The 1,153,433-nt window shown below is 43.3% G+C and overlaps 1 protein-coding gene and 12 pseudogenes across 1 annotated transcript; 8 read left to right on the forward strand and 5 right to left on the reverse strand.

Annotated features, from left to right (window-relative positions):
• The first annotated feature begins 28,779 nt into the window (after positions 1-28,779).
• CSMD3 (CUB and Sushi multiple domains 3) lies at positions 28,780-739,765 on the forward strand. Its single transcript, XM_066624387.1, has 72 exons — positions 28,780-28,854; positions 29,905-30,241; positions 166,353-166,575; positions 203,469-203,581; positions 246,970-247,164; positions 286,181-286,388; positions 324,345-324,457; positions 344,110-344,421; positions 359,239-359,316; positions 374,772-374,859; positions 382,616-382,740; positions 415,021-415,142; positions 436,473-436,576; positions 443,646-443,758; positions 461,051-461,233; positions 463,168-463,494; positions 470,460-470,654; positions 471,892-472,030; positions 476,850-477,037; positions 481,915-482,103; positions 490,819-490,935; positions 496,761-496,976; positions 497,648-497,836; positions 502,928-503,097; positions 509,906-510,062; positions 513,772-513,963; positions 514,945-515,071; positions 516,406-516,608; positions 522,828-523,019; positions 532,955-533,093; positions 536,901-537,088; positions 539,021-539,215; positions 552,674-552,790; positions 581,188-581,301; positions 584,490-584,585; positions 590,882-591,085; positions 597,499-597,623; positions 604,900-604,996; positions 607,576-607,680; positions 614,102-614,220; positions 617,630-617,699; positions 619,460-619,576; positions 623,010-623,219; positions 624,022-624,210; positions 624,767-624,944; positions 627,854-627,999; positions 629,621-629,701; positions 637,191-637,304; positions 639,758-639,946; positions 640,485-640,631; positions 643,221-643,409; positions 649,662-649,847; positions 651,076-651,270; positions 652,966-653,139; positions 668,988-669,161; positions 672,871-673,044; positions 676,305-676,490; positions 681,781-681,954; positions 685,231-685,413; positions 687,901-688,077; positions 693,568-693,747; positions 696,633-696,806; positions 700,972-701,145; positions 702,030-702,103; positions 707,050-707,161; positions 707,980-708,159; positions 711,552-711,617; positions 721,742-721,900; positions 728,933-729,045; positions 730,827-730,914; positions 736,380-736,515; positions 739,606-739,765. Exons 1-72 carry the CDS (start codon positions 28,780-28,782, stop codon positions 739,763-739,765), a joined length of 11,358 nt encoding a protein of 3,785 aa, XP_066480484.1.
• Positions 66,402-66,521, reverse strand: LOC136650362 (5S ribosomal RNA; annotated as a pseudogene).
• On the forward strand, positions 111,684-111,801 carry LOC136650500 (5S ribosomal RNA; annotated as a pseudogene).
• On the forward strand, positions 446,145-446,263 carry LOC136650119 (5S ribosomal RNA; annotated as a pseudogene).
• On the forward strand, positions 506,352-506,471 carry LOC136650561 (5S ribosomal RNA; annotated as a pseudogene).
• Positions 509,040-509,162, reverse strand: LOC136650353 (5S ribosomal RNA; annotated as a pseudogene).
• On the reverse strand, positions 665,422-665,541 carry LOC136650498 (5S ribosomal RNA; annotated as a pseudogene).
• Positions 739,766-819,330: 79,565 nt separating the features above from the next.
• LOC136650183 (5S ribosomal RNA) lies at positions 819,331-819,450 on the forward strand (annotated as a pseudogene).
• A 93,677-nt stretch (positions 819,451-913,127) lies between these two features.
• Positions 913,128-913,247, forward strand: LOC136650098 (5S ribosomal RNA; annotated as a pseudogene).
• Positions 913,248-994,982: 81,735 nt separating this feature from the next.
• LOC136650111 (5S ribosomal RNA) lies at positions 994,983-995,099 on the forward strand (annotated as a pseudogene).
• A 10,372-nt stretch (positions 995,100-1,005,471) lies between these two features.
• Positions 1,005,472-1,005,591, reverse strand: LOC136650192 (5S ribosomal RNA; annotated as a pseudogene).
• Positions 1,005,592-1,032,379: 26,788 nt separating this feature from the next.
• LOC136650174 (5S ribosomal RNA) lies at positions 1,032,380-1,032,498 on the reverse strand (annotated as a pseudogene).
• Positions 1,032,499-1,117,957: 85,459 nt separating this feature from the next.
• On the forward strand, positions 1,117,958-1,118,074 carry LOC136650831 (5S ribosomal RNA; annotated as a pseudogene).
• Positions 1,118,075-1,153,433: the final 35,359 nt, after the last annotated feature.

The following is a 1,153,433-nucleotide window of genomic DNA, read 5'->3' on the forward strand; positions in this document are numbered from 1 at the left end:
ATGTGTTTTCCCGTTTTAACTTTATTCTCTTTGTGAACAGGTGGGACTTGGCTTGCACACAGTTTATATTCAGACAATAACCTAAATGCCTACATTTAGTTACAAGAGATTAGGAAAGGAGAAGGGGGAATATGAAACAGAAAGGAAAAAAAAGAGAAACATTGTATTAAATAGAGATAATCAAAGCTGTGTTTACTTTTATTTAATGTCTCTACAGCAGTGCTTCCCAAACTATGGGTCACGACCCACCAGTGGGATGTGACCTGATTGTGGGTGAGTAGTGAAACTGAAGCTGACAGTCGATAAGGAAAATGTATTCAGCCACACATGCGTGTTTACTTATGAGTAGGAGACTCTGCCTCCGCCTGTCTGAGAAGTATAAAGTAGAAATCAGAACTTTTGATTGCAATGGGTGTGGTTTACAGCTGTAACCTAGTAGGGATAATGAGGATTTTGGAGATAAAGGTGAAAGAATCATTGCCAGAAAAAGGGGGAGGTAGAAGGAGTGAGAATGATAGGAGGGGGGAAAAAAAGAGAGGTGCATAAGAACATAAGAACAGCCCCACTGGATCAGGCTATAGGCCCATCTAGTCCAGCTTCTGACATGGCTGCCACTGTACAAGTATTTGAGATTGCTGGAGAGTTGTGTGGCTGCCAAACCACAGGATGGAGACTGATGCTGGAGACTGTTGTGTGGCTGCTAAGCTACAAGATGGTGGAGAACCACCAGCTGCTGACTGAAGCAGGGGAGGGGAAGGAAGATCCCTTACAGCTTGAACAGGCGAGCTCCCGCTGATCGCCTTCACAGAGGTGTGGGGTTCACCAGGGCTTTGCCCATAACTATGTCTGGCTATTTTTGGATAAGGGAAGCTAATTAACCTAAAGTGTGCATAAGGTTTCTAAGTTTAGAAAGGAAAGTCAGTGGGAAAGCCACCCATACATGTTAGTTTTGAGTAGGTAAAAGTGCCTCAGCTCCTATTGCAGGCCAAGTTATGGGGAACGCAAGGCCACCAGAATGATCATGATCTGATGAGCATGGAGCTTAACAAACTCTCCATAAGGTAGACCTCCCCCCACCATAGTAAAAAGGATAAAAAACAGACTTGAACAACTGGTAAGGTGAAGCATTTTTTTTATATACATATAAAGTCTCGAAAAGCTAGGTGGTTTTCAGTTAGGTGTAAGGTTGAAAAGTGGGTCCCAGAGCTAAAATATTTAGGAACTACTGCTTTACAGCATTCTTTCTTGAACCAATCTCTTGTTGGTTATCCCCACTGATAGGATTGCCAGCATTTGAACTGACCTCAGTACCTGGGCCTTTAATTATTCTGCACTAGTTAGTAGGTGATGTTTATCAACCTGCCATTAAAAGCTTGTGGTTTCTGTAGATCAAAATACAGGTGTGCCCCCTTTAACAACAGGGATACATTATCCAATCCCTGTTATGTGATTAGGTCATTAAGTGAACATTCAGTCCAATCTATTACCTTTGTTGTGTAAACAGACACTCCCTGCCAGGTACTAGCTGGCCACACAGGCTACTGGAGATAGATTGCTTCTTCTTTGCATTTAGAGCCTCTCTGTTGTGTAAACAGATGCTCTGCTGCAGGCTATGGGAGACACAATTGCATCATTATGAGCATCTTTGTTATGCTTTGACCACTGTCATATATGTGCTGCATTGTTAAGCGAACATTTAAGTGACCCATGCCTGTACTGCTAAAGGCACAGGTGCATACTAGGCTATTTCTTTCTGGTTAGCTGGCAATTAGATCCCCTGCTCATATTTTCACAACAAGAGAAATAGCATTTTTCTGCCTCTGGGATGCTACTTCCCATAAAGCTGAATCCTCCCTTGTCAGCTTGCAACTTCAACATCCGTGTGGAGTTTTCACTAGGAGTATCTGGATAAGAGAATGACAAGTCTGAAAGACCAGAACTTTAGGTCCAGGCTATCCCAAATAATTGATAAACATCCCAAGACACTTTGCTTTCCAATTTGTTTTGGCTGTTCATCAGGCTGATCCACTGTCTCTCAACTGGTGTTTTATGTATAATAAAATGAATTTACAAATCCACAAAGTAAGACGACTGTCTGTAAGTGCTGAGTCTAAACTATGCTAGGGCCACAAAAAGGCACATTCCACATAAAGCAACATAGTCTACAGGGGACTGCAGGTGAATAGGAAGGCTAGATTGGAGTCACAGGATGTAGAAGTCTAGCAGGAAAGGAAAGGAAAATAACTGCTTTTACTTATTGCATCCGTACCCCCAGGTAGATATAATTATTTAGTATAAAAGTCATGTGGATCCCCTAAATGTGGGCAGGAGGTCTGGTCTAGAGGGTAGAGCCTCCGTCTGCCTGAAGATAACATCCACAAGGTCACCAGTTCGAAGCCACCGACACCGTGCCACCTTGAAGCAGCTAACAAGCTGAAGCCGAGCTATTCCATCTGCTCTGAGCGTGGGAGGATGGAGGCCAGAATGTGAAGCCAGATCAGAATGAAACACCTTGAATGTAGTGGTTCTTGAAAAAAAGGACCTTCTTTCAAATTGTAAAAATCCCTATTTAATAAGGGATTTAAATAAAAGCCTGCCTATGTAAACCGCCTTGAATAAAGTCTTGAATAAAGACCAAGAAAGGCGGTATATAAATACCTGTTATTATTATTATTGTTGTTGGCAACCTTCAGTCTCGAGAGACTATGGTATCGCGCTCTGAAAGGTGGTTTTGGAACATCGTCTAGTGTGGCTGAAAAGGCCAATTCGGGAGTTACAATCCCTTCCACAACGGGAGCAAGTGCAGTCTGACCCTGGTCTGTCTCCCTGGCTATGGGCCTTCCTTCTTTGCCTCTTAGCCTCAGACTGTTGGCAAAGTGTCTCTTCAAACTGGGAAAGGCCATGCTGCACAGCCTGCCTCCAAGAGGGCCGCTCAGAGGCCAGGGTTTCCCACTTGTTGAGGTCCACTCCTAAGGCCTTCAAATCCCTCTTGCAGATGTCCTTGTATCGCAGCTGTGGTCTACCTGTAGGGCGCTTTCCTTGCACGAGTTCTCCATAGAGGAGATCCTTTGGGATCCGGCCATCATCCATTCTCACGACATGACCAAGCCAACGCAGGCATCTCTGTTTCAGCAGTGAATACATGCTAGGGATTCCAGCACGTTCCAGGACTGTGTTGTTTGGAACTTTGTCCTGCCAGGTGATGTCGAGGATGCATCGGAGACAGCACATGTGGAAAGCATTCAGTTTCCTCTCCTGTTGTGAGCGAAGAGTCCATGACTCGCTGCAGTACAGAAGTGTACTCAGGACGCAAGCTCTGTAGACCTGGATCTTGGTATGTTCTGTCAGTTTCTTGTTGGACCAGACTCTCTTTGTGAGTCTGGAAAACGTGGTAGCTGCTTTACCGATGCGCTTGTTTAGTTCGGTATCGAGAGAAAGTGTGTCAGAGATCGTTGAGCCAAGGTACACAAAGACATGGACAACCTCCAGTTCATGCGCAGAGATTGTAATGCAGGGAGGTGAGTCCACATCCTGAACCATGACCTGTGTTTTCTTCAGGCTGATTGTCAGTCCAAAATCTTGGCAGGCCTTGCTAAAACGATCCATGAGCTGCTGGAGATCTTTGGCAGAGTGGGTAGTGACAGCTGCATCGTCGGCAAAGAGGAAGTCACGCAGACATTTCAGCTGGACTTTGGACTTTGCTCTCAGTCTGGAGAGGTTGAAGAGCTTTCTGCCTGATCTGGTCCGGAGATAGATGCCTTCTGTTGCGGTTCCAAAGGCATGCTTCAGCAGGACAGCGAAGAAAATCCCAAACAAGGTTGATGCAAGAACACAGCCCTGCTTCACGCTGCTTCGGATGTCAAAGGGGTCTGATGTGGAGCCATCGAAGACAACAGTGCCCTTCATGTCCTTGTGGAAGGATCTGATGATGCTGAGGAGCCTGGGTGGACATCCAATTTTGGGGAGAATCTTGAAAAGGCCATACCTGCTGACCAGGTCGAAGGCCTTCGTGAGATCTATGAAGGCTATAAAGAGTGGCTGTCACTGTTCCCTGCATTTCTCCTGCAGTTGTCTAATTTTATTATTATTATTTATTTTATTATTATTTTATTAATTTGTACCCCGCCTTTTTGCCCAACGGGCACACAAGGCGGCTAACAAACAATTTAAAAATACAACATGAAAAACAGTTAAAAACAGTTTACAATGATTAAAAAACTAAAAACAAAACAAACCCTGTGGATTTTCATATAAAAAGCAAGAACGCCAGTCAGCCTGTCAACAATTAAAAGCTTTTTGAAATAAAAAGGTCTTCAGTCCACGCCAAAACGTTAGCAACAAGGGAGCAGTTCTCAGTTCTAAGGGGAGGGTATTCCACAGTTCGGGGGCCACCACCGAGAAGGCCCTCTTCCTGGCTGCCACCCCTCTCACATCTCTTAGTGGCGGCACAGTCAAAAGGGCCCCCCCAGAAGATCTAAGAGCATGGGCCGGATTGTAAGGAAGGAGGTGGTCCCTCAAATACCCCGGACCCGAGCCGTAAAGGGCTTTAAAAGTCAAAACTAGCACCTTGAATTGGGCCCGGAACAGAACCGGCAACCAGTGTAGCCGCCGGAGCAACGGCTCAACAGAGTCAAACCGACGTGCCCCGACAACCACACGAGCAGCCGCATTCTGTACAAGTTGTAATTTCCGGACCATCTTCAAAGGCAGCCCCACGTAGAGCGCATTGCAATAATCTAATCTAGATGTCACTAGGACATGGGTTACTGTGGCCAGGTCTGGGCAGCTCAGGTATGGTCGCAGCTGGCGAATCAGCCAAAGCTGAGCAAAGGCTCCCCTGGCCACCGCTGCCACCTGGGACTCCAGGAGCAGCTGTGGATCCAGGAGAACCCCCAAGCTGCGGACCTGCTCCTTCAGAGGGAGTGCAACCCCATTCAGAGCAGGACGATAGTCCAGCACCCGAGCTGTGGATTTCCGAACCAAGAGCACCTCTGTCTTATCCGGATTTAATTTCAGCTTGTTCGCCCACATCCAGTCCCTAACTGCCTCCAGACAGCAATCCAGGACCCCAACCGCCTCCTCAGAATCAGGGGGAAAGGAGAGATAAAGCTGAGTGTCATCAGCGTACTGGTGGCAACACACTCCAAACCCCCGGATGACCTCTCCCAGCGGCTTCATGTAGATGTTAAAAAGCATGGGGGATAAGATGGAACCCTGCGGTTGTCTAAGGGAGAATATCATATCAGTGGTGGACCTGTTGGCTCAGAATCCGCACTGTGATTCTGGATAAACGCTCTCTGCAAGTACCTGGAGCCTCTTTAGTGCAACTCGGGCAAACAACTTTCCTACAACGCTAAGGAGAGAGATGCCACGGTAGTTATTGCAGTCACCCCTGTCGCCCTTGTTCTTGTACAGCGTGATGATGTTTGCATCCCTCATGTCTTGAGGTACTCCACCTTCTCTCCAGCAGAAACAAAGGATTTCATGCAGCTCAGTGACGATGATCTCTTTGCAGCACTTTAGGACTGCAGCAGGGATGCTGTCTTTTCCAGGTGCCTTGCCAAAGGCAAGGGAGTCCAGGGTCACGTGAAGTTCTTCTAGGGTTGGTTCACTGTCAAGCTCCTCCAGCACAGGCAGGCACTCAATGTTGTTCAGCGCTTCTTCGGTGACTACATTTTCTCTGGAATATAGCTCAGACTAGTGCTGCACCCAGCGTTCCATCTGCTGCCTCCGATCCTGGATGACCTCGCCTGTGGCAGACTTCAGAGGGGCAATTTATTATTATTATTATTATTATTATTATTATTATTATTATTATTATTATTATTATTATTATTATTATTATTAAAAGGTTTTAGAGTCTGCTTTCAGGTAATATTGCAAATCTAATGGGTCTGGAGAGGGGTGTCCACAGTTTTTGGCAGGAGGGCCACATCACCTCTCTGACACTGTGTTGGAGGCCAGGGAAAAAAGAATTAATTTACATTTAAAATTTGAATAAATTTACATAAGTTTACATAAATGAAGATATTAAAGATGAACTTACATGAATGAATGAAGGTCTTGAAATAGCTCAAGGCCTATAAAGGGCTGTGCACAAAGCAAGGCTGGCCTTTCCTTTGCTGCCGCTACTGCATCACAGATGTGAAACAGCAAGCAGTGGAGGAAGTCATCATCCCACAGCTCATGTGAGATGTCAAACAGTCGCCCTCATGCTGAGAGCAGTTGTGTCGGGCCAGTGCAGGCTCCAACAAATCTCCAGAGGGCCAGAGGCTAATTGAAGACTGGTAGCTCCCTGAAGGCCACATTGAGAGCCCTCAAAGGCCGCAAGTGGCCCCAGGGCCGGGGTTTGGGCACCCCTGGGTCTGGAGGAACACAAGAAGAATTCGTCTTCTGCAAAAAGGCCGTCCTCCTTTCCCCTCTGCAACCTTCTGTTTCCTCCAAAATCTGCCATTGAGGAGGAAGGACTCTCTGGAATGGAGCTGCAGAAGCAGGGTGAATTAGTAGAATTTAAGCCACTTGTAAAATTGGAAGTACCTTTTGACTTCTTCAAAGACATCTTTGGATCCAGCACACCAAGTGTGATCCAAAGCCTCCTGATGCCTGAACCAGCATGCCGAATGCTGCCCCCTTGCCCAATGATATGTCAGCCTCTTCTCCTTCTACTCTCCAATGCTCTAGCTCAGCAGTTCTCAAACAATGGGTTGCAACCCACAAATGGGTCACAACCTGATTTTTGGTAGGTCACAGGCCAGCACTACCTGGAAGCCACAAGGCATTCTGGACCGCATTTCACCTGAGATTGCCCTGCGGCTTACAGGTGGTGCGGGCACACAATCCACTTCATTGGCCACATCGCATCCCAGAATGCCTTGCAGATTTGCATTCTGGAGCATGACCCAGAAGCTACAAGGCATTCTGGGGCACAATGCAACTGCAGTGGCCGTTCTGGTGGTAAAAAGTTTGAGAACTGCTGCTCTAACTTAGCACTTTCTTTCCTCCACATTTTGTCACTGCTGTGGTCTGGATTCAGATTCTTCTCTCCCCATTCTTACTATTCTCTGGTATGGGAGGAAAGCTCACATTGTCCACCGGGCACACTTCCAATGAACTGGTAAGGTACCTTTGTAAAGGATCAAGAAATCATGGAGCTGTCAATAATTATTGTTACAGTAGCCAAGACATGGAGAAAAAGTTCTTGGAAGCAGCATGCCCCTGACTACCAGATACTGTGGTCAAGCAACAGGATATACTGTATATGACCTGTTTGTGAATATTCTACAGCAGTGGTTCCCGAACTGGCAGGTCGCGACCCACCAGGGGAACCAGAAAAAGGCAATTCTTTGTTAAGGGGAGTGGCCAAGAAATCAGTAGTAACACGATTGCACAGCTGCCAAGAAGATAAGGGTTTTTCTAACTTACCTGGGGGTTGCTATGGCTCCCTGGAGGGTCTGGGGAGCCTGCGACCCCCCTCTGCAGCCCCCCCATGCCTCCAAAGTTCTGTAAAAAAGAAAACACTTCCTGATTTGTGATGAAAACAGGAAGTTTTTTTTTTTCTTTTTACAAGTGCAGATGGGGGTCACAGGCTCCCTGGACTTTCCAGAGAGCCATAGCGACCCCTAGGTAAGTTAGAAAAACCCTTACCTTCCTGGCAGTAGTGCGGTCATGAAGATCACATTGCTGCTCCCCTTGCCCAGGCAAAGACTTACAGAGTTCTCAAACTCCAAGTAGGACTTTGAGAACCCCTGTCCTAGAGATATCTGCCCAGTGACACTTGGAAGGAAACAGAACGATGGACTAAATGGACTTTTGGCTTGATTGAACAAGTTAGTTCTCATGCCCTTATGATGGCATTAGCCTTTTTTCTTGTATTGTCTTTTTTTCCCCACCATTCCTCCACAAAAAATTATGGCCTGGATGAATTGTGGCTTGGATGAATTCAAGACACATGAACCATTCAGAACCATTTCAGATACACTGTATTGGCAACCTTCAGTCTCGAAAGACTATGGTATCGCGCTCTGAAAGGTGGTTCTGGCACAGCGTTTCAGATACACTATTTCTTTGAGAAAGGCCAATTATGGATTGGAAGGGGTGATGATGGAAATATTCTGTCTTCCTCACCCATGTGAACTAACAGTCATATTCTGCACAAGCTGGAGCTGACAGGTATTTTTCTTTTTTTCCAAATGTGCACTTTGTGGAAAAATGTGAGCACTGAGAAACCTGAATGACTGTATTAAAACCATCCACAATCATAAATATGATGACAGGATTCTAGATGTTTAAACAGTAACTGCTTTATAAATGAGATATGTTGTTTTCCCCTCAATCCCATAGTAATTGTATGATGACTTGTTTTTAAATAGCTCTCATTTACCCATTTAAATTACTAAACAGCATCTGCTTCCACTTTATGACTCAGATTTTCTTTCATCAAAATGCACACAAATCCCCGTATCTGACTGGCCGCCCACTCAATCTATCATTCAGTTTCAGATGGTGACTATTACCTGATATCATCGTGGAAAATGTAAGCTACCCTTGTAGTAACATGTAATAACATTTTCAATAGGAAGAGATCTTCATAACCCCTCAGAGTTAAGAATTCTGTCCTATAGCATGCAGTGGCGTATGAAGAGGTTGGCTTCCCGGGGGGGGGGACTAGGGGGGTCCCTAGTCCTGGATGCCAGGCTGTAGGGAGGTATCCAAGAGGCTTCCCCAAGATGGTAGTGGGGGTGACACTGGCTGCAGCTGCGATTTGGCTAGCGGTGCCTTCAGCCACCCACAAGAGAAGCAAGTTTATTGCTATAATTATATGTACAAAGTTGTATATAAAATACAAATGTACAGACTTACAGCCCAATCCTATGCATGTCTACTCAGAAGTAAGTCCCATCAGAGTCAATGGGGCTTACTCCCAGGAAAGTGTGGATAGGATTGGGCTGCTACAAAGTTAGTGTAATTATATACTGAATATACAAAGTTCAATAAAAGAAAATGTTCACTGTCTGCATTTCTTCTCTGGTCATTATTAAGAACATAAGAACAGCCCCACTGGATCAGGCCATAGGCCCCTCTACTCCAGCTTGCTGTATCTCACAGCGGCCCACCAAATGCCCCAGGGAGCACACCTGATAACAACAGACCTGCATCCTGGTGCCCTCCCTTGCATCTGACATAGCCCATTTCTAAAATCAGGAGGTTGCACATACACATCATGGCTTGTATCCCGTAATGGATTTTTCCTCCAGAAATTTGTCCAATCCCCTTTTAAAGGCATCCAGGCCAGATGCCGTCACCACACCCTGTGGCAAGGAGTTCCACAGACGAACCACACACTGAGTAAAGAAATATTTTCTTTTGTCTGTCCTAGCTCTCCCAACACTCAGTTTCAGTGGATGTCCCCTGGTTCTGGTGTTATGTGAGAGTGTAAAGAGCATCTCTCTTTTATTATTAGTGTTTTTTTAGTCCTAGTCTTAGTCTTAGGAATAGTAATTAGTAATAGTAATTAGTATTAGTATTAGTCTTTTATTATTAGTGTCAATGTTATTAGTGTTGATTTCATGTTATAACTATTACTGAAAATAATTTTGTCATAGAGGCGTGCCAAAAATTTATGGACCTGTAGATATAGGGTCTATACAGTATTCCATTCTGTTTAACAGTTATGCCCATGTTTCAGTCAGAGACAGCTTTGGTTACCCTTACCTTTGTCACCCCTTGTTTTGATTACTGTGATGAGCTTTATGTGGGCCTGCCCTTGAAGATCCTTTGAACCATTCAACTGATACAAAATGCAGCCACATTTAAAATTAACATGGTTTATATGCAATGGTAGTGCAATAGGGAGCCATTCGTAATCACACCATGATGCCCTCCCAAGTCTCTGTACACCCAGTAAAATATATTTTTTATTTATTTAATGAATTTATACCCCAACTTTCCCTTGCCAGAGCAAATACCCCAAACAGCTTGCAAAATACAGTGCAATAACAACAAAACTGTCAGGACTCCATGGAAGCTGGCATTGTCATCACACACAGATATCATCATACAGGTGGTTTTCATGTCCTCTTCTAAACAGATGTGCTTTCCACATAAGAACTGTATGATATTTGAAACAGGCCTTGTGAATGACAGCTGAATGAGGTTGAGAGGTCTGTCTAGACTAGAGTCAACCCTCATAGACAACAACATAATATAAGACAAAGAAGGACTGGAGCTGAAGAAAAGAGAAGCAAGTTCAGGGAGTCCTGAACAGAAAGCTGAGGAAATCCTGATTTTGTAGCTTTAGACCGCCAGGAAAACATAACAAATTTGACTTTTCTCACAAGCAAGGTATTTTAATAGCTTTCCACCATCACCTGGGAACTAATCAGGACTGAGAAGCACTTGAAGGAACAGTGAAAGATAGGATGTTTATAATTTCACAGGTGTCCAAGGGTGACTAAAGCATTAACGTATTCATCTGAAGGGTGTCTATTCTACTCACGTGGGCTCTGGCTCCTGAAATTTCTTAGAACATCTTTCTTTAAGGGATGCTCCTGACAGCACTGTGTCAGAATAGAAGTTTGTAGCAATACAGCAGAATGGAATACTCTCTAGTTTGGAAGGTTTATGGCAAGACGAATGGTCCCTCTAAGAATAGAAGTTTACATGGTTCACTGGTAAGCAGAAAGAAAAGAATTTTTTAAAAGCCAAAATATAGCAACACCTTTATTAGTACCACTTAGAATGATGCAATAAGGATCAGGCCCCACTCCCAACTTCAATCCTTAGCATTCCTTGCTATGGTTGGAATTTCTGATAACAGATTCTGATTTAGATTCTTCTTGGGTCCTAATGCTGCCAGAACTAGTGTTCCAGTGGTGCTTAACAGTGTAGCAAAGGGCTACTTGGAAGCATGCAAGGTCAGGATGCTGCTATAGATGTTAGTATAGCTGGTTTACACAGCAGGATTTGGGAGACTTTTTTGAGATCACTTCAAGGCACTTGGTGTATTGGAACCTGGAAGAACTGGTGAGGAGGTAGGCTGTGGTGTCAACAGTGGCCCCTTTAAGGCTAAGGCCTGGGCATCCAGCAGAGTGTGCTGCACAGCTGCAGCCACTGGAAGGCAATAGGGCCCTCAGGGATATAAGGAGCACCTGAGGCAGAAAGGGTTTGTGGTTTTTGAAGGCGTGCAGGTTGGAGAGGAGACTGACTTGGCTTATTGAATTTGGCCTCTGACTGTGGGTTGTGACTGGACTTTGGCCTTGGGTACTCTGATGGATTTGACTGACCTACCTGGAACCTGACCTTGGACTGTAACTTGGCTTATTGGCTCTGGACTCTGATTTGGCAACTCTAATTGATTGGACTGGTTTACTTGGCATCTGTGGACTGGAACTGGACTCTGACTTTTGCTTACTGCACTGGTGAGTTGCACAAGGGGGACTGGTCAGCCTTAAGCGGGCACGAGGCCCAGTGGATTGGGATTTGGCAGAACACTTGGTCATAAAGAAAAGGACATGCTTTATGAGAACTCCTTACTTGGATAGAGAGAGAGGTCCTACATGCTTGCTATCTAGATCAGGGGTGTAAAACATAAGACTGGACCTGGTTGGTGGAAACTCATTATCTGGCCCCTGTGATAGTTGGGCTGTTCCAGCACCACCATCAGGTGCTCCCAAATGCTGGGCTGCAAAGTGACACATTAGCAGAAGTGGCAGTGCTTGGGGTGCTTCTGCCCAGCTTGGACTGGTGTTGCTAGCAGCATCTTCTCTTGAGTCATGTCATACCTGAGTATGGTGGTGTCCACTTACTGCTTATGTTGTGGTTGGGTTGTCAGGCACTCAATGGAGGCTGCCCTTGAAGATCATTTGAAAATCTCAATTAATGCAGAAGACTACTGAATCCATTATTAGCCAGCCCAAGGTGTGGTGAGCATGTCACACAGCTACTTTATCAGCTGCCATGGTTGCCAGTCTGTTTCCAAGTGAATTCAAGGTATGGCTTTTTGACCTTTAAAGTTCCAAATGGTAGAGACCAGAGGACCTGAAGGACTATTTCCCCTTGTATGAAACTGAATGACCCATGGGATCACTGACAGGGTTTTCTTGTCTATCCCAAGTAGCAAAGAAGTGCTTGCCAGTGATATATGAGAGTCCTGCGGCAGGTTATGGAACATCTTGCCACTAGAAGTTAGGCTAGCTCCATCACTTCTACTAGTCTTACAACAACTGAAATCCTTTCTATTCCATTTAGCTTCTGAGACCTGAATTTATGTTAATATGTTCTGCCTCCTCTTAGTTCTGCTATTTTGATTTTTTTCCCTTATGCTGTATACTATTTTAATGTGGTGTTTTACTTTATTAATTATTGATTTTATTTTTATTGTATTGGCCAACAGTCTGAGGCAAAGAGGCAAAGAAGGAAGGCTCATTGGAAGCTAAGCAAGGTCAGACCTGGTTAGTACTTGGATGGGAGACCGCCTGGGAATACTGGGTGCTGTAGGCTTATACCATAGTCTTTCGAGACTGAAGGTTGCCAACCATTTTTATTGTATTGTGTTTTTTGATATCTTGTGAGCCTCCTTGAACAACTCCCTTATGAGAGGGGAAAGGCAGAATGTAAATACTTTAAATAAATAAATGTGTTTAAATTGGCATTTTCCAATTCAATGACAACCGGGCTGCAAGCAGCCTTCAAGCTGCCTTTGTTTGCAGTACTTTTGTGATCAGCTCTATGAGAACATAACTGTATTTATCATTCAGGCTAAAATACATTTGCATGTCATTTATTGTATCTCTGTGATGGTTTTGCTAGAGGCCATTGGGATGTCATAACCGAGATTGTTTTCTCACAAATGGAATGATCTCCTTTAAAAGGCAGAGAAGTAGAGTACCGCATAGCTAAGCATTCAACAGTGGAACTCAAGAGGAGAGGCTGTTTTCCTTCTGGTCTTATAATGGTTACAAAAATCTATAGTGACAGAAACCAGGCTCAAAACCAGAAGTATGTCTGACTATCATTAAGCAACGGGAATTTGAACAGGGTATTGTTGCTTTTTGTAAATCTTGATGAAAGAAAAACATACCCTGAAAACAAAAGAAGTTATTTAGAGAAGGAAGAGGTTATTGTTAAAAAAAAAAATGGATTATTATTACCCACAGGTGTTCTATGGAGGTCAAGAATTAGAAGTGTTCTGTGGGTTCATTAAGGCCTGTTTCTCTGAGCTATCTGTCATAGCACCAACGATACCTCCTGAATTTCTTTCTTTTTTCCCCCAATAACAGTTTCCCACAATCACATTGTGCTGTGTCTGAACAGAAATTGTGGGTAGGGAGTAGCGGCAGAGAACACAAGTACCACAGAGCAGACTCAGTTGGATTTTCAGTAGGAATGTGATACTGGGTGGGTCCTTCTCATGACCTAATGTCCTTCCTCTGTTTGGTTCATTTTCATGCTCATTGGTAAACTCATTCTTCTTCCCACTCTGACAGCTGTCTATAACACAGGGAATGTACATTTCCCACTCATCCTAGCATTTTCTAGCAAATACAGGCGGCCTGTGTTATCTTTAGATTTAGAACCTGCAGATTTCTTCATCCACGGGTTCCAAACCCACAGGGCAGGCCCACCTGTACCCTCTGTAGGCAACCGGAGCAGTGCTCCAGTCACCTCGAGAGGCTTTCTCTAGCCCGCAGAGGCCATGTGTGTCTGCCTGTGGCTACTGCGGGCTTCAGAGTGAAACCCAGAGTGATTTAAAATGAACTTCAGGTTTTCAGCAAAAAAAAGGTGAAAAAAAGGCCATCTGCTGTCTCTGCATGCCTCAAAGGGCCACCTGGAGCATTTTATACTGAACTTTCGGATTTTGTCAAAAATGGACATTTCCTGGGGTGTGTGGGTGGGCGGGCAGGGAGCAGGAGCTGGGGCCAGGATCCAGCACTTATGCCAGATTCTAATCCGGTTCCCAGGCAGCCCTAGTCTGATCGGTTTTGCGTCACCTCCTGAGGTGGCACAGATTCGAGTAACCCCATGGGAACTGCAGTGCCTCTCCCCATGGTAAGGGGTAAAGTTTCCCCTTGACCCTGGCTGAGCCTCTGGCAGCCTGAAACGTGTGCTGGATACAGTGCACGCCTGCTGACCTGCCTGTTCCAGCGCAAGTTAGGATTGGGCTGCTGTTGATGTTTGGCTTGTGGTGACTCAATTTCTTTTGCACCCATTTGGTAACCTGCTTACTAGATATGCAATTTGTGTCTGAAAATGCTTACAAGCTATGCCTGAAGTTAAAAAAATTGAATGTATATTCAGAAAACGATCCATTATTTTTTCTAATTTGCTCATCATTCAGAGCTCTCCATGAGAAGCAACATACCACTGAGCTCCAAGAAAAGAACAATTTGCCTTCATAGTGAAACTCCTCTGTGTCTTCTTCACCGTTTATTAATGAATCATGAAAGACCAGAACCAAAACTAGTAGGAGAGATGAATAGAATCAAAGTGAATGGGAACACAGGGAGCTTAGAAACTTCGTAACATTGAACTAAAACAATCATACAATAAAAACACAGACAGCAATTCGTTCAAAGATAAAAATCACAAAATCAAAGAAGGTTAAGTCTACATGAACAACTTTCATGTGGTAAAATTGCCCCTGCATTTTAGACTGCAGCTTGCATGTTTCTGGGCAGCAAAAACCTTGCTGGTCAGTTGCATGCCCTGGTTACCAGGCAAGGCTACTACTGTAGAGGGCCTTTAAAGGCCTTGCCTTTAAAAGCAGTTCAGAAATTTCAACTGGTTCAGAAAGTAGTGGCCTAGATGTTTGAGTCCACAATCAGGAAGCATATTGCACCAACTGTGTGAGAGTCTCACTAGCTACTGGTTAATTTCTGATGGAAAGTTACCAGTTCCTTACTTTGGAACCTTTCCAAAGGAAAAGGCTGGCTCAGAACAATATGTCTACCAGGCAATTCAAACTTGTGGGGCAATCAAAGGTACACATCCTTACCCCCTTCCCATCTACACACTTTTGATCAGATAACAAGGCAGCATGCCAGATGTTGGGAGGGATGCTCCTCCCCCATGTTTTCAAGAGGGTCAGCAAAGTATTATCCAAACCAAGCCAATGGGTTTCCTAGGAATTCTAAAGTTGCTTTCGTCTCCTCTAATCTGATATTGTCTCCTCCTAGTCCATTGCTTGTTGTCAGTGTGGTTTTTGCACTGCATATTGTTCATATTTTATTGTACCATGTGCAATAAATAACAATATCCAGGGGGTACATTTTCACTGGAGAAATTACATCGGAAGAAATAGAGTTAAAAACCCTCTCCTAGACTACTACTTCACTGATTTCCTACATGAGTTTAAAACACAAAAAGTAGGCGTGATGTGATGTATAGTTTGTCTTCATTTTCTGTGTGCAGAGAGGTCGTTTTTAGAGTGATACCCAATGATATACAAGCCCCTTCACCTGCAGATTGAAATTGTACAGTCTACAGAAATTGTATTACACAATCTGCTGTTTCTACAGGCCATACTTTGTTCTCTGGGACCAAGACAGCAACAACTGCCTATCAGGCAAAGAGCAGGAGAGGCTTTACATCTGTAACCTCCATAAGTATTGCTAATAATAATAATAATTAATAATTAATAATCCTTTTTATGGCGCCTATCTACCCTGCGATACAAGCAACCTCGCAAAGACATTAAAGCCATAAAACATTAAATAATACAGTACAAAAGGCAGATAAAATATATTCCTCTAAATAATTAAAAGATAATCCCAATAGTTTTGGTGGACTTTTTTTTTTTAAGAAAAAATCTAAGCAAAGTGATTTACACCATTCTTTTAGAAGGTGGCACAGCAAAAGGGGAGAACCTTAGAAAAATCCACACTTCTCACCAGGAGGTTAGAGTTCAATGTACATTCAGTGAGGCTGATAGCACCGAATAGCTGTTTGAATACCTACGTATCCCACAGTATTCAAGACAGGCTTGTTTATTAGATAAGTGGCTGCCTAATCAACTTGAAATATTCAATATCGCTTAAATGTGTTTTTTAAAGGGCACTTAGTTTCTTATCCACTTCTTTAAATGTCCCTCAACCAGAAAGATGATATGTTTTATGCTTTGTTGTTTTGCATCATGTTCTTGAATTTCCTGCTCACTTCAGATTTCCATAGTAATATTAGCTGTCATTGGGGCAAACTGGCACAGTGCCACTAAAATAGAAGAGGCAAATCTGTAGGTCCTTGCTTAGACAAGATGCCAGAAATGTGGGTTGTTTCACACATTGCCCAGCGACACATTTGAGTTTGCTCCAAAGCAAGGATAGGGTCTCCTGCTGTCTGAGGTGGTATGCCAAAGGCTGCCACCATAACATGAAGAGGTCCCAGCCTCTGCTTTTCTGACACTTTAGCACACTGCTTTTCTCTCTCTTCCCACTCTGTCCCCCTCCTCCTTATCTAAGTGGGGGACTGGGAGGAAAAAGATCTATGGAAGCAGGAAGGTGGATCCCCCTGCTAGTCTGCTTCCTGAGGCAATTGCTTCAGTTGGCCTCAAGGATGGACCAATCATGTCCCAAAAGAATACTCACTGGGAGTTGCAACCAATAGTAGCTCTGTGAATGCCCTGTCAACAGGAGACCTGTCTTACAGCCCAATCCTATTCTTCCCCCCCTCCTGCCAATCCAGCAATGCCAAAATAGCTACCACTGCATCCTGCGGAGGGGGCAGTTGTGGAAGTCTCCTCTGGGTAAAGAAACATTTGTTGGGTTGTTAATCTTAGATAATCTGTGGATTATCCATAGAGTGTCTGCTTTGCATGTAGCAGGTCCCAGGTTTGAACCCTCATATCTTCCAGTTGGGCTGGAAAATACAACTCTGGATGGCTATATTCTCTCAATATGTGCTGTACAGAGCTAGATGGACGAATGGCCTGTATGTTTGTACCTGTATGATTCACATGCCTTCTTAAAAATTATGAAATGTTTTCAAACAGCTTGCTACATTCACACATTTCACAACACTTCTGATCTCTTGTAATGTGTGATGGTGCCCTTGAAGGGAAAGCAAAAGTGTTTTGATTAGACTAGTGAATTCATCAGGGGGACTTTGCCCATCCATAGATTTGTACAGTGCTTTATTTACTTATAGCATGAGCCCATGGAATGACTAGGCAGAGCAGAGGAAAGAGCCCTTGTGCCAATGTGCAGTGATTGTGGTGTTGTAGCAGTGAAACAAAACCACAACAAGGAGCAACAACTCAAGAGGACAGCCCAATCCTATCCACACTTTCCTGGGAGTAAGCCCCATTGACTCTAATGGGACTTACTTCTGAGTAGACATGCATAGGATTGGGCTGTGAGATAGCAGTATGCAAGCCTATGGGAGTCAAATAATCAAAGCCCCCTGGTTTCTTTTTTTCCCCTGCCTGCATCACTTTAAAATGCAGCTCCTATCAGTCTTTGGAAGGTGGGTTTCAGGGGAGGATCTTAGTGGCAGTTGCACAAGCTGGATACTATCTCCCAACCCAGGTCTGCCTCCTTCCTCTCTTCAGACTTATGCTAACAAAATTGCTGGTGTAGGACCAAGGAGACCCACTGATGATTAGGTGGCCTACCGGGAGGTAAGTAAAAGTTATTTTTACTAGCCTTTCAGTGGCCATCAGATCACCCCACCACTACCATAGAATGCAGTATGCACTCTTACACGCTCATACCGCACAAAACAAGAACTCGAATTAGGATTTCCAGTTCAGATCAATAACAGTCTCTTTGTACATGAGGTGAGTGAATCCTGATTGACAAAGTTCATTCATTCCTCCAGATATTTTCCAGGAATTTTCCCATTTCCCAGTTTCCTGATCAGCTCTACCTGTTAACTAACTTTTTGGCAAGAGAGAACAATGGAATTTTGAAGAGGCAGGTGGTGAATGTCTAGAGCATGGGTCTCCAAACCACGGCTTGGGGGCCAGATGTGGCCCATGGAGAGCCTCTATTTGGCCCGTGACCTGCCTCTGATCCCCTGAGAGCCTCTGGCCCAGTTGATGGAACAGAACCAGAGTTGTACTTGTGTGTGCTTTATTTTTTTGGCTATGTTGGTGCTTGGAGAAATCCTGGACATTTGAGCCAATTCATTCATTCATCTAAGTTCATCTCTAATGTATGTATTTAAATTTTATATTTTTTTTTCCGGCCCTCGACACTGTGCCAGATATTTGGCCGAGAAGTTCAGAGACCCCTGGTCTAGAGCCTGATAAAAAGAGTCAATTGCTGTAAGATTAACAACCCAACATATGTTTCCTTACCCAAAGGAGACTTCCACAACTGCCCCCTCCGAAGGATGTAGCAGTAGTTACCTTGGCATTACTGGATTGGCAGGAGGGGGGGGAAGAATAGGATAGGGCTGTAAGACAGGTTGATATCAGGTCTCCTGTTGACAGGGGCCTCTTTTGTTTGTCCAAACAGACTTATTTTAACATTGTTGGTAAGATGTCAAAGTGTTTGCAATGGCTGTTGGGTCCAAATAAAGTTTCAGAACACATTGCAGTCACCTTTGAAAAATTCTACCCTCCATGTGACTTTCATGGGGAAGAGGGAGAAAGAGAAAAGGAAAAAAAGAAAAGGACTTTTGCCCATGCCTGGGCTTCATGTTTCCCTGACATGACCTGGATCAAAAGATGTGTATCTAGCATCCAATGTGAGAATAGGGAAATCCTGTAATACCCTGGTTTTAAAACTTAGGGCAGCTAAGCTACAGAGAACATCGTTAATAGTTTTTCTAATATCTCCAAGGAACTTTTCAGAGATGGTGCAACACAGTGTTCATCATAATATTCCACTATGAAGGTGACAAAGACATGAGCAATTACTATAATGGAAAATATCAATAGTGAATCAATCAGAAAAGGTCATGCGCTTGTTGCCAAGAATAAATGGATTCAGCAGCGCTCTGGACAAGCAGAAACAACTTGTGATCCAACAGAAGGAAAATCCTAAAACAGCCCTCTTCCAATTTGCTATTAAGACCATAGGACAAATTTGCACCTAGTTCAAAGTGCATTTACTCACACAGATTTCCCATGAACATGATTCTAGGTAAGTGCTGATAGGATAATCTCAAAGTAGATCATGAAGCTAAGGAAAGAAAATAAAACTCCACTCCTGTTAAAGTTCACCAATAAATGGGCATTTTAGGGTCAATTCACACAAGCATCAGGGTTGGGCTTCCCATACATGATGAGATAAAGCCACATGTGCTCCCACCATGCCTCCAGTGAAAGGCTGAGTGGATTTTACACAAGCACAATTTCCGTGATTCTTCTTCCTCAGATAAGGAGAAAGGTAGTAAGGGTGTACATCTCACTCACATGTTTCATTGAAGATAAACTGAAATGTATGAGCATTCATGCCCTTACATAAATGCTCATTACACAAGGGTATTGACATCTGAAAAATGTGACCCCTGCACTGATGCCTTCTGGCTGGTGTGGATGATACTACTTATTGAAAAAGATTTAGAATTCTTAAGAAACTTGCAGAAATGATAAAAATGCATAACATGAGGTTCCTTTCCATGCCTCTCAACATATGTTCTTTAAAAACGAGGCAGAAGCTGGTGAACTGTGATCCAATAACTTAGAAAAGAGAATGAGAAACATCAAAAAATCTATACAATTGCTGTACAATGCATAAAGGTGTGATGTCTGAGCAACCTGGAAAAAATCTTCCAAAGAAACATGACTTCATGAGAGATCAAATGTCTATAGCATGGAGCTAAGTACTTGGTCCCATGAGACACGAATATCCTGAAATAACGTTTATCTTCTAATAATCATGCATTCCCTCTGAAGAATACAATAGGTTAAGGCAATGGTTCCCAAACTTACTATTATTAGAGTGTCCTCCTTTTGCAGCAGCCTCTTCTTCCTTGGTCTCCTGGGCCCTGCTATCATGGATCACGCAATTTATTGGGAAATAGATATGGGCTAGAATGAGGACGAATTTCCTAACTATACAAGATGTCTGGTCTGTTATGTGAGGTTGTGGTCTGTGAACTGCTGGAAGTTTTCAGGCTGGGGCTAAAACACCATCTGTCAGGGATGCTATACCAGTTGCCTAATCTGAGTAAGATTAGACACCCATCTTTGGTGGGAATGTTCTAAGGTAATTGATTTTTTGCAATTGATATTTGAAAAGGTGGAGGAAATATGTAACCTTAAGTTGGAGCTCTCTGGGAAAATGTTATTCATGGGAGTTTTGGGAAATAATAAAGAAAAAAAACATAATCAGGATTTATTCAAAGCTATGATTCTAGCTATCCATGCAGTTATAGCATATGGGTGGAAAGATGCATCAAAATGGACTGTGGAAAAATGGAATTGGTATCTATATGAATGGATACATGCAGACATAGTATTAATATTGAAACAGGATAAGACATGGGAAGATAAGAAAACTGAGATAAAAAAGAAATGGTTGAGATATATAAGATGGGTAAGGGAAGGGGGGGGCCAATACTGTTATAATGGATAAAATCCAAAAGGGGTGCTTATGGCTGCAGATATAAATACTTAATGTTAATGGTCACTTTTCAAGGGGGGAGGGGAAAAAGGGGGAAGATTGATGATGTATACTTATGTAAATATAAGTGGAAAGTATATGTTAATATTATACATAAATAAATAAATAAAATCAAAAAAAAATCTGAGTATGATTAGATGACCTCCAAAGTACCTTTCAACTCTAACATTCTACAGTTCTTAACAGTCTACTACAGCAGTTCCCAAACTGTAGGTCTGGGACCTATGACTGTCCTGACCTAATTTTTGGTGGTTCATGAAACTGACCTGGCAGTTTACACTCTGCTCATCAAGGGTTAAACAAGCTGTTATGGAGGGGGGTGGGAGCTGCTGCCTAATCACCATTATAGTCACATCCCTTGGCATTTATAAATCAGGCAGCAGCCTCTACAGTCTCTAAAAATTTGGGAACCACTGGGCTCCTACATAATAAAAAAATATTGTGCTTGTGGCACAATACTGTATGATGTCTTTGACCCTGTTTAGCTAAATTAATGTTTATTCCCCTATGAGTTGCTTGCAGTTGGGGGAGTTTTCCAAGTGTTTGCAGTCTAGCTTCTGAGAAGAGAGAGTAATCCTGATGGGATTAAGTCCTGACACAGAACCCAAGAGAGGACTAGCTTAGTTCTGAAACAGGCTCTAGAACAGGCTGAGGAAGTAAATGGGTCCAGAGAAGCAAGGAAGACATAAGAACAGCCCCACTGGATCAGGCCATAGGCCCATCTAGTCCAGCTTCCTGTATCTCACAGCAGCCCACCAAATGCCCCAGGAAGCACACCAGATAACAAGAGACCTCATCCTGGTGCCCTCCCCTGCATCTGGCATTCTGACATAACTCATTTCTAAAATCAGGAGGTTGCACATATACATCATGGCTTGTACCCTGTAATGGATTTTTCCTCCAGAAACTTGTCCAATCCCCTTTTAAAGGCATCCGCCAGATGCCATCACCACACCCCGTGGCAAGGAGTTCCACAGACCAACCACACGCTGAGTAAAGAAATATTTTCTTTTGTCTGTCCTAACTTTCCCAACACTCAATTTTAGTGGATATCCCCTGGTTCTGGTGTTATGTGAGAGCATAAAGAGCATCTCTCTATCCACTTTATCCTTCCCATGCATAATTTTGTATGCCTGAATCATGTCTCCCCTCAGGCGCCCCTTTTCTAGGCTGAAGAGGCCCCAAAGCCTTAGCCTTTCCTCATAAGGAAGGTGCCTCAGTCCAGACTCAAGGGAAGGATTCAGAACAGCCAATAGCTTCAGAGGCAGGAAACTGACAAAGGGTTAGGTGAAAGTAGAAGAGGTTGAACTTTTGTTCCCTTGCCTCATAGCTGCATTGGTGCTGGAAGGTTGGATAGGACTGAGCCCAGAGGATGCTCAAGAGACAAGATGGCTGAAAGAACTTACACAATGCAAGCCATGGGCTGAAAGACATGAGGTGTTGGGGGTGGGGGGGCAGCAAGAGGCAGTATTGGTTTTAACCAGTGCTTTTTTTTTTTGTTAAAAAAAAAGTGCAGGAACTCACAACTTGTTAATCTTTTATTTATTTGTTTGTTTTTAAACCATTTTTTATTGGAGAAATAAAATATTTTTAATGTGCTTCCCCCCTAAAGATGAACTTACTTCTGAGTAGACATGCATAGGATTGGGCTGTCAATCTCCACATCCCCTTCCCCCCAGCTACTTTTTCTACACATGGGGAAAAATACTGTACAGGTGTACTTGTAGCATGTAGTATGCAGTGTGGCACTACTTCGAGGAGAGGAAGCAGTGAATGGATTCCAAAAAATGGCTTACATGAGTTCCATGTAGTAAAATTACTCTAAGCAACTGTGGGAGTAAGAACAAAAAAGGAATTCTTACACGAGAGGGGTCCTGAGGTGCACACAGAAACATCTACATTTGCAAACAAGCAATTAAATATGGTTTAATTCAGGAATCAGAATACTCTGTGTCTTTGGGAAGGCTCTTAGCATGCAATTGTATGTTCTCTGCTGCCCTGAGCAGCTGCTGTGCATTGCTGGAGAGGAGCTGCAAGCGCTGGCTGGCGGAGGGCATGCTTGTGGGGGAAGGATGAGGAGGATCTCTGGCAAGGCTGGACAGCACATTGTACACACGTAGAATCCCTTTTCACCTGCCCTTAGCATGTGAAAATGGGTGCAGATATATACCTCTGCCAGGATTAAGAGCCCAATGCTAGGTATGTCTACTCTGAAGTAAGTCCCATTCTAGTCAATGGAGCTTACTCCCAGGAAAGTGCCTAGGATTGCAGCCTAAGAGCACAATCCTATGCATGTCTACTCAGAAGTCCACTTTAGTGAATGGGGCTTACTGTGGATAGGATGGCAGCCTCAGGACCCAATCCTGTGCCTGTCTACTCAGAAGTCAGTCCCATTAGAGGCAGTGGGGCTTCCTCCCAGGAAGGTGTGGAGAGGACTGCAGCCTCAGAGCCCTTCCTCTGCCTGTCAACTCAGGCTGCAAGGCTGTGACACTTTCCTGGGAGTAAGCCCCATTGAACACAATGGAACTTACTTCTGAGTAGACATGCTTAGGCTTGGGCTCTCAGGCTGCAAGGCTATGCACTCTTTCCCCAGAGCAAGCCCCATTGAGCACAATGAGACTTACTTCTGAGTAGACACGGCTAGGCTTGTGCTGCAGATTGGCACGGGGACTGCACCAGCTAGCTTCCTTCCCCTCCTCCTCCGCCAAGCCAGTACCTGAGTGTTCCGTGGGTGTGCAGCCCGTCTCCCTGGCTGTCTGTCCTCCTCCTTGGTGTCGGCGAGTGTCCCCCGCGCCCTCCACCGGCTTGGAAGCTGTGCGGGGAAGCAGAGCGTGGGGGGAGGGGAGGAGGGCTGGACTCAGGAGAGAGCTTGGGGATGGGGGCAGGAGGGGGTCGTTGTGTGGTCAGGCAGGGGCCAGGCGCCCGCCCACCCTGCACCCCCCCAGCACCCACCCAGCGAATGCCTCTGTTTTGCTCCCCCCCCCCGGAATGCCTCCGAAGGGGAGGGGCCCCTGCAGAAAGGTGCAGGAACTCTGTCCCCCTGTGTTCCATTAGAAAAAAAGCCCTGGTTTTAACTAACCAGCCAATTCTTTGACTGGTTAGTCGAAGTCACAACATCCAAGCTAGGAGCTAGTCAAGGACATGGCTTCCCCTAACACCACCATGGGATTTAAATGGCCTGGGAAACCATCCCCTGCCTTGTTTGAAAGCCTTCGTTCAACACCAATTGGGAGTGCAGTGCTGGGTCTCCACGGGACCCTGTTGATGTATTTGCTGTTTTCTACCAGTTCAGAGATTAGACTGTCTGCCGTCTGAGTCATCAGAATAACTCAGCAACTGAGCCAGCCCAGCCATCTCCTGAGTGATAGGGGGAACTTGTAAGGTCCACAGCATAAAGCATCACTGTCATCAAGAGAGCTCATCAGACATCCTCATTTCCCACTGGCATTCTTTCCAGATCAGGACTGACAAGTTGGGTTTTTAAGTAGCTGTCCATTTCCCATCTCAGCCCTCTTTAAAAACTCTTGAGAGCATTTAATCATGGTGATTGACTTAACAGCCCTTGCCAAGTCATTTTCATCCTTGACCTGTACCCAGGGGATCAATAGGCTTTTTTGGTCATGCCAAAAGCAAACAGACAACACTTGCATCTGCCAAGTATGGACCATCTGTAAGGCAGCACAGACCATCACTTGTGCCCAACATTTCCTAACCAAAGAGCTCTGGGTAGGGGCTCTATGTCAAGGTTCAGCAGTAGAAAGCCAAGATTCCCAGGAGTGCCCAAAGGTTCCATCTTTGACACAGGATATCACAAAACTAAAACAAAAATCGATGGATATCAAGAGGATTTGTTGGGCTTACTTACCTGAATACTTCATAATAACTAGAGATAAGTACTTCTGAGAAATAATCACACATGTGATCTAAATTGTTTGTGTTCATGAGAGAGAGAGAGAGAGAGATACTTTCCCTGTTTTAAATGTCACACTATTAAAGAGAGATACTTTCCCTGTTTTAAAAGTCATACTATTAAAAAGGAAACAAAACAAACCATGAAAAAGTCAAACATATGGTGGATTTTCAGGTATTGTATAGGCATATTGGCTCACAAATGTTATCAGTGCAAAGGCTTTTGAGAGGGTTGTAAAAGAAAGCTCAGAAATTCCAGGTGCTCATAATACTGGAACAGAATTTCTTCACAAGCTCAGGTGCAGTGGATGAATTGAAGCTTTGAAAGGACCTGTTCAGAGCAGAATTCCTGGCTACCGTCACCCACAAATAAGAAGCCCATTTTCTTAATACGTAGGCAAATCCATAACCTGGTTTATGTTCAGCTAAGGATATCTGCTGAAATCAAAGCCTCGCACAATTAAGGACTGATGGGAGAAGCTGTCTGAGGCTTCCTCACAGTCTTAAACTGTCGGGTGCCTCATTAGGGCTTCCCACGCAATCTTGGAGGCGCACAAGCTCTGTGCCTGGGGCTTTTGCCCCATTCTCCCTATGGGAGGTCCGCTGCTGCACATGTGGCTTGTGAACCACTGTTGGCCAGCCCTGCTATAAAGTATGGCAGCAGCAGCTCCAGGAAAAAGACATTGGAGACACATAGGGAGCAAAGTTCATGAGGGGGAAACTTTGTTCCATGTGTTTTTTATGCATTCAAGTAAATATGCTTAGGATTGCAGCCTAATTTACATTCCAGTATGATTAAGCTATGACTAGCAATGGGAGCAGTGGGACAGACAAGTGACTGGGAGGGTGAGTCTTACTCTCTTCATTCCCTTTTGGAGCCAGCAATGGTATAATCTACAGTTGTGCTGTAGCCTCTTCTTCCCCACCTGCTCCCTCACACGCACTGTCTTATGTTCCATTCAAGACCATGGACACCATGATCCTTCAGTGTCAACACACAATTTCTAAAAGACATTGCAAAGCCCCAAGTAGTGTTTTTAAGCATTGCCCTTTAACAGATCCCTGCAGGCTTTTGCTTCCTGGTACTGCAGCGCTATTTTAAAATCCCAGGAGCAAAGCGGGGAGAGCCAAGGGCAATTCTCCATCAGATACCTTCTATTGATAGGCTTACACACCACCCAGTGGCACAGGATGGCCCTCTCATTGGCCCTGGTACCTTTTTGGTACTTTTTTTGAAAACAGAACCAATTCTAATTTATTTATTTATTATTCATTTATTAGATTTGTATCCTGCCTTTCTCCCCGAAGGGCACCCAAGGGGGCTAACAATCAAGTTAAAATACAAACAAACAAGGATACAAATAAACATTAAAAATACAACTCACTTAAAAACAATTAAAACAAGATAAAATATATAGCAGCAGATTAAAAACACACAGTAAAAGACATAATTTATAAAAACAGCCCTTATAGCGCCTTGAAGTCTTTTCTGAATAAAAATGTCTGGAGGCCCCGCCAGAATGTTAATAATGAGGAAGATGTCCTCAATTCAAAGGGGAGGGAATTCCATAGTGCAGGTGCCACCACTGAAAAGGCCCTGTTTCTGGTCGCCATTCCCTTCACCACTCTCAATGATGGCACAACCAACAGGGCCCCTTCTGATGACCTCAGAGAACGGACTGGACTATACGGAAGAAGGCGGTCTCTCAAATATGCTGGTCCCAAGCTGTTTAGGGCTTTAAAGTTCATAACCAGCACCTTGAATTCAGCCCGGAAATGAATGGGCAGCCAGTGCAGTCACCGGAGTAGCGGCATGACAGAGTCAAACCGCCGACCCCCAGCAACTACCCGAGCCGCCGCATTCTGCACTGCACTGGACTGTCTTCAGGGGCAGCCCCATGTAGAGCATGTTACAATAATCTAATCTGGATGTCACTATGGCATGGTCCACTGTGGCCAGATTACCCGAGACAGGTACGGCCGCAGCTGGCGCACCAGCCGAAGCTGGGCAAAGGCACTCCTGGCCACAGCTGACACCTGGACATCTAGGAGGAGCTGCAAGTCCAGGAGAACCCCCAAGGAGAACCCCCAAGAACCCCCAATTGGTGGCCCCTCACCCTGTACCCTACAATTGACAGTGGTGGTGGGGGCTTCATCTGGTACCTACAGCACCATCGCTACTGCTCTACACAACACCTGCCATTTGAAAAGGAGAAGGAGCATGAGAGGGAGGCAGAATGGAAGCCAAGAGACATTGCTCTTAGAAGCCACTCTCCATTCCATTCCCTATGTCCATTCCATCCTCCCTTGCCCCTCCTTTCTGCCTTTATAAATGGCAGAGAGTGGGAAGGACGGTGACCAGAGACAGAAGAGGTAAGCAGGGTGGTCTGTGGAGCAGGAGGTTGTGATCTGGGAGTCAGAGAGATATGTGATCTGGGCTGTGGGGTGATCAGTGAAGATGTAGGGACTGGTGAGGGGGGTGATCTTGGGCTGGGGAGATGGATGGGAAAATATTTGAGCAGTGTGCTTGACACACCATGGAAAGGCAACACCAGACCTCAGTCTCAAGCACCAGTGGAGGCTGAACCAAACCTGCAGTGGCAAACACTTACACACAACAAGGAATGGCAGCCAATCCTGTTGCCCTGCCACACAATTCTGCAGAATGCATATTTATGGAAACGTATGTGCCATTTTTCTGTGTACACATAAATGTTGTGTGTATATTCTACATTATGTGTATTCTACGTTTTAGGTGATGCAGAGCTTTGCATAAGGTGATCCAAAGGGTAATGAAGATGATATTCTTGTTGTTTTTGAGAGGCCCTGCTCTTGTGCTTGTACACCAGCTTTACACAAATATGTTTAGCGGATGATGCTTTTCTCAGCATTGAATTTCATACCAGGAACAACTTCACCTTACACATCTTTGCATAGATGAGGATGCTGTTAGAGATACAGAAGAACAAGGTCTGACAAAAAAGGAATGAAGGTAAATATACATTGTAACCCAACCCAAGTCATTGGGATGAGTGTGGCAAGAAACGCAAATGAACAACTGCTATTATCTCTATCTGCAGGATCTTTCTGACCCTCTACCACAGGGGTGTCAAACTCATTTCAAACGGTGGGCCGAATAGCATTTATGATGCCTGCTGAGGGCCAGAAGTGATGTCATTTGGCAAGAAATGATGTCCTTAAATAGGTCATAACCAGAAATAAGCACTTTTTTCTCACTTAGGAACACATTAGCTACAAATGATAGAAGAGAAGATACACAAATCTTGATCATATTTCAAGATGTAGCAGAGCCCAATTATCATGCGAGCCACCCTTTCAGCAGTAACACCTCAGCACTGCTCAGCAGCTGAGAGCCCAAGGGCCAGATAAATAGCTTCTTCGGGTCACATCCGGCCCCCCGGCCTTATGTTTGACACCCCTGCTCTACCATATCAACCTATTTGCCACACATCAGCAGTTATTACCAGTTATATTCTTTACTTCCTCCAAGGAGTACAGGGTGGTCTACATGACTCCTGTTCCTCCTTTTATCCTCATAACAACCTCATACCAACAATATATAAAATTAGTTAAGCTGGGAGATAGTGACTGGCCCAAAGTCACCTGGAAAGCTTCATGGCTCAGTGTAGATTTGACCTTGGTCAAATCCAGCATGCTGCTAACACTACACCACACTGGCACTGGTGTACCCTGGCACAGAAGACATGCCAAGGCCATAGCTATAGGGACACCTGTTTCTGTTCACTCCTTCCCCCATGCTAGGTGCAAAGAAGCAGAATCTATGAGTGGCATGTGCTTCTATGGGAAACCTCATACCCAAATACATTCATCACCCTCACACATAAATCAATCACACTCCTATACAAAATATCACACGCAGAGACATGGGTTTGTATGGTGAGACTACAGATTGAGTTAAGGAGCCCCATTAGCACCAAATATAATCTCTCTCTCTCTCTCTCTCTCTCTCTCTCTCACACACACACACACACACACACACACACACACACAGAGAGAGAGAGAGAGAGGCTTCTCTTTGTCCAAGACCATTTTGATCAATCTCATCACTCATCTCCAAAGTCAAGGAGGAGGAAGCAGGTGGGAGAAGCAGCCAGCCCTGCACTTGGGAATTAACGACGATTTGCCTGTGGCCCCCAAATCCCTTTTCACTAATTGTTCACTAATAGATTGCAAGCAGAAGAAAAGGATCCTTCCACTACCCCCACCCCCATAACCACCACCAGAGAGAGAAAGAAGTCAGCAATGGTTTGTGAACCGGTAGATGGCGCAAGAGCTCTTTACTTGCAAAAGCTTAACCCTTTCGGGGCTGAGCGGAACGGTTGCTTCGCATTATGTGGTATTCTTTTTTTTTTTCAGGTCTCCCTCCCTCTCTTTCTCTCTCCCCCCCCCCCCCATTTACATCTCTGTTGGCTACTTAGGAAATTAAGATCCACATCCCTGCGATCTTTCCATGTGGGCATCTAAAGGGCCAGGAGAAGACCCAGAAAGGGATGCAAGGAGCAGCCTTGTTGTGAGGGGGAAAAGGGGGGGCACTAAAAGGACTTAAAAAAAATATATATATTTAATATATATAACAGCAACGAAGGTGACTGCGCGCCAGCAACATCGGTGTGCCCTAAAACCCTCCGCTTCGCCGGTGACAAGCATCAGGGCCAGTCCTGATCCGGAGGAACCCCGCGGATCCGCGGGCAGCACACGCACTCGCGCGTGGGAAAAGCAGGTTTACGCGCGCGCGCGCCTGCCTCTGCTGCTCTGTGTTGGAGAGACTGGAACGTGGGTACCAGGCTGGGATTTTTCAAAGCCTCGGAGGCTTCTTCTTTTTCCTCCTCCTCCTCCTCTTCCCCCCCCCACCAGCCCAAAGAAATGGAAAACCTGCTGAATTAGCTCCCAGCGCTTTCTCCAGGGGGGGGGGTGGAGACGCGCATCTTTGGGGTTTTCAATATTATTTCTCCAAACCAGCTTTTTTTTCCGAGCAAGAGGAAAAAGAAGCCCCCCCCCCGCCTCCCCCGGACGCCCCACCGCGCTTGATCCTCGGGAAAAGGGAAGGGAAGGGGCGCTTGGAGAGCAGCAGCTCCTGCGCGCAACAGAGTCGTGGTCCGTTTCAGGCGCGCCTGGTGCGTTTGGAGGCGCCGCAGCCGGGATCTGCGGGGAGACCTGCTTTCTCCGGCCGCGGGAGGAGGAGGAGGAGGAGAGGCGAGCAGGGCAGCTTGGGGAGGGCTGGCTGGCTGGCTGGCGAGCCACGGCCCCCTCGCAGCGAGCTGGTGCCGGAGCCTGGAGCCTCGCTGCCCCCGCCGGAGAGATGGTTGAGTCCTCCTCGTCAAGGTTGCTGTGGCATCCCAGGAACAGCGAGCACTCGGAGCTGTGACCGCGCACCAGCCACACGCAGGCAGCCGGGCGGGCTGCTCTGCGCGCAAACTCCTCCGCTGCGCCTTGGACCCGGGCGGGGGGAGGAAGGAGACGCCGGGGGGAGAGGGCCACGGAGAAGGCAGGCAGGCAGGCAGGCAGGCAGCAGGCAGCCAGAGCCCAGCAGCAGCAGCAGCAGGAGATGCACGGGCTCTGCTGCCACTGCAAAGCGGCCACCTGGCCGAAGGAAGCCGCCACCCCCGCCGCAGACCCGGGGCCGAGGGGAGCGGGGGGAGGCCGCCTGGGCAAGATCATGGGCTTTCCAAGTGGATTTACCTTGGGGAACTTCGTCTTCTTCTGGATGCTCTCCTGCGCGAAAGGTAAGGGCGCCGGGCGGGAGGGGGATCGTCTCTCGCCCCCCCCAGCCCCAGAAAGGGGGGGGAGAAATTCGATCGAGGAAAAGATTTCCTCTGTATCATACGACTGCCACCCATACATATATAGTAGCATGTTTATAGTGTGTGATGTGCACTGGATATCATGTAGATGCATGTCTGTAATGGCCAGGGGTGGGCGAGTGTTGTGCCCCCCCCCCCAAAAAAGGAGGTGTGTTGCAAGCTTTGTCCTTTCTCAAGGTGTTTTTCGCCCCGTGATAGATGATGATTTGGGTGCTTTTTCTTATGACTCTGATTTCTGCGGGGGGGGGGGGGTTGCTGCTTTGTAAATCAAAGATCGATGGAGAAGAGAGGGAGGGAGAGAAGGAGGAAAGGAGGGAGGGGGTTTGGGGGTGTTTCCCCCCCCTAATTAATTCCAGGCTCCCTCATCTGCGATAGGAAATGCAATTTGCTTGCCAAGGCTCAGGCTGGCGTTCAATGCAGTGACTGAAACTGGTACCCAATAAATATTCTTGCAGTACGCTCAGATCGGGGACGTGAGTTGGGTCCTACAGCCTCCTAAGCGAGGGGATGGATATTCCCACCGAATTGCTGCTGGAGGATGCTTCCTTCCTCTTCCTCTCGCCCCCCCCCCCGCTCCAGCCTTGGTGGCTTAAAAAACAAAAAGCTGGGGGGAGGGAAGAGAGATGTGCAGGGGGACGGCGATGAGTTAGGATCGTTGCCTTAATCTATAGAGAGAGAGAGAGTCTTCTGCACAGATAAAGCACATCTGGGCTGAAAGGCGCACGTACACATGTGTCTCCCTTGGATGTGCCTTGGAGGAGCCTTCGATCCCAGCTCGCGCTTCCATCGGGAAAGTTCCTAGAGGAGTCGGGTCCCCCCCCCCCGCCACTTTGTCCAGCCGAGGCTGTGGGGTGGAAATCGGGGTGCGCGAGTCCGTCGCCTGGCATGTCTTTCGAGGGCACATGAGCTGTCATGGAGAGAGAGAGAGAGAGCCCCACTGCTCCTTGGGGATGAATGAATGGCGGGGTGGCTAGCACCAGATTTGGGGGGAAGCCCCGCTGCTCCTTGGAGAATGAATGGAGGGGTGGCTAGCACCAGATTTGGGGGGGGAGCACCACTGCTCCTTGGGGAGTGAATGAATAGAGGGGTGGCTAGCACCAGATTTTGGGGGGAGCCCCACTGCTCCTTGGAGAATGAATGGAGAGGTGGGTAGCAGTTCCAGATTTGAGGGGGGGAGCCCCATTGGTCCCTGGGGAGTGAATGAATGGAGGGGTGGGTAGTAGCACCAGATTGGGGGGGGGGAGCCCCGCTGTTCTTTGGAGAGTGAATGGAAGGGTGGGTAGCAGCACCAGATTTTTTTTGGGGGGGGGAGCTCTTGGGAGCACAGAGGGGGCGGCCAGGTGCGGGGAGAGGGGGCGAGTGGCATCATCTCACACATTCTGTGAGGAGGGCTGGATGCTCAAGAGGGGGGAGAGGAGAGACTGACACGTTGGGGAATCCTGCTACAGCCATTGCACTGCTTGAGGCAGCCAGTGCGAGAGAGAGCCTGCCTCCCTCGCTCTCTCTTCGTGTTAAAAAGGGGGGGGCACAAGGCATGGACATCATTCATTCTCTCTCTGCCCCCCCTCCCCCAAGATCTGAGCGCAACGGAGCTTCTTCTTGGGAGTTTGGAGGGATCTGGAGTTGGGAACCTTCCCTTCGCCCCCTGGATGGCTGGGCTGCTCTTTTGAAAAGGAGCTTCCTTCCTTCTGCTGCCTTCCTTGCCTCCGCCCCCCGCCTCCCCCCCCCATCGCGCTGGGTCCCTGGGATGAAACACTTGATTGTCTTGCCTTGCAGCTGGTTCGGTCCCCTCTTGCCTGGTGGGAGGGGTGGCGGGGAGGAGGGAGGACCAGGATCATTCAGGGTTGCCTGGGGCTGCTGAGGCTGGGGGGCGAGGGATTGACCTCATCCCCCGCTCCAGCCCAAGCTGGGGAGGGGTACATGTCTGGCATGCTAATGCCCCCTCTAATTACACAGCGCTGGCCCGGCTTGCTGGCCTTTGACGCAATCTGTGCCCAGAGAGATGATTCAGCGAAGAGATCCCCCTCTCTTTAGAGGTGGGTCGCTTTGGGGGAGGGGGGAAGCCAGTCTCGCTCATCCACAGTCTCCCACCTTTTCCTCCCCTTCCCCGTTCTCTGCATGTGACTTTCTTGCGAGGACAATGGCCCAACAGGGCTACGCAATCCATGTGCGAGCTTGGACAAATGCACACTCTGTGGCTCCTAGGAAGGAGCGCCTGCTGAAATGGATGACACCAGAGCTGCTGGGGGAGGAGGGGGAGGTAGCCTTGCCTTGTAAGGAAGGGTCGCAGGGAGGCAGCATCCCACAGCTATTAAAGGCACAGGTGCTTTTTCTGAGCCCCCGCCCCCAACCTCATGCACCAGACCTAGATCAGGATAGAAGGATGGGAAGGTTTTCCAAGCATCGCACTTGTTGAGTCTGAGGGACCCCGTCAGGGAAAAAGGCAAAAGATCCGTGAACGCCTGGAAGGGGGAGAGATTGGTCTGATTCATACATGTATAGTCCTCACTTGATGGTTGCAACATCAAGGGATTCCTCCCAGGGTGAATGAGACATCACAGATTTTACACCGAAGACAGAGCGTGCATATCACTCATTGTCACCGCATGTACAGTACTGTGTAGGTATTCCCAATCCGTGTCACACATTCACGTGTCAGTCATCGAGTGGAAAGAAATCTAGAGAGTTTTAGGCGGACAACCCAGGAAATGTCCTCTGGTGGCTGATACCAGTTCAGAGGAGATTTAGGAGAAAGCTCAAAAATGGTCTAGATCAGTGGTTTCCAACCTGGGGTATGTGTACCCCCAGGGGTGCTTGCTGGGATCCTTAGGGGTACTCAAAAAAGGATTGAATAATGGTGAGAAAAGCAGGTCTGTATTAGAGTGCCTTGCAAGGCTGGCAAGGCAGGAAGGGAGGCAGCTGGCTGGCTGTGAAAGCCCCACCAACTGCTCGTTTTTGGTTATCATATATTATCAGATATGGATCAGTAGTTGAAAACATACATTTGAAATAACAGCAACTGTGGTAATTACAAACACTTTGCTAATTTTTATGGAAATGGGCTACCGAGTGGTACGCAAGTGAAAAAATGTTGGGAACCATTGGTTTAGATCAGTGTTTCTCAAATTGTGGGTCAAGAACCACTAGGTGGGTCACAAACCAATTTCAGGTGCGTCCCCATTCATTTCAGTATTTTATTTTTAATATATTAGACTTGATGCTACCACATTCGGGGAAATGGGACAGACCTGTACTTTTAACAAGCTACTATTGTATTCATTTAACAATGATAGTTGATGGGACTTACTACTGGGTAAGTGTGGGTAGGATTTCAGCCTATGATTGTTCAAAAATTTTCCTGCCTGATGATGTCACTTCCAGTCATGACATGACTTCCTGGTGGGTCCTGCCAGATTCTCATTCTAAAAAGTGTGTCCTGATGCTAAATATGTTTAGATGAAAGCACATTTTCAAAAGATGGAGGAAATTTAAGCCTAGAGGTGTGGGAAGGTAGAGTGGAAAGAATGAAAATGCAGGCGGTGACATTTTTGAATGTTTCAACAAGTAGCTGGAGGAAGAAGGGGAGCAAGTGTTTGGCCCATTCAGTGACAAGGGCAAGAAGCAATAGGCTTAAGCTACAAGAAGGTCCTAATAAAAGTATGAAATATCTGCAGCCAATTCCTAAACATATTAACCCAGGACACACTAAAGGCAACAGTAATTCCTTCCTAGTAAGTATGCATGGGGTTATCACCTTATTTAGTTACACCTTGTAAGGAATATATAAAGTAGTATAAACCAGTGGCATAAACCAGTAATGTAAACCAAACTGATAGTGGTTGGACACCAAGGTGCCCTGGCTTCCACCATCAAGGAATCCTGGGAATTGTAGTTTGGTGAGGATGCGAAGTATTATCTATTAGAGATTCCTAGCCTGTCACTGTTTCCCATGTAGAACTACAATTCCCTGTGCAGGGGGACAAACGATTGAGCTAATTTATGTGTCTGGTGTACATATAGCTTGTCACTGGTTCCTTTTTTTTTTTTTTTAATCCCTCCAGTATAATCTTCCTGAAGGATAACAAAATCACATTGAGACGCTGCTTTAACAATCAATGTGTGTACTGCTGTTGGCTTCTATAGGATGTAGATTATGGCCTGGAAGTCAGTTCTTAAAGGGGTATCCCCCTCCATCACCTTCAGTGGGTTTGTTGGACTGTCCATGAATCTGGTGTAAACCTCCAACTCCACAGTGGGTCTCCTTGGACCTGCGCCAGCTCTGTAGCTGGTGGAAGTCCATGAAGAAGAATGGAGAGGGGAGGTTTGAAAAAGAGGGAATAGGATCCAGTGCATGCCATTGTTGCTGGATCAACCTCTCCCACCTCCACCTCCCCTTTCCCTGCCCCCACCACTGCGTTACCTTGTCTAGCTAGCATGGCAGGGTCCATCATAGGGGTTGTGGCACACTCCTTCAGCAGCCATTTTATGACAGTGGAACTCTGTTCCACTGCTGTAAACCCTTATGTGTGGCAGCCCAATCCTTCTTAGGACTGAGCTTTTTGTTACTGTGATCAGAACCAGATGACCCTTTAAACATTTGATTTATATACTTACAATGTCAGCAAGGTCTCCTGTTGTATTTCATCTTACTGGTCAACGAGACATAAAGAAGGAAACTAAACTGGAACCAAATGTTGGCGCAAAATACATCTCTCCTGATTGGACATGATAAGGGCTCTGTGTATATTTTTCCCACTAGTCAAGCCGAAATAAACTTCAAAGCTCACACATACAGGTTTGAAAAACATATTTTCTCTCTCTTGGCCTTTAGGTTTTTTTGATTGTCGATGACAACTACGTTTGGAAGCTGAAGAGTCTTTGTTAATTCCCTTCCATTCAATCGGTAGGGTGTATGAACATAAGAACATAAGAACAGCCCCACTGGTTCAGGCCATAGGCCCACCTAGTCCAGCTTCCTGTATCTCACAGCGGCCCACCAAATGCCCCAGGGAGCACACCAGATAACAAGAGACCTCATCCTGGTGCCTTCCCTTGCATCTGGCATTCTGACATAGCCCATTTCTAAAATCAGGAGATTGCGCATACACATCATGGCTTGTAGCCCGTAATGGATTTTTCCTCCAGAAACTTGTCCAGTCCCCTTTTAAAGGCGTCCAGGCTAGACGCCATCACCACATCCTGTGGCAAGGAGTTCCACAGACCAACCACGCGCTGAGTAAAAAAAATATTTTCTTTTGTCTGTTCTAACTCCCCCAACACTCAATTTGAGTGGATGTCCCCTGGTTCTGGTGTTATGTGAGAGTGTAAAGAGCATCTCCCTATCCACTCTGTCCATCCCCTGCATAATTTTGTATGTCTGAATCATGTTCCCCCTCAGGCGCCTCTTTTCTAGGCTGAAGAGGCCCAAACGCCGTAGCCTTTCCGCATAAGGAAGGTGCCCCAGCCCAGGAATCATCTTAGTCGCTCTCTTTTGCGCCTTTTCCATTTCCACTATGTCTTTTTTGAGATGTGGCGACCAGAACTGGACACAATACTCTAGGTGTGGCCTTACCATAGATTTGTACAACGGCATTATAATTAATAATATGAATGGTGGAGAGGAAGAGAAATGAAGTATCTTTTCCTTGCTATCAAATCCATCACCTTCATGATAATGGCTGGGAGCTCCATTGAATGGCACTTAGACCACAATTTTAACAAGCAGAGATCAATAACATTTAACACTGGTGACGAAGTCTATATTTGTGGTTGGCCTTATCACTGGCTTTATGCCTTAACACATCCCACAGAAGGGTATGAGAAGAATTTATCTACATGTGCATATGAGAGGGATGCATTGATGCACAAAATATAGACGTATCTGCATGCATATTTTATTTGTCTCCATTGCCTTGAAGCCCGCATTGCTTCAGCCCTGCTTCAGTGGCATGACAGTGAGAAGTGTTACCCCAAAATGTCAGTCACCCTGGGTGCAGGAGGATTAAAAAGAATATTAGATATGTCAGAAATTGTAAGAAAGAGGGGAGGGCAGCCACAGTGAGGGGAAATGCATAGAGGGAAAGAAGGAACCTGAAGACTAATACCCTTGTCTGACAACAAATACAAAAATTCTCTTTCAAAAGAAAGGTTGGGAGTTCAGTGAAATAACGAGATAACCATTCCAGAGGCTTGTGGGCCAAAGACGGCACGTATCTACTCCAAACTGTAGATACATTTGCACTGAAGTGCTGTCCATGTATCTCCTGGACATTTGTATGAGTGAGAAGAAGGTCAATTGCACTATGGAAAGTAATCTTTTATCAATTTCCAGAGAAGAGTCAGGAATAATCCTGAAATGGGTAGGAGGAATAACCATTTTGAAATTCCTACTGGGGTACACACAAAGGAGATATAACAGGGGAAATTATGTAGCTGCTCATAGACATCATCTATCAACAGTGGGTTGTTTGCTTGTTTTTTACATACCCATGTCAGGTTCCTGTCAGGACCTCTTCTTCTGCTTCCAATTTACAGCCCAATCCTAAAGGCGGCTGGATGCAGCGGTGCCAATGCACCTACTCTTGCATTCTGTAGCAGCAGCCGGATGTCTCCTCGGAGAAAGCCCCAAGCCCCACAATGGGGCTTCTCAAGTCTGCACTGGTTATTTTGCCTGTGAAGACTTGGGAGACTCCATGTTGGGCTGGAAGGAGTTCAGAATCTGGTGGAACAGCTCCACCGGTCCCACACCCTCCCACCCCAGTTCCTCCCCCTGCCCTGCCTCCCAACCCCAAAGCCCTCACCGCAACCTGGAACTTTTACCTAGCTCTGTGCAGCATCCGGCCAGTGCTGTCCTCAGCACCAGTTAGCACTGGGCTGGTGCCAACTTGGAGCAGGTTGTCGTAGGTGTGCCTTACAGCAAGTTTGTGACACCCAGCATGGGCACTGGAGGTTCAGCACCAGTGCTGGTTCAGCTCAGGATTGTGCCCTTAACCATAGTTTGCAATTGCATGTGATTTGTTAATGATAAACCAGTGGTACCTTTAACAGAATGGAGCCCTTGAATAAACAATATCAAGTGGGCTATCACAGGAACAGGAAGAAATGACAGAGGGGACAAATCAGGTCAGTTCACAGAGAAGTGGCAAAAAAAACAAAAAATGAGACAATGGGTGGCAGCACTGAAGAAAGCACGGAACTGTTCACCTCCATGAAAATGAACACCAAATGGAACAAGTATCTAATACAGTGCATTCATTTGAAGATGTTTCCAAGAAATCATACTGGTTGAAAACAAAAGGGTGGCAAATAGCATTGAAATTATGCATTTTTTTCCTTCTTTTGTTGGCAAAGAGAGTAGTCCTTAGGTCATGTGTTCAAATTTATCAGAAGTCCTTCCTTTGAACTTGATACTTTAATTAATGAATATTAGGTGTAACAGTGATGTCAGCTAATTTCATTCTGGATTATCTTAAATATGCAAGGCAATAAATCAGCTGCATGACATAAAACTGTATGTTACTAATGCCTGACAGTCAGAAGGACTTGGGACAAATATTTGGCAGTTCAAGATAAAGAAGCATATTTACGTATATTGACAGTGTTGAGAAAAGAGCTGTTGGACTCTGTTCAGCAAATAGCTTTCCATATACCTAAAAATGAAATTTCCCCAGTTGCTCTACAATTGTGAGAAGATGCTGTCATAAGGATATGGTATCTTCCTAAGGCAAAAGTGCTAACAATTGCATGGAGTCCCCTGTGATTTCCGTGACATTTGTGAGTCGTATATGTGTGGGACCGGGTTAATAATATGACTCTGTGTTGTCACCTGAACTCATGAAGATGATGTGTGTCATTTTAACACTTGGAGCTTGCTTTTCCAGTGCATATTGGGGGTTTCTCTCCTACAGGTTGTTCAGTGTCCCACAAGTTGGCTGATTCCTATGAATATCCTTCTCTTTAGTTCCCCCCCAACTCAATTTCAGTTGTCCTTTGTTGCATTCACACATTTTCATTTTACCCTCTGTTGCTCTAGGATTGGTGACAAGCCTCTGATTTGATTATCTTTGATTGGAAACTCTTCGCTTGCTTTCATTTCATGCATGCCACTAACTTTTTTTTTAACCTTCAAGGGTAAAACTGCATTGGAATCATTCACTTGTTCACCCACCAGAACCTCCATAGAGAACAAGGAAGAGGACAGAAGGTTCCAGTGAGCAGACAAATCAAACCAATTATTGCTCAAAGAAGACTCATTCTACTCATATATGTCATGTTGCTTCCTGCCCATCACTTGAGTCTTCCATGCATAACATTTAACATTAGAGATCGTACCAACAAACAAATGCACATATGAACACGCTGGACTGGATCTCATCAATGAGGGCCTGTCCCACGTTCCTGAGTATGCCATTTGAAGTATCTGAATCAGGGGGCTTCATGGAAAGGCAAAATTACTTGTCAAAGTAACTGCACTCAGTCCATGTTTAGGTGACCTAGAGGGAAAAAATCATTCAAAAAATTTTTTACGGCATAGTAATCAAATGATTACTTGGGTTATGGTCAGCTGTATGAAGAATAAAATACTTAGCATTCATATAGCACTTTCAGAGCACGGTACAGTAGCTCTCCCCACATCCACAGACTCTGTTTCCACAGTTCTGCGGTTTGCAAGTACCCCCTCCATCATGCTCAGGACTCATGTGCCTTGTTTGCAGCTCTCCTATCTCTGTCCCTTGTCTTTCTCTCGCTGTCTACGTCCTGTTGGTGACATGCTAAGGATGCATCTCTTCTTCCATTGCAGCCCTCCAACACATTGCAGTTAGCTTCTGCCCTAACAGAACCTGCTTCCTGTTAACTGCTCTCACTGTCTGAAGTAGACAATGAGTGGAAGACAGGAGCCAGTGCCAGGAGGGCTGCAAACAAGACACATGGGTCCTGAGCACTGTTGAGCAGCGTCCCTAAATGCCTTGTGATGCAACAGTAAGTACAGTAGGATTAGCTGTTATCTGTGGTTCTGTGTATCTGTGGTGGCAGCAGGAACATATCCTCCACAGATACGGGGGACGACAACTCCTGTATGCTAAAACTTCCTATCTTGATGTAATTTTTATTACAGCTCTGTATCCCCATATTGCAGCAGAGAGAGAATAGCTTGCCTGGGGCTTCAATTCTATATACACTTACCTGAAAGCAAGTCCCATTGGTCTCGATGGGACTTGCTTCTGAAAAGTATGCATAGGATTGCATTGTAAGGCCACCTAGTGAATTCATGGCAGATGAATTCAAACCAGATGAGTTCAAACCAGGAAAGTCCCATTTCATGGCTCAGTTACTATGCTAGGGCAGCTGTCACGTTCACCATGTGAGTGAGCAAGCTGTGATGCAGTCTTGAGTTCAGCAAGAAGCTTTCAACTCACTGCAAAACAAACAAAACCATTTATATGAAATGTCCAGTCATTTAATTCACCAAACAAAGACATAAATGGAGTCCTATATTACCATTCTGTTGATTGTTCTAGGACCATGGACAGCAGATTCTCTGCTGTTTTGAGTCTGAACTAAGGGCTGAAGTTTTCCCATTGAAATACATTGTTTTTTTTTTTAAAAAGGGAAAAGAAAAAAGACAAACACAGTTATGAAACACAAAACCTTTTCACAGAAGTGCCCTTCCAAAAATTTTATATTTTAGACTTCTAATTCCCAAGTACAACATTTGTAGGTCAGTGTTCAGAAAAATACGTTTCCATTACAAAGCTATTCAGGAGTTACATATAAACCTCACTGGAAAAAAAAATGGAGGGTCAGAGTCTCAGTGGGTGCAGTCATTAAACTCAATGGGAGTTTGGTATTGATTTGAATGAGATGTGGGCTGCAGCTGATCTTTGGTAACCTGAAGCTACTGTTGGCAATAAGAAAGTATTGTGAGTTGTTATATCATTCACCCGAGAGTATGAAGGGAGTCTTACTAAATTTAATGCAATTGCAATAGAATAATTATTCCTTTAATGTCTAAGTGCAAAGAACCTGCACTTTTAAAATTTCTTGGCAGGACATTAACTGAACTACTGCCAGATCTCAACCTGTTTCTCAATGTTTTTGATTAAAATGCTCGTTATGCATTAAAATGCATTAAAATGTTTTGTGTCAAGGAATGGGGCTGGTGCTCTGTAAAGCACCTTTAAGGTTGTGCTTAAAACATTTCCAAGTTTAATCACATTAACAAAATATATATTATACTTTGTTAATATACTTTGTTATGTATACTTTGTCAACTCAGAAAGACTAAAAATAGGAATCTTTTTGGGAAAGGGATAAAAATGAATGGGGGAGCTGTGAAAATTTTTAGTCACATTGGGCCCAATTCTATACAACTTTCCAGCACTGGTGCAGCTGCAGTGCGGCCTTGAGGTAAGGGAACAAATGTTTCTATACCTTGAGGAGGCCTCTGTGACTGCCCCACCACCTTAAGACGCAGCACATGCCCGATGGGCACAGCTACATCGGCACTGGAAAATTGAATAGGATTGGGCCCATCATCTCTTACAGCCCAAGCCTATACAAATCTACTCCCTTTGAAAGTAAATCCCTTTGATTTCAATGGATGCTACTCCCAGGTAAGCACATATAGGACTGCAGCATTAGATGCACCTCAGACAGCAGTGTACCACGGTCATTTGGCACCTGGGGTCCATATATTTTTGGCACCCCCCCATGGCAAAATTATTTTTAGTTATAGTCATGACATGAAATGAATAGTTATAATGGCCAGAGAGGAAGTACAGTGAACATTTTTTTTTATTGAATTTTGTATATGAGTAATTTATATACCAATTTTGTAGGTGTATATTTATATATAACTTTGTAATATTGTATATATAATCATCCCAATACACATGTTTGTCTTGTGGATGGCTGCAGCCAGCTCTAACCAAATCGTGGCTGCAGCCAGGGTCACCCCTCCTGCCATCTTGGGGTGATATTTCAGATACCTCCCTGCAGCCTGGTACCCAGAGCTAGGCCCACCCCCTCTGGGGCCACCTTTGTATGCCACTGACTTCAGCACAGCATGTGAGCTACTGTGGTGTTATGGAACATAGAATGGGGATGTTCTAGGAAGCTCACTGGGTTTCTATGAAGCTCACTCAGCATATAGTCATCGTTTCACCTGATCTGCCTCACCAGGGATAAAGGCAGATGGTGTCAGGAGTGTTCATTTTTCAAATATTGACATTCTTAGGTTGGCAAATATGTAAAGCTTACGAAGAGAAAAATTATTTGTTTTCTTATTTGGCCCCATTTTGTTGCATAATAAAAATGTATGAAAAAGATGGATGGATGGATACGTGGAGGTCAGTGGTTTTCAGACTTGTACTTTTAGGAAACGCTTTCCAAATTGACATGTCTGCCACAGGACTAGAATGTGTTGCAAAGGATTGTGAGGCATACTTTAAAACTCACACTCAGTTGGGCCAGGCCTGGCGGATTACAGGCTGCCTCACAGGCCCTCTGCCATCCAAACCTATGTCTGCATATTGCTGGGAAACATCACAAATAGAGGGTAAGCTGATGGAGTACATGAGAGGCAAATCGCCACACTGAGGACTCCAGTACTTTCCCAAGACCCCAGAATTCCCTAGAACAGTTTTTGAAACTCTGATTGGGAAGTGCTAATATATGAGAGAAGAATACCCATCTGCAGCTCCTTCTGCTTATTCCTTCTGAAGAACAGCCTGGGACCTGGACTATATCATCACCTGCCAGGAACCAGAAAACTCTGCAATTTGATGGAAACGATGGCACCTTTACAGCTAGATTTTAAGTTCACCTGCAGCTGGCTTCTTCTACTGCCATCCTCTGGAGGAAGGAGCTTGGCACTTCAACTGTATCACCAACAGTAGGGTCTAGAAGTGACTGTTCCCACACTAGAAGAACCTTCTTTTGTTCCTTTATATGGATTCTAATTGCAAGCTTCTTTGAGAGTCAATCTTGGCTGGAAAATGGTGCTTACATAATAATATCACCCCCTCACACCCACACCCATCCGCAATATGAGATAATTGAAGATTATTCTGAGTTTATTGGATATGATTGTAATATAATCCTGAATCAGCAGTGCGTGATTAGATTAGTAAATATTCTTAGATAGTTGTGTTACATACATAAAAACTACCCTTGCATACATATCTCATGTAGGATTACATCCTCTGCTCTTTTCTTCAGAACATTTATGAATCCCTGCAAGTATTAGGAAAAATCTGTACTCCCTCCACTTTGGCATATTGGCATCCTTCAGTCTTGGAAGACTGTGGTATCGCGCTCTGAATGGTGGTTCTGGAGCAGAGTGTCCTCTCCAGTGTGCGAAGCCTGGGTAAAGTAGGTATGGAGGATAGGCTGTTACCCATGCAGCAAATCCCCCCTCTCCACGTTGCTGAAATGGTCCAATGGAAAAGCAGAGGCCAATACAGTTGGTTCCAGCGGCGTCGCAGGAGTTGCCAGAACGTGACTGTGTTCAGCCATGAACTGCCTCAGGGACTCCGGCTCCGGATTTTGCCTCGAGGTTGACTCCTGAAGCCTTTTCCATAACTGGATGTAGCCACAAGGCAGTGGAGGTTTGGGATCAGAGTTTTCCTTCTCTCAGATGAGCTGCCTTCCCAGGCTGATGAGTCCCATCTACCCGGTGGCTGTTTAGTCGCCTCTTACGACAAGTACAGCCAAACTGAGGGCCTATTCTTATCCCCAGCCCCCAGGGGAAGTATTAGGGGAAGTATCTTGGCGTATTAGATTAAGTAATAATAGTAAAAAAAAAACAAAACATGAGGTTTTCTCATACACATAAAGGTATACCTGATCAGAATATCTAAAGTCAAGCAAAATGAAAGTGGAGTAAGGTCACCATTTTAGAATGCCATATTGATTTTTTTATTCTGAGGACAGGAACTTCAAATAAATGAACATAACAGGACCATTATTGGTTCAATTCACTTAAAACATATGTCAAGCTGAAGGTGAACAAATGCCTTTTTTCTTTTTTTTTAATTTTTCCCTGCATTCTATCTATTGGCTCACTTGCTTCAGTCAGTGGCATAGCAAGAGGGGGTGCAAAGCACTAAATTTTGCTTAGTTTGCCTCCGTTTTGCTCTCCCCTGCCTGGAATGGCTCTGAAAGGGGAAGGGAAGGGGCCACCTGCACGCCGCGGTGAGGCTCCCTGCAAAACTTAGTGCTATGTTACTGGCTCTCGTAATCTAGAATCATTCAATATGCAAGTCCTTTTTTCAGTGCATCAGTTCTTTGAGTTCGGGTGTACAACACAGGGAAGGAACATGAATTGGAGTCACATAAATATAAATGGAAGGTGTTCTGTTAATTCCAGTGGTCTTGAGGTCTCACACATGCCTGAGCATGACGTATTAAAATTATTGACAAGTAGCCATCTTTGAAAGCTGAAGGGTTTTCAGTGTTTATTTTATAGGCTAATTTTCTACTAAAATAATATTCAAGGTGGCACACAGGAAAAAAAAAAGAAATTAACAGGAACTGCAAAGCAGCAAGGAAAATAAATGACTAGGAGCCCAATCCTGGGCTCGATGCGCCGGCTTAGTGCCGATGCGCATTGTCGCAAACATGCCATAAGGCATGTTTGCAAGACTCACTGCCGGGCAAGCGCCTGTACTAGCCCAGCACTGGGCAAGCGCAGGGCAGGTGCCTGGTGTCCGCCACTCAGTGGTCACACGGATTGCTGAGCTGCAAATAGGAAAACAGGGGCGGGGGGAGGCAGGGAGGAGGCATTCCGGGGAGGGGGGAGGCAGACGGAGGGCAGGGAGGAGGCGTGACAGGAGGCAGAAGGTGGGGAGAGGGCGGGCAGGAGGCGTGCCAGGGAGTGGGATGGGACGGAGGTGGGTCTAGTGGAGCTCGGCACCCAACACGAACGCTCATTTTCGGTGCTGCCGCAGCCACGTACCATAGGAGCTCATGATTAGGCTGTAGGGCTGTAATCCTAACCTCACTTTCCTGGGAGTAAGTTCCATTCAACTCAATAGGACTTACTTCTGAGTAGACCTGGTTAGGATTGTGCCCCGAGGAATTTTAAAAGCAAATGCAAAAGACAATTTGAACAATATAATTAAAAAATTAAAAGGCAAGAAGACAGTAACAGCCCAATCCTAACTTGCCCTGATGCAGCCACCCCACATGGCCTGTGCCGTATCCAGGATGGTTTAGGAGGTGACTGGAGGTCTCCCCGGGGTAAGAGGACATTTTCCACCATTTCTCCCCCTGGGCCAGTCCCACCCGCTGTTCTACCCTCTCACCATCCCAAAACACTCCCCATGCCTCTGAAACGGCCTCCCACCACCCTCTCCCTGATGCTGCACCAGCTGGCATGAAACTCACCTTTGCTGGCATCCTAGGGACCTGGTTGAAGTGCTGGTGGTTTGGCCCCACCAGTACTGCTTGCTTCTAAGTCACCATTTACTGCTTTATAGTGCTTTTACGATGACTTACGCTGGTGTAGCAACTCCTATGGAACTGGATTGCAGTTTAAGATTATCAACACTTTAAAGAACTATGAAGAGTCTCTGTTGTCAGGGGAAGGCATTCCAGAAATGGGATGCCACCACCAAACACTCTCTCTTCCCTGCCACCACTTACCTAATTTCATCCAGCAGGGACACTGGAAAAAGAGTCTCTGATGCAGATCTCAAGCTTTCAGCATCTTTGTACGGGAGAAGATGGTTTTTCAAGTACCCTGGTCATCAAAATGGGCACCTTGAACTTACCATGAAAAGTTGGATTCAGCCTCCATGTGCCAGCACACCTCCATACACTGCTGCAGCTTGCTCCATACACTGCTGCAGCTTGCAGCTTTACAGCACATTTGCAACTCTTATGCCGGCCCAAGTGCCGGCCCACTGGGTTGCACCCTAACTGTGCAACTGATTTTTAGTATGGCCATTGGTGGTTGTGACTGCTTATATATCAGATCCTATTTCACAGCTAGCCTGCACTACAGGCCATTCCACTCTCACTCACCTATGGGCATCCTTGGTAGCAATGCAACCCTGCTGTGTGTATGCATGAATGCATTATGTATGTATGTATGCATACATGTGTATTTAATAAAATAAACAGCTTTAATTTCAGAAAATAAATACCACTTGTTCTGCAGTTGATGAAAGCTATTCCAAGGTGGTATATTAATCACTGAACAAAGAAACTGCATGAACTCTTTAAAATTTTCAAATATTCTTTTACTAGACCATCTCATGCTGATTATTCATGACTAGCTGGAAGGGGAGAAAAATGAGACCTGTTATTTATTATTAGACACAGATTGTTGTACCTTGATGCAGAATTTGGCAGAACCCCATTAAAAAAGAAAACCCTGCAAGTTTCAAAGTTCCTGGCGGATCTCCTAAATCAGAAGCAGCTGTACAGATTTAAATATTTTGTGTAAACAAATTTACATCCAGGCTGCTAACCTGTGTGCCAGTGTACAGTCTGACATTTTCCAACATGATGGAAATGCCAAGCCCCTGATATAAATGGAGTTCATAATGGAAATGCTGACAGATCCATAATTACCTGTATTGTGATTCTGCTGAATGCTTCACAATCTATCTCATCTTTTCTGGTGGATTTCAACATATAAATCCTAAGCAAGAGGAAAATTTCGGATGGAGTGCTATAAATAGATGGAGCATCGCCCTTCTGTATGCTATAGATGCATTGAAAGTGGACAGTAAGCAACAACGAAACAGAGACTTGAGATATTCAAGTCTCGAAAGCATCTTTGAATCTTTTGTATTGCAAGGTATAGAGTGGCTTGTTTTCCGTAACTAGCAATGAGATTCTTGCTTGCGTGTGTGGTTTGATAGACTCAGTCTCCAGTTCCAATTCTTCCAGATGCTCACTGAACATTGATCAAACGTGTTTTGCCACCAAAAATGGCAGACATGTTTAGATCCCTCTCTACAACATCATGACGATCTTCATTTTCCCTCCCTCCACTGTACCTTTTTGGCTGCTATAAGCAGGGGCAGGGAAATGGAAAATTTTCTTCTAAATGGAGAGAGGCTTAATGCAAGGCTGTTGGGTTTTGGTGGCAACCATGCCTCTTGTCCCAAATCACAATTTGATCCTGAGCTTTCTTTTAAAAATAAAATGAAAGCATTGGCGTTGCTAGGGGATGTGGTGTGTGATGTCTGCATCAGGTGATGCACATGGGAGGGTGATGCCACTACTGGCCAAAATTTTGAAAAACTTGGTATTTTCAAATAATACCATCATGTTATATATAATTTGATGCATAATTTCATGCAGAATGCAATGAAACAACAAGCATTGAGATGTCTCTGTCAAAGGGGTCTCCAAACTTTCTGGCCAGAGGGCCGCATCAAATATCTGACATGGTGTGGAGAGCCAGAAAAACAATTTAAATATATAAATTAGAGATGGAACTTAGATGAGTGAATAAATGAATGAATGGGCTCATTCATTCAACCTCTCTGGCCCTCAGAATACCCTCCAGACACAATCAGAGCACAGTTCTGGTCATGTTCAGTTGAGTGGGCCAGAGGCCTTCAGGGGACAAGAGGTTGGCCGTGTGCTGGAAAGAGACTTGCTGCAGGCCGCATCTGGCCCCCAGGCCAGGGTTCGGGGACCCCTGCTCTATCCTATCAAACGTTTTAGCCAAAAAAATCAGTGGGAAAGGGCAGTGGTGCATCACCACTGCATGGGAAGAAGTTCATCATGGGGGTGACATTCTGGCTTTCCATACCCTAACCCTACACAAACCCTCATGATGCCATTGAATAAAAGTCAATTGCATTGCATGCACTACTTTTGCATTACGACTATGTTACTGCCACACCAAGATCCTAGAAGAAATACATTTGCAGAGACCCATCTGAAAACATAAGATATAGCATACCTGGATACTGAGAACAAAGGACACCGCCTGCTCCTGTTTCATTTATTATTATTTATATAGCACCATTGATGCGCATGAAGCTGTACAACAGAAAACATACATGCTGCAAGGGGCACACAATCTAGATACAAGGGAAAGGACAGAGGAAGGGGAGGGGGAAGTGCCTGGAAATATATGGAAAAGATGCTATCGTTTCATGTACACATGAGGCTTAGTTGCAATAAGATAGAACTGTGGTTCCCAAACTGTGAGTTGAGACCCACTGGTGGGTCACAGCCTGATTTTTGGTGGGTTGCCAAAGGGTGATGGAAAGATCACATAATTAATTGCCTCAAACCCTGAGGCTATAGAAAAATCAGATACTCTAGCTGTCAATTACCTTGCAAAGAGCTCAGCTCTCGCAGTGTGCAAGCATAGGGAGATAAAGTTTAAGGGATTTTTTTACTTATTACTTATTAAGTAATAATAAGTCATTATTACTTATAAATAAATCAAATATTCTCTCTAGATTTTTTTTTTTAAATAAGGTGTGTCCCAGTAGAGTGTTGTTTTAAAAAGTGGGCCCTGGTGCTAAAATGTTTGGGAACCACTGAGATAGAGGGATAAGCCTTGCTTGTGACTTTCCCAGGCTGGCCCTGTTGGAGGCTGTATTGCCTGAAAGCTGCAGTTTTTTGTGGATACAGAAACAACAGGGCAGACCTGAATGGGTGAATGAAGACAAAAACCAGGTTTATTAGTTTTGCACAAGCAAAATCCCCCGGAGTGAAATAAAGATTCTTACAACTCCCAAAGTAGAAGTGGCACCTCCTCCTGTAGATGCATTCCACATCTGGCCAGTGTGCAGTGTGTCTGGAGCCATGGATATTGATGTCAGATGCATGCCTAATGAGCCCTTCCAAACTCCTTTATAACTTCAAGGGGGTGGGGGAAGAGAATAATTCGGCTCCCTGGAATGTGGCCTCAGCCAGGTTCCAGACCTTGGATTGATGCCAGACAAGCTGACTAGGCATGCCTCAGCAGTTCTACCTAGAGATCAACCAAGCAATGAAAGAGCAGACCGATCTCTGAGAAGAACTTGTACAGACAACTAGCTCATTGAAATGCAATATGTCAATACAGAGGCAGAATGCTGGGCAAGCCACCATTCAGTCCTGAATCTCAGTTTGTAGCACTACCAGTCAGGCTACTGGATCTTAATGAACCCATGTTCTGACTCAGGCTACAATCTTATCCACACTTTCCTGGGAATAAGTCCCATTGACTATAAAAGGATTTACTTCTGAGTAGACATGCATAGTCTTGGGCTCTCAGTTCCTTATATGTCTTGTATCTTCCTTGGGCAGCACTTCTGTCCACACTTTCCTGGGAGTAAGCCCCACTGAACACACTGGGGATTACTTCTGAGTAGGCGCACACAGGATTGCAATTTTGGTACTTCAAAGTGGGTGGAGTAAGGAAAGCATTTGTGGCTATTTAAATCTGAAAAATTACTGAGGAACATGATTAACATTTAGAAAATTATCACCGAAGTGGCAAGAATTTCTAAAGAGACATTTTTCACAGCTTTGCCATAGGCTTCATCACTGAGGCCTATTCAGCTTCCAAATCAGATCATTGTTGCGGCTGTTTGATAGCCCAATCCTATGAATGTATGTATATTCACATACAGCAGCATTTCTCAAACTGTGGGTTCAGGTCCCTCCTGGTGGATCAGGACCCAATTTCTGATAGGTCCTGCAAAGCCTCCAATGAAAACATGGGTAATGGAAAGATCAGATAATTAATTGCCTCAAGACCTGAGGCTTTTCAAAAATCAGGTAGCTGATAACTGCCCTGCAAAGAGCTGAGCTCCTGCAGTTTGCAAGATAGCTGCTAACTACCCTGCAAACAGCTCAGTTTGCAAGCTTGTGTAAATATAGGGAGATAAATGATTGAGCATCTGGTGTGTTTTTTCCCCCCAGTGGCAGGTAGCAGGGACAAGTGAAGGCTGCATCACATGACTAAGCCTTTCAAGCCTTGAGGCGATTCATTAGGGCTCCCTCTTTATGAGACATGGATTGAGTTTTTGCAAATAAATAAATAAATAAAAGTATTACAGGTTGTGCCTTGTTATCCACGGGGTATCCACACTCCCATTCTGGAACCCCCAGTGGATTAAAAATAATCACTGGATAGTTTTAAAGATCCACTTCCAGGTTTCTTGCTCCTCCATTGCTCCTAACAGAATAATTTCATTCCAGTAGATTCCATTATTCACCCCATGTAGCAGCTGAATGTGGTATAGCATCTATACTGATGCATTATGGGTCAAGAATGGAGGCGCAAGAAACCTGGAAGTGGGTCTTTAAAGCCATCTTTAACCCCAAGAAGCTTGCAACTGGTGCAGTTTAACAACACGAAGGTAGGAAATTGGATTTTGGTGCTTTTTTTTTCCTTTACAAGGCATTTAAATGTGGATTATGGTATCAGTGGTGAATCAAATCAGTGGATACCAAATCAATGGAGCCATTTCTAAGGCTTGGGGAGCTGCGGGGCTTCTCATGCTCCCCAGAGTTTGACACAGGGTGGAGGTAAGTGAAAACCACCACTCCCATCCTTAACAGCAGCATGCTCCTGGGGATTGTGTTGCTGCCACCTCCACAAAGACATAGTGTTTTCCAAAGTTTGGGAACCACTGTTCTAGAATACTTTTTTAAAAGTGTCCTGAGGCTAGGTTGGCCCCAGCAGAATGTCATTTAAAAAGTGGGTCCTGCTGCTAAAACGTTTGGGATACACTGCTATAAAGGGGTTTAGGCTGCAATCCTAAACACACTTATTAAGTAGTAAGCCTGATTGAGTAATAGTGGGACTGACTTCTGTGTAAGCATGGATGGCATTGCAATGCTGCCAGAATGCTTGGGATAGTAGTCATAAAAGGAAAAAAAAATGCTATCCTTTTTAAAAAGAGGATGGGTAGTGACCACACTCACCTACCCACCCACAGTTTTTTGTACTATGTTTCTGATGGTGTAATTATGAGTAGAAGAAATTATGAGTTGTGAAAACTCATCCAAACAGTTAATCTCTCCTGCTCACAGAATCCCTTTCCTCAAGTGGGATATATCACTGGAGCACAACAGTTATCAAGCTTCGGATGAGACGTAGCTGACCATGTCTGGACACAAATCATCTTCTGGCAGTGCTTGCAAGAGAGTTGTGATTAGCCAGTCTCCTGGCCTAACACCAGCTTGGGAAATGGCATTATTTGCCTGTCTAAATTCCCTATAGCTACATGTGCAGAATCACACTTCTTACTTCCAAGAGTCATCTCCAGAGGAGTGCTGCTTACTCTGTAAACTGCTTTTGTGCTTCATCCAGGAGATGCTGCCATTTGAATTGTATTGGGAAGGGTTTTTTCTTTCTTTCTTCCCAGTACAATTGGATGAGATCAGCTACTACCTGGAAGAGAAAGAAGTGTGTAGCTTGGTTCACTTACCTGAACAAGCGACCACTGTATTTGGGGATTCTATTTCTGGCAGGATCTTAGAACTAGGGGGCTAATTCAGTGGCAGACCTGCCATTAAGTGAAAGGGGCAAATGCCCCAGGCACAGAACCTTGTGTGCCTCTAGAACCGTGTGGAAGCCTCACTGAGGCTCTCAAAGCCGTTTGCCAGAAGCACAGTTTAAGAGTGCGTGGAAGCCTCAGGAGGCTTCCCTGGTGCATTGTGGAGTTGCGCAAGTCTTCATTTTGCTCCAAGTGAGTGGGGGGCAGATCTGAGCGTGGGGGGTGGCAGCATCCCATCGTGGACCTTTGCCCAGGGGTGTGGAGCTGGGGATGTCTGCCACTGGGCTAAATACCCATCTGAAAGCCTTGAACAGGGGTTGAAAATATCGAGCTCTGGCCTTGTGTAATTAGCATCAAGCAAGAAAAAGGGTTGGATGGAGCTATGGGAAGCATGAATGGACTGATAGGTTGTGGTGCTTGCATGCCCTAAACTGAAGAAGGTGAATCAGTACTGTATTATGCTCTGCGCATAAGAATGGATAGTGAACTGACAGCCCTGATCTTGTGCATCTATTTAGAAGTCTCATGGAGGTCAATGGAACCTATTCTCAGATAAGTGTGTATAGGATTTTGGCCTAACAGCACAATTATATGTCCTTGATCATTAATCTTAATCCTAAATGCACATGCCTTACTTACTCAGAAGTAATTCCCATTCAGTTCAATGGGGCTTACTCCCAGGTACGTACGTATAGGATTGCAAGCTAAGGCTGTAATCCTAACACACTTAGAGCCCAGTTCTATCCTTCCCCCCCACCACCACTGCTGGTGCAGCTGTGCCAAAAATTGATGCACTCTATCCAACAGAGTGGGGGAGAACTGGGAGGCTTCAGAGATGAAAGAGCATTTAAATTCCCTTATTGTGATTGATTGATTCATTCATTTTATCCCACCTTTCTCCCCAGAGGGCACCCAAGATGACTCTCAACAAATTAAAAAATACATATACATTAAAAAATACAAAAATGTTAAAATACACCATATTTAAAGGCCAACCAGCATCGTACAGCTGCATACAGCAGCAATAAAAACCACTGGTCATAAAAAAAACATTAAATAATTAATAAAACAATGCACACCAGTTTGCCACCAGCGCACCCTTAAAAACCCTACTGGATGCCGAAGGCTTTCTGAAATAAAAATTTCTTAAGGTCTTGCCACTCTGAATTGGGTCTCAGTTCACAAAGGGTTTCCTCAGACATGCCCCAGTGATTTCCTTCATGGAATCCCAATGAGATAAAGGGGACAGGAAGGCTGCACCCCCTCCTGCAGCTTCCCTACTTTCCCCCCTTCCCATCCCAGTTCTACCCTTCCTTCCAGCCTCTCCTGCAGACTTACCTTCTCCAGTGGGGAGAAGGAGAACCAACGATGCACGTTCCAGCCCTCCCATTAGCGCCCCTGGCAGCATGCTACTCAGCGCACTGCTAGAGTGCTCTTTTACAACTGGTGCTGAATAATTTATGGCAGTCTGGGCTAGCAGAAGAAGCACTGCAATATCAGCCAAGGATTAGGCCAGAAGTTCCCAAACTCTCCTGCTGAAATCATGGTGGAGGGAAGGGAGCAGCACTGGGGCTAATTTTAGACTTATTAAGGCATGCAGATGCCCTTCTTAGGGTGGGGGAAGCCTGTTGGGCTTTCAGCAAACTTCCCACCTTAGAACTGATGGAAAATGCTCACATGACCCACTTCCAGTTTTGCAACATAAACCATGCAAGCATTTTTCAACAATTCTAGGGGGCCAGGAGGCTTACAGAGGGCCCTGCAGGCTTCTCCCACCATCTGGAGGGCATCTGTGGGCCTTAGTAAGTCTAAAATAAGCCCCAATGTCCCCAGCACCAGTGCGATTGTGGTAGTGCTAGCACTGCTGTCAAGGTTGCCCTGCCCCTTAAGGGTGCAGGGTCAGAGCTTCTGAGGCTGGAGCATCATGAAGCCCCATTTTGAGAACCTCTGGATTAGGCCATTACTTAGATGTCAGCCCTATTGACCATAATGGGATTTATTTCTGAGTACACAATTGCAGTGCTGGTGTCCTTCAGGGCAAACACAATAACATTTAATTGAGTGTCCAAGCACTGAACTATCAGCCCAATTCCATGCCTGTTCACTCAGAAGTAATATACATATATTCAGTGGGGCTTACACCCAGGAAAGTGCGTTTAGGATAGCAGCCTAGATCCCTTAAAAATAATAACCTGCTTTTTCTTAGGAGCTGACATGAAAAATAGCAAAATAGCCAATATCAAAGAGAAATCAAAACAAAACCAGCACTATAATAACAATTATATAGTGGGCATTAAGGATCAAAAGGCCGAAATCTGAAAATTAGATCAGCTTTTGCGCAAAGGCACTCCAAAGAGCCTAATATTTGAGAGGACAGGGCAGGGCAGGTGCTTGATGAATCTCCCTGGAGAGGTTGTTGCATGTGTATTAAGTTGTAGAAGGAAGGAACACTGAGGTTCAAGCTCTGAGTGAGGTTTCCTGTGATGAGAGGGCTCCTGGTTTGATTTCACTTTGTACTTGCGGGTGTGAGTTTCAACCCTGGCTTGAAGAACCCTTTGAAGCTTATTATTTTTTTAGAACCTCAACCAGCTTGTTTCAGGTAAGTTTATAATTGGTGGTGGAAAGGGCATTGTAATATTTTTGTGCTTGTTTTAGTGGGCACATATTGCTGAATGTGTGTTTTTCCAAGTTGTGCCTTGAGCTAGCATGGAGCGCATAGGAAGGAACAGGTGGGAGAGAGTGGATTGTTAAGGAATCTTTCTTTTAAGCTATTTTTGTTCTTGAACCAGTCTATCTCTTACCACTCGCTGACTGAAACCAGGGAAGTCTTCAGGGAATTTGCATTCATTCATCACAATCCAAAGGTGAAAGGGTGGGTGAATGGCCAGAAGGGAACAGAAATGCAAGAAGATGGTCTCAGTGACATTTCTTGTGCCAGGGAAAAATGTGAAAAGGGCTACACCAAATAAATGAGGGAACTAACTTATTTCTTGCACATCTCCAAAGCAGAACACAAATGAACAACGGCAGTGTTATGAATGCAATTAGATTCCTCATGTGTGAGTCAAAGAATAGATCAACATAATGTTCAAAGGCCCATACATGATATTATAGCAACGAGCATGTATGGAAGATCAAAGCTATAAACACTAAACAGATATGCAAGTTATAAAGCTCAGGCCCTGATCCAGCCAAGGAAGGGGAATCTGTAGGACAGATTCCTTACAGATCTGTCCTACCAGCCTAAAGATTTCAGGTTATAAGAATGTTGAGTCTAAAGATTTCAGGTTATAAGAATGTTGATCAAATGTAAGTCTTGCAGTGGGACTTATTCTCTAATAAGTGCTCTAAGGGCAGAAGCCTAACCAGGTCTACAAGTAAGTGTTATTGTGTTCAATGGGACTTACTCCCAGGAAAATGAAGTTAGGATTGCAGCCTTAGTTTTTTTTCCTTAGGCAAAATCTATTTCATGACTAGTGGCACAGTCTTATGATAAGAAAACCCATGTTAAATACAGTATTTTGGTAAAATGAAACATATGCCTTTTGGGGGTATGCACAGCTCTACAAATCAAATAGAGTGCAAGCTCAAAATGGCCTCACCTGGGCCTTTATGTTCTTCTTCACCTCTATGAGGAGGGCTTTCCATTTACAAAAGGCAGCAGGATGCAAGGCGTCTGACGTGTGCCGAACATGTCAGATCCACAGGGAACGCTTGTTGCAGCACTACTGAGTACAATGCTGCCATACAAAGACCTCTAAGCCAAAGCACCTGCTCAGAAGCCTTTTTTCCAGCAATGCTATAATGATCTCTGCATAAGTCAAATGGTTGAACCTCAAATGATTGAGCACCCCTTTGTGATCATTCAAGAGTTCCCTTCTCCCCACTGTGGTTGCCTTTTATCCAGCTTTTTGGCCAATTAAGAGAATGTACTGCAAAAGCTGGAATACTAGTGGCGTCTCATTTGCAGATTGTCCTTGTTGTGCTTTGTGTTTAGTGATTATGTTTATTGCAGCCTTAATAAAGGCTGGGCATGCTATCTACACCCCTGATAGCTGTTTCATTACATAATTCAACACTAGCACTTCAGCACTATACATTTAAAGGGGCATCTTGTGTCCTCTGTATCCAAGCTTCTCCACTCCAGTTGGGGGCCAGTTTACATACAGTGGGTATATAGAGGATTATTTTTTTACATATGTTCCATCACATGTCTAATTTTACATGGAGTAAAATTAGCTAGGCGACACTATGGATAACCAGGCTATCCTCACATGGATGAAATCTCTTCTTGGTTTCATGTAACTTGGTTGTCTGTATGGACTTGGATAATCAAAGTATCAGATGTTGCAACTTTGCAGAACTTGGAAATCTGTATTTATTCCATGATTTATTTGTGTGTATGTGTATTTGTTTTATTTAAACATATGAGTGTTTCATCTTCCAAGCATATCTGCCTCTTAAGGAGCAGTGCAATCAATAAATAATAATGATGATGGTGCAAATACTTTTTTTAAAATTTTTTTGAAATATTTATATCCTGCATTTGCTGTCTCAGGAGGGGAATGCAAGATGGTTACCCAGTAAAAAAGCAGCATGTAATCAAAACACGACTAAAGAAAACCTTGAAGTCTAGTTAAATGCTTCTCAGCCAAATGAAACCCGTGCCACCCCACCGTTAACTTCATTACCTGTTGACTCATTTCCAGATTTGGTTCAAGTTATTGCCCGTAACACCCTAAAGCCCCGGTCCTATCGCCCACTACGTTACACAATGCAGGGGTGCCAACTGACCGAACACAGTATCTAGTGGTGGGGGGGGGGGAATGACCAGATGATCTGGAACAGATAGATTAAATTTTTTTTTAAATTATACCCCAAGAAGCTACCTGGCTGCCAGTAGGTCTTATTGGATCTACACCAGCTATTTACCTCAGCAGCAGGTCCAGGTGAGAAAAGGAGAAGGATTTTTGTGTGCACTGTTGCCACTGAGATTCACCCTCTCTTTCCCCTGAACTACCCCAATGTTGCACCCTCCTTGCCCTGATCCTCTCCCAAACCGCCCCCTCTGCCACCTTACTTGCTCAAATGGGAGCCACTGGCACAAGTAGACCTGCTCCCGGAAGCCACAGATTGGGCTGCAAATGGGCCAAAATTGCTAAGAACCACCTCCACTGTCTGGAAACTGCTCAGCCCCTGCATTCGTCTAGGGAGGGCCTCTTGTGCGTTCCAGCAATCAACTAAGGTGAAGTTGGCATAATAGAGGTGGCATCCAACATGTGGAACCCCCTGCCACAGGAGGTTTAGTTTAGCTTCTACATTGGAGATGAAAACATTTTTATTCTTGCAAGCTCTTTCCTTTGTGCCTTTTCCTTTGGATTCCTTTGATTAGTTGACTTTACCTTGCTGTTTTAGTCATTGTATTTTTACATGGTTTTTAATCTTGGGTTATGTTAGCTGCCTTGAACATCTCCAAATTGAATGAGGAAAGCAACAGGCAATAAAAAGAATCATAAAAGTGCTGCTAAATACAGGTCCAGCCTATTTATGCATGGATTTTTTTTAATCCCTGGAGAAGGGGAAAAATGCATCCCTTTAAAATCAGTTTTAAAAACTGAACAGTCCTTTAACAATAGTCTCCTTAATGAGAGAGAGAGAGAGAGAGAGAGAGAGAGAGAGAGAGAGAGAGAGAGAGAGTAGCAGGCTAACAATCCTTCTCTCTCCTTCAGACCCCTCCCTTCCCCCAGCACATGAAAGAAAGGTGATCATTTTGCATTGGTGAAGGGAGGGGCTGAGTGAAGTGCTGATGGATTGCCTTCTTAATGACTCTTATCATAGAGTCAAAAGGTCAGAAAGGCTGTTTTTCAATCACTGGAGCAAAGAAACTTAGTTTTTTAAATTGTTTTGCTATTGTGCCTTTTTTTTTAAATCCACATGAGTGCTTGGAACAGAACCCACATGAATAATTAGTCTCAACCTGTATGATGATCTTTATAAGTCTCCTAAAAATGGACATGACCATTTTTTTCCCTGGGTTGAAAGTATTCTGTGACTGCTTCGTGCACATGATTGCAAAGTGTGCTGGTGAGTTTCAGGACCATTCACAGTATCTCTCTGATCAGATGCTGTGAGATATTTCCCAGGCACAGATGCCATGTGCTACAGCCACTGCATGAAATTTGACACCACCCACAAAGCTCTGCACAGGTTGGTTTTTTCAGATGCTGCTGTGAGCACTCAGAAAGCCATTTTGCAGCTTGTGTGCCAAACCCTGCTTCACACAGAGATCTGCGCATGATATCTGTCTTCACATGTGGCATGCATGGCTGGAAGCCAGTGCACACAGCAGATGCCACACGGGTGTGGGTCGGGCACCAGAGTATCAGCATTTGGTTTAGCAGTGGTGTGTAAGTGCCACCTGAAGCTTTAATGTCAAAGATTCTCTCTGTTATCAAGGGAAATGTGGGTAGTTTTAATTTTTAATAAGAGCTGTCATGACTCAGGTCTTCATGGGAGCTCCATCCTCTGCCCTGAAACAGGCTGAAGTTACTCAGTGGGAGGAAAAGCCACTAGCCCTTTTCAAATATTCAGAGAACATATGGCGGGATGGGGAGAGAATCAAGGTCACGCCGGCTCTCATCCAAAGGTCATGAGTTGAGCCTGAATCCATCTAACTCTGTGCTAAAGCTTGGTGGAGACAGCTTGTGTGTGAACATCATGTATGTGTTTAATTCTTTAGTAGAATCATTTAGTGATCCTTATGCTGTATCACTTCATATCTGTTTCTTTCAGGGTCAAAGAGGGGCACCAGCAAACTTGGCTCTTGTGCCACCCAGGGCCAGGACTGCAGAATGCCGCCCCCTATGAGGCCTTCTGAGGGCCCTCCTCCAGCCCTCCAAAGGCCTTCGGAGGCTTTTGGACAAAAACTGGAAGTGGGATTTAAAGACCCTCCGAAGGCCTCCATAGGGCCTGCAGGGGAGGGGAGGAAGGCAGTGCTGCCTCTGCAGGCATAGCACCCTGGGGTATTTGCCCCCCTTGACCCTCCTATGTATGCCAAGGAAGATGGGTGGTGCTAAATGAGTAACTGAAGAGGCAAGGTGGGGCTGGCTGGGAGTTCCTATTAGAGAAGGAAGCCAAGTACTCCTGATCCTGGTATGTACTGGATTCATCTCATTCAATGTCTGAGGTCTGGCAAGTCCTGGCAGTATGCCAACCAATGGTATTCCAAGATAGGTGCCCTTTATCTACAACTCTAGAGGCCATAATGTGAACAAAGCTTCAGACTTGTGCACACTTTCCTGGGAGTAGTCTCCACTGAATGTAATGGGACTTATTTCTGAGCAAACATGCATAGGCTTATACGGTAATTGTCCTAGTGTTCAGCAAGGCTCCTCTTGTGTTCTTATGAAATTATGCATGTTGAGATTCACTCTAAAGGGAGCACACAACTGCTTTGTGTGCAGATCACATTTATATGGGGGTCTTTTGCAGAACTGCCACTGATTTACAGCCCAATCCTATCCTGTACTGGAACAGGCAGGCAGCTGGCCTGCGCTGTATCCAGCACAGGGTTGGGGCTTGCTGTGGCACAACCTGAGGCAAGGAGAATTGATTTTTGCTTCCACTGAGCAACGTGGCAGGGGCTGGAATGGGGCTAACTCGGATCTGCACCACCTAAAGAGGTGGCACACATCTGAGCAACCAGACACTAGCTGGATCGTCCAGGAGGGGGCTTATGATCCAGTCTAAGTGCTGGATCCTCCTGGGCCAGCTGAATCCTTCACCCCCTCCTGGGCCAGCTCTGCCCACAAGCCTATCCACCCTCTTCAACCCCAGAACACCCCCATTTTGCCCTCCCCCCACCTTGCCCAGACCCCTAAGCCAGCCAAGGCAAGCTGGCGCACACTTACCTATCATCCAGTGAATTCAGCCTCCATAGGCTGGCACATGTCTGTGCGTTGGCCTACCTCCTCCCACAGTGGTAAAGAAGTGCCCTATGGCACTTTTGCAACACCCGAAGGCCTTGCACTGGCCAAGGGTACACTTTGGATTGCGCCCTTAGCCACAGAGCTAAGCCAGTGAGGCAGTTCACTCAATCGTATTTAAGAGCTGTGCTATAAGACCCATCTCATGCCAGCTAAGTGTCAGTGTTGTAAGAAAATAGCATCTTTTCCTAGAATTATGTGATATGTTTTTTGACAATTTAAGTACTAAGTGCCTTTTTGTTTAGCTAGTCTACAGAACATTCTGTCCTGACAGTTAATAACATTTCCTTAGTTAACAATCCCTAATGATTTCTTTTTAATTGAGAACCAGAGCAAATCAGTCCAGTTAATGCATTGCTTTCTTGATGTTCATAGATCCTCAACTGTAGGCTGCTTTGATTGAATTCAGTGGAAGCTTTGGCACTGAATTAAAATCAGAACAGGTACAACCTTCAAATTACATGGGTATTCATTTATTGTAAATAGAGGAGGCTGCTTAAAGTGCATCTCATGACACTATGCAGGAACTGCAAGATCGTTTAAAAACGATGACCCATCTTGTTCCTGGTTAGATAGTCTACGTTCCATTTTCTTTCTGTGCAATGGCATAGTTAAGGGGGTACAGGGGGTAGCAATTGTACTGGGCCACAAGCTTTAGAGGGGCAAAAACCAGAGCTTGACACTAGTGGCCAAAACTGTGAAAACCTTGGTATTTTCAAATAATACCATCATATTATATACCATTAGATGTGGAATTTAATGCAGAATGCAATGAAACAAACCGCATCAAAATATCTCTATGCTATCAAAAGTTATAGCCAATAACCAGAAACAAAAGCACAACTGCATTATGTAACAAAAACTGGATTTTCTTAACTCAAAACTGATCAATGAGACTGATTGTTCTGAGAGTCAATTAGGTGTTGTTATGATACTGCAGGGAACCAATAAGGTGTTAATATGAGTCAGCTTTCATTTCCATGTATCATAATACAGTTACCCTTGTGAACTGAGTAAAGAGGCACTTTTTTCAAATGGTGCTCCTCTTTTATTTAGCAGGGGGAGAATAACTGTCCCCCTTTATCCCTGCACAATGTCACTAACCAATACCGGGGCACTTTTTTTTAAAATATTTTATTTGATTTAAGGCATGGGTACAGGGAAAATCACAGATACATATATTCAGGGTAATACAGAGGGGAAAACACTAGGGAATCACAGAACTGCAAGCCAATACTATCTTATTTCTATAATTATCATCTCTTCAATCAATATTTCATAATCGTTTGTCTAACCATTCATATAATGGGTTCCACAATCTCTGTATTCTCTCCATCTCGCCATCCCTCAATCTTTCCGTCAACACATCCATTTCAACAATCTCGTACATTTTCTCAATCCACATCCCTACACCCGGAATTTCTGAGTTCTTCCATAACCTGGCATAGACCAATCTTGCTGCAATGATCACGTATAACAAAGTGTGTTTGAAATCGTTGTTATATCCTTCAGGGAAGATATTCAATAGAAACAATTCTGGTTGTAAGGGTATTACACAATTGAAAATAGCTTGAATATTTATATGAATTGTTTTCCAAAACTCTTTTGCCTTAGGGCAAAGCCACCACGTGTGGTAAAAAGATCCTTTCACCTCTTTACATCCGGGGCTCACTATTTATTTACTTAATTAAATTTGATTTCATTGTGAAGGGAGACTACAAAATCTTCTTTGGTCCCCTGTAGCATATGCCTTAGCTATCCCACTGGTTGTGGGGAGGTAGCAGAGCAAGTGGGCAGTGAGCTGCTAGGCAGAGGAGGCAGATTTCTCCCCCATTTTCACTTTTTTAAAAGCCTGGGTGTGACGTCACTTCCAGGGCATCATTTTGAGCTTGGCACTGGGCTACACAATCATGAGCTAGACCTCTGTTTCTGTGACAGATCAGAAGAGAGGTCTTTGGGTGTTGGGCAGCTCAATGGAAGTGACTGTGGATGACATTTAGTTTTCCTAAAATGTCTTGGAAAGTATCGACCCAGTGTGTGGGGGTTGTGGATTCAAATTTCCTTATTTTAGTTTATTTTTATCAAGCTTATCTCCAAACTTTTAGTAATCATTGGAATTACTCTTCATATCTCGGCTACTTCAACATGGGCTATTTTGGAAACTTCTTCTGTGGCCTCTCTTTAAATCGATGGCATTGGGGTCTACATACTTTAAAAGCTATTCCGCTAACAATATCATCAGTTAGATATTTGTGGACCACACTGGCATGGAAATATAAATTTGATCCATAGTCATATCCCAAATTAACATTATGGGTTAACCCAGAATTGAAGATTGGGAAAGAATCCTTTTTTTTAATGGAAGATTTGATTAGAGAGAGATTTTGCTCTGGACCAATTAATTGGCCAAGATCAGGAATGTGTGTCCCCTTCCCCCGCTTTTGCAGGCTGAATGCTAAACATGAGTTACCATTATTAGCTGAATGGTAATAATTATCATTATTGACAATGATTTATCAGGAACAGATAGCTGAAAATAGGGGCTATCCCTAGTAAACGAGGAAAGTTTGAGCACAGTTCTACCTAAATATTTTGAATATTTATTACTTTTTTTGGTCTTTCTTCCTATTATGAACATAAGACAACATTACCCCTGTCCAGAGCACCTTGCAGTTTAGATCAAACTCAGGCAATTTGGTAGTTAGGACACCGTCGGTGCCATCCTTGTTAATGAGAACAAAAGAAGGAGCGACAAAAGAATTCTTCTCACTTGTGGAGAAGAATTTTATGTGCTATTTTTAATGCAGAGGTGGATTAAGAATTGTACAAATGTGGGGCTTGGCTTGAGTCTCAATGGTTCTTTTTCTTCTCTGCTTCCATCCTTCAGGTTGGCTCATTTTCTTACATCACAGGAAAAAGACTTCAGAACAGGAAGGCCTGACCACTAGTCAAGGCAAGCAGCAGACCTGACTCCTGCTTTTGAAGGGAGGGACCTTGTGCTCCAATGGGACCCTCAAACATTTTGTGGGGAGGGGGGTATTCTATATACATGTCCTACTGCCATTTCTGGCTATAAATACAAAACAGGCTTCCAGAAACTCAAGAAGCTTAATCGGAAGGATCTAGGAAGCGGATCCTCCAGTTTTTCATATTAGTTAAGGGGTTAGGGATGGGGGGGGAAGAGAGAGATACAAGTTTGAATGGGACTCAGTTATTATCTTTGGGCACTGCTTTTACCTGTCTAAAATTACTAACCCTTCTTCTGCCTCTGCTTCTTTCATCTCTGTCTCAGCACTTTCTGTCTCAGTCCTCTTTTTTTCCATCCATCTCCCCAGCACTGGCTTATCTCTCTTCAGTTCTGTGTCTTCTCTTCCCTTCCACCCCTTAATCAGATCCCTGTGTTCTTCTATTGTCTTTCCCTGAACTGCTGCTTAATAAGTAGTCCACTATCCATCTAGCCATTTGGTTGGTGCGAGAGATCAGAATGTGACAAAATCATCTTTGGCCTCATTCCTATTGTGGACTTATGCGGCCAGAACTAGCGTTCGGACAGCACAGGGCCTTCTATGGCAGCACGAAAGCCGGGCCACTGTAGCATGCTTCCGGGCTGCTGCCACAGAGGGGCGGAATGGTTGTGTTCTATGGCTGGCATAGGTCCAAGGAAGCCAGAGGCGATTGGGCAGCCCATGCATCATTCTGGAGCATTGTGGGAAGAATGCCCACTACCATTGAAGCCATTTGGGAAGAAAAAGAGTACACAGAAGACTTCTGTTAAGTCTGTGTCCTGAAAAGTACAGATTTGCATACATTTTTATTTCATTTGGTTACCAGAAAATGTGATTTAATCATGGATTTTAATTCAGAGCTGCTCCTGTGGCTGAGTAATGTTTACATAATATTGTAACGCTCGATATGGTTGTTACTCAGCATGCTGACTGTGGCAAGTTTTTGAAGTAAACACCAAAGCAAGCTTTCTGGTGGGTTCTGTTTTTTTCCTGATTTGTGTAGCCCTCCATACGGATGCCTTGTAAGAAATTCATTGGTGGCGAAAGCAACATCTGCAAGTTTAAAAAAAAAAATGAAACCAGCAACTATTTTGTTTTTCCTAGCTGTGTTTTCATCACTGCAACCCTTGGTGCAATTAGGGATTAAAACTTCCCTATTTTGGGCAACAATCTGTTTAGAAAACCCTGGTCTGTCTACAGAAACCTTCTTTATGAGTGACAAAGGAAACAATCTTCTCTTATATTCTATAATGTTGCTGAAATTAAAACAGATGGACTTGCCTTTATCAACAGAAGAAGAAATTTTAACGATTGCTGCATCCAAATTGGACTTGTTCCTATCTCCCCATGTGTCCAATGTAAATATATTTCATTATTGCTAATGCCTTTGAATGTACGAAGATAAATCATCCATCACCACCATCCTAATCACCACACTGCGGCAGGCAAATTTCCTACATTTATTTTCCTGCTTTAATCATTTTTCAAAGGCTTCAAAATCAGAACATCTTTGCATGTGGTTCCGAGACGTGTCAAATGAGACAGCTAAGCATTTGCCACTTTATTGTGTGTTGAACAGACCAATTTCCTTTATTATTCCTGTAGATACGTCATTGTGACATCTGAGAGGATTCTTTAGCAACACATGTAGATATCAACTAATCTGCTGTAGAGCTTGGTCGAGAAAAGACTAGTAGCGTTGAGGACCACTAGTACTTCAGCTACTGGTTTATGCATTCACCACTGCATTAAACAACTGCATTAACTTCAACTAGTGGTGTATGCTTTAATACAGGGGTGTCCAAACTTTTTGGCAGGAGGGCCACATCATCTGTCCGACACTGTGTCGAGGACCGGGGGAAAAGAAATAATTTACATTTTAAAATTTACATAAATTTACATAAATGAATATATTCGAGATGGATCTGAGGTGTTATGGGGTGGGGGAGGGTGGAGCAGAGGGAGAAACCAGGGCAGATGGGGAGTGGGACTGGTGGAACCAGCAAAATAGCCGGCGTAGACTTGAGAAGCCTCATTGAGGGGCTTGGGGCTTTTTCCTAAGGTGCCAAAGCGGCTATGCTGCATCCCGTGGCCCTATGGCAGCCACTGGAGGTTTCCTTGGGGAAAGCCCCAAGCCCCACAATGGAGCTTCTCAAATCTAAGCCAGCTATTTTGTTGGCTCCTTCCCCTCACGACCTGGTTTCTCCCCCCGTTCCACCTTCCCCGTACCCCGGAACACCACCATCCCTGTCCCTGAGGCCTTCACTGCCGGCAGGAGCTTTTACCTAACTCTGATATGGATGTCTGCTGGCCTCTGACATTTTTCAACAATGTCTGTACAGGTACACACTCCAGAACAGAGAACAGAACTTACAACTTGTCCCTGCATTGTACGTGGGAATGAGCACAAGATCTTCTCGTGCTCTTACTACGCAAAACAAGGCTTGGACAAAAATGTCTGGATATCAGAATAGTCCGAATCCAGATAAGGGGTAATCAACCTGTACGTAGCATGCAGAAGGCCAGGCAGAGATGGGAAAGGCCTTTAGCGCCAGTCAAGCAGTGTTAAGCTAGATAGACCAGTGACAGTTTCCTATATTCCTAAATGAAGTTTCAGCTAAGAACAGAGGTGGAGGAAAGGGAAAAAAAAAAAAAAGACTGGTTAGCCAGAATGCTGTTTCAGTCACAGCTGTCTCATTTTTTCTCATAGTGCTCTACCTTGCTTTGATGTGTTGCCTTTAATGAGTCCTTTATCCCGTCTAATAAAATCTTAATTGCTTCAATGCCTACTTAAGACGGTGTAGTGTGTGAAATTTGAATCCTTTCCACATTTTGTAGTAATGAAATATACCTTTTAAAAAGAAAAAAAACTCAATTTATCAGTGTACAGAAATGAAAAATATTGCCAGAAAAGGTTTATTAGTTGCGATAAGTACAGAAATACCAGTTTATTATGTTTGTTCATTTTACTTTGTGTATTAAGTTAAATGCAGTTATATGCTGGGCTTATCAGTCAGCTCCTGTTAATAAGGTAATTCAGACAAAAATCCACCAGGTGGAACTTTCCAGTTCAGAGATGCAGAACAGTTTCTGACAACCAGAGATATTGGCAACCCAGAAGCAGCACTGTTTCATACTTCCAGTTAGGGAGCCACTCTGGGTGACTTGGAAAGTTTGCCCTTTAGGACTCATTTTGGAGTTGCAGGGGATGGGGACTCGTGACTCAACTCAAGTCAAGCTGCATTAGACTTGCTCATCCCTGCTTCCAGTTCCTCTCACCAATCTTCAAAATCAACATATATGGATAAAGAAAATCAAAGTTACAATTGGCAAACTCCAAAGGTATGCAGTTCTTGTTTGTTTTATTTGAACATTATTATCCTGTCCTATCCCTTAAGAGGCCACCAGGACAGTTGCAAACATAATTAAAAACAACCACCAATCAGTCAGTTATTAAACAGGTCAAGAAATCAGTGCCTTGATTTAGAACCAGTAACATACTGGCAGCAGTGCACTGGCATGATGTGGTCAGATGCATGAGCCCCCAAGAGGAAACCTAGCCACACATTCTGTACCAGCTGCAGTTTCCAGGTCAACTTCAAATACAGCCTCACATAGAGGACATTACAATTGTTCAAACATACTCTAACTAAAGTATGGATTATGGTGGCCAGATCTGCTTCCTTCAAGAATGGGCACAGCTGGCATACCAGTCAAAGTTGAGCAAAAGCACTTCTGACTACAGCTACAACCTGGACTTTTAAGGTCAGAGCCATGCTCAGGAAGAACCCCCAAGCTTTAATCCTACAAGGAAGTGCAACTCTGTGCAGAACAGACTGCAATTCCAGCTCTGTATCAGCTTCCTACTGATCAGTAGCACCTCTCTTTTGCCTGGATTAAGTTTCAGTTAATTAACCTATAACTGCTACTTCACAGCTGCAACTCACTGATTCAAGAGTCTCCCTGGTACCAAATGAAAATGAGAGGTAGTGTTTGGATGTCACTGACCACAATCCTTGTCTCTGGCCAAGCTGTCCCATTGGCTTCCTATTAAACATTAAACTGCATGGGGGAGAAGATGGAACCCTGCAAGATCCCATAGGCCAATGGCCAAGGTGTCAGTTACCAGATCCTTCTGCAACCTACATAGAGGGTAAGAGGAGAACCATTGCAAGATAGTGCCACCTAAGTGCTTCCATTTCTTCCTCATATCACAAAAGGATACCATGGTCAATGTTATCAAAAGTCACTGAGAGCTCCAGAAGAACCAGCAAGCTTACACTCCCCCAATTTAATGTTCAGCTAAAATAGTCTAGAAGAGCAACCTAAGCTATCTCAGTTCTGAAATCTGGATCCAGGTAATATGTATTCACCTATGGAGGGAAACCTGAAGCTAAGTCACCACTACCAGCTGAATTAAACTGCATATAAATGACAAGTTTGAGACTGACTATAAGTTATCTAGGATTGTGGAGTTCAGAGATGGTTTCTTGAACAACAGTCTTATAATACAGTGATGTATTTCAAGACAGTTGGAACCATATTCTTTCTAAATGGGGAAGTATATCCAATGCAGATTCTGGTTGGTTGGCAACCTTCAGTCTCGAAAGACTATGGTATAAGCATACAGCACCCGGTATTCCCAGGCGGTCTCCCATCCAAGTACTAACCAGGCCTGACCCTGCTTAGCTTCCAAGATCAGATGAGATCGGGTATGTGCAGGGTAACAGTTGCTGCTAATAGTTAGTTTATTTTATTTATTTGGGAAATTAACTACTGATCTCAAGTGGAACAAAGGATCTTTAGATTAGGTGCAAGACCAGCATTGGCAAAAACCAATTAACAAGACAGGCAGTCCAATCCTAACCAGTGTTGGTGCAGCAGGGCCACATGGCCCACACTGTACCCAGTGCTGGAATTGAGCAGGCTGGAAGTCTCCCTGGAGTAAGGGGATATTTGTTCCCTTACTCTGTGTATCACTTCAGCCTGCCCAATGGGCTACTCAAATCTGCGTCAGCGAAATCATTGAAGCCGGAGTAGTGCTTCCAGGCCTGAGAAGGGAATTAGGATATGATGGAGGCCTTGTACTCCCCCTCCCCACCTCAATTCCACTCTCCCCCAGTCCCTGTGCTGCTTGCCACAGTGCTCACCTGCCCTGGTGGCTGTTACTCTAGATCAGGGGTGCCCAAACCCCGGCCCTGGGGACACTTGTGGCCCTCGGGGCCTCTCAATGCGGCCCTCAGGGAGCCCCCAGTCTCCAATGAGTGTCTGGCCCTCTGGAGATTTGTTGGAACCCGCACTGGCCTGACGCAACTGCTCTCAGTGTGAGGGTGACTGTTTGACCTCTCGTGTGAGCTGTGGGATGAGGGCTCCCTCCACTGCTTGCTGTTTCACGTTTGTGATGCAGTAGTGACAGCAAAGGAAAGGCCAGCCTTGCTTTGTGCAAGGTCTTTTATAGGCCTTGAGCTATTGCAAGACCTTCATTCATTCATAGAAGTTCATATTTAATATATTCATTTATGTAAACTTATGTAAATTTATTCAAATTTTAAATGTAAATTATTTTTTTTTTTCCTGGCCCCCGACATAGTGGCAGAGAGCTGATGTGGCCCTCCTGCCAAAAACTTTGGACACCCCTGCTCTAGATTCAATATTGTGGGATGGCACAGTCCTTCCCACCAGCTTTGCATGCTCATAAATCGTCACAAACGTGCTTTATGGTATGTTTGCAGCACCTAGCATTAGGATTACACTCTGAGAAGGGAGTGACTTCAAGGTTACAAGAGTTTATTAAAAAAAGAAATTGGGAAAAGATTCAATGAAACAACAATCAGCTCTAACAAAATGCGTGAGGGTTCTTATTCATGTAATGGGTACATGTACCCATTTTTTGGTGTACCAGAGAAACAAGGAAAAGGGGATAATCACCAGAGAAAAAGGTTGTGAAAAACTTGCTCTTTTACCCCATTCTCTAAGTTAAGATGGGGAAGAGGAGGAGTGAGAGAGAAGGATAGGATGTTGTAGAGAGAAAGCAAAAGATCTCAGAGCAGTGATAACTACCCATACCCAGCATGGTTAGAAAGTTCAGAGGTTTAGCACAGCTTGCGGAAACTGTGATTTTACATAGCAATTTGCAATGGTTGTGTCTGTGGCATGTAAGGCACACCTTACCAGTTAAAATGCCCCAATATTTATGGGAATTTGGGCTGTTGCCTATGTGCATTTTGTGATGCCTGATCCTGTTGCTAGGGGCTTGATGGATGGTTCCCTTTTTAGCTGGTGTGTGAATGGAATCTGATAGGGCCCTTCCTGGCACAAAACCTAAAGGAGACGTTCCCAGTAGGGACAGCCAAATGGCAAATATACAGAAGGATGTCAACCAGATACAAACAGGAGGTTGAAGTTTCACAATACAATGAGATAGGAATTACAAGATCATTCATCACAATAATAATAATACTATAATAATCATCATAATAATAAATACCAAGATCCAGGTCTACAGAGCTTGCATCCTGAGTACACTTCTGTACTGCAGCGAGTCATGGATTCTTCACTCACAACAGGAGAGGAAACTGAATGCTTTCCACATGCGCTGCCTCCGACGTATTCTCGGCATCACCTGGCAGGACAAAGTTCCAAACAACACAGTCCTGGAACGTGCTGGAATCCCTAGCATGTATGCACTACTGAAACAGAGACGCCTGCGTTGGCTTGGTCATGTCGTGAGAATGGATGATGGCCGGATCCCAAAGGATCTCCTCTATGGAGAACTTGTGCAAGGAAAGCGCCCTACAGGTAGACCACAGCTGCGATACAAGGACATCTGCAAGAGGGATCTGAAGGCCTTAGGAGTGGACCTCAACAAGTGGGAAACCCTGGCCTCTGAGCGGCCCGCTTGGAGGCAGGCTGTGCAACATGGCCTTTCCCAGTTTGAAGAGACACTTGGCCAACAGTCTGAGGCTAAGAGGCAAAGAAGGAAGGCCCATAGCCAGGGAGACAGGCCAGGGACAGACTGCACTTGCTTCCAGTGTGGAAGGGATTGTCACTCCCGAATCGGCCTTTTCAGCCACACTAGACGCTGTTCCAGAACCACCTTTCAGAGCGCGATACCATAGTCTTTCGAGACTGAAGGTTGCCAACTAATAAATAATAAATCATAAATCATCATCATCATAAATCATCATCATCATAATCATCACAAGATTATTATTATTATTATTATTATTATTATTATTATTATTATTATTATTATTATTATTCCCAAACTGTGCAATATGCATGAAAAGGCATCTTGCAGGCAGCGGAATCCTGGATGGCGTTTGGCGAGCATGATTTGAGTTTACAGAAAGCAAGGCTCATGGTTCATGCTAGAGTCCACTGATGTGTATGAGTTCATGAAAAAATTGTTCAAAAAATGCATAGATGGCAACCTTATGAATCACGTCATCAGTAAGTCGTCTTGCAAATGGCCAAGGTGACTCACGATCATTTCCTCATCCTTGCCTGGGGACAAGCATGTTATAAGTCTCTTCCCACATGGAAAAGCTTTCCTGGATTACACTGTGCTGAGTTAAGTGGTGGCTTCTGTAAACCTTCCTCACTGCCATGGAGAAGGCCATAAATGGGTGTGCTCTAGCCCATGTTTGGTTGGATTCATCATGAATCTTCTTCCACTAATGTCATCTCTGCACTGCATGCTTTTTTGCTAATGGAGTTTTAAAGGCCAATTTTGCGCTCACATTTACAAGTATAATTTGCAATGAAGTTATTTGGATTGCAAGGACAATTGCAGGCTTGGCATCTTTTTTTTTCTTTTTTTTTCTTTTTTTTTTTTTTTGCAAACCTGAAGCCCCAGCAAGGTTAAAAGCAGGATCTCAAATGGTTTCTTGGAATTTGTGCAGATGTCTCCTCTTCACTCTGATACAGAACATTCTTTCTCTAAAGATGGTTTAATTATTTGTAGCCTTGCGACAAATAACTCAGGATTTCTAGGAGTTGTTTTCAGAATCTTTAATAAACCATCTAATTCCCAGAAATAATGTCACTTTTCTATTTCAAGGGGCTATCTGGTATTCCAAGGAGTGTTTTAATTATCATGAGCCACTCATCTGTATTCCGAAGCAGCGTATTCTGCAAAAGGCAGTGCTTTTTCAAGCATGATGGGTCTGGCTGTTTCATCTCTCTCTTGTCCTCTTTGTGTCTGTCTGCAGTTTATTTATTAAGAAGTGCCCTTGGCATCCATACCAATGGTATTTTGGCACCTCTGAGCCCTTCTAATCAGACTAAGTGCTCAAACCTACCTGGGGGGGGGGGAAAGGCTCCGCAATCATAAGCTTCTCATTACTCTTGTACTGTATGCATCCTGTCCATTTTTGTTACACATCACCAACCCACAGTGCCTCTACCAGGAGGACTCTTGGACCATAACTACTTCAGATCATCAGAGAAAATGATGCAAAAGGCTTTCTTCTAAGGAAAAGTCCTTCTAGTGTCCTTCTAAGGAAGAAGATTCTGCCTTTCTTGGAAAACTGGAATGCAGAAAGTATCCTTCACCTGAGACAATCCTACATGCCACTGCTGCCCCAAGACAAGAGTTTATAAGAAACACTTATATGTTTCTTATAACTTATATGGAAATGGAACACAAGTGGGGTAGAGGGGACTGCACCAGGGTGCCAGGATGCAGATCTCTTGTGTGCTTCCTGAGGCATCTGGTGGGCCATGGCAAAAAATCTGCCATCCGGAACAAAAAACTGTATGAGCAGAAGTAGAAGCAGCGTACAGAATAAAAAGAAGAAAAACAGAAATTAACTACATTATGCTTTTTTCATTTCCATGAACATCGAAAAAAATAAAAGCAACCCAGCAAACGCTGAGTATACAGTTGTGGTCAACTTTTTCCATGTTGTGGTGGTTTTTCGACACTACCATGGCTTTAGTGACCACAATGACAAGATTGTGTGTGTGCGTGTGGGGGGAGGGAGAGAGAGAGAGAGTTTGGAATAGGAAGGTGAAATGATTCTATGCTCATCTTCTGTGTTTTCTGTAATGCCAGTTTAATCTGTATCATGAGGAAATATCTCGTGATTCATCCTTGAAGAAATTGGGTAAGGGCTGGTCTTATAGGAGGTGCTAATTTTTCTTGTTTTTATTATTTTGTAGTAGGATTTTTTGCTGTTCATGCTGAAGTCATCAAGGAAGTGTGTGTTTTTCTCTTGATTTTCCCCCTTTTCACCCAACTCTGGACATAGGGATAGATGAAGGATGGATATTGGGCAATGTGGTCTGACACTGACAATCTCCACAGGAGTAATTTATTTTTTCTTTAATGTTCTTGGCTGATGAAATGCAATTGCACATTCAACTGAAGGCCAAACTAGGCAATATGACAGCAGATACATTACTTGATTTACCATCTTTTATTTCCCCCCACAAGGAAAAACAGCTGCAGGGAACCTACAGGGGTGGGTGGGTGGGTGCTTAACTCTTCCCAAGCAGATGTGCAACGACAAAGTAGCCTCAAAGTAGCCAGATGGCCCAGGAGAGGTAAATAAAAATATTTAAAATATTTTTTACTTAACATTCTGTAGGCTGCCCAGCTGTCAATGGGTCTCCTCAGGCCTATGCCAGCAATTGAGCTGGAGTAAGTCCAAGGAGCCTCAGGGGTCAGTTCCAGGCCTGGAAAGGGGAATAGGTTCTGGTATGTGCTGCTACTGTTAATATCCACCACCCTCTTGCCCCCTGCCCTCGTCACCTTACCTGCTCCAGTACGGCATCCAGGAGCTGTTGTCTCATGTCCAGGGTCTCCAGTCATTTCTGATGGTGGCCCCAAGGCAGTGGCAAGCCTTTCACGGTGCTTCATCAGCATCTACAGCAACAGACTGGGAATCCTGGTGCTGTAAGTGCCCAATGGGACTGGGCTGTGACTTAGTGGAACCAAGGACTCTTGGGGCTGCACTGCATCGGGCTGAGAAGGAGTTGCTGTCTGAATGTTTGCAGATAAATGCCATTCCCTGCACGCACAAAAAAATAACATGTCAAGAAGAAGACTGAAGCTTTCTTCTTATGTTTTCTGTATGTAAGACATTTTCTTCAGAGGGACACAATCAATTGTGCAAGTTGCACCTTGCAGCCTGATCTAGTCCCACCAGGGAAAATTTTACCACTTGATTCTGCAGATTTTATGAAATAGACTAATTGTGGATACTACCCCTCCTCCCCACCAATCTCTCACTTGGCCATGAACCCATTAAAATCCTGTCCCACTATTTCTCAGGCCATACACACCTAAGTTGCATGTCTTTATCATCCATACCTGTAATCCTTCTTTACTCCATGTTTTTGCCAAGCAGCAAAAATACGTATTTGCCATCAAGATAAGGCTCAGAACAAAAAGTCCTTTTTTACCTCTGCAGAGGACACAATGCATCCTATAAAGCCCTATCCCAGGCTGCCCTCTAGGTTTGCTAAATCATCATGTGGGAACCAGTCCAGGTATTGGGAAGGCTGCAGTGCTACTGGAGTTCAGGCTCCATGATAATCAATATTTTTTTTTTTAATACCACTGGCCGTAATAACTACATTCACTTTGAAATTCTGGTTGACATTTGACAGACAGGCAGCTTTCTTGCTTATTTGCATTCTCATCTTGTCCAAATGCCCTCTTACTATTTTTCACTTTTAAACAAATAGTCAAAAAACTGGAACTGATCTTTCCTAGTATTTGTTTGGGTATATCCTCTGAAAGGTTATGTGAATCCGTTTTTTCAATGTTCTGATCACATTCATTTATTCTATGAGAATCCTTCTGTACTGTACTGCTTTCCCAGCAGATCAAAGTGGTTTACATACAATTAAAAATATATACATTAAAAACAACAAAAGACTACAACATCAACACATCCCTGAAGATTAAAAGAATCACAAAAGACCCATTTCCTTAATGAAAAGCCAAATGGAGGAGGTAGGTCTTACATCCCCTTCAGAAAGATAACAAAAGACATCTTCAGGGAGGAGCTTTTACAATTCTGAGGCAAGTCCAAACCTGGTTCCTGGTGTTGTTGGCAGAAGAGTGCAACAGACAGCAACGCCTGCAAAATAGACCTCCTTAGAAAGATGGTGGTTGGAATGAATGGATTATTGTGAGATATTCCTGAATGCCAGTGTTAAAAAAGTTCTTGCTAAAGGCAGAAGACTGTAGAAATGCTTGAAGACAGCAAAATATATGGAGGGTTGTACAGAAGAGAAAATGGCGCTTTGCCTATATTTATTGTCTCTAGGGGAGAAATGGAAGAACTGCAGGGAGTAAAATCTTCCAGTTTGTTATCAACTACAGCAGAGCTTGGAGCAATACTTCAGCTAACAAATCAGCACCTACAATTTCATTCGTTATATTTTCCTGTGGATAAGTGCTTTGCAGTTGGAAGGAAGAGAAAGAGGGTGTAAAACAGAATACCATTTGCCTTTTCAAAAAGAAAAATAAACCCTAGAATAGAGTTGTTGCCGAATTGTTCCAAAAGCTACGTTGGAGATGAGATTGGAAGCTGTGAAAACCGGCTGATTTTCAGTCTTCTGGAAGCCTTAGAGGACCTCTTGAGGGTTGAGAAGGCTGCACATGGCCTCCCTTCCTTCAGAAGGCCGAAAATCATTAAGTGCCAATTTTTGGCCTTCTGGGGTCCTCAGAAGTGCCTCCAAACATGACCAGAGCACACATTCAAGTCACGTTCAAAGGACAGAAGGAGAGGAGATTTGCAGATTTGATTATCCACAAATTTTGGTATCCATGGGATGGTCTGGGAATATATCCCCCACAGATACCGAGGCACCATCTGTAGTTTTCATGGCATTAGTGAACTTTTTTGGACGTGTTACTAGAGTAGTAGTTCCCAGCACGTGTTTTTGGGAGCTGTGTTATCTGTGGACCACTTTCCTGTTATCCACTAAGGACCCAATCCTATCCAATTTTCCAGTGCCGGTGCAACTGTTGCTAATAAGGCATGCGCTGCATCTTGTAGTGGGGCAGCGGTCACAGAGGCCTCCTTAAGGTATGGGAACATTTGTTCCCTTACTATGGGTCTGCATTATAGTTGCTCCGGGGTTGGAAAATTGGATAAGATGGGGCCTTAAGGCAGCAGAAAGAGCTCTTCCTCCTTTTTCTCCCTTCTGAGTTCAGTGCCCATTAGTTGCTGAGCACGGGGTCTGCAGGCTTCTACATTTCCTAGGCACCCTCTCAGCCAAAGCATGGGTAGGAAGGGGATGGCAAGCATGGACAGCAAAAGTCTTGTGTGTGAATATTATGCACCATTTGCAAGGGAAAATGAGCCTGCATGACCTGATCCATGGGCTTTTATTTCAAAAATAAGTCTAGCACTCCTCCCATTCCTTCCCCTGCTCCTGAAGTCACATCTGGGAGGAAAGAAACCAGGGACAGATAGAGCAAAGGAATCCAAGCATCCTGTTGAGTAGGTTGCAGCCAACCTGCCTGGGACATTTGGAAGCTTCCTTCCCCTGCCCCCTCACTCCTTAACCTCCCAAGGAGACAAGCCTTGGTGGGTTGGGGGAGGGGGAGAAGGCATACACAGCACCCAGATCTCAAACAATATGATTCTCTAAAGTTATATCCACATCTAGAAGAATATTCATGAAAGACTAGTAGCAATACTAGAGAGAGCAGTGGTGAGAGGAGGGGACAGGGCTGAAAAGTAAGCTTTTGTTGGCAGGTCCTGTCTTTGAACATGGAACTTATTTTTCTTTGAGTGGTTAATAGTAATAGGGGTACACATTCATTTTATGAAGAATGGAAAACGGAATGGAATTGAGTCCATTTTTTCATGGAACAAATGTCATCAGGGCTGGAATGGCTGAATGGCATTTGGGTCATTCAGGCTTTGTTAATTTGCATGATGAAGTAAGGAAGTAAGGCAGTTACTTGATGAAGTAAGATGAAGTAAGGAAGTTAATTTGCATGATGAAGTAGGAAGTAAGGCAATCCTACTTGGAGCTGGAGGCCTGCATAGCTTCCATCGCAGTGCTGAGGAGCTCAGTGATATCATCACAAAGCATTCCAGAGCTGCCACTGTGCGTCTCTGTGTGGAATCGGCACACTCCCTGTAGAAATTACAGGGAACATTGGTTGTCAGCCCTCCAGGATTGTTCTTGAATCTCCAGAAATCACCATGAATCTCCAGATAATTACTGACAGCAGTCCTGGAAATTTTAGCAGGACCCTCAAGAATTTCCAATGTTACATCATATTGAGAAGAAAAAAAATCTCCAGGAATAGCTTCAGTTAGAGTTAGTAACTCTTGGACAGTAAAAGAAAAAAAAAATGACTGATAGGAAAGAGTGTTTGGGGGACTGTGTAAAGACAGGAGAATGTGTTTGCAAAGCTCACTTCTTCAGTGAGGTGACCTTTATGAGTACCTAAATTTCAAGCTCAGCAAACTTCACCAGCATCTTTTATTCTAACGTCTACAGCACACTGGGTCTCTTTCTAGCCCAGCAGGAAGCAAGTAGCTAACAATCTTTCTCCCTGATCTCCTGGGATTTGTTTCCACTTGGAATAAATTTTACATGGGGGAGCATCTTAAAATGGCCTCTCTTTCCTGCAGCCTGAAGTGCCATGTTCACTCTACTACACATTCTGCTGCATTTATAGACTAGACCTTTTTTTAGATAGATAGATAGATAGATAGATAGATAGATAGATAGATAGATAGATAGATAGATAGATAGATAGATAGATATGTGGTTGTATATTAACTATAGTATTAAAGAAGAGGGCCAGTGTTGGATGTGGAAAGGGACTTATGACACAATCCTAACCAACTTTCCAGCACTGGCATAGCTGTGCCAGTGGGGCATGTGCTGCATCCTGCAGTTGGGGGGCAGTCATGGAGGCCTCCTCAAGGTAAGGCAAAGTTTGTTCCCTTACCTCGGAATTGCATTGCCCTTATGTCAGTGCTGGAAATTGGTTAGGATTGCAGCCTTAGAGTGGCAAGACCAGCAGAAGCAGAATGATCATGTGTAGTGCGGAGCAGTGGCTTATGGGACAGAACAGTGCAAAGTTGTTATTGGCTGCTATGTGGGCATCCTTTATATCCTCTGCTCCAGCCATCACATGTTCAGTTGCAGACCTCCCATTATGTTCTATGGGGCAAATGCCCCAGGTGCAAGTCTGTAGGACCCCGCAGAAGCCTCTCGGCGGCTCCCAATGGGGTCAGAAACAATGCTTCTGGTTTCCCAGAAGCACAGTTTATAGTTTCAGGGAAGCCTCGGGGAGTTTCCCCGCCACAGGCTTAGATTTCTGTGCGGGGGGCTGGCAATAGCGCACGGGGCAGGTGCCATCACGGACCTTTGCCCCAGGCCGCGGTGCTGGGGAGGTCCACCACTGCGCATGTTCACATGTTTCTGTAGCAATGGTGGCTATTAAAATCCCCTATGTATGGTCAGATATTCCCCCTCCCTCCAGCTCCTCTGCAATTGCCATTAAATGCTACTCCATGAAACAACAAAAGAGGATAATACTCAGTGACTATCTGGGTCATCACAATTAACTTGTCTGGAAATAGATAAAAGGAAACCTAAAAGTATTTTGGCTGCTTTCCTCTTTAGAGACTTGTCCCTCCAGGGCTTCAGGAAGATGAGGATCTTTAATCTTTTAATACAGACACGATGCTGAATGGTATCCCTAAAGTTTGGGAAGAAATTAATTCAGTAAATTTGTGATGTGGAACATCAGGAAACTTGATAGCCATAGCAACTGCTTCAAAGAAGACTCTTTCCTCCTTGGGTGCATAAACATTTGCCACTAAGAAATGTTCGGTTCTTGTTTGCATACTTTTTCTATCTATTCTATTTAAAAGAGAATACTGGAATTTTGAAATGGAATTACTACCAGAGTAGTAAGAAACTTGGAAAGTGGAACCAAGAAAGTGGAACTGTGTCAGTCAGAGTGGAACCCCAGTGGATGTAAAGTAGTTTAAACCCCGCAGCCTCCCACTGTGATTTTGCTTCAGACCCACGCCCCCGGCCTGCTCCATTTAGTGAAAACAAAACTCCGAAAGGGCCAGCTCACACATTTTTCATAACATGTAGTTTGGCCTTTGTCAATGAGGTGCTGAATGCATCTCTGACTTCTCATCCTTGCAGTTATGAACCTGACCCCTGCGGTGCCCTGGGGCTCAACTTCAGGATGCCACCCCCCACATCACACAGCTGCCCCACCCGGTTACTTACTGAGTGTAACAGAGGCTCATGCGGTGTTCAGGACAGCTCAGAAAGCATTCTGAGGTTTCCAATGCAGTCTTAAGCAATACTTAAGAAACCTCAGAAGTCTTTCCAAGTGGTCCTGAACATCATGCGGGGCTTTGCCTGCCACCAGAATGGCTCTGGAGGGCAGACAGAGGCAGCATGGCAGAGATGGTGATGCCGCCCCCACAAGGCCCATGGCACCTGGGGCATTTTACCCCCCTCCAGACCCACCACTCCATCCTTGGAGGGGGAAAACGTAGCAGTTGTAGGGGGCCCAGAACAATCTGTGATCCCAGTAAAAAAATTACTAATGCTCAAACTGCTTCTTGCTCCTGTAGTAGCTTCCATCCTAGGTCAAATAACTCTTGCTAGGAGGGTCCTAGAAAAAGGCCCCCAGTGTGTTACAGTCTGAATAATCATAGCTGTATTTCCACTTTCTCACTAATGTAGGAAGAAGCAGAGGACTTGCCAAACTCTACTTCCTCCACAGGAGCAGCATGTATTCTTTGTGTAACATATGGACTACATTCAGAATCCAGGATACATGCTGAGACCACCCCCACTAGTCAATCCATCCCATCCCATCATTGGCTGCTGCAGAACTTGCAGGCAGGTGTGTGGTTGAGGTGGAACAAGGGGGACGGGGGGAACAGGGAGTTCCTTGGAAGAAGGGTAGCATAAAAAATTTGATTAAATATATCTTTTCAATTTACCTGGAATATTATTTAATTCCATATTTCAGTTTTTATGTATTTGTTTTAAATTATTGTTTGGAACCACTGAGTTAGATCTTTAAAGGAAGTGCAGGCTCAGAATTATGCAGTACTGAAACTTCATAGTAAGTTTCAAAACCAACGTGAATTGCAAGAAAACACTTTATTGAAAACATGGGAAGTTGACTAGTGGGAGCCACACCTCATCTCTAGAACAATGTCTCAGGCATGTCAGCTAAGGAACCAAGATGGAGTTAGGAGAAGCTGTGCACATTTGGGAAAGTGAGATCACTGGCAAGAGTTTGGATGTGGGAAACCCATGTTCAACACTATGCTTCAGCATGAAGAACTTTGGGTGACGCTGGGCAAGTCATTGTCTGTTATAGTAGAATCTTATGTATATCTACTAAGATGTAATCACTACTGGAAGTTACTTCCAAGTAAATAAGCACTGAGTTGGGCTGCTCTGATCTCACATACTTTTCGGTAGGAAGTGACATTGAGAAAATTCAGTGTATGCTTTTCTGAGAATTTGGGGGAAGACCAGATTGAAACATGGTTTATCAAACGGTGGAAGTGTGAACAAGTTATAGTTGAATCTGGGGCCCCTAGGAAATCAATAAGCTTGCCGAGAATCCATAATTTCTCTCAAGATGGGGAGGTTGTCCCTCTCCCATCCCACCCCCTATTAATTTTGGCCTATGTATATGCTTACTTCTGTAGTTGGGAGTCTTGCTTGCTGAGTGAGTTGGTGAAGGACAAGTAATATCATGGGGCTATGCAGCAATGACTGTGGCTTTTCCAGGTTCCAGCATTTCTTTCTGATACTTTAATATTATTATTATTATTATTATTATTATTATTATTATTATTATTATTATTATTACCACCGAGTGTAACAGTAACTTTAGAGCAACGATTGTCAACCTTTTTCATCTCATGGCACACTGACAATGCACTAAAATTGTCAAACATACTATCGGTTTTTTGACAACTGACAAGGCACACTGCAGTGACAGCAGAGGTTCACACCCCCCCCCCCAGTGACCCTACTAACAAATGATACTCCCACGGCACATCTGCAGACCATCCACAGCATACCAGTGTACCACAGCACAGTGGTTGAAAATGACTGCTTTAGAGTCTTTTATAGTACTGTTCTGTTTTATTAGATACTTTGATTTTTCACTAAATTGTTTTTAATGCATCATAACTGCTATTCTGCATACAAATATGATGAATGGATAGATGAATATTTAAATAAAACTTGCTAGATCTATGTCTGGTCTCTAAACTTTTGTGAAGACTTGCTCATGTGTCTGATTGTAAGGTCAGACACATGGGAAGTAAGGGAAGGTATGTCTTCTGGTTTCAGTGTGATGATGAAAGTAGAAAGATGGGCTCCAGAGTGAAGGTATACATATAGTTTGCAACTATACAATACCTTATGATACAGTACACCCTTTCACACACCCAGTTATTTCATGGTCCAGTTTGTGTTAGCAATTGTGTTCGGAGGGCGCAATCCTAACCAACTTTCCAGCACTGACATAGCTGTGCCAATGTGGCATGCACTGCCTCCTGTAGTGGGAAGGCAGTCAAGAGGGCCTCCTCAAGGTAAGGGAGGCATGTTTGTTACCTTACCTTGGGGCTGCATTGCGGCTAGGCCAGTGCTGGAAAGTTGGTTAGGTTTGCGCCCTGAGTTTCCAGTGTGCACCATTTCCCCCCCCCCGCAAGACTCTAGAATAAAGAGAGGAAAAGCATTAGTCTCTGCACAATTCAGCACTGTCATATGCTGTTGGTTGGCAACCTTCAGTCTCTAAAGACTATGGTGTAAGCCTACAGCACCCGGTATTCCCAGGCGGTCTCCCATCTAAGTATGAACCAGGCCTGACCCTGCTTAGCTTCCAAGATCAGACAAGATCAGGGATGTGCAGGGTAACAGTTGCTGCTTGTCATAAGTCAAATCAGAGTGAGGGCAATGCTTTCTGTCCCAACTCTGGAATCTTGTGGGAGAAACAAATGATGACCACCAGTAGGGTTACCAGATACAGAGGGGGGGAAAAGTGCTTATACCTTTAACCATTGTATAGAAGAAGGACTTCAGGCAGGTGCAGCTCAGCCTGGAAGGGTTTAAAAAGCTGCAACTGCCAAAATTCCCTCTGCTATACAATAGTTGAAGGTATAGGCACTCTGTCCCTCTTTGTGTCTGGTAACCCTAACCACCAGCAACCAAGACCGCCATTGCTACTACTGATGAACTCAGAGCCAAATCCTATCCAATTTTCCAGCATCATTGCAGCCTTGCCAATGGGGCATGCGCTGCATCCTGCAGTGAGGGTGCAATCATGGAGGCCTCCTCCAGGTAAGGGAGCATTTGTTCCCTTCCTCAAGGCTGCACTGCGGTTGCACCGGCTCTGGAAAGTTGGATAGGATTGGGCCCTCACTCTGCACTTTATGCTAGTGGTTTATGCTAGTGGTGTAGCTACAGGGGAGGTGGTATGGTAAATACTGCAAGCCCCGCAATGTGCCTTGTAAGCTGCTCACCATCAGAGTCATTTTGGGTGGCAACAGCAACAAGCAGGAGACACCACTGGGTTCGGTGAGGGCCTGCATGTTGCTATCGCTACCCGGAATGGCTTTGAGAGTAAGTGGGAGGGGCTGCTTGCAGGAGCATTGTAGCACCTGCAGTACTTAACATACCTCCCCTCTGAAGCTACCCCACTGGTTTGTGCCCTTCCTCCCAAACAACCGAAATGCTTCTTCTAACATGGTGGCCCATGCACAGGATGGTAAATTTGGGCATTTTTTTTTTTACTCAGACTATCATATTTATGTTGGCTGAAGCGCTTGACAGAATGTACTGTAGCAAAGAAATAAATTAGATCAGAGAGCCTCGTGCATTGCAAGTGCCTGTGGTATCTGCTTCTGTCATCATTGCTTCCTTTTTTAGGGATAGGTAATACAGCGCTTATTGAGCTAAATTTAGCCGGTGTGAAGTTTAACCTTGTGGACAAAATGCCAGATTGCGATCTCCTCACGCTTTCACTGATAAGTTGAAAGCAGATGCTCCCAAACTGCCACGTAAAGAGGCTGAAAGTGAAATGAGTTGAAGGACAGCATTGCCAAGCAGGCTTGCTTTCCAGTCCTGCGTGGGTCACAAACACGGTACAAAAGATTAGAACAGATGCATTAGTAATCTCATTAGAGATAATCCCATTTGTAGAGGCCTGCCAGTATTGTCCTTTCGGCCCACTTGAGAAGACTAAATGTCCACCTCTTCAGCTTCTACATTTTTATGGTTTTAGGTTTGAACTGATAAAGAAAGCATTTCCCAAGCCATCTCATTACTGATATACACGTTTTCAGATTACTGTAACCTCTTCTCCTTTGCACAATCCTGTAGAAGCTAAATGGGATTGACTCACATCAGATTCATTAAGGTCACAATTTTTTAAACACAAAATACTGTGTATTTTTGTTTTGCCTCTTTGCGTAGTAGCAGCTGTGTAAGCGCCTGCATGGGTTCTGCCTGGGCACTTGGTAAACAGGTCAAGAAGATATTTATGCTCCTAATTAGAAAAGGGTGGTGAACTGTGGTATTTCACCAGTGCAATCTTTACACTGAGATTTAGGCAAATTGATCTAGGACCAAATTATCAAACATATCTTTACAAGCACTTGAGCTAGTAATGAGCTTTTTAAGATGTTTCCCTAATGCAGGGGTGTCCAAACCCCAGCCCTGGGGCTATTTACGGCCCTCAAGGCCTCTCAATGCGGCCCTCGGGGAGCCCCCAGTCTCCAGTGAGCCTCTGGCCCTCCGGAGATTTGTTGGAGCCCACACTGGCCTGACACAGTGTGAGGGCGACTGTTTGACCTCTCGCATGAGCTGTGGAACAAGGGCTCCCTCCACTGCTTGTTGTTTCACATCTGTGATGCAGTAGCAGCAGAAAAGGAAAGGACAGCCTTGCTTTGTGCAAGGCCTTTTATAGGCCTTGAGCTATTGCAAGACCTTCATTCGTTCATATAAGTTCATCTTTAATATATTCATTTATGTAAACTTATGTAAATTTATTCAAATTTTAAATGTAAATTCATTCTTTTTTTCCCCGGCCCCCGACACAGTGTCAGACATGATGTGGCCCTCCTGCCAAAAACTTTGGACACCCCTGCCCTAATGCATGCAGATGCTTACTAAGACAGAGGACAGCCATATTTTGGTGAACTTCCACAGCTTACTATTTAGGTCTTGTCCACATGGTGCATTTGTGCATGTTTGTGTTCATGTGGCAGCAGTACTGCAGCTACAGGGAGATGGCGCAGTAAGTATTGCAGGTGCCGCAATGCACCGTTAAGTGGCCCCTCCCATGAACCCTTGGAGCCATTCTGTATTTTGGCTCCAAAGGTGCGTGGGAGGGGCCATTGTGGGCAGTATTCCCTTTGCTGCCCAGAATGGCTCTGACAGTGAGTGGGAGGAGCCTGCTTACACATCACATTGCAGCATCGGCAACACTTAGACGGCCCCTTTGTAGCCATGCTACTGTGTGGAAATCACCTGTACATGTGAAGCTGCCAATATATAAGCACAGCAATCTTATACATGCTTACTCAGAAGTAAGTTCCACTGTGTGCAATGGGGCTTATTCTTTGGTAAGTATATATAGGGATGCAATACTATATTGTTAGATCATTGGTCCGGTTGGCAACCTTCAGTCTCGAAAGACTATGGTATAAGCCTACACCACCCAGTATTCCCAGGCGGTCTCCCATCCAAGTACTAACCAGGCCTGACCCTGCTTAGCTTCCGAGATCAGACAAGATTCTCTTCTCCATCTTGCCCAGTAATATATCTAATCTTGAATGACAGCATCACGGCAGGATATCAGATGGATTTTTTTTCTCATCACCTTCTACCTGAGATCTGACTGGAGATTGAACATGGTTACTTAAATCTGCCCAATATTTGCTCTATAATTGAGCCAAGGCTCAATTCTTTCTTCACACAAAGAAAACAACATCTACAGTGATTACATCTACAGTGGGCTTCATTCTTTCAAGATTCTGGACCCTAACAGAGAGGAATAGATTTCCCTCCTACTGTTCCTTTTTTGTTACTTGGGTTTCTCTGTGCTACGTCCCACTCCTGGAATCTTTTTGAGCTAGGATAATTTCTACAATTAATTCTGGAATTTGAGCATGTTTAATTGGCTGTAGGTTTTAGTTCCTCCAGTGCCTTCATGTCTTCCTCACCTTTCTCACATTACTGATTTGAACATACATGTTGATGATATAAAACTGCAGAGAAAACTCCCATTTCTCATGCGATTATATGGATGGCTATACCAAGATTCTTTCTGAGTAGTGTTTTCCCATCATGGAGAGAAATATGTACGCATCAGTAAACACATCACACAAAAAAGTCTTGACGCAATATGCAGTCACATACACAAGTCAATCCTAAACATGTTCCCTCAGAAGTAAATTCCTCTGTCAGTGGGACTTTCTCCGTTGGATCTGCATTTAATGTTGCACCTTGCAACTGCTTTGTTGTAGTGTTTTAACAGTGTACATGTGCAAAAGGGTGATGCAGTGGGGAAGACATGAGAGAACTTATAGTTAGGATGTGGATCCATAGTGCTCTTGCAAAATTTGGAAATAAAAAATGGTGCAATAGAATATTCATAACCACAGAAATTTTCCAAGAGAAACAGGACCAGGCAATTCAGAATTCCAAAATCAGGGAAGTTATTCAAATTGGGCAAAATTTAGAATAATTAATTCTAGTGAAATCTATGCGTTATATTGTTTTCACATACATAAAAATTCAACGCCTTTACTATTTCAGTGATTAGCTGATGGTCCATCTAAGTGAATATTGTCAACACAGACTGGCAGTCCCCAGATTTCAGATAGGGCAGATGAAAAATCCTATCTAGACATGCAAGGGATTGAACCTGGTACCTTTTGTATATAGGTCCCTGTGCTCTTCCACTAAGCCAGGGGTATTTAAACTTTTTGGCTGAAGAGCCACATCAAATATCTGGTACAATGTCAAAGGCCAGGAAAAAAATTAAATATAAAATTAAAATAAATACATTAGAGATGTATGAATGAACTTAGATGAATGAATAAATGAATGAATGGGCTCAAATGTCCAGGATTTCTCCAAACATCAACAGAGCCCAACTTAAATGGACCTCCATTCCCCCACCCTACAAGCACAACTCCGGTTGTGTTTGGTCAACTGGGCCAGAGGTTCTCAGGAGATCAGAAGCTGACCAAAGGCTGGATAGAGGCTGACTATGGGCCACATCTGGCCCCTGGGCTGGGGTTTGGAGACTTCTGCACTAAGCCATAGCCCTTTTTAACATAAACTGTCTTATCTCAAGTGTTTTGGGTGTTGAAACAATGTAGACACTGGTCAAAGTTTCACATGGATCATTGGGTGACTATATGAAGGTCAGAATCTGGGACAGTGGCTGCAATTCCAGTTTCCCCCTTCCCTGCCCTACATATTTACTGAACTTCTGAACAAGGTTTTGAGCTTTATCCTTTGAGGGATGAATTGGAGTAAGCAATCGCATTCCATAATAAACTCCTCTCTGCAGCCAGGGGATAAATTATTTTGATTTTTAAGTGGGGATGTACTCTAGAGTGAAACTGTTTAGAACTGTATGCTCTTAGGCCAAGGATAATGGCGACATGTATTTATCGAGCAATGCTGGGGCCTCTGAGCATTACCACAATGCAAATGATATTAATTTATCATTTGGCATGGCCTAAATAACCTTCTCCAAGTATACTTAAAGGGCATATTGATTTAGTATTTCATTACGCTCATTGCAAAAGCAAATACATTGGTTTTGACTGTCTCCTGGAATGCAATCATTCTGTCTCATCTTTAGAAAGACCGCAAGAGATTGCGGCTATTAATTATCACACTGAGTTTGCATTGGGAGTGGTTGAGGAACATATAATTTAATTGAAGGAAAAGGGATAAAGTAAATCATATGCTTGCCAATTAGCCATTCTAACTGGAAACCATACCGGTCTGCCAAGAACAAAATCAGGTGAGCAACATTCAATATTGCACTATTTATTACATGTAATTAACCGACAGGAAGTCATTCAGCGATTTTATGCTTCTGTGGACCTGCTAAGTATTTATACATAGAGAAACACACTTCTCACTCATCCCCACTCTTCTTTTTGCATGGCAACTTTCCATAGGTGACGCATATGTTCTATTGCTGAAAGTAATTTTTCTCCGAAATATACTCCTCTGCACATTTTGAATATTCTCTGAGTATTTTATATCTGTGTTGGATATCCAGTGATGTTTGATTTCAATATTTGATGTTTGATGTGAAATGGTGTTTAACATTTCACGATATTAGATGGATGCTATGCAACGGTGTTTAATATTTTACTACTGACATCTTATGAAAGTTCATATCTGAAGCGTCCACAAATTGAAACTGTCAAAAGATGCCCACAAATCTTAAACACACAAATTTAGATTTCTAAAGAATTAAAAAGGTCACATTTAAGGTGTGAATTTGTATTATGAATTTTAAATGTCTACAGCAGTGGTTCCCAAACTGGTGGGATGGGACCCACCAGCCTGGGAAGCACTTGTCCCTGGCCCCTTAAGGGGTGAGAAAGGCAGTGACATGATCCCCAGGATTGCACTGCTGCCAGGAACAGGGAGAAGTTTTTTTTTTTTCATTTATCTCTGCCTGTACCAGCTTCCAGGGGTGTCTCTGCAGATGCCTCTGCAGGGCTCCTCAAGCCTTATGTAAGTTAAAAATAGCCATCAGAAACCACTTCCGGTGGTCCACTAAGGCTTGGAAAGCCCTACAAAGCCTTCTGTGGAGCTCCTTGCACCCCCCCCGGAAGTCGGCACAGGTGGAGGTAAGTAGAAAAAAAAACCATCTGCCCCTTGATGCAATGCAATCTTGGGGATTGCATCACTGCATTCTCCCCACCCCCACAAAGACTTAATGGTTCCCAAACTTCTTGGAATTCTTTTTGGAAGGGTACAGGCTGGACCCACCCATGGTTGATCAAATCCACAGGTTCTGTGTCCACAGGACATGCTGGCCACCTGTAGTATTCCAGATATATTTGGTATATTCTATGTATATTAGTCCCAAGCTGTGTAGGATTTTGTAGTTTGGAAGCCTGAATAGTGACTTATGAATGAAAAGACAACACAAAAACAAACATCTGCCCCATGTCTCATTTCTCCTTAGGAAGCAGCCTGTCCCACATGTCCTCAAGGGAAGCACTGCCTGTTTTAGAAGGGTGTGTGCCTTCTTACTCTCTCTAGATCTTGTCTGATCTCAGAAGCTAAGCAGGGTCAGGCCTGGTTAGTGCTTGGATGGGAGACGGCTTGGGAATACCAGGTGCTGTAGGCTTATACCATAGTCTTTCGAGACTGAAGGTTGCCAACCAACATTTTATATACTAAAACAAATTTGTTACACCAAAGAAAATTGTGTTTTGACCTGTTCTGGTTAGATTACACAGGCCTACAAAATTGAGGGTCAGAAAACTTTTTCCCAAACTTTATGGTGGTTTGATATGAATTTGGGGTGCTGATTCCAAAAATGGCATCCATTTTACCCTATCACGTCTAGTTTTGGAGATATAGTGTAGCCTCATTAGTGAATGGTTCAAGCAGCTTCCTCATGAGGAAACCATAGTGTAAGCTTCTTCTTGAGAAAGCTGATTGAACCATTCACTAAAGAGGCTATACAATATCTCCAAAACTAGACGTGATAGGGCAAAACGGATGCCATTTTTGGAATTGGCACCCCAAATATACCCAGGAATTGGTGTAATGTTTAAGGAAGCAAAATGTGTGTTCGCCTGTGTTATTTGAACCTAGGAGAATTGTATGTTGACTATGATTTGGCAGCTTGTTGAAACAAAAATTAAGATCTGAACTTGTGTTGCCACATGCAAACTTGTCCCATCCAAGAACTGTAGTGTTTATAAGTGTCTGCAAGATGACTCAAGCCTTTACTGTTCTACGTCACATTTCTGAGATGGTGCTGTCTTGTACAACATATCCTTGAATGAATTATGTTGCTGGTTCAGTGGCTGCAGCTATTACACATTGCCTATGAGTAAGATACTTTCATACATGGTGCAGCTTGACATTTTTTAGACCAAAGGGCCAGTGTCTATGCGTTGATTCACTGTTGGAATGGGGGGCAAAGAAGAATGTTGCTTAGAGGTTCCTGTATGAAATGAGTGGAACAGGAAGTGACATTATTGCACTCAGGCTCTCCTCCCAACTGGTTTCAATAGGCTGCACCACCACGGTTTGGTCTCTGAAACAGATGCAATCTGACATGCTGTTCTCTTTCTTCATTTGCAAGTGGTTGACTTCAGGGAAGGAAACAAGACCATGAGTACTTTATAGGGGACCTGCCAGGTCAAGCAGGCATCCAGCTCTTGGAGTCTCACTGATTTAAAAGGAGGCAGATTTCACTTGGGGAGTAAACAGGATATCTGTCTGTCTGTCTGTCTGTCTGTCTGTCTGTGACTGCAGAAGGCATCTTCTGCTTATAAATGGTACACCACTGCTGAGTGTGAAGGTGCCAACAGTGGAAGCTGCCAGCAACTCCTCACTCACATCAATGGCCCATCCAGACTGCACTGGAGGAGTACAGTTGGCAATGGGGGCAGGTCATAGGGAGGGAGGGTGATGATCAGGGGAGCTTTGGGGCAGGGAGCAGGCTGGAGGGAGTGAATCTTGGCAGCAAGGGTGCACATCAGATCATATCACCCATTTTCCAACTCACCCACCCCCTTACCTTGGATTCACACCAGCTACATAGCTGGCAGGGTCTGAGGAGTCCCATTGGTAGCCAAAAGGTCTACCCAGAAGTAAATTGAAAAGTTTTTTTTATTAACCTCTGGATGACCTTCTGGTCGCCACCCCCCCCCCCTCCAGCATTGGATGCAGTGTGTACACCTTCATTGAGTACAATGGTGGGAAATAGAACTGGGCTGTAAGGCACAAAAATTGAGATTTTTTTTTTTTTACCCTATAATTTTTTTTCTAACAAAATCAGACAACTTTGCCATATTCCCTTTTAAATATAGGAAACATTCATCAATGCATTATACACTTAAGGCTCTGCTATAACTTTGTTTTGCATTGTAACTCACAAATGAAATTGCATGTATCAAACTAATGGTTACACTATTGGGTGTTACAAGTCTTGATGATTGTATGCAACCTCCAGGTTTTAGCAGTAGCCTATCTCTGAATGCCAGATGCAAGGGAGTAGCAATGGGATACAGGTAACTTGTTGTCCATTGTGGTCCCAGAAGCACCTGGTGGGCTACCAATAGGAAGCTAGACTAGAAGGGCCCTTGGCCTGATCCATCAAAGCTTTTCTTATATTCTTAAGTCAACGTCTCAGCATTTCAGATTTTAATGTAACAACACACATTACAAAGAACTTTGCTAGTCTCATTAAAATTCTAGAATCTTCCTTCCAGGTTCTGTAGAGAAATAATCTCCAAATTTGCTGTATTTTAGGGCATATTAGGGGTAAACTCAGGCAATGCTTTCGCTTTTTCCTGCAATTTTTCCTTCAGGTGCTCTTGTTTTGTTTTGTTTTTTTTTTTCCTGGCAGCAAACTGTAAATCATCTTCAACTTTGCTTTAGGCAAACTTTGGTGACAACTCTAATCACTTGTTTTTGGCTAGGCAGGGTTATGTCTCTGAAAGTCACCAACACAGCTGATAGCGAAGCACTCTTGTCCCGCATAATTTGATAGCCCTTGTTTAACCATCTGTTTTTGGTTGCAAAAGCTCTTTGAATTGGTTAGAGAACATTAATGGGAACAGATGGCCTGGGTGGTGGCCACTGAAGGAATGGTCCTTGGCTTGCTGTGGTTCTTTGCCATTTCCTCGGGTAGAATAAAGCCATAAAAGGAAGGGAATCAAGACAGCTGGCTCTATTATGCAAACACAGAGGTTTATGACCCAAAACTTCACAGCCAGCTGAGGACATAAACTCCTGGTGATCAGTCCTTCCAGGGAGAGGACAGTAAATGTACATCTGCCATGGCTGATAGGCACAAAAAACAAGAATGTTTTTCCCTGTTTTTCTTTGTTGAATAAAATTTCATCATGACCCGAGGCACATTTTATTTGTTGTTACATTTTTGTGTCCTGCCCTTTCTCTAAGGAATTCAAGAACAGTATACAGGGATCTCCACCACATTTTTATCTTCACCAACAAACTTGTGAGTTAAGTTGGGCTGGGAGTTTCTAGACCAGTGTACTTCAGCCTTGGGTCTGGGACCATAATGGGTTAGCGAAACCTCAGTTGTGGGGTCACGGCGACTTACAGGAATGAAAAAAGTTGAAGACTGCTGGATTAAAACACCACCAGGTAAAGGGGGAGGAATCTGATGAACTCTTTCAGGTACCAGGAAATTGTGTCCCATAAGAACATAAGAACCCTGCTGGATCAAGATAAAGGCCCATCTAGTCCAGCTTCCTGTATCTCACAGTGGCCCACCAAATGCTTCAGCAAGCACAAAAGACAGCAAGACACAACCTGCGTCCTGGTGCCCTCCCCTGCATCTGGCATTCTGAGGTAGTCTACTTCTAAAATCAGGAGCTTGTGCATACCCAGTCCACCTCAGGTTCTTAGCAGCTCAGGTTCTTAGCATCTGTGCTAAAATAACTAGTGCCAGGCCTCACAGCAACTTTTTCTGCTCTCTTTACTACAGTAGATAGCGCTGGGAGGGCATTACAGGGATGGAAGTGAGTGGATAGAGTTCTAGGAGGGGACTGGGATCAAAGGTGGGCTCCCCACTCTCATACTTTATTTATATATTGGGGTTGTGGCACGGAAAAGGTTGAAGATCACTGTTCTAGACCAAGCTGTCCAAGTAAACTTGGAGATTTGAACTCAGTACTTGCTGGTCAAAGTCTGACACTTGATCCACTAATTATTGTCTAGAGGAGGGTTCCCCCTTTGCAAGCTGAACCCTGAGTCGAGTGTTTTACAGTGCAATCCTATGCATGTCTACTCAAAAGTAAGCTCAACTGCATTCAATGGGGCTTACTCCCAAGTAAGTGTGTATAGGATTGCAGCCTGAGGGCCCAGTCCTATTCAAATTTCCAGCACCTGGGCAGCCGCAATGCAGTCCCGAGGTAAGGAACAAATGTTCCCATACCTTGAGAAGGCCTCCAAGACTGCCTCCCCAACACAGGAAGCAGTGCATACCCTATACATATAGCAGCACCGGCACTGGAAAATTGGATAGGATTGGGCCCTCAGTTAGCATTGTGGATGGGTCAGTTCTGCATTGCGCTGTACTTTTCCTTTTTTAAAGACTTATACTCAAAGTCGTTTTGAAGTACTACTTCAGTGTTTGTTTTCTCCTCATCCCCTTAGATCTTTCTGACAGTTCTTGATGTCGTTGTCAGGCATTGCTTGACAGTGCTTTAAAATCATGTCCACCTTACATGTCTCTTGTTCCGCTCTCCACAGTGCTGATATATCCTTCATGTGTGGTATGCCTTCACAAGCCCTGCCAAACTTCACTTCAAATGTGCCAGGCTATATGTTCTGGCAAGGCAGCGAAAATTTTAGTCATAAATAATTAAGTGTTGTCAGCACAACAGGAAAAAAAAATAAGGTATAGAGCTAACGCTTATGTCCAGAATGACAGTAATATCTCAGTGATATCTAACCCACTTGTTTTCAAATTCCTTACCATCAGAGATCTCTTTCTTAACATTGTTTTCCCATTCCTCCTCAAAAAAACAAAGTGGAAGGAAATGCCAATAAAACATAGGATAAATACAAACTGTTTCTTTTGGGTTGGCCTTTGGTGAATAATAAATGCACGGAGCCCACCATATCCTTGATTTTGATCAAACATCTTTTGTGACAATTGTATGGGCAGAAGCGGGGCAGGGGGTGCATCGCATTTAGTGCAGGGATGTCAAACTTGTTTCATAAAGAGGGCCGAAGTTGGCATTCATGTGCCTGCCAAAGGCTGGAAGTGACATTATGAAGCAGAAAGTGACATCATGAAGCAGATGATGGGCGGGCCCAGAAGCTGGGCCCAGAAGCCCAGAAGCGGACCCAGAAGCTGGGCGGGCCCAGTTATAAGAGGGGCTGGATAAATTGCTTCTGGGGACCACACTTGGCCCATGGGCCTTATGTTTGACAGCGGTTGCGTGCCTGCCATAGGCTGACCTCGGGCAAATGCCCTCAGCGGCAGCATCTAGGGCCCCGTGGAAGCCTCTCTGAGGCTCCCGACGGGGGCGGAAACTGTGCTTTTGGTTTGATGAGGTTGCGCGAGGCAGTGTGAGCCTCTGGTAAGTGGGGGGGGGGAAATTTCTGCCTGAGGGGGGCAGTGACAGCCTGCGGGGGGTGCGCCGTTGTGGGGCTGTGGAGGTCCGTGGCTATTTGACACCCCTGATTTAGTGCTTCTTGATTCACACACGATACATGCATCAGCAAAGGAAAAAGAGTGTTACTACATCATAGAACAGACGCTGCCATTCTTTGTAGAACATGGACACCCTAGCCATAAACTCTGAATATCCTTGCCCAGATATCTTCCTCCAAGAGTATTTAATATAGGTGTGTGTCACTTAACAATGTGGATATGTTCTCCTATCCCCATTGTTATGCAATTATGTCATTAAGTGAACATTCAGTCCAATCTGTTGTGTGAACAGACACTCCCTTCCAGACACTTGCTGGCTGCACAGGCTATTGGAGATAGAATTCCATTGCATTAAGAGCCTCTCTGTTGTATAAATAGACACACTGCTGCAGGCTGTGGGAGATGTGATAAGTGAATGGTTGTTAAGAGGTGCACTCCTGATTCAGTATTCAGATCTTACTGGTGATAGTCAAAATCCAAGTGTAATGTTTTCTTCTTAAACACCAGTAGTAGAATTTTAAAAAGCCCTAAACTCAGGCCCCAATCCTATGAGCACCTTTGTCTGATAGAATTAGTGTTCCGTTACACAGAGAACTTATGTTGGTGGCAGTGGTGGATAGTGAGTGGGGAGGAAGAGTAGTAGGGCATTTGGGTGAGGCATCAGGGGCATGACATAGAGGAAGAGAGTGGATCCAGCAGCAGTCATGCTCACCGGAGTTATCCCCCATTTTTCTGTCCACCCCACCCCTTGGCTGTCCTCGCACTCAGCTGGCCTAAGTCCAAAGCATGCCGTAGGCCAGGGATCAGCAGACTTTCAACTTTAGGGATCCTGGCCCTTTAACAACAATCTGTGAGATGACAAACTGCACCTGCTGAAATTCCCTCTTGTATACAATTGTGAAAGGTCCAGGATCCCTAAAGTTGAAAATTTGCCCACCACTGCTATAGGCCATCAGGGGATCTACAGAGGTAAGCAAAAAATATTTTCCCATACCTTTCACAGGCCTCCTGATTGTTCCCTGATAATAATAATAATAATAATAATAATAATAATAATAATAATAATAATAATAATAATAATAATAATAATAATGCAGGTATTTATATACCGCCTTTCTTGGTCTTTATTCAAGACTTTATTCAAGGCGGTTTACATAGGCAGGCTATTTAAATCCCTGTAGGGATTTTTACAATTGAAAGAAGGTTCTATCTTTCAAGAACCTTCTGTTCTTTCTGATCTGATCTGATCTGATCTGATGTTTCTTTCTGATCTGTTTTCACATTCTGACCTCCATCCTCCCACACTCAGAGCAGATGGAATAACTCGGCTCAGCTGGTCAGCTGCTTCAAGGTCGCACGGTGCCGGTGGCCTCGAACCAGCGACCTTGTGGATGTTATCTTCAGGCAAATGGAGGCTCTACCCTCTAGACCAGACCTCCACCTCCATGGAGCGTCTGCATGCTTTAGCATAGCATGGGATAGAACTGGGCAATGTGTCTTAATTTTGAAGCCTAACACATAGGAACCATTGGACCGCGGTTGCTGCTCCTGTGAGGTTCTGTGGACTTCTATGGGGTTACACTACAGAGGTAAAATATGCAACCAGAGACTGTGTATGTGTCAGGCAGATCACAGGATGCACACAAGTAAGTGGAACCAGTGTGAATTTACCTTATGATCCTCTCAACACACGTGTTAGTTGATTTTAGATTATCGTTCATACTTTTTAAAATAACAGTTTAAGTCACTTTTCAGTCACCCAAGTGACCCCCCCCCCACACACACACCTGTAGAAAACAGCTTAAAAACAACCATTAAGCAGGAGACATACCTTCTGCCAACAATGAAATATGTAGAACATTCTGGAGGCAGAAATAGAAGCCAGTTGCCAAAAGAGGCTGTGTTATTCATTTTAAATATAAAATACTTTTTAAAAAGGGGAAAGGCCACCGCCTACAGGTAAGACCCACAGGCTGTCTTCATTATGTGAATGAATGAAAAGAGGTGACATTCTTTATGACATTAATGTGATTTTCCTGAAAGAAGAATGGAGCAAATTAAGGCTTTGATAAGAAAAACAAACAGAATAATGAGATGAAAAGATTTTTCTTGCACAGGTATTGAAATCTTGGTGATGAGGCTTGACAAAAAGTAGTGTTGGAAAATCAAGTCCTATTTCTTCTTTAAAACAGTCCCATTTCATTTGCAATTTTGTTGAATAACTTGAGTGTTTTTGTGGGGGGGGGGGAGAGAATTTAAATAAGACTAAGGACCCACTCCTTCCTTCACTGCCTGATAGCAGGGAGCCTCCTGTTGGCAGGGTGCCAAAAGATGCTCCTAGAGTGTGTGAGTTAGAGGGCCGATGGAAGTGGGAAGGCCTGCACCTTCCTGCCCCTGCCATTGGAGGATTCTCCACTCACTGAGCAGGTATGATGACAGGAGAGGCAGGAGGGGTAGTGGAAGGGTAGGACAGAGGCAGGCAGAGGGAGTAGGCAGGGGATGGGCAGATCAGGTCCTGGAAGTGGGGGGACAGAATATCATTTTCCTCTTCCCTGGTCCGATCCTGCAGCAAGGGGCAATGTGGATTTACAACAGCTATTTAGTTGTCATAAGTCTGGGTTGACTCACCCATGCCACAGAGGCTTACCTCTGGGTAAGGACACTATTGCTCCTCACCAAGAGGAGACCTCCTGGACTGCCTTCGCCCAACATAGGATACAGCAGTTGCCATTCTGGCACCACTGAATTGATGGATGATGGGGGATAGGATTGGGCTCTAAGGCTGCAATCCTATGCACGCTTGCATGGGAGTAAGCCCCACTGAAATTATTCAGGCTTTCTTCTGAGTAGACAGGCATAGGATTGTGCTGTAAGCATTCCAGTTTTTAACATCTTTTTCGGGAAATCAGTTTTGTTTCAGGTTACCCAAAGAGGACATTGTAATTTTCAAGGTTTTCTAACAACTGAATTTCAGTAACATTCCATTCAGCTCCGCTACTCATTTTGCAGACTGAGAAACCAGAAGTTTCTTCTAGACATGAACACAACATTGCCTGATGGTGTGTCACACCAGTGAGGATAGTCAGAGTAGCAACTTCCTACTCTTCTTTATTTTGTCCCACTTTTTACAATGCTATGAATGGAGAAGAGAAGCATTTGTCATAACTGTTTTTCCTGCCCATTGGAATTGTCACAAATGCTATTATGAGTTGTCAGCAAAATCAATTCAGCAATTGCTTCTCTCAGACTGTTTTCAGCATAGTCCAAATAGAGAAAATGTGTAAGAAGTTCTTGAACAATTTGTACTGGTTCCACAGAAGGAAGGGAAATAACAGATGGATCCTAAGTTATGTGGGTGGCCACTAGTAGTGTGTAGAGATGACAAACTGGAGAGCAAATACAGGCCAATACCACCTACATCCTAAAATGTGGGGGGGGGGGGAGCGTGTAATTTTTTAAGGAAGAGGAAAATAATTGTGCAGATAAGGATGCTTACTCAAAATAACGTAATATGGTTTATTTTATCCATTTCCACATGTGCTCTGGGACACATGTGCCAACGTGTGCACAGTTTCCCAGAGGCATGAGAGGGATCTTTGACTGTTGGCTCATGGTACAACCACACTGTGTGTTGGCATTTAAGAAGTTAAATAAAGGAGTAGGTGTGAAGAGTAACTGAACAGAACCAATGTCAGTTTACTGCAAGATTATTTACAATATTCAAGGTGGGGGAAAGAATGAAATGAAGCAAAGGCAATATTATTCAGGCTGCAATCCTATACTCACTTTTCTGGGAGTAAGTCTCATGGAACACAATGGAACTTGCTTCTGAGTAGACATGCATAGGAGTGTGCTGTTGTTTTCACCTGAAATTCTTCTGTTTTGCAGCTGACCAGGGAAAAAAGAGGATAAGATCCTGTCTCTGAGACGGTCCATAAAGGATAAATTGAAAAAATTTGTTTTTTCTGCATACTGGTAGTGCATGCCTCTCCTGTCTTCAGCTGACACACCTTTCTTTCCTTCATGCTATCCTCCTCTTTCCCCCCAAAATACCACTTTCTTTCCTCGAACCTATGCCAGCTCCAAGAGCTGGTACAGGTCAGAGGAAACTCACTGCGAATGGAAGGCTTTCCCAGAAGGGGAAATATCTTCCCTTACCTCTCTCAAGCTTCCCAATCCCCCCCCCCTTTCGCAAGATACATTTATGCAGGGCTTACATTTTAGATTATGGATTTGTGGAGGAAAAGTTCATCACAGGTTAAAAGTGGCTTGTAAGTGGCTTTTTGGCTCGGCTGCATCGGCAGGGGCGAAGGATAGGATTGGGCTGTAAGATGAGGATGTGATGATACTCTCACATTAGCAGGGGCTTCTTGGGGTCAGGATCTTTTGTTCATTTGTCCAGATTGACTTATTTTTTTAACTTTGATGACAGCATGTCACAATATTTATGCCACGTCTTTTGGGTCCAGTTAAGTGGTCCAGCATAAGCTGTGGTCACCTTTGGAAAATTTCATCTTCTGTATGGAATTCTTTCTTGGATGTCATAGAGAAAAACTCAGAAATTCACCAACGATGCAGTCCTAACCCACTTTCCAGCACCGACATAAGGGTATTGAAGCTCTGAGATAAGGGAACAAGCATTCCCTTACTTTGAGGAGGACTCCATGAGTGCAACCCAACTGCAGGATGCAGTCCCATTGGCACAGCTATGCCATCTCTGGAAAGGTGGTTAGGATTTGGGCCCAGGGCATCACAGGACAAAGGTGAATGTGTCTTTTTAAGGGCACGTTTCTTACACCAAAATATGCAAAACAATCCAGAATTTGTAAAGTATGAGTCTATTTTGAATATGTCAAGTGACCTGAAGTTGATTACACCTATGGAAATAGAAGGCTTTTGGTGCTTGTGCATGCAATCCTATACACACTTACCGGGGATGAAATCTCATTGAATTCAAGGAGACTTACTTCTGAGTAGAAATGCATAGGGTTGTGTTGCACCTCTCTCAACAAAATCAATTCAGAAAACTCAAGCCAGGCTAGAACAAAGCATGTTGACAGGAGAAAAATAAATGAAGATGTCTTTGGAAGAAGATGGAAGGAAAACAACTTGGTGATATTTTTAAGCGCACACCTGCAGGTTTAACATAGAAAAATACCTAATTGCATATCTGCCTTAGCTTTGAGGTATTTGCATATATAAGTACAGTAATTATGGCTTATTTGAAAGTGCCATTCTTTCAAGCTTTCACTTGTTGACTCCTTAAGTTCAGCATCCTGAGGGCAGCTGAAGAATCAGGTTGTTGTCAACAAGAAATCCTGTCTTAGTGCATCGATAACAACCCAAGCCAATGCCTGCTTATTCAAAAGTGAGCCCTATTCCATTCAATGAAGTTTACTTCTAAGCAAGTGTGCATGGGGTTGTGATTGTCAGCAGAAGCTTAAAATCCATCACGGGTACAAGCCATGATGTGTATGTGCAACCTCCTGATTTTAGAAATGGGCTATGTCAGAATGCCAGATGCAAGGGAGGGCACCAGAATGAGGTCTCTTGTTATCTGGTATGCTCCCTGGGGCATTTGGTTGGCTGCTGTGAGATACAGGAAGCTGGACTAGATGGGCCTATGGCCTAATCCAGTGGAGCTGTTCTTATGTTCTTAAGGAGGAATACTTAGTGCTTTCAGCAGGATTTATTCCCTGCACATGTGATCAAGATCGCAACCCCAGTTCCTAAAGAGTCAGAATACTTTTCATTGTCTTTCATTTACAGAGAGAGTTTAAGGTTTGTAACATTTTACTGCTGTTTTAAAAAGAGGAGAATGTAGTTCACTGACCTCCCATGGAATCAAATTTGCTTCTTGGTGTTCTGGGAAGCTAAAGGCGATAAAGCAAACTTTTACAAAATTATGCTGGGGGTGGATAGAGTGATGTTCTTCTCCCTCTCACACAACACCAGGAGCAGGGGACATTCACTAAAATTGAGTGTCAGGAGAGTTGATAGACAAAAGAAAATATTTCTTTACTCAATGTGTAATTAGTCTGTGGAACTGCTTGCCACAGGATGTGGTGATGGTGTCTGGCCTGGATGCCTTTAAAAGAAGATTGGACAGATTTCTGGAGGAAATTACAAGCTGTGATGGGTATTTGCAACCTCCTGATTTTAGAAGTAGGCTGCCTCAGAATGCCAGATGCAAGGGAGGGCACAGAGGATACAGCTCTTGTGTGTGTTGTCTTGTGTGCTCCCCGAGGCATCTGGTGGACCACTGTGAGATACAGGAAGCTGGACTAGATGGGCCTTTGGCCTGATCTAGCGGGGCTCTTCTTATGTTCATTATGTCCTTAAAGTGGCAGCGCCTGAAGAAATGGACAGTAGCTTTTGAAATGTCTGAGCATCCATGTGCATGCATGCTGTAGCATTGCACATCCTGGCTGGTATGTGGTGACCTGTAGTAGTGACCCAGTTCCAGTGACCCAGTTCCATGAAGAAACATTTTCTGGATCCATTTCAGATCTGGCTCTGGCTTTCATTCTGATTCTGGGAGAGTGACAGCTGTGGTTGCCTTGGTAGATGACTTATGCTGAGAGGAGGACAAAGGGAGCATCCCCCTGTTGGTTCTGCTGGACTTCTTAGCAGCTTTCACTACCATTCACTGTGGTTTCTTTCTGGACCACCTTGTTGGGCTTGGGCCTTTTGGGCACTGTTTTGTAGCTGCTTAACTTAACCAGTGGTGCTAGGGATGGTGGTGCCACCCTAGAATGCCCCCAGTTGGCCCTTGGTGTCCCTCTAGATTCCATTCTTTACTCCATGCTTTTCAACATCCACCTAAAACCATTGTTAGTGATATCAGAAGGTTTGGGTTGGTTGTCACCAATACATAGATGACACACACCTGTGCACTTCCTTTCTGTCTTAACGGCGGGAGGCTATGGATCCTGAACCAGCACCTCATGTCAACAGTGACCTGGATGAGGGGAAATGAAATTTAATATGGAAAGACAGAGGTACTGTTAGTTAGGAGACAAACAATGGTATATGGATTGTCATCTCATTCTTGACAGAGATTAGCACTCTCCATGAAGTTGCAGGTATGCAGTTGGCTATGGTTACTCATGCACTGATAACATCTAGATCAGATATTGTGACCTGCTGTATGTGATTCCACCTCTTAAGACTGCTCAGACACTTTGACTAGTACAGAACACAGCTGCTGTTGTTCAGTTGTTAAGTCATGTCCGACTCTTTGTGACCCCATGGATCTCAGCACGCCAGGCTCCCCTGTCTACCACTAAGTTCTGCAGTTTGTCCAAATTTATGTTCACTGCCTCCGTGACGCTATCTAACCATCTCATCCTCTGCCATCCCCTTCTCCTTTTGCCTTCAATTTTTCCCAGCATCAGGGTCTTTCTAAAGAGTCCTCCTTCTCATGAGATGACCAAAGTATTTCAGCTTCAGCTTCGGCATCTGTCCTTCCAATGAAGAGTCAGGGTTGATTTCTTGTAGATTTGACTGATTTGGGGTGCAATCCTAACCAACTCTCTATCACTGGCATAGCTGTGCCAGTGGGGCATGTGCTGCATCCTGCAGTTGGGAGGCAATCACGAAGGCCTCCTTAAGGTAAGGCAATGTTTGTTCCCTAATCTTGAAGTTGCATTGTCCTTACCTTGGTGCTGGGAAGTTGCTTAGGTTTGCACCCTTGATCTCCTTGTAGTCCAGGGGACTCTCAAAAGTCTTCTCCACCATAATTCAAAAGCATCTATTCTTCAGCACAGCCCTCCTTATGGTCCAGCTCTCACAGCCATATATTACTACTGGGAAAAACATAACTTTGACTTTATGGACCTTTGTTGACAAGGTGATGTCTTGACTTTTAATTAAGTTGTCTAGGCTTACCATAGCTTTCCTCCCAAGAAGTGAACATATTTTAATTTCATGGCTGCAACCTCCATCTTCAGTGATCTTAGAGCCCAAGAAGATAAACTCTGCCATGGATACAGGACAAGCCGTGATGTGTATGCGCAACCTCCTGATTTTAGAGATGGGTTATGTCAGAATGCCAGATGCAGGGGAGGGCACCAGGATGAGGTCTCTTGTTATCTGGTGTGCTCCCTGGGGCATTTGGTGGGCCGCTGTGAGATACAGGAAGCTGGACTAGATGGGCCTATGGCCTGATCCAGTGGGGCTATTCTTATGTTCTTATGTTCTTATGACACAGCTACTAGACTTTATATAAAAGCAAGGGAATGTAACCATATCACACCCTTGTTAATCCACCTTCACTGGTGACCTGTACATTTCTGTGAAGAGTTCAAAGTGCTAGTATGGATCTATAAAAGTCCTAAATAGTTTAGGGCCAAGGAAGCTAAAGGATTGTCTCTCTCATGTGAGTCTGTCCATTCCAAGAGGTCATCACAGTGGCCTTGTTGAAAGCACCATAGCCTTTTGACATTCAGCTGGCAATCCATGACAGGGTTCTGTTGTGGCACCTGTCCTCTAGAACCTTCTCCCCCTTGAACCTATTCAGGGGTTTGAATACCTTTTTTATTTTGCAGTGTTTTTAGTGAGGGTGTGACAGGGTTTGTATTGGCTGTTTTTATTTTAGTGTTTGTAGTTGATTATTTTTATTGTCATTTGTTTTATTGTCATTTGTTGTCATTTATTGTCATTTGTATTGGCTGTTTTTATTCTAGTGTTTGTAGTTGATTATTTTTATTGTCATTTGTTTTATTGTCATTTGTTATGTGTGCCACCTTGAGGTCCTGGAAAGGTTGAAAAGTTGAATATAGATCTTTTAATTACATGATGAAGCACATTTTTTATATGCAGACTGTCTTGGATCTGATTGTTGGTGTCATCGGGTAGAACAGGGAAAGATTTGTGACTGAAACCCTGGAACAGTGTTGGCCAATCCATAGCACACCATTTGCCACTTTTTATGTAGAGAATCTTCAACATACCACTCTATTTTAACATGGCTTTTAGCTATTATCATGATAAATAGAACCTACAAGTTCAAGGGCCGTATATCTCTGAGTGCTAGAAGGTACAGAGCAAGAAACATGGGAGTGCTGTTGCCGATTGAGGGCTTTCCAAAAACACCTGGCTGACTTGTTGATTAAGCTAGAAAGGTAGCCTGCCTGGAATTTAGTCTGACAGCAGGGCTCATTCCAAGGGCTATATAAGGTGTGTTTGTTGCCCTTCTGCACAACCCAGCACCATCTGCCTGTCCACAACCTCATCTTCAAATATGATCTTAGCCAGGATCTCATTGCGGATGATTTTCCCTTAGGGCAGTGTACACAGCTGCTCCCCTCCTTTTATTCTCACAACAACTCTGTGAGGTAAGGCTGAGAGAAAGTGACTCACTCAAGGTCACCCAGGAAGCTTTATGGCTGAGGGTGGATTTGAACCTGGATCTTCCAGGTCTAAGTTCACGTCCCAAACCATTACACCACCATGGCTCCTCTGTCTAGCTGAGCCACCTGTTCTTGCTGATTTCATTGGCTATCTCCATTCTGACCAGCTTGATCCCTGCCACCTTCTTTAGCCGTCCCCTTGCCTCTTCAGTGCTCCACAAATCTGGACTTATCAGGTAAACAAGTGATCAGTTAGCAGAATGCAGCTCACTAGCACTCAACCTATTGGCTTTCTGTCCTGTCCATCATTCTTTTCCTACCTTTCTCCCCATTTTCCAACCAAAGCAAATCAAACACAGTAAGCGCGGCTACCCTGAGTGCACCAATTGTGGCATTAGAAACTTTGAGGTTTACTGTTTAAGGAGGAGCAAAGAAATGACTGAACCATAAATAATAATAATAATAATAATAATAATAATAATAACAACTCAGTATTTATATACCACCTTTCTGGTCATCGGATTACTCCTCTGACTTTATTCAAGGTGGTTTACATAGGCAGGCATTTCTAAATCCCTCAAGGGGATTTTTACAATCATAAAGGTTCTCTCTTTCAAGAACCAACAACATTTCAGAATGGATCTTCCTGGTTTGGTCTCATTTCTGGCCTCCAGTTCTCCCACGCAGGCTGACAAGCAGCTCCATCTCTCACATGGAGGGCAGCCAAGACGCTTCTTGCTCACACCAAGAGCAGGTGGAATCACTCAGCTTGGCTTGTCAGCTGCTTCAAGGTCTCGCCATTCTCAGCCATTCAGGGAGCTGCCGGTGTCCTCGAACTGGCGACCTTCTGATGTTATCTTTCGGCTAACAGAGGCTCTACCCTCTAGGCCAGACCTCCTGCCCTCTAGACCAGACCTCCTGCCCATAAATTGCTCTGGGGCTTTCTTTGTTTTTATTTAAGTGGATTTTTTACAAAAATATGTGACTACTTTGCGTGTGCTACTTAGAAAGTGTTCACCTGCCACTAGCGGTCACCTGCTCTAGAGGTGCTGGCAGTCAGTACAGATAATACTGTACTAAGCTCGGGGAACAAAGGGTCTGGCTCAGTGTAGGAGAGCTTCCCATGTTCCTTGAAATTAAAAATCCAAAGAAGTAAACATAACATGTCTTGGAATGCACCCAGCACCATGCGCACACACACAGACACAGAAACACACACACAATATGTGTCAGGCAACACACTCTCCTGTGAGATGATCAGGGACCTTACTAGAGTGAACAGATGCTGAGGAAGACGGGGCTATTTTTTCCCTTTAAAAACGAAGGGAATTTTGGCAGTCGCAGCATTTTGCACACCTGCATGACAAGAAGAACCTGCTGAAATTATCTGTTCTACATAACTATTAAAAGTACAAGAACGCTATCATTTATTTGCATCGAGTCATGCTAGACATTCCTCCTGTTTGTTTTCATCCTATAAGCACTGAGTGTTGGTTTGTTCAGGGATCTCAGCATGTTCGCAGCATAGCCAGACTCCTGACTTAAAATAGGTCACATTCCCTCTTGTCAGAAAACCATTGAGAATCATAGTTCTGTGACTAGGGATTCCTAAGCATCTGAGGGTGCAATCCTAACCTCTTATGTCAGTGGTTTCCAGCACTGACATAAGGGCAGTGCGGCACTGAAGTACGGGAACAAACATTCCTTTACTTTGAGGAGGCCTCCGAGAGTGACACCCAACTGCAGGATGCAGCACATGCCCCATTGGCTGGAAAGCACTGACATAAGGGGTTAGAATTGTGCCCTGACTGAGTTATGAGTCCTATCGTTCTTCAGGAAAACTAGACCTGGTGTCAGCAGATTGTGCCCTTGGACAACTGGTAGGGCCCCAGCTCCCCAAGAGGGCCTACTATTATTGTTTCAAGCACCTGCCCTTGTCCATCCCCAGAGATTTGGATGCGGCCATTAACAGTTGCCATTTTCTTCCCAAAGTACCCTTATGGGAAATAAAATGGTAGCTTTCACTGGAAGCACTGTGAGGAAAAAATGGTAAATGAGAGTCCATTCAGAGAAGCACCACTGCCCAAAAACCAAGACAAACTTTTCATAAACCTTTAGGGAGCACAGGAAAGAGCTAGCATAGGAAAGAGATCAACAGAAGGCACTTTGCTCCAAGTCTCCTCAAACAAACAGTCAGCTGTAATATTTCAATTATTTAATTACTGTTTGACCATTCGATTATTTGATTTTATCTATAAACTGCTTTGTCCACTTCACACATGAAGCAGATCTCAGCCACCCTCTTTTTCAGCTCTACAAAACAAAACCTTGTTTTGTCTATTGAGCACAGGCATGAAAAGAAATAGACTAGACAAGATTGAGAGATTCAAATCAAAATATGCTGGAAAGGGGGAAGAACAATGGGCTGTACAATTAAAGGGCTGTGAAGTGAAGCAGAGTTTAGAAGACTTCTAACGGAACAATTTAAGGTGCAGTCCTAATCGCAGATCAATAGAACTTGAGCTTGAGGTTCATAGATCTGAAATTGAATCAACCAAAATCTAGGGAAAGGGTTTTTAGGAATATGTGAAGTACTTGAGGCATTCAGAAGCAGACAGGCTTCAAGCAATAAGCGTTTTGGCCTGAATGAGTGTAACCAGCACAGATTTTCCATTGTAACAATGAGCTGTGAAAGTCCTTGTTTATGTACTGCAAATCATAGGGAATAAGTGGTGATAGCAGGTCCTGATGAGCACTTAATTGTGGCACGTTCTTTGAAAATCTGTGGGGTTTTTGTGTGCATGTGTATTTGTGTGTGCTCTGGGTTGCCTTGCTGAATGCTTAGTTAAGCATGGGGATGGAAGCGCAAGACTTTTATTACAACTGCATTAAGCGCTTCGAAGATTGCACTTTGGAGAATGCTAGCTATAAAACGTGCAATTGCGCAAGTAATTACATCTGCACTTTTAGAATAAGCTGTCTAGAAAACTAGCCCTGATCTCCAAATCTATGCACTGAAACCATTGTCCATATGACAGAAAAATCATTTACTTTAGGGGATGTCTGGTTTTATCTTTGGAAGCTTATGGCCTAATCCTAGCCACCAGTAGAATGCATATTCCGCTAGTGGTGACTGCTGAAAAAAGGTCATAAAGTGACCTTTATGGGTCAGCTTGCCAGGTGCTGGCAAGGCAAGATCCACTGACAGTCCAATCCTATGCACGTCTACTCAGAAGTAAGTCCCATTAGAGTCAATGGGGCTTACTCCCAGGAAAGTGTGGATAGGATTGGGCTGTGAGGCTGTGAGGCAGTGGGCTGTGAGGCAGTAAGGCTGTGAGGCAGGTAAGATAACAGGGGGAGCAGTAGAGGACAGAATGGGGCAGGGTGGGGACAAAACTGGGCAGGAGGGGAAGGGGCAAAGGGTGGGGAGGCTGCAGAAGGGGGTGGATCTGGTGGTGATGGTGTACAACAGATCCTACCCCTCCACCAGCATTACCATTTCCTAGCATTTTCCAGCTATTGCTCTTTAAAAAAACACAATGCAAAATGAATGCAATTGTCCATCTACAATCACCATAAAATAATTTGTACTTGCTTTTCCTGATGCTTGCAGTAAATTAGCTATTAACATTTTGGGGACGGAGAGCTGTGCGTACTGTAATAAAAATGCACTTAAAGAAACCTTTCTGTAAGGGAAAACTGAAATGCTGAAACTAAATTTTTAAAATTAATATGCAGAAGAGCACTTATTCAGATACTGTATCTTGCCACACACAACCTCAATGGTTTAAGAAAGATATATGGGACAGAAGAGAATGAATTAACCTGAACGTCAGGTTAATTTGCTAACCTATTATAAAACACGTAGCAAAACGGGTACTCATAATGATACAGTATCTTCAAAGAAGTCATGAACTGTACCATTACAATTTATAAAGTATTCTAGTGTGTTTTATTTCATTATGCAGGTAAGTCAGTACTGGAAAAAGTCTTTAATTCCCCAGCTTCAGTGGAAACAGCTCTGTCGTTGTGCTTGCAAATATTACTGAATGTGAATAAAACACTGAAGTTTTCTTCAGTGGCTGAATAAACATGCATCTCCTTCAATTCTGTTAGACTTTTTTTTTTTGGCTTATTTTGTAGACTGAAAAAAAAAAATCTGGTAGCATAGTCCTAAATATGTGGGTTGGCACATCTGCCTTTAATTCCAGCCCAGTTAACAAGTGCTACGCAGCAATTGGTGAAGCTTTATCTTCCTAAGCACGCTTGTTGGCGGCATAAGTCCAACGATTAGGCCAGCGGTTCCCAAACTTTCCATGCTCACTGCACCCTTCTTGCATAGCTACATCTTCTTCCTGGCTCTCCCAGGGGCCACCACCTTGAATTGCGTGAGATCTCACATAATCCAAGATAGTGCTGCCCAGGTGCTGCCAGCATCACCTCAGCTGCTGGTTTCTCTAAATGAGTGTTTCACAAACGTTTAGTATTCCATGGATTATTATAAGTCAATTAAGGGCCAAATCCTATCCAACTTTCCAGCACAGCCATTCTGCAGCGGTGGGGGAATCATAGTGGCCTTCTCAAGGTACGGGAACATTTGCTTGCTTACCTTGGGGCTGCACTGAGGCTGTATCAGCACTGGAAAGTTGGAAAGGATTGGGACCTAAGTTTTCCCATACTATAAAATAAACCTGCACAGAATTCAATTTACCAAGCTGAGCACAGATCAATAACCTTGCACTGTGGTCTATCAAGTGCAAGGCAACTCCTATCTTTCATTTTGCAGGCAGCAGAAATGGAGGTTTGTCAAGTTCATTCACCCTAGAAGAACTTCACGTGGCCCTGGACTCCCTTGCCTTTGGCAAGGCACCTGGAAAAGACAGCATCCCTGCTGAAGTCCTAAAGTGCTGCAAAGAGATCATCGCCACTGAGCTGCATGAAATCCTCTGTCTCTGCTGGAGAGAAGGTGAAGTACCTCAAGACATGAGGGATGCAAACATCATCACGCTGTACAAAAACAAAGGTGACAGGGGTGACTGCAACAACTACCGTGGCATCTCTCTCCTTAGTGTTGTAGGAAAGTTGTTTGCCCGAGTTGCACTAAAGAGGCTCCAGGTACTTGCAGAGAGCGTTTATCCAGAATCACAGTGCGGATTCCGAGCCAGCAGGTCCACCACTGATATGGTATTCTCCCTTAGACAACTGCAGGAGAAATGCAGGGAACAACGACAGCCACTCTTTATAGCCTTCATAGATCTCACGAAGGCTTTTGACCTGGTCAGCAGGGACGGCCTCTTCAAGATTCTCCCCAAGATCGGATGTCCACCCAGGCTCCTCAGCATCATCAGATCCTTCCACAAGGACATGAAGGGCACTGTTGTCTTCGATGGCTCTGCATCAGACCCCTTTGACATCCGAAGCGGCGTGAAGCAGGGCTGTGTTCTTGCACCAACCTTGTTTGGGATTTTCTTCGCTGTCCTGTTGAAGCAGGCCTTTGGAACTGCAACAGAAGGCATCTATCTCCGGACCAGATCAGATGGAAAGCTCTTCAACCTCTCCAGACTGAGAGCAAAGTCCAAAGTCCAGCTGAAATGTCTTCGTGACTTCCTCTTTGCCGACGATGCAGCTGTCACTACCCACTCTGCCAAAGATCTCCAGCAGCTCATGGATCATTTTAGCAAGGCCTGCCAAGATTTTGGGCTGACGATCAGCCTAAAGAAAACACAGGTCATGGTTCAGGATGTGGACTCACCTCCCTGCATTACAATCTCTGCGCATGAACTGGAGGTTGTCCATGACTTTGTGTACCTTGGCTCAACGATCTCCGACACTCTTTCTCTCAATACTGAGCTAAACAAACGCATCGGTAAAGCAGCCACCACGTTTTCCAGACTCACAAAGAGAGTCTGGTCCAACAAGAAGCTGACAGAACATGCCAAGATCCAGGTCTACAGAGCTTGCATCCTGAGTACACTTCTGTACTGCAGCGAGTCATGGACTCTCCGCTCACAACAGGAGAGGAAACTGAACGCTTTCCACATGCGCTGCCTCCGGCGCATTCTCGGCATCACCTGGCAGGACAAAGTTCCTAACAACACAGTCCTGGAACGTGCTGGAATCCCTAGCATGTATGCACTGCTGAAACAGAGACGCCTGCGTTGACTCGGGCATGTTGTGAGAATGGATGATGGCCGGATCCCAAAGGATCTCCTCTATGGAGAACTCGTGCAAGGAAAGCGCCCTGCAGGTAGACCACAGCTGCGATACAAGGACATCTGCAAGAGGGATCTGAAGGCCTTGGGGTTGGACCTCAACAAGTGGGAAACCCTGGCCTCTGAGCGGTCTGCTTGGAGGCAGGCTGTGCAGCATGGCCTTTCCCAGTTTGAAGAGACACTTGGCCAACAGTCTGAGGCTAAGAGGCAAAGAAGGAAGGCCTATAGCCAGGGAGACAGACCAGGGACAGACTGCACTTGCTCCCGGTGTGGAAGGGATTGTCACTCCCGGATTGACCTTTTCAGCCACACTAGACGCTGTGCCAGAACCACCTTTCAGAGCGTGATACCATAGTCTTTCGAGACTGAAGGTTGCCAGTACGGTGGGCAAACATTCATGGTGGGCTATGGGATATCAAGTTCATGGTGGGCTATGGGATATCCAGTGGTCATCTGGGAAATTAATCCAGGTACTACAGACTAATTCTGGAGCACATTTGTGCAAGTCAGCCTGTTGCTAGCCAGTGGGTCTTTGTGGATCCACCAGCATGCAGGAGACTCTTCAGCCTCAGCATGTACTGGGAGAGATTGATTTGAGAGTGCCATAAAGCAGCGTCTGCAAGTATCATGCTAGTTATGCCTGGAGGGGAGGGGGGGATAGGACTGGACTGTCAATCTCCCACTGAATCCAAATAGGATGAAAAAGTGTTTACCTTTGCCTAGATGGTGCCTTAAATATACTTAGGATTGTGGTTTTCCATACAGAGCCAATAAAACAAGACATCACTTTTCTTTGCTGAGTCCTCCTAATCCTGAGCTCCTGGGACCAAAGGAAAAGTAACTCTGGATTTATAGCATCAGCTCCCATCAGGCATTTTAAACTTTTTATTTGGGAAACTGATTTTTAAGCAGAACTTGAGCAGAGGAAATTGTGCAGCCTTTAAGGCTCTGCTACAGTTGGAATGGGTGAACATATACTTTTAACTCTCTCTCTCTCTCTCTCTCTCTCTCTCTCTCTCTCTCTCTCTCTCTCTCTTCCCCACCCCCCATGCTAAAGAATCTAATGTTTCTTTACATGTTTGAGAATCTGTATTAATGTGTCTGGGTAATATCCCATGCATTATGAAAGGCAAGATTTCTAGCTATAAGCCCTGTACAATAATGTAACTAAGCCTACAGCTAAATATGTGTAAGTAAAATAAGCTAAGTATGTAGCTAAGGCTGCAATCCTAACCACACTTTCCTGAGTGTAAGCCCCATTGAACAAAATAGGACTTCCTTCTGAGTAGACCTGATTAGGATTGTGCCCTAAGTATGTGTAAATAAAATAAGCACACATTCTTTTCTTGTTCACTCAGCCTCCATTGCCCTTCCCTTTTCTTTTGTTTCCATGGCATCAAATTTTAGGTTGTAAGTTTCTGTTCCCTTGTAGCAAGAACTACTATAGGGATTTAAAAGTAGCAATGCCAGTGTTAAAAAAAATATGGCTGTCATAGAAAATGGGGTATTCCAGCCAGCACTATTGCACTTATGTGAAAGCACCACCAAAGGTCATACTGTGCCTGTGTGAATATGCTGACACAGCTGTCTGTATCTCGGACATCTGTAACTTGTATGTCTCAAAAAGTCAGTGTATTTGTTCTCTACAGCATTTCAGTTTTTATCCCCTGCCATACCACTTCTCATGGTCCACCTATGGACCGTGATATTTGAAGTACCACCAGACGTAACTGGCGATGTTGTCGTCGCCTGTTACTCCCAGATTGGGAGGCCAGATACAATGACAAACATTAAGAGGCTCAGGGTGGACAGGATCATTTTTTGATTGTGCAAAAAGCTGTCATCCTAACATTCATAGGATTGTGCTATTAGTCTACCTTTCTGTAATCCTAACATTAACCTTGTGACGGAGGTCAGTGTTATTGTCTGTATATTGTACTTGGATTCTTTCTTTCCCACCTCCTCCTCTTGGTTGGCAACCTTCAGTCTTGAAAGACTATGGTATAAGCCTACAGCACCCAGTATTCCCAGGTGGTCTCCCATCCAGGTACTAACCAGGCATGACCCTGCTTAGCTTCCTTCTCCTATTATTATTATTATTATTATTAGTAGTAGTAGTAGTAGTAGTAGTGGGTTGTGTGTGTGGGCGGGGGTAGCTAAGAGTCTCTGCTATGAATTGGGCAGAACTTGAGATTGTTTCAAGCTTCTGCTGAGCTATGAATTCACTTATAACACTGATCTACCGTACAAGGTTTATGTAAGAACTACAAGAAGACAGAATAAGATGGTTCAGATAGTTCACCGGCTCTCAAGACTATTCACTTGCTAAAGGCAAAATATCATCTCCCTCTCTCATGGAAAGTCTTTTGACATCATTTTCAAACATCCCAGAGGAGGCATCAGTTTGATAGCAATTAATGCCTCTCTGTAGTTACAGGGTAAAAAATTGTACTTTTGAATATAGTGAGCAACATACCATTCTCAATGGCAACATAATCCTCAGTGAATTCTATTGTGGGGCAAGGCAGCCAATACTGTCTCAGTATGTGGGGCAAAGCAAAATGGAGCAGCAGTAATTTAATTCCCAGACTGGAGGTTTTAAACACAACTGCAACATAAATAACTGGCATCAAATGTATACTAAGTATACTGAATATTACCATGTTTTAAGCTCCTGTGAAGTACACACATTATTATGCTGACTGCATTGATGTTGTCAGCAATGGCATCCCCACAGCACCCTCATTCTCCAGACTCCTTTTCCATGCATAAAAGCAGAAAGTTCAGCAAAGGGAGGAAGGAACTGGGGAGAAGAGCCTCTCTAGCCCACATGTCTTGACTCACCTTTCCACTTCCTCCTTTCCTTTGAAATGACAAGGAACAGGAGCCATGAGAAGTGGAAGACACAAAGGTAACCAGCTTGTGAGGAAAGGAGAAGGGCTGGCAGGAAGGATCCTGAGGGAGAATAATTCATTTGATCTGTACAGATCTATGTACAGTCTATTCTAAGTATACCACCAGGAGCCAAAGGAAGGTCAGGATGGAGAACCCGCCCTGGGGGTGTCATTCATGGTGGCATTCCCATGGCCATGGTAAGATGTGTTGCAGCTGTATGGCATCACTGAGAGTAGCAGATCCAGATGTTGCAAAGAAAAGCAAGAACTCAGAACTGTGAGTCTAAAGCAGAGGTCTCTAAACTTTTTGGCCGAAAGGCCACACCAAATATCTGGTACAGAGTCAAGGGCTGGGAAAAAAAGAAATTAAATAATAAAATTTAAATAAATACATTACAGATGGAACTTAGATGAATGGATAAATGAATGGGCTCAAATGCCCAGCACTTCTCCAAGCACCAGCAAAGCCCAAGAAATAAAGCACACACATCAGTGGGCCCCCATTCTCCCACCCCACAAGCACAACTCCGGTTGCTTTTGGTCAGCTGGGCCAGAGGCTCTCAGGGGATCAGAGGCTGGCTGCGGGCCGGAGAGAGGCCGGCTGTGGGCCGCATCTGGCCCCCAAGCCGGGGTTTGGAGACCCCTGGTCTAAAGCATCTAACTGGATTTCCATTTCTGTCAAATTGACATGACATGCTAGAGCTGCCATAGAATTATATTGACAGCAATATTTGAGGCACATGTTGAGGATCCTGCTGTAGTGAAACATTCAAGGAATTATGTCATCAGAGCTCCGGGCAGGGAGGGTAGAACACGACTCCACGTTGTATTGTCTGATTGCTTCCATCTCTCAAGGAGTCAAAGGCATCTAGAGCGCTGCTGTGTGTTTTATTCCCCTCTTTATTTAGGTGAACTTGGTGTCACATACCTGTTGAACTTGCTCATTTTCACCTATTGAAGCAGGAGGCTACAGTTCTGTAATGACCGCTTTTCTATCATCTTGGCAGCCAACCTCTTTTTAGAGTAGCACTGCCCTCCCCCCAGAAATGGGATAAGAGCACAAGAAAAGTCTTGTTGGATCTCAGTCTAAATACAGCATCCTCCTTCCCACAGAGACCAACCAGATAACCCGGGAAGTTCTCTTCTACTGCTGTTCCCCTGAAAGTGATGTTCCAGAGGCATATTGCCACTGAATCTGGAGACCGGGTAAAAATACCATGACCAGTAGCAAATGATACATCTGTCATCCATTAAGGGCGCAATCCTAACCAAATTTCCAGCACTGACATAGCTGTGCCAATGTGGCATGCATGGCATCCTGCAGTGGGGAGGCGGTCAAGGGGGCTTCCTCAAGGTAAGGATATATTTGTTATCTTACTTTAGGGCTGCATTGCGGTTAGGTCAGTGCTGGAAAGTTGGTTAGGATTGTGCCCTAATTTGTTGAATCCAGAAACGAGTCATCGGCAAATCATCAGCACATAGAGTTGGAAGGTGCCTACAGGATCATCTAGTCCAACATCCTGTCTGTAACAGGAAATCCCCCTAGAACATCTCCAGCATGTGCCTGTCAAACCTGTGCTTGAAGATCTCCAGTGATGGTGAATCCACCACTGTCCTTGGCAATCTGTTCCATTGCCAAACCTCCGTTCCCATCAAGAATTTCTTCCAGATGTCCAACTGGAATCTCCAGTCTTTCAGTTTGTACCACTTGACTAGTTCTTGTAGCAGCAAATTCCGCAGACTAAATATGTGCTGTTGCTGGGTGCTCACTCTTTCTGTCTTCCACTGCCAATTCTCTGTTTCTTGCCTCATACTCCACTCACAGCTTCTCACTTTGCCCTTCTCAGCTGTGTTGTGGTCCTTCCTGGAAGCAGGTAGAGAGTGATCATAAAATTCCTTGACTAATAAACCCCACCGGGGCATCTTGTTCCATAGTCAGCTAAGGACATTCCATTAAACTTTGCAGGACTGGGATGCTCCATGGCCAGGGAAACAGATTCACAAATTAAACCAGTAAAAAGACTTTCAATAGGATTAACAGCAACTGTTACCCTGCACATGCCCAATCTCATCTGATCTTGGAAGCTAAGCAGGGTCAGGCCTGGTTAGTACTTGGATGGGAGACCGCCTGGGAATACTGGCTGCTGTAGGCTTATACCATAGTCTTTCGAGACTGAAGGTTGCCAACCATAATAGGATTAGCAAAACTTCTCAAGGGGCATGCATGTCCATGCATTCCTGTAATACATAAAAGAGCTCAGATGACTGCCTATCAACATAGTCCAAGGCAGTGCCATGTTAAATGGCATGAGTGAGGAATGAATGAATGAGTGAGCCAATACCTACACTCCTGGAATTTCATAAACCAGCTGCACAATCTTAAATTCAACCCGCCCTCTAGAACAGAGGTTCCCAAATTCCTCCAAGAGAGGTCGGAACCTTGTAAGTAGTGGCAGGGACAGGGTAGAAGTGGAGGGCGTGCCCCGATGTCTCCACAGCAGTCACGGTGCCATGGGGACCCAGGAACATTTAACATATCTGGGGGGCTCCTGAAGCCTCCCAGAGGGTCCTGGAGGTTCGCAGTTCCTTCGAAAGCCTCTACGTGGCTGCCTTGAACTCAGATCAGCAATTGGGGCTCCGTGCAACCACACAGAGACTTGCAGAGGGGACTGTGAGCCTCCGGGAAGCTTCAGGAGTCCCCCAGTTATGTTAGAATGTTCGTGGAACCCCGCAGTGCCATGATCGCTGTGGCGCTCTCAAGGAACCCATTCCTGGGTCACTCTCCTTAAGGGACAGTGGCTCATTTTCAGTTCCCCTAGTAGGTCATGACCCACCAGTTTGGGATCCTCTGCTCTAGGGGCACCCAATATAAGGAATATAGAGCAAGCATAAAATAAGCATACATTAGATCTTCGTATTCACAGACTCAGATGAAGAAGCCATTTGAGTGGACAGCTCCAAAAATAGGAGCAGGCTCTGAAAGTTACCTTCAGGCAAAGAGCCTCAGAGGCATGCTTAAGGAAATGAACATAAATCCTTCCCTGCGTTGTCGGAAGAGCCGTGAAGGTGCCTGACCCTGAACGGAGACCCATGGATGTTCCAGATATCCCTAGGTAGGAACTGGGAAGCTTGTTATTTGGAGTGAGGAGGAATTAAATACAGTGGGGTATTCCGCCCCCCCCCCAGTGAAAATGACTGTTTAGAACAAGGAAGTCTGCTGCAGGTGTAAATAGAAAATGTATGAAGCAGGCCTGATATTTGGTACTTAAGGGACGGATTTAGTATCATCACAATTGTTGGAACACTGTTAAGTGCCTGTATCTGTTAAGGATGAGCAAAGGCAAGAGACAGAATTGGTTAAGGCACTCTGTTCCACAGCCCGTTCTGGCCTGCAGAGGAGCAAATGGACAGCTGTGAGGAGGCTGTTGTAAATTGCTGGGGCCTATGGGGATGGCTTGATTAAATGGCTTCTTCCCAGAGACCATGTCTTCCTTCTTGCTGTGCTGACTATTCAATCTCCATTCCTATTACCGTCTGCCACTTCTTGGTTTCTTCTCTCCCTCTCTCAGGCTTGTGCTTTCTTCTCTGCTGCGGCCACTTTCTCAACGGCACTTAGCAGAGTCCAGTTAATTACTGCATGACCTCTGCAGCACTTCAGATGCCAGGAATGATTACGCATGATTATTCTGTAATGATATGATTATAATTACTCCAGACGAAACGCTGACCTTTATTCTGCCAAAGCCAGTGTATACAACCAGATACGTACAGATGGATTGTTTCCCCATGTAAACAGCCAGCTTCTTAAGCAGGGTGTGATCCTTGAACTCAACCATTTTGTGGTCATGAAAAAACGACAGACATCTGGCTTCGTATAAAGTACATGCCTGGCTGTTTCACACCTAAAACAAATGTGGGGCGAGTGGACTGATTCTTACTTAGAAGGAATGAGCACCCTCACTTTACAGCATGGTTTTATTTATTTATTTTATTTATTTATAGAATTTCTACCCTGCTAAGGGCACTCAAGGCAGCTTACAAATAAAAGGATAAAACAATACTAAAACATTGATATATGAGAAAAAACCGTTAAAACGATAAGACACAATAAATTTAGATCATCATTAAAATACATTCACTAAAAAAAAAAAAGTTTTGCTTTTGCTTTTATGCAATTTTCTCCCCATCTGGCTTGCTTCTGAAATTAGAGTGGATGGGCTCTGAGAAAGCTGTTTAAAGCAACAGACTTGTACACACAACCTAGCAGACCTTAATCATCTGGACAGCAATATGCAACCAAAGGGTTATTCCTGTCACAACTGCAGTTCTCAGACGACTAGCAGGTGGAAAGGGACCAATTTCCACCTTACCAGGAGAGGGCAAGCAAGCTTCTCAGAGGGAGGGTCTGGGTCTGGGAATGTCTAGGGTCAGCAGGTCTTCTTCATGCTGATATATTCTTCCTGGGTTGTAAGGGGCATAACCTCCAAGACAGTGGTATAGCTCGCCACACTGGACCCCAGGGCAAAGTTAAAAATGATGCCCCCATGCCACCCCAGCCCTCTCCTGCTTGCCCCTCAACTGCCCCCCAGTTGTCCCCCAAGCCCCTGGAGCAAACGGCCAGACACTGTGATTTGGGCAGGAGGTCTGGTCTAGAGGGTAGAGCCTCCATTTGCCTGAAGATTAACATCCACAAGGTCGCCAGTTCGAGGCCACCGGCACCGTGCGACCTTGAAGCAGCTGGCAAGCTGCAGCTGAGCTGTTCCATCTGCTCGGAGCGTGGGAGGATGGAGGCCAGAATGTTAAACCAGATCGGAGTGTAACAGCTCGAATGTGGTGGTTCTTGAAAGAGAGAACCTTCTTTCAATTTGTAAAAATCCCTGCGTGGATTTAATAAGCCTGCCTATGTAAACCGCCTTGAATAAAGTCTTGAATAAAGACCAAGAAAGGCGGTATATAAATACTGTATATTATTATTATTATTATCCCCGCCTCTCCTCTTGCAAAGAGTGCCATTTTTCCCGGCACTTTTTGCAAGAGGCACAAGCGGTGATCAATTTTTAACTGAATGTTTAATCTCACAGTGGATCTGATTTGTAATCTTTTTGGTTGTCTTTTATTTTATACTTGCTAATGTAGAATGTACTGTGCAAGTCAATGTTATTATACATGAATATGCATAATAAGAAATGATTACAGAAATAGTCCTTAAACTACTTAGGAACGATGGGTTTCTAAATGTCAGTCTGAATTTTTAGATCAGCACTTATGTTGCAAATGTATCAACAACCAACCTGAAGCAAAACAGAGAAATCTCTCTAATTATAGTGACCTTATTCTCCTCTCTGTCTGAACTCAAGACTTCATTTTTCAAGTAGGATTATGAGGGGAAATATTTTGACTTGGCTGAAGTTTCATAAAAATAATTATACAGGGATAATAGTGTCTTGTAAGGAAGCGGGCCTTTTTATTTTAAACAAATAAAATCTGTCTCTTTAAGCATTTTATTCATTTTATTTTGGCACCTGGCATTTCAGAAGGAGTTTTCACTGTAGAGTTGCTTTAGGATGGACACCTTATTTTTTATTGTTGCTTTAATGGCACTAACAACCCAGTCCTGTGCTTTCTCCCCACCCACCAATTCAGCAAAATCACAGGCGCAGGTCCGCTTGAACCCAGGTCATGGGATTGGGTCCAGGAAGGGATTTGGATTCAGGAAGCACCATTGCCACCAAACCCACCCCCTTCCTGGACCGAATCTGCCATCCTCCCTGCCCCATCACCACCCTGTTCTACTCTCCTCCCCGCTCTGTCCTGTCTCCCTCAGCAACTTCTCTGAGCTGTTGCCACATGTGAGGTAGTTGTGACCTCCCTGCTGGTGCTCTGGCAGTGTGCAGCATCATGCAATGGTAGAGAATACTTTATGACTGCCATAAAGCAGAAGGCTCATTCTGCCAGCAGACAGGTCCTGTAGGACTGGGCTGAAAGACAGATGGAGTTTCAAAAGGTAGAACTTTCTCCATCACTGTCTCTGGGTCAGAGAAATCATGATTTATTAAATTTCTGTCACTCAAGCAGTTATATAAGCACAGGAGCCTGCCAGAAAGCTCATGTATGCACACACAGACACACTGTTTTGCAATACCTTGAGCCTGTCTAGGGCAACTATATGCAAAAGAAGCAGGGGCCTTGTATCTTTAATATTGGGTAAGAAAGAAAGCACTGACAGGTGCATCACATCTTGCAGAGATAAGAAAAACTGTAGCTGTTGGAATTCTCTTTTCTTCGCAGTTATTTGGAGTACAAGAACTCCTGCACTGAATATATTGTCCTTAATTTATTTTCTTTTTAGTGGCTTTTATCTCCTCAGGCCAAATTAGCTATTGCAAGACAAATATGGCTCCTGGCCAGTTACAGCAAGAGAGGCAGGAGATGGCAGGGCATCTGAGAGGAATTTTATCAGGGGGTACAAAGTTTCTTTTGGGCCCCTTCCCAAAGAGGGAGGGGGTGAAACAGAGTGGAGGGTGGCAATGGGTAGTGGGCAGATTGGGGTCAAAACAGGCAGGGGGAAAGTGGCAACAGCCGCAATAGTCTTTGGAGCCCAGATCTACCAGTCTGCCCAATGCAGAGCTCAGGTTTACCTGCCAGCCCAGTGTTGGCAGCTAGATACAGTAATACGGAAAACCAGCAAAGACACTACTAAGTCTCTCTAAAATCTTTCAGATACAGAAAATTATTGCAGGAGATTAGTATCATTGTACACGCTAGGTTCACACTAGAATGGAAAGTGTCCTGTGTACACCAAAACCGACGTCTGCAGTAGCTGAAGTCCATCAGCTGTGTCGCTGAGTTCCCATACACTCCATCATGTATAGCAGATCCACAAGCCAAAGGGCTACTGTAGCAGGTCAGTTTCCTCCCAGTTGTGACACTGTTAAGGAATATATTTATTCCTGGGCCTGCTGTGTATGTCGTCCTGGCAGTAGTCGCTGCAATGTGCCCACAGGAAGCCCCCCACTTCCCACATGGGCAGTGAGTCTGGATGAGATTGGAAAATATAAGATCCCAGGAAATTTCTGGGCCCCTCCTATGGTTCCTGGGCCCCTTTTCCGACCCTGGGCCCAGGTACAAATTACCCCTTTTACCCTCCTCTCCTAGGCCCTGGGAGATGGACTCCAAACAAGTGCAAACAAAGAGTAGGATTTATTACAACAATGTGGTATCTCTGCCCAAATTGCCTTTTCATGGGCACAATAAAAAAAGAATTTCTTTGACTGGCATAGAAACATACTAGCTGTGTTGATCCTGGCACGTCTGTTGCCTCACGCCAAATGTGTTGGACATAAAGACAATATTTTTTGTAATAAAGCCCACACATCGTTTACAGCATTTTGAAGCCCGTCTTCTACCTCTTTGTCCGCTGTTTTTGTTGCCATCCCTCTTCTTTGCTTCCTCAAGCAGCAGCCTCACACATCCTTCCCCTCATGTCCACCCAATAACATCTAGTAAAGGAAGATGTGAGATGTGATATCTCTTTGCTCAAAGTTTTCCTTTTCCTTATTATCAACAGGGTGAAGTGCAGGGTGGCCCTCAGTTCATGGATACCAAAATTGTGGATGACTGAATCTATGGATTTGGGGGGCCCAAACCCTACAAGCACAGCTCCAGTTTTGTTTGGGGGAGCTTCTGAGGGTCGGAAAGCCCTCAGAAGGTCTTGTAAAGCCTCTGGAATGCTGAAAATCGCTACATCCAGTTTTCAGCCATAACAGACTGGACCCCCCCCCTTCATGGGTTTGGAACCCACAGGTTATCAAATCCACAGGTTTCAAATCTGTGAGTAATGTGGGCCACCTGTAAGTATTGCTATAATGAATCACTAATTGATTCAGAACTATTATTAAATTAATAAAGTTGATTCATTAATAAAGAAGATGCTAATTTACTGAGGTGATTTACAAAGGTTTAAACCAATGTACGAGCTGGTGTGGTTCCTGGAAGCTTTGCTTGCAAGACACGGGAGACGGGCTTCTGGAGGTATTTATGAACTCCTTCAGTGTCTTCAAAGGATGATAGGAGTACAGAGTTCTCCTAGCATACAACCCTGTCCTTCTGCCCTTTCACTGGGGCAATCACCACCTCCTGAAACTGCTTCTCCTGCCTGCAGCAGGAGCAATTAATATTCAGAAGGATAGTTTCATAGCCTGTCTGCTAATTTGGAAAGGATGTTATTTGAATCAGTGGAGTACCTGGGGGAGTCTAGGGGGTCACGACCGTGGGTGGCATATCTGGAGGGCACCTCCCCCCCATGCCACCACCCCATCCCCCACCACCCATGGTGTAGGCTTCCTCATGAGGAAGCTGCTTGAACCATTCACTAAAGAGGCTATGTTGTGTCTCCGAAACTAGGCATGATAGGGCAAAATGCATGCCATTTTTGGAATCGGCACCCCAAATATACCTAGGAATTGGTGTAACGTTTAAGGAAGCAAAATGTGTGTTGGCCTGTGTTATCAGAACTCCTAAATAGGTAGGTGCAGAGTATTCCAGTGCTATTCTCTCTGGGACTGTGGAATCCTTTCAGAAGATAATTAAAGCTGAAGTCCTATGCACACTTACCTGGAAGTAAGCCCTTCTGAACATTGCAGGAATTACTTCTGAGTATATTTGGACAAGATTGTGCTGTAAGTTAGCAAGTAAGAAAATAAAATAAAATATTTCATAAAATAGCTGAAATTTGGTTTGAGTTTTCTGATTTATTTATGGTGAATGCCCTGCAAGTGACACCCAATGAAATGAAATGTGACTGGGCAAACATGCATCACATCATGAGTTTTTCTTTACTAAACAGTAATGCACTGCAAAAACACGGAACTGTTTATTCCAGTGGCAATCACAGATTTGTCATAATCTGCAGCTGGGCCATTGATATGGACCTATTTAGGTCTTGAAACAGGAAAGCATGTTATTTTACTGTTGAAACAGGGAAGCGTGTTATTTCCCAATTAAGTGAGAAGGGATTCTTGGAGTCCATGGTAATAAAACACAATCCATTGAATACCCAGCATTGAACTATGCAGACCCTCTTATCTTGTGGATCTAAGGACCTCCTACAATGGCATGCAGCAATACAGGGGGTCCAGAAAGTTTAAGCAGAAAACAGTTCTCTTTTTTTCATTGCGCACACTAAAGGGACCTCACAAAAAGCTTGGTTTCCTGTCTCCTCACCATTTCTTGTATTGCTAACAAACAACCCAGATAAGGTTTCCTAACAACTGTGAAATTACTCTTGAATTTTAGCCCAAAGGGATGTCTAGGCAGGCAGCCAATGGAAGCCCTGCTTTCATGTTTGTATTGTGTACTGTCCTGACCTTATGTGGCTTAAGATGAGTTGCAACTATACAATTCTAACTTCCTAAAGCCTTAGAATAATTTAGCACATGGGTGCATATATTCAATTTGCTAGGTAGGCTGTATTGTTATGTGGGCACTGAGAATAAAAGCTAACACTGCATTGTTCGCCAGACCAAGAATATAAAATTCCATTAGGCTTTTGCCTTTTTAATCAACTTGCATGAGCAGGACTGTTGTATAATAAGTGGCTTTTGAGGTTTGGTTGCCTGGGAAGATATTAAAGAGGAACTCTGCTTTTGCTGTGTATCTGAAGTCCACCAGATGGAGCTTTCTAGTTGCTGAGATGCTTATTCACACTGTCTGCAAAATGCATAGGAAAAACTAGAGCTAGGGATGGAACAGACCATCTGCTGGACTTTATGTTCTGAAAGTGCGTGGAGAGGTGAGCAGCCATTATTGTCCTGCCTCCTTTTCCTTAGAAGCCCTGGGTGCAGTAGAAAATTCTGTGATCCTGCTGCATCCGGTGAACTCAGTGAGGCTAATCCACATTGAGTGTTTACGGACCCAATCCTATCCAACTTTCCAGCACCGACACAGCTGCAATGCAGCCCCGAGGTAAGGGAGCAAATGTTCCCTTACTTGGGGAAGGCCTCCATGGCTGCCCCCACTGCAGGATGCAGCACATGCCCCATTGGCATGGTTACATCAGCACTGGAAAGTTGGATAGGACTGGGCCCTAGGACTGCTAGGATTAGGACTTAGGACTGTTCCAAACTGTAAATTTTGGGGGCTTCACATAATGTTCCCTCCACACTCTCCACCACTTCTAGCATTGCTTAACAAGAGTTGTTTTTGGGTCTACTCTTTATGTCTCTTCTTCCTGTAACTATACCCTTGGCATGGATAAGTAATAGCAGAATTAAAGATTTGAAGCCCTGAGCCATATATATATTTTTTTCCTATCATCCATTATCCACCATCAGAGAACCCCCCCTCTCCAGTCTCTGACCAGACTGGCTTATAAATGTCTTTCACTAGGTTTCAGAGCCAGTATCCCTGCTCCCTCCCACCGCTTATGAGACTTCTTGATTGCCTTCTCCATCTGGCCTCATTGCTGGACAGTGGGTGAAGGCACAAGTGTCACGAGGAATGCCTCCTCCTCAACACGAGCAGTCCACACCACTAGTTTCATTGGGTAGTGGCACAAATCACAAACATCTTGAATAAATGGAAAAGTGAAACTTCAAAATTGCTGAGAAACTTGTCCCACCCATTGAAACCTCTTTGCCTCTTTCCTACTGAAATCTCCTTACTAAATGGAATGGTGGAATGCTTTTCAAAGTGGAAAATTGGCTTGACACCAAGGGATTTGAAATGATATTGCACCATGTATATGAAGGTGTGCATTGTTCTAAGCCAGTGATTTTCAATCTTTTTCATCTCATGGCACACTGACAAAGTGCTAAAATTACCAAGGCACACCATCAGTATTTTGAACATCGACAAGGCACACCATTCTGTTGGTAGGGGGCTCAAATCCCCCAGTGGCCCTACTAATAAATGACCCAAAACTCCTGTGGCACACCTGCGGACCACCTGTGGCACACCAGTGTGCCATGGCACAGTGGTTGAAAATGGCTATTCTAAGTGATGTTCCAGCTAAGGACTGACCATATAGACACTGCAGATGCTGTATTATATGTTAGTCACTTTGTTTATTCAATTGCAATAGACCTATAGACCAGAGGTATCAAAGATAAGGCCCAGGGGCCGGATGCAGCCTGCAGAAGCTTTTAATCCAGCCCTCAGGCTCTCAGCAGCTGAGCAGTGCTGAGATGTTATAGCTGTAAGGGCAGCCCACATGAAAATTGGCCCTCCCATATCTTGAATAATGACATCACTTTCTGCCTAATGACATCACTTCCAGCCCTCAGCAGGCATCACGACTGCTGTTCGGCCCTTGGTATAAAACTAGTTGGACACCCCTGCTATAGACAGTACAGATGCAGTACCAAATTTGGCCATTAGATGTGGATGAAGGATCACTTAAAGACAGAATCCCTTTACAACAGGGTTCTAAGAATTTATCCCATACTTAAGTGATGGACACCTATGGTTTCATGCAGAAGTCTACAGCAGGAAGAGGTAGAGAACACCCAGTTGGCATGGGAATTGTTTGCAATTTTTAAAAATTGTCATTGATTCAGCTCCGTGTTGGAGAAATTCATACTGTTCATACATCCAAAAGCTCAGCAGAATGTGATCTTCACAAGTCTGCTATGTAGTCCTGGGTAGCTTGTACAGAGAGCTTCCAAGGTGACAATGGTTTCCTGTTCATTTTATTCAAGAGATGTTCACAACCACCACAATTGCTGTAATGGCTCCCCTGTGTGCCTTCCTTTTTAGTGAATGTCACTGTGTGTGTTTGGTTTTTGTTTTCTCTTTCTGTATGTGCTAATACAGAACATGTATTTAATGGCAGGGATGTGTCTTTAGGACCTTGCTGCTAAGTGCTCTGCTTCTTTGTGGCATCCAGAATAATACAGCATTGCTGCTTATTTTTATGCATCCTGTTCCAAGACGATTTGATAAAGTAGCAGAACAATTCCATGTCTTGTTTTGATACAGGTATTCCATATTTTTGGGTGGTGTTCTGTTCTAACAGAAATGTGGTGTTTGGTATATACGAGTACTACAAAGACAAATCTCTTATATACATAATTAGATGGTTTCTTGGAAAGTAGTTTCCACGGTGATCATGGCTCCTTCAGGGTGTTTTTGGATGAAATCTCCATGGGGCTAAAATTGTAATGTGACTCATTTTTTGTTTTCTTTAAGACAATGACTAGTTTATTAATAGAGCCAAACCAAGTTTTCGTGGGTTTGTATTTTCACATCAACGGTTGTTCTTCTGATACAAGAACAGTTCTTTCAAAAAAGAAAGAAGTTAAGCTCATGACATCAGTCTGGTTTTTTTATGAAACTCCATGTTCTAACCTTGAAGCAATTAAATCCCAATCTGTCTAGTTTGAGGGGGTCACTGAAGGACAATATTCTTCCAGAGGCTGGAGAGCTTTCGCCAAGGATGTGTCTCTGTAGGATTCAATTCATTTCAGCATCAAGACCAGAAAATGGGAATTTTTAAAATCATGTTAAGGATCTTACAAATACAGTCAAATGACTCCAGCTTCTAGGGGTCCTGGAGCAAGCATGAAAGCCTCCCCCAATCATCATCTACTGCCATCTGTTCTCCACTGCTTCCTGACAACCCTACCATTGGCCCTTAGCTGGCTTACTGGTGAAGGTGGTGGTGATTCTACAGAAGGACGAGGACAATCTACTGCTGCTCCCTGCTGCCTCCCAGTAAGCTCAACGGAGAGTTTGAGTGCTCAAGACTAATGTTTAGCATTGGAAGATGGAATATCCAGGGTATGCAAAATGGCACTGAAGGAAGAAAAAGATCTTCTGCCACTGCTCTCCCATAATTGCCCAGTAAGGATCCCCATGGACCTTGGCTTGCCAGGTGTTAGTGAGAAGCTGCAATGAATACCCAGAGGTTGGTTGAACATAAATGTGGGCCTCATCATGAGCATGGGCTGCTACCATGTGCCCCACCAAGTGGTGGAGCTACCTCTGCATGCAGTGTCTACATAGCTCTTTCAGTCAAGGGTTCAGAACATTCTTGGGCTTTCTTGGAGACTCCTATGATTCCTTCAAAAGTTTAATTGGGAAGGAGCAGTGGTCTCAGAAGACCATAGAAAAACACAGGTGGGATTCCTCTTGCATGAAAACAAAATTGAATCTGAGTGGTTTGGGCTCAGTTCTTGTTAGTAAAAAGTAGTACAGAAAGTTAGTGGAAAAAAAAAGGCAAAGCAACCCATTTTCAAAGACATTCACGTTGACAAAGTTATGTCACTTGGAACATCTGAAGTCTGAGGACTTGCTTGTAAACTGCTCCCTTTCCCTGGTATCTCTTGCATCTGCTTCTAAGGGAAGCTATAGGAGACATCACAATCTGGACAGTCTTACATCCTGATTCTTCTTTTAAAGCAGTGGTTTCCAGACTTTATCGCATCAGGACCCACATTTTTAAATGACATCTAGCTTTAAAAAGTTTCACTTTATCAGCTGCTCAAGTCTCAATTTTTTATCCTTTACTATGGGGACGGACGGACACGACATTCTGGAGCCTTTTTTGAACTCAACATTCATTGGATCTGGACCATTATCATGGAGTGGCACTCCCCTTTGCTTGGCCTTTGATCAAGGCTGAAGCACACTTGCCTACCATGAGTAAGCTTTCCATAGGGCTCAATACATTTTCCTTGTCAGCTATCAGCCTTTCAGTTTCGCAAGCCACCAAAAAAGAAGTTGCGACCCACAGAGATTTGAAATGATATTGCACCATGTATATGAAGGTGTGCATTGGTCTAAGCCAGTGATTTTCAATCTTTTTCATCTCATGGCACACTGACAAGGCACTAAAGGGCTGAGTGAAAAGGATTTCCAGTGTGACCCACAGTTTGGGAACCACTGTTTTAAGTGGTTGTATTATTATTATTATTAACAGTATTTATATACCGCTTTCCAACTAAAAGTTCACAAAACGATTTACAGAGAAAAATCAAATTAATGGCTATCTCAGTAAGTTTGGTTGGTTAGTTGGTAGGGGGTTATGAATTTTTTAAACAAGTAAAAGGTTCGTGATTGGTCATGGTCAGATACATTTCCAGCTGAGGTTTTGTAGAAAAGCATTCCAGACCAAATCCATTTTGCTCCCATCCCGAGAATTATACGATTGGCATAGATACACAGTTTCCTGAAATGTTATCAAAAATAGGTTGACAACCTTCAGTCTCAAAAGACTATGGTATAAGCCTACAGCACCCGGTATTCCCAGGCGGTCTCCTATCTAAGTACTAACCAGGCCTGACCCTGCTTAGCTTCTGAGATTAGACGAGATCAGGCATGTGCAAGGTAACAGTTGCTGCTATCAAAAATAATATTGGGCAGAATGGGCACCCCTGCTGGAATGCTTAAGGTTGGCACAAAAAATTCACACAGTGACACTGAAAGTGAATTTCAGGATTCCACTCAGGAAGACATATCTGAGAACTTTCAAGGAAAGCCAAATGCATTTCTTTTAAGGCAAGTGACATTTTGCAGGCAGTTTCTGCTCATCCCTGCTTTTTATTATTTAAAATATTTATACCCTGCATCTTCACTCCCAGTAGGGAGGCACTCAAGTCATCTAACAATAAAATAATACAATAAAAATCAACCCAAGATAGCAATGAAAATAACAACAAATGATAAGCAGCATCAACCCAAGTATACAAAAACAACACAGGAACAATATAACTACACTGTTGGCAACCTTCAGTCTCGAGAGACTATGGTATCGCGCTCTGAATGGTGGTTCTGGAACAGCGTCTAGTGTGGCTGAAAAGGCCAATTCGGGAGTGACAATCCCTTCCACACTGGGAGCAAGTGCAGTCTGTCCCTGGTCTGTCTCCCTGGCTATGGGCCTTCCTTCTTTGCCTCTTTGCCTCAGTCTGTTGACCAAGTGTCTCTTCAAACTGGGAAAGGCCAAGCTGCACAGCCTGCCTCCAAGCGGGCCGCTCAGAGGCCAGGGTTTCCCACTTGTTGAGGTCCACTCCTAAAGCCTTCAGATCCCTCTTGCAGATGTCCTTGTATCGCAGCTGTGGTCTACCTGTAGGGCACTTTCCTTGCATGAGTTCTCTATAGAGGAGATCCTTTGGGATCCGGCCATCATCCATTCTCATGACATGACCGAGCCAACGCAGGCGTCTCTGTTTCAGCAGTGCATACATGCTAGGGATTCCAGCTCGTTCCAGGACTGTGTTGTTTGGAACACTATAACTAAACTAATAATAAAAGGAGGAGAACTACTCATACATGATCACCAAAAAAGAAAACCAGGCCCCAAAGCTAAGCAGATAGCTGTAGTTGTTGCTGGAACAATGGCAGTGATGGAGTAAACCTCTCATCCTGAGGCAAAGGGTAAAGAAAAAATTCCACTAATGTGTCGCTGCTGAGCTCAGCACTGTCAGGGCAGAACATGCATGAAAGTTCTCTTAGATGACTTTAGGAGCTAGTAGTGACTTGCAAGGGCATGTAGTCCTTTGCTTGTGAACATGATAAAGGCAGACAATCTTGAGTAGGCCACCCAGCTTATTCTGATCAAAAACCTCTGGCTGCTGAGTCCTTCCCCAAAAGGAAAGAAAGTTTAATCTTACACTCTAGAAGGAGAAAGGAGAAGCAGGCAGAAGCAGTAGTGGTGGGCACTTAAAAGAATGCATGTAGCATACAGATGTCTTCCCTGCCCCCCGTATCTGAGGATACAGTACCCATGTTTTCACTTATCCATGGACCTTGGGGTGCACACACCTCTGCACCTTTACCTTGGTTCTTCTTTATAGTGTGAAGTAGTCAGTATCTTGCCTGTACAGAAGGCTATAAGCAGAATGCTTATAGACAGACAAGTAGATAGGAAGCCTGGCGATCCTGACCCCTATACTGTCCAGGGCCAGGACCACAGAACGTCACCATGTTTGGGAGCCTTCTAAGGGCCAGAGGGGACCACACACAGTCTCCTTCAGCCCTTAAAAGGCTTTCTGAGGCATCCAGAAGGCCTAAAACGTCACTTCCAGTTTCTGTCCAAAAACTGGAAGTGGGGTTTAAAGGCCCCCCCTTAGAAAGCCTTTGGAGGGCTGGGGAGGCTGTTCACAGCCTCCTCCGGCCGTCAGAAGCCCTCCATATGGGGTGGAGAAAGGCAGTGGGGGGAGTTCAAGTTAGGAGGCGGAACCATCTTAGGTGTGACAACCCAGGCATTTGCCCCCCTTGACCCTCTTCAGGTATGCCAGTGCTACATGCTAGAGAGACAGATGACTCAGATAACAAGAAAAATAATGGGCACAGTGGGTGTGTGGAAATAGGTTCCCCCCAATCTGCAGTTTCCAATATCCCTGGGGGGAGGCTGGAATGCATTCCTCATGGATATTGGGGGACACCTGTATTGTCTTGCTAAGGACTTGGAACTGAAAGAGATGCTCCATGTGTTGCTCTATAGAGACTCTTTGCCCACTGCTGCTATTATGTACTGTTCTATCCTTCTTCTGCAAGATAAGGTTTTTCTTGTTTTGAGAAAGGGAAGGATGCCACTAGGGCTTTTTGAACTTTCCTAAAGGCAACTTGGACTTTTTAGGCATTCCAGCTACTCACCTGGGGAGCTTTCCAAGCCTCATTCACTTTGGGGGCAAACAGTAGCCTACTCATCCATCTCTAGAACATCTGTAGAAAATATGAGAGCCATTCCAGATAGAGGCACCAGGGAGCATACATTAGAAACAAAAGGGTTAGTTTCAAGCACTGGACAGTCGTTTTAGAGCTACGCGAAAAAGTTTGGAGAGGTGTGAATAAAATAAGAAATAAGGACACCTTGTCCAGAGGTGGAATTCACCCTTCCTAAATAGCATGTAGCGGTAATGGCAAAAACTGTCGAGGAAAGCAAAACGTTTACCAGAATCAAGTAAAATAAATCATAAATTATATAATAAATACACTTGACTACTTTCATAAGTGGTTAAATGCCTGGAAGCAGGCAGGAAGCAGGAGAGATACTCCAGGAGTGCTGATAAAAGAGAAAATTGAAGTTCCTTACTTTGAACTAAAAGAACCAGAGGCAAAGGTTTTAAGCCTTTTTTCACAGGTTACTGGCATGGCATGTGCTCTTTCAGTTCCAAAGACATTGCACAGCACTTCTTTGGAACTGAGCATGGGAGTTGCCTGGCAGAATTAGTCTTAACATCCACCTAGTCCAGTACATTGTCTCCAACACTGGCTGCTCAGATGCTTGAGGGAAGGTCACAAGTAGGTCATGACATAAGTAGCCATCCCTTCTATATACACGTTAAAGCCGCTTAACAGTGTTCTGACCAGCAATGGGCTGCACATGCGACAGCCATCACTGGTCCCTGTTCCCTTCCCCCCAAGCCTCTGAAGCCATCTCCCCTTGCCTCTGAGGATTTTCTGAGCATCTGTGCACTGCCTCTCCAAGGCTCAGAATGGCCGTTTTGGTCAAAAAGACGTCACTTCCAGTTTCTTCAGGAAACCGGAAGTGACATTTTTTTCACCTTAGAAGGCAAAAAAGTCACTTCCAATTACCCAAGGAAACCAGAAGTGGCATCTTTTCAGCTAGCAGATGCACGCTGCCTCTGCAGGGCTCAGAAAAGCCCCCAGAGGTGAGGGGAGTGCAGCTTCCCTCGGCTTCAGAGCCTTTGTTTAACGTCAAGCCTTGCTTGACGATGGGGGTGTGGGAATGCATCCCTGTAATTAAGCAATGCACAACTGTATATCTATGCAGATTTATGTCTATATCCTCCATGCAAGCATATATATGTGTGTGTATATGCTTGCAGGAAGGGGGTATTGATATCTATATCTATATAGCTAGCTAGCTCTATATCTAAATAACTAGCTATATCGATATCTATATCAGAAGCACAGAGGCCATTGAACTTGACTGAGCTGAATTGTGTAGCAGCAGCAGCAGCATTTATTATTTATTTATTTATCTGAGAGATTTATATCCCACCTTTCCCATGCTGAAGCAAATCCCCAAGGCGGCTTACAAAGCTCCATAGTAGAGTACAAATAAGTTTTTACAATAATTGTTTTATGGGCAGCTTGTAGAACCCTTCTCTTCGTTCTCAGATGGAATCCTCACGTCCAGCATCTGGGTATGCCTTCCGAACTCCAGCATGACCAGTTTCAGGTCAGCCAAGCTGTCAACGGTGACTCTTTCTGGCTCTGTTGTCTCATGACATCCCTACTAGTCTTTATTGGCTCCTTCTACTCAGGGACGATGATTTTGTTATCACTGAAGTGGCGTTAACTGCACCACCACCATAGGGCTCAGTGCAGCGAAGAAAGAATTTATAGGGGACTTTGGTAGTGGCGGCAAGTTGATGGACAGAGATGAGTGCCCCCTACCAATCTGTTGCCTGTTTCAGTTGTCCTCATGGATGGGCTGGCCTTGGCATGAGGGCTGCCATTCATCCCTGTCACCTTCCCCAGGTTGATTCAGGGATTCATTGTCTCTGGAATTGGGTCCATTATGCCTAATATATGTCGATGCCTTTTTGTTTTTTAAAAATACATCTTATGGGCCCTAAGCGAGAGATCGTCATCTGGCTCCTCAGATTGACAATGAGACCATGTTATTGCCCACAGCTGATCTGTACTGTGAGAATGCATCCACACCTTCAGAATTTTATTCTGAAACCTTCATCTCACAGCACTGCTCTGCCTTTTGACAGTCAAGAAAGTGGTAGAAATGTCTTGCAGAAACTTTTAGAGTTCGTCCCTGAAAGAAAAGTGTTGTCCCTGACAGTCACAACTGAAAATGTGTGTGAAGAGAGGTAGAAGAAGTTACTCTTTGAAAAATTTTTCAAAGTTACTCTTTGAAAAATGTGGAACCGATTCCACGAAACCTTTACGAGGTTGTGTAGTATGTAATCTCAGTGCAGGTTATCGATAGATATATGAAGAATAATGATCAATATTTGGACAAGTGAATGAAACCCATCTTCCTTCTGATGTAGTAATGGCAGATTATTTTCATGATTCTGCAACCCACACAAGAACTGAGAGTAGCTTGAACAAAGAAACACAAAAAATGTATTTAAATTCAAATAAAACATTCATGGAACATAATGTGTGAATTCGTGTAACTTGGCACTTAAAAAAAATAAAATAGTAGCTATTAAAAATAGTTCTATTAAAAATTGGAGGCATGATCCAGATTTCTCCTTTCTGTTTAGACGTGGCAGGCCTAGAGCAGTAGTGTAGTTATAGGGGGGTACACGCAAAGTATTGCAGGTGCTGCCGTGAACTGTGTGTCACCCTCCACTCACCCTATAGCAGATGCTACAACATGCCACGTACCCCTCTTGCTCACCATCAGTGCCATTCAGGGCCGATGCAAGGTCTGCGTGTTGCCATCGCGGCCCCAAATGGCTCCAATGGCGAGTGAGGAGGCCTCTTACATGGCATGTTACCATATCTTCAATACTTAGTGTTTACCCCTGTAGCTATGCTACTGGCCTGGAGTTACATATGTAAAGAAGAGGAAGCCAATGGCAAGGGAAGGGCTGAGTGAGAAGGATTTCCAGCACAGGATATATCCATTTGCATTCCATTCTATTCTCTATTCCTGGAGCTTGAACTTAAATCAGCTGTCAATTCACACAGCTGACCTTTGTCATGGAGGATAAGGGAATTTCTTTCCATGTCCATCTTCCATTGAGACTGTCCATGGAGCACCTGTTTTCCATAGAGAAGGTCCCAACTTCAGTCTTTGGCATCTCCTGGAGAGCTATTTCTAGTCACTGTGGGAAATGCTGAACTAGATTCAGTGATATATATATACAACCTTCAGTCTCGAAAGACTATGTTATCGCGCTCTGAATGGTGGTTCTGGCACAGCATCTAGTGTGGCTGAAAAGGCCAATCCTGGAGTGACAATCCCTTCCACACTGGGAGCAAGTGCAGTCTGTCCCTGGCCTGTCTCCCTGGCTATGGGCCTTCCTTCTTTGCCTCTTTGCCTCAGACTGTTGGCCAAGTGTCTCTTCAAACTAGGAAAGGCCATGCTGCACAGCCTGCCTCCAAGCGGGCTGCTCAGAGGCCAGGGATTCCCACTTGTTGAGGTCCATCCCTAAGGCCTTCAGATCCCTCTTGCAGATGTCCTTGTATCGCAGCTGTGGTCTACCTGTAGGGCACTTTCCTTGCATGAGTTCTTCATAGAGGAGATCCTTTGGAATCCGGCCATCATCCATTCTCACAACATGACCGAGCCAACGCAGGCGTCTCTGTTTCAGTAGTGCATACATGCTAGGGATTCCAGCGCGTTCCAGGACTGTGTTGTTTGGAACTTTGTCCTGCCAGGTGATGCTGAGAATACGTCGGAGGCAGTGCATGTGGAAAGCATTCAGTTTCCTCTCCTGTTGTGAGCGGAGAGTCCATGACTCGCTGCAGTACAGAAGTGTACTCAGGATGCAAGCTCTGTAGACCTGGATCTTGATATGTTCCGTCAGCTTCTTGTTGGACCAGACTCTCTTTGTGACCTTCCTTACCTCTCATGAAATACAAGTTGTTGGCAGAGGGTGAAAATAATTTCTATTGTGCCCCTAATTTTTTCAAGGCTGATTTCTGAAAAAAATCTACAGCTCATTCCTAGTCAATCTGTCCCCATTCAGTTAAAGAATGTTGAGTAAAGAAATTTGACAAGATGGGCAATGTGATATCAGTATATTGTTCTTTTTTTGCTCACCTGTGGATAATAAACTGTATGATAAGCAAAAAAGCAATGTGACTGATTTATGGCCTCAGTAAAGAGGGCAAGATGAGTTCTGGATGAGCCAAAACATGTGACAGAAGCCCTGATGTTTACAGGGTCATTATACCAGATTTCCACATAGAGGAGTTGACAGTTTTCAATTGAATAGTTGTAGAAGCCATGAAGCTTCCTGCGGGTGTAGAATATCACATTGCTTGGCTGGCGGGGACTGCATTGAACAGCTTCCTGAGTCTCCATGTGCCATAATGCTCGTTGCACTGCATCAGACAGCCCTAATTTCTCAACAAGGCAGTTGAGTAGTTTGTTGTCCCCGTGTGCAAATGGATCCTGGTGTGGGGGGTGAGCTTGGGGGAATGAATGGGCTAATGCTGATGATGTTTTCACCTTGGGTGAAAGTCATGGGAAGTGGGGCAATAGGGTTTTTTTCTGGAGGGGGGTGGTTGACTGAGTTTTGTGGTCTTTTATTAATCTTGGCAAGTGTGTTCCTTTTCCATCCATTTATTAACATTTGCAGTAAACCCATTAAATTGTGTTCAGTTATTTTGTTACTTGGCACCATTTCCCTGTTTCTTTTGATCTCACAGTCTTCTGCCTTATTGCCCCCACACAGGACAACCTTTATAATGTGGCAAATTGAGATGGTCATCTCAGGCAGCAGATCTTCAGGGGCTAAAGCAAAACCATCCCACATTCCATATCAGGAGGTGTACCCATGAGGTACAGCAGAAGCATAATTTTTACAATACAAATTTGTAAAACAGGCTATTTGCCACACAAATACCATGATTCCATCCTATGAATACAAATCAATGAGTCATGAAAGAAAAGTTTCTGTTTTAACCCATTTGTGCCTGGTTCACAGGTGTACACATTTAGTCCCTGTTGTGTTCATGCATGTTGGGCAAAAATGGCTTAATTCTGAAACATTTTCTACACATTATCTGACAACTTTTATCCATCACCAGTGGTCACAGACACAGGGTCTATACTAAAATAACCATTTTTGCTTTGTTTTTGTTCATCTGCTTCCCTAGTTAGTGCACTGCCACAGCCAGACTGCTTGTCTGTTTTGAAAAAATCTGCTGAATTGATTGGTGTGCTTTTAGGTTCTTTTAGCTCCTTTTAATCTTCTCACATCTCTGACTGCCCTGTTTGTATTTAAAGCCACCGCACATGGTGTGTGAAGAAGATCTTTGCTCACCCATATTTTGGGCCTGTAAATCTTACCAGCAGCCAGGACCAGCCCACCAATAGGGCATTGTAAAGCAAGGTGGCAGATTGGTGGGGGTGCACTGCACCTTGTGCCTGCTGCCTTCTGCCTGGCCAGCTGCTTTGCCCTGTTTGCTGAGAGGGAGCAAGAAAGGGGGTGAGAGCTGTGGAGACCCACTCATTCTTCAGCACAGCTGCTTCTGGAGGAGGAGGAGAAAGCAGGCAGCTACTGTACCTGCAATTCTATTCCAGGAAAATCAGCAGTATCCCCAGCAAACACTGTTCTCAAGCACAACGCTCTCCTCCAAAATATTTTCAAAAATGCATGAAGTGGAGCTGTGTCAAATATTCTCTAATTTTGAGGTTCACTGTTTCTCACAGCCCCAGTTCATGCATTTTTGAAAATGTTTTGGAGGAGAGCATTGTGTTTGAGAAGAGTGTTTGCTGGGAATGCATTTAAGATTTCTCCCCATTCAGATTTCTCTCTACAACATGCTCTAATTTACCATTCTCTTCTCCTTTGTGCCTCCTCTTCCATCCCACCCCCTCTTCCTTTTCTAATTCAGAGAATGGAAGACAGGGCAGTGGAAGCATGGACCTACACATAAATGGGCACCTCCTGGCAATATGCTGCATGAGGCAACTGACTCAGTGAACCTAAGGGGTAGGGTAGCCCTGGTGATGTTGGGGAGATAGCCACACCAGCAAAATATGGCATAAAAAGAATCCTAATGAAATCATATAAGAGGCTTTCTGGATCAAACCAAAGGCCCTTCTAGCTCAGCATTTTTTCCCCCACAATCACCAACCAAATGTCTCTGGAAAGCCCAGAAGCAGGATGTGTAGGCAAATAGCCTTTCCCCATTTCATCGTCCCAACAACTGGTATTTGGACATTTACTGCCTCTGAACCAGAATGTAGTTGATAGCCACCCTAACTTGTAGCCAAAATAACCATGGTCTTAGAGGGCCCATTTAATGCTGTTTTAGAAACATCTAAGGTAGTGGTGGTCTCACGTATGCAGTCACATCAAGAATGTGTTTTTGAAGTGTTTTAGCCACACTACTGAAGGGCTGGAAGAAAGGGTCAAGAGGCTCCAGTTTTAGAATTTCAGAAATCCTCTTAGGGCACAATCCTATGCAGCTCTGAGGTAAGGGAACAAACATTCCCTTATTTTGAGGAGGCCTCCGTGAGTGACACCCAACCGCAGGAGGCAGCATATGTCCCATTGGCACCGCTATGCCAGTGCTGGAAAGCACTGACATAAGGGGTTAGGATTGTGCCCTAAATGAAACTGGAATTCAGGAGGACTGGAAAACAGAGAAAATTGACCCAAGGAATAATGAATGCACCGGATTGTGGAATCCTTCATTTTTTATGCTAGGGAAAAAGATACAAACCTTGTGTGTGAAGGGGTAACAATGAAAGGAAACTTCTGGATGGATCTGGGTGGCAATGGAATCAATACATTAGATTTGCTTATTGGAAGTGGATTCTCTAAATGGTTTTCCTGTAGTTTTTTTTTTGCATTTGTGTGTGTGTGATAATTTCAGCAATCTTTTGGTTGCTTGAACATATGAAGCATCCCCATGGGAACGGCTTATCACAGAACATTTGCTCATCGCATCCATTGTTAATCCTATAACATCAGGTAAACCAGGATGGGATTAAACTTTTGTAAACTTGCTTGCTTGCTGATATATTTGTACAGTATTGTTACCTGCCTTCAGTCACTGGGAGATTATGGGCTACAGTTCTAAAATACAGTTGAAAATAAAATTGAAAGACAGGAGTAAGTAAGAAGTAAGTTCACTCCGTAAGGCCACAATTCCCTGTGAAATTCGCCCTCCTCAGGCTTACTTGAAATGGCTGAGAGGTGCACAAAAATTCCCTCAATCTACTGAGAATATTCATAAGAAAAAGTGATTTTGCTGTTGAGTTGCTTGGGATAACATTTAGGTGCCTCAGCAATGAACACCCATTTAATTCAAAAGAGGCAGTATTTTCAGCATCTGGTTTCATGGCAGACTGAAACTGCTGGAGATGTTGCGCTCTGAGAAGACTAAGCTTGAGCTTTTTAAAGAGTAGATCTTTGACACATCAGTTATTATTCTGACTCCACCTGAGACTGGCTAGGTAGCTTTCTGAGCCTGGCAAGGGCCCCTCTTCATCTGCCCCCACCCCTTCTTGCCAGGCTCCTTGAGAGCGGCAAATCCCTTGGATGGCTGGTCCAGCTGACTCACAGGGCATATCAAGGTTTAGAAACAGATTTAAAACAGGCACTGGGGTGGAGGGTTTTCAGATGGATGGGGAATTGTCATGAGGGTTGGCGGGTTGGAAAAGAGAGCGGATAAGTTACCTGACCCTTTGCCGGGCAGACTGGGGTGCAGTGTCCTTCTGTGAAATGAGGCTGAGTGGCATGGTTTTAGATACCAGGATAAAAGGAAAAACACAGCTACTTGGGGAGGGAAGCACGGTGGGGCGCTTAAAGCACCACCGCAATTTGTTCCATCCCCGCACTCTTGCGCAAGGATGGAGACTTCCGCAGTCATGTTAGGCTGCCTAGGTCTCTTGGGTGGTGTGGCCGGCCTTTGGGAGATGAGCATGCATGCTCACCTCCTCAGCCTGCCTTGGCTGGCAACCCCACCCTCTCTCCCTGTGAACAGTCTGAGATTAGCTGGTCACTGTTTATGTTGGGGCCGGGTGAGAATTTTTTGCTGTCAACCAGGTTGGCCTGATTGCTGATCAGATTGCTGTCAACCCAATTTTCGCCTACCCCAGACTGTCCAGGAATGTAGGTTAAGGGTTATTACTCAATGGTCACTTTTGGGAGCTGGTAGCGTGTGGGTGTTGGGTTGATAGGCTAATTTTTGGCATACACTTGAGGCAGCAAAGTCATGGGGGCAAGCCAAGTCTGCCCTAATGATGCCTGACCAGCTCAAGGGGATGGGCTGTCTAACCCTCAGGCTGGACTGGCCGTATAAACAGCCAGGTGTGTTAATTCACATTACAGCTGCCTCGACCTTGATGGGTCAGCTACGGCAGGGGCTCCCTGTTGCAGACTGGGAGCATCCTCTAGCCAAGTGCTATGCCTGTAGGGTTACATCATACCTTTTGAGCAGTAGGTGGCTAGTGTCGTTTCTCCACTTTAGCCACTTGCACGCTTTTAAGTTGTATGGGTTTTAATAAGATTGCCCTGCTGTAGATGTTATTAATAAAGTGTCCCATTACATCCCAACCCTGCGTCCTGCGTGCTTATTTGCAGGTTCGGGGTAAAGTAGTTCATCCAGAGATGAGAGAAGCTGTTGAATCTCCAAAGAGGAAAAACCTCATGAAAATGGACTGAGACTGAGACTGAGACTGAGAGAGAAAGAGAGAGAGAGAGAGAGCACTAAAATGCATTCAGTGGCAAGACAATGCCAAAATTCAGCTTCCAGAGAAGAGCTAGTTATGGTCAAAGAATACAAAGACATTCCTGTGTGGATAATTGTATCTGGAACATCTCCATGATGTGCAACCAGGTGTTTCCTGGGCTTGATTGAATTAAGGTATGTATTTGTGGACTGAACCCATGCTTAGGTCATTGGTCGCAGAGGCTTCCTAGAGAAGGAGTTAGAAAAGACTGTCCAGGTGGCCTGGTCACTGGGTGCCTAGGCTTCGTGTATTATTCAGGGAAACTTGTGTTTGCAAGCAAGATTATTCCAAGGTGCGGAGCCTGAATTTGCAGGACCTTAGAAGAAGATGACACACAGATGCCTTATAGTTCTTTCTGTTCTGATCAAAGGCCCTTTATTAGCATGAACCTGATTAGCATGAACCTTTATTAGCATGAACCAGGGTGAAATTCTGGTTGCCTGTTAGGAATGCCAGCTACAGAACCAAAATGGTGGTAGGAGCGACTGTGCAAGTTTTGGAAAATGAGATCATTGGCAACAGTTTAGCAAGTGCCATTTTTTTCTCTGTATAGTTCAACTGTACTGAAATATGGCAGTATGACTTTGCAGCACAATAGTACAGTAATTTAATTTTGGTTGTAAAGGAAAGTTGGCTTTTATAGGTGCTCATATTTATGTGCTTTATCATTGATTAGCTATCAAAAACAGATAAATACGAGAGCCCATTCTCACAAACTTGCTATGGCAAAACAATACAGTGGTGCCTCGCATAACGAATGCCCCTCGCAGCGAAAAACCCGCAGAACGAAAGCGGTGTGCGAAATTTGGTAACTCGCATAACAAATTTTTATGACTTATGCTTCGCATAATGAATTTTTTTTTGTCCTGGTTTGTCTTAAAGGGGGGGGGGATCTTCATGTCCCTTTATGATCCCGTCCACCCTAGTAAGGGGCGGGTCTTCATGTCCCTTTATGATCCCGTCCACCCTAGTAAGGGGAGGATCTTCATGTCAGCTTGCTCCCAGGACCGTGTGCACAGGATTACAGCCTTCAAACTCCCCACTCAGCATCCCCCCATCGCTCATTCACCCTCTCACTGCCCCATTTCCTTCATGTTTCCCCCCATGATCACGGCAAAAGCAAGCAATTGAATGCAGCTGCTGTGTCCTCCCCAGCTTAGAGCACAATCCTGTGCGTGTCTCCTCAGAAGTAAGTCCCATTGTGCTTACTCCCAGGAAAGTGTGCACAAGATTACAGCCTTCAAGCTCCCCACTCAGCATCCCCCCGTTTTTGAAATCCTCTGTACAGTATGTATGCCTTTAAAGAACACTTAATAAACACTTTGTAAACCAAATTTGACTTTGTTCTGACTTTTCTTGCCCATAGGAACGCATTAATTAAATTTCAATGCATTCCTACGGGAAAACGCGCTTCGCAAAACGAAAAATTCGCATAACGAAAGGATTCGCGGAACGGATTAATTTCGTTATGCGAGGCACCACTGTATAACCGTTACAAGAAGTGTAATTCTGCTGAAATGTTTTCAATTATACATTTAAATGAATTGCTGTGTTGCATTTAAATGAGAAGTCAAGCCTGAGTAATAACACTGAGGAAAGATGCTTCTTGGTGCATATACTGGCACTAGTATGATTTTGCAGTCTTGGACTTGGCTTTATACTGCCACCCAGTGGTAGAAATATTCAGTACTCAAAGGAGGATACATTCCTGAACAAGCCAATTTTTGAGAGAGGGGAAATCATGAGACTGTTGGAGACATGTTGTTTGCTGTTCCCAGACCTGGACAGGGCAGAGCTAAGGAGAATATCATGAACTAAGTCACTATGAACTTAGAAAAGTTTGGACAGGAGATATTTTTTTACATCCAGCTGTTAAAACCAATCCAGCACAGTACGAACAGTCACGTACAAGTCAGACTGGAATACTGCCCCTTCACATTCTTGAATCAGCTGGGAGCAAATTTCCAGTTGAAACCAAGAACAGGAATCTGTGCTTGCAGAATGCAAACTTCTTTTACTGATCTGCGCACATATGATTTATCATAACCAATTAATAGCTAGCTTAGCTTGCTTCAAATTCATTGTGGCCATCTGGGTGGCTCCTGTTTACTTTGATTCAGCATGGGCAATTTGCAGCTATAATAAATCTCCTGCACACAGCTGGGTCTCTTATCTATCATTATCTCTAATCCAGCATGTCAGGCTGTGTGTAAAACAGAACCAGGGCAGTGGGGAGGACTTAGAACAGCAGCTGCAATGGCAAGAAGGGAGTTGACTGATTTATAGAAATTTTTCTTATAAGTTTGTATGTTCAGTGCTTTAGACTAGGGCCCACCAGACTGTGACTGGCAGGCCAGATCCGGTACCCTTTGAAAGCCTTCCACCTTGTGACCGGGGCTTACCATTCCGCAGGGGAACCTTGAAAAAGTGCCTCTGTTCGCCCCAGTCGTTGTCGCATCGAGCCACATCTGCCCGGAAATCTGGGTGCAAAGCCCGCAGGAGCGTCAGAGGTCAGAAGTGGCTGGACGTGACAACGATTGGGGGTGAATGGAAGTGCTTTGTCAAAGCCCCCCAACAGAACAGTAAGTACCATCTGCTCTGGGGAAGCCTTTGCAGGCACACAGCGGTCTCCAGTTTGGAGACCACTGATTTAGACACTTGGAATGGGCTTGTAAATACAGATGAAATACCCTATTTCTATCTAAAATAGGGTTTGAGGGTAACATTTGTGGTTTCTCTAATTCAGCATGGCAGTCTGTTTTGCTCCTGTCACAACCAGTGGGCATGAACCACTAGTGCAGCCCTTGTTCATGTTATTTCATTTTCAGTCACACTGCATCATGGGCACTGTAGTTTTATGATAGCATGCCCAATATATGTATGCAGCTTGAAGAGTACACAATCTGTAATGCCATGTGACTATGAGCAACTTATACATGCACAGAATTCTCCAGAATCTGTAACTGAAATGTTAAAATCAGCTGGTATAGAAAGAAGCAGTTCTGGTTCTCGCTGAGACTCGGGTTTAGGTCTAGGCATGTTACACCTGTTTTGCTCCATCAACACTAGTTACAGATTCACTTTAGGCTCTATTCAAGGTATTGGTTATTGCCTTTTAAAGCCCCTAAGTGTTTCTCAAACTGTGGACTGGACTTACTAGGTGGGTCACAAGCCAATCTTAGGTGGGTCCCCATTCATTTCAATTTTTTTTTTATTTTTGATATGTTAGACTTGATGCGACCTTGGTATGTTATGTGGCTACATTTGGGGAAATGTTACAGATCTGTACTTTTAATGGCTGCTGTGTATATGCTTTTAATAATGATAGTCAATGAGGCTTACTCGTGCGTAAGTATGAATAGGATTGCGGTTTTTGGGATGTTGGGAAGTTTCTAAAACAGATCAGCAACTGCTTGGGAGGGTTAAAAGTGTTCTTACTTATTTTAAATAAATTTTAAACTTATTGTTAACTTTTAATTTGCTTACTCAGGGTGCAATCCTAACCCCTTATGTCAGTGCTTTCCAGCACTGACATAAGGGCAATGCAGCTCTGAGGTAAGGGAACAAACATTCCCTTACTTAGAGGAGGCCTCCATGAGTGACACCCAACTGCAGGATGCAGCACATGCCCCATTGGCACTACTATGCCAGTGCTGGAAAGCACTGACATAAGGGGTTAGAATTGCGCCCTTAATGTCATTTGATTTTGTCTTATGGTAGTGTTAAAAAATTTTCCTGCTTGATGATGTCACTTCTAGGTTAATGACATCATTTCTGGTGGGACCCAACAGATTGTCTTTCTAAAAAGTGGGTCCGGTTTGTCATTCTAAAAAGTGTGTCGCAGTGCTAAAAAGTTTGAGAACCACTACCCAAATGATTTGGGTCTATTCTAGGATATTTGAAGGATTGCCTCTCCCCACATGAATCTACCTGTCCATTTTTTATCAGCTGAGGCTCTGTTGTATGTTCTTCTTTTAACATATTAATGTGGTGAAAATACGAGTCCTGTCCTGTCCTGTCCTCGTATGTGACAGGACTTTTCTTGGTTGCGCAGCCCAGACTGTAGAAATCCCTGCTTCTTTAGGCTTGTTTGGCACCCTCATTGTTTTCTGATCCCAGTTCAAACACGCTTGCTTTGTCAGGAATCTGAATTGGGCTGCATTTTTCCTTTCATTAACTTTTTCTTCCTGCTTACCACTGCCTTTTAATGCTCGTTTCCTTACTATTGGTTTATTTGTTGCTTGTTGTATTGGATTTGATTTAATGATAACCTGCCAAGATGGGATTAAAACAATCACTTTATAAATAAATATAGGAAGTCTGATAAGAATGAACCAGAATGAAATTCAACATGGTAGATAAAATATGCCACAATAATCGCAAACAATGTCTTGTAGCACCTTTCAGATGAACCAATTTATTTCAGCCTAAATTTTCATAGCCTGCAATCCCTTTCATCAGGATGCATGAAAGCACAATCATTAGTGGCTCTGGTATAGGATATCAATATGAAATTCCATCTCAGAGATTGACACGTCAATTCCACTTCGGATTCCATATATCCCCAAAAAGCTTCCAGAGGAGACAACTCACTAGGGCTGTAGTGAGTCGTAATCTGGGTTGCCAATACTTATTTTATTAGGAGGACTGTTCTTCAACTCTGGCTTCAGGACAACAAAAGTCAGTGGTATTGATGTTTTGTTGTACTGTTCAAAGAAAATCAAACTCTACAATAAAAAGAGTGGCTGTGGGGAGAAGAGAATGAAATCTGACAATGACTGACAAGCCTGACTTTAAATTGTCCATACATCTGTAATTATTGATGGCCCGATCCTATCCAATTTTCCAGTACTGGTGCAGTTGTGTCCATGCGGTGTGCATTGCATCCTGTGGTGGTGGGGCAGTCACTGGGGCCTTCTCAGCATATGGGAACATGTGTTCTCTTACCACGAGGCTGCATTGTGGCTACATCGATGCTTGAAAGTTGGATAGAATTGGGTCCACAGTCTCTGATCTAATACCCTATCGATGATCAGCTGAGACCCTCATGTTCACCCTCATGGGTGAAGAACAGCCCTCCTAATATAATTAGTATTGGCAGTCCTGATACCGACAGCTTTGGTTCTCTTATAGCCTAATCCTATCTGTTCCCCACTCCTGCTGGTGCAGCTGGGCTCGCTATATCCACTGAGAGGGCAGATCAGGAAGGGATTTAAAACACTTTTCCCTTCCATAAGTCTCCCGTTCTGCAGTGGGTCTCCTCTGACCTGCGCTAGTGATTCTGCTAGTGAAGGCCAAGGAGAGAAAAGGGGTAAGGAAGCTGCTGCCAGGGGGGATAGGATCCAGCCTCTCCAGCAACCTTCCACCCACACCCAGTATCGTAGCATCAGCTTTCATGAGCTTTGTATCCACTGTGTCAAATGCAGGGCAAGATTTCACAAAAGTTTGTGCAACAATAAATACAAACTCTTTTGAATGAATGAATGAATGAATGAACCTTTATTAGGCATAGATAGAGAAATCATAAAAGCAAACATAAATAGTCCTAATCCCGTTTATCAAAAACGGAGTTAAGATACTAAATTACTAATAAAACATTTACAGTTCAACATAAAATATCAACATTTTTGACAAATTACATTAAGAAGGCTTAGAAATCACCAAAAGTAAAAATTTAGAAACTCCCTCTAGCACATCTGGTGAGCAGTCATTTAGGAGACACTTCAGTTTTGCCTCATCCAAAAGCCCATTCATTTTGCCGAGAAGTGGAGTCATGTAAGTGTGGCGGGATCTAGTGTGCCGAGGACAATAAAAAAGAATGTGTATGATTGATTCAACATTTCCCAAATTACAAGGGCAGAGGCATTCTTTATATGGTATTTGCCTATATCTGCCTTCTGTGACCTTGGATGGAAACACATTGAATCTTGCCAAGGAGATTGCACGACGTTCAGAAGGGTTGATCAGAATACTCAGATAAGGAGCCATTTGCCCATACTTTAGCGGGATAGAGAAATTAAGAGGGGAGCAAATTCTAGAAGCAAGTTCAAAGAGGTTTTGTGCCTCAATCTAGCATTCTTTGCTTTACCCTTTGATAAACTCCAGGGAAACTCTTTTGTTGTCATCCCGTCGTTTACACCTTCAAATAACTGAGTGGGTTGTGCACTGTGCCATGATGAAAGACAACCAGCCAAATCCAGCCACTGCTTTTTGCTCATGGAAGGGAATGACAACAGCAGAAGTGTTGTGAATATGTTTATGAAGACTACTTTGGGTTGAGTGGAATTTGTATGACAGAGGTTCAGTGTCTGAGGAGCATCCTGTCACTTTGAAGAAAATGGTTTCTCTGCCCTTTCCATCTCAGTGCATCTGAACATGTTAAAGCAAGTGAACGGTATGAAAAGGGAGACATGACAGGCAGCTCATGTCTTCAGGATTGTTAGGCACCCACAATGCATTCTGGTACTGTCGGCAGATTTAACTCCCAACTTCTAAAGGCAAACTGACTCTAGCCACCCGACAAAATACAATAACTCCCAGATATGCACTGCCTGGGGTGTCTTTAGGCTACAATGAAATGGAAATGATTAAGAATAAATAAAAGGTCAGGACAGAGCAATGCAATTCCTGTGGATGATTTTGTGGCTCATATACAGTACTGGGATTGGTGTTAAGAGGGAAACCAGTGGCTTTTAAAAGCTGTGGCATAATGGCATGTGACGGATGTGTTAAGGCTGAGTGACTCCGGAGAAATACAGAACAGTTGGTGTGTGATCACCAACACACCATCTAGAAGTGCTGCTCATATTTTAAGCCTTATAACATGCTATAATGTGCTAAGGCTCAAATCCTAACCAACTTTCCAGCACTGGCATAGCTGTGCCGATGGGACATGTACTGCCTCCTGCAGTTGGGGGGCAGTCACAGAGGCCTACTCAAAGCAAGGGAATGTTTGTTCCCTGACCTCAGACCTGCATTGCCCTTATGTCGGTGCTGCAAAGTGGGTTAGGATTGCGCCCTAAGCCATACAATATGTTGCTGGTAAGTTCCTCTATGTTTCTAGAAAAGTGATAACTCAATGCCCCTAAATCTAGCTATATATTTTGTTTCCGCACTGTCCAATGAACACTCGAGACAACAGATATGGGAGAAAAGGGGCCACTTTATTTAGCAGTTACAGCAGAAGAGGAGGCTGAGACCTGCAGCATCCGAGGCAGCGAAAGCCCCCTGTGGTGCGGAGGTGGGGCCTCTGGGTGGTACCAGAACACCTCTGCCCCCCAGGCGGGCATGCACCTGACTCCAAGTCGCGCCCCGTTGGTGCCCACGTGCAAAGGAGGAAGAGGGCTGGGTCAAGCGCCTTTTAAAAGGCCCGCTGTAGCTGCCAGTCCCAGTCCCCTTCCACTCCCCCTTGGGAGGAGACTCTCATGTCCCAGGCCAGGCCAAACAAACTCCGATCACCCTTCAATTGGGCAATCGGGATTGTCTACCCAAACCTTCATATCTGCATTGCCTTAGAACATTTTCTGTGCACTTTCAGCCATTTTTTAGTATCTCGCAAACTTCTTTCTCTTTATGTAATTGTGTGTCAAAGGGCCAATTCCGGCAGAAGCTCAGCTAGTGAAATGAACCACAGGCCTTTTCAGTAGCAGCTTTTAAGCAGGTTCTGGGAGGTTTGCAATGCCCCATTTTTCTGAGCCATTTCAGGTATTTGCTGAAGACCTTCCATTTTACTGGCCTTGGGAAGATCTGAGATACATGCCTTTGGCTATGGGATGATGACAATGACAACAATGACTACTATTGCTACTACTACTACATCACAACCTATGCTGATCTGGTTATATTCTGGAATTTTTGATCTAGCCAATATCTTGGGAATAACAGAGATATCTGCACAGGATTCTTGCTCTTCCAGGCAATGTTGTTTTCTGGCACTGAGCTGCTGTCATTTGCTCAAGGTCAAGAATATTGAGGTTTTTCTTTAGAACTCTAGGCACTGTTCAAAGGCTCCAATGATGACATCATCATCATCATCAACCACACTGAGACTGTAAGGTGAAAAGCAGTATACAAATTCAAAAATGAAATAAAGTCAGACATATGTTCAGGTATGACATATAGCAGAAGTTTTCTCAAACTAGCAAACTCACAGCCCAGTCCTAACCTGTGCTGGACAGGCAGGCCGCTAGACCTGCGCTGTGTCCAGCGCAGGGTTGGGGCTGGCTGTAGCTCAGAATAATTCTCCTTGGATAAAGTGGCAGCAGCTCCAATGGGGCTACTTGGATCTGTGCCACCTAAATCTGTGGTGTAAATCCAAACAGCCTGCGATGCGCTGGGTCACAGGGGATGGGGGTTGGGCTCAGGATCTGGCCTAAGTGCTGAATTCTGGCTCCACCCCCCCCCGGCCACAGGCTGCCCAGAATGACCCTTCCCCTTCCCAGAATGCCCCCATTCTGCCCAGTGCAAACACCTGCCTGTGTCCACGCCCGGGGTCAGTGCACATCCTAGCACCGGCCCAGCCAACATGAGGTGCAAATGAACCTTAAGGCATGTTTGCAGCACTCCTGGGCCAGTGCAAGGGATTTGCACTGGTCCAGCACCAGCACTGGACTGCACTCTCAGTTAACTGGCATCGCTGCCTGCTTGACAAGGTGAGAACAACAACAACAACAACAGTATTTATATACCACTTTTCAACAAAAAGTTCACAAAGCGGTTTACAGAGAAAAATCAAATAACTAATGGCTCCCTGTCCCAAAAGGGCTCACAATCTAAAAAGATGCAAAAGAATACCAGCAGACAGCCACTAGAACAGACACTGCTGGGGTGAGGTGGGCCAGTTACTCTCCCCCTGCTAAATAAAAGAGGAGCACCCACTTGAAAAAGTGCCTCTTAACCAGTTAGCAGTTAACCAGAGAAGCATAGTAGGCAGATATATTAACCTTTGTGCCCTTTCCTTGCTTATCAGTCAGGACTCAGCTCTGTGGTGTCACTTCCCTTCCTTCCTTCTAAGAATGGGGACACACAAGGGTAGCCCAAGAGAAAACACTGCCCCTACAACTATGCACCCCATCACTCCCCCCCCCCCCAAAAAAAAACACAACTTGCTTTGGAACATTTCCATTCCTAAAGGGCCCTCTTGAAGCAGCACTACAGAACCAAATCCTATCTGGTAAATGAAGGAGGGAGCAGACAGATGGTAGGAGCAACTTTCTTACCATATAGTTCAGTATTTCCCAAACATCCCCTGTTCACAGCATCCTAGTGTTACAGGACTCCATTCACAATGCCCTGTTGCAGTGGTGCTGTGCCACAGGACGACGAGATGGCTACCCCCACTCCCCCAAGATGGCGTAATCTTGGCCTGCCAATATGGCAGCGCCCGGGAGAGCCAGCACCTTTATGAGTTTGCCACAGCACCCTTGGAAACCATGGCGCACAGTTTGGAAACCAGTTTGGGGACTGGTATAGTTGATTAACCAGCAACCCCCATTTCTCACAAATGCCAGAAAACGAAGTTTTCACTGTATTAATTTTACCTGCATCTAGTCACTTGCTTAGAGGAGGTTGCTTTCTGTTGCCATTGTTCATCCTGGTTGTCCAAGGATATCCCAGTTTGTCAGTCATATATCAGATACCCAAATGTCGTTCACTGATTTTGTGTTACGTTAATTAATGCAATTTTTCTGCACCATAGATGTTCATTGAAGCATAATACTCAGGGGGACAAGATCATATTTACCTGTTGTTTCTCTAATTTTCCTGACATTCTGGGACTGGTGAGAATGCCAATCGTAGTTAGCATTCCACCGTGTTATTCCTATGAGGCATTCTGCAGGTGGCCAGATGGAACTTTCCGAAGTCTTTCAATGTCAATGTCCTCATGAGTCAGAGCGGTTACTTCAAATTTAAGAAAAGGTTAGTCTGCTGAAATCAAGCACACATGACAGTCACCAGGACACGACAGAGAATTAACTTCCTCCTTTAGTTATGACAATGCATGCTCTGAGAGCAGTACAGCACAAATTCCCTGTGCTAATAAAGCTGCACTGCATCACGCAGGGGAATTTAGGGCCCAATCCGAAGAATGTTTAGCATTGGTGCTGAACACCAGTGCCGGCGCTGGGTGTCACAAACGCGGCACCCAGAGAGTGCTCCAGCAGCACCGGCCGGCAGTAAGTAGTTTTGGGGTGGGGGAGGGTGGGGCGGAAAGGGGGTGGAACCAATGGAGCTCTTCTCCACTGTATCCCATCCGCCATGTCAGACTGAAAAGTTTCTCAAGTCTGTGCTGGCAAAATAGCTGGCACAGTCTTGAGAAGCCCCATTGTGGGGTCTGCGGCTCTCCCTGGGGAAGGGGACAAAAAACTCCTTCCCTCAAGGAGATCTCTGGCAGCCTCAGTGGTACTGCTGGATGCAGTGGTTGCTGTTTTGGCGCCGTTCCACCCAGCCGAGCTGCTGGCTTCAGGATTAGGCTGCCCGCAGGCAACTGGTCTAGGGATAAAGGGACATTTGCCCCAGGGAAAGTCTAGCAGTGCAACGGATTTTCTTGGACCTGCATGAGCCAAAGGGCTAGCACAAGTTCTTGTGCACCCATGTTGGTGGATTGGGCCCTGGAGGAGGGAATAGAATGTAGCATTTGTGAAAGTTGAAAGGTGTTGCTTTTTGATGTACTCTACCATCTTGTGAGTTACTACTAGTTCATGTGAGAACAGACTTTAGACAAGATTCATAGCTGTATTCGAGGAAGATAAAAATTGATTCCACTCGATGACTCCATGACTCCATGACTCCTCGGCAAAATGAATAGGCTTTCGGATGAGGCAAAACTGAAGTGTCTCCTAAATGACTGCTCACCATATGTGCTAGAGGGAATTTCTAAATTTTTACTTTTGGTGATTTCCAAGCCTTCTTAATGTAATTTGTTAAAAATGTTGATATTTTATGTTGAATTGTAATTGTTTTATTAGTAATTTAGTATCTTAACTCTGTTTTTGATAAACGGGATTAGGACTAATTATGTTTGCTTTTGTGATTTCTCTATCTATGCCTAATAAAGGTTTATTCATTCATTCATTCAAATTGATTGCTTTTTTAGTCAGCATATTCCTTTTCTTACATTACTGCCTCTGGTATTGTTCTTCCAGAGCTTTTTTTTGGGGGGGGGGGGGGGAACCAACATTTCACCAGTTTGGGGGAGTATTTCCAGTTTATAATATTTCCAGTTAGCCTCAGTAAACTGACAAAAATGCTGGTTAATTTAGGGCAGTGGCAGAGCTGGCCCAAGACCTCTTGATGCCTGGCTGGCTGCCCAAGGCTGCCCCTAATAATAATAATAATAATAATAATAATAGTACAGGTATTTATATACCGCCTTTCTTGGTCTTTATTCAAGACTTTATTCAAGGCAGTTTACACAGGCAGGCTATTTAAATCCCCGTAGGGATTTTTACAATTGAAAGATCTTCCAAGAACCACAACATTCAGGTGTTTCTCTCTGATCTGGTTTCACATCCTGGCCTCCATCTCCCACGCTCAGAGCAGATGGAATAACTCGGCTCAGCTTGTCAGCTGCTTCAAGGTCGCACGGTGCCGGTGGCCTCGAACTGGCGACCTTGTGGATGTTATCTTCAGGCAAATGGAGGCTCTACCCTCTAGACCAGACCTCATGACCCAATTATGTCTAGCCTCTGCTCCTACCACTCTCCAATGTCTTCACTCAGCACTCTTTTCCCCTTCACATTTCCTTTTCCTCCTCTTTCTTATCCAATCCAGGGAGTGGAAGGCGAAGAGGGAGCAGTGGAGACATGGTTGGTCAGAGAAGAATGCCCCCCACCCATCTGCTGCCTGATGCAACAGTTTCAATTGACCTCATGGATGAAACCAATCTTGGGTGGCCCTCCTTTCTTTAATCTTGCAATGCTACCGCTTTTGGGAGTAGTAGTGACAGAGTCAAAGTACAATTTCGCTGTCAGGATATGAGGTTATTTGCACCGTGTGCAATTGTGTCCTGGTCAAATGCACCCCAGTCATTAGTGTCACTGGACATTCATGTCTGGGTCTTTTTTTTTTTTTTGGTGCCCTGCTCATTTGCATCCCACTATAACTGGGCAGTAAACAAATGGTAACTGGGCAACAAACCCCATGTTATATATCCCAAGCCTCTTATCCCAGTTCTAACCCCAACCCTACCTTTGCTTTTAAAAAATAAAAAGTATATCTAATATAAATATACATATAGTGGGATGTCCAGGAGGCAAAAAAAAAAAAAAATGGATGCAAATGTCCAATACTGAGACACACTGACCAGGACACCATTGAGCTGCTACTGGGCTCCATCTTCTGTCCCAGGGTGTACTGGAACATTATGTCAGAGCTCAGCACACTTTGAGATAGAAGATGGTGCCCAACAGAAGGAAATAAGGGGAAGGGTGAATGAAGGGGGCAAAACAATTGGGGTTCTCTGAAGAGTGAGGGAAAGCTGAACAGTTGACGGCTTCATTGAAATAAAAACAAATGGTGAAAATAACTGATATCCTTCATTGCTTGAATATGCTTCTTAACTTTTCAACCATGCAAAATGCAAAGCTATAAAATAGATATGGGGAAAGTTATAGTTTATTCTTACTTAAAAGAAATTACTTCCCAATATTGAATAGAGGGAAATTAAAAAAATAAAAACTAGTCTTAATTCAGATTTACTTTTAATGCTTTGTGCACTTTTCCATAGAAAATACTTTACTATTGTCCTTTGTTTGAAGGTCCCTTTCTCCTCACAGGAATCAAATAAGAAACTCAAAAGCTTTCCAGTTTTCAAGGACTATTATTTCTTAAATCATTTATCAAAAGAATGGCACACATTTCCCCACTTTTCAAACGGTGCAATAAGGAGAATATGCCCAAGAGCTCGAGCTCAGCTTCACCATGCAAATGAAGGTGCCAGGCACTGAAACAAATATGCATATTAGCTGGGTTTAAAAATTTCATTTGTAGTATTTTCTCATAATACAATCCTTTGACATTTTCCGGGGGGGGGGGGGGGGGAGAGGAAGAGGAATGAAATGCAAAGACACATTTTCCATTTACAGGTTATTGTTCTATTGATTTTAGTAGCAGGGAATGTGATTGAGAATAACTACACTTTTTTCAACCCAATCTGAACTATGTTTCCTTGAAAAAGTAAGAGCCCTGTCATATCCCCCACCACACTAGAGCATGCAACTGGTCAGTGGAGTGCATGCTGCATACTAAGGTAGGGGGTGTGACCTGAAGTCCAATGAGAGGTAAGTAAAAGCTTTTACTTACCTTCAGCAGGACTTTTGGCTGCCTATGGTCTACAAAGACCTATGCCAGCTATTTTGGTGGTGTATGTCCAAGAACAGAAAGGGGACAGGATGGGCTGAAAAATGGGGGAAAGGATCTAGCATGCACTTTTGCTGCTGACATCCACTCCCACCAACCTGCCCTGCCCTGAATATCCCTCTCCCCATCTATGACCTGCTTGCACTGCCGACTTATCTGGGTTAGTGTGGGCTGAGCTCTGTGGCAGTGGGCACATAGAGCTGCCAACACCTTCACAAGGGCAGCTCCTAGCTGCAGCATTTACAACAGGAGAATACAACTTCCACTGTCCTAATCAGTGGACAGGATTGAGCCACACATCCCATTGAGTTCTATAGGACTTACTTCATGGTAAGTGTGCTTGGAATCGCAGACGTAGGAAAGTCACAGGTTTACAAGGGTTCTGTTTTCTTAGCTTGATGCAAAATTTCTACAGCAGGGCAAAAGCCCAAAGAATGCTGCTGAAAGACATTCTGGGATTTGAGTCAGGAGCCACAAGGTCAAAGGTAGCGAGTCAGCTGAGACCATGTGTGCTTCAGTCTTTTTCAAGCCTAGAAGAAATACAGGTGTGCAACAGGTCTGGACTGGGTTTTGTACAGACTGTGGGTTTTGTACTGACTATAGCTGACCTGAGCAGGAAATGTAACTTTACATTGCAGATTCTAGAGGGTGGGGCACATTTCCCTGCCTTTCAAATTAAAAATGATGGGGAGAGGAGTATAATTTTAACTTCGCATTTCTCTTGCAAAATTCCTAGACCAGAACAATCAAAGTGAAAAAGTTGTGTAAAAACACACACACTATGTTGGCGACTAGGAATCTATGATTCTGTGCCATCCAGATTCTGATACTGTACTTACAGTTCTGCTGTATTCTGTTTCGTCATTATAATCTGATCTCCTTTTATATAGGGGTGCCCTTTTGGGGGCAGCACCACTTTCCTACCTCCCCTCCCCCCGGAAAATATGAACCCCTTCCTACCAGTCATGACCAAAGTCCTTCTGAGAACTTCAAATGTCATTTCTGGTTTCCCTGAGAAATGGGAAGTGGTGTTTTAAGACCCTCTGGAGGCCTTAGAAGGACTTCTGAGGGCCAGAGAGGTCACAGCAGCCTCTCCAGCCCTCAGAAGACCTCCAGACACGACTGGTGGGGAGGTCCAGATTTTCCGGGGAGAGGGGGGACACAGCATTTTGCAGTCCTGGCCCTGGGTGGCATGGGGGCTAAGATCATCACTGCCGTGAATATTGGATTTGAGTAATGCAGGTATATATATATATGAGTACTCACATTCACATTTTTGTTACACTACTCTTTCTCCAAGGAGTACATGATTCCTTTCCTCATTTTGTCCTTACAACACCCTGTGAGTTAGGTTAGGCTGAGAGATAGTAACTTGCCTAAGGTCACCCAGGAAGCTTTATGGCAGAATAGGGACCTGAACCTGGATCTTCTAGGTCTATGTTCAGTACCAGAACCACTACACCAGCCTGGCTTTTGTACTAAATGTGAGTACTGTGAATGGGAATATGTTTTATGTATGTGAATGGGAGAGTGTGTAGGAGACTGAACAGGGCGCCAAATGAGATGGATTTACATACACCTTGCCCCCCCCCCACTTTTACTCTTGTGCATCCTGTGCTTTCTTTCACTGAGCTATTTCCCTCACCCATCAGAACCTTGGACAGTGCCCTGACACACCAATAATGCTAATAAAGCCTTTATTATACCTCTCGTTATATAACGCTTTAAACTGCCCTTCCAACACTACATTATGCACTATTTCTTTAACACCCAATTAGACCACAGCACTTTGTTTTAACACACCAAGTGATTTTTTTTTGTTTATAAATCATTCACACTTTACTGCAGTAATTCAACAAAGTCAACACATCCTAAACACAAATGATGGAAGTGTTGTTTCCCTGAAACTTGCTAGGTTCACTGAGCACTGGTTTCAGTTTAAAACACTGCATTAATAACTGAGTCACATCTCTTAAATTACCACAAAGTAATTAAGAGAGAGACAGAAAAGTATAATTAAATTTTTGTTGGAATTTTCTGTTATTTCCATACACACTGGGTAAATTATTCATCCTGGGTGTGGATTTCATTTTCATTCCATGGCACCGATAACAAAATCATATACCTTTAATTATACAGATAATAAAAAAGAGAAAAAATAGAGTTCTCTTTGCTGTAGGAACTTCTATTAGCAATCAAACAACATAATAAAAAGAATTCACTTTAAAAGGAGAGCTAGAATGTGAGGGCCCAATCCTGAACCCAGTGTCAGGCTGCACAGCCGGACATGGGACTCTTCAATTCTGCGCCGGCTCAAGAGCCACTACAGAATCAAGTTGCCCTATTGTGGGGCTACTTCCCTTACTCGGGAGAAGGGGATGAAAATCTCCTTCTCCCAAAGAGATGATAGCAGCAGCCATTTTTGGTGCTGTGGCAGCCCCGCGCAAAAACATGTGTAACCAAAAACACATGGCTGCCACTGAAAACAGCAGCCTTACATCTACTTCCCCCTACCATGGCAGCCCGTTATCAAATTCCTCAGCCGCAGAGGACATATGAAAATGCATGATGTGAAGTCATCATGTTGTGAGTTTTCCTGTCCATAGATTCTGCAACAGTCAGTCTTTTAGGGGAGCAGCTGGGAAATACACAAAATTATGACATTAGGTGTTCTGCTTCCTTATTACACATAATGGGGGAGAGTAGGGAGGCCTGGAAGGGCCAGTGTGGTGTAATGGTTAGAGTGTTGGACTAGGACTGGGGAGGCCTCCGTTTAAGTTCTTCTCAGCTATAAAGCTCACTGGTGGCCTTGTGCAACCATCTCTCAGTTCAGCCTATTTTATAGTTCAGTTGTGATAAGACAAAAACTTTGCACCACCACTATGTGTTTCTTTAGAGGTAGGGTGGGATACCAATGTAATGTATAGATAATACAGGTGGGCCCATTCTATCTGCGGGTTCAGAACCCATGGTAGAGAGACTCTGTTGAGCTCCCAGATGCAACCAGAAGCACCTTTCTTTTGTGTCCGGGAGGCTGGGGAAGCCAGCATGTGGTGAGCCCACTGGATGTGTCGGAAGGGCACTTCTGGGTTTTACTAAAACCAGAGCAGGTCACCAGCCGTGGTAGCAGGTCATTGATGCTGCTGACACTTTGTGGTGGCGGCTCAAAAATAGCTACTGTCAGGTCTGCTTGTCATCAACAGCTAATTTACGACAGAGGAACAGTGTCCCACTACAGTAAATCCACAGATAGGATTTGGCAGAAAGGCACCTAAATCTCAAGAACTGCCTTCTTGGTTCAGATCAAGGTCTATGTAGTCTAGTGTTCTCTTTCCTAGAGTGGCCAGATATATAATGTAATGACCATGCACCTTACATTTCTCTTGCCAACCACCTGCTCTTAGTATCCAGCAATCCATCTCTAATCACATAACAGAAGGTTTGTTTGGCTTGTCTTGGCCTAAGAAATGTTTCTGAAGAATCACAAGAGCAAGATAAGTGCTGAGGCCAAACAGAAGCTCCTGGCTGCAATGTGTGTATTCCATTTTTCAGCAAACCAGGAGGGTTGAAAGCTAAAAGCAGGCATGTTGGGCAAATTTAATTGATATGATGTTGTAATTCCAGATAAAGTTTAGATAAAATAAAACCAGACTCATATCAATCAGATTTATCAAATAATTCTTCCACGTTCATTAGGGTAGTCCCAGGTTTACTGGAAACTAAATGCAAGCTGACATTGTCCTCTGTGACACTGGAGAACATAAGAACATAAGAAAAGCCTGGCTGGATCAGGCCAAAAGTCCATCTAGTCCACCCTCTTGTAGCTCACAGTAGCCCACCAGATGCCTCAAGGAGCACACAGATAACAAGAGACCTGCATCCTGATGCCCTCCCTTGCATCTGGCATTCTGAGATAGCCTACTTTTAAAATCAGGAGGTTGCACATACCCATCATGGCTTGTAACCTGTGATGAACTTTTCCTCCAGAAATTTATCCAATCTCCTTTTAAAGGCATCTAGGCCAGATGTCAACACCATATCCTGCGGCAAGGAGTTCCACAGATTAATTACATGCTGGGTAAAGAAATATTTTCTTTTGTCTGTCCTAACTCTCCCTACATTCAATTTTAGTGGATGTCCCCTGATTCTGTTGCTGCGTGAGAGGGAACAGAACATCTCTCTATCCACTCTATCCATCCCCTGCATAATTTTGTATGTTTCAATCATGTCCCCCCTCAAGCTAAGCTATCAGCTGCCAAAGGAGCCTTGACTGCTCTGCTGGCCAACCACCCCTTTCCTGATAATATTAAAGCCAATCAGCTACCAGGGTCCCTTTTTGGGAGAAGGGCGGGATAAAAATAAAGTTTTATTATTATTATTATTATTACCACATTACACTTCGTACCTGTGGTCTGAGAATATGATAGTGACAAGCTGCTGGAGCTGTATGAACTAATATACTGAATAGGCTACTACAGAATAGGACCCCTTAAGGAAAACAATGTGTGGAATTCCAAATATGATTCAGTAGAAGGTCTCCTTGTCCTTTCATTTAGTTCTAAAGGTGCTTATTGCCTTTGGGATACATAAATGAATGACATGGTGCCACCGTCTGAGCTGCCTTGTCAAACACAGGAGCCTGACATTTTCAAAGATGTTAAATTAAGTGATATGGTTGTTTTGAGAGAGGTTACAAGGGCTGTATATGCTTACTATTGCTGTACTTCCATGTTTAACTTGTTTGACTTCTGTTATATTTCATCAGCAAGGTGGCAAAGCTCACTGCTTCAGTTCTGCTGTTTCTAAGACTTCCTCTTGAGGCATTTAGCCTGACCCATAGCAAAAAAAAGTGGTTTCACAATAAGGTCTTTGATTCAATTCCTGGTGTCTCCAGTAAAAGATTTGAGGCCAGCGCTTGGAAAAATCTCTGTCTCATGCCTTAGACTTCTATCACTGGCCTGAGTTCATAGTACCAGACTAACAGCCCAACTGGATCCAATTCCCCCCTCCCCCTGATGTAGCTGTGCCACTGGAGCACACTCTGCATCCCAGGTTGCCCAGAGGACTCCTCCAGGTAAGGGAACATTTGTTCTTTGCCTACAGTAATCGCTTCCCTGATTGGTCTACTTGCAATTTGCTGACACAAGTCTAAGTTAACTTGGGAAGGTGGCTCATGGCTGAGAAGGGGGATAGGATGTTGGTGGAACTGCCTCCACTGATATCCACCCCCTTCCTGCCCTTGGCATGCCCCTATCGCTACTCAGTCACTGTCCCATTCTGCTCAACATCTGACTCATTCTGCCTACCTCTCGCCCTCACACCAACTTACTAGTGCTGGGACACTTGTGAAGACTGTGGTTACCCAGCTGCCTCTACTAACTATTGCAGTGGCAGTCAAGTTGCACTCTATGTTGCATTACATTTTACAACTGCCATAAACTGCACTGCACTACCAGAATGCAAATTCCAGTGGACGCATAGGATTGAGCCATAAGGCTGCAATCCTATACATGCTCTCCTGGAAGTAAATCCTACTGAACAGCATGTGACTTATAGGATCTTAGAGTTGGAAGGGACCTAAAATGTCATTTGTCCAACCCCCTGACTGTAGCAGGAAATCCTCGTAGAGGATATTCAGGGGTGCCTGTCTAGCCTCGACTTGAAGACCTCCAGTGAGTGAGAGTCCACCCCTCGCTTTGCAATCTGTTCCACTTCCAAATCGCCCTGACTATTAGGAATTTTTTCCTGCTGTCCTGTTGAAATCTCTTCTCTTGCAGTTTGTACCCGCTGGAGGTAGTTCCATTTTCAGAGGTGGTTAAGAACAAACTTGTTCCTCCTTCCATCTGACAGCCCTTCAGGAATTTGAAGTGCAAGATCATATCCCTTCTTTGCTTTCTCTTCTCCCCTCTTAGCGTTCTCTTCTCCAGGCTGAACATACCAAGTTCCCTCAACCTTTTCTTGTAGGCCTTGTTCTTCAGCCCCCTGATAATCCTCATCGCTCCCCGCTCCAGTTTGGCTGCATATTTCTTAAAGTGAGGTGCCCAGAATTGTACACTGTACTCCTGGTGAGGTCTCACCAGTGCAGAGTAAAGCAGAACCACAGCTTCTTGTGACTTGATCCACCTTCTTGGGTTCATGTAGACTTGCACGAGCTATAGAGTAGACCCAGTGGTCTGGCAGACACTTACCCAGGGGCAAGGGGACAAATGTTCCCTTACCTGGATAGGGGGGCAAAACTCCCCCATGGGATACAACTAACGCTGCTGCATTGACAAGCAGGGAGTGTGGATAGGACTGTATCTTTGTTATTGTGGAATATTGTGGTCTGGTGCTCACTTGATCAGATTCATGAAGTAGACAATGACAGCATCCATTTCACAGCTAGCGGCTGAGGGAAGTAATTTCCACACCATGGTCCCAATCTGGCTCTATGGCCACCACAGCTACTATTTACAAAAGAGAATGATGCCACAGGATGTGGTGCTGGTGCCACAGGATGTGGTGCTGGCGTCTAGCCTAGACGCCTTTAAAAGGGGATTGGACAAGTTTCTGGAAGAAAAATCCATTATGGGGTACAAGCCATGATGTGTATGCGCAACCTCCTGATTTTAGGAATGGGTTAAGTCAGAATGCCAGATGTAGGGGAGGGCACCAGGATGAGGTCTCTTGTTATCTGGTGTGCTCCCTGGGGCATTTGGTGGGCCGCTGTGAGATACAGGAAGCTGGACTAGATGGGCCTATGGCCTGATCCAGTGGGGCTGTTCTTATGTTCTTATGTAATGAGAGAAGGGCATATGGTTTTAAATCTTGTCACGTCTGGCCCAGAGCACCAGAGTTCTTAGGTTGTGTAAACCAAAACCTGCCTAAGTTTTTTGTTTTTTTTTAATAGGGGTGTGTTGATAGCCTCCAGGAATATGATTCCTTTTATATGATTGCTGGCAGTGGGGAACAAGGGACACGTAGTCTGCAGAATAACTCTTTGTGCTGAGATCTTACCTGTCCTCTTGGACACAAATTTGGTTGCTTTTGACTAGAACCTCAAGTCGTAACTTCTCTATTTTCACCGGAGCTTTCTACTACTGAGAGCCTGAAGCTCTTTCTAATCTTCTTGAAGCTCACTTCAAACCACCCCTGCTATTTGTTTGATCATAGATGGCTTATACTCGAGTACTTACTGGAATATATTTTTTGTCTTTTGCTGCTAGTTTAATCCGGTTGCTGCTTTCCTTCTTTGAGATCATGTAAATCTGTGATGCTTTGGAGGGTACAGGCTGCCTCTTTTCCTTTTTTTTTTTTTTTTTAAAGTACCTTTGGGCCCAATCCTATCCGCATTTCCTGCCGTGCCAACTGCATTCTGTGGTGGTGGGGCATACATGGAGGTCTCCGCAAGGTAAGGGAACAGTTGTTGTCTTTGTTCCCTTACCTCAGGGATGCCTTGTAGCTGCATTGGCACAGGAAAGTTGGACAGAATTGGGACCTTTTGTTCACTTCTCTGCAAAATCCTATCGCACAGAAGCTGTCTGTTACTGCATTTGGATTCCAGATAACCCAACTTGATGTATTTTGGTGGGTGTTTTATCTTCTGTAACTGTGTTTCTCTGTAAATCTCATTAAAGATTTACAGGCCAGAGTCTAATGAAGCAGTTATATAACATCAAGCAAAAGGGTTGCTCTGCATGTCACCAAACTTGATCCAGCATTACACTTGTTGTTCAGGTTCTAAAGAATAGTGGGTGTAAACCCCCCCCCCCCAAAAAAAAAGAGTACTTAAGGTTTTGGCAGAGGTACTCTGTTAAAATTGTATATAGTGGGACCTTGGTATCCACTAGTATCAATGGTAAATCATATCCGTGGGTGCTGGATCCGCAGATACTGGGGGCGCACCTGCACATTCTTGTTCAAGCTACTATGGCTACATTTTCACAAGTCTCAAAGCAAAGTCAACAAATGCTGTATGAAACATTGCTCTCATGGCACCACCTCCTTGATCTACGGATGTCTTCTCATCTTTAACTTTTTGACGTATCATCATGAACTCTATTTCTACATATCTGACCACAGAACTAGAAACGGAATTCCAAAGTAGGACATGTAGATCTTTCACTTGGTATCTGATTTTTCTCCTCTGACACCACACTCCAGTGACTCCTTGAGGTGCATCTCTTTCATTTTTTCTTAACTAATCCATTCCTGCTTAGCATTATGTCAACATATGTGCTAGCAGCAGCAAGCCAACAACAGTCCACCCCCTTCTGTAATTTTGACTTATTTTTCCTTTTTGCTATAAATAATGGGTTAGAAATGATGTCACAATATTTATTAGCAAATTCCTGGAATATTAGTGCTTGTAGGAAGGAAGTACACTGAATCCATCTAACAGCACATGGACAGGGTAATGTTTGAGGATCAAATGCCAAGAAGTACAAAGGTGAAATGAAATGGCTGTAACTCTGTTCTCATGACATCCAGAATGAGTGAATGATGCACTATCAGCCCAGTCCTGAGCTGTCTGGCACATGGGGCTGCAGCGGCACTGAAAATGGCTGCCGCTGCATCCTGTGCACTCCAGGTAGCTGTTGCTTCTTCCTCGGGAAAAGGGGACTTTTGTCTCCTTTCCCAGGTAAACTGAGTGGCCCTGCAGTGGGGATACTCGATTCTACGACATCCCGAAAGTCATTGTAGAATTCAGAGCCTCTGTGTCAGGTGGCCAGCCTGACATGGAGGCCCTGAATCTAGTGGAGCAAAGCTCCACCGGTTCCACCTCCCCCCAGCACACCTCCTTCTTTCCCTCTCCTCCCACCCCAGAATGCCTCTTCCCCATGCCCCCACCTACCTCTTCACTGTTTGGCAGTCCCTGCAACTGCTGAGCAGCAGAGCACCAGTGCTAGGGCCCACAAACATGCTTTATGACAAACATGCTTTGTGGCTCACAGCAGTGAGCCAGTGCACAAAGACTAGGATTGGGCCCTATGTCATTCAGTGGATATTTGCATAGGATAGGATAGGATAGGATAGGATAGGATAGGATGGGCAGGAGGTCTGGTCTAGAGGGTAGAGTCTCCGTTTGCCTGAAGATAACAGCTGAAGGTCGCCAGTTCGAGGCCACCGGCACCGTGAACGGTGAGACCTTGAAGCAGCTGACCAGCCAAGCTGAGTTTTTCCATCTGCTCTTTGGTTGCCCTTCAAGTGAGATATGAAGGATTGTCAGCTTGCATGGGAGGAAACTGGAGGCCAGAATGTGATACCAGATCATAAAAGGATCCATCTGAAATGTTGTAGTTCTTGAAAGACAGAACCTTTGTCAATTGTAAAAATCCCTACAGGGATTTAGAACAGCCTGCCTATGTAAACCGCCTTGAAATAAAGTCAGAGGAGAAATCTGAAGACCATGAAAGGCAGTAAGGTTGGGGTGGACCAAGGAAAGACCATTGGGGTGGTGGTGGACAGGTCGATGAAAGTGTCGATCCAATGTGCGGCGGCAGTGAAGGCCAATTCTATGCTTGGGATCATTAGGAAGGGTACTGAGAACAAAACGGCTAGTATTATAATGCCGTTGTACAAATCTATGGTAAGGCCACACCTGGAGTATTGTGTCCAGTTCTGGTCGCCGCATCTCAAAAAAGACATAGTGGAAATGGAAAAGGTGCAAAAGAGAGCGACTAAGATGATTACGGGGCTGGGGCACCTTCCTTATGAGGAAAGGCTACGGCGTTTGGGCCTCTTCAGCCTAGAAAAGAGACGCTTGAGGGGGGACATGATTGAGACATACAAAATAATGCAGGGAATGGACAGAGTGGATAGGGAGATGCTCTTTACACTCTCACATAATACCAGAACCAGAGGACATCCACTAAAATTGAGTGTTGGGCGGGTTAGGACAGACAAAAGAAAATATTTCTTTACTCAGCGTGTGGTCGGTCTGTGGAACTCCTTGCCACAGGATGTGGTGCTGGCGTCTAGCCTAGATGCCTTTAAAAGGGGATTGGACAAGTTTCTGGAGGAAAAATCCATTATGGGGTACAAGCCATGATGTGTATGCGCAACCTCCTGATTTTAGAAATGGGTTATGTCAGAATGCCAGATGTAGGGGAGGGCACCAGGATGAGGTCTCTTGTTATCTGGTGTGCTCCCTGGGGCATTTGGTGGGCCGCTGTGAGATACAGGAAGCTGGACTAGATGGGCCTATGGCCTGATCCAGTGGGGCTGTTCTTATGTTCTTATGGTATACAAATACCTGTATTATTATTATTTCTGCCTACAATTTGGACATTTTGTTTTCAAGGGTTTTAAATTGCATTGTGAGAATGCTGTGCACATGCAGTTCTCTGCATGTATCCATCACATAGACATTAAACTGAATGCACATCAGTTAGGGAAGGAGTCTATTAGTACCTGTATGAACTTTTTGCGCTTTGAAAGTATTATGCGTGATTCTGCTTCCAGGTTTATATAAGCCCTTTAGAGTCAATCAGCATATGGGCAGTTGGAATGGGTCCAAAGTTAAGTGGTAGAGACACACTTTGCATGTGGAAAATCCCAGACTCGATCCCTTGCATCTCTGGATAGGGCTAGGAAAGAGCCCCAGCCTGAACCCCTGGAGAGCTACTGCCAGTCAGTTTACTGAGCTGGAAAAGCCCCCCCCCCCCCAACACGCACCAAAATATAATATGACATGATTTCCCCCCTATCTGTGATGGTCAACACTTAAGATGCGTAGGGACAATATCCTCCCCACGGTTCAGACCACTTGTGATTTTTCCTCAAGAACAGCAGTTCTTCAGGTTATGATACATATTTTAAAAAATAACTATAACAAACATTCCTGCAATTCATTGCTTTCCTTTGCAACTCAAACTTGAATATATCAAAGAGAGTTATATGCCTAATAAAGGTTTGTTGTTGTTGTTATATCAAAGAGCAAATATTTGATCCTACTTGTCCCCACTAATGAAATCTATCTCCCCCCTCCCCCACTGAAACTTGAAACTGCTAAAAGCAGGTGTGCCTGCCTGCACAAGCTCTGATAGGCTTCTTTGGCAAAGCTTAGAGAACTGAGACCTATAAAGCAAGAAAAACCTAGAAATTGGTGTTAAAGCACCCCACGTTAGTCTAAAAATAGAAGGTTCTAAACTGCTTTCAGAATGGATTATGCAAACCAAATGAATTTACATATCATTGTTCAGCTTGCCTGCTCTGTTTTAGTTGCCTCTGCAGAATGTTGTTTTTTTTTTTTTTTTTCCCCTATTGCTTTACTTTCTCTTGCACTGTAATAAAAACAAAACTTGGAATTCTCTGCATCTGGAAAGCTATCATGCCAGGCACAAGGATTCTAGTCATGTGTTCTAGAATCGATACCTTTCCACCTATATTGTTTGTTTGTTTATAGGAGAGGACTATGCAATTTCAAGTCCATGCCTGTTTTCAGAAGTGGCAAAGTGCCAGGATGACTATACCATATTTTTGTTTGTTTCCTAAATACATAGATTGGCTCACAGCATCCAACTAGTGCAAGACCAGAATCTTCAATGGGTCATGATGCGTGGGGTGTTTTCTGTGTGGACTACTGAGGCAGGATACCTATATATTGTTGGAGGAAATTAAAAATAGTTTCCTCTTTGGGGGGAAGCAGAGTAGCATAAGGAGCGGACACTCCCTTTGGGTATCACCCCAGGGAACCTCCCTCACTCAGCTGACTGCTTACTAATAAAAAAAAAGACAAAGAGGCAATGGCTTGTTAAGGTTGCAAAAAGAAGTAGTTATTTACTTACAGTTCCATTGAGTGTATATTTACAGCGTCTGATTAGGATCAGAGGTTCAGCTATTACTTAGAGATAGCAAAGCCCTGGAGCTGCCTCGCCCTGCATGCCTTGTGTTCAAGATGGCCTGAACATCAGAGCCCTGGTGTGCACATCTTAACAGGTCAGTGGTCAGAGGACAAGAGGAAGTGCTCAGAGGAGAAGGGAAGGATAAAGGGTTAGGGCCACACCCCACAAGGATCACAGAGATAACAGGTAGAAGGGTCAGAGTCACTGGGTCATAGCTTGACCCCTTCTGGACAGCAGTTGCACTAACTTCAACATATATGTTCTGAGAGGACCAGTGTTAGCAATGCTGTGATCTAAATGTGCCAGAGACATTTACCCCATTCCATGCACCCCATTATTTGAGTGACAACCTCCTTTTAAGGGTTAATGTACAGGCATAGGTGTGCAGTGACTACACATAGATATAAATCTTATATTTTGCCATGGCACAAGTAGGCCAGGCAAGATGGGGGGAGTGGACTGTTGCTCTGTGCTAAGCTCTGTGGGTGATTTTTGACTTATATCACCTCTGATATTGTTGGAACATTGCTTCAGTGTCAGGGGTAGGACCATGTCTAAGGAGCCATTCTATTTGCTCCTCTTCCTCATCACATTCATATCACCACTCTATCTGAACCATGTGTCAACAGCTCAGTTACACTGGCATAGCCATTTTCAGCATTCAAAAAGTGCATAAGGTTAGCCAGCAAAATATTCCCCCATGCACATTTATTATCCACTTTTTGAATGACTGGAAAGAACTCCTGTCTGGAGCAAAAAGATCAAAAAAAGCATGCTTGGGTAAAAGGGGCAAGGGCTGCTCTGTACTTGGGCATTTAAATGCTAGCAGTTATTTGATATTTTTCTAGTACTATTGGGAATTTGTGTCATGGCTTCCTTGTAAGCTAGACAGCAGGGAGCCATCTAAAATTGATCTCTAGTTTGTGTCCACCACACTTTTCTTTAATTCTGCCCAGTACCTTATAAAAGATTGCTGAAGTGTGAGAGAGGCAGGGGTTCATCTGAAAGACCAACACAGCTGCCTAAAGTTTATCATAGAACAGATACAGTACATTCTTCTTCCTGTGTCTTAGATGTTGGAAAGTCAGAAGAGTTTAAAGTGGTTTGTTGTACTGTAGTAGCATTCAAGGTTTAACCGGGTTTGTCCCTGTGTGTGTTTGAAGTCCATCTGGCTTTCTCAGTGGAAAGCGGTAAATAAAAAACACAAGAGACAAAGATCTCTTTGACCTTTGAAGTCCTTCAACTTCCTGGTAAAAAAAACAATGGAGTCCACTTGTCCCAAAATCAGAGAATTCTCTCAAAGACCCTGAGGCACAGCACACGTAAATTATTCAATATTATTCTTCATAAGTAATTTAAACTTCATTCTGAGAAGCGATATCTGAACCAAATGTATCCCAAAGGCTTTTATAGAGTTAACTAATGCAGCCAGAGTTAAATAATAAATAACAACAGATAATTTTTCAGATGGGATTTAAAAGGGGATTTGCAGATGAGACAAAGGGAGGGGCCAGAGTGGCAAAATAAGACGTGAGGGCCAGCCCAAGACCTCCTGATGCCAGAAATGGTTTGCTTCCCCTACCTGATGATGTACCAGTTGCCCAACACACTCTCTAATGTGATAGCTCATCGCTCTTCTCCCCTTCCACTTCCCCTCTTCCTTTTTCCCAATCCAAGGAGTGGTCCGAGAGGAAGACGTAGTGGAGGCAAGACAGAACCTACCAACAACTTGTATCAATCAGCCGCCTGACATGACTGCTTCAGTTGGCCTTATGGACAGACCTGGCCTGCATGCCATACATACATACCTGATGGTTAGGCCCTTGGGTATCCACAGGTCCTGTGTTTGTCAAGAAAAGGCACTGAAAAGCACGGCTGTTCCGCAGCAAAGGTTCTTTCCCAATTGTGTGGCGGAATCCTTGCTATATTCAACAATACATTCTGCAGACAAATGACGAACATGTGGTTGCTTGGACACATGACCATTGGTAGCATCAGTGCTGTGACCAGCCAGTATGCTCCAGCCTTCATGTGCTTCATATACATATGGGGCCCGAATCACTTTATCTTGCTCTTGAGACAGAAGCAATTGCAAGGGCAGGCACTGGACCAGATTCTCAATAGTCCCAGGCACACAAAGTAGACTTCTGCTTTCCAATCTGTATTTTGTTACTGGTCAGTATGCTAGCCCAGGGTGGACAGACTTTGGGCTTGCAGGAATAACAACAACAACAACAACAACAACAACAACAGTATTTATATACCGCTTTTCAACAAAAAGTTCCCAAAGCAGTTTACAGAAAAAAAAAAATCAAATAACTAATGGCTCCCTGACCCGAAAGGGCTCACAATCTAAAAATATGCAAAAGGACATACTTTTGCACACTGCAGGACATACTTTCTTTTTTCCCTAAAACTGCTCAGAGCCAGGTGCAAAATAGTGTTGTTGGGTGGGACCAATTAGCTGCTGCAATATATGTGGTACGTCTGGGGTGGATCTACTATGAAACGGAAGTGTGCAAGATCCCTCATAGGAGATAGGGTATGGTGTCAACAGAGGCCCCCTTGCTCTGGCAGGCAAGCATAGGATTATTCCCAGGGCTCTGACTAGTAGTGGGTATGTTGCACAGCTGCAACCACTAGAGGCAACTCGGTCATTAAGCTGCACCTGATGAAGGGAGAATTTGGTGGATAGGAGGAGGAACGCTTGGAGTAAGGAAACTGAACTGATGGATTACTGGACTGAGGAACTATTAATGGCTGATGGACTAACTGACTAAAGGACAGATGGGTGAATGGACTTTGGAGATTGCTGGAGACACTGGAGCTTGGTGTGTGGCTGCCATACCCAAGACCTGCTGAGGACCAAGGTGTTACTGTAATGGCTGGAGAAGCTGCTGTCAGGAGAGGGGAGGAAGGAGGACCTCTGCAGGTTGAACAGGCAAGCTACTCTGGTGGTGGGGTCTAGCAGTGCTGCAGTGCAGACCTGGGGCCATTGTTGGGGAGGAACACAGGGGAGCTAATGAACTTAAAGTGGGCATAGGTTCTCTAAGCAAAGCTCTGACCAGGAATTTGGCAAAACAGCCCCTAATCCTAGAAGGGTCCTAGAAACAACTTTAGTCCATTGCTTAAAAAAATGGATCTACTGTATGACAGTTCAAGCTTCAGGGTCCCCAAAATGTAGGTTCACTAATGTGCTATATACTAGGATGATCTGCATATCAACTGGGAGTTAAACAATTGGGAGTTAGAAACACTTGCTGATCAAGCAGAGGCTTAACAAGCACCTGTTGGAGATTTCCTGCCTAAGGCAGGGGGTTGGACTAGATGACCTATGAGACCCCTTATAAATCTATGATTCTAGTGCAAATCATCTGTAGAAGTGCCAGTAGATTATCTTCTTGCCCTTTTCCCCCTGCAGTTTTTATTCACTACTGTTGGAGCCCTGAGCAACATGTTATCACATGACAAGTGCCCACTTCTGCTTATTACAACAACTTTCCCTCTCTAGGGGGAAGGTTGGGGTTTGAAGCATTGACTGCTAGTCTCCCCTGCCTCTCCCACTGCCAAGGGTTAGGGTAGCTGTAACAATGACAGCATAAAGAAAAAGCCTGATATTTAGCTAAGTAAGAGTCTTTTCCCTAGGTTTTTAATGAACTGGTTTTTTGAATTAGTTTTATGTCCTGCCATTCTGTCTACAGAATTCTGTCTACAGAATGGCATAACTATTTTAAATAAATGTTTGGAGAGTTATCACTTGTTGCCTTGCAGCTGAATTTGCAAAGTGCTGTTGAAAAAAAAATACTGTTCTCAAGAGAATGTGATATGATATGGAAAGTGTCTTGTAGTGTTTCATACATGCAGAACACTAAGTGGATGCCTATTCCATTACCAAATACTTAACATCATTCTCTAAGACATGCAGTCAAGGGAGAGGGGGAAAAAATCTACTTTCCTTATCCTAAGGACTAGCCATTGCTTATCTTGACTGCTGCACTGCAGGAAGAAAAGGGCAATCTCTTTGGCAATCAGGTCTCAAACTGTTTAGAGTTGTACAGCTATCTAACACTTTGAGAAAACCTATTAGCATCCTGTGTTCACAAGTGTAACATGCTCCACTTTCCAGATGGAAAACTTGGCTTAGCAACTAGGTCGCAGCATTCTGCTCTAACTTGAGGTTTTGGAATGGACAAGGCGGAAGCCCCAGTGGAACTCATCATATCAGTGCAACTTAAATGAAGCAGTTTTTATAATGTTAGTATCATAAAGAGGAAAAAAAAAAACAAAACCAGATTGTGTACTCTTCAAAAATGCAGATGGAGAGACACTGTTGGCAGTCAGAATTTGAATTTCACAGGCAAGTGAAATCTTTATAATGTGACACTGTGAGCCTAAAAACATTGACTTGAACATGTTCCATATTCTAGGAAATATAGTACTTCGTATTAATTAAGGGCTACAACTGAGAAGTCCCTTTGATTTAAATTCCTATGTAGGATTGAAATGCCGGAAAGTTATACACTGCAGTTAGAGAAATACATGACTGACTAGGAGCAGAATATTCAGTTGATCTTCTGTGGCAACTAAGAATATGTTTTGGCAAGTAAAGTGTGAATGATAAAAGAACACGGAGACCAGGTTTTGTAAGAATTAGGGTGCCCTCTAGCATACAGCTCACAAACAGGGCTATTCACAAGTTATGTTAGTGCTTTTTAGGGCCCAATCCTATCCAACTTTCCAGCCCTGAGGCAAGTAAACAAATGTTGCCTTTCCCTTGTGGAGGCCTCCATAACTATGCTCCCACCCTGGGATGCAGGTCAAACCCCATTGGCGCAGCTACACCAGGACTGGAAAGTTGAATAGGAATTGGCCTTTAGTCATTTGTCCCCTGGGGAGAAGAATGCACCAGGGCTTTCTGGAAGGCACACTGACTACTTATGTGCTTAGTCCTGCCCCTGCTCTCCCTATGCTCTGCATTTGTCTGCAGTGAAAAAATACGGAGCATGGGACACTCTGGAACATTCCAGTGTGGCGTTCCCAGGCACAAATGGTTCCCATGTTCACTTTTTGTCATTGAAGAGAGATGTTGATCATAGGGAGGATGGGATAGTGGTGGGATATGTACTTGCATCGTCAGAAGCCTGTGTGCATTTTAAAGGGAGATAAATGACGGAACAGGGATATTGTGTTGCAAAGAAATGTAGTTCACTCCCTCTGAATGTTCATGTACGGGGACCAGCCTCCTTCCTAGAGGGGAAATTTCTAGCCTCTCATTATTCCAGAGGTTTTCCCATTTCACATTTTAACTAAAAAGAATAGCCGGTTGTAAGGAGTGGCAGTTTAAATGTGACTCAAGTTCACAACAAACTGAGGAAACCGATTAGATTAGGGTAGGATGAACATAACTGATTTTTATTCCCTTTAACAGATATTGCTATAAAACATAATATCATTTGGTTGTGACTCATTCCTTTTCTTTTAAAAAAACAATATAAATCTTTGCGTGTGTGTCTGCTTGCCCACCCTCCTTCACACCCCAAGTGGTTTGTGTGGTAAAGTAAAGATTTGATTCAGATACTCTGTATCTGATTGGGTTAGGAGGTGGTAGGCATATTCTCCTTAAGTAGGCACAACTTGGAGCACAGCTACCCAGAAATCTGCAATAACGTGATTTATTCTCCAAACATCTGGTGGCTCCACCCTGCCACGTCTAGTCATGGAAGCGCTCTATGCAGCAGCAGGAATTATGATAGGGAACACTTCTGGTAGTGTGGCAATGCTGAGGCTGTTCCTCAATACAGGCTGTAGCCAAAAGGCAGCGCTACAAGTACGTTTGGCTGCACAAAAAGTACAAGCAAACACTTTTTGGAGGGTTGTGTGTGTTGTGAAATGTGGAACAGTAGATACTGGAACCCTGCAAGTGTATTGCATGCACTACAGTATACATATTGAAAATATGTGAATAATTACAGATCAGCAATCTTGTACACAGTTGTACATGTGTTGAACATAATGTGTGTATATAATTAAAACCAGTTTTCTATCCTATTCAGATGGTGTATCCTGTTACTGGTATCTGAATGAGAGACTTGGTTGCAGAAATTATTTAAATTGGATAGGTATTTGTTTGTATGTATTATTAATTCAATCTTCTTTTTTTCCCCCCAGGATTTATTTATACATGTGGTGGAACATTAAAAGGACTTAACGGCACTATAGAAAGCCCTGGCTTCCCATATGGATATCCAAATGGTGCAAATTGTACATGGGTAATAATTGCAGAAGAAAGGAACAGAATACAGATAATATTTCAGTCTTTTGCGCTAGAAGAAGAATATGATTATTTATCATTGTACGATGGGCATCCTCATCCATCAAACTTCAGAACAAGGTAAATAATGTTGCTTGCAAACAGTGCTGCAAAATTTACTTGAAATGTCTTTTCCAGCATGATGATATCTAGTTCTGATGTCTGGTAACATCAAAGTCAATTTTTCCCCCAGCTCTCTTGTTTAAACTGTTTTCAGTGTTAGGTGCCAAATTCAAATTACACCATGAGGTTAACCAAAACATAGCATTGCTTATTCACCTTGGGTTTGAAAATTGTTGTAATATTAGCCTTCATGCAAAGTTTAGAACTTGTACCCTCATACTGAACAAGCTTCATAGTTATATGTCCAAACTTTGTCTTGGTTGGCAACCTTCAGTCTCGAAAGACTATGGTATAACCCTACAGTACCCAGTATTCCTAAGCGGTCTCTCATCCAAGTACTAACCAGGCCTGACCCTGCTTAGCTTCCAAGATCAGATGAGATTGGGCATGTGCACGGCAACACTTTGTCTTACATAAGCATTATCGTCATTTCCATGCACAAGGTCCCACAATCAATCCCTGGAAAACCAATTAAAAGTATAATTTCTTGTAGAAATGATTTAGAAACAGCTTTGCCTGAAGAGGAGCTCTTGCCTTGGAGAGCTTCTGCTCGAGAGAGAATGGACAGTGATGCATATACTCTACTTATCTCTCATGCCCCTTTTGGGGAAAGATGCCTTTTTAAACATCTTGCTAGTCGGTGCACAAGTACACTAGAGTATAATAGTTTCCCTTCCAACTCCATAACTGCCTATCTAGATTATACACGTTGCTGAATGCAGATGATTTGCAATCATTTTATAATGAGTAAAATGTGAGGTTATTTATTGTCTTCGAAGCATTTTTAGCCTACCTTTCTTCTCTTGAAAAAGGAACATATAAATGAATATTTAAACAATAAAACTACAATAAAAACCAAATAGCGCACAACAAGACATACCTAGCAATAACAAACCTATAAAATCAATCGGAACAATTACACTGGAAGTTCCCTTCCTCTGAGGACGTCTGCAGCGGCTGCCACAAGGCCACAGGGTGCAGTGGTAGCCACTTTGGCCTCTCTGCACCTGGAAGTGGCACTGCCTTTAGGATAGGGCTGTCCATTGAGCTGTTTTTTGCTAGCCTCTTGAGCACCATTTTGATATGGTGAAAATGTGGAAAGGTGGCCCTCGCTTAAAAGTTCACAAAAGACAAAATTCAAAATTAAGTAAAAACTGATTTTACGACATCCCTGACGTAAATGGTCCATCGTGGCTTGGCACAATGACCATCTCGTGTCTCCTGCATACCTTGCAATACATCCAATCTGGCCAGCTCCCTTTTATCCCTTGTATACCATTTTGGGGAGGCTAGTCTCACAAGCTCTGATGGGCTAGTTTAGAATTAAGGAACATTCAAATCTCCCACTCCCAAGTAAGGTGTTTGGACTGGATCAATGAATAAGTGTGAGCTAAACCCAGGAGTGATCTTGGAAGGCTTTGGTCAATGTTATTGTTCTCTGGGGAAGCCAGGCAGTCATGGAAATTCAAATATACAATTGGGGGGGGGGGAGATACTTCTGGGAACGGTGTAGAGTTCTGAACAGAATGGAGGATCTGACAAGCTGATTCCTAAGTCAGACTCCTTGTACACAAAATGTTGTCATTTAGGGGAGAAAATGGGATTTTCCTTAGGAGAGGGGTGATTGCTTGTGGCACTCATATTATCTGGTGGAAATATTCATGTACACAGTTCTGTGTAAAGTACGGAATTCTTTCCTTCTCTGAAAATCACTTCAGTTTGCAACTAAATGAGACAATAACTCAAAAGGACAAACTCAAGGAAGCAGAAAACATATATACAAATTCATAATGTTGCTTATGCACATCTCATAAGCACATCTGCATAAGCTGTATGCAAACTGTATCTTTTTATATCTTTTGCAACAATAGGATAAAAGGAGAGAGAATTGGTTTGTATTTTTTATTAAGGGTGTGATATCCATGACCAGGGCCCACCCCTCCTCCCCAGAGGGGGGCGAGGCTTCCTCCTGTGTGCCAAGGACCCTCTTGAACTTACTGTGTCAAGGAAGAAGACGTTGTATCTGGAAGAGAGGCTGAGATAGGTGGTTTAATTTGGTCAAGGATTTTACATTCATGAGGGGGGCCTTGTTATGTCATGACTTCTCATGCTCACAGTCTTTAGCTTGAATAGTGGCACTGTCACAGCAGCAGGGTAATACCTTCCCCCGGAGTTGCATGCATGTGCCCCATGGCTGGGGGGCCTCAGTGGTTGACTTGGTACAGCTGGCAGCCCCTTGGTACAGCTGGGGGGCTCCCCAATATGGGGGGGCAGGAGGTCTGACAACCTGACAAGGCTCCTGCACTCTCCAAGAAAACCCAGAATCTTCCCTTCCTAGAGCTAGGGGCCAGGCACCTCTGGTCAAGGCTTCTCTTACCCCTTCAGGGCTAGGTAAGGGCCACAGGACAGGCGAAGTGCTGCTTTTGCTTCCCTAAGCTGCCCTCCCTAACTAGGAGCCCAAGGAGGAGTGACCTCATCATATCCCTGCCAGGTTCCTTATGAAGCCAGCAGTCAGCCCCACCCTTTCCAGCCATGTGACCGGTCTGAGATCTCAGGCCCTACTCCCTGGGAGACCTCCTGCCTGGGGGATGGATCCAGATCATACTTGCTCTGCTCCCCTACTCCCGAGGAGGCCTGCATTGCCAGAGCAACAAAGGGCTAGAAGCTCAAACTAATACTTGGTTGGCTGATGAAGGTTCATGTGCGTTTTTCAACTTGACGCTAACGTTGAATTTACACATTCAATTTGAATATATTAAGTACACCATTGTTGGCAATGGCCTGCATTTGTAAAACTGGAGATGAGATTCTCATGTAACCTAGTGAAGACCCTAGTTCCTAGACTTGTGTATGGTTGTTTCTCTAGAGGAAGAAATTGCTAGCATTGATTATGGAATGTTCAGAATAAGGCCTTATATGTACATGCCTTAGAAGGATATGTCTTGTTAGAACTAGTTTGCATCCATCTGTTAATACACATAGACTAAGTATAAGAATAAGTATAGATTGAGTAATATTTGACCTATATACATGGTGTAAGTTGGCAAGTATAACAGCCCAATCCTATCTCTCACTGGTGTGCAGGATGCAGGGCTGCCAGTAAAAGTAAAAAGTTTACTTACCTTCCTTGCCACTGTCTGGTCCTATGGGGTTCCTCAGATCTGTGCCAGCAATTTGTTGGGGTAGATTTCAGGAACCTGATGGTTGGCAACCTTCAGTCTCGAAAGACTATGGTATAAGCCTAAAGCACCCAGTATTCCAGGCAGTCTCCCATCCAAGTACTAACCAGGCCTGACCCTGCGTAGCTTCTGAGATCAGACAAGATCAGGCATGTGCAGGGTAACCTGATGGGGGCATGTCAAACCCATGACAAAAAGTTGAATATGGTGAACACGAGTGCTGCCACAATCTGCCCCCAATCTCCATTCCTGTTTGACCTCTCTGCCAAAAGAAACCAGCCGGCATCCAGTCTGCATGATGCTATTGGTGGTACATGACCTTCTGGCCTTTGCACTGGCAGTGATACTCTGCAGACCAAAAGAGAAGCTGCCATGACTGCAGATCATAAACAAATTGCAAGAATAGGATTGGACAATAAGAATACTTATAGGAAAGCTGGGGTACCGGTGGTATCTCTGTATCCGCAAAAGATCCATTACCAGAACCCATGGCTACCAAAAACCATAGATGACAAAATCCATGGTTTTTTGAGCCCATCTGGGGTGCAGCCTCTCTGAAGCTCAGAAAACCTCTCAGACGCAACCGAAGCAATACTCCAGGCACATCTGGGAGGTTTGCAGGAGGGCGATCCAGAGGTGGATAAAGAGGCTCCACCTGTACTTTTGTATTTGTGTATTTATATATATTTAGACCCAAATCTTAACCAATTTTCCAGCGCTGGCATAGCTGTGCCAATGGGATGTGTGTTGCATCCTGCATTTGTTTGTTCCCTTACCTCGGAGCTGCATTGCTCTTATGTCAGTGCTGGAAAGTGGGTTAGAACTGCACCCTAAAGGTCTGCTTGGCTAAAAAGTCAGAGTTATAAGAAATGCAGCAATAAGAGTGATGGTGATTGTTATTTTCTTCTACTGTTGCCTGGGCTGAATGTGTAGCACCACACCACGTTGGTGTGCAGCGAGTGGTGTACAGGTGTGCTGTCGGGGTTTGGGGGAGGAACATATATTAGTAGAACCATTGGGGGATGTGATCTTCAGCTAGCAGTGCAGTGCGCCACACAACAGATGGTGTACCTTGACAAGTTTAGTGCCTTCTCAGTGTGATGAGATGAGAGAGGTTGAATTTGCTGGACAGAGTTCAGTGTGTACATTGGCCCCATTGTTCACTAGAATGTGAAGAGAGTGTTTCTCCTTCAGTGGCAATAGGCAAAAAAAATTCTGTGAACTTTAAAAAGTAGTTCTTTTTCCTCATATTTCTGTTATAGAAACAATCCTGTGACTCCTTGGAGAGCTAGAGTCAGGCACATAGTTGTGTACCTTTTCTTTAGAGACCTTCTTGATCCCTGTGAAGTTTCTTTTATAAGCAGAGGACTCTAGAGCCTGTAAGAGTCCTCAGGGGCACCCTTAAAAAAACCCCCAACGAATACAGCAGGGTCCAGGTAATTTGCTTCTGCCTGCATGGCTCCTTCTCTGTCTAAATTGACCAGCTGAGCAAAAGCCATCTGAAATGATTAGGTGCAAATTAAGGGCTCAACTTTTTTTGACACACTTTTGAACTACTGAGCATAGAATCATTGATTTTCTTCAAACTGCTTCGCACTGTGCTGTCACTTTGCCCACCACTTAGATGGAAGCAGATAGTACCAAAAAAAGACAAGATTTACTGTGGGAACTGAGAGTAGTAAGGAAGGATGCAAGAAAACACAACATAATCTTCCCAAATGAGTTGTCCTTTTTTTAACAATTCTTAAAATCAGTTTGACCTGCAGTATATTTTTACCTGATCAAGGACTGAATCTGAGATGTTTATATATATTTTGAACATATATAACTTGTCTTTGGATTGCATGATCCTTGGATTGAAATATTATATGTACTCTACACACGTACACACACACACACACACACACACAGAGTGCTGGTCTGATTTTAGTTAATTCAAGGGTTGGCTCAGGGGTTTTCTTGGGGATGGGACTGAGATTATACTGAGACATAGGCAACTACTGAAAAAGAATACAAGGGAAGCTCCAGTAAAGACTATGACGCAGAGAAAGGCCTACTTCCCAATCTGTACAAGAAGCCTCTGTATCCTTTCCTCATAAGACAATGTCCAGCATGGGGGTGATTAAAGTCACAAACCCTTTTCCACCTACTAAAACACTCAAATCTGTGACTCTAATGGCTGGCCAAATGAAGTATCTGTATACAAAGTTATAAGCTTGTGGTTATAGTTCCAAAAGTTCCTGACAGGAATCTTGGCAAGGAAACTAAAGGGACCACCTGGTCCTAGGGTCTGCTTCCTTCTGTCCTCCTTGAGTGCACTTGGTAACTTTCCCCACTGTTTTCATGAATTGGCTGGAAAACAATTGGATTAGGAACAGTTTTATATGTCCATTCTAGAACAACATTCTTTTTGCATGGAAAGAAGAAACCACACCCCACCATCCAGGCAGGCATATGTGTAGCAAGCCTATTTTCAGCACTGTTTCTCAATACAGCGGGCCCTCTTTATCCATAGGTTTGGCAATCATGGCTTTGACTTGGCGTGGATGCTGACCTGCACTGGAGGGTCTCACTTGACCTCCCAAACATGACTGGAAGTGCCTTCTTGTTGCGTCTAGGGAGATGTTCTGAAGTGCAGGGAGGCCACGCATAGGCCTCAGGCCTCAGAACAGGCCACGCACAGGCCTCAGAAAGCCTCCTGGAGGTATCCAGAAAGCACTTCTAGTTTTTGCCAAAGACCAGAAATGCCTTTTGGAGGCCTTCTGAGGCATGGAGAGGCTCCACATTACCTCCTCACTCCTCATAAGGCCCCTTGGAAGTTTGACAAAAAAAAAAAAAATGTCTCCCATTGAGAGGAACTTTGGTTTTTTGTCAAACCAAAGTGCCTTTCAGAAACCTCTGGGAGGCCTTCTGGGGTAGTGAGGTTTCCCCCACACCTCAGAACATCTCCAGGCATGACCGGAATTCATTTCCAGTCACATCCAAGATTCCCTGTGGCCCCCCCCCCCCATTTGAATATCAGTGGATTTTAGTACCAAAATATCCTGGAATGGATCCCCTGTAGACACCAAGGGCCAACTGTTTTTTTAGAACCGCTGCCTTTCACTAAACATGTTGCTAAAATATCCATAGCAGACCCCTTCACATATGTATCTCTCTGCATGATGGAGCGGACCAAGTTAAAGAAACCTAAAATATACAGATAGCACAGTCAATGGAAATCATGCATATGTGGGGAAAATGGATTCCCAGTCAACCAAAGGGGACCCACATTGAACCTAACAGGGTGGCAGTGAAGGGAAGGTCAAGACTGTTGCTTGTGACACGAGTGGAAAATAATGGGGCAGAGAACAGGATGGGAAGGACGATGGAGTTAGGCCAGGAAGCAGCATCACTGATTTCAATCCACATTCTCTGGTTCACTCAGACTTGCTTCAGCTATATACCTGGCGCAGGTCCAAGAAGACCCAGCGGGGCAGTGAAGGCTTACTTCAGGGCAAGGGAACAAATGTTCCCTTACCCTGAGGATGCCTTCATGGCCTAAAACTCCCCTGTGGGATGCGGCCTGAGCCCCATTGGAGCACCATGCGGGGAGCTAGGTTGGGTTGGGCTGCCCCTTGGTTTCATAGCTAAGAATTGTTGTCCCCACCATGACTAGGGTATTCTTTTCCTATTTTGACATCGTAAAGCATGTTCTTAGGCAAATTTCAACAGGGTTATCGGATAACATGAGATAGATTTATGGCTGCAGTAGCCTACAATTTTCTATTTATTATTTTTATGTCGGGAAGAGAACTCAAATATTCATAGGAAGAGAAAATATGCTTTAAGGGTAAATTGAGTTCTGAAATGACAATGAAGCCACAATTCTTGTACAAGTAAATTATAGGCAAATTTAAACTATTTTCTAATGGAAGAGTGGCTCATAAAAAAAAAAAATTAGATCATTAGAGAGAACTTTATCAACTAAAGAGTATAAATATGGTCCTGCTTGCTATTAATGAGAAAGTGTGTTTACAGTTCACTGCATAGTCTTCTTTGCATGGAAAGTTGCAATTTATCAGTAGCACTTATTCCACTTATAATATTGCCTTACGTCTTGTCGATGTCTTGTTTCCACCTCATTAATTTTCATGATGAAATTGTTCTTGCTCTGAAGAGCCATTCTTCCCAGTGTCTTTATGAGGTCCTTGATCTTTCAGGGCCAATACACACGTGTAGACATTTAACACCATTGGGAGTTCCATGATGCTGCAGATTGCAGGACACAAGCCAGCAACCACACGGGGTTACGGCTGGAAGCTAGCCAAGTAAACCACCAGCAGTTGTGTGCCTTTAAGTCTTCAGGCATAGACAATAATAAGGATTGGAATAATAAATACATGCAGTTTTCACATACTGATGCTCATTCATACATGTAGTAGTTGGCAATTTTCAGTTATAACATCCTTCATGTAGTTGCACTGAGGTGTCAGAAAGTGAACCTGCCATGTTGATTGGTCAAAGTTGATGGTAGGGTAAAAGTTGCTAAAATCCTGAGGCTGTTCTGTCCAGATGATAAAGATGCCATGACTGAATTTAGGACACCACCCCATGTTTTCTTTTTGTCCTATTTTGTTCAATGGCGGATTGAAAAAGCGTGATCACGATAGCAGAAATGGCAGGTGTGGGTTGTATCCATGATGGCCTGAATTGGATGTTACGTGTGTCCAGACGAGGACTGTTGAGACCACTTGCCTGCAGATCAAAATGTTTCCTGTGGTAGTTTGACTAATGAGGCATGCATTTTCACAGCTTCACAGTTATGTATAGTTTGTACCTTTGTGTCCTTCTGATTGTATTTATTGCCATTCTTCATAATGAAAATCACTCTTTTCCTTCTCCTGATGTGTTCTTTCACTTGTGTCTTCTACTCAAGATTTTGCAAAAAGAACATTTTAGAAATCACATTGTAAAATATTGGTATTCGAGCTAAACTTTGTAGTTAAGGTTAAATGGAAGTATATTTTCCTCTCCACCTAATTCAAGGTGACTTGTTCTGGGCTATAATGGGCTCCCTGGAAGGTTCTTACCTGTAAGTGCTCTGATTATATTCTAAACAGGCCACGTTATTAGCTGAAGCAAATTTATGTCTGTGCTAAAAGGGCAGCTTCTTGTAGCCTATAATCTAACAGACCTTTTCATGATGGATTTTTCTTTAGCAGTATTTAGCAAAAATGTCACCTCATAAATATGAGACAATAATATATAATGAAAAGGCTGCTAGTGGCAGTCCAACAACTACAGATGTGTTCAGTGTTATGAACTCAAGGCTGCAAATGGCTCATAAGCTAATAGACCAGTACTCCATTGCTTCATTAGTGTTTAAAGTAATGAATGGTCATTAGCGCTCCAAATACTGTCTCTTGGTCCGCCTCATATCACCTACCAGCTTGTTATCTGAAACCTTATGTAAAAAATAAGGGAGGCATTTTGTGAGGTATCATAGACTAGAAAAGTGTAAAATCATTGGATGTGTTAGATCTAGAGCATCACACCTGTGTCACAAAAGATGTTTGTGAGATGTTCTGTTCTCCTGTGAGAGGCAGTGCACAAAAATGTGCTGTGCAAAGTCTCACCTTTTGATTATTTCAGTTCATGGTTAGCTTCTCTGAGAAATAGGCAGTGTTTGTTTAATGGCTAAAAATAGTTGATATACTTGCACTGTGTCATGGAGCTATGGTCCCTTTCATAAGAACATATGACAAGCCCTGCTTATCTGACCAAGTGTTCAGTATCTTATTGCTCACAATGATAAAAGATACCTCCAGGAAACTCACAAGCTGGTTGTGAAAGCAAGAGTTGTCCCATGTGTCTGAACTTCTGTTTCGCTATTACCCACACACTTACCAAATAACAACCCAATCCTGAGCTGCCTGGGGCGCCCAGGCTCGGCGGCGCCGAGGAGGGCTCAGTGAATCCAGCGCCTCCCACGTTGCCACTGGAGGTGCCTTGGAAGAAGGGGGCGTTTGCCCCCTTCCCCCGAATAAGGTAAGCAGCCCCACAATGGGGCTACTCACTTCAGGAAAAGGTGCTTGTGTAGGGCGCGCAGCCCTCCATGAGCGCCCTGGATCCTGTGGAGCGGAGCTCCGCGGATCCTCCTCCCTCCCTCCCCCCAGCATGCCTCCCACCCACCCTCTCTCCGCCCCTGCCAGCCTACCCCCTCCCCAGAACGCCGCCTTCCACCCCCACCTACCATTCTGCAGCTCGGTGGTCCCAGAGACCACCGAGCCATGGAGGCTGCACAACCGCCCCGTGCTAGCCCAGCACCGAGCAGCGCTGGCTAGCACAGGTGGGAGCCTGGTGGTGAGCCTTGTGAACGTGCCTTATGGCATGTTTGCGACTGTGCTTGGCGGCACGGAGCTGTGCCGCCGCGCACAGGATTGGGCTCTAAGACTCCAGGCTGGGGCTTTGGGAATTAACTAGGCCAATTCATTGATTTTAAACTGTAGCAGGGAAAATAGGGTACAGCATATAATTATCCCACCGCAAGTGGGCGGGGACCTACAGAGGAAACAATTTTGGTTGTCTACCTCCCCTCCCCCCCGAATTTCTTAAGGGCGAATCACCTGACTCAAGGTCACCTTCAGTCATTATGCCAAGATGGCCTGTCAACATTGCCCTGAAGGGTCAAGGCAGATGGATAGCTCACAGGGTGAACCTTGTCAAGCCTCGTGGGTCCAACCAGGGGGGCTAGCCAGCCTGCCTCTTTGAGCCAGTCAGGCATCATGTGAGCAGTACTGGCCACTTCCGGACCTTGCTGCCTTGGATGGACACCAAGATGTACCTACCTACCCCCACCCTACATGCTTCATGCCAAGTGACATAAAACCACAACAAATTATAACATATGGACATCATCCTGAACCAAATGTCAGTGTGGGATAGGTGAAAAAACTGTCAGCCATGGCCAATCAGGATGACAGCAGAAAATTCCTAACCGGCCTGAGAAATACGACAGCTAATCTCAGACTCTGCAAAGGGCAGGAGGGAGGGTAGCCGCTGCTCCTGGACTGAGCTTGGTCAGGGATAAAGCGCCCTCCCACCCTCACAATTGGAGGGTCAATGAGGGAGTTTGCTCCAACCTGCCTGCATGAGGCTGCTAAGGGCTTTTATAAGTGGCAGTGCAACCTAGTACACCATGCAGTGTTACCTTGGGTCTATAGCCCCTACGCAATAAAAAAAAAAATCTTGCAGCCACTTAGTGTGCCCCTTGCATGAGGAACCAATGGAAGCTGTGGAAGTGCAAGGCTTCCACTCTCTATTTAATGGGACTGCATGGATGACGGTGCTCCTTCAGTCACATGGTCCCTGTAAATGAACCTGGAAGTCTTCCATGCACTGCCATGCCTGAAGAAACTGCACAAGAAACATGGTCTGGAGCTGGATGATCAACTTTCCATTGGTTTTTAGTGGGTGGAACTTGGATCAGAATATGTTGCATCTGTGGCAGGCTGAAGGGAGGCAGTGGCAGATTAGATATGGGCACCCCCAATCTGCTGCCCCCCATCCCCCGTGCAACCCACTGTTGATGCAGCCCATATCACCTTGCCTAATGGATGGGCCACTCCTAGCTATCATACTCCAGATTCATTGAGAGCCCAATCCTATCCAACTTTCCTCCACTGATTGCAGCTGCAATGCAGCCCTGAGGTAAGGGAACAAATGTTCCCTTACCTTGAGGAGGCCTCCATGACTGCCCCTCCAACCATAGGATGCAGTGCATGCCTTGTTAGCATGGCTGCATTAGTGCTGGGAAGTTGGATAGGATTGGGCCCTCATCGGCCTATACCTTCCATGGTTTTATATGACCCCTTTTTAAAGCCATATAACAGCCCAATCCAATGTATGTCTACTCAGAAATAAGGCCCATTATACTCAATGAGGTGAAGGCTGCAATCCTAACCACACTTTACTGAGATTAAGCTCCACTGAAAAAATAGGACTAACTTCTGAGTAGACCTGGTTAGGATTGTGCCCTTACTCTGTTAAGTGTGAAGTACTGTCTCAAGAAAGCCTTACTCTCAGGTAAGCCTAACAGCACCAATCCTGAAGGCGGAGGCTCCACTGGGTGCAGCTGCATCCAGCAGCACTGCTTGAGCTCTCCTTGGGGAAAGGGGAGTTTTGTCCCCTTCCATGGGGGAAAGCCCCAAGCCCTGCAATAAGCTTTCTCAAGTCTGGTTGGCAACCTTCAGTCTCGAATGACTATGGTATAAGCCTACAGCACCCGGTATTCCCAGGCGGTCTCCCATCCAAGTATTAACCAGGTCTGACCCTGCTTAGCTTCCGAGATCAGGCATGTGCAAGGTAACAGTTGCGCCTGCAGTATTTTGCTGGCGCAAACTTGAGAGACTCCATGTTGGACTTTCCAGCCCAAAACAGAGTTCAGGATCCAGCAGGGCAGGGCTCTGCCAGTCTCACACCCTCCTGCTCCAGTTCCTTTGCCCGCACTACCCCCCCATCCCAAAACTACTTACTGCTGGCACTGCTGTTCCAAAGTAAAGTATGTCTCAACAGGGCCACTATGACTTCATACAGTTGTGAGGCTTTATTGCCTGTCTTCCTTCTGAAGAAAGTACTTCACATTTATCCTTCCAAATATCTTTAAAGGCTGCAGGTTCTCTCTTAGACAAAATCCATGCATTTTGGGATGTTGCAAATGCCTCGTCTCTCACACAGTCTTTCTCCTCACTTTCTCTGAAGTTGGATTGCAGGGATGACACTATTGGCAGTGTGCCTATGGATTCACTCCATAAATTCACAGAATGCTTGGCAGAGCTCCGTGTTGCTGTAATAGCCTCTAGCAGTTGTAGATGATGGCAGAAAGAATGTGCTACCTTTCCTTCCATACAGTCTCATAGGTACAATGTTGGTTTGGTTGGCATGCATTGTTCTACATTATGCTAAATGGAGGATTTACAGCGATAACCTATGCATGTCTACTCAGAGAAAGGCCAATTGGGGTCAATGTGACTCCTGGGTCAGTGTGTATAGGATGACACACTTACATCCCAATTCTGTCCATCTCTGCTCAGAAGTTCTACTGAGTTTTCTGACATGCACTCCCAGGTAAGCATATATAGGACTGCAGCCTTAATGAATGGTTTTTAGATGGGGATACTGGTTCAGGTCTTGTTTTTATCGCTGCAAAGCTACTTACCCTGCATGAGGATTTCATGGAAAAGTGGGCTATAGAAAAAATACATTAGGAAAAAAAATCACTACAGTCTTTCTATTGATGATTCATTATTAAATACAATGTCACCGCTATCAAGATGCACTATAAATAAGTGGGTATCATCCCAAAGCACAAACCAACTACATAATAATTTAAAAAAAAAAAAAAACCACCAAAACACAAAACACTGTTCCTATTCATGTTGTGGCCTGTTGTGTAGGTCATGTATGGAAAGGATTATGGGAGTAAGCGAATATCTGATCCATACACTACCACCATGCATTGTGCCTCTAACATGGGCACATAAATACTATGCAAATAGGTCCTACTTATACAGTGCCAAAAAAACCTTATTTTTTTTTTTAAAGTGTAGACTCCATTTTACATTGCATATGAAACTTGCATGGCAGGGACTGTGAGGACTGGATCAAGAATTATCAGTGCTGTTATCTATTTAAAGGAACCAGGGCTGGAGGAGGTGGGGGGTGGGAACTGTAGAGCCCTGCTTTGCTGGATCCAATGCTCCAAGTTGGGCTTAAAATCCTGACATGGAGCTCCTCCAGTTTGCACTGGCAAAATAGCCGGCGCAGACCAGAGGAGACCCACTGTGGGGCCTGCACCTGTATCCAGTGGAAGGGGACAAATGCCCCCTCACCCGACTACACTCTGGCGGCTGCTGAGGTGCTCATAGGATGCAGTGATAGCCAGTTTAGCACTGCTACTTCTCTGGGCTCCAGGCGTTTATGATGGGACTGTCAGGCCCTAATCCTATTCCTCTACTTAAGATCTAGTACAACGTATTTGTATTCCAATATAGTTACGTTATCAGTTTCCCATCCCCTTGCCTATGGCAGCTAATGATGTGAAGTGAAGATGAAATTGTACCATGTAATGATGTAAAGATATCAGTAAAGTTGTGCTAGACACTACAGAAGGAGAAAGAGGAACTAATTTCATCACACAGCCACCATTTATTGTATCAGACGTGTGTTCCATGTCATTGTTGGTTCCATTCCATGTATTGACCAGGCATTGGGCAAAATCTTCTATAGGTAGGCCCTCTATCCACTGGTTTGGAACCATCGGATTATACTCACCGTGGGTTCTGAACTGTTGGTGGAGGGCTTCACCTGAGCTCCATGGGGGATCCATTTCTGGACCCTTTGCAGATATTGAAACCCACAGATAATGCAATCTGTGGTTGAGTCCATAAAAGGAACTCTGGATGCAACTGGGAAAACCTCCAGATGTGACCAGAAGGCACTTCCTGTTGCATCCAGAGGTCCTCTGATGGACCCAACCCACAGATTCCATTATCTGTGGGTTTAAGTCTTCAGGGTGGTGGTGGTCCAGGAATGGATCCCCCATGGATACTGAAGTTCAACTGTATTTGTGCTATCCCATTTTGTATAAATTCATGTGAAAGTACATGGTATTTGTGCACCTTTTTTTCTCAATGGACACTTACCCAACATACATATGTGCCTGTGTATACATGTGTGTGCTTGGGCTTGTTTTTGCTAAAAGGAAGATAGTAAGAAAATTAAAAGCACTGTGATCAATTAAATTCACAGTTGACAGATGGTGCATTCTATAATGAAAGTTTAAGTATCATAATGAAGCAGGGTGTTTTTTTTTTTAACCTATGTTTTATAAAGAATATAAATGATTGTACTAGAGGCTGACAAGTAATTACTTGTTTAGTTCAAAGCCACTGCTCAATTATAGAATGTTCAGCTTTGACCCATCATCATTATTTTTAAATAATGCATTAATTGACTCAATGGCTTCACATTTTGACGGGGAAAAAATGATAACTTTGCAAAAATAAATTAGTTCATAAATCAAATCCTGATTGCTATACCTAAGTAGCACACTCCAGACAAAGTCAAGAGCATGACAACCCCATTGTAATCAATGGAAATAAGTATGTACAGGAAAATCCTTGAATTTCGTTGATTTCAGTGTGATTGAGGTTAGTCTGATGCTGCCAACCAAGTATCAATATGGATAGTGTTCCAATAACAGGCTGAAATGGTGATAATATGTATGGGAAACACCTAATTAGGTGAGGATATGTATATAAAGGTGATGCCTTTGCACATTTACATGTAGTATTGTTTTTCATCTGAATTAAGAGGAGTGGCAGGAAGAAAAATCTCTGGGTTGTTCATAGCCACGTAATTGCAGCTTCAGGGAAGAGAAGTGCATCTGTTTTCCCTGCTTATTATAAACAAATAGCCCAGTCCTATCCCCTGCCATTCTATATAATGCAGCCTTGACAATGGAGCCCGTGCTACATTTTATGGAGGGGGTGGTGTGACCAGAAAGCCAGTAAGTGGTAAGTAAAAAAAACTTTTCTACTTGCCTCCCAGTGTACTGCCTGGTTGCCTACAGCAGGGGTGCCCAAACTCCGGCCCGGGGGCCACTTGTGGTCCTCGGGGACTCCCAATCCGGCCCACGGGGAGCCCCCAGTCTCCAATGAGAGACTGGCCCTCCAGAGACTTGCTGGAGCCCATACTTGCCCAATGAGAGTGCTCTCAGCATGAGGGTGATTGATTAACCTCTCATGTGATGTGTGGGATGGGGTCTCCCTCCACTGCTTACTGTTTCACATTTGTGATGCAGCAGCAAAGGAAAGGCTGGCCTTGCTTTGTGCAAGGCCTTTTATAGGCCTTGAGCTATTGCAAGACCTTCATTCATTCATACAAGTTCCATCTCTAATATATTCATTTATACGAATATAAACATAAACTTATGTAAACTCATATAAACTTATGTAAATTTATTCAAACTTGAAATGTAAATTAATTCTTTTTTTTTCCTGGCCCTCCACACACAATGTCAGAGAGATGATGTGGCCCTCCTGCCAAAAAGTTTGGACACCCCTGGCCTACAGGGATAATATCCTGGTGCATGCTTATTGCTGCCAGGATCCACCTCCTCTAGCCCCACAAACGCCCTCTGCTCTAGACTGAATCTCCCACAGAAAGCCTCCCCCCCCACCATCTTACCTGGTCTGAAGTGGACTGGCTTCACTGATGTTGGGCATGTGGAACTGCCAGCTGTTTATTCAGACAGTTCTGATGTGCTCAGCAGCAGTGCGCTATTTATGGCTGTGCTGCTCCATTTACTATGCCATTTTAAAGATCGTATTGAATTGGGCTGGAAACCAACCCAGAACCTTGGGAACTAGAAAGAGAGGACTGGGTCTAATCATGTTTCTTCTTTTCTAGGATGGGGGGCAATACCCATTTTAAGTATGGGGGCCCTACATTCGTGAATCATGTATCTGTGGTTTCACTTAACCTCGGATCAGATCTTTGGTTCCCCCATGCCCCCCCCTCCAGAGGCAAGGGATGGTGGGCTCCCCTCACCTCTGGAGCATCTTCTTGACACCCACAGATGTCCCATGTAACAGCCCGCAACTGTTGTGGCCCAGAATGGCCAAAAAGTGACTTCTAGTTTTACGATAAAACAGAAGTGATGTTTTTAATGCCTTATAAGGCATTAGGAGGCCTGGGGAAGCCTTTTGGGGCTTCCCCAGGTATCCCAATGTTATAAGGCTATAAAAATTTCACTTCCGGTCTTATTGTAAAACCGAAAGACGTGGCTCTCCCCCCCCCCCCGTGTGGCCATTCTGAGCTACCCAGTAGTTGAAGGAGGCCACACACAGCCTCTGCAGGCTTCAGAAGGCCTCTAGAGGCAAGGAGAGTGGAGCCCCCATGTATGCTTGGGCATGCCTGTAATTATGACCACACCAACCTTCTTTACTTTGAGTTTATTTTTGGTACTTTTCATCCAGTATTACTGACAGAAGCTCTCCAAGATCTCAGGCAAAAGTTTTTCCTAGCTCTGCCACCTGAGATCCCACAGGAGATCCTGTGGATTCATCCCAGGGCATGGTGAACCCAGGATATGTTTCAAGTTATGAACCCTTCTGTTGAAAGCTCTTGTGCAACAAGGATTCTTTCGCAATGATTATGGAGATTAATTTTGGTAGTGTAACAAGTATTTCTATTGTGTTAATATTTTTGAGTTCTGTTTTCTTTCTTCACTATAGAAGGGACTGGGAGTAATTGCCACCCCATGAGGTTTCTTTTTAGTCAGAGTAACAAAGACTCTTGTGGCATTCTAAAGATGAGAGGAAAAAAATAACCTTAATAGTGGAGGGGTCATGCCATTAAAAACACAAGAGTGTGTCTAATTTCCTCTGTGAGTTGTGGAGTTAGTGCTGCTTCTGAATTACAACAGAGAACCATCAATTTTTGTAAAATAGATGTGCATGATGACTGGAAGCAAAAATTAGAATGGTTGAACTGAAACAGAAGATGGGCTTTTCACAGTTAATAAATGTGAACAGCACAAAAATGTATAACTTTGCCTTGGCAGAATATGTCAAAATGGACACAGTCCTTGACCTTTTAAAATGCTTCCTTTATTAAGTAATCATATCTCCTGACTGATATCTCAGTCAGAAGAAAAAGCAAATGTCACGGTCTTGTATATGCCAAGGATTGAGACTCTTGTGAGACAAAGATTTGACAGAAGGCCAGAATCAAATCCAAACTGTATGCAGTGTTAGTGGATAGCAGGCGAAGTAAAAGTTCAACAGTTTCTGTAATATAGACAAGCAACCCTCACCCTATGATGAAAAAGCTGAAGTAGTATTGGTAGACACCAGTGGCATAGCTAATGATCATGTAGCCCGGTGCCAAGCTCAGAATGTTGCCCCAGAAGTGATGTCACAGCCAGAAGTGACATCACACCCAGGCTTTTTTTAAAAATGAAAATTGGGAGAAACCCACCTCCTCCCCTCAGCAACTTGCCACCTAATTGCTCTGCTGCCTCCCCCCAGTCAGTAGCATAGTTAAGGCATCTATCTACTATCTGGGGTCAAAGAAGATTTGTGTCCCCCCCCCAGACAAAATCAAATTAATTAAGTAAATAGTGTGCCCCTGATAGGTTCAAGACACTGTGCTGGGCTGAAGAGAGATGCTTAGTCTCCCCTTGCTAAATATAAGAGGGGCACCACTTGAAAAAGTGCCTTTTACCCAGTTAGCAGGGGTAACTGTATTATGATACATGGAAATGAGAGCTGACTCATATTGACTCAAACCTTTGGTTTCATGTTGTACTATAACATGTCATTGCAACATGTCAATAACATGATAATTTGTCACTGGCTCTCAGAACAATCATGTCGGTTTTGAGTTAACAGAACTCACAGTTTTGAGTGAACAAAAATTCACTTTTTGTTCCATAAGGCAATTGTGTTTTCATTTTCTGCTTAATTGGCCATAACTTTTGACAGAATACAGATATTCCAATGTAGTTTATTTCATTGCATTCTGCATTAAATTACCTTTCCAATGATATAGAACATGATGGCATTATTCATTTTACCAAGATTTTCACAATTTTTGTCACTAATGTCAAGCTCAGCTTGTAGCCCCCCTAAAGATTGATGCCTGTGCAGCTGCTACCCACTGCACCTTCTTAGCTACGCCACTGGTAGACACTGATTAAATAGACAATCTGGTTCCATCTAAGCTCTATAAAACTTTGAAGATCTTCTCTAAATGTTTGTCAAAATGTATATTAAAGGATGAGGAGTATGCTCAAGTATGCTAAGTGTGTATGCTACCTCCTGTTCAATTAGTAGGAGAAAAAGACAGGAACACATAATTATATTGGCCATTTTGATTAGTGATGATGGAATGAGACATTCAATTAAGATGGAAAACATGCAAACGTTCCCTGCTTGAAAAGACTGGTTCCATTTCAAGTCAGTGCACCTCTTTTCAAGCTAGGCTGCACTCAGTATTGCATGTGGAGCCACTGCTATTGATAATGGTTCTGAGAATGTAGTCAAGAGACAAGCCCCATGATCCCAGGTAAGAAAAAATACTTTGTGGAATCTATTGTATGTGGAAAAATGTGCACCCCACCAGTGGCAGGTATGGAAAAAAGATGGGGGAAGCCCCAAGTGCCATACCTGTGCAGCGTTGCGGACCGCTTGGAAAACCTTCTGAGGTTTCCGACATGGTCTTAAACAGTACTTCTGGTTTCCCAGAAGTACTGTTTAAGACCATGCAGGAAGCCTCAGAAGATTTTCCAAGTCATCTGTAACGCCGCATGAGACTCCATCATGCTGGGTACGTATGGGGGGAACGACAGCATCATAGACATTTGCCCCACGACGTGGCAAGGGACATGTCTGTTACTGCAGCCCACTCCCTGTTATCCACTATCCGCTTCTCTATATTTTTTTGCTTGAAGGCAGTAAAGTAGGCACTTGTCCTACTTGCAAGCTTTTATTGGCCATTTGATAATCCCTTGAGAGGTTTTAGGGTGAGCCATGGGACAGAGATAGTCTTCTTGCAAACTGTAAGTCACTGAAACAATTTTAATCCAGTAAAAGAAGAGTCCAGTAAAAGAAGAGTTCACAGCAGTACCACCACTGAAAAATGCCTGTAGAATTCTTTCCTCTACACATTTTTTCTTTTCCGCTATTTATTTGTTATGATTTCAACAGCTCAGACTCACCATATGTCTCTGTTTAAAACATCAGAAACGCCAATTTAAGCAGTTCTGAAATAGCACATAAAGTTTCGGTTTAAAGAAAGTCAACACCGTGCCCATTATCAGACTACTTTTATGCTTATTCTGTAGAATTGTATCTTGATTCCAGTGGTAGAAAAATGTAATGGCAAAGAGAATGAAGGATCTTTGCCTTAATACTATAGAGTGAGTAACAATCATTCATATTTAGGGGTAAAGACGTTTGATCAAGGACAGTGTAAGCTGAGCTGTTCCTTGGGCAGGTCAGTTAGGGTGGTCACACTGAACAATATATGGCCATAAAGGGAGGGCCCACACTAACTAAGTTCCTCAGGTCCGCATTCTGCCCACATACTTCTAGGGATGGCTCTGACTGTTAAGTGTCCTGCTAGAAGGTTTGTGAGACTAGGCTCTGAGGCACAGGGTAGGTACAGGCCTATATTAGTCATGTTACTAACTGGATTTACTGTCTTCCAAATAATTTAATGTGAACTACTGAAAATTCAAGCCTGATCTTATTTGGTGTGCATAACGCCACATTTTCACCTGTATTACCCATCCTGGCTTCTGTTTGTCAGGAATCATCCTGAATCCCTACATAGTTGACAATGGGCTGTTTGTCATCTAGTATAAAGAACATATTTCTATGAAACAATCAGAAGCGAAACAGCAACATAACGTTTATGTTTCCCCACCCAGCTAAGCTTAAGAGTTGGCATTGGTCTACTTCCTCCAATAACCCACTTTATTGACCAAGTAAAGTGTGAACATTGGTTTAATATAGCCCACTTGGCATTCTATGTGTTAACATGTCTTTGTGTGTAATATAACTCAACTGGACATTGCTATATTGGAATGAAACACGGCAGGTGTTTAGGACATAATTTTACATTTCATGTTTATATAACAAAGTTGCTCTCTGCACTCATTTTCATAGGGGAGTGGGAGGAAAAAGTTAAAACATATCGTCCTGTTCACTTTGCAACGTCTATCTTGACAATTTGGATATCGGAATCCAAGTTGGTAGGAATGATCTTCTTATCATAAATTTCAGCCCAGGTTCTACACCTGTTTGCAAAGGGAAAGATATAAAATGCAGTGCAGTTCAAGATGTCCCTAAAGATCAAGGCATCAAAATGAAAGTTACTTTACATGGTTACAGTAGCTCTAGTATAAACCCCAGCTGATCTCCTGCAGAGGCATAACATACTGCCCCAGTGCCCAAGGCAGTGATGTCACAATGTCACATAACATCATGGCATGTGACATCACATTAGGGTTCTTCCCAGAGGAGGAGCACTTGCTGCTGCAGCTAGTGCCCTCCATTCCTTCTCCTGGAGAAGAGTGTTCTTCCACAGGAGAAGGAAGCTGCCAGCACTTCCTCCATAGGGTGGAGCCTGAGGGGCAGTCACGTACCCTCACTTGGCATAGCACCCGGGATGGGTGTCCAGGTCAACAGCCCCTACTTATGCCTCTGATCTCCTGCATCTTTTTTTGAAGGAAATGGAAATGGCATGTAATTGCCTTTCAAAGACAGTTTTACTAACAGTTACAAAGTTATTATTAACTATTATCATTAACAAACAGAACAATTAGTTTTGTAAGTATAGCACACTGGTTTCAAGTGATTTGGTTTGAGTATATGTAACCTACCAAGTCCTTCTTTATGAATCTCCAATTACCATCTGTACTAGGGCTGTCAGCTTATTTACATCATTCCACTCTAATGTCAGCAATTTCTCCGGAAGCTTTTTGCTGTGACAAACCGGGACTGTTTCCTGTCATTTTGGCTTAGGAGTTTTGAAGCTGTTGCTCTAATTTGATCTTGCAATTGAAAGTGCATCTTTCCTTAAGGGCTAATGAGTTTAGAGTCCAGTTTGAAAGCAGAATGCTCATTTGACACGCAATTAAATGTTTATCCTCATAACTTCAGTACAGCTCTGAACATAGGTCTCGATAAAAAAGTGAGGCCTACAGGCCAAGGTGACCTGCTAATTAAGCACAAAGGAAGAGGGGGAAAATTTAAAAAAAAGTATTTGTGCAACCGCAGTGATCAGAGACAGTTCTCCCCAGTAATCCCAGTGACGTTATCAGTTAGCAACGATTTCATTAAAGTAACCACAGGATGCAAGAGTTGTAAACTGTTCATGCTGGAGGGTCCTATTGAACTCAGGGCTACTCAGTGGATATTGACTTGAAATGCTGTGGTGTCACAGGGTGCATGTTGGCACCTAAATGGTTGGCAACCTTCAGTTTCGAAAGACTATGGTATAAGCCTACAGCACCTGGTATTCCCAGGCGGTCTCCCATCCAAGTACTAACCAGGCCTGACCCTGCTTAGCTTCCAAGGTCAGACAAGATCATGTCCGTGGACATCAAGTTCCAGTTGTTAAAGAGCACATTGTGCATATAACCCAGTGATAAGATTCTGTAGACCTCAGTAACCACTATGAAATGCCTGTGCTGGAGGCGTGGAATATGGCAGCTAGGGTTGCCACAGATACTTTTCTTGAATTCAGAAAGTGAATTTCAGGGCTCATTGTCAGGAAAACGTCCAGGAAATTTCAAGGGGAAGCTCAAACTATTTCTATAAGGCTAGGAAAATGTGTCCAAATGGCTATTCACATCCCTGTCATGTCACAGTATTTTAGGTAACTATTGAGTGGGAGGTAGGAGTTGCACCAGAGGTCAGTGTTTTGCCAAATTCCTGTTATGACCTTGGCCTACTTATGCCCACTTCAAGCTAATTAGCCCCTCCCCTGGCCCAACTCTAGCAGGGTATACACCTACTGCTAAACCCCAGCACCAGCGGGAAGGTGACTAGTAGGTGGCTTGTCTGTAATGTTGCAAGGTCCCTCCTCCCAGTTCTCCAAGCAGTGGTTCATTTAGCACTTCCTCAGCTCTCCACCACTCAGCAGTCTCTGTTTGGTTAGTCCAGTGATTTTCAACCACTGTGCCATGCTACAGTGGGTGTACAGGTGTGCCACTGGAGTTTGGGAGAAGATCATATATTAGAAGGACCGTCAGGGGATGTGAGCCCCAGTCAGCAATGTCAATTGTCAAAAACTGATGGTGTGCCTTGAAAATTTTAGCCCCTTCTCAGTGTGCCAAAAGACGAAAAAGGTTGAAAATCGCTGAGTTAGTCCATCAGTCAGTGTGCCAGCTCACTGTCTGTCTGCCAGACCATCCGTTAGTATGGCAGAAAGTCAATCTGATAAGCCAGCAAGTCTCCTCTCCCTCCTCTACTCGCTCTCCAGCTACAGTCCACAAACTCTCACTGCTCCAGGTGCTGCTTTTATCCCTGTAATGACCTGGCGGCCTCTAGTGGCTGCAGCTGTGCTGCACACCCTTTGCCTAAAGCCCAGGCCTTAACCCTTGTTTCCCAGATTTACCAGAGCAAAGGCCCACAGCTGATACCACATCCTATCTCCTCACAATATCTTCCGCGATTCCAGTACTGTCAGAGACAAGGACAGCAAGTTGCGAGGTCAAGCCAAGAGTCAGAGCCCAGAAATCAGATTGGGAATGTGAGCATGGCCCAGAAAAAGGCCAACTTGTTTAGGAACCTTTTATAGCCCTTACGTGGGCAGCCCAATCCTACCTAACTCCCCACATGGCAATGCAGCAGCACCAGCACCAGCGTTTTTACTGATGTATCATGTGGGGCAGTTTTTGGCCACTGGAGGCCAAAACTTCAGAACTTCAGAACTTCAGCAGCAACTATGGGTCAATTTGGACCTGGACCAGCTTGATCACTGGCACAAGTCTGACATGACCTGATGCAAGGCTCTGGGGTGGGCAGGGAGGAGGCAGGAGGGAGGTGTTCCAGGGCGGGGGGAGGGCAGTCGGTGGGTGGCCCTGGGGGCGGGTAGGCAGGAGGTGTAGGTGCAGGAGATGGAGTTGGGGCCCGGCAGTTATGCCAGGTCCCAACCCCCATTCCCTCCACTCTTCTTGGACCTCAGGAAGTGGCGCAAGTCCGAGGAGACCCATAGGATCCAGGGTGCCTTACCCAGAGGTAAGGGGAAAAGTTTCCCCTTACCTCTGGCTGTGTCACTTTGGGCCCCTATCCTACGCTGGACACAGTGCAAGCCTCTTGGCTTGCCTGTTCCAGCGCAGGATAAGATTGCGCCCTAAGCTACGTAACAGGAATGGACCAGTATCTCTTCTGCAACCTCTGCAATAAGAGTTGTAAAGATTATAGAGATGGGGAAGCATACAACCAGTAGAGGCTGGATAAGTTGTGTTGTGTTGTGATTAGAAAAGTGTCAGGGAAATTGAGTTCATGCACAGATACAAACCCTTAAAATAAAGCATTGTAAAGAAGTCATTTTCTTCTACCTGCTTTTGACAATATCCTACCAAATTTGTAAAAGCAAGATTTTCAATGTCTTTGTGAAAAATGGATTCCAGCATGTCCAGTTGGATAAAGAATCCTGATTTGACATTTGCCACACCATATGGAAGATAGTGCTGGATGAGAATGCCAGCCCAGCACTAGAAGTGTTTCAAAATAGATTGACACAGGCATTGGAAGAACCGAGAGAAATTTGTATCAGCAGATGATGTGTTGATAGTGGGAGAAGGGGAAAATTTACAAAAAGCATGGAAAGATCATGACCAAAATCTAAGAGAATTTCTGAAGAGATGTAGATATAAGAGAGGCTGACTGCATGCCTCTCTGGTGCGCTAGCAATGATTGCGAGGGCTTCCCCCCATTCAGCCGGCAGCAGGTGTTTGCTGCCAGCTGATTGGCTAGTTAGCCAGAAGGTGGCGGGACAGGAGAGCTGCCCAAGTGCATGTGCACCTGGGCAGCTTCAGTCCGTTCCTGGCTCGCGACCCCCACCCACCTGCCCTGTAGCTAGTCTGGGATTAGCTGGTCACTCTCCGAGGGCCGGATAGGAATTTTTAATCACCATCTAAATTGGCCCTTAAGATGGTGGTTTTTCGCCTACCCCAGACTGGCTGTGGAGTGGGTTTGGGTTTCTGATATGCTATTTAATGCCCTGGTCACTGGCGGTAGAAGTGCAGAGTGGGTAGGCAGAAGATCTTCTCTGTGTCCAATCTAAGTCAGCAAGGACAGGGGGTGAACCAGGATTGCTCCCATGATGCCTGACCGGCTCAAGGAGGCAGGCTGGTGAGCCCCTTGTCCGAACTTGGGGGCCTTGCAGGGATGACCTGAAGGCAGAGCAGTTCTGCTGACTTACCCTCTTCAGGCGACGTTGAGAGGCGGGCTTAATAACAATTGAGTTACGCCTGGAGTCGGGTGGACACCCTATGAGACTGGGGGATGAAGACAGCTAGGACTGTTTCCCTCACGTAGAACCCCGCACTTGTGATGGGTTTTGTTTAGCCCTTTAGTTGCCCTGTTGCAATGTTTTTTATTCAATAAAGTGGCCCATTTTTAATTCCATACCTGTTGTTGGCTGTATTTATTCGGGGAATGCATGGTAATATAAAATTGGGAAAACTTAAGCTGAGGGTCACAGATCATATATTGTACATTTATTGACTTCAAAGGGTATGACGGTGATCCAGAAAAAGTAAGGGCTAGTCCAGAGATGCCAAGACCTCAGGAGTCCAGAGGTTTTGAAGATGGTTAACAACTTGGCTAACGGCCAATTCTAACAGGGCCCTACACTGGCAGAACTAGCATTCTGGCAGTGTAAGGCCCTTTATGTTGTTGCAAAGCATGGCACACCATCTAGCACAGCCTGGCCACCACTGCAAGCAACAAGTGACCAGGTCCATCTGCCAGTAAACAGAAAAGAAGATAACACATGGAGATACACCATGGAAGTAGACTGAGCACCAATGTTACAGTTTAATGTGTCAGTGGCAGATTATGTTGCATGACCTATGTTGGAAAGAGACAGGTCTGGAAATGTCCATGTTGTAGGGTCTACAACAGAAAGAGGATATAATCCAATTGAAAGAGGGTTGCTTACTGTACTATTTGGAGTAGAGAAGTTCCATCAGTACACCTATGGGCGTAAAGATGTTCAGATGTTCATAAACCCCTGGAAACTATATGGGACAAGCCATATTCAGGACACCAAAGCTGAGAGAAGGTCCTTCTCACTGAAGAACATGCAAAATTACTACATGTCTGCCTTGGCTCACATCTCACCTCCAGAACACCTAGAAATTTATGTTTTGTTTTAAATGGAAGCTGGAACTCCAGGCTAGCAAATGGGCAAAAGAGTCACCAGGTGAGATGCCTGAAATCTGTGAAAACCCCACCTATCTGGGTAATATGCAAACCTATTTGGGAAAGTCATTTATCTGTTAAAAATCCATTACTAATGAAGACAAGACAGATCAGCCTTGGCATAAGCAGCCATGCTCATGATGATAGTTTTTCTGGTCAAAACAGAAACATGTCCATGGAAAAGAGAAGTCTCCGCCTGCTTATTTATTTGATTCCAACAACCGTGCACGCATCACTTGCTTAGGAATTTACAATTGGACATGCTAAACAAAACTATTTATTGCTTAGGATTTTTCTGAAGATCGTAAAGCAGTATATTTAGAAATGCTGTTCACTAAATTTTAGTTTAGGAAGAGGAGAACATTGTATTTTTATGATCGTGAAGAAAATATCCACACATAAGTAAGGCCCAGCTGTATGCCAGCAAAATATATGTGCCTGTAACCAGTGAATACTTGAAAGATAAGGTGTAGTGTGGTGACCCAAGGCTTAGACCATGGGGAACCAAGTTATGAGCATATAAAGATTCAGTATGCTGCATCCAACTACAGACCATCTAGCTTAGTACTGTCTATGCTGACTGGAAGCTGCTCTCCCACATTTGTTCATGGGTCTTTCAGTCCTACCTGAAGATCCCACAGATAAAACTTGAGGCATTCTGTGTGCAAGATGCGTGCTGAATTATGGCCCTATCCCCCATGGTTTTCTGTTCAGTTCTCACTCCCAACTTCTTGAAAAAAGGTTGGGATAAAAATGAATAATCATTCCGGGGCAAAATAACTTCAGAGTGTCCTTGGTTTTCCTAGCCTTTTCCTGGATTTAACTGCATTCTTTGTTTCAGTCATAACCAGATCGAAAACCCAATCCTATGGGCTCTAGTGCCGGTGGTACGCTTGCACTGCCTGCACTGGGTGTCGCAACCATGCCATAAAGTACGTTTAGAGCACCCGCAGAGGAGGGAGAGCCAGCTCTGGGCCGCAGTGCTGGGAGGAGGGCAAAGCGGAGCCACTGGTGATAGGTAGCGCCGCCAGGTGGCAGTGCAGCTTTTGGGGCAGGGGAAGAGGTTCCAAGGTGGGGGAGGGCAGAATGGGAGAAGGACCAACCCGGGAAGGGAGTGGGACTAGCAGGATTGTATCCCCCGCTTCAGGCTGCAAAACCCAGGTTGCTTCTCTTGTCTGCATTGGCAAAATAGTTGGTGCAGACACAAGGAGACCTCCTACCTGGCCCTGCAGGATGCAGTGGTTGCCATTATGGCACTACTGCACCCGGTGGCTTCAGGGAGTTTAGGATTGGGCTGTGAGTGTGGTTGTACCCCTTCCAGATCAGGGCTACAGTGGAGGGTAAGGTGCTTTTATTCCTTTCCCTGCCATGGTAGCAATCCAGAATGTTTTCTCACATGGCTACCTCCTCCCCGCATGGCAAATAGCAGTGCGATCTGAATTTGCACATGATGGGTTAAAGGCAGCCTGCCTCCAACCCCATTGTGGGCCGGTACCACCAGAGGACCTGATTTGACTGCCATTTAACCTTAAAAAAACAAGAAGCACATGCTTAAAGTAACATCTAGTTTGTATAAGGGCCAAATCCTATCCAACTTTCCAGTGCCAATGCAACCGCAATACAGCCTCAAGGCAAGGGAACAAACGTTCCCTTGCCTTGAAGAGGCAGAATGTAGTGCATACCCTGTTAGCACGACTGCATCAGTGCTGGAAAGTTGAATAGGATTGGGCCCTAAGTCGCTTGGATTTATGATTTACAACCTATAATTTGTGGAATTCACAATCACAAGATGTGATAATAGCCTTTAGCTTATTTGGCTAAAAAAAAAAATAGACAAATTCATGAGGGAATTGTCTATCATTGGCTATTAGCCATCATTAAAAAATGGAACTTCTGTGGACAAGCACTGAGGACAGACTGGGGATCACCATTGCATCCATGTCCTGTTTTTGAATTTCTAGAAGAATCTAGAAGTTCCTGATAGTGGGCCGCTGTGAGATACAGGAAGCTGAACTAGATGGGCCTATGGCCTGATCCAGTGGGGCTGTTCTTATGTTCTTATCTAATTGGCTACTGCTAGAAACAGAAGGTTAGACTAGATAAACCTTTGGGCTGTTCCACTGAAACCATTCCTTAGGTTCTTAGATCACATAGCTGTTTATCTTCTTTATCAAAGGGCAGTAGAAGAGAAGAATCCAACTGCAGAGGAAGATGGATTATGGCAGGATCCCAAAGCATCTGCTAACCATTATGTAGGAGAGTTCTTCCATGGCATACTGTATGTGTCACAAGGTGCATTTGTTGCCATGGTAATCATTTCTGCTTTGTTCTTCGGCAATCCAAACCTTGAAGAAAAGGGTATAGATAAGTTGGCATGTGTGTCAGTACTGTATATTTAACAGTGCAGTGTCTTTCATAAGGAGCTCTTGCGAAAATTTCAGGTGAGGAAGAAAGAAAATGGAGATCTACTCACAGTAGTTAATGTGCAGTTTATCAATGCATTTTTACAAAAAAAAAATTGAAGGGGGTTTGTTGAACCAAAACAAAACTCAACCAACTGTTACTATGGTAGTGATTTAAAAAAATACTTGCAACATGCCTGTAGTATGATATCTAGAAACCATATGGAGTGTCAACTATACTGTCTCTTGGCACTGAGCTATTCAATCCTACCAGGTGCAAAACTGGAAAGCTCCCAGGAAAGAGATGAGCTTTTTTCTCAACAGAGACCACCATCTCTCTCTCTCTCCTTTGCTGGTGAGAATTATGGAAGACACAGAGATTTACTGAAGCTTTTCAGCTTGTTCCAATTTCTTTTTTTTAAATGTGTTTATTAAACCAGTTCAGCATTTAATGCAGATTCTTAGAGAATGTTCCTATTGCTTGTCAGGTGGAGACTGTGGCCTATTTAGATGGACCTAGAATATTACTGAAGCTCTCAGAATTGCAGTTGGTAGAGCATATATTTTCTGTGTAAGTAAACATGCAACACTAATAGCTTCTACTATTCACTCCTCTTGAAAGCCACCAGTACCCCTGCCAGGACGACTGAATGAATTTTAACTTGACTGAGATTTCTGTACTGTGCAGAATATTTCAGTGTGAGGTGCATTCAAAAACACAACCCCCACCGTTTGTCTGTAGGAATGCAGTTCAGAATTCTACCGCATTATTCTACATGTTATATACGAAGGTTTGAGCCGATGGGTCTGGGACCTAGATTTAATGGGTCAATAATCACACACTGTGAAGGCTATTTAAAGTTATATAGCCATTTCCTCATGTGAGATAGCTTACCCACAAAAATTGGATAATTCCCTCCATGCTGCGGCAGATCTTTAAAAAAAATTTGTCTTTTGAATGTTAGCAGAAGTATGGATAAAACATTTCCCACCCCAAAAGCCACCATATCTGAGGACCACACCATGTGGTTGCAGCCAAAGCATATGCACATAAGAGCCATTTTAAAAACACCTTACATGTTGTGGCTGCTGTATGTATGCACATAAACATTGGAAAACAAACACTAGTTATTTGAATTTCTTCTGTAAAATGAGTCTTCATTTTCCCAATTTCCCATTCACAAATCTAACTTGTGGGACAAATTTCACTCCATTTTGCTCCTTCTGTGCCCTGCCCCCATATTTTTCTTTTCTAGTGTTGACACTGCTATACTGAAACCAGTTTGAAAGGATTGTTTTAATTATTACTCAGACAACAACACATCTAACAATTATTTTACTAGCAGTCAATAAAATTGTAAAATGTTCAAATTATGCAGAAGAGTCAATGCCTTATGCTTGACAAAATCAGCCTGTATCTTAGCTATTGCAGTTAGAAGTATCTCAGCATATTATTTTAAGATCATTATTAAAAAGGATAGAATTTGTTTTTGAAGGATGGACCAGATTTCAACATTTAAAATTGAGAATATTCATGAGATATCTCCCACGTGTCCTTGTCAATGGAAGTCAAAATAAATAATGAGGGAAGTCTACCATTGAGTTACTCCCACTGTAGCAACAACATGTTATATGGAATTTTGGACAGCTTACCCTCTAAGACAGCAGATGGCAACATTTGGATGCCAAACGGGAGGAGGTCTTTTCTCAATTGGAGCTTATCAATCTTGGATAAGTAGAACCTCTAGGCCAGGTTTATATTGTAGTAGATATTATCAAAGAATGATGATAATGTGCTTGGGAGGTGTCATATCCTTCTAAGTAAAGACATATAGAAATGGCTGTTTAGTTTTAATCACACAATATAGTGAATTCCTGTCTTCCTCCCAGAGTTCAACAAAATTGAAGGACAAATCCCTGTAACAGCTTGCCTGCTTCATTTGGCTGCTTTTACATGGGAGTTCATTGCATCAAGGCAGAGCACAGTGTACCAAAATATCTGTACTATACACAGAAATTGATCTATACCAGTGTTTCCCAAACTGTGGGTTGGCACCCACCAGTGGATGGCGACCTGATTGTTGGTGGGTCGTGAAACTGGCAAACTCTTAGCTGACAAGAAAAATGTGTTGAGCCCTAAGGAGAATCAAACTGAGCCACACTTGTGTGTTTACACATGAGTATGTGTCTCAGCACCTATCTGAGACCAGGCGAAGGGGAATGCAAGAAAACCAGAATGGTCCCAATCTGATGAAGCTCAACAAATGCTCTCGAAGTTTTTCCCCTTCCCAAAAAAGATAAAAACTGACTTGAGTGGATGGTAAAGTGAAACTTTTTTTCCCTCCTAAGTCTTGTAAAGGTAGGTGGGTCCCAATAGAGTGTCATTTTAGAAAGTGGGTTCCAGTGCTAAAAAGTTTGGGATCCACAGATTTATCAGCTGTGGGTTTCATGTCCTCCTTTGGAGACTTTGGACTTTTCATGGTTGACTGATTTTCTTGGCAATCTACTTCTGCAAGAGGTCAAAAACCTTCTTATGCCTATTTGCATGTATGAGAAAAAGATCATATTTGCATACAGTAGTATATTTCCTCAAACTGTCGGTCAGGAAACCACTAGGTGGGTCGCAAGCCAATTTCAGGTGAATCTCCATTCATTTAAATGTGTAATTTATTTTTAATATATTAGACTTGATGCTACCATGGTATGTGACTGCATTTGGGGAAATGGTAAATATCTGTACTTTTAACTGGCTACTATGTATATACTTTTAACAATGATAGTTAATGGGGCTTACTTTGGGATAAATGTGGACAGAATTACAACTTTGGGATTTTTGAGGAATTATTTTTCAAACAGATCAGCAACTGCTTGGGGGGTTAGGAGGGTTCTTCGTTTTAAATAAATTTTCAAACTTGTAAACTTTTAATTTACTTAGATTAGATTTTGTTGTATAGGGAGATGTAAAAAATTTTCCTGCTCAATGATGTCACTTTCGGCCATGACATCACTTCCAGGTTAACAACATCACTTCCAATGGCTCCCAATAGATTGTCATTCTGAAAAGTGGGGTCCCAGTGCAAAAACGTTCAAGAACAACTGCAGTGAATAGTCTTTTTTGCTAATTAATGACAGACTAATTTCTGCATATTTAAACAATACATGGGGCCCCCATATTCATGGATCCCATATCAGCAGATTCACTTATCTGCAGATTGACTCCAGGCCAATTGACTCTGGAGATGAGGGATGCGCTGCTATCCTCCAGGGATTCCCCAGGCTTCCCAATGCCTTATAAAGCATTAAAAATGTTGCTTCCTGTTTCTCCGTGAAACTGGAAGTTGTGTTTTTTTTAGCTTTAGAGTTCAGTCTGAGCTCGGCAGAGGCTGGGGACAGACGGCCTCTGCTGAACTCAGAGTTCTCTCCAGAGGCAAGGGGAACATCACTTCCCTCACCTCTGGGGGGGTGGACCCCTGGGACCATGTCTGTTTCTGTGGTTTCACATATCTGCAGGGGGTTTCAAAATGGAATCCCCATGGATAAGGGGGCACATTTGTACTAAATTTTTAAAATGAAAATGCTGCTAACATATAGACTTGAGTTTTTTTCGTTTGTATGGTTCTAGTAATAGAACCCTGTGAAGATTATATTCAAAATAGCTTGGTATAGAGTGTTTGAACTAGGTACATTCAGCACAATCCACATTTATATTTTCTAACTTCTGCCATACAAGATTATGGTTGATCATTCTAAATGCATTGTTAAGGTCCAGAAATGCTGCTTACAGATGCCACTGCTGAAGTCTTCGTTTTTATATATATGAACACAAAGTCCAGTCTGTTCAGGGTGAGCTATAAAAATTATTTAGGGCAGGCAGATCTCTTTGTGGATGGCAGAAGGGGATAAAGAAGAACACAAATCACCCGCCCTTTTCTCTTACTTCTATATAATGTATGAACTGTCTCCTAGACAAATTGTAGAATTGCTTTGAATAAGAATTCAATGATATTCTTGGCCTGAAGGAGAAATGATCAAGGTAAGAGTTTGTTTTTACATTTCTAGCTTTAGGATACTATGAATCTTGTTGTGCTAATGTTCTTTTTTGTTTTAAATTAGAAGTATTTAATTTTCATTGTATTCAGTCATAGTGAATAGCAAGTTGCACAGAGAATAATAATTTTGCCTTAAGAACCACTTCTTCAGTCGAAGCTAAAATTAAAATATGGTAAGGGTACTGGTTTAAGCAGGGTACAGATGGAAATGTCTGACTTTTATTGTATTTAACTTGTTAAACAAATCATTGGGAACAATTTTATGGTACAGGAAGTAGCTTGCTCATATATCTGTGAGATCTCAAGATGGCTTTTCTTGATCTCTTTCCTTCCTGTCTCCCATTCCAGAGTTCAGTAAACATGGTGAGGCAATGAGATGTGTGGGGGAAAGGAAGAATCTCTGCAAGACACATGAATATTTTCAAGAGTAAAGTGTATTTGAGGAACATTTGTTTGTAGTTATGTCTATAGCCATAATAATGTTGTCAACGCAGGTTACATCAACACAGACATTTTTACAGCAAATGGATTTATGTCTTTGATATGCATAGCACAGAGACCCATTTGCTTGTTTAAAATGTTTATCCTTTTCAGAAGTTATAGCACATGCATTGCATACTTTCAGGAGTGTGGCTAAAAAGAACAGACTGTGCTCCCTGATCTATGTATGTTCAGTATAGATCTGCAAAAACCTCAGCAACGTAGGACATGTGAAGTATTCTCACTTCACTACAGAAGCTTAGAAAAAACGGAGTCCCTAAATGCATGAGGAGAGGCCTCTGCAAGTGTATTCATATGCACATGGGGGAGTTTGGGCTGCTGGAGGTCTCTTCTGGGTAAGGGGCTGTAGTTGAGACAGTGGTTGAGACAGACAGCCCATGCTTACTCAGGGTCAATTAATATGATGCTAGATTTGCACCAAAATGTGTATGTGAGTTACATTTATGTTCACAGTGGGGTTATTGTAGGAGCACATCCAAATCCTACTTTTTCACTGCATGCAGGTATTTACTCTTCTGCCACTCAGCAACTCACAAGATGTCTTCATGGGTTTGAAGCATCAGGATAAGATCACACAGTGAAGAAGTATGATTCATGAATGCATGAATCCTTTACTTAATGTGATTACTTCACTTACCATTACCTCCCCGACTCCTCTTACCTTACTGCTGCTCAGTGGTCCGTGCAACTGCCAAGTGGCAGAGCTCGGGCACCCACCTGGTGCTTGCCTGGTGGTAAGCCTCACAAACGTGCCTTACGGATTGCGCTCTTCGTCTATGGGCCATTCATATCCATTTCAGCATGACTGCAGGTCTAATGTAACAGGACTTGTGATTTAGATGCAGTTAGAGAAGCAGAGGGTACAGGCTGGAGAATCTGGCCAGCAGCTGTAATGTACCAGATGGGAGTCTGTTGATTCTTTGTGCTTCATAATCTATCCACTGTGCTGGAAGTGTAGTATTCCCACCTACACCATTCATTTGCAGTGGGATCATGACAGCGTGGCAGAAGTCAGGCTGGCAGGTCGGTCTGGTAGCAGCCTACCATGTCAACACTAGGAATAATGCACCTGAGCCTTTTCTTTAGATCTCTGTTATGTTATGAGACCTTCAGTGCCTTGGCACTAGACCTATATCTGGTTGAAGTTGCACAGTGGTTTTCAAATTTTTACCATCAAAGGATAAGTTTCGTATTGATTCATCTGCTAAGGAACACCTGAACATCTCCCACGTCAAAGGATTCTGGGATGCATTCAACAGTCTGTGAGGTTTTAGCATTGACAGGTGTGCAATCTTGTATGAAAGTACATGAGCATTTCAAGAAATACTAGTGTGGATCGAGATTGTAATGCAGGGAGGTGAGTCCACATCCTGAACCATGACCTGTGTTTTCTTCAGGCTGATTGTCAGTCCAAAATCTTGGCAGACCTTGCTAAAACGATCCATGAGCTGCTGGAGATCTTTGGCAGAGTGGGTAGTGACAGCTGCATCGTCAGCAAAGAGGAAGTCACGCAGACATTTCAGCTGGACTTTGGATTTTGCTCTCAGTCTGGAGAGGTTGAAGAGCTTTCCGTCTGATCTGGTCCGGAGATAGATGCCTCCCTGCATTACAATCTCTGCACATGAACTGGAGGTTGTCCATGACTTTGTGTACCTTGGCTCAACGATCTCCGACACTCTTTCTCTCGATACCGAGCTAAACAAGCGCATCGGTAAAGCAGCTACCACGTTTTCCAGACTCACAAAGAGAGTCTGGTCCAACAAGAAGCTGACGGAACATACCAAGATCCAGGTCTACAGAGCTTGCGTCCTGAGTACACTTCTGTACTGCAGCGAGTCATGGACTCTTCGCTCACAACAGGAGAGGAAACTGAGCGCTTTCCACATGCGCTGCCTCCGACGCATCCTCGGCATCACCTGGCAGGACAAAGTTCCAAACAACACAGTCCTGGAACGTGCTGGAATCCCTAGCATGTATTCACTGCTGAAACAGAGACGCCTGCGTTGGCTTGGTCATGTCGTGAGAATGGATGATGGCCGGATCCCAAAGGATCTCCTCTATGGAGAACTTGTGCAAGGAAAGCGCCCTACAGGTAGACCACAGCTGCGATACAAGGACATCTGCAAGAGGGATCTGAAGGCCTTAGGGATGGACCTCAACAAGTGGGAAACCCTGGCCTCTGAGCGGCCCGCTTGGAGGCAGGCTGTGCAGCATGGCCTTTCCCAGTTTGAAGAGACACTTTGCCAACAGTCTGAGGCTAAGAGGCAAAGAAGGAAGGCCCATAGCCAGGGAGACAGACCAGGGACAGACTGCACTTGCTCCCGGTGTGGAAGGGATTGTCACTCCCGAATTGGCCTTTTCAGCCACACTAGACGCTGTGCCAAAACCACCTTTCAGAGCGCGATACCATAGTCTTTCGAGACTGAAGGTTGCCAATACAATAGTGTGGATCTTGTTGAGCCTGACGGGAGTCAGTAACTCTTTCTGGTACTGTTGAGACTTCACTTGTTCCAGCAGTTGCAGTTACCATGACAACTGTAGGTTTCCCTTGTTTATAGTCTTTCCCCACATTTGCACTGAGTAATCTGGCATTATAAACTGGCACATGATTTGTGCATGGATTGAACCCAGTGTTCCCAGATATTTTCAAATCATTCAAATGCAGCCACGTGAGAAGACTCTCAGATATAAACTGATTGATCTAGATTGGATGATTAGGCACATTCATTAACCTATGGAATTCACTGCCACAAGATGCGATATAATCACTAGCTTAGACAACCTTTATTGATATTAGACAAATTCATGGGGGACAATTTTATTCATAGCTCCTACACATGATGGTTACATGATACATCCAGGTTCAGGGGTAGATTTTCAGTTGCTAGGAAGCTGTAGCTGGAGAGGGCTATTTTCTGACATATCCTATAGACTTCCCAGAGACATCTGATTGGTGACTATGAAAAGTAGAAGGCTGAGGGCCCAATCATATCCAATTTTCCAGTACTGGTGCAGCTGTGCCAGCACGGCATGCACTGCACCCTGTGGTGAAAAGGCAGTCACAGAGGCCTCCTTAAGGTATGGGAACATTTGTTCCCTTACCTCAGGGCTCCATAGCTGCTGCACCGGTGCTGGAAAATTGGATAGGATTGGGGTCTGAGCCAGCAAGGGTCTTCTTATGGTCTCATATTCTAAAACTGCTTTTCTATACATACTTACTTGGGAGTAACCCATCAAGAAGTGGAATTCACTTTTGAGTAGTCATGCTTAAGAATGTGCAATTGTGTCCCTAAATTTGAAATGCAAAGGCCAGTTTGCTCAAGTTGCCCATTCCCGACATTTTGAGCCATCACCATAGTATAAAGTAATTTTGATCATATGAGGCCAGTATTGTAGCTGGGGGTGGACGGACAGCATAGTAAGTTCAGCAGGTGTTAAAACTCCCTGTGTAAGCGGCTCCTCCCAGTCACCATCGGAAGCATTCGGGGCAGTGACAGCAACACGCAGGTGCTCACCTAACCATTTGCTGCTCAGTTGCTGTGGCTGCCCCAAATAGCTTTGATAGAGACTGGAAGGAGAGTGCTTAAATGGAGAGTTGCAGTGCCTGCATTACTTATTGTGCCACCCCCCTCTGGCTACGCTACTGTATGAGACTTGCCTTTTTGTTGACCCACCAAACCATATACACACACCAACCAGGTAGGATTGACTGCCTGGTGTTCAAAAAGCAACTTTTTATCTTTTGCAGGACATGGGGCATCTTGTGTAGACCTGAAATACGTCTACAGTGAAAATCAACAGTTTCAGATTTAGAAAAATAGGGAACATTTATAACGTATCATTTTAGAACAGGGCTTTTCAAACTGGGGCCTCGTGATGCCCCAGCCTGTGGGCCCTGGCCTCTACCCCCTTAAGGGACGGGGGCAGCAAGGAGACAGGGTCGAAGCAGCGGCATGATCCCCCGGATTGTGCCGCTCAGGGAGCTGCAGAGGCTTGGCTGCACTTGCCAGAGCCTCCTGCAGCCTCCCAGGGGTGTGGGGAGCCCTGCGCAACTGTCTGCAGGGCTCCCTGAAGCTTCTCAAGTAAAAGTGGAGCGATTGCGCTCCACTTCCAGTTCAGTGGAGGCAGGGCGCGATCATTCCACTTTCACTTCTAAAGCATCGGGGAGCCCTGCAGACACTCGCACAAGGCTCTCCGCACCCCCGAGAGGCTGGAGGAGGCTCTGGTATATGCAGCCAAGCTCCTGCAGCCCCTGAGCAGCGCTATCCTGGGGATTGTGACGCTGCCTCCCCTCCGCCCCGACAAGAACTTAGAGCGGTTTTCAAACTCCCGGAGAGTTTGAAAACCGCTGTTTTAGAAGAAGGAAAAAAGCCCACTGAAAACTACCCTGACCTACCCTGCAGTAGTAGCATAATTGCTATTATAGTTTAGGGGAGCATAGCCTTTCCTAAACATTTTAATTGAAATGAACATTTGCACAGCTAGTTCATATTTACTTCAGTTCCTAGGTCTCGTCAGAAAAATCTCATATCTTTGCATGACTAAAATGTAAAAAAGCTCATAACTTTGCACAACTCCTTAATGAGTATTCAGATATTACTCAGAAACGTAAATGCTGAATAGTTTACTATTTTATGCACCTTTCAGGGTCAAGAGAGTGTGATAGAGTCTGATTTATTATTTTATTTAAAAAAAACAAAGCACCTAAGGATTTTTTTGTTTTGTTTTTAGGTTAACAGGATTTCATCTTCCTCCACCTGTGACCAGTACAAAATCTGTATTTTCACTACGCTTAACCAGTGACTTTGCAGTGAGTGCCCATGGATTTAAAGTATATTATGAAGGTAAGCTAATATAATGAAGGTACATCCTACAGCTGTACCTAACAGTCTTCACCATTGTTTCAACACTGTTCAATATGACTGTTTCTCTGGCTTTTGTTATGCAATGTGTGTTTCCCCCTCCCTGCTGTCTCTTTCTTCCAGGATTAGTCATGTTGATGATGCTACCCAATGGGATTATGGCACAACACACCATAGCAAATCACAGGGCTGGCTTTAAGCCAGTTGGACCAATTGCTCCCAGTTGGGCCCCATGGCTAAGGGGGCCCCATGCTAGGGTAATCTAGTCTTGTCAATTACACACACAACACATTGGAATGGCACCTAACACCACAATGTGGGTTTTATTGAGAAGAACAACTTTAGTTTTCTTCTGAGTTCTTAAAAAGACAGTAGTGTTTACTGATACTGTTTATATTTTGATTGTTTTTTTCTGTCCTTGAGTTACATAATATGTTAGTTAATTAGAGAACAGTGCAAGAATTTATTCTTCAGACCTTGTTTGTGAACTTGGGACCCCCACAAAAAAATGCATCCTAAGGCCAGCAGCTCCTAAGGCCATCCCCTGGCAAATCAGATGTAATTAAGCAAAGGTACCAGTGAGGGCAAATGCTGGCAATTGACTGGAAGGACAAAGTAGGGCACTGCTTCCTGGATTAGGCATGATGAGAGCAATCCCACCCAGTTGGAGGTGATGCAGTAGTCATAATACTATACACCAATCACTTCGATTGGGATACTTGATTAGCTGCTGAAATTCTCCTTGTTTCTGAATTAGTCACAAGGGTATTCTTTGTTCCCTTGGTGGTGGCTGCTTCCTGGATCGATCACATGGGTGATCCCACCAATCAGAAGCCCTGCAGTGAACATGATGTGGTGGACACGACTGCACAGTGCTCAATCTGAGCAAGCAATTGAAAGTGAAAATCAGTTATAGTAACAGAAATGATTAGGAGAACATGTTTATAAATGTGTTAAATACAGAGAGGGTGCATTTTTGCTTCCTGACACTGCTGGAAAACGTCACAAAAAAAAAACCTCTCTGGGTGATTCCAGCTTCCTCATGATACCCACTGTTTTGATAATATGGTTTAAAAGCTTTGTAATCTGTCTACCATAACATAGAGTATTCTAGGCAATTACGTAGAAATGGATTTACGGACAAATGTTAAATATTAGCATGCTAGGGAACCTATCAAGTTGACATCTGCTGTGATTTATAATCTATTTCTGTGCTGAATGACCTAGCAGGCTGCAACTTGATGAACACTTTGTGCTCACTCTCAATGTTTGAATGACTACCCTGTTTGACATCATGAGGAACTTTTTCCCACTGAGGTTGGGACTTGACCGGATAACATTGGTTGTCAAAGGCCAGTGTCGGGTCGGAGATTTGTGTGTATTTTGTCTCTTAACTAGGTCATAGCTGTTTTTGTTTGTGCTTTCCATTCCAGAGGGTGTTCTGTGATTGTTTTGTTGAGCATTTAATTTTAAACACAGAACTTGTTGCAGTTGTATAGGATCCCAGATATTCTAAAGCAATTCTGTACACTTTTGTTAATCTCATCAGGTGCGCTGCCTGCATTCTAGTCTTCTGCTTATGTAATTATGTATTCTTCCAAGAGCTGTCTCCCCCCCCCCAAAAAAAAAAAAATCCTTCTCTGCTTGTGTTCTCATATGCATTGTTATGTTCTATTGTTAATGATGGTTTAATTATTTCACCATGTCCTCAAATTACAGAGGGTAGTCAGTGTGCTATCCTATTGTCACATATTCTTATGGGGGGGGGAGACAGAATATTGGCATTGTCCCCACTGTGCAGTTTTAATTTTCATTTAAAATAGTCATTAAATCATATGTAGACGGATGATTCTGATATTCCACCCCATGCAATTAAAAGGCAGTGAGATAGCCCATGTTGGGGTATGCACAACATGCATACAAATATGTCCGATTGTGTGTTTAGGTGGGCAGATCAGGTGGCAGATCCAGTGTGGTGTTGGAACCTGCAAGGGAGGGAAGCAAAACAAACCAGCAAGGAAACAAACACACTTGCACAAAATGGGGATTTTGTTCTCCAAGAAAGTTCTGCTAACTGAGGTGAGAGATGAATCAAATGAAGAAAGTAAAGCCAGAGGAAAACAAATGCAGCATGATTGGTTTTTTGCCTCCAAAATGAGAAGATCTAGGAAAGGGCTGCCACGCTCACCTCCTCCAAGAATTTGACACTCATGCAGCTGGCATACAAGCTCCTATGGAGAGGAGTTAGAGAGGGAAGACCCTATGAACTGAGAGTCAGGTCAGGGAGGGAGGGAGGATCTGTTTGCTTGTGTGAGACAAGTTGCCATCCTGGGGGAGAGAAAGAACTCTGCAAGCAGCTGCATAGGGGAAAAGGAGGAAGGTGACAATGGCCAGGTGCACCCAACAGACATAATATCATTTTGTATCAACTGCACTGATACTGCCACTCTTGACCCAGCATTGCTCAACTGATTTGCTCAGACGTGCACAAAGCTGCCAGTACAGCAGCTTTAACTTGATGAACACTTCCAGACTGCAACCCTGATCTCAGTGATGCTTCTATTGACATGTACCCTCTCTCCTCAGTCCATTAATCTGACCCCACCTCAATAAGACTGCGAAAACATTGATTTTCCTTTCCAATCAGAACTAATGACCACTTGTGCCCAATCTTAATGGGCACTTAGGGTGGAGGAACTCCTGGTCCACCACTATAAGTGCTGCAGGAGTGTCTTAAGAAACATGCCTCTGCTGTGTGCTTCAGGGCCACTGGCACAGACGGAGGCCCCATATGTGTGGCAGTAGCTCCCAGACACTGGTCAGGAGCAGGAAAAGTGATGGAGGGGGTGGTTCAAGAGTGGGGAAGCAGTGGGCATTTTGAGGGCAGAGGGGGATGGATCCCAATGTCAGCAAAGCACATTGGAATTCTATTCCTGTTTTCCCAGCCCAACAAAATAGCTGACAGTGGTCCAAGGAGACCCACAGATAGCCAAGTGGCCTACAGTGTGGTAAATATTCACTTACCTTGCCCAGGCTTTCTGATGCTTCATCTTCACCATTGCATGCAGCACATGCTCCATCAGCATGGCTGCATAGCGATCAATGGTGGAAGACAGGATTGGGCATTTAGGCCCAAATCCTAACCAACTTTCCAGTACTGAAATAGCTGTGCCAATTGGGCATGTGCTGCATCCTGCAGGTGGGTGGCAGTCATGGAGACCTTCTCAAGGTAAGGGAATGTTTGTTCCAGTACCTCAAAGCTGCATTTCCCTTACCTTGGTGCTTGAAAGTTGGTTAGGATTGTGCCCTTATTCTGAGAAACATCAACCTGAAAGCATACCAGGAAAAAAAAGCAAACTACTTAGAGCTTTTATTGTGTGGAAACTTGAGGGAAAAACAAAAAGCTCACAAAAGCCCCCAAAGTGTCTTGCCTGCCTCCTATTTACTTCTATGGGAGGTAAGAGGTATGAGGTCTGCCTCTGCAGTGTGGGAGTTTGTTGACCCCTCTCTTGAGAGAGTAGTTAAGCAGTCACAAGCCACTGTTTTGACAAACTCTTTGACATGTAGTTAGCTTTAGAATCCAATGGAAATGAATTCCACTTTGACTTCTTTTTTTCCTCTTGTAGTCCAGTGATAGCGCAACGTGGCTTCCTCAGCATGGTTCTGTTCAAGAGAGATACTGCTGTTCTGAACGGCAGCAAAAAACAGCCTTTAGCACACAGCAGGGGCCGTGCTGAACCTAGTTTTGTTTGAGTTGCATGATGTTCTATTTGTTTGCATAATAAACAGGTAAACATGGCCGAAATGCTATTTCACTTAAGATCATGCAATTCACATAAGAATTTCACAATCTTGTAAAGGGGTAGAATCAGTGAGCTACTGTGTAGCTGAGTCTTGTTCCCCAGGCAAACGTTACGACTTGAAACAAAGCATTAATACAGCATGCCCCCCCCAAAAAAAACCCACATTATACCACACCAAAACACACTGTAGGATTCCAGTGACACCATCTGTTTATTTAGAGTAATTGTTCAGACATTGGCAGGGGATGCATGAAATCCCCCCGGAGAATTTCGTGAGCCTTATCAAAGCTCTTGATTTCTCTTGAAATTCCTGAGCTGTTTCACCTGAGGAGAACCCTTCCTCAGCTCTCCAACTTGTCCTGAATTTCATTTTAGGTGAAATTTCAGTGCAGGCTCTCATTGGTAGCAAACCTTGGGGAAAGTTGCACACAATTCTGATTGAAGAATCACTCATTTACATTATGGAATTCACCACCACAGAAATACTGGCAGTTGCTAGCTCTTGACAAATCCAAGGCCTTTATCAATAGCTATGAGCCATGAGAGTTAAATTGAACCTCTATGCACTGTTCCAATGATTACCAGAAGTAAGGGACAAAATAGCAGGGCATCAATGACATGCTCTGGTTTTGAGCTTCTCAGCTTCCAGAAGTAGCCCTCTGACTTCCGCTAAAAGCAAAAAGTTAGACTAGATGAGGAATCTGTTTGATCATGCAGGCAGTTCTGATGTTCTTAAGTAAAATATCTGAAGGGGCTCAGAATGCATATAATTCCGAACTGTCATACAAGAAAAGAATGAGGAGAAAGTCTCATTTATTTGTTATTTATAGTGCTTTTTAGGCCTGGCAGGTATGTAGCAGATATTACTGTGCTATTTTCATTGATCCTAGAAGGACTTGAAATAGAAAATCAGGAGCTGGGAGGATTTGTGGCATGCTTGCTGTCAGAATTCTAGGCCACTCGTAAAAGTCCATAGCTACTTATAAGGATACAGGGCAATGCATAAGTCTTTTTGAATGTTTCTAAATCAAACAGTGTATGAACAAATGAGTTACCAACTTTCAGTAAGCCAGTATGTTTCCCATGGGGATTTCACACATCTCTAGTCCTTAGTGTTTCAAGCGGATCCTCTTGTTGTAGGAGTGCTACAACAATTCTGAAGGGGATACACAAGAATGCTTTAATATCTGTTTTGCATGTTAGAGCCCCAGGTTTAGTACCTGACACCTCAAGTTGTGTTAGGAAGTCTGAAAAAGACATCTGTTAGTCTTAGGAGAGCTACTACCAGTGCTGATAGTCCATGTTAACGAATAGACCAACTTTTTAAAAATGGCTTGGATTCCATTGCTCCTGCACATATTTCTAAAGTGAAGAGAAGGAGGTTGACACTTATGGAGGCTTACACTTACACTCCTTCCAAGGGCAGAAGGGGTTTTGTCGCAAGTACAAACCTTCTGATCATTAAAGGAGCTTTCAGACGGTAAATTGGGTTTTTAACCAGTGTAAGGAATGTCCATATGTCAAGGACTGTTTAGAGCAGAGAATGAAAGCATTAAAACAGTACAAGGGTGGGGCCTGACTTTCTAGAACATCTGTAGAAGAATTATTAGTAGGAGATGAGTTTTACATACTGCCTCTAAAATTCTGCAGTACCCTTTATACAATAATGTTATGAAGGATCTGCAGCTGATGTAGTGAATTACTGAAGTATGTAGAGCAAAGAATATTACTGTAATTAAAATGTACCAGGATTTGGTTCCCAGCTATAATTTTTGTAGCTTGCAAGTTAAAAAAATATCAGAACAGGTGGAACCGTAGAACTGTCTTTAGGCTGCCTGTTAGAATTCAGGAATCTAATTAAATAGAAAAGGCAAGTTTAAAACGATAGCAAGTCTGTCTCATGCACTATGTATGAACAACCTTGAGTTAATATTTTAGGCAAGATTCTTGCATGATAAACCGAACACTCATATATGATGTTAACCTAAAGTAGTTGTTGCATTTCGGTATTCTAGCACATGATCAAGATTGCAAACATTCTTCACATGCAACGATGAACGCACATAGAGAGTGGAATGAGGTAACACCTGATGATTTCATCCCTACCATCTACTCTCATTTAGTGTATCTTTGAAAAATTCAGTTGTGGACCTGCCATAGATGGGGCAAAAGCATGAGCCTCTAGGAACCCATGGAAGCCTCTCTGAGGCTCCCAATAGGATCGGAAACTATGCTTCAGGTTTTCCAGAAGCGCAGTTTATATGCATCCCTGGGTTGTGTGAGGCTCCATGAACCTCAGGTGAATGGGAGGGAGGATTTTCATCTGGGAGGGAGGGCAACAGCCTGCGGGGGGGGGGCACCATCGTGGACCTTTGCCCCAGGCGCAGGGCTGGGGAGGTCCGCCACTGGAAAAATTCATGGTTATACAGACTGAATGTGCGTAGACCCTCCAAGGAATCAGGAATGCTGGAAGAGACAGCAGCCCTGCTTGTACACTCAGAGTTTTTCATATAGAGCTTATTTATTAGACTCTTCCATAAGTTATGCAGGATATATCTAGGATGTGGAAGTGAAGACAGCAGGTGTAAACATGAGGTGTGAACGTGAGGGACAGCAGCTGTGAACATGTGACTATTGTAATTTTAAATAAAATTATGTTAAGTCAAGATCTTTGGCTCACCCCAGTTTCTTCTACCACTCAGGAGCATTTTTTTTTTTTTTAAAAGGAGAATTCTGTAGAATTAACTTCATCCTTGTACTTCTGCAGACAGGTCTGTTCTTTTGGTAACAGATCAATCATGGAATCAAAATACTTCCTTGGTGTTTCTTCAAGAATATTTTGTTTTTTATTTTTTCACTTTGGAAGCATATGCAGAATGGCACTAGCAGCGGACATGAAACTAGATGAAAAAGGCTCAACTTCAGAGTCATAAGATTACTAATGTGGGTGGAAAACATAAGTGGTGTTCTTATGAAGCAGCTGTAGGCAAAGCTCCATTCATGGTTTCCTACTGGATTGGCATGTGTTAAAGGGAATACCATTCATCTGTACACTTGGCACTCATCCAAAAAAAAATCCAACAGACCTCATGTTACATATTGTAGCCAAAAATTAATTCAGCTAAGCTGCTTATCTGAGATCCCCACTATGGATGCAGTTGTTCAAATATTATTGATATTACTTCCAATAGTTCTTATTTTTTCCTCGTTTTTTAAGGAAATGCTACATTAAAAAAAGTATTTGGTTGGCAACCTTCAGTCTCGAAAGACTATGGTATAAGGAAACACAAATAGTCATTAAAAAAAAAAATAACCCCATCCTTTGATTGATGTGATTTGTTTCCTAGATGTAGAAATTAAGAAGATTTGGAATATTATGGCCATTATTGTAATACAGATGACTATCTATGATCTACAAACACTTAATGGTTCCTGTCATGTGGGGAGGTTAGTCCAATGATGCCAAAGCAATTAAAAGATGACTGGGGCAGAGGCTTCCTCCCATTGCACTGAAAGCCAGGTTGCATTTAATGAAAGAATTGACAACAATGGGAAGAGTTAGCTCATTTTATGGAAGCAGTCTGATGATGTAGTCCTGGGACAATCCCATGTTTATTTATCTGCTTGCAGACAGGGAGGGATATCATTTTGGGTAAAAGATACAGCATTTAAATAGCAGTATTCAATTTCAAAGTACAATGCCAGAAATTGGAATTTTCATCCTGAATATGACATTTTACTCAAAATTCAGATGGTGAATTCATTAGACTTGTTGGCATCCTCCGATTGTTCTGATTTTGGCAGATTTCAAACTTGAAATTTCATGATCTGTCATGTGTCAAAATGCTTTAAAAAAATGCTGTTGTATCCTGCCAGCCATCTAATACCCCTTGAAAATCACCAGCAGAAGCAACATCCTGCCATTTTAAAGTGGTACACGCTGGTCACAGGTGCCATTCTGAAGGACCCTGCAGCCTTCAAAAGGTCTCTGCACGGCAGGTAATGAGAACAAAGGCACATATAATGATAGAAGCTATCAGATAATGATAGAAGCTAGCAATTCAGCCCCTTGCAGATAAGCAAATTTGCATGTAAAGAGAACTGACTGTAATTTATTTTACATCTTGCATGGCACCTCATAGATTTATGCCACAAGTCTGACATGCAAGAGATTGCAGTCTTTTAACCCTGTTCCCACCTCAGGGCCCAATCCTATCCAACTTTCCAGTGCTGATACAGCTGTGTCAATGGGACCTACACTGTAACTTGCACTGGAGGAGCTGTCCCAGAGGCCTCCTCAAGGTAAAGGAATGATTGTTCTTTCATCTTGGGGTTACATTGCAGCTTTATGCGTGCTGGAAAGTTGGAAAAGATTGGGCCCTCATTGTCTTCCTTTCTGTAGACAAATTGAGAGAGAGAGAGAGAGAGAGAACACGGCTGCAGGCAAAAAGCTTTATGTTTTGCAGCACATGTAAATTCTGTTAAATCCTGGCTTGAGCTGTACTCAAGGGTATAGAGTGTATTTTCTTCTCAGTGTTGTTTGGTATAGAATGTTCTTTTCTGATACCCCTCATACTGTTGCCAATTGCATTGGTGCCTACCCAGGAGACTCTGGTACAAGCATATTGAACATTAAACAATGGTGTTTAATGTTTTATACTCTCCGTGTTTTCTAAATAATGTGTCGGAAGCAAATCCACAATGTGTTGCTATCCCACATGAAGCCATGACTAATATTATAATATCAAAAATGTAGGGCTTAGCAGCAGATGTTTCTTCTGAAGATTTCTAACAAATCTGCCCAAGAGTCTTTAATTGTGATAGCTGTGTACCAAAAAAAAGGAAGCATTCCTGCTTCTTCGCCCCAGGTCTCAGCAGGATGTTAGAATGGAGGTAGAATAATTTGCAGCATTGGAAGAGAGACGGAACCTAACATCCATCTCGGGGCTGAGTGTAGTCTCCAGCCTGCAGGCCTGTTAGAGGGCAAAAAGAGGCACCTATTGCCCTTCAAAAGCCCTCTTATGCAATGGTTCAGCACCCATTCACCCACACAAGTCTCAGTGTAGAGTTAGCTGACTTCTATATGAACCATTTTCCCCCATTTTATCCATACAGGCTTGAGGTGTGAAGGATTGTCACCTATCCTGCAATGTGAATTGGTTGTTGTGTTTTTTTTTTTTTTTTTTTTTTTTGCATTTATTTGGTGGTGCTTGTAGTGTAGTAGGACTAGTATTAGTAGTGTGACCCCTTGGTCACAACTAGCAGGTCAGTGTGGGTATGAATAGATGAAATGTAGTTGGGAATATAGAACCATGTATTGCTGAGCATCCACAGGCATAGATGGTGAAAGGGGGATTTCCATCAAATACCCTCTCACGGCTTTGGGACCCAGGCTTAGCTGGGAATAGAGCCTTCTTTGTTGGATTGCCTACCTTATCCCTTCAAAGTTCTGGGAGTGGTGATTTAGGCAAAATCTCTCTCACCACACGGGACGATGTGGCAGTGAGGAACCCGGAGCAGTATGCTGACTGGTCCAGGATTCCAAGCACAAATTGCTTGCCCGAGAAGAAAATGTTTGAGAAACCTGAGAATACTACCTACAACGTAGGTATGTTTATTACATTTCAGATCACTAAATATACTGTGTCCATAATTTAATCCAGACACAAAATAATCAATTTTTTTTATTCAGAAAATATAATTGAAATATTTTTGTCATTCAATTCTAATCTCAGTTCACTTAAAGGGATGTTCTGTTGTATCTGCATCAGGGGTGAATTCAGGGGGGCATGGATGCATGCCCCCCCCCCCAAACTGTCATACCAGTGGGGAAAGGCGCCTTCTTGGATGGGAGCAAAGTCGGACTCCAGGGGAATGCCCACTGGGTTGGGTGTCAGTAGCGAGATCATGCCTCGCCAGGAGCCCAGGTCTATCCTCATGAGGGCAGAGGGCTTCAGAGGGCAAAATCCGAATGGGAGCCCAGATATACCTGGTAGGTATATCTGGGCTCCAAGTCTGGTTGGGAGCCCAGGTCTATCTGCCCAGCAAACCTTAGCCACAGAGTTCAAAGGGGAGCCCTGGTCTACCTGCCTGGTTGACCTGAGCTCTGGAGTTAAGGTAGTGCTGATTCCCTCCCCGAACACTGAATCTACCTCTGATCTGTATCAGATACAACCATCAATTTCAAGGGCAAAATTGTCACTGAAATTCCTCTGAAGGTGAAATTCAAAGGAGAGAAAGAGCAATATATAAGTGAAGTGTAAAGAGATTTAAGAAGCCTAGTAACATTTCTCAGGAGTCAACTGAACATCCCTTAAGGCCATTTGGATATAGTGATGTGTGAGACTGTGGTAATGGTGCAAGCTGCAACCGTAACATCCATTAATTTCGCACCTGCCATGAGATCTCCTACTGGGACCAGTACAAGCATGCACTCCGTTCAGTACCAAAACATTTCTATAACGGTCTAATATCACCCTAAATCATTTTCAGTGTGTTCTGATGTCAATACAATATTGACAGCCCAATCTTACTCCCCCCCCCTTGCTGGTGCAGTTGCACCAAAAAGGTGTGCACTGTATCCAGCATGTAGGGTGGGGGCAGACATTGGGAGTCTTTGGAAGAGAAAGGGGAAATCCCCTTACCCCTCCATGAGCCTCCTGCCCTGCCATAGGTCTCGGACCTGGCCCAGATTTTGCTGGCACAAGTCTGAGGAGAGAAAAGGGGTGGGGAGGCTGCTGCCGGAGGGGATAGGATCCTGCTTGTGCCATCGCCACCAAATCCACCCCTCCCACAGCCTCCCCACTCCAGTTCCTCCCCCACCCCTCCCATCTCCCCCACTTTCTTACCTGCCCCAACAGGTGGCTAGCAATTTGGTGACAAGTGTGGGAGGGTTCTGGCTTTCCCATCTGCACTCTGGCAGCTTGCTACTCAGCGCACTGCTGGAGCATGCTTTACAGCAGCCATCACTTGTGGAACGCATAGTCTAGCAGCGGGGCATTGGATTGGGCTTTGAGCCTTTCTAATTGAGTCCTAACGTCATGTGTTAAAGAAATAAGTAGATGGAGGGGGTGTTTAGAGTGAGATTAGTGATGGAGCAGTTAAGCGCATCCAGGGAAAATAAGAAAAGAACAGGAGTTGGACAACATGTTTTCAGCCCGATTTGCAGAACTTATCCTCAATGTTTTGAATGCCTATCAGTAATATGAAATAGCAGTAAAATACCCAGATGCCATTGTTCCTACAGTATCACTTTTCTGTCCTGACCTTCTATCCTATGGATTCAGCTGCCATGCAGTGAGATAAAAAGATGTTGCTATACAACATCGGGCCTTATCCAACTAATCAGAGATATCCCAATTGTCCTGCTGTCAATTGCATCTCAAACATCTTCTAAGAAGTTTAGAACAGAATTAATGGGGTAGTTCCGTGTTACATTATCCTCACAAGAACTCTGTGAGGTGCATTAGGCAGCTAGTGATGGCTCAATGTGTATCTTATGGCTGAATGGGAATTTAAATATATGGATCCTAATGTCTATTCAATGCTTCATACACTACACCATTGGTTCCCAAAGTGGTGGGTCACAACCCACCACAGGAACCAAAAGTGCACCATTCCCCCTTAAGTGTCCCAGGAACGGGTACTTTGATTGTACTTCAGCGATTGCGGCATTGTGGGGATGCAGGGGCATTTAAACATAACTAGGGGAGGGTCATGAAACCTCCCAGAGGGTTGTGGAGGCTCGCAGCCCCCTCTATGAGCCACTCTACTGCAGCAGTGAGTGCCAATTGCCGATCAGAGCTCACTAATTGGAGCACTGATGTCCATCACAATGAGACGCTATTTCTATGCACATGTACATATATGCCCAAAATGGTAGTTTCCTCCTGTTTAATTGCTTTTCAGCTAATTGGACACACAAACCTGGGTACCTGCCCATAACCTGCAAAACCCAGAGATATTTTCTTCTCTATGATTGATAGTAAAACGTGTCGGCTATCTTCTCATTAGCCAGGAACACTAAGATTCTACTGTGACATTCTTCCTTGCCAAAACCAAATGCTCAAATAATGCACGACCCTTACAGAGCAGGGCCATTGGACAGAATTGTGAAGCAAATCAAAGAACTGATTTCATGGCTTGAGGCATAATGTCCTCCCAAGCCATTAGCTCATAAGTGACAACATGATAGATCTGATGAGTTTGTAACATTATACAGAGAATCAAAGGTGAAGAAAATGAAGAAACATACATAAAATGTCAGCTTATTTTCTAAACATTCTTTTCCTTTTGTGGAACACTTGCTCTAAGGCATACATTATCCTGGTGGCACAGTTACCTCTGGGAAACAGGCCATGTAGTTAACTGCTTGAATAAAGGAGAATCCCACATTGTCTGGCCAAGTTGAACTTAGCTATCAAATTATTTAGTTTTTAGGAGACTGTACTGGTGTGATTAAAATTGGCCTTGACCACATGGGTGCAATTTCACACATCATCACATTTCCAGTAGCAGCCATGTGTCCAATGAACATATTAATAAGGCACTAAATAGGGATTCACAAACACCCCTCAGATCAATCTAAGTGGGCTCAAGCGATCATGAAGTTCTATGAAAAATCCATGGGATCGCTCAGAAAATGCCTAAAGGGTCCAAGTCCTACTTCCCCTTCCCCTATCCCAAGGCACCCAGAAGACCAAGAAGGCAGTGGTAATGGAGGAGACAGTGGCTGTGGGAACTCTGAGTCTCATATAATGATTCCATATGTGATCTGTTGTGGATACCAATTTAAGGTATCCATGTTCTGAACTGAAATATTAATTCCATACATTTGAGCAAGTAACTGTCTCCCTGACAGCACAATTCTAACCTTGACTTCAGTCAGTGCAGTAGCCCCTGCATCATCTGAGAGTGTCACAAACATGTCGTAAAGCATGTTTGTGGCAACTGGAGAGCAAGCAGAACTGGTTGGGAGGGCCACACTGCCCCACTGATGCTGAATCCAGAAGATTGGCTACTATCGGAGGTGTGTAACACACCGGGCAGCAGAGAGGCAAGCGGGAGGGTGGAACAGAGGTGGGGAGGGGGCATTTCTGGGCCAGTTCTAGTTAGGGTTGGGCTGTGAGTCTGGAGAGCATGTCGAGTCTTGTAGTACTTTAAATAATGTTATCATCTATAAGCAATTAGAATTTGTTAAATACGTATGTGATGCGTATGCACTCAAAGTAAGATGCTTTTATTTTACAATAATCTTTTTAAAATGATCACATATTGTAATATGGAAGGATGATTAGAATATCATTTTCATATTTTATAATTTAGCCCAAGTTGTATTTAAGCAATTATCTCGCTGATGCTACAGAAATAGATGTGTGAAAACATCCCTTTTTTCCCCAGAAAAAAATAAAACCCTTGCATCTCTCAGACAGCTGGAAAATATCTTCTATGACTCTATCAGACATACATCTCTCTCTTTAAAGTTGATGCTTATAAAATAAGGCTTATAAAATCAGGCTAGGATTCTTTTTGTGATTGTTTACCAAAAAGGCAATTTTGTTGCCTTTTCTCTGTAGTGAAAATCACCTCGTACTTTTTTTTTTAATTTAAAAAAGCAACCAAACGCACCAATAAAGCCTATATTTTCCAATACAAATGCAGGAAATTTAAATGATGAATTTAGTTTTTCACAATACTTTTCTTTCTGATTTTTGCGTTATTTTTTGCTGTGGTGCAATGGCTTTTCAGGAAGCCTACCAGGACATTTCTATGTAAAAATTATTTTACCCATAGGTAACCAAAATTTGTATGAAAGACACAAAATTTATTTTCAGCGTTTTTCTGACCACATGGATTGAACGTGCTAAGGAGGGACAAGCAGAATACTGGCTGGCCACTTCCCCACATTGATGCACCTGCTGGAACCCCCAGTGAGCATCATTTACCATTCACATGATTGAATATTCATCCACACAAAAACGTGCCTGCATGTAGAAAACTAGGGTGTCAGGAGCCCTGTTCTCTAAGGGGATATGCTGAACTCAGGTACAGGGGGAATGGAAGTGTACCAGCTAGCCAAAATTCCTGTGCTGGCACACTCTTTGGCCACAACCCCTGCTGTCTGAGTTCAGCATTTGTTGGGGGAAGGCAGCACTGAACCTGAGGACATGTCCATTGTCCTGTTTAAAACCCCTTCATGAAATATCTCCTGGGTGTGTAGCTAGGAGTTTCCTAGGCTTGACTTTAATTAAACTGTGACCTTTCAGAAAGCTTTACTTGCACCCCAGCTAGAAAGGTTCCTGAGGGACAAATGGTATGGCAAGATATGGGCTACAACCACGCTTACGTCTTTGGGAGACATTTCCTTGAGAAAGAATCTGGAAAGACTGTCCAGGGGGGCTGGCCACTGGGCAGTTAAGCTTAATTTATAATGCAGGGAGACTTGTGCTTGCAAGCAAGGTGTACAACCCAAATTTGGCAGTGATTTTCAACCTTTTCTATCTCATGGCACGCTGATGAGGTGCTAAAATTGTCAAGTCGCGCCTTCAGTGGTTGAAATATAAGGCCTAGAGCAGTGGTCTCCAGATTGGAGACCCCTGGTCCAGGAAAAGCTCTTCCTGTCCTGACCGGCACTTATTGTTCCACGGTAGTGCTACTTATTTTTTGACTCAATTGCTGCACAGGGATGCTCTGGGCAGTCGCATCTCTTGCCTAGTGTCCTAGCAGGCTATCCAGTAGGGTGTCTGGGCAGACACAACTGCCCATAGTGACCCTGTCCAGCAATAGAGTTGAAAAATAAGCGATGCTGTGGCAGTACGGTAAGCACCACTGATGGGGGGGGCTTTTTCCAAACCCTGAATCCGACCTGTGGGCTGGAGTTTGGAGCCCTGGCTTAGAGGAAGGTGAAGCACAGATGCCCCTACTGCTGTAGCTTGCTTATTCAGGTCAATGGCCCCTGTTAACATGATCTGGATTAGAAGAGCCTTGCCTCACCCCCTTCTGGATGAAGTCTGACTCTCAGGAACATCAGCTAAGAACCAAGAAGGAGCTAGGAGAGAATGTGCACATTTTGAAAAAGTGATGTCATTGTCAACAAACCATAAGAAACTGCAGTTACACTTCATGAACCACATTATACTGGCATGAAAAACATTTTGTATTGCTGATTGGCAATTTTAGTGGCATTCCGAAAGACCATTGTACCTGAGGCCATGGGCTGCCCTTGTTTCAAATGTGAAGATCTTATTTGCATCAGTGGGAATAATTTGTGGCTCATGGGGAAGACTATTGACCTTGTCTGTCCAAATGCATGACCCTTATCTAAATTCTGCTAGAATGAAACTCAGGTAGTGAATTTAATATAGCTAATATTGTCCAATCTTAAAAAGAGAAGAAAATTCAGCTGCTAACTGAGGCTGAAGTATTTTCTTGGTGTTTAAATAGCTTCCTGAAATGGATCTGTTGATTTATGTGATGTCAGGGATGATATAAATTACATTTTATGTGGAATTGAAGGTCTGCACTGCAACAAATACAGGCATAATTTATTGTTAGTTTATTTTATAATGCTGAATGAACCTTAAACATTATCTTTCAGCCATGCCTCCGTTAAATACATTCCATATAACCAAACTAACCAAATATAATCATGTCAGATAAAATCTTCCCCATCTCTTCATGAAAAAAGAACAGAGTCTCATCCACAGGTATGCTTTTCTTCAGTTAATCTGTATGCTGAAAGACAAGAGATGCCAGAAGGATGGGAAAAGCGAGTCAGAGGAACAAATGGGTAGCAATTTGTAGCAACTTCTAGGCAACTACCGTAGATACTCACTTATAAGGCGGGAAATTTCTGCCAATAAATCAAACGTAGATCATCTCCTCGTCTTAACTGCAAAGTCACTCAGGGGTTAGGGCTGTCCCTGCAGAAGAGTTAATGACAGGGCAATCAGTCTCCATGGTGTTGGGCTCCAGGACTAGATGCAGCCAAAGTTAACCTTTTCACTGCTCCTGAGACTTCTTTAAATCAAGCAAGCCTCGTTCTCTTCTGCACCCTTGTTCCATTTTGCAAATGTTTGGCAGAGGTCTGGTTTTTAAAACACCAAGATGTAATCTTCATTTCCATTTGACACAAAGTCCAAGGCTACAATTCAGTGCACCATTACTTAAGAATAACACCCATGAACACCCAAGAATAACACCAATGGGGTCTACTTCTGGGTAAGTCAGGTTGCAACTATGTGTAGCTGCACTTACTCATAGTCATTCCGTGTTGCTTGTCCCTCCACTGTGCACACTCCCAGTTATATGTTGTATGCTATATGTAGAGCCTCTGGCTTGACACAGCAGGCACCTTAAAGAAGAATTTGATTAATGGTTCTGCTGTTAATGTTGTTTACAGTGCGCTTACTCTAGTAATGTTTACAAAAAAAGGTAGTGAAGAGCAGATTTTAAAAAGCTGATGAATAAAAATGTATCTTATGATCTTTTATCATGTTTTAAATAAATTAGAGACTGTACAGTTCTTAAGTAACAATTACTGGTAGGTTATTTTTCAGGATCTAGCTTTGGGTAAAATTAGACAAAACTATAGTCAGACACACCTTAAGTTTAAACCCTCCTCCTGTTCCAACTTATCTGAGGGTCATAGAAAATTCCATGATTTTCCACTCAAAACCTGCCCTCAACTTATCTGTGAGATTGACTTATATGCGAGTGCCTCCAGTAGTTTTATATGTGGTCAAACAAGGATTCAACCAAGGTATTCTCTGCCCCCTCCCATACATTTCATTGGATTCTGTTTCATAGACACCAAAGTATGATATGAGAATTAAGAGAATGCCCAATCTGAAAAGATAGTCAAATGGAGAATGTTCCAAAAGTTAACTGAAGCAATTTAAGAGCCTGATCCTATTTGCACAGGAGCAACAGCTCTAAATGCCTGCCACTGTATCCTATGTGGGATGCAAGCAGACTGAAGGTCTCCTTGGGGAACGGGGACATTCATCCCCTTATCCTGAGCAAGTCCCTAGCCTGCTTAATGGAGCTTCCTTGGGTTTACCCCTGCTGTTTAGTAGGCTCAGACTCAATCAACCCCGTGTCAGGCTTCTGAGCCCGGGAGGGGGCATAGGAATCAGCAGACTCCACTGGTTCCACCCCCATCCTGGGCCTTCCCTCCCCCTTTCTGCCCTCTCCCATCCTCTCTCTGTCCTAGAATGCTTCCCTTTCACCAAGTATTTCTTCCAAGTTTTCCTGTAAAAACTCCAAATTAAGAACCTGTCTTCTAGCAAATCTGGCCTCGGAAGGTCCAGCAATGCAGCTAATCCTCATGTAGGTTGGGTTTGTCAATCCCGCCAGTCTAAATATCGTAACCTGAATCGCAGTGGCTCATTGACACATATAAATCATTGCTTGATACTGAAGTTATCAAGCTGTGGTCAACAGGCATTTGTAACCCAGCTTGAATATTCAGTCATCAAATTGAAGGAGCAATCGATCACCCTGTCCATTGAACTCATGATATGGGGTAGCACCTGTGATTTCATTGCTCCAGAAGAAAAGTCTTTGCAGCTTCAAGGATTTGAGTAACAGCTCAATCCTAAACTGCCTTAGCGCCCACAGCTACAGCAGCACCAAAATGGTGGTTGCAGGGAAGCAGCGCTAGGTCTCTGCAGGGTAAAGGAACAAATATTCCCTTACCACATGTAGTACCCAGGCAGCCCCAATAGGTCTTCTTGGATAGCGCCAGCTATAGCTCAATAGCTGCTCATTAGCTGGCGCTGATCCAGGGAGACCCATGTCTCCTGGGTTTCCTGGCCTGGGGGGGTCAGGATATGACAGTAGAGCCTGCAGCTATCTCCGCTCCCTCCTGGGCCTGCTTCTCACTCTCCCCATCCTCGCCCACCCAGTTCTGCCTCCTTCCCACCCTCCCCCCATCCCAAATAGTCCTGCAGCTGGCCGGAGACTGTATTTACCACCAAGAACTCTCTCTTATGGCGCTGAGGCCCTTCGCTGACCGACACTGGGCTCAACGCTGGTGGTGCACCGGTACCGCTAGAGCAAAAATGCCTTAAGGCGCTTTTTGCGACAGTGGGTCAGTGGCGCCACTGGAGTGCCACTGCCACAGCCCATAGGATTGGGCCCTAAGCACAGGTGGGTAACTGTTAAATCTCCTGTTCTAAAACCATGGGCCTGGAGCATAATGGTTAAGAGACTGCTGTTCCAGGACTTCTCCAGTTCAAATCTAATCTCTGCGGTGAACTCATTGGATGGCTTTTGGCAGTGCACTCCTATCAGCCACAGCCCTCCAACTACAAAGTAAGGATAATAATACTTGCTGACGTTACAGATTGTTGTAAGGACTATATCAAGAGAATATACATGAAGCACTTTACACTGTCTAACTGTGAAGTACTCTTATTAATGCTTCTTATTTCGGTTTAACTTTAAAATAAACACTGGAGAGCTATTCATGTCTCTCTTGTTGTGTTGCTATTTTGATTGTTATCCACTACTCTATAGCAGACTGGATTCTAGTACCCACCAGGTCATTGTAATGTTGGGAGGTAAAAAGCCTAAAGTATTTCTGCCTGAAAAAAATCTGTCATTATATGAGGCTCCACCAGATGGCAATTTAAAATAGCTTCAGTTCCACTAATCCAAGGTTGTTTGAAGATCTCCCATTCATGTCTTCTACAATTTTGCATAATATATTACTCATCATCGTGATGCTCGGTTTCTGAGTTATTTTGGTTTTGAACGCTGTAGTATTCACACACTTGAATGCTTTTAGAGCAGAAATGGCAAAGGAGAGAAAGACAATAAGTGTTAAAATCCTTCCTGAAAGGAAGAAACAGTAAATGTGGTACTTGCCAACACAACACAAAATAATAGAGGCGATTGTGAAATAAGGCATGCACCTCAATCCAGTTCAGCAGCAGTTCCCAGTCTTCTAGACTCCATGATCCACTCTATCCTCAAAGGTGGTTGTGATTTGAGAATGGCTTACCAGGAGGGTAGGGAGGCTTTTCTGAGTCAGGCTGAGCTGGAGAACCCCTCTACTCACCTCTGCAGGCCTCGGAATGGCCCACAGAAGCCTTGGAAATCCACTTCCAGTTTTTGGAAGCAAACTGGAGTAGTTTTCCAAAAACTGGAAGTGGCTTTCCGAAGCCTGCAGAAGTGGGTTGCCGGTCTGGCACAACCCTGAAGAATAGACTGCAGCCCCTGCCTCTTCCCAAAGGCCATGGTGACTAATGAGAGCTATTGTGAGGGGCACCAGTGTAAAATGTTCATTCTTCAGGCCATAGAAATTTGGGGGGGGGGGAATGAATATGAATCAACACCAGCCACTAAACTTAAAGCTTTCCTAGTAAAAAAGAAATCAGTCTCTCTGATGCCCAAGACAAATTGCTTCCATCTGACTGAGGTAGAACAGTGGTTTCCAAACTGTGTTCTGGGTACCCTGGAGTTCTTCAACGTTGATATGGAATTACTACCTAAGAAGATAGGCTTCCATGGCAAATGTGGGTGGGAGGGGCTTGAACAAATAAGTTATTTTGTAAAAGGTTTTCCAAACAGAGAAAATGTAGTCCATGGTTTCCTTAACTTTCTTCTCACAAGTGGTTGAACCACCTTTAAGACTAGTTGAAGTTGAATTTTTGATTTGGTGCCAAATTCTGGGAGAATTTTCACATTTTTAATGAACATTTGCAGAATTGTCAATCCAGTGGAAGCCATATGGGATCCACTGGCACCCACTGGGTGGAAAATCTGGCTCTCTAGTCTTATGTTTGATGTTGTCAAACATATGAGGCACCACCATGTTGATGTTGTCAAGCATCAAACATAATCATTTTCCTCCTCTTGTGAAGTATATGGGCCAAAGGCAGTTTGATGTAGAAAATCCACGATTAGAACTCCCTATGCCACTGTTTCTCAAACCGTGGGTCGGGACCCACTAGTTGGGTCGTGAGCCAATTTCAGGTGGGTCCCCATTCATTTCAATATTTTATTTTGAATCTGTTAGATTTGATGCTATCATGATATGTGACTGCATTTGGGGAAATGTTACAGACCTGTACTTTTAGCAAGCTACTATGTATATTCTTTTAACAATGATAGTAGGTGGGACTTACTTCTGGATAAGTGTGGGTAGGATTGCAGCCTAAGATTGTGAAAAATTTTCCTGCTTGATGATGTCACTTTGGGTCATAATAACTTTTTAATAATAATAATAATAACTTTATTTTTACCCCGCCTTTCTCCCCGAAGGGACTCAAGGCGGCTTACAACAGATTAAAAACATAATTTAAAACAAATAAAAATATATTAACACATATCATAAAAAAACAGCAGTCAGAATAAAAAATAGGTAAAAAGAGCATAGAGCAGCAGCAAGTCATAAAAGAATCAGGCCTGTAAAAAACATTAAAAGATGTTAAAAAGATGTTAAAAAGGCCGAGAACTCAGAAGGCCTTTAATTTAATTTGTTCTGTGGAGCAAATGCCCCCGGCATGAGCCTGTAGGACCCCGCAGAAGCCTTTCTGAGGCTCCCAACATGGTCGGAAACTGTACTTCAGAGAGGCTTCCCCAACACAGCTTTGGGCTGCGGGAGGCTGCATGAGCCTAGGTGAGGGGGGCAGATTTGTATGTGGGGGGGAAATGAGGACAGCTTGTGGGGGGACGCCATCATGGACCTTTGCTCCAGGGCATGGGGCTGGGGAGATCTGCCACTGATAGTGGCTGATAAACCCCTTTCCCTATACCATGGACCTGAAACACTGGGACCTTTGAGGGTTTTTTGTTTGTTTGTTTGTTTGTTTTTTTAAAGATACAGCAATTGGGAGTTTCGAGCTTGGGCTCTCACTTTATATTGAGTTTGGTCCTATTTTCATTCATTCTGATGTAAATGAGAGGTGTGCTTTTTTTTTTCTTTTCTAAACAGAATTTAATATCTGCAGAAAATTGTGACACATGTAGGTCATCCTTCTACACCAGAATGTTATTTTAATGATGCACAGCAGGGAAACAAAGGAATTGTACTTGAATGAATGGAATTATGGCAAATGAGATAAGAAGTGGGTGCTACTGAGTTTTTCTATGTTACTGCTATTAGAAAGAGAAATCTCTCTGTTGCTACTGTAGGAAAGCATATGGCATGTGCTCAAATGCCATAAATTTCTGGCGTCTGCCAATCTGTACTGAAAGATCTTCTGCCAGACATTCTCTTCTTGTCAGTCTAGTCAAATATTGAATGCATGTTAATGGGCTTTTCATGCAGCAATTGCCATTATCACATGCAAGCCAACATTCATGATAGGTAAGCACAAGCAAGCAGTACAAAGAGTTTTTCTGTGGTCAAGTCATCATGGCATAAATGGATTTTCTCAAGCTGTCTGTAAATGGGATTCTGATTTTGTTGTTTGCAACGGCTACTTCATGATACTATTTTTTAATAATTTTTTTTTAATTATGTGCAGTTTATTAGTTTTTCAACATAAACATTTCAATAGATAAAGCAAACATAAAACCCAGGTATCCCCACCCTCCCTACCCTGAGACAGATTTTTAATCCATTTAGGGCCCAATGCTATCCAATTTTCCAGCACCAGTGCAGTCACAATGCAGCCCGAAGGTAAAGGAACAAATGTTCCCATACCTTAAGGAGGCCTCTGTGACTGCTGCCCCACCACAAGATGCAGTGCATGCCCCACTGGCACAGCTGCACTGGCACTGGAAAATTGGATAGGATTGGGCCCTTAGACGTTTGCAAATCTACTGCCAAACTAAGGGGGGGGGAAAGAAACAAAAGAAAGGAAGGAAGAAAATGAAAAGAGATATATTTCTTTTTATTTTTTTAAAATTATCTATCTGCAAGACAGTAACAATATTTCCTTTTGGAGATCATGTAAATTATTGATCCACAACTCAAAAAAGTTTCCCCCACCATATCTCTTGAAAATGCTGTCATTGTTCATGTTTGAGACATTATGTTTGTCTCCCTGTTCTGTTAAGTCAAATGTTTACTATCTAACTTGTGAAGAAATTTTTGATTCCCAGTTCCATCACGGAACTATTTCTGCATAAACATAATTAAGTGCATTCTGCATTTGCTGAATGCCAGCAAGGACTATTGCTTACCTTTACAGCCCAATATTGCTTACCAATACAGCCCAATGATGTATTCAGAAGAAGCTACAATGCTTCTACTCGAACCTGTGCCAGCAATTTTGCTGGTACAGGTCTGAGTGGACCTGGGAAGGTGGATTGAGGCTGGGAAGAGGGTAGGATACTGCCGCATTCGATAATGGTCCTTTCCTGGACTAGACTCACACACCCTTTCCTGTCCCATTTGCTACAACATTTCTCCCCTTCCCTTGCTTCCCTCCACTGCTTACTCTGACTTATCGACACCAGGACTATTCAGGAGGCCACTGATCTGCAGGCAGGGCCATGTGATGATGCACAGAATGACGGGTTGTTCTTTGTGACTTCTGTAAAGCATGCTGTGCTGCCATACCAGGAAATTGAATGATTTTGTTATGTTTTCAGTTAGCATTAATTATCAGTAGAGGTGGGAGAAAACTGTGATAATGAAATAAAAACACATAGCACTGCTTTCTGCAGTTCTTATTTTTGTTTTAAAAAAAAACCCAGTATCTGCATAAAAATAAAACTTTATTATTTAATGGAGGGTGCATGAGTAATGGCTGTGGCTACATCTGCTGACACTATACCACCTATATCTTGATACTACCTAGTACACTTTTAAAGCCATTATAATTTATAATTATCATGTAAATTCGGAATAAAAACTCATAACACCAGTTTCTGCACTTCTAACTCTTGGAAAACACTGAAATCTGGGAAGAAATGAGACAGTTTTTTTACACCTTTAATTATCAGGGTCTCTATTTATATAAAAATAAATATATATAATTTGCAAAAAAAAAAAAAAAAAAAAAAAAGACTGCAAGAGGTATAAAAAATTCGGTTTTTCCCATTTCAAATCCTTCAAATATGATATTCATACACTGTGGGCACAATCCTGAATTCTTTCTGGACCGGCACAAGTTCCTTGTACCAGCCCCATACTGTCACAAACATGTGACTTGTGAGTTGGATGGGCCAGTACAAGGACGTGTGCTGATGGAAAATGGTGAGTTCATGCTGGTCTCCTTAACCCAGTGCAAGGGTTTGGGGAGGATGGGAAGAGGGCAGAATGTCCCAGGTTGGTGGAAGGTGGGCGATGGGTAGTCCAGTCCCTCCCCCCCTGGACGGGAGCAGTACCAGGATCCAGAACTTAGGCTGGATTCTAACCCCCTCCTGAGCATCCCAGCCTTATACTGAGCTGCTCAAATCTGCACCACCAATTTCAGTGGTGCAGATCCAAGTAGCCCCATTGGGGCAGCTGCTGTGTGACATGGGGTAAGGATAAGTAATTCCCCTTGCTCTGAGTTGCATGGTAGCCAGCCCCAGTTCTGCGCTCAATACGGGCATGCCAGCTGTCCTATCTGTTCTAATGTGGGTTAGGATCAGGCTGCCCGAATCGTCTCAATGAATATATAACACAGTGAATATATTGCACAGTTCAAAATGTGCAATAGATGATCATAGTCAAAAAAATAAGATTCCTTTTCCTAGTTATTGTATTCTTATCCCCATGTTATTGCCTTTAACTTGGTGGAATGGTAAATTTGAATGGGGAACCAGGATCCAGGAATAGTTTTGACATTGCAGTTGTGGAATATTTGCCATTTCTGTGTGGCCACTTACTCCAGAATGCCACAATTGCCTGAATGTACATCCCACTAGAGCACCACTGTGTCAGGCAAGATCAGGCAAGATCTGTGGAGCCGTACACAAATCCAGGCCTTCCTTGAAATTTGCTCAGTGACTTGAACTGGGAAGTTGGCGAGTATCATGCAGTAAGCAGCTACCAATGCTCTGTTGACCAGGCACAGACAGAAAGTCAGGCACTGAGCATTTATAGCATTTGACCAATTACAAGTCTTCACACTGCCTGCCAGTTGCAAGTGCTGACCTTGAACATGTCTGTTTCTTTCTGTGCTGAAGGCTGGTGAGCATGTATACTTTCCATGATAACTCAGTAGGTAAGGTGTCGTTCAAACTGTGCCAGTCCTAGTACAAGCCCTGAAGTTGCTGGAATGATGTGGATATGAACATAAGAACAGCCCCACCGGATCAGGCCATAGGCCCATCTAGGCCAGCTTCCTGTATCTCATAGTGGCCCACCAAATACCCCAGGGAGCACACCAGATAACAAGAGACCTGCATCCTGGTGCCCTCCCTTGCATTGGCAATCTGACATAGCCCATTTCTAAAATCAGGAGATTGCACGTACACATCATGGCTTGTAACCCATAATGGATTTTTCCTACAGAAACCTGTCCAATCCCCTTTTAAAGGCACCCAGGCCAGATGCCGTCACCTTATGCAGCAAGGAGTTCCACAGACCACATGCTGAGTAAAGAAATATTTTCTTTTGTCTGTCCTAACTCTCCCAACACTCAATTTTCGTGGATGTCCCCTGGTTCTGGTGTTATGTGAGAGTGTAAAGAGCATCTCTCTATCCACTTTATCCTTCCCATGCATAATTTTGTATGTCTCAATCATGTCCCCCATCAGGCATCTCTTTTCTAGGCTGAAGAGGCCCAAACACCGTAGCCTTTCCTCATAAGGAAGGTGCCCCAGCCCCGTAATCATCTTAGTCACTCTCTTTTGCACCTTTTCCATTTCCACTATGTCTTTTTTGAGATGCGGCGACCAGAACTGGACACAATACTCCAGGTGTGGCCTTACCATAGATTTGTACAACGGCATTATAATACTAGCCGTTTTGTTCTCAATACCCTTCCTAATGATCCCAAGCATAGAACTGGCCTTCTTCACTGCCGCCGCACATTGGGTCGACACTTTCATTGACCTGTCCACCACCACCCCAAGATCTCTCTCCTGATCTGTCACAGACAGCTCAGAACCCATCAGCCTATATGTGAAGTTTTGATTTTTTGCCCCAATGTGCATGACTTTACACTTATTTACATTGAAACTTACTTTCATTGAAACCATGTCTAAACAGCAGTCACATTGTGCCTATAACATAGACATGCCTTGAGACTGGTGACCATTTCCACCTCACTCAGTGCACACAATGTGATCATCTGTTCAGTAGTGCACAAACAATACAGAAACATGGTAGATGTACCCAGGTGTATCTGCAGGGTTGCCTCCCTGCCCATCTGTAGCTTCCTTTGATTCAGGAAGATTGATAGATCACAAATGGATGTGTGCTTCTTCTCTTGGAACTGCCTCGTTCAATCATAGCAGAGCCTTTATACATAATCACAGCTAACAGGTAGAGTCTATTCAGATAAGGATAATAATTCTAACTGTTGTTGGAATTTGCTTCTTGCTACTCACATGACCATTTTAAGACTCATCTGAATAGTCTTCCCATATGATGCTGGGTTTCTCTCTTTAAAAATGTTTCTTTGGATCCTTTTAAACTTGAATAAATGCATCCCTTGTTCAGTCAATTCAATTCTTTGTATTTAATACTGCAGCTGAAGAATGGCTAGTCTTGAAAAGATTTATTGCATAATCATTTTTGTTCACATTTGTTATGTTAGCTATAAACATGGCTTTTGATATTTTAGAAGAATACTTTCTTCACTCTCTCCATTAACACTTACAGAAGATTTCATTTCTTTGACATTTCTTTACCGTCTAATCTCATTATTCTTAAATTCCTCTGGTTTATCTCCTTGGAAGGAAATATTTGTTATGAATTGAAAGCAGATGTGCTGTTAGATCACTTCATAAATCAATGTTTTGATAGAGAACAGAAGAAATTTATGGTTACAACAGAGTCTCATAATACATACATACAGCCCAATGCCACCTAAGGTTATTCCTTAGATCCATGATTTGCAATGAGGCTTGATCCCAAATGAGTATGTAGGAAGACTGCAGTCTTCCTGGAAATCTAGATAGGGTTGTGGTTACTGGTGGAACTTCTACAGAGGAATCGAAGCATGCTTTTGGAAGTAGCCTATGCTCCCAATTCTTTATTCAACCCATAAACTCTAAGGAAAGTCACAAAAGGGGAATTGCTTCTGATAAGATTAGCCCAAGTTCTAAGATGTACAAAGTTCACTTCAGAAATGTTGCTAATTAACAGGTGGTGAAACCCCCTTGGAATTTCTCAGGTGTTTTGCCTGCACAACTACAAATGTCATTCCAGGTGACCTTTTGGTGACAGCTCTATCCTGGACTTACTTTCTTGAAAGGATGTCTGTGCACAGTCCTTTCTATAGAACTTGGCCACTGCTTTTTGCTGTGTTTGGATAAATATTGCGTAGGTTGTTTAGAACTTGTGTGGTCTTCCCTTTTGGTAGGGTGTTGGATGTAAGTAATCTTTGATGTATTCAAGTTCCATAAGTATTACTTCTTGAATCTATAGCAACTTGGGGGGAAAAATATGCCCAGGCAATTAGTTCAGCCCTAAAACTATAGTGCCAGGTGCCAGCCACAATCAAAGCTAGCTTGGAATGGCAATCCACGCTCTGTTCGCTTCCAGATTAAACTGTGTCAGGGACCCTCCCAAATGCCCTGACCCCCGACTTACCCTGGAGTAGGCACCCTATGCCTAGGGTGGGGAGGCTTCCCTGTCCTTGAGGGGGGCAAAGAAGGTTGGCTCACCCCAACCAGACAGAGGGAGCTGGGAGGGCAAACAAGGAACACTGCAGGAAACAAGCCAGGAACAGGAAAGGCCTTTTCTGCCCCACCTGGAGGAAGGGGCGGGGCCAAAAGGGGCAGCCTTGCTCCATAAAACAGGGAAGCCAGGGATGAAAGGCAGTCAGTGTGAAGCAGGGAGCTGTGAGGTAAACAGCTCCTGCTCCTAGGCCAGGTTTGGCAGTTCTGCTAAGGAGGAGAAAAGGGTGCTGGAACTCCTCCCTCCTCCAGCCAATCTGCAGCCTCCCTGGGGATGGAACAAGCCTGCTCCAGGCCCCTCCAGGGATGGGCCCCTACAAACTGCTATTATATTATACATGGGACCACCTTTGAATTCTGTTCAAGAGCTGTCATTAGTCTCTACCACAAGGCTGCTGCTCTGATAACTGGGACTAGCTGAAGGGAACAATCTCACCTGGGCTTAAAGAGTTTCACTGTATACAGCTCAAAGCACTAGTGCTGACATTAAACCTCTAAACAGAGTGGGACCTGTGTATCTAAAGGGTTGCCTACCACAGCATGTGATTACCTTAGCCCCTTAAGCTGCAATGAGAGTAAGTATTTGGTAAGTAAGCCCCACTGAACACAATGGGACATACTTCACCATTTTGGCGTTGCTGCAGCCCTGGTTGCTGGGAAGCACAGGATTGGGCGATTAGTTTCCTACCTTTTGCCATCTCACCATTCTGCTTCGCCACTTTGTTTCCAATTGGAAGAGCAGCAGAGTGTGGCCAGAACAAGGAAGAAGCACCACCCCACTCCACAGCAGCCGTGGACCTCCGCAGTCCCGCACCCAGGGCAGAGCTTTACGATGGTGCCCCCCGCGGGCTATTGCCCCCCTCTCCATGCAGAAATCTGCCCTCCCTACTCACCAGTGGCTCATGGACCCTTGTGCAACCTGCGGCTGCGTCGGGAAAACCTCTGTGAGGTTCCCTAATGCTTTAAACTGTGCTTCTGGGAAACAAGAAGCACAGTTTCCGCCTCCATCGGGACCCTCAGAGAGGCTTCCATGGGATCCTAGTGGCTAGCGTGTGGGGCTTTTGCCCCAGAGAAGTCTATGGAAGGTATACAACTGCTCTCCAGAGAGGAGCTGCCACCAGTCTATTCCTTTAAAAAAAAAAATGCCCCCACTCTTCCCTTCTTGAAACTTCCAAACTTCCCTTCTTGAAAAAGGGTGGTGCTTCTTCTGGCTTCCTTTTCCTGCTCCTCTTCTACTCGGAGTTGAAGAGTGAAGAATATTGGACTAAATGGAGACAGGAGGCAGGGAGCTGGCTGATGGGCCTGGTGCCGTCTCATGGGTGGACGAGAGAGGTTGACAGGATTCTGACAGCAGCTAATGAAGAGGCAGGGTAGTCAGGCCCTATGAGAGTCATGGGACACATTCCTGGACAAGCCCATCCTCTGGAGTCAGCCCTGCCATCTCCCATATGTATAATCTTTTTAAAAAAAATTTTCATCAAGTGGGACTCTGGTTTTAAATTCCTTCCTTTAAACTGAGGATGTGGAGCAGAAAAGTGTCCGTTGTTACACTGTAGGATGAAGTGCCTCTTTAGACTTTTTTCCAAAAGGTGTAACCATTCATATTTAGGAAGGACTTTTAAAAAAATCTAAATTTTCTCCTGACAATTGCAGTATTGCATTCTTGGAAACAATGGACATTTTAAATTATTTTATTGTACTTTGGCTCTCCTGCTGCTGTGTTACTCTCTTGTTTGTCTCAGGATGTTGTTGTTTTAATGTTTTAAACTTTTATTGATGTGTATTTATTTAATTGATTTTCTGCTTTTCAGTCATAACATTGCACTCAAAGGTGGCATGTGATTAAAAAAAAAGAAACAGACAAAAAATATATAGAATATGATATTGAGTTTTAAATTGTTTGATCAATTTGAGAAAGAGAGGGAATTACACTACAAAACATCACCCGGGCACTCATCCCACCCAACTCTCAGCCACAAATTAAGGGATTTGTACAGTACCTCAGATATTTTTAAGAGAAAAACTATTCCAAGTGTTTAAAAATAAATTCAAAACATTCCCAGTCTTGTCTATGGCTTACATTCACAAAGCCAAACCATGGAAATGAGCTGTAAGAGTTCCGTTTTTGAGGAAGAATCTGAACACTTAGTGTGGGCGATGATTAAACTTACTTAATGCTGAAGCTGGCATTTCAGCAGTGAGCATAAGGCATTATTTTAGTTCTATAAATAAAGATGCCACACATGTTGCAAGCACAGAAGGAGAGTACAAGTTATTTTTGTCTCCTTGCCTCTGAAAAAAAAAAAAAATGTCAGCAGTGAAATTCGGCTGGTATATTTTGATGGTCTGAGCCTGCTTAAAAAATTCTCTTCCTCTTTGGCACACCAATGCACAGCTAGACATAAGCCCAATACCCCAGAGGATTCACCTCAGTTAATCAACCTGCCCTGACAATTTTTTAAGGGGGGGAAAAGATAAATGCCACAAAAAGTCTGCCAATCATGAGGAAATAGTTTAAGCTTTATGAAATGTAGTCTCTTAATTGAACAGTAGAGAGCTCCAGTGAAGTAACTATGGCCAGTTATGGTACTGAATGTAAAAGCTGCAATTAAGGACAAGGCGGAGAGGGAAAGTAACGCTGTTTCAAGCAGTCTTATTTAACACTATAGATTTTCTTTCTGCTTCAGTCCACTTCTTTCACATCATCAAAGCTGAATCTTACACCCAGAACATACTGTTTCCAATTGGCTTTTTTTGGTTTTAGAGTCAAAGAGAGCCTAGAAATTAAAAGGTTCACTCACATTTCAGGGGAATAGGCTGGAAGCAGGGCTGGATTTACAGGCCTTCCAGTGTTACTAGTTGTGCTCGAAGACTCAGTAATATCATGCACCACCACGGAACCCAACACATAGGTAGTGACCTTTTGCAATTGATTTGGCTCACACCCAGGGATGTGTTCAAGGCACAGAGCCTAAGTCATGTGTCGAGTTCCAAGTCAGCGACCCCATAGTGCATGCTTATCACAACTCGAGCAAAATTTAGAGTCATTTCAAGTCAAGTCATGAGTCTTGGTGGTGGTGGGGTATGTGTATGTGGGAGTTGTCATTTAACATTACCCTGATGTTCTCATCCCATCTGAACTCCAGTCAGCTATGTGTTGAAGTCCTCCTTGCCTCCTTTCTCTCCTCCCTGGCTTGTGCAGAAAAAATCCTTCAACTGTATGTTCTTAGCACAAGAACCCCCTCCCCCCATCATTTTGCCGCAACCTGCTTCTCTCTCTTCCCTCGTGCAGAGAAAACAATTGTGCAGTTCATCCTATATCCTAAAGAGAGATCCCATGTCCTGGCTGGTCCGTCTTCTGGTCCCTCCTTCCAGCCTTGTGCAGCCCTCCCAAAAAAGCAAGCTTTCCTTATCCCCTCAACCCCTCCAACCCCCACCTCCTGGAGCCACTTATCCTTCTCCCATCATGTCTATTAGTGCTGTTGGAATGAAAGCCGGCTTCCAGATTGCCTACAAGGTCTTCAGTGTGACATGGAAGCAGCAAATATACACAAGCAAGAACACTCAAACACACAAGAGAATTGGGACTTGAGTCATTTTGAGTCCAGACTCTTTTTTAGAGTCACTGACCCCAGATCATGAGTTAAGTTAGGGTCAGTGACATCCATAACTCAAGTGGCCAAAAAACAGGGTTTTGCATGACTCAAATCAAGTCATTGTGAGTTGAGCACCCCTGGACACACTTCAGTGGAACTTGGCATTGAAGGGGGCAGGCAGGCAGGCAGGCAAGCACAGACAGAGTTGCAACACTGTATTGTAATATTTATTCTGTGAATAAATGTGCAATAAAGGGAGGGGAAATCAAGAATAATATGCAATAGAATAAATCAGTTGCTAGGTAAACTGTCAGAGAAGTCTATCTTCCTGAAAGGGGAGGAAAATGTGGTCATAAAAATGGATAAAAGGAAGGAAAGGAGCAGGAAATAGGACATGGAGACATGGATAGAGATACATTTGCATCAATAAAAACAGGGAGATTACCCAATGGGCAGAAGGAAGTGGAATAAAGAATTTGGGATGCACAAAGGAATAAGCGGAGGAAAGGAAACTCTGCTACAAGGAAGGGAAAGCCAAAGCAAGACACAGCTATATCAAGGTTCTCTGTAATTTTGAAGATGCTCATGAGAAGTGACATAAACCCAATTAATTCAGCCTAAAATAGTCCACAGCAGGGAACTTGCTCGCTGCCACAGAACTCTCGTATCCAATATAATAATCTGTTTGAGATGGTATTGGTTTTACTCCTTTTGGACAAAAGTCATAGAACTGCAGGCTTTGTGGTCTTGCGATTTTGCTTAAGAGGTTTACATAAAGAGAGCCTGGGGGAAAGACTCTGGCCTTCCATGCCTTATCAGTGAAAGCATAGAATTAACCGGGCATCCTACATCCAGAAGTGGAACACAGAATTTAGAGAGGGTTAATGGGACAAACGAATTCAGATAAAGGATCAGGAAGGAATTCAGTGGGCTACTGGTATTTAGAGAAGAAGTGTAGAATGGGCTTTGAAACCAAGCATATCTCTCCTGTATTGGTTGGTTTCCTTGAAGACAGGAGAGATGCAGAAACCTCAGGGCTAGATAGTCAAGAATCTACAAACTCCCTGGAGAGTCTCAGGAGAATGAGTGCAGTGTCATTTTAAAGTCATTGAAACTGGCCAACCCACACCCCATGCATTCATTTAGCTCTAGAACAAGGGTTTCCAGACTCACAAAGAGAGTCTGGTCCAACAAGAAGCTGATGGAACATACCAAGATCCAGGTCTACAGAGCTTGTGTCCTGAGTACACTTCTGTACTGCAGCGAGCCATGGACTCCTCACTCACAACAGGAGAGGAAACTGAACACTTTTCACATGCGCTGCCTCCAACGCATTCTCTGCATCACCTGGCAGGACAAAGTTCCAAACAACACAGTCCTGGAACGTGCTGGAATCCCTAGCAAGTATGCACTGCTGAAACAGAGACGCTTGCGTTGGCTCAGTCACGTCGTGAGAATGGATGATGGCCGGATCCGAAAGGATCTCCTTTATGGAGAACTCGTGCAAGGAAAGCGCCCTACAGGTAGACCACAGCTGCGATACAAGGGCATCTGCAAGAGGGATCTGAAGGCCTTAGGAGTGGACCTCAACAAGTGGGAAACCCTGGCCGCTGAGTGGCCCGCTTGGAGACAGGCTGTGCAGCATGGCCTTTCCCAGTTTGAAGAGACACTTGGCCAACAGACTGAGGCAAAGAGGCAAAGAAGGAAGGCCCATTGCCAGGGAGACAGACCAGGGACAGACTGCACTTGCTCCCAGTGTGGAAGGGATTGTCACTCCTGAATTGGCCTTTTCAGCCACACTAGATGCTGTTCCAGAACCACCTTTCAGAGCGCGATACCATAGTCTTTCGAGACTGAACGTTGCCTACTACTAAGGGTTTCCAAAGTTTTTGGCAGGAGGGCCACAACAACTCTCTGACACTGTGTCAGGGAAGAAAATTATTTACATTTAAAATTTGAACAAATTTACATGAGTTTACATAAATGAATATATTAAGGATGAACTTATATGAATGAATGAAGGTCTTGCAATAGCTCAGGGCCTATAAAAGGCCTTGCACAAAGGCCTTTCCTTTGCTGCCGCTACTGCATCACAGATGTGAAACAGCAAGCAGTGGAGGGAGCCTTCATCCCACAGCTCACGTGCGAGGTCAAACAGTCACCCTCCCACTGAGAGCAGTTGTGTCAGGCCAGTATGGGCTCCAGCAAGTCTCCAGAGGGCCAGAGGCTCATTGGAGACTGGAGGCTCCCTGAGGGCCGCATTGGGAGTCCTTGAGGGCCACAAGTGGCCCCAGGGTCAGGGTTTGGACACCCCTGCTCTAGAAGAACATCTTAAAAGGCTTCTGACCAGTAGCATAGCAAGCAGGGGGAAAAAGTCTGTTCTGGGTGCCAGGCCAAGAGGGGGTACTGCATGACACCAAGCCAAGATGGTTGCAGGAGAACACTGCAGCAGCACCAACCTCCTGCTTGTGTTTCAGTGGCCTCTGTGTGTTTTTGAAACATGAGGCGGAGGAGAAGGCAGTGGCAGCTTTGCAGTTGGACTAGTGCACCCTGTTCCTTCTCTTTTGGAGACTCAATGAGAGCAATCCTGGGCTGGCAGCGTGTTGCCATGACTAGTAAGTGGCTTGTCTTCTCCTTCGGTGGAGAACCTCTAAAGGAGAAGGAAGAGGAGATGGCAACCCAATAGTGAAACTTCCTCTTCTTCCTCCTGTTTCTAAAACACAAGAAGGAGGAGGCGGTGGTGGCTTCATGGCATGGTTGGACTGCTGCCCCCTGTTCCTTCTCCTTTGGAACCTCTCATTAAGCTTTAAGAGGAGAAGGAATAGAAGGGGGTGACAGCCTGATCACAAAGCTGCTGCCACCACTGCCATCCTCTGGGAGAACTCAGAAGTGATGTCACAACATCTCCACCTTGGATGCCACTGCTTCTAGTGATGCCACTGCTACTGACTGATGTCTAGTGAGCCCTAATCTAATACTCCAGCTTTTAGACCAGGGGTGTCCAAACTTTTTGGCTGGAGGGCCACATCATCTCTCTGACACTGTGTCGGGGGCCAGGGAAAAAAAAAAGAATTAATTTACATGTAAAATTTGAATAAATTTGCATAAGTTTACATAAATGAACATATTAAAGATGAACTTATATGAATAAATGAAGGTCTTGCAATAGCTCAAGGCCTATAAAAGGCCTTGCACAATGCAAGGCTGGCCTTTCCTTTTCTGCCTCTGCTACATCACAGACATGAAATAGCAAGCAGTGGAGGGAGCCCTCGTCCCACAGCTCATGTGAGAGGTCAAACAGTTGCCCTCACACTGAGAGCAGTCACATTGGGCCAGTGCAGGCTCCAACAAATCTCCGGAGGGCCAGAGGCTCATTGGAGACTGGGGGCTTCCTGAGGGCTGCATTGAGAAGCCTCAAGGGCCGCATGTGTTCCCAGGGCCGGGGTTTGGGCACCCCTGTTTTAGACAGTCAGTGAAGAACACCACAATAAATAAACAGAATAAACGCACTTCCTAAATTGTACTTATTGTTTTGGAGGGACCAAACCCCCAGCTTATGTGGTCCTGTGACAAACACCATCAGCTCATAACAATGGCCAGAACTGAGGATCACAAATAGTGACACATGTAAGTAATTAATTGGTATTCCTTGTAGCGTTGATGCTAGCCTAAAAAAATGCTTTCTCTGTTCATAGTTTCCATCTAAAAGTATAATTGTGGGAGTTATTTAATTTGAATGACTTTAATTAATATTTACAAATAGGGGAATTTTAGCTAATTAAATTTTCTAAGAACATTTGCCCATCCCTGTTAAGGGGGACTCTCTGGAGCATATTTTACACCAAGTTTTTTTTTTCTTTCTCATAACCCCCATTGACATTAACAAGAGTTATTCATGCAGAACGAGAATAGAATAAGAAATGCAAAACATGCTGAAAATTTTATATGAAGGATTTGCCCTCAGAATTTTATTACTGCATGCTAGAAGATAGGGCAACTTGTACATTCTTGACTTTCATCTGAAATGCTTAGGGAGAAGATCTAGTTTCAGTCCAAAGTAAACAATGAGTATGCGAATGCTTTGGAGCTATTCAGATTTATACGTAGGAGCGATGGGTGGAAAGGATATTTTAATATGCTAACAGGGAAAATAATATTCGGATGTGCGAGCTTTAGGCATGCACAGAGTCGAATCCAAAGAACTGTGTGTAAGTAAGGCAAGGTGACCTTTGACCCTAGACTTGGATAGCCCAATGGAGTATAAGCAGAGTACTAAGAATTAGTTATAGCATATGCACAATAGAAGAGAGAACTGCTTGATTTTAGAAACAAATGCTTGAACAGCTTGAAAAACCACATTGCTATAGCATAAGACTGTCTGATTTTATTAAAGCACAGAAAAGTTATTTTAAACATCATAAGTTGGTCTCACAGAGAACAGGACAAGCAGTTTGAAAAAAGTGTTTTTAGAAGTTTGCTAGTTTCATAGAAGCTACACAGAGATTGGAAAAAGTAACCAAGGCCATAAAAGATAACGGGTTACTTGGCAGGTGCACAGGTTTGGGCAACATGCCAGGTGCCAACTTGTTTATTCTTCCAAGTTTTCAAAGGAAGGAAAAACAAGTATAAATATTTAGTCTTTGCTTTTAAAGTGTAACCAATATATATATGGTAGTAATTAAAATTAAGTCTTAAAAAACCAAAATGCTTGATTTTAAGAAAGCTTTAGTTTAGCAGGCATCCTTATCTTGACAAGGGTGTTCTTGGCAGACACCTGCAGAAACAAGTTTGAAACATTTAGTTAAGATAAACGGGTCCATCCTTAAAGAAAGAGTCTTTGTTTGAATGTAACTGAGATGGAACAGAGTGGGAGCAGGTGCAGAGCTGCCTCAAAACAGCCTGCCTGGATTGTAAGCCTTTTAGGGCAGAGATCTGTCTTTGTACTCTGCGTAAAACATTAGCAGTGCTTTTGTTTTTGTCATTGCTATTGTTATATAATATTAATACACGTGTTTGAAGGTAAATGAAACAAGGATTTGTTAAAAGAAATCACATATGCAGAGTACTAGTTGGCTTGTTTTTGTGTTGGAGTGTAGAAAGGTCACAAGAAACTTATGACACTTTAATAAGTGCTAGCCAGTCACAAAAGAAAGGTCATAAAAGGGAGTTTGAAGGGTTCTAGTTTGCACAGGTTAGCAAAAGGCCCATAAGAAACATACTAAACCCAGGAGAGGAGATGCAAATGAGTGGCATGGGCAGAGCTATCCTAATTAGGAAGGGTTTGAAGGAATTAAAGTCAATAAATGGGTTAGAAGTTCTGCCAAATTGGGGTCTTCACACCCAAGTTTGAGTATTTGTGTGTTCTCTTTAATAGGGATAGTATGAAAACTTATTTTTCTCAAAGAGGTCCCTGATTAGACTAATAAATGTGAGTAGGGGTCAGTGTTGGATAGAATAATGTTACAGCGAACCCTACTGGTTTTGGAAACTTTTGGAAATTGTGTAATTTCGGCAAAGTGTTGAAACCCCACCTGTATGTAAATAAGAGCCAATCAATGGTTTTGCTCACTTGTTGCCCACCTATTTTCCATCTTGTATGTAAATGGTATTTTATCTATGTCCATCCTATTAAAATTGAGCCCCATTTATGATGTCAAACCTTCAGCGAATGAGAAGTCTGGATTTTCAGACAAAGGATTGTGTAGTATAAAAGCTGAGGACGGGGTGTAAGCTGAGGATTGTGTAGTATAAAAGTTCAGATGGGGTCCATGATCTGGACATGAGTCCTGTGGACCAATTGTATACAATTCAATAAAAGCCTGTGAACCTTCATCCTTGTGTACCGAGTCATTCTGAGTTGCTTATTTGAGTGGATGTTTGGCCCTGCAACAGAAGGAGTACAGCTGCAAATGATGTTCTGCAAATGCTTGTGCCATAGTACTCAGTGACAGTAGGTGAGTTCAGTAGCAGTTTGATTGTTCGTTTGTACACGAAACTGCACAAGCTCTTTTCCCTTTATTTATTTATTTATTTATTTATTTATTTATTTATTTATTTATTTATTTAAATAAATGCACTCTTGCATAAGTGGAAGAATATCTGTAGATTTACAACCCAATCTTAAACTATTTCTGTCCAATGTTGCATATACGCAGCAGGGATCAAATGTGTACACCTGTGGGCTGGGCAGAAATGGTTTAACTAAACTTTATGGCAGGGGAACAGAGGTTCTGCTGGTTTTGATTTTTAAAGCCCTATAGGGCTTGGGGCCAGGATATCTGAGAGACTGCTTACTTAGGTATGATCCAGCTTGTCCTCTCTGGTCATTGGAGAAGGCTCTTCTACGGGTACCATTGCCTATGGAATTGGAAGAACAATGGCAAGGAATAGGGCCTTCTCAGTAGTGGCACCAACTTTATGGAACTCCCTCCCATGTAGCCTACAAATTGCTCTCTCTTTAGAGGCTTTCTGGCGGGGCCTAAACACATGGTTATTTAGATGAGCCTCCACCAAGATCCAGGTCTACAGAGCTTGCATCCTGAGTATACTTCTGTACTGCAGTGAGTCATGGACTCTTCGCTCACAACAGGAGAGGAAACTGAACACTTTCCACATGTGCTGCCTCCGATGCATCCTTGGCATCACCTGGCAGGACAAAGTTCCAAACAACACAGTCCTGGAACGAGCTAGAATCCCTAGCATGTATGCACTGCTGAAACAGATGCCTGCATTGGCTCGGTCATGTTGTGAGAATGGATGATGGCCGGATCCCAAAGGATCTCCTCTATGGAGAACTTGTGCAGGGAAAGCGCCCTACAGGTAGACCACAGCTGCAATACAAGGACATCTGCAAGAGGGATCTGAAGGCCTTAGTAATGGACCTCAACAGGTGGGAAACCCTGGCCTCTAAGTGGCCCGCTTGGAGGCAGGCTGTGCAGCATGGCCTCTTCCAGTTTGAAGAGACACTTGGCCAACAGACACAGACTGAGGCAAAGAAGGAAGGCCCATAGCCAGGGAGACAGACCAGGGACAGACTGCACTTGCTCCCGGTGTGGAAGCGATTGTCACTCCCGAATTGGCCTTTTTAGCCACACTAGACGCTGTTCCAGAACCACCATTCAGAGCGCGATACCATAGTCTTTCGAGACTGAAGGTTGCCAACTAACTAAGTCCAGGTCTTTTTTAATATGGGATATATTGTGCGTTTTTATGCAGGTTACATTTTTATGGGTGTGACCCTATTTTACTGTTACTGATTGTTGTTAGTTTTATTATTTTTGACTTCAGTCTTTTTAATGTGATATGTTAATGTTGTCCTGTTTTAAATAGATTTTAATACTGATGGTTTTTATTGTGATTTTATGTTGTAAGCTGCTTTGAAATTTAGTAAGTAAGTAAGGCCGCAATCCTAACCAACTTTCCAGCGCTGACATAAGGGCAATACAACTCTGAGGTAAGGGAACAAACATTGCCTTACCTTGAGGAGACCTCCGTGATTGCCCCCCAATTGCAGGATTGTAAGGCACATGCCTTACTGGCACAGCTATGCCACCTATACTGGAAAGTTGGTTAGGATTGTGCCCTAAGTAAGTAAGTAAGTATGAATGAACGAATGAATGAATAAATAAATATATGGCCACTCAGCCGCATGCTATGAGTGCCTCTGGCAGCCATTTCATAACTGCCGCTGTAGTTATGCCACTGTAAACTGCCACTGTAACTGCCACTGCAAACTGCCTCTGTGAACTTCCTGCAGGATCCACCACACATGCCATTGGTTCGGCTGTCTCACCAGTGTGGTTTCAGTTACAGTTGGGTTGTTTCATTTTCCTAGTGCAAAGTCAGCATCCCTTTCATGGGTTGAAGACACTTTCTTTGTGCAGAAGGGCACCTTTGGATCCAGCCCACAGGTTTTGACATTAAAAGTCTTTACAAAAAAGCAATCTACCATGCAAGTTCTGAAATTATAGGCGGTTGGAGGTCTGGCTGTTATGCATGCTTGGATAAATAAAGTTTAATAAAGTGATGTGAAAATTGGCACCGTGATTGCGTATCTGAAAAACTGGCATATTGTAGAAATTATGAATATGGACTGTGACTTGGGGAGGTTCTATGTTGAAATCGTTACTTATTTGCAAATGCAGGTCCAAATTACACATGACATTTTAAGTGCTGTTAGCCCTGATGAGTTTGTTTCTTTGTAATCAATAGCAGACTGGTCTGCAGACTACAGATCAGAAAAGGGCCTGGGAAAGGGGTTTTTAGCAGAGCCCTGATCTGGAAGGGATCCCAATCCATCTGCTGTTGATTAAAGAATCACTAAGCTCATCAGGACTGGTAATGCTATAAGCATCTAAACATTATGTGTAATTTGACCCTAAGGTGACGGGCAGCCCAATCCTGAGCTGTCCAGAGCGCGGGGCTGCTCCAGCATCCTGCACACCCTGAGCAGCCACCGCCTCCTCAGGAGATGGGGATGTTACTTTCCTCAAGTAAGGGAAGTAGCCCTGCCATGGGGCTACTTGATTCTTCAGCGGCTCCAGAGCCAGCACAGAATCAGAGAGCCCTGTGTCGGAACACATGGTCTGACACGGGCTCAAGATCCAGTGGAGCTGAGCTCTGCCGGTCCGACCCCCTTTTGCCCCACTCCCTCCCCCACCGCACCTCCTCCCCGCCCTCTCCCCACTTTCTCCCACCCCAGAACGCCTTCCTTCACACCCCCACTTTCCTTTCTGTCGCCCGGCGGTCTACCTAGGCGGCGGAACAGAGGCCCAGCGCTAGAGCTGGCCCAACATTCAAAAAATGTTGCAGACTTTGGGCACAATGAAAATATTTCTTTGAAGCCCAGCTGTTATGCGCAGCTACTGATGAAGTTTCTCATTTTTTTTTGAAGGGTAGCCTTCCTGGACTGTTCGAATAGCAATATTTATTGAAATATAATTTATGAGCTGGAAGGGATAAAAATTATGCTTTCAGGACTAGTCATGCTTTTACTGTGCACAGTGTCTAATGAAGTAAGAGGATGGATTGATGAGGTTTGGGGAGATAAATTACTACATCTGCTAGATGCAATTAGAATTTACAGTACGTTCAGAGTCTCTGTACAAACACCTTTAATTAATGGATTGAGTCTAATTATTTGTGCTTGGGGCTCAGTATTGTATCTCAGGTGAAAAGTAATTGGTAAAAAAAAAAAGTCCAAGCTTGTCTCATCCTCTTCATTCTAATTAGTTGTGGGAATTAATATTTTTAAGAACGCACAAAGTTTGCTAAATCAGATTTTTTTGCAGTTGCAGCTTACAATTTTGAGTAATCTGCACAACATAGTAACCACAGATCAGTGCATGTGATGACATTGGGGGTGCCATGTCTTTGCTATGACCTACACTTGGCTTTTTTGTTGGCCCAATATTACCTACAATGACAACATAAACAATTTGGACTAGCATTATATATTCCAGTATTATACTGTATATTGCATTGAAGCATAGAAAAGCATACAGTTTTCTTGCTTCCATTTTCACTTCCTCTGTTGGATAGAAATAGTGGAAATCCAACATTAGGTCTGAAATTCTTACCCCTTTCTCCTAGTTTAAAAGTAGAACCATAAGCATTAATGGGTTTCATTATGTAACGTGTTGCCCAAATCCTACCTAAAGCCCTATGTGGTGATGCAGTTGTGCTGGCACAGCCTCTGCTGCATTCTGTGGGGGAATTTTAGCTGCTGGAGATTTCCTTGGGGTAAGCCCCAGCAACTGGTATGGAGTAACCGGCACCAGCTCAATCGCTGGTGCAAGTCCATGTTGCTCTGGGCAAGTGGATCAGGCCCAGGAAGTGGATCAGGCCCAGGAAGGGACTCAGGATTTAGAATGCACCACTACCGCCTATCCTTCCCCTTTCCCTGGCCTGATCTGCTCTCTTCCCCACCTCAGCACTGCTCTGGTGACTATTTATTTATTTGAGATACAGGAAGCTGCTGTTTTAGCCCAAAGGTCCTTCAGCATGTGGAACAAGTCACACAGTACAATCCTTCCTGGCTGACTGAGGGCTGAATCATAATGGCTGGCTGCACTGCCAGAACACACAGCATACTTTATGGCTGTCGAAAAAGGCAGCATGTCATACAGAGCTGCCTGGCCCCACCTCAAAGCAAGGAGCGGCCAGCATCCTGTGCCAGCAACCCACCAATGAGCTCAGTGCCTGTAAGGTGGGAGGCAGGGGATTGGGTGGAATGGGGAGGGGACGGATCAAGGCCAGCAAGGGGAAGTATTGGCAGCAGTGGTGCCACCAAGATCCAAACTCCCCAGCCTCGATCCACTGATCCAGGTCCACTGTCGGAGTACAGCCATCTGGGAAATGGAGGTGTCATGCGCTGGCCCTTTTAAGATTCTGACTGGGTTTGTTGAGGCTGTAGTTATTTTGCCCCAGCTGATGTAAGGTTGTGATTGTTGAAGAGAGGAATGTGGTCAGCTAATTTGGTTGGGGCGTAATAGAGAAGGGAAAGAAGGCAGAAGGAACTTCATATTAGCTAGGAGGAAGATCTTTCTTTAGCATGGGACTTGCAGGTGAAAATGTGCTTCTCTTGTGATATTTTAAACTGCCTTTCTGTGAATTTGCAATGTGGGGGGATTTATTATTGCTAATAAAGTGAGGGACATTTTGTAACCCTTGATTGCTTTTCATTTGTATGAAGGAACTGAGCACTCCCCACCCCATCCAGGCCTTCTCTCCTTTCCTTGTGAAAGGAGCTCAAGGTCAGTAACCCCAGAGATGGGTCTAGGACTGTCACAGGAGGCTTGATCCACAGCATGGGAACCAGGGCCTCTGAGAGGAATTTTATCAGGGGGTACATAGTTTCTTTTGGGCCCCTTCCCAAAGGAGGGAGGGGATGAAACAGTGGGGGTGGGCAGAATGCGAGCAAAACAGGCAGGGGGGAAGTAGTGACAGCCAGAATTGTCTTTGGAGTCCAGGTCTTCCCAATGCAGAGCTCAGATCTACTTGCCTGACCCATGTTGGGAGCTAGATACGGTAATATAGAAAACCAAACACACTCCTAAGTCTCTCTAAAATCTTTCAAATATAGAAAATCATTGCAGAAGTACCATCGTATTTAAACTCACGCTTGAACAGAGTGTCCTTCTTTACTAAAACTGACTTTTGCGACAGCTGCAGTCCCGCAGCTGTGTTGTTGAGCTTCTATACACTCCTTTATGGTTAGTCAGTTTCCTCCCAGATGTGACACTGTTAAGGAATGTATGCAATCCTGGGCCTGTGTACAAGTATATATGGCTTGTGTGATTAGTTGTTGCCATGTGCCCATGGTAATACCCCCAGTATCTGCGTGGACAGTGAGTCTGGGTGAGATTGGAAAAGGTAACATCCCAGGAAATTTCTGGGTCCCCTCCTTCGGCTCCTGGGCTCCCTTTCTGACCCTGGACCTGGGTACAAATCCCCCCCCCTAGTCCTTGTTCCCCCTGGAGAAGCCACTCCCTCATGTTCCTCTTGCACTCCTCTAAACTTCAGGAGTGGGGAGGGAAGCAGATGCATGTATTGCATGCTGGCTGATTTCTTATGCACAGTGATTGATTTGGTCACTTGTGGCGGGCATAGCACATTTTTAGCTAGGGAGCCACTGACAAGGGGCAAGAAAGCAAAAAAGAGAATACTCTGCAATCCAGGACTTTTGCCATTTTGGAGGCCACACTAGTCCCTTTTCCAGTCAACCTCTGTCAGACTTCCTGACTCTGCAGGAATCCCAGGAGCTCTTGTAGCCAACAAGGAAGCTTTCCTCTGAGGCTTTGCCCCTCCGAGCGCAGGAAACTAACTGGTGTGCCCATTTCATATGGTTCCCCGCTCCAATGTTCACAGGGGAGTTCTTCCCTATGATCTGCACCTCTGGTTTTCAACCAAGGTTTCCTAAACAGAAAAGACTTTTTGATAGGATGTATTTCCCAAGCCTGGTTTCAATGATAATTCACTGCCTAGTGAATGTACACTCTGTGGTAACCCTGTTTTTGTTGATATGCGATGTACAAAATGAGCTGGTGGCAGCTGCATTTGTATTAGTTGCATTTTACAATTCACATTTTAGAAGTTGTAAGTTGCATTTACATTATTTGGATATCAGGGCCCATGAGAGTGGGGTGCAGGGGACAATTTGTACCTGGACCCAGGTTTGAAAGGGGAGCCCAAGAACAAAAGGTGAGGGCCAAAAAATTTCCTGGGGTCATTTTCTATTCTCACCAGGGCCCATGAGAGGGGGCACAGGCGGTAGATCTGGGCCCAGGGTCAAAAAGGTGCCTGGGAGCCAATAGAGGGGAGGTGGAAATTTCTTGGGATCTCAGAAATGTTTGCATATATTGTGTGAAGATTAGCACTCACATTTTGGGTAAGCCCACATAGTTTTATATATTTTGACATGTAGAAATGATCTAATGATCTTATGAAATTATGAACCAATGGAGAAGGGAAATGGCCCAGAAGAATCTTTGTACCCCTCAAAGGAGTCTGAAAAACCTTTGTACCCCTGATAAAATACCTCTCAGAGGCCCTGGTGACAGGCTCCACCCTCTTTATTTAGACATTAAAGAGCTTCAGTAAATAATATGTTGTCACATTGTTTGAATATTGACAACAGAGTTCACAAAGAGGTTAACTGGTTTATGAACAGCTCCCTGGAAAAGCTTGCAATACAGGCCTACAGCAGTGTTTCTTCTTGTCCAAGGAGAGAAACAGGGTGAAATCTGGAAGCGGGATGGTGGAGTTAATACATTGTGGTTGCATATAATACATTACTAAACTTAGGGTTTTGTTCCCCCTTTTGTTGAATTGGCTTGTCGGTCACTTCAAACTAAATTATGGTGTTAAAAAAACCTGACAGATATTGTCAGGGTTTTCTTTACTTACTAATTCCTTGCACCTCTGACCCTTATTATTCTGGTTGCAGAAAAAGAATGAACGAAGCAGTTCAGAATGTTTATCATTCTAAATACACTTCTTACTAGTAGTCCCATTTTCTCTCTGGCGGTTCTTCTCCAGAGCTGCCATACTACTACTTAAAATACTTCTTAATTTCTTTAGGTATTATTAATTATTCTGCTTGTTTGCTATCTTTCTGTTGAAACTACAAGGTAGTATTAGTAGAAATGGTTTGGTTCATTGAATTGGTCTTGCTCTTCTTTAGCGCCATGTCCACTATGCAACTATTCATACTAATGACTCTTTGTGTCTTTTACAGAATTACAGAGCAGTTCTTGTGGAAATCCTGGCGTTCCACCCAAAGGAATCTTGTATGGTACAAGATTTGATGTTGGTGACAAAATCAGATACAGCTGTGTGACAGGGTACATTCTGGATGGACACCCCCAACTCACCTGTATAGCCAACTCAATAAACACAGCATCCTGGGATTTTCCAGTTCCTATCTGCAGGGGTAAGAAAGAAGGGTACCATCTAACCAAAGTTAAGCTTTAAGTATCCACAGATTAGTTACTGAAATTACTGGTACAAAAAGTGCTTGACATTGGATTGGATTGAACCCAACATTTTATTTTTTGCATGCAAACTATAATGTGCATTCCTACTCTGGGGTCACAATTACTAGATTGTGAAATATCTACTTGAAGTGCACACCTATAAAACATTTGTTGTGAGTAAATTATTGTAGATGTTAGTTGTTCCGGTATCTTTTTATCTTCTTCTGAAGGATAATGCCAACATGCATTTATTTTCTTCTGAAGGATAATGCCAACATGCATTTATTGTAGGCCAATGCACAATAAAGAATATTACAGAGAAATGCATAAAACATAACAACGTGTCAATTTTAGCCAACAATAAGACTATTAAAATTCTTTACGATAGTTAAAACTCATCAAAATAAATAGCTATTATAAAACAAAGCTTTAATCACTTACACTGTATATAAAAATGCAGTCATAAAGATATTTAAAAACTTGATATGTGGCCAGATTCACTTCCACTAGCCGTTCCTGGGTTTTACTGGCTATCCAGGAAAAAATGCGACTGCAGATATGATTTGTGTATATATTTCAACCAGTGGTGGTTCAGCGACTGGTTAGGTTGATAACCAGAATACTGCCCAACAGTGGCATAACTCAGGGGAGTAGTTGGGAGAAATTGTCCTGGGCACCACACCAGGGGGTGTCAGGGGGGTGGGTGGGGGAAATTGCCCTGGGCACTACACTAGGGTGTCGGGGGTGCATTTCTGTGGCCCAGAGTCTGTGCACAACTTCCTTGAGCCTGCAAAGGCCTTAGAAACACACTTCCAGTTTTTGCTAAAACAGAAGGTGCTTGAGGAGAGGCATTAAAAAAATGTTTTTGACCTGGGCGCCAGATGGTGTAGCTATAGCACTGCTGCCAGATGCCACCTCAGGACTACCACCTCTGCTCAATAAAAAAAGGAAAAGAAGAAAGCAGCCATTGGTATTTGATAGAAAAAACGAGCATCCAAAGAGTTCAAATCATACAACACTATTTGCAATCATGGAAGTTGTCAAAAAACTGATGGTGTGTCTTGACTCTTTTAGCAACTTGTCAGTGTGCCATGAGATGAAAAGGGTTGAAAATCACGGTTCTAAGTTTTCAAAAGCTGAAATCAGTGTAAGTTGAAATCACACAAAGTTATAATTTGAGAATGCTTAGCAAGTCCTTGTTTCTGCAACTGATCTATTCCCCTCTCCTTTCCTTAGACATAGCTTGTCACACTCTCTGCCCCTCATATCTGATTTTCCCTCTTGCTTGCCCTGGAACCTATTTTTTTCAAAAATCTCATTGAGCCCCCCCCACCCCCCAGTAAATCACCCACTAATTATAATTCTAGAGTATTTCACTAGCCTTTCCATTCAACATGATCTGTGACATCTCCTTCTCTCTTTGGACAATTGACAAGGCACATCATGCTGCTGGTGGAGGTTCACATCCCCCATACTAATAAATGGCCCTACCCAAACTCCTGCAGCACACCTGTGGACCATTCGCAGCACACAGATGTGCCACGGCACACTAGTTGAAAGTCGCTGGCTTAGAAGGACAAAAACCAGTGAGTGTGGCAGGGGGGAATATTGGTGGCAACAAGAAAAAGACACTTTGAATTGGCTCAGAAACTTCACTCTGCCTAGGCTTTGACCATAGTTTAAAACAGTGCTTCCCAAACTTTTCAGGACCAGGACCCATTTTGAAAACGACCATCGATCACGACCCTTGAGACGAAAGAGATCTAGAATAAACATTTTATTTATTATTAATAATAATTAATAAATTATTAATCATTGGGGTCCTGTGCTCCAGAGGCTGTTAAAGACCAAAAAGGTACAAGTGTAGATCCAAAGTGGGCTCATTATTCCCCGTATGTATATCTCTATGCACCTTGAAACAGAACCTGTTTTCGCTTGCTCTATGCAATTCCGTACATAGCAGTATTTATTCATTTATTTTTGCTGGAGGTTTTGGGGGTTAATTATTCCCTAAGGAGCTTCTTATTACTTTCTTCCAGTTGCTGGTGATGCTCCTTGATTAAATCACCTTCCAAAGGGAGTTCCATTTGATAGTGTCCTAAAATTCCCTACGAATAATCTTTTAATTAAGGAAGGAGCATCTTTGCTCTCTCTCAGTATCTGTTTCTTATGCACTCTATAAGCATGCCTGTGTACTTGAGCTAAGTGGTAATTTCCCCAAGTTCAGGGAAATTCTGATGTAATAACTGCATGGCAATCTCTTCTTTCCGGTAAACAGTGCCCTCAACCTCTTTGATGTTGATCTGCTAGAAAGGATAAATAAAGCTTATTTTCATCTTCATAAGTTGTAGCACTGTGTATATAGCACTGTAGCACTTCATTGCACTGTGTATATATGACTGAACCTGCAAAGGGTAATGAAGTCAACTACTACCACCCAAAAATTATTTAATGCAATAAAATGAATTTACACCGAATACCATGCATATATGGACTGTTTTGGTATCTGCCAAATAGACACAGTCATAGAGATCGCCCACTGAAACTCAGAAAAAGTAGATGAAAGTTGGGTTTTTTTCCACATCCCAATGGGAAAGCTGAACCAGTAGAAAAGACCAAAGAACCCAAACTGTAATTGAAACACACCAAAGAGTTTATTGATTTATGCATTCTGGCAACACAGTTAACAACATGTGTGCAATCTTCCTGTCCTTAATGATGAAGAGAGCAACAGCTCTCTATCATTTTTCTTTCTTGCTCTGAACTACTTGGAAACTGTTAGCATATCTGTATCTGAGACTGAGATTATACATGCCAGCACTGTCCCCTCTCTACATGCATTCAGAACTTCTTCCTTTAATTTCATAACACCAAAAATTAACAAATACAAGCTCAGAAAATTAGAAATAAAATAGAAATAGAAATAAAGAAGGCAGATATTGAAAGTTGTGTGACAAGCGTGGAGTTCTAAATCTACATTTCTTTGTTCTACAAAATCATATAATATATTAGGTCTCATATCTTAAAGAGACTATCAGTTATTTCTAAGATACATTTTCAACAAAAACAATTTTTTTTATCTTTGAATCAATTATCTGCTTATCAAATCCATAATTCATTAGGCTCATTTTCCCCTCCGCATACAGGAAGTCCATGAATTGATTCCAATTGTCCATAAAAGCTTTTACTGATGGTTTGTTAAGAAAAATTGTAAGTTTGTCCATTTCAGCTAAGTCCAATATCTTTATCCACCATTCTTCAACTTAATGTGTCTCTGGAACCTTCCAATACTTAGCATACAAAGAAGTTCTGAAAGAGTGTATACATGTACACACCTGTATAAACCCAAACTAGTTAACCTATTGTCTAAGCTGATGCCTTCTGCTGATCAACAAGCCTAAGCACTGCTCGGATAACATGAAGCACTAATCTTCATGTTTACACTTGGTCTAACCTGCTTCACAACATCATTGTCAGGATATTAGGTAGCCAATGAACGTATGAAGTCTTTTACTGTCAGACCACTCGTCCATCTAGCTCAGGTTTGTCTGACTCAAAATGGTTCTCCAGAATTTCTCGCAGGGCCTTTCCTAGGTCTACCTGGACCAACATGGATTCATCCCAAGACCATGCAAAGCATTGTTCTAACACTGAGCAATAGACTCTCCTCCTCTTCGAGGAAGAGTGAAATAAAATGTGATAGGTTAGGGGAAAAAGTTGACGATTTGTTTTGTATTGCTGCAGCTTATTTGGCTGAATAAGTATCTCCAATAGCCAGGAGTAGTATTACAAGCACATTGATTAATTGTCAGTATTCTTGTCCTGTGGAAATGGCAGCAACCATGGAACAGTTTCACTTACCAGTACCAGTTCTATTAGAATAGTCAGTGTTCATTAATTTGATTTTATTGGGTTCATTAGAAATAAAAATAAAAAGCTTAACTGAAGATTGAACTATTTAGATTTATGGTATTGTGAAGTGGTCAATTACATTGTGCATAGCCCATGACCAGTTTTTAAATACATTTTTCTCTCCTGACATGTTAATTTTGATTGGGGCATTTTTAACAGTAGAATGTGACAGCTGCTATCTCATATCACCTTCTACTTTGGAGACAGTGTCGAAATTGCAAACTGCAACATACTGCAGAGTGGTGGAAATGATTCACAGAAGGCTAATAAATAAGGTCATGGTTATATATAATATTGTCACTCTGTAAAGGTTATACTAATTAGATGGTTTGATAATCAGGGATAATATTCTGGCATATTTTTAAAAGGTTGTTCTATTTATGGGTAAAAGAAGTTGCTAGGTTATGAAATACTCTCTTGCTTCATTTGAAGATGTATTTTAATTCAGAGATATGTAAGAAGACAATTTTGTTATCTGCTTCTTTTGCTATCAGACAAGGGACATGATCCAGCCATTCCGAACACTAGGACAAACTTAAAGAGATCAATGGGACATTTAAGAAGTACTTAACTTGCCTAGATTGTGCTCATTGACTTGAATCAGTCTTATTAACTAGATGCTGAAAACACCTTTGCAAAAACCAAAATAAATATGGACGGCATACAGTTAAGCAAAAAAAGAGGGAACTGTGGACTGCATCTTCTTAAGGTGACATTTTGCCTGCACTGCAGTACTATTGCAAAGTTTCTCAAACTACAGAGGCAACAAATAAAGTCATCAGCTTTGTAGTACAATGTTTTCCAAGCCGTTATATGCTAAGAGTGTATTTACATTTACACCACATACTTAAACTGGATTAATAGTATTATTTTTCTCAAGGAAAGTTGAGAGGGTTAGGAAGAGATAAACTCACATATCCTTCACCAAATGATAGTCCCAAAGATTCATTGAGGAAAACCATGATAGTAAAACTGATATAAAATAAATGTATCTTTAGCATCAATATTTCCAATAAACTTCAAATGTTGAAGTTTTTGGCATGCCAAATGTTACTCCCATAGGGTGCAATCCTAACCAACTTCCCAGCACTGGCACAACTGTGCCAGTGGGTAATTTGCTGCATCCTGCAGTTGGGGGGCAGTCATGGAGGTCTCCTCAAGGTAAGGCAATGTTTGTTCCCTTGCCTCAGAGTTGCATTGTCCTTACCTTGATGCTTGAAAATAGGTTAGAATTGCGCCCTTAATCAATGATGTGCCAGTTTGCCCCACTCTCCAGTGTTCTAGATCAACAGTATTCCCCTCTACATGTCCTCTTTCTTTGTTCCCCTCTTTTTCACCCCAGAAAGTGGGAAGAGGAGCAGTGGAGGTAAGTAGGCAGTGGAGACAAGTAGGCAGACCAGGCACAAGTGTTGCTCCTCCCAATCTTCTGCCAGTGGAGACTGCTTCAGTTGGCTTCATTGATGGGTCGGCAATGGCCACAAGCAACTCTGATATACCCAGCAACACAACGGTTCATACAAATGCTCATAATTTGACTGTATTAGATTCCTCTGAACTGTATTATACTCTCAAAGAAAGCAGCAAAAATATTTGAGAACAGATGGTATAGAAGGAAGGCATAGTGCACAGAAAGACATACACATTTAATTCAGAAGGCCATGCACCCATGCGTACAAATCTCAGCCCTGCAATATTCTGCACTGTGAGCTCTTGGTCACTATATGTGCCATGTTAGCAAGCCCAGGAAGCATCTACCCAGGCCACAGATCCCCGTTGGGATGATTGTGCATGTGTACATCCCAATTTCTTTAGAATACCAAGCATGGAATTCCACAAGCATTCAGTTATGCTTGAGCCACATTTAAATAAGATCGCTCCACTACAGAAGCAACCAATATTATTCACATATTCACAGGAGTGCACTTGGCCCTGGAGCTGATGAATGATAGGAAAGGGAAGGACAGCTACAGCTTTGGCCAGGTCACCTTTTTTACATCTTCCAGCTTGGGGTTTTCTTTGATGTTGGATAAGAAGTGAAGATGGATGCATTTCATTTGGGGCTGTAGGAAAATCATTAGGGACAGGGTGTACTTGTCCAAACTGGAGAAAAGCCAAGGCACATCCATTCTCATAAAAATTTCAAGAGACCTTTAATAAACCTATTTGGCCTGAACTTGGCTTCATCTATCATGAGAAAGACTGCAATTTCATTAACATGATATCACCATGCTGAAGTATTTATGCTGTACTCATCACAAAAGAGTCATTTGATAAATATATAGCATATTCCCGTGTGTCAGCAGATTCCTCTTCGCTTGTGCAAATCCAAAGCCCTTTGCAGGCAGCACAAATAAGGTGCTACAAAATCTTGTCATCATGCAACCACTATACAAAATGGCAAATCAAAAACTTTCTCAAAGGTTAGACAGTTATACACATACACACACACACAAACTCAAGGCCAAAAGAACTGAAAGCTCTGTTCACTGTTTAATAATAATAATAACAACAACAACAACAGGTATTTATATACCGCCTTTCTTGGTCTTTATTCAAGGCGGTTTACATAGGCAGGCTTTTATTTAAATCCCTTATTAAATAGGGATTTTTACAATTTGAAAGAAGGTTCTTTCTTTCAAGAACGACTACATTCAAGGTGTTTCATTCCGATCTGGCTTCACATTCTGGCCTCCATCCTCCCACGCTCAGAGCAGATGGAATAGCTCGGCTTCAGCTTGTCAGCTGCTCCAAGGTCGCACGGTGCTGGTGGCCTCGAACTGGCGACCTTGTGGATGTTATCTTCAGGCAGACGGAGGCTCTACCCTCTAGACCAGACCTCCTGCCCAGAAACTGTTTCTCTGGTTTCTTTAGAAATCATTTACTTGACATTTTCTAGTCCTCTACAATACAAGGCCTAGTACTTTTATTTTCAGTAAAATTACGTAGTCACAGTCACTATACTGTATTAGTATATTACGTTTTGGCATACATTGCACTCAAAGTAGTTCACAACTAAAATGAGAAAACATCTACAGGTTGAGTCTTAGTATCCATAAGGGTTCCATTTCCAGAACCCAAGTGGATGCCATAAAATCACATTAAAAGAAATCCATTTAAAAACAATGTCCCTTTGCTCAGGGATATAAAAACAGCCTTGCTGACCTTTGTAATGCAGAACAGAAGCATCATTCTCTTTTCAGACACTTAGAAAGGCTTCACTCTGAGGCATCAACCCCTCCCTTCTCTGGAGTGCCACTGGGGGAAAGAATGCAAAGAGGAGGTGATGACTTCCACTTAACATTCTTTCACATACTCAAGGGGAGTGGAGGGGTCACTTGCCTTTGAGTGGTTCTAAGCACATGGAGAGAGAATGATTGATGGATTGTCTGCTGGCTGCCCTCTCTCGCATTAACAAGGCTATTGTTAAACAACTTTTTTTCCTTTATTTAAAGGGTCCTTCTCATTGCATTAAGATAAAAATGTAGGTGAAAAATCCATGGATAATTAGGTTATACCTGTATATCCTTTCCATTCTACTCTTGATTTTTTTTCCCCCCCTGGCACCCTTTAATTATGTTTAAATTTATTTTTAATCATTTATATTATTTGTATGTCAATTATCTTTGAAGTATTTAATAAATAATTAATTTAAAAGAATAAATTATGGAAGAACATCTCTGTAACTCATATCCTAGACCAGGGGTCTCCAAACATTTTGGCCAGAGGGCCGCATGAAATATTTGGCGCTTTGCTTAGGGCTGGAAAAAAATTTTAAATATAAAATTTAAATAAATAAATTAGAGATGGAACTTAGATGAATGAATAAATGAATGAGTGGGCTCATTCACTCGGCCTCTCCAGCCCTCAGAACACCCTCCAGATGCAATCAGAGCACAGCTCTGGTCATGTTCAGTTGAGTGTGCTTTCAGGGGACAAGAGGCTGGCCATGGGCCTGATGGAGGCTCACTGTGGGCCACTTCTGGCCCCTGGGCTGGGGTTTGGAAACCCCTGTTCTAGACTCTAGAATATGAAATACAGAGAAGTTCTTCCATAATTTATGGAATTAGAATCTAGAGGGGTGAATTGTTGCTGGAAGATAGAGAATTATGAGCAAGCTCCCAAGTGTGTTTCAAGTTCAAACCTGGGTATCCTCCTCATGGCAAACAGAAGATGTATGACTTATATGGCCTAATTCTGTGCAGTGGAGCCACTTGCTTCACAGCTTCACAAATACTGTTACAGAAGTGCACAGAGCTACAGGCTTCTCGACATCCGACACAGATGGTGAGGAGAATCCTGTGCATGGCAGTGGCCAAGAGAGGCCCTGCTGACATTGCTAAGTTGGTGGAGTGTGCAGAATGGGACAGGTGGGTGGACGGATCCAGGTGGATGCAGGGAGGGAAGGCGGGTGTCAGAGGCAGGAGGGGTGTATCCCAGCGGGAGTGACTTGTGGCAGATGCAATCCCCTCAGGAACCTCCTAGCACACCCTTTTGTCTAAAGAGCTGGTGCAAATCTAAGGACACCCATTGACGACGAAGGGCTTATGAAGATTCCTGATCGCTCCACCACCACCATATAGCATGTGGTGTGGCTGCATGCTATGGCAGGAAAAAGAATAGGACTGGGCTGAAAGTCTTGTGGCAAATAAATATTTAAAAACTGGCAAATATATTGTGACATCAACTTACATAGGCCATAAATACATTTGACAATAGGCTATAGGCTGTGAAAGTTTATGCCACAATATATTTGTCAGTCTTTAAGATGCCACAATAGTCTTTGTGGTTTTTGCTACAACAAAGTAACCTTCTGAAGCTTATCACAAATGAAATTGACATTGTTGTTTCTACCTATTGTTTCCCCTACCAATGACTCCTGCCACATGCAGTACCTACCATTATTTAGTTTTAGTGTCATTTAATGTGCATCCATGTGTCTGAATACAGATATGCAGAATGTGGTTGCCGTCTAGAAAGACTGAATTGTATCCAAAGAATTGCATAATTAGTTCCACATGCCTAAGAGAGATTTGGATTTGCCTTTATCAAAACATCAGCCCCCCTCTATGCTCCATTGCAAATCTAAAGAAGTTTGAAAAGCAGCTGTTGATATGACATGAGGATGTGCCTTCCAAAAGAAAGAAATCAAAGACTCCATAAGGCATGCCCAAGTAATGGTGACAACAACAACAAAAGATGCCACCACAGGGCGTAGCTGGTCCAGAGGCCACTGGATGTGAGAAGGGATAATGAGTTAGAGCAGGGGTGCCCAAACCCCGGCCCTGGGGCCACTTGCGGTCCTCGAGGCCTCTTAATGCAGCCCTCAGGGAGCCCCCAGTCTCCAATGAGCCTCTGGCCTTCCTGAGATTTGTTAAGCCCACACTGGCCCGACGCAACTGCTCTCAGCATGACGGCCAACTGTTCGACCTTTCGCGTGAGCTGTGGAACAAGGGCTCCCTCCACTGCTTGTTGTTTCATGTCTGTGATGCAGCAGCAGCAGCAAAGGAAAGGCCAGCCTTGCTTTGTGCAAGGCCTTTTATAGGCCTTGAGCTATTGCAAGACCTGCATTTATTCATATAAGTTCATCTTTAATACATTCATTTATGTAAACTTATGTAAATTTATTCAAATTTTAAATGTAAATTAATTCTTTTTTTCCCCTGGCCCCCGACACAGTGTCAGAGAGACAATGTGGCCCTCCTGCCAAAAACTGGACACCCCTGAGTTAGAGGAACAAGTGGCTCAGAATCCCTGCTGGAAATACATCTTGTTGTTTGTAGGTCTGTTTTTGATGGGCTAGTTTTTAATGGAGAAGGACAGGATACATTTTTTTAGAAACAAAACAATAAATCTTTTTATTTGATTTGAACAGCCTGAGAGTTGCTTTGGGTCTTCTGAAATGGTGGATTTGCAGTCCCACTTCAGCTTTTTATAAGCACGGTATTGATTGATTAAGGTTCCTGTCACTTAAATCCTGTTGCTAGGGTAACAGCAACAGGACTTTCTCTTGTCTGTTGCCCATAGTTTTACAAATGCCACCCAAGCCAATTTCACTGCTTGTATCAGTGCAAGGTGAGAAATGATTTCTGTTTTATGGGTTGAAATTCACAGCAATATGTTATTTAGTATCAAGGGATTATTTTATTTTTCAAGGAACTGCATATACATGCTATTTATTTGCTTGCTCTTTATTTGGCAGACACTTTATAGCAGTAATAAAATAAGATTTAAATATGGTCTACACAATGAACATATTCACAAAGAACTGTATTTTCCTTCTTGTTTTTGCTTGTTCCAGAAACTTTTCAGAACCCTAGTTTGGGGGGAAAATATGGCAATGGTTTTAAAGCCAAAGCTTTGCCTTCTGTGGTCAATTAGTTTATTCTCTGCTTTAAAGAATGCAGAAAAATAGTGCTTTATATTGCACTGCGGTGCAGTAATATTGTTTTTTTTATACTAATAGTTAATCTAGGTGGTTGAGTACCTATCAGATTGCAAGTGAAAAGAGGAAAGGGGAAATGGGATGGAGAAAAAGGGAATTGGTTTGCTTGGGTTGAGGTGATGCAACATTTTGTGGCTGGTCCCTCTTTTTTTTTAAAATATTTATATACCAGTTTTGAACAAAAATACATTCTCAAAGTGGTTACTGGGACACCAAGATGACATCATATCTTACATGAATCAATTGTTTGTTTCAAAGTGAAGTTCTATTTGCTTAGTGACCCTCCAGAGCTAGAAGCAAGAGTTTCTGCTGTAGCTGTGGCTATACCTAGAGATTTATGTGTGCTTCCAAAATTCTCTTTATCCACATTTCTTCCCAGATTCTGGGACTTCTGAACTATTTTGTCTTATTTCAAAATTAGTGCATTGGGGATTTCTGCTATGTATTTCCGAATCTTGAACAGAGCATAATGTGTGAACTGTTTGTTGCTACTTTAAGTTCATTTGTAAGTGGTCAGTGACACTGGAAAAGCAATTTCAGTGTGATTATATATATATGACTACATCAAAGTTCTTTTTCAGGGGTATTTTTAATTAATCTACATTGATAAAATACCACACAAAAGTAATTTTTATGTAATCATGTTTACAATCATATCAAGATTGATTTGTTGCAATCTTACAACATACAAGCGATTGATTGATTGATTGATTGATTGATTGATTGATTGATTGATTGATTGTCAGGATGATTCATATTCTGCTATTGCTGCTCCCAGGGCAGTAGCGATGGCTATGGCGACTCCCAGGGTTAAAAATTATGTCAAACAGTCACCCTCCCGCTGAGAGCAGTTCTATCGGGCCAGTGTGGGCTCCAACAAATCTCCGGAGGGCCAGAGGCCCGTTGGCTGAGGGCTGCATTGAGAGGCCTCGAGGGTCGCAAGTGGCCCCAGGGCCAGGGTTTGGGCACCCCTGCCTTAATATATAGGCCATGCCATATGTGGGTTGAAGTTGCAGACCATGTAGGGCTTTAAAGTAAGCACCAAAACTTTTGAGTTTTGTTTTTTTGGTTGTTTTTTTTTTAATAGACTGGCAGCCAGTGGTTTTGTTTAGGAACCAGTAAGATATGTTTCCATCAGCTGGTCCTAGTTAGCAACCTGGCAGGTGTGTTTTGGGCTAAGAACAGTTTATGAGCAATCTTCAAAGGTAGCCCAATGGACAATGCATTGCTATGTTCTAATCTTCTGTAACCAGAGAATGGATAACTTGGGCCATACCATCTGTGTCCTAGAGGAGGCATAGCTGGCACACCTGCTTCAGCTAGTGGAATCTGCTCATTTGCACGGAGACTATTTGGGCCTCCAGTGACCAAGGTGGATCAATCCAGACTGCAAACCTGATTCCTTAGCGGGCATGCAACTCAGCCTGGAACAGGTTGAACACATTCTCCCTGGGTAAATGAGACATACACGAACAGCTCCAGCATCATGTAGGTGGTTGCGTTTGTATGTTCTTGTCATTTCTAAGCTCAAGTAGACCAGAAACCACAGAAAATGTTCAGTTTAGTCAAACATTTTTCTCCGCCTCCAATCAACTTCTTCTGCAAGGGCTGTTTCCTGTGAACTGCAAGAAATAAATAGCAGATATCTTAAAACCATTGACTTCGGATATTCAATCAATACTAAGTATTTTGTGAATAGGTCTTTTAGTCAGTAATTGTATTTAAACTCTTTGAGTAGGAAATTTAAATTTTTTGAAGATAACACCCCAAGAATACTTGGAAATATCTCCTGGAAGATTTTGCTAATCTCATATAAATTGTTTTCAGCTTCTCTTGAAGTTTTTCAGATGTTTTGCATCTAAATTCACTTCAACTTTTGTTTTAGGCAAAGTTCATTAGCAATTCAAGAATCTTCAAAACTCCCCTGAGCCATTTCACTTATTTTTTTTTTCAACTCCCTTTTAGCTTCCCTCTAAATTCCTCAGACACTTTGTCCATGTTGGCCCTTTAAATTCACCTTACATTTTGCTTTCATTGAAATTCAGTGGCAACTTTAGAAAGGAAAAAAAATAATTTTTAGACCTTTCAACAAGCATTCATGTTTACATTTTGCCTCCTTCAATATCTTAAATACATAAATTGAAGGAAAAAATGCACAAAACAGGAAGACATTGCTGAAGGACTTTCACATTTGCTGTGATCCCTGCACATGCCTGATCACGTCTGATCTTGGAAGCTAAGCAGGGTCAGGCCTGGTTAGTACTTGGATGGGAGACTGCCTGGGAATACCGGGTGCTGTAGGCTTATACCATAGTCTTTCGAGACTGAAGGTTGCCAACCAACCAATAATAAACTCATTAGATCTCTCTTCAATTGGATATGCATATATGTAAAAAATATTCAATAGAAAATGAACAAAACTATCAAGCTAATGATTTTTCCAGATATGAATAATCTATAACGCAAGAGTTTACAATTCCAATAGTCTCAAGTGTAATTGTAAAGGTCAGCTTGAACTAATAGGAATTGCTAAATCAAGTGTTTTTCAAATGAAGCACTGCCCCATTCAGTACAAGGAAAAGAACAACACATGTATTGGTTTACGTAGTTATTTGCAGCTATCTTGAACCTGTAGGTAATTTATCATCATCTATAATGTATCTTTAGAAAAACGATCATCCATAGCTTCTTCCCCCTCAAAGAAAGATTATTAATTATAATAAAATATTTATTTATTGCTTTGCTATTCCTATGAAATTGTGAAATGCTAGAGGTAGATATGATGTTAATCATATAATTGGCCATTATATGTTATTTTTTTAATTATAAATAATAAGGGCATGGGCAGTGATCAGGTTCAGAATCATGCTGCAAAGGGAAGGGTCAGCTTTAGGGTCCATTCCTACCCAACATTCCAGTGCTGATGCAGCCACAAATGCAATCCCAACGTAAAAGAATGAATGTTCCTTTACCTTGAGAAGACATCCATAACTGCTGATCAATCACAGAATGCAGTTCACGCTCCACTGGCATGGCTGCATTTGCACTGGAAAGTTGAATAGGCTTGAGCTTGAAGGCTGCAATCCTATCCACATTTACCTGGGAGTAAGTCCCATTGACTATAATGTGACTTACTTCTTAATATACATGCATAGGATTGTGATGTTACAGCCCAATTCTGAGCTGCCCGGGGCGCGCGGCTGCAGCGGCGCCAAGAACGGCTCCCGCTGTATCCTGCATACCTCAGCCTGCCACAGGCGGTGCCTCAGGAGAAGGGGACTTTTGTCCCTTTCTCCAAGGTAAGAGAAGCAGCCCCGCAATGGGGCTACTCACTTTACCGCCGACCAAAGGCATTCATGCCCCATACGAATACCTTGGAGCACAGCTCCACCAGACCTGCCTCCCTCCCTCCCCCCCTGCACACTTCCCACCCTTCCTTTCTCCACCTCCCACCTCCCTGTCACGCCTCCTCTTCGCCCTCTCTCTGCTGTCCCTGGAATGCCTCCTCCCCGCCCCCACTAACCATGCTGCAGCTCAGCGGTTTGTGTGACCGGGCAGGCAGCCGCCCGGTGCTAACCCAGTGCCAGCCAGTGCTGGGCTAGCATGGGCTCTAGCCCAGCGGTAAGCCTCGCAGATGTGCCTTACAGCACCGAGCTCAGGATTGGGCTCTTAGTCAATTAACCTTTTTCCCTTGTAAAAAAGGGGCACAATTTTTTTTGTCAGGACCTCAACTTTGTAGGAAAGGCTTGTTCTGATCCCAGGTCCCCTCCCCTTTCATGGTTGCTATTTATATATTAAAGTGAACAAGCAAAGGCCAATGATGTGATTAATGTCATAGCTAATTTGACCATAGGAATGTGGTCTCTGGAAGGATTTTTTTCAGGGCCAGATAAGGATCGGAATTCTCCATTCTACTTTGGTGGAGCCCAAATAGAGTCTCTCCATCACCGTCTCACAGTGACCACAGAGATGGTCTCAGGAATCAGCAATGGGTCATTCTGAGTTCTTTGTTTTTCTGGCAGCTGCCCAAGGATGCTAACACTGGCCCTGTGTGTGTTTATTTTTAAGGTCTATATTAATTTCTATATCTGCATACAATACAAAAAACACTGTGCTTGGCATCTACAACATTTTGGGGTAAAAAACAACCTTGAAGATATTACAAAATAGCATACAGGCAATCTCCCATGGGTTCCATATCCGCAGTTTCATTTATCTGTGGTTTCATTTATCAAATTTCCCCCCATTGCGGACTCATAGCTGTTAAAGGAACGCTACAGAAGGTGATAATGAGAATGCTAGCAGGAAGTCCTCTGCTGTCAACTTCCTGTTAGTATTGTCACTGTAACCTCCTGTAGTGAGGTTAGAGAGCCAGGGTGGTGTAGTGGTTTGGGAGGTGGACTTAGACCTGGATGATCCAGGTTCAAATCCCCCCTCAGCCACAAAGCTTCCTGGGTGACCTTGGGCCAGTCACTTTCTCTCAGCCTCATCTACCTCACAGGGTTGTTGTGAGGACAAGAAAGAGGGGAGGAGCAGCTGTGTAAACCGCCCTGAGCTCTTTGGAGGAAGGGTGGTATAAAAATGTGAAAAATAAATAAATAAATAAAATAGTGTTCTTCTAGCAGCTATGAGTCTAGGTTCTTGCTGTCTGCTTCCTATTCCAAAGCTAAAGGGAGAAAAATCTTCCTTTTGCAAAGTGTTTGCAAATGAAAAGAGATAAGTCATGAGCACGATGGGGAAATTTAAGTAGATACCCACAGTTTGGAGTATCCATGTTAGCAGCAGTAACCTATCCCCTGTGGATACAGGGGGATGCCTGTATTGCTTCATATCTTTGAATTCACCCAGCACCTTTAGACCACACTACATGGGTTATGACCTTCTGGAACAAACAGTTCATCAGTGTTGTGTTATGACAAGCCAATGGCACTTTAAGCTTTACCTTCTCAGTGTTCTGCATTCTAGGCAAGCAGCAAAAGCTTGAAACCTTACGTATTGAGAGTAGCCCCCTCCTGGGTGCTTTGGACAAACCTTTGCACTCTTTTCCAGCTGCCATCGGATTTTTTCAAAGGAAATTCTGAGTTGAGAATCTCTGAGAAGAAAAAGAGAGATTATTGGATTCTGGAGAAGGGACAAATTAAAATGAATGACAGAGAAAGGCCATGAAATGCACTGGTTCGTTCTGAATAGCCATTCTGAATGGCTCACTACATAGAGTTATGAACACATTTATCAATATTCTGGTGGGCTGGTCTCTGTAGGATCCTTTGTTATAAGCTCCATCTGTCCTGGGTATGGCTTCAGTTTTCTTCTGATTCTGTTCAGACATATGTTTCTAGAGGTAGAGAGAAATTAGAGTGCAGAGGGGGACAGCACTCCATCCTATATTTCTCCCCAGAGCTACAGCCATGACATTATTATCTCTTCACTTCCTTTGATTCCTACCATTAAATTTGGTAAGTCACAATAAGTACCATGTTGGCTGAACATGGGTTAACGGACTCAAAATTTAAATATATTTTTAAAATATGCTCTTTATGCTGACACTTGTGACTTCCTGACCTAACATTACATTTTGTTCTCAGGCAAAGAGATCCAGCCAGTTTTACAATCGCTTCCCTGCCGCCTTCCCCATTAGCAATAAAACCTTTCCCATTAATCCTATAAGCCTTGATAACCATGGGTGTTCCTTCCTCCATATCTTAATGCTGACTTTTTCCTTAGTTGTTTAAAGAATTCTAGTGGATTACTGACTCCTTCATGCTTGAGAAGGCCAACAGGGCACAAATTAGTTTTTAAATGTTTAATTTTAGAATAGATCAGTCATCTTAACTATTTAAGTTCTTCAAAGTACTGGAATTTCCCATATCTGCTCAGTATATGTGTGTACAAGCACATTGCTCTCCCCTGTTTTGGTATGTTTATTGGGTATTTGTTGTTATTTAAAAATAATAACTTAAATCAATTTTTACTATGTTTAGCTCATGCCCTGATCATGGGTTGGACCCTCTTTTGGTATTTAGAGTACAAGTATGTGCTCAATGGGATGTCTGTCTAAGCTTATAACCCACCATACTCCAAGGTCCTTCCCCTTCTCTGGCTACCAAATGTATATAAAGGCATTTTACAGCACTTCTAGCAGAAAACACACAGATTTTCCTTTTGGCAAGTCTTAAGAGAAAGAGAGCTCTCAACACAGATAGACAGCCACAACAATGCTTCTCTGCATGCCTTGTGGCCTTAAGCATAGATGGCATGCGTAGAGATTGGCCCCAGTGATAGTTTTGATTGGCTTCCTAAAGTGGTTGGTACTGTATAGCTTGTGAGCCCACGACATTTAGTATTTGGTTCTCTGGCGCACAGAAGCTGAAGAACGTGAAATGGATCTCCTATCTATACCTGATACAAAATACTCATTAAGGTTGTGATAGGGAGAGTCTTGGGTTTAGTTTAAACAACCAAACAAGAGAGAGAGAAAGAGAGAGAGCATATCTGCTAATGCATCATGTTATATGGTTGGTTTGGGTTTCACTTAAAATTTTGAAATGAGATTGACAATGACGTTGGCCCGTCCCACAGTCTGGGAAACACTGAACAGTGGTCCCTGAACTGTGAGCTGTAGCTGCTTGGGGAGCTGTGGAAACCAGCCAGAGGAACTGTAGAACCCTCACAAAAAACCTGTTGCTCTCTGTACAATGCATTGGACAGTAGCCCATATGCAGACCTGCAGCAAATGGTTAAGGGAGCCACCAGTTGAAAAAGTTTGGGAACCACTGCTGTAGAATCTTGGTAAGGAGTCAGAAATTGTGAGTGGAGGAAAGAGTTAGGAACTGACAAGTAGAAAAGATAGCTGGAGGTATATGAGAGAAATAAGATGGGAGTGAATAGTAAAGAAAGGGTTTATGAAAAAGATAAAAACATGTATAAAATTTGAAGTAGTTGAAGTTTAGATTATGGAAGCAATAGATAATGAGCTCATCTATGTAGTTAAAATACTGGAGCAGAGTGAATATTTATTTTAGACTATGGGCACAATCCCAACCACCGGGTTAGGCCACCACAAGTCACCTGCACTGACCCAGGGGTGTCACATAATGCACATTTGTGCTGACTTAGGAGTCAGGGAGGCCAGCACAAGTTGTTCTGGCCTCCCCGTGCCATATCCAGGCCTGACGGGGTAAGTTTGCGTCAGCCGAGCTCAACCGATGCAGGGGTCTGGGATGGTGTGGGGAGGGCAGGAAGGAGGCACTTTGGGGCTGGTGCCAGGCAGCGGGTATTCCCTGGGGTGGATGGGGAGCGGTTATGCTGGATCCTGACTCCATTCCCAGGCAGCATGGCACGCCCCTGGCTGCTCCATTTTGCTTGGATCTGCGCCACCTTCTCAGGTGGCACAGATCCAAGTAGTCCCAATGGGACCACTGCAGCGCGACACTAAGGGGGAAGGGGAGAGCTTTCCCCTTGCTTTGGATTGCGCTGCTTTTGGCCACAAACTTGCACTTGATGCAGCGCGGGCCCACTAGCCTGCCTGCTCCAGTGCAAGTTAGGATCGGGCTGTAACTGTTTCTTGACTTAAATTTTTCCTTTCTCTTGGCAAAGATGCTTCTGTGCCTTTTAGCAGGGGGTTAGATGCAGCTTTTCTTTTCAAGAAGCATCCCTGTGGGGGCTGGTTTAGATTGTGGCCATCGCATGAAACAGGGCAGGGAAGGTTACCTTTTGCCTCAATTTCCTGGATTGAATAATCTTTCCAAAACTGCTATGTGCCACACAAAGGTGATTTGGATTCAGGCCATAGTTCAAGGAGAAAAGGGTTCTCTTAGAAGGCTGCCTTGCCCAGCATTGAACTGTCACAGATTCTAGTCACTGCTTCTACTAATGATGTTGTTGCTAATTTGGAGGGCACAGCAAGACTCAGGAGTACTCTACACATCCACCCCCCCCCAAAAAAAACAACAACAAAAAAAAAACAGAAGTGGCTGCAAGCATCCAGATGGAACTGCCCTTCAGAGTGTACTTCCTCATCTGAGGCTTCTGTAGATGTGTTTTCTAATGCTTCTCAGCGACAGCAAATGGGCATGGGGAGTGAGCTATAGATGATAACATTCCTCCTCCCAATCTCTACCTATCTCATTTGCTGCTGCTACAGCCACTTATAGATGCTGCTGCACTTGTACTGGTTGGACCATGCCCTAAGTAGACTAAATTCACTCCAAATTTTTCTTTTTCTCCAAATAGTTATGCAGAAGAGTGGGAACAATATGCATTGCCCCTAGTTGCCAGTAACCTTTTGTATGTGTATTTTGCTGCCAAAAGCGGTGAACAGGGGTAGCCCTTGGCTGAAATGAGGCCAAAAGCCAATGTTCTTGAGTCACATCCAACTATGACACAGCTTCCCCTAATTTAAGTCCAAAACACGCCACTAAATTTAGTATTATGAGTTTTGTTGGCTGAGCATGAAAAGTGTGCCTTGATCTTTGAGACAATCCTGTTTTAACAGTGCATTTCTTAATTACACCAAAGGAAGCCAATATGAAGATCAGCCACCATCTCCAAGTTTGTCACTGATGAACAAACTAATGCTCCAGTTAGCCCTTGCACTTCTGGAGTGGCTGTGCAAGTAAATCGGTCCTCCAGCGCTGCTTGCCCTTTAGATTGGCATGTGTCAAATTAATGCTGCTTCATTTCCCAGATGTACCCATTTGCCATCTGCTCATGAGCTTCTTCTGTGCAGAATAAACATTACTGTCAAGGTAAATAAGACCTGCCAACCTCCCTCTTTTAGAGAAAACAGATCCACTACCTCCCTTCCACTTTTGAGCTGTATCCACATCCCTGCTGGGCTGCTCTTTCCATCCTGCTCAGATTCACTTCAAGTCAAGCTGCCAATCCTAAGTGATATTTCTATCAATATGCCTTGCCTTTTAATGATTCCATATATAGTACATAGTTATTATATAGAGTATCATAGGCTTTCTGCCTTTTAAATACTGTTGATTATGTATTGGCATGCTGTTATTTTGGCTTGCATGTGCTATGGAATTTCAGCCATATTCCTGAATCCTGGTATTAGTGTGACTTGCAAAGATTGATAAATTCTGGGAAGCATTTCTAATTGAAACAAGGCTTCAAGTAATTTGAAGTTAACTTGGAAGTGTACAGAATGTTTCCATCTAATGTCTGTTTTCGCAAGAAATCTCAGTTAAATCATTATGCACCAGTAATCATCCAACACATAATAATTATAGCAGCTGTTTTATAAGAAACTCCATCTTCAGCAATCTGAAGTGTTGCTAGATCTGAAAAGTCAGTAAAATAATGACATTCATTTCAACATATGGGATCCTAGAGAGAAAAAAAGCCCTTCCAGCTAGCAATCTGTGTCAATTCAAGGTGTTCCAGAATTGAATTGGCTCCTTCAAGTATAATTTGTACCACATAAAATATCTTGGACATTAAGTTACTCCTTAAGATAGTGTACATAATACTGTCCTTGTAATGTTTTCTCCAAGTCTTCAGTTCTGTGAGCTGACCCAATCAACCATGTGCTATAGAATTCTATTTTTAAATTCACTTGAAAATTGTATCATCACAAAGTATTTCAAGTACATGCCAGTGTGGTGTAATAGTTAAAGGGCTACATGCTAGCCATGGAGATTTGGGTTCAAATGGCCACATAGCCAAGATGCTCATTTGGCTAGCCACTCTGTTTCAGCTACTAAAAATCCCAGGATAAAATAATCCATATATGCCACTCTTGAAGGAAGAGTGGGAAACAAACATTCATAGTAATAAAAATCACAACAAACCACCTCAATTTCATTGTTGACTTTTCTTGATTGAAAAGAATAAAACCAAGAGCATTTAGTGGTCCAAGAGCGATTTAGTGGTCCATTTGACTTGTATCGTAGATACTGGCAACAGTTTACCAGAGTCCTAGCCTTCCACAGGATATAAGGGGGTTGAACTTGGGACACTGCATGCTAAAATTTTCCTTTACCATGAAGCTACGACCTCTCTCTATAAACAGAGGAGGTATTTTCCTTTGGAAATCCTTTGGGCTCACAGAAGATTCCCAATTAATTACTTACAATTAATTACAATTAATTAAATGATTAAATACAACCATTAATTAATTGTATACCATATTACAGAACCCCATAAAATCAGGATTCCTTAATAAACACAGAGACCTCCCTGCTGTATGCATGCAAATCTTTTTTTATATCTTACAGAGTAGTCTATGGCTATTACTCAAGGTGGTTTCCATAGGCAGGCTTCCTAGAACAGGGGTGTCAAACTCTTTTCATACTGAGGGCCAAATAGCATTCATGATGCCTGCTGAGGGCTGGAAGTGATGTCATTGGGCAGGAAGTGATGTCATTAAACAGGTCAAAACCAAAAATAAGCACTTTTTCTCACTTAGGAACTCATTAGCTGCAAATGACAGGAAGAGAAAATACACAAATCTTGATCATATTTAAAGATATTGGAGAGCCCAATTTTCAAGTGGGCTGCCCTTTCAGTAGTAACACCTCAGCACTGTTCAGCAGCTGAGAGCCTGAGGGCCGAATAAAAAGCTTCCACGGGCCACATCCGGCCCCCAGGCCTTATGTTTCACACCCCTGTCCTAGTCCCTATAAAGGTCTTTATAATGTTGTTTATACAGAGAGAGAGAGAGAGAGAGAGAGAGAGAATCCCTTCAAATTCCACAATCACACTGCCACAGGAATGGAAAGGAGTTTTTTAAACCTACCTGGGGGTCGCTATGTCTCTCCAGAGGGTCCAGGGAGCCCACGACCCCCTCTGCAGGCCTCCACACACCTCTAAACTTTTGTGAAGTGACTTTTTCTCTGTTTACAGCAGTTTAAAGATGTGGGGAGGCCTGCAGAGGCCACAGAGGACACAGGCTCACAAGACCCTCTGGAGAGCCATAGCAACCTCCAGCTAAGATTAAAAATTCCTTTCCTCCCTGGGGCAGCAGGATCATGGTGCTCACATTGCCACCCCTTCCCTTCCCCTCCCCTCCCTCGCAAACACTTTTCTGTTCCCAAACTCTCCCTGAGAATTATCTCTCCCTGAGAGTTTGGGAACCTCTGGTGTAGGCAACTTCCTCTTAGCTGCAGGAACACCACTGTAATGGCTCAGAGCCCAATCCTGAGCTCTATATGCCAGCTTACCACCAGCGCGCACTGTTGCAAACGTGCCATAAGGCATGTTTGTGAGCCCTAACACCAAGCTAGTGCCCATGCTAGCCCAGCGCTGGCCGGCACTGGGCTAGCACTGGGCCAGTGCTCGGCCTCCACTGCTTGGCAGTCACATGGACTGTCGATCAGTGGAGAGGAAAGCGGGGGCATGTGGGAGGCGGGGGGAGGCTGGCGGAGGGCAGTGTGAGGGCAAGGAGGAGGTGTGACCAGGAGGCGGGGAGGGAGCAGGGAGGGAGGGAGGCTCACCGCCTGACACAGAAGCTTTTACGTACCTCCATGGGGCTACTCACTCTACCCATGGGAAGGGGACAAAAGTCCCCTTCTCCCGAGGTGCTGCCCGCAGCTGCCTTGGATGTACAGGATGCGGCGGCAGCCATTTTCGGTACCGCCACAGCTGCGCACCCGGACAGCTCAGGATTGGGCTGTCACTCTCCTTCTCATGCCTACTGTATGCACAAATACTATCTGAAAGGCCTAATTTTCCCTCCATACTGTATAGATCTAATGCAAATGAGCTTGGATTACTCTGTTCCATGTTTATGTTTGCTTTGGTGTTTCCTGCAGTACTTGCCATCTGGAGTGAAGATGTCCTTCAAAAACGTGGGACAAAAAGACAAAAGAGCTTGCATAAATGGTGTTGCTTCATATGTATAGCTGCACTAGCCAGCAAAGCAAATTTAAACTGCAGGTACTATCAGATAGATTAGGCAAGAAGATTGTAATATAGTTGATTTTTGAAAGGAGGAAATTCCTGTAGAGGCAAAAAACCTTAAACCACACAACACAATTGAATGATGGAATGCTAATGACAAAGTGCTGGCATCTGATCTAAAATAGTTGTCTCTGCTGCCTCCAAAGATTTTATGTTGCAGAGTTAACATTTTAGCTCACAGAATGAAAAACTAACACAACAGATGAAGACAAATGAACTGATTAAAGCCACAGCTGCCTCCAGTAGGTAAGAAAACAGACAAATATTAACCTTCACAGTTTCAGAAGATACTGCTCCTGATCTTCTGTGATTGCTTCATTTATTTTAATATCACTTAAAAAAAGATTAGATGAACAATAATTAATAACAGCATGTAACAGCATATTTAAGAACATAAGAACAGCCCCAATGGATCAGGCCATAGGCCCATCTAGTCCAGCTTCCTGTATCTCACAGCGGCCCACCAAATGCCCCAGGGAGCATACCTGATAACAAGAGACCTGCATCCTGGTGCCCTCCCTTGCAATGGCATTCTGACATAGCCCATTTCTAAAATCAGGAGGTTGCACATACACATCATGGCTTGTAACTCATAATGGATTTTCCCTCCAGAAACTTGTCCAATCCCCTTTTAAAGGCATCCAGGCCAGATGCCATCACCACATCCTGCGGCAAAATTTCAGATTTGGACACTAAATATGATTTGTATGTCAATAATTTTATAAACAGATCTATAATTCATGACTGAAAACGTTGCAACCATCATTACAACATCTGAAGATGAAAACCTTAAAAGACTGAAATGTGAAGAATTTGAAAATAAAATGACCACTTTTAGTGCTGTCATTTTCAAAAGCAACCATTTTCATTCAAAAGGCAGCTGATTTCAAATTGAAATTTCACACTTGGCAAATTCAAATGCTTTTTTCTGTAGGTTTTTTTAAAGTCTTCTAATCAATAAAAACACTGACAAGAACAGAGTCTTGCATGCAAACTCATTGATATATGACCAGTTTTCACTAACAGAATGCAGTAGAAACACATACTAGGTTTTTTGGGGGGTTTTTGTGGCCGTATGTGTGTTGCAAAAGCATGAGGATGAATGCAGCAAATAGTCATGATTTTCATTTCACAATATCTGCTTGTTCACATATGCAGTTCTCTCTTTCTAGTCTCTTTCACCTTTGCAAGATTTCCTTTGATTTCTAGTGACTAGATTTTGTTATCCATTATGATTGGAACCTCTCAGCAACAGACAGAATCTGTAATCACCTATGGAACATAATGTTGTTTTTAGGATACTTTGGGCGCAATCCTAACCCACTTTCCAGCAACGACATAAGGGCAATGCAACTTATGGGTTAGGGAACAAACATTGCCATACCTTGAGAAGGCCTTCATGATTGCCCCCCAACTGCAGGATGCAGCACATGCCCCACTGGCGCAGTTATGCCAGTGCTAGAAAGTTGGTTAGGATTGCACCCTTTGGGACTTGCAGGGTTCAGGCCTATTCAGGCCTAATGAGTGATGTAGTTTTGTTTTTGTTGGTTATTATTCACACATAACTCTGGCAGTTGATCATGGATTCAGGGCCCAATCCAATCCAATTTTCCAGTGCCAGTGCAGCCATGCCAGTGGGGCATGCACTGCATCCTGTGATGCAGTGGTAGTCACAGAGGCCTCCTTAAGGTATGAGAACATTTGTTCCCTTACCTTGGGGTTGCATTGCGGCTGCACCAGTACTGGAAAATTGGATAGGATTGGGCCCTCGGAGCCCAGTCCTATCCAATATTCCAGTAGTGATGTAGCCAAGCCAGCAGGACACACGCTGCATTTTTTGGTGGTGGGACAGTCAGGGAAGCCTCCTCAAGGTAAGGGAATACCTTGGAGCTGCACTGTGGCTGCATTGATGCTGAAAATTTGGATAGGATTGGGCCCTCAGAGGTCAAGGAGGTACCCTTTCCCTGAAGCTTCCCAGGAAGACTTATGTCTCCAGCCCCTGACAGTATCTTTTCACTTCAGTTAGGTACCTTTCTGCTATGGCTGCAGAACAGGCTGAGCAAGGCTTGCAGCAGTCAGCCCCCACTGAAATATTTGGGGTTTTTTCGCCAGCTATTTGCGGGGCATTCAGAGGTCAAGGAGGTACCCCCCCCCCCTTTAGGCTCTGAATTGCAAGACTTAGCTATGTGCGCAGTGAAGGAAAAGTAGGTTTTGTTTTAACTGGAACTTTCTTGCTATGCTGAGATGAGGCCTGCTTCTGAGTCTGATTTTTATAAGCATCTCAGAATTAGACAGAAAGTCTGATGGTGACGGGTGCCGAGGGTGAGCTGCCCAATTGTTGAGGTGCCTCCGGCCAAACCCCTTGGCCCGCACAGTTGACATGGCTCTGAAGAGCTGAATGGACCTCAGTGAAACAGGATTGCAACCAGACAAACCCAAAACCACACCCCAAGGGAAGTAAACAAGGGACAGGTGGCAGGTGTGCACCTATCTGGCTGGCCCAGGTGTGGGTCTCTTGTTCCCCTTCCTTGAAAATGGGGTTGAGGAGGAGGGATGGAGAAGAGATACAGGCTATGCAGCTGCTGGATCTGTCTTGTCTGTCATTATTTAGTACTTTCTTGCCTTAACCAATAAAGCTGCAATCCTATAGACTTTATTGGGAGTAAGGAGTAAGCCCTACTGAAGAACGGGACCTCCTTCTGGTAGACATGCATAGGAGTGTGCTGTGAATTATCGTTTGTGCAACTGTAATGTTTCAAAGTAAGTCAAAGCAATATTCTGTGACAGCTTCAGTGCAAGTCAATGGGACTTCTGATCCCTTAAGTGCCAGATTAAAAACAACATTTTATTTCAGGTATATGGAAACACCTGGCATTTTTTGCTAGTGACATTAAAATTTTTTTTAAAAAAACGCTGAAAGATTTTACATTTTTTCTGTCCTTGTGCCTTCTGTTTCCAGTAGAAAAGTGACTGAAGTCACAATCTTAAACCCATTTACCTGAGAGTATGCAGTGGCATAGCGAAGGGGGTGCAGAGCATAGCAACTGTACCCGGCAGCAAGCTTTAGGGGGGCAACAAGCTGAGCTTGACACTAGTGGCCAAAATAGTAAAAAAATTGATATCTACGAATAATACCATCATGTTTTATATTGTAAAAAAGATAATTTAATGCAGAATGCAATGGAACAAACTGCATTGGAATATCTATATTCTATCAAAAGTTTCAGCCAATTAAACCAGAAAATGAAAACAACCAAGTGGATGTCCTTAACTCAAAATTGACTTATGAGACTGATTGTTCTGAGAGCTAATAAGATGTTGTTATGATACAGCATGGAACCAATAAGGTGTTAATATGAGTCAGCTCTCGTTTCCATGTATCATAATACAGTTACCCCTGCTAAATGGTAAAGAGGCACTTTTTCAAGTGGTGATCCTCTTATATTTAGCAGGGTGAGAATAACCGTCCCACTTCACCCCAGAACAGTGCCTCTAACCAATAAGGGGCACACTTTTTTATTTATTTACTTATTTAATTAAATTGATTTTGTCATGGGAGGCTACAAAATCTTTTACCCCAGGTAGCAGATAGATGCCTTAGCTATGCCACTGACTGCGGGGAGGTGGCAGAGGAAGTGGGTGGGGAGGTGCTTGGCGGAGGAGGTTTTTCCCCAATTATCACTTTTTAAAAAGCTTGGGCATGATGTCACTTCCAGTTGTGACATGACTTCCGGGGCATCATTTTGAGCTTTGCACTGGGCTACATGATCATTAGCGATGGCACTGAGAGTATGTCCCATTAAACACAGTGGGACTTACTTCCAGGCAAACCTGCATAGGATTATGAATAAAGTCAAGCCCAGGATCAGCAATGGCTAATGAGATAGTGCTGTAGGCAGCATATGGTTGTCAGTGTTCAGTAACAGTTGAACATGAGGTGAACTCATGTTCTTGCCAGTGGAATGTGCATGGCAGCATTGGTAACATAGGGGCCAGGCCAGCAGAATGTAGGCACAAACTTAATTCGTTGGCCATCTATGTCTTTGGGTTCATATATCTGAATTTCTTCAGTAAAATCCTTTAACATCAGTGGTTTTGCACAATGTGTAAATAAGTGCAGTTCTGTATCTGATGCTAGCTTGTCTCTCTCTCACATGGCCCAGGTCTCAAGATAACTTCCGATATCACTTATGCTACTTGACAAAGTGCATTTTTCAGAATTAATTATTTGTGCACAGATGATTACCTTGTTTGTGTGGCATTTTGAAAATAGAAAAGACTATCAATCACGTTAGGTGTAATTAAAGCCTTTTCATAGCACCTAGAGGGTTGGTTCCATTTTTAATCCATTTTTCAAAGTACTAAAATAGACATGTAAACTTGCTGCATTGCACTTCTTTGTGGCTTTGCATTTATCAATATAAAATGGCTTTACCTTCTAAAAAAAAAGGAACATATTGAAAAACTGAAAAAATGAAGATAGCAAATGCCAGAATATTCTTCTGCAAGAATATTATCACCTTCATTTAATCTGTGTTGTGACAACAAACTTTCCTGTATTGGGATGTGTGGTGTGTGAGGAACTACAAGTTTAGATCAGAGCAAACAGCTACAGAGTTGCAGGCAAGGGGTAATGCCACATAAGAATTTAACATGGCAGTGGAAAAGGGGGGTGGTCAAATGAAGCCTTGGGACCTTGGCAACCTGCATTTGTAGGTAGCATGGGATATGCCAGACGTAAGTATCAGAATCTGGCTGTCTAGGTAACATGTAGATCATCAAACCAAGAGCTTTGTGTTTACGTAGTGTCAGGCACTAAATCCCACCGGGACAACTGGGTGCAGTTGAAATGGCAAGCTGTGGCAATATACTAGTACCCAGAATCCTCTTGGTCCTCTATGCCAGAGGTCTCCAAACATTTTGGCCAGGCGGCCGCATCAAATATCTGGCACGGTGTTGAGGGCCAGAAAAAAATTTAAATATAAAATTTATATAAATAAATTAGAGATGGAACTTAGATGAGTGAGTGAATGAATGAATGGGCTCATTCATTCAAACTCTCTGGCCCTTAGAACACCCTCCAGATTCAACCAAAGTACAGTTCCAGTCATGTTCGGCCAAGTAGGCCAGAGGTTTTCAGGGGACAAGTGGCTGGCTGCAGGCTGGACTGAGGCTGGCTGCAGGCCTCATCTGTCCCCCGGGTTGGGGTTTGGAGACCCATGCTCCGTGCTATAAAGTTTCCTATTTGCCTCACTCTCTCAGGCTGGGTTATCTTTCTGCAAGCAGTGGCTGACAATTTCAGGTATGCCTCAACTCATGTGGAGAGGAGGAGGGCTGCTTTGCATTTTAGAGCAGAACCTGCTTATCAGTCTGATAAGTTCTTGTGCTTGCTGCTTTCTTGAAAATTTAAACACTGGGGATGGTGATGGGTAGTGCTAGGTTGTTCACCTGAACTCTAGAAAGGCCAGTTCATCAAGGCACACAAGTTCACACTCTGCATTAGTTAAACTACCACTTTCCCCGGAACAATTCCCAAATCCTTGTTTTGTAAATGTAGTCATTAATGTGAATCCACTATCTTGTTACTTCTTAACCACCTGTGAACACAGCAGGTACTTAAGGGGAATTGTTATGCTGCCAGTAACTAATCTAGGTTTACTATACACTCTTGGACTGACTGTATCAACACAAAGACAAAATGAGAAAGAGAGGTTTCTGCGAGCAGCTGTGGATGTTATATACATTTTCCCCTATCCCTTCACTAGCGTGTACACCTTTTTTTCCCCTTGTGTCCCTGATTATGTCCTAGTCATCCAATCTCCTCCTGCCCTCATTCTTTCATCCAGGTAATGGGGTCTTCTGTTCCAAAACCTGATGTATTGCACTCATTTCCATACTGTCAGTGTGGTAAAGAATGCCACCATTTTGTATGCAGAATGCTTTGTGAAGTGTTATTGTTAGTAGCTGACTTGAAGGGAATGTGAAGGGTAAGTTAACCTCACAGAAAATGGTTGTGTGTGATTTTTGGAACTGTTTTCACTTCTGAGAAATGTTTTGCCCAATCCTAATTGCATTATGTGCCCTTTACTACTTGCATAATAAATTACAGTTGATCATTACTCACAAATTCAATTTCAGTGATAAATCATTATGATGGTTATGCAGACATGACTTAATCTATATTTTTCTTTAAAGGAAATGTGTGACTTTTATAGACAATAATTTAAAGCAGGGATTCTTATATTAGCTTTTAAATTAACAGGCCAAATCTAACTTACTAAATGAGGATGCAGTGATTAAATTATATTGTTATATACTCCAACTTCCATATACTAAGAGGGGATTCACACATTACATGTTACGTACCACTTCCTGTTTTGGAATACTGAAGAGGGTATTAGACTTCCTTGAAATGGTTAGCAAGGCAGGTGAGAGGTAAATACAGTGAACTCTTGCTTTACAATGGTTGAACTCTTGCTTTCCAGAGGCACCACTGCGATGTGATTGTTTTTGTTAATTCTTTCCAAGACCTTGGAAGTTGAAGTTTCTGCCACAAGAACAAACTATTTCTGTCTCTAAAAGGTGATTGAAAAGGTGCCTACCGCACTGTTTAGGAGCCCATCAGTTTACATAATGCTGTAATTATAATGCACAAAATTTCAAGGCTGAATCCTTCCCTTGATATACACAGTCACAATATTAAAAATGCTTTTATTGGCTGAGACGCTGCTATCAAATGCTTGTGTTCACATTGCTAATGTGAATAACATTGCAGTGGTTCTCACACATTTAGCACTGAGACCCACTTTTTAGAATGAGAATCTGTCAGGACCCACCGTAAATGATGTCATGACTGGAAGTGACATCATCAAGCAGAAAATTTTTTAACAACCCTGTCTGCATCCTACCCACACTTACCCAGGAGTAAGTCCCATTTACTATCATTGTTAAAAGAATGTACATAATAGCTTGTTGTAAGTACCAGTTTGTAACATTTCCCCAAATGCAGTCACATACCAGGGTAGCATCAAGTCTAATATATTAAAAATAAAATATTGAAATGAATGGGGACCCACCTGAAATTGTTTCACGACCTACCTAGTTTGAGAAACACTGACTTATGGTATGGTGAACCTTGTTTTACTGTGGAGAGATCATTGTAAAATAATTTGATTGTAAAGTGAACCCATTGTAAAGTAAAGGTCCATTGTAGAAGTTTTCAAGAAGGACTGGCTTAGCCACCTTACTGGTAATGGGTGGGGAGCAGTAATAATCAATTACAGAACACTTTGTACTGTTAAGCAATGAAGTTGATTTATTTCTATAGTTTACAATTATAATTGTGCTGCACCCGGATGAGTTTGTCAGACTTTTTTGCTGGCCAAGCTCAGGTGAACTTATTATAGTATTTTCAACTCTAGTAACATGTTCAAAGTATCATGCCAATACTACTGAAACCTCTTGCATTATTTATTCATGGAGGCACATTACCACCTTTGAGGCATTCCTCTTGCCTCAGTGATAGAAACAAACCAATCTAACATGAATAAGTATTTCCATCCTACCCCTCTGTTTAAAGTATCCATGGCAGCTTACAGGAACATTTAAAGAAGCATAAAACCCACTTCAACCCCTCCGCATGTCTGCATTGGTGCATATGCTTCCCCCTGAGAGAGCACTGTGTTGCCAGCCTGGAAAGCCAGTAGGAAGAGTCAGCAGCAATGAATGGAGAATCAGATGATTCTGGGGTTGAAAGACACCTGAGAATTGCCCGGTTCCCCAGATGTTGCCTGTCGTAAACTTGGGTCTCACTCCCAGGGTTTGGGGTGCTCAGAGTTGTTGGTTCTGAACCCTAGAGCCCTCAAAGATCCCTGTTCGGTAGTACTGCCACCACCCTGTAAGAGCCAGTGCCTCAGTCCAGGGAAACCGAGACCCTCTAGGCTTAACTATATCCCTTGTAGGCACTGAGCACTTTCTTTACTTAAAGTCTCAGTCCTCAAGTTTCTAGTCCACAATAAGGATTTTTGGTAGCTTGCTGAACGGCTAGGCAGGATTCTGAACCTTTGTCCCCAGCAGACAATGAACCAACATGTTAAAAAAGATTTTTACTTTATTAAGTACATAGGGTTACAAAAAGTTACAAAAGGCAGCAAATGCTAGAGGCATAAAAACTTCTAGGAAACATATCAGCATAAAACAACAAAGCTAACTGGCTAACTCTATTAATCTCTGACTCTCACTTGGGTCAGCTTCTTTTGTAGATCCTCAGTTACCTAAGAGGCCACATGGTGCTGGTGGGGCAGGATGTGCACCCACCACCTCTCTCACCAAGAGACAAGGAACAAAGACCCTGTCCTCAGGAAGTGGGGCTGGAAGCTCACCCTCTCAGCTCTTCCCTCCCCCTGGAGATCTGCAGCTGCATTCCATCCTTGATGGGCGTCTTTCTGGCTGCCTAGGTGCTACATAATCACCTTCCATTTAGTTGTAAATCCTAGCAGCTAGGAAATGCAAGCCCCTTCTGTGTTGCTGGGTTACTGTGGTTCAGGCTTTGCAATGCTACTAGGCCTAAACTGTACATGTAGGAAGAGTCAGCAGCAATAAATGGAGAATCAGATGATTCTGGGGTTGAAAGACACCTGAGAATTGCCCGGTTCCCCAGATGTTGCCATCACCTCTTCCTGCTGTTAGACATCTGGCAGACAGGTGGCAGCTGCAGGAGAATTGGATGGTCCCCAAGTCAGAAGAGGCCCTACAGCTGGACGATTCTTCAGTTGCCGCCTTTGCCTCTTCATGGGGACTCTGCAGGATCGGGACCCAGCTAAGCTGAGCATGGCTGTCTTTGAGCCGAGAGCTATTGCTCCCAATTCAAGCGTTGAGTGGGTGAGTGTCCTGGCACATTGGAGAGGTGGTTGGTGCCTTTGGCACCCCTCACCAGCATGCTGTCTCCTCCCAACCCATTATCCAAAGCAATCACTTCACTTTACGGGCAGACTAGTCCTGGAAACAGTAACATTAAAGCACAAAAGTATAGAGACTAGGGACTGCAGATAAAAAAAAAAATCCTCTCTATGAATCACTTAAAACCATCGAAGCCAAATACCTATCAGATGACGAAGGTCTTAGCAAGAGCAAGAACAGTTTCATAACATATTTTCAGTTTCAGTAGGTTTATGATAAATATGTTATGGGTACCATATGTTATAGGAAACCATCTCCTTTGTTTTAGACAGTTTAATCATACTGATGATCACGTTACTCATCATCTGCAGAGTACTGCTTCCATCTCCAGTGAAATAGAGTCTTTCCATAAAATGGATGAAACTAGCAAACAGTGTCTAATGTCCTTGCCTCAGATTCCTGGAGAGGAGGAAGAGCTGCTATGCACTGAACCACCTTTTTAAAAAAGATCTGTACAGGTTGCAGTGTCCTGTGCACATGTACCCATGTGCTCTGCTGAATGCAAGGGGGCTTACTTCTGAATAAACATGCATAGGGTTGCACTATTAGTCATGCAGCAAGTATACTTTCCTGTTAGGCAAAGAGGCTGGTGCCAGGGTTAGACTGCAAGCCTAAATGTACTTAGCTTAGAGTCAGTCCTGCTCAACTCAATGGTGCTTACTCTGTGTAGACATGCATAGGACTGTGCTGCTTTTTACATGAATGTGGGCCCAATCCTATCCAACTTTCCAGCACCTGTGCAGCCATAATGCAGCTCTGAGGTAAAGGAACAGATGTTCCCATATATTGTGTAGGCCTCTGTGACTGCCTCCCAACCACAGGATGTAGTGCATGCCCCATGGGTATGGCTGCACTGGCACTGGAAGATTGGATAGGATTGGGCCCTGTGACTCCTTAAAACCACTCTCTGTACTGAAGCTACTATAAGAGAGTCTCTTCTTTGGGATTTTGAAATTAGGGACTTTCTGTAAGCCACTTTGGGTCCTCTTATGAGGAGAAATATGTTGTTAAAATTTAGTAAATAAATATACACACTTTTCTTTGGAGAGGTGCTGCTAGACGGAATCAGATAACATCCTCCTTCCTGGGTAAATGCTTCATTATAAAGCAAACCTACATAACACCATTAGGGCCCAATCCTAACCTACTTTCCAATGTGGATGAAGCTGCAGTGCAGCTCCAAGGTTAAGGAACAAATGTTGCTTTACCTTGAGAAGACCTTCATGACTGCCCCCCCCCAGCACTCAGGGCATGCCCCATTGGCACAACCGCTTCAGTGCTGAACAGATGGTTAGAATTGCCCCCTTAATATAAGATACATATGCAAGATGGGAAACAAACTTGCTCAATTAGTAAACAATTTGTGTCCTGTTTGGCTCCCTTCATTATACATGCATATAGAAACTCAACTTTTGGGGCAAGCATACATCAATATTATGGGAAGAGGAGCTGATATTCTCATTGCTTCCCTACAATATAGGTATGCATACTTTTCTCCTTGTGAATATAGTATAGAGAAATTGTTTGAATGTATGGAGCTGCTTATACTGACCCAAATCCTTGGCCCCTCTAGCTCAATATTGTCTGCATTGACTGGCATTATTGTATGAGGTCATTCCCAGCTCTGCCTTGCCATGCCAGGGACTGAAGCTGCTACATTATGCAAAGCAGGTCCTCTATGACACAGTTATGCCCCAATCCCTCATTGTATTGTGAAGTGGCGTGATTGAAATGAAGCAGGAGGGCAAAATTTTCACCAGAGTTCTGATCAGGAATACAGAACAATTGGTTCAGAAAAAGTTTGGTACTCTTTGTACATACAGGTTGAGTCTCATTATTTGGTGGGTTCCATTCCCAGAACTCACCTGGATGGCAAAAATCACACTATAGCAAATCAATTTAAAAAACAAAGTGCCTTTGCTCAGGTGATTTAAAAACAGCCTTGCTGACCTTTGTGATGTTAAGATAGAGTCATTAAGACCACAATCCGTCTCTCTCCAGATCCTTAGAAAGGATTATCTTTCTTCCACATGTTCAGGGGGAAGGGAGGGGGTCACTTGGAGAGAGAATGATTGATGGATTGTTAGCTGGCTGCCCTCTCTCTTAACTATTGTAAAGGAGTGTTTTCCTTTCATTTAAAGGGCCCTTCTCATCATGTCAGATAAGCATTTTAAAGGGGTGCATTTTTCCCCTTCTCCAGGGATCAGCACATTCCTTCTCATTTGCAGTGGCCATTCCTGTTGAGTCAAATCCGTGTATAACAAGGTTGGACCAGTATTTATAAACCTTTGCTATGTTATAGGAAGATGAGAAATATAGCACATGACAAATACTGCCTCTTAGGTAAAAATACGGCATTTTGCAATTATTACAAAGTAAGGTTACTTTTAAACTGTTTCATACGCAATTACATGTTCATTTCCTCTATTTTACAAGAATATTTTCTATTGAGCTTTGTTTAAGTTACAGAAATAATTTTATTTCATTTCATTGTTTTTTAAATTCTGCTAATGACCGGGTGCAATATCTTAAAGAGTGTTCTGCTTTCATTTTGAACATAAGTAGCTATGAAGTATTCTAGTGTCTTATATTTTTGGAGGAAGAGAAAAGCGCTGACTGAGCAATCAGTGTAATTTGGCTGAGAGAAAGTCTACCCTGAATAGGTCAGGTCCTATTTGCAGTTTCTGGAGGGGAAGTGATAATCAGAAATTCCATTTTGAAGGGCTGCATTTTTAAATTTCCTGAATAATTATGCTCCACAGAAATGAAAGGTGGCTAGAATCCTGAGAGCATTTTGTCATACAAGACTTTTAATTCTAAAGTAAAAGTGAGACTTCTTTAAATGCAACTAAATGAGATTGGGGGCCCAGTCCAATCCAACTTTCCAGTTCTGATACAACGGAGCCAACACAGTGTGTTGCCACCTTAGGTGGGGGGGGGGCAGTCATGGAGGCCTCCTCAAGGTAAGGGACTGTTTGTTCCCTTATCTTGGGGCTGCATTGTGGTTGCATTGGCACTGGAAAGTTGGATAGGATGGGGCCCCAAGAAGTAAAGCAATGGGTTGCTGAAATTCTGCTGTTATGTATTCTATTTTGTGTCAAGTCATATGCCAATTCGCTTATTTACTCTATTACAGAATAGAACAAATGACATTCTAGATCAGGGTTCCCAGACTGGTGGGTTGTGAAGCAGCCAGGGAAGCACTTGTTCCTGCCACTTTAAGGAGCAGGAAGGGGGGAAGGCAGCAACACAGTTCCTGGGATCATGCTGCTGCTGGGAATGGAAGGGGTTTTTCACTTACTGGCAGCCAGTGCCGGAGTCCTTGGGGGACTGGGGAGCCCTCCGCAGGGCTCCCTGCGCCTCCAAACATGTAAAATAGAAAAAAGGGCACTTCAGGTTTCATGATAAACTGGAGATGCCTGTTTTTTTCTCTTTTTTTACATGTTTGGAGGTCCTGTGGAGGGTTCCCCAGATGCTCCACCCAGATCCACCAGGACTCTGGCACGGGCTGCTGGTAAGTGAAAAGCCTCCTCCCATTGCCAGCAACAATGTGATCCTAGGGACTCCATTGCGGCAATAGTGACACTCACTCACACTCACACTCTTACAGTGTTCCCAACTCCCTTGTAGGAGCTTAGGAAGCACTGTTCGAGATTTTAGATCTTTCTATTTTTTTTTTAATTTTAGTTTTTATTTAGTTGAATTTCTGTACTGTAGTAAGATGCAGGACAAAAGACAAAGAACCCTGGATTCATATCACGTCAACTGTGTTCCTGACTATTATTTATTTATTCTCCACAGTAATATACTGCCCTTCAAGGAGCACATGGTGACACACATAAATGCTTTTCCCTTCTTTTATTTTTACGTCAGTCCTTTGAGGGAGGTTATCTGATAGGGTTACCAGAGAAGGTGACCAGAGATTGGCTTTTGCCCTTGCAACTCCCTTTGGTACAGGATAAATGGAAGCTGAGGTGCCTCCCCTCCCCCAACATCTCCGCCCTTACAAACAGCTGATGGGCTGAGCTGCAAAGTGCACTATTCAAGTGCACAGTTGTTAAGTGGATGACTTTGGATGACAGCTTCTCATGCCCACCCTGGGCTTGCAAATTCACTCAGTAACTGTGGGCTTGCTATTTGTAACCTCCATCCTCTTCAAGTAAGGACAGGGATTCCCCACCCACCATGATCATAGGAGTTGATTTTGCCACTATCAGGATCATTTCCAAAAGATAAAATGCAAAGAGGGTGCAAAGGCCAGGGCAGAAGGAACTGCAGGCACCTTTTCTTTCATACCAAAATGAGCACTGAAGACAAAAGCTGATTTCTGGCGGCCTCATCTGGTAACCCCATTAGGCACAAAGATAGAGAGTGGCCAAAGTAGGTGACCTTGGGCCGGTTTGATTAATGTGGGAGAAGGTTTGGGGGAAGGGTAAATGACAATTTCTTGGAATCTGGGGAATAAAATATCCCTTTTTGCCTATGTAGGTCACCATTTTGCAGGCAGTCCAGATTGCTAACAAGGGTAGAGGTGCAATCATGTAGGCAGAAGGAGTCTGAGGTAAATCTGTACGGCCTGATTTTTCATGGTTCAGACTTCTTACTGTCATTAACATTTTAAAAAGCATATATAAAGCATCACGACGCTGCAATTTTCAGTGTGGGTGAACAAAAGATGCCAATTGCTCAGCTGCGTAGACAGTATTTGCACATTTTACTTAATGCAAGCATAATCAATGCTGAATCTATTTATGGTATCAACTGTATGCTTTTCTCCTGTCTATGTTTTGACCATATAACAGGTGGGAATCAACAGAAGACACTTTATTCCAAACATTTAGCAGTGGGGGGGACAGACAAAAATGTTTCTATTAACTTCTTATTATGCAGCCTTTAAAAGCATAGAATCTCTGTCCATAAAAAATGACAACCATAACAGAAAACTATATTTGAGCTGATAAACTGCCAAGAAAAACACAGGTCCTCCAAATCTTTCCTATGATTACACAGGAGTGCAGTGAATTAAAACAGGCTTTAATATTATATAAATGTAGATGCTTACCAGTAATGGACCTGCCCCTTGCCGTGCCCCGGGGCAAAGGTTCACTGCAACCCACCTCCCCCATACTTACCCAGTGCAATGGAGCTTCCTACGACATTGGGACGGACTGGGAAAGTGTTCTGAGGTTTCCCTGCTGTCTTAAACAGTCCTTCCAGGAAACCGGAAGTACTGATTAAGATAGCACAGGAAGCCTCAGGGCCCAATCCTATCCAGTTTTCTAGTGTTGGTGCAGTTGTGCCGGTGGGATGTGTGTTGCATCCTGTGGTGGAGGGGCAGTCACTGGGGTCTTCTTAAGATGTGGAAACATGTGTTCCCTTTCCATGGGGCTGCATTGTGGCTATACAGGAGCTGGCTACATGGGAGCTGGCTAGGATTGGGCCCTCAGAAGGCTTCCCGTGCAGTCTGGAGCACTGCACAAACACAGCACTCGAGGCATTTGCCCCCCTCCAGGCCCACCATTGATGATTATTTCTCAATAGTGAGGGGACAGATCCTGTCAGGGACATGACATTGGGTTGGGGATTTAGGGCCCAATCCTATTCACCTTTCCAGTGCTGGTGCAGCTGCAATGCAGCCCTGATGTAAGGGAACAAATGTTCCCATACCTTGAGGAGGCATCTGTGACTGCCTCCCCACTACAGGGTACAGTGCATGCCCCATTGGGGCACTGTAAAACTGGATAGGATTTGGCCCTTATTCCTTTGCTCCTGCCATGGTTCCAGTTCAAATTGGGGACTGCTGTTTACCTCAGGAAAGAAGCTTCCTTAATGCCCATGGCAAATGGCAGCTTTGAGAGCCCTGTGGTGGAGCGGAGGAAAATATTCTGTTTTTATCAGTATCTTTTGAAAGTTGTCCAATGTGTTCTCTGTGATAATAGTCATGTGGAAGTTAAACAGCTATGAGCAAGGGGCAGAAAACAACATGCCATTCTTATTGATTGCTTATGAAGGAGTAGAACGTATTTAGGATTGGTGGACTTGGGAGGAGATGTGATTGGTTAATAGAAGTGATGAGGGATGTAATTGACTGAGAGGGTTCAGGCAGAAGTTGACAGTTGGTCAGTGGCTTTTACTAGGAAGATAGATGAACAGTGGGGCAGGGGGAATGAAAAGAGAATGAGACCTCTGAGGACTGATGGGAAACATGCTGGCTGAGCAGCACAATGGTACATGTGGATACACTGCAAGCTGGAGGTTCCAGCAAATTGGTATCTCTCTGGCCAGGAAGTTGGCCCTAGACCTGATCTGGTTTGGAACTGTTGGAAGAAAAGTTCTATCAACCCATTTCTGCCTAGCCACAGGTGTACACATTTGGTCCCTGTTGCGTATATGCAACATTGGGCAGAAATGACTTAAGCATACCTTGCTTGTAATAACAGTCACCAGACCTCTGTGCAAACTTTGGGCTGACAGGCTTCCCACCTGAATGCAGGACATGAGGGAAAAGTTCACAGCTCAAGCCTAGCCAACTTAGGGCCCAATCCTATCCAATTTTCCAGCACCAGTGTATCTGCCATGCAGCCCCAAGGTAAGGGAACAAATGTTTCCTTACCTTAAGGAGGCCTCTCTGACTGCTGCCCCACCACAAGATGCAGTGCATGACCCATTGGCACAGCTGCACCGGCACTGGAAAACTGGATAGGATTGGGCCCTTCGTGTGTGGGTCTCTAGAACAGGGGTGAAAAACCCATTTCATGTACTGAGCTAATAGCATTCATGGCACCTGCTGAGGGCCCGAAGTGACATCATTAAGCAGATGATGGCCAGAAGTAAGCACTTTGTTCTTATTTAGTTCAACTCAACTCAACTCAACAGCTCCAAATGACAGAAAACAAAATGTTCAAATCTTGTTCATAATTTCAAGATTACTTTATATTTTATATTAATAAATTTTGTATTATACTATAATATCATGTGTATATATTGGTGTGTGTGTGTGTGTGTGTGATAAAATGTATATATAATATTATATATACATTTTATATTGATAAATATAACTATAAATAAATAAATATTAATAAATATGTTCAAATAGTATGCACTGAATTCCAGTGCTCTACCCATTCCCCAGCAATATCAATATACCCGTGAATTACTCCACAAAGTGAAGTTCATTTGTTTCCCTCAGGATTGCTGGTGCTCAGCAAATGCAAAAAAACAACAAACTTTTCGCATGCAGTTTTATCCAGTAAAGCGAATGATTAGAGGTCTTGTGGCCAAAACAACCTCAACCTATTCTCAAACTTTCAATGGGTATTTATTTATTTAAAAGATTTATACCCTGCCTTTCCTCTGTTGGAGCAAATGCCCAAGGCGGCTTACAATTTCAGACAAAACAAACAGAAACCTACAATATATACAACAATAAAACAATAAATAAAAACGTAAAAAGTGCATACAGAAGCACAGGGGAAAGACAGACAACACATCACACACACAAAAGATGAAATGGAACCATTTTGAGCACTTGCCCAAAAGCCACATCATGATGTTACAACTTGCCAGGTGGTTTTCAAAAGTTTTTTCCTGCACACACACACACACACACACACACACACACACACACACACACACACACACACACACACACACACACACACACACAATTTTTGAAAATAGCACTTTTTCTGGAATTCTGTTTTTATTTTAAAATGCCTTATGGATATTTTTCTTTGTTCTTTTAACAGCGGAGGATGCGTGTGGAGGGACATTGAGGGGATCCAGTGGCCTCATCTCCAGCCCTAATTTTCCTAATGAATACCACAATAATGCAGACTGCACATGGACCATTGTGGCTGAGCCTGGAGACACCATTTCACTCATATTTACAGATTTTCAAATGGAAGAGAAATATGATTACTTGGAAATAGAAGGTTCAGAGCCACCAACAATATGGTGAGTGCATTATTGTACAAAAGTGCAAAACTATACCTAAGCTTATTTAAATTCTTTGTGCTTCCTTTTGAAATTCATACTGCTATATCATTTGGTCAAGAACTCCCAACTTTGACCTTAATATCACTCTAGATAAAATACCATGGCAGCTTAGAAGTGTGTGACCCAATCACACAATTTGGTAAATCTTACCAAACTTATCTTAATTTCATTTGAAATTGTTAGAGCAGTGGTACTCAAACTGGTGGGTCATGACCCACCAGTTCTGTAAAGGTTGCCCCGTCCCTTTAAGGGGCGGGGGAGGGGGCAAGGGCAGTGACGATTCCCAGGATTGAGTCGCTAAGAGGGGCGAGGGGGTGCTTGTACTTCTCAGGGTAGCAGCAGGCTCCCTGCTCCAGGAAGTCCCATGCAGCCCTCCGCAGGGCTCCCTGAGGCTTGGAATGTGAGGAAAAAAGTGAGCGCAAACCACTTCCAGTTTTGAATTGCAACCAGGAGGTGGTTTGTGCACTGGCATCACTAGGGGTTGCGGGCCGCACCAGGTGATGTGCCCTGGGGGGAGGATGCGCTAACTTTGTGGCTTTCAGAGCTACCCTGTCATGCCATACACTGTTGGATGCGGAATTCCCAGCGGGGTGCAATGCAGAAAACAGAATTGCAATCACTCCTTTCATTCAAAGGTTGGCCAAAAAACCAGAAAGAAAAAATGCATGGAGCCCTATGGAATGTGAAAGTGAGACGTATCGCGCGTTTACTCGTGGATAGGCATACTTGCCATAGTCCGTTGGAAAGGGCAGGCTGAGTGGAATCCAATGACACCACAATAGTCCCAATCCAATGAATGCAGCCCCCAAAAACATGAGAAGGAGGACCCTGCCTCCCTCCCAGCTGCCCGAAACGAAGCCACATGGTCACATTTACTCACGAGTAAGTGAACTTGCCTTAATCCAGGCAAAGACTGAGGGCAGGCTGAGAGGATTTGAAGGACGTCAGAATGGTCCAGATCCAATGAATGCAACCCCCAAAAACACTGCCTCCCAGCCTTATGGAAAGCAAAGCAGCCTCACGGTTGCGTTTACTCATGAGTAGGCAGGTGAGCATTGGCTGGTGGTCAGGCCAGGCAAAAGGGAATGTGAGGACACCAGAATGGTCCTGATCCGATGGAACTGAAGCTCAACATATGTTCCAGAAGACAGCCTCCCCCCCCCCCACCAAAAAGGATAAAAAAAAAAAAAAAGAGGTTTGAATGGTAAGGGGAAAGTTTTCTATTTTGCACTTGCAAAGCCAGGTGGGTCTTTATCTTGATATGCCTGAAACAGAAGAACTTAACTGGGCACTGGGAAGGCTGGAAATCTCACTGATTCTTTTTGGGGGGTTGTTATTGCAGGCAGACTACAGAGTAAGCTCCATTGTCCACTGTGGGACTTACTTCTGAGTAGACATGCATAGGCTTGAGCTCACAGGCTGCAATCCTACCCACACTTTCCTGAGAGTAAGCCCCATTGACTGCTATGGGACTTACTTCAGAGTAGACATGCATAGGATTGGGTTCACAGGTGGCAATCCTACCCACACTTTCCTGAGAGTAAGCCCCTTTGACCACAATAGGACTTACTTCAGAGTAGATTCACTTGGTGGAACAGGACTGGCTCTCCCTTATTTAATTATTTCTTTTCTTTAATTTAATTATTTATAATTATTTACTTTAATTTGCTTGATGATGTCACTTCTGGCCATGACATAACTTCCAATGGCTCCTGGAGAGACTGTCATTCTAAAAAGTGGGTCCTAGCGCTAAAAGTTTGAGAACTGCTGCAATAAGGTGTAAGTAAGTTGACACGGGGTGCGTGTGTGTGAGACTCTACAAGTTTTGAAAATCACTAAAATCAGAATTTGGAGAAATAATACCATCATGTTATATATCAATCAATGTGTAATTTTATGCAGAATGCAATGAAACAAACCACATTGAAATATCTGTGTTCTAACAAAAGGTACAGCCAGAAAACCAGTGGGGGCAGGGCGATGGTACATCACCACGCCCACCACCTGGGGCGTTAACCCGCCCACTGCATGGGGTGACGCACAGGCCTCCCTCACCGGGTGACGCAAATCCTAGTGACGACACTGGGTTTGCGCTTGCTTTTTTCACATTCCAAGCCTCTGGGAGACCTGCAGAGGCCTGCGTGGGACTCCTCGCACCTTCTGGAGCCTGCTGCTGCCCTGAGTAAGGTAATTCTGGTTTTGAGCAGAGCTGCTAATGCAGTTAGTCAAACGTATATAGCTTGTCCCTCAGAATGTTCCGTTGTGAGTCTTTCATTCTTCAAGTTATAGGCAGGATCAAGCATTAGCATCTGATGTTTGCTTGTTAGCTGTATGCAACTCTTTAGGGTTGTGTTACAAGTGAGCAATAATTTTGATGATCAATTCAATATACTCTGTTATGCAAAATTCGCCTTCTTATCACAGGCAAAACAATACATTTGTCAACTATAACAGAAATGAAATTGACTTTATCTGGACATTTTCATTCCAGTGCAGTGGGGCACACATGGACCTTTTCTGTAAAATGGTGAAATTCTGTTGATTAGCTGTTTGGTGGTAAGATGACTAAATTCAGTCCCCTTTTCCTCTTAAGCAGCTGGTCAGCAGCCAGGATTTTAGCTTCTGAAATGTCTCTGCATGTGTAACTTCAGCAGTAGGCTTGGAGAAGTGAACCATGCACATCATAGGGACACCTAGGTCATAATGTGTTTCTGTATGTCTAGTGCCTCTAGCTATTCAGCACATTTTTAAAAGAATATTATATGTTTATTTTAATGCACATGCATGCGTATGTACATGTACACACTTAAAAATTCTCAATACCAAATATTAAATATACAGTCACCCAAATCTATCATGTGTTTTCCTATTGATTAGACATAATTATGCATGGCTTATTTGATGTGTTTATAGTCTGAGGGTTTTTGACGGCCCAATCCTATCTGCCGTTTTCATTGCTGGAATCAGTGAATAGTGATATAAGCGGCTGTCAGAAATGTCAGTAAGCGCAACCTGACTGCTGCTGCAAGTGGCGAGCTGTCAGGTCTGCACAACGACGGAGAGTGGACACTTGCTGCTGCAGGCAAGATCACACAGGGGTCAGGAGGGTGGCAGGGAAGGGGTGGAACAGGGTGAGGGTCAGCAGAAAGGGGAGGGGATGGGATGGGGAGTAGGGTGGATCAGACACAGGAAGGGGGTGGCTTTGGCAACAGTAGCAGTCACCGAATTCTAGCCCCATTCCCAGCCTTGATCTACTTTCACTGGTCAACATGGAGTTGCGTCAGCGATATTGCTGCCACAGGGTTGAGTTCTCCCATGGTGGCAGTGGGGACTTACCCTGGGGAAGGAAGCAAAGAGGCCTCAACATGCCAAAGCTCCCTTACTGGATACAGTGAATGCCACTTAGGTAGGACTGCGCTGCCTAAGTGATAAATATTTGTAAAGTACAGGGGCAGCGTTTCAAGTGTCTGTACAAAGTAATCATATAAAGATGGAAATGCTTCTATTACTTATGGGAAACTATAACATAAAAGTACAATATTAAAATGCTAATCAAACAAATGCTAATTTCAAAGAGCAGATTGAAGGAGCATTATTTCCTGAGCGTGTCATTCATACTGTCGAATTAGATTGATGTACTTGGTTATGCAAAACCACCTCTCCATATGCTGGGAAAATACAGATCCACAAAACTTAATTAGCAGAGATTTTTTAATTAGGTTTATTATGTTAATACATTTTTATCCCTTTATAATTGTATTGAGGTTCACCTCCTTATAGCTGTGTTGATTATATCTGCACAGAATACTCTATATCAAAGACTAAACCCAAGATGCTCATAAGTTATCTTACTCGAGAAGACTGGTGGAAATTGTCTTGTAAAATCCTATTAAAACTAAAAGTAAGACTACAGAGATTTGTCTAGGCAATAATGCTTCTGAGCATCTGTCTTAAGCTTCATTTGGCTATAGCATCTTCTGACTGAAGAGTTATCTAATGCCATGAACATTCAACTAAATAACAATGGGATTGCCCCTGGAAACTGTCTGAGACGAAACCTTAAGCAGTAACCTTGAAAGAACCTTTGTGCAGGAGCAGCAGCAGGGGAGAAGATGGACATGGACAGGTTACTAATTTGCTGCCTGAGGAATGGAAAAGAGTGGTGAGCTCCAGGGAGATGCTCTAGCCTACCACTCTCCTCCTGCCCGCACTTCCTTTTCTGCTGTATTCAGTTCTCTAACTCTGTCGCCATGTGCAAGTAGGGAGCATGTTATGCATGCGTATGACCATCACGACTGTTTGTCATTACAAACGCACTACAAACGCATTACAAATGCACAAATTATGGGGCTATCCTATGCCAAAGGTGCTATCCTATGCCAAAGGTGCACAACATCAGAGGTAAAATGCAGTGTTACTTCTCCAATTTTGGCACATCTGTTACTGAACTGGTCTTATGATGATGGGTCTATCATTCTGCTGGCACAGCAGTCACTGCACCAGCAACAATGGCACATGCCATATCCTATGCTGCTTAGACTGGCATTTCAAGAGTAGAGGATTGCACTGTTAATTATGTGTTGTATGAAAAGTACACCCTTTTGTTGCTCTTGAACTTACTGCCAATAAACTTTTTTGGGTAATCTTGTTGACAACACCTCTCTCTCACTCTCACTCTCACTCTCACTCTCTCTCACACACACACACACACAGACAATTATTATTTCACATGTTTATGTACACAGTCTTGGGCCAGGATTTGCCTGGCCCAGAATTAAACTCAATTGGAGGGCAAAAGGCAGCATATGACTGTTTGGGGGCCTTTGATTGGTTAGTGGTGCGAACACCCTCAAAGTGCCTTTATTTAGCCTAAAAGTAATTCGACCCTCTGAAGCATTTTATCTGGCCCCCACTGTAATTGGGCTCTCCCAGCTTGATAATTGGACTCTCTCATATCTTGAAAAATGAACACAATTTGCACATTTTCTCTTCTGTCATTTGCACCTTATGAGTTTCTACATGAGAACAAAGTGCTTATTTCTGATCATCATCTACTTAATGGTGTCACTGCTGAATGATGTCACTTCTGGCCCTCAGCCGGCACCATGAATGCTAATGTCAGCCCTCTATATGAAACAATTTTGACACCCCTGATTTAGAACAATGAAATTTATAATAACTGTATTATTGATTGATCTGCTGAAAAGTGAGAGAAGGGTGGAGTTAGAAGAAATATGTTATCAATGTTCTTGCCCTTCTCCCATGCAATCCTTTCAGCAATGAGGTTGCAATTTACCCCACCATCCAAATAACTCTTTTGGATGGAAAATAGGTCCAGATTATGTATGCCACATGAGATCCTTTTTGATAGCATAGAAACCACTCCACCATTAAAAGGATAATTGCAGAAGAAAAATAGTCCTTGGAAACCACACCTCTAGACACAGAGCTTCCATTTAGCTCTCAGGGATAATTACCATTGATACAGAAGCCATTTGGGCATGTTCGTTCCCATTTTGAACCGTCCCTAACTACAATTGTTCCCATAATTTTCAAAAGGCTCTGCTTAGAGGCTATGATTTGTGAGCTAGAAAAATGTTCAGTACCATTACCAAGAAAGCAAGAGAGAGGAAGGAAAACCTTTCCTAAGACCAAGACAAATTAGCAATTTAAATAATGTACATAGGAGCAGGTCATGTCTTGTCCTCTAATTGAAAGAGACATATGGCCCTAATTGTGTAGCAGCTATCAGTACCTGATAACATATGACCTTCAATTACTCTGGAAAGCAAAAGTTCTTTAGAATGCTATTATAAGACCACAAGCTGGCCATAGAATCCAACAGTTATGGGTGACAATAATCATACCACAGATGGGTTGTTCTCGATGGCATAAGATCATACTGCATTGAGATTTTATGCAATACTTTTGCATTCATATAGTACTTTTTGAATTTTCAAAATGCTTCACACAGATTACAATATCATGTTGTGATCCTTACAACAAATTGTATTATCTCCATAGTGAAGATAGAGGACTGAGGGCCCAATTCTATCCAACTTTCCAGCACTGGTGTAGCCGTAGTGCAGCCCCAAGGTAAGGGAACAAATGTTCCCATACCTTGAGGAGGCCTCTATGACTGCTTCCCCACCGCAGGATGCAGTGCATGTCCCATTGGCACGGCTACACCGGCACTGGAAAATTGGATAGGATTGGTCCCCAAGGCTGGAGATTGTATTTTGCCTAGCGACCTAGGAACTCATTGCGGAAGTGAGTTTCAGATCAGTTACAAAATCACAAAACAAAATAAAAATAATTCATTTGAAAACTTATTGCACAGGCAACAATACATTAGCCATATTCTGTTTAAAACAACCGTCCCAGATTTCAAAGTCTTCGCTGGAACAAGAATATTTTACTAGTTTCTTTAGGCCAGTGGTTCCCAACCTTTAGGAGCCCATGGACCACTGAGGCAAAAATTGGTATTGTCATGGACTACATGTGGCTGTGGAAAGTCTGGTCTCCGCCTTCTCTGGTGGTCTGTCTCCCAAGCGCTACCCCACAGACTATCACAGAGGACATAGAATGGGCTGCCCACAACCACACTGATCAAAGGTGTTGTTTTTTTCCTGAGATCTCGAGGACCACTTCTTAGGGTCTCGTGGACAACCTGTGGTCCACGGACTACAGATTGGGAACCAGTGCTTTAGGCCAAAATACACATTTGATTGCACCAGCAATTTTCAACCTTTTCCATCTCATGGCACACTGACAAGGCACTAAGATTGTCAAGGCACACCATCAGTCTTTTGACAACTGACAAGGCACACCATGCTGCTGGTGGAGGTTCACATCTGTCAATGGCCCTATTAATAAATGGTAATTATTTAATAATTACCAAACTCCCACAGCACACCTGTGGACCACTCGTGGCACACTGGTTGAAAATTGTTGGATTATACAGACCCTTGGCCATGACATGCTTCCTTTCTTTACTAAATAATGGTCCAAGAAACTATTCTGAAGGTATGCGAGCAAATCACCTTACTGAAACTAAGTAGGTCTGGTCACTGCCTAGATGAGAGATTGCCTGATGACCACAAGTGTACCATCTTGAGTTCCAGGATGGAAGAAAAATGGGATATAAATACAATTATTAATAAATAATAATTTATTTAGTTGCAATGGATGATTTGGATTTAGGATTATGGTCTCTGGGAGGGAAGTTTAACCCAATGCCTTATGAATTACCCTCTCAAAACTGCTAAATACCCTAATGGAAGCTATTTACTCTTATAGGAAAAAGAGTTCTCACTCAACAGTCTGAATCTAGAGCTCTCTGACCATCCATCCCATGGCTGCTTTTTTCTTTAAAAAAACAAAGAGCAGATTGGCAGACATGTTTAATGGCATATCTAGTTTTATCCACAGACTGTTGTTGACTATGTATGTTCCAAATTTTCATTTTTTTGTATCGTCTGAAAGTACTTTACATGTTTTGGGGTATAGTTCTTGCCCCCATTTCATTATGAGCCTTATAAAGGTCTTTGTTTCATACTTTTCCTGCAATCAGCATATATTGGGCTATGTAACTTTGAGTTGTCTGATTTGAGGGACACATGTAACGGTTCATGTTTGTATCACTCAGGGTGCAATCCTAACCAACTTTCCAGCACCAAGGTAAAGGCAATGCAACTCCAAGGTAAGGGAACAAACATTGCCTTGTGCTGAGGAGGCCTCCATGACTGCCTACAACTGCAGGATGCAACATATGCCCCACTGGCACAGCTATGCCAGTGCTGGAAAGTTGGTTAGGATTGTGCTCTCAGTGTGTAAATGCCAATAATGGCCTGAAGACACATATGTTTATTTTAACCTTAAATGGGAATGAAAATGAATGTGCCTTACTTATTTTCACTCATCTCTCTTTGAAAATTGGAGTGAAATTGACAATTGAAAACAAATCGAAAGCCATATACTAAGTGATGCTGGAACAGACCAGAAATGGTCCATCAAATCCTTGTTTTTCATTGTGACCATCCAGATGCTCCAATGGGAAGCCCACATGCAGACTTCTTCCCCCACTCTTGATCCCCAGTACTTGATATAGTGCTTGCAGAAAGGCAGCTCTAACATGAGCTATGTACTTTGTGTACCTGTGACCAGAGCTTTTGTAGGGATTTTTGTCATAGACGAAAATATAGACTATTGTGGGATGAGTTCATCCTGGACCATCCTTTTGTACCAAGATGGTCCTTGAGGGGAATCCTATAACTTAACTCTGGTGGAAATAGACATTTTCTATTATGTCACACCCTGGTGAGGATGGGTGCTTTTGGATTGCTCAAATTAATGGAAATCAAGTGCATGTTCAAATTTCTTATAACACAGATTTCTTTGGCCAAACAATGCTGGCATTTTACATATATTATGCACAAAACAAATAGTACAAATCCTGAAACTCTCATTCAAGTTGGTTAGAAAATGCCAGCAAAGGAAGCAAGCAAAGGAAGATTAGGTGAATTTGGTGTAAAATGAACAGAATAAGAAAATGAATCAAATGGCAAACAAAAGAATGAAACAAAAGAATGAAACAAAAATGAAACATTTTATCTTGCCTACTGGCCAGCTGGAATTATAGAATATTTATATGTTGTTTTGGGTACTGCTTGGTATGTTTCATTAAATTTAAGACAGTAGTTTAGGGCACTGGCTTACCAGTGCAATCAACAGTAGCTGATCCAATCTCATTATGAGCATATAAAGTTAAGACTTATGTTTAGTATCTTTCAAATCTAGACAGACAACTCCCAGATATTACGTAATTGTGAGGTCTGGAGAACCATTCCCAGAATATGTATATGTAACTGCTCCGTTTTTGTTTTTCAGAGAGATAATTCTGATTAAGGACAGAATCCTAACTACGTTAGGCTGGCGCAAGTCCCTAGGGTCACAAACGTGCCGTAAAGCACGTTTGCACCTCCTCAAGAGTCAGCATCCGGCCTCCGCACCAACCTGGGGTGCGACAAAGGCACCCCAGCTTGGCCGACAAAGGGATCTGGGGAGGGTGGGGAGGAGGTGGGAGGGAGGTGTTTTTCAGTGGGGGGAGGGAATTCTACAGTGCGGCCGGCAGGGGAGTGGGAGGCAGGGCTGGGAACCGGCTGTTTTGCCGGCTCCCAACCTCGTTCCCCGAGCAGCATGGAGCGGCTCCAAACCACTCTGTTCTTCTTGGACTTGTGCCACCTCCTGAGGTGTTGCAAGTTCAAGGAGACCCATTGGGACCATGGTGGCTTATCTGGGAGAAAGGGAAGAGTTTCCCCTTGCCTCTGGCTGAGCCACTTCTGGCCCCAATATTACGCTGGATACAGTGCAGGCCTTTTAACCTGCCTGTTCCAGTGCAAGGTAGGATTACGCTGCACATCAACTTTCTTAAAAAGATGATAGAATTCACCTCTTATATTTCTGATGCAGGCACAAAAGTAAAAGCAAAATTCAAGTCCTGTAGAGTAGACAATACTGAGTATGTTGGGACTTTTCTTATTAAGCCACAAGTAGTAAGCCTCTTGAGGGCAGGTATGTTGACAACCTTCAGTCTCGAAAGACTATGGTATCGCGCTCTGAAAGGTGGTTCTGGAACAGCGTCTAGTGTGGCTGAAAAGGCCGATTCGGGAGTGACAGTCCCTTCCACAATGGGAGCAAGTGCAGTCTGTCCCTGGTCTGTGTCCCTGGCTATGGGCCTTCCTTCTTTGCCTCTTTGCCTCAGCCTGTTGGCCAAGTGTCTGTTCAAACTGGGAAAGGCCATGCTGCACAGCCTGCCTCCAAGCAGGCCGCTCAGAGGCCAGGGTTTCCCACTTGTTGAGGTCCACTCCTAAGGCCTTCAGATCCCTCTTGCAGATGTCCTTGTATCGCAGCTGTGGTCTACCTGTAGGGCGCTTTCCTTACACGAGTTCACCATAGAGGAGATCCTTTGGGATCCGGCCATCATCCATTCTCACAACATGACCGAGCCAACGCAGGCGTCTCTGTTTCAGCAGTGCATACATGCTAGGGATTCCAGCTCGTTCCAGGACTATGTTGTTTGGAACTTTGTCCTGCCAAGTGATGCCGAGGATGCATCGGAGGCAGCGCATGTGGAAAGCGTTCAGTTTCCTCTCCTGTTGTGAACGAAGAGTCCATGACTCGCTACAGTACAGAAGTGTACTCAGGACGCAAGCTCTGTAGACCTGGATCTTGGTATGTTCCGTCAGCTTCTTGTTGGACCAGACTCTCTTTGTGAGTCTGGAAAACGTGGTAGCTGCTTTACCGATGCGCTTGTTTATCTCGGTATCGAGAGAAAGAGTGTCGGAGATCGTTGAGCCAAGGTACACAAAGTCATGGACAACCTCCAGTTCATGGGCAGGTAGGTGGTTAAAAAATTGCTAAATGGATAAATAAAATAAATAAGCATCCAAAAGCATCTGAACAAAAATTACTATACTTATTCAACTAACATGTTTCTGACACTAATATTTTATACATACAAATTAGCAATGATCATGGGGTGGTCAAGATAATTACAAAAGTTTCTGCTGGTTATGAGGAAACCACTGATGTTCCATTCATTGCTTTGAAACCCCATCTGGGAATGTGTCAGCTCCATCTAGCAAGAAATGATTACTACAGTGCTTACCTCCTTCCAGTAATCCTCTGTTGGGGGTGACTGCAACACTCAAATTGTTCTGGGTGCAGAAAAGCTGCAGCGGAATTACCTGCCCATCCCAAAGTGTCCATTGAATCTTTGCATGAGTCCTTTCAGTCAGACATACTCAGATTTGTGACTCATGCAAGGTTTGCTCCTCTAAGGGCAAGATATTTTTTATGCTGACACACTATAAAAGCAAACCTTTTTGTATCAAACTAAAAGTGATGTAAATCAGTCAACTCTACAAGAACTCAACCCTGACTATTCTTTGGAAGGACAGATAGTAAAGCTGAAGCTTAAATACTTTGGTCATCTCATGAGAAGAGAGGACTCCTTAGAAAAGACAATGATGCTGGGAAAAATTGAAGGCATTAGAAGAAAGGGACATCAGAGGATGAAATGGTACAGTGTCAACAAGGCACATTTTTTTTCCCCCTTGGAAAAATTTAACTGGCAATGATGGGTTTAGAGACAGTCAGTTCCAAAGCACGGTAAGGTTAAAGTGTAGTAACATGGATCACTACTTTGCGGTCTGATTTATTGGCAACAGCACGTAGCTAACCATCAACCTCCTGTGGTATGTCCCTGAATGGTTTACTTATTTTCAAGGGCAGCCTTTTAATTTTCAGAGGGAGCCAAGTGAATAAATGCTAAGTGCTATATGTGCGAGAAGCGGGATCCAGTTGATAAAGACAGGTTTTACAACACAAGTATCTTTTATGTGTGCAGGTCAAATACAGAATGGTATAGTTGGTTGGCAACCTTCAGTCTCGAAAGACTATGGTATAAGCCTACAGCACCCGGTATTCCTGGGCGGTCTCCCATCTAAGTACTAACCAGGCCTGACCCTGCTTTGCTTCTGAGATCAGACAAGATCGGGCATCTGCAGGGTAACAGCTGCTGCTTCAAATACAGAATAAAATTAGTCTCCTTCTGTTTAAAATATCAACAAAAGCTTCTCATTTCAGGGCTTCACAGCTTCTCTGTGCAGGGTCTGTGCCATGTTGTGAAGGTTCCTGGGGCAAAGTTCTGTACTGGGTCCACCATATCATTCTCTGATGTGCATACATAAGCACATATACGTAGTACCAGGAGTGGCTTGGATGCACTCTTCTTTGCCTCTCATTTCACTGTTCTTGGTGGCTAAGATGGAGAAAGGGGGAACAGATGAGTACTTTTGTCCGTTGCATTGCTGATGCAAAAGATGTCAGCAGCAACCCCTTTCACTGTTCTCAGTTGCTAACAACAGTGAAAAAGGGCAGTGGCTGGGCATTCTTTTCCCTAAGCAAGACTGAGCAATTCACTTCATCATCATGTTTTCCCTCCCCACACAATTATCTATGAATGGGCTTTCCAGAGGCACCTGCATCTTCTCAGAGGCCTCTGAGACAGCAGCATAGTTGGAAGGTATGCTGCCCCCAGGCTTTGGAAGGCTTTAGAAGGTCACTTCCAATTTTTTCAGGAAAACTGGAAATGGCATTTTAAGCCTTGAGAAGACCTTCCGATGTCTTAGAACATCACTGCAATAACAATGTCCTGTGTGTCACTGAGCCTGGGAAATGTAGTTTCCTTCAGACACTCCATGAAAATTATGTTTCCTAGCCCCCCTGCCACCTGGGAGGCTGTTATAGAAGAATTTCAGTCACCAAAAGAGAAGGTAGTTGTTTGAAACTCTCTGAAGCTATTTTATACAGTAGGCAGACATGCCTTATGTTCTTTTATGGGCTGTAGCAGAGCTTGAGGAGAAGGTGGGGATGGCTGCTGTGATCTTGTTTCAGATCACTGTCAGGAACAGGATTGCCACTTCCTCTGATTCCTCTCTTCCTGTCATGCCTTCACTCAGACAAGGAGGATCTTGGGAGAGAAACTTCCAAGCTGATTTTTAAGACACTGCAGGCTTTGGAAGAGGTAAAAGGAAGGTGGAGGTTGAGGCACATGTGGACTCTTGCATAACCCTCCCCCCCCCCAAAAAAAAAAAAAAAGAAGGAAAGGAGGAGTTTGGGTATCGCTTTGGGTCCTTGACTCAGGCCACATCTCTCCCACTCCCAATTGTTAATTCCACAAAGTTATTTCAGACTTTTGGTCACACAAATAATTTCTCAGTAAAATGTATCCAGTGGAACATTGACCCTGCAAACCTATACTTGGATTGGACTTTTAGTACCCTTCTCATAAAGGGCAGTGGTTAGCTCCTTAGAACAAAAGAAATCCTTGACTCAAAACCTCTGACTATAGACAAAATAAAGTATTGATGAGGCTTGATTATGAGGCTTCAGCCATGTATGCGCCTTAAATGGAAGCCTCAGTGACAATTTCATTACGTAAGTGTAAGTGCAGATTTGCGGGCTACAGTCAATTTTGAAAATTTTAGCAGGTTGTATTTATGAAGTACACATTTTGGAGGCATCATCTGAAGACTCTGAAGAGTTGGTAAAGTTAAGGTGCAGTATCTGCAATCTGTAGTAACTTGGACTTACTACTACAGCACACAAGTCTTACTGCTACAGTGAGTTCCCAGTTCAGAAGTTTCACTGGATGGCATTTCGAAGTCATTTGGCAAAGTCATTTTGCTTCTGAAATCCCTGCTTCTTTTGAATATCTAAACTGGCACTTAGTTCTATGATTGCACTACTACATTTTTTAATTAAATGAATGATGACAAGCACAAGGAAACAGCCAGAATGATGAGTATGTTGAATTCTGATACTTATTTCAGCTTTCAAGTTAAGAGTTATTAGCTCAGCAAAAAATGAAGTAGAGATTTAAACCATTGTCTCTTACCTTATTTCTACGGCTCTGACTTCCATTTTTTTTCTCCCATAAATTGGGTCATAGAAAGCTGCAGGCAGCTTTAGCTAACTGTCTGGTTGCACAGAAATGTTGACTTTAGAAAACAGCTAAGCACTTTTGGAAGTAGTATTTCTGTTTCTCTTTTTCTGTGCTTTCACTTGCTCTGATCCACCCATGGCTTGACATTTTAGGTTGAAATTAATCATTGTAATAAAGCTAAAGTGACCTGAAAGTCAAGTTTGTTAATCTCATTCCTTTTGCCCAGTGGCTTTTGATGAACCCTGAGATTACTTCTTACACATTTGAACCTTGAGATTACTTCTTTGACAATTTGCACAATACAGTGCAGTAGACTTAGGGCCAAATCCTATCCAACTTTTCAGCCCTGGTGACAATGGAATGTCCTGTGACAATGGAATGTGCACTGTATCTTGTGGTGGGAGGGTAGTTATGGAGGCCTCCATAAGGTAAGGGAACATTTGTTCCCTTGTCTTGGGCCGGCACTGCAGCTTCACCAGCGCTGGAAAGTTGGATAGGATTGGGCCCTTATACATCTGTGATCCACAAAGTTAAACATAGTTCATAGTATATTGTGGCCTGTAAGAAAGAAGAAGAAGAAGAAATTTCAGAGACCAAAATGATTGAACAACAAAGTTCAAAGTTGGGGCACCTTCCTTATGAGGAAAGGCTACGGCGTTTGGGCCTCTTCAGCCTAGAAAAGAGGCACCTGAGGGGGGACATGATTGAGACATACAAAATTATGCAGGGGATGGACAGAGTGGATAGAGAGATGCTCTTTACACTCTCACATAACACCAGAACCAGGGGACATCCACTCAAATTGAGTGTTGGGAGAGTTAGAACAGACAAAAGAAAATATTTCTTTACTCAACGTGTGGTTGGTCTGTGGAACTCCTTGCCACAGGATGTGGTGATGGCGCCTGGCCTGGACGCCTTTAAAAGGGGATTGGAAGTTTCTGGAGGAAAAATCCATTATGGGTTACAAGCCATGATGCGCATTTGCAATCTCCTGATTTTAGAAATGGGCTATGTCAGAATGCCAGATGCAAGGGAGGGCACCAGAATGAGCTCTCTTGTTATCTGGTGTGCTCCCTGGGGCATTTGGTGGGCCGCTGTGAGATACAGGAAGCTGGACTAGATGGGCCTATGGCCTGATCCAGTGGGGCTGTTCTTATGTTCTTATGTAAAGTTAAATGCTAACTAAAGATTTTGAAAAATATCACTAAACACATATGTACAAGGTAAATTATTTTTACCTTGTACAGTAAAGGGATGTTATTTTGGGGCCTGCATTCATTGTATTGGGAACATTCTCATGTCATCGTATTCCTCTCAGTCTGTCTTTTGAAGGGGTGTACTCATATTTGACTACTGATGAGTAAATGTGCACATGCAGCTCAGTTTCACTTTCCATAGGGCTCAATACATGTCAGTTTCAGTGTCAAGACCCACCAACAATCAGGTCTCAACCCGCTGGTGGGTCCCAACCCACATTTGGAAAACACTGCTCTAGGCATTTAGAATTGAAGGGTTTTTTAATTGCAAAAAAATACATAATCCAGCATGTGGATGAATTTGTACTATAAAGACCTTCTACTGTTTTATGAATGTCATCAATACAGTCAGTTCTCTTTATATGCAAATTTGCTAATTGCAAAGTGCATTCCTGTTATACAAGCCCTGCAAGGGTATTTTGGACTTTCACGGGTTTATTGCAAAACTCTCACTTCAGTAATATGTATGAAAAAAATGGTCCTAGTGGACTGTAACCAAAGAATGTGTAAATCATGGCTGACAAATGTATGAAAGCAAAGGGAAATAAAATGAGACTCCTAACTGGGAGGAGCTGAACAATGACTAATGCACCAAGATTTTTGACAGATATAAAATTTAGACAGAGTTAACATTATGTGACAGACTGCAATACTTCTCTCAGTGCATTCCAAGAGAAATAGGAAAACATGAAAGAAAGCAAATTTGCATACACAAATAGAGATTTATCCCCAGGTTAATGACAGCTAGTTCAGTCTTTCCTTCTCACTTTCTGGTGGTAATTTGAAAAGAACTTTCACACTTCCATATTCTGATTGTCATTTTCAACAACAGTGTAGACTGAGCCTGAAGGAAACATAAAGAGAACAGACATCCTTTTTAACCACTATGGCAAGATTCTTCCCTCCTGTTTTTCCCTGCTTTGTCCTTCTTTTGTTAATGGATACTCCTCTTTGATCAATGGATTACTGTATTTAAATATGAATAATTAGAATAGATGCTCAGGGGAATTATGCATACTATGAGGATTTTTCTAGTTAGACACATGGGGTACATGATTTTTGTAAGGCGTGAAAGGAACTGAACATGTATATTAAATTGATCTGTACTGGGCACTGCACTGCAATTTCCAGAGGTACTTCCTATGAAAATACTGTATACTGTTTCTATCATGCTGCTAGTGTGGATTTTTGTGGAGTTTTATTCTGCATCAGGATATATGGATAATTATCTCTGTGTGTGTCTGTTATTGTTTACTCACAATAATGGAGAAAGTTGATGTGGCAGGGTTAAATATTTTGGAAACAAAGGTGACCACTTTTTTACATTCATATTTCACTTGTGATAATGAAGATGATTTAATGAAAAAGTGTGTGAAACCTTTTTCGCATTCATATTTTGATATGAAATAGACTATAGAGCGGGCATTTTCAACCACTGTGCCATGGCACATTGGTGTGCCATGAATGGTTCACAGGTGTGCCACAGGAATTTGGGGGAAGATTATTTATTAGTAGGGCCAATGGGGAAATGAGCCCCCCACTGGCAGCATAGTGTGCCTTGTCAATTGTCAAAAACCTGATGGTGTTCATTGATAATTTTAGTGCCTTCAGTGTGTCATGAGATGGAAAAAAGTTGAAAATCACTGATATAGATGATATCAGGGAACTGAACATTTTCCTAGAAGCTTTCACCTCCTCCCCCAGCCTTCCCTTTTTTTGTGCAGAAATGTGCTACTTATTGCTTCCCCAATTGTCAGTGCTTTGCCATTGTTAAAAGCATGACTTCCTTCTTCCTAGAAAGTGGCAGATCATGTATGTAGCCCATCATGTTTTGCTGTCAGTGCTTTCCAAACTTTTTAGCACTGGGACCCACTTTTTTAAATGACACTCTATCAGGACCCATCTAGGTTTATCTGAGCTTTAGAAAAGGAGATCTAAAAAGAAAATATTTTAATTAATTTATAAATAATAATAACCAGAAAAAATACCCTCAAACATTTATCTCCCTATATTTACACCTTCTTGCAAACTGCAGGAACTGAGCTCTTTGCAAGGTAATTAGCAGCTATAGTATATGGTTTCTGAACAGCCCCAGAGCTTAAGGTCATTAGTTATTTGATCTTTCCTTCACTCTTTGGTGACTCACCAGTGGGTCCCGATCCACAGTTTGGGGCCCACTGGGCTATGTGACAGTGCCACTGATAGCAAACCATGCTCATACATATTGAGGGCCTTGCAAAGCTTTGTTTCCCTATCAGTAAATGTTGCTGTGCAGTCAAATCTGATTGACTACACAATAACCTCACTGCTTCAAGGAAGAAGGAAATTTAAACAAAATTGCACCTAAATAGTAGCAAGTGGGACTGCAAACTGGCTAAAAGGTAGTGGAGCTGCAGTGGCAGCCAAGGAAAAATAACATTGTCCCAGTGAGAAGCCCCATCTCCTGAGGAACTGAATACACTTCCAACAGTGGGGAGGAAACTTCCCCAGGGCTGACCTGAAGGCCACTTTGACCAATACCAACCCTAGCAGCATATTTACCACATGACAAGGGCTTTTAAAGTTGATCTGCCTCTCTGTTGCTGTTGGCTTGGGGAGAGAGAGAGAGGAGGGGATAAAAATATTTTTACATAGGTAAATAAACACTGGGGTTTACTTTGATTGCCAGTGGCTCTCTAGAGCAGGGGTGCCCAAATCCCGGCCCTGGGGCCACTTGCGGCCCTCAAGGACTCCCAATGCAGCCCTCAGGGAGCCCTCAGTCTTCAATGAGCCTCTGGCCCTCCGGAGATTTGTTGGAGCCTGCACTGGCCCAAAGCAACTGCTCTCAGTGTGAGGGTGACTGCTTGACCTCTCACATGAGCTGTGGGATGAGGGCTCCCTCCACTGCTTGCTATTTCACATCTGTGATGCAGCAGTGGCAGTGAAGGAAAGGCCAGCCTTGCTTTGTGCAAGACCTTTTATAGGCCTTGAGCTATTGCAAGACCTTCATTCATTCATATAAGTTCATCTTTAATATATTCATTTATGTAAACTTATGTAAATTTATTCAAATTTTAAATGTAAATTAATTCTTTTTTTCCCTGGCCCCCGACACAGTGTCAGAGAGATGATGTGGCCCTCCTGCCAAAATCTTTGGACACCCCTGCTCTAGATTCAGTAGTTCTTACTGAATTGGTAGAACTGTCTTTGTTCTGTATGAATTCAGATTTCAAGTGGACATTTGCACTGTAGAATGCTTCCCCATATGAAATTCCCACCCCACCCCATCTTCATGCAGAAAACTAGCATGTTTTATAAGCAGAGTTTGCAAAATGATGTTTGGGTGAATACAGACACAAAAACATTACAGGCTTGTTTTCCAGTCTGGGTGACTTTGGGCGCAATCCTAGCCCCTTCCGTCAGTGCTTTCCAGCCCTGGCATAGCAGTGCCAATGGGTCATGTGCTGCATCCTGGAGTTGGGTGTCACTCACAGAGGCCTCCTCAAAGTAAGGGAATGTTTATTCCCTTACCTCAGAGCTGCATTGCCCTCATGTCAGTGCTGGAAAGCACTGACATAAGGGGTTAGGATTGCGCACTTTATTCTGTCAGTGTGTCAGTCTGGCCTGAGTGGCACACTGTGATGGATGAGAGCGCTGCTTGTTACACACTTATCACACTTCAAGAACACACAGACTGTTGGGAGGCATACTGATAATCTAAGTGTGATATGTCTACAGTTATATGCCCAGCTACTATGCAAAATACAACACTGGATTGATGGGGAAATATATCAGCTTTGGGGGGGCGGAGGCTCTAAAAATGGCTTTTTGTCCTTTGGCTGCATCACAGCATATTACATCATTATACATTATACATCATTATATATAATATGCATCACTGTATTATATTATACACAAAATGCATCACTGCATATTATTTTGGACTTATTGGCAACCTTCAGTCTCGAAAGACTATGGTATCGCGCTCTGAAAGGTGGTTCTGGCACAGCGTCTAGTGTGGCTGAAAAGGCCAATCCGGGAGTGACAATCCCTTCCACACCGGGAGCAAGTGCAGTCTGTCCCTGGTCTGTCTCCCTGGCTATGGGCCTTCCTTCTTTGCCTCTTAGCCTCAGACTGTTGGCAAAGTGTCTCTTCAAACTGGGAAAGGCCATGCTGCACAGCCTGCCTCCGAGCGGGCCGCTCAGAGGCCAGGGTTTCCCACTTGTTGAGGTCCATCCCTAAGGCCTTCAGATCCCTCTTGCAGATGTCCTTGTATCGCAGCTGTGGTCTACCTGTAGGGCGCTTTCCTTGCACGAGTTCTCCATAGAGGAGATCCTTTGGGATCCAGCCATCATCCATTCTCACGACATGACCAAGCCAACGCAGGCGTCTCTGTTTCAGCAGTGAATACATGCTAGGGATTCCAGCACGTTCCAGGACTGTGTTGTTTGGAACTTTGTCCTGCCAGGTGATGCCGAGGATGCGTCGGAGGCAGCGCATGTGGAAAGCGCTCAGTTTCCTCTCCTGTTGTGGGCGAAGAGTCCATGACTCGCTGCAGTACAGAAGTGTACTCAGGACGCAAGCTCTGTAGACCTGGATCTTGGTATGTTCTGTCAGCTTCTTGTTGGACCAGACTCTCTTTGTGAGTCTGGAAAACGTGGTAGCTGCTTTACCGATGCGCCTGTTTAGCTCGGCATCGAGAGAATGAGTGTCGGAGATCGTTGAGCCAAGGTACACAAAGTCATGGACAACCTCCAGTTCATGCTCAGAGATTGTAATGCAGGGAGGTGAGTCCACATCCTGAACCATGACCTGTGTTTTCTTCAGGCTGATTGTCAGTCCAAAATCTTGGCAGGCCTTGCTAAAACGATCCATGAGCTGCTGGAGATCTTTGGCAGAGTGGGTAGTGACAGCTGCATCGTCGGCAAAGAGGAAGTCACGCAGACATTTCAGCTGGACTTTGGATTTTGCTCTCAGTCTGGAGAGGTTGAAGAGCTTTCCGTCTGATCTGGTCCGGAGATAGATGCCTTCTGTTGCAGTTCCAAAGGCCTGCTTCAGCAGGACAGCGAAGAAAATCCCAAACAAGGTTGGTGCAAGAACACAGCCCTGCTTCACTCCGCTTCGGATGTCAAAAGGGTCTGATGTGGAGCCATCGAAGACAACAGTGCCCTTCATGTCCTTGTGGAAGGATCTGATGATGCTGAGGAGCCTGGGTGGACATCCAATCTTGGGGAGAATCTTGAAGAGGCCGTCTCTGCTGACCAGGTCGAAAGCCTTTGTGAGATCTATGAAGGCTATAAAGAGTGGCTGTCGTTGTTCCCTGCATTTCTCCTGCAGTTGTCTAAGGGAGAATACCATATCAGTGGTGGACCTGTTGGCTCGGAATCCACACTGCGATTCTGGATAGACGCTCTCTGCAAGTACCTGGAGCCTCTTTAGTACAACTCGGGCAAACAGCTTTCCTACAACGCTAAGGAGAGAGATGCCGCGGTAGTTGTTGCAGTCACCCCTGTCACCTTTGTTCTTGTATAGCGTGATGATGTTTGCATCCCTCATGTCTTGAGGTACTCCACCTTCTCTCCAGCAGAGACAGAGGATTTCATGCAGCTCAGTGACGATGATCTCTTTGCAGCATTTTAGGACTTCAGCAGGGATGCTGTCTTTTCCAGGTGCCTTGCCAAAGGCAAGGGAGTCCAGGGCCACGTGAAGTTCTTCTAGGGTTGGTTCACTGTCAAGCTCTTCCAGCACAGGCAGGCACTCAATGTTGTTCAGTGCTTCTTCGGTGACTACATTTTCTCTGGAATATAGCTCAGAGTAGTGCTGCACCCAGCGTTCCATCTGCTGCGCCCGATCCTGGATGACCTCGCCTGTGGCAGACTTCAGAGGGGCAATTTTCTTCTGTGTTGGACCTAGGGCCTGCTTGATACCATCATACATCCCCTTGATGTTGCCCGTGTCAGCTGCTATCTGTATCTCGGAACAGAGCTGGAGCCAGTAGTCGTTAGCACATCTCCTGGCAGTCTGTTGGACTTTGCTGCGAGCAGTTCGGAGGACCTGCAGGTTGCGCTCACTGGGACAGACCTTGTATGCTGCTTGAGCTCTCCTCTTTTCCTCAATGACTGGTGTCAACTCCTCAGAGTGGGCTTCAAACCAGTCTGCCGCCTTGTTGGTCTTCTTGCCGAATATGGACAAGGCGGTGTTGTAAACGGTATTCTTGAAATGAATACCCCTGGGGTAACCCCTGGGGGCTGGGGGCCAAGAATAGGCCCTCAGTTTGGCTGTACTTGTCGTAAGAGGCGACTAAACAGCCACCGGGTAGATGGGACTCGTCAGCCTAGGAAGGCAGCTCATCTAAGAGAAGGAAACTCTGATCCCAAACCTCCACTGCCTTGTGGCTACATCCAGTTCTGGAAAAGGCTTCAGGAGTCAACCTCGAGGCAAAATCAGGAGCCGGAGTCCCTTAGGCAGTTCATGGCTGAACACAGTCACGTTCTGGCAACTCCTGCGACGCCGCTGGAACCAACCGTATTGGCTTCTGCCTTTCCATTGGACCATTCCAGCGACGTGGAGAGGGGGGATTTGCTGCATGGGTAACAGCCTATCCTCCATACCTTCTTTACCCAGGCTTCGCGCACTGGAGAGGACACTCCAACTTCACCATACGGCGTCGGCACAACACGGGAAGCAGCAGTTTACCGGTTATAAGTCTTTGCTCGATTGGCGTAGAGCATGACGCCAGGGGCTGCTTCCGACGGTGGGAGAGATCATTGCATCTCATTGGGCAGCTACCGCCCGCCTTAAGCTGGGCAGTCCCCAGCCAGTAAGGTGTTGCCTCGCCACGGTCCGTTAACCTCATGGGGTGCGTGGGGTTTAGGGTGAAAACCGACAAGCGGATCGACAACTCTGCACCATGCAACAGAAAACAGAAAACTACTGCCCTAAAGCTGGGCACCTGGAACGTTAGGACAATGACACCTGGCTTCTCTGATGACCTGCAAGAAATAGACGACGCACGCAAAACAGCTGTCATCGACATGGAGCTGAGCAGACTGCAGATGGACATCGTCGCCCTTCAAGAGACTAGGCTGCCAGATTCCGGATCTGTCAAGGAGAGAAATTTCTCATTTTTCTGGCAGGGAAAACCACCAAACGAAACCAGGGAACATGGCGTTGGCTTTGCGGTCAGAAATACCCTGCTGAAATCCATCATCCCACCTACTGTGGGAAGTGAAAGAATTTTGTCCCTGCAGCTCCAGTCATCAGCAGGACCTATCACTCTCATCAGTGCTTATGCACCGACTCTGTCGTCTCCAGCAGAAGCCAAAGACAAATTCTATGATGACCTGGCCACCACTGTCAAGAAAATCCCTGTAAAAGAGCCATTGTTCATCCTCGGCGATTTCAATGCTAGAGTTGGTGCTGATAACAGTTCATGGCCCACTTGCTTAGGTCAGTTTGGCACTGGGAGGATGAACGAAAATGGCCAACGCCTGCTAGAGTTTTGCTGTCATCACGGTCTCTGTGTCAGCAACACGTTCTTCAACACAAAGCCCCAACATAGAGTCTCTTGGAGACATCCAAGATCAAAGCACTGGCACCAGCTCGACCTGATCCTCACCAGACGCTCCAGCCTTCCCAGCATCAAGATCACACGCAGTTATCATGGTGCTGCCTGCGACACTGACCACTCCCTGGTGTGCAGCAGAGTGAAACTGCAAACAAAGCGACTGTATCACACGAAAAAGGAAGGAAGACCTCGCATTGATACCAGCAAGACCCGGGATCAGAGAAAAGTGGAGGAATTTGCACAAGCGCTTGAGGAATCTCTTCCAGGCCCGGCCGACGCAAACGCATCCAACAGATGGGAACATTTCAATACATATTTTGGACTATGGACATGCTAAACTATTTCTCCCGCCTTCTATAAAGATGTCAGCAAATAACCTATGAGGATGAGGTATCATTCCTTCCCCCAATCCACTCCTATGTTTGTATAATTGGAAAAAAATTAAAAGCTCTCTGAACATCTTTTGAACAAATTGAACTTTTTAGTGCGCTGGATAATTTAGTGAACTAGAAGCAGAGAGATTCTCATTCCACGTTTACAAAGAGATGGATAGAAGTGGAACGCTAATAAAGCATCAACTTTTTGTGCCTTTTTTTGTTATCCCCAGAGTGTACTTAAATAGATTAATTTGCAGATCAGATGTTTTGGAATTAATCTAAGCTATTCAGTGCTGATTTGATTTAAATAAAACTTCCTCTAGAGAGATTAACTCATCCCAAGATTGATCTTCATTAGACACATGCTTATGACATGAAAGTGAAGTCTGAGCTCTGGGAAGTGGAGTGGTGTACGCACACAGAATAATAACAATGCAGGTTTTGGTAAATAAAAGAGCAGGCGTGCAAGCCTTTTTGTATTTGTGCCTAAAACAGACTGACTCCCGCCTTTCTGTGTGGTGTTCTTCAGTTATTAGATGATGGAGTTTATTCTTGAACACTGTTTTCCTATTTAAAACAGTAGCAGTTTTTTTTTCTGGTGTATTGCTTCTGAACTATAGTGGCAGGCTGATAAATCAGATCACCAACCATACATAATTTATTTCAGTAGGTAACTGGCTGCGCAGTGTAGAATACAAATATGTTTTGAACGCTGTTCTGCACTCTGCATACTTGACCAGGTTTTAAACTTAGCGTCTGAAGCATTTCATTACTCTTTTGACTATCTGTCCAGTCAGCTGTGCTGTAAGTTCTTGTAATATAAATTCACAAACTGTACATACGTGTATATGCTATATGGAACATGAATGTTAGGCAATGGAGGGTAATGTGAATGCAATGCCTTCGTCTTGTTGCTGCCCTATGATCTGTTACCATAAATGTTAATGTGTTTTGCATTGAAAGTCCAAAATGTGGTGAATGCTTACATTTGAATGCTGTCCACCCTATATCTTTCCTTACACATGCACAAGCACAGCCACATATATGTACAAAAAGTGGGGCTGCTATATCAATTAATGCTGACCATCATAGCTTCAGTGATTATCCACATTTTTCTTGGTGAATTTTCAGGTTTCCAGCGTTTACAAAATGTGTCTGGATTTGCAAATTGTTTACATATGAACATCAATTTTTAGTACAGTTTAGGCAATCGGTGCAACATGTACATGACTGAAATGATTGTTTTGAAATTGTTTTGAGAAGTTATGAAGCCATCTTATTATTATAATCAGACACAATTGTTAAATAGAGGTGTATCTATAGTTGCATTCGCAATGGATGGCTGCAACAAATGTCACTGAATAAAACTGACTTATCTAGTACCATACAGAAAATTCATGTTTTGACTTGCAGACAGTACTTGTTTTCAAGACGCAATGAGTGTTAGGCTGAATCCCTGCCATTATACAGCCCAGAGCCCAATCCTATGCAACTTTCCAGAGCTGACACAGCCACAGTGCAGCCTTGAGGCAAGTGAATAAATAATCCCATGAGCAGACCGCCAGGACTGACTACCCCCACCACAGGATGCAGTGCATACACACACACACACACACTGCACTGATGCAGTCTCAATGCAGTCCCATGGGGGGACCTTATGCAGTCTGTTATGAGGGGACATTGTGCTTCCAGTTTTTCACATGATCAGTATGGATAATTTGCGCAGTTTGGGGGTGCTCCTGGACTCACAGCTTTTCCTGAAGAGCCAGGTTGCAGCAGTGGCCAGGGGTGCGTTTGCCCAGCTGTGGTTGTACTTGAGTCAATCGGACCTGACCACAGTGGTCCATGCCCTAGTGACTTCTAGATTGCTGTAATGCACGCTACATGGGGCTGCTCTTGAAGATAGTTCGGAAGCTGCAATTAGTGTAGAATGCGGTGTCCAGGTGGTTACTGGAGCTAAGCGGTTTGATTCAGTCAAACTGCTGCTTCGGCGACTGCACTGGCTGCCCATTCACTTCCAGGCCCAATTCAAGGTGCTGGTTTTGACCTTTAAAGCCCTTCATGGTTTGGTTCCAGGTTATCTGAGGGACCACCTTCTCCCATATTTACCAGCCCGCCCTCTTAGGTCATCTAAGTTGGCTTTCATGCGAGTGCTGCCTTTCTCCCCAAGTTAGGGGGATGGCAGCACAGAAGCCCTCTTGGTAGTGGTGACACAATTATGAAACTATCTACTGGGGGAATTACGAGATCTCGTAAGATCTACCCCCTCCCTCAGGGGGTTTTGGCAAGGGCTCAAAACGTTTTTGTTGCCCATTTGGCTGATGGGTTGCCTGCTTACTGTGCCTTTATAGCAGTTCCTTGAATGTCTGTTTTGCCCTCCTTCAATTGGTTTTGTTTGTTTGTTTGTTTGTTTGTTTGTTTGTTTGTTTATGAGGGTTTTCCCATTTTTTTATAAATTTTATCATCATCATCATCATCATCCAATAACTTGTAAGCCACCTTGGGCATCTGTTCTGGCAGAGGAAAGGTGGGATAAAAAGCTTTTAAATAAATAAATAAATAAATCCTCTCCCAAGTAAAAGTCTTTTTTAACATTCACCAGTTGCATGCAAACAGGATGAACAATTCAAGTCATTTCTCTGCAGGAAGACAATGTGCAAAAGCACACTTAAGGAAAACACGATCTTTATTGTTCCTTGATGTGCTGACATAATAATCACCTGAAAACTAAAAACAAACAGTTCACCAACAAAAAGGACTTGGAACAATCTAGAAGTAAAACTGATGAAAAGAGTAATCGACTCTTAAAAGGCTTAAAACTTATCTCACTGTGAATAATTCATGAGCTGTAACCTCCTTCTCCACTTTTATAAAATGGAAAATGAGCACTTGAGTAACAGTTCTGAGAAACACCGAGGAATGTTATAGCCCAAGCAAGAACGAAGTGGCTGAAATATATTCTGAAACAAGACTTCAGCTGAATACTGTGCTAGCTTAGTATATGACTTATACCGAATCAGACTGCTCCTCTGTCAAGCCCAATATTAACTCATTTGGCTAGCAATGATGTTCACTCTTTCAGCAATCTGATTATCTCTGTTCTTCTTTTTAGAGGCCAGGAAGGGAATTTGCAATATTATGTTTGCAAAGCACATAAGATTATCTGACCTGTTGGCTATCCCTTTTGATTCAGGACTACTGGGCCTACATACAACCTATAGACACCCCAGCAGTGTCTTTTACTAGTGGCTGTCTGCTGGTGTTCTTTTTGCATCTTTTTGGATTGTGAGCCCTTTTGGGACAGGGAGCCATTAGTTATTTGATTTTTCTCTGTAAACCGCTTTGTGAACTTTTAATTGAAAAGCGGTATATAAATACTGTTAATAATAATAATAATAATAATAATAATAATAATAATAATAATAATAACTGAGGTGATTGAGTGCCTATCAGTGTTTAGATGAAATGGGGCTACCCAGAGACCAGGAAATGGCTTCTATATACAAAGGGAACTTCCTAGTATGGTGTGCAGAAGTAGATGCATTTGTAAATTAAGGGAAAAAGAGAGTACCAGCCGTATGTGGCCTGTGCATCCTCAGTTGCCCCCAAGCACCCCAAAATATTGACATTGCTGAAAATGGCAACTGCAGAACATGAAAGGCGAGCAGGGAGAGTCAGCTGACCTGCTTTGAGCCACTTGGACGTTAGGGTTGGGGAAATGCAACATTTTGTTGAATATATTTTTTGTTGAATCCCATTTGTTGATTGTATTCATATTTGTCCTAAATTGCATTTTCTGATTATATTGTTATATTAATTATTCAAGGAGAAGTTATCAGTGGAGCGCAACAGCATATATGATTCTACTAGCCTGTTAACATCTGGGTGGGAGGGGTTCTTTTGTGTCCCTTGGTTTGCTGAACCTTGAATGATGCTTATGTATGATAGGGCCTTCTCAATGGTGGCCTCTGTTCTCTGAACACCCTACCGCTTCATGTGTTTTGGATGAAGTGTTGTGCTTTTTCCTGCTGTTGTGTTTTGGGAATTGTTGTATGATTTCTATGGACTGTTTTAATTTTCTTGTTATAAGGCACTTTGAGACCCCTGGAGGGAGAAGTATTTAAAAAAATAAATAGCAAACATTTTATTCACATGTTGCGGATGGAACTAATAGAATGTTGGGTAGAGAGGATCTTACTAAGGATACCATGTGAGGTAAAGTGTCAACTATGTGGAATTTTCTCATGACATGTATTTTTTGTTTTGTATCAGTATTGCAAAGGCAGTGCTGGGAGCTTTTGCCAGCATTTCTTCCACAAGCCACTAGAAGTGGTAGTGGAGTTAGATGGTCTTTTCATCATTGGTAAACAGAGCTTATAGGAGCAGTTTACCTTCTCTTCCTGTGTCTAGTGCTCTGCCACTGCTCCAAGAAGTAGTTGTGGCAGTGGTGACAGTGCTGGACATAACAGGATGAGGTAAACTCTAGCTGCACACCTTGCCCACACTCTGTGGATGAGAACATGTGAGCACCAGACAGGCAGCAGGCACACACACACATTCTCCCAGAACACATTATCAGTGGTGCACACTAGGGGTACACTTGTCTGCATATACTGGTGAGAAGAAAAGGATGGATGTGGTGGAATTTGGCATGGGATGACAGAATTGGGGCTCGTTTCAGGCAGCTGTCATTAGTTTTACAATGACAATGCAGAGTTCCTAAAACTATATTTTCCTTGCAACACATAGTTCTGCCCTGATGTTGTATAACATTGGGTCTATAAATAGCTGAAAGAAATCTTATAGAATATAAACCATTGCTGTGCTTCAGACAGCACTTGGCACACAGCAAAGGCTGGACTGCCAATACATTATGATAATAGTAAATGGATTTATAATTTGCTTAGAAGATAAATTGACATGAGAAGAAAAGGTAGCTATTTGATCAGAATAAGCAAAGATTTCACACCAGTAGGCATGGCAAATCCCATCAGTTTGCAAAACTACTTACAGGGAAATATTTCCACAGAAATCATGAGCTGCACATATTCTTTTTTTTTTTTAAAAGGATGATTTGAGCTAGAACATAGCCGATATGAGCATGTGCTGAATTAGAACAATCTTCATCATAACCCACAGCTGTTGTGTCTGGAAATTGATAATGAATAACTGCTTTGATAGACAGACTTCGCTAGAAAGTAGCAGTCCCTTCCAAATTATCTAAGCCAACTGAAGCTAAAAACAAAGCTGTTCTTTTTTATCCCATTTACCAGGAAGTCATCACTATTTGCTTTGTACAAAATTACAAATTAATTTTTACAATGCATCTTTTGATGATGAATAGGTGGCTTAAAGTTCAGTATAGAAAATTGAGTGTTGAACATTTATGCCTACATTTTTAAGTTCTCACAATTCAAGTTAATTCATTGCATTTCAGGGAAACTACAAGTCAGCCACAAATCTTATCGTATTTTCTAGTTAAATTATGGCAACCGCACCTCTTGATCTTGCCAATGAACAACATACAAACTACACATAGTTTATAGTTTGGGACAGTGGCATCACTAGGCTTTGTGTCACCCGGTGCTCAAAGAAAGTAATTGACTTCCACTTTGTTTCTGAACATATTGCAAAGTACTAATCTTGATGCATAAAGTCATAAATAAGATGTAAGATAATTATCTTTTAAAACAGGGGTCTCCAAACCCCAGCCCAGGGGCCACACGCAGCCCGCGGCCAGCCTCTTGTCCCCTGAAAGCCTCTGGCCCACTTGGCCGAACGTGACAGGAACTATGCTCTGGTTATATCTGGAGGATGTTCTAAGGGCCAGAGAGGTTGAATGAATGAGCCCATTCATTCATTTATTCTCTTATCTAATTTATTTATATAAATTTTATATTTAAATTTTTCTTCTGGCCCTCAACACTGTGCCAGGTACTTGATGCGGCCCTCTGGCCAAAAAGTTTGGAGACCCCTGTTTTAAAATATTATAAAAGAGATAATTTTTAAGTGCTGTCCATTGATGCAAAAATTCCAAATTTATGTATGCAATGAGTAAATACAGAAGAGCATGTGGTAAATGTGAGGAAGATCATAAGTTTCTTAAATATGTACTTAATTGCAGCAGTAAACTGATGATCATGACTGCTTTTGAACTATTATTTGATTACTGGTGGAATTAACTACCACAGAATGTGCTGATTTTGATGAAATTTACAGCCCAATCCTGAGCTGCCTGGCGTGCCCAGCTTCGGTGGCGCCAAAAATGGTTGCTGCCTTATCCTGTGTGCCTTGGGCTGCTGCAGGTGGCGCCTCGGGAGAAGGAGACTTTCGCCCCTCTTCTCCTACTTCTCTTTAGCCTCATAATGGGGCTACTCACTTTACCACCGAGCAAAAGGTCGGCGGTAAGGTAAAGCAGTTCGTGTAGGGCACCGAGCCCTACGCAAACAGACAGGATCTGGTGGAGTGGAGCTCCAGTGGACCTGCCTCTCTGCCTCCCCGCTCCCTCCCCTGGCATGCCTCCTGCCCATCCTCTCCCTGCCCCACCTCCCCATCACACCTCCTCCCCGCCCCCTCTCCGTCCTCCGCATGCCTTCCCCCTCCCTGTCACGCCTCCTCCTAACCTTTCCCCCTGCCCCCACTTTCCTCTCCACAGTTCGACAGTCCATGAGACCTCCAAGCGGCGGAAGCTGTGTGCCTGTCAGGCGCTAGCCCAGCACCTGCCAGTGCTGGGCTAGCATGGGCAGTAGCCCAGTGGTAAGCCTTGCAAATGTGCCTTATGGCATTTACCATAGTGCACCCTGGTGGAAAGCCAGAGCACCAAGCTCAGGATTGGGCTCTTAGATTAGGTGATTAGGCTCACTCATTGAAGTTACATTTATCAATGAAAGTCTACCTTTCAATGAGGCTCACTCATTGAAGATACATTTATCGGTGAAAGTCTACCTATAAAAGAAAGTCTACCTTTTCACCATGGTAGACTTTCCATCTTTAGATATGGAGGGGAGTGGCATGAGAGGCTATCACTATTATTTCCTCCTTGTTAGTTTCCTATAGACACATGGCTGGCCACTGAAAACACAATGATGAATTAGGGATCCCCACATGTTCACAATTGCAAAATATTTCCAATATTTGCAGTTCTAGTGCTTTGTGCCATATTTCTCTCAGTTCAGCTCTCAGTGAGAATAAGCCAATGCAGCAGTAGTTTTATCCAGCAGGTGGTGTGTAATGGTGGGCAGGGATAGAGGGAGAAGAGGGAGGAGGGAGGGGCAAATGTAATCATAATACCACTTGGTTCAATGGGCGGGATGTGTTGTGCGTTGTGGTCTCAGTGGGCTGGTTTAGCAGGTAAAAATATGTCATGGTCTAATCCTATCCTCCCCTGTGCTGCAACTAGCGGTGGGGGGGAGCAGGAAGCTTCAGAAGGGAATTCCCTCTCCCCTGTGTAAGCCTCCTGCCCCGCAATGGGTCTCTTCAGACATGTGCCTTTAGATTTAGCTGGCGTAAGTCATAAGATCATAAGAAGAGCCCTGCTGGATCAGACCCAGGGCCCATCTAGTCCAGCCTCCTATATCTCATAGCGGCCCACCTCATGGAGCACACAAGTCAAAGGACAGAAAAAGTGTGAGAAGGCTGCTGTCAGAGGGAATAGGATTTGATTGCCACTGGATTCACCCCATTTGCAGTCCCCCTGCCCTGCTCCTAGCCTGTCCTATTCCTCCTCTCCCCCATCCAGTCCTTAGGGAAGCACATGGGAGGGATCAGGACCAGTTTCCAGAGGTTGCCTGGTTCAGATTTATTGGTGCAGGCCAGTAAACCTTCAGATTTGAATTGGGCTGGCTGCCTTAGAGGCTGCCTGGCTTTGGGTAGGTGGAACAGTTAGACTTTCACTGTTCCACCTCCCTTTCACAGGCATTTGCAGTCAGGAAGCTGGGAGAGCCACAAGATTAACTTGGGTTCAGAGTCTTATTTTGTATGATTGTCTCCTTTATCAACCAAATATCAGACAGCCTCCCATAATGCTTACATTGGTGTAGTTAATGATCACGTAGCCCGGTGCCGAGCTCAAAATGATGCCCCGGAAGTGACGTCAGACCCAGGCTTTTAAAAAAGTGAAAATGAGAGAAAATCTGCCTCCTTCCCCCAGCAGTTCTCAGCCCACTTGCTCTCCCCACAGGCTTCCCCAACATGAACACCTTATTGATTCCTGCTGCATCATAATAACACTAATTGACTTTTGGAACAATCATTCTCATTGGTCAGTATTGAGTTCAGTATCTGCTACATATTGCAGTTGTGTTTTTATTTTCTGGCTATTTGGCTATATCTTTTGATAGAATAGAGATATTTTGACGTGGTTTGTTTCGCTGCATTCTGCATTAAATCAAATGGTTTATAACATGATGGTATTATTCAAAACTTCCAATGTTTTCACAATTTTGGCCACTAGTGTCAGGCTCAGGTTGTTGTCCCCCCTAAAGATTATTGCCTGGTACAATTGCTACCCCCTGCCCCTTAGCTATGCCACTTGCACACATATTCCTGTTTTCTGTCATTACCCCTATATGAAATTAATTTTGTGGATGCTGCCCTAAGAGAAACCACTGTGCTATCCTTTCACCATGTTTTCCCACATTCCATGATGGAATCCATTCACTTTGGATTTTTGATAATCTGATCCTGAGAACAAATGAAGAGGGCCAATTCCCACAGCTACAAGGCAGTATACAAGAAGCTTATGATCCTTAACTTTATCCTCCTCTTTCAAAGCAAATACTCCTTCATAAATCAGAACCACCCAGATTTGTCAGCTTCTACAGTTGAATGAACAGAACTTAATGGCAATGGTTCCAGGCTGCTGATGAAATGATACAATCACACTTTGCTCGTTATTCACTGTAAAAAAGGTAACTTGTACCCCAAGCTGTAAATGCAGCATCTCCACTTTAATCTGAAGCTAGACTGATAGAAGAGAAAATTGATAAAATGATGAATTTTCAAGTGTTCACTTCAAAAATAATTGTAAATATTATAGAGAATTTAAATTGGCCCAGAGAACTTAAGAACAATTGTGAAAAGTTACTTCAGACAAGAGATGTTTTATAACATATTAGTTTTCTACCATGGACAACAGGGATCTTTTTCCTCCTTATGTTATCTATTTTCCTGTATCATGTCATGTATTTTAAACATCAAGTGTATTCGCTATGCTGTGATGTGTCCTCAGTGCCATGGCAGACAACTTGCTGGCATACCTGAAGAAAACCAAGGTAACAGCAAAGTCATTTTGGATTACCTCAACCTCACCTTCAAGATCATAAGAATATAAGAGGCCTGCTGGGTATGGACAAAAGTCCACTTAATCCAAAATATTTTAATGTTAATACTTACCTCTCTGTAGGCTGCATAGCTGTCAATGGGTCTCCTTAGACTCACTCTAGCTCTTTTGCTGATGAAAGTCTGTGAAGAGTTAGGAGGCATGTCCAGGTTGGAAAAGGGGTTATGATCTGGTGCACGCTGCTGCAACTGAGATCTACCCCTCCCACCCCCGAACTGCCCCTAGTTCCTCCCTTGAACCACCTCAATCCTCCCTCAAACTGCACTTGCAGCCACCTGGATGCCTGGGTGCGCCTTTGGTGGGTGTATGGAGCCTCCAACTATCTGCATCAATGAACCCTGGTTCTAGTATAGTGATAGAGGGTGAAAAGCTTCTCTTTACACCCTCTCTCCATACCATGCATAATTTTATGTCTCATGTTCCTCCTTAATTGCTTCTTTTCCAAGCTCCAAGTGGTATAGCCTTGCCTCATGTGGAAGATGTTCCAGCCATGTGATCATTTTGGCTGCCCTCTTTTGCACCTTTACCAGCCGTACTTCATGAGGTGTGGTGACCAGAAACTGAACACAATATTACAAATGTGGCTGCTGCATAGATTTATATAGGATGCAATATAATAATATAATAATAATATACAGTATTTATATACCGCCTTTCTTGGTCTTTATTCAAGACTTTATTCAAGGCGGTTTACACAGGCAGGCTTATTAAATCCATGCAGGGATTTTTACAAATTGAAAGAAGGTTCTCTCTTTCAAGAACCACCACATTCAAGGTGTTACACTCTGATCTGGTTTAACATTCTGGCCTCCATCCTCCCACACTCCGAGCAGATGGAACAGCTCAGCTGCAGCTTGCCAGCTGCTTCAAGGTCGCACGGTGCCGGTGGCCTCGAACTGGTGACCTTGTGGATGTTAATCTTCAGGCAAATGGAGGCTCTATCCTCTAGACCAGACCTCCTGCCCTATATAACACAGGCGTGCACCACTTAGCAACTGTTCGCTTAAAGACAGATCGCATATATGACGGTGGTCAAAGCACAGTAAAGATGCTCTTAATGAGGCAATCACGTCTTCCATAGCCTGCAGCATAGTGTCTGTTTACACAACAGAGAGGCGCTTAATACAAAGAAGAGCCTCTATTGGAGAAGAGGCTATCTCCAGTAGCCTGTGCAGTCAGCTAGTGTCTGGCAGGGAGTGTCTATTTACACAACAAAGGCAATAGATTGGACTGAATGTTCACTTAATGACCTAATCGTGTAACAACAGGGATAGGAGAATGTATCCCCGTTGTTAAGTGGTGCACACCTGTATTAGTAGTCTTATTTGTGACCCCTTTCCTGATGACCCCTGCATGGAACTTTCTTTACTGCTACTGCACATTGGATCAACTGAACTGTCTGAACTGAAGATATCTCTCTTGGTTAGAACACTCAGCTTCTGACAGTGGTCCCAATGATGGGGTCAGCTTCTGACAGAGACCCCATCAGTGACAGCTTCTGACAAGAGACCCCATCAATGATTATGTGAAGTTGGGATTTTTTACCCCAATGTGCGTTGCTTTACACCAGAGGCATAGCTAGGTCATTTGACACCCGGGGCCCATAAATTTTTGTCACCACACATCTTAATTAATTAATTGATCAATCAATCAATCAATTATTAATTATATTGTTTAATTAATTAATTCACTTTTTATACCACCCTTCCTATAAGCAGCTCAGGATGGTGTACATGGTTCCTCCCCTTATTTTGTCCTCACAACAACCCTGTGAGATAGGTGAGACAGAGATAGTAATAGTCGTGACATGGAATGAATAATAATAATGGCCAGAAAAATAAATGCAGTGAATATTTTCCCACAAGCAATGGCTGAAATTCTGCATCAAATAGTACATAACATGATGGTATTATTCCTAAAAGCCACAATTTCCAGAATTTTGGTCACTAGGGTGTCAACCCCACCCCCCCATGTCTCATTGACCTGTTTTGAGTTAAGGCAGTGGTTCTCAAACTTTTAACACTGGGACCCACTTTTTAGAATGACAATCTGTCCAGGAACCACCAGAAGTGATGTAATGGCTAGAAGTGACATCATCAAGCAAAATAAAATAATTATAAATAATTAAATTAAAGAAAAACAGTTAATAAGGGGAAGCCAGCCCTGTTTCACCAAGTGAATTTTCTCTGTAGCCTGCCTGCAAAAACACCCTCCCCCACACACAAATGAAATAGTGAGATTTTCAGCCCTCCCCAGTGCCCACCTTACCAGCTCAAGCCTCTGGTTTATTCTTGGGGGGGAGGGGCTACCTTCTGGAGCATTTGTTGAGCTCCACTTTCATTAGATGGGGACCATGCAGCTAGCCTTGCATTCCTCTTTGCCTGACTTGACCAGGAGCCAAGGCACATTTGCTTACTTGCGAGTAAACGTGACCATGTAGCTTACTTTCACTTTCCATAGGGCTCAATACATTTGTCTGTTTGGGGGGAGGGACTTCCTTCTTTGGTGTTTTTTGGGGGCTGGTTTCATTGGATAGGAACCATTCTGGTGTCATTGGATTCCTCTTAGCCTGCCCTTTCCGACGAACTATGGCAAGTTCACCTACTCATGAGTAAACGCATGATATGGATCGGTTTCATTTTCCATAGGGTTCCATGCATTTTTTGATTTCCAGTTCTTTGGCCATAACATTTGATGGAAAGGAGATATTTCAATTTGGTTTTTTGCATTGCATTCTGCTGGAAATTCTGCATCCAATAGTATATGGCATGATGGGGTTACTCCTAACCTTCGCGATGTTAGTGATGTTGGGGCATTTGTAGTGTTACACCCCCCACAAAGGTTGTACCTGGGGTGGACTGCCCCCCGCCCTCGCTAGCTACACCACTGCTTTACACTCATTGGCATTCAACTGCATTTGCCATTTGGTTGCCCATTCACCCAATCTGGAGAGACCCTAGGGCAGGAGGGTAATCCTCTGACCTCTATAGCTCAGTGTTTTTCTTCACCTTTTTCCTGCCTAAGGTAGGGGGTTGGACTAGATGACCTGTTAGACCCCTTCCAACTCTATGATTCTGTGATTTTTCTCCCCCTGCTTCCCTAGTCAGGGCTTGGTCCTCATACAGGCAGTTTTTGAGGCGCGCATTCCAAAGCCACAGCTGTGGCACCCAGAAACAAAAGGTAGCAGCAAATGCAAAAGTTTGTGCTCTTTCTAATTAAAGTCACACCTGGAAGATCCAGGTTCAAATCCTCCCTCCGCCATAAAGCTTCCTGTGTGACCTTGGGCCTGGACTTTTTCTCAGCCTCACCTACCTCACAGGGTTGTTGTGAGGACAAGAAGGAGGGGAGCAGCTGTGCAGCCCTAAGCTCTTTGGAGGAAGGACAGTATAAAAATGTGAAAAATAAAAATTAAAAATTAAAAAAAAAAAATTTACAAAATTAGTTTACCCTTGGCAGACTGAGAATTGTTAAGGAGTCAGCATCAATTCTGATTACAACCCTGCAAAGTAGTTTGGGATTTATATCCATATTGCTGGGAAGAAGGTCGAGAGTCCTGCAGTGCAGCTAGTCCAGGTTTGCTATCTAGTCTCCGAAAGCAGCAGACTCCAAACCATGGAGAAATCCCTTCCAGTCGTGGGAGTGATAAAGTGTTTCTGTTCTGCGCTCTTGCCTCCTACCTTCTCTGCTGATCTTCGCATCAACTTGCACCGGACAGCTGCTTTCCACTGGAAATTGGGGCATAGAGCATTCCAGGGTGATGTAAGTCAGAAGCAGCTGCCCAGTACAAGTTGCTGTGAAGATCGACTGCGAAGATAGGAGGCAGTGGTGTGGAATGGTAAGACTTCACTACCGCCATGCTGCTCCCAGAAGGGTTTTCTTGGAGCGCCGGATCCGGCCTGCGAACCAGAGTTTGGCAGCTCCTGTCCTAAAGTTTGGGACTTCTATATAATGGAGGCAACTTCTCATCAAATTCAAAATCACAACACCCTTTAGTTCTCTGAATGAGAACTGCTCTTTTTCAAATGGTGTGTAGCAACAGAGTTTATGCATTCCTGCTCTTACTTAAACACATTTGTTCTTTTTTTCCTGGATGAGAGGAGACTAAAAGCTATTGCATATGATTACCTTTGAGCCTTCAACCTAGAAATGCCTTCAACTGAGCATGTGGATTAGGTTTCACTGTCTGATAAGCCTCATAGACAACATAGGAATGAAATTTAGCACAGCAGCAGCAACTGCATTTTTGAAATGGTAAATACAAGCATATTTAAAGGATTTAATAATGGCAAACAAATATCATAAAGACGTAGGAATTGAGTAGGGCCAAGAGAAATAGATTTGGTGGGCAGGGGGAGAAGAAATGAATAGAAAACACAGGGGGGAAGTAATGGAAATAAATTGGGACATGAAATCATGGGAGAGAAATGTATTCAATTAGGTTTGAGATACTGTAAATGAATAGGAAGGAGAAAGTGTACAGGAGGAAATTAATTGGAAGTCAATTAAAACAGGAAAGGGAGGGAGCTTTTGTGCTTTGTGGCGATATTGTTTTGAGCTGAAAGCCCTGATCTGAAAGGTGATAGTACAGAAGTTATGTAGGAAGCAAAATAATCCCATGCATGTTTTCTTAGTAAGTCTCATTCAGTCCAGTGGTTCTTTTACATATAAGTGCAGTTCAATCCTTAAAATTTTGAATTTGCCAGTGTGCTCGATTATGGAGACAAGGGCAGAATGATTTTGTACTGTCTGGTGCTAGTCAGATATGCAGAGCAAGCCTGCAACTATAATGGCTCTTATCATGCCCCACTTGCATTTTTCCAGTAAGTTCGAAACTTCTTGTAAATCTTCTGAACAAGTTGTGTGTCACTGGTTGTACTTATTCAGAGCCCATTCCTGAGCTCGGCACTCTGGCTTTTCACTGGAGCACATTGTCGCAAACGTGCCGTAAGGCACACCTGTGAGACTTACTGCTGGGCTAGCGCTGGCCAGTGCTGGGCTAGTGCCAGGTGGGCACCCATCCTCCACTGCCTGGCGGTCTCATGGACCGCTGAGCCGCAGCACGGTGAGCAGGGCAGGGAGGAGGCGTTCCCTGGAGGGGCGAGGCAGGTGCGGGGTGGAGAGAGGGCGGGGAGGAGGCATGATGGGGAGGCGGGAGGCGGAGAAAGGGAGGGCAGGAGGCATGCGAGGGGGAGGGATGGAGGCAGGTCCTGTGGAGCTCTGCTCCACCGGATCCAAGGCATTCAAGTGGGGGTAGGTGCCCTACACGAATGCCTTTACCTTACCACCAACCATTGTGGGGCTGCTTCCCTTACCTGGGAGAAGTCGATGAAAGTCTTCTTCTCCTGAGGCACTGCCCGTGGCAGGCTGAGGCATGCAGGATATGGCAGCAGCTGTTCTCGGCGCTGCTGCAGCCATGTGCCCCGGGCAGCTCAGGATTGGGTTGTCAGTTTGCCTTGAGCCTGGCTGCCTGTGGGCTGTGTGATGATAGACAACCCCCAAATTATGAAAGGTTTTTGTGTAGTGCAGGTTTCTCAAACTTTGGGACGCAACCCAATCGCCACCGTCATCTTAGATGAACAGGCAACTTTTGAGCTTGACCCTCCTGAAGTCATTGGACTCTGCTCCCAGCACCACCCCAATCTGCTTTGATTCTGAAAGCATTACGCTTGTCTTTAGGAAAAGGGAATCTTCTGTTGAACAAAGGGGTGCTTGTGTGTAAATGGAAGAGGGGGGAAAATAAATTTCTTCCTGTTTTCTTCCTGTTTTCTTCCTATTTACAAATAGTCTGTATTGAACTGTTTGAAAGGCATTATGAACTTGGAGACTGGCTCAGGTTTATCGACCCCCGTTAAATATCTTTGTTTTATTTTTCTTTTCTTACTCAGGTTATCTGGAATGAATATACCTCCTCCAATTATCAGCAACAAAAACTGGCTCAGGCTTCATTTTGTAACAGACAGCAACCACCGATATCGTGGATTTAGTGCTCCCTATCAAGGTACATTTAATTAAAACAATTTTTCCCTTCAAGACCGCGAAAGGGGTTTTACAAACATAACTGTACTTCCTATTTTAAAAAGGGCAAACATTCTTATCTGTAACAGATGGATAGTTCAAACATACATAAACAAAAATCCTCCTGCTGTGGGAGCAACAAGCAACTTGTAAATTTACAATACAGACCAAGTGAATTCTTGCTGTGCAAACAGTGAACATTGGAGAGGAGTTTGGAATTTGGATAAGAAGAGAGAAATTTATGCGAAAACATTTCTAGATATCACTGAAGTGCATCATTTGAGGGCAGTCAGTGCGTGTTTGCAAAAGCAGTCCATAAGAGCTACATTACCAAATGGAATTTTTAATTAAGTACAAGCCATTCCTTTGCATGAAGATTTTTTTCTTCTTGTGTAGTGTATTTAATTAACCTAGTTGAATATCTGCAAGCATCTTTTGAGAAAAGTAAACCGTGAAAATCTGAGTCAAACCCATTTCTTTTACAAATACATTATTTATAAAATAATGTGTCAAGTAATCTTAAGTGAACCTCGCCTGGGTTTTTCATTTATCTGTGCAAACAATTTTTTTTTCCATAATGTCTAGGTTTATCTGAGATCTTTTCTGATCTTTAAGACTTTATCATAGTAGCAAGTTGAAATTTTTAACATTTAGCTCCTTCATAGTCATGTTACTGCTACATCTCTGCATGGAGGCAACTTACAGGAAAAACCTCTTTGCAGATTCCCCACCAGCATGCTGAATTTTAGACCACCTATAACATTAACCCCACTTCCCTCGATTCATTAAAAAAAAATGGTTTATTTATGTTGTATACAATATCATTTCACTATCATTTCACAGTACAGTAGAAAAGAAACTAAGCTTTTATGGGCATGTCTGTCCCTTGATTCAGCTTGGAGATAAAAAGTTGTAAGAATGTTTTGCAGTTTACTATAATTTACATAGATGCATGCAATGACTTTCTTTAAGTTATGGTCTCTACAGAGTGAACTTTAAAAACTGTAATTATCCAAATACTATCATATTGAAAATAATGGAATTTACTCCAGATGAAATAGACTGGGTTTGCATACAGATCACCCTGCTTATTATAATCCTAGTATTAAACATAAATTAATATTGAGTGTGTGTGTGTGTGTGTGTGTGTGTGTGTGTGTGTGACGCTTGTATATTTTTTTAAAATGCTATTCATATGTAGCAAATCTCAAAATACTTACTTTAGGCACCATATAGCCCACTGGGCCATCAATATTGTGTGGATAATTTCACATTCAGTGACAGAAATATTACTCGGCTTATTTTCTGATAACTCTTAGATAGAGGAGATAAACGGAATGCTATTATTTTTTTCCAGAGCACAGCTGTTTGTATGAAGGTATTGCATCCCTACAAAATTGTGGCATCTATAATAGACATAACAAGAAGAGAGTGGACTACGATATCAGACTGATAGCCCCATCATATCATTTAAGAGTACTATTGGTCTGTAGGGAGAATGTGAGCTATGGTCCATAATGCATCAATTTACAAGAAAATTGAACAATTTTTCAGTAATAACTATATTGACAAAGACAATTCCTCACCTTGGAAGCAAAACCGGAATATATTATGCCATAATCTAGTGCAGAATTGGGTGAACTTAAGTCCATTTATTTCACTGGGTTCAAATGTGCTAGAGTGAACTAGTGTTTCTCAAAGGGAGCTCCTAGGAAATCTGAGGCTCCCTGAAACCCTTCAGGGGCTCCAGAGCACACCATAAGTGGTCATCATCTGCTCTCTGCCCAGTTTGCTCATCCATCCCTCCTGCGATCCCTGTTCATGGTTCTCCTTTGTCATTCCCCTCCTGTTCCAGTTCTTCACTTATATTCGGTGCTGGACCATTCTGTGCATGAATATGAGCTCTGGGACCATTGGAGACTCCATGCATGTGCTAGCGGGGGTCCCTGAGAGCCCTTTTAGCAGTGTGAAGGGCACAAAACTAAAAGAACAAAAAGTTTGCAAACTGCCGTGCTAGACAATGACACTGCAAGTATTAGGGCCCAATCATATCCAGCTCTCTAGGGCTGATGTAGTTGTGGCAGTGGGGTGCACACTGCACCCTGCTGTGTGTGGGCAGTCACGAAGGCCTCCTCAAGGCGAGTGTTTCCTCACCTCAGGACTGCATTATGACTGCATCAATGCTGGAAAATTTGATAGGATTGGGTCCTTGATCCGTTTAAGCCATTTCTTCCCAATGTAGCATATATGCAACAGGGACCAAATGTGTACATCTATCAGCCAGGCAAAAATAGGTTAAAGTAATTTAATTAGTAAATGAATATGCATTTTTATTGATCTGTTAAGTTGAAAGTTAAAGGTACACATGCTCATTTGAGGCAAGACTGAAGTATTTGGGGTATACTCCAACGCAGAAAGGAAAGGGATCTTTCTTCATTCTTACTAACTTAGAATTTAATCAACCAAAGCTATCTCACACTTCAACAATTCAAAAAGTCCGTTTTATTGAGATTTGGGTGATTAATTAATTATTTAATTAGTATTACTTAATCATTGGATAGCATTGCTGCTTAACTGAAAGATTTATTCTTCTTGGTACTATCTTGCTAAGTTCCCGAATACCTTTTGGGAGCCCTGGCTTTTTCCCCAGCCATTTTGTGCTTTGCTTCGGTCCACCGTGCTCCTGCTCCCCTACGTGAACTTGCACCACCTTGCATTGGATAGTAATCATTATTGAATCAAAATTCAATAAAATGAGCCAATTTCGTAATATAGTACATACATTTTACTATGAGTAACATCATAACATCAGGAATGCAGATGGGAGTGGGGACAACCAAAGACTTTGGATATATCAGTCAAAACACAACCTAACTCCTTACTCTTCTCCAGTTTGTCTCTAGGCCACAGTTGGGCCACTCTGGTCCCATTTACTATTGTTCCTTTAAAATTTTCCAGCCCCAGGCTGTCTTCTGCCCATCTGAAATTACAGTTAAACTTCTTTCTGAGTCCATTTCTTTCCCAATTCCTTCTTCCTGTGGTAACCATCTACATGACATTGATTTCCCATGACACATGGATCCTTGGTCCTTCTGATACAACTCACTTCTTTAAACCATATCCCTGAAAATGAGTGGATGCACCAAAATACAGGGAAGGGCAGTTTCATGTTCAGACATGCTGATTGACATCCTAGGCCTTTCCTGTAAACGGGTTGTCCCTTTTGAGAGGCTTTTGAAGTGATTTTAGCAAAAGAAACATCTCTGTCTCATGAAACTAAGGTGGCAATTCTAACCACATTTTCCTGATAGTAAGCCCCATTGAACAAAATAGGACTTACTTCTGAGTAGACCTGGTTAGGATTGTGCCCCAAGGCTGCAGACCTAATCAACTTTCCAGAACTGACATAAGGGCAACACAACTCCAAGGCAAGGGAACAAACATTGCCTTACCTTGAGGAGGCCTCCGTGATTGCCCCCTGACTGCAGGATGCAGCACATGCTCCACTGGCATAGCTACGCAAGTGCTGAAAAGTTGGTTAGGTTGCACCCTAAGTGAACTATTTATAAAGTTGAAACAGGCAAAATGCATTAAAATAATTGATATACACAATTTAAAAGGGAAATACCCTTTTCAGACTAATTCTGGTGAGAGAATTTGGAACGAACCATACAATAAACGACAAAGCTGTCAGGCAATGGTTATGTAAAGCTACAATATTTTGTGTAATGCTGGATCAAAGTATGATTTAAAGCCCAATCCTATGGAATGGAAGTGCCAACAGAATACATATTTTTATGGTTCAGGCTGCTGCAAAGCAACTGTAAAGCACTTTGCAGCAACACTAGCAACCATTGTGCCTGTGGGAAGACTAGAGCCTTCTCTCATGCACCTGTAGATGTTGGGGGGCCTGCCAGTGGAACGGGACGGGGGTGGGCAGGGAAGGGATGGAATGGAATGCAAAGGCAATGGGGAGGGGATGAGCTGATTGGGCCTAGAAGGGGAGGTGGGTTCAGTTTTGGCACAAGCCGAATCCACACTGATATCGCTGGTGCAGGTCTTAATTGTCCCATGATTTGTTGCAAGGGCTTACCCCAGAGCAAGGGGACAAATGCCACCTTACCCAAGGAGACCTCCAGCAGTGGAATATAGTCTGTGAGATGCAACAGAAGCTGCACCTGTACTGCTGCATTGCCACATGGGGATTTGCCACGCCCGACATTAGTTATTTGATTTTTTTCTGTAAACCGCTTTGTGAACTTTTTGTTGAAAAGCAGTATATAAATACTGTAAATAAATAAATAAATAAATAAATAAATAAATAAATAAAGGTTTGATTGGGCTGTTAGTTTTATAGTTTGGATTTTAAGTGAAGATATTATAGGGAAAGACACACAGTGCAATCCTATATATACTTAGAAGTAAGTCCTACTTAGTTCAGTGGGACTTACTCTCAGGTAAGTGTGTATAGGATGGCATCCTTTTCCAGAATTTCCATATGTTGTATGTATGAATGGTGTTTTTGTTTTGTTTTGTTTCCTGAAAGGAGTGAGTGCAAGATTGTAACATGTGTCGCTCCATAAAGCACAATATCTAAGATCTGGCTTACTGTTGTTATGATTAAGCCTTGCCATTTGAAAGGGCATGACATTTTAAATATTTTTGTTGCATGTAAACAAATCTCAAAGCACACTTTAGATCAATCACATAATGCCTGTGCATTTTTTTTTCTTTTTTGATGAGTGTTTCTGATATATAGCATTACCATAAACTATCCAGTAATAAAACGTTCCATAGTCTATGTTACAAATATTTTATATAACTGAAATTAATTATTAAAGGTATCTGTCAGGTACTGCTTATTTGCAACTTGGTATGGCATTTTTCGCAGGCAAGCATCAATTGTTTGGTGAGGAAGAGGTGCATTTGACATCAAATGTAATTCAAATCTTGGCATCGGATTGGCCTAGAAGGAAGGTAATCCTTCTGCTTGGCCAATCAGATCCCTAGCAGATCCCTGCTGTATCCGCCAATCTGTGTAAGGCTGCTCAGGCCAGGGACAAGGGTTAGGGTGTGCCCTGCACTGCTGTGGCTGATCCTGCCCTCCTCCCGGGCCCGATCCGCCTTCCCTCGTCCAAAATGGCCCACTCCTCACCGCCAGAATGCCTTCCCACCACTCTCTCCCACCCCCTGCACTGCCCAGCACAAACGTACCCTGTTGGGCTAGCACAGGTTCTGGATTTGGCCCTCATGGGCTTGTGCAGGCCTCTGTGCTGGCCTGGTCAACTTCCAAGTTGGCGCCTTACGGGCATGTCTGAGACATTTGAGAGCCTGCACAGGAGGCCTGCTCTAGCTCAGAGAGCTCTGAAATGGCCAAGCAACAAATCATCATAGTAAAACATCTAGTTGAGGGGATGAGTTTCTGTATCACGAAGAAAGAACTCTTTTCTGTGCATTTCTCTCTTTCCCACTAATTGTCAAGGTCATCAACAGGATAAAACAGTTCAACACATCCTAATAACACCAACACATCAACACGTGTTATCATAACGTAACATGTGATATGGTGATAACACCATAGTGACTGGGCAAATCTGGTTTTTGACCCTGCTCAAGTTGTTGAGGAGCAAATATTTTCACTTCCCTACACTACCTGAACTGTTAACTGTGAGAATCAAGGGTGACTGTTGCACTATAAACTCAAGGTTTTGGAACAGGCAATGTGGAGGATTGAACTGTTAGTGTGACTGGGGCAAGAGAGTTGAAGAGCATCTTAGCTCATTTGGAAAGCTTTCTGCTCATAAAGCCTACTTAGCAAAATGAAAAACATTTCTGCATTTATTCATCCTCTAACACAGTGGTTCCCAAAGAAGTGGGTCATGACCCACTACTGGGAGCAAAACCTGGGCCATTCCCCCTTAAGTGGAGTGGCCCAGGAATAGGTCCCCACATGGGGACCTATTAGCTATCATGGCACTGTGGGAGCCCAGGGACATCATCATGTACTTGGGGGCATTTTGCAGCCTCCTAGGGGGTCCTGGAGGCTTGCAGCCACTCCCTTGACTCTCTGTGTGGCTGCATGGAGCTCCGTTCTGCTCTTGGAGCTCATGTGTGGTTTGCAGTCATGCAAACTGAAAGTGAGCTCTGAGAGCAGACTGGAGGCGTGGAGGCGACTGCAAGCCTCCAGAACACCCTAGGAGGCTGCAGGATGCCCCTAGGTACGCGAGGATGTTTCTGGGTCCCCGCAGCATCACAATCACTGTGGTGCTGTCCAGGCCAGCCCCCTGCTCCCACTCTGTCCCCGCAGTGACTTAGAGGAGTCCCAACATCTGAGTAGGACTTTGGGAACCGCTGCTCTAACAACATTCAACCTCAGAACACGACTGTCTGCAAAATAAGTATTACCTTTACCTTCAGTCTACATGTTTATCTTATCCCTAAAAGTTTCCTTTGCTGCCATCTTAGCCTTCATGTGGCAAAAAGCAACAAATCCATTTTTGAAGGAGCAGGCAGCCCAATCCTGAGCTGCCCGGAGCTGCCAGACCCAGCAGCTCCACGGAGGACTGCCGCCGGATCCTGCATGTCCCGCACTACCACAGGAGGCTCCTCGGGAAAAGGGGATGTTTGTCCCCTTCCCCTGAGTAAGGAAAGCAGCCCCACAATGGGGCTAATCACTTTAGCAGCAACCGTCGGCACTAAAGTAAAGGCGCTCATGTAGGGCGAGCAGCCCTGCCAGAGCACCTTGGATCCTGCGGAGCTTGGCTCCGCGGATCTGCCTCTGCCCCTCCCCTGACACACTTCCCGCCCGCCCCGGCCACGCCCCCTCCCCAGAACGCCTCCCACCAGCCTCCCCCTCCCCAGAATGCCTCCCCCACGCCCCGGCCACGCCCCCACCTCCTGTTCCGCAGCCCGGAGGTCCGGGTGACCGCAGAGCTGCGGAACCCAGGCGACTGCCAGCCGGAGCTGGGCTAGCTCCGGCGGGAGCCTGGTGGAAAGCCCTGTAAGCATGCCTTATGGCACGTTTGCAACTGAGGTCTGCGGCGTGGAGCTGTGCAGCTGACCTCAGGATCAGGCTCTGAGTTCCTACATTAAATCCATTTTTTTCACACCTGTTAGTCAAACACTTTTTCAAAGGTCTAAGTCTGGCATCTCCAAACATTCCGGCCAGAGGGCTGCACCAAATATCTGGTACAGTGTATAAGGCCAGAAAAATAAATAAATTTTAAATATAAAATTTAAATAAATACATTAGAGACAGAAGTTAGATGAATGAGCCCATTCATTCATGTATTCAACGTTCCAGGATTTCTCCAAGCACCAACCCTTACCACAGAAATGAAGGACACTCAAATGGGCTCCTACCCCACAAGCAGCTTACTTACATGTACAGGAGTAAATAACTAAGAACCAGTACATGATAGCAGGGCCTCTGAGAGAAATTTTATCAGGGGGTACAAAGTTTCTTTTGAGCCCCTTTGTAAAGGGGGAAGGGTGAAATAGAGCGGGGGAGGCTGGTGATGGGAAAGCAGAATAGGGGCAGGGAGGGGGAAGGGTAGAGGCAGCTGGAAATGTCTTTGGAGCCCAGGTCTACTAACCCATGTGGCATCAGTCTCCCCAGCCATGTTAGTGTCCCCAGCATTCCATGCAAGCAATAAGTCTGAGTAGATAGAAAAATGTTAGATCCCAGGAAAATTCTGGGCCCCCTCCTTTGGCTCCTGGGCCCCCCTTTTGACCCTGGGCCTGGGCACAAATTACCCCCTTTATCCCCCTCTCCTAGGCCCTGCATGATAGGATACACCTGGAGCATGTTCTGAGGGCCGGGGAAATCTCCCCAACCCTCAGAAAGCCCAAGGCCTTTGGGGGGGGGGGGAGCCAAAAAAGTAACTTATGGTTTTTGGGGGAAACCAGGAAGAGATGTTTTTAGGTCTTTAGAAGGTGTTCTGAGTGCCAAAGTCTGTACTTGGCTTCCCCAGCACTCAGAACATCCTCTGAATGCGACTGGAGCACAACTCTGGTCACATTCAGGTGAGCAGGCCAAAGGCTTACAGGGAGACCTGCTGTGGGCTGGATAGAAGCCTACTGTGATCCCTGGAGACCCCCAGTGCTGTCATGGAATTTGCCTTTGATCTTGTCAGATACACAATTTATTGCCAAACTATTCAAATCTATGGTTATAGTGGATCTATCCCTACTCAGATTCAAGTAGTAGCTTTTGATAGCTGTTTGACATCTGATAGAGCGCAAAGCTCACTGGCCCTTTGTACGAAAGGGCCAGTGAGCTTTGCGCTCTATCAGATGTCACCCTTACAATATGGTGTTGAGACAGTGCATTATTCTTATCCAGATTGGTCTCAGCATTCTACTTTAATCAGGAGTTAATGCTGCCTGTTTCCTTTCAAAAGGAGACAGAGTTTTACACACACTAGACAATTGAAGAACCTTTTCGCTTTATATTCCTAGAACTGCATGATTCCAGAGAATTATGGTTGCATTTTCTAGTCATCAACCCCATAAAATTTCAATAGTACTTCTGTGTAAACTTCTGTAATTATAGCAAAGTACTGTAGATCATTGTTTCTCAAACTGTGGGTTGGGATCAACTAGGTGGGTCGCAAGTCAATTTCAGGTGTGTTCCCATTCATTGCAATATTTTATTTTTAATATATTAGACTTGATGCTGCCATGGTATGTGACTGCATTTGTGGAAGTGTTACAGACCTGTACTACTATGTGCATTCTTTTAACAATGCTAGTAAATGGGACTTGCTCCTGGGTAAGTGTGGGTAGGATTGCAGCCTAGAATTGTTAAAAATTTCCTGCTTGATGATGTCACTTCCCATCATGAGATCATTTCAGGTGGGCCCTGACAGATTCTCATTCTAAAAAGTGGGTCCCAGTGCTAAGTGTGTGAGAACAACTGCCATAGATACTGGCGGATAAAGCAAGACATTTCTGCCAATTTCAAGCTTATTGGCTTGATTTATTGACTGCCAATAAATCAAAACTCCTTGCCTTATCTGCAAGGTCACTCAGGGGTCAGGGCTGTTCAAGCAAGGACCCACACTATGCTGAGAAAAGCAAGAGGATGATGCAGAGATAATTAGATGGCTATTAGTCTCCACAGCAACCCCTACAGGCAAGCTGCAGTCAAAGTGAACCTTTTATTCTCCTGAGCAAAATAGCAAGCTAGGGCTCAAGGCTTCCATTTAAATTTCCATTTAATTTCCATCAAATTTCCATTTCTCTTTAGCAGACCCTTCTGCACCCTTCTTCCATTTTGTAAATGTTTGGCAGAGGTCTGCTTTTAAACACCAAGATGTAAATTTCGTTTCCATTTGAAACCAAGTCCAAGGCTGCACCTTTACTTAAGAATAACACCCATGGAAAGCAATGGGTCTACTTCTGAGTAAATAGGGTTACAACCATGTGTAACTGCACTTGCTCATGCTCATTCCTTGTTGCTTGTCTCTACATATACTGAAAACAGAGCTGGAGCTAATATCTCTGCATATGGTATGTCCACCCATGCCCTGATCTGGTCTGGAGATAGATGCCTTCTGTTGCAGTTCCAAAGGCATGCTTCAACAGGACAGCGAAGAAAATCCCAAACAAGGTTGGTGCAAGAACACAGCCCTGCTTCACGCCGCTTAAGATGTCAAAGGGGTCTGATGTGGAGCCATCGAAGACAACAGTGCCCTTCATGTCCTTGTGGAAGGATCTGATGATGCTGAGGAGCCTGGGTGGACATCCGATCTTGGGGAGAATCTTGAAGAGGCCGTCCCTCCTGACCAGGTCGAAAGCCTTTGTGAGATCTATGAAGGCTATAAAGAGTGGCTGTCATTGTTCCCTGCATTTCTCCTGCAGTTGTCTAAGGGAGAATACCATATCAGTGGTGGACCTGCTGGCTCGGAATCCGCACTGTGATTCTGGATAAATGCTCTCTGCAAGTACCTGGAGCCTCTTTAGTGCAACTCGGGCAAACAACTTTCCTACAATGCTAAGGAGAGAGTTGCCACGGTAGTTGTTGCAGTCACCCCTGTCACCTTTGTTTTTGTACAGCGTGATGATGTTTGCATCCCTCATGCCTTGAGGTACTTCACCTTCTCTCCAGCAGAGACAGAGGATTTCATGCAGCTCAGTAGCAATGATCTCTTTGCAGCACTTTAGGACTTCAGCAGGGATGCTGTCTTTTCCAGGTGCCTTGCCAAAGGCAAGAGAGTCCAGGGCCACGTGAAGTTCTTCTAGGGTTGGTTCACTGTCAAGCTCCTCCAGCAAAGGCAGGCACTCAATGTTGTTCAGCGCTTCTTCGGTGACTACATTTTCTCTGGAATATAGCTCAGTGCTGCACCCAGCGTTCCATCTACTGCGCCCGATCCTGGATGACCTTGCCTGTGGCAGACTTCAGAGGGGCAATTTTCTTCTGTGTTGGACCTAGGCCCTGCTTGATACCGTCATACATCCCCTTGATGTTGCCTGTGTCAGCTGCTACCTGTATCTGGGAGCAGAGCTGAAGCCAGTAGTCGTTAGCACATCTCCTGGCAGTCTGCTGGACTTTGCTGCGAGCAGCTCGGAGGACCTGCAGGTTGCGCTCACTGGGACAGGCCTTGTGTGCTGCTTGAGCTCTCCTCTTTTCCTCAATGACTGGTGTCAACTCCTCAGAGTGGGCTTCAAACCAGTCTGCCGTCTTGTTGGTCTTCTTGCCAAATATGGACAAGGCGTTGTTGTAAACGGCATTCTTGAAATGTTTGAAGACTGAAGGTTGCCAATACACACCCATGCCCTACATTGAACATGCGAGATGCCTGCCCTGAGTATTACATGCCTGCCCTGAGTATTACATCAAAGGAGTCCTGGTAATAGAGAGCAGCAGGGAGCATGCAGCATCCCAGCTTCAAGCATCACTAGCCCTGATTGCCTGCTTTGCATCATGTATTCTGTTGGGAATGCAAAAATGAGGCATAGCCGAATCCTAACAACTCCCATATGGTCACAGTACTTAGGCAAATGCATTGAACATTGCAAAGTGTTTTAAAAAACAATTTCAAAAAAACCAGAAACACCGCCTTCTGTTATCAGTTTTATAACTAAACTTCATCCTTTTCTAGATCTTCAAATGGGTACAAGTTCTATTTATCAGTGCCACATATATTTTTGATTTTTCAATATATTTTGATTTTTGATTGATATAAAATTTCTAAGAAATTCCAAATTGGTTAAGAAATATTATATTCCTTATGTTGCCATTAAGGCTATTTCCTGAAAGGTAATTATGGTCCCCTCATTGGGATTTCAAAAGAGGAGAAAGGTCATTAAATTGAAGAATCCATATTGGATTGATGTTGGCAAGAAAAGCCAGTGCAAGTTCTCTCTTCTAGAACTTTAGAACTGAATTGTATATATTGGCATGGAATGATGTGTATGGATACTTGAAATACAGATCTATCTCACATTGAAAAATGGCTTCTTGCATCAATCATAAAAGACTGAATTTGGAGTTCTAATCAAAGCGGCTATAGCCTGTCTTGCTAAATAGAAGTAGACAAAATTACAGTCAAGGCTGCAAGGCTGCGAAAATCTTGGATATATCCAGTATTCATGATCCATTTTGACACTTACCTAGGAAGTGCCTTAGATCACTTGGTGAATTAATAGATGCACCTCTCCATTACATTAAGTAGAGAGTCATATATGTTGTGAGTGGTCAAGTGCAATACAGGGCCCAATCCTTCTCCACCAGAATCCTATCATCTTGCTGGGCTGAGAAGCACAACATGGAGGTTTTCAAGTCTGCACTGGCAAAACAGCTGGTGCAGATGTGAGAAGTCCCATTGCGGGGCCTGCGCCGTTACTTGAGAAGCGGACAAACATGGAGGAGACCTCCAGTGGCTTCCTGGCACCTATAGGATACAATTGTTGTCATTTGGGTGATGCGGTTCTTCTGGGTGCCATGGGATTGGGCTGTTGCAGCCTAATCCTATTCTCCCCCTGGTGTAAAGTCCAGCATCCTGCTTTCTACCAGATACATTCATAAGAAAACAAACTGGCTAAAAACAAGCACAAAACATGTGTGAAAAGGTGGAAAGTGCTGGTTTTCATGAACATAAGCAACAATATTTGCATGGGGAATAGCATTTCATGAAAATTTTTATGACATTTAAATTAGAGGAATGATCAGCAGATTCATCAGGCACACTGTGAAATTAAGTCATCATTGAATTTGGGATTTTACTGGAAAGATGTCATTAGAAACCTCTATGGTAATGATTAATGCATACTGGTTTCCTCAGTTTTCAAAATAAAAATAAAGTGATAAAATCTTCTAAAGAAATTTTTCTTTATTTTTACTTTGTTAGCTCTATTTACTGTTTGTTTTTTTTAATGAATGCAACACTACCCTACAAAACCATCCTGTAAAAAAAAAAAAATCAGTTTTATGTATATATATTGCAGTACATGCCCAAACTTTGGTGCATATGAACACTTACATGTGAATATTGATGATTACATTCACATGTTAATGCTAGTAAACAAATAGGAAAATCTGATGCTCCAGGAACAAAGGAAAATTCCTTATTCACTATCACATGTTTAGGGACTGTATCAGCAGTTGAAGGGCAATTCTGTGATATGGACTTGGACTCGAGCTCTGTGAGACAAAATATGCAAACTTTCAAATGAGATAAATGTGAAGGATAGGCAAAACCCACTTCAGATACTGTATCTGATCAGATACAGGCATCTTTTGTAACAGATACTTACTATATCAGATACAGGCACCTTTTGTGCCTTTCACTGCATCCCAGATTACATTTATGTTGTTCCATATAAGTCAATTGGAGCTACTATCTGGCAAGACTGATTAGAAGAGATCATATTTATCCTAGACAACAGGAACATCTTGTGCCCCCATTCCAATTGTTTCACTGAATGTGGCCTCTTTCTTTATTTTGCCATTTATAAATTATAATTACAGGGTTTCTCAAAATGTGGGTCGTAACCCATTTGGTGGGTTGCGGCCTGATTGTGGGTGAGTCACGAAGCTGCAACTGACAAGCTGATAGGAGATAAGCAAAATGCATTGAACCCTATGAAAATAAAACTGAGCGATGCTGCGCGTTTACTCATGATGACCGTGCCTTGGTCCATTGTGAAGGGCATGCTGAGAGGTACCCAACACCACCAGAACGGTCCTGATTCAATAAATGCAGCCCCCAAAAAACACTGGAAAAGGAGGTCCCTTCCTGCAAGCTGACAAATGGATTGAGCCCTATGGAAAGCGAAAGTAAGCCACACGTTCACATTTATTCACGAGTAAGCAAATGTGCCTTGGCTGGTGTGGAAGGTCAGGCAAAGGGGAATGCAAGGCTACCAGAATTGTCCCAATCCTATGTACATGGAGTTCAACAAGTGCTCCAGAAGGCAACCCCTTCCACACCATAGTACAGTAAAAAGAGATTTGAGCTGGGTAAGACTTGTTTGTTTTTTCATCTTGTAAAGCTAGGTGGGTCCTGATGGTGTGTAATTTTAAAAAGTGGGCTACATTGATAATAGGTTTGGAACCACTTGATTGGAAAGAGTAGAATTGCTTGATTGCTTGATTGGAAAGAGTTGTAGTCTTTACAGATCCCCAACCCCCACAGTGGAGTCTCATTTACTCTCTTCATCATTCTGGGTTTTTAATGCTGTTTAGAGGGAAGCTTTGAATCTCAGTCAAGCCAAAACAAAACACATGTTGGATTTAAAATTGATTTTGTCCCAAGTCACTTTGAACTAGCTTAAATATAAGACCTTAAATTGAACTAGGCATTGGGTAGTGAAATCTACCCAATTTTTGAAAATCTTAATTTTTTTTTATTTTTTTTTTTTTGGGGGGGGGGGTTTGAGGTTTTTACAGGCAGGCAACAGAGAGAATTCACTTGGTGGAACAGGGCTGGCTTCCTCATCTCATCTCCTCTTATTTATTTGTTCTACTTTAATTATTTCTAATTACTCATTTAATTTATTTAATTATTTATAGCCTACCTACTAGGGAAAACGGCACAATTTCGCTGCTTGCCATGGACTTTTCAGTGCTTGCTGCATTCTCAGGAAAGCACTTCTTGCTCAATGATATCGCTTCTGGCCCCAACATCACTTCTAAGTTAATGACATCAGTTCCGATGGGTCCAGTACAGATTGCCATTCTAAAAAGTGGGTCCCGGTGCTAAAAGTTCGAGAACCACTGAGTTAATAGTTCCATTAGTTTACAATATGTGTGTGTTCTCCATATCTCTCCCCCCACTGAAAATGATGGAAATAGGTGACAAAATTCAGCAAGCTAGCCTTGCTTGTGTTGGGTTCAGACTTTGCAATAATAACTCCTGAAGGAAAAAATAAAGATTTCTTTTCCACCTTCTGTTGTTATATACCATGATTCAGCTTCATAGAATAACACAGATTCTATTTTTACTCTTTAAATCTTAATAGCATATTCAATTGCTTTTCAAGTCTATGTTTTGATGGATAGAATTTTTCCAGTTACTTGTTCTGCTTTATCATTCATGTCACTAAACATTCATTTCATTTCAGATTTTATGTAAATTGTATCAAATATCTATAGTCACTATTTCTTGTTCATGCTTCTACGTTTTTTCTACATTATTTTTATATAGTATTTTCAGTGGAAATAAGATATCTTTATGTCTTCAAGCAATGGGCAGATCTTCAAAGTTTTTGGGGTAATGCCTTGAAAATCAGGTGGTCACAGGTTAGGTGTCAAAATCTAGTCAGGAGTCATGGAGGGTCTGTGCAGAATCCAGCAACGTATGGCATCATAGTGTTTGACAGAAAAGGAGGTGGAGTAAATGATTTTGTACAATATTCATTATAAGTATATAGAAAAACAACAATGATTGATCTCTGGAGAACATTTTTATGCATATAAACAAAAACATTTTATTTAGGTTTACATTCAATACCATGTGATGTATCTTGAATATGATTTGCTTTTTTATTTCGTAATTTTCAGGTGCCATTGATTTTCTTCAAATATGTACCTGGTGAAACAGTATTTTTCATATAACAATGATGCTTATTTTGTAGGAAATAAATACTTTTCCCATAGGGGTCATTGCTTTAACGTTACCTCATGATATTTTCAAAGAAATAAGCATCGCTTTGTGGAGAGGTTCTGATGTTTTCATGTCAGAAGACCTATTGTGGAATATGCTTACTGCATGCCCTCTAAATCATGCACATTCATAGTTCATGTGTGCTGTTTTGTGGGTAGAAAAATTATGGCCTAATCTTATTCCCCATCAGTTTATGCTGTGCATCTTATTCCCCATCGGTTTATGCTGTGCAACCATGCCGCTGGAGCACATACTGTATACGGGGGGGGGGGGGGGGGCGAAAAGACCAACCAGGAAAGGTTAGTAAAAAAATACTTACCTTTCCATAGACCACCACTTGGCTATCAATGGGTCTTCTCAGACCTACATTAGCTCTTTTGTTGGCTTAGGTCAAAGGAGAGTCAGGGGCTGGGTCCAGGCCAGTGAAGGAATAAGCTCTTGGTGTGCACTGCTACTCCTGCCCCTGTCCCAATCCCTGCTCTCCCCCCACCCCCCAGCCAGCACACCTGCTATGGGGTGCATACAGGATTCATTGGTGGACATGCAGAGCCTCTGGTCACTTGCACCAGCATCTCTGGTTTGCATGACAGTGGCACACATTTTACACTGCCTTAACAGAACTTGAGGTAATAGATCATGGGATTAAATTGGGCCACTTGTAAATTAATGGCCAAATCCCATCAGGGATTTATGCTGGCAGATTTTGCAATCCGTAAATGTAAGGCCATTGCATGAGCCACTCCAACAGCGGTTGGCTGGCAGAGCAGATAGGTCCGTGGAAGGTGGTGGTTCGGGAGAGGATGTGTAGGGTTTGGGCTGGCCCAGGAGGAAGCCAGGGCAGATCCACAAGATCCGGTCCCCCCAGCCTGGGCCTGATAAACCCCCTTGGACCTACTGGATTTGCACCAGAATAATAGCTGGTGCAAATTTAAGTAGGCCTATTGGGGCCCAGGGGTTAGTGGAATAGGTACGTTAAAAAAATTCTTTACTTACATCTCTGCTACTGCCTGGGCCCCAACAAGCCCTTAGCAGAGGCTATTTCAGTGCTACTGCATCACACAGGCCATCCCTGGATGGGCTTAAGCTGTATGTGCGCATTCCATTTTTCTTTAAGAACACACCTGACAGAATGGCTTTATTTATAATAGGGGGTTTCCCATTTTCCTAAAAGTCGTGAAAAGGCCATGAGGTTCAATCCTTGAATAAGAAACTGGGCTTGATTTGACAAGGTCAGGTAAGGGTGTTGTAGAAGTGCCACAGTATAGGTCAGATGTTAAGTCAAGGTTCTTGCAGTTCATAATCAAAATTCTATAGCCATTTTAGTTATCCTTATCAAGTAATTAATCATACAGCACCTCCAACTTTGTTCAGGAAAATGTGTAAGAATATTCAGGCTTGTGACCAGGTGTTCCTGGGTGAAAAAAACAGATGTTAAAGCCAACATGAGATCTTTAACACACAGTGAGGTGGATTCACAACTCTTTCCCCCTTATCTTTTCCTGGTTTTTTTTGTTCCACTCTTTCATTAATACATAGTAGTTAATTTGTCATCAGCAATGTCATTGATTAATCCAACATGATTAGATCCTTCATGGCCTTACCTTCTTGGTAACTATTATTACTTTCTTGGTAATAATAACTATCAGACTATTTCTACAGTCCTTTGCTTCATCAAGCTGAATGCAGGTATTCATGAATTGAAACCAGTTAGGTGCTTATTAGTCCCCCTGTGTTTGCATTTCCTGGTAGGATACACAAAACAGAAATTTGCCAAGCTTTGGATAGATTGCCATACATGGTAGCTGGGCTATATTCAACTTTTAGAGTCACTCAGGTACATCCTTAAGTTCATGTTTTGGCAAGCGCTATAGATATTGAATTTTTTTAAAAAAATAACCAATTTTATGTCAACCTCACCATGTGCTTATGTAATATTTTTTAACAGCAGTAGCAATAGAAATATCTCAACTCAATATTTGTGTGCAAGGATGGCAAGTTAGATGACTTGGAAACAAATGGGATATGTCTGTGTTACTGAAGTTATCAATAGACTCAATGTATTCTGTGTGCTTTGCTTGCTTTGTCTTAAGATGTGTAGAATACTCTTTCAACAGCATAATTTTTAAAAAATTGCACATTATTTAGTATGATATTTAGGTCAAGCTTCACATTCAGCAGCTGATTCAAATTGTTTATTCTGGGAATCTGGTGCCAACTATACATCTTAAAAAGCAGAATGGAAGGCACAATTTTTAACAGAAAAGGCATGCACAGGGGCTGCTTGATTTCCCCCTCCCCTAAACTCCTAGTGGATGAAAAATAAATGCCTAATGGCCCAATCCTCTCCTAAGCCAGCGGTAGTTTCCTGTATGGTGCTGGGGAGATGCCTGTCGCAAACGTGCTGTAATGCATGTCAGTGCAGCCAGGAGAAGGGAAGCACTGGCAGGAAGGTCAGCACCAGTGGGTTCTGGGCCTCTGCACTGGTCGGACAACAGCCAGGAGCCAGTAGCAGTAAGTTCCCTGCTAAGCAGTGAGGAGGCATTCCAAGGTGGAGGGAGGGCAGGGGGGAAGTCAGGGAGGGGGCAAAACTTGGTGGGGTGGTGATCAGGACACCAGTTCAGGCCCAGGAAGGAGGGTGAGACAGCAGAGGCTGCTGCCAGATCCTATTCCCCTTCATGTGCCTCCAAGCCCTTCGCAGGTCTGCTTGGTTCTGGATCAATGATTGAGCTGGCACAGATCTGAGTAGACCCATAGAACCAATGTTCCCTTACCTTGTGGAGACCTTTGGCTGCTTTCCTTGCTCCACAGGATACAGAGGTAGCTGTTTAGGCCCCGCTGTACCGTGGGACAGACAGCCCAGTTAGAATTGGGCTGTAAACTTTTATTTATCTGCCACCTCTTCCCTACACACCATTCCCCGGAAGCTTTTATCCAGTTGGAATCACAGCTTCCCATATGCTGTGCCTCAAAACATAAGTAACTGGAGGAGGAGAGTTTGGAAAGAAGCAGCAGAGAGGGTTTGGGTTAAATATCCACCCACCCTCACAGCCACCACTTCTTTTCTCTCCTTCCCCCCACTGCTTTTAAGATATTCAGCAAACCAACTAATTTGGCTCTTAAATATATACACAAAAAATAATGTCCTCAAGAAGGTTTCCAGGCAGATGGTTGTTGAACAGATTACTGTTTTATTTAAACTTTTTATTTGCAGTGTTTTTCAAATACATATAATGAATGCCCCCAACAATCCAGTCAGGTTAAAACGAGAACCTAGAATTGTGCCTGGGAAGAAACATGAAGCTGGCATAGAACATTGGAGTGATATGTTTCTACCAACATATTCCAATTAGGAAAAAATCCTTGGCATTCTACATCAGCTCATGAGTGTGCACCCATTAAGTCATAAGTATTGCTGCGAAAGGGAATGAATATCTGACATATATTCATCACAAAAACAGTATGTTTTTATAACCCCTTTGGAGGTTGTATATTTTTTCACAGGAATTGCATATTTTGAGAAACAATTTGAAGAAGAAAAAAAGTGAGGTTATACACTTAATACAGGACATATGCTCCTTATATATAATATACTAATGCAAGGGAACTATTTTATTAAAATAACTGCTTTGTGTTTGTGTCCAATCCTCTGTGCATACAATCTCTTTTCAAGGTGGAATTCATCAGATCCTTCCCTCTGCATGTGAAGGGAACTCTACAGGACTCCATAATACCCTGTTGGCCCTCCACTGTAGCTTATACACAGCCTTTGCAGTTTGTATAAGTTGACTGAGAAGAACCACTTCCCCAATTGCTGGCACATTATCAGAACATGTGCCTATGCAGTCATACTAAGGAAGGGAGAAGCAAGGCTCTGTGTGAGAGTGCTTCATTTGTATGGGGAAGGATCATACCCATAGTTTTCTAAGCACCTTTTATTTTATTTTTTTAATCATTGGATATATAATTGTCAAACAAGGACAAATTAGGTTGCACCCAATGAAATTTTAAACAATAACACACACACACACACACACACACACACACACACACACACACCACTGTCAGTAAAAAAGTCAGCTCTATTAATGTATTAGCAATTTTGTTCAGTCTTAAAGATATATTCCTGTCTTTTCTTTGTCATGTGGTTTTATCCATGTGTGCATAATAGCTTTATGTAAAACATGCCATCCTCAGATGAACCTGGCAGTGACAAACGGCCAACTTTTGATGACCTTCTAGGAATCCCATTAAATTGTATTATTTCTGTGACCTTTTCCATTAAGATGTGCTATTGTGAGTTTCATGGTTAGAGGAATATTATGTTTACTGATGCTTAAATATGTTCTCTGAGTACGGCAGTTTTTATTTTAAATAAACAATTGAGTTGCCCATCACCAAATCAATTGTCTTTAATGTGGTAAATGGAGGAACATTTATCTGATTAATCTAAGCAGAAAAAAAAGAAAAAGAAAAGCACAATTCCAAAGAAAAAAGTTAGCATCCAGTGCTACTGTGTGTCCCACAGGTTCTTCTTCCACTTTGACCCAAACTGCCTCCAGTGGTGAGTTAGATGAGGAAATTGCGGCTACTACTGGTGATATTATTGCTAGCACATCTGCTGATGTTACTGTATCCAGTGTTACTGCTGTCACCAGCCATAGAGTTTCCGAAGAGCAGCGAGTGCAAGCTGTGAATCTCAGAAAATCAGATCTGGAACTCACCACTTCCAAGGAGTCGTTCTCCCTTCGATCAGCAAATATCCAAAGTACAAGAAGACGGTCAAGGAATGCTGAGCAGATAGAAAGAACTAAAGAGCTTGCAGTTGTTACTCATAGAGGTATTGGATGTTATTTTACTTGTGCCCATTTAGCGTTCAGCCACAGATGCGTCGCCTAAACTATTTTTTTTCCTGACTCCATAAAATGAAAGGGTAGAAAAGGATTCAGTAAGAAAAGTCAAAGATGAAGAGACTAGCAACTGCAGAATGGGAAATGGAGGGAATGAAAACCTTACTAGAAAGTGGGGGTCACTTACTAGTTAGTCACTCCTTTCTGCCAAGCGAGTCACTGCACACTAAAATAAGTTAAATGTCTTTGGAACAAATAAGGAACCACAGTTCTATTCAACTACTGTCTCTTGCTGCCACTTTAACTATCATTTAAATATTGTCAGTGTGGCTGCCCCATAGAGACCATTTTAAACTGTTTCATGTGACATCTACTCCACACAGCTACCCATTCAATTTGTATCAGTTTACAGCATGGATCAGTCCCCACGGTTTGCCCTCAGGCTGTCACAAGGATTTTCGTTTCATCATGGAGACAGACCGTTTAGTGGGGGGAGATTTGTGTGTGAGCCAGTACATAGCTCATCTATTTTGCCACACAGACCATGAAGTAGACTGCATATGGCAGCTGTACCGGGAAAAGTGACACTGAATCTTGGTTGATTTCATAGTTTCAGGATAGTGGTTTGTTCATGTTTTTAGATTTAGAAGACTTAATAGCATATAAGTAAGGTCAAGCAAAATTTATAAAAGCAAAGAGGCAAATTTAAGCTCAGTTTAACATTGCATAATACTATTGAAGATTTGGCAAGGATATTACATGGGAGACTGAACAGCTTGATGGCTGAAAATATCAACTAATTGCAGGATATATGACTGTGAGAATCTGAAGCCTTTATTGTTTTTAGCTTCAGTGCTGCCCATCAACACATGCTTGAACTATCAAACAATGGCTAATGTAAAAAGCAAGGAGCAGATAAATAGGGAGGACAACCTCAAAATCTAGCAACAAGTTCAAACCAATATCTTTCTTAGGCTAATGCTTATTTGGGGACTCACAATGTTTTTAAAAAATGCAGATTAAATTTAACCTAAATTTAAAATGCCATTGTCAAAAACAGTGATTTTCAATCTTTTTCGTGTCTTGGCACATTGACAAGGTGCCAAAATTGTCAAGGCGCACCATGAGTTTTTAAGCATTGACAAAGCACACTGCACTGTGGGCAGGGGACTCATATCCCCAATGGCCCTACTAATAAATGAACCTCCCCCAAACTCCCGTGTCACATCTATGGACACCTGTGTTCATGGCACAACAATGTGCCACAGCACACTGGTTGAAAATCACTGGTTTGAAATCTGGTGTTTATACAGTAAACCTCAGTAAAATGTGTTTAAAATGCTGGTTTAAAATCTAGGATTTATAAAGTAGCCTAAATAAAACACTGAAGCAAATTTTTCAAGGTGTTGCATCATTTCATGTTGCAAGCCCCAAAGTTCCATATATGATAAGAGCAGACTGGTGTTCTGTTTGCAGTTCAAGATATATTGAAATATAATGAACTATATTTCTATGAAAGGGAAGTAAATTAAAAATATAAAACGATCCTATCCAGAGAGAAATCAGAAAGAGATTGATAATGGAATCACTTTTAACCCCTAGGATTGAGTTTTGCAATATCTGAAGTAATGTCAATGTAAATTATCTGTACAGAGTGCCTTTATCTGACTACTGAGCAACTACTGCTTCTTCTTACTCAAGATTAAGTAGATTATATCCTTGGGCCTTGGCACCTGTCCTCCTGAAATTCTAGAAATCTTGTTTGCAAGCTCTATAAGTCACAAAAGTTCTTCCTGATACTTTTCTGCCACCTTTCCTTTTCTGGATTACTGTTTTAGCTATTTCTTCTTCTTGTGTGGTGATTTTATTGTTTACTTAGCAATGTGTATGAAATATATAGGAAAATCTTTTTTTAGGGCAAAGAAAGTGTCTAGGGTGTCTACAGATTTTTAGAGTCCTGTTCAGTTGGATAAAGGCCTTTGTCATGTCCAGGAGATACAGTAGTGTAGACTATTACATGTCTTCATTTATCTACTCATTAAAATAACCTCTCACCAGCTGTTTTGAGGTAGATTAAGCAGAGAGAGAGAGAGAGAGAGAGAGAGAGAGAGTTATTTGTTCAAAGTCGACAATTAAGCTTCTGTGCTAAGCAGAGATTCAAGCTTGAGATTCTCCCAGTTCAAGTCCATTATCCACTATACCATATTGATTCCCCACACATTCAGAAACAAGTGATCACTGAACATCACTTTAGACATTTTTTTTGCTATGTAAATGTATTTCAAATACTGCAGTTAAGTCTGCTTTAAATGTAAGATGATATTTAACTGTAGGTTTGTTTTGTCTTCTATAAATTTCTTGAAGTAAATTGAAAGAGACCGTTCATGCTTCAGGCAATAAATCAACCAAAACCTGATAGGATTAGAAGGACACTTTTCCCCTGTGGATAGGATTCTTGATAATTACATGTGTACAACCTTGCAAAGAGACAAAATAGGATTAAATGAACTGCTGGTCCAGTGCAGTATGACAAATGTGATTACCTTACATTTTTTAAAGATAGAAGACAAGCAAAACACAGCTATGTATTTTCTCTCTCATTGGTCAACGTTATTGCCAGTCAGGGTGGTTGGTTAGATTTTTACTTTTTATAAATGCAATATTCTCTATACACTTTTGCCTGTAATTCAAGAAATGAACAAATGGTTCTCACTGTACGAACAAGATGTCATGTACTTTCAGCACTACTCCGTGCCCTAGTAAATTTAAAAGGGAAGCCTCAATTATCCAAATTTTAGAAGATATGGCACTACAATACACGATATTACATCAGTGAGGATTTGTTGAAGAGACATTATGAAGCTGGTCCAAGTATTCTCTCATTTAATATTTCCTCAGTTAAGATGACCACACCTACAACAGCTTGCTACAATCCACATCATTTCAGTGCTGTCTGAAGCCCCTTTATTCCCTTGGTTATAGCTGTTACTTGTCTCCATTTTCTTTCTTCTCTGCCCTTAATGGCCTTGACCTCATTTGCCAGCACTGCTATTTAAGGCTGTGGCAACCAGTGTCACTTTCTTTGAGGGATCTGTGATGCAGTCACGTGAGATGTAATGTCGTGATATTGTTGCCAAAATCAAGTAACACACAGGTTCCCCACAGAATTTAAGATAAACAGCATGTAAACATTAACATATTCATAAATGTTCAATATGACTGAAAATTGGAGATATTTTTAAATACTTATGGAAATGAATACAAAAAAGGCAAGTTGTTTCTCTTCCCAGTAGTGTCTGCACTCTCCATCCTCTACTGCCTGTAGCTGATATTGTAGCCATTCAGCTAATTATGCAGTTCGATCAGGTAGAAACTTAGAGCCCAATCTTGAGCTCTTTACAGCCAGCAGTACGAGCGTACTGCCAGTGTTGGGTGTCACAAATGTGCCAACAGGCATGCCCCTGACATCCTGTGCCAAGTCAGCACTGGCCTAGCACTAATTGGCACTGAGCGCAGTGCCAGAGGACGCCACCCAGAGCTAGGTAAGAGCTCCAGGCAGTGGTGAGGGCCTCGAGGCAGGGAAGAGGCATTCTGGTATAAAGGAGGGAGGGGTCGGGGGAAGAACTGGTGCGGGAAGGGGTGGGACTCAGACAGCCTGACACAGAGTCTCTCAAGTCTGCACCAGCAACATAGCCAGCACAGACTTGAGAAGCCCTGTTGCAGGGCTTGGGGCATTCCCTGGGGGAAGGGAATGAACGTCCCCTTTCCCTGAGGAGACCTCTGGCGGCTGCTACACGGCCGCAGGGTAAACCAGTATCTGCTTTGGCACTGCTATACCCAGCGGCAGCTCTGCCTTTAGGATTTGGCTACCCATCAAGGTTCTGTGTAATGTTCCTAAGGAAAACTTGGTAACCATCCTAAGGCATATCAGAGATTGTTTAGCTATGTCTTTGAGATCTCTTTTCTCTTATTTGAATTATGAATTGTTTGATATCTTGCCCCCCTTCATAACTGATAATTGTTTAAGCTTACTGGAGTTTGCATTTTTTATGTAGTTATTATGAAAATAATTTCCAAAAATATTGTCATTTCAGCTAATCAATGCTAATAATTAATCCTTTGATTAATAAATACTACCAGCATAGCATAAGTTTCCTTCTCCGATATGTACTGATGGATATTCATTTTTAAGGTTTTGTGGGTTCTTCATTGTTTGGTTGCAAAAATCACCAGATTCCTAACCAAATCTACTTATGAACATATCTTTTATCACTGATTTATTACCCTAACTAGTTTCTGCTTTTTATCTTATCATAAGATATTACTTTTTCTTATTGGGGAGCTGGAACATTGCAGTCCTTCCATGTCACTTGAGGGTCTAAATTTTACAGTATTCTTAAGCTCCATATTTTCTTGACTGAGTTGATCCAGCCTAAATTTGACAAATGATCATCCTGCCATTAGTTTCTTATTTTTCTAGCTTGCAAAACAGCTCACACCTTTGCAATGATAGCATACATGTTTGTTGCAAGAAGGGGATATACTGAATCTGTTACAGAACTACTTTACTGCAAGTATAGCTCAGCCCATTGCAGATCCACTTATTTCATATATGCACAATGGTTGTCATATGAATTGGCCCTGATTAGGACAGGTTCAGACAGGAAATAAATGACTGTGGTGTAGCAATGTTCATTGAGGTGGATGATTGTAACAATAAAGCCATATTTTAATTATTGGAATTATTTTCCGTATAGTGTTGTACCACATTACCAAGTTTTGTACCATGGTTTTATTAAAGAACAACATAACTTTTTCAAAACTCCTATTTTTCTAATTTTAGTTATCTTTATCATTCACTGATATTATTACTTATTGTTATTGTTAACTTAAAAAACTTACAGCCCAATCCTATCCACACGTTCCTGGGAGTAAGCCCCATTGACTCTAATGGGACTTACTTATGAGTAGACATGCATAGGATTGGGCTGTTAATAAATTACTGGTAGGGGAAAGAGACTGTAAAGCATTTGCAATGTGACTATTTCAAGGTGTAAAAAGAGATGATGAACAATTAATAGCCCAATTATAACTTTGGGTTCAGCAGATGCAGTGTCCCTGTGCTGGCTCAGGGTGTAGCAAATATGCATAAGGCACATTTGTGACAACCCATGATCCAGTAGCACAGGTTCTGAATTCGCACCAGCTATATAGCTGGCCCGGATCTGAGTAGCACTGAGTAGCACTGAGTAGGGATAACTGGGGCATTACTAAAGAGAAATATGTCCCCTTACCACAAAGAGACCTTCAGGCACCTCTTGAGCTGACCATTGTCCCTGTGGCCTTGCTGTACCAGTGCAACTTAGTATTGAGTTGCTCATTGAGAAGCTAATAGCATTTAATAGAGTTGAAACAAGCTGATTCTTACAAAATCTTTCAGATCTATATATTGGTTCTTTGTAGAAAATTTTAACCTCCCAATATAACCACTTTTTGAAGGATTAGTAAAATTATTGATATGGAATTCTATGTTATTAAACTGTTTTAGACATTTTAGAATTTAATGCAAAGAACTACTGCTTTTGCAAAAGATTAATAACTATGGTCACAATCCTAACTAGGTCTACTCAGAAGTAAGTCCTATTTTGTTCAATGGGGCTTACTTTCAGGAAAGTGTGGTTAGGATTGCAGCCTATATTAATCTTTTGCAAAAGCAGTAGTTCTTTGCATTAAATTCTAGAAAACCTGCACCATATCCTGAAAATATTTAAGGTTTGAGAACACTTTCATCAATTCTTTATTTTCTAGTCTTCGGTAATTGCAGGTTACTTTACTAGTTTCAAATTTCTGAAGCATAGTCTATCAAATGCACATTTTCATTTTATTGCCTCATAAACCCATGGCATGAAATACAACTGCACCAATTTTCAAAGTCAAATCAAAGCCTCCCCCAAATTATTTTCCTATCTATTAATATTTTATTGCTATTTTAATAATTCTTTCTTATAGCAATTTTTTGTGACTTGATGCTTTTATATACTATTTTAATTCCTTTCAATTCCTGTATGTTTCTTTTATTTTGCATGTCCACCTACACAACTTTTTTTCAGTCTTTGGATGTACTTTTACTGGTGTTCACTTTATATTGCTCTTAAGCATGTGGGCAGCCATTTACTTTCTGTGTGGATTGAAAAGTGGTGGATTGTCTGATCACAAATATCATGGATATTTGTCCACCAAGCCACCAAGTCAAATATTATTACTATGGGTTAAATGGAAATTAGCTGTATCACTATTTGCACCTGTGATGCTCATATAACTACTTCTTCCCATAGTTACAAAAATGTGGAAAATAAGTAGGCAACCCTGTGACATGGATCGTATACATGACGCTTAGAATTCTACCTCTGTAATTTAGATTTAAGGTAACTTTAGGTCTTCATTTAAAACAAAAAGAAAGTAGCTGCTTTGTAAAGTATGTTTCAGTGTATCAAGCAGCAACATTAAAGTCATACTGGTTGATTAGACAAAATTTTAGAGCATCTAATAGTAAACAACAATGTGCCCAGTGACTCAGTTTCAGTGAAACAACGTAGCTCTGTGCCCACATGATATTTTTGAAAGATCTACTCTTTAAAAAAGAAAATGGGATTAACAGCCCAATTCCAGCCCCCCTCCCACCAGCACTGATGCAGCTGTGCCAAAAAGGCATGTGCTGCATCCTAGGATGGAGGGGCAACCTGAAGGCAAACTGGAGGTAAGTAAAACAAAATGTACTTACCTCCAAGTAAGCCCTCAGGCCACTTATTTGTCTCCTCAGACATACATTACCTATTTTGGTGGTATATGTCCAAGGAGGGAAATGGGGCAGGGAAGCTTTCAAATTTCGTTGAAATTTCGTTGGTGTAGGTCTGAGTAGACATATGTGGGCTTTGGAGGTTTAACCCCCTGGGTAAGGGAACAAATGTTCCCTTATCCAAAGGAGACGTCCAGGACTCCCCCTCTCCCTGAAGGATGAAGCATGCACTGTGGCATTGCAGCAGCATTGGCAGGGGAGAAAGGGATAGAATTGGGTCATAAATTGGTCTAGGGCCCAATCCTATCCAGCTTTTCAGCACCAGTGCAACAACAGTGCAGCCACAAGACAATGGAACAAACATCCCCTTACCTTGATGAGGCCTCCATGACCACTTCTCCACAACAGGAAGCAGTGCACGACCCATTGGCACAGCTGCACCAGCACTGGAAAATTGGATAGGATTGGGCCCCAATCTAGTTGCAAACCAGCAGTTGTTACAGTGTTGGTCCGAAAGCAGTTCTAAGTAGGTATTATGTTGTAAGTCTGTACTTAATATGATGTACAAACCCACCAGTACTGAAAATGAGAGCCCAAATGAAATGGCAGAAGGGCAATTCCTCAAAAGTGGATCATCAAAATATATGTTTTTAAAAAGTGGCATTCAAACAGATACTTTAGAAAGGTGATTGAAACAGTTACAAGCCTTCATGATCCTGCAAGCATCATAGAGAGACAATCCAATACTTTCAAGCACAGAGATGGGACTTGAATAACTAAACAAGAAAGTGCATTCTGCTAGTATTTATATCTTTACTGTTCAAAACATTGCAACTTTTCCACTTACCTTTCTTCTGTCTGACGTTGAACTCTGGCAGTGTGTGCAAGAGAGGAGAACGGAGCTGTTATTTGGACTCCTGAAACTATGATTTGGAGTGCTAGCTGTTGTCATGAAGCTTCTTACAGGGCTAAACTGGAATCTAACACCACAGAGCTGGGATAAGAGAAATTTTGTACAAAAGACATAATAGTTGTAATCCTCAATGAACATACAATTTAGGTTGTAATAATAAGAATTACACAAATGTAGGTTATTTTGTTATGCTTTCAGAGTCTATAAAATATGTTTTACAAAATAAATCATGACATTTAACTCTTGGTCTACCAATGCATGGACTGGCAGAGGTTGACATATATGTCTGAAAGATGTGGCTATGTGTAATAGTCCTTGGGCAAACAAAGCTGGGATTTTTGTTTTATTGTTTTCTGGATTATTATCCCAGTATTATGGATTATTTTAAGTTACAACAATGAAAAACAATTACTTTTGTGGTTATAACAGTGGTGGCCCCAAAGCTCCATTTGATACCATGGAACAGAAGCATTCGGAGTCATTGATCTCCCAAACACACCATGGTGTTCCTCAAAATTACTATAAGGAAACTTTTGTTTTATTACCGTATATCCCTGTTAGTGAGTGATTACTCCATGTGGTGGTTGCATCAGTTCCCAATCATTTTCATTAAGGTTTCAGATTAGCTGTTGGGTAAATAACCTTCAACTCACAGATCCCAAACCAGTGTGTTTTGAGGGGCAAGAGGACCAGTATAAATTCAGGCATTGCTTTTGTGTCGTGCTGGACCAAATTTTTGTATGCTTTGAAAAGAAGAGGGTGTTGGTACAAAAACCGTATCAAAATCACCATTTTTGTAGAATGCTTACAATGTGGTGAAATTGTTTGGGGAGGTAGGAGGCTTACTTGTGATGGCAAGATGGCTGTTCCCTATTTTTGTTCGTTTCTTGAAAGCTTAAAATTTTTCTGCTTCTCTGGGTGATGCTGGCAACAGCAGCACTTGAACACTGTCACCCTTGAAGGAGGCTGGCATACAACATTTTCTTACCTGGAGTAATGATGTAGCTAAGGAATTCCTTAGACGGAAGTGAGAGGTCTTTATTATGATACTGGGTAGTGTCTACTAAAAACAGTTGAAAAACGTGAAATATTTCTTCCATACCTCAAAAATTTAGAAAAAGAAAAAAAATTGAAATGTTGTATACTTAGTACATATAGGTTTAGTGTGTTCACTGGTATACACACAAACAGTTTAATATATTCATTGCTCTTTCCCTTTCCTTATCTTCGATTTGTTTCAAAACCTAGTGTTATTCTATCAGCTACTCTACAATATCTACTGCTATTTTAATCATAAGAGAAAGGGTTGATGTAACACGTTACTCAGTGAGCTGCCTGATGGTGCTTTACAACTGCTTTTCACTGTGCATTCCATCACCGCTCAAAGCTCAAAGGATTGGGTTGTAAATCACATTCATTTCCATAGAGATCTGCGCAGCGAGCCTATGTTCATTTGGAAGTAAATTCCATTCTGCTCAGTAGGGCTTATTTCCATATAGATGTATACAGCAGTGGTTCCCAAAGTGGTGGGTTGTGACCCACAATTGGGAACCAAAACTGGGCCTTAAGGGGAGTGGCCCAGTAATGGGTGTCCCAATGGCACTGCAGCGATCTTGGCACCACAGGGACCCTGGGGCTTTCCCCCATGCCTGGGGGGGAATTGCACTGAGAAGGTCCCTGCTGCCCCCTATGTTGGCCTCCCCATTGTTTGAAATTGCTCCATTTTACGATTGGAGCGCACTTCCGGTGTTTTGCCAAATTCCCTTTCCAAACTTGACCTAGAGAACTTGTTGTTGCCATCCTTCAGTCTCGAAAGACTATGGTGTCACGCTCTGAATGGTGGTTCTGGAACAGAGTGTCTTCTCCAGTGCGCGAAGCCTGGGTAAAGTAGGTATGGAGGACAGGCTGTTACCCATGCAGCAAATCTCCCCTCTCCACGTTGCTGAAATGGTCCAATGGAAAGGCAGAGGCCAATATGGTTGGTTCCAGCAGCATCGCAGGAGTTGCCAGAATGTGACTGTGTTCAGCCATGAACTGCCTCGGGGACTCCAGCTCCGGATTTTGCCTCGAGGTTGACTCCTGAAGCCTTTTCCATAACTGGATGTAGCCACAAGGCAGTGGAGGTTTGGGATCAGAGTTTTCCTTCTCTCAGATGAGCTGCCTTCGCAGGCTGACAAGTCCCATCTACCCGGTGGCTGTTTAGTCACCTCTTACGACAAGTATAGCCAAACTGAGGGCCTATTCTTATCCCCAGCCCCCAGGGGAACTTATGAGAACTTAGAGAACTTATGCTCACTTTAAGCTAGTTAGTTCCCCTCTTCACTCAAAATAGCCCTAATACTGCAGAAAGCACTGCTGGGTACTGACCCATCACCAGGGTGGCTTGCCTGTTCAACCTGCAGAGGACCTCCTTCCTTCCCTCTCCTAACAGCAGCTTCTCTGGCCACCACAGCGGTCGTCAGCAGCTCTTGGGTGTGGCAACCACACACTAGCCTCCAGCATCTTCAGCAGTCTCTGTTCCAGCAGTCTTCCACAGTCTCCATTTGGTCCATCAGTCAGTAAGCCTGTCCATCCTCTTTCTTCCAAGCACCTTCCTCTAACTCTCTCAGTCTGTCCAAACTCCTTCCTTCTACACCCACCACTTTCCTTCCTATCCCTCCAATCTTCTGCTCAATCTACTACCGACTCCCTTTTCCTTCCTCCAGGTGCAGCCTGGAGGCCTTGTTACCTCCAAGTAGCTGCAGATGTGCAGCACACTCACTGCAATCTAAGGCGTTAACCCCATGCTTGCCTGCCGGAGGAAGGGGCCACTGTTGACACCACACCATATCTCCTCAAAAGATCTTGTGCATTTCCATTAAATCCGGTTTGTGTGCAAAAACCAGACGTGCGTTCTGATCCCAAAGTGGAACAATTTCAAACATCCAGGAGGCCTGCAGATGCATCTACTGGCCTTCCAGATCCTCCCTATGGCCAGCCTAACCATGGGGTATGGGGGAATGCCCCTGGGTTCCCACCGCACCGTATTAACTGAGGTGCCCTCAGGACATCCCCCTACCCGAGGCCCTGCTTCTGCAACCACTTACCTGAGGTCCCAAAGTCTGAGTGGGACTTAGGGAACTACTGGTATATAGAGTTGCAGTCATGAAGCCTGATCATATGCGTGTTTATTCAGAAGTAAATCCTACTGAGTTCAATTGTATTTGCTTACAAGTAAGATTCTATGGATTGCAGGTGGAAGCATCCACCTAACTCTCCCACTGAAATCAGGAAGACTTAAAGGTACCTAACTTTGTCTTGGTTATGTCCATTGTTTTTAACAAGCAGTTCTCTTCTACTTTGTTTCTGCCATTAACCCTTCTACCTTCCTTTCCTGTGGTTTCTCTGTTCTCTTCATTCTTTTCTGCATAGCTGTTTTAACATCAGGGCAAAATACTTCCCATCTTGGGGGGGGGGGGGGAGACCTGCTGAGAAAATGTAATGTCACTTTTTTCTCTCTCCAAAATAGAGTGCAAACACAGGTGCAACAAGCAGAGAGAGGAAACTGTCTATTAAAAAATTAGAGCAGCTTAGTTTACTAAGTTTATTGGGTAAATAAAAGTTATCCAATTAAAAACAGAGGCGAGACAACTTTCTAGTGTTATAAATATTGATTTCATTTACAGTGTTTACCATAACACAAGATAAATGTGATATGTAAACTTTTATTTTGATGAATTATACTACTAAGTCTGAAACAGCATTAAGAATGAACCTCCCTTTATGACAGTTACAAGTTACACAGAATTATTTTGGTTGCAACATCAGAAATCCGATGCAAAGTTGCTGGGAGTAAGCTCTTTTGAACTCAGTGGGTCTTATTTTAGAAAGAGGATTGGGCATAAAGTGCATGGGATTAGAAGACATGGGATTTATCAAGATAAATAGTTGAAAGCACAATATAGTTTTTCCTTCCCCCCCTTCTAGAACAAACATTTTCTGAGCATATTCAAAGCATGTATCTAAAGTAGTCACATGTGTCCTTTAGTTAGAAAAAAAGTCTTGAAAAATAGACACTTTTGCAAATCCTATCAGGTCACCCTCGCACACTCTAGAGTCTAGACTTACCACCAGCTTGGGGTGTTGCAAAACATGCCGTATGGCGCTCTGGTGCCAGCAGTAAGGACATGGGACTGGCACTGAGGCCAGTCTGTGCTGGGCTTCAGCACCAGAATGATGTGTTGCTGGAGCATCAAGCAGTAAGTTTCCCACCAGTGGCCAGTGAGGCTTTCAGGGCAAGTGGAAGGCAGTGAGGGGGCAGAATGGGGCAGGGGGGCGGTCCCTGCGGGGAGGGGGTAGAGACAGTGGCCGACTCTGCTGCTGAATCCAACAATGCTGAAAAACCCGACATGGGTCTTCTTGGTTCTGCACCCAATCAATAGCAGGCACAGATCGGAGGAGACCCATTGGGGCTGCCTTTGCTTGACACAGAGTAGGGAAATGTTCATTCCTTTACCCCAAGGAGAACTCTGGCCGCTTCCTGGCCCCATTGGATACAGCAGTAGCAATATCAGGACACTAGGGGAGCATAGGATTGGACCCTCAGTTATCATTTGGGTGGACGTACAGGTTCAAAACTGCCATACAATGGTCTCCTTCCAAAGTTCCTCCAAGTATATACTACAGTATTTGGTACTGTGATATTCATGTTCTCATGTGACAGTCCTGGCAGTCTGAAGGTTTTATCATGTTGGTAGTTGGACAATACTTTCTCAGCTAGCATGTCCAGATGCAGTGCAGGTCTTTTCTGTGTTCCATAGTTGTTTAAAACAGGGAATTCCACCTGATTATTGAGCATCAAAGTCCCAAACATGATTATGCAGAAGTAAGTTCCCTGAGTTCAGTAGTAGAGTCCCTAATGAATGTGGTTAGGATCTTAACCTTCTTCTCAAATCTAGGTGAAAGTATCTCGCCTAGTATTTTGAGCTGATATAAATTCAAGTTGACTTTTCCAAATAGTGAAGACGCTATGTTGTCAGACTGTAGCTAACACCTCACTTATGGCCCGATCCTACCAAGGACTGGGCTGGTATGCATATGGCAATATCACAGCAGAAAACAGTTTGGCTGTTGTAAAATGGCTGCCAATGGAGCGTGGAGTGCTCCATCAGTGGCCATTTTGGGAGTGTTTTAGTGTGAGGTGGCAGCACTCCCAGTCTGTCGGTGGAGCTACCTACATCTGCTGGAGCAGGTAAGGCAGTGGTGGGGGTGGGGAAGAATGGAGGCAGGGAGGATGTGGAAGGTGGTGGCTCTAATGGCAATGGCACGGCACATGCCAGACCCTATCGCCCTTTTCCTCAGCCTCTCTGATCCCTTTCTATCTTCGGACTTGCACCAGTGATTTCATCCACTTAAGTCCAAGGAGACCTATTACTGTGGAGTGGGAGGCTTATAGAGGTGTAAGGGGATTTAAATACCCTTTTGCCTTTGAAGTCTCCTGATACACCCCCCTACCCAGATACAGTGTGCCTGTTTTTGGAGTGGCTGCACCGGTGGGGAGCAGAGGATAGGATTGGGTTCTTGACAGCCTATTCCAACACTGCCTGTGTGCTGGTACTGTGCTAGCACTGGGTGTCACAAACTACTGTAAAGCATGTTTGCGGCACCCAGGGAGTAAGTGGCGCTGGTAGGCAGGCCTGTGCTGCCTGTTCAATGCTGCAGTTGGACCCCTTGGCTGCCCGCGGACACAAGGTAAGCACAGAATGGTGTAAAGGTGTGGGGAGAATGGCAGGGATGTGTGTTCCTGGATGGGGGGGCAGAGTGGGAATAGGACAGGCCCAGTAAGGGGGGGTGGGACCTGTGGAGCTCTCCTCTGCTGAATCTTGTCCATTCTCCCTGGCTCAAAAGCCTGAGATGAGGCTTCTTGAGTCTGCACCAGCCTTCTCGAGTGTGGCTTCTCGAGTCTGGCGCAGCTCCGAGAAGCTCCATTAACCAGGCTGAGGCTTTACTCAGGATAAGGGAACAAACATCCAGTCAGTGTGAGGAGACCTGCTCAGTTCCAGCACAGCTTAGAGTGGGCATTGTTTGGCTCCAGTACTCATGCGCTGGATAGGATTGGGCCTTATTCTGCTTAAATTTGCAAAAGTGCTATCAGTTGCAATTTTATCATGTCAGAAGTTTGCTAACAAGGTCCTTATGATTCAATCCATTTGATAGCCTTTTTCAGATACTGATCACTATATGTGTCAATGGGTCATCTGTATCCACCCTTATGTAGTCTAATTCTGTGGACATTTTTATATTTCTGTGCATAATTTTCTGGTCATATCAACATTCTAGATTTCTTTCAGTAATATTGAATTTTTAATTAAATGTGCTTAGCAATCAGACTGGGAGAAAGAGAGAGAGAGAGAGAGAGAGAGAGAGACCAACACAGTCATGTTTCACTCAACTTTGGGATTGCTTTATATGCACCCTGTGTGTAAGAACAGTTTGTGGAATTATGAAAGGCTCTTTTATATATAGTGGGTGAAATTTTGAGCCCTTATGAAACTGTGCCACTGTATTGGTGGGGGAGGGGATCTTCATTTTGTATTTTCTAATGTCATAATTTATTTAAATGTCACAACAGAATTTTGGAAGAAAAAAAATTTAACCGATGTTACTCATTAATAAGGGAAATAATTATCTTTTAAATGAGATAGGTTTTTTGAAACACTATTGTGTCCCTCTATGAAATGTTCAGTTTTCCAGGTTCCATGATTGTATGATAAAGGTGCACACAACTGGTTGTGGCACATGGAAACTGAAATTTTTGGGTTTGTTTCTTTAAATTTTGCATAGGAGGCATCATATATTCAATACAGGAGAAAAAATAAATGTTTTTATATAATCCTCTTTTGTTCCTGTATATTTTTACACAATCCAATTTCAAAATTTGCCTTTTGTGTAAAAGCAGTGTTGAAGGTTTTTTTCTTCATCATCTCTATGGGTACACAATACTGTTGGAAAGCAATTACTTTTAATTTGAACCTCCATGATAAAAAGAACTGTCAATTGAAATGAACTCTTGTTAGATTGTATTACCTGATATATGTTTTTGTTTGTTTTCTTAACTAGTGAAAAAGGCCATAGATTTTAAATCTAGAGGATTTAAATTGTTTCCAGGGAAAGACAACAGCAACAAGTTTTCTATCTGTGAGTGTACTCCTTTTTGTTACTTTTTTCTAGTGCAAGAGTGAAGTTTGTGCTGTCTGTGTTTGTGTGTGTTTTTGATATTGTTCACTAAGAATTTAATTGTATTAAATATTTCTTCAACAATCTGCATGGTGAATGTGAAAGTGTAGTTGTACTCTGAAGAGTGACTCAGTACAAAACTGACATTGCTGGAGTCTATTTTCTTTGGTGTGTTAATGTTCCAAATTTAAATTTACTGGGTCTATAAATAAAAAAAGTGTTCTCCTATCAGAAGGGTTCTATCTGATGGTAATTATTCTGAGACTATGATGCATAGTCCAAAAATTCAGATCTTTCATGCACTATAATCCTAAGTAGCACCACTCAGAAATGAATCCAACTGCATGTCTAGGGATTTTCTTCCTAGTGAGTCTGTTTAATGTTGCAACACTCCTGAATTAATTAAAGAGGTTTATTGCATTAACACATGGTACCACAGCATGTGCAAACATTTGTATTACATGTCATTCCTTCAGGGAAGTATGTGGGAACCATGAGAGGATTGCTGTTTTCATCTGACTCAAGAGAGCATTTAAACTGTTTTAAAAGAGGAGAGCAGGTTTTTCTGTGATTTTAGCACTCCTTGCCACTGTGCCTCACAGTGGCATATCTCCACAGGTGCTCCTCACCTGGGGGGCTGCCCCCCAGCTGGAAGTGTCACCCGCCACATCTGCTTCTTCCCCCTTGGAGGTGTTCTGGGCTTGGGAAGCCGCATGTGACCTCCAAGGCTCTCAGAAGGCCTTCTGAGGGCCAGGGAGGTTGCACAGAGCTTCCCCGGCCCTCAGAACCATTCTGGGTGGAGGCAACATAATGCCGTTGTACAATGCCATTGTACAAATCGATGGTAAGGCCAAACCTGGAGTATTGTGTCCAGTTCTGGTCGCCACATCTCAAAAAGGACATAGTGGAAATGGTAAAGGTGCAAAAGAGAGCGACTAAGATGATTACGGGGCTGGGGCACCTTCCTTATGAGGAAAGGCTACGGCATTTGGGCCTCTTCAGCCTAGAAAAGAGTTGCCTGAGGGAGAACATGACTGAGACATACAAAATTATGCAGGGGAAGGATAAAGTGGATAGATAGATGCTCTTAACACTCTCACATAACACCAGAACCAGGGGACATCCACTAAAATTGAGTGTTGGGCGGGTTAGGACAGACAAAAGAAAATATTTCTTTACTCAGCGTGTGGTTGGTCTGTGGAACTCTTTGCCGCATGATGTGGTGACGGCATCTGACCTGGATGCCTTTAAAAGGGGATTGGACAAATTTCTGGAGGAAAAATCCATTACAGGTTAGTGCAACCTCCTGATTTTAGAAATGGGCTATGTCAGAATGCCAGTGCAAGGGAGGGCACCAGAATGAGGTCTCTTGTTATCTGGTGTGCTCCCTGGGGGATTTAGTGGGCTGCTGTGAGATACAGGTAGCTGTCCTAGATGGTCCTATCGCCTGATCCAGTGGGGCTGTTCTTATGTAACAGGTGTGGGGGGAGTGGCATCTGCTGCCCTGGACCATGTGGCCCCCTAGACCCCTTGCCAGGTACGCCACTAATTAACCTTGTCATTAATATGCACACTTAAAGTATCCCTTTTTTAATTTAAAAAGAAATGAAAAGAAAAGATCCCTGATGTGGATTGGGACAATGGATCATGAGAAGATGGTCTACAGTGTTTTCCCACTAGAAATTATCCCATGGTGGCTAATAGCTGAGGAGGAGGAGGAGGGAATAGCTGTACCTGGAAATGATTTTTTGGTGAAAACTGTTACCCTGCACATGCCCAATCTTGTCTGATCTTGGAAGCTAAGCAGGGTCAGGCCTGGTTAGTACTTGGATGGGAGACCGCGTGGGAATACTGGGTGCTGTAGGCTTATACCACAGTCTTTCAAGACTGAAGGTTGCCAACCACCAGTGCAGGGGGAAAATGTTCATCCTCTGTGCACTGTGGTCCCAATCTGCATCACCTCCTGTAGCTGCTTTATGGGAGAAAAAGAGGAAGTTTTGCCTTTAAGTCTGTCTCTTAACAATGAGTGTAACATAAGGTGTAATTTGGCTCCCCCTTCTCATTGTTTAGGAAAGTGTATTTGATTTCAAGTGTCAGCTTGTCTGGCTTCCTTCAGGTAAATTGTTTTCCTGGTAAGACAGACAGAGGGTCTTATGAGGCATTTGCCCTCTGGCCTGCAGAAGAAACCAAAGGTTAAGGGAGGAAATTTGCCCCTTGAGGCTTACACTAATAAGAATTTCTTACCAAGAATAATGAGCGCTTCCCAGTCTATCTAGAACTTCAGTTTAAGCCTGGAATTTCAAGTCCTAGGTGTGTGTGTGTGTGTGTTTAAATTTTGGGTCCTAAGTAATTAATGCCTTGCATTAAGTTTCAGAGGTATTAATTTCATTAATTACTCACAATATCCCAGCCAGTTTACAACTAATAGCGTTAATCATGACAAGGTACATAGTTAAATAATGCTGGGGCAAAATGGACTCGAAAGTTGACACCAACTGCAGTTTTGTGGGAGCATTTTATGCAGGGACCCCATTAAATTAAATGAAGTTTTTGGCCCCTTTCTGTCAGTGCTGAATGTGCTCTCTATTGCCACTGAGTGATTTATTCCCGGTTTTTCTTTCCCTGCAAGATTTTTACCTGCCAACATAAGGGCAGGGAACAATGCCCCCATCCTCAATTGGTTTCACTCATCACAGAAGCAGAGCACATTGACTATAGGATGTTGTCATGAAGATAAACAGTTGGAAAGAAATGCTTCTTTCCTTCACTCTAGCTTTGTGATGACACCACATAACAATTACATTTTGCTGTCTGATTATATCCAGACTCTAATATGAGTCTATGAGAATTGTTTTATTGCTCCCTGCTTTCATTCTGGCATATTATGGGTAAAAAAGAGGAGGGAAAAGCCCTCTATAGGTAGAGGTGTTTGTTTTCATTGTGGATGATAGAGTCACAGCCTAAGTTTTACTGAACACAATGGCTCACTTCTGAGTAAGGCAAATAACATCATTTTTGAACATCACAGAGCATGGTTGTTGCTGCTGGGACCATGAGTATTGGTAGCAGTGCAAAGGGAGTCCCTTTAAGCCACAAAAGTTCACATGATAATTTTTGGCTTGGCCTTAACTGAAATCAACTGCTTGGTAGTACAAAAGATGAGTGGGGTTCATGGCAATCTATTCAATGTTGGTACCACTTCACCTCCCAATATGGATTGTGTTATTCTCTTCTGCTCAATACTTTTCTAATGTACTGTCACACTATAACAGCAATTACACTTCAGTTTTCCATTCTGCACAGATACTAACTGCCGTAGTGCATTTGATTTTCAGTCATTGCTGTTAGTGGGGTACACACAATCATCCTGATCAAAAAGTTGTGAGACTGACCCTAAATGGAACGTAGTTTGTGTTGTTATTACACTTGTTTTCTTCCACTCAGGCAGTGCTTCTCAGTCTTTTAACTGCTGTGACATAAATGCCTTTTGGCTTCTGGGTAGCGCTGGTGCATGAGCCACCAAAAATTGGGTTGTGGGCCACCACTTCTCTAATGAATCCAGAATTCTTTATGTATGCAGCTTACAATGCAGGTCTTTCAACAGTGGAACTGCATTGCATGTTTTCAGACCCTTCTCTGAACCACTTCATTGATCAGCTCAGACTTAGAAGATGGCATTTGAACTTTGGGTTCTGATTTTATTGAATGACTTCTAACCTGTTCACTGTGAGCAGGGAGTTGATATAAGTAGAGTGAAAAGGTTGGTCATAAACTGGCCCAACTTCAACCCACACTTTGTGTGTGTAAGTGGGAAGTTTCTTGGTACACTCAGTACACTCAGTCGTATACCTGAACCCCAGTTTACTGAGATTTTTAAAAACAAACAAGCAAACGAAAACGCAGCTAAGTAAATCAGTCTTCATTCCAAAAATATGCTATATCTTGGCATCTACAGCTGTTGCCCCCTTCCAATAGTTACAGCCACGTGTGTGCATATTTTGTCTTTACAAGGAACACCTTGATTTATAAGTAATTCCTCCATGTTTTGCTGTACTTCGTTCCGTTTGGAACGGCAAACAGGTAGAGACTGTTCAGACTTCCATATATGAACATCTGAAAATAGACAAGAAGAAATCAACTTTACATTAACAAAGTTCTGTTGAGTATGCAAAATGAAGAACAGGACAAAAATTAGATCGTGTTCAAGTATCTGAAGTCAGCAGAAATTACTTAGAAAGAGCAGAGCTGTTAGTAAATGTTTGTCATTTTTACAGTCACTTTTCAGAGTGGAACCACTTTTGAAACATTTAAGTATGATCTATATGCATAATGTGTACACTGTGTTTTCTTCTTCACAAAGAAAATGAAATTTGTTGCGTCTGTGTGCACCCTGGATGAATTTTGTTTGTGTTTATTATCTCCACCTGCAATAACTGCCTTGGAAGCAATTTCCCTTATTTAGCATGGCAAGGTCCTGCCATAAGAAGCTGTATTTCATTAGAATTTCTGCAGCAGGTGTCCTCCATGGGCAAACCCGTTTAACTTTTGCTAAGGAGGGGAAATAAAATAGCCCACTTGGTATTTAATTTTTCTTATGAACATTTGCAGCTGCTTTATAGCACAAGCGGACCACCCCAGCTCTGCACAAAGGTCCGCGACGGCTTCCCCCAGTGGACTATTGCTGCCCCCCCATGCAAAAATCCACCCCCCCCTACTCACCTGAGGCTCACAGAGCCTCGTGCAACACAGGACCATGTTGGGGAAGTCTCTCTGAGCTCCCCCCCCCGCTATAAACTGTGCTTCCGGGAATCTGGAAGCACAGTTTCTACCCCCGTTGGAAGCCTCAGAGAGACTTCTGTGGGGTCCCAGTGGCTTGCGCCTGGGGCTTTTGTCCCATCGGACCTAATGGTAGGTCCGCACCTGCTTTATAGTGAATCAGACCAATCTCAATATTTTCTATCTTAACTAGTTTTCCAAGGTCTAAGGCAAATGTCATTCCCAACTCTAACTGCTTGAGGTTTTTTAACTGGTAGTGCCAAGGATTGAATTTCAAAACTCTTACATTCAAAGCACACAGTCTTCCACTTACATCTCTTTTTTTTTATGTAGCTGCCTATTGTGTTCCAAATCCATCAATAAGTAGAGGTGTTCTTAAACATTTCTAATTTTTTCACAGATTTCATTCCCCCCCTCCCAAGGAAAGAGTGCAGAAAGCAGTATTAATCTGTTTTTATTCCAACGGCACATTTTTTATAAATTATAATTATAAGTTATAATCACTTGAAAAGTATATTAGGCAGGTGATATAGGTGGTATAGCGTCAACAGACACAGCCACAGTCATTACACAGTCAATTAGGTGTTAGAATTTTTTTCTTTTTGGGATTTGTTTTTTTATAAAAATGAGAAGTGCAGAAAGCTGTGCTATGTGTTTTTTATTTTATTTCAGAAAAAATATCACACTTCTATCTATAAAATGAATCAAGCAATTCTTGAAGGACACTGCCTCTATATTTCAAAAATGTAGCAAATTGTGAAAGAACACAATAAACTGTAAGAAACTGAAAGGGGCAGGACCAGACACTTAAAGATGGAAGAGGAGTCCTTTACTCCCTCATTCTTTCTCATTGTGTCCTTATGTGAGATATGGGAAGTAACAGATCTTTAAAAAAATTTCAGGTTCTGTATGGCCAAAGAGCAGGCTTAAACACTTTCAGATATGAAATAAAGGAAAATATGCAGCTTGTTTTTTTTTTTTAATGGCAAAACAAACAAACAAAAAGAATCAATAAGGCGGTTGAATAAGTGGCATTACATTTTTTTTGGCGATGCTATAACTAAAGTCATTTAATACAAAGTTTAACATTTCCATTTGATGCTACGAACATCAAATTTTGATGCTATCAACTGATAAAGTTTGCTACGACTACCACTTCACTGTTACAACAGGTAGTTTGACTATTTTTAATCTAGGCAAGTATTGCTGATTTTACTAGCAATTGAGCAACTCATTGTTCAGAAAATTCATTTGGGTTAATGCTACACTTTGGACCCAATCCTATCCAATTTTCCAGTGCCGGTGCAACCGTGCCAGTGAGGTGTGCGCTGCATCCTGTGGTAGGGAGGCAGTCACAGAGGCCTCCTCAAGGTAAGGGGACATTTGTTCCCTTAACTTGGCACTGCATTGCAGGTGCACCGATGCTGGAAAGCTGGATAGGATTTGGGCCTGAGTGTTAGCATATTGGTGGCACTAATCATCAACAATCCCACTTGCCAACTGAAGTGAATCCCCTTTGGTTTCCTGGTAAGAATATCTTAAAGCATGCATTTATCCCATTGTTTGTCCTTGAGGAAGAGGATCAAATGAAAGAAAGTATGATTTTCCCCCAATGCCTCTGTCATTCCCTAGCTTTCTGCAAGTGAGACAAGATCCCACCTCTGTCTCTAACTATATTGGAGAGCAGGAGAGTGAGGTTTGGTCTTCTCTCACTTGCAGTCAACTTTTTGGGAAAGGAAAGCATCTCATTTTTTGCTTTCTTTGCAAGTGAGAGAAGACATATTCTCTCTCTTTTGGTCCTATAGGAAAACCTTCTTTCACTTGCAAACAGAACAAAGAAATAAATAGGCATTTCCCCTGATGTCTCTGTTAGTCTATAAAACTTCATGCAAATGAGATAAGATCACATCTTTCCCTCCCAAACCTCTGGAAAGATCAGCTGGCTTGGAAGAGAGGAGAGGATTTTTTTCTCATTTGAACTAAGACTTCTTTGAGTAGCAAAAGAATCAGCAGGTGTTTCTATCTCACTCTTCCCTTCTAATTACCAAAGACTTTGGAATAAAGAAGGACTCTTGTGGCCACAGCGTGAGGCCACTCAGCTCAAAGCCCTTAGAAGCTCCTCACAGCTCAGAGCTTGTCATTCCCAAAGTCCAGCAATGATGTATGATGTCACTGCCATGCATCTGGAAGTGCCTCCAGGCTGCTATGCCACAGCCAAAAGGTACGTGCAGCAGCGCAGACCCTTTACAGCAGTACTTCTCAAATATTTTAGAACCAGGACCCACTTTTTAAAAGGACAATCTGTTGCAGCCCACTAGACAAAAAAAAAAAAAAAAAAAGAGAGAGCGAGAGAGAGATCTAAAAAGAACTATTTCTTAAATAATTTCTTAAGTAATTGCATATTATTAATTAATTAATGCTAGCCAGTCTGGCAAATAGCTACACACCCATACATTGGCTGGTTGGCTGGTTGATTGATTGGGATTCTGTGTTCCTGAAGCTGCTACAGACCTTACATACGGTATGTGCATGTAGCCATTTGCTAAACTCTCCCTCGAAATGGAATTCAAGGACTGTTCCCCCAATCCTTTGCAGACATTCCCAGGTACCCAGAAGTCTGAACTGGAGAGCAAGATGTGTGGTTAGGGACCTCCAGGCCAGACAAAAGGGTTCACACGTGATCTAAGGCATGCCAATTACTAGAGAAAATCAGAACATTTTACTTTGGGGGTATGAAGATCACCTCATACCAGCTAATGATTTTCATCTGCAAACTGGGCAAGGGTGCACTTTGCAAGCACGTTAACCTCAATCCTGAGGGGTTGTTCATTAAAGATAGCTGTGCTCGCCCATTCTCTGGTGCTGCCAGTCATCCTTCAGAAGACTTGCATATCCAAGCTGCACTTGCCCACTGAAGGGGGTGGGGAAAACATCTTGCCCACTGAGGGCAGAAAACATCTTGGGCTTGGCATATTACAAGATTGTCGCTCCAACTTTAACAGGTAATTTTTTATCCTGATTGTTACGTTCTGTCCTTTAACCAAAAAACCATTAAAATGGGCTCCCATTCCTGTTTTCAAAGCAATGAAGAAATTTCATCGTGAGGTAATTGATAGGGTGGTTACCCAAGTCAGCTTATCCTGTTTTACCTCCTTTGGTGGACTGGGAGCACTGCCACTTTGCATCACAGCACTCCCAACATGTCCACCGATGGAGCATTACGTCCTGCATTGGCAGCTATTTTGCAACAGCGGGTCTCTTCTGCCATTGCTAAAGGCTGCACGTGACAACCCAATCCTTGATGGGATTGGGCTGGTAGTCAGTTGACTTCCTCTTAGCCTTAGGCCGCAATCCGAACCAACTTTCCAGCGCTGACATAAGGTCAATGCATCTCTGAGGTAAGGGAACAAACATTGCCTTACCTTGAGGAGACCTCCATGACTGCCAACTGCAGGATGCAGCACATGCCCCACTGGCACAGCTATGCCAGTGCTGAAAAGTTGGTTAGGATTGCGCCCTTAGTTTCTCAGCTGCAATATTGGAATAACTAAACTGAGGGCCCAATCCTATCTAATTTTCCAGTGCCGGTATGGCTGTGCCAATGGGGCATGCACTGCATCCTGTGGTGGGGAGGCAGTCCCAGAGGCCTCCTTAAGGTATGGGAACATTTGTTCCCTTACCTTGGGGTTGCATTGTGGCTGCACTGGTGCTGTAAAATTGGATAGGATTAGATCCTAAGTCTGCAATCCTATGTGCACTTTCCTGGGAGTAAGCAGCACGGAACACAGTCAAACTTACTTCTGAGTAGTCAGGTATAGGGTTGCACTGTTATTTACTGAGTTGTGCAGATTACATCACGATAAGATACTTATATTACACTCAAAAAGATTATGCAAATGTCTATTATTGTATGAATAAATTAAGACAGAAACATGTGTTGAACATAAAATAAAATTAATTTTTTAAAAGCAGAGAACTGTGGAATTTCAATGCAGAAGACAGAAGGACCATTCTCTTTATGTGAATCTGCTCACCCACTGTGATCAACATGCAAGATTCTGTTCCGCATTCCTTCACTATAGATCAGGGGTGTCAAACTCATTTCAAACCATGGGCTGAATAGTATTTATGATGCCTGCTGAGGGCCTGAAGTGATGTCATTAGGTAGGAAATGATGTCATTAAACACATCATAACCAAAAATAAGAACTTTTTCTCACTTAGGACCTCATTAGCTGCAAATGACAGAAGAGAAAATATGCGAATCTTGATCATATTTCAAGATATGGGAGAGCCCAATTTTCATGTGGGCCGCCCTTTCAGAAGTAACACCTCAGCACTGCTCAGCAGATGAGAGCCTGAGGACCAGATAAAAAGCTTCCGTGGGCCACATCTGGCCCCCAGGCCTTATGTTTGACTCCCCTGCTATAGATCTTTAGTTTGTTTGGGACACATGGCAAGGACTTCTTCTTAGTGGCACCTTGTCTTTGGAATTCCCTACTCCATTGATCAGGCTACCTCACAATTAGTGTTTAATTGCTTTTTGAAAACAGCCATGTTTGTTCAAAAAGCATTCAGTGTCAGGGGATTGTTGTCTCTCCTACTCTGGATTTGACATTTGATGTTTTGGTTTAATGTTGTTGATTGCATCTCAGTTGTTTGCATATGATTTTTATATTTTAAATTAATTGTTTGCCACATTGGTAGTCCTTTGAAGGCTCAAAAGGTGGGGTATAAATAACTAAATAAGTAAAAAGAAAAATATTTCTTGCTGCCAGTTCCATGTTTAGGACATGGGGGAATGCCTTAATAAAATGGTTCCCAAGCTTACCTGGGTTATAATACCCCAACAGCCTCTTCTTCCAAGCTGAGCCAGGCAAAATCTTTTGAAATTTTGTGAGTTTCAAGATGACGATGCCCAAATCATGTGAGAGTTAAGTGCCACCATCTTTGATTCCATGAGAGTTCATGAGATCCAAGATGGTGGCATCTAGGGGGCACAGGTAGGGGGGCAACCAGGGACATCCTGTGGTGAGTGTGTTGAGATACTGTAAGGCATCGTGACACTCACTTTGAGAACCCCTGCCTTAGTATAATACACTGTTGTTAACTGCTATTTGTTCAGTATTGTGCAAATGGAAGAACCATTGAAATCTGTGATATTATTCTGGCACTATTCTGGAGCAAGTCATTTATATCATATAGGATCTAAAGAACCACAAAAGTTCTATGTGTCAATAGATGCTTTAAATTTTCTTGAGCAGCAGTTCCCTAATCTGCATGAAAATGAAGGGGAGTTTCAAAAGTAGTTTTGCAACATGGCCCAGTGATCATTTACAAGGAACACATGAAATTAACTAGGTGTTTACCAATTGATCATTGTGGCTTTGCCCTTTGAATCTTGACTCTGAAGTGTGATGTATATGAATTAGTATAGGAACCAGCTGCGATACAAGGACATCTGCAAGAGGGATCTGAAGGCCTTAGGAGTGGACCTCAACAGGTTGGAAACCCTGGCCTCTGAGCGGCCCGCTTGGAGGCAGGCTGTGCAGCATGGCCTTTCCCAGTTGGAAGAGACACTTGGCCAACAGTCTGAGGCAAAGAGGCAAAGAAGGAAGGCCCATAGCCAGGGAGACAGACCAGGGACAGACTGCACTTGCTCCCAGTGTGGAAGGGATTGTCACTCCCAAATCAGCCTTTTCAGCCACACTAGACGCTGTTCCAGAACCACCATTCAGAGTGCGATACCATAGTCTTTCGAGACTGAAGGTTGCCAACAACAAATACACATAGGAAGGAGAAAGTAGTGAAGGAGTTATTAATTAAGAGAACAACTAAGAGTTACTACTTAGATTTTTTTTCAACACATGTCCCTGAGCTGGGAACCAGTGAATTTTGAGATGCAACTATAGCATGTATATTTTATTGTATCTGATGGGCAGCCTAATCCTACGTAACTCCCCTGGGCATTGGCATTGGCTACATTGCATTCTGCACACGAATTTTGGCTGCTGGGGGTCACCTCAGACTAAGGGGACAATAAGCTCCAGCAGCTGCAATATGTCAACATGGACCATGTTGTCAGAGGCCCTGGAAGGGGTTTGAATACAATGTTCATTGGCACCACTGATCCTACTCCCTCCTTTGCCCAATCTGCCCATCCTCAGCTGTGGTCGCTGCCTTCCCTCGCCCCGTTCCAACCTTAAATATACTTACTAGGGAGTAAAACCACTGAATAAAATGGGACTTACTTCTGAGTAAGCATGTGTAGGACTTGCAGTGAATATAATACTACCACTATGAATAATAGTATAGCTCTCACAATTTTCTCTCTCAGATCTTTCCTTCCTTTATAACTGAATGCATAAAGATCCAATGTGATGTGGTAATTAGAATGTCAGACTAGGACTGGAGAGACCCGTGTTCAAATTCCCATTTAGCTGCAAGGCTCAAAATATTTCAGCGTAACCCAGTGGTTCTTCTGTCCTTGTGGGGGAGGGGCAATGGCAAAGGAACAATCCCCACAATTGCACAGCTGCTGGGGATAAAAGGGCTGTTTTTCTAAGTACCCCTGGCAGCGCTGGCCCTCCGGAGGGTGGAGGGTATCCGCAGCCCCCTCTGCAGGGATTCCCAAGCCTCAGAACAGCTAAAATGTATGGTTTTATGATTGCAAACTGGAATTGGGTCATGATTGCATATTTTAGCTATTCTGAGGCTTGGGGAGCCCTGCAGAGGGGGCCATGGGCTCCCCACACCCTCTGGAAGTCTGTCGTAAATAAAAAAACAACCCTGGCAGTAATGCAATTGTGAGGATTGCGCTGCTGCCATTGCCCCCCCCCCCAAGCACTTACAGCAGCCCAAACACTCTCTGAGAGTTTGGGAACCACTGACTTAAATGCATTTTAAGCTGAGGGACAATGCGCACGCTCTGATGTGCACAATTTAAAAAAAGAAAAGAAAAAGGGGGGCATGGGGAGGCATCTGAAATTGCATGAAATCACTTCAGGGAGTCTAGTTGCCCCTGCTGTGGTTTGGATCTTGATCACATTCTACCCCGCCCCCCCCCGCCCACCCACTATATTTTAATTTGGAAAAGAAAGTTCAGTGACCTTCGGTGGAAGCACTTTCTGTATTGGAGTTTGGGGCCAGGTTATCCACCTTCCCCTTCCCCGTATATTCTGGCCCACTCTCTTAGGTCATCTGAGGGGGCAGTCGTTCAAATGCCTCCTTTTTCAAATTAGGGGGATGGCAGCACGAGGATGAGCCTTCTTAGTAATGGTGCCACAGTTATGGAATTAAGATCTACCCCCTCCCTCATGGCATCTTGGCGAAGGCTCAAAACATTTTTGATCTGTTTGCCGTTTGGGTGATGGGTTGTCTGCCTGCTATGCCTCTGTAGCAGTACCTTGGCAGTAAACAGTTTGCCCTCCTCCAGTTTTTTAATTTTATTTTATCTATTATTTTTATACATTGGATTTTTTAGCTGGAAACTGTAAGCTGCCTTTGGCATCTGCTCTGGCAGAGGAAAGGCAGGGTAATAAATAAATAAATGTGTGCAACGGGGAGAGGGTTGTACAATCCAGATCCAAACCAATGGGGCAGATTTTCAAGGGCCCCCTTCTGCCATGGTGTCACTGCCGCCACTGTGCTGTTTACATATCTACAAGAAAGATGTAGTTTGACCAATAGTAGGAAGAGTTTGGAGGTGTTTGGTGACAAATGACATGAGATCCATCCACAGTTTTTCTGCAAGTCTGTCCTGTGAAGAATGATAATGTCATTATTAGGGGCCAGTCTGTACATCTTGAAAGAGTCATCACACCCACTGCTTTGAAAACAGTGGCCTGTGTGCTAAAGTTGCAGCTTCAAGAGAATGTGTCTGGAGTTGGGATGCTACTCATCATGCCAACAGTTTACTTTGCAATCCAGGATAGTGACATGGTCCCTGTCATTTATCCCTTGGGATGAATAGTTATGAGAATGCTTTTTCGATTGTCAGCTTTTTTGCATGGATATTTCCTCTATGTTTCTATGTAAATTCTTTCTTAACTTCTGAAATTGAAAACCAATGTATAAATATGTGTAATGGGTGGCTCGGTAGCTGAGTGGTTAAGAATGGGAGGTGCGGACACTGGACTGTCATCTGGAAGGTCAGCAGCCCAGGAGTTCAAGACCCTGGTGCTGCCAAACAGGGTGTGCTCCTGTAACTTGCCCCAGCTCCTGCCAACCTAGCAGCTTGAAAGCATGTAAATGCAAGTAGATAAATAGGTACCACTTCAGCAGGAAGGTAACAGTGTTCTGTGCACTTAGGCATTTAGTCAGGCTGGCCACATGACAACGGAAGATGTCTTCAGACAACGCTAGCTCCCTCGGCTTGGAGACGGAGATGGGCACCGCCCCCTAGAGTTGGACACGACTTTGTAGGGGAAACCTTTACCTTTAACTTAATAATAACAATACACTACATCACAGCATATAGGCATTTATAAGGACAAATGCAAACTGGTTTTTTTTTTGTGACTTAAAAGTGTCTAATGAAAATAGATAATTTGTTTTTACTGCTGAATGTTTGCTTTGTAATATATACCAAAGTCTTGTATGTATGTATTTCTTCTAGAAAATCTAGTGAGTCATTCATTTGTAATAATCAAATAAATAATCGATGTTAATGCAATTCACTGAAATTGCACTCCCAGTAAGGTCTTTCTTGCGGCACGCTTCTGGCAATAGGTAAGCTGGAGATGGAAACAGGGCCGGCCCATCCATGAGGCCAACTGAAGTAGTTGCTTCAGGCAGCAGATCGGTGCAGGTAGCAAATTGGGGCAGACCTTTTGCTGTCCACCTACTTCCCTTCACTGCTCCTCTGTCTCCTTCTACTTCCTAGACTGGGAAAGGAAGAGAGGGACAGAGAGGAACAGGAAGTGTGGAGGGTGTGAAAATACTGAGCTAAAACATTGGAGAGAGGATCAGAGCCTGGTGTATCATTGGGTAAGGGCAGAAAGGTCTTGGGCTGGCATTGGATGGGCGTGTTATAGAACTATCACTGCCATTCCCTGATTCACCATGTCACACAAATGAAGTCTTTGTGTATTGCAAATGATAATCAATAAAGTAAAACGCGTTATTTTTTAGTCAATGAAAAGTTGATGAATCCACAACTTACAATCCATATCCAAGACTCACATTGTGAATATAAAGTCAAATTGGTTTATTTTCAGGATTTTTTAAAGTCTTTGTTGTTTTTGTGATTCTTAAATAAATCTGAGTTCATAATCTGAAAGGGGAAAGTCACAGAAAAGTTCCTTCCATAAGGTGAAGGCAACTCACTAATGCACCGCTTCTCAGTGAATGGAAGGGGTCTACATTCAGAGAACAGCAAACTAGGATTCAACCTATTCTATTTCTTATAGAAATAGGCTGCTTCAGAATGCCAGGTACAAGGGAGTGGAAACAGGATGCAGGTATCTTGTTTTCTTATGTGCTCCCAGAGGCATCTGGTGGGCTGCTGTGAGATACAGGAAGCTGAACTAGATGAGCCTTTGGCCTGATCCAGAAAGGCTCTTATTGTGCTCTTACGTTCTAACCCTGTGTCTGGTATATTTGAGACCCATACTTTTGTTTCAGGAGTACCTTAAGACCTATTATCTCTTCCATTGAAATTCTGATAACACTTCCACTTTCCAGGCCATAAACAGAGATCATATTTTGAATCTGTTGTGGGATTTCAAAAGAGTGATAATAAATGTGGGGCAGCCCAATCCTGAGCTGCCTGGAGCACGGGGCTGCAGCGGTGCCAAAAATTGCTGCCGCTGCATCCTGACAACCCCAGGCAGTTGCCGCCACCTCATCAGGATTTAGTCTCCTTGCCCTGGGTAAAACAAGTAGCCCCGCAGTATGACTACTCAATTCTATGACAATCCAAGGGTTAGCGTAGAATTAAGAGCCTCTGTGTCAGGCAGACAGCCCAATATGGAGACTCAGGATCCGGTGGAGCAAAGCTCCACAAGTCCCGCCTCCCTCCCACCCTGCCCCTTCCCCTCTGGCACGCCTCTTCCCCACCCTCTCCCCGCACTTCCTCCACCTCCCCTGCTTCGGAATGCCTCCTCCCCCCTACCTACCTCTCCACTGTCCTGTGGTCCGTGTGCTACTCTGGCACTAGCCCACAGCTGGCCAGCGCGCTAGGGCCCAGTGCTAGGGCCCCTCAAACATGCCTTATGGCATGTTTGCAACAGTGCGTTCTGGTACGCACTGGTTAGTATTGGGCCCAAAGTAATTAAAGTTTTGAGGCTGCTTAATTTTCAAGGAACTCAACAAAAAAGAAATGCATTTGTGCCCCCTGTGTCACAGCAAATGAAATGCTATTTTCATTACTGCAACTGCTCTGGACTTCATTTTATAACAGGACTGTGGTTATAGTGATGGATCAGAAGTAATGTTTCATAAATGTCTACAAATATAAAGTTATTTTTTCACAATTAGTGGAATTAATGTTTTCCTGCACAGTTATTATTTGTGTGTTAGCTCAGGTATATTTTAGATATTGAGGGGGAAACCATTATTTGAGTGTTTGGGGTTTGTTTTTATTATTTTGTAATTCCTAGGTATCATAAACCAATTCTTCTCTTTATGTTTCTTTCACAGTAAATGAAGGCGGTATTAAACAAGCATCCAATCTGTGTCCAGATCCTGGAGAACCTGAGAATGGGAAACGGATAGGCTCAGATTTTAGGTAACTGTTACAATTCTAACAAAAATAAATCAGTCTTTTTATTTTTTTATGTTTGTTGTGTGGTTCATTTCACATCTTACAGTCCAATCCTGAGCTTCCCAGGGCACCCAGCCTTCGCAGCACTGAGAACGGCCGCCGCCAGATCCTGTGTGCCCCGGGCTACCGCAGGTGGCACCTTGGGAGAAGAGGGCTTTCGTCCCCTTCTCCCAGGTAAGGTAAGCAGCCCTGCAATGGGACTACTCACTTTAGGTAAAGTAAAGGTGGTCATGTAGGATGCCAAACCCTCCACAAGCGCCTTGGATCTGGTGGAGCAGAGCTACACGGACCTGTCTCCCTCCATCCCCCGGCACGCCTCCTGCCCGCCCCCTCCCCGCATCACACCTCCACATCACGCCTTCCCCGCCCTCTCTCTGCCCCCCACCGGCCTCCCCCCTCCCTGGAACGCCTCTTCTCTGCCCCATCCCCACCCTGCTTACCATGCTGTGGCTTGGCAGTCCATGAGATCGCCGAGCTATGAAGGCTTGGCGACCGCCCTGCACTATCCTGGCACTAGCCCAGCACCAGCCAGCAGCCTTACGGCGTGTTTACGACAGTGCACGGCGGCACGGAACTGTGGCACCAAGCCCAGGATTGGGCTCTTAGTTACCGAAACCATATTAAAAATATGGAAAATTTAAATATATCATGGGAACCCAAATATTGGCTTGATAATTTAGCATAATGAGTGTGTGGAGCACCACGCTGTGCATATTTCTAAATTGGCAATGGAAAATTCCACGAATGAATGAAATAGTGCTGGAAAAGGCCTCTGCCCGATATCCTGGGAAGCTGCTGCTGGTTTGAGTAACCGTTAGACATTACTGAGCTAGATGGACAAATGGTCTGAGTTCTTACATGGTAGCTTCATAAGTTCACATGCTAAAAATATAGTAACATAATTTTTCTCCCCAAAATAAACTCCCCCAAATATATTAGTCCAAATATGAAATTTATGATGCAATCTGGCCAGTGCTAGAATAAATACTGATATTGAGTCACTAATAATGATTTGCTAAAAAGGAGTAATATTTTTGAAGGTCAGGCTAATAATCACAGCTCCTTAGCAGAAGATGAGAAAACATTCTGACACTTACAGGCTGGGTATACCACCATTTGTAAGCCAGGATAACCTACGAAAGTAACATTTCGATATCTCTCAACCGAGATGATCATCGGATCTTAGATCTTAGTTCCTGGGATCTAAGCAGTGTTAAACTGTGTTTTAAAGCTATCCTGATATTTTGTTAAGCAGTGTTGTGTGTCTGTCTTTAGACATATAAAATAACCAATAACTGAAGTGAATGATGCATAATAACGAATAGCACAATTTCTGCTGAGGGAGGGAGGGAGGGGAAAAATGCATTGACCAAGAGTTATCAGGAAATCATTCTAAAAAGCATCAAGAGCCAAGGGCTCACAATCCCCAGATTTCTGACCCACACAATATTTAGGAAAATACTTGTCTGTATTTTTTAAGAACCTTAGGGCCCAATGCTGAGCTTGGCGCAGTGGCTTTGTGCCGCCATGCACTGTCGCAAACGTGCCGTGCGAGTCCTACCGCTGGGCTACTGCCCATGCTAAACCAGCGCTGGGCTAGTGCCGGGCTCGTGCCAGGCGGGCACCTGGTCTCCGCTGCTCAGTGGTCTCAAGACCGCTGAGCCGCGTTACAGTAAGTGAGGGCAGGGAGGGGGTGGGGAGGAGGCGTTCCGGGGAGTGGAGTGGCTGGCGAAGGGCAGAGAGAGGGCGGGGAGGAGGCATGACGGGGAAGCAGGTGCGGAGAGAGGGCGGGCGGGAGGCGTGCTGGGGGATGGAGTGGGGAGGCTCCGCTCCACTCCACCGGATCCTGTCTGTTTGTGTAACACCGTTTCCTTACTGCCGACCTTTTGGTCCACGGTAACGTGAGTAGTTCCATTGCAGGGCTGCTTCTCTTACCTGGGAGAAGGGAACGAAAGTCCCCTTCTCCCAAGGCACCGCCCGTGGCAGGCTGAGGCGCACAGGATGCGGCGGCAGCCGTTCTCAGCACAGCTGCAGCCATGCGCCCCGGGCAGCTCAGGCTTCGGCTGCTAGTGCTCTAGAATTCTCAGTTGTCTAAATACTAACAAACATAGCTACTAATTTCCCAAAATTGATTGTATTCAAACAGGACTGGTCAATTCTAATGTATATATTTCTTTGCCTTCAGCAATATAGTTTTTTTGTGTCCTCAAGGATTTTAGCAGCAGAACGGTGATTCTCTGATTTGATGGTTCTAGCAGCATGCTTGACCATTTTCATAGAAATAAGTGAGCTGTATATGGTGTTCCAAATTAATCTCCTTTTATTACTTTTTATTTTTTAAAGTAATAATTCACTGTAGACTTCCTCTGGAAACAATTCTGTTGACGTTAATGACATTACACTCAAGAAGATTGTGTAAAAACTGTACTCTTAATTTGCAAAGTGCTTTATAATGTGAGGGCTTAGAAATAGCCTGAAGGCACTTAATATCCAGTATTTCAGCTTTTCAGTCTGCGCTAGTCTGAGTTTGGCAACTGTACATTCCTTCACTGGAAAAAAACGAGAAACAGAAGGAAGACAGAAGATAAATACCTCTAATACTACACCCATTTGATAAATGGGGCATGAAGGCTGAAAGAATAACTTTTCCATGGCTGCATAATAAACCCATAACAGAGAAGGTACTTGAATCAGTATGTCTGAAGTTCAACTCTGTCTGCAGGGACTACAATGGGTCAGACTAGATATGACATGGGAGATCCATGATTGGAAAGCCATTTTTTTTAGACTTAAATACACTACTGAGGTTGGGGGTAGAATTAAGGGCCATAGTGAAGGGTGGGAGTTAACTTTCCCTAAATACCCAGTCCATCCCATTTCTCACCCCCACTGAAACTGAAAATATTCTAGAAAATATTAGGCCTCAGAAACTCTTTGAAAATTATCCTAGTTGCATTTCCCCCTGAGATTTGACAATAGAAAAATCTTGCCTTTGGGGTCATGGCCAGGAAGGGTGTGGGCCATGGCTAGCCAGAATGTTCCTATTATCCTCCTTGCTTGCTGGCTCTACATTGGTGCAATAACATCTGATTAGAGCTCTTATTATGTATACGTACAGTAATGTTTTGTCAAAGTTTACCACACAGACAACTGCTTTGCCACCTCTTTGTTCAGATTGGATTGGTAAAAAATGCTTACCACAGACACACCCAAGAATGATATTGTGAGGAAGAACAGGATCCTTAGCAATGGTTGGAACAAAATATCATGGCTTTCTTTGGTCCACAAAATTAAATATGCTTAAGTGCTTAAGTCTGGAAGGCATTCTAAACAAATATATTCAAATAAATACAGTAAACAAACAGTGAATATAAGGAACATAATAAGATTTCTGAAGGACTTTTAAATAATTAAAAAATGCAAATATATGTTAGTAGCAGAAATGTAACATAATTTATTTAAAAGCTAAAAATGTCCTATAGTGCCTTATTTTGCATATATACAAACATGCCTTTTTGCATCTGCCAGAATGTGTCTGAGAGATTCTATATATCTAAGCTTCTTTCAGTAACCATATAAATTTGTGTTTCCTTTTAATTGACAGCAATTTCTGGAGCAAAGGGGTGTCTGTTGTTTAATTGTCATATTTTAAATGCCCAGATTTTGTGTTCATTTTATGCTGTAATTATCTGCTTTGAGTTTGTGTGATTGTTTAACATAGACATTGAAATATTACGTTCACACACATGCATCCACAGGGAGGAGGGGGGTGAGAAATATTTGTGTATTTTAAACTGGGCTGTGTTTCTGTAATGGATGGGGAATCCTAACTGGGCTGCCAGCCTGTGGGACAGCAGTGCCTGCGAGGCCAGGGAGACAGCTGGCAGTCTCCTTGGGGTAAGGAAACACCAGTTCCCTTATCCTGTTTTGGGCCTGGCAGCTCTGTGGGTCTACTCACTTCTGTACCTGTTCAAATCACTGGTGTGGAATCAAGAAAACTCATGTAGGGTCTCATCAACAGTGCCTATTTTTAGACCTATTTTCCACCAATTGCCAGGTTTGTGCACAAATATAAATTAAGCCTCCAGCCTAACTTGCGATTTGAGCCAGTTAACATATAGGAGATTCCCATGGACATCCTAAACTTTTAATGTCAAGAATTCAGGCTCCATTCTCAGAAGGCAGGTGCATTGCCAGAACTGACAAATATTAGAGAAGGATACAAGTCAGAGCAAACCATCAAATGGGAGGCTACTGAAAATGCTTCAACATGGTATTTGTTCCATAAGGTGGTTGCAAAATTGGGGACGATAATACATATACTGCCAGTAACAGGTTATTGGACCCTGGGGAAAAGCCCTCCACTGGGCTTTTCATCCCTTGTGGCACAATGTATGCGACTACTGCCACCAGTATTAGTCAGTTCAAGGGTGAATGTAGCTGATGAGTGTGATTGTTGGCCAGCTTGTCTAAACTCTGCCACCACCCTATTTGTGTAGTAGGCCTTCCTGATCATTTGGAGAGTCACATCAAGCACCTACTTCATATTTCTGGTAGATGTGATTGTGAATGAACCGGTTCAATAGTAAGATGTTTGCAAACCTTGCATTTATAAAGAGGAAGATAAAATCACTTGCACTTGGTATAGCATAACCACATAACCACACCTGTCTCTTAAATCATTAGATGGAGAGATAAAATTCTCTGACTTTTAATTTATCATTTCTTAAAACAAGATTACAGGGAAATATTAAACTTGATTAAGTTTAATTGACATTATCCCCTTAATACTTAAAATGTTGCTACTAAAACAAACACATCCTTTTAAAGTGAATATTGACATTTTCTGTCCCAGTACATAAGAACATAAGAACAGCCCCACTGGATCAGGCCATAGGCTCATCTAGTCCAGCTTCCTGTATCTCACAGCGGCCCACCAAATGCCCCAGGGAGCACACCAGATAACAAGAGACCTCATCCTGGTGCCCTCCCTTGCATCTGGCATTCTGACATAGCCCATTTCTAAAATCAGGAGGTTGCGCATATACATCATGGCTTGTACTCCGTAATGGATTTTTCCTCCAGAAACTTGTCCAATCCCCTTTTAAAGGTGTCTAGGCTAGACGCCATCACCACATCCTGTGGCAAGGAGTTCCACAGACCGACCACACGCTGAGTAAAGAAATATTTTCTTTTGTCTGTCCTAACCCGCCCAACACTCAGTTTTAGTGGATGTCCCCTGGTTCTGGTATTATGTGAGAGTGTAAAGAGCATCTCCCTATCCACTCATGTCCCCCCTCAGCCGTCTCTTTTCTAGGCTGAAGAGGCCCAAACGCCATAGCCTTTCCTCATTAGGAAGGTGCCCCAGCCCCGTAATCAACTTAGTCGCTCTCTTTTGCACCTTTTCCATTTCCACTATGTCTTTTTTGAGATGCGGCGACCAGAACTGGACACAATACTCCAGGTGTGGCCTTACCATAGATTTGTACAACGGCATTATAATACTAGCCGTTTTGTTCTCAATACCCTTCCTAATGATCCCAAGCATAGAACTGGCCTTCTTCACTGCCGCCGCACATTGGGTCGACACTTTCATCGACCTGTCCACCACCACCCCAAGATCTCTCTCCTGATCTGTCACAGACAGCTCAGAACCCATCAGCCTATATCTAAAGTTTTGATTTTTTGCCCCAATGTGCATGACTTTACACTTACTGACATTGAAGCGCATCTGCCATTTTGTTGCCCATTCTGGCAATCTGGAGAGATCCTTCTGGAGCTCTTCACAATCACTTCTGGTCTTCACCATTCGGAAAAGTTTGGTGTCATCTGCAAACTTAGCCACTTCACTGCCCAACCCTGTCTCCAAGTCATTTATGAAGAGGTTGAAAAGCACCGGTCCCAGGACAGATCCTTGGGGCACACCGCTTTTCACCTCTCTCCATTGTGAAAATTGCCCATTGACACCCACTCTCTGCTTCCTGGCCTCCAACCAGTTCTCAATCCACGAGAGGACCTGTCCTCTAATTCCCTGACTGTGGAGTTTTTTCAGTAACCTTTGGTGAGGGACCGTGTCAAACGCCTTCTGAAAGTCCAGATATATAATGTCCACAGGTTCTCCCGCATCCACATGCCTGTTGACCTTTTCAAAGAATTCTATAAGGTTCGTGAGGCAAGACTTACCCTTACAGAAGCCATGCTGACTCTCCCTCAGCAAGGCCTGTTCGTCTATGTGTTTTGAGATCCTATCTTTGATGAGGCATTCCACCATCTTACCCAGTAGTAGCAGCAGCCTGCATTGTTATTCAGCTGTTTTTTTCTGTTCTTTCACTGTGTTTAGAAAGCATGCTTTTATATTTACTACGGGCCACTGTGACAATCTGTCAAATTCAGTTTCTTACATGGATGCCAGATTCACCTTCTATACAACTGTATCTTCTCATGTGGCTATCATGCAGGGGGCGAGCAGATTAAAAGGAAGAGGCTGGATGTGCAAACTCTTGTGCAGAATAAGTCACGGTTTAGGAATGTAGCTCCTAAGAACATAAGCCCTGCTTCATCAGGCCAAATGAGTTTCTAGTCCAGTTTCCTGTATCCCACAGTGGCCTGAGAAAGCACATATGACAAGATGTTCTGTTAGCATTTCCTTGTATCTGGCATTTAGAGATAGGCTACCTCTAGAACGCCGGAGGTTGCATATACCCATCATGGCTTGTAATCTGTGACGGACCTTTCCTCCGTAAATCTGTCCTATCACCTTTTAAAGGCATCTAGGCCAAGTGCCATCACTAGATCCTGTGGAAAGCAGTTCCAGAATTACACGCTGGGTAAAGAAATATTTTCTTTTGTCTGTTCTAACTCTCCCAACATTCAATTTTAGTGAATGTCCCCTGACTCTGGTGTTGTGTGAAAAGGAAAAGAACATCCTTCTCTCCATCCCATGCATGAGTGTATACGTCTCAATCATGTCCCGTCAGGTGTCTTCTTTCTAGACTGAAGAGCCCCAAATGCTGTAGCCTTTCCTAATAAGGGAGATGCCCCAGTCCAGTAATCATTTGGTTTGGTGTCTCTCTCTCTCTCTCTCTCTCTCTCTCTCTCTCTCTCTCTCTCTCTCTCTCTCTTACACCTTTTCCAGTTCCAGTATATCGTTTTTGAGATGTGATGACTAGAACTGCAATACTCTAGATGTGGCCTTACCATTGATTTGCGGAATTGGATTTTAATATCTACCACTTTATCAAGGTGCAGACTTGCTAGAGGAGCAACAATAGAGCAGATGACAGTGAGAAATGCTAACAGGAAGCAGACAGATAGCAAGAACAATAGACTCTGCTTCCTGTTAGTGGTCTTACTTCTTCTCATATTCCTCTAGCAGCTAGAAGTCTAGGTTCTCACTGCTAGTTCCCTTTTCCAAAGAGTTCCAGAGTAAAAGGAAGAAAAAGTTTCCTTTTGCAAAGCGTTTGCAAATGAAGAGATGTGAGTCATGAGCACAACCGGAAATTTGAAAACCACAGATATGGAACCTGTGGATATGGGGTAGGTGGGTTTACTTTATCTACCTTTTAGACTAAAATAGAGACAAGTCTCATGATGAAGAATATACAGGTACCCACCTCAGCTTTGACAATTGATGGGCTTGATGCAAAACATTATTTACAAAACTTGGTAAGGTCCTATACATGTTAAATATTAAGTGTTTCTTGGTGTGTTCAAATTTTAGCCTGGATGCAACAGTACAGTTTTCTTGTGATGAGGACTATGTACTACAAGGAGCCAAAAGTATCACCTGTCAAAGAATTGCAGAGGTTTTTGCTGCATGGAGTGATCATAGACCAGTGTGCAAAGGTAAAAACATTGCTGACTTGTAATATATGTTTTTTTCTTGTTTATCATGTTTTAATGAGGAAACCATTTAGAAATTTTGTTGAAATTCAATTTATTGCTTGTTGTTGCCATCTAATTACTTTATATAATTTGTAAACAGTTTTGGTTTACAACATTTACTGGTAGATCTTATGCCTCAATGTTGACATTATTGTCATCACTTCTACAGATTTCACTTTATTTGCAAGAACAACTAATGACAAATCTTGTTAAATTTTGTCCATCTTTGGGCCTTTGGCCCCACTTGTTATTGCCTCTTACAGATTCACATAGGAAATATAAGAGAAGGGTACTAGACCGAAACCCTGACATATCAGGAAAGCTTTGAATTGCATCACACATTGTAATGTTCCCTTAATTCCTATAGATCAGGACTGTATAAACAGGTGAAGGGGGCTGTCACGTACTTGAGAGGCCACAATACATGGCTGATGGTGAATTGAATTTAGCTCAACAAACCTTATCACACGTATACCACTGGTTTACACTATTCTTCTTTAGCCACAAGTCGTGAAGTTCTGCAAATGCCAGAGCTGACCTGGCTTAATAGCATGCTCTGTCCTTGCCCTCTGTGTTCTGTTCCTTCCCTCAAATCCCTGCCCCTTCCACCTCACTAGCAGTCAATGCTTGGTCTATTGTTTTATACTTGGTCTAATAGACTTTGTCTATTGTTTTATACACTTGAAAAAGTACATTTTTTCTCCCCTTAATTGAGTAGTCTCACTCTACCACTGATCTTTGCTCAGGCCATTCAATATAATAACACCAGGCTGTATTAGAGAATCCTCTCCCTCTCTGTCCCCCCTCTCCCTCTGCCTGCCATGTGTGATATGTTTATTATTTTTTGTACATTAGATTTCCATTGGTTTTTTAAAGAATAATTTCTTCCTTGATAATATGTAATTTTGTTTTTCATTTTTGTGTCTCCTGGACACTGATAATGCCTTTATTATTATTTTTTTTTTCCCCTCACTCCGTTTTATGAGCCAATTTTCATCATGCCTTCATTCTCATCTCTTTAGCCCTGGCAGAGGTTTGAAAGCTGTGACCATTCCACAGCACTGTAGCTTTCCAGATTCTTCTGAATTTCTTATTCTTTTAAGCACTGTTGGCATAAGTAATTATGGTAATTAAACCTACAGGCAAGTTGCTTTTCTGATTAATGCATACTTCTGTTGAATCTAAATTATTATTATTTTCTTCATAATCATACCCCATCATTTCCTGGTCACTCAGTCAATGTCCTCTGGAAAGCTGAAATGATCAGATGCAAGTCTGACTTGCCTTTCAAAGCTCCTGGGACCTCCTCCTTATGCCACTCATTTTATGAGTCTGTCTGACATTACAAATTATTTTTCTGAGCCATTTTCTAGCTACTTTACTGTTGTTCAGTGTCAGCCAAAGAACAGAGCATATTAGCATCTCTGGAAAATGCTGCCGTTTCTTCCTTATCATGGTTTCCTTCTTTGTCTTTATCTGTTTTGCTGTAGCTACTGTGCTTACCTGCACTTTATTCATCATAGCTTGAACCCCCCCCCCCCCGAAAAAAAATAAAATAAAAAAAGAATTAAAAGCATGTCAGAAGCTGCCCTGAATGTGATAATTGGTTATCAGGTTCTTTCTGAGGAGCCACATTCACCAGCATTCCCAGAACACATTTTTAAAGGACCATGTTTAGGAGACCATCTTACCAGAATTCATTTGCCTATGAATTAACAATGACGGTCTCTTGGGAAGGTTCTCCTTGAAGAATTAATTTAATTTAATTTTTGACTACAAGCACTGTTTTGCTTTATCATATACTAATTATGTGCATAATAATGTGCCTATGCATGTGTCTTCTAAAGTTCAATTGGGTTCAATGTGGCTTACTCCTAGGAAAGTGTATATATGATTACAGCCTGTTGATATTATTTGCTAGCCTTGGCTGTGCATATTTTAACTTCTTAAAATGTTATCTTTGAAAATATTTGGTAATGATTGGGTTAGATTTTGTTACAAGTGTAGCAGTGACCATCAATGACACATTTTAAATTTGCATGTCCTCTTAAATTGAATTTTATTTAACATGGATATAGAAAGAAACGGTAGATAAAATATTTGTAGGTGATAAAAGAATTTGGGGAGGGATTCAGAGCCCAATTCTGAGCTTGGCGCTCTGGTTTTGCGCTGGAGCGCACTGTTGTGAATGTGCCATAAGGCACATCTGTGAAGCTTACCATTGGGCCAGCGCCTGTGCTAGCCCAGTGCTGGCCAGCGTTGGGCTAGTGCTGTGTGGGCGCCCATCCTCCATTGCTTGGCGATCTCACAGACCACTGAGCCGTAGCACAGTAAGCGGGGGTGAGGAGGAGGTGTTCTGGGGAGGGGGGAGACATGGGTAGGTTAGGGAGAGGGTAGGCAGGAGGCAGGGAGGTGGGGGCAGAGAGAGGGCGGGCAGGAGGCATGCCAGGGGGGAGGGAGCGGGAAGGCAGGTTAGGTGGAGCCCAGCTCCACCAGATCCTGTCCATTCGTGCAGGGCTTGGCGCCCTACATGAACGCCTTTACTTTACCACCAACCTTTTGGTTAGAGGTAAAGTGAGTAGCCCCATTGTGGGGCTGCTTCCCTTACCTGGGGGAAGGGGATGAAAGTCCCCTTCTCCTGGGGCATCGCCTGCAGCAGGCTGAGGCACGCAGGATGTGGCAACAGTTGTTCTCGGCACCGCTGCAGCCATGTGCCCTGGGCAGTTCAGGATTCAGCTGCCCAAAAGAAATTTCAATGTGACTCAATGTGTAGCCTGATTCTAAGACTTACTATTAAAGAGAGAGAGAGAGAGAGAGAGAGAGAGAGAGAGAGAGAGAGAGAGGTATCACCAGCTGGTAAATAATCAGACAGAGAAAATAGTAAAAGTAAAGCAAAAAAAGTAGAAAATTGTGTCTGTAATAATGAGGAACAGTTCTTATCAGTGGCGTTGCGTGGGGCGTATGGCAGGTGCAGTCCACACCGGGTGACGTGCAAGAGGGGGTGATGCGCACTGGGGGATGATGCGCTAAAATCACAGTTTTTAGGAGCAACCCTGTCATGCCATATACTGTTGGATGTGGAATTTCCAGTGGAATGCAGTGCAGAAAACCAGAGTGAAATAGCTCCTTTCCTTCAAAAGTTATGGCCAAGAAACCGGAAAGAAGAAAATGCATGGAGCCCTATGGAAAATGAAACCAAGCCGTATTGCGCGTTGAGTAGGCGAACGGGCCTTAGTGCCTCAGAAAGGCCAGACTGAGAGGAATCCAACGACACCAGAATGATCGTTGTCCAATGAATGCAGCCCCCCCAAAACACCCTAGAAGGAGGTGTTCTCCCTCCCAGCTGTGAGTGTATTGAGCCCTATGGAAAGTGAAACAAACCCATGCGGCTGTGTTTACTCGTGAGCAGGTGGGCTTGCCTTAGTCCTTCAGAAAAAGCAGGCTGAGAGGATTCCAACAACATCAGAATGGTCCTGATCCAATGAATATAGCCCCCCAAAAACACCTGAGAAGGAGGTCCCTCCCTCCCAGCTGCAAATGTTTTGAGCCCTATGGAAAGCGAAACTAAGCCACACAGTTGTGTTTACCCACGAGTAGGCAGACATGCCTTGGCTTGTGATCAGGCCAGGCAGAGGGGAATGTGAGGACACCAGAATGGTCCTGATCCAATGGAATTGGAGTTCAACAAATGCTCCAGAAGGCAGCCTCCCCCCCCCCCCACTGAAAAGGACAGAAAAAAGAGGCTTCAACTGGTAAGGGCAATGTTTTCTGTTTTGCAGTTGTAAAGCCAGTTGGGTCTTTATCTTGACATGCTTGAAATAGAAGAACTTTAAACTGGGCACTGGGGAGGGCTGAAAATCTCACTGATTATTTCGGGGTTTTTTATTGCAGGCAGGCTACAGAGAAAATTCACTTGGTGGAACAGAAATGGCTCCCCCTTATTTAATTATTTCTTTTATTTCAATTTAATTATTTATACTTATTTATTTTAATTTGCCTGATGATGTCACTTCCACCATGACATCACTTCCAGTGGGTCCTGGACAGACTGTCATTCTAAAAAGTGGGTCCCAGTGCTAAAAGTTTGAGAACTGCTGCAATAAGGTGTTAGTAAGTTGTCACGGGTGGGTGTGTGTGAGACTCTACACGTTTTCAAAATCACTAAAATCAAAGTTTGGAGAAATAATACCATCATGTTATATATCAATCAATGTGTAATTTCATGCAGAATGCAGTGAAACAAACCACACTGAAATATCTGTGTTCTATCAAAAGGTACAGCCAAAGAACCAGTGGAGGTGAGGCAAAGGTACATCACCATGCCCACCACCTGTGGTGTTGCCCTGCCCACTGCATGGAGTGACGGGCAGGCCTCCTGCACAGGATGATGCGAATCCTAGTGACGCCACTGGTTCTTATATTATTAGAACTATATATACTCCTCATACCCATAAGAAGAATTTGTTTGTGTCTTTATTGTCATATTAACTGCTGCACCAGCATCATCACATAAAATATTGTTTGTCAAAGAATTGTATTGCTATAAGGCTTTTCCATAATCTCAAGGTCAGGACAGCAAAACTCATACAGTGTGGTCTTTACAAAATTGCTGTGGAGGTGGCTATGTAAAGTAAGCAGCAGTTATGCTGTGTTTAGTGTTTTTTGCACACACTCCATTTGAGAGATGACTACTTATCTCCTTTATTTAATCTGCTCAATGATTGCTTAATCTGCTTGATGACTGCTTATCTTCCTTATTTACAACGATGTAATGCATTTTGATACAATGTAAATATCCTGAATTAAGTCAGGGACTTTGTAAAGTCTCAAAGCTGAATTTGGGAGAATAACCACTGTAGCCTTTGAGCATCTAAAGTCAGATCACCAACTGCCAGACAATAATGACCCATTCAATCTAGAGTAAGGTTTATAATTTCTGTCAGTAAATGAAGTAAATGACATCAATTAGTATATGTTGAGAGAGAGAGAGAGAGAGAGAGAGAGAGAGAGAGAGAGAGAGAGAGTTTGAATAAAAAGAATATTAATTTTTAGGCATCACATTTATTATATCATTTATTATTTGCATGGTTCAGCCCACATCTGTTCAAGGTTGCTCCTTTGTTTGCTCATAGGATGCTATGATCAGAACCATGTGTGTTCTGATGTGTGCACTGGGTGAAAATGTGCACATTTCTAGAACTGGCTGTGGTAACTAGTTTGAACATGTGCTTAGATGTCTCTTTTGCAACTGAATTCAGGCCAAGACTGTTGGGTCCTACTGTCCTAACCATACTATACTAAATGGGCCTCCTCTTGACACTCTCACCTGCACACCCTGGCATCTGCTTTCTTTTTACATGCAAGAACATGTTGTCTATTTTGCTTTATGAACACTGCAGCGTTTTTTGAAGTTTGATGGAGATTCCTCAGAACTCAGCTCTGCTTTCTAAGCTAGCAATAGTTATTTTGGCTTTTGTGAACGTGCCTAGAATGGCAAGTATCCTGTTCTAGTGACTTCTTCATAAGCATATTTAGGTGTATGCTCTGCATGTTTGGTGCAAGAACCCACTCTTCTTTCTTTCCACTTTAGCACCTTTCAGTAGGTGTTTTTGGGCAACTGGGCTTCAGGACTGGACCACTGACATGACTTTCAGGCATGCAGGAGTTACTCACAGAGAAGCCTTTCCCCCAGCAGTCATGCAAATGTGTAAAGAGCACTATCCCATTGCTTCCCAGGGAAAGACATCATGTGAAACCTCTTTGTCATCTGTTAATGTCTATATTAGGAGACCCTACCTGTGACAGCTATCCCCCCCCCTTTTGGTGCCACCTTATGGGTTATACAATGGCAGTGCATTTGTGTACCTATTGGACTTCTCATCATAAACAAAGGAGGCTTTAAATTACATTTCACATTCATCCTTACCATTAGCTTGGCACAGCCAAGCATGGAATAATCACAGTATCACTGCATGGAACTGCCATGGCAATACCAAGCAGCAGAAACACCAGACAAAGAAAACTTCAGTAAAAATTACAGATTTCTTGCTGCGCAGAACTGTTTTTCTTTGACTTTTTTCTTTGACTTTTTTTCTTTGACTATGTTTTTCTTTGACTATGGCAAGCAATGTAAACAGTAAAAAGAGCCATGTGTTTAAATTTTTTCCCATAGGTTCCACCTCTCTGAATTTTCAGAGAGCAGGCTAAGCTGTGCTGGCATGGCTAACAATAATATAATAATAATATACAGTATTTATATACCGCCTTTCTTGGTCTTTATTCAAGACTTTATTCAAGGCGGTTTACATAGGCAGGCTTATTAAATCCACACAGGGATTTTTACAAATTGAAAGAAGGTTCTTTCTTTCAAGAACCACTACATTCAAGGTGTTACACTCCGATCTGGTTTAACATTCTGGCCTCCATCCTCCCACGCTCCGAGCAGATGGAACAGCTCAGCTGCAGCTTGCCAGCTGCTTCAAGGTCGCACAGTGCCGGTGGCCTCGAACTGGCGACCTTGTGGATGTTAATCTTCAGGCAAATGGAGGCTCTACCCTCTAGACCAGACCTCCTGCCCAACAAGCCTCTGAATCACCTATAATTAGTGGAGATAGAATTCTGTAAAAAACAAAACCTATTTTTTTCCATACATACACAGCTAGCAGCTTTTGAGAACAATTGCTGGCCTGGCTCAATAGAAATTCCAATCACCTGTGATCAGATTAGAGCAGGGGTCTCCAAACCCCCACCCGGGGGCCAGATGCAGCTCTCAGAGAGCCTCTATCTGGCCCGCGGCCAGCCTCTGATCCCCTGAGAGCCTCTGGCCCAGTTGACCAAACACAACTGGAGTTGTGCTTGTGGGGTGAGGGGATGAGGGTCCATTTAAATTGGTCTGTGTTGGTGCTTGGAGAAATCCTGGACCTTTGAGCCCATTCATTTCAGTCATTCATCTAAGTCCCATCTCTAATGTATTTATTTAAATTTTATATTTAATTCCCCCCCCCCCCGGCCCTCAACTCTGTGCCAGATATTTGATGCAGCCCTTCGGCTGAAAAGTTTATAGACCCCTGGATTAGAGGACCCCAGAATTCTTCAGCTTCTGCCTATCACCTTCCATATCAGCTAGAATAAACAAACTAACAGCCCAATCCTAAACTACCCAGCACCCAGTGGTACAGTGCCACCGGAATGGCAGCCACTGCATCCTGTGGGGTGAAGGAAGCTGCCGGAGGTGTCCTTCGGGTAAGCGACCATCATTTCCCTTACCCTGTGTAGAGCCCTGGTGGCCCTTGGAGCTGCGCCAGCTCTTGAGAACTGAAGAGCCCATGTCAGTCTCCGCATCTTGGGAGGGGGGGATATAATTTGGCGACAGCTTCTGCCTTTGCCCCCTCCCAAGCCCAACCCACCCTCTGGCCCTCTCTTCTGCCGCCCAGTTCCACCCTCTCCTCACTCTTCCCCTGCCCTAGTAAGCCATTCCACTGTCTGGTGGGGATACCTACCTCCTAGCGGTCGTCCTGGGTGACCTGTTGGTGCTGAAGCCCAGCGCCAACTGGGGCTGGCCTCTCTGCCAGTGCTGGGTGTCTCCCATAGGCAGGAAAGAGCCTTTCTGCACTTTTGTAACACCCAGCACTGGTGCTGGGCAGCATAGGATTGGGCTGTAAATAAGCTCTGCAAAAGTTAGGCTGTAAAAGTGCTAATACAAAGAGCTGAACCCAGACCAAAAATAGGCGAGCCTTGCTGACAATTTTGACACCATTTAGTGCTGACAATGGGAATGGCCAGAGGTGCCATTACCTTCAACAGGTGATTAGAATCATTGAGTGAAAGGTTTCAATTACAAAGACAAGTCTTTAGCCTTAAAATGTGCCACAGTTTCAACTAATTTCATTATATCATTTGGGCAGGATTTATGAATGGACCAAAGTACAGTGGCTTTGGCCCCTAAAACCCTAACTTCTGCCCCCTTTTTATATGAAGCCATGGCAGAACACTTATAAAAAACTCTAATGTTGAAAAGCTTCATTTTTGAACTGTTAAGAGAAGTTCTTTCCCATTATGGGAAAAGACAAGAGATGAAACCTGAGCAGGTACTTGTACCAAGCACTTAATGCATATGCCTACACTCGAACTGTTAAGCCATGTTGTGCTTTTGTGAATTATCTTTAGCTTAACTGAGACCTTGCAATTATCTGAGGTCCAAGTCTATCCTATCCCCTCTGCCAATGGAGCTGTACCAAAAATGAGCAAGCTGTATCCAGTGGGGAAGGGGTCAGCACTTTTCAGAGGGAAAAGGGCATTATTTCCCCTTACCCTCTGTAAGTCTCCCACTCCACAATGGGTCTCCTCGGTCCTCCACTAACTCTGTAGCTGGTGAAAGTCCGAGGAGAAGAAGAAAGAGGCAGGGAGGCTGTGAAAAAGGGATACGATCCCCAGATCCACCCCCCTTGCAGCCAACTTGCCCCTTTCCTCCCCGTCCCTGCTTAGTTTTGCCCCTCCCCCCCCCTGCTGCTGCCTTACCTCCTCTGACAGGCATGGTGGGAACCTGTGACAGCCACAGAGTACTGCTGCTTCTTGAAGTAGCTCTCCTAAAATGGCCACTGATGGAGCATTCCACATGCTGTCAGGGGCCATTTTGTGAAAGCTGAAGTGTCTTCCACTGTCGCAATGTCATCTGGTTGGCAGCCCAGTCCTGAACAGGATTGGGCTGTGAGTCAGCTTGATTATCTTTGCTAGTACTAGCAACTAACTTGTAGTGCATGCCTTGGTCCTAAGTCACTTGGACTCTGGAAGGTTAATCATTTTTTTTCATTCTTTGTACAGGGGGACCCCTGTATCCTCAGATTCCATATTTATGGTTTCACTTAACCATGGATTGGGTTGAAGGACCACCCACATGTTCCTTCTGGAGGTGAGAAGAGCTGGGCTCCCCTCACCTCTAGATGGTCTTCTGGGACTCACAGTTGCTGCAGTCCTCAGAATGGCATAAAAAGCAAAACAAAAAGAAACAGCTACTTCTGGTTTAACAAGAAAACTTGAACTGACATATTCAGTACTTTATAAGGCATTGGGAGTCCTGGGGAAGCCCCAGCGAGGTTCCCTGGGCCTCCTAATACCTTATAAGGCAATAAAAACATCATTCTGGTTTTATCATAAAACCAGAAGTAACTTTTTTCGCCTTTTAGGCTGAGGTTAGAGCAGCCACAAGTGGTCACATGTGGCCTCTGGGGGGTCTCAGAAAGCCTCCAGAGGCAAAGGGAACACAGCTCCCCTTGCCTTTAAAGGACAGGGGGATGCCCTTGGCTATCCGTGGTTTCAACTAACAGCGGGGGGTTCCAGAACAGAACTCTTGCATATACCGGGGCATGTTTGTATTTGCAATTAGTTATATCTTAAAACAAAAGAAACAAACAATTTCATATGGTTTATTACAAGTCTGTGTGTTCCTGGGATGTTTCATCTGACTTTGGTTCCACTGTGTTCAAGGGACTTATTCTGAGGTGAACGTTACTCTTGAGTTGAGCTTACTCTGAGTTGAAGGATTGCAGCTAGGTTGTAATTACATTAATGATGCAGTTAGTCCTACTGAACATAGTGATATTTGCTTCAGTATACATACACAGAATCAGGTGCCATGAGTTGGGGCAAAAAATTGATTTTCTTTTACTTTAGGAAAGAATAGAGACCTTTATTTCTGTGAAGTTACCTCAAGTTTTTCTTTTTCTTTCCGTTCTCATGATTGCTTTGTAATCCCTAACTTCTGTGGCTTTATTTTCAAGACTGAAGTGCCCTATACAAGAAAGTCAGAATATAACTGAACTCAATATAAAATGCTTCGTATTTGCTATACAAAATTCCTTCTTGTACCCCATACCTGTTGCTGCTTCTGATATTTAGATCTTTTCATTGTTCAGTTTTTTCCTCTCTAATCTCTGTGCTTTTTCTCACATTTTTGACAGCACCTTACTTCTTGTCATATTACAATTGCCTGACTAATCCTTGTCCATTTTTATCTGACATCTCCTTTGCATAAAACCCTCTTCTTTTTTAAACTTTGTACTATGTGTTCTGTGTCCTGTGTTAAAAATAGCTGAGCCATTCCTTTTTTCCCTGTCCATTCCATTCCTTTCTTTATGTTATTCTTGACTACAAATCACTACCTATCCTTCATGTAGTTTTGGCTGTTAAAAGAAAACTATATTCAGCATCATAGTTTTTTGCTGTTAAAGGAGTTCATAGCCCAATCCTGTGCTTCCTGACACCCACTGTATCCAGCAGGCACCAGAAGGCAGCTGGAGGTCTTCTTATGGAAAGGGGACTTGATCCCCTTCCCCTGAGGAAGTCTGTGCTGTTTATTTTGCCAGCGCAGAGTTGAAAGACTCTGTCAGGCTTTCTGGCCTGACATAGAGTTCAGGATCCAGCAGAGCAGAGCTCTGCCAATCCCGCACCTCCGCCTGCCCCAGTCCTCCCCTCCCTCCCCCTGCTCTAGTTCCCACCCCCTCTCCCCCCAGAAGCCGTACTACCACTCAGCAACTGAACTTACTCTGGCAGTGGCACATCCTCTTCCTGACGGCGCTGTGCCCAGCACCTGACTGACCCAGTACCGTTGCTCCATACTCGCCAGGTGCTGGAGCTCAGTGCTGGCACTGACCAGTTTTAGGACTGGACCCTCAATTAGATCTAAGCAATTTATCAGTGTAAAAGATTGTAGTAATGTCATTAAAAATAAAGTATATTATATATTAGATTTTGCATCTTGCATATGTATAATCGTATTGTGTTTTCTGGATTCCTTTCCTTTCCTTTCCTTTCCTTTCCTCCTCCTCCTCCTCCTCCTCCTCCTTCTTCTTCTTCTTCTTCTTCTTCGGAATGTCATTTTTATTTCTTTATGATTATGAGAAATTTGCAAGGATTGTTTTATACATTTTTATTTTGTAGGGGTTTTTGATAAAATTAAGATGCAATGCACAAAGAATCACTCATACTACATGGAATTAGAACTTTTTCAGAATTGGAGCCTTGATCAATTAGCCTGAGAAGTATAACCCCTTCTTACATGTTTCTTTAGAGATTAGCAGTCTCCAAACCGGCTCATGGCGCACTGGGATTAGCAATTTGGGCATGGTGCGGTGGGGGGGGGTGAAGCCTTGCCATTCCATTCCACAGCTTCCTATGTTTGCACCTGATCTTTGCAGAAACTTGTGCCAGGCAGCTACTTCCACTGTATATTGCCCCTGAAGGCTCTGTGCCCCAATTTCCTGGGGGAAGTGGCTGCCCGGTGTGAATTTCTGCAAAGATCATGCATGAAGATAGGAAACTGCAGGGCAGAATGATAAGGCTTTGCCACCACCGCCTCACACCCAAGCTGATTTTCTGGGGCACCACATCTGGCCCATGCGCTCCAATTGGAGGCTCCTGCTCCAGATCTGTTTTTTCCCAAACTTTCCAGTACCACAACCTGCCTCCTCCTCTGCAGAGAGAGGGTCACAATGCAGTTGGCCAGAGTGACTTACCAGGTGTTCGTGATGGTGTCTTTGGGGTTGTGCCAGGTACACGAACCACTCTAGAGACCTCTGTGGGCTTCAGAATGGCACGCAGAAGCATCTGGAAGTGACTTCTGGTCAAACTGGAAGTTGCTTTGGAAAACTGGAAGTCAATAGAGTGGGACTTGGACCTGGCATGACCTGAAAGAGGCTTCTGTAGGTGCCAGGTAAGACAGCCATTTTGGCCAGTAGTGTTGCTGGGCTGGCTTCTGGAATGAATCATATTCAGAGCCAAAACAGCACAAGGGCAGGTGGGAGGGATTGTGACCCAGGCTTTGGGAAACTAAGCTCTAGATCAGGAGTGCCCAAACCCCGGCCCTCAGGGACCCCCAGTTCAGCCCACAAGCAGCCTCCAGTCTCCAATGAACCTCTGGCCCACTGGAGACTTGCTGGAGCCCGTGCTGGCCCAAGCACGCCTGCTCTCAGCATGAGGACCGACTGTTCGACCTCTCACACAAGCTGCAGGCCAAGGGCTTCCTCTGCTGCAGCGAAGGAAAGGCCGGCTTTGTTTTGCGTGATGGAAATGTTTTAGGATTCGTTCTCTGAGTCAAATGCTAAACAGGACAAAAGCTCTTTTGAAAGCTTAGAGAGGCTTTATTTACAGGCTATTTACAGATTAGAAACAGATTTCAAATTCAGGATGGATACAGAAAATATATTCTGTATATTCTGTTACCCTCGGTGGTTCCTTTGTTTCTCCGAGAACCACACCCAAAACTTCTCAGTTATACCTTGCAACAAACAAAGTACCCATGTGACACCCATGTGACTTCCACTTCTTATTGGGCATACTGGTGCATGGTTTCAGCCCTAACTGGGAAGTCTGTTACCCATTTATGGAGAAGTTTATGTTTTATAACTTGCAAGGTCTCTTATAGGTCTTGAGCTATCGTGAGACATTCATTCATTCATTTAAGTTGCATCTCTATTATATCCATTTATGTAAATTTATTCAAATTTTAAATGTAAATTAATTCCTTTTTTCCTGGCCCCTGACACAGTGTCAGAGAGATGATGTGGCCCTCCTGCAAAAAAGTTTGGACACCTCTGCTCTAGATTAACTTTTCTTTTCTATCTTGTTCTCATGCATACGAAACTCTTGCATTACTGCTGCTATTATTATTATTATTAACAGTATTTATATACCGCTTTTCAACTAAAAGTTCACAAAGCGGTTTACAGAGAAAAATCAAATAACTAAATGGCTCCCTGTCCCAAAAGGGCTCACAATCTAAAAAGATGCAAATGAATATCAGCAGACAGCCACTAGAACAGACAGTGCTGGGGTGAGGTGGGCCAATTACTCTCCCCTTGCTAAAAAAAAAAAGGAGCACCCACTTGAAAAACAATACCAAATAAGGATATAGTGCAATTCTGGGCAACCCTTTGGGACAACTGAAAAGAATACAAGAATGCAGGAGAATGCGTGATAAAGGAGGTGGAAAAGAAGAAAACAGGAAGGAAAAGAGAAAAAGCTGAAATGGAAAATCTAATTATAACAGCAGAATGATTAGCACAAGGATGAAAAGATTAAAAATTGGTCTGCACCAGAAGATGAACTGCATGGTTTTTGCCTTAAACACTTGACAAGCTTGTACCCATGCATTACCCAGAAGTTTAACAACATACTGCAAGGAGGTGAAGACTGGATGACATCTGGCAAAACCTTCCTAATTATGAAAGATGAAGCAAACGGAGCTGTTCCTAGTAACTATAGACCATTAACCTGCCATCCAACAACATTTAAGTTGCCAGCGGGGGTAATAGCTCTTCCCATCTGAGCAGAAAGGAAATTGCCCAAATTCAAGGGGAACAAAAGATCATTGATAAAATGATTCTGGAAAACTGTAAAAAGTGAAAAACAAATTTAAATGTAGTGTGACGTCTCCCTGTAGGGGGGGAAGGGAGGCCTTTCCGAAGAGGACCCCCTTGTGGAGGCCTCAGAATAGTTCACCAGAAGAAGGGGGGGTTGTGTCACCCGGTTCCCCCTCTTTGGGTTGGCAGCATTTGCCAGTCAGGAGCAGGGGCTGCTAGCAGCAGACCCTTCTGCCTGCTCTTCTAACTCCCAACTGCCTTGTCATCCCTGGCCTCCAGGTTTATGTAGGGCAGACCCCCTCCCCTTTGGCCCCTCCCTTTCCCTCACAGGGATGGTACAAAAAGGGCATGTCTCTGGGACGGCCCTCCCCTGGGATGACCACAACTCCTCCCTTTCCTCTCTCTGTTTCCCTCCCACCTCCTCTCACCTGGAGCTGCCAGGGTTGTTCCTGAGAGGGCTGGGAAGGCTGCTGCCTCTGCTCTGGTCTGGTCTCTGCCTTTGGGGAGTGGGCTGGCCCTGCCCACCTGGGTCCTGTAGCTCTGCAGATGACGTTGGAAGGTCCAGTTGTGGGCCCCTGATATCATAGCCAGGTGCCCTGCCTGGCAAGGCAGGTTCCAGCTGGCTGGGTGAGGGAGTGCTCCCCTTTTCCCCTGAGGCGGGGGAGGGGCGACTGCCCAGCAGCCGAATGGCCTGAATGGCCATTTCTAATGGGAGAAATTCAAGCCAACCTTAACCTTTTATTCTCCTCTGTTCCCTTTTGCTGCTGCAACCTGGTTCCCTTTTGCAAAGGCTTTGCATTTGGCAGATGTCTTTTTTTTTTCAACTCCAAGATGGGATACCCTTTCCATTTGAAGCAACATCCCAGGCTACAATTCAATGCACCATTACTTAAGAATAACTCCCATGGAAAGCAGTGGGTCTGCTTCTGAGTAAAAAGGGTTGCAAATATATGCAGCTGCATCCCTCTGCTGTGAATTGAATTGCACACTCCCAGTTATGTGTTATGGGTTGTATGTTGTATGTAGAGCTTCTGGCTTAACACACCAGACACCTTAAAGGTGGATTTGATTCATGGTTCTCCTGCAGTGGTTCCCAACCTTTTTCACTTGCATATCCCTTGGGAGCCCATTTCCATAAATTTTACCCTTCTTATTAGCAAAATGTTTGTAATTAATAATGCAAGCCCTCATCTCCTCTATATGAAAGCCCAGACTTCATGTATTTATCAGTGTTTTCTCTTTTTATCCGTTTGAAGTACAGAAGACTCTGCCTTTGCACTGTTTTGCACCAGAAGTGTGCTGAGAAATTCTGGGTGATTGATCACTTTCCATATTATGTTTCAGCTATTTTACTGTGCTGGTTTTCAATCACTGGTTCATACATGAATTGACCAAAAACTAGCTATTGGTGGGGCTTTCACAGCAAGCTAGCTACCTCCCTTCCTGCCTTGCTGGTCCTTGCAAGGCATTCCTGCCTTGCAAGGCATTCTGGAGCACGACCTGCCTTTTTCTGCCATTATTCCATTCTTTTTCAAGTACCCCTAAAGGTCCTGTTGAGTGTCCCTGGGAGTATGTGAATACCAGGTTGGGAACCACTGTTTTACTAGTATGTAGTTTACAGTGCGCTTGTTCTGATAGTGTTTACAAATAGGTGGTGAAGACCAGAATTTAAAAAAGAGTAAAAATGTATCTTATGATCTTTTACTATGTTTTTAATAAATTACAGACTGTACAGTTCTTAGGTAACAATTACTGGAAGGTTATTTTTCAGGATCTGGTCTCGGGTAAAATCAGACAAAACTATAGTCAGACACCCCCCTAAGTTTAACCCCCGACTTATCCGAGGGCCATAGAAAATTCCATGATTGTTGGCTCAGAATCTGCCCTCGAATCTGCCCTCCGCTGTGAAAACATCCCTTATCTGTGGGGTTGACTTATAGACGGGTATCTGCGGTAGGTTATTAAACATACAAAACTTCTTCCAAACTTTCCCACCTTCTTTACATGGATGATCTACAGCTGAAATAGAATTTCTGTTAAACACAGTCCAAATATATAGCCGAGATATAGCAATGGATTTTGGATTAAGCTCCAAACAATATGCAACCCTAGCTATCAACAGGTGAACAACAGATCAACAGGTGGAAGAGGAGGATCACTACAAGTACGAGTATTTAGGCTTCTTCAGGCAAAAACCATTAAACATGCAGAAGTTAAAAGGAAGAATAATAATGAATATATTGGGAGGGTGAAGATGTTAAAATCAAAATTCAATGCAGGAAACACCATCAGAGGAATTAAATACATGGGCAATTATAGCCATAAGATACAAACTGGCATAGTAGACTTGACCCAGGCTGAGTTAGAAGTGTTAGATAGGAAGACCAGGAAGGCAATGAGAATGAATCATTCCCATTCATCCATGTAGCAACGTTATAACAATATATTTGCAACAATATATTGTTAACAATATAACGATATTACATATATATGTTATATGTATAACGATACATAACAATATATTGTTATATATTTTTGTTTGTCTATATAAACATATTTATAACATATTTATATGTTATATATATTTATGTTATATATGTTATATATATTTATGTTATATTTATATAAAACATATTTATAACATATTTATATTTGTTTATATAGACTCCCATATATTTATATATGTCTATATAAATATATTTTTGTTTATCTATATATTCTTCAGTGAAATGCATTCTGCCTGCAGTTTCTTACTAAAATAGGGGTTTCATTTTCATCATTTTATCGTGCTTAAAAATAATTTATTGTGTTGTGAGCTTGCAGGTTTATTATGAACATACTGTGTTCCTTGACACAATTGAATTCATTTAAAACTGACTTTATTGTGCAATAAAATTAGTTCTAATGAAATCTTATTGGTATATAATGCATTGCTCATAAGTTAGGTTTAAATGATAGAAAAGCATTATTTAAGTAATGTCAGCTGACAATATTCTGAAGAAAATTTTCATTAAAAGTAGGAACGAGTCCTGTTGTGTGCTGGTTTCAATTTGTCAAAGCCAGCTTTTGAAGCTCCACATTTGCTACTATTAGTTGTATGCCACTGAGCTGGGAGCTGTAGTTTGTGATCTAAATCTGGGATAATTTTATTTCTCCTGAGCCTCATGTGTTCTGTCTGTTACTGCCACGCAGCTTGCAGGAGTCCCCAGCATTGGCTACATATGTGTCTGTTGGTATTAAATTTTTCTTTAGTGGCTGCATGACATTTTTCAGTGGTAGAGAGTGACAGTTCTGAAGGTTGCTGATTATTTTTATCATCCCAGATTGACATGGAATGATACTGGTTCATTAATGGGAAACAAGAGTAGAGGTATGTGTAGCATAACAACAAACTGTAATGAATGGGAGTGTGCATTAACATTATAAAACAGGTGAAACAGCTGTTTGTATACATGACTATCCCCCTGGAACTGATAATTAGGTGTTTCTCATTTGCCTGTATTTGCTCATTACCCAATTCTTGTCAGAGTACCTCATGTCATTGGACATAAATATTCAGTTCAATTGTCTAATACAGGGGTGCCCAAACCCCAGCCCGGGGGCCACTTGCGGCCCTCAGGGACTCACAATCTGGCCTGCGGGGAGCCCCCAGTCTCCATTGAGCATCTGGCCCTCTGGAAACTTGCTGGAACCCATTCTGGCCTGACATAACTGCTCTCAGTATGAAGATGACTGTTTGATCTCTTGCATGAGCTGTGGGACAAGGGTTCCCTCCCCTGCTTGCTGCTTCACATCGGTGATGCAGCAGTGGCCTTGAAGGAAAGGCTAGCCTTGCTTTGTGCAAGGACTTTTACAGGCCTTGAGCTATTGCAAGACCTTCATTCATTCATACAAGTTCCATCTCTAATATATTCATTTATGCAAATTTATTCAAATTTGAAATGTAAATTAATTCAGCCCCCAACACAGTGTCAGAGAGATGATGTGGCCCTCCTGCCAAAAAGTTTGGACACCGCTGGGCTAATATATTTCATTTCATTTTGAAATACAGGTTGTCCCTTGTTATCCACTAGGGTTCAGTTCCAGAATGCCTAGTGGATAAAAAAAATCAGTGGACAAAAAATATGGAAAAATGTATTTAAAGACCCACTTCCAGGTTTCTTGCTCCTCCATTGCTCCTAATGGAATAAGGTCTTGCCTCGACATCCCCAGGAGTTTGATTCTCAGGCTCCCTGCTGATACCTTAAAATGTGTTAAGTAAAAGCAGTTTAAAAAAATTAAAAAGTCCATCCCTTTACAACTGTGAAAGGGATATATTTTTTCCCCTTTTCCAGGGATCAGCACGTTCCTTCTCATTTGCAGGGGCTATTCGTGTTGAGTCAAATCCGTGTATAAAAAAATCCGTGTATAACAAGGTTGAACCTGTATGCACCTTTGAAAAGTCCGCTGTGAAAACATCTTTCGAGCTGCTTAGGACATAACAATCCCTGAAAATTATTATCAGTGGAAAATTGTGATTTTAATATCTAGCAATGGTATTTATTCAATTTATTTCTCTCTGTTGGCTATGTACAGTGTCCATATCCTAGCCGAATTCTTGACAAAGTGATCATATAATCTCCAAAAAGTGATCCATTACCTTGCTCTCTGTTGCTTTGCTGCAGCAGATGAGGTGGCAAATCTGTGTACTGTACAGTATAATTACAGATTGCAAGTCTGTAAACTAGAAAACTAGTGTTGGAGAGAGAAGGCTTAACTAGATGCCTTTTTACTGTTGTTTAGTGAGGAAAACATTTCATCATGTGAGCTCCCACAGGGTATCTGAAATGACACAGTTAAAGGCTGAACTACACATTATGTTACAGGTTTGTTAAGGAACATGCTTCAAGGTCTAATCTTATGTGGCCCTTACATTGCTGGAACTAGCGTTTACTAAACATAGGCCCTTTACTGTAGTTACAAAAGGTTATGTGCTGTTTGGAGCAGCCAGGCCCCTGCCACAAGCAGCGAGTGGCAGCAGTGGCTTGCTGTCAGACCCTGGATGCCCCTGGTGCTGGTTAGCAGTGGCATCACTAGGGTTCGTGTCACCTGGTGCGGGAGGCCAGTGCGTCACCCCCACGTAATGGGTGGGGCAACACTCTAGGTGGTGGGCGTGGTGATGTACCATCGCCCTGTCTCCACTGGTTTTTTGGATGTATCTTTTGATAGAATAAAGATATTTCAACACAGTTTGTTTAATCACATTCTGCATGAAATTACAGTGATCCATTTCATTACACATTGAAATTACACATTGATTGATATATAACATGATGGTACTATTTTTGCAAACTGTGATTTTAGTGATTTTGTTCACTAGTGGTGTCACCAGCCCCCAGGTGTCAACTTACTAACACCTTATTGGAGCAGTTCTCAAACTTTTTAGCACTGGGACCCACTTTTTAGAATGACAATCTGTCCAGGACTCATCATAAAGCAAATTAAAATAAATAATTATGAATAAATTATAGTAAAATAAATAAATAAGGGAAAGCCAACCCTGTTCCACCAAGTGAATTTTCTCTGTAGCCTGCCTGCAATAACAGCCCCCCCAAAAAGAATCAGTAAGATTTTCACCCCTACCCAGTACCCAGTTCAATTTAAGTTCTTATATTTCAAGCATATCACTGTCAGGACCTACTTGGCTTTACAAGTCTGAGAGCCCAATCTTATGCCTGTCTACTCAGAAGTGAGTCCCATTATAGTCAGTGGGGCTTATTCCCAGGAAAGTGTGGATAGGATTGCAGCCTAAAACAGAAAAAATTTCACCTTACCCTGTTAAGCCTCTGTTTCATTCTTTTTATGGGGGGAGGGCTGACTTCTGGAGCATTTGTTGAGCTCCAGTTGCATCAAATGACCATTCTGGTGGCCTCACATTTCTCTTTGCCTGATCTGCCCAGGAGTCAAGGCACATTTGCTTACTCATGAGTAAATGCGACTATGATGTGGCTTAGTTTCGCTTTCCATAGGGCTCAATACATTCGCCAGCTTGGAGGGAGGGACCTCCTTCTCACGTGTTTTTTTGGGGCTACATTCATTGGATCAGGACCATTCTGGTGTTCGTGGATTCCTCTCAACCTGCCCTTTCAGGTGGGCTAAGGCATGTTCACCTACTCACAAGTAAGCACACGATATGGCTCGGTTTCACTTTCCATAGGGCTCCATGCATTTTTTGTTTTCCGTTTTTTTTTGCCAATAACTTTTTATAGAAGGGCGATATTTCACTCCCGTTTTTTGCATTGCATTCTGCTGGAAATTCCGCAGCCAACGGTATATAACATGCTGGGGTTATTTCTGACCACCGCAATTTTAGTATGTCACCCTTCCAGTGTGCGTCGTCCCCCCCCTGCACATCACCCTGTGCGGCACGCACCCCCTGCACCCCCTAGTGACGACACTGCCGGTTAGTCAGTGTGGGGATGGGAGGGAGACAGCGAGGTGGGAAGGGGCTAGATTGTGGCCTGTAAGGGGGCAGTATCAGAGGCAGAAGCACCACCAATATCCTAGCCCCATTTCAGGTCTTGATTGCCATCCTCAGGTCCACTAAATCACTGGTGCAGATCCATTCTGTGCTGCAGGCTTACCCCTGGGAACAAATGTTCCTTTTCTTGCCCCCTCCCAGCAAGATGCAGTGAGCTCTGGTGGCACAACTGCATCAGCAGGGGATGGAAAGGATAAAATTGGACTGTAAGTCTGACAAGTTATCTGATTTATCAAAAAGAGTCACAGAGTGGGGGGGGGGAATTGATATGGATCAGGAACATAGTTTCTGCCATCACTGTTGTTCTTCCAAAAATTGCCTTTTGCCCCTGAAGTGTCTGTTTGTAGCAAATAGCAACTTAATGGAAGAGATTTTGGGCAGGAATGTGGCACAGAATAAGGGCCCAATCCTATCCAGTTTTCCAGCTCCGGTGTAGCCACAATGCAGCCCTGAGGTAAGGGAACAAATGTACCCATACATTGAGGAAGCCGATGTGACTGCCTCTTCACTACAGAATGCAGAGCATGCCCCATTGGTATGGCTGCACTGGCACTGGAAAATTTGATAGGATTGGGCCCTAAATCATTAATCCCTCACATGCCGTGGCCCTGGTCTCAATGTTGCAGCTGCTTTCTGATAAAGAACTGAAACTGATAGTCTTAAGCACTCTGCGTAATAATGCATTTAATGTAATGTATAGTTTCCCCTGGGGGCTGGGGATAAGAATAGGCCCTCAGTTTGGCTGTACTTGTCGTAAGAGGCGACTGAACAGCCACCAGGTAGATGGGACTCGTTAGCCTGGGAAGGCAGCTCATCTGAGAGAAGGAAAACTCTGATCCCAAACCTCCACTGCCTTGTGGCTACATCCAGTTATGGAAAAGGCTTCAGGAGTCAACCTCAAGGCAAAATCCGAAGCCGGAGTCCCTGAGGCAGTTCATGGCTGAACACAGTCACGTTCTGGCAACTCCTGCGACGCCGCTGGAACCAACCGTATTGGCTTCTGCCTTTCCATTGGACCATTTCAGCGACGTTGAGAGGGGGGATTTGCTGCATGGGTAACAGCCTATCCTCCATACCTACTTTACCCAGGCTTCGCGCACTGGAGAGGACACTCTGTTCCAGAGCCACCATTCAGAGCGTGACACCATGGTCTTCCGAGACTGAAGGATGCCAACACAATAGTTTGGCCATCAGACAACCTTCATTCTTTTTTGGAAAGATGCACCCTATAATTTTTACTTGACTGTGCTCAAGATGGTGGGCAACTCTGCGCCCTCTTCTCTCCTAGACACCCCAGAGAAGCTCCTTCTCATCCTTTCCCTTCTATACGGAGGCAAATTCTCTCAGGTCCATGACTGGTCCCATAAAAGAGGTGAATTACTCCCAGTAGTTCTTAGATGAACACGTATGTGCTTTCAGCAAATAGTTTGTTTTTGCACCCCCATTTCCAACTATCTTTCATGCTCCTTTTTGAATACATACAAAAAACGCTTTGCAAAGTAGTCAGGGAAATAGTTAATAGGCAATTATGAAACATTGATCTCACTGAAAATATTAAAGTGTGGATGAAGGTATCTGGATTTGCATTCAAATGTAGATGTTGTCCAGAGGTGTGTTGTTTTCAAATGAATGTACATCTGATGCATGACTAAATACACATTTCCAACCATAGTCTACCCCAACTAGTTCCCCTCCATAGTCTTCCCCAAGCAAACAATTTGCAATTAGAGTTGGGGCAGGGATGAAAATCTTGCTATGTAATACTGAAGGGCAATAAAACTGCTCGCACAGCATAGCTAGCAAACCGAGTTTATCTGGTTCCCTAATCAGTTAAGATATTTTCCCACTTCCCTTCTGTAACAGTCCAGCCCTATGGTTTCCCTGACGAGCTGTGCTGCGTCCTGTAAAGGGGGGGGGCCTGATCAGGAGGTTCGGTAGCAGAAAAGGGAAATTATTAAATTATTTTTCCTTACCCCTCCATAAACCCATTGGCTGCCAGTGTTGAACATGTGTTCTGAAACCTGTGCCAGTTCTTTAGGTGGTGCAAGTCCAAGGAAACAAAGGGGGCATGTTGGCTGCCTCTGGAGGGGATAGCATCCACAGCAAGTTGCCTGCACCAGGTGCCACCCCTCCCATCTCCAACACATCTCCTGCCTCCCACCCCGTTCTGCCCAGCCAATTGACTCATCTCCATTTGTGGGCCTTCTTTGCCCCACTGTCATGGGTGGTACCTCTGCAGTGGCAGTCTGGAAGCACGCAGCTATGTGTACTTCCAGATTGCCATTTACGACGACCAGAAAATGCGTTCTGCCACTGGAATGCGAGTCTGGATGATGGCAACACAGGATAGGATTGAGCCATAAGGAGCAAATCAGGAGCACAATAGCTGGACAGATGCCCAAATATGTTTGCTTCCCCTGGAATGAAATGGAATAAAAAGGAGAAGGGATACCATTGGTCTAATACTAGGAGACTGCTAGCTAGAAAGCCTACTAGAAGGCATGAGGCAGATCTGGATACTGTCCCAACCATTACAATCAATATGTGCTTTTCATTCACTGAGACAGGTGTGGATTAGATCGTTTATCTTAGAAGAGATGAGTGTGCACTGTTTTCAGTACAGTAATCTTATTAGTATTTTATATAATCAAAGGACTAATGAGCTAAGATGTTTAATGATTCGTTCGATATTGCAGGTTGGATTTTGGTAAAGATTGTACTGAAGGGTAATCAGCAAAACAAAGAAACAACTAACTCATATATGTGTTTTTCTACCTCAGTGCAAAAGTATTGATTTTTTTGGAGAAATGCAGTGAGCACGAAGGACACATTTAAGGTTTTCTTAGCTTCATTTCCTTCAAGTTCTAGGTAGTTTCAACTGATAAAGATCAAATGTTTGTCTGCTGTTTGAGAACTTTAAATCTGGAATATAGTTTCACATGCCCTTCAGCATCACAAACTAAATTTTTTAGAAAAATGTGCTATAATTGGTTTGATCCGATCATTAGTCAGATAAAGTAGAAATTGTCTGCACTGAACAGAGAATGGACTAGATGACACCCCTTCAAGGTCATTTCCAGTTCTAACGTTCTGTGATCCTAGGAGTTTTTACCCATAGCAGTTATACTTAGGCTGCATTCTTAGGTTCCATTCCTAACTGAGGGTCCAATCCTATCCAACTTTCCAGCACCTTTCCAACTATCCTATCCAACTTTCCAGCAAGGTATGTTCCCATACCTTGAGGAGGCCTCTGTGACTGCCTCCCCAACACTGGAAGCAGTGCATACCCCATTGGCATAGCAGCATCAGCACTGGAAAATTGGATAGGATTGGGCCCTAAATCATACCACGAATGCACATGTATCAAGAAGTTGCATGCTGCTTCGCGGTGGGTGGCAGTTGCAAAGGAATCTTTTGTTCCCTTACACTGGAGAAAGCCTCTGCTTCCTCTGTTAGTCTTCTCGGCTCAGCTGCGTCATCTCATTCAACCCCCTTCCTGTCTTCCCCCTCCCCTCCCCTGCATCAGACTTACCTGCTCCTTCAGGCCTTGCAATGGCTACTGGCATGGTCAGGAAGGCTCCAGCCTTCCTGCCGGTGCACCAGCTACTAGCACTATTGCAGAACATTTTATGTTGCTTTTGTGATAGCACATGCTGGAAGAGCGTACTCCCAATGCAGGCACTACATAGGGTTGGTCAAGTTAAGTTGATTAACTATTAGTCAAGTTAAGTTGATCTGTATCAGTGTTTCTCAATGCTTGCCCTCTGCTGTACCACTTCACATGGTTCACATATTCAAATTTCCACCAGAAGTATCTGGCAATGACATCATCACCAACTGCTTCTAGGTTGGGAGGTCAGATGTGCCTGCTAACTGTTAACCCCTGCTAACTGAATAAGAGGCACTTTTTAAGTGGGTGCCCTTCTTTAATTTAGCAGGGGGAGAGTAACTGGCCCTCCTCACACCAGCACTGCCTTTTCTAGTGGCTGTCTGCTGGTGTTCTTTTGCATCTTTTTTGATTGTGAGCCCTTTTGGGACAGGGAGTCATTAGTCCGGCCCACAGAGTCGAGTCTCTTACCGTTGTTTATTGTGTCGTGCACCTGGTCTTGCTGCTTGGTGACAGCTGTCCAGCAAGTACCACCAGACACCACCCTGTGTACCACTGGTAGTACCTGTGCCAATGGTTGAGAAACACTGATCTATAAGATGTTATGTTTTGGAAACTAAAAATGAAATGACAAATGGTGTGCCTGAAGTGTTCATAAGAATAATTTAAAAATCTCATAGTTCATCCATTATTTAGTATCAAAGTTCATTTCAGTCCAGATATATGATAAAAAAATGAAACTACATTGTATGAGATGTGCTTAAAAAATTATTAATGCAAAACCAACAAAACTGCAATGCCATTAGCAAGCTAAACATAATGATGTTACTGGCACTGAAATTGAATTCTTCAAGCATAAGAGGACAATTTTATTTAAACTCAGCCAACAAATGGCTGTCCTTAAGTATTAAAACATGGTTGAGACTGGTGTCCTTGAAGCTTTTCAACTACTATGCACCACAAGTTCAAAACTCAAGGAACCACATTATACTATAGATGAACTTTGGAAAGTTATCTGCATTGTACTAGTTTATATAGCATGATGTGCAGGCTAATGGAGTAAAACCTGGGGGATGTGGAGAGCATGTTTTTCTTTGTAATGAGACTGCTAAATAGGTAATTGATGAAACTGCAGGGAACTGTGAGGACAGTGGGAGATTGCTATTTCACACCTCAAATCCTCGGAGTCTAGCACTCACTTGGAACAAGAGTTGCTGAAGAATGATTACAGCCGGTTGAAATCAGCGCAGAACAGAAGAAAGCAATTGTAGAATGTCTGCTTACGTTGATTCAGCAAAGATTAAAATTTTGTACCCTATCGTAGACCTCCAGGCGTTTTGATCTTCACAGTCCTAAATGGCTCAGGAATTATGTACCACACATCCCACCACAGACTCATGTTGCCTTCATGAGAGGTCTGTAGGGCTGCTCTTTACTACCATGTAAGGTCAGAAGCATCACCATGTTGTGTTTGTGCTGCAACTCCACCTAATAAAAGTGTGGTTGTTCCAGTTTCCATTCCTTGCGAAACAATATTGATAGGGAAGATGACACAGGATTGTGCCCTTGGCACATGATTTGTGGTTTTTATTCTGATGTGATTGTTGTTGCACTGTTTGGAATATGAAACACTTAGGGTGCAATCCTAACCCCTTATGTCAGTGCTCTCCATCACTGGCATAGTGGTACCAATGGGACATGTGCTGCATCCTGCAGTTGGGTGTCACTCACAGAGGCCTCCTCAAAGTAAGGGAATGTTTTTCCCTTACCTCGGAGCTTCATTGCCCTTATGTCAGTGCTGGAAAGCCCTGACGTAAGGGGTTAGGATTGCACCCAAAGTTTAACAAGGGCAGGTAGAGGAAGATTCTTGGTTGCTGGTCCCCAGGTTTCCCCCACTCCAGCCCAAATAAATCCCACGCACAATTACCATGTAGAAAAGAGTTGTGAAAAAACACTATGTGAAATGTAACATTTTATTTGTACAGTGGTGCCTCGCATAACGAAATTAATCCGTTCCGCGAATCCTTTCGTTATGCGAATTTTTCGTTTTGCGAATCGCGTTTTCCCATAGGAATGCATTGAAATTTAATTAATGCGTTCCTATGGGCAAAAAAGGTCAAAACGAAGTCAAATTTTGTTTACAAAGTGTTTATTACATGCTCTTTAAAGGCATACATACTGTACAGAGGATTTCTAAAATTTGAAGCATACACGAAATTTTTAATTTTTTAAAAAATTCGTTATGCGAAGCACGGACCTAAAAAGTTTTCATTATGCGAAGCATGGACCTAAAAAGTTTTCGTTATGCGAAGCATGGCCAGAAACTTTCGTTATGCGAGTTACCAAACTCAATCGAAAAACTCTTTCGTTATGCGAGTTTTTCGGTGCGCGGGGCATTCGTTATGCGAGGCACCACTGTATATGAAAATTGAAATAGGTAAATTGATATTCAGCATCATTTTGAAAAGCTTCACCTCTCTCTGGCAAAACCAGTGAACATATCCCGTTTCTGATGTCATAAGAACCAGTCCTGTTGTTTTTGTATCTTTACATTATTAGTGCCATTGACAGAAGTCATGGTTTTATATTTTAGTCCCCTCATCTACTTTTCAAGTTGGCATTCTGGGCCTGAGTTGCATTATTATGTGAGGACCAAAACATACAGTATGTGATATTAAGTATGTCAGCATTTAGTTTGGATGTTATTTTTATTTTAAAGTTACAGCTATGCCAGGGCACAATCTGGATCAAGACTGTGGTGTGGAGGTAGAGAGTATTTAACTCTCTTTTACTTTCATGTCATTTCTCATGAAAATTCCCTTCCACAGTTTAGGACACCAAAGATCTCAAACCTCTGTGCTTCAGTCCAAATTTGTATTGGTCTCCCACATGGCTGCTATTTTAAAGTGAAAATTAGTTGTTACTTTGACAATAGAACATTTAACATCATATCTAGTTTGACCCTGAATTAATGCAGAATTTCCTAGCTGTATCTGTGGTTCAGTTACACTTTTTGCTTAGTTACTCCACTGTCTTGATTGTCTTAAACAAAAAGCCATGTAACTGAATTCTCAAAGGCCTTGTTATGTTGATGAACAATTTTTATGCAGCAGGAATGGGTCAATATCTCCATTAACATATTCTCTATTAAGCTTAAAGCTCATCAAGTGGGTAACTCTGAATATGAGAAGTGTCTTGGTTTACTGAGTTTATTGTAATAATAATTGTATTGTATTATTGTATTGGCAACCTTCAGTCTCGAAAGACTATGGTATCACACTCTGAAAGGTGGTTCTGACACAGCGTCTAGTGTGGCTGAAAAGGCCAATCCAGGAGTGACTATCCCTTCCACACTGGGAGCAAGTGTAGTCCGTCCCTGGTCTGTCTCCCTGGCTATGGGCCTTCCTTCTTTGCCTCTTAGCCTCAGACTGTTGGCCAAGTGTCTCTTCAAACTGGGAAAGGCCATGCTGCACAGCCTGCCTCCAAGCGGGTTGCTCAGAGGCCAGGGTTTCCCACTTGTTGAGGTCCATTCCTAAGGACTTCAGATCCCTTCAGATGTCCTTGTATCGCAGCTGTGGTCTACCTGTAGGGTGCTTTCCTTGCACAAGTTCTCCATTGAGGAGATCCTTTGGGATCCTCCCATCATCCATTCTCACGACATGACCGAGCCAACGCAGGCGTCTCTGTTTCAGAATAATAATAATAATAATAATAATAATAATAATAATAATACTACAGGTATTTCTTTCTTGGTCCTCAGATTTCTCCTTAGACTTTATTCAAGGTGGTTTACATAGGCAGGCAAATTTAAATCCCTGTAGGGATTTTTACAATTTGAAAGAAGGTTTCTATCTTTCAAGAAACCACAACATTCAGATGTTTCTTTCTTGATCTGGTCGCACATTCTGGCCTCCATCCTCCCATGCTCAGAGCAGATGGAATAGCTTGGCTCAGCTTGTCAGCTGCTTCAAGGCCGCACGGTGCCAGTGGCTCGAACTGGCGACCTTCGGATGTTATCTTCAGGCAAATGGAGGCTCAACCTTCTAGACCAGACCTCCTGCCCAAGAGTTCATGCTGTTTATGAAAGGGGGAAAGTGTAGGATGAACTAAAGCAAACTTACTTGCAAGTCTTAACTGCCTGGCAATAAAATTTTGAACCCTGCAAGAAGGAGGTTGTCAAAATGAAAAATGATCCTATAATGTTAAATAGATCAGAAAGACTTAAAGAGTTATCCAAAGCAAACAAAACGGGCAAGTTTTGAAAGAGTAGCAGATTACAGTCTCTGCTAGGAATGTAATTTACAGTGCAGTCTTATATTTGCTTCTTCTGCTGGTACAGCCATGCCGAAAAGGCACACACTGTTTTCAGTGGGGTTGGGGGGTGGAGACTTTGGAAGGGAAAGGGGTTTTTAATTCTTTCCCACCTCCTTAAACTTCCCTCCCTGCAACAGGTATCCTTGGATCTGCACCGGTGATTTCTGGCACAAGTCTGAGGACAGAAGAAGGGTAGGGAGATTGCTTCTGAAAGGGATAGGATCCAGTGCATGCCATCACTGCCGGATCCACCCCCTCCAACCTCCCTGCCCGTGTTCAGCCCTCCCCTGCCATCTCCCAGTCTCCTTGATATCTTATATGACTTGGTGGGTCCATTTGGATCTGTTAACACAGGCGGGAGGGCTCTGGCCTTCTTGCTGGCACTTGGGTGCAGTCTTTTGGCAGTCACCATCAGTGGAACCTGCATTCTGCTGGCAGTGAGGCCCAATGGGATTGGACCATTAGTCTTTTACCACTTTTCGGAATCAATTAAATATACTATCAAAATAAATGTTCATTTGAACTTTGATTATTCACTCATTTTTGTAATAAATGAAGGATACTGAGAAGGTTCCAACATCTACCAATGCTTTGTTCTGTTCTTTAATGAACGATGGCATATCTTAGAATCTTTGCTTCACTTTTGAGTCTGTACTTAGTTTGTTGTCACAAATCATGATTAAAGCATCCTTGTCTAAATTGATTTGAAATTGAATTATAAATCATACATTGGCCAGAATTCTGATTTCAGTTATAAACAACTATCAACCACTTTCTGTTGTGTATTAGAGGTGATCGTACATTCACTCAGGTGGGATGGGAGACGAGAAATTCCAAAGCGATTTAAACCTTATGTGTGAAAACAACCTAAAAGGAGAAAAGCAATCCTATTCTACTAACTACACAATTATTTAACTTTGGCTGCAATCCTAACCACACTTTCCTGAGAGTAAGCCCCATTGAATAAAATAGAACTTACTTCTGAGTAGACCTGGTTAGGACTGTGCCCTTCAACAAAATCCTTTTTATGAGTTTGTCTTAACTACTTTGAATGTGAAATTTTTAGTAAAAATATACAAAAAGGTATTCCTTACTAAGTACAGTATTTTTTTCAGTATTTCTAAACTGCTTTTCTCATACATTCAAGGCAGTTTGCATAGGCAGGATAGTAATAAACCCAATTTTTCTCCAGATGTTTCCCTTCAAAGTGCAGTCATCATCCTGCCTTGTCTGCCCTTTGTGTTTCCAATCTTTCACAGGCAGTATGTCAGTATGCACATTTAGCTATCAGGGACTTGTGGTGCAGGAGTGGCAGGGTGAGGCAGAACTGCCCAATTGTTGTCCAGCTAAACTCAGGAATGGGCAAGACTTTGTGGTCTTATATAAACAGTTCAGTCTCCTCTAAGCAGTCATTGGTACAACAATGTTATTTTGATAGCTCCTTTAAAGATAGATTTACTTCTAGCTGCCTTTTTCTTCTTCCTGCTCTCTGCTACAGCTGCTTCCTCCTGTTCTAGCCCACCTCTCCATTTCACTCCCCTACTTTTCAGTTGTCTCTGGCCTCACATCTGGATTTGCATGTTGGAACCACAAGCAGCTTACTTGGTTCCATCAGGCAATCAAAACCAGAAAAACTGCTTCATCAAGGGCTAGATTAAAAGAAGTGGAGATCCTTTGTATTAACTTTTAGGATAGTTAGAGGATGGCTAAAAATGAGAAAATTATAATTGAAGGAGCTCACTGAAGATACCAACTAGATAATTAGAGCACAACAAGGTTTCCAGAGATCTGGGGCTTACCCTCAATCCCAAAATAGATTTGTTTTGAAGTAACACTGTCATTGGAAGTTAGTTCCAGCTAACACCCTAGCATCAGGCTCCTGACGACATCTAGTACTTCATCATTTATGGGCGCACATGTTTTTTTCATTACCTTCCCACCAGTTGTTTTACACCCTTTGTATTTTTCTAAAATGAGTTAGGTTGTAAACTTTGGATAATGATTCCATCCTTCCCTTCTGTTTCACTTCCCCTCTGCTTCTGTTTCCCCATTTTAATTCAGTGAATGCCTTATTGCACAAGGCTTCACTGTATATGTGTGCGGTCTTTTGTGCTTGTTCTATTGGATAATATTACTTAATAACATGTATTCACTTTCCATAAAGTCACCAGTGCTAATCTGTTCTAGTGGAGGTGTCATCCCTATCTTTGTGCTTGTTTCCAATAGCCTCATCTGAACAACTAAGCAAAGAAGTCAGGAGAGATTCTTGCTCTACAATGTGCATTCTCCTCTCACCCCAGATAAAATGATTGGATAAAACCCCATATTTATTTAAAATTTAATAATGCAAGAGTATCAGAATTGAATAATTTATGCAAAGGCTTACATATAAATCTCTTATCTGTTTACCCTGACACAAATTTCATTATTATATTTTTAGGATATAATCTTTGGATTTATAAAAGGTTTTTTTTCTTTATTAAAAACCTGCAGGTTTTACACAGTATAACAGATGGCAGTGACAAAAGTGACTGTGGGACTTGCCTTCTGAATATATTATTTTAATTCATATAATATCTGAAATCCTTTATAAATAGCAGCAGCTGTCAGACATAAATATGGCATACACAGATCTTAAAATAGAACATTTGATCTTTCTTTTGTAGATGAAGACACATAAGTACAGTCCAAATGTACAACACGTTCTACTGCTTTCTCTAATGTTATAGCATCTGTGCTGATCTAAGTCACAATTCCAGCTTATTATTTAAAAACATTGATTGGGCTCAAGGTGTTTGTCATATGCCTAATCTAACACAAAGATTTAAAGAACATAAAATATGTCTGTATTGTTCGCCAGCTGTAGTAAGACTTCTTGCAACGGTTTATTGGCTCTAAGAAAATACTTATGGCCCAATCCTATTCAAACACCATTCCAATGGCACACTGGCTCCAGCACAACAACCACTGTATCCTAAGCTGCCCAGGCAACACCATGTTGCCATAGCCCTCCCGGTAGCTCTGGTGCAACCCTTCCCAGTAACATTGACAGTGTCCATGAAAACCCTGACGCAGCCCATTATCCATGAGGTGGTGTCTTGATGTCATTTTATTATTAGTCGGACAATGCTATGTGTGTCAGTGTGTCATCAGAGCAGCATCCAAAGAGCCAATCACTACATCCACCCAGCCCCAATCCTGGCAGACAAAAAAAGTGCTGCCAGGATGAACCACATAGGGTGATGGCAGGGGAAGGGTCAATTAGCAGCTGTTGCTGGAGCAAAACCAGCTACTAGAAATGAGGAACACAGCAACAGGCACCATTGCCAACCATGGGGAGATGGAAGCCCTCCGCACACAATATGATAGAAGAATATCACAGACTCTACCTCCTATAGGAGCCCCACCCCCTGTAGGAGCTACTATGGCATTAGTGCAATGGGGCAAAAGCAGGAAACTGCTAGGAATTCCTGCACCAGGTTTAAAGTTCCATTCGTGAGTTCCCCACTCACACAAACATGCATCCAGGGAATACTGTTTTGAGCAGAGCAAGGGTAGAAAGATCACTATTTTTGAGCAATGTGAAACAAACACACAAACCCATAGCAAGGGCTTGAGTCACTGCGGGGTATTCACCAACCAGGAGGAACCCTTTCCTAAGGGAGGGACTGTACTGGGGCACATCACAAGGGAAGCGTCAACACCACTCAGGCAAAATGGGAGCTCACTGTGCAAAAACAACCACGCCCAACCCCTACGGCCACCTTACCTATTCCAGTGCAGTTTGAATAGGCCATTGGTGGGCATGGGGAGCCCCCAGCTTTTTCTCCAATTGCTTCTTCGCACTCAGCAGTGGTACACAATCTCCAGCAGTACCATGCCATTTATGAAGGTAGATAGAATTGGGTGATAAGACTATTTGCAGCTGGTTCTAGGCCAGCAGGCCCTGACACGTGCTGTTGGTGTCATTGGCATGTTTCAAGGCATAAAGATCCTTCAGGGGTTGTCTGGGAGTTGTTCCTTAAATAGATCCTTGAGACAGACAAGCAAATCTGGTATAGTATATGCACCGTCCTTTTGCATTTTGGACTTCAGTGCTTCTAGTACGCGCCATACTAGATGTGACTCTGAAGATGTAGGCAAAGCTTCTGTGTTAGTGTGTGTGCGTGTGTTTTAAGTCAACAGCACATGGTCAAGATTATACAGACTGTGCTGAAATTTTTTTTTTAAAAAAAGGTTCACAAAGCACTTTACATAGCTAAATATAGTAGTTCATTGTCCCTAAATGGCTCATAGTCTAACATGATGCAAGAGAAACACTAGCAGCCAACTATTAGGAAAAAAAAATAAAAAACATTATACTGGGTTGAGGAGGAATACTAATTTTGTGCAAGTTCTATAGTAATGTTATGCAGGAACTGTAACATTTATATCTTCTTTTACAGTAAAGACTTGTGGATCTAATCTGCAGGGACCCGGTGGCACCTTCACATCCCCCAACTTTCCATTCCAGTATGACAGTAATGCTCAGTGTGTTTGGGTCATCACAGCTATCAATCCAAACAAGGTAAGTTCAAATGTGAGCAAATGTAAAGATCTGTATCAAATAACGAAAATCACAGCCCAAAATACTAACTGCTTCAGTATTATCCAGGCTTAATATTGCAAGTAATCTAGCAACATAGGTTTTGAAAATCTGTACATGAATATTTTATATATCCTCTATACTTTTAAGCTCATAACATTAAGTCTTTGAATAAAACTGCACGTAAATTAACATATGAGTCAAATTACTGCATCTGTGAATGTTTTCCTGTAATGTATAATACTCTAGCTTTCATGAATAAGAGTTGTGACTAAAATGCATTTTGATGCATTCTGGGCATGTGAAACAGCCCTGAATAGAACAGAAGCATCTTTTTTTATCTGTTTTCCAACCCAGCTGCTCTCCCTGTTTCCTGCAGAATCTTACTCTTTTTCAGGCATTCAGCTAGTCACCCACTGTGTTGATGTGCACTGTAACATCCTTTTCTCTTTTTGATCTAGAACTTTGACTAGCTGGGGTTCTTTATTGAGGGGAGTAGTTCTCCATGGGTTCAAGGCTTGCCTCTGCAGACAAACATTGAACATGGAGAGAGCAGAGGGTGTAGCCACAAAGTACAGAGTCTACGTGGCATGACCAGCCAGAATATTCCTATTCCCCCATCCCCAGGCACAGATGGGCAGCCCAATCCTGCGCAGCCGTATCGCAGCGCCAACAGGATGCATGCTGCATCCCACAGGCCCTGAAGGTCTCCTCTGGGCAAGGAATATTTGTTCCCTTGCTCTGCGGTAAGACTTCACTGCCCAAATGGGTCTATTCTGAACAAATCTATAATTGGCACAAGACTGAGAGAACCTGGGAAGGGAAGTAGGATATAGGGTTTGCTGCTACTGCCAGTACTGCTCCTTTCCTGACCTTAATCTGCTTCCCCATTCCAATTTCTCCCTATTCCTCCCCTTTCCACCTCCCTCCCACCCCACACTGACTTACTAATACTGGCAGACATGGATGGCCTGCTGGTGCTTGAACCCAGCTGCTCACTACTTCCGGCAGGGACCAGGCTGCATAGAAAGTGTGTTGCACTTTACGGAAGCTGTAAAGTTCTGGCAGCATAAGGCTCTATCAGTATTGGATCATATATGCCTGAACAGAGCTTCTGAGTCATGTTTTGTTGGACAGGATTATTTGTGTAATTTCTCAGGGTGAAGTGATTGGAATCTGTTTCTATTGGACCTAGTAAAAGGGGTACAACTGTTTCTGTGGGCTTGGAGTCTCAAGTGAACAATTAATTCAGTTTAATAATCGCATGTAAATGTTGTGAGCTTAGCTATTCGTATATGTTCCTTGCACAATATATTGTGTTCCATCTGCTGTTAGTGGATTTCCATAGTTGTGACTCTCCAAGGACAAAGGCATTAGAGTTAGCAATGTATCCTAGGGGTACTCTTGCATCACTCACTTACTAAGCTAGTTCCACTTGGCATTTTCCAGAGGTGTCACATTTGGGCTCACAGCTAGAAATAGATTTGGAAGTACAAATAAGGTTGATACAAAGGCATACATATATATCTGGCTTCTCCTTTGTGAGTAGTTTTCCTCTTATTTGAAATTAATCATTTTTTTTAAAATTTCATAAATAGTCACAATTTGGCACCCATCTTTGGATGACCAAAATTAGAAGGAAAAAAGTTACAAACTTCATTTTAGTGACTTTTTAGGGAAGTACAATTCCTGTTTATATAAGTATCTTATTTCTTAGACATTTTCTGAAGCCTTGTTAGTGTTTGCCTACACAAACACATCCATGCTTACTCCAGATAGCTGTGTGCTGCTGGGAATCCCAGTTCACTCCAGCCGCTCTGTCTGTCATCAACTCTGCCACTCATTACTCTTTACTTTCTATGTACTGGTCTCTAGTCCTGCAGGGTTAAGCATATGTCCTTTTGGTACACAACAAAAACCTCCATATATTTCCAGACCTTTTAAAAGTACAGCTGTGTTTTGGTTTCATTAGTCTCCTGATGCTAATTCTGTTATTAATTTTATGTTGTTCATTAATTTTGGGTTTTTTTGTATGTTATTTAATTATTAGCTATACTGAAAGCTATTCAATAATAATCTAAATAATTTTAAATACATAAATTATATATTTAAAAAGTTTGGAAAAGATAGTTCAAAGTAGATGGGAAAATTCAATTGTTTGTGACATGTTACACCTAGAAGAATAGACAGTTCTGCAAGAGATTTACATGTTTATGCAGAAGTAAGTGTTCAGTGAAGCTTTCTGTCAGGTAAGTGGGCATAGGATTGCAGCTTTAGGGCCCAATCCTATCCAATTTTCCAGTGCTGGTTGTGCCAGTGGAGTGTGTGCTGTATCCTGTGGTGGAAGGGCAGTCACTGGAACTTTCTCAAGGTATGGGAACATGTGCTCCCTTTCCATGAGGTTGCGTTGTGGCTACACCGGAGTTGGAAAGTTGGATAGGATTGGGCCCTAGCTAAGTAGTTTTATACATACTGAAAAAGGAGCTTGAAAGTGAAACAATGGCACCAAGCTTATTAATCTTTGATTTGTAGCCTATATGACAGAACTGCCCAATTGTGCTACTACTTTTTATGAGAATTCCTTTAAAGGCAGGCCATAAAGTGGTTACTGAAACACTCTCTTGAATCTTTTTCTATTAATTTTGTTACTGAATTCTTCAGAGGCAGCAGTTTTTAAGATCTACGAACTAGTTTAGATGTTTTATTTATCTGTGGCTTCGCAGTGGTGCACCAGGACAGCACATTTTTGATTACTCCAGCACTGCTAGGTTAGAAATAGGGTAATTCCATTGTACTTACATTGAATTTGGACAAGTGTAATAAAGCATGTTGAATTGTGAAGCGTTGATCCCTTTGTTTTTTGAATCAGATGAGGTCTGTTTTCATTTTTAAAGGGATCTAGTAATCTAATGACATATAGAAATAACGAGCACATAGCCAAGCAAAGTAGCATTCAGGAAACAGAAGAGCTAGCTGCCATTACTAAGCAGTTCACCTGAGGCACAGCTGGCTCCTCCTTCTCTGCCCTTGGAGAGTAAAAAGATGTGCATACTTGGGGCAAAGAGAAGCTATGCTATCCCATATAACAGTGTCATGAGCCTGAAGGGGTAGAAATGATGGCAGTGGTATTGTATTACATTACTTTATGTAAGCAGTAACTGTTACCCTGCACATGCCTAATCTCGTCTGATCTTGGAAGGTAAGCAGGGTCAGGCCCGGTTAGTACTTGGATGGGAGACTGCCTGGGAATACCAAGTGCTGTAGGCTTATATGATAGACTTTCGAGACTGAAGGTTGCCAACCATGTAAGCATCCTTAGGGATCCTTTTGGAGGGAGATGAATATCAAATACATTCAGTTCAGTGGGACTTATTATATTTCTAACAATATACTCAGAGGTGCCCAGTAAGCAGCAGCAGTGGAAGGGTGTGTTAGTAACGATTACTACTTCCAGATTTCTATAAAGGAGACACACACACTATATTCCCCCTTCCCCGAGCAATGAATGTAGAGAAAGGTTTCTCATTTTTTCTTCCCCTTTCATTAGACCTAGAGAAGCAGGGGGAAAAATTGCAGCCCAGGCAAAGCCCAGCCTCTGGAAGGAGTGGGACCATGAGGAAGAACTGGGTGGCACGGCCCAGGATAAAATTGTTAAGATATTTTTAAAAAACCACCCACCCACACACATGCATGCACCTCTCTACTCATACACAATATCTCTACAAACACAAATGCCTCATGGATTTGGCTATTATATTGCTTTGGGAAAGTATGGTGAGATTTTTGAAATGGACATACAGCTGTGGGGTGTAAAAATTCACAGTGAAACAGCCAGCATTCAGACAGCATGCAAAATGAGCACCGTATGGAGATACATCCTTTGTTTGAGCATGGAATTTCCCTTACCACATTGAACATAGTTTCCCATCATATTCACTTATTTTCCCCGCCTTAAGAGTCTTGGGTCCTTCCAAGACATTCGGAAAGGCAAGCCATTCAGGAAGTCATTCAGGACTTGGAAGCTGAGGGGGAGTGGTTGCTTTGGCAGACCAGTGTTGCAAATCAGGAGCTGGTTTCAGGGATTTGGCACCCTATCTTCATACTGTTTCTAGAACCATGTCTCCACTCCCTTCCCTTCCTGGCATATATCATTGTTTCATGTTACATGTGTGGCAATGCAAACCAGGATTTTCATACACCACAGATTGAAACCATGGCTAAAACTGGATTTACAGATCTCTGGACTATAATTCCCCCTTCCCTCATTTTATAGATTTGATGTTACATCCACACTGGCTCAGAAAAAGGAGAAACAGCGACTAAGAAAGACCAGAATAAAAAGAACATTGCAGTGATTTCTGATTTTGAATAGAAAACAGACACTATGCATGCATTGTTCCTGGACTTCAAAGATATTTTTCTAAGAGAAGCTGTGTTATTTTGTGAGTTCAGAAGTATGATATACTGAAAAGATCTTCACTGACTTTTTCAGTGTGAATTATTCAGCATGTTTATAATATTTTATACCAAATGGAGAAAAGACCAAAAGAATTATTTATTAGGGGAAAATATCTTGCTGTGTGAAGATAAAGATTTGCTATAATTTATTAATATTTCTTATCATGATAAAAAAGACAAACTCATATATTAACACAAAGGCAATATACTCCCATTAAGTACTACAAAGTGGCCGAATCAGGACAATAAACTACTTGTCCTAAATGCTGAAAATATTTACAGTGACAGACTATATTTTTTTCAGTCTTGTGCACTCTAATATTCACCTTAACAACTTGTTTTGCAATTCAGACTTTTGTGGCATCTTGCCTGGATGCCTTTAAGAGGAAATTGGACAAATTTCTGGAGGAAATGTTCATCACGGGTTTCAAATCATGGTAGGTATGTGCAAGCTCTTGGTTTTAGAGGTAGGCTGCCTCTGATTGCCAGATGCAGGGGAGCGCGACAGGACACAGGTTGTGTCTTGTTGTCTTATGTGCTCCCTGAAGCATATGGTGGGCCAAGCATTTGGTGTGAGGTACAGGAACATGGGCCTTTGGCCTGATCCAGCATGACTCTTTTTATGTTCTTATGTCCTTTATTTTTTCACATGCCTGTCATCCATCCTCTTTGCATTACTATTTTTGGTACAACATACTGAATTTCAATCATTTCCAAGTTGCCGTTAAAATACACTGTTACTGATAATTCAAATTACTTGAATATGGTCCTCCATTTCTTGATTTTTATATCTAAGTTTTCCTCATCGTGATAAGTTCATAATGCATTTCTTATTTGGTCACCAGAACTACAGTAAAGACCCAATTCTATTCTTGGAATCCATTGTTAGAACTAGTGTTCTAGTGGCAAAACGCATTTCCCAGCAGTCAAAAGTGGTGATCCGAAGTGTGCATAGTTGCATGCCTCTATACCACTGCTGGAGATGCCACAGAGACAATATTAAAGAATATTTTCCCTTACCTCTTCCATGCCTCCTGATCAGACCCTCCCCCCCCCCCACCAAATCAGTGCAGCCTGTTTTGGGATCCCTGTATGCTGTGGTGGGCAAAATGATAGAATCCACCTGTTGGTTTCATAGTCTTACAATGGCAGGCTTCAATGCAAGTCAGACACGGCATAAAAAAAATGCTATCTGAAATGCCCAACTCCAGAAAGCCACCAGATTGTACTTTACCCTGACAAGTTGTCTGTGATATTTGGGTACAAACTGCAAGAAAGGTTTTTCCTGTTGGACATCAGGAAGAAATTCTTGACAGTAAGAGTGTTTCAGCAGTGGAACATTGGCAAAGGGGATGGTGGATTCTCAAGCAGAGACTCAACAGACACCTGCTAGAAATGCTCTAGGTCCTAGGAGGATTTCCTGCTACAGGCAGGGGGTAGAGCTAGATGACCTTCTGGGTACCTTCCAACTCTATGGTTCTATGATATAATTAAATAATGTTTCCCATTCTGCTCATAGCTACATTGTACTTGTTTTTGGTATGAGACTTCCAAAGAAGTGGTCACAAGTGTCAAAAGTAAGAGTTTCATAGACTGCTTTAATTGTCTTTTCAGAAAACTTAGACCCTGCCAGTGCTGAATTTTGTAGGTAGTGCCAAATCTGCACATCTTTCTAGACTTGTCATTCAAAAGAATGGGTATCTGAGAGACTGCCTACTTCTGTACAATCCGGCTTGTCTCATCAGGTCATTGCTTCAGGTTACACGTGCCGTTGCCTATGACGTTCGGAGGGGTGGTGGCAAGGAATAGGGGCTTCTCAGTAGTGGCACCTACATTATGGAACTCCCTCCCTCTCAGCTTACATACTGCTCCCTCCTTAGAGGCCTTCCAGTGGGGCCTAAAGATATGGTTATTTAGATCAGTCTTCTGAGTTCAGGTCTTATAAAATTTTGGATATTGTGGGGTTTTTTATGTTGGGTAGATGCTATCGTTTTCCCCTTTGTTTACTTTTGCTGCTAGCTTATGAGTTTTATCTTTGTCTAATGTGATACAGGTATAACCTAATTATTATACAGGTATAACCTATTATTATGGATTTTTCACCCGTGGTTTTATCTCAGCATGATGAGAAGGGCCCTTTAAATTTAAGGGGAAAAAGTTAACAATAGCCTTGTTCAGGGCCTAGGAGAGGGGGGGGGTCAAGGGGGCAATTTGTATCCGAGCCCAGGGTCAAAAGGGGGGCCCAAGAGCCAAAGGAGGGGGGCCAGAAATTTCCTGGGATCTGAAATTTTCCTATCTACTCAGACTTGTTGCCTGTATGGAATGCTGGGGACACTACCATCACTGGGGATGCTGGGGACACTACTGATGCCACATGGGCGGGTAGACCTGGGCTGCAAAGTCTTCTCCAGCTGTCCCTACCCTTCCCTCACCTTGCTTCATCGCTCCCTGCCCCTATTCTGCTTGCCCATCACCACCCTCCCCCACTGTTTCACCCCTCCCCCTTTGCAAAGGGGCCCAAAAGAAACTTTGTACCCCCCTGATGGAATTCCTCTCAGAGGCCCTGGCCTTGTTAATGCAAAAGAGGCCAGCCAGCTGACAATCCGTCAATCATTCTCCCTCCAGGCACTTAGAACAGGCTCACTCCAAGGCAAGCAACCCCTCCCTTCCCCCTGAGCACATGAATGAAATATAATCACTTTGCGCTGGGTGAAGGAAGGGGTTGCTGGCTCAGAGAGAAGCTTTTCTAAGTGCCTGGAAAGAGAATGGTTGATGGATTGTCTGCCTAATGACTCTGTCTTACATCAGAAAGGTTGGCAAGGCTGTTTTTAAATCACCTAGCAAAGGGACATTTTTTTAAAATAGATTTGCTTTAATGCGCTTTTTGCCATCCATGTGAGTTCTGGGAACGGAACCCTTCAAATAAGACTCAACCTGTACTTTTAATGCAGCCTTGTTAAGTAATATTAATGTTTTTATTGTGATCTTATAGTTTTTACTGTTTTTACTGTGATTTTATCTTGTAAGCTGGTTTGAATGCCCTTTGGGGAGATAAAGTGGGATAGAAATTGAGTAAGTAAATAAAAAGAAGATACACAGGGATATTTGAACCTATATTGCTTTGTAGTAACAAAAATATTCATTCTCAAAACAATGATGTTGAAATTGCAGCTTATTCAGAGGAATAATCTTTCATCATCTGGCCTTGGACAATCTCTCCATATCGGTTAAACTGTATAATACAGCTAACATAAGAACATAAGAACATAAGAACAGCCCCACTGGATCAGGCCATAGGCCCATCTAGTCCAGCTTCCTGTATCTCACAGCGGCCCACCAAATGCCCCAGGGAGCACACCAGATAACAAGAGACCTCATCCTGGTGCCCTCCCCTACATCTGGCATTCTGACTTAACCCATTTCTAAAATCAGGAGGTTGCGCATACACATCATGGCTTGTACCCCATAATGGATTTTTCCTCCAGAAACTCGTCCAATCCCCTTTTAAAGGCGTCTAGGCTAGACGCCAGCACCACATCCTGTGGCAAGGAGTTCCACAGACCGACCACACGCTGAGTAAAGAAATATTTTCTTTTGTCTGTCCTAACCCGCCCAACACTCAATTTTAGTGGATGTCCCCTGGTTCTGGTATTATGTGAGAGTGTAAAGAGCATCTCTCTATCCACTCTGTCCATTCCCTGCATAATTTTGTATGTCTCAATCATGTCCCCCCTCAAGCGTCTCTTTTCTAGGCTGAAGAGGCCCAAACGCCGTAGCCTTTCCTCGTAAGGAAGGTGCCCCAGCCCCGTAATCATCTTAGTCGCTCTCTTTTGCACCTTTTCCATTTCCACTATGTCTTTTTTGAGATGCGGTGACCAGAACTGGACACAATACTCCAGGTGTGGCCTTACCATAGATTTGTACAACGGCATTATAATACTAGCCGTTTTGTTCTCAATACCTTTCCTAATGATCCCAAGCATAGAATTGGCCTTCTTCACTGCCGCCGCACATTGGGTCGACACTTTCATCGACCTGTCCACCACCACCCCAAGATCTCTCTCCCGATCTGTCACAGACAGCTCAGAACCCATCAGCCTATATCTAAAGTTTTGATTTTTTGCCCCAATGTGCATGACTTTACACTTACTGACATTGAAGCGCATCTGCCATTTTGCTGCCCATTCTGCCAGTCTGGAGAGATCCTTCTGGAGCTCCTCACAATCACTTCTGGTCTTCACCACTCGGAAAAGTTTGGTGTCATCTGCAAACTTAGCCACTTCACTGCTCAACCCTGTTTCCAGGTCATTTATGAAGAGGTTGAAAAGCACTGGTCCCAGGACAGATCCTTGGGGCACACCGCTTTTCACCTCTCTCCATTGTGAAAATTGCCCATTGACACCCACTCTCTGCTTCCTGGCCTCCAACCAGTTCTCAATCCACGAGAGGACCTGTCCTCTAATTCCCTGATTGTGGAGTTTTTTCAGTAGCCTTTGGTGAGGGACCGTGTCAAACGCCTTCTGAAAGTCCAGATATATAATGTCCACGGGTTCTCCCGCATCCACATGCCTGTTGACCTTTTCAAAGAATTCTATAAGGTTCGTGAGGCAAGACTTACCCTTACAGAAGCCATGCTGACTCTCCCTCAGCAAGGCCTGTTCGTCTATGTGTTTTGAGATCCTATCTTTGATGAGGCATTCCACCATCTTACCCGGTATGGATGTTAGGCTGACTGGCCTATAGTTTCCCGGGTCCCCCCTCTTTCCTTTTTTAAAAATAGGCTAAATTAGATATTATTATTATTATTATTATTATTATTATTATTATTATTATTATTATTATTATTATTATTAACAGTATTTATATACCACTTTTCAACTAAAAGTTCACAAAGCGGTTTACAGAGAAAAATCAAATAACTAAACATATTATTATACATGTGATGTTGCTGAAAACACCAGTTGCATATCTGCTTCTCTCTTTCCCCTTTGTAACATTTTGCAAAATCTGCCTTTGTCATGGTGTCACTATAGTTTATTTTCATTTATTTAGAATATTTGTAATCTGCTTTTTAATGCAATATTTCCGAGGTAGATAACAATGGAGTCATAATAACAATAACATGATCAGACAATGAAATTGCCTTTATTGCTGGCCAACTAATTTCAAACAGCAGTAGCAAGCACTAATTACAGTTCTAATATCACAATCCTATGCATATCTACTCAGAAGTAAACCCCAATGAATTTCTGCAATTTACTCTCAGGTAAGTGTGTATAGCAGTGGTTTTCAAACTGGGGTGTTGTGACGCCCCAGCCTGAAGGCCTTGGCCTGTTTCCCCTTAAGGTGCGGGGGTAGTGAGGAGGCAGCTCATGGCGCTGCAGGGACTGGGATGCACTCGCCAGTCCCAACATAAGAACAACCCCACTGGATCAGGCCACAGGCCCATCTAGGCCAGCTTCCTGTATCTCACAGCGGCCCACCAAATGCCCCAGGGAGCACACCAGACAACAAGAAGACCTGCAAGGCCTCCTGGGAATTGTAGTTTAAGAACATAAGAACAGCCCCACTGGATCAGGCCATAGGCCCATCTAGTCCAACTTCCTGTATCTCACAGTGGCCCCACCAAATGCCCCAGGGACCACACCAGATAACAAGAGACCTCATCCTGGTGCCCTCCCTTGCATCTGGCATTCTGACATAGCCCATTACTAAAATTCAGGAGGTTGCACATGCACATCATGGCTTGTAACCCGTAATGGACTTTTCCTCCAGAAACTTGTCCAATCCCCTTTTAAAGGCATCCAGGCCAGACGCCATCACCACATCCTGTGGCAAGGAGTTCCACAGACCAACCACACACTGAGTAGAGAAATATTTCCTTTTGTCTGTTCTAACTCTCCCAACACTCAATTTCCTAGGTTCCTCTGCTCAGGCACTTTAAACAAAACAAGAAGTGTGACCACACTGTGGGCAATCCGAGTATGGTCCCCATTTTCTCCTTATAACAATGACTTATAACAAAATCAATGTTACCATGGACTAATGGTTCCCAAACTTTTAGCACCGGGACCCAGTTTTAAAAATGGCACTTTGTTGGGACCCACATAGGTTTACAAAACTTAAAAAAAAATCTAGAAAGAAATAATATTTTTATTTATTTACACATCATAATAACCAGAGAAAAGATGCTGCAACATTTATCTCCCTATATTTACACTTGCTTGCAAACTACAGGAACTCTTTGCAGGGCAATTAGCAGCTATCTCTTTTTTAAAACACCTCAGGGCCTGAGGCAATTAGTTATCTGATCCATCCATCACCTATGTTTTCACTGGAGGCTCTCTTCAGCTACTGTGGGACCCACCAGAAATCAGGTCCCGACCCACACTTTGGGAAGCACTGCGTAGACTAATTGATATATGTAAACAAGAGTTGATTTCCTACAGCATATTTCTGGTCACAAAAACATCACCAAACTCATAAATAAAGACCCCAAAACTTCTAATATTAAACACTGAAACAAATGTGAGCTTTCCTGGCTGGAGTAAACCCACTCAGATGTGGGGAGATGTTTTCACTCAGATGTGAAAACTCCACACAGACTGTGGCTGTGGCTGGGAATCAATTTTTCCCCCCAACAACTTTAAAATGAAACGACTTATAGAAAATGACTTCAAGCGAGAACTTACTGTATACCACTGCATTTTGCCATGTGAAACCAGCTATAATCCTACGTACAGCTGATTGTGGAACAACATTGTCTGAGCAGCACTAAAAGGCCCCATTGTGAAAAGGACCAAAGATAAAGACAAAGTTTTCTTTTCACATACTTCTTCCATGTCAATTCATTAAATGTAGAATGTGCCATACTGAAACATTTATTTAATGCCAGCATCTTTTTTTTAATGCATGAATGGAGAAAGGCTGCATCTTCTCTGCATGATTAGTTTGTCGTTAGTTATATGGTGGCATGAGCTGTACAATCTGTATACTGGAAAATGTGGTATATGGGTAGTGCAAGTGATAACCAAACGCATAGGCCATTTATGCAAGGTCTGACTGACAAATGGAATTGAGTGCATGATAGGACCTGCCTCCATGATCATGATCTTGCTCCTTTTTCATACAAAAACATTACAGCAGCACAAGGCTTCAGTTTTGTCTCAATCTTTGCCTCACATTTTGGCTTCTCTCCTCCCAGAACAGTTTCTTGCATCACCTATTCGGCTTACATCTTATGTAAATGTTTGTATCTGCATCTACATATTTTCTGATCTATTTCCATGCTTTACTTTTTTTTTTTTTTTTTACTATCTTTCTTTACTATCCATTCCCAACAGCTGGATATATTGTAATTGCTCCCTACCCCCAGAAAAGTTTGATGCTTGCATAGGGACTCAAAATCCCATTGGCTAATTCCTATAGTCCCACAACTGGTCAGAGCCTTAATTACGCATGCACAATTTTCATAAAAACTGATGTGGATCTGTACACAGTTCAAAACACAGTCTGCCATCAGCAAAAAGTAAAAGCATCTCACTGAAGTACATGTGGAGCACACTGCACAGTAGGGAATCCTTCTCCTGGCATTGGGTAACTGAAATAATCTTTGTTTTCCTTTCCTTTGTAATGCTGAGGTATTTATGTAAAAACACAACTGCATGCATTTTTTAAAATGTTGGCATGTATTTGTGATGCTTAAACTGTGAAGGGTGTGTTGTTGGGGAGTTGTTTTATTCAAACCTCCTGCTGCTGCTATTCTAACACTTGCAAATACCTGTCCTGTCAAAGTAAAATGAATAGAATTTCAAAACACTTTAAAGAATAATTTTGTAACTTTTTGATGTTGAACTAGTGGAAAGAAACTGGCATACCGTAATTGAAGGGGACAGAAGAAATGATTCCTTCATAAGTATAAACTGGGGTTGCTGGTGAAAGAATGATATCTTTCCCTTAAATCAACCATTTTCAACCACTGCAGTGGCATGATGTGCTGTGAATGGTCTGCAGGTGTGCCACAGGAATTTGCCTTGGGCTGTGCTGCTATTGGCCCCAAATTTGTGCTGGTTGAAGCACAAGCCCACTGGCCTGCCTGTTTCCAGTGCAAGTTAGGATTGCGACCTATGTCACTTTAAAGATTTTTCTGTTGTTTTTGACTTTGTGTTTATTACGATTTGAAGAACTACTACTTTAGTGGTTAAAAAAAAATGATGGTAAAACTACTACTTTATTTTAATACTATGTTCTTACCAAAGTTTTGACCCAATCCTAATGGGGCCTTGTGCTGCCAGAATTAGCATTCCAGCAGCTGAAGATGCTTTACGGCTGTCACAAAAGGCAGTATAGGTCCAGCCTTGTTATACACTGATTTTTAATACACGGATTTGACTCAATACAAATGGCCCCTGCAACTAAGAAGATATGTGCTGAACCCTGGAGAAGGGGGAAAATCCTTTAAAATCACAGTTTAAAAAACTGTTTTTTACTGTTGCAGAGAGACAGTCATACAAATGGATTACAGGTATTACCTAATTATCCACAGATTTCTTTCTATCTCAAAGCTGATGAAAAGGGCCCTTTAAATTAAAGGAAAACAGTTGAGAGCACAGCCAGTGACAGTCCATCAATCATTCTCTCTGCAGGCTTCACTCCTCCCTTTCCCCTGAGCACATGAAAGAAGGCTAAATGGCGGCGATTATCACCTTCTCCATTCTTTCCCCCTTGCTGGGGCTCCTGGTGAAGGGAGGGATTGCTATCTCCTAGTGAAGCCTAAGCTCCTGGAGAGACTGATGGCCTCTGTGTGCATTACAAAGGTCGACAAGGCTGTTTTTAAACCATCAGAGCAAAGAGACTTTGTTTTTTTAAATTGATTTGCTATAGTGCGTTTTTTGCCATCCGCTGAACCCTCAGGAATAATAAGACTCCACGTGTATGCTGTTTCGTGCAGCTGGGCTGCTGCCACAAGTAGTGAGTGACAATGGTGACATGTCAGTGGCCTAACCTTGACCCCGAATGCAAGTACCATAGGTCATTGCAGGGGTGAGAGATTTGTGGGGCGTGGGCAGAACAGGGTGGGTAGGGGAAGAATTGGGTAGGGTGGGGAGAAGTGCAGAGAGAAGTGGGAGGGGACCAGTATGGGGAGAAGTGCGGACTGAGGCTGTAAAGGCCATGTTGGAGGCACTTGAATAGCTGATTTCCTACCCCTCATCCTGACATCTATCCACCTTCCTGGGTTCACTCAGGCTTGCACCAGCTATATAGCTAATGCAGCTGGTTTAGACTTAGCAGCATAGCAAGGCCTTGCCCCTAGGCAAGGGAACCCCATGGGTTTCCTTACCCAGAGGAGACTTCTGCCCCCTCCAGATATAGTGCACGCTTTGGTGACTGCATTGGCAGGAATGATGATTAGGTAGGATTGGGTTTTTTTAGTCTCTTGATGATGGAGAAGCATCTTAACAATTTTGAGACCTATGTGCATTTTATGTGTATATGTACACTTAACACATAACATTAAAGTTGCTAAAACTATATTCAAACAGTTGTAATTCATTACAAATTGTAATCTTTCTGTCCAAATTGTGTGCAATTCATTTTTTGTTGTTACGAATGAACATAATTGCTATCAGAAAAGAAAGATAGCACTGAGAACTAGGAAATGTCTAATCTTCGCAGTTTGATATACTTATAGTAATATTTTAGGAAGAAGTCATAAATTCTTATGTAAAATAAATCCTCACCACTTTGCTTGTCTGATGGTTCTGTCTCCTTGCAATGTAAGTGCAAATTCGCACATGGATTGTCAGCACTTGATGATTGCAACATTAAATCACAACTTATATGTGTGAAGAAAAAAACAAAACCATTACACTTTTATCACCCCACAGGTCTTCAACCACAATGCATTCTAATGAAGAAAGTTTATACGTTCAAATCTGTATTATCAGATAGTACACATGCATATGTATCCCTGCCTTGAGCCATGTATCTGCTGGCTCACAAGGCATTACCTGATTCACAGCCTATTCTTAAGATCTGATTTGTGGTGACAGCAAATAAACATTGAGATGACACAGCATATATATTTTACTGCCCAAGTACAATGACACATAATGGGTCGTTATGTTTTGCATGAATGCTGTTATATCATGACAGGCACTACATCTGAAAGTGTGCTTGGAAAGCCAGAGGGATTTAATGACTGAAATGTTTCCAATGTGTAATTTAGGGCACAACCTTAAAGCAGGGGTGCCCAAACCCTGGCCCGGGGGCCACGTGGCCCTCGGAGGCTCCCAATCAGGCCCTTGGGGAGCCCCCAGTCTCCAATGCGCCTCTGGCCCTCCAGAGACTTGCTGGAGCCCGTGCTGGCCCGACGCAACTGTTTTCAGTAAGAGGACAACTGTTTGACCTCTCACTTGAGCTGTGGGATGAGGGCCCTCTCCACTACTTGCTGCTTCATGTCTGTGATGCAGCAGTGGCAGTGAAGGAAAGGCTGGCCTTGCTTTGGGCAAGGCTTTTTATAGTCCTTGAGCTACTGCAAGACCTTCATTCATTCATATAAGTTCCATCTCTAATATATTCATTTATGTAAATTTATTCAAATTTGAAATGGTAAATAATTCTTTTTTTTCCCCGGCCCCCGACATAACGTCAGAGAGATGATGTGGCCCTCCTGCCAAAATGTCTGAGCACCCCTGCCTTAAAGAACAGCCTAGTCCTGTGCTTCCCAGTGCCCATGGCTGCAGGAGTGCTGAAATGGCTGCTGCTGCATCCCATGGGACTGGGATGCAACTCTAGGGCTACTCGGCCAGGCAGGTTTAGGATTGGGCTGCCTACATCAGTGAACTCAATGAGGCTTACTTTTGAGTAGATATGCCTTGAATTCCACTGTAGATAATTCTTCAGCTCTTACAAAAGTGGTCACATGGCTTATGATAAAGAGCAAACTTTACCATGTCTGTGGAATTCTTTGAAATGCTACTGCAATATGGAATGCCATAATTATATAGCCTTCCTACATATTGTGCTACTAGCACAAAACGAAAATAAACTATAATCCCAACAAAAACTATAGCTCCAATCTAAAGTTCTGTCAATTCTAACTTTAGTAATATGATCCTGATGGGGCTCTCGCAAGGTTACTACTTAGAATAACAAACATGAACACAGGATCAAACAACACTGTGTATTTGACCCTAAATGGGCACTTAGGTCTGTAAAGTCCAATCAAAATAAATAGGGGAAATGTCCAATGTGATGGAGGGCTAAGTGCCCGATCCTATATGGTTAACACCGGCCCAGTGCTGGCGCTGAGCACTGCAAACATGCCATAAAGCACGCCAATGATGCTTACTATTAGCCCAGCACTGGTGCCAGCCCAGCACCCATTTGTGCTGGGTCATTGCTGGCTGGAAACCCCTTGTGCGCCACCTGGATGTCGCCCCTTACGGGGATGGGAGCAGGGTGGGAGGGGACTGGACTGATGGAGCAAACCCGCCGGATGCAGAGCTCCGTGTTGGTCCTCCCGACCTGACAAATGTCCCCTTCCCCCAAGGAACTGCCGGTGGCTGCCCAGCGGCCATAGGATTCAAGAGCAGCCATTTTGGTGCCACTGCTCCTCTGGGCACCAGGCAGCTCAGGATTGGGCTGCCCACGCCCCCATCATGCCAATAATTCTTATTTCACAGCAGAACAGGTTCTTTACCTTGAAATTTTGTCTGCTTAAATGCCTCTTTTCATTTATTTGAAAATTTATTTCTGCTTTCTGTATATTGTTGTGTTTTACAGTGGCACCATGCCAGTTTACAGTGTGAAACAGGGTAACATGGCAAATGAAGATTTCTATCCGTGTCTACTAGAAATAAGTCCCATAATGTTCAATAGAGCTTAGTTTCCATAAATTACATATAGGATTAAAGCCTTAAATTAGCTGGCTTGAAAACATAGGAATGAAAGGTATCTGCCTTGTCTTGAATTCCACATTCTTTCATTCTGTCTCATCCTGCCTTATTCAGTGTAAGACTTATGAAGGTAGAGAACAAAGTCAGTTCTGGTCAGTTCAGACAGAGGCTCAATTTGACTCACTGACAACATACTCATTTAATTCCCTAGACATAGTGTTCAGGCAGCCAGCTATTGGTAGAGTCTCCTGAAGTGCCATCTGGGAAGCTAAGTAGACATGCTGACCAGCTCCCATTCTTCTATGTAGGAACATTTGGGATGTGAGCTAACTATAATTTAAACAAAGAATGGCAAAGTGATGTAGGCAACAGCCTTGAAAGGGAGTTCCTTCTGGAGAACAGAGGGAAATGAAACTGGAAAAGGAAAGGGCAGTAAGATTTTTCTTAGATAAAATAAGGGGAGAGAGACAAAAGTGAAAGATTATAGGTGAGGGTGTATGAGAGACCATAGTAGGTGCCATGGTGCCAGGCACAGAACTGAAACTGGTTATAGTATAATGTACTACTTATAGTATAGTTGCCTCTTTAGCTGGATAAAGGGGCAGTTATGAATTAATTTTCACTGAGCATAAGGTTTTCAGCAAGGAGAGACACAGAGAGAGAGCATGGTATTTGTGCTAGAAATCAGTAGCCATTGAACAATGGAGCAGGTGCAGCAGCAATGGAGAAGGGGCTTCATTGTTCTCTGCATCTCCACGATGCTGACATTACCACTGGGTTGGGTGGAAGAAAAATGCTTCTGGGGCTCATTTATTGGGAGGTGTACAACAGATATGATTCAGGGGCTGCAAATCCATTGTAATCTGGAAGGGGAAACAACAACAACTAAGAGCACAATCCTAAATTACCACTCTGCTGCAATAGCTCTACCAGCTGCATGTGTCACAAATGTGCTGTCAAGCACGTTTACGCCATTTAAAGAAAAAGCAGCACCAGCGGGGAAACCTCTAGTGCCCTGCTGATGCCGCATCCAATGACATCCACCAGAGGAGGTATGAAATGTGCCGGGGGAAGGTGGTTCAGAGGAAGGGAGCGGGTGTTTCTGGGTGGAGGGATGGAATGGTGGGGCAGATTGGTCCCGGGGGGGAGGGATTGGCAGAGTAGGCCTCCACCATTTTCTAAACCCATCATGGGTCTCCCGGCTCCCAGCTTGATTTGGAATTTACACTTTGATGCAGCAAAATGCAATACATTGTGTGCAAAGTTTGCATGCAATTAAGCATGGATTTGGAATAGGGGGATTGAGGAGCAGATTTCCTGCCTCCTCTCCGCTCCCCACCCAGAAGCATCCCTGATCTTCCCACTCCCTCCTCATCCCTTCCACCACCTGCCTCCTAACCAACTCAGCTTGTGCCAGCGGATGTTTCACTGCCTGCCCACATGTGTGGCCACTAGTGACTGCACTGGCTGGCAGTCCAGAGTGCACAGCACTGGTCATGGATCCAGGCATCCAGGTGACTTCTGGTAGGATCCAGGCACTTCCTCCTCGATCCTGCTGATTCCACTGGCAGTACCCGTATTCTGCCAGAGATAGGAGTGAGCTGTAGGTGTATTGATGGAGTGGGTGGTAAATAACTTCTACTGCAACATTTGTAAGCACTACTGAAGAACTCAGAGGTCAAACGATGATGAATAACACACAGTACATGAGACATATAACAACACACTATGAAGGGATAGGGGTGAAGCCTGGTGCTGTGATGCCACCTCCACTCTCCATGAATGTTCATTATGAATGCCTGAAAAACAAGGTACATTATAAATCCAAAGAATAAAAGAAATCTTTACTCCGCACCACCAACAAACACACAGGCATAGGCTTGGAATGAAACTGGGCCACTTACTTACTTACTTACTTACTTACTTAAGCAGCAGGGTACTAACTATCCCAACTTGATGTGTGGGGATCTAAATTGGGGAAAAACAGCCAAGCCACCAAACTTCCCCGAGATGCTCGGTCCAGGGACTAAGCTTACCTATCCTCACCAACCCCTGAGGGTTGAGGCAGCTGTATAGCACAACCTACAACTAAACCCTGCATGGGCATTGCCTATTCCAGACCAGGGACTCGCCAGCCAGCCTCCTTCGAGCCGGTCAGGCAACATGGGCGCGGTTCTGGCTCACCCCTGGCCCTGACATACCTCAGATTGTACACCATAGCCTAGGCCTACCTGCCCAACCCCACACGCCTCTTACCAAAGTGACTAAACCTACCATACAACAGCATCCTCCTACCTCAGTCCAGGGTAGGCGAAAGAAACCAACACACCAGGCCAATTTGTGTGCCAGCCAAAAATTCCTACCCGGCCCTCAACGAGCAACCAGCTAATCTTGGACTGATGAGAGGGAGGGTGGGAGGGGGATGCTGCAGGGACCACTCTGGGCTGGCTGGGCAAGGCGCAGCCCAGCCAGCCCATTGAACCCTCCTCCGAGCCCTGCAGGACCAATCAGGAGCAGGTAAGCCTGTGCCTCTCTCCATGGCAGGGATTGGGAAAAAATCGCTTATGTCAGATCCCCTTTATTTAGTTTATCTGACCATTCATTGTTTAAATCCCTCACTAGGAATTTATTCATTCATTCATTTAAAGGTTTCTCTCTCACCTTTCCTCTTGCAAATAAGGTGTCTGAGCTGACCACAATAAAACACAAATAGTGTACAATAATAACAAATACACTACAATACAAAATATGGAGCATTATAGCAACATGGTCATATAGATTGAGAAGAACAGTCTCCATCTACATGACCATCTCGCTATGCTTAAAGAAGTCAGAATTACTTGTTCAAGGACACTTTGGAGACAGTGTGCATTATATCAAAATTGATATGGAAATTAGCAGCTTACAGGCAGTTGCCTTTGAACATACTTTGTTACCCTCCAATAACTTGAACAGTTGGTAAATGATTTCATTTTCACTGTAACACCTGGCCAGTTTCAAATTTCAGATATGTAGATAACTCAAGATTGTGTTTGCTAACATTAAACAAACAAACAAAAAAAAGAAACAAAGAAAGAAAAGTATTCATCCAAGGGATGCTTCGGAAAATACAAATTTCTGCCTGGATGTTGTCATTCTGGAATACTTGGCCCTGGTCACGGAGCAGCACCAATGCATTAATTATCTTGGAGTAGGTTTCTGTACTTTGTCCGGGTTCCATAGACCTAGTTCTACATGCTGTGCGTGTGTATGTGTGTGTCTGTCTGTGGACCTGTTTTGGAACCTGTTTTTCACAAATGTCCGTTTCTGTGCCACATAAACAAGTGGAATATTGGTCTTTTTTCTGTGAATGGAAAGCTCCTACTCATGCCATATCACAAACTGCTTTTTAAGCCCCCCCCCCACCTCTCTGAATCTTGTCATCTGCATGGGAGGGAACCGAAAGGATGCAAGGGAGGGCACCAGGATGAGGTCTCTTGTTATCTGGTGTGCTCCCTGGGGCATTTGGTGGGCCACTGTGAGATACAGGAAGCTGGACTAGATGGGCCTATGGCCTGATCCAGTGGGGCTGTTCTTATGTTCTTATGCTGAGGGTGCTAGACTAGTTTGGCCTTGGTCTGATCCAGTAGGGCTCTTCTTATGTTCTAAACTTTACTTTTTAATAACTTGAGTTACATGTAGAAGAAGAGTTTTATTACGTACCAATAGTCAAAGCTGTAGAATTTTTGTTTCTAACTATTACCTGGACAAGTGCTTGCATGCACATAGTCACACGCACTTTTATATTTAAATTAGAATATTGGCCTTAGGGATTGCATTGTACTGCCAGAAGTGCTGTGGCAGAAGGGGTAAATTGCCCCATACGTCCATAGTTTTTTGTTGTTTTTTTTTCCTAGATAAATGACTCATTTATATATAAATAAAATATGAGAGACTAAGAGCACAATCCTAACCCCTTATGTCAGTACTTTCCAGCACTGACATAAGGGCAATGAAGCTCCGAGGTAAGGGAACAAACATTCCCTTACTTTGAGGAGGCCCCTGTGAGTGACACTCAACTGCAGGATACAGCACATGTCCCATTGGCACTGCTATGCCAGTGCTGGAAATCATCACTAGCATCCTTCAGTCTCGGAAGACTATGGTATCACGCTCTGAAAAGTGCTTCTGGAACAGCGTCTAGTGTGACTGAAAAGGCCAATCAGGAGTGACAATCCCTAACACACTGGGAGCAAATGTAGTCTGTCCCTGGTGTGTCTCCCTGGCTACAGGCCTTCCTTCTTTGCCTCTTTGGCTCAATCTGTTGGGCAAGTGTCTCTTCAAACTGGGAGAGGCCATGCTGCACAGCCTGCCTCCAAGCAGGACGCTCAGAGGCCAAGGTTTCCTACCTATTAAGGTCCAATCCTAAGGCCTTCAGATTCCTCTTGCAGGTGTATCGCAGCTGTAGTTTACCTGTAGGGCGCTTTCCATGCACGAGTTCTCCTTAGAGGAGATCCTTTGGGATCTGGCCATCGCCCATTCTCAGGACATGACCAAGCCAATGCAGGTGTCTCTGTTTGAGCAGTGCATACATGCTAGGGATTCCAGCTCATTCCAGAACTGTGTTGTTTGGAACTTTGTCCTGCTAGGTGATACCGAGGATGTGTCTGAGGCAGCGCATGTGGAAAAGCATTCAGTTTCCTCTCCTGTTGTGAGCAAAGAGTGCTGGAAAGCACTGACATAAAGGGTTAGGATTGCACCCTAAAGTATATTCTTACTAAATAACCTAAAACTGCGATCCTCAACACACTTACCCAGGACTAAGCCTCAAATAATGCAGTGGAGCTTACTTCTGAGTAAACACACGTAGGAGTGTGCTATAAGACCTTCTGTGAATTCCCTGTCTTTGATTGATATTGTTGATAGAGGATGAAAAATATACATTTTTAAATACCAATTTATTTTTTCCTGCCAGGTTATTCAGATTAATTTTGAAGAATTTGATCTGGAGATTGGCTATGACACATTAACAATTGGAGATGGAGGAGAAGTGGGTGATCCCAGAACGGTCCTTCAAGTGTAAGTTTCCTCAATTTATAGTCTGTTGAGTTGATGTCCATCTTCACACAAATGTGGCATTCTGTGAAGTGTGGCAAATTGTCATATAGAACCACCATTGACTATTCTTTTTAATTGCCTGCAACTGATTTTCAAAAAGTCTAGCTACTCTGCAGGGGTATTTTGATGAATACCCTGTTCTTTCTCTCTGCCCCCATTTTCACCTATATTTCCTTATTTTTGGACACTTCAAACCGAAGCTCCTATGCAGGTTCAGCAACCTAAAAAACTGCTGGCAAGTGGCTTTTGTCCCTTTTTGAAACTATAGTGAGCATATGATTTTGTGAATTCAGAACCATTCTTGACTGGTTAGAGCTACTCTGTCCGGCAGTAAGGGTTGCCTTGCTATTTGGCAGTCAATCCTGTCTATCTAGGTAAAGCAGTGAAATTGTGAGGCCTGGTGGGTTTTACTCCACCAATCTGGTGATGACATCATAAAAAAGTTATTTAGGTCCAATCACCAGGAAGTTCACTGTGGTTTTCTGTCAGTCTGTCATAGGGAGCTGGTACCTGGAAGACACCCCCTTACTGTAGAGTAAATGCAGGAAGTGAGGGAAAATGTAAATTTCAAGTGCTATGAACTGTTTATAGCTGGGGTGGTCAGGGAATGAATTTTGCTTTATCTGCCATTTTTACTACAAACCCACCCTGCCAACTTCACCACTTTAACAGTACTCACACAGTAGAGGGGGCAGCCTGTGGATTGAGCTCTGTGAGTAGGACACCAGCTCATCTGCATTAATGGTGACTGTGTCCATTTGATTAAAACTTTTCTTTTTACTCATCCAGCCAAGTTCAGACATTTTCCATCAGCTTGCTTGCATCTTTCCCTTTTTCTCCTCCCTTTTTTTGTTTAATTCCTTTTCTTTTGGATGTTTCATAAAATAGGTACTGCCTAGTACCTCTATGCCTGCCTAGTCCATATTCATAGATACTACAGTAAGTTGTGACAGCTCTTTCCCATGCACATGCTACTGTGGGTTTGATTTTTAATGAGTCCTAGGTTTGGTGATCTCCTGGGGGGAGTGTTCCCAGATGCCCCCCCCCATGTCTGGTCTCTGTAGCCCTGAAATGATAGCCATGTAAAAATTACTAATGTTTTCTCCTTCACACCTGCTTGTACAGTAAAAAGAACACAGGAAGCAGGAAGAGGTACATTCATGCTAACTACTAGGTGCTTCTCCTCTTAGTCAGCCTGTCTTCTCCTAGTCCCCTCTTCCTTGACAGGTGTGTGGCAACATGAAATGCAACCTATGCTGTATCACAATTTATTCATCGTTTAAAAGAATGTTCCAGAACATCATTTTTTTTTTTTTTGGGGGGGGGGGTGAATAAAAAAAATAATTGTGTGGTTGTGATGTGCTAGAACAGGAGCCAACACCTGAAGATAAGTGACATAATTTAAACAAAAGTACATCAAGCACGTTTGCCCTGTTTTTTACTGATTGTTTCTGTATCTGGCATTTCTCTGGAACTGCATTACTAAGAATCAAATTCAGCTAGTTCTGTGCATGTTCACATCCAGATATTCCATGTAGATACAATAAGTGCATGTAGGGCCATGGAAGGCAGAATTGACCCCTGACCTTACCCATGTCCATTAGAACATGCATAGCAAGCCCCTATATTTTCAGCTACATGCACTGCATGTGTTGGAGTCTCTACAAAAATTCTAATACATGTGTGTTAGTTGGGGAGAAGACCCTTTCTTCACAATGCAATCACCCCACTGCCATGTGTTTTCATTGGTACAATGGCCTTCACTGACCTTCATTTTGAATCCCTTGAAAGATCTTTGGGCTCTACATAATCTACCTTCTTTCTAAAGAAGGTTAAAGAGAATATTAATGAATGACAGCCTGAAGTTATTTAAACATTTTAGCATGTGATTTCCACTTAAAGCATGATCCTAAAGTCACTGTAAATTCCACTGACTCCAATGGAATTTACTCTTCTGTAGTCAAAGCTTGGAGCTTTGGTGTTGTCAGTGAATTGGCAGATGGGAAAATAAATTATAATACAAATACAATTTTCTCTGGATAGAGAGGGATTCTGATATTCTAAAAATGAACTGTTGATCACAGCTTGATCTTCTTCTTCTTCTTCATTATTAAGAATAGTTACATACCACTTTTCAACCAAGTGGTTAGATCAGGGGTGCCCAAACCCCTGCCCTGGGGCCACATGCGGCCCTCAAGGCCTCTCAGTGCGGCCCTCAGGGAGCCCCCAGTCTCCAGTGAGCCTCTGGCCCTCTGGAGATTTGTTGCAGCCTGCACTGGCCCGACACAACTGCTCTCAGTGTGAAGGCAACTGTTTGACCTCTTTGCGTAAGCTGTGGGATGAGGGCTTTCTCCACTGCTCGCTGTTTCATGTCTGTGATGCAATAGTGGCAGCAAAGGAAAGGCCAGCCTTGCTTTGTGCCAGGCCTTGAGCTATTGCAAGACCTTCATTCATTCATATAAGTTCATCTTTAATATATTCATTTATGTAAACTTATGTAAATTTATTCAAATTTTAAATGTAAATTAATTCTTTCTTTCCCTGGCCCCTGCCTCAGTGTCAGAGAGATGATGTGGCCCTCCTGCCAAAAACCTTGGACACCCCTGGGTTAGATTGTAAAACTCAAATCCTAACCAACTTTCCAGCACTGGCATAGCTGTGCCAATGGGATATGTTGCATCCTGCAATTGAGTGGCACTCACAGAGGCCTCCTCAAAGTAAGGGAATGTTTGTTCCCTTACCTCAGAGCTGCATTGCCCTTATGTCGGTGCTGGAAAGTGGGTTAGGATTGAATAACGCAGACCCCTTAACAATCTCCAGCTTTAAAACATGATTAGTTTTGCTTTTGGTGCTTGTTCTCTAAAATAAAGAGCAACCACAGAAGTGGGAAACTCATTCAAGATAGGGATTGCTGCATGGGAAAGGGGGATGAACTCTTTTCCTCCATCATGGTCTCAATCTGGATTTCCCCCCCATGCCTGGAGCCTCCCTCCTGTGGGAAATAAAAAAAAAAAATGAGGGTCCGAATCTGGATCACAGCATGGTTGGAAAGAGTCAAAGTTCACGTCCTCTGAAATGGAAGCTGTGTTTCCATTCCTGATCAGTCATCTGTCCCATGGCTATGTGACCCACCTGAAATTGACTCTTGACCCATAGTCTCAGAAACACTACTGTAGATGTTTTATAACAGCTACAGTTAAAATACTAACAATATGCTTCTAGAGATGACACTGTCCCTTTGATTTCACCCTGTTGTGTCGTCCCATTGTGTGTGTCCCCCCCCCCCCCCCGCACAGTTTTATGATTTCACATCTTCCATTCTCTGTATAGCCCTTGGAAGGTTCATACCTTTGCTAACGGGGCAGGTGGAGAGCATCTCCCATTAATGATATATTGTCTAGTAGTTCAGGTGTGTGATAGGAAGTTGTGGGTTGACTAGAAATCATGACATTCGATTGCTTTCATATCACAATGTTCCACAAGCCCTCAGAAAAATATAAACACGACGTCAACATCATTTCCCATCATTTCAGATACAATCGTCTACTATTTTTTTCCCCCACTTTCTCTTCTCGCACCCCTCATTGCTTTCTTCTTGGCAAATATGAATCATTTTACACATGTCTAGTCCAAGATGCTAATGTTTTGTAGCAGTCCATCTGAAGCAAGACATACATTTAAAAAGACTGATGAAATTACATTTTGTTGTGAATGCAAATGAACACTCCATCATTTTCTCTTATCAGGAGATTACTCAAGTTTTTGTAAACTTCAAAGTAAGGTTGCCACTATATTATAATAAAGAAGATTTGTGGGCAAAGATGTGCAAATAATTTGCTGAAAATCTTTTTCCAATTTACAGTGCTGTCAGCCTAAGCATGATTGTCTCAGAGTTATTTCTTGTTCCAATTGACATCTTAATCTGTTTAGCAAGATTTATTCATTTATATATTTCTCTTTGATATGTTTCTTGGTGGCAAGTGAAATGGAGAAACCCCTTTTGGGATGCAATTTGATATATTAGCTATTCAGAAATTAAAATATGTTTCCAAATTGCAATGAGAGAAGGCTGATGATTCACAATCCATGTAACAGCAGTGGCCCCAGGGGACACTCTTACAGCCACGTCTCTTCAAACACAATACACTTCCCATCAGACTGATAAGTATCAACTTAAGTGGCAATTGATAAAGAACATCTCTGTCATGATGGACATTTATTTCTTTTCTTCTCCCTTTGCCATTAAGAAAGCACATGGAAGGATTAACTTAAAAGACCATTTCTCCACGGTTATAATTGAGATTGTAGCAGGAATGTCATGTATAGGTATAGTATACAGTTATTTCAAGATATCTCATTAAGAAAAAAGGTTTTTACACAATATTTTACAGGTGGTGTTCTACACCAAACAAGCTGATTTAAAAAAAACAAACAAACATGGGCAGCCCAATCCTAACTAGAACTGGGTTGCTCATTATGACAGTGGAACACAGTTTCACCATTGTAAATGGCCATACAGCAGTCCACACAGTACGCCGCCAACAACCATTTTTAATCCACTGCCACTGAGGTCCACTTCCACTGCCAGCTGCTTCGGGCAGTGTGGGTAAACTGGCAGTGGCAAAGAGGAGCTAGGATGGGTGTAATGGGGCAGGAGGAGGCAGAACTTTATGGGAAGGGCAGGAAGGGGAACGAATGGGGGGTTTCTGGGCAAGGAAGGGGTTAGAATAGGAGAAGGAGGAGGCAGAACTTGGTGGCATCCAAATGTGCCAGATCCTAACCCTGTTCCTTGTCCCTTTCCTCTCCCTTATTGGTTGTGAGCTAACAAAATAGCTGGCACAGATCCAAGGAGACCCATTAGAGCAAAAGAAGCTTGCCTTGGGGTAAGGGAACAAAAATTCCCTTATCATGAGGAAACCTGTGCAACTGCCCTCCCTCGCAGGATACTACTATGCCACTTTGGCATAGTTTCATTCAGCAGTGGGGGATTTACAACCAAGTTCTATCCCTGTGGCTACTGCTGCACCCAATGGCACCATCTGGGCCACCAGAGGTGTCCTCTGGAAGACCCTCCCCCCCCCGGAAAGCCCCTAGCCCTGCAGTGGGGCTTCTCAAGTCTGCACTGGCTCTTTTGCTTTGCAGCCTGACATGGAGGATAGGATATGACGGAGTAACGCTAAACCATTGTTGTGATTGCTATTTGCAAATTAGGTACTGGTCATTGGGTAATTTTGTTCATGCCTGGTCTGTAGGAGTATCTGCTAGAAGCACTTAATTTGGTGATAGAAATACTGTACAGTATAAATCTATTAGCAAAATCTTATACCTGTGAAAGTCATTGCTCTCTCAGGATATGAGCTCACATATAGATATTCTAAGTAGTGGCAAATCTACTGACCTGTTATGATTATATAATGTCAGGATATTTTGCTTCATGGTGGTAGGAATACCGTTGGTACCATTTCTGTCTGGAAACGTGATTTTTTTATTTTTTTTTTTAAAGCAGAATATCTGGAATATAATGAACAAGAATATCAGATGATTGGGAAGTGTGCTAAGACTAATTGTAATCAGGAACTCTGGAAATCCTCACAGTCGTGATATTGCCGCGTAGCTCATCTTAGTGCTTCAGAGCATAGAGGGCTCCATATACACAGCTGTGGCCATGTAGTCTTTTGTTTGGGATTAGGTGGAAAGCCAGGCACAGATCAGAAATGTTGCCTCTCACCAAGAGCTTTCAAACCAGAGATTGCAGCTGTGTGTAGGAATACGTAGGTGGCTTGCCTCATATTTGCCTCTGTAGTGAGAGTGAGGCTCCTCAGCTTTGAATCCTTCTTGCACAACCTGCAGCTTTTTGTGAAGGATCTTGCTACCGACTCAGTGCCATCCCATTTCAGGCAGGGTCAGACCAAGCAGGGTAGTGTCATGTAGTCCCTGTCATAGTGGGGGCCAAGCACAGGTGCCGCTGTACTGATGTTTCACATTGCAGTTATATTGGATGAAATAAATCTGTATTAAAACATTAACCATAAAGGAAATATATTGTTTTTTCCAGTGACTTCTGCAATCTGAGGGACCACGGAGCGTATCTAGAGATTGTTGTCTGAGGAGTGATTCACAGACCAGTTCAGGGTCATAATTATTCAACAGAAGGTATAGCCTATTGGCCCTTCTGGCTTGCTTTGAAATTAAGGGCTTACCTGCATTGTTGCATGTCCAGCAGTGCCCGGACCATAAGCAACCTAAAAAGGGAGGGAAGGGCTCTGCTAACATCTGTAGGTCTCTCATACTGAGTCAAAGCCTATTTAACTCAGTACTGTCTGCACTAACTGGCAATAGCTCTCAAGGCCTTGGGTTTCAGGCAGGGATCTTTCTCACCCCATCCTCCCACACCCCCTCCTGGTGCAGTCTATTCCCAGGAAAATGCAAAGTGGAGTTTCACACAAGGGCCTTGCCGCAACAGGCTTGTGGATGCTTATAGGGGAGGTGCAGAAATGCCTACTTAGAATGAATGACCAGGTCCTAATGCAGAGTGTTTAGCATGATGGTGACAATCCAGCAGGGGAGAACAATACTGACTCCAATGGGGCTGTTCCATGTCCTACTACTTATGTGCAGGCCATGTGCAGCAATGCAGCCTAGGACTTCATTATTCTTCAGTGTTTCAATTCATTCATAGCATCTGGGTAGTTATTGTGATAGTGTGATGAGAATCCAAATATTACAAACTGTATCTGGAACGCTTGCTCTTATGTCACAAACTGTACAGTGTTCTTCTTCCCCTTTTACCCTAAATGTTGTTTGCAAGAGTCACACAACATTACTGTAATCATGTCATTACTTAACTACACAGAGCTTAAATATTGTGAGCTGGCGTACTCTCTCCTGGTTTATTTTTTATCCTGGTTTATAAGTGCTGTGTATTCTTGTCCTTGCAGTACTGTAATCAACATTTCTTGCTTGTTTTTTAAACATCTCTTATTTGCAGCCAGTTTCCAGCTAATGGACGTTTAATTTTGTTTATGATTAGGTTAACAGGAAGCTTTGTGCCAGATTTAATTGTCAGCATGAACAATCAGATGTGGCTGCATCTTCAGACTGATGAAAGTGTGGGCTCAATTGGCTTCAAAGTTAACTACAAAGGTAACTATATAAGTGATCAGCGATGTCCCCACAAGGTTGTAAATGTAAGCCTTGGTTTTCACTGTGTATAAAATGTTATTAACCTATGTTGTGTGTAGGCTGTTGTTAGCCTACTGTGCTGTGTCATCATGAAGACAGATGAAACAACTGGAGAAACTCTTATTTGGGATTTGTATGAATAACTCATGAGATCTATTGGTGAAGCAAAAGTAACAGATCAACTAACAGTGCCATCCTGTGCTTATCTACTTAGAAACAAGCCCTGTTTTGTTTAATGGAACTTATTCCCAAACAAGTGTATATATAATTGCAGCCCAATAGCCTAATCCTAAATAGGACTAGGGTACCCTTTATGACAGTGGCACTCAATTCCCCTGCTCTAAATGGTCATATGGTGGCATGCTGCATGTGCAGCCAGTGGCAGTGCCAGAGACTCTCTGCCATTGCTGGATACCTCCGACAATGAAGGTAATCCAGCAGCAAGGGTGGGGAATGGCAGGATGGATGGAATGGCGCAGAGAGGGAGAGGAATGAGAGGGTGTTTCTGGGTGGGGAGTGAATGGGTGGGAGGCAGAACGGGAGAGGAGGGGGCAGAACTTGGTGGCACCCTTGCATCAAGAATGTCTCCATACTGCCCCACCCACAGGATACAGTGTGTGCTTCATTGGTGCAGCTGCATTAGTAACATTTTTCCCCCCTGAAGTATTGGGGGGGGGGATTAAAGAAATATAGTTTCAATCCTATACACACTTAACTGGGAATAAGTTCCACTGAACACAGCGGGAGTTGTTATGAATAGACATGGCTAGAATAATGCTGGTGGTGTTTAAAACACCTGTGCATAAAGACAGAGAGTACATCTTTTGTACAATAAAAATAGATTCTGTATTAGGCTGTGGCATTTTTTCCCTTCTAAAGAATTAGAGGAGCAGTAGGGAAATAAGCCTCATGTCTCTCTATGACATATATGTGAAGCTACTGAAAGAAGAAAGGAACCTGCTTCTAAACAGGTATGTGAATTATTGATCTTGTACTGTTATATTTCTCTCTTAGATGTTAGATGTCTATGAGTATAAAAAGTTATCCTTGTTCAAAGTGTAAAAGCCACATGGATGACTGGGGACAAAATTTGAAGTCAGGAACACAACTCTCTGAGCAGCTGGTCTTAAAAAAACAAGTTGGTGAATCAAGTGAATGGTATTCAATACACTTCACTCCATGACTCCTGAAGATGAGAAAGCACTTTGTGGTTGTAAAGAAGGGATGGTCAGAGGTGGGTTTGAATGCTGTTTCACTCACACTGCCTCTACTAAGTTCAGAATTTAGCAGGTGTCAACTTCTCACTTGCTGCCTCTGTGGTTTTTTTTTTGTGTGTGTGTGTCTACAAAACTTACTGAGACAGTTGGGATGAGATCTGTATGTTACAGCATGTTACATTCCTGACCCAAAATGTCTTTATGTTAATTTCATTGAGCTGTATTTGATATGTATCAAAACACTGTCTTAAAGTTACATTTGATATACAGTATTGATACATTGTGTTTCCAAGTAATAGGTAATGCCACATTCGGCATTTGAGAGAAATTGGATGTGCTGTTATACCTGTATTTGGCAATGTTTATCCACAAAACTTTTGGAGTTTCAATATTTTCTTTGTGGGTATCATAAAGGTTGCAAATTGCTATGAGTTAAAAAAATATGGCTAAACAGAGGAGTGATTTTGCCTCTGATACACTCAAATGTAAGAGAAGAATAAATGCAATGGAATTACTTTTGGTTACTTTTCAGTAGCCTCCAGCTGATTTTGTTCTGTACCTATTCAAAGAATTATAGGAAAAAAGACACTTGACAGGACTTGGCTGCTGGAGCACTAGTTGAATAGCTAGGTTGACTCAATGTGATGAAAATGGACTTTAACCACATGCCTACTTTATTAAATTTGCATGACTGAATTTTGTTCTCTTTGAGGTAAACAGTTTTCCAGTGTATTTTTGATGGTTAACTGAAGCCATGTTCTTTTACAGTGCATATGTGGGTTATTGGGGATTTATAAAATAGATTCCAAAATTACAGCTTTTTAATTTCACCTCTTTCACCTGGGGAAAAAACAGAAAAAGAAAATCTCTGTATGCACACAATGCAGGTAATATGGTGGCAGGGACAGGGACAGATGTTTCATGGTGATATAGGCTTCCATTCTGATCAATGGCCCTTAGTTAGCATGATCTTGAAATCATGCCCCGCCCTGGGAGAAGGTCATTGTTGACCTGTTGAAATGCCCACTAAGGAGCCAATATGGAGTTAGGGGACACTGTGAGGGTTTGGAAAAGTAAGTCATTGGCAACATAGGTGTACTGTTGTTGCAGCCACTATAAGTAAGCACTTCATCAAAGCTTCTGTCACCCTGCACATGCCCAATCTCATCTGATCTTGGAAGCTAAGCAGGGTCAGGCCTGGTTAGTACTTGGATGGGAGACCACCTGGGAATACTGGGTGCTGTAGGCTTATACCATAGTCTTTCGAGTCTGAAGGTTGCCAACCATTTATCCCAAATTACCATAAAGCATCCCCTTCACCATCCACAAATGAGGCAGTAAAATAGGAGAGGTCATTTAAATTAGCCCTGTCTGACAAGAGTTTGTATATGAACCAAATGCATTATGTTTTAAAACAATGTTTCTGAAGCCATGTTATTTTGTGAAAACTTAGTGAAATTACTAAAATGATTAGGGAATGTACCTTCAGATATGAGCTGCATCAAATTTCATTAATAAGGATGGTTGCTTTAATGATCAGTGTTAGCTGTGTTGTAAAATGATACATCTCCTTACAATTATTAACTACTATTAACTTTATTTTTTTACCCCGCCTTTCTCCCCGGAGAGACTCAAGTAGGCAGGTGAAGATTGTAGCATGTACTGTGCTAAACATATTTTCAGTGTTTCAACTCGTATATTGACCATTTTCAACTGAACAGATTCCTAATGTAATCTGAAAGTACACAGTGAGACCAAATTAGGATTAGATGGCTGGTGGGAGGGAAAAATCGGTATATTATTAAAGCAAGTCATTGGTGAAATTTCCTGTCATTATTCTAATTTAAAATAATACAGAAATATGCAGCAGGAATTGTCAGTGATGCATGTCAGAGATACAGGACTTGGCTGAACAACTTTAACAAACTGAATTAACGGTTCATGTACACACTACATTGTTTTTCTTAATAGATCCAACATATTTTGACCTGTTTTACCTGAATAAAATTCTGTGTTTTTAAAATGATGGGGGGGGGGGCAGAGCTAACACTCAGTGAAGTAGCAGGGAACCTTGGAGGGGTCCGGGGGGGGAACTGCTAAATAGATGTGTTTTTCAAGGACTTCAATAATGAGGTACTCTTCATTGCCAAGAAGAAGGAACAAAGGCGGAGAGCTTGAACAGGGCAGTCTCTTGAGACGGCGGTTTCAGAGATATTTTCGCCGATATTGCTCTGTGCTGAATCACATCGTTTCCTGGGCGTCATCTTCGGAGACGATTCGGACAGTTGAGGACTCCCCCCCCCACGGCCTAGATAAAACATGAAAGTGAATAAAGCCTTTATCTGTGAGTAACCAGTTCATTAAAAGGCTATAAAAAGAATTGCAATCAAGAGGTTGGAAGGAGGGAAAGACAACTTTAAGATTATTTACGTTGGCTTGCAGCCACCCAGAGGGGAAAAAGTGCGAATGTGGATTTAAAGAAGCCCCTGCTGGAGTTGTTTTTTTTTTCTTTTTTGTAACAAGGATGATTGGAAGAAAAGGCAAGAAACAAGACAAGATAAATAAGGGAAGATAAAGGATCACCCTGTTGGAATGGTATGCATGGAAAAGAGATTAACAATTAGTCTTTAAAGGATGGAATAACTTTCACTTTCATTTTTGCTGCAAAAGGCTTGACTCAGGCCTGAACAATTAAAGGTATACTAACTTAATCTGACAGTGTTATTAACTTGAATTGGATTACTGACCCACCCCTTTTGGATATAAAAACTTAAAGATTATCTTTGACAAGAAGGGATGCAAGATAATAAGAACTGAATGACTCTTTAACTGTGGGAATGTCTGGACACTGATATTGACTTGAAATGGATTATTGACTTATTCCTTTTAGATATGAAATTTGGGAATTAGCCTTACAAGAAGGTGAAGCAAGATAATGAGACTTGGTTGATTCTTTAATTGTTAGACCATTTTATTTTTATTTTTTATAGCCAGAGTTATATCGGCTTGATTTGATACTGATAAGATTGACATCAAAAAATTTAAAAGATGTTAGCGAAAGCCAGACCTCATTAATGGATATGTTGCGAAAATTCAGAAATGAACTGAAGCAAGAGGTTGGAAAACTATCTGAACAAATGCGGCAAATAAACTCCTCCCTGACAAACAGACAAACAAAGAAAAGTATGGAGGGGATGGAAGAAAGAATGGATCAAATGTCAGATGAAACTAAAGAATTGGAGATTTTTGTACTGAGACAGGAGATGGAAAAAGCAGCATTTATTATTAGAGTTTTTAGGAAGAAAAAAGAGGGCACTCTCAGAGAAAGAGAGCATGTCCTTTCAAGAAGAAGAAGAATCTTTGGATTAAATTCAAAAAGAAATGGAGAAAATGGACGAAGAAAAGAGAGGGATCAAGAAATATAAGAGAGTTAAGAGGAGATCAAGAAATATAAGAGAGTTAAGAGGAAGAAGAAGGAGAGCAAGGAGCAGTGGGAGGAGCAAGAAGGAAAATATCAAGTCAAAGAAAATACTAAGACAGGAAGTGAAAACGGCTGAATAACAAGTGAAATTTTTTTGTAGATATTAATAGATTGAATTCTCCGCAAAAGTGAGTATTCCTTTAATTATGTCAAATCAAAGCAGATGTAAATGAAAACAAAATTGGAACACAAATATTAAGATAATTAAAGTGGTATTTTATATAAATTGTTTTATAGATGAAGATTTAATTCCAGAGGAAGTAGCAGAAATGTACCCTGGGTCATCAAATAACTGTTAGATATGCAAAGAGATTAAGGGAATTCTTTATTATATGTGATGGATATGTGGAAAGCAAAGAAATATTGGAAAGTGACATATATTGTTACAAGAGATATTGAATTGTGTAGTACCATTCAAACTGGAAATATTTCTCTTAAATGCAATATTAGAAATTGAAGATCAATATAAGAAACATTTTATTGTACATATTAGTATAGCAGCAAGAATATTGTATGTACAAAATTTGAAGCCTTTTTGTGATTGGATAAATAATTTTAAACAATATTGATTGTTTAGTTAAATCATTAATTAGTATAATGACAAATATGATAATTTTTGTATCAATGACTATTTTTCTTTTCTATTTCTAAAAATGACTATTTTTCATTGTTGATTTCTTTTTTGGATTAAGACATGTTGGATTAAGACATAGACATGTAATCTATGGCCAATACCCTCATGTGTAACCTCATGTGTAACCCTCATGTAACCCTCATGTGTAACCATGTGTAACCTTAGTCCCAGCCCTAAGTTTAACCCATTTTCCTTACCTGTATCTGTAATAAATAAATAAACTTTGCACACACACACAAAAATGATGGGTATTCATCTGCTCCATTGGTCAAGGGTTCTTTGTTTTTGTCTTCTATGGTTTTTAAATGATTCAGTGGTACTGCCATAAGGTTTACCATACATTTTTTTTTCTGAAAATGTCAGCTCTACATTTCTACATTTTAGATTAGATTAACTGTTGTCATATGTTGATTCAGAATTCCTGGTGACTATATTTGTGAGATAGTATTTTCTGATCTACTGCAAGAACTTAATTCACAACCCAATTCTACCTGACCACAATCTCATTAGAAATGATCTCTAGTCCTAGCGACTTAAATTTGTCTAAGGAATCATCAGGCTTTGCCCTTGTAAGTCAAAGTGGTTGCTGCTCTCTGATGCCCCAAATAATGTATCACTCAATGACTGATAGAGAACAACGATTACCCATAGGGTGTATTACCTTGCTTGGATGATGTTTTTAGGACTGCCTTCCTTTGCACACTTACCTGGGAGTAATCCCCATTGATTATAATGTGACTTATTTCTAAGTAGACATTCATAGGATTAAACTGTAACTTACCTTGAAGGAGTGGAACTCACCTGGATACTCCATCCCACCCAGGTTAAGGGTTAGGGTTAGTCCCCACGACTCAGCCACTGGAGGCTGGTAAGTGGAGAAACCCCCCTCCTGTCCCCACAAGCTGTCATATCCCCTCCCTTCTCCTTAAAGGGGCAGGGAACAGTGCTTCCCTGGCTGCTGGGTCATGACCCACCAGTTTGAGAACCACTGCCCTGTCAGCTTATTAGGCTACTGAATTTGTACAGGAGCTTCTGGGAAGTTAACAGTGTCCAAAAACAGAGGCACAAGGCAAAAGAATAGGGGATATTCATCACAATCCACATCAATTCCATTGTGTTTAATAGGTCAAACATGTTCGCCTGATCAAGCAAAAATGAACTACATTTGAAACCAACCAACTGACACTTGAAACCAATTGAAACCAACTTGCAGCTAATTTCAGTTGTAACTTTAAAACTGTAGTAATTTAAATACATTTATTTAAATGGAACTTTAGTCCAGTTTACTTTCTCTGACTGGGATGGTATTTAGAATTTCTTTTCAGAGCAGATGATTCTGTAAACCTGGAAAAGCTGAAATAAAAGGGGGAAAAATCATAGGAACATACTATTTTAAAATGAACAAAACAACAAGCTGTTGCAGGCTATATCTCAGTCTTTATTATTATTATTTTTTCTCTCAAGTGACTTTAACATCCTCTTAAAGGCAACCTGGTGTCTTAAATGTCCTCCCCCAGGCCTACAAAACAAAGCCAAAGAAAGAGAGAGTAATCAATAATAAATAATATTTGGTACACCCGGATTGTGCATTGTTGCCTACTGAGGGTATGTATTTAATATTGCAAGCTGCATAAAGAAAACTTACACTCTTGGGCATAAATTTTTCCCCTTCAAAATACAAAATGTTTGTAAAATGAAACAAGAATAGTCAAAAAGCTGTAGAGCAGCTTTTCTACATCTTTGTGCAGATCAAATTGCTTGATCAGTCATAGCATATGTACAGCACTGTACAAGGTGCCAAGTCAATTAAGCCACTAATTGACTGTTTTCAAAAGAGACAGATGGTGGATAAAATTATATTCACTCAGAACTTCCTTGCAGTCCACACCTCTGGGTGATATATCCAACAAGAAGCTTAAGATACAGTCTCCATGCCCTTTTCACTCTCATTTTTGTTAATCTCCAAAAGAGAATTCAGGCTCATGTGTAGAGTTGGGGAAAAAACAACAACCATAAAATAATTATGTTTTGTTCAGGTATATTCTACACAGTGTAAAAATAGGTGGATGAGTTTTAAAATAGTACTCTTGATCCACCAAGATATCAATTCTTTCAACAATCTGGCTGAAAGACTGCATATTTTTCATAATTAAAAGGAGGCAGCAGCTGTTAGTTTAATATTAATATTAATTGTTAATTAAATAATATATCATTATTAATTAAATATTAATATTGGTTATGAATAGTGATTATATTTATATTTATATTAATTTGTGCAGGGACAGTAATAATAATAATAATAATAATAATAATAATAATAATAATAATAATAATAATAATAATAATAATAATAATAATGATGGTATTTATATACCATTCTGGTAATCGGATTACTCCTCTGACTTTATTCAAGGCGGTTCACATAGACAGGCTCTCTAAACCCCCAAGGGGATTTTTACAATAATAGAAAGGTTCTATCTTTCAAGAACCACACAACATTTCAGATTGATCTTTCTGGTCTGGTATAACTTCTGGCCCCCAGTTGCCTCCCACGCCCATCTGTCACTTGAAGGGCAGCCAAGACGCTTCTTTGCTCACACCAAAGAGCAGGTGGAATAACTCAGCTCAGCTTGTCAACTGCTTCATGGTCTTGCCATTCAGGGAGCTGCCAGTGGCCTCGAACTGGCGACCTTCAGATGTTATCTTTGGGCTAACGGAGGCTCTCCCCTCTAGACCAGACTTCCTGCCCAATATAGTAAAGTGTCTACAGTTTCAATAGTGTACTTATTCTCTTGTCTGTAAAATTTTATTCTTCATACTTATATACTACACACTGTGTACAATTCATATTTATATACTATACAGGTTGAGCCTCATTATTTGAGTAGGTTCCATTCCAAGCACTTATGTGGATGGCAAAAAGCACACTGTAGAAAATCAATTTAAAAAAACAAAGTTTCTTTGCTCCGGTGATTTAAAAACAGCCTTGCTGATCTTTGTGATGTAAGATAAGAGTCTTTAAGAAGACAATCCATCAATCAGTCGTCCTCCAAGAGCTTACAAAGGCGCTTCACTCAGCCCCTCCCATCACCAATGTGATCACCTTTCTTTCAAGTGCGCAGGGGGAAGGGAGGGGTCGCCTGGAGAGAGAAGGATTGATGGATTGTCAACCCTCTCTCTTTAAGGAGGCTATTGTTAAAGGACTGTTCAGTTTTTTAAACTGATTTTAAAGGGGTGCATTTTTCCCCTTCTCCAGGGATCAGCATATTCCTTCTCATTTGCAGGGGCCATGCGAGTTGAACCAAATCTGTGTATAAAAAATCCGTGTATAACAAGGCTGGACCTGTATATGCACTTCATATGTGTGTTCATGCAAGGGGACTTTCTTTCCCCTCTCCTTTCAACCTTTCAAACCTGCTCCTGAGAGTAGGGGGGGCCCCTCTGGAATGGCATGGGTGGTGAGGTACAGCAAAAATCAGTGAAGGCACCAGAGGTCATGTTTGATACTTCCATTTCATTGTGAACATTTTCCCCTCCCATTGTACCCTCCTGCACCATAGATTGTGCTATGTCAAATAGGTTTTTTTTTTGGGGGGGGGAGCGGTGATACAAATGGGAGAAGGAAACTCCTCTAGCATGACTCACTCTTGCTTTCTTTTGAACACAATAATAACAATAACAATAATAATACAGGTATTTATATACCGCCTTTCTTGGTTGTCAGATTTCTCCTCAGACTTTATTCAAGGCAGTTTACAAAGGCAGGCTGTTCTAAATCCCTGTAGGGATTTTTACAATTGAAGAAAGGTTCTATCTTTCAAGAACCACAACGTTTCAGGTGGATCTTTCTGATCTGGTATCACATTCTGGCCTCCAGTTTTCCTCCCACGCAAGCTGATAAGCAGCTCCTTCATCTCTCACATGGAGGGCAGCCAAGACGCTTCTTCGCTCACACCGAAGAGCAGGTGGAATAACTCAGCTTGGCTTGTCAGCTGCTTCAAGGTCTTACCAATTCACTGTGCTGGTGGCCTCGAACTGGCGACCTGCAAATGTTATCTTCAGGCAAACGGAGGCTCTACCCTCTAGACCAGACCTCCTGCCCAATAACAAAGCGCTGTTGTCTACTTTGAAGAATATTGTCCCATTCTAAAATCCAGTTCAAAATGAGAGCTAGAGCACAATTCTAGCTTTGAGTTGAATTGAACCCCTGCCCCGTGCCAGTTCATGAGTGTTGCAAACATGTCGATGAGCACATATGCAGCTACTTGAGAGCCAGCTAGGCCAGTGTAAGGATGTGTGCTGGCCTGCAGTTCTGGATCCTGTCCTGGAGGATGTTTGTGCTGACCTGGGCAGGCCAGCACAGGGGGTAGGAGGGAGTGGCAGGAGGGTTCAACAGGGGTATAGAGGGAGCATTTTGGGTGGGGGAGGGTGGTCTGGGAGGTGGATTGGGGCTGGGAGGGGAGTGGGATAGGTCATGGCGGCCTGCACCAAAGCCTAACCCTCATCCCTGGACCAAGCAGCCTTACATGGGCTACTCAGACTTGTGCCAGTGATTTTGCTGGCACAGATCCAAAGCCCCATAGTAATGGCTGCAGGGTTACTCAGGGTAAAGGGAAAAAAACTGTCCTTAACCCGAGTTGCCCTCTAGCCTGCACCTACCTTGTATTGGATACAGCACAGGCTACTTGTCCTGGCTGTTCCAGTGCAAGTTGGGTTTGAGCTGCCCAATAGTTAAGATACCCTGCTCCATATGAAGAATTACTTTATTACTTATGGAGCTATTCATCCTATGGAACCTCACTACTAAATTTTAAAATATCCTTTTTAAATAAAAGCTAAATATAATTTAAATTACGCAGAGTATAACATTGAATATGACTGACATTAGACAAATATGGTAAGGTAAAAATACCAATTTTATAGAAAGCATGAGATGGGATTTAATTAACAAGATTTTGCATGCTTAATGAAACGAATAATCCAAATAATAAGCAGGGTAGGGGAAGAATTCAATAATAAGGAAGGTAGGCTGTAAGTATTAATTTTTCATGCTTAATAACATGAAAATTAGGCTTTCTTGGGCATGCTCTAGGACATGTGTAACAAACAGACATGAGGAAAACAGAATATGGGTGCCGAGCCTGAGTGCAGCGGCTCATTGCACAACACAATGGATTTGCATGGAATGAAGAGAAAGGCAAGGATTTGAGTTGGCATCCTTCAGTCTCGGAAGACTATGGTATCGCGCTCTGAATAGTGGTTCTGGAACAGTGCCCTCCCCAGTGTGCAAAGCCTGGGTAAAGTAGATATGGAGGACAGACTGCTACCCATGCAGCAAAATCCCCCCTCTCCACGTCACTGAAATGGTCCAATGGAAAGGCAGAAGCCAATACGGTTGGTTCCAGCAGAGTCGCAGGAGTTGCCAGAAGGTGACTGTGTTCAGCCATGAACTGCCTCAGGGACTCCAGCTCCAGATTTTGCCTTGAGGTTGACTCCTGAAGTCAACAACTACCATGGCATCTTAGCGTTGTAGGAAAGCTGTTTGCCCAAGTTGCACTAAAGAGGCTCCAGGAACTTGCAGAGAGCGTTTATCCAGAATCACAGTGCGGATTCCGAGCCAACAGGTCCACCACTGATATGGTATTCTCCCTTAGACAACTGCAGGAGAAATGCAGGGAACAACGACAGCCACTCTTTATAGCCTTCATAGATCTCACAAAGGCCTTCGACCTGGTCAGCAGGGATGGCCTCTTCAAGATTCTCCCCAAGATTGGATGTCCACCCAGGCTCCTCAGCATTATCAGATCCTTCCACAAGGACATGAAGGGCACTGTTGTCTTCGATGGCTCCACATCAGACCCCTTTGACATCCGAAGCAGCGTGAAGCAGGGCTGTGTTCTTGCACCAACCTTGTTTGGGATTTTCTTCGCTGTTCTGCTGAAGCATACCTTTGGAACTGCAATAGAAGGCATCTATCTCCAGACCAGATCAGACGGAAAGCTCTTCAACCTCTCCAGACTGAGAGCAAAGTCCAAAGTCCAGCTGAAATGTCTGCATGACTTCCTCTTTACCGACGATGCAGCTGTCACTTCCCACTCTGCCAAAGATCTCCGGCAGCTCATGGATTGTTTTAGCAAGGCCTGCCAAGATTTTGGACTGACAATCAGCCTGAAGAAAACACAGGTCATGGTTCAGGATGTGGACTCACCTCCCTGCATTACAATCTCTGCACATGAACTGGAGGTTGTCCATGACTTTGTATACCTTGGCTCAATGATCTCTGACACTCTTTCTCTCGATACCGAGCTAAACAAACGCATCGGTAAAGCAGCTACCATGTTTTCCAGACTCAAAGAGAGAGTCTGATCCAACAAGAAGCTGACGGAACATACCAGATCCAGGTCTACAGAGCTTGCGTCCTGAGTACATTTCTGTACTGCAGCGAGTCATGGACTCTTCGCTCACAACAGGAGAGGAAACTGAACGCTTTCCACATTCTCGGCATCACCTGGCAGGACAAAGTTCCAAACAACACAGTCCTGGAACATGCTGGAATCCCTAACATGTATGCACTGCTGAAACAGAGACGCCTGCATTGGCTCGGTCATGTTGTGAGAATGGATGATGGCCGGATCCCAAAGGATCTCCTCTATGGAGAACTCGTGCAAGGAAAGCGCCCTACAGGTAGACCACAGCTGCGATACAAGGACATCTGCAAGAGGGATCTGAAGGCCTTAGGAGTGGACCTCAACAAGTGGGAAACCCTGGCCTCTGAGCGGCCCGCTTGGAGGCAGGCTGCGCAGCATGACCTTTCCCAGTTTGAAGAGACACTTGGCGAACAGTATGAGGCAAAGAGGCAAAGAAGGAAGGCCCATAGCCAGGGAGACAGACCAGGGACTTGCTCCCGGTGTGGAAGGGATTGTCACTCCCAAATTGGCCTTTTCAGCCACACTAGACACTGTTCCAGAACCACCTTTCAGAGCGCGATACCATAGTCTTTTGAGACTGAAGGTTGCCAACATGATGACTCCTGAAACCTTTTCCATAACTGGATGTAGCCACAAGACAGTGGAGGTTTGGGATCAGAGTTTTCCTTCTCTCAGATGAGCTGCCTTCCCAGGCTAAGGAGTCCCATCTACCCGGTGGCTGTTTAGTCGCCTCTTACGACAAGTACAGCCAAACTGAGGGCCTATTCTTATCCCCCAGCCCCCCAGGGAAGAGACTTGTGTGTGAATTGGATTACAGTGAGGGAGAGGTGCGCATAGTCAGCCTCACTCTCTCTTCCCAGATTCCATCTTGCTTCAATGGCAGGACAAAAGTCGAGATGGTTGGAGATGGGCTGGGCGCAATGGTTGACCAGGGCGTCTTTTGTGTCTTGCCATGCTCTTAGCATACCACGTCGTTTTCAGAAACCACCTTCATGACCATTGGTCCTATTCTAGTAGGTCTCATCTGCTCAGTCCGCTGGAGTCTGTCTTCACATGCTTGGCAAGGCAAGGCAAGCAAGGCAAGGATATACATGGAACAAGACATGGGTTTCTTGTGCGTATTAAAGTACAATAACTGGAGAGAATAATGAAAGCCATGAGAAGTCAGTTGGAAAACAGTAGTAGAATACTGGGGAGAACACGGGGGGGGGGGAGAGCACTGTTCTGCTTGGGCCACCTTGGCCTTAGGGTTAATGAGCTTCAACCTGTTGTTGCAGTTTCCACTGTTTCTAACCCATATGAAAACATGTACAAGCTGATTTCTTGCAGGTTGAGTGCAGTTGGATGCAGAATGGAGCCATAGTATTTCACACCTGTAATAATCTTGTTTGTGGATAAACATGGACAGATGAAATTCATATTATGCTTTTCTTGCCCTCTGCTTTATGGAAATAAAGGTTAAATATGGTATAGTTTTATACTTAGAATTATATATGCCACTGAGAATTATCGTATACCTTGTAGCATTAAAGGAACTAGAATTCTAGACCTTGGTTAAGTATTCTTGATAAACAGTCTGACTTTGGTCCTTTTTTTCCCCCTTTACTACTTTTCAATGTTAAGTACCTTTCCCTTGTCATTGAATGATGGGCAACGTTTCTTGTAGCAAAAAGCTGTCCCCAGTGAGAGAAATGTCTGGTAACTGTTTGATTCTCAAGTTGTTTTTGCAAGAGCTATTTTATTTACTTTCTGGTTTACTCTGCCAGCTAAAGCCCATTTATTTTACAACTTTGATTCTTCATGTTCCTTTGGGTTTCTGTGTAAAGCCAGTCTCCCTGACTATTTATAGAAATGATTGCTTCTTTTTTTTTTTCATTTAAGCAAGGTTGATGCTCAGGGGCTCTTGGCCATAGTAAAATCAAGCTGCTGTACCATGTTACAGTCATAAAGAATCTTGCTTAGCTGCCAATGTTCCATCAAGAGTTAGACTCTCAAGTGGATTTAATTGTGGATGAATGTTCTGGTATTAGTGCCATCTATCTAGGAAATGGATTGAATCAAGAATCATAATATTTTTGTCAAAATGAAATAAATAAGAAAGCAGTGAACTTCTTTTGCTTGGTAGGTGGAAATATCAGTGTGTCTGGTACCAAGAGGTAGGGGTGTGTGTGTGTGTGTGTGTGTGTGTGTGTGTGTGTGTGTGTGAAAGAGACAGACAGACAGACAGACAGACTTGGGCCAAATAAAGTGACTGAATGTATCTATAGTTTTCATACAGATGTAGATGTATATCTTGGCCCATAATTTTTACTTGTGGCTAGTAGCCCACACCTAAGTTGAATTTGATCCAGAAGAGTTGACATTTTAGAATAATTATAGTTATGTAAATCTTCAGCAGTTCCCCATGTTCTTTGTACTACTAGTGCTCTGTTGCCCTTCCCCCCCCCTTTTATAACTAGTGTCTTGTGATGTTCACAGTATGATCTGTTTTTCTCAAACAGAAGAAACCAGATAGACAAGTTGGTTATTTAGGGATCGAATCCAGTGTCATTCTGTCAAAATGCATTTGTCAGCAAATGACTATCCTACCTCCTTAGGACTTAAGTATGTCACCTTCACAGTATGTCTAACTTCTAGGATCAGGAGAAGAAACTGAAGGGCAGCAACATTTCATTTTGCAAAATGATTGACTCATATCTCCTGACAGAACTTTTAAAAGTAACACAGAAATTTTCCTCCAGTAATATTGAGACCTGTTAACCTGTTTATTTGTTTATCTACTTTCCATACAGTTCTTTTCTACTATTAATATACATATACATTAGTGTCATAAACAAGTCTTCTCTTTTGAAGAATGCCCTTACCTTTAAATAGTGCTTTGTGTACACTGAAACTGACCTAGGAATCAGCTTGTCACATCCTCATTCTTTCCAGAACTCTGAGTCACATAGCCTTCCCTCCCAAACATATATTGGAGTCTTACAGCTGTTGACATCACTAAGAACACAATAGCTTTGATCAAACCTTGCTGAATCCCTGAAGGGTTTCGCTCACACCTAATGATTGGTAGAAGGCCCAATCCTATCTAGTTTTCCAGTGCTGGTGCAATTGCACCAGTGGGGTGTGTGCTGCATTCTGTGGGGGAGAGGCAGTCACTGGGGCCTCCTCAAGGTTTGAGAACATGTGTTCCCTTACCACTGGATTGTATTGTGGCTACATCGGACTTGGAAAGTTGGATAGGATTGGGCCCTAAGTCACCTGACTCAGGCGTGGAAAATGTGAATATCCATTAATTTCAAAACAAACTATCAACCTATCAGCAGTCCAGCCTATTTGGGGTTAGTTCCCTCAAAATGGGATAAAAGAGAACTGATCAGCTGTGCTAAGTTGCAAGGTACCAGACAAACCAGGATGAAAGTCATGCTGCTGTCCAGCTATGATAGAGTTAACTTTTATGCTGAATGTTAAGTGGATTCCTTTCAGTCTGAGAAAGTTTTAGTTAGAATTGGTTTTTTATTTTATTTTACCCTTTAATTCCAAGTACAGGCATCCCCCCTATATCTGTAGGGATATGTTTCTCCCCCCCCCCCCCCCACAGATACCAAAACCACAGATAAAAGAAAACCCTGTACGTTCTGTGGTATCAAGCACTCACCTCTCATCTGCTGCAGACTGGTATAGAACACTAGAGGAGTAATATGAGAGGCAGCCATCAGGCATACTAGAGAAGGGAGACGAAGAGCCCAATCCCGAGTTCCGCGTGCCGGCTTACCGCATGGACTGCCGAGCAGTGGAGAGGAAAGCGGGGGCGTGGGGGGAGGTGGGGAGGATATGTTCCAGGGAGGTGGACGGGGAAAGGGTGGGGAGGTATGCCGGGGGGGAGGGAGCGGGGGGGAGGGAGCTAAGTAAGTAGAAATACTATTTGGCAACTTCTTGGTAGCAATTTTATTTAGAATTTGTGATAATAATAATAATAATATACAGTATTTATATACCGCCTTTCTTGGTCTTTATTCAAGACTTTATTCAAGGCGGTTTACACAGGCAGGCTTATTAAATCCACGCAGGGATTTTTACAAATTGAAAGAAGGTTCTCTCTTTCAAGAACCACCACATTCAAGATGTTACACTCCGATCTGGTTTAACATTCTGGCCTCCATCCTCCCACGCTCCGAGCAGATGGAACAGCTCAGCTGCAGCTTGCCAGCTGCTTCAAGGTCGCACGGTGCCGGTGGCCTCGAACTGGTGACCTTGTGGATGTTAATCTTCAGGCAAATGGAGGCTCTACCCTCTAGACCAGACCTCCTGCCCAAATAATTTGTTAATTTGTCAAAGTCAAACTTGACTCATACCCATATTGTTGGTTTGTATGCTGGGATATGCAGTATAATGTAATGCTCTTACACTCCAGACCTCAGATCCTAAGTGTGCTTACTTATAAGTTTTATAAGCTTACTTATAAAAAGGCTTAGGACTATGAAATTAATTATCTCAGCATCAAAGTATTAGTATCTGCATTTCTTTGGTTGTTCAAGCAAAGTCAGTTGTTGCACAGGACCAGAGTTGTAAGACATAAAAGATATGTCTTAAGTTATTCATCAACTTGGAAGAATACCCTAACAGCCCGATCCTATTCAAACTATGTGCTGACGGCATACTGATGCCAGTGTGATGTCTGGCATATCTTAAACCTGTCCAGACAATGCCACCATGGTGGTATGGTGCCTTGATGGCTCAGTCCCTCCGAGTAACATCAGAAGCATCCATGGAAACTCCAAATCAGCCTATTGTCAATGGAGCAGCAACCCTTATGTTGGCATGTCATCAGTGTGATATCATTGTGCCATCCAAGAAGCTAATCATTGCATCCACCTAGTCCCAATGTTAGTGCTCAGAGATGAGCTACTGGGGTGAACTGAACAGTGGGATTGGTCACTGCTGGGGGATGTCCTCTACCAGCTACTAAAAATGAACGAAACAGGAGCATACATGGGGAGATGTTCCAAGGACACAACAGACACAAACACATTCAAGTACAGTTTTGAGCAGAGCAGGTCAAGGTCAGAAAGATAAATCCCTCGGAAGCCATGTGAAACACACAACCTTTCTTTAGGGCAAGATTGTCACTTTGCTGGCATTTGTCTACTGGAAGAATTCTTTTTCTGAGGAGGTACCACGACAAGTAACAAGGGGAGCATCAAAATGTGAAAACAAGAGTTTGTGAAGTCATACCTATAACTTTCAAGACATGTTTTTTTTTTTTTTTTAAATGAAATATTGTGTTTGTACCTTTTGCTTTCTTTGTTTCCCAGAAGACTGATCTCTCCTATGTATGACACTGTTGTCTGTGTGACACTTTCTTCATTAGTAGCGTTGTGTACATAAAGATTATAAACTCAGCATCTCCACCCCACCTTCAGATTGGGGCAAATGGCTATTGATTGCTTAATTTTGTGTCTTGAACAGTAAACTGTGTATTTGCTGTTTCCACAGAGATTGAAAAAGAAAGCTGTGGGGATCCCGGAACTCCATTATATGGAATTAGAGAAGGGGATGGATTTTCCAATCGTGATGTGTTAAGGTTCGAGTGTCAGTTTGGGTTTGAACTGATTGGAGAAAAATCTATTGTCTGTCAAGAGAACAATCAGTGGTCAGCAAACATACCAATCTGTATTTGTGAGTACAAAATTATTTATTCCAGTGATTTTTCAAACAACATATATTAGTCAAACATTCTGTTTATTGAATACTCTCATCATGGGGTATACAATTCACTAATGCTATCATAGAATAATATTCTGAATTTCAGTTAAAGTAAATGTTGTCTGTTTTCATCTTGAAGTTATTGTTATGAATAGGACTTTAGGGTGCCTTTCTATAGTATGAGCATGCTGTAACTTGATCAAAAGCAGTATATTTTATATTTAAATTTCATCATTCTTTACATGGTTTTATAGGTACCATTAGAATCCCATTCTATTTTGTGAAATTAATAGTGGCTGAATTGTAGTCAAGGGCATTTAAATTATTTACAGTTATTCCCCCATCTCCCATGCATTATACATCACTATCTTTTAGTATGTACATAGTCATAGAGATATATATTTTGGCTGCCTAACATTAATATCATGCAGAGAAAAAAAAAAATCACCCACTATGTAATATATTACATTGGATACTATAACAAACACATATTTCAACATTGTTATAAAAATACTATAAGAAATACACAGAGAACATAATCACTCAATTAAATGGTTTTAAATTGCATTTATGTTAGTAATATAACATTACTGAATATGAAATATTGACTGCCTAACCAGGAAATCTGAAAATCCTTTGTGGCTAATGCAATTCTTGTGCTTATTTGTGAACTACAAATTAGGAAGGCAACCCTGACCTTCTGGCTCTTAATGTGCTCAGTATGGAATTGTTCATCTGAACAGTTCCCTCGAGGGTAAAATAAGTGGTACTAAATGATGAAGGGCTGTTGGACATGGATAAATCATGAGACCTACTGTGATTTCTGTAAACCATTAACTGCTCTATTTTTCCCTTGGGTTTTCTGTTCACCATTATCCTCGCAGATAGGAAAGACAAGGGAATCAAATAAGACAATCAATTTGAAATATTTGATATGGGTTTTGCAGCCAGCACAGAGATAGGTAACTAAATCCAATCACACTTATCCATCTATAGAAACAGTTTTGTGCCTTCAAATCTGCTTCAGTAGGGACATAAAAGCTATTGCATCTAGGAGGGGGGATCCAGCAAACTTTGTGTCTAGCACAACTATCCAACAGAACACTGTTTTCCAGCCTGTGGTCCTTGGGCCACAGGTGGTCCTGAGAAGTGGTCCATGAGGTCTCAGGAAAAACTTACCTTTGATCACTTCAAGCATTTCACCAAACAAGTGCTCTCTCACAATCTCCAGAGAGGGCTAAAGTGTTACCTGTGATGCTCTGGGGTCTGTTCTCTGCTCTCTCTGTTAGTTCATGGGGGAGAAGAACCATCTCCCATTTTCCATGGACCACCAGAGAGGGCAGAGAACAGACTGCTTGCATCTGGAGCCGGCGACAAAATCTTCTCTATAAATAATAAATCTAATAAATTTCTCTAATTATTACAAATCTAGTTATAGTTTTTTTGTGTATGGAGGTTTTGGGGGATTGTATGTGGTTCATGACTGCTCCTATATTGGTTCATGGGCTCTAAAGGTTGGGAACTACTGCAATAGAACATAGTGCCCCTGTCCTAAAGGAAGCCCTAACAATGTCAGTCAATTGCAGAACAGGTGGGGTTATGCCACATTCAACGAAAGGACCTTCACAGCATTTGTCTGAGACCATAGGATAAGGAAAAGTCTCTCTTCCTCTCACCTTGCTTGAGGGCAAAGGAGATGTTTCTGCAATGCTGACGCAATTGCTTTGTGATAATGATAATTGCTACAGTGGGCGTAGAGGCTTCTGGAGGACTTGGAGTTTCCTTGATCAGGTTCATTAATTTTTTTCAGTTGAGAGAATGAGACTCTTATTGAACTGTAGTGTTGGGAAGCCAATTCTAAAATAGGTTCTGATCTCTTTTCCAATTTCTTTCTTCTCTTTCAACAGTTCCTTGTCTTTCTAATTTCACTGCACCAATGGGAACTGTTCTTTCTCCTGACTACCCAGAGGGATATGGAAATAATTTGAATTGCATCTGGACAATTATCTCAGACCCAGGAAGCCGAATTCATCTTTCCTTTAATGACTTTGACTTGGAATCTCAGTTTGACTTCCTTGCAATTAAAGATGGTGACTCTCCAGATTCTCCAATACTTGGCACATTCACTGGAGCTGAAGTGCCATCCCATCTCACTAGTAACAGTCATATTCTGCGCCTGGAATTTCAAGCTGACCACTCAATGTCAGGACGAGGATTTAATATCACATATAACAGTGAGTAGTTTTCGTTTCAAGTTGCAATCTATAGGTCAGAAGCATGCCACTCTTTATAGAAGTATGCACAGGGAATAGATTCAAGAGGCTTTTTTCACAAATGTCATTGGTTAGATTTAAAAAAAAGTTCTGCAGTTTGGCAGAAAGTCCTGTTCTTTCACCTCTCCCAATGTAGATCTGTCATCACTCTACATTCTTAGTTTATTTCCTGATTTCCCTTTAGTACTGTGCTACTTTCCAGCTACATGTTGCTTGCGACAAATGAATCCTCTATAGCCACCATATGGAGACCATATGGAGGCCACTTTCATTACATAGCAGCTGTTACCACATAGTGATTCAGTTATGCAGTGTCTCATCAAATGGGTGGATTTTCTTCATGCTTCTGTGCAAGTTTTTTTTCCCCTGTCTTTTTGTAGTACAGTTGAGAAAAATAATCCCCAACAGCCTATTTTCCTTTATTTTCTAGATGTCATTTCTGAGAAGGCTTGCTCAGGTGCTAAAACAAGGCTCTGGTTGTTCAGAGCATTAGGCATTAGACATTGTGATGGCCATATGTGACAGTGTCCAGGTCCATGGGGAGATATGGAAGGTAGTTCTGAGGGTTCCTAACCATGCTTGATACTGCTGTGAACACTCATAGCATCACCTAGGAATGCAGGAAACCAAGGCACTTAATACTGCCTTGTTCCGCCTTATGTCCACTGCCGTTGCACAGTTAAAAACAACAATGAAAGCAGCAGCTTACCTCACTCCTCATGTGGTTTCTTCAGTTGCAGATGTGCAGAACTTCTGGGTTGATTTAAATGGACCATGTAAATGAAGAAGCTCTTTCATTCATGTGGTGCCTGTAAATGAAACAAGAAGTCTGACTAACATGTTAAAACCTAGAGCGAGCTAAGGAGATAAGTGTTCCACTTTCCACTCACTTCTAGCTTCACTTAATGTCAAGCCCCACTTGTTGATGGGGGTGTGGGAATGCATCTCTGTCATTAAGTGACACACGACTGTATATTGCATTGTGGCATTTATACGTAATGTTAACGCCTGCTACTTGGATAAAGAGGCAGTTTTTAAAATGGTGCCTCTCTTTCATTTGGCAGGTGGAAAGCAACTGTTCCCATGATTGAATTAGGACTTGATCAGTAACAGCCCAATCCTGAGCTGCCCGGGGGCACGCGGCTGCAGCGGCTCCAAGAACGGCTGCCTCTGCATCCTATGCACCTTAGCCTGCCATGGGCAGCACCTTGGGAGAAGGGGACTTTTGTCCCCTTCTCCTGGGTAAGGGAAACAGCCCCGCAATGAGCCTACTCACTTTACCGCCAACCAAAAGGTAGGTGGTAAAGTAAAGGCGTTTGTGTAGGGTGCCAAGCCCTGCACGAACGGACGGGATTGGTTGGAGCTGAGCTCTACCAGACCCACTTCCTGCCTCCCCACTTTCTCCCCCAGCACGCCTCCTGCCTGCCCTCTCTCCACCCTCCCCACGCTTCTCCCCCCACCCCTGCTTACCGTGCCATGGCTCGGCAGTTTGTGAGACTGCAGAGCAGCGGAGGATGGGTGCCTGCCAAGCTCAGGATTGGGCTGTAAGTCTGTTCAGTATAGGTTAGTTAACCTGGCTACCTCTTTAACAGGATTCTTTAAATGTTTAAGTTGCATTTACTAAACTCTGAGTTGCTCACGGCAATACAAAAGAAAGAAAGAAAGAAAGAAAGAAAGAAAGAAAGAAAGAAAGAAAGAAAGAAAGAAAGAAAGAAAGAAAGAAAGAAAGAAAGAAAGAAAGAAAGAAAGAAAGAAAGAAAGAAAGAAAGAAAGAAAGAAACTCACATATCTAAATGTTATTTAAAAAACAAACAAAAAAACCCTTAAAATGTAATGCACAATAAAATGCACTAATTAGCAGGAATGCCCTCTGTCAGTTCCCAAGTGCTCTCCAGAAGCAGTAAGTCTTAAAATACTTTCTGAAAGCCATCACAGCTGTGTTCCAGTGAACTCCCACTGGGAAGCTGTTTCACAGTCCTGTGACCATCACATAAATCCCTGCTCCTTTTTGAGGCCAATCTGAGGCCAGTGGAACATGAAGCAAGACTACAGAAGCATGTCTTAATTGGCAAAGGCTACAGGCAGAGGCTACCTCTAAGGTTCCATCTCACGCTATTGTCAATTACTAATTCTCATTTTTGTTTGCCCTTACCTTAATCCAGTGATTTTCAACCTTTCTCATTTCATGGCACACTGATAAGGCACTAAAATTGTTAAGGCACACCATCGGGTTTTTGATAATTGCCAAGGCACACTATGCTGCCTGTGGGGGCCTCACATCCCTATTGGCCCTACTAATAAATGACCTTCCCTCAAATTCCTGGGGCACACCTGTGGACCACTCGTGGCACACCAGTGTGCCATGACACAGTGGTTGAAAATGGCTGCCTTAATCCCTACTTTCTTTGGACTATCCTCTAGCAGCAAATTTCTGTTCTTGAACTTGTGGCCACCAAGTAGGTTTCACAACTTTGGATCACATCCCTCTGAAGTTTGCTTGGTAACCAGGCTTCCTACAGTATCTACTAGTGCATATAAGTTACAATTTTTCAAGGGTTTTGTCTCATCTCACTCCCTGGACAGAACTACCAGCATCAATCTATTTAAAAAGTGCAAAGCATATTCTTTGATTATTATAATTTGCTTTCCCATGGTGTTTCTTTCTAATGTGATTACAGCACAAAATAGAGTTCTTGCAAGATTAATATTTCTTAGTGGCGATGGTGTTTTCTCCCCTCCAGTGCTGTAGTATTTCATCCATCACTGATGAAGTGGTGTTTAATGTTTTAGTGTCTTGCAAATATGGCAAACAAATTGCTGTTTTTTTTCTGGCCTTTCTGAAAGAATGTAAGGCTGTTGGATTAGTTTCCTTTAAAAAACCTGAAAACACGCTTAAGCAATTAATAACAATATATGTTTACTCTTTTTCTGAAGTGACACTAGTGGCAAGTGCTGTCACTAATAAGTTGTCAGAGTGTAATTGAAGAGCATTAAAGTTAAATTAGCTGTGACATGTGTCATAGCTGCTTGTTATATAAAACTGTTAGTTTGCCACTAGTAAGCATCCTTCCTTTTGCTTCTTCTGGTTTTGTCTGATGCTAAATATTAGCTTAAATTAAGATCAGATTGCTTGCTTCCCGGTATACTTTATAATTTAATTTTTGGCATCCTGCCTTTGTTCTTGTATTTCATATCTCACTGAGGTTGCATATATGCATGTCTTTAATATGTTTTCCTTTTGAAAAATAAAGTGAACTCTTTCAGACTTTGAAGTGTCTGATAGATGAATACTGTTAACAGGCTGATCTCCATATTTTTACCCAGTAATAAACCCCACTTTGTTTAATGGAACTTACTTCCAAATCACCATGAATAGGATTGCACCCTAGTTAGATTTACAGAGGTCTGGCTCAGTTGGTAGAGCTGCCGCCTTGTATGCCTGAAGATCTGAGGCTGCCAGTTCGAAACAACAGGAAGTATCCGAGAACTGACGACATGCTGATATACTGATGAGCTGACCCTCGGTGGCAGAGAGGAGTTGTTGTCAAGTGGAGCATGGGAGGCGAAGGGCCAGAGAGAGGCCAGACTGGGAAGGAATCCAGCTGGAACGAGGAGCTCTATGAAAGACTAGAACTATTCAATTGTAAAAATGGTTTAGAACAGCCTGCCTATGTAAACCGCCTTGGTTTAAATTCTGAGGAGAAATCTGACAACTGAAGAAAGGCGGTATATAAATACCTGTATAAATAAATAAATAAATAAATAAATAAATAAATCCTATGCATGTCTACTCAATCCAATGGGGCTTACCCTGTCCCAGGAAAGTGGGTATAGGATTGCAGCCTTAGAAGCACAACTTCTATAAAAGGGAGAAGATAGAAAACAAGCTTTGTGTATCAAGCGGGCAGCCCAATCCTATCCAGCACTGAAACAGCCAGGCCAGCCCACCAGCCTGCCTTCCTGCCACCCCAAAATCACCCCCATTCCACACTCCCTCACCTCCTGCACCAGCTTGGGTCTGGCAAGGGGAATCCAGGGCACGTCCTTACGCTGGCCTCCCTGACTCCTAAAAAGGTGCAAACATTCCTTACTTTGTGGTACTCCTGGGCCAACGCAAGGGACTTGCACAGACCCAATGAGCGCTTTGAATTGTGTTGCATAGCAGATATATACCATAGATACTCGCCTATAGTACTATATAGTATAGTACACCTATAGTATAGTATGAAATTTTTGCCAAGTAATCAAGCTCAAATTATCACTTCGCCTTATCTCCGGGTCAATCAGAGGGCAAAGCCTTTCAACTCTGATAAGTTTAGTTTCTCAAGTGGCAGACAGGTGCCAAGTTTCTCAAGCAACAGGCAGCTCCTTAGAAGCAATCTGTTAACCTTTTATTCTCCTTCCTTCTGCTGCAGCCTGGTTCTGCTTTGCAAATACTTGCAAAGCAGGTCTGTTTTTTGAAACACCAGGATGGGAATCCTCCTTTCCATTTGAAGCAGGCTACAATTCAATGCACCCTTACTTAAGAATAACACCCATGGAAAGCAGTGGGTCTACTTCTGAGTAAAAAGGTTTACAAATATATGCAGCTGCATCTCTCTGCTGTGAATTGAATTGCACACTCCCAGTTATGTGTTATGGGTTGTATGTAGAGCTTCTGGATTAATACACCAGATGCCTTAAAGGTGGATTTGATTCATGGATCTCCTGCAGTGGTTCCCAACCTTTTTCCTTTGGCAGCCCATTTCCATCAGTTGTACCCTTCATATTAGCAAAATGTTTGTAATTAATAATACAAACCCTCATCTCCTCTATATGAAAGCCCAGACTTCATGTATTTATCAAAGTGTTTTCTCTTTTTATCTGTTTGAAGAACAGAAGACTCTGCCTTTGCACTGTTTTGCACCAGAAGTGTGCTGAGAAATTCTGGGTGATTGATCACTTTCCATATTATGTTTCAGCTTTTTTACTGTGCTGGTTTTCAATCACTGGTTCATACATGAATTGATGACCAAAAACTAGCTATTGGTGGGACTTTCAAAGCCAACTAGCTACCTCCCTTCCTGCCTTGCTGGTCCTTGCAAGGCATTCTGGAACATGACCTGCCTTTTTCTGCCATTATTCCATTCTTTTTCAAGTACCCCTAAAGGTCCTGTTGAGTGTCCCTGGGAGTACATGAATACCAGGTTGGGAACCACTGTTTTACTGGTATGTTGTTTTCAGTGCACTTACTCTGATAGTGTTTACAAAAAGGTGATGAAGACCAGAATTTGAAAAGAATAAAAATGTATCTTATGATCTTTTACTATGTTTTTAATAAATTAGAGACTAAAGTTCTTAGGTAACAATTAGTGGTGGGTTATTTTTCAGGATCTGGCCTCGAGTAAAATCAGACAAAACTATAGTTAGACACCCCCCTAAGTTTAATCCCCAACTTATCTGAGGGTCATAGAAAATTCTGTGATTTTTGGCTCAAAACCTGCCCTCGACTTATCTGTGGGGTCGACTTATAGATGAGTGTCTGCTGCAATATAGTTGGCGTGGGTGTTCTGTGTTGTGTTGTGGATGGATTTCAAACAAGAACACTGTTGTCAACGGATTATCCCATCCAACAGTGTTCTTGACTGAGGACATAAGGTTTGTGAAGTATAATTATATTTTCATTTATATCAGATTTGCAGGGGACCAGGAGTACCCATTTACATTTTCCCACTAAAATTTGTATTTCCACAGACTGTTTTCAGAATTCGTTATTTGCCAAATGTCACCTTTTAACTGTGGCTCTATAAAATATTTTTCTTTAACCTTCTTTATTCACTGTAGTAATTTCCTATACCCTTGTAAAATTTGTATTGTTTAGGTTGTTGCCTTTTTTCTTTTTTTCATTTAGCTTTTATAACAACCTCCTCCTCCCTTCTAAAATCCTCCATTCTCCCAGTGCTTGTTTTAAAACTCCCACAAAATTATCTTGTTTTCTCCCATTTGGTCATCTCTGGCAGAAGAAACTCTGCGCAGCTACAACCTGACTCTGATTCACTCTTTCCCTACATCACCTAACATGTACCCATCCAAACAGACCTATTTAGAAATATTCTCTTATCCACAATGACTTAAACTCCTGTGTAACTGGTCTTATATGCAAACTACATCAGTTTTTGCTTTCCTGTATCTCTTAATGAAATTCTATATTCTTTTAGAAAACTCAGTGTTGTCATAGCTGCACTTTGAGCTTGTTAACTCCACTATCCAATCAACAATTCCAAAACAGCCATAAACTGCATTTTGACTTCTTGAGTATACATTTTCCCAGTTTGGTTTAATTCTGGACCAGACAAACCCAGGCCTGAGACTGTGTTTGTATACACTTGTAGTGGTAGACAGGGATATGTGTGTGTAAGAACATAAGAACATAAGAACAGCCCCACTGGATCAGGCCATAGGCCCATCTAGTCCAGCTTCCTGTATGTCACAGCGGCCCACCAAATGCCCCAGGGAGCACACCAGATAACAAGAGACCTCATCCTGGTGCCCTCCCTTGCATCTGCCATTCTGACATAACCCATTTCTAAAATCAGGAGGTTGCACATACACATCATGGCTTGTGTGTGTGTGTGTGTGTGTGTGTGTGTGTGTGTGTGTGTGTGAGAGAGAGGGAGAAAGAGAGGTGTCGGCCATAATATGCAATTATTCATGAAAAAATAGCATTACCTTTGTTAATGAAATAACAATCGTTACATATGTGTCACTTCCCATTTTGTTTGCTCTTCAGATGATACAATAATTTCAATGTGATTATATTCAAAAATTTCTTCTCTATCCTTTCCACTTATAGTGTTTGTGTATTTATTCCACAGTTACCAAGGTTCCATTACTCTATGCTTCCTAACTTATCACATTCTCTCTATCTTTTACTTTCTGTTTTAAAGCCTTTGGACACAATGAATGTCCTGATCCTGGTATACCCATCAATGCAAGACGCTTTGGTGACAACTTTCAATTGGGAAGTTCAATTTCTGTCATTTGTGAAGAAGGTTTTATTAAAACACAAGGAACTGAAACAATTACTTGTGTATTGATGGATGGGAAAGTTATGTGGAGTGGACCCATTCCTAAGTGTGGAGGTAGGATGGATCTATTTAATTCCAGGTTGTCGTGCTTGAAAAGTATTCATATAGCTTTAAGCTGATGGTTTCTCTCTCTCTCTCCTCCCCCCCCACACACACATGCAAACACTATACTATGTATACTATATACACTTGTCTTCATTGTGTCTTTCCTTTCCTGAGTTACATAGCCATTTTTTCACCATGAAGTGATTCTTTGTAGTCACTGGTATAACAGGATTGAAAAATCACATTTTGCTAAGTCTACTAAGAGCTCAATCCTATGCATGTTTGCTGAAAAGTAATGACCCAATCCTATGTAATAGGAACTTTTACTGCTGGAACTAGTGTTCCAGCAACACAAGGTCTTTTATGGCTGTCAGAAAGCATGACACACCATTCAGCCTGACCTGGCCTCTATCCCAAGTTGCGAATGACCTGGTCCATGTGTCATTGGCGGGGAAAGAGCCCTGGTGCCAGTAAGTCAATGCAGAGGGTGGGAGGGAGGAGGAAAGAGTGAGGAAGGTGTGGGAATCAGAGTACAGTTGGCACAGGTTCAAGTAGTATTTGTTTGAATACAGTGAGGGGCTGGAACCAGACCTTGTCCGGATACACCCACCAGATTTCAGTGTGGTCTATTGTTTTTGACATCATTTCAGAATCTGTGGCAACAACAGCAGAAACCATCTAATGCCACCTGAGGTCCAGTGCCTGTACACAAGAGAAAAAAAAAATTGCTGCACTTACCCTGCTCCTCAAGTCTTTTCTTTGTGGAAGTGGAGAACTTCCATGTTTGATGTAAAGAGATTGCACACATGAAAGAGGTCATTTGTTCATGCATTGCCTGTTAATAAAACTGGAAGTCTTGTACTTTCTTTTTTTAAGACACTACAAAAGGAGCATGTGACACTTTTTGGTTGCTTTTGGTGGATCAGTGCCGGTTGTCCCCACGGTGGACTGGAGGGGGTTGGTGGAGGTGGCAGACTCAGTGAAATTTCCCCAAATCCATCACCCTTTTGCCCCCTTGCAATCTACCACTGATGCAAACCACATCACATTGCCTAGATCTCTTCTTTCAGCATTCTAGCCCGTTTTACCATGAAAGCTTCAAAGAAAAGCCAGCAATACTCGGACAACCACAAGACTATTCCCTATGTGTATGTGCAATTTCATTTGTGCTTTTCTTTTATATTTCTGTGCATGACTCCAATGATTCTGACCCGGGAGTAATGAGTCTTTATTTTCTTCTTTTCAGCTCCATGTGGTGGTCATTTTTCTTCCCCTAGTGGAGTCATCCTTTCTCCAGGCTGGCCTGGGTATTATAAAGACTCCTTGAATTGTGAGTGGGTGATTGAAGCTGAACCAGGACACTCTATCAAAATTACATTTGAAAGGTCTTGAGAAACACTTTTTTCTTTATATTTCCTCTTTTAACGTATAATAATGTATAATTATTTATTCACATTACTATATAAACAGCAAACTAATTTTTATTTAAAATGCATTCAATTTTTTTGCTTTTGACTATTGAAAAGTTAACCATTTTAATCCTGTTGATCCATAGATTCAGCAATAGTACTGTGGCATAACCAGCAACTGAGTAATCATGACCTTTGCTTAGCAAGGTTGGTAAAAGTTCAAAGAACTCTAGACTAGATTTTTGCATTTCTCAGGACTAGGATTGATTAATCTTTTTTTAATTATTAATATAATTTCCATCTACATTTTAAAATGAGTTGACTTTAATTATGTTAGTTTTAAAACACTGTTGTTCCCTGGATGGATCACTTTGTCAGAAAGTGTCTAAAATATAACTATTGGAGAAGCCAACAGCTCTGAAGAACCAGGACACTGCAATGACAAAGCTTAAGAGCAGATTTAAAGATTCTTGAATGTGAAGCTTGTAAATTATTTGATCAGCAAAACTTTTAAAATATCTTAACATAATTACTTCCCTTCTAAGAAGAAGACAGTGTCTGAAAACACAACACATGCCAATCTAGAAGAGGCATAATATTTTCCTGAACAATACACCAGCTTTTAGAGTTCTGTTTTAAATGTACCTTGCTGTAAATTGTAAATCCTGTGGGCATCAAAGCACAAAAGAGACTGATTGATGTTTCTAAGAGTGAATGTGATTGTGTTTGCTTTTATAACTTTCCTTGAATCTGACTCTTAGATAATATAAAATTAACAAGAAACTAAAATGCAAAAGAGGAGTTTATTCTGCTTGTTATTGCCAGGTTCACAATAGCTAAAATAAATCAATGAAATTGTTTTAGGCTTAAGTGCATTTAAAAAAATGGATACAAGTGCATGGATAGCTGTTTGAAATAGAATTGTGGGACTTCATCTCTTTATGTGTAAAGCAGTTTCCAACAGGATTCCACTAATAGGTCAATTATACCAATCCCATTTATCTCTTTCGCTGGGAATTTATGATGAAATTATCATAAGTGGGGGCACCTCACATTGTTTTCTTTCATTGAGCAGCTTCCACACATCCTTGTTTTTCAAAGCACATCTATTCAGGTGCCTGTATGTTGGTCAGATATAAGAGATGCTTCTAGTGTTATGTTCCAGTTCTTGAATTCTCAAAACCCATTTGGGACCAGAAAAAATTGAATTGATCTATTTTTTTTAAAAAAATGTGTTAATAGCCTAATGTAGGCTTCAAATGTATGAAAGTGACTAGGATGGTGAAGGGGTTGGAGATCATGTCCTGTGAGTAGCTGGGTAAGTTTAATTTGGAGAAGTGATAGTTAAAAGTTGATATGATATCTATAAATATCAGGGGAGGCAGAAACAAGTGGAGGATGGAATGGATTTATTCTCATTTGCTCTGGAGGAAAGGACCAGAACAGATGGTAAAAAAGAGAAATTTTGATTAAATATTAGGAAGCACTTCATGATAGTATGAACTATTCAGCAGTGAAACAACCTGTCTCAGGAGGTAGTTGACTCTCTAGTGTTGGAGGTCTTTAAGCAGATGCTGGACAGCCACCTGTCAGGGACATCCTGTATTGTCAGGGGGTTGGGCTCAATGGTATTTTAGGTCCCTTCCAAATCTATGATTCTATGACTAGCAACGTAGTCCCAGGAATTATCATTTTATTTAAAATATTTATATTCTGCCCTTCCACTCCACAAAGGGAGGTACCCTGCCTAGGTTATCCTGCCCAGGTCACAGTTAAATAGGCTTCAAGTGTTGCAAACGTGCCCTAAAGCATGTTTAGGGCAGCACTGGCCCAATGGTCTATGCTGGCCTGCCAGCACTGCATCCAGGACCAGCGTTGGCTGGCACATGTAAGGTTGCACTGGGTGGTGCAGGGGCTGGGAGAGGGTGGTGGGGAGGTATTTTGGAGGTGGGGAGTGGGCATTTTTGGGTAGGAGAGGGTGGAATTGGGGTGGATCAGGCCCAGAAGGGGGTTGGGATCAGCAGACCTCCACTGTATCCTAATCCCCTTCTCGACCTACACAGTGTTATGCTGTGTTTCCTGGATTTGTGCCAGCTAAATAGCTGGCACGGTTCCAAGAAGCTCTATAGGGATGGGTGGGGCTTTACTCAGGGTAAGAGGAAATAAATCCCTTTAAATCCCCTCTGCACCAGCACAGTTTAGGACTGAGCTGCCTATGAAAGAGGAAAAAAAAATCTCTGCATCTTTCTTCTTATTTCTGTTTTTTTCTATCTACTTTCTTTTGTCATCGTGTTGGTTTTTGTCTACTCTTTTACTTCTCTCTATTTGTAGAATTGTTTTTCCTGTTTATTATGCTTCTTTCACCTCCTTAAAAATTTTTTTTAAATAAAAAAATCTTTGCTTTATTGCTTAGCTTTCTTCCTTATGATTTGTCTGCTTTACCTTTTCTCAAAAAAAGGAAAGTGGTAAGAACAATTACCCACATTTTTGAAGGATCTGTGCTTTATAAATTATTTATTCTAAAATCTCCACTTGTCATCTCTTCATCCTCCTTTTGAACTGAAATGTAGGGTATGAACTTTCTAGCTGATCTTTTTGAGTTACCAGTGAAAAAATTTCCAAGTGTTTTACAAAATTCTACTACTGATGATAATGACTAAGAAATAAAAATAAAATACTATATCTAAAGGGGGCACTTCTGAGAATAATTACATAGAAATTATGGTTTAATTGTATTGTGTGATTCACTCCCGAATCGGCCTGTTCAGCCACACTAGACGCTGTTCCAGAACCACCTTTCAGAGACTTTCGAGACTGAAGGTTGCCAACTAGTATTGTGTGAAAAGATCACTGAGTGTGTCTCTATTGTGTTATTGTTTTGAGGTTCATAGTTTAATCTAACTCAATGTTTTTCAACCTTTGTCCCCTGATGTAACTTTTCTCTTTGTCTAATTATCTTAAGTACCACTGGAAGTAACTCGTGATTATGTTATCACCAGTTACTTCCTGGTTGGGAGGCCAGATGTGATGCTACAAACAGTGGTGAGAGGCTCAAGGTGAACAGGTGTGCTTTTTCAAGTGCACAAAATCTAAGTCAAGCCTCCTCCCGCTGTTTATAGCATCATAGTCTAGTTGCCGGGCAGCAAGAGTCCCCAGGAGCCACACTTACCACTGGAAAACACCTCAAGTACCACCGCCAGTATACATATCACCTGTTGAAAAATGCTGACCATATGTACATATGTGAAAATTGCTAGGATATGGAAAGGAGCATAAGATTGCTTCCTATACTGGTCTTCTATTCTCAGTTGTGTGATCTGGTTTTGTGGAAGGACTAATCAGTACTGGGTCGAAATATGCAATATTTCAAACAGAAATTTCTTTCAAACGGGAATTAAGTTCAGCTCTCGGTTTCTTACCATCCAATTCTATGCAGGAGGAGGGTTTTATGACAGCAGAAGACAACTTGGCTGCTGTTGGTCTGCGCTGCTGGTGGCATGTGCAGCATGCTGGTGGCAGCCATTCTGAAAGCAGTGCTGCAAGTCCTCTTCCCCCAACGACCCCTCTGGTGGCCCCAGCAGGGCCGCTGGACACAGCAGTCACTATTTTGGTGCCACTGCTAGGGATAGGATTGGGCTGTAAGGTTGCAATCCTATTCACATTTACCTGAGAGTAAGCTCTACTGAACTCATTAGGGTTTACTTCTAAGTAGTCATTCATAGGATTGTGCTGTTACGGCTCACTGTAAACGAGATAAACAGCACAATCCTATGGAATCTGCTTACAAGTTTGATAGCCGATAATATGATTAATATAATTAATATTAATATAGTTAATATTTCTGGCCACTTCCTGTTTAATGATGTCACTTCCAGCCCTCAGGAACATGGTGGCGAGTCATGGCCAACAGCCACGGGGGTCAAGGGAGCCACTGGCTGGAAAAGTTTGAGTACCACTACTATAGTGAATGAGTGGCCCAAAGAGATTGCTCTATTAACATTTCATAATGCTAATTAATGCCCTATCTTTAGAATTGTGCTCTTTGAATTAGATTGTTATGATGAGTGCTTTGGCTTCAGTGAATAGGATGCTTTCAGAGAGATGGCATTGAGATTTTTGTTTTTAATGGTTGCGCGATCTATGTGCCTTTTTAAAAAATGCTCAAGGAAGAAATGTGTTTTAACATGTGCCTTGCTTCTTTTTTTTCAGCTTTCAGTAACTTAGGTTACAATCCTATGTACACTTACCTAGGGGTAGGCCCCGTTGGATGTAGTGGACTGAGTTTTGAGTAAATATGTATAGGATTGCCCTTACAATAATGTTTCTTTTATGGACATGTGATTTATTTTGTAAACAACAAAGCTAAAATTCATTAGAGAATCATGACCTCAAGACTGAAATAAGTTTCAAACTTTGATATTTTACCATTAAGCTCTATGAGCTTCTGCCTTTCTGAAACTTGTCTTTCTAGGGGCACAATCCTAAACCAATTTTCCAGCACCAAGGTAAGGCCTCCGTGACTGCCACCCAACTGCAGGATGCAGCACATGCTCCGTTGGTACAGTATGTCAGTGCTGGAAAGTTGGTTAGGATTTGGGTCTAGAGTAATACATATAATTCTTCAGTGGAAGTAAGATCTGTACATCATTAGTAGTTGCACAATTTATTGTGAATGAGGTATAGAATGTAAGATGTAAGCTTCTTGTAAATATTAGATGTATCATATCTAACGTATCAATTTTATATTTGCATGGTCTTTGGGTATATTTTACCTGTGTGTGTTTCTCCAATGTAGATTCCAGACAGAACTCAATTACGATGTCCTAGAAGTGCATGATGGACCAAATCTTCTGTCCCCACTTCTTGGATCTTACAATGGTACGCAAGTGCCCCAGTTTCTGTTCAGTAGCAGTAATTTCATTTACCTGCTGTTTACAACGGACAACAGCCGTTCTAATAATGGATTCAAGATACACTATGAAAGTACGTAATTTCTGCCTCCTTAATGTGTAAATTATTTGTCCTTTTATAGCAGGAGTCTGAAATACAGTTCATTTATTTTGTTTATACCAGCAGTCTCCAAACTGGATACCACTGTTCCCTGTCCCAAGTGGTGCTTACCGTTTTGCATTTCTTTCAAGCTGATCTGGGCACAGGGATGCAGAACAATAAGCACCACTCATTGGGGGAGGGCTTTTTCTAAACCCCGGATCTGGTCCATGGGCCGGGGTTTGGAGAGCCCTTCTTAATACAATCATGTTTTTCTTTTATGTGTTTGTTGTTCATCATACTTGCAATAGCTTACTGGGAACAAGAAGGTTCCAAGGTGCTTGATGTCTATATTGAACACTCAGGTTCCTGGGGGGGGGGGAATGTTCCTGGGATCTTTGCTAATTATAGTCGTGAGTCACTTAGTGACAGGGATGTGAACTGGTACCTCATCATCAAGCAAGGCTTGACACTATATGAAGTCTCCAAAGACAAGGGGGAGTTCGGGGACAGGCTTTTCTGAGCCTCGCAGAGATAGCGCATGACTATATGCTGCCTCTGTGAGGCTCAGAATGCCTGAATTGTCATATTCTAAACCAAGTAAATACGGTATGAATTTTGGAAATATAACTCCATGTCTTCTCATTAAAACTAAATTGTAATTTACTTATTTTCCCTCTATAATGATAACAATTATTTTTTATATAGTCATTACAATGCCTGTGTACCATACATATATCAAATAAAACAAGAGATTGCATGCAATCTAGGAGACAAGTCAAATAGGCAAAGAGAGTTAGACATGAGAGAGAAGGAAAGGAAGATGAAGTGTGGAACACCTGAAGTAGCAGAACTGTAGAGCAAGTTTATTGACTTTTGGTCCAGTCCTATGGGCTATTTATGATAGTGGATTTCACGATCCAATGTAGTAAGTGAACCAGTGATGGCACAAACATCACACCACTGTTGTGTGCGATGAAGCTGCCAGCAGAAATGGCCAGAGTCTCCATGTACATGCCAGAACTGCTCAAATGCTCCACTGGGTCAGGTAAGGGAGTGGTTTGTGAGCGGTTCAGGACAGTGAGTGGGCCCGACAAGGGGGGGGGATTCAAGGGCAGGTCCCAGGAGCAGATGCATATATAAGATTCATTCCCCTTTCTAGGCCTGGACTTGCCCTGTTCTGTTCCTCAGACTTTTAAGTCAGCAAAAAGCTGACATTGGTCAAAAGAGATAAATTGGCGATCTTGTGACCTACTGGAAGGTAACTAAAATATATATTTTTACTTACCTCTCACTGGCCATCTGATCATGCCTTCACCCACCATAGCATGCAGTATGTATTCTATTGGCACAGTTGCATACTGTGGACTGTCTGGGTATAGGATTGGGCTGTCTGTCAAGTATTACATGGCTGTATTCCCCCTCCAATGGGTATGTGGCTATTAAATTATTTTCTAACACTGTAAGTTTTTATTCATCAGGCATGTAAGTCTACTTTCACTTCTTTTTTTCTTTGACTGCAATATCAAGCACAATGAAATCCCTCATGTTTTTTTTTTTTTAATATGAGTCTCAGAGTTTTTTTCATTTTAATACTCTTCTAGCACAAAGAGGAAGAAAAATTTTTAAGGCATATTTCAAGGTGCATTTGAAACTGTTAAGTTTCAAAAGCCATGTGTCTCTTGTACTCATTGTAAATGACTCATTACATAAATTGTGTTTTAGTAAATATGAAATCTCTCACAGTACAATCCTATACATGTTTACACAGAAGCAAGTCCCCATTTTGTTCCGTGGAGCTTATTGCCAGGTAAATTTGTTCAGGATTACAGCATCAGTTAGTGACCTTTTCTCTAAACAAGTTGGGCTTGCTCGATTTCATGGTAGGACCTGCTCCTTAAAAAATAGACTCTAGCATTTTAAGCCCCCCTCCCCACCCTTCTTTATTTGATGACTGCAAACCAATTGGCAATTGCTCTGTTTTGCTCAACTGCTTTCAGATGTCATCATTGCATGTATGGAGTCATGATTATAGATAAGTAACTTCTATGGACTGGTTCCGTGATGTCACCAAGTGGCTAAATTCTACTTGAATTTATAAAGCAATCTATCTCCATCTTTTTTCTTTGTTATAATACATAATGCAATTTAAAAAAAAAATTGGAATCAATCTTTTACAAAACCTACTTGGTGAGTCATTGGACTCTGTTCATTTTTTGCTCATTCTAGCTCAACCAAACACTGACCATCTCTGCACACAGGGGAAGGCAGAGTGACTCATTGGGATGGTTCAGATGTAATGCCAGGCCACCGTTTGGAAAGCCAAATTTTGAGGGTTTTTTGTTTGTTTGTCTCCACCCTGCCTCCTCCCACCCCGTTTTACCTCTCTGCTGCCTATTGCTTTATACGGAGCACCGGGTGGTGAACCGTCAACCCCGTGGCAGAACTGGCCCAGCACAGTCTCATGCTGGGCTAACTCTGGTACTGGGCCCATGGTAAGGCAACAGTGTGCACCGGCGGTTAGCTGGCGTGCAAAGCTCTGGATCGGGCCCTAAGGCTGCAATCCTAGACACATTTATCTGGAAGAAAGTCCCATTTATTTCCATGGCACTTGTGTCTTAGACAGGTATACTATTGCACTGTAAATGTGAAAAGGTGAACTGAGTATTTCAACAACATTCTATGTTTAATGTTATTTGCGCTGATTATGCTCTTGGTGTCATAGTGGTTCAGAAATAAGAACACACAATTTTGATGACATGTGGCAATACCACTTTGAAGAATTCAATAACTGGGAAGTAACCAAGATATTCTTACACCGAGAAAAGTCTGGATGTGAATATGTTTGCATATGTTAAATTGCAATGATTAGAATTTGTTTCCAATGACTACTTGGCATAATTATACAGCAGTAGTGCTAGTTGTGTAAAAATAACTTGCAAGAAAGAGAATATTTGTTGTCTAATTCTGAGATTTTTATTCCTCTTCACAGCAAAAGAAAAAAAAATACAAAACTCTAAGCACTATAACTTTATCTAAATGATAAACAACACAATAATAAATAGCTCACATCAATAAAAACAGATTCACAAAAGTTGCAAATAAATCAGAAGTTCTTTTTGTACTGTGTCATATTTTGTTCTGGTCAGATCTGTCTGTGTCACCGTCTTCAATAAGAACTTGAAAAAAATGCCTAGATAATTAATGTAGAGCAAAACGAAGGTTAGAGGTGTTTGAAAATGATGTTACCTTACTCAGAAGTAAGCCCATTGTGTTTAGTAAGACCTATCCAATTTTCCAGTGTCAATGCAGCCACTATGCAGCCCCGAGGTAAGGGAAGTAATGTTCCCATATCTTGAGAAGGCCTCTGTGACTGTCTCAGCACCACGGGATGCAGTGCATGCCCCATGGGCACAGAAAATTGGATAGAATTTGGCCCTTAGACTGTAATCCAATATTACTTAAGTGTTACTTAATTAATCTGTGATAACTTAGATCTGGCAACTTTCAAGAAAATGCTAAAATCCTAATGCAGTATAACTGTTAAGAACTTGATTGTATTCATGTTTATATAAAACGAAGCATGAATTAGTATTCTTGGAATGATTCATTTGTGTAGTCAGGTGCTTCACATGCCTTACAGATATGCTGTTGAATCAGCGTCTCCAAAAATTTCACCGTGCACAATATTAGAGTTGGCCCAATATTGACAGACTTGGCATCCACGGATTACACTATTTGTACCTCAGAGGACCTCCAGGAAGCCACTTCTGGTTCATGTAGTGGTTCGGGAGGTGGACTTAGACCTGGAAGACCCAGGTTCAAATCTCCCCTTAGCCATGAAGCTTCCTGGGTGACCTTGGGCCAGTCACTTTCTCTCAGCCTCACCTACTTCACAGGGTTGTTGTGAGGAAAAAAGGAGGGGAGCAGCTGTGCCCTGAGCTCTTTGGAGGAAGGGTGATATAAAAATGCAAATAAATAAATAAATAAATAAATAAATAAATAAATAAATAAATAAATAAATAAATAAAATGTTCGGGAGGTGTTGAGGTGCAAAGAGGCCTACAGCTCATTTCATTGGCCTCCCTGTGCCTCAGAAGACCATGTATAGCACACTGCCATGTATCATGTATAGCGCACTACACAATGCACTGCCAGGGGTGCCAGCAGGAAGGCCGGTGCCTTTCTGCAGGCATCAGAGGATCCCTTGTCAATTGCTGATGAAGATAAGTCGGCGTGAGAGGAGGGAGGTGGTGGTGGGAGAGCAGAATGGGGGTCAAGAGGGGTGAAACGGGGCAGGGGCGGGGAGAGGTAGATCAGGCCTGGGCGGGGCAGGCTCAGCCACAATGGTGATGTCAATATCCTAACTCCCTTCTCAGGCACGGGTCAACACAGACTTGCAATAACAAAATAACTCACACGTCTGAGCAGACTGTGCCATGGAGGCTTAATTGTCCCCTTCCCTAGAGGAAACATATGCACTGCCCCCCACCATAGGGTTCAGCAGTCGCGATTTTGGTACTGCTGCATCAACAGGGGGTAGAAAGGCTAAGATTAGGGTGCTGCTGATTTAGATTATACTCCCACTCACATTAATCACAGCACACACACTAATCATAGATCTGTTCACACCCCATTTCTGCAAACACCATTCACACATCTAGTGTGACAGTCATTGTGAAAGTGATGCCTCTTCCCTTCTCTACATCCCTTCCTTCCAGTCATTCCCAAGGGCCTTATCAAAAACTGTTGGTGATATACAGATTCAAGTAAAGTTACTGAAATATTTATAACAATTTCTTTCAGTATGGAAGAATAGCTCTCAGGTTCAATTAATTTCTGAAACATTTTTTTTTCCCCTTGCACTCCAGGTGTAACATTTAACACCTATTCTTGTCTGGATCCTGGCATACCAGTTCATGGCCGCCGTTATGGACATGATTTTTCCATTGGTTCAACAGTGTCATTTGGGTGTGACCCAGGTTATAGACTGAGCCATGAAGAGCCTCTACTGTGTGAAAAGAACCACTGGTGGAGCCATCCACTTCCTACTTGTGATGGTAAGAATTAACTGTGCCAACACAGAAAAGCATATACAGTGTATTCGCTGTGAATTCCCAGCTTTCTCCATATACCTGTATTCAGTGCTCTGTTAGTACAGACATATCTTGGACTGTAATTTATCAGAAGGACATAATATAGTCATGAGTAAAATAAAATATATTGCATAGTGGAAACTGTATCACACATTACCATGGGTGAGGCGAGGAGGAGGACCAGTCATATTTTTCTAAACTTATTTATTTATAGGTCATGCCTCCTTATCCAGTGGGGTTGGGAACCCCAGTGGATGCAAGAAAAAAATCAGTGGATACCAAATCAGTAGAAAAATAGCTTTAAAGACCCATTTCCAGGTTTCTTGCTCCTTCATTGTCACTCCAGAATGCATTGGTATAGATACTATACCGCATTCAGCCACTAGATGGGGTGAATAATGGAATCTAAAGGAATGGAAGGTAGGAAATTAGATTTTGGTGTTGTTTTTTTCCTTGTTACAATGCATTACAAGATGGACCCCAGTATCAGTGGTGAGTCAAATCAGTGGATGCCAAATCAGTGGGTACCAAGGTCCCGCCTGTATTTACAAAATTGGTTATCTTCTTTGTTACCAAACTGACCAAAGTCTCCTGGCCATTAGAAGGAGTGGGGAAACTTTCTCCCTTATCCCAAGGCATAGGATGTGGGGGGAGGCAGTGTTAAATTTCTACCACCCAATCTAGTTCCTGAAGTTTTATGTGAGGGGCAGATCTTCAGAACCCAAACCATTTCTCGACAGGAGGAACATTGTAGTTCATGTGATGCTTATGGCGGTGACTGAGCTACACAAGAGCTGAGCTACACCTTGTCAGGAGTGATAGACAGTTTGTCTGACCACAAATGAGTGAGTGTCAATCATTCACTTATATGTGATAAAGTTAGGACAACATGATAGGGGTGGGGGCTAAACTTGCATCCTGCCTCTAGTGATCCCAGCCATTAAAAATAAAGCCCTCTGTTACCTGCATAGCTTCTTTCTGAGTTTTGTTTCTTGGCCATGCTATAATGTGACAAACACACAGTTTATGTGTTATGAACTGGCATAGACAGATGAACATATGTTTGTTTTCTTTTATCTATCTATATTCCATACCTACCTACCTACCCCTCTCCTGTGAAAATTAACTTATTTGCCAGATCTGATTATCAGCTACAGGTATTGAAGAAAATCAACCCACCTGATTTTTTAGGCATACTAAGATAATGAGGGGATACCATTTTCAAGAACAGTTGCAGACCTACCATTGTCTTCTATGTGTCAAATGCCCTGGGCGCAAGCCTCTAGGACCCCCCTGGAAGCCTCTCTGAGGCTCTTGATGGGGTCAGAAACTGTTCTTCCGGTTTCTGGAAGCACAGTTTATAGCATCGGGGAACCTCAGAGAGGCTTCCCCAGTGCAGCTCTGGGTTGCCTGAGGCTCTGTGAACCTCAGGTGAGTGGGGCGGGGGCAGATTTTCGAGCAGGGGTGGTGACAGCACGTGGGGGGGGCACCTTCGCCAATCTTTGCCCCAGGGCTGGGGAGGTTCGCCGCTGTTCAAGAATTGCTGACTTGAACTAGTTGTCAATCAGCGACATCTGTTCAGCCCACTATTATGTGACATGTATTTGCTTTGATCTTCCGATACAGCCAGAAACAAGAAGATGCCACAAGATGCAAATTTGTGTCCTTGTCTCAGACAATTATACGTACAGCAGGTTATAGATGACCAATCAAGAGAACTGTGCCATCTTCATTTTGCCTTATTATGGTAGAATTTGGTTTTTCCTCGTTAACATTACTTTTTCTTTGCTAGTACATGCACATGCATTCGTGCATGCACAGGCTCTCTCTCTCTCTCTCTCTCTCTCTCTCTCTCTCTCTCTCTCTCTTTTAAACAGAACAAATATCTGTAGCTCAGTCCTCCTAAGATAAAATGTTGAGCCCAAGGAAGACAGAGAGGCTCTTTCTACTCACTCCATCTACCAGGAAATCAGATCATCAAGCTTTTACAAGCTCCCAGTTCTCTTCCTTTGTGCTGCAGCAAAAATAGGATACCTTAACTAGCCAGTGCAGAAGCCAGCAGGCAGGAAATTGTCCATCATTCTCTTTTCTCTTGCTGAACTACTTGGCAGGAATTTAACTCGCAAAGCAAGTGTTCAGATTAGTTCCCCCCCCCAAACAAAGTATCAGATTGGAGATATGAAAACATTCATATTTTGCCTTAATGGTTCTCACTTCATATGCTTCTAAGATGTCAGCATTGTTATACTCAAATATGATTAATTAGGTGGGAGCAATTGTGTAAGGTCTGAAAGCTGCATGCACAACACGAATGCTTCCGGCTTCAGCGTGAAGTAGTGTTCTGTCTTGTCCTATTCCATTCATTGGTAATCTCTCTTTTTTCCAGTTCTGCTTTCATTTTTGTCTCTTATTCCCATTTTTGGTCCATTTATAAGCTTCTTAGCATATTTCTACATTATAATCTCAATTTCAACTGTGGTCATCCAGCATTTAATCTACTGAGAGCCCAATCCTGTCCCCTACCATTGTCTGCAATGCAGCTGCACTTTCAGAGCGTGTGCTGCATCCGGTAGTGGGGGAATGACCAGAGGGCCAACCATAAGTATTTTACATACCTCTGGATAGGCCTAGTGGCTGCCTTTGGGTCTCCTGGGATCCACACCAGCTATGTAACTGGCATAGGTCTGAGAAAAGGGCAGGGTGGCCTGGGGAAGAAAAGATAGGATCATGGTGCAAAATTGCTGCCTCTGGGATCCACCCCCTTCCTTCTCCAAACTGCCCCAGCCCTCTCCACCTAAAACTCCCCCAAAGCTCCCCCCTCCCCGCCCATGACACACTTCCATTGCCTACTTAGTGGCAATGAGTTCCATAGTGCAACATGAGTTACATGGTATTGGGTGCACAGAACTGTCAATGCTTTATGTTGAAGACTCCAAATGGCCCACAAGTGGGCAGTGTTCAGCAGAATTGAAATTCTGCTGCTGTAGAAGGCCCGTAAGATTAGGCTGTTAGACTACATGAATCCTGTTGTAAAAGTTCTTAAATGTAGCTGTTTTGACACGGTTATCCCGGTTGCATTTTTAGAAGACAGAGACTGTTGCTATGTTGGTGAAGGTGCTGGGATTGGGTCCCAGAATCAGTGTAAAGCATTTATTTATTTAAAACATTTATAATCCACTCTTGTATTCCTAAGGGACCACCAGGGCAGCTAATATAATTTTGAAACAGCCAAAAATCAATTTAAAAATAAAAATACAAAAACAGAACAGCAGTGCCCAAATATTAAGCACACTGTTGCTTGTGTCAGATTCCAGGCTCACTCTGTTTTACCGGATACATCTCACTATGTCTTGCTTTTGCCTGTTGCCTACTGATTCTCTCCTGCTTTGTAGTATGAACTCTTTTGGCTAGTCAGTCTTGGCTTCCATCAGTTCATATCACCTTTGGACTAAAGTCAATCATTCATGTTATTTTTACAAGTTAGGAGTTTGGGGTTGGTACCATAGTTCATTGTCATTTGAGAGAGAGAGAGAGGGAGAGAGAGAGAGAGAGAGAGAGAACAATTTTGAAAGGGGCTAATATGGAACAGAAAAATGGTGGGGATTGGGGTGCTTAACTCTTTGCCTCCCACTTTCCCCCTGCACACTACAGCTCCCCCCCCCCAGGTGGTTTTTATACATGTATGCAAAAATAAACAGTCTAGACCTCTTTATGGGGAAAAAAGGTGACTTGGGAAGGAATTGCAGGGAAAATAGGATGTTTGGGAAAAAGTTAATCACTACCACCCTACTCCAGTTCACATCCTCTCCCAAATCGGCTTTTGCCTAGAACTAGTGATTCTTCGGGGTTTTGTTGTTACACTTGTATGTGTATATATAAAAAATAAACCTGCCCATAGTATTCTCTCATTAAGAAGACCCTAAAGGGGGGGGGGTGTAAACCTTGGAGAAGGGTAAAAATCAGTTGTAAAGGAAGTGATTTTTCATGAGTGTGAGCCTACGTGACAGACTGGTAGTTGGTAAATCAATTCTTAAATTGATAAAAGAATCAAAGTTCTTTTACTGTTTCTATAGAGCAGGGGTGGGCAAACCCCGGCCCAGGGGCCATTTGCAGCTCCCGGGGACCCCTAATCCAACTCACAGGGAGCCCCTAGTTTCCAATGAGCCTCTGGCCCTTTGGAGACTGTTGGAGCCTGCGCTGGCCTGTGACTGCTGGTTGCGACTGCGAGACATGAACGAGGCTGAGAAAACTGCTTTCCCCTGGGCATTATTTTAACATCCCCCCCCCACTGCCTCTGAACAACTTGTGTCTCCATGTGTTTGTGGCTTCATCTGACTGGGTCTGTATGTTTTTACTGTGCAAGAGATATGTGGCAAACAGTTCATAGTTCTCATGTGGTTCTACATGCCTGTATTATAGTTCTCTTGTGTATTATAAACAAGCTCAGTAAAATTCATTCATTCATTCATATAAGTTCTGTCTCTAATGTATTCATTTATGTAAATGTATTCAAATTTGAAATGTAAATTAATTCTTTTTTCCTGACACAGTGTCAGAGATGATGTGGCCCTCCTGCCAAAATGTTTGCCCACCCCTGCTATAAAAAATAGTTCTCCGCAGCCATACCAAGTCCATTCTGATTCTACTGTAGTCCACATTAGATGGAAACACATCTCTTTGCTGAACAACCTGCATGAGTAGAAGTAATTTTTCTGATGCTACTACGCTCTACATGCTTACCATCTAAAAATAAACACTATTAAGGATCTCCCTGTGAAGAGCATTCTCTGCTGTGCAATAACATTACACATTGTGACAAATTTCTTCTTAGAGATACTGAACTAGAGTATAATTCATTAAGTAAATGAGACTCTTCTTTTCTCTCAAGCACATCACTAAATGGCAATTGTCCACTGAATAAATATCCTCTAAAGGGAAAATTGAGTATATTCATTCTAGTCCATTTATGGATTCATGGATCAACTTATTTTATTATTCTTTCTCTATTGGTTCTTACTGTGTAATGATTTTCAAGAACAGGGCCAAGTCTGGACTTGACCACTGGTTACAGAACCATTTTCCCAAAGTCTGTCCCTTCCATGAACTCAAAGGCTGAATGTTTTCCACTCATCTGTTCCCAATAAAATAACTGCACATTTATTTTAATGTAGTAGATTTCAAACACTGTGGATAACTTCCCTATAAGGCACGATGTGTTGCCAAAAGTGACAAAATCTCTGGTTTTCCAAATTCATTGCTTTCCAAAAAAAAGTGTTTTTCCCCGAATCACGTGCAGCACAATCTTATCTTGCTCTGGAATAGGCAGGCCAGGAGACCTGCGCTGTATCCAGTACAAGATTGGGACCAGAAGTGACTCAGCCTGAGGCAAGGAGAAAGTCTTTCCCTTACCCTTGGGTAAGCCACCACAGCCCCAATGGGTCTCCTTGGACTTACACCACCTCAGGAGGTGGTGCAATTCCTAGAAGAACAGAGTGGCTTTGAGCCGCTCCGCGCTTTCTCTGCGCTCTGCAGGAAAGGGGTTGGGATCTGGCATAACTGCCAAGTCCCAGCCCCGCCTCCTACTCCCCGTCCGTTGTAAAGTGTGTTGCTGTTATATCACTAGTTCCAATGGCTGCCCACTTGTATAGGATTGGGCTGAAAGATTTGTTTCCTAATGTGCTGGATATTGGCTACTAAATTTTTATTTATATCTGATCTTAATTATGAGATATTCTTGGGGTGGGAAATATTTTGTTTGTCTTTTACACTTTAGAAGGATTTCCATTTGCATTTCTGAAAAATGGTTTGAATGGTGTTTGTTTATAGTAGGACTTTAACCTAAAGATAAATTACGTCAAATTGCAGTTAGTCTTTCTAAGTGTGCATTCGCATGCAGGAGCACATGCATTCAGATTGATTCAAATAATTGATGGCATATGTCTTAAAGATTACATTCATTCAGCTTGCATGAGAATTAATAAAAAAGATCAACATTCCCCCCCCCCAGCCCATTTAATTTCACTCACCAATCGTAGAATAAAATCTTTAGTGTATTCAGGGTTTCTTTCTTTTCCTTCTGCACCTTTTTTCAGTTTATTTGTGATACATGATTTTGGAGTCCACATTATAATTACCTCTGGTATTTGTTTTATGCCACTTGTTTACATATCAAGTACGAAAAGAATAGTTAGTCTGCTAGAATAATGCCTGTTAAATAGAATAAAATGCAAAGTAGTTTGAGAGGAAGAAATCATATCTGAAGGAAGGAAATGTCACTTGCCTGTGTTCCTGGTCTGCACTTTGTCCTTGATCTATGCCTGCATATAGTATGCAAGGCAGGAATGAAAAGCCCCTTCCTTTGAAATATGTAGAATCTTGTTTTTTATGTTATTTTGTAAGAAAAGGAGTCAGAAGTTCATCATGATCAGGTACTTTTAGGAATGTGATTCTTTATTGAGAGCAGAATATATTTTGTAATTTGTAAAAGTGTTTGAAAATTGTTATTTATATTACTCAGAAGTAAGCCCATTGTGTTCAATAAGACTTGGGGCCCAATCCTATTCAACTTTCCAGCACCAGTGCTGCTACTATGCAGCCTTGAGATAAGGGAACATATGTTCCTTTACCTTAAGGAGGCCTCTGTGACTGCCTCCCCACAACAGGATTCAATGCAATGCCCCATTAGCACAGCTGCACCGGCACTGGAAAATTGAATAGGATTGGGCCCTTAGACTGTAATCCTATTTTACTCACTGAAAGCAAACACCTCTAGGTATTTGTCACCTTGACTATGTTTGAGATTACGAAGGCCTACAAAATTGAGGGTCAGAAAAGTTTTTCCCAAACTTTATGGTGGTTTGATATGAATTTGGGGTGCCGATTCAAAAAATGGCATCTGTTTTGCCCTATCACATCTAGTTTTGGAGATACAGTATAGCCTCATTAGTGAATGGTTCAAGCAGCTTCCTCATGAGGAAGCCATGGTGTAGGCTTCCTCATGAGGAAGCTGATTAAACCATTCACTAAAGAGGCTATGCCATGTCTCCAAAACTAGAAGTGTTAGGGCAAAGCGGATGCCATTTTTGGTATCAGCACCTCAAATATACCCAGGAATTGGTGTAATGCTTAAGCAAAATGCGTGTTGGCCTATGTTATTCTTTTGAAATCAGTGTTGTGTAATGTTTTCCCAATATCAACAATTGCGCACTCTCTTCCACTGTCCTCTATCTGAATTTGTTCTTCCTTTCTGCTTCTTGCCCTAATTATGTAGAGTTATATCTGAACTGTCAACTATGGTTAGAGTTAAACCAGGTTTAAAACCACAGTTCAAAGCTGGTTTACAAATCCTGTCTGAACTAACTATGCTTAGCATTAATGTTAGTCTAGAAATAACATTACCTCGTGCTTAATGCACAAAAAGAGAAGAGAGCATGAAATTCATGTTCACATGATAGAGAGGTGAGTGGATCGCGGTGTTTTTGAGGTATTCGTGATCTCTTAACTATGGTTAACAGATAATCCAACAAACTATAATTTATCATGACCAGTGGCATGCTTTGTTCATAGAGTCCTTGCAAATAAGTCAGAGGAGAGGCATATACACACACACACACACACACACACACACACACACACACACACAATGTATAAATGATGTAGTTAGCACATGAAACAAAATATACTAAATATGTAAATGATGTAGATAGCACATGAAACAATTATGTACTTTTATTAAAAGTGTTAGTTCTAGAGCAGCTAGCAATATTAACTCTTAATTGCTGCTTAATCAATTAAAATGGACATGGATGGGGGAGGGAGGATGAAAGGAATATAGTTTGGTATTTCATAGTAAGAATATTATAATTTCATAGATTATAATAGATATATTATAGACTCATAGATAGACAAACACACACACCATAGGAATCAAAGTGCTCAAACATATGCATGTCTACTCAGAAGGAAGCCCCATAATAGTCAAAGGGGCTTACTCCCAGCTTAAAATATATACCAGTTTGGTTCTTTTGGGGCTCAATGCAGACAATAGTATATTACAGAGAGTTTGAAAAAAATGGTTTAAAAGAATGTTCTGAACTAGTGGTGTGTACTGTAATTCCCCTTTCACCTCTGCTAAACAGTTATATCTGAATTACAGGATTTTATATTATTTCAAAAACTTTAAAAATTGATCAGAGATGACATGAAACAAAAGTATGCATGTACACCATAGGAAACCTTGCCTCTCTCAAACATTTTCTGCTCCCTTAAACGTTATTGCCTGTGTCCATCATGACTTTTCATTTCTCCCTTGCCTTCATCTTCTTTTTCCACTTTTGACTTAGATGTGTATTTAACACTCATTGTGATATACAAAACGTAATTCGTTTTGTATCTACAAAAGATACATTTTTGTCATTAAGAATTCTATGAAATCAACCAGTATAATTAGCAATTCATTTTCCTAATACTTGTTACCGAAGCTACTCAACAATTAATTAATCATGTTTCTTTTCAGAGCACTTTGTGTAAATATTGGCTATGATTAGAGATTTGTCACCCAAGAGAACTGTTGGCACTCCCACATATAGGGTATTGTTTAAAGAGATAATAGAAGTTCAGCTTGTTCTTTTGCATTCTTAATGTTAATACCATGTTCTGTATTTTTTTTTTAATTTGCAGCTTTGTGTGGAGGAGATGTTAGAGGACCCAGTGGAACTATTTTATCTCCAGGTTACCCTGAACTGTATCCAAATTCACTGAACTGCACATGGACAGTAGATGTTACCCATGGAAAAGGTAAAGGATCTACCTGTATTTTATATAAGCTGGAATGCCTTTTGCTTCATTTCATTTTTTCCCATGTTTCAGAAACCATTGGTCAAACTCGTGGGAGACAGACATGTTCCGTCTTTGCAAACAGCTGTCATTTCCTGATTTACTACCACCTCAACGCAGATTTGTTACTACAAACCTCACAACATTTATTTGGGAGAAACAAGTATGCTTATTTTATGGTGGTCAGTGATTCATCTGCAAGAGGGATCTGAAGGCCTTAGGAGTGGACCTCAACAAGTGGGAAACCCTGGCCTCTGAGCGGCCCGCTTGGAGGCAGACTGTGCAGCATGGCCTTTCCCAGTTTGAAGAGACACTTGGCCAACAGTCTGAGGCTAAGAGGCAAAGAAGGAAGGCCCATAGCCAGGGAGACAGACCAGGGACAGACTGCACTTGCTCCCAGTGTGGAAGGGATTGTCACTCCCGAATTGGCCTTTTCAGTCACACTAGATGCTGTTCCAGAACCACCTTTCAGAGCGCGATACTATAGTCTTTCGAGACTGAAGGTTGCCAACAAAAGTGATTCATGGATATAGTATAAGAATGAAAGGTGAAGCGATCTACACCTTGTGATCTTCAAATTAAACTAAAATTCTTGGTCATCCCAAATGCATATATCACATATAGCTTCTGGGATAGCGAGATCAGCAAGCATGATGCATGTCAATGAGACCCAAGTGTAGAACAGGTATGCCTGGGCTAAGCAGTAGAAGCCCAGACTTGGGTGCTAGGTGCATATATTTTATTTCTCTGCTACCAGGGCCAAGCTGAAGGGATTTGCATGAGTCATCACTGCTGAACCAACAAGGGAGAACAAGAAAAAAAATGTGTTCTCCTTTAAAAAAAAATTGACTTTTTCATCATTCATTATAATTAGATTCATAATTAGAGTTGGGGGATCAAAGCAGTCTGAAAACTGCAAACTGACTTTGGGCACAATCCTAACCAGGTCTACTCAGAAGTAAGTCCTATTGTGTTCAATGGGTCTTACTCCCAGGAAAGTGAGGTTAGGATTGCAGCCTTAGGTTAAGAACTAAAGTTCATTTACATCCTACTGTTTTATATTCAAGTGGCAATTAGGTGAGCATCTAAGGGCCCAGTCTTATCCAACTTTCCAATGCTGATGCAGCTGTGATGCAGCCCTGTGGTAATGGAACAAATATGTGACCAAATATGTGAACAAATAATGGATTTTTCCTCCAGAAACCTGTCCAATCCCCTTCTTAAAGGCGTCTAGGCTAGACGCCAGCACCACATCCTGTGGCAAGGAGTTCCACAGACCGACCACACGCTGAGTAAAGAAATATTTTCTTTTGTCTGTCCTAACCCGCCCAACACTCAATTTTAGTGGATGTCCCCTGGTTCTGGTATTATGTGAGAGTGTAAAGAGCATCTCCCTATCCACTCTGTCCATTCCCTGCATAATTTTGTATGTCTCAATCATATCCCCCCTCAGGCGTCTCTTTTCTAGGCTGAAGAGGCCCAAACGCCGTAGCCTTTCCTCATAAGGAAGGTGCCCCAGCCCCGTAATCATCTTAGTCCCTCTCTTTTGCACCTTCTCCAGTTCCACTATGTCTTTTTTGAGATGCGGCGACCAGAACTGGACACAATACTCCAGGTGTGGCCTTACCATAGATTTGTACAACGGCATTATAATACTAGCCGTTTTGTTCTCAATACCCTTCCTAATGATCCCAAGCATAGAATTGGCCTTCTTCACTGCCGCCGCACATTGGGTTGACACTTTCATCGACCTGTCCACCACCACCCCAAGATCGCTCTCTTGATCTGTCACAGACAGCTCAGAACCCATCAGCCTATATCTAAAGTTTTGATTTTTTGCCCCAATGTGCATGACTTTACACTTACTGACATTGAAGCACATCTGCCATTTTGCTGCCCATTCTGCCAGTCTGGAGAGATCCTTCTGGAGCTCCTCACAATCACTTCTGGTCTTCACCACTCAGAAAAGTTTGGTGTCATCTGCAAACTTAGCCACTTCACTGCTCACCCCTGTCTCCAGGTCATTTATGAAGAGGTTGAAAAGCACCGGTCCCAGGACAGATCCTTGGGGCACACCGCTTTTCACCTCTCTCCATTGTGAAAATTGCCCATTGACACCCACTCTCTGCTTCCTGGCCTCCAACCAGTTCTCAATCCATGAGAGGACCTGTCCTCTAATTCCCTGACTGTGGAGCTTTTTCAGTAGCCTTTGGTGAGGGACCATGTCGAACGCCTTCTGAAAGTCTGGATATATAATGTCCACGGGTTCTCCCACATCCACATGCCTGTTGACCTTTTCAAAGAATTCTGTAAGGTTTGTGAGGCAAGACTTACCCTTACAGAAACCATGCTGACTCTCCCTCAGCAAGGTCTGTTCGTCTACGTGGCCTGTTCGTCTCAATCCTATCCAATTTTCCAGGGCCAGTGCAGCCGTTCCAGTGGGGCATGTGCTGCATCCTTTGGTGGGGAGGCAGTCACAGAGGCCTCCTCAAGGTAAGGGAACCTTTGTTTCCTTACCTCCCGGCTGTATTGCGGCTGCACCGGTGCCAGTGGAGTCACTAAGGGGTGCGGAGGGGGGGTGCCGGCTGCACTGGGTGATGCGCAAGAGGGGGGTGACGTGCACTGGGAGGGCGACACGCTAAAATCGTGGTGGTTAGGAGTAATACCATCATGGTATATACTGTTGGATGCGGAATTTCAAGCAGAATGCAAAGCAAAAAAACAAGAGTGAAATATCTCCTTTCTATCAAAAGTTATTGGCAAAAAACTGGAAAACTAAAACTGCATGGAGCCCAATGGGAAGACAAACCAAGGGGTATCGCGCGTTTACTCGTGAGTAGGTGAACATGCCTTAGTCCTTCTGAAAGGGCAGGCTTAGAGGAATCCAACAACACCAGAATGGTCCTGATCCAATGAATGTAGCCCCCAAAAAACACCCGAGAATTTCCTTCCCTCCAAGCTGGCGAATGTATTGAGCCCTATGGAAAGCAAAACTAAGCCACATGATCACGTTTACTGTCGAGTAAGCAAACATGCCTTGGCTCCTGGGCAGGTCAGGCAAAGGGAAATGTGAGGCCACCAGAATGGTCCTGATTTGATGCAACTGGAGCTCAACAAATGCTCCAGAAGGCAGCTCCCTCCCCCTAAAAAGAATGAAACAGGCTTGACAGGGAAAGGTGAAATTTTTTTCTGTTTTAGGCTGCAGTCCTATCCATACATTCCTGGGAGTAAGCCCCGCTGACTATAAGGGGACTTACTTTTGAGTAGACAGGCATAGGATTGGGCTCTCAGACTTGCAAAGCCAGGTGGGTCCTGATAGTGATATGCTTGAAATATAAGAACTTAAATTGAACTGGGTACTGGGTAGAGGTGAAAATCTTACTGATTCTTTTTTTTTTTGGGGGGGGGGGTTATTGCAGGCAGGCTACAGAGAAAATTCACTTGGTGGAACAGGGTTGGCTTTCCCTTATTTATTGATTTTACTTTAATTTATTTATAATTATTTATTTTAATTGGCTTTATGAATGGTTATGGTTTTGCAGGCGCCCGCTTTCAGTGAAAGTTTCAATCCTCGGGGAGCGCTGCGGAGGGCTGCGCAGGGCTCCCCGCACCTCCTGCAGCCTGCTGCAGCTCTCCCTTCTTAAAGTAAGTCACAAGCACTCCCCCCCGTCCCTCCTTAGTGACGCAATCCTGGAGATCGCATCGCTGCCCTACCACCTCCCCTGGAAGAACTTACTGAGGGAGTAAAGCTTCCTCAAAGTTTGAGAACCACTGCTCTAAGGAGCTCAGGGTGGTGTGCATGGTTCCTCCCCTTATTTTGTCTTCTCAACAACCCTGTGAGGTTGGTGAGACAGATAGATAATAATAGTCATGACATGAAATGAATAATAATAATGGCCAGAAAATAAATGCAGTGAATATCTTCCCACGAGCAATGGATGTAATTCTGCATCAAATGGTATACAACATGATGATACTATTCCTAAAAGCCACAGTTTCCACAACTTTGGTCACTAGGATGTCACCCCTCCCCAAGGATGTCTCATTGGTTCGTTTTGAGTTAAGGCAGTGGTTCTCAAACTTTTAGCATCAGGACCCACTGTTTAGAATGACAATCTGTCCGGGACCCACCAGAAGTGGTGTCATGGCTTGACGTGACATCATCAAGCAAAATAAAATAATTATAAATAATTAGATTAAAGAAAAATAAATATTTAAAGAAGGGGAAGCCAGACCTATTTCACCAAGTGAGTTTTCTCTGTAGCCTTTCTACAATAACAGACCCCCCCCCCAAAAAAAAAAAAAAATCATTGATACTTTCAGCTCTCCCCAGTGCCCAGTTCAGTGTAAGTTCTCATATTTCAAGCATATCACTATCAGGACTCACCTAGCTTTGCAAGTCTAAAAACAGATAAAAATTTACCTTACAGCTCAAGCCTCTGTTTTATTCTTGGGGGGGGGGGGGTGCTGCCTTCTGGAGCATTGGTTGAGCTCCACTTTCATCAGATTGGTACCAGGCAGCTAGCGCTGTATTCCCCTTTGCCTGACTTGACTACCAGCCACGGCACGTTTGCAGTTAAAGCGGCCATGTGAGTTAAAGCTAGTTGTGAGTTAAAGCGGCCATGTGGCTTAGTTTCACTTTCCATAGGGCTCAATACATTTGCAGCTGGGAGGGACTTCCCTCTTGGATGTTTTTTGGGGGCTGCATTCATTGGATAGGGACCATTCTGGTATTGGATTCCTCTCAGCCTGCCTTTTCTGATGGACTAAGGCAAGTCCCCCTACTCGCAAATAAACGCGCAATATGGCTCACTTTCCATAGGGCTCCATTCATTTTTGTTGTTCCGGTTTTTTGGCCAAAACGTATGATGGAAAGGAGAAATTTCAATATGGTTTTTTGCATTGTGTTCAGCTGAATATTATGCATCCAACAGTATATGGCATGATGGGCTTACTCCTAACCTTCATGATGTTAGCGATGTTTATGTCATTTGTGGTGTCACCCCTCCAAGGCTGGTACCCGGGCGGACTGCCCCCCACCCCTCACTAGCTACGCCACTGGTAGAGAAAGAGAGAAGCAACGTCCCTCTCTATTCTCCATTCCCTTTCAGCTTCCTTCCACGCACCTCCTTGCCTCTGTTGCCCTCATTGCTGTTGGCAATGGCAGTGCAGATGGGCAAGCAAGTGTACCAGCAAGTGATTCAGTTGTTCAGGGAAGGGCAGCAGAGGAAGACCTGGTCATGTAAGTTTCACACAGGCTGTTTCTCCTGCTCTCTCTTCCACTCTCCCTTATCTTCATCTTCATCTCTGTGAAGAACATCCAATTTAACTGGAGGGATAGAAGAATGAGGCATGATCATGCTTGTCTTCTCACCTCCTCCCTTCCCCATTATCAATTATGCTTCCTCTCCAGGGACTAACACCCCTGGAAAGCAAGCAACCCAGAGAGAGTCATGGAGCAACATTCAGCATTCATACTCTTGCAGTGCAAAGTTGGGTGCCAAGGGACTTCAGGGTTCTGAGGAACTCATGGATCCTTGACAAGTGGCAGATCTAACCCTAACCTCTTACACTGTCCATACTTTAACCCAACCTCCAAATATAGCCTAATGACTAAAAATAAATATGTAAACTTAGTTCATTTTTTTAAAAAGGATATGAGGGCAAAGGTAATATAAGGCTTGTTTAATTTTCTGAGGCTGTGTTGTAATGAAATGTATGAGTTTAATCAGTGATATAATTGCTTTCATGTTAACCATGTGAGTCTAATTTTATTTTTCTAATAGGAGTGCAGTTCACCTTTCACACCTTTCATTTGGAAGATCATCACGACTACTTACTAATCACAGAGAATGGCAGTTTCACTCAGCCGCTGGCACGCCTGACTGGCTCAGAACTTCCATCAGCAATCAACGCCGGTCTCTATGGAAATTTCAGGGCTCAGTTGCGCTTTATTTCTGACTTTTCAATATCATATGAAGGATTTAATATTACTTTCTCTGGTAAGGGAACAAAATGTACTGTTTGTATAAAGTGAGAAAAATTCACTATTCTGCTAGACCTGGCTTGGAGGCAGGGGTGAAAAGGAAAGACTCAAATGAGAAATGCATTGTCAAGCAACTTAAAAAAAAAAAAAGATTCAAATGAGAAATGCATTGTCAAGTAACTAAAAAAAAAACAGATTTCACAGTTGCTTTTGTTGTCATTTTATGTAATGAAATAAGTTCAGTTTGTCTATGGCAGTGGATGCTAAAGAAAATTAGAATCAACTGTAAAGAAGATTATTCAGTGGGAAAATCATGCTGCATCAGAGTAATTTCAAGTCTAATTTTAAGAAGTGTTATTCCAAATGAGCCCAGGAGGAAATTGGTCATGCTTTTAGGCCGCATACTTATTTTGGTTCATTTTGTGTGTCGGGCTCAGAGACATTTATTGCTCTTATAGGAATGGAAAGCGTGCATCTTGCAGACGCTATGAACATTTATGACAATGATATTTAAATTGTAGTGGAATTGCCTATTTACTTATATGAGCATTTATTCTGATAATTCATCTGAAAGTTAAATGGAGGCTCAAGTATAAATGCCTGCTCTGGAATAATAGAAAGGATGGGTGAGAAACAAAGCTTTAAGATATTTTGAAGTATAGTTTTGATTTTTTTCCCCCCTCTCAGAATATAATCTTGAACCTTGCGAAGATCCTGGGACTCCTCAATTTGGAAGCAGAATAGGATTTAACTTTGGAGTAGGAGACACTTTAACATTCTCTTGTTCGTCTGGATACCGCTTAGAAGGCGCTTCAGAGATTATCTGTCTCGGTGGTGGCCGACGTGTGTGGAGTGCGCCTCTGCCCAGGTGTGTGGGTACGTGGTCAGCTGCTTTCATTTGCTTGTATGTGTAGTCATTGTCCATGGAGTTGCAACTATACCGCATGGATAAGCATGGTAACATGTCTATTAGTTTTGAGACAATATATCCTTTGCATCTCCCATGTCTTCTCCACTTAATTTGTCAAATTTGGGGGTTCTATAAGAAGTCTAGTATCATCTCGATCGATCGACAGATAATTCGGTGTCCACATGTAGAAGAATACATTTCATTTTCAAATTTTAACAAGAAAATTCTGCACAGTAGTCCAGAACATAAGCTGATCTGCCAATTTTGCCTTTCTGGCAGGTTGGGCAGAAATGCTTCACATCTGTGGTTTCTTTACTGAAATCTCTGAAAGCAATGATTAGCAGTGGCATCAATAGGGTTTATGTCACCTAGTGGGGAAGGCCAGTGCATCAACCTCATGATGGACCTCCTCCCATGCAGTGGGCAAGGCAGTGCCCTGGGTGGCGGGCATGGTGATGCGGCATTGTCCCAATCCCGCTGGTTTTTTGGTTATAACTTTTGATGTAGAAGAGATATTTCAATGTGGCTTGTTTCATTGCATTCCGCATAAAATTACACATCAAATGATATGCAACATGATGGTATTATTCAAAAATACCAAGATTTTAACCATTTTGGCTAGTAGTGGTGTCACCCCTACCGTGTGTGGCCCGTACCCCCTAGCAACGCCACTGTTTATTACTGACTACTTAGCTAAGAGCCAAACTGCATGTTAAATTAAACATATAATTTGACGCCAGGCTTTTCTTTTTCTTTTACTTTTTTACACTTAAATACATGTCAAAATAAGTGAGGGATTAATATCAAAATTGTGGCAGAAGGGTGGAGAATTTACTATTTTTACCCTGTTGCATTTTTTATCTAGATCACCTCTGATGAATGGTATTTCCTTCAAGGTGGAAGCTGGCCTTGGCACCATCGGGAGCTTCTTCCAGGGGAAATATCAGTACTATGCAGTATTTTAAATCAGATGTGGAGTGAGGGTTAGGGTTGAAGCTGCAGTTCCCTTGCATGGTTTCAATCCTAATCTATGTCTCTTTCTTACTCTCAGTCACACAGACACAGACACACAGACACACAGACACAGACACACACATCCCATGGCTGTTAATTAACTTTGAGGGGAAAACACACTTGAATGAACAAACTACATATTTAATGTAAGAAGCCTTACACTTCTTAAGCTCTCTGATTACTCAAGCAAAGCATACCACGTTAGTCTGTCTGCCAGATAACTCTTGCATGTCTGTCATGGAACCTCTCTGTATTGCAAATGATTTTGGGAAAAATTATAGATTGCACACATAGGGTTTGTACAAGATGCTTGTCTGACCCACAGCAACCCACTGTTGCTTTGTGTGAATGAAGAGTGGGCCCTAGAACACGATCAATACTTGCTTCCTATTCAAGAAGCCCAGGCAAGCCAGAGTTCCTACACTGTGCTAGGACATTCACTTCTAATGTGTGTTGACATCCCTGATTGATTGCCTGCAGTTGTATTTCCAGAATTTTTCAGATTCCTAAGACCTTTGTGCAGTTTCTCTCATATTCATTCCTGCTGACAAGCTCTAGTCTAGTAATAGCTTATTAATTTTCAGATACTGACTGAAATCCAGGTAAGCTTTCATCCCATATACCTCCTTTCCTCATAATCAGGCTTCATTGCGGTACTGGGGATACTTCATTTTATCACTGAAGAACTTTTTTGATGTTCCTAGAATTTCTTTCTACTGTTGCTGGAGTCCTCCCTATTTTTTTTTTTTTTAGTTCATCCTGAGATTATCTGATTTATGCCAAGAATGCTACTATCCCTTCTTCCTTGGCTGAACCCCTTGGCAGTGGTGGAGGGAGATCTTACTTTTTACATGTGTTTCAGTTCCTACTTCTTCATAGTGTGAAATTTTAGGTACTCTTCACAGATGAAATTCCTTTGAAGAAGGATCCAATGGAGATGAATGGCATCTTTGCAGCAACATGTTTGTTTACACATGTACATGCTGAGAACATTGTATAGAGTGCCACAATCGGTTTCTCCAAATCCAAACCAGATCTTAGCACAACCATAATATGAAGTTCTGGTTCATTCATTGTGTTAGCATTCTTTTGCCCACATACATTAGCAGACTACATAAAAACCTAGAAAAGGGACTCTTCTTTACTTAAACAAAAGACCAATATATTCCTGAAGAGAGGAAAGAAAGAGCATGCAATCTTCTAAATTGAAGGCTCTTCCCCAAACATTTAATTTATTGAAATTATGGAAGGATGGAGAATGTCTATGTAATAAAATTGCATTTAAATACTAATAAAAATGTTGAAACTACGTAGATGGGGGTGCAATTGAGCAGGGGATGGCTATGGGAGGGGGTGGATCCAGTGGTGATGGCACATGCCTGATCCTACCCTCCATTTTTGCTGTCTCCCCACCCCTGTCCTTTAGACCTGTGCAAGTGAAATCTCTAACATGGGTCTGAGTTAGACCCATTGTGGGTCAGGAGGTTTTTGCAGGGGTAAGGGGATCACATATGTTGTTCCCGCTGGATTTAGGATTGGAGAGCTTCATTGGAACGTCAGAGGTGCAAAAACTCCATTCACATTTAAGAAGTACCTAACACCAAGTACAAGTGTTTAGATGAATTTCTCCTGCCTGCTTTGAATTAAAAGGAATAAACAAAAATAATTTATTGACCAAGTAACAGTAGGATGGGGCTAGGATTTTTATTTTTCAAAGATTAAAGTTGATCTATAACTCAAATGTTTACAAGGTGAAGGCACCTTGTTTGAGCAATATAATAAGCAAGATGTCAGTAACACCTTACCTTGGACTGGTGTTACTTCTTATAGAAATATTTGGCCTTCAACAACAATTTCTTATGCAGTAATAGTTTAAAAAAATAAGATATGTGACTAGAGGTCTCTCTGCAGATGCACCAATCGCCATTAACCATGCAGCTTTCCCTAACTAGATGAGAGAAGATCACCTTTCTTTGCTTTCCCTTTCATCTCATATCATCCATCGCCCATTGACTCATGATCCAAAAGGAATGAAAGTGCAGTCCATCTGCAGTCAAAGAATTGAAGACCTAGGCCAACGCATCCCCATTCAGATGTTAAGCATTCCTCCAACAACTTGTGTCCTTTGGATATTGCCCCTTGAGCCATACCTGCAGCCATACTCTGCAGGTACTCTGAGCCATACTTTGCCATGTCAGAGTTGCAGTGATGTTCTGTGCCTGCAGGTTGGCAGGATGGTTTAAATATTCTTCACCTGCAGACATGTGTGTGATCATTCTACTACTTTGTAAGAAGAAATGTAGCATTGTTTCTCATGCTTAAAGGACTGCAATGTGGGTAAGGCAACTACGGCTTTAAGGATACAAATAGGACCAGGAACCTCCCTTCCAAGGAATACATGGCTGGTTTACATTTACAGTGCCTCCCTCCCACAAGCCCATTGTCAATCTGTAGGTGCATTACTGGACCAGATGTCCACAGCACTCTCATAGAACAGCTTGTTGGAAGATCTAGGGCCAGGGTGGTGTAGTGGTTTGGGAGGTAGACCTGGAAGACCCAGGTTCAAATCCCCTCTCAGCCACGAAGCTTCCTGGGTGACCACTTTCTCTCAGCTTCACCTACCTGACAGGGTTGTTTGAGAATAAATGGAGGGGAGCAGCTGTGTACACCGCCCTGAGCTCTTTGGAGGAAGGGTGGTATAAAAAAAACGTGCAAAATAGAGGGAGAACTGCATGTGGTCACTGCAATTTGCAGGATCACAAGAACCCAAAACAGGATTGTCACTGCTATGCAGATTATGGTGACCATATATGCAGCCCCCTCGCATAGGTGGTAATTGGAAATTGTACTTCCATATTATCTCCACCCAGCAGCAGGTGTCACATGTTCCTGGTTACTTGTCTGGGAACTGCTATACATGTTAAACAGCCCTCATGGAGGACGGAAAAGATGTGGTAACAATATGTAATCCAGTTAAGAAGGGTTATTCAAGTTATTGCACCTAGATGACTATAATGCTTTGTGATATTATACATAATGAGAAAAGGGGGAGAGGGTTGAAATATTAGTTTCACATTTTCATGTGCAACATGTCCTCATTTACACTAGGATCCTTTATTTTATTTTTTTTGAAGCACAGTACCCCTCCGTAAATGTGTTCAGCAGTGTGATCCATGATTAAAGTGGATTGTGAATGTCAGCAGAACATCCAAATGTACTACTTGTACCTCAATTTAGTGAAAAATATGGACAAAATGTCATTGTGACACACTGTGCCTCTTCATTCATTCACACATTTTTATAGTAGGTTATTAGAAGTTGGTGCACAGTATTTTATTTTCTGCCTCCCTTCCTCAACTGCTTTGTTATATTGTAATATAACTCATTTGGGTTTTATGGAGTATTCAAAACCTTCCTTCAACCTTAACAGAGTTTCAGTTTGTAAGTGGTTTCCCTCTAATTATTTTATTACTTTTATTTCATTGATCAGTTTTGAATAACTCTTTCCCATCATTATTTATGCTGTTCATCACTGCTTAATTTTATTGAGTTCGAACTGGAGGCTCTCCTTTCTAAAACTGTATAAGTACTTGTATCTCCCAAGATATCATTGTTTTTGTTTTGTTTGTTTTCAGAAATGTATTAAGAACAAACAAACAATAGAAGTGCAACTAACAGGGAAGCGAAAGTACCTGGAAATTTTGTTTCAAGAACAAATTTGAGGATTCCTGTTGTTAATCATTAATCATTAATCTGCCATTAAAAATAATAAACAACCATTGTAACAATAAGTTTGCAATAGTATTCTACATCATATTGATTATGACTAGAAAGGCAGTGATATATAAATAGGAAGGGTGTTCATGTATATCTGTGAAGATGGTCTAGTAGATCAGTCAAACATTTATTTTTAAACCAATCTCGAGTTAGACACAAATATTAATGATGTGACATTAGATTGCATTTAAACTCCCACATTTACCGCAACTGAAATAGTTTATGGTCTGTATTGAGCTATACCTCAAATTCTGTTTTACCTACAGCTGAATGTGGAGCCTCTGCAACAAATAATGAAGGAATTTTGCTGTCCCCCAATTACCCACTCAACTATGAGAACAACCATGAATGTATTTACAGCATTCAAGTGCAAGCTGGGAAGGGAATCAATATTTCTGCCAGAACATTTCATTTAGCACAAGGAGATGTTCTTAAGGTATGTTGCAATTTTGGGGTACATTATCTCAAAACATCTGGCATACATCAGTTTACTACAATGCAGTTTGAGGAGCTATGCATTTTACCCTCACAGCTACATATAATTGTATTTATAGTGCAGGAAGCATGCAGGAAGTTAGTAGGAAGGAAAACATTAGCATGCAGGAAGCATCCGGCTGGTGTCTTCTTTGGGAGTGCAAGGGTAAATAGAATGCCAGAAGCAGAGGAGTGGCAGCAAGCTGCAAGTATCTGGTCAGACCCCTGAGGCATCTGGTGGGCCACTGTGAGATACAGGAAGCTGGACTAGATGGACCCTGGGCTTCATCCATCAGGGCTCTTCTTATAGTCTCATGTTCTTAGTATTGGGCAGATATCCCCCTGCCCAAAACTTTCTATTTCATCTGTGTCCAGTGTTATGATCTGAAAATAGTATACCCCTGTAGTCAGAAGCAGAGCTTTCCTGATTATCTTGATTTTTAAATAATATGCCCTGTTGGTTTTTAGCTATTCACTTCCTCTAGCACAGTGGTTCCCAACCTGGGGTATGTGTACCCCCAAGGGTATTTGCCAGGACCTTTAGGGGTACTTGAAAAAGAATTGAATAATGTGGGAAAAGGCAAGTATCTATTAAAATATCTTGCAAGGCTGGCAAGGCAGGAAGGAAGGCAGCTAGCTGGCAGTGAAAACCTCACCAGCTGCTAGTTTCTGGTCATCAATTCATGTATTATCAGATATGGATCAGTAGTTGAAAACATACATTTGAAATAACAGCAACTACAGTAATTACAAACATTTTACTAATATGAGAAGTACAGTTTATGGAAATAGGCTGCCAAGGGGTAGAAGTGGAAAAAATGCTGGGAACCACTGCTCTAGCAGAATGTAACACATCCAATATTAGAAGATATCCAGAATAGGGACTATAAGAGATATAGGCATATAGAAAAAGGTTCAATTGTGAAGAAACTGAATAACTAAAAAGCTGCCGTTCACTGAGCTATTTTTTTGTCCAGTTAACCCACTCCACTCTGATTGGAAGAAGCTATCCAGCTTATATGTATTTTCTGGCTTTAGTTAAAAGAATGAGATTCTTTTCACTAGAGAGGTCAGTGAACCAGAATTATCGTACATACAATGTCTGTCCTCCTACCACTGAGCTATAGCTTCTTACCAGTAGAACAGGCTATGTGTAAAGTAAATGTGTAAAGAGAAAAAAAAAACTGAATAGCAAATGGACATTCCAAAGGATTTAGATAATCATTAATGGAAAAACAATTCATTCAGATGTCTTGTGTAGCTTTCTATTGACTGGTGGCACAGGTCCTGTCCTTTAGTAATACACAGTATTTGGAGCAGTTGTTGTAGGTACACAGAGTCCTTTGTGACAGCGGGCTGCCAACAGAGTTTCAGGGCCCTTTCCAGTGCTGTCTACACCCGTTGGAGCAGTTGAGGCAGCTGTGGGGGCAGGGAGGGGTAAAAGGGGCCGGGAGTGGGCATGATGGGGTAGGGAGGCTGCAGAAGGAAGTGGATCTGGCACTGAAGGTATGCACTGAATCCTATCCCTATCAGCAGTGGCCTCCCATCCTCTTTCTGTCCTTGCACTAGTGAAGTAAGATGAGACCCATTGCAGGTCAAGGGTTTATGCAGGAGTAAGGGGATTTAGGGCCTGTTCCAGAGCCTGGCATGACAGCTTGCTGCTGGCAAGTACTGTCACAAATGTGCATGTTTGCAAGCCTTACCACAGGTCCAGCACTGGAATTAGCCCAGTGCGAGCCCATGCTGGGCCAGCATTCTGCCACCCGGCGCTCATTTGGACCACAGGGCAGTGGAAGGTTGAGTAGGGGCATGGGGTGAGTCATTCCAGGGCAGGGAGGAGGTGGGGGAGGGAGGGGGCAGGACCGGCAGAGCTTAACTCCACCGAATCCTGAATCCTGTGTCAGGCTGCATGGCCTGACATGAGACTCCTTGATTCTGCACCTACACAAGACACACCACAGAATCTAGTCGCCCCATTGCAGGGCTACTTTCCTTACCCAGGGGAAGGGGACGAATGCCCTCTTCCTCCAAGGACCTGCCACGGGCTGCCTGGCACGCGTTGGATGCTGCAGTACCAATTTTGGCACCACCACAGCCTCATGCGCCAGGCAGCTCAGGATAGGGCTGGTCATCCTCTATCCCTGCTGAAGCCTCCCGATCCACTCCCCCACCCCCTCCATGATACAACATGTCCATTTTTGGCATGGCTTCACCAGCAGGTGGGAGGATAGGGTTGGGTTCTTCGTTTACTTGGGTTGAGAGAGTGCTGGAGGGTTCTGCTGTTTTGTAATACAGGTTGAGACTAATTATTCACGTGGGTTCCGTTCCAAGCACTCACCTGGATGGCAAAAAATGCACTATAGCAAATCAATTTAAAAAACAAAGTTTCTTTACTCAGGTGATTTAAAAACAGCCTTGCTGACCTTTGTGATGTAAGATAAGAGTCCTTAACAAGACAATCCATCAATCAGTCCTCCTCCAAGAGTTTACAAAGAGCTGAGAGCTTACACTCAGCCCCTCCCTTCTCCAATGCAAAGGGATTACCTTTCTTTCACATGCTCAGGGGGAAGGGAGGGGTCCACTGGGGAGAGAAGGATTGATGGATTGTCAGCCAGCTGCCCCCCCTCTCTCATTAAGGAGGCTATTGTTATAGGACTCTTCAGTTTTTTAAACTGATTTTAAAGGGATGCATTTTTCCCCTTCTCCAGGGATCAGCACATTCCTTCTCATTTGCAGTGGCCATTCGTGTTGGGTCAAATCTTTGTATAAAAAATCCGCGTATAAATAGGCTGGACCTGTATCTGTTTATTTGCAATAGCTGAGCAGGGGGAGCAGGCAGCCAACCAGACATATGGTAGTTCCTTTTTGCTAGCTAGCTCCCAACATTCTGATCTTTCCCTTTCTCTGGCCAAATACAACCCGCCAAAATGTTTCGTGTCCTGTCCAGACATGTGGAGTGCATAACTTGCATTTCTGGATGACATTGGGTCAAACTGCTAATCAACTGCCATCTAATCAACATTCATTGTTAATGACCAAGCCACTCAATAGGGCTGTTTAGCTGGCTAACATTTTCATGAAAACTTCATAGTGTCAGTGTTCCTTGCCCAGAATTTATTTGCATTGGAATGCAATTTCCCACATGCACACACATACACCCCCCCATCTTGCTTTGTTTTATTTCTTCAGCTTTACCTATGCAGTGTTTTGCTTCAGTTTTACAGCAACTGTTACCCTGCACATGCCCGATCTCGTCTGATCTTGGAAGCTAAGCAGGGTCAGGCCTGGTTAGTACTTGGATGGGAGACCGCCTGGGAATACTGGGTACTGTAGGCTTATACCATAGTCTTTCGAGACTGACGGTTACCAACCACTCTGAATATTCATTTGCCAACAAGCATATGCTATTGAGAGGGCAAATCTAACCCCTGGCTCAGAGTGTTGCAAACATGCCATAAAGCACATTTGCGACTACTTGTGAGCCAGCAGCGCCAGCTCAAAGGCCTGTGCTGGCCCATTGGTGCTGCATCCAAGAGCAGTACTGGCTGGAGCAGGTAATGTTGGGCCAGCTGGTGCAGAGGCGTGGGGAGGGAGGCGGGGAGGGAGTGTTTCTGGGCTGAGGCAGGGCAGACTGGGCCCAGGAGGGGTAAGATTCGTAGAGCAGTCCTTCACCTTGTCCTAGTCCTCCTGTTATCCTGCCCAGCATTACACCGGGCTTCCTGGATTTGGCCAGCTAAATAGCCGGCATGGATCCAAGATACCCCATAGAGGGCTTTACTTGGGGTAAGGGGAAATATTTTTTTCTTGGAGACCTCTAGCCATCTTCTAACCTGTGCTGGATCCTGTGCAGGCCATGCAACCTGGCTCTGCCAGAACAGGTTAGAATTGGGCTGTAAGTTCCCCAAAGTAAGTCTTTTTCAATTAGGATTCCCTTTAAAAATATTTCAGAAACAGTTTACTTTCTGACTGCATCTAAAGTCTAGACCTTACCATTATTTCAAATGGCTTTATTTTTAAATTAAACCTAGCAGACAATTCACTTTTTGCTTCTTTTAGCTAATTTCTTGTCATTGATAAGCTATAAAGTAATTTCAGAGGACATAATCTTCACCTCTCACTTTCTTCAGCCATATAGCCTCTATTTTTCACATGACCACTCCACATTTCAATAGACCTTGATGTGGATACTAAACTATATTTAGGAAATGACTGTACTTTGAGACCGAGTTTAGTCTTGCTCAGATCTAGGCCAGAGGCCACCATTAAGTCAAATGCTTGCAACGGTTTGTTCAATTGTTATTTCAGTAAAATAACTGAGAACAGTCTAACCGGTTAAAATTAATGTCAAGTCACAAAAACAATATTCAGAATTTATTGTGTGATACGAACACCCTATCCTTGCTTATGAAGAGGAATGAGGAGTGTATGAACCTGAAAACTTGTGTGCTAAACAAGTGGTTTTATCATGGTTAGCATCACATTTGAACTCTCCCTATGGGTGAGAAATGCAAAACTCATCACTGGGGATGGCTGGTCCTGTGATGAATGCAAAATTTCTTCTTTATTATTATTATTATTATTTTTTCTACTTTTTAGTTATTTTATTATATTTATTATATTTTAGTTTTGTTATATGCCCTGCAGCTTTTCTAAAGCATGTGTCAGATACAAATGGCAGAAACCTAAATAGGTATGTAAGTCAAATCTGAATGTGCTCTTTGATAGAGCTAGCAAATAGCAGCACCAGACAGAGAGGACTTTCATAACAAAATCAGTGTTTCCTAAACCATCATTAAGGGAATCACTGAGCTCAATGGGATGCATGAGGGACAGGGACAGGGTGTCATGGGGATGACAAAATGGGATGGGGGGAAGAATGGAGAAGTTTCTGGGTGGGCAGAGGGGTGAGCTGGAGGCAAGAGAGCAAGGGGTGAATTTTGGCAGCAGTGGCATGCGTCAGATCCTAACCCTATTCCCTGTTCCTCTCCATTACACTCCTCGGACTTGCACCAGCAAAATAGCTGGTGCAGATCCAAAGAAATGCAAGAAAACTCACCAGGTAAGTATATATAGGATTGCAGCCATGGTTTATTTTTAGCAAAGAGTAGGTTAGGATAGCAGCCAATCCTTAGTAGCAGTGCACATGCTTTGCATGCATGCATCATGTTTCAGGTTCCGTTTAGAGCATTTGTATAGTTAATAAATTTACATCTAGCACTTCAGACTTCTTAAGGTGGCACAGAAAAATTAGAAATACACAAAAAATAACAGCATAATATGTTGTCTAAAAAAGAAATTTAGCAAAAACAGCAACAACAAAAATGAACAAAGCAAGGAACCTACTGAGGTCAATGGGCGCTCTTGGCTAGGCATTCTGTTCCAACCGTGGCCAATGTAACTTCCAAGAAGCCTGCAAGCCAGGCATGAGAATAGCTGTTCTCCCTGATTTTCCATGATCAGGTTTCTAGGATTGTGGATCCGATTGTTCATCTCAGCCTTTAAATATGGAGATCTCATTATTTTTCATTACTTTTATTTCATTACTTAAATATGGAGATTTCATTACCATTGACAGATGATGATGATTTTCTAAGGTTACCTAGTACCTGGGAAACTACCTAGCTAGGAGGACCCTTCAGAACAAAACCTATGCCTGTAAGTCTTCATAGAAAGGGATTGCTTGTTGAGTTTCACCAACACAAGACAGAGTTGGGCTAAGAAAGAGGCTGACAGTCTGCCATGCCAACCCCTGGACTAGAGGTAGAGAGACAGGCAGAAGGAAGTGGGGGCACCTGTGCCTGATCATTTTCTTCTTGGTCTCCTCCTCAGGTTAGAAGGACTACTGGTTCAAGTGCAGACGTAATTGTTGGTTGGCAACCTTCAGTCTTGAAAGACTATGGTATAAGCCTACAGCACCCGGTATTCCCAGGCGGTCTCCCATCCAAGTACTAACCAGGCCTGACCCTGCTTAGCTTCCGAGATCAGACGAGATCAGGCATGTGCAGGGTAACAGTTGCTGCTGTAGATGTAATTGTTATTAATGATTTTAAGAATTAGATAACACACCCCACATTAATTCAAATGCAGTTCAGTTCCCAAGTAGAACTTAAGATCTGAATCTGGCTCAAATTGCATCTGAAATGTTTCCTTTATACTAGCATCATTTCAAGATTACCTCCAAAAAAGAGAGTGAGGGAACTCGTTTAGAAAGATGGAAAGTAAAAATATATACATAGCATTTGCTTCCAATTTACACGTAGCTTAAATTATCCTTCTGACGTACAACTCCAATTATTCTGTTTATTCCATTGTGAACTTTTTTATACTACTGATATCAATGTGTTATTTTTTTTTAGCAAGATCATGCAAAGATTGCTTTCATATTCATATCTGGAAAGAGATTTCATTTTTACATGCCACTTCTGGTGGCGTGACTGGTGCAGAAATGGATATGCCAAATAATTGGTAGTACATATGTGCAAATGTCACTACTGGTAATGGCAAAGTAAACACAGATGTTTAACAACTCTGCTGTATACTACAATGAAAGATATGCCCCTAGCTATAGTCACACTTTCCCTTCTTTAAAATCCATAGGAAACTGGCTCAGTTTGAAAAGAGCCAGTTTATGTTTATAAGACAACACTCTCTGTTAGCAAAAACAAGGAGATTGAGCAGACCCAAACTGTCCCATAATTGAAATACGGAACCTCGTGTTCCTTTCCTAGGTTATAACTCTTTAATTTGTCCAAGGCCAATTTGTTTTACAGATATATGATGGACGGGATAATACAGTACACATGCTGGGGGCATTTACCGGAGCTTCACTGCGAGGACTGACACTGAGTAGTACTTCAAATCATCTTTGGCTTGAATTTAATTCGGATTCGGAGGGAACCGATGAAGGCTTTCAACTTGTTTATACCAGTATGTATTTTGGGAAGTAGAGCAACAAAAGAACAAGTCATTTATTTACTTTGATACAATAATTTTTACTGAAATTTTAGAAGCATACTAAGCAGAGTCATAGCACGGCTAAGATCATTTAACAAGGGCTTAAAAAAAGACAGATAATTTATTCTATGTGTGTGATGAGTAGATTTTATAATTACATTGTAGTAAACTTGGTTATGACACAGTTTTGAAGCAAAAGTTATTATCTTTCCACATTTTAATATAATGTTTATTCTGAGTTATTGAAAATTGTGATTACATGTTATACAACCAGCAATTGTTAGCAAAATGTTGTCAGATTAAATGGTAATGATCTTTTGAAATGTGGAGAGGGGAAAAAAAATGTTGGTGTTGATCTTCTGATGCATTACATAGAATCATAAGTGTTAAGAGTTTGAAGGGATGTTGAAGGTCATCTAGTCCAACTCCCTACTCAGGACAGGTGACTGCTACTAGCACATGATCACCCATCAACTGCTTTATAACACACACACACACACACACACACACACACACACACTTCAATGGGGAGGAGCCAACAACTGCAGACTGTTCCAGTACCAGACAGGTCTTACAGTTAAGAAATTCTTCCTCACATCTAGCCTAAACCTGCTCCCCTATATTTTCAACCTACTGGTTCTAGTCCTGCCATCAGGAACCACAGAAAGCAAGCCCTTCTTCCTTCATCTGTGTGTCAGCTCTTCAAATGTTTGAAAACAATTATCAGGTCTCCCCTATAGTCTTCTCCAAGCTAAGCATACTTAGGTCTTTTAACCTTGCCTCATAGATATTGGTTTCTAGACCCCTTACCATCTTACAGTGCAATCCTATGCATGTTTACTCAGAACTCCCATTGTTTTCAATGGAGCTTACTCCAAGGTGCAAAAGAAATGGAATGCAAGAATGGAATGGAATGAAAAAGGTGCAAAAGAGAGCGACTAAGATGATTACTGGGCTGGGGCACCTTCCTTATGAGGAAAGGCTACGGCATTTGGGCCTCTTCAGGCTAGAAAAGAGACGCCTGAGGGGGGACATGATTGAGACATACAGAATTATGCATGGGAAGGATAAAGTGGATAGAGAGATGCTCTTTACACTCTCACATAACACCAGAACCAGGGGACATCCACTAAAATTGAGTGTTGGGAGAGTTAGGACAGACAAAATAAAATATTTCTTTACTAATCGTGTGGTCGGTCTGTGGAACTCCTTGCTGCAGGATGTGGTGACGGCATCTGGCCTGGATGCCTTTAAAAGGGGATTAGACAAGTTTTCTGGAGGAAAAATTTATTATGGGTTACAAGCCATGATGTGTATGTGCAACCTCATGATTTTAGAAATGGGCTATGTCAGAATGCTAGTGCAAGGGGGGGCACTAGGATGAGGTCTCTTGTTATCTGGTGTGCTCCCTGGGGCATTTGGTGGCTGCTGTGAGATACAGGAAGCTGGCCTAAATGGGCCTATGGCCTGATCTAGTGGGACTGTTCTTATGTTGTTACATTCTTAAGGAAAGTGCATATAGAATTGCAGCCACAATTGCCCTTCTCTGAATCCACTCCAATGTTCTTCTTATGGTGTCTAAAACTAGATTCAGTATGCCAAGTGAGGGATGACTAGTGCAGTAGTAGAACTATTACTTCTCATGATGTGCATTCTGTGCATCTGAAATCCAGTTCACAGTAATACATGTACTTCTTTTGCAGCCACATCTCATTGTTAGCTCATGTTCAGCTCGTGTTCCAATAACAGCCCAATCCTATTGGGCACAAATGCTGATGGAACAAACATTCTGCCAGCAGCTGTTGCCATATAGCAGTTGCAAAAGGGTCTCCACCAGTGCACAAAGCTACGTGCTGTGAAAGTGCTGGTGGGGAGGCCACAGTGGCCTCACACATAGCTATGGTGACACAGGTTGGACAGCAGGGGAGGCAAAGCAGGGAGGACAGTGGAAGTGGGTGGTGATGGGGGCAGGGAGGAGAGCTTCAATGAGGCTTGTGTCTGGGAAAAGGGTGGGTTTGACAGCATTGACCATGGGGGATGACAACTGTAAAACACCTTCTTCTTTTAAACACATGCTTCTGCCAAGTTAGATTCCCCCCAACCTGTACTTTTATCTCCTGGCAGGCACCTAGCATCAAGTGCACGTATGCAAATTTGTGTCACCTGCATGCCTTAAATCAAAACGAAATAAACAGAGATAAAATATTGATCAATTAACAGGACGAATTCATTAAACAAAGACTCTGGCCAAACATAGTTGCTGCAAATCAACAAACAGACAATCTGATAGATAGTTTCCATGCATGGATTGTGTTGCTAGATGTGATCTATATGTGCAAAATAGTGGAGTAGAAGACCTTGCATCCAGTTCTGTGGTTCTGATGGCTTGCTGATTCTTTCTGTATTGGTTCCATGGGTATGTGAAAGATGTTGGCAGGATTAGATTTGATAAAATTACAGGCATGTCCTGGTATCGACAACAGAACATCTGGAACAGAACCAATGGAATGGAACCCCCGGCAGTTACCTGAAACCGTGGATTCCGCACCCCTGTCCTCTGGAGGCAAGGGAATCTGTTTTCCCATCCTCTTCAGAGGCTTTTCTGAGCCCCACAGAGGCCATGTGTTTCCGCCTATGACCTCTGCAGGCTTCAGAATACCTGTGGCAAATACCTACAGAATACAGAGGAAAAATGGTCATTTCTAGTTTTTGGCAAAACCAGAAGTGATGTTTTTCAGACTTTATAGGGCATTATGAAGGCCAGGGAAGCCCTTCATCTTCAGAGGGTGCGGGGATGGTGCAGGGAGCCTTCCCACATCCACGAATAAGTGAGTCCACAGATATGGGATCCGTGAATATGGGGGACTCTGATTGCCTATTCCTAGGGCATTGAATCCAGAACCCACCTCTGCTCTTCTAATTGCTGATCATCGTTGTCAACACTGACAATACCAGCCCTCTGTTCATCAGATAATTATGTGCAGCAAGTTTGACAGCATCCTTTTGTTGCATATTAGGATGTCTAGATTGAGCCACCGTTTAATAAAAATACTTCGCATTTTTATAACAATTTTACATGAAATCTCTTCACCTTTGATGTCAGATTTATGACAATCTTGATGTAATATTTATGACAACTCTGTTAAGGTTCAATATTATTAACTCCATATTACAGATTGAAAACTGAGGCTGAGAAAGAATTGCTTGCCCAGGGCCACTTAGTGAGGGCATGGCAGAGGCTAGATTCAGGCTAGATGGGGAAGTTCTCATTTGCAGCTCCGTTTCTTAGTTACTATACTACACCAATTCTCAGTTTACAAACTACAGCCCTATCCTTCATACAGAAGAGTTTACAACAACAGAACAGTGTTGTATGCTCTATTAGCAACCATTTTGCACTATAACTGCGCCACCAGACCCCACTGCACCGACTGGACTAGGTAAGGCAGTGTTGGGGAAGAGGCTGTGGGCAGGGAGAGGGGAGGAGTGAAGGGCGGGGTGAATCCTTCTTCAATAGGACCAAGAATCTTTTTCCTCTCTTGTGAATATTTGGTACTATAATGCCACATACATGATATGTTTCAGTTTAATCAGCCTAGCTAGAATGTGACTTCTGAATTGCAAGCCATGCTCTTCAGTCAAAAGCAGTTTTGCTAACACTGCTGATTTTGCTTTTTTACAGGTTTTGAGCTTTCTCATTGTGAGGATCCAGGTGTGCCACAATTTGGATACAAGATAAGCGATCAAGGCCATTTCGCTGGCAGCACCATCATATATGGATGCAATCCAGGTTACACGCTCCATGGAAGTAGCCTTCTAAAGTGTATGACAGGAGAAAGAAGGGCTTGGGATTATCCTCTGCCATCTTGTATCGGTAGTAGATTTTTTTTATAGTTTGAATGAACGTATTCCACTTTTTAAAGAAAATTGGAAATTTAGTTACTAGTTTGTCAAGTGATTTATTACTTACATTTGTGCAACCAGGAACAGAATATATTTATTTATTTATTTATTCAGCTATTTATATATCACCTTTCTTTGGTCGTCAGATTTCTCTTCAGACTTTAATCCTAGGCAGTTTACATAGGCAGGCTGTTCTAAACCCCCGTAGGGATTTTTACAATTGAATAGTTCTAGGCTTTCATAGAACTCCTCCTTCCAGCTGAATTCCTTCCCAGTCTGGCCTCTCTCTGGCCCTTCGCCTCCCACGCTCCACTTGACAGCAACTCCTCTCTGCCACCAAGGGTCAGCTCATCAGTATATCAGCATGTCATCAGTTCTCGGGTACTTCTGGTTGTTTTGAACTGGCAGCCTCAGATCTTCAGGCATACAAGGCGGCAGCTCTACCAACTGAGCCAGACCAGCCACAGATCTTCCTCATGAATATTGCCTTCTGCCAGTCCCCAGATATCTCACAAGATGTTGTGAGTCAGCATCTGTAGGCATACCTTGCACTTGAATTTAGATGTGCAGGCTAGCAGATACCTTCCCCATATTTTACTAATGCCATTCATAATATATTGTGTAATATATGTAGCATGTGCTAAGCAGAATGTTCTTCTTTCCTATTTTCTTTCTCTCTTTTTTTTTTTTTTTTAGATTTTGTTTTCATTTTCAAAAACCAGGAATATGGCTTTGTACTTCTCTGTGTGCAATCTCAAAAAATGCCACTGCAGGAGCTCACTTTGTGCAGTAACCAACTTCTTAGCTTATGCAACATAATGGTTAATCCAGTCCTGACTGTGTCTTGCTTACTTTTAAAATAATAAATAGTGAGAAAAAAAGATTTACTGTGAGAAAGGAACAAGATGCAAAATGCAAATATTAACAAAAACTTCCACTTTGCTTTCACCAGCTGAATGTGGAGGTCGATTTAAGGGAGAATCATCAGGCAGAATCTTATCTCCAGGCTATCCTTTTCCATATGACAATAATCTGCGTTGTATGTGGATGATTGAAGTTGATCCAGGAAATATTGTCAGGTATGCAAGTATGTAAACAAAAGCTGTCCTGAGTGGTTAACTAGTAATTTGACACACTGTGTGCATTTACTAGTTTAACCCATTTCTGCCCCAGCCCACAGGTGTACACATTTGATCCCTGTTGCATATATGCAACGTTGGGCAGAAATGGCTTAAGGCTATAATTTCTATCCACACTTACCTGTTAGTAAATCCCACTGAATACAGTGAGTCTTGAGTAAACATCCATAGGCTTGCACTGTAAATCTTGTAGTTGAGAAGTCACGAGGACCACAATGAATTGTAGAAATCTTTATCTACATTTATAGAGGTGAATATATAAACGTGGCTGGTCCGTGCATTTGAAAAGTAGACAGCGTTGGGCACTGTTCATTTAGAAGACTTAGGTGGGCTACACGCCATGTATTCTTTCACTTTGTCCCTTTCACTTAGTTTCTATTTCTTCCCTTTTTTTCTTCAGCTAAAGAGCTGTAAAACAAATCTTTTGGTTACTTTGCAACCTCTCCTGTAGGTCTCATAAATCTGATAACTTAAGCACAACTAAATAACCTATTTCAGTTTTTTTGTAATCAGTTACATTTCAATTACTTTGTCCCTCTCTGTCCCACACTGTTAATGAAAATCTGGTGTGTGCCTGTAAAATATATACATGCCTTAGCTTTCTAGTATCCAGGAGCCAGGCCCATGGCATAATGACTGGCCTGACTCCTGGGTAGTAGGAAACCAAGAGCCCAATCCTGAGCTCAGCACACTGGCTCACCACTGGCGTGCAATGTCACAAACGTGCTGTAAGGCACGTTTGCAAGCCCTAGCACTGGTGCTCTGCCGGTGGTAGCCCAGTGCCAGTCGGCCCACTCTACTACCAGTCAGTGCTGGGCTACCACCGGGCGAGCGCCAGAGCTCCACTGCTTGGCAGTTGTGTGGACTGCCGAGCAGCGGTGAGGTAGGTGGAGGAGGGGAGGAGATGTTTTGGGGCAGGGGGAGGCGGAGAGGGCGGGGAGGAGGTGTTCCGGGGAGAGAGCAGGGCACACCGCCTGACATGGAGGCTCTTGATTCTCCACTGACCTTTGGCCTCATCCTTCTCCTGAGGAGCTGTCGGTGGCTGCCTGGAGTGCACTGGATGCGGCGGCAGCCATTTTTGACGCTGCTGCAGCCCCGCCTCCCAGCTCAGGATTGGGCTGTAAGGCACTGGGGCCTAACCCCAGCTTTACGGGCTAGATTCTGCCTGGTTGCAGTATCTAATGTATAATTTGTCAAAAACATAGATTTACTTGAAAGTTTTTAATTGTAATTAGACGTAATGTGAAATGATTAATCACTGGTGTTTTTAACAGCCTTCAGTTCCTTGCATTTGATACCGAAGCATCACATGATATACTACGGGTCTGGGATGGTTCACCTGAAAATGACATGCTGTTAAAAGAAATTAGTGGCTCTCTTATTCCAGAAGGCATTCACAGCACCCTCAATGTAGTTACAATCCAATTTGACACAGACTTCTATATCAGCAAATCTGGATTTGCCATTCAGTTTTCAAGTAAGTTAATATATACATATGCCTCTAGAGTGGTACTATTTCCTAATCTGAATTTTGCTTATTCGTGTCTTGAAGTTGATGGCAGAATTCCCATGAGTTCAAACTGATGCAGGATAATCCTCAACTTAATTAATTAATTGAGCTTTGTTGTCATTGTGACAATTACATTACTGAAACAAATTCATAATTATTGATATTTTGTAAAATGCTAGGAGGGTGTAATAAGCATCTAGAGAACCATTATAGTTGAGAACTTTTTAAAAATGTTAATTTTAAATGGACCATCTAGGGAAATGAAGGCAAGAACATTGATAACTGATCTGACAGAAAGAGAAATAGAGGGAAGGGCTCTCAAAAGTAATACAAAATAGAAGAGTAGCAGGGTTTGTTCCAGGCATGAACTCTGTAGCTAAGAATAGGAGAAACTCTCTCTCTCTCTCTCTGGTGTGTGTGTGTGTGTGTGTGTGTGAGAGAGAGAGAGAGAGAGAGAGAGAGAGTTCTCCCAAAGCTATTTACTAACAGTGTAAATCAGTAGTTGTAAACAGTCATTTGCAGAGTTAAGATGACAAGGTAAGCTCTGCTCAGGCAACAGTGCTTATTAGTTCCCATTGCAAATGCCTCATGGCAGGGGAACCTCCTACCTTGCTGTAGATATGGGAAATGACCTGTTGCCTAATCTAAACAGGATCATAGTTGTGCTATTGTGTGGTTTAACAACAAAAAATATTGAATTAGTATTGGCAATACCTGGATTCAAATCTCCGTTCAGGTATGAATTGTTCTGAGTGCTACTAGACTCTTAGACTAAGGCTGCGATCCTATGCACACTTTCCTGATGTATGACAATATGACACCCTATATGTAATATGCCATATAATACTGAATATGATTGTAAACATGTCAGAAAAAAAATGTTCTGCTGCAACAACAGAACTTTACACTTAGTAAATGCTTTGTATGGTATTTTATCTGACACACAGATTTTGATTACTGTTATCCTTAATCTGTGACAAGTTGGTGAATGGATTCCTAATAGTTCTTCTTAGTGATGTAGGAATTTCTGTGGTTTTTTTTTGAATGCTTACTGTGAATGTTAGCTTTGCACACTTACTGTGAATTACAAACTTCCCTTTCACTCAAATATGAAATGTAGTCCTTTGTTTTCCAATGATTGCTCTATAGAAGAAAGAAGAAATGAAAGCTTTAGTACGCAATCCTATCCAGGTGCCATTCTGTCACATTGACACCAGTGTGACATCAGTCATACCTAAAGCCCAGTCTTCAAAGGTTGGGGAACAGGGGAGGTGGCAGATTCTCAGCTGTGTCCTGCTGCAACAACCAGCAACAACACCAATGTCCCCAGCAGCCATGATGTTGCTTGGATGTGTAAGCCAGACGCGTCAGCATCGCAAGGGACTGTTGACCAAACACATGCAGTAATCACCCAGTGACTAATACAAATGTCTTCGCAGCTCAGTGGTGCAGCCACAGTGATCGCCTTGATGATCAAGCAATACCCCACAGACGCACCCTCACACCCACACACTGGACCGTGAAGCCACCACCTGCCAGGCTTCACTATGGCTCGAACCCCACTGGATGGAAGCAAGTTAAAGGCATTGCCCAGCAAAGCTAACCACACTATGCCATCCTCAGAGGGCCCTGTTGGCTAAGAACCCAGACACACCTACCTAGGCACAACCTCCTTTGTACACAAAGGGACTCTACCCCTGAAGAGACCCTTGGAAGACCAAGTTGGCAGCAGAAAACATGGCCAAGGAAACCAAGAGAGATGTGTTGCCTCCAAGACCTCTGTTCCTATAGGCAGCAATCAGAGCAGATCCCAAAAGTGCCACTGCTATCCACTAGATACCACTGTGCCCACACAATTGTAAACACAAGACACCCTGTGCCTCAGCCACATTCTGCAGGACAACTTGCCTGCCAATGGCCTTACTGCAGCTATCCACAACATTGACACCCTGGCAACTTATTGCCAGCAAAGGCCAGTTGCTTTATTAGTATGAACTTCTTGCTGCTTGAATTTGGCTGTGGAGTTCGTGAGCTAGGGTTGGAGAATGCTCTTTTATGTCACAAAGGAGTGAGGAAGTTCCAAGGATGTGGCTTTATTCATAGGGTCAAATGTGCTGTGAAAGCAAAGATGAATCCAGCCATGGAATTTTTCAAATGTCAGCAAGGCTGCCTCCAAGCTAGCCTGAGTGGGGGCAGTGGGTGTAATTGCTCTGACAATTAAAAATGTGGCTTTCCTCTCGGCCTGTGAAATCGTGAGGTCCATCAATTCTGCCTCTGTTCCTGTCCATTTTGCTCTGTTCTAGAGCTATGGCAGTTTAAAAAACACTGTTCCTTCTTTTTGTAAGAAACCTGAAGGCTCTGTCTTTCCATTTTGTAGTGAGTACTTAAAAGAGAAACATAATAACTGAACAATCTAAACTCAGTTCTCAATGACCTGATAGTCTTTTGCATGCTTTCTGGTAGATTAGAAAGTCAGATTTAACTAGCTCTTCCCAGATTTAGAGATGTCTGCTAGTTGTCTTGTATGAGAAATCTAAGAATGAGCACAACAACCTTGAGATTCAAAGTTGTCCTAAAAGAAGTCAGTCTGATATATTAGTGGGCCTTTTTGTACCACCTTAAGAAGAAATTCTAGATCCTTAGACTTATTTTTGATGAAGCAAAACTATATTTTATTAACCACAGAAAATGCTTTTATCTGACCCAAATCCTGAATCATAATATCAAAGAGGAGAAATACTCTTATACTCAATTTCTCAGAGAATTCTCTTTATCTTTCTCATTAATCCTTTCTCTTTCGTTAATCCTTTCCCTTTCATTAAATTCTTTGAAAGTTGACATCTGATCCAAATGGAGTGCAAGATAGTCAGAATGTTGCCATAGTAATCATTGGTATGATGAAGTGGCTTTTAATTGTTGACAGTCAAACTTCTTTGAAGATTTGGATTATAGCATGTATTCTACTTTCCCCTTTCCTTTTGCCAGAACAGATACACAGAGAATTATTTTGCACAGCAATATTCTTGAACCAAACTTGTACAGGAGGTTTGTACCAAGACTGTTTCCCAGATGTGTGCTACCAATAGAACAGAGTACTTTCCAGACTCTTAAAGAAACTGGTTAACAGAAATCTCAACCCAGATTCACCAGGTATACCCATATATACTTCTGAATGATCAGATGAAAACTCCTTGTGCAAATATGTGAATATTTGAACTTCGTAAGCCCAGAATCTCTGTAGTTTTCATTGTCCCTATAGCTCTATGGCTGTGGTTTTAAGAACACAAGAAGTGCCCTGTTGAATCAAACCAAGGATCCTTTTCACCCCACAGTCTCCAATCAAATGTCTCACAGAAGACTTCCAATAATTTTGCTTCCCCCCACAACTACCTCTGAACACAGAAGTTCAATGGAACCATGGTTCATAGCTAACTCTGGTCCCAGCATCAAGCTTTGCTTAACTAGGCATGACTCACTCTTGCAATCCCAACACTGGCCTCCAAATTTTATCATTTCAGATGCCTGATCTCAACTTTGAGTTCAAATAGTGATACTGACACCCTGCAATCTCCTATTTGAAAGACTTTGGATAATACAAAGTAGAGTCTGGTTAAATTATATTTATAGGAATTGCACTGTTTGTAGCCATCTAACTGACCAGATAAAATAGAGTTCAGCGCAGTGAGTACTTGCACTTTGTGAACTCAGTAGCTCCAACAGGATGCTGGCATCCACAGATAGAGAAGAGAAGAGATGAGATGCATAATGAAAAGCTTCTTCCAATGCTTTTTTTGTAGTTCATACTTGGAGAAGAGGGGGTCAATGAGCCCCTTGCCTGTGCCGTGGGTTGTGTGGGAGTGACTCACCTTGTACAATCAGTGCCTTTAGCTTTCTTTAGTTGAAAATATGGTGCTTGTTAAAAATTAGTGCCTGACCAGAGGTAATGCAGTATTGTGTATTCTGTTACAATATTTTTCTTTACAATGGAAAGAGTCACCAACAGTTCCCTCCTTCTAAAAATAAAAGCAAAACAAAATCTCTACAGGGGAAAATAAGAGCTACGTATAGAAATCAGTTTTACATATGTAACCCTCTTTCATAGATTTAGGGCGCAATTCTAAACCACTTTCAAGCACTGACATAAGGGCAATGCAACTTTGCGGTAAGGGAACAAACATTGCCATACCTTGAGGAGGCCTCCATGACTGCCCCCCAACTGCAGGATGCAGCACATGCCCCGCTGGCACAGCTATGCCAGTGCTGGAAAGTTGGTTAGGATTGCGACCTTAGTAGTGTACTGCGCATGGCTTGTGCAAGGGCACAAGAATTCAAGTATGGAGCCTCACAAACCGTTTTTATTCCACTTGTGCCATCCACCGGATGTTCTTTTTGTCCACTTTATAAGTAGACAGTCAGCCCAATTTTTCCTTCGCTGTCTGTAAAGCAGTCAGCCTGTCACAAAAGGCACTGTGACAGCGTGTGAGTTAGCATGCTACTGGGTGTACCGGCAGGAAGTCCTTGCTACCTACACCATTGGGAGAGTTCCTGTTCACAGAGTAGACAGGCTGATGGGAGAGGCGGGAGGGGGTGGCGAAAGGGCAGAACAGAGGCAGAAAGGGGGCAAAATCAGGTAGGGAGAACAGGATAATGGGGGAGAGAGAGGATCCATCATGGATGGACCGCGCCAGATCTTGTCCCCTCTGGCAGAAGCCTCCCCACCCCCTTTCCCTCCTTGGACTTGCGCTGGCAAATTTGCTGGTGAAGGTCCAAAAAGACCCGTTGTAGGTCAGGAGGCTTATGTGCAGATAAGGGGAAATAAAATCCCTTTTCCCTGCGGAAGCCACCTGCCATTCCCTCCCACCATGGATTCAGCATTAACCAGTTTGGCATGGCTAAAATGGTAGGGGGGAAGGATAAAATTGGGCTCTCAGCTGACAAATAGGATTCTGTTGAATGATGGATTATTAAGCTGTTCGTCAACAACAGAAATAGTAGAAAGCTATCCTGCAATACAATGCTGATTACACATATTCACATTTACAAAAGTTTGCATTGACTTCACTTTTTACACATTGCAAGACCTTTTATTTTACAATTGCATTGCAGGTGTGATTGCAAGGTTATAAGAGACTTTATCTGTGTTGGAATTTGTGCTTACTGCACAAGTTTTCATGGGGAGTGATGAAAGAGGCTTTGAACAGCTAATAGAAACAATGCCATTTGGCCCATGTACTAGTATATACAGTATGGCTATAAAATACTGAACACACAGAAGGTAGGCAGGCAGCCTGCAGCACTAAGAGTTTAGAATGCAGCCTAAGGCTGAAATCCTAACCTCACTTTCCTGGGAGTAAGTCCCATTGAACACAGTAGGACTTACTTCTGAGTAGACCTGGTTAGGATTGTGCCCTCAAGCTCTTAAATTTTGCTTCAAGGGACGTAAAATAAAAACCTGATATATTCATCAGTTCGTGTCATGTTTGGCAATCTCAATTATTTGAATGTGCATCAGAATATCAATTTTTGAAGCTTCTCTGGAGTAAAATGCCGAAGTTACTTTCCAAAAATATAAACAGGTTTAGTGAGTATTAGCTAGGTTAATTTTTTGAGCCAATAGAACTCAAACACATGTATCATGGTGTACTGTTGTGGGGATCTTTGACGTACTGTGCTTCCCCCTAGAAATGCCCAGTGTGTGATATGATTTTAGTCCAAATATTTAAATATGAATAAAATTGAGAAGCCATTTATCCTGGATCAAGTCTTGACAATTTCTGGTATACCTGGTGAATGAATATTGGGAAAATTCTTATGAATGTAGATGTTTATTTCATTTGCACTCTCTCCTTCTCTGATTCTACAAAGGTCTTCTGTAAGTAGTTCCACAAATCCAGTCTACCAGCCTCTATAATACTGCATTCCAAGTGCTGAAATGCTACATTAGATTTGCAAAATGTGAGCACGCTTTCTAATTAAAACAGATGGCAAATAAAAGGAATAATTGCATGGAGGAAGCTTTTTTTATTGGACCATATATATTTGTGTTAATTTCCCCAAAGAAAAGAGACCTAGAAAACTATTTGACCTGCCAGAACTACTTAACTGTTTTTAAATATGTAGTGCAACTTAAAATGAATTAAACATTGATATTTCTATTATTATTATTATTATTATTATTTTTCCTAGGCTCAGTAGCCACAGCATGCCGTGATCCTGGAGTCCCCATGAATGGAACCCGGAATGGGGATGGGAGAGAACCTGGAGATACTGTCATTTTTCAGTGTCAACCTGGCTATGAGTTACAAGGAGATGAAAGAATAACCTGCATTCAGGTAGAAAATCGGTACTTCTGGCAGCCCAACCCACCAGTCTGTATAGGTATGCGGAAACCAAGAGAAGACACAACTGCTTTTCTGACTCTGGAAACAAGTTATAGTTACACAGTCACAAAGCCAAAAATCAATGTCTTGTAGTTAACCCCTTCCTTCCCATTTAAATACAAATAGAAACAGGCAATCTCCCCATGGCTCATATCAGCATTTGATCAGACATAAGCCAAGCTACTTCCCTAGAAACTGGGAAGTAATTTGATATGTCAAATCCAAAACCAAATTCCTAAGCCCCACTTCCCCGGGTGAGGTTTCCTTGTTTCGCAGTAGCCTTTAGGAGAAGTATATTTTCAAACGGCCACCAAACCTGTTCATCCTGGTATAATTCTACACATCATGCCAGATACCACAGTGGGGAGACAGGGACAGACTTTTCTCCAACTCTACCTGTAACTAGGGTACTGTTGTTGCTACCACTAGCCCAACTACTAAGTGGAAATTAAAGGAGAGAAGGTCAAGTTTGGGCATACTAGTTACTGGGATGGGAGGAAGGGAGTCAGGGAGCTGGAATAAATTGAAGGAATTAGGCTGCAATCCTAACCACACTTTTCTGAGAGTAAGCCCCCATTGAACAAAATAGGACTTACTTCTGAGTAGACCTGGTTAGGATTGTGCCCTTAGACATTCTTCTCTATCGTAATCTACAAAAGTAAAACATGCAAAACTCTTAATACTCACCTCTTTGTAACGTTGGCATTATGATCCTCCAAGTCACATGATCTATACAAGCACCAGATTAACCTGTCAGCATCTGTAAATACAAATAGACCTGAGTGGGACAGCAGTGTATCCTTAGAAGGAGTTTTTACCCATTTTATTAACAAAATGTGCAAGCATTTTCACAGTTTTACAAACATACTAAGGCTTTTGTGGTTGGATGAGCTTAAAGCATAGTTTCACATGTTGTTCGAGTCTTTAAGCCATGGTTTAAAACACGTCCTAGGATCCAGTCCCAACATTTCACTTTCAACTGGAAAACATCTTCAGGAATTGTTCTCACAATTTTCACAGTTTCTTCATAACCTTTATTACTGATAGGGTTAACAATCCGACCCCAGAGGATCCAAGGGCAGTGTATCTGTTTGTTGTCGTTGCTATTGTTTGTAGTAATAGTATGCCTTCTGTATATGTGCTGCTGAAGCCCTTATCTCACCAAATGTGCATGTTGGCAACCTTCAGTCTCAAAAGACTATGGTATTGCGCTCTGAAAGGTGGTTCTGGAACAGCGTCTAGTGTGACTGAAAAGGCCAATTCGGGAGTGACAATCCCTTCCACAACGGGAGCAAGTGCAGTCTGTCCCTGGTCTGTCTCCCTGGCTATGGGCCTTCCTTCTTTGCCTCTTAGCCTCAGACTGTTGGCCAAGTGTCTCTTCAAACTGGGAAAGGCCATGCTGCAGAGCCTGCGTCCAAGCAGGCCACTCAGAGGCCAGGGTTTCCCACTTGTTGAGGTCCACTCCTAAGGCCTTCAGATCCCTCTTGCAGATGTCCTTGTATCTCACCAAAACCCCTTGCACATCCTACACAACACAGTTCAGAGAATTGGAAGGTCCTTTGAAGCACCATCTGTGAATCAGTGTCAGATGAGTGCAAATTGTTCCAGCTGGGAAGGAAAAGGAAAATCCTGAGCCAGAACTGCACGTTCAGCTCACACTTAAGGCGCAATCCTAACTGTACACTAGGCCAGTGGAAGTCACTTGTGCCAGTCCGGGAGGGATGCCCTAAAGCATGTTTGCGCCTCCCTCTGTAAAACGTGCTGGTGCATGGAGATGTGCTGGCCTACAGAGGCCAGATCCAACCTCCATGGCAGTGGCAGCTGATCTCAGCTAGTGCAGGGATCGGGAGGGCATGGGAAGGACAGGGAGGAGGTGGGGAGAAGGAGTTCCGGGGCAGGAGGAGAGCAGGCGGTGGGCGGATCCGTGGGCGGGGGAAGCAGGAGGTGGGGCCAGGATCTGGCAGTTATGCCAGATCCTAGCCCTGTTCCTGGGCAGTTTGGTGCAGCTCCAGGTCGCTCTGTTCTCCTTGGATCTGCGCCACCTCTTCAGGTGGCGCAGATCCAAGTAAACCCATTGGGGCCGCTGCAGCTCTCCCCAGGGTAAAGAGAATTTTTACCCCTTGTCTCGGGCTGAGCCTCAGCCAGCCCCAAACTTGTGCTGGATACATTGGCAGGCCAGCCAGCCTGCCTATTCCAGCTCCTGTTAGGATTGTGCTGCCTGGCTCTTTGGATTGCTAGGAGCTTATAACATTCCTACAGTTTAACAGGCAGGGCATGTATTTTAAAGATGTTCAGTCTTAATTTTTCCTGCCCCCCAAGTTAATTTTAGAATCTTTCATTTTGAGCATTCATCTTCTTTATGTCTGTCTGTTTTCTGTGAGGATCTGGAAATCATTATTACCTCAGATGTTTAGAAAACAACCGTGTGCAAGGACTCTAATGAAACTGTGATTTTTTCTCTCTCCTGATTATCAGTCTGTTAAAGGACATTAAACAAAAAGGAAATCCAGAAATATCATATTCTGCCTATTAAAATCAAAATGTATGAGTGTTTACAGTCCATTCTAAACATTTCCACCAGTCCATCTGCATGAATTTGCTTGAGTGATAGCCCTGTAGCATCTGTTTAGACTCCTGTTATGAAATAGCGTGCTTGCATGATATTCTGGCCACACAATCCTAAACAATTACTTGGTAGTATTAGAATCTTTAGGACTGGTTTAAAAAAAATAACTGTCAAATAATATCTTATAGTGTTTCTAATAAATTCTGAGCTGTCGGTAATTACAATAGGTTGGTAATTGTAATTTTACCAACAATTACAGATTGTTGGTAAACAGATACTGCAGTATCTGTTACTAACATATAAGTTGCTAGATCATTCACATTCATTTGGGAAATATATTTGTGAAAGTCAGAACATGCTGTGGGGCAAATCAACTTATGAATCAACTTTCAAACTGATCTGCAGAAATATATAATCTCATTGAACAGTTTAGTTGATGTGAGCTGCCCTGTGGACCCCTTTGGAGGCCTCAAAGCAGTATGAAAATCTTTAAAATAAATGTCAAATATTTCTGAGGCTTGTGTTGAAAGTACGGTATAGAATTGTTACATCAATTACACAGGCCAACACACATTTTGCTTCTTTAAACATTACACCAATTTCTGGGTATATTTGGGGTGCCAATTCCAAAAATGGCATCCGTTTTGCCCTATCATGTCTAGTTTTGGAGACATGGCATAGCCTCTTTAGTGAATGGTTCAAGCAGCTTCCTCATGAGGAAGCCTACACCATGGCTTTCTCATGAGGAAGCTGCTTGAACCATTCACTAATGAGGCTATACTATATCCCCAAAACTAGATGTGATAGGGCAAAACGGATGCCATTTTTGGAATCGGCACCCCAAATTCATATCAATCCACCACAAAGTTTGGAAAAATCTTTTCTGACCCTCAATTTTGTAGGCCTGTGTTATCAGTTATTCTCCAAACCAAAAGGACAATTCTACAAAAAGTCTAAAACCAAAAGTCAATATATTTAGTGTTATTAGCATGGAAATAGATCTTTATAGTCAGAAAATGTGTATGCCACAAGATTTTATTACAAAATTCTCAAAGTAGGCACATAACAGAGAAACTGTTTAAATTCCCTCAGAATTAGAAACAGTTTATAAGGCCAGAAGTGAAGGGGGGGGAGTTCCGCGGTTAGTATAGCACACTCTGAAACTCGCTATGTAAGTGGCCCCTCCCCCTTGGCATCGGAGCCGTTCCGGGCAGCCCTAAAGGGCTCCCACACTGAAGGGGAGGAGCTGCTTACATGGCGCATTGCTGAGCGTGTCATACTTTCTTCGGACATCAAGAACAGATCTCCCACTTGCTTAGACTAGTGAGTAAACCTGATCTAGAAACTTTTGTAAGTTTTGGGAAGCTTCTGCTTTGGCTTACTAATACAAAGAAGCTGCCTTGGATGGTACAGCTGGGCTTCCATCATTCCCTGCTTAACTAGAGCAGGATGGTGGGACACAGGCTCAAACAGAGCTGTATTAACCCATGTCCGGAAACCTAGGCTTTCAGGTATTTAGGGCCTCTTCCAGCAGTTCAGTCTTTCACCCAACAACAGCTGACAGCCAGCAGCAACTGTTACCCTGCACATGCCTGATCTCGGAAGCTAAGCAGGGTCAGGCCTGGTTAGTACTTGGATGGGAGACCACTGTAGGCTGGATGGGAGACCGGGTGCTGTAGGCTTATACCATAGTCTTTTGAGACTGAAGGTTGCCAACCATCTCCCTATACTGAACACTATCTCCCGATCTTGTCTGGTCTTGGAAGCTAAGCAGGGTCAGGCCTGGTTAGTGCTTGGATGGGAGACCGCCTGGGAATACTGGGTGCTGTAGGCTTATACCAGGGGTGCCTAAACCCTGGCCCAGGGGCCACTCGCGGCCCTCAGGGACTCACAATCTGGCCCGCAGGGAGCCCCCAGTCTCCAATGAGCATCTGGCCCTCCGGAGACTTGCTGGAGCCCATGCTGGCCTGACACAGCTGCTTTCAGTGTGAGGATGACTGTTTGACCTCTCGCATGAGCTGTGGGACAAGGGTTCCCTCCACTGCTTGCTGTTTCACATCTGTGATGCAGCAGTGGCAGTGAAGGAAAGGCTAGCCTTGCTTTGTGCAAGTATTTTTATAGGCATTGAGCTATTGCAAGACCTTCATTCATTTATACAAGTTCCATCTCTAATATATTCATTTATGTAAATTTATTCAAATTGGAAATGTAAATTAATTCGGCCCCCAACACAGTGTCGGAGAGATGATGTGGCCCTCCTGCCAAAAAGTTTGGGCACCCCTGGCTTATACCATAGTCTTTCGAGACTGAAGGTTGCCAACCACCAGCTGACAGCCTGACCCTAGTTCTAGACTGCAGCACTTAGCCCTATATCCATTTTGATGGTCTCCTGATGAATTCTATTCACAATTTTTTTTGGTCATATTTTAATTGAATGAGTAGAACTCTTCAGGAAAGCACATTTTGGCGTATAATTGTTCAACACTGTAATATTTGGAAGTGAACAAAAATTTTGTGATTTATTTAAAAATATATAATTTATGATAATTGTTTTAATATAAGAGATAATTTGTTTCACTGCAATAAGGAAGCAGTTAGTTACCTTATTAATAGAGGTTTTTATAAGAGAATCAATTAATTGCAATTTACGTGGGGGTGTTAATACGAAAAATAAAATAGGAAGTGAAACAAGGTGAAATTTATAAATCAATGGATATGGAACCACGAGACTTTTCTTTCATAATATTGTTCTTGTACTTATATTTAATTAATACTGCAAATTGAAAATTTAACAATATGCACTGAAAGGACATTTATTGATTACTATGTGTTGATAAAGTATAGTCAATTTAAAATTCTTTTAACGATGAGCTCATACAAAAAAAACAACCTTCAATAAAAAAAAATCACAAATCCCCTAGTTCTTGTGGGGCTCCTAGGCTTCAGTCTAGTGACCCTTATGATTAATACAGCCCTGGGTAGTATCACTCAGGTCAGTTTGTCAAAATATGTTGCAGGCTTGAATTGGAAAGTTGGATAGGATTGGGCCCTTTGTATTGTTCTGGGCTAAATTATGCATCCTCCACGTTCTAGTCAAAATGTCCATAAAAATGAAAAACTACTCTGGTAACACCAATATAAAACACTTGATTCTGATGAGATTTCATCCATCTTAAATTTGTTTGGAACACAGTAATAATTATATTGATTTACTTGCTGTTTGCTTGTTGTGTTAATGACATTTGTTGTATGAATTATCATTTTTGCTTGTTTTGTACAATAATGATGTTCTTTGAGGGAGACATTGTAATCATAAATCACATGTGCTTGGTTTTCTTTTTTTTTTGTGTGTCCATGCACACTTACACTCACATACTGCTCCTTTCCCTTAGGTTGTAAAGAAACACTGGAGTAGATTTTACTCTTCACATCCATTGTATGAGTAGATTGGCATTTAACTTGGAATGAAATTGTTAAGTCTTTGCTGCTAGCATCAGTGCACTGGCAGTTAAAGATTGTTTCCTTCTCCTCATATATCAATCACTACTTAACATCTCTTCACAGTAACAAGCATTTTCTCAGGGAATCCATTTGGGAGAAACCATGCATTAATTCTTCTATCTTCACTAGAATGCTTAGCTTTTTCTTCCAATAGATGTGGAGGCGTAATCTGAGATCTTTTTGTCAAGACCAGAATCTATTCAGCCAAGGTCACAACTCCATTATTCAAGGATGTATAACCATGGGCTTCCTTATCAGGTTTGCCCTCTGGAAAATATTTTCAGAAGGAAGTTCATTTTCTTAGAGGCATATTATAGCCTATACCAGTGTTTCTTAACCACCAGTGGTACTTGAGGTGGTATCTGGTTGTACTGGCTGGACAACCAGACCCTGCCATCTGGCAGCAAGGCCAGCAATGCAACATGACAAGCAGCAGCAGGAGGTTTGGCTTGGCAGGCAGAGTTCCACTATGTGCTTTTCACTTGTTCAAAAAAGCCTTCCTTTTTGCCCTGAGCCTTTTCCTGGTGCTTGTTTCTGTTTGACCTCTAAATTTGGCAGGAGATGTAATCTGGAGGTTGAGCTGTTGCCCTGCCTGAAGATGTTAAGCAGGATCAGCCTTGGGCCAGCCCTGCATGGTAGTCCCTGATGGAGCTCACAGAGTGTGGAATGTGGTGGAGTCAGCTGACAAGGAACAGATAAAATCTTGGCAACTGGCCAAAATATGACATGTGGCTGCTTGAGAAGGCTCAGAAGGTGTTGGAGTGCAGCCAGGTTGATGACCACACATTGAAAGTGAAACATCTGAAGAAATTGAGGCATCTGGTTGGCAACCTTCAGTCTCGAAAGACTATGGTATAAGCCTACAGCACCTGGTATTCCCAGGCAGTCTCCCATCCAAGTACTAACCAGGCTTGACCCTGCTTAGCTTCCGAGATCAGACGAGATCAGGCATGTGCAGGACGTCTATAAATTGTATATTCAACAATAATTGTAAAAACCCCATTTTTAAAAAATGGGTTTATGAGCCTTGTGTCTTGAGAAATCTTGAGAAAGGTGGTATAAATACACCTTAAATAAATAACTGGCAATTACATCATCACAAGTTACTTCCAATAGGTGGACCATGTGAAGTGGTTCCGTGAGAAACACTGGCCTATTCCAGTGGTAGTCCTGAGACACTAGATAGAACACATGTCCAGGGGACGTGCATTTTTCTGCAACCTGCTGCCTTCCAGCATGAACTTAAGATGTTTATTTTTGATCTGGCACTTGGTTGATTATCTTTAATGATAAGAACATAAGAAGAACCCTACTGGATCAGGCCAAAGGCCCATCTAGTCCAGCTTCCTGTATCTTACAGTGGCCTACCAGATGCCTTAGGGAGCACACAAGACAACAAGCGAATTGCTCCTTGATGGTCTCCCTTGCATCTGGTATTTTGAGGTGGCCTACTTCTAAAATCAGGAGGTTGCACATACCCATCATGGACTGTAACCTGTGATGAACCTTTCCCCCAGAAATCTGTCCAGTCCCTTTTTAAAGGCATGTAGGTCAGATGCCATCATCACATCCTGTGGTGAGGAGTTCCACAGACTAATTGCATGTTTGGTAAATAAATATTTTATTTTGTCTGTCCTAACTCTTCTAACACTCAATTTTAGTGGATGCCCCCTGATTCGTGTTGTGTGAGAGGGAAAAGAGCATGCCCCTATCCACTCTGTCCATCCCCGGCATAATTTTGTATGTTTCAATCATAAAATGATCATACAATCATACAATGATAATGATGTTGATTATGGTACTCTAAATAATAATACTTTGTTATGGATAGGATATAATTACATTGTGTTTTCTCAGGACTACCAGAGCTCTTTCTTGTCAATGATTCTAGACTCTTTGGGAATTGTCCTTCACCTTGGACAACATACAGGCCATCAAACATGCAGCAGCTCCTGAAAGACAAGGGGTAACCTCTTTGATCCCTCTGCTTACTAGCAGAAAAACAGGGTTGTTTGGAATTCTTCAAAGATGAACTTGTTGCAGAAAAAAATAATTTTCTTCCCTCATTTATTCAATCTTCAGGTGACAAGGATTGTGTCATGACATCCACATCCAGAAGGCTAAGGGTGCAATCCTAACTCCAGATTAGGCTGGCGCAAGTCACTTCTGCTCGAATCTGGGCCACCTCATCAGGTGGTGCAAATCCAAGTAGACCCATTGGGGCCACTGCAGTGCAGCATGGGGTAAGGGGAAAGGTTTCCCCTTGCCTTAGGTTGTGCCGCTTTTTGGCCCCAAACTTGTGCTGGATGCTGCGCAGGCCTGTTGACCTGCCTGCTCCAGCGCACGTTAGGAGTGTGCTGCCTGAGTCGTCATTGTGAAAGAAAATATCTCAGACCACCATATTTTTGAAGCTTTGTGATTGCATTGTCTTAGCTTATGAAACACTATAGAAGCACCCCACCCTTGCAGAGATCACTGCTCATTCTGTTGAGTGGGGGAAGACCCACCATTTGGGAGGAGAATACTGCGGCTGGTTCTGGGTCCATGACACTGTGCTTCACCTATAGGTCTGCTCTCGATTGCTACTTATTTGATAGGTGACATCCAAAGAGTCTGGAATCACTGAGAACACATGTCATGGTGGTAGTCAGGGACTCCTGGGAAGTTTCCTTCTTCCCATTTGTACTTCTCCAACTAGTTGTACCAATGGGAACATATGTGTTCTTCTGTTTACACACAGTTTGTAGTTTTTTGTTTCTGATTTCTTGTTATGTGATGTTTGGGGTCGAGGGCTGGTCTACTTCTTCTCCAGTACATTCTGGGAGAAGATGCTGTAGGTTTGATGGTCTGCCTACTATCCAAAATCATTGAGAAGAAAGAATGCTCCCTGACAGTCCTGGAGAACAAAAATTCATGGTAGGAATTCCCATATTATTTTGGATTTTTTTTTTTAATGTTCTTATTGGAATCTGCCTGAGAGTATTGTTGGAAAGTCAGGATCAGTACAAATAAACGTTTGTATGCATTATCTCAACTGGTCTTTCCTCTAGCTGATCTATCTTGTATCTAGATTTTTACATGCTAACATAACTGATGTCTTGCTGACTCAAAAAATAAGTTGGTGTGGCTCAGTCTGTGTTGTAATAGGCTCAACATAAAGAATGACATTTCAGGAGTGCCTAGGGGTGATCTGCTGAGGCATTTTGTTTAATAATAGTGTATGCGGTTTTTGTCTGAAACCCTATTGAATCATCATAGATTGATTCTTAAGAGATGCTTGTGTGAGTAGAGAGCATTTCCACTCTTGCAGAGATTGGGGTGGGGATCACAGATTTCCTGGAATTCCTCTCTTCAGCTGTGGGCCCTCACTGTGTTACATCCCACACTGTTCCTGAGGAACAGGAGCAGCTTCTTGGAGGGTGCAATGAGACGATAATTGTACAGAGGTGAAAATCTGTTTGCTGCTGCTTAGAATACAGCTCTCTTTTTTTGACTTTTGATAATCTCCATAATTAAAATCTTGATTCTTTTTGCATGTCGACTTGTGCATTGATAGTGACACTAAATACATGAAGTTCTAGGAACACTGATGCAGCTGAAAAGGTTGATTGTGTATTTACAGAGCCACCCCCCCCCCCCATTTCTGTCGTCAGAATGCTTTCTTTTTAGAGCTCCTAAAATAACATTAGATTGTAATCTGTACTGGGGTGGGGTGGATGGGGGAAGAATAATAGAATTATGATAAATTCATTAGCACAACTCAGAAGTAATAAAAAAAGCTTTCCCTTTGCTTACTACCTGTTGTTCTCACTGATTGATTTGTATTGGGACTCAGTTGCTATCCTTGTTGTTTGATTCATTCACAGCACCTTGTGGAGGCAATCTGACAGGGTCATCAGGGTTTATTCTTTCACCAAATTTCCCTCATCCTTATCCCCACAGCAGAGACTGTGACTGGACTATCACTGTTAATAATGACTACGTAATATCATTAGCCTTTATCAGGTAAGAAGTGGGTTGGGTCACATTTTATATCATTAGCTTGTAATTTAAGTCCTTGCAACATTTACTGCCAACATGGCAACCACCCTACTTTTCAGATTTTAATGCATCTGGTTTTCCAAGTGATGAATCTGACGTGGATAAAGCAGAATTCTACTCCAATGTTGCATACATTGAGGGAACATCTGTGTGGGGGAGCTCCCAGCAGTGGTAGCACTAATCTAGTTGTTACCCATAGTAATTGGGTACTAATTACTGTGCACCCTCCTCCCTTATAGAGAAGCATCAACCACCCTGTGAGAAGGTAGAGAAGTCAGAGAGCACCTCCCCAATTATTAGTATTAGATAAAAATGTAAACAAATATGTACTAATAGGTGAACTGTAAGGCACCACAAGCACCTCCCAATGACACAATATAAATAGTTTAAATAAATAAAAACATTCCTTTACTAGTCTGACGAGGCAGTTAAACAAGAGAATGAAAAAGCCATTATTGGGTTCCCCATTTTTTTTAAGGCAAATGCAGCTGTAGAACTACTGCCCTGCTGCTTGTCTTGAAAGGGAAAACATATAGGTACAATGGAATATGAACCTGAGATCACACCCTCTATTTTAGGGTAGAGTCAAACTGGCCCCCAGGAGCTGTGAGGCCCAATGGGGAACATTTTTTGTGGAGATCCAGGTTCACAGACAAGGTCTGTAGAATCTTAGAGTTATGCATAAAATTTTTGATACATTTTACATGTCTACAGTAGAATGGAAAGCAATCAGGTGCCTGAAAAGTGCATGTTAATGGACCAAATGGATCTAAGTACATTTTAATTTAAAATTGCATACATGTAAGCATTCAAGTAAACAAACAAAATTTTGAAATGTAAACCATTTGTGAAATTATTTAGTAAAAATACTGATTTTATTTATTTTTTTTACCCTAGGGTGGGGGTCCCATAGGTTTAATAATTGTTGTTTTTAAAAATAATTTTTTATTAATACACACATGCACTGCAAACACATATACCACAAACATTGGAAGCTGCAAGACACCATCTACCAAATTATTTAATACATCATTCTGCATTCCTAATCTACTATTCTTCTACTTTTACTCCTCATTAACCTAAAAGATAAGGGAGAAAATAAAATGAACAAAGAAAAAAAATTAAAAGTATATACTTATCTCTACATACCCTATATTATATATAATATACTTATACAGTATACTTTCTATATCATTTCTACCATTCCTGTTTATATCAACCTTGCAGAGTCTTTCCAATACCTAACATACAGAAATATGTTTTGTTAATATACGTTACTTTATATAATATATAAAATCCTTCTTATCTATCTTTCCTTTTCTAAAAATTGAACACTTATTATTTTACTAAACTAATTTAACAAGTTTTACTATCCGTAAACTTAATATCCCCAAATATATTTTCAATTACATATATTTTTTTAACACACAAATGTAACCATTTTTACTATATTATCATTCCGAAATGTTTAATAATTGTTTATTAGCAATTGGTCCAGTTGGCTTAAAGCCAGCCCTGCTGGCCTCTTCATTTTGATGGCTCATTTGCAGACTTTAAAGGGGAGAGCATTTTTTTTCAAGGGGAAAAAGTGCACCTGGGGTTGGAAGCACTCCTTCCAGTATCATCCCTTTTTACCAGATTACCCCTTGGTATGATGTTCCATCCTCTTGAGGGGTATTCCGTGGGGGGGGGGGGATGCCAACTTGTAGCTGGTGGGAGAAGCACTGCAACTAAACCTGTAAAAGAGACAGCAACTGAAAACATTTGGCAGAAAAGTGATAAGGTGTTTCTCCCAACTTCACTGTTCCCAATTTCAGGTTCATGTTCTACCATACTCATAAAGATTTACAAAATACATAAAGTTTAGGAAAACAATAAATCTAAACAACAGGATAAATAGCAAGTACAAGGATTTAAATCAAAGTTGTTCATTATTTGTGGGGCCTTAGGTTCACAGACAAGTCTGTAGAATCTCAATGATATACATAAAATTTTTGATACACTTTCTATCTCTATGGGAGAATGGAAAGCAATCAATTCTCTCTCCCTCCCTCCCTCTGTATATGTCTATATTTAAGATAGCAATTTAAATAAACAACTGCCCACCACTTGGATTAGCAGAGTAGTGGTGTACCTTGATAATGTACACCACCTTGATAATGTTAACAGTCTGCATGGGGAAACATGTTGTTGATCCTAAACCTAAAATATTGGTGATCCAGGCTAACAATTCTACAGCTTTGATAGGAAATGTGTGCAAGAGATGAAAGGAAAATGTCAAAATCATACAGATAATCCTCTTTATAAACCATTTATTTGCATTATTATAAGGCTCAGGTGAGCAGTGTTATCCCAGTTATTAGATGCTATTTGTTCAAATTCTGTGCCATAATTCAATGCCTAAAATGATGCCACAGATTAAACAGAGGAAATATATTGCCTGTATTGCATTTCTGACCTATAAAGGACAACATGGGCAGAAAAGTTTTGAAAGTAATATGCAAACCAAAAGTTCACAGCAAATTGGACATCAGAAGTCATTCAAACATGATGTTACAAAGATGTTCAGAATTCATAATAATCTGTGAATGATGACTGGGTTCCTGCTTTGAGAATAAACTTTGGAGAGTCAGTGAGCCTCTCCCCAAAGGCTGATTGGAGCTATTGGGCTGCCTCAGGCAACATATAGCAATACTGCCTCCACCAGCTTCCCGCCCTCCCTTACCCAGCTAATTGTTCTGTATGTACTCTTGAAACAAAGCAGGAAATGTAAGGCATGCCAGGATTGTTCCCAGAGTCCTCTACGTTTTCTCTTTTGTTTAAAGAGCCTGCACAGAGGAAAGGACAACTTTGCTCCTTCCCCCAAGCTCTTGGAGAGCCCAGTCCTAAAGGCTGCAGCACTAGGTTCTGCAGCACCAAAGCAGCTACCACTGCTTCCTGCTACACCATGGCATCCACGGGAGGTCCCCTTGGGGGAAGGGGACTTTTGTCTCTTTCCCTCGGGAAAGCCCCAAACCCTGCAGTGGGGCTTCTCAAATCTGCCCTGTCTATTTTGCTGGCACAGACTTGAGAGACTCCATATCTAGCAGTAAAACCCAACATGGAATTTAGGATCCTGCGGAGCTCAGCTCCACCGGAGCCGCCCCATCCCAGTTCCTCCTCCACCCCAACTTGCCCCCACCCTCCCTCTGCCAGGAACATCTCCCCCCACCCCCAAAGCCCACATCGCCATTCTGAGCTCTTACCCAGCTCCTTGCAATGTCCGGTGGGCACTGGGCTGGCACCGTGCTGACACCAGTGCTAACTTGGCATATGGTGTCATGGGCCTGCCTTACTGCATGTTTGCAACATGCAGAAACAGCGCTGGCCCAGCTCAGGATTGGGCCTTAAAGCGCCCAGTGGAGGAAGGTGAGAGAGCCTTGTGACCTTTGGTTGCATTCTCTTCTGGTTTGTGGACTGAGAGGAAGGGCATGAGCTTGCAGATCTTGAATACTCATTCTTTTAACAGGAAACAACCATATTGCATTACATCTGAGCTCAGTCTATGAGTTTATGAGTATTACTGTAACACTGTTCATTCTTTATCCCCCCCATAAAGAAAACCACAATTCCACTTGGAAAAGGTCAGAAAATGGTGATGAAAGTTCACAAAAGTATTGCAAAATTTTCTGAGGGAATGATTTTACCATTTAGCAAAGTTTATTAGCAAAATGTTATTGGGTAAGCCAGCTACCACCTAACATTTCTTTCTTTTTTTGGCACATTTTGCAGCTTCAGTATAGAACCGAACTATGACTTTCTCTATATCTATGACGGGCCAGACAGCAATAGCCCACTAATTGGGAGTTTTCAAGACAGCAAGTTGCCAGAGAGGATAGAAAGTAGTTCAAACTCCATGCACCTGGCTTTTCGAAGTGATGGATCTGTTAGCTTTACTGGTTTCCACTTGGAGTACAAAGGTAAGTGCACATAATGGAATTGCAACACTTTCCTTCAGATATCTATTTGCTTGGCATCATAATGTCACTAAAATTCCTGCATAAAGTCAAGCAATCATCTCCAGTAAGTTCAAATTGAGAAATTGCTGTTCATTTAGTGGTCAGTATACCTTGTTCTATGTACCAATTTGTCAATTTGACTTTACTGGAGATTATTGCTTGCCACACGACACATTGAGGCTACAATCCTATGCACACTTTCCTGGGAATAAGTCATATTGAACTCAGTGGCACTTACCGTGCTTCTAAGTAGACATGCATAGGCTTGGGTTAAAAAGATATGAAGTGTTTACAGCAGTCTTTCTAACAATACTGATTAACAGATTCTCACTGAGTGGAAACTTGTATCTAAGCTGCACCACCTAAAACTGCAGGTATAAGCTTGGATGATTAACTGCCCAATCCTATCAAGGGATTCAAGGGAGGGCACCAGGATGCAGGTCTCCTGTGTGCTCCCTGAGGCATCTGGTGGGCCACTGTGAGATATAGGAAGCTAGACTAGATGGGCCTATGAGTAACTTATGTCATTGGGGACCACTAGGCATATGGGGAGATAAGTAAAAAATGTCTTTATTTCTCCTGGGCTGTCTGATCCGCTGCATATAGCTTAGGGCAGGAGGTCTGGTCTAGAGGGTAGAGCCTCTGTCTGCCTGAAGATAACATCCACAAGGTCGCCAGTTTGAGGCCACTGGCACCGTGCGACCTTGAAGCAACTGACAAGCTGAAGCCGAGCTATTCCATCTGCTCTAAGCGTGGGAGGATGGAGGCCAGAGTGTGAAGCCAAATTGGAATGAAACACCTGAATGTAGTGGTTCTTGAAAGAAAGAACCTTCTTTCAAATTGTAAAAATCCCTATTTAATAGGGATTTAAATAAAGCCTGTCTATGTAAACTGCCTTGAATAAAGTCTTGAATAAAGACCAAGAAAGGCAGTATATAAATACCTATTGTTGTTGTTGTTGTTGTTGTTATAGCTTATGCTCTGTTGGTGATGCTGCACACTGGACTGGTGGGGTATAGAATTAGGCTGCAAATGTTCATCCATACAAACATATCTCACTTCATAAAGAGTGATAATGTCAGCAAGAAGTTTTCTAGCATAGTCTTCTCCACAGTTTTTTTGATATGTATGTGTATCTTTTGAATGAAAGAGCATTCAGTTATGACAGCCCCAAATAAATTCTGAAGTGGTAACATCTAGATTCTGGTATACCTACTCAGTGAGAACTAGGCCTTAGGGCCAAACTAGGTAAAGCATCACAATGTATGATCAATCTCCTAATGGCTTTTTAAAATTAATATGCAATAATGAGAGGTTGTAAATCTCACTAGTGTGTCATAATCATTTACCCTTGGCTATTTTTGTACTCAAAATTAGCCCTCAGTTGCTTTCTCATCCATGAAAAAATGGATATGGAAACCTGTGTCACCTCCCCCCCCATGGGTAGAAAATTAGTATTATTGGAGAACTGGAACCGGGGAGAAGATTTAAGCACCCGTTTCATCTGCTGCACTGGACAACTTTGCTGTTTGCCCATTTCAGGGGATAAAAAAGTCAGATAAAAATTGATCAGGACTCCCAGAGTCTCATCTTTTTTTTGCCCTTAGATATAACAGTCTAAGGCATTTTGGATGTCTTTTCCATGCTTTAGTCCGATTGCTTAGTTACATCATTTACATTAAGAAATAATGGTACACTGCTGTTTCACTAGATTTTCATATAGTCAGGCAATTACTTTATGCAACACTTGAAATTAATTTCCGTACTCTCTGGCACTTCACTCGTTCAGAAAAAAATCCATATGGGGTATTGTCATATAGGAGAAAAACATGCTAAGATAAAACTGTCTTGAGAGAAACTCTAAAAATTTAGTATACTTCATTCTGATTGCAGCCAAGCTACGTGAGTCCTGCTTTGATCCTGGGAATATAATGAACGGCACAAGACTTGGAATGGATTATAAATTGGGATCAACAGTCACATATTACTGTGATGCTGGTTATGTTCTTCAAGGATATTCTACACTCACTTGTATCATGGGAGATGATGGGAGACCAGGATGGAACAGAGCCTTGCCCAGCTGTCATGGTAAGATTTTTTTTTTCCCTTCCCAAAATATTATTTGTACTTTATTTGCTAGAGGAAATAAACAACTTTCAGTAAACAATTTACTAAAATTTTGTCATACAAGGGGTTCAATCCAGTTCACCACTGGTGCAGTACTTTTGCTCACAGGGATCCACCTTCCTCTAGGATAGAAGGACTTTTGTGGGTCCTTCGCCAGGCTCGCCGAAGGTTACATTTAAATTTCTGCTGATTTGAGTTTGAAGCACTGCAGGAATTGTAGGGCTGGCTTGCCAAGACCAAGCAATACCCTTGTTCAAAGTGATGCAGAAGAACTTGCAAGCAAAGCCAGGAGCTAGGCAGTAGTCATAGTTAGTGAAGAAATCAGGAGTCGGAGTCACATTTCAGAATTAAGGCAGGAGTGAAGCTTCCTTTACGAGCCAGCAGCCTTGCTTTTATTCCCTTCTGCGCAATACAGGTTGTTGATAACATTCCTAAGGTCTTGACACTCTTCTAATATGCTAACTCATGCTTGTTTACTGGGTCTCATGCTCTTAGCTCGTGAACAAGGCCTGCTCAGAGTATGCTTTGAGCAGAGGCAAGTGTGCTTGCGATTGCCACGTTTGCTAAGGCTAAGGCCCAGTGTTTTTGCACCTATTTACTTCAGTTAGTTCCAAGGAGGATAGCAAGGCAGGGGAGCATTGAGTACTTTGGGGGAAAATGATGCATTGTGAGGTGGGTCACAAAAGGACAACTGCTGCTTCTCATTCGTGCTCAGGGAAGGAAAGTGGGGAAGAAAGGTGCAAAGCTGGAAAGGAAAAGAACAGTCTGTGCTGGGAGTCAGCTGGCACAGCAGTCCTGGGTAACAGAACAAACAGGAGTGTGTAACGCAGCACCATGTGAAACATGGGCACAAACAAGAGCAAGCACAGCAAATAGAGAGAGGTCTGTGATCCATCTTTTTATGTCCTAAATTATCATAGGAAAGTATTGGAGTTATTGTAGGTTGAGCTCATCGGCAACCCTATTGTGTGTCCAAATGGCCCATGCTTAGTCACTCAAAGCTCAAGATGAGGGACTCTGTTGTTTTGCACTCTGCTGAGGGTGCAGCCCCAACCTCTCAGTTTTCTCTGGATGAATTAGATTACAGTCAACAGTCAACAAAACCTTTATTTGGCATAAAGAATTAGATTACACCCTGCAGAGAGGTAGCTTTACAAAGTGGGATGCAATAACTAGTAATGTCCAGCAGGGGGAGCTTGGTAGCTACTTGAAAGCATACAAAATCCCTTGCTGCTGCTGCACACTAGGGACGTTCTCAGGCTGGCTTGGAGTGGAAAGATCAAGCAAAACAAAATTAATTATCTAAACACATCTAGCTAGAAATATAGGCCAGATGCTAGATACAATAAGGGCAATTCGGCAGTGGAACAGATTGCAGAGGGAGGTGGTAGATTCACCTTCACTAGAGATCTTCAAGTAGAGGCTCAACAGGAACCTGCAGGAGATGCTCTAGAACAGTAGTACTCAACGTGGTGGGTTGTGACTTACCATTGGAGGTAAAAATGGGCCAGTTTTTCATGCCAAAACTAGAAGTTCACTCCAACCTGCAGATTGGAGTGATAAGAAGCTGGGGGGGGGGGAAACCTGGAGAGGCGGCTGTGGGCCTCGCAGACCCTTTCTGAGACCCACAGATGCCCCCAGATAGTGAGACAAATCCTTGCATCCCTGCAGAACCTCGATCACTTTGGTGCCATAGGGGCACATTCCCCCTCCCAGTACCCGCCCCCTCCAATACTTACCAGCAGTTCTCAAATGTCTGGTGACAAGGGAAAACATGGACATAGTGGGCATAACGGAAACCTGGTGGAATGCGGAGAATCAGTGGGGTACCGCAATCCCGGGCTATAAACTCTACAGGTGGGACAGGGAGGGGCGTGTTGGAGGTGGGGTGGCCATTTATGTTAAGGAAGGGATAGAATCCAGCAAAGTAGAGATTGAAGGTGGGTCTGACTCCATAGAATCTCTATGGGTTAAATTACCAGGCCTGACGAGTGATGCAATACTGGGGGCCTACTATCGTCCTCCAGACCAGAAACTGGAAGGGAACCTTGAAATGAGGAAACAGATCAGGGAGATGACAAGGAGGGACAGGGTTGTAATCATGGGGTACTTCAATTATCCTCATATAGACTGGGTCAATTTGTGTTCTGGTCGCGAAAAGGAGACCGGATTCCTTGACATGCTGAATGACTGTGCCCTAGGGCAGCTAGTCATGGAGCCCAACAGAGGACAGGTGACTCTGGATTTAATATTGTGTGGTACTAAGGACCTGGTAAGAGATATCAATGTTACTGAGCCATTGGGGAACAGTGATCATGCTGCGATCCATTTCGACATGCACATTGGGGGAAGAATACAGTGCAAATCTCTCACAAAAACCCTTGACTTCCGACAAGCGGACTTACCTCAAATGAGGAGGCTGGTTAGAAAGAGGTTGAAAGGGAAGGCAAAAAGAGTCCAGTTTCTACAGAGAGCATGGAGGTTGCTCAAATCAACAGTAATAGAGGCCCAGCGGAAGTGTATACCGCAAAGGAAGAAGGGCTCGACTAAGTCCAGGAGGGTGCCCGCATGGCTAACCAGCCAAGTTAGAGAGGCCATAAAGGGCAAGGAATCTTCCTTCTGTAAATGGAAGTCTTGCCCTAATGAGGAGAATAAAAAGGAACAGAAACTGTGGCAAAAGAAATGTAAGAAGGTAATACGGGAGACCAAGAGAGACTATGAGGAACACATGGCCAGCAGCATTAAGGGGAATAATAAAAGCTTCTTCAATTATGTTAGAAGCAAGAAACCTGCCAGAGAAGCGGTTGGCCCTATGGATGGTGAGGGAGGGAAAGGGGAAATAAAGGAAACTTAAGAGATGGCAGAGAAATTGAATGAGTTCTTTGCATCTGTCTTCATGGCAGAAGACCTTAGGCAGGTACCGCTGCCCAAACGGCCCCTCCTGACCAAGGAATTAAGTCAGATAGAGGTTAAAAGAGAAGATGTTTCACCTCATTGATAAATTAAAGATCAATATGTCACCGGGCCCTGATGGCATCCACCCAAGAGTTATTAAGGAATTGAAGAATGGTTGCTGATCTCTTGACTAAAATATGCAACTTGTCCCTCAAAACGGCCACAGTGCCAGAGGATTGGAGGATAGCAAATGTCATGCCGATCTTTAAAAAGGGAAAGAGTGGGGACCCGGGAAACTATAGGTTGGTCAGCCTAACATCTATACCGGTTAAGATGGTGGAATGCCTCATCAAAGATAGAAGCTCAAAACATATAGATGAACAGGCCTTGCTGAGGGAGAATCAGCATGGCTTCTGTAAGGGTAAGTCTTGCCTCACAAACCTTTTAGAATTCTTTGAAAAGGTCAGCAGGCATGTGGATGTGGGAGAACCCGTGGACATTATATATCTGGACTTTCAGAAGGCGTTCGACACGGTCCCTCACCAAAGGCTACTGAAAAAACTCAACAGTCAGGGAATTAGAGGGCAGGTCCTCTCCTGGACTGAGACCTGGTTGAAGACCAGGAAACAGAGAGTGGGTGTCAATGGGCAATTTTCACAATGGAGAGAGGTGAAAAGCGGTGTGCCCCAAGGATCTGTCCTGGGACCAGTGCTCTTCAACCTCTTCATAAATGATCTGGAGACAGGGTTGAGCAGTGAGGTGGCTAAGTTTGCAGACAACACCAAACTTTTCCGAGTGGTGAAGACCAGAAGTGATTGTGAGGAGCTCCAGAAGGATCTCTCCAAACTGGCAGAATGGGCAGCAAAATGGCAGATGCATTTCAATGTAAGTAAGTGTAAAGTCATGCACATTGGGGCAAAAAATCAAAACTTTAGATATAGGCTGATGGGTTCTGAACTGTCTGTGACAGATCAGGAGAGGGATCTTGGGGTGGTGGTGGACAAGTCGATGAAAATGTCAACCCAATGTGCGGCGGCAGTAGAGAAGGCCAATTCTATGCTTGGGATCATTAGGAAGGGTATTGAGAACAAAACGGCTAGTATTATAATGCCGTTGTACAAATCGATGGTAAGGCCACACCTGGAGTATTGTGTCCAGTTCTGGTCGCCGCATCTCAAAAAGGATATAGTGGAAATGGAAAAGGTGCAAAAGAGGGCAATTAAGATGATTGCTGGGCTGTGGCAACTTCCTTATGAGGAAAGGCTATGGCGTTTGGGCCTCTTCAGCCTAGAAAAGAGACGCCTGAGGGGGGACATGATTGAGACATACAAAATTATGCATGGGAAGGATAAAGTGAATAGAGAGATGCTCTTTACACTCTCACATAATACCAGAACCAGGGGACATCTACTAAAATTGAGTGTTGGGAGGGTTAGAACAGATAAAAGAAACTATTTCTTTACTCAGCGTGTGGTTGGTCTGTGGAACTCCTTGCCACAGGATGTGGTGATGGCATCTGGCCTGGATGCCTTTAAAAGGGGATTGGACAAGTTTCTGGCGGAAAAATCCATTACGGGTTACAAGCCATGATGTGTATGTGCAACCTCCCGATTTTAGAAATGGGCTATGTCAGATGCAAGGGAGGGCACCAGGATGCAGGTCTCTTGTTATCAGGTGTGCTCTCTGGGGCATTTGGTGGGGCCGCTGTGAGATACAGGAAGCTGGACTAGATGGGCCTATGGCCTGATCCAATGGGGCTGTTCTTATGTTCTTATAACCACTGCTCTAGGAAGTTTTCCCATTATAGGCAGGGGGTTGGACAAGATGACCCTGTAGGAACCTTACAATTGTGTGGTTCTTTGATTCTGTGCTTAAGCTGTCCCAAGAATGCTGACCTTCTGCACTTACTGTAGGGTAAATGGGTGTGTCTTCCACAAACTAGCAGCTGATTCTAACAGCACTCTTGGCAACTCACACTTAAATATCCTTATGCTTGACCTTAAGAACCTAGGTTTGATTATACCATCAAGGTACTTGATCAGTTGACGGGAAACCATCTAACTGCTCAGTTCTACCCCATTACCTAGACAGGTGGGCTTGGCTGACATGTGGGCATATGTCTGTCTCAGCAGGAGAGCTGGATAGGACCTATTGTCTTCAGCAGGTCTCACCCAGAAATAAAGATCAATCCACATCTTGCAAACGTAGGCTTTTTTGAGAATTGAGTTTCAAGCAAAGAAATTCAGAGGAGCATCTCAAGGTAATGGAACCAAGTATCCCAAAGTCCTCTTGGGAACCAGAAATTTCTGAAAAGAAGGACAAATAGACAAAAATGGGGGAGGGGGAGGAAGGTTTTCTTAACAGGTCAATTTTTTTTTTTTTAAGAAGTAAGAAGCTATGGAAGAAAAACTATATTTTAACACTTCTCCAAAGCTGTATTAGATATGACGTCTTTTGCTAATATCCTTATTTCAAATGTCCTTGAAGATTCTCTAACAAGTGTGAGATGTGAACGAAGTCCACAATCTTACTATATTATGAATGAATGCAAAGATTAACTAGGCTACTATACTAAGCCATTTGATGTTGGCTGTTAAGAGCAGAGTATAATTAAGGTGGTAGATTAAACTTTTTATATGACAAAGGATAATAAGTAATGATTTTTTTTGTCAGCTTTATCAAATGCACTTTATTCCAACAGCATTACATAAGATTTAACTGTCACATAACTAATACCTATTGTTTACAAATTAGTTCATTATTGCTTTGCATAGTGGAAAAGCCCATTTCATGCTGAGAGGAATTCAAATCATAATTACAATCCCATTTGCGCCTGAGATGTAAAACTTTTCACATTTCTTTTTTTAAAATTTGAATACACTGTGTGTTATATATTGGGGGCACGCACACATGTATCTGCTGCTCAAAGTGCCTGACAATTCATTAATGCTACCAAATTGCACAAAATACAACTATGTGGTATCCTATGGTAGAGTAATAAAGAATGTGTATTTTTAGTATTCTTGCACATGGTGTTAATATGGTCATGTTAAGGGTGCTAAAACATTATGCAAAAGAACAACAATTCATACAGAAGCAAAACACGCTTGGTTATTGTGTGAAATCACACATTCCTTCACAAGATTTAGGTTTTGCCTTAGACTCAATCCTAAATCCCCCCCAGTGCTGGCGCTGATCTCCAGCACCAGCGCTGGGTGCTGTAAACATGCTGTATGATTTTGTATAGCATTTATGGCACCAGGAGAGCAAGGACCACCAATGCTGGACCTGTGCCAGTTAGCATTGTGCCCAGCACCAGGAAGCTCACGCTGGGAGAGCATCCATGGTAAGGCGCACTGCGGGGCAGTGTGGGGTTTCTGGGTGAGAGGGGAGACATTCCGGGGCAGGGGGAGGAACTGGGGTGGGAAGAAGGTGGGACTGGCGAAGGCCTGCTCCACCGGATCCTATGCTCCGTGTTGGGCTGAAAAGTCCGACATGGAGCTCCTCCAGTCTGTGCCAGCAAAATAGCTGGTGCAGACTGGAGGAGACGCTTTGTGGGGCCTGTACCTGCCCCCTTCCCCCAAAGAGACTCTGGTGGCTGCTGTGTCACCCATGTGATGTAGTGGCAGCCATTTTGGTGGTGCTGCTCCTCTGGGCGCTGGGCATCTTGGGATTGGGCGGCCCGTTCACTGATGGCTTCATGTGAGTGTTCCAACTTTGTGGACTGTTCCAGATGACTAACTGTAGCTCTGTCCAGACTTCCATCTCATCCTTCATCTCATGAACCTTTCATGTAGAGCAGCACTGCAGAAGAGAGCAAACATGATGTGTGTGAGTGAATTGTACGTGCAGCTCTCTGGCCACATGGCTAGAGTCTTGTGTGAAACCGTAATTCTCATATCTTTCTCATGGAGGAGAAGCCTAAATTGATCCCTCAGAAGAACTTTGAAAGCATGGAAACTGGTTGTTACACATACAAAATATCATGGAATTCACAAATGTACTCATGCTAACTAAGTGCAGTTTCAGTGGATGATTTGATTTGCATCTTTAGGGCATAATAAAATGTATCACTGTCCAGGTTGTGACTCATTAAGATTGACAGAACTTTCCTGCTGTAGTTAGATATGACTTAACCTTGTGTGTAAAAAGAAGCATTATGCTAAAATATTTCTGAGCTCCATTTAACTGGAAATGGATACTTACTGATGAGATCGAGTCTCCAGGTAATGTAATTAAATCTTTAATAATACCCAACATTGTGGCAAATTCCATATGCAATTTGACACTTAGTTTCACTGCTGATAGGTTTTGCTAGAGAAATAGAACAGAATTTGCATATAAGATTTTCCTCATTTGAGAGTTAATGTTTTTATGAAAATATTACTTTCCTCTCTCCCTCATTTTCATTCCAAGGAAAGGACCTTATATGCACCTAAATCTTAAACCAGAACTTTCCATTTATATGTGTTTATAGTTTAATATTAGAGAAAAACAAAACAAAACTAGAGCCTAATGTCTAGTGGCTTCTGCTGTGTGGCACAGTTCTTTAACTATGAGATTGCTAAAGAGACTAGAATGGACTACTCAGTGTTATGTAGTGTGTGTACATGCACACACATACCAAAACACAGGCGTATCAGCCTGGAACACAAGCCAACGTTCTTTGGGTTTTTCAGACAGTATGTTTCTGTTCCATCTTGCAGTGCTAAATAGTAATGAAATTGAGTTCTTTATTGTTGTTTTGTGGGGTCGGGTGTGGAAACAACATAGCACGAGGAGGAAATTATTTAAACTTCATGTTTCATATTCCCCAAACAAGTTTGAGTTTTTGTACATACGCCAGGAGCTTTTTGGCCTTGGCATTCTTGAAGGGAAAAGAAAAAGACCTCCCTAATGCTTTTAAAAGAATCCACTGATGTGGAATTCTAAAAGGTCATAACCTTCTTCATGTAGTTTGTAAGCATTGAAAGGTATTTTGTGCCCTTGAGAAAGGCCAAGGCCAAAACAGGTTATGAATATGTTCAACTCAAGTATGTATTTTCTTTAGAGCACCTGTTTAAGGCTTGCTGTCCTTTCCTCCCTGCACTTTTCTGTGCTGCACCTCTTTTTCTGTGCATCCAACACTCAGTGACAAAATTCTGTAGTATACTCAGTCGAAACTATTAAAGCCAATCCTCTTTCTCTTCCTCCATTTTTCATAACACTCATTCAACATTCCATGGCTCAGTTGTAGCCAGCCATAGATTTAAATACTAGTCTATGCAGCTTCTGTTTCATTTTGACCCCTCCTCCCCACCCACCCCCCAGCCAGGAGAAGGGTAAGAGCTGCACAGGAATCCATGTTTTTAGTGTAGCTGTGATTGAGCAGGAGTGTGATCTTATCCCTCCCCAAACAAAAGGTAGCAACTAAAACAGGAATTAATGTGAACCTTGACAATCCCTCTCCACTTGATAGGAAGAGGCTCTCTCTCTCTCCCCCCCCCCGCCCCACCCCGAAAAGTATAAGGCTGTTCTGGGTCTTGGAAGCTCATAGAACCTGTTTGTTTTTTATTATATTTTGTTTTTGTTTTTTTTAAATAGTTTTCTTTTAATTTAAAAACTTACATATGTATGTGTACCTAGGGAACTTCCCCTGCATATGAAGGAACCATTTATATTATTTTTGGGTGCCCCTGTTTTGCTTTCAAACTGATAGGTATTCAACCATTGGACAACCCAACCTATACTCAGTAGCACCTGTCCAGCCCAAAATATTCTGTGGCCACTTTCTGACTAACACACACCTCCCCTTCTCCACAGATGGCAGCTTCGGTGTGCAAAGGAACTACTACAGAACACCCTTATCAGTTTGAGGGCAATTAACAAGATTTATTGCTATACAAACACTTCCTGGCAATTCCTCTTGTCCAGAGGCTTTCCCTTCCCCTAAACTTTACTTAGTTTAGGACTGCAGTTTTCAAACTCTCCGGGAGTTTGAAACCTGCAGTAAGTCTTTGTGGGGGCGGGGGGAGGCAGCAGGGGCAGGGGGAAGACAGCGACGCGATCCCCAGGATCGCATCACTCAGGGGGCTACAAGGACTGGGATGCGCTCACCAGTCCCTGCAGCAGCCATCCCTGTGTGCAGGGAGCCCTGCGCGAGCACCTGCAGGGTGCTCCAGGTAAGGGAAAGGGACAGTGGAGCGATCTGCTCTGCCTCTGCAAGTGCACCCAAGCCCCTGCAGCTCCCCTGAGTGGCGTGATCCTGCGGATCGCACTGCTGCCTTCCTCCTGTCTCCTGGCTGCCCCCGCCCCTTAAGGGGCAGAGGCCAGGACCCACAGGCTGGGGCATCACGACGCCCCAGTTTGAATACCACTGGCTTAGTAGGTTAGCAAGTCCATTGCAGCTTCAGAGCACAGTCCAACTGACTCTTCCTAGTCCAGTGGTAATCCAGCAGTGTCCCTGCATTCCTTGGATGGGTCCAACGCAGATGTGTCAAGCAGATCTGAACTTTTCAGACTAACACAGAGGATAGGATTTGGTGGAGCAGAAATCCACTGGTCCCACCCCTCTCCCACCCTAGTTGTTCCCCCTGTCCCACCCTCCCTGCACCCTGGACCACCTCCCCCCTCTCCCCCAAAGTCCTTACTGCTGTCCGGAGGTCTTCCCTTGATCCTGGTGGTGTCCTCTTCCTCCATCTCACTCTGAAGTGGGCTGCTAAAGATGAGGCAGCGACGGGCAAGAGTTGGGGAGCACTGCAGGCTGGGTGCACACTCTACCACTAAAGGTACAGGAATCCTATCCACCTACACAGAAGTAACAGTTTTGTTTTTTTTTGTTTTTTCCTTGGTCTGGCTCCATTTAAACTAAGGGCTAAAAAAATTAGTATGGGGTCTCCACAAAATTAGAGGGGGCACTGCAAAAGTGTTTCCAGTTGGGCTCCTATGGCTGGCCCTGTTATAGGAAGTGATTACAAGAAGGACCTGGAAATATATACTGCATATAAACTTCTATATGTTTTGTGGTTTGTAAAAGTCACTGAACATGTTCAGTACACTTCAAGACCTTTTGGCGGGGAGGGGGGAGGGAGGATTTTTTTTAAAAAAAATTAATTTCCATACTTTTATGTACTTCTTCATACCAGAGAGAGGGGGTCAAGAGGACAGATTAGCATTAATCAAATTTCCATAATGGAATAGTCCATCTTCTCTCCAATATTTGCCTAGAATGGTTCAGCCCTGTTGCCTTCTATTCTAGCTTCATTAGCGAGGCATGCTGGTATTGACTGCTCCTTTGAACTGTTCTTAATAAATAGAAGTGTTTTCCATACCTATCTGTCTCTACTGAAAGCTGGCTTGAGGATCAGGTCCTGGGAACCTGAGTGAGCACCCCATACCTGGAACCCATAGGCAAAAGAGAAGAATTATACTGACTTTCTAGAAATCATTAACTTATCCTAATAGTCCTGTTTAGTTTTTTTTTTCTTTTAATTTACAGTTGTATGTATTTATGCAACCCTAGGCAGCCCTCCATGTATGTAGAAACCACTATAGTGTTGCACTTGTTTTGTCTACAACATGATAGGTGGTTAACCATGTCAATCCTCTATTAGTATATAGATGTTGATGATACTTTTAGATATTTATATCCCTCCCTTTTATCATAAAATAATACCCAAGACATCTTGCTATCAAAACATAAAACCATTCAAAAATTGCACATAAAACTGCAGTGAGACAACAATAAGAAATTAAGAGCGCAATCCTAACTGTGCTCTAGGCTGGTCCAAGTCCCTTGCGCCGGCCCAGGAGGGTCACAAACGTGCCATAAAGCATGTTTGCGCCTCCTCAGGAGTTGACTGGGCCAGTGCAGGGACACTGCATCCAACCTCTACGCCGATTTGGGGAGGGAGAGTTGCGTCGGCTGAACTCGGCCAATGCAGGGGTCTGGGGAGGGCAGGGAGAAGGTGGGAGGGAGGCGATCCAGGGGGGCAGTTGGTGGGCAGAGAGTGGTCCTGAGTGGGCGGGTGGGGAACAGGAGGCAGTGCTGGGATCCAGCTGTTATGCCAGATCCCAACCCCATTCCCCATGCAGCGTGGAGTGGCTTTGAAGCCGCTGCATTCTCTGTGAACTTGTGCCACCTCCTGAAGTAGCACAAGTTCGAGGAGGCTCATGGGGGCCATGATGACTTACTTGGGGGTAAGAGTTTCTCCTTGTCTCCGGCTGAACCAGTTCTGGCCCCAGTCTTGTGCTGGATACAGCGCAGGCCTGTGATTATAATAAAAACTGAGCCCAGTATTAAAATAAGATAAAATGCAGTATCTATAGATTAAAAACTAGCTGGACAAAAAATGTCTTCGGCAACTGATGAAACACCTGCAAGGATGGGCCAATTGTGCCTCTCTAGAGATGAAGTGTATGTGATTGTGGACAGACTGTGTGACTGTATGTAACTATGGAGAAGGGTCTGTCCCAGGCATCTGACATATGAAGATGTGTTGGAACAACTTAGATGTGACATGATTGTAACTCCTCATGACTCTTTTGCTTTTCAAAATGGAGCCAGGTTTATATTGGAGTGGAGAGTGGGGAAGGGGGGTTTCTTACCGTCCTTCTGCCACTGCAGCCTTGGTACATGTACATACTGGTATCTGCTCTTGAAGCTGCAGTGGGGGAAATTTATATGCACAATTTTTGTACTCATAAATTTCTTGCTCTGACGCTAATAGCAGTTTGGAAGGTGCAATTTAAGTCAGTGAGTCAATATGGGAGGAAAGAGACCTTTGCTGTAGTGCCTGTCCAAATAGGATCCCCTATGCAAAGTCTAGCTGAAGACAGGTAGCTGTTTTAGATATTACAACCACATGGTACCATCTGATTTTATTGCATATTGACAACTGTTGGCTATTGGTATCTTTGGCAATTACCCTGCCCTCTCCACCTGATAAAAATAGTTCACAAAATAAGGATGGAATTACTTTGCCATGATGAGATGAGATTGGACCTCTCTGTTAGTATAGTAAGTCTATGTTTTACAGACAAATGTAAACCTGCAGTGATCAGAAAGTTCATTTGCAGTTCAAATACTGTATCTACTGCTTTCTCTTTCACAAAAACATAATCAGGTGTTAACATAAATAACCTTACATTTCCTCACATGTGAAAATATCCCTATTGCTAGTGAAATGCTAATTGTTTCTTTCTTTTTGGTTTAGATTGTTCATTTTTAGTGTTTCTGCTTGACTTTCTTTTCCTCTCCATGAATTTATCTCGTACATATGTTAAGGGGTTTTGCTTTGTGAAGGCTATTGAAATCTCAATGCATGACTTGACAGCAATATAGATTATTCCAACCAGATATGTAAATTATTTGTTGTCTGAGTTTTTGAGACCAGTTGAAGTTTGTCTTGTTTCCTTGCTGTCCCCATCTACTGTATTAAATATAATAATTATGCTCATGTTTCACATGGATTTGACTTTATAAATATTAAAATAAGATATAATTAATATAAATCAGCTGCAATCAAAGTCTGTAAAAAATAAAATTGTTTGTTACTATAACTCATTTCCCTGCCAGTCTTAAGTAACTCACATGGATCAACATCAGAGTAAATTCAATGGAAAATGTTTTAAGTGATTAATGCCTGGCAGCACAAATATTACCTAATACATTTCTTGGCAAGAAAGCCTATTTATTTAAATGCCCGTATTTTATTATTTGCATCAGTGCCCACTCTCAGTGTGTCAGCATATACATGAGCAATTCCATGCTTCCAGTGAAAGGAACTAACTACTCAAACATCTCATTTCGTTAAAATCCAAATTGACTTCTTTGATCTTAGGAAATCTGCATGTAGAGACCGTATACTTTTTAGAAATTCCTGAACTGAGGAGAATTGTAAAATGAAATCCAATGAATTTCATTGAAATTAAAGAGCTGTTTTGTACCTGGCTTCAACAGCCTTGCAAAAAAGCATGCGCTGCTCTTATTCAGGGGGAAATACATTGACGTTTGCATGCCCAATCTCGTCTGATCTTGGAAGCTAAGCAGGGTCAGGCCTGGTTAGTACTTGGATGGGAGACCGCTTGGGAATACTGGGTGCTGTAGGCTTATACAATAGTCTTTCGAGACTGAAGGTTGCCAACCATTGGAGAATGCACATCTAAAGGTTATCCAAGAAGGATATTCACATTTCTCATTTGTGCAGCTGCACCAGAAGCACAACCACCACTGAATGGTCTATATGTGCTGTGCCTGTCTATTTGGAAACCAGTTATAAAACTTAAAACTTTTGTTATTGGTGCAGTGAAATGTGTGTGTCAAACATATTGCAAAATGCTATGTTTTGCAGGGTGCCTCACTGCAGTGTGTAAGCAGCCCCTCCTCCAGTGTACGCCTCTATTCTGCTACCCCCCCGCCAGAATGGCTCTGAAGGGGAGGGCCCTGTAAAACTTAGTGCTTTGCATCCCCTCTAGCTACACCACTGAGATGACTATTTCTCTTTTCAGTATCTTATTAAAATATTTAACATCTTTACTTCCTAGCACCTTGTGGAAGCCGTTCTACAGGTTCGGAAGGCACGGTTTTATCACCAAACTACCCTAAAAACTATAGTATAGGACACAACTGCATTTATTCCATTGCTGTTCCAAAGGAGTTTGGTGAGTAGTATTTGTTTTGTTCATTTGTATCTTTTTTTATTTTATAGTTATTGCCTCTATATCCTTGCTACAGCATTTTAATTATTTTGAGCTAAAAATTACAGTAATGCACTTCAAATCTCGATTAGGAGTTATCATGGTTAGCATTTTCAAAGAAAATGTTTTGGCAGTTTTACCAAATTCTATTAAGAAAACATATATATTTTGATGATAAGCTATATAAGATAAGCTATTTATAATTGGAAAAAAGTTGCATAATGCAGCACAACAGACAAGTTTACTAAGAAATGAGTTCCACTATGTTCAGTGGGACTTACTCTCAGGAAAGTGTTTATAAGATTGCAGCCTTGGTTTCTTAAACTTCATCACATATAGGAGGAAGAATTGTATCTGTTAGATGACCAGTTGGTTGGGATCACCAAATATTTAGCATTAGAAATATTGTTTCAGTAGTTACGCAGCCTAACCCTTACCAAATCCAACTGCCCACTGATGCAACCATGCTACCAGATGCAGCCATGCCACATGTTGGATCCATCCTTCAGTTCTGAAATTCTCCTCCAGGTAAGGAAAGATCTGTTTCCTTGCCTGCAGGTAAGAGTGCAGTGCTCAGTTGGGTCTACTGGGATCTATGCAAGCAATTTTGCTGACAAAGGTCCAAACTGACCTAGGAATGCAGATTGATGCTGGGAATGGGGTTAGGCTGTTGGGGGCGGTGTTGGGTGTGGTTCTTCTCTGGGGAAAACCTGGAAGTGACTGCCTTGTGCGTTGTGCCCTCCGGCATAGCATCTGGGGCAGGTGCCCTTCTGGCTCCACCTTAGCTATACTTCTGGGTATGCTGTACAATTCAGAATGGCAGGTAAAGCAAGTAGTTAATTAAGACTGCACTCCTAAATACACTTATCTGGCAGTAAAACCCATTGAACCTAATGGGTCTTCTGAGTAGACCTGTATAGGATTGTGCTGTAAGTTGTCTAGAGGGTTTAATGTAACCTTTATCAAAAGGGTTTTTATCAAATTTGCCAAAGGAGTTAAACTATTGGTATGATTCTTGTATGAATATGTTTCTATTTTTAAAACTGTAGTTCTCAGAAGCCTAGTGAGATGTAACTCATCTTCTCCATTGTGTTGTCACTTTATAATGCTTAGATAGGTACCATGTTCAGATAGACCAAGTGGGGAACATTGACTGTATAAAGGAGTTTGGGCCTCACTGAAGTTCTTTATAGCAAGTGAAAAACTAAAATGTGAAATATACCCGGCCAATGTATCATTATTAGTAAAGTCATTCAAAACCTAGAATATAACAGTGGTCAATATTTCAACAAAGAGTAAGCAAAGGCAAAGCTGGAATGGAATATTGGGATGTGGAATTCCACCTTCACCTATATGAAACACCTTCAGATTGAAGGAATCAGGATTCATAGTAAGAACCGAAACAAATACTGAAATGGGACATGGCACTCATTCACAAAAGAGTTCTCCATACATTTTAACAATCTTCAGATTCAGGAACTGGAGACTTCCTGTAAATAGCAGATTCATCCATTAGGCATCAGTTATGTAGAGTTTTGCAGGTTTCCTGCTACTCCACCACCTGGTCTATACCCTTGTCAGACATCTTGCCTGGTTCCCTGCCGTCAGCTGCCTGTTCCTCAGCCTTCCCCTGGAGGTCCTTTAAATAGAGAGTGGTCAGCCGTGAAGTTTTGCCAGGTCTCACAAGACTGCACCAGTGAATTAGCATGTGATTGTTTTACTTGCTTCCCCCCTGTGTGGTGCTACTAATGGAATGTGGTGCAAATACGCACACACTATGTACGCTTTTAACAGGGAATGCATTTTGGGTATGTTGGAAATCACATAATGTAGCTAAGTGAAATTCCATGTTTGTTTCCACCAGATCAAAATGAAACATCGTTATATGTTTACAGGTAACATTATGAGTTAATTCTGCAGGTTATATGGCTTTGCGTTTTGATGACAAAATGAACATAAGTAAACAGATAGTGGTTACAGTTAGCATTTTGGTGACAAAGTGAACATAAGTAAACAGTGTTATCCAATACCTGTGCAAGCACAACAAAACTCAAGCAAGGGCTCTTTCTTGCTCTATCCTTCCACTATAGTACCTTAAGGCTTCCATAAAGTCAAGGTCCTTGGGAACAGTGTGGGTTACAGTGTAGGCAACTGCAATAGGAAAGGGGATCTCTGGAAAGTTGACAAAGGTACCTTCCACAAATGGAGATGCACTCACAGAAGTCACTATCTGTCATGGAAGGCTCATGGAAATCTGTAAGTTTTCAGAGAACTCCACTTCTTCTGCACCCCCACATTCTTCACTATTCTCCTGAGAATTCTATGTGCCTCAGAAGTGACTTTCTGGAGGGCTTCAATGACTGTAATGGGGGGATCCTTTACTTGAACTTAATTATGATTCCATAAAATTGCTTGCAAAACACCATGCTTAAAACACCTCCACTCCCAAGATTTGGATACAAGATACATTTGGATTAGAAGAATGTTTCAAGAACTTGGCTGTATGTTGCTAAGGTCCAGGTGGTAATTTATATTCTTATAATAATGTACTTTTTTTGACTATTTCTTATTGTCAGAGCCAGACTTGACACTAGAGATGTACTAATGTTGAAGTTTGAAGCACTAGAGTTTCCTAATGTTGAAACTAATAGATGAATTTCCTGGATGTCATTTGGATGCCTGAAATCTATACTCCAGATGACTTGAATCAAGCTCTCACACATTGGTGCGCACAGAGACATCATTGCCTGTCAGGGCCATTTCTGCTGTGGCATTCATGTTTGTGCTTGCAAGCTTGATAGGAGAAGCAGGGTTAGAACCTGGAATGAAGCAATACAGTTTTACAAGTTTCAACAGTAGCCAAAAGGCAGACACCCCAGATCAGAGAAGAGTATGCTTACCTGACAGTAGCTCCCACTGTACTCATTGGGGCATACTTATGATTAGACATCCACAGAATTGAACCGTTGGGCATGGTCTATGTCAGGGGTATCAAACTTGTTTCATACCGAGGGCCGAACAGCATCCATGATGCCTGCTGAGGGCCAGAAGTGATGTCATTAGGCAGGAAGTGATGTCATTAAAAAGTTCATAACCAAAAATAAGCACTTATTCTCACTTAGGAGCTCATTAGCTGCAAATGATAGAAGAGAAAAAACACAAAGCTTGATCATATTTCAAGATGTGAGAGCCCAATTTTCATGTGAGTTGCCCTTGCAGCAGTAAAACACCTCAGCACGGCTCAGCAGCTGAGAGCCTGAGGGCCAGATAGAAAGCTTCCGCAGGTCGCATCTGGCCCCCAGGCCTTATGTTTGACACCCCTGGTCTATGTCATTTCAACACCAGTTTATAGCACTCATGTTGTTATGATGAAAGTTAACTACAAGATTTGGGGGCATTTTTCCCCCTTTCCTGGCTAAAAATGCAACATACAGAAACAGCACAATGTCCTGTTGTGCAGGCAGAGCTTATTTGTATAGGCTTTGTGCCAAAGTTACGTTGAACACTTCTAAGGGCAAGGGCAGCAGGCACAACCTTCTTCCCCCTCTATACTCATTCTTTCTATATAGCTGTAACATCTATGTAGTCTTAGGAATATTCTTGAATCCGGTGTGATTCATAGCTGATGTATTATAACAATATTCTTGTTTATAATTGGCTTGTTTTCACGTTTTATCTATACAGTAGTGATAAAAACATACTAATAATATTGATTAAGAGTCTTATTTAAGATCTCTTCAAAACATAATTAGTACAATTGTATCATCCCTATTTGTCCTGTTTTGGAGAATTGTTTGAACTGCTGTTGTTTGCTTCCAATTTCATTATCTGATATCACTGTTCACATATATTATAACCTATTATCTCTCCTGAATAAGGGAGAGATCCATAGAAGGTGAAGAAATGCAGGGCAACCATCTATGGGAAATGCTTGTCTTAGGGAAACCTATATACACAAATTTCTAGTGATTTATACAGAGCTACTGAATGCACTTTATCTTGCATAGTTGTCAAAATGGATTATGTTTTCTAAAAGAGAAACTTATGCCCAATCCTACCCACCACCACATTATAGCATGCAGCCACACCAATAGTGTGCATGCTGCATGTTGTGGTGGAGGGATGATTGGACAGCCTGCAGGAGGTAAGTAAAAATATTTTTTACTTACCTCCTGGTAGGCTGCCCGATTGCCTGTGGGTTGCCTCAGACCAGGGGTGCTCACACTTTTTTGGCTCGAGAGCTACTTTGAAACCCAGCAAGGCCCAGAGATCTACCAGGGGGGAAGGAAGCGTCTGACAGACACCCCCTTTAATGTATGGAGCCCCTGCTGGAGTCTAGTCAGTTTCATCAGTTTTGTTGCTGCATGCCTGAAGAGCAGCTAAAGTGTCAGTTTAGCTAAATATGTAAGTTTTGTCTACTGACTAGACAAAACTGACATATTAACAGTTTGGAGAGACAGGGCTCCACGATCTACTCATTTTGCCTCCCGATCTACTGGTAGATCGCGATCCACCTATTGAGCACCCCTGCCTTAGACCAACCTAAATATAACTAGCACAGGTCTGAAGAGAGCCAAGGGGTGGGATGAGCAGAAAAATGGGGGATAAGATCCAGCATGCGTTACTGATGCCAGGTCCACCCCTTTCCTCCCCGATATTCCCCCCATGTTCCTTCCCCAAATTTCCTGTTACTCTCCCTCCCCATCTACAGCCTGTGCCCACTGCCAACTTACTGGATCCTGTGGAACCTGCCATTATGGCAGAGGCCTAGCAGTGCACAGCAGTGGCCCAGCTTATGTACCACCCTAAAAGACTTTGTGCTGCTGGAATGCTAATTTCGGCAGCACAAAACCCCAGTAGGATTGGTGACCTGCATATAATTGCAAATACATAATTAGATCTGGCTTGGGTTGAGCTTCATTTTTGTTTTGTTTTGTTTTTGTATCTGTAACATGAGTCTGGTTTTACAAAATGTTGGTCCAATGCAACCATGGGTGATTGTAGAGCATCAGGATATGTAATCCTTAAAATCACGTCTGTTTCATGGTTCTGCAAAATGTATTGTTGTACCTAAAGTTGTTTTCACTTCCATGTTCCTGACTTTTTTCACAGCTTTAAGTCAGTTTATACCTGGAAGGACTCTACCGTGGCTTGGTCATGCAGTAAATTAGTATTATATTTCTGTTCTCCAAGGCACATGGTACTTTCCCTTTATTGTAAGTGTATATTTCTAAAACTGTGTGTGGTCATAAGCTATTTGACATGTCCTTCAACAGTGAAATCTCAAAATCATGATTGTAATAAATAATAAACAGCATTAATATTAATAACTGGGCGGAAACAGGTGGGATTCATTTCATGAACATTTTTACCTTCATTGAAATTCTGATCTCTTTTTATGATTTTTCACATTATGATTTTTCAGACATCCTTCCCTTCCCTTCCCTTCCCTTCCCTTCCCTTCCCTTTCCTTCCCTTCCCTTCCCTTCCTTCCTTCCTTCCTTCCTTCCTTCCTTCCTTCCTTCCTTCCTTCCTTCCTTCCTTCCTTGTGTGTGTGGTGGTGGAAAAGCACACGGATTGATTGCTTTCTCACCTTGATCCAGTCATGCTCTGTTGGCAGTGTGGAAGAATTGAAATGTGTATTCAGATCCAAGTGCACATCCTGTAAAGGAACCAAGTGGGAATCAATGTCATTGGATGTAGTTTATGGGAGGCTGAGCCATTTAGCAACCAGATGCAGCTTACATCAGTGGCAGATAGTATGGACTGTGATGGGCCAAGCAGATTCAGGTTTAAAGTTCCCTTTAAACTTTAAGTCCTTCATAAGAGAGGAGCAATGTGAGCAGGTAAGGTGATATTTTTTGGAGGAACATGGTGGGCAAGTAAGGTAGCATTTTTTGAAGGTGGCAGTAGAGAGGCAGGGGCCACTTTGGGCAGTGAGCCTGGTTGGGCTGGCCCTGATTTAAATGCATTTGGAAATACAGCTATCAACTATTGAATGAGCATCTGGATGTATATGGAACAACTATGACTTCTGTCTGTACTAGCTTACTTTCATTCAGTTTGCATTGGACAAATTGCCAGCATGATGGCAAGGCTCTGACCATCTGACCATTCATTTGCATTTTCCAATAAACTGAATTGTATATACACAAACTGGGTGCCTGGCAGTGGTTGGAGTTGAGTTCCTGGCAACTAAAGGGTTCTCAATTCTCAGTATAGTACTGTGATATAGTGATTTTCGCTAGGCCGGTGAACGAGCTTCATGTTTGAATGGAAATGTGTATATGGAGCTTGCACATCCAAAGTCAAGTTAACTCTCTCCTTAAACTTGTTTTCCATTCTTACAGCAGTGATTTCAGATACTTGGCCATTTTTTTTTTTAAATCTGTCCAGCATCACTTTTAATGGACCTATGAGCCTTCCTTTCCTCAGCTGCTTGTATTATAACACCTATTGCTGGAAGTCTGACATGCCACAAGGTGAATTTGAAATTTCTGACCCATCTTCTAGGTTTGGATAACACAACAAACTTTGGCTCGAACTAAACAGAGAATGAATGTTGAAAACTTCTTCCCCTTGTGTGCAAAGGGGAGAAGTGATCACAGGCCGAGGTTAATGAAAAATGTGTAGAACCAGAGTCAAATCAAGGTTCCAGATGATATTTGAAACTGATCTTTTTGTATTTCTGCAGTTTCTGAGTTTTGACATGTGAAATATTTCACATTTTTATATATTTATGATGAGATGTTCTGTTGTAGATTTGAAGCAAACAAAACAGGGCATCTTCTTTAAAAGATTGACTATTTCATACTCTAGAACAGGGGTGCTCAATAGGTGGATTGCGATCTACCGGTAGATCGCGAGGCAAAATGAGTAGATCACGGAGTGCCGACCCCCCCTTCAGGTGCCTCTGGGAGGAAACGCCGGGAGTAAGGCCCATTGTACTCAATGGGGCTTACTCCCAGGTAAGTGTGGCTAGGATTGCAGCCTCACAGCCTAATCCTAGGCATGTCTACTCAGGAGTAAGTCCTGTTATACTCAGTGGGGCCAAGGTACACCAACATACATTGTACACATAAATGTTATATGTTATGATGGCGCGAACATTGTAAAAAAAACTCTGGTAGATCTCCGGGCCTTGCTGGGTTTCAAAGTAGCTCTCGAGCCAAAAAAGTGTGAGCACCCCTGCTCTAGAAAATGTGAGCACAAAATTTGTTCTGCCAGTTGAGAAAACCAGCCAAATAATGTTGTTAACACACATGATCCTTGTTAGACAGTTCACTGAGTGTGGAAAGTACAGACAGTTTAAAAGCCATGTCATTCTACAGTTACTTTGGCAATGCCAAGTTTGTTTGTTTGTTTGTTTGTTTGTTTGTTTGTTTGTTTGTTTGTTTGTTTGTTTGTTTGTTTGTTTGTTTGTTTTTAATGCACTTCATATCTGAAAAGGTAATGCTACAGGCATGGATAACTGAACAAGGGCTCAATCCTGTGGTCGCTCTTAGGTCTGCACAAGTCTCTTGTGCCGACCCAGGAGTGTTGCAAACATGCTGTAAGACACATTTGTGCCTCCTTGAGAGTCAGGGAGGCTGGTGCAAGGACATGTGCCAGTCTCCCCACGCTACATCCTATACTTCTGCCAAAGTTGTCCAACCAAGAGCAGCAAGAGTGCGGGGTTGGGGTGGGCGTGGAGAGGGTAGAATGAAGGGCATTCTGGGGTCTGGGGAGGGTGGGCTGGTGGGAGAACCGGGCCCAGGAGTGGGGTGGGCCCAGGATACTGGCACTTAGTCCTGATCCTCACTTCCCTCCTGAGCACCAGGTCGCTTCAATCTGGTGCAGATCTGAGTAGCCCCTTAGGGAAGCCGCCACATGTCACAGCTTCACGGGAATGAATTTCCCTTACTCTGAGTTGCGCTGCAACTTGGCCTAGCTCTGCTCTTGATGCAGCGCAGGCCAGCCAGTCTGCCTGCTCCAGGGCATGTTAGGATAGGCTGTAAGTGGCAGAACCTTCTGAATGGTTATATTCAGGAAGACAAAGAAACATAAGCAGAAACATTTCAGTGCTGCATTTTCTTTCACTTCTATGCATTTACCCATAGAAGAGTGTAATACCCTCATGGCTAATTTTGAGCCAGTTGCCTTACGCAACTCAAGATTTTACGTAGAGGATTCATGTCTCCTATTAAAATGTATATTTAACCAGCTCTGTTGTCAGTGTGGTATGCAGGCAGCCAGTTGTTTATGGTTCTCTCTTTGACATTCCTTTCACTAACCATTTTCTTGTAACCACTAAATTTTAATCAGTATTATTTTGTCCTCCCCATCTAGTTTTATTTCTCTGTTTCTTCAGTGTTCAAATATATTTGTTTCACGTCCACTGAATTTTAATATTTAGTGCACCTGAAAATTTAATAAGTTTTGCACCTTTCCTAAGAAACTCAATAAGAACCAGTGCTGAGAATACATTTTGTGTACAATAAGGAAGACCATCTTGTCTAATTAAACTGAAGTATAATCTGTCACAGCATTGCATTGCACAATAATTACCAATCATTTGTAAGGCATAAAAGTAGCAGCAGAAGTACCAGCTTTTATAAAGGAGTACTGTGCATACTTTCATCAGAAGTGAAAGCTTTCAGTCTTGCCAGTACATGATCAGAGGGAACAAATTGCACAGTTATATATTGACTCACATAGTATCATTCCGCTCTATTTTCCTGAACATAAATTTTCCTTTTTTCTAAGTAATTCTGTACAGTTGTTAAATATGAAGTGAGAAGTTAGTGCTAAATTATTTTGGTGTACAGACAGAATAGTCAAGGATGTAGGATTTATATCAATATTATCTCTGCATCTGCCTTTGGTTTTAAAATAAACCTTGCATGTGAGATCCTCCCCATGAGGGAGGAATTCATGGGGAGGAATTTTGCTCCTGACTGTCAGTAAGTGATATGACAAATAGAGCAACAGCATGACCCACCCCCAATGACCAAAAGGGCCATTGAATTCTGCACTAATTGCAGAATTAGTGCACAGTGCAGAAGACAGTTTCTGCACTGTCTTCAAGGGCAGCCCCATGCAGGGTGCATTTCTTGGGGTAAAACACACTTTACTTGACATGATGTTGATTAGATTTTAATAAACCTTTAGAATTTATAGAATATAACAATCCTTTACACCTGGCAGTAAAAATATAGCATTGTTTCCATTGTTACTTGAAACATTTTCTAGTTCTCTTGTATATTCCTTAATAATTATCATGTCAGAGCTAAGCATATCACAAATCTGTTTTCCCATAGTTTTTTTTTTTTTTTTTTTTTCAAACAAGAACTAAATCAAAGCTTCTGGGAAATATCAGTGGCAGTCTAGTATTTTGAACTAGTTTTCAACCCAAATTAACCTGCCACAAAGGTTTTGTGAACCTGATTTGTATGTGTCTCTGTGTGCACGCACGTTCGTGAAGAAATGAGACAGAGAAGCTCCCTGGTGTTGGTCCAGGTGTTCTTTCATTAGCAACAAAATGGTGACCATATGTTTCTATTATTATAATGGTCATAGCACATGTGGACAAATTTGGCCCCTTCTACTCTTTGTAATTGGACATTTTAGCTCTTGGGGAGGAGGGAACAGCAAGTAAAATCCCTGAGGTAATTCATTGAGTGCGGTAAAGAGATAGTCAGACTAGTGATACAGAAGCAATGCAGCTTTTACTCAAGGACTTTTGCATCTCATTTGTAAATTAGTCTTTAAATTAGCATAATATTGAAAATTTTGCTATAAAATTTATTTGCTTGGCTTGCTTGCAGCACCTTTCTCCCCAAAGCGATTTACAACACAAAAAGTGCAAATCATAAAATCACAACCAAAACAAATTACCCTATAGACTAAAAAGCCATGAAACATTAAAACAAACTTAAAACAATAAAACACAATTACAGTAGAGCACCAGCAGCAAATACCTTATAAAAGAGGTCCAAACCTGTAAATGCCAGATATCCTTATTAAAAAGACTGAGAACTTATTAAGAAGACTGAGACAAAGACAGCTTGTCTGGGGGAAAAAATGTCTTCAGACCTCGCCAGAAAGTCTTCAAGGTTGGGAGCAGTTCATAGATCAAAGGGGAGAGAGTTCCATAGGGTTGGAGGTACTATTGAGAAGGCCTTATTTCTTGCCGCCATCTCTCACACCTCCCTATGTGACAGCACTTATAAGAGGGCCTTTTCCTATGTCCTGAGGGGATTGGCTTGATTGTACAGAAGTAGGCAGTTTCTCATATACTCTGGTCCCAAGCCATATAGGGCTTTAAAGGTCAAAACCAGCACCTTGAATTGGGCCTGAAATGAATTGGCAGCCCATGCAGCCTCTGGAGAAGCGGCCTGACAGAGTCAGACCTCCCACCTCGAATGACCAAAAGGGCCGCTGAATTCTGCACAGTTGCAGTTTCTGCACTGTCTTCAAGGGCAGGTCCACGTAGGGTGCATTTCTTGGAGTAAAACATACTTTACTTGGCATGATGTTGATTAGATTTTACGAAAGGGGTCCTACAACAAAATGTTGCAATATGCACATCTTCCTGTAAATAAACCCCACTAAATTCATTGGTGCTTACTTCAGAATTGCAATGCCCTGGATCACAATGTTATGTTTCAGGGGCTGCCATGTAGTCAACTGGCAGCCTTGTCTTTCTCTCAATCTTTCCCCCCTCCCCAAGGGGGAGGGATGTTTTATTTAAAATCTCTCTCTCTCTCTCTCTCTCTCTCTCTCTCTCACACACACACACACACACTCTCTCTCTCTCTCTCACTCACTCACTCACTTAATGCTGTCTAGTTTTCTTGAAATTGAAATAAAAACTGAAAGCTCTTCCCCCTTCTCCAACAGGAAGACTTTGAGAAATCTCTAGGAATACTGATTGTCCCTTTAACACTTTCACTGGGATCACAAGGGGGCATGGGGTGTCCGCTGCACCAGGTGTTATCCTTGGGGGAGGGGGTGACACCACACTGCCCAAGCCTCTGTTGGGCAAACTTTGGCTCACTCTGGGCCAAGCTGCCTCACAGTCTCGCTGATGATCATGTTTTTGCCACTTGCTAGTGAGAACCCAAAGTGATCAGGCCTGGAGCAGGCCAAGGATCGCCTAATGGAGGTGGTCTGGACCAGGCTTTTCATGGTAAAAACATTGCAAAAGTGCGGAAGGTTGGGGCAATATGATTACATCATTATACCACCCCTGAACTTCTGGAACTCTGAGCTCACCCAGGTAAGCACTGCTCCTGGTGGCACCCACCCAGTGGACACCTCTGAACACCATTACTTCCCATGAAATGAATGATTTTATTCATTTCACCTCACAATAAAGACACAGGCAAAGGTCTATGGTAGAAAGGGCCACTTCATTAACTACTTAAATTACAACTCAAACTGCAGCAGGGACTAACTTTCTAAGTCGTGCGGGTTCTACGTGGGGGAAACGGAGCTGCCCGTCTACCTCCCCCGAACCTATTTTGGGCGACTACACTCGACTCCAGGCTGCATCAGGATGATACCTGCTGCCCCCTTCCTTGTCACCCCAAAGGGGTCAGGGTGGCTGGCTAGCACAGGCCACACGAGCGAACCCGCGGTGCACCTTTGCCACCAGGCTGAGGTTCGTCCAGCCCGCCTCACCCAGCTGGGTATGCCAGCATGACCGAGCATGGAGTCCTCCCAGCCCTTGCCACTCCACGGTGTACACCAAGATTGCCTTACCTACCCAAACCCGCACAACACCTGCCTAAAGTGACCAAGAATAACCTATTTAACGCCCAAAAATTCCCACCATATCTCCACAGTCTGGGGTATGCGAAAAAAACCACAAACCTTGAGGCCAATTGGGTGATGGTAAAAAATTCCTATCCGGCCCCAAATGGCAATCAGCTAGCCATCAGGTTGCAGAAGGGTGGTCAGGCTGGGGATCGCCACTTGCTCCCATCTGAGGGGTCTCAGCTCGCAGTGCACATGTGGCCCTGCTCCCAATTAGCTCCCAGCCAATCAGCTGAAGGATAGCCCTGCTATGCCTCGTGTGGGGGCGGAGCAAACGCCGGTGGCGCATTAACTCATGTGTCACCGGAATTTTTTTTTTTTTTTTGAAGAGGGATTTTAACACTTGGTTTTCTGTTTTGTTTTGTTTTGAAAGTTCCTAATATTTGCATATCTTAGGAGTTCAGTAAATATTTAGAAATCCCTGTCCTATTGTGGACGCAGTATAGCAGCAATTGTCAACCTTTTTCATCTCATGGCATACTGACAAGTTGTAAAAATTGTCAAGGCACACCATCAGTTTTCTGACAATTGACAAGGCACACCATGTTGCTGGCATGGGGATCACATCCCCCAATGGCCCTTTTAATAAATGATTTTCCTCCAAACTCCCGTGGCACACCTGTGGACCATTCATGGCACCAATGTGCCACGGTACCCTGGTTGAAAATTGCTGTAGTATAGGCACAAGAGTGGGGACTTTGGAAAAGGAGTGATGTTCTGCAGTGACCTGTGCAATTCTGTATATAAGTAGTAGTAGTAGTAACTTTATTGTCATTGTGCTATAGCACAACCAAATTTATGCACCTTTGAGATACAAGCATAAATATATACTACAATTCCAACAGTCACACTCTACACACTCACCCACACATTCTATTCAACATGCATCATAATATAAAACAGTATAACAGACCATAATGCCCAGGACCATGGTAACAACTATATCGCCTTATTCAACGTAATTATGGCTGTGGGATAAAAACTGTTCCGGAATCGTGTGGTGCTGCTCTAATAGTTCTGTATCGTCTACCTGAAGGCAACAGTTCAAAGAACTTATGAGCCAGATGGAAGGGGTCTCTCCAAATACTATGTGACTTCTGCAGACAGCGAGATGTATAGATGTCCTCCAAAGCTGGTAGATGAAGGTTGATGATGTGCTGTGCAATCTTAATAATTCTCTGCAGAGCTTTTTTGTCCCCTGCAGAGCAATTTCCGTACCACACCAAGATATCATAGGTTAGGACACTCTCAATGGTGCAACAATAGTAAGACACAAGCAGCTGCTGTGACAGATTTAACCTCCCAAGCTTCCTCAGAAAATATAACCGCTTTACCAACTGTGCTCATGAGAAAAAGTCTAAAAGGGTGTTTCAAGGGTGCTGCTGTCATACATTGTCGTCTTTGCAGCTGGATATAGAGGTACAATTTTCAGGAATTTGTGATAGAATCTTGTTTCTAGTGCATTTGCTTTCCTCTTTAGTGTACATGGACACATTTTCAGTTTCCATGTTTAAAATAATTATGTAACCAGATCTTCCTACCAACATAGGGTTGGAACAGTAGAATTTGCTGGATTGCTTATTTTCTTTGCAAATTAAACTCTTTCCTAATTAAAAATAAACTCTTTAAAAATTAAAAAATAAACTTAGAGCCCAATCCTGGGCTCGGCACTGTGGCTTCGTACTGCCGTGCCCTGTCACAAACGTGCTGTAAGGCACGCTGTAAGGCACGTTTGTGAGCCTCACTGCCGGGCTACTGCCCGTGATAGCCCAGCACCAGCTGGTGCTGTGCTAGCGCTGGGCTAGTGCGGGGCAGGTGCCCAGCCTCTGCGGCTCAGCGGTCTCATGGACCGCTGAGCCACAGCACGGTAAGCGGGGACAGGGAGAGGGGTGGGGAGGAGGCATTCCGGGAAGGGGGGAGGCCGGCAGGTGGTGGAGAGAGGGCGGGGGGAGGCGTGAAAGGGAGGCGGGGGTGGGGAGGGGGGTGCACAGGAGGCATGCTGGGAGAGGGAGGGAGGCGGGTCTGTGGAGCTCTGCTCCAGCAGATCCAAGGCGTTCGTGCGGGGCTCAGTGCCCTACACGAATGCCTTTACTTTATCGCTGACCTTTTGGTCAGCGGTAAAGTGAGTAGCTCCATTGCAGGGCTGCTTCCCTTACCCGGGAGAAGGGGACAAAGTCCTATTCTCCCGAGCTGCTGTCCGCGGTAGCCCAGGAAGCACAGGATCCGGCGACAGCTGTTCTCGGTGCCACCAAGGCTGGGCACCCCGGGCAGCTCAGGATTGGGCTGCCCGAGTACAAATTTAAGATCTAAATATTTTCTGTGAGCCTTTCTAACACCAGATTTGCCAGATAGGCTTCTTTGTTTTGGCCTACTCAACAGAGTTGCACCATGGGTTGCAATTCTCGTTTGGCAACTGTAGTGTGATGTGATTTCAATTTAGGCCAGTCCTGAGAAGTGTATATGCTATAAAGCAATGGGAGACTTATATTACATTTGGATTAGAGCATGTTTGTACACCAAACTTTGGAATTAAGGCATAAAATATGATCAAAGTAACAACCACGACAGTTCTACAGGCTGATATGCAAAATAATAAATGATTAACACCCCAATCCTATGGTTGCTGGCAACCAGGGCTACAGCGGCACCAAAATGGCTACCGCTGTATCCTATGGGTGCTTGGCTAGCTCTGGGAGTCTCCTCGGGTTAAGGGAGTGTTTGGTTCCTTATCCCAGGTAATGCTGCCACAGTGCCACTGAGTCTCCTTGGATCTGTGCCTGCTTTTGATCAGGCACAGAACCAAGGAAGCCCTGCCTGGGGCTGCCTGGGGCTAGGAGGGAGTATAGGATAAGGTGGCAGAGCCTGCTGCTGTCTCTGCCCCCTCCCAGGCCCAATCCTTCCTCCCACTCAGTTCCACCTTCCCCCCGCTCTCCCCCATCCTGTAAAGTCTCATCGCTGCCTTGCAGTGTCATTTACTGATGGTGGCCACGCAGAATTTTCTTCCCCACACTGTGGCCCAGCACTAGCACCCATTTCTCTACAGGAGCAAAAAGGATATAGTGGAAATGGAGGAAAAATCCATTACAGGTTACAAGCCATGATGTGTATGTACAACCTCCTAATTTTAGAAATGGGCTATGTCTGAATGCCAGATGCAAGGGAGGGCACCAGGATGAGGTCTCTTTTTATCAGGTGTGCTCCCTGGGGCATTTGGTGGGGCCGCTGTGAGATACAGGAAGCTGGACTAGGTGGGCCTATGGCCTGATCCAGTGGGGTTGTTCTTATGTTCTTATGAGCCTAAAACGTCTTTATGGCACCTTTGCAACACTTTGCCAGCGGTACACTCATACCCCTGGTGCTGTGGAATTTAGAATTGGGATCTAAATATCAACTCTTTGTCCTAATTTAGTACAGGTATACTTGCTGTCTTGGTTTTCAAGGTGAGAACCAAGAAGCAGTGCCTCCTTTTGTCGTCCTTGCTTGGGCAACCTTACTTTGACTTTGATATCAGACCGGTTATTGCAATTTTTTCCTTTGCAATAACAATCAGCTCCCAAAACCTAAACCCTCAGGTACTGCAGCCATAGGCATCCAAGAATGTTGTTTTTACAGATCCCTCTGAAACAGTAAGTTGTGAACAGTTGTTTTAGGTAGCATAGTGACTTAAGAACATAAGAACATAAGAACAGCCCCACTGGATCAGGCCATAGGCCCATCTAGTCCAGCTTCCTGTATCTCACAGCCGCCCACCAAATGCCCCAGGGAGCACACCAGATAACAAGAGACCTGCATCCTGGTGCCCCCCCTTGCATTGGCAATTTGACATAACCCATTTCTAAAATCAGGAGGTTGCGCATGCACATCATGGTTTGTACCCCGTAATGGATTTTTCCTCCAGAAACTTGTCCAATCCCCTTTTAAAGGTGTCCAGGCTAGACTTCACCACTATGATACTGAAGATACTCACTAGCACACCCTACTACATCAATGGTTCCCAAATGTTTTAGCACTGGTACCCTCCTTTTAAAATGACACAATTTTGGGACTCACCTAGCTTTGCAAGACTAGAGGGAAAAAGGTTTCACCTTACCAGCTGCTCAAGCCTCTGGTTTTATCCTTTTACTATGAGGAGGAGGGTGGGCAACTTCTGCTGCATTTGTTGAGCTCCATGTTCATCGGATCAGGACCATTCTGGTAGCCTTGCATTCCCCTTCACCCGACCTTCCATAAGGGCCAAGGCACGTTTGCATACTCTTGAGTAAAAATGTACGAGTGGCTCAGTTTCAGTTTCCATAGGGCTCAATTCATTTTCCTTGTCAGCTATCAGCTTGTCAGTTCCACGACCCACCAACAATCAAGTTGAAACCCGCAGGTGGGTCATGACCCACAGTTTGGGAAACACTGCCCTACGTCCTTTGTTACCTTCCCCCAGCAAAGAACAGTTGTAACCTATTTATCTTGGTGAATTTAAATTTATAAATTGTTTTTAAACTTCCCACTCAGACTCTGAAGATGAATGGGTGTCTAGTGTCTGAAATGGGGTGGTGGGGAGGACTGCTGGAAAAACAGCTTAGTCCTATCAAGGCTTATGTTGTCGTGCATAGCCTTTTGTGACAGGGGAAGCAAGTTCTGCTGTTGCAAAATGGCTGCCAATGGAGCATGCAGCGTTCAGTTAGCAGTCATTTGGGGAGTGCTGTTGGTGAGGCAGCAATACTCCCTGACCGTCATTGGAGCTGGCTACACCTGCCAGAACAGGTAAGGCAGTGGTGGGGTGAGGAGGGGGCTGTAATGGAAGGTTGCAGGAGAGGGTGGATCTAGCGGCAAAGGTACATGCTAAATTGTACCTCCTTTTCTGCAGCTTCTTCACCCCTTTCTCTCCTTGGCCTTGCGCTAGCAGCTTCACTGGCACAGGTCTAAGGAGACTCATTGCAGAGCAAGAGGGATTTCAATCGCCTTTAACCTTCTAAGGGCGCAATCCTAACCTCTTATGTTAGTGCTTTCCAGCACTGGCATAGCGGTGCCAATGGCACATGTGCTGCATCCTGCAGTTGGGTGGCACTCATGGAGGCCTCCTCAAAGTAAGGGAATGTTTGTTCCCCTACCTCAGAGCTGCATTGCCACTGGAAAGCACTGACATAAGGGGTTAAGAATGCACCCAAAGTCTCACAGTCTGTCTCCCTCCCACTGGATACAGCACACCCATTTTTGGCGCAGCTGCACCAGCAGGGGGAAGGATAGTATTGGGCTCTTATGAAAGGACAGCATCAACTGGCATGAATGGACACTGTCTGTTGGGCAGGTTGCATTAGGTCCTGACTGGGTTTGTCCCAACCTTTTTTTTCTCCACTTCTGCTAAGGAGTCAGGATGAAAATACATTCTGTTTATTGGCTGATCGCAGGAGATTTTGCTAAACTCATTAGAGGTTTTTAAAATACATTTTGATAGCTGTCACAAAGCAATTGCTAATATTTGTTTTTTCCCTTATATGTCCAGTATATATAAAATTGATGTATTCAAGTATGCATTTCACTGAGACAGTTGTAAATTAACCAAAGTTTTAAATTATTTCAGATGAATGAGCTAATGAATCATAAGATCTGAACAATAAAATTTTCTAGTTAGCATAGTAATGAGTGATAATTACCTTCACAAAATTCTTATTCTTAATTTGTAGGTATAAGTTATTATGGGGAGACAGTAGAACCAATCAACTTTTTCAAAGTGATGGTTCTATTAAATTTAAAACCTTGTGTTGAATTAATGAAGCATTGAAATCTTTTTAGAGGGGATTAATATTTGAGATCTCTATTTTCAAAGCTTGCACATATGATTATTACTATAGAGTTGTTACTGTTGTAGCTCATTTCATTCCAACTGCAAAAATACTAAAGTTAGGAACATTTTTATTATTATTTTTTTTGACATTGCACATTTCAGTCAAAGCATTTAGGAGTGGAAATTTTTCCACTCTTATCTATATAAGGTTAGGATGAAAGAAAGTGAAGACTGAAATGACCTTGTGAAGTTCATGGCCAAATAATAATTTGAACCCAGGTATCCTAGTCCCAAATCGAGTACCCTCCACTACACTGCACTGGCTTTAAGTTACTGATCAGTGAAGGTTATTTTCAATCTAACAAACCATTTTGTAATGCTATTTCATTTTTGAATATTTTAGATGTTCAAAATATTTTAGATGTTCTCTGCCTACATGACTCAGAAGTACTGTTATCTACTTGTGAAATTCAAGGACAAAAATTGTCATAATTAGCTAGGATATTGCCATATCTTGAATGAGTCACCAACATGATTACAATGAACTTGGACACTATGGCAATAATTGAAAGAACCTATCACTACTTTTCTGTCAGACTCATTTATGCAATTAGATTATAAAGTGGTGGCAAATGTATATCAGTTGAATGAAGTCATCTCTCTCTAGGGCAGTGGTTCTGAAACTTTTTCAACAGGCAGCTGCCTTGACCTACTGGGCCCATTGGCGTTGGCTCCCCGTTAGGCTAAAATCCTATACATTGTATAGGGTGGCAGGCTTTTTGTGAGGATTGTGAGGCTGCCCTGTCTGGTTTCCTCAGCTCCCTGGGGAGCCACGGCTCACAGTTTGGGAACCACATGATTGGTTTTTATTCCCAAATAATTGTACTGATCATATCTGATCAGCACATTGGAGCAATGATTGAGGAGAAACATATTTTGTGATCTACTGGCACAACAGTAGATTGTTGTGCAATCTACTGCAATAGACAAGCAAGCCTTGTCTTTAGAACTCTTTTTAGGGCATTGGGCTGGTTTTAGTATTTTAGATCCAAACTTTTCAATGCCTTTCTAGAGGCCCCAGTTTAACCAGTTGTTTTCTAGGTTGAAGTGCCTTTGGTTTATACTAATGCTTTTACTGAAGTATGGGAACAGAGAGTTTTGGGGGGGAAGGGACGGGTGATGTCACCCTATTACATGTTGAAACCATGTTGCTTGAAACCATGTTATTCTTTAAAAATACTTTTTTTGAGATATCTCATTTCATATAGGAAGCACTACAGTTTATAATGTAAAGCAGGTTATAATACATACATGGAGTACAATCTCTAAATTCTATTTTCTTTCTGATTAAATCCCGAGAAACAATTTAGAAATATTTACTTCAGTGGAATTCAGTGGCTCAGAAGAGTATTTTTTAGGATTCTAGCCAAGAGGAAAACAAGTACTCTTCAAAAAAATATTTGCCTTCCCCTTTGTTGTTTTCAGACAGGCATGCAATGATGACAGCTTAAAAGCTTTGCATTATCTCATGTTTTCCAAGGTAAAGAGTGTGTATGAGAGCTTGAATTGCTTCTAAATCACCAAGTGTTGAAGACATCAAAGTCCATTCAACCAAGTTCGTTTGTCCTTTCAGAGCATACAGATGCTGGTATTCCTCAAAAGACAAATATAATATAGATATATGCTTACAGGTATACGCTTTCAATATCTTATGAGTTATTTTAACCCTACATGTCTCTAGGAGTGAAGATAGATTTTTTGCTAGATTTTGTATAGGCTTATTTGAATGCATGTTTAGGATGAAATAATTACTTCATGATACTCAGCATTTTGTTGTCCTTTTTGCCAATATTCTTAGGTGGCCTCTTGCTCCCATCTGATACTAGACTTTCAAAGGCTGTATTCTATCATCACTCTTTTTTTGTGGGGGTGGGGCAGGGGCTTTTCTAAATTTTTATTGTCACAAGCTGTTTTGGGAAATTAAAACTAAATGATGGAAAAGAACTACTTGACTTTCTCTGCCATCTTTACCTTTTATTATATAAGTATGAATATCTATTTCCAATACACCTCTTTCTGGAAAGCATATTTATGCAATCAGGGGTTTAGTGAAGAAGGATGCATCAGCATTGTTCTAGTCCAGTCTAAACTCTGCTTATCCCCACTTCCTTCTTCCAGCCTCTAGAAATGAGGAGTCCAGAAGTAAGGAGAAGAGAAAGAGAGCAGGTGGACCAGCATAGGGTTGCATAAATACATACAACTGTAAATTTAAAAACAAAAACAGGACTATTAAAATTAGTTAGGCCCAAATCCTAACCATCTTTCCAGCACTGACACAGCTGTGCCCAAAGGGCACGTGCTGCATCCTGCAGCCGGGTGGCACTCACGGAGGTCTCCTCAAAGTAAGGGAATGTTTGTTCCCTTACCTCAGAGCTGCATTGCCCTTATGTCAGTGCTGGAAAGTGGGTTAGGATTGTGCCCTTAGAGAGACTAAAGAGAGCCAACCAGTTTCTCTCTAGTTGGATCGATGGTAATTTATGGTGATTGGGGCCATAGGACACTCTTATGCGGTTGTGGATATGAGGCATCATGAAGAGCTCCTGCACTTCACAGTTTACTAATGTACCTCTGCACTCAACAACAGACTGCACAGTAGCTGTTGTTTTCTATAGAGTTTGCACAGATCTTTAAGTGTCTCCTGCCAGTTTTAACATGCAATTAGAAGAGTTGTTTACAGTGGGTGTTTATGCTACAGCTTTGATTGAGGCAAGCTGGCAGAGGTAATGCAAACTGTATACATGTTCATGTGCTAATGTTGTTCAAATGTATGTATGAGTCAAATGTTATGTTATGTTAGAGAGAAATATGTATGTTAGCATGTTCACAAGCACAGTTGCCAAAAAGAAGATATGAGAAGAGTTTAGATCCATTTTACCCAGAAGCCTTAGAGGGAGGACTACAAGCTAGGAGTCCTCAAGGAAAAGTCTGTTAGGAAGGAATCAAGGATACATCCTAATTGCTCTTTTATAAGAACAAAATTAAAGGAGAAGTATAATAAGTAGAGGAAATGGGTAAATAAGTTAGTAAATAAGTTAGGGAATAAAAGAATTAGTTTGGAAATAAGGAATATCAAATGAACTCTGTGTCACCCTTCAGAGCCTAACACAGAGGTCCCAGATAGCCAACAGAGGTAGTTAATTGCTTAAGCAATAAAACAATTTGACACCCAGATTAGATTACGGGCTTCAAAGAATCCCCCTTGACAGATTAATGGCATCTGAGCTCTAACTGCTTGCTGCTGGAATCCCCCCCTCTTCATCTGCAATTCCAAGACAGCATTAAGCAGAGAAGGGGAAAACACACAGAAGAGCATATTGGATTATTTTAAAAGTCAAAAGCCATTGTTAAAGCAGAATAAAGTTTTATATTTACAGAGGAACAGTGTAACATCTAAGAGTTAGGCTGCAGAAGAAAGGCCTACATTCAGACAAAAGAGAGCCTTTTATGATCTCTAAAACAGTAGCAAATTAGCCAGAGCAATAAAAGTAGATAGAGAGTGACAGATTCTGCTACCAGCAGAAGTATTTTGTTTGGGTAAAAGTGTAAAATAATTAGTAGGATAGATTAGAGGTCAACAGAAGCCACATGAAGTCCACAAATGAAAATGCCAGCTTCTGAACAGTTTGATACAGAAGCTCCAGTACCAAATAGGGACTTTAAAAGCTGTTCTGAAGTCAATTAAAAGGGAAAGTAGCACATAGAAGGTTACAAGATTTATTGTTTGTAAACTCAGAAGTAAGCAAGTATATTCTTTGCTGAATATTAGTTAAATTAATAAGGGAAGAACTAAGTTAAAAGGATTTAAGTCTGCCTTAGAGTGAGGCTTGCAAAATTAGATGCTGTACAGCTAATGTGAAATTCTTATCTAAGCAAGAATATTTCAAACCTGACAACTAAAATGCCCAGACTTTCCTAGGCGCCAGAATAGATAGTGAATTTAAGAATATTTCTAGTAATGAGAATAATTAATCTTGGTAGGCACAGACTCATTAGCAGAGAGTCTGTTCAAAATCAAAGTTGACAGAACAGATATGAAACTAGTGAAGACTACATATCAAAGTTGGTAGAATCCGATAAGGAAGATGCCTCAAGAATGTGAGTCTCTTGAAAATGCAACTTATATCAGAGAAGAGAGAGATTTTATAGAAATCAGAAATCACTTTATAACTTCTTGTAGGAAAAAGATATAAAATAATTGAAATTAGATTAGAAGAGAAGATAAAATGATGATTAAAATAAGTATAAACACCATTAAAATAAAAGCATAATTAGAGAAACAGGAACAATTAGGAAAATTAAGATAGAGGCACACTGCCCCCTTTGGAATAGTATTGACATTACAGAAAGGGGAGGAGTTCTCCAAAATGGCGAATACAGTAACCTGAGATATTTAAATGTATGCTCCAGATATGGCAATAGCCAATGAAAAATCCCCATTTCTGACATCATGGGCTCTAACAAATATGATTGGAGTTTTCTCGAGACAAAGAACCTACAGGTATATATGGTCACACCCAGCAGGGAATGTTGCTTTTTCTCTGGGACACTGAGAGACCACAGCTCTCTGTGTTCCCCATTTTGAACCACTGAGAGAAGCCCATTGCTGGCAATGAATAAAGACTGGGAAATCACCACAATTTCAGTCTGCTGAGTTTGTTTTGAACCCTGAAGACACCATGCAACATGATGAACACCAAAAGATGGTCCTTTTTGTCTTTCTTTTTTCCCTGGTACTTTCTCCCATGGGTATTTTAAATATTCGATTTGTGATTGTTCTGAGCTGGGCCCCCAAGAGAATCCAGCAGTTGTCAGTTTCATTTTATATGCCTTAACTTGAAAGCGAGCAGTTCTGTTGTAGAGTAATGGTGTTGCCGTGGGTGTTCATGAACAAAGAAATTCATCAGGTCAGTCCAATGCAGATCTGTGAAGATAGAAACCTTGAAGTGCATTTTGGTATTCAGAGTGTAACCCATTACAGGAATGATACACAGCCATCAAATATTCTTTATATTTTCAAGAGAGAGACTAATAACCTGAATGGCTAGGAGATTTTAAAATGTGGACATACAAGACACATGTACAAGCCAACTGTACAATGTACACCACTTTCTGCTGTAGATAAATCATTAGTAGTAGTAGTAGTAGTAGTAGTAGTAGCAGCAGCAGTAGTAGCAGTAATAATAATAATAATAATAATAATAATAATAATAATAATAATAATAATAATAATAATAAGTATTTATATACCGCCTTTCTTGGTCGTCAGATTTCTCCTCAGACTTTATTCAAGGCTGTTTACATGGGCAGGCTGTTCTAAATTCCCATAGGGATTTTTACAATCGAAGAAAGGTTCTGTCTTTCAAGAACCACAACATTTCAGATGGATCTTTTTGATCTGGTATCACATTCTGGCCTCCGATTTCCTCCAATGCAAGCTGACAAGCAGCTCCTTCATCTCTCACATGGAGGGCAGCCAAGACGCTTCTTCGCTCACACCAAAGAGCAGGTGGAATAACTCGGCTCAGCTTGTCAGCTGCTTCAAGGTCTCACCATTCACAGTGCCGGTGGCCTCGAACTGGCGACCTGTGGATGTTATCTTCAGGCAAATGGAGGCTCTACCCTCTAGACCAGACCTCCTGCCCTCTTCCTGCTCCTACTATATTATATATAGTAATAATATATACTCAATTTTATTTTTTTAATTCCGTTGTCCCAGAGAGCTATTTTTTTATTGATTCCCCCCATTAACCCTTAATGGAGGCATGTTGACAGTAGTAAACAATTAGGTTTTGATTCACAATTATTACGTATGGCGGTTAATATGTTGAAATATGGTATGTGAAAAATACTGTCAGGGCTCAGCATGGGAAAACAGGCTAGTGGTCATGTTGCAGAGGAGGCAGAGGAGTGTTCCAAAGACCAGAGAGATGGTATACATGAGAGATGGTAATTTTCCTTTGTCTGATAGATACAAGCAATTCCTGAGGTTAGTTCTTTGACCACTATGAGCAGGGTTGGTCCATCCAATGATGCAAACTGAAACAGTCACCTCAGGCAAAAGGGACTTGACTGCTGCACCCTTTCTAAACTCAAGATAAGAAGGGGAAGCCATTAGCATAAAGTTGGTGGAGAACCTCAGAGGTTTGAGTCCATTGTCCCATTACTGGCCGAAATGACCTTGGCATCTAGTGACATGCTATCTGAATGTCTATGTCGTTCTGTGCACAGAAAAGGCATTAGGCAAGTGCAGTCAGTTTGAGGAATTTTCATAGACTTCTCACAGCAGGGGGCTGGAAGAGTGAACGGAAAAGGAAAGAAGATGCCTCTATAAATTTGTCTGGCTGCTCATGCCCTACTATGCATTCCTAGCATTGATTATGAAAGAGAAAACATGTTTCTGAGACACTCTGTATAGTTAGGGCTATTGGGTACCACGATTTAGTAAATCAGATTTGTTTTCATGCTAACATGACGGGCATAACTGATGGCATATGAATCCAATTCAGGAAGTAATGCTCTAATTCAAAATTGGCAAACACTTCCAACTATTTGATTTTGTGTTGCTACAAATATTTGCAAGATGCTGTCTCTTTAACTCACAACTGCACTGGGTTTTATGTAGAACCTTCCACCATATTTCAGCTGCTATGGAGAAGTTCACTCTTTTGGGAGGGGACAGAACAAAGGGAAAAAAATATATGGCTGAACACTGAACTTCTCACAAGCTTGCAGGGCATCCTAGGCATGCCTGGTAAGAAGTAAATCCTCTTGAGTTTGATGGAACTTACTCCCAGGTAAGTGTGCATATAATTATAGCTTTAGATGTTGCATCTTTTGACTATTGATTGAAGCTGATAAGTCTCCTTTTTCCCAGCCCTTTGTTTACTACTACTTAAAACATACCTTGTGGGACAGATATCCTGCTCTTCATTTCTTCCCTTTTATTCTAATGTGAATATAGAATGTTGAATATACAAGCATTCCCCCCCCCCATGTCTGTAGATCCAGTTAACCATGGTTCCCCATGGCTCCTTGCACCCATTACTTTTGTTTATAGTCATGTGAAGGAATCGCGTACTTGCTTTAAAGACGATTTCTGCCCAATGTTGCATATATGCAACAAAAAGCAAATGTGTACACCTGTGGGCTGGGCAGAAATGAGTTAACCACGAGCTATAAGTAGAAAGTTTATAGCAAGACAAGCAGGCAGGTAGCCTGCAGCTAGAGGGAACGACTCAGCAAATGTTAGCAGGAAGCACATTTGCTGAGTCTTCCACAATAGCTGCCTGCTGCCTGATTGCCTAACTGTAAGCAACATAAACAAAGGTAATGGGTATGATAGCTGTGGAGGCACAGAGATAGGGTTCCCCATATTACTAGTTTCCTGTACGCACAATGGGGTCAGGAAAGCATCTCCCATGGATACGGGGGGGGGGGGGAGATATGTGTAGTTCACATGTTCTTACTTTCTAAGCCATCCAGAAATCTAGAGGAGTCGGTTGGCTTCTGCAGTTGTCAATGAGACCAGTTCAGGTTATTATATGCTCTAGAAAAAAAAAAGACCTCAAATTACAAGGGTCATTTGAAAACAATAAAAATTGAACTGAGGTTCTTCTGAATCTAGCTTATCCAGCTGTGTAAAAGCAGCTGATGAAAAGATCAGATGGATGACGGAGAGCAATCAAGCCAAATGGAATATTTATAAGAATGAGATAGAGAATTAATAGGAACAAAATTGTCTTGGATACCAAGACAATTCCAACAGAGAACCAAACAATGCAATGTAAAAATAATGGTCACCTTTGTTACAGCAAGATAGCACTATGCAGAGATTAAAAAAGAAGAGACCAAGGAGAAGAAAGCATGTGCCTCTTACAATGTGTGGCTATACCAGTGTTGGATCATGCTAGGCCCTAGCAGCTAGGGTGTTGAAGAATGACGTTTTATCAGGAAGAAGTCAGTAACTCATCAAGCCTGCCATTCATTAGATCAGGGGTGTCCAATGTTTTTGGCAGGAGGGCCACATCATCTCTCTGACACTGTGGCGGGGGCCAGGGAAAGAAAGAATTAATTTACATTTAAAATTTGAATAAATTTACATAAGTTTACATAAATGAATATATTAAAGATGAACTTATATGAATGAATGAAGGTCTTGCAATAGCTCAAGGCCTGGCACAAAGCAAGGCTGGCCTTTCCTTTGCTGCCACTATTGCATCACAGACATGAAACAGCAAGCAGTGGAGAAAGCCCTCATCCCACAGCTCACGCAAAGAGGTCAAACAGTTGCCTTCACACTGAGAGCAGTTGTGTCGGGCCAGTGTGGGCTGCAACAAATCTCTGGAGGGCCAGAGGCTCATTGGAGACTGGGGGCTCCCCGAGGGCCACATTGAGAGGCCTTGAGGGCCGCATGTGGCCCCAGGGCCGGGGTTTGGGCACCCCTGCATTAGACTGAAGATTACAGGGTCCATATCCGCGGGTCCTGTATCTGCCGGTTCACTTATATGCAGGTCCAGTCTGTTGGGTCCCCCCATGTGCACCCCCTCCAGATGGCTTCTCCGGGTCTCCTAATGCCTCTAATAAGGCATTTTTTTAAAAAAACCTAAAGACTCAGAGGACCTCCAGAGGTGAGGGGAGTGTAGCTCCCCTTGGCTCTGGAGGGTGGGACGAAGTGTTTGTCTGTATCCGCAGTTTCACTTAACCTTGGAGAGGCTCCGGAACGAAACCCCTATGGATACAGGGGCCTGCTTGTACATGGCAAAGCTTTAAACTTACCTTTCAAAAAATGCAGGAAAAAAAGCCAAAGATGTCTTGAACGGGAATGTGTCATTTAATTCATTTTATTATAAATATTTATCAACCATTTTTCCAGAAGCTCAAAGTGGGGAACAACCAACAAAATCTATATGATAAAGCTATAAATATAACTAATAACAGACCTCTTGAGGGACACCATTTTTCCACAGTTGTCTATACAATGTCTAGCCTTCTTGAGGTGTGGTAGAGTTTCCCCATTGCTAGCCTAGGAGATGGCAGTAGAACAACTTCCTTTTGCCTAAGCAGGGGCAGGCAAACCTTTTGGCCGGAGGGCCGCATCGTCTCTATGACACTGTGTCGGGGGCTGGGAAAAAGAATTAATTAACTTCAAATTTGAATAAATTTACATAAATTAATATATTAGAGATGGAACTTATGAATGAATGAATTTTACTGAGCTTGTTTATAATACACAAGAGAACTATAATACAGGCATGTAGAACCACATGAAAACTATGAAGTGTTTGCCACACACTTCTTATACAGTGAAAACATGCAGACCAAGCAAGAAACACATGGAGACATGTTCAGAGGCAATGGGGTGGGGGTTAAAATAGCGCCCAGAGAAAAGCAGAAAGCACATGGAAGTTTTAAATGGCCTTGCTCTAACTTGGCCCACAGCTCGCTTCTGGCAGTCGCAACAGGCAGTCACAGGCCAGCGCAGGCTCCAACAGTCTCTTAACAGGCAAGAGGCTCATTGGAGACTGGGTGCTCCCTGCAGGCTGGATTGGGGGTCCCCAAGGGCCATAAATGACCTGTAGGCCGGGGTTTGACAAACCCTGGCTTAAAGGGTCACTTTATCTAGTTGAGATGATCCTGCATAGTTACAGTATCTCTCTCTTCCCAACCAGCTTTTCAATCAGGTCCTCCCTGAGCTACTTCCAACTTGTGATGTGAATACCAGCTGGCCATTATTCTTGTCTTCCTTTATAAAACTCCATTACCTTCCTCCTTTGCCCCACTGTGGGATACCAAACTCCCCACAGTTAGCATTTTGTAGACACAAATCAAATTTTACAGACACAATCAAAGCACATAATGACATGCGAAAGCACAAATATTCTCGCTATATCTGTACTACAGGGTCTTCCAAATCCAGATATACTGTTATCCTTCATGAAAACAGATTATGTTGTCCTATTTTTTTCCCCCTATTCTTTGTTTCCATTTGATTCTTATTTTGCACCTCTAATATATACGATAGCTTGAAAATTGATTCTGGATCTAGCAGCACCATCTTGATGAGAATATCAATCATACAGAAGTTAATTAAGCTTCCAGCAGGTTGGCTAATCAGCAATAATTAAATACTTTTCTATCCAACTAATTAAGAAAATATTATGTGTTTCATGAAATGGCTACGTTGTTTACTCTTTGTTCAAATTTGACTCAGCCTTACAGCCAAACTCCTTAGCCACAGCGGGCACTATAGATGAAATCCAGGGGGTGAGTGAGTTTTAACAGTCAACAAAACCTTTATTAGGCATAAAGGGTGAGTGAGTTGTGAGACAGTGTATTGGTGGTGATAAAGGGATGAGATTCCCATTGTCTTTCTCCCTTCTCCATTTCTGGAGTGTTTTCCTTGTATATGTGATCCACAAACCACATTGTGTGAACTGATTCTTTCCCCAGAGCCTGCAAAGGAAGATACCAAGGAGGGAATGCGTTGACTTAAGCATCCAATTGCTTTAAACAGGAGAATGTTACTAGTCTTTTTTTCTTTCTTTTCAGAAAATAATGGTCCATTAATCTTACTATGGTATTAAAATGGTTTCACATGTCTGAGTATAATTTGCAATATGATGTATGCACTGTCAGAAAATGGAGAGAAAAAAAAAATACTTTCTTCTTCCATTCCCCTTCCACATCATTTTTATTTCCTGTCCTTTTTTCTCATTCTTGCGTTTAGTGGTATTTGGCCAGTTTGTATTTTTCCAGACATCACTTCATGACGTGGTTGAAGTATATGATGGCCCAACTCAACAGTCGTCTTTATTATCTTCTCTATCAGGATCCCATTCAGGTATCACTTAATAGAACTATAAATGAATTATTTATTACTTAGTGAAGATTTCTGCTGGATAGTCTAGTAGTCTGTTGGTCATGGACCTGGACAAACAGGGTGGAAGTCCCTGATAATTTCCCATATAACTTGGAAATTATAACCACATATAAGACAGAACTATGATCCTATCAGAGTTTTCATTGAGAGGTGGTAGCCTGTGGTATGTTCAGAGCAGTCATATCTCTAGTCAGCTTTCTGGTTCTGCACACTGAGCAAATCATTACATGGGCCTAGGTATTTGGGATGCCTCCTAAACCCAGCATTTCCTCAGATTAGAGGAGGAAGCCGGAATAAACATTCTTTAAATAAAATAAATGCATTGTTTGCTTTTAAAAAGGGTTGTGTGTGTGTGTGTGTGTGTGTGTGTGTGTGTGTGTGTGTGTGTGTGTGTGTGTGTTGAACATTTGTGTTTCCACAATCCCTGAAATGACATCCCTGTACAAGTAAATAACCTTTGCAATCTCTTGGATTTGTTGTGATTCTTTACATTTAGGTTAATGATGAGAACCTTACAAATATAGGACTTGGTCCAAAGGAAGTTTAGCACAAACAGAAGGCACTTCTCTGAGTGAATTAGGGCCCCTAATTTCCATCAACCTCGCCCCTCCCCCAATCTGTAGTTCCCTGCACCACATCTCACACTCTTTTCAAGCCTTTCCTCACCTTCAGGATTAGCTTTTCAATGGCCACAGAGAGTTGCAATGGGGAGCAAAGTTCCCATTGGGAGCCTGGAGTTCCAGTGTTCTATATGTTTTTGCTCTGTTAGCATTTATTTAATTTTATATCACATAAATATTATGTTCTAGACTGAAGCTTAATCCTAACTCCCCACACCATGATGCAGTGCTGCCAATGTGGCATCCGCTGAATCCCTTGGGGAATTTTGGCGTGTTGAGGCCTCCTTGCGGTAAGGGGACATTTGTTTCCTTGCCCCAGGGAAGGCCCCTGCTGGTTGGCTGGCTGGATCGGCTCAGACTTGCTCAGGTGATGTCACTGGCACAAGTCCTTATTGACTCGTAAAGGCAGATCAGGCCCAGTGTGTGTGTGTGTGTGTGTGTGTGTGTGTGTGAGATTTACAAAAACTTTGTTTCTGAACTTGGACCCAGAGAACTTTGGCAACAGCTATAATTTTAATTAAGCAGGATACGATCTAACCAACATGAAGAACTTTGAAGTGGAAGAGAGCTAAGAACATACTTGCCTCTCCAATAAATTAGTGGGAGAAGCACTGCTGTGCTTTATCAAGCTCTTGTACTGAATAAGGTGAATTCCTGAAATTGATTCATACGAATTTAAGAATAGCTCTACCTAATTGCATCAAAGCACCACCTCCTGTTTCCAACAGTACCCAGCTAGAATCCTCTGGAAATTTTATAATTTGTTCACAAAAGCAATGGCCGCCTTCTGCTGTTTTCCCCAGTACCTGGTATTTAGAGGTATCCTGCCTTTTGGTATAGAGATTTGAATGCAAGTAAATTGTTAGACCAGTGAAATATACTGACAATGGAATCATCTGGTTTAGGTGGGAAGTCACAATATGTCTGTAAAGCTATTAGATGTGGAACTCTATCTCTGAACAATTTAAAAAAAAAATGTTAGATTATATTAACAATCACCATTATCAATACGAACCGAGGCATTCTTAACTGCCCAAAAGTAAAGTAAAACCAAGCTATTGACATCTTTTGAAATCATACTGGTACCTAATAGTGATGATTATGACTTTGGCAGTCTGGCAGAGAGGGCATGAGAACATATTGGGGATCTGTAATTGTAAAAAAAGTTAAGAACCCTAATCTAAAAGATGTTTTAGAATTGAAGCAAAGTTCACAAGAGGCTTACATGATGGGACATATTTATTAAGGCCATCATAATATTATCTGCTCCTATTTTTGGTTTATTGAGATTTGAGAGGGATTTTATTTTACAAATATTTCATTTTCTGCATGTGATCACGGCCATCATTTTCCTTTTTAACTATGAAAGACAAGGGTTAGGCAGCATGGAGGTTTATCTTTCTAAGCATTTGGCCGAGTGCAATCCTTCGCAAACTTTCTTGAGAGTAATCCCCATTGAAACTGGTAGATTTACTGCTGAGCAAATGTGCACAGTATTAGAGAAGAGAAGAGAAGCGTAAGAAAAGAGAATGTATTCATTTGATTGGGTTCCTTAATTGCTGTTCCTCCCTCCAAAGGAGATCCACCAGTGACTTCAAGACTCTTTTTGACTTTCCTTGCCATGTACCGTTACCATGCCTCAGTGGTCAGTCTACCAATTTCTGTTCATTTGGTTGATTCCTTTCTGGATTGCAGCTTATTTGTAGAGCATGTTGTGGTATGATAGCAGAACAGAATGGTGGGTGGGGGGGGGGGAATGAATGCCCTTGTCTTTGGGTAGGTTATTGAGCAAAGTCCCTCTTGGCCTTTTAACATCTGAATCTAGAGGTTATGATGGAAATAAACCTGTGACAGAAAAAAACCATGAATTGCCCATAAAGTCGTATGATAAATGTTGCTGTTCTATGAAGAAGATGTCAATTCTAGAGCCCTTAGACATGTGAACAGATAGGACCTGCACAGAACAGCAGTTGAATCTCCTCCAACCCAAGCTACAAATTAGAATGAAAACTTCATTGACAGCAAACACACCTTTAGCATTGGTGCAGCATATCTTTGATTGCCAGGTGCTGGGGACAAAAACAAACAAAAAAAGCAGAGGGGGTGGCTTTCTTTATGATATCCTGCTCGGGATCCCCCTCCAAACTCTACTATTAAAAATACATTTTTAGCTCTTATACAACAAATGTTGGTGCACCTATCAGAACTATATCCACTTTTCCCAGAAGCCAATAATCCTTCCAGCATATAATTCCTGAAATTGGTTTTTCTTTTCCTTTTTCTTTTTTCTTTTTTAAGTACAGTTAAATTTAGCATTTCATGTCTAATGGTACAATTCAACATTAAATTCAGCATTAAAGAGTAGTACTTTTGTTCATCTATTGTAGCAAAACCAACAATGCTGTTGTGTTCCACCATTTATTGTGGAATAAATGTGTGTGACCCACTTTGCCAGATGCAATGCAAGTGGTATTCTCGAATTATTGGGGAAAAATGTTTCTGAGATGCACTGTTTATTTTCTTGAGTAGGCGAATCCCTTCCCTTGAGCTCAGGTAACCAGATTACCATTCGGTTTACTTCAGTTGGACCTGTAACAGCTAAAGGATTTCACTTTGTGTACCAAGGTATGAGACACAAGTGCCTCAAAGATGCTTCAATTAATTTTATGTGTTACTCTTTCAGCCTTTATTCTCCTTTCATATTTTAAGAGCTTTCTTTAAAAACGAGGGAATACTGTACTTAACACTAATTACATTTCTGCTGTGTTAAATACAGCCTTCCACTTCCACCATCTGGCTGTTGATATGTAATATTCTCTGGTGGAAGAAGGGTGGGGGATTCCTGATCCTTCAGAAAGCCCCTTCCATGAAGTCGGAGGCAGGGCCAGCTAGCTGAAATATCTCCTTTTCAGTTGTGGGGCACCAAGCTGTGCAGACTGTCACTGACACATGGACAGGAAGCCTGTTTTTTTGTTTTTTGTTTTGGTGTGTGTGTCCAAATTCTGGCAAGCCTACCCATTTTTATTTCATTGTATCTTAATTGTTTTACTCCTCTCCTTCCTCCCATCCCCTCTACGATTAGCTGGAGCACAGACCCTTGCTGTGGGAGGGAAGTAGGATCAGTGGTGTTCCAGAGTCATTCTCCCATCATCAAGGGGGTGCAGTAGTTCATTGCAGTCCTGCTCAAAGTAGTCCTACAGGCTTCATTGCTGGATACAGGCTGCATTCAGGAAAGTTGAGCCTTTCCCTAGATTTTGAACCCCTGAGTTTGGGGAGTGGGGCAGATGAGGAAGAGGTAGATTTGAAAGAGGAAATAAGTGTAGACTTTGAAAACTCTGCTTCATAATCACCTATAAAGGAGGTGTCCCTGGAGTTAGCATCTTCTCTACAGCTGAGAGCACAAATCTACCATCCTCTTTTGACTCCAAAGACTATCCTGAAGGACATGCAAGGAAACTATGTTTCCTCCATTCTGCCAACACCACGGTAGTCTGCAGCTGCCAAACCAGGCGAGGACCATTTAAAGAACAGTAGATTTCTTGCAGGAAAGGATGGCGCTAGCACTTTGTATTCCACAGATACTTACATCTTCAATCGACTTCACACCTCTGCTGGAACAACATTCAAATGTGTCCCACTTACTGTAGTTTTGGACCATGCATGGTTCTGATCTCTTCTGTATGTAAGCTTTTGGAAACCTGGTACGCTTTTGGAAGCCTGGTTTTCCATGCAAATCCCTTGGGGGAATAACATGAATTTGAGGGAACTTTTTCTTAGTATCCTTATCTTCTTTTTCTGGGAATCATTTGCAACCCCAACTGCTTTAGCAGATCAGGGGCTGGTGACTTTAAGTAAAAAAATTAAGTGCCAGGAGGTACTGCAGGGGTGGCGGTCTTCTTCTTATTTTCAGTAAAAGACACTCATGTGGTTGGGCAAAGAGAAGGCACCTCTTTCTTGCAAACTTCTCATCAAAGTGCTGTGAGACCAGAACCAAGTCATTAGCTAGGAACATGTACAGAGCCACAGATGATACCACCAAAGGCAACCAAAGCCAATGCATGTGGCAACACTTAGCCCACTGCTCAACATCACAGCTCCAACAGGTGACTATCTCCTGAATATCACTTTTGGGCATTTGTAGTTTCAGGTGCATGAGTCAGAGAAATAGTCATGCTGGGATATACTCTGGAGTTTGCCAGGCATCTTTGCCAGATCTGTGCTTCACTCACATCCAAGGAATTTCTTACTACAGTGCTAGTAAAAGGATGTTTCTGTACTTCTGAGGGCCCTCCAGAATGGTATTCAGTGACTGCAGCTTCCTGTGTATATGTGGAAGTGCTTAGTGTGCATGCTTCTCCTGGGATCCCAGCCAGAAAATAATGCATCTTGCCTGCAGTGTGATTCCAGCCTGCATACCATTTTGTTTTTCTGAACTTACGTAATGTAAAAACCTAAGAGGAGCCCTGATTGATCAGAGCAAAGGTTCATCTAGTGCAGTGTCTTCTTTCCTCTAGTGGTCAGCTAAATACTTCCAGGGAGCTCACAGCATGGCAACAGTAATCTCCACTGTTGTTATTCCCTATGGCAAGTATTTACTGCACATCTGAAGTTGATGGCTGCATATAGCCATTGTGATACACAGATTCATATTGACAGATTCCATAAATTTGTGTGATATCTTTTTAAAAGACATTTAGATTAGTGGTCATCACTCTACTTTGTGGCAGTGAATTCCACAAATCATATAAATCTACTTGTACCCTAAACTCTTCAGGAGGGGCCGTCTTGCTCATTCTGCAACTCCTTGAAGGAGAATTGGATGGACTTCTTTGTGATGGCCTCCTCCTTATGGAACTTCTTGCCTGGGAAATTTGCTGTGACCCTCCCCCACTTTTGTTTCTTTGCTCCTTGAAAACCTGCTTGTTTAGTTTGGCCTTTCAAGGTTTTGTTTAGTTTTGGGCTGGTTCTGTCTTTCTCCTCTTGTCTGGTTTATAATGAGGTATTTTGCTTTTGTTTTTAATTGCTTTTATGATATATTATGTTTGATTATGAACTGCCTTGAGTCCTTCAGGAGTAAAGCGGAATATAAATATTTTAAAATATACACAATAAAATCCTGAGGTTCACATATGGAGGACTCAGTTTCCAAAACAAGGTGCTGATTTTTGGCCTGACTGCTTTTCTCAGGGTGTTCACTTAAGTTTGTGTGACAGTCATGGTTCGTCATGGAAACTCCAAGGGACTTTCCTTTTCCCTTATCTGAACAATCTCATGATAAGGTCAAAAACCAAAGGTCAAGGCCTGCACAATGTCCAAAGGATGGTGAACTGTCTCTAATAGCTTGGCTTTATAATCATTTGGGGAAAGAGCTCTTTGACTCCTGTCTGCCCGGGAGTGTGACTGGATGCCTGGCTTTTCAGGACATTTCTGCCAGCTAGGTCAAAGCAGAAAAACAAATATAACTCATTAAGTTGGTCTAACTCTTGGGAATCAAGATGTCTTTATAGGATATGGTGGTCTGACCCATTTCCAGGTTGTCCACCGAATGGCCTCCTTCCCCTCAAAGGCAATACAATCAGATATATCTGGCAATCATGACATCTAGCAAGCGTAAGTCATTTTTGGAGTGGTGAGAGACTGAAGTACAACTGTCCCAGGGGATGAGCCTAGTATCTCTGTCCATGGTCAGGATCAGATGACAGACAACATTGTTCATTTCCATGTGCTCACAAGGATGAACCACACATTAGTCAAAATCTGCGTCAACTGCCAGGGAGAGACATGCTCCAAGTCCCATCACAGTGATGCATGTGACCTACATATGTGGACAGATAATAATCTTGCATCGATAAAGGCATAACACCTGGTAGGGGCAGCCGATGTGGTGCCAAATTGGCTCACGCACATGGTGGTAAAGAAATTAGACCGGAAGTTGCATCTTGCAACTTTCCAGAGAGCAATGCAGCATTCCAGGATGTTAGAGATGGGCCCTTCATGAATAGCAATGAATAGGCAAGCCCAGAAGTTTGTACCATTCCATGCATGTGCAGATAGTGCTGTCTCAAAAGCTTCTTTTTATGTTTTCCTAACATGTTACTTTTTTATGTAGAAGTGGTATTGAGTGCCTGACAAGAGAATATGACCTGGGCCAATCTTTGGGCATTAGGATTAGGCTGATGGCAAGAGGCCTCAGGTCCCACAGGCCTCAGGGAAAGCCACAACCTTGTTCTGTCAGAGCAAACACCCTCTGCCCATGCAGTTCACTGAGAGCAGTTGCAAGTTAAATGTTCTGAGAGCCTTGAGATTTTTTTTTTTCCTGGATAGTATGGTTGAGTCTGCCATCCTATCCTTTTCTGTCTAGGATCCTTTTCTGGATAGGATGGCTCTGGAAGTCAGAGGTCTTCCTCTAGAATACATTTCATTCTAAAAGTAACAAGCATTGCATATGGTGTTTGCAGCCATGTTGGCCAGGTGGCTCCTCAGGTACATTCAATTAGCATGTAGCCCCTTGGGGAAAGTTTCAACTTCAGGACTTGCATCATATACTTTCAGGAGAGTACTTCCACAAGCTTTTATGGTGGTTCTTTCCCGGAAGGGGCTGGTAGGTCAGGGACCACCAACCTGGAACAGTATGCATTTGCTAGGCATTTCAGAAAGTTGTGTTTTCTTTTTCTGATGCTAAATTTGGCAGAATGATGCTGCAGGGATTTTGGAAGACCTAGTTTACCCCTCATATCAGGGCCTGTCCTGGGATACTACTGCTTGGATATATTCCAAACTGTCAGGAATGCCCCCCTTTTACCTGAGAAAACAGGACTTTCTTACCTTTAAATTCCTGTTCTAAGGAAAGGAAGGGAGCATTCCACCAGAAGCTTTTATCTTCAGGTTTCACCAGCTTGTCTTTCTAGAACAGTGGTTCTCAAACCTTTAGCACTAGGGCCCACTTTTTAGAATGACAATCTGTCAGGACCCACCAAAAGTGATGTCATTAACCTGGAAGTGATGTCCTGGCTGGAAGTCATCAATTTAGGCTTCAAACCTAAGCCACAATCAGCCAAAGGTCCCATTACACAGCATGTTTGTGCTTTTATTTTGCATAGCTCAGACATCAAATTTTCCAGCTCGGAAGTCAAAACTGAATGCAGACTTGAATCCTTCTCCAACCACACAACCCTCTTCCATTTCCAGCTTCCCATCTTCCCGCCTATTCAGGGCAAAGCATCATGACTCTCCCTGCTCAACAGCTCTGTACTCTGTATTTTCAGCTCTGTATTTTCAATGGCAGCCAAGCTAAGTGTCAAGCAACCCACCTGGAAATGGTTTGCTTCCCACCTAGCGGGTCTTGACCCACAGTTTGAGAAATGCTGTTCTAGATTATAGACTACTTATTAGGGTAGTAGGCAGAGACTCCTTGCAATGAGTTCTTGCCACTTTTTTGGTTTTGGGCACAACCACTTTTTTCAATGATTGGGGATGTTCCTGACCTGTGATAAAGGTGGGGATAATCGTTCTTCCTTCAAGTGAACCTATAATTCAAGAGTTATGGGTGAATAAGATTGGAGGGGTTTGTTTGACTTATCCACTCCTGGTTTGGGGAACTTGGTACCCCTCCATAGAGGAAGAGTTTAAGCTAGAGTTTAACCTTGCCTCCAACTGCATGGGAGGGGCCTCTCAAAGAACCAGAGTACCCCCTTCCTCTGCCCTGAACAGAAATGTACATGTAAGGAATGCTATTTTTTATATGCTTGTATGTTTTGAATCCTTCTCCTTGTTAGGAACACTTTTAAGAAGTTGTAAGTATTCATAAAATTGACAGAGAAGCCCAAAGCTTTCAGACTTAAGGGTGGGGGGAGACCGCAATTACAAAATGGAAACTAGGAAAACTATTTTCCAATTTAGTTAATCTTATTTATCAATGTAAGAGTCTAGAGGCTGCTTAAATATATCTCTCTGTATCAGTGTGAGTGTACTTAGCTGTGGTATTTCGCTAAGCTGAAATGATAGCCTTGCTATTAAGATGTTCAACCTGATTTATATTATTCATCTTAATAAAGGATCAGACACTTGAATGATTGCATGTCAACATTTGCTACTGTAGTTAAGCATTTCATAAGATTTGAATACAAGCAGAACATATGCTCCTGAAACTTTAACCAATAAATGCAAGTATCTACCCATCAAGCAATAAGACTTGAACTCTGTATTATGGCCCAATCCTTTCTAGGACCAGCCTATGTGATGCAGTGGTGCTGAAACAGCCTCCAATGCATCCTGCAGGCTACCTGGGGCCCAGGCAGTGACGGAGATGTTAAGACATGTTTATTTACCCAGCACTCCCTGGGACCCAGTGGACCTAATCAGAACCATGCAGACATAAACATATTTTGACATATTTTGTTGGCATAAATCTGGAAAGTAAAAAGGGACCAGGGGCATAGGATCTTGTGGATTCAGATGATGCTGAGATCCACCCCTGGCCCAACCTGATCCCTACTCTGATCTTCCCTAAACTGCCTGCCAACCTACCTGCTACTGTGGAGGTTTGATTCCCCTGCTGCCAGTGTGGGGCTTCCCAGCTCCCAATAGCAAGTTACCCTCTGACAGTGGCTTGTGTGATGGCAGGCCTTGAATTGGGCCATTAGTTGAATAAAGCATTAAATCCCAGTATTATTTTGCAAAAGGTGATAGTTCCATTTAGGCTGATCAGAATTGTAATTTTATTTTAGTTTTAGAACTTTAGGATCTTAATATGGAATCCTGACACAGAGCCTCATTCAGGAACTATGTTAATGTCCTTAAATGACAAAATCTATTTTTTTTCCTTTCAAAAATACATTTTAAACTTTTGTACAAAATTAAGTGTCTCCCTCAATCCCACGAATCAACACATTGAGTTGCAACAATTTATTGTGTGTTTCTAGCGGTTCCAAGAACAAGCGCCACACAGTGCAGTTCTGTGCCTGAGCCAAGATTTGGAAAAAGGATTGGAAATGAATTTGCAGTTGGTTCATTGGTTCTTTTCGAGTGTAACCCGGGCTACATACTATATGGATCAATAGCAATTAGATGTGACACAGTACCCAATGCATTGGCACAGTGGAATGATTCCCTTCCTACATGTGTTGGTGAGTAGTTACATCTGTATTTTTAATAGAAGTTTAGATACTGTCTAATAAAGTATTTTGTCAAGTCTAAATCAACTGCTGAACCACTTGATCCTGAATTTTGGCTATCACCCATATCTTGCTCACTTTATTTTTTTTCAACAGAATTGCATGCCATCAGAATTTGCATTCCTTATAAACAATTGAGGCTAAGGGCTACATATTGTGTTAAAAATGGATCATGGCTTTGTGTGCGTGTACTGTGAGTGTGTCATTTAAAGACTACACTTAGAAAGTGCCATTTGTTAAGGTGAGCTGGTGGGAATATTAACTCTTTCCCTGGACCCCATAGTCCTGACAAAAGTCTCTCCCTTAAAGTTGCTTGTAGTCTTGGAAGGAAGTAGCCAGCAGTCACTTTAAGCCATTTCTGCCCAACATTGCATATATGCAACAGAGATCAAATGTGTACATCTGCGGACTAGGCAGAAATTGATTAAGGAAGGATTTAAGAGAGTGCCCGCATGGCTAACCAGCCAAGTTAGAGAGGCTGTGAAGGGCTAGGAAGCTTCCTTCCGTAAATGGAAGTCTTGCCCTAATGAGGAGAATAAAAAGGAACATAAACTGTGGCAAAAGAAATGTAAGAAGGTGATACGGGAGGCCAAGCGAGACTATGAGGAACGCATGGCCAGCAACATTAAGGGGAATAATAAAAGCTTCTTCAAATATGTTAGAAGCAGGAAACCCGCCAGAGAAGCAGTTGGCCCTCTGGATGGTGAGGGAGGGAAAGGGGAGATAAAAGGAGACTTAGAGATGGCAGAGAAATTAAATGAGTTCTTTGCATCTGTCTTCACGGCAGAAGACCTCGGGCAGATACCGCTGCCCGAACGGCCCCTCCTGACCGAGGAGTTAAGTCAGATAGAGGTTAAAAGAGAAGATGTTTCAGACCTCATTGATAAATTAAAGATCAATAAGTCACCGGGCCCTGATGGCATCCACCCTAGAGTTATTAAGGAATTGAAGAATGAAGTTGCTGATCTCTTGACTAAGGTATGCAACTTGTCCCTCAAAACGGCCACGGTGCCAGAAGATTGGAGGATAGCAAATGTCACGCCTATTTTTAAAAAGGGAAAGAGGGGGGACCCGGGAAACTATAGGCCGGTCAGCCTAACATCCATACCGGGTAAGATGGTGGAATGCCTCATCAAAGATAGGATCTCAAAACACATAGATGAACAGGCCTTGCTGAGGGAGAGTCAGCATGGCTTCTGTAAGGGTAAGTCTTGCCTCACAAACCTTATAGAATTCTTTGAAAAGGTCAATAGGCATGTGGATTTGGGAGAACCCGTGGACATTATATATCTGGACTTTCAGAAGGCGTTTGACCTAAGCCCTCACCAAAGGCTACTGAAAAAACTCCACAGTCAGGGAATTAGAGGACAGGTCCTCTCATGGATTGAGAACTGGTTGGAGGCCAGGAAGCAGAGAGTGGGTGTCAATGGGCAATTTTCACAATGGAGAGAGGTGAAAAGCGGTGTGCCCCAAGGACAAAGTGTGCTGTCCTGGGACCGGTGCTTTTCAGCCTCTTCATAAATGACCTGGAGACAGGGTTGAGCTGTGAAGTGACTAAGTTTGCTGACGACACCAAACTTTTCCGAGTGGTGAAGACCAGAAGTGATTGTGAGGAGCTCCAGAAGGATCTCTCCAGACTGGCAGAATGGGCAGCAAAGTGGCAGATGCGCTTCAATGTCAGTAAGTGTAAAGTCATGCACATTGGGGCAAAAAATCAAAACTTTAGATATAGGCTGATGGGTTCTGAGCTGTCTGTGACAGATCAGGAGAGAGATCTTGGGGTGGTGGTGGACAGGTCGATGAAAGTGTCGACCCAATGTGCGGCGGCAGTGAAGAAGGCCAATTCTATGCTTGGGATCATTAGGAAGGGTATTGAGAACAAAACGGCTAGTATTATAATGCCGTTGTACAAATCTATGGTAAGGCCACACCTGGAGTATTGTGTCCAGTTCTGGTCGCCGCATCTCAAAAAAGACATAATGGAAATGGAAAAGGTGCAAAAGAGAGCGACTAAGATGATTACGGGGCTGGGGCACCTTCCTTATGAGGAAAGGCTATGGCGTTTGGGCCTCTTCAGCCTAGAAAAGAGACGCCTGAGGGGGGACATGATTGAGACATGCAAAATTATGCAGGGGATGGACAGAGTGGATAGGGAGATGCTCTTTACACTCTCACATAATACCAGAACCAGGGGACATCCACTAAAATTGAGTGTTGGGCAGGTTAGGACAGACAAAAGAAAATATTTCTTTACTCAGCGTGTGGTCGGTCTGTGGAGCTCCTTGCCACAGGATGTGGTGCTGGCGTCTACCCTAGACGCCTTTAAAAGGGGATTGGACACGTTTCTGGAGGAAAAATCCATTACGGGGTACAAGCCATGATGTGTATGCGCAACCTCCTGATTTTAGAAATGGGTTATGTCAGAATGCCAGATGTAGGGGAGAGCACCAGGATGAGGTCTCTTGTTATCTGGTGTGCTCCCTGGGGCATTTGGTGGGCCGCTGTGAGATACAGGAAGCTGGACTAGATGGGCCTATGGCCTGATCCAGTGGGGCTGTTCTTATGTTCTTATGTTCTTATTTTTTTCCCCTTGAGATTGTGGTTCAAGATGAAAGGATTTAATATCTTCCCCCTTCCTGCAAACCCACCTTTGTTTGCTGTGCCCCCCCCCCCACTATTACACATGTAAGCTCACATACATGGCTAAACAACAGCTTAATGTACAGTGATATGAACACTTCCGTAATCCTAACATACTTTTGACAATATAATTCACACTGAATCATTGGTGAAGAATTTGCTAAATCCCGATGAACTTGAAGTCTCTTGTTAACATTTCCTAGTGAAGATACTACTTTAAGTAATACGTTCCTCTCCCAGTTGTATATCTTTTAATTCTGACCAGATTATCTATGCTGCAGTAACACTCTCCCTGCTATTGCAAATTATTACCATATTTGAATAATTGTCTTTTTCTTTGTTTTTTTTAAAGATTGAATGTACCTAGTTTATTCAGCGCTTTTATGATCTTTATGTTGTAGCATCATAATATCCATCTTTGTGATTTATTAGTATCCTCACTCCTGTTTCCCAGAATTACTGCCAACCCAGTTAGCCTAATTTTATGTTTGTGCATAAAATGTTTTATTTCATGAAGGAGTATAGTGTACTCCTTGTCTGTGCCTTGGCTGAAATTGCTCCTGTACGCAAAACAGTTTTCAGTTACTGCTCATTTAATGTCATATGCAGATATTAGAAATATGCTCTCTATTCTTTGCCAAATGCATTAATTAAGATATTCAATTTAATATTATACTCAAGTAAGTGCTGTAGCACACTAGTTAGTATGCTGTCCCAGTTGACCTATAACATATTGCATGCCAAGTATAGACTTCATATATTTTTGTGTGTCTGTTAATTTATTCTGTGAGCATTTTTCTAAGTTACCCCTGTGTGGAATCATACAAATTTTCTTCACTTGTTTCTTTTTCCCTTAACTCTGAGAATCTGGCATTCTATTGCTGCATCACACTGCATGTGCTTATACTCACACCATCCTCCCAGCAAATCCCAGCAACACCTAGTATGACAGACTGCTCAGTCCTGCCTCTGTGCTCACTCGAACTGGAATATAGCAACAATTTAAACCCCTGCCCGAGGCTCACAGATTCTGGACAACCTTTATTACCTGTGAGCACCATTGCAAATGCTTTGAACAGTTAAAGATTTAACCTGCAATTCACGTCTCCGGTCAAAATGAAAAGTCTGTCATTAGCTCTATTATGTTATAAAGCTTTAATTAAAATTATGTTAGTCTCCCATGCTGCAATTTGATTTTAAAAAGACTTCAGCTACAGTTGCTTGTGTAATTTGCAGTATTCAAGTCTTTTTTTTCCCATTAATGTGCAACATTTGAAAATATTTGTTTGCTTTGCTTTTTTACGTTCACAAATCTTAGTGACTGGTTTTTGCTGGCATACCAGTGTGCTGTTTATGAATGTGAAAAAGAAGGGCAATCTGGCTTAAGGAAGGTTTACAAGCCAAAAGCATTAGTTGCTCTTCATTAGTGCATATCACTTTTCTAATATAGGTCATAAATATGCATGAGCTGGAAATTGCACTGAACAAAATCAGGTTAATAATTGAAATGCTAGACATGACCATTTTAAATTGCTATAGCTCTCTAGCAAATGCCTCAGTGTTTCCTTACAGATATCAGCCATCAGTCATTGTGTCTGCTCCTGCTTTTACCAGTAATTATTTAAACTGTTTAAATGACACTGACCTTTAGTTTATTCATGTAGTCCCTGACAGATTCTATCAGTTATATGCACTACAGAATGTAGCTCCTGTATTCATTACTCAGATAAGTTTCCTTCTTCTACATATTCTCCAAGTCCTCATATTTGTATTTAATGAAATGAGCTCAAGGACTTGATAATGTTGTTGCAGCGGAATGATGTATTGGCTGCTAATGATACTGATAAAACCCCTCATCAATCATCCCTTCAAGCCATTAAAATACCCGCAGAGTATCTGTATTTAGATGACAGCCTAATGTGATTATATTAGAATGTCTAGAGTCTTGACCAGGGTATCATTCATGTTTAGCATCAAGAATCAACTGGCTCCCTTCTGAATTATTTCTATTTATGTTACTGCTGCCATTATTTATTTTGTGCTTGATATGAATGTGGTCTTTACTATTCTGAGTGATCCCTCGGGGTGATATATAATGGGTTCCGTTGATGCCAGTGGCATAAGTTTCTTTAACTTCAGCCTGGAGACTGAAGAGACTGAAAAGACTGGATTTTACAAATGTAGCAGGACTAAAATAATAGGTCACATTTTAAGACCTTCAGACTCCATGCCTCTCTGCAGAATTTGTTGACCTCAGATCTGTTCTACACTCAGTTCAATGTAAAACAACTAAACCAAAAGCAATATTGGATGTTAAGACTGGACTCTGTAACCAAAAAAGCTAACAGTTACTTACATTGTTGAGGTAAATACATCTGCAACCAATTCCACTCTGTCACGTAGGCAGCGATATGATAGGCCACCCAATCCTTAACTGCACTGGTGCAGCTAGGCTGCATGGCCTACCTACGCTGCATCCCACGCAGTTTAGGAGGTGGCTGGAGTTACCAATGAGGAGACATTGGCAGTATCTGTGGAAGGAAGCCTTGCTTTACTATGGAGTTTATGTTTCTCCATTCTTTCTTGTTGTTTTGTCTAATGGTTACATAGTTTATGTGAACTAATGGCTGGATTTTGAGAAGTATTATTTGGAAGAAGAAAGAAAAATATACTGAATGTAAATGCCAGATTTGGCTGCTATGTAAAGCAGCCTGTACGCTAGAAGGAAGAGACTAACCAAATGTTAACAGGAAGCAGGACAGTTCCTGCTTATGTTCTGGCTGTGCCCATCGAGAGTACAGGCTGCCTACCTGCATGTCATGTTCCTCAGTTAAGCAATAAATTCTTCAGCCCAATCCTATCCAGCTTTCCAATGTGGATACAGCTGCAATGCAGCCCTGAGGCAAACATTCCCTTACCTTAAGGAGGCCTCTGTGACTGTTCCCCCACAGCAAGAAGCAGTGCATGCCCCGTTGGCATGGCTGTATCAGTGCTGGAATGTTGAATAGGATTGGGCCCTTCCTCTGTTAAGCAAGAAAAAGTGTGTGTGCACTACTAATAAAGAAAAATGAAAGTGATGGGCTTGGGGGGGCAGGGCTCAGATAGCCACAGATAAGTGAAACTGGATACAGGGGAACACCTGTACTGTCTTTTTTTTCTTATGATATTCTTTGAATCTGAGGTGTAATGTTAAGTTTTCTTATCCTGGGGCTAACGCACTATAGAAGTGGTGACCAAACCACAACTTGAGCCACATGTGGTTCTTTGACATATAACATGTGGTTCACAGAAATATGCTGGCTGAACTACTTTTTGGCATATAAAAGGTTTTACTATAAAAGGTAATATAAAAATTAATATAAACGGTAAATAAATTTTCAAGCTATATAATTATTGGCCAGGTATAAATGAAGAGTCCACTGGATTAAAAACTTAAGTTTAATATTTATGGTGAGTAAATATATTTAAGAATTTAAATGCTTCTTAAATATTGTGGCTCTCAAGCTCATCTGAAATTGATCATATGTGGCTCTTATGTTCAGCAAGTTTGACCACCCTGCTCTATAATATCATTTTCTAAAATATGTATCATATAGTATCATATTCTAAAACTTCAGCGCTATCATGTTTATAATTGTATACTGTATGCTTTTATTACATCTGATCGCTGCTTTAATTCATGGTACTGGGAAATCTCTTTCCATGCTTTATACGTTTACTTCCAGTGCCCTGCGGAGGAATTTTAACTAAGCGAAAAGGGACCATTTTGTCCCCTGGCTACCCTGAGCCTTATGATAACAATCTGAATTGCGTATGGAAGATCACGGTACCAGAAGGAGCTGGAATCCAAGTAAGAAAATATGTAATTTTCTTCTCATTATCATCATAGGTACTCATCTCTAGAAAAAGCTATGGGTAAGAAAAGATCATCCAAAGTTTAACAAGCAATTATCAACTGTCACAATAGAATTAAATACATGGCTCTTTTGAAAGATCAGTACTGGAGAAGTATGAATTGGTATTATAAACCTTTCTTCTGAAGGAATTAACTGTTAAAAACTTCTGTTCATAAAAGGTCGTTTAATACTTCAGTGTGATATATATTACAATCTGTACAGAATTTAATAGTACCTTTTTATAGTATGTGACACACACACACACACACACATAGGCAACCTTCAGTCTCGAAAGACTATGGTATCGGACTCTGAAAGGTGGTTCTGGCACATTGTCTAGTGTGGCTGAAAAGGCCAATCCAGGAGTGACAATCCCTTCCACACCGGGAGCAAGTGCAGTCTGTCCCTGGGCTGTCTCCCTGGCTGTGGGCCTTCCTTCTTTGCCTCTTTGCCTCAGACTGTTGGCAAAGTGTCTCTTCAAACTGGGAAAGGCCATGCTGCACAGCCTGCCTCCAAGTCACCTTTGATATATGTGATACACATATGCAAACACAAAATAACATATAATAAAATAAACTACCCATACCTGTTATGGATAGATCCCAATTTGCCATGTGCTCATGGAAGCTCTTTCTGTGAACGAAAGAGGAGTCGGGCTCATGTAAAACCCCATTCATGAGTACAACTTTACTTTCTCTACAGGAAAGATCTTTCATGAGCTTAACAGTATGCTGGAATACCCCTGTATCTCACTACCTTTAAAAACATTTTTAAAATGTTTCTGTTGAGGTACCAGGAAAGCCAACCTGTTGAAAAAAGAATACACATTCAAACATACACACTCGTGCACGCATACACACAGATGGTTTCAAACATCTGACCCGTGTTTTTTCAACTGGATAGGCCTGTTTCATGTCAAAACCTTCTACTCCCTTGTCAGGGTTCAGAGAAGAGCTGCCAGCAACCACGTGGTGATCCAGGGCAGTGGTACCTAGTGCTTAGAGGTCACTCCCTTCCTGTTCCCCTGTCTTCCCTGTGTTTGGACACACAACTTACTGGTGAAGAGCCTTGGTGGTTTGAATCTGCTGCCAGTAGACCAGGAGATCATGCTAGCCTGGGAGCTCCCTAGGCTGAACCTCCATCCTAGAATAATACCGAACCTCAGGGATTTCTATCAAAATTATTCCCACAGATGCAGGGTGTTATACCTTCTATCACCACAGCAGTGCCTGCAGGGCAAGGAGATGTGACAATCCACTTTTTTTTCAGAAACAAAGCAGCCTGAGAATATTATGCCAGAATTTTATTAAAATGCTAATAAGAGAAAATGAAATAGCAAAATCAAGGGAACAAGGGCCAGTGAGAATGGAATGTGGCAAATCAAAGGGTTACTGAATAATTCTACCTGCATTAATGACAGCATTGCAAAATCTCTCACATGTGTTGTAACTCAGAGCCAACTTGACATGAATTTCAAAGAGATAGGCTGATAGTGCTGTGCGTGCTGATGAACTATTGCCCTGTCCCACTTTGTGCAGGTAGTCTGAGGGGCAAGTTCCCCATTGGTCTGTACTGGCTATTGGGATGAGGACTGAGCTTACATGGGCAAGTTTCACCCACCTGAGCTCAGTCCGGGAGCTGCAGTGCCCCCCTCCCCCCCCCCTTGGCACTAGCTGGTTGCTTTTTATAGAGCTGGGTAGGAATTTTTTGCTGTCACCCTGATTGGCCATGCATGGCATTTTTTTCGCCTACCCCAGACTGCCATCTTTGGGACAGGTTTTTGGTTTAGGATCCTCCTTTAAATGGTCACTTGGTGCAAGGCAGGGTAGGTAGAGCAACTCATTGACCATCCAAGGCAGCAAGGTCAGAGGGTGAGTGAGAATTGCTCACGTGATGCCTTACCGGCTTGATGAGGCAGGCTGGCAAACCATCTTGAGTGGTCTGGCTGAGCTCACATGGTATGCCCTGTGGGCAAACTGTCCAGCTGCCCTGCTCCTTTGCGGGTGTCATCAACAGGCTGTACCCAGTCATGCAACTGACGACAGCCTGAGTCTGTCGATTCACCCTTGAACCCCACTGGAGGTAGACGGCTAGGTCTGTTTCCCCCAGTTTTAGGCCCTGCATGTCGGATGGGCTAGCCCCCTATTCCCCATCTAGCCTTGCTGCATTTGTTTCATTGTTATTTAATAAAGTGACCCTGTTTCAACCCAAAACCTCAGCCTGGCGTTATTTCGGGAGCGCAGGGGTAATGGGAGAAAATGAGGTCTGTTAAGAGCTGAAAGTTTTAGACTAGGGGTGTCAAACTCATTTCATACAGAGGGCCGGTTAGTATTCATGAAGCATGCTGAGGGCCAGAAGTGACATCATTAAGCAGAAAGTGACATCGTTAAGCAGAAGATGGCCAGAAATAAGCATGAGTTTATGAGTAAGCACAGTATTCTCACTTAGAAACTTGTTAGCTGCAAATGACAGAAGAGAAAACGTGCAAATCTTGTTCATAATTTCAAGATATGAAAGAGCCCAATTATCATGCTTGGAGTACCCAATTATAATGGGGGCCAGATAAATAGCTTCCAGGGGCCGCATTTGGCCCACAGGCCTTATGTTTGACACCCCTATTTTAGAGAATTCTAAAAACAAAAACAAGACAATATATTGTCAGTATCTGTGATGTTATTACCTACAAAGTTCCTATCTGAACATACCTGGGTAATGGAACCACCAGCTCGTCCCACTCACATTCACAGTGAGTGGGCCTGCTGGGTTCGTCCCTGGACAATCAGAGGAAAAAAGAGCTTCTGTATGCTTGTGAGTTTATTGTTCAGCTGGAACATCATCCTGCCCTCTGATTGGAGAAGCAGTAGCCCCTTGAAATGCTGTCTCTACTTTTCTCTTAGCTAAATGAACCTGTAGTCTGACTCAATATACATCTGCTTCACATTCATTATTCAGATGACCCATTTTTTGGTTCTTTTTCATTTTATTTTCCTCATTATGGTGCCAATTTTGCACAGTGGGATCCCTACATAAAAACGTTTCTGAAGGATTGACCACAGCTATCATTGACACATTTTCAGAGAGCTAGATAATAGCTAGATAGAGTTGTTTACTCAGGCTATATAAAATCTATGGGTTACAGAACTTTATATGTGCACCTTTATAGGTATAGATAGACAAATATAGATATTTATAGATAGAGAAATAATAATACTGAAGATTTGTTTAGCACTTTCTGAGAGTGCAGAATGCTTCACCTGTACTGCCTTGATATTGTCTTTACAATAAACCTGTAAGGTAAATATTATTACCTACAGTTGTGCCAGTAGGAAGCTGATAATTGAAAGGAAGTGGCTTGTGGAAATCTAATTTGGGAGCTCACATCAGAGGTGAGATTCAGATGGTGACATCCTGATTTCCATCTTCATATCGTAGCTACTATTGTATACCACCTTGCTTAATAATTACTGAAGGGATGTGTTTTGTTTTGCCTCACCCCTTTACTACACATATGGGCACACACACATACAACTAAGTCCCCCCTTTCATTATAATAATAATAATAATAATAATAATAATAATAATAATAATAAAACAAAACTTTGTCTAAAAATGGGATTCTGCATCTCTTTAAACTAGTTGTCAGGTCACCAGCTGGTTGTTCATAAAGAAATCTGATCATCCTTGGTATGTGAACACAGTAACTGTCACACTGGATCAGTCTAAATCTGCATTCAATCCAGTGACAGATGTTCAGCTGTGGCCAGGTGCTGTAGAGGCAGGCAGAAGAACTATCATACTAAAAAATCATGCTCCCTAATAATTATGTTTAATATCCCCATTAGTCAGTGTCTGGCTTACGAAGCATGCCATTGCTATCCTTTTTATAAGCAATGTTGCTTAAGCTATGAACCTTATTCCTTGTTTGTAGTGGGTTAATCATAAACTAGGAAGTGGGGAAATGATGACCCGGAAATATCTAATGGTAATATTATGTGAGATAATTCCAAACACTGTTCTTCCCTCCTGCTACTTTGAACTGAAAGTTGTAGGAATGGGTCATGAATTACCTATACAGTTCCTTACCCAACAAATTCATGCACAGCAAGAGAAAATTAGCATAGTTTGGCAACATACATTGGTTCATATTGTTTCCTCTCTCTTTTAAAGAGTTCTTTATATGCATTTGTTTATGCCTGTGCACATAAACCCCCTACTCCAGTCTCCACACAGGTAACAAAATGAGAGAGAAAGAGAGAGAGAGATTACAGTTACTCTGTTTTGACTTAACCCAGGTCATTGCACAAACAGCTATGAGCATTAGCTATAATCTCTTCAATAAACTCAGATCTAAGCTCCCATTATACCTTGAAGGCACAGAACTAATTCCATGGCTTTACTTGAAATATAATGAGACCTAATGGATATTTCTCATTAATCATAATGTATGCAAAGAAAGAGCTTGAGGTTTGCTGTAGTTGTTCGATCTCATTTCACTCTTTAGCTTATGATCCCATATAACAGGGGTGCCCAAACCCAGGTCTGGGGGCCACTTGCGGCCCTTGGGGACTCCCAATCTGTCCCGTAGGGAGGCCCCCAGGCTCCAATGAGACTCTGGTGCTCCAGAGACTTGCTAAACCCCACGCTTGCTTGACATGAATGCTGTCAGCATGAGGGTGACTGTTCGACCTCTCATGTGAGCTGTGGGATGAGGGCTCCCTCCACTACTTGCTGTTTCACATTTGTGATGCAGCAGCGGCAGCGAAGGAAAGGCTGGCCTTGATTTGTGCAAGGCTTTTTATAGGCCATGAGCTATTGCAAGACCTTTGTTCATTCATATAAGTTCCATCTATAACATATTTATTTATGTAAATTTATGCAAATTTATTCAAATTTGAAATGTAAATTATTATTTTTTTTTTTCCCTGGCCCCTGACACAGTGTCAGAGAGATGATGTGGCCCTCCTGCCAAAAATTTTGGACACCCCCGCCATGTAAAATGATTTTGTAATGACTGCAGGGAAAAGATCACATCCTCCTCAGCGCAATAAACTGCTTGCACAGAATGCATAATGTATAACAGGACTAATCAGATGAGACTTTTTTGATTGGTTGGGACTTTGCTTTTCTGTTAAATATGTCACTAGTCCAGTTCAAAATATTAGACAGTGCAACTCTAGTTCATTCTACAATACATATACAGGTGGTCATTTTCTCTACCCTGCACCATAGTGTGCTTTTTTTGTCTCTGCCTGCTGAGCCAGAAAACAGGCAGCAATAAAGCACAAAAGAAGCAGGCAGGATCCTCATCTTTATGTGATACCCAGGCTATGTGCCCTGTTCCTCCTATCCAGGCCATAGAGTATCCATTCCCCAGGTTGGCCCCTTCAATTTATAACCATGTTTCTTATCTATCTATGATAACAGATTTGGAACTCACGCCTGCCTCTTCATAATTACTCATCTTATATCATTTGAAAATACTAACATGTGGATCTCATTGTCTGTCAGATCCATATGTCCCAGACTTTCTGTCTGGAAACGTATCTGTTAGTGGTTGAACGCTCTGTATCATGGATACAAAGTTGCTTTGTTAGTGAATACGCTGATGAGAGAGTGAGTTTTTCATCCCTTTAAGTCCAAACTGTTCCCATTAAGTTCCAATAGCTTTTGTTTTGTTTTTTTCTTGAAGTTTAGTTATCTTCTTATTCTAAACCAGGACTGCAGTGTTCCTCAGATAGCCCTGCTGTCCCTCTTTCTAGGGGAAAACAATTGTTTAAAGTTGTTGTTGTTATTGTTTTGATCTCTATGGGCTCTCACCTTTTACTGAGAATGGGTGGCAACTGGAAGACTGACACATTTATTTAGGAGAAACTTCTGTGGGCCCAATGTAGGGCTTCAGATCAAGCAAAGCTGAGCTCTGCCAGGCCGCTCCCTCCCCCAGCCACTCACCTCCCCACCAACCCTGGCTCAAGAACATCTCCCCCTGCCCCCACTCACCTCTCCACTGCTCCGCACTCACCTCAAGCTCTGGGCAGTGGTCGCCTGTTCTCCATCTGGCGCTGGCTCAGCACGGGCTCGCGCTGAACCAGCACCTGTGCTGGCCAGGTGGTAAGTGTCACAGGCATGCCTTATGGCATGTTTGTGGTGCTGTGCGCTGGCAATGAGCCAGTGCATGGTCTTCAAGAATGTGCCCTTAGTTATCAGCAGATCCAGGGTGCTCTGCACTCCTATTACTGTACCTTTGTTTTACATAGAAGCACTTGCAGTGTGAGTGTTTCTTGTTTAACAATCTTCCTTAACTGAAGAGCTGTACACGCAGGCAAATAGTCTGCATGCTACAGAGAGACTAACAGGAAGCAGGAACTCTGCTTCCTGTTAGTGACCCTGCAGCATGCAGGCTGATTGCCTACACATTTGACATAAAGTGACATAAAGCAAAGGTACAGTAATGGGTGCATGGGGGGGCGCTGTACATACAGGCGTCCCACAAATCTGCAGTTTCCCTATCCATGGTGGGGGGCTTGGAACGGAACCCTGCTGGATATGAAGGCCCACCTGTGTAGGTAAAAATGATGTCCTTTGGGCAATTATTATTTAATAACAATATGACACAGAGTTTGTGCAAGGGTTCATTTCAGCATTGTTTAAAATGCAGGTATATATTGTTTTAAAAGTATTCTTTCTTTGTAGTGGCTCTCTGATATGTAATAAAAATACTATATAAATATGAGCCAGGATGATCTAGTAGTTCAAGAATAGGACATAGACCTGGAAGATCCAGGTTCACATCCCTGTTCAGTCATTAAGCTTTCTGGCTGACCTTCGGCCAGTCAATCTCTCTCAGCCTCATCTACCTCACAGGGTTGTTGTGAAGAAAAAAGGAGGGGAGGAACTATGTACACCACCCTGAGCTTCTTGGAGTAAGGATGGTATAAAAATGTGGGAAAAAATAAAGACAACATGGTTGTGGATGGTCATTGATTTCAATCAGTGAAAACCATAGTCATTTACAACTTCTTTACTTGCAAGTGTGGAAAGTGAGAAACTTCACTTGCCGTTAAAAGGTTATGAGCAAGAATGCACGTATGGATACTAAGTGCAATCCAATACTCAAGTGAACATGTTTAATTCCTACTGAAATATCCCATTCCTTTCTGGATATTGAAACTAAAGCAGAAGAATTGCATAGTCTCTTTTAATTTTGCCATTAACCTTCTCTCTTCCTCATAGGTACAAGTTATAAGTTTTGCAACAGAGCATAACTGGGACTCTTTGGATTTTTATGATGGTGGCGATAATAATGCTCCAAGACTTGGAAGCTATTCAGGTGAATGGATATTTCTGATGCTCTGCTTTATGATAAACAGTCAGCCTTTACCACTTCTGGAGATGCCAGCTGTAAAGCAGCCCTGAGTCACAGTCATGTAATACAGAAAGGTTGAAATACATCATAATTCAAGACAAGTTAGAGAATCAAATCATCTGTCAGTTTGTTGTGGTTTTATTATTTACTGTTCTCATAAATCGCTGTCTGTGCTGAAACAGATTTCATTGCCATCTGTTATTGCATGTTCCCTATGCAGAGTGTGAATTTGAGGTATCTTGAACTGTATTTGCAGTATTTATCTGCTATGGTATATCCTGTGCATCAGTAGCAAGAATGCAAAGAGAAGTTGGATTTTCAAGATTTTGACTGAGAACCACAGGAGCCAATGCTTCAGCTTCTCTGTCACCTTTCCACTCTAACATGTATCTGCTCCATCCTTATTAGGAATACGCCTTCCCTTGCAGGGCCTAAGAGAAGGGGTAAAGGGGGTAATTAGTACCCAGACCCAGAAAGGGGATCCAGAAGCTAAAGGAGAGGGCCCAGAAATTTCCTGGCCTTCTACTGTAGCTTTTTGGCTTGTGGATCTGCTTACCATGAAGGAGTGTATCAGAGCTCAGGGATGCAGCTTGTGGGACTACAGCTACTGCAGAAGTATGTTTTGGTGCAAATAGGACACTAGTGTTTAGGCTCACACATTCTAGTGTGAGCCTAAATACGATGATACTAACTTTCTGCAATGATTTTCTATATTTAAAAGATTTTGGAGAGACTTAGGAGTGTGTTTGGTTTTCCCTATTACTGTATCTAGCTGCTGATGCCACATGGGTTGGTAGACCTGGGCTCCAAAGACTTTTCCAGCTGTCTCCATCCTCCTCTCTCTACCCTGGTTTTGCCCCTCCCTGCCCCCATTCTGCTTTCTTGTCACCACCCTCCCTTGCTCTGTTTCACCTCTCCTCCCCCTTTGCAAAGGGGCCCAAAATAAACTTTGTACCCACTGATAAAATTCCTCGCGGAGGCCCTGTCCTTGCTTTCCTACTTTTGCCCTTGGACCTTGGGGGCCTCCTGTTTTGGATTCTGTCAGCACATCAAGCTATTGCCATTTTCTTTCTTCAGACTTATTGGCTGCATTATGTTGGTGGGAGAAGGCATGGAGAAGGATTCTCTTTCTTTACCTTCTTTGCCTCTTAAATTTGTTTTTTTTTTTTTTAAATTGCTTGAAAGATCTACTTGAAGAGTTTGGGGCATCTGAAACTCTTCAGACAAGTTGGCCGTCCTCCTGATATACCATAAACAATAAACACTACCCTAAGCTGTCAAAGGACTAGCTCAGAAAAATAGCTTTCTTCACAAACGAACCCCATACTTCTGACTTATGAGGTCATGGGGGCTGCACATCCTGGTCCCCCCCCCTTCACTTCTCCACTTTCGTTGCTTCTCTCCCTCATCAGTTGGGAGGATGGTTCATCAAAGCCACTCCCTTTCACACTTCCAAATCTGTTTTTGTTTGTTTGTTTGTTTTTTAAAGAGATGTTTAAGAAAAGTGAGTCATAGGGCCAGGCTGAACATACACATCAATTAATGTGCATGGCAGTTCAGGCTTAAAAATATTGTCCAAACTGACCCATAGTGTTTTACTGTCTTCTAGGATTTGGAATTTTTCTGCAATGCTCTGCATTTCCTTTATGCTTCTCTCAAAACCCATTCTTTTTTGTTTTCTTCCACCAGTTTGATACCTCTCTCTCCAACTATTTTAATGTCCCCCAAGAGCTGCTTCATGAGGACATATTCTTGCTCAGTTCCCCCTCCCCGGTTTTGTCTCTGCTATGTTTCTAAAGTTTGTTTGTGCCAGAACCTGTAGTTTGTTGCTACTAGAAAGTTTCACACACACTTACCAAAGAATCTAGTGTGTATTCCTGGGCCTTGCATTCCCTACCATAGTGTTGTAATCAGGGCTGGTGTCAAGTGATGGGCACCTGTCAATATCTGTATCCGTAGCCTTGATGTGGTGGAGCAACTCTCTCATGGCTCACTCAAGTGTGTAGGAACCTATGAAGGTCGAGTTTGTCTGGGGTCCCCAGAAACCTGTAGTATGCCTTGGCTGTAATCCAGTCAAACATAGCTGTGCCCATCGCCGTTCTTGCACTAAAATTGGGAATGGCAATAGGTTTAAATGTAAGTATATTGACACCAAATTGATGTCCAAGTGACACCAAGTGGGTGGGTGTACGTTGACACCAAGTACATTGAAACCAAGTGGGTGGGTGCACAGGAGATGGAAACTTAGCATTCAGTTCTGTGGGCTGCTTCATCACAGGAAGGTTTGGGTCATGTTCTGTACTTTATATATATCATTGTGAATTGCTTAGAACTTGGAAAGTTGAAACCTTTTACGAGTGTTTGCTACTCCATTATGTTTTGTAGAATACAGTTACCTTGTAGTGGGCATGGTCACTCTGAAGTGGAGAATATTTGAACCCCAACAAGTTTTCATTTGTTTCTAGGCAAAATCCCATAATGAAAGTAATAGCTGTATTCCTTGCAGTGCCGGTATGATAATTTAAAGTTTTCATTTCCCCTAGGAACAACAATACCTCAGCTTCTCAACAGTACATCCAACAATTTGTACCTAAACTTTCAATCAGATATTAGTGTATCCGCTGCTGGATTTCATTTAGAGTACACAGGTAATGTACTTGCCATATGTCTTCTCATTCTGTAATACATTTGGAAACATATTTCTATATAATCAAACATTGCATGCAAAGCTGCCATAGTCTTGGGGCTGTAGTTTTATACATGCTTACATGGGAGTAGGTCCCATTGAAATCATAAAGGCTTATTTCTGAGTAGACATGCGAAGGATTGTGTTGCCAGTTTAGTACACTTACAGCCCAATCCTATGGGCCTGCTGTGTTGCCAGAATCTGCTTTGCAGCGGTGCAGCACGATTTATAGGGGTTGCAAAGTGCAGTGCTCCATAGGGTACAACCTGGCCACAAACAGTGAGCAGCAATGGCCAGGTGACAGTGGCCTCCCTGGAGTCCCCACATCCCATATGCCAGCAGTGGGGGTGGAGGAGGAAATGGGAGGAGCGGGGGTGTTTCTGGGCAGGGAGGAGGGAGGAACTGGGAGCTCTAAAGTCAAGTATTTTTATAGATTTTTGCTCCATAGAATCCTATCTTAGGTGGGGTGACTCAATCAGGAGATCCTCCGTTGTTAGACAAGAACCCAGCTGGGTGCTGCCTTCCTTTTGCCACCCAATTGTGGATGTGGTTGCTAGTTGGATTGTCATTGGATTGCTCCTAGGTTGAGCCTAGGTTGAGCCTATGATGTTGGTGAGGACCACTGGAGGTATGAAACCTTTTATAAAAATTGTAAAACTTTCTCAAACTCAGGAGTCTAAGAAAGTGGTTAGGATTATAAACAATCAAATATGCTGTTCCAGCTGGATTAGGGTTGTAGACTTTCACTGGAATTTCATTTAAGGAAAAAACAGTCTCCATTGAAACTTGGAGCATTGAAAGCATGGATCAGTTAAGGAAGGGAAAGGTGATTACATGGCTCACCTTTGGCCTTCCTGTCCTACTGATCTATGGCCTTTGACATCAGTCCTTTTAAACTGACCAAATTACCGGTCTGACCCTTTGCTGTCCAGGCAGGTACGAAGCACCTGTTTTTAGATATGTGTCTTCTCTGAACACCTTGAATTAAATGAAATTAACATAAATAATATATAGACCATGTAACAAACTCATTCATAAAAGGATTGTGATTGTAATTCTTGTTATAATTATTATTAATAAGAAGAATATTTAATGAAGAGAAATAAGATAACCAAATAGTAATACATAATCAGAATTAATGAGCCTTTAAACAACGAATGGCAAATTAGTGTTCTTTGGAATATGACTGATAGTGTTCTTCAAAGCACATGTAACATGCACACGGGGGAATGACAATTATTTGCGTGGGTTCTGTATAGTGGCCAAGGACACAGCTGTATAATGTAGCTGGGCAAGGAAAATGGAAGCAAGGGTAAAAGATGTAATAATGTTATTTTAGTGCTCCAAAAGAAAGTTAAGCCATTTCTGCCCGATGCTGCATACATCAAATGTGTACACCTGTGGTCTGGGCAGAAATGCTGGGCAGTTAAGCTAGGCCCCTGTTTTGAAACTAACAGCCCAATCTTATGCTGTCTCATGGAGCCTCTTATGACAACAGAATTCACTTCTGCTGTCGTAAAATAACTGCTGATAGAAGGGAAGTAACACGATTTGTTTTTTCATCATCTGCAGGTATTTGTCCTTTAATTAATAAATAAGTTAATTGGAATAGCAGTGATAATAATTTGGAGATTAATTGGATTCTCAATTATATTAGTATCCTGGTACCTACTTTGTGCCTTTCATATCACCTATTCTGCAGTTCACCTGAAATGCGTAAGAACTGCTAATATACATTTTTAAAACAAACTGCTACAGAACCGCACAGTTAATATCTGTCATTTTAACAATCATTAGATGACAAAAAAATCTATAAAAATAGAGATAATGACTCAAAAAATTAAAAACAAAGCAATTGCTTAGAGAATTATGTAGGTTGACTATGCTTTCTCCCCAGTTTCATCTGAAATTACTCATTTTTAGAGGATGCATTAATAATGGAGAAGGGTATTTGTGAATAATTACGAGCTAGTTATTTAGAGGAGAAGGGAAAACTGACAAGGAAAAAAAAGCTTATTTCAGGTTTTATTATTATTCTTTTTTCATAAGAAATTCCTACCAAGAGGCAGATCAGGGTTTTGGTTCCACACTTTACAGAACGGTCATGCTTGCTAGCAAGACACTGGTGTTACGTTCATATTCCCCACAGCAGGCTGTAAGGTGTACTGACAAAATGTCCTTTAAAACCTGAGCGCACACCACAGAGCTGCAGTCCAAATTAGGTCTCTGAGCTGCGTGTATACAGATATTTAAGAATGCTCATTTTTCATTCATGCTTGGCTTTTCTGTACAAGGCTTTTCTGATAAAATTGCACACATCATTTTTCACATTTTTATACCACAATTCCTCCAAGGAACTCAGGCTAGTGTACATAGTTCCACCCCTCCTTTTGTTCTCACAACAACCCTGTGAGGCAGGTGAGGTTGAGAGATAGAGAGAGCGGGAGAGAGAGAGAGAGAGAGAGAGAGAGAGAGTGGCCCAAGGTGAGCCAGGAAGCTTCATGGCTGAATGGGGATTTTTTTTAAAATAACTGTTGATGTTACATGGAGTGCAGAATCAAAAATGGTGATGTTGCCAAAATGTGCAACTACCAGGTTTGAAATCTGAATTTGCTTAGCTCATTATATTTGGTTGCAACTGAACCGTGCACTGCTTCTCTTAAAGTTCTTATACAGGTCAGAATATCAAATGAAGTTCTGTACATGTGCAGATAATATTTTTAACTTAAATCAAATGTTAATTCAGATCTTAGATACTAGTTACTCTTTGTGCAAAGGTAAACAGACTCCCATGGGTGCTTTTTGTTGCAAAAAGGGATCTAAATTAAGCAGAGCACTAAGACACTTTTTCTGGCTGTTCCCCACCAACCTCCACTAGTTTGCTGCTAACAATACCATGGGAACAGAGGCAATAAAAAGATTTCAAAGAAAAATACTGTTCACAAACATGTACATCTCTGTTGATAGTACAGGTCTTAGACCTGAAACAGGGAGTCCTATAGCTATTCTCTTTGCATGGGTGTGTGGACTCATGGCATAGTGGACTTCATATGGCTGGTCAGAACTGATGAAGAGAGGTCTGCGTGCTTGAAGGATCAGAAGAAGAGAATGAAGGTGGGGAGGAAGGAAACCAAGAAGGGTCATACCCCTGTGGGTTAAAGAGCATGAAGTAAAAGTCTAAGGACCCAGTCCTATCCAGTTTTCCAGCAGTGATGACAAGGGGTCATGTGCTGCATCTTGCAAGGGGGGGAGCAGTCATGGAGGCCTCCTCAAGGTAAGGGAACATTTATTCCCTTACCTCAAGGCTGCCTTAGTACTGCATCAGGGCTGGAAAGTTGGCTAGGATTAGGCTCCTGGGTTTAAAGCAGGATGCCAAAGCTGGGTATAAAGCAGGATGCCATAGGATGGAACTCCTTGCCACAGGATGTGGTGACAGCATCTGGCCTGGATGCCTTTAAAAGGGGAATGGACAAGTTTCTGGAGGAAAAATCCATTACGGGTTACAAGCCATGATGTGTATTCGCAACCTCCTGATTTTAGAAATGGGCTATGTCAGAAGCAAGGGAGGGCACCAGGATGCAGGTCTCTTGTTATCTCGTGTGCTCCCAAATTTGCCCACCTGGGGCATTTGGTGGGCTGCTGTGAGATACAGGAAGCTGGACTAGATGGGCCTATGGCCTGATCCAGTGGGGCTGTTCTTATGTTCTTATGATGCCAAAAATACATCCAGAGGTTAGGCTGTAGTCATAGATGATATCAAGGAAAGAAGGGAGCCAAAGCTGCTTTCCCAGGAGAAGGGTCATGTGAAATGGTCCATATAAGGATGGGTGCCCAGCATGCTGGTATTATGCTCAGAAGGGAGCACGTTTGTTTACAAGTTCAAATGTGCTGGGCAAGCAAGGTATGACCATACATGGAATTCTACAAGAAACAAAAGACAGGCAAGGCTTCTGTCAAGCCAATTTGAGTGGGGTGGGGGGAATGGGGTGATGGTTCTTATAAATCAAAAGTATGGCCTTCCTCTAGGCTGGGGCCTCCAAACCTTGACCCACAGGTTGGATCCAGCATGCCATGATTAGCCTTCTGAGTGGGTCAGTAGCGAAGCCTTACTGTTCTGGGCTGCAGTTTCCAGTTTTCACCACCAATGTTTGCACAAACATGCTTGGGGCAGCCGTATCCGACCCCTTTCTCTGGAAATAGGGGCGCAGAACCTTCTGGGGTGATTGCTTTGTTCCCTTTTAAAACTTCTAACTAGTGTGAAGGTGGTTGGCAACCTTCAGTCTCGAAAGACTATGGTATAAGCCTACAGCAACCGGTATTCCCAGGTGGTCTCCCATCCAAGTACTAACCAGGCCTGACCCTGCTTGGCTTCCAAGATCAGATGAGATTGGAAATGTGCAGGGTGAAGGGGAAACTGCAAAGTGTTGTGAATCTATGATGGGGGGGTGAGGGACTTCTGCTCTTCACCTCACCACAGTTTTCTTTCTTGTGTAGGATTTCAGCAAATAGTGGCTTGTAATGGTGAAGTCATTAGCACCCCACAGTAAATATTCTTCATTCTCTCAGAATTTATTATGCTGTTATTCTGTGCAAGAAACTCAAATGGAACTGTAAAAAAACGAATATATCTAAATAAGGATTTTATTAAGTGAATGCAGTAGAATGTTATTCTCAGTTGTTCAGGGTCTTATTAACAACTGTGTTAACTCTTCATATCGGCATTAAGATAAACAGTTAAAAAGAAACTCTGAGCAATTTCTTTAGTCCAGAGATGTGGATATTCAAATACTAATTTTCACCATGTGAGAAGCATTTCAAAATGCCTTTTTATTTTTAATTGGAACATCTGATTTGGCTGGATATTGCTTTCCAGGCTAGCTTTTCTGACAAAGACAACTTTTAAGTGATGCCTATGTAGTTTTAAGCCTATTTTAATTCTGGTCTAACATCCAGAAGGAAGTCTTTTGTGTTCAATATTTAATTTTGTGTTCGTGTTTAATTTTTAAACACTCAAGTTCTTTATTTTTTAGGATTATTAAACTCATGTTTAAATCACTTTCTGAGTCTTGTTCTCTGGGAACAGCTTCATTCAGCTGCCAGCATGTTCCAGATATACTTTAAACTGTCATTTGAGTTTTTGGTGTGTGCATTTTTTCCTGCTTTCACTACTTGTATACTTATAACATGTTCTCACTGTGTTATCTGAAAATAATCAGAAATGAGAGCACGAGTAACAGTGGACATGCTTCTCTGAGAGCCCAGTCCTGTCCTTCCCTCCCTGTCCCCTCCCCCTGCTGGTGCAGCCACATCAAAGACAGGTGCACTGTATCCAGAGGGGAGTGGATTGGGAGGCTTCAGAGGGATAAGTGGATTAATCCCCAGACAGCTCAGTAGCTGGCACAAGACTGAGGAGACAAAGGGGTGGAAAGGATTGAAAAAGAAGAGATAGGATCCAGTGCTCACTATCCATCCCCTCCAGCAGCTTCCCTTCCCCGTTCTGCACCCTTCTCTGCCCCATTTTGCCCCCTTACTCGCCCTGTTTCGTCTCCACTCCTGCCACCATCTTACCTGCTTCAGCAGCTGCTGGGTGGTCTGGCGATGGTCCAGGAATGCTACAACCTCCTGTGGCAGTGCTCCCAAAATGGCCACCAATGGAGCACTCTGCTCTTGGAGCACTCTGTGTTCCTGTTGTAAAGTTCTGTGCATGCTGACCCAATCCTAGACAGAGCTGTGAAAGACATAGGGCCTTTTCAGGAGACGTTTATGGAGCAACACCTAGGATCTTTACTTCCATGTGTGAAACTGCCCTCACAGAATGGGTTCCCCTGTATCCTATGCCTCTGCAGGCCCTTGCAGCCCCAAAAAATCCACTCACATGAATTTGGAATACCGTAGTACAGGATGGCATGTGATGGAGAACTGCAGCATGAAGGGGATTGGCTAAAATAGTTGCCCTTTGCATGAATAGAAGTGCTCTTCACACAACAACACTTTAGGGTCCAAGCCAATTAATGCATGTTTGTTAGGGAGCTGTATCGTCATGGAAGTCTATGCACATTTGTGCATTCCTTTGACGGTCTGCAGAGAGCCTATCTGTGCAAAGATCTAGCCAGAAACCTGAAGAAGCTGGATGTGCACTAAAACACTCCCCAGAATCTTCTGCAACATTCCAAGTCTCAATGCAAGGCAAGATGATGTGAAAAGGTTCCTTGAAGCCAGAAAGAGTGAAAACTTACAGTTTCAAGATTTGATTTTTCTGTTTATAAATTCTTTAAATGCACATGCAGGGAAATGTAACAACAATGTTCTACATATAGCTGAGTATCTGAGTAATAACAGAGGAAATTTATTTTGTCATTGTTAAGTTTTTTAACTTTTCACAGCTATAGGTTTGGACTCTTGCCCTGAACCACAGACCCCAAATAGTGGAATTAAAATTGGAGACCGATACATGGTTGGAGATGTGGTTTCCTTCCAATGTGACCAAGGGTATTCCCTTCAGGTAGGCTTCCTTTTCTTTTTGCCCTCACATGTATAATTTACATCATATATAACAATCTAAACCCAAGATTACTGAGCTGTGGTTCAGCCACAGTTCAATTGTATTTTCCAAAGGAGCACATATAAATTGATTAAAATGGATGATTACTGTATTATTTTGTTATTCTGTGGTGAGTATAACTCTTTGCAAACATAGGCTTGGATCCTATGAACCTTGAATGGACTTCTGTTTGTAGAATGTGGTTTTCCAACCTCTTCCTGCTTCATCTCATCCAAAAAGGTGCTTCTGATTATTAAAGGACTTCCAAAACAGCATTTGATGCAACTCAGGAGACTGTAGCTTGTGCAGGGGAAGAACTGGTGGAAGGTGGAACCTTCTGTGGAAAGCACCTTTGTATTTACACTCTTGGATCCAAGCCATAATGTATTTTATTTTCAAACCCAAGGAAAGAATGTGTTAATTTTAACTGTTAAACAAAGGCCACAGTCCTAACCAACTTTCCAGCACTGACTTAAGGGCAATGCAGGTCCAAGGTAAGGGAACAAACATTGCCTTACCTTGAGGAGGCCACCATGACTGCCCCCCAAAGGCAGGATGCAGCTCATGCCCCACTAGCACAGCTATGCCAAGTGCTGGAAAGTTGCTTAGGATTACACCCAAAGGCTGTCATCCATTAAGAGGCAAAAAAGAAAAGCAGGAAAAAGCAAGGATAAGGAATCAAGAGAGAATATAATGTTTGGGAGATCATCGATATAAGGTAGAAGCAGATATTTTCTACAGGTGAGTGTCACTTAGCGATGCTCTGGTGGGCGACAACCCACATATGCAATGGCTGCCACTGGTCCCTGTTCTCCCCCCCCCCATGGGGAGACCTCCAGAAGCCTTGTTGCCCGGGCTGGATACTGTGGTGGCCATTTCGGTGCCGCTACATCAAGGAGCAGGCAGTTTGGATAAGATTGGGCTGTATGACAGATACAGGGGGTCCCTGTATCTGTGGATCCTCTTATCTGCAAATCGGGTCCGCGGGGACCCCAGCACATGCCTCCCTTGCAGAACTCCCTTCACCTCTGGAGGGTTTTCTGAGCCCACAGAGGCAGCACTCATCCACCTGAGGCCTCTGCTGAATTCAGACTGACTCCTACAATGGAAAAGTGACTTCTGGTTTTTTTTTTGTTTTTTTCTGGGTTTTTTTTTAAACCAGAAGTAACTTTTTAATGCCTAATAAGGCATTAAATCCTCACAAGACTCTTATAAGGCATTAGAAACACCACTTTCCAGAAGTTCAGAAGTCCACTTTCCAAGACTTCCAAGTCGTGTTACTTGTTCTAGGAGTCAGTTTGAGCCTGGCACAGGCTGCAGGCAGATGTGTGCAGCCTTTGCTGGGCTTAGAAGACCCTCCAGAGGTGAAGGGAGCTGATCTTCCCTTGCTTTCAGAGGGTGGGGGAGCATTCTCTAGTATCCGTGCTTTCATTATCTGCAGGAGGTTCCGGAACTAAACCCCTGGGAATACCAAAGCACATCTGTAATGTAAACCTGTTTCTAAGGAGTGGATCTAACTTTTTAATTCTAAGCGGACAAGCATAGAATTGGGTTTTTATACAATTGTTTTATATAAATAAAAATTAGAATTATAGCCAGTTCCAAATGAGAAATACTGTGTAACAAAATAGGGCAAAATTTGCATAGTAGTAAAGTCAGAGCTACCCCTGATTTCAGCTAAGCCAGATTGCCACACTGGATTTCAGTTGAGCCAGTTTGTAAAAGTGTTTTTTTTTTTTTTTTTTTTTTTTTCAGTTTCTCCCAATGTGTAGCCTACATGGAGATTCCTTTTCTCCCTTAGTAAAGAACAAATGCCAAAGTAGAATGTCAAGTTGTCTGGATTTGTGAATGTCTGTTGGGATAAATGTTCAATTAATGGATTTTCGTTCTTCCCTAAATGTATGGACTTGCAGTTTCTACTACAGGATTGTTTTATTTAACACATTCAAGTGTACAGATGGGTGAAAATATATCTACCTGGTACCTTCTGCAAATTATATTTTTGCAACATTCATTACAGTAAAAGACACTTAAGCTGCCATGGGTAAAAGAATGTGGGCCTATCTATTTCTGCAGCCTTTTAATTGCTGTTGTGTTAGTTATGCAGCGCCTTGGTACTTTAACAGAGTTTCATAAGCCAATAGACAGATACGTTCTCCAAGCTGCTTATAATCTAAACATTGACACAGGGAAAAACAACAAAGGGAGGCGTGGGAAGGCTGAAGAAAGAATAATGAATCACTGAAAGAAGGGGAGGAGTGTAGTGATTAGGGTGACAAGATGTAGATACAATTACAGGTGTTTCCCTATAGTCTGGTTCTGTTCTGGAACTCCCCCCACAGTTATGTGAAACTGTGGATATGGGCAAACACCTGCCCCCCATCCTCCAGAGCAGAGCTCTGCTCCCCTCATCTCTGAAGGGTCCTCTGAGCCTAGCGGAGGCCGTGGATGAACACATGTCTTCTGGTTTCTCTGTGAAAATGGAAATCATGTTTTTAATGCCTTATAAGACATTGAAAACATCAGTTCCGTTTTCATGGAAAAACCCGAAGTCACAAGTTTTTAGTTCTAGGGCTCAGTCTGAGCCTGGCAGAGGCCGCAGACAGACGTCTGCAGCCTCTGCTGGGCTCAGAGGACCCACCAGAGGTGCAGATCACCCCTTGTGTCTGAGGGGGGGGGACACACGCGGGGGGTCCCATGGACCCAATCCATGGATACAGGATCCGCGGATACACCCCCCCATACTTTCAGTCCAATCTGTTTTTCAGTAACTTCTTCTAGCCACTCTACATCTTCTCTCCCTGACTTTCAGTTTGTTTGTTTGTTTGTTTGTTTGTTTGTTTGTTTGTTTGTTTGTTTGTTTGTTTGTTTGTTTGTAAAATGTGTGTTCCACATTTCTAATTTTAAAAAAGCTCAGGGCAGCTTATATACTAGTAAGAAAATGACAAACCAGATGATAAAACAACAAACAGTAAAGTGTTAAAAGCAGCAAAAACAGAGGTAGTAAATAACAATACAGTGCAACTATTTAAAGTTATGCCAGAAAACCCAAGGACTGGAAGCTAGATAGGCTAGATCTTCTGGGACAAGGAGTTTCCACCCGTCACCACCAACTGAACTTCAGAAGGTGGATACACCCAAGAGGCTCTCCATAGTTGATCGTATTGATCAATTAATGGACAGTAAGTTATCAAAATGTATATGGAACTTCTTCTCATGATCTAATATATAAATATTTCTGAATCAGTACTGATTGAACTAGTTTTTTTTTTCTACTTGGATGGCTTATCACTGTAAAAGTTATTGTGGCAATGCAAAATCTTATTGCTAACTTTCTAATTTTTTTTTTACTTATCTCTTATCATTGTAGGGGCATTCACATATCACTTGCATGCCTGGACCAGTAAGAAGATGGAATTATCCTATTCCAATTTGTTTAGGTACACTCTTGCATACAGTATTTGTGAATTTCATATGAAATCTAGAAATTTTCAAAGATCTAAAGTGTTAGATCGTATAAGAGTCTATTTATGAGTCCTTGTTTTGTTTCAGTTTTTCAGGGTGAGTTGCCAAATCAGTTGAAATAATTCTTAATTATCCAAGGCTGAAATAGAATCAGATGGAAAGAGTTCTATGATTAAAATTGGCAGTAGAAGCCAAAGAAGCATTGAGTTGGGTAACTGATTGTGTAGGCGTATTTTTGATTAAAACAAAATATCAGTCATATATATAACAAATTCAAAAAAATGCAGCCCTTCTGCAAATAAAGTGGGGGATCTCTTTGCCTGTACCTACCCTGCACAAGGCAAGGAAGGACAGGCAGCTGATTGGGGCTGAAGCAGCATTTCAGTGTACATGCTCCAAAACCAGCATTTCTGATCCTGGGAGGTTTCATGCCTCAACTTACCCACCTTTTGGATAGTCTGAGACTAGCTGGCTTTTAAGGAACAGGTAAGAATGTTTTACTTCCCACTTGAATGGCTATTGGCAGGAAGTTTTGTTCACCTTCTCTCAGGCTGTTGCTTGGGGTGTGCTGTGTTAGCCAGAGCAGAAACTATAGGCAAGTGTAGTGAGGGAGAGGGAGATAGAGTAGGGATCTGCTGTGACCTTAAGGTGAGCAAGAGTTGGAAGGGGAACCAGAACCATTCCCAAGAGGCATTCTGGTTTAGGGTGAAGGCTGATCCCTTGGGCTTGAATTGCAAAGTTCTTCTTAAAACCTATCAAGCTGGAGATGGGTAGAGCAAATTGGCTGCCTTGACCCCTGGTGTGGAAAATCTGTGGTCAGCAAAAGATGATCTCAGGTTGGAGCCAGTATGGTAATGTTCAAGGGGGAAGTTCCATTTGTCTCCTCCAGGATAGATGCATACACAAATGGGGGAGGAGTTCTGTTTATCATTGCAGGATGCATTGAATTCAATGTGTAATAAATAAAAGTGGCCCATTTCATGCCAAAGTTGACCTAATCTCATGTCATTTATTGGGGGGTACCTGGGCAATGTTAGATGGGCTACCCAAACTAGTATTCCTGACCGGTTAGAAGAGATGATCCAAATAATTATAAATTCCCCTAGAGATTTTGGCAAGCATGCCTAAAGTAAAGGAATATCTCTCACATTGACCTTCACATGCACTGTCTTCATTATCAGAGGCATGCTGCATGCTGAGGTATGTTTGGCAGAAGACAAAGCAAGGACTGCTCAATGGTAGCCCATAGACTGTGTAATTCCTTTATCTTCCCTGGCTGGCATATTCTTTGGCTGTTTTCAAACCAGTAATGAAGAGGCACCTGTTTCAGTGGGCTTTTTCTTAAGTATTCATGTATCTTTTCTCTTTATTTCTACTGGTTATCCTTTGAATTGTAGATTTTAATTTGACCTTTGACTGTTTGCTATTGTAGTTGCAGATTTTGGGATTTTTTGAACAATGTTGTAAACTGCTCTAGTGATCCCTATGGGGAAAGAAGGGCGGGGTATAATTTCAAATTGATAAATAATGGGGGAAGGCTATTAGTTGCAGTTGTCTTACTTCCTCCCCCTCCAGTTGTGGTGGCATGATAAATTTTAAAATATTATAAAACAATGTACAACATTTTATTTTAAAGGGACACTTCTTTAGCAAATTAATATGAAGGGCTTTATTATTTTACCTTGATTTAATCTGGTCTTAAGCTACTGCTTTGTGTATCTCTCTCATTTTGTAGCACAGTGTGGTGGTTCCATGTCAGATTTCAGTGGAGTGATCCTTAGCCCAGGCTTTCCTGGAAATTATCCCAGCAGCTTGGACTGCACATGGACAATTAAGCTGCCTATTGGTTTTGGTATGTTGCATACCTGCTTGTTTTCCTCTCCTGCTTTCTTTTAATAACTGGCAAATCACTGGGTGAGACACCTACAGTGCAGTCCTATATGCATAACTCCTGAGAAGAAAGCCCCATTGACTTTAATGGAATTTACTCCCTGATATAATGCTCACAAATCTCCCACCTTTTCTCTACCAATGAGTTTGTTTAAAAGATTCCCTCCAAAAAATGGACCCACTCCAGGGAAAATTAGATGTAAGCAAACCCTGAGGTAAGCCTCCACAGTGTGGGGGTAGTATCTGTGACAGCTATTTTGCTGGTGCAGGTCTGCATTAACCCATGCTGCAGGATCAGGCCCGGGAAGAATGTTAGTACATCGGCAGCATTGGTACTCTCCATACATGTTCTATGTCTTCATGAAACCCTAGATGGAGAGTAGGTAGGCAACCTTCAGTCTCGAAAGACTATGGTATTGCGCTCTGAATGGTTGTTCTGGAACAGCATCTAGTGTGGCTGAAAAGGCCAATTCGGGAGTGACAATCCCTTCCACGCTGGGAGCAAGTGCAGTCTGTCCCTGGTCTGTCTCCCTGGCTATGGGCCTTCCTTCTTTGCCTCTTTGCCTCAGTCTGTGGGCCAAGTGTCTCTTCAAACTGGGAAAGGCCATGCTGCACAGCCTGCCTCCAAGTGGGCCGCTCAGAGGCTAGGGTTTCCCACTTGTTGAGGTCCACTCCTAAGGCCTTCAGATCCCTCTTGCAGATGTCCTTGAATCGCAGCTGTGGTCTACCTGTAGGGCGCTTTCCCTGCACGAGTTCTCCATAGAGGAGATCCTTTGGGATCCGGCCATCATCCATTCTCATGACATGACCGAGCTAACACAGGCGTCTCTGTTTCAGCAGTGCATACATGCTAGGGATTCCAGCACATTCCAGATGGAGAGTAATACCATAATATTGCTATACCCACATGCGTTTATCATAACATTCAGCAAATGTTTATGCGAAAGTAAAATGTGATCATATAATAATAATAATAATAATAACAGGTATTTATTCAAGACTTTATTCAAGGCGGGTTACATAGGCAGACTTTTATTTAAATCCCTTATTAAATAGGGATTTTTACAATTTGAAAGAAGGTTCTTTCTTTCAAGAACCACTACATTCAAGGTGTTTCATTCCGATCTGGCTTCACATTCTGGCCTCCATCCTCCCACGCTCAGAGCAGATGGAAATAGCTCAGCTTCAGCTTGTCAGCTGCTTCAAGGTCGCACGGTGCCGGTGGCCTCGAACTGGCGACCTTGTGGATGTTATCTTCAGGCAGACGGAGGCTCTACCCTCTAGACCAAACCTTCTGCCCATCATATGCCAGAAAAATCAGAATCTAAATGTATATTGATCCAATAATACAGTAGAACCTCTTTAAGTTGACCACCCAAGGCACTGGAGGAATTGGTCAACATAGGGAGGTGGTCAACATACCAAAAAAGGCATTTAAATATTATCATGTTTAGCTCCCAGGACAACAAATGGAAGGCCAAGTTATTATTTAGACTGGATTTTTAAAAAGTTCTATTGCAAATATCAATGAGAATTGATCCTTTTACGATGCTTATGAGTTACCGTATTTATCGGCGTATAACACGCACAGGCGTATAACACGCATCTTCATTTTAAGAGGGAAATTTCAGGAAAAAAATAAGGGTAGCTCAGAACTTTTTTTTATTAATATTATTACCACATATAAGGTAAATAATGTAAAAGGACAGTAAAAGCAACTGTTTTAACAAAACTTTTTACCTAAGTTTAAATAAAAAAAAAAGAGTAAGGTACCGTAGTATCAGGGGGGTGTAAATTTGCATTCTGTACAACGCCAATCATAAGTAGTGAGGCATTTCCCAAACGTCAGTATTTCTTTGCCCCCACCCCACCTCACCTCCATCTCTTCCCCCACCCCACCTCACCTCACCTCAATCCCTCCCCCTCCCCTCCCCAAAGAAAGGGTCTCCACTTACCATATTCATCAGCTGCCAGCGGCTGTGATAATATGCGGCGGGCGCAGCGCTGACATCACGTCACGACGCTGCGCCGCCGGTAGGCACTATTGGGAACGGGATCCCTTAAAGAGGATTCCGTTCCCTGGACATCGGCGTATAACACGCATACATCATTTGCCCCCTATTTTCAGGGGGAAAAAGTGCGTGTTATACGCCGATAAATACGGTATATAATCTAAATCTATATCAAGAGACAGAGAATAAACAGCCCACAATCAGTGTTTTAAAAAAACCCTGAAAATTCATAAGCTTAAAAAAATTGTAAGTTAAAAAAAAGTACTTGGTTTCATAGCAGACAGGCAGACCAATGCTATCCCTTGCCAGCCCATAGCATGTAGCATGTTACATAGCCCCAACAGCTAAAAAAACAACAAAAACACACTTTTTTACTTAGGCTGCCTGGCCTCCACTGGGTCTCCTTAGATTCACTAATTGCCAGAAGGTGTTTGATACAATCCCTCAGTAAAAGCTGTTAAGAAAACTCCACAGTCAGGGAATAAGAGGACAGGTCCTCTCGTGGATTGGGAACTGGTTGAGAACCAGGAAACAGAGAATGGGTGTCAATGGGCAATTGACAAAAAAAGTGGAGAAAGGTGGAAAGTGGAGTGCCTCAAGGATCTGTCCTGGGACTGGTGCTTTTCAACATCTTCATAAATGACCTGGAAACAGGGATAAGCAGGGAGGAGGACAAGTTTGTGGATGACACTAAACTTTTCTGAGTGGTGAAGACCAGAAGGGATTGTGAAGTGCTCTAGAAGGATCTCTCCAAACCAGGAGAATAGGCAGCAAAATAGCAGTTGTGTTTCAATATAAGTGTAAAGTAATGCACTGGTGATGGGAACCAAAGTGAAAGGACAGTGGCTTCACTATGCACAAGCAACCTCATGTCCCTCACAACTTGGTACATGTCCAGGTACAATCAGCAGCCGGCACAGGTCTGTCGGCTGTGTGCAGTGTGTCCACCTATAAAAACCCTTTCGCACACGCGCTAGCAGGCGTAGGGGAGGGATTGTCGCATGGCTTCTTACTTTTCCAAGATGGGACAAACCAGACAAAACACAGGCCCACAGTATCGCGTTCAGTGGGCAACTTACAGAGGGTTAATTAATACTCTGTGCAATGGTCGACATGATCAAGATACAACTTATGGAGGTGGTCAATATAGAGAGGTTGGTCTCCCATAGTGTATATGCAGTGTCTGTCTATACTGTGAAAATTAGGTCAACTTAAGGAGGTGGTTATTATAGAGAGGTGGTCAACTTTGGAGGTTCTGCTGTATGTCTTGTTCACATCAACTCTTTCTCCATTGTGTATGTGGTTTTATAGGCATGGTTATTGTACAAAAGGTTGCTGCATTTCACCAAATGAAATTCTTTTATCAAATGATTTTTTTTTCAGGTGTGCACTTGCAGTTTGTTAATTTCTCAACTGAAACAATACATGATTATTTGGAAGTAAGAAGTGGATCAACAGATATTAGTACCGTTATTGGAAGACTCAGTGGCCCTCAACTGCCAGCTTCTCTTTTTAGTACAACCCATGAAACTAGTTTATATTTTCACAGTGACTATTCTCAGAACAAACAAGGGTTTCATATTGTATATCAAGGTGAGTGGTTCACCAGTTCGTATTAGGGACTTTAAAAATATATATTTCATCTCCAGAGCTATACAAAAGTGCATGTTATTTGGAACTGCATATTATAAATAATCTCGGAATGCGTAATCAAAGTCACTTCCCCTTGGTAAGTGATGTATAGGATTGCAACCTTACATCCCAATCCTATGCACATCTACTCAGAAGTAAGTCCCATTAGAGCTTATGGGACTTACTCCCAGGAAAGTGTGGATAGGATTGGGCTGCCAGTATTTCAGTCTTTTCCTCCTCTGGTGTGATTGTGGTTAATGTGTTTCCTAATTTCTATTATGGCAGACAAATGCAGAAGATTTTTTTTTATAATTTATTGTCTGCAATAATGGTATAAGTTTTTAAATTTAAATATATATCAGAAAATAATAATATAATAATAATAACAACAACAGGTATTTATATACTGCCTTTCTGGCCAGTGGATTGCTCCTTTGGCTTTATTCAAGGCGGTTTACATGAGCACACTTTTTCTAAACCACCCAAAGGAGTTTTTACAATGATCAGAGAAGTTCTTTCTTTCAAGAACTGACTACATTCCAGGTGGATCTTCTTATAGTCTCATCACATTCTGGCTGCCGTCTCCTCCCACACAAAGAGCTTCAGAGCTGGCTTCTTTTGGCTCTAACCCAAAAGAGCTCTGCTCAGCTTGTCAAGGTCTTGTTTCTCCCGGGGCTTCCAGTGATCTTGAACAGGTGAACTTCGGACCAAGAAAGGACCTTTTCCTTTTGGCATTTGAATTATGTTGTGCTTTTCCCCCCAGCATATCAGTTGCAAAGTTGTCCTGATCCTCGCCCATTTCGCAACGGTTTTGTCATTGGAAATGACTTCACTGTAGGACAAACTGTTTCATTTGAATGTTTTCCTGGATATACATTAATTGGAAATTCAGCACTTACTTGTCTTCATGGGATCAGTCGTAACTGGAACCATCCTCTACCAAGGTGTGAAGGTATGTTTTCAACAGAAATGAACTAATTCATACAACATTTCCTTATATTGTCTTTTTTACAACTAAATACTCAAAGAATTGCAATGTAATCATCAATGGTCTGGGAGGCTGAAATGGTTAAGAAGTTGGGAAGTGGGTGGTAGTATTGCACAATCCCTTCCCTTCTTCAAATCCCTCCCCCCCCCCCAATTGGGAATCCCTTCCTCCTTGTTGAAAATCACAGGGAAATGCACATGCAAAATGAGACAGGCTGTAGCTAGGGAGCCTGTAATCCAGAATCCTGGCCCTGAACCTGCACTAGGCTTAGATTTCAAACCTCAAGGCAGATAATAAAACCACATTTTATTTTACTTACCTGCAGTCTCTAGTACATTGTAAGCACTTTATACATTAGTTATATTCCCTCCTATAATAGTGTATTTTTGTGGAAGGGGGGATTGAGCAGGGTTAGTGCACTGCACATGTCACAGACAAAGGTTTTTAACTTTTCATACCATTTAAAAAATGCAAAATCATTATGGCATTCATGCACATTACTGTCTTCTGTGTTTTACAGCTCTCTGTGGAGGGAATATAACTGCAATGAATGGCACTATATACTCTCCTGGCTATCCTGATGAGTACCCAAACTTCCAAGACTGTTTTTGGCTTGTAAGAGTTCCACCAGGAAATGGCATTTATATTAATTTCACTGTTCTTCAAACAGAGCCTATATATGATTTCATAACTGTGTGGTAAGCAGAAGCTAATACTATTGATTCATCTTATGGCAAGTGACATGTAGCAACAAGACAGATTTCAAGCTGCATTTTACTGATTTGGCATGTTTTAGTGTTCCAGGCTAGTGGTACAGAATGATTTCCAAAACTAACAATCAAAGAGCATCTTTCAGTAAAGTAGCTAAATAATGGTAAAGTATTTCATGTTTGAAAATTCTTTTCAAGTCATTGTTAGAATTACTTGCTCATGTTGTGTTTCATGGTAAATAAGCCTGTAAGTAAATGTAGTATACAGCATTTATGAGTAATTTCTTAACCCTTTTAATGGGATTCAGTATTGCTCTATGTCAAGAGTGTCTTGAAGGTATCTACAGATCACTGGATAATGCTTCCTGGTTCACACATGTATGTTTACCCCTTTGTAATCTGCATATATCTACAGATCACTGGATAATACTTCCTGGTTCACACATGTATGTTTACCCCTTTGTAATCTGCATATATCTACAGATCACTGGATAATGCTTCCTGGTTCACACATGTATGTTTACCCCTTTGTAATCTGCATATATCTACAGATCACTGGATAATGCTTCCTGGTTCACACATGTATGTTTACCCCTTTGTAATCTGCATGTGTGAATAGCCAATCAGAGAAATAACTCTACAAGTTAAACATTCACGATGCATCACTTCAAATGCAATGTATTAACAAAGCCACTTCACACATTCGGGTACTGGTCAGCAACTGCACAGCAGTGGAGTTGATGTTTACACAGCCCCTCTATTTCCTTGTACATGTATGTGCAAATTAACATATCCCATTTATTTTGTAGGGACTTAAGTGTTTTTTATGTGTTTCAAATGAGAGAACAATCAGAAAACAATCAGGGAACAACCCTAGTCCTGAGCATTCATGGGCTAGAGGAGGAATCAGGCCTGAGAGAGAGAGAGAGAGAGAGAGAGAGTTACCATTACCAAGAGGCTGGAAGACAAAGGCTCCATCAGGGTAAATGAAACAAGAGTTTGTAGGGAAGAGTCTGAGATCCAATGGAAGATTAACAGAGCTAATGGGGCAGGAATGAAAAGTGCACATGGCCAGGGACTATAAAAGAAAAGAAGGCTGAAATTCATATATTGATTTGAAAATTAACCAGATGAGTAATTGACTGCAGGTAAGCCTCTAGTCTCCCGTATTGCAGGAAATTACTCTCTCTCTCTCTCTCAATTTTCTTATTCCAGATATCCATAATTGAATCCATCCAATATATCCAATTTTTCCGTTAGCAATCTTGTTCTGTAGCAGTTGCTCCAGCAATATTGAAACAAAAATGTATGGTTTTTCCTAAATTTGAAAGTGTGCTTCAAGCAGTATCATGTGGAATAAGTAACCACTTGATGCAAATCAAGACACCGAGCAACCAGCCGTTGAAGTGCACTACTCTTTAGGTTTGATTCTTTTCTGAAGGAAAGAAACACACAGGGGAGCAAGTGGGGCAGTGTTAGGAACAGAGCAAAATGCAATATTATAGCTTGGCATTTTTTTTAAGGTGACATTTTGACAAGAATTGAGTTGATTAAAAATCTTTGAGCACATTAAAGGCCACATCATTTTAAATGGCCAGTAATTTTATGGTCATTCAAATGTCAGCATTTCAGCATCCAACTATGATTACAGATCATGCTGCTGTGGCTCAATGTTAACATCTATAATGGAAATTAACTGCACCTGCACATTAGACGGGCACTTTGAATGCTCTATAAACATTGTTTTCAGAACATGAAGTATTGGTAAAACGCACTTGGCAGAAATCTTATGGACAGTAAAAAGATCATGTGTATTGTGTTCTGTGGTAGTTTTGCACCATGCAAAAGAATGGGCACATGCCATGAATGTGGGGGTGGGTGTGCTGTAACTCAGTGGTAGAACATTTGTTTTGCATACAGAAGGTCCCAGGTTCAGCTCCTGGAAGCACCTTCAGGTAGGGTAAAGAAAAATTCCTTCCTGAAAACCTGGCAAACTGCTGCCAGTCAGTGTCAAAATACTGAACTAGATGGACAAATGGTCTGACTCAGTATAAGGCAGCTTCCTAGATTCTAACAGTCCTGGGAGACCAAGAAATGCCACCCCTAGAGCAGCAAGGAGTACAACACATGGACTGCTTCTTACTTGGTCTTCATATTTGCAGATTTAGAGATAGCAAAGTGAAGATGACATAGAGCAAAATGGAAAGAAACTGCTTTCTCAAGGTCTGAAGAAAAAGTTGATACATAAAAATAGTAGATGGAGAAAGAGAGTAATAGTTAAGGAATGAGTGCAGGATTGTAGGCTGTGATGATGATGATGATGATGATTAACATTAACAGTATTTATATACCGCTTTTCAACAAAAAAGTTCACAAAGCAGTTTACAGAGAAAAATCAAATAACTAAATGGCTCCCTGTCCCAAAAGGGTTCACAATCTAAAAAGATGCAAATGAATACCAGCAGACAGCCACTAGAACAGACAGTGCTGGGGTGAGGAGAGCCAGTTACTCTCCCCCTGCTAAAAAAAGAGGAGCACCCACTTGAAAAAGTGCCTCTTACTCAGTTAGCAGAGGTTAGCAAATATATGCTTCTTCTTATTATTTTTTTAATAGGATGCACACTAACCTATTAGGTTATGTTCTCTGAGAACTGCTGCTGTACAGCTGTCATTTGTTTCAATAGTTCTTTAGTGCAAGTTCTGATGAAATTGAAAGAGAAAAAAAAGACAGATACCAGCTTCTCTTGGAGAATTTTATCAATTACTTATTACTTGCAGAATTACCTGGATTTCCCCCCCCCCAACACTTTCTCACTCATTTTGTGAAATTCTCTCTACAGTAAATGGCAAGACATGTATTTAATTGTGGTGTTGTTTTTCTTCGTGTCATTCTTTAGGGATGGGCCCGATCAAGGTTCTCCTCAGATTGGGCAGTTTAGCGGGAACACTGCTTTGGAATCTGTTTATAGTACTTCAAATCAGATACTCATCAAGTTTCACAGTGACTTTACAACAAGTGGCTTCTTTGTGCTTAGTTATCATGGTTAGTGTTACACAAATTTACTGATAATCTACTAAAGATTTAGCTTTAGTAGGTTTTATATTATATTATAACTATATGTTAACTGTATATTGTTGTACTTTCCATAATCACAGCCATTATATTTTTAAGATGGTTACTTTTGCACATAACAGTAATGAGTAGTCACATTCTAGGTTGTAGGAAAATTGAAAATACTGGCAGCCTGTGCTGCATGAGAATAGGATGACAGAATTTGTTCAGACAAGTTGAGAAGCAACCCTGGTACCCATGTACCTGTCCCAGGCACAGAAAAGAGAAATAGGTAGGTTTCCCTAAAGTCCAGCACTGACAAGTTGTTTGGGGAAAGGGGCCAAAAATGCTCTGCAAATAATCTGGTAATTACCCAAGAGGCCTTTCAACACACAATCTCATAAACTATTCCTTCCCCATGATAAAGAGTCCCAACTTATGATCCCAAATATCCTGTCTTAATGGCATCCCAACTCCATCCTTCAGTTATTCTGTATTCAGATCTGGTCTCAAACCATGTTTTTATTCTCTGCTGTCCTTAAGCTGTTGGAATATGGTGACAATTGCCCACTGTTGCAGTTTCCAGTCTCATTTCCTTCTCTCATTCCCCTGTTGCTACAGCTATCTTTATATTTTGCTAACTGGAGCTGGGGGAATATTAGAATTATCCATTGTTCCATTTATAAAACAAGAGTTACTGTGTTCCAGATTCCCTAGAAGTTGCACCTTCTTGTCTTGGCAGCTCTGTTACTTACTCTCAAATGAGTGGAGCCTGGCCTTGGTAAATCTCTAGAGAGGAAAAGACACTCTGCTCAGAAGCACTGTGTTGTTTGTTAAATCACCTTATGTTGCAGATCTAAGGGTTTGCACTGCAAGCAGGTTCAGAGTGAAGGTCTTGTAAATCCCACCGAGAATAAAATTCCTTCCGTTCTACCAATGGTCCTTCTGAAATGAAAGGAGAGACATAGACATGTCCCATAGAATATTGGCGGCAAGAAGGTACTCTCTTTCAGTTTCTCTAGATGTAAAGGTGAGATGAAAGAAGTTTGTAGGAGGCCAGAGAGGAATTGTTTCCACCGTAATGTATTTCTTAAGTGTACCCTGGGGAGTGCTCCCTATCTAAAGCAACACCAGCTTTGCTTTCACTACTTTTAGGTGCAGATGTTTGCATTTAAAGTTACAACAAGGTGCAAAATTATAGTATCTCCAATTATCTTCTAAGGAGTTTATCACCTGAAGAAGCTACACTTGTGGTTTTCTCATCTTTGTTTGAAAAACCTACAGTTCTTAAATTACTAGGTGTTTTTGTTTAAATTTTGTTTAAGTGGTGGTAGGAGGAGATTCTTGGAGGTAATTTTATTTTCACAAACTTTTACTTTTGTCTCCAGTACACCAGTCTTCCCAAACATGTGATAATTGAGGGATCACCCTCCAAAATGCTGAACCTGGAAATAAAACTATCTCTGTCTTCCTAACTTCCAAATTCTAATGAGTTATGGTGGTCTTCCTTTTAGACTGTGATCCTTTCAAGATAAAACTTTTAACTATTGTTCATTTGCTATTCTTTGAAATGGAACGCTACATTAATCAGAATGCCTTCCCCATTTTACAGCATACCAACTTCGAGTATGTCAACCTCCACCTGCTATACCAAATGCTGAAATCCTAACCGAGGATGATGAATTTGAAATAGGTAAAGCCAGTCTTCATATAAATATAATATTCTTTTAAAGAAAATTCCTGAATGTACTTAAAATTATCTGGTGTTGAAGTTCTGAGCACACATAAAAATTACAAGTAACTTTATGTTTAATAATAACTTACAATTAATTAATTTGAATTCCCTGTATAATTTGGAAAATATGCGCATAATCAGAAGTTTAGAAAACTCAGCTACAACTGCAATTTTTTAACGGGGGGAGGGAGAGTATTGGAAAAACATGCTATTTTTAAAAAAAGGTTTTTTGTGTGTCTTCTGAGTTGTATTCTCATGGCATTTTCTAATTATCCAGACTAAAATGGCCTGTACTGCTTTAACTTACAATCTCTTAAACATGACTTGATGACTAACTTCTTCCCCTAGCCACCCCTAGGTCAAGAGGGTATCCTAAAATGTCAGTCAGCCTCAATATGACCCTATTTATTTATTTTATCTGTTAACTGTATTTTTTTCCTGCTATTCTTCCCATATAGGGGGCCCAAAGCAACTTACATAGATCATAAAAACAGAAAATACAAAAAGGCACAAAATCCCAGTTAAAACAATTACAAAATATTGAATAACTCAAAACATTTAAAGCAACCTAAAACTTAATTGCCATGTAAAGCACAAGAATAAAACAGCAGATGCCGTATAAAAAGGGCTGAACCTGTGAAATCCAAATGTTCTTCTTAAAAAGGCTGAGAACTCATGGAAAACAATAGAAGTATTTGATACTAAAATGTTACCTCCCTGAAAATGTGCTTTATGTAGAGATGTTTGAAAACGATGTTATTTACTTTACTCAGAAATAAGCCCATTGTGCTCAGTAAGACAGGATACAAACATATCTTACTCACCAGAAACCACCACCTCTAATTATATGGTAAAAACTTGTTTTTACACAATATTTTAATTGTGCAAGACTGGCTTATCTCCTGATCAAAGCAGGATTTAAAGGCAGCAAGAGAGCTTTGAACTAAGCCTCAAAACTAGGCAGTAACCTGAATTCCCTGGAGGCTAGGAAGCAGAACAAGAGAGCCAGAGGTGCTCCTCCCAGAAGGGCACTCAACAACAAGGCCCACAATGGTTGACTGTTCAGTCTGCAGTGGTACAGCATCTTTGGTCACAGACCAAGAGTAAGGCAGGAGGAAGGTGAAAACAGAAGACATGAGGATCTAGTGACCCAGGCCTGTCACGCACAGGATCCTAGGTGAATTTTTGAGGAGTGAGTTAATAAAGGGGCCTTTCTTTGTAATTAGACAGCCTTCAATAAATGCTGCCTTTGAGCCCAATCCTATGCATGTCTACTCAGAAGTAAGTTCCATTATAGTCAATGAGGCTTATTTCCAGGTTAATATGTATAGGATTGCATCCTTTGTCTTTGCACCTTTATGAGGGTATAGTAGCTAGCTCAGGAGGTCCATTGACTTATTAACGGACATCCTTTATTGAGTTTAGCCATCAAGGTAGGACAGCTAGATTGTGAGGATAGCTAGATTTGAATGTTCTTCTTCTGTTTTGCTAACTACTTGTTTTTCCTAAGCCAGGAGGTTCCTAGGAGGTGGCTTTAGTCACAAGTTTAAACTTGTTGCACCAAAAACTCGTGGTTGTTTCATTAGAATTTTGGAGCAGGCAAAGCTCCATGTGAAGCAGACTGGTGAGGGAGTGATTGCTCTGATTAAAAGTGTGGCCTTCCCTTTGGTCTGTGGATCTGAGGCCTCTTGTCATCAGTCCTAGTGTTAACATCACCTGGGCCATGCTCTCCTTGCAGATTCCAATTTCCGTGTACACATGGAAGCACAAGTGTGCTTCCTCCATGCATTAAAAAGTAATTATCAGGCAACACCACTGAGAATATTTTGGCTGTAAAAACATCTACATTCTATCATAACACATAATCTGGCCAACAGGGGTTGGCTGCAATTCTGGCAAGCAATATCTGCGGATGGAGGAGTTGTGCACATGCAACTGGATGTGTTTTGAAATATTTTACTGCAGCCAATTACCTGGCTGAATGGACAAGATGATTTTCCTTTAACAACAGTTTGCCTGTTCAGCTGGATGATCGACTGCTGTAAAAACATCCAGAAACCCTCCAGCCACATGTGTGTGGCTCTTTCCCAACTCAGCATATGGCTTATGATGTGGCCTTTGCAAGGAGGTAAAGGCTCACAAAGAAACATTCATATATATGTTTGTGTAGAATATAATGTGCATTTTTTATCCTTGCTGTGTCTGCAGCCATTGAATGCAAATGCTCTCTTTGGAGCATTCAGTATATGAGTTTAAAAACTCCTCGAAATACGTTCCAGAACTTGTTTTTTAATCCTGTCCTGTAGTTGTCACTCCAAAAGGTCAGGTGTTAATCACAGTATCCAACATCTGAAAAGGGGAAGCAGGAAAAAGGATACTTGATAAAGTAAAGCAAAGTAAAGTACTTTGATAAGGGAATAAGGATACTTGATGGCATCTCTCTTTAATTACTTCCATGACTATTACAGAATTTAGAGCTTTAGTCTCTGAAAGCCTGCTGCTGCTCTCCACATGGTAACAAGCATCCCAGGCTCGTGAGTCATAAGAACATAACAACAGCCCCATTGGATCAGGCCATAGGCCCATCTAGACCAGCTTCCTGTATCTCACAGCAGCCCCACCAAATGCCTCAGGGAGCACACCTGATAACAAGAGACCTGCATCCTGGTACCCTCCCTTGCACCTGACATAGCCCATTTCTAAAATCAGGAGGTTGCACATGCACATCATGGCTTGTAACCCGTAATGGATTTTTCCTCCAGAAACTTGTCCAATCCCCTTTTAAAGGCATCTAGGCCAGATGCTGTCACCACATCCTGTGGCAAGGAGTTCCACAGACCAACCACACACTGAGTAAAGAAATATTTTCTTTTGTCTACTCTAACTCTCCCAACACTCAATTTTAGTGGATGTCCCCTGGTTCTGGTGTTATGTGATAGTGTAAAGAGAACATAAGAACAGCCCCACTGAATCAGGCCATAGGCCCATCTAGTCCCGCTTCCTGTATCTCATAGCAGCCCACTAAATGCCCCAGGGAGCACACCAGATAACAAGAGATCTGCATCCTGGTGCCCTCCCTTGCATTGGCATTCTCACATAGCCCATTTCTAAAATCAGGAGGTTGCACATACACATCATGGCTTGTAACCCATAATGAATTTTTCCTCCAGAAACTTGTCCAATCCCCTTTTAAAGGCATCCAGATCAGATGCCGCCACCACATCCTGCATCAAGGAGTTCCACAGACCAACCACACGCCGAGTAAAGAAATATTTTCTTTTGTCTGTCCTAACCCTCCCAACACTCAATTTTAGTGGATGTTCCCTGGTTCTGGTGTTATGTGAGAGTGTAAAGAGCATCTCTCTATCCACTTTATCCTTCCTATGCATAATTTTGTATGTCTCAATCATGTCCCCCCTCAGGCGTCTCTTTTCTAGGCTGAAGAGGCCCAAATGCCGTAACCTTTCCTCATAAGGAAGGTGCCCCAGCCCAGCAATCATCTTAGTTGCCCTCTTTTGCACCTTTCCCATTTCCACTATATCCTTTTTGAGATGTGGCAACCAGAACTGGACACAATACTCCAGGTGTGGCCTTACCATAGATTTGTACAACGGCATTATAATATTAGTTGTTTTGTTCTCAATACCTTTTCTAATGATCCCAAGCATAGAATTGGCCTTCTTTACTGTCGCCGCACATTGGATCGACACTTTCATCGACCTGTCCACCACCACCCCAAGATCTCTCTCCTGATCTGTCACAGACAGCTCAGAACCCATCAGCCTATATGTGAAGTTTTGATTTTTTGCCCCAATGTGCATGACTTTACACTTACTGACATTGAAATGCAGCATCTGCCATTTTGCTGCCCATTCTGCCAGTTTGGAGAGATCCTTCTGGAGCTCTTCACAATCACTTCTGGTCTTCACCACTCGGAAAAGTTTGGTGTCATCTGAAAACTTAGCCACCTCACTGCTCAACCCTGTCTCCAGGTCATTTACGAAGAGGTTGAAGAGCACCGGTGCCAGGACAGATCCTTGGGGCACACCGCTTTTCACCTCTCTCCATTGTGAAAATTGCCCATTCGCACCCACTCTCTGTTTCCTGGTCTTCAACCAGTTCTCAATCCATGAGAGGACCTGCCCTCTAATTCCCTGACTGTGGAGTTTTTTCAGTAGCCTTTGGTGAGGGACCGTGTCGAACGCCTTCTGAAAGTTCAGATATATAATGTTCATGGGTTCTCCCGCATCCACATGCCTGTTGACCTTTTCAAAGAATTCTAAAAGGTTTGTGAGGCAGGACTTACCCTTACAGAAGACATGCTGATTCTCCCTCAGCAAGGCTTGTTTGTCTATGTGTTTTCAGATTCTATCTTTGATGAGGCATTCCACCATCTTACCCGGTATAGATGTTAGGTTGACTGGCCTATAGTTTCCCGGGTCCCCCCTCTTTCCCTTTTTAAAGATCGGCGTGACATTTTCTATCCTCCAATCCTCGGGCACCGTGGCCGTTTTGAGGGACAAGTTGCATATCTTAATCAAGAGATCAGCAACTTCATTCTTCAATTCCTTAATAACTCTAGGGTGGATGCCATCAGGGCCCTGATCTTTAATTTATCAATGAGGTATGAAACATCTTCTCTTTTAACCTCCAGCTGACTTAATTCCTTGGTCAGGAGGGGCCATTCGGGCAGTGGTATCTGCCCGAGGTCTTCTGCCATGAAGACAGATGCAAAGAACTCATTCAATTTCTCTGCCATCTCTAAGTCTCCTTTTATTTCTCCTTTTCCTCCCTCACCATCCAGAGGGCCAACTGCTTCTCTGGCAGGTTTCCTGCTTCTAACATATTTGAAGAAGCTTTTATTATTCCCCTTAATGCTGCTGGCCATGTGTTCCTCATAGTTTCTATTGGCCTCCCGTATTACCTTCTTACATTTCTTTTGCCACAGTTTATGTTCCTTTTTATTCTCCTCATTAGGGCAAGACTTCCATTTATGGAAGGAAGCTTCCTTGCCTTTCACGGCCTCTCTAACTTGGCTGGTTAGCCATGCGGGCACCCTCCTGGACTTAGTCAAGCCCTTCTTCCTTTGCGGTATACACTTCCGCTGGGCCTCTATTACTGTTGATTTGAGCAACCTCCATGCTCTCTGTAGAGACTGGACTCTTTTTACCTTCCCTTTCAACCTCCTTCTAACCAGCCTCCTCATCTGAGGGAAGTCCCTTCGTCGGCAGTCAAGGGTTTTTGTGAAAGATTTGCCCAGTATTCTTCCCCCGATGTGCATGTCAAAACAGATCACAGCATGATCACTGTTCCCCAATGGCTAAGTAACATTGACATCTCTAACCAGGTCCTGAGTACCAAACAATATTAAATCCAGAGTCACCTGTCCTCTGGTGGGCTCCATTACTAGCTGCTCTAGGGCACAGTCATTTAGCATGTCAAGGAATCTGGTCTCCTTTTCGTGACCAGAACACAAATTGACCCAGTCTATATGAGGATAATTGAAGTCCCCTATGATTACAACCCTGTCCCTCCTTGTCACCTCCCTGATCTGTTTCCTCATTTCAATCCCCTTCCGGTTTCTGGTCTGGAAGACGATAGTACGCCCCCAGTATTACATCACTCCTCAGGCCTGGTAATTTAACCCACAGAGATTCTATGGAGTGGGACCCACCTTCAATCTCTCCTTTGCTGGATTCTATCCCTTCCTTAACATAAATGGCCACCCCACCTCCAACATGCCCCTCCCTGTCCCTCCTGTAGAGTTTATAGCCTGGGATTGCGGTATCCCACTGATTCTCCGCATTCCACCAGGTTTCCGTTATGCCCACTATGTCAATATTTTCCCTTGTCACCAGACATTGCAGTTCTCCCATCTTTGCTCTGAGACTTCGGGCATTTGCATAAAAGCATTTGTACATGGAATGCCCCAGGATGGGCTGCTGATTAACTCCTTTATCCCTGAATCTCTCATTGTGCCAAATGGTCTAACACATCCCATCACGCTACCATTCCCAATTTCTTCTCCTACTCTGCCTTTACCTTGTTATTCTCTAACCTCCCCATCCTCGTCCCATAGGGATGAGGAGACTGGAACCAGATGCCCCTCGGCTCCTGACAGCCTTCCCCTAGGGATCATTTTAAAAGCTGCTCTGCCACCTTTTTAATGTTATGCGCCAGGAGTCTGGTTCCATTCTGGTTCAAGTGAAGCCCGTCCCTCTTGTACTGTCCCCACTTGTCCCAAAACGTTCCCCAGTGCCTAACAAAACTAAACCCCTCCTCCCTACACCACCGTCTCATCCACGCATTGAGACCCCTGATCTCCGCCTGCCTAGCTGGCCCTGCGCGTGGAACAGGTAGCGCTTCCGAGAATGCTACCTTTGAGGTCCTGGCTTTCAACTTCCTACCTAATGGCCTAAATTTGGCCTCCAGGACCTTCCGACTACACTTGCCCACATCGTTGGTGCCGACATGCACCACAACCACTACCTTCTCTGCCAGCCTGTCTAGATGAGAAGTGATGTCCACAACCTTCACACCAGGCAGGCAAGTCACCATGCGGTCCTCACATCCGTCGTAAACCCCCCTCTCTATGTTTCTAATAATTGAATCCCCCACTACAAGAAGCCCCCAACCCCCCTCCCGCCGAGGTATATCCTGAGTGTGTTTGGATACGGGCCCGTCCCCTGAAGAAGGGGTCCCCCCTAGGGGATTGTTTCCCTCCTCTCCAGGATGACATCCTCCAGCCCCGAGACTTCCCACCCAGGCAGCTGAGGAGCTGCACGCCTGAGGTTGGGACGAAGCCTGATCGTCCCTGGAAGTCTCCCCATGGTCTTTCTCTGCCTGCCTCTGCTTCTCCAGGTCGGCCACCAAGGCTTCAAGGGAGCAAACACATTCCCTGAGTCCTTGGAGCTCCTTGCACCGAGGACACACCTATGACTTATGCCCCAGAGGCATATAGTCATACATGTTGCAAAACACTGGATAGCCCCCACCCTGCTGCTGGCTGTCTGACTGCATAGCTTTTTTTATTTTGTTTGTTTTTGTTTAGGGGTACTTAAAAACCCTACACTGGTTAGCAGCCCGCTTCTCCAGGGAAGAGAAAGGTCAGTATCTGGGGCCCTGCCTTCCTCACCCTGCTGCTGAACTCGCCCAGATGCTAAACTCGCAGTGCCTTACCTGGCACTTTGTTCCCGAGGCACTTGGTGTCCCAGAGGCCACACGGGCTTCTGCAGAGAGTCATACTAATGGTACAGCTGGCAAGAAATGATAAATGTGTTTGTTCATTTCCCACAACATTTCCTCTGTCTACTCAAAGACTTTTGCACTAGTGGCCATTTACACATTATATATGATGAGAAAGCTACTCCATTAATCAATGTTGTTGTCAATGACAAAAGTCCCCATTAATTGTTGTTTAACTGCAACCTTCTTTTTTATCAAATAGGGGACATAATCAGGTACCAGTGTCTACCAGGCTTTACATTAGTTGGTAATGAGATCCTGACATGTAGACTAGCAGAGAGGCTACAGATGGATGGAGCACCTCCTTCTTGCCAAGGTCTGCACATTTCGATTTTTATTTTCCCTTATTTGAATGTTTCTGCATGTAGTGATGTGTTTTTGGATCCTGGATTTGCTTGTAACAGACACTCTTCAATCCTGAGCTTTAGAATGTTGAAAGCACTTCACAAAACCCTTGCAACAACCTTGCAAGTTAAGGCAGTATTATTGCTCTCATCTCACAGTTGGAGAGCCAGGCAGAGAGGGAGAATGACTTGCCTGCAGGAACCTACTAAGTTTATGGCAGAAGATTTTGAATTATGGCAGATTCAAAGCAGGCACATCCTGATTTTAACACATCATTTTCTTCGTATTTACATAGTGGTATGTAGTGGCCATATTTATTTATAAAAAAAATTATATCTTGCTCTTCTGCTGCCTTCTTTGCCTGCCGCTAAGATTGTAGCTGCACCGTGAGGCCAACAATAAAAACAACAAAAAATGCATACAACACGCAAAGCAATAAAAAACCCAAAAACAGGGCAAAAGTTATAAAGCACTGATTAAGACACCTGCCATAAGTTTTTTTCAAATGCCAAAAAGACATGGGCAGAGAAGGACCTAGTCTTATCTCCTGTTGCAGTCACTGAGTGACATCATGAAAAATGGCCTCTCATACATTGCAGATGATTGCACTCCTGAAGGCATCAAACATCCAAGTAATAATGTACATGCTTGCTTTTGATTACTTGTTTCAATGAGATAATGCCACATCACCTCATAAGCCTACATCTGTTGAGGCCCTCTCTACCTGGATAGAAGCCATCCATGGCTCAATAGCAGTCCAAAGGAGAGGAATGTTTGCCAAGGTCACAATAAAGGCTACTGAGGCCACTTTTATTTTATATTAATTCTATTAGTCACTTTTGCAGTGTTTTCCATTAAATTAAATTAATTAAAAAGAAAAGTGAGATAAATAAATAAATAAATGACCAAGGAATTGCAGCTACACAATCTTTGACATTTTAATGGGACGTGAATGTCGTCTTTTTATAGGCAGAGGTTATGTTGTAGGGTAAACTGGATGACTACAACATTCTAAAATGTAAGTACTGTGTATCGTTTATGTAATCTTGCTGCTTCCTTTCCAATGGATATTTTTCCCTCAAAGCAAATTCAGGTAATTGGTGTCTCCAGAAGATAGAAGCAAATGGTAAATGTGATAGTTTAGAACACAGGTAAGATAATTGCAGATGAATCTATTGTTTCTTAAGTGTTATCTTTCAGTATTCAAATGTATTTTTGTTAAATCCAAAAGATTTTTTCCTTAGGAATGTACCCTTTTATTATACAAGAAGAAATAAGAATAGATTTTCACTGAGCTCCAAGTTTGTAGGAGTTCTGCAATCTTCCAAGTTCTTGTAGCTCTCAGTATCGTTAATGAGAGCTGCTGAAAATAACAAACCATTTATTAGGGATTTTGATTTTTCAGATTTGTTGAAAGAATAAATACCTAGTCCAGTGGTATTCAAACTGGGGCGTCGTGACGCCCCAGCCTGTGGGTCCTGGCCTCTGCCCCCTTAAGGGGCGGGGGCAGCCAGGAGACAGGGGGAAGGCAGCCGCGCGATCTGCAGGATTGCGCAGCTCGGGGGGGGGCTGCAGGGGCTTGGGTGCACTTGCCCAAGCCTCCTGCAGCCTCCCGGGGGTGCAGGGAGCCCTGTGCAACCTTCGGGAGGGCTCCCCAGGTCAGGAAATGTGAAAGCAGAGTGATCGCACCCCGCTCCGCAAAACCAGAAGCAGAGCACAATCGCTCCGCTTTCCCTTCTGATCTCTGCAGCAGCCGTCCCTATGTGCGGGGAGCCCTGCGCGAGCGCCTGCAGAGCGCCCCAGGTCAGGGAAAGGGAGAGTGGGGTGATCATGCTCTGCTTTCGCTTTTGCGGAGGCAGAACAGATCGCTTCACTCTCCCTTTCCCTGACCCGGGGCGCCCTGCAGGCGCTTGCGCAGGGCTCCCCGCACACAAGGATGGCTGCTGCAGGGACGGGTGAGTGCATCCCAGTCCCTGCAGCCCCCTGAGCAACGCAATCCTAAGGATCATGTCACTGCCTTTCCCCCGCCCCCACTGCCTCCCCCCGCCAAGACTTACTGCGGGTTTCAAACTCCCAGAGAGTTTGAAAACCGAAGACCTAGTCCCTTGATTAGTAGTATAATAAATCAGGTTCTTCAAATCTTTCGCTTCTAACAATGCAAGTATTGATGAGTATCCCCCCGCCCTGGCCCTATTTGAGTCAACTAACAAAAGCAGATAATCATAACTCCTTAATTTGCAAAAACACACCATAGCCATGCACAAAACAGCAAATTAAGAGTAAACTCTTCCAAACCTTCCAGGTCTATAGTCAACAGCATCTAGTTATGAGATTTAGGCCCCAGTCCTATCCCTTGCCACAATGCTGATAGGATCAAAAAATGTCAGTTATTGGGATTTTTATGGAATTTCCTCTGTTTTTCAGTACTGTGCCCTGCAAATGAATTGCGCCTGGATTCAACAGGAGTGATACTGAGCCCTGGCTACCCAGATAGCTATCCAAACCTCCAAATGTGTGCATGGACCATTACAGTGGAGAAAGGATATAATGTCAGCCTCTACTTTGAATTCTTCCAGACAGAAAAGGAGTTTGATATACTTGAGGTGTTTGATGGTAACTATATGACATACGACTAGATGTTTTAATATAATAGATCAGCTGTTTTCAACCACTGTGTCGTGGCATGCTGGTGTGCCGTGAATGGTCTGCAGGTGTGCCGCGGGAGTTTGGAAGAGGGTCATTTATTAGTAGGGCCATGGGGGGATGTAGTCCCCCATCAACAGCATGGTGTGCCTTGTCAGTTGTCAAAAAACTGATGGTATGCCTTGACAATTTTAGTACCTTATCAGTGTGCCGTGAGATGAAAAAGATTGAAAATCACTGTAATAGATATATCTCGTTTTAAGCCTATACATTTGCATATGTATTATGTCATACATATGCGTTAAAGTGCCACTGTTGGATTATTGCATTGTTATTTTATGTATTATTCAAAACACCATTATTCAAAACTGTATATGAGCTGTATATAGCATGGAGCTATAATGCATTATTTTACTCGCTGCTTGCTCAAGAGACACTTGCTCCAGCTCTAATTTTAGTCTTTCTGTTTTCTTCTTTTTGCTTCACCATCCCTTCCCTTGCTATCAAGGAACAAATAGTCACAGTCCGTTGCTAATTTCCTTAAGTGGAGATTATTCCTCTTCTCTAAATATAACAAGCACTGGCCATGAAGTTTTTCTCCGGTGGTCAGCAGATCATGGGACCAACAAAAAAGGTTTCAGGATAAGGTATATAGGTATGTAAATCAAATCTTTTCCATGTTTCTAAATATCTATAGATTTGCCAACCCAGCAAAAGCACTGCAATGGATGGACCTCCCCAGTGCAAAAGCACAAACACAAGCTTCCATAACTCAGGAGCCAGAATATATGCAAATTGGAAATAGAATTTGGAAGGACATTCTGGACTGCCTATCACAAAGTGAAGCATTTTCTGTTTTTCTGATAGCTTGTTTCTAGCCATTTTGGAAGTTCTCTTCCTCTAGCCTGGTAAAATCCACACCCAGAGTCTTTAGTGAAGTGATATGCATACATTTTTATCTCGATTCTACTCTAGGTACATAATTCACCAACCTCCAATCCAAGCTAATTTTGCTGAAGCTCTTTTGGCTTTCTTCAAAATTTTTGAGACATTTTGCCTAAGGAACCTCCAACTTAACTTTAAATTTCACTTTTGTGAGGATTTTAGTGGCAGCTTGATGTCTGAATTACACTAGTGGTTCTCACAATGAGAAGTGTTGAATAGTTTTTATAAGATACATAAGTGCTGCTTGATTCACAGATACCTTATTTTTGAGTCTGTGCTGCCTATCTGATCTTTAGAGGAACTCAAGTTTCTCTCCAGTCTTTTAATTTCCACCTTCAACTAGGCAAATGTCCTGCACTTGACTAGTCTGTTATGAGCACCAGGCCTGTTGTGAGCATCAAATCAAGGAAGTCACAGAGTCTGCTTGAAGGTTGCACTATTTGTTGAACCTCAAGGCAAAATATGAGAAAAAGCATTTTTTTTTTTTTGGGGGGGGGGTGAATTAGGCAGCTTATGCCATGGAAAAGAAAGAAAATGGGAAAAAGAAAGAAACTGGATCTATGCTGCTAAGTGTTGCAGTCCGGATTGTCTTCAGAGATCCATTCAAGAGAAACAGAAACAATCCATGTACTTATCAATACACACGAATCAATCCTATCAAGGTCTTATGCTGGTAGATCTCACAATGCACCAATGTAAAGCTGGGATTGCTGGTGCTGCAGCTGCTCCATTATTCTGTGTTCTGGTAACCCTTGAGGCTGTAGTGACAGGCTGTAGAACCTCCATTGGATCTGATAGATTGGGTGAAGGATTGGTAAAGGCAGGAGAGGGGTGGATATGAACAGTAGCCACGTTTACCAGATCTTCTCCTCCTTCCCTGGACTTACCTGCAGAGGCTCTTCAGACTTATGCCAGCCAAAGAGCTGGATCAGATCTTAAGAGACCCATTGGGGACCAAGTGGCTTACAGGGAGGTAAGTATAAAATATCTTTACTTAGCTCTCTAGGGCTCTCGGATCCTCGGGCAGCACATAGTATGCAACAGAGGCTGCATCAATGGCATGCTCTGGGCAGGCCAAGTATAGGACTGGGTCCACTGTTGACTATATTAAGAAACAGATGCATATATGTGAGTTTCTGAGCATGAACATTAATAGTTCATGCAAGACGCTCAGTTTCAAGCATAACAAAATTAAGCAACAGTCATTACATCCTTTTAATTTGTCTGGCATTCTTTCTGTCGCCCACCTCATGCCAGGTGAGTTCACCTTTTTTTATCCAATAAGCAATCTACTCAATCTTTTCTGAACTTCATATCAATGTGAATTAACTTGAATGCATGTTTAAACAAGTATTGATTGCCGTACAGAATAATAAAAAATTGAACTTAGATGTTCAGTAAGTGTAAGTACATTACATTTGTAATTAACATATACAAATTTTATCAGATAGGGAAGAATATGAGAAAATAAATTTATAATCTAGCTCCTAATTGGTGCAGGAATATAGCCATTATTTCAGTAGTGAACTCCTCAGTGGCATATTATAAAACATATTGCCCGTGCATTGAAAGTTTGTTCAAATCATTGGGGACGTATGTGTGTGCATCTATTTTGAAATTAATGGAAACTGAATAAAAAAGACTTTGCTTTATTCGTTTTCCATATTATTCTGTAACAAATATATGTGCAATTAATTAGCTTCATTTTCACAACCCCACAAGTAACTCATTTGGCATTCAACAGTGTGTGTGCAGGAGGTGCTATTTTTTTAAATTGTGAGTCCTTTTGGGATGGTCATTTACTTATTTGATTTTTCTCTGTAAACCATTCTCTGAACCTTCTGGTTGAAAAGCAGATTATATGAATATTCTTATTATTAATAATAAATTATTCTGTCTGTTCTTAAGGTCATCAGTGCATTAGCCATCTTGAATTATGATGGTATCTAGTATTCTAACCATCTTGCAGTAGTCATTAATAGATTTTTTTTCCATGAGACCACCCAGGTTTGGCATCACCCCAGAATATGTTAATTTATGATATGTACAGTAACTATGCAGAGTTTCATGGTTGACTCTCCAACGTGTTATTCACTTAAGCCACTAGGATAATGTTTACATGAAAAGGGATATGAACAAATGCTCCTGTTACCTCCGTTTGTTTGGGCCTTCACTGCCTCTGCTGCTAAAGGAGCGAAACACTTATTCCCTCGGTGTTTCAATTCCCACAATCAAATGCTTGCTGTTAAATAACTTAACACAAATTAAAAACAAACCATTGTTTACTTTGTTTTCAAAGCTCTTTATTGCAGCACTCCAGAGTCACCTCCTCATGGATTCATTGTGAGTCAGACAGGTGGACAGCTCAACAGTGTGGTTCGCTGGGCATGTGACCGAGGGTTCCGGCTTGTTGGGAAAAGCACCGCTGTGTGTCGGAAATCTCCCCATGGATATCACGCATGGGACACACCTGTGCCAGCCTGTCAGGGTAAGCACTATTTTATTACAAATTAGGATTAGCACGCTTTGGCTCAAAAGACTCATAGCTGCCAGTGCATCAGTATTTGAGACCGCTCCACTCACACAGCAAGGTGCACATATGAACAGTTCCAAATACTGAGAGCACTCTGAAAAGCTTTAATCACGTGAGGATTCTCTTTCTACTCTTGAACTTCCATAAGCCTCATCCTTATTTTCAACATTCTTGACTGGGTCCCATGTTTTCTTACTGTATTAATTTTAGATGATGCTACATGATAAAGAATAACTTTATATATAACCTTTATTGGCACTTGAGGGAAGTTCATTTATGTCTTTGTTTTCTTTGATCCCAAATCATTTAAATACTTCATGCGACACTTTGTTGCTAAACTGGGTGTTACATATTTAATGACCCTTTCTTCTTTATCTCTGTGCAGTCACCCATAGTGGAGTTTTTTGCATGTGCAGAACTGAACTTGGAACCTTTTAGAGCTTCGTGGCGTGCTCTCAAGTGGAGTGGCACCATCAGGGCAGGAAGAATGCCCAGTCCCTTTTCTGACTGCCACTGAAGCACATCATGAGAAATTCTTCCCTTTGTCTTTCGTCCTCAGAACACTTTTATTGGCTTCTTCCTGAGTTTTCATCTTTATTCTTTACCTTTGCGTTAGCACTTGTTTTACACACACACACACACACACACACACACACACACACACACACACACACACACACACCCCTTTAGAAAGCAACACCACTGTGGGGCAAAATTTCCTTCTACCAATCAGAATGGCACTTATCTCCTCTTTTTGCGAAAGAGCCATGTTGTCAGGGCCGGCCTCTCCATGCAGCAGTCTGAAAGCATCGTATCGAGCAGTAGGTTCTGAGGGTCCCTAGGGGGTGGCACACTCAAGGTACCTTTCAACCCAAGCCCGCTTCCACCACTATCCTTTCCTCCCTCAATCCAAGAATGATGTTCTTCACACTGGAGTGGACATGAAGCAGATTTGTACTCCCTCAACCACATAGCATGTCATTTCCATATTTACTGTACTCCTCGCTCCCTGCCTTGAAACCCAGAAGTTACTCACTTCCAGGTTTCAAGGCAGAGCATGAGGAATGCAGTAGAGTTCTTGGGGTATTTTTTTAGTGAAGAGGCAGTAGACCTGAGCCAGCATCAGGTGGTAACAGTTTCAAGTCACGCCACCCCTGCATACTGTGGACATCTGTGCATGTACTGTAAAAGAAAATTTTCAGACAGATGAAGAAAAACAGGGAACTTTTTCTCAAATGGGTACTCAAGTTGGCCCTCCCACTGTAGAAGAGTTGGCACTTCCTGCAAACCTCTATTTCTCCACCCTTGGCAGCAGTTTCCTTAAAGCAGGAGAGTGCGCAAACTCTTCAGAGAGCTGTTGAGATCAAGGCAGCATGCAAAGCAAATGCCAGTACTATGGAACAATGTAAGATGTAATGCATATCATTTGGAAGCCAAGTCTGCAGGACAGTCTTCTGGGCCCCTGATCTCTGTGTCTTTCACCTTGGCGGTTCATGTGTCAGCACCAACAAAGGACCAACAAAAGACTAGGACTCTAGTCTAAGCTGTCATCTCTGTCAGTGACCCATCCCTAAAGCGATCTAACTCTTCATCAAAATAGATTCTGAAGACACCATCCTTGAGTTCCGCCCCCTGGATTGCATGCTGTCAAGGTCTGGGCTCTCTCTGACAGACAACCTTCTCTGTGACAGAAGGCTGTCAGAATGTTGTGACAATCATTGTCTCCAAGAAGACACAGTTGTTGATGTTGCTAACAAGAACTCAGTACTGGTTTTGAAGAAGAAGCTCAATTTACTTCCAGGCATATGGATCTCCGTGCTGATGGTTGTACTGTAGCTGAAGATCCCCACATCATCACTCTGAGTGGTATTTAGTTTCAAGATATTTGGGGTGTCTATGCTTCCTTATCCACATCATCAGTGTTAGCATCATTGGCACTTGTTGTGAATCACACCGTTCAATTAGGAACCATGAATCAATCTTGTTGCTGTGGCTTCAGTCATCATGCTGTCCTGGCAACATGTAAACCAAGTGAGCAACTGCTAGTATCCATGCCATTTATGGAGACCAGAACAACAGTTTAGTCTCAAATGGTCCCCACTTCAACACCAACTCAAACTTTGATATCAGGTGTAGTGATGGTTGCTATTCTGACACCTGCAGTGTCAACATCAACAGTAGTACCACCAACTTCAACATCACTGGTCTCTTCACCACCGATGATCAGTATTGATTGTTCTTCCATTGATTTACATAAGAAGAGCCTCACTGGATCATGCCAAAGGCCCATCTAGTCCAACTTTCTGTAATTCATAGTAGCCCAGCAAATGCTTCAGGGAATAGACAAGACAACAGACACAACCTGTGTCCTGGTGCCCTCCCCTGCATCTGGCAATTAGAGGCAGCCTGCCTTTAAAACCAAGATACATAAGTGCTGCTTTACTATTCATATTCACTTCTCAGATATATCTGATGACATGATTAGAAAAGTGCTGATCTCCATTAGAGAAATGCCATCCAAGTACTTTCCTTGCTTAAATGCAAGCCCACGTATATGTTCCTCTTGACCCTTTGGAGAGATGTGAGGTTGAAATTTTGTTTATGCTAATTTTTCATAAGTAGAGAATAAGCTTTTGTTCTGAATTACAAGGATTTTAGTTACAAGAAATACCTTTACGCATTTTGAAACAAATTTCATGTCAAAAGCTATGTCAGTAACAGTTTCTATTAATATTAAAAAGTTGCAGAAGTTTTCCCAGCATCTTCATATTTGAGAACACCATTTCATTTTTTGTTTCATTTCTTCTGCTATAGTGTTTAAAACCAGGCCTGTTCCCCATTTGACCCGTCGCTCTGTGCAAACTGTCAGTTAAGATAAAAGAGAGAAAGAGAGAGAGGGAATGGAAAAATTCAAACTTTCAGACCATGTGCTCAGCAAAGCCATTGTTTTTGACATCCTCAACCGGTCACAAAGCCAAGGGGTTTATCAAATCAGCAACAGGCCACCATTTGTGACTGCTTTCAGTTAAGGGCAGCAAGTGTCTCACAGCCCAATCCTAAAGTCTATTTTGCCAATGCAGACTTGAGAGACTTCTTGTCAGGCCTTTCGGCCCAACACAGAGTTAAGGATTTGGCAGAGCAGGTCTCTGCTGGTCCTCGCCCCACTCTCCCACATAATCTCTCACCCTCCCCCTGCCCCTGAGGTCCTCACCACCTCTTCTTACCTAGCTCTGGGCAGCTCTGGCTGGCACTGGGCTCATTTGTGACATGGCATGTTTGTGACACCCATTGCCAATTCTGGAGCTCAGCACCAGTGCAGGCCCAGCTTAGGACATAAGAACATAAACATAAGAACAGCCCCATTGGATCAGGCCATAGGCCCATCTAGTCCAGCTTCCTGTATCTCACAGCAGCCCACCGAATGCCCCCGGGCTGGGCCCTTAATTTCTGCAAATATTTTAAATTGACAACCATGTCTTATTCCTTGTTATCATAAATCCCCTCTTGCATTTTAAAAACTACAGTAGTATCCTGTGCAAGAGAAGTGAATTTGAAGTGGACTTCTGCTTGCTTTAGTTTCCATGCCCTTTACAAAATTCTCAGTGAAGCACTTCTGAGGCTGTTTGGAATTAAAAAAAAAAAAAAAAAGCAGTGTTTGGGGCTGGCTTCAAGAACAAAAAAAACATGCCCCCAGACTGGCACTGAGGTTCTCTGAAGCTGCACAAATTCATAAACTTGCCTAAAGAAATGCTCTGTAGGTCCACCATAGGGCAGTGCTATTCAAACTGGGGTGTCACGACGCCCCAGCCTGAGGGCCCTGGTCTCTGCCCCCTTAAGGGGTGGGGGGCAGCCTAGAGATGGGGGGAAGGCAGCAGTGCAATCCCCAGGATCACGCTGCTCAGGGGGCTGCAGGGGCTTGGGTGCACTTACCCAAGCCTCTTGCAGCCTCCCTGGGGTGCGGGGAGCCCAGTGCGACTTCTGGCAGGGCTCCCCACAGCAGGGAAAGTGGATGCGGAGCGATCGCACCCAAGTGCACCCAAGCCCCTGCAGTCCCCTGAGCGGCGCGATCATAGGGATCGTGCTGCTGCCTTCCCCCCGCCCCCGCTGCCTCCCCCCCCTGCCAAGACTCCCCCTGCAAAACTCCCAGAGAGTTTGAGAACCACTGCCATAGGGCATATCCACTGGTAAGTCTGAAACCTCCCATTTTCAGGCTCGCAGGGTGCGTAAGTGATTATTGGTGTCTCAGCTCCAGGAATTCCTTAACGAGACCAATGGCCCAATCCTATCCACCCATGGATGGTAATGATGCTGGTGGAAGTGACATTCGTTTGTCAAGCTCAGCGAGGTCACCAACTCACTAGCTAGTGGTACCATGTGCAGACAGGCAGAGAGAATGCTGTCCACTGGTGCCATTGAGTTGGTGATGGAGGTGGACACATGGTGGGAGGAAGGGGGCATTTCTGGGTGGAGAGGAACACAGGGCATGGAGGAGGTGAGAGGGGGTGAATCAGGCATCAGTCATTCATGCTGGGTCTTATTCTGTCTTTTGCAAGCATCCCTGTCCCTTGTCCCTTGTTGGACGTATGCCTCTAAAATAGGTGGCTAAAAATGTAAACTACCTTGGACACCTCACATTTAATAAAATGTAAACTAAATAAATAAAAACATAAACTACCTTGGACACCTCACATTTAATAAAACGTAATCTAAATAAATAAAAACATAAACTACCTTGGACACCTCACATTTGGGAGGGGAAAAGTCACGGGTATAAATATTTTAAATTAAAATAATCACATTTGCATGCCTTGGATTTTTTTACCGTTGAGCTAGTTATGTTTCAGTTCATTTTCCTTTGTTGTTCTACCTGGAAGAAAATGAGTATATCACACTGGCCTCTAGCGAACCAGTATTTCCTTTGTTGTGTCATACATCACTGACTGGGCCTTCATCAGACACAGTTCTGATATTTTGAGAAAGTGTTTTGAGCAAACAAAAGCAAGCACCATTTTCACAGCCAGCCCAGAAGAATCCCCTTTGTTTCTTTTTGGAGTTATAAATCATCATGTCTGCACTGATTGTAATGTGAAAAAGACAGAAGAAAATAAAATAAGGAGAAAGGGATATACAGAATGTAGTGGCCTCTGTGTTAAAATTGCAGTGGTCCATGTAGTCTGTTACAGCAGTTCATATTTGTCCTCAAATGAATAGCACCTTAAACAGGCAGAATACTGTGAAAAACCTTTATGAGAAGATATTTACAGTGAAACAATAATGGGCAAATATTAGTTTGCTGGGAGAACCAGATGAGGAAGTAGAAACCGATGTCCTTATTGGATAGATGAAAGCGCACAATGACTTTATTAAGCAAGTTAATACAGTGTGCAAAAGATGGAACAAAGGAGCACAGAAAAACCTCATGCATGACTTGCTTTGGCTCACCTGTGTGCAAGATTTTGGAGCAGCTGCTACTCATATTTTACAAAAAATATTACTTTTTGTATCAGAGGCTTGATAAAAAAGGGTAGGAAGGTTGTGGGTTGGATTGAAGCAGGTGAATGCAGACAGTTCACAGAGCAGGCATTTGTTGTGTTCTCTAGGTTTTATAAGAGAAGATAGACTAGGGGAAGTTTGCTTGATAGAGTGGTGAATGGCTGCTCTAGGCCTAAGGATCAGCATGTCAGAGAGCAGATGTTTTGTTTTTTTAAAGAACCCCATGCCTGCTTTTGCTGATCAAATTTCAAAGCTTTTTCTTTGTAATGCATTTCATTTAAATCATCAGTTCAGCTGAGTTGCATCCATACCTAACTTTTTCACAAGGGATATTTGGCACACTGTGCTATCCCTGGGCTGCCTGAGGAATAGCATTCTTACAATTCGATGCATGTTTACAAGTCCTTGGGTTCAGGGGGTCTTATTCTTGATGCATACGTAGGAGATGCATTCTGGCAACAGTCAAGTATAGAAGCAAGCTGAAGAGCAGTTGAAACCAGTTCCAGCGTCATGGAAAAGATGAAATGAGAGTATAGTGTTATTTGCTGTGCTCTAATCTGCTATTTTCTCCCCACAAAAGTTTGGTAAGGGTTCCGGATTCATGTCTTCTCATCCCAATTACAAATATGGTTTTGAATTTGAGGATATTAGAGAAGACAAAAAAGACTAGCAAATGTAATTTTATCTTATTGTATATTTGTTTTAAATCTTCAGCTATCTCTTGTGGGATTCCAAAAGCCCCAGTGAACGGTGGGATATTAACCACGGATTATTTGGTAGGCACCCGAGTTACTTATTTTTGCAATGATGGATATAGGCTATCATCCAAAGAACTTACTACGGCAGCCTGCCAACCAGATGGCACATGGAGCAACCATAATAAAACACCTCGTTGCGTAGGTAAGGATAATCTAGATATACTTTTCTACTTCAAAAAGTTTGCCCTGTTTTGTTTTCACTAGCAAAGTTTAATATTAAATGATTTGCATTTGAGTATTTTTTTTTTAATGTTGATGTATATTTGAAATGGTTGTGGGTACTGGCACACAATGAAGCATCCAATAAATGCTGTAAATATGTTTGATAAAACCTTAAAGGACCAGAAGTATGCAATATATGCTGAAATGAATGGGAATATCACGGAGTTGGATAGGAGAAGATGGGAAACCAATCCAACCCCTAATTCTCTTCTGAGTGCACATTGGCATACTGTCCTGTGGTATATTTATACCCTAAGCCAGAATAAAGCATCCAGTAAAGAAAGACCCAATTATATAATAACTAAAAATAATAAGAAATAAATCATCTTAGGGCTGAACTAAAATAGCTGGTGAACCTGCAGCGTGAAAAGTTGGGAGAGGCATCATGGCGGAGTGGTGGTGGTGGTAAAAGGAATGCAAAGCTTACCATCACAGCAGTACCCCTTCTGGCAGCCTCTTGTTATTTTCCCACTTTTATTTTCTGTGTTCACCACCTCCCTCCAGAGTGACATGAAGCCAGTTCTGTCATGTTGAAAATGGTTGTTCAACCAGCTTCGAAACCCCCTAACAGTAGGACCGGTTAGCCCCCACATTTCTCCATTTTGTCAGCAATGGACTTTGTCAAATGTGTTGCTGAAATCTAGATACACCATGCCTATGGCATTCTCGTGCATGTCACTCTGTAAAAAAAAAAAAAAATGAGATTAGTCTGGCGCAACTTGTTCTTGACAAACCCATGTTGGCTCCTAGAATTGACCCCATTATTTTCTAAGTGATATCAAGACATGTGATTAAAAAAAATCCAGAAAGATCCGAAGTGCTTATATAAGGATTGTATCACCAGCCAAATAAATGCAACACATTTTTTGCTGCAATACTTAATCCATTAAGCAATTATTTTGATCAGTAAAATAAATCTGGATAATCACCCTCAAAATTCAAAGAAGAGAAATGAAATGCAGAATAATAGTGCTCGAAATATGCATCTGTTTGGGTTATGAACTGGGATAATATCATATCCCCAATACATTGACTCATTCTGATTAGAATTCAAGACAAATTCCCTTTTTTTATGCTTACTATATTTTTCCTTATTAAACTATAAAAACATACATATTATTTCTCTCTTTATTTTTCTCTCCCTCTAGTTGTTACATGCCCAAGCATTAATTCATTCACCTTGGAACATGGGAGGTGGAGAATAGTGAATGGCTCTCACTACGAGTACAAAACAAAAGTTGTTTTTAGCTGTGATCCTGGCTACCATGGTTTGGGACCAGAATCCATTGAATGCCTAGCCAATGGAACTTGGAGTTGGAGAAATGAAAGGCCATTTTGCCAAAGTGAGTACTCTGTTTGTCTGGCAAAGAACTCTTCCATTCCCAGATCTACTATCTCTATCCATCTGCTTTCTGCAATGTTATAAGAACATAAGAACAGCCCCACTGGGCAATGTTCCTGGAAGTTGAGAAGGACCAAGAAGTTGCCATTCTCTGCATGTTGCTTTTTGATTTTCAAAACCTCACCCATCATGTTTACCATTCTTCTGGCATCTGGCAACCCAAAACCCTCTTCATTGGTTTTATTATTCAGATTCTTAACTTACAATGGTCTCTCTGAATTCCTCTTGAAAATAGCATAATTAAACCAAGATCACACAACTTTGAGAGCAGCAATCTAAAGCAATCCATAATGGTGCTGATTAATAAGTGTATGTCCTCCATCATTGACCAGGTGTGGCTTCTGCAGAGCCTTCAAGGGCAGGTTCATACATTTCAGTAGGCAAGAGAGTTATACAGACAGAAAAAATGACCACCACAGTAATTCATTTACAATGCAATCCTATGCGTGTCTACTCAGGAATAAGCCCCAATGAATTTAATGGGGCATATTCCAGATAAGAGTGTATAACAGAGGTCTTCCACCTTTTTCGTGCCACAGCCTGAATGAATGAATGAATGAGACTGGGAACCCCACTGTTGATCCCAACCCCTCCCAAGACCCTATCCTCCCACTCCCACCCCTGTTGCTGACCACTTCCTATCTCCTTAATACCCTCCCAGCACTATTCACTCCAACCAAGTGAATATTCTTATTAGAGAGAAGAGAAAATGGTACCATAAAAGCTGGCACTAGTGAAAGCTGTTTTAGCACAATTGCTAAGAACCTGAGCAGGACTGGGACACAATCTCCTGGTACCGGAAGGGGTGCATCAGATTTATCCCCCTTTACCTGATGTTTTTTTAGGCCAGTGGTCTTCAACCTTTTTCATTCTGGTAAGTTGCCGCAACCCCACAACTGAGGCTTTGTGACCCCATTGGGGTACCTATTCCAAGGTTCAGGAAAAATTGTGTATAGGATTTAAGCCTAATTCAGGTATGATTGAACTTTTTTTCCTATCAATTATATGCACATTGCTGCCATGTTCTGTAACAGAATTTTCCAAGCAGGTGTCATTGAATTCTGCTCCTAAGTAAGGGCCCAATCCTATTGACCCTCAGTGCCAGCACTGAGCTCCAGCACTGGGTATCAGGAACTTGCTGTAAGGCACATCCACAGCACCCAGAGAGGAGGGGCTGGTAGCACTGAGCCTCAGTGCTTTGTGGAGGGCTGACCTGTGCTCCTGCAGTGCTGGCTGGCAGTGAATATTCTTGGGTCAAGGGGAATGTGGGGTAGAATGGGTGGGGGAAGGAACCAACCTGGGACGGGGCTGGAACCAGCAGAGCTCTGCTCCACCGTATCCTATCCTCTGTATCAGGCTTCAAAGCCAGACATGGTGGGTCTCATGTGTTCACCAACAAAATAGCTGCTGCAGACTTGAGAAGCCTTTCCCCAGGGAGGCTTTCCCCAGGGAAGGGCACAAAAGCCCCCTTCCCCTGAGGAGACCTCTGGGGGCCAATGCACCTAGCAGAGCTGCCAGGGATTGGATTGGGCTGTAAGACACTTAGCATTTTCATTTCAGTGACTAGAAAATCAGTTCTGGATTTTAGCTTTGAATGAGGTGCTGAAATATATTTCTTCTGGTTTTAACTCCTAAGTTATTTCCTGCGGTGAACTTCCCACACCTCCAAATGGGAATAAGATTGGAACTCAGCTCACATATGGCTCGACAGCGATCTTTACTTGTGATTTAGGATTTATGCTGGTGGGCTCAGCTGTAAGAGAATGTCTCTCTTCTGGACTATGGAGTGGAACCGAAACAAGGTGCTTAGGTAAGAAAACAGTTGTCATTCCTGTTCATTGTATATTTATGACTCTTCTGTGTGCCTTCTTTCCTTCCTGTGTCAAAAATACTGCTGAACTGAATGTTCATTCTCTACTACTGAATTTGAGTAGCTTTTAAGAGGAACTTGTTCTGACTGACATTCTATGTGTATTCATGCACATGCATGCCCTATTATAGTGTTTTTCAAACTGTGGGTCGGAATCCACTAGGTGGATCGCAAGCCAATTATAGGTGGGTCCTCAGTAAATTTAATGTGTATTTTATTTTTAATATTAGACTTGATGCTACTATGGCATGCGACTGCATTTCAGGAAATGTGGCAGATCTGTACTTTTAAAGGGCTACTCTGCAGGGGGCCTCCTGTATCCATGGATCCTGTACCACAGTTTCACTTAACCTTGGATCGGATGTACCCCCTCTGGAAGGCTTTTCTGAAGCCCACAGAGGCTGCGCGCATCTTCCTGCAGCCTCTGCGGGCTTCGGAATGGCTGTGTCAGCCAAAAAACCTGCAACTTCCAGTTTCCTCTATGAAAACCAGAAGTGATGTTTTAATGCCTTATAAGGCATCCTGAGGCCTGGAAGCCCCTGAAGGACTTCCTCAGAACTCAGAATGCTTTATAAGAGCAAGAAACGTCACTTCTAATTTCCCAGAAGAAACTGAAAGTTGCTCTTCTTTTGGCCCAAATGGCCATTCTGAAGCCAAGGAGGCCATGGGCAGACACAGGTAACCTCCACGGGCCTCAGAAAACCCTCAGGACCCAGCCATACGCAGATTCGGTTGGGTTTAAAGGTTAACAGTTTCAGATAACCACAGGGGATTCCACAACAAAACCCCTATGAATACCGTGGCATGCCTATACAGATTGAGACTAATTATTCAGTTGGGTTCCAAGCACTTTTGGATGGCAGAAAATGCACTATAGCAAATCAATTTAAAAAACAAAGTTTCCTGTGATTTAAAAACAGCCTTGCTGACCTTTGTGATGTAAGATAAGAGTCATTAACAAGATAATCCATCAATCAGTCCTCCTCTATCATTGGCATCCTTCAGTCTAGGAAGACTGTGCTATCGCGCCCTGAAAAGTGGTTCTTGAACAGCGTCTAGTGTGGCTGAAAAGGCGAATTCGGGAGTGACAATTCCTTCCACACTGGGAGCAAATGTAGTCTGTCCCTGGTGTGTCTCCCTGGCTATGGGCCTTCCTTCTTTGCTTCTTTGGCTCAGTCTGTTGGGCAAGTGTCTCTTCAAACTGGGAGAGGCCAACCTGCAGAGCCTGCCTCCAAGCGAGATGCTCAGAGGCCAAGGTTTCCCACCTGTTGAGGTCCATTCCTAAGGCCTACAGATCCCTCTTGCAGATATCCTTGTATCGCAGCTGTGGTCTACCTGTAGGGCGCTTTCCCTGCATGAGTTCTCCATAGAGGAGATCCTTTGGGATCCAGCCATCATCCATTCTCACGACATGACCAAGCCAACGCAGGCGTCTCTGTTTCAGCAGAGCAGTGCAGCAGCTGGGATTCCAGCTCATTCCAGGACTGTGTTGTTTGGAACTTTGTCCTGCCAGGTGATACCGAGGATGTGTTGGAGGCAGCGCATGTGGAAAGCATTCAGTTTCCTGTCCTGTTGTGAGTGAAGAGTCCGTGACTCGCTGCAGTACAGAAGTGTACCCAAGATGCAAGCTCTGTAGACCTGGATCTTGGTATGTTCTGTCAGCTTCTTGTTGGACCAGACTCTCTTTGTGAGTCTGGAAAACGTGGTAGCTGCTTTACCGATGCGTTTGTTTAGCTCGGTATCGAGAGAAAGAGTGTCGGAGATCATTGAGCCAAGGTACACAAAGTCATGGACAACCTCCAGTTCATGTGCAGAGATTGTAATGCAGGGAGGTGAGTCCAAATCCTGAACCATGACCTGTGCTTTCTTCAGGCTGATTGTCAGTCCAAAATCTTGGCAGGCATTGCTAAAACGTTTCATGAGCTGCTGGAGATCTTTGGCAGAGTGGGTGGTGACAGCTGCATCGTCAGCAAAGAGGAAGTCACGCAGACATTTCAGCTGGACTTTGGACTTTGCTCTCAGTCTGGAGAGGTTGAAGAGCTTTCCGTCTGATCTGGTCTGGAGATAGATGCCTTCTGTTGCAGTTCCAAAGGCATGCTTCAGCAGAACAGCGAAGAAAATCCCAAACAAGGTTGGTGCAAGAACACAGCCCTGCTTCACGCCGCTTCGGATGTCAAAGGGGTCTGATGTGGAGCCATTGAAGACAACAGTGCCCTTCATGCCCTCGTGGAAAGACCTGATGATGCTGAGGAGCCTGGGTGGACATCTGATCTTGGGGAGAATCTTGAAGAGGCCATCCCTACTGACCAGGTCAAAAACCTTTGTGAGATCTATGAAGGCTATAAAGAGTGGCTGTCGTTGTTCCCTGCATTTCTCCTGCAGTTGTCTAAGGGAGAATACCATATCAGTGGTGGACCTGTTGGCTTGGAATCTGCACTGCAATTCTGGATAACGCTCTCTGCATGTACCTGGAACCTCTTTAGTGCATCACGGGCAAATAGCTTTCCTACAACGCTAAGGAGAGAGATGCCACGGTAGTTATTGCAGTCACCCCTGTTGCCTTTGTTCTTGTACAGCGTACAGTCCTCCTCCAAGAGCTTACAAAGAGCTGAGAGCTTACACTCAGCCCCTCCCTTCGCCAATGCAAAGCTATCACCTTTCTTTCAAGTGCTCAGGGGTCCTCTGGAGAGAGAAGGATTGATGAATTGTCAGCCAGCTGCCCTCTCTCTCTCTCTCTTTCTCTCTCATTAAGGAGGCTATTGTTAAAGGACTGTTCAGTTTTTTAAACTGATTTTAAAGGGGTGCATTTTTCCCCTTCTCCAGGGATCAGCACATTCCTTCTCATTTGCAGGGGCCATTTGTGTTGAGTCAAATCCGTGTATAAAAAATCCACGTATAAATAGGCTGGACCTGTATATGCTTTTAACAATGATAGTCAATGGAGCTTACTTCCAGGTAAGTGTGGCTAGGATTACAGCCTTTGGGATGTTTGGGGATATTTTCTTTAAACAGGTTAGAACTGCTTGGGAGGTTTAGGGTGCCTTGAAAAACATTTTGTGAAGAAGCATGGAAATCTGTCAGAGAAAAAAAGTTAATACAATAAGTTATAATTGTATATAATACAATTATATTGTATAACTTATAATTGAATATAATACAATCGTTATATATTGTAAGTCGTTCTGAGGACCCTTCAAGCAGGATATAAATCTTGGAAACTAACTTTACTAGGGTCTCTTAAGCCACACCACAGACAGTTTTTTGAAGTGCACCCTAAAGCTTGCATGTACCCCATCAGTAGTACATTTGCCTTTTTTAACAGCCAATCCTCATTGCCTCCACACCAAATAATGATATGAGACATCAAATGTGGTCAGCATGGTCACAACATTATTGACACAAAATAAAAATCATTCTGCAGTGAGTTCTGTCTTGTGCTGCTAACCTAACCAGTTTCATTTGGTGACCGCTGGTTCTAGTACTGTGAAAGGGGAAAAACACTGTATCCACTCTCTCAGTCTCAATAATCTCCCCACTAATAACTTTTTTCAAAGCTAAGCATTCTAGCACTGGGCATTCTTGCACTGGGACCAGTGCAAGTTCTTGTCCATACCTTGGACAGCACAGAACTCATCAGGACAAATGAAGTGCTTTTGAATGTTCTCAAATTTTTGTGCCTATTATACACATATTTGTCCTGCTGAAATCAGTGGAGCACCTGTGCTTTGCAGTCTGGGGTAGGACTGAACCCTTCAAAAGCTCCAATACACAAAGCTGCAGGAAGAGCTCTCCGCTTTTCAGAGCTTTGTGATGCATGAGCATATGGCAAAGGATTCTAATTGAACATATTTTGTTCTGGATTATTGTGTTGGGTTTATAGCAGACATCAATTCAGAGGTCTGAAAGCAGTTGACATTTCCTTTCCACCTGCAGTTAAGGTGGTGATAGCATTTTGAAGTTGCCATTATAGTTCCTTTCACATTTATCATTACTAAGGCAGAGTGCAGAGCTATGCAAGGATATATACACAAGACAATATATTTTTACTTTTAGGGCCTTGACCAGCGAAGATACAAAGAGATGTTCCTCTGATTGGCTTACTAAAAATGTTTTGTTTGCTATTTGTTTTTTTCTTCAGAATTGCCATGGTTCTATATTTTCTTCCATCATTCATTTTCAGCCAAGTACCACTTGTCTTCAATGAACAAAATTAAATCCAGATGCATTTGGCAGATACTAGCCCTTTAGACGCATTCTGAATGTGTATAGGCTGAACACATGGAGAAGAGAGACGTATACTCATTATCCTTCATCTGACCTCCACACATTGTGTGTACTAGAGCTAAATATAGGGGGGCCATTTCTGCAGATTCAGTTATTCGCTGATCAGATCAACCCTCCCCCATGTGCCCCCTCCAGAGGCGAAGGCAGCAGAGCTCACATCACGTCCGGGGGGGCCTGGACTGCAGGGATGGGCTTTAACCCGTATCTGCGGTTTCAGCTATCCGCAGGAGGTTTCAGAATAGAACCCCCACAGATGAGAAGGCACCCCATATGTTTACATTAGAAAATGTATAAAGCTGCAAATTCTCCTGGGCATAGATAGGCCGACTGCAGTTATTATAACCTCCAGTATTAACTTCTGTAATAGATTTCATGTGGAGCTGCTATTGAAGGCTGTCCAAAAACAGTGGTGGGTTCAGAATGCAACTGATAGACTACTGACTAGAACCAGTAATTGAAAACACATCTTGCCAGTGCTCAAAGATTTGCACTGGCTTCCAGTCCATTTCTGATCACAACTGTAATGTTTATAGTACAGTGGTGCCTCGCATAACGAAATTAATCCGTTCCGCAAGTCCTTTCGTTATGCGAGTTTTTCGTTTTGCGAAGCGCGTTTTCCCATAGGAGTGCATAGGAGTGCATAGGAGTGCATAGGAGTTTTCCCATAGAGTTTTCCCATAGGAGTTTAGGCTTCACTAGGAGGCAGCAATCCCTCCCTTCACCAGGAGCCCCAGCAAGGGGGAAAGAATGGAGACGGTGATAATCACTGCCATTTACGGTGGCCTTCTTTCAAGTGCTCAGGGGGAAGGGAGGAGTGAAACCTGCAGAGAGAATGATTGATGGATTGTCAGCTGGCTGCCCTCTCTGGCATTATTAAAGGACTGTTTTCCTTTAATTTAAAGGGCCCTTCTCATCAGCTTTGAGATAGAAAAATCTGTGGATACTTAGGTTATACCTGTAATCACTTGTATGACTGTCTCTCTGCAACAGTAAAAAGCAGTTTTTCAAACTGTGATTCTAAAGGGGTGCATTTTCCCCCTTCTCCAGGGATCAGCACATTCCTTCGCATTTGCAGGGGGCCATTCGTGTTGAGTCAAAAAATCAGTGTACATGTCTGAACCTGTACTCAATACATGACTTGCATATAGAACATTGATTTTCAACCTTTTCTTATCATGGCACGCTGGCAAAGCACTAAAATTATCAGGGCACACCACCAGATTTTTTTGTGTTTTTTTTTTAAATTGCCAAGACACGTAGCACTGCCAGCAGGGGGATTGCATCCCTCAGTGGTCCAACTAACAAATGACGCTCCCCTAAACTTCTGCAGCACACCTGCAGACCATCTGCGGCACACCAGTATACCAGGGCACAGTGGTTGAAAATGGCTGATATAGAATGATGAACATCTAGAGTCTAAATGTAACTGTAAATGTTTACGCTTGGGGATTTTCAGGAGTCAGCTATGGACCCCTCAGGAGAACATACACTCTTAGCCAGTGCCCACCTGCACAAACCCCTGATGCTGCCTTTACCAGGGAAATTCATCTGCTGCCTACATTGTTATCTTTTGTACCCCACAAATAACTTTTTATTGGTCCAGGCTTTTTTGAGTTTCAAAGTGTGTGTGTGTGTGTGTGTGTGTGTGTGTGTGTGTGTGTGTGTGTGTGTGTGTTTTAAACTGCTGCTTAAGTGTTGCTTTGACTGGATGTTTGTATTTTTCAGTTGCATTTTTTATAGTTATATTGTTTTGTTTTCCTTTGTAAAACACCCTGGAAATTTGATTGAAAAGTGGTATTAAAATATTTTATATTAAAATAATATTTTATACATAATAAGATACATAGTTTTATTTTATACATTTGAACCCCTCCTTTCTTCCAAGATGTGGACACCAAGATGGTGTACATAAAATCAATTATAAAACACTATAAAAACAATGCAGAAATTGCAAAAAACCAGAGGCAGCAAAAATGCCTTTTTTTCTACCATTGCAAAAAATATGTGATTTAGGGCATTTGTGATTGGCTCCCCCAAGACTTCTTATTTAATTAGAAGCAGCATAGAGGAGGGCTAATTTGTCGGGGTATTGGGGTTCAGGGAGTGTTTTTAATCCTTTATTCCAAACCATTTTCCCACCTAAGGTGTCCCCTCCCTGAAGCTGATATTAGCCATGGAGGGAGGGAGAAAAAGACTCTATAGTCACCAGCAGTTTCAGCGGTGGGGAGGGTAATTTAAAGTCATAGAAACAGCATGAAATGACAAGATAACTCTGCAATAGCAGCTTGATTCTAAAATCCGAATCACTTGCTTTTCATGAAAATGCACCCGGGAAATATTATCATAGATCTCCCACATCATGCATAGTTCAGTCTTCAGTGGAGGAAAGCTAAATTTCTCCCTTAAGTTTTTGGCAAGTGAGTTATGTCGTATGGGGCGCAAGGAGCACATGACAGCATGAGAGAGAGAGAGAGAGAGAGAGAATAACTGCTTAACAAATAGTTATATTTATTTTCCTTTGGTCCTTGAAAGAAATAGCAAAGGAAATCAATTAAAAACTGAAAGCTATGCACAATCACTATATACTATGTGCAGAGCCCAATTCTCCTTAACTTTTAACATAAATAATTCCCTGTTTGCTAGCAAAGGTCACAATTGTTTGATGCTTGTACAAAAGCGAACACTTCTGCTTCCTGGGGAATCATTAGTCTGAAAAAGAATGGAATACAAACTTGCAGAAAAGCTTGAGTTATTCCTTTATCATAGGGAGTTGAATGAAATTGTTTAACATTTAAAAGATACAGAAACTTTGCTGGGAAGGTGACACTTCAAGCCCATCTCTTTATGTAGTTTTATTGTACATCCATCCCATAAGAACATAAAGATAAAAAAAAAAGTAGGCGTGAAAATTTTAAAAGGTTACAAGACTTTCAGTTGAAACTGAAGTCATGACTAACATGCAACAGAAGGCACAATAACAGTTGCTGCAAATCTTTTTTGTTGTGGTTCTTGGATAACAAGTTGCTATCATACACACATATAGTACAGCATTCATACTACCATAACTTATAATAGGTGACAAACTTGGATAATTTCAAAGTTCATGCAAAACACAAAATTTTGTTCAAGGAAATTTGTTATGTAGCCCCTATGTATTCTGGATCAGCTGGATCCAAAAAGGAATACAGAATGGCAGGGAGAACACTACTGTACCAAATACAGCCAAAATGCCTGATCTAGGAGTCACTAAGAGAATGTGTACAGACACATATATTTATAGATTTTAACATAATTTATGTTATGCATCAGTAATGGCTATCAGAAAAAGTTAGGCAGGAGGACAGGTGAATTGAAAGACAATCTTAAAAAGTCAAGGAAGAAATAGATAATCCATGTTCAGAATGATTAATGCATTATATGCACTAAAATTTTATGCTAGCCATTACAATTCCGTGCATGATTTCTCCGAAGCAAGTCTCACTGTGCTCAGTGAGCTTTACTCCTAGGTAAGGGTGCATACCATGTTTTCCTGAAAAGAAGACCTACCCCGAAAATAAGACCTAGTGTTTTTTTTTGAAAATTGCTGAAATATAAGACCTACCCCGAAAATAAGACCCAGTTGTGATAAGGGTCAGGAAGGGGGGGCGGGAGGGGTCATCGGGCAGTGCGGATGGACAACATGACTGGGAATGCTGCACACCTGCGCGCCACCTAGAAAGCGCCTACTGTGCTGCCTTGGGCAGAGGACGCTGAGGAGGAGCTGAGGCGGGAAGCAACAAGCGAGGCAACCCTCCCTACCGGGCTCTGAAGCTCTCCACACATTCCAGGGAGTAAATGGGACTATAACTATAGAACTATAAAGGCACTGACTTCTGAGTAGGCAGGCAGGCAGGGATCCTCCTGGGCGCTTAGGGAACACCCTCTCCACACCTTCCAGGGATTAAGTCCCATTAACTATAAAGGAACTGACTTCTGAGTAGATAGGCAGGCAGGGATCCTCTTGGGCACTTAGGGGACACCCTCTCCACGCCTTCCAGGGAGTAAGTCCCATTAACTATAAAGGGACTGACTGCTGAGTAGACAGGCAGGCATCCTCCTGGGTGCTGAGGGGATATTTTTGTATGGTATATTTTGGTACATGAATGATTGTGAATTGTTGTACATTAAAAAAAAAAAAAAAATTAGACCTATCCCCAAAATAAGACCTAGTGTGTTTTTTTGAGCCAAAAAAAATATAAGACAGTGTCTTATTTTCAGATAAACACGATATGATTGCTAGCTAATGTACCAATCCTTTTCGGACACTATGCCAACATCAGGCAAACAGAGGTGTGATGTCTGCCATATCCTATGCTTGTCCTGACAACACCATACGTGCTGGACCAATGCCAGTGCAAAAAGAGCCAAATGACAAGCACGTCCTGGCAAAGCAATGATGGGACCGCCTTTCCTAGTAACATCCCCAGTCTCTATGAAAATACCAACATAGCCTGCAGTGGCATAGCTAGTTGGGGTGCAAAGCACTAAATTCTGCAGGAAGCCTCATTGCAGCATGCAAGCGGTCTCTCACCCTTCCCGTTGGAGCCATTCCAGGTGGGGAGAGCAAAACAGAGGCAAATGCATGATAGCAGAAACATAATGGTTTCATTACTGTGCCACAGTTGTAGAGCCATAGAATCAGAGCTCCATTGTGAACACAGGTTCATTGTGAACACAGGTTCCCATCACCGAGCAACTGAAAAGTAGGTCATAGCTAAACATGTCGAATAGGTTCATTTACCATGAAAGAAGGGTGGAAAGGCTGTAAAAATAGTCACCACTGGAGCTGGATCCTGATAAATAGCCCAAGTGTGACCCAGAGGGAAGAAGCTCCCCCCCCCCCCCCAGTGTGCTCTGATCTCCAGCTGATCCCAAACTTTTCTAGCAGGTCAGTTGTCCTAGGAGGAATCAGGTGGGGTGTGGAACAGCCAGAAGGCTGTTATGCACTTGTTGTAGCATATGGTATTTAACAATTTAGTAAGTTGCTTAAGGGCCCAATCCTGTCCAACTTCCTAGCACTGATGCAACTATGCCATCAGGGTGTGTGCTGAATCCTGTGGTAGTGGGGCAGTCATAGAGTTCTCCTCAAAGTCAGGGAACATTTATTCCCTTTCCTTGGAGCTACACTGCGACTGCATCAGCGCTGGAAAGTTGGATAGGACTAAGCCATCATTTGCATTTTTGCACAAACTGTTTAAAATAGATTTGTCCAAATGAAATATCATTACCCCCCCCCCCCCGGCAAGTTAATTCACTGTTTCCTTCCAAAACAACGTCATGCTACATTCAAACAGTAGGCAAACCACTCAGATTGAACCTTACCTGGCAGAAAAAGTGGGGGTTATTTTCCTTGTTGTAGTCATATTGGTCTCTATTTTTTTAGAAAACTAAAAGATAGAAACCCCTAAGGTCAATTTCCAGAGAAGACCATCCATATGAACTTTGCAAGGGCACAATTAAGGAGGAGTAATGATGACAGTTTAAAAAACTAATGATACTCAGTAGATAAGACTTGATGGATTTTAGCATTCCTGGTGAAAATACATGTTTGGTGATCTAGAGGAAAATTAGCAGCTTTCCTGTCTTTAAATATGCTGCCTGTCATGGACCTTTTCACAGGGAAGCTTCAGCCAATGTTTTAATGGTGGTAACAGAGTATAGGAGAAAAGGCGGAGAATGACACAGAACAGGCAAAAGTGTTGACAGGTAAAGTGTGCCATCTGGGGCATAAATAAGCAAGTCTTACAGTTCAGTTCTTGGGAGTAGCTAGCATACGTCTTCTTTACATAAGACATTTGGAAAAGAAAAGAAATCTGTGTCTGGCCCTCAGACTGTTATTATTACTATCAACAAACTTCTGAAGGGGAGAAAACGTATTTACTATATCCTGTTGCTGCAGTACATTCATGGCTGTCACTCAATGTCTTTTGGCTCCTGGCAAAAATTAGGGGCCCTGGTATAGTGCCATGTTGTCCTTTCCTTACCCCACAACCTATTTGTCCCTGTCACTGGCACAAAGAAATATATAGTGCAAATACATGCAAATATAGTGCAAATTTGCACAAACATAGTGCAAATACCTTACAAATATGATGATTCCACCGTGTGAATCCCTGTACTTGGGAAGTTTCTGGACACTTTGCTGTTGGTTATTTTAACAGTGTTCAAAAGGACTGGAAGCTGGGAGAGAACATAGTTTGAACAACAGTTCTGTTAAGTCCTGTTCTGAAAAGAGCAGATAAAGAATATTGCAATGGATGTTTTATAATGGCTTGTGGTTGACTGTCAACCCAATCCTATTGGACTGCCCCATTGCCAGCACTGCAGTCCTGATCCTGAAGATTCAGTGCCAGTTCTCTGCTGGCACTGAGCGTTGCAAACATGCCATGAGGCACGCCCACAACACTCAGCACCAGGTCAGTGCTGGTGCTGGCTCAGCGCCTGTTCACTCTTAGTTAGCACTGGCCAGAGGCCAGCCGCAAACTACCTGGAGCAAGGGATGAGCTCCAAGCAGCAAACAGGTTAGTCGGGATGGGGGAAGGTCTTCCGAGCAGGGGGAAGGCGATGGGGGGACGAAACAAGCCAGGAGGTGGCTCCACCAGATCCAGAACCCTGCATTGGGTCTCACAGCCTGACATGGAGCCTCTCAACTCTGCACTGGCTTACGCAGGGGACGGGCACAAATGTCCCCTTTCCCTGAGGAGCCGCTGGCAGCTGCCTGGCGCACTCAGAATGCAGCAGTCGCTGTTTTGGCAGCTCATGTTTGAGCTGTGACTGCCCTATGGCAGTTGCAAATGGCGCTCCAGCAGCATGCAGTCATGTTTGCAGAAGCATAGTGGGAAGACCAGAGCCTACCTGCACATGATATACACAGAGTGGATCCTACCCACATTGGACTACACACAGTGGATCTACAAAGACCTGCTGAGGCAGGTAAGATGGTGGAGGAGGTGGAGTGGGGTGGGAGTAGGGCAGAACGGGGAGGTGAGCAGGTGGGGGTGGGTGAATTTGATTTGTGAAGGGGATGAGTTTGGGCCCAATCTCACAACACACATCCAAATAGATTTGCACCAGCAATTTTGCTGACACAGATCCGAGTAGGCTCCCCAGTGACACGAAGGCTTATGCCCACGTAAGGGAATGAAGACTTTTTGGCACTGCTGCATCAGTGGATGGGGAGGAAAGGGTAGGATTGGGCTCTGTTAAGACTCACACATAAAAATCCTTGTAAAGTAAAATGCAGAACTGAAATTCAAATGTGTTTAAAATGTATTGTCTGACTATTAATAAGAAAATTTGCATTTATAGGGCAAAAAAAAACAAAACAACCAGGAGCATTCCTTTATATTTTCTTGTCAGCATCTACCACTTACTGTTATCTCAAGTAATAGCAGCATTCTGTCTTTCTTTTCGTGGTGGCAGTGGCGTAACTAGAGGGCTGGCGGGGCACTATGTTTTGCAGGGAGCCTCACCGCGGAGTGCAATGGGCCCCTCCCCTTGGGAGCCATTCACCTCCGTTTAGCCTCACTGCAGCATGCAAGTGGATCCTCCTCTCTCCTTTGGAGCAATTTGGGCGGGGGGGGGGGGCGAAACAGAGGCAAATGGCTCCCAAGGGGAGGGGGAGGGTCCGCTTGCACACTGCGGGGAGGATCCCTGCAAAACTTAGTGCCCTGCTCCCCTCTAGCTACGCCAGTGCATGGTGGTCATGTCTTTAGACCAGAGCATGCCATCTTGTATGAGCCATAGTAGGCTTGATTACTTAGAAGCCAGTTGTAAAGTGGAAGAAATCTTAAAATAACTGTGACATGAACTTTGGAGGTGCAAATGTGAGTTCATTTTCTGATACTACATTTTTATCTAGCTGGTTGGCAACCTTCAGTCTCGAAAGACTATGGTATAAGCCTACAGCACCTGGTATTCCCAGGTGGTCTCCCATCCAAGTACTAACCAGGCCTGACCCTGCTTAGCTTCTGAGATCAGATGAGATCAGGCATCTGCAGGGGAACAGTTTTCATAATCAACTTTGCTTCCTGGTTAAAAAAAAACTTTTTAAAATACCTTTGAGAATGTCTTACTATTGTCTTGAAAAATGGCTGCCTTGGACAACAAAATTCCTGCCCATCACCCTTTTGAGTTTAAGGCAGCTTAAGCTGTCAAATATGTTTAGCTCAGAACTATAGCATCTGTATTAAAATTCAACTGCAATTTTCTGATCTAAATGATGAACTGTATGGAAAGAACAGATCAGTTTTTTGGCTTCATTCCAGACAGTAATGTAGTTATCCAAAATGCCATATTTGTAACAAAAGTTACTTCATATGAGCAGCCTCCATATTGCTGAACAAAACAATTTGTTCCCTTCTTTTGTACAGAAAAGCCTTTGTCAAGCATACAAGGTAAAAGCCCTGAAAAATTTCCATTGTGAAAAGAAATGCTGAAAGAGTTATTGCCCTACAAAGAAATGATCAAGAGCAACTATATTTTAAATTGGACAATAGTTGAGTAACTTTCCAAATGTCCAGGTAGATTGGTTTCAAACTTTGGGGAAAGAGTCATTTTTTTTTTTTTTTTCAATCTGGCCCCAAACTTTTAACATAAGAGTTTAAAATGGAAGCATTGAAAGACCATTAAGAATAGAAGGGGCCATAAAAAGTGTGGTGTATAGCTGGGATTTTCAGGAGTGAGTGTGCTCCTATTCTTGACAATGTCAAATAGGCACTCTGAAATTCTTTTCATCAGAGACGCCTTAGAAGCAAAAAGGCAAAAGACAAAAAAATATCTGCTCTGGCCATTGAAATCCAAGAGAATTAAACAAGCCGTGCTGGAATGCTATGTGGTAAACAGTTACCAATATCTGTAATAATACTACTATGGGTATTGTTTAAAATTCTTCTTATACGTCTGCCTTTCCACTGCATAATACGACAGCCATTCTACATGCACATGTAGACATAAAGAGCTGTTGCCTTGGAGATGAGGATGACTGTAAATGAGAGCTCTCACCACAGCCCCCCCAGCCTTCAGAAATGCATCCTTTTATTTCCACAGTTAATGTATTATTGACTTCAAATGGGAGATCCATACCTTTGCCATTCAGATTATAACATTTCCCAGTTATGCTCTCCTCTCTCAGTCTCTTTCCCTCTTACACACAAACTCACACACACATTTGTGTTTGTGGAGTGACTGATTCTGTGGTTCCCTGGAACTGCGTAATGGTGAACACTCTGAAGGAGCGTTACCTAGGTTTACCTTTGTGTAGAGCATAACACAGAAGTGACTTTGTTAAAATACATGTGTAGACATTAATTTGTGTGATGGCAACAAGTTTTCTTATCAGTAAAACTTGTGACACACCAGGCTGAGCACAGTCAGTCAGCCTAACAATGTCATCCACCAGATGCGTGAAAATCTTTTTTTTTTTTAAATTTGGGGCAGGGGGGCGGTGTGCGCATGACACGCACACACATGCATTTCCAGAAACATAGAACACAGGAAACTGTGCAGTTTTTTGATCTGTGTTTAACTTGGTAGGTAATTTTGTGCAGACGTGCTTGAAATACAAGAGTTTAGATAATACCTATATGAGGTTTGCCACGCATAGGAATCTGAAAGATTACGATCTGAGAAATACTCTAGTTTTGTTTAAATTTCAATGTCACCATCTAGTTTTTGTTTTATTCATTCTCACATTCATTGTTAATCTTCTCACATTTGTATCTGCTCAATACAAATAGTTCTGAACATCCTATAGGGGAGTAGTCCCAGTATATGCCAAAGTGGGGAGCCCAGATTTGCAAGACCTTAGAGAAGGGTGACACACAGATGTCCCACAGTGATACAGTCTGCCATTCCAATCAAAGGCCCTTAGTTAGCATGGTCTTGATTAGGGGAAGCCATGCCAACCTTCTGGAATAGCAGCAAGGAACCAAAATGATGAGTGACTGTTTTCATTTGCAAAATGAGGTCATTGGCAACAATACACAACCAGTGGAATTATGTATATGTTATATATCATTGGAAAGGTAATTTAATGCTGAGTGCAATGAAACAAACCACGCTGGAATATCAATGTTCTATCAAAGGGTATGGCCAATCAACCAGAAAACTTTTTATTTGTTTATTTAATAAATTTGATTTCGTCGGGGGGGGGGGGGGGCTACAAAATCTTCTTTGACCCCAGGGAGCAGATGTCTTAGCTATGCCAATGCTGCATTTTTCACTTTTTAATAAATCTGAGTGTGATGTCACTTCCGGAAGTGACAAAACTTCCAGGACATCGTTTTGCAATCAGCACCAGGCTACACATTCATTATGTTCACCATTGTGCACGACAACACAATTGTTCTCACAGGTTGTTTCTCACTGTTTAAACAAGACTTTTCAGTGAGAACCTGGGAAAGCTATTGTGTTATATTTTAGTAGATATAGGGCGCAATCCAAACCTTTAGATAGGGAGGTTTAGAAATGTGCTGTAAAGCTCGTTTGCACCTCCTTGAGGGAAAGCCAGGCCGGTGCTACAAAAAGACAGATGCCTCCACACCAGTTTCCCCTCAGCCACTTGTGTCAGCCCACCTGTGCTGACACAAGTGGAAAAGGTAGGCTGGGGGGTGGGGAGTTGGGGGGGAGGGAGAATGATGGGCAGCCCCAGGGGCAGGCGGATGAGGAGAGGGAGGCAGAGCTGGGATCCAGCAGTTATGCTGGATCCCAACCCCCGTCCCCGGGGAGAATGGAGCAGCTTCAAGCCACTCCGCTCTCCTCGGACTTGCGCCACCTCCTGAGGTGGCGCAAGTCCAAGGAGACCCATTGGGGCCAGCAGCCCTTACCCAAGGGTAAGGGGAAGAGTTTCCTAAGCTGCTGCTGGCCACAATCCTGCGCTGGATACAGCGCAAGCCTCCTGGCTTGCCTGTTCCAGCGCAAGTTAGGATTGCGCTCATGGTGTCCTGACTTGTGGGCTGACAAGTCTACGTGGTCTGAGTCGGACACTATGGATGCAATCCTAACCAACTTTTCAGCACTGACCTAGTGGCAGTGCAACCTCAAGGTAAGTTAACAAACATGCCCTTACCTTGAGGAGGCCCCCATGACTGCCTCCCCACTGCAGGATGCAATGCTTGTTGCATTGGCACAGCAATGTCAGTGTTGGAAAGTTTGTTAGGATTGCACCCATGTCTACTAAAACCGAGCAGTCTATCTCTCCTATGTTTTCATTGAAAAAGTCTTGTTTAAATAAGTACAGTGAGAACCTGTTAAATGTGATTCTTGCGCACTGTCTTCTTCTCAGCCTAACCTACCTCAAAGGGTTGTTGTGAGGATCAGACAAGGTGGAATGTGCACAACAGCCTGCGCTTGTATCCTGGAGTTTGGGATACAAATGGGATGATAAAGCAACACAGATTGAATATAAATGTGTTATTCTAAATGTTATGTGTTTTTAACCATCAAAATTTTGTGCCTTTTTATAGCTGGCCACTGTGGCACTCCAGATCTCATAGTCAATGGTCAAGTAATTGGAGAAAATTATGGCTACAGAGACACGGTTGTATACCAGTGCAATCCTGGCTTTCGACTAATTGGGTCTTCTGTACGAATATGCCAGCAAGATCACAACTGGTCTGGTCAGCTACCATCCTGTGTGCGTAAGTAAGCATGGCAGAAGTTATGGTGTACTCCTGTGACATGCGTGCTACTTTTCTAGTTTGATGAAGGGCAGTTATTGTATGAAGAATGGGTTGTCTTCATTTTAGGAAATTTGCATTCCATCTCCCTCTGTAGTCTGAAGTTCCAGGGGAACCCTGGAATGAGGGAGGCTGTTTCTGGAATGTAGATTCAGTCTACATCTCCTGATATAGCATATACAGGTGGGACCTTGGTATCCACTGATTTGGTATCCACTGATTTGACTTGCCACTGATACGAAGATCCACCTTGAAATGGCTTGTAGTAAGGAAAAAAAGCACCAAAATCCAATTTCCCACCTTCGTGCTGTTAAATAATTATTTCATTCCACTTGTTGTTGGCATCCTTTAGTCTCGGAAGACTATGGTATTGCGCTTTGAATGGTGGTTCTGGAACAGAGTGTCCTCTCCAGTGCACAAAGCCTGGGTAGAGTAGATATGGAGGATAGACTGTTACCCATGCAGCAAATCCCCCCTCTCCACGTCGCTGAAATGGTCCAGTGGAAAGGCAGAAGCCAGTACGGTTGGTTCCAGCGGCGTTGCAGGAGTTGCCAGAATATGACTGTGTTCAGCCATGAACTGCCTCAGGGACTCCGGTTCCAGATTTTGCCTCGAGGTTGATTCTTGAAGCCTCTTCCATAACTGGATATAGCCACAAGGCAGTGGAGGTTTGGGATCACTTTGGTTTGGGAGTTTAATTGATCACTATATTCAGTTATTCACCCCATCTAGTGGCTGAATGCTGTATAGCATCTATACCAATGCATTCTGCATCAGCAATGGAGGAGCAAGAAACCTGGAAGTGGATCTTTAAAGCTATTTTTCCACAGATTTGGTATCCACTGATTTTTTTTTTTTTTAAGTTCACTAGGGGTTCCCACAGTAGATAACAAACCACAACCTGTACTGTGTATTTATTTACTTCATTCTATACTTCATTCTAACTGAGCAGTTACTGAAAAGGTTATCCCCAGGATAAATGTTAATTAAATTATGGTCTGTAGGTAAATTCATGAATTCATAGCGGTATCATCTCTTAGGTTATTCAACTGAAACTAGTAGAGTGATATATTTGGTGAATTCACTCATCGGATTGGCATGAAATTTAATTTGCCTTTTAACATCATAGTGTTGAAAGGATAAATTATTAATTGTAGTTATTCATTTTGTGAGTTATCTTGGGGTGCAAAAGGTGAGAAGACTGTGACCAAAATGATTACTGGGTTGGGGCAGCCCCCTTATGAGGAAAGACTACAGTGTTTGGGGCTCTTCAGTTTAGAAAAAAAGGCCCCTGAGGGGGGACATGATTGAGATGTGCAAAATTATGCAGGGGATGGATAGAGTGATGTTCTTTTTCCTCATTCACAATACCAGAACTAGGGGACATCCACTGAAGTTGAATTTTGGGATAGTCAGAACATAAAAAAGAAAACATTTCTTTACCCAGCATGTAGTTAGTCTGCAGAACTCCTTGCATAGGATGTGGTGATGGTGTCTGGCCTAGATGAGTTTAAAAAGGAATTGGACAGATTTATAGATGAAAAGTCTTTCACAGGTTTCAAGCCATGATGAGTATTTACACCCTCCTGGTTGTAGAAGTAGGTTACCACAGAATGCCAGGTGCCAGGGAATGACACCAGGATGCAAGTATTCTGTTGTCTTGTGTGCTTTCTGAGTCATCTGGTAGGCAACTGTGAGATACAGGAAGCTGGACGAAATTGGCTTTTGGCCTGATCTAGTGGGGTTCTTCTTATAGGGTTACTTGAGGATGTCTAGAAACAAATAAATGAGATAGGACTTGTAAAGAACTCTGCATACTGAATTGAAAAAAAATGTGTATATATTTTAAGTTGCATACTAAAGAAGTGTATAAATTCAATCATTTTTTGGGATTGAGACTAAATTTTAAAGCAAAAAAAAGAAAATTTCTTTTGCAACTGGATAGATAAGATAAATATTATAGTATAATACTTGAAAGTTAACTATCTTATATTAGACTTTATGCTTGGGGGAGAGGGTAAGGTAAGAAGAAATATTTGCATGGAAAGTTCAAAATTGGATTTGGAGAAGTCTAAAATTGGATTTAGAGAAATGACAGTTGTTTCTACATAGTTATGAACATGGCTGAAAGCAATGTTCACTTGTATTGATACAGAAATTGAAAATAAGACCTGGGCGGATATGGTCCTTAAAGGTTACAGGTCTCATTCTTGCAAAGAAGCAGCGTTGCCTATGATTAATGCTCTGCTCTTTTTCATATTTTCTGCCTATTTTTTTCTTATTTGTGGTCACTTCTAATCCCTCAGTTTTCTGTGCTAGCTCAGCATCCTAAATGCTGCTGAGACATCCTCCTGCAGTAGGAATTGTTTTTTGTTTGAAACGCAGTCCCCAAAACACGCTTGTGGCTGGATGTATATTTGTCGTTCTCTGTATCCGGACTTTCTCCAGTAGCCAAGCCTGGCCAAGCCTTTTACTGGGATTCACATGTGCCCACCAACTGAGCAGCCAAATCCACATACACAGGAAAAGGGGTGGGATGAAATGGCCAGTTGGTTTCCTTTAACCAATCAGGTAACCCCATGACATAACCAAATGTTAGTCTCTTAAGATTAACTAGAAAGTTGCTTGGTTGTGTTTGGAAGACCTTCCATTGGAACCCACTGCTGGTTTGTGAAAGGCAGACTCACTTCTTTCCAGTATGTGCAGAAGGCCAGAATACCTGGGACAGAATAAGTACCTGGCACTAGTGATGGAATTTCTAATTAGGTGTACTTAGGGAGTAAATTTTGCTTTGTTTGCTGTTCACTCCATGCCAGCTTGCAACCTCCCCCAGGGTAACAAGAGTTGGGGTTTGTGTGCTTTTTTCGTCAGTAGCTACTGGCTCCCTCTGCTGGGTGTTACTAGTTACTGCAAGCAATTTTGTCAAGCTGTCTTTTGACCATCAAGCCACGTTCAGGCAAACCATTTCATTGGCCAACTCTATCCTCTTTGCACATTTTGTTTAATTTTTTTTTCTAATTTGGGCTTTTTAATTAACTATAGTTTTTTCTTGCCTGCCTAGGTCGTTTCATAGATAATTAAGTGGGCCTTCATGTCTGATTAATTGCAGGCACTACTATGATTTGAAGTTAAACAAGAACCCCTGAGTTCTGTGCTTTCCTGGGTGGTTTTTCCCAGTCAGCCACCGGTCCAGTTTTCTTAGATTGAGATGGTGGCAGTGGATCAATCTGTTGGTTTCCCTGCACTATTCAGCTGCTAGCCCAGTAAATCTGGGAGGCAGACAGCAGGGAGGGGTGTGCTAAATGCTAACCACTAGGTGCTATTTCTCTTGGTTAGGTCCCTGACAATGTTTCATAAGACTTGCCCACATATCTGTTTTAGGTGGCCGGACAGGTTTACTGGAGCAAAGTCGTTTTAGGTTGCCCCGTAGCCTAAGTTTCCTAGCCTAAGTCTAAGCTTCTCAGTGTTCTGACCAAATCTCCAAAGTGAGGTTATGAGAACTCTGATTGTTCCTTTCATTACAGGGTCCTCTGTTTTTTTCACCCAAGAACCAGACATTTGGGAGAAACCTGCAACATTTTTTAGTTTTAAATGAAAGTCGTTACAAATTGTGCAGTACAGTGAAAAGTGGTAACAATATGCTTTCTCTTTTGCTGGTTTCTGACGTTAGCTGTTAGCTGTGGTCATCCTGGAAGTCCAATTTATGGAAGAACAAGTGGAAATGGTTTCAACTTCAATGATGTTGTGACATTCTCTTGTAACACCGGGTATGTCATGCAGGGACCGACAAAAGCCCAGTGTCAGGCAAATAGGCAGTGGAGCCATCCACCCCCAATATGTAAAGGTAAGAGCAAAACAAAATATGCTTTAAAGCTGTAAATAGAGCTTGCTTGGGATCAGAGGGGGGAAGAACAAGGTAAAATGGCGTAATTAATATCTCTGTTAGCTACATTTTACAAAATCAACTTACAGGTCCAGAGTAATTATCTGCAGATTTGGGACCCATGGTTTTATCTAACCATGGATTCCGAACCTGCAGGTTCGACTGAACCTATTCCTCCGAACATGACTGGATCTGTGCTCTGGTTGCATCCAGAGAACCTTCTGAGTGCCAGGGATGCCATGTGCAGCCTCCCCAACCCTCGAAGGCCTTCAAAGGTCTTCTGAGAGCTGCAAATCATCACTTCTGCTTTTCAACCCTCAGAAGGCTCTCTGGATGTGATCTCTGTAGCTCCAGCCTGGTTCCAAGGGCAACAAGGTGCCTGACCCTCAGATTTGATTATCTGTGGATTTGGAAATCTGCAGGGGTTCCGAAAATGGAACCCTCTATAATGCCAAGGCACGACTGTAGTTTTAAAGGTACAAAGGCCTCTTAAGATTTGAACTACTAAATTTTACTTCATAAAATATATTTATAGTATAAAAATATGCTTATACACTTAATATACAGATAGTGTGTACACTACACACACACACACACACACACACACACACAGAGTTTGTAAAACCATTTGAATTGAATTTTTTAGTCACTGTACCTAATGTGTTTGTCCTTCTATTTGAGATTTTGTTTCACCTTTTCAGCTTGGAGCTAAAACTGAAGTAGCAAACTCTTTAGAAAGTGTCTCTTACAGCAATTTATTTTATACCTCATATCTAATATATGAGGTTCAGTTGGTATTTTGCCTAACAATGATAAATCTCTTTGGAGCGTTGGACAGTAAAATATAGTATTATAAACATTATTGCTCTGGGTGTTAAAGGTCCAAGGTATGTATTGATTGCATTTGGTTTTCAAAAACTTAGACAACCATGAAATTTTAAATCATATTCAAACAACTAAACTGATAATAAGCATCAAATCATGTTCTTTCTTGATGCTCCCCCCCCCCCGGGGTACAAAACTATAGTTCTGGCTTGAATGCTATGATGTTTATGTCAATTAATGTTGAGCTTAATCACAAATTGCTATTGCCTGTTGAGTAAACTTGGGTAAACTTCCCAAATAACTGCAAGCTTGCAAGTTATTTTTTTTATAACAAGTTAAACCACTGCATTCCCTCTAGTAGGTTCTTGTCATAGTGACAAGGAAAAAACACAGCAGCATTCCTAATGAGAAAATTACCCGTATAACTGCAAGAGATATCCTGTGCTAAAGACAGTGTGCAAGTGGCCATTTCACGCCACTTTTCTCTCATCTAGTTTTCTAACTTATAGGGCACAATCCTAACCAGGTCTACTCAGAAGTAAGTCCTCTTTTGTTCAATAGGGCTTACTCTCAGGAAAGTGTGGTTAGGATTGCAGCCTTTCTAAGTTTATGGCACTTGTCTTTTTACATTGCTCTGCATTTCCCGATTTTTAAAATTTTCTCTTCAGAAGCATGCATGCAACCAGAAATGCCCCGTTTTTCTGAAAACAGAGAAAAGGGACCAATTCCATTCAGGACCGTTGTGTGCAGGGAAGTTAACTTGTGGGCAGGAGAATCCCATAGAATTGCATGCTAAAAAAACCAGACATTCCTCTTTGTTTCCAAAAACAGCAGTAGAAGATCAGTTAGTACCATGCCACTGTTCCTCAAAGAGCAACTTTTAGGACATGTTGCCACATCATGGGAATTCTCAGCACAAAAAGATATAGTTGACCTCCCTGTTCCTGCTTTCCATGGTCTTTACCGGAATCAACTCTGCACAGCTTTTATTTTTTGGAGGGAAAAAAAGTGGTGTTTATAGTTGAAGCTGTATCTCTTTAGTATGAGTTTGTATGGTTGTATAGTCCTGTCTCTTAGTCCATCCATTAAGTTCCAGGTTCTAAAGGAATCTATTTTTGGAAGAAAAAAAAAAAATAACATTCACCATCCTAGACAGGAAAGAACCATCACACAGTGTAAGAATGGTCGTATATGTACACATGTATTTAATTCATTGTCTTAATTTGATGCTTGTCTTAATTTAATGCATGCATGTCTTAATTTGATGCATTCAACAGTTTGACTGCTAGCCTGTCACTTCTGCAAACGGAAGGCACTTCTCAGTATGAGCGAGGAAGGGGGATTTTTTGCTGATCTGCCCTTACTTATTTCTACAGCCTTACGAGCTCTATGCAGTCGTGTTCTGATCACCTCCCCTGATCTTTTGGAGCAGACTTTTAGTGGACACAGACGGGGGGGGGGGGGTGCTGTGTTGAAGAGGCAGGAAAGAAGTTCACTCTTACAAGCTTCATTCCATATGTGTTCGTTTGGATATAAGCCATTGTATGAAATATGAAGGGCGTATGTGTATTTATCACCATTCTTTTCTCCTTACTGCCGCTCACATGTATTGAGAAAGGGAACTCAATATAAAAGTGGTCTCACATTATGTGATACAAACATGCATTATTCATAGCTTCTGTGCACTCCAAATTCAAATTTGGTGCTGTGTACCAAAAGCAACAAAAGAAGTGGGTCTGTGTTTGAGCAAAATTATAGTAAGGACATGAACCATCATATGCAGTAATTTTTATGGTTATTTTTGGAGATATAGGTATTTAACAGAGTATAGGTACGGTTTAATGGTAGTGGTATTCTGTGCATACTGTAATTTTTTTTATTAACTTCAAAAGCATATTGTTCCCTGTTGTGCATTATTTTGATTAAAAGTTGTATATAAATATTTGTTTTAACAGTAATTTTTATCTTGCTGTTCAAATATATATGTCACCTAATAGTATATTGATACTCTCAAGGCTACTTTGTTTTAGAACGATAACAATACTGAGAAATATGGAAGTAGACAGCTTCTATGACCGAAGCAGATGAATACAGAAAGTTGCTTCTCTAAGAACAACAGACCCCAGTGTATTTGGTTTGCTCAGACAAAAACCCCAGCATGGTGGAGAATCTTGCTTGCACTTTCCCACCTCTAGTATTTTTCACCAGGCTGATCCTGGTCTTGCTTTCTCTCATCCACACTATGATCAAGTCATTCAGTAAATAAAATGTGTTGCATGAATGAATCGTCTTTTCTTTCCAAGAAGACAAAATCGATGTGCTCTTCTCAATTTGGGGATTTTTTTTGTAAGGTGAAATATACATCTACTGCCGTGTTTATCGTTTTTTCTCTTCAGTGGTCAACTGTTCCGATCCAGGCATCCCTGCAAATTCCATACGAGAAAGTAAAATTGAGCATGGAAATTTCACCTACGGCACAGTTGTTTTTTATGATTGCAATCCTGGATATTTTTTATTTGGATCTTCTATTTTAGTCTGCCAGCCAAATGGTCACTGGGACAAGCCTCTGCCAGAATGCATTAGTAAGTATTTTAGAATATGTGTTAGTGAATAGATATAGAATAGATAAAGTGAATAGATATTGTGAATAGATATAACAAGCAGTCATAATTTCCCAATATGTTTATCGTGCACTGTAGTTGAATACAGCCAAAACATTCAGCAATCTATGCTTACTTCACTTGATTGTGTAATTATTGCTAGAAAGACGTGCTGTCTAGGAAATTTGTTCCATTTCATTTCTCCCCCATCTACTCTAGTGAATTATTTATCTCATGATTCCATTGATTCTCTTGACCCTTCCATTTGATCACCTTCCTGTGCCTCCTATTTCTTCTTCAAAGCCACAACATCTGCATTATTTTAATAGGGAAAAACTAACACTGAATTGATTGTGCGCCTTTTATCATAAAGATAATGCCAGTACTAATAGACACATACAAAATCAAACAGCCCAATCCTATTGAACACCCCTTGCAACGATGTGGCTACCGCTGTATCCCTCAGGGAGTAATGGCCTCGGAAGGTCTGCTTGGGGTAAGCCGCAGCAGTCGCCATGGGTCAACAGACCTGTGCCAGCTTTATAGCTGACTAAAGTCCTAACTGATTCGTGCAAGTGGATCAGATCTGGGAACGGGGTTAGGATTCAGTGGATGCAGCTGCTCTGAACCTGCCCCCCTCCTGGGCCTAATTTGCTCCCACCCCCTTCTCTTCCCCATGCAACCCTTCAAGGCCTCCTTCAAGGCTACCAGGGCCATCCTCTTGTATATAATAATAATAAAATAGAAGTATTTGCATAGTGCCTTTTGTGCATTGTTATAAACCTTACAGCAGTCACACTGGAAAGTTAACAAGTATTATCATTCTCATCTTGCAGTTCCATAGCTGAGGCAGGGAGGGAGCTGCTTGTCTCAAGCCACCTATTTTGTTCATGGTAGAGTGAGATTCAAATCAGAAGTCCTAATTCACAGCACCACCTCTTAGTATCACACTACACCAGCTCATAAAAGGAAGAACTTTATCACCCCCTGCACCCACCTGGTCAGTGTTTTGATGCTCAGTGTAATGAGGCAAGAGGGGAAGAGTTGAATAAATAGGTGGTAAGCCACATGCCTTCTAGCAACTTGTCCTCATTCTCAAAGGTTGTCCATTTCCTTTAACTATGCCCCTTGGTCTTACAACAATTCTACTTCCTTGTTGACTAACAAACCATTATCTGCAGACTGGCTTGGATTCAGACATAACGTGAAACCATGGCTCAGCGAAGCAAACCATGGTTTTGCATCATGCCTGGAGGGTGCTTCCTGATAGAATTTCAAAAGAAGGGCTGAGCAGGCTCTTCTAATGCTCAGGAGTTGGAGGAGGGTGGCCTCAGTGTTTTGAGTAACACTGTTTACTCTCCAGTACCACCAATAGTGCAATTCCCTGGCCTCTACCCTCAGTCTCCATGCCCATTTCTCTTTCCCGTCCTTATGCATCTCTTATGTATTTCAACTTCTGTTTAGATTGACCTGGGAGAAGCCTCACTACCTTAATTTAATATTAATATTGTGTGAGTTGCTGGGAGAGTTTTCTTGGCTGAGCACACAGGGCATATATTTAGTTACCAGTTAGGGAGGAATTAGCAGGATACACATATGTTAAATAGTCTCAGGCTGCAATCCTATACACATTGAACACAATGGGACTTATTTCTGAGTAATGCATAGGATTGTGCTTTCAATGTCTTAATAGTTGGAATAATGTTGGTAGCAAAATAATGTTGAATGCAGTTGTTTTGTTATATACATTTTGAAAGCTACCATCTTGCATATTACTAACAATCTATGAAAAGGTTTTGGTCTGCTAGGCAAAGCAAGTATAATGAAACCTTGTTTGGGGAAAAAAAAAGTTCAATCGCCTATCTCAGCAGCTCTTTGCGTCTTTTCAACACTGGGCGTAGGGGGCCTTTTTCTATTCAAAAACATCATTTATCCATGTGAATGTCATTCTGTGTAATAGAACAAAAGTTCTGTCCCCTTGTTGCCTTTGTTCTCATTGAATAGGTGGTGGTTGGCCTAAACAGCATAGCGTTGCCATCACTTTAGTCGTGCTCCCTCATTACTAACACTTTCCAACAGACATTTGAATGCTAAAACCATTTTGGAAATGTTGCCCTTAGAGATAATTGACTTCTGTATTTTTACACATATATAATATTCCGTCTCCAGCAGAATTTGATTCCGTTCTTTCAAGAGCCAAAAAAAAAAAGTATTGGCATGGCCGCCATGAAACCATCCTTGTCTTTATATTACAGTGTTTTAAGCCTCTTTTTTTCTGTATCATTGCATTCAGAGTGTTATAACCGTTCTGTGTATGCAGTTGCAAATGAATGCACACACTGGTGAAGTCTAGAAGGAAAGTTCTAGTTTACTTGAGGGGTTCTGCCACAAAAAGAAAATGAACAGGCAGGGTGCTGGGGCCTGCACGGTATCTAGCCCAAGTTAGGGGCTGACTGCAGGCCAGCCCCAGGCAAGTGGAAAAATTCCACTTACCCCAGGTAACACTGCAGCAGCCCCATTGGGGCTACTCAGATCCACACCATCTGAATCGGTGCCACAAATCTGAGCAGCCTGGGGCTGGCATAAGTGCTGGATTCTGGCCCCTTCTCCTGCTCCCTGCCTGCTTGCCCACTGTCCTGCCCACCGCTTGCCCTCCTCTGCCCCCAAACGCTTCCTTCCTGCCTTCTCCTCGCCCTCCCATGCCCCCTCCCAGACTTTCACACTGCCTGAACTCGGCTGGCATGAACTCACCCTGCCCAGGGCCTGCGTTGGCGCTGGGAGGCCAGTGCATGCCCCTGTGCCAGCCTTTGTCCCTCAAGTGTGGCGTGAGTGCTTTATGGCACTTTTGTGACACTCATCAGCCGGTGCAAGGAACTTGCACTGGCCGAGCGGGCTCTTTGGATTGCGCACTATGTAACACACATAGAATGACACATGAGCACACAAATAGGTATCATGCAGGAGAAAAAGCTGACTACAACTCATTCCTCGGTATACATTTAGTGACGAACCCAGGTTTGTTATTGCTCAGTGCTGAGGTATTCAATCTGTGCGTCAGGGCTCCCTAGGGAGGCAAGGCTGGTCCCCAGGGGCATCCTGGGGCATCTTGGGGAGAGAGGTAGCCACAGCTGCTCAGCTCAGCTCAGCTGCACGTGCTGCCTCCCTACTTGCTGCTTTTCTGCAGCTGTGGACAAGGTGGGTGGGGCAGTGTGAGGTGGGGAGGGCATGTGAAACATGGTGGGGGGAGGTAGTGGAGCCTCCACACCAAACTGAGAGAAGGCTGGCTGGGCAGCGGTGGAGGTGCTGCATTTCATCAGCACAGGGCGTGCTCCTGGCAGGGTTCAAGCTGGAAAGTGAGCCTGACCTAGAGAGAGCAGCGCTTTCCTCCACTTGGGAAGGAGAGACCCCAGCCTGCTCTTAGTTTGGGGGGGGGGTGTCCAAATGCCACAGCCTGCATTCCTCCATCTTGCCTGGGGGGAATAGGGGTGGCATCTGCATGTTGGGGTGTATGTGTGTGAGCAGCCCCCATCTACTTTGGGGTGAGTTGTAATCTTGCTCTGTGTGGCTGCAATCGTATCCACCACTTTTCTGGGAGTAAGCCCCATTGACTCAAATGGGACTTACTTCTGAGTAGACCTGCATAGGCTTGGGGTCTGTGCCAGCTTAACCAAGGATCTTTTTAACTTTTCTCTTTTTCCTCCCCCTTCAAAAAAGAAAAAAAAAGCCGCTCTTGATGAGTCAAGCTTTGTCTCCAAAAATTGATTAAAAAATAAAAATACCCATTTCTTTTCAGCCACCCCCCTTTTTCCCCTTGCCTCCTTTGGGGGGGGGGGGATACTTCCCACATTGGCTGCTATTATAAGACAAAAGGCACAATCCTAGCTAGGTCTACTCAGAAGTAAGTCCTATTGTGTTCAATGGGACTTACTCCCAGGAAAGTGAGGTTAGGATTGCAGCCAAATCTGGGTCTCATTTTCACATTAGTTTGCAATTAGCAGATACACACAAAACAAAGTCTTCCCCTCCCCTAGCAAATTCATCACTTATCTTCCCTCCCCCCCTTTCCAAAATCCTCCAGGTGTGCTGCTAACAAACAGGGCACAATCTTAACTACTTCTACTCAGAAGTAAGTCCTAATTTGTTCAATGGAGCTTACTCTCAGGTAAGTGGTTAGGATTGTAGCCTCAGAGTGCTGGCAGCTGTTTTTTTTTTGTTTTATTTCTAGTGTATAATTATAACACCTTCATCCCCATTTTGGGGGTAACTGAGGTGTGGTGATGTAATGGGGAGCCATGGCTAATGGCCACAAGAATCAGTGGAGCCTTGAGCCAGAAAAGCTTGAGAACCATTGGCTTAGTGCATGAAACATCTCCATCTGAAGCTCACTGGAATTACTCAGTGGCCTGGTTCACATCATGGTTTGTTTGTTCTAACTGTGGTTTGTTTGATTGGGCTTCCTGGGGCTTCCTACTAACTGTTTGAAGTTAATAACTGAGCTCAGTTTGAAGATGACTCACTAATCACAGTTAGTCCAGATAATAGTTTTGCATGACATCCAAATCGAGGATCCTAGTCTGGTCGTGGCTTTTTTCAAAGCCCAGTTCTCACAGCAGTTTAGATGCAATAGGCTGCTAGTTTCTCTATCTCCAAGCAGTTCTGTCCCTTTTATCTGCCTAGCAAATGTTAGTTTAATTGATCCACAATTGGAAAGTCAGCGGGGAACCTGATCCTGAATGAAGTGTGACTGTCAAATGGTGCATTTGATGAAAGAAAGAAAAAAAGCTTGCCGAGTTAAAAAAACAAAAAAGGGAAAGGAAACTAAGTAAGGAAGCAAACACACATTTAATGTCACATCTGTTTTGACTCCCATGTTAAGCTAAAAGCAGGATTTTCTTTTCCATTTATTTATTCTTAAAATGTCTCTTACTTTTTAGGGTACTTGCTATACTATACTGCACAATACCATACCACATGATATATAATTCAGTTTGCAAAATAATATTGTTACACAGATTTCAACCAGAATGGTAATGAAATTAAGTAAAAGAATACACCACTACAAAGATGTGTTGCTATTTTCCTTTGATACAGAAGTTTATTTAGAAGAATGGGGCATTAGCTTGTTGTCTTATTTTTTAAAAGGGCTGAACAACTATTTACTTCTGAACACTACTAGTCCTAAGAATTGTAAAATGTAGTTATGACAAAGGAAAACAAAATGTTGATTGGTGATTCTAATGTAATTTTTATCTCCAATATTTATGCATCATAGTGATTGACTGTGGTCATCCTGGCATTCCCCCAAATGCGATTATGTCTGGAGAGAAATATACATTTGGATCCACTGTTCGTTATTCCTGTACAGGAAGACGGTCCTTGATAGGCCAGTCCTCTCGAACATGTCAGCTAAATGGACACTGGAGTGGATCTATGCCTCATTGCTCAGGTACCACACTTGAAGTATGTTGAATGTGCTTTTGGAACTAATTTTGAGCTTGTTTTAGTTTCAGCTGGAACTTGTTTGCCTTTCAGGTCAGGAACTGAAAACTAAACATTTTTCAGAAGTTTGGCTACAACCTCAGCTAAGTTACGCTTCAAGGAATGCCAAGTGGGAAACTGAAATCTCTGATCACATTTAGAGTGAAGGATAAATGCTTAGTGAGATAGGATTAGTGGCCAGTTGGTGATGAATATTTATGTTATGCTGTTTACATATTCCTGAGAAGGGTGTTGAATTCCATATGGAGTGCTTCTGCATCATTATTTCTTTATCTTGATTTGGTTTTGTTTAATATTCAGGAAGACTGATTGATACCCCTACCCAGTATAGATGTAAAGTCTGTCATGTATTCATTCGTGGTAAAATAACAGGTATACTACTTGTTTTAAAAATAGCATCTGTGGCAGAAGGGCTTCCAACAGCATTCTGAAGATATTTCTGCAATAATGTATATGGCACAAAACTCATATTAAAAAATTAATATTATGGGCTTTACAGCCCAAAGTTGAGCTTCCCAGCACCAGCTGGAGCAGTGGTGCCAAAACAGCTACTGCTATATCCAGCAGGCACCAGGATACAGCCAGAAGGGACTCTTGTCTCCTTCACCCAGGGAAAGCCCCAAGCCCAACAATGAGGCTTCTCAAGTCTTTGCTGGCTATTTTGCCGGGACTCTGTGTTGGGCCTTTTGACCCAACATGGATTTCAGGATCTGGTGGAGCAGAGCTCCACTGGCTCTACCCCTTCTCACCCCTGGTTCCTCCCCCGCCCTTGTTCACACCTCCAGTGGCAGGGCGTCCTCCTTCTGCGGACGCTGGGTGTGGCATCTGAGTATGAAGGTGAATCATACTATTATGCAGGTAATAGCAGCCTAGCTGGACCAGGATAAGGCTCAACAGGGACAAGGAGCAGATTTACAGCACAATCCTGTGCATGTCTACTCAGAAGTAAGCCCCACTGAGTTCAGTGAGACTTACTCCCAGGTAAGTGTGTACAGGATTGTAACCTTAACCACAATCTAAATGGGGGGGGTCTGAATATATTAACTTCTTCTGCATTTGTGACTAAGAGGTATTAAGTTCTAGGGGGAAATGTAAAGTGCTGCAAAGAGATGCATCATGTCATGTACACATTACAGAAGAGGTGCAGTGCAGTCACCAGGGTTCTTTACAATAAAAATATTCTCCCTGAGATAGTCTGTGGAATGACTACAATGAAGGAGACTCCATTTTCTGAATGAATGAAGATAACAATGGAATAAAAGCAAATTAGCAGCCAAATCCTACAAAAATCACTGGTGTGGTTTCCACTGCATCCCATGAGGGATTTTCAGCTGCTGGAGGTCTCCTTGGGGTAAGCCCAAATATGTGTTGCTCTGTGCAGGTGGATCAAGTCCGGGAAGAAGGCTTGGCATGTGCCACCACCGCTAAACCCACCCACCTCCAAAGCCTGATCTGTCCATCCCAGCCCCATCTCCTCCCAGTTCTGACCACCCACATTCTTTTCCACCCCCTCTCCACTCTCCCCCTCCTCCGTTCAACCCCCTGTGCTGGGCTTACCTGCTCCAGCAGACCTCCTGACATCTGCCAATGTATGCAGAAAGGCTCCAGCCTTCCTGCTATGCAATAGGTGCTTGTGCTGTTGCGAAGCATTTTATGGCTGCTTTGTGCAGCTTGCACCAACAGACTGGGTGTTTGGCTGGTGCTAGTCTCTAGAAGGACTGGGCCATAAATGAATAGACAACTGAAGCAAAAAAAAAAATGAGAATGCAAACATAAGACAAGCTAGAGTCTGATCCACTTTTGGAAAGCTATTTAAAGATTCTGTCATAGCAAAAAGCAGTGTCTGTGGTCTGTTTCTCTCACTTTACAGAGTAAAGAGATAAGAGACAGTATTTTCTGATTAGCTGAGTCTGACCTTGATCAATATCAGTAATATTTGATGTACTAAACACTGCCACGTGTGTTATTTTTATTTTAAATCATGTTCCACTTACATTCCCAAGTCACAGAAAAATTAATGTAATTGTCATTCTGTATGTAATTCAGGTTTTAGCTGGAATGTTTTGTAGAGCTACTCTGCCTGGGGCAATCACTTTTATTGTGCTGCTGCTGCTGCTGGTGCTGCTGCTGCTGCTGCTGCTGCTGCTACTACTACTACTACTACTACTACTACTAATAATAATAATAATAATAATAATAATATAGGTTTTATGCAATTGAAAAGCATCAGATATGCCTTCTTCGTGACATTCTATCTTCACAAGTTTTGATCTACAGCATGATCATAAAAAGGCACACATAAATATTTTCATTAAAAAATGACAAGCAGATTATACCTACTTTAACTGCTTTTATAGAGTACAATGAGAGATTACTACTTCAGAGACAGCAACCTTTCTGGTTTATACATGCAGGCCTCTTTCCGACTCTGTTACTAGCCCAGGTTGTCTGTGCAATAGCTCCAAGGCAATCAACACTACTGTAATGACAGAAAATTTCCTCCTCCCTTCATAGCAAGAACTGTGAGAAGAGCCTTGCTTAAAAAGCTGTTCTTTGGTGCTGGTAGAGAAGGCCAAGAGTATTCAGGAAAAGTATCTGAAAAAGGTGCCGCAACATACCTGGTCACTGAACTTCAAGAGGCGGACAGCCCAATCCTGAACTGCCCGGTGTGCGGGGCTCCTGCGGCGCCAAAATGGTGACTGTGGCATCCTGAGCATGCCAGGCAGCCACCAGCTCCTCGGGGGGAAGGGGGTATTCATCCCCCTCCCCCAGCTTTGGAAAAGAGCCCCACAATGGGGCTGCTCGATTCTGTGGTGGCTCTTTAGCCGGTGCAGAATCAAGGAGTCCTGTGTTGGGCCGCATGGACTGATTTCATTGTTCTGAGCTTAAGGAATGCAGCTGGCAATAGTCAAATTTTCTGTTTAGACGCACTTTTAAAAAAGCATTGTATACAATCCACTTGAAAATTTATGGGATGCTAAACATTCCAGGTTAAGAAACTATTGCAAGAAAAATGCACAATCTGTGTTTTTAAATCTTACATGTTTCTGTCTGCATTGGTTACAGAATTGTTACTTATCTTCTATTGTTGCATTATTTATAGATGCTTACTTACTTGTGTTTTGGATCAGTTTCAGTTCCCATATTATCTTTATAAAACAACAGTGTAATCTAGCACATTGTTTATTCTTCATGAAAATAATCTTTGTACCAAAAAATCTAGGTGACGCTGCAGGATCTTGCGGGGATCCAGGAATCCCAGGTCATGGTTCTAGAGGAGAAAGCAATTTTCGAATTAAAAGTGTTGTGCAATTCTCTTGTGAACTTGGCTATAACCTTCATGGAACAGAGGAAAGAACTTGTCTGGCAAACGGAAGTTGGACAGGAAGACAACCAGAATGTAAAGGTACAGGTCCAGCCTATTTATACACGGATTTTTTTATACACGGATTTGACTCAACACGAATGGCCCCTGAAAATGAGAAAGAATGTGCTGATCCCTGGAGAAGCGGAAAAATGCATCCCTTTAAAATCAGTTTTAAAAACTGAACAGTCCTTTAACAACAGCCTCCTTAATGAGAGAGAGAGAGAGAGGGCAGCAGGCTAACAATCCATCAATCCTTCTCTCTCCTGCAGATCCCTTCCTTCCCCCAGCAGGTGAAATAAAGGTGATCATTTTGCATTGGTGAAGGGAGGGGCTGAGTGAAGTGCTGATGGATTGTCTTCTTAATGACTCTTATCTTAGAATCAAAAGGTCAGCAAGGCTGTTTTTCAGTCACTGGAGCAAAGAAACTTTGTTCTTTAAATTGATTTGCTATAGTGCATTTTTTTTATCCACTTGAGTGCTTGGAAAGGAACCCACGAATAATTAGTCTCAACCTGTAATTGACTATTTATAAGATTTTCATCCCACCTTTAAAAAAAATGCTCAAGGTAGCTAACAATATACATTGGACTCTCGGTATCCATGGGGGATCCATTCTCAGAAAACTCCTCAGATACCGAATTTGGATAATTAAATCTGCAGGGAGGCCCACACCAGCAACAGAAAGTGCCTCTCTGAAGTGTCTTGGAGGCTGTGCGCGACCTCCCTGCCCCTCAGAACACCTCCCGGAAGTGCTATAGGAAGGCACTTCCAGTTGTGTCCGGGAGGTCCTTCAAGCCCTCCAGATGTGGGCTTGGCACCCATGTTGAATCAAATTTGTGGGTGCTGACCCCATGGATAAGGAGGGCCCACTGTAGTACAATAAAGAGACATACAAAACCCAATAAAACAACAGTAAAAAATACAATTAAATTACTCCAATAAACTAATCTAATCAAAATGCTATAACACACAAGCACATTCATGTGCTGTTGGCATAACTCAAATGACTGAATCAAAAAGTATGATCAGTGATAACTGCTGGGCAGCCGAATTCTAACCTGCACTGGAACGGGGAGGCCAGCTGGCTTGCCCAGTATGGGGTTGGGGCCAGTTGAGGCTCAGCCCAGGGCAAGCGGAATTCCTTAACCTTACCCTGGGTAACACTGCAGCAGCCCCAATGGGACTACTTAGATCTGTGCCACCTCAGGAGGTGGTGCAGATCAGAGCAGCCTAAAGCTGCTCTGGGCTGCCCAGGGCTGGGTTAGAATCCAGCACAAGTGCTGGATTCTGGCCCCACCCCCCGCTCACCTGTGGCCCGCCCACGGGGTTGCCTACCCCAGAACGCCGCCTACGCCCCCTTCCCCCCCCCCCCGACACCTGCACAGGCCTGACTCGGCCAGCGTGGGCTTACCTTTTTCACCCTCTTGTGGGGCTTGGCTCTCTCCATGCTTGACTCCCTCCTCGGTGGCAGAAGCGTGCCTTATGGCACAGTTGCAATGCCTCTGGGCTGGCTCAAGGGACTTGCGCTGGCCCATCTTCCTTTCAGGATTGCGCCTTAGTCTGAAATATTTATACCGGCACAGCAATAAGTTGTTGCTAAAAACAATTGGTTTATGCCTAGGTTGTAATCTGGTTTGAAGTTCACATGAGCAAAAAGAAAAGGCCCTTAACCTCAGATAACCTGAAAATATTGAACTGCAAGAAAGAAAACAAATGAAAGAAAAGATGTTTAGTGATATAAAATGTCATGCTGGGCACTGAACTTGGAAATTTTCAAACTGGCTGTGATCTTATAAAATAAAATTATTCTAAGAACATAAGCAGAGGAGAAAAAAACAGAGAGATGCATGTATTTTATTATTTGTCTGACTAAATAAGAACCAAGGCTGAATCACTTGAATGGGCTCATTAAATAAAATGGAACTATTTACATGTGGGAAGGAGTTGCCACTGTTTTTAATATAATGCACAGTAGTCTTTGATAACCTTCTGATGTGGCCAGAGGTTGAAATGATGAATAAAGACCATTCAGGATCAGTTATTTTAGAGATCATAATCTACAGCAGCACTGAATGTAATAATTAGAGTAATTAAAATTAAACTATTTGTTTTCCCCAACATTATATAAATGCATCTTTCTGGTCTGGTTTCACTTCAGAGTTCCTTCTCAGGTTATGTAGGAACTAGACTGCCAGCATTTCATCTAAAGCTTAATTTGAAACACAGTTGGGAGGTCGTCTTCAGATGAAGCATGCCTGGAATACCAAGGAACATGAAGAGTTTCAGTAGGATGACGTTTTTTAGGATGGGACTGTAGGTTTTCACCAGATTCCACCTAAAACATAAGCAAAGCAAATGAAAAAGTTCGTGCTTAGCTGAAACTCTGGAGGACTTAAGTGAGAAGCCTTGAGGACTTGACAGTGAAATATTGGGAATATCATTAGGAACTTTTAGTAGGGTTTCTAGATTTTAACATTGCTTATGTCCTTGTCCTGATGTTTTGCAATTCTATATTTGACTTTCTAGCTGTGCAGTGCGGTAACCCTGGAACAACAGCCAATGGGAAGGTATTTCGGATAGACGGCACAACGTTTTCTAGTTCAGTCATTTATTCCTGCTTGGAAGGCTACATCCTGTCTGGACCTTCTGTGAGACAGTGTACTGCCAATGGAACATGGTCTGGCTCCTTACCAAATTGCACAAGTATGTGTTTATGTAGAAACATTCTTTCTAAACATTTACTCATTGCACTGTAAAAAAATGAAAATTTTCCCTGTGCAGCACAATCCTATGCATATTTATTTAAAAGTAGTCTTATTGATTCAACAGTGCTTACTCCCATGTAAGAATGCATAATAATCATTTGCACTCTTAACAGCCCAATTCTATCCGCCGTTAGAACGCATGTTCTGCTAGAGTAAACAGCTTTATGGCTGCTGCAAACAAGACTAGGCCAGTGCGCAGGGCCTGGCCACTGTCACAAGTAGCAAGCAACTGGATTCACACACAGATGGATGCTAGGCATCTGTCAGTGCAGGTAAACCAGCACAAGGGGTTGGATGGGTAGGGGGCTGAATGAACCTGGCGCAGGTCTGCAACCCATAGTGGCTGCTGGGGGAATCGAGGAAACTAAGGAGGCCTCCAGTGGCTAACCCCCCCCCCAAGTGGGATACAACAGTAGCCACCACTGCATTGTCAAGTGTGAAGTTAGTCAGGATTGGGCCGCTTATCTACAATCCTGTGCGGTCAGGAGGATTGATTTTGAGTTGAACAAATTGAAATGTTAGTCATTTTAGGCACATTTCAGTTGCTGTTCTATTGACATTCCAAATGGCTGCATTCTGTATTCATTTCCTCTGTGCCTTCAGGGCTTTTTGCTTGTTTTCAAATCATTTTCTTCTTATATTATCTATTAATTTATTGCTCCTAACTGTAATCTTTGCATCTTTTTGGATAACCACACAAACTATTCATGTTATATAAAAAGAGATCTGGAAATTTGATGCTTGGAAGAATTTTCCCCCTCCTATTTTTGGCATACTATTTTCACAGTGTAGGTATAATGCAAATATTAAACTTGATCATTAGATCTTCTCTAAAGATCCTTCTCTAAAGTTCAAAGTGGTACTCATGCCACTAGAGCCCTCTGGGGACAGAACTGCAAAAAGGAAGTCTGTGCAGCAGAAGTTAAAAAATGAAGAAAGTTAGAAATGGCATAAGCCTTGAGTAGTCATTTGCTGCATCTAAGAACAATTAACAGTTAGAATTCCATTTCTAGATACTGAATTAGCATCAACTAAAGCTAGGTTTCCAGATCAGCTTATTGATTTCGGTTGAATTAAATGATTGTTTAATATATTTAAAAAGAAAAAAAGAAAAACTAGTTTCATTGTATAGCATTATAAAAGGGATAATATGTGATGTTGCAATTACAGTAATGTATAATGTGTGACATAATTTCTGTATTGTTATATTTTTCTGATCTTTGCTTTTTTCCTGATGTTTGCTTTATTTACAAATATATAAGCATAGTGGATGCAAACAAATACTTCTTCAACAGCTGGAGAGATTTTCAGCTACCAGGAGACCATCTCCTGTCATTATTCCCTTTGATGGAACATCAGCCAAGCATCCTAGAATATTAGCAACGATCTGCTTTACAAAAGCATCTGCCACTGGTTCTTCCTAAGAAAGGCTTGTCTTTCATGACAGTTGGCTTAAAAGTTTCATGACTCCAAGTTGACTAAGGAGACAAATTATACCAGTCGAGAAAAAAGTTTAGAAGTGGACAAGATATGTCCAAGATATTTCAAAGCCATTTCCATCATCAGTATATGTATTTTTATTCAGCCCCCCAAACAATCCCTTTCTTCAAGTTTCCCTTCAGACCAAGGATGTGGGTGGGGTCCTTCCTATCTCTACCTGGAGAGACCAAGAATTGAACCTGGGACTTTCTACAGATGTGCGCTACCACTGAGCTACCCTAAACAAAAAGACACAGCATGCTAGGCAAGAATCAAACACGGGCATGTTATTTATTGCACCGTTGGCCCCGTGTTACTGCCCAAAACCAAGTTTTCTTCCCAGGTTTTCCATACTGATCACCAAGCAAGGGCTGCATGAATACTTGTGCAAATCTTTCTCTTTTCCAGTTCTTGCACCGGTACATATTTTTGCACTAGCATTGCTTTTGTGATTGGGCATGGGGTTAAAGGATGAGTTAAAAGCCATGTGGAGGTGTCCCCTTTTGGGGTTTCAGAGCAGCCCCCAGAGTCCTTGCATCCCTCCTAGGACCTTTGAGGAAGTGAAGCCCAATTGCTGTCAGTGATTTTTGGCATCATCTCCCCCCCCCCCTTAGAAACTTTGTGGGAAGGGGTTCTAGCCACCTTTTTTCTCCTCCACTAGCTGCCTTACTCAGCATCACTGTGTGCCCTACCATGTACCCTTGCTGAAACTATCTGGCCAATCTCTCTCTGCCCTGGCCTCTAACCTACTGTGCTCCTTATCAGCCAGTCTCAGGGTCTTTGGGTCCTATCATGCTAAGGATTCACCCTCCTCTTCCACTTCTTTCCTTTCTTCAGCATACCCTGCTGTAACTGCCTTGGCCACTGAGAAGTTGGCCAGGCTCCATTCAAACCACAGCTTCCATCAGAAGGGTCAGCAGCATCACTAGACACTGTCCTGAGCCTTGCAGAAGAGCTCCAGGTTGGGTGACCTTGCTGTGCAGAGTGAGCTCATTCCCCGATAAGCCATTACAGCACACAATACTTGGGATATGTGTATAGACGCCTGTCAAACATGGTTTCACATAAGTATTGGCACATAAGGTACCTGTTGCCTGACACATTCATATACATGGTGCATGGCTCAGTCTTGTGTTGTTTTGCCTGGGATGATGCCAATACAGCATCGGTTCCCACAGGCCTCTAAGGGAAATGTCAAGTTTTGGCTCATTAGAACTTTGCTGTCTGGCTTCAAAGAATCTTTGCTCCACCTGGTAAGAAAATTCATACCTGTAATCAAGGTGACAACCTAGGAGTCTCCTGACTTCAAGGTACACAAGACCAGTAGAGGTCACAAAAGAGTGCCTTTAACCTTGCCTTCCCTCAACAACTAAGCTGGTCAAACTTCATTGCAAATGCAGTCATGTGTTACTTGAGACAGGTCTGTGAAGTGATCATGGATTCCTGTGTTGTACCCTCCTCAGGGTGCAAAACAATAGAAGGCAATGATCTCCAACTATCAAAGGCCATCAAAAGAGCAGTGCTTGATGAGTTCACCCTACAGTAGTCTCTATTTTGTCCTGTGATTATTTATTTAAAAAAAAAAAAAAGGCCAAATCCCTCTTCGTGTTACTGTCTACCCATGTGCCTGTGGTGTTTCTGCCACTGCTTGTGGATTGTTCAGTGAAGCTCTGATGTAGCATCAAGCACCTCCACTGCCTCTGCGACCAAAGAACTGCTACATCAGCCAACACTCAACATAGCTATCCAACCACTTTCCTCTCTTTCCAGCCTTTTTCCTTCTTTCCCTCACCCTTTCCCTCAGCACTACCTCAGACATCAGCCTGCTCAACCACTTTCCAGGAAGCTTTCTCCTGAGAAAGCAATTCTAGCTCTCTTGCCTTCCTTCCTTCACTGAAACTAGCTATGGTTATTGCCTAGCTCTCCTGCCTAAAGGCCATCTCTCCCTTTTTTCCTAATTTTGAGATCACTGTGCCCTGGCAAACTATCCCTATGATCCTTGCAACAATGCAAGCCTCATCTCAGCAGGTTACCTTGGCCTTTGGCACCCTTCACCTTTTGCCCCCAAGCCCCACTAACATCTATGTCTCTTGTGGAGTCAAATTGACAACACATGATCTGCTTGTTTCCCTTTATCCTTTGGTCTTGTGTGAGTACCGTGAGTGAGATCTGGAGTCCAGGACTCCTTGGTCTGTCTTTTATGGTTTAAAGGAGGAGACTCAGATCTTGGTCCCAGACCTCCAACTTGTGGTTCCCCTTAACACTTTAATCTATCAAGGCCTCTGAGAACAAGGAGAATCATCACTTTGATTATTATTTCTGAGGCTTGGGACACCTGTTGTGAGAAATGAGGTGGTATGAAAGATGAATTTCTCTGCTGCAAGAAAGTACTCCTTGCTTACAGCCCTGGATCAAGCTGCAGGGAACACAGACCCAAGCCATGATCTTGCACCATGTCTGAAACCTTGGTGCTTTTGCACTCCTTTTTGCATTCCTAGAAACTACTGATGCCTAGAGCTCAGTTGTGTGGATGAGTGTGTTAAATGAGTGCAGGCCCAATCCTATCCAACTTTTCAGCTCAGGTGTAGCCAAAATGCAGCCCTGTGGTATGGTAACACATGTTCCCATACCTTGAGAAGGTCCCAGTGACTACTACTCCACCACAGGATGCAGCACTCAACCCACTGGCAAAACTGCACCAGCACTGGAGAATTGGATCGGACTGGGCCCTGCATTTCATTATCTTTTTGATTCTCTTTCTTGGTTATTGTACTTTTATCCTCATAATAAAGCTATATTGGTTGCACCTATATCCTTTTCCATCTTCTCCTGTCATGCCAGTACATTAAGTGTGCAGTCCCTGACTCAGATCTCTGTGCACACAGTCAGTCTCCCCCATGCACGCTTGTTACACATATCTTTGAGCACACCTGATAAAAAGCTTTCATTGCCAAATTCAAAGCATTTGGTGGGAAATCATTCTGATAACAGAAATGTACACTGAGGGGCAACTCTCACTATGGAGGAACTTATAATAATAATATAACAACTGGTATTTATATACCACCTTTCTGGCCATTGGATTACTCCTTTGGCTTTATTCAAGGCAGTTTACACAGGCAGGCTTTCTCTAAATCCCCGAGGGGTTTTTTACAATCGCAAATAAGTTGTATCTTTCAAGAACAATCTACAGTCCAGGTGGCTCTCTCATGGTCTGCTGAAATGTTCTGGCCGCATGCTGTCTCCTATCACAGACTGCTCCTTTCCCTCTCAGGGAAAGAGCTAGAGCTGGCTTCTTTTGGCTCCCACCCAAAAGGGCTTGGCTTGATTTGGCTTGTCAGTTCTCAAGGTCTTGCTGCTCATGGAGCTTATACTGCTCAAGGACATTATTTCCAAAGACTAACCATCTTAAATTTCATGTTTTTTCAGCACTGTGTTAATAATGTGCTGTATTTTGTACCATGCATTAGAATCAGCCATCTGTTCTTTATATAAAGCTGCATGATCAGTACAATAATACATTTATAGGAATTATAGATTTAGGGCACAATCCTAACCCCTTATGTCAGTGCTTTCCAACACTGGCATAGCGGTGCCAATGGGACATGTGCTGCATCCTGCAGTTGGGTTTCACTGACAGAGGTCTCCTCAAAGTAAGGGAATGTTTGTTCCCTTACCTCAGAACTGCATTGCCCTTATGTCAGCACTGGAAAGCACTGACATAAGTGGTTAGGATTATGCCCTTAGTCACTGCAAAGCAGTCAGCATACAGATTGAAGTTTGTCATTCTTTTAGCCAATGTCTATGCTGGCCTTCTGACATTAGAGGCAAATACACTTCTCACATTTATGCTAAAACTGATTAATTTTAACACATGTTCTTTTTATCCTTCAGAATGATGCAGTGGCATTGATGTTTTCCCATCTGTTGTCAACTTTTTCCCCCACAGTAATAAGTTGTGGGGATCCAGGTGTGCCAGCCAATGGCCTGAGATATGGTGATGATTACGTTGTTGGACAAAATGTGACCTATATGTGCCAACCTGGGTACACCATGGAATCCAACAGCTCCAAAATTCGTACTTGCACTACTAATGGCACATGGAGCGGGATGCTTCCTACATGTAAAGGTAGTGTTTAAATATGTAACATTTGTATTACGGTCTCACTAACCATGTGTTTTGAGATAGCATGCTTATACAGCAGCAGTTCCCAAACATTCTGGGAGTTTGGGAGCAGCAGTAAGTCTTTGCAGGGGAGGGGGGAATGCAGCGACGTGATCCCCAGGATTGTGCTGTTGCCAGGGGCAGCAGGGGGCTTCATTTTACTCACCAGCAGCAGCCTCCCAGGGGTGTGGGGAGCCTCAAGGAAGGCTTCCCAGGGGTACCCAAGCCTCGGAAAATCTTCCGCGGGGCTAAACCTTCTGCAGGGCTCCCGACACCCCTGGGAGGCTACTGCTGAAGGTGGTGAGTAAAACAAAGCCCCTGTCGCTCATGGCAGCAGCGTGATCCTGAGGCACATGTCACTGCATTCCCCTCTCCCTGCCTCAAAGGGGCAAAAACAGAGCTCCTCAAGCTGGGGTATCACAGTGCCCCCCTTTGAGAACCTCTGTTATAGACTGTACTGTTCATGTATTGTGGCCTGCTTGAGAAGACCTCATTTTGGTAACTCCAGGCATGCATGAAAGCATGAGGTTGATAGAGTTTCTTGTGCATAGCTCTACATGGCTAGTGGGTAGGAATGAAGGCATTTCAATCCTATGTAGATCAATGCTGGAATCATGGTTTCCAATAGTGTGAAAGTACTGCTGAAGTGTGTGTAATGCTTTATGGATGGTTCCATACTCTCCCTCTTAGGAAGAGAGGCAAGTGTTTTTGTCTCATCATTGCCTCTGAACCCTTGGGGGTCTAGAAATGTTTGGAGTCAACTTTAGGCTGCAGTACACCTCTGCCTCTCCCCCCCCCATCTTTCTGCCTTCTCATTTTTCCCATATTTTAGACATGAAATGCAGAGTTTGAGCACATTTTACAGGTAGCCTTGGAATATGCTAGAATTCTGTGTCTCGCTATGGAAGACTACGGCGTGAGACTCCCAGCAGCGGCAGGAGGCTCGGTGCAGAGGACAGAGTTGCAGCGCACGAAAATTATGCACTGGGAAAGCCCTCCTGTCTGCACTGATTCTCTTACTGCTATTTTTGGGCTCATGCTAGGCCTTGTAACCTGTAAGTAAGTGGCAGTGACATCACAACATGACATGTTCCGTGTCATTGCCATTTACTTCCAAGTTCTGAGGGTATTGCAAGGCCAGAAAGATTGGGAAGTGCTGGATTAGGCTATTTGTAGTATTATATTGTGTGATCAGTAAACATGTTTTATTTCCTTCACATTTTTTTTTAATTCTAACATCCAAGGGCATCATCACCATGTCATTTCACTTGTTTTCTCTGCTTCTTTAAGTAGAACTAAGCAAGTCTTTTGTGAGTACCTGCCCTCTAATTGTAGAATGACCAGCAGATAAAACTGGATCATTATGAGTTCAGCTTTGTTCATCCAGACCTTTCATTCTCTATTCACTTGCACAGTTTTCTGCTCATTCTGACATATACCTTCCCACACTCATTAGTAACTCCTGCTTGATTGCTGCTAAGTTCTGTCAGGCTCTCTTAACTCATTATTGTCTGCTTGTTTGCTCATATAATCATTGTCAAGTTACTTCATGCATTACTTCTTCAGAGAAGTACACTTAAGATGTCTTAGTGCTTATCAAAAATGTATGTATCATATAGGTATACCTGTAGGAACCTGAGAGTAGCTCTTGCTTCTATCTAACTCCCTTGAACAATTTCATTTGAACAGATAGAACATATGTACTAGGGAGGAGTATAACAACATGCTTTGCCCCAGGTCTGCAAGTGATGTTTCCAATATCACATGCAAGCCTATTTTAGTATGGACCTCTCCAACCAGGATCCCTGCCTTTATCAGAAATCTACATAATGGCCTTTAGTCTCTCATTCTTTCTTCATCCCTCATATCTTTTCCTTTATGTCATTTCACATTCATTCTATCTCTTTTTTCTTTCCCTTGACTTTTTGTTTTCCCACCCACAATATACAAAGCAAGTGTTATTCCCCTGTTAGCAGCACTGCTTTCCATATCACTGTCATTTCTTTTAATCAGCCTGGCACCAGAATCCTTTTGTCTAAAGGGCAGAAGATAATTTAAAAATTGTATCTTCAGCTTCAACATAGGATTGCCTGAAACAGAATTCCTAATCATTCTTTTTTTTTCTCGCAACAGTGATCCACCCATAGTATTTTGCCCAAATTTAGACTTGCTTGGTGATAACACCTTGAAGCTTCTTGAGTCTACCCTCCCCCTCACATCTATCTTAAGAGACCAGAAAACATTAATCTGCAATTAGACATCATTATTCCCATCTACTACTCTTTGAGTATTCATATACTATGAACTGCATGTATCTACCTATCAAGCCCATACCTTTGTACATAATTCATCCAGAAACATAAATCCAGAACCATTTTCCCTGAGTATTTAAGTAATTCATTCATAGTTTACATTCTTATACCTTCAGAAAGAGACGCTCCTTGCAAGTGAGAATGGAAAGAACTCATTCAGCAGTTATTTAATGTACCTTGCCCATATTTATTGGGTTTTATAAAAATTAAAGGCAAAATCATAAGTAAAAGTAAATAAAAATTCATGCCAAATGAGTAAAGTTGTGTTGGCGAGTGAGATTTTATGTTCTGGGCAGCAATTTTATTTCTCCTGCTGGCAGGTTACATTTCAGTATGCATGGCACATAGTAGATGTGAAGAAAGAGTACATGGTATCTCATGGCAGCAGCAGCATGGATACATGGTTATCCCAGTGATTCTGCATAAAATGATACCATCCTCCCGAAATGTTAAATTAGCACATACGGTTCTCCTCGTAACTATAGACTCTGGGGACATTTGCAGCTGCTGTGCCTAATGACTGTAATGTTGTTGCAGCTGTTACCTGTCCAACTCCACCCCAGATCTCTAATGGAAGACAGGAAGGAACAAATTTTGACTGGGGATTTAGTATTAGCTATGTCTGCTCGCCTGGTTATGAACTATCTTTCCCTGCTGTTTTGACCTGTGTTGGGAATGGAACATGGAGTGGCGAAGTACCTCAGTGCTTACGTGAGTAATTCTTTGATGTTTACATTTTATGCTGACAGCTGATTCCATTAAATGACCACTTTCAGAAAAGACACATATAATGCATGCTTTGATAATGCACTAGAGGGCATGCATTCTAGACAATGGATTCTTCTCATATCTCTTCTATGCTTTGAAGTGGTGCAGACATCATGCTGGGGGGTCTTTTAACCATTGTTAGGGACTGATAAGCAGGTTGCAAGTCCATGCACTCCCTTCCTGACCCATCCTCTCTTTTGTTCTCAAGCACAAATTCTCCCCAGCCTTTCCCACAGGCTGTCCCCTTAATTAAGCTGCTCATTAGGAGTGACAAGTCCAGTTAGCATAACCTTGAATACTGTTCTAACAGGATTTGAAACTAGGGTCTGAAACTGAGATGCACAATCTGGTTAAAAGTAGAGATGTGCAGAGGGAAGAGAAACCTGGCTAGCATTAACCTCTGTGAATATCCATGCGGATATAAATGCAGGTAAGCCCAGCGTGGGAAGTGTGGGAGAAATTTGGGCTAAAGAGGAACTGAACAATTTCACAGTTTGCTCCTAACCTCTGCACCTCACTTAGAACATCACCAACATCATACCTATAGTAGCATTGGAAGAGTGATGCTGTTTAATCTGGATTCTGTGCACCCTGGAAGAGCTAATGCATAGGCCCATGCTGTACCCTAAAATAGGATGAAACAAAAAACTGTTGGTGTTAATCAGTGGCAATCCTGGCCCCGGTAGTGGCCGGGGCCAAGACTACAGGCTGCTGCCCCTAGTTGCTGCCCCCCCCAACTGAGCTGCCACCACTTGCCTCCCTTCTGGAGGCCTTGTAAAGGCCGGGGGGGGGGGCAAATATCACTTCCAGTTTCACGGAGGAAAGTGATGTTTTCACTTTCACCTGGCCCTTTCACTTTCACCTGGCCCTCAGAAGGCCTTAAAAATGTCACTACTGGTTTTCTCTGTGGAACTGGAAGTGAACGTTTTTGCCCTCTGAGGCCACAGAACACCTGTGGGCGAAACGGCCTATGTGGTGCAATGGGAGCATGCCACAGGGTGGGGGGAGATGGTGGCGTGACACTGCTGCCCCCAGCCTGGCGCCTGGGGTATTTGTCCCCCTTCCCCCCCGGGTACACTACTGGGGTTAATGTTTGAGTAAGCGGTTAATTTTCCATCTGATAAGGCTGCTGTGGACCAGTTATTACCAGGTTTGTCTCACATTTTATGCAGCTGAAGCAAGTTTGTCTAATATGACAAAATGCCACCAGAAGCGAGTTCAAACTTGCACTCTTTACTCAGTCCAAACTCTTTCTGACATCAGTAATGACTTTGCCTGCCAGGAGTACAGAAGAGACTCCAGGCTGTCTCTCTGACAATTGGACTTTTGTTCCAATATTATATTAAATTACCTGTTTTATACATAAATTTTTATTATAAAATTGCTGACATTGATGGATTTTGTGCTGCTGAAGATTTCATTACAATAACAAATGAATGCTGGCTTCTTAGGCTGAGGTTCATGTATAGATTTTTGTTTTCTTCTTTTAAAAAATTAATGTTTTTAAAAAGTGAATTCTCTGTGTCTGATTACCCGGGAAACGGAGCTTTATATGTATTTCACAGAAAAGGAACATCACAAACAATAGTGGAATATAGGAAAGTTGATGATTTTCTGACACTACTTGTTACACTTTTAGAATGATGTTCATCTCAACTCTATGCATGCCTACTTACATCATAAGCATATGCATGTCTACTCTGAAGTAAATCCCATTGTGTTTAATAGGGCTTACTCCCAGGAAAGTGTGAAACTATAGAATCCCAATGGGATTGAAAACTATAGAAAGATTGAAACTATAGAATCCCAATGGGTCTTATTCCCAAATATATAGGATTTCAGCCAACACCCCCAACCCAATTTATTCTGTAGTATTATGTTTATATCAAATGGGACCACTCTGAAGATTTTAGATTAGATTTTAGTCTTAAGGTATGATTCTCCAGCAAGTTTCTGCAGATAGTCCAGTGTCACTGCAATTTATAGGTTGGAGCTCTATGTGCAGTGAATGCATGCGTGTGAAGGACAGCCTAACACTGTAGTAAATGGGGAAGTCCTTGCACATGCACTACCTCCATATATAAATGGAATAACTTCCATAAGTGCAGAACCTCTACAACAGACTGCAAATCTACTTCTACTCTATATGTAGGGTTGCTTTGCATCTCTTACATTGCATTTAAAGCCTGTCTTTCTTCCCAGTCCTGCTGACTTTAATGTTTCCATGCTACAAACTCTTTCTTTATCTGCCTAGGTCAGGTTTAGGGCTGTCTTCATAGCTGTGATGTATGGTACTGTTTTATCAGCTTGTTAGCTCTCTTGCTTAACTTTATTTGGTTAAACATATGTAATTGTTTCTCAGAACCATATGTTGTTCTTTTGACTTGTCTAATTAGCACAAACAAAGATTATTGGTTTGAATTGGATCTGACATAATGGAGGCTGGGGCATCATGACACCCCAGTTTGAGAACCTCTGTCTTAGCGCTGGGCGATGTCCCAACCAGGGAAGCCCTATCTCTGCCTCCTTAAGGGGCGTGGCAATGGCAAAGGCAGCAATGTGATTGCCAAGATCATGCCACTGCCGGGGACAATTTTTTTAAAAAATAGTTACCAGTAGTAAGGCCTCCCGATGGGGATGAGTAGGGAGCCTGTGGATGCTTCTGCAGGGCTCCCCAAGCCTAAGAATATCTAAAAATACTGATCGCAACCCATTTCTGGTGCTAGTAGGTAAGGGGAAAAAAACCCTTTATCACTGGGAACGGCACAATCTTGGTGATCACATTGCTGTTTTCACCCCCACCCCCCGCAAAGACTTACAGCGGTTCCCAAACTGTTCACCTTAGGGTGTTCAATTCTTTCTGTTTTTTCAGTATTTATAATTGTTAACCTAGCTTTCTTTAATGAGGTCAGGGTGGCGATTCCATGGCTCCGCTGGCTGACTTCTGCAGCTCTCCAGGGAGCCACAGCTCACAGATTGAGAACCACTTCCTGGGAGAGAGAGAGAGACCCAAGGTTTCACAAGGAGCTTTACGACTGAGAGGGTATATACACCCAGCTATTGGTGGGCCTAGTTCCCCCTCCAGCCTTTTATATTATCTCATCTTGGGCGTCTTTGAAGTTCAAGGATCATTTCCTATTGCTTAAATAAAACACCAAATATTGCTGCCAGTTTTTAAAATCAGATTCACTACCATCTCTTCAGTCAAATGAGGACCAAATCCTATCCAACTTTCCAGCCCTGATGTAGCTGTGCCAATGGGGTTTGTGCTGCACCCTCTGGTGGGAGGGTAGTTACGGAGGCCTCCACAAGGTAAGGGAATATTTGTTCCCTTGCCTTAGAGTTGAATTGCAGCTGCACTGGTGCTGGAAGTTGGATAGGATTGGGTGGCATAAAACAGAAGCATTATTCATTATAACCATCATTTTATTGGGTACTTTGGAAAAAACACAAGGTATAAACTTATGTGCTAGCAAAAAAGACAATCCTAGAACTTTGCACCTGCTGCAAATAGTAACGTGTTGTTTTTTTCCTGTGTGCTTCTCCATTCTAGAGAAATGCCATTCCAGTGAATTGCCATGGTGTCTAGTTTCCATGGTTACCCATGCAGGCAGGGAATTACTAAACATCCAACAATAGTAGGTAGCTAGGGAAAGTCTGGAGAAAAATACTGATGAATGATGTCGTTCCCCACAAATTCTTCCTGTAAAGAGGGAAGCCACAACTCCCAGAATGTTCAAAATGTATTCATGTGACAAATGCTTGACAAGGTTTTCTTGAAAGTGTGGCTTTAAAAAAAAAAAAGTGAAATATAGACTTTGGAACTTTTGTGCCAGTAATTTTGCAGAGATCAGACAGAAGTGCATTAAGCAGTATCAGATACATGAACACACAAGTGTGTGTACATGCTACAATTCAGGCACTATAGAGAAGACAGAGTGCAGACTATAGAGAAGACTATAGAGAAGGACAGAGTACAGAAAATTCACAGCAGTTGTGCTTTCTATTCCATCTCCCTTTTATCACTGAATGGCCAGAGACACTCATTGTAAGCAACATCAACATATTTTGAATGTTTTCTTTGTATTTATTGTCTTTTTTTCTATAGCAAAGTTTTGTGGCGACCCAGGAGTTCCCGCACAAGGCAAAAGGGAAGGCAAGAGCTTCATTTATCAGTCTGAAGTCTCTTTCAGCTGTAACCTTCCATTTGTATTGGTTGGTTCTAGTACTCGGATATGCCAAGCGGATGGTACATGGAGCGGATCATCTCCTCGTTGCATTGGTATGATGGGATCTGTCCTATTTGCTGCATGCCTCTCCTTCCTCTGAACTTTCATTAACTATTTTCAGTGGGCACATTATGTCAACTCACACAGGAAGAGTCACAGAGCTCCCTTACCCACATTTGCTGGTCCTACCCAAACCATGGAATATGGGCAAGCTGTATCCTAACCCCCCCCCCTTCTGAGCAGCCCGGAATTAAACCAGGCTGCTCAGATTTGCACCAGCGATTTCACTGGTGCAGAGATGAATAGTCCCATTGAGATGGCTGCCACATTACAAGGGGTAATGTGGCATACCCTTGTACGCCACAGGCATGTGGCCTTTGTATGTAAGGCAAATACTTACAAAAGGCAAATACCCTTACTCTGAGTTGCATAGCCGCCACTTCCTCCCCTGCACTGTGTACAGTGCAAGCCATTCAGCCTGCCTGTTCCAGTGTAGGATAGGATTAGGCTGCCCAGCCCTTTATGCTATTCTTTTGTTGCATAACCCCTGCTAATTGGGTAAGAGGCACTTTTTCAAGTGGGTGCTCCTTTTTTTAGCAGGGGGAGAGTAACTGGCCCACCTCACCCCGTCTGTTCTTGTGGATGTCTGCTGGTATTCATTTGCATCTTTTAGATTGTGAGCCCTTTGGGACAGGGAGCCATTTAGTTATTTGATTTTTCTCTGTAAACCGCTTTGTGAACTTTCAGTTGAAAAGCGGTATATAAATACTGTTAATAAAATAATAATAATAAATAAATCAGATCTGAATTTGGGCACTTCTGTTGAAGCACTGACATGTCTGAAAATTGCATTAATTTCATTATAAGCAAATTCATAGTCTTAAATTTAACCAGTTTAAATATAGCGATTCTTTTCTGAATTTTCTCTTTGTCACAGAACCCACTCGCACAGCATGTGAAAACCCTGGAATTCCTCGTCATGGATCACAAAACAATACATTTGGCTATCAGGTAGTACTGATCAAGCTGAATTTATGTGGTACACTACAGCTATTTGGACTAATAATAATTAAAAAATTGTCATCATCACAAAATTTGTTTAGCAGCTGAAAACAAGGTGCTGTATCACTTACTATGGGTAACTGAAAATGGATTTATGTTTTTGAAAATGTGTTGAATAAAAATGTTGAATAAAATTTCAATTTAATTTTTAAAAACGGTCAGAAAATACTATTACTATGGCAATACCATAGATCAGGGGTGCCCAAACCCTGGCCCTGGGGCCACTTGTGGCCCTCAAGGCCTCTCAATGCAGCCCTCAGGGAGCCCCCAGTCTCCAATGAGCCTCTGGCCCTCCTGAGATTTGTTGGAGCCCACTCTGGCCTGACGCCTCAGCGTGAGGGCAACTGACCTCTTATGTGAGCTATGGGATGAGGGCTACTGCCACTGCTTGCTGTTTCATGTTTGTGATGCAGCAGCGGCAGCAAAGGAAAGGCCAGCCTTGCTTTGTGCAAGGCCTTTTATAGGCCTTGAGCTATCACAAGACCTTCATTCATTCATATAAGTTCATCTTTAATATATTCATTTATGTAAACTTATGTAAATTTATTCAAATTTAAAATGTAATTTAATTCTTTTTTCCCCCAGCCCCCAACACAGTGTCAGAGAGATGACGTGGCCCTCCTGCCAAAAACTTTGGACACCCCTGCCATAGATTACTGGAAAAGTGATCAGTTTTAACCGGATGCAGTCCACAAACATTAGGGAGTTAGTAATTTGGTTCCAAATCTGGAAAGCAGAAGAATATATACAATTTTATATACTGCTGGTGTGGTAGTGGTGTGAGGTCAGGAGCTACCTGATGACACCTGCAGAGTTATGCCTAAGCTTGCTGGCCCCTGGTCATTCTTGCTGGTGTAGCATGGTGGCTGAGTTGGGGAAGAAGGCCCGTCCCCAACTTTCCACGTACAGCCGAGGTGAGATGTTGCCCCCACAGTGCTAGCAGAGTTGTGCCTACACTTGCTTCTGGCCTGAAGTGAAAGTTGGACCTTCCATGACCTTCTAAGCATGTTCTTACTGGTGTGGCACGGCAGCGCATGAGGAAGGCCTTCTGGTTCGGGCCAAGGCCAGAAGTGGTCCTTGTGGCCTATGCCAGCCTGTGGAGTTGCATGCAAGCAGGCTGTAGGGTCCCTGCCCTGGAGGGGCCTGGAGCAGGCTTGTTGCACCCCCAGGGAGGCCTCAGATTGGCTGGAGGGGGAGGGAGTTCTAGCACCCTTGTCCTCCTCCCTAGCGGAGCTGCCAAATCTGGCCTAGGAGCTGTTCACCTCACAGCTCCCTGGCCTCCCTGTTTTATGGAGCAAGCCTGCCCCCTTTGGCCCTTCCCCTTCCTCCAGGTGGGGCAGAAAAGGCCTTTCCTGTTCCTGGCTTGTTTCCTGCAGTGTTCCTTGCTTGCCCTGCCAGCCCCCTCTGGCTGGTTGGGGTGAGCCAACCTTCTTTGCCCCCTCCAAGGGCAGGGAAGCCTCCCCACCCTGGGCATGGGGTGCCTGCTCCAGGGTAAGTTGAGGGTCAGGGCATTGGAGAGTTGCCCAAGCTGTTGGAGAGGCCAAAGAATGGCCAGCCCCTGCAGTGCAGTGTGAAGTTGATGATACTTAGCAATATACCAAAAATTTTACTTTGTTTCATTTTATTGACTAATATTGGCTTTTTAAAATTTCTAAAATACCAAACTCCCCTACCAGTGAGGAGTCCTGCCCAGAAGTGTCCAGTCTGAATTAATAAACACATGAGGAAAAGGAAGTTGACTGGATAAGGAAAGACAGTAGAGAATGACAGCCCAAAGTTATTGAACTGAAATCACAGCGGTTTAGGGAAGGCCTTGAAATAACATACGACTTGGGGCCAAGGTATGTGAGAGACCACCTTCTTCCACATAATCTGATCATTTTATGGCCCATGGATGTGGGAAGGCCAGTGCAAAGGCGTAGGTGGCACCAACTCTGTGGAATTCCTTCCCTCTTAGTTTACAAACGGCTCCCTCTTTGGAGACTTTCCAGCGGGGTCTAAAAACTTGTCTTTTTACTCAAACCTTTTGAGTTTTTATATGGACACTCGGGTGTTTTTTAATGCTGATTAGTTTTATGGTGCATTTTTAAAAAATTGTCTTCTGCTGGTTTTATCTGCTTTTTATTTCTCTTAGTTTTTAATGAGATTTTTAAGTTGCTTATTGGATTTTAGGAGGTTTTTTAAATATTTATATATTTTTTAAAATATAATACATATGTTATCACGTTTAGAGGCCAGTTTGTATGTCATGAGATAAGGCAGGATATAAATTTGTAAATAAAATAAATAAATAAAATGTGTCTTAAGGGAATTGGGAGAGTCAATATTTGCTGGCAGTGTCTGAAAACTTGTTGGCTAGCTCTCTCGTTTGTGTACAGGGGGCCCTGTATCAGTGGATCCCATATCTGCGGTTTCACTTATCTGCAGACTCACAGGTGCCCCCCCCCCCCCCGTGCTCCTCTGTAGGTGAGGGAAGTGGAGCCTCTGTTGGGCTCAGAATGCATCCCAGTGGCTGAAAAATGTTTGGGGCTGAAAACTGGAAGTGACGTTGATATGCCTTTAAAAGGCATAAGTACGGCTGGAGAAGCCTCTGGAGAATAGAATGGGAGAGGTGGCAGCTTTAGCAAGCAGCAGGCCCACCAACCTCAGTCGCTTCATTGGGCTTTTGCTAAGCCTGGTTGCAAAACGTTTTGTGGTGGTAGCATTCCTTGCAGCAGTGACTATAGAGGCAGCAGGTCCAGAAAGCCAAGTTCTTGGTGTTGGCAAATCTAAAATCATCCCCACTTTTGACGGTAAAATATGGGGGGGATTAGCTAGTATCTAATTTGCTTTGACTCATGGTTTATGTTATTTTGTAGAAAACTCTGCACTAGAAAGTGCTTTTTATTTTGCAGAAATATATATTTGTGGTCTGTTTTGCTTTGAGAATAATGATTGGGATTTGCCGAAGTACAATGAAAATCTTTTGTACACATTCAGCCCAGGTTTCAAAGACTGGATCAGTCCCTAAGTTCTTCTGACCCTTGTAAAACCTTTTGGCAGAGTTTCAGAAAGCAGTTTGTCTCAGAAAAGGAGACAGTAGCATTGTACCTGAAGGGAGAAGAATAAATGAATATTAGACATAGATACAGGTAGTAGAATAACAATATCCAGAGCAGAGGGGCAAAGAACTCTGCAGCTCAATAAGGTACAGTCAGAGATTCTGGGACTTTAGTCAGGATGACCCATATCTTTTTAAGTTGTTCACTGCACCACAAAGGGTGAAGTCTGTTCCTTTTATTGGAAAAAGAAGCAGGGACAACTACTGGGTGAGATCTGTGAGCAGTTGTAAGAGACAGTATTGATATATGTGACCTCCAAGTCTGGTATGAGATGGGCAGGATTCTTAACTCTTTGCCCCTAGAAATGCCATCCCCTCCACTACCCTCCTCAATCGGCTTCTTCTCTTGCAAGTGAAATAGACGGGCACATTTATCATTTTCCTGCAGCATGAAAAGCATTTTAGGGAGGAACATGTTTGTCATAAATAATATATGAGGGAAATATGTGAAGAAGTCATTAGCCTCTACACTGTTCTTATTTTGCAAAAGGAAAAGTCTGAAAAAAACTACACGTGACTGAATGTCTAACGTAGTTTGGCCCCCAGTTGTCTGGGTCTAGTATTTATTCTTGTGGCTTTCTATAGATGCTAATAAAATTGTTTGCATGCATCCAGGTATATGCCAGTTTAGCCCTACTTTCAAGCCCATCTGCGGCATGTAAATGAAAACATAACGGAAATAATTCTGCAAATTTAATGTCTTCACAGCCTCGCCAGTGCTTTGCTGTATTGTAGAGCTTTCCTGACCCCACTATTTTGTGCAAAGACAAAATACATTATGGTGTCAGATTTTACCAACTTCATCTGCTAGCTTCAAAAACAAATTGCTTCCTTGAAATGAACTGTGGGCCAGAAATATTTGTGTAGAAATATTGCCGGTAACAGAAGAAATTGTTCATAGCACTCTGACCATACTGCAAGACAACAGAGTACTCAGCTGAAATAACTGTAATTTATTTAGAGCAGTATGTCATATGCAAGACTTTTAAGCTCTGTTCCCTTTTCCAATCGTTTGTGTATAAATTCTGCAACTTCCTTTATATTAACAGTAAAAGAAGCCAAGGCGCAATCTGAATTTCAAAAGAAAAATAGCTCCATTACACTCCTGATAGCAATGTATTACCTCTTGGGTCAGTTTTATGATCCTTTGTAAGAAACCCAGCATGGAGATAAGGGTCAACCTTGCAAGCCATTCTTTGCTGTGAGTTTAATGCTTAGAGAAAGCACAAAGTTGATAGCACAGAAAGATGTGTTTCTTTAGCCATGGAAAATGCAGCATCAGATTAGAAAGCAAGAATCGGAGGACCTCCCTGTTTTTCTTCCTTCATCGTTCCATGCAGTTTTTTCTGTCCTGTATACGTCTCCTCCTGAAATCCAGTTAATGAGGAGAATTTCTAAAATTAATTCCAGAACGGGGAAATGTGCAGTTTGCCACAGCTTTCAGGTCCTGCAGTTCATTCATATGGCATATTTATACTAGAAGATGTGGTGAACACTGTGGTGCTATATCAAAATATCTTACTATTAAATATTGCTTTTGAGAACACAGCAGCAGAGTTCTAATTAGTTGCACTTTTTCTTGCTTACAGTCTGCTGTAAGCTAATCTTTTCAAGAATATGTCAAACCTTATTTTGCTTTCCTTATCTGTGTTTTTCCTAAAGTCCAATCCTACCTAAGTACCCCCCCCTTCATTAATGTTGCTATTAATGAAGTTAGATCTGGAAAAAAAAAAAAACACCCAAGACATGAGTTGTGTTCTCCATTGACCAAATCAATGTATTATTGTTTTAATAGGTAGGAAATATTGTACAGTTCCAGTGCAAAAAAGGATACCTTCTACAAGGCTCTACAACTCGCACCTGCCTTCCTGATCTCACATGGAGCGGAAGTCAACCAGAATGTATACGTAAGTTCTTGGCAAGTGGGTTTAAAAAAAAATTGCAACAATCTTCTGAACTAAGTGATTAAGAGGCTAACTAGTTAAGAGGCACTTTTTCAGGTGGGCGCTCCTCTTTTGTTTAGCAGGGGCAGAGTAACTGGCCCACCTCACCCCAGCAGTGTCTTTTCTAGTGGCTGTCTGCTGGTGTTGCATCTTTTTAGATTGTGAGCCCTTTTGGGACAGGACGCCATTAGATATTTGATTTTCTCTGTAAACCACTTTGTGAACTTTTTGTTGAAAAGCGGTATATAAATACTGTTGTTGTTGTTGTTGTTGTAAGTGAATTCCCAGTTCTAAATTTATGTATTCTGAGAACATTTTCTTGATAAAGTTTCCCTCCTCCCCCCATTCCTAACCCAATTTACACCCCCCACCACTGGATAAGAATACTATACAGATGCAGAGTCATTCATTGTACAAGGTGTAGTACAGCAACAAAAATGTGTCTGTGCAGTCATGGTGGCAAGAGGTCTGTAGTTTACAACAGGATTATAGTCGAACAGTCTCTTAGTTAAGAAGAAGGATATTGATGTACTGATTATCTTGTGATTGAGGGTCCAATCCTATCCAATTTTTCAGCAACAAGGCAGCTGCAATGCAGCCCTGGGATAAGGGAACAAATGTTACCTTGTGGAGGCCTTCATAACTGCCCCCCACCCCACTGCAGAATACAGTGCACACCTCATTGGCATGGCTGCATCAGCCCTGAAAAGTTGGATAGGATTGGGCCCTCAATTAGCTACATGTTATCATGTGTGTTTTTTTACTTATGGCTTTCTGTTTAGCTCACAGCTGTAAACAGCCTGAATCTCCAGCTCATACTAATGTCGCAGGAATGGATCTTCCCTCTCTTGGTTATACTCTGATATATACCTGTCAGCCAGGATTCTTCCTCGCAGGAGGATCAGAACACAGAGTCTGCAGGTCCGATGGCACATGGACTGGAAAAGTTCCTGTTTGTGAAGGTAATTCCTTGCCTCTCCTGCTTGCTGAGTCAAAACAGAACTAGATATTATAAGGGACCCAGAGCTGCCGGTACTCTCTGTCTCTCTGGAGTATGTACATTCCACAGAGATATGCTCTTCAATACCATGTAAATTGGGACACAGTGTGGTTACTCAATACATACTTTTTCTTCTATTATTACATTGCAATCCAGGGCTGGTTCCAGGTTTCAGGGCCCTCAACCCTCCACAGGATTCACCCTGCATGATGTTACCAGGTGTATTTTTTAAGCATGTGTTATTTGCATGTACAGGATTCTTTGTGCTGGGATACTGTGTAGTGGCCAATGGCATGGCTCAGTAGTTCAGCAGGGAGTGAAGAAGAAGATGAGGGAGAAAGGCACAAGGCAAATTTTATTGTGTGGATAATTGACAATAACAGGGAAGGGGAATCAGGATAAGGCAATTCAGTATCTCTTAGCCACTCACTCACAGCTAGGTCCTAAAAGTAAGTGGTTGTTATAGACCAGAGAAAGTAGAGAGAGAAGAGGGGAGGGGAAAGGAAATTCTTAACCGGAAAGGGGGAGGTTGTAATAGTGTAGTCATGTAGGGGGAGATGTTGGTAAATAGTTTGGGCTTTTGCAATTCAGACAATGGCAAAATGCAGTGGCTGGAGAGCAGTTCTCTGTAGCCTAACCAATCAAGGGATGAGCCCCTTGGTGGGCCTTGAAATCACTTTATCCACTTGTGCTGGGGCAGCTAGTTGCTCTTACTGACAAACACTCCTAACCAGTACCACAACTATCTCAACCAATGTTGGAGAACTAGGTCTGAGGCAGTTGTGTTGATGGTTAAGGGTGTACTCCCCTCTTGACGGTCTGATACTGGTCCTTAGCTCTGTAGTGAAACAGTTCTAGAATTAGATACACACTCACACAAAGTCAGAAAATCACAAGTACCATGTGTGTTGTCATTTTGACTGAACACAAGATCGATAATGAAGAGAGCAGGGAATTTGACAAGCCTGTACCAAAGGCCAAGGTTACCAGTTCATATCTGCTGAGTTGATATGGAACTGTGGGGTGCTGCAGAAGCCTTGGGGCATTTGGGGTGATTGTACATCATTAAATGTGTGGCCCATGGAACCAAGCCTCCTGCTATCAGTCCTGCAACTAACATGTTACTGGTCTGGGCTGTCCTCTTCTGGTAGGCACCCACCATCACGAACATGTATGCACACACATGGTCCCTGCGTGCCTCAAAATTAAAGGAAAAAACCTGGTCCAACAACAATTACTAGACCTAAGAGAATTATCTCACCATTGTCACATGAAAGTTGTGGGCACAGAAGTGATCTCTGGGATCAGTAGGCGGCCCTTCTGAGGTCCCAAAAGGCCCAACAAAGATGGTTCCTAAAGCCACACTGCTCATCTCAATATGAACAAGATTCTGAAACGAAACACTGCCAACCTGGATATTTGTTTTGCCCAATTTGATGTTTGTAAATAAATTAATTGAGGAAATTAATTGAACAAGAGATATCCTTTTATTCAGTCGTGCAAGAAACTATGAAGGAGAGACAGCTTCCAAAAAAGTGTTCTAACATTAAGTAGCAGAGCTTTTTGATCTTATTGATACATACAGAAAACCTGAAAAGGCCTGTTAGTTTCAGAAGGAAAGGTCATTAGGAGAAAAAGCAGTATGTTCTCCTGTCCTTTCTTGTTGATGATGAAAATAGTTTTCACAGAAAAATGACTCTACCGGTGTTTTAAAGAAATAAAGACTTACAATGCTTTCATCTGTCCCATGGTGATTCAAGTTACAAAAGACATTGCCATAATAATTTTCCATGTGACAGTCCTAAAAGTGTTCTGGTTTGAACTCCTTTTCATTTTGTAGAATCATTCCATTCTTGAAATTCATAACTTTTAGGCAGGCCTAGTGTAGAGGGAAATAGTTATAACTTTGTGCATAGAAGCATAGAACTGGTGGCATTTCTTAATGCTTAATGGTCCCCACCTGGTCACCAAAAGGATTGTGGGCCTGTGGGCAGGTGTGCGATCAGTGCTGATATCAAGTTCTGTGCAACCACTTTAAAGACCTTTATGAGAGCCATCTTAATTGTAACTTTGCTTCGCTTAATGAGTACACAATGCAAATCAAAAGACAGATGCAAGACGCTTCAAGTCCATTCGAGGTGGGGGGTGGGGGGAAAGGTGAGATAAAAATACTGCAAAAAAACCCAACACATTTATAGAATGACTCTAAGGCTGCAATCCTAACCTCACTTTCCTGGGAGTAAGTCCCATTGAACACAGTAGGACTTACTTCTGAGTAGACCTGCTTAGGATTGTGCCCTAAGGCACCTTAGCTTATAACAACTCCCATTCACAAAATTCAGTGCCATTTGCTCAAAGCTTCTGCACCTAAACGTAATGTAAATGTGATAGAGGCCAAATGTTATTTGACCTACAGTCTAAGTCTATCTGTGCCCATATCTGAGACAAGACCTAGTCATATCTGGAACAATCCTAACAAAGGCCAGTCTATCCATGAGGTCAGCTGAAGCAGTTGCCTGAGATTGGTGGAGGGTTCACATCTCTGTCCACCTTCTTGCCTCTGCTGCTCATCCTTCTCATTTCAGTACCTAGACTGGAAAAGGAAGAAGGGAACAGAGAAGATGACATGTGGAGGGGAGGGAAATGTTGAGCTAGAACATTGTAGAATGTTTCATTGGATAATGGGGGCAGCATTTGGCATCCACCTCCCGTGTCAAGAGATCTTGGGCTGGCCCTGATCCTAACTCTAACCTTAGACCAAATGTGATGTCATCCAATTAATGTGGACCATTTTACCTTTGAAGAGTAAGTTAGTTGATAATTTTATGTACTGCTGTGGGATGGTTCAAAAAAATAAGGCAAATAAAATTGGCATTCAGGTGTTTAATTTTGAACACTCTAATTTGTGGCTTTCACCAATAAAATGATAGCCAATTCATTGGTTCATTCCTATGAGGGGAATGCAAGTGTCCATTTGGAATGGGCAAATTACAGACCAAACAGATTGAAGACTATGGATATAATCTTGCTTTCTATTCTGCTGTGTCCAGGAGCATCAATACCATAAGATATTGTACATTCTGATCCAAAACCTGCATTTGTGTGATAAACTCATGTTGTGTCCTAAGATTGTGTTTTCTGGTTTTACTGCTGCCTATACAAAGGTCTTCTTGATTTTACTGACTTTAGTTTTCACCTAGCATCTAATTAAATAGATAAATGGATGGTAGAAAATATGGATGTCATAACAATTGCATCATAATATAGCATATATATCTATATTTTATTTTAGAAATCAAAGGAGTTTTGGTTAGAGTCTGTGCTCACTCTTTTTTTACTTACCTTTTTTTACAGCTGGTTCCAAAATATTGGTGAAAGATCCTAGGCCTGCTTTGGGAACACCAAGTCCCAAATTAAACGGTGAGTCTTTTGAATTTAAAAATATACTGTGTAATTAGGAAACACACATGACAGAAAATAACTAACTCACAGCACAACACGGCATCAAAGCAGAATAAGGGCCCAAACCTATCCAACTTTCCTGTGCTAACGCAGCTGCAATGCAGCCCTGAGGCAAGGAAACAAACATTCCCTTATTTTGTGGAGGCCTCCCTAATTACCTGCCCACCACCGGGTGCAGTGCACACCCCATTGGCATGGCTACACCAGGGCTGGAAAGTTGGATAGGATTTGGCCCTAAGAACTCACCACACTGTTGTGGGCAAAGATGTGGAATTGAGAGATAATTTAATTACAGGCATTATTTCAAAGGAATCCTTTCCCCCCAAATGTATGTACTTTGGTATTCTAGAACAATTCACAGTGTGAATCTCTGGCCTAGAGTGCTGCAAACGTGCTGTAAAGCTGCCACCATCCCTGCCCCCTCATGGGCCTGATCCTCCCCTCTCTCCACCTTCCTGTTCCACCCACTCCCTGCCTCCTCCCCCACCCCGAAAACGCTCACTTCTGGCGGGTGCTGCAGGACCGCAGGCTGGCCACCCTTCTGTTGCTGAGGTGCAACATCTCCTGGCACTGACCCAGCACTGGTGCTCCGTTCTCCCTGGGTGCCACAGATGTTCATTATGGCATGTTTATGACACCCAGAGCCAGTGCTGAACAGCAGCATTGGTGGTAACAGAGGTCAGGATTGGGCTCTAAGGGCCAAATCCTATCCAGTTTTCTAGTGCCGCTGCAACCATGCCAATGGGGCATGCGCTGCATCTTGTGGTGGAGAGGGACGCTGCATCCTGTAGTGAAGAGATAAGAGAATGTTTGTTCCTTTACCTTAGGGCTGCGTTAAGGCTGCACTGGTGCTGGAAAGTTGGATAGGATTGGGCCCTAAGTTAGTCAGTTGCTGCTGTTGCTTCACTGGAAAGAAAACAAGAAGAGGGAGGCATTAGATTATTTGTATGTGTCTGAAAAACAGCTTTGAGACAATTTTATTTAGAATTTGGTATATAAATATTTAAAATAAAATAACTTAAAAGAAGTTATTGGAATAAGCCTGCAGTTTTGCCCTTCTGTTGTGTCATAAGCCCTAAGCTGTGATTCTCTGTGGATCGTCTTGGACTGGCTGTAAAGGGAGTTCTTGGGTTCTTCATAACAGAGCTGTTCTGAAGTAATTTAAGTACCTTCTGTAGATAGTGGTGTTTGCACCAATTTAATACTATTCCATTAATAGAATCTAGATCTGACTTTCAAAAGAAATTGTATCAATACCCTTTTCACTACTAATACACTCAATTAAAAGTAAAAGGTTAAAAAAATTATTTAAAGTATTATTTATCACAGTCATTTTTCTATATTTTCCATGTACATATTTTTTTTTTCTTAAATTCAAATCAAAGTTTACCAGCTCCTTCTTTTGTTAAAAATAGGGCTGAATCCTAACTTGTGCTGGAACAGGCAAGCCAGGAGGCTTGCACTGTATCCAGTGCAGGATTGTGGCCAGAAACGGCTCACCCAAAGGTAAGGGGAAGCTTTTCCCCTTACCCCTGGGTAAGGGCTGCTGGCCACAATGGGTCTCCTCGGACTTGCGCCACCTCTGGAGGAGGCACAAGTCCAAGGAGAGCAGAGCAGCTTGAAGCCTTACCATTCTCCCCGGGAATGGGAGTTAGGATCCGGCATAACTGCCAGATCCCAGCCCCGCCTCCCGCTCCCTGCCCACCCCCAGGGCCGCTCATTGCCTGCCCTCCCCCCGCCCAGGAACGTCTCCCACCCTCCTCCTCCTCGCACCCCTACGCCTACCTTTTCTGCTTGTGTCAGCGCAGGTGGGCTGACACAAGAGGCTGAGGGGAAGGTGGCGCGGAGGCTTCCGTCAGCCTCCACAGGCCAGCGCTTCTCGGAGCACCGGCCCAGCTTTCCCTCAAGGAGGCGCAAACGTGCTTTACGGCATAGGGCGCAGTTTGGATTGCGCCCTAGCCTTATTATCCACTGTTGTCAAATGTGGTACTGTGGTACATGTTTGCAAACTTGCACAATGTTTAAACAATTAAGACATGAAATTTGTTCCTCTATTTTGAGGCTTATCCATATGTGTATTTTTGCACATTTCTAGAGCATGATATATGTTGTTCTGATATAGAAAAACATAAGGAAGATGTACACAGCATATGGATTATGAAGACATTTTTGAATCTGTAAATGTCTTTTGTATCTGTAGCTTATGTGGTAACCAAAATAAAGCTGAAAAATTCATCTGCCTTTTCAAATGTATAGAAATAAATAAATAAAGGGTGAAAGTGTTTCCCCATTTAGAATGAGGACAATTATCGCATTTGTCAAGGTACTAATTTACTAGGGAAGCTGGAGGCTAACTAAGGGAAGTTGTGCCTAATGGTTACTACACACACTTCTCACTGTTCTCCAATTCACTGATTTACTAGGTTGGCTGAAGGGAGTATGGGGAATTGATAGATATCCACTGCTACCACTCCTGGTTGGAAAAGTCAGATGGGGGGGGGCTGTCTGAAGAAAACCTCCCCCTCTCAGGACAGTCTGAGCAATACTTGTTTAAAACCAGATTGCAAAAGTAACAGCTCCTTCTGGGGGGACTAAAAACATTCAAAGATATGGAAAAAGAGGCAAAAACTATAACAACACATTCTTCACACGAAGAAACCCATATAGGAATTATTGTGTTCAACTGGCTTTGTCAGCCACAGATAGCATTAGTATGTAACTACAAATGTAATGTATTGATTGGCTACATAGCACGATGATATTAGATTTTACTAAAGGATCAAATGATGAAGGCAACAACCTTTGGAACCAAATGGAGTCTCTGGGTTTCCAGTTGCCTGTCCTAAACAGGTGTGCATTGTTTAAGGACAGGGATGCGTTCCTGTACTCCCGTGTCAAGTGACGCTGGGCGTTAAACAACATGACCTGTCTAAACTTCTGAAGCCAAGGGGTGCCATATTTCTCTCACCTCCGAGGCTTTTCTGAGTCCTGCAGAGGCCGTGTGCATCTCCACACAGCCTCTACAAGGCTCAGATTGATCAAAAAGGCAAAAAAAAATGGCAACTTTCAGAAACTAGAAGTGATTTTTTTTTTTACACCTTTAGGACATTCCGAGGCCCAGGAAGCCCTCTATGGGCTTCCCCTGCCCTCAGAATGCCTTATAAGGCAAAAAAAAAAAAAAGTCAGTTCTGGTTTCCTGAGGAAATAGAAAGCTGCCATTTTTTAACCTATTCGGCCATTCTGAGCCTCGCAGAGGCCGCACATGAATGCATGCAGCCTCTGCATGGCTCAGAAAAGCCCCTGGAGGTGATAGAAGCACTGCTGCCCTCAGCTTTGGGGGTGAAGGGTGGGCAGTGATCAGCAACAGGCCATATGGTCTGTCACATATGCCGCCTGTCGCTGGTTAGAACATCGCAAAGCAACGTTTGCCTGTATTCTGTTTTAGCACTTGCTGTGCAGTCCTATTCTTGCCATCCAAAGCAAGAAAGACAAAGTTGAGAGCTTGCCCAGAATTTTACTTTGCTATCACTGCAGCATCTTCACAGTGGGGCATCGCTTCAGGACTGCTATCCAACATATATGTAATTTGGAAATTTTCCAAGGAAGTCCGCTACAGATACACTTGACCTCAAAAAAGGGGTGTTTTCTAGAATGAGGGGACCAGTAAAATAAAAACAAAGATGAAAGGGAATGCCAAGAGGGTCAAATCCCTCCATAGTGCATGGAGGTTATCTATAACTATGCTGGTGGGCCATTGTGGATAACCGGATGCTGGATTAGATGAACCATTGAACTAGTAGAGCTTTTCTTAGGTTATGTTCTCATGATTGGAGATTCCACTATTGTATAGGATCGAGACAAAGTTAGGCATTTTTAGCATGCACGTAGCTCACTTGAAATAAATGGAACTTCAAAATGCTTGATATTATTAGTTGAATCTTGCTCATTTCTACATTAGTGAGGAGGTTTATAATTATAGAATTGAATGTGCTGTTGGTGATGTCACTGCCATTCAGTATGATGAATTGCATGTATATGCATGCAATGACCTGTCATTTAAACTAGCTTATTTGGGCAAACTGCTGATATTTGAAAGCATTTGAACACTAAATACAGAAATAAAAGAAGACAGGAGGAAAAAAAAACAACAGAGGTTAGAGGGTAAGTGCTAGCTATTGGTAACAGTATTGATTATGAAATTTGCACACACCCCTCTTTTTGTCCTTCCAGTACTTGCTTTTTTAATGCTTATTTGTAGCAGTGTAGCAATGCTACTTGGGAAGCAGTCCGAGACCCTGGGATTCAAGGACTGCTTGGTGTGGCATAGAGGCCAGAGCAAAGAATAAAACGACAGACATGTATAGAAGCGAGATGCAGAAGGAAGGCCACTGGGATTCAGCCTTCTCTGGCTTTCATTCCCTCTCAGACAATACACAACAGGCTGGGGTTTTCCATTCTCTTATCTTGTTTACAATACTAAGCAATGAGTCAGAAGTCTGCGGCTTCTACTTAACAAGAACAAGGCAGAGGCTTCTAGATGTGTCCAGATGCCAACGCAGGTGTGCCTGCACTGTTGCCATGTCTCCAAAAGTTTAATGTTCTATGCATTTTTCTACACTTATTGTCACCAGTTATGTTATTATTCTGTTTGGTCAGAGTTCCTAGATGAATGGAGCATGGGTCTGAGGGAAGTACAGTAAAGAAAATGTGATAGGGAGCAGATGGGATAGGGCAGGAGGTCTGGTCTAGAGGGTAGAGCCTCCGTCTGCCTGAAGATAACATCCACAAGGTCGCCAGTTCGAGGCCACCGGCACCGTGCGACCTTGGAGCAGCTGACAAGCTGAAGCCGAACAATTCCATCTGCTCTGAGCGGGGGAGGATGGAGCCAGAATGTGAAGCCAGATCGGAATGAAACAACTTGACTGTAGTCGTTCTTGAAAGAAAGAACCTTTTTTCAAATTGTAAAAATTCCTATTTAATAGGGATTTAATAAAGCCTGCCTATGTAAACCGCCTTGAATAAAGTCTTGAATAAAGACCAAGAAAGGTGGTATATAAATACCTGTTGTTATTATTATTATTATTATTATTATTATTATTATTATTATTATTATGGAACAAAACCAAATGCTGTTTTGAGGACATTAGCACCTCAAGAAACCCTGCTTCATAGGAAGCAAACAACAAAGAGTCTTTATGGCCCTTTGACTGAAAGCATACCTGCTGTTGTGTTATCAAAGCTAAAAGCCTTTTAGATTAGTTTCAGGCTGCAATTCCAAATGCATCCCCCAGAAAACATGCCCCACTTAACACAATGAGATTTGGCCCTAATCTAACCCAATAGAAGTTTCCTAATCTAACCCAATAAACCATCTCCACTAAGTTAAAGGAAAATAATCAAGTTCATTGCTACCACACTTGCTTGAATCTCTGAAGTCTAACTGGTGAAGATAAAGACCCTGTAGAAGAAAAAAAAAAATATGAAGCCAAAAAAGCCTCAAAAATGAACAATAAGTCCACAGATATGGTGTGAAAAATAGTTCCTGAAGGAAAAGAAAAATCAGTTAAAAGCAGGAAAAGTAAAAGTCTATGAATAAAATAAACCCAGAAGGGATTTATTAAAATTTAAAATGATAGTGTGCCCATGGCTTCAGAGGGACTAGGAAAGTTCCAAGCTTATAAACAATGTTTGGGAGAAAAAGACAAAAGAAAAAAAAAGAACATTCCTTTTGCCCCATCATATCCCCCCTCCAAAAATAAGCACACAAGCCATAATTTTTTATTTAAACTGGGCCCCATTTATTAACTGAACATCTCAACAAGATGTCAACACTGCAACAGATCCTAACTGCTATCATTCCACCCCTCAATAGTTCAAGCACCTACCTTGGGAGATACAGCACGCCACTGTCAATTCCCCCTAGATTGTTCTCTCCCTGACTCCAAGCTGTAGATTGTGATAAACCAACTTATGCTTCTTACTGGCAATCCCAATGGGATTGAGGCAGCTGAATTACACCAGCCAGCCTTTGAGGTAGACTTTGCAACATGAGTACAAGGGGTCATCACCCAGCATCTCAGAGCCAGATCACTGTTTGAGACCCTTTCTGGCATCCCCCCAAAACTTACTTATCTCAGTGTGCACAGATTCTCTATCACTGTTCCCTTTCTGGCACTGTTCCTTCCAGATATGACCAACCTGGCTAAATTCAACCACCTTGCCAGTAGCAGTATGGGGTATGTGGAAAAAAAAAACCTTGCATCAAGGCCAGTCAAGTCCAAAGCAAAAAATCTCTACCCAGACCTCAAAGGAGGCCAGCTATTCTCCCATGGCTGACTGATTGGGTGGGCAGGCTGGGGTTCATGAAGACCCAACTAAACTGAGACACCAAGAGGAATGCAGCCTCTACTCCTGTTATTGGCCCTTCCCACAGCATCCCTGCAAACTGTAAGGAGCCAGCCCAGACTCCACATCTTTCATGCTGGGGCAAGAATGCTATCCCCCCTCCAGCACAAAGAAGAGCAGCATTCCTCCTTTGTGGATATACCATTCTTATACCCATTTTCACCCAACTTCACATTCCATTTTATGTGCATGTACTTTCTCCCATGCAGCCTATCCTCCATACCTACTTTACCCAGGCTTCGCGCACTGGAGAGGACACTCTGTTCCAGAACCACCATTCAGAGCATGACACCATAGTCTTCCAAGACTGAAGGATGCCAACAACAACTTTCTCCATATTTAGAGGGCACAAACTCTATAAGTGTGTTTGTTTTGGCCAATTATAGCACATGGCCCATTTTGACCAAAATTTGCCTTTAATGATGTCCCTTTCTGTTTCAGCATCATTTTAAAAGTATCCACTATGTTCAGTTTTCTCTAGTGCCTGAGTTTTAAACTTGAGCCGTTGCACTGATATGATATCAAAAGGCCACTATCTTAGGGGTCCTTGTATTCAAGAAGAAACCATTACCTGTAGTTTCCTCACAGTCAACTCAGAAAGCCTCATTCATTCATGCAGGCACCAACCGGGCTTTTTCATTCAGTGAAAAAGAAACCCATCAACCCTAATAATTAGACTTAGATGCCAATCCAATCCTCCCCCCCACTCCACTAATGCCATACTAATGGCACTTATGTTGAATGTATGAGGGAGAATCAGATGGCCAGCAAAGGTAAGTAAAAAAACTATTTTTTATTTACTTCTTATTTATTTCATTACATCTTATTTATTTTATTTTATTACTTTATTTATTACCTCTTATTTATTTTTTTTATTTACTTCTTACTGGCCATCTGATCACCTCCCCATAGGATACAGTGCACACTCTGTTGGCACAACTGCATGCTACAGAGTGGGGGGGGGGGGTAGGATTGGACTGTAAGCTTTCTGATTTCCTATGGGTCCTTTTGGACCCACATTGGCTATTTTGCTGGTGAAAGTCCAAGCAGTGGAAGCAGACAGGGTGGGTTGGAAAATGGGGGACGGGATCTAGTGTGTGCTCTTGCTGCTATCCACCCTTCTTCCCCACTCCCAGCCTCAAACCTTGCCCTTCTTGCCCATTGCCTTCCCCCTCCACTGTCTTACCTGCTCTGGTCAGCCTGAGTCAGCCATCTGGCAGCTGACAGTTCCACTGTACTTGGCAGCAGTGTGTCATTTACTGTTACCACACTGCTTACAACAGTGTATGGCGAGTTCACTGTCGTAACTGCATGATAGGATTGGGCCATTAATGTCATGCGTAGTTTGGACAGTATCTAGTAGTTCAGCATAAGAGAATGCCCCACAAGTTTTTCCGGCTACTCCATTCATTTAACTGGATAAAACAAAATCTGATGCCAGCTCCCGCCCTTCAGCATGGATGTGCAAATTGGGTAGATTTGCTGCTCTGCCTTTCAACTACATATACTGCCTGCTTCTTTGCTCTTCGGCTATCTCCCTCATTATCATACATTGCTGAGAGATGCTTCTTGGGGATAGAATGCAATATCCACAGGATACATCACATAGCTACTGAAGTCTTTGGCTTTTAGTTCCCCTACCTGTTGGACATACAGTACGTTATCTCACATGGAAATAAAGGAGATGTTCATGAAAAAAAAAATCCTCCCTCAGAATTACTATGCAGAGTAGTGCTACATACATTCAGCAGAAATAAAGTGCTTCATTAAAGTATTATGGGCTATCTCATAAAGTGCTGTTCCAGGGGATGTCCTGACCTTTTGAAAAGAGGTGAGCACTGTATAGGGCAGTTGGAATCCAGGCTGATAGATATGCAGTAGACATTTTTGTAGGTCAAAGCACTAGAAGCATGTATGTCTACTGCGGTAGTCTGTGAAAAACCATATTAGTTTTTTTCTGATTAGCTGCTTGGTAGATCCCATCTCTAATATACTCCTTGGTTTTCAGTATCTGTTTATAAGGAAAGCTGTTTTGAATGTCTGCCAATTTTCTTTCTAATCCTCTCCAAACAAGGAGCTACATTCTAAGATTTTCTGTTGCCAGTGTCAGTAAATATAAGATAACGAAAGTTGTATGCAAACAATGCTGCAAGTTGCCCTTTATCTTACTGAACTTTAAAGCAAGTTTATCCAATGCTGTTGTCTTATTATTCCATTTACTGCCTCAACAGATATGCAGAAGGGATTGTAGTTACTTACTGAAAGTACATGAAGTAGCTGGCAGTAATAAGTATGCATGAGAAGAGAAACTGGATTTCACCATAGATTTCAAATCAACAGAAAATATAACTATATCCTCATAAGCCAAGTGAAGTAGCCTTGTCATAAAGGAACATAAAACGTTGCACTAGTGCTTTACTGGATCTCTGTTTACTTTTTATTCTGCGATTTTATTGGTGTGGCCTCCAGTCCTGAAATGTTAAGTCCTTAAAACAGTGTGAGGCTGTATACATCCATTCTGATTTAAGAGCCCCACATGCATAGCTTATTGAAATCAGGGGAACTTTCCCTGTTGATTTGGTTTTGCATTGGAGCTTAGCTCATCATTCTGCACATCCATTTATAATGATTAACATTCATTATTCCAAATGGATTTCTTGGTGAGCATTAAAAATTGTGAGAAATGCTTATGAGACATTAAGAGAAGTTGTTGAATCACTTTCTTCATTTAAGGAATGTTTGCACATTAAATACCCCAAGAATAAGTTTTAAACTATTATAAAGCTTATAATTATCCCTTAAATATCTTCAATAATTCACACATGTTAAATACTCTAAGGCTGGAAGCCTATTAAATTCAACAAGACTTACTTCTAAGCGAAAACTTACAGGGTGGGGTGACGTATTTGGTATAGAAAAGAAGATTTCAAGATCAATTAAGACACTTGCATCTCGCTGCTGCTCCCCTCCATCTGGCATTCTATTCTACCCTTGCACCCCACAACAAAAACACCAGGCAACACTTGGGTTTAACTTGGGCCACTTTATTACATGCAAGTGACCAATTCTTAACACATGAAACACATTGTCTGAACACATTGTTTCTCCCCCACCAGTCTGGGATAGGAAATAAAACTGCCATCCATGGCCAATTTGGATGACAGAAAACAATTCCTACCTGGCCCCCCATCATGAGCGACCAGCTAATCTTAGACTGTACATACCCATCATGGCTTGTAACCTGTGATGGACGTTTCCTCCAGAAATCTATCCAATCCTCTTTTAAAGACATCTAGGCCAGATGCCATCACACGTTCTGCGTTCTGAGTTTGATCTGCTCTGTATAATTAGTTTACATGCAGGCAACAGAATGCTGAACAGACCCTGGTTTTTTGACTGCATTCTTTAGATATGTATGTAATATTTATTATTATCATTTCCAATTATGTACAGTCTGTACATTCATGGCTGGCTCAGAGATAGGTTCTTGAGCATCATTACTGTGTGTTAGGCTCATATATATAGTAGATTCTGCAATGATCACAAATATAATTCCCAATAACAAAAAATAATTGGAAAAGGGAGGTAATGAGTATCTGTTCTCATTTTAACCAGAATTATTGCCATCCATATATGGCAACATTCATTAACATTGTCTGTGTGTGTTTTTCCTTCAGTTCCTGATGATGTGTTCGCTCAGAATTACATATGGAAAGGCTCCTACAATTACAAAGGCAAAAAACAACCTATGACCTTGACAATTACCAATTTCAATGCAACTTCAGGGAGAGTGAATGCAACCCTTACCAACAGCAACATGGAGCTGTTACTTTCAGGTATGGCCATGGCAAAACTTATTCTCAATGTAATTACTGTGATTAAAATGTTTGTGTGCTTGTGCTAAAACAACAGTTTTCAAATTACAACCAAAAACGGTGCAATAAAAATCAATAATTAATACAAATTAGTGACAGCACAAGACCGTGCCTACTTACTGAGAAGTAGTAAGTTCCATTGTCTTCAATGGGACTCACTCTCAGGGAAGTGTGGGTAGGATTGCAACCTGAATCTTAAAGCTGGTGAAGAATTCCATTACCCTTTTGTTGACCTCAATGGTTCTATTTAGACATCTCTAATGGCAAGATGCGTGAATAACTATGCCATAAGGCTTTTCCATAAGGTTCCTAAGGCTGTTAAGCAAGTGCACTTTGGGGGAGTTTCCATAGGGCCTCTCACATCAAGGAGTACAGAGAGCAAAGGGGAAGGAGAAAAGAAGTCCTTTTGAATTTGTCTTTGTCTCCATGCATGCATGCATATCATTGATCTGTTTGGGGCACCTGAGTGCATATAGGTGTATTGAGTAGCAGTTGATTTATGTGAATGCTGATGGGATGTGATGTTTTTGCAGAACAGGATGATCTGAAAACTTGCAGTTGGTTGCTTCTGTGCAGCAACAAATCATCTGAAGTAATTCTATGTGTTGTTTTGATTTTATGGCAGAAATCATGGTAATTAAATGAAGTTAAGAAATTGATTAATTTATGTAAGATGTGATTTTTGCTTGAATAAGGCCTGAGATGAATGGATGTTCATCCCAGTGGTGTAGCTAGAGGGAGTGCAAAGCACTAAATTTTGCAGGGAGCCTAAACGTGCTGTACAATCAGTCCCTCCCCTTCAGAGCCATTGCAGGGGTGAGGGAGCAAAACAGAGGCATTCATGCATCTCTTCATTTAGTCAGTGCCTTTAAAATCACCTTCTATACATGATCTACTTTGTTATTTGGGCCTTAGAGTACCCAAATTGCAATATGTTGATATTCATTTTTAATCGGTTATAAACAAGATATTTAAATAAATGGATTGTTTAAGATTGCATTAATGTCAATTAGCTGAGAGTAGTAGTGGTTAGTTCCAAATGAGATGTCATTTTCTCTCAGCCTTCCAAACTAAATCCTGAAAGAGCACTCCATCATAGTTTGCCAAAAAATAATAATAATAATCCAATGAATTTATTGAGGAAGATAATGTATTCATCCTGCTAAACCTTGTCAGTTTAGCTTCAGCTTTTAATATTTTCTTGAGCACTGTAATTTTTTGGCAGTGGGGAAAAAATATCCAGCAATAGATGAATGCATGCTACTTATCAGGCTTAACGTGGAGAATATTTCAATCCGTAAGAATGCAGTGTAGACTTAAGGCTTGATCTTATGAACTGTTGCACGCACAGTTCAATTATTGTGTACCATCAGATCACAGTTGCCCGAAGCCAACATAGAATCTCTCACTAGTGCATTGAAACAGTTGGCACTGTTATAGTGCATCTGTCTAGGATCAATGTAAAGTACCATGGGAAGCCTAGTACTGAACAAGGCAGTGCTTGAACAACTCAAAAAAGGTATTTTATTCAATGTGGAGCAAGCCACATTGGTACAATCCATTTGGCAATGCAAAATATTTTAGTGGGATTGCAACAGACATGAAGCATACTAGCACAGATATGTTTCTACTCAGCAAATGTATACCCACTGACAAATTGGTGGCAGTTGTGGTGGTGGTTGATATTATTTATTTTTAACAGTATTTATATATCACTTTTAAACAAAAAAAAAAGTTTAGTTTGTTGATATGAATCCTGTTGCTTAACTTCTGCAAAGTTTTCTGCTCACTTCCATCCTGCTCTCAAATAGATACAAAAAAACCCTTCAAGTATCTCTGCTATTCTGTGTTTATTTTCCAAACAAGTCCTCTGCATATAGGCTTCTCGAGGAAAGAGGAATATAAATGAAACAGGAGCTTGCATCACACAGGATGTTTCACAGACAATGTTGGCATATACCACTTGTTTCCTCAGTGCTGCAAAACATATTTTAGGATCAGGTTAAAAAGTCATGGGGTAGGTAGCATGAAGCTTGAGATACTGGTGTTCAAATACCTCTTCACACTGAGTAGACTAGGGCAAGTCACATAAGAACATAAGAACATAAGAACAGCCCCACTGGATCAGGCCATAGGCCCATCTAGTCCAGCTTCCTGTATCTCACAGCGGCCCACCAAATGCCCCAGGGAGCACACCAGATAACAAGAGACCTCGTCCTGGTGCTCTCCCCTACATCTGGCATTCTGACTTAACCCATTCCTAAAATCAGGAGGTTGCGCATACACATCATGGCTTGTACCCCATAATGGATTTTTCCTCCAGAAACTCGTCCAATCCCCTTTTAAAGGCGTCTAGGCTAGACGCCAGCACCACATCCTGTGGCAAGGAGTTCCACAGACTGACCACGCGCTGAGTAAAGAAATATTTTCTTTTGTCTGTCCTAACCCGCCCAACACTCAATTTTAGTGGATGTCCCCTGGTTCTGGTATTATGTGAGAGTGTAAAGAGCATCTCCCTATCCACTCTGTCCATCCCCTGCATAATTTTGTATGTCTCAATCATGTCCCCCCTCAAGCGTCTCTTTTCTAGGCTGAAGAGGCCCAAACGCCGTAGCCTTTCCTCATAAGGAAGGTGCCCCAGCCCCGTAATCAGCTTAGTCGCTCTCTTTTGCACCTTTTCCATTTCCACTATGTCTTTTTTGAGATGCGGCGACCAGAACTGAACACAATACTCCAGGTGTGGCCTTACCATCGATTTGTACAACGGCATTATAATATTAGCCGTTTTGTTCTCAATACCCTTCCTAATGATCCCAAGCATAGAATTGGCCTTCTTCACTGCCGCCGCACATTGGGTCGACACTTTCATCGACCTGTCCACCACCACCCCAAGATCTCTCTCCTGATCTGTCACAGACAGCTCAGAACCCATCAGCCTATATCTAAAGTTTTGATTTTTTGCCCCAATGTGCATGACTTTACACTTACTGACATTGAAGCGCATCTGCCATTTTGCTGCCCATTCTGCCAGTCTGGAGAGATCCTTCTGGAGCTCCTCACAATCACTTCTGGTCTTTACCACTCGGAAAAGTTTGGTGTCGTCTGCAAACTTAGCCACTTCACTGCTCAACCCTGTCTCCAGGTCATTTATGAAGAGGTTGAAAAGCACCGGTCCCAGGACAGATCCTTGGGGCACACCGCTTTTCACCTCTCTCCATTGTGAAAATTGCCCATTGACACCCACTCTCTGCTTCCTGGCCTCCAACCAGTTCTCAATCCACGAGAGGACCTGTCCTCTAATTCCCTGACTGTGGAGTTTTTTCAGTAGCCTTTGGTGAGGGACCGTGTCAAATGCCTTCTGAAAGTCCAGATATATAATGTCCACGGGTTCTCCCGCATCCACATGCCTGTTGACCTTTTCAAAGAATTCTATAAGGTTCGTGAGGCAAGACTTACCCTTACAGAAGCCATGCTGACTCTCCCTCAGCAAGGCCTGTTCGTCTATGTGTTTTGAGATCCTATCTTTGATGAGGCATTCCACCATCTTACCCGGTATGGATGTTAGGCCTATAGTTTCCCGGGTCCCCCCTCTTTCCCTTTTTAAAAATAGGCGTGACATTTGCTATCCTCCAATCTTCTGGTATTGTGGCTGTTTTGAGGGACAAGTTGCATACCTTAGTCAAGAGATCTGCAACTTCATTCTTCAATTCCTTAATAACCCTTGGGTGTATGCCATCAGGGCCCGGTGACTTATTGATCTTTAATTTATCAATGAGGTCTGAAACATCTTCTCTTTTAACCTCTATCTGACTTAACTCCTCGGTTAGGAGGGGCCGTTCGGGCAGTGGTATCTGCCCGAGGTCTTCTGCCGTGAAGACAGATGCAAAGAACTCATTTAATTTCTCTGCCATCTCTAAGTCTCCTTTTATCTCCCCTTTCCCTCCCTCACCATCCAGAGGGCCAACCGCTTCTCTGGCGGGTTTCCTGCTTCTAACATATTTGAAGAAGCTTTTATTATTCCCCTTAATGTTGCTGGCCATGCGTTCCTCATAGTCTCGCTTGGCCTCCCCTATCACCTTCTTACATTTCTTTTGCCACAGTTTATGTTCCTTTTTATTCTCTTCATTAGGGCAAGACTTCCATTTACGGAAGGAAGCTTCCTTGCCCTTCACAGCCTCTCTAACTTGGCTGGTTAGCCATGCGGGCACTCTCCTGGATTTAGTGGAACCCTTCTTTCTTTGCGGTATACCCCTCTGCTGGGCCTCTATTACTGTTGTTTTAAGCAGCCTCCATGCACTCTGGAGAGACTGGACTCTTTTTACCCTCCCTTTCAACCTCCTTCTAACCAGCCTCCTCATTTGAGGGAAGTCCGCCCGTCGGAAGTCAAGGGTTTTTGTTAGAGATTTGCCTGGTATTCTTCCCCCAACGTGCACGTCAAAACGGATCGCAGCATGATCACTGTTCCCCAATGGCTCAGTAACGTTTACATCTCTAACCAGGTCCTGCGTACCGCACAAAATTAAATCCAGAGTCACCTGTCCTCTGGTGGGCTCCTTGACTAGCTGATCTAAGCCACAGTCATTTAGCACGTCAAGAAATCCGGTTTCCTTATCGTGACCAGAACACAAATTGACCCAGTCAATATGAGGATAATTGAAGTCCCCCATGATTACAACCCTGTCCTTCCTTGTCACCTCCCTGATCTGTTTCCTCATTTCAATTCCCCATCAGATTTCTGGTCTGGAGGACGATAGCACACCCCCAGTGTTACATCGCTGCACAAGCCTGGTAATTTAACCCACAGAGATTCTACGGTGGAGTCGGACCCACCTTCAATCTCTACTTTGCTGGATTCTATCCCTTCCTTAACATAAAGGGCCACCCCACCTCCAACACGCCCCTGCCTGTCCCTCCTGTAGAGTTTATAGCCCGGGATTGCGGTATCCCACTGATTCTCCGCATTCCACCAGGTTTCCGTTATGCCCACTATGTCAATATTTTCCCTTGTCGCCAGACATTCCAGTTCTCCCACCTTTGCTCGTAGACTTCGGGCATTCGCATAAAAGCATTTATACACGGAATGCCCCAGGATGGGCTGCTTATTCGCTCCTTTGTCCCCGCATCCTCTCATTGTGCCAAACCGTTTATCACATCCCATCACCCTACCTTTCCCAATTTCTTCTCCTACCCTGCCTTTGTCTTGTTGTTCTCTAACCTCCCCATCCTCATCCCATAGGGATGAGGAGTCCCGAACCGGATGCCCCTCGGCTCCTGTCGGCCTTCCCCCAGGGATCAGTTTAAAAGCTGCTCTGCCACCTTTTTAATGTTATGCGCTTTTTAATGTCACCATGGCTTATATCTTAAGAAGCATGCATAGAAGGAAGCCCATGGACGTTGACCTTCCCCATCACTCTTGACATAGCAGCCTTCTTTGTTTACCAGAAATTCATTGGGGGGGGGGAGGGGGTCAGAGGATCCCTCAGAATAGGACTGCATAAAGCACAGAGCACAGCAGAGTTAAGGAAAGATTGCAAAAATTGTCCCACTATCTCTTGCGCAAATGGAAGTGCCTTCCATTCATGAAAGTGAAACTCAGAGCAAAAGCCCATTTCTCTCAGCTTCATTTCTATTTATTTCCACTTTATTTCTCTATTTATACTATGCATTTTATAGTTTTATATATTTTAATGTACAGTGCATGTATTTTTCAAGTGTTGTGAGCCACTGTGGGTGCACTTCGGGGGAAAAGGCGGAATATTAATCAAGTAAATAAATAATTTTTTCCCCCTTCTTTAAATGAATGACAGGTGCCCTGAGCCAGAAGGCTTTTCTGAAGATGAATGAGATTGCAAGTCACTTTGAGCACTGCATATATACAGTTTCCATGTCTGTGGTTTCCTATTAAACCACAAAGAGCGCAATGCTAACTTGTGCTGGAACAGGCAGGCCAAGTGGCCTGCACTGTATCCAGCACAAGTTTAGGGCTGGCTGATCCGAGCAGAACACAGTGGCCAAGAGCTGCTCTGCACCACCTGGGAAAGAGGCTAAGATCTGGCATAAGTGCTGGATTGTGGCTCCACCTCCCACTCCTTGCCAGCCCGCCCACAGGAACTCCCACGGCCCACCCTCCCCTCGCCCTGAGATGCCTCCTCCCATCCTTCCCACACCCCCTAAGACCACCACACCAACTGAGCTGAGTTGGCACATACCTACTGCATGTTGTTGGCATGGAGACTGGATGTAGTTTCTATGGGCTGGCATGCATGCCTATACAGCTGACTCGCACAGAGGTGCAAATGTGCTTTATGGTGTGTTTCTGACCCTCCCAGGCTGGCCAGCGGACAGTTCCACTTGCCCCAGATGAGCCTGCAGTTGGCAAATGGCAAGACTGATTAAAATCTAACATTTTGGGTACAATTCTAACTGCACCCTGGGCCGACGCACAGTCCCTGGCCCAGGACGCAGTTAGAATTATACCCACAATGTGAGAATTTAATCAGTCTTGCCATTTGCCAACTGCAGGCTCATCTGGGGCAAGTGGAACTGTCCACAGGTGATTAGCACCTGCTCCTGGCAACCAATCACGTGTCTCTTTTATTCTCCACTTTCAAATAGCTTTATAATGTGTAGAGAAGGAGAGCTTAGCTAGAGTTTAGCATACAGTCAAGCAAAGAAAGCTGAATTCTGAATGCACTTCTTATTGCCTGCGGGCCCGTTAGCCTTTTAATGGTAGACCAGAAGGAGGTGGCAGGAGGGAAAGTAGAGAAGTGGTGGTGATGAGTGGCTCAACCTCCTATATTGCTCATTTTAATGCATAACTATTGAAATAAGTAATTTGTTTAATGTTAAATATCTAAGCAGCTTGTAAATTACTGACTTTCACATTTTGTCCGTGAGATTGTAAGGACTCCCCATGATAAGTCTGTAAAGGATATTTTTAAAAGCTTTGGTTACTTACAAATGGCAAAGATCAACTACTTTTATATTTTACAGGGGTGTATAAAAGCCAAGAAGCCCGTTTAATGCTCCATATATATCTCATTAAAGCACCATCCCATACTTCTGTGAATAAACTGAAGGAGGAAAAATGGGCAATGGATGGTTTTGTGAGTATAGCTCTGAAAAAATCCAATACTGTCTTAATAGGAAATGATGGCTCATTCATGGCACTGGGAGGAAACAGTATTTTAAAAATGAAAGATAATTAGCAGGGTTGAAAAAAAGGTTGCTGACAGGCAAGAACAAATGTTCATACTACAGTATAGTCTCCTAACAGGTATAGGGAAATGCAATTCCATTGCAAAGGCAGAATTATTCTTAAATAGTGTCCATGGCTCTTGTTTTTTGTTTTTACCATACATAGTATGGCCGACCACTTTGCCATTACTTTCCAAACATGGATTTTTTTTCATTCTGTTGTAAAAACATGTAATATTTACCCCTTCTGTAATGTGCTGTACATTGGGCTGTCCAGGAAGATGGTCCAGAAACTTCAGTGGATGTAACATGCAGCTGCTAGACTGTTGACCATTGCAGCTCACTCTGAGTGCACCATTCTGCTGTTATTCGACTGTGGCTGCAATCCTAACCACAATTTCCTGAGAGTAAGCCCCATTGAACAAAATAGGACTTACTTCTGAGTAGACCTGGTTAGGATTGTGTCCTGCATTGGATACCATTTTGTATCTTGACCCAATTCAGGGTGCTGGTTATTACCTTTAAAGCCCTATATGGTCTGGAAGAAGCTACTTGAAGGCCCTGTGCACTCATATGTTCCTTCCTAAACCGGAGGGCCTCTCTGACTTGTAATGATCAGCTGAAGACATTGGAACAGAGACGTGGTATTTTTGGTGATGTTGTTGCAGCTGTGGGGCAACATGGGGGATATTCCAGCATGGGGCCTGATAGATAGGCAGTCCATCAGGCCCCATGCTAGTTATCTTCAAGCACTCTCTGAAGACTTTTCTGACTCTCTGTCTGTCTCTCTGAAGGCTTTTTTCCCAGGAAACTGGATGTGAATTCTTTTCACCAAAAACAGGCAGAAACACAGATGTGCATTACCTCTGCAAGGCTCAGAAAAGCCTCCAGAGGTGAGGGGAACACGGCTCCTCTCACCTTTCGGAGGCTTTGCATAACATCAAGCCTCACTTGACGAAAGGGGTGCTGGTCCACATCTCTGTCATTAACACACGACTGTATTTTAAAACTGCTGTATTATGCTATGAGTTGTGGCTTCTGGTATCAGCTGAAGTTTTAGCATGTTGCTCTTTCTCTTAAAAACATTTTATGTCTTTTGAGTATTTAACTATTTTCATCACTTTGTGAAATTTAATTTTTAAAAGCAGTTCATACATTTATTAAATAAATCGGATGACTATGGAGATGCAAACTAATATATCTTGCCATGAATATATTTAAGGATTTTATCCCACCTTTCGGACTCCCCGTGACACCTTACAATAAAATGTAATGTAATACAATAAAGCCACATTAAAAGCAGTTATAACAATATAGAAAAATCAATTTAAAAGGAGGAAAAAGCAACAGGAACAAAACGTCAACAGGTATTCTCAAAAGCTTTGTGAAAAAATGTACAAAGCAACCAGACTGAAATATTTTTCTTAAATCTCCTCTAGTGAGAGTACAAAGAGATGTTAATACCAGCAACAATAAGGCAATTCAGAATTCAAGATTTATAATGGCCTGCAATCATCATACCCCACTACCTCCTGCTCAGAAAACCTATTTCTGTGGAGGGGAAAAGAATAGTCATGTGTAGCTGAATGGTTTAAGTGCCTCATTCCAGCCTAAATCAAATCTGTTTGTGAATTTTCAGCCTAGATATTATTGCTTAGTTTAATTCTGATCTATCTTTTTATCTCTGTAGGTTTCTGCTGAGCCTGATGGTGCAACCTACGTTTTCCAAGGATTTATCCAGGGTAAAGATTATGGGCAATTTGGACTTCAAAGACTAGGTAACTACTAGAGAGTAATACTGCGACTCTTAAGTATTATTCGGTGATCTATAGGCAAACAGTGCATTGATAGACAATCCCAATAAGTTCAAAAGGACTTATTCCCTGATAAGATTATTTGGGTAGTAAGATGATGGGCCCAGTACTATTGGGCTTACTTCTGGTGCTCCTGGTTCACTGCCGGCGCTAGACATCATAAAAGCGCTGTAAGGCGCTGGCGGTGAGCCCGCAGTGCCAGCGGAAAGATCAGCACCAGGAGACTGCATTGCTGGAGCACCAGGCAGTAGGTATCCTGACCAGGCAGTGAGGATTATTACCTGGGCAGGAGGGTGGCAGGGAGGAGGTGGAAATGGGCAGGGGGAGGGCTAGCCAGAAGGAAGATCAGGCCCGGGAGGGGGGGACAGCAGAGGCTGCCGCCTTATCCTATGCACCTTTCCAAGCTGTGGAGCCCTACATGGGCCTTCTAGTTCTGAGCCAGTTTAAGAGCGTGCAGCTCCAAGGAAACCCATTAAGGCCGCATGGGCTTGAAACATTGTGGGAATGGCAGCAGAATACAGTGGCGGCCATTATAGTGCCACTGTGCCTCACAACAGAGCATAGGATTGGGCTGCCTCACCTTTCTGGGATCTTGGGGGGGGGGGAACTGGGTAGCAGGAGTTGACAAATAAGTTATTCAAGGTGATGGCTGAAGATTGCTGAACTAGACAAAATAACTGATCATATTGCAAAAGGACATAGACTGTAACCACCAAGTTCACTGATAAAATGAATGTCACTCATGCACAGCATAAGCATGAACTTCCCTGCACTGGGGCAATACCAGGCACTATTTTTAGAGGAAACATTCGGTATTAGGGGACATCATCTTCCCCTTTCCCTGGTCCTATTACCAGTACTGTGGCAGGCTTTGAAGTGTGCTGCAAATTGGGCACAAAACAAAATACATATAAGCTCAAAGCTCTGACCTGTTTTTATGGTTAACTCCTGAACCCACCACCTATCTTTTTGAAATTTAGGAGAGATCTTATGTAGGAGCATATCTATATTACTTCTGAGGTCCATGCAAACTGGCTGCAAGACCAGCATGAACCTTTAAAAATGGTCAAACTTTGAATGAAAACTCTATTACTTTCCCTAGTTTCTAGAAATAATTGATATATCCCTTTGCTGTTAATATAGTAGAAACAAAATATTTTGAATAACTCATCCAATTTATTCAGATCAGCTACAATCACCCATCTCATACCTTTGCCAAAAAGAGCTTCTTCCATGAATGGAAGAAGCACTTTGGGTTCATTATTGCTTTGAGTAAAGAAAATAAGAACAGCCCCACTGGATCAGGCCATAGGCCCATCTAGGCCAGCTTCCTGTATCTCACAGCGGCCCACCAAATGCCCCAGGGAGCACACCAGATAGCAAGAGACCTGCATCCTGGTGCCCTCCCATGCATCTGACACAGCCCATTTCTAAAATCAGGAGGTTGCACATACACATCATGGCTTGTAACCCGTAATGGATTTTTCCTCCAGAATCTTGTCCAATCCTCTTTTAAAGGCATCCAGGCCAGATGCCATCACCACATCCTGTGGCAAGGAGTTCCACAGACCGACCACACACTGAGTAAAGGAATATTTTCTTTTGTCTGTCCTAACTCTGCCAACACTCAATTTTAGTGGATGTCCCCTGGTTCTGGTGTTACGTGAGATTTTAAAGAGCATCTCTCTATCCACTTTATCCTTCCCATGCATAATTTTGTATGTCTCAATCATGTCTCCCCTGAGGCGTCTCTTTTCTAGGCTGAAGAGGCCCAAATGCCATAGCCTTTCCTCATAAGGAAGGTGCCCCAGCCCAGTAATCATCTTAGTCGCTCTCTTTTGCACCTTTTCCATTTCCACTATGTCCTTTTTGAGATGTGGCGACCAGAACTGGACACAATACTCCAGGTGTGGCCTTACCATCGATTTGTACAACGGCATTATAATATTAGCGGTTTTGTTCTCAATACCTTTTCTAATGATCCCAAGCATAGAATTGGCCTTCACTGCCGCTGCACATTGGGTCAACACTTTCATCGATCCTGTCCCCAAGATCTTTCTCCTTATCTGTCACAGACAGCTCAGAACCCATTAGCCTATATGTGAAGATTTGATTTTTTGCCCCAATGTGCATGACTTTACACTTACTGACATTGAAAGGCATCTGCCATTTTGCTGCCCATTCTGCCAGTTTGGAGAGATCCTTCTGGAGCTCCTCACAATCACTTCTGGTCTTCACCACTCGGAAAAGTTTGGTGTCATCTGCAAACGTTGCCACCTCACTGCTTGCACCCTGTCTCCAGGTCATTTATGAAGAGGTTGAAGAGCACCGGTCCCAGGACAGATCTTTTGGGCACACTGCTTTTCACCTCTCTCCATTGTGAAAATTGCCCATTGACACCCACTCTCTGTTTCCTGGTCTTCAACCAGTTCTCAATCCATGAGATGACCTGCCCTCTAATTCCCTGACTGTGGTGTTTTTTCAGTAGCCTTTGGTGAGGGACCATGTGAAACGCCTTCGGAAAGTCCAGATATATAATGTCCACGGGTTCTCCCAAATCCACATGCCTGTTGATCTTTTCAAAGAATTCTATAAGGTTTGTGAGGCAAGACTTACCCTTACAGAAGCCATGCTGATTCTCTCTCAGCAAGGCTTGTTCGTCTATGTGTTTTGAGATTCTGTCTTTAATGAGGCATTCCACCATCTTACCCGGTATAGATGTTAGGCTGACTGACCTATAGTTTCCTGGGTCCCCCCTCCTTCCCTTTTTAAAAATCGGTGTGACATTTGCTGTCCTTGAATCTTCTGGTACCGTGGCCATTTTGAGGAACATGTTGCATATTTTAGTCAAGAGATCAGCAACTTCATTCTTCAGTTCCTTAATAACTCTTGGGTGGATGCCATCAGGGCCCGGTGACTTATTGATCTTTAATTTATCAATGAGGTCTGAAACATCTTCTCTTTTAACCTCTATCTGACTTAATTCCTTGGTCAGGAGGGGTCGTTCGGGCAGCGGTATCTGCCTGAGGTCTTCTGCAGTGAAGACAGATGCAAAGAACTCATTTAATTTCTCTACCATCTCTTTTTATCTCCCCTTTCCCTCCCTCACCATCCAGAGGGCCAACCGCTTCTCTAGCAGGTTTCCTGCTTCTAATATTTTTGAAGAAGCTTTTATTATTCCCCTTAATGTTGCTGGCCATGCGTTCCTCATAGCCTCTCTTGGCCTCCCGTATTACCTTCTTCCATTTCTTTTGCCACAGTTTATGTTCCTTTTTATTCTCCTCATTAGGGCAAGACTTCCATTTACGGAAGGAAGCTTCCTTGCCCTTTACGGCCTCTCTAACTTGGCTGGTTAGCCATGCGGGCACTCTCCTGGATTTAGTCGAGCCCTTCTTCCTTTGCGGTATGCACTTCCGCTGGGCCTCTATTACTGTTGATTTGAGCAACCTCCATGCTCTCTGTAGAGACTGGACTCTTTTTACCTTCCCTTTCAACCTCCTTCTAACCAGCCTCCTCATTTGAGGGAAGTCCGTTTGTCGGAAGTCAAGGGTTTTTGTGATAGATTTGCCCAGTATTCTTCCCCCTACTTGCATGTCAAAACAAATTGCAGCATGATCACTGTTCCTCAATGGCTCAGTAACATTGACATCTCTAACCAGGTCCTGAGTACCGCATCATATTAAATCCAGAGACACCTGTCCTCTGGTGGGCTCCATGACTAGCTTCTCTAAGGCACAGTTATTTAGCATGTCAAGGAATCCGGTCTCCTTTCGTGAACAGAACACAAATTGACCCAGTCAATATGAGGATAATTGAAGTCCTCCATGATTACAACCCTGTCCCTCCTTGTCACCTCCCTGATCTGTTTCCTCATTTCAAGGTCCCCTTCCGGTTTCTGTTCTGGAGGACGATAGTACGCCCTCAGTATCACTCCTCAGGCCTGGTAATTTAACCCACAGAGATTCTACGGTGGAGTGGGACCCACCTTCAATCTCTACTTTGCTGGATTCTATCCCTTCCTTAACATAAACGGCCACCCCACCTCCAACACGCCCCTGCCTGTCCCTCCTGTAGAGTTTATAGCCTGGGATTGCGGTATCCCACTGATTCTCCGCATTCCACCAGGTTTCCGTTATGCCCACTATGTCAATGTTTTCCCTAGTCACCAGACATTCCAGTTCTCCCATCTTTGCTCCGAGACTTCGGGCATTTGCATAAAAGCATTTGTACATGGAATGCCCCAGGATGGGCTGCTTATTAGTCCCTTTATCCCTCCATCCTCTCATTGTGCCAAACCATCTATCACATCCCATCATGCTTCCATTTCCAATTTCTTTACTCTGTCTTTACTTTATTGTTCTCTAACCTCCCCATCCTTTTCCCATAGGGATGAGGAGTCCTGAACCGGATGGCTCCTGTCAGCCTTCCCCCAGGGGCCAGTTTAAAAGCTGCTTTGCACCTTTTTAATGTTATGCGCCAGCAGTCTGGTTCCATTTTGGTTCAAATGAAGCCCGTCCCTCTTGTACAGGCCTCACTTGTCCCAAAATGTTCCCCAGTGCCTAGCTGGCCCTGCGCGTGGAACAGGTAGCACTTCAGAGAACACTACCTTTGAGGTCCTGGCTTTCAGCTTTCTACCTAATAGCCTAAATTTGGCCTCCAGGATCTCTCAGCTACACTTGCCCACATCTTTGATGCCGACATGCACTACAAATTATATCCTATCTGGATAGGAGTTATATCCTATCTGCAAGTTAATCTGTGTGCCTTGTCTTCTTGCACCAACTTTGCCTATCAGAGAACTACTGACAGAAAGCGGGGGGAGGGGGCATCCAGCACACCCATACTAATGAAAGGGGCAATGACTGTCGTACAAACAAGCCTAGAGAAAAATGAACAAAATCTATCACAGCTAGAAAGCCCAATTAATGAAAGTACAGGACATCAGTTACATTTTCCATAATTTGGGACAGACAAAACTCTGCTCATTATTAAAGGAGTCTCCATGCTACAGTTCTAATGAGTTCACCAATCTCTATATCACAAGACAACTAAGAGAGCTGCTAGATCAAACCAAAGCCCCATCTAGGAAACATCTAGTTTCCCACAGCAACCAACCAGAAGCCTCTGCAAAGCTCACAAGCCGACATTACTAGTTGCCACTGGTAGACTTATCCTCCATTAATTTGTCTAATTTTCAGGTACTGCAAAGTATGCTGGATTCTAGATACTAGGTATCTTGACCAATGGAATACTGAAAGGGCAGTTTTCAAGCTCTTGAGCATGTACAAGCTGTATGAATTAAATGCAATGACCTTTTCCCTCCTTCTTTGGTTTCTCTGCTTTATGTTTTATTGTTTATAAGATATTTTGAAATATAAACAAGGAGTATAACTGGAGGAAACAGAAATAAATGGATTTTATTTTCCCAGGACTGAATATGTCTGAAGGTTCAAATTCTTCAAACCAACCACATGGTACAAACAGCAGTTCTGTGGCCATTGCTATTCTCGTGCCTTTCTTTGCGCTTATATTAGCAGGATTTGGGTTTTACCTTTATAAACAAAGGTAGGTATGACTTATAAACCTATAAGAAAATATGGTTGCTATTAGTCGCTGGGAACTGAATCTGGCTGTATAGATTAAGTCCTCTGTGTAGGTTTCAAAATTAATCTAGATTGCTGGGGCATGGAGGGCTATGGAGCCAGGCTATTTTGCTTCAGTAAATGTATTGTAATTACCCCTGGGTGGGAGCACATGAAGGTACATAGCTTGAACATGTTTCTGACCATGACGTTTTACCCAAATTGTCTTCTGAAAAGAAGTCTGAACTGAATGTCACAGGCAGGGCCAGCCCAAGACCTGAGACAGTCACCCACATGCTGCCGCCCCTTACCTGATATGCCAACCTCTGCCTCTCTGACATTCTGTCCCACTGCTCTCTTCCTTCTCTACACTTCCATTTTGTCCCCCTCTTCCTTTCCCATCCAGGGAGTGGGAAGGGGAGAATCAGTGTAGGTGAGCATGTGGACAGGAGTGGGCACCAGTCTGCTTCTTGAGGTGACCATTTCAGTTGGACTTACTAAATGGGCCAGCCCTGGGAGCAGGCCCTGAAATCGCAGATCCTGAGAGTCTCATTCTTGCTTGAATAACCTAAGGGCAAGTCTACATGTTACAATGACCACAGGCAGAACGAGGCGGATGAATGTCTTCCTTACCAGAATTCACAAGTTTGGGTGATTGTCCTGGACTATACTATTTTAAAGACAACATTAGGCAGTCATGAGAGATTATTTTGTGTGTGGGATGCAATAAATCTAGCATGTGCAGACAGGCTTGGGGGAAAAAATGAGGAGGGCAGAGCTGTGATGAACTTACCCAGCCTTGTTTGGAAGCAGCGACTTTGTATGACAACTCCACATGATCAGAAAAATTCACTTGATGGTCCCCACCCATAAAGATGGTAGCACTTACAAACACCATCACCATCATAGACAGGGTATGCTCAAACAAGGCATAGAGAAGCTGTGGGAAACATAAGTAGTCCACAGTTCCTGTAAGTGCAAATCACTTTTAAGGCTCAGCAAACATATGCACAGATAAAGAAGAAAAGCTACATCTCAGAATTTTGTTGCAGGAAAACTCTGTGATTGTTAAATGACATACAAAACAAGGGGACATAGTTAATGTAGAGATCAGGACACATACACCAGGTGCAGAGCACATATTTTTTTTGTGGAGAACATGTCTGGAGCAATTTCTAGCATCAACAATTAAAAATGTTCCCAGATTACAGAGTTGGGAAACACCCCTCTACCCAAGACCAGGGATAACCTCTAGCAATCAGAACAAACAGTGGTGGGCTAGATTATTTGATATAAGGAAATAAGTGGAATAGAATGAAGAGCTCTGCTACTTCCACTATAAGAACGGCATGCATTAAGATCAGATTTGGGACAGGAGATATATTATTATTATTATTATTATTATTATTATTATTATTATTATTATTATTATTATTATTAACAGTATTTATATACCGCTTTTCAACTAAAAGTTCACAAAGCGGTTTACAGAGAAAAATCAAATAACTAAATGGCACCCTGTCCAAAAAGGGCTCACAATCTAAAAAGATGCCAAGGAATACCAGCAGACAGCCACTAGAACAGACAGTGCTGGGGTGAGGTGGGCTAGTTACTCTCCCCTTGCTAAAAAAGGAGCACCGAATAGAAAAAGTGCCTTTTGAACATATCCCAGAATCTTCAAAATCTCCCCCCACTCATTTGATTGAGAGTCTTGATGGAACCCATAACAATATTTGCCCTTGATAGCTTTAGCCCATCCTTGGTAGTATCATTAAACTGAATTATTAAGTGCTTGTATACTCCATTATATACAAGGTAAATTAAGAGTTCCCTTGAAATACATGCAGTCTGGTGCCTATATACACTACCTCATTTTAGAGCTGTCAGACATGTTTGATAGGTAAGGTTATTGTACTACATTATACCTTTACTTCTTCCTATTTAAATTGTTGTTGTAAATTATTCTTCCTAAGAGAGGAGCAAGGTTATTCAAATTTCTTGGCATCTCAGGACATCACAATAAAAAGGGGTTGCTGTGTACTAACCATATTGCCTATATTTTGCTTTTGACATTTACAGGATTGCGGCTCATATTTCTTGTATAATTTATCTTACATTCCACATGGTTTACCAGGTTGTAAGTGCTTAGAAGAGCCCGAAGCCAGGGAAAGTCTTTTATGAAACACAATTGTTCTACAGCAGTCATTGACAATTCAACTATTATCAGGCTATGCTGACATCACAAACATCTCTCAAAGATTGACTGTGTTGACCTTAGTCAAGTAATAACTTGGGTTATTTGAGTTATATAGACAAGTATATAGATATAGATATAAAGGCAACCCTTTAGGCTCTGTTCAATTAATTTGAGATCTTCATATGAACAGTTTTCTACCTGCTATGGTTAATCAGTCATGGAATTGATACGGAGTAGAACCAGGCAAAATTGTCATACATTTTGATTTTGTGTGTGTGTGAAAATGTTCATGTTTAATAAGGAAAATAACCTATATTTGAACATCTAAACCAGCAATTTTCAACCTTTCTCATCTTGCTGCACACTGACAAGGCACTAAAATTGTCAAGGCACACCATCAGGTTTTTGACAATAGTCAAGGCACACCGTGCTGCCAGTGGGGGGCTTAAATCTCCCATTTTTCCTAATAAATGACCTTCCTCCAAATTCCTATGACACACCTGTGGACTGCTTGTGGCACACAATGTGCCACGGCACAGTGGTTGAAAATGGCTGATCTAAACAATGACTGACTTTATTCATTTCAAATTGTATTTCATTTAACTGTTGTTGTTCCATTTGAGAATCCTGCATCAAAATTCAAGTTCTAAATCTGAATTCAATTCAAATTCAATTCAGGGGAGTGGCAGCAAAATGCAAGTACAGGTATAACCTAATTATCCATGGATTTTTTTACCTGCAGTTTTATCTCAACATGATACAGGAAGCTGGACTAGATAGGCCCTGGGCCTGATCGAGGAGGGCTTTTCTTATGTTATTATCAAATTATAAATAGTTTTGATAAATAATAATCTTTCCTTTATCTTTCTTCAACAGAACTGCACCTAAAACACAATATACAGGATGTTCTGTTCATGAAAATAACAATGGACAAGCTGCTTTTGAAAACCCCATGTATGACACAAATGCAAAATCTGTGGAAGGGAAGGCTGTGAGATTTGATCCCAACTTGAACACAGTCTGCACAATGGTATAACATGGCGACAGCTTGACTTCAGTGATCTGAAAATTGAAACACAACACAGTGCACTTCTAGTTCACTGATTAAAAAAAATTAAAGCACATTTTGCAGGATTTCCTGGGTCACCTTCTCCTGAGGATGAGAGATAAGAGTGAATTTGTTTTTGTTTTTCATGGACTGAAAAAATTGACTTCATGATCACCATGGAGTATTTACAGAAAATCAGCTGCACTCCATGAGTGCTAACTCACAGTTTATTTGCTTTTTTAAAAAAGGAGATTATTCTACAAAAAAAAAAAAAAATTAAAAAACATATTTGCATATATTGGAGGAGCATCCACTATCAGTACTTCTGTGCTTTATAAACTATGCTAGAGGGACTGGATTTTAAAAGAACAAAGCAAAAGATATATGGTAGAAATAACATTATATTTACGAGACAGCAAAGTCACTGACTTCTCTAACAGTCACAAGCTTCATCATTTCCCAACAGTCAGAATTTTGTCCAATTTGCTCATATACCTTCTCTCTTTTCCCCCTCCCCATATCTATGAATTTGTAAAATTATGCCACGGCCATTAATAAATTTGCAAGTACAACCTATTAGTTCTGTGCCACAGGGGGGTAATTAAGCATCAGGTTCTCAGGTTATTTTATTCCATGCATTTAATTCCTGCTCCATTTTTGCCTTTTTTCATACTAAAACCTCCTGCTGCAGTTGGCTACAAAAGGGAGTTCCATTTCCTTCTCCTGTTTCACATCACCTTTTCCCTAAATCATCTCTCCAACAGCATTATAAAAACAGTTGGGACATGCCGTACTATTTATCAGTTCACGTTTTGTAATACTGCAATTGTCTTTATTGCCGAGCGCTATTTATGAAAGTATCTGTTTTGTACTTTATCCCCACAACAATTTCAATTTCTCTTCCTTGAAACTTTAACATAAGAAAATGACAGACTACAGCATTGGTTTCCGAATTTACTTGGGTCACAATGCCCCACAGCCTCTTCTTCCCGGCTCAGCCGGGCGCCACCATTTTGGATGCTTAACAACATTAAGCACTCAATTCAGATAATATCCAACATCCCTTTTATAATCGGTACAGGCCAAGCTTCCACACTTTGTGGAATGCTGTGCACAGAGTATAATTGGAGGCCAGCAATGCTTCAGGGCCCAATCCTATACAACTTTCCAGCACTGGTGCAGCCGCAATGCAGCCTCAAGGTATGGGCGCAAATGTTCCCGTAACCTTGAGGAGGCCTCTGTGACTGTCTCCCCACCACAGGATGCAGTGCATGCCCCATGGGCACAGCTGCATCAGCACTAGAAAACTGGATAGGATTGGGCCCACAGTCTCTTGACGATACGCCTCAACCCTTTATTGCCTTTAAAAATTCTGATGCACCCATGGAGCTTTCTTGTCCCCAGGTCACCCTTTTTATTCCAGTCAATCAGTCAGTTCTGTGTGCCCAATGGGATGTGTGTGTGCTTCAGCTCTCCAAATGATATGGGGAAGTGGAAGACATTAAGATATCCATGTGTGTTACAGAACACATGGCCCTTCACCTCTGCTTTCTTCACTGGGATTATCCTGTAGCAAATATTGTAAAGAAGGACCCAGCCCAGTTCTACAGGGTTGCTTCCCTCATTATGAATTTAGAAACATAATTCACTCAAATGGCAAAAGACGTAATTGCTTTGTGTTAATTTACTATCCAGTGCATTTTATTGTATTTTTTATCTATTGTGAGTCACTTTGAGTGCCCCTTATTGGGGAGAAAGATGGAATATTAAGTTGTCTAAATAAATAAAAATAAATGATACAAAAATTGGGCAAACAGTAAATATCCTGGGGCATGCCTGCTTACTTATCAACATGATTCATAGAGATGTGTGGGTTTATATCCTCTTAGCCTCGCACATCTTGCCACAAGAGAAGAGAATTTTACAATTAACGTGTATGAATTGGATTCAAACTCTGTTTTCCACAAGTGCTCTCTTTGTGAAAGAACAGAAAGGGCATGAGTTTTAACAATACATCCTATTTCCTCCTCAGCTTTCTGTATCCCCTTAAAATCTGCTCCTGAAGGTTGAAGAATCCTAAAGGAACCAGATGCTTTGGGGTCCAATCCTATCCAACTTTCCAGCACCAGTGCAGCCGCAATGCAAACATGAGGTTAGGGGACAAACATCCCCTTATCTTGCAGAGGCCTCTGCGTCTGCCTCCCCACCGCAGGATGCAGCACACACCCCACTGATACGGCTGCACCTGCACTGGAAAATTGGATAGGATTGGGCCCTGTGACAGCACTTGGACAAAACAGTATTTGGATCCAACTCTTCACTGCCTTTATTACATTGTGCCAGCAATTCTTTGATTTGACTGGTTGTAGCAAGTGCTACAGGAGCATCAGGCTGCACGTGTACAAATATTTTGAATCCGATTGTAAGCCAGTTACTTCAGGAGCCAAGTACTTGGACTGAAATCGAATTGGTTCTGTAGATTTCAGTGTTGAAATTCAATTATGCCAGGTTATATAGATTTCAGTGTTGAAATCTATACAACCTAGCACACCCAAATGGCAGTATATCTGTTGAAACAGTATGTTTAGATTTTCCTATTGAAATCAGTGGCCTTTGGCTTAGAAAATTCTACATATAATTCCAGAAGTTAGTTATAAGTATACAGTAAAAATTTGTATTTATGCTTTGAAAATAAATCCCGTTCTATTACAACAATAGACTGCACATAGGGTGATAACCTATGATACAGTAGTAAGGGGGAAAAAAAGATCAGTTCTTTCAAATCCTACTCCCTTTCAAGGCAGGCTTATGTCATTGCAGACCCACTTCATTCTCATCTAAAGGAATGCAATTTTTAGTTTTGATTATAGTTTCATAAACGAATTATCCAACGACAGCCTGAGTAATTTCCATGTCATCATTCATTGTCTTACTTTATAGCATGAAATCATGTTGGATTCATCAATGCTGTACATTAGCTGGTGTGCATTATCTGTTACTCTTGTCTATTCCCAGACATGAAAACTCTGTGAAAATCAAAATTTTATTAACGTTATAGAGTGCCTATCCAAAAAAAAAATTCCCCCACCCCACCGTCATCATATCCGGGATTGCTGCTTGGATTTCTATGGTGTTTAATGAATTTCTTATAAATCATTTGAAAATGTTTTGTTTTGAGAAATCATACGGTTCTGTCCAAAAACTGTCTTCTACTAAAAGAATGCTGTTTTTATATTTTATACCATCAATTTGTTATTTATTATTGTTTATTCAAATGATTGCAATAACGATGATTCACTCATTAATGTTAAGGTTAATACGTTTGAGATCTTGTTTAAAAATCTTGTTTCTTCTGCAACTGGCTACTCCTCTTATATTAATGCATACACTTTTGTAAAGAAGTCTATTTTTATGAAAAAAAAGGATTTGTAAAAGTATGATGTAAATTTTCAGTGCAATGTAAACATAATAAAAATGGATAATTGCTTTTGTAACACTGAGTGCCTTTTCTAAGTATTAGAAGCATTCATATTATGCTTTTTTTCCTTCATATGATAAATCTGCAGATATTATATTACTTTGGGAAATCAGAAATGAATCCAGTGTGCAGCAGAAATTTATTTACTGGACCACAGTTAAGTTAAAGGAGTAGGTTAAAGAAATGAGAAGCACTGGGCGTTTACCTCATTAGGAAAATCTGGGTAACTTGGGAAGTTCAAGTGGGGGAAGGCAGTCTTTGAGTTAATCTGGTTCCATATTAGATCTTCAAAAGGCCAGCATTTTAAATAGGTCTAGAACAGTGCTTCTCAAACTCGTACAAGGCTGTTGGGAGTACTATAAGTGTCTGTGGGTGAGGGGCTATGGCAGCAACACAATCCCCAGGCTCGTACTGTTGCCGGGGAGGGGTAAACTTACTTGAGGGAGTACTGGTCTCCAGGGGCTGTGGGGAGCCCCACAGACATCTTTGCGGGACTCCCCAAGCCTTCAAAACAGTAAAAAACATGATTGAAAACTACTTCCTGTTTTCAACTGAAAACAGCTTTTAAAAAGTGTTTTAGAGGCTTGAGCAGCCCTTGCACAGGTGTCCATGCAGTTCCCTGCACCCCCCAGCAGCAATTTAAAGTTTAACCCCCACCCCCCACATGGCAACACTGCAGTCCTGAGGATTGCGTTGCTGTCTTTCCCCCTCCCCATCCCTTTAAAGGGCAGGCAGAAGTGCTTTTCTGGCTGGTGGGTCTCAACTCACCCGTTTGGGAACCACCGGTCTAGAAAATAAGCTGAGAGTCAATTTAGTAGTTTTATCACAGACAAGATATGCTCCATATGCCCAGTCCCTGTTAGTAATCCATCTGCCTTATTTTCTACCAACTATTTTCTACCAAGTATTTCTGAACCACCTTCAGGGTCATCCTCCATGCAGAGTACATGAGAGTACAGAGTACAGGAGAGGCTGTTTTTTATGCATCGGCCTTAGCAGACTTGGGGCCCAATACTATCCAGCGCTACTGCAACCATAATGCAGTCCCAAGGTAAGAGAACAAATACGCCCTTGAGGAGGCTTCTGTGACTTACCCTCCGTGAGAGTGGTTCAAGCAGGATCATGGAGGTGTGGCAAAATCCAGGTGTGGCAGAATCCCAGTAACAAATCTGGGGGTTTGGGTTGCACCAACGAGACCTACCAGAACAAAAGGTTGAACGGCCAGTACTTAGTATAAGATGGTTCTCATGACTCTTTTTCCAGGTCAAAATAAAAGAACTTGATATGGGGCAAAGATGGGTTCCAGAACCGAAGAAAAGGCTGCTCTTGGCTGTTGGCAGGATCAGGATGTGGTTAAACAAAAGCCAAAAGAACTAGTTCTTCAGTGGAGCACCTTGTTTGAATTAAAGCACCTCTGAGGCAAAATTAAAGCCCTGGTTGAGGCAAAAGGCACCCATCCAAGCTTGACATACAACAAGAGATTGTGCATACTTGCTTAGGCTTGACATAAAGAGCAAACAAGGCTACCTGCATGAGAGGCTAGAAGGCTGTTATCCCCTCCCCGTTATTCTTTTCAGGCACTGTCTTTAACCAAAGTTTGTTTCTGCCTCAGCCAAACTTTCATGGCAGTCTGTGATGGATGAAAAGGCAGACGGGGGCTGTTTGGTAGTAAAAAAAGTGAAATACAACATTGGCATTTTGACACAAGACCACAAAATTTTTGATTTTGCATTTTTGTGTAGAAGTTAAACAGCACGAAGGACAGTGTGTTGCACTAAGAAACATCACAACACAATCACCATCAAACAGAGCAACAGACCCCCTGTTGCACGCCACCTTATGGAAGTGGCCATCCAGGTAGGGATGGATTCAATCACTGAAGTACAGAGTCCCCAGTTCCCACTTCAGACAGCCACTCCAGAAGCAGCTTTCCAAAAACTGCAGAACAATGATTGGGAAATCATCAGGTTTGCATGCCTCCCGGCTTTCGTCCCAGGGCATGTTGCATCAGGGCAACTAGAGCCATTCTATTTCCAAAGCTAGATCGGAAACTAGAATGAAACCAATCTAGATCGTTGTCATCATCCAAGAATGCCTGGTGCTGCACTATCACCAAACTAAATACTTGCCAAGAAATGGAAAATTTGTGACCAGGTACCAATCAGAATAGTCCTGGTGAATCAAAGGAGGAGAGGACTTATGACTGCCTATTTGAAGGTGGCAGTATCCACCTACTTTTTTCCTTAGGCTGAACTTATAATGACGAGAGCAGTAATAGCCCTCTCCTGATGTATCGCATTTCCGTACTTAAGGAACTACTAAAAAAATGCTTTGTTTGAAAGGCCTCCACCTAAAAAAAAAGAAAAATTCAAGTGATTGAAATCATGTCCTCAAGAAATGGGTCCCAGAGATACTGATTCGATTGTTCTAAATTGCTGTACAGTTAAGCACATATTGATTCATAATTGCAGCAAGACTGTATGCAGATTAACAGTGACGCATGAAAGTTTCTAGTAATGAACATACTATGGGAGTCAGAACACCCTGTGCTCTGTGCTAAAATATTATAGAGCTGGAGTATGAATTTTAAGTGCTGTTAAGTCCATTGTGGATGAGGTATAGTTATCCATAAAAAGAGAGTGTTTTTATTACATAGCCAAAAATAAATCAAGCCTAAAAATACAAGGATTGGCTTTTTTAAAAAAACAAGGCAGCAAAAAAGACTGTTGATATTTAAAAATATAGCAATAATTTTTTTTCCAGAATATCTGAGCAAGACAGTCTAATAAATTGTTATGAACATTTTAACTTTTTTGTGCTGCAATTCATTACAGCTAAATTCTGTAGGCTTGAAACAGTTTCAGTTGTCCTGGATTCAGCTTCATTCAACGTCTGAATCACAGGGGATGAATGTGGATTTAGTGGTGCAGTGCTAAAGGTGCTAAAGGAAGGGGGCAAGTCCAGTCTGGGAGAAGAGGATAGGTTCTGGCATGCAGAATTGCCGCCAAAATCCGCCCCTCCCATCCTCAAACCACCCCCACCCCAACTCAGCCTACTCCCTGCTCCGATCTTCCCCAAACTGCCAATTCCACCCCAGCAGCCACTGATACACATGTGGGGCAGTTTGCACTGGCAGACTTGAAGTGCACAACATCAGAGCACCTTTTACAATGCTGCTTAATGACAGTAGATCATAAGATGGGCCATTAGATAGATTTCTGAGAACCAACAAATCCTGGGGTTCTGGAAGCAAGAAAAAATGTCTGGATATACAAATGAACACATATACAAGCAGAGACTCGATAAGCACCTGTTGGAGATGCTCTAAGAGGATTTCCTGCCTAAGACATGGGGTTGGACTAGATGACTTATTAGGTCCCTTCCAATGCTATGATTCTATGACCCCCTTGGTCTCAATCTTGAGGGCAATGTTTACTGCATATATCGCTGACTCTTTGCCATCAGCCACACTGCTGAAAATTCCAACAGCTCTAGATTTCCCAACCTGTCACCACTGCCCAAACCCATTCCCCCTAACAGCCCTACATGAACCATTAAGCATGCACATCATTCCGCCAGAGGCTAAACTTGCCTCTTCCTCCTCCTGCACCTCCATCATTGCTTTTTAAGTTGCTTGCAAAGAGAATGCTGGAACCTCTCCACTACTAATATTATCTCCACCAGCTACTCTACAAGAAGTACTGCTGGAACTGGAAGAGAAGGCAAATCTTCCTTTCCCCAGCTTCTTTGTATGCATGCTCAGATGGGTGGAATCAGATGGTGCACCAGATAGAATCAGCTGAGAAGGTTGGAGGGCAGGGGACGCGGCAGGTGGATGCAGGGTATGGGGCATCCCCACCAGCTTGCTGACTCCCAAGATATGGGACAGCTCCTCAGATGAGGGGTTCAACTGGTCTCATGACTGGACCTCTTGAAGTTATGAGCTGAAGAGCTCTGTTTAGTGTTTTGAAGGAGATAATGATCAGGGATTGGAGAGCTAAGGGGATAGGCAAAATGTGTGTGGGTGTGTAATAAAGGGGGGAGAGAGAGAGAAAGATTTGACTCAAACATTTTGGGGTACCTGACTTTTCCTTCTAGGGATCTGATGTAGAATAGCAGATACTCTACCTTTTAGGACCCCCCTCTTCCTCTCCATTTATGCTCTACATGTGTGTGTGTGTGTAAATAAAATCATTCATGACTGCCATAAGTGTCCAATGTTCTCTCATTCAAATGATAACAACCCTATTACACAAAAATAACTTACTTGAGCAAGGTTACTCAGAGCACACACCTTCCGCATCAAATCCTAAGGCAATACAAAATCAAATGCTAGTAAAAGGACTGGAATAAGATTGTTACCAGTATGATAGAAGCCAAATGTCCAGTGGATGCATGGATCCTGTGGAATTTTTACAACTCACAGTCTACATTCTGCATTTGAGATAAACATCCTGGGAGCCTGGGTTGGACAAATGCATTTGGTTTAAGGAAAGTGCTGTCATCAATCATTGCCAATTACCACACACTGAATTTGAACCCAAACTGGCATTTTCTGAATTAAACCTTAGAACGAGAATTGATTTCATGCTCTCTAAAGACTTTGGAGAAATTAAAAACAAATGCCTGACAGACATATCTTTGTTTCTTGATTTCAGATTGGGTTAGGTTGAAGCTAGGGAATACACTTGACAAAGAGTAAGTCACTAACAAGACGGGTTTGTTTTTCTCCTTAACAAAACATGTGAATTCTGTCAATTAAGAGCTAAACAAGATGCAACACTCCATAACTCATTTTCTAGTTGGGGATTTATTTTTAATTTTAAAATAGAGGTTCGTCTGGAGCCTAATACAGGTTGGGTCCAGAACATAGATTTACAGCTCTATCCTTTCCCTACAAACCAATGCAGAGAAGCCAAAATGGCTGCCACTGCATCTGATGGTGTGGAAGCAGTTGAAGAGGTCTACTCGGAAGCTAAGCAGGGTCAGGCCTGGTTACTACTTGGATGGGAGACCACTTGAGAATACCAGGGGCTGTAGGCTTATACCATAGTCTTTCGAGACTGAAGGTTGCCAACCACTCAGGGTAAGGAAGTTTATCCAGCAAAAGCCTCCACAGCATAGGGAAGGTCTACACGAACCTTTGCTAGCTACACAGTTGGTGCAGGCCCACGTGGACCCATGCCAGGGGATCCAATGCAGAAAGGGGGTCCTACGATTTCTGTACAGAGTTCTCACCTATCAAATGTTTATGCCTAATAAAGGTTTTGTTGACTGACTGACAGAAAGGGGGTTAGGATTTGGTGGTGGCAGCTGCCACCAAACCCACCTCCTTCTCAGACCCAATCTGCCATCCCCCACTCCCTCCTGGGACAGTTGCACCCCCCTCTCTTTCCCTGTTTCACCTTCTCCCGCTGACTTTCCTGCTTCGGTGAGTGGTGGGAGAAGCAATAATGCAGGCACAAAGGTGCAGGCCTTCCCACCAGCACACCTGTCAGCTACAACAGTCAGCATCAGCAAAAGAGAACCAACGACATCATGCTCTCAATACAGAAGGCTCAAGGTGTGCTTAACCCTTTATTGCCATGCTACTTTGCTGCTAAAAATCCCACCCCACCCCCAAACTACTATGGGCCCCTGAAAGTGTAATTGCAACAAACAGCAGTTTCTAAAGGAATTTTCACCGGGAAAATGCTGCAGAATGAAACGTTTCCCATCTCCACAATGAGGTCCTGATTCAGAGCCCAATCCTATGCATGTCTACTCAGACATAAGTCCCATTAGAGACAGTGAGGCTTACTCCCAGGTAAGTGGATAGGACTGCAGTCTCAGTTGCCATGTTAAGATTTTAAAAAACACCCCCAATGCAATAATGACTAAATGTTATCAAAACAAAGGTAACATTCAGAACTATCTTCCAGTCTCTGTCTTTAATTTCTAATTCTTGCAGATCAAATGCAACTAATGATAAATTAGAAACAAGTTCTGAAGGTTAACATTAGCTCAGTGCAGGAAAAGGAACTTTCTAACCAAAATAAGTTATTAAATAAACAAGCTCCATATGAACAAAGTTGAAGATGTCAATAGCAGGACTGCTCAAAGTGTGTACCATGGGAACTTACTCTCTCCCTGGGGCCTGCATCTTCCCAAAAAGTGGCACAAAAGTGCTTGATGGCACTTTTGCGACACTCCTGGGCCAGTGCAAGGGACTTGCCTTGGCCCCAGGGTGCATTAGGATTGCGCCCTTAGTTAACTAGCTTCAAAAGAAGCAATTGACCTCTACTAACTTCTCAGTCAACTACTACTGTGAAGTTGACATAGAAATAATTTGTTTCCGACCATCCCCTGAAGAAGAGCCAATTGCTCAAAACATATTGGGATTTATACCAGTTGTTTCAATAAATTTCAAGTCTGCACCTGTTGAATTACTGGATTGTTTCCACCAATATAGATGCCACATCTATGCCGCTCTAGAACCTGACACAACATAATAAAAGTGACAAGTGGGACAAACCATAAAGAGAACATGAAAGTGCCAAATTATGAACAGTAGGTTTGTTTGTTTTAAATCTTAAATCACGAATTTGGTTGTCTTCAATGAATTGGCAAAAAGAGCATCAAAATCCTGGATTGGTGTATTGTGACATAATTAACTTTCTCACATGTAGGGTGTAAAACACAATAAAATCACAGTTCTCCCCAGGGAAGCACTTTCCACCGGCAATAAGTAGCCTTTTATTATACAGGAGAAAAATGCTTAGAAATGTGCTACTCTTTGATTTACATAACTGATACAGTACTAAGGAAGAAATATTATATACTTCCTTCAATGTGAGCCTTAAATGCCTTATTTTATGAGCCCCTACTGAATATTTTTACTTGTTTCACAAATGTTCAAAAACCTTTACAATAAAAGACTTTAATTATCTTATCCCTTGTAAACCTTCCTGGAGAAGAACATGCAGTTAAGCTTCTGTAATAAGTTTCTTTATAGCATTTTCAGAGCAAGCAAAGATCCCCCTGGTGGTGCCTTTACATTCTGAAATTGTTTAGCTTCGCCTCTGCAAGTGGGTCAAAGTCGTTGACCAGCCAACCTGCCAACAGCTTGTGAGTCATTTCTTCTTTCCCCCTACTCTGATAAATCACCAGAAAGCTGCTGAATGGCCTACTCCAAATGCATATGTTTTCATAAATGAAAACTGTTTCTCAGTTTGATGGTTCTTTAAGGGTATATCTCAAATGAGTTCCCTTCCCCCCTGCCATCAATTTCTAGTTTTGCAGAGTAACTGTTTGGATAACAGATAAATTAGTTTACACAAGATTTTGAATGGCTGCGCGATCAGAGACAACAATCTGCTTCCAACACAAGCACCAATAAAATAAAAGGGAAATGCATAAATTAAAAATGGCACTGTCCAAAGGTCCAGCATAACCTTATGTCTGTGCCACTTGAGTGCTTCAGGAGAGCCAACCATGGCCTCTCCTGACGGCCAGTAGCACAAGTCAGGCCTGGTCGGACATGTGCCCAGGGCTCACACTTCTAATGGTGCTCATACCTAAAACTGGGAGTTTTAGGGTATTGTGAAGGAAGGGAGATAGGAAGAAAGCTAAGGGGGCAAAAGAAAAAGAGGTGAAACATTTTTAGTGTTCTGACTCTGGAAAAAGGCTATGGCTAGAGAGTAGTTTTCTGTAGCCTGAACCAAAGACTACAAACAAAGAATGAGTCCCTCAGCAGGCCATGAAATCACTTCATTGACTTGTGGTTAGGTAAACCCTTCTAACCAGCACTGCAGCTGCTCAAAGGGTCTGAAACTACCCAACTGAGCAGCCTGGATTTAAGCAACAGTTGTGTCGACCAAGGATGTACATTATGGAGGCATAGAGCTGATCTTGGCCTCACCCTAAAACAATTTAAGATAGACCAACAAATTCTAATGCGCACACACACACACACACACACACACACACACAAAGGAGGAAAATGATACAGAAAGTGGATCATCCATGATGGCACATGAGACATTCAAGGAAAGATAGAGGGGAGCTAATAGATCAGTGGTGAAGCTATGCCCAGGCCCAAGATTACCAGTCTGTTTCTGCTGTATGAGATGTGAAGCTCTTCAGGAGTCATGGGGCAAGTGTGCCAAGCCTGGGCAATTCTCCTGTTTCCAGGGTTTAAAAGGCAGAAAGAAGACTATGGAGCAAGCCCAGGAGCTAGGAGGTAGACTTTGCTGCCTCAAGGAAGGCAAGCAGGACAAGAGACCTGGAGCTGCTTTTATGTGGGAAAGAAGAGCATTAAAAGGCGGCCCACTAAGAATGACTATCCAGCCTGCAGTGGCACAGCATCTTTGGTTGCACTTAGGGAGAGAATCAGGTCAAAAAAGATTGAAAAGAAGAAGAGTGTGGGGTTACCAATCCTGGGTGCCAGACTGGCACAGTGGTCCTTGAATTGTGCTAGAAGGCTTAGTGCAGCAATAGTGACTCAAACACATTGACAGAAAGGCAAGCAGACAAGTGAGGGTTGGAAGACACAGTGTCTAGCGTCCCAGGTTTTTAAAACTTTTTATCCCGTAAGTTCTATGGGATCTTTTGTGGGGTGAGAATCAGAGAATCCAATCAACATCCACTTAAAGTGTGATGCCCAGAACTGGACACCATATTCTAGGTGAAGTCTGACTAAGGCAAAAATGCAGCAGTACAATTGCTTCTTTCAATTCTGAAACTATACTTCTGTTGATGCAGCCTAGAATCGCATTTGCTCTTTTTATTGCTGCATCACACTGCAGGCTCATGCTTAGCTTACTGTTCACTAAAACGCCTAGATCTTTGTTGAATCTATTTTCTGCTCTTTGTCAAGGCCCCTAATTCAAGGTCAGAAGCAGAATCTCCACTCAGAACAGACTTCACCTGAAATCCTTGATTAAGCCCCCAATGCTACCTTAGAGGTGTGCCAGCAAAACATGCATTCCGCTGGCGTGCCAAGTCTTCACTCTGTTGCAAAAACACCATAAAGCACTTGGTGAAGGTGTGACCGTTGCAGGTGCTGGGGGAAGAAGGATGCCCGCCAGAGTGAGTGCAGGAGGTGGGCGGCAATGAGGGTGGGGAGTGGGCGGCAATGAGGGCGGGGAGTGGGTGGAGCAGGCTCATTCGCTGAATTTTCCCTGCAGGATGCAGCGTAGCCATGCCGGTGCTACTGCATCACTGCAGGGAAGTTTAGTTAGGATTGGGCTTCCCAGGTCTTCAATTAGTCTTTTGTTCTTTTCTTCTTATTTTCTCCTTAACACCATTACATAAGTGGAGTGCTTCTTTATTTCTCCTTTTTCCCTCTTACGTTGTAGTCCAGGGGTGTCAAACTAGTTTCATATTGAGAGCCAAATAGCATTTATGATGCCTGCTGAGGGCCGGAAGTGATGTCATTAGGCAGGAAGTGATGTCATTAAACAGGTCAAAACCAAAAATAAGCACTTTTTCTCACTTAGGAACTCATTAGCTGCAAATGACAGAAGAGAAAACACGCAAATCTTGATCATATTTCAAGATATTGAAGAGTCCAATTTTCAAGTGGGCTGCCCTTTCAGCAGAAATTCCTCAGCACTGTTCAGCAGCTGAGAGCGTGAGGGCCAGATAAAAAGCTTCCGTGGGCCACATCCAGCCCCCCCCCCCCGGGCCTTATGTTTGACAACCCTGTTGTAGTCTGTTCTCAACTACTTTGAGATCTGCCTATAGGTTCCCTTGATTTGGGTCCTCAACAGATCCAACAAGAACTCCAAAATCCTTTTGATTTGAACTTTGGTCCAGCTCCTAGACCCAGTTTGATCCTATATCTGGCTGCTCTGCAGTCTCACTTGGAGATCTGAATTACCAGTTAAGAAATCTGGATGGCAGGGAATAAGTGCTCCCATTGCAATTTTGAGTTACAAGCTGCTCACTCTGAAACAGACGCTGCCCTTTCTTGCTCTCATCGCTTTGTACCAGCAAGCCCAGGCCCAGCTGTGCCTTGGCCACCTCTCCCTATTTCTCTGTGCCAATCTATGGGATTCTCTACTTGCTCCACAGCCTGTTGTTTCCCAACCACTCTTGGAATCCCAGGAAATCCAGCATTCTGCACATGCATGGGGTCATGGAGAGCATGCACTTTTGCTAATTTCCCCCACAAACACTGTGCTCCCTGTTCACCCAGGCTCCTGAGTCACGCCAGCACATTAATCAATTCCAGCTATTGCTACTCTATGGCCTTACATGACTTTCCCCATCTTGTTATTGTAAATGATCCCCTCCAAAAACCACATATGCATTTCAGTCACATCAGGGCTGGTACCACGTTGGGAGATGGGTGCACCACAGCCAATGGTCAGAGATTCCTAAGCATGAGTGTGTTCCCTCAAACACATATTACTAGTACACATGCCCCAGAACACATGTAGTAACACTGCTTCTAAGTAGAATATCAGCTAACATAAATGTCACTTTTCAAAGCAATTCATTTAATACTAATTAGATTACTTCCGAAAACACAAAAGACTTTTAAGGACCTCCATTTAAGACTGAAACAAGCTCAATGCTAAAATTACTTACTTAATTAAAAGGCTATAACTTGGGAATAATTTACTTATTAAATTTAACATACCAAATAACTAGTCCATTCAACAAATGAGGGGAGAGAAAGAGAGTTGCAGTGAAGGCTACTTTGAGGCAGCGATGGTGATAAATCTATTACCAGGAGAAGCTAGGCTTCCCCATCACAAATGGTGGGCTGCTGTGAGATACAGGAAGCTGGACTAGATGGGCCTATGGCCTGATCCAGTGGAGCTGTTCTTATGTTCTTATGTAGGCTCTCTTTCTAGTCATATAGAATGGATAAATGGAAGTGACATCACCAAGCAGGAAACTTTTAACTAGGCTGCAATCCTACCCACACTTACCCAGGAGTAAGTCCCATTTACTATCATTGTTAAAAGCATATACATAGTAGCCTGTTAAAAGTACAGGTCTGTAACATATCCCCAAATGCAGTCACATACCATGGTAGCATCAAATCTAATGAATTCAAAATAAAATATTGAAATGAATGGGGACCCACCTGAAATTGACTCACGACCCACCTAGTGGGTCCCGACCCACAGTTTGAGAAACACTGCTCTTAGCTATTCAGTCACAGTTGGGTGCTAAATGTACATGGTTGTTATGGAGAAGAGGAAGTATAGAGGAGAAGAGGGGACAAGAAAGGAAATCCTTAAAAGCAAAAGTGAGTGCAGTTAAGGAGTGAAATCCTTAACACGCAATAGTGCAGGCATGGAAGAGGAAAAGAAGGGGGAGAAGGGATGTAGAGAAATCATGTCAGGTTTCCCAGAGAGACATAGAGTTAGGAAATTGAGGGCCTTGGGTTGTTGGCAACCTTCAGTCTCGAAAGACTATGGTATCGCGCTCTGAAGGGTGGTTCTGGAACAGCGTCTAGTGTGGCTGAAAAGGCCAATTCGGGAGTGACAATCCCTTCCACACTGGGAGCAAGTGCAGTCTGACCCTGGTCTGTCTCCCTGGCTATGGGCCTTCCTTCTTTGCCTCTTTGCCTCAGACTGTTGGCCAAGTGTCTCTTCAAACTGGGAAAGGCCATGCTGCACAGCCTGCCTCCAAGCGGCAGGCTCAGAGGCCAGGGTTTCCCACTTGTTGGGGTCCACTCCTAAGGCCTTCAGATCCCTCTTGCAGATGTCCTTGTATCGCAGCTGTGGTCTACCTGTAGGGCGCTTTCCTTGCATGAGTTCTTCATAGAGGAGATCCTTTGGGATCCGACCATCATCCATTCTCACAACATGACCAAGCCAACACAGGCATCTCTGTTTCAGCAGTGCATACATGCTAGGGATTCCAGCACGTTCCAGGACTGTGTTGTTTGGAACTTTGTCCTGCCAGGTGATGCCGACGCATCTCGGCATCTCGGCATCGCCTTGGGTTGTAGGGAAGGAAGAATGGAGGGAGAATGGAGGGAAGTTGGAAGATCCTGTGGTTGGAGATTGGTTCTCTCCTGCATCATGGGCTACAAGCAAAGGGTGAGCATCTCGGTGGGCTGTGAAATCACCTCTTCCATTTGTGATGGGGAAGCCAGTCCCTGACTTGGCCTATGGATCTTCTGGCAGGCATACAGCACCACACACGTGTGATCCCTTCATGCGTTCTTTGGCTTATAAGGTGCTTCACCTTTTGTAAGAAAGGTGAAGAATACATTTTTAAAATAAACATACAATAGACATTATGGTGGGGGGATTAATTAAGTTGCCACTACCCCATCTATATCATAACCAGTTTTTGAAGTCAGAGGCAAAATGAAGATGAGCGTTCGCTTTTCGAAGTAAGACCAATCTCAGTTACATCCATTGAAAATAACACTTAAACATTTTTATTACACTGTCTGAGTGTACAGAGCTTTACACTTACACGGAAGTCTGGTCTAGAGGGTAGAGCCATTGTTAAACTCGAAGATAACATCTGAAGGTCGCCAGTTCAAGAACACGGGAAGCTCCTGTGTGTGGTGAGACTTTGATGCTGAGAATTGAGCTGAAGCTTTCTTGAGTGGGAGACAAGAAGCTGGCTGCAGCTGTTTCTCAATGTGGGAGACAACATGGCCAGAATTAAGACCAGACAGAAAAAAGATCCACCTGGAATGTAGTGAGTTCTTGAAAGACAGAACGTCTTTATTGAAGAAAAGCATAACTCTTGGAGTTTAGAGAAAGCCTGCCCATGTAAATTGCCTTGAATAAAGTCAAAGGAGCATTCCAATGGCCAGCAAAGCAGTATATAAATACCAGTGTTGTTAATAATAATGTCATTTTTACCCTGTCTTTCTCCCCAAGGAGATCCAAGGTGGCTTACAAAAAGGTGGAATATATTATCAAATCTTCATGCTTTTCTTACAAGAATGCTGTAAATTTTCATTGGAAAATTGGATCTCAGCACCTGACATCACCAGAAGTTTGGGAAACTTGTGTTTTGAAGTTGCAAATGTTTGGTGGCTGGTGATCCAATTGGCTCATTTACCATGCAGATGTGTTACATTTTGTGACACAAGCCTTGTGCTGCTAAAACGGCTTGGAGGGAGCCTAGCAAGCAAGTTGCCAGGAAGTGTTGTACATACATCCTTCAAAATGATGGGCTGTTATGAAAAATTAAGCATTCTGTATGTAATGCATCCTCTTCCTTGAGGTATTCCCAATCATTGACACTATATATTGGCTTATTTTAGTACTTAAAATCTCTGAAGTTGAAGAGACAGATGGCTAAGTGGTGGGCAGATGGGTAAAAATGATGAATAGCTATAGACAAGGTTAGTAATAGTACATTTGTCCACTGTATTAGAGCAATCTGCTTCTGCCTGGAATACACCCGGAACTGCTGAGCAAGTGAACAATGAAGAACATATTTTTTTATCACTCTATTTTATCTAAAAGAAGAGTTGTCAACATCAGTCAATTTGGCTCACACCGTGAGCTGCTTTTTACATTGATAAAGTGTCGTGGATGATTTTGCATGCATTAACTGTATGTCTTCTGCGACATCTGCTACTGAACACTGCAGCATAATGTTGTTTTACGCCTTGCTGGAATCTCTTTAGGTTTTTGTCCCTAAAGGCAGATAGCGTGCCCGTATGGGCACGCTAGCGCTGATTGCCAGGCTAAACCCCCTATCAGCCGGCAGCAGGGCTTTGCTGCCAGCTGATTGGCTGGCTGGCCTTGGGGGGCGGGACAACTGAGCCTGATCTAGCGCGCAGGCGCTAGACCCGGCTCAGTTCCGTTCCTGGAAGCGACCGAACAGGTTGCTTATCCAGGAGCGGAGAGAGGCTGCCCCACGACGGGGCTTGAGGCACGGAGATCCGCGCTTGCAGGCTCCCGTCACTTCGGGCAGTGGGTAGCCTCTCTTGAGCTGCGCGCTCTGCGACTTTAGCTCCGGGGCTCAGCGTCGGAGCGGCCCCGTGAGAGCTTGAGGGGGCATCCCGCTGCGCGCTCTGCAGACGGCGTCAGGGGGGGTGACCCGCTGCGCGCTCTGCAGGGTGCTATCGAAGGGGGCGGCCCGCTGTGCGCTCTGTCCGAGCGGCAGCGGTAGGGGGCGGCCCGCTGCGTGCTCTGCCGGCCGCGGGGCTGTAGCGCTTCGCAGATCTGCGCACCCAGCGGCTGCGGGTGCAATTTGGGGGGGTCCGGTGGGGCGGCAGGCGCCCGTGGTGGGCGGCCGCCCCACGTTCCTCCTGGGGCGGGCCTGCCTGTTGGGGCGCATTTTGGCAGCCATTGGGGGGGTGCCTCGTGTCTGGGCGCCATTTTGGGCCCTGCCTCATGGTGCTCCGCCATTTTGATTATTTAAATACAGCCTGTCGGCCATTTTGTGGGCCCCAACTGCCAAAAGGGTCTCTTATTTTCAGAGTTGGGCAACTTCCAGTCACAGCGGTCTGCTGACACAGCGCGGAAGGCCAAGATTCCGGACTGCTGAGGCGTATCGTATCCAGTTAAAACTTAGAGCACAGGGGGCGGGGGGCCCCACTGGGGATATTCCTTCACTTGGGGGGTGGACATGGGGAAGAAAGCCCAGAAGTCGGGTGGCAAGGCCACCAAAAAGGCAGCTCTAGCATGGCCCCCCCCTCCCCTCCCTTCCTCCTTATCGTATGATGAGGAGTAAATGCCACAGTTGCAGGCCTTGGCTTGCTATGACGCGAGACAAAAAGAAAAGGCCCATCGAAAGGCGAGGCAGGGGGAGGCTGAGGCTCGCCCGCATAGTCGCACACCCGGCAAGGAGGCCGCGGGCTCCGCACGCCTTATGGGCAGCGGAGGCATTTTAGGGTGGCCGCATGGCACGGGGGGGCCCATAAGGGCCCAGGGCCATTTTGTTACTAGGCAAGGGCCAGGCCTGGTTACTGCTGGACAGGGAGAACACCTGGGAATTCTGGGTGTTGTAGGCTTATACCACGGGGAACGCCTGGGAATTCTGGGTGTTGTAGGCTTATACCATGGAGAGTGCCTGGGAATTCTGGGTGTTGTAGGCTTATACCATGGAGAGTGCCTGGGAATTCTGGGTGTTGTAGGCTTATTCCCCAGACTTTGAGATTACAGTTGCCAAGCATTTTAGGGTGATTAGTGGGAAACACAGGTGCTTATCCCCAGTGCCCAGATTCAATACTTCCGATCTATTTCACCTCCTGCGTAGTCAAATGCTCATGCCCACCTGACTTGTGCAGGATGTCAGATTTACATTTCCTCAGGAAATTCCCTTGTTTTGAAGCCAGAAATGTCATTTTATTGCATTCGGAGGGAAATCTGTTAGGCCCCTTTCCCTCTTTGCATTCTTGGTGTTAAAATAGGTTATGATAAAACTAGCTCAAAGATATAATAGCACAAATCCATAAACCCTCTGTCTATGCTCACAATCCAGAGTCTGTGTGGGAAGACAAGGAAGGCATTCCTTGGGCACCTAGCCGGGCTGCACCAGATCAGCCCTGGTCTCCTTGGGGGCCTCCTTCCTTCTGGCAGGGGCCCAATTACCCCCAGTACCCCTGGGCCCTGGGTCGGACATATCCCTGTCCCAAACCTGGTCCCAGGGCCAGCAGGGCACCCCCCCCCCCAGTGTGATCATTATCCTGCCATGGCCGACACAGAGTTGGACCAGCAGGATGTGGACTGGGGGGAAGAGTCATTGGGATTGGTGGTGGAGAGGGAGAAGCCTACGGTTTCGTATGGCATCATCGCCATCCCTCTGGGCTCTCACCTCGCCATGTCGGTCAAGGAGAAGATATGGCGGGGTGACTTTGTGGACATGTTCAGTCTCCTTCACATTGAGCCTGAGCCTACCCCCAAAGTGGGAGACCCTGTGCGTGACGAGGAAACCGTCAGGCAGAGGAAGATAGACAAGAATTGGACCAATTGGCCGAATGGGTTCATTGTCTATGCTGGGGTCACTGTCCAGTTGCACCCCAAAAAGGTGGGGAAACTGTTCAAATACCTGGACATTATTCATCGCGCTTTGCGTGATCATGCTGGTGCGGCTTGGATGGCTTATGACCATCAATTTCACATCAGAGCCGCGCAGGACCCATCTTTGGACTGGACTATACCCTAGTGGGAACTCTGGGTGCAATTAGTCCTGCCGGCTAGGGCAACGTTGGGGGATAGGGTGGATAGCGGGCATTTGATTGCTCGTTCCAGACCCGAGCAGCCTGCGTCACCTGAGGGTGCACAGTGGGTTCATTCCCCTCGCGCTTGCTTCCAATTTAATGCCACTGGCAAATGCAACAGGCCAGGATGTTAGTTTTCCCATGGCTGCCCCATGTGTGGGGCTGGGCATCCCGTGGCAAAATGTCCACGGATCAGTGGACCACGGCAAGGTTTCCGCCCCTTCCATGGTAAAAAGCCGGGTGGTGGACCCTCAACTGGTGTTGGCAAAGGGCCCGACGCCAATTGAGATTCCCTCCTTGGTTTACTGGCTGCAATTTTATACAGATCGTTCTGCAGCCAGAGTATTTGAGGGTTTTCAGCTTGGTTTCGAGATCCTAGCCCCGCCTCCAGTTAGCCCCACGTTCGCTCGCAACCTCCGGTCAGTGACTGACATGGAGGAGGTGGTGCGAGGTAAAAATAGCCAAGGAGTTAGAAGCGGGTAGAGTAGCTGGACCGTTTGCGGTTCCTCCACGGAGGAATTGCAGGTATCCCCCCTGGGTGTGGTGCCTAAAAAAGCCCAGGGCCAATTTAGACTGATTCACCACCTGTCCTTTCCAAAGGGTTCCTCCATAAATGACGGGATACCGACCCACCGGTGTTCAGTCAGATACACTTCTTTAGACGAGGTGGTTGCCTGCCTCAAGAAGTGTGGCCCTGGGGCCTTGATGGCCAAGGCAGATATTCAGTCTGCCTTTTGATCGCTTCTAGTGCACCCCCAGGATTTCTGCCAGACAATAGGGCATTGCCAATGGGGTGTTCAATTTCCTGTTCGGAATTTGAGGTGTCCAGTACATTTTGGAATGACTGTGCGTTTCAGAACCGTGTTACGATCCACTGCCCACTACTTTTTATGGGACCATCTGGGTCTGTCGTCTGTGCTCGGCTCCTGGGTGACTTTACAGTGCTGTGTGAGCAGCTGGAGGTCCCCCTGGCACACGAGAAGACAGTGGGCCTTGGCAAGCTCACCTTTTAGGTATCGATTTGGACTCGGTTACACAGACCAACCGCCTGCCAGGGGACAAATTAGATAAGCTGATAGGGATGTTGACTAGCGCCCTAGGGTCCCGGGTTATGAATCTGGTTAGAGTCTTTGTCAAACAGTGTCTTGCTGTCACCACTGTTTTATCAGCCAGACATGAGCCGGGGCTTGAAGATAGCATGGCCGACGCTCTCTCTCGATTTCAGGGGGAACGCTTTTGGCTGCTGGCCTTGCGGCCAGGCTGTGTCCAGATCCCAGGCCCCCATGGCTGCTTTGGTTAGGTCACGGTTTGCCCCCCCGACAGAGTCCTTCAGTGGGGGGACTGTGTGTCACGGTCTGGGAGTATATCCATAACATACCAGTTAGGGCGTGGGCAGTGGATTCAGTTGTAACAGGCTCCGAGCCGGTGTCTTTGTCCAGTATCTGTCAGGGAACAGTGCTGCTTAATGGCTCCTGCAGGAGTGGGCCCACTATTCCGCCACGAGGATCGCCCCACCCCTTCCCCTTTACCAGTTTCGGGCCATTTATTAAACGAGCGCAGTCTCAATTAGGCCTGCGGCCTGAATTGTTTGGGCTGCATTCATTTAGGATTGGGGCAGTATCCATTTAGGATTGGGGCAGCATTCATTTAGGATTGGGGCAGCATCCATTGCGGCCAGCATTGGTTTTTCCCCCCAGGGCATCAGGCGCATCGGTAGATGGCGCTCTGGTGCCTTTAAATCCTAAGTGCGGAAAGGTGCCGCCAGGGCTCTGTGTGCAACGCCAGCGGGCACAATGTGTGCACTGCCAGGTTGGCACGATGTGTCAGAGCCATGTAGGCCCTGTTGGCAGCACTCAGTGAGCGTGTGCCACGCCAGTGTTGGCGAGATGTGTCAGAGCCGAGTAGGCTCTGTTGGCAGCGCTCAGCGGGCGTGTGCCGTGCCAGTGTTGGCGAGATGTGTCAGAGCCGAGTAGGCTCTGTTGGCAGCGCTCGGAGGGCGTGTGCCGCGCCAGTGTTGGCGAGATGTGTCAGAGCTGCGTAGGCTCTGTTGGCAGCGCTTGGAGGGCGTTTGCCGCGCCAGTGTCGGCGCAGGGGGTAGGTGGGGTCCTGTAAGTTAGCTAAGGTGGACCAGGTCACTGTCCGTGACTGGCCATGGGAGTGAGTATTAGAGCGGAGGAAGGATTCCTCCTTTCTCTTGGCCTGTCCAGTGAGCTTATCTCTCGATGTGCTTCTTTTTCCCACAGGTCCGCGAAGGAGCTGCCCCGCCAGGGTCTTGATCTGCGGACACGCCATAGTTTTTTGGGCCTGGAAGCATGCCAGGTCATCCAGTTTCAGCTCTCAGCTGGCGCTGGGTGATGTTGCGCACATTGATTGGTTGGCCAAGAGGGGTATGTGTTGGGGCCAATTTTTCCCAGCCATTTTGGAGTACATTGCTGGTAACCCCCTGCCGCAGGTAATCGTGGTGCACTTGGGCGAAAACGACTTGGGTCAGAGGACGTCCATGTCCTTGAGGCTCCAGTCCCGCAAGGATTTTGACTCATTAGTCCGTCAGTTTCCCGGGATTACTATCCTGTGGTCTGACACGCTGCCTAGGAGAATTTGGCACTGGGCGAGTTGTGTAAAAAGAATTGAGGTAGCACGAAAAAGGGTCAACGCTTACCTGGGCAGGGTCGTCACGGAGCTTGGTGGAGCGGCTATCCATCATCCCAGCATTGCTTTTGAGGAGCCTGCTCTTTACCATGGCGATGGGGTTCACCTTTCTCCTATGGGTTATGGGCGCTTTCTTTCAGAGTTGCAACAAGGCTTGGCCCTCTTTTTGGGTGTAGGGAAGGCCAAGCGCGAGGCTGACCTTCCCTTGTGGCGGTAGAAGTGCGGGGTGGGTAGACAGAAGACCTTCTCCGGCGTCCAATCTAAGCCAGCAAGGGCAGGGGTGAGCCAGAACCGCTCTTTGGATGCTTGTCCGGCTCGAGGAGGCAGGCTGGCTAGCCCCTGGTCTGAACTTTGGGGCCTTGCAGGGGTGACCTGAAGGCAGAGTAGTTTGGCTGGCTTACCCTCTTTGGGCGACAGTGAAAGGCGGGCTTAATAACAATTGAGCTGCACCTGGAGTTGGGTGGACGCCCCATGAGACTGGGGGACGTAGACGGCTAGGCCGTTTCCCCCATTTAGAACCCCGCACTTAGTTTGGGTATTGTTTCCTATTTTGCCTTGTTGCGCTTGTTGTAAGTTAATAAAGTGGCCCATTTAATCCCATACCTGTTGTCGGCTGTATTTATTGGGGAATGCATGGTAAAGGCAGATAGCGTGCCCGTATGGGCACGCTAGCGCTGATTGCCAGGCTAAACCCCCTATCAGCCGGCAGCAGGGCTTTGCTGCCAGCTGATTGGCTGGCTGGCCTTGGGGGGCGGGACAACTGAGCCTGATCTAGCGCGCAGGCGCTAGACCCGGCTCAGTTCCGTTCCTGGAAGCGACCCCCTCCCACCCGCCCTGTAGCTAGTCTGGGATTAGCTGGTCGTTCTACGGAGGACCGGGTAGGAATTTTTGAGCATTATCTGATTGGCAATATGATGGTGCTTTGTTTTCGCCTACCTCAGACTGGCTATGGAGCGTGTTTGGGTTTGCATAATACCTCTTACTGTCCTGGTCACTGGCGGTAGAAGTGCGGGGTGGGTAGACAGAAGACCTTCTCCGGCGTCCAATCTAAGCCAGCAAGGGCAGGGGTGAGCCAGAACCGCTCTTTGGATGCTTGTCCGGCTCGAGGAGGCAGGCTGGCTAGCCCCTGGTCTGAACTTTGGGGCCTTGCAGGGGTGACCTGAAGGCAGAGTAGTTTGGCTGGCTTACCCTCTTTGGGCGACAGTGAAAGGCGGGCTTAATAACAATTGAGCTGCGCCTGGAGTTGGGTGGACGCCCCATGAGACTGGGGGACGTAGACGGCTAGGCCGTTTCCCCCATTTAGAACCCCGCACTTAGTTTGGGTATTGTTTCCTATTTTGCCTTGTTGCGCTTGTTGTAAGTTAATAAAGTGGCCCATTTAATCCCATACCTGTTGTCGGCTGTATTTATTGGGGAATGCATGGTAATGGTTCCAACCACCTCTGTGCCCTTGAATGTACATATCCATTGAATGAACATATCCAATAAGGATGGAACATCCATATAAACCAGTGGATGTTGGTCTATCATACAGTTCATATATAATAAAATATGACTTGAAGTCCATTTATTCCAAACTTTCAATTATCTTAATTCACTCTGTTCCCCATACATCCCCAAGTCAATTTAGCCTTATGTAAAACCGAATGTCCCTTTATTCAAACCATGTTTTTATCCTAATGTACACCTATAATGTCATGATTAATGACAGATTCAGTCAAGTGCCCGATTCAACAGTTGATGGCATCCATGCAATCACCCTGGGTGTGTGTAGGGCCAGAACCAGGCCAGCCAGCCACAGCAACACAGGCATCATACTGGCCAATGTATGAACTGGCACCTCTAGGTGTTGTGTGCGGCTGCAGATTTTGTGATTGTAGCAGCTTACAAAGGAACATACTGTGACTGCAGTGTCTACCACTCTCTCAGAGAGGCAGTCATCTGTACAACTTGAACTTGTGAGATCTGTATGGGGTTGTGAACTCTGCCTCGGTAGTCCCATTTGGGCATGACCCATTTCTGAACCAGGTTGCAGCAACCCAGTCGCTTGAAAGACTGCTGTGTAGATATAATTCAACATTATAGGCATATGAAATAGCTCCCCACAGCTGTGCTAATAGCAACAGTAATCATAATTAGTATCATCTGGAGCATTAGCAGGAGAAGGTACTACTCAGTGGTACTGCTTGGCCAGATTCTATGATCTGTATGATCTGTAAAGCCCCACACGGAGCTCCTCCAGTCTGTGCCAGCAAACAGCCAGTGCAGAATGGAGGAGTCCCATTGCAGCCCCTCTGCCACCATTTGGGGGAAGGCCTCCGGCAGTCCCCGGCAGTACTGCTGGATGCAGTAGTCCCCATTTTGGTGCTGCTGTATCCAGCGGAGCAGCCAGGGATAGGATTGAGATGTTAATTCTTAGCATCTTCAGTTGAAGGAGATAATGTTGCCATTGTGATGAGAATGACTTATCCCAGAAACCCAAGAGAAGTGCTACCAGTAAGAGTAAAGAATACTGGGATAAGATTGTGAAATATACTGGTATGGTGATGGTCCTTATTATAAGGCAGCTTTATATGTTTACAAATTCCTAAGAAATTCAAGCCTAGCCTTCATTGTCCTGACAGAAGAAGCTATGTATGAATCCATGACCAAACCACCTATTCATGCCTTTGAGCAAAATACGTATTTCGCATGAGATAGATACAAGGAAAATGGTGGAAGTTTGATGGCTGCGCTGAAGACCAAGGTTACCTGTTCAGTTTCTTCAAGGCTTAAGCATGTTGAGTTGCAGGGGTCGTGGCAGTGGCAAAGGGCTGACTGAGTTGGTCTCCCTGGGCAAAGAGGGGCATCATAGTCCTGAAAGAGGACTATGAAGAAGAGACCCTTAAAATGCAATAAAACAATAGCCTGGAATGCAGCAGGGCCAGGGAACGGAGTTGACTTTCTTCAGAAGAAGGAGGGTAAGAAAGGGGGGGATGCAGGTTTTTACAGATCCTTCATGCCAGCTGGCATAGTGGATCTTGGAAGGAGTCTGGAATGGGAGTGACTTGCCACCAGCACCACAAAAAACAGCAGCAAGACAGAATGGCAGGCAGTAGATGAGGAAGCATAGAACACCAGGCTCCAGTGTTCAGAGTTGTTTTTTTTTTTTTTGGGGGGGGGGGGTAGACTTTTCCCCAAAGAATCATAAGGAACTCTTAGGTTGGGTGACTCAATCAGGGGTACTTCAACTGGTAGTTTTGTTTTCCAATCCATTTGAGCAGGGGTTGGATGGCTGCTGAATCATTCCTAGAATGGAGCTCATTCATACGGTTGATGAGGACCACTGGAGATATCAAACCTTTCTTTTGTATTACAAAAAAATTGTTTTTCCTAAATTCAGGACTCCAGGAAGGTGGTCACAAGACACCAAACATACTGTTTTTTTGTTAGCATGATCTGGAGCTGGGAAGCTTCACCTACATTTTGGAAGCATTTTACCCAAATCCTGGATACAAAGATTGACAATGGCTTGCCCTGGAGGAAACAAACAAGGCCTGTGTCCTGGCTTCTCCCTCTTTTAACCAGTTGACTCACAAGATAAGATCAGTGGGTACTTTTAGAGAATTTGGGTATCCAACTGCATTCAGGAGAACATGGCCAGTCCCATCTCTCCCCCCCCCCCCGCTCTAGAGATATTAAAATCTCCCCAGCATATTTTATGTAATCTAACAAGATTACCATCCTCATTTTTAATATCCCTCACTTCTCTATTTGCTACTCATTCCAGCTGTGTCTGCAGATCACAGCTAGATTGTTTTTTTCCCATGCAAGCGCTGTCAATAGTAGGACCAATGGGTGGGTGTTTTCCAGTGTTATCCAGGGGCAAATTGTGCTTCAGAGGCTCCCACACTGCTAATTTATTTCTGCCCAGCCCTCAGGTATATACATTTGATCCCTGTTGCATATATGCAATGTTGGGCAAAAATTTAATGAACATTGGATGGGGCCCATAACTGTCTTACAGTAATGAGTTTAGGAGTAGTTGCAAGACAGTAGGAGGAGCAGGCATTAATGGCAGGAGCAGAGATTAATGTAGAACAGAGGTCTCCAGATTGGAACATCAAAACGCCCTAGCCAGGGAAGCCCTGCCTCTGTCTCCTTATGGGGCAAGCTGGTGAAAAATAAAGTGACACAGTGCTGGCTCTCCAGGGAAGGTGTGGGGAAACCACAGACCCCTCTGCAGTGCTTCAGAACAACTAAAAATAGTGTTCACAATCCACTTCTGGTTTTGCAATCACAAACCGGAAGTGTGTTGTGATCGCAATTTTTAGTTGTTCTGAGGTACAGGGAGCTCCACAGGTGGTTCTGCAAGCTCCCTGTGCCCCCTCCCTTAAATTTTTTAAGTTTTAAAAAACCTTTTATCCCTAGCAGCAGCACAATTGCGTCTCTGCCTTTTCCTATTCCCTGCAAGCACTTACACCAGTTACCAAACTCCCGGAGAGGTTAGCAACCGCTGATGTAGAAGATTGTCTGAACAAACAAATGTATACTGGCTTAAAATTTCACAAAGTCTTCTTCCACCCACACTCAAAAGAGAAGCACTTCTATTTTTTTGCTCCAGCAGCAATACACCAACAACTGATTTATAAAACAAAATGAGGAATTGCCAGTATAGTCTATTGCTCCTTTTAATTTGCAAAACATGCCTGTATCAATTTGGCTAGCAGACACTGGGTCTTCTATGAGAACATTTTCTCATATTTTTCTGGCTTAGGGAAACAAAGGCTTTTTTTAAAAAAATTGCTAGATTATATTGCTAGAGGATTTCTGCTGAATTGTGTTAATTAAACAAACACATCAGTATTTTTAGAGTTTCTGAATCAATTTAAAATATAAAACAGAGGATCAGTAAAAGATAAGAGCTTGTTTTATGTCTGTAGCTCAGTCAACATTTTTCATTTGAAGGTCTGCTAACTTCTACTAAAAAAAAAATCTCAATACCATTCTATTTTTTTTCTTTATATTACTGCAGACATTTAATGTTACATATTTAACCATGAGGAAATCTGAGAATGCTAAAAGATCAACCAGTATAGTGGAAATAATACTAAAAATCTTGTTTTTAGAATTATCTGTTAATGCTGGTTTATTCTGTTCCTAGAATGATGCTGGAATGAAGTGGTTAAGACTCCGAGCTTAGATGCCCCCCAAAAACTCTGAGATGCCCCAGGTTAAAATCTCCTTCAGCCATGTTTTGTACCATTTCCTTCAGCAAGGTTACCTAGAAAGTTACACTAGCTACAGCTTGCTTAAGGGAGTGTTTCAAAGATTCTTTCAGATGAAGAAGTAAGGTTCTCTTGCCCTTGAAGAATGCAGCAGGCCAATATTGGCTGGGCATTCCACAGTATATGATAAATAATCTTCCAGTTCAAGAATCATTCTGAAACTTTAACTCCTCTTCGGGTAGGGGCTTTAGCAAACTACAGTCTCTGTTTTTGCCTTCTTCCACCCACTACATGCCATATGCCACTTGGTAAAAGCCTGTATGGCAGGTAAGCTATATGGCAGCATTGAGTATTCAAATCTGTATGAAGAACTTTAAATGGGCAAAAGCAAAGGTGTCATTTCAGATTTAGGGGCGGCATTAGGAGGGGTGAAAGAAAAGCTACATTTTGCTCTGACTTGTCCAGTTTAATCAGATACAGATCATATTTCCTGCTATGTGCACTGGTAAGTCACTGTCCAGTTTCTGCCTTTGGGGAATTCTTTTTTTAAAACTGTTCACACAGACCCTGGAGGATTTCAGGTTTCAACCTCAGGTCTCTAGAAATTAACTCTCTACATAGAAACAGGTGCACCTGCAGATAAGTGACAGATGTGAATTCACAATAACAGCACACCGTTTCCTTAGAAAGTGAAAGTGCTCCAGTGAGAGCAATTCTGCTCCACTTCTGGTTTTGTGCAGGAGGGGCGTGATCGCTCCACTTTCACTTTCTGAAGGCTGGGGAGCACTGCAGAGGGTCGTGCAGGGCTTCCTGCACCCCCGGGAGGCTGCTGCAGAAACTGCTAAGTGCATGCCAGTCCCTGCACCTCCCTTAGCAGTGCGATCCTGGGGATTGTGTCGCTGCCTTCCCCCTGCCTCTGCTGCCTTCCCCGCTCCCCCGCAAGGACTTACTGCAGTCCTCAAACTCCCTGCAAATTTGAGAACCGCTGCTGTTAACAGGTTTTCAGATTTCAAAGAAAATCTCATTAAAGATAGTCCAAGGAACACAGCTTGTTTTTAGAAGTGCAATATGCATAATTGCAGGGCAAACAAATACAGCAGATGGAGAAGAACTTTGAATGTGCAAGTGGAAGCACTACTGCCCTGATCTTGGTCTGGGAATGAATGTGTTAACACCACCAGGACAGATTTTCCCCTCTCCAGAATCACCTCTTCAGCATGACACAGCAACAGATCACTCACGCTTGGGGCTACTTGGCTTCTCTCCAAAAAGAAAGGTGTCCTGAATGAACACACATGAACACACTGCAAAGACTGAACATCACTACAATGCTCTTTTTTCCAAGGAGCACTCCTCTTGGGGGGGGGGGGAGGGCTGGGAATACACTACAAAATTTTGTTATAGGTTCCACCTGAATCTCTCGTCTATGATTAACTTTATAACAGGGTAGTCCATAAATGTATGAACAAGTTGCTTCAGCTATGGAAGAAACAAACAAACAAGCACCTCTTTTTCTTGCTAAGCTTATATTTCATTAGTAATTGAACCATCCTCTTAAGGATTTCCTTCTCCCCTCCCCTGGCTAATCCTGCTAATTTCCAAAGATGAATGATAGGTAGATAACGTAACACCTTAGGTAACCTTATCCCAGCATCTGAAGTGTTTGGCAAGTACCATACAAATCAAGATGCAGTGGGGAGAATACAGGTGATTGCCTGCCATTGTTGTGTCTCTTGGAGATCCGCACACAACCGGATTATGTGCTAGCAGCGAGCTGTCACTTCAAATGTACAGTTCAGCTGGAACATCTGCCGTATTAAACCTTTAATAGCTTTAGCTTTCTCCCTTTGAAAATTGGTCTCTCTCTTGTTATGATTCAACCAGGGAAAGCAATATTTCATGGTGTGTCAAAACACAGGGTAATGACATAATTCAGTGAAATGAAGTGCTAGTTTCCTGTAGAACATTTCCAAAGATCCACATCTGTTCTCAGCTGGAGGGGCAAGCACTACAGGCTACAACTCCACAAAGTGGCTTTCCAAGCAGCCAACATGACCCAAATGTCAGGACTGGTCCTTTATGCTTCCAAATATCAAAATAGTAAGCCCTTCCCTTGACAATGCTTAGTCTTGCTGGACAGCACAAATCCCAACTTTAGATAACGTCATGCAACCTGACTGACAATTTGGCCCTGTATTTTAGTATCCTCTTCAACAACAGGTAAGCTCAATCAATTGTACTTGTGCACTATTAAAACAAGAGTCTAAGGCAGCGGTTTTCAAACTCTCTGGGAGTTTGAAAACTGCTGTAAGTCCTTGTGGGGCACAGGGGGGAAGCAGTGCAATTGCCAAGATCATGCTGCTCAGGGGACTGCAGGGGCTTGGGTGCACTTACCAGAGCCTCCTGCAGCTTCCTGGGGGTGCAGGGAGCCCTGCATAATTGTCTGCAGGGCTCCCCAAAGCTGCAAAAGTGAAAGTGGATTGCGTTCCACTTCCGTGTTTGCAGAAGTGGAGCACGATCACTCCACTTTCACTTCTATAGCATCGGGGAGCCCTGCAGATGGTTGCACAGGGCTCCCTGCACCCCCAGGAAGCTGCAGGAGGCTCTGGTAAGTGCACCCAAGCCCCTGCAGTCCCCTGAGCAGCGTGATCCCCAGGAGGCTGTCTCCTCCCTGCCTCCTGGCTGTCCTCACCCCTTAAGGGGGCAGAGGCCAGGGCCCACAGGCTGGGGCAGGACCTTTCAAACTGGGGCATCACAACGCCCCAGCCTGCGGGCCCTGGCCTCTGCCCCCTTAAGGGGCGGGGGCAGCCTGGAGGCAGGGAAGAAGCAGTGGCGCGATCCCCAGGATTGCGCCATTCAGGGGGGCTGCAAGGGCTTGGGTACATGTAGATACGGAGCGATCGTGCTCCACTTCCGGCAGGGCGCAATAGCTCTGCATCTACTTTCACTGCTGCGGGGAGCCATGCTGCAGGTCGCGCCGGGCTCCCTGCACCTCCGGGAGGCTGCAGGGGCTTGGGTACGTGTACTCAAGCCCTTGCAGCCCCCCTGAGTGGTGCGATCCTGAGGATCACACTGCTGCCTTCCCCCCCTGCTGCCTCCCCCCTCCTGCCCACACAAGAACTTAGTGGCTCCCAAACTCTCCCAGAGAATTTGAGAACCACTGGGCTGGAGCATCATGACGCCCCAGTTTGAAAAGCCATGGACTAAGGGCACAATCCTAACCCACTTCCCAGCATCGACATAAGGGCAATGCAGCTCCGAGGTAAGAGAACAAACATCCCCTTGCTTTATAGAGGCCTCTGTGAGTGCCACCCAACTGCAGGATGCTGCATATGCCCCATTGGCACAGCTATATCAGTGCTGAAAAGTTGATTAGTATGTGGGCCTGATTACATGAAAATAGATGCATTCTTAGCAACTCTCTTGTGAATTCAAGTTTTTTAAAAAATCAGAAACTATCCAATAAAAATGTTAACAATGATGAGGTAAACCATCTAAATCAATTCAGAAAGGAGTAAAAGTTATTAATTTTATTATTAATTTCTTATTTGATTATTAATTTCAGCAGAGGAAAGACGGGGTAGAAATCTTTTAAATAAATAAATAAATAATTTTAAAATAATTTGCTTTCAATGAAGGGGACAATGTCAGTGTCCATCCGTCCAACCCCCCCCATATCTACTGTCAACAAGGGATGCTTGCATTCAGAGCATAGGTCTTTCATCCCCCTGCCAAAGTGGCAACAGCTTACTTTGACCAGTTCAAATTGCTATTGCTTGAAAGGTGTCACAATCTGGAATTTTCTGATAAATATTGAGATTTGCACCATTTGGGATTCCCCCCCCCTATATTTTTTTGGGAATTTTTAACCTTGATCTGCTGTCGTGTTAGCCACGGCTGCTTGCTGTTTTCTAACATTACTTGCTTCAGCCTCTTAGCAGATTTTGCAAAGGAAAAACAAACCACAAAGAATCAGCTGGCTGAGAGCCCAATCCTATGCATGTCTACTCAGAAGTAAGTTCCATTACAGTCAATGGGGGTTTACTCCCAGGAAAGTGTAGACAGGATTGTAGCATAGTCTGATCATTCACGCAGCTCAGTCCTATGTATGTCTACCCAGAAGTAAGTACCAGTGGTGCTTACTCCCAGGGGCTTACTTCCAGGTAAATGCTTTTAGGATTTCAGCCACAGATCCTCTTTGTGAACCATCTATATTTTCTTTAGAGGTTCTTATTACACATCGCCCTTGAATTCTTGGCCCAATTACTCGTGTTCTTGGTCTTAATTCTGTCTTGCCTGCCACCTGAGCTTGCTTCTGCAAATACTTTTAGTCAAACTTTGTTAGGGACAGCAATCACTATGGACATACAAAACCCATTGGGAATTATTTCTTATCTTACAGAAATATGCTTGGCTTCTCTTAAATATTCTCATGTTTTGTCTTGGAAGAATCCTGAAATTTCCTCCCCCCCCCAAAAAAAAAAAATTCGCTTTTAAAACAATTTCCGTGCCATTCTGGCAATCACAATGATTTCATATTACTGTCTATGTACCTTCAGGGTACTCATTAACCAATCAATCCAAGCTGATCTGGTGGAAAGTTCAATATGAAAGCATTTGTTTATGCTTTGAAAACTATATGAATACAGTGAGGAAAAAAAAAACATATACATAAGCATTTGGGATTCAGGAACATTGTGTTCTCTAACTCTATCTGAACATTTCCAGAAGGTAACATACTTGAGGTACTTTAATGAGAATGTAACAATAATATGTAACAGCAGAGAAGGGGGTCCTTTTTTATCCAACAGAAATACAATAATGTTTTAATTTGTGCTGTTAGCTAACAGCTCTAATTTGCAGGGTGATTAACTCCTAGGACAGGAAAGTCAAGCAGCAGAAGCACATCAATTATGTGGACTCCAGCATGAGCCAATCTACTGTAATTGATCCAAAAGCTTCCAGATAGGATGGATCGGCCAGGCTTCTTGCAATATACTTTTCATCCGGGCTTGTTTCTCTCTGGCTTCCACAAAAAAAGACTGGAAGTTCCAAATGCTCTCTGGAACTGCTCAGCAAAGCATACACATGGACAAGCTGTTCATAATATTTTGTGCAACAGAAGTCTAGCTACCCCTTAAAAACACCAATGGTTAATTCAGCACATTCTGAACTCCTGCTGCCTGTTTATCTTACATTTTATCTTAACTTCTTATTTGTATTTGATTTATTTTTATTTTTTGTTTAAACACCCAGCCTATTGTAAAGAGTTCAGGGTGGCTTTACAGGCAATTTCCAGTAGTTTATTGATAACAATATACATTGAAACAAGTGTAATCTTTCCAACATAAGCCATTCCAACATTTCATCTATTTGTTTATTAACTGAATTTATGACCCGCCTTTCTCCTGGTAAAGGCACCAAGGCGGTTTATGTGCAGCACATCTTGCTTCTTACTAACATTCCCATTACTACTTTTTTTCCCATATGACCCTTTTTGCTTGAGGCAAGATGGCACCTCACCAACCCCTCTGAACAACCACTATCATGCAGGCCCAAGCCTTTTGAATGGGAGGAATAAGCTAAGAAACCCGGGGGAGGGGTTTGCAGTTGGCTTGGTTGGCAACCTTCAGTCTTGAAAGACTATGGTATAAGCCTACAGCACCTGGTATTCCTAGGCAGTCTCCCATCCAAGTACTAACCAGGCCTGACCCTGCTTAGCTTCCAAGATCATACAAGATCGGGCATGTCCAAAGCTGGTCAGTTGGCCCGCAGCAAATAAGTAAACTGCTAGGCTTATTACACTTAGGGCACAGGGAAGTCAATTCACTGTGTGCCGTTGTGGTAGCTTTTGGAAAACAAAAGTGAGAACTTAATGGTAGGGTATCCAAGAAATGGTTGAGCCTTTTCTCAGATATCCTTTGGCTTGGTGTTTTTGAAGGAACTTAGTGTCTACAGATGTGCCCCCCCAACACACTCTTCCAGAGACTGACAACATTCCAGGGCTCTAATACCTAGGAAAAAAGCTGCCTGTGTGCAGTATTTACCTCTGCAGACAAACGCAGGGAGGCTTATCATGTGCTTTGTTGGCAGGACTAAGGGCCCAATCCTATCCAACTTTCTAGCACTGATTCAGACACAGTGCAGCCCTGAAGTAAGGAAGCAAACATTCCCTTCCCTGTAGGATAGAGTGCATACCCTGTTGGCACAGCGCTGAAAAATTTGATAGGATTAGCCATAAGTCCAATAGTTCAAAAAGCAATATAAAAGTTGCCAATGGGGGTTTAAATAATTGAAAATCAGCATAATTAATTGATGACCTGATCAATTATAAGCCATTATCTCCACTATGACAATATCAAATCGTATTTGTATAAAGACGACATTGAACTCTCATTTCTACAGCACACCTTATGCGTCCAAAGCACTTCATATTCAGGATTACAGTAATTCCTTACAACAACTCTAGAACACTATTTCCCAACATTTGTCCTCTGCCACACCACTCCACATGGTCCACCTATTTGAAGTACCACTGGAAGGAACTGGTAATGGCATCATCACCAGTTACATCAGGATTGGGAGGCCAAATGCAATGTGACAAACACCAGTAAGAGGCCCAGGGTGGACAAGAGGGCTTTTTCAAGTGCAGAAAAGCATACTTTGAAGCCTCATACCAATGTTTGTTGTGTCATGTTCCTGGTCTCACTGGTAAGCAGCAGGTGTCCAGGGGTCTGATGAGTACCACCAGACACCAACTCAAGTGCCACTGGTGGTACCCATACCACAGATCGAGAAACACTGCTGTAGAAGGTAAATCAATATAATCATTTTCATACAGCAGAAAGGGGTGGGATTGGGTGGATGGGGGTAAGAGAAAAGCAGTTTGCCCAAATTTGGGGGTTCCTCCTCAACTGGGATTTTGAGGGAAGTTGAAAGAGTTTTTTTGGAACTAGCAAAAGGTGTTAACACACTATAATGAAAACCAAAAGGACTGTTGCTTTAATAGGAACTGGACTGTACCAACAGCATCATTATGGAGCAGAGATGAGAGATTCTCCCGGTGCATTGTGGAGCAGGGATGAGAGATTTCCTGGTGATCACAGTTATTGCTTTATTGCTACAGCAAGTGCTAAAAACATCTGGAGTGTTAAGTGTCCTCAGGCCCCTCTGATTTGAAAATGGGTCACTAGTGGAACGAGGAGCACCAAGAATGACAGTCACAAAATACAAAAGACCCATAATTCACCATAAGAACATAAGAAGAGCCCCACTGGATCAGGCCATAGGCCAATCTAGTCCAGCTTCCTGTATCTCACAGCGGCCCACCAAATGCCCCAGGGAGCACACCACATAACAAGAGACCTCATTCTGGTGCCCTCCCTTGCATCTGGCATTCTGACATAGCCCATTTCTAAAATCAGGAGGTTGCACATACACATCATGGCTTGTATCCTGTAATGGATTGCATCCCAAATTCTTATGTTGATTGTTCTATACTAAGTTGATTAAAAAAAATCCTGCCTGTCTTTGCCAAGTCCTGAGCCCACTAGGGGTGTTTTCTTAGCCCTTTCTGGGCAAGCAGTGGCCAGGACTTGGGCTAATTGACAAATTAAAAAAAATGCTTTCTGTGCACATGCAGAACTTACATTATGAACTACAGATGAACTTTTGAAACATCCAAGTATTGTAAGCTTCACAAATTTGTACACTGTACCAGGCAATTTGGAGTTTCAGCAATCACCATTAGTGCTTGGAATTTTTACACCAGTATTGGTGTTGACGTCAACATTTTAACCTGATAAACTTTGTTTTAATTATGGAATTTGGCTGGGAAAGCCTCAGTAAACACATTACACCAGAATTGCCTAAAGTCAAGGATTGGCTGGTAAGACTGTACAAACTAGAGTCATTAGGTTACTCAAGAAAGCAAGCACAGAGTTGTTATGCTGGCTGTTGAAATATGCTAAGCTTTCTGTCACTGCTCTGTATATCACACACATTCCATTTGGCAGGCTTTATTCTCCAATGAGAAACACAATAGCATTCATTATATGCGGTTATTTTTGAACATAGATAATACAATAGTTGAGCAGGTACCATATGGATTTAAGAAAGAAATCCTCCCACCTACCGATTAATGGAGAAGTAGCAATTCAATTACAGATTAAACTGTCTAGTATGCAAACCCCTAAATGGAGACACTGACAGGGAGGTAGGTACTATCAGTGTATATTTTTCAGTTCAGTTTGGAAACAGAAAATCTATTTCCAAAATTCAATTATAAAAAAGTAATACTTGGTATAATCTCTCTCCATTCTTGAATGATTGCCATGAACAAAATCACCATTTCACCTTCTTACATGATATTATAATGCCTGGTTTACAAAATAAGATATTCTTTAGAAATATGAAGTTAAAAAAAATACACATTTGCAGTGAAGGTTTTTTCTCCTATTCACTGCCAGTAACTAGGCTAGCTCAGAAGGCCAGGTGCAAGGCAGTGGCAACAGGATGGAGGTCTCTTGTTGTCTTGTGTGGTTATAGGAAGATAGGAAAATGTAAGATCCCAGGAAATTTCTTGGCCTCCACCTTTGGCTTTTGGACCCCCTTTTTGACCCTTGGCCTGGGTATAAAGTACCCCCTTTACTCCCCCCCCCCATGGGCCCTACCTCATGGAAAATGTCTCTTTTTTTACAGCCATTTTTGTCCAGGAAGAACATGACTTTGTTATTTTCTTGCTTCTTTGAACTCAACCAGAGATTCAAGGGAATAAGAGAAGACTTGCTCTTTCCGCATCTGTGAAATTTCACTGTGTGTTTTTTAGGATGGAAAACCTGTTAGGCAGTGCGGTGCGTTTTCAGTCAGGACAGGCCATACTCAGTGTACACCTGGGCTCTTCTGAGGTATTTTTGGTCTGCTAAGATGGCTGCCAAGCAGACTGTGGAGGAGGTTTGCAGATGCTCAGAGAAAATAGGATGGGGGATTGGCAGCAGGGTGCATGTGTGAAAGAGAGAGACTGCTAGGAGTTAAAATTGTGAGGGATAAGTGGCTTGTACAGGTCTTGTGTGGCTAATTTCTGATAAAGCATAATAAATATGCAAGGCTGTGCAAAGTATTTACTGTGTGTGTACATGGTGCACAGATTCAGGGGTGTGCCTTAGCTTACAGCTTCCATGCTTTTCGGAGTACGTGCGCCCCATTGCACTCTACACATCTCCACACAAAACACTGCATCTCACCATCTGGACTTCTGGCTTTTGATCTTACTGTTTTTGCCCTCAAGTCTTCTCCCATAAAGCCCTGTGTGGTGAAGTTTGTTTTCATCCTTTGACAGGAGAGGAGAGAGATAAGAGCTTCAGTTCTCTAGTTTCTGTCCTTACCTTATTGTCAGACTAGCAGGATGGCGAACAAATCTGTTTCCTCTCCAGAACTTTGTTCTCACTGTTATTAAGGCTGCTACACTTGGCTGAATCTAGACTTGCATTTTAAAGCCTTTTGGTTTCCCAGAATCTGCTGCTAACATTTGTGCTACTGCTTAACTAAATCTGCACTTGAGCCTTTGCTGCTTAAAAACCATATACACACTAATCTCTTCTAAACAGAGCTTTAGTATAGGTAAACCTCACTTAATCAGGCTTAACTGCTACAGCAGTGCTAAGGAGCGATGAATTGCTACAGAATTATCCCCTCAGAACTCAGCTTGCTGTGGGCGTTGTGCTTAGCTTTACCTACATATCCTACACAGGTGACTCTCAATGCTTGGATGCTGGATAATTTTATTTTACTTCCTAGTCTGCCTTCCCCAAACTCACTTCCTCTCTTGTAATCTGCGTAGGTCCTTGCCTGATTTCTTGAGCAATGAGCTTGTATTACAGCTCAGCCCTGTGCATATCTACTCAGAAGAAAATCCTAATAAGTTCAAAGGGACTTAACTTTCAGATGCAAATGCAAATGATTGCAGCCTATCTTCTTTAAGGCTAGAATCCTAGGCATGCTTTCCTGAGAGTAAATGCCATTGAATTCAGTGAGACTTACTTCTCAGTAGACATGCCTAGGATCATGGTGTGAGGCTGTGATCCTATACCCAAATCTGAGTGCCAGCACAATCCTATGCATTACTTAGATGTAAGTGCCATACAGCTCAATGAAACTTACTCTCAGGTAAATGGGTATAGGGTTGCAGCATAAATCACTTTGAATTTAATGGACAAATTTTGAATAGACTGCATTGGATTGTGTTTATTTTTACCAAATTCCCCCACATTGATCAATACTTGCTCTGCTCAGTGTAATCCACTATGAACATTTGGGGACATATACAGTGTCAGGATATCTGTAGGTCTTCTTGTCAATAGTTTTGGAAATGCAACAGTAGCCATAATTCCTGTTTATTGTAGATCTAGAAATTTGTATCCCTGTTACATTCAGGGATATTTATTGCTTTATTGATTCAGTTTAATGGATTATTCTTTACTGATTATTTGTTCGCTGTGTTGTTTTGATGCTTAGATTATTATTTTTATTAATATCAGATGTTTTACATGTCTGCTCAGAAGTGCATGTCTGCTCAGAAGTTCATCCTATAGAGGTTCATTCTACTGACTTATTCCCAAATAAGTGTTATAGCAGAGTTTCTCAAATCTCCCTGAGTTTGAGAAGCACAATAAGTCTTTGTGGGGGAGGGGTGGAAAGCAGTGACATGATCCCCAGGATCACGCTGCAGTGGTGCAGTGGGGGGGGGACATAGGGGCTTTTGTCAAACATACATCAGTCCCTGCTGGCATCCAGGGGCTATAGGGATTCCCACGGAGCCCTCTACAGGTCTCCCCACACCACTAAAAAAATGCAATTGTGACCCACTTCTGGGTTGTGATTTCAAAGTGGGTCACAATCACTTTTTTCCCAGTGTTTACATGCATGGAGAGCCCTGCAGAGGGCTCTGTGCCAGAGCCTCTGAAAGGAATTTTGGAAGGGGGTACAAAGTTTCTTTGGGGCCCCTTCCCAAAGGGGAGGGGTCAACGAGGGGGGAGGGCAGTGACGGGGTTGATGGGTATAATAAATATAAATACAAGATGATAAGAAAGCACATTTGATTTGAACATATTTGTTTACGCTATAATGCAGATGAGAAAAAACAATACAGATAAGGAGACAGAATTCACCTTGAAACATCATTTTATATTAATATGCAGATATCATCAGAAGACATAACTATTATTAAGAAACTTACAGTGAAATCCTAGTAATGTCTACTCATAAGTAAGCTTCATTGTGTTCAACAGATCTAATGATTTTAATTGTGCAGTTTCAAAATTTGCTTTATGCACTAATGGTAAATGTTCCATTTCTTTTCCAAAGTCATCACCATTAAGGTCAGCAGGATATTGTTCTGATAAAACTTTTCTCTCCACATCACATGCAGACATGGAAAGATACTGCCACAAGAAATCAAATTTTTCTGCCAACTGCTTAACAGGATTGAAGCGGATGGTTAATCCTACTATAACATGGTCCACCAAAACATAAAACACACACTTTCTGAAATAGGCCTCTTCTGGAGTATCATCTGTGTCATCTATTTCCTCCAAGTTCGCACCAGGTGTATTGTCATCATGCGGCCTTGCCCTCTTGCGCCTAGCTCCATCACCTCTGTGGGAGAGTGTTATTTCTATATTTACATTTGATGCAACCAATTTGGCTTCATTCCATATGCATTTCCAGTTGTTTCAAAGTTCTTTTAGATCTGTGGTAAGATGTTTGCTACTTCAACATTCAGTGTGGCATCTCTAGCTTGGATGACCTTGTTGCAAATATCTATGGCAGCTAATATTTTGTACCATAAGGCTGACATTAACACACATGCAAACAATGTTACGTATACTAAAGCTCCGGTGACTTCATTTCTTGCTTTTGTTGTCAAATTTAGTTCTAGAAGGTCTTTCAGTGCTAATTTAATGCCAGGCAAATGAGCTGCAAAAGGTCGTAGACATTCAATGTGATCAGACCATCTTGTTTCAGACATACCATGAAGAGAACAACCAATATGGTTTTGTAGTAATTCCCACCTCTTAGGACAGGAACTGAATAGGTAGTACACAGTTTGAATTGTTCCAAAGAAGGTTATTGCTTCAGGTAGGCATTCAGCAGCATCATTCCACATAAGATGAGTGTATGACAACCACAAGGTGAAAAAATTGCTCTAGAGCACTGTTCTAGTATTTTTGCTTGTGCACCATTGTACTTTCCAGCCATATTAGCCCCATTATCATAGGCTTGAGCTCTACATTCACTGAGAGGAATACCATGTTCTTTCAATGTATCAGTTATCAACTGAACAATTTCTTCCCCTCTTTTGTTGCTACAATCTGCAAATGTAAGAAATCTTTCTTGAATCTCATACTGCATTTCTTTTAAAAGCACAAACCTCAAAAGAAATGTTGTTTGTTCAGTATGGGAGGAATCTGATGTGGAATCTACTATTACTGCAAAGTACTTTGCAGATTGCCTCTCAAGCAAAATGTATTGTTTCACAAGATTTGAGCATTCTGCAATATACTCATTTTGTGAGTCAGGGGACAGATAATGAACTTGAACCTGCTCACCCCTTTTCTGAGGCTCCTCCATACGTAGTACATGTTCCTGAATGATGGGGTCGCACCTGGAGAGCAGTTCAATGAGTCCGAAAAAGTTTCCATTGTCTGGATCACCAATTCGTTGGGACGAACCAGTAAATTGTAGACCACATTCTCCCAAGACGAGTACAACATCTGTTTTACACTTCAAGAGGTTATACCATTTTGCAGCTTCAGTTTTGATTGATGCTTGTAAAATTAGGTCAGCTCCTGTCCCAGACAGCAGGCACTTTTCCAGTTCTCCAGGCGTTTTTCCTGTTCTTTCCAGCAGAAGTGCGCATGACCTTTGGGAAACCAAGTGCCTCAGGAACAAAGTGCCAGGTAAGGCACTGCGAGTTTAGCATCTGTGCAAGGAGAAGGGGAAGGCAAGTGGACCTCTGAGTTTTGGAGAAGGAGAGGGAAGACTGCCTGAGTTGTGAAGAGGAAGAGAAGAAAGTAAATGTACTCTTTCTAACTCTTTGTCTTCTAACCTTAAATCAACCTTAGATCAACATTGAAATTTAGCATTACCTTTAGCTTAGCTTTACCTAAGCTTGACCTAAGTTACCACCTAATCTAACCTAAGGGAGGGATTCTAAGGTCCAGCAAGTTGGGGCACAGGAGCTAGGTGAGGGCAATAAAAATAAATACATAAGGTCTACTCTGAGCAGGAGCAGAGTCCTACTTGTTAGTAAGAGCCCAAGGTACAGGCACTTGGAAAAATAAATAAAACAGAGGAGGATAAAGTGGAAAGCAAGTTGTTCTACTTGGTTTAAATTAACCCTATACTTAACCCAAGTTAAACTTAATCTAAATTAGACCATAATCTAAAGGTTCAGTAAATTAGGACACAGGATCTAGGTGAGTTAAATAAATAAATAAATAAATAAATAAAGGTGTACACTTAATAAAAGCAGGATTTTAGCAGGGCTAAACAGGATTTAAACCTTAGTGTGTAAGTTCTGCCAAGCCAAAATACTCTTAAACCAGTGCAGTTTAAACACAAATAAAAAACCAGTTTGAGGTTAAAAAACAGTCCAGCCTCAGAGAACTGAAGTAGGAGGGTAAGAACCTAGGTAAGAACCTAGGAAGGGCTAGTTCCCACCCAGCCAGGGCAATTTAGCATAGTCATAGCTCCCTTGAAGCCTTGGTGGCCGACCTGGAGAAGCAGAGGCAGGCAGAGAAGGACCATGGGGAGACTTCTGGGGTCAATCAGGCTTTGTCCCAACCTCAGCTGCCCAGGTGGGAAGTCTCGGGCTGGAGGACATCATCCTGGAGATGAAGGAAACAATCCCCTAGGGGGGGACCCCTTCACCAGGGGACAGACCGATATCCAAAATCACTCAGGATACTCCTCGGCAGGAGGGGGGTTGGGGGCTTCTTGTAGTGGGGGATTCAATTATTAGAAACATAGAGAGGGGAGATTGTGACGAATGTGAGGACTGCATGGCGACTTGCCTGCCTGGTGCGAAGGTTGCGGACATCACTTCTTATCTAGACAGGCTGGTAGATAGTGCTGGGGAGACGGTAGCGGTTGTGGTGCATGTCGGCACCAACAACGTGGGCAAGTGTAGCCAGGAGGTCCTGGAAGCCAAATTTAGGCTATTACATAGGAAGCTGAAAGCCAGGACTTCAAAGGTAGCATTCTCCGAAGTGCTACCTGTTCCACGCCCAGGGCCAGCTAGGTAGGCGGAGATCAGCGGCCTCAATGCATCCTGATGAGATGGTGGTGTAGGGAGGAGGGGTTTAGATTTGTTAGGCACTGGAGAACATTTTGGGACAAGCGGGGCCTGTACAAGAGGGACGGGCTTCACTTGTACCAGAATGGAACCAGACTGCTGGTGCATAACATTAAAAAGGTGGCAGAGCAGCTTTTAAACTGATCCCTGGGGGAAGGCCGACAGGAGCCAAAGAGCATCCGGTTCAGGACTCCTCATCCCTAAGGGACGAGGATGGAGAGGTTAGAGATCAACAAGGCAAAGGCAGAGTAGGAGAAGAAATTGGGAATGGTAGCGTGATGGGATGTGTTAGACGGTTCAGCACAATGAGAGGATTCAGGGATAAAGGAGCTAATCAGCAGCCCATCCTGGGGCATTCCATGTACAAATCCTTTTATGCAAATGCCCGAAGTCTTTGAGCATAGATGGGAGAACTGGAATGTCTGGTGGCAAGGGAAAACATTGACATAGTGGGCATAACTATGGGAAACCTGGTGGAATGAGGAGAATCAGTGGGTTACCGCAATCCCGGGCTATAAACTCTACAGGAGGGACAGGGAGGGGCGTTTTGGAGGTGGGGTGGCCATTTATGTTAAGGAAAGGCTAGAACCCAGCAAAGTAGAGATTGAAGGTGGGTCCAACTCCATAGAATCTCTATGGGTTAAATTACCAGGCCTGAGGAGCGATGTAATACTGAGGGCGTACTATCGTCCTCCAGACCAGAAACCGGAATGGGACCTTGAAATGAGGAAATAGATCAGGGAGGTGACAAGGAGGAACAGGGTTGTAATCATGGAGAACTTCAATTATCCTCATATTGACTGAGTCAATTTGTGTTTTGGTCACGAAAAGGAGACCGGATTCCTTGACATGCTAAATGACTATGCCTTAGAGCAGCTAGTCATGGAGCCCACCAGAGGACAGGTGACTCTGGATTTAATATTGTGCGGGACTCAGGACCTGGTTAGAGATGTCAACGTTACTGAGCCATTGAGGAACAGTGATCATACTGGGATCCGTTTTGACATACACGTCGGGGGAAGAATACCGGGCAAATCTCTCACAAAAACCCTTGACTTCCGACAAGCGGACTTCCCTCAAATGAGGAGGTTGGTTAGAAGGAGGTTGAAAGGGAAGGTAAAAAGAGTCCAATCTCTCCAGAGTGCATGGAGGCTGCTTAAAACAACAGTAATAGAGGCCCAGGAGAGGTGTACACCACAAAGAAAGAAGACTTCCACTAAATCCAGGAGGATGCGCGCATGGCTAACGAGCCAAGTTAGAAAGGCTGTGAAGGGCAAGGAAGCTTCCTTCCATAAATGGAAGTCTTGCCCTAATGAGGAGAATAAAAAGGAACATAAACTGTGGCAAAAGAAATGTAAGAAGGTAATACAGGAGGCCAAGACAGACTATGAGGAACACATGGCCAGCAACATTAAGGGGAATAATAAAAGCTTCTTCAAATATGTTAGAAGCAGGAAACCTGCCAGAGAAGCTGTTGGCCATCTGGATGATGAGGGAGAGAAAGGGGAAATAAAAGGAGACTTAGAGATGGCAGAGAAATTGAATGAGTTCTTTGCATCTGTCTTCACAGCAGAAGACCTTGGGCAGATACCGCTGCCCGAACAGCCCCTCCTGACTAAGGAATTAAGCCAGATAGAGGTTAAAAGAGAAGATGTTTCAGACCTCATTGATAAATTAAAGATCAATAAGTCACCGGGCCCTGATGGCATCCACCCTAGAGTTATTAAGGAATTGAAGAATGAAGTTGCTGATCTCTTGATTAAGATATGCAACTTGTCCCTCAAAACGGCCACGGTGCCAGAAGATTGGAGGATAGCAAATGTCATGCCTATCTTTAAAAAGGGAAAGAGGGGTGACCCAGGAAACTATAGGCCAGTCAGCCTAACAGCTATACTGGGTAAGATGGTGGAATGCCTCATCAAAGATAGAATCTCAAAACACATAGACAAAGAAGCCTTGCTGAGGGAGAATCAGCATGGTAAGTCTTCCCTCACAAACCTTTTAGAATTCTTTGAAAAAGTCAACAGACATGTGGATGCGGGGGATCCTGTGGACATTATATATCTGGACTTTCAGAAGGCGTTCGACAAGGTCCCTCACCAAAGGCTACTGAAAAAACTCCACAGTCAGGGAATTAGAGGACAGGTCCTCTCATGGATTGAGACCTGGTTGAAGACCAGGAAACAGAGTGGGTGTCAATGGGCAATTTTCACAATGGAGAGAGGTGAAAAGCGGTGTGCCCCAAGGATCTGTCCTGGGACTGGTGCTCTTCAACCTCTTCATAAATGACCTGGAGACAGGGGTGAGCAGTGAGGTGGCTAAGGTTGCAGACAACACCAAACTTTTCCAAATGGTGAAGACCAGAAGTGATTGTGAGGAGCTCCAGAATGATCTCTCCAAATTGGCAGAATGGGCAGCAAAAAGGCAGATGCGTTTCAATGTCAGTAAGTGTAAAGTTATGCACATTGGGGCAAAAAATCAAAACTTCACATATAGGTTAATGGGTTCTGAGCTGTCTGTGACAGATCAGGAGAGAGATCTTGGGGTGGTGTTGGACAGGTCGATGAAAGTGTCGACCCAATGTGTGGCGGCAGTGAAGAAGGCCAATTCTATGCTTGGGATCACTAGAAAAGATATTGAGAACAAAACAGCTAATATTATAATGCTGTTGTACAAATCGATGGTAAGGCCACACCTGGAGTATTGTGTCCAGTTCTGGTCGCTGCATCTCATAAGAACATAAGAACATAAGAACAGCCCCACTGGATCAGGCCATAGGCCCATCTAGTCCAGCTTCCTGTATCTCACAGCGGCCCACCAAATGCCCCAGGGAGCACACCAGATAACAAGAGACCTCATCCTGGTGCCCTCCCCTACATCTGGCATTCTGACTTAACCCATTCCTAAAATCAGGAGGTTGCGCATACACATCATGGCTTGTACCCCATAATGGATTTTTCCTCCAGAAACTCGTCCAATTCCCTTTTAAAGGCGTCTAGGCTAGACGCCAGCACCACATCCTGTGGCAAGGAGTTCCACAGACCGACCACGCGCTGAGTAAAGAAATATTTTCTTTTGTCTGTCCTAACCCGCCCAACACTCAATTTTAGTGGATGTCCCCTGGTTCTGGTATTCTGTGAGAGTGTAAAGAGCATCTCCCTATCCACTCTGTCCATCCCCTGCATAATTTTGTATGTCTCAATCATGTCCCCCCTCAAGCGTCTCTTTTCTAGGCTGAAGAGGCCCAAACGCCGTAGCCTTTCCTCATAAGGAAGGTGCCCCAGCCCCGTAATCATCTTAGTCGCTCTCTTTTGCACCTTTTCCATTTCCACTATGTCTTTTTTGAGATGCGGCGACCAGAACTGGACACAATACTCCAGGTGTGGCCTTACCATAGATTTGTACAACGGCATTATAATACTAACCGTTTTGTTCTCAATACCCTTCCTAATGATCCCAAGCATAGAATTGGCCTTCTTCACTGCCGCCGCACATTGGGTCGACACTTTCATCGACCTGTCCACCACCACCCCAAGATCTCTCTCCTGATCTGTCACAGACAGCTCAGAACCCATCAGCCTATATCTAAAGTTTTGATTTTTTGCCCCAATGTGCATGACCTTACACTTACTGACATTGAAACGCATCTGCCATTTTGTTGCCCATTCTGCCAGTTTGGAGAGATCCTTCTGGAGCTCCTCACAATCACTTCTGGTCTTCACCACTTGGAAATGTTTGATGTCGTCTGCAAACTTTGCAACCTCACTGCTCACCCCTGTCTCCAGGTCATTTATGAAAAGCACCGGTCCCAGGACAGATCCTTGGGGCACACCGCTTTTCACCTCTCTCCATTGTGAAAATTGCCCATTGGCACCCACTCTCTGCTTCCTGGCCTCCAACCAGTTCTCAATCCATGAGAGGACCTGTCCTCTAATTCCCTGACTGTGGAGTTTTTTCAGTAGCCTTTGATGAGGGACCGTGTCGAATGCCTTCTGAAAGTCCAGATATATAATGTCTATGGGTTCTCCCGCATCACCTCTTGTGCAACACAACTCCTGCATTTTCCCATTGTCTTCAGCATATTTCTGGATACTTTATATGCTTCTGGGTACATATACCTCTTAATTATTGCACATTACACTTACCGACATTGAAGCACATCTGCCATTTTGCTGCCCATTCTGCCAGTCTGGAGAAATCCTTCTGGAGCTCCTCACAATCACTTCTGGTCTTTACCACTCGAAAAAGTTTGGTGTCATCTGCAAACTTAGCCACTTCACTGCTCAACCCTGTCTCCAGGTCATTTATGAAGAGGTTGAAAAGCACCGGTCCCAGGACAGATCCTTGGGGCACACCGCTTTTCACCTCTCTCCATTGTGAAAATTGCCCATTGACACCCACTCTCTGCTTCCTGGCCTCCAACCAGTTCTCAATCCACGAGAGGACCTGTCCTCTAATTCCCTGACTGTGGAGTTTTTTCAGTAGCCTTTGGTGAGGGACCGTGTCAAACGCCTTCTGAAAGTCCAGATATATAATGTCCACGGGTTCTCCCGCATCCACATGCCTGTTGACCTTTTGACCTTTTCAAAGAATTCTATAAGGTTTGTGAGGCAAGACTTACCCTTACAGAAGCCATGCTGACTCTCCCTCAGCAAGGCCTGTTCGTCTATGTGTTTTGAGATCCTATCTTTGATGAGGCATTCCACCATCTTACCCGGTATAGATGTTAGGCTGACCGGCCTATAGTTTCCCGGGTCCCCCCTCTTTCCCTTTTTAAAAATAGGCGTGACATTTGCTATCCTCCAATCTTCTGGCACCGTGGCCGTTTTGAGGGACAAGTTGCATACCTTAGTCAAGAGATCTGCAACTTCATTCTTCAATTCCTTAATAACCCTTGGGTGTATGCCATCAGGGCCCGGTGACTTATTGATCTTTAATTTATCAATGAGGTCTGAAACATCTTCTCTTTTAACCTCTATCTGACTTAACTCCTCGGTTAGGAGGGGCCGTTCGGGCAGCGGTATCTGCCCGAGGTCTTCTGCCGTGAAGACAGATGCAAAGAACTCATTTAATTTCTCTGCCATCTCTAAGTCTCCTTTTATCTCCCCTTTCCCTCCCTCACCATCTCAAAAAGGATATAGTGGAAATGGAAAAGGTGCAAAGGAGGGCAACTAAGATAATTGCTGGGCTGGAGCACCTTCCCTATGAGGAAAGGCTACGACGTTTAGCCTAGAAAAGAGACACCTCAGGGGGACATGATTGAGACATACAAAATTATGCATGGGAAGGATAAAGTGGATAGAGAGATGCTCTTTACACTCTCACATAACACCAGAACCAGGGACATCCACTAAAATTGAGTGTTGGGAGAGTTAGGACACACAAAAGAAAATATTTTTTTATTCAGCGTGTGGTTGGTCTGTGGAACTCCTTGCCACAGGATGTGGTGATGCCATCTGGCCTAGATGCCTTTAAAAGGGGATTGGACAAGTTTCTGGAGGAAAAATCCATTAAGGGTTACAAGCCATGATGTGTATGTGCAACCTCCTGATTTTAGGACTCGGCTATGTCAGATGCAAGGGAGGGCACCAGGATGAAGGTCTCTTGTTATCTGGCGTGCTCCCTGGGTCATTTGTTGGGGCCACTGTGAGATACAGGAAGCTGTCCTAGATGGGCCTATGGCCTGATCCAGTGGGGCTGTTCTTATGTTCTTGCCAAGCTAGGTAACATTCTCTGTGGCTATTGCCTTTTTCATGTATTGGGATCATATAGGAGAGTTTCTGCCACTTTACATTCAAACCCCAGCCTTCAGCAGATACCAGTGCAGACTTCTGTGCAGCAGAAGTGCTAGTCTTGACTGTCTTGTGCCAAAATAATCTACATGCGAAGCAATATAAAGCTTGTTTCTGTTGACGCCAAACAAGCCAGTCTCTTGAATGTACATCTCCATTAGTGCTTTGATATTTCAGTATGCTTTCTGGGAAAACTGTATTGCAGGTATCTTTTGGGAATGTTTTAGGCATAGGGATGTGACCATTCATAACATACCTTTCTATTTCATTTTGAGGTGGAAACTCATATATAATGGCCCACCTCACCCCAGCAGTGTCTTTTCTAGTGGGTGTCTGCTGGTGTTCTTTTTGCATCTTTTTAGAATGTGAGCCCTTTTGGGACAGGGAGCCATTAGTTGTTTGATTTTTCTCTGTAAACCGCTTTGTGAACTCTTAGTTGAAAAGTGGTATATAAATACTGTTAATAATAATAATAATAATAATAATAATAATAATAATAATAATAATAATAATAATAATAATAATAATAATAATATATCCAATGTCAAGGCCTACATTATTATCACTCCTCTCTTCTTCCAAATTCACTTTCTCATGCATCTGTATGTCTATTTCTTTTTGTTTTTTATTTTCATTTTTTGCATCTGCCTCTTTATCAAAACTCTGCGCAGAAGCACCCAAATCAATTGCTGCTTGTTCGGGGATAAGGCTTTCAACATCTTCTTCTTGTTCCAATTCTACAGGTCTTGTCTACAATTCTAGACAATTCTTCTTGTCTACAATTCTACAGGTATTGCCATTCCAGGCAATACACAGGTGCTCCACTGAACTGCATTGCCCAGAAAGGCTCTGATGGTAAGTGGGACGGGATGCTTACACTGTTTGTTGCAGCACATTCTGTACTTACCTTTTTTGCCCCCCCCGCTAGGTATGCTACTGTATCTCTTAACCATTAACATTTATTAACCTGAGTTCATGAATTTTGCACTGCCAGTAGTCATGGGGTGCAGTGGAAGGGTAGCAGAGCTCTGAAATTTTTCCTACAGCAGGAATACCACCCCTTTGTACTAAGCCCTTGGAAGATGGGGAACATCTTTGCCCAGTCTCTCCCTCACATGAGTCAGGGTGGGAAATCTGCGGCACCTTATTAGGTGCTGACATGGATGGGGGTGGGCCCTGATCAGCAGGTAGCTTAACTTGCCTCCTTTGGCTCTATTATTATTATTAACAGTATTTATATACCACTTTTCAACAAAAAAGTTCAATGTTGTTCAAGACTGTTGATGACCCCTTTCCACCCACCTGCATGGATACTCTGAAGCCAGCTGGTTGCTGCCTGGAGCTGGGTAGGAATTTTTGCTACTCACCAGATTGGCTGTTGGTGAAAAGTTGTTTTTTAACCTACCCCAGACTGTTCTAAGAATATGGTATAATGAGGCAGATCAGTCATAACTAGCAGATATAGTGAGGGACAAGATTTTGGTGTGCACACTTAAGAGTCAGAGAGGGAACCAGAAGAGATATCAAGGGGCTGTGTGGCTTGAGGATACTAACTGGTAACCCCTTGGGCTTTGTTTGCAAAGCTGACCTCCTAGGTTTCTGGCTTGGGGAATGTGGTGCAATTCTTAACTCCCTTTGGGCATTAGTGTTGAGAAGCTGGGAGTGATCTGAAGATGGTCTGCAGCTTGAAGTCAGGGTGGTGATGCCCAACAGAGGAAACAACATTTGGGTGCTGTCTCTTCCAGGATAGGTGCCCACACTGAAGCGCACAGGAGCATATGGAAATAGGACCCTGAAGAATTTGTAGCACCTTGTTCATTGGCATTTATGTCAATAAATGTGGCCCCCCTTTTAATCCAAGCCCTGTCTTGTATATTTATTTGGTGTGTGTAGACAATGGTGATGTCATCAGCAGGAGACTCATATGCTACCTTTGAAATCTTTTTGAAAGGATCTGAGCTGAGAAGAAGCATTGGGTTTAGCAGAAGATAAATTGAGAAATTTTCCTAAGGGCAGATGTTCATGTTTAGGTATAATCTTTTCCAAGGACTATGTGAGAGGCAATATATAGCTCATGGTGCAATAAGGCTGCAATTCTATGCAAATTTACCAGGGAATAAATCTCATTGAACTCAGTGGAACTTATTTCTCAGTAAACATGGACAGGCTAGCAAGCTAATATACCTTTTATATTTATTTGGAGTATTTTAAAATACTATTTTTCAATGTGCAATTGTCTTGAATTGTTGCATTTGTTCTAAATTATTGCAACCCACTCAAAGAATGAGGGATAGAATAAGTTTAAAGAAAAACTAAATAAGTTTGAAAGTGGAAACAAGTGACAGGAGAAGAGCTTTAATAAAAAAAAAATTAAAGTTGATTTTGTGTGTGAGTGAGTTATAGTTTGAATTATGAGCTCCTGCACTTCAAAGTATACCACTACATCACTGGTGATCATGCAATCTCTTATTGTGGCTTGTAGCTTCTTTCTATCTCTGGCAACTACCCAGTAATTGACTGGGCAGGGGTTAGGGCAGTGGTTTCCAGTGTGTGTATTACAGTGCCCTGATGTGTTGTGAAACACTTCCCAAGGTGTCATGAGAAGCCTGTGGCTATGCACAGTGGTGTCACTAGGGTTCGCGTCACCCAGTGCGGGAAGCCAGCACGTCACCCCCCTGCAGTGGGCGGGGCAACACTCTAGGTGGTGGAGGTGGTGATCTACCATCGCCCTGCCCCCACTGGTTTTTTGACTGTACCTTTTGATAGAATAAAGATATTTCAACATAGTTTGTTTCATCACATTCTGCATGAAATTACACATTGATTGATATATAGCATGATGGCATTATTCCTCCAAACTCTGATTTTAGTGATTTTGGTCACTAGTGGTGTCACCTCCCTCCAGGGTGTCAACTTACTAACACCTTATTGGACCAGTTCTTAAAACTTTTAGCACTGGGACCCACTTCTTAGAATGACAGTCTGTCCAGGACCCATCATAAAGCAAATTAAAATAATTACAAATAAATTAAAGTGAAATCAATAAATAAGGAAAAGCCAGCCCTGTTCCATCAAGTGAATTTTCTCTGTAGCTTGCCTGCAATAACACGCCCTCCAAAAAGAAGCAGTAATATTTTCACCTCTGTCCAGTACCCAGTTCAATTTAAGTTCTTATATTTCAAGCATAACATTATCAGGACCCACCTGGCTTTGCAAGTCTGAGAGCCCAATCCTATGCCTGTCTACCCAAAAGTAAGTCCCATTATAGTCAGTGGGGCTTACTCCTAGGAAAGTGTGGATAGGACTGCAGCCTAAAACAGAAAAAATTTCACCTTACCCTGTTAAGCCTCTGTTTCATTCTTTTTATGGGGAGGGAGGGACCTCCTTCTCCAGTGTTTTTTTGGGCTACATTCATTGGATCAGGACCATTCTGGTGTTTGTGGATTCCTCTTAGCCTGCCCTTTCAGATGGATGAAGGCATGTTCACCTACTCGCGAGTAAACACGCTATACCCCTTGGTTTCTCTTTCCATTGGGCTTCATGCATTTTTTGTTTTCTGGTTTTTGCCAATAACTTTTGATAGAAAGGAGATATTTCACTCCTGTTTTTTGCATAGCATTCTGCTCAAAAGTCCGCATCCAACAGTATATAACATGATGGTATTACTTCTAACCACCATGATTTTAGCACGTTACCCTCCCAGTGTGCGTCACCCCCCTCTTGCGCCTCACCCAGTGCAGCCCGTACCCCCTGCACCCCCCTAGCGACACCACTGGCTATGCATGAGTCCATGACATGAGCCTTAAAAATTGTAGCAGGAGGCTCGGCACAAGGAGCAGAGAGGCTGTGTGCAAAAAATGCACACTTGAAAATGCTTGCCAGTGTGCCCAGGCCTCCTTACCACTATGGGGACCCCCTATCCTGGGCAGGAGGTCTGGTCTAGAGGGTAGAGGGTAGAGCCTCTAGAGGGTAGAGCCTCCGTCTGCCTGAAGATAACATCCACAAGGTCGCCAGTTCGAGGTAACCGGCACCGTGCGACCTTGGAGCAGCTGACAAGCTGAAGCCGAGCAATTCCATCTGCTCTGAGTGTGGGAGGATGGAGGCCAGAATGTGAAGCCAGATCGGAATGAAACACCTTGAATGTAGTCGTTCTTGAAAGAAAGAACCTTCTTTCAAATTGTAAAAATCCCTATTTAATAGGGATTTAATAAAGCCTGCCTATGTAAACCGCCTTGAATAAAATCTTGAATAAAGACCAAGAAAGGCGGTATATAAATACCTGTTGTTGTTGTTGTTGTTGTTATCATCATCATCATCATCATCATCATCATCATCATCATCATCATCATCATCCACGGATCATGTGTCCATGGATATGGGTGCTCCCCAGCCTTCCCTCATCTCTGAAGCCTCACTTCTGAGCCACGCAAAGGCCACGGACATCTGCCCAATGCCTCGGCAGGCCTCAGAATGGCTGTTTTCGGCCAAAAACTGGAAGAAACGTTTTAATGCCTATAAAAAACATTAGGAAGGCTGGCCCACCTAATGCCTTTTATAGGCATTTAAACATCACTTCTGGTTTTCAGCTGAAAACTAGCAGTGACTTTTTTTGGCTAAAAGCAACCATTCTGAGGCCTGCTGAGACCATGAACAGAAGCCCACGGCCTCAGCAGGGCTCAGAAGCCCCTCTAGGGAGAGGAGTTGGGTTCTCCAAACCTCCAGAGGATCCAGGCCAGGGGGACAGGAATTTGCCTGTATCTGCGGTATCGGTTATCCATGGGGGTTCCATTCCAGAACCCCTGTGGATAAGGGGGTATGCCTATATTTTTAGGCTCCATTTGGCCTCCCAACCTGGAAGTGGCTGGTTACATTAGCATGTGATATGTTTCATTTCATTGCAACTTACTTCTAGGTTTGAGCAATATAAAGGGTGCCACTAGCCCAGTGATTTTGGTAAGCTCTGGGCTAGAGGTGTGCATATTAGGCAATGCAAGCAATTGCCTATGGCAACAAAACTTAAGGGCTGTTCACCTGTTAATCTGTACCCCAGCACATCTGTGTATCCAAGTCTGATCATTGTGGATACAGTTATTCATATATTTCATTTAGTGCATTTATAATCTGGGTATAACCATTCACATGGAAATGTGTACCTGGGTGAAGGATAATGCGTCAACAGCCCTTTAAGGCTTCGGTTTTCAAACTGTCCTGGAGTTTGAAACCCACAGTAAGTCCTTGTGGACTGTAGGAGTTTGGAAACCACTGACATAGTTAGTTGATATTACTTCAAAACTCCTACTTATTCCACTAATAATAATCATTTAATACGTAAGAGGCAGCTTTCTTGAGCTGGCTTCTGAAAAATAGTAGTTGGCAACCTTCAGTCTCGAAAGACTATGGTATCACGCTCTGAAAGGTGGTTCTGGAACAGCGCCTAGTGTGGCTGAAAAGGCCAATTCGGGAGTGACAGTCCCTTCCACACTGGGAGCAAGTGCAGTCTGTCCCTGGTCTGTCTCCCTGGCTATGGGCCTTCCTTCTTTGCCTCTTAGCCTCAGACTGTTGGCCAAGTGTCTCTTCAAACTGGGAAAGGTCATGTTGCACAGCCTGCCTCCAAGCGGGCCGCTCAGAGGCCAGGGTTTCCCACTTGTTGAGGTCCACCCCTAAGGCCTTCAGATCCCTCTTGCAGATGTCCTTGTATCGCAGCTGTGGTCTACCTGTAGGGCGCTTTCCTTGCATGAGTTCTCCATAGAGGAGATCCTTTGGGATCCAGCCATCATCCATTCTCACAACATGACCGAGCCAACGCAGGCGTCTCTCAGTAGTGCCTACATGCTAGGGATTCCAGCACGTTCCAGGACTGTGTTGTTTGGAACTTTGTCCTGCCAGGTGATGCCGAGGATGTGTCAGAGACAGCGCATGTGGAAAGCATTCAGTTTCCTCTCCTGTTGTGAGCGAAGAGTCCATGACTCGCTGCAGTACAGAAGTGTACTCAGGACGCAAGCTCTGTAGACCTGGATCTTGGTATGTTCCGTCAGCTTCTTGTTGGACCAGACTCTCTTTGTGAGTCTGGAAAACATGGTAGCTGCTTTACTGATGCGTTTGTTTAGCTCAGTATCGAGAGAAAGAGTGTTGGAGATCGTTGAGCCAAGGTACACAAAGTCATGGACAACCTCCAGTTCATGTGCAGAGATTGTAATGCAGGGAGGTGAAAAATATGTTGCTGAATTGATAAGGTCTGTTGTTTAAATACTTAAAGATGGATAGTACTAACCTCACAGAGAATCTGACTGCACTTGTTATGAAATAGCTGCAGCTCCTAAACATTCAGCAATATTTAGCTTCTGACTAGGCAGTTCCAGGGACAGGGATTAAGTGGAAGTTTGTGCACTCTCATGCACTCACAATTACTTTTTAAACCCAATCTCCAAAGGCAAAATACGAGTTAAGTTGATTTATCGTAGTTATGGTTATTTATGTAGTTATGGTGATTTATCGTAGTTATGGTGATTAATCAGGTTTAGGGACTGGAAAAAAAGAACTGTCCCTGGTAAACAATAACAGCTGAAGTATCCCTAGGTGGATGGGAAACTTGTCTGAGCCAAGGGGTGCTGTCACACACAGATTGATCGAGTATCCAGGACCCTGTGTGTGTGTGTGTAGTCCTGTAACCAGTAGCATAACTAGAGGGGATGCAAAGCACTATATTTTGCAGAAGCCTTGGCATGCTGTCCAACCGGTCCCTCACTTTCCCCTTCAGAGCCATTCCAGGTCATTGGAGCAAAATGGAAGCATATGCCCCACAAGTATACTGTTGATTTGGGAGCTATTCTAATTAAAATCCAGTTATCAACTTCTGTAGGAGCAGATTGATACACAAGGACATTATTAATCTGTGTTTAGTTGAGTGTATGAATCTGCAGTATACGCTGAATGAGTAGATATTTTCCTTGATACAGTTTTCCTAACATAGTCTGGTTTCTCAGTGCTAATCATCTGCTTATAGTTCCTCCCTCCCTCCCTTTCTCCTCCTTGAGGTTTCCATGGAAATTCTAAGTACAGTATTCTCTCATGAATACCAGACCTTTTCCAGGTATTCAATTTGAAAGCATATCCGCATCATTATGTGTGATATAAAATTAACATGCATTCATGATTTATATATATTAAAAAAAAAAATCTTAACCTTTTTTTGTAATTGTACATTATCTCCACTGTATAAAAAAAAGGTAGTAAATCTCTTATGGCTGTTATCAAAATATAAAGAGTATCGGAACTTGGAAAGCTTTCAGAAAGGTATTACAGCTCATGAATTATACTTGAAAGAATGTGCCATTTTATATCTAGGCGTTCTTTTCTTAATAAATCACTCAGTGGTAGAAATGGTGTTTTCACGGTGTGGGCCCAGTGGGTGGGTGGGGAACAACTCAAATTCCTATGACATAATTTCATTTCATTTACTACAAGAGGTTATTTCTTGGCAGGACCTCTTCTAAAGTGTCTTATAAAGAATGCCTAAAGTAATGGAGGGGAAATTATACCACATTCTTGCTGTAATTTCAAATAGAATTTATGCATGATCATACTGCTTTGGTGAATACCTCAAAGTGACTTTTGTATCTGCATGGGTCCAGTCTCACTAGCCAAATGTTCCCATTAAGATTATGCTAAAGTGGGAAATGATGAACAGAGTCCTGGGTCGATGTAGTTTTTAAAGGCGGAATGTGCTATACTGCATCTCTGTATGTGTGACACTGAGGGCTCAATTCTGTCCAACTGTCCAGCACCAATGCAGCTGCAATATAGCCCTGAGGTAAAGGAACAAATGTCCCCTTACCTTGAGGAGGCCCCGTGTCTGACCCCCCACTGCAAGAGGCAGCGCACATCCCGTAAGCACAGCTCCATCAGTTCTGGAAAGTTGGATAAGACTGGGTCACAAACATAAAGAAAGTTGGACAAATTGTTGCAAGGTTGATAGAGCAACTTAAGACTCAAGAACACCTTCACTCAGGAGTGAAGTTTCACAAGCTTTTATTTGAATTGCATGCAATTGGTCCACAGGACTCATGTCCAAAGCATGGACCCCGTTTGATGGTGTCCAGAACTCTTATAAATTTCTTACCTCTTTGTTTGAAAATCTAGATTTCCAATTGGCTGAAATTTGACATCATAGTTGAGGCTAATTCCTAATAGGATATAGATAAGATACAATTTACATAAAAGATAGAAAATAGGTGGTCAATAACTGGGTAAAAACATTGATTGGCTCTGATTTACATACAAGTGGAATTTCACCTTAAAACTTAGCCAAAATTACACAATTCCCAAAAGTTTTCAAAAACCAGCAGGGTACGCTATATTACCATTTACTCAGTTTTGAACCTAATTCACATCCATCATTTCAATTAAGAGTAATTTGACATGTCCTCTTACTAACCTCATTAAAAGAGAGTCCAAAAATACTTAAACACAGGTGTGAAGACCGACTTCATAAGATATTTTCTTGGCAGAACATACTAATCCCTCATCAGGATGGCCTGGTATGAGCGGCCTATCTTATCTCTTCTGCGATCCTTTTCTTTGTGTTAGTCCAAACGTTGAACACCTATGGAGCCTCTCTGCAAACTAAAGCTTCTTGTCTTTTCTTAGACCTTTCTAAAATCAAGCAACTTTTTGGTTCCTTAAGAACTACTTCTAATGACTACTATGTCGCCATATGTGAATTACAATTTGGGGCAAGACTAACTTGTCCTAGCTTTTTGTCTATAAGTGCCTTTTGCACTGAAAGCATAAAATATAAAACTATAAGTGATTTCAGGCAGGCATGCTAAATGTCCTTGGTAAGACGTGTGTTCTTCTGCCAAGATGAGGCCTATCTCTTCGTTGCCTAGTTGTGTTACATTCCAGAGTGTTTACACTCTGCGGCCTAAACAGCTTCTGTGAGTAGCTTCTGTGAAACTAACAATTTTGCTTCAAACAGCTTTTTACTATTCTCTGTGTTTCCATGCTTTAGCAATGTGGCTTTTAAGCTATTTACTTGAATGACATATTACCCAGGTTGCTGTCACCCTGGTTATTCTGCCACCTTCCATCAAAATAACACTTGCTTATCAGAGGGGAAGCATTACTGTTCCAGCCAAAGTTAGGTGTGGTTTTCATGTGGAGGAAATACTTACCACTTTCAGTAAAGGAGGGTTCACTCAGAGTGGGGGGGGGGGGGGAAGAACACATTGATTAAAATGGTGCTTAGCACTTTGGAATGGCAGTGATTCTCTTAGATTAAAACATAAGGCCTGCAAACCTGATACAGCCCACAGAACTCTTTATCCAGCTTGCATGATAACACTGTGTAACACAAAAATTGTTTTGTTGAATTTTTAATATTATACAATTCAGAGGCACTGATTCCAATGGTAATCTTAGGGTTTTTTTTTTTTTTTTTTAAAAAAAAAAACTTTGGTTATTTTAAATTTTGTGTTTGTATCTATCCCAGCCATTTTCAACCACAGTGTGCTGCGGCACACTGGTGCACTGTGGATGGTCTGCTGGTATGCTGCAGGAGTTTGGGGGAGGATCATTTGTTAGGAGGGCCACTGGGAGATTCGAGCCCCTGCTGTCAGTGCTGGGTGCCATATCAATTGTCAAAAAAAGACTGTGCACCTTGACAATTTTAATGCCTTGTCAGTGTGTGCTGTGATATGAAAAACGTGGAAAATCATTGATATATCCTACTGCTTAACACTTTGTAATACATATTGTCTAATAAAATTGTGTTGCACAATTTGTGGCTAAATTATTAATGCTACACCAAAAATAGCAGCATTTTTAAAATCCTCCCCTCAAAATTAAGACTCACTTAAATATTCAGATAAATACAAAATAGTTCAAGTTTTATTACACAGTATAGCAGGGCTCTCCAGGCACCCCCATTACCAGCACTCAACTCCTTAGCTATGATGTGATACCTTCACAGTAATGGCACTGCTGAAAGGGCAGCCCACGTGATAACTGGGCTCTCCATATCTTTAAAATATGATTTGCATATTTCCTCTTCTGCCATTTTGCAGCTGAGGTCCTAGAGGGGAAAAGAGTGCTTATTTCGGGTCATTGCTTGCTTAATTATGTCACTTCCTGCTTAACAATATCACTTCTGGCCCACAGCAAGTCTTATGAATGCTGTTCGGCCTGCTGTATAAAATGAGTTTGACACCCTAGTCTTAGATGGTCACTATGAGCAATAGTTAAAACTATTAACTATTAACATAACATTAAAAAGGTGGCAGAGCAGCTTTTAAACTGATCCCTGGGGGAAGGCCGACAGGAGCCGAGGGGCATCCGGTTCGGGACTCCTCATCCCTATGGGATGAGGATGGGGAGGTTAGAGAACAACAAGACAAAGGCAGGGTAGGAGAAGAAATTGGGAAAGGTAGGGAGATGGGATGTGATAGACGGTTTGGCACAATGAGAGGATGCGGGGACAAAGGAGCGAATAAGCAGCCCATCCTGGGGCATTCCGTGTATAAATGCTTTTATGCGAATGCACGAAGTCTACGAGCAAAGGTGGGAGAACTGGAATGTCTGGTGACAAGGGAAAATATTGACATAGTGGGCATAACGGAAACCTGGTGGAATGCGGAGAATCAGTGGGATACCGCAATCCCGGGCTATAAACTCTACAGGAGGGACAGGCAGGGGCGTGTTGGAGGTGGGGTGGCCCTTTATGTTAAGGAAGGGATAGAATCCAGCAAAGTAGAGATTGAAGGTGAGTCCGACTCCACCGTAGAATCTCTGTGGGTTAAATTACCAGGCTTGAGCAGCGATGTAATACTGGGGGTGTGCTATCGTCCTCCAGACCAGAAATCTGATGGGGACCTTGAAATGAGGAAACAGATCAGGGAGGTGACAAGGAAGGATAGGGTTGTAATCATGGGGGACTTCAATTATCCTCATATTGACTGGGTCAATTTGTGTTCTGGTCACGATAAGGAAACCGGATTTCTTGACGTGCTAAATGACTGTGGCTTAGATCAGCTAGTCACGGAGCCCACCAGAGGACAGGTGACTCTGGATTTAATTTTGTGCGGTACGCAGGACCTGGTTAGAGATGTAAACGTTACTGAGCCATTGGGGAACAGTGATCATGCTGCGATCCGTTTTGACGTGCACGTTGGGGGAAGAATACCAGGCAAATCTCTAACAAAAACCCTTGACTTCCGACGGGCGGACTTCCCTCAAATGAGGAGGCTGGTTAGAAGGAGGTTGAAAGGGAGGGTAAAAAGAGTCCAGTCTCTCCAGAGTGCATGGAGGCTGCTTAAAACAACAGTAATAGAGGCCCAGCAGAGGTGTATACCACAAAGAAAGAAGGGTTCCACTAAATCCAGGAGAGTGCCCGCATGGCTAACCAGCCAAGTTAGAGAGGCTGTAAAGGGCAAGGAAGCTTCCTTCCGTAAATGGAAGTCTTGCCCTAATGAAGAGAATAAAAAGGAACATAAACTGTGGCAAAAGAAATGTAAGAAGGTGATAGGGGAGGCCAAGCGAGACTATGAGGAACGCATGGCCAGCAACATTAAGGGGAATAATAAAAGCTTCTTCAAATATGTTAGAAGCAGGAAACCCGCCAGAGAAGCGGTTGGCCCTCTGGATGGTGAGGGAGGGAAAGGGGAGATAAAAGGAGACTTAGAGATGGCAGAGAAATTAAATGAGTTCTTTGCATCTGTCTTCACGGCAGAAGACCTCGGGCAGATACCGCTGCCCGAACGGCCCCTCCTGACCGAGGAGTTAAGTCAGATAGAGGTTAAAAGAGAAGATGTTTCAGACCTCATTGATAAATTAAAGATCAATAAGTCACCGGGCCCTGATGGCATACACCCAAGGGTTATTAAGGAATTGAAGAATGAAGTTGCAGATCTCTTGACTAAGGTATGCAACTTGTCCCTCAAAACGGCCACGGTACCAGAAGATTGGAGGATAGCAAATGTCACGCCTATTTTTAAAAAGGGAAAGAGGGGGGACCCGGGAAACTATAGGCCGGTCAGCCTAACATCTATACCGGGTAAGATGGTGGAATGCCTCATCAAAGATAGGATCTCAAAACACATAGACGAACAGGCCTTGCTGAGGGAGAGTCAGCATGGCTTCTGTAAGGGTAAGTCTTGCCTCACAAACCTTATAGAATTCTTTGAAAAGGTCAACAGGCATGTGGATGCGGGAGAACCCGTGGACATTATATATCTGGACTTTCAGAAGGCGTTTGACACGGTCCCTCACCAAAGGCTACTGAAAAAACTCCACAGTCAGGGAATTAGAGGACAGGTCCTCTCGTGGATTGAGAACTGGTTGGAGGCCAGGAAGCAGAGAGTGGGTGTCAATGGGCAATTTTCACAATGGAGAGAGGTGAAAAGCGGTGTGCCCCAAGGATCTGTCCTGGGACCGGTGCTTTTCAACCTCTTCATAAATGACCTGGAGACAGGGTTGAGCAGTGAAGTGGCTAAGTTTGCAGACGACACCAAACTTTTCCGAGTGGTAAAGACCAGAAGTGATTGTGAGGAGCTCCAGAAGGATCTCTCCAGACTGGCAGAATGGGCAACAAAATGGCAGATGCGCTTCAATGTCAGTAAGTGTAAAGTCATGCACATTGGGGCAAAAAATCAAAACTTTAGATATAGGCTGATGGGTTCTGAGCTGTCTGTGACAGATCAGGAGAGAGATCTTGGGGTGGTGGTGGACAGGTCGATGAAAGTGTCGACCCAATGTGCGGCGGTAGTGAAGAAGGCCAATTCTATGCTTGGGATCATTAGGAAGGGTATTGAGAACAAAACGGTTAGTATTATAATGCCGTTGTACAAATCTATGGTAAGGCCACACCTGGAGTATTGTGTCCAGTTCTGGTCGCCGCATCTCAAAAAAGACATAGTGGAAATGGAAAAGGTGCAAAAGAGAGCGACTAAGATGATTACGGGGCTGGGGCACCTTCCTTATGAGGAAAGGCTACGGCGTTTGGGCCTCTTCAGCCTAGAGAAGAGACGCTTGAGGGGGGACATGATTGAGACATACAAAATTATGCAGGGGATGGACAGAGTGGATAGGGAGATGCTCTTTACACTCTCACATAATACCAGAACCAGGGGACATCCACTAAAATTGAGTGTTGGGCGGGTTAGGACAGACAAAAGAAAATATTTCTTTACTCAGCGCGTGGTCGGTCTGTGGAACTCCTTGCCACAGGATGTGGTGCTGGCGTCTAGCCTAGACGCCTTTAAAAGGGGATTGGACGAGTTTCTGGAGGAAAAATCCATTATGGGGTACAAGCCATGATGTGTATGCGCAACCTCCTGATTTTAGGAATGGGTTAAGTCAGAATGCCAGATGTAGGGGAGAGCACCAGGATGAGGTCTCTTGTTATCTGGTGTGCTCCCTGGGGCATTTGGTGGGCCGCTGTGAGATACAGGAAGCTGGACTAGATGGGCCTATGGCCTGATCCAGTGGGGCTGTTCTTATGTTCTTATGTTCTAATAGTTGTAATGCATGTGGTGCATCCAAATTGAATACAAGCCTGTAATGGTTGCATGTGTGAAATTTAACATTCTATTTTCTCGTTTTGAAGGTGTCTAGGTGCCAATTAATCTTATTAGTTGGGCAGAACAATCCTAACTTGGGCTGGAACAGGCAGACTGGCAGGCCTGTGCTGTATCCAGCGGCAGTTTGGGGCTGACTGAGGCTTAGCCAAGGCAAGGGGAAATAATTTCTCTTACCTTGCAGAGAGCTGCAGTGTTCCCTATGGGTCTACTCAGATCTGCAACACCTGAAGAGGTGGCATAGATCTGAGCAGAACAGAGCAGCCTGGAGCCACTGTGTTGTCTGGGAACGTGACTAGCATCCGGCATAATCGCTGGATTCTGGTCCCACCTCTGCTTCCCTCTTGCCCACTGCTCTCCCTCCCCCACCCTGGAGTGCCTCCTCCCTGCCCTCCCTATGTCCCCCTAGACCCCCATGCTGGCTGAGCTTGGCTGGCACAAACTTGCATTTGTTCACCGCCGCAGAGGCTGGATCGGGCCTCCGTGGGCCTGAGCACCTTCATGCGCTGGTGTAGCTTTCTCCAAAGGAGGTGCAAATGTGCTTTCTGGCATGTTTGCAACCCTCCCAGGCCGGCACAAGCCGAGCACATCCATAGGATTGCACTAAGTTGGTTTTGTACATGGCTTTTTTCAGGCTGGGTAGGCCTGTAGCCACAGTACCAAAACAGTCAGGGGACTCCACAGCAGCAGTTGCATCCTCTTCTCTCTCCAAACTGTGTCTACCTTGTTCATTCTTTTCTGTCACTGTGTTGCCAATTCTAACATCTGATTTATATCCCTTTGTTCTCCAACTGAACGCTCACCTTCTGCAATAGCCCGGTTCTCAGGAATTGCCATTCTTGGCTCACTCACTTTTAATGGAGAATGTAGATGATGTCATTTGACAAATTGTACTTGTCATATCATTCCATTCAAGAGCGTTCTGTGCAATCCTATCCCATTTTTTCAGAACTGATTTGTAATTTTTTTTTGTATTAAAATGCAATATCAGTGCTGATGTATGTAGTGCAGGCAGGCAAACCACTGCTGAGGGTTTTCAGGGATTCCGTCCCTTTTGATTAAATGTGTCTTGGTTGCAATTTTCCCAATTTTATTGCATCCTATTTAATGTAACTGATGAATTAGGGGGTGGAATGAATTGTTCCTTAATTATTTTTTTCTGCAATATGCAAGCCTATAGAGGTCTACTCATAAGTAAGCCCCACTGACTTTAAGAGTGCTTACATCCATATAAGTCTGTTTGCAATTCAACCCTTACAGCCCAATTTAAAGGTGAATTTGAGTCTGCACAGGCTTCCATGAGCCAGCTCTGAATGTTGCAAACTTGCCATAAGACATGTTTGTGCAGACTCAAGAGCTGGCAGCGCCGGAACAATGATGTTCACTGGATCCAGTCTGTGCACTGGCTGGAACAGATAAGTGTGCTCCAGGCAGCATGGGGGATGGGAGAGGTGGCAAGAGGGTATCTGGAGGTGTGGAAGGGTTGTTTCTGGGTGGGGAGGGTAGAACAGGGGAGTATTGGGATTGGGAGGGGTTGGGATCAGTGGCAGCAGCACACACCATATCCTAAACCCTGCTCCTGGAAATTGGAGCCCTACACAGGCTGCTTGGATTTGCACCAGCTAAATAGATCGTGAAGATCCAAATAGCCCCATAAGGCAGGCTGGGGCTTGACACGGGATAAGGGGCATAATATCCCTTTACCCCAAGATGACTGACCCAAGGTCACCCAGGAAGTTTTGCGGCTCAGCGGGCACTTGAACCTAGATCTTCCAGGTCTAAATCCACCACCAGAACTACTACATCATCCTGACTCTCAATTGTATAATTATTATTGGAAAGGAAGTTTGCTGAGTTAACTTGTCAGTAAACTTAGAAGGGTCTTCACTATGGGGTGTAGGGCATTGCTGGATAACATAATGCCATATAAGTGTGGTGCTGAACTTCCATTTTTATTCCACTCCCAGCTATTTATGCAAAAGCAAAATAGCACCAAATTTAAGGGCTCTATTGTGTTGGCCACCTGACCAACTATTTGCCCTTGTTGAACAAAATGTTTGTTTAGTTAGCAGGTGATGGCATGAATCACACTGGAGGATGTGCTGGTGAATGAAACCTTGATAGTGTTGTTGATACTTTAAAGTCCTGTAATAAATTTGCACATGTTTGGTGGGGACATAGTTTATTTACTAAATTTCTATCACACTTTACCTCCCCAAAGGGCATTTAAAGCGGCTGACATTGGGGGGTTTAGTACAGTGCTTAGTTGAAGTCTTTTGATGGGGGCACACGTATGCCACCCCACAAAGTGCCACTCCAGGATCCCTAATTGACTGGGAACTATCACAGATTCCTGTCCAATATCTGGTGGATGTTAAAGTGACATAATACTTGTGCATCTTTTTCTCTACAGTTAATTAAGATTTGCTTCATCTCGTCATGCTTATTTTCTTTCATCCCATTTCTGTGCGATACTTCCTTTTGCAGGATACTATTGTTACAGCAGTCAGAATTGCTTCAACACATTGTGGGCATTTGGCACAGAGGCAAAAACCAAGGAGTAGCATGCCAAGAGAGAAGCTTATTCAGAATGCTACCTGTTCTTGTTTTCAAGGTTTCTCTTCCATTGACAGATGCTCATCCTTGTATACTGAACCATGGGTGTTTGTTAGCAAAGCTTATATAAGAGCATTATGGAAAATTTAACAGGTGCTGTACAGTTAGGATTGAAAGGCAGGTTCCAGTGTAAGCCTCTTTTATATGTTCCTATAACTATCGAGCCATAACTGCACTGCCTCTTAAAAATGCTAAACTGGATTATTTCCATCATGATTGCTTTGTAGGCAACCTTCAGTCTCGAAAGACTATGGTATCGTGCTCTGAATGGTGGTTCTGGAACAGTGTCTAGTGTGGCTGAAAAGGCCAATTCGGGAGTGACAATCCCTTCCACACCGGGAGCAAGTGCAGTCTGTCCCTGGTCTGTCTCCCTGGCTATGGGCCTTCCTTCTTTGCCTCTTAGCCTCAGACTGTTGGCCAAGTGTCTCTTCAAACTGGGAAAGGCCATGCTGCACAGCCTGCCTCCATGCGGGCTGCTCAGAGTCCAGGGTTTCCCACCAGTTGAGGTCCACTCCTAAGGCCTTCAGATCCCTCTTGCAGATGTCCTTGTATCGCAGCTGTGGTCTACCTGTAGGGCGCTTTCCTTGCATGAGTTCTCCATAGAGGAGATCCTTTGGGATCTGGCCATCATCCATTCTCACGACATGACCAAGCCAACGCAGGCGCCTCTGTTTCAGCAGTGAATACATGCTAGGGATTCCAGCTTGTTCCAGGACTGTGTTGTTTGGAACTTTGTCCTGCCAGGTGATGCCGAGGATGCGTCGGAGGCAGCGCATGTGGAAAGCATTCAGTTTCCTCTCCTGTTGTGAGCAAAGAGTCCATGACTCGCTGCAGTACAGAAGTGTACTCAGGACGCAAGCTCTGTAGACCTGGATCTTGGTATGTTCCGTCAGCATCTTGTTGGACCAGACTCTCTTTGTGAGTCTGGAAAACGTGGTAGCTGCTTTACCGATGCGTTTGTTTAGCTCAGTATCGAGAGAAAGAGTGTCGGAGACCGTTGAGCCAAGGTACACAAAGTCATGGACAACCTCCAGTTCATGTGCAGAGATTGTAATGCAGGGAGGTGAGTCCACATCCTGAACCATGACCTGTGTTTTCTTCAGGCTGATTGTCAGTCCAAAATCTTGGCAGGCCTTACTAAAATGATCCATGAGCTGCTGGAGTTCTTTGGCAGAGTGGGTAGTGACAGCTGCATCGTCGGCAAAGAGGAAGTCACGCAGACATTTTAGCTAGACTTTGGACTTTGCTCTCAGTCTGGAGACGTTGAAGAGCTTTCCTTCTGATCTGGTCCGGAGATAGATGCCTTCTGTTGCAGTTCTAAAGGCATGCTTCAGCAGGACAGCGAAGAAAATCCCAAACAAGGTTGGTGCAAGAACACAGCCCTACTTCACGCTGCTTCGGAAGTCAAAGGGGTCTGATGTGGAGCCATCAAAGACAACAGTGCCCTTCATGTCCTTGTGGAAGGATCTGATGATGCTGAGGAGCCTGGGTGGACATTGTTTTGTACATTCTCCTATACCAGTGGTTCTCACACATGGGACCCACTTTTTAGAATGAGAATCCATCAGGATCCACAAGAGGTAATATCATGACCAGAAGTGACATCATTAAAAAAGAAAATTTTTAACAATCCTAGGCTGCAATCCTACCCTTACTTACTCAGGAGTAAGTCCCATTTACTATCATTGTTAAAAGAATATACGTAGTAGCTTGATAAAAGTATAGGTCTGTAACATTTCCCCAAATGCAGTCACATACCTTGATAGCATCAAGTCTAATCTATTAAAAATAATATTGAAATGAATGAGGACCCAAGTGAAATTGGCTCATGACCCACCTAGTGGGTCCTGACCCATAGTTTGAGAAACACTGCCCTTTTCCTTTTAGGAGGAGCATGAAAATTGCTACATACCAGAGGCTGACTTCAAGCTAAGGTAGCCAACTTGCAAATAACAGAGTATATCTTATCAAGCTGGAAGAAGATAAGTGGTGTGGCTTATAATTCATTACTTTCATCCTCCTAATGATAATAGTAATCACTGTTCGAGTGGCATCAGCACACTATAGCCTGTCTTTGCCCTTCAGAAACAAAGCTGTAAACATTTCATCATAACTAATATGCTCAAGAAGTAGAGTTAGGCAAACTTACCCAGGTATCCACCCACAAAATTCACATGACACTTGAGCTTGGTGCAAATTAGGGCCATGCTTATTGATTATGAGGTAATGCAGCTGATCCTTACTGTGAAACATCATCCCTTCGGCATGGGCACCTAAACTTGCAGGTGACAGCTAACCAGTCAAAGCCTTCCTGTGGGCAAAACTACCCTGGCTACAAACCTAGAATCGTCTTGCAGTTTTGCCAGTTTTATTACCAACAACCCCTGTAAAGGGAGGTCAAGAAAGCTGAACTGTTCAGCCCATCCCAAGCTGGGCAGCCTTTGGGCTAGGCATCCCAGCAAGCCTGAACTTAATCCAGCCTGTATCCCTAAGGGCGCAATCCTAACCCCTTACATCAGTGCTTTCCAGCACTGGCATAGCTGTGCCAATGGGACATGTGCTGCATCCTGCAGTTGGGTGTCACTCACGGAGGCCACCTCAAAGTAAGGGAATATTTGTTCCCTTACCTCAGAGCTGCATTGCCCTTATGTCAGTGCTGGAAACCACTGTCATAAGGGGTTAGGATTGCGCCCTTCATCTCTCCCTGCCTCTTTTTTCCCTACTGCTTAAATCAGGGCTGCCAAACCACAGCCCACGGGCAAGATTCGTTGTGCCTGCAAAACAATCTCAGGCACAGGCCGTGAGGCATACTTTTCCTATTTTAATATTTTTGCTCTTTTAAAAAATATATATACAGAGGGAGAGAGGGAGGGAGGCAAGAGAGAGCTCATGGAATGTCATAACTGCTTGTGTCACTTTTCGGTAAAAGTGGAGGATGACAAAGCAAACGTACAAATTGCTGCCAATTAGTCAGAAAAATTGAAAAAAAAGAAAAGCCACCCTGAACATTATTTTTCCTTATCTGCACATTAACACATGCTGTAAGGGGATGATAGGGAAGAAAAGCTAATAATGATTGCACTGCTGTTTATTTGAAACATTTCAAGTTTAGCACAGTTTAAAATAAGCTATTTGATATTATACTTTGTATTAAATCTCTGCCTTTTTGAATAAATGTTTCAACATTCAAATTAGGCACAGCCACACAGAGAGGCAGGGTAGAGAAAGAGAGGCGCTTACAAGTACAAGGAATTCATTCCACTGAGCTCCATTATAATGTAAGGGCTCATGTTGGTATTTTAGTTAAAATGATTTTTTGTGGGTGTCTCTAATGTCAAATGGATTAGAATTAGTGCTAGTCAGAAGGCTCTGCTTGATGCATGAGTTGTGCAACAGTAGTCTGGTGTCTTGTCGATTTACAGGCCAGCAGAGTGGATTGTACCAGCTCTGTTCTTAATAGAAGGGGAGAAAAAACCTCTCTAAGAAAACTCCAAGCTTGCGTTTCCTTCTTGGCCAAATTTACAAGGCCTGTTCAGTCAGGAGACTGTATTTATAACCATCTTGGCAGTGTTGGTTTTGCCCATGGTTGGTCCACCCATGAAGCCAACAGAAGCAGTTGCCTAATGCAGATCTAGGGGAGGCTCTCATCTGCCTATTTGTCTCCATTGGTTTTCCCACTACTTCCAGTACTGGAAAAGGAAGAGGGGGTGGGAGAAGGAGAGGACTGAGCTAGAACACAGGGGAGTGGAAGGGGCAGAGGCTGGCACATTGTCAACTAAGGGGGGCAACATCTGGCATCTGGGGGTCTTGAGTCAGCTTTGGTTTTGTTGAAATTGTGAAGTTCTAGATCTTTAATCCCTTTCAGGAACAAATTTCACTCAGTAGACAAACAGAATTTTCCCACTGGCCCACGTCTCTCCTGGTCTCCTGAAACCTCAAGACAGTGATTATGTAGCCACTCACACAGGACCATTCACACCCCTAATGTTAAGGGCAAATGGATGACTTTGCATGATTCATAGTCATATCTTCTGTCCTCTTGAATATCTTTAAGGGACAAAAGCCACCTAAAATGAAGACATTTCCCTGCTTTGTTGTTGAAAAGGTGTGTATAAAGAATTAGTGAATAGATATTAATTAGGAATGTTCAAATTCTTCCCCATTGTCTCTGTAGATATTGTTCCTTCTTAAAAAAAAAATGACATTGCACATTTATCTACAATAAGCAAATACGTAATTTTGCAAGGTTGGTTGCCCATATTCCCCAAAAAGAAATGAGACAGGAACTTTTTGAATTATAAATGAGCCACAACTTTTCTGAACATTAAAATGTACTATAGCAAGTCCTAGCTATCCTCCCATCTCCTACTCCATTTCTGCTTTGGGGGAAATGACCCACAATCTGTATCTACCTCATCCCCTTATATGTGATCCTACCCTGGCTCCAAGCTGTGGATCATCTCTCTACACTCATCTATACCAACCCCTAAAGGTGACAAAGCAGTTCAGGGTTGCATTGCCAATCTCAAGGTGATAATCTTTTAACCCATTTCTGTCCACTCCACAGGTGTACACATTTGATCCCTGTTGCATTTATGCAATATTAGGCAGAAATCGATTAAGGTTGACTTTACATTCATTCCTCAGTGGATCCCATACAACATCTCCAAGTCAAACAGCCTCTGATCCCTTGACAAATCTGCTTGCCTTTGGGTGCATACCAAATTCCCTATTCTTAAATCCCCTAGTGCACTGAAGCTGCTGATTGTGCCAATCTTTTATTTCAAGATGTGCATGCAACACACATGTGGTGCTGGGTGTCTGCTAGGGAAGGATGATCCAGACCATTAATATATTATTATTTCCTGGACTGATGATAAGAGGTCTCAGTTCTATGGGTCAAGAAGTCCACATTTGTAATTAGCTGACTAATCACTCCCACTCCCATGCTCCAAAATTCAAATGAAATGTAACCATACCCTGCTGGAGCAGCAAATCTTACCTTGTGACAACACCCTCCTCCTAAAGGCTCCCACCCTTGGGAAAAACCAAATCAACAAAAGACAGATCCCAAACTCCAATGGTCTTCATAAATTTGATGAAGGACATTTGTTATTGAACAAGTAGATTTCTCAGCTAGATGCAAAAAACAAAAGCAGCACCCATCAATGGCTTTTAAACAAGAAAGAGAAGTGCCTTGATTAGGTCACCCACAAATGATCCTGAAGTGATATGAGTGAAAAGTATGTAAAGGCTGTGAGCACTAGACCTTCACTTTGTCCATCTTTCCTTCAGTTTTCAATCTTTATCCTGCCTTACTGTTGGGCTATGGGTCATTACTTGCTGGTGCTACAATAACCCATCATGATTCCAGCTGCCATAAAAAGACCACCATTCCAGCCAGCCAGGAACGGTTATGTCTTCCACCATGCTGTTGCCCTGTGAACACTGCATGTAATGGTGGGGAAGGGGATCAGATGGCCAGCAAGAGTAAGTAAAGTTATCTTTACTTACCTTCCAGTAGGCCAAATAATTGCCAATGGGTCAGCCTTTCTTAGATTTATATTTGGCAGTCTGTTGCCACCAAAGCAATCTAATCATCCCATTATATGCATTGACATATAAACATAAAAGTTGAAAAGGCAGTATAGCTCAATAATTAAGAGGTATATGTACCCAGAAGCATATAAAGTATCCAGAAATATGCTGAAGACAATGGGAAAATGCAGGAGTTGTGTTGCACAAGAGGTGATGCGGGAGAACCCATAGACATTATATATCTGGACTTTCAGAAGGCGTTCGACACAGTCCCTCATCAAAGGCTACTGAAAAAACTCCACAGTCAGGGAATTAGAGGACAGGTCCTCTCATGGATTGAGAACTGGTTGGAGGCCAGGAAGCAGAGAGTGGGTGCCAATGGGCAATTTTCACAATGGAGAGAGGTGAAAAGCGGTGTGCCCCAAGGATCTGTCCTGGGACCGGTGCTTTTCATAAATGACCTGGAGACAGGGGTGAGTGGTGAGGTTGCAAAGTTTGCAGATGACATCAAACATTTCCAAGTGGTGAAGACCAGAAGTGATTGTGAGGAGCTCCAGAAGGATCTCTCCAAACTGGCAGAATGGGCAACAAAATGGCAGATGCATTTCAATGTCAGTAAGTGTAAGGTCATGCACATTGGGGCAAAAAATCAAAACTTTAGATATAGGCTGATGGGTTCTGAGCTGTCTGTGACAGATCAGGAGAGAGATCTTGGGGTGGTGGTGGACAGGTCGATGAAAGTGTCGACCCAATGTGCGGCGGCAGTGAAGAAGGCCAATTCTATGCTTGGGATCATTAGGAAAGGTATTGAGAACAAAGCGGCTAATATTATAATGCTGTTGTACAAATCGATGGTAAGGCCACACCTGGAGTATTGTGTCTTGTTCTGGTCGCAGCATCTCAAAAAAGACATAGTGGAAATTGAAAAGGTGCAAAAGAGAGCAACTAAGATGATTACGGGGCTAGGGCACCTTCCTTATGAGGAAAGGCTACGGCGTTTGGGCCTGTTCAGCCTAGAAAAGAGATGCCTGAGGCAATTGGTGGGCGCTGTGAGATACAGGAAGCTGGACTAGATGGGCCTATGGCCTGATCCAGTGGGGCTGTTCTTATGTTCTTATGTTATGTTCTTAGGTCTCATGTTGATTCACACTTTATTTGATCAGCAGAACAACTGAAGTTGTCATCAGGGGAAGCTGCATTAGAGATCCTACCAAATAAAAGAGATAAGATCTCCTGTTGCTTTTATAATCTTCTGTATATCAAACAATTTATTTTTGCTGTAGATGACAGGCGTTAAAATAGACCACAATGGTAAGGAGCCTGTCTTCAGCTGACTCTTGAGGGAGATAACAACTGGCAGTAATATACGGCTGAAAAACATGCCATCATTTCAAAATCCAAACATGCACAGCAAGATGTTTCAGTTGAGAAGTTTAAAGAAAGGTATGCATATAAAGTAAGGAATTTCTTCAAGACAAGACAAAGACTTATTTCTATGCAGACACATTCTCTCAGATTTCTTAAACAATTCTGTGAATGGCAGAGGAGCTCAAAGACTACAGGGGTGTATGGAGCCTGTCACGGTTCAGATGAGAGTATGGATAGGGCAGGATGAAAATATCAAATAAGCGAGTGGCCTGACTCCATCAGAACTGCTTTGGAAGCATGCAAGCCACATGCAGCTGGGAAGGGTCGTGCAATATATTTGAATATTGATGTTATTAAAATAATTTTTTACTTGCACAGTTCTGCTGGAGGGGAGAAAGCAGATCAGACGGGTTGCCAATCTGCTGCTATTTATCAGATAACAGCAGGTTTTGCATATCAGCTTTTAAGATCAAGTGCTGGTGTATAAAGCATTATCTGAGCAGCAAGAAGTTGTAATTTCATCAACCATACTTTTAAAAGTTCATCACTGTTCTTAATGTACCTTAGAATGAATTTTATTTGCATTATTCTTTTTCAGTTGGATATTCTAATGGGTTTTTATGTTCCCTCTATTCTCTGTCTTCAATGTGGGATAGGCTACATAAATACAGGGGACGTTTAAAATGTTGGAAGCATGAGACACCACTTACAAACCACTTACAAACTAGCTCCCACAGTTGCCAAGGGCACAGGTGTACATGCAGGAGGAATTAGCATAATGCTAAGTGGAGTCATCTTCTTTCCCTCCCAGACTGGCCTCAGATCTCTATGTTGGCCCTGCAGGACAGGGATAGTGCGGTATAGACACAGGAGCTTATAAAGATTGTTCTGATCCATTCCACAGATGGGGAGTGGTGACTGCATGTGGATTCATGCCTGTATAATTTTTCCAAATTAGTATGATTCTACCTGGGTTTTGGCTGTTGCCACTGCAGAATAGAATGCTACCAGCTCCAGGACTGATATTGAATGAATGAAAGAATGAAAGCTAAACATCAGTTAGAAATTCTGCAAAATTCTTTACTGTCTTATTCCTACTTAGAATGATTCTTGAGGTGTCCCAAGTAAAACAACAGTTTTCTGATTAATACATTCGTACCATGAATAAACTTTTTGGAACAAAGCAATCACAGCCAAAAGGTTTAAGCAGGAACAGCCAGTAGCCCAGACAAGCCATCAGCATAATGATACAAGAGAGCCAGAGGCATTTGGAAGAAGCCAACACAATGGCTGAAATTGCCTGCCAAAATAACCAGATGCCATTGGAGAGAGACTCTCTCAGTCTGGAGTCTGAGTCAGTATTTGCTCTCAGAAGAGGAGGAGGATGGGCATCTGCCTCCATAAACTGTTTACTCAGGAGTAAGTCACTGAGCAAAATGTGGTTTGCTTCCACATAATCAGGACCATGACATGAAGATTTTTATGTTGCAGGACAACACCACAACAGTGGCACATTTCCATCCGGCCACAAACGACTTCTGAAAAAATCCGTTGGTAACAAATGTATGTTGTGGGAACTGTAACTCAGCATCTACTGCTGTAATTAACCTTTAGATGAATAGCAGCCTAGGATGAAATTAAACCCTAAATTATCCTTGAAAGGAACAGCAGTTGCCCTCCTTTTCCATTTATTGATAAACATAAGCTTCTCTATATTTTGAAGACAGATGAAGATATTAGTTAACTTTCCTCCTACGAAGCCCAGATAGATTTCTGCATTAGGAAAAAACATATTTCCCTGTGGTTTACAGCTCTCTCTTAGGGTAGCTTATTCTACAAAGTTTCACAATATTAGGGTCCAATCCTATCCAATTTTCCAGTGCCAGTGCTGCAATGCCAATGGGTTATGCACTGCTTCCTGGGTTGGGGAGGCAGTCTCAGAGGCCTCCTCAAGGTATGGGAACACTTATTCCCTTACCTTGGGGCTGCATTGCAGCTGCACAAGTGCTGGAAAGTTGGATAGGATTGGACTTTTAGTCACTGCCCTTAGAATTCAGACCATGCCCTCAGTGGATCTGGATGGGTGAGATCTTAGAGGAACAATTTTTGTGTGTATGTGCATGTGGATTTTTTTTATAAAAAGGTATATCTGTGGAGTGTAGGATGTGGAAAATGTTCAGTAATGGATTCCTACTCTCTGTCATTCAAAAACTGCCTGAAAGAAATGACTGGAACAGATTCTGTTGTTTGCTGTATAGCCAGGTTAAATTTTTTATCTACGAACATTGCCTTGTTTGCAGTGACTGCACCAAGAAGCCGAGTCTACTGAGTCTACCGAGAAGTGGTAGACTGTAGTACAGCTAGGAATATTTGACCTGCTGAATTTTAGCTTTTGAGCAAATCAGCCTTATGACAAGCTACACAATAGCCCTGTCCAGGCATTCATCTCCATCAGAAGACGTACATTTGTGGGGTTCACAGGAATATGCTGTGCTAATCTCTCCCGTTTCGCTCCCAATTTGTTCATGCCAGCCCACCCTCCCTATCATCAGGGGCCCATGCCTCCCTGCAGTTTGATCCCATCCACAAGGTGAATTAGGGACAAAGGCAAGTGAGTGAACAGGGAGGGTCCCATTCATTATTCCACCAACCTTCACTTGCCTCTTTTCCTTATCTTTGACTACAGTAAGTGAGAAAGCATACCACTGTGGATAGATACCAGGGAAGGATACTACCCTTCCCTAAACATACCATGAGCTTTGCACTAAGCCTCCCTTGTCTGTGCTGCAAATGAATGAAACCAGTGCAGACTGGGAACCCAGAATGCTTCACTTCTGTTCATTCACTGTTCATTCATATATGCATATGAATTCACTTCTGTTCATTCATATATGCACTACAAAATGTATACAACACATGTGTATATACCAAAGCTTAATTCTTACATACATCTGCACATATCTTGCCTCAGGATATATAGAAAAGGCTTTTTATCAAATTTCTTTTCAGTTTCTGGTGTTCTGCTTGATCTATTTTTGTTTGAAGAATAGGTAACCAAGACATTAGTAACCTGCCATTTCCATGAAATAGAAAGTTTCTAGACCAGTGGTTCTCAAGCACCAAGACCCACTTTTTAGAATGATAATCTGTCAGGACCTCCCAGAAGTGATGTAATTAACCTGGAAGTGATGTCATGGCCAGAAGTGACATCAACAAGCAGGAACATTTTTAACACCCCCACGCAACAAAATGTAAATTAGCAAGTAAATTCAAAGTTTACAATAAGTTTAAAAATTTATTTAAAATAAAGAAAAACCCTCTTAACCCTCTGTCACCCAGAGACTTGCCCTGGGCAGCGATCCACAGCAGGAAGGGAGGAGGACGAAGGAAGGCGAGCTGAAGGAGGGGGAGCCCAGCCCAAGAGAACCCCCAGGGGAATGCCCTGGGAGGACAAGGAGCCAGCCAGAGAGGGTAAAGCTCCTGGGCCATCGCTACCGATAGCCTACTCATGCATTGGGCAGGGCAAGAGCCTCCCAAGAAACATGGCAGCCCAGGTGCAGCTGCACCTTTTAACAGGTAGGATGGGGCCTGCAGTTGGAAGACCTGATATCTCATGAGATCTCAGGCGGGACCAGGAAGAGGCGGGGGTGGAAGGGCTGCCCAGGAGGATAAGAGGAGAACAGGCAGCCAAAGGGGGAGGAAGCATCTTCCTGATCTCTAGGAGGGAGGAGATAGAGAAGGCAAAAGAGGGGAGGAAGGCCGGGCCTCTTGAAGCTTGGAGGCAGACACAGTCTGGAGGCAGCCACAGGCCAGCTGAGGCCAGGGACTACGGCCCAAGGAGGGGAGACACTCCCCAGGGCTATGGGAGAGCCCCAATGGGAGGAGACACCAGGAGCCCATCTAGCCTGACCCTACTTACCTGGAGGGAGAACTATTCCCCATCTGGCCTCAAGGAACCTTGAGGTCTGTGGGCCAGAAACTACCTGGGGGATTGAGAAGGGGATGAGAACACAATCCTGACCACTCCTGTTCCAACGGGGCGGCCCTGACATACCCGCCTTCCAGTGGGGAGCACAATGTACCCAGCACAACTCGTGGTGAGGAGTACTGGAGAGGGGACCCGTGAGGTAACTGGCCCCTTTTCGGGGATTGTTATGGACATTGACTGACACTGTATGGGGAATGCCTCGGGGGGTCCCTGTGATGAAACAGGGCCCCTCAGATGAATGTAAAAACCTCAACTAAAGTAAAAAAGGTAAACAAACCCCTTTTTTGCGGCTCCCCATTCTTTGCGCTGGCCAGGGAGAGACTGGGCGAGCCTGGACCGCACAATAGACAATGCACCCCTTGATTCTGCTCCCAAGATGGACATCGCACCCTCCCAAGCAGTTGCTGATCCCCCCCAACATCCCAAAAGCTGCAATCCTATCCAAATGTACCTGGAAGTAAGCCCCACTGACTATCATGGTTAAGAGCATATACATAGTAGCCTGTTAAAAGCACAGATCTGTCACATTTCCCCAAATGCAGTCACATCCCATGGTAACATCAAGATATTAAAAATAAAATGCACATTGAAATGAATGTGAAATTTCACTCACCTGAAATTGGCTCATGACCCACCTAGTGGGTCCCAACTGAGAGTTTGAGAAACACTGTTCTAGACTGCACAGGCAACCGAGTATACTTGGCTACAACAACTGAATATACTTGGCTACGTCTTTGTTTTTCCCAACCAGATTATTGATGGCAACTGAATGTTTGTGCAAATTGACGAAACACAGAGTAAAAAGGCATCTTGATGTGATCATCAGTATTCCTTTAAGCACCATGATTTATCAGTGCGCCCTGACACTTGTGACCTGGAAACAAAGGAAATGAGAATTGGCAGAATTAAGGGAAAGCTGTAGCACTTTACATGTACCAATTATGGAATTAATTGTAGACGTTCTGTGTGTTAAATAGGAAGGAAGGAGAGTGGAACATGGGACAGAGTGGGGAAAATCCACTCATCCTAATTTTGATTGCTGTAGAAAGAGCACGCAATGGTGCTTTTATCCTTAAATTGATTATAGGCCCTGAGAAGGCCTAAGTTACAGAGTTACAAGATTTTCAGCTATCTCAGATGATTACGAGACATGTCTGCTCTCACAGGTACCAAGGGATTTCAAGGATAAGCCAGCTCAATCTTAGCCTACCCATCCTTCATGGTTTAATAAACTTAAGGTTATTCCATCCAACCCACTTTTTGCCTGCGCAATGACAGCAGAGTGGCACCTAGAGATTTGGAAAATGCATGCAATGAGTTGGAAGGGAATCCATCAACTTATAGCACTGAACATCTAATAACATCTTGGGGCCTAGAAAATTTCCCAGATGACAAGGTTTCTATAAAGAAAAATATCACTTGCATGCAGGATCTGTCTCCTTAGAACACATCACTGCTGTGTTTCATTACGAACTGTACAATGCCTATTGGATACTTCCAAACACACTGTAATTGATTCTGGAATAATTGGCAGAAGGGATACAAGGACAATTTATCAAGTAAATACTTATAACAAATGAAAACTACTTTGGGTTAAATATGTTCCAACTAAGACCAGGTCTCTCACCATTCTTCAGTGGTTGGGATAGGATACTGGTTTGAACATTACAGAAATAACAAAGTACCTTCAAAAAAGAGAGATTTTTTTTTTTTTTTTTTTTTGGGGGGGGGAATACTGTAATGAATGTTTACATGGGAAGAAGATATAAATGACATCTATTAGAATTAATAATGATAAATGTCTCTCTCTGCATGAAACAGAAGTGTGTAATTGGAGAGAATTAAAGCACTCTGCATTAATTAGTTCACCAGACTGGGAGATGGTGGAGATGCCAAACAGATGCAAGTGAACAAATGGTTGAAGGAATAGTACATTATCAATTTGCATGGAGGTTGTTCAGCAATTGATGCTAGTACCTAAGCTCCATTAGGGAATGATTTAAAAAGTGAAACTGACAAGTTAATTTTTGTCTATTGCCAGGAGACTGTCTGCAAATGCACCCTACCAAACATTAGTGTAGTAGGTGGGTTACCGAGAATCAGGAGATGACAGAAAAGAAGGGATGAGTCAGAATGATGGGAATTCAGCTTTTTGCCATGTGATATTATTTTTTCCCATAGCTTTCAGGTTAGGCTGAGAGATCGTGAGTTGCCCAAGGTCACTTAGATTCTGTCTCCCTGCACACTGGCATCACTTGTTTGGGATGCTTATCAATAAAAGTAAATATGTTTTCATAATGCAGGTTTGAATTATTGCTCCACTTTGCATGTGCACAGTATTACTGGCAGTTTCACATCATGTTCCCTTCCATGCCCTGACATTTCTTTGTGCAGTAAAATTCAGATCTGAAAAACTGCTACACAGTGTGACTTAACTGTGCATCAGTTTGTGCGACTTTTTTTTTCCTCCTGTGGATTGAACCTGTTCCCTGTTTGGAACAGGTCTCTGCAACACTGACAATACAATTTTAGCACTGACAGTGCTAAATCATAGATCTTTATGGTATCCCAAAAGTGGATTCCTATCTTAGGTGATCATCAGTGCAGTCTTGTCTCTCAATTGGATTTTAGGACTATAAAGAAAGAGTGGTACATCAAATGATTCAGAGTGACAATTTATTCAGTCATTAACATAGGCATGGCCATTCTACCAGTATAAAATATGAGTTTCTGTCGCAGTTTTACCAGATGCAGGGAGATTAGATTAATAAAATGCAGTCAGAGGAATTAAAACCTTCCACAACATTGTCATATAGATTTACAGCTGGCTTCTACAAGCTATAATTTTATTTATTTCACTGAAGAGGACAAATGATACTAGAAAAATTATTACTTACAAGAGAGACATTCTTGAAGATTAGGAACAAAATGGGAGTGTCTTCTCCAGGAAGAAGTTTATACATCTGAGTATGTTCAAGAGAAACAACAGAACCAGGGCAAATTTCACAACAATTTTTGTGGCTCTTGACAGCAGGATAGAACCCATGGACTGAAAATCCAGATTTAGACTAGAAAAATAATTTCCTAATGCAAAAGCTGTCCAGCATTGGTATGGCACCCTTGCAGTAGTGGACTCTCCTTCTTTGGAGGTTTTCAAGCAGAGACTGGATAGCTACTGCAGCGGTACTGTGGCTGGGACCAGGTTACATGACCACCAAGTTACCTTTTCAGATTTAACATTCCCTGGTTCTATGAATTTAAGGGCAGGAGGTCTGGTCTAGAGGGTAGAGCATCCGTTTGCCTGAAGATGACATCCGCAGGTCGCCAGTTCGAGGCCACCGGCACTGTGAATGGTGAGACCTTGAAGCAGCTGACAAGCCGAGCCAAGTTATTCCACCTGCTCTTCGGTGTGAGTGAAGAAGCGTCTTGGCTGCCCTCCATGTGAGAGATGAAGGAGCTGCTTGTCAACTTGCGTGGGAGGAAACTGGAGGCCAGAATGTGATACCAGATCAGAAAGATCCACCTGAAATGTTGTGGTTCTTGAAAGATAGAACCTTTCAATTGTAAAAATCCCTACGGTGATTTCGAACAGTCTGCCTTTGTAAACCGCCTTGAATAAAGTTTGAGGAGAAATCTGACAACCACGAAAGGCAGTATATAAATACCTGTATTATTATTATTATTTTGAAAACGCATACATAAAAAATGAGTCTAATAATTTTAAACCTTATCTCCAAACATTTAGAGCACAAACATATCATTGTCCATAGGTATGTTGCATTGATTTCAATACAGTTCACATGGCACAGAAGCAAATGCAACTCACATTGTTTTAAGAACATTTAATTTTTTTTTAAAAGGGCATCATCCACCTCAAATTAAAATCTTAAGTTCTATTGATTTCAAACCCAAATTTAAGTATTTTCAGTTCTAGTTTGAGATTTCAGCTCTCTCACTGAAATTCAGACATTAAAGGTATAGACCTAAGAATATTTGAGATTCTTTTGGGTACAATTGGAAAGGACTTGGTTGGGAAAAATGCTTCACTTTGGCCATACCATGGTTGTCCTTAATCAGCATTCACAAGAACTCCTTCATTTGGTCCATGAGAGATGAGAACAGTCACTGTGTATGTTAGCATCTGTTAGCCTTTTCTAGCTGAGATTACGATGGTGACTGCTGCTCTAGCTACTGAAGGGCCTGCAGGTATAGACAGAGTCAATAGTTTCATTGACTTGATCTGTGTCCACAGGTGAGGGCCACAGTTGAGGGGGTCAGTTGCTTCCAGGTCCTCTTTATTCCACAACTTCTGCTCTTTTTCTGGTGACGTGACTGAGTGCAGGGGCCCAGTGCTGGGTTGCTGGTGGCCCTAAGGAACAGCTGGGCACCCCCTGCCCAATGTCTGATGGCATACTGGGTGCTAACTCTGCCACTGGTACTGATGGTTCAGTGCTTGACCTAGCCAAGCCCCCTGGTGGCCATAGGCCTTGGCCAGTACCTAACTTGGCTAACTTCTGATGCCAGGCATGTGAGAGCCATTGTCACTAGCTGCTATTTCTGGGGTTTGGTTTATTTAGTTGTTTATTTTTGGAGCCCTACCTCTCGTTTTAAATATAACTATGATTGTTGATGCTCATACTGGTATTATGCTGAGCCTTATTATTAATGATGGTTTCAAATTTTTCTTACTTTTTGGTAGCACATAACACATTTTTCTTCTTTGTTTTGACTTGTTGTTTCGTACTGTTTTGACATGTTATTGATGTTTTTAATTCAACTGGCTAATGTTACATTGATTTAATGTTGATATTTTAAAATAACTATTTTAATTCTTTAGATCTTTATTATATGTTGCAGCAACTGTTACCCTCCACATGTCTGATCTCGTCTGATCTTGGAAGTTAAGCAGGGTCAGGCCTGGTTAGTACTTGGATGGGAGACCACCTGGGAATACCAGGTGCTGTAGGCTTATACCATAGGCTTTCGAGACTGAAGGTTACCAACCAACTTATTATATGTTGCTGTCCTTGCTTTTAAAAGATACCTTTATTTTTTAAGGAAAGATATGCAAATTATCAAACGAATGGAAGGATGATTCTCACCCTCTCTAGTCCAACTGCTATGGTTTCTAGTCTGAACCTAGTGGACTGGGAAGGCACATCATGGTCTTAGCATTTGCGGGCTCCCACAATAAATAATAATAAGTTTAACATTGTTATCACTCTAAGTATCAATCTTTGTTCCAATTTATAGTTGGACCAGGTTTCCACATTTTTCCTTTGCCCCCATGCCGTGTCTTGTCTTTTCTGTTTAGCACCGTTTTAAGTCTTTTCAAGGTGCCTTGACGTATTGGCAAAGTCCCAATTTATCAAATTCTATATGACAGCCCTTTAATCCTCTATTTCACAGAGAAGTTCTTTAAAGCACCCGGTGCCTCTTGACAATACCTTCCAGCTGATATACAGCCCTGACTCCTGAGGAGCGAATTGGCCCTGGAGATTTCGAGTGGAAAAATTTGTTCTGAGAGAGCAGTGTGGAGAGGGGTGCATTCTCTTCACAGCTATCAATACCATGGGCATTTTTCATCTTTTGCTCTATACAAAGAATTTTAAGATGAAGCTAGGTCGCTTTGCTGTATTTTCAATGTCTCCTCATGTAACTGAACACGGCAGACACTAGTTTTATAACAGCCTGCTGGCTCTATGGTGATCTCAGCATCACACGGACAATTGTCAGGCCACAGAGTCATTGATGTGGTAGGTCCCCCAGTATGGAACATGCTCTTCTTCCTATTAATTGCTTTTCCAACTTTTCTACTATGGGACGTTTCAGGATTTCTTGAAACGCCTCCACATATTCTTACAAGTAACTATCAATTCACATAACCCTGGTGTCAATGTCTTCAGACTAGTGAGCTGCAAAGTGCAACCACTTGGCATGCATGACATGGAAATTATAACTTCATGCCAATCCTAAAGGAGCTGTGATCTCAAGTAAAAGGGTCTGAATTTCACATACTGAACTGACCAACTGCCCAATTCTGTTCCATAGCATTACCGACAATTCAGCTGTACTTATATCCACACTGCAGCCAGTGGTGGGGGGACAGGATCAGGAAACCTGCCAGAGTGGTAAGTAAAAATATTTTCTACTTACCTCTGCATGGGCCTCCTGTTGGCCTATGGTTGCCTTGGACCTATGCCAGCTATATAGTTAGCATAGATCTGAGGGGAGAAAAGGGGGGCAGGTTGGAAGAGAGGCGATAGGACTGCAGTGCACAATGATGTCACCGAGATCTACCTTCTTGCCTACACCCTGCTCTCCCGAACTTCCCCTGCCCTCCTCCTTCCCATCCACAATTTGCCTCCATACCAACACTGGCAGAGCCTCTGGGAGCCACTGTTGGGCACACTAGACATCTTGCTGATGGGAGCAGCGGCCTCAAAGCATGCAACAGCAGCCTGGCTTTTGCACTGCTGTAAAGGGCCTTTCACTGCTGGAATGGGAGTTCTAGCAGTGTAAAGCCAGATATAATGCATCCCTAAGTGGAAGTTTGGGAGGGTCAGTAGCTCAAAGGTGCTTTGCTCCACATGCTTTGCATGCAGAAAGCCCTAAATTCAATCCCTGGAATCATCAGCAGAAAAGTTAATGGTAGACGGTGATGGGAAAGACCTGAGACTCTGGAGAGCAACTGCCAGTCAAAGTAAACAGCACTAGGCTGGATGGGCCAGTGGTCTGGCTCAGTATAAGGTAGCTTCCTATTCCAATTTTCAAGTTAGAGTCTTCCAATTTGTCATTCTGATCCAAATGGGCATGGAAGCAGCAGTCCAAGCACACATCACTGGATGAGGCCAGCCAAACTAAATGTGCAAATGACTACAACTTGGGTACATTCAGCTGCCAGGGCTGAGCAACACATAGCTCCAGTCAAAATTGGCAACAATGCCAATAAAATTTGTGGGAGAGTGGGGAGAATCAATTTAATGAGCCTTTAACTCTTTCCTCCCTGCTGCATTCTCAGTCAAGAAAAGGGTTAAAGCCTCACTATCATGATTCTGATTGAGGCTGAGGCCAAATCTGGCTACTATTTAGAAAAGATGAGACATGCATCTGCTAAGCCCAGTAAAAGTCCCATTTAGTTTGACCCTTAGTTGCCTCTATTCATCTCTCCCCACTGAGCAGCCAATTGGTGCAAATTGCTACTTCTTGGAAAGCTTTATATGCAGAGTCCTGCATGCCGCCTGAATGCACAGCTGGGACCTGAACTGCATAGAAAGCACTTCCAGTGCTAGCTGGAGTTGTAGGTATACTACAGACATTGTTTTCATGAAGAAACTCTGATTAATAATATAAAGGAGTGTTTTGAGGATGCAATCCTATGCGCACTTTCCTGGGATTTGGCTCCATTGAACATTATTTTATTTTGGCATCCTTCAGTCTTGGAAGACTATGGTGTCATGCTCTGAATGGTGGTTCTGGAACAGAGTGTCCTCTCCAGTGCAAGAAGCCTGGGTAAAGTAGGTATGGAGGATAGGCTGTTACCCATGCAGCAAATCCCCCCTCTCCACGTCGCTGAAATGGTCCAATGGAAAGGCAGAGGCCAATATGGTTGGCTCCAGCGCCGTCACAGGAGTTGCCAGAACGTGACTGTGTTCAGCCATGAACTGCCTCAGGGACTCCGGCTCCAGATTTTGCCTCGAGGTTGACTCCTGAAGCCTTTTCCATAACTGGATGTAGCCACAAGGCAGTGGAGGTTTGGGATCAGAGTTTTTCTTCTCTCAGATGAGCTGCCTTCCCAGGCTGACGAGTCCCATCTATCCGGTGGCTGTTTAGTCGCCTCTTACGACAAGTACAGCCAAACTGAGGGCCTATTCTTATCCCCAGCCCCCAGGGGAACATAATGGGACATCCACTGAACATAATGGGATGTATTTCTGAGTAAACCTGCTGTGTGCCTGCTTTTGGAAGCATTATTTGAACTTCATAATGTTTGTTCTCTTCCAAATCAAACCTGATCAGCTGTACACAAAGAGCTTCCATGTAGGGATTCTAATGAACACATGTAGTTAGGATGAAGCCTAGAGTGCACACACACACACACACACACACACACACACACACACTCCATGCTCTGAATGCCTAAGTAACGCTGTCATAGTTGTTTGCTATGCGCATTTTCATAGATATCAACAGTAATGAAATCAACACATTTTCCCATCAAATGCAAAGCCTCGGTCTGCCTTTCTGTAAGGGAATGGAAGATGCAGGGACGTGAACAGAATAATTATTGTCTCTTTCGGAGCTCCATTTGGTAAGCAAAATGTGGACCCACATTATACATCACAACGCAGACCATGTTCCTAAAGGGATTTCAGTTTTTTATTCTGAAAGAGGGAAAATGATTTTCTAGCTATCTTTAAAAAAAAGTATAGTTGTTTCTTTAGAGAGAGAAATTACATAGCACCAGTAAGCAGAATTGCACAGAGTTCTTGTGTGCTAGGAAAAATATTAAAACTACACTTGGGAAGTGCCTGGGTGTTCATCATAGACTGCTTTTATATGCCCAGAGTCTGAAACAATGAAACATGAAAGTGCATGAAACAAGTGATTGGAGGTTTTGCTGCAATAATCACTTGGAGAAGACAATTTCAGGCCTGCAAAACTTGTGACTTTCTGAACCAAATGCAACCCACAAGCCCTGCCAGATGCTTGACAATCCAGGTGTGTTAAATCTTAAAAGGAACATTCTAAATGGGGTGGCAGGCAAAATTCAGTGAGGCCAAAAGTCATTTCAAGGCAGTCCCTCTGATGTTATGAGAAGGTTTCTGAGATAGCTTGTTGCTGGGTGTCTGCAAGTACCTGTTGTTTTTTTGGTTCATTTTAACCCTGACTGTTTTTGCAGGGGCAGTGGTGGCAGAAGCAGTGTGGGCTACTTCTTGGCAGCCAGCTCACACTGACTGCCATGAATTTCCACCCAGCCTGGCTCAAGAATTATAGCATAATGTCATTCCAAGGAGATTTCTGAAGAAAGGGGGGAAAAAGAACACCTATAATTATTAATGTAGCTGAGTAGGGAGCAGGTGGTACAAGGGCCATAGGTACCATGCCTGAGGGGATGTCAAGAGATCTCCTGGATGCGACTAGAAGTGTCTTTTTTTTTTTTTGCAGACGACAAATTTTGCAAATTTTGCAGATGACACCAAACTTTTCCGAGTGGTGAAGACCAGAAGTGATTGTGAGGAGCTCCAGAAGGATCTCTCCAGACTGGCAGAATGGGCAATAAAATGGCAGATGCGCTTCAATGTCAGTAAGTGTAAAGTCAAGCACATTGGGGCAAAAAATCAAAACTTTAGATATAGGCAGATGGGGTCTGAGCTGTCTGTGATGGATCAGGAGAGAGATCTTGGGGTGGTGGTGGACAGGTCGATGAAAGTGTCGACCCAATTTGCGGTGGCAGTGAAGAAGGCCAATTCTATGCTTGGGATCACTAGGAAAGGTATTAAGAACAAAACGGCTAATATTATAATGCCGTTATACAAATCGATGGTAAGGCCACACCTGGAGTATTGTGTCCATTTCTGGTCGCCGCATCTCAAAAAAAGACATAGTGGAAATTGAAAAGGTGCAAAAGAGAGTGACTAAGATGATTACGGGGCTGGGGCACCTTCCTTATGAGGAAAGGCTATGGCGTTTGGGTCTCTTCAGCCTAGAAAAGAGACACCTGAGTGGAAACATGATTGAGATATACAAAATTATACAGGGGATGGACAGAGTGGATAGGGAGATGCTCTTTACACTCTCACATCAGAACCAGGGGACATCCACTAAAATTGAGTGTTGGGAGAGTTAGAACAGACAAAATAAAATATTTCTTTACTCAGCGTGTGGTTGGTCTGTGGAACTCTTTGCCACAGGATGTGGTGATTGCATCTGGCCTGGATGCCTTTAAAAGGAGATTGGACAAGTTTCTGGAGGAAAAATCCATTACGGGTTACAAGCCATGATGTGTATGTGCAACCTCCTGATTTTCGAAATGGGTTATGTCAGAATGCCAGATGCAAGGGACGGCACCAGGATGCAGGACTCTTGCTATCTGGTGTGCTCCCTGGGGCATTTGGTGGGCTGCTGTGAGATACAGGAAGCTGGACTAGATGGGCCTATGGCCTGATCCAGTGGGGCTGTTCTTATGTTCTTAAGTGGACAGGGAATGGGGATAGGATCCTAGCACACACTGGTGCTATTGAAATCTATAGCCTCCTTCTTTGTTCTGCCTCCTGAATGACCCCCTCCAGGTTCAGATACTTCCCTATTCCTCCTACCACTCACCCCCTGCAACAGCTTACCTACACTCTTCTAGGTATCTGGTAGCAGCATTTGTGGCAGTAGTTCCAAAATGGCCGGTAGTGGCATTCTATGCTCACCATTATATAGCCATTTACAACAGTTTAACCTCCGTTCCACTCTCATAACTCTTAGCAATAGTCATCCCCCCCCCCATTAGATAGGACACAAAAAAAATGAGAGGCCACTGTATGGCTGCAATCTGTAGCTGGTGGGATTCCCTGAACTATGGTCTGTAGGCTAGCTGAGGGGCTACAAGGTTCCCTGGAGCCTTAAAAATAAGGAACTGATGGCCCAATCCTATCCAACTTTCCAGCACTGATGCAGCTGCAATGCAGCCCCAAGGTAAGGAACAAATGTTTCCTTCCCTTGAGAGGCTTATGTGACTTCCTCCCCACCACAGGATGTAGGACATGTCCCATTGGCACGGCTGCACCGGCACTGGAAAATTGGATAGGATTGGGCCCTGGGGGGTTTGCACAGCTCTGTCTAAGCTGTGGTTAGTATCTAGGGCTTGGATAAAAACAGGCAAAGTTTCAAGGGGGTACATGGCAGAATAGGTCCAACCGTATTATTCTGCTGTGCTAAGAATGAAATGCATTCCCATTTTTCACATTTCGTGGGTGACAAAACTCCAAATTTAAAACAAGTCTTCGGAGACGTATATTTTTCAGAGAGCAACTTAAACATAAGAGGAAACCTGAAATATCATTAATTCATGGGAAACATTTCTCTTAGGTGTGAGCATCAATTCTGCACTTCAAGACTCGTTCCTACAATAAATGCAGATTGTCCCATTTGTCACTCGGCCTACTACTTAAGATTTTGTGGTCTGACGGAAATAGATTTACTGCTGCTGTCTTGCTTTTGCCTAGTCAAGAATTGTGTTTTGTCACATCTGTTCCTGCTAGAGAATTACAATATTGCCTTGCTGGCAGGCTTGCAAGAAATAAGTTTCCAGGAATAAAATCCCCAACCAAGAATGTAACAAATGTATGTATATTGGTAACGATGATTTAATTTAATAGATATAATGGGGATACTAATGAGGTTAATTCTGATATCACCTTTCCCCATTGTGTGGGGAAAATTACCCCTAGAGAAAGAGGGCCCAATCCTATCTAACTTTACAGTGCTGATGGAGCCATGCCAATGGGTTGTGTGCTGCATTCTGTGGTGATAGGGCAATCATGGAGGCCTCCTCAAGGTAAGTGAACAAATGTTCCCCTTACCTCAGGGCTGCATTGCAGATGCATAGGTGCTGGAAAATTGGACTGGATTGGGCCCTCAGACAAGAAACTCAGTATGGGTACGGTTTGCAACTTGGTTGCCAGTTTCCAAATGAGATTGTTATCTTGTGCCTTAAATCCCCCAGTACATTGAACATCTCCTTCTTCCATTGCTGTGAGAGGCACTTGAAGTCTTGGTTGTGGCTGCATGCAGATGGCAGGGTCTGACAAGACCTTGAGTGGGCAAGAGGAACTGCAGGTTCTTTACATGCGGGAAGGTTTTATGGTACAGGGTAGATATCCGCATTGCAATCTGGTTGTCCTTCTTCCAACATGTCTATGCAGGACTCAGAATTTTCTCCCTCCTTTTCTCTGTCACATTGTGAGGCTAGAAAATGAGGGAGCCATTTTGGCCACTTTTCACAATTGCTATTTTCCCCCAGGTTCCCCTCTCCTTCAAAATGACCCTATAGCATTGATGAGGCATAGAAGGAGACTCCATGGTGGTTAATGATAGTAGCTGTTACCAAAGCTCCAGCAGAAAAAAATAATTAAAAGAAAATAGAGCATTACTTGCTACCAGCCAGTGATAAGCTTCCTCCAAAACTTACATAGAATCACTCTGTCTTAAAACATCAGAGTCCCCCTGATTTGGACCTCACCGATTGTTGCCTGCCATGCTGAAATTGAGGTTGTATATTCTTCAGTGTGAAACCTCCGCACAGACATAAGCAGAAAGCTAACTCCATAGTTAAACTCCCAGAAACAGCTGCTATGGGAGATGCCACTCATGTGTACATGTGAATTCTGAACTGCTGTTTCTGTGAGATGCAGAAGCCAGCCTGGAAGCAGCAGCGACATGTTGAGAGACAAAAAAGTAACTGCCCACAGGCCAAGTAATTTGGATTTAGATTTTTAAATGCATACACAGAGTCAGAGGATGGGTTCATCTAGGTGGGTGTCATCTATGCCAGATGGTGAAGCCAGATTCTCAGGCACAGCTGCTTCTCAGGCATGCCTCCTAATATATGGTTCAACTGGAAGTGATAGGGATTCAACCTGCGACCCATTTACCTGAAAAAAGGATATATTTAACAACTGAGCTATGGGCCTCTCCACATCAGCAAGCATCCAAAGGATCCATTCTTGCATTCATTGTTAGAATGTTGCAACCTGATGCCATGTCATCACTGACAGATGTTCAGAACTCCACAACTGTTAAGACTCTTGTTGACACATCTGCTGCCCCCATTCAAGGTAGGCTGAGCTACCACCAAGTTTAAACAGGTAGAGTTGGAAATGCATCCATTCCTGGGGGTAGGAGGTGTGGTTTGGTTGTTGAGCTGTTCTACTACCCAAAGAGCTAAACAGAAGCAACTCTGGGCATGACCTTGGGGGGAGGGAGATATAAAGCTATGCCGATAAAGCTCAAAGCCCATTGTGAGAGGACAGAGTCGCTGATAAGTCTGTCACCTGTGGTGATAGAGTAGAGCAATGGTTCTCAAACCTTTAGCACCGGGACCTACTTTTTAGAATGAGAATTTGTCAGAACCCACCAGAAGTGATGTCATGACTGGAAGTGACATCATCAAGCAGGAAGATTTTTAACAATCCTAGGCTGCAATCTTACCCACTATATTACCACTCAGGAGTAAGTCCCATTTACGGTATTGTTAAAAGCATATACATAGTAGCCTATAAAGTACAGATCTGTAAAATTTCCCTAAATGCAGTCACATACCATAGTAGCATCAAGTCTAATATATTAAAAATAAAATATTGAACGGAATGGAGACCCACCTGAAATTGTTTAGCGACCCTGTGGAACTCTTTGCCACAGGAGGTGGTGATGGCATCAGGGCTTTATGCATTTAAAAGGGGATTGGACAAATTTCTGGAGGAAAAATCTATCATGGGTTACAAGCCATGATGTGTATGTGCAACCTCCTGATTTTAGAAATGGGTTATGCCAGAATGCCAGATGCAAGGGAGGGCACCAGGATGCAGGTCTCTGGTTGTCTTGTGTGCTCCCTGAGGCATTTGGTGGGCCACTGTGAGATGCAGGAAGCTGGACTAGATGGGCCTGTGGCCGATTCCAGCGGGGCTGTTCTTATGACCAACCTAGTAGGTCCCGACCCACAGTTTGAGAAACAGTGGAGTGGGAGAGTGTGAAGCTGTCAGCTGGCAAGAATGGTTAAGATCTTGAGAACCTGCCTGGGCTTGATTTACAATTGCCTGTGGAAGCTCAATGGCACATAGCCAGAAGAGATAAGAGGTAACCACACCATATGGGAAACATCTGGTGATAGAGGGTTCTGTGTGTTCCTCTCACATAACAAATATTGTAAAAACCCCATTGAAAAAAGGTGGTTAGTTTTGCCTGCCTATGTAAACCACCCTGAATGCTGTGTAAAAACAGAAAGGAGGTATAAAAATACTTGAAATAAATAAAATATTTTTGCACTGTAGCATTTTTTCCAAGTGGGTCAACTGTTTACAGCAGGGGTGCTCACACTTTTTTGGCTTGAGAGCTACTTTGAAACCCAGCAAGGCCCGGAGATCTACCAGAGTTTTTTTTACAATGTTCGCGCCATCATAACATATAACATTTATGTGTACAATGTATGTTGGTGTACCTTGAGCCCCACTGAGTATAACAGGACTTACTCCTGAGTAGACATGCCTAAGATTAGGCTGTGATGCTGCAATCCTAGCCACACTTACCTGGGAGTAAGCCCCATTGAGTACAATGGGCCTTACTCCCGGCGTTTCCTCCCAGAGGCACCTGAAGGAGGGGGTCGGCACTCCGCGATCTACTCATTTTGCCTCGCGATCTACCGGTAGATCGCAATCCACCTATTGAGCACCTCTGGTTTACAGAGTAGCCTTATTCAGCAACAGCAGCTGTTTCTTCTATCTTGGTTAGATATCCAAGACTTAAAATCTGATCCATAGCCTTTCTTGTTATTTTTATTTTATCCCTAATGTGAACTAAAGCATGGTCTGCTCAGAGCAAGATGTATGGTTGCTGCACAGTACAGTATGAATAGTCTCTCAAAGTTCAGCATTGAAACTGGCAGTCACCACCTCAAGCAGACTAGGCGGCATAGTCCAAATTGGACACCAAAGTGCTGTCATGCTTCAGGGAAGCCATAAACACTTTAATATTACTCTTGGTATTTTGCCTGCTCAAATAAACTTGAACATTGCTTATTCGCTAACAAAGTGCACAGGCACAAGTCAGCCAGTAAGCCTTGAAACTGTATTGTACATCAGTTTAATGACAGGCCTGATGAGTTCTGAGACACGGGGTCAGCACTTCTGGATGGACAGTAAACAACTAATTATTAAGGGTTGGTTTATATTGCACATTGGCTTTGCATCGGGGAAAATGAAAAACCTATTTGGAAGTGTCTGTGTCTGAGATTTTGTTAGGTATACAGTGCTGATGCCATTAGTCCTCTGTTCTGCTTCCTGCTTTGGCAGTTTCAAAATTGCTGGCTCAGCTGGGTAAGAACTGAGACCACATTGGCTATGGTGGCTAAAGTTTGGCCAATCTGACATTATTAACTTCCATTTAAAAAGAAACAATAGAATTAAAACAATATTCATATTTTTCTTTGTTCTCTCCAGGTATTTGGGAAGGGGGTATCTCAGTTACTTCCTTGGAACCAATAATATATATAAAGAGAGAGAGAGAGAGAAAGAGAACCACCACTCAGAGCACGATACCATAGTCTTTCGAGGCTGAAGGTTGCCTACATAAATTTATTCTATATACGAGATATAAAATTCAAATAGGTTTATTATTAGGAATCAGAGCACTTGGCATTTGAAACATAAAAGGAAGTATGAAATGTTGGTTATTGGTAATTATTAAGGCCCATTTAGTGGCTGATAGCTACAAATTTTTTGTGAATCTGTACCATTTTAATAGGAACTTGGCTGAAGGTAGAAACAAGGTTGAAAAAACATGTTTTGCCTCAAATCTCCCACAAGTTGTCATTAAGATGTGGACCAGGGAGTGGGAAAGCAGTAGATTAGCATTATGTTTCCACAATTCCAGCTTCACATAAGCTCTTTTCTTGAGCTTTGCACATTGCATGAATATGCATAGCAAGTGGCCAGCTCTGCTCTCAAATCAATAAACATTGAATGCCTGAAGAGGAACCCTGCCCATACATGCAGAGGGCTCTGTCCATGCAATTGGAACTTTGGAAAGGACAGGGTTGCCAGTCACATGAACAGAGATTTCCATATATGTCAGCAGACCTGTTCAGCAGTTTACAGTATACATGAACATGTATATATTGGGGGTGCAACTTGTTGCTATCTTGTGCGCTATCATTGAAAAAGCAGAGGAGCTCCAGCATCAACTCTGAAAAAGTCTAGGTTAAGCCTCTTCTGTAAGCAGTGTATAGTATACATAGCACAGGCACTTTTATCCAGACCCACACGTGCCCTCTTTGGGTGCGTCACATTGCAAAATGCTGTAATAAATGGAGCTGTCCAAATCTGTTATTAATGTGGGTTACTTTTCTAGACATCAGAAAAATTGGAGTGTGCAGTACTTTCCTAGGCATCTGAAAGACTATTCTGGAATTCAAATGAGGTTCAAACCAGATCAGCCCATGCTTTGCTCTCATGTTTTCTGAAGCCATTCCCACTAGATACTCTCCCATTTGGTGTGACCTACAAGAAATAAGGAGGGATAGCCACAACTTGCAGTGGAGCTGATATAGCTTTATTCAGATCAGGCCGGACCCTGGATAATCTTGAGTCAAAACTGAAACTACACAGGCCAGCAAAATTGAGAAAAGCTTTTTAAAAATTTTATGGTCTAGGCCTCTCTGTTGGGAAATCTGTGAAGTTGTCTGTCTGTCCCATTTCCTAAGGCATCCACCACATTGGTAGATAAGTGCTTCAGGTTACTTTTCAGTCTGCTTTAGATATCCTTTTACACTGATATCTTACACATTCTCCTTTATCTATTTTTGTCTTTTGGGTTCATCACAGAAGACATTGTTTGAATTGCTGAGGCATCTGTCTTGGCCAGCGATTCATGGAGGTTTATTCTTGGTGTCAGTGATCTCAGTCAGTTGAATGATTGACTTTTATACCTGAAAGGCATTTATGTTTAATTTCCTCAAGGCCAGTCATTTATCCTGCCAAGATTTGCTATCACCAGCTCCAGATAAATCACTGAACACATTTTAGAATGTCTTGTTCCTTAACATGCTGTTATTTGAAGTATTAAAAAGGCACACAAGTTCTCAGCTTCCAAGGATTTCCCCATTACTTACTTACAGAATCCAGATATCAAACTCATGTTGGAGTCAAAATGATTGAGGGGAAAAAAGCACAATAAACTGCTTCAATCTGGGGTGGGGGAAGGAAACATAAGATCATCTCAAATTTAAACTGTTAGGGATAAGGACACTTTATTAGTGTAAGACCACTTAGAGAAAGGATTATATAGGGCCCAAGGAAAATAAGAACAATGATTGAAGATAGAGTTTAAGTGATGCTGCAAATAAAGTTGCAGGTTTCAGAATATTATCACTGGAAGGTTTGGGAGGTATGTGGCAGCTGAATTTAGATCAGGGACATGATGTGGGGGCAGCAGGTGAGGCAGAACAGCCTTGTTGTACTCTGTGGAAAAGCACCACAGCCATCCTGCCCCCTTACACCTGAAGAGGCTCTCCTTACACCAACTTTCTTGAATGTAAGGAGAGCCTCCTCAGGGTAAGGGGGCAGGGCTGCTGCCGTGCCTTTCCATGATGGGGTGGTTTTGTCTCACCTGCCACCCCTGCACTCCACATCCCTGATTTAGATCTATGTTATGCTTCTTAGATATCTGCTTTTCAGTGGGGGATGCAATCCAAAGGATGCAACTCCTGGAAGAGAGTAAGTCCCATGGAACACAATGAGATTTTCTTCTGAGTAGACATGTATAGGATTGCACTGTTCAGCTAGCACAAATTTAGAAATATGCAGACAGCATGATTTAGATCTACACTGTGACAACAGCATATCTAGCTTTGGAAAGAATAACAGACTTGACCTGCTGCTTTCTATGGAAAATGGAAATAACTGCTACAGCAATAAAAAAGGCACACCTAAATCATCTAGCGCTAAAGGGGACCGAGCTCCCTGTTAAGAGCAGATAAGTTGTTCTCCAAAAGAACCATTATCTAACCTATCATCGTCAGCCATTTTTCCCTTGCTGGGAGGTTGGGGTTGCTGGGAGGTTGGGGGTCAATGAAGACATGGCCACAGGAGTTACCCCTGCTGTGCTTCATTTCAGCAGCGGAAGAAGTTGAGAAATGATTACTATTCTTCACAGAATTCCAGTGAGTGTATACGTCAACACGGTTTTATTTCGACCAACTGTTATCAAAGCTCCTAAGCTGAAAACCATATAGAAAGGGAATCTAAAAATAAAGCCATTCATCACTGCCAACCAAAGAAGGTGGATAAAACAGCTAACCTTGTGGCTCATTACAGGTGTAGGCACAAAGAAAGGCATTCTTACCTCCTCCAGCAATACTACACACCTTTGATGCAATACAAACATCCATTTTTAACATAGTGTGTGTTTATTTTTCCTGACAGCCTTGTGGGTCCATTGCCACATTGCAAATGTAAGTGCGCATCCAAAAATGTTGCGTGCTTTTATTGTGCACATATATTTGCTGTCTCAGTATTTTTGGCTGGATGTATATTGCCTTTTTACCTACCACCATCTATAGGTTTTTAGAATTCTTATTACCATTTGCTGCGCTGGCTTCTAGATTTTAAACATTTGTTTGAATATTATTTTGTATTTTATCTACTTGTCAAGTATCGTAAGCCGCCTTGTGCTTTTGGAAAGGAAGGGTATGAGTCTTAAATAAATGCATGAACAAACAAATGAGACAACCATGTTTGGAAATCCATGTATATGATACAGGCCTGTAATGAACAGCAAAAGTTCAGCCCAAGTCTGAACCCATTTTGAGAGTTTCAACTGCTTCTTTGCAGTCAGAAAGCTAGTTTTATTATTTTAGAACAAATGTATTTCTGGAAGTATTTCTGCTGCCTTGATTAACATATGTGTAACCTTAATTTTCTTTAATAAACTTTAATAAAATATTCTTTACAGGCCCGAGTTGGTCCTGAGTACCGGGAACAGGAGTCACCTATCCAACCTAGCTGCTTAGTTGCACTACCAAGAAATGTCTAAGTTGCAGTCCAGAGCCTTGAGGTCAGGGGTCCTGAGTTGGAGGAAGCCCAGGACCTGCAAGGGCTCGTGTAAGCCCTTACGGCCCAAGAGTCCCTTAGCTGAGGCACTGGCATATCCAGGGTAGTGGCAATCCTGCCTTCTCAGTAATTTGGTTTAATTGGCTAAAAACTGTGCCTTGCTGTCTTAACGTATTTTGTGCCCCCTTAAGATTTTGTGCCCCCTTAAGAAAAGTGTGGCCTTTTCAGCCACACTAGATGCTGTTCCAGAACCACCATTCAGAGCGCGATACCATAGTCTTTCGAGACTGAAGGTTGCCAACACGAGAAGATTGCAAGGAGTGGAAGAACCACAACTAAGAGCTTGTGGTTTGACACTTAAGCTGAGATTGACCCGTTAAATGCCTGGCTTACCCAAGAACCTAAATTGGGCATGAACATCCCTGGACTGCTGGAAGTCAGGACAGCAGGGCGAGGGGCGGTACAACCAGATGGGGATTGGGTGCCTAGGGTGTGGACCCAATCCTTACTTAGTCAATGCCCACTCATGCAGGATCCAAGTTGGGCTGCATCATGTTGTCAAATAGAATACTCAGCTATGTAATGAGTGAAATAGTCCTAAGAGATGGCTATATTTCCAAGAGCCCTTTTGATGAGTACCTAGAGATAAGGCTTAAAAAAAATAAGCTTTTTTTTATTTATTTGGCAGCAGTGATGTGAATTCAGAAGAGCTGTCACCACCAAGTCGCAGCCCTCCAATACGGCCCCTCAACTTACTACAAGTCCTCAAAGTTGGACCTGAAAATTCTCTTTTTGGCCTCATTTCTAACCTGTGACATTCTACATGCAAAGCTTGTGCTCTACCACTGAGCTATGCTCCCTTTCCAATACACCAGTGTTTCCGAATCCGGGGATCAGGAAACATTTTCCCCCTTAAGAGGAGTGGCAATTCAGTGCTGTTGGTGGTAATGACTGGTAACAGCACTTCCAAATTCATGCCACTGCCAACTAAGTAAAAAAAGGGTTTGAGAATTGAACTTCCCTGAAGTGACACTATTGTACAGTCTTAGTACCATTTTCACATAATTCAGAAATGACAGCTTTATCATTGGTTCTGTTTGTCATATAGGAAAACATACACGGCAACCAGGAAAAGTAGGCTCATATTTTTGCTTAGATTTCATGAAAACATTCCTGTGAAACCAAAACACAACTTGATGCTAATCTTACTGTCACAGAAATAAAATGAAATGTTATTGAAATGGGGCAGGGATGATGGAGACTCACACAGAAATTTACTGTAGGTGAAAGCAGCTTTTCATGCAGTATGCACAACTTGCTGAATCTCTATATTAATGGCAAAGAAAAAAAATCTAATATAAATGAATGTTCATTAATTTTTGCAAGACATTTGTTGATTTTGCTTTTAAAACTGTAGTTGGAATGTAAGGTTTTAAGCCTCCATATCGGCTCAAGTGCCAATAGGGGTTATGGTGTTTGCTCCATGCTTTTGACTATAGATGAAAAGTACCTCATCATGTATACATTAACCAGTAGTGTAGCTGGAGGGGGGAAGGTAAGTACTGAAAGCAATGCAACATACTGTGTAAGCAACTGTTCCGACTTGTTGTCGGAGACATTCCAGGCAGCAACAACAACATGCGGGAGACCCTGTTTGGTTCAGCACCTGTGCACTGCCATCGCTGCCTGCAATAGCTCTGTTGGTGAGTGGAAGGGGCCACTTACCAGGACGCATTGCTGCAGTGGCGTAGCTAATGATCGTGTAGCCCGGTGCCAAGCTCAAAATGTTGCCCCAGAAATGATGTCACAACCAGAAGTGACTTCACGCCCGGGCTTTTTCAAAAGTGGAAAGGCATCTATCTGCTACCTGGGGTCAACGAAGATTTGTAGTCGTCCCCCCCCCCAACAAAATCAAATTAATTAAATAAAAAGTGTCCCCTGATAGGTTTGAGACACTGTATTGGGGTGAAGAGAGATGGTTATTCTCTTGCTAAATATAAGAGGGGCACCTCTTGAACAACAATCAGTCTCATAGGTCAGTTTTGAGTTAAGAAAATCCACTTTTTGTTCTATAAGACAATTGTGTTTTCATCTTCTGGTTAATCAGCCATAACTTTTGACAGAATACAGATATTCCAATGGGGTTTGTTTCATTGCATTCTACATTAAATTACCTTTCCAATGATATATAACATTATGGTATTAATCATATATACCAAGATTTTCACAGTTTTGTCACTAGTGTCAAGCTCAGCTTGTTACCTCCCTAAAGCTTGATGCCTGGTGCAACTGCTACCCCCTGCACCCCCTTAGCTATGCCACTGCACTGCAGCGCTAGCAATACTTACCGTTTTGCCCACCCTCTAGCTATGCTACTGAGGCTAATGCTAGTGTTTGCATAAGAATAGGTAACCCTTAAGCCAGTGGTTCCCGAACGTTTTCAATTGGTAGCTTCCTTGAACTACTGGGCCTTTTGCCATGGCTCCCCATTAGGCCTACAATCTTATACACTGTATAGGGTGGGGTGGAGTTTGTGAGGATTCTGTGGCTCCCCTGGCTGGTTTCGGCAGCTCCTTGAGGAGCCACAGCTCACACTTTGGGAACCACTGCCTAAAGCATTTTGGAATGATACGCAAAGCATCACTATGACCAAAGTTTTATCAAAGTGGGAAAATATCCTTTTCTCTTGAGCAGGCTAGAACCTGCTAGAATATGGTAATGTAACCAGCTTGATAAAGAATTGGCTGAGCAAGAGATTGCTTGCTCAAGATCACCTGCAGCCTAACCTGCTGTGACACTACACTGCTGCCTTTCCTGGCCTGTATCTCCTTCTGGCATCTTATCTTTTCCATATGCCACTCCTCTGTCTTCTCATAGCTCTCCAGTCTGTTCCTCTCTGCCCTCTCCCATCCCAACTAGCTCACCTCTCTCCCTTGTGTAAGGCTCCTGCCCGGGTTGGCCCCACCCTCTCCCTCCTTAGTTTTCACCCAAGATGCTGGTCATATATCACAATACCCTGGCATTCAAAGTGATGCCTTTGATCACTGCAAAGTTGGCCAGGGTGGTCCTGTTCAGCCCATGTGAAGGTCATCTGGGCATGGGATAGCATACCCGAGAATCACATGTTCTTGTAAGAGATGGTGGCTGAAATATTTGCCTAATCTGATTGGGTATCACAAGACAGTTTTGGGGAGAAGCAGTTCAGAATCTTCGGATGTATTCCCCTGGGTATGATGTTTCCTCCTTCTTTTCTCTTTGTGTCTAAGCAGAAACAGGCCTCTCTAGAAGTAAAATGGGTTAAAAGCTGTGCATAGCTTGGTTTTTAATTGTTTTTGCTTATGCTTGGGCAATGGTGCGCAGCAGCTGACCATTTCCATGACCCCTGGCATGCTGGACACTGGTAAGGTGAAGCTGCAGCAGTTATCAGCCTTTGCAGGTTGAGAAGTCATAGGTGCTTCTGCTAGTGCCCACCTGTGGAGCCACTCTGCTTCAGTTATTCCTTTTGTAAGCATACTGATAATACTATAAACTCTTCATAAGTCTCAAAGACTCTTTCAGAAGAAGCTGACCTTGTAAAGGCTACCTTTAACTCCCTGCTACTGATCAAAGGGTGAGCCCAAAATAATATTAACATTTCATCTTTTTACAAAAACATGAGGTGTAAGGAGAAATAAGTGCCTCACATCTTCCCTCTTGCCACTGGGTTCCATGCCTCTTTCCTTCCTTGCTTTTCTAGTCTTGCTGTCTCCCTTTTTATCTTTTTGAAAATATATAAGCATAACACACACACACACACACACACAGACACAGACTCAGACACAGACACACAGACACACAGACACACAGACACACACACACACACACACACGTTTTCATAACCAATTTTTTTAAAAAAATTATTTGAGAATTTCCAGACCTGTCAATGTAAATGATGCAAGAAAAAGCCCAGCATACTCAATCCATTCTGTGTCAGAGTCAAGGAAAAACTACATTATCAAAATGTGTTGATAGGTGCACGGGGTCAAACAGTTGAGCAGCCTCTGTCTTTTTTACCCTAAACACCAAGTCAACACAAGATTGCTTTCTTTGTGATGCTACAGTCAAGCTGACACCCAGTGCAAAGTGTTATGCTAGACCCACAATTGTCTAGTGGTGTATCACATGGACATCAGTCATAAAATTTGGAGGTCCTCTCACAGGGCTCTCAAAAGTTGGATATTTTATCCTATTGGCACATTTGGCATATTATATATGCTGTACACAGGACAAACTCAATACATTCTGCTGCCTGAGATAAAGGTCAAGATAGCATGCACCTCTATTTCACATATAGACAAATTTATTATACAAGCCAGAAAGTCAATGCTATAAAAGCACAAGTGTAATGTGATTGTGTCCAAAAATAATTACAAAACTAAATCAATCTATGGAATTCCTTGCCACAAGATGTGGTGATGGTGTCTGGCCTAGATGGCTTTAAAAGAGGATTGGACAAATATATGAAGGAAAATTCCATCACAGGTTACAAGTAGTGATGGGTAAATTGCAACCTTCTGGTTCTAGAAGTAAGTTATATTTGAATGCTAGAGGCATGGGAATGGGAACTTGACACAGATATATTCTTATCTTTTGTGCTCCCTGGGGCATCTGGTGGGCCACTTCAAGATACAGGAAGTCAGATTAGATGGACCTTTACCCTGATATAGCAGGGCTCTTCTTACATTCTTATTAAACTGCTAAAAACAACTTCACAAAATAGCTGCCTGTGGTCCTCAGAATGACCTGCAAGAAAACTGAAAGTACATAGTACAACTTTAACCACAAAAACACGCTGACTGTAAGCAATTTAATTTCAAGCCATATCTTTCCAGGAAGTCTAAGCCACTGTAAGGCAATCATCTCTCTTTCTCAACATCATGGGGCTACCTCATAGGGATGTTATAAGACAAACAATGAGATAGCTGTATTTACAAAATGCTGAACTACTTGGGAAAAGAGCGATAGACAAAAAATAAAATGTTTAGAGAATTATATGTATGGCATGCTGTTGTAATGCTGATCAATTCTTTTTAAAGAAAAAGAAACCCTGAAAATATTTATACTTTGTTTATATTTAAGGATAGTGGAAGGAAAAGCACTTGGATAGATATTTCAAGTTAATTGAAACCAATGCAGTTTAGTTGAAGTCATGTGAGAGTCAGTTAATGCATACATTTTTTCTAGCTGAGACAAACCCACATAATATGCCCCAGTGACATAGGACTTCACACCTAAACTTATGTGCTTTGAAGCAAACTCCCATGTGGGTTCCCTTTCAGATGGTCTTGATGCTCTTCACTCATGAAGGAGTATGCTACCTTGGTGGGAGAACAGTATCTCAAAATGTGCACATGTACGCACAATCCAAAGGTGTACAGAGGTGTTATTTTAAAAAGCAGAAAAGGTAATCCCATACCACAGAGGGCGATGAGAGACAGTGGAAGCTTGGGTTAGGCAGGAACTCTCAAACTGTGGCTTGTGATCCAGAGTTTGGGCCTGCCCTTCCACCTGCCCTTTCTCTCAAATGGCTCCAAATAGGAACCATTTTGAAATCTGAACAAGTTACCAGGAGCCTCCAGAGGGCTCCTTTGTGTTGCGTCAGGCTATGGAACCACTATTGGCCTCCGTGGGCCTCAGAATGGCCCACAGAAACCTCCAGAAACCACTACCATTTTGCTTCCGGTTTGCTTCTGCCATCTGCTTGTGGATTAATTTGGAGAATATGGATTGATAAACTCACCATATTGGAGAATACCAGTAATTCCCAAACTGTGGATCAGGCACAATATATAGGTCATTGTTTTGCCAGATTCCTGGTCCAAGCTTCATTTAGAGAACCGATGCCCACTTTCAGTTAATTAGCTCCCCTGTGTTCCCCAACAATGGCCCCTGTTCTTCACTGCAGCACTGCTGGACTCCACCACCAGGGTAGCTCACTTGTTCAAACTGCAGAAGTCCTCCTTCCTCCCCTCTCCTGCCAGCAGCTCCTCCAGCCACCACAGCAACAACTTGGTCCTCAGCAGGTCTGGGAGTAGCAGCCTCACACCAATTTCTAATGTCTCCAGTAGTCCATTCACCCATCTGTCCTTTAGTCAGTTAGTCCATCAGTAGTTCCAGTAGTCCATCAGCCATTAGTTTCAGTTCCTTCCTCAAGCTTTCCTCCTTCTACTACCCACACCCCTTTCCTGCCTGCAGGTGCTGCTTTTACCCCTCTTTTACCCCTATTTGCCTTCAAGAGGCTGCAGCTGTACAGCACACTCACTGCAATCTAAGGCCCTGCTGTTAATCCCATGGTCTGCCAGAGCAAGGGACCACTGTTGACATCACACCCTGTCTCCTTGCGCATTTCCATTACAATCATGACCCACTTTTGGGTGAGCGGCAAAACTGAGAAGCTGATAGCTGACAAGGAAAATGTAGTAAGCCATATGGAAAACAATAGGAGCAGCATGTGCATGTTTACTTACATACACATAGGCAAATGTGCCTTGGTCCACTACAAAGGGCAGGGTAAGGGGATTCCCAACAAAAAGGAATTTCCCCCTCCCAAGCTGACAAGGAAAACGTGTTGAGTACTATAGAAAGTGAAACTGAGCCACACATGTGCATATACTTGCGAGTAGGCAAACATGACTCAGCTTCTATCAAAGGTCAGATGAAGAGGAGCACAAGGCCATCAGAATGCTCCCAATCTGATGAATGTGGAGCTTAACAAATGCTCCAAAATGCAGCTGCTCCCACCATAATAAAAAGGATAAAAACAGAGATTTGATTGGCTGGTAAAGTAAAACATTTTTTTAGTCTCATAAAGCTAGAGCAGTGGTTCTCACACATTTAGCACCGGGACCCACTTTTTAGAATGAGAATCTGTCAGAACCCACTGGAAGTGAAATAATCAAGCAGGAAAATTTCTAACACTCCTAGGCTGTAATCCTACCCACACTGACCCTGGAGGAAGTCCCATTTACTATCATGGTTAAAAGAATATACATAGTAGTTTGTTAAAAGTACAGGTCTGTAGTATTTCCCCAAATGCAGTCACAAACTATGGGAGCATCAAATCTAATATGATAAAAATAAAATGGGGGGGGGACCCATCTGAAATTGGCTTGTGACCCGTCTGGTGGGTCCCAACCCACAGTTTGAGAAGTACAGCCATAGAGTGTCATTTTAGAAAGTGGGTCCCGATGCTAAAATGTTTGGGAACCCATAGTATCAGAGATGGGCAAGATTCAACAATTTTGACAAACATTAAAATGATCCATTTGCGTTGTTCTATAAGATTTTGCAAAAGTATGCAATAGACTCAGTAAGAAGGATGACTCTTCCCCTCCTCTAAGGATTTACTTAAAAAAAATTACCCTTTATTACGAGGTTATCCTCCCCTGCCAGTGGCGGATGACAGAAACAAATGTTTCACCAACTGTGGCTTCAGGTGCATGCATGCATCTCCCATTGGTTTCATAAAAGTAAGCCTCCCAAGCCTGAATACAGAAAAGCTTTAATGCCAAATGGCTGGGGTTTTTTTGTTTATTTTCCCTTCCATTCTCAAAGGGTAGGTCACTCACTTTGATTAATTCAGTAGCTATGCTCTCACTGTATCTTTTTCACAACATGGCTCCCAGAGGAAAGATATACAGGGCAGTCACCTGAAAAAAGCATGGTAAATAAATTCAGTGTGCAGGGATGTGTATCTAGGAGTCTGCAAAAAGGCTTAGGAAATCATTGATGTGGAGGTGATAGAAATCCTTTAATTCTGAAACCGTCTAGTAAAATGTCTCAGCTTCTACCCTACAAAGCGACAAGGAGTCACAGCTTAGTATTCATCTTTTTAATTTGATCAGCTGGGGAAAAGAACCAGCCATCTTCTCAAATCTAATGTCGAGGTGCAATAAAAAGAACAATGGTTAGAAACTTGAATACAAGCCTATATGCACACATCTATTAGAATCATTTCAGGCAATCAGACAGATCTAAGGGCTGGCATAAGATCGAGAGAAGGCTGGTAGGCTGCACAAAGCCATAACAATGCAGCCTCTAGGACAGGTTGCCCAGAATGATGAGAAGCAGACCTTGGAACTTTTTAGCAGGCAGTTAATGGAATTGGCTCTCTGAGATCATCCAGTTTCCAGAACTAGGAGGATTCTGGTTTGTTTTTTTTTAAGTTGCTTCTCTGAGTATAAATATTAAAAAATGGCAAGGAGATTATGATGGTGGTAGTGGTGAGGATGATGATGATGAGTAGCCTGAACAGCAGGTTTGGTGATGCAGAAAGCAAGCAATCAGTACTGACCCTCTATCCAAGTTGTCCAACTTGGCTCAAGTCTTGTTCTTAAGCATAGTAAGTGACACACATCCTAGACACTGAAAAATTGTATGAATCACCATTTAAGGACCTATTTACACCAATTTGAAAAACCCAAATGTGAGAGATGTCACCTCCCCAAATGTCCCCTTACTGTGAGGAGACCTCCAGCAGCCAAAAATACCCTGCGGGGTGCAATGAAAGCCAAACCGCGGCCGCTGCATCACCGCACTGGGATTTAGGTATCGTAATATTATATACTCGTATTATTATAAGATTGGACTTTTGCACAGCCAGGTAGATGTTATTGACTGGTTTGTTTTATCCAGACGTCGAGTCCTTCCCAAGGACCTGGGATGCCTGATTTTTATCCTAAAAATACCATTACAAAATGTAAGCTGTTCCCAGTAAACTCCTTTTTGCAGTTTTGATGGTAATTTCTGTGGCCCTTGTGCTGTTCAGGTGCTCTTCAGGGTGTTTTGGAATAGCACTGAGGGTACCAATCACCACTGGGATCACTTTGGTCTTCTTCAGCCACAGCCTTTCAATTCCTATTTCTAAATCTTTGTATTTTGTTTTTCTTCCAGTCTGCTATCCCCTGGTATTACTATATTGATGATTTTAACTTGTTTTTCTTTCTTCTCGACTACAATCATGTCTGGTGTATTGTGCGACAGATGTTTGTCTGTCTGTAGTCGGAAATCCCATAATATTTTAGCATCTTCATTTTTAACAACTTTTTCAATTTTGTGGTCCCAGCAGTTTTTGGCTGCAAGTAGCTTGTATTTTTTTGCAGATGTTTCAGTGTATCATTGTTGCTACCTTGTCGTGCCATTGTTTGTAGTCCATTATTATTATTATTATTATTATTATTATTATTATTATTATTATTATTATTATTATTATATAATAATAAATATTATATATTTATATTATATTATATTTATATTTATATTATTATATATTTATATTATAATAATATAATATTATAATTATATTATAATATAAATATTATATTATTATTGTTATACATTATTAATGTATTATAATATTATAATATATTAACATTAATATTAATATTATTAATATTGTTATATACCACTTTTCAATAGAAATAAGTCACAAAGCAGTTTACATTTTACTATAACTAAATAAATAAATGGACTGCACTGTGACACACAGAAGCGCTTGGATGAACGTAAGGTAAGTCAGTACCTTATGGAACCTCACTGAGAAAGCAAGGTGTTTTTGTTTTGTTTTGCAATTTCCCACTTTTCCAGGTAGTAGAACATTCCAGCCTTGGCTTTTAATTGGTCAGTTTCTTTGTGTGAGAATAGTAGAGCCCTATAGTATTTGTGCAATGCCTGTTTATTTACAAATATGCAAGTTCAGTAGTAGGCAGCCCACACCCAGAAAGGCATTACTGCTTTTTAAAGCATCATCAGTTACCCCCAGAGCAAGTCCCCTAAAGTTGTTTCATTCCTATAAAAAACTCTGTTTTTCTTTTTCTGGCTATATTCAAAATTCTCAGTCCCCCCCTTTTCTATTTCATATTCCTTTGAGCAGAAGGAAGGCTTACAGTGCAATCCTATGCACATGTACTCAGAAGCTTCATAGAGTTCAGTGGACTTACTTCCTGGTATAGAACATTGCAACATCAACCCCCTTCTCAGTAAGTAGATGTGATGTGCATTCTTATATAATCTTGATTGCTCTTGTATCAGTATTCATGGATAGTGGCCAGACTGTGAAGCAGGACAGCATATGGCTCATAACTAAAATGCATTCCTTATCCCAGTGCCTTGGCTGAATTACTAGTTCTACCACGAAAGCTTTATGTTGGAAAGCAAGATGTGTTTGCACTCTTTTTGGGCCTGTTATTGGGTGTTGTTTCTTCAGAGCGAAGGAGGAAAAAAAATAATGTGTTTTCTGATCATGCCATAAGAACTGTATGAATTCTGTCTTGATCCACAAAGATCTCATTTTCATATCGTTGCATTTCTCAGCATTTCAGATTCCTGTCTTAACCGAATCAGTTTGCTCCCGGCAGGAACCTTTTTGTTGTCATTTCTGTTAGATGAGGTAGTATCTCTTCTGCTTTATAGGAGAATCCTTGAAAATGGATCAGGCAATTATGTGAACCTTTGAACCGTTGTTTAAATATTTTGACAATTTCACTGTATGTATTCAGATCCCCAAATGTTTCATTAAATATTGGCTAAGATAATTACACACATTTCTCTCCTGTTTCTCAGGAGCAAAACAATGGAAAATTACTGCTCAGCACAGAGGAAAAGGGGGAAAAAAATCAATACAGTGTAGTCTGACAATAAAATAAGTTCTTACTGTTCATAGTGAAATATTGCATGGATTCTAGTGTTTAGAAGAGAGAGCAAGGGAGAGCTGAACTCTCAGAATGACAACAGGCAATTCATTTGCCCCATTTTCCTCAGAAAAATCTGTAGAGTAACAGTGGAGCAAAATTTTGTTCACTACCATCATTTCTTGGAAACAAAGAAGAGGCCGCTGAAGTTGGCATTTAATGCCTACATTTAGAGCCTGAAACATGTTGCTGAGCAAATCTAAAGAATTAAAAAAAAATGAGAGTAGGATAGTTCCTGTAAATGGCAATGATGTAAACTGCAATTTGCTGGGTTTGCTACTTCTCATTACAAAAGTTTGGCAGGTAAAGGGAGGCAGGGATCCAAAGGACTGTGCACAGAGGGGATACTTTTCTATAGCTGTTCCTTGTACGTCAAAAACACATGCTCTTGAAAATAAAGGAACCCCTAGAACAGCAGTCCCCAAATATCATTGATGAGCACTGCTCTTACTGCTGGCCAAGCAGGAGCTCAGGACCTGGAAGTGATGCTGATGACGCAATGGTGGAATCCTGCAACCATCACTACTTCTAGGGCTGAGGATGTAGAGTGACAAAAAATGACAGTAAGCACCTCAGAGCAAGCAGGTGGACCCTTAAAGTGCTGAAGACAGTACTCACTGAACTCTGCCTGCTGAGCCTCTTACTGTCACAGCCTCTTACTGGGTTGCTTTGTGGTTTTCCCGTTCCTGCTGCTGAATGGCTCCAGGGGGTAGTGAGTATCCCACAATGCCCCTGAGGTTTCACCATGCCCCCCCCCCCCCCGAGCCATAACTCACAGTTTCGGAAATATTGCTCCACAGCAACATTTAGCATAGCACAAAGGTTTGCAGCTTGAAGTAAATAAAAGGCAAGTCCTTATGCATATGTAGGAGTGCTTTAGATGGGTATATGGAGGGGCTAGCAGTGGCGGATCTCCTCTATGGAGAACTCGTGCAAGGAAAGCGCCCTACAGGTAGACCACAGCTGCAATACAAGGACATCTGCAAGAGGGATCTGAAGGCCTTAGGAGTGGACCCCAACAAGTGGGAAACCCTGACCTCTGAGCAGCCCGCTTGGAGGCAGGCTGTGCAGCATGGCCTTTCCCAGTTTGAAGAGACACTTGGCCAACAGTCTGAGGCAAAGAGGCAAAGAAGGAAGGCCCATAGCCAGGGAGACAGACCAGGGACAGACTGCACTTGCTCCCGGTGTGGAAGGGATTGTCACTCCCGGATTGGCCTTTTCAGCCACACTAGACGCTGTTCCAGAACCACCATTCAGAGTGCGATACCATAGTCTTTCGAGACTGAAGGTTGCCAACAACAACAAGCAGTGGCAGAACTCCTATTCATTTCATGGGGCAAATGCCCCAGGTGTGTAATCTTGCACGCCTTTAGGACTCTGCAGAAGCCTTTCTGAGGTTCCCGACAGAGTTGGAAACTATGCTTCTGGTTTTCCGGAAGCACAGTTTAAAGCAGTGATTTTCAACCTTTTTCATCTCATGGCACAATGACAAGGCACTAAAATTGTCAAGGCACACCATCAATTTTTTGACAATTGGCAAGGCACCATACTGACAGTAGTGGCTCACATCCCCCAGTAACCCTACTAACAAATGATCTTCCCCCAAATTCTCGCAGCACACCTGCAGACTGTCTGCAGCACACCAGTGTGCCATGGCACAGTGGTTAAAAATGGCTGGTTTAAAGTGTCGGGGAAGCCTCAGGAAGCTTTCCCAATGCAGCCTGGAGTTGTACGAGGTTCCATAAGCTTCAGGTAAGTGGGGAGGGCAGATTTGCGTGGAGGAGCGGCAACATCCCATGGGGGGGTGCCATCACGGACCTTTGCCCTGGGGCACAGGCCTGGGGAGGTCCGCCATTGGGGGTTACTTAGATCTTCACCAAAGTCTACAGCAGATTGCGTCCCTGGGAACATAAAGCACATTTGCACCTCTTTGGCAGGTAGAAACTTGCTTAGCCTGTATTTTCAGACATGCAACTATGACAGGTAATTCACCATTGACCCTGAGGCTCAATTTGGCCAAGGAAATATGCAGAATAGTTTTTTTCCAAATTAGAACTACAAAAACTAGAGATAGAAACTCAATTTTCTGAATGGCACCTTTGAGGCATTTCTGGCTCTACAAAGGAAAATTCTGCTACTGATCCCCATTATAAAGATCTACAAACGATTGTGGAAGTTTGACCTGGTGCACAGCTTTTAGGCTGCAATCCTAAACACACTTTCCTGAGAGTAAGCCCCATTGAACAAAATAGGACTTCCTTCTGTGTAGACCTGGTTAGGCTTGTGCCCTTAGCCAAACAGGCACACTGAGACCATCTTTGACTTCAAAGTGTAAAAATTAAATTGTAATTAATCTTTGCAGGCCTTTAGTCATTCTACCTGCCTTATGAATAAAGCTGACAGGCAATGAGAAACATCTTAGTTGACTGATGGCATGGATTTTAGTTGATTAAATCTGCATAAACTTACATATAAATGAAATAATTTGTAAGGACAAAAGGAGAAGACTTTGTTTTGAAGGTCTGAAACCTTCAGTGTTGGTGCCACATTGCTGAAGGGCCTTAAGAAAGCACTGCATTGAACCACCCCATACTGACCCCACCAGCTCCCTGATAGCACACTGGACACTACTGCTGCCACTGGTAGTTTGGGTTCAGAATCAGGTGGCTCACAGATGCGTACTCAGTGCACAACATGAATGACCCCCTGATCTCTTCTACTACTTAGTTTTCTACATTGTCAAGATTAAACTAGGCATTAATAGCAAATAGATTCAGAATCAAAGTTTGTTTTTACAAGTAATCTATATTCATATGTATGGGAGCAGTGATTATAGATGCTCCTTGATTTATACTTTCATTTACTGATATTCAAAACCAGCAAGTGCAATGCTGACACCTCACCAGGTCACTACCTGCATCCAGTACCCAGATGCCAAAGGACTCATGGCAGGTCACCATTTAGGAAGAAAGAAATCACAGGCAGTTTCTTCAAAAGTTTCAGTATACAGAATCACAGTCTGTACATAGTGTAGGAGCAAACACTTCCAGAAAGCAGGTGGTGGAAGAACCTGGCAACCATTGACAATATATTTGACAGCAAGTGCCCCAGCTCATAGGCAAAATGACTACAGTGCCGGTTTTGTTTTTACTTCCTAACTCTTTTCTGACCCTGTCTAAGCTGTTCATGATTTAAAACAGGTCTGAAAGAAGATAATCACACTTTTTCTCCAGGTTTTCCCCCAGGAAAAATCCTGCACTTTGAGTAGCTATGTGTGCCAAGATGTGGCCGACCCCCCCACCCCCCAAACCTACTGAGCTTGTATGTAAACCTCATATCTTGTACCATTAGAGAAGTAAATTCTTTCTGTATGTGACAGGAGAGAGAACATCTCTGTCTGATACCAGCAGCTCCCTGTACTTTTTATGCATTAAAAAATAACTCTGCTTCCCAGTAAATAGTGGACAACTTCTAACTGATCATAAGTTTTTAATCAAGTAATCTAGCTGATTAACTGACGAAAGTGGAACAGACATGCTTGGTATTACACTGTAAGTAGTGCAGTCCTTGTACTGTGTAGTAAAATGATGCCCTTATTTTGCCAACATTCTACCAAGTATTGAATCTTTGCAATTTTCTTGGCAAAATGACCTCCTAAAACAACAAAGGGGCTGTGCAGGAAATTTGAGCAGAATTAAATTACTTGTGATTCAGTTATTTGACTGGCGCCCACCGGCAGCTGGGAGACGGGATGGAGGTGGCAGTGAGTGTTTATTGACTAGTAAACCTGCCACAGCTTGTAGCTTTCTCCTCGCACATCTGTGCTGATGGAAACCTCATTGATTTTAAAGGACCATTTGTACTTAGAAGTGGAGGCACACTAATGTTCTGGAACAAAAATTAACTGTAATGAGAAAGGACTTAGAATCCGCTTCACAATCTCTAGTTTTAAGCTTCATTCACAGTTCGTGTTTTGTCTCCCACCTCACTTTGAAACCTCTCCCCTTTCTCCTTTACACTTTTTTTTTGGCACGAGAGTAAAATTGTGCCTTCTGGCCTATTGTTTCTTTCTGCTACTTCATCCTACTGACAGAATGAACCCTCTAAGATCCAAAAAGAATTCATTACATCTCTCTTTCTTTGCTGCTTTCCGTGGTTCTTCCTTGAACATCCATTTTTAAAAGGCTCCTCTTTCTGTGATGCCTCCTGCTAATCTTTCCCTCCCTCTGTATTGAGAGCAAAGCGTCAACTTCCATTCTGTCCCTACCAAATTGCTGCTTTATTCTCTTCTCATATCTCTAGGTTATTGCATTTTATTCCCACAGTGTCCTTTTCTTCTCTGATTTTCATCTCAATTCATCTTAGCACAACCCTGTGGTTCTGCCAAGCCTCTAGTGTTCACAGTTCACTTTTTTGTCTCCCTGTCATACAAGTTCTATTTTATTGTCCAAGGTTAGGCCTGCTGCTTATTGTACAAAACTGCAATTTCTCCCATTGTTTAAAATGGCATCTGAATTAAAAATAAAGCATGGTATATACTATATAATAGCGCTTCTCAAACCGTGGGTTGCGCTTTGAAGTCATGTGGGTTGCAGGTTGGGCCCATCCACGTACCCTTGCTTTCAAATTGGAGCCAAACGGATGCAACCATAGGCCACTTCTGTGTTGCGACCCACCTCTGGAGAAATTTAATTCTGCTCAAATTTCCTTATGGATGCAGCTCCCACGCCGGGTGCAGGATGGCCTCCGGAGGCCTCTAGAATGCCCCTAGACTTCCAGGTCACTTCTAGTTTTGCAAATGCAATTTCCACTTACCCTACTGTACTGTTGTGAGGCGGTACAGTAGGGTAAGTGGAAATTGCATTTGCAAAACTCGGCATCACCTGGCAGGACAAAGTTCCAAACAACACAGTCCTGGAATGTGCTGGAATCCCTAGCATGTATGCACTGCTGAAACAGAGGCGCCTGCGTTGGCTCGGTCATGTTGTGAGAATGGATGATGGCCGGATCCCAAAGGATCTCCTCTATGGAGAACTCGTGCAAGGAAAGCGCCCTACAGACAGACCACAGCTGCGATACAAGGACATCTACAAGAGGGCTCTGAAAGCCTTAGGAGTGGACCTCAACAAGTGGGAAACCCTGGCCTCTGAGGGGCCCGCTTGGAGGCAGGCTGTGCAGCATGGCCTTTCCCAGTTTGAAGAGACACTTGGCCAACAGGCTGAGGCAAAGAGGCAAAGAAGGAAGGCCCTTAGCCAGGGAGACAGACCAGGGACAGACTACACTTGCTCCCAGTGTGGAAGGGATTGTCACTCCCGAATTGGCCTTCTCAGCCACACTAGACGCTGTTCGAGAACTAACTTTCAGAGCGCGATACCAGAGTCTTTCGAGACTGAAGGTTGCCAACAACACTATAGCGCCCTACCATTTCACAGCTTTCTCTGCATCTCGCAGCTTGTACACACAGAGAGAGCTTTGCCTGTAGCATTTACCTCATTTGCCTCTTGCCCCCCCCCCATTTCACAGAGCAATCAGGTGTCGGCAAGTTACACAAGTTTATGCAAATGCATGCAATTTACACAAATTCATGTGAGTTATGCAAATTTATGCAATTTTAATAAGTGGACTTGAGCATCCATGCAGAATCCTAGAACTGAACCCCTGTGGATATGGAGGGCATGCTGTACTACATGCTGCTGCCATTTGTTTATTGGATGTCGTAAGTTGAGTAGCACAAACTTTTCTGCATGATCAAACTAATGACAGTCTCTCATTTGTTCTTCAAGTAATTGTACCCACTCTAACTTACCCCAAATCGTGCAGTGGAAATGTGATACCACACAGCTGCTTGAACACAGTGTGGAATGAATGGGACAAGATAATTCCATCTTACGCCATTTGTCAGGGACTTAAGAAAAAAGCTTATGTCGGAAAAAGAAAAAGATGGTGGTTGCTGCTGTTTTGGTTGCTTTCTTCAGAACTCATTAGCAGCGCTCCTGCCATCACCTCCCCTCCCTATCATTTCCACCTCTTAATAAAGCGAGAGTATCACACAGAACAGACAACAGGAGAAGAGTCGAGAGACAGGCACCATGCCATGTAGACCAAGCAGTGGAACAGACAGGAGGCAGTGTTGGTGCAGTGGCTGTGAAGAGCTGAGGAGGTGGGACAAACAGCCTCACTTCACTAACATGTGCAAAACCAGCAGTGGGAAAACAGTTCTGCGAAGGCTCCAATCAAAACCTGGATATTCCTGAATGGATTTGTGAGACGCTTCAATATACAGTGGGGCAATTTTGTTTGCACTCAGAGAATATGTGTAACTGAGAGATGTTCAGCCATGGAGCACCGTTTTCTAATCCTCAAAATGCCTCTGGTCTTAAACGCTGTTGGGTTTTAAAGCGTCGTTTACAAATTGCCATTTCATTTAATTGTTGGCTTAGCTGTTTGGATTTTGACCTTGGTTTGACTGCTTTGGGCATTTCAGAGAGAAGGGAAGGCTGTAAATATTTTTAACAACAGCAACAATAATCAAGAGTTCATCCAATTCATTCTGGTGCCTTTGGCAGAAAAAAGTTCAAATGGGTCCAAACACACACACTTTTAGCCATTGTGGCTAAAATAAGACAGTAACCTATATTTTCAATCCTGAACACACATAACTGGAGGTAAGCCTTATGGAGCCCCATTACTACTTTTATCTCTGTATGCCACCTTGGGCACCCACAATTGTGGGGGAAAGGCAGGATATACATTTAATAAAGAAAGAAATATGTGCAAGTCTTTCATAGCACTGCCTCAGGTCCCAGACCACTGTCTGAGGGCATATGATACAGCCACCTTGCAGATACTAAGTAAGTTTCAGTAAAGTCAGCACCTGGAATGCACATTCACTCCTCTGAACCTAGAGAAGAGGAAAAGTGTGATATGCATTTAATAAAGAAATGCAGCAAAATTGACTGCTTGAGTCAGGACACCTGCTGGCAAAGAAAAGGCAGAGCCTGTGCTTCAGCCTTCATACTTCTACAACTCTTTTCATCTCCAACATCCCATATTTGCAGTTCTCTGGCAAAACAGGTGACTTTGCTGCTCTTAATTCATTTACATCTAAATTTACTGTGGAACTACTTTAATAAGTGTATCAATTTTTGATCCTATATGTTTTGCCCCAATATTACAGCCCCCCTCCACACCTCACTGGTACAGCCCTGCCAAATATGGATACCCTGTATCCAGAAGGGGGGAAATCATGAAGCTTCAGACATAAACCCATACACCTCTGTAAGCCTCCAGACCTGCAAAGGGTCTCCTTCGACCTTGTACAATGGCACTGACTGCTGCATAGCAGAGACACTACAGCGACAGTCAGCCCAGGTAGGATTGGGCCATTAGCCTCTGTTCCTTCCTTTTATGTGACCCTCTGGGCTGGTCTGTGCACTCTTCTGCTCAACCTGCTATTCATATCTTTGAGAGTTCTATATCTGAGGCTTACCTTTCAGAACCACAATACTGAATGTACAAATGACTGCAGTGTTGGACATAGACCAGAGAGATTTAAGTTCTCCTTAATTTTGGCCTTCATTTTGTCACCGTACATCAGACATTTGGAAAAAGGCATCAAGCTAATAACGTTCATTAGATATTTCTTACATTACCAAAGGGTGTAACAGTCATTCACTAAAAAATGACTGTTTTTTAATTATGTATGCCTAATGCTTCCATTAGCCTTTAAAATTATTAGGAAAACATAGACTGAAGTCCAGCATTTCTTGCTGAATCATCAGTTCTTTCATTGATGGCTGGGATTACTGCCATGTAATTCTTCTGAAATATCTTATCTATGCTCCATCATATTAAATGAAAAAAATAAAAAATAATTGGACCCAGAGGTCAGCACTTGTCCACTATGCCCAATGGCCACTTAAAAGACAGGCTGGACAATCACAGAATATTAGCATTTGAAGGGAGCTTGGAGTCCAACTTCCTACCCAAGGTGGCAGATGGAAAACCGATTTCTCTGTGAAACAAAAATGCTGAAGTCAAACTACTGGAGAATCCCAACCATAAGAAACAAACACATGCACAGAGATGTGAGTTAATACTTTGGTAGCTCATTCAAACATGCAAGTGAACATGATGCTGCAGTTGTCAAGAGATGAATGTGCATGTTGTGAATGAGCCCACAGAGTTAGAACAAGCTCATCAGTCATCTAATCATCTAATCATAAACCTGTCACAGCCATCCATCCACATGGCCCAGACCACACTGTGTCATAAGCAGAAAGCTTATATGTAGTGGTAACGGAGGAAATGCATTGAGATGACTCCAGTTCTACACAGGAAAAGCACCCAGGGTCACTGACTGCATGATTTAAGAAAGAAAAAAAAATCCAGCACTAAACAAGGTGACCCATACGGGTCCAAGCACAAGCAAACCCATCCTCCAAATAATCCTCATATCAATGTTACTGGGCACATCTCCAAGCCACCAGTCATTCTGCCACTGCTTCGTTTGTCCCAAATACCCAAGATAAAGTGGAGAAAAATAATATAGCATGTATGGTGAGGAAGAAGTCCTTCCTGGTTCCAAATGAGAGATCAGAATGAAGATCCTACCCTTGTGGGCTAGGTTAATTAAACTCCAACAGTAATAAAGGTATATTGCAGCAGTAAACCTTTTGTACCTTTGGATTTAATGGAGTAAATAAATAGCCTTCTCAAAGGGAAATTAGACATATTATATTCCTGAATTCTTGGCCAGTAGTTCCTAAACTTTTGAGCACCAGGACCCACTTTTAAAAATGACACACTATTCAGATCCATCTAGCTTTATGAGACTAAAAAAAAAGAAGTTTCACCTTACCGGCTCAAGCCTCTGTTTCTATCCTTTTTACTAAGGTGGAGGGGCGCCTTCTGAATCATTTGTTGAGCTCCACCTTCATCAGATTGGAACCATTCTGGTGGCCTTGCATTCCTCATTGCTTGTCCTAAGAGCCAAGGTACATTTGCTTGAATAAACACAAATGTGCAGCTCAGTTTCACTTTCCATAGGGCCCAATACATTTGTCAGTCTGGACGTACTTCTTGAGTGTTTTTTGGGGCCGCATTCATCAGATTGGGACCATTCTAGTGGTGTTGTGTTCCTCTGGGCATGCCCTTTGAAATGAACTGAGGCAGCAACTGTTACCCTGCACATGCCCGATCTCGTCTGATCTTAGAAGCTAAGCAGGGTCAGGCCTGGTTAGTTCTTGGATGGGAGACCGCCTGGGAATACCGGGTGCTATAGGCTTATACCATAGTCTTTCGAGACTGAAGGTTGCCAAGCAAGTTTGCCTATTCAGAGTGTGGCTCAGTTTCACTTTTCATAGGGCTCAGTGTATTTTCCTTGCACATGATCAGCTTGTCAGTCTCAGTTTCATGAGCCATCAAAAATCAGATCGTTACCCACCAAGAGGGGTGGGGTCCACAATTTGGGAAACAAATTTTGGGCCATTCCTTTTTTGTCTTTTCCAAATAAGAGGGGATTTGGAGCATTAAAAAAAACTGTAATCTGCATAGTATGTGGGTAGTATAATACTCTGTAGCTAATGTATAATAAATCCTAATTTTCAATCTCTCCATAAAGGTTGTTTACAAAACACTTGATTATGTATCTGTCTTTATGTGCAGAATTCCCTAATTATTTAATGTGGGTTGCATGGGTATTTTTAGTTATGGTGTTACTGAAGCTACTGTATTAATCACAGTGTTTACCAACTTCAGTGGTGAGCCATTTTTCAGAATCATAAATTGGAAATTGAAGATTTAATTATTTGGTCTCTTATACTTGTTGAATGTGATAAATTCTCAAGTTAAGTGCCTTATCTGGCAGCATTTTAAATGATTATAGAATAGGGCCACCACTACTCCCAACTGGCAGTCTTGCAATATAATGCTCAAAAGAATTGTGCTGTAAGGGTTATTACAATTTGGGTCGGCTTGAAATGCCCCCTAACTCACAGCCCCATTCAGAGACTGCCAAAGGAGGGCATCTGATATCATCCTCTTTCTACAGGGGGACAATTCCACATTGGGGAGGGAGATTTGGATGTGCTATTGCAAGGGGAAATAGAATCACAAGCCCAGAAGCCCATTTCGGGGGGGGGGGGGTATATTGCAATGGTTAACAAAATAGGGGTCCAACCAGAAAACAGTAAGCAGAGCTCAGAAGCTGGTGGTGATCCCTGCATCAGTTCCATTCCATCAGTTGGCAGTTCTGGTTCCCTCCCTTGAGTTACATCACTTGAAGGGAGGGCTTCCTCTGACAGTCTACTTGTAGTTCACTGCCCCACACTTCTGCCTAGGAAAGAGTGCTTGGGGTAGCAAATGGCCCACCCCACCTGCTACTGCAATAGGGAGTCTGGGTCAGTGGTGTTGGGGGTCTTCCTCCTGATGGGATGAGGCATCACCCTGGCTCCACCCACCCCTTACCTGAAGGGCTGTCAACAAGTCTCCTCCCCTCCTTGTGCCCTGCCCCTTTCTCAAGGGAAGACCTCTCTTTTCCCAATGTGTATATCTCAGGACCACAGGTCTCCTCATTGATCCAGTGGTGATCTGTGATGTCTTCACAGATCTGTAGAGCTCTGCCACTGTGCTACCCTGCTGTTGCCCCACTGGTCATGCTCAGGTGAATATTGCTCACAGGGCTTTTCAATAAATTTATTTTGTAGGTGTGAAACTCAAAGCAGAAGGTGAAACCCAGTGGCCTGGTCCTACTCTTGACAGGTGCCTTTTTTAAAATGAAGAATCTCCTAAGAGGGCAATACAGTTTCATACATATTATTGTCCTACCTCTACTTTGGGGTAAAACATCATGGGAAGGGACCCCTGGCAGATACGTGTCACCTCAACCTAATTGCAGCCCCCCCACCCTAAGCATTTTTCCAAGGGGCTTCTTCTTCTTTGCTGTTGAAACCCCTCCCTAAAATTCATTCAAATGTTTTTCTTTGAACACTTTCAGTGCCCCTCTAATTAAAATCTCATAGAAAATGGGAGCAAGTCAGCCAAGCGTACCACACAGGGTTCTTGTAAAGATTACTTTGGAATGGAGAGATAGACCATTTCCATTACACAAAGCTCCTTAGTGAAAAGATGTTATAAATGCTAGCAGAGTTCTCAGCATGTTCAATCAAAAATACATTCCACTGTGTTCAGTGGGAATTAATCCCAAGCAGTGCCATAGCTAAGGGGGTTCAGGGGGCAGCAATTGCACCAGGCAACAAGCTTTAGGGGGCTAACAACCTGATCTTAACACTACAGTGGCCAAAACTGTGTAAACCTGTTTTGGTATTTTGGGTAAACATGATGGTATTTTTGAGTAATACCATCATGTTATACAATTTGATGCAGGATTTAATGCATAAAGCATTAAGCATAAAGCATAATGAAACAAACCATGTCAAAATATCTTTATTCTATCAAGAGTTATAGCCAAATTATCAGAAAAGAAAAACAGAGCTGCATTATGTAACAAAAACTGGACTTTCATAACTCAGAACTGCCCAATTAGTTCTGGCCAAACTTTGAGATTGACTGTTCTGAGAGCCAATTAGGTGTTATTATGATATTGCAGGGAACCAATGAGGTGTTAATATGAGTCAGCTCTTATTTCCATGATCATAATACCCCTGGCTAACTGGGTAAAGAGGTACTTTTCAAATGGTGCTCCTCTTATATTTAGTAGGGGAAGAATAAGTTTCCCCTTTCACCCCAGCACAGTGTCTCTGACAATACAGGGCACGCAGTTTATTTATTGAAGCCATTTCTGCCCCACGTTGCATTTATTATTATTATTATTATTATTATTATTATTATTATTATTATTATTATTATGTGTGTTGGCAACCTTCAGTCTCGAAAGACTATGGTATCGCGCTCTGAATGGTGGTTCTGGAACAGCGTCTAGTGTGGCTGAAAAGGCCAATTCGGGAGTGACAATCCCTTCCACACTGGGAGCAAGTGCAGTCTGTCCCTGGTCTGTCTCCCTGGCTATGGGCCTTCCTTTTTTGCCTCTTTGCCTCAGACTGTTGGCCAAGTATCTCTTCAAACTGGGAAAGGCCATGCTGCACAGCCTGCCTCCATGCGGGCCGCTCAGAGGCCAGGGTTTCCCACCAGTTGAGGTCCACTCCTAAGGCCTTCAGATCCCTCTTGCAGATGTCCTTGTATCGCAGCTGTGGTCTACCTGTAGGGCGCTTTCCTTGCACGAGTTCTCCATACAGGAGATCCTTTGGGATCCGGCCATCATCCATTCTCACAACATGACCGAGCCAACGCAGGCGCCTCTGTTTCAGCAGTGAATACATGCTAGGGATTCCAGCACATTCCAGGACTGTGTTGTTTGAAACTTTGTCCTGCCAGGTGATGCCGAGGATGCGTCGGAGGCAGCGCATGTGGAAAGCGTTCAGTTTCCTCTCCTGTTGTGAGCGAAGAGTCCATGGCTCGCTGCAGTACAGAAGTGTACTCAGGACGCAAGCTCTGTAGACCTGGATCTTGGTATGTTCCGTCAGCTTCTTGTTGGGCCAGACTCTCTTTGTGAGACTGGAAAACATGGTAGCTGCTTTACCTATACACCTGTTTAGCTCGGTATCGAGAGAAAGAGTGTCAGAGATTGTTGAGCCAAGGTACACAAAGTCATGGACAACCTCCAGTTCATGCGCAGAGATTGTAATGCAGGGAGGTGAGTCCACATCCTGAACCATGACCTGTGTTTTCTTCAGGCTGATTGTCAGCCCAAAATCTTGGCAGGCCTTGCTAAAACGATCCATGAGCTGCTGGAGATCTTTGGCAGAGTGGGTAGTGACAGCTGCATCGTCGGCAAAGAGGAAGTCACACAGACATTTCAGCTGGACCTTGAACTTTGCTCTCAGTCTGGAGAGGTTGAAGAGCTTTCCGTCTGATCTGGTCCGGAGATAGATGCCTTCTGTTGCAGTTCCAAAGGCCTGCTTCAGCAGGACAGTGAAGAAAATCCCAAACAAGGTTGGCGCAAGAACACAGCCCTGCTTCACTCTGCTTCGGATGTCAAAGGGGTCTGATGTGGAGCCATCAAAGACAACAGTGCCCTTCATGTCCTTGTGGAAAGATCTGATGATGCTGAGGAGCCTGGGTGGACATCCGATCTTGGGGACAATCTTGAAGAGGCCGTCTCTGCTGACCAGGTCGAAAGCCTTTGTGAGATCTATGAAGGCTATAAAGAGTGGCTGTCGTTGTTCCCTGCATTTCTCCTGCAGTTGTCTAAGGGAGAATACCATATCAGTGGTGGACCTGATGGCTCGGAAGCCACACTGCAATTCTGGATAGACACTCTCTGCAAGTACCTGGAGCCTCTTTAGTGCAACTCTGGCATTATTATTATTATACGCAACAGCAATCAAATGTGTACACCTGTTGGCTGGGCAGAAATGGGTGAATTAATTAAATTTGATTTTGTTGTGGAGGGGGGCTACAAAATCTTCTTTGGGGGATACTGGGGAGAGGTGGCAGAGCAAGTGGGTGGCGAGCTGCTGGGGGGAGGAGGTAGATTTTCCCCCATTTTCACTTTTTAAAATTTTCACTTTTTTTTAAAGGGCATGACATCACTTCTGGGGCATCATTCTGAGCTCAGCACACGGTTACACAATCATTAGCTACACCACTGATCCCAAGTAAAGTTACCTAGGATTACAGCCTTAGCCACCTCTGCGACCCTTCTGCTGAAATGAATGGGACATAAAATGTTCAACTTTAGCTGGTTGGTGCTGATAATACTTATTTGTATAAACTCTCTACATTACCTTTGATAACCTTAAATATGAATGAGTGAATATATTATGAATGTCTATCATGCACATTCAAGTGGCTGAAGGACTCTAACCAAAGGGTAATTATATACAGAAATTCTCCCATCTAGAAAGAGAGAGAGTAAGTGTCAGGCAAAATATTACAGGGGTCAGCTGTAGGTGCCCGATAACATAATAGCTTAATTTATGATCTGGTATGACAGGACAAAAGGTTCATTAAGTTAATTTTTGAACTGTACCAATGAAGGGAAAAAAATTAAAAGGCAGTTGTGAGTGTGCAAAGTGGGATAAAATTTAACATCAAGATGAAAAATAATTAACACCAGTGATGACAACCAGTGATTCAGAGACTTTATGACAGAGATAACTTTGAGATGATTCATGCATTGCTAAAGTTCTGGGTTTGGATCCAAAGTTTTTGCTGCATGAACAGAAAGAGCTTCCATTTCTCAGACAAGAGCAGTACTCCTAGAAGGACCCTATGCATGAGTTGTACTCTCCGACTGTCAACAGAAATGCCTGTTTAAGGGGTCAAAACTGGGTTCTGACCTATGGTTCTTATGAACTTTCCCTCAATCATGCAAAAGCAATTGTGCTTTTTTTCCCATCCAAAGTTGTGTGCAGAACCTCCAAAACTTCAGCTTGCATTGAAGTTAGCTTATTACCACTAGTCGGATGTTCAGTGCCTCCAACAAAACTACAATTCCCATCTTGCACAGTCAGTATTCTAAGCAATGGGATCTCTACTTTCCTGTGACATTTTGTGATCCCAGGGACCATTTCCAGCCCAATCATAACTGAGCTTTACAACAGTGGGACTGAGGTTCTGCTGTTGTAAATAGCTATACAGCGCACTGCCAATATTCATTTCAGAAATGCAGTGGTGTTGGCATCTTGCTGCTGTGGCCAGCTGTATGCAAGACAACACACAAGTAAGTTGGTGTGAGGAGCAGGCAGTGGAAGGAACTGTGTGGAGAGAGGGAGAATTGGGGGGTGTCTGGGCAGGGATGGGGGCAGGCTGGAGGCAGAACAGAAGGGAAGGGTAGATGTAAGTAGAGCAACTTGTGCTAGTATCCTAGCCTGTTCCTTCCCCATTCTCCCTTCCTTACTCTTCTTGGACCTATGCCAGCAAAATGGCTGGAGTAGATTTGAGGAGACCCATGGGAGCAGTGGAGCTTGTCCCAGGGCTGGGGAACATTTGTTCCTCAAGGAGACCTCCATCATTGTCCTTCCTCCACAGGATACAGTATGTGCTGCATTGGAGCTGCTTCATTGGAAGGGGCTTCATTGAGCTATTGACTCTCTTCTCTGTAAAGTCACTCCTTTTTCTTCTTTGGAATTATATTTGGCTTGTAGTCATTTTTAGCCTTCCCACTGCTACATTTTCCTCGTTCCCACTGACGGTAAGCTGGACGTTTGTTCATTTACGTCCCCCATAACTTCCCTCGCCACAGCACTCCGAACAGCTTGGGCTTACTACAGAAACCACTTGCTTCTTTATTTTCCACTTTGATTTTATGGGCTTCTGATGTTTCAGATGATCAGTGGTGATGGAACAGTATTCACAGTAGATTCCCACTAGCACTAGAATTCCCTTGCACTTGGATGCCAATGCCCGAGAGCATTTTTCAGAGGTGATATACTAGATCTTTCGGGTGATCATTTTGTGACTGGACATAAATATGATGTTGTTTTTAAAGTGTCTACTCATGTTCACATTTTAGTTTATTTGATATATTTTAAACTACCCCAGTTCCATTTTACAGAGCAGGTGATAAATTCAGATAAATAAGTCCCACTCATGCATACACGATCACTTCTGCATTTACTCTTAAAAATAATTTATAAACACAGGCTCGGAGGTCTGCGCTCTATTTCAGATCTCCCTGGTGAAATCTTGTATCAATGTTAACGCAAGCTACTGGCATGTAATGTTTGGCCCATGGGGCAACAGGCCAGTGGCACTGCTGAGGTTATTATGGAGTACATGCCCAATTATTGAATGCAAAAAGAGGACGCATTGGGACAGATCAAAGGGTAATAGTCTTGCCATTTGAAGTGGGTACAGAATTCTTAATTCACATATTAATGTGAATAATTAATGTAACAAAATAACATCCTAGAACTATTTAAATCACTGGATTATGTAGGAGGTGGACACATCACAGTCAAAGCAATGTGGCATCTATAACGCTTGAATATCAACAGAAATTGCTCAAACTTGAAAGAAGCACTATATCAGAACTTTAAAAAATTCTGTTTGTGCAGCCATTAGTTTCTGTAGTTAGTCTAGAACTGGGTTCATATCCACAGAGACTGGGTGAACTTGGACCAGTCACTCTCGCAACCTGACATACCTCTTAGGGTTGTTGTGGGCATAGCATGAGCAAGGAGGAGAAGCAAGTACACTGCCCCAGGGCGCAATCCAGAGGCGTTGTTGGGACAACGCAAGTCCCTTGTGCCAGCCCAGGGTCACTGTGAAAGTGCCATAAAGTACTTTTGTACCTACATAAGGAGAGATAGGCAAGTGCATGGATGTGCACTGGCTTCCCCACACCAATGCGGAACCTGGGGACAGTGAGTTTGTGCCAGCTGAGCTCAGCCAGTGCAGAGATTGGGGGGGGGGGGTATAGGGAGGGCAGGAGGGAGGCATTTTGGGGTGGGGGAAAGTGAATGGCAGGTGTTCCTGGGGGCAGATGGGTGAGGAGCAGGAGGCAGGGCCAGAATCCGTCACTTATACTGGATCCTAGCCCCGTTCTCAGGTGGCCTGGGGCATGGGCTGCTTGGATTTGTGCCACCTCTTTAGGTGCTATTGGGGCTGCTGTGGGTCTCCCCAGGGTAAGGGTAAAAGGCTCTCCAGGCCTTGGGCCAGTGTTGTTCAAACTGTGAGATGCGGCTCTTTAGGGCGGTGCCAGGAACGCAAAGGGGAGGCGCAGGATGTCCTCTTGCAGCTATACAGTCACACCCCTGGGCAGAATATAAGCCCGTCTTCTGCCCATCCTCTGTGCTATTTTTTTTTTTTTAAAGCAGAAGAAACAGGAGTTGCTCAGTTGCGAGAGTGGCTGCTGCCGCCCCGCCCTCTTCCGAGCATGCTCAGCTTGCAGTCCTTAACCCTCGCTGATCCTTGTCTGGTTGGTTCCCAGTTCCCAGCCTGGGATCGCTTCTCATCAAAGTGAAATCTCTCTTTTCAACCCCCCTCCCTTTTCCACTCCCCCCTTTCGACCTCCAAACCTTCCCGCTTTCCCCCCCTCCCCAAATAAAATGCTTCCTATTTTACCAGTCACCAGGGGTCTTAAAGTTGTTTCCATGCAGTTGGCAAAGGGGGTGGGGGAGAGAGAAGCACACACTTTACTTGGCCAGGAGCAGAAAAAAGGTACTGTTTTTAAAGTGATTTATTAATCTTGTTGTTTGACTGAAGAGGAGAGGCTGTATTTTTAAAGTGATGAATCTTGCTATTTGAAGGGAATACTTATCAGCCATTGATGAAGTGATTGCCAGCCCAATCCTATCCACGCTTTCCTGGGAGTAAGCCCCATTGACTCTAATGGGACTTACTTCTGAGTAGACATGCATAGGCTTCAGCTGTGCATCTCCTAGTATAGGAGACAAATCAGCTTCCTAACCAAACCCTTATCAGCTCTGATATATTTTCATGGTCTTTTTTTGTTTTCCCCACCAGCTGCTGGAAAAATTTAATTTCATTAAATTAATAAAGGGTTCAAACCTATCCAAGGAGAATGGGAGAAATGACTAGTTGGATTGGGGTCCACAGGGGTGTGTGTGTGTGTGTGTGTGTGTGTGTGTGTGTGTGTGTGTGTGCGCACGCGTGCAATGTTGGTCAGACTGGTTGTTCACAAAGTTCATTTGATAAAACAATTCAATTGGTATGCTTACAAAGTTTAAAAAAATGAGTCCTCCTGGACCAGACAAAATCTACCTACTCCAGCATCCTGACTCCAACAGTGATCAGCAGCTGATCATTTATAAAGCCTGTATATTGGTGTATTAATAATATATTTTTTATATATACCCCAAGATTGGATGTCCACCCAGGCTCCTCAGCATCATCAGATCTTTCCACAAGGACATGAAGGGCACTGTTGTCTTCGATGGCTCCACATCAGACCCTTTTGACATCCGAAGCGGAGTGAAGCAGGGCTGTGTTCTTGCGCCAACCTTGTTTGGGATTTTCTTTGCTGTCCTGCTGAAGCAGGCCTTTGGAACTGCAACAGAAGGCATCTATCTCCGGACCAGATCAGACGGAAAGCTCTTCAACCTCTCCAGACTGAGAGCAAAATCCAAAGTCCAGCTGAAATGTCTGCGTGACTTCCTCTTTGCCGACGATGCAGCTGTCACTACCCACTCTGCCAAAGATCTCCAGCAGCTCATGGATCGTTTTAGCAAGGCCTGCCAAGATTTTGGGCTGACAATCAGCCTGAAGAAAACACAGGTCATGGTTCAGGATGTGGACTCACCTCCCTGCATTACAATCTCTGCGCATGAATGGAGGTTGTCCATGACTTTGTGTACCTTGGCTCAACGATCTCTGACACTCTTTCTCTCGATACCGAGCTAAACAAGCGCATCGGTAAAGCAGCTACCACGTTTTCCAGACTCGCAAAGAGAGTCTGGTCCAACAAGAAGCTGACGGAATATACCAAGATTCAGGTCTACAGAGCGTGCGTCCTGAGTACACTTCTGTACTGCAGCAAGTCATGGACTCTTCGCTCACAACAGGAGAGAAAACTGAGCGCTTTCCACATGCGCTGCCTCCGACACATCCTCGGCATCACCTGGCAGGACAAAGTTCCAAACAACACAGTCCTGGAACGTGCTGGAATCCCTAGCATGTATTCACTGCTGAAACAGAGACACCTGCGTTGGCTCGGTCATGTCGTGAGAATGGATGATGGCCGGATCCCAAAGGATCTCCTGTATGGAGAACTCGTGCAAGGAAAGCGCCCTACAGGTAGACCACAGCTGCAATACAAGGACATCTGCAAGAGGGATCTGAAGGCCTTAGGGATGGACCTCAACTGGTGGGAAACCCTGGCCTCTGAGCGGCCCGCTTGGAGGCAGGCTGTGCAGCATGGCCTTTCCCAGTTTGAAGAGACACTTGGCCAACAGTCTGAGGCTAAGAGGCTAAGAAGGAAGGCCCATAGCCAGGGAGACAGACCAGGGACAGACTGCACTTGCTCCCGGTGTGGAAGGGATTGTCACTCCCAGACTGGCCTTTTCAGCCACACTAGACGCTGTGCCAGAACCATCTTTCAGAGCGCGATACCATAGTCTTTTGAGACTGAAGGTTGCCAATACAATATATTTTTAAGATCTGCATTTAATTAATGATATGATTAATATAATTAATATCAATATAGTTTATATATTTTATATTATATTATAATAAATATAATATTATAATATTATATTTAATATATTTAATATAGTTAATATTTCTGGCTGCTTCCTGTTTAATGATGTCACTTCCAGCCCTCAGGAACATGATGGGGAGTCATGGCCAACAGCCACGAGGGTCAAGGGAGCCACTGGCTGGAAAAGTTTGAGTACCACTACCTTGGGCTGATTCACAAACAGCCCGAACTTGAGCTGATTACAGTGCAGGCCCAGCAGCCTGCTTGTTCCAGTGCAAGTTAGGATTGGGCTGCCTGGAGGAATTGTGAATAATACTGCAATAAACACATAATTTTACATGGTTGGCAAACTTCAGTCTTGAAAGACTATGGTATAAGCCTACAGCACCCAGTATTCCCAGGCGGTCTCCCATTCAAGTACTAACCAGGTCTGACCCTGCTTAGCTTCCAAGATCAGGCATGTGCAGGGTAACAATCACCTGCACAAACATCATGAAATGAAACAAAACTGAACATGTGGGGGATCGGTGCTCTGAAGACATAAATACAGTGAGCTCTCATTATCCACAGGTATCCCAAGAACCCCCACAGACACCAAAATCTGCAGATGATCAAATTAGCAGGTTAGAGCACCAAAATCCCTCCAAACATGACCGGAGCTGTGGTATGGAGGGTGTTCTGGGGAGGCCGTGAATGGCTTCCCTGACCCTCAGAATGCCTTATAAGGCATAAAAACATCACTTCCCGTTTCCCCTGGGAAACTGGAAGTTGCTATTTTGCCCCAAATGCACATTCTGAGGGTTGGGGAAGCCATTCACGGCCTCCCCAGTCCTCCAAACACCCTCTGATGTTCTGCGCTCTAGTTGAGTTCATAGGGTTCAGGTTGGACCACCCCACAAGTTCGGAATCTGCAGATGCTCAAATCTGTGGGTACTGAACCCATGGATAAAAAAAGGCCGACCTGTGTTCTTTATTTATCCTGCAGCCTGATCCTAATGGGCTGGAACTCAAGACCAGAAAATCCTTTAAAAGTCTGCACCAAGATGTACAGTGTGAAGGACAGCTTAGAAATACAGTATGGAGGTGATCACACATTCCCCCTGAAATCTTTGCCAAAGTCCAGTATTTGAGGACCCTGCAAAAAAATGTTTGCAGGGTCCTGCAGCTCCGATAGCCAGTGCTGGTTGTGGTGTAGTCATTCAACTGAGGTGAGGGTGGCAAGTCATGTGTTTTTCTTTTACTGGGGAGACAAGCTTCAGCAGAAGCCACGGATCCCATATAGGTTCAGTTAGGCCCTTGGTTTTGTAGAATGTTTTCTACTGCAATAATGATACATTTTCCCTATTAAATGCTTGCCTAATTTTCTTTTGCCATGCGAAAGGATTAATCTTCCCCGTCAGAGTCTTGCAGGTTGGGTAGTTTTTATTCTTTTATCCCTGTAAATCATTTCTATACCAGGTTGCTGAATTTCCTTCCTCCATTTTTTTCTTCATTTTATGCATATCCTTTTTGTAGCTTATATTAGAAAATTATCAACTGAAAAGCAGCTGTTCACTGCATCTTTAATAAAAGGTTAGTCGCTAAAAATAACTCCTGAACACTCTGCTAACCTCCGTGCAGAAGAGCAGCAATGTAGGTAATTTTGTTTTTGCTTCCTTTCAAAGGGACTGAAATGAAACAGCTTTGATGGATCCCTGATTTTGTTTCATGAAATATGGCTTGCTCCCATAATCTACAGCAGGCATGTACAATTTATGACACACCAAATTGAACCAGTACACCAGCTGTATATGGTAGTCCAGCAGGGCCCTTTAAGCTTCTTGCTTTTTGCCATCTGTCAAGGATTTCCAAAACAGGTGGGGTTATCACTGCTGGGCCTTTGCTAAGTGACTCTAGTGTTGGCTTTCTCCTACCTATTGCAGAAATCAAACCTTAGCATTGGCTGTAGCTCTTCCTGAATCAAGTTAATTTGGCTGAACTGGCTGTGGACTGTGTTTGTTACTTTCCCATTTTATTTATGATGATAATTTGTTCTGATGCTATACAGCTTTGCTTGTCCTTGATTTTCTCTCTTGCTCCGTTTATGAAGTGGGTTAATCCAAAGATTTCTCATTTTGCTTTTCCTATGGTTATCTTGTAGTTCATTTCCAGAATATAATTCTATATAGACTGCTATATTTTATGATTTAGCACGTCTGGATAGTTAAGGTGGATATTTATGTCGATATTGATTTCTTTTGAATGTTCTTGTTATGAATATGATACATCAGAAGATTCTGGAGATCTTTCCAGAATCTTCAGAGATAGTTTATCTCTCTGTTTACCTAAACTTCAGCATCATCCTCACCAGCTTGTTATTGGAGCACCTAATAATAACATTTTTTGCAAGTAAATCAGTGTGAAGGGAATTACTGCTGCCTTCCACATTTTGACAAATACATTTCTCACTTCCACCATGATATGCACGCATAAACTGACACATTGTTCCATTAAGGTGTTTCTGGGAAGTAGATCAAAGGGAAAAGGGTTTGAGAGGGCAATAATATAGAAAATGCCATAGTGGATCAGACTAGCAGGCCATAAATTCCTTTAATAGTCTACTATGCTTTCAGAGTTTGTGGAGGGTGGTATCAGACTGCATATGAAAGGGGAAGAAGCTTAATGTAAGATGATATATGATTATACACCTACAATATTAAATCCATAGATTTATATGTTATAAATACAGCAAGCAAATGTGTTCAAAGTTTTACCTGGATGCCCACAGGCTAAAATGCATAACCCATTTATTTTGTCTTATGCCCCAATCCTGTCCTCTACAAGGGCACACGATGCAGACATGCTGGGGCAATGTGTGCTGCATGCTATGGGGGGGGGGGGGAGGTGTGTGACCAGATGGCCTGGGAGAGGTAAGTAAATATTTTTTTTTACCTTACCTCTCCTTATGCTGTCTTGCTGCCAATAGGTCTCCTTAGACTCCTGAGGAGATTTTTCAGGTTAGGAATAGGGGGATAGGATCTAGGCATGTGCTAGTGTTGCTGAGATCCACTTCTCCTGCCTTTGTAAGTGATTTCTGGGTAGAAAAGAGAAGATCAAGGAAATCCTTAGAGGAAGAAGGGAACACATAATAGCACAAGCAAAGGAGGGGAAAGAGGAGGCGGAGCGGGATGCAGGGAATTCAGGAGGATTGCATCTTTCTAACCATATAGCAGTCAAGGTGATATGCTATCCATCTAAAAACTATCATATTAAAACAGCAAAAAGGTACAAAACAGATTTCAGGCACTGAACAAATATTGCAAGTGCCTTTGGCACAAACTGGACCTTCCTAACTTTCTTCAAGGAAAGCGCATTCTGGGGTGCCACGGAAACTGAGAACAGTAGTTATTTGGTATGCTGTGCAAAAAAAAAGCACATCTGAATCTGAATTTAAATGTACCTTTTTCAAGATCCCAGAAGATATTCGAGTGCATATACCAGTTTGTGCAGATCAGATCCCTAATGTGCATTTCGGAAGAAATATTCACTAAAGCTTGTGCAATGTCATTGTATGGGTTATTTTTTTTTTATTTCAGTTTTTGTCATACCTGGAGCAGATTTTCTAAAATCCTTTTGCATGTCACAGCTTGAACTGGGATTCAGATTGTGAAAGTCAGAAAGAGATAGCAGAAAAGAGTAAATTCTTAGTAGTGATGAATACTGTGTCCCTGCTCCTGAGTTGGGGGTCTGCCTCAATATCCACTGTGGCCCTCCTTGGTTAGAATAATTTTGGGTTTGTGAAGTTTTATAGCTCAGTCAAGGCTGGAGCAAGGCATAGTCACGAGGGCCTGAACCCTGACCTAAATATGATGAAGGTCTACAGTGCCTCCTATAAAAATAAAATGTCTTGCTGAGATTGAAATAATGGAACAACTGCCCATTATTTGTTCTCTGCTGTATCCCTGGTTTCTTGATTGTGTCCCTGAAACTGAAGTTCAATATAAGGTAACAGATACCTGCAATTCACAAATGCCAGCAGAAAGCTCTCACATCACTCAGGTCACAGAAAAGCCACGCCGGTTCCACTCATGGTGAAAAAGAAACAGAATTGATTTATGAAGAATACTGTTGGAGGCCAGGGATAGTTCCTCAACCCTTGTCTCGGGAATGTATCTAACTGTAGAGGAGACACTTCAGCATGTATGTATCTCAAAGGCATACAGCTGAAATATTATACTCTTATTCAGTTTACATTCATAGAAGCATTTTGCAGTGCATATACAAAAAATGTCAAATACTCCATTGCTGCCCTACTAGCAGTATTGTCATTGTCATTCCATGGGGCCAACCAGAGCTCTTGGTTCTATCCACCTGGTTGCATCATGCTTTGCTACCTGTGGGCCATGTAGGATCTCCTTACAGAAAAATAGTTTCTAGACTGTGATAGTTACTATATTCTTAATGAATCAAAATAACTGCAGAGTAGATCTGATGCCTCCTGTTGTGACAAGCCCCCTTGCAGTCACAGTAGTTTGTAGGGTCAGTGGCATCGCTAGCGGGGTGCGGGGGGTGCGGGTTGCACCGGGTGACACGCCCTGGGGGTGACGTGCTAAAATTGCGCCTTTACAAGCTACTGCATCATGCCATACACCGTTGGATGCGGAATGACCAGCAGAACACAAAGCAAAAAACCCCGTTGAGTTCGCTAATTTTCTTCAAAAGTTATGGCCAAAAAACCAGAAGGAAAAAATGCATGGAGCCCTATGGAAAGTGAAAGTGAGCCGTATGGTGCATTTACTCACGAGTAGGCACACTTGCCTTAGTCTGTTGGAAAGCGCAGGCTGAGAGGACTCCAACAACGTCAGAATGGTCCTGATCCAATGAGTGCAGAACCCAAAAAACACACAAGAAGTAGGTTCCCCCTCCCAGCTGTGTGTTCAAGCTCTGTGGGAAGGGAAAGGAAGCCATGTGGCCACGTTTACTCATGAGTAGGCAACCTTGCCTTGCTCCGTCCAAAAGGGCAGACTGAGAGGACTCCAACATCAGAATGGTCCTGATCCAGTGAATGCAGCCCCAAAAACTCCTGAGGAGGAGGTCCCTCCCCCCCAGCTGCGAGTGTATGGAGCCCTATGGGAAGTGAAGCAGCCTCGCATAGCGTTTACTCATGAGTGGGCAGACGTGCCCTGGCTGGTGGTCAGGCCAGGCAAAGAATGTGAGGACACCGGAATGATCTGATGGGACTGGAGTGCAACAAAAGCCCCAGAAGGCAGCCTCCCCCCCCCCCACTAGAAAGGACCAACAAAGGGGCTTGAACTGGTAAGGGGAAAGTTTTCTATTTTGCACTTGCAAAGTTTCCCTCACAGCCCAATCCTTCCCACACTTTCCTGGGAGTAAGCCCAACTGACTCTAATGGGACTTACTTCTGAGTAGACAGGCATAGTATTGGGCTCTCAGACTTGTGAAGCCAGGTGGGTCTTTGTATTGATGTGCTTGAAATAGAAGGACTTTAAACTGGGCACTGAGGAGGGCTGGAAATCTCACTGATTCTTTGGGGGGGGGGTGTTATTGCAGGCAGACTACAGAGAAAACTCACTTGGTGGAACAGGACGGGCTCCCCCTTATTTAATTATTTCTTTTATTTTAATTTAACTATTTATAATTATTTATTTTAATTTGCTTGATGATGTCACTTCTGGCCATGACATCACTTCCAATGGGTCCTGGACAGACTGTCATTCTAAAAAGTGGGTCCCAGTGCTAAAAGTATGAGAACTGCTGCAATAAGGTGTTAGTAAGTTGACACGGGTGTGTGTGTGTGTATGTGTGTGTGTGTGTGTGTGTGTGTGTGACTCCACAAGTTTTCAAAATCACTAAAATCAGAATTTGGAGGAATAATACCATCATGTTATATATCAATCTATGCATAATTTCATGCAGAATGTAATGAAACAAACCACATTGAAATATCTGTGTTCTGTCAAAAGGTACTGCCAAAAAGCAGTGGGGGCGGGGCAATGGTACATCACCACGCCCACCACCTGGGGTGTTGCCCCGCCCACTGCATGGGGTGACGTGCAGGCCTCCCGCACCGGGTGACGCAAATCCTAGTGACGCCACTGTGTAGGGTGTTGACACCTAGGGGTGCTGCAACCCCAAATTCTGCCACTCACCCCCACCAGTGCTCATGCCCCCCACTGCCATTCACACAATCATCTTTGTCATCTTCCTCCATGCGTGGAGCCTACAGCTCCTTTACTGATACAGTGGATAATAGAATACAGAGAATTCTGCTGCCAGGTATGGCCTCCCCTCACTTTCACCGATCTTGGCCTTCTCATGTGGAGCCTGCTGCTTTGTCACTGCCTCTAGTAAAGTAGCCATTTGGGGAGGCAGTGAACAAGTATGGGGTGGGGGCAACTCCTGCCGCAGAGATGACCTTAAGGCAGTTTGGCCAACCTGAGGGCGCCCTACACAGGGGTGGTGAGTGGAGTACCCATAGCCACAGCCAGCACCTCACTCTGTAGCTGACACTCCAGCATGGAATCTTCCATGCCAAGGTGTCATGAGGAGAGTGTGGTGAGTAGAGTATTGCAGCTGGATAGTCCTCCCTCCCTCCCTCCCTCCTTCCCACCCCTGGGTCCAATTGGCTTGAAATCATACCTCCCCGTCAAAGCAGTTGGTGATGCTGCTGCTGCTGGATGCTGCTTCTGCTCACCCTGATGAGTAGGGGGCCCTGCAGCAAAAATGTTTTGCATTGGACCCCGCAGCTCATAAGGCTGGCCCTGGCCACCAGTCCACTGCCTGAGGTGATGGGTTCCACCAGCTTCATGGTTAGGCCAGCCTTGCTTAGACATGATACAGAGTTAAGTAAGAGTCTGCACTCCCTATAAGATTAAAGAAAAAATGTGATTTATTTTCCTAGTCAGTCAAGCTTCTCTGTAGAGGAGTGCCACCAAGTGGCACTGGTGCTCACACAGCTGACACCACAAATAGCACAGAAACGTCTTCTGATTTCTTTACAGTAGGAAGCTATTAGCAATGTAAGGTACTTACAAATGACCTCTTAAGTCTCTGACCCATCTATCCTAATCTCCATACTTTCCCCTTCCTCTGGTTCTCCTTGCCAAGATGCTCCAAATATGTTCAAAGACCGGACCTTTGGAAGCAAATGATAAACTACGAAGGCAAGAACCGAATATAGACAAATAGCCTTAAGTATAACATTTTTTTCTGAACATGTTTCCTTCATCAGGAACCTATGATACAGAACATGGATCAGGAACATGTAATACAGAACATGGATCTGTATCCATCACCATGGGTACAGCCCTACCGGTTGCTGAGGTTCACAAGCCCCGTGGAGAATAGGCGTGCCCTGGAAATTGACCTCAGTGCAAGAAAGGATGCCTTTGAGCATGCTCAGAAATGTGCATTTCTTCAATGTGTAGCATATAGGGCCTCTGTTGTCACTGTCTAGCCCTTTGCGCCTCTGGTTAGCTTTGCAAAAAAAAAAAAAAAGTGCTTAGAAGACTGAGGTCTGAATTATTAGTTGGTAGTGATCTTCGGTTGAACCTGCACTTCAGAAGAAATTTGGGCTGAAGTGAGCCCATGATGGGGCTGGGATTTCTGAACTCTCCCCTTCCAAAATGTGCTGTCATCAGTAACTATGGCACAGGTAGCTCTTTTTGCCTATCACAGAGAAGGAAGTTTCACTGGTCATCTCTTGCCCAGATTTTGGTAAATGGAACATAAATCCCTCAATGTTTTTATCCCTCAGTGTTTTTGCCAACAGCATGGTGACTGCTGAATGCTCTCTTGAACTACACGCATTTTGACACCACAACTGTTCTTAATCGTTTTTCCCATGTACCCACTGGAATACCTTCTGTGCTGTTGGCAGAGACATCTGCTACGTAAAACGAAGGTTCCATGTCCTGTTCCTCTTCTCTTGCTCAAAAAAAAAAAAAAAAAAAAAAAAAAAAGCTATGCAACGAAGCCCACAACCCAAACCCCTAAGCGAAGGAAGAACATCAACCAGAGATCTATGTCAGAGATTTGGTATAGGTTGTGAACTATCACGCAGGCAAACAAGTAGAACTAACAGACTCTGGCAAATATTTCCAGAGTTAATGGAAATGACATCTTGTGGGTAGACACAATGCCACAGGGAAAGATGGACAAGGATTTAGACAGCCAAGAGACTAACCACAAGTGTTGCACAGATTTGCTGATTGCGAAGCGCTCGCCAGAAATATCCAGCTGGCTGACGATCCTGAATTTACTGCTGCTGCTAAGGACAATATGCTGTTACTAATGAAGCTCTTGACTATTTTTGCCTTTGTTAACTCTCTTACAGAAGGAGGACTCAGCCCTGATACTCACTCTGAGCCATTCTCTGGGCAGTCGTCCGTCTCTCAGAGAGAGGCCTGTTGCTTCCTCCAAAGTAGAAAAAGCAGGTGGCCTCACTTAGAGTGGCTTGGCTGAGTGCGGGGGCAGCAGGACCATGGTGACCGGATTGCCACGGCGGAGGCAGCCTGCAGTCACAGCATTCAATGGGTCCTGCAGTCACAGCATCCATGAAGAGAAACCCCCAAATTTTCTTTGACCTTTGCCTGGGGAACACTTTAGGGCAATCTGCCTGCAAAGTATAATAAGAAATGGTTCTCATCTCAGCTGTTCAGTACATTTGAAGGCTCAGGTAGCAAACAGCAGCTTCCTAGTGTTTATGTAGATGGGATGTAATGGAAGAGGCATCTACCACTGTTGACAAAGCATAAAGAAGTAGTTAATGACAAAGCGCTCGTGGTTTGAGAGACAGGACGTAATAAGTAAGTACAAAAGCAAATGGCAGCAAGTGACAGAAGTAAAAAATATGTGAAAACAGAGCAGTTGTGTGAAACTTTTAGCCCATTAGGTGCAGCCATCATAAATCACCACCTGCCTGGCTATGATCTGATAAGGGGTTTGGGGATGCAAAAAAAGAAGTCACTTTTAAAAGCGGGATGTCAGGGAACAAAAGAGGTAGCTTGAAAGATTGTGACTGATGATCCTGCCATACTTGTGGAGTAGCAAAGGGGAAAGAAAGCACAAAAGCATTTGTGCAAGACCTGTGTGACAAGGATGTCATTAGAATTGTGGTGGGTGTTGACTCTGCAATAAGATAATAGAGTGGTGGAAAGCGGAAGGATTCGAAGATTAAGATGCTGGAAACATTTTGTGTCTGGGGGATGATTTTAGGAACAGCATTTGAATAAAATCAAGGAGGCCTTCAAATAGAACAGGGGATAATGAAGGTTAGATATGAATTTGGGTGGAATATATTTTGAAATTTGATGAAGACATCAGTGCACACGCTGGAGCAAGATATTTGAAAGCATTCAAATACCTGTCTCTAAACACATTATAGTCTGCAGGCACATGATGCGATCCTGCTGCTAAAGTTGAATAAATCCAGACTCATAAGATACCACCTGGAACTCAGGGCCATGTTTAGTAACAGGTAAGAATGCTGGGCATATCTGCTGTTCTTAAAATAAAATTAAAACATTCTAAAAGATTGGAGGAAACACATTTTTCTTCGATAAGCCATGAATAAATACAGGCTTGCAGATCCTTGCATGCAAATATATCATTTTATATGACAACAATAAATCCTGCATGCAGATTGTGCATCAAAATCATGGAAGGGGCTACAAACAGTTTGCAAAAGTTGAACAAATGAAAGGGAGCACCAAAGATGTTCTTTGCCTTGGGCACTATTTAATCTACAGCCAGCTCTGCTAGGAATCACATGTAAGGTCTATGAACTCTTTTTCAGACTACAGACATATGAGTATAATAAATACATAAATAGCATTGAAGGAAATGCCAGCACTGGATCTATGATTTGTACTATAGAAAAGGGGAGGTTGCTTTACATCTGAAACCAAGTTGACCTGAGAGGTGAAAGTTGGCTTTGGCAACCTAGCAAGTGTCTTAGGTCAGGAACAAGGCCTCTCATTCATTCTGAACAGAAATCAGCTGTGTGCTTGGGCCAGGGCAGCTCAATACCAACCTTGACTGACCACTGATACCTCTACCACAAAACCAACCAAACAACCAACCAACCAACCAAACAATAACTCTGATCTTGCTCCTTCTTGGCACAGTTGTTTTGCAAAACCAGAAATGCAGTACTTCCTGCTTTATTTAAAGGGACTGCACAAGGAAGGACTGACTGGTTCCTTAACTTATTCCGTTTTTGAGTGGTCACTTTAAATAAAGCAGGAAGTTCTGCAGTTCCTGATTTTACTAAAGAACCAGGCAGCCGAGGGAAGGCAAGGAGCAGGATGATCTGCTTCCCAATTGCTTTTAGCAAGCAGATAGCGATTCAATGCAGGGTTGGAGGAAAGCAGTAACAAACTTGGGGCACTCTGAATCATCTGCTCCCCCCATGACTCACTACTGATGCGATCTGCACCATCTGCTTCATGGACAGGCTGGCCCTGACTCAGGCCTGAGTCACTGGCTATCAAAAAGGGACAAACTGTCCACGAATTCAGTGCACACAGCTAGATGCGTATACATTATGATTATTGTATGAGAGCTTTTTCTGTTGCCCCTGCTTCCAGGGAGTAGAGTCATATGGCAACAGCAAAACATTTCCTCACCCTAGGTGTCATATAGTATATAATCTGACCTCTGTGCACCTAGATCATGCCAAATGTTGTTGCTTTTTGATGGATTTTATTCTCCAAAGTCATAAAAGTGTTTCTCTGAAGGAAAGAAACATGATTTCATTTTCTAAATATTATTTATTATTTGCAATCAAGTATACTTTGCAACCTTTCCACCGTTGTCCAGACTGTGACAGCAGTTGCCAAGTCTCCATGATAAAGTATAAATAACTTAATAAAGGAAGGGGCAGGCAATGAAACAGAAATTTTTTTTTCTGTTTGTGACCTTCACCAGCCTTATAATTGTCTAATTCTAGAGTACTTTTGAGCCTTTCATTTTTAAGCAGGTTTCACTGCCATAGTAATAAATAAATACTGGGCATCTTATTTCAAAAGTCCATAGTTTGGCAGGTAAAGAACAGCTGCTTCTAGCATTTAAATCTTCTGCTAAAAATATAAATCTGAATTTCCTGGACTATGTGACACCAGATAAATCAACGAGCAAAACTCTTTTTTCCCTGCATTGCTTATAGCTCTCTTTTTTCCCTTTCTAACTAAATGCGAAATTCCACATTGATATCAACCGCATCGAGATCATGGCTGATTTTGTCTATTGGTATTTTTGAATGCTGACCACTGGACTTCTTCACTTTTTATTGTTTTGCAAGATGTGAACAGTCCCAATAAAAATGATTCATTGATGCTCCTCTCTTTTCCCTGTATGGCCAAATTTAGTTCATGAAAAATACATTGACTTACTAAGAGATAACAGAATACGGACAAATGGAATAATAAAAATAAAAGGCAGATACAGTCTTTGTTGGGGCAGAACAAAAGCACTTTAAGAACCATCAGAGAGATGAATGGAATTTAGATGTGTTGAACCTCCACTGAATTGTGCCCAAATGTCAAACCTTACATTCATTTATTGATTCATTCATTTTTATACCACCATCAGAGAACATAGGACTTTACATAGAATTTGTTTATACCCTAGTAAAATAAAGCCCAAACAATCCAGTCTCCTGAGTTTGCATCTGCATGTGTTTAGGTATACAGGGCTCACCTGAGCTTTCTTTTCTCCTAGGACAATCTGGTGAGGCCCCATGGGACACCATCAGGAAAGGGCAAAGGCAAGGCACAAAGTCTGTGCACCTGATCTTCCTATGTACTTTTGGCTATCTCTTAGGTGGCTAGGAGCCATTCAAGAAAGGGATCAATGGGGCCTTCAGAAAGGGGAAAAAAACCAGAAACAGTGGGTGCACTTCCTCATCCCACCTCTGGGGGAGCCCAATTATTGTGGTCTCCTCAGCATGGAAGCTGGTTGTTTGAAGAGCAACCCAGGAACCCAGATAAATTGGCTGATCCCACTCTTAACAACCACATGCCCTGTGTAGCATTAGCCTTAAGAAGTCCATCAGCACTCCACAGACTATGAGCAAGTCAGAGCCCACTAGATTCCCTCTGTGCCTGTGGCTCCAGGCAAACACCTTACCTGAAGGTAACATGGGCATGTAGGTGATAATACTGCATAAGTGTATTGGATTCGCAGAAGATATTACCGAGGAGATAGGTTGTGGTGTCCATAGTGCCCCTTGCTCTAAGTAAATGCAGGGTTAAAGCCCAGGTGGTAGCTGGAGGTGTGCTGCACAGTTGCAGCCACTAGAGGCCACTAGAAGCTAAAGTGAACCTGGGAGCATATATGTTTATGCTGGAGGAACTAGTGGTGTAGTTTGTAAGAGGAGTGCAGGTTGAAGGTAGGAGAGGAGACTGACTGGGCTTATGGACTTTGGAATTTGACCTTGGACTGGGACTTGGCATATTGACTTTGGACTTTGACTTGGATACCCTGACTGATTTGACTGACTTACCTGGAACCTGACCTTGGACTGTAACTTGACTTATTGGCTCTGGACTCTGGTTTGGCAACTCTCATTGATTGAACTGGTTTACTTGGAATCTGTGGACTGGAACTGGACTCTGACTTTTCTTGCTGCACTGGTGAGTTTCACAAGGGAAACTAATCAGCCTTAAGTGGGCACGAGGCCCAGTGGATTGGGATTTGGCAGAACAATAAGCTAGTGATTTTCAAACTTTTTCATCTTGCGGCACAGTGGCAAGGCACTAAAATGGTCAAGGCACACCATCAGCTTTTTGACAATTGACAAGGCACACTGTGCAGTCAATGAGGGCTCACATCCCCCAATGGTCCTATTGATAAATGACCCTCTCCCAAATTCCTGTGGCACACCTGGGAACCATTTGTGGCACACCAATGTGCCGTGGCACAGTGAACATAAGAACATAAGAACAGTCCCACTGGATCAGGCCATAGGCCCATCTAGTCCAGCTTCCTGTATCTCACAGCGGCCCACCAAATGCCCCAGGGAGCACACCAGATAACAAGAGACCTGTATCCTGGTGCCCTCCCTTGCATCTGGCCTTCTGACATAGCCCATTTCTAAAATCAGGAGGTTGCACATACACATCATGGCTTGTAACCCATAATGGATTTTTCCTCTAGAAACTTGTCCAATTCCCTTTTAAAGGCATCCAGGCCAGATGCTGTCACCATATCCTGCATCAAGGAGTTCCACAGACCAACCACACGCTGAGTAAAGAAATATTTTCTTTTGTCTGCCCTAACCCTCCCAACACTCAATTTTAGTGGATGTCCCCTGGTTCTGGTGTTATGTGAGAGTGTAAAGAGCATCTCTCTATCCACTTTATCCTTCCCATGCATAATTTTGTATGTCTCAATCATGTCCCCCCTCAGGCGTCTCTTTTCTAGGCTGAAGAGGCCCAAACGTCGTAGCCTTTCCTCATACGGAAGGTGCCCCAAACCCAGTAATCATCTTAGGCACTCTCTTTTGCACCTTTTCCATTTCCACTATGTCCTTTTTGAGATGTGGCGACCAGAACTGGACAGTGGTTTCAGAACTTTCAGTGGTTGAAAATGGCTGGCATAAGCGAATGAGGAGCTGAACTGGGAAGTCCATTTACAGCCCATATTAACAAGCGAGTAAGGCTGTTTGGCTCTTTGTTCCCAAAGTTTGATTGTACCTGGCTATAACGTAAGAATTGTCTGTGCAGCTCCAGAGCAATGAGCCATTTAGTTCTGGAAATTCTCTCTCCAGCAGTGGCCAACAGGATGCTCTTGGAAAGGTCAGAAGCTAAGCAAGATGGAGATAGTCATTCCCTATGGTTTGCCCCCAGCCACTCAAACTCAGATGCATGCTGCCTCCGAATACAGAAGTTGTATGTAGCTGTCAAGGCTGAAAGCCATTGATAGACCTTTTGCCTTTTGAAAGGTAAAGGTCACCAGCACATCTTGTCATGTTGAATTCCATATTTTACCTAAGCTTTGTATGAAGTGCTGCTTTGTTGTGTCATCCTGACATTATTAATATCGGACACGTATGTATTTTGTGAACAGAGCTATACCTTCCAAATGTAGTAACCCATGAATAGGTCAATGAACATGTTCTACAATAATGCCCCAAGCTTATTAGGCTAATGTCAGCAAGAAATATGTCAAATTTGGGACCTGTTGCACAGTAGTAAAGTAGATGAGTTATATATACGGTAGAAGAGCACCGGTTTGATCCCTCATGTCTCCATCTGACACAGAGATCCCAGGGAGCACTCCTGGTCCTGATATCTTGGAGAATGGTTGCTCCTCCAAATAGACAATACTGGAATTGGAAGACCAATGGAAAGTTGGGCAGAAACTGAACAAGGAGTATATTTTTCTCCTTCTCCCATAACGTATAAACTAGAGGTCATCCAATGACGTTGATTGGTGGGAAATTGAGGAGAAACAAAAAGGAAGTGTTTCTTTCATACAGCTGATAATTTATCTGGAATTTGCTACCACAAGATGTGGTGGTGGCCCCTGGCTCAGATGTCTTTAAAAGGGGATGAGACTAATTAGTCATGACAGCTGTGTGCTACATCTGGGTGCAGTGGCAATATGCATGAATATATGCTGCAAGGGACCAACAGCAGGAGAGGGGTATTTCTCACACTGCTGTTGTGGACTTCCTAGAGGAATCTGATTGGCCACTGCGGGGTGCAAGAGCCAAGACTAGATGCGTCTTTGGACCAGCCCAGCCAGGCTCATATGTTCTCATAGTCTAACAGCCAGATCTTAGTGGGCTGATCCACTGGAAGAACAAGAGTTTTCCCAGCAATGACTGCCTTAAGTTAGTTGAAAAAACCTCTCTGGCAGTGTGCAAAGCCACATACTGCCAGAACATGGGCAGAGAGGCCACAGTGGCCTCACACATGGTAATGGCTCTGGACTGGCCTACTAACCCATGCAAATTGGTGTGGGAGGCATAATAGGACAAGGGGAGGGCAGCATGGGGCAGCAATGGGGGGAGAGCAGACTGGATCTGGGAAGGGGTGGGTTCAGTGGTAGTTGTGGCGACCGAATCCTAACCCCCTTTCTGGACCCAATCCCACAGCCCAGGTCCACGTGGACCTGTGCCAGAGATTTTGCTGCTGCAGGTTTGAGTTGAACCATGGCAGTGCCGGGGTCTTACCCTGGAAGAAGGGAGCCAATGTCCCCTTACACTGAAGAGGCCTCAGTCAGCCAAAACTGTCCTACAGGATACAACTGAAGTCCACAGAGGCCACGTGCGCAGAGGCCGGTTTCCCCAAGGGAAATCAGAAGTGATGTTTTTATACCATGTAAAGCATTCCGAGACCTGGGGAAGCCCCCAGGAAAGCCCCTCAGGAAACTGGAAGTAGTGCTTTTTTTACTGAAAAGGTCATTCTGAAGCCCGCAGAGGCCACAGATGGATGCACACAGCCTCTGCAGGCTTCAGAAAGCCCCCCCCCCAGGGCTTAAGGGACCAAAGACTGTGGATTTGATTATCCATGATTTTTGGTATCCGCAGGGGGTCCGTGAACAGATTCCCCATGAATACTGAGGCCTCACTTGTGCAGCAAAATAGATCGGACTACAGCTAGGTGTCCAGATCTTGTCTCTGTTCTCAGTCCTTTCTGTTCACTTGCAGTCTTCCAAATCTGTTTCTCTATCTATGAAGTGATAGAGCATACAAAGCATCTCTGAATATATATTTATGCTCAGGAGTCTCCTTTTGTACTGTCATACATTAGTATTGCATTCTTTTTTCAAGCACACTCAATCCTACCAACAGTCTGAGAAGAGGAGAAAACAACAAAATAAAAGTGTCCTATAAAATGCGATAGATGATATATTTGCAAGCACAGTTGGTGTAGAGTCAGTTCCGTTTGAATTAAATTGATATACCAGATAGCTTTCACATATAACTCTGGTGCAGAAACAGTCCAGATTGGATGACTGCCTTGAAAGCATTATTATTATTACTAAGAATTCAATTGTAAATCAAGGTTAACCAGGATTATCCAAAACCATAACTACAGTTATCACTAACAAAGATGTAACACTTATTATAAAAGGGAGGAAACCATTCATGCATAAGAGTGGGGATGGAGAAAAAGGTGCATAAAATATCATAGCATGTTCCCAACCTCTTAGCTAGGGGTGTCCAAAGTTTTTTGGCAGGAGGGCCACATCAACTCTCTGACACTGTGTCGGGGGCCAGGGAAGAAAATAATTAATTTACATTTAAAATTTGAATAAATTTACATAAATGAATATATTAGAGATGGAACTTATATGAATGAATGACGGTCTTGTAATAATTCAAGGCTTATAAAAGGCATTGCACAAAGCAAGGCTGGCCTTTCCTTCACTGCCACTGCTGCATCACAGATGTGAAGCAGCAAGCAGTGGAGGGATCCCACAGCTCACATGAGTGGTCAAACAGTCGCCCTCACGCTGAGAGCACTTGCGTCAGGCCAGTGTGGGCTCCAGCAAGTCTCCAGAGGGCCAGAAGCTCATTAGAGACTGGGGACTCCCTGACGGCCGCATTGGGAGTCCTCAAGGGCCGCAAGTGGCCCCAGGGCCGGGGTTTGGGCACTCCTGCTCTAAATCAATGATTTTCAACTGGTGTGCCATGGCACACTGGTGTGCCTTGAAAGGTCCACAGGTATGCCATGGGAGTTTGGAGTACAAAGTCTGAAAGTAGCTGAAAACCTCTTCTAGGTTCTGTGTCTAGGGCAACCTTCTGTAGTAAAGTTACTGTAGTCTGTCCTCGGCAGAGCTGGCAGAGGAAGAGACACAAAATTCATTACTACAGACAGTTGCCCTAGAAACAGAGCTGCAGAAAAGAACCCAGAAGGGCCTCCTAGAAGTGCCTCCTGAAAGTGTCATCACGAGAGGCGAAGACCATAGAGGTCAGTGCGCCATGAGAAGAAAAACGTTGAAAATCGCTGCTCTAAATTATACTTTGGAAATGACAATAATTGTCTGCACCAGGGAATGATCTAAATCAGCTTGTATTAGCCCACCACACCAATGGTTTCATCCAAGCCAAAATGACTTACCTGGAAACCTATCAGATTCATCAGTAAAGAATAGACAGGTGGTAAACAGTACGTTTCTGTAATGACCAGCTGAAGAGAAGATGATTGTCTTTAATTTCTTAGATCAGTTTTGGCTGTGAAAGGTATCATAGGTGATACAACACCAAGAAACATGATTAGTAACCTTTTGTGATATTTCTGCTGCTGGGCTATGTCACTTGAGACTAGAAGTGGAAAATCAAATGTAATCTTTATTTAGGGGAAAAAACCTACCTCCTTATGATGGTGGTACAGGCCAGCATTATATACTACTACTATGACAACAACTACTGCCACAACTACTACCACTTACTACTGCTACTAATGAATTTAATTAATTTACAGTATTTTTATCCCACCTTCTCCTGAAGGAACCTAAAGCCATTACTACTTACCTTGTTGGCAACCTTCATTCTCAAAAGACTATGGTATCGCGCTCTGAAAGGTGGTTCTGGAACAGCATCTAGTGTGGCTGAAAAGGCCGATTCGAGAGTGACAATCCCTTCCACACCGGGAGCAAGTGCAGTCAGTCCCTGGTCTGTCTCCCTGGCTATGGGCCTTCCTTCTTTGCCTCTTTGCCTCAGACTGTTGGCCAAGTTTCTCTTCAAACTGGGAAAGGCCATGCTGCACAGCCTGCCTCTAAGCGGGCCGCTCAGAGGCCAGGGTTTCCCACCTGTTGAGGTCCACTCCTAAGGCCTTCAGATCCCTCTTGCAGATGTCCTTGTATCGCAGCTGTGGTCTACCTGTAGGGCGCTTTCCTTGCACGAGTTCTCCATAGAGGATCCGGCCATCATCCATTCTCACGACATGACCGAGCCAACGCAGGCGTCTCTGTTTCAGCAGTGCATACATGCTAGGGATTCCAGCACGTTCCAGAACTACTACTACTACTACTACTACTATTATTACTACTAAGATTATATCATCCGAAGCTGCTGGTCATGTGTTTCACCACTAATGTACATTCTTAGAAGCAAGAGTGTTTCAGCTCTTCATGCAAGAGGGAATTTTGCATGAAGAGCCTCAAACCTACTATGATTTGTGATTCAACATTCTACCTTCGTCCTGAAATACGTCAGACCTGTGCAAAGTAATGCATTTATTTTCCTGAATATATACAAGGCTTTAACTAATCAAAAACTGACATGCATACACGACAATACAGGAAGGGAGAAGACAGCATGGTGTAATAAAACTGTGAGATAAAAGCCATTTTCTGAAGACGGAGATCCTCCATGTAAAGTTCCAGCTTTTCTGACCATTAAATTCAAACACTGAGCTATCTCGTCACCCATATTATAATGAAAGATGCAAAGCTTCACACTTCAACAGTAAAAGAAAAAAAGAACAGCTACCCAATCTTTTTTGGAAAGAAAACAAGTACATAAATTGCATTGCTTTAAAAATAAATTCCTTTTATATCTTAGGGATACAGATTCTACATTATTAAACTTATATGATGCCAAAACAACAAAGTTGTTTGTTCTGCTATTCCTTTTCATATTTCATTTTAAGGGTCATTCAGTCTGAGAATCCGATGAGGCTGAGTGGGATATTGTTTCCCTTTCTAATTTATGGCTGAATATAAATATCACACTATCATGATTCTTGTCAGCCAAGACAGAAGATAAACTAGGCATCTTCCTAACTTTGTCTCCAGTGACACCTTTTTGCCTCCTGTTTGCAGGTGATGCTTCTTACAGAGAAGCAAATTCACACAGCCCAATCTTATGCAGTGCTGGTACAGTGGGGCTACCAGGTTGTCTGCACTGTATCTAGTGCTGCCATTGAGCAGGCAGGAGGTCTTCTCGGAGTAAGGGAATATTAGCCTACTCAATGGGGTTACACAGCTATTTAGTTGGTGCAGAACCGAGTAGCCCCGTGGAACATTGGCAGGCAGGAACACTGGCAGACATGGGACAGGGGTTAGGATGTGCTGGGGGCCTGCTATGCCATCCCCACATCCTCCAAGATCCGATCCACCCCGTTCCACCCTCCCCCACCAAGAAAAACCCCTTCCCCACCTCTGGACCTCCCTCCCACAACTCCCACCCCTCTGCCACCCGGTGCAAACCTTACCTTTTACCGGTTACTGTCGAGCGGGATGCAGTGCCCATTGAACAGTGTAGGCCAGGGGTGTCAAACCCATTTCATACAGAGGGCCAAATAGCATTCATGATACCTGCTGAGGGCCAGAGGTGATGTCATTACACAGGAAGTGATGTCATTAAACAGGTCAAAACCAGAAATAAGCACTCTGTTCTCCTGTAGGAACTCATTAGCTGCAAATTACGGAAGAGAAAATACACAAATCTTGATCGTATTTCAAGATATGGGAGAGCCCAATCATCATGTGGGCCACCCTTTCAGCAGCGTCACCTCAGCATTGCTCAGCAGCTGAGAGCCCAAGGGCCAGATAAAAAGCTTCTGCAGGCCGCATCTGGCCTCCGGGCCTTATGTTTGACACCCCTGGTGTAGGCCTTCCCACCAGTGTCACTTACTCGCAGGGTGCCAAAAAGCGCTTTACGGCGCTTGTACAACACCCAGTGCCAGTGCTGCAGCTGCAGTGCAGTCACTCACCCTCAACAGGATTGGGCTCTTAGTTTATTTCTGAGGAACTTAATGGTAATTCCAATCAAACATTCTTAGATTACATCTTCAATTTGGTTTTTACAACTGATGTTAAATGTTTATTTTGGTTTAGCACAATTCTTGTCCACTCAAGCCTGGTGATATCCCCGCAGACTTAACATATCTTTGCGTTTGCACAATGAGCTGTTATGGAGAATGAGAGATCTGTGTGTGACTTCCCTATGTTCATCCAGTGCTCCCTTTCATCCCATCAAGCTACGCAAGGCATTTCCCTTTTGTAAGACAAACTACCAGTTCTCCCCAAAATGACATACATAAATATAACAAGACAGGGTCAGGGCACATGCATTTCCCTGGTACCTGGGGATGCAAGTGACACACAGTAGCAGGAACTTCAGGTATTTTATACAGCTTTGCTTTTTTTGCTTTGTTTTTGGGCTCATGTCTTTGCTGATAGCACATGTGTTGTGAGTCGGTCTTTTGTACCAACTGTGAAACCTAACCTAAAGGGTCAGCATGGTTCAAGCAATTAGGAGACAAGGAAAAGGGAATCCTCCTCAATCAGAGGTTTGTAACTGTGATCTAACTCTGGCCCCTAGTCTTCATCCCCCCAGAATTTGAGCACAAATTTAGTGTGCACTCTAGAACAGAGGTGCCCAAACCCCGGCCCTGGGGCCACTTGCGGCCCTCAAGGATTCCCAATGCCGCCCTCAGGGACACCCCAGTCTCCAATGAGCCTCTGGCCCTCCAGAAATTTGCTGGAGCCCACACTGGCCAGATGCAACTGCTCTCAGAGTGAGGGCGACTGTTTGACCTCTCGTGTTAGCTGTGGGATGAGGGCTCCCTCCACTTCTTGCTGTTTCAGATCTGTGATGCAGTAGCAGCAGCAAAGAAAAGGCCAGCCTCGCTTTGTGCTTGAGCTATTGCAAGACCTTCATTCATTCATGTAAGTTCCACCTCTAGTATATTAATTTATGTAAACTTATGTAAATTTATTCAAATTTTAAATGTAAATTAATTCTTTTGTTCTCCGGCCCCCAACACAGAGAAATGATGTGGCCCTCCTGCCAAAAACTTTGGACACCCCTGCTCTAGAACATCATCCAGACCCTTCTGTAATCTGAATAGTTATATGGCAGACAAGTTATTCTGGAACTTGGTCACTATTGAAAGTTTGAATATTATCCATTGTCCTTCTTTGTAGGAAAAATTACACAGGAGATAATTCAAGGAGCTAGCTGTTACCTCCACAACAACAACTTCTTAAAAATATCTTAAGGAGAGGCATGCGTTGCTGTCAAGGAGTGAGGGGATACAGATATGCTAGATTGGCAGCTCTGGGCCAAAGTGAGAACAGGTCCCAATGTCAAGTGGCAGAAGAACTAGGGACTGAGTAAGCAGTGGCTTAAAAAGCAGGGACATGAGATAATGACTGGGTGCAAGAGTCATAGCACTTAGTACTGAAGGAATAAGGAGGCAAATAAACAGAAGGAGCAGAAGAAAAACATAATACAGAACAAAGAGGCATTAAAAACATACTGCTCACAGAAAGACAGTAGGAAGCTTAGGATGCTATAATCCAGGAGACCAAGGAGGTAGCAAGGAGAAAGAAACTGTGGGTGGCGTTGTGATGAAATATCACATTTCCCCTACTAGTTCGGCTTCGGTTTTATGGCATGATGTATTGTTAATCAAATGTGTCCTTAGTGTATAAGAGCAGTGTAATTACGCTTTGAATGGAGTCAGTTCAGCCACCATGAGCTAGATGGAACAAGCAATTTAAATCATAGTAGGCTCACTTAAGCACAAGAGACTAGAGAGCTTTCATTTGGGGTTTATTTTCATATAGACAAATCAAGTTAGCTCTATCTAGCGGATGTTTGCAAAACTACAAGCCTGCCTGGAGCTATTTCTCCCTTCTATTCTGAAGCCAACTACCCCTGGCAAGTGAGGGAGGACTGTGAGGAGAAGGGTAGGGGAAGGAAAGGTTAAGAGGCAAGTCAGCTGCCCAATTTATGAAATTTCACTCATATTATAACAGCTCTGTATCTATAGTTAAGCGTCTTTAAGCTCTATGGAGAATTATCTTCATATACTCAAACATGAACACAGGCAAGTTACCTATTCCATTTCTTCTCTAGGTATTTTCTGGCCTTCTGTGATATAAATATTGAGCTGCCATGTGGATGTTTCTCTTCTGCCTCCATGACTAATGTTGAGTTCTTCATTGCTGGCAGTTTATCTCAGGTCCAACAAACAGCTTGTTGCTTGCACCGAGATAATTTGCATACACCAAGCAGTGATCAGAAAGAAAAAGAGCCACAACGGACTATTAAATAAAAATCTGGGGAAAGTGGTTTGGATAAAGTCTGGATATTTTTTAATGTAATGGGGCCATGCAATTATTTAAGAAATTATAGGGTGAATAAAAACTTAATTCATATGGAATTAAAGCAACAGAATGCCTGAATCAAAAGAATCTTTACTCAGCGTGTGGTTGGTCTGTGGAACTCCTTGCAACAGGATGTGGAGATGGCATCTGGCCTGGATGCCTTTAAAAGGGGATTGGACAAGTTTCTGGAGGAAAAATCCATTATGGGTTACAAGCCATGATGTGTAGGTGCAACCTCCTGATTTTAGAAATGGGCTATGTATCAGAATGCCAAATGCAAGGGAGGGCACCATGATGCAGGTCTCTTGTTATCTGGTGTGCTCCCTGGGGCATTTGGTGGGCCACTGTGAGATACAGGAAGCTGGACTAGATGGGCCTATGGCCTGATCCGGTGGGGCTGTTCTTATGTTCTTATGAAGACCAGTAGCATCCAAGCACCTCCATTTTGCATCAGTTGAAGCTTTGGTGGTGGTGGTGGTGGTGGTCTAAATGGATAGCCACATATAGAACACATAACAGTAATTCAAATGCAAAGTAATGAAGGCATGAATTACTGTGCTCAGGTCCGAATGAAGCAGAAACAGATTCAACTGGGGAATCAGCCAAAGTTGGATAAAAGCATCCCACACCATGGCTGCTACCTGAAGGAACAATATGAGATCCACAGATCCCAAGGTGCACACCTGATCCTTAAGGGGAGTACTGCCCAGTCACTGACAGGTTGAGACCCCATTGCTGCTTGGGCAGATTTTCTAACCATGATAATCTCTGCCTTGACCAGATTAATTTCAGCTTGTTAGTTATCATGCAGCCCTTTACTGACAACAGTGAAGCATTGTTTGAGAAGCTCCACACCTCTCCAACTGAGAATGGCATAGGTAGATAAAGTTGGGTATAATTTGCATATTGATGCAGCCCACTTCAAACCTCTGGAATACATCCCGCAGAGGTTTCATGTAGATGTTAAAAAGCATGAAAGACAAAATACAGTTCTGCAGTGTATCCACAAACAATGGCCATGGCAGTAAACAGGAGTCCCACAAAGCTACCTTCTGGAATTGACCTTCCAGGAAAAACAAGACCCAATGCAAAACTGTGCTTCATGGGCCCAGCTAGCCACTCCAGAAAAATACCACTGTTGATGGTATCAAAAGCTGCTGATAGATCAAACAGAACAAGCATGCATGCACTCTCCCTATCTGGTTCCAGGTCAACCACTTGAGTGAACAAGGCAGTCCCCAAACCAGGCCAGAACTCAGTCTAAAAAGTGTCCATGTAATCAGTTTCTGAATCTCTGGAGCTGGAACACCACTTAAGCAACACTGGTTTCCTCTACAACAGGGCTGCCCAAACCCCGGCGCTGGGGCCACATGCGGCCCTTGAGGCCTCTCAATGCGGCCCTCAGGGAGCCCCCAGTCTCCAATGAGCCTCTGAGATTTGTTGCAGTCTGCACTGGCCTGACACAACTGCTCTCAGCGTGAAGGCAACTGTTTGACCTCTTCGCATGAGCTGTGGGATGATGGCTTCCTCCACTGCTTGCTGTTTCATGTCTGTGATGCAGTAGTGGCAGCAAAGGAAAGACCAGCCTTGCTTTGTGCAAGGTCTTTTATCGGCCTTGAGCTATTGCAAGACCTTCATTCATTCATATAAGTCCATCTTTAATATATTCATTTATGGAAACTTATGTAAATTTATTCAAATTTTAAATGTAAATTAATTCTTTCTTTCCCCGACCCCTGAAGCAGTGGCAAAGAGATGATGTGGCCCTCCTGCCAAAAAACTTTGGACACCCCTACTCTACAAGAATGAGAGTAACATCAAAAACATAAAAGGCACAGAAACCAAATATTCCAACCTCCAGAGAAGTCAGCAGAAATTTTTTGGAAAGAGTAAATAAAACAAAACTGAACTGGGCACAAATTTCATTGTGTGAGTATACTGCTTCTGATCACACCCTGGAGCATCATTATCTGGATAGACTGCACACTATAAAGGCCGCAAAGGCGTGCATATTTGTCAAGGAGTTAATTTTGCCTCCAGTGATAAATATGTGCAGAAAGAACGGTTCGGGGACTTACTTCCAAAACACCTAAGAACAATTCCTTTCCTAACTACATGGTACAAAGGAGAGTCAGTGGAATGCACAGAGGCATAAAGTGGGAAATTATTGAATGCACAAAATATAGGAAGTGTTGGACGAGTTATGCAATGGTGCAGTGCGCTAGAGGTATCAAACGGCAGAGCTGAGTGGTGTATGAAAATGGCACTAGCAATTTCATCTTCTGCTGAATGGTTGCTATGTGAAAGGAAGCCCTGAAGCTGCTCTGCTTTGAACAGAAGCCAAGCATTTTCAACAGCTTTGGAGAAGCACCCACTCAAGATCAAATATTTTGGGAACCTCATAATCAAGGATCCATATAGTGTTGTAATACTCAATGTCAATTTTTTTAAAAAAGCTTATGTAGAATGCCAAAATGAGGAGCGAAAACCAACCATGTGCTCAGATCTGAAGAGGCTACACAGACTTCATCAGAAACCTGCCCCTAACCCAGTTATCCACACATAAGACATGAACATATGAAGCTGCTGAAATAGATCTTTGGTATCTCGGCATTTGTGCTGTCTACCTGGATTGGCAAAAACCTTTTGAGATCTTCAAAGAAATGGTTTCCAACCTTGCAGTAAGAGGTCTTTTTTTAACTGGAAATGCCAGGGATCTAAGTCGTGATGGGGGCAAATGTGGAAATGAGAGTATTGGGACAAGTTACATCACTTTGGAAAGACTCAGGGCCAATCCTATTCAACTTTCAAGTGTGAATATGTTGGCAACCTTCAGTCTTGAAAGACTATGGTATAGCGCTCTGAATGGTGGTTCTGGAACAGCGTCTAGTGTGGCTGAAAAGGCCAATTCGGGAGTGACAATCCCTTCCACACTGGGAGCAAGTGCAGTCTGTCCCTGGCTATGGGCCTTCCTTCTTTGCCTCTTAGCCTCAGACTGTTGGCCAAGTGTCTCTTCAAACTGGGAAAGGCCATGCTGCACAGCCTACCTCCAAGCGGGCCGCTCAGAGGCCAGGGTTTCCCACTTGTTGAGGTCCACTCCTAAGGCCTGCAGATGTCCTTGTATCGCAGCTGTAGTCTACCTGTAGGGTGCTTTCCTTGCACGAGTTCTCCATAGAGGAGATCCTTTGGGATCTGGCCATCATCCATTCTCACAACATGACCGAGCCAACGCAGGCGTCTCTGTTTCAGCAGTGCATACATGCTAGGGATTCCAGCTCGTTCCAGGACTGTGTTGTTTGAAACTTTGTCCTGCCAGGTGATGCCAAGGATGCGTCAGAGACAGCGCATGTGGAAAGCGTTCAGTTTCCTCTCCTGTTGTGAGCGAAGAGTCCATGATTCGCTGCAGTACAGAAATGTACTCAAGATGCAAGCTCTGTAGACCTGGATCTTGGTATGTTCCGTCAGCTTCTTGTTGGACCAGACTCTCTTTGTGAGTCTGGAAAACGTGGTAGCTGCTTTACCAATGTGTTTGTTTAGCTCGTAGTTAGCTGTTTAGCTCGTAAGTAAACGTAGGTTTGTTTAGCTCATAGGTAGCTGCTTTACCGATGCGTTTGTTTAGCTTAGTTTGTTTAGCTGTTGAGTGTGAATACAGTCATGCTAATGGGTCATGTGCTGCCTCCTGCAGTGTGGGGGGGGCAGTAATGGAGGCCTCCTGAAGCTAAGGGAACATTTGTTTCCTTATCTTGGGGCTGCACTGCAGCTGCATCAGTGCTAGAAAGTTGGATAGGATTGGGCCCTCACTCCATTACAAGCTGGGCTGTCAGAATTCTGGGGTGGCTCATAATGGAATCTGTCCCACTGCTAGTCAGCTTCTCCTACAAAAAGTCTTCTCCTTAGGAAAGAAGAAGATGCTGCCCTCCTGTATCTACTGAGCCCTGCTAGACTTGAGATGACAGAAGGAAGAACTTTTTTTCCTTGGTAAGGAAGGTAAGGATTCTGGGCAAAGGAGGTGAGACACACATTGTATGTTCATTTCCCCCCGGGTTTTTCAGAAATGGCATGGATGCAATGGCACTGGAAAGCTGCATAGGATTAGGCCCTAACAGACCAATCTAGTGCAAATTCCCCCATGCCAGTGCAGCAGCACCAGCATGGCTTACGCTGCATTTCGTGGGGGAATTTAGCAGGCAGAGAGCCTCCTTGAGGTAAGGGAACATTCATCCCCTCGCCATGGGGTAGGCTCTAGCCTGCGTAATGGGTGAACTCGGACCATGCCACCTAAATCGCTGGTGCAAGTTTGCATTGACTCATGTCAGTGGATCAGGCACAGGAAGTGGTATAGAATGTGGCATGGGCTGGTGTCACTAATCCCGCCCCTCCCACCCCTCCTGAACCCGATCTGCCTGCCCCACCCCTGTCCTCACTCATCCCCTCACCTCTGTGCTGCCCAGCAGGAACTTACTGCATCTGGCACGCACTGCTCTTTCTAACAGCATGCTTTCCCACCAGTGCGCCAAACTGCTACGCTGTCGCGAAGCGCTTCACATCACTTTTGTGATGGTAGGGTGTGTTCTGCTGGTGCAGAGCCTGGCTGAGACTGTGCCCTTGGTCTCTCTGTGAACCTACTGGTTGGGTCAGATAATACCAACCAACCAGCCCAGTGAATCACATGGAGAAGAGCAAGTGAGCATACATCTGTCTCATCACAGTGAGCTGTTTTACTGCTGCATCTTCACATAGAATGGAGTATCTGAACCATTCTTCACAGCACAATTTAAATACTACCTTAAAGTAGTATTTAAATTACCCAGTTAGGGGAGGTTTTGTGGTTGCAGAGTTGAGTACCATGCGGGGGAAGGAGTGCACATGCATACCTCATCTTGTGTTTGATCATTTGGGCAGCACTATCCTAACCAGCCCACTTTCTCAAAAGCAAATGTTCTTAATTTAACTTCTGCGGGGAATTGTACAGATAGGCAAGGAAGCACATTCTATGAAGCACAAGGTCCGCAACAGATGCAAAATGGGAGATAGTAATATTGACTTGGGACAGGAGATAATAGAAAAATCTCCAAAAACCCCGATCCTAAATCCCCTTTCTGTTGTATGAGGTTCTAAATACCAACCTACTTAAAGGACTATTGCAAGGTTTATTCAGATAATGTATATGAAGTGCGTTTTCATTTTGTTTTAAAATGCATTGTTTCTAAAAGCTTATATGCTGCCTTTATTGCTAAAGCAACTCAAGGCATTTAACAACAGATCAATACAAATAAAATGAAAAACACAATTTATAACAAAAGAAATAGCAGCAAGCAGCAAAATCATGCCTAAATTCTATATAAATGCAAACTATTATTGCCTGTATCATCAAATGCTGTCATATCGTTGATTTGTCTGGCAAGGCAAGGTGGGGCATCCTGATGTCCTTCAAAACAGCTTTTTCACTACCTTCGCTGGTAGCCAGACATCGGGGAGGAAAAGATGGGCCAATTAATTAATTTAACATTCCCGGCACCTTCTGTACCTAGAGGACTTCAGGGCACTTATCATTCAAGTATAAAACAACACCATCCAAACAATTTAAAGAGATTAATTTATTGTTCATGGTTATAACCGATTACGGGTTGCAATGTTTTTATAAAGTCACGACAGCAGTCAGATCAATAAATCAGACCTCATGCTTAATGAAAAACTCTTGGCCTGCCACCAAGAGCCAAGGAACGAGGTGATAAGGCGATTCTTTCCATGCAGGAAGTTTCAAAATCTGTGATATGATCAGGGGCAACACCAGGGGGCTGCAGGATGTGTGTCCCACACCAGGAGATAGTATGGGGAGGGGTGACACCCTGTCATACCTGCCCTGAAGCCGGGTGACGCAGCACATCTCAGCTGTGGCAATATGGCCATGGGAAAGTGTGGACTGTGGAGTTGGCCTGACAGGACCCATGTCTGGTGGAAGATAGCTGAGCAACAGCATGGGGCTGCCTGTCCAAGCCCAAGAGGTTTGAGTGCTGATTGGATCATGGGACTGTCAGAACAAGAAGTATCAGAAAGGGAAGATTGAAGGACTGGCTCTGCTCTGATTGGCTGGCTGGAACTGGCCAGAACAGCCCTTCAAAAGACAAAGCGGGAGGCATGCAGCCTGGATGGATGGCTAGGGGGAAGTCTTAGAAATGGAGACCCGAGGGTCAGCAAGCAGCCCCTCCCACAGCCAAAGCCTGGCACTGCTCTGAGCCTGAACATCAGAACCAACAACAGAGCAGGAGGACTGCAACAGGATGACAGGAGTGCAAAACTCAGTCAGTGGCTGGCCCTTTAAATTTCTCTGCTCTCTGAAAGGAACCGCAAAATCTCCGAGGAGTATTCAAGGCTTGGGAGTTTATATGACCTCCTCTGACCCTTGAAAGAACAAGTTCTTCATTGGAGTTACAATCTTTTTCTGACTCCTACTTGGAAGAGGGAATGGTCCAGTTTGGGCACCACTGACCAGGGGCCTTATCATGCCCCCCCCCATCTCCTCCTGTCCAAACACTACAGAAACTTATTGTATTAGGTAAGGAGACAAACTGGAAGCCAGTGCATGTGATATAATATTGGTGTGATGTCATAAGAACATAAGAACATAAGAACAGCCCCACTGGGTCAGGCCATAGGCCCATCTAGTCCAGCTTCCTGTATCTCACAGCGGCCCACCAAATGCCCCAGGGAGCACACCAGATAACAAGAGACCTCATCCTGGTGCCCTCCCTTGCATCTGGCATTCTGACATAGCCCATTTCTAAAATCAGGAGGTTGCGCATGCACATCATGGCTTGTACCCCATAATGGATTTTTCCTCCAGAAACTTGTCCAATCCCCTTTTAAAGGCGTCTAGGCTAGACGCCAGCACCACATCCTGTGGCAAGGAGTTCCACAGACCGACCACACGCTGAGTAAAGAAATATTTTCTTTTGTCTGTCCTAACCCGCCCAACACTCAATTTTAGTGGATGTCCCCTGGTTCTGGTATTATGTGAGAGTGTAAAGAGCATCTACCTATCCACTCTGTCCATCCCCTGCATAATTTTGTATGTCTCAATCATGTCCCCCCTCAGGCATCTCTTTTCTAGGCTGAAGAGGCCCAAACGCTGTAGCCTTTCCTCATAAGGAAGGTGCCCCAGCCCCGTAATCATCTTAGTCGCTGTCTTTTGCACCTTTTCCATTTCCACTATGTCTTTTGTTGTTTACTATGTAAACAACTAGGCTTTTGTCAGCCAGCTACCTCCTTCAAGGTTGAAATCCAAGGTTTCTGGAGGTTTTGTTTGTTTGTCTCTCTCTCTCTCTCTCGCTCTCTCTCTTTTTCAGGAAATGTGTCTGACTAAGGGCATAATCCTAACCCCTTATGTCAGTGCTTTCCAGCACTGGCATAGCAGTGCCAATGGGACATATGCTACATCCTGTAGTTGGGTGTCACTCATGGAGGCCTCCTCAAAATAAGGGAATGTTTGTTCCCATACCTCAGAGCTGCATTGCCCTTATGTCAGAGCTGGAAAGCACTGACATAATGGGTTAGGATTGCGCCCCAAAAGAGATATTCATTGTTACACATCCATTTTTTCTAGCAAGCATGAGACCAAAAATTCAAAGTGGTCTTCATTGGTGTAACAGTTATCATAAACTTCACAAGGATCTGGATATTTATCATGCTGTCTGATTCGCTTTGCCTCCTGAGAGACATCCACAACAGCTTGACAAACCTGTCTGGGTTTGATACAGTGCATATCACAAACTCACAGATGACATGAAGCAGAACAAAACAGTGGTAAACACTCAGGTGGTTAGTAATAGTCTTCTGTGCTTGAGGAGATGCCAGTCATTTTCAGGACAAGAAGTACTCAGAAGACGCCATAAAATGGATGGTCAAGGAAGGAGTGGCAATGTTTGAGTACAGCTGAATAAATAGCACTGTGCAAGTGTTTGCAGAAGCTGATTATGTCTAAATATGCTCATGTTTGTCAGATGGTTATTACAACTGACATGCTAACTTGGGCAACTTCTGTGGCAACCATAAATGTTACAGTTCATTTGTTCTACTCCAGTACCTTGTCCATAGAGGGTGAGCTTAGCTGATGCCCAATCAGTCTGCCACAGCACATAAAAAGGAGGATTGTCTGAATATATCATCCCCCTTGCACAGTCCCACCCGTCCTGTACCGTCCTATTCATCACCGCATAATTACATGGGGTGCAGAACATCCAAACTTCCACACCACATGCTTTAAATACATAGGTCTGTTGTATCTGCTAGCGTAAGCTACAGAAGGACACAGAACAAGTATGGATGTTAACTGACAGCCCAATCCTATAGAGGTGGGCTGCCACCAGAGCTAGCATACTGATGGTGGAACATGCTTTCTGGTGGTGCAAAAGGCTCTCTGGAAGCATGTGGAGCTGCACATTTCTGAACTGCCACTGAAAAGGCCAGAGAAGCCCAGCAGATAGCACCCACAGATGATGGTGAATCAGCAATTGTGGCAGTGGAATGGTGGAACAGGGGAAGGGCAAGAGGTGTGTTGGGAATTAGAAAGGGGTGTTACACAGCTCAGGAGACTCAGGCTGGATGCTACTCCCTTTCTTGCCTCCTGACACGGCCCTTATCTCCTTGGACTTGCACCAGCTGATGCAGATCCAAGAAGATCCATTGGCTGGCAGGATATTTTCCCTTACCTCTCTCAAGCCTCCTGATCAACCCCTCTGCCACAACATCCAGAGCAGCCCATTTTGGCATAGCTGCATGCTATAGAACAGGAGTGCCCAAACCCCGGCCCTGGGGCCACTTGTGGCCCTCGAGGCCTTTCAGTGTGGCCCTCAGGGAGCCCCCAGTCTCCAATGAGCCTCTGGCCCTCTGGAGCTTTGTTGGAGCCCACACTGGCCCGATGCAACTGTTCTCAGCATGAGGGTGACTGTTTGACCTCTCACATTAGCTGTGGGATGAGGGCTCCCTCCACTGCTTGCTGTTTCACGTCTGTGATGTAGTAGTGGCAGCAAAGGAAAGGCCAGCCTTGCTTTGTGAAAGGCCTTTTATAGGCCTTGAGCTATTGCAAGACCTTCATTCATTCATATTTCATCTTTAATATATTCATTTATGTAAACTTATGTAAATTTATTCAAATGTTAAATGTAAATTAATTCTTCCCCCCCTCCCAGCCCCCAGCACATTGTCAGAGAGGAGATGTGGCCCTCCTGCCAAAAACTTTGGACACCCCTGCTATAGAAGATGGCTGCATGCTATCCTTAGGGAGGGACAGGGTTGGGCTTTCAGTCCATGTGCCCATCCGAATCTGCTGGACTCTGCTACAAACTCGTTCCTAGGTCCCAGAAAAATTGAATCAAACATTGAATCAAACACTGGCCACCTTCAAAGTCTTCTGGATTTGGTCCCACCTTGTGATAAAGAATGACCCTCCAATACAACAATGAATTGGTGACTGTCCTCCAATACATTTGCAGAGACCGATTGTGCCATGACTTAATTATTCATGAAAGATTTTATTCTCTAAAAATCAGCTGACAATTTCAGGAGCAATATTGCCCCTCATCAGCTGATAATTACCTTGGAACAAGAGGTTTCCAAGTCATTGCCTTGATGATTCAGCTCTTGAAATTCTGAATTGCTTATTTCATCCTTCCTTTACTCCACCACCCCCTCTCCCCATAGCACTTGGAACATATTGTAATTCATCAGATCCTCAGAGTAATGATTCAGTACTAACTGGAATTACTTCTTGAAGGTCCTGAAGGCCAAGAACAAAATGAAATCCCAGTGCAATGGCTGTAGAAGGGGTGGAAATTGGGCCGGCTTGTACTTTTAAAACTTCATCCAGAATGCTCAGGTAAAGACTTGAGTTAATTTTATTGGGGCCTGATGAGTTCCTTAGGCTACTCTTTATGAGCTTAATCCAACCAAAATTGTGCCTGCTAGAAATCAAGTTCCATTGATTTCAGTACTGTATGCAAGAGTAAAAGACATTTCCTAGAAATGTCTTTCAATGCAGGCCTAAATGCAAGAGGAGGGGGGGGGTGTTTCTTCAAATCAAATATGGTTCCTTATATATGGAATAAATTTATATCATACCTTTCTTTCTTTCATGATAATATTCAAGGTGGCATGCATAAGCTTCCTGGGCAGCCTCCTAGCCAGCCACTGACTAGACTTGCTTAGCTTCAGCAAGATTACTGCATCATCATCATGTTTCAGGCTATGCTCTGAATTTTACTTTTGTTACTCCTACTGCACATGAGGTGCAGTGGTGAGAACTGTGTTCTTCAGCCAAACTTTGCAGGGGATCTCTCCATGAGTGCACCTTTCTGCTACAAACCTTTGTGGATGCTATTATTCCCATATTCAGTGAACTCCTGCTCTGTCAAGTTTTGAGTCATGGAAATTACTGTGTTCTGCATTCTCCATTTGTTCTATACTGCAGACCAGTGTAGAAAATGTAGAGACAATCCGAGATGTGGCTAGCCAATCCTGCTCTTCCAGGGTTCAGTGAATGCAGGAATGATAACATCTCCAAAAGACTCGTTGCTGCTTTCTTGTAGCATAAGGCCCTTACAAGGGAAAAACATGGATTTCCTAATACATCCATGCAACATTAATTATAACAGAGCATATGTGAAGCAAAGAGGTGAAGAAGGAAGGCCCATAGCAAGGGAGACAGACCAGGAACAGACTGCACTTGCTCCCAGTGTGGAAGGGATTGTCACTCCCGAATCGACCTTTTCAGCCACACTAGACGCTGTGCCAGAACCACCATCCAGAGCGCAATACCATAGTCTTCCGAGACGGAAGGTTGCCAACTGACCATATGTGAAGTTAGAAGAAACACATGTGAATGCTAGAGCAGAGGCTGAGTGGCCACTTGTCACGATATTGTAGCAGTTTCCTGCACTAGATCACTTTGAAGCCCCCATTTCAGTGCTAACTTTCAGTTATCTTATGATTAATTGTTTTGAAGAAACTGTAGATCCCAGAGATTGGATTTTGAAAGGATGAAAGATGGAAGGTTGTAAGAATGTTCAACAAATGTTTAAAAGTTATGCAAAACGTGCATTTTGGAGGCATTTGTAAATCTGAGCCTCTGTCGTATTTTAATTTTTGTGTGTTGGTGTCCTACTTCCTTTGTTTCTTAATAGAATCTTTCATTTCTGATTTTCAACTTCTTTGGACCAAATGAACAAGACAGTTTATCATACACTTAATGTAATTTCAAATTGTTGATTTAAAAATGGTTTCATCTCCTAATTACTGCTTCTCTGCTTTATTTTCTACATTTTGTTTTATCATTTCCCCAAAGAATGGAGTTTAATTGGATCAATGTTTATCCTCTCCTTAACTGTAAAAACTTCCATTCTCTTTCTACTTCTTACCCACCATAATTGATTTTTCCTATATTATTGGCTGGCATCTGCAATGTATCCTTTAAAAAAAAAACTCAACTCACTCTTTTGGTTTAATTTTATCTTTTGCAGACACAATAAACAAACCTTAATGTTCAAATTAAATAGGTGCCAGGTTGTTTCACAAACTACTTTTTCTTTTGATTTGCAGTGTATTCTAATACTTAAATGGTTGCCCCTACACACTCCTTTGGAATTAAACCATTTATTCCCTTTATTGTATAAAGACGTTAACCACTCTATCACCAGTACTTCTACTATGGATCCTAAAGACCCAGTCCACCAAACAGCAAAAAAAACCTTGTAGCTCCTTAAAGTTTACTTCAACATAAGCTTCCATGGACTACAGCTCATTTTGTCAGATGCAGGCAGTGTTAACCTTTCCACAAATGTGTATACTGGAATAAATGGGTTCATCCTTAAGATGCTATAAGATTCCTCTGTTGTTTTTTCATATGAAAAATACAGATCTGTAACATTTCCCCAAACGCAGTCACATACCATGGTAGTATCAAGTCTAATTTATTAAAAATAAATACACATTGAAATGAATGAGGATTCACATGAAGTGGGCTTGCGACTCACAGTTTGAGAAACACTGATCTATAGAGCAAACAAATAACTCTGAACCACTGCTTGCCATCTTCAGGGAACAGTTTGGCTGAAGGCACCCACTCTCCTCTCCTCCACACATCCTCTTCTGCCCCACCCCTTCTTCTTTTTCCAGTCTAGGAAGCAGGAGGAACAGATGTTGATGCACCATCATGTAAGGAGGCAGCATGTTGCATCATGCCCCAGAAGGTCGTAGGCTGGCCCTGTTCATTACTCACCTTAACTTCAGTTAGTAGACTATAGGAGCGTGTTGATAGAGTAGTTCTAACACTGAATTGTTCCCTAACACTGCTATCCTGAGATAAACAAGGCAGGTGAAACGATAAGACAGGCCCAGCCGTGCTAATGAGAAATCATTAAGAACTTTATCTGCTTGGACAATATGCACATTATATAGCATTTCTTTTTTTTCGCCTGTGAACCTGTGAACTTTCCAGTTGCTGCACTCAGCAAAATGACAACAGTTTTCTTTTAAAAGTAATATGCGTGCCTAGCATAAAGAGAAGAATTTGTTCTGCCTCTGTGTGTATCTATTTGAAGAGATTAATCACTCTTTGATTTTCAGATTAAAATTGTAAAAGGTTGCATTTGTTTTGGCATGATTCTGTTCTCCTCCTAACCTCTTTTCCCCCCTCTTTTTTATTTGCTTGGCACAAATCTCATTGAATTAATCATTTGGATACAGCATAGGGGGAAAAAGGCGGGGGGAGAAGTAATGAATAGGAAAAATGCAGACTCAAGTTTTTCAAATTTTGTATAAATATAAAAGCATGAAATGCACCCCCCTCTGCCAGTAAGCTGCAAGGTCCAATACTGCACTGTCTCTATTGGCCAAAAATGATTCTGAGTCAACAGATGGACTCACAAGGATTCCGAACCCACCAGGCATGCCTCTTAAAAGATAAAGATTTCATTAATCCTCCATTTCACAGTGCCAGAACAATACTAATTGGATTATACAGTATCTTGTAAATTTCCATTCTGTAATGGGAGAAAAAAAACACCCAGATTTTATTACAGTTCCTGTTTCCTTCTATACAGAATTAAAGCTAATTCAGGCTTCCTTTGGGCTACTTTAGGCCACTGATCTGAGCCTATCCATTAATAATGTGAGTCAAGAGCTTATTATTGATGGGTGCATTTCATCAGCTTGCTTTTGAACTGGGCTCAACCAAGTGCAATGCTATTCTTTTTTAATCCATTTCTGCCCAGCCCACAGGTGTACACATTTTATCCCTGTTGCATATATGCAACATTAGGCAGAAATGACTTAAGGTCAGAAAATAGGTTGTGTTCCTATTGTGTTGTGTTCCTATAGGTTGTGTTCCCAGATGAGGCCCCAAAATTTGAAGCCTACAACTATCTGAACACATCATCATCATTTATTTACTTAACACGTATAGTGTTAAGACCCCCCCCCCCCCGCTGTTCAGTGCAAATTCTCCAAGGCCAGCAAACATCATCATCTACATCAGGAGTGTCCAAAGTTTTTGGCAGAAGGGCCACATCATCTCTCTGACTCTATGTCGGGAGGCAGGGAAGAAAAAGAATTAATTTACATTTTAAATTTGAATAAATTTACATGTGTTTACAAAAATGAATATATTAAAAAATGAACTTATATGAATGAATAAAAGTCTTGCAATAAAAGGCCTTGCACAAAGGCCTTGCACAAAGCAAGGCTGGCCTTTCCTTTGCTGCCGCTACTGCATCACAGACATGAAACAGCAAGCAGTAGGAGGAGCCCTCATCCCACAGCTCACGCGAGTGGTCAAACAGTCGCCCTCACTCTGAGAGCAGTTACGGCGGGCCAGTGTGGGCTCTAACGAATCTCTGGAGGGCCAGAGGCACATTGGAGACTAGAGGCTCCCTGAGGGCCGCATTGAGAGACCTTGAGGGCCACAAGCGGCCCTAGGGCCGGGGTTTGGGCACCCCCAATCTACATCATAGACAAAACCCTCTCAATAAAACTAGAGAAATAGGAACCTGAGAACATCAACTGAAACCAACAATTAAGAGCCCAATTAAGGACCTTGGGTGCTATCCTGAAATACCTGGAAAAGCTCTTGAACACCATTGGGAAGAGCACAAGCACCATCAGTCAATTACAAAAGGCTGTCTTACTTGGAACACGCGCACATACTACGATGATATATGTAATGCAACAACATAAAAACAAAAAATAGCTGCCTATCCTAGGTCCTTGGGAAGGACTCAATAGATGAATATGTACAAAATCCAGACAAAAAGCAGTATGTGTGAAAATAGATGATGAGGATGAGGATGATGATGATAGACAAAATCTTCTTAATAAAGCTAGAGAAACAGGAGCAAGGAAACATCAGCTAAAGTCAACAATTAAGAGCCCGATCCTTCCCCATCCTGCTGTTGCAGCCACACCAGAAAGGAGTGTGCTGTATTCATCGGGGAGGGGGGTGGATCGGGAGGCTTTGGAGACAAAAGGTTCTTATTTCAATTTTTTTTTCTCAATTTTTTGAAATTATTTCAAATTCAAATAAACCCCCAGAATGCATCACCTCAGATTTGCACCAGCTCTGTAGCTGGCACAAGTCTGAGAAGACAAATGGGACAAGGGGCCTGTGAAAAGAGTTGTTTTGTGAAGAGTTCAGCACTTCCACAGCAGCAGCCCTCACAGCAGCTCCTTCATTTTTCTTTCCTGTTTGGAGAATAGTTCCATTTCTGGCTGCCTCAGAACAGAGAAAAATAGTTCTGTTCCCCCCCCCCTCCCCAGCTTGGGCAAGTTTTTCACAACCCACCAAAATTGGATCACAACCCACTGGTGGGTCACAGTTTGGGAACTGTTGCCTTGTAGCAACACTTATGTCCCCAGAGGATTGTATTCAGCCATTGTGGTTTCCTAAGGCTGCTTCTTGCCAAACAACTGCAGAACTCCCACTCTAGATGTTGCCATCATACACACAAAATAGCCCAGGTCCATCAAGTTCCATAGAATTCAATACTGTGTTGAACACAAAGACTTCACATTGATCTGGGACTAGTTCACATGTGCCATGCACTTCATTGTAATCTGAACAAATGGAAGGAGGATCATGACTTCACTTTGCACCTTCAACCTCCACATGTCCATGGGCTCTTTGTGCAGGGAGCATATGTGCATACAACTGTTTACGTGTATGTCCTGAGAGCACTCAGCCTCTGAATTGGTGGAAGTCTGACTTGGGGACATGTCTATGCTCTCCACAACATTGCCAAGTAATATGGGTTCCAACCATGTGAAACCTTGTCAAAAAGCCTGGCATGTCTCTGATAGCCCAATCTGATGGGCACATTCTGCCACCAGACCTTGTGTTCCAGCAGTACAGTACACTTTGTGGCTGTGCAAATGGTGACACAGCCTTTTGTGCAGCCAGACAGCCACCACACCACAAGTCTTTCCATAAACTGTGTTTTCAGTAAGTCTGCTCAGGGGGTAGGTGGGAGGCAGGGGTGGACAGAATGGGATGGGGAGGAGACTAGGGCAGGGAGGAGGGTGCCAGGATGAATATTAGTGGCAGCAGCGCTGCTGATATCCTATCAAGACCTTGATTTGCCTTCCCAGGTCCACTTGGATTTGTGCCAATTAAACTTGTGCCAGCCTTAAACCTAGACTTGTGCCAACCATTCAGGAAGTGGAGGTTTACCCCCAGACAAGGGAACAAATGTTCGCATATCCAAAGGAAACTTCCAGGATCACCATCCCACAGGATGTAGCATATACTGCAGTGGCATTGGTGCATGGGTTTGAGGCTGCAAATGTATGACTGGACTCCATTCTTCAATGAAGTTTTGTTTCAGATGATGCAGTTAAAAGTCCTACCTGTGTTGATTAATCTGATTCACACATGTAAGTCACCACTTGGTTATGCATATATTGTGCATATATTAACTGGTCATGTGTGTATAAACTAGCTCAGCAATTTTCAGCCCCTTTCATCTCACAGCACACTGATAAGGTGCTAAAATGATCAATGCACACCATCAGTTTTTTACCATTGACAAGGCACACCATGCTGCTGGCATGAGGCTCAAATCCCCCAAATGCCCTACTAATATATGACCCTCCCTAAACTCCTGTGGCACACCTGTGAACCATTTGTGGCACACCAGTGTGCCACGGCACAGTGGTTGAAAATCTCTGAACTAGCTAGTACTTAGTGTTAAGATTTAAGGGGGGCTTGTATAAAGTTATAAGAGGATTGGTGTAGGTTCCCAGTCTTGTCCCAATATGAGCAGGTTGCAAGAACAACACTTCAACTACAGCAGAGTACTTTCAGCAGTTGTATTGGTCAAGGGATATCACATATAGAGTAGTCATTTAACAGTCCAAGAGTCAGCACAGAGAGCAGTCAGTTCCAGAATAACAAATCCAAATCAGTTCCAATAATACACAGTCAAAGGTTCAGTCCATAAGTCAGTAATATCACATACATACAGTATCCAGCCTCTTCAGTCACTGGCAGCAGTCTCACAGTTACTCCATTAACTCCCCTACTGCTGCACTTGAGGCTCCACCTGACTATCTTCATATAGTCAGCTCAGCCAATCAGTATTTGGCTTGGTCACACCCAGGGTGTGCCTGTCCCAGGTGCTTGCTGATTCTGCTGAATCATTGCTCTGCACCTGCTCCCTGAACCAACATGTAAGTTGTGGTTCTGCATCACTCAGAACTCAAGCTGACACTTAGTGTTTCCAAGGAAGACATACAATACTTTGTTCTCATTGTGGAGTAAATTGGGGTGTGTGGTGGGAGGGGGGGTAGATTTAACCATGGTCTTCTATCCATCAGCTTCTAACTGATGCTATTTGTTTTCTGGAGTGGATTTGTATCTCAATGGGATTTTCCTATTAAAAAGTGGTATTGAGATGTACCATGAAACAAAAGTTTGGATACAATTTTATCCCAAGAAGATTTATGTACAGAAAGTAGAAGCATACCCAAAAAATGTCAGCTTGTACCTTTTAAAAAATTATTTATATCTAGACATTTAGATCTTACCTTACAGCCTCCACAAGGGACTTCTTGGTAGCACATAACAATCACTAATCATTAAAACTAGCAATCAAACATAAATAACTATTCAGCATAGCTGAAAGGAACAAAATAACAGAAATACCAATAAAGCAGACTGCAAAGAGCAGGTTGCATGTTTGAATATTCCCTCACTCAAAAGGAAAAGCTTCCCCTTTCATAAAGAAATATAGCATGTGAGAAATAATTCTGGGTTGAACTCTTCTCCTTGACATGCTAGCTTTCTGTATGAATGAATATTTCTGGATGGGAGGATGGAAGCATATAAGTAGTATGCTCCAGAAAAAAAGATTGTGTGCTGTATTTTGTGGCCTTTTGTGTATTGGGGCCACCATCCTGACTGCTCTGTATTTTAGGGGAAAAGGTGGGATATACCTCCTTTTATTAGTGGTTCTCAATTTTTTTAGCATCAGGACCCACTTTTTAGGATGACAAACTGTCAGAAACTGCTGGAAGTGATGTCATTGACTTGGAAGTGATGTCATTGACTTGGAAGTGATGGCCATAACATCATCAAACAGGAACATTTTTAACACCCCCCATTTAACAAAATCAAATCAAATCAAATCAAATTAATTAAGTAAATTAAAAATTTACAATGTATATGTAAATTAAACCCTCCCAAAGCTCCCTAGCAGTTGCTGATCTATTAAAAAAAAATCCCCAAAATTCCACAGGCTGCAATCCTATCCATACTTATGAGTGGGGACCCACCTGAAATTGGCTCACGACTTACCTAGTGGGTTCCGACCTGCAGTTTGAGAAACATTGCTTTGGATCAATCACTCTTGTCCTTTGCTTCTGGCAGTAAATATCTTGGGATGGCCCCTTTCTTTTGTGGTGTCCTCTTCTTAGATACCACCATTTTGGATCACGCAAGATCTTGTGCTGTTCCCACGAGATCTTGCCAATCCAAGATGGCAGTGCCCAAGAAGAGGATGCTAAGGACATCCTATGGCTCCCCTGTGAGTAGCCATATGGCTCGCCATTTGTAGCCATACCTCACAGTTTGGGAACTGCCTTAGCTGGATGTAGACACCTGAGGTTTTCGCCTCTATTTTTGCCCCCCAAAAGAGCATGCCACAATGACTTAGTTTGTTTTTCCAGCATGTCTCCATTTGCTTTTTAAGGGAATCCAAGGCAAGGAAGTCAATTATGCTCATGTCTTTGTTGAGCTCCACTAATAATAATAATAATAATAATAAAACTTTATTTTTATCCCGCCCTTCTCCCAAAAAGGGACCCAGGGCGGCTAACATATAAAACAGATTAAAACATAATTTCACAAACAGATAAAAACATATTAAAAAACACATTAGCAGAACCCATAAAAACAGTAGTCAGAAGAGTCAGAATAAAAGAGCATAAAACAGCAGTTCTTAGAGGAATCGGGCCTGTAAAAAAGCAACTAAAAGATATATAAAAGATGTTTAAAAGGCCATAACGTCAGAAGGCTTGGTTAAACAACAAGGTCTTCAGGCCTCGCCGAAAAGTCTCAAGAGAGGGAGCCATTCTCAAGTCAAGGGGAAGGGAGTTCCACAACGTTGGTGCCACTACTGAGAAGGCCCTATTTCTTGCCGCCGCCCCACGTACCTCCTTAGGCAGCGGCACTTGTAAAAAGGCCTTCTCTGATGACCTGAGAGGACGAGCCGGATTGTACGGGAGTAGGCGATCTCTAAGATAACCTGGCCCAGAGCAGTATAGGGCTTTAAAGGTCAAAACCAGCACCTTGAATTGGGCCCGGAAACGAATGGGCAGACAATGTAGCCCCCGGAGAAGCGGGCTGACAGAGTCAAACCGCCTAGCTCCAGTGACCACACGGGCCGCCGCATTCTGCACTAATTGCAGTTTCCAAACCGTCTTCAGGGGCAGCCCCACATAAAGCACGTTACAATAATCTAACCTCGATGTCACCGTAGCATGGATCACCATGGCCAGGTCTGCATGATCCAAGTACGGACGCAGCTGGCGCACCAGCCGAAGCTGAGCAAAGGCCCCCCTAGCCACAGCCGCCACCTGGGAATCCAGGAATCCACTAGTGTGTCATGTAGAAAGCGAGGATTATAGTCATGCCGAACAGATGAGACAATATCGACAACGTATTTCAAATAATCCTGAAAAGCCGGAGACATGATATCAGTACAGCTTTCATTGCAACTGACTGGCTTGACAGCAGATGACCAACAAACAGAAGGAAGAATCAAGTATTTTCTGGTACTGTCAGAGGAAGCAAAAAGATAGAGCTCAAGTTAAACAAATAGGTCTCCCTGGACTGTAAATTTAAATCATTGGCTACAACTGGACGTCAGAATGGGAGATCTGATCGATGAAGATTGGCCAGCAGCAAAGACAGAGAGACACACAAGCACAGATGCTGTAAATCACAAAATACTAGTTGACAGGGGAGGAGGGAAGGAGAATATACTTACAGAATAATATCCGTGGACTTTGAGACAATTACTGAATATAAGAGGTTAGTGAGTGCTACTATTAAAACTGTTCCAAGGATACAATTTAAATTGTCAAAAGCTTTGACAGAAACCTTTACGTTTACAGAGAAACTTGTACTCTCTGTCTCTCCTTCCCAAAAGCGGATTTGCCTTCTGGAAAGAAGGAAGGAAGAAAAAAAAAAAAGTCCATTGTGGGAGACAAAAATAGTCAAAAGCTCAAGCAGGCAAAAGCTCAAGACTCTGAATGCCTTAGCTGTGGACTGATGTCAAGATAAGATTGTCAGAAGCAGCTCAAGGGAAGCTCAGAGGGAGAAATGTGATATTGCCATTGCGGCCAAGAATGAACTTCAGAACTGCAGAGAAGGTACATCAGAAACCTGGGACCAGTGAAACAATTTTAGTGGAATTTAGTGAAACAAGAAACAATCTTTGAAGAAATTAGAAAGGAAATACTGTGAACACAAGTGACAAATTTCCACAATGGAACATAAACCTGCGCTGTGCCACACTTGCATAGCTATAATCAAATGGAACGGAGTAGGCCTGTGTTGCAGCATGTGACAGAAATCCACCCTTGGAAATTTATCACATTCCCAGTGGGTCACCATGCATGGCTGGTGGGTTATGCTTGACGTCACAGGTGTGTTTGTCTGCCTTACAGTAAGAGAAGAAAGAAAAAAAAAATTCAGGCATGTGCATGGTCCTTATTTATTCAGCACTATTCACGTGCATGGGAGTTTGCAGAATAGCGTAAGCAAACTGACAGGTTCTTGCCCAGATATTTGAGCTGATTACGACAATACTTTCTCCAGCTCTCACATGGGGTGGGAGTAGGCAGAACTGAGAGGCAACAGCGGCAGGGAGGAAGGCGAATCAGGTCTGGGAAGGGGGTGGGTTCAGGGAAAGTGGCACCCACCCCCTTCCTGAGCCTGATCCACACCTTTATGGGTTCATGTGAACTTGTACCAGTGATATCGCAGGTTCAACTAGACCCACGTAGACCCATGGACTTACTCTGGGAGAAGGGAACAAAAGAGACCTCTGGAGGTCAAAACTCCCCAGTGGGATGCAGTAGATGCCACATTGGTGCTGCTGCGCTGCCACATGGGAACTTGGTAGGATTGAGCTGTTTGTTGCCGTATGAACAGCAGAATCAGCAGACCACCATCTGGCCAGTCAAAACACCATTGACTTTGTCAAATCATATGTTTCAATAGGACCAGAAGTCTTAGCATGTCTAACCAACCTTCCCAGAACTAAAATCCTTCACAAATCAGTCTCCCTTCCATTGCTGGAATATAGTGGGGCACATTCAGAGCAGAAGAGCTAATACAGCACAGGTGTACTGTGGCAAGATTTGCAGGAAGCAGATTCTCCTCACTGACTCAAGCATCTAAGCAAATTAATTTGCTACAGAAGAACACCTCCTCTCGAGAGTCACAAACAAAGCCAGCCTGCGGTGAAATGCTTGCCAAATACTCCAATAGAGCAATCAAGCAAACTCTGAGCAAGCAATAGCTATTTGTTGAGTAAACCCAAAGAGAATTTTACCAATTCTCCTCATTGTGCTTTGGTACCTATTAAAAAAAATGTCCTATTGACAGAAATGCAAAACTATTTTTAGTCTAATGTAACCCAAGCAGGTACAAGGCAACTGTGTGTAATGCCTTTAAAGCACACATAAGGGGAGTTTGTATAAAGCAAACCACAGAACAGAAGAAGAGGAGAACAAGGGAAGAGAAATTATTAATTACACGAATTGAATATTTAGAAGCAGAGCGTTAGAAAATGAGGGAGCAAGTAATTTTTGATATATTAGTGGCACTTAAATAGCAATTAGAATTAAAAAGAACCACACTGTCAGAAAATTCTTACAACTTTGTGCATTGTAATTCCTTTGAGGATAGTAATAAACTGAGGAAAATTTATTCCTGGATGAAAACAGCAGAACATAAAATGAAGCCGATAGCAGCACGCAAATGTGGAAAGAGGAAGATGGTTCTTACATCTGAGATTAAGTACCACTCTGTGACCTAATATAAAACATGATACGCTCATGATCCCCAGTAGAGAAAATGCAAACTTTTCTTGCCAGTATAAGAGTTCCTCACAGAATGCAGGGGGTTATAGACCCTGTAAGCAAAGTGGAACCGAAACCGATTTAGGTATATTCAGTCTTAAGAATACGAAGGCTGTTACAAAAAATCCAGGGAAGAGTGATAAAAACATTACAACAGGTTAGAAATGAGTGTTTGTTTGTAGAAAAGATGCCAGAATTGTGACAAGACCAAAAAGTCGCACTAATTTCTGGAGCCAGAGAAAGATCCAGACATGCCAGAGTCCTGCAGCCTTATCTCCCTGTAAAATTAGGCTTTTAAGATTTTAAATTATTAGCTAAATCCATGAGTGTATTCAAGACTATCAAACGGAATTCATATCTACATGTAAATTATCTACAAATGTTATCAGATTAGCTCTAATCTAGGAATGGAGATGCTCTAATGTACAGGGACTCAGTGTTTTCTTGGAAGTCAAAAAAGCTTTTGACAGGATTGAGCCGAAATATTTTAAAACCCATCTTGAACAAGACTTAAGGGACATTTTGACATCTGTATAAGTATCATGTAAATGAAACTCACTGCAAATCTTAGAGTTAATGAAAGTATGACAGAAATGGGCTATGTCAGAATGCCAGATGCAAGGGAGGGCATCAGGATGCAGGTCTCTTGTTATCTGGTGTGCTCCCTTGGGCATTTGGTGGGCCGCTGAGAGATACAGGAAGCTGGACTAGATGGGCCTATGGCCTGATCCAGTGGAGCTATTCTTATGTTCTTATTTTGTGCCCATTTTATCATACATTGTTTTACTATTTCTTCTTGCATCTCAAAATCCAATAAAAACATATACATTTTTTAAAATATATTTTTCTTTTGTTTCTAACAATAGTCTATCAAATGGTGTCTGTTCCATATAGAAATCTTCTTATTTGTCTCCCCCAAATCTTGAATCTAATTATAGGTGCATCCACCAGCCCATCTCCACACCTTGCCTTGACAATTTTTCTTTTTTCTCTTCTTCCTCACACTCCATGGAACATGTCCCAGAATTCTAGCTTTATTATCATCCACTATCCATTTCTTTTCCTGTGGAACCTTTGGTCATTTATCTTTGTAAAATGTTCTGATGGATTTCACATGAATTTATCTTGGTAATTCAGGTTTTCTCAGATAAAAAGTGCTCACTCTTCTCACTGAATCCAATTCTTTAGGCATCTTCTCCATCTGTGTATCAATTCATTCTGATATTAATCTGACAATCTGTCGCGACATATCTTCTCCTTTCTCTTCTGGTATATTTTGTATCCTCACCACTCGAACTGCACTATCCATCTGAGTTTCTATTAACATCGTTTCTGCGTCATGCTGATTTTCTTCTATCTCTGATATTTTAGTTTGGTCTTTTCTTATCTTTTTTCCCAATCTCTCAATCTCTTGTTTGTCTTCTTCTGATGTAATTTTCACATCTATCAGCTGTACACTAATTTCATCTAATCATTTAGTTAAAGCATCCACGCTGTGTTGGGTCTGTGCAGATTGATTTATTTGTTGCTGTACCATTGCCAACAGTTTTTCCATGTTGTCTTGCATAGTCTGTTTCCAGTCTTTCCCTTCTGCTTCCTTTTGTACTCATTTTTCAAATCCAATCTCCAATGCTGGCAAACTTCGGACTTTCTTACCTGCCATCTTTGTTCTTCCTTCCTTTGAAACTCAAATATCTTTTGTTTGCAATGCTCTTTAAGACCACTAGATGTTGTCAGTGTATTATCTTCCTTGCTCCACTTATAGACACAAATCCAATTCTTGCAATGTCTTTTTAAATCCACTATATGTCTCTAGATGTCACTGATGAAGTGTTCTTGTTTTTTTTCTCTTATCTTATTTATATTTGTAGCCTTGGCAACCACATTCCTCTGTTCGCAAGAATCTCAAAACATCCAGTCGCTCTTTCCGGCAATCCCAAACAATAGTATCAAACCAAGGCAATATACACTCCAATGTACAAACTTTATCCAAGGACAATTAAATTGTAATCCACTGCAATTCAAAGTTATAAAGTTGTAATTATACTTTCATATATCCATAACAAGCTTGGCAAATCTCTTCTACGATTTCGCCTCACACCGATAAACAGCTGAGGGGGGAAGCCTCCCTCCTCCTCTTCTTCTCACGGCTAAAAAGAACCAGATCAGGCAATCAATTACTCAGTCCATGCCAGGGATACACAAACGGAATAACACTTACTTAAGTCTTTCAAAGTCTCTCCCTGCTGGGGCCTTCAGCTTGATTCAGCATGAATTCTTCACCATTGCTGCCAGATGGCAAAATCTCCTGGGAAAGCCCCCCTGGCAGGGCTTATCTCCTCAGGAATTGTGCCATCACATGGAGGAATTTGTCTCTCCTGACAAATATCCCTGGGTCTCCTTAGATCTGCAGTTTTTGGGGAAAAATAGAGTGCCTTTCAAGAGCTCGAGAAAGGCACGTCTATTTGGCTGCTGGCTGGCCCCTCCCCTGAGTTTTACCTATCTTAATATGCAATTGATGTTGCAATTATAGCCCAAGACTCATAGCGGTTAGAATTTAGTATGACCTCTGAATACAAGTTCAATTATATATAAATTAGAATGGCTAAATCTTACGCGATTGTGCAAGAAGTTATGGGTGAAATAACAAGAAGTTATCATAAACCAAGAAAAATATATTCAGTAAGCTATCCAGGAGTGTGGAAACAGAGAGGCAGCCCAATCCTAACTAAATTCTTACGATGCAATGCAGTGGCACGGGGAGGGGGCTATGCTGCATCCCTTGGGGGAATTTTGGCAGCAGGAGATTTCCTTGGATTACTTTGGATCTTCCCAAAGTAAGATCCAGCAGCTGCAATAGGTCAACTTGGACCTGCACCAGCAATATTGATGATGAATGTCCAAGTTGATCCGCGTCGAAGGGGGACAGGATACAGTATGAGCCAGCACTGCTGATCCCACCCCCTCATGGGCCCAATCCACTTAATCCCTGCCCCATCACTACTCTACCCATGCTATTCCACCTCATCCTGTCCACCCTCCACTCCTACACTGGACTTACGTGCTCTGGCAGGTACCCCTGGAAGTGCCAGCACTAGCAGGAATGCTCCAGCCTTCCCGCTAGCGCTACTGGAACTAATGCTGTCACAAAGTGCTTTTGAGATGGCATGCACTGGTGGAGCATGCGCTCCACCATCGCAATTAAGAACATAAGAACAGCCCCACTGGATCAGGCCATAGGCCCATCTAGTCCAGCTTCCTGTATCTCACAGCTGCCCACCAAATGCCCCAGGGAGCACACCAGATAACAAGATATAGGATTGGGCTATTTTATTTTATATATAAAATAGCCACTCTGAACAGGACCAGTGAGCTGGTAGAAACTGAAATGCTACTAAGAGGTGGGGTGAGAAAGAATGCATGGCCCTGCTTTTCTTATACGCTGTTGCTTTCTTGAGAAAAATTTATTATACAAAAGACTGTATTTGGCCCCTACATCCCTTCAATACATTTTTCATACTGAACATGCATTTTTAAAAAATGTGAAAAATGTGTGTAGCTCTCTTGTGGTTTGGCAGAATGGAAGGGTCAAGGTATTAATAATAATATTAATAATCATCATTTATATTATCAGCTGTTATCCATTTAAAGACATTTCAGTTTATTAACTGCATGAATGTTATCAATTAAAAATTAATTGATTGAATCTGTCTAAATTTGCATATGAATAAATCATCTGGAAGAGAAATAATTCACCCTTTTCAGAAAATGCAAACAGGAATTGTCTTATAAGATGAAGCAAGACTCTTCTTAGATGAGGCTTCCCCCCTTCTCTTCTCTCATACATGAGGGAACTCTCTTTTAAGATAGTACTTGCAATCTGAATTCTTTATAAATGTAGTTGTATTAAAAATAAATGCACATCATTTCTCAGCTGTATCTACTTAGCTCAGTGGCAAAGCTAATGATTGTGTAGGCTGGTGCCAAGCTCAAAATGATGCCCCGGAAATGATATCATGCCAGGGTTTTTAAAAAATTGAAAATGGGGGAAAATCCACCTCCTTCCCTCAGCAGCCTACTGCCCATGTGCTCTGCCACCTTTGCCCAGCCAGTGGCATAGCTAAGGTATCTGCAACGTGGGTCAAAGAAGATTTTGTAACCCCCTTCCACAATGAAATCAAATTTAATTAAGTAAATAAATAAAACTTGTGCCCCATATTGGTTAGAGACACTGTGCTGGGTTGAAGGGGGACAATTATTCTCCCCCTACTAAATATAAGAGGCGCGCCATTTGAAAAAGTGCCTCTTTACCCAGTTAGTGGGGTAACTGTAATATGATACATAGAAATGAGAACCGACTTATATTAACACTTTATTAGTTCCCTGCTGTATCATAACAACACCTAATTGACTCTTGGAACAACCAGTCTCATTGGTCAGTTTTGAGTTAAGAAAATCCAGTTTTGTTACATAATTGTAACAATTGTACATAATTGTAATAAAAAACACATCTAGTTTATTTTCTGGTTATAACTTTTGATAGAATAGAGATATTTGGACGCGGTTTTTTAAATTGCATTTTGCATTAGATTCTGCATTGAACAGTATATAACACAATGGTACTATTCAAAAATTCCAAAGTTCTCACAATTTTGGCCACTAGTGTCAAGCTCAGGTTGTTGCCCCCCTAAAGTGTTGCCTGGTGCAGTTGCTACCCCAAGCACCCCCTTAGCTACACCACTGACTCAGTTTTTTCATATTTGTATCTCTTCTGTGTGCTAACCTAGATGGCTTGGAGAGGTTAGGCACATGGTTACGTTGTTTTGTAGAGTTCTCAGTGCCTGAGTAGCTAGTGTATGGAGCTATCATATTTGAACCTCTCGATCCCTTGGGAATTTCAGCACTACACTAAAATTCTTAATTGTTTTAGCAGTTATTCCTCTATCACAGGAAACTGGGAATTGCAGTTCTGTGAGGGAGGAATAGAAATCTCTGTAAGAAAATCTTTGCTGCCTCATTGAACCACAATTTTGAGTTTGGAGGACATTATGACAGCCTCACTGCTATAAAGCCAAAATAAGTTTTGTGATGTCAATACAGCCTGTATTTACCAGCTTTACACAAGCCAAAGAGCTCCAATTCTCCCCGATGCACATGCTAAACAACTGTCAGTTTCACTTAGAGGACATTCATGGTTCAGAAATACTAATCTGTCTCTGCTGAAGGGGAAGATCAGACATGTTTTGCAAAACATTGGAAGTGTTTCAGATAGCTAAGAAAATCAGCACACTACAAACTACCCTCCTTGTGGTGTCAAAAAGAAATCAACTGTCAGGCCAGCTGGAATTCAATGAGACAGGCTTCTGCCCACGAAGATATAGGCATCTGACTAACCTCATACCAGCTGATAACTAAGGGCCCAATCCGATCCAATTTTCCAGTGTCAAATGTTCCCTTACATTGAGGAGGCTTCTGTGACTGCCTCCACACCACAAGATGCAGTGCATGCTCCATTGGCACACCTGCACTGGCACTGGAAAACTGGATAAGTTTGGGCCCTAAGAACCTAAACAAATTGTTAGCAGGTTATCTGTTCTCAGCCCTGCTCCTCCACACATGTCCAATCCTCAACTGATGCATGCAAGTTTTATTTCCATTTGGAGAGTGTGCCCTTCAGAGGGCTGGCAGCTTGCATGATATGAAACCCAGGTGTCTGCTCAGGATTTTGTACTTGCTGGTCAGATGTTGGCATTTGGTTCGATATTTCAGTCCTGCAAGAGCCATCCTTACAGCAGACTGAAACCGAGTCAGTTGGAATCAGTGGCCAACCAGTGTGGAGGTTTAATTGAAATGTGATGTATTCAACAGAATACATTACATGCTTAATGTTGTCCAGTTGTTATATAAAATATCATAGGGCACCTATACCAGTTTTGGGGGGTAAGTGAAAAATCCTTATGCATACCAAACAGTGAAAAAGAAGAAAAGAAACATATGTCAATGCCCAGCAGATAATTAGGTGAGAAAGGATGAATAATGATCCCACATAGGAACCTGTAAAGTACATCACAGTTTTGCAATTCCTTGTTACACTTTGCCCTGCTTATTAACTAGTAACCAGTCCATCTTTGGCCACAGCTTCACAGGTAGCTCCCTTGGTGCATCACACAGTTTGGATAGTTCTCCCTTAGTGAGGCATGTGTAATTATTGTTGCATTGCAGCAACTGTTACCCTGCACATGCCCAATCTTGTCTGATCTTGGAAGCTAAGCAGGGTCAGGCCTGGTTAGTACTTGGATGGGAGACCGCCTGGGAATACTGGGTGCTGTAGGCTTATACCATAGTCTTTTGAGACTGAAGGTTGCCAACCATTTTTTTTTTTTGGATGACTAATGTTAGTTGGTTTTAATAGTGTGTCTGCGTGTGTTTGTGTATTGTATATATTACAGTTTTTATTATACGTATTTTAAATCTATTGTAAACTGCCTTGGGTGCTTATCAGAAAGAAAGGTGGGATATAAATCAAGTCATGGGCAGCCCAGCCATGAAGCAATCTGATGCAGCTGCTGAGTATATACAACGGATGCCAAGGGGGCAGAAGATTCAGGGTGCCTTCACAGGCTCCCTCCAATCTGCTGTGTATGAAAGCTACATTGATCCTCTATGATCCTCATTGATCCTCTGTTGATCACTGAAAGCGAACAAGAATTGGATCATCCACTTTCCTCACCACAGTGTTTAAAACGACATGCTCCCTTTAAATTTTAAACCTCATGTGAGGGATGAATGAGGGAGGGAGTAGCAAAGCTCTCCTTCCTTTTGTGGTGTTTAAACTTTAGACCCTGTGCAAGGACAGAGTGCTCTGAGGAGGTAAAGAGCTTCTGAGTAAACGTATACAGTATAGGATTGTGCTGTTAGTTTTCAAATGACTTGACCTGTTTAATTTAGCTTTTTGCTTGTAGCATAGTAGGTCTGGATTATGCAAAGCCCCTGGGCTGGTGTGGACAATATCAGATGCAAATCCCTCCCCCCCCCCCAGTGCAGTGTTCTACTCTGTATACTCACAAGTGTGGGGAAAAACATCTTCACCTCTCCTAATCAATGTTGTATCAATACTATAGAAACCATATGATTTGGGTCTGTTTGGATGCTCCCCTCTCCATGTGAGCCCACAGTGCAAAATGGTATGCTGTGTGGAGGAGTGAGAAATGCATACCATTAATTTTAGGTGTTAAGTGTGGCCAACAGACTGTATATTCAAATTGGTCTTCTTCAGGAAACTGGATTTGGCAAAGTTCAAATCCCTCCCATCTTTCTCATTTAAGTTACCTACTGAATGAAGCAGGCTTAAGATAGCCTAAAAATAGCTAAAAATAGCTATAACATGTTACTCATTGAGCTAAGGTGGTGTTAGACATTCTATGCAGTTCTATGATCTTTTACCCTAAGGACTTCCTCATTTAAGTAAAGTAGCCATGGGTGAATTCAGGATGAGAAGAGACCAGCAATGGGAGGAACTGTTCTACCCAGTCAAAATCACCTCTCCCGAAGCTGCTGCCTCCCAATCACAAAATCCCCCAAGAGATGCAGAGACCAGTACTTTTTTTTTTCCCCAAGGAGAAAAAAACAGCTTGGAAATAGCCCCTTTCTCTCCCGGACTCCAATCTCCCACCTACCCTGAAGCCACCTGCTGCTGTTTTGCCAAATAAAGGAAACCCCCAGGAAAACACCAGAACAGAGTGTGACACATAGTTCTACCACTCAATAGCACTTAGCTGCCACCTTGCTGGAACAGGGGGCTGACCAGGATTTGCGAACAGCCCCTGAAGCATTTTCACTTTCAGGGAAACCTACTTCAGCTTAGCTTGTCAGAGCCGATTGGTGGCATCTTGGAAGCAAGGATGGTCCTATAATGTCACACAACCAGGATGCTTGACAGGGATCATATAACGGACTTTAAAGTGCACACAGCAGAGGTGTGCAACTAAACAGGGCCACATATGGAATGGTTCATACATGCATGTTTATCACTTGACTAGCACTAAGTGATGGTTTGTCTGTGGGAATGTACAAGTTACAAGTCTCCAACAGCACAGAAAGACTTTCATAGTATCTCACATCAGCCCAAACATCAATCAGATGTAAATGTGTGAACCAGACCTGAAATTCATGCATTTTCAAAATTTCAAAATTTGGAATTTAGATTCTGATGCCAAAATTTGACCTTGAAATTGCACAAGCAAATTTCTGAATTGAAATGCGGCCATCTCCCACTTCACTTAGGAGTAGGAGGTTCCAGGGGTGCAGAACTACCTGGGTTCTGGCTGAAGGAGAGATCACTTAGAGGAGTGATTTTCAGCCTTCTTCATCTTATGGCACACTGAAAAGGTGCTAAAATTGTCAACGCATGCCTTTTTTTTTCTCAATTGACAAGTGCATACCACACTGCCAGCCAGAGGCTCACACCCCCAAAGACCTTACTAATAAAATGACTCTCCTCCACCAATCTCCTATAGCACACCTGTTGACTATTCATACCATGGCATGGCACAGCGGATGAAAATTGATGACTTAGAGGTAGGTAGCAAAATACTCCTGCAAGCAACAGTGGGTCTCAACCCCACCTGGCAGCTCTGCACCCCAAAAAGTGCCTTAGTTCTTAGCTGGCTCTCTCCCTCGTCTTCTATTCCAGTCTCTGTCTCTTATAGATCATATAATTCGAAGGGGCCTAATAGGTCATGTAGATCAAATCCTAATCTCTGTCTCATTCAGCATATACTGCCAGCTTGTAACTCGTTCCCTTTTCATCCAGCTAACGGATGGGGGAGCAGGGGAATGGTTCACTGACACTCAAAAGTTGGCAACCTTCAGTCTCGAAAGACTATGGTACCACGCTCTGAAAGGTGGTTCTGGAACAGCTTTGTGGCTGAAAAGGCCAATTTGGGAGTGACAATCCCTTCCACACTGGGAGCAAGTGCAGTCTGTCCTTGGTCTGTCTCCCTGGCTATGGGCCTTCCTTCTTTGCCTCTTAGCCTCACACTGTTGGCCAAGTGTCTCTTCAAACTGGGAAAGGCCATGCTGCACAGCCTGCCTCCAAGCGGGCCACTTAGAGGCCAGGGTTTCCCACTTGTTGAGGTCCACTCCTAAGGCCTTCAGATCCCTCTTGCAGATGTCCTTGTATCGCAGCTGTGGTCTACCTGTAGGGCGCTTTCCTTGCACGAGTTCTCCATAGAGGAGATCCTTTGGGATCCGGCCATCATCCATTCTCATGACATGACCGAGCCAACGCAGGCGTAGGCATCTCTGTGTTTCAGCAGTGCATACATGCTAGGGATTCCAGCACGTTCCAGGACTGTGTGTTTCACTGACACTATCAACCTCAATATGGACTATCAACCCTCCTTTGAGGGTCCCAATGGAGGTTCCATTCAAGAAGCTTCTTTGGTCATTTACAGATGTTAATCCTCTCGTACTCATTCCAGGCAAACTAAGCACTGCCTCTGGGCCTGGCTCTTTCGAAAATCAACTTCCAGTTTCACAATAATGTTTGCGATTCTGCAGCCTTGTCCAGAGAAACAAGCAAATACCCATTAATTGGTCTAAACACACTGTTAAAAAATCAGAAATATATGTCCTATATCTTCTGCCATGTGGCAGGCACAAACTCCAATGAACATTAGCTCTAAGCAAAATGCAAGGGAAATAGTTTTGAATGAACTACCCTCTCTTTGGGACAATTCTGAGTTTTCAAACAGCTGAAACGATATAAGTTTAATGAGGTGACCTGTGGTTTCCCACCATCTGTTAATTTTCCTGACATGAATTTATTCTAGAACTCCAGATTGCTGGGATCAAATTCCGTTCTGATTTATATTCCGTGCAAATGTCAAATGGCTGTGCATAGGATATAAATCAAAAGACCTTCCATTTTAGGCTGCAGTTGTCCTCATGCAGAGATTTTGTTATTGTTTCCAGCTTTGGGTAGAACAATCCATGCATTCACAGGCAAGCTTTTAATCTCATTTTAAGAAGGTCTGCAGATTACTAACATCATATACAAGCCACAACCCAACATGGCATTAGCTTAAGCCCCCATATGAGAGCTATTCCTGTTATATTTAACATATTAAAATCTGTTCACTCCCGAATTGACCTTTTCAGCCACACTAGACGCTGTTCCAGAACCACCTTTCAGAGCGCGATACCAGAGTCTTTCGAGACTGAAGGTTGCCAACATCATCATCATTAAAATCCGTGTACAGTGTACATTATTATTGATTTGTAAGCACATGTGGTTATTCATGTATTATGTACAATGCGTGTAAGGCAGTACGCACAATCAGTATACTACATATTTCAAAGGTCTTGTCCATGCAGTGACTTAAAATGAGCATCTCTATGGTCAGTCACAAGAAAACATGTGCACACATACAGGCATCTATACATGTATATAACATACTCTGTAAACAGCTGTCAGTGAACCAGCTAGGGTGACTGACAGTGGAATCTGATGCATGTTTACTTGCAAGTAAGTCCCATAGTGTTCAATGGAACTTGCTCCAAGATAAGTGTGAATAGGACTGCACAGTCAGCTATGCATTTACATTATGTATAGAATCTTTTTTCCTATAAGTGTGACACTCCCTTCCAGCAGTGTCAATCATAATAATTTTAAAGTAAGCAAAAAGAGTTTTGATAGCTCTATGTTTATCTTCATATCCTTAAGTTGTTCACATTTTCTTCAGCAGTCACCAGTTTCAAGTGTAGGAGAATTTTGTAGCAAATTAGGAGGTTACACCTTGGCAAAGCATCAATGACATTTCAAAGGGAGCACAAATAGTTTCAAGAAGCATAAAAAAGGTCTCAGGAGGATCCATATATCCATCACCATCACCATCACCCTTTCGCTCTCTAGCCTTCTGCAATGCTCCTAGTTCCTTAGAGGTGATTTTATTCACACAATTTTTTTTTTGAGGGGGGGGGCCTCTTCTATAGTAGCTCAACACTTTTTTCCATATAAAAACTAATTTGTACAGTTTGGCTACATTTGTAATTTATTATAATTAGCAGAACATTATTTTATTCTGTGCCTAATTTTGCCAGCCTTCCTGATTTTCATGAAATTACACAGTCTCATTAATCATAGAATAATTCAGCCTTCAGTGATGTGGTTGCCTTTTGTGCAAGCTCCCCCTTCCCCTTTTCCAGCGCATTAGCTATAATGTGGGACATACCTGGAACAAGTGGTTTCTTCCTCAAATTTTTGCTGGAAATTAGGAATGTCCTTAGCTCTATCCATCATTTTAATAGTCTTTGTCATAAAATGATTAAGTGAATTTGTGCCGCTGTGAAAATGGCTTTGGTTATGTAGCATTCTTCCATCTGGTCCCTTCAAGCTCACCTCACAGCCTGAGTTCCTTCTTATGCCAAGTGAATCTATTGTCACCATTTCCCACACTTCTGATTTGTAGGCTTCTGTAAAAGGAGAGTGAATTCTCATGTAGCAAAGAATACATTTGGATTGGATTGTGTTCTAAAGGGCGCAATCCTATGCTTACTGGCTGTTGTCGCATCTAGTGCTGACTGCCGTAAAGCCCTACAGGTGCCGACTAATGACAGACGGGATATACGACAGCAGTCATTAGGTGAAACTTATTTAGAAATATAGTTAGTTAGAAATTCCTTGCCAAGTGGTAAGAAATTCCTTACCAGGTGCCAGGATGTTGAGATGCCTCATTAGAAGGCCCTGGAGGCCTTCACTTCTAGTTTGCTTCAAAAAAACTGGAAGTGCTTTCCAGAGGCTTCTGTAGGTGAATCTGAGGTCCACAGAGGCCCAGCATAACCCAGAGGATGCTTCCAGGGCCTTCTAATGAGGCATCCCAGCTCCTGGTAAAGAATTGTAATGACCGAGGGACCTAACCAGGTCTACTCAGAAATAAGTCCTATTTTGTTCAATGGGGCTTACTCTCAGGAAAGTGTGGTTAGGATTGCAGCCTAAATCACTTCACCACAGGGTTTGTAGAACATATCCCCATTGTTAAGTGACACATACCTGCGTTTAGCTAGAGCAGGTGCAAGTAGACCCCCCATGCTGCAGAGGCTTACCCCCCCAGGTAAGGGAACACATGTTCTCTTAACCAGAAGACCTCTGCAACTGCCTCCACCACCACCATAGGTGGTGACAGTAGTCATTTTGGCACCACGGCATCAGTAGGAGGGGGAATGGATAGGATTGGGTTGTTAATGTATTTTTTTTCCTCACACAAAAAATGAATAAAAATAAACGTTGTCCTCACTCATACAAGATACCACTTGTGTGGGGTTCCAATCCCACTCTCTCCCACCTGTCCCAAACTGAAACCCGGAAGATGACTGGGTCACAAAATTAAATATGGACAAAGAAGGATTTTTTGATAACTATCATACCATCCTTTTGTGAAACATTGGCCTGCACAGTTTACAACCCCTTAGGCAGAGGAGTAAAGCCATGGTGGGCTTTCAAGGTTTTACATCTTGTTTTAACTGCCGACCTAGCCCCGCCAAAGCAAAAGGGGGCGGTCAGAGCACAGCTGTTGCACTGCCTGTGGCTCGGTGAATCACAGGGTGATGTGGCAGAATGAGGCGGAAGATTCCTACGGTCATAGAACAGATTGTACTACTTCATACAACAGATGGGGACGCGACGCTTTTTGAATGCAATAAATTCTTGGCAAACAGAAAACTAGCAGCCCTTTGCCTGCTGTGATGGTTTTATCTTTGCAAAGGGGTTTTAAAAAAAATTAGAGAAACATTCATATTACCTCCTCCCCCCCCCCCATATTCTGAATTGGTACAGTCTGTTCTTAGACCTCTGCCACATGATTCCCATCTCATCCTGCTGTGGATTGTGTTGGCCCGATCAGGGACATGCGGTGCAGGTGAGGCAGAACCACCCCATTGTAGTCTATGGAAAGTAGCGCAACTGCCCTGCCTGCTTACACATGAGGAGGCCCTCCTTACACCTGTAAGGAGAGCCTCCCCGGGTGTAAGGAAAGCCTCCTTGGGTAAGGAGGTAGGGCAGCTGCTGTGCTTTTCCGTGAACTACAATGGGGTGCTTCTGTCTCACCTGCCACATCCACACCACATGTATAGGGCCCAACATAAAGGTACAAAGACAATGCATTACCCAGGTATGCATCACCGTTTTCCTCTGGGTTCTGTGTTACCATGCAATCGTGCACTTTTAAGGTAAGTTATGGGCCACCAAAACCTTCTCTTGGTACTTAATATCCTGTTCTAGTACATTTATCAGGCTAAAAAGGCTTTTCATTCCTGACTGCTCCCAATCTATCAATCAAGATTTATTGAAGGAACTTTCTGTCAGCTCATTATGATTAAAATGAAAACCAAATCAGATTCTTCAGTTCTTTGTATCTTCCCCTCACTTTCCAAGATGACACTTGAAAAAAGAGATTTATATCATCCTCCTTGCTATCTGGCCACATCTTGCACAACGCGATTACAATGTTTTGAGAAAGGTCTTCCAGAAATGTGGGAAATAACACTCTTGGAAGCACATAATCATGTCAGAATGACAGAGTGTGCATACAAGCAAACTGGGTAGCAAACAGCCATCAGGAGTGCGGTATATGAACATGAGCTAAACAACTAGATCAGGGGTGTCCAAACGTTTTGGCAGGAGGGCCACATCATCTTTCTTGCACTGTGTCGGGGGCCCGGAAAAAAAAGAATTAATTTACATTTCAATTCTGAATAAATTTGCATAAATGAATATATTAGAGATGGAACATATATGATTGAATGAAGGTCTTGCAATAGTTCAAGGCCTATGAAATGCCTTGCACAAAGCAAAGCCTGCCTGCCTTTCTGTCATGGCTGCTGCTGCATCATGGATGTGAATTAGCAAGCAGGGGAGGGAACCCTCATTCCACAGCTTACGTGAGAGGCGCAACGTGAGCCATCGGGCCAGCATGGCTCCAGCAAGTCTCTGGAGAGCCAGAGGCTCATTGGAGACTGGGGGTTCCCTGCGGGCCAGATTGGGAGTCGCCAAGGGCTGCATGTGGCCCCTGGCCCGGGGTTTGGGCACCCATGAACTAGATCATCACCTGTGGTGAAAAGTCATCTTTGCTATGCCATCAGTTGTGGTCTGGTAGTTGAGTGGAAAGCTGCTGGAACAATGCTAAGTAGGAATAGTCCTGGCTGAATTTTGGATGGGAGACTGAAAGCTGAAACAGCTATCATGAGACAACAGAAACAGGAGGAGTCACTGTTTACAGCTTGGCTGACCTGAAACAGCTCCTAGGCATACCCAAATGCAAGATGTGATAACCATGCTGTGAAAGATTCCATTTGGAAGAGAAGGGATCTATGAGCTGCCCGTAGAACAATTATTGTAATAATCTCATTGGTACTCTGCTATGGAGCTTTGTAAGCCGCCTTGGATGTTTGCTTCAGCATGGGAAAGGCGGGATATAAATCTCTCAAATAAATCAGTGGTATCACTGGGCGGGGGTCTGGGCCACACTGGGTGATGCACACGGGGGGGGGGGAGGAATGACACCACTATTAGCCAAAGTTTTTAGAATTTTGGTATTTTTGAATAATGGTACCATGTTATATATCATTCAATGTGTAATTTCATGTGAAATGCAATGAAACAACCCACACCGAACTATTTCTATTCTAACAAAAGTTATAGCAAAAAAACCATAGTGGGGGCAATGGTGCATCACTGCACCCACCCTTGCCCTACCCATTGCATGAGAGGAGGTCTATCATGGGGGTGACACGCTAGGCTTTCGCACCGGGTAGAAGAATCTGTAATGATGCTTGCAATCTCCTGAAAAAAAGAAGGCTCTTGCCAGGATCTATGGTTATACAACCTTGAGAATCAGCTGTTGTGATGTACTTTACCATATGGTCCAGAAGTTACTGCTGTTTCAGCATACCCTTCTTTTGGACTCATACATTTCTTGCCCAATTGATGCCACACAATTACACATCTTAGCTCTTCCCTCACTCCTATCCCAGTTACTTACTGTAATTGTTCGGCCTGTCTCTGCCCTCCCATAGAACTGAACAAGTGAGGTAGGAGTCAGGAGGAGTCTTCCAGGCATATGGGCAGGAGGTCTGGTCTAGAGGGTAGAGCCTCCATTAGCCCAAAGATAACATCAGAAGGTCGCCAGTTCGAGGACACCGGCAGCTCCCTGAATGGCTGAGAATGGCGAGATCTTGAAGCAGCTGACAAGCCCAGCTGAGTGATTCCACCTGCTCTTGGTGTGAGCAAGAAGCGTCTTGGCTGCCCTCCATGTGAGAGATGGAGCTGCTTGTCAGCCTGCGTGGGAGAACTGGAGGCCAGAAATGAGACCAAACCAGGAAGATTCATTCTGAAATGTTGTTGGTTCTTGAAAGAGAGAACCTTTATGATTGTAAAAATCCCCTTGAGGGATTTAGAAACGCCTGCCTATGTAAACCGGCAGTATATAAATACCTAGTTATTATTATGTGAGGTAGAACATGCTTGATTATCCTGTTGCACATAAACAGAATTCTGGCAGCCAACTCTCCTGTTCTAACCTGCTCTGCCTGTCACATGAGTCAGTGCGACAAAAAGCAGAGCTAATTAAAATAATTAGTAGAGCTGGGGTGATGATCAATATTATACAAAAATCACAATTTTCAGGAGCAAGTGTATGTGTTAAGAGAATTAACTTGTGCTTTTCTGTTTAGGGAGTTAAATATGATTTCTGTCAGAGAAATGATTGAGAGAGAAAAAAATGAACAATCTGTAGCAAGTTTCTTTTTCTGAATTTGTGGAGTGATGGCATGTAATTTTATAGTAGTGTTAATGTCTCTCCTTTACTAAACGGATCTTAACTTGTTAAAGTGTACTATATTCTCCTGGTATTTGTCCAAATTGTGTTTTCATACATGTAGATGAGAAAGAGCAGAAAATTCATGTCATTCCTACAGTTTATCCATTTATCAGAATATCATCCCCAATCCTATTTAAGAGGTGCATGTGCTCTGCGGCTGCTCCAGGCCTTTGCACTGTCACAAAAGTGCTGTAAAGTGCTTTGCAATGACACAAAGGCTGCATGCACCAATGAGAAGGCCAGAGCCTTCCTGCTGGTGCCGGCATGTGAAGCAATGCTCGCCAGTCAGGAGAGTGTGGCACAGGGTTGGGGGAAGGGCAGGAGAGGGTGGGGAGAGGGAAACAAGTCTGGGTGAGGGTTGTAATGAGGGTGAGCAGATTGGGTCCTGGAAGGGGTGGCTTGGCCGTACTGGCATGCACCATGTCATATCCCCCTTCCTGGGCCTGATTCGCTGAAATTGATCAGCTCGGACTTGTGCCAGTGATATTGCTGGTGCAGGTCCGAGTTGACCCTTTGCAGCTGCTGGAGTTTACCCTGGGGCAAGGAGACAAATGTCCCCCCAAGGAAACCTCCAGCAACCCAAATTCCCCTGTAAGATGCAGCAGGGATTGTGATGGCACTGATGCACCAGCAAGGGGAAATGTAGTTAGAACTGGGCTGTAATTGTACCAGCTTCAATAAAGACATTCTATTTATCCTGCCTGGATCCAAGGGCCTCAATTAAGATGGTAGATTGTATTATTGATAGCGCAATCCTAACTTGTGCTGGAACTGGCAGGCCAGTGGGAAATTATTCCCCTTTCCCCATGTTGTGCTGGGGGTCTGGTCTAGAGGGTAGAGCCTCCATTTGCCTGAAGATAACATCCACAAGGTCGCCAGTTCGAGGCCACCGGCACCGTGCGACCTTGAAGCAGCTGACAAGCTGAGCCGAGCTATTTCCATCTGCTCTGAGCATGGGAGGATGGAGGCCAGATCAGAACGAAACATCTGAATTTGTTGTGGCTCTTGAAAGATAGAGCCTTCTTTCAATTGTAAAAATCCCTCCAGGGATTTAAATTAGCCTGCCTATGTAAACCGCCTTGAATAAAGTCTTGAATAAAAACCAAGAAAGGCGGTATATAAATACCTGTGTTGTTGTTGTTGTTGTTGTTGTGCTGCAGCGGTCCCAGTGGGTCTGCTTGGATCTCTGACTCACAAGTCGGCACAAATGTGGCTTACTAGTTAATGAAAGACTTATATGTGGTAAACATTCTCCTTACCATGTGCCAGAAATGTTATGCACATTTTATCGTACATTTGCATCATACGTGTGATAAGAAAAGTTACCACTTTCAGAATGACAAACAGCTGTTTCTGGCAAACGGTAAGGAGAATGTTTACCACACATAAAGTCCGGACGTATTACAAAACTGACAACTGCCTCCGCTCAACGAGTGCAGGATTTGTTAGAATTTGTATTTCTTTGCTCTATAATTGTATGAATGCTTATGTATTTAGCATTTAACAGAGATGTTCTTGGAAAAACTGAAGAAAAGACACTGAGTGCTGCAGAACATGTACCACAGGCCTAATGGGTTTTGTGCAAATATTAAAACATAAGTTTTTCAATCAGCTACCAAATCGGAAAGGAGGATACTGACAATACAACCGATGTATGAATTCCGCAGAAAGTATGTACACTGAAGATTGGATTTCATCTCTCCAGCCTTTGATTCCACTGCAAACTTCAGAGACAGAGTTCATTTTGCTGCTCCTTCAATTCTTTATGAAGCTGAAGAGAACAGACTGAAACAGTTCCGATCATACAGAACAGAAAGAAGAAGTCACCAAGACCCTGTTGCGATTCAGGTGCCTGAATGATTTTTGTATGTTGTGTAATAACCTTGTAAATTTGAAAATAGAGAGAAAAGATAAGAACCATGCCCAGCATTGCTGCAGTTTATCAGAATAATAACCCACGTTCTGACCCTTTGCATTTCCATTTTGTCTCCTGCTCTTTGCTCGAAATAGACTTGTGATATTTGTTCTCAAAACTCCTTTGGTTTTCTCAGCATGAAACATAGAAATGTTTCCAGTTTTTTCCCCCTTTTTTCAGAAAGAAAAGAATAGATGAAAGGAACGAAATGCTCTTTCATAGAGTATCAAACTTTTAATTATACTAATATCAGGACTTTATTGCATACCCACTAATTAAAAGTAGCCTTTGCCAACTATTCTTGGCACAACTCAAGTTGACAGGCACACATTCCTCTGCATTTATGCTGTCAAGGGCTTAGAACTTGCTCCTTCCTGGAAAGACAGGCTACTATACAAATAAGCTTCACGTAACCTATGCTAAAATTACAACCTTTAGCTCCACAGTCAGTGCTTGAAAAGCAAATTCTTTCATTTGGATGGGATAGCCCTGAATAAGAAAAGAGATAGCAGTCCACCATTATAAACTTTACAAACTGATTTACATGGATGCAGTATTACCAGAACTGACCATCACCAAAATTTACCAGAGAGTTTTGCTTTCCTTTGGTGAAATTTCACTTTACGTTCACGGCAGTAGGTGGTATAGGGGAGGCTCACAAAGTGAATGCTCATTTATGAAGGGCACTTCCTCCTACTACTATTTCATCATAGCAGGGTGTATGGTCTTTCATTCCTACGCATGTAGAAAACCCCACTGAGACATTTAATTATTCTTATTGAATCTGATAGCTTCTTTACAGATGATGTAGTGGGATGGCTGAGCTATAGCTTGTCTAGGATCCCCCAATTGGGACTAAGCAAATTTGGGCTAAGCAAATTTGGGGCCAAGATTGTGTGTATACACGTGTGTGTGCACGAGAGAGAGAGAGAGAGAGAGAGAGAGAGAGAGAGAGAGAGAGAGAGAGAGAAACAGTGTTGGCAACATCCATTCTCAGATAGACCACTGTATTAAAAGGAAACACTCTTTCCCCAGAGTTCATGAATGTGAGTGGAGATGTAAGTCAGAAACAGATTATGTCAATTTCTCTCGCCTTTGAAGCTGAATTTCTCTCTTGCTTCAAAAACAGGCAACATCCTATCCTTTGTGCTACTTTAGTTTTTCTTTCTCCCCCCCCCCCCATGAAGTGTTGCCTCTGCTAGGAGCACTCGCTTTGCTTAGAAGAAGTTTCATCTGGATATTTAACAACTGTCTTTCAGTTATAATTAGTCGTTTTTCTCTTCTCGCTTATTTTTGTAACCACACTTGCCTGAATCGACAGCAGTTGTTTATAGTCATCAGTAGTTTTATAATTGTACGCTTTTGTTCAGTATATAGATTTTTATATGTAATGCCATGGCTTTGAGACATTAGATCGATTGTTCTCCATAAATTAACTGTTTGCAATTGAATGGACACAGAGACATTTCTTATTCTCCCTTTATTCTTATTGTGACAATTTGTGGGGTACGTGCATCATGAACAAAGACTACAAGATTTCTGGGCATACGTGTTTGCACATATAAACACATATATATGTTTATATATATGTTTGCACATATAAACACACAGTGCATATTAAACTGCACAAGCTTTCTGGTGATTAGTTTATGCCTAGTATAAGAACTGGAATAGCCATAAAAGGACAACTTTTATGATACATTATATATTTATTGAAATATCCATATCCTGCTTTTAGATTCCACCAAGTGCTTCCAAGCTGGCTAACTATATGGGGTGCCAAACAAGGCCCATGGGCCGAATGCACCCCAAGAGGCAATTTATCTGGTTTCTATAATTGGGCTCTCCCGGCTTAATAATTGGGCTCTCTCATATCTTGAACATATGAACAAGATTTCCACATTTTCTCTTCTGTCATTTGCAGCTAATGAGTTTCTCTGTGAAAGCAAAGTGCTTATTTCTGGCAATTATCTACTTAATGATGTCACTTTCTGCTTAATGATGTCACTTCCGGCTCTCAGCAGGCACCATAAATGCTAACTTAGACCCTCTATATCAGGGGTGTCCAAAGTTTTCGGCAGGAGGGCCACATCATCTCTCTGACACTGTGTCAGGGGCCGGGGGGGGGAGAATTAATTTACATTTAAAATTTGAATAAATTTACATAAGATTACATAAATTAATATACTAGAGGTGGAACTTATATGAATGAATGAAGGTCTTGCAATAGCTCAAGGCCTATAAAAAGCCTTGCACAAAGCAAGGCTGGCCTTTTCTTTGCTACTGCTACTGCATCACAGATGTGAAACAGCAAGCAGTGGAGGGAGCCCTCATCCCACAGCTAACGCAGCTAACAGTTGCGTTGGGCCAGTGTGGGCCCAGCAAGTTTCCGGAGGGCCAGAGGCTCATTGGAGACTGGGGTGTCCCTGAGGGCCGTGAGTGGCCCCAGGGCCAGGGTTTGGGCACCCCTGCTCTATATGAAACGAGTTTGACATCCCTGGAATACACTTTATAAACTGCTTTGGGTTTTTAGAAATGCAGTATAAATATCCTTTAAAAAATATAAAGGCAATAACTAAATTAGTACAGATAGCTTACCACAACTTTGAACTGTGCCAGAAATGAACTGGTAGCCAGCATATGACACTGGGGTAATACATTCCATATTGCCAGGTACAATTCTGGCTGCCATGTTTCGCAGGTGCTAAGCTTTCTGAACACTTTTCAAAGGCATCTTCAAGTGTGTTGGAGCAAACTAATCTGGATGAATCAAGGCAGGTGTTGCTTTTCTCGAATCTGTTTTTCTCTAGGAAACGGACAACTGACATAACTCCTAGCCACAGTCACCGCTTGAAAATTCAAGAGGGTGCATCCCCTTTTGAACTGAAGTTAGAGTCAGCAATGCAGACTCTTACTGAAGAATTACATGGTTTTTAATGATTTATCTGACCTTCAGCTACAGCTTAGTTTGAAGGGCATAAGGAAGCTGATGCCTTTTACCATGACTGGATTTAATACAGACATTTCCCCTGATGTTTTCAACATCAAATTTACTTGCAGAAGTCTAATTAGAGACATAATTGAAATGCAAAAAAGAATGGGAAAAAACAAAGCATATATTAGGAATGGGAAAGATTATTTTTTAGATGAAACGTTCTAACTAACGTGCATGTCAAAGGGTGCAGAAAGTAATTTATCTTAGTTGTTTCAAATTATTGTTTATTATTCAAACCTTATTTTTGTCATGTTACCAGAGAGTGTAATGTCAGTGGGGTATTGTTAATTTTTTTTTTTTTTTTCCTGAGGAAAACTTTATCTAAGTGCTGAAATGTATTCTGTAACATAATAAAAATGAGGTGCTTGGCCTTAAAAATTTAGCTCATAGTTAGCTATTTTATGATTAGAAAATGTTAGTGAAAGAAGAGACATTTGTGGTATAACATGGGCACAGACTCACTGACTGGTTTATTAAAATAAAATGTACAATTATGGCTATGCCTTCTGTGTGTTTAAATAGCAAAAATGCAAATTGCTTCAATATAGGCCAAGGGAGAGTCACAACAGAGACATGTGATCATTGGCAGAGCCTCACCTGAGCTTCTAGACCACAAGGATCTGAGTTCCCAGCCGGAGATGTTCTCCGGCCACGTCCAGGACCCTTTCTAAGGTCAACAGAGGCTGCCTGCGGATTCTGCAGTCTTCAGAAAGCCCCCCCTCCAGGTATTTTTAAAGCACTTCTGGTGTTTGGTGAAAACCCAAAGTACTTTTAAAACAGTTGGGGGGGGGGACACTTTCCGCAGCCTCTGCAGGCCTCAGAAAGGCTCAAGACATGACCAGAACAAAGTGCCAGTCACATTCGGAGGCCTAGTGACCCAGATGTGTTACTCCACTTCTGGGTCATGTGCCTTACTGGCAAAGAATGTTATGGCATGTCACTGAGTCACAATAACAGGATCCTAACCTCTCTTTTCCAACCTGCCCTGCTCCTTTCCTCTCTTCAGGCTACATAACTGGTGTAAATCCAAGGAGACCTACAAGCCACCAGGAGGCCTATGCAGAGGTAAAAATATTTTTACTTACCACTGGAAGGTCTCCTGATCACCCCCCACCCACCCAACCTTTGGATGCAGTGCATGCTCTGTCAGCTCTGTCATGCTGGTGGGGACCATTGTCATGAATTGTGGGGGACATGATTGGGGCCTCAGAGACTAAAGTACTGACCAGCCACCAATGTTCATCATGAAGTCCATTAATTTTGCCAAGTGTCCACCATGCAACATGGCGATGCCCATCTTTGCCAATATTCCAATATCTACAAACTATATATTTCTTAACATCTAAATCTAAAATGAGCATTCTATCAGCATTAACTTCTTTACCGAAGACAAAAAACGGTATTCTAGTGGGGTACGGAGTTTTGCACTGTCAAAGTACTGGCAGGAAGGCTGGAACCTTCCCCTGCATCCATGCTGGGGAATTGTTGCAGACCTGCTGACCCAGGAAGGACAGTAAGGGAGGCAAACAAGGCAGGATTAGGGCAGAATGGGGTGGGGTGGGCAGAACAGGGAGGCAATGGCATGGCAACAGGAGCAGATCAGGTCTGGGAAGGGGGAGGGTTTGGCAGCATGGTGGATCCCAAATCCAAACCCCCTTCCCTGACCTGATTTTACAGCCCAGGTCCACCCAAACCTATGCCTGCAATTTCTCTAGTTCAGGTCCAAGTAGACCCCTTTGCATCATGGAGACTTACCTCGGAGTAAAGGATGTTCCCTTACTGTAATGTTCCCTTTCTTAGAGGAAACCTCTGGGACTACCCCTCTGTAGGATGCAGTGCAAGCTTTTCAGCATGATTGCATCAGTAGAGGGGGGAAGAATCGGATTGGGCTGAGAGACTCATAAAATTGTGTTTTACCAATGAAGTTTCACAGAATTATGTCTTTCCCTTTAGGACTTAAAAAGTTTTAAATGGCAATCATTAACAAAGCCAGCAGTCCAGTTTCATTACAATCAATTGGACTTTTGCCATTGATTAAATTGGACCAGGACTGTATCAAAGAAAATATGAAAAAAATAAAATTGTAGGGAAATGGGGAAGGTAGAAATAGGCCACATTTGACATTGAAAAGGGTAACAGAAGAGCATTTAAATGGAAACATGGGTGTTAATATACTGTTTGAACTTAAGATCTGCCAATTTCTCAATTAGGGTGTTCACTTGCCTTTTTCCCTGTGGTCATAAACTGCGTATTTCTTACACTATATTTCAAAATAGGCTTCCCGTTTCTATTGATAAAACTTTGGATGGTGGAGGTAAGGAACATATCTTTACATTTAAAATTAGATTCCAGTAATATATGAATATGTTGTGTGCAGTTCAATGAGGGATGACAAAATGTCCTCATTTCATAATAGAAACGAAGTAGATGTTTAAGGAGAAGGAGGCCCTGTTAAGGTTCAACAGGATATGGAACCAGGTAAAATAGGTGGCAAAGTCCTGATAGGCTTTGCGGATTATATCTGATTTTGAAAAAAGCCTTGATATTTCCCTATATAAACCCAGTCCACAGGACAGTGCATCAAGACATCCTTTCCAGTAATGTTGAGCAATAATCCCTCTAAGGCAGTGGTTCCCAAAAGTTGGGATGCTTACGCCCTTAAGGAGGGTAGTGACCCAACTGGGCACCCATAGGCGCCATTAGTATGGGACTTCTGGGTATTGCCACTGCCGAATGCATGTGAATAACCCCCCCCCCCTTTTATTTACATGCATTTAGAAGCAGCAAAACCTGGCAGTGCCATACTAATGGTGCCTACAGGACCCTATTTGGTTCTCTACCCTCCTTAAGGGGATAAGTATGCCAACCGAAAACACGCATGTCTGCCCGGGGCGGAGGAGTCACAACCTCTAGGTTGTGGGTCTGCACCAATGGGGGTCTAAAGGGTCTACACCAATGTGTGGACCCTTCGGCTGCCGTGCTGGAGTCCTGTGGCATTTCTGGGTGCCTAGTGATGACATCACACATCATAGCCGGACTTCTGGGAACAATGCGCTCTGAGCTGCATGAAACTTGGCTTCCCACAGCTTTGAAGTGCATGAAACATGGTCGTGCAGCTTAAAGGGAACACTGATACTGAGTAGCTCCAGACACCCAACAAGCCATTCTTAATATTTGGGGGATTTCAGAAGGAAACCACTGCTACCATAAAGCCTCAGAGACACAAGGACCTCTTCAGGGCTTTTGGGGCTTCAGTCAAAGCCCTTTAAAATGACAGTATAAGGTACTTTGGGGGAGGGATGCAGGCTCTTTATGGAACCAAAATAGAAAAATAGTGGCATAAAGCTGATAGCAGTAGAAGCACTGATGGTTATTTTCACCTTAGTATTTAAAGAAAGGGAGCAGATGGCAACTTCTTAGAGCCTGTGCCGATTCCTTGAGGGGGAAAGGAAACGTTGCAACATTTTACCGTTGCACTGGAGCAGATAATTAGGCAATCAGAACTATTAAAAGCTGACAAAGAACAAGAATTCAATGAACTTTATCCTTGAGCTTCATTGTGAAAGCAGCTGTGATGATTCAGGCGCAGGGATGTGAGCATAAGGCCCGGTCAGACCAGCAGATTTAATGGGTTTGGGTACATCTATTTAGAGCGCGTTGGCTAGCCATGGTATTTCGTCGTTCAGGGAGGACATGCTTTGTTTTCTGACCTGAAGCACAACTGAATGTCCTTCTGATATTAACGTGAAGATCTAGACAAAGACTATGATCGAAGACTAAAGAAAAGAGGACACTAATAGGTTTCAGAAGATAGACAAAATTAGTGATCAGAAATTGGACAGAAGAAATTGGTGATCAGTTTCCCATTGCGTTTCATATTCTGTATTCTTCCTCAGGGAAAATTGTTCACCAGTTGCATGGTTAAGTAGCTCTTTTGTGTAGTGGCTCCCTGGTTCCACAACATTCAGCATAAATCACAGCGCTCCTCCAAGACAATTAAACAAGTGTGGCATCTAACGCCACAGCCTCCTGAGATATGCTTGCCCACATTCCAAAGAGGGTCTTTATGATTGGTCATCTTGTTCGGGCCATTTGGGCACATGACTCTCTCACCTAGAGGGAATGACTGATCTTATGAAGGCAAAGTTTGAATCCAAGACTTACACTTTTAAACATAGGAAATTGGCCTAAAATAGGGCAGATACAACTAAATTAAAGCAAAAATCAATTTTCCTCCTTCATTGCCATCTTCCAAGGGAATTATATTCTACCCTGCTCTATTCTGCTCAAAATAGTATTCATTGGAGGTGTGTGTGGGATAAGGGGACTTGAACCCTGGGTGCAGAGGTTCCTAGCCATTTTTGCAGTCGATATCACTGGGACTCTGGGAGGTGGCGGGGGGTTCTGTGGCATCCTTGTGACATGTTGTTTGTATGTAGTGTCCTTAAGGCCCAAATCCTAACCAAATTTCCAGTGCTGGCATAGTGGTACCACTGGGACGTGTGCTGCATCCTGCAGTTGGGTTGCAGTCACGGAGGCCTCCTCAAAGTAAGGGAATGTTTGTCCCCTTACCTCAGAGCTGCATTGCCCTTATGATGGTGCTGGAAAGCGAGTTAGGATTCTGCCTTAAGGCATCTCCCTATGGCTGGGGGTGGTGCCTGTTGTGCTGTTCATTCCTATTGGCTGCCTGGGATTGTTCCTCCAGCACTCAAATCATTGGCCCTGCCCTTGACCCTGCTCTCTCTCAGTTCATCCTAGTGATACTTCTGTGGCCACCACTGTCTGATTGGATAGTGTGACTGGCTTCTTGGACATCACATGATGACAGACAGACTTCACACTGGTGTCATGGTGATGATGCAGCAATGTCACAGCATGATGTGTGATGTGTCACAGCAGTGATGTCAGAATGAGGGTACGCCAATGATGCTCCAATGTCCTTCTAAATTTAGAGCTTGCATTTGAGCTAGAAATCCCATCCACAATGATACACTAATACTGAGTTGGAGATTAAAAAGGATAGCTTGAAAAATGTTAAACATAAATGCAACATTCCAGCTTTGTTCTAGTACAGGGGTGCCCAAACCCTGGCCCTGGGGCCACTCGCGGCCCTCAGGGACTCTCAACATGGCCCTCAGGGAGCCCCCAGTCTCCAATGAGCCTCTGGCCCTCTGGAGATTTGTTGTAGCCCACACTGGCCCGATGCAACTGCTCTCCGTGTGAGGGCGACTGTTTGACCTCTCGCGTGAGCTGTGGGATGAGGGCTCCCTCCACTGCTTGCTGTTTCACGTCTGTGATGCAATAGCGACAGCAAAGGAAAGGCTGGCCTTGCTTTGTGCAAGGCCCTTTACAGGGCTTGAGCTATGGCAAGACCTTCATTCCTTCATATAAGTTCATCTCTAATATATTCATTTTTGTAAACTTATGTAAATTTATTCAAATTTTAAATGTAAATTAATTCTTTTTTTCCTCTGCCCCCAACACAGTGTCATAGAGATGACGTGGCCCTCTTGCCAAAAACTTTGGACACCCCTTTTCTAGTATATGCAAACTGTATTGACTTTCTTCTTCTAATACACACCAATGGAATAAAAGAGATTGGTATATTATTCTTTGAGTGACATGTAAAATGAGTGACACAATACAATCAATGTGAAATTATTTCTACCTGGTGTAGGAGAAGTAATAGATTTTGAAGCAGTGCAATCAACGTAAAGATGCGTTGCATAGATGGAAACACAGTAATTTTAAAGATAACAAATGGAGCAGCAGAATTTACATTTTATCAAGAGTTGAAGAAATCTATGGTTCATTGAAATTGAGTCCTCTTTGAAATGCTATGAATTGCTGACCATTCTCTAAACACATGCTTAAAAACAGGAATGGTGAACACTCTCCCCTTGAAATCATATCTGCAGTTTCCAGAATGTGGACTTGAATAATGGTGGTATATCACATGCATTTTATTACTGCAAGAGTCTTAATTGTGCAATAATTTCCCCTTGAAAAGCACAGACAACTACGTAACTATAACGCTGAACTAAATAATTTATTTCTGATACATGCACATTTGCCTTAACTCTACACCATATTTTAGATCCAGTCACCCTTAGTAGAAATAGTATATGGAGAAGTGTTTTACTTGCAATTAAAAGCCACATTTTGAATGCTTTTGGGGGCACAGATTCTTCAGTGATGGGCAGCCCAATCATATGCCCAGCAGTGCCAAAATGGCTACTGCTGCATCCAGCTGCACTGCCAGGGCTGCCAGAGGTCTCCTTGATGGAAGTGGACTATTTTGCTGGCAAAGACTTGAGAACTTGCAGTCCAACACTGATGATAGGTTAGGCAGAGCAGGGCTCTGCCAGTCCCAATCCCGTCCTGTCCTGTCCCGTCCCAGTTTCTCCCCTCCTCCAGCCCTTTTCCCTACCCCAGAATGCCTCCCCCCCATCCCCAAGACCCTCACTGCTGCCCGGAGTTCTTACCATGTTCCAGGCAGCATCTATCCAGCACTGGGCTCAGTGCCAATTGGCATTGAGCCAGTGTCAGCACTCATTCTTCTCTGGAGGTTGCAGATGTGCCTTCTGGCACATTTGCAACACCCCAGTGCTGGCATTGGAGGCCCATAGGACTGGGCCCTTAATCAGGTGTAGCTCTTTACGCAAATATTATCAAATGTGATGATGTTTAGATTTTATATTACAGGGACAAATGGATGCAATTAAGATTATTAATGCTATGCCTCTTTTTGTGACTTGTAAGAGACCTAGGGCAACATTCAAAGTAACGCTTCCACCCATTTGGCTGAGCCTGACTCCAAAAGTTGAAGGTCATCCTATCCTATGGAACAGTGGTTCTCAAACTGTGGGACCAGGACCCACCAGGGCAGGAGGTCTGGTCTAGAAGGTAGAGCCTCCGTTTGCCTGAAGATAATATCTGCAGGTTGCCAGTTTGAGGCCACCGGCACCTTCAATGGTGAGACCTTGAAGCAGCTGACAAGCCGAGCCGAGTTATGCCACCTGCTCTTTGGTGTGAGCGAAGAAGCATCTTGGCTGCCCTCCATGTGAGAGATGAAGGAGCTGCTTGTCAGCTTGCGTGGGAGGAAACTGAAGGCCAGAATGTGATACCAGATCAGAAAGATCGATCTGAAATGTTGTGCAGTTCTTGAAAGATAGAACCTTTCTTCAATTGTAAAAATTCCTACGGGGATTTAGAACAGCCTGCCTTTGTAAACTGCCTTGAATAAAGTCTGAGGAGAAATCTGACGGCCAAGAAAAGCAGTATATAAATACCTGCATTATTATTATTATTAGGTTGTGATCCAATTTTTGTTGGGTCACAGAACTGACAGGGCAGATTAGGCTAGGTTCATCAAGGGTTAAACAAGCTGCTACTTGGGGAGGAGCACTGCTGCTCAATCACCATTATAGCCACACCCCTTGGCATTTATAAATCAGGCAGCATCCTCTAGGACCTCTGAAAAGTTTGGGAATCACTGCTACAGAAAAATTGCATTGACAAAAACATTTTATAATGTCGGGGTTCCCCTCCTCCCCCGAGTCCCCAGCTTACCCAGGGAGGAGGCTTCTGGACCAGAGCAGAGGCAGCAGCCTTCCCAGCCCTCTCAGGAACAACCCTGGCAACTCCAGGTGAGAGGAGGTGGGAGGGAACCAGAGAGAGGAAGGGGAGGAGTTGTGGTAAGCCCAGGGAAGGGCAGGCCCTGGGACAGGCCCTTTTTGTACCATCCCTGTGAGGGAAGGGGAGGGGCCAAAGGGAGGGGCCAAACGGGAGGGGTCTGCCCCACATAAACCTGGAGGCCAGGGATGACAAGGCAGTTGGGAGTCAGAAGAGCAGGCAGGAGGATCTGCTGCTAGCAGCCCCTGCGCCTGACTAATGAATGCTGCCAACCCAAAGAAGGGGAACCGGGTGACGCAACCCCCCCTTCTTGTGGGGAACAAGTCTGAGGCCTCCACAAGGGGTCCCCCTCAGAAAGGCCGGCCGGGCCCTCCCCTCCCCCACAGGGAGGCCTCACATAATAATATATTATTATATCGAATAATACAAAGACATAATAATATAGTCAGTATACCCTAGAGTACGGCAGAAGACAGTGGACTCATACACTGCAGTGTACCAAGGCAGGCTGGGTGGCGCACCCTGGGTGCAGGGACTAAGGGGGCACATATGGGAATAAATATGCACAGGATCAGACTACAGGGAGGCACAAAGGAAGGGAAAAGCAGAACATAACATAAGAACATAAGAACAGCCCCACTGGATCAGGCCATAGGCCCATCTAGGCCAGCTTCCTGTATCTCACAGCGGCCCACCAAATGCCCCAGGGAGCACACCAGATAACAAGAGACCTCATCCTGGTGCCCTCCCCTGCATCTGGCATTCTAACATAAGAAGAATCACCCCCCCCCTCTCTCTCTCTCTCTCTCACACACACACACACACACACACACACACACACACACACAAAATAGGCCCTACTTGGAAGTGCTGAGCACCTGTTCAAAGGTGCTCAGAGCCACCAAGTCCCTTTTTGCCCTCCATGGAGCATTCTGGTGTTGAGAGCCCTGGTGAAGGGATGGGGGGGGCGGGGGAGTAGCAGCAGCCAGGAAGGAGAGGAGCCCGAGTTTTCTGAGATGAGCACAGCAGCATGGGAACAGTGGCTGGCTGCTAGCACAGGGGGCTGGATGGGCAGGTACTCTGAAGCTCAGTAGCAGGCTCATTACTGCTCCCTCCCCCACCACACTTGCACACTTAGTTGAAAACAGAAGACTCACAGAGACCCATAATAACCGGGGCACAATTTAATTTTTGAAAGACTCTTTTCCTCCTAATAGTTTTGGACTACCCAAAAGGTTGATATATTGATTTTTCAAAACTTTGTTTCAATGTTCATTATAGTTTTTATGTACTTGTCGTAAGAGGTGACTAAATAGCCACCAAGTAGATAAGGCTCGTCCGCCTGGGGAGGTGGCTCATCTAAGAGAAGGAAACTCTGACCTCAAACCTCCACTGCCTTGTGGCTACATCCAGTTATGGAAAAGGCTTCAGGCGTCAACCTCGAGGCAAAATCCAGAGCCGGAGTCCCTGAGGCAGTTCATGGCTGAACACAGTCACGTTCTGGCAACTCCTGCGATGCCGCTGGAACCAACCATATTGGCTTCTGCCTTTCCATTGGACCATTTCAGTGACGTGGAGAGGGGAGATTTGCTGCATGGGAAACAGTCCATATCCACTTTACCCAGGCCTCGCGTACTGGAGAGGACACTAACCACCATTCAGCGCACGATACCATAGTCTTTCAAGACTGAAGGTTGCCAACGTATTTATTGTCATAGTATAGTGAGGGATCTTAATAAATGACTGAATTAAAAATGCATTGAGATAATAGTCCCACAACTCTCATGAAATGTCATAATTGGTAATGATGCATTAATACAAGAGTTGATTTACTTCACTGGAAGTACTGAATTACTGATGCAGCAAGAGGAGCTTCAGAAGTTCCAGACAAACAGCAAGGGCGGGGACATCCTTCCATCAATGGGAGCCTTGCATCTCACTGAATTAAAGAATGACACCAAGGCGTAACTTGGGATGACCTCAGTGTTTATACCCTGACCCATGACCATGAGATCAAATGTCTTTGCTCTCTCCATTTACTAAGTGAAACCCTTTTTGCAAGTTTATGATGGAGATTTTCATTCTTTAGGGGATTTAAATTAAAACCTTTAAGGTTCACTTAACCTTTCTGCTAGCTTATTAGGGTCTCTCATACAGTGACTCCAAAGGAGCTTTAGACAGGACGCTAGCAGATAAAGCTACATTATCTTCTAAAGCTGCAGCCACAAGTTCCAGGATTATTTTTTATCCATTGCTCCAAACCGGCAATCCAAACCACAAAGTCCTGCCATTCAAGCTGCTCAAGTCATTCTTCAGACAAAGCAATGTCACTTGCTTATTAGAACCTTTAAAGAAACAATATTTTAATTATAAGACTGAAACAATTACACAGACTTTGTAAATAGCATACTTCATTTAAGCTATATGGGTTTTCTTTGTTAATGTTTTATAAAAGTAGTGCTTACCTGTTTTGAAATTGTGTGATCCAACACTTTCGGAGTTTTGACAGAAGGTACTTGACATCACTTATTACAAAGCAGAGCTCATTTTGTTCCAGTAATTGTTGTCTGTTTCTTCAAGATACTGTAGCTGTTTGAAAGCATAAGGAAAGCTCTACTGACTCAGACCAAATGTCACCTCATTTAGCAACCCCACCTCTCAGTCCAGCCAATCAGAAGCTTCTAGGAAGCAGTCCTAGATTACCCTCCCCTCCAAATACCAGAAGAGGTATCATATAGCACAGCAGTTCTCAACCTGTGGGTCCGTGGCCCACCAGTGGGTCATGACTCAATTTTGGTGGTTCACAAAATTGACAGGGCAGATTACATTATCTGCATCAAAGGTTAAACAAACTGCTACTTGGGGGGGGAAGCACTGCTGCTTTCCACAACTATAGCCACACCCTTTGGGATTTATAAATCAGGCAGCAGCCTCAAGGGCCTCTTAAAGTTTGGGAACCTCTGATGTAGCACATTACCTTGGCATAGGGAAGTTTAATTGAAGTATCCTTGTCATAAACTCACTATGTTTTATGTGTGTTTTAGTCCTTTCTGTGGGGTTTTGTCTATAATCTCTGTGTCATTCTATGTTTCCGATGGGTGTGGATATACCCCCCTACACCTCTGGCCACCAAACAGTGTTCTATAGAACCCTTGTTTGCTTCATTTGCATGGCTTCTTCTGTTGAAAAACCAGGAAAGTGATTGACAGCCTAATCCTGAGCTGCCCAGGGTGCCCAGGCTCGGCGGCACTGAGAAGGGCTGCCGCCGGATCCTGCATGCCCCAGGCTACAGCAGGAGGCGCTTTGAGAGAAGGGGACTTCCGTCCCCTTCTCCCAGGTAAGGTAAGCAGCCCTGCAATGGGGCTACTCACTTTACCGCTGACCAAAAGGTGGGCAGTAAAGTAAAGGTGCTCTAGTAGGGCGCGGAGCCCTCCATGAGTGCCTTGGATCCTGCGGAGCAGAGCTCCGCGGATCCGCCTCCCTCCCTCTCCACGGCATGCCTCCCACCCCCGGCCTCTCTCCACCCCCCCACCGGCCTCCCCCCGGAACACCTCCTCCCCGCCCCCGTTCCCTCCCCCGCTTACCATACCACTGCTTGGTGGTCTGGGAGACTGCCGAGCTGCGGAAGCTGGGCAACTGCCCCGCACTAGCCCAGCACTGGCTGGTGCTGGGCTAGCACGGGCGGGAGCCTGGCGGTGAGGCTAGCAAACATGCCTTACGGTACGTTTGCGACAGTGCTTGGTGGCACGGAGCCGTGCTGCCGAGCGCAGGGTTGGGCTCTGAGTTGATGAAGCAGCAGGAAAGAAGGCTAATTCCATACTTGGGATCATTAAAAAAGGTATTGAGAATCAAATGGCTAATATTATAATACCATTGCACAATTTGATGGTAAGGCCATTACCTGGAGCATTGTGTCCAGTTCTGCTCACCACATCTCACAAAAGATATAGTGGAAACGGAAAAGGTGCAGAAGAGAGCAACCAAAATGATTACTGGACTGGGGCACCTCCCTTATGAAGAGAGGCTATTGCATTTGGGGCTCTTCAGTCTAGAAAAAAAGGCACTTAAGGGGGGACATGACTGAGACGTACAAAATTATGCACGGAATGGATAGAGGCATGTTTCCCTCTCACGCAACACCAGAACAAGGGGACAGCCACTAAAATTGAGTATAGGGAGAGTTAGAACAGACAAAAGAAAATATTTCTTTACCCAACATGTCTGTGGAACTTCTTGCCACAGGAGATGGTGACTGCATCTGGCTTAGATGCCTTTAAAAGGAAATTGGACAGATTTCTGGAGAAAAACTCCATCACAGCTTACAAGCCATGATAGTATGTGCAGCCTCCTGGTTCTAGAGTGCTTACTTCAGAACGCCAGGTGCAATGGGGTGGCACCAGGATGCAGGTCTCCTGTTTTGTGTGCTCCCTGAGGTATTTGGTGGGCCACTGTGAGATACAGGAAACTAGACTAGATGGGCCTGTAGCCTGATCCAGCTGGGCTTTTCTTATGTTCTTATAAGTTAAAGGATGAGCTAGCAGATTGGCTCATGTTGCTGCTAGTCCCCCTCCCAAGAAGGGTGGAGGTAGAAACCAGGTAACAGGTGATGTCATTTTAGCTGAAGTTTTTTCTTCTCTTCCTCCAACCAGCCAGGAGAGACCTCCCAAACTCACTCGCAGAGAAGGCTTGTGGGATGTGTTTATGGTTGCATCATATTTTAATATAAGATTCTAATCTAAGATTAGATAGAATTTTATAAGGAACAATATTTAGTGAGAAAAATAGTAAGAATTTTATGTTAATTCTATTTTGTCTTCTCTGTGCCTTACAAGCTCATTCAAAACTGCAGGCAAGTTAGCTCTGAGTTACATTTTTGTTCAGTCACTCAGTGCCATCTATATTATTTTTCACTGATCTATAGGTTTACAGGAAATTAAGTTCTTTTTGCCAAATTTGATGCTTCTTACTTACTTCTTAGTCTGCCTTTTTTTTTTTTTTAAGTTCAGTGGATTGCAACATCTCCTGGTACTTCAGGTGCTACTGTGAGGGTAATTTTAATAGAGACCCCTGAGGTTCAGTATTGTTCTAGGAGGGGTTTTTGCCAGGGAGCCCCTCTGGTTAGCCTGATCTCATGAGCAGCAGATTTGATCTACCAAGGCTTTTCTCCAGTAAGCTGCATGTCCATACAGGGATGAGAGAGGAATGGAAAGAAGGTGACCACTAACAACTAGGTGCTACTGCCCTGTATCAGCATGTGGTTTCTGGCAACCCTCTTTTGTCCCTGACAATTGCCTATATACTTGTCTAATTCCCTTTTTAAAGCTATATAATGTACTGCTGTATGGAATTTAGCAGTAAATTCCATAAATTAATTGTGCACTTCTATGAAATAGCTTCTTTGTCTCTACTGTATCACTATGCTCAATCACTGGTTTAGGCCTCCCGAGGATCAGATGAAAAACCGGGACATAGTAGGGTAACATCAGCTTATTGATGACATTACAACCCAACCTTCTAGTTAAACTTGTCCAGTGGTTTTATGTTTTAACAGCATGGAAGACAGGAGGGAACCCTGAGTGACTCAATAGGCTAAAAGTCAAGTGGTCAAACAGTTGTTTCTAAACAGAAACTTCTTAGACCTGTTCTCCAGAACAGAACAGAGCAAGTGCAACGTGGTGCTTCTCTATCTCAATCTGGCAAGACAGTTCAGAAAGATACCATGGTTGATGATATCAAAAGTTACCAAGAGGTTCAGCAGGACCAATAGGGATCTTGGGTCAAGTGTAGGTCAGCCACCAGGGCAACAAAGGTGACTTTAGTGCCAAAACAGAGCCAAAACCTAGACTGATAAGGATCTAGATTATCTGTTCCATCAGGAGAGCTTGAAGTTGGGCAAGGTTCAAACCACTGCTCAAACTCCTTGACCCAAAATGGCAGATGAACTCCTTGCCCCAAAATGAACTATTGTTAGGTCCTGATCATTTGAATCCAGGGAGGGCTTTTATTTTTAACATTAGTTTTACAATAGCTTGCTTTGGAGCCAACAGAACTTTACTTTTATTGAGTACTTTTTGACTGACAATTTAGCATGTATAGCTGAGTCAAAGAAAGAAGGATACAAGGTATGGTTCTGATGAAAAAAAAATGCTTGTCAATTTTTTTTTGCCTTTGTCACCAATAACAACTTTGATTCTGTGGATGAAACAGAACATACTGTGCTTGGGATACTTCTTCCCATAGGAGAACTTGCACTCCATTAAGTTCTCCACTCATAAACCTAGGATGGAGTTAGTATTTGTGTCACATTATCTATCCCTATGTTTTTCAGCATATAGAACTGTTTGGATTCAATTTCATGATTTTGATTCCATTTCATGTTGACTTCTGAGATAGATACCACTAATTGTGAGCAATTGAATGCACAGTTTATTCCCACATATTATTATCTGAGTCCCGCTTTTTTGAAATTGTTCTGATTGCTTTTATTCTCCAATTATGGCTAATTGCCCTCACTGAATTGCTTATTCACTAAAATTTCTGTTCTGAAACCTCTCTCATTTTTAATACTCTCTATGATTATTCATGAGCGTGACATGTGTTTGGATTCCCACAACCCATTCTCTAAGATACAACGTTTGGTACTGCTATGAATAGTTGCAGAGAGTAGTAAAGGGCTGTGTACAAAAATAATCATCAAAATAGACATGCATAAGATTAAACCAGTGATTCTCAAACTTTTAAGCATCGGGACCCACTTTTTAGAACAACAATCTATCCAGGACCCACTGGAAGTGATATCATGAAGGAGGAAGTCCAGTCATTGTGATGCCAGAAACTTCTGCTTTCCTGAGAATTCAGCAATAAGTTGGGTTACTTCTCTGTCATTTTCCAATAGCAAAGTGAATCAGAAAGAAAAAAGAAGCCTATTTATAACCTTAACACAAGCAAAATGACTGCACAGCCCTCCCCCTTTCCAGCATTCTATCGTGTCATATTTTCAATGACAGCTGCACTAGATGCTAAGCTACCCTGCTGAAATTGGCTTGTGACCCACCTAGTGAGTCCTGTCCCACAGTTTAGGAAATGCTGAATTAGACTGTCAGAGAAATTGTGTGCATACAGGCCAAATTCATATTCCAGATGTAGTTCTTTCTCCCCACCTATCCCACCAGAGTTAATTGTCACATTACCACTTTGTTACAACCCCTGTGAAGGAGCCACATGAGGAGTGAATAAAAAGTGCATGCACAGTGCAAGGCTATGTTATCCAGTGAATTCAGAGTTGAGCTGACATTTGAATGGTGGGTGTTCTTTTGGGCTCATAGTTCAAGCTCTTAAAAACTGCTCTGCATCAGTGTTTGATTTTGTGGTATTGTCATTACTAAAGTCACCCATCTTGTGATTTCCTCTTAAACATCCCTTATTTCACAGTAGTCAATTTCCTTTTCTTTTTTGTCATGGTAGGCAGGTGTCATGTGGGCATGGGACTTAGGATTTGGCTGGTTGGTGTGCACCCTGAAGTAAAACAAGGTCAGTGGGCAAATCAATACTGCTTGTCAGATTCTTGCTGGCTGGTGAGCCCTCTGGCTTGGATTTATGAAGGCAACTTCAAGAGGTCTCCAGCCGGTGGGAGTCTGTGGGAGCTGCCTTGACCCTTCAGGGTTGACCATTAAAAGCTTGAGTTGTCATCAGGTGGATCATGACTTGAAGTCAGAGTGATCTCACCCATGAATCTGGGGAAGATACAGTCTCTCACCATTCTCCCACTGGTAGATGATCGCACAGGGTATGCACGGGGTCAGCTGCAGGTATGCTGAATGAACAATTCATAAAATGACCCAATTTAAACCCAAGCCTTTGTCTTTTGTGCTCTGTTGGGGAAATGATTGTGGATCTGCAATGGGCTTAACCTTAAGGCAGCAGTTCTCAAGCTCCTTGGGAGTTTGGGAACAGGGGTAAGTCTTTGCAGTGGATGGGGGGGGCAGTGACATGATCCCCAGGATTGCACCATTGCCAGGGATAGAAGGGGGGTTTAAACTTATGAATCACCATGCCAGCCTCCATGGGGTGTGTGGGGAGCCCTGTGGAGTATTCTGTGAGGCTCCCCACACCTTAGAAAGTGTAAAAATTGTGATTGTGACCCATTCCCACTCAGAGTGGGTTGCGATTGTGTTTTTTTAAACTTTCTAATGCTTGGGGAGTCCTGCGGAGGGCTCTCCACATCTCCAAGAGGCCTGCACGGCAATTCATAAGTTTGAACCCCCCCCTTCAATCCCCAGAAGCAGCGCAATGCTGGGGATCACATCACTGCCTTTTCCTTTCCCCATCCCTTAAGGGGCAGGAGGCAGAGCTTCTCAGGGTGCGGCATCACAATGCCCCAGTTGGAGAACTTCACCATTAAGGTATTTTTGGGTGTAATCACAGCTCACCTACACCCAACAATTTCTGATGAGTCAAAGTAATATTTATCTTACATCTTGTTGACTGGGGAGGTGTTAAAGAAGTATTACTGCTTGCTTTGATTGTTACATCGTAATCCAAGGAAGGACAGCATTTTCTTTTCACCATCATAAGTTCTTTTCAGAAATCCTGCTTGCAAAAAAAGCCATCACATTTTATGAGCTGTTTTATTGAAAGCAATATTTAGTTCATTTTCTTCTACAGAGAAATGAAAGTGGACACGAGTTAATCTAAATCCAGCTGTTTGCCTAATGTTTTATTTTAATTGTCAGTGTTCATGATGTGATAAAAGCGTTATAATAAATTATGGGACTAATGAGTTGTGTTACCAAAAAAAACCCCAAAGACACAGTAAATGTACAAATGCTATGTTCTGACTACATGTGCAGATCGCAAAAGTGTTAGGTATTTCTTCAAAGGCTTGTTAGGTGCTCATCTGTATTGTTCAAGAGGATGGTGATTATAATTAACAATTGTCAATATTTCTGAGGGCCAATCAGATGTAAACATGAAATGTAGCCTAGTATGTGTTGATAATTTGTTAAGGGGCAGCAGGGGACGGCTACAAAAGTGAGTAGAGCTATGATGGGCAGTTGTGGGTTTTAGGGCTTTGCCTCTACTATAGTTTCACTACTGATTGTATCCCCCCATGCACTTTTTTTAAACCAGTGTTTCTCAACCAGCAGTATGGGTACCACCAGTGGTACTTGAGATGGTGTCTGGTGGTACTTGTATAACTCCTAGACACCTGTCGCCCGGTAGTGAGACCAGGAATGTCACACATAAACTGTGGTAGGACATATAAACGACCCACTAGGCTCAGTGGGCAGAGCTCCAAAGAATGCTTTTCTGTGCTCGTAAAAGTCCTTCAGTCCACCCCAAACCTTTCACTTGTATTTGTCACATAACATCCGGCCTTCCAACCTAGATATAACTGGTGATGATGCCATGGTCAGTTACTTCCAGTGATTCTTTGAATATGAGGACATTTGAGGATAAATGTTGAGAAACACTGTTTTAAACAAAACCTTACACTAGCTTTCAGTAGAATTTTTTCCCCTCTAAAATACGAGCATGGAAATATGCCATCAGGAGTGAAACTACAATGAAACAAAGCCCTCAAGCTCCCCCAGCTCACTTATGTATTGAGAATATTTATTTATTTCTGGTTGGCAACCTTCAGTCTCAAAAGACTATGGTATAAGCCTATAGCACCTGGTATTCCAAGGTGGTCTCCCATCCAAGTACCAACCAGGCCTGACCCTGCTTAGCTTCCGAGATCAGACAAGATTGGGCATGTGCAGGTATACATTTTTATCTCTCCTTTTTCCTCCAATGGCAGGTACTCAAGGTGGCTAACATCCAGTGTGAATAATATATATAAAAACAATGGAAAGCAGTTGCACAACGTTGTAAAATCTAATCAAGGAGCAGCAGATGATAGAACAATATGAAAGTATAAAGCAAAAAGGAAATGTAGAGGAAATAAAACAGCAACAATAGCAGTGGGGGTACAAACAATCAAATAATAATAAAAGCATCAACATCTAGCCATAAAACGAGAAGACAGCATTAAAGCAGCAAAGAAATAGAGTGGCAGTAAAAAAAAATCCCAAAACGCAGTAAAACAGTAAGAACTGCCACAAAAGATGGGAATAAATAGTGGGAAGTAACTGACAACATAATAAATCCACCACCTGAAAAAGAAATGTTTTGGGCAAGAACATGGAATCACTTGGTATGATTTCACTCTTTTTTGCTCCCGAGTCTCTATTTAAATGATCAACAACTCACCCATATTCACTGTTTATATATGATCAACACCTGCCCATGTTGTGCTCTTACAGGCATGTCAGACTAGACCCTGAATGTGCAAATCTTTTACTTATATTGTCTTAATGTAGTTCTCACAAAAAACCCATCCAAGACGGTGCACCTGGGAGAACAGGTTACATAAGAACATAAGAACAGCCCCACTGGATCAGGTCATAGGCCCATCTAGGCCAGCTTCCTGTATCTCACAGCAGCCCACCAAATGCCCCAGGGAGCACACCAGATAGCAAGAGACCTGCATCCTGGTGCCATCCCTTGCATCTGGCATTCTGACATAACCCATTTCGAAAATCAGGAGGTTGCACATACACATCATGGCTTGTAACCCGTAATGGATTTTTCCTCCAGAAACTTGTCCAATCCTCTTTTAAAGGCATCCAGGCCAGATGCTATCACCACATCCTGTGGCAAGGAGTTCCACAGACCAACCACATGCCGAGTAAAGAAATATTTTTTTTTGTCTGTGTTAACTCTCCCAACACTCAATTTTAGTGGATGTCCCCTGGTTCTGGTGTTATGCGAGAGTGTAAAGAGCATATCTCTATCCACTCTGTCCATCCCCTGCATAATTTTGAATGTCTCAATCATGTCCCCCCTCAGGCACCTCTTTTCTAGGCTGAAGAGGCCCAAACGCCATACCCTTTCCTCATAAAGAAGGTGCTCCAGCCCAGTAACCATCTTAGTCGCTCTCTTTTGCACCTTTTCCATTTCCATTATGTCTTTTTTGAGATGTGGCTACCAGAACTGGACACAATACTCCAGGTGTGGCCTTACCATCGATTTGTACAACAGCATTATAATAGTAGCTATTTTGTTCTCAATACCTTTTCTAACGATTCCAAGCATAGAATTGGCCTTCTTCGCTGCTGCCGCACATTGGGTCAACACTTTCATTGACCTGTCCACCACCACCCCAATATCTGTCACCTGATCTGTCACAGACAGCTCAGAACCCATCAGCCTATATCTAAAGTTTTGATTTTTTGCCCCAATGTGCATGACCTTACACTTACTGACATTGAAGCACATCTGCTATTTTGCTGCCCATTCTGCCAGTCTGGAGAGATCCTTCTGGAGCTCCTCACAATCACTTCTGGTCTTCACCACTCAGAAAAGTTTGGTGTCGTCTGCAAACTTTGTCACCTCACTGCTCAACCCTGTCTCCAGGTCATTTATGAAGAGGTTGAAAAGCACCAGTCCCAGGACAGATCCTTGGGGCACACCAATTTTCACCTCTCTCCATTGTGAAAATTGCCCATTGACACCCACTCTCTGCTTCCTGGCCTCCAACCAGTTCTCAGTCCATGAGAGGACCTGTCCTCTAATTCCCTGACTGTGGTGTTTTTTCCACAGTCAGTTGAAGGGGCTAGGGACCCTCTCTGGCTCCCCTGTGACTGCATCATGACAACCTAAGGCAGGTCTTTTCAGACTGGGCGTCATGACCTATGGGCCATGGCTTCTACTCCCTTATGGGGCAGGGGCAGCCAGGAGGCAGGGAGGAGACAGCGGCACAATCCCCAGGATTGCGCTGCTCAGGGGGCTGCAGGAGTTGGGCTGCACATACCCAAGCCTCCTGCAGCCTCCTGGGGCTTCTGCAGGGCCTTCTGCAGGGCTCCCCACAGCTTCAAAAGTGAAAGTGGAGCAGGGCAGGAGCTCGTGCAGGGCTCCCCGCACCCCTGGGAGGCTGCAGGAGGCTCAGGTACGTGCAGCCAAGCCCCTGCAGCCCCCTGAGGATTCTGGGGATTGCACCACTCCCTTTCCCCAGCCCCCGCAAGGGCTTACAGCGGTTTTCAAATTCCGAGAGTTTGAAAACCGCTGCCCTAAGGTGTCATGACATGCACTTTGAGAACCGCTGATTCTCAAATTCAACTAGAATAGCTCTTTACATACTGATCTGCTGACAAGACAAGCTTCCAGCAAGACCCAGAACTAAAGGCAGATGTTTCCTTTTGCAGCAGCAGCAACATGAGATTTAAGCGATGCCCTCAGTTCCATCAGTGTTGCAGTCACAAAACAGCAGCAGTTACTTTTGGAGCCATGATCAATTTGAACTTGACATTCCTACCTTGTCTTTAGACTGTTCTGTTGAGCAGCACAGAGCACTAAACTGTCAGTTTGGTGCATTTTGTCATTCTGATTATCCCTTTTCACCTGCAGGGACTATCTGGTGTAAGAAAACTTTAGAACCAGGTGATCATCCTTTTAGCTTCTTAAGATAATTGAAGAGACAACCAGGAAACGGTTTAAACCTAATGCCCCCCCTTTTTTGGAGTACATGGATGCTAGCTGATAGTCCCTTTTTTTTTCCTTTGTAGTTTGCTACAGCTGTAACTAACCTGGACATCCAAAATCCTTGAAAAGGTATTTCATTATTGTACTACCTGTTGACAACAGTGCTTCTGTCTTGGCTTTGTTTTCCTCCTATTTCCCATCTTCACAAAAATGAAAACAAGGTCTCAAGGAAGAAGGTGAAAACATGTGTTTTGCAGGCAAAAGGCACATCTCTCTTAAATGATACAAACTGGGTGCACTGCAATCAGATTAGGAATCTCAGAATAGCACTCTCATTATCAACTTCATGGTAAGCAAAACAGCTTGCTCCTTCCTCTGCTTCCTATTAACACTGACTGAGGCAGGTCATCTCACCCAAACTCTCTCCTCACTCTACGTCCACTTTTTGGCATGCCAATTTAAATCCCTCACTTCTGGCTTTTGACAACAAGGCAACTTGCAGCTGATTAATTACCAAGCTCTAATTAAACATGATTTGTTATTTGTGTGTGCATGTTGTTGTTGAACCAGCACTAAAACCCCATGTAAACATTCATTGTCGAGCAAGTGCAATGCATCAGCCTTTAGCTCTGTTAGTCATCAAGTCTCCCAGCATATAAAGGTTTAGTATATGGCAATTCCACTCTTTTGAAGCATTAACAACAGGAACTGATTTTTTTTTTGGGGGGGGGGGGGCAGTGTGTGAAAGTGATTGTTCCTCAGTAGCATCTAAAGTTCTGTCAAATGCCCTTAAAGCACACTGTATTGGCAACCTTCAGTCTTGAAAGACTATGGTATTGCGCTCTGAAAGGTGGTTCTGGCACAGCGTCTAGTGTGGCTGAAAAGGCCAATCCGGGAGTGACAATCCCTTCCACACCGGGAGCAAGTGCAGTCTGTCCCTGGTCTGTCTCCCTGGCTATGGGCCTTCCTTCTTTGCCTCTTTGCCTCAGACTGCTGGCAAAGTGTCTCTTCAAACTGGGAAAGGCCATGCTGCACAGCCTGCCTCAAAGCAGACCGCACAGAGGCCAGGGTTTCCCACTTGTTGAGGCCCATCCCTAAGGCCTTCAGATCCCTCTTGCAGATGTCCTTGTATCGCAGCTGTGGTCTACCTGTAGGGCGCTTCCCTTGCACAAGTTCTCCATAGAGGAGATCCTTTTGGATCCGGCCATCATCCATTCTCACGATATGACCGAGCCAACGCAGGCGTCTCTGTTTCAGTAGTGCATACATGCTAGGGATTCCAGCACGTTCCAGGACTGTGTTGTTTGGAACTTTGTCCTGCCAGGTGATGCCGAGAATGTGTCGGAAGCAGCGCATGTGGAAAGCGTTCGGTTTCCTCTCCTGTTGTGAGCGGAGAGTCCATGACTTGCTGCAGTACAGAAGTGTACTCAGGATGCAAGCTCTGTAGACCTGGATCTTGGTATGTTCTGTCAACTTCTTGTTGGACCAGACTCTCTTTGTGAGTCTGGAAAATGTGGTAGCTGCTTTACCGATGCGTTTGTTTAGCTCAGTATTGAGAGAAAGAGTGTCGGAGATCGTTGAGCCAAGGTACACAAAGTCATGGACAACCTCCAGTTCATGCGCAGAGATTGTAATGCAGGGAGGTGAGTCCACATCCTGAACCATGACCTGTGTTTTCTTTAGGCTGATCGTCAGTCCAAAATCTTGGCAGGCCTTGCTAAAATGATCCATGAGCTGCTGGAGATCTTTGGCAGAGTGGGTAGTGACAGCTGCATCGTCGGCAAAGAGGAAGTCACGCAGACATTTCAGTTGGACTTTGGACTTTGCTCTCAGTCTGGAGAGGTTGAAGAGCTTTCCATCTGATCTGGTCCGGAGATAGATGCCTTCTGTTGCAGTTCCAAAGGCCTGCTTCAGCAGGACAGCGAAGAAAATCCCAAACAAGGTTGGCGCAAGAACACAGCCCTGCTTCACGCCGCTTCGGATGTCAAAGGGGTCTGATGTGGAGCCATCGAAGACAACAGTGCCCTTCATGTCCTTGTGGAAGGATCTGATGATGCTGAGGAGCCTGGGTGGACATCCAATCTTGGGGAGAATCTTGAAGAGGCCGTCCCTGCTGACCAGGTCAAAAGCCTTCGTGAGATCTATGACTCACGAAGCTATGGCTATAAAGAGTGGCTGTCGTTGTTCCCTGCATTTCTCCTGCAGTTGTCTAAGGGAGAATACCATATCAGTGGTGGACCTGCTGGCTCGGAATCCGCACTGTGATTCTGGATAAACGCTCTCTGCAAGTACCTGGAGCCTCTTTAGTGCAACTTGGGCAAACAACTTTCCTACAACGCTAAGGAGAGAGATGCCACGGTAGTTGTTGCAGTCACCCCTGTCACCTTTGTTCTTGTACAGTGTGATGATGTTTGCATCCCTCATGTCTTGAAGTATTTCACCTTCTCTCCAGCAGAGACAGAGGATTTCATGCAGCTCAGTAGCGATGATCTCTTTGCAGCACTTTAGGACTTCAGCAGGGATGCTGTCTTTTCCAGGTGCCTTGCCAAAGGCAAGGGAGTCCAGGGCCACGTGAAGTTCTTCTAGGGTTGGTTCACTGTCAAGCTCCTCCAGCAAAGGCAGGCAATCAATGTTGTTCAGCGCTTCTTCGGTGACTACATTTTCTCTGGAATATAGCTCAGAGTACTGCTGCACCCAGCGTTCCATCTGCTGCGCCTGATCCTGGATGACCTCGCCTGTGGCAGACTTCAGAGGGGCTATTTTCCTCTGTGTTGGACCTAGGGCCTGCTTGATACCGTCATACATCCCCTTGATGTTGCCTGTGTCAGCTGCTACCTGTATCTGGGAGCAGAGCTGAAGCCAGTAGTTGTTAGCACATCTCCTGGCAGTCTGCTGAACTTTGCTGCGAGCAGGTTGGAGGACCTGCAGGTTGTGCTCACTGGGACAGGCCTTGTGTGCTGCTTGAGCTCTCCTCTTTTCCTCAATGACTGGTGTCAACTCCTCAGAGTGGGCTTCAAACCAGTCTGCCGTCTTGTTGGTCTTCTTGCCAAATATGGACAAGGCGGTGTTGTAAACGGCATTCTTGAAATGTTCCCATCTGTTGGATGCGTTTGCATCGACCGGGCCTGGAAGAGATTCCTCAAGCGCTTGTGCAAATTCCTCCACTTTTCTCTGATCCCGGGTCTTGCTGGTATCAATGCGAGGTCTTCCTTCCTTTTTCGTGTGATACAGTCGCTTTGTTTGCAGTTTCACTCTGCTGCACACCAGGGAGTGGTCAGTGTCACAGGCAGCACTCTGATAGCTGCGTGTGATCTTGGTGCTGGGAAGGCTGGAGCGTCTGGTGAGAATCAGGTTGAGCTGGTGCCAGTGCTTTGATCTTGGGTGTCTCCAAGAGACTCTATGTTGGGGCTTCGTGTTGAAGAACGTATTGCTGACACAGAGACCATGATGACAGCAAAACTCTAGTAGGCATTGGCCATTCTCGTTCATCTTCCCAATGCCGAACTGACCTAAGCAAGTGGGCCACGAACTGTTATCAGCACCAACTCTAGCATTGAAATCGCCGAGGATGAACAATGGCTCTTTTACAGGGATCTTCTTGATAGTGGTGGCCAGGTCATCATAGAATTTGATGCAATTAAAGCCCTTAAATGCAAATGCCCTTAAAGCACACTACTACTACTACTACTACTACTACTACTACTACTACTACTACGCAGAACTGATTATAGTCTGCAAATTGGGATCCAGCCAAGATCCTGGCAGTCACAGATATACCTTTGTAGGATTCTTTCTGTTCCAAGCAATGTTGTTTTCTGGAGCTGAGCTGATGTAATTTGCTCAAGGCCAAGCATGTTGAGGTGCTTCTTCAGACTTCCAGGTACTGCTCCAAGAGTTCCAGGGACAACTGGTACAATATTGACCTTCTCCCAGAGACACCCAAATTCTACTCACTGGTCTTGATATCTTGTGAACTTCTCATGCTCTTTATCTTCTCTACTGTCACCTAGGATTGCAATAACAATGATCAAGGAAACTTGATTTTTTTTGGTCCACTATTATTATATTTGATTCATTGTGTTCTAGATCAGAGCTGCACAAACCCTGGCCCAGGTGCCGGATCTGGGGTTTGAGTGGATCCGTCCGCATGATGAGTGAACCGTTCCATTCTGCCTGGGCACCGTGTGAAGTCCTCCTCAGTCAGGGAACAGGGACACTGGGCAGTTACATCTTGTTGCAAGTGCCTATGCAACTAGGATGAGGCCTTCTGTTTCTTTCTTCAAGTGTCCACTCCACAGCCATTCCCAGTTATTTTCTTTATTACTTTTATTATCAATGTCTTTCAAACATTGCCCATGAAGTTGTTTTCCTTTCCAGTCTTCTAGGCATTTGAACCTCAGCCTATTAAGATGATGATTTTGCAATTTAATTTTGAATATGTTAACATTAGACTTGAACTTCTGCAAACGCTTCTCTGAATCTTGTTCTCCCACCCCACAACTTATCCCTGATTTTTCCCCCCATTTTCCTTCCCTCCTTTCTCCAAGGAGTTTAGGGCAGTCTAAGTGATAGTTCCTTATTTTGTCTTCACAATATGATGTAGGTGAGGCTGAGAGATAGTGACTGGCTAAGTTCACACAGCAAGCTTCACAGGTAAACTTGGATCTTCCCAATCTGGCTGCAATCCTATTCACACTTATCTGGATGTAGAGACCATTAAACTCAATGGGATTTGCTTCTGAGTAGATATGCATAGGATTGGATGGATGGCTGACCCTGCTAGCTCTCACGCTTTCTGGTAGAATCTAAGCCACAGTCCACAAGTGCAGCAAGCACCCAAGAAGAGTGAAATAACACCTCTCTCATTTATGAGACTGGACTACCCTCCCAAACTTGACATATGTCAACCAGACCCAAAACATGACTAGAATCAAGTGCACAAGTCCCTGGGGATGACGACACACTACTAACCATGGCTGTTACTAACCACTGAGTCAGTGCAATTCTTTCCTCCTGCAAAATTCAGATGGGGATATAGAATGGGAATATTCAGAAACAGCTCCTTGCAATCTGCCGTCCAGGCTTCTTTGTGGCCCTGGAGACAGTGGCACAATCCTTGGCTGCTCTTCTGCAGTAGTAATTGGAAAGGTTGCCTGTGGGCATTATAGGACATTGCTAGTCCACTCACTGTATTACGAATGCCACTTCAGCAGCTGACCCATTGGAAAGGAATCAGAATGAATTCCTTTCAGGACACTGCAATATAAACGTGAAATACTGGATACTGTTAAGTGCTGTCTACAATCAAATTGTTCACAGGAAACAATTCCTGCCATATCAGACAGACTCATTCTGTTAATAATTCCCACTCTGGTTCTAAATCACACATCAAAGCACATGTCAGAGGTTTCACACTTTTAAATACTGTGGATCTATTGTCCTTAATCCATTAACTTGCTCCCTAATTACAAGCTTTTGTACCTGGTGCTCACTGCGCTGTTCTACTACCTGGAGGGCTGTCTCCAGTTGTTCCTATTAAACACAGCGTCTTAGCAGAGAGAGCTTCCCTCCTTTAGTTCATACCTCTGCCACCCCTTCCCATTACCAACCAAATGGCATATAGCAATTATCTCCAAGGAGGTGTAGCAGTTCAAAAGCATTTTATGCCCATATACACCTCGATGCCATTTAGGAAAAAGCTCTCATGCACAAACTATTTTCATACATATTTATCTGTGGGTTTCAATTAAATGATCCAGCATTATAAGCTTACTTTTCTTTCACAGTAGAAATGACAACAGACGATTAAAGGATTCTGATGGTTCTAATTCAAGAATGTATGCAGAGCTGCCAAGGCTGCAACTCTGTAAACCTTGTGCATGAACCTTTCCGTTTGGAGAAGAAGCATTGTAGAGTTCTGTGTCACAGAATGAACAGCAATCTGGAGAGTTCATCAGAACAGTCTGGCCTACGTTTTTATCACCTTGTAGGTCATGGTTCAGGATGTGGACTCACCTCCCTGCATTACAATCTCTGAGCATGAACTGGAGGTTGTCCATGACTTTGTGTACCTTGGCTCAACGATCTCCGACACTCATTCTCTCGATACTGAGCTAAACAAGCGCATCGGTAAAGCAGCTACCACGTTTTCCAGACTCACAAAGAGAGTCTGGTCCAACAAGAAGCTGACGGAACATACCAAGATCCAGGTCTACAGAGCTTGCGTCCTGAGTACACTTCTGTACTGCAGCGAGTCATGGACTCTTCGCTCACAACAGGAGAGGAAACTGAGCGCTTTCCACATGCGCTGCCTCCGACGCATCCTCGGCATCACCTGGCAGGACAAAGTTCCAAACAACACAGTCCTGGAACGTGCTGGAATCCCTAGCATGTATTCACTGCTGAAACAGAGACGCCTGCGTTGGCTTGGTCATGTCGTGAGAATGGATGATGGCCGGATCCCAAAGGATCTCCTCTATGGAGAACTCGTGCAAGGAAAGTGCCCTACAGGTAGACCACAGCTGCGATACAAGGACATCTGCAAGAGGGATCTGAAGGCCTTAGGGATGGACCTCAACAAGTGGGAAACCCTGGCCTCTGAGGGGCCCGCTTGGAGGCAGGCTGTGCAGCATGGCCTTTCCCAGTTTGAAGAGACACTTTGCCAACAGTCTGAGGCTAAGAGGCAAAGAAGGAAGGCCCATAGCCAGGGAGACAGACCAGGGACAGACTGCACTTGCTCCCGGTGTGGAAGGGATTGTCACTCTCGGATTGGCCTTTTCAGCCACACTAGACGCTGTGCCAGAACCACCTTTCAGAGCGCGATACCATAGTCTTTCGAGACTGAAGGTTGCCAATAATAATAATTCCTCTTATGGCCCAATCCCACCCTTAACCAGCAAATAGTGTGCAGTGACATTGGCACGGGCTCTGCTGCATGCTATGGGCTGGGCAGGGACCATGATACCAGTGGCATAGCTAAGGGGGTGCAAGGGGTAGTGGTTGTACCAGGCAACAAACTTTAGGGGGGCAACAAGCTAAGCTTGACACTAGTGGCCAAAATTGAGAAAAAATTGGTATGTATGAATAATACCATAATGCTATATATCATCAGAAAGGCAATTTAAAGCAGAATGCAATGAAACAAACCTCATTGGAATATCTCTATTCTATCAAACATTATGGCCAATTAACCAGAAAACAAAAACACAACTGCCTTATGGAACAAAAAGTGGATTTCTTTAACTCAAAACTGACCTATGAGACTGAGTGTTCTGAGAGCCAATGAGATGGTGTTATGACACAGTGTGAAAACAATAAGGTGTTAATATGACTCAGCTCTCATTTCCATGTATCAAGTACAGCTGCTCCTGCTAACTGGTAAAGAGGCACTTTTTCAAGTGGGGCTCCACTTATATTTAGCATGGAGAGAATAACTGTCCCTCTTCACCCCAGCACAGTATCTCTAACCAATAAGGGGCACACTTTTTATTTATTTATTTACTTAATTCAATGTGATTTTGTCATGGGGGACTACAAAATCTTCTTTGACCACAGATACCATATAGATGCCTTAGCTATGCCACTGGCTGGGGGGAGGTGGCAGATCTAGTGGGTGGTGAACTGCTGGGGCAAGGAGGCAAGTTTCCCCCCAATTTGCACTTTTTTAAAAGCCCAGGTGTGATGTCACTTCTTGTTGTGACATCACTTCCGGGGCATCATTTTGAGCTCTGCACCGGACTACATGTTCATTAGCTACACCACTGCATGATACAATAGAGAGGTCAGTAAAAGACACGTTTATTTATCTACTCTGCTGTGTGATGGGCCCCAATGAGTCTACTCAGATCTGCACCAGCTCTTAGGTAGGTGCAAACCTGAATCTGTCCCTCCCATTCCCAGTGTGCCCCCAATTGTCCCTGATCCCCTCCTTATTCTTTCCTCTTCTTGGCCTGCACCTGCTGGCAAGTTACCAGCACTGGTGGTGGCTGGGCACTCTGGTGGCATGCATATGGTTGCCAGTCATTGCGCTGGTGGCTCCATTGCACATGCCATTGCTGTGGCTGCTATATCAACCACCAATGGAATACAAGTTCCATCAGTGGAAGGCCCACTTAGGATTGTGCTGCTAGTGTCTATTTACCTGGAGAGTTATCCCAAGGATGTCTGTGCACAGAGTTTTTAAGAACTTAGAATTTTAGAAGATATTTCCAGACTGACACCTCTCTCAAGATATGACCTGCAAAAAGATTCGTATCATCAGTACTGGCACCAAAAAGAAAGAAACGATCAAGAGTTGAGATGTTGGCATTGCAAGCAGGACTGTATCGTGTCCTTTTGTTTTTAATGTTTGCAGGAGCCAAAAGATGTTTGTAATTGTGGTTGACATAAACATGCATATGGTTTGTTTGTGGAACATTTGCTTCTGAGTAGGCTTAGCCATTAGTCTCTAACTTTTCCCCAGGCAGAAAAGAAAATAGTTGTGCAGGTAAAACTATTTAATACAAGCAGAAATCCAGGGAACAGCTGTTTGGCTAGAAAAGGAAGGGGAGGTATAGAATCCAGCCTCATGCTCCATATCCCAAAGAGGTGAGCAGCATGACCGAGCTTTTCAAAAAGTGGTATGCGCATGCGGGTGGAGGAATCACCCGCAGAGCACACTTTTATTTATAAATAGATCTGTATGCTGCTTTTCTGCCATTGATGGCCCAATATTGTTGGCATCCTTCAGTCTCAGAAGACTATGGTGTCACGCTCTGAATGGTGGTTCTGGAACAGAGTGTCCTCTCCAGTGCGCGAAGCCTGGGTAAAGTAGGTATGGAGGATAGGCTGTTACCCATGCAGCAAATCCCCTCTCTCCACGTCGCTGAAATGGTCCAATGGAAAGGCAGAGGCCAATACGGTTGGTTCCAGCGGCATCGCAGGAGTTGCCAGAACGTGACTGTGTTCAGCCACGAACTGCCTCAGGGACTCCGGCTCCGAATTTTGCCTCGAGGTTGACTCCTGAAGCCTTTTCCATAACTGGATGTAGCCACAAGGCAGTGGAGGTTTGGGATCAGAGTTTTCCTTCTCTCAGATGAGCTGCCTTCCCAGGCTGACGAGTCCCATCTACCCGGTGGCTGTTTTGTCGCCTCTTACGACAAGTACAGCCAAACTGAGGGCCTATTCTAATCCCCAGCCCCCAGGGGATGGCCTGGGATGGCCCAATATGTTTGTGACAACTTGGGAGTAGGCAGTGCCGGCAGGAAGGCCTGCACTATTCCACCCATGCTGAAAACAGCCACTGGTGCTGGTAAATTCAGCGCGGCTTTGTGCAGGTGTGAAGGAGAGTGGAACGGAAGGGCGAGGGGGTGTTTCAGGGAAGGGGTGGTTCAGGCCTGGGAGGAGGGCAGGGTATGGCAGAGGAAGTTTGGGCTGTTACTTGGACAGGCCGCCAAATATTTATGGGAGCGTGCATATGTGCTAGTTGAGCCATGAGAAGTGGAGGACATTAACTGAGGCCGCAATCCTAACCAAACTTTTCAGCAATGACATAAGGGCAGTGCAACTCCGAGTTAAGGGAACAAACTTTGCCTTACCTTGAGGAGCCCTCCATGACTGCCCCCCAACTGCAGGATGCCGCACATGCCCCACGGCCAAAGCTATGCCAGTGCTGGAAAGTTGGTTAGGATTGCGCCTTTAGCTACACAATTTCCCTGACCCCCAAACTGATCAAAGTGTGCATTTTGTCTCAGAAACAGCCTGTCAGGCAAACAGGACAACAGGTATAGCACAGATAGGAACAGTATGACATGAGTAGTTTACAGTCCTTTTTTCTTCTCCTGTGCCTAAAAGACTTGCAGGAGCTGCCATCTTGGTGCAGGTGCCAAGAGCTTTGAGTACCTGACCAAAGCTTCAGAAGGGAGGGTCCACAGAGTCTTTGGAAAATAGTCCAGAAATGCATTAACTGTATGACTCATGAGTAATGACTATACCTGGATTCTGGATAGCAGTGCAGCATATAATGGGCATGAAAGTAATGCTAAAGAATAGCATTTGGTGGTCAGCCCAGTTTTACTTTATTTTATGAAAAAAAATGTACCCCCCAAGCCCATTTGAATCTATCAGCTTGTTAAAATGCATCAAGAGTATGCTGCTAACATGTTTTATGGGTCAGGTTGTCTCTGCCCTCACCCATTCTGGCTACAAAACATGCGTTGACAAGTTAGTGGCGTGTGAGCTATGTAGCTTCATTAATTACTTCCACCTTTCATGTTTTATGATGAGCAGTGCCACCAGAAGTCATTATCTTCCTGGAAATATTAGCTTGCAGATGTACTCGGCTTATGTTATCACTTCACCTTATGGCTTGAGAGTATAACAGTTAACTTGTTCTTATTTGATAACTCCCAAGCATAGATACAGGCAAAATTACTCTTTGCCAAGGTGATGAAATTAGTTCATTTGTACCTAAAACAAACACAAAATCAATCAAGAACATAATTTAAATTGCTATTTGATTTCTATTCTTAATGCATAATTTACACTAGGGATGGCCAAGTGGTAGACCCCAAGCCTTTCACTGTACAATTTAAAATACAGAACACTTACACTAGAAAAGTTGTGGTTTTGCCCATTTATTCCAAAATTAGATCCATTTAAAAAACATTTTTATGTGACTGTATAGCAGTTGGTGAGAGAACTGGCAAAAGCAAGCCCTCTCTCAACATAGCTGGGCTGCTTAGGTCTAGGGAATGTTTTTGAACATTTGATCCACTCTGAAATTAGAAACAATTTTTAGCATACCATGTCTTGGAAAAGACTGAGTTGTGTGCTGTTAGAGGGAATGGATTCAGCAGAGAAGACAACAAAAAGTAGTGTCAGAGTTTTGCTCAACTGTGTGTGTGTGGAATGGTGTAAGCTAGTGGTTCCCAAAAATTTTTGACCGGTGGCTCCCTTGACCTATTGGGCCAATGACTGCAGCTCCCCATTAGGGTTATAATTTTATACATTGTATATAGGATTGTGTATAGGACTGTATACCCCTGGGGGCTGGGGGATAAGAATAGGCCCTCAGTCGTAAGAGGCGACTAAACAGCCACCGGGTAGATGGGACTCGTCAGCCTGCAAAGGCAGCTCATCTGAGAGAAGAAAAACTCTGATCCCAAACCTCCACTGCCTTGTGGCTACATCCAGTTATGGAAAAGGCTTCAAAAGTCAACCTCGAGGCAAAATCCGGAGCCGGAGTCCCTGAGGCAGTTCATGGCTGAACACAGTCACGTTCTGGCAACTCCTGGAGATTTGCTGCATGGGTAACAGTCTATCCTCCATATCTACTTTACCCAGGCTTCGCGCAGTGGAGAGGACACTGTTCCAGAACCACTATTCAGAGCGCAATACCATAGTCTTCTGAGACTGAAGGATGCCAACAACAATATAGGATGGCAAGTTTTTCACAAGGATTCCACTGTTTCCCTGGCTAGTTTCTGTGGCTCCCCAGGGAGCCATGGCTCACAGTTTTGGAACCATTGGTGTGAGCAGTCGTAGCTCCAGGTTTGGGGTGAGGCCTTTTGGATATGTTTTGCAATTTACCATAATTTACCTCATGACTATTGTTGTGATTCTTGACTAGGAAGTGGCTGAGCAAACATGCAGTAAAAAAGAGCAACAGCAAAGTGAGTCTCTCAACAGAGGGCCGTGTCAGTACCTAGGCCATGGCAGATAATCAGCCCCTGAGAGACACAACCCTATCCTATCAAGCAATCCATCACATAAATAGTAGGCCCAAGGTAGGGAAGTTACTCTGTCATTTGGCCGGCCATAGCCATGAGCACAAATGACTGGAGACCACATGGGGCAACATTGACCGGTAGAACCTCCTCCATCCCCCATCAGTGGTGGGGACCATTACCCGGGGTACAGAGAAGTGATTCGCCTTGCCCCAGACTTCTCCTATGCCCCAAACCTGTGTTGGATATGGGGCAGGCCAGCTGACCTCCTGTGTCAGCATGGGTTAGGATTGGGCTGCCTGAGTGGTATGTGAATGTTGTGTCTGAGTAGGGTGAGTGAGCAAATGTGTCAAAAATGAATAGTGAAATGGACTGAAAAAGAATACCACATTCACCCAAAATGCACCTGTGAATGTATGCAGGTGAGGTGTCCATTATCTGACATAAGATCAAAGAACTTTGGCTGAGCTGACTTGTGTTTCAGACATTCTTCTTGTCTTTATAACTGAACTTTCCTGTTTTGCTTTCTCAAGACCTGAGGTTCGTTCTCGCAAAAGGAGCACAAATAGAGCTATGATTTATGTCAATTTCCAATTGATATAAAGTTTTCAATTTCAGTTTTAAAAATGTGTAAACTCTTATCCTTCAACGCTGAATATCATGTTCCTCAACAGGAACTCATTTCCATGTTTGTAGTCTGTGGGAGCCAAGATCTTCAGCTTCTAAAAATGCTAGATTGCCTGCAGCTGTTATCTCAGCAAGAGAAGTAATTATTTTCTCAGCTCCACTATACCGAGCGTGATAGCATCCATTTACAATGGTTCATTGTCTTTAATTTTGTTTTTTGCAATTCAATAAAGTTAGATTGTCTTCCAGAAGAGGACTGCTGCAACTACAACCTGTATAACTCATGCACATATGAGACATATTCCCTTGCTTCTGTAGACTTTTCACAGATGTTGGGAATAGAAGTGTTGCCAAAGGTTTCTGGGTCCAAGTTTGGGAACATTTTGGAGGGTAGGTGGGTGGTTGGTTCTAAATGCCCACTAACAAAGGAGAGGCAAACTCCCAAAATTCAGCTTCTGACTGGAGCTGGAAGACTTGCACTCCAACCACCCCTCTCCAACCAACCGTTGCTCCACCACCCATCTCCAACAGTCTTCAACCTCCTCCCAACACAGTGGGGTGTGTCTTTCTTTCCCTTTCATTGGCAGAGGTAACACAACAATTTTAATCTGTGCAACATGGCATTTTCCTGCAAATGGGAAGAAAGGGGAAGAGACATAAGGGAGTTGTTTTCTTTGTGAATGGTAGTCTTCGTGAATCTTTGTGTAGTCCAGTAGCCCCAGTTGTGGACCTACCATGAGGTCCGATGGGGCAAATGCCCCAAGTACGAGCCTTTAAGACCCCGCGAAAGCCTATCTAAGGCTCCTGACGGGGTCAGAAACTGTGCTTCTGGTTTTCTGGAAGCACAGTTTAAAGCATCAGGGTACCTTAGAAAGGCTTCCCCAACATGGGCTAAGGTCGTGTGAGGCTCCGTGATCCTCAGGTGAGTGGGGGGAAGGAGATTTTAGTGTGGGGGGTGGTGACAGCCATGGTGGGTGCCATCATGGACCTTTGCCATGGGCGCGGGGCTAGGGAGGTCTGCCTCTGAGTAGCCCTCCCAAGGACTATAATTCCATAAGCCCTTTTCCCTTTCTTCCTGCTGGGAAGGGGGGAAAAAGCCCCTTGTTGCACAGCCATGATGCCTCTGCTTACAAGGGGTGGGGAGAATGCAGCTTCCCACACTGGTAAGCAATGAGCTCATGGAGGAAGTGAAAAGCTGGTGGGGAGGGTGTTTGGGGTAGATGACAAAGGCATTCACTGAACCTTAGAATGACTCAGTAAGTAATCCAATCATTTCTCCAAAAAGTCAGGAAAAAAATAGAAAAAGCTGGATCACTTTTGGATAATTTACAGGCAAACCTCAGCCAGCTAGTTCATGTTTCACTGTAAATATTCACGATCTATAGACCTGCACAACTTCTGACATACCTAGCTAGTCACAATCCACCAGCTATGTGTGGAGTCCCAGTGATCTAGGTGGGGAAAAAATAATTTGAAAATATTGATGGCAATAACAGTCCAAATTCTGTTTCTGGTCACTCCATCGCATGCAGCTGTGCCAAGTGGTGTGAGAGAGGCAGCCAGAAGGCCAATGAGAGATTTTACACTCTCATTTACACTCTCATACACTCTCTCGCAAGTAAAAGTTTTTTACTTAGCTCTCAGTCGGCTGCCTGGTCAGCAATAGGTTTCTTGCCTATTCTTGTGTAGTTTGTGTAGCTTGTGTTTCTTGTGTAGCTGGGGTAAGAGAGGAAGGGGGCATTTTGTGCAGTGAAAGAGAGCATAGCACTTACGCAAGGTGCTGCCACCAGAATCCACCCCTCTCCTTTGTTATTCCTCCTTCCCACCCCAAACCTCCCCAGAACTGCCCATGAACTATCCATGCTGCCAACCGACCTGCTCCATCATGCATCAAGGCAGTTCTGGTGTGTGCCAGAAGCCATTGGTCATTTTTGCCTGCGGCTCCAAAACATGCAATGGTGGTGTGACGTTTGCGGAATTGCTGGGCCTTTATGACAAGGGACCGGAAGATGCACTGTTGTGCAAGGCCCGTAGGGCTGGACTGTAAGATACACAGATAATAATGAACTCCTCTGACCTTGTGGGAGGGGATACCAGAATAGCATATTCTGGGGGTCCTTAACAGTCTTTATCTTCTGGTTATCTAATACAAGATGGTAATGTTCCCTTGTCACTGTATTGGGAGAGGACTCAGTCCAGCTGCTCTAGGAATAGACATGTTGATAAGGCAATTGTTTCCCATTCCCTAGCATGTCCATAGTTCAGTGGCACTTTTAGCACCGGGACCCACTCTTTAGAATGAGAATCTATCAGGTCCCACAGGAAGTGATGTTATGACTGGAAGTGACATAATCAGGCAAGAAAATTTTAACAATTCTAGGCTGTAGTCCAAGTTCCGTTTACTATCATTGTTAAAAGTATATACAGAGTAACCTGTTAAAAGTACAGATCTGTAACATTTCCCCAAATACAGTCCCCAAATACATAGTAGCATCAAGCCTTGCCCCAAATACATGGTAGCATCAAGCCTAAATATATTACAAATAAAATATTGATATGAATCGGGACTGGCTTGAAATTGGCTTGCAACTCACGTAGTGGGTCCTGACCCACAGTTTGAGAAACACTGCCTTAGTTCATATGCTCCACATTCTATTTCGAAAAAAAAAAAATGCTTTTGATTTTTAATTACAGCCACTGGAAGAACAAACATTGTAAACAACAAAGGGTTGTTTACAATGGTTCCTCATTTTTCAGGTACACAGAGTAAACACACATAAGCACTCTGACATGCCAGATGTCTACACAAATTTAATTTAGTTGAATATATCTTTTTCAGGCTGTATTCTGTATTCTTACTGAGAACTGTGAATAAGCTGGCAAAGGGATGCATGCATTGAGTTGGTTCAGAGCTGTGTCAGTAAGAGATGTGGTTGCACAGTCCTTCAAAATAGTGAATATGGTGCCTCTTAACCCCTGCTAACTGGTTAAGAGGCACTTTTTCAAGTGGGTGCTCCTCTTTTATTTAGCAGGGGGAGAGTAACTGGCCCACCTCACCCCAGCAGTGTCTTTTCTAGTGGCTGTCTGCTGGTGTTGCATCTTTTTGAGATTGTGAGCCCTTTTGGGACAGGGAGCCATTAGATATTTGATTTTCTCTGTAAACCGCTTTGTGAACTTTTTGTTGAAAAGCAGTATATAAATACTGTTGTTGTTGTTGTTGTTGATTTAAGTGCTGCTATCTCTTTAATGGCACAATCCTAACCCAGTGTTGCCCTGGTGCAAAGACCGCTGCATTGGCCTAGAATGTTGCAAACATGCTGTAAAGCATGTTGAGATAGCCTAGCACTTAGGAGCGCCAGTGGGAAGGCTTGCACCATCCCACCTGCGCCAATTCTGGAGGAGACATGCGACGGAACATGTAAGAGATTCTCTAAGCAATGCAGGGGAGGGGGAGGACAGAATGAGGGCAGGGAGGGAGTGAAAAAGGGCAGGAGAGAGTGGAGATTGGGTCCAGGAGGGGGCAGAATTGCTGGTGTATGTCGAATCCGATCCCCCTTCCTGGATCTGAAAACCTAACACGAGGCAGCTTGGACTTGCGCCGGCTATTTAGCAGGCTCAGATCTGAGTTGCCCTATTGAGCAGGCTGGGGTTTTACACATGGTAAATGGATGAATGTCCCCTCACCTCGAGGAGACCTTCAGCCTGCTCAATCTGTGCATAGAATGAAATGCAGCCACACTGGCCCTGCTGCGTTTGATAAATGATTTGATAAAGAGTCATTTGAATGCTGTATGCAGGTATGTCGAAACCCTTTAAGAAATTTCACTTCTCTTCTAGAAACTCATTTCGCTTCCTTTGGATATTCTCAGTTTTTTTTTTTTTCCTCATTTCAATGGGAATCTTGACATTCCCTTTATATTTCACTTTGTTGCCATTTCGGTTGCAACCAAAATGGTTCTCTGCATTGACCATTTTATAGGAATGGAAGTTGCAGTCTGGTTCTGCCTGAAAACCAGATCAGAAGATATAGAAACAACAAGATATTCTAGAATATTCGGATATAGTGGTATATTGATACTGTGTCTAAAAACCTATAGGGGCTTCCTTTTCCATGTGTTTCCAAACTACCCTGTTAAATCTCGGTAGAACTAATGGCAAGTAAACAGTTTGACTAATATAGCCAAGGATTATGGCAAAGGATTTTATGGGACAAAAGTACCACTGAATGAATTAATGTGTCTGACTAGCCAATAGTAGTTAACGATATTCCAGTTGCATAGTAGTAAATTAGTAGTATATTAAACATTAATTGAACTCTTCATCCTTAAAATGTGTTCTATTGGTCAGTTCCTTTCATAATTCTCTGCATTATTAATTCATTATCTCATTTGCTCATTTTACCTTGTGCTCAACATCTTCCAGAGCATTTAGTGTTTATAATTCGAGATAATTAACTGTACTCAACTCAGACGTGAAAGGCAAATTCTTGTTTAGGGTTTTCATTTATTAGGTTGATACTCGGGCAAATGAAATGTATCTAATTTATTATAATGGCCTGCACTGATTAAGAATGTTGTATTTTTCAAACCAACTCTCAGGTGACATCTTGTGTTCATTCTAAGATGGCTAAAAATTCCACAGGTCCTGTTTGCAAGGAATATAAAGGAATAAATGGCAACAAAGAAAAATGGCATAAAATTGGGAATGGAGTTGTATAAATAAGTACAGTCGAAGTGGAGGGGAAAAAGTGAAAACTCCCATTGTGATTGCAGCTGAGGAAATTATTTCAACTTAATTTTTCAACATGGAAAAACTAAAATTTAGAAACTGGACATCTAAGGTTTGGTGTCCTAAAATGTTGAGTAGGTACTTTTCACTACCATAATAATGCAGTTTTCCTTCATCACATAAAACAGTACATGTGAGTCACAGTGGATTTTTCTAACAAGAGAGGACCTGCAATAAAATGTTACATCTTCTTTAAATGATAAACCCTGAAGAATATAATTCCTCTCCCTCCCCTAAGTTCTGCTGATATATTTTTTTTCTCAATTGCTATCTCAATATTCTGTCTCTCCTGAAGGCCATTGAACATGCTTAGTCTGTAGCAGGGTATTTTTAAGATTACACAGGCCAATATGCATTTTGCTTCCTTAAACATTACACCAATTCCTGGGTATATTTGGGGTGCTGATTCCAAAAAATGGCATCTGTTTTGTCCTATCACGTTTAGTTTTGAAGATACGGCATAGCCTCTTTAGTGAGTGGTTCAAGCAGCTTCCTCATGAGGAAGCCTACACCATGGCTTCCTCATGAGGAAGCTGCTTGAACCATTCACTAATGAGGTTATACTATATCTCCAAAACTAGACGTGGTAGGGCAAAACGGATGCTATTTTTGGAATCGGCACCCCAAATTCATATCAAACCACCATAAAGTTTGGGAAAAACTTTTCCGACCCTCAATTTTGTAGGCCTGTGTTATTATATCTCCCTTGTATTATGTTCCCCTAAGCTTTGTTAGACTTACGTCACTGTTAGACTTATGCCCTGGATAACACTGCACTGCACGATTCATTCACTGACTATGTTTTTGGTCTTTCTGGTTCTTTTCTCTCCCTCACCCCCCCCCCCATTTCCAATCTCACCTCACTGCCTTCACAGAGTCAGCTTTCCAGTGCACTTCAAATGCAAGTTGCTACTCAAATTGAATATAAACTTTCTTTTTCTGCCTCATTTGTGGGCAAGGATCAAGTGTTCCAATTCACTGTGATGCCTCTCTAGGAATACAGGCTCATAGCCAATCCTTAGGCAGGATTTCCTGCCTAAGGCAGGGGGTTGGACTAGATTAGGTCCCTTCCAGCTCTATTTATTATATGATTCTATGCTTCCCAGCATCCAGGGCTGCAGCGGCACCAAAATGGCAACTACTCCATCCCATGGATTTGGGAAGCAGTGCCGGGGCTATTCAGGGTAAGGGAACCTACACTCCCTTACCCTGTGTAATGGCCAGGTGACCCCGATGGGTTTCCTGAAATCTGCCCCTGCTATTGAGCAGCATTTCCTGGACCAGGATGGGGTTAGGATATGGTGCCACCATCTACGCCTCCTGCCTTCCTCCTCCCCTTGCCCCACCCTGAACACCTCCCCCCACCCAGACTTACACTTTCACCGCCCAGTGCTCATCCAGAGCTCTGGGCGCTGCTGGTGCAATCCTTTACCCAGTGCTGGCTCAGCATGGGCTCGTACTGAGCCAGCACTTGTGCCAGACCAGTGCAGAATGTGCAGTGTGTCTTACTGCATGTTTTTGACACTGAGCGCTGGCATGTCCCTCACTCACTTTAACCCTTGGACTACCCTGGAAGCAAACTGTTTTGAGGCATTTTTGCCCCCTTTGAAAGTGCCTAACTTTTGCAAACCTTTGGAATTTAGCACGTTCCTAGAATCTCTCATATTTTATGTTGAGGGTCCTCTTTTGGCTACCCCTGATTGGCACTCAGGAGCTCAGTTTGCTCTTATAGGGAATAATGTCACCATATTATTTATTATTTATCTCTTTTACGCTAAGCATTCAATGAAGGCTCATTCAGTCTAAGATGGAACAGAAGTCTAAAATTCATGCCACAGAGAGGGCAAATTCCTAATACTGAGAGTCAGTGCAGGTTGGGTCACATTTCGCTCAAGCTGTGGGAGCAAAATTGGGATGATAAAGCATGTCCCTGGGCTTGCATGCCACTCTCATATTGCTAGAAGCAAGAGCGCCTCCAGAATCCCTTGCAGCATCAGCAATCCTGGAGCAGTGTATCAGAGAACAATTGGGATTCTGAAGTGGTTTCATAGCTCTTGTGCTTTTTCCAGCAGTACTACGTAGAACATAAGCACATAGATGTTTCCTGAGATGTTTCATATAGGAAGTTGTAAATGATGTCACACTGGGGAGATATTTCTCTTGTCGATATGTTGCATGGGCTTAAAACATTCTTTCTCCCTTCCTCTGTATCAATATCAGATAATCTAGTTGTCACCCAACTGTTGAATAGAAATGAACAACCAAATCCTATCTGGGGCTCCTGAGGTAAAAGGCCTTTTACCTCCCTGTAGCCACCTGGTCTCCAATGGGTCTCCTAAAACCAATGCAAGCTCTTTTACTTCTCCTGGGCCATCTGATCAACCACTATTATATGCAGTGTGTGCTTGGTCAGCAGGCAGCCGGATCCCAAAGGGTCTCCTCTATGGAAGAGGAGCAAGGAAAGCACCCTACAGGTAGACCACAGCTGCGATACAAGGACATCTGCAAGAGGGATCTGAAGGCCTTAGGAGTGGACCTCAACAAGTGGGAAACCCTGGCCTCTGAGTGGCCCGCTTGGAGCCAGGCTGTGCAGCATGGCCTCTTCCAGTTTGAAGAGACACTTGGCCAACAGACTGAGGCAAAGAGGCAAAGAAGGAAGGCCCATAGCCAGGGAGACAGACCAGGGACAGACTGCACTTGCTCCCAGTGTGGAAGGGATTATCATTCCCGAATCAGCCTTTTCAGCCACACTAGACGCTGTTCCAGAACCACCATTCAGAGTGCGATACCATAGTCTTTCGAGATTGAAGGTTGCCAACATGAGCTTGGTCAGCAGCTCTGCATGCTGTGGGGAATAGGATTGGGCCTTGAGACACCTCTCAGATATCTTTTAACAATTTGTTTATCATATGCACCCAATGAGATAAATCCACCTTCCAAGCCTCTTCTCACTGAACAACAAAACTGTTACATATTCTTTCCAAACTGGGATTTCCCCATACCTTCTATCCTACTCTCAGTGGTTTAGTTATAGGTGACCATCATTGTTCTAGAAACAAGATTGCATAAAAGCATAGCAACCAGAAGCATTGAGAGCCTAGGAAAGGAAATTAGAAAGTGGGGCCTGGCCCAACCAGCTCATCCAAGTTTGAAACCATAAATGAAATTACATTTAAACCAGTGTAATGTTGTGCTCTGGCCTGTTAACCTGCCCTGTTTGCCTTCGCTTCCACTAAAGTTTCTGAATTCTTGGCAGAGACTGTAGCATGTGCGATGATCATATAGAAAGAGCTCCTAATTATTTAAGTTGTAAAATCAAATCAACAGCTTGCACTGGTTACGTTATAACATTGGTTGACTGATAAGTTTCTTTCTAGCAATATGCAAAGAAAAATTAATAAACAAAACCAAACCCCAAATCCTACTTATTTTAAGCATACGGCTAAACTTGCATCATCAAAATTAACGCATGTAGTAGATTTTGCTGACATAAGTCCAAGCAGACCCAGAGTGTGTTTTGGGATGGGGAAAGGGGGATAGGATCTTGGCATACACTAATGCCACCGAGATCTCTCCCCTCCCACCCCTTCAAGGCTGCTTTTCTCCATTAAATTCCCCTGCCATCACCTTACCTTCTCCAGTGGGGCATTGGGGAGCCACTATCATGCACATGGAGCCTTTGGCCATTTGCACTGGTGCCCCCAGTGCACATGATTGTGGTGCAACTTTTACAATGCTAGTCTGTGGCTTATAGTGGCGGGTCACAAAATCTGCCACTGTAAGCCCTGGATAGGATTGGGCTGTAAAATTGCCTTCCTAATGTTGCACTAGGGCTGGACACTTTTTATTGCCCCACGCGTACTTGCGTACAGGCTGGTCCTCCCTGATGTCAGCACCACTAACAGACATACCTCCTCCCAATGTCTGTATACTTGGTTGAACATGCAAAAAGGGTTTATTTACATACAGCTACAATCAACAATAATGGGGGAATCAACAGAAATTCATGACTCAATGAAGGGGCCCAAAACATGCACAACTATATACAAGTAAGCCCCTTTCATGCATTTTGTGAACATTGTCATCCAGCACTGTGGATTTTGGGCATTCAGATGTTGGGAGTGGGATCAGCAGACATGGCCTCACTTCCTGCCATGTTTTTGGTGTGCAAATGGGTAGTGAACCACCCTAGTAAGGTCATTTTGAATCAAATGTGTCTAGATGGCTAACATAAACTGAGCAATGCAACTCAGCTGTTGTTACCAACATAAGAAAAGCCCCGGTGGATCAGATCAAAGGCCCATCTAATCCAGCTTCCTGTATCTCACAGTGGCCCACCAAATGCTTCAGGGAGCACCAGACGATACCAGGTGTTACCAGATAGGTAACCAGCCCAATTTTAATGAAATTCCATCTTCATCCAAGCCAACAGAGCTTATGCTGCATCCTGCAGGGGAGCGGGCCTCTTCAAGGTAAAAGAATGTTATTCCCAATGGTGTTGGGACTCAGGCTTTCCTGCTGGCTCTCTTAAGTGCTAGGCTGTTGCAGTGATAGAGAGATTTTTGGGTCATGGTCTCTGGGTCAAATTGCTAAGCAGACATAGACTTCTTTATAAGCATATAGAAAATTTATTTACATGCTATTTACAGATTAGGAATAGATTAGGATGGATACAGGTTCTAAGTTACCCCATAGTGGATCTTTGATTTCTTTTCCCGAACCACACCCAAAACTCCTATACTTGTACTCAATGAAAAACAAGTGACCCATGTGATATTCATGTCACTTCCCTCTCCTTATTTGGCATACTGGTGCATGGTTCTAGCCCTCACTGGGAAATCCGTTATCCATGTATGGAGAAGTTCTGGCTTGCACTTTGATTTCACAACACCTTGGAATGTTCTTTTTGGGAATGCTATGACACACATGTTTTTCTCTGCAGGTCATCTTGACATTTTCTACCTTGTTTTTAACAGAAAGACACTATTCATTTTTTCCTAATGTTCCTTCTCTGAGAGAAATTAGGTTAACCCCTAAAATCTCTAACAGCAGCATGGTTTATGATGGCACACTGCTTGAAAATCACTGCTCTAAGGCTTATTACAAGTTAAGAATATAAGAATACTCCTGCCACTACAACTAGAGGTGTATACAAATCAGCCTATGGCCTGGTCCAGCAAGCTGTTCTTATATACTCAGAGGCTATAAGAATAAATAAGAAATGGCCCCATCCTAAGGTTCCTGGTGAGGCTTCCCTTTCTTGACATTAATGATCCTTAGCATGGCATTTGCATTATTCACAGCTGCCTCACACTGGTTTGATGTTTTCATTGAACTATCTACCATAGCCCCAAGATCTCTTTCCTGGTTCATCACTGACAGCTCAGGCTCCATCAATGGTCCTCTCATTGGTCTGTCTTAGTTTTTCCTGCTACAGGCAGGGGGTTGGACTAGATGAACTTGTACATCCCTTCCATGATTCTATAAATGCACATATGAAATCAGACAACTCAGCTCAGAATTGTATGAAATGATAATTGTATGAAATGATACAATTCTATATGAAAATTATACAGGGACCCCAAATTATTATACAGGAGCTTCAAATTCTGGAACAGAACTGCTGGATCAGGGGGAGGATGTGTGTGATGTGCTAGTAAACTAACTTGCTTTCATTTTTACAATGCATGGATTACTTTGTGAAGTCTTTCAACTTTACTACTCTTGCGTATATATAAACACCAAACCAAAAGGCTGCCTTAATGTTTCTTCTACTTTACAGTCATTATTATTCTTAAGTCAATTATAGTATGTCAGCTTTTAGACATTCCAATAATATACAATTAGTATTATTACAAAGTAATCGTAATTTGAGGCTTTCCTGACTCAGTAATAATTATATATTTGGCTAATGTACACTTTTGGCCCTGGAGATTATTTGCTTAGAATACGGTTATTACCTCGTAAACAAGAAGCACCATCAAATTATCATAATAAACTATGTCACTTTGTCAAGTCAGATGTTCAAGGCTCTTACTTGTGTGCCTAAATTGTATTTTGCTTTCCATTTTGTGTTTTGCCCCGTGGTTCTGTTTTTTCAACAAACAGAAATCAGTGTGCTAACAGCTAATTTGCTGGAGCATTGCTCATTTGCATATCTCATTTTTAAGCTGTGCTAATTATCATTGAAAATGTCCAGCTTGTTTATTACCCATTTCTTATTTTCCTGAAGGAAGAGCCTGTTGAATTGACATTCAGTACACATTTTCCCACACAGGCAAAACATCACCATTCCAGAACGCAAAGAGAAATCTGGGGTCTGAAGTGGGTCCCCGCAACTTTCAACATCTTACACAATGAACTTTTATATTTAAGCAAACAACTCAGTCTTACGTGCTTAATAGCTAGGTAGATGTACAGTGTTTAGCACCTGTGTCTGTAACCTGAGATAGCATCCAGAGTTTCTCTTCCTCAAGAGAGAGGACTTTTCCTTCTGAGCAACCAACTTTGGATGCTGCCCTTGATTTTTAATCAGGATTTTGCCTATAAAACTCTTTGGACCTTTTTCAATCTCCCTCAAAATTCTGTAGATATTTCCCCTATGAAAGAGCTGTTAAATTTGCTTTGGATTTTGATTTGAGACAAAACAATGATCATAACCATAACTGAAATTTTGCCTGAATTGTTAAATGTGCGTACTTTCTGCCTTTGGGGCATATGCTCCTACTGCACACAGCTGCTCTTGGATAGCGCTTGTCAATTAGTCATTAGCAGTGCAATCCTTTCTATATCACCCCACCAATGCAACAGCACAGTGTATGTGCTGTTGAACATGAGTGACAGCGTAGGTAGTTTATTGATGGGTTTTCTATCTTACTCCTTCTGGATGCTGCCTCCAATGCGACGTAGGAGCAGGCTGGAGGTCTCCTTGGGGTAAGGAGATATATTTCCCCTTACCCTGAGAAAAGCCCTAGCAACCCTATGGGCTTCTCAGATCCGCACCAGCTATATGGCTGGTGCAAATCTGGAAAGCCTGTGTAGGGCTGCCTGGCCTGGGAGCTGGGGTTAGGATATGGGGGGTTCCTGCCCCCTCCTGGGCCTGATCCTCCCCTTGTTCCACCCCCCTGCCCTGCCTCCAAACTACCCTTCCGCCACTATTCCCATACCCCTGAGCCACCTGGCATGAACTCACCTGCACCAGCTGGTGCAGGATTGGAATCTGGTGCTGCCGGGTCAGTGTGGGGCTTTGTGCTAGCCCAGCTGGTTTCCACTTAGCCACAAATGTGCCTTATGGCACATTTGCAGCACGCTGAGCTGGCGTGGGGCGGCCGCATCAACTCAAAACTGGGTTAGGATTGTACTGTGAATGAAACATGCCTTTAAAAGGTTATAAAGTGAATGTTTGGGAAATTGTGTTAACATTTGACTTCCAAGACATCTGTATAGTAAGGATGTCCATAAGAAGGTCTTAATAAAATTGATACATCACTGAAGAACAATGAGACATATGTGTAATAGATATTATTTTAAAATCCTGTGGTGCTTACATATTTTTCATGGTTAATTTCACTTAGTTTATTTAGCAGAAGTCAAATTTGCTTTTTTGTGTTTCTGATAAATACTTGACAAAATGCTTTTAGTTATGAGTAATACAACTGCTTTGCATACAGTAGTTTTCTGTTTTGTAATTATGAACAAACTATAGAGATTGAATACATTAATAAGAGCTGTTAGTACCTCATTAGACTATGACCAGAATACTCAATCCATTATTTTTGAGTTGTTGCATTAAACCAGGGGTCTCCAAACTTTTTGGCCAGAGGGCCGCATCAAATGTCTGGCATATTTTTGAGGGCCGGAAAAAAAATTTAAATATAAAATTTATATAAATAAGAGATGGAACTTAGATGTGTGAATAAATGAATGAATGGGCTCATTCATTCAACCTCTCTGGCCCTTAGAACACCTTCCAGATGCAACCAGAGCATAGTTCTAGTCATGTTTGGCAAAGTGGGCCAGGAGCTTTCAGGGGACAAGAGGCTGGCCGCGGGCTGGATAGAGGCTTGCCATGGGCTGCATCTGGCCTCTGGGCTGGAGTTTGGAGACCCCTGCATTAAACAATGGCTGCCAGGGTTCTGGGTTACATATACCACTGATAAACAACCTGTTTACACATACCTGGGATCAATCAATATTGTTGGGATCCTGGGATCATATCAATAATAACATTTGCATAATGCTTTCTGAGTGTACAACATGTTTCACATGTATGAGTCAATTCTTAAAGCAAACCTCTAAGGTAAGTAACACAGCAATCATGTACATACACTTGTGTGGGAGGAAGTCTCATGGAACATAATGGGATTTACTTCTCAGTAGACATGCTCAGTAGATTGTTTTGTTAGTGTTGTTATCCTTCATATAGCAGATGAGTGACTGAGGTTGTGGCTTGCCCATAACCTAGTGAGTTCACGGCAGAGACAAGAATTGGTATGGGGAAACCCTGATTCACAGCTCAGTCTCTGAGCCACAGTGCTACACTGGAAATATGCTAGGTAGCTAGGTATATGAATAGCAATATTTTAAGGTAGCAACCTTATCATCCGAGGTACTCTTAAATCTCATTACTCATTAGATCCTACCCTGTTCAGAGGTTTGTGTGAAGATGTGTAGAGGACAAAGTCAGAATGTACCCCTCTCTGTCCTTCCTGTGTGGGCATTCAAGGGATTTCTTAGACTGCCTTCTTTCTTATGAACTGGGCCATTTGCTAAGACCTTAAGCAGGGACCCATCTCCATGCCATGTTGCCTTCAGCAGTCCAGTTGGCAAAGGTGTAGGACAGGGCCTTTGCAATGTAGGCACTTCAGCTTTATAACCCCTTTCCTCCACTCCCAAGTATCAACAGTCCCTTTCTTTGTGTTTTCTACCACATAGTAAATATCTTTTGGTTTCATCAGGCATTGGGCTTTTTATGGATATCCCTCACTTTGGATCCTCATGGTAAACTTGCTGCTGCTTTGAGGTTTTGTTGTTATTTGTATGGCTTTTTATATTGAAAATGCAACCTGAAAATACTGTTATAAATATTTTGATGTCTGAAAGAACTTGCACATGTAAGAGTATGTAGGCCCCACCTGCAAATCAGTAGGGTCCAGGATCACCAACAGAACCTACAATCTGAACACATGCAGGCTCTTCCAGGCATTTCACCAAATGCAGTGGGGAGGGGGGGATGAGATCAGAGGGTACAAGTAGGCCGGGATGGGCTGTGACTTGGATGACTTGGAGTTTGAGTCGTGAAAACACATGAACTTGAGTCACACCTGTCAAAAACTTGGGCACTGACTTGGGACTCAGGGGTTTTACCCTAAAAATGAAAATATTTGAATAGATTTGAGTCAAGACTTTGTGTGTACTTGTTTGCTTTATTTTTGCCGTTTCTGCGACTCAGCTCTTTACTTGAAAAGAAAATTATTTTTTAAAAAAGCTCTGGATGAGTCGCGACGGCCACCGTTATGATTCGTGGGTGACCCAAATCACTTGGGGGCAGAGACTTGACTCAGGACTTGGGGGTGTGGCTCCGGCACATCCTTGCAAGTAGGTGTGATCCCATTCCCTTCTCTGTGCATCATCTGAGCAGTTTTCTTGATACAGCAAACAACTGCACAACTCTAAACATCTGAGTCTGAAATGCATTCTTGTGCTGTTGTTTGAATAGATTTACGGTGTGTTTTTCTCTTTAGTGCAAGAAACATATTGAATTGATTGACCTTCAGAATATTTTAAGAATTTAACTTTCATGAAGCCTGTTTCTTCCAGGGCTGATGTTAGAAAGGTTGTATTTAGAGAATGCAAGATGCTTCTGTTGTTTTCTTGGGTCATTCCTGCATTTCGTAACAATTACTACTTTGATTCCAGAGTGTCCCAATGGAAAAAATGTCAAGGACAAGAAAAATCCTTGGACAGGTTTTCTCTTTTCTTCCCTTGTTTTGTTACTTATGTATCTGGACACCCTTAAAAATGAATAATCTGGATTCATATATTGAATTTTAAAGCATCTAGGATTCACTAAAAGCTTAAATGCATGTAAAATGCGGCTCTAATGTCCACATCTCCATTTTTATTCAATGGGAATGAAATTTCACGGAGACTCCTGTTCTGAAAAGGTTATTTTAACTTTTAATGCATTTTTCATTTTTGAAAGGGAAAGGTTGTAGAATATGGATTTTTCCTTTGCATATAGTTTGACTTTTGTGGCGTAGTCAACCTTTTCTTCACCTTAATTTTCTCCAAAAAGGCATTTTTTAAAATCACACTGAACAAATTTCATCCCAACTGGGGGCTGAGTCAGACTCCAAACTTAAACCTATACATACATATATATAAAATCTTATAGCTCTAGGAATTGCCTCCCCCACAGTAGCTGCTGTAGCCTCAAAGGTCACTTACAAATTTACTAAATATGTTTTCAGCAGCTAAAAATGCCTTTAGGGAAAAAAAAAGAATCCCAGTTCTTGGCACCTACATGCTGCTGATTATTCGTAGGACAGAAATGTACAGTAATTTAGGCAGAATTTCTTTAAACCAAGCCCTTGAAAAGGTACCCTGAAGTAATAAATAAAGATAAGTTTGTGATACCTTTTATCAAATTGAACTCGGTGGGTGATAACTAAATTATGTATCCAAGTCGTACTTAATGATGCATGTTTCAAATCTATATCAGCCACATCAAATGGCCGTGGAACTGTTTGCTATTAACCACACAATCCTGACCCCCCTGCCTGAGCTGGCTCAGCTATCCCTGCGCTGGCTTAGAGTGTTTGCAACTATTTGTGAGCCAGCAGGGCTGGTGCAAAGGCCAGCACTCCAGAGCACTGCATTCTGGAGAAGTGCCAGACAGCAAAGAGGCTGGACGAGGGTGGTGGGGAGGAGGTGTTTTGGGGTGAGGGAAGAGTACAATGGTGGCAGCACAGGCCTGGCAGAGGGTGGGATCATCAGAGTTCTCCAGGCTCTACAATTACCCTTACAGTCTCCTGAAGATGGAGTCACTGCTTCAGGGCCAATCCTTTGGTGAGCATGCCAGGATTGCTGGGGTGGTGGGGTGGTCCCATGATATACATCCTGGGGTTGCCCAACCATGAGGTGTCCCAGTGTGACTTGCATTGGTGATGGATTATGAGGGGAGTAGATCCTTGCCAGCCCACTGCAAGCGCAAGCTTCTCGTTCTCTGAAGCAAGAAGCAGATAATCAGCAGATAATCAATGCATTGTTTTTTCAAACGCAGAAATGCAGTGGTTTTGAAAGTGCACATGAGCTTCTTAAATAAAACTGGAAGTGCCATAGTTCTGGGTTTGTGGGAACCACGTTAGGAGCATGGTCAGGGGCTTTTTTCCTCCATACACCACAGAAGTGCCAGCAGCCTCACAAAATGGCATCCGACACCACACTGCCCCGTATACAGCAAATTCAGCAGACTGTATAGAACAAAACAGCAGGATAAGCCAAGCATGAAAACAGAGACATGGGAATCAATTTATTCTAAAGGCTTTTTGAAAGAACCAAGTTTCAACCTTCTTTCTGGAGGACCATAGTATTGGGGCTTGGTGGACCTCCCTAGGGTTCATAGCCACACAAGTGCATTTTTTAGACTGAAATGTGTGAGGCACGTGCAATGCATAATGCTGCATTATAGTACTGACAACTCACTTTTTGTTTAAACCTCTTCATGAATATAAGCTTTGCACCTGGGCCACAATGCTTACGTGGCTTGAAGTTCTAAAGATACTTGGCTCCGGTGAGACAAAGAGAATGCTGCTTGGTACATCTTGCCTGCATTGATTTTCAGGCAATTTGAAACAGTCCCCTGGAATACAACAGCAAGGCCTCATTTTTTTTTTTTTTAATTCAACCCTGCCTGTACATTTTTAGACCAACCCAATCCATACTGAAGTGTCTTTATGAAAGATGCCTTTCTGCCATTCTTGGAAGCTCCTCTTATCAGCTCTCGCTCAAAAACCTGCCTTCATTGTTCTGCTCAAAATGGGCTAGCTCCCCATCCTTGCCTGGCTGTGAAATGTTCATTTTCATTTTGTATAAAAGCCAAAACTCTTCATCCCTTCAATAGCAACACTCCCATCTCATTTCTTCCTCTCCAACTGTTGCACAGAATCACAAGTAGTTTGTTTGGCAAACAGACTTTTGGACCTAATCCAACCCCTCTGCTCAAGCAGAGGATTCTCCAAGAGTCTTCTAATCCTCCTAGAAATTCAGGTGTTTGGTTTCTGAACAAAGGGGATACTTGAACCCTTGTTACTGGTACGGCTAGATAGAGTCTCTGCAGTGCTCAGCATGGGTAGCTTTCAATGATTTGCCTTAATTCCAATTGCTAATGCAAAGCTCCCCAATCGCACATAGAATTTAATTCTTCATCTGTAAAATAAGCCACTAAGTGAATACTTGGCAAGCATCTTGCTTAAGTATATTGTTCAATCACAATAGTATCTGTACAGTTACAGTTGTATCAGAATAAAAGGGTAAATAAAATACTTTGTGGCTCAGATCCAAATAACTTGGAAGCCAGTTCCATGTACCCAAGGGTGTTTTAGACTTTGCTTCATTCAAGTAGCACCCCCTATGCAGCATGGGAAATTATTTAGGGGAAGCCAAAGAGGGTTTCAAAGGCAGCTTGATATGGCATGGAGCTCAGCTGTTCAAAGAAAGGAAGTCAAATATTCCGTTTAGTTTGAAGGTTAGGTTTAAGCAGTACTTTGCATCTCAGCCAATATATATAAAATGCATGACCAATCTTCATGACATTTTTGGAGGGGGGTGGGATTTGGTTTTTCAATTGTCCAAACAATTCTCTTTTCATATGAAGGAGGCCAAAAATGTATCTTCATCTTTTTTTTTTTTTCCATCAAAAGAATGATCTCAGAAACTACTGGGAGGATATGCCTGGTCTGTTGTTGGCAAAACATACTTGATACACAGAGAAATAAGTTATAATTAAGTCTGTAATATAAGATAGAAATTGTCTCCCAAGCCCATAATGGCGCAATTCAATAGATAGCCCCTATTTAAATTGCTTTCCACATTGTAAATCTTAGTATCATTCCACTTTAATTGGAATCTGTGAACTAGTCAGCTTGCACATTTGAGGAGGGCAGTTTAAAGTGTGAGGCCTACCACGTGAATCTATCTGATCAAAGTTGCCAGGACTGCCTGACATAGGTATTCCGGATAAATGTAGGATATAGGCTCCAACCCGGCATCAACAGAGCAGCTACAATTGATCAGTCCAATCTCTATATCACATGAAACAGCCCACCTTTAAAAAAAAACTAATTTCTGGTCTATGAAGATGGGAAGGATGATACAAAGTGCAGAGGTCCCAACTGGCATAATGCAAAAATGGGGGCAGAGATTTCAAGATAGTGAACTTTACTGGAGGGAGGAGAAATTGGATAATTGTGACCCTCATCTCCTCATTACAAATTCTGACATCTTATCACAAGTTGCACCTATTTGGAAATGGGCTAACCGCTGAGGTGGAATTAAGGACCCCCCACCCTCTGAAAAGGAACCCCACTAAGATACAGTGCAATAGCAACCAGTACAGTTAAATGATCAAATGAATGGATTCCTTGTAACTTGCCTCCTGAAGAAACTGTTCTTGCCTTTACTGGAAAGAATGGTGCGGCAACAACAACATTAGCTTCTCTTAGCCAATTAGGCAAATTAATTAACAACGCTAAAGCAATGATTCCACTATGCAGCTAATTAACACAGTCTTCTGCTCTCTTCCCAGCACAAATTCATCTCTAGATACTCTTATTAAGACATGCAATTACTGAGTCTCCAATCTGAATATTAGCCATTTGGAAGAGATTGCCACTTTACAAAACATGTGTATTAGGCAATTAATTATCAAAATAAGGGCTCACTCCTCACACAGTATAATCCACAAAACTACATCAACTGGCTCAGCATTCGTGCCCTTGAAACACATTAGTCTCCTTGACCACAGTGAACCAAAGACGACTCAAGTACCAGACTAATGGCTCAAAAGGCTTCTAGCTGGCAGTCATTGCATGTCACCCTCTTTGGGAATCATGAGCATTGTCAGAGTGATTGCATAAATGTTGCTAAACCTTAGCCAACCAGAAAAACATAGCTCAATCCTGAGCTGCTCGGCACAAAAGGCTGCAGTGGTGCTGAAGGCTGCTGCTGCCACCAAATCCTTTGGGCAATCCTAAGGAAAGTAGCTTCATAATGGGACTATTTAGCTGGCACAAAGCAGTCTCAGATCGGGCCAGGAGGCCTGACGTGGGGCTCTAGATCTGGCAGAGCTGAGCTCCGTCGGTCCTGCCCCCTTCCGTCCTGCTTGTTCCCCCACCACGCCTTTCCCCACCCCAAAATGCCTCCCCCCACCTCCCCACCCACCCCAACCTACCTGTCTGCCACCTGATGCTCACCTGGAGCTCCAGATGGTGCTCTAAGAACATAAGAACAGCCCCACTGGATCAGGCCACAGGCTCATCTAGTCCAGCGTCCTGTATCTCACAGCGGCCCACCAAATGCCCCAGGGAGCACACCAGATAACAAGAGACCTCATCCTGGTGCCCTCCCTTGCATCTGGCATTCTGAAATAGCCCATTTCTAAAATCAGGAGGTTGCACATGTACATCATGGCTTGTAACCCGTAATGGATTTTTCCTCCAGAAATTTGTCCAATCCCTTTTTAAAGGCATCCAGGCCAGACGCCATCACCACATCCTGTGGCAAGGAGTTCCACAGACCAACCACATGCTGAGTAAAGAAATATTTTCTTTTGTCTGTAGTAACTCTCCCAACACTCAATTTTAGTGGATGTCCCCTGGTTCTGGTGTTATGTGAGAGTGTAAAGAGCATCTCTGTATCCACTCTGTCCATCCCCTGAATAATTATGTATGTTTCAATCATGTCCCCCCTGAGGCACATCTTTTCTAGGCTAAAGAGGCCCAAACGCCTTTCCTCATAAGGAAGGTGCCCCAGCCCGGCAATCATCTTAGTCGCTCTCTTTTGCACCTTTTCCATTTCCATTATGTCTTTTTTGAGATGTGGTGACCAGAACTGGACACAATACTCAAGGTGTGGCCTTACCATTGATTTGTACAATGGCATTATAATATTAGCCGTTTTGTTCTCAATACCTTTTCTAATGATCCCAAGCATAGAATTGGCCTTCTTTACTGCTGCCGCACATTGAGTTGACACTTTCATCGACCTGTCCACCACCACCCCAAGATCTGTCTCCTGATCTGTCAGAGACAGCTCAGAACCCATCAGCCTATATGTGAAGTTTTGATTTTTTGCCCCAATGTGCATGACTTTACACTTACTGACATTGAAACGCATCTGTCTTTTTGCTGCCCATTCTGCGGTCTAGAGAGATCCTTCTGGAGCTCCTCACAATCACTTCTGGTCTTTACCACTCAGAAAAGTTTGGTGTTATCTGCAAACTTTGCCACCTCACTGCTCAACCCTGTCTCCAGGTCATTTATGAAGAGTTTGAAAGGCACTGGTCCCAGGACAGATCCTTGGTGTACACTGCTTTTCACTTCTCTCCATTGTGAAAATTGCCCATTGACACCCACTCTCTGTTTCTTGGCCTTCAACCAGTTCCCAATCCATGAGAGGACCTGTCCTCTAATTCCCTGACTGTGGAGATTTTTTAGTAGCCTTTGGTGAGGGACCGTGTCGAACGCCTTCTGAAAGTTCAGATATATAATGTCTACGGGTTCTCCCGCATCCACATGTCTGTTGACCTTTTCAAAGAATTCTATAAGGTTCGTGAGGCAAGACTTACCCTTATCCTTACTCAGCTCTACCAGCTGCCGACAGGCACTGCCCCAGTGTGGGCTTGCACCTGCTCCAGCACTTGGCCAATACTAATGCGTGCAAGTGTTGCAGCAGTATGCCGGCTGTGAGTTGGCGCACATTGTTCAGAATTGGGCCCTCAGCTCAAGCTAAAGCAACTTAAAAAGGGGACAGAAGAAACACATTTGCGCCAGAATATTTCCATCTGAAATCTGCATCCATCTGTATTATTTCCTTCTGAAATACAATTGCTTCTCTCATTCATTTTTTCCATGGCCCCATAGTGGGTCCATGCTTACACTCAGGGGATAGTTCATGGCTCAGTGGAGAATGATAGAGAATGCCCATATATAGTTTGCTTGAGCTTAAGTAACAATTTGGTCAAACTTGGAAACAGCAACAGTCAACGGTGCTCTGCCAGTGCCCATTTTGGGATTTGCTGTCTGTTGTCAGACCTGCCTGGACCCGCCGGAGCAGGTAAGGCAGCAGCGAGGGGGAGAGAGTAAAACGGGGCAAGGATGGGGAAGAGGGGAAGCTGCAGGAGGGGGTGGATCTGGCGATAACGATGTGTGCCAGATTCTATCCCTTTTTTGCAGCCTCCCTGCTCCCTTTGTCTTGTAGGTCCTGTGCTGGCTAAAGAGCTGGCATAGGTCTGAGCAGACACATTGCAGAGTGGGAGGCTTACAGAGGAGTAAGGGGATTTAAATCCTTGTTCCTCTCTGAAGTCCCCTGATCCTCTGCTCGCTGGATACAGCACACGCCTTTTTGGCATGGCTGCACGGGGAGTAGGATTGGGCTCTTAGTTTTTGTTTTGTTATGTAACCCTTTTCAGGAAAGTCAAGAAACTTATCTGCATACTGATTAAGTTATTTTGTTTTGACTGAACTTATCTGCATACTAACAGCCCAATCCTATCCACACTTTCCTGGGAGTAAGCCCCACTGACTCTAATGGGACTTACTTCTGAGTAGACATGCATAGGATTGGGCTCCAAGTTATTTTGTTTTGACTGAAGCCACAATCATCCTGGAACCCCTTGCTAATCAGACTGAGAACCCTTTGTCTTCTTTTGTTCTGCGGGGTGTTCTGGTCACTCAAACCCCCTGATTTCACCCTTGCACCAGACCCCACCTTCCAGCACTCAGGAGAACATCACATGTCTTGCAGCATCAAGTATCCTGTTAACACTCTTTGCCCCATTTCCCTCAAGTAAGTCACTGTTTATACTAAGCATCTTGAGTGGCTGCTTAGGTTATCTTCAAGTACCATGGCCAGGACTTGCTATTGCTCTTAGTTGGGAGTTCTTGGGAGCTTGGTCAACTGACCTTGAAATTCCACCCCAATGCACTCTAGGTCTTCTAGATCTAGCTCAGCAGGATAAGGAGAGGCCATCTTGGCCATTGGCCCATGTCCCTGTCTTCCTAGTTTCATGCATACAGTTTGTGAGCTGTGTGTCTCCCATTGTCTTTTTCTTCCACTTTTTCAGTTGATGAAGGCAGCGATCCTATGCATGCTTGCATGGTAGTAAATCTATTAAACTTAAGGCACAATCCTAACCCTTTATGTCAGTGCTTTCCAGCACTGGCATAGAAGTGCCAATGGGACATGTGCTTCATCCTACAGTTGGGTGTCACTCACAGAGGCCTACTCAAAGTAAGGGAATGTTTGTTCCCTTACCTCAGAGCTGCATTGCCCTTATGTCAGTGCTGGAAAGCACTGACATAAGGGGTCAGGATTGCGCCCTTAGTGGACTTATTTCTGAGTCACAGAGTACACTCACTAGGTTCTCCCACAGACACTGTTCTCCCCTTCTCTTGGTTGCCAAAGCAGTACCAATGTAGTATTTCAGTTATTTGCTATTGGGTTGCCTCTAATTTGATTTCCCACTTGGGCTATCAAATACTTATCTAGGGAAGCATGTGCATATTAGTATGTGTGTTCTAGAGCATGTTTGGCACACTCTTTCCCACAGTTTGAGAATTCTACCTTCTTATACAGCATAATTTATAGTCAGTTCTGAAGTTCCATTCTTTGTGATGTACAGGATCAAACTGATCATACAGAAGTAGAAGATGAACCAGTTTCTGCTTCATAAGCCTTAAGAGTGCTACAGGTACATTTAGTAATCAGAAGAGAGTAGGATTGGGCTGTTAGATTTATATCTGAACCTGCCGTGAGGCTGGCTAAGAGTAGGTAAAATAAAATGAGCAGTAAAATATATCAGATTAAAATATAGTTGAAATAAGTTACTCTATAAATGCTTTAATATAGTGGTTCCCAAAGCTCTCCTTAGGAGGGAACCACTTAAGTGCTTGCTGGGGCGGGAGGGGGGGGTTGCAGCAACACAATCCCCAGGATCTTGCTGCTGCTGGGGAAAGTGGGGCTTCCTGGCTTACCTGAAGCCAGTGACGGGGTCCGGGAGGTGTGCAGGGCTCCCCAGGCCTTGAAAATAATAATTAAAAAAGCGATCGGAAGTCACTTCCAGTTTTGTGATTGGAAGCTAGAAGTAGCTTCTGACTGCTTTTTTTGTTTGTTTTCCAAGCTTGGGGAGCCCTGCAGAGGTGTCTACAACACTCCCTGCACCCCATTGCTGGCTCTTTCCCCAGCAGCAGCGCAATCCTGGGGATTGTGTTGTTGCAATCCCCCTACCCCTTAAGAGGCCAAACCTAAGTGTTTCCCCGGCTGGTGGGTCACAACCCACTAGTTTGGGAACCACTGCTTTAACATATGAGGGTCTCCATTTACATCAGGTCTGAGACTGTCCTGTCTACACTTTCAGAATAAACATATGGTTCATATCTGTTGGCACTCTACCACTTCAAAGTACGAATAGATCTTTTAGAAACAAAATTATCTTAATTGTTTTGGGGTTTTTTTGGGCAGATATATGTATTACTTTAACCAAGTTAGATTATGTTAAACCTATAGGAATGCCGAGTTATGGTTTTTATTCTCTTTTCTTGCACAGTGTTCCATCAAAATAGGCCCAACAGATTTACGAAAATTTCTTCTAAAGAGATAATTGCTCCCCAAGCTGACACAGAGATGCCAAGTTTCATCTTACAGTTTATTTTTAGGGCTATGTTCTACATTCTTCCAAAGAGGATTGATAGTTAAGGAAAAAAAAAAAAAAAACACCTATATGTATGCTTTGCTATATACTACCCCATTATTATTTTTTCTTTTAATGTCTTTCCATCCCATAGCCTTCTTTGCTAGATGTTAGAGAACTATTAGTGCAATCATAGACATGTCTCTTCACTGGGTAACAGTGACAATGCTGTGATCTGTTTTGACATGCACAACAGGGAAAGAGTACCTAGCAAATTGACACAAAAACCCTTGACTTCTAAAGGGCAGACTTCCCTCAGATGAGGAGACTAGTCAGAAGGAACTTGAAAGGGAAGGTAAAAAGAGTCCAATCTCTCTAGAGTGTATGGAGGTTGTTTAAAACAATGGTAATAGAGGCCCAGTGGAAGCATATACCGCAAAGGAAAAAGGGCTCGACTAAGTCCAGGAGGGTGTCCGCATGGCTAATGAGCAAAGTTAGAGTCACTGTAAAGGGCAAGGAAACTTCCTTATGTAAATGGAAGTCTTGCCCTAATGAGGACAATAAAAAGGAACGTAAACTACGGCAGAAGAAATGTAAGAAAGTGATGTGGAAGGCCAAGGAAAACTATGAGGGCCAGAAACATTAAGGGGAATAATAAAAGCTTCTTCAAATATTTTAGAAACAGGAAACCTGCCAGAGAAGCGGTTGGCCCTCTGGATGGTTAGGGAGGGAAAGGGGAGATTAACGGAGACTTGGAGATGGCAGAGAAATTAGATGAGTTCCTAGAGGCTCTGCCAAAGAGTTTATCAAGTCCTGCCACTGAAGATTCTTTTATGATGGACTTGAATCACACTGGAAGACTTGTTCATGAAAAACATTTACTCTAACAAAGAATTACAAGTCACACAAATAATCATTACATAACTGCACATGTGGTTATTACATTCCATGGGACAAATCACTCTATGATAATATGAGGCTAAGTTCTGCACAGTGGTCCATCAGAATTGTCTACATCAGGGGTGTCAAACTCATTTCATACGGAGGGCCACATAGCATTCATGATGCCTGCTTGAGGGCTGGAAGTGATGTCATTAGGCAAGAAGTGATGTCACTAAACAGGTCATAACCAAAAATAAACACTTTTTTCTCACTTAAAAACTCATTAGCTGCAAATAACAAAAGAGAAAATACACAAATATTTATCATATTTCAAGATATGGGAGAGCCCAAATTTTGTATGGACTGCCCTTTCAGCAGTAACACCTCAGCACTAGTCAGCAGCTGAGAGCCTGAGGGCCTGATAAAAAGCTTCCGCGGGCCACATCCAGCCCCCGGGCCTTATGTTTGACATCCCTGGTCTACATCATTAGTTCTCAAACATTTTCACACCAGGACTCACTTTTTAGAATGACAGTCTCTCAAGCCCCACCGGAAGTGATGTCATTATCCTGGAAGTAAGGTCATAGTTGGAAGTGACATCATCAAGCAGGAAAAATTTTGACACTCCCATATGACAAAATCAAATCAATCAATTAAGTAAATTAAAGGTTTACAATAAGTAAAAGTTTAAAAATTTATTTTTGAAAAAGAACTCTCCTAACCCTCTCAAGCAGTTACTGATGTGATTTAAAAAAAAAATTCCCAAACATCCCAAAGGCTGCACCTATCCACACTTATCAAGGAGTAAGACCCATTGCCTATCATTCTTAAAAACATACATAGCAGCCTGTTAAAAGCACTGATCTGAAACATTTCCCCTAATGCAGTCATATACCATAGTAGCATCCCGTCTAGTAAAAATAAAATACACATTGAAATTAATGGAGACCCATCTGAAATTGGCTCATGACCCACCTAGTGGGTCCTGACCCACAGTTTGAGAAACGCTGGTCTACCCTGGTTGGTAGCAGGTCTCCAGGGTTTCAGACAGGTGCCTCTTCCCAGCCGTAGCTTGAGATTGAACCTGAGGTCAAGGATTGAACCTGAGACCTTCTACATGCAAAGCAGGCACTCAGTAAAGCACACAAATGAGGTTGTTTTTAAACATATGTAAGATTAAGTGGCATAATTTTTCAGCACAGCTGTGACATTTGAGGGTGAAAAGAACCGACAGATTGATAAGGTGTTTTACTCACATCTTCGGCTGGCAGTTTAAATATGGCCCATTAAATAATAAATTAATATTAGTGGCATTTCTAGTTAATCATAATGAGCACAGACCCTGGGAGAATTTTAACTAGGCCCCTTTTGTTGCAGTGCTGGATAATTGCAGAATTAAAAATTTATATTGGCGCTCTTTGAAGATTGTTCCTGTAGCAAGTCAAAGATTTCCACCTATATTATTGGTGTTTGACTGAAAGCAGGCCTGTGGTTGCCAGTGCATTTGGATATCTCTGTAAACCCATTTGGGAGATTATATTTAAGAACTTGCTGAGTAGCCAAAGTGAGATTTGAACCAAGTCTTTCCTAGTTCTCTGATCACAGTCTTAAAACCAAGCTAGACTTTAGCCTAACCATTTGGGCGCTACCAAGAGTAGCTGGTCTGTTCTCCCACTCCAATCCATAATGTATAAAAATTACTCTGTCCTGATGGCACCAGTGATGAGTATGTGTAACTTCCTGGTTTTAGAAGTAGCCTATCTCTGACATGACAGGTGCAAGGGAGTGGCTAGGCAGCTGCCAGCCATATTTTGTCCACTGGTGCACCATGGCCCCAGCGATCTTCACTTCCAGCTAGGCTACATCAGGCAGGGCAGTACCTTATGGTCACTGGCAGCCCAAGGCTGTGCATGTCTACTCATAAGAGCCCCACTGGATCAGGCCAGAGGCCCATCTAGTTCAGCTTCCTGTATCTCGCAGTGGCCCATCAAATGCTTCAGGGACCACACAAGACACAACCTGTGTCCTGGTGCCTTCCCCCGCATCTGGCAATCAGACACAGCCTACCTCGAAAACCAGGAGCGTGTACATACCTACCATGACTTGTTACCCGTGATGAACTTTTCCTCCAGAAATTCGTCCAATCCCCTTACTCAGAAGTAAGTCCTATTGAGTTCAGAGGGGCTTACTCCCAGGTAAATGCCCATAGGATTGTAGTCTAGGCAATGCAGCCATGTTTCACCTGCCATAGTGTGAAGTGTCATGAATGTGGATAGCATCACTCGTTAAAAAGCACTAGTTTACACTGATTGGCAGTGGATCTCCAGAATTTCAGACAAAGGACCTTTCCACCCAGGGCCAGTTTTAGCCTGATTTTGCAGATGCCACTGAATTGGGCCTTGTGCATGGGTGGCATTGGAGTGGAGGGAGGGATGCCCACAGCTGCAACTAGCTTTCTGCATGTAGGTAAGCCTCCATGCAGAGGCCAGTACAGTGAACAGAGCTCAAGTTGGGCCCACCCGTGCATCCCTGTGTGCAACTGGCCTGAAATCAGGCCACCCAGAAGCAGTTGGCATTAATTCCAATGTCAGTGCATCACTGCCACCCACTTCTTGGAGGGCATGCTTTACACTGGGTGCCATCAGCCTGGCCCTGCAAATATCATGCATCCTGGGGGGCCAGGGATGGTGCCCTGATGAAAAAGTCTTCCATCAGGCCCCACAGCTCCTAAAGCAGGCCCTGCTTCCCACCCTACCTGGAACTGCCAGAGACAGAATCTGGCCTCCTGCATCCAAAACATGTGCTCTACAGTTTAACTATAGCCCTTTCCCTTAAGCCATTTCTTCTCAATGCTGCATATACAGTATGTAACAGGCACCAAATGTGTACACCTGTGGGCCAGGCAAAAATGGGTTAAGAAGGGCATAGAGAGTATGACAAGTTCTGAATCCTTTTTTCCTCACTGTTTTCTCTTGAAGGAGACTCAGGTGGCTGCCTTGGCACCCATAGGATATACTGATGGCCATTTTGGTTCCACTGTTCCTCTGGGTGCCAGGGAGGATAGGACTGGGCTGCCCATCTCCTATCTTCTGCTGTTGGGAAAGGATAATAAGGAATGGATACTCACTTTACCTGTTAGTTAAGAACAAGCAGGGATTAAGTTGAAAGTCCTCCTCCCCTCTCTTTCTAGCTGAAGGTGGAACCACAGTATCCCATCCTGCTTTAGGCAAAGTAAAATATGCAGTAAGCTGATCTCTTCTTTTGTCACTGATGAAACCATGATTGTCATTCACTCCTCATTTTCTATTGCTCACTTGAGTGCTTAAGTAGCATTTTCTTACTGCAAAAAAAAAAAAAAAAAGGTTCCACTGGAACGTCTAATTTCTGCAGGAGTTTGGTTATTAATGAATGTCTAATTTCAGCAGGAGTTTGGTTATTAATGAATGAGTATAAATTCTTTCATTGCACCATAAAACAGAGCTTTGGCAAAGGTAACCCATTGCCAAAGGCAACTTGTGTGGAATGTATGGAATCACCAAAGACCTTTCATCTGCCTCAAAGTAAGTACATCACTGTATCAGAGACAAAGATAAATCTCATCTTCATCAGAACTCTTAACCAACTGCATTCATACTAGATGGCGTGGAAAATGCCACTCTTCTCACCCTAGAGAAAAGGGCAAGGAGCCCATGTTCACTGGCGCTCAGTCACTCTGAAGAATGCCATCTCTCTCATGATCAAATTATATAGTCCTGTAAAACCTAAAAGATTCATAATCATAGTGCTGTACGCAGGTATTTACAACAGGTGGTCATTCTATCAACACAGCCTGACAGGTTTTATATCAAGGGATGGAAAGTCTGTGTTTTTACTCCTTTGTGGCTTGTTAAGGTTAGTACCTATCCAGTTCATCATTTTGCATTACGGAGGTTTTAAAATGGCCCTTGTACTTGTATGAACTGCATCCAATTCAAGGAGAAGCTTTGAAAACGCATGGAAATCTCCCACTGCTTTTTCCTCACCAGGACTGGCTACTATGCTAAGTGACAATTGACTGAAAGTAACTTGCTGAGTTCAGGCTGAGACTTGATGACTACTCTTTTGTTATAACTGAAAGCACCGATTTTATCTGGAATTCAGGCTCTCTATTCATGAAATGGGGATTTTCCTTGCTGATCATTTCACTTCACTGCTGTGGGGGAGTTCACTAGCTGGAGGGAGCCCTTTTGCCAAAGGGATTGGAACATGTCACAAGGGGAGCCTCAACAGTACTCAGGCAAGGCAAGGCAAGTTGTTGGAAGCTCACTGTAGAAAGGGACAGGCTGATAGTCAAGCAAGACAGGTTTTAAGGCAGCCAAGGGACTTGCCCTAACCAGCAAGGCATGCGTCTTTTGCAGGGCTGATCAGAAATACTCATGGCACGGACAAAGGAAGAGGAGAAGCAGGTATAGAACCCACACCAGCTACTGTACAAGGCTGCTCTCTAACCCCCATCCATGACAGATGGAGAACCTCCCATGGGACACTTAGCAGCTTGCAGCACTGCCAACAGGCACACCGAGTATGCATGTCAGTCCAAACATATGTCACTGTTGTCAAGTCTTTGTTACTTTCTCTGTATTTCCCCATGCTCCCCCCAGGCAGCTGTCCCACAGGCAAAAACCACCATGCAGATCCTCAAGGAAACCTATAGCCTGCCTGCTTGTCCACCTGCAGTGACCAGGGTGAGCCCAGGTGCTGCTTGGTGAATTTGCTGTCCTGTTCTTTCCAGGCCACTGTGACTTTGCAACCTCAGTGGCAGACAATGAACCAACTGGTGCAGCTGTCTTGCATGTTACTTGGCTGTCTGTTAGAAAATTTGCAGTGGTACAGCAACCCTGCTAGGAGGAGATGGCATGTTTCTTTCTCAGATGCTGCTCTGTCACTGATACAATTAAATAAAAGCTTTGAGTGGATCACACTTGTTGCTTTGGTAATAGAGAGGGATCCCTTCTTCCTGCCCTACTTGTTTCTTAACTTCAGCTGGCCTCAGGGTGCGAGTCTGCAAGGGAGAGCTCTCTGCCCTCAGGATCTGCAGAAGCCTTTGGCTGCAATAGGGGGAAGATGATGCTCAAGGGTCATGAGCCCCTTTTTCTCTGCTGCCATGTTCAGTGTTGCAGGGGGATAGGTGTGTGGTGCCACCAGAGTGTACATGCAGTGGTGCCCTATTGAGGGCGAGTGTATTCTGGCTCATAAGAACATAAGAACATAAGAACAGCCCCACTGGATCAGGCCATAGGCCCATCTAGTCCAGCTTCCTGTATCTCACAGCGGCCCACCAAATGCCCCAGGGAGCACATCAGATAACAAGAGACCTCATCCTGGTGCTCTCCCCTACATCTGGCATTCTGACTTAACCCATTCCTAAAATCAGGAGGTTAGGCATACACATCATAGCTTGTATCCCATAATGGATTTTTCCTCCAGAAACTCGTCCAATCCCCTTTTAAAGGCGTCTAGGCTAGACGCCAGCACCACATCCTGTGGCAAGGAGTTCCACAGACCGACCACGCGCTGAGTAAAGAAATATTTTCTTTTGTCTGTCCTAACCCGCCCAACACTCAATTTTAGTGGATGTCCCCTGGTTCTGGTATTATGTGAGAGTGTAAAGAGCATCTCCCTATCCACTCTGTCCATCCCCTGCATAATTTTGTATGTCTCAATCATGTCCCCCCTCAAGCGTCTCTTTTCTAGGCTGAAGAGGCCCAAACGCCGTAGCCTTTCCTCATAAGGAAGGTGCCCCAGCCCCGTAATCATCTTAGTCGCTCTCTTTTGCACCTTTTCCATTTCCACTATGTCTTTTTTGAGATGCGGCGACCAGAACTGGACACAATACTCCAGGTGTGGCCTTACCATAGATTTGTACAACGGCATTATAATACTAACCGTTTTGTTCTCAATACCCTTCCTAATGATCCCAAGCATAGAATTGGCCTTCTTCACTGCCGCCGCACATTGGGTCGACACTTTCATCGACCTGTCCACCACCACCCCAAGATCTCTCTCCTGATCTGTCACAGACAGCTCAGAACCCATCAGCCTATATCTAAAGTTTTGATTTTTTGCCCCAATGTGCATGACTTTACACTTACCGACATTGAAGCGCATCTGCCATTTTGCTGCCCATTCTGCCAGTCTGGAGAGATCCTTCTGGAGCTCCTCACAATCACTTCTGGTCTTTACCACTCGGAAAAGTTTGGTGTCATCTGCAAACTTAGCCACTTCACTGCTCAACCCTGTCTCCAGGTCATTTATGAAGAGGTTGAAAAGCACCGGTCCCAGGACAGATCCTTGGGGCACACCGCTTTTCACCTCTCTCCATTGTGAAAATTGCCCATTGACACCCACTCTCTGCTTCCTGGCCTCCAACCAGTTCTCAATCCAGGAGAGGACCTGTCCTCTAATTCCCTGACTGTGGAGTTTTTTCAGTAGCCTTTGGTGAGGGACCGTGTCAAACGCCTTCTGAAAGTCCAGATATATAATGTCCACGGGTTCTCCCGCATCCACATGCCTGTTGACCTTTTCAAAGAATTCTATAAGGTTTGTGAGGCAAGACTTACCCTTACAGAAGCCATGCTGACTCTCCCTCAGCAAGGCCTGTTCGTCTATGTGTTTTGAGATCCTATCTTTGATGAGGCATTCCACCATCTTACCCGGTATAGATGTTAGGCTGACCGGCCTATAGTTTCCCGGGTCCCCCCTCTTTCCCTTTTTAAAAATAGGCGTGACATTTGCTATCCTCCAATCTTCTGGTACCGTGGCCGTTTTGAGGGACAAGTTGCATACCTTAGTCAAGAGATCTGCAACTTCATTCTTCAATTCCTTAATAACCCTTGGGTGTATGCCATCAGGGCTCAGAACATTACCTTTCCTTCTCCAGGGGAAGAGGAACTCAGAAAGTGGAAAGAACTTCAAGGAAAATAACTGTTGCACCCCATGTGGCAGTGGTGCAGTCCTGAGAAACAAAAGTGCTCTGGATGAGTGCTTGGTCAGCAAGTAACATCTGTTATCTGGCCAGAAGACAAAATGTGAGATGTAGTCTTCCTGGCATGGGCTTAAATACTGGGGTTGGTGAGCAGTGATTGGTTACACCTTGTAGTCTGTACCCTAGGCTCTGTCATAGAAGAGTGGGCAGGGATGTGCAATTGTCTGGTGTTTCCCTTCCCCATAAATCCCTATGAGTTTACTCCTTCCTGTGACAGCTCTTTTGTTGGCATAGCGCTTTTTGAGCATCAGGTATGTCCATTGTCTGAAGGGGTTTAGAATATGGTGTACGTTGATGCTTCCTCACCTTTCTGATGTCCCTCCCACGCTGTGATGTTCCTCCCAATCTCTTCCCCATGTTTGGCTCTCAGCTTGTGGCATTATACTGACATCCAAGCAACATGGGTGCAGTGTTGTAGCAGCATTGTGCTGGCTTCTGTAGCACATCCATCTGTGAGCGAATGTCTGCACCATTAGGGCCATTGTTGCATCGGTGTCCATGGGCATATCTTGAGGATAGAATTGGGCCATTAGGGCACAATCCTAACCAACTTTCCAGCACTGGCATAGCTGTGTCAATGGGGCATGTGCTGCATCCTGCAGTTGGGGGGCACTCACAGAGGGAATATTTGTTCCCTTACCTTGGAGTTGCATTGCCCTTATGTCAGTGCTGGAAAGTTGGTTAGGATCGGCCCTCAATGTCCTAACTTCAGTGGAAATGAAGAGCTAGTTTGTGTCACAAGACTTGAGCCACCCTCATCTCTATTGTAACCCCTGGAAGATCTGCACTGTTTCTCCATACTACAAATTGAACGTGAGTGAGTGAGTGAGTGAGTGAGTGAGTGAGTGAGTGAGTGAGTGAGTGAGTGAGTGAGTGAAACCTTTATTACAATTGATTAATGTTCACTACACAGTCTGCAAATTTCAAGTTGTCCTGAACACTTTCTCAAGATAGATTTTTTTTTTAATGGTAAAGGTGTGTGTGTGTGTGGGGGGGGGGTATTTATGACTTCTTGATGACAGGGAGTTAAGCTCTGTCTGCAAATTTGTTTCAGTCTTAAAGCAATAATGAAAGGAACTTTTGCTTGACTGGATTAGCACTGTGCTTTGTGCAAAGGTATCAGGTTGCACAGAGGCATGTTGGGACCGTGATGCAATGAAGGATCCCTCTTCCACGGGGAAAGAAGAGAGATCAGCACGAAACGTGAAATTGCCTGCAGAAATATCTTCTGCAGAAGCTCTACTGAAGTGACCAGGAGCTGCCCAAGAGACACTTCAGTGAAGCTTATGCAACAACAGAAGTGTTTTGTGCCCCAGGCCATCCTGACTTCTTCCCCTTCAGTTGCTATCCACAGAACTAGGGAATTGTCTCCAGTAACTTTAAGGAGTCCTTCAGCTTAAAAAAAAACAACCTCAAATAACATTTATTCCAACATACAAACTTAGGCTGGCTGCAAGTTTGTCTTTTGTCTTCCCCCTATGGTTATAATGCTCTAGCCATCACAGTACCTTAATTTCTCCTTCTCTACCTAGCCTATAATTTCACACATGAGCACTGCACTTCGATTTGGATGTAAGAGTGAAAAGTGATTTTCTCTGGCAATCTTCACAGAGAGAAACGGGGCTCCCCAGTGGTTTCTATATAAGCATAAGTGATGAACAATTTTGAAATAACAGTACATGGAAGACAAGTCCTGCTAGCAACGTGTGTTTCATGGACTTCTCCATAAACACTTTTTATAGTTAAAAAAAAAAAAAAAAAAAGATTTATTGCCAAAAAGACAGAATGAAGAGCATTAAAATATGTTGCAAAATACTCAGGTGCCTCTGAAACCCTGTTTTGTTCTGTTTCATATTTTGAACATTCATCAATATATAAAAAGCACTTAAGCTTTTTTGTTTTGCTATTGGTCACTCCTGCAATGAATCCAAGTGAAAAATAGAGTATGTATGAAGAGAAAGCCCCCCCCCCCCAAAAAAAAAGTACACTTTTTGGACCTGCTAGCAACTAGAGTGCCTAGCTGGAGAAGCTGGTGCCCAAAACCGATTCATGATCCCCCCACCTCTTCACCTCTTCTATCCTCCTTACTTCTCCACCATGCCCAGGAACCCCAGGCTAGGCAGAAACATGGGATCTGCTCATAGGGTGAATTCAAGAGGGTTGAAGAGTGATATTGCTTCTGACACTGTTCCTAGCCTACCACCTTTTTAGAGTAGCAGTGACATGAACCATCAAGCAGCATTAATGCTGGTTTAGTAAGATGAGGATAAAGGTTGGAGAGAATCACATGACTGGTTGCTTTACAGGCACCCAACCATTTCGTAAAGCGTCCTGACAATCCAGAAACAACTAGAGATTTTGCACAGTTACCCAGCAGCTCCATAATTTGCCCAATTTGCCCAGGCACCCACCCCCCTCCCACAAATTTTGAAAGACTGCCCGCTTCCTTCCACACCTGGACCACATTTATTGAATTGCAAATGGCAACAACAGCCATCTCAGCAGCAGCTCCTAACTACATTAACTCCATTTTAGTGTGGGCATCTATCCTTGGAGATCACCTTCCCCTTGAGCATCTCCATCCTGGTTCAGACCCAATGCTGCGTTATGGCAAGAATGGGTTTTCAATGCCAACCCCTGGTAAGGAAGTCAAATTGTTCAGCCTACCCCAAGCCGGAAAATCTTTGAGAAAGACTTCATGATTCAAGTCCAAGGGGTTGCAAGCCTGCATCGCAGAGCCAGACAGCTCCTTGAGATAAGAATTGGTTTTCCATCAAACCCTCACTTACATCACAGCACATAACAGATCTCTAATCCTGCTTCCTGTCCGAATTACACCTGCCAGTTGTCACAATCCTGGCTAAACACAGGTGACAGTCTGGGGTAGGCAGAAAGAATTCCTCATCAAGAGTCAAATCAGGTGGAGAGCAAAAATGCCCATCTGGCCCCAGATGGTGACTAAGTACTCTCAGACTATTCCAGGTGCTTTGGGGATTCCCAGGACTGGAATGATGAGGATAGGACTGATGAGGATGGGGCTTGCACAATTAGATGACAGACACACCCTTCAGTAGTTCACACATCAATCCAGCTCTAGCTCAATCTGGTTTGCCTTGTGCAGAGGTGAGCCAGGCACAGGTCACTCCCCCACCTCTACACACAGGTTGGTAGCAGCATTTTCCTTCCTGACCAGCAACTGTTACCCTGCACATGCCCGATCTCATCTGATCTCGGAAGCTAAGCAGGGTCAGGCCTGGTTAGTACTTGGATGGGAGACCGCCTGGGAATACTGGGTGCTGTAGGCTTATACCATAGTCTTTAGAGACTGAAGGTTGCCAACCCTTCCTTCCTGTCCTGTTTCAACTTGACTGAGATCAATGGTCATGAATCCAGCTGGATATTAAAACTTCCACAGATGCATTTTAATTTTAATTGGCTTCTCTGGTGGGAACATAACCAGCACCACAGCCAGGTCCTCCAACAGCACTCCTAGTACAAGCATGAATCCTTCTGGATCTTGGATTCTGGTTGCCAGTTCATATCCTAAGGTCTTTAAAGACTTCATGGGGTAAAAATGGTGTTGTTTTTTTAGACCGAATTGTCAAAAGGCAGCACTAATTGCACTCAATTTTTCTGCAGTTGTATAAGTGTTCACGTGAGAGGCTTATTGGAAAGTTAATTTCCATTAATCCTTAAGTAAACCTAAAATTGTCAATATCTAATTTGTGGTTATAGTACAGGCTTTTAACGACAGCATTTCCAAGCCATGTAATTTAGCTGCCTTGGACAGGATGGTAACTAATCTAGAGTAAAATAATATTTGTACAAATTAATACGTAATGCATTTACAGCACACAGAGGACGCATAAACAGTTGTCAGTGTCTTCCCAACTGATTAGATCAAACACAATGGCCACTGGCAAGGAAGGGGATCCTGTGACAGCTATTGCATACTGACAGAATACAATTTCTGGATCTCAGGTTTCTCTGGTGTAAAGATGTGGCCAGGTTGGCAACCCTCAGTCTCGAAAGACTATGGTATAAGCCTACAGCACCTGGTATTCCCAGGCGGTCTCCCATCCAAGTACTAACCAGGCCTGACCCTGCTTAGCTTCCGAGATCAGACGAGATTGGGCATGTGCAGGGCAACAGTATCTTCCCATTTATTTTCTTATGTGTTTCTGCTGTGAGGACCATGGGGACTGCATATTCAGAACACAGAAGCTGGTATAGGTGGTCCCCCATCCATGAATCCGGTAGCCTTCGTTTCACTTATCTGTGGAGCACGTGCTACATCCTAATGTGGGGAGGGGGCAGTCACAGATGACTCCTAAAAGAAGGGAACTTTCATTTCCTTACCCTGGGGTAAGCCTCTACTTCCTGTGTGGGTCTCCTTGGATATGTGCCAGCCATTTTGCTGGTGCAGAACTGAGGAGAGTAAGGGAGAGAGAGGACAGGGAGGGGATAGCACACTAGAACATGTTGGTACTGCTGGAATCCATTCCTCCCTCTCCCATTCCCCCTCCCTTCCACCTTCTTCCTACACAGGCAGTCTGCCATGTCTCCGCCTTTCCTTCCACCGCCTGCCCCCATAGTGGCTTACCTGTGTTCCCATCAGTAACTGGTTGCTGCAGCAGACCACCAGTGGCGCAATATGTGGAACAGTGTTCTGCTGTCATAAAGCCCTAGTTTATGATTGGGCTTCAAGACAGGTAGGCTAAACACTCACATCCGTGAGTGTTGCAGGTGGCGTTGGAGCTACTTCCACCTGAAAGTTCTTCCTGAACACCTGAAAGTTCTTCCAATCTTAGGGGTAGAAAGCGCTAGAGGGGGAAGAGCAATGGCCATGTTCCTCCCACGCTTGCATCAGTGCAAGACAGCACAACAGAAGACAGAGTTTGGACACAATCCACCTTGAGTTTGACTAACAACTTAAAAGATGTACACTTGTATTGTAACATAAGCTTCTGTGGACTATGGTCAGTCTGATATTGTACACACACTATAAATGTATGAAACTTTAAAGTGCCACAACTTGGGGCGACACTAGGGTTTGCATCACCTGGTGCAAGAGGCCAGTGCATCACCCCCCTGAATGGACCTCCTCCCATGCAGTGGGAATGGTAATACACCATTGCTCTGCCCCTACTAATTTTTTGGCTAAAACTTTGGATGGAATAGAAATGTTTCAGCAGTTTGTTTCATTACATTCTGTATGAAATTATGTATTGAAAGATGTATAATGATGTATTTATTCAAAAATACAAGATTTAAACAATTTTAGCCAGTAGTGGTGTGTCGTCGTCCCTCCCCCGTGCGCGTCTGGTGAGGCTCACATCCCCTGCATCCCCCTAGTGACACCACTGGCCACAAGACTGTTTGTTATTTCTGCATGGACTATTGAAATCGTACATACAATGGACCTCAGCAAAGACCAAACGAGTTACTAAGGACAGTCATATGTCTGATATCCAACTTCTCTTTAGGTAAACTTCTTTGTGTTTGGGTATTTGAAAAGTAGAAACAAGTAAGAGAAAACAGCTTGAAAGATACATTTGTCTTACAAGTGCAATCCAATATTGCTTTTAAAGCAAGTTCTCTCTGGAGCCCAATCTATTGTTCATAGTATCCTACCACTGACAGTTTGTGACAGGAAAATATCACATCAGAATATGGATTGGGAGATTAATTTATAAAAATGGGCTTGGATTTTTCTTGTACCAATCAATTTTTTTCATTGTTTCTTTAGGAGTCTCTTGTGCTATTACAGCTCAATGAGAGTGTTGACCCAATGTGTGTTGGCAGTGAAAAAGGCTAATTCTATGCTTTGGATCATTAGAAAGGGTATCGAGAATAAAATGTCTAATATTATAATGCCGTTGTACAAATCGATGGTAAGGCCACACCTGGAGTATTGCGTCCAGTTCTGGTTGCCACATCTCAAAAAGGATATAGTGGAAATGGAAAAGGTGCAGAAGAGAGCAACCAAAATGATTACTTGGCTGTGTCACTTCCCTTACAAGGAAAGGCTACAGCGTTTGGGGCTCTTCAGTCTAGAAAAAGGTGTCTAAGAGGGGACATGACTGAGAAATGCAAAATTATGCAGGGGATGAATAAAGTGGATAGTGGGATGTTATTTTCCCTCTCACACAACACCAGAACCAGGGGACAACCACTAAAATTGAGTGTTGGGAGAGTTAGAACACACAGGAGAATATATTTCTTTACCCAGCATATGATTGGCCTGTGGAACTCCTTGCCGCAGGATGTGGGGATGGCATCTTGCCTGGATGCCTTTAAAAGGGGATTGAACAAATTTCTGGAGAAAAAGTTCATCACGGGTTACAAGCCATGATGGTTATGTGCAACCTTCTGATTTTACAAGTAGGCTACCTCAGAATACGAGATGCAAGGGACGACACCAGGATGCAAGTCCCTTGTTGTTTTGTGTGCTCCCTGAAGCATCAGGTGGGCCACTGTGAGATATAGGAAGCTGGACTAGATGGACCTATGGCCTGATCCAGTGGGGCTCTTCTTATGTTTATTGGGATGTTGGATCAGGTCCATGGTTAGTTGGATGTGCAAGTTGGAAGCTGAAAGTCACTGGTCAGTGCTCTGCTGGTTTCCTGTTGGGCTTGCTGTCTTTTTCTTTCACACTAGCAAGCGGACAAAGGACTGTGAAGCCTGAATACTCATGCCAGAATGGAATTGCAAGAAAACGATTTAAATAGATTGCACTGGACTGAGATATGCCTTCTGTCTTTGGTAGGATTTTTCTTTGTTTGTAGAGGTATATTCAATTTCATGACAGTATCGATGTCCTTCACAGTGAAATCAAAACCATCAAAAACTACACACACACACACACACACACACACTCACAAGAACAGAATTCAAAACCAGCAATTATCTTCTTCTTCGTTGTTATTTTAATGAAACTGGGTGGTGTAGGAAAGATAATGGGGCCATGTTTTCACATTCTAGGGACTTCAGGCTTCCCAACCCGCATTCACAGCAGGTATGTGCAAGAACAAAACAATAACAGCATTTTAAACTGTGTTTTTGGGTTCATTAAATTTCATTGGCCGTTACTGGGTATTTTTGTTGTTATTTTATTTCATTTTCCAATTTATTTTCATTTTTTTAATTAAAATGTAGAATGCATTTCTTACCTGCGATAGCTGAGTCCGGCAGGAGCAGTCCATAGTAACTTAACCAGAGGAGGGGAGAGCACAGTAAGTACAGCAGATGTCACAACATGCTGTGTAAGGGGCGCTTCCCACTCCCCATCTTAGCCTGCAAGATGCTATTGCTGTCCCAAAAGGCTCCGACGGCAACTGGGAGGAATCACTTACACGGTATGTTGTGGCACCCGTTGTATATACCCTCTCTCTGGCTACACTACGGCTCTGCCATGACCCTGCCTCTTATGATGTCTGTTTTAAATGCCGATATGCCCTGGGATGCAATGTTGTCACAGCAGGTTGTGGTTTTTTGTTTTTTTAAAATAGGTCACTGCCATGTAAACAAAATAGGAAAAACAAATGGCTATTTGAGTGGAGGTTCCCCAAATGGAATTCATTTGTATCTGGCTCCATTCATTCTGAAAACAAATGCACACACCAAACCCAGTTAAAGCCATAGGTGGGCTGCTGCCAATCCATGCTTCTCAGCAGCAACTCCCAAAGAGGAGGAAGTTGAGAAAGTTGAGTTGCATGGCCATCTCCAGGCCTGACAGGCTTGGAGGTTGACTTTGCAGTCTCCAAGAGTTACCAGCCAGAAACCATTAGCCTCTTGAGTTCAGTTCTGATTTTCCCTATGACTCTTGCTTACTTCAAGGTGCACAGTAACTCTCTGTTCCTGGTCCCTGTTTTGAATTCTACTTTCCAGTTTTGGCTGACTTGGCTAACATCACCGCATCCTTAGAACAATCTTGAGTATACAAAGAAAGCTCCCTGCCAACAGGCAATCAGGTGAGGAACTAAAGCGTCTACGTCAGGGGTGCTCAATAGGTGGATCACGATCTACCGGTAGATCGCGAGGCAAAATGAGTAGATCGTGGAGTGCCGACCCCCCCTTCAGGTGCCTCTGGGAGGAAACGCTGGGAGTAAGGCCCATTGTACTCAATGGGGCTTACTCCCAGGTAAGTGTGGCTAGGATTGCAGCCTCACAGCCTAATCCTAGGCATGTCTACTCAGGAGTAAGTCCTGTAATACTTAGTGGGGCTCAAGGTACACCAACATACATTGTACACATAAATGTTATATGTTATGATGGCGCAAACATTGTAAAAAAAACTCTGGTAGATCTCCGGGCCTTGCTGGGTTTCAAAGTAGATCTCGAGCCAAAAAAGTGTGAGCACCCCTGGTCTACGTGAATGTACAATGGCAACCAACAGTAATGGGAGGGTGGGTAGATGTTACCAGTAGGATCAGGCAACTTAAGCCTGGGAGGGAACTCTGTAAATATGTCAATGCTAGATCTGCATCCTTTCACTTTGGTGAGCAAGATTCCTGAACTATTGACTAGCATCTTCACATAGTAACGAAAGGAGGCAGTGGAAAGCCCTCAACATTTTAACAAGTTGATATAATAGTTATAGGGAGAATAATTGAATTTAATACTATCTTGCCCCCAAATATGCCTTTGATCAGCACGTCACCTGAGGAGAATAATTGGACTCTTCATGAAAATTGTTTCTGCTCAAACGGGTCTCTTTAGCAAACGGAAAAGTATCTTTTTAGCAAACGGTATCCTCCTCTTCAGTATTATTTGATTATACAGATAATAGGATCTTGTGAACTTGACAAAAACCCCAGCTTCTACATCTGTAAGCCCAACAGGCCAAACTAGAAATGTTTGACTTTTTAGGTCAAGAGGTCACACAGGTCAAATCAAATAAAGGTACATCCAAATTATTTATATATTTATCTATATAGCTCTACCACTGTGCATGGAAATTCTGTTAGCACTGTTTTGGCGCTAGAAGCAGATTGCCCCCGCCCTACCTTATGCCTCCAGCCCAAGGCAAGCAGCGTGACTGGTTATCGCGGCTGGGGAGAGGCGGCACCGGAACCCTGGTTGGGAGCACACGCTCTAACTAGGCAGAGTTCGCTCCCAGCCAGCAATCCCACCCCCCCTCCCTGAAGCCAGTCTGGGATTAGCAGGTCGCTTGGTGAGGGCGGGTTGGAATTTTTTGCAGTCATAGTGACTGGCCCGTGTATGACTGTTTTTGTTGCCTACCTCAGTCTGGCAAGGGGTGGTACAGTTAGGCCCCTAGGTAAGGTTTGGTCACTAGGGCAGGATATGTACAGGGTGGGGTAGGTAGGGATTTGGCTTGGTGTCCATCCAAGGCAGCAAGGTGAGCCTGAACCATGATGCCTGATTGGATCCAAAAGGCAGGCAGGTGAACCACTGGCCTGGGTTGACAGGCTCAGTCTGCAGAACCTGCAGTGCAACTGCTTTGCCCCTCCTGGGGTGGCATTGGAGGACCTGAGCTGACACTGGCAGCATAGGGCCTCGAGCCAGGTGGTACAGCCAATGAGATCGGCTAGGCCCTTTTCCCCCATATAGCCCCGCATGTTTGTTGCTAACAGTTAATTACCCTGCTGCAGTAAGTTTAATAATGTGGCCCATTATAAATCCAAGCCAAAGTTCGGTTTCTTCTTGTGGTGCGTGTGAGGGTAACTTTATGGAATAAGAGCAAGAAGAGATATTCTCCTTCAAGGAACTGACAAATCTAATATTTAGTGCCGTACCAAATGGGTATGGAAAGAAAATGGTACCAAAAAGAGAAGAATAGGAGACGAAATTGTGTGAATTTGTGATTTTTTTAGCTAAAATTACTGCTTACGCTGCAATAAAAGAAGAGAATATATGAATTTGATTATGAAAAAAAAAATTTAATTTATGTATTACTTGTTGGAAGAACAAAATATGCAAATGTTGACATTGGTAAGGTTAAGGATAAGGAATCAAATTTGATCCAGATGAAGCAACAGAAGAAGGAGAAGATGAAGAGGAACATGGAAAGTAGACACATTCCGTTAAGTTTTTTTTTTCTTTTTTTTAAACTAAGGTTTAGATTTTAATGATGACTATGGGTTGCGCCAAAGCTTCATGAAATACATAAGTTTTCAAAGAGTGCTAGAAAGAAGAAAAAGGTGACATTATGATTTTTTTCCCCCTCAAGGATAGATTTCTCCCCACCTTTTTCCATCCTCCAGGTTGTTGGGGAATTATTATTGTGATGGTTCGCATTCATCATGCTTAACACTTATATGAGCTGATGTTCGTGTATTTCTTGGCACACTGAAAGTAAGAATTCATGCATCCAATTTGATGGGGGGGGGGATGGAGACATTTCACCTGATCCTCCCTGTTTGTAGTCTTCATTTGCATATGAAACCTGATCGTTGACCTTTTGTGAATCCCTGCAAAGTCTATTCCACATATGCAATGCCATTTGAGAGAGTTTTTTTTAAGAGAGCTTCTTTGACAGTCAAGAACATAAGAACATAAGAACAGCCCCACTGGATCAGGCCATAGGCCCATCTAGTCCAGCTTCCTGTATCTCACAGAGGCCCACCAAATGCCCCAGGGAGCACACCAGATAACAAGAGACCTGCATCCTGGTGCTCTCCCTTGCATCTGGCATTCTGACATAGCCCATTTCTAAAATCAGGAGGTTGCACATACACATCATGGCTTGTACCCCGTAATGGATTTTTCCTCCAGAAACTTGTCCAATCCCCTTTTAAAGGCGTCCAGGCTAGACGCTATCACCACATCCTGTGGCAAGTTTGTGGCCACATCCATGGCCGTTTTGAGGGACAAGTTGCATGAGGGACAAGTCCTTTCATAATTTTCTCCTTCCAAAAGTATAGCTTGACTGCTTCCCCAGCAGGGCATTAAATTGGTGGTCAGGGTAAAAAATTGTCAGTCGCATATGGGCCAGCTGGCTTACCAGCTGTATGTTATACAGTTATGTTCATTTTGCTGGATAATGTGTCAATATGCTGGAAGTCATTGTTTCCCCTCACTGGCCACTATATTACAAGTCCTGATAATAAAATTCAGCCTTTTGCACTGTATGCAGAGGGTTCTTTTTTTTCCCCCTTTTGGCTGCTACAACAATTAGATATCACTACCTTAGTTTTATTTGCTGCCTTGTTCCCAAAAGATCCCCAAAGTTAGAGTAATTTTTTTTTTAAACAACAGCATTGAGGAGAAGCTGAAGTGTCTTTTCTGGTAGAATTCAAGAATTTCATGTTTCCAAAAATAACCATGACTTCAGCTTTTTTCTGTATGCTGTTCTAGGAATTTCCTTACCAAATGAAGTGGATAAATTGGCCATATCACGACACATAAGGAGCTATGCAAGTGGTACCGAATCATGAAAAAGAACATTCTCTTCTCATGCAAGCATCATGGCTCCCAAATTACACATTTAGGATTTTTTGGCTCCGTGAAACCTCTTTTCCTCCTAGCTGATGTGAGCTACACAGAAACAAATCAGAATGGTGACAAATCAGGTATAATGGCCTAGATAGCCTGGAGAGCAAGAAGCAATCTCCCCCCCCCCCCCATGTCTAAATAAAGCTAACTGGAAAGAACGCAGCTCTTAATTTCTAATTCTCTCTAAGCTAAAGAATGAGAAGAAACAGCATATCGTCAATGTACCACTGGTGTAAATTGGAAGCTGGCTTTCTTGGCACCAGTGCACATTTCAGTTCCGATGCAGGAAGTCCTAGGTTCAATCCCTGCAATCTGAAGAGAGGGTGGGAAAGACTCTGTTATCCTACAGAAATGCCAGCCAGTGTAGGAAATACTAACTGTGGCCCCTCCCCAATCTTTAGACACAGAAAGAGGCTATAGTTAAACATGAAGCTACCGTATACTACAGAAGATAATCTACAGCAGTATTTTCTACTTATACTGGTGGTGGATCTCTAAAACCCTAAGCAGAGATTCACTCTTCTATCCTAATGCTTGAACACACAATACCAAGAATTGAACTGAATCTGGGTCTTGAAGCTGTGAAGTACCAGCAGGTATAAGACAAAAGGTTTTAGCAGTGGACCAATAACCTTATTCACCATACCGCCAGGACAGCTTCTAGAGTAAGGGACTGGTTGACCTAAGTGTTGCTTTTCTTCATGTCCTCCAACAGTAACAGGAAGGCAGACTGCAGCCAGCCTGAGAAAAATAAGGTGATGTGGGGGAGAAAACAGGGCCCCTCCTTGTACTTCATATAAAAACTCTTCTCGACCTGTTTTTCAGGATGAACAAATTATTTTTGAAAGAAGGTGTTAAACTTGCCCTTTTGTTCACCAGCATGGTAGCTGACCACCAGTCTGTCTTTGACCACAACACATTTGTATGGCTCTGGTACACTGGCATTGCAAAGAGGGTGCAGGGGGTGCAGGCCGCACCAGGTGATGCTCTGGGGGGGGTGACGCGCTCTGGGGGGAGGACGTACTAACATCGCGGAGTTAGGAGCTACCGTGTCATGCCATACACCGTTGGATGTGGAATGGCCAGCGGAGTGCAGTGCAAGATACAGAATTGAAATAGCTCCTTTCCTAACGTTATGTGCAAGATACAGTGCAAGATACAGAATTGAAATAGCTCCTTTCCAAACGTTATGGCCAAAAAACCGGAAGGAAAAAATGCATGGAGCCCTATGGAAAGTGAAAGTGAGCCGTATTGCGCGTTTACTCGTGAGTAGGTGTACTTACCATAGTCCATTGGAAAGGGCAGGCTGAGAGGAATCCAACGACACTGGAATGGTCCTGATCCAATGAATGCAGCCCCCCAAAAACACCCGAGAAGCTCCCCCCAGCTGCGAGTCTGACCCCGAAACGAAGCCACGTGGCCACGTTTACTCACGAGTAGGCGGACTTGCCTTAGTTGAGGCAGGCTGAGAGGCTCCAAGGAGCTCAGAAGGGTCCTCGTCCAATGAGTGCAGCCCCCAAAAACACCGGAGAAGGAGGTTCCTCCTTCGCAGCTGCCTCCCTCCCAGTCTATGGAGCCCTATGGAAAGCTAAGCAGCCTCACAGTTGCGTTTACTTGTGAGTAGGCAGACGTGCCTTGGCTGGTGGTCAGGCCAGGCAAAGGGGAATGTGAGGACACCAGAAGGGTCCTGATCCAATTGAGCTGCTCCAGAAAGCAGCCTCCCCCCCTAAAAAGAACAAAAACGAGGCTTGAATGGTAAGAGGAAAGTTTTCTATTTTGCACTTGTGAAGCCAGGAGGGTCTTTATTCTGATGTGCCTGAAATAGAAGAACTTTAAACTGGGCACTGGGAGGGCTGAAGAGCTCACTGATTCTTTTTGGGGGGGTTGTTATTGCAGGCAGACTACAGAGTAAGCTCCGTTGACCACTATGGGATGTACTTCAGAGTAGACATGCATAGTATTGGGCTCACAGGCTGCAATCCTACCCACACTTTCCTGAGAGTAAGCCCCATTGACCACAATAGGACTTACTTCAGAGTAGACATGCATAGGATTGGGCTCACAGGCTGCAATCCTACCCACACTTTCCTGAGAGTAAGCCCCATTGACCACAATAGGACTTACTGCAGAGTAGATTCACTTGGTGGAACAAGACTGGCTCCCCTTTATTTAATTATTTCTTTTGGTTGGCAACCTTCAGTTTCGAAAGACTATGGTAGAAGCCTACAGCACCCGGTATTCCTCGGCGGTCTCCCATCCAAGTACTAACCAGGCCTGACCCTGCTTAGCTTCTGAGATCAGATGAGATCAGGCATGTGCAGGGTAACAGTTGCTTTTATTTTAATTTAATTATTTATAATTATTTATTTTAATTTGCTTGATGATGTCACTTCCGGCCATGACATCACTTCCAATGGGTCCTGGACAGGTTGCCATTCTAAAAAGTGGGTCCCAGTGCTAAAAGTTTGAGAACTGCTGCAATAAGGTGTTAGTAAGTTGATGTGTGTGTGTGTGAAACTCTACAAGTTTTCAAAATCACTAAAATCAGAATTTGCAGGAATAAGACCATCATTATATATCAATCAATGCATGCTTTCATGCAGAATGCAAAGAAACAAACCACATTGAAATATCTGTGTTATAACAAAAGGTACAGCCAAAAAGCCAGTGGGGGCAGGGCAATGGTACATCACCACACCCACCTGAGGCATTGTCCTGCCCACTTCATGGGGTGACACACAGGCCTCCCGCCCCAGGTGACTTGAATCCTAGTGACGCCACTGCTCTGGTACCCCTACTTTTCCTTTCTAGAACCTGACCACTAGACCTCTTTAGACCACATCATCTGTTTTCCCTGGAATTTTCTCAGCTTATTTGAATATTGAGAGTGGTATGTATGGTCTAAGGACAGGAGATGTGGTCTGGGGGTTGAGCTGTCAACCTGCCTGAAGAAACTAAGCAGGATTTGCTGCCTCAGATGGGGGACCGAGTGAGAGAGACTGCTGATATATCTCTGCAAAGGAGTGTGAAGGAAAGGAGAGTCCGCTGTCAAGAAATGGATAACATCTCGAGAATTGGTATGAGGCTTAATTTGCAACCACCTGCAAAAACTTGGAAGCGCACGGCTGGCAAGCCAGAATGAGACTGCTCTATAAATGAAATAGAGGGTTTTATGAGTCTCTCTCATGGACCAATACTTGTAAAAACCCCATGGGGGGAAAATGGGGTTTAAGATCAGCTTGCCTATGTAAACTGCCTCAAATCTATGAGAAAGGCAATATATAAATGTGGTAATTAAATAAATAAATAAATAAATAAATAAACCATGCCATTCTTCTCAGCTGGGCCCTAGGCCTGCAAAGAATGTATACCACTGAGCTATGGGCTCTTCCCTTCCCAGTAGATGAATTAATGTAACGAATGATTACAGCTACTGTGTGATGTTCAGGTCTTATGAAGCCCACAGCATCTGGCCACTCTCCACAAGACATAATCTCCTGCCCTAATGATAGTGTCATTGGGCAGGAACCCTTGGGCAGGAACACAGCACTTATCGCTACATGGTTTTTGAACAGTGTCCTCTAAGACAGGGACAGAAAGCAGCTTACTGCAGTGTAAGGCAGAGAAGAGACCAAGTTTATTTGTCAAATTTTCTTCTTATCTAGGAACTGTAAAGTTATATCTTTCTTGTGGCAATGACCTTCAAGGGTAGGGCAAAAACTGCAATTCACAATGAAGCAACTTTGTAGATAGAAACGAGTATTTCCCTTGATACAAAGCAAATCTGAACCTTAAGTAGAATCCTCCTGTGTGGATACAGCTAATTTAGTTTTACAGAATAGATATAATAGTGCCTTGCATAATTATGAATCATATAATTCCATCAGACGGAACGGAGAATATGTGAAATATATAAATCAATTGTTGCATCCCTCCTGTTCCCACAGCTGCATCTGAACTGACTTCCAGGAAGCTGTTTGAATTATACAGACTCTTAGACCTCATAACGTAAAGAACCAGGATGTAAAGAAAAGAAGATGCCTTGGGGATTTGCAGATGTATTTTGACTTTCTGGCCTCACAAATGTTGCCACCAAATCTCACCAAAACAAAACATTGACATTGGGTGATCCTTCTCTGCAGTAGTGTTCCTAGAGGTGCGCAAAGTGTTGAGGTACCCTGCCAAACTTAGCACTTTACCACCACCACCACCACCCCCAGAACTCTACTGTTTCTCTGGCAAACATTTTGGGAATTTGAGGAAAACCTAAAAAGTTCCAGTAAACCCATTGAAGTGCACCAACAAATTTGCCCCACCCTTCCCCTTGTGGAGCCAGATGCAGGCTTCCAGCCTTAATTGGGCAGCTGAGCTCTGGGAGTGGGATAAAAGGGGCAGGTTGGTATGCAAACATCCTGGCAAGCTCAGATGCATCTCTGATGGCACCCCCCCCCCATGCACCTGCCCTTCATTTAATCTAAGATCAGCTGACTCCTCTTTGAGGGCTGGGTAGGAATTTTATGTTTTCAAACTGATTGGCGATACGTTGGAGGTTGTTTCTTCTACCCCAGACTAAAGTTGGGTGTGGCAGTATGGGTTAGGGTTGTCATAATTCCTTCATCACTTGGCTGGTGCAGGGGGGTAGATAGGCATCAAATTATGGTGTCAAGGGGTGAGCCAGGACTGCTCCTATGATGCTTGACTGGCTCTAAGAGGCTGGCTGGCAAGCCCCTTGATTGGAATGTGCTCCTGGTCATTGCAAAACTTGGCTTGCTGGCTTCTGCCATCTACTGCCTCAACCCTTTGGGGCTGGCAAGAATCAGTCTTTGATTGAGCATGGCCTGGAGTCAGATGCTCTGCTCATTTACATCTGGGGAAAGTAGATAGTATTGTTTCCCCCAGCTTAGTTCCCTGCATGGCTTTTGGGTTTAGTTAGTGCCCTGCTGCATACTTTATTATGTAAAAGTTAATAAAGTGGCCCAGTTCAATTCCAAGCCTGTGTCTGGCATATTCATTATGGTGCACAGGTAAGACTAACAAGATTCTTGATGGGGGCACAGGAAGAGCGTTCACCCATTGTTTGGCTGATTCTGCATTCAGCCTAAAGCAAAATTTGAGATGAATTTCTACATTCATGCTTAGACGAAACTTCTGGGTAATTCTGGCTGCCAGTTTTAATAAGCCTAGGAAAATGTCTCAAGGAGACCAATTTCATTGGAGGCTTGAGAGTGATTTTCATGCAAGCTTGAACCTTCAACTGTCATTTTGAAAATTATGCTTTTCCTGTTTCTAAATGAGACAAGCAGCAGAGTTGTGCTCATTTTGTAATGAGGAAAACAACCATAACAATCTAGCCTGACTGAATGTAAAATGGTGAAAATACATACTATGGACATTCACACTTAGAGCCCATACTTACCTCCTGCTCTTCAGTGCTCCTCCAGTAGCACACTACTTTGTGCATTGCTGGGAACACTGACAGAAAGGCCAATGCCTTAAGTTTTTCCTTGCTCCTCACTGGCAGCTGTCCCACAGGTGAAGGGAGAACCCAAGAGATGTTGATAGCCGGCCTGCCTACAATGGCCGGTATGGATCCAAGTGCTTCTTGGTAAGGTTGCTGATTTACTCTTTCAAGTCAGGGCCCTGTGACTTTGCAAACTGCTTCGCCCACACTGAAAAAACTAGGGCAACTAGACCTCACTGGCACCTGTTACTTAGCATCCAGTAGACACCCAAGTAACATGTGCCATGGAACTGTGGTTATGTACAAGTCTGGTCTGGTACAAGTTATCCAACTGCAATCACTCAACAGCCTTGCTGGGAGGAGATATTTGGTAACCCCACTTGTGTGTTTCTCTTTCAGATGCTGCTTCATTTTTGAGACTGTGTAATAAAAAACTTGCCCTGATCACACTGATTACTTGTTAGCAGAAGGGGATCCTTTCTTCCCACCTTAATTTTTCTCTCCCTCTGAGGCTCCTCCACTCCCAGACATCATGCTGAGAACGTTCTGATATCAGCACTCTATGGCTGTATTAGTGTTTCCATGGATGCTGGGGGTATTACTGGGAAGGACTGTGCCAATGTTGCTTTGCCAGGACAGGCTTGGCATATGGTCCTTCTCATGGTGCATTGGTGCACCATCAGCATCATGTTGCCAGGACAGGCTTAGGATATGATGGACATTGTGTCAGTGGCTGTGTGCCATTGATACACCTTCCAAACAGGATTGGGCCATTAATTAAGGAATTTAAAAGTATAGGACATGCCTCAACATTCCATGCAAATATGGCTATTATATGTGCTTGCTTACTTGTGCTGACCTGTGTATGTGGACACTTGGATCTCACTCAGGCATCAAACAGAAACAAGACCATCAAAGCTGATAGATACTTTGCATGAACAAGAGATCTGAAAGCTTGAAAGAAATGGAACATCTGTAGTCTGAAACAAGACCTAACACATGCTTCAGTTGATTTAAATGATTATTATATAGCAGAAAAGAATGGCACTCTTAGTTAGAGATAGTGGAAATGCCTGCAATCATTTAACTGTGTTGCAATAATGTGTATAATCACTGCAATCCTCTGTAAAAAAAAAAAAAAATCTTTAACTGCATTGCAATCATCTATATTGAAGTTATGCCAATGAGACTAAAATACATCCTCCAGGAAAATATAAAATCTCAATTCAGATCATCAGAAGGGATGCTGAATCTATTATGCTTCTTAGCAGTCATACAGGTGACAGCAGCCAAATGATAGAAGCAAGGAGAGAAGGGCAAGATATGTGTGATGGAGGGCGCAAGGTTCAACACTTGCCTTTTCATTGAACAGTTCATCCTATCCGCCCTGAGAAGGTTTCAGAGGATCCACTCTTGTACATGACAAACAGTACTAAATTAATTATATTAATGGCCCAGTACAATAAGGCACCACCACCGACAGAACATGTGTTCCACTGGTAGCAACTGCTGTAAAGCCGCCATAAAGGGTGCTTTGGCAATATGCAGAGTAGCGCACTGCAGGAGTGTCAGTAGGAAGGCCAGAGCCTGCCAGAGGAGAGAGCTGGACCCACCAAGGTAGGTAGGACAGCAATGGAGGCAGGAGGAGTGGGGAGGGCAGAACAGGGTGATGAGGGGGTTGAAACTGGGCAGGAAAGGGGTGGAATGGGGGTGGGGAGGCTGTGGGTGGGAGTGATCTGGTGGCAATGCAGCATGACAGATCTGATCCCCTCCATGGGCAGACTTGGCCCCTTTCTTTCCTTGGACTTGCACCGGGTAAAGAGCTGGCTCAGGTCCTGGGAGATCCATTGCAGAGCTGGAGGCTAATGGAGGTGTAAGGGGATTTAAATCTCCTTTCCATTGGGGAGGGGAAGGATAAGATTGGGCTGTAAACCAATGTGAAAAACAGGGAATTTTAGACATCCCAAGAATTCTGCCTCTTTCATCCAGCATCTGATGAGTGCTCTCAGAACTTGTTTTCATGCTGGCAGCAATAAGCCTGGACAGGGTATAAATAGCAAATAGGCATTTTATCTCATATCTGAAAACAAAGAATCTCTGACAGCCCAGCAAAGGAAGAGATAGATTTGTTGGTCACTTATTACTGCCTCTTGGCAACATATATTAGAGCAGCAGGACCACTTAGGTTATTTAAACCTATGTGACATGAGTGTACATTCCCCAGGCAGTCTGTTTGCAAGCAATCTATGACAGACAATAGCACCATGAGATAAAACAGAGATGACAGAATCCATAAAACAAACTGAGCATTTGCCTGAAGACTGGGATGGCCAGACAAAGGGCTATAATGGAGAGCGGCTAAATGTTAAGGACTTCATCGTATGTGTTTTTTTTTCGAATGAGTCAGACACTATGACAAAGTTTTTGCATATTCTTTGGCAGAAAGGCCAAATGGGGTGACCTCTTTTTCTACACAAGCGAGAAGAGAAGGCGGGTAACTCTGTGTTTTAATAAAACCAAGCATGCAAGGTAGGAGCACATTTAGCACTGCCTACCACTTTCGGTAAGACCAGAATATGACAGAAGGCCCAATCCTGTCTAACTTTCAAGCACTGACACAGCCATCCCAATGGAGTGTGCACTGCATCCTACTGTGGGGGGAGGGCGGTGGGCCGGAGCAGTCACAGATGCCTCTTCAAGGTAAGGGAATATTTATTCACTTACCTTTACACAAAATGGTGGGTTGCAACCCACCAGTTTGAGAACCACTGTCTTATAGTATAACCTGATCCCTTGACTCTGTCAATAGTTACAGCTATCAAAGATCCAACTTTACTAGTCTTCTTGCTGACTTCTTTAGGATAACTCCAGAAGAAAAAGAATTTGATCCAAATAATAATTGTTGCCCTTATTGTTTTTCCTCAAGGTCCGTGTTGGTTAAACATAACCATTACCACCTGGAGAACATATTGAGATTTCGACCTCTGTACTTATTCCAGCTACAGTTGGTTGATGACTGCTAATGTCACAAATACGTACAGCTGCTTCCTCAATATGTCTGTTGGCAGAAAGTACTTTTGGCAAGAGGGCATCAGGATGTCTAGGGCACCCTAAACTTGCAGTAGCAGATACAAAAACAGAAATCTCTGTAGGGCTCAGCTAAGGCTCCATACTGCACACATGTAGAATTCTTTCAGAAGTTATTTGCTGGGACTTGTTCAAGATCACTTGCTGCAGCCCCTTGACACTCTCAGAGTCTGTGAGCTGCAAAGCATATTTTCTTTCTGTCCTTCATACATTATGGTTGTGAATAATTTTTTGGCACTTCTCAGTGCCCACAAATGCTTAAGCGTTCTTAACTAGAAACATCTGGCTCTTATAATACTGATTCCACTGCAGCGGAGTTCTCCTTCTCTTCCCTAGGGTTGCCATCTTTTTTTTTTTCTTTTTCCTGACAATGGATTTGGGTCTGACTCACTGCACTAATTAAACAGGCACATTTATATCCTCGCTTGCAGATGCAGCAGCAGGGAAAGCATCACCTGTTCAATTTCTGCCTATCATGCAGCTGTTCACAGCATAGAACATCTGTCAGGAATAAGTGACAAGGCTATTCTTTCCTGTGGGTTCAGGAATGGATAGGTGAGCAACTGGTGAAACAGAACAAAAAAATTTAAAAAAAACCCTAGAATGATCTGCTCTTGTGATTTAAGAGCCATTTGATGGGCAGAAATAGGAGATAACAGTATAAAATGTTTCAAGGACAATTGTACTGAGGAAACCTTCTCTTGGACACAGAACGAATAGTTATGTTGACACCATTGTTAACTTAGTCTCAATGATATAGGCTCTAGTTTCCTTGGGACATAAAGATTACAACTCCAAAAATTACCCTGAGTCCCTAGTAATATTTTACTATTGCAACCCCTAGTACCCAAGAGGGCTATGCATGTGTTACATCATGTACATGAACAGATGCCTGCACACATAAACATGCTTTTGTGTGACTGTACATACCTTCATTGTAAAAGTTAGCACAGGATCTAGACCAGGGGTGTCAAACATAAGGCCCAGGGGCCGGATGTGGCCCACGGAAGCTTTTTATCTGGCCTTCATGCTCTCAGCTGCTGAGCAGTGCTGAGGTGTTACTGCTACAAGGACAGCCCACATGAAAATTGGGCTCTCCCATATCTTGAAATATGATCAGGATTTGTGTATTTTCTCTTCTGTCATTTGCAGTTAATGAGTTCCTAAGTGAGAAAAAGTGCTTTTATTTTTGGTTATGACCTGTTTAATGACATGATTTCCTGCCTAATGAAATCATTTCTGGCCCTCAGGCGGCATCATGAATGCTGTTCGGCCCTTGGCATGAAACAAGTTTGACACCCCTGATCTAGACCTTTCAAGCACATGGCATACAGACTGCATGTACTTCTGCATGTGGATTGCACATAAGGTGTGACTACCACAAATCACTTATATACTGACTATACACATATTGTTCAAGTGCAAATTTAATGTACACATAAGACTAGGATTTCAAATCAACATAAAAATGGACCAATTCGGATGACACATCTGCCAGCTAATTTAATTACTTGTGGGAGCGCATAGACATACATATACCCCAGTTGATGTGGTGTCCTGTTGCCTAATCATGGGAGGCAATGGTTCATCTGAACAGTGACAGGCCATTGTGTCCTGGACAGCTATGTCTTGGTCAAATGTGCACTGGTCAAAATCCATCCTGATAGTGGACAGTTGTATCTGTTCTTTTTGCATCCCAGGCATTTGTGCCCCAATATATGTATACTAGGTTGAATCTCTGTATCCACGAGGGTTCCACTCCCAAAGCTCATGTGGATGGTAAAAATTGCATTAAAACAAATCCATTTAAAAACAACGTCCCTTTGCTCAGCAATTTAAAAACAGCCTTGCTTACCTTTGTAATGCATCAGGCAGACAATCGGTCTCTCTCCAGGCACTTAGAAAGGCTTCACTCCAAGGCAACGATCCCTCCCTTCACCGGGAGCTGCAGCACAGGTAAAGAATGAAGGCGGTGATAATCACTTCTGCTTAGCATTCTTTCACATGCTCAGGGGGAAGGGAGGGGAAGCTTGCCTCAGAGTGAAGCTGTTCTAAGCTTCACTCTGGAGAGACGATGATTGGTCTGCCAGTTGCCCTCTCCCACATAAACAAGGCTATTGTTAAATAACCTTTTTCCTTTAGTTGAAAGGGCCCTTCTCATTGCGTTGAGATAAAACTTCAGGTGAAAAATCGGTGGATAATTAGGTTATGTCTATACTTATATTAGAAGTACTGTTTTATTTTTAAAATGCAAAGGTAGGGTTAGGGCTGGGATAAGGGGCTTAGGATATATAGCATGGGGTTTGTTGCCCAGTTATAGTTTGTTTCCCAGTTACAGTGGGATGCAAGTGACTGGGACACACACCCCAGACACAAATGTCCAGGGACACCAATGACCAGGATGCATTTAACCAGGACACGATTGTCCGGGATGCACATACCCAGTACCCACCTGAACCACCTCTCCAAAAAACAGATGAACTACACTTTAAAAGATGAAATTTCATCTCCGTTTTGACAGGCTCTGCACACCATTAGACAGAGGGACAGGAGGGGGGAGGTATGTGTCCATCCATGCTGCTGGAGAATATATTGTTTGAACTGGCCTAGCGTTGAGTTAGTGCGTCATGAAACCAAAAACTTGTTAAATTACCACAATGTTTTTGTATCAAAACAACACGTAGGTAATAGAACAATCTGCCGAGGGACTGACTGGACTGACGAATTGATGGATTTGTTTTGCAAAGTGAGAGAAGAAGGACAATGGTTGGATTGATAGAGTATTTTTACCTCGAATGCTCTCTTCCAGGACAGCAATTTATTAAAGGCAATATTATGAGATTCAGGAAGAAGCAATTTGAGAGAGCAGAAATTTTTTATTTTGGGGATAGATACTGTTTGTTTTATGAAGTAATAAAGGGCCAATTATGTCTTTTTTTGACTCAGAGTTGCTCATGAAACCAATGAATTTCATTTGGCTTTCCAAAACTAATTAATCCCGGTACTTTCAGTATGATATTGACATCCAAGGAAAGCACAAAACCATTAAACAAACATAGTGATTCAGTCTGCACTAAGTACAGTCTAATAAAGTTCAAAATGCCTGCACTTTCTCCCCCTGCTATGAAATAAGTGATCATTATGTTATTATCAGCATGGGACGGATTCCCCTGTCCAAAGCCTCTTGTGCTTTTACACTGGCTTTTAGATTTGTTTTACAATTGTATGTTCAGCCCTGCAACCATTTCTTCAATGTCATGTCCTCTGTTCCCTCAGTATGGATCAGCGACAAAGTAAACACTACCCTCACTGTCCATGGTAGGGATATAAAATACCGGAGACAGTGTTTCAGGAAAGCATTATGCTGACAGCCACAAAATTCACTCCAGCAAACTGCAGTGCCATAAACAGGATCCTTTAATGGCCGGAGTTTAGGAAAATAAATGACAGGCAGACCTGACAAGAGCAAATCATGTAGATTTTTATTTCTCACATTGCAACAATGTCCTTTTCAGTGAGCTGAATGCTGAATTTGGTGATGAGCACAGGGGCTGGAGGGGCTCCTCCACTCAATCCTTCCTCCATGTACTACCTCTGCAAATTGCCCATCCTTGCCTGTGATATGTTGCCTCTGTACTCAGATACTCACAGGGCAATTCAAATGGAGACTTCCACTCCTGCAGCAGTCCCTGAGCCAGCTGATGGTGTCATAAAGCATGTTTGTGGCAACTGGAGAGTACACAGAGCTGGTGGGGAGGCACCAGGTGTGCAACCCCACCCATGCTGCATCCAGAAGAAGGGCTGCCAGTGGAGGTAACAGATATACCTGGTGGGCAGAGAGTGAAATAGAGGTAGATAAAGGGTGTTTCTGGGCAGGGGGAGAGTGGCACAGGGGTGGGCCTGGGAGGAGGTGGGATTGGCAGAGCACACCTCCACTGTATCCTATACCCATTCTCAGACCTGAACACCCTACACGGGGCTGCTTGGACTGGAAACCTGCTATTTAGCAGAAGAAGATCCGAGTAGTCCCATAAGTCGCCCCATAAGGCAGTCTGAGGCATTACTCAATGTAAGGGGAAATATATCCCCTTACCCCAAGGAGGCCTCCAGCTGACTCCTGGCGAGCACTGGATTCAGCAGAAGCATGTAGCCCTGCTGCCTCAGCACTAGTTGGGATTGGGCTATCAGGCTTACTTTGGGGTGGAAAGCCAGGACAAGTAAACTTCTTGCAGTTGTCTAGTAACTTCCTGGTTGTGGTAGGTAATCTCAGGAGCTGAATGGAATCACAGAAGTTTGTTTTCACAGAGGAGCTGCTTATCCTCCTTTCTAGGGGATATATCCTTATTCCAGCACCTCCATTCTGTTTCTTTACTTTTTGGGACGTTCACTCTGCATCACACAGGATTCCTGATGCATCAGGCAACAAATCTAAATTCCAAAATCTAGGGAAGCATTTGGATTAAGGCAATTTCATAAGTTACCCAGCAACCAGGAAAATCTGGCTTTTGACAAAGACCTTTCTTAAAAGACCCTGGACTAATGGCACAATCCTATGGGCTTCCTGTGCTGGCGGAGTCCATGCTCTTCTGTTGCAAAAGTGCCACAGCAGCATAGGAGTTAGTGGCACTGGCATGTTCTATGCTGTCTCACCAGCACCAGTGCAAGCCTTGATGTGTCCTGGAGCAGCAGAGGGGCGAGAGGAAGAGGGGATGTAATGACATTGGTTGAGGGGCAGGGTAGCCAGATTGGGCCCAGAAGGAGAGCGGGATCAGCTGTGCTGGCACGCACCATATCCTATCCCCCTTACCAGGTCGATCTGCCAATACAGATCTACTCAGACTTGCACCAGCGATTTAGCAGCTGCAGGACCGAAGAGACCTGTTGCTGTGGCTTGGGTTTTCCCTGGGGCAAGGGGACAAATGTTTCCTTACCTCAAGGGAAACCTCCAGACTGCTAAATTCCCCAGTGGGATACAGTACAAGCTAACCTGGCTCTGTTGCATTGGTGCAGGGGAATTTCAGTAGGGTTGGGCTATAAGTTCATGGCATGTTAATGAAAACTTAGCTACACTTGTTTAACATGCAACTAGCTCCCCAACTCAAATAGTAAGCATCAAATCTATCTCTTGCCAGCAGAATTGATGGTGGATAAAGATAGTCATTTACTAGGTAAGAACTTTCCATGGTATGTATTTAACCACTTGGCTGCCAGCCATTTGTGTTGTCTTGCTAGATATCTCACAGTCAGCTGGGAAACTGGATATTTCAGGAAGGTGATGCAGGCCTGTGTGCTTTGCCTCCAGAGTGCTTGTCTATCATTTTTGTCATAGTCTGTCAAGTATTTTATGATGATCATGAAGCATAACTGATGTTTACGCATTTGCTTTATCTATATAATTGTGCGTATTTCTGAGGTTGAATCATGCTTTCATTCCAGAAATAGATTCTACTATAACCCAAGTGAGCACAGAAGGGTTTTCACCCTCTCCCTAAGGCAGCTTTCCACAGTCAATCCAAACTCCTGAGGGTCAGAAGACCCCTACTGATCAGGTTGGGTGTAATAGGGGGTATATGTGCCAAGAGAGAGGGATCAGCAAAAATCACTACCTCTTGCTTGAATGGAAACACCTTTCATTTGTAAGAAAAACCAAATGCAACCAACCAGTGCTTCTCCTCCTTCATTAACGTTTGTGAGTGGCTTTGAATATACTACAGTTACGTTTTGCACTCTTCCTCACCGCACTCCCTAACTCCGCATACCCACAAGAGAAGCAATAGTATCATAGGTATATCTGTACAAACTGTCACTCCCTGTGATTTTGCAATCAATGAATGAGCGAACTTTCCATCACTGGGCAATGACAAACATGCAATTCTTTCAGTGACTGGTCTAAGCCTTTGACTTAAGCTCTGGATGGTATCAATAACATCGGATGTTGGTACTTGGCAGAAATTACACACTATTCGATGAGATATATAAAGAAGAACCACTACAAGAAGGACAGAGTGACCTGAGGATTTTGTTGACTTGCAACCGGCCTTTTCAATATTGAATCCTTATTCAAAAAGTAATTGCAAAGTGTGATATAGATATCCAGTAAGGGTGCCAAGAAATTGTAGAGGGGGGTTGCAAAGTACTAAGTCTTGCAAGGAGCCTCACTGCAGTATGCAAGTGGCCCTTCCCCCTTGGAGCCATTTCAGGCCATGGGAGCAAAACGGAGGCATATGCTCCCTCAAGCAGGGCCTCTGAGAGGAATTTTATCAGGGGGTACAAAGTTTCTTTCGGGCCCCTTCCTAAAGAGGGAGGGGGTGAAACAGAGTGGGGGGTGTCAATGGGGGTGGGCAGAATGGGAGCAAAACAGGCAGGGGGAAGGTGGCAACAGACGGATTAGCCTTTGGAGCCCAGGTCTACCAAACTTCCCGATCCTTCAGGTCTACCTGCCTGCCCAGTGTTAGCAGCTAGATACAGTAATACGGAAAACCAAACACACTCCTAAGCCTCTCTAAAGTATTTCAAATATAGAAAATCATTGCAGAAAATTAGCGTCATCGTATTTAGGCTCACACTAGAGTGGAAAGTATCCTGTGCAAACAAAAACTGACTTCTGCAGCAACTGTGTCCCTGAGCTCTTATACACTCCTTTATGGGAAGCAAATCCACAAGCCAAAGAGTGACTGTAGCAGGTCAGTTTCCTACCAGATGTGACACTGTTAAGGAATGTATGCATTCCTGGGCCTGGTGTGTATGGCTTGGGTAGTAGTTGCTGCCATGCACCCACAATAATGCCCCCAGCATCCCGTGTGAACAGGGCGTCTGGGTGAGATTGGAAAATGGAAGATCCCAGGAAATTTCTGGGACCCCTCTTTTGGCTCCTGGGCCCCCTTTCTGACCCTAGGCCCAGGTACAAATTAACCCCTTTACCCCCCTCTCCTAGGCCCTGCCCTCAAGGCATGGTATCTGGGACAATGTACCCCCGCCCCCCCCTATCTAAGCCACTGAGTGACTTGCAGATCTTTTCAAACCAATGTGTGATAAGGCAGGTGAATGAGCCATACAAAAAATCAAAATAGCAGTTTTAGGAGCAGGGAGGCAACAGTTTCACACACACACACACACACACACACACACACAAGGATAAGGCCAATTTCATTTCAGCTTCCTGCTGCCAACACCCACAAACGGGTTCATGATCAGAGGGCACGTTTATATGGCAGAATGACGACAAAATAGAGTGGTTTTCAACCCTGTTACAATGCTGACGGTATGACCCTCCCAGGGGAAGACTCCACTCTTTGGTATTTATAACTTGATGACTACGCTTTCTTCCCTTGAACAATATCAGGACTTGAAAGTCCACTATCGTGTTTCAGAAGCTAAGTTCACATGCTTTCCTATATCTTTTGTTTAAAGTCTGATTCTGGTGTTTAGAAAAACTGGGCAACCTCTTAGAATATTGCACCAATTGCTTTACTAGTATTTAGCAGAATTAATTTATTTCACTGATAAAAGCAGCGAAGGTTGATTCAGTGTAAGTCAGTCATATCTTCATTAGTATTTTAGAGACGTGTTCCCTCCCCTCCATCGTGTCACCTTCTTTTAATATTTCAACACTGTGGCTGTAAGCAATATAAATATTTATCTCTGTATTATCGCCATGGCACTGTTACCAGAGAAAAGAAGATTAGACTGAGCTAACCCCCATATAGCCTGGCCTAATACTCAGTAATAAGTTGCACTGAGTTTGATTCACCTTCCTCCCAAATAAATAGAATCAAGAACACTTCTCTATAGGATTACCGTAGAAGATGATCTTTCCTCCGGTTTTCTGCTCTGCCCTGCTTCCGGCTGTGTTGAAGGAGGAACCTGGGAAGCATTTAGTTCACCAGGCCTGTATAGCTGCTGGTTGAGGATGTCACTATTTCAGCATGAAAACTATGAATGGCACATAGAAATGGCAACCATGCCACAGTGGTATGCTTGCATGGGTTTGGTCATAGTTATACAGTAAATTGTAGATGATGTAATGATGACAGGTAGTGATGGTTAGTAGGGTGTACATTTTAGGGATCCTACAGTGTAGTGTACGGGATCTAGGAACCCTTTTAAACTAATACCTATAGGTTTTTTGTTCCTGTTTTTATGTTGCTCTTTTTACATTCTTACCTGTACCTGTATCATATTGTTTTCAACTTTTTTACTTAAATGTTTTGTTATTATATGTTATTATTATATGTTATTTTATGCTATAAACCGCTTTGAGCACCGGAAAAGCTGTATAGAACTCTTCTAAATCAATAAATCTCTTGAAAATGCTGCAACATTTTCTGTCTGAGCTGGGCCTGACTTTTATGATTGCAGGACTCCACTGCAGGGATTACCTTTGAAGGATATTTTAAGCATGTGACTGGGATGCAGCACTGGTCAGTGGCAATTATTTTGCCTGCAGAAGGTCCCTAGCATCTCCAGATGTCTTGCATGAATGTTCAGTCCCTGCAGGTCTAGGTAAGGTTTAGCAGTCTGAAATTGAGGTATATGGGTCAATTCCAGTTCAATCAAGGCAGCTACACAATGTTCCATAAATGTATCCTGTTGGGTACATTACCAAATGTACATTGTGTATGCTTCCAGATTCCACTAAATTTTCATTCTTTCCTAGCACAATTCAAAGTGCTGATCATGACCTATAGTATTGGCAACCTTCAGTCTCGAAAGACTATGGTATCACGCTCTGAAAGGTGGTTCTGGCACAGCGTCTAGTGTGGCTGAAAAGGCCAATCCGGGAGTGACAATCCCTTCCACACCGGGAGCAAGTGCAGTCTGTCCCTGGTCTGTCTCCCTGGCTATGGGCCTTCCTTCTTTGCCTCTTAGCCTCAGACTGTTGGCAAAGTGTCTCTTCAAACTGGGAAAGGCCATGCTGCACAGCCTGCCTCCAAGCGGGCCGCTCAGAGGCCAGGGTTTCCCACTTGTTGAGGTCCATCCCTAAGGCCTTCAGATCCCTCTTGCAGATGTCCTTGTATCGCAGCTGTGGTCTACCTGTAGGGCGCTTTCCTTGCACGAGTTCTCCATAGAGGAGATCCTTTGGGATCCGGCCATCATCCATTCTCACGACATGACCAAGCCAACGCAGGCGTCTCTGTTTCAGCAGTGAATACATGCTAGGGATTCCAGCACGTTCCAGGACTGTGTTGTTTGGAACTTTGTCCTGCCAGGTGATGCCGAGGATGCGTCGGAGGCAGCGCATGTGGAAAGCGCTCAGTTTCCTCTCCTGTTGTGGGCGAAGAGTCCATGACTCGCTGCAGTACAGAAGTGTACTCAGGACGCAAGCTCTGTAGACCTGGATCTTGGTATGTTCCGTCAGCTTCTTGTTGGACCAGACTCTCTTTGTGAGTCTGGAAAACGTGGTAGCTGCTTTACCGATGCGCCTGTTTAGCTCGGCATCGAGAGAATGAGTGTCGGAGATCGTTGAGCCAAGGTACACAAAGTCATGGACAACCTCCAGTTCATGCTCAGAGATTGTAATGCAGGGAGGTGAGTCCACATCCTGAACCATGACCTGTGTTTTCTTCAGGCTGATTGTCAGTCCAAAATCTTGGCAGGCCTTGCTAAAACGATCCATGAGCTGCTGGAGATCTTTGGCAGAGTGGGTAGTGACAGCTGCATCGTCGGCAAAGAGGAAGTCACGCAGACATTTCAGCTGGACTTTGGATTTTGCTCTCAGTCTGGAGAGGTTGAAGAGCTTTCCGTCTGATCTGGTCTGGAGATAGATGCCTTCTGTTGCAGTTCCAAAGGCCTGCTTCAGCAGGACAGCGAAGAAAATCCCAAACAAGGTTGGTGCAAGAACACAGCCCTGCTTCACTCCGCTTCGGATGTCAAAAGGGTCTGATGTGGAGCCATCGAAGACAACAGTGCCCTTCATGTCCTTGTGGAAAGATCTGATGATGCTGAGGAGCCTGGGTGGACATCCAATCTTGGGGAGAATCTTGAAGAGGCCGTCTCTGCTGACCAGGTCGAAAGCCTTTGTGAGATCTATGAAGGCTATAAAGAGTGGCTGTCGTTGTTCCCTGCATTTCTCCTGCAGTTGTCTAAGGGAGAATACCATATCAGTGGTGGACCTGTTGGCTCGGAATCCACACTGCGATTCTGGATAGACGCTCTCTGCAAGTACCTGGAGCCTCTTTAGTACAACTCGGGCAAACAGCTTTCCTACAACGCTAAGGAGAGAGATGCCGCGGTAGTTGTTGCAGTCACCCCTGTCACCTTTGTTCTTGTACAGCGTGATGATGTTTGCATCCCTCATGTCTTGAGGTACTCCACCTTCTCTCCAGCAGAGACAGAGGATTTCATGCAGCTCAGACCTGGGGGCTCAGACCTATAGTATAAAGACTGAAACACCCTGAGCCTCACAAGCTTGCTTTGCTGTTATCTCACCACAATCCCCTGGACTGACTAAGAGGGCACTTTGTGCATGTGGACGCTGTATACGTTATTTTGAGCCTGTTTTTGTCCAATATTTCTTAGAACAGAGTAAGGCAATTATTTATTTATTTTTAAAAGGCTATATTGTCAGATAAGCTTATATAGTTTAAAGAGAAGACTGAGAAAGAAGTAGAAGAGATTACCTTTTCTTTCCCATAAATCACCTGGAAATGCATCATGCTGAACTCATCACAGATAGATAAAGCATTCTGTAGAGACTGCCAAATCTCTTAATGCATTTTGGCATTCCAGTCCTTGCAAACTGACCTGTAGCAAGTTTGCCAATTTGCAAATCCAGGATTTATGAGCACGAGGATAATACCTGACCTACAATAAAGTTTGGGTATCTTGTATGAATTATTTCTTTAACTGTACTCAGGAGAGTGGTGAATAAAGGTTTGTTGCTTTATAGTCCTGTTTGTAGGTTTGGCTATGGCTGGCATTTGCTTCTCAGAATTGTTGAGGTTGTTGGAGGGGAATTCTTTTTTTTTTTTTTTAACGTTTAACAAGGAATTATGTGTTTGTGCTCTTCCATCAAGAAAAAATGAAATGGGAAAAAAGATATAGATTGAAATTTTCTGCAAAAGAATAGTTGAACATCCTGGACTTTTATGTTGCAGTAGACACAATTACCATCGCACCCCCAAATAAATGTGCAAGACCAAGGCTTTTGAACTCATGGGCCACTTGATTGAAACTTTAACAGGGAACCAGAAAAAAACTTGCAGCAGGGCAGTACCTTACAAACCCAGAATGTGCGGGATCTAAACGGGGGAAAATGACTCTAGCCACCTGCCTCTCCTTGGTGATCTAAAGATAATCAAATGGGTGCTGCACCACCTGATTCAAAACTACAGCCAGTCTAAGTCCAGTGAAGCTTGTTGTGACCCTGAAGATCTTCAGGTCCTCTTCAGACCTGCAGTATTGGGGGAAAACAAACTATCTCACAGGAGCTCCTGGGGACATGTCTGTTCGTTCACTGTTGGCTCCTCCTCCTCCAGCCTTCTGCATCTTATAGTGGCCCACCAGGTGCCTCAGGGAGCACACAAGACAACAAGGTACCTGCATTCTGGTAAAACTTCCTTGTAGCTGACCTTCTGAGGTAGCCTACTTCTAAAACCATGAGGCTGCACATACCCATCATGGCTTGTAACCTGTGATGGACTTTTCCTCCAGAAATTTGTCCAATTCCCTTTTAAAGGCATCTAGGCCAAATGCGATCACCACATCCTGTGGCAAGGTGTTCCACGGGTCAGTAATATGCAGGGTAAAGAAATATTTTCTTCTGTCTGTTCTAACTCTCCCTAAACTCAATTTTATTGGATGTCCCCTAGTTGTAGTGTTGCATGAGAGGGAAAAGAACATCCCTCTGCCCACTCTATCCATCCCCTGCATAATTTTGTATATCTCAATCATGTCCCCTCTCAGACACCTTTTTTCAGACTGGAGAAATGTCGCATCATAACTGTCCAGTATTTGGAGATTACTGGGAAGAATTAGGTTCAAGCCTTCATCAGCCATGAATCTCATTAGATGACCTGCCATCAGTCACTATCTTCCCATCTCATCTGTTTCACAAGGTTGTTGAAAGGGAATAGAAGTTGTGGATAGTCAGGGTGGTGGGGGAAGTTCACCATTTATACCTGAGCTTCCTGGAGGACAAAATAAAAGCAGAATAACAATACATATTTCAACATTTGCACCTCTCTTTGATAATGAAATTATAGCATTGGATAAGGCCTAAAAGTCATCCAGGATGACCTTTTGTTACAAAGCAGGGCTATTACATACAATGAGAAATTCTGAAAAAGCCAGAAAAATGGAACAGTTCATAAATGGGATTCATGGCACTGAGCACTGATCGTGGGAGAAATCATTTGCATGACGTGTGAAGTCTGGTTGGAAATCTCCATATTGATGCTCACCATATCTACCTGTCAATATAACTGCTTTGCTCCTTGGCAAGGAATGAATACTTTGTGACAACACACTGCTTTTTTCAACAAGGTCATCCAGTATCTTCTTCCTGAGGATTTTTTTTTTTACATTCGTATTAGCGAGATGACATGAGGAGCACAGACATTTTTCCTTATGGTTTTTTGCCTGAGCCATATGGAACCTGAACTGTACCTGTCACAGGTTGTCGAATGTGTTGAACGTACAGTGATGTGATCCACCAGAGACTATACAGCATCAGTACCAACATTTGCTTGGTGGACTTTTTCATTAGCGTTGTGCAGGATTCACGGCAATCATTTTCCTTCTGAGTGGAAACCCACATTCCACTAGATGCAGTTTCTTGGCATTTAACGGATCTGTTATCTAGGCTTCATATGAATGTCACAACCATCCTCCTTGTGTACATGACAGAGCGCTTTCAAAATGTTCTGAAAAGCTGCTACCTGCATTAAATGATTTTGAGTGTGACCTAAAGTAGTAGTGGCACCAACATTATGGAACTCCCTTCCCCTTGTCTTGAGAATGGCTCCCTCTCTTGAGACTTTTCGGTGAGGCCTGAAGACCCTTCTGTTTAAACAAGCCTTCTGAGTTCATGGCCTTTTTAACATCTTTTCTGCATCTTTTAGTATTTTTTACAGGCCTGATCTGCTGCTTTATGCTCTTTTTATCTGACTACTGTTTTTATGGTATCTGTTAATGTGTTTTTAATATATTTTTATCTGTTGTTAAATGATGTTTTTAATTTGTTTTTAACATGCTGTAAGCCGCCCTGGGTCCCTTTAGGGAGAAGGGCGGGGTATAAATAAAGTTTATTATTATTATTATTATTATTATTATTATTATTATAGCCTTCAGTTTAGTTCTCTTTTCCCATTGATCACTATCTCTGGCCCAGTGTTAAATTTCGTAGGGGTTCTGCTCTTCTCTTTGGGCATCTCATCATTTTTTCTCAAATGGATCAGGAATCTAAATCCATGTATCAAAGTAATCCTTCCATATGAGAAAGGGAATAATAAAGGGAAAGGCTAGGCAGCGACAGTATCATTTCTACTGAATGATTTCATTGATGCTAAATTCCATCATTTCGCTGTTAACTGTATGAACAGCATGACATTTTTGCCAGTGCGAATATGATACAAAAGATTTCTCATGACATGTTTGGAAGTTCCTGCTTAGAATCATAGAATTGGGATCCACAAGGTCATCTAGTCCAACCCCATGCCTGCAGCAGGGAATCCTCCTAGAACATCTCCAGCAGGTTCCTATCGAGCTTCAGCTTGAAGATCTCAAGGGAGGGAGAATCCACCACCTCCCTCAGTAATCTGTTCCATGGCAGAATCACTCTTACCGTCAAGAATTTCTTCCTGATGTCCAACTGGCATCTCCTGTCTTGGAGTTGGTATGAAGTTTATGATTTTAGTATCTGAGATACTATTAGTATCTGAGATACTTTGGCGATAAATTTAAAACAGAATAAAACCTAGTAAAATCCATAATTGTGAAGAAAATGAGAGAATAGTGCTTGGTGTAAGTAAGGAAAATGTTCATCTTAGTGTTAACAGTTATTTAACATGGATCACTCCTTTGGCTACAAAGCCAGTTTGTGTCCTGAGGCGTGGCTTGTATGGCTATGATACACCAATATTCCTGCATTGAAGTCTGCCTTATATACTGTTTAGATGTAGGTAATAAATGATAATCATTACTGCTCAATGACTTGAGAACAAGAGGGAAAGCTTTGTTTTCATTATGAAAAAAGATCAACGTTTCTTAGCCCATCAGGGCAATGTGGGGCTTTCTTCAGCATTCCTGCTCCAGATTTGACAACAGAGCACTGCTAAATAGCTAATCAGTCACTGGTACCATGAGAGGGAACACATGGGAAGGAAATGTTACATTCTTAATTACCCTGAGCAGTACCATCATATGCTTCTAATTAACAATCACTCCATGAAGTAACTAAATTGTGTATGTAAATTAGTGACATCTTAAATATAGTGGTATGGTAGCAACTTTCTCTTTTTTGTCTCTTTTAAAATATTTGTTTTATTAAAAAAAATTCTGCAATTGCAAAATCCATAGCCAAGAAGCTGCTACTGATTCTCATTCACGCACAAATACACAGGCACAGAGATTGCATCTGGAGTGGGATACACTCACTATGCTCCCGTGTGATACTGAATCATGCAGCAAGCCCGCCACCAGTGAGTTACAGCACGCCAAGGAGGCCTGCCTTGATGCCAGCTCTTGTCCTCCTCCTCTCACAAGTGTGCTCAACATGTTGTGGAGGCAAGGCCCATGCAGGGCTCACCAGCTGGAGAAGACAGCTGGGACTTCAGCCAGGTGGGTGACTTCTAGACAGAGGAAGAAGGAGATGGCTAGAGATTTTTTTTAAAAAAAATTTGTTTATATCACCAGTGGCATCACTAGGGTTCACGTTACCTGGTGCAGGAGGCCTGTGTGTAACCCCATGTAGTGGGCGGGGCAACACCCCAGGTGGTGGGCATGGTGATGTACCATTGGCCCGCCCCCACTGGTTTGTTGGCTGTACCTTTTGATAGAACACAGTTAGTTCAATATTTCAATTTCATTGCATTCTGCATGAAATTACGCATTGATTGATTTATAATATGATGGGATTATTCCTCCAATTTCTGATTTTAGTGATTTTGAAAACTTGTAGAGTCTCACACCTGTGTCAACTTACTAACACCTTATTGCAGTAGTTCTCAAACTTTTAGCACCGGGACCAACTTTTCAGAATGACAGAGGAGAATGACAGTGTGTCCAGGACCCACTGGAAGTGATGTCATGGCCAGAAGTGACATCATCAAGCAAATTAAAATAAATAATTATAAAAAATTAAAATAAAAGAAATAATTAAATAAGGGGGAGCCAGCCCTGTTCCACCAAGTGAATTTTCTCTGTAGCCTGCCTGCAATACCTGCCCCCAAAAGAATCAGAACCACCTCTCCTATGCAGAAGCAAATGCCCAAGGCGGCTCACAATGCTCCATAATAAAGTGCAAAGTATCACAACAGGTAAGAAACTTTAAAAACATTAATTTTAACATTAAACTGAAACATAAAAACAAAACAAGACCTAATACAAATCACTGAGCCATTGGGGGGAACTCAGGGAACTCCAAGGAGCTCAGGGTGATGCACATAGTTCCCAAGATATAGTGGAAAACAAAGGAGATAACACAGGGCTAGGTGGTTTTTAATACTTGGGGGGTGCAGCCAGTGGAAGCACTCTGGAAGGGGCAGGGTCCAAGGGAAAGCATATAGGCATCAAGGGGCCAGTAATGAGGAGGTTGTTCTTCAGCTCCTCAGGGCAGTGGGAACCTGCAGACTGCATGACCGACAGGAGTCCCTTTCCAGGGACTGACCTGACCAAGGCCAGTGGAGGCAGAAGGAAGGTGCAATAACCCTTACTCATATGGTCTTCGGAGGCCTGCACAGACCCCTCTCGCCAGCCAAATGAGTTGGTTTAAAGGGGAAATGGCTGTGACAGTGGGCATGGACCTGAGGCCCATGCTCTTCTACTCAGCACCTAAATAGGAACCACCAGGGAAGCAGACCCATTCACTCTGCTTAACAAGGTATTCGTACAACTAACTTTTAAACTGTCTGATGATAACAGAACTGTGCTATAGAATTCAATGGGTTGTATCCTAACTTACCACACTGATCAGAGTGCCTTTGATTCATGGAAGAAACATTGCACTCAAGAAAGGGGCCTTTCTGGGGTTGCAACCATCATTCTGTGAATACAACAGACTCTCTTTACACAGCTGTAGGTTAGGATCTAATCCATTGAGATTTATATCTCAGGAAAAGTGCTTAGGACCACACAGAACCATCTATTTAACTATTTAAAGGGTTTATATACTACTGATCTGGTACTCAGAGCAGTGTAGAACATAAAAGTTAAACATGCAAAAGAGAAACATTTAAATAAAAAGATTGGTGTAAAACCACTGAAACAATTAAAAATTGTACAAGGGAAGATTAAATTATAAAACAATACTAACATAAAAGCAGCAACATAAAATCTGCAACAGGGATTAAAAAAGGGTTCACCTTCCTTGAATGCCAAGGAAACAAAAAAGTCTTTAAACCTCATTGGAAACCATGTAACAAGGGGGCTGTCCCAATGTCACTAGGATTGGTGTCATCCAGTTTGGTAACTCTCACCTTCCTCTTATGGGTGGTTTCCACAAAGCCTGTTTCAGTCTGGCTCCTTCCCCACAGTGCACAGGCACCCTTTAAGATGAGGAAGGGCTGTTCCTCTGCAACACACCTCATGGGACCTGGGGTGCATAAAGCCCCCCACCCATCCACTGTTCTTGGCCTTCATGGCACTTCTTTCATGTTCTTGGGTCGGTGAGAAGCAGTGACTTGCTAAAACCCTGAAACACTGCAGAAACATTTTATAGATGGTCATTCTGCTGTCCACACACCCCCCCCCCCAGATCCACATAGTGATGCCACTGGGCTATCCTCAAGTCTTCTGGTAACTGATTCCAAAAACGGTGCCACAACAAAAATTATGTGCGTATTTGCTCAGAAATTGCATTCAGTGAGGGCTTACTTCCATCTCATTGTGTTCAAGATGTAAACATAAGAACATAAGAAGAGCCCCACTGGATCAGGCCAAAGGCCCATCTAGTCCAGCTTCCCATATCTCACAGTGGCCTACCAAATGCCAAGGGAGCACACAAAACAACAGACACAACCTGCGTCCTTGTGCCCACCTCTGCATCTGGCAATCAGAGGCGGCCGACCTCTACCTTGCACATACCTGCCATGACTTGTAACCTGTAATGAACTTTTCCTCCAGAAATTTGCCCAAATCCCTCTTAAAGGCATCCAGGCAAGATGCCATCACTACATCCTGTGGCAAGGAGTTCCACAAACTAATTACATGCTGGGTAAAGAAATATTTTCTTTTGTCTGTCCTAACTCTCCCAACACTCAACTTTCGTGGATGTCCCCTGGTTCTGGTGTTATGTGAGAGGGAAAAGAGTGTCTCTCTAGCCACTCTGTCCATTCCCTGCATGATTTTGTATATCTCAATCATGTCCCCCTCAGGTGCCTCTTTTCTAGACTGAAGAGGCCCAAACATTGTAGCCTTTCCTCATAGGGAAGGTGCCCCAGCCCAGGAATCATTTTGGTTGCTCTCTTTTGTACCTTTTCCATCTCCACTATATCCTTTTTGAGATGTGGTGACCAGAACTGGACACAATACTCCAGGGGTGGCCTTACCATCGATTTGTACAATGGCATTACAATATTAGCTGTTTTATTCTCAATACCTTTCCTAATAATCCCAAGCATGGAATTAGCCCTCTTCACTGCTGCCGCACATTGGGGGCCCAATCCTATCCGATTTTCCAGTGCTGGTGCAGCCGTGCCAATGGGGCATACACTGCATCCTGTGGTGGGGAGGCAGTCACAGAGGACTCCTTAAGGAATGGGAACATTTGTTGCCTTACGTTAAGGCTGCATTGCGACTGCACCAGTGCTGGAAAATTGGTTCGGATTGGACCCTGGGTCAACACTTTCATCAAGCTTTCCACCACCACCCCAAGATCTGTCTCTTGATCTGTCACAGACAGCTCAGAACCCATTAGCCTATATGTGAAGTTTTGATTTTTTGCCCCAATGTGCATGACTTTACACTTACTTACATTGAAATGCATCTGCCATTTTCCTACCCATTCTGCCAATTTGGAGAGATCCTTCTGGAGCTCCTCACAATCACTTCTGGTCTTCACCACTCGGAAAAGTTTGGTGTCATCTGCAAACTTAGCCACCTCACTGCTCAACCCTGTCTCCAGGTCATTTATGAACAGGTTGAAACCTATCCATACATATTGAGAGGAAAGCCCACTGCATATATCGGGACTTATTTCTGAGACAAAATGCATCAGATCAGATTGTAAGCTGCAAATCAGAAAATTCCTACTTTAATTCTTACCTCTGCTATGAATCTACTGGGCAAACCAATTTCTTTTCAGCCACATGCTATGATTCCATCATCATTTTCTTAGAAATGTTGATTGCCTCTATAACTCAGGAGGTGACACTTCTGGGAAGTGACTCTGAAGCCCAGCTGCTATGAAATTCTCATTGTTAAGTCCATTCCTACGACCAGAATGATACAAACAGCTGCTGAGGGTAGCAGATTTTTTATGTGTTAGTGCAGCCCAACTTCCGCTCTTCCAATTAAACTAGTTTCAAACATGTCATCCAAATCCATCTCACCTGTGTCTACTGCTGCTTTGGTGCTTTTTCAACAAACTGTGGTGCTGGCACATCTTCTGTTGCAGAAATGTGACACTGGAAATGTAAGGAAATATGATCTATACACAAATGCGTAATAGAAAATGATAGAGCTATACCAAATTTTCAGTGGCTTCATAGTTTGTATGTATATTGAGTGGCATCTGAACTAGCATTGCCATTGCTGGGAACTTTGTAAGTGGAAGCTCTCTCTCTCTCTCTCTCTCTCTCTCTCTCTCTCTGTGTGTGTGTGTGTGTGTAAACACATGCAGTGCTCCACTTATTCAAAGACCATTTCTACTTATGCAAGGGAGGACTCCTGATGTCAGATGCACTTGGTGAGATGCTATCCACTATTTCTGACTTACGGCCTTATCATAACTACGTATATTTATTCAGAAGTGTGTCTCATGGATTTCAAATAATCACATTTTTGCGAGTAGCCTGTAGACCACTACAGTGAAACACTGACTCTTGTATACAGTAGTTTTTAGTAGAATTAAAACCTGATTCTATCTGGTAGCAGCGCTGGTCTTGCCCACACTGCTACGGAGACAGCCAGGATGAAAGTGCCATCAAGCAATTTAAGGTGGCCAAGATGGAGGGAACCTCCGACACAGAGGCAAGGACAACTGGATGCTGGGCCTCTGTCCTTGTCAGAAGTGCCCCAGGAGCTGACGGGTGGTAAGTATGCCGCAGAGCATCTTGGGAGTGCTTTGGGGCAGGGAGAGGTTGGGAAGGAGGGTGGTCCAGGGCCAGGGAGGGGGTGGGGATGGCAAAGGGGGCCTCCATTGGATTCTAGCACCATTCCCGGACCTGAAAGCTATAGGTGGGATTACTCAGTTGTGCCAGCAATTGAGCTGGTCCAGATCCAAGTAGCCCCACTGGGCAGGCTGGGGCTCGACACAAGGTAAGGGAACAAATGTTCCCTTACTTCAAGGAGACCTCCAGCTGCCTCCCTGCCCATGCAGGATACATCAGCGGCTGTTTTGACGTCACTATATGGTGGCATGGGCAGTTTAATTAGGATTGGGCTGCCATCACATGAAAGACTGAGTTTGATAGGACCTCATACCATGTGACTTGCAGCCCAATTCTATCCAGCATCCTATCCTAGCCTATCTACAGCCATGAGACAGTGTCCAGTTGCCTTAAATACAGTATTTACATTGGGCCATGTGCCCAATATAAAAGGGGAATGACAATAACCCTACTCTTGTTGATTGCTGGCTCTTCCATAGCTGGATAAGGCCCTGCTGCTCCTTTTGGTCAAAATACTTGTAACTCAAGGCCCCCTCCTAGGCCTGTCTACTCAGAAGTAAGTCCCATTATAGTAAATGTGGCTTACTTCCAGGTAAGTGTGGATGATTGCAGTCTCAGCCAAGTAACTTGAAAAATGGGATGATGTGAAGCAGGAGCTCACCTCACAAAGCATGGTTCTGTCCAGCTGCCATAACGCAGGCGCACGTCTGCTTACACATGTCCATTATGCTTGCAGGACCCTACAGAGTGCACTCTTTTCTTCATGCTTTAAGTCAGCTGTTTTCAACCACTGTTGCCGAGAGGCTGCCTCAGGTGTGCCGTGGGGCCAGAAGGGACAGGCAGCAGCCGTGCATGTGGGGGAAGCCGCTGCTTTGAGCCTCATGCAGTAGCAGAAGAAAAAGGAACAGGCAGCCAGCAAAGGGGCTGGTCATGGCTGCTTTGCACCTCCTTGCTGTCGCTTGCTCCTGAGCAAGGCGAAGACTGCAACCCTATCCTCATTTACCTGGGAGTAAGCCCCGTTGACTATTATGGGGCTTACTTCTGAGTAGACATGTCTGGTTGGCAACCTTCAGTCTCCAAAGACTATGGTATAAGCCTACAGCACCTGGTAATCCCAGGCGGTCTCCCATCCAAGTACTAACCAGGCCTGACCCTGCTTAGCTTCCGAGATCAGACAAGATCAGGCATGTGCAGGGCATTGAGGCGGTTGTTGCCTGCCCCGCCTGCTGGTTGGGCAGCCATTGAAGCCTGGAGGAGGACCAGGCAGAGTGAGTGAGAAGAGGGAGCCAGGAGCAGGTAAGCAGGTAGGAAGTGAGTGAGTCTGCTGAGGCCACCAGCCTGGCTGGCTAAAAGGGTCTTTCAAGTCCCTTTTTCTTGCCACAGTTTGCCTGCAACTCTCCAAAGTGTCCCTCCCTGCCTTGCCTTTTAGAGGGCCACAGTCTTATCCTCACTTACCTGGGAGTAAACCCCGTTGACTATAATGGGGCTTACTTCTGAGTAGACAGGCAGAGGATTGGGCTTTTAGTCTCTCTCTTTTTTCTTAAATACAGGAGCAGGCAATTGGCACTTCTCTTCCCCCCACCCCACACCCTCCCACAGGCACATTCCCGCCATCTCATAATTGCAGTTAGCACCAATCTTACTGTCCCTCCCTTCACTCATCCCCACCTTCTAAAGGTCCAGAATCACTTGCCTCACGTTCTCTCTCTCTCCCCCCAGTCCAGCTGAATCCTGCAGTTGTTACAGTCATGTCTTCATTGCCCCTCACCCCACATACCTCCACTGTGTGCTCAATCTTTGCCAACACTTTCTGGCATAACACTTTAATAACAATCTGATCACCCTACTTCAAAACCTTTTTTCCTCCTTTCCAGAATCACATATACTTTCCTCTCCAAGCTTCTTGTGAGTTTCTTTGTCATGTAATGATTTAATTGTAATAATTATAGTAATTAAAAATTAATTGTAACGTAGTGCTTTAATGTAAGGAAAAAACTGGTTGTGTGCCTTGACAATTTTAGTGCCTTGTCAGTGTGCCGTGAGCTGAAAAGGGTTGAAAATGGCTGCTTTAAGCAATCTCTTTGGCTTAACTGTTGCTCTCACTTTTCCTTTCCACACTATTTCTGCTATTCCTGGACTTCACAACCAGAGTTGCTAATGAAGAGCACAAGGTTTTACTGAGCCATCTGCAAAACTATTTAAAACCCACTTTCAGCCGAAATCTGTATGAGCAGATGTGCTTTAAATTGTTCAGTAATAATGTTGGCTTTTGCCTGAAAAATGTAGCGGTAACTACTGACCTCAAATTAGAATGAATTAAAACTAAAAACCGTAACTGAGTTACAGAATTGGTATGTTGAAGGGAACAACAGCAAAAAAGCCCCTTTCTAAAAATCCAAAACCAAAGTCAAGCAGTCTAGTCATCAGTCCTTATATTTTGCAGTGTACCAAGTCATATAGTTGTGTTTGTCTGTACTTATGCATGGCAAGTTAATTACCTGTAAAGGATTGGAATGCAATCTCTGGGAAATGTTTAGCCTTCTCTGAGATTCTTAGGAGCCAATCCTATCCAATTTTCCAGTGCCAATGCAGCCCCAAGGTAAAGGGACAAACATTCTCTTACCTTGAGGAGGTTTCTGTGACTGCCCCCTCCCACTGCAGGATATAGTGCATGCCCTGTTAGCATGGCTGCATCAGCATAGAAGAAATTGATAGGATTAGACCTGTGGTACTCACACAGTTAGCACTGGGACCCACTTTTTAGAATGAGAATCTGTCAGGACCCACCGGAAGTGACATCATCAAGCAGGAAAATTTGTAACAATCCTAGGCTGCTATCCTTCCCACACATACCCAGGAGTAAGTTCCATTGACTATCATTGTTAAAAGAATATACATAGTAGCTTGTTAAAAGTACAGGTCTGTAACATTTTCTCAAATGCAGTCGCTTACCATGGTAGCATCAAGTCTAATACATTAAAAATAAAATATTGAAATGAATGGGAACTCACCTGAAATTGGCTCATGACCCATCTAGTGGGTCCTGACCCACAGTTTGAAAAAACACTGGATCAGACCATTAGTGAGCTCCATCTCATGTGAAGACAGGAGTACTGCACGTATACATGCTCATCTCTCATCTAGCATCAGTTTGTGACTCCCATGTGTGAAGGGCCATCACAGATATGAGACAGTCATGAGGGCTTCCTCATCACGTCCAAGTTGATCCATGTCAGTGGATTAGGCCTGTGAGGGGGGAATAGGATATGGCATGTGCTGGCCAAGTGAGCTAGGATGCTATACCCAATGGGGGAAGTTGTGTCTGTCACCACTGGGGTATGCGCCCACACTAAATTGGAGAGGAGTTCCCTAATCAAGATTCACTGCAGATTTAAGTTTAATGAATTATGTAATCAATAAAGTGGCCTAATTTATACCAACAGCAATCTTGTCTTGTGTGATTTGGGGTGAGTGCCCCAGCAATGGCCCTTCCGGCAGTCACTCAGCACCATGTGCATAAGTATAAATGAGTGCCTTCTGTATGCCATAAAAATATACATTATTTTATTTCCAATACCAGATTGACCATGGAACTTAATAAATGCAATATTCCCATAAGGAAAGCCTCTCTTTGAGGCTGACGAGTTGGAGCAAAAAACTGTGTGAAAATAGTCACCAATACAGTTCTGCAAATGCTTGTGCAGGAGCTTGCACAAGGGTTCCTGCAGCGCTAGACAAGTTCTAGAGCAGTTTTCATGTTTCCACTTGTGCAAGAGGTGGTAGAGCCTCTTGCACAAGTGGAAGAATGTATTTTAGTTTAATTTCATTTCTCTCCTGAAACTTCCAAGCATGGCATGGAAAGCAGCCTTTCCATGTAGAAGACATCTTTAGCACGTATAATCTAATCTACTGTGTGGAATCTCACAACAAATGAGTACCCTTATCTATTTGTTGTGCAAGGAACTGTCTTGAAAGTCTTTCAAAGATGGACAATATTGTTTTTATTTCTCTCTTTGGATCCTCTTGTTTGAAAATGGAAAAAAAAATCTTTTCATATGTATCTACACAGCCACAAATGCAATGGTTTGGGCTTACCCTTAGGGCTTATATAGTGTGTGGCAGTAAAAACCACATCATAAATAAAGCTTTCATCTTTTATGGACTTCAGATAGAATGGAAAATAACTCGACTTTACAACTCTATGGTTAAATACGTTTATAAAGCTCTAAGTAAATCTTTCCAGTCCATGAGAGTTGTAGTGGTGATAGGAATTTGCATTTCAATAGGCAATATAGCTAGCTTGTATGCTAGGTGATGATTGTTCTTATAATAAGTAGGTGCTGTTAATGAAGATTTTAAAAAGAAACATGGAGCTAACTGAAAGTTTATCATCTAATGTTGTTGTTGGCAACCTTCAGTCTCGAAAGACTGTGGTATCGCGCTCTGAATGGTGGTTCTGGAACAGCGTCTAGTGTGGCTGAAAAGGCCAATTCAGGAGTGACAATCCCTTCCACACCAGGAGCAAGTGCAGTCTGTCCCTGATCTGTCTCCCTGGCTATGGGCCTTGCCTCTTTGCCTCAGTCTGTTGGCCAAGTGTCTCTTCAAACTGGGAAAGGCCATGCTGCACAGACTGCCTCCAAGCGGGCCGCTCAGAGGCCAGGGTTTCCCACCTGTTGAGATCCACTCCTAAGGCCTTCAGATCCCTCTTGCAGATGTCCTTGTATCGCAGATGTCCTCTTGCAGATGTCCTTGTATCATCTAATAAGTAAAGAAATATTTAAAGAGTCAGAGAGACCAGAGGGCCTTCCATTCACAGAAGGAACACTGCACTCAAGCAAGGGGCCTTTCTGTGATTGCAACACTCATTGTAGGTGAGGAGACAGATAATATGCTAACTGAAACAAATGCTGTATTTTAAGATATTTCTCCAGGGCTGGGAAGGACAGAATCAAATATCACACAGAGTATTCCAAGCATAAGGGCAAAAAAAAAAAAATTACAGTTTAGGAAGCAAAACAGAGCCTGAAGAACGAAGAGATTGGTGAGGGGACTAAAGTGAATACCAAGAAGAGAGTTGTGGGGAACTGCTGAATGCATGATTTAAAAGTCAAAAACAAAACCTTGAATGTCTGTAGTTTAGCCATGTGCCAGTCGCTTTTGGAAGAAACTGTTAGAGCAGGGTGGTCCAACACCCAATATTTCTTTACCCAGTGTGTAATTAGTCAGTGGAACTCCTTGCCACAGGATGTGATGATGGCATCTGGCCTAGATGCCTTTTAAAGGGGGTTGGACAAACTTCCGGAGAAAAAGTCCATCACAGGTTACAAGCCATGATAGATATGTGTAACCTCTGATTTTAGGAGTAGGCTACTTCAGAATGCCAGATGCAAGGGAAGGCACTAGGATGCCCTTCTCTTGTTGCCTTGTATGCTCACACAGGAATCTGGTGGACTACTGTGTGATGCAGGAAGCTGGACTAGATGGGCCTTTGGCCTGATCCAGCGTGGCTCTTATTATGTTCTTATTTTGGTGGCCCTTGAAAAGCCCTGCCACCCACTGCCTCCTCTTCCTCCACATAATTCTGGCTTTTCTGGCAGGAAGATAAAAAAGCCCCATCATACCCTCCTCCTCCACCTGCTGCCTCCTCCTGTAAGTGACTTTAGCCGCTCAAAACTTGGAAGTAATTGGAGGTGATGTCATCATGTCACTGCCAATTATTTCCACATCTATGCCAGGGTCTCGCAGCCTCCCTGGTAGTAAAAGTTGGACTGCCCTGTGTTAGAGGAACGGTAATGTAAAAAGTCCTCTCCTTCGTCCTCTGGTTGCGGTGGTCCCTTGCCAGCCCTGCAAGGGATTGATATCCTCCCACCCAGTATAGGTGTCCTACCAAATGCCTGATCAAGATGTTACCACTCTTGGATAAGCGGCTACTTCTCATCCTAATTCATTGCTGATGCCCAGCAAACATGTCAGTCCATCTGATTTCACAAGACTGGAAGAACCTTCAAGGAAACCTCAGATGGCATGGGCCTCAAGGGTCAAAATACTAAAGTGTTGAGGATGCCACTGACACTTTATTGTTCGGCATTCATTTATTCTTCTGCTGGGATTCCTCCTTAATAAACACAGGATTACAAGAATGTAATCTGTGATCATATTAATGTGATTACACCACTTAGAATCCCAGCAGGCTCCACAAAAATAATACTGAAAATGCTAATATAACAACTGTGTGGATTAGAAAGTTCTAAATGAATCCCTCGCTCATAATTTATGGCCATATTCCTACTGGCACTAAAAATGGATAGAAAATGAATTCGACCTAATTAACTAACTCTAGTGTTAATAAAAGAACTATGTGGCAGTGCAAAATGAATGGTTTAAAGGCACTTTCACCTCTATCTGCTCAACATGCATGTGTGTATTACTCAGGCTAAGGTACATAAGAACATAAGAACAGCCCCACTGGATCAGGCCATAGGCCCATCTAGTCCAGCTTCCTGTATCTCACAGCGGCCCACCAAATGCCCCAGGGAGCACACCAGATAACAAGAGACCTCATCCTGGTGCTCTCCCCTACATCTGGCATTCTGACTTAACCCATTCCTAAAATCAGGAGGTTGCGCATACACATCATGGCTTGTACCCCATAATGGATTTTTCCTCCAGAAACTCGTCCAATCCCCTTTTAAAGGCGTCTAGGCTAGACGCCAGCACCACATCCTGTGGCAAGGAGTTCCACAGACCGACCACGCACTGAGTAAAGAAATATTTTCTTTTGTCTGTCCTAACCCGCCCAACACTCAATTTTAGTGGATGTCCCCTGGTTCTGGTATTATGTGAGAGTGTAAAGAGCATCTCCCTATCGACTCTGTCCATCCCCTGCATAATTTTGTATGTCTCAATCATGTCCCCCCTCAAGCGTCTCTTTTCTAGGCTGAAGAGGCCCAAACGCCGTAGCCTTTCCTCATAAGGAAGGTGCCCCAGCCCCGTAATCATCTTAGTCGCTCTCTTTTGCACCTTTTCCATTTCCACTATGTCTTTTTTGAGATGCGGCGACCAGAACTGGACACAATACTCCAGGTGTGGCCTTACCATAGATTTGTACAACGGCATTATAATACTAACCGTTTTGTTCTCAATACCCTTCCTAATGATCCCAAGCATAGAATTGGCCTTCTTCACTGCCGCCGCACATTGGGTCGACACTTTCATCGACCTGTCCACCACCACCCCAAGATCTCTCTCCTGATCTGTCACAGACAGCTCAGAACCCATCAGCCTATATCTAAAGTTTTGATTTTTTGCCCCAATGTGCATGACTTTACAGTTACCGACATTGAAGCGCATCTGCCATTTTGCTGCCCATTCTGCCAGTCTGGAGAGATCCTTCTGGAGCTCCTCACAATCACTTCTGGTCTTTACCACTCAGAAAAGTTTGGTGTCATCTGCAAACTTAGCCACTTCACTGCTCAACCCTGTCTCCAGGTCATTTATGAAGAGGTTGAAAAGCACCGGTCCCAGGACAGATCCTTGGGGCACACCGCTTTTCACCTCTCTCCATTGTGAAAATTGCCCATTGACACCCACTCTCTGCTTCCTGGCCTCCAACCAGTTCTCAATCCACGAGAGGACCTGTCCTCTAATTCCCTGACTGTGGAGTTTTTTCAGTAGCCTTTGGTGAGGGACCGTGTCAAACGCCTTCTGAAAGTCCAGATATATAATGTCCATGGGTTCTCCCGCATCCACATGCCTGTTGACCTTTTCAAAGAAAAGGGTTCTCCCGCATCCACATGCCTGTTGACCTTTTCAAAGGTGTGGGATAGTCTTCTCTCGCACTGTACGTATGTCACGCATTCCATGTTTATTTAGTCTCCACAACTATCCAACTTTCCAAAGCAGATGCATCCATACCCATGGGGTGTGTGCTGTATCCTGTGGGGTGGGGGGAGACAGTCACAGTCACTATCCAACTTTCCACTGCAGATGCAACCATACCAATGGGGTGTGTGCTGTATCCTGTGGGGTGGGGGGAGACAGTCACAGAGGCCTCTTCAAGGTCAGGGAATGGTTATTTCCTTGCCTCAGGGCTGTGTTGTGCCTACCTTGGCACTGGAAAGTTGGATAAGATTGGGCCCTTTTGTCACTCAAGGCCCCATTACTGGTTGTTTTTTTTAAAGAGAGCAATTTGTATGTGTGTGTGTGTGTGTGTGTTCTGATAGGCTATAAATTGTTTATTTTGTCTGCTGCTTTATGGCCTCTTCATATTTTGCAAGTATGATAGATGTCGTGTATAGTAAATTTGTTCAGGACATCATCAAAGCAAACGAAAAGTCAATTACAACCAATGTGCTGTTCAGCTAATGAAAACTTATCTCTTTGATTCCCACAAGGCGGCTGGCAAAGCAAGCAATTAATTCAGAAAGAGAATTAAATTTGGGGGAGAGAATGCAATACGAAAGAGGTCCATGCACACATATATGTCTAAATGCTAATGAAAAGGTGTACTTCTCTTTTGTATACTGTGAACTCAATTAATTTATTTGAATCTAAATGTATCTCAGTCTCAAAGTGGTATTATTTCAGATGCTCTTGAAATATGCAATCTTGGAACGAGCAGAAGTATCTTTTTTTCCCAGCTTGCTTCAAAAGAGGGAATCAAAATAGAATCTACATGTGCATTTTAGCCAGCGAGTTAAATCAAAGGATTTATAGGATGGCAGATTTTTCCATTTACAGCTGACATCGTTCATTGTTTCGTATGCACTATGAAATTTGACAATGGCGCATTTGAAACAAAAATGTGTAGTATATGTGGCTGACTCCAGCTGACTTTAGTTCAAATTGCCAGCACTGAAACAAATACTGGGCATCTGTAAACCCTGTTAATTCAGGTGATGCTTATGGTGGGGAGAAATCTAACTCCACAATTCATGGTAGTGTTCATTTAAAGGGAAAAAAGAAATGCTTCCCTGGATCAGAATAAGTTCCATCTAGCATTCTGTCTCCAACAGTGGCCAGCCGGATACCTCTGGGGACTCACAAGCAGAGTATGAAAAAGTTGGCCTAACCCTGTTTATTTCCACCGTCTGGTATTCAGAAGTGCACAGGCTCTGTCTGTGGAGGTTCCATTTATTTACTATGGCTAACAGCTGTTGCATTTAGTTCTTATGGCAAACCCATGACTTTGTCTTATCCTTTTTTAAAGCCATCAAGTAAGGGGCCATCACCATATCTTCTGACACTGACATGTATGTTAACCATGCTCTGACATAATATATCTCTATGGTGAACTAGCTGAGGATTATATTCCAGCTGTTACGGTATGTGGGCGATAAACGCATTGGCCACCATAGCTCAGTGAGCACAAAAGGACAGCTGCTGAGGCTGGTATTTCTTTTACAGATGTTCCAGTGAGTTTTGAATATGCTTGTTGTCAAGGGACCATTCGGTTAAAACATAGCCTTCCTGGCAGTCCTGCAAGGGTCTCCTAAATTCTAGTTATTGGGAGTTACTGGGAGGGAGTTATTGCTTTCCTTTCCTGCCAGGGCCACTGAGAGGGCAGGGAGGAGGCTTGCCAGGTGAAGGGAGTGCGGCTGGAGGAGGGTGGGACTGGTGGAGGTCAACTCCAACAGATCTTGAGCACTCTGCCAGGCCCTAAGGCCCAACACAAAGCTCTCCGATTTTGCAGCAACTCCAGAGCTGCCACAGAATTGAGTAGCCCCAGTGCGGCACTACTTCCTTTACTTGAGGGAAGAGGACAAACATGTTCTCCCAAGGAGGCAGTGGTGGCTGCCTGGGGTGCACTGGATACTGTGACAGCTGTTTTTGCCACCGCAGCTGCCCTGCGCTCTGGGCAGCTCAGGATTGGGCTGTGTTAAGGAATCTGAAAGCTGTTAGAGCTACCCCTAACAAACTACAGTCTACCACTATGAGGTACAGGAAGCTGGAATAGATGGTCCCTTGGCTTGATCCAGCAGGACTTTTTGATGCTCTTATGATTTGTTATGTATGCTGTGCAATGTTGAACCTCAACCCCATAATCTGTGATTGCCAAAATCACAGACATAACAAGAAGATTAATTGAACAAACCTATCTGATTTGTCTTCAATCATCTCCATTCATGAACTTGCAAGGACTGGGAGGTAGAGAGAATAATGAGAACAAAACATTCAAAGCGTTTGAGCCGAACAGTTTTGATCTTGTTCCTGGAAACCCACAGTCAGGTAATGAGCTATAGAAACAGATAGTTTATCATCTGAGATGGTATAGAATAAACTGTACCATGACAAGCTTTTTCAGATCACATTTTCAAGACAGAACCAATATGCATTATGTTCACAAAAGAAACCACAAACTAGCTCCTTTTAGCTTCAGGCTAATCCATTAACTTTATCAAAGATGCCAAGCTATGGAATTTACTCTGCGGTTCAATAAAGTATACCACGGTATGTATTTATAGCCCTACTTCAAAATACTACTGTTGCATTATTCATCATGTAAAAATACTTTGGGGATGACTTTAAGATCATCATCAAGCAGCCATGCTTAATGAATTAATTAATTAAGATTTCTAATTGCCCCAGTTTGATATCTCACTGCATGAAACAACAATATAATCTAACAAGACTAATAAAATGCCACTTAAAAAATAAAGATACACCACACGGAATTAAAAATTGCCTGGTACCTGTCTAAACTCCATCATTGTTTAGAGCCAACCCTCACAAGAAAATGTTCAAGCTAGAACTTTGGTGAGTCTCCAGGAGGAATACCGTTCAGTTTTACACCAGAAATGTCTTTTCAAACACCATCCTGGCTTATGTATGTTGTGCAGATGTTATAGCCATGATGATGCTAACAGCTAATCTTTATATTTTCAGGGCAGATAAGGGAGGAGGAAGGTTGGGAGGAATGCAGACCCCAATCTGTTTAGTGTAGTCCTTTGGTGAGAAAATGGGCTCCATCAGGGTTTGCTCCTGTTACATGGCAAGCAATGGCGGTACAAGTGGCTCAAATAAGAGATTTGCACTGTGGTTGTTTTCTGTCAACTTTCCAATCTGCAACTGAGTGTCCTCAGAGGACCCAGCAAAGATACAGAAGCCTCTGATGGAGCTCATTCAGGGATGGCAGGTGAGGAAGTTGTTGGTCTGCAAGAAGGCTTTCCAGAGATTGTGCCCCACTTTCCCAACCTGGATAGGCAGGAAAGAAGAACAAAAGGGACTCCCGAAACTCCTCTCCAGCATTGCTGAAGCACTAAAGGGGAATCCTGGGGAGATTGCTCCACTCCCCTTTCCTGGGTGCTGACAGGTAAGTGCAGAGAGATTGCTTCGCCATCTTTTTCATTGTTCAGGGACACACTCGTCTGTCACCTTCCAATTGGTGCTGGCTGAGGAGTGTCCCTAACCTTCTAGGGCATGGCAGTAAGTGTGTGCACGGGTCCAAGTGAGTTATTATAAGATGTGATGGATGACTCCCTGGCATGATACTGTTTGCAGTCTAAGCACTGGAAGGTCTGTTGATGAGAGACTGTATAGCCATACTGTAACACAGTGTGAACTGGAAGAGATTTAAGTGAAATCTGAAGATCATTTTGAAGGAGAGGCAACTAATTTGAGAGCCATCAGGCATATGGTCATTTTCAGCCCAATAGCAAATGACCAGCTTCAAACCCTGCTGAATTAGATTGCAAACAATATCATGCCAGGGAGTCATCCATCACATCTTATAATAACTCACTTGGACCCGTGCACACACTTACTGCCATGCCCTAGAAGGTTAGGGACACTCCTCAGCCAGCACCAGTTGGAAGGTGACAGACGAGTGTGCCCCTGAACAATGAAAAAGATGGAGAAGCAATCTCTCTGCACTTAACCTGTCAGCACCCGGGAAAGGGGAGTGGAGCAATCTCTCCAGGATTCCCCTTTAGTGCCTCAGCAATGCTGGAGAGGAGTTTCGGGAGTCCCTTTTGTTCTTCTTTCCTGCCTATCCAGGTTGGGAAAGTGGGGCACAATCTGAATGCCAGATGCCTGCCAGAGGAGGTAAGCATGGGGGGTTGGTAGCAAGTGAGGAGGGAATGGAACAGGGTGAGTGGAATGGGGAAGGGGTGGGTAGAATGGGGCGGTGATGGCGTGGGGAGGAGGCACACCCCTCCCAAATTTGATCACAGATCAACATGGACCTGTGCTAGCAATTGAGCTGGCAAAAGTCCAAGTTGACCCATAGAGGTTGCTGGGGTTCACCCTGGGACTGGGGGTAAATGTCCCCTTATTCTTACTCCCAGCAGCTGAAACTCTATTGTGGGAGTTAGATAGTACTGGGCTGTTGTCTGAACTAGGTTTGTTTCTTGTAGTTATGATGCAAAATTAAGGGACTTCCTTTTCTGTTCAGCATTTAACTCTAACCATCATAACTAAAATTAAAAACAAACACATATATTGAAATATTTTAGTGCAGTGTTTTATAGTGAGAAAATCCCATTCCTTTAATTGCTTGTCTTTAATTAACACCAATCAACACCAACTGTATGTTTATCAGTATTATTAACTCACATAAGTCATAACATTGCACAGCCAGAAGGAAATCTCTGATTTCATCAGTAGGCAAAACCCATGAAGATTGTGCTTTCTAACATCTTTGAAGTGTCGTTCCCCAAACAGGTATTCTTCTGTGGAAGAAAAATGATACATTGGAATCAGCCCTGAGGCTGCCTGCATCATCCATTACCGCCACTCCACTGTAGCAGAAAATGGAAGAAATGATCTTATGGTGCATTGGACTTTTCAAGGCAAGAAAGATACCATAGTTCAGGACAAAGCAAGTCTTGGCTGTGGCTTCTAGAGCAGGACAGCATATCTGTGCATGTCAAAAATGTGCATACCCTGACTTTATATTGCCATCAGTTTTAGCCTGGGAGTGTTGCAAGCACTTTTGTGCTACTCCAGAGGAAGAAAGGCCACACACCGACGTATGCTGGCCTTCCCATGCCAACGTGAGCTCTGGGGACGGTGAGTTTGCATAGACTGAGTTCAGCCAGTGCAGCAGTCATGGGGGGGGGGCATGGGGAGGGCTGGGAAGAGGCGGGAGGGAGGCATTTTGGGATGGGGGAGGGTGGCAGTGGGGATACCTAGGGGCAGCCAGGCGGATAGTGGGAGATGGGGCCAGGATCCAGCAGTTATGGGGAAGCCTAACCCTGTTTCTGGTCCGCCTGGAGTAGTCCCAGGCTGCTTGGATTTGTGCTACCTCCTGAGGTGCCACAGATTTGAGTAGCCCTATTGGGACTGCAGTGGCTCTCCCTGGGGTAAGAGGAAAAGCTTCCCCTTGCCCCTGGCTGAGCCTATGGTTGCCTGAAACTTGCGCTGGATACAGCACAGGTCTGCCAGCCTGCCTGTTCCAGCGCAAGGTAGGATTGGACTGCCCATGAAATAACTCTAATGGGCAAATGGAACACATATAAATATAATTAACCAGCAAAACTCAGTGGAAAGTTGAAGAAGCCGAGCTTGACATTTATTTAAAAGAAGGATGTTATTAAAACAGGTGCAATGTCTTGTCACATAAACAGTGGTGTCACTAGGATTTGCGTCACCTGGTGCGGGAGGCCTGCGTGTCACCCCATGCAGTGGGCGGGGCAACACCCCAGGTGGTGGGCATGGTGATGTACCATTGCCCTGCCCCCACTGGTTTTTTGGCTGTACCTTTTGTTAGAACACAGATATTTCAATGTGGTTTGTTTCTTTGCATTCTGCATGAAATTGTGCATTGATTGGTATATAACATGATGGGATTATTCCTCCAAATTCTGATTTTAGTGATTTTGAAAACTTGTAGAGTCTCACACACACACACCCCATGTCAGCTTACTAACACCTTATTGCAGCAGTTCTCAAACTTTTAGCACTGGGACCCAATTTTTAGAATGACAGACGCGTGTGGCCTCTGGGAACCAAGTTCCCATGCAGACGCGTGTGGCCTCTGGGAACCAAGTGCCTCTGGGAACTAAGTGCCAGGTAAGGCACGAGAGTTTAGCATCTGGGCGAGGAGAAGGCAAGGAGACCTCTGAGTTTTGGAGAAGGAGAGGAGCAGGAGCAGGAGCAGGAGGTAAGTGTACTCATTCTAACGCTTTGTCTTTCTAACTCCCTGTCTTCTAACCTTAACCTTACCTTTAAAGCAACCTTAAATCAAAATTGAAAGTTAGCACCTAAGGGAGGTACATAGGGCTACTCTGAGCAGGAGCAGAGTCCTACTTGTGAGTAAGAGCAGCGTCCTACTCGTGAGTAAGTGCCCAAGGGTCAGGCATTTAAATCAAAATTGAAAGTTAGCTGCACCTAAGGTAGCACTTAATTGAAGGAAGGGAGGAGGATAAAGTGGAAAGCAGGTTTTCTACTTGTTAAAATTAAACCTATACTTAACCCAGGTTAAACCTAATCTAAGTTAGAACATAACCTAAACAGGTCAGTAAATTGGGACACAGGATCTAGAGAGCAATAAATAATTAAACAAACCCAAATAAAAACTAGCTTGAGGTTACAAAAACAGTCCAGCCTAAGAGAGCAGAACTAGGAGGGAAAGGACCTAGGAAGGGCCAATTCCCAACCCATTAAGAGCCCCAAGCAGTCCATTCAGGAGCCTGCAGAGTAGGTCACGCCCATCAGCAGCCATTTGCCTTCCTGAGCTTTTGTAAACTCACCTGGGAAGGCCAGCCCCCTTTCAATCAGGAAGGAAGGAGGGGGGAGGAGCCAGCCAGGAGTATAAAGCTAGGCGGGCCATCGCGTGAGGCTCTCTGCAGACGCGTGTGGCCTCTGGGAACCAAGTGCCTCTGGGAACTAAGTGCCAGGTAAGGCACGAGAGTTTAGCATTTGGGCGAGTTCAGCAGCAGGGCGAGGAGGCCAGGGCCCCATACACTGCCCTTCCTCTTCCCTCGAGAAGAGGGCTGCTATCCAGTGTACGGTTTTTAAAAGGACCCCTAAATAAAACAACAACAACAACAAAAAAAAAGCTATGCAGTCAGACAGCCAGCAGCAGGGTGGGGGCTATCCAGTGTTCTGCATCGAGTGCCACATGTATGATTATATGCCTCTGGGGCATAAGTCATGGGTGTGTCCTCGGTGCAAGGAGCTCCAGGCTCTCAGGGAACGCGTCCGCTCCCTTGAAGCCTTGGTGGCTGACCTGGAGAAGTGCAGGCAGCCAGAGGAGGACCGTGGGGAGACTTCCGGGGACGATCAGGCTTCGTCCCAACCTCAGGCGTGCAGCTCCTCGGCTGCCCGGGTGGGAAGTCTCGGGACTGGAGGACGTCATCCTGGAGAGGAGGGAAACAATCCCCTAGGGGGGATCCCTTCTCCAGGGGATGGGCCCGTATCCGAGCGCACTCGGGATACTCCTCGGCGGGAGGGGGGTCGGGGGCTTCTTGTAGTGGGGGATTCGATTATTAGAAACATAGAGAGGGGGGTTTGCGACGGATGTGAGGACCGCATGGTGACTTGCCTGCCTGGTGCGAAGGTTGCGGACATCACTTCTCGTCTAGACAGGCTAGTAGACAGTGCTGGGGGAGAGGTAGCGGCTGTGGTGCATGTCGGCACCAACGACGTGGGCAAGTGTAGCTGGGAGGTCCTGGAGGCCAAATTTAGGCTTTTAGGCAGGAAGCTGAAAGCCAGGACCTCAAAGGTAGCGTTCTCTGAAGTGCTACCTGTTCCACGCGCAGGGCCAGCTAGGCAGGCGGAGATCAGGGGTCTCAATGCGTGGATGAGACGGTGGTGTAGGGAGGAGGGGTTTAGATTTGTTAGGCACTGGGGAACGTTTTGGGACAAGCGGGGCCTGTACAAGAGGGACAGGCTCCATTTGAACCAGAATGGAACCAGACTGCTGGCGCATAACATTAAAAAGGTGGCAGAGCAGCTTTTAAACTGATCCCTGGGGGAAGGCCGACAGGAGCCGAGGGGCATCCGGTTCGGGACTCCTCATCCCTATGGGATGAGGATGGGGAGGTTAGAGAACAACAAGACAAAGGCAGGGTAGGAGAAGAAATTGGGAAAGGTAGGGTGATGGGATGTGATAGACGGTTTGGCACAATGAGAGGATGCGGGGACAAAGGAGCGAATAAGCAGCCCATCCTGGGGCATTCCGTGTATAAATGCTTTTATGCAAATGCCCGAAGTCTACGAGCAAAGGTGGGAGAACTGGAATGTCTGGTGACAAGGGAAAATATTGACATAGTGGGCATAACGGAAACCTGGTGGAATGCGGAGAATCAGTGGGATATCGCAATCCCGGGCTATAAACTCTACAGGAGGGACAGGCAGGGGCGTGTTGGAGGTGGGGTGGCCCTTTATGTTAAGGAAGGGATAGAATCCAGCAAAGTAGAGATTGAAGGTGGGTCCGACTCCACCGTAGAATCTCTGTGGGTTAAATTACCAGGCTTGTGCAGCGATGTAATACTGGGGGTGTGCTATCGTCCTCCAGACCAGAAATCTGATGGGGACCTTGAAATGAGGAAACAGATCAGGGAGGTGACAAGGAAGGACAGGGTTGTAATCATGGGGGACTTCAATTATCCTCATATTGACTGGGTCAATTTGTGTTCTGGTCACGATAAGGAAACAGGATTTCTTGACGTGCTAAATGACTGTGGCTTAGATCAGCTAGTCACGGAGCCCACTAGAGGACAGGTGACTCTGGATTTAATTTTGTGCGGTACGCAGGACCTGGTTACAGATGTAAATGTTACTGAGCCATTGGGGAACAGTGATCATGCTGCGATCCGTTTTGATGTGCACGTTGGGGGAAGAATACCAGGCAAATCTCTAACAAAAACCCTTGACTTCTGACGGGCGGACTTCCCTCAAATGAGGAGGCTGGTTAGAAAGAGGTTGAAAGAGAGGGTAAAAAGAGTCCAGTCTCTCCAGAGTGCATGGAGGCTGCTTAAAACAACAGTAATAGAGGCCCAGCAGAGGTGTATACCGCAAAGAAAGAAGGGTTCCACTAAATCCAGGAGAGTGCCCGCATGGCTAACCAGCCAAGTTAGAGAGGCTGTGAAGGGCAAGGAAGCTTCCTTCCGTAAATGGAAGTCTTGCCCTAATGAAGAGAATAAAAAGGAACATAAACTGTGGCAAAAGAAATGTAAGAAGGTGATAGGGGAGGCCAAGCGAGACTATGAGGAACGCATGGCCAGCAACATTAAGGGGAATAATAAAAGCTTCTTCAAATATGTTAGAAGCAGGAAACCCGCCAGAGAAGCGGTTGGCCCTCTGGATGGTGAGGGAGGGAAAGGGGAGATAAAAGGAGACTTAGAGATGGCAGAGAAATTAAATGAGTTCTTTGCATCTGTCTTCACGGCAGAAGACCTCGGGCAGATACCGCTGCCCGAACGGCCCCTCCTGACCGAGGAGTTAAGTCAGATAGAGGTTAAAAGAGAAGATGTTTCAGACCTCATTGATAAATTAAAGATCAATAAGTCACCGGGCCCTGATGGCATACACCCAAGGGTTATTAAGGAATTGAAGAATGAAGTTGCAGATCTCTTGACTAAGGTATGCAACTTGTCCCTCAAAACAGCCACGGTGCCAGAAGATTGGAGGATAGCAAATGTCACGCCTATTTTTAAAAAGGGAAAGAGGGGGGACCCGGGAAACTATAGGCCGGTCAGCCTAACATCTATACCGGGTAAGATGGTGGAATGCCTCATCAAAGATAGGATCTCAAAACACATAGACGAACAGGCCTTGCTGAGGGAGAGTCAGCATGGCTTCTGTAAGGGTAAGTCTTGCCTCACAAACCTTATAGAATTCTTTGAAAAGGTCAACAGGCATGTGGATGCGGGAGAACCCATGGACATTATATATCTGGACTTTCAGAAGGCGTTTGACACGGTCCCTCACCAAAGGCTACTGAAAAAACTCCACAGTCAGGGAATTAGAGGACAGGTCCTCTCGTGGATTGAGAACTGGTTGGAGGCCAGGAAGCAGAGAGTGGGTGTCAATGGGCAATTTTCACAATGGAGAGACGTGAAAAGCGGTGTGCCCCAAGGATCTGTCCTGGGACCGGTGCTTTTCAACCTCTTCATAAATGACCTGGAGACAGGGTTGAACAGTGAAGTGGCTAAGTTTGCAGATGACACCAAACTTTTCCGAGTGGTAAAGACCAGAAGTGATTGTGAGGAGCTCCAGAAGGATCTCTCCAGACTGGCAGAATGGGCAGCAAAATGGCAGATGCGCTTCAATGTCAGTAAGTGTAAAGTTATGCACATTGGGGCAAAAAATCAAAACTTTAGATATAGGCTGATGGGTTCTGAACTGTCTGTGACAGATCAGGAGAGAGATCTTGGGGTGGTGGTGGACAGGTCGATGAAAGTGTCGACCCAATGTGCGGTGGAAGTGAAGAAGGCCAATTCTATGCTTGGGATCATTAGGAAGGGTATTGAGAACAAAACGGTTAATATTATAATGCCGTTGTACAAATCTATGGTAAGGCCACACCTGGAGTATTGTGTCCAGTTCTGGTCGCCGCATCTCAAAAAAGACATAGTGGAAATGGAAAAGGTGCAAAAGAGAGCGACTAAGATGATTACGGGGCTGGGGCACCTTCCTTATGAGGAAAGGCTACGGCGTTTGGGCCTCTTCAGCCTAGAAAAGAGACGCTTGAGGGGGGACATGATTGAGACATACAAAATTATGCAGGGGATGGACAGAGTGGATAGGGAGATGCTCTTTACACTCTCACATAATACCAGAACCAGGGGACATCCACTAAAATTGAGTGTTGGGCGGGTTAGGACAGACAAAAGAAAATATTTCTTTACTCAGCGCGTGGTCGGTCTGTGGAATTCCTTGCCACAGGATGTGGTGCTGGCGTCTAGCCTAGACGCCTTTAAAAGGGGATTGGATGAGTTTCTGGAGGAAAAATCCATTATGGGGTACAAGCCATGATGTGTATGCGCAACCTCCTGATTTTTAGGAATGGGTTAAGTCAGAATGCCAGATGTAGGGGAGAGCACCAGGATGAGGTCTCTTGTTGTCTGGTGTGCTCCCTGGGGCATTTGGTGGGCCGCTGTGAGATACAGGAAGCTGGACTAGATGGGCCTATGGCCTGATCCAGTGGGGCTGTTCTTATGTTCTTATGTTCTTAATGACAATCTGTCCAGGACCCATTGGAAGTGATGTCATGGCCAGAAGTGACATCATCAAGCAAATTAAAATAAATATTTATAAATAATTAAATTAAAATAAAAGAAATAATTAAATAAGCAGGAGCCAGTCCTGTTCTACCAAGGGAATCTACTCTGAAGTAAGTCCCATAGTGGTCAATGGAGCTTACTCTGTAGTCTGCCTGCAATAACAACCCCCCAAAAGAATCAAAGTTCTTCTATTTCAAGCATATCAAGATAAAGACCCACCTGGCTTTACAAGTGCAAAATAGAAATTCCCCTTACCAGTTCAAGCCTCTTTTTTGTCCTTTTTAATGGGGGGTGGGGGAGGCTGCCTTCTGGAGCATTTGTTGCACTCCAGCTCCATCGGATCAGGACCATTCTGGTGTCCTCACATTCCCCTTTGCCTGACCTGACCACCAGCCAAGGCACGTCTGCCTACTCGTGAGTAAACGCAACCATGAGGTTGCTTTGCTTTCTATAGGGCTCAATAGACTCACAGCTGGGAAGGAGGGACCTCCTTCTCAGGTGTTTTTGGGGGCTGCATTCATTGGATCAGGACCATTCTGATGTTGTTGGAGTCCTTTCTGCCTACCCTTTCCGATGAACTAAGGCAAGTTCACATACTTGCGAGTAAACACAGCCACGTGGCTTTGTTTTGGGCTCAATAGACTCGCAGCTGGGAGGGAGGGACCTTTTGGGGGGCTTTTGGGGGGCTGCTTTTGGGGGGGCTGCATTCATTGGATCAGGACCATTCTGGGTGTTGTTGGATTCCTATCAGCCTGCCCTTTCCGATGGACTATGGCAAGTATGCCTACTCTGGAGTAAATATGCAATATGGCTCACTTTCACTTTCCATAGGGCTCCATGCATTTTTTCTTTCTAGTTTTTTGACCATAACTTTTGAAGGAAAGGAGCTATTTCGCTCTGTTTTTGCATTGCATTCCGCTGGACATTCCGCATTCAATGGAGTAAGGTATGACAGGGTAGCTCCTAATGCCGCAATTGTAGCGTGTCATCCCCTGGGCATGTCACCCCCCGGCGCATCACCCGGCGCACTCCCCACACCCCCTAGCAACGCCACTGCACATAAACACTTTTTCCATAGCTGAAATCTTCTACAGGAAGGAGATCACAAATCATTGCATACTAATAGGTTTATAGAAGCAGAAATTGCTTCCCTGAATCAGTTTCAAGTAGAGTTTCTGAATTTTATCAAATTACACCTTTTCAAGAAACTCGCTGCTAGGCAATAATAAACTAATTGTTCCAGCCAGGAAGTTAACCACAGGGGGGGAAAAAAAAACTCTTGTAGCTTGTCAAAGATATAGTTTAGACTCACATTTCTTTTTAAGTCAGAGTCTTTTGTGCTTTCATCTACCCAATGAGGTCTCAGTGGACTGTTATGACCATGAAGACTGAGAACTATAACAAGTTTTGCTAATTAATTTATTCTGTCCTACAAGTTGGAATGGAAGGCCCTTTGCACCATTAGCTTCAGTGGTGCAGGTAACTGTATAGAAGTCCCAGATCAGATGAGTGCATGCTATAGTTCCTTTCCATGGTAGACTCAGTTCTATTCCCAGGAGAGTGAGCTATGAGTGAGAGTGTCGGGGCTATGCTGCATGCACAACCCGTAGAGGAAAGATTAGTGCAGCAAAATGCTGGCACCAGCAATGATCCAAGACAGTCCCAGGAAGAAATCACACAAATGAGATTCCACCACCAAGCTGTATTTACAAATTGTACAGATAGCCGAGCTCTCCAGAAGCAAAACAGCACAGTTCTTCAACAGTTCAACACGCTCTCTCAGATTCCTCACAACAACCCATAAGGGTAGGCTGTGCCTGCCTCCCTTAAGTACTTCTGTTGTTGTTGGCAACCTTCAGTCTCGGAAGACTATGGTATCGTGCTCTGGATGGTGGTTCTGGAACAGCGTCTAGTGTGGCTGAAAAGGCCGATTCGGGAGTGACAATCCCTTCCACACTGGGAGCAAGTGTAGTGTGTCCCTGGTCTGTCTCCCTGGCTATGGGCCTTCCTTCTTTGCCTCTTTGCCTCAGTCTGTTGGCCAAGTGTCTCTTCAAACTGGGAAAGGCCATGTTGCACAGCCTGCCTCCAAGCGGGCCGCTCAGAGGCCAGGGTTTCCCACTTGTTGAGGTCCACTCCTAAGGCCTTCAGATCCCTCTTGCAGATGTCCTTGTATCGCAGATGTGGTCTACCTGTAGGGCGCTTTCCTTGCATGAGTTCTCCATAGAGGAGATCCTTTGGGATCCGGCCATCATCCATTCTCACAACATGACCGAGCCAACGCAGGCGTCTCTGTTTCAGCAGTGCATACATGCTAGGGATTCCAGCTCATTCCAGGACTGTGTTGTTTGGAACTTTGTCCTGCCAGGTGATGCCGAGGATGCGTCGGAGGCAGAGCATGTGGAATGCGTTCAGTTTCCTCTCCTGTTGTGAGTGAAGAGTCCATGACTCGCTGCAGTACAGAAGTGTACTCAGGACGCACGCTCTGTAGACCTGGATCTTGGTATGTTCCGTCAGCTTCTTGTTGGACCAGACTCTCTTTGTGAGTCTGGAAAACGTGGTAGCTGCTTTACCGATGCGTTTGTTTAGCTCGGTATCGAGAGAAAGAGTGTCGGAGATCATTGAGCCAAGGTACATAAAGTCATGGACAACCTCCAGTTCATGCGCAGAGATTGTAATGCAGGGAGGAGAGTCCATATCCTGAACCATGACCTGTGTTTTCTTCAGGCTGATCGTCAGTCCAAAATCTTGGCAGGCCTTGCTAAAGCGATCCATGAGCTGCTGGAGATCTTTGGCAGAGTGGGTAGTGACAGCTGCATCGTCGGCAAAGAGGAAGTCACGCAGACATTTCAGCTGAACTTTGGACTTTGCTCTCAGTCTGGAGAGGTTGAAGAGCTTTCTGTCTGATCTGGTCCGGAGATAGATGCCTTCTGTTGCAGTTCCAAATGCATGCTTCAGCAGGACAGCGAAGAAAATCCCAAACAAGGTTAGCGCAAGAACACAGCCCTGCTTCACTCCGCTTTGGATGTTAAAGGGGTCTGATGTGGAGCCATCGAAGACAACAGTGCCTTTCATGTCCTTGTGGAAAGATCTGATGATGCTGAGGAGCCTGGGTGGACATCCAATCTTGGGGAGAATCTTGAAGAGGCCGTCCCTGCTGACCAGGTCGAAAGCCTTTGTGAGATCTATGAAGGCTATAAAGAGTGACTGTCATTGTTCCCTGCATTTCTCCTGCAGTTGTCTAAGAACATAAGAATATAAGAACAGCCCCACTGGATCAGGCCATAGGCCCATCTAGTCCAGCTTCCTGTATCTCACAGCGGCCCACCAAATGCCCCAGGGAGCACACCAGATAACAAGAGACCTCATCCTGGTGCCCTCCCTTGCATCTGGCATTCTGACATAACCCATTTCTAAAATCAGGAGGTTGCGCATACACATCATGGCTTGTACCCCATAATGGATTTTTCCTCCAGAAACTTGTCCAATCCCCTTTTAAAGGCGTCTAGGCTAGATGCCATCACCACATCCTGTGGCAAGGAGTTCCACAGACCGACCACACGCTGAGTAAAGAAATATTTTCTTTTGTCTGTCCTAACTCTCCCAACACTCAATTTTAGTGGATGTCCCCTGGTTCTGGTATTATGTGAGAGTGTAAAGAGCATCTCCCTATCCACTCTGTCCATCCCCTGCATAATTTTGTATGTCTCAATCATGTCCCCCCTCAGGCGTCTCTTTTCTAGGCTGAAGAGGCCCAAACGCTGTAGCCTTTCCTCATAAGGAAGGTGCCCCAGCCCCGTAATCATCTTAGTCGCTCTCTTTTGCACCTTTTCCATTTCCACTATGTCTTTTTTGAGATGCGGCGACCAGAACTGGACACAATACTCCAGGTGTGGCCTTACCATAGATTTGTACAATGGCATTATAATACTAGCCGTTTTGTTCTCAATACCCTTCCTAATGATCCCAAGCATAGAATTGGCCTTCTTCACTGCCGCCGCACATTGGGTCGACACTTTCATCGACCTGTCCACCACCACCCCAAGATCTCTCTCCTGATCTGTCACAGACAGCTCAGAACCCATCAGCCTATATCTAAAGTTTTGATTTTTTGCCCCAATGTGCATGACTTTACACTTACTGACATTGAAGCGCATCTGCCATTTTGCTGCCCATTCTGCCAGTCTGGAGAGATCCTTCTGGAGCTCCTCACAATCACTTCTGGTCTTCACCACTCGGAAAAGTTTGGTGTCGTCTGCAAACTTAGCCACTTCACTGCTCAACCCTGTCTCCAGGTCATTTATGAAGAGGTTGAAAAGCACCGGCAGCCTGCTGGACTTTGCTGCGAGCAGTTCGGAGGACCTGCAGGTTGCGCTCACTGGGACAGGCCTTGTATGCTGCTTGAGCTCTCCTCTTTTCCTCAATGACTGGTGTCAACTCCTCAGAGTTGGCTTCAAACCAGTCTGCCGTCTTGTTGGTCTTCTTGCCAAATATGGACAAGGCAGTGTTGTAAACGGTATTCTTGAAATGTTCCCATCTGTTGGATGCGTTTGCATCGGCTGGGCCTGGAAGAGATTCCTCAAGTGCTCGTGCAAATTCCTCCACTTTCCTCTGATCCCGACCTTCTGCTTCTGCTGACCAATCAGGATTAGGATGACCTCATCCCATGACCTCATCCTCACAGGATCTATTGCATCAGCCTCCTAGGATGCACCTGTCACACCTTCCATAGGCTTGCATTGTAAGTGCAGAGTCACTGTGACTCCGCACTTTTACACTTACATGATTGGTCACATTTGAGTCACATGTTCCTACAGAGTCTTGCTTGCAGGTACATACATTTTACATGGGCTTGCAAATTCAGGTAAGATCATTTAGGCCTTGCCACATTCAGACAGCAAATTTCTGGTACTTTGGGTCAAAATATCCTGACAGTCTAGTATGGGAAAGAGTCATGGCATATGGTTATATGCAGAGGAAACAAAAATTCACTCAGGTAATGAGGATTTCGTGTACTCTCACCCCTAATGCAGTTCTCTGAACCCCTCCACAGGCCTTTCATGAATGTTGGGGGACCCAACATTCCAAAATTCCAAAATTCTAGACCTTTCGGAATGGCATAGAACAGCTCTTGTGAGTTGCAGGAGGTATAGAGAAGCAGAAAGTATAGAACGGAGAAACCTTGCACCAGCAGTGCTCCACTAAGTGCAAGGTGCCTCCAAACAGATGTTCCTGGGTCTTTCCTCCCCATGCCACTGGCCCTATCTTTCCAGAAGGCCTCTGACTTTCAGAGTTGGCTTTTGAAGTCAAAGAGATTGTTGTAGTGAGGAAGAAGGGACAGGGAAAACCTTTTGCGCATGTGGATGTCCACTCATTGATTCCTCCATGTTAACTCAGACCAGTATTACTGACTAGCTAATCATTCCCATATTATTTGCGAAGACAAACACAGTAATCAAAAGGAAATGATATTTTCTGTACTCATCAAAAGGAAGCTGTTATGCAGGGTCCAGGGAACTGAGAAAATATGCAATATGATTTATGTGACCATCCCCTGAAAAATCTTCAGAATGCAAGTTATAGCAGGCTAAATGTGACATTGAAATCCTAGGCATATCTACTAAGAAGTAAGTCCTATTAAATCCAATGAAACTAAGGGCCAAATCCTATTGGGCCCTTACGCCAGTGCTGAACTCCAGCACCAGTTCTGAATATTGTAAACATGTCATAAAGCATGTTAAAGTACCCCTGGAGTAGGGAGCACTGGTGCCGGATGGAGAATGCCACTCAGCCACAAACAGCAAAATAAGAGTGCTGGGTGGTGGTGTGGGGGAGGTGTTCCAAGGCACAGGACGGGGCAGGGGAGAGGAACTGGTGCAGGAGGGGTGTGGAACTTGCCAGATCCTACCCTCCATGTCGTTCTGCAAAGCCCGACATGGAGGTTCTTCAAAAGCAAAAAGCCAGCACAGACTCAAGTAGCCCTATTGAGGGACCTGCACTCTAATCCCTTTCCCCTGAGGAGACCTCTGGCAGCCTCTGCGGGGTCGCAGGATACAACGGTCACCATTTTGGCACCGCTGCACCTGGGAACCTCCACCGGGGAAAGGATTCGGCTGACCCTGTCTTGTAAACGTGTATCGGATTGCAGCCTGGGTTTCCTAGCATAGGTTGATTCTGAGATGTTGATGGTATAAGATGGCTCAGCCCTTTGAACAGGGAACTATTTCTTCTCTTCTGGTCTGCAATTAAAGATCACAATGTGAAGAGACGTTAGATATTAACCAGACTATTTACATACAACTACTTCCAGAAACGTCTCACAGAACAGCGGCGGTCATATGAACAGACTGATGAGTGAAAAATTGTAAGAAATGGGGTGCTATTGCCCAGAAGACCAGACTAGAGTGGTTTTTATATCTACATCCTTAGAATTGAACTAGAGAGCTCATATTTGGAACATTCCCAAGACAAGCTCTAATTGTTACTTAAACTTTCTCGCCAAGGTTCTCAGCATCCCTAGAATTTTCTCCCACTGTTGGGTTGCTCTGCTAAGATAGGGAAAAAAATGTTACGTTTCCTTGGTCTGAATCTTCTCAAGAACATGAGCAGCTAGCAACTGGCATTATGACCATCAGGGTTTGGTGTACTATAACTATTGGAGATATTGGTATTGATTTGGTGGAACCAGATTCTTCCAGAAGAATCAAAGGTGGTAGTGCATGACATCAGAGCATGGCACTGAGAAAATCTACTGATACAATTTACACATAATCATAAATTGTGCTTCTCAGGGCTGGTTCACAAATCTTTCTCCACTGATATATTCCATTTGGCCCCAGATATTCATTCAAACAGAGAATGCAATGTCTAACCTCGGCCTTCCAAGGATTCATGGAAGCAATTCATGGTGGCTGGAATATATGCTACCATTTTCATGGAAATTACTACCAAGAAACTGCAGTTGTATCTATGGAGAGCCAAGGTTGCTGGTTGCATTTTCCACTTGAATGCATCCCTGGGGACAGTTGGGACCCTTCATGTAGAAAAAGATTTTGATTGCATTATCATTTATATGATGTGTTTTATGTTTTCTAACTGTGTAACTCTCATAAGAAACCTGTGAGGTAGATAATTAGCATTTCAGTTTTTACAGATGGGGAACTGAGGTTGAAAGAGAACGACTTGCTCAAGGACATCAAGTGAGCCATACAGTTTTTCTTGACTACATGTTGTTCACTCTTGGGTTAGAGTTTGCATTCTTGTACTTCACTACTTTAACATGTCATCAGCTTCATCTTAATACTTTTGAATCTCCCTAAAGGCCTGTCAAGATGCATTTATCTTGCACGGAGGCATCCTTCAGATATGCCTCAAGTTCAAAAGTCAGATTGTCATATAGGGAGGCATTGTCCAAAGAAGCATGCATGGATGGTTGGTTTGGCCACTGATGATGTCTGAATTCCCTGTTTGAAAACTAACGCAAAACAAAACAGTCCACAGAAAAAACACTTGTGGCTAACCAAGAACTAAATGGAAGAAGTCAATTCCTAACAAATGTTCCTGTTAACCCCAACTGAGTATAATAAGGCAATGGTTCTCAAACTTAGGGAGAGTTTTACTCCCTAAGTAAGTCTTTGCAGGAGAGGGGCTAGGGCAGCAATGTGATCTCCAGGATCGTGTTGCTAATGGGGGTGAAAGGGGGCTATTTTTACTTACTGAAGGCTGCTGGCAGCTGCAGGAGTTGCAGGGAACCCCGAGCAGCTAAGCACTTCCTGGTTTTTCTCAACATTCTAACATTCTACGCATTGGGGAGCCCTGTGGAGGGCTGCTCGGGGCTCCCCACAATTCCTGCAGCTGCCAACAGCCCTTTTTCACCCTGTTAGCGACATGATCCTGGGGATTGTGCTACTTCCCCCTTCCCCTGCCCCTTAAAGGGACAGGGGAAAATTTACACAAACTGGTGGGTCATGACCCACCAGTTTGAGAACCACTATTAAAAAAGGAGATGCATAGCCCAATACTATTGGGCTGCCCCGGCGGTACAACATGTGTTCAGTTAGTGCTGGCTGCTGCAAAACATCCATAAAGTGCTGTCCGGCAGCACTGGTTGCTGGGGTGACAGTGAGAAAGATGTAGGACCCACTGAGGCAGGTAAGATAGCATGAGAGGCCAGAAGCGATGGGGGAAGGCAGAGTGGGGAAAGAGGAGGATAGAATGGGGAGATGACCGGAGTGGTGGTTGGGCAGATCATAATTGTAAAGGTGTATGTTTTCAGATATCATGATCCTGAACAATTCCTGAAAACTCTACAAATACACAGTAAAATTAAAACCATTGTGAGGAATGTGGCCTGCAGTCAATAAACACTACTGGTCACCTTTTTCATCTTCAGCAACTATTGTGAACTGGAGACAGGTGGAGAGGGTATGGTTCATGGTATGGAAACTGCAGTGGGGTCTGAGGGCCAATCCTATCCAGCTTTCTAGCTCCAATGTAACTGTACCAATGGGGTTTGTAATGAATCCTCTGGTGGTGGGGAGTCACAGAGGCCTCCTCAAGATAAGGGGATGTTTGTTGTTTTATCTGTGGGGCTAAATTGCAGCTGCATCAGCACTGGGAAGTTGTATGGGATTGGGCCCTAAGGCTCCAAGCCCTGGCACCTGATGATGAGAGTCTTGCCAGGCAGAAGGGAGTACAGGTCTTTAAGCAAGAAAGGAATGTATTTCTCCAAAATGCCTTAGGTCAGGAAGTCTCATGTGGTAGGGCCAGCCCTTTAGGCTTTCTACTGCCAAACCATTAAGTTTTTTAAGTGATCACAAAGCACCTTGAACTGAGCACAAGAATGTATCAGAAACTTGCTAGAGCTAGAGCAAGATGAGTGTTGCACTCAGTAACTGAGCTGCAGTAGTGTAGGCTAATTGAAATCTCTTTTCAAAGGATGCCCTGCTTCGTTGAGTGGCATTGGCTCAACTGAGAATAGATTTGGTATTATGAACTGGATTAATCTGTATACTGAATCATATGCTTGTCAATTTCAGCACAGGCATCTCCTAAAAAAATGCAGAGGGGAAAAAAACAACAACAAGATTTGGCATTGCTCTTATGGCAACTGGTGTGAAAGCAAAATGGCCATCCCATTTTCCCCCATCAGTTGGCAACATGATTTCATGTAATGAACAGCACTGCTGGATGTCCAGTCCATTGGGCTGACCCTCCATTTGCACCACAGGAGTGTCCCTAAGAAAAAGGTCAGATTGATGACATTCTCCAACAGACCCCAAATTGGCACTACTACTGTAAGCATCCAGTCAAGAGTGTATGAGGAATAATCTGCTATTTGGATACAGTTAGCACAGGATCAACTCCGTAACCCGGGGAAGTCACTGGGGGGTGAGTGCGGGGCATGTGAACCGCATCGAGTGACACCATTAGAAGATGACATCAGAATGACTTGTCCAGTTACATCCACTTCCACGGAGCTCAGCTGCGTGATTGCTGTTGATTCAAGAGGCTGAATCTCTCCCCTTGTGCCCCACTTATGTGTTCTGAGAAGCCTGGTGCATGGTATAGGACTGCACAGTGCCACCTTGCTGCAGCACACGGTATCTGCAAGGAAAGGCTCAAGGTGCCCCTCCTTTTAAATACACTGCAACTGAACTGAAGTATCACATGCAGTCTGCCCAAGGCACATGTTCAGTTGGAAGTCCGCAGCCGCAGAGAGCAAGAGGGGAGAAAGAGGCAACAATCTGGGCAGACACTGCATGGGTGGAGGTCCATGGGAATGACACAATGAGTTACCGCACTGGGTGACACCAACCCTAGTGACACCACTGCCTTTACCCTTGTAAATTAAATTCTTAGGTGTTTTTGAATATTTTGTCCAAAGATTGAAGTTTTGGGGAGACATGCTGCCAACATAAAACAAGTTCTCAGTAGGACTTATGAACACACACACACCCATACCCACCCACACATCTACACAAACTGGATATCAGTCAAAGTGCCTTGCCTGAGGAGAGGCTAGAAATTGTGTATCATGACTATGTTAGAGCCTTTCACTTTCCTCTTACAGAGCAGGCCAAGAAATAGTTGCATATGCAAATAATATTTGTATTCATTTGAAAGAAAATTCTGCTTTGTCTGCTAATTAAATTCTGTCACTGAACCAGATATGATTGATTGCTACCTACATCTGTTCCTGGCAAATCCGTCTTCAAATAGCTGCTCCAGTGTGGTAAGCATCCTGACACTTTTTAAATCACGGTCGACAACAGAAACAGACAACCACTGAAGATTTAATCTTAACAAGACTTCCAGTGAACTCATGGGGATACTGGTTTTAATTAGAAAGGGAACGCCGGGCCTAGAGTAGATTGTTTAGCAAAGTTCACCAAGTTATGTCTGATTAAAAGACATAAGGTGGACAGCTTTATTTTCCCTTTAGGAAAACTGGAGTCTTGGAATGACTGAATCCCTTTCTAATACACATTTCCTCATCAAATTGACAGGCTTGTCACATCTTGTAGGCATGTGGTTCATTCTTTTCCTTCTCCGCTATTCATTTGTAATGAATAAATGTACATTTCTAATAATGTTTATTGAAAGACTGCACAGTGCAGCTACAGAACCATAGAAAGATTTACAAAATCTGCCCAGGGAACTTCATTCTAGATCCTTTGCCTTCCACAGCAGCTGACATATTCCATAGAAAATCCTGTTCTCCTAGTGAAATCTTGCAGGATTTGATGACATTTTAGTTATTGGTCTGTAAAGACAAGCTTCAAATGTTACGAAACAGACATGATTTGCCTCCAGTTGAACAGACGATCATCCCTTCCCCCAATCTCGGACTTCGAATGTGGCTGATATTCTTCACTGAAAGCGAAACAGTGGAGACCTGCCCATACACTATTCTCATAGGATGAGCTGTCCAAGTGATGAAATTGGGCAAGTCTTGCCCCTGTGCCAGTGTGCTCCTGAAGCCCATTCCCCTGCACATACAGTATTTTTCCACAAGCACTGTACCCTGGGAGAGATCCTCTCCATGTTCTAGAATGCTGTATGACCCATATTTAGATCACAGGAAGAATCACAGAGCGGGGAGAGGGTGCGGAGGAGGCGTTCCGGGGGAGGGATCAGGGAGAGAGGAAGGCAGGACCGGTGGAGCTTTGCACCACTGGATCCAGAGCCTCCATGTCAGACTGTCTGTCCCACATGGAGGCTCTTTATTCTATGTTGACCTTCGGGTCGATGTAGAATTGAGTAATCCCTTGCAGGGCTACTCGTTTTACCCAGGGGAAGGGGCAAAGGTTCCCTTCTTCCAAGGAGAAGGTGGCAGCTGCATGGAATGTGCTGGATGCGACGGCAGCCATTTTTGACGCTGCTGCAGCCCTGCACACCAGGCAGCTCAGGATTGGGCACCCCATAAAGTTTCTTGTCCTTCCCAAATGGAAAAATTTCTACCAGATATAAAGCTAGCAAGTCTATCCATGAAGACTGTCTTCTAGTTTCCTATACATACTTTTTTTCTCATGGGGGAAAAAAATAGTGAAAATACTGAAGAAAAGAAAAAGTTCAGAACAGATGTACTAAAAATACAACATGCTTGAACCACCCAAGAACCTTTCATGTATTTTACATGAGAGTCCAATTTCATCCAAGGTAATATTAGAGGAGTGTGAAGCAGTCATTGAAAAATTGAACACACTCTACATGGGTCCTTTTTCAAGTTCATTGGGTTGGCTTCAAAATTCAGTGTTACCTCTGAAGTATTTTTGGTCTGTGGGAATTTCAAAGCTCAACATGAATTGATTTTCCTTTCTGGATGTCAGCATGTCAAGCTTCTCATACAAGACCAGCTCCTTCGACAAGACTTGGTTCCCTAGGCAACAAGTATAGTCCCCATCCCTTGGTGGTTGCCTGCTATTTTCACCAGGAAAAAAGTTAGTGAACTAAACCAGTGCCCAAGCTCTGAAATTTCTTTCTGACAAAGGATGACTTTCTTTAGTTCAGTGGTGTACATGAATGGAAGAAGCTGGTCAAGTTCACTGTATCAGGAAACAGGCAGAGAAAATACTTCATTTGGCTGAAGAAATGTAGTGAGATCTAAGGGTCCAACCCTATCCAACTTTCCAGTGCCAATGCAGCCATGCCAATGGGGTGTGTGCTGTGTGCTACAGTGGAGGGATCACCAAGAACCATTTAAGCTTTTTCCCTTGCTTTCCATGCAGTTGTACTTCAGCCTAGAAAAGAGACACCTGAGGGGGGGCATGACTGAGACATACAAAATTATGCAGGGGATGGACAGAGTGGATAGGGAGATGCTCTTTACACTCTCACATAACACCAGAATCAGGGGACATCCACTAAAATTGAGTGTTGGGAGAGTTAGAACAGACAAAAAAAAAATTCTTTACTCAGCGTGTGGTCGGTCTGTGGAACTCCTTGCCACAGGATGTGGTGATGGCGTCTAGCCTGGACGCCTTTAAAAGGGGATTGGACAAGTTTCTGGAGGAAAAATCCATTACGGGGTACAAGCCATGATGTGTATGCGCAACCTCCTGATTTTAGAAATGGGTTATGTCAGAATGCCAGATGCAAGGGAGGGCACCAGGATGCAGGTCTCTTGTTATCTTGTGTGCTCCTTGGGGCATTTGGTAGGCCACTGTGAGATACAGGAAGCTGGACTAGATGGGCCTATGGCCTGATTCAGTGGGGCTGTTCTTATGTTCTTAGGTACCAAATTCTTTCATGTATCAGGAATTCTCCCAGGAGCAACTCAATAAACAGTATTAAGGAAAGAATTACAATAACTATGCTTTTCCTGGGAGGTTAACAAGCCCTGGGGGCCAATGGAGCTGTTATTTCCTTTGGGCTCAATTTAAATGTAAATAACTCTACACTCAGCCTTGACAGTTACTAAGCAAATATTTGCTTAGGGAAATGCCCAGGTGAGAGGCAGTCATTGGGAACATGACTTTCCTATGGACTGCAAGGGATACCCGGGCTCTGCCAAGAAACCAAAGCTAGGCATAATTCACAAAAAGCACTGCTTCCATGTTGGAGTTCAAGATCATGGCATCAACAGTGTAACCCAGGGTAGCAACTCATATTCCTAGAGAAGCTCTTGGAGAAGCATGTAGACTAATGGCTCAATCTCTAGACTCCCAGGGGCCACTTCCTTGCCTCTATTTATTAATTAAAATATCTATATTCCATCTTCAAGGAGAAGATGAACTTGGGCGAAGGAATTCCCCTGACACAGACACTCAGAGCCCTATCTCAGAATCTCCTCGGCAATTGGTAACCCTGGAGTTGGACTCAGAACCCCATTCATGGCCAGCCCTACCTTCCCCCTCTAATTCCAAAAAGGTTGAGGAGCATGCAAGGGAATTATATTTTCCGCACCCCACCCTGTACTGCTGGAATTGATGGCTGCAGAATCAAGAGAGCATTCTTTAAACAACCAGGAGCTTCTCAGAGGGGGGAAGGGTGGAGCTGGCTATCTTGCATTGCCTAGCAGGTTCCAAATGCTTCACACCTCTGTTAGAGCAACACCCAAGTCAGCCTTGCATGCTGGGTCTGGCCTTGCCTCTGTGCTGCCTATGGTTCTGACCCGCATGTCCTGGCTGTCTTGTAATCTGTAGGAAGCCTGGCTCTCAGGACAACATTCATGATGATGACAACAGTTACGATTATGTTAGCTGGAACAGGACAGGGGCAAGTTCTCAGTTACTCTTGATACCAAAAGCCATGTCTGAACAAAGTGGCTTTTACCAAACATCTGAATGTCAAAAAAAAAAGGGACTGACTTCTCACAGTCTGGACACCATAATTGAGAAGTGTCTTTTCCACATAACCAACAGCTGGACTTCTGTTGGTGATGGTTCATGAAGTGGCAGAAGATGATCCTTTCCAGATATAGTCTCCTAGGCAGCCATTTAGATAAAAATGGTTGGCAACCTTCAGTCTCGAAAGACTATGGTATAAGCCTATAGCACCTGGTATTCCCCGGCAGTCTCCCACCCAAGTACTAACCAGGCCTGACCCTGCTTAGCTTCCAAGAAAAAACATCTTGATGTGTTATAAACCCAACATGTATCTTGTGGAAGGAAATATCCTGTGTTCTTTTTTCACCTTTCATTAGCTCCAAGCTTTCTTTTTGGCTGTGGTTCACACAGATCAGGGCATCAAGGAATTAAGTTTGAAACCATGCACAAGGGCATTGCAAAGTATAGTGGACTCTCATTTTCTTTTGCATGTGTGAAACAAACACTCTCACAAGCCAACCCTGCTCTCATTGTGACAGCTGGCTCTGTTTCCAGGCACACTTTGTGCTCCAGAGAAATTATTTCTTAATGGAGGGCGATAACAAGAGGGCAGGAGCTGAAAGTCAAGGGACAACAGTTTTCTGCTGAAACCCTAGGAAATGATCATTGAAAGGCTGACAATGAGATGAAAGAGAAAAGCTATAATTACTGTATAGAAAAGTGCCCCGAGATGTTACAAAGATGAATTCACTGACTTAAAAAGCTCTGTCTACTTAGCAGTGGTTCATATAAGCAGGGAAGATCCCCCCCCCCAGCCTGATACCACCTGCAGAGGGATCTTATCATTGGCCCTCTACCTTTTGCTGGCATGAGGGCAAAAAGAGAAGGAGGGAAGAGGAGAGAGAGCACAGTGCAGTGGCAGTGGCAGCAACATCGGGCTCCGTAGTAATCCCCATCCCTTTGAATAACAGCTTGCATTACTCATTACTCAACAGCTTTCATAAGACTGGTCACCACTGAAGGGACATAGAGCATAAAGGAGCCTCCCCTTTGGGTCACCCTGAGAGCAAGGGCCTCCACCGGTGACAGGATGGTAGGGGATGGACATTGGAGATTATTTGGACTTTGGAGGTTATTTGGACTTTGGGGGTTTTGGAGTGATCTGAGGGTGAAACTTAGACCTGGCACAGATCAGAAGCCCTCTTTTTTCTTTCCCTTGCTATGGTGCATTGGTCTGTAGTGTGTGACTTTGTGGGGTTTTTTGTTTCATTGTGGCTGTTTCTGCCATTTATTTGAGGGTATCTCTTTTGTGGGGTGTGTGTGTTTGCTCTGGATTGTGTTTTATTTGCTTCTGTTCCTGGTCTAGATCTCTGCTGGGAGGTATGTGTTTTCTATACAGGGAGGAGAAGGGAAGGGGTTTGATGCTGCTGTTGGTAGGGTGATGAGGCAGGGAAGATGTTGCAGTGGGCTGTTGCACAGCTGCCTATGCAGCTACGGCACTCCATGCTACGAGGCAGCTGATTTAGAGCCCAATCCTGTGGTCTGCGCTGCGCCTCCATGGCACAGACCACAGTCGCAAACGTGTCATAAGGCATGTTTGCGGGGCTTACCGCTGGGCTCCCGCCGGAGCTGGCTCAGCTCTGGTCAGCGCGCGGTGGGCACCCGAGTTCCGCAGCTCGGCGGTCTCTGTGACTGCCGGGCTGTGGAACGGGAGATGGGGGCATGTCCGGGGGTGTGGGGGGAGGCATTCCGGGAAGGGGGGAGGCATGTTGGGGGCGGGGAAGAGGCGGATCCACGGAGCCAAGCTCCACAGGATCCAGGGCACTCAGGTAGGGCTGCTCGCTCTATACGAGTGCCTTCACTTCAGCGGCGACCAAACAGTCGCCACTAACGTGGGTAGCCCCATTGTGTAGCTGCTTCCCTGACTCGGGGGAGCCCTCCATGGAGCTGCCGGGTCCTGCAGCTCCAGGCAGCTCAGGATTGGGCTGCCCCTCTCCACTGGGGGGGGGGGATGCAGCAACATGGCTGGAAGTTGCTACAGATGCAATTCTCAGCCGTCTCCACAGCAGCTCACATCTGTGTTGCTGCCCCCATGGGGAGACGCAGCACGTTTTGCTGCAGTCACCAGGAGAGCGAGCACAAATCTATCATCCAATCTAGGAGCTCTGTCTAGGAGTTCACGGGATTTGAGTGTCTTGACCTAACGTTGTATAAGAGAGACAGGAGTGGGATCTAGTTGGTGTACCTCATTGGTGTACCTCCCACCCTGCTGCCCAACCGTTTCCCTGTCTGAACTGGACTTGGAGTGCCCACTCATAGTTGTTGCTGCGAGACTTTAATTTTCAGGAGCTGTCCAGGCTACCATGCTTCCCATGGCAATTACGGGCCTGTCTAAATGAATTTCTGCCTTGACCCATGTGGCAGGACACATGTTGGATCTGGCATTTATGACTGGACAGGTAGCCGTGCAAAGAGACAGTTTTTCAAGTGGTAGTGCTGTTAGATTTAGCAGGGGCAGAGTAACTGTCCGTTTTCCTTCCTTCCTTCCTTCCTTCCTTCCTTCCTTCCTTCCTTCCTTCCTTCCTCCTCCTCCTCATCATCATCATACCCTGTTTTATCACCCTGATGACATTCAAAGTGGCTTCCAAGCATGATGAAAAACAAAAATTTTTAGAAATGTAAATATTAAAAAACTCCTAAAATCCAAAAGAGCTCTTAAAAATCTCATTAAGAGCCAAGAATGATAAAAAGCAGATAAAACCAGCAGATGACAATTTAATAAGCACCATAAAAACTAATCAGCATAAAACCCCCAAGTAACCATATAAAAAACTCAAAAAAGGTTAGAGTAGAAAGATGTTTTTAGGTCCCACCAGAGAGCCTCCAAGGAGGATGCAGTTTGTAAACTAAGAAGGAGAGAATTCCACAGAGTTGGGGCCACCATGGAGAAGGCCCCATTCCTTGCCACCACCACTTCCAACTCCATGGACGGCATCATCCAGAGAGGATGAACCATAATGTCTTTCAGGTGGCTCTTTGCTGGTGTTTCTTCTGCCAGGAACACATATTTTCTGGCTTGTTTTAGACTGGTCATTGCCCCTCGCTTCTGCTGTGGTGGGGGACCCCCTGGAATCCTGGTTCCTAGAACCTTTCAAAAAGTATCTTGGGGATGTTTAGTTAGTAAGGCACACTGATTCAGTGATGTGTGTTGAGGTCCAGGCCTGGGAAGGCACAGCAACACACACACACTCTCCCTCTCCCCCACCCCCAAATTTACAAAAACTCACCTTCTCCTACTCAGAGCTAGGGAGAGCTCCGCAACAAGCCCAGTGAGGCAGCTCAAAAGTTACCTCCCCTGGTGCTTTAGAGAGTCAGGTCATGCAGCTTCCTACTGTTTTCATGGCGTTCTTTGAACAAAACAGAGGAAACTACGCCTGTGACATCCCCTGTGATTGTTGATGCAGGCGCTTTGCTGCTTTCCATTCAGAGTTAGTCATGGTTGCAGCCATTTGGCTACTAGCTGCTTTCTTTTATGTGTGTGCACGTGCTACTTAACTCCAGTGGTGTAGCTAGTGGGGGGAGGGGGGCGGACTGCCCTGGGTACCACCCTTGGGGGGTGACATCACAAATGCCCCAAAATCGCTAACATCACGGAGCTTCAGAATAAACCCATCATGCTATATACCCTTGGATGTGGAATTTTCAGCGGAATGCAATGAAAAAACCGGAGTGAAATATCTCCTTTCTATCAAAAGTTATGACCAAAAAACCAGAATCAAAAAAATGCATGGAACCCTATGGAAAATGAAACCGAGCCATATCATGCATTTACTTGTGAATAGGCGAACTTGCCATAGTTCATCAGAAAGGGCAGGCTGAGAGGAATCCAATGACACAAGAATTGTTCCTATCCAATGAAAGCAGCCCCCAAACACCCCAAAAAACACCCAAGAAGGAAGTCCCTCCTTCCAGACAAATGTATTGAGCCCTATGGAAAATGAAAGTAAGCCACAGGGTCACGTTTACTCATGAGTAAGAAAACGTGCCTTGGCTGCTGGTCAAGTCAGGCAAAGGGGAATGCAAGGCTAGCTGCATGGTTCCAATCTGATAAGAGTTGAGCTCAACAAATGCTCCAGAAGGCAGCACCCCCCAAAGAATAACACAGAGGCTTCACAGCCCAATCCTATCCACACTTTCCTGGGAGTAAGCCCCATTGACTCTAATGGGTCTTACTTCTGAGTAGACACACATAGGATTGGGCTTTCAGCTGGTAAGATCCATTTTATTTGTTTTTAGACTTGTAAAGCCAGGTGGGTCCTGATAGTGCTATGCTTGAAATATAAGAATTTACACTGAACTGGGCACTGGGGAGGGCTGAAAATCTCACTGATATTTGTGTGTGTGTGTGTGGGGGGGGGGTGTTCTTGCAGGCAGGCTACAGAGAAAATTCACTTGGTGGAACAGGGCTGGCTTCCCCTTATTTAATTATTTGTTTTTCTTTAATTTAATTATTTAAAATTATTTATTTTTTGTGCTTGATGATGTTGCTTCCAGCCATGACACTTCCAGTGGGTCCCAAGCAGACTGTCATTCTAAAAAGTGGGTCCCAGTGTTAAAAGTTTGAGAACCACTACCTTAACTCAAAACAGGTCAATTAGACATTGGGCAGGGGTGTGTGTGACACCCTCATTACCAAAATTCTGGAAATCATTGCTTTTAGGAATAATACCATCATGTTATATACCATTTGATGGAGAATTTCATCCATTGCTTGTGGGGAAATATTCACTGCATTTATTTTTGGCCATTATTATTATGCATTTCAAATCCTGAGCTGCTTAGAGGAAAAAAATGGTTGGCAACCTTCAGTCTCGAAAGACTATGGTATAAGCCTACAGCACCCAGTATTCCCAGGCGGTCTCCCATCTAAGAACTAACCAGGCCTGACCCTGCTTAGCTTCCAAGATCAGACGAGATTGGGCATGTGCAGGAGAAGGGTGGTATAAAAATGTGAATGAATGAATGAATGAATTATGTCATATGGGGTGACACAAATTTATGGGCCCCAGGTGTCTACGCCACTGAAGAAGAACGGAGTAGCAAGGAAAGACAAGGTACTTTAAAGAAAACAAAACTTGTTGGGTCCAGTGAGATTCTGCCTCCCCTGCTTGTATGTCACTGCACTGATCTGTGTCCAGGCCCCTGGCTAAAAATAGGCATAAAGCATGGACAGCATCTCATTCTTTGTTCAAAGCTGTAGAAGAACTTGGAGGAAGAAAAATATTGTTCACTTTGAATTGCAGCCAAGCATTGAGAGCAAGGCCAATTGGTGTTCCAAACTGGATCATTACGAATTGCATACCAGTAATATTGCTACATTAAAACAGCAAAAACAATACCTTGAACATTCAAAATCTGTTGGAATAAAACAATTTTAGAAGTCATACAATTAAAGCAGCAACAGCAGAATTAAATCTATGGGCTCCACAGCCCTAAAAGGGAAAACAGATAAGTTTTCAAGAAGAACCACTTGAAAATAGGAATTGATTGAGGCTTTCGAGTCTCGCTGGGAAGAAGGTTTCAAGCTACACGTGCCACCACTGAAAAGGCTCTGATGATAATCTCATTGTAGATGCTGGTAGCATGTGAATAATTAGCTCCCCTGAGCAACATCATTCTTGCAACAGCAATTCTACAAACATCCAGATTTCTATGGATTTGTTTTTTTCATAGCTTGCTCACTGTAAATGCTTTGGACAGAAGGGCAGCCTTAATTATGCTGTTCTCTAGGGTCTCTCTATGGAAAATGTCTCATTATGATGGGATACTGATCTGCTATTCTACATTGAAAGATGTAAGGGGGTTTTGTAAACATTTGCTAATTAAATCTGATGATGAGTTTTCTGACACCCAAGAAAATAATGAAAAAAATATATACTGTCATCCTTCATGAAAATGCTGCCTTTAAATGCAGTGCTGTGTTGTTGAGTAGGAGGCAGGAAATTTTTCCTAATTAATCTTACTTCAGGAGACTCATTTTCCACAACCCCGTTATAATCTGTTCAAAGCATTAAGCAGCTCTCCTTGTAATGTTAGTTGCTCATTGCACAGAGAAAGATTTTTGGAGTATCTCTCCAAATTCCTGGGAGATCAGCCGCTTCAGTGTGCTCATTTCCTTTCTCGACAACGCACATCGCCTTTTTTAAGATGCTAAAAACATCTCCAATATTTATTTGAGTTTCAACACCCCCACCACTGCAAGAGCTCACAATCAGTAACAATAACACAGAAGTAAAGTAGCTGCAGTTAGTGGTGTAGCTAGAGGAAGGGTCAAAATGCTAAGTATTGACAGTGCCACAATGTGTCATGTAAGCGGCCCGGTATGGCTCTGGTGGTGAGGGAGAAGGGATGATGATGATGATGATGATTTATTACAGCTATTTTCATTGGAGTATGACACATGAGACTCTGCCACCCCTACGTCTGCTGACCACACATCCCTGGTGCCTGCCTGTCCATGACTACATCTGAGCCTTTTGATTTTTCTCTAGCCTGTTTGGCCCTTGATCCTTTACTGTCTTTCCCATGCCTGCTACCTGAGCTATCTGCATGACAACCAAATTCTGCTTCCCTGCCAGCTCCAGCTTGCCTCAGAGTCAGGCAAAGTCCCGACAGAAGCCCATAAAAAAATTACACGAGCAGCATGAATGCAATCATGCTAGTTTTTATTAAATGCAAATAGGCAAGCAATTTGGAATCTCATCTAGAACCTGAAGGGGATTTTTTTTTTTCCTGAATTCTATGAAAAGTCATAATGGAGGAAAAATGTTTCTTTTATCTGAATGCATACATTACAATAACTAGAATTCACAGCGGACACACCTCCCTGCTAACATCAAACTATACAATCCTAATTTTTCCCCCCAAATTGAATTATAAATGATTTCAATTTAAATTGTGAGCATCCTCAGCAAAATGATTTATTGTAGGAACTGGTGTACAGACTTTTGTAAGGTATAACAATTTTCCAGTTCATTGCCGCCATTTGGAAGTGACATAAACCTAGGTTCAGTTATAAAATCTTCTTGCTAATGATTTATCATGGTCTTTGCTGGGCCTTGCCTCTGAACCTGAGAGCCAGCGCAGTGTAGGGGAAAGAGCATCAAATTTGGATTCCAAAGATCAGGGTTTAAAGTCCCACTTGGCTATGATGGTGACCTTGGGCCAGCCACTATTTCTCAGACTGAAGCGACATCACAGGGCACTTTGAGGATAAAACAGGAAAAATTCATTAACTCCTTGGAAAAAGGGTAGGAAAGAAATGTAATAAATGAATATATTTGTTTCTGCAAATTTCTGCAAATATGGGGAAATTTTTAGAATTGTTACAGGATGGGATCTTTCTGATGACTGGCTGAAAATAGAAAAAGTGCACATGATTTAAAAACATGTTAAGATTAGAAGATCTCTCAACAGCAACAACTACAATCAAAAACCCGATAATCAATTTGAGAAAACAGACACATTGTGCATGAGAAGACTAATGCCAGAAACTTATGATCCACATTTTCTTATGATTTCAGTATATTACAATGGAGCACACCTGTGTTTTTGTGATCTATTTCTAACTGTGTTTCATTGCAACAGCTATATGCTGTTGGTTAGTTCTTTTTGAGGGGGGGGGGATTCTCCACAAGGAGAGAGAGAGAGAGACAGAGAGAGAAAGACTGACTTCTGGAGATGATTTCTTTGTCTGGCTTTGTACTCATGGTCTATATATTTTAGATTCTAATCCTAGGCATGTCTGTTTAGAAGTAAGCCCCATTATGGTCACCAGGAAAGTGTGGATAGGATTGTAGCCTGAAGGTCCAATCTTATCCAACTTTCCAGCTTGTGGAAAGCTGGAAAGTTTCCAACCCCTTGCCAATGGGGTTTGTGTTGCATCCTGTGGTGGGAGAGTAGTTATAGAGGCCTTCACAAGGTTGGGGAACATTTGTTCCCTTGCTTAGAAGCTGTACCGCAGCTGCACCAGGGCTGGAAAATTGGATAGGATTGGGCCCTAAATCTACTGATTTTGGCCTTGGCATAGGGAGGTTAAGAATAATGGAAAGAGGTTTCAGCTTTAACACTCTCCTTCACAGCCCTGCAATCGCCACATCTCTCCAGAAGGAAGTTATTCTGGAGAATCTTCTGGTGCAATGAAAGCACACGTTTGTGAGAATTTATGCTTGTGGAATTTGGGAAGGTTATAAGTTGGAACATACATACCCCAAGGAAATTAATTAATAACTCAAAACAGCAGCCCCAATCTGAGTATTCCTTCCAATAAGTGATGCACTATATGCTAATTAATATTTCATTAAAATGGAAAGTAAGAAGATATTAAACGTGACATTCGTGTCACATAAGATCACATGGCTCTTTTATTCATAGTAGTGTGACAGAAGGCAGAAGCCCAGTTCATAGTCTCGAGAAACTGCCAAATATGCCTTCATTATCCAGTTACTTCTCACTACACTTTGGGCCCAGAAACTGAAAAGGACTGTTTGATACAAGATATTGTCTCCCCCTTCACTCCATAGATCCTCATTGTAGCAAAAAATCTACTAAATGTGTTTTTTTTTACAAAGGAAGTAGTCAAAGAAATAGCGCTTTGAATGATGGAAACTCACAGAGAGAAGAAATGATTTCAGACAATGTTGGTGGATTTATTCACTCATTTATGTAAAACATATATATTCAACCCTTCACTGTAAAGCATTTCCAGGGTAGCTTGCAACAACAAAATTGAAAAGCAACAGTAAACAATAATGACAATAAAAACAGAGAAATAACAAAGACTAAAACAGCAGGATAAAAACAGCAGGATAAAAACAACAGCAATGAAAATACTGGCTGCTCAAGGTTCCCTGTAATGAGGAGGAAGACCCATCACTTGCCGCGGCAGACAAGCCCTTGAATGTGTGGCCACGGAGCACATCTGTACTGGGGCCTGTCAAACCAACATGCTCACATTAAATCCTTCTATGCACCGAGGTTGAATGCCTGAATAAGGTTTACATTCACTTGGTTCATATGAATCATAGAATCATAGAGTTGGAAGGAACCTAAAGGGTCATCTAGTCCAACCCCCTGCCTGTAGCAGGAAATTCTCCTCTGCTTCTCCTCAAGCCTCTGCTTGAAGATTTCCAGTGAGGGAGAATCCACCACCTTCCTTGGCAACTTGTTCCACTACCGAACTGCCCTTACAGTCAGGGATTTTTTTGTGATATCCAATCAGAATCTCTTCTCTTGCAGTTGGTACCTTCTTGCAGTTGGATTTAGTTCTATTTTGATCATTGGTACCATCTGCTTCTTGTGAGGTGGAGCAAGCTGCTGAGGCAGCACCATGCAGGTGTGTAGCTGGTAACTGGTCAGAAATGGCCAACACAGACATGGGTCCCCACAACATCCTTACTAGCCCTTGCTGGCTATTCAGCAACCTCATTTCTGCATGGTGATACATAGCTAGCCCCACTTCTATTGCCACCAAACTAATCCTGACTGTCAGCAATAATTTCCATAAACATATGAAACTGCTATCTACTGCATTAGGCCATCGGTCCATATAACTCAGTCCTGTTACTGGTTGCTGTCCTTCAAGGTTTCAGAGAGGACCTCTTTCCCAACCCTACCAAGAGATGCCAGTAACAGAAAAATGCATTCCATTACCCCAAAATTGAGTGGGCTGAGAGTGCACTTTAGCTATAAAGATCCTCCTGCCTGACTTACAAACCTCCCCAAGTCACAACTAACCTTCCACCTCGCCTTGTCAATTGCCCCGGGCTGTTTGCCTCCCATGAAGCAAATCATGCACTGGAGAAAGTTGGACCACATCACAACCACTCAGGGAACAGTAGCCTCAGTAATAGAGAAATCAAGCCTGGGCTCAAGGACACAGCAGCCCTTTGCCCGAAGTTGTCTTCACCTAAATGCACTAAAAGGACTTGGTGAGGGGGGTAAGTTTGCAGGTACTGCCAGGCCCCATCTCATTCCTTGGTGGCTTAACCAGCAGATGTGGGCAAACTCCCCACCTGAATGGTGATGCTTCTGCCACTTCTACTTGCTCTTCAAAAGTGTATCAAGTCCCCACAAATAAGAACTTGCACCTGTTCTTCCCAATGAGGACCTGTTGGAAAGGAGAGCCAGAGTGGTATAGTGATTTGGGAGGTAGACCTGGAAGATCCAGGTTCAAATCCCCTCTCAGTCATGAAGCTTCCTGGGTGACCTTGGGCTAGTCACTTTCTCTCAGCCTCACCTACCTCACAGGGTTGTTGTGAGGACAGAAGGAGGGGAGCAGCCCTGAGCTCTTTGCAGGAAGGGCAGTATAAGCATGTGAAAAATAAATAAATAAAATTAAAAAATAGTGATGCAAGCCAACAGCAGCAAAAGATGAAAAATCAAACCCCAGAGAATCAACACATGAACTATTTATTTGTGAATAACATTACTTGACCAGCTGGTGCCATAACTGTTAGGGCATAGCCCTTCAAATAACTCTCAATTAGGATTGGGCCCTAACTCCTGCAGTTGTTTCAAGAGTTGACCATTGACCACATCATGGAGATGCTCAATCAGGGAATCATATTTGCCTGAAAGCAAATGACTGTTTCCCTAAATGATGTCCAATTCTGTGTCCAAAAAGATGAGTTGGGCACTCAGACTTGCCCCTGGCCAAGTGAACATCAAATTCTGTCTGCTGTACTGCCATAATCACAGCACAGCTGGAATTGTGGCTAAGGTGTGTGCAAAACCTGGTTCCCACTTCACATTCTGTAACACCCTTGAAAGCATGAGATTCACACCGAAAAAGGAACGTTTAGCTTTAAGGCATTAGACCTGTTTAGAAACTTCTGGCTCTTCTGATGAACTCAATGGCTACTCGTAGTTTTTCATCTTATGAGTATACCCAAGCGGAAGCACCAGAAAAGATGACATGAACACTAGCAGGGACTTTGCTGATACAAGTCACACCATTTCAAAAGGTTTCAATCCTTCGATTTTAGTACACAGTGGAGCAGCTTGTAGATTATCTGAAAAAAACAAAACAAAACTTGGAGCTGATTGAATTAATCCAAAAGAGGTTTTATGCTATAAATCAAACAGGCTTAATGGTGTTATGAGTGAATTAACCTTATTTAAGAAGTCAGATACTATCTCATAGAAAAAGCTACCTAGTGGGCCCTGGTGTTCAGTCTCCTTCAGACATAGTTTGTGATAAATGAACATGCGGGAGGAGGGGGTGAGAAGATCTTTTGATTTCTAATGTGTCAATTGTGAGACCAGATTGAATATTTTGCTGGTGATTACAGTCCAATCACAACTTACTTTTCTACACTTCTGCTGCTAACATTTCTTTCTTAAACAACCTTTTTTAAAAAAACATATTTAAAAAATATTGAATGAATATTCATGGGAGGGGGTGCAGAGATGCAGCAACAGGCTCTGTCCCTGTTTCATTCAAATATCAGTAGAGGATGTCCACCAGAGCAGGTGAGCCCCTTCCCCAACCCTTCATAGGCAGCGACAGGGCAGGGTGATGGCAGGGAGAGTGTGGAATGGGGCAGGGGAAGCGTGGTGAAAGGGGCACAGGTGGCTGGATCAGGAGGCCTGGAGGGGACAGGATCAGCAGCTCTCTCTCTCTTGCTGTTGGCAACCTTCAGTCTCGAAAGACTCTGGTATCGCGCTCTGAAAGTTGGTTCTGGAGCAGCGTCTAGTGTGGCTGAAAAGGCCAATTCGGGAGTGACAATCCCTTCCACACTGGGAGCAAGTGCAGTCCGTCCCTGGTCTGTCTCCCTGGCTATGGGCCTTCCTTCTTTGCCTCTTTGCCTCAAACTGTTGGCCAAGTGTCTCTTCAAACTGGGAAAGGCCATGCTGCACAGCCTGCCTCCAAGCGGGCCGCTCAGAGGCTAGGGTTTCCCACTTGTTGAGGTCCACTCCTAAGGCCTTCAGATCCCTCTTGCAGATGTCCTTGTATCGCAGCTGTGGTCTACCTGTAGGGCGCTTTCCTTGCACAAGTTCTCCATAGAGGAGATCGTGAGAATGGATGGATCAGCAGCAGTGGTGCACATAGTCTTGACCATCAGTGCTGCCTGCATCTTTTCCCTGTACGCTTTCATACACATTTTCAACTTTGCAGCATAATATGCCTTGGCATTTTGGTCAAGACAAGCAAGCCCTGAACTACGAAGCACATTACCAGGCTCTGTTTTTTGTTTTTTGAAATTTCCACATATGACACCAAAGCCCTCCTTTCATATTCACCATGGAAATTGTAGGCCTTGAATATAATTCATACATTATGCTGTTAATGACCTTTCTAGACATTTTGGTGTCAGTAGCAATCATGTGTGAACCAAGTGCAGTTGCATCTACATAAAACACTAATGTGCGATATCAGCTTCAATCAACACCATGTTGATATACACTGTAACGGCATTGTGCCCCTACTGCTGTGTTGCAGTGACGGTTTGCAGCTGCTACCATAGGTGCTGACAGAACATAGAGAGCACATAGAGAAGCAGATGCCCAAGCAATCAGCTATGTCACTTTACTGATGCATCCCTGATTATCCCTTAATGATGCAAAATTTCTGAAGGCATACTTCTCCCTAATGAATGTTTCTTCAGGTGCCAGGTTTGTTTGACTTACAGACACCTGCCTTTCTTGCTCTGCTTAATAGAGGTAATAGTCACATACCAGAACCTTTGAAAATGGAATCATTTCACCACCTTTTAGAAGCGCAGAGGAGGCAATTCATATCCTGCTAGCAAAATGGGAGGGAATTTTGTGAGATAAAAGCTGTATGTATGAGCAAATGGGCAAACATTAGGGTTACCAGCTCACCAGGATTGGCCCGGGTTCTCCAGGAATTAGCAACCAGGGTTGATCACCCATGAAGTGGTTGGCAGGAAGCAGCTGCTTCATGTGGTTGATTGTGAGATTCTCTTTTTCAAACAGACTGGGTGCTCCTAGGCTTCTGCTCCCAGGATGCACCCCACCCAGCCTGTCTGGAAAAAGCACTAGCAGAAGAGGAGGTAGGAAAGTAGAGGCTACCATGGCAACAATGATAAAGGTACAGGAATAAAAGTCAATCCTGGTCATCGTTTCCACTGCCAACTTCCAACCCCCTCTGCTGCCCTTCCTAAAAATAGGCTGAGCATGGAGGCTGCATAATACTGACATCTTTCCTTCCAGGATCCTCCCTGTTCCAGTGGTGTAGCTGGAGGGGGGCGGAGCACCCAGGCTGGCGGGGAGCCCCAGCGGGGTAGGCAAGCGGCCACTCCCTTTGGAGCCATTCCCAGCGGGGGGAGCAAAACTACTACTAGTACTGAAGCTGGAACTCATAACGATCTAGTTCAAAATCTGAGTTTGTCTAGCTCATATGCTAAGATATAACTGAATAGTATTACTCTAAAGCAGCGGTTCCCAAACTGTGAGCCATGGCTCCCTGGAGAGCCACAGGAAACAGCCATCAGACCCATGGAATCCACATAAAAAACCCATCACCCTATACAATGTATAGGACTGTTGTCCTAATGGGGAGACGCAGCCCAGTAGTTCAAGAGAGCCACCAGTTGGAAAAGGTTTAGGAACCACTGCTTTAAAGTCTTTCTACAGTTTGAAATATAAATGTGCAGTCTTTTTTTAGCTCAAGTTGTAGATGCCAGATATTGCTTAAGCTCAGCTAAGCTTAAGAAAATAAGAACATAAGAACAGCCCCAATGGATCAGGCCATAGGCTCATCTACTCCAGCTTCCTGTATCTCACAACGGCCCACCAAATGCCCCAGGGAGCACACCAGATAACAAGAGACCTGCATCCTGGTGCCTTCCTTTGGTAGGGTACCCCCAAGGTAGATTTTAAAACCCCAGGAATGATGTGGCCAAGTCCAATGATGCTTATGAACTAAGAGAAAAAGGTTACACAAAAAATATAATGTAATAAACTGTTGTTGGCAACCTTCAGTCTCGAAAGACTATGGTATCGCGCTCTGAATGGTGGTTCTGCAACGTACGGCTCCATTTTGCTCTCCCCGCCGGGAATGGCTCTGAAGGGAGGGGCCGCTTGCCCGCCCTGCTGAGACTCCCCGCCAGACTGGGTGCATCGGCCCCCCTCCAGCTATGCCACTGGAACAGGTTTGTCAAAAACTTATGACAAAGTTTGTCATAAACTTATGACATTTCCCCTATTTAAACTTCAACCAGGACTTTAGTATTCTGAATTTTCGGATCTGGTTTCCAGAGACACACCAATGAATTGGGGTTCCATTTTTTTATTTCTAGATGTTCAGATCATTTGTAGTTTGCTGCAATTTTTAGTTTACACTTCTTTTTCCTTATAGATACCAGTGTACCTAAGTTTGGTAGGAAGTCATGGAACAACACACAGATGGACAGCCCAGCCTTAAAGGTGGTGCTGCCATGCTGGATGTAACAGTGCCAAAGCAGTTCCCACTGCAGCCACCGGAGGTCTCCTCAGGGGAAGGTGACTGTTGTCAAGGCCCTGCAATGGGGCTTCTCAAGTCTATGTCGGCTATTTTGCCAGTGCAGAGTTGAGAGACTCCGTGTTGGGCCAGAAGGTCCAACTCCCACCCCTGTTCTTCCCCCAACAAAACCCTCCTCTGCCCTCCCCCTGCCCCAGGATGCTTCCCTCCTTCTCCCGAAGCCCTCACCAGGCTCCTAAAATCCTCACTAGTTCCATGAGGTATCCAGCCAGCACTGGGCTCAGGGCCAAGTGGGGTTGGGCTGGTGCCAGTGTTTGCTCAGTACAGGATGTTGCAGGCATGCCTTAGGCCACATTTGCAACACCCAATACTAGCGCTGGTCCAGTTTAGGACTGGACCCTCTATCCCTGGGTAAAAATGCCCCCCTCAGTGTGTGTTTTTTTCAGGCTTTTGCAGTCTCTGAGCATCCAAGGAGAGAATGAAGGTGATTGCAGCCCCAAAGGATTTGTTTTGTGGGGTACCACAAAGTTCCATTTAATTCCCTATGCCATTTAACATCTGTACAAATAGCAGGGTGAGGCTATTGGGGGATTTAGGGTGAAGTGTCATGAAATGATTTTCTTCAATCACATTTTTTAAAATCAATGTTCCTTCCACCTTCTTTCTTTTAGCCCTCACATGCCCAGAGTTGCATGACCATTGTGGAAAGTTGGTCATTAAATGAATCGAAATGATTAGTGGCAAATGGACATAGCAGATGGTTTTACAATTAAGTTCTTGACATTTTAAGTAAATACAGTTTTCAGTACATTGGCACTGCTTTTGCCAAACAAATTTGGCCTGAGTAAAGTGAATCAATTGGTTGTCTAGAACTTTGGATACCTTCAATGTCAGGAAAAATGGTCGCTCCTGCACGGAACATAAGGTTGCTCTGTAGCACATTTTTGTCCTTTGAATGTGGGCCTACTCTAATAGGTCTCAATCTGGCTGCAGATTGGAAGCCCACAGCTCTGAGTGCTTCCGGAGCGCCTTGTGCAACAGCTGGAACACATGGTGCACCACCGAAACATGGGTGATGGCAGTGGATTGTGAGTAGAAGATTGGGCTGCTTGTCTTATTTTCTAGGCACTATGCAGAGTGAAGCAGAACTTGCTCACCTGCATTGTTTTGATCCCTCAGGGGCAGCTCAATCCTAATCTGCACTGGCACAGCTGGGCTGAGTGGCCTACACTGTATCCATTGTAGGTTAGGAGAAGGCTGGAGGTCTCCTGAGGGTAAGGGGATATTTCTCCCCTTACCCCATGTAATGCTCAAGCCTGCCTAATGGGGCTACTTGGAGCTGAGGCAGCTAATCCACTGGCGCAAGTCCGAGCAGCTCTATGTAAAGTTGCCAGGCCTAGGAGGCCCAGGAAGGAGGATAGGATACAATGGAAATCCAGCCCCTCGCTGCCCCCTCCTGATCCCCCCTCATTCCATAAGAACAGCCACACTGGATCAGGCCATAGGCCCACCTAGTCCAGCTTCCTATATCTCACAGTGGCCCACCAAATGCCCCAGGGAGCACACCTGATAACAAGAGACCTGCATTCTGGTGACCTCCCTTGCATCTGATGCAGCCCATTTCGAAAATCAGGAGGTTGCACATACACATCATGGCTTATAACCCGTAATGGATTTTTCCTCCAGAAACTTGTCCAATCCCCTTTTAAAGGCATCCAGGCCAGCTGCCGTCACCACATCCTGTGGCAAGGAGTTCCACAGACCAACCACACGCTGAGTAAAGAAATATTTTCCTTTCTCTGTCCTAACTCTCCCAACACTCAATTTTAGTGGATGTCCCCTGGTTCTGGTGTTATGTGAGAGCGTAAAGAGCATCTCTCTATCCACTTTATCCTTCCCATGCATAATTTTGTATGTCTCAATCATGTCCCCCGTCAGGCGTCTCTTTTCTAGGCTGAAGAGGCCCTGAGGCCTTAGCCTTTCCTCATAAAGAAGGTGCCCCAGCCAAGCAATCATCTTAGTTGCCCTCCTTTGCACCTTTTCCATTTCCACTATATCCTTTTTGAGATGTGGTGACCAGAACTGGACACAATACTCCAGGTGTGGCTTTATCATAGATTTATACAATGGCATTATAATATTAGCTGTTTTGTTCTCAATACCCTTCCTAATGATCCCAAGCATAGAATTGGCCTTCTTCACTGCCGCCGCACATTGGGTCGACACTTTCATCGACCTGTCCACCACCACTCCAAGATCTCTCTCCTGATCTGTCACAGACAGCTCAGAACCCATTAGCCTACATGTGAAGTTTTGATTTTTTGCCCCAATGTGCATGACTTTACACTTCGTTACATTGAAATGCATCTGCCATTTTGCTGCCCATTCTGCCAGTTTGGAGAGATCCTTCTGGAGCTTCTCACAATCACTTCTGGTCGTCACCACTCGGAAAAATTTGGTGTCATCTGCAAACTTAGCCACCTCACTGCTCAACCCTATCTCTAGGTCATTTATGAAGAGGTTGAAGAGCACTGGTCCCAGGACAGATCCTTGGGGCACACCACTTTTCACCTCTCTCCATTTTGAAAATTGCCCATTGACACCCACTCTCTGTTTCCTGGTCTTCAACCAGGTCTCAATCCAGGAGAGGACCTGCCCTCTAATTCCCTGACTGTAGAGTATTTTCAGTAGCGTTTGGTGAGGGACCGTGTCGAACGCCTTCTAAAGGTACAGATATATAATGTCCATGGGTTCTCCCACATCCACATGCCTGTTGACCTTTTCAAAGAATTCTAAAAGGTTTGTGAGGCAAAACTTACCCTTACAGAAGCCATGCTGATTCTCTCTCAGCAAGGCTTGTTCGTCTATGTGTTTTGAGATTCTATCTTTGATGAGACATTCCACCATCTTACCTGGTATAGATGTTAGGCTGGCTGGCCTATAGTTTCCTGGGTCCCCCCTCTTTCCCTTTTTAAAGATCGGCGTGGTATTTGCTATCCTCCAATCCTCTGGCACCGTGGCCGTTTTGAGGGACAAGTTGCATATTTTATTCAAGAGATCAGCAACTTCATTCTTCAATTCCTTAATAACTCTTGGGTGGATGCCATCAGGACCCAGTGACTTATTGATCTTTAATTTACCAATGAGGTCTGAAACATCTTCTCTTTCAATCTCTATCTGACTTAATTCCTTGGTCAGGAGGGGCCATTCGGGCAGCGGTATCTGCCTGAAGTCTTCTGCCATGAAGACTGATGCAAAGAACTCATTTAATTTCTCTGCCATCTCTAAGTCTCCTTTTATTTCCCCTTTCCGTCTCTTACCACCCAGAGGGCCAACCACTTCTCTAGCGGGTTTCCTGCTTCTAACATATTTGAAGAAGCTTTTATTATTCCCCTTAATGCTACTGGCCATGTGTTCCTCATAGTCTCTCTTGGCATATCACCCTCTTACATTTCTTTTGCCACAGTTTATGTTCCTTTTTATTCTCCTCATTAGGGCAAGACTTCCATTTATGGAAGGAAGCATCCTTGCTCTTTACGGCCTCTCTAACTTGGCTGGTTAGCCATGCGGGCACCCTCCTGGACTCAGTGGAGCCTTTCCTCCTTTGCAGTATACACTTCCGCTAGGCCTCTATTACTGTTGATTTGAGCAACCTCCATACACTCTGTAGAGATTGGACTCTTTTTACCTTCCCTTTCAACCTCCTTCTAACCAGCCTCCTCATCTGAGGGAAGTCCGCTTGTCAGAAGTCAAGGGTTTTTGTCAGAGATTTGCCCGGTATTCTTCCCCCGACGTGCATGTCGAAACGGATCGCAGCATGATCACTGTTCCCTAATGGCTCAGTAACATTGACATCTCTAACCAGGTCCTGAGTACTGCACAATATTAAATCCGTAGTCACCTGTCCTCTGGTGGGCTCCATGACTAGCTGCTCTAATGCACAGTCATTTAGCATGTCAATGAATCCGGTCTTCTTTTTGTGACCAGAACACAAATTGACCCAGTCAATATGAGGATAATTGAAGTCCCCCATGATTACAACCCTGTCCTTCCTTGTCACCTCCCTGATCTGTTTCCTCATTTCAAGGTCCCCTTTCGGTTTCTGGTCTGGAGGACGATAGTATGCCCCCAGTATTACATCGCTCCTCAGGCCTGGTAATTTAACCCATAGAGATTCTATGGAGTCGGACCCACCTTCAATCTCTACTTTGCTGGATTCTATCCTTTCCTTAACATAAATGGCAACCCCACCTCCAACACGCCCCTGCCTGTCCCTCCTGTAGAGTTTATAGCCCGGGATTGCGGTATCCCACTGAATGCCACTGAATTTGTACATGGAATGCCCCAGGATGGGCTGCTGATTAGCTCCTTTATCCCTGAATCCTCTCATTGTGCCAAACCATCTATCACTTCCCATCACACTACCATTCCCAGTTTCTTCTCATATTCTGTCTTTGCCTTGTTGTTCTCTAGATTCCTCTTCCTTGTCCCATAGGGATGAGGAGTCCTGAACTGGATGCCTCTCGGCTCCTGTCGGCCTTCCCCCAGGGATCAGTTTAAAAGCTGCTCTGCCACCTTTTTAATGTTATGCGCTAGCAGTCTGGTTCCATTCTGGTTCAAGTGAAGCCCTTCCCTCTTGTACAGGCTCCGCTTGTCCCAAAACATTCTCCAGTACCTAATGAATCTAAACCCCTCCTCGCTACACCACCATCTCATCCACGTATTGAGACTGCTGATCTCTGCCTGCCTAGCTGGCCCTGCGCATGGAACAGGTAGCACTTCAGAGAACGCTACCTTTGAGGTCCTGGCTTTCAGCTTCCTACCTAATAGCCTAAATTTGGCATCCAGGACCTCCCGGCTACACTTGCCCACGTCGTTAGTGCCAACATGCACCACAACCACTACCTCGTCCCCAGCACTATCTACCAGCCTGTCTAGGCAAAAAGTGATGTCAGCATCACTTGTGATTCCATCCTCCCTCTGCCTTGATACACCCCCCCTCCCTACCTCCATTCAGCCCTTCTTAAGCCCTTCCCCTGCACAGCTCAGCAGAGTACTCACCTCTGCCAGTGGCCTCTGGATAGAGCACTAGCAGGCCAGTGCAGGCCTTTCTACTGGCCCTACTTACACACCAAGTTGTTGTAAACATGCCTTACAGCATGTTTGTAATGACTAGTGCTGCTGCAGTGGTTGCTGTGCTGGTGCTAGCACTAGATAGGATTCCATTCGGGCAGCCCAATCCTGAACTGCCTGGCAAACTGAGCTGTCACAATGCCAAAATGGCTGCCATGGCATCTTGAGAGTGCCAGGCAGCCACTGGTGGCTCCTTGGGGAACCTCTTCCCCCAAGTAACGAAAGTAGTGAGTCCCGCAGTGGACTCACCTTGGAGCTGAGCTCTGCTGGTCCCGACCTCCTCCAGCCCCCTACCTCCCTTGTCACACCTCTCCCTGACTGCCACCTCAGAAGCCTTCCCCCCTCTCCCCCATGCCCCCACTTACCTCTCCACCTCCCGGCGCTCCCATGGAGCACTGGGTGGCAATTGTCTGTCCGCCACCTGCTGCTGGCTCAGTGTGGGCTTGTGTTGAGCTAGTGCCTGCATTGGCCAGGAGGTATGTGTCTCAGGTGTGTCTCATGGCATGTTTGCAACACTCTGCGCCTCAGTGAGCCAGCACAGGTTTTAGGATCGGGCCCTAAGTCTCTGATTTTATGAAACATCTACTTGTTCTTGTAGCAGTGATCACTTTCCTGTGATAGAGTTACAAGACAAGAGAAACTACTTTTTAAAGTCAGGGTGCCCTACTTCACTCATTTGTTAAAACAAATGCCAACTCAAAGGATATGGTGGGATTAAAAAAAGCAGCTAAATTGATTGATGGCATCAAATATTGCAAAGAGGTAAAAGAAAACAGTTTTGAGACAGAGAATGTTAGATGTGATGTAATTAGCTTACTAGTGGTTTCAGTAATAACTGTTTCAACAGGGACTGGAAATAGGATTGTAAAGTGTCAAGAGAGGAAGCAAAGGAAATTGTAGTAAACAACAGTTCATACTCACTTTATCACTGCTCACTGCTCACATTTAATTCTTTTTGCTTTTAGCCCTGTCAATTATTTTATTTGAACAACTTCCTGTCACTTAAAAAAAAACACAAAAACTAAAATGTAAAAAAGTTGCAACATTGTAAAAATGTGTTCATAAAAGTCCAGATCAGTGGGTCTCACACATTTAGCACCAGGACCCACTTTTTAGAATGAGAATTTGTCAGGACCCACTGGAAGTGATGTCATGATCGGAAGTGACATCAGCAAGCAGGAAAAGCAAGTCTAATATATTAAAAATAAAATATTGAAATGAATGGGGACACACCTGAAATTGGCTGGCAATCCACCAAGTGGGTCCTGACACTGTTTGAGAAACACTGGTCCAGATGATTGCAAATAGGCTACAGGTGGAACTGAGGTTGGAGGTCTGCTCCTTCGGATCCTGAACTCCATGTTGGACCTTCCGGGCCAACTTGGAGTTTCTCAGCTCCACACCAGCAAAATAGTTGGCGCAGGCTTGAGAAGCCCCATTGCGGGACTTGGGGCTTTTCCTGGGGGAAGGAGACAAAAGACTCCTTCCCCCAAGGAGACTGATGGCAGCTGCCATAGTGCCGCAGGATGCAGCAGTAACCGCTTTGGTGCCGCTGCACCTGGTAGCAGTGCTGCCTTTACAACTGGGCTGCCTGTTCCTTGATTGCAATATACTCCCATTTGTAAGTGGGAATGTAAGATATTAACTGAATGAGAGCCCAGTCCTGAGATCATACTGCTGGCGATCTGCTGGCAGTGAGTGTCGCAAATGTGCCGTAAAGCATGTTTGCAGCCCTCAATATCAGCTCAATGCCGGAGGCAGCTCAATGCCAGACAGTGCTGGGCTACCACTGGTGGATCACCGGTGTGCCAATGCTTGGCAGTCATGCGGACCTCAGGGTGGTGGAGAGGTGGGTGGGGGCATGGGGGAGGTGGGGAGGAAGCATTCCAGGGTGGGGGAGGTGGGGGGGAGGGTGGTGAAGAGGCATGTCAGGGGAGAGAGTGAAGAAGGAGGGAGATAAAACCAGTGGAGTAGAGCTCTGCAGCATCTAGAGCTTGCCTGTTGGGCCATGGGCCCAAAACAGAGATTCTTCACCAGCCCAAGGGCTGCTGCAGAATTGAGTAGCCCCATTGTCGGACTGCTTCCCTTATCTGGGGGAAGGGGACAAAAGTCCCCTTCCCCCAGGGAGCCACCAGTACCTGCCCTGTTACACACAAGATGCTGTGGAAACTGTTCTGGCACCACAGCAGTCCTGACACAACAGGCAGCTCAGTTGTCCACTGTAAGTGGTCCACTGTTAGCACTTTTTAAAAGGAGAAGACCAAGTAACGGAAGAGATGTGTCAATCAATATCAGCCATGACAGCTAAATGAAGCCTCCTTGCTTGGAAGCAGTGTGCTTCTGATTAATACATGGTGGGAATAATCTGGGAAGGACATCACCATTATGCTCCGCTTGTGCGCTTCTACAGGCTTTTGGTTAGCCACTGTGAGAAAGAGAAGCTGGACTAGATAGGGAAGGGCGCATGAGTCCAACACCCCCTCTGCATCTGTATCTTACAGGCAGAAATTTGAACTGAACCTTATAATCAAAACCACATTGAAATGACAGACAAATGGGGAAAATGCATAAACAATATGGATACTATACCAAGATTTACAGGGAGTATCAACTGCACTAAATAGGACATCAGACATGATGACCTCCAAGGTCTCTTCCAACTCTTAACCTTTTATGATCCTACAGAATGCACAGATTGAAAACTCACTGAGATCCAAGTCATTAATATGAAGAAGCCATTCTGCATAACAAAAGATAGTAACCACCAATCCTCCTACCTCCATATACCTAAAGGGGATGGGCTTGCTCCAGTATCTGTTTTGATTACTTTTATCTGAATAAATCACTATTATCCTGCCTCAAGAACAGCCTTTTGTGACTTTGCTTGGTTTAAAAGTGGTTTGCCACACAAGTTGGAGAGGTGCTGTTTGCTGGAAACAAATCTAAACCACTACCACCCCTTGATCAAAATCAGCTTCATGGTTCCTTACGTCCTAGGCATGACTGGGAGAAGAGAACATGGTGGTGGTGAATTTGGATATACCTTGTAAAAGTTTTTGATATATCAAAGCCCGAATTTGTATAACATGGGTCAGAGAGCGGGCAGGCAGAGGCTGAAAAGGATCTCCTGGGTCACTCATCTCAGCTCTCCGAACAACACTAAACTTGTTGTCATTTTCAGCAATAGGAAGATGGCAGAAGTTACATGAAACATCCTCTTTACATGATAGAAAGGATTCAAAACCAAAGGTTGGTTTGTTATACTGTACTATAAAGTTAGTTCCTGATCCAAAATATCATTCTGCAATATACTAGATGTTTTTATCCTCAGTAATTCAGCAGTCCATTGGTTAAAAAAAAAGGATACACAGAAACAACTTTTGAAAATTAGGAATTTTTTTTTTTTTTTTAATGGCCACATATCAGTACAAACTTATATTCAAAATGCAGCCTGGAATCTAACTTATGATACTGTAAAGGTGTTTATTAGACAATGATAGTTTCATAGTAAGATTATCATGCCTGGTTAACATGCCTGACTGATAATTATAGCTATTGCAGTAGCTTTTGAGGTGAGTGTTTTGCCATTGCCATCAGTGTTTAACACTACCAAGGCAATGTGATAGTTGATAGAAGATGGTTCTTCTAGGTATGGTATCAAGAGAAGTGTATTACCTATCAAAAAGGCTAAGAAGAATCTGATAAAATGTCCGGCTTCAAGAATTTATGTTCAACAGTATCATTAGACCAATACCTAGTGCACCCCCCATCCCAGAGATTCTGATTCTAAATATTTCTGCTTAGTCTATCCTCAGAAGATGGTTTGTAGGGTTGCAGTGGGGTGGGGCAGGAGGAACATGATTATAAACTGGTCAGTATTAATATGCATCTCTTTTGACCCTTTGACACATAAGGGGGTAGATGGGCAGGAGGTCTGGTGTAGCGGGTAGAGCCTCTGTTAGCAGGAAGATAACATCTGAAGGTTGCCAGTTCGAGGTCACTCGAATGCTCTGTGAATAGCGAGACCTTGAAGCAGCTGACAAGCTGAGCTGAGTTATTCCACCTGCTCTTTGGTGTGAGCGTCTTGGCTGCCCTTCAAGGGAGAGATGAAGGAGCTGCTTGTCAGCCAGCATGGGAGGCAACTGGGGGCCAGAAGTGATACCAGTCTGTGAAACATCCATCTGAAATTTTGAGTGGTTCTTGAAAGACAGAACCTTTCTGTGATTGTAAAAATCCCCTCCGGGATTTAGAGATAGCCTGCTTATGTGAATTGCCTTGAATAAAGTCAGAGGAGTAATCTGATGACCAGAAAGGCGGTATATAAATACCAGTACTATTATTATTATTATTATTATTATTATTATTATTATTATTATTATTATTATATGTTTATTTTTTACTACATATGCATAGAGAGAAAATATTCTGCAGGGGAACAGTGACCAAACTAATAATCAGAAATTACATTTTTATCTCACCTTTTCTCCAAGAAGTGCAGGACTTCCTTTCTATGCTCACAACAACCCTGCAAAGTAGTTACATTCAAAGAATGAGGCTACAATCCTATCTACACTTTTCCTGGGAATAAACCCCATGGGACTTACTTCTGAGTAGACATGCATAGGCTTGGGCTCTGAGTGGCTGGCCCAAGGTCATCTAGTGAGCTCCCTGGCGGAGCAGGGATTTGAACCTACAGCCTCCCTGAGACTAATCTAGTGGCAGATCTCCCATTTTGGACGACGGGGCAAATGCCCCAGGCTCGATCCCTTAGGACCCCATGGAAGCCTCTCTGAGGCTCCCAACGGGGTTGGAAACTGTGTTTCCTGTGGTTGTGTGAGGCTCCGTGAGCCTCAGGTGAGTGGGAATGGATTTCCGTGCAGAAAAGCAGCAACATCCAGTGGGGGGCGCCATCTCGGACCTTTGCCCCAGAGTGCATGGCTGAGGAGGTTTGCCACTGGACTAATATACTATGCCAGCTATTTTCAACCTTTTTTTCCATCTTATGTCACACTCAGAAGATGCTAAAATTGTCAAGGCACACCATCGTTTTTTTGGCAATTGACATGGCACTGCTGGCCAGAGGCTGACGTCCACCAATGGCCCTACCAATATATGACCCTCCCCCTAACTCCTACAGCTCACCTTCAAACCATTCACAGCAAACCAATGTGCTGGGACACATTGGTTGAAAATTGCTGTGCTAGGCTGACCACAGTGCCAAAAAGATGTAGAGCTGCATCTTGTAATGATGTGAAAACCCATACACACTACAATTTAACAAGAACTCATGTCCTGTGTGAGGCAGCCATAATTCACGGTGTATTGTTTCACTGAAAAAGATGGTCTTCCCATTTATGGAAGGGGAAAAAAAGTTATATAGAGGATATTCCACCTCTGGCAACTATAGTAACACTTTTCTTGTTCCAAACTTTCAAATAACCTATTCTTTTTATTTAAAAAATACGCTTCCAAAGTCTGTCAGTCATTCCTGTAAACCTAGCCGGCACTGCTGTGATGATTCATTGAAGCACTGGGATCAAAAAAATGATGGTGTTGGGATGATGCATTGCACTAATACATTACGAGTCCAACAATAAGTTGATGATGTATTGCCGTAATACATCTGAATGACGCCAGCTGCAGAATCTAGTAGACTGATAATGTGCTTTTTTACATCAAGTAAAGATAACTTTGTAATGGAAAGAGGGAGCACAAGAGAAGCAAGAGAGCGACAGAGGTCCTTCCAAACATTACAGCTAGCTACAACATAGCCCACGAGGAGGTAACATACGAGCTCAAATGCTGTATTTTCACACATCAACTTTAAAGTTAGCCAACTGATAGGCCATGTGTGTTTGATGCAGGAAGTTTATACATCTTAAGATAAAGGAAGTTCATACATCTTAAGCTAAATGAGCAAGTCTAGGAAAGACTTTGGAAAAATGCCACTTGTCAGACTAGTTGGGCCTCGGTGTGGTAGACCACTGGTCCTAAAATAGCATCCTAAGTGGATGGTAGTGTCCAAAACATGAGTGAACAAACAGTGACCCACCTCCTTCAAAACAAAATAAGGGCCCATAACTCAATGGTAGAGCACATAGTTCGGTTCTGAAAATCTGAGGTTTAGTTATCATGCCAGACAGTATAAAAAGTTCTCAAGTAGAAGGTATGGAAAAATATCTATTTTGAGACCGAAAAATACTTATTTTTGAAAGTCACAAGCAGAGGAAACGTTATGGCCTAGATCAACGATTTTCAACCACTGTGCCATGACACATTGGTGTGCTGTGAATGGTCTGCAATTGTGCCATTTGAGTTTGGTAGAGGGTCATATATTAATAGGGCCATTAGGGGGTGTGAGTACCTGGTTGGCAGTGCAATGAGCCAGTCAACTGTCAAAAAACTAATGGTGTGCCTTGACAATTTTAGCACTATCTCAGTGTGCCATGAGACAAAAACAATTGAAAAATAGCTGGTCTAGAAGGACCAGTGGTCTGGTACAACATAAGGCAGCTTCATAAGAATAACCAGTATGTCCTCTTTAACATCCATCCCCACTTGCTGCCAGAAGTATTTTATCATCTTATGTACCTGAAGCAAATTAAGAACAAAGATTTTAATAATTCTATCACTGAACCACATTGCATTAGCATCTTAATTTAATTTCACTGCAGATGACAAAAGCTTTCTTGGAAGAATGGTTCTGAGTACATCTGTCACAGATACAGAGCAGAAGGAGCTATTCAACTAAACATTTTGGAAAGATTCTTTCTTTGTACCAGTTACAGACAGTTAGTTTAGTCCTATTCTAGTTTTAACAATTAATTCTATCATGCATTGTAAGATAAATGGACAACAAAATCAAAATAGGGCAGGCCTACTGTTTTGCATAAACTTTTTTTGCATATACATTTTTTGTGGCATAAGCAGGGTAGGAGTGATGAAGGGCCTACCCAGACATGTGCCAAGAGTCCATGCCCTTCCAGAGGCCCTGCCTATCTACCCCATGGCTGCTGTGGGACATGAACAGCTATGAGTCTCATGGCAGACATGGCAGGCAGAGAATGGGATTCTCTGAGACCATCTGAGACCCTGGGAACAACTTCTATTGACTGTTGGAAAGGAAAGGAATGGAGAAAGTGCTCCTACTCCCTACCCAGTTGCTAGTACCTCAAAGGTGGTGATTCCATCACTTGGGAGTGTTATAGGATAGGAAGATGGGGGAGCTTCCCCTGCCCATGTACCTGCAGAGATACCATCTCTCAGCCAGCCGATCAGCCTTTGTAACATAGTTGGGAAGGACAGGGTGAACTGAGATGGAAGCAGGGTAGGGAGAAGTAAATGGGGAGAGCTGGAAAGGAGAGGAACATGGAGTAGGGAAGGAAGAGCAGGCCTGGGGTGAGACAAGTGGGTGGGGAAAAGTTGGGGGGAAAGTAAAAAGAGGTGGGAAGAAGAAAAGGGAGTCAATGGATGCTACAGTACAAGGAACTGTCTATGGAAAACTATTATACTAAGGCTGCAATCCTGTACACACTTACCTGGAGTAAGCCCCATTGAACATAATGGGGCTTTCTTCTGAGTAAACATGCATAGGATTGTGCTGTGTCAATCAATACACTGAAGCCACTCCATTAGGACTGCTTTATGGATTTATGTATTGATTTAATGTGGTTAATTTAATGTGGTTAATTTAAAACATTCTATTACTTATAAAATTTAAAACTGTATTACATATAATTTATTAATTACAAGTAGGCTATGCACTGCCTGCAGGGGCCCACCCACAGGGAAAAGGAGGACATCTGAGTTCTTTTGCAAGACATGAGGCTAAAAAAGAGGACATGTTCTGGAAAAAGAGGATGCTTGGTCACCCTGCTCTGGTGGTGTCTGGTGATATCCTTATGTGGTCTACTTCTGCTCGGTAACAAGAACAATTTTTGAACTGTATAAAAGTATCTGACTTCTATCTGAGCAGAGCAGATGGAGGGCAGACTAAGGGTTTTGTCCATGTATACTGTTTTTCTTCCATGGAATAAAGCTTGTTAATCTTGCCAACCTGTTGTGTATTGGTTTGACATACCAGGTACGAAATGAACACTAGGTGCTGCCCGGATTTTGAGTATCAGTGCTAATACTCCTGATAACTCCCCAAAGATTGTAGATGGTAGAATAACGAGTCATCATCATTTCAGGAAAACATTTGAAAATAATGCTGTGGAAAAGATTGATCTAGAGCTACTGTTGTGGAACCAAAGCCTAGTTACAGGAAGTCAATATGTTTCCCGAAGAAATCCTGCTGAAATGCCTTCGAATAGGATACTGGTTATTGAAACTCTATTTAAGCCATTTCTGTTTGTATGGGAGCAAATTAATTGAAATGAGAACCAAAATTAACACAGCCTGGCATATTGCAATACTGCGACTTTCAAAACAAAATGAACAGTTTTATAAACACCCAGGGCCGAATGAGCCAATATTAAGAAGTATTTATTCTGAAGCCAGAAGGTGCTAGCTAAAGACTTGGCAAAACTCCATAGGTTGGATTACAGACTGCTGAGTTAACCTTTCTGCATTCTAGATGTTCACGCTAGCCTGTTTTGTGTTGCTGTTGTATTACTGCACATTTCTGCTTTTCATTTCTGAGATAATCACATGACTTATTATTACATCATCATCATCATCATCATCATCATCATACATCATCCTGACTAGTGCTGCCACCAAGACTTCCACAAGTGAGAGGAACTTCCATTTACAGAAGGAACTCCCAATGGTGAAAGTGCTACTCAGGATACCATCTATAATTATTACATGAATAACCACTTTTCTGTTAAAAAAAAAAAGTCAACTAGATGCTCAGCTTTTTAAATATATAACATACATATAATGTACAAGATGCCAATAAAGGTTCTCGAAATCGGTATAATGTACAAGCCAGATTCAGAGCAGAAGAAGAATCACTTCCACTCCCAGACACCTTAGAAAAAACACTGGGCATCAAGGGGAGATAGGGAGATGAAGGCATCAGCGATGACACAGAGGGTTTGTGGAATTTGGACACTATTTCAGGTGCCAGTTTAACTTTTGCTGGGCCTGATCAGGCCCTTGTCTGCTCTTGGTTATACAAGCAGGCCCCCATATCTGTGGATCCGCTATCCATTAATTCAATTTTCCATGGATCTGCCCCCCCCCCCAAATGTACCACATGCCCATTAGTATAGTTTAGAAACTTACTGGGACAAAAATGATTTTTTTTTAAAGGTTGCTATAAGCATTAAAGTATTAAATTTCCTACTTCCTGTTAGCGCCAATCTAGTTTTTTTTTTTAAGAATTCAGGCTGCTGGCAGCCTGCCTTAATGTCACTATAACCTTGAAACATTAATTGGTGCATGTGGGAAAAGTGTGGGGGGCCACGTGGGGGGGGCTGCAGAGACAGGGTTCCTCTGTGTTCACTATTTCCATATCCGCCGGGGGGGGGGCCTGGAACAAATTCCCTATAGATATGGGAGCCCACCTGTATAAAATGTCCAGGGGCCTAGAAATCTTGGAGCCTGCTCTGCCACTTCTAGCATTGATCAGGCTGGAATATGCCAGGGCCTAAAGACCTTGCCAATTTGGAAACAGAATGATCAAAATCCAGATTAATGTTGGCATTCTAGAAGCATTTTTGCATCTAGGGAGAGGGTGGGTAGGTTATATCTGGCCCTGATTCTTATTGTATGTTGATTTATTTTTGTCACATATTCAACTCAGTTTATTTTCTCTTAATCAAACAGAAGTGCTGTCATTATGGTCATTTTCACACCAATGGATGCAGACAAGAACAAAGCAACACTAATTGCTTTTTTTGTCCCAGCCAGCACATTCTATTTTTTAATTCACCTACAGTTCACAGTTTAGCGCTCTAATATTCAGTGCTCTCTCTTTATATGCATGGCATGCATTCTCAGTCGACAGACTTACTATATGTCAGTATTTCATCATCTCCTTCTTCCCAGAAATGAGATTACTGCCACATTACTATCCGTGCAGCACGTACATGTAGTCACGTCATAGCAAACATATCCTGAAGATCGCATGTTTCAACCTCTCTTAGAAATACATTCAGAAAATGACACCAGATAATTGTCAGATGGTGCTTTTTCCCACTAGAGATGGCCAACAGCTCTTTTGTTTGTTTCCTTTTATTAGCAGTCTATATGTTTGTATAGCAAATCCTAAAACAGAAAATAGTGATTTAAGATTAGTGCTGGTGCCTGGCTGTTGGGGGACTGGGTCCCTCATAGTATCCCATGCCTGCCCCAATGGTGCAGTGGGTGTTACTACTGCCCCACTACTATTGAGGGTGCAGGGGTTGGCCCAGGCTGGTGGGCTCCCAAATGGCATCAGCCCTCAGCCAGTGCCCTACCTGGTTGACCCCCAATACCATATTTATTTCTTCTTCTTGTGTGGTGTTTGTCCCATATGGTGGCAGGATCCGCTATTCTGGATCAGAGTCACCATTTCTCTCCATCGCAGGCTTCGTCCGGGTGTTGGCGGGTAATTTTCATGTCGCCGTGCAGCATGCCAAGCCAACGCTGCTTCGGTTGTTTACCATTGACCTCCAACTGAAGGCCGTTCTGTGCCAGCGTATTGCTGTCAGCATGCAGAACACAGCCATACCATTGAAGCCATTCCTATTTAAGATTAATTAACATGCATCACAGTACAAAATCCCTGGTCCAATAGCATAACCCTAGGGATGTCTATTTATAAGTCCCACTGACATCAATGGAACGTACTCCCAGATAAGTAGGCATAGTACTGCAGCCTATGTAAAGTTTACTGTAGTTCAGCAGTTCCCAAACTCTGGGTCAGGACCCATTGGTGGGTTGCAAACTGATTTTTGGTGGGAGAATAGCACCCAGCAGAGCCTCCAATGAAAATAGCATGATGGAAAGATCAGATAACTATTTACCTGAAGCCCTGAGGCTATTCAAAAGTCAGATAGCTGCTAACTGTCCTGCAGAGAGCTCAGCTCCTGCAGTTTGCAAGCATGTGTAGATATAGGGAGATAAATGTTTGAGCGTCTTTCTGGTTGTTACTTGTAAGTAAATAAATAAATATATTCTTTCTAGATTTTTTTTTTAAATCTTGTAAAATTGGTTGGATCCTAATAGAGTACTGTTTTAAAAAGTAGATCCCAGTGATATAAGTTTGGGAACCACTCCTGTAGATCCATAATTTGCCACCCACCACACTGAATGCAGCCTCCCAGCCATGTTTTGTGGCCTGGTTGACAACTTATTTGGCAATTCAAAACATGTAGCATAAATGAGAGCCCAATCCTGTGGTCCGTGGCACGGCTTCATGCCGTGGACCACAGTCGCAAACATGCCATAAGGCACGTTTACGGGGCTCACCACTCACTAACCCAGAGCCGGCCGTAGCTGTTGTAGCGTGCGGCGGTCATTCGGGTTCTGCGGCTTGGCGGTCTCCCGGACCGCCGGGCTGCGGAACGGGAGGCAGGAGCATGGCTGGGGGCATGGGGGAGGTGTTCCAGAGAGGGGGGAGTCATGCCAGGGGGCGGGCGGGAGGCGTTTCGGGAGGAGGGGGAGAGGCGGATCCACAGAGCTGAGCTTCGCAGGATCCAAGGTGCTCGTGGAGGGCTGCATGCCCTACACGAGCGCCTTTACTTTAGCGTTGACCTTTTGGTGAAGGCAATTTCAGGTTTGTGCCTGGCCTGTGACCCACTCCATTGGCCTCTGTGGGTCCAGAAAGCCTCCTGGAAGTGACTGAAAATTGCGAACACAAATCTGAAGTAAACTGGAAGTCACTTCCAGTCACTTTCAGGAGAAGTTCTGGGGCCCATCGAGCCAATGCAGTGGTTGCAGGTCTGCATTACCCTTACGCAGCCTCCATGAGGGTTTGTGGGTCAAAGCATTGAGCATTGGGTTGCAACCCACCACACATTGGATTATTACCCACCAGTGGGTTGTGACCCACAGTTTGGGAAATGCTGAAGCAGACCAACTAATGTAGAATAGCCCTTGATTACTCAACGTATAGACAATAGCAATATTTTCTTTCTTTCTTTCTTTCTTTCTTTCTTTCTTTCTTTCTTTCTTTCTTTCTTTCTTTCTTTCCAAAGTGGGCAATGTCATTATAGTAGCTCATGTTCCTTACCATTCCCTAAGGCTTCTGTTCCTTCCAGTTCCACTACTGAGTCCTGACAGCAATTGGCTAAAAACAACATTGACTTCTTGTTTTGCACATAACAAAGCTCTGGGAAGCAGGACTGAGAGAGAATGTTTTGCTTGCTTCTTTTTCTTTTCTCCCCCTCTGCTTTGTCATATGTTTTTTTCAGGATGCATAGCTGATGCCAGCAATAATCTAATTGGCAACGGGAAAGATGTGAAATTCTGTTCAGCCATTTTAAAGAATAAGATTTTCCTTTGACTAGCAGGAGAGAAAGAAAGAGATCAATGCTATTTTCTTTTGACTTTGGAAGTAATATCTAAATTTCTTCCTATTTTATTTCCAATGGCCATAATGCATTGCAGTTAGGTGCACTTAACCCCTTTGAGTTCAACAGGCTAAAGCAGTGGTTCTCAAACTTTTAGCAACAGAACCCACTTTTTAGAATGAGAATCTGTTAGGACCCATCAGAAGTCATGCCATGACCAGAAGTAACATCATCAAGCAGGAAATTTTTTAACAATCCTAGGCTGCAATCCTACCCACACTTGCCCAGGAGTAAGTCCCATTTACTATCATTGTTAAAAGCATATACAGAGTAACCTGTTAAAAGTACAGATCTGTAACATTTCCTCAGTGTAGTCACATGCCATGGTAGCATCAAGTTTAATATATTAAAAAAAATATTGAAATGAATGAGGACCCACCTGAAATCGGTTCATGACCCACCTAGTGGGTCCCAAACCACAGTTTGAGAAACATTGGGCTAAAGTATTCCCAAATCCTCTCTGCTAAATTATAACCAAGGTAATCTTGTGTGCACCCCCCCCCAATCCTATTTAAAACCTTGCCAAACCACAAACCCACCACACTATATTTGCGTAGGACTTGTTCCATTCTTGGATGACCAATACTTTTAGCTCCCCATGATGTAACCTGATTGGTGGACTGTCTTCTCCTACACTCCTGTACTCTACTGCCAAAATCAAGGCAACCTGTTTATTAAGCACTGTATACACACTTTTATTAGACAGTATGAGGGCACAGACTCAGGTTGCAAAATATTGTGTGATTCATTGGTGTATTAATGAGTGCTTGAGTTGGGGAGGTGTACATTTTCTGATTGCCTAGGGCAAGATCACCCATCACAGTGACTCCTTTTTTTCAGTGTTCATTGTAATTTTGTTAATAGAGGAAGTTTCCTGAAAATATACTTAACGCTGAGTTTAAATATAATGAGGGGAAATTTAGTCCTTACAAACAGTTCAAGCATGTGTTCATCACCAAGTGTATATAGTATCAAGTGATGACTTGAGGATATGATCCTCCAATACAAATTAACTACTGAATATAAATTGTTCTTATTGGATTGTATCCAAAGAATCATGACTAAGCAAATAGGAGACAAATTAATTGTGACTAACAAGTTCCTTTCAGTTTGACTTAGCTATGACTAGATTTATATGGATACATCCCATGGTGATGATTTCAAACTTTCAGTGAAGACATCTCATATAAATGACATACAGCTCAATACAATCCTGCTGGGTTGGCAGCCCAGGATGCGTGCAGAGCAGGTAAGTTGGTGTAGTGAGCATTGCAGGATGGATTGCGATTGGGATTGGAACCAGCCAGGGTGAGCTGGGGCACCAGCAGCACCAATATCCTATGCCCCGATTCAAGCTTGACACATCATCTTGGACCATTTGGATTTACACCAGCCAAAGAGCTAGCACAGATCTGAATCTGTGAACCCATTGAGGACAGGGCAGTGGTGGGTTTGTAAGTAAAGTTTTACTTACCTTTCCTGATCTCTGGCTGTGCCAGAATGCTGTATAAAGGTCTAGGCCAGCCCAGGGTAGTTTTGGGCTAGAAGGCTACAAACCTATACACACTTCTCTAGGTGTAAGCTACATTGAATTTAATAGGGCTTACTTCTTCTGAGTAGACATTCATAGACTTGCACTATGAGACCTGGTTTAGACATTGTGAGAGCTGGCTGATAAGCAAAGTAATTGTCTTTGTGAGGGATCTGCTCGCATAAACAGTATAAAGTACCCAGAAACAGCTTCTGTGAGGTGGGCATGAGGGAAATGCAAAATCCCTTTCAATTCAAAATCCTGTCATGAATACCTTGTCTACTTTCTTACAGTGCTAACTGTAGGAAGCCCCTAGCCATTTCCTCTGACTGGCCAACTCCAGTAATGTCTGAGCAGACAATCAACAAAACAAAGTCCAGTTCATACAATCAACCAGTCACAGGCCTTCTTCATCATGTAGTGGAGAGGAGGATGCCTTAAAGACTAATTTATTGAAGCATAAAAAAGCACCCCCCCCCCAAAAAAAAAACAACAATTCTATTAAAAACCTCACCAAAACACAAGGATAAATGCAGTAATAACACAATACTGTGGAATGTATATTTTGCTTTCAAAAATAAATCTCTTTTCAGTAACACCGAAAAGGAACATTCCCATAGAGCAGCCATTTTCAACCACTGTGCCGTGGCACACTGGTCCCCAGTTGTGCCGCGGGAATTTGGGAGAGGGTCATTTATCAATAGGACCATTGGGGGATGTGCGCCCCCATTGACAGCACAGTGTGCTTTGTCAATTGTCAAAAAGCTGATGGTGCGCCTTGACCATTTTAGTGCCTTGCCAGTGTGCCGCAAGATGAAAAAGGTTGAAAATCGCTGCCAAAGAGTCTCAACTACGTACTGAGGTATGTAGTTAAAAGACAAAGGAAGTCATGACATTAGAAGCCTCTTGTGCTGTGCAACATAGCAGAGCTGGACAGCTCCAAGGGCCTCTGGGTCTTAAGTCCTGGCATGCAGGAAAGAAATATGGGTGTGGGCCATGTCACAATGCTTGCAGGGTCGCCTGACAAAACAAGTCACCTCCCATGGAATTTGTTTTGATTCCCATCACTGGAATCCACAAACAATTCATGGCACATCAAGTTTTATTAAGATCAACCTGTCATTTTGAATTGCAACCTCTCACAAGTCACGTAGGCAAGTACGAATGAGAAATGGAGTGAGACGCACTGGTTTTTGCTACGTGTCGGAAGAGTCCTGGGTAAATGCAGCGATACCTACATTTGATTAGAAACAGATCTTCAAGGAGAGAAAGATTCTATTACCTGTTTGAAAAGAAGCAGGCTAAGGCTGTTTCTTATGGCTTCTTCATCACAGCACAACATGAGCATTCACCATAAAAGTCGCAGAAGAGCCTTTGAGAGGAAGATTCTTTTCCCAATGGCATCTAATTGTCTCTTTATGTAAGGAGAGATAAATTGGCTTTAAAATCTAATGGTGGTGGAGAAAGTGAATGCAAAGAAGTCCCCTCGTAATATATTAGTATACTTTCGTTGTTGTGGGAAATTCTGTTAATCATATTAACTCTAAATCACAGAGTAGAATATTAGCATTTTTTGTGGCGTAATATAATAGACTACGGTAATTGTGTTAGAACCTTTCACATCATATTAGAGGAGGAAAATACTAACACAGTAAGAAAGAACATGGAAGTTTCTGGGAGGCAACTTTGCAGAAAGTTTGGGATCACCCTTGATGGAGTCAACATGGAGTCCCCAAACAGGCTAATATGAAATGCAAACAAGTATTTGACAAGTGCTGCACATGAGGTGCCCAGGAGGGAAGCAGAATCAGTGGTGCTGGTGTGTGCTATATCAAAACCCCCTTCCTGGATCTGATCAGCCTACGTGGATCTAGTCAGAACTGTACCAGCAATAGTTGACGCATTGCAGCTGCTGGGGCTTATCCCAGGACAAATGCCTCCTTACCACAAGGAGACCTCCAGCAACTGAAAATCACCCATGGGACAGGACAGTGGAAGCTGCTCCAGTGCCGCTGTGTCACTGTGCAAGGATTCTGGCAGCATTGAACTTTATGTCTCATAACTGTTCCTAACATGTGCAGCTTTATTCTGGCTATTGATGGTGCTATGGACCGATGGACAGTCTCCTTTTGTTTATAGAATGACCCTTTTCTTAGACCATACTTTGGTGTAAAGATTGGCTTCACCCAGTGGAGGCTGAAACTCCACATCAGATCTATGGTTCACTTAGCTTAGTGTTGTCTCCAGTGTCTGCAATGTCAGGGATGCTTTTCTGAGCCAACCTGGGATTGAACCTGAGACCTTCTGCATGCCAAGCAGATTCTCTTCCCCCTGAGCTACAGGTGCCTGAGCTACAGCTACATCCCCTGGGGGCTGGGGATAAGAATAGGCCCTCAGTCTGGCTGTACTTGTCGTAAGAGGCGACTAAACAGCCACCGGGTAGATGGGACTTGTCAGCCTGGGAAGGCAGCTCATCTGAGAGAAGGAAAACTCTGATCCCAAACCTCCACTGCCTTGTGGCTACATCCAGTTATGGAAAAGGCTTCAGGAGTCAACCTTGAGGCAAAATCTGGAGCCGGAGTCCCTGAGGCAGTTCATGGCTGAACAGTTACATTCTGGCAACTCCTGTGACGCTGCTGGAACCAACCATATTGGCCTTTGCCTTTCCATCGGACCATACCAGCGACATGGAGAGGGGGGATTTGCTGCATGGATAACAGTCTGTTCTCCATATCTACTTTACCCAGGCTTCGCGCACTGGAGAGGACACTCTGTTCCAAAACCACCATTCAGAACGCGATACCATAGTCTTCCGAGACTGAAGGATGCCAAAAGGACTTTGGTGTACCTTGAAGCACAGGTTGCCTATTCCATTTGGATGATATTCCACCTGACCTTATTGAGTGCATGAGAGCCAGGTTGACACACAGGTCTCTCCTCACCCTAAACATTAATGCCTAATCATTCAGAGGGCAATTTGACTTAACTGCTTCCTACATGATTAAGCGCATGCGTGCTAAGTAGGGGAAAGACACACTTGTCCACTCTCCTTCCCCACATTTTTTAAAAGACTGTACAGAATGCTGTCAGAACTGGCCCTGTGTCATTCTGCTTCATTGTTTTTCTTTATTCTGCTTGCCCTCAAACTTGGAGTGATAATGAATAAATTGATGCTCATCTTTGCTTTCCTCTAATTAATCTTGGCCAGGCTCAAACACACATGCAAAGTCTGAGCTCCCCATTGATTAAATTAGTGTTGACATTCCTTACATTTCACCAGCTTTTCTTGATCACATGCATTCAAGTGTCTTCACGTGGCACTTTCACTAGCAATGACAATAAAAAAAACTTAACATAATTTTAGATGGTTGTCTACTCAGTGTAGGTCCCAGGATTTCATTAAAATGAGCTTTCAGTCTTCCTTACACTAGAAAGATTGACCTTGTGAGGTCCCACAGACCTGTAGAGTAGTACATCTTTCACAGTATAAGGTAATTCAGGCATCTCAAGTGAAAAAGAACTGAGATAGCAATGATCAGAAATAGTGGTAGGCCAATGGATTTTGCTCCCTGAAATAGGGTGCCAAATACCTTTTTCTTCATCTTCTATCTCTTGCTCCCCACCTCCTTAACTAAAAGTTGCAGTAGCAATAGCACCTTCTCCTATTATGTCCATACTATTTTTCAAGACAAGGGGGGAGGGATAGAAGAAGTGAAAGATTGAAGAATGCTGGTCTAGTGGTGGGCTAGAGAAGAGGTGTCAAACAGCCCTTTGACACCAAGGGCCCTGGAAGCTCTTTATCCAGTCCTTGTGATTGGACTCTCCCAGGACCACCCTTAGCTGCTCTTAGCTGCTGAGCTTCTAAGTGATGCATTGGCAGCAGCTGAAAGGGTGACTGCTGAAAGCACTGCTGAAAGGGTGACCCACATGATAATTGGGTCAAGTCTTTCATGCCAGGACTTGATATCCAGAGGAGCTATCAAGGTTTGTGTATTTTCTCTTCTGCCATTTGCAGCTAATTAGTTCCTAAGTGAGAACAAAGTGCTTATTTCTAGTCATCATCTGCTTAATTATGTCACTTCTTGCTTAATGACATCATTTCTGGCCCTCAGCAAATGCCATGAATGCTATTGGGCCCACTGTGTGAGTGAAACAAGTTTGACATCCCTGGACTAGAGAGTCTCCTCTCTATTACAATAGTGGTGGATTCAGTAGCAGCCAAACAACCCAACCAAATGAGCAGCGGAGGGTCCAAAATTCAGCACCTCTGTCACCATGCCCAAAGTGACAACCTCAGTGTGCTCCATGGTGAGGTTAGCTCTGCTTTGAACATCTCGATGCTGCCTGATACATTGAAGAACCATGGCCAGTCAAAGCAGGCATTATGTCGTATGTTCATCTACAACAGGGGTGTCCAAAGTTTTTGGTAGGAGGGCCACATCATCTCTCTGACACTATGTCAGGGGCTGGGGGAAAAAGAATTAATTTACATTTCAAATTTGAATAAATTTACATAAGTTTACATAAATGAGTATATTAAAGATGAACATATATGAATGAATGAATGAATGAATGAATGGTCTTGCAATAGCTCAAGGACTATAAAAGGTCTTGCACAAAGCCAGGCCAGCCTTTCCTTTGCTGTTGCTACTGCATCACAGACGTGAAACAGCAAGCAGTGGAGGGAGCCCTCATCCCACAGCTCACGCAAGAGGTCAAACAGTCGCCCTCACACTGAGAGCAGTTGTGTCAGGCCAGTGCGGGCTCCAACAAATCTCTGGAGGGCCAGATGCTCATTGGGGACTAGGGACTGCCTGAGGGCCACTTTGAGAGGCCTCGAGAGCCGCAAGTGGCCCCAGGGCCGGGGTTTGGGCACACCCTACAACAAAACAGGCCTGTAAGATCTTGATCCCTAGGCAATATAGCCTGTGCCCAAAATGTGCAAATACATTTACTGATGATTAAAAGATGGCTTATTTGCCAAACCTTCAAAACAACTGAAGGAAAGTGCTGTAAGGCATGTTTGCGCTGACTTTGGATTCAGGGAGGCTAGTGCAAGGACACATGCCGGCCTCCCCATGCCGATGTGTGCCCTGGGCTGGGTGAGCTTGCACCGGCCTTTCCAGACCAGTGCAAGGGTCTGGGGTGTGTATGGTGAGTGTGGACAGGAGGCAGGGAGGAGTCATTTCAGGTGAGGGGAGAGTGGGCATGTGGGCAGGGAGTGGGAGGCAGGGCCAGGATCCAGAATAAGTGGATCCTAGCCCCATTCCTGGGCAGCTCTGGGCGGTTCAGATTTGCGCTGCCGGTTGGGGCTGCTACAGTGTGACATGGGGTAGGGGACATTTTTTGCTCTTGCCTCAGACTGAGCCTCGGCCAGCCCCAAACTTGCGCTGGATACAGCGCAGGCCCATCGGTCTGCCTGTTCCAGCACAAGTGAGGATTGTGCTGTTAATTATTAAAATTGATTTGATTTTGTCATACGGGGGTGTGTGTTGAAAAATTTCCTTCTTGATTATGTCGCTTGGCCACGACATCACTTCCAGGTTAATGACATCACTTCCAGTGGGTCCTTCCAGATTGTCATTGTAAAAAGTGGGTCCTGGTGCTAAAAAGTTTGAGAACCACTGTTCTAGGGCAACCACCTTTTCTTCATTCCCTCCTCTGAGTTTAACCGCAGCTTGACTCACAGAAACGTCACAAGTGGAGCTTTTCTGTAGGATGTAAGTGCTGGCAACGGGGCACTTGATGCATTCTTCATCAACTCCTGTCTAAGAATCCAGTGATGTAATTCTTGCTGCTTCTGCAATGATATTTTAAAGTAATTCTCCATATGCTTGTCAAAAAGATTATCCTTGTAACTCTTCCCAGTCACCATCCGGCAAAACAGGTTCCTGCCCTGTAAGCGTACGGCAAAAGCATAAGCTGCCTTCTCAGAGCCGGCTGCCTGTTCAGCGGGGCATATTGGCTTGTCTGGTTGAAAAGGCTTGCGAGTTCTTTGAAAGACAGGCCTTAAGCCTGGAGTTAAAACCTCCTCATACCGTGACACAAATCACTGAAATGTGTGACGTGACCAGATGTAAAGGCCCTGAGTTTTGTTGTGTCATGAAAATCTCATCGTTGTTTCCAAGTAGAAAGCTTGTCCTCAAAGTCTACGTTTTTTCTTCTTCTTTAATTTATTTTATTATATATAAGTGCAGGGCAAAAATGTGATTCTCATCCAGCAGCAGTGAAACGGTAATTGCATAAATCTCCCTGTGCAAAAGGGGGTCTCAAAGATGGAAAGAGGGTTACTAAGCAAGCCATTTGTGTGTCAGGGAAAGAAGCAAGACAAGGGAGCTGAGCTGCCTTTCTGGGGAAAGACAAAGGTAGGGCATTGGGAGACAGTGTGAAAGAAGCAGCCCACAGGGTTTGTTGACCAGCCCATGCTAGCCCCACAGCAGTAGTCAGGGCGATAGAAAGAGAGAAGGCTGGAGAAGAAAGGGCATTGTGCAGTATGACTGACCTGGGTGCTGGTTGACACAGTGGTTCTTGGATGGAAAGGGGTGACTTAATGCAGCACCAGTGTTTTATTAGTCCACAAACTGGCAGCAAAGCACACTGTGGGACGAGGATGTGGGAGCAAAGACACAAGGCTCTAACAGAGTTTTAGTAGGGTTTTGCCCCATAGAATTTTTGAGATCAATTATGGGATACTCTACTGCTAGTTCAGGATCCCTGCTGGTTTTTACTTTTGTTTCGCATCCAGAAGATTATGCAGAAACTAATTGGATAGCCATTGAACTAATTGGATAGCCATTGAGTTGATTGATGGCCATTGAGTCATTTACAGACTGAGGCTCAATGAGGGGTTGGGGTTGGAGTGTTAATAGCTGTTGGAAGTTTATAAGCTTTCCTTTGTTGTTTTTCCCCCAAACTTAGGAGTCCAGGGGACTCTGGGGGGCTATGGTCACAAGATACCAACTACAGGTTGAGACTAATTATTCACTTGGGTTCCATTCCAAGCACTCATGTGGATGGCAAAAATCGCACTATAGCAAATCAATTTAAAAGAAAAAGTTTCTTTGCTCCAGTGATTTTAAAACAGCCTTGCTGACCTTTTGACTCTAAGATAAGAGTCATTAAGAAGACAATCCATCAATCAGTCCTCCTTCAAGAGCTTACAAAGAGCTGAGAGCTTACACTCAGCCCCTCCCTTCACCAATGCAAAGCTATCACCTTTCTTTCACGTGCTCAGGGGGAAGGGAGGGGTCCGCTGAAGAGAGAAGGATTGATGGATTGCCAGCCAGCTGCCCTCTCTCTCTCTCTCTCTCTCTCATTAAGGAGGCTGTTGTTAAAGGACTGTTCAGTTTTTAAAACTGATTTTAAAGGGGTGCATTTTTCCCCTTCTCCAGGGATCAGCACATTCCTTCTCATTTACAGTGTCCATTCGTGTTGAGTCAAATCAGTGTATAAAAAAATCCGTGTATAAGTATACTGTTTTACCAGGATTTGAACCTGGAAGGTCTCATTGGAATTTTGGAGGCATGAAAACTCTGTTTACATTTGAGGAGTATACAGGTCTCTGTTCAAATTTGGAACATTGAACTCCATTAATTAACTAAGAAAGGAAGATGGTGATAACATGACTCAATGGAAAGTATGGTCTTCCTGGTCCCTGGATCTGTGACCTCTTGCCATGTCCCATAAAAAAAGTTGCATTACTGGTTGGGCCTTTCATTTTCCAGCCTGGCATCTATCACCAGATATATACTATATGTTTAGATGCATGTCTCCATGTGGCCCAAATAAAGCAGAAGAAACAGAAGTAAGCTATTATCATGCAACTTTAGTTAACATTCATTTTCATTTTTTTTTTTTTTTAATGTCACACTTTCTCCAGGGCACTCCTGGCGTTGTACATTGTACTTCCATTTTATCCTTACAACAATTCTGTGAGGTAAGTTAGGTTAACTGGTCAGGGTTACCTAACTCATTTTATAGCTGACTGGAGGCCCAGTCCTATAGTGGAGGAAGGCATGGGGATGGGAGGGGGATAGGAGCCCTGCACCGCTGTATCCTAGCCTTCATGTCAGGTTTCAAAGCCCAACACAGAGGTTCTCAAGTCTGCGCCGGCAAAATAGCTGGTGCAGACTTTAGAAGCCCCATTGTGGGACATGGAACTTTCCTCAGGGACAGTTGGTGAAAGTTCTCTTCCCCCGAGAAGGAGATGATGATACTACTACTACTACTACTACTACTACTACTACTACTACTAAGAATAAAAATAAGAATAAGAATAATAACTACGTATTTATATACCGCCTTTCTGGTCATCGGATTACTCCTCTGACTTTATTCAAGGCGGTTTACATAGGCAGGCGTTCCTAAATCCCTCAAGGGGATTTTTACAATCATAAAGATTCTCGCTTTCAAGAACCAGCAACATTTCAGAATGGATCTCCCTGGTTTGGTCTCTTCTGGCCTCCAGTTCTCCCACACAGGCTGACAAGCAGCTCCATCTGTTACATGGAGGGCAGCCAAGATGCTTCTTGCTCGCACCAAGAGCAGGTGGAATCACTCAGCTCAGCTTGTCAGCTGCTTCAAGGTCTCGCCATTCTCAGCCGTTCAGGGAGCTGCCGGTGTCCTCGAACTGGCAACCTTCTGATGTTATCTTCAGGCTAACGGAGGCTCTACCCTCTAGACCAGACCTCCTGCCCATCTCCAGCAGTCCCGGCAGATGTCTGGCAGTCCTGGCAATACTGTTGGATACAATGGTTCTCATTTTGGCACTGCTGCACTCGGTAGTACCTTTGGGGATAGGATTGGGCTGCTGGACTTTGAACAGAGGTTTCCCAGATTTTAGTCCAAGGTCACACTGGTTTTTGAACTCATCATCATGACCTCACTCAGGTCTCTGGCCAATCTATAATTTGCACTTTCTAGATTAAATGATCAACTATTATTTTGTTGTATATCATATGCTATTCATTTCGTCATCAGTACTCCAAAGGAGCAGTGGTGGATATCCCCTGCCCTACACCCCAGGGCAAAAGTCTGCTATAGTGCCCCCTTGTGGGATGCTGCCACCCTCCCACGTGCAAATCCGCAAACCCCCCCCCCCCCACTTACCTGGAGCACACAGAGCCTTGCTCGACTCCAGGATGCATTAGGGAAGCCTCCTGGAGCTTCCCTGTCACTTTAAACTGTGATTCCGGCAAACCAGAGCCACAGTTTCCAACTGCATTGGGAGCCATGGAGAGGCTTCTATACGGTCTTAGGGGCCTGCAAGTCTCTGCACATGGGGCACTTGCCCCTTTGATTTAATGGCAGGTCCGCCACTGCAAAGGAGCTTACCTTTTGAAGAAATGAAGAAAATTTGAGGGTAATTTTCTAGGTCCTTGGTCAGGTAATTTATAAGTTTGTGTTTTGTTTCTAAAGCAGGTGGGCTGCTACCTGCTTAAAGCTCAGTGAATCATTCTGTTCTCCAATAACAAAAGTACGCAGTTTGTTTTTCTGGAAGATAAATAAGGCTTAATATCTCTGCATAATATGTTTCCTGAACCCACAGTTCTTACAGAAATGGGAAAGTTGCAGAGAAAAATTATTGTGCTTGGGAAAAAAAAATTGAAGGAGCCAAACACAATGTTCCCTATTTTTCAATCTAAGTTGTAAATGGTGCAACACCGCAATATCATTCCAGTGTATTTTACATTTGGAAGAATGGCTGTAATACAATCTGCCAGAGTATTTAATGAGTCAGTAAAACCCGTTCTCTTTCAATGCTTGCAAAAAAATATACAGTGCTCATTTCCACTCGCAAGGATAAAAAGGAGAAGGGAGTATCTAGAGCTCCCTTCCAACCCTCTTCCATCAAATCTGAGCCATTCCAAACCCCCACATTTTGTGCTCAGTTTGCATCCTGATTACTCAAATTTACACCTTAAAGAAGTGAAAAGTAAAATTAATAAATGCATAATTTTGAGCAGATTCGAGGACCTGAAGCCAATTCCCAGGGATCTTTTCACCAGGAACTTCCTGTTGTTATTAAGAAGGCCTGCAGATAAATGTCCCCCTTTATATCTCTTTCCCACTCATCAGTGCTCCTGGATGATAAGTATTGGGAAAGAGAAGGAGGGGATCATATGAAAATCAGGGCTTCCTGCAGGCAAGTTTGCTCTTTCTCTGCCTTGATTTTAAATAGTTCTCCCCTAAAAGCTTGGTAAAAATGAGCCCATCAAGCCATTTCTACCCAACATTGCATATACACAACAGGGATCAAATATATACACTTGTGGGCTGGAGAGAAATAGGTTAAGAGCACATCCTGATGGTGGCCTAAGCTGGAACAGCAGTTTCTGTGCTGGTTCCAAGTTTCTCAAAGTACATAAGAAGATAAGAACAGCCCCACTGGATCAGGCCATAGGCCCATCTAGTCCAGCTTCCTGTATCTCACAGTGGTCCACCAAATGCCCCAAGGAGCACCCCAAGGAGCACTAAAGTACGTAAAGCAGGCCCAGTACTGCATCATCCTGCCAGTACTGCATCCAGGAACAGTGCTAGCCAGCACAGGTAAGGTTGTGCCCGATAGTGTGGATGGTGGGAGAGGTTGGTGGGAGGGCAGTTTTCCTAACACCCATCCCCACCTGCCCAGTGTTACACTTGGCTTCCTGGATTTGCACCAGCTAAACAACTGTTGTGGATCTGAGAAGCCCCAGAGAGACAACTGGGGCTTAACTCAGGGGGAGGGGAAATAAAAACCCAAGGAGATTTCCAGCCGCCTCCTGAGCTGTATTGGATGCAGTGTAGGCCATGCAGCCCTGCTGAGTAGTGGTGCTGCTAGGAGGCACGGGGAGGTGGGCCGCACTGGGTGATGTGCATGGGGGGGGTGACACCACTACTGCCCCAAATTTTTAAAATTGTGGTATTTTCGAATAATACCATCATGTTAGATACCATTCAATATATAATTTCATGCAGAATGCAGTGAAGCAAACCAAGTTGAAATATCCCTATTCTATCAAAAGTTGTAGCCAAAAGACCAGTGGGGTGGGGCAATGGTGCATCACCATGCCTCTGTCCAGGGCATTGCCCCGCCCACTGCATGGGAAGAGGTCCACCATGGAGGTGACACACTGGCCTCACCAAGTGACTCAGAGCCTAGTGATACTGCTGCTGAGTCAGCACAGCTTAGAATTGGGAGATAGCAATTGAGGGCTTTGAGGGTTTGTGCAGTGGGCCACTCTGACATATAGGAAGCTGGATTAGACAGGCCCTTGGCTTGATCCAGCGGGGCTCTTCTTATGTTCTTAATTTTTGAACAAACGGGAAGATCAACACATGGAACTCAGTGGAACAGTTCTGCTCCCCTTCCACATTTCTTATATGCAAATTCATTAACTGAACATCAAGAACCACTTTTCAGAGCGCGATACCATAGTCTTCCGAGACTGAAGGATGCCAATGGACATATATCTGAACAGGACTAGAAGTTGCAGTCTAAAGAATAGACATGCACTTATGCGGAGTCATCATATACACAGCAAGAATTTTGATTTCACTTACATGTTATTTTGTTTTCAATGACTGAAATGCTGCTTTTTACTGGGGCAAATGACAGCAACTGTTACCCTGCACCCCCTTTGATCTTGGAAGCTAAGCAGGGTCAGGCCTGGTTAGTACTTGGATGGGAGACCGCCTGAGAATACCGGGTGCTGTAGGCTTATACCACAGTCTTTCGAGACTGAAGGTTGCCAACCAAAGACAGAAAGCCTTTTTTAAAATGTGTTGCTCTTTCGTAAGAGTTCCTGGAGCTCTCTTCCTGTGATCATGGCCTGTTTCTTTAATATTTTACACAGTACAAGAAATAGTAAGCCTGTGTCCAAATGGTGAAGGACAGGGTTCCTGTAACTTTGAGAGATGTGTCAAGGGATTTTTGGCAAGTTCAATATGTCATGCAAGGATGAAAAAAGCAGCAGCTGCCAACATTTTTCTTGCTAAGAACTCAAAAGCCATAGGCATCTGGTTGTCTTTGCATCTGTCACTCTACATGTTCTAGGTTCACGCACTAGAAGTGAAAGATGCGCAAAAAGGTTTTGCCTCCATAAGGCACTCGGAGGGTCAAAGCAAGTCTTGAGTTTCCACATGCAAGCACATTCACACAGAGTCTCAGGTCTGGGTTTGCCTAGCCCAGAATTAAACTCAGTTGGGGAATTTATAATTAGAGAGACCAAAATACAATATATGGCTGTTTTGGGATCTTTGACTGGATAGTGGAGTGAATAACCTCAAAGTGTCCCCAGTTAAGCCAACAGAGTTTTCCAAAGAATATAGTCAGTATTAACAGATATAGGAAAATTGTTTACATCTAAGGTCAGCTACACAGAGATTTAAGTGGTGGTGGGTGAAATAATACTTCTGAATAGCTCCATTATGACAGCAATGGTGAATAAATGAGGGAAAGAGAGAGCATGGGAGTAAGGCTGCCAGCTGGGCTGTTCCCACAGAAGAACCAGTGAGACCAAAGGAGAGAATTAGTGGGAAGTTTAAATCAGGTGCTTGCAAATGGAGGAGTTTAGAATGGAGGAGTTGTTACAAGGGTTATAGCAGTGTTCTTCAACTTTGGGGTTTGAACCTGTCAGGTTCTGGGTGGGGGGGGGAGGAAGAATACCCTCAAGTAGCTACCTTGCTGCCACCAGCCCAAGAGGCAGGATCACTAGAGGGATTCCCTGGGCTGAATCCCCCTCCCCTTATAACTCTTTAGTGGGTCCTCTTTAGTTCCTCTCTCTTACACTCTAGAGCAGGGGTGCCCAAACCCCATCCCAGGGGCCACTTGTAGCCCTCAGAGACTCCCAATCTGGCCCACAGGGAGCCCCCAGTCTCCAGTGAGCCTCTGGAGACTTGCTGGAGCCCGTGGTGGCCCAACACAACTGCTCTCAGTGTGAGGGTGACTGTTCAACCTCTCACATGAGCTGTGGGATGAGGGCTCCCCCCACTGCTTGCTATTTCATGTCTTTGATGCAGCAGTGGCTTTGGGTAAGGGCCTTGAGCTATTGCAAGATCGTCATTCATTCATTCAAGTTCCATCTCTAATATATTCATTTATGTAAATTTATTCAAATTTGAAATGCAAATTCTCCCCCCCAGCCCAACAGTGTCAGAGAGATGATGTTGTTGGCAACCTTCAGTCTCGTACCTCCAACCTGCACTCCTTCAAAACCCACAAACCCTTTCTGCCTCAGGTACTCCTTATATCCCTGAGGGCCCTATTGCCTTCCAGTGGCTGCAGCTGTGCAGCACACTCTGCTGGATGCCCAGGCCTTACCCTTAAAGGGGCCACTGCTGACACCACATCTACCTCCTCGCCAGTTCTTCTGTGATTCCAATACAAATGAACAAGTGGAAAGTCCAACCACAACTTGAATTCTCAAGACACAACAAACCTCTGGATTTATGGTGAGAACCGAGCCTTACCTGGGGCTTGTGCAATAAGCAAACACTGGCATTCTGACCAAGTTCAGATGCTGGATGAGGTGAGTGAAAGTGCCCCTCCCCTGCTGTGTGAGTGTGTGTGTGGGAGAAGGGGGCAGCCTGTGTGTGAGAGAGGGGGGGAAATGTTTGTGTTGCAGAGAAGTTGTGATGCTCCAGGCTTGGGGTGGGGGAAAAGAGAAGCTGTGATGCTCCAGGCTTTGGGGGGAGGGGGAGAGAGAGGCTGTGATGCTCCAGGTTTGGGGGGCAGAAGAGAGAAGCTGTGATGCTCCAGGCTTGGGGTGAGAGAGGATGTGATGCTCCAGGCTTGGGGGGGGGGAAGAGAGAGGCTTTCCTGGGAGTAAGCCCCCCTGACTCTAATGGGACTTACTTCAGAGTAGGCATGTACAGGATTGGGCAGCGAGACTGCCACCTCACCCACGCTTTCCTGGGAGTGAGCCCCAGTGACTCTGTGACTTACTTCTGAGTAGACAAGTGGGCTTGGGCAGACTGCCACCCCACCCATGCTTTCCTGGAGTGAGCCCCACTGACTTCTGAGTAGACAAGCGGGCTTGTGCAGTGAGATTGCCACCCCACCCACACTTTCCTGGGAGTGAGCCCCAGTGACTCTGAGACTTACTTCTGAGTAGCCTCTGACTGCCCAGGGGAAGCAGAGCAGAGCGAGCGGGCAGGGGGCGGGGCCAGGGCTGGGGCGGAGGGGTTTTTTTTTTTTTGCAGTATTCGCTCCATAAGACGCACACACTTTCCCCCCCACTTTTTTTTGGGGGGGAAAGTGCGTCTTATGGGGCGAAAAATACGGTACTAACCAGGCCTGACCCTGCTTAGCTTCCAAGATCAGAGGAGATCAGGCATGTGCAGGGTAACAGTTGCTCTCCTACCAAAAAGTTTGGACACCCCTGCTCTAGAGGAAGAGAGTAATGGTCCAGGTCTCTCAAAAAGGCCCAAACAAAAAGGAGTGAGGAACACAGAATTTATTAAGATCCATTAACAAATAAAAGGCTTTAATATAAACCCAAATACGTAGTTAGCTAAAGCACTACAGTAAGAAGAGGCTCCCAAACCTGCAGGACTCTCTCTCTCTCTCTCTCTCCCCCCCCCCCCCCGCAAAATCTTTTTATGAATTTGCTAAAGAAAAGATAAAAACCCTAACACAATCTAAGCTTTTAGGCTCAGGTGTGGGTTAAGGGCAACTTATAAAAATGAAAACAAAATGGAAGAACATTGGACTAGAGCACCACCAGGTAAAGGGGGAGGCATCTAATGTCTTCAGGTACCAGATGATTATGTCCCAGTCCTGCTCAGATTCTTAGCAATTCTGCTAAATAGCTTTCACTACTGCCAGGCTTCATGGTAACTATTTATGTTCTCTCTAATAAAAATATTTGGTTACAGTACTGGGAGGGCATTACGGGGGTGGTGAGTGGGCAGTGATAGGGTGGGGTGGGCAGACAGAGTCTTCGAAGGGGGATGGAATCAACAGTGGGAGATGTATATATGGGCAGACTGGGGTACAATATCTGCAAAGTAACCCTCTGCAAAGTAATGTGGGGCTGCACAGCTTCAGATCCTGGAGGTAAAGGAGCAAAAAGTTTCCCTCTGGTGGGTGAGGAAAGTAGCTCCTTTGGAGGTGAGGGTGGCCCACCCAACCCCCACCCCCGTTGCAGCCTCGTTTAATCCCCTTCCCACCCTCCTTCCACCCTCCCCCTGGCTGAACTTACTTGCTCCATCAGGTCTCCCAACAACGACTGATACCAGCAAGAAGGCTCTGGACTTTTTGACACACATGGGCCTTCTGCTGTTGCAAAGTGACTTAACGATAATTTTGGGGCAGCACGCACTGGTCGAATGTGTGTTTCTGCTGGCACAGGCCCTCAAAAGGTTTGGGCCGTCACTTAGCATGAATTTATAATATATCTGACATTTTAAATAAGGCTTGCGGTGCTTCTGAAATAAATTTGTTCTGGTGGCAAAACTATTTACTCTTGTTATGTTCTAATGAATCATATTAGCTTGATCTGACTTGAGTTGATAGTTAATTGAGATCAGGGATTCATCTCTGGTAATGGTTTTACAAATGAGCTCTCTGTTTGTATTCAAGGCTGATTCACAGCTCCTAGCAACATCAGGTCTTTGTTAATAGATCCTTATCAACAGAAGTCACAAGAATACGTCTCTGGGTGAGAAATTTTTTTAAAAGAAACATCTTTTTACCTGTGCTTATTAACAGGCTGCAATAAATTTGCCTATTTGGATCTCCCGATACACAGAGCAAATTTACCTTTAACATACTGCTTTATTAAAAAATGTAGACTAGGGTCTCTTCATTTTGGAATCTCCATAGCAGCATGTTTTGCCTACCATAGTATGCCTAATTCATAATGCAGTCCCTTGCTTGGGGACTGGCTGCAGACGTTGTGAATGAATCAGGAATTCCAATTGGCAGCTTTTGGAAACAACATCCACATGGTGACATACCGAAGAGCCGTTTTGCATGTTATCGAGTGGTCTCTGCCTATTCAAACTACTCCCTACATTTCCTTATTTGAAAAGAGAGATGGAACGTAGACTTTTGGACATGACTATTTAGAATAGATGATGGAATCATCTGGAGGGTTTTGTATCTTGCAATTAGTTTGCAGACTTCCTGTGTACGGCTGTACATTAGAAAAAAAAAATCCTCCGAAATCGGAATAGGCGAGTGCAGCTTCCAGCCAGCTACCTGGCCATTCTGAGAGCCATTCGCTTCTCTTTCCCTTTCTTTAAAGGGGAGGAGAAAAGGGTGGCCCTCAGATTGGCGCAGAAGTGCGGTGACAGTGGCTGCGCAGTTCCAAGTCGCGCAACAAAACCAGTGGCAGGGGTGAGCAGGTTGCGGTGCCGCCCCCCCCAAGGTTGGCACTGGGGGCATTTGCCTCTACTGCCCCCCCTGGGTATGCTACTGAGGAGAAGGGCTACTTTTATCTAGACAGAGCAATTTGTAGTTCCAGTATTTCCAGAGCGGGCTACAGAGTAGGCATAACAAGACGTTAAAATATGCAGTGACATTTCAGACTATGTATTCTTGTCTTGCTAGTTTAGGTTCATTGTGATGTTCATTGAGATATTCAGGTGCCTTACAAATAAATAACTTGAATTACTGTCCAATCCTTTTGTGCTAGTTATGACAGTGAAACAGAGTTCCACTGTTGTAACAGGCCAGACAGCAGTGCACAAAAAGTACTGCAGCAACAGTTTTCAAGCCACTGCCACAAACAGGCATCACCTAGTATGAAGTTCAGCAACCCAGAAGTTTGGCAGTGATGTGATGATTTCATTACGTCACTTCCAAGTTTGCATCCTTGACTCTGGCCAGCTTTCTTGCCTTGAAGCAGGCAGAGGGGCCCTCCCTGCCCAGGCCATGTGGATTATTGGTTTTGGGGGCTTCAATGTTCACGTCAAGGCCCCTAGGATGGGAAACTCACTTGCAAATATGAATTATGTCTGGAATGAGGAAATATCCAGGGCTGTGGACAAGATCGCTCCTGAGAGGCCTCTGCAGGCTATACAGGAAAGGCAGCACCTTGGTTCTCTGAAGAAGTGCTTGCTATGGAGTGGTCAACACCTAGAATGACAGTGGTAAAAAACATATGGAGTATGAACACGCATGGGCTACAGCAGGTGGGTTGCAATGCTGCTGCCTGGAATGAATTACCGGACACTTCTGGAGGCCTCTTCCAGGTTGCGCCAGGCCAGCGACCCACTCTATTGGCCTCTGCGAGCCTCAGAATTGCCCACAGAAGCATCTGAAAACCACTTGGAGTTAAACTGGAAGTAGTTTCAGGATGCTTCTGTGGGCCATTTTGAGGCCCATTGAGGCCAATAAAGTGCATTACCAACCCAGTGCAACCCAGAAGAGGCTTCTGTGTGGTCCGGTAAGTCATTCCGGCCAGCAGCCTTGCTGGGTCAGCTTCCCCCTTCTGAAACAGCTCTGATTTGGAGCCAAACAGTCCTAGGGCAGGCAGGAGGGCCTAGCCCATGCATTCGATATAGAGAAACAGGATTTGCAAGCTTCAGCCCATAAGTCTTGTTCGCCTCTATATATTGGACTTTCATGGCCCTCTGATTTGGGTTCAAGCTATCTATCGTTCATGTGTTCGCCTCAGATTCGTAGAGCCTTTGCACTGGGTAGGTTTAATATCTTACCTACAAATGTACTAAGAGCAAGATTTAATAGACCATTGGAAAGTCACCAGTCATGTTCTTGCGACCTGACCTCAAAAGCGTCCTTGACCCATGTATTTTTGTATTGCACCCACTATATTGATTTACGCCATTGATTTCTATACCCATTCCTGGAAAGCTTTCATGGTTCAGATACAGACTTGGTCCGGTACTTGTTAGATGGGAAAAATGAGTGCCGCTCATCAAATGTAGCAAAATATATATTTAAGGCACTGTTGAGGCGTAAATTCCTCTGTATTTCCTTGCCTGATGAATGATTGGTGGCTACCCTGAATGTTTTAATTTTGTTTTCTTTTTGGATTGTTTATGCCAATAAAGGTGGAATGAATGAATGAATGCCTAGCCCATGATCCACCATGCATGGACTTGCAGGTCATGACCTATGCTTTGGGAAACCCTGCACAAAACAGTTTCGAAAAGGATCACAAGTTTAGGGTGGTTTTTCTTCATACAGAAACAAACATTCTACGTGCCCTTCGTGGCATTTGTTACATTGCTGAAGCAACAGATAAGTAGGAATGCCCAAGGCAAGAGTTGACAAGGCAAGTGTGGAAACTATATTCCTGTCCCTTTATTCTTGTAAGCTCGTTCCTTGAATCATAACAGCTGAGAACTGAGCTTGAGCAATATAACATTAGAAATGTTATTGCTGATCATTTCAAAATTATTCCTTTCAATCCAGTCACTTCTGGGGAGAGATATTTCACAGTTCAATTACGTTCTGCACAAACCTATCTGGCATTGGAAGTGATTCACACTTTGCTGAATTACTGAATTAATCTCTTGATTAGAAGCCCTGAATGCAGAACTTCCATTTCATTCTTTTTTTTCCTGACCACAAATGAGGTCATTAATGAGTGTAAGGCAATACAGTGGACCCTAAGTATCCGTGGGGTTTTCGTTCCCAGAACTCCGCAGATGCTGAAACCCATGGAAAATCAAATCTGTGGGTCTCAGCACTTTTAACCCTCTGGAGGCAACCGGAGCACAGAATGGCCTCCATAGGTCTCAGGAAGTGGCGTTTTAGACCTTTATAAGGCCTTTTGAGGCCTGGGAAAGTCTCCATGCATACAACCTCCACGGGTCTCAGAACAGCCTCTGGAGGCGACTAGAGCTCTGGAATGTTCACGGCAGGCTGACCCCGTGGGTTTGGGACCCGTGGATAGTCAAATCTTTGGGTCCCTAATCCACAGATAAAGAGGCCCGACTATATTCAATATCTTCAAAATTGTCACCAAATGGGCACCTTTTTCAGATAAAGTGTGATTTCATTGACAAAATAATTTGTTGCACTTTTTAGGAGAAATTCTGCAAAACATGGCACAAAGCATAAGGAGCTTGGCAAATTACAGAATGATTCAGTGGTGTAGATTTGCATCTGCTTTTTGATGCCCATCTATGCCATTCAGCAAGCCAAGCCTGCTATCATAAAACTTTCAGATGCAGTCGGTTTGACAGAAGAAATGTCACTGTCAAATTGTTTTTATGCCTGAAAATAAAGCTTTTTACTACACCCTTAAAAAAGGAGAAAGAGGTACTATACTCCATCTGCAATTTATTCACTACAAGAATTAGGTTTTTTCCCCATTCTTCATCGTGACACCCAGAATAAGGCCCCCTGAAAATGAAACTCTCTGCTCTCCTTGCTAAATAGAATCATGTAACACTGTGTTGTGTCACATCAACTTAGATTGTTGTATCCTCATTTTCCAGCAGGACTCTGGAGGCTATTATTCTATAATGTACCTAGCCCACAAGCACTTTGCCATAAAAAACCAAAACCCACTTACGTTTGACCAGGGATTTATCATCATTTCAGTCTGTAAAGTACCTCATCAGAATTTACTGCAGAAAGTAAAAGCCAAAGTAAAGCTAAAATGTTCCTGTTTGTGGCAGCAAATAACTTGATGTAATGCACGGAAAATATTTAAGGCCATTTTTGTCATCATTAAGACAATAACGCATTCTTCAAATGATTAAATCAGCCATTTGTCCTTCTCTTTTTTTTTTCCCCAGTTTGAATTTTGAAGTTTTGACTTGATGCTTGGGGTTTTTACTGCTTTAAAATTTAAAGGATTAGTTCCTGGAACCATTCCTGGAACCCCCACAGAACCCCCACAGATGCCGAAACTCATGGATAATCAAATCTGTGGGTCTCGGCAGATTTGATGTTTAAAATTTAAAGGATGATCTAAAGTTTAGATCATCTTTTCAAGGTGCAAAGGCTTATGTTATGGTTTAAATAGCAACAATCATACAGGCATGGCTTAAGAATGGGTTTGACTGTTACAAATGAGTGAGGTCTATGGTGTGAGATTAGGGGGGAAAGAGTCATTCAAGTCATTAGAGATTTGATGTTGCTGTTATTATGATAGCCACACCAAATGAGAAAGTATAAAGAAAGCAACTGTTACCCTGCACATGCCTGATCTCATAGGATCTCAGAAGCTAAGCAGGGTCAGGCCTGGTTAGTACTTGGATGGGAGACCACTTGGGAATACCGGGTGCTGTAGGCTTATACCATAGTCTTTCGAGACTGAAGGTTGCCAGCCAAAGAAAGCAGATCATAAAGAAGGGTTGTAGCTAGGACTGGCCCAAGGCTTCCTGATGCCTGAGTCAGCATACCAAACACTACCCTCCTTTACCTAACAGTGTGCCAGCCTCTGCTCCTCCAAGCCTCCAATGCTCTATCTCAGCATGCTCGTTGCCTCCACATTTCTCCTTCCTTTCTGTCATCTATCTTCCTTTTCCAATCCAGGAAGTAGAAGGAGGAGGAGTGGAATAAAATAGGTGGACTTAGATGGGTGCTCCCCTCCCCACTAATCCACTGCCTGAGGAGACTGACAGCCCAATCCTATCCACACTTCCCTGGGAGTAAGCCCCATTGACTCTAATGGGACTTATTTCTGAGCAGACATGCATAGAATTTGGCTCCTCTGGGGCCAGTTTTGTGAACATGAGTTACTATGAAATGGGAATTACAATAAGGGAAGCTGCAAAATGTTCTGTTAAAATGATGCTCTCCTAGATGAATACATCAAGAACGTTACATGTGATGGAGCTCTGGTGGCTGTTCAGTCTGCTTTATCATTCAATCCACAGATATAAACTCATAAAACAAACAAAAGGCATTTGTAATTATTTTTCAGCCTTTGCACATAGCGCATCTCATGTGTCCAAACCAATTGCCGGCAAGATTTTGGGATTAATAAGTATAATCTGATCCAAGATGGATTCTTTTAAAAAAGTATTTCAAATTACCTTCTAGTGTTAAATGAGTTCCATCTCATTTATTACTTATTTTCTAGTCAAAAATGGATCAGGCATCAGGCTATTTAAGTGTGTGTGCCTTCCCCAAAGTGCAAATCTGAATTTTGTTGCTCACTGGATGTGCTCAGAATTAATAAGGACTTGTGCACCATTCTAAAATTCTAAGACCATTTGTGTTCTAACATTCACACAAGTGGTATGCTTGGGATCTAATATTTAAATAGAAGGCAGAGACAATATAACAGGTTCTCACAAAAAGGGGTGGGGCAGGTAGGGGTGTTTGTTGACTAGAACAAACACGGACAAATGCCTGGTTTGTTTTGTTGAGCTCCGGTCCAATTATTTTATCTATATGCAGGATTTATATCCTGCCTTTCCTCCACACTGATGGGTATTCAAGATAGCTAACAACATAAAACCAGTACAATTCAGTTAAAAATAATAATAAATAATAATAATACAGGTATTTATATACCGCCTTTCTTGGTCTTTATTCAAGACTTTATTCAAGGCGGTTTACATAGGCAGGCTAATTTAAATCCCCGTAGGGATTTTTACAATTGAAAGAAGGCTCTGTCTTTCAAGAGCCACAACAATTCAGATGTTTCATTCTGATCTGGCCTCCATCCTGGCCTCCATCCTCCCACACTCAGAGCAGATGGAATAGCTCGGCTTCAGCTTGTTAGCTGCTTCAAGGTCGCAAGGTGCCGGTGGCCTCGAACTGGCGACCTTGTGGATGTTATCTTCAGGCAAATGGAGGCTCTACCCTCTAGACCAGACCTCCTGCCCTATTTAACTATTTAACAATAGTTAAAACATAACACTTAAAAACAATTAAAACATTAAAACAAAACATAGAACCCAGATCACACAATTATTAAACTACGTATTAAAAGTGCCAGCCCACAGTTAAAAGGCTTCCTAAATAAAAGGATCTTGAGGCCCTGCCTAAAGGTCACCAGGGAGGGAGATGCTCTTAATTCCAGGGGGATGGAATATCATAAGCAAGGAGCCACCACTGAGAAGGTCCTATTTCTTGCTGCCACTCTACTGATGGTGGCACTATCAGACTGGCCCCTTCTGTTAGAACGTTGAACATGTTCTGTTAGAGCATAAAATATTAGAACATTTGCTGTGGTGCAAGTGAGTACATGTGTAAAAGTCAGACATATATGTTGGTGGTAGTAGCAGAAGCCTCGCTTTCAAATTCAATTCACTGCAGAGTTGCTCATTCTTGGAACTAATGAAAGCTTTTCTTGAAGAGAAATGAGCACACGTCCAGGGTGAGTGGAATTGATGGGTGGGTTTAGCTCCCTGGTGCCCACCACCACGGTCCTGATTCAGATTAGCACCCCTCTCCAACATAGGCAGTTTGTTCCTGAAAAGGAAAGCATGCCACACTGAAGTCAAGTCTAACGAGGCTGCCAGCCCCCATTCCCTGGGCCTTCCCATCGATTCTGGAATTTTTGAAATAAAAAGTGACAGGTGGCATTAGTTAGCATGCCTGGCATTTTCAGTGTTGTCTTCATTAAACAGAAACCCATTATATTTGCAGTGAAAGCAAGCAAGCAGTGCATTTACAGAGCTTCATTTCACATACCACATGCTCCCTGTGAAAAAGTGAAATCAAATATAAAGCATTTCCTTCTGACATATTGCGTAAAATGGTGAGACAACTGAATGCTTCTTAGCCCTTCAACCTGAAAAGAAGTGAACAACCACAATTAATCAGCATTTTTGTTTCATCTGGAACACACATGGCGGAAGATAATGAAACCGACAATAGTTATTTCTTAACTCACTTCAAAGACATGAAAACCAAACCAAACCATGTGTCTATTCTAACCTGCAACATTTGAGCAAATGTTAGACTTACAGCTCTATCCTATGCATGTTTACTCAGAAGTAAGTCTTTCCTTATTCAGTGGGCTTACTCCCAGGCAAGTGTATATAGGTTTTGCAACCTAAAACAATTATGGGCAAAAATATATTTTACCAGTACCATTGAAGTCAGTGGTGACTCCAGCTTTTGGAGACCCTTGGGAAAAAATCCTGCCATGATGCATTTCCTCCATGCTTTGGAAAGCACATATGCTAGCTAACTCCTTCATAGTGCCCTGAAGGGACAAAAGATGGGTGCCAACCCTCCTCCATGCCACCCGAACCAGCTGCAACACTGGCAGTAAAGGAAAACAAGTGAATTCCCTGCCTAGTTTCCAGTTAACTTTCTCAACTGGGTGCCCAGTGGTATGGTAGGAATAGGATGGTATTAGGAGACTATTCTCTTTCTGTCCTGGGGAACAGGATAATTGGGGATTATAATATGGCATGGAGGGTGGCAAAGAAGATGGTCTTCTTCCCCACAATCACCTGGTAAGCATCTCCATTGACCCTCCCTTATCAGGTAATGGTGGGGAGCAATTGCAACTGTGAATCCTTGCTGTCTTATGGGCTGACCAGGTATGACCAGGCTCTTGTGCGGGTGTGTAACCTTCCTGAGGAACCAGCCCTAATTTGACTAGTTCTAAAAGCCCAAAGGTACCTCCATTCTTTGTATTGCAATATGACTTTAGATTTGTAAACTGAGAGCAGGGTGGTGGGAGGAGAATGATCCATTTGTTTTTGTTATTTTTTAAATCAGTCTTTTCTACAGTGGAAAAAAAAAAGACTGTGACTGTGAATTTATGTATCAACCCCTACCAAGCAGTTGCAGTGCAAAGAGATGAATGAATGGCTGCTTCTTCTGAGAGTTTTCCCAACATTCTTTGCATTCTCTTTCCTCTTCTGTTATCCATTGACAGTTTGGAAGCACTTCACCTGAATTCATTGTGCAATCCGTTTTCTCACTTTTGTTTGGCCAGGGTAACAGAATAATGACTGTGCTCCATCTTCTTGCTGACAGCTTTTTAAATATTTGATATCCATTATCGTGTTCTCCTTAATATTCTGGTCTCTACATGAAAGAGAAACATCCTGTGTATGGCTCTGTTTTGTCATTAAAGTGACGGAAAAGTGAAATTCCAGGCCTGCCCAAATGTAGTCTTGAGTACCCCATTACTGCTAAGTGATCCCTGGGAAACAGTATTTGCTGCACTGAGAGTTCTTGCCAGAGACTGGGTGTGGCTGACTCAGACCCTGGTAACAAGCCTCACAGTACTGCCTAAGGGATAACCATCCAGGGCAGCTTGAATGGAAACTCAAAACATCTTCTGGTAGGGAGGAAGAAGGGCAGATTGTCTTAGAGTAGTGTTTCTCAACCAGTGGAACAGTTATCATCAGTGCTAGTTGAGGTGATGTCTGGTGGTACTTGCAAGACTCTCGGACACCTGCCACCCAGCAGTAAGACCAATGATGTGACATGACAAACAATGGTAGGAGGCTTGCTTGGTGGGCAGAGCTATAAAGCATGCTTTCCACATGCTCGAAAAAGCCCTGCCATCCATCCTGGGCCTCTTACTGGTGTTTGTCACAGTACATCTGGCCTCCCAACCCAGAAATAACTGGCAATGACATAATCACCAGTTATTTCTTGTGGTACTTCCAATTGGTGAACCATGCAAAGGGGTTCAACAGGGGACAAACATTGAGAAATGCTGCCTTATAGATAAGTCAACCAATGAGAAGACTAGGTGCACCTAGGTTGGAAAGGGTCATCATATAGCTCAGAAGGGAGCAGTCAGACCTTTTACTTACTTAACTTCTTGACTCCTTGAATGCGGGAGAGTTGAAAGAAGGACCAGTCCTAGTACCAGACCCACAGGCTCAGGGCCCAATCCTATCCAATTTTCCAGTGCTGGTGCAGTTGCGCAAGTGGGGGGTGCGCTGGATCTTGTGATGGAGGGGCAGTCACTAGGGCCTTCTCAAGGTATGGGAAAATTTGTTTCCTTACCATGGAGCTGCATTGTGGCTACACTGGAGCTGGAAAATTGGATAGGATTGGGCCCTTAGTGGCCTAGGGTGTTTGTTTTCGAGAGCAGGAGCTTAGTGTTTTTGTTTTATTCTGATGTGTTTATAATTGTATTTAATGTCTGATTAATTTGAAGTGCCTTTTACCAAACTGTGGCTACTTCTTAAATAAACCAATTTGATTGCAACAGTAGAGTATTGGGAGATTTTTTTCTTGGGTTCACCTATATTCAGCCTACATGCTTGTTGGCCACCAGAGTGGGACTCAGCCTACAAGAGCTTGAGAATAGGTCCCTACTAAAGAGGAGACTCAAGGGCAGCAAGAATAGGGCAAGCTAGGACCCCATGACACCCCCCACCGCATGATGCAGCACATGCCCCATTGGCATGGCTGCATCAATGCTGGAAAATAGGTTAGGATTGTGCCCTAAATAAGCCAAACTACAGAAATAGCAGCTGGTTGGTGACAACGGCTCCCACATGTTTGGTGTCAGAAGTTAGCCAAGCAGGATACTGGCCAAGGGTCTATGGCCACCAGGGGGCTCACCTGGCCAGGACAAGCACTGAACCAGGGGTCTCCAAACTTTTTGGCCGGAGGGCCACATCAAATATCTGGCTTGGTGTGGAGGGCCAGAAAAAAAAAATTTTAAATATAAAATTTAAATAAATAAATTAGAGATGGAACATAGATGAGTGAATAAATGAATGAATGAGCTCATTTATTCAACCTCTCTGGCCCTCAGAAGACCCTCAAGACACAATCAGAGGTTGGCCGTGGGCCGGAAAGAGGCTTGTTGTGGGCTGCATCTGGCCCCCGGGCCGGGGTTTGGAGACCCCTGCACTGAACCATAAGTATGGCTAAGTTCCTGTGACAGTTAGCTTTTCCATATTATGCCCAGGGTTGCCAACTAGCAGGAAAAAGGAGGTTCTCCTTCCTCCTCTGTCTTTACTAGAAGTTTGATATGCAGAAATCAGTTGACTGTTGTTAAAGGCATAGCTAAAATAGGCAGTTGAACAATTTACAGCCTTCATCGTGTTTAATCCATTTCATTTGAAATGGGTGCCACTGAGGAGCCTTAGAGCACAGTCCTATGCTTGTCTATCAAAAATAAGCCCAACTGAGCTCAATGGGACTTAATGCTCATGAAAATGTGTAGAGGATTGCAGCCTTAGCCTGTACTGAAAACAATAGCACTAATTCATCTCATTTTTTAGATTGCTTCTTAAAAAAAAAAAAGTAATAAGCATTTTAGCTTCTAATTTTGCCAACAGGAGGAGAAATAAAACACTCTGAATATGTATTTCCTATTCTCATACTGAGAAAGGCAACAAACCAAGATTTCTTGTCAGCATATGTCAAACTTTTTTTTTTTCCTCATTAAAAGGCCTTTTCTGGGAATTTAGAGGGAAAAGCATAAGGTAGACCAAAACAACATATGAATCTGTGCATGCTGTTATCTATAGCAGAAATCTTTATATGAAAATATTTGGGGGAAGAAAAGAATGCTTTTTTTTTTTTTTACAGTGTAGCAACATTTGAAAAAGATGCATATTTTCAGGAAGAAAAATACCCAGTGGCAAGACTAATTCATATTTTATCTTCAAAGAGCATTTCAGTTCTACTACACTGCTCATGTTGCACATATACAAGAAATACAGTCAGTGAAATTGGGAAAGGAGCTGGCCACTGGTTAGCTCAAGATTTATTGGAGGGCTACCAGTTTCAGGAAGGTATTGAGGCTTGTAGTCCAGGGTTCTGCCTGAGGTGGCTTGTCAAGAAGTAGATTATCAACAAGTGTCACTGCTATATCCATCACTCCCTCCATAACCTCCCTGCATGCTGGAAACTGAGGGGTGTTTCTAGGTGCTAATGCCTCTACTAGCAGCCAGGTGTGACCAAATAGTTTTTCTTGGAAATGTGGCCGCACTGCAGATCAAGTGGTGGTCTTCTTGACCAGCCCCCTTCATGAGACAAGGAACACAGAGCCCTCTGAGAAGTACACTGGCATTGCTGGAGTGGGGGACAAAATGCTAAGTGTTGCAGCCTCTTGAATGCTGGTGTAAAGCAGCTCCGTCCCATAACCTGCAGAGCCAGCCACATGTGACTTGCTCTGCAGGGAAGAGGCCGCTTTACACCAGAGTTTGGGAGGCTGCGACACTTAGTGTTTTGCCCCCAACCCCTTCCAGGAAAGCCTGTGGAGAAGCATCTCTCCCTCAGCCTGTTCTCTCCTGTTTAGGTGCTGAACTAGCCATCCAGAGCTTGAATGACATTGTACCAATCCCCCCTCCCTAGGGATACTCTGAGATTAGCTGACCACCATTGGGGGTTGGATAGGCATTCTTTGCTGTCTGCCTGATTGCCCCCCCTTTTTTTTGCCCATCCATCTCCTTTGGTGAGGTGCTATATTAGCCAGTTTGCTCTCTTCTGGAAGATATAGTGCTGGACTGGGAGTAGGAGTAGGGTCTGGTGTGCATCTTAAGATATGCAGAGTGGAAGCCAGTACTAATCCCAAGAGGCTGCCTGGCTCAAGGATGCTTTAAGGCCAGAATTGCCACTTCCATCTTCAAAGCTTTCTGCTCGGAATGAGCTGGGTAATTTGGTTGCCTTGACCCCCTTTCCATGGATTGGTGGAGAAAACCAGAGTTTGGCATGAGCCGAGCCCTGGTTGGAGTCAGGGTGCAAATGCTCCAAGGGGAAGTGAACAGTTTTGTTGGCCTTCCTCAGCTTATCTTAAATTTTCCTGTATGAAAAGCAAAGCCCACAATCAATGATCAATTCAAGCTCTTGGCTAGCTTGATGAATCCTTGATGGAAATGAATGCAAATATTGGATTTGCAATGGAATGCAAATGGAATGCAAATATTTTAGGAAAGGAAGTATGGTATCCTGAACTCCGCTCTCCCACGCCACCCAAAAATACAATGCTTTTGCTAATTAATCTCCCCTCTGTAATTTTTAAGCGAAATTTGTGTTTTTTAGAAAGAGACTTGGGGTTTTTGCAATAGTGACAAGTAATACCCTGACTTTCTCTTGCATAAACACGAACACATCCTTGCCACCCTTCTATCAGTAGATGAACAATGACATATTTGCAAAAATACATTTGCCACGACTCCCTTGGAGCCTCTTTCCACGAATTTTTACTGCCCCTGTTGTGGCTGTGCCTCCTTTTAAGCTGTCTGTTTTCCATTCTGGCTGTTCTTGTCATGGCTGTGTATTCAAAATGGGCACTGAAGTGGAAACGGAGAGGGCAGGACACATCTGGTTAATAAGAAACTCATTGAAGCCACAGATCTTATCGGCGCTTGAGGCGAGAATGTCGTCCCGCAACCCCTAGTTTGCAGAGTACCACATTTCGCTGCAAAGTCTAATTTTGGAAGCTGACTGAACCTGACCTGATTTTAAATAACCCTTAGGTTACAGCTCACAAAATTAATAGTAAACCCCAGCGAGATCAGCATCAAGACTATGAAACATCCCAAAGCCGGGATAGTCAACGGTGGAACGCCAACCACGATATTAACAAGATGACCAAACATTGTTGATAGACTTGCACTGGTGTGTTCCTTCTTCCATGAAATGATTTTTAAACTGGGTTTTATAGATCTGTCAAGATACAAAACAATGTCAGTCATTTCAAACTTCCCATGAAAAAAATCATATAGCTGTGAAAACAGCAGCCAAAGGCAGGGTATACGGAGCCCCTGTAAAATACTTCTTTTCACCAAAACAGGTAAAGCTTCATATATAAATCTTTTTCCCCCCATGTATTCTTGTGCTCAGTAGCTGCTGAAAGCAATTTTTTTCTTTCCTGTCACAAGCTTTGCTGTCTGGGCTGTGCCTCAGAGAATCCAGTCTCATTCCAACTCATTCCAAGCATTTTGATTTCCTACACTGGTGTTCCCTTCGTCATTTGAACTTGCCCATGTACTAAGATCTTTACTTTACTTTAGTACTTTACCATGTACTTTAGAGGCCCTTCTCTGGGATTCTCCCACCTTTGGAAGTGAGGTGGGAGCAGGGCTTGTTCTATCATGGGCAGCCCAATCCTAACTTCCTCTGGAATGGGGAGGCCAGTTGAATGAAGGTCTTGAAATAGCTCAAGGCCTTGCACAAAGCAAGGCTGGCCTTTCTTTTGCTGCTGCTACTGCATCACAGATGTGAAACAGTAAGCAGTGGAGGAAGCCCTTATCCCACAGCTCATGCAAGAGGTCAAACAGTTGACCTCATGCTGACAGCAGTTGTATCAGGCCAGTGCGGGCTCCAACAAATCTCCAGAGGGCCAGAAGCTCATTGGAGACTGGGGGCTCCCTAAAGGCCGCATTGAGAGGCGTCGAGGGCCACAACTGGCCCCAGGGCTGGGGTTTGGGCACCCCTGTCCTAGGACACAGACCTCAGAGCAATATGGATTAGATTTTTTAACTCAAGTAAATAAATACAACTGACAATTTTTTAATTTTTTTTTAGATAAATACCACAACTGTGCTATGGAATAAAATTAATTATAAAGTCCTATGGAAAAAAATGGGGGAAACAAATAGCCTTCCCTAGGGTGCAAAGTAGCTTGGCACCAGCCCTGGGTAGGAGGAGATTGGGGTAAGATCAAGTGGTCTTTTGATCTGGATTGCTGTCCACAGAGAAAACTAAATGTCCCTGTCTTTTCAGCCCCTTATGATGACATTTTTATCTGCCCAGGACTTTTCTTCTATACCTAATCATTGTACTGAGAAGTCACCCTGAGCACACGTCATACCCCTCACCATATGATGCAAACCTGCCCCCTTGGATGACCCCAAGTGTGTATGGGGTCAAAAGGGTATCATGCCAATGTATCCCAGGCATAGTGTGGAATTTTTATGTTTAGGACTCAGTTCATACTGCAGATACTGGTTTCAGCCACTAATCTAGCAACTTTGGAGAGGTTTACAGTCCCAAAACACGTTCTTCTCCCAGCCTGGCCATGTATATTTTCCAAACTGGCTGGAAATATCGTCCACATAATAATGAGGGTGTATTACATCAATGTGGGGAGAGAACACTGCCAGATGACATCTTCCTATCTTTCTTCCATGCAGTTACTTGGTTTTATAAATGCATTCCCAAATAATGAAATCAAGCCATGTGAAATGCAATGACTTCAATCGTAACTCCTGTTCTAGCAGATAATGTTGCTTTCGTGATGGATGAACTGCACTTTCAAGCCCAAAACATTTTGTTTTCCTTGTTGGGGAAAATTCAGTTGCTCCGGCACCGTCTGGTGGTCACCCAGCTGATGCGTCCTGCCCATGTTTATGAGACACCAAGTTTAATGAAACAAATTACCATCTATTGGAATCTGTGGCAGATGGCTAAGGGCCCAATCCTATCCAACTTTTCAGCGCTGGTGTAGCCATGCCAATGGGGCATGCTCTGCATCCTGTGGTAAGGGGACAACCACAGAGGTCTCCTCCAGATAAGAGAATTTTGTTGCCTTTCTTTGGGGCTGCACTGACACTGGAAAGTAGGATAGGATTGGGCCCTAAGTGTGCATTCCCATCCACACTTACCAGAGAGTAAGCTCCATTGAATATTATGGGACTTAGAAGTAGGATATGCACAGAATTGGGCTCTGATGAGTCTACTGGTCACCTTTCATGTGTAAATTCCACAACCTTCTCCCAATCAGAGCTCTTCATTCAAGATAGTGGAGAGAAACTTGTCTACGCTGAAAATTAGCCCAGTTCCCTCTATGCTTTTACAACTACACAATACAACTGCAAAGTTACAGTACAAACAAACTCTTTCTAAGAAAAAGCAGAATTGAGACAGTGCTGCATGCATGATGCACAGTAAAAACCCAAAGTCCTGTACCCCAAGATGTGTTTCTGTATCCTCTGTGGATTTGGCTGAACAAGAGCAACCTGTTCTGGTAGAGCAAAACAGAAGATGCTTTTCTGAAAAGGTAAAGAAAAGGAGCTGGCAACTGCAGAAAGAAACTAAGGGCCCAATCCTCTCTGGGCCTTGTGCTGCCCTAACTCCTGTTCTAGCAAAACCCGGCAGTGCAAAAACTGGGCTGCTGTTGCACACTTGCAGACCCCTGCCACAAATGGTGAGTGGTGCTGCACTTGTGCAGCAGCTCCTGGAGGCAGTGGCGGACCTGGTGTGGCGGTAGGGGGGCAAAAACGCCAGGGGCCACGCTTGCAGTGCCCACACCACTGCCATGCTGCCCTGCCCCACCTGCCTGTTGCAAGGAGGCGAAGCTCCGTGTGGTACTCAGCAGTGTGCAAAAAGCCTTCTGAGGCTACTTGTGCAATCTTAAGCAATACTTCTGGTTTACTTGGGAAAGCAGAAGTAATGTTTAAAACCTCACGAGAAGCCTCAGAAGGCTTTTTGAGTCATGTTGAGTGTCACACAATCTCCATAAGCTTTGGTGAATATCCAGGGGAGGGGCGGAGGCATGATGGGGGGGTGGCATTTCACAGACCTGTTCCCCAGGTCTCAATGGGGGCAGGTCCATTATTGCCTGGAGGTTCATCAGTGCTGGAAAGTTAGTGGCTGGGGATTGTTGTGGGTGGGGAGAGGAGGGCAGGGAGAGTTTCAGGGCGGGGTGGGCTGGGGCAAGGAGGGGGTTCAGGGAATGGATCTTGGGGGTCCTCTCATTCCCAACTGCCCTGACCTTTTTTTCTTCTCACACATATGCTAGCTATATAGTTGGCGTGTGTCTGAAGCCTCCATAGGGTACTAGGAGGCTTATGGAGAGGTAAGAAGAAAAAAATTTTAGTTACCTCTAACAGGCCTCCTAACTGATTGCAGCCTGCACTCTATCAGCACTGCTGCATCCTCTGTAATGGTGGAGGATTGGATTGGGCAGTCAATCATCTCCAGAAAGTTGGTCATGTTCTTCTTCAGGTAGCCCAATCTGAACCCATGGTGGAATGGGGAGGTCAGCTGGCCAGCCCCATATCCAGCACAGGGTCTGGGATGTTGGAGGCTCAGCCTGGGGTGAGGGTAATTCCTTCCCCTTACCCCAGATAACACCGCAGCTGCAATGGGGCAACTTGGATCTGCACCACCTAAAGTGGTGGCAGATATCTGAGTGACCCAGAGGAGCTCCAAGTTGCCCAGGACTAGGGTTAGGATCTGGCACAAATGCCTGCTCAGCTGTGGCCCACCCATGGGCCTGCCTGCCTCCCGCCCTCCCCCTCCCCTAGAATGCCTCCTTCCCACCCTCCCCAGACACCTGCGCTGGCCCAACACAGCCAGTGCAACCTCACCTTTCCTCAGAAGTAATGGAGCCGGAGGCCAGCATACATCAGTGTGCCGACCTCCTGGTTCCCAAGTTGTCACAAAAGTGCCTTATGGCACTTTTGTGACACTCCGAAGCCATGCAGGGGACATGTGACAGCCTATCTTGGGGCCAGGATTGTGCCCTTAATAAAAGATATAATATAATAAAAGATATAATGATATAAAGAAATTTTATATCTTTATAAAGATATAAGAGTACTGAACTTGGCCCATTTTAGGTACAGAGTTACTGAATGAGCCAGGCAAGTCACTATCAACCAGATTGAATTCCCGATACAGAAAACAGCATTCTAGCCAGGAGGCAGCATAGTTGTAAGTCTGAATGAGAAAAATCTTTTTGTGTATCTGAATAAATAACTATAGCAGTTTTCTTTGCTGAATGTACTTTAAAGGCAATCCTAAAAAAGACTCTTATATTCCATTTGGGTTCATGAACAGCTGCAAATAATGGCATGCATTTTGCAGTGTGGGAATATAACATTTTTCCCCCCAGCATGATACAAACCAGGGTGTTTCCCAACTCATATAGTGTTCCTATCACTACTCATATCACTACTGAGTTGGGCCATTTCCACATTACAAATATAAGAGAGCACTACTGGATCAGATCAAAAGTCCTACTATTTATTTCCTCTCCTAAAGTATCTGTATCTGTTTCCCTTTATTGTATCTCGCTATCTTCATGCATCCATAAAATACAATGAATGTATTGCACTGCGCTAGCAATGAATCATTCTAGTCTCTTGTGAGCCTACTTGTACCTTAAGGCTGCATTATCATCCAGACCCCCTAAAGAAGTGCCTTTTTCATAAAACAAACAAAACAAAACAGAAGGGTTTTTTCAGGACCAGAAAAAAGCCTCTAAGTCACACCTTCTCAGCTGATGTGTGGCATACATATGTATTCAGAAGAATCAAGCTGCCTCTAAATATGGATATTCAATTTAACTATGGTGGCCACTACTTTGGTAGCAGCCATTGGGTGTGAAGAATGAATGTAAAAGATGTGTTCGCTGCATCACTATGAAATAGCATGAGGAAAAAATACCTTGCTTTTCAAGAGATTCAGAAGAGCCTCCAACAAATATAGAAAGTCAAGGAAAGGTGTTACATAGATTTCAATACCGTGATGAAATGGGGGTGTCTCTCTTGGATTATTTTAATAATAAAACACACATAAAGCAGAACCAAAAAGAGGCTTAATAACTGCTAATACATTCATGCCTTGGCAACTGCAGGGGTTCCATTGCCAGAACCCACATGGATGCCAAAGACAGAGAATATTTAAAATCACTTTGAAAAAAGTGGTCCATTTAAATAGTTTTTAAAAGTGTGTTTCTTATCATTGCAGAGCTGCAGGCAGTCTACAGCTATTAGAATAGCTACTTCAGGACAGTGCTGAGATTGTGACCCCTCCCTTGGCCTTGGAGCACTACAGAATGCAACGTGGAAGTATAAAACACTCCTGCGTTGCATTCTGGTACAACCAAGTGCCAAAGGAGGGCATCACAACCTCAGCATGACCCAGAAATAGACATTCTAATAGCTGGAGACTGCCTGAAGCCCTGCAATGGCAAGAAACACACTTTTAAAAACTATTTAAAGGGACAGCTTTTTTTTTTTTTTAAGGTACAGTGAAGCCCTCCACCGTGGGTTCAGAACCCACAGTGAGTTAATTCTGCAGGTACGGAACCTGTGGCTAAAGAGGGGCTACCTGTATGAGTGCTGCCTCCCTACAGTGAGAGAAACAGAATCACTTCCTCAGTCCCCGTCATCCTGTAGGCTTGGCATATCATCCTATATGAAGAAGGAAACATAGTGGGGTCCCTGGAACTCTCTTGAATACATTTGTGCATCAATAGCAAAAGGAGCCATTCACAAACCATGTGCCCGTGAGTCACATTTATTCCATGTCATTCCCTTCAAAAATGAGAAATAACTATCTTTTTTTGCTATCACAGCCCAAAGAAGTGCTATGAACAGTGATCTGTCCCAGTGCATTGCAATCAATGTAAAGAAAACAGTTAAGAGGCCAAGCCTGGTTTTGTATGCCTTTGGGTGCAATTCTAACCAACTGTCCAGCATTGACATAGCTGTGCCAATGTGGCATGCCTCAAAAACACCTCAAAAAACGTTTTTATTAAAAATTACTATTTAATTCCAAGGGCAGATGCCTGCCTTTTTCTAAAACAAAGCATACTTAATGGCACCCATAGATTGCATTCACAGAGATTAACTATGCATGTTAATCCTGTTTGACTTCCAGACAAATTTCATAGCAGGTTGTGAGGATCATCTATGGAACCATATCTGAGACAATTAACAGATTATTGAACATGATATGGTTTTAAGACTAACAAGCAGCATACAAATAAAAATTTCAGTTCATTTGTTCTTGAACCAGGGGAAAAAAAAAAGAAATGACAAAGATTCTTGGCATTAATTTCCTGGGGGGGAAAATATACCAATGACAGTCAGTTTTCATTAATTTGCATTATTTGAATTTCAAAGGGAGCGAGGATTAAAAATAAATTGGACTGAACTAACACAGCACTTTAAATTCAAATACCACACGTTCACCCTGGGGGCCTGGTGATCTACCTAATGCTTAATTACACTAGATTTGAAACTGACAAGAGGCTTCCAAGGTGATAAAGACCATCCATTATGATTTCTATTATTTATGCTGCAGTAGCATGTACAGTTCCCAGTTTCAGATCAGGCCCCCACTACACTATGCAATCTACAAATGACTATAGCAGTAGTTTTTAAACTTCCCAGTAGTTATTAAGTTGCTCAGAGTAAACTTCTCAAACATTTTTGAGCTGCAAACCTATATACACTTACCTGGGAGTAAGATCCATTGAACAACATCCAGCCCCTGGGATGGGCCAGCACAGCTCCCTTGAGCCGGCCCAGAGCTGTCAGGAAAGTGCCATAAAGCACTTACATGCCACCATTTGAGGCTGGCACAAGCCCTGTTCTGAAGGCAGAATGGTAAGGCTGCACCAGCTGAGGCAGGCTGGTGCAGGGGGGGAAGGCTGTTGGGAAGGAGGTGTTTTGGGATCAAACTACAATGCTTATATGGGTGTTTCTGAGCCCTGATCAGAAGTGAGATTCTAACATATCCCTGTGTATGCAAACTTATAGACAGACAAGCAAGCAGGACGCTTGCACTCTAGAGTGACAACCGGAGAACGCGTGGGAGGAGGATGGAGATAGGGTTCCCCCATAACCACGGTTTCCATTTCAGCAGGGGGCCATGGAACACATACACCATTTGGGGAGGGTGAGAAGGACAGACATAGACATTAACCCATTTTTGCCCGGCCCATATGCAACGTTGGGCAGAAGTGGCTTAAATTAAAGAACTGGGTGCCGTTGAGTATGTCTCCGTTCAGGAGCTTGTGTTCAGTACCAGTCCTCAGATCTTCAACACAACTGGGTTTTCTCCAAGCTTTGTTTGTTTCAGTCAGGGTTGGCAGCTCGAGTCAGTGACTCGGACTCGAGTCGCGAAAATGCGTGATTTTGGGTGACCCGTCTACTTGTGAGTCGTGCGCATGGAAGACTCTGAAAAAGGTTCGAGTCAGGGCCCCCCGACTCAGCACTCATCCCCACACATGTTGACTCGAGTCTACCTATTTCTGGGGGTGCTTGCTTATTGTTTTTGCAGTGTGAAAGACCCCGTGGGGCCAGCACTCCCACTGGGCAAGCAGCAGGGAGTTCCAGCTATGAGGCAGGGAGGGTTAATGTGATAAGGAGGAGGGAGGCAGGACTGGGTTCTTTCCCATCTCTGATAGAAAAGAAGGAATGGATTATCATTGGACAAAGGATGGGCATTCTGATATTTTCATTGGCTGGGGGAGAGTAGGAGTAGGAACCAAGGGGGATTCTTGCCTTACGATTGGCTGGAGAAGCCCAGGGAGAGGGAGGAAGCAGGGAGGGGGGGAGGGAGTTCATAGCGATCATGCTTGCCAGCCTCATGGAAAAGGAGAAGAAATTCTCGATGAATGACTGGCTGAAGTGGGACTACTTCTGAGTAGGGCTGCAAAGGATCAGGTCATCCTGGTAAGACTCACAGCGGATTTGCATGACCCTCCTCCCTCTTGCAGTTCTCTCCCGCACTCCCTCCCATTTCTCCCACCCTGTTTCAAGATGAGTGGGGACAGTAGGGGAATGAGTAATGAGAACTCCAACACACACACACTCCCCAGCAGCAGCCCCATTGTTTGTTTGTTTTTTTTTTTTCCCATGGGGGCTTTTTAAAGGGGGGGCTAACTTGACTCTAGTCCTTTAGAATCACTAAAGGGTGACTCGGAGACTCGAGGAGTTTCCCTGTTATGACTCTTTTTTGAGTCAAGTCATGGGGGCAGTGACTCAGCAATACAACTCGAGTCAAGCCACCCTGAATTTTTCCATCCCTGGTTTCAGTAGCTTAATTAGAAACCAAACACAAACCACCCACCTTTTTTATTATTGCTATTGCTAAACAACTGGCAGTTACAAAGCCTTGCCAATCTACTACAAATCACTGGTACATTTTTCAGGAGATCCTGGCCTTTTCTTCATCCCTGCTCACTGCCAGGCCATCCATGAAGTCATATGATGTTGATTGCAAGTAATTCAAGGGGGTAGTGGAGTCAGGGTGCCTTTCAATCCACCACTTTAGAAGTAGGCTACCTCAGAATGCCAGATGCAAGGGAGGGCACCAGGGTGAAGGTCTCTTGTTGTCTTATGTGCTCCCTGAGGCATCTGGTGGGCCACTGTGAGATACAGGAAGCTGGACCAGGTGGGCCTTTGGCCTGATCCAGCAGGGCTCTCCTTATGTTCTTATACCACTGCCACCCTTTTCCAATCTGTCACCAATGCGAGCCACAGTGACCTGCTTCCCCCACCCTACCATGCGCCTTCTGTGCTGCCATGAAACCCAGAAATACAAGATTTCCCATCTACTTAACAAAGACAGCACAGTTTTGCAGAGCATTTGAATTTCTTTCTTTCTTGCATTTTTTATTTATTATAGTATTTATATACCACCTTTCTCAAAGACATTAGTGACATAGAACAAGGTGTTTTACAGAGACAGGCTGATCATAAATCCTTTTTTTTTTTTTCTTCAAATGGGGTTCTTAAAAGTTTCATTGTATTTAATGTATCCTCCATTTCACCATTTCAATGCATTATTTCTCATTATGCAATTGTCCTGGCTGCATAGCTCTCTTGGGCTTTCCAAGCTTCCACATGTAGCTACAAACACTCCTCAGGCTGAAGTCCACATTCCTTTGTCTCTAGCCAGCGCCTTGTAGTCTCCCTTCCAAGACAAAACCAGAGCTGATCGTGCTTAGCTTTTTCAGGCAAGGCAATTGCTCAACCTCCAACCCAAGACAGAATCACATGGTGTTCTGAGTTGTGCCATCCCTGTTCTTGTTCTCTCACCAATATAAAGTATCAGCAGTAAACATCCACCCCAAGTGAATTTTCAACTTGTTTACAAAATACACATATATAATTATTAATATAAAATATAATTATTAAATGCACAAGGATCTATTACTTTAAAAAACATCTCATTTAGTGATGATTTAACAATTACCATTACATTTTTTGAAAACAACCACAATTAGCCTCAGCTCTTCATAATGATTTAATACATTGATTTTTCACTCGTTACCAAAGGATGCTATCCTTAGCAAGTCTCTGGAGCATTCCAAATTGCTAAATAAATCATCGTATGTATATAGGGTGTTTCTAGTTTCACTCTTTCCTAGCTAACTGTTTCATTCGTAGTGTGAAGGTTCCACAGGGCAGTGCTGTGGTTACGCAAGGCCACTTTCAGGCTATCCCTCATCTCAGACAGATGAGGCAGAAGAAAAATACTAGACTAGATTAGCGATGAGGGAGACATATAAATAAGCCCTTTAATTATGGTGGTGTTCCTTTGCTCATTTGTTCTTTCAATAACTGTAAAATGCTGCCACCTTCTGGGCATGTCATCCAATCTTCCATCCAGATCTGCCCAATAACCCGACTGTGATTTGATGGCAATTTCGCAGCCCGTTCTTATGTTCAGCCAATCTGCAGCCAAAACTTACAGCTCTGTGATTTGGAGAAATGGTTTTTTGAAGCCAGGAAGGAAAGGGAGAAGGAAAGAGATGGCGAGACAAAGGGAGAGGCAGAGCAAAACAAAGCCAAAAAAAAATCTCTTTCATTCTTTTTATCACCGATCATAAGTTTAAATGAAGGTTCTGACATCTTTATTAGGATATTATTTCAGGCTGGTTAAAATCTAATTCCTCTGGGATTGAAGGACATAGATCTGCATTTGATGGAAGTAATTGAACCTGAGGAACCTCACACAGAGTATTTAACTTTTGAAAGCGGTAGCCAGTCTCCAACAAAAATAATTTCAAATGGCCCAATTTCCCCCAAGAATATTAAGCAGATGGTCCCTGGTACACACAGAGGTGGCATTATGAATGATCGAATCCTAACGGACTCTCACCAGCGCAATCACATTTTACCCATAATCTTCACATCAAAATGTGCAATTATGCTTTCTCGCTCCTGGGATGCACAGCGAAGGGACAGAAATTATTGCATGGGGAGAGATAGTGCAGCCCAGCCAATTTTATGACAAAATGCTGGGCTTTCAAAGATAAATCCAAAAAATATTTCCTTCCTGAACTCCTTGTGGTAGGTATTCATGACAAGCAAGACCAAACCTTGAGCATCCCTTTTGGTCCAGCTACATTTGGCAGTAAAATCAAATAACAGATCCTTTGTCATGCTTCTCTCTTTAGTGAAGTATTATAGACCAGCTGGAGTCTGTCTGTCTAAGAATAACAAACCAGGGCTTGGAGTCAGCCCCAGGAGTGGCAGAGCCCAATGTGGAGCATTCTTGCAGGGCCCCCCCCTCCCTTCAGCCCCCCCCCCACTTACCATACAGCGGCAGCTTTAAAAGTTTATTAATGCTTTACCACATTAGAAAGAGGAAATTCCTCCACCGCACATGCTGGGGCTCTAAAGAAGCCAGCTCTGAAGCTCCTTCTGCGAGAGGGAAAGGAGATGTCTGTCAGCGTGGGAGGCTGTCAGCGTGGGAGGCGACTAAAGCCAGAGTGTCCACCAGACTGAGAAAAGTTCCACCTGGAATGTTGATTGTTCTTGAAAGATAGAACATATTTGTTCTTGTAAAAAAAAACCCTTGGGGGTTTAGAGAAAGCCTGCCTGTGAGGACCGCCTTGAATAAAGGAGCAATCCAATGACCAGAAAGGTGGTATATAAATACCAGTAGTAGCAGTAGTTGTTGTTGTTGTAAAGGGAGGGTTCCAAAATGAAGAGTGAGTTATATACATTTTAAAGGTAGCAGAAACTAATAAGCTGGTTACTCAGTGGTGGACCTCCCCTGCCTTGCGCCCTGGGGAAAAAGTTTGCAATGGTGCCTCCGGGATGCTGCCACCTCCCCGCATGCAAATCAGCTGCCCCTCCCCCCCACTTACCTGGAGCACACGGAGCTTCGCACAACTCCAGGATGCACCAGGGAAGCCTACTGAAGCTTCCCCAAGCTCTTAAACTGTGCTTCCTGGAAACTGACTCTGACGGTTTCTGACTCAGAAGGGTTCCCATGCGATTCTAGAGGCACGCAAGGCTCAATGCCTGGGTTCCTCTACTGTAGCTACTTACTACAGTGTTACCCAAACTGTGAGTCAGGACCTACCAGTGGGTTGCAGAAAGATTCTGGAATAGATTTTTAAAAACTTTTGCAAAAAAACTGGCAATTGGGGGATATGCCAGGCACCAGTTTGCAGAATTTAAAAAGTCACTCCTATTTCCCATTAGATCTTTGGAGACAGAGGAATTCTTAGTGGAATACATGTGGCCTATTCAGCTATACACACTCACTGTACCCTTAGATCTTACCTCAAAGCCAAGAATGGAGCATCCGGCAGCTGGGAACCCAACTCTCATGACATGTGGGAGAAGATGAGGGAGTGTGCTTAAGGCTAATCTACTCCTGGATCATCTCTCTACTGAGATGCTCAGATGGTTGGAGAAGAAAGGAGAGCTTTTCACATTTGCCTCCTGTTGGATCAATGAATGTCAGTCCTATCAAAGAGAATCATTCTGATGTTCCTAACCCAATTCAGTTCCTTGGACTCTGAAAATGAATAGTCATTCTACAAACCTGCTTTTTCTTCTCATTTTTCTGGGGTTTATAAACTAATCACTGCTATAAGTTGCACAAATTACATATCATTTGAGATGTATTTTGAAGTTTCAGTAAATCCAGAGAGAAAATAATTATATTTCAGTACCATATTCCATTTCTAGTTACAAGTTAAGATTGCTCTAGAGTAATTCAGATTACAACTTGACAGGGAGGTGAGATTTCCCTCTTCCTGTTATATCTTCTCACGGAAGTGAATGAAAAATGTGGATGAAGCTTTGAACTGGGATCCCTTTTCTGTAAGATCTGGGGTGCTTTGAAATGGGAAAATCTTCCCTGCAGTCTTTCCTGTAAGAGCCTTCTTGTAAGAGAAGTGGGAAATCATTTGAAGATGGCGGAGAAGTCTGCAAGCTGCCCGCTAAGGGGAATAAAACAGCCACTTTAAGAACCCAGGGTGGAGACTTACTGCTGGGAACAAAAATGGAGGAACTTTTCAGGTGGCCCTTATCTAATGAGCAATGGGGGTTGCAAAGACAGAGACCCGGTGCTGGCAATTGGGGGATATGCCAGCCACCTGTGAATTGGAGGCTACGCGCCAAGGCAGCAGAGAGGGCAGATCACATGCCTGATCTCGTCTGATCTTGGAAGCTAAGCAGGGTCAGGCCTGGTTAGTACTTGGTTAGTACTCGCCTGGGAATACCGAGTGCTGTAGGCTTATACCATAGTCTTTCGAGACTGAAGGTTGCCAACCAAAATTCATGACTCAGCAGAATTAAGGTTATTTGATTGCACTGGACCCACGAGGGTTTGAGCTTTATAAGTGGGAATGTTGAGCCTACAGAGGTGCTTCATACCTGGAGGGCAGCAGGATGCGCTGCTCGATTGAACACTGCCCCTGCACAGCAGAACTTTTGAAAAAATTTTCATGTAGTTAAGTCAGTGCTTCCCAACCTTTTAGCACCAGGACCTACTTTTTAAAATAACAATTTATCGTTCCCTAACCCAAAGGAGACCTTTGGGTCTGTCTCCCTGCAGGATGTAGTACATGCTCTAGCAGCATAGCTACATTGGTGGGAGAGGGAAAGGATAAGATTGGGCCCTCAGTTGCTGAACCAGGATCTGCTATTATAGTAACTGCTTTAACAGAGTGTTCACACACAAACTGCAAGCTCAATATAACACTTTAAAAAAAAAATCCAAATTCAAACACTGTATCAGATAGCAACAAATTGAAGGAGTTTCATTAGTTCATATGGAGGTAAGCATGTGAACTTAATGCAGTCAATTAATTACCTATTATGTGATATAATATATTTGCAATTAAGATAGACTTGCTAGATTTCATACTTCTAGAAGTATGACAGCCAGTAAAGAAACAAAAAAGGAAACGTATTTCAGCTATGTTTTCGAAGAACATTGTTATTCATTCTTACAGGCTTCCTAAACAATTCATGTTTCACTTTGATCTAATCATAAATAGACTTGTTAAAATTCTAGTGGCAATCTTGTATAAGAGTCACAGACATGAAACAGGTTTATACTCGTAAAGCTGTGCTCTTGATGGACAGTCTAACAAACCAATCCAATCCTAGCCCGCCCCCCCCCCCCCGGCGGTGCAAGCTACACCAAAAAGGTACACATTGTATCCAGCAGGGGAGGAGGGGTAAATCAGGTGGCTATGGAAGGAAAAAGGGATTTAAATCGCCTTTCCTGTCCATTATCCTCCCACCCCTCAATGAGTTTCTTTGGACCTGCACCAGCAACTTCTCTGGTGCAAGTCTGAGGAGAGAAAGGGGGCAGGGAGGCTGCTGCTGGAGGAGATAGGATCCAGCGTGTGCCATTGCAGCTGGATCCACCCCCTCCTGCAGTCTCCCTGCCCCGTTTCACCCTCTCCGCCCCCTCCCTTCACGTTCTGCTGGCAGTGAGACCCAATAGAATTGGGCTGTAATTCTCATTTACCCCTGCCCATTCTCAGATGAACTTCTCAGTTGTGTGCTTCTCCCACCAACCGCTTTTTATCATATAACCCAATCCTATCTATCACCCCCCACTGGTGTCACCAGAGAGTGCACTGCATCCTGTGGTGGGATGTCCCAGAGTTCTCCTACAGCTAAGGGAATATTTGTTTCTCCTCACCTAGACACTTCCCCATTCCTCCCACTTTAAGATTATAGATCATAAGCAGAATATATCACACATCTACTGTTCTGTGGCTGATGAAACGACTCAATCAAATTGCACTAACAAGGTGCCATTCAAATGTATGAAAGTTCATAGCTTATAAGGGTATAAGTTATGTGGCCTAATTTAGTCACAGTTGCACACTGACCTTAGAATGTTAACAAAGCTCACAGCACTCTTAGATTCCAACTGCCTACCTCTAAGCTGACTTTGTCCTCTTCAGACACTAGAGCAGTTAAAAAAACGTGAGCCAGAGAGAAACCTCTGCTAGCTAAGCTCTACTGTGATATCAGATCAGTTCAATTGCTATAAGAGAGACAGAGCAGACCAGAAATATAAGGCTCAAGGGAACTGCATGACTGAGAAGTTCAGAAGGATGAAGGACCTTTGAGGAAGCGGTTTACAAATGTTCTCTAACATGTGCCTTTATATATTTGTCTCTGTGAGACACTGTGCGACACTATGCACCACCTACGGCCACCTCTGACTGGTTGACAGCACATAGATAGGGACACTTTGTGGGCTGCAAGCATGCTAGATATTATCCATTGACTTTCACCATTTTTAGGTTCATCAGAAATATTTGCTATCAAAATAATCCTATCATAGTACAGTACTAGAATGATTACCAACTAATGAAAAGATCAATGAAATAAACAGCAGTGATTAAGGTCTATGGTTTAAACTGAAGATTCTAAAGAAAATGGAAGACTTATTGACTTGCATTTGGAAGAAGCCCATGATCCTTCTTCAGTCAAGGAACAAACTTGGTCAGCAGTAATGAACACATCATCTCTTGCAAGAGGAATGGCAAGCTGCTGATTTTATTGCTCCCTGTAATAGAAATCATAATTACCTATTAATTCTTTATACATATGGATCACTGTACTTCTCCAGCAGGCCCCCACAGTGCAAAAATGATGATGATGATGATGATGATGATGATAAAGGCATGAAGATAAAATCAAACAATCAACATTTTCAAAAGAAATGAAGCTCATAAACATTTCAAAGATCGATCTTTTGAAGAGGAGCAAAATGTTGGAGAGCAGTACAGCATAGCCCACTTCAAAACAGCATATCCCACACTGAAGGCATATTGAAACAGCACCATTTTAACTGCTTATCAAGGACTGACTGGGGGCCCAATCCTATCCAATTTTCCAGTACCGGTGCAGCCGTGCCAATGGGGTGTGCACTGCATCCTGTGGTAGTGGGGGCAGTCACAGAAGCCTCCTCAAGATATGGGAATGTCTGTTCCCTTACGTCGGTGCTGCATTGAGGCTGCACTGGTGCTGAAAAGTTGGATAGGATTTGGCCCTGGGTCTCTTGGGAGATTTATTTATTATTTATTAGTAGAATTTTTATCCCCGCCTTTCCACTCCAGAAAGGAGCACTCAGATTGCGGTTATTAACTGAGTTAATAAGACTGAGTTAACATTTAATAAGAATATTTATATACCACTTTTCAACAGGAGTAGTTCAAAAAGCAGTTTACATAGTGAAATAAATCCATAAATTGTTCCCCCTCCCCCAAAGGAGTCACAATCTAGAAAAAAATACTGAAGAGACACCAGCAACAGCCACTGGAAAAGACATCTAACTGGGGTGAACAAGAGCAGCTGTTCTCCCCTTGCTAAATATAGAACATCATTTTGAAAGGTGCCTCTTTGCCCAGTTATCTAAACACTGGCCCAGTGTTTAGTTTTGAAAGGTGCCTCTTTGCCCAGTTATAGTCAGGGTACTAGTACTAAAATGGCCTTGTTCCATATTACCACCAAGCGTACTTCCAGTGGTAGTGGGACAAGGTGCAGGGCCTTCACTGATGATCTTAGCAGACGGTAGGTCCATGTGGAAAAAGATGGCTCTTGAAATGTATTATTATAGTAATTTTGGGGTACCCTTTACAGCTAAACCCTCTATTACAGATGTTTATGGATATTTGCTACTGCCGGAACAAGAACCAAAAACAGTTGAGCATTTAGTTTAACATTTGTTTTAGGAAATCAATTAAATGCATTTTCCCTGGGCTCTGTAGCATCAAAGTTCTATTTGTCAGGGCCTCCTCTGACATCTTCATCCCCAAACTTTTAAAGAAATATATTTCAAAGACTCATGGTAATAAAATTGGCTTGGCTCTTCAATTTGATAAATGGGGGGGGGGGGAATTTTGCAGCAAGAGTAGCAGAATTTGCTTTTTAAAATCTATTGAAATGCTAGATCAGTGCCATGGGGTGCTGAACCTGGGCAGGGTGCAGTTCTAGGTCTCTTGCTTGCATGCATGGTTTGCACCACCCTCCCCCACCATGTTTGCCTCTCTTCCATATACCTGTCTCAACCTTCCCTGCCGTATTGTTCTCCCTCCATCTGGCTTGCCCTTACTCACTCTGTTTTACTCTCCCCTACCACTTGGTTTGCTATTTCCTGTTTTGTCTTCCACCACTCCCCCCGCCCCACTCACCCTATTGACTTCAACCCACAAAACCCTTCCCTTCCAGCTTACATGGGGGTGACTGGTTGCTTCCCCTCCCATCCATCAGACCACAGAGAGTATCCTATGGGCTGCCATTGGGGCATACTGTGGCCAAACTCAGAACGCCAAGGGAAATTATTGTGATCACTAGAAATTTAATATGCTGTCCCGGCTGGATCTGGAGCTAGAAGACTGCATCTTCCTTTTTTTATTTGCATTTAAGGTAAACAGGTCCCCATTTAAACCTGGAACGTTAGATTCCATCGATTAATTAAGGGGATGATGACTACATGGTTCAAATTAAAAGTGTGGCCTTTCTGGCAAGAAGACCTGTGGCCTCTAAACATGTGTTTAGATGTTTGTCTCCTGCACATATGGAATTATTGTGTTGCAAGGTTGAAGAAAGCAACTCAAGAAATTTCGGTACTCAGGAGTGAAGATTTGCAGGCTTTTATTTCATTGCAAGCAATGGGCATCTCACGGGAATAGTGTCCAAAGCATGAGAGCAATTTCCCAATATTAACTGGACCTTTTATACCATTCTGGGTTCTTTGTTTGAAATCTAGACTTCCTATTGGCTAATATTTGATATCAGAAATGGAGCTAACTCCTAATAGGCTGTAGATAACCTTAGAGACACCTGATATGTGTGTTTCAAGTTACTGGTTTCCAAAAAAGGTGAAATTAAACAATTAAACACATTGAATTACAAAGTTTTCAAAAGCCAGCAGGGAGTGCTATAATATCATTTTATCCAGTATTGACCCAGTGTTGACCCTTATTCACATCCATCAATCCAATTAGGACTTCCTTGATAGGTTATTTTATCAACATCATTAAAAGAGAGCAGTATAACACAAAGACAGGTGTGAAGGCTGACTTCATAAGATATTTTCTTCGCAGAACTTACTCATCCCTCATTAGGATGGCCTGGTACAAGCGGCCTATCTTATCTCTTCTGCGTTCCTTTCCCTTGTGTTAATTCAAACATTGAACACCTGTGAAGCCTCTCTGCAAAACTAAAAGCTTTTTGTCTTTTCTTAATACCTTCCTAAAATCAAGCAACTTTTTGGTTCCTTAAGAACTACTTCTATGACTAATATGTCCCCATATTAGTATATGCCTTTTGCTCTGAAAGCATGAAAGAATAAAATACGTGAGCACTGGCAGGCAGGCATAGTGATGTCCTTGGCAAGATGTGTACTTCTGCCAAGTTGAAGCCTATCTTCTTCATTGCCTAGTTGTACTATCTTTTAAATTCCAGAGTGTTTACAGGCTTTAGTAGCTTCTGTGAGACTAACAATTTTGCTTTAAATGAAGTCAAACAGCTTTTTACTATTCTGTGTGTTTCTATGCTTTAACAGTGTGGCTTTTAAAATGATTCTTTCTTTGCTTATACTTATACTGGGCTATCCAGTGACTTTACAGTCTTGGGTCAATTGAGCATGTAACACCAGGTAGCCTGCCTCTGACATTGGCATTGGTGGAGTGAGCAAAACAGAGTAGGGGGAGATCATGAGAGGACCGGGAGAAAGCAGCTAATTTCAACACGTTGATGAACATATATCAAAAGGTCCATCTGAGAACTCCATTATTCATCTAAGTCAGAGACATTTCATCCATTACGCTTGCCATGCAGTTTCTATAAGAACTACCAACCTCATGTTGGCTTCTCTAAGCCCCCCATCCATTACGGGGTACAAGCCATGATGTGTATGCGCAACCTCCTGATTTTAGAAATGGGTTATGTCAGAATGCCAGATGCAAGGAAGGGCACCAGGATGAGGTCTCTTGTTATCTGGTGTGCTCCCTGGGGCATTTGGTGGGCCACTGTGAGATACAGGAAGCTGGACTAGATAGGCCTATGGCCTGATCCAGTGGGGCTGTTCTTATGTTCTCCCACTAATAATGTGTAGGCACAACTAACATGTAGCTCACTTTTATTGTGCTTCGAGTAGCCACTAATTCTCTGATCCATGTAACTGGCACATGCTGAAAGAGCAGGCCTCAGTGCAACAAAGATAATGTGATCTACATGGTAACAGCTTCAAGTATGAGCAAACTTCAGACCTGTGAGATGGACATGGTTGTTCACTTAAGGGGTGCCCATGTTCTTTAATTCTAAATGTATGCCTGCCACCTTGAGCCACTATTTCATCATGGTTTCGGTTGGTAAAAACAAAGTAAGCCTGAAGGATAAGAAGGATACACATTACTTAAGGATAAGAAGTGGTTTTGAGGAAGCTTGCTCTTTTCAAGGTTCCTACTCACCACGGGCAAGTCCACGGGCATATTTCCAGGTCAATAAACAGCAATGCTGAAGTGAGGAGGACCAGAAGGCCCAAGAGGGCAGAGAATCTCTTCGTTTAAAATGATATTTAAAATTATTTAATTGTAATGAAAATTAATGAATAAATTTATGTTTTTGTATGTATTGGCAACCTTCAGTCTCGAAAGACTATGGTATTGCGCTCTGAAAGGTGGTTCTGGCACAGCGTCTAGTGTGGCTGAAAAGGCCAATCCGGGAGTGACAATCCCTTCCACACCGGGAGCAAGTGCAGTCTGTCCCTGGTCTGTCTCCCTGGCTATGGGCCTTCCTTCTTTGCCTCTTAGCCTCAGACTGTTGGCAAAGTGTCTCTTCAAACTGGGAAAGGCCATGCTGCACAGCCTGCCTCCAAGCGGGCCGCTCAGAGGCCAGGGTTTCCCACTTGTTGAGGTCCATCCCTAAGGCCTTCAGATCCCTCTTGCAGATGTCCTTGTATCGCAGCTGTGGTCTACCTGTAGGGCGCTTTCCTTGCACGAGTTCTCCATAGAGGAGATCCTTTGGGATCCGGCCATCATCCATTCTCACGACATGACCAAGCCAACGCAGGCGTCTCTGTTTCAGCAGTGAATACATGCTAGGGATTCCAGCATGTTCCAGGACTGTGTTGTTTGGAACTTTGTCCTGCCAGGTGATGCCGAGGATGCGTCGGAGGCAGCGCATGTGGAAAGCGCTCAGTTTCCTCTCCTGTTGTGAGCGAAGAGTCCATGACTCGCTGCAGTACAGAAGTGTACTCAGGACGCAAGCTCTGTAGACCTGGATCTTGGTATGTTCCGTCAGCTTCTTGTTGGACCAGACATTTAACAATAAGGGCCTAAGGCAGTGGTTCCCAGCAGTCTCTTCTTACCAACTGTCCTGGGTGCCGCCCTCTTAAATCACGTGAGATTGAGATCTCACATGATTCAAAATGTCAGCACCTGGGAGAACTGGCTAATGGCACAACTGCGACAGGGCACCATGACTGCAGGTAAGTATGGGAACCACTGGCCTAAGGGTTGTGAGTTATGATTTCTCAGTCATGGGTCAAAAGAACCCTGGAAAGCAGGAGTAGATTTCATTGGACAGAATCCTGCACACCTTTTCTTATATTTCTACAAGTAAAGGACTAGATGCTTAATTCTTTTAAACAAAGTTGAAAATTCAGGGCCAGGGTAGATCTTCCAAGCACACACAGGGTAGATCTTATGTCAGAAGGCCAGATGCAAGGGAGGGCACCAGGATGAGATCTCTTGCTATCTGGTGTGCTCCCTGGGGCATTTGGTGGCCCACTGTGAAATACAGGAAGCTGGACTAGATGGGCCTATGGCCTGATCCAGTGGGGCTGTTCTTATGTTCTTACACACACACGTCCCCACTGTTGCTATGTCCCTGCACATTTTTATATAGAAACTTAAGACAGATAAGGTATATAAAAAGGCAAGGGATCCAGAGGGACAAGTAGAACAGTGAGAGAAGATGAAAAATGTTTGAAATGCATGTTGTGAATTTGTACACATGTTGAGAGAGCAGCCTAACCCCCCAAGGGAGCCAAGTGAGAACAGGAACAAACAGGTTCTTGAATTCCCTGCAAAAGCAGGACAGTCAGGTAGAGCTGCCTGAGTGGTTCACAGACTCTCAGATCTCTTTGGAGTATTGATTTTGAGGATTAACTCATTCTGGGTGGAGAGGTGTTATGGAAGCCTGTTAAAGAAGTCTGCATACTAAGGGGAAAACAAGGCTTCCTGGTTGTTAACAGTAACTGACACCAGTGACTGGGAGAGCCTGGTAAGATTGGCCAGAAGGGGAAATGCTATTATACTCAGATAATGGAATGTGATTATTTCCTGACCTTGGTCTTCAAAACTGTTACAGAAAGAGCTGGACTCGGTGTGCAAGGGAATCAGAAGACAGATATATAGCCATGAATGTATTATTTAATGCAAAAAGACCAGAATGAATAAATTATACACAATAGGTCAGTGTGTTATCATTGCATTCCTACATTTTCACCTCTTATTCTGCTGCTAATTATTTTACACAGACAAAAGTCTTCTGAAGACATTTGCAACTACTATTTCTGTGGCAGGCACACTGAGGGACCAGTCCAATCCAATCCAACATTCCAGTGCCAATGCAGCCACAATGCAGGAGGCCTCTGTGACTGCCACAGGATGTGGTGCACATCCCACTGGGACAGCTGCATCAGTGCCGGAAATGTGGATAGGCTTGGTGACTGTGGCAGCTACAGTTTGAACTGGATTGAGATATCTCGTATTCCAGTTACCCCTGAAGGTGGGTCATTCAGAGAAAAAGAGCAACACGCATTTGACATTTGGATGCACTTAGATGTGTTGTTATTTTGCGTGGTCAAACCAGCTACAGATATGCTGATCTCACACCTCTTTTCTACAGTCTGTCTGATCTTGGGGAGACATGGCAAAGGATCTCAAAACATTCACAGCCACAAGGGACGACGAATAAAAAATACATGCATGAAGTATACAGATGACTGTATAAGCCCCCTCTTTAAAGGTAAATATGAATCTGTTCTTCAAGCTGTTGTGTTTTTATGACGCAAGCCCAGAGGACCACGTTAGAGAACTTAGAGAACCATCTCTGTTTTGCAGGAGAAGTCTGTGTGAGTTGTTGGGCCTGTATTTTTTTCTCAGAGACCTCTGAGACTAAATGGACTGAAACAGTTCTCAAACTGGTAGATCGCAACCCAACAGCTTAGGAAGGATTGTGTCGCTGTCAGGGACAAAGTGTGGGGTTTACACTTACCTGCAGCCAGGACCTGACCCGTGGACCCTTTTGCAGGGCTTTCCAAGCTTCCAAATGTCTAAAAATCACAATCAGAAGCCACTTCCGGTTTCGTGACTGAAAACTGGAAGTGGGTTCCGATTGCAATTCTTAGCTTTGTGGAGGCTTGGGAAGCCCTGCACTGAGGTCCATGGTCTCCCGGCACCACCTGGAGACCAGCACTGGTTACAGGTAAGTGTCAACTGCCCCTGGCAGTGATGCGATCCTGGATAGCGTGTTGCTGCCTTTACCCCTCCCCAACAAAGGCTTCAGTTCTCAAACTCCTTGAGAGTTTGAGAACCATGGGACTAGAAAACAGAAACCATCGTCATTTAAGTACTGCATCTCTTTTGGTTATTTACTTTTGCATTTGTTTTTTAACCAATCACACTTCTGTAAATTATACTTTTCCAGTGAGATATAAGTGACAAATAGCCACATTATTGAAATCTAACATCTCATATTGTTCCACATATACAGTGGGCCCTCCTTATATGTGGTTTCAGCACCTGTGGATTAGAGCATCTGTGGATGTTGAGCCCATGGCGAGAACTTCTTGGATGTGACTGGAAGTCACTTCTAGTTTGCACTGGCAACTTCTGGTCATGTCTGGAGGTGTTCTGAGGTATGGGGAGGCTACAGCCATGTGCAACCTCTGAAGATTTTAATATCCATGGGAGGTCCTGGAACTCATCTTCCTCGCATAGTGAGGGCCCACTTTAGTATCTTTGCCACTGAATTCATTTGTTTCTTGCCCTCCAACTCCCATTTCAATCATAACTGCTCTCAGCAATCATGAAACCTAGAAATCTAGCTGTCCACAAAAATTTTGAATTTTAGATCATGAACAGGCACAAGGTAGATTGGGAGCTTTTGGTGGACCTCTGGTTAACTTGCACTAGATTCTTAATTGTTTAACAAGTGCAACAGAAAAGGCCTTCTCTACCCTAGTTAAATAGGCTGCCTAAATGAAGATTGGGAAACAGGAGTATATTCAGTGGGACTTCCTTCTGAGTAGACATACCTAGGATTTTTAGTAATATTTCAGCTGTGAGGGAGCATACTATCTCTGCCCACTTCCAAACTGCTCCATCTACACAGGAAGATGTGATATGGTGGGGGGGGGGGGAGCTGAAGAAGAGAAGGTAACAGACTATATGGGGACTTTGCAGTCTTTTGCCTAGGTGAATCTAAACACCTCATCTCCTTATGCAAAGGAGTAACTAATAGACTCACTTAGTGCAAAATTAAAGGAATGGGGAAAACAGCAGTCAGACCCCACTCAGTTCTCTGCTTGTTGCACTCTTCCATATAATTGCTGGACTTTTTGATAGAAGAAAGAGGAATCAACAGTAGTCTTTTTAGAAGCTGATGGCGCGAGCAACCTTGACTGGGTTTTTCCTCTTCTATCTTCCTGTAAGACTACACAGGTCTCTGAATATGCTCTTGGAAGGTGAGAGAGGAGCTAGCTTAAGAGCTTTCTCAGGCTGTTACTGGCCTTGTCAGAAGCTGATGGCATGAGCTACCACAGAAAGGGTGGTAACTGTGAATGAAGCACTTGAAGATGAAGGGCAAGAAGGACAACCCAGCACAGTACAGGAAACCAGTGCTGGAACTGGTACTTGCCGACTCACATAGCCATTTCCCATATTTCCAATAGACATTTCCATCATTTGATGGGCAGTGCAAATATTTATGCTGTATCATCAAAATTTTGAACATAACCTTCAGACTCTGTAACCACTATTTTTGTCAGCAAGTCAACTTGTGGATGGACAGACAGGAAGGCTTGTGATTTCAGGATGTCCATGTTAATAAATGAAATGTAGGAGTCAATGGGTTGCAGTAAAGCTCTCTCCGCCCTCACTAATCTCCTATTTAAGATGCATATAAATTGGTTGAAGGTACATACTGTTCTTCTGGTGATAAATGGGAATGCCTGTAGAGAGAGCAGTGTCCTTGGGGGTATAATAAGGACAGGTGTTAGCTTTAGTCTTATTTAATATCTTCATTAATGATCTAGAGGAAGGAGATCAACAGAACATTAATTAATTTAATTAACAGATTATGCTAAATCAGAAGGTGCTGCAAATACCAGAGAGGATGAGGAAAGTTGAGAAATACCACCAGGAATTAACTAATTGAGACATAATTCAAACTGAAAAAAAATAATTTTAGACGTCAAAAATCTAAGGGTATGAATTGCAATAAAACATTTACTATTCCAGTGGCAATGACCTCAGATCCATCACTAGGGCAATGTGACTTCATAGTGTTTCAGTAGAGGCCATGTTTTTAACCTTCCAAAGTGATTAGATGCAACAGCAATAATAAGATAGAACATTTACATCGTTGAATGCCTGATAGCATTATTTTTATGGCTCCTTTTTTTTTTTTTTTTTTGTCTTGCTATGAAGTGGAAAATGGAATTGCCCAAATCCAGCAAAAGCTATTTGTAATGGGGTTTAAGTTCAGTTTCAATCAATGGAATAAGTTAAGCATGACTGGCTTCAGCTCCCTTGATTTCAATGGGACTTGAGCATCACTCTTCCTGATAGGAGACAAAAGTAGGCAAAGATTGAAATGTCTGTTGGTGCTCCTAAGATTTATTGGTTGGCTGAAGCCCTATGAACTAGACCAGCTCTAGTTCTTTCTCTTGCACTTTCTTCTTGGGTAGCTCTTTCATTCATTCAGACCGGTTAGCTATCTACAGCTTGGGGGAATTCCTTATTCTGACCTTGCTTCTAGATCAGGGGCTTCTAAACTTTTCGGCCAAAGGGCCACATCAAATATCTGGCATGGTGTTGAGGGCCGGGAAAAAAAAATTAAATATAAAATTTAAATAAATACATTAGAGATGGAACTTAAATGAATGACTGAAATGAATGAATGGGCTCAAATGTCCAGGATTTCTCCAAGCACCAACATAGCCCAAAATAAAGCACACACACTTAAATGGACCCCCATTCCCCCACCCCACAAGGCACAACTCTGGTTGTGTTTGGTCAACTGGGCCAGAGGCTCTCAGGGGATCAGAGGCTGGCCATGGGCCAGATAGAGGCTCTCCATGGGCCGTATCTGGCCCCCGGGCCAGGGTTTGAAGACCCCTGTTCTAGAAGGTTGGGTGGCTGCAGTACCAGAAGGAGTGTCTTTGTCCAGCTTCGGCTAATGAACCAGCAATGTCCCCCTTCCTCAGGGAAACAGATCTGGCCATTGTTATGGTCACATCTTGATTGGATTACTGTGATGTACTCTGTGTGGAGCAGCCTCTGAAAAGTATTTGGAAGTTGAAATTCCAAATGAGAATCCTGCAGCCAGGTTCTTGATGGGAGCAATACTGGCAACACAACACTCCCATCTTGCAAGAATTCCATTGACTTGCCAACTATTTCCAGATCCAATTCAAAGTTGCTGGTCATTACTTTTAAAACCCTATACAATTTTTACCTTCTACCATAATGACTGCCTTCTTTCATTGTCTGTTGAGATCTTCAGTGCACCATCACTGACTGAGGCAGAATAAATAAAAATATCTAAAACCTATTATAATAGTATCTAGTACGTAAATGCACATATTTGTGTGCGTGCATGCATGCTCTTAAACTGGACATGCTCTTGAGCATGTTCCAAACTGGCGTTTCATGACCCACCAGGGGAATCAGAAATGGGCCTTTCCCTCTTAAGGGTTGTGGCCCAGGAACGGGTGCCCCAATGGAAACTCTGATCAGAGCTTCGATTGGAAACTGGAAGTGGGCTCCAGTCACCAGTCAGAGCTATATGCAGCTGCAGTGATGCTCACAGAGGGGGTTGCGAGCCTTCTGGACCCTGCAGGAGGCCAGCGCAACATCCCAGGTAAGGTTAAAAGACCCTGGGTCTCTGTGCTGCTGTGATTGCTGTGGCACCATCAGAGCCTCCCCTGCCCTGCCCCTACCAACTCTTACATCATTCCCAAAGTCCAAGTTTGGGAATCACTGTTCAAGAAGCTTTTGCTAGTGGATATTTACAATTTATTATGACACTAACAACTTTTGGATCGAAACTACAGAATTTCTGTTTCCATATTTCAACTTGTGAAGATATTTCTGCTGTTCCTTCCTGTGATGAACATGGTAAAATCACTGGTGAGACCTGACTCTATTATGAGGGCTGGGAACCATCTTCAACTACTGAGGGAAGCTGTGCTGTTTTGGGCAGAGTGAAGCACTTTATCATCCTTCTCAGCAATGCCCAAGCTCTGAAGCCTGATGTGTGGTGTGGGATCACTAGTGCAAAGAGCTGGAGGCCTGCATCTGCACCTGTGCCTCACATAGCCTATACTGGAGCAAGTGAGGTGGGGGCAGAGGTGGTTTTGGGGATAGTTCAGAGGAGGATTGGAGTGGAGAGTGGGCTGAATTGGGGGTGGTTCAGTGGCGGGAGACAACAGATCTCAGGAGATCTCATACCAAGGTTCTATCCACCTTTTCCCAGCCCAACATGCCCCCTGACGTTCCTTGTACGCTATTAGCTGACATAGGTCTGAAGAGACCCATTAGCGGCCAGGTGAAGATAAATAAAAAATGTTTATTTACCCCTCTCAGGTCACCTGATCACCCCTTGCTCATTATAGCATGCAGTGCATGTTCTGTCAGTGGTGCTGTGTGCAGAGGATAGGACTAGCAGAGGATAGGACTGGGCTACCCTATATTCTGCTAATCTGTATTAATGAATTAACGCTGCTCTTAGGCTTGTATCATCACCATTATGTAAGCTGTACAGTGCAATTAAAAAGCTTGCCCAAGGAAGGAGACCTGGAGCAATAGTTTGCAACTAAGCCAGGAACCAAGTCCAAATTCACGAAGTGGATACATTTGTACTGGTATTATTTTGTTATCATGTTGTAGGAACAGCCCTATCATCAGGATTGGCCATCCGTGAAGCCGAGTGACCTGATTACGTGCAGCAGTGAAGGTGCACCGCCTAGATTTGAAAAGGAAGACAGGAATGGAGTGGAAAGGAAGTGTGGAGAGAGGAGAGCTGTGGGCTTAAACATTTTCCTTTTCCATTGCAGGGAATGGGCAGGAATAGCAGAGACAGCTGTCATGCTAGCAGGTCACTGGCAATGGGAAACCACTGCAAGAGGAGACAGAATTTGGCACACCTCCTAAGATCCTGGGAGGTCTCGGCTTGACCTTTTATCATAGGTACTAATCCATCAAAGAATTCAAACCCGGTGGGCGCCAAGATGACGAGATCCACATTCTAGACTAGAGTATACTTAGGCTAACAGTTAATCCAGTCCTGCTGAAGAGCTCCGTCCTCTGCAGGAGAGGGAGGGAGCGAGAAAGCATGAATCTTTATTAGCTATTATTTGAAAAGCTGGGTTTTCTCCGTGTGCTCGACTTAGTAGAGACAAATGAGTCAGCAGAAAGGAGGGAAGGATTAATGATGCTGTTGACGATTATATGCTAATTTATGTCCCATTGTGGCAAGCAGACATCACCTTTCCACTGGTAA

The sequence above is a fragment of the Tiliqua scincoides genome, chromosome 4, assembly GCF_035046505.1.
Source record: "Tiliqua scincoides isolate rTilSci1 chromosome 4, rTilSci1.hap2, whole genome shotgun sequence".
Classification (NCBI taxonomy): Eukaryota; Metazoa; Chordata; class Lepidosauria; order Squamata; family Scincidae; genus Tiliqua; species Tiliqua scincoides.

What these genes read in the sequence shown, in the direction of transcription:
- CSMD3 (XM_066624387.1), top strand. Translation starts at nt 28,780, where the DNA reads ATGGCGCAAGAGCTCTTTACTTGCAAAAGCTTAACCCTTTCGGGGCTG. An exon ending in CCATCAAACTTCAGAACAAG is followed by an intron (nt 166,576 to 203,468) that starts GTAAATAATGTT and finishes TTTTGTTTTTAG; the next exon opens with GTTAACAGGATTTCATCTTC. An exon ending in TCAGAGCCACCAACAATATG is followed by an intron (nt 286,389 to 324,344) that starts GTGAGTGCATTA and finishes TTTCTTACTCAG; the next exon opens with GTTATCTGGAATGAATATAC.